We start from the raw sequence: 1,153,433 nt of genomic DNA, 5'->3' as shown, positions 1-1,153,433 counted from the left end.
CTTGCATCCCACTCCTTCAGGCACTTGTCATTTTCTTCTTGTCCTTTATTCACTGGTGATTGTGCTAGGGTGTGTGCCTTGCTTCCCACTACTCCATCTTTCCATACATCCTCTGTGTGTACTTGACCATGCACAAGCATCTGTGGTCTCTCCCAGCATCTGGGTTCTCCTCCTATCTCCTTCACTTTTTTACATGGGCAGGGCAATTCTTTTAACATTATAGTCTTTGTGTCTCCTTTCTGTGGCCCCTCAGTTATATATTGTATTGCTTTGTCTAGTTGCCAATAATTGTTCATCATGTCAAGTGTCTCTATGTAACTATCTTCATATGGGAACATCACCTGAGACATCCATCTCAATGTTGCCGTCTTCCCTTGAAGTCTTCCTCGAGTTGTCACCATAGACGGGTACATCAGGCACTGTGCCCTTGCTGCTGGTATTTTTGTTGCTATAAATGTTCCGGAGACACTCATGGCGGGGATTCATGAGCAGGGAACAACATTTACACTTTGCTCAGATTATACTCCTAATCCTTATCACCTTCTGCATGTATAAAGAAAAGGAAACACTCTCTCATACTCTTTTTCCGAAGTAAATCTTGTTTGTTTTATATATTCAAAGTGGTGTAAATCAACATAAAATACATTTCAAGAGAAAAGACATCACATGGTATTAAAACCGAGAAATACAGACCAAGGATATTTACAACACACGGAACCAGAACATTATTCGGCATACCTGCCAATTTGTGTGTGTAAGACAAGCTTGAAATCAATCGCTGTTTGTCAAAAGAAAACACATATTGTAGTGTACATCTCAACAATTCAACATTTTAACATCACATGGGGATATAGAAGACAAAGAGTTCTGTTTGTAGCAAGCAGAGTTACTGCACTGAAATTAGGGGTAGTGCGTCCACACCAGGGTGTTTCAGCCGTTTTAGGTAGGCTTGATGAGCCTCATCTTGTATACGGCCTTCATCAGGACGAAAAGCTGTATAAAATGATTTCTGTGCTGCAGGGGAAGGGAGAATATTATCAGGGGAGTATTCGAGCATGTATTTCTTTCAAATGATTAAATCAGATGTTTTATTTGCATAATCAAACACACACAGCTTACCTATGGCTTAAACTAGGTCCACAGGCACTGTAATGGAGATCCAGTTGCCTCGAGGGCTGATCTCTACGTGATCCTGTCACAAAAGAACAGAAAAATGTGGGGGATCACTGATCATTATTGTGTGTCCCTATGGTGAAAAACGGAGAAACACGCAACCAGTGCGTGAGATAGGAAATCTTACCTCTCAATGGAGGTCATTTTTCTACTGGTATCAGCCAGTTGCCAGAGTGGTTGCTATTATTGTCCCTCGTACACCTTCAGCTCAGGAGAACCTAAGGAGATGGAGAGCTTATCATTACTAATGCGGGAGGGTAAATACACTTATCAAAAATACCAGGAGCGAGCGGGCTATGTCTGCGTACCTGCCCGGCTGCAAAGCTTGCACGCCGTCTGCTGACTGAATCAGCCGATTCGCGCTGGAATGTTTGGTCACTGCGGTGGCGGGGGCCTGGCTACACAGCGTTAGTAACGCTGTTGCTATATCCCTCCGAGTATTTATGTCGGCCGCCATCTTAGGAGGGGATCTCGAGTCACCCCGAGCTGACAAACACGGATATCTGTTCATCAGACCGTTTGTTTCGAATAATATTAAATATTAAATATACATAACGACACATGGGTACTGGATCTAAAATAGTAATTTAGATCTCATTGTTGTAATTCGGTTGCCATGGCAACAGAGTTGTGTGGTAAAACAATTAGCAACAATGGGTAACATGAGAAAAAAGAGGGGCTTTCAAATTAATGGCCAGCTGTAGTTATTAGACTTCCGGGGTTCCGCTCGTAGGGATGTCATTTTACGAGGCACGATCGTATATGACCGGGTCTAGTAGACAAAGTGCTCTACTGTTTACGTATGCAGTCTATGCTATGAGGACTAGTTTGATTGCTGAAAAAGCCCTCATCAGCCGTGTGAATGCACACTGCGTGATAGAAAGGCATGATTGGAAGTTGATCTACATTTAGAGTTAAGGTCAAATGAGACACACTTGTATGTCTCGATATGTCATAAACATTTTTCTTTTGCAGTTGCACATTTCTGGAGGTAATACATGTCGCCTAGACAATGCATATCAAGGCTGTACATGTATCAAATACCACTAGATGAATGGCATCATTGCATCTTATATTGTGTCAAGATAGAACATGATTGCATCTTTACAGTCAAGAGAAGCAGAATATAATTGTGGATCATCACGTGACAAGGACACTTATGTACATCAGCTTACAATTTGCATATGTGGCCTCTGAAAATTTCAATGGTGGTGGTTAATGTACCTTTCTATTTAATTCTGGAGCTATTTGCACAAAAAAAATCTCAACTTAATTACTAATGCTTGAAATTACAGGAATGATTTCCACTCTACGGAGATGTTCAGTCCAGTTTGTACAGTGTTGAGTTTGTCTGAAAATTTCTTTTTATTCCAAGACCAAATCTATAAGCAGACGAAGGGTGTGAGTATGGGGGCAACTTTTGCCCCAGACATCGCTAATTTGTTCATGTCTAGCTATGAGAAAAACAACCTGTTCACAGATGAGAACCCTTGTGTCATGTGCTTGTACCACATGTTAGACACTCGAGCAATGTCGGTGAGATAGAGATCCGCCACTTTCATGACTGTGTCAGCACTGCGCCTACCTCTCCTTACTGTGCTTGCAGTGCTCTTCTGTCCACCTGACATGGTCATTCCACCTTCTGGAGTCTGGGTAATGTTGGAGGATACAGCGAATTTGCTAGCAGCAAGCAAAATTCTCCAGAATATTAATACAAATACTCTTCTTGGAATTTAGAGACATGACAATATAATCACATTTTGTATTATTTCAACCATCTTTACCTGTGCTGCTGGATACTTGTGCAGCTTGAAGATCTAGTTGTCCACCTGAAATGCACAAAAATAAGTGTTGCTATCAGGTTAATCCTTAAACCCTGTAATTGTTTATTGCAAAGATGAATAACTGCTCCCACACATTTCTTATTCCAGGGTCCCTAAGTATGGAAAGAACACAACGGTTGCCCTGTCCAATTTGGTTCCTAGTGATTGCATCGAATGCAAAAGCATTGAATGCAAAAACATTGAAAAAAATGCATTGAAAAAATGCAATTTTAAAAAAGAATGTAATGGGGGTTCCCCCAACACCTGTTTTTTTTGTTTACCCCTTAAAACTCATCATAGTAATAAAAAAAACTTTAGCTACAAAAAAATGCATTTTTTTTAATGCATTTTTTTCCAATGCTTTTGCATTCGATTGTATGTATTCGATGCAATGCCTGGATACCGTCCAAGTTGTGGGTACACTTGAGCCAGATCTAATATAAAAGGAAGGCCAAAATCTGCTGGGTCTCTGTGGACAAACTGGTTTGAGAAAGTATCAGGGTGCAAATCAGCGGGTAACATAAACAGTCACTGACTATTACAGTCGGCTTTCTCGAAGAAGTTATGTAGAGAATAAAAAGAATGGACAGTGTATCCTCACTCTGTATGTGTCGGCAGTCCTTGCCCTACCTCTGCTGCCCTTGAGCGAGTAACCATTGGGTGTCCTCCACTCGGCAGTTTAAGATCAAAATGATCATTTTGCTCCGCTTGCTGCTGCTCGTAGGCCCTGTCGATTTCATTGCCAGGTGAGGCCGTGGCTGAATAGGGCTTGATGTCTACGATATGATTCCAAACTGTTTTTTGTACCAACCTGACAGCTTTGTTCTACTGCCTCGCTGATGTGGGGCCCCATAAATCTGGGTGTATGCCACTTCCTTACAATGCTCCTCAACAACACAGTGTCCCCAACTTTGACAGGCCTTTCTGTCCCATTGTCCTTTAGTTCATTGTCAGTGTTGCTTTCTCTGCTGTCTTCTTGGTCTCCCCGGTGTTGTCGGATCTGGCGAGAGATAAGAGGCACTAGCAAACAAGGAAGTAATGTAATTATACATTTCCTGGCCTAATCTGCACTACTCTCCACATCTTTCAGTCCTCTTGTGGGAAGTGCCAGGGGAAGTTGCATGCTCCGTCTTGCCACCACCTCATGGGGCATTAAATGGTGGTCGGACCCGGGCTTATTGTGCAATGTAAAGAGTGCAAGGGGTAGGCATAGAGCACAAAGAAAAACTATCGCAAAAACCAAACTGGAGACAATTTCCTACAAAAGGCCATTTGGGCGTTCACACGCCCCATTTGCTTGCGGGTGATCAGCACAAGAGAACTTACGTTGAATGCCCAGCAATGTAGCAATGGTTTCTCCAGTATCGTAAAGAGGGCGTCCTCCACGTAAAGGGTGGTACTGCACCCTATGGTAGTCCCTGCTGATTTGCCAACTGCGAACATGGCAGCAGCCAAAGTTTGTTCGCTCTGGTAGTGTACTCTCATTACTGGGCCAAGCTTCCCACTGTAGTAGGCTATGGGCTTGTGCCTCAAACCTGTCTTCTGTGTCAGTACTGCTTTCATCACAACCCTATCAGTGTCTGAGAACCAGAAGAATTCCTTTTTATAGTCTGGGATCCCTAATACTAGAGCTGTGCACATTGCTTCCTTCAGCTCATCAAATTCCTCAGTCATCTCTGTTGTCCAGTTTGTCATGCTCACCTCGTCTCCACAGGGGCGTTGGTCGAAGCTGCACGAATGAAGTCTTCTCTGGCGTTGCACGGGTGAATAGGGTGCTTGCGTGCGCGTCTTCTCCCTCACTATTACTTCCCTGGGGCTTTTGCCTAACATGTCAAACAAGATATTAGCCAACCGTGAGGTATGGGTTTGGTTTCCACCTCCTATAACCTTCTGATGCACCTCCCTTCTCCTGCCTCACCTTGGGTTTTTTAATGGTGGACTCTCCGTCCTGCAATCTAGCAGGGGTGCGGTATGCTCAGTCTTCCCTGGATCAAGTTACTTCACTGATTCTGCGGGGCTGAAGCGGAGTCTTGAATAGCTGGACTCAGCAGGTAAGTCTCTATGGCAATTGGTGCTGGTATAGTTGTTAAATGTGTCATGATGCCTACCCCCAGGGATCCAGATCAAGTCCAGCAGCCCCGAAAGCAGGCATCAAGTTATTACAAGCAAGCCCAATAACCCTTGCTAGGGGCCCTTTGGGTGCAGTCCTGGCGTCTATGGCGCCAGGCTCATATGGAGAGTCAGTGGCGCCAGGCTCATAAAATAAAACTTACCTGATGCAGACCATGCTGCAAGAGCTCCAAGCCAAAGGAGGCTTGAAAGGGACTACTTTACCTTGGGACTATTTTCTACTCTGGTAGGGTCGGGGAGGAATACTTACCTGGGACTACTTTGGAGGCTATTTAAACCATGCCCGAAGAGCAGCACACGCTTCGCGTTATTCTGCATCCAGCAGCGTAACGCTCCCCGTGCCTGCAGTCAGAATCCATTCTTCTGCCACGCCCGCCTCGAGTCTGGAGCTCCTAGAAAAAGGGAGAAAGAAGGAGAAAAGGTTAGAACAAGAGCAATACCTTTCATCCTTACCTGAATTCCCGATCCACCGTGCCTTCAAGCTGGAAGAAAGAAGTTATTTTATGCGCGTCGCCTCGACTGCTGCAGCGCCACGCTGAACTTACCGGCCTTCGCAACATCTTCATTATCCACCGCATCCTTCTCCATGTTCCCGCTGCACTCCGGCACCTAAGGGGAACACAAGAAAAGCAAGGTGAGCCAAGGGAATAAACAGAGGCAATATAGTTACCCCCATAGTCTTACCTGATTTTACCACCGGGAGTACTATTCCTCTTCACGGGTCGGCACAGCCTCCACCGCATCCTCGCCGTACCCCGGCCCCTAAGGGGAACAAAAGGACAGCAAGGTGAAACTAAGGGACAAACAGGGGGAAACCTCCTCGCCACAAAAGAATGATCTAATTTTACCACCGGAGGCGTTATTCCCCGAGACTTCATACTTTCTCTCAGCGCCTGAATAAGTGAGAAAGCAACAGGTTACATATTGCCACTATTTTATCAAACTGTGTTGGATAATACAAACCCTTAACTGAATATTACCGGTTGCCACGAGGAACTCTTCGCTAGGGTCAAGCTGCAACCTGCAAGGAATCGGACAAGAGTGAAAATCAGACATTGGAACTCCTACGAACTACATACTTACGGCATCTTGCCGGAAATCTCATGTTCTGGAACTCACCAATTCCTTCGAACCAGTGAAGCAACTGGTTATGTTTGCGCCCCTGCGCTCAATGCAGGATGGAGAGCTCATCTTTCCAAACCATCAGGTGAGACTATAAGAGGGGACATCAAAGGTGATCAGTGGGGAGAACAGCGGGGGTGGGGGTTATACGCTCAACTCCACGGGTGGTTATTTCCCTTTCTCCATTTGCAGAAGAATATTCCTACGGGCCAAGCAAACGAAGCTAGGTGGGCCAGTCCAGTCCGTCATCTCGGCACTACGCGTCACATTGGTGGAGACCCCAGCTGTCCAGTTCAGATTGACGCCCCTGTGGGAGCCAGGTGAGCGTAACAGAACGCAAAGCCTACCCACAAATGCCCACCCGGGCGTTATGGATACCTCAGAAACTGACCAATTGGCCCAATTCCTAGGGGAACTGAGGGCTGAAGTGCATTCCGCCCATCAAGAAACCAATGCTCTTAGGAGAGAACTGATTTTGTCAAAGTAGCGAACTGATGACCTTGCTAGTTAACTACTGCAAAGCCAGGCTGGACAAGCACCCCTACCTGGACCCTGCGCAAATAAACCTACCAGGAACTATTCCATTAGCTCCGCCCGAACGCTTTGCCAGGGACCCCAAAAGGTTCGCCGTGTTTATGAACCAATGCTGCTTGCACTTTTTATGCAGACCTGGAACCTTCCAAAACGATCAAGCCAAGGTAGCCTTTGTATTGTCATATCTCAGCGGCAGTGCAGCTGATTGGTCAATTCCACTAGTTACTCAGGATGACCCAATTCTTCGGGATTTTCAGGGCTTTCAAATGAGCGTGGAAAGACTATTTGCCCAGCACTCCCAAGGACAGGCCCTGGATAACAAACTTTTGTCCCTACGACAGGGTAACCAGGACCTTCTTTCCTACATCGCGACCTTTAATAGGTTGATAGTGGAAACTAGATGGCCCGAGGTAAAACGAATCACGTTATTTCATCGAGGGCTTCGAGGAGAACTCAAGGATGTCTTGGCTCAAGTTGTGAACCCACCTCAAGACTGCGCTGAATATATAGACTTAGTGTTCCAGTTAGATCACAGACTTCAGAACAGAAAGGCTGATCGAGCCAAGTTTGAGAATCAGGTGTTGGTCAAAACCCACGCTAACCCCAAAGGAGCAGATGCTTCAGAACCTATGCAAATCGGAGGGGTTAAAGGACCCTTAACCCAGAAGGAAAGAGATAGGAGACGGCAAATGCAATTGTGTCTATATTGTGGAACTTCTGGGCATTTTCTACGGGATTCCCCTGTAAAACCACCCAAGAAGGTGGTACGAGCTGCTGATAAAAACCATAGGGTGTCAGACTCGGGAAACGACCACGCTCGACAAGCGTAGAGGTCCGCTTGCCCAGCTTGAAGAAGGATACTCAGACCTCACATTTCATCATACCAATGGTCCTCGTAGATCCAAGGCAGCCATCGCGTATGCACGCAGTAAGGGCATACATTGATAGCGGGGCCATAGGAAACTATGTGGACTACGAATTGGCTTCCAGGATGAATCTACCTCTCTGCCGAAAAACCACCTCAGATGTCATCACCACAGTCGATGGAACTGAAATTGCCTCCGGGCCTGTAACTCATTCCACCACAGAGATGACACTATTGGGTCAGCATGGGCATTGAGAGACTATTGTGTTTGATCTAATCAAAGCCCCACAGTTCCAAATAATACTGGGGATACCTTGGTTGGAAACACATAATCCTTGTATTGATTGGCGAGAGAAGAGAATAACCTTCCCGGATTGTGCACAAACCTGTTACCCAACGAAAAACCTGAACGCAGGCCTGGCCACAGTAACCACATCAGTCGTGCAACTACCTCCAGAATATCAAGAATTCCAGGATGTCTTCCAAAAAGAACAGGCAAACACCTTAACACCTCACAGATCGTACGATTGTCAAATCGATCTCATACCCGGTGCACAACCCCCTTGTAGCAGGATCTACGCCCTTATGGAACCTGAGAACCTTCACCTACGGCAATACCTAGACCAGTACCTTGCTAATGGTTTCATTCGCCCATCCAAGTCCCCTGCATCTTCAGCTTTGTTCTTCGTGCCCAAAAAGGAAGGTGACCTCAGAATGTGCATAGACTACCGCGCATTGAACCAGATCACTGTTAAGAACTGATACCCATTGCCTCTGATCCCCGAACTACTAGACCAAGTAAAGGACGCTTGCATATACACTAAGTTGGATCTCTGGGGGGCATACCATCTGGTACGTGTGAAAGAGGGCGACGAATGGAAGACTGCTTTTCGCACTAAGTACGGGTTATTCGAATACCAGGTGATGCCCTTCGGGTTGTGCAATGCAACAACAGCCTTCCAATACTTTATGAACGATGTCCTTTGTGAACTCATTGACGTTTGTGCTGTCATATATATCGATGATATTCTAGTGTACTCCTCTTCAGAATCTGATCATGTGAAGCACGTCCGAGCAGTCCTTGAGAAATTGCGCCAGTACAAACTATATGCAAAACTGGAAAAATGCGTTTTTCATGCCACGGAAGTTGAATTCCTTGGGTTTATCCTGAGTCCAAAAGGAGTCCGAATGGACTCACGAAAGGTGGACACAATTCTTAAGTGGCCATCACCGAGCTCAGTTAAAGGGGTACAAAGCATGCTCGGCTTTGCCAATTTCTATCGCAGATTCATCCCGGATTTCTCACATGTTGTACATCCCATCACAGCACTCTTGCGAAAAAATAAACGCTTTATGTGGACTGAAGAAGCTGAAAAGGCCTTCCAAGAGCTGAAAGCGAAATTCACGTTTGCACCTGTACTAAAGCACCTACGCCCTGAACTTCCATACATAGTGGAAACTGATGCATCCAGTTTAGCCCTGGGAGCTGTCCTGTCCCAAAAGGACCCTGAAACTGGCCAGCTTCACCCAGTAGCATTTTGGTCTAGAAAGTTCTCGGCACCTGAGTTAAACTATGCTGTTACCGACAAGGAGTTATTAGCCATTAAATCCGCCTTCAAGGCTTGGCGGCACTATCTTCTCGGTTCCAGGCATACCATTACTGTGATCACTGATCACCGGAACCTGCAGTATTTAAAGACAGCCAAGGCCCAATCGTCACGCCAGCTCTGATGGGCATTATTCTTTGCCGAGTTCGATTTTGTGATAACCTACCGACCAGGTTGCAAGAACAGTAAAGCAGACGCCTTATCCCGAATAGGGATGGGAGAGACAGAAGTGAACCCAGAACCAGTACCTATAATTTCCGAACAAAGTATTCTTGGCATGACTACTCCACAGACACTAGAGGACATCCAGGTGAAAATCCAGCAACTCTTTCATTCCACAGCCCTGCAGGACTGGGTAAAGAAAGGCCCGGACTACTCTGTCACCAATAACCTGCCTTATTACCAAAGTCGGCTATTTCTGCCACACAAGTAACTACAAGAGCTAGTCATTTCACATTATCATGACACCCTAATGGAGGGGCACCCAGGTATCGCAAAGACTGAAGCTAAAATTAAGAAACAATTCTGGTGGCCAACCTGGCGAAAGGATATCAAATCATTTGTAATGTCTTGTGGCATTTGCGCCCAAAACAAAAGTCAGAAGAAAAAACCAGCTGGACTCTTACAACCTTTAGACATTCCGCCTACACCATGGCACACCTTATCGTTAGACTTTATTACGGATCTACCTCCATGCAATGGATTTAACACCATTCTAGTTATTGTGGATCTTTTTTCCGAGATGGCCCACTTTATTCCTTTAAAGGGATTACCTTCAGCTTCAATCCTGGCTAAGGAGTTCCTCGAAAACATTGTTCGCATACATGGATTTCTGTCCGTATTGGTCTCTGACCGGGGCAGTCAATTCATTTCACATTTTTGGAAGAAATGTTGTCAATTGGCGCAAATCGATGTGAGGTTATCGACCAGTCACCACCCCCAAACCGATGGTCAAACAGAGAGGACCAACCAGACTCTTGAACAATACCTGCGTTGTATGTTTGATCAGACTGAAAGTAATTGGAAAGACATTCTTTGGATCGCCGAATATGCATCTATAATTCAGTACATTCTGGAACTGGACAAAGCCCCTTTTATACCTTATATGGGCACCATCCTCGAACCTCAGACCTTGATTCAACCCAAAACTTAGAAATGCCAGCAGTGGACCATCTGCACGCTACGATTACACAAGCCTTTAAGGAAGCAACTGCACATTTAAAACTAGCAAAAGAACAATACAAGAAAAATGCTGATCGGCATAGAAGTGATACTCCACAATACCAGATAGGGGACCAAGTATGGTTGGCCACAAAACACATACCTCTAAAGGGAACACGGACCTTTAACCCCAGATATTTGGGACCTTACTCTATTAAGGCCATTATCAACCCAGTGGTTGTCAAGTTGGACTTACCTGCTAATATGCAAATTCACCCTGTTTTTCATGTGTCACTTTTGAAACCAGTGTACCCAGGGACAAGACTAACCAAGCCACCAGACCCCATCCTTATAGACGGGAAACCCGAATTTGAGGGCAAGAACATCCTGGACTCAAAGTTGGTGAACTCAAAGCTTTTTTATTTAATCGACTGGAAAGGTTACAGACCACAGGAAAGGTCATGGGAACCTAGTGACCACGTTCATGCACCCATATTGGTGAACAAATTCCACCGAACTTTCCCAGACAAACCAAAACCACGGGGAAGAAAGACTTTAGAGGGGGTCTTGGGGGGGAGTGCTGTCATGATGCCTACCCCCGGGGATCCAGATTAAGTCCAGCAGCCCCAGAAGCAGGCATCAAGTTATTACAAGCAAGCCCAACAACCCCTGCTAGGGGCCATTTGGGTGCAGTCCTGGTGTCCGTGGCGCCAGGCTCATATGGCGCCAGGCTCATAGAATAAAACTTACCTGATGCAGACCATGCTGTAAACTTACCTGATGCAGACCATGCTGCAAGAACTCCAAGCCAAAGGAGGCTTGAAAGGGACTACTTTACCTTGGGACTATTTTCTACTCGGGTGGGGTCGGGGAGGAATACTTACCTGGGACTACTTTGGAGGCTATTTAAACCACGCCCGAAGAGCAGCACATGCTTTGCGTTATTCTGCATCCAGCAGCGTAACGCTCACTGTGCCTGCAGTCAGCATCCAGTCTTCTGCCACGCCCGCCTCAAGTCTGGAGCTCCTAGAAAAAGGGAGAAAGAAGGAGAAAAGGTTAGAACAAGAGCAATACCTTTGATCCTTACCTGAATTCCCGATCCACCGCGCCTTCGAGCTGGAAGAAAGAAGTTATTTTATGCGCGTTGCCTCGCCTGCTGCAGCACCGCGCTGAACTCACCGGCCTTCGCAACATCTTCATTATCCACTGCATCCTTCTGCATGTTCCCGCCGCACTCTGGCACCTAAGGGGAACACAAGAAAAGCAAGGTGAGCCGAGGGAATAAACCGAGGCAATATAGTTACCCCCATAGACTTACCTGATTTTACCACCGGGGGTACTATTCCTCTTCACGGGTCGGCGCAGCCTCCACTGCATCCTCGCTGTACCCTGGCCCCTAAGGGGAACCAAAGGACAGCAAGGTGAAACTAAGGGACAAACAAGGGGAAACCTCCTTGCCACAAAAGACTTACCTAATTTTACCGCCGGAGGCATTAATCCCTGAGACTTTATACTTTCTCTCAGCGCCTGAATAAGGTAGAAAGCAACAGGTTACATATTGACACTATTTTATCGAACTGCGTTGGATAATACAAACCCTTACCTGAATATTACCGGTTGCCACGAGGAACTCTTCGCTAGGGTCAAGCTGCAACCTGCAAGGAATTTCATTGGCAAGTTGTGGGGAGTGCGTGCAGTCTTGGGTGCATGGCCAAAGGCCATGCACCCAATATCACAGCTATAATCTCTTCATGATGTATTTCCTATGCCCACCTTGTACGCACAGAAAATGAGGGGTCCAATAAGGGCAGTATTTCAGTCCATGCAGTGGACAGGAAACTTCTAATTGTTGAAAGCACACGCGTAGTGGTAGGCAACATTGAAATTGACAACATGTCGTGATTGCATTACTTTTCCCCGATGGCTATTATTATTATAATCATTAGTACATCACCATGGGTGTCACATGCTACAGTGGTTGTGGCCAGGGCCTAAAGTCTCGGATGCATGGCCGTCGGCCGAAGGCCTTACTTTCAAGACTGTAGGCTCTGGCCACAACCACATCAGCATGTCACACCCATGGATATACTCGTAGTATTGCATTTCGATTGGCAAGTTGTGGGGAGTGCGTGCAGTCTTGGGTGCATGGCCAAAGGCCATGCACCCAAGAACAAAGTTATAAGTAGTAGACGTGGAAGCCACTGCACACCCATCGCATGTAAGATCTATGGACATACAGCTAGGAGTGAAGCCTCTGGCTAGAAGCATTGAAGAATGCCACACCTATAGAAAAAAACCCACTACCACACATCACTGAGGTGGTTGTGGGAAGACTCTGTAGTGTTGGGTGCATGGCCGAAGGCCATGTGCCCAATAACACACTCATACCTTCTTCATGATGTATTTTCTATGGCTTCCTTGTACGCACAGAAAATGAGGGGTCCAATAAGGGCAGTATTTCAGTCCGTGCAGTGCACAGGGAACTTGTAACAGTTCTAAGGACACGTGTGGTGTTAGGGAACATTGAAATTGACACCATGCCCTAATTGCAATACTTTTTCCTAAGGTTATTGTATTCATCAGTAAGCCGCCATGGGTGGTACATGCTACGGTGGTTAAGGCCAGGGCCTAGAGTCTTGGATGCATGGCCTTCGGCCAAAGGCCTTACTTCCAAAACTCTAGGCCCTGGCCACCAATACTTCAGCATGTCACACCCATGGATAACCCCTTACTAATGCGTATCGATTGCCTGGTTGTGGGGAGTGTGTGTACTCTTGGGTGCAAGGCTGATGGTCATGCCCCCAACAACAAAGCTATAACCTCTTCACTTACAAGTCCACATGGGTTTCATGTAGTGCGGTGGTTGTGGACAAGATGTGTACTTTTGGGTGCATGGTTGTAGGCTGTATGCCATACACCCAAGCATGCACTCAACAGGAAACTTGTAAGCACTGCAGTTATAAGACACTTCACAACCATATATTGAAATGTATGGCCATACACCTACAATTTTAGGCCCTGCGCACAAACAGTGCAGCATTTCAGAGCTACAGAGACACCCCTAGTATTGAACATCAGTCAGGTGGCTGTGGGGAGAGTCTGCAGTCATGAGTGCATGGGTGCAGGCCATGCACCCAACAGCACAGTTACATGTAGTGTACTTACAAGGCACAATGGGTACGATATGGTGTGGTAGTGCATCACTCTGGCGGCTGTGGGGAGGTGCTGCAATCATGGGTGCATAGCCGAAGGCCATGCCCCCAAAAGTACATTTGTTCGTAGTGTACCTATATGCCACAATGGATGTCATATGGTGTGGTAGTAGTGGCCAGGATTCAGAGTATTTGAACAAAGTAATAAGCATTGCAGTTGTGAGTAACTATGCATTTTAAATACTGTATACCCATACATTCATAATGCTATGGCCTCAAACTCACCTCTGTAGCCTGTGGCTACAAACTACTGCACCATATCACAGCTATTGGTACACTTGTACTATGCAACATCATTAAGATGGTTGTTGGAAGGGCGTAGCCAGAGGCCATGCTCCCAAAACCAAGTTTGTACATAGTAAAATGACAAGGCACAATGGTTCCAATATGCTGTAGTGTTTCTAGCCAGGACCCAGACTCTTGACTGCATGCCCAAAGGCCATGCACCCAAGACTGAAGTCATAAGCAGTGGAGTTACAAGTGAGTATAGGTGTGGTGCAATGCGCTAGTTCTGTGGACGCCCTAGTGTCTTGCCTGCATGGCTGCAGACGATGGTCCAAAAAGTAAATTTATAAGTAGCTAATTTACAAGGACCATGGTTTTGATATGCAGCGATGGTTGTGGTTAGGACCTATACTCCTTGTACCTTGGTCGTGAGGCATACCTGGTAGGTTACACACCGAAGATGCAAGGGCCAGCCTACAGGCACTGCAGCATATTAGTACCATAGATTAGACGTGTAGATTCGCATGTGTAGAAAATGACTGCCAATATCCTTACTCCTTACTTTGTTCAGAATCCACATACAAATTTTAAATGATTATCGTACTTGGCGGAAGTATCCCTTTTTCCATTTCTGTGATAAAAGAAACAGGTATGTTAGTCTTTGCATTTTTTGAAAATTTACTACTTGCTTAATAGACAGTTTATCTTTTTTTTTACCCTCATATTTAGTTTACAAACCAGTGTACTGTGCATTGCGCTCAGTTTCTGTGTTTGCTTTTCTAATCCTTGGGTCTGGGAAAAAAAAAATCCTTCATTTACTATGGTACTAACTACTTCCTTGTTTCCTTTGAGTGTTTCCTTCATCTTTCCGATTAATGTTATGTATGTTGCCTTCCTGCGATTTTTAACACCAGTTAGATACCTGTAGGCGTATTCTACCTGTGCATTTGTTCCCAACGATCTGTGATATTCATTTCTTTGTGTCATTCTTACATCCTCTTGGGGAGTTAGATACCTGTTGGCGTATTCTAACTGTTTGTAGTCTTTCACATAATTTTATTTGTACACATTATTTCGTACATTTTGGCTTTAAGAACATTAAATACACATTTGTAAGATTAGCTGGCAATCTCTGCTTTAGAGTAATGGTGCTATCATTACATTCGAACCATCCACAATTCTTTTTAATGTATGCAGTGTAGTGACCTGCATTGGTTGTAGCTCCTGCATGGTATATTATACCTACTGTTGTAAAGGTTTTCTTTCCAAGTGACACTTGACCATGTGTGAATCCAGTCAGTTTGCAGTTGTTTTGGTGCCATCTGCATTATAACGTAGAAGCATAAGTATTATGTAGGCACTATGTGATTGTATCAGTAAGGTGGAGCGATTGTCTGAATTGCAAATAGTACATAATGTGCCATGGTTTGCATTTTGTACAAGTTGCTGAAATGGAATGATCTCACAATTTGGTATGGAAACATACACAAATCGCTCATTTGGGATTTCTTCCTGTATCACTTTGCTACAGAAAGTGCATGTATGTTTCACATGTACGAAATCTGGAAGATTTCATTTACAGGTATTCTTTTGTTTTCCAATACTAATAGTATTTACATTAGAAATTTTTGTGGATCTTCTTGTGAGTTCATAGTGAATCTCACCATTCCAGCACAGTCGTCCAATTGTTGCCTTACTCCATAAACACTGTGTGTGTTGTCAAGATTGGTTGTTGCATTTCTATGCAGTACTAACATTTGCAAACACAATTGGTCTGTGCTGTGCAGGTAAATATTGTTAACAATTGGTGGCAATTGAAATAGAATATTCATTGCTACATTTGCATAGCAATTTACCCCACTTTCATCTGTAAACTTGAATAGGCCAGCAAGTTCTGTAGATGAGTGCATTCTTCGGTTTTTCTGTTTGTTTGCCGACGTGCCTGGTTTACATTCCCTAATAGGTTGTTCTATGTTTGTGGCAGTTGATGACACTTTAGTTTCTTTTCTTTTTTTCCAGAATTTCCTGTTGCATTCTGTTGCATTTCTGTTTCATTTACTTTTCTTTTACCACGTTTCACTTTATCTGGAACAGGGTATTGTTTCAGATGAGGGGTGTACAGTGAACGCAATCTATTGTATTCTAGAATGCAAGGAATATCAGCTTTGACTTTACTTGCATCAAAGTTCATTAGCAATAGACAGTCAAGTGTACGTAAGCGTGATAATGCTACGTAGCTCATGCCTTCCTTAAAGATTGTGTTTCCTATATCTATCAATGCTTTGTCTAGGGTAAGACCTTGGGATTTATGAATGGTTAACTGCATATGCAAGAGTTAGAGAAAATTGCTCTCTACGTACATACATGTCTTTGAAGAGAAGGCATCGAGCAATTGAGCGCCCTATACTTTTCACATCTGAAAGTTTATCAAAGCGAATATTGACAAACTAAATGTTGCTATCACGTGGGTATGATTGAAAGCCAACAACTGTGCCCAGTGCTCCATTAACTAGCCCTTGCTCTACGTCAAGGTTACGTTTAAGCATTACTCTAAAATTTAAGGATAATTTCAATATTTTTTCCAACCCAGCTGTGTTGGAGATTGAATTTTCTAAACTATTTAGTCTTGTTATGGATTGCTCACACATGGGTACTGTCATACCATGTACGTCTAGTTTGTCTGTGGCGCTAATTTCCAGTATTGGTTGCATTTCTTTACTTAACATTGTTTCATTGAATTTGAAACAGCTTGCAAGAGTTGGCATTAAGGCCATACAATTGACATTTTTGTGCGCTATTTGTTCCATAACATCAGTTGCACATGCATTGTCACCATAAAGTGCATGTATGTGCCGGTTTTTCAATACAACTTGTGCTTCTTGCGATAATACACCAACTCTAATACTTTTTAAGATGTTGGCATAAGTGAGATCTGCAGATTGCTGCATGTTCTCAGTTAATTCTCTATATTCGAAATGTTGCCAAAGGTTAACATTACCTATGCCACCAACAGTTTTCCGGCAGTGTTTGTGGCCTAAGGCTTTAAAAATCGGTTCACCTTTCACTGGTGTCAATTGTAGAAGATCTCAGAAAATGATAATGTGTTTCCCTGCAAACAGTTCTTCGTTGTTACTTTTAAAGGGATGGTCTAGTAAACATTTTTATTTAAAAAATAGATAGGCAACGTAAAAAAAAATACTAGCATTCTCCGTTTTAAAACTTCCTATGTCAAATTTTGAGCTATTCAAGCTCAAAATTCGCAAAAGCAAGCACATGGGCGCATCCATTTTGTGAAATGGAGGCCCTCCTGTGCTGGCTTTTGCTTTTGCGGCACTAATGAAGGAAAAGCCAGCCAGCTGTAGTAAACAAAAGCTACCGCTGGGTGGCTTTCCCTTCATTAGTGCTGTAGGCGGAGGACGGGGACCGGAGACCAGAGCAGGAAAGCTGCAGCTGAATCTCGGTAAGTGCTATTTATTTTTTTTAAAAAAAATAAGCACTAGCTGCGTTTTCTTTCTAAGTTTTCAGGGCTGGAGGAGCCCGGAAAACTTAGAAATAAAACCGCAGCTTTAAAAACGTTGTATTTATGTTTGCGGTCGCTTTTGAAGCGACCGCAAACATAAATACAACGTTATTGTGTTGGAAAACACTCCCGCGGGGAGCCCGAGAGCCCCAAATGGGAAAGCAGATTTAGGCAGACAACGCAGCATTTAGCATTTCCCATTTGGGTCTCTCGGGCTCCCACGGGGAGCCCGAGACCCCAAATGGGAAATCAGCTGCAGGTAGAAACACTATGCGGCATGTAAACATAACCGCGTGTGTTTCTGCCTGCTGTGGCTTTCACTTTGGGTCTCCGGTGCTCCCCTGGGAGCACCGGAGACCCCAAGTGATAGCCACAGCAGGCAGAAACACACGCGGTTGTGTTGGAAAACGCTGCGTATTTTCTTTCCGAGTTTCTCAGGCTCCTCCGAGCCGGAGGAGCCTGAGAAACTTGGAAAGAAAAACCGCAGCGTTTTCCAACACAATAATGTTGTATTTATGTTTGCGGTCGCTTCAAAAGCGTAGAAAAAAAAACACAGCTAGTGCTTATTGTTTTAAAAAAAATAAATAGCACTTACCGAGATTCAGCTGCAGCTTTCATGCTCTGGTCTCCGGTCCCTGTCCTCCGCCTACAGCACTAATGAAGGGAAAGCCACCCAGCGGTAGCCTTTGTTTACTACAGCTGGCTGGCTTTTCCTTCATTAGTGCCGCAAAAGCAAAAGCCAGCACAGGAGGGCCTCCATTTCACAAAATGGATGCGCCCATGTACTTGCTTTTGCGAATTTTGAGCTTGAATAGCTCAAAATTTTACATAGGAAGTTTTAAAACGGAGAATGCTAGTATTTTTTTTTATGTTGCCTATCTATTTTTTAAATAAAATTTTTTACTAGACCATCCCTTTAAGTACTGTTACACTCACCTGATTCCCACTGGGGCGTCGATCTGGACTGGCCTGCTGTTGCTTCCACCAGAGTAACACGTAGAGCCGAGATGACAGACTGGACAGACCCACTTAGCTTCGTTTGTTGGGCTCGTACGAATATCTTTCTGCAATGGAGAAAGGGAATTAACCTCCCGTAATCTGAGCGTTAACCCGCCTTCCCACTCCCCTTGTCTGCCCACAGAACACTACTGAAGTCCCCTCTTAATCTCACCTGAAGATTTGGAAAGATGAGCTCTCCATCCTGCGTCGAGCGCAGGGGCGCGTAGACGACCAGTTACTTCACTGGCGTGGAGGAATTGGTGAGTTCCAGTATTGACTCTAAAGTCCAATTGTTCGTAAGAGTTCAAAAGTTTGATCTTCACTCTGCCAGATTCCTTGCAGGTTGCAGATTTAAACCACCAAAAGAGTTCCAAGTGGCAATTGGTAAGATCCTGGTAAGTCTTTCGTGGTTCTCCCCTTTGGGGCCGGGGTGCGGCGGTGATGCAGAATTGACTGCGCCGACCCGAGATGAGGTGAGTACTCCCCTGTGGTAATCAGGTAAGTCTTTGGGGGTGGTTTGTATTGCCCTTGCTCACCTATTTGTTCTTGTCTCCCCCAGATGTTGAAGAATGGCCTGGAGATGTTGGGTTCGCGATGGGGTAAAGGAATGCAGCCCCGGATGGTGAGTTCAGCGCGACGCTGCGAGGTGCGTGGAAATGCACCTGTAAAGGCTTCTCTCTTCCAGATCGACGATGTGCTGGATCAAGGATTCAGGTAAGGGTTTTGTTCTGACCTCTTCTCCTTCTCCTTTTCTTGTTCCAGGTGTTCCAGGGCTGAAGCAGGCGTGGCTGAAGACTGGAGCTGCTGAAGACACGGTGAGCTTACGCTGCAGCAAGCAGAATAGTGCGAAGCACATGTGGCTGTCCGGGTGTGGCTTAAATAGCCTTGGAAGAAGTCCCAGGTAAGTATTCTTCCACAGCCCCACCCGAGAGGAAAGGAGTCCCTGAGGTAAAATAGTCCCTCTAAGCCTCATTTGGCTTGTGGCTTCGTGCAGCAAGGTCTGCATCAGGTAGGTATGCAGCATGGTCTGCATCAGGTACGTTTTATGTAATGTGCCTGGCGCCCATGGCGCCAGGACTGACTTTATTGTTATGAGCCTGGCGCCATAGGCGCCAGGACTGTAGCCAAACAGCCCCTAACTGGGGTTTTTGGGCATGCTTCAAGTGGCATGATGCCTGCTTCCGGGGTTGCTGGGCCTGGTCTGGCTTTCCGGGGGCAGGCATTGTGACAAGTACTTCTTGCAATCTGAGATGAATCAAAGCCAACATTAGGTTGGAGACCATGCTCACTTCATCTATTAGTAGAATTTTCATTTGTTTCAATGCTCTGAGTAATTCCATTGCAGCTTCTGCAGAAAGTTTGTAGTAGTCTATTTTATGTTGATGCTCTATTGGAAGCAGTAGTAATCGGTGTAAAGTGACACCGCCTATGTTGCAGGCAGCTAGACCTGTGGGGGCTGTATCAACAGCTGACAGTTTGTTGTTTGTCAGTTGTTGAAGGAACTTGCTGATGAATTTGATTAAGAATTTTTTCCCTGATCCAGCTTCACCATTGACGTACAGCAGTACAGGTTTGTAATTTTGGCAGGTACATTCTTTATTTTCGAGTTGTACACCAGGTACAATTTGTTTTGTTACGTCTTCAAAAATGGTGCGCTGATCGCTGTTAAGTTTTGCTTGTTGTACAGTTAAGTCTTCTGTATGTTCTTGATACTGATACATGGTGTTTTCTACTTCTGCCATAGCTACTTCAGCCTCATTTGCTATTGGTGGTTGTCCTAGTGGTTCTTGACTTCCTGTTACAAAAGGTTGACTACTGTCGGAAGAGTCCTTATCTAGTTGGGCCTGAAGTTCTACTTCCTGTTGCTGCTCATTGTGTAACATTGTTTTGTACTGCGTAAAGTTCACATCGGTGATAGCGCTTTCATTTGCTTTGAAAGCATCTTCATAGCAGTCATAGTTATCTAGTATGTCTTCCTCTTTTCTCCATGGTTTGAAAAGTTGTAAGAGAGACATGTAATATAGTTCTTTCTGTTGAGGACTTTTTAATGACAATTTTAAATGATTAATTAAGCTTTGTTTGGTTAGTTTCACTAAGCACCCTTCACAATCGGTCACTCTATATCTATGTTTACTTTCATCGGGTTTTACATTATTTTTGTATGCAAAGTTTTGAGCTATGTGGTATAGACACATGCTTTCCAGAGTGCTACTCCTGTCTGGATAGTATGTGTCCAGTAAATTGTTTTTCAGAATCTCTTGGCTGTTGGGATCATTTCTGGCAATTGTTTCTATGTCCTCATATGATTTTAGCACTCTTTTTCTAGATTATGCAGGACCAAGACTGAGCCATACTATGTTGTCTGATTTTCCATACAAAGCAGTACCGGTTAAACGATCTGCTGCTTCATAGGCGCCACATTCTCTATGGGAGAGCATTTTTATGCCGAGGCTGTACAATTTCTGTGATAATGTTTTGTCTGATGCTAGGTCATCCCAGAGGTCTTGAAGTTCTGTTTTTTTTTCTGCTTTTGTTACTTAGGCTGTAACATATCGTGCAACAGCAGTGGAATTGTCTGCAATGTACTACACATCTATGTTTGCATTCCATAAGAGGGCAATGATTGCATTGTAATCATTGATATATTTTGATTCTTCCCTTCTTTTTATGTAATACGTGTTCTTAGGTGATTTAACTTTAACGCTATGTCGAACTGAAGACATGAAGTTGTTTACTTCACCTGTTTCTGTAACTGGTCTAGGGAAACCAACACGGCATTTGGTGTAGTATTTACCTTTGTTTTTGTATTTGCGCCGACAATATTTGACACATTTGTGTATTTGAAACTGGAAAATCTGCCCATGTAGCTCACTATGTGTCTATTCAGAAGGGATTTCACAAGTGACATATTTTTGGATAAACTGCAAAACAGTGCTGTCACTGTCATGGCCAAATTACGGTGCACCTTTGATCCATAACAGCATGTGAATATGTGGTGCTCCTCTCGCTTGATATTCTTTTCTCCAAAAGAAGTGCTGCACTTCTCCAAGGGGAGGAACAGTTTTATTGCAAATAAAGTGTAGCATGGCAATGAAACGATGATGGAAATATCTTGACACAATAACTGGATCTAGAGAGCAAAGTTCTCCAGGTGTTAATATATCTATGTTGTTTTTGTAGATGTTTGCTATGCGTAGGAACTCATGTAAATCTTCCCATGCATATTCGGCACAACTTAGCGTAACAAACCAAGTCGGTGGTCCTAGGTTTCTGATCATACAACATACGCAATCTGAGTGGGTCTATCATTGTATCTTCCACCTTTGCCAGTAGGAAATAGCATATGCTGCTATACTTTTTTCCCATATACTCATTGGTGATCCTTTGGTTTGTCGCATTTGGTAAGTTTCTAGTGCATCATCTATGCTTTCATTGGAATGCAATGGATGAATTGTGTAATGGTCCAAAAGAGTGGATACTGCAGCAGGATGCAGAAGTTCGAATTGTCCAGTTTCTGATGGCTCTTGAATTATTTCAGTTGTTTCCCTTAAGCTTTCATCAATTTTTATTTACTTGTAGTACTCATTATTGTCTTTTAGATATTGCAGTGCTTGTCTAACTTTGTGTGAGTCCGCTAATTGTTGCCAAATTATTATGTCCTTTGTTGGTACTCCATTTACCAAGACTATTAAAGAATGATCTATTGAACGTTCCACTCCTAGAGTGTGTACATTTTCCGTTAGATCTAATGGCAAATAAACTACTTTGCCACGAATACCTTTCACCAATTCAGAGGAAGGTAATTTTGCTGTTTTTGGATGAAGGCGTATAATTGCTTGAAATGGGTGAACTGCTTGAATTATTATGCTCTCATACAAATTGAGCTGCTGCAGGATTTTTGGTAATGGAAAAAATTTCCAAATTATTTGTAATAGCACGTGAAGGAGTGTGGTTGTTGTCTAATTTTGTAGTACAGTAACTGCAACACATTAGGCGTTCAGTTAGTTCATATTTGTTTTCTGCTAAAAGGTAGAGAGCTAATTCAAACCATTTAGAATCTTCATTGTCTTCTATTTTGTATGCTATGTCCACATTTTTTGTGTTCCTTTTGTAAAACGTTCTGCACACACACACACACACACACACACACACACACACACACACACACACACACACACACACACACACACACACACACACACACACACACACACACACACACACACACACACACACACACACACACACACACACACACACACACACACACACTCTCTCTCTCTCTCTCTCTCTCTCTCTCTCTCTCTCTCTCTCTCTCTCTCTCTCTCTCTCTCTCTCTCTCTCTCTCTCTCTCTCTCTCTCTCTCTCTCTCTCTCTCTCTCTCTCTCTCTCTCTCTCTCTCTCTCTCTCTTTGGTACTTCAGCCGATGACCTTTTAAATTTTACTATTTCTTTTCTGTATGTGTGTAGTAGAAGTTTGCTATGTGCAGAATTGTTGCTACTATGTTCTAAAACTGTTGCATTTTGTAAGTGGCTCTCACTTCCAAAATACTTTCTCTGAATACGGTCAATTTCTTGTAAGTATTTGGGTCTACCATGCAGAAGAGTGGTATTTAAGTTGCCTAATTCTGAAGCTGGACTTTTTGCATAATATATTTTATAAACTAGATTTCTTACATTGGAATGATGTATTGATATCCTTTTGATATCATGGAAGGTTCTTTTGCAAATAGGCCCAGAAACGCAGGCTAATGAATATCCTTTTTAGTCCTGTGTATTTCCGCAATGGACAAATATCCATATTTTGCAGCACTTTCATTTTACTTTTCTCTTTACCTTTTACAAATTGATTAAAGAACTGACGTAAAGATTTGAACGCTTTGTTTGGAATGGTACACATTGATGTGCACGGCCATTTGTATACTGCACGGTGTGGTTCTGCTGAATCAAGAGGTAATTCTGAGTTTTTAGGGAATACTTTTGTAAGCAGTGTTTCTTGTTCCATGATGGTAGTATTGATTTTCTCATACCCTCGTCCACTGCTATGGATGGCAATTGTCTTTGTTTGATTTTGTTTGTATGCTTCTTCATTAAAATATGGTTCTGTGGTTGTTGTGTGACTCCATTCACCACCACAAACATGTAAGAAATTATTTTTGTTCACATTCCGTTTATTGCTCAGTTTCTTTTGTAGTTTAGTACTTAGTTTTGTTAGTGCTTTCATCTTATTTAACACTAATCTAAACAACTTCCTTTTGAGAAGGATTGCACTGTCCACGAGACCTTGTAGGATTAACTTTCTACGGTAGGTTTTAAGGGGTGAGGATGATTTCGGTCCTCTTCTTAGTAGATTCTGAAGGACTCTGTGACGAAACATTTTTGATAAAATACTTTTTTTACTACGCGTTCTTGTTACACTATCAGGATTATTAGGAGCATTGTTAGCTGTACTGGTAGTCGTTTGTTTGACAACATTTTTGTGCTTTGTGACACATTTTGATGGAGGAGGTACATTTTCGGTAGTTGAGACTTCCTTTGTTTTGCTAACCAACTGCATTAGCTGGTTTGTTCTAACATTCTCTTACAAACTCTATAACAGGTGGATGCTTACATTGGGCACTTTTATTTTTATTCGCTCTACTTTTGCGTTCCTTTCTACGGAGTTGCTTTTTGGTAGGCATTCTTTGGTGTCTGTTGAAAAAAAAAGGTATACTTTGGTCTGTTGTCCAATGTCTGTGTGCTGTGTGCATGTGTCTGATGGGGAAAGTCTTTGTCATGGTGTGTCGATGTGCATTGGACTCATGCAATGATTTGGTAAGGCTACTTTATTGTTTCTATACTACTACAATGTGCTTCAGATGAGAGTACAAAGTGGCCTACTTGTGACGAAATCCATTATTTATGAACAAAATGCCATAAACCTGCAACAGCAACTTCTTTTCTAAATCTAACCTTCTAAGGATTATGTATGTTATTTGAGTACCAAACACACAGGGATTTGTCAGCCATTCTGCCTGTTATTCTTTGCTCAATAAATGGATATTTGTAGATAGAATGGTTTAGAAGTCAGTGTTTGCTTTGGCGCCCAAAATAAACAAATAACCCACCGAGCCTCTTTGAGGAGTAGTTACAATATAAAGGCAGTACTGTACTTACTTTTTTTCGCAAAAAAAACATGTTTCTTCGGGTATGTCGTCTGCAGTGTAGATGCTGTTGATTCTCAGGAGAGTAGTCTTCACTGCGGTGCAAAATAACAAAATCAATGACTTAGTGTGTTTACAGCAGTGATGATACTGTATACATTCATTGTGCTTCTTTCGTCACAGTATTCTACTTTCATATTTCAACCCAATGCATGTGTGCATTTCACTTCACTCTGTGCAGTCTTTCCATGGCATTTGCAATATGGTACTTGAAAGTCCTTCAAAATTGCTAACAATTTTAAGTTTATGGAAAAGCCTTGTTTTTTACACGGTGTACTATGTATAGGCGAGAGGTTTGTAAGCGATAGGGCACAGTAGTAGATGGGGAAACATTTTCTACTTGCAAATTAAAAGCACGATGCCGAAAAATCGGGAGACCCTCAGAGGGAGATGTCACCACAGCAATCGGGAGCGCTTACTTTTCTCATACGATTACATTGCAAGTAGCATTATTGTAGCCCGTACACAGTACACAATTCCGACATTTTCACATACAAAATTGAGTTTCGCAGTAAATAAGCATGCTTGCAACGTATGTATAGGTTATTCGGAAGACAGTAAGCAGTTGTGCGGTTTGTCAATCATAAATTGGACATCTTGCACTTAAAAGGGGGAACGTTGGTATGTATTGCCTGTGCACGGTGTGCAGTCATTTTTTCGAAAACATAATGTCGAAAGACAATAAAGTCGAAAATAAAAATATCGAAAAAAAAAGTCGAATTCTTTTTTTTAAAAATGTATATATTTATTTTGGGGTCCAGGAATAAAAAAAAGGGGTAAAATAAAAAAAAAAATAGAAAAAGGGGGGTTGGGGGGATACCACCCATTTCGAAAAAAAATACGTATTGAAAAAGAAATTCGACTTTTTTTCGACATTTTTGTTTTCGAAAAAATGACTATGAACCCCTGTGCACATTTAGCGCCATTAATTTGCCTAAATTAAATCATAAGGGTTGCACATGTTCTCTGATTACAATATCCATATCTGTTTTATATACTCATGTATGTGGGCATGCATGGAGCTGTATGTAGAAATTCTCAATATTTGCACAGTAGCTTATGAAATAGGTGCTTTGCAATGATATGCGACTTCCATTCACAATCATCGACAGTAATTTTGAAGTGCGCAATGTTGATGACGGAGTTAGAATTAGCGATGTTCAATGTGATTGGTTGTGTGACTGCTTAGTTGTGTCCAATGAGGGACTCAACTTGCTACCGCTGTGGAAAGGGTGGAAGGACTGGGTAAGAGTTACGTGCCGCACGTAAGCAACGCTTGTCCGCAGGTAGGGCGTGTCACTTACGGGTTTCTACAGCAAATCCTGCATGGAAAGGGGACTGTAGGCATCAGCCAGTCTGATGTTCACATTACTCTTTTGTATGGAAATACGGTGCATACAGTGAAGATGCCAGAGGTGCAGAGGGTCAGGGTTTTGGTGATTGGAGACATTTTTGTGCATGGATTACAACACTATGCCGAGAGTAGGCATGTGCAAACAATTTCGATGTCAGAGGATTAGAGGTGGTGTGGAGCGCTGACACTGATGGCAATGCAGCGGCATTTCTGCAAGTTTGCAGAGACATGCGTACAATGACCACTCCTCATGTGGTAATTTTGCACTACGGTGCTTCCCATTTGGGATACGTGAGTTCACGTACTTTGTTGTCCAATTTGGCACCTTTGGTTGAAGCATTCATGACCATCTTCCCAACAACAAAAGTAATTTTTTCTGCTTTGCTGCCTAGAATAAAATGGGACACAATTCTGTCTTCTGTCCAGGCCAAAGTATTGGGAGGTGTATCATCAATCGCGTGCATTCATGATACGAGCTGGTATGTTTTTCTGCAGCCACGATAACGTTGCTTCAAGCAATGCGGATTATTTCGAAGCAGATGGTGTTGCGCTATCTTCTTTGGGAAATGCGATGTTCTTTTGGAACGTAAGGCTTGCTTTAGAGAAGGTTCTGTAATGGTTGTAGGAGTAAAGCAAGGAGAAAAAATACAAAAGAATAAATAAAATAACAGATCTCTGTACGGTATCTGGCCAAAAATAAAAAAACAGCTCTTTTCAGAGCCCATCTTACAGGGAAAAACGGGGAATGACACTTTAATGTACCATCGTCACGCTCTGATCCTATACATGTCCGCGAACATGGCGGTACTTCGCAGCCAGCTCGTATCACCAACGGGGATTCAGGGGTGGAGACGCATGCAAATGAGAATGAGCGGAGCTAGGTATTGGTCCATAAAGTTTAGTAGGTGTGTTCTGAACTGCGCACTTTAGTAAGACCGTCTTCTCCCTGGCAGGACACCACACAGCCATTGCTTTCCATGCTTGAAAACAGATCATCTGGATTTTGGGAGACTCATGGATACATTGGTTGAAGGTACATGCAGAAAGCTGCAGTTTATCTGCAGATCTCGGATTTCCTCATGTGGCGGTGCACTGGCATGGCGTGCGTGGCATGAGGTGGCTGGGCTTGCTACCTCTCTGTGTTACTTTACTGACAGAGCGTCCTCCAGATATACTTATCATTCACTGCAGAGGAAACAGTTTGGGCCATGTCTCTGGAATTTATTTGCAATTTACAATGAAGGAAGGACTTGCGAAGCTCATGGACATGTTTCCAAATTGTCACATACTTTTTTCCCGTATTGCACAAAGACAAATATGGCTGCGTTCTTCTGCTTTTGGTCCACAAATGGAGAAAGCGAGACGCAATGTGAATAAGGTGTTTGTGCCTTTTTAAGCGATGTTGGCATGTCCTCCTTCCACAATGAAAACATTTTGTTTCGCAGCTCTTTCATTTTCCGCAGAGATGGAGTCCGCCTCACATATGCTGGCAATCAGATTTTTCTTCGCAATGTACAAAATGCATTGCAACCTTTTCTGAATTCACACTAACCTATCTGACAATCCACAGTTTTTGACCCACACAACATACCACCGAAAAGGTTATTTTCAGAGCCACCACTTACTCCCAGTGTCATTGTGTTTGCTCTGCTAGCACCCTCCCTCTTTCCCCTACGACTGTCTGCAAACTTTTCCACCACTCCGCGGGGGTTTACGACCGTCACTTCATAGTTCTATCTTTTATCTGAGAAAAGCGGCTCTGAAAAGAGCCTTTGCAGTAATTTTTGTTGTTTTCACGTTTATTGCTTCACAACACACGACCCACTAGGAGAAGATGCCAAAGGGGGGTAAGGAAGGGACACCAGCCACGAGGATAAGAAAGGGGAAGTGAACAGAGAAAGATATAGGGTGAACTTTATTTAGGTAAGGAGCAGATCTTCTGGTGCTCTGCGACCATAGCCTCAAAAGCACTTCGAAAACTCTCCCCCCTGCAGAGTACTGCGTCACAATAATTACACGCTATTGTCACCTTTGAAAGGTAAGGGTCAACAGCATTGCGAATGGCTTGTGAGGCAGCTGGAGGGAGGCGTTCTCCCACAGGAGTGTCTCTTGTAGTGGGAGGATCGGACGCTGTGGAGGAACTCAAGCGACTACGCTCTTCACATGGCACCACCTTGCAAATGTCCACAGTGTGGAACAAAGTGAGGTGTCGCTTCATGGTTTTCGTACCAAAGCTGTACGAACCAACTCTCCCGTGACTCAGCACCACCTCGCACTGGTTACACTTCACCAGTTTCGCACATGCTTTTGGTACATTCCCATAAACGGAAAACAACCGCCACATTCACGACTCCCGGCGAGTGCTCCTACTGCTGAGTTCCTCCACTTCATTCTGTTCCTCTTCTTCTTCCTCGCTCTCTACAACCTCACCCATATATCTCTCTGCAGGCTCTTGGGGAAGTGGTGGTGGTGGTGGCGCGTTTGGGGGTGGTGCAGAGGCTAATGAACCAACAGCAGCCATGGAAGCCATACCGATTAGTTTCCTTTTGGTCACTGCAGCAGTAAAGGCACTACACCTCAATCTGCTAATGCTAGAAGGAGAATGAAGATGCACTCGGGGGTGTGGCCATTTATAGGGGTGGAGGGGTGTGCCTCGTGACCGTCTTCATCACTGCAAAGCGGTACAAAAATTCTACATATCAAGTCCTCAGGTCAACAATTGTCTGGGATATGTGAAATTATATTTTTACACTCTACAATACTTTGCCTTGTGTCTATAATTTCTTTTGGACTGTTGCGGAAACACACAAACTGTGCAAATTAGTCCACACGCTCAGCATGGGTGCGGTCACATGATGACATCCTGAATACATCCGCACCAGAAATGATAGTCCGCTGGATAGCAAATGCAGAGTACCAAACATGCGCATGCGCGAAAGTTTCCTACGGACAGTGTTCGGGTTCTCAAACAATTTCAAAGTGCGACACAAGTGAGACGGTCAGTTAGGGACAGGCGCGATGTTCGCTATACTTACGGTTGTACTGCGCATGTGCATACATGATATGTTCACAGTACGGACAGTTCCAGTGCGGTCAAACTTCAAGTCCATCTTACTTGATATTAGTAAGGGTAGGTGTACTGCCTTCACAGCACCCACATTCCATTCCTTACGGTAGGTCAAACAGGCGTGCTGTTCACGAACATTTTACCTCTTTTTTTAAAACAAAAAATGTTTGCTCACTCTCTTTCACTACAGCTACTGTACAAAAACATTCCAAACACACACACACACACACATCAGTCCAAAGAAATAGCGGGGGAAGCGTACACTGACACAAAAATGGGGGAATTAGGATTCAACACAGGCTGGTTATGAGGAGAAGATTTGTGAGGGGAAGAAGGGATGGATATTTTGTCAAAACATCTATTTTCATCTTCAAGGTTTGGGGATGGTTCACTAGGGAATGGAGAAGCGGGGCAGGTACAGGTGGGGCAATGGTAACAAACTTTTCCTCTCACACTGTCCTCCACAAACTCCCATAAACTTTTACAATTCTCGTTCAATATGTCAATTTTCTGCTCAATCCTTTTTATCCTATCATCTTCTATTTCGTTTGTTGCCCTGTCTTCTTTTCTTTCCTGGTCTGTTCAAAAAAATATACATATGTTAAATGCCTATAAAATACTGGTCATTATTTTGCATATGCAAAGCAATGTGTACCATTATTGTCGCTGTCTTCAGACATTTCCCCATGCGGAAAATACTCCTCCAGCCACTCCAAAGTACTAGCCATTTCTGAGTTAAAAGAACAGAAAGAAATTATTATTTCTGCACCACATACCAAAAAACCACACACATACAAAAAAATGGCCTCCACTCCCTCTTTTGATGTAATGTCCCTTCTTCCTACTGCGTCCGTCCACTATCGTTCCAGGCTGCCGACTTTCTGTGAAGTGATTACGATGGAGGCATCCTTTTTTTATGGTACCATCCATTTCATTCTACATGCTTATTAAATGTGTCCTTTTCTTTTCACATCTTCAGGTTTCCATATTTATTTATTACTACTTACAATATCTTTATGTCCTTTTTCTACGTTGTACACTTTTTGTGTAAGACAATAGTACATTTTCAGATACCCCCGCCTCTTTGGGTAATGTTGATCCTGTCCGCCCCCCGTCCGCAAACAGGCGCTCAGTCCATCCCTTTCTATTATCAATAGGGAGGGGGTTCTGTATGCTCTATGTTAAATGTATATCAAGTACGTACATTATGCTACATATCTCCCAAAATCACATCATCACAGTGTACATTCCACACAACACCTTCTTTGACACACTGTCATGATTAAGTTGCCCTCCCAAAAACCTGTAAAATTCACTACAAAAAAAACTTTGTTGAGGGGACGTTATGGTTAAGTTGCCCTACCAAAAACCTGTGCAGTTCACTAAAAAAAATTATTTCGACCTCACCTTTCTGGTTCAAATTAAAACCGAAAAACCCCTGAAATTCGACAGTTATGGTAACCTAAGCCCCCAAGCCTACCACCGCCCCTGTGCACTGCTACCACTAATACCCAGACCATGAAAGATGTAATCTCAAATGTCACTGATGACATTTGGTAGGGCAACTTAACCATAACGTCCCCTCAACAAAGATTTTTTTTGTAGTGAATTTTACAGGTTTTTGGGAGGGCAACTTAACCAGAACGTCCCCTCAAAAAGGTTTTTTTGTACTGATATATATATATATATAGCAGCAATCACCAATGTGGTGACAAAACAATTCAGAAAGTAAGTAAAGCAATTGAATTCACTTATAGCAATGCAGAAGATAAAATACAGGAAAGATAACAGTTTGGCTTGTGAAAAGATAGCGTTTAGGCTACAGTTTCCCCCGGCAAAGCTCTTAATGCACAAATGAGCATTTCCATACAGATGTAAGTAAGCAGCAGGTATTCAGGAATGAAGAAGTGTCTAGAGTTTGAATGCAACCCCCCTCCCCAAACAAGAGAGAAAAGCGTTTTTGGACATTTTACACTTTTAAAATGACAGTTGAAAATGGCTTTGTGAAACAAGAACAGTGTGCAAAAATCCTTAAATTGATAGAAATTCCTAGGGGAGCAACACTGAACAGGTGCAAACCAACATAAGCTACAATATGATCAACAGTACACACTCAGAATGGAAGCTAAGGAACACTTTGAAATGGAAAAGACACGTGTAAAACTTTGCAAAAATGCGAATGCGTGCCTAAATTTCACTATGCAATTTTTAATAAAAATGGGTCAAATATACTGTTTTGCAATGAATAATTGAAGAAGTTATGTAAGTTTTAATGAGAGGCATTTTTTAATAAAATAGAGCAGAGAAAAGCAGAAATTTGGTTTTATAATGACAGATTGGTTTTATTTAAACTATATTAATGACTAAGAAAAATAGAATGCCGCATGGGAATCTTCACAGTTACGCATGACCGCTTGTAACTCTTCACGTGGTGGATACTACGTTTTCTTTATGGGAATTACTTTATCTAATCCAAATCATTAATGGCTTATGGTCTAATGAAACAAATGAGAAAAAATCAGCGCGAACGCTAGGGGTTACAACAGGGTTGCAACAATGGTTCTGACAATATTAGAGGTTCTGAAGTTAAAGAGAGGATGGGTTATAGATTGGGATAGGACAAGGCAAATACACTATGGGTTACTAGGATTCCTATTGATACTTACAGTCCACTGTAATTTCAGATTGGACTGTCAGGGTACTGGTCATCCAGATCGGGTCTACCGGCAGAATGGCACTTCTGGCGGGATGGTCAGCTGGGCGGTTCTAGTCAATTGGACGCACCTCAGATTGGATAAGATTGCATTGGCCCTTCTGGTCACTGGACACTGTAGATTAGCAGGATGGCGATTTTCAGCGGGCAAGCCTTAATAGTAGCAAGCCAAACTAGACCAGAATTATTTCCCTGAAGTTTGGGATGGTTAGATTTGGGCCTAGCTGAAAAGAGTTCAGCAATTACTGATCCTGGGTTTTGCAAAGAAGTCTGGAATCAGCTGCAAGATGAAGAATTCTGGAACAGGGCGTCACGCGGAAATCAGGATGTAGTCTTGAATCAGTGTGTGTCTGTGTGTGGTGAAGTTCCTATATTTATCATGCCAAGTGACATCACAAAGTTTATGGTAGGGGCAGAATTTCAAACCACACCACCACGGCTGTGATAGGTCAAAGGCACTTGCCTTTTTTTATTTATAGTGCAATAGCCAAGATTTGACTTTTAACACATTTCATCATACAATATATTAAAATAAGACAATTAAAACAAAAGAAAATATTGACCAGCAGTTTACAAAATTTGAATAAAAACATAGATCATAGAGAAAAAAAAAGAGGAGAAAAAAATAAAAAGGAAATTCTTACCAGCACAAGTTAACACAAATAGTTCAAAATGTTACTAACTTCAATTCCCTTAAAACTCTTCCCACCTCAATTGATAAAGCCATCTCATTACCAGAAGATAATCTTGCCCGAAAATCATCGGTATTCAAATAAGACTCATCATGAATAAATCTACCAAAAAACCTGGCCCTGCTGCTCCAGATCCCAGGACAATTATGAAGTAGATGCTTAATAGTCTGGACTTCGCTACTTGAACACTTGTCACATATTGAGACAATTCCCCCTTCTTTATCTCTGATAGCTAATAATTCTAGGGTAGGAAATAAGTTTAGACGGGATCTCAAAAAGGCAGATCTAAACGAAGGACTAGGGGACTTCTTTAAATAAGCCGGTACAAACGATAAACGTTAATCCAGCACTTGCCTTTTTCTGGTTGGAAGTCAGAAAGAGCTGTCATTTTTTTAATGTGATTTGGGAACTCTCAGATTGATTTGAACCACAATTTAACTTTCCCACAAATGCACATTCCTATAATTATGCCCTATAATAAAATTGGACACATACATTACATATTTTATGGGTTATCCTGACATCTAACTCCCATCTCAGTAAGAGCTGTCTTTGTCGTTCTGTGGAATTTTGTCAATTTTAATCATAATGGTTTGGCCTACCAATTCCTAATTCAGTACATACCTGGGCAATTACCCCTAAACACGGGTATACAATATTATATTTGCAGCATCAATAGTTTTGCCACAATTATTTTTTTGTGTCACTTTGGTTTCTTATGTAGTTCAGGGTACACTCCCATCTTTACAGAAAGAGCATACAATTAGATTTACAACTACCAATTTGTAGATTTGTCCTCCTTCATGTTGCAAAGTTAAAGGTTTTCAAAACTTAATCACAAATAGGCTTTTTAAACAACAAATATCTTTAAGCATTTTTTTTCTCTCCTTTCAACAGGCAACAGCTGTCACATTCCTTTGATCAGGGTGGGGGTCCAGAGGGAAGTTTCCTGCCCCTGCCCTAAAGGGTCAGCCTGCCATTGTCCTTGGCTGGGCCAGAGACGAATGTCTAATTAGTTCATTGTTGTCAATATGCGAGAACCTCCAGCATCAATTAAGCCTTCCTGTAGCATGGGAGTGTCAACCTGAAGTGTCATCTTTCCCAGGCTGGGCACTGTCAAGTCAGAATTAAATAGTTAACTCAAAACTGGGTTTTGACTTTGAGATTCACTGTAAGATCTTTCATTTAAAACATATAAAAATGAGCACAGTTTATAAGGGATTTGGACATTTAAAGAATTAGGGCTTTCACAAAAACATGCTTTTAAATCTGCGATTTTGCACTTCTTCATGGAAAAAGCACATTTAAACGGAATCCTTTACATCAGAGTTTCCTCTGCACAGCTGATATTGTTACATATTTTTCCATTTTTAGCTGCATTTTTCCAGTGGAAATGGAACTAAATGTTATTGGGCTGGTTTTTCATGAGATATATTGCTTTGCTGCTGTCAGTCAATGAGGCCCAGCTTCTCTGGCCACACACGATGATCTGTAATTCTTTTACTCTCAATGATTCACTGAAACATGAATGGATCTAGCACCAAAACAGCACTGTGAAGGTTGCAAAAGCGGCATTTTAAAAGGCATTTTCGGTTTTTAGCCAAATTTGGTCCCCTTGCTTCATGTTGACTAACGGCACCCACTGGCATTCTCCTGCAGTGAGAATTCTGTTGTCACCCCTACTTTGACTGTGTGGCAGTGGTGTGCAGCCTTTGGTGAGTGTGACCCATGCACAGTTTTGCAGATTTTTGTGCGCACAGGAGTTAGCACATCCATTTACGGCTGTTTCTTTCCCCATTTGTACAGGGGTGCAGTGGGGCGCATCAGCATGGGTAAAAATATCCCACACACAGCAGTGTTGCATGGGGACTCTGATGGTACCAGAATGCCTCGCTCCACTAGTGCTGCAATCGTCTCATAAATACCCTTGTCTGTCTCCTTTTGATAGTGGGTACTGTTTCACTCTGGGTAAAATTGCTCCTGGTTTCAGCTTTATCTTAACTCCCCCCTACTCCTTTCAGAGGCCCCACATCATAGGGACTTGTGGGCCATAAGCGGCTGGGCACCTTGGCCAGATCCTCCTCACAGAAGAATGCTGGTGCTTTGAACGCCATCACCATCGCCATCCTCGGTGGTACCTTTCTGTAACATATCTTCAGGCAATATGTCACACTCATCTCAAACACCATCACATGCTCTGACTGTTCGTCTTTGAATAGTTTTTCATCTGTCACTGTAGTTAGCCTATACGCTTTTGCCCCAGAGATCACTGCTCGCCATGATCGTCCTGTGTCATCCATCCCATGTACTGCTGTCCACTCGTCCCTCACAATCACTGCCTCAATTTCTTTTGGTACTATTGTCCCTTCTGTCTCATCCAATGGTTTCTGTGGTCTGAACAGATACTCGTTTGGTACTCGCCACATCTTCCCTTGAATCCCTGGGAGCCATGCAATTATAATCTCAGTCTCGTACCTCAACGGCTCCTCGTCCACTGGCACCCACCTTTGTACCTTCCGTCCACAATAGGCTTGAATGATCTCTCTTATGTTGAGCATGCGTATCCCTGAGGTAGAGCACACTATCTCCTTGTCGGTGAATGAAATAGTCATGTTTAGTCTGCTCAGTATTGCCGCAGTATATTTACAGGTGTCTGTCGAGAGTAAAGTAAAGGTAGCGATAAATCATGTTCCCCTATAGAAAGAGAGATGTTGCCTGTAAAAGGAACCACTTCTCGAGCCCCAGAGAATGCTTGAGTATTCATGGCATGGCCTCACAATCTAAATGTTCCCCCTCTCGAATACAGGACCTAGTTGCCGCTGTGTCTACAAGAAAGGAACACTTTTTGTTCCAATCGCCACTCCTATTAGAGGTTCCTCCACAGGGTTGGGTGTGATAGATAGGACATCCCATTCCCAGAGAATTGATTGTTCCCCACCATGGTGACCCCTCCCAAGTTTCTAATGGAGGTCGTCGTCATAGAGTCTATGCGCGACACTGTGCCATCATTTGGATGTATGCTGTTGGATGTGGCGCTTGCAAATACTGTGGTATGGGTGCCTGCATCTGTGGTATCTGGGTCATGGGCTTTTGTGCCTGTGGGTGTGCACTCTGTGTCTGTCCTTGCTGTTGCTGTGGTTGGTCCTGTGTATAATAGTCATCCTGATCCCCCCCCATATGTTTGCTGGTATCGCGCTCCCCAATTCTGTTGCATCCCCCTCTGCAATCTCTCGAAATGTGCCCCATCTGCCTGTACAACCAGCTCTGTGGTGGCTCTTGCGCCTTGCCCCTGGAAACCCCTGCATAATCCCCTGGGCCCTGCTGCACCTGCAGGGCTTGTCCTCAAAACCCTCCTGGGAAACCCCCTTGGTTGTGATGCATCTGTGGCCCGTACCCGCATCCTCTCGATGGCCCCCCTCTTCCTTAGAACCCTTGTTGCATGTTCCCCACACCCCACGAATCCCCGCCTGTGGGCGGCTCTGTGTACTGCTGCAGCTGAGTCCCCTGCACACTCTGACTTGTAAGCACCACCCCTTCCGTGACGTAATTTGATAATCTTTCTGTAATAATTTTGCTTACTCTAACTTCCTTTCCTCCGCTTTCTTCTTTATTTTCTCTTGCAATAGCCTACAACGGTGAACGATCGAGGGCTGTATTTCTGGCCAAGATTTTGTCTCCATGCCTTCCAACTTCCTTAGCTGTTTCTGAACAGGTATTGGCAACCCCCTGGCATAACATGTGGTAAAATACAGATACTGTTTTACTGTTTTGTACCACAGTTCTCGAGTTTCAAGGCGCCAAAGCACTTGGATCACCTGAATGTAGTGTAAGGGGTCTTCCTCTATCTCCATTTTGCAAGACATAATTGCACCAATATCTGACTTGTTGGGGTATTGCATCCTCAAGGCTTGCCATATGGCAGCTCTACAGTTTGCGAACAGCGAACCATTGTGCGCCGTGTTCTGGGTGGTCACCCCGGGAAACCCTGCCCTTTCCCATATGTCATTAGCAGCTTCCCCGAGAATCACTACTAACTGTCCTTTTACATCCCCCACTGCTAACCTCTGGCCCGCTGTTATCCTTTCCATCTCATATATCCATTTCCCAGCACCCACTGACAACGATGGCAGCCTACACCTCACGTTCTCCTTGCCAATATGCTACCATGGTATATATTGAGATCATCCCCCTCCCTTCTCCAGTAGGGGCATTTGTGTAAACCCTATCTCCCCATTTGCACTCCTCATCACTCTGATCTGTCTGTCATTGTTTCTAATGTCGATGTACACGTCTATTGGTTCTGTTATGGGTGAATACAGAACAGTCATCAGATTCCCCCATGAGCCTTTCTCTTGAACATACTATAGTTGTCTCTCTCTATCTCCACCCTGGAGGTCTCTAAGTCTTTCTACATGTCGATCTAGGTCGTCAATATTGCATAACTCGTCCACCGACTGTGGTGTTTGCTCGTCCTTGCTGTAAAGACCGGAGAGGGGTGTCTGTACACCTGCTCTCTATACTGCAGAGGAGAGGTACAGAGGACCCCAGCCAAGATTCTCTATTGTTGGTAGCAATGGACGAGCAATCAAGGCCTAGCTTCTCAGGAGGTGATGCAGGCTGGTTCTTAAGTACAGTGTAGTCCCCATGCACTCACAAAGGCATGTCCACACACTATGTTAGTTAAAACATAGTCTTTATATAAATAAGGTTCAAGGTTATATACACAATCACGATAACATACTTTGCGCTCTGACAATTCTAAAAATATATACAGTTCTAGGTGGTACCACGATTACACGATTCCATTAAAATGCATCAACTGTACTCAGTTCAAATAACAGGAATCAATACAGCAAAACGATATCAACCATAGATTTAGGAGGAAGACAAGTTGGTTAGACAATTGGCAGAATCCTGAGCCCTTACCGTTGGACACAGTTCTGTATGAGGATCCCACCACCTGGGCAACCTGTAAATAAAGATCCACTACAAGCCCAGTCTGTATATTGTCTCTTAAAGTCTTATCTTCTTCTATAATTCTGCAACCCAAATGTACCTTGTGTTGGAGAGTTCTTCGTCAGGGAATCGACAGGCCCTTCTTGAGAGCACTCCCTTTCAGGCAGGAGCCACAGGTCGTCGAACTTCCGAGATGAAGGAAAGGTAAACGTTGTCATTGAGGCAGCAGCTTCGGTCCTTGCGGTGCTTGTTGATGAGTGGTCGAAAACGTCCTGCAACAGGGGAGGCGTGCGGGTCACCTCAACGACGATGGTTTGTAGCTGCAAAGAGTCCGTGAAGAACTGTGGCCCAGCAAGGGCGTTGGGTCATCGGCAGCTGGCGTCGTCGAACTGGACGTGACCATGTCTGGCGTCAGTAGCTTTGTCGGCGTCTGAGGTCTTCGGGTGACGGGAAACCCACCGGCGGATTCTCCTTGGTCGTCGGCAGCCTTGCTGTTCTCCCGCAGGACGAAAGCGGTTGACGAGGATTAGCAAGGGAGTCCTTGGATCAAATGTTCTTGGGCAAAGGGAGCACTGCGGCTGCAGTCAGCAACGGCGGTTGTTGACGGTGATGGAATCCCATGTCCGGGCGCTTCTCTTCATGATTCCTCGGTGGTCCCCGTCTCGGTCGGCAGCCTTTCGTAGGTCTGTCTACCAAGGTGCTTTGGCAAAGATCAGCTGGTGCACGATGGTCCCTCAGAGCTCGGGAAGAGGTCTCCTAGCCACCAGGTCCTCTCTTGGATCAGTTCCTTGAAGGCACAGCAGCTTTTTTTATTTTCTTTTTAGTTTCCACAACAAATAACATACAATACACTCGACCACAGTGCTCAAAAACAATTACCCAACTCCACCCCCCTTTTTTAGAATCCTGCTGTCCACAACATCTTTTATTTAACTTGTGTTCGTTACATCTCCTTCACTTCCTGAGGGGCTATCTGTTACAGGATCCTCAAGTCCTGTGCCTGGTGTATCCAGGCTGTCAGCATCAGTGTTTATTCTTCATCCCCTCTACCCACCACTTTCCTCCATACCACTGTTTCTGCATCTGCCCACTTCAGGAGGTCCCGCCACCAGGTTTCCGCATTCGGTACCCTGCTTGCCTTCGAAGTCATTGCTATCCTGCGCTTAGCCAAGATGTAAGCCAGCTCTTTTAGCTTGGTCACATGTTTAGATTTGTGCGTTCTTGGGAATCCCCCACCATGCACGCCCATAGCAAGTCCACTTCCAATTTAATCCCCTTGTTAGCTAAGAGGTGCGCTATTTCTGCCCAATATCTTGTCATTTCTGGGCATGCCGAGAACATATGTACCATCCCAGCATCCTCATCCCCACATTTCGGGCATTTCTGCGTAGTGGCATTCGTAAACTTGGTTATTTTCTTGGGTGTCATATATGCCCTGTGGGTGAAAAGCTGTAGCACAGGCCGGCAAGAGCTCCTGTCTCCCTGGCTTTGGGCGTCTTTCTCCTATGTGGGTTGACTGTCCCCAAGTACAGCGACGGTCCCAGGGAGCCCTGGCAAGGTCCCCATCCCTTTCTGGAGGGAAACCTGTAATGCAGCCAGGCCAGAACTCCAGGATGGTCGGGGTTATGTCCCTGCCTTGGACGCCTGTCTCACATGTGGGTGGACAGTCCCCAAGTCCAGGAGCAGTCCCAGGGAGCCCTGGCAGGGTCACCATCCCTCCCTGGAAGGAAAAGCTGTAATGCAGCGCAGCCAGAACTCCAGGATGGTCAGAAGTGATGTCCCCAATCTCTGTCGTCAGTTGCGGTGGTACCAACCTTGACTACAAGGATAAAGAAAGGCAAGCAGTTCATTACAGCAGGTGAGTCGAGGGGAGAATCAATAGGAAACGGAACTGTGTTGAACGAAAAGTAGCCAACCGCTAATTTGAACTTTGAGAAGCTAAAAGAAGGGGAAAAGCAGCAACAGAGGAGTATCGCACCATGTGGGTACTCAATTAGGAAACTCTGGCTGATGACCCAAAGGTAGAAACTACTGTAACCAGAAACCCTTGGGCCGAGGTGAAGAAAGGTCAAAGTGGTTATACAGGGGTCTTGTAAAATCCTATGTACCGTCGAAAGTCTTTGACCGGCAGATGATTGAGAAAGGTAAGGGAAGTGAATCCTGCATGGTGAAGATAAATACATGAACTGTATTTCTTAAAGATTAGCAAGAGTGAACCCAGCAGACATATGCTAATGAGAAGGGGCAAAGTCTAAAGTCTATTGTCTATAACCTTTTGCGAGAGTGAACCCGGCAGAGGGAAGTCAACAACCAAAGGTCAGTGAGAGTGAACCCGGCAGAGGGAAACCAGTAACGAGGGACAAAGCCCAAAAACCTGTTTAAAAAGACATTAAAGGAATAGTGCACTTAAAGATGTCATTGTCCCGAGCGTTCAGGCATGTGGTTTTAAGCAAACTGTGATCAATCGTAAAACATTTCCTATGCACCTTACCTTAGTTTTCCTCACTTTTACACATGCAAAATCAACGAGTCGGGTGTGGCCATCTTGTGCAAATCTCATCCGTGGATCGATCGCCCTAAGTTCAAGTGCCCCTGCGGCTCCAAATCATATCACCCACCCCTGAAGCTGACATCACTAATCCTAACTATATTCTCCACCTATTTTCATGATGTTATCTTCTCACAGAACAGCGCGTCCCAAATCAGAATAGAAAACACTATTTATAAAGGAAACATCAATACTGCAATTTATAATGTGCTTTTATTTCACAATAAATGCTCCAAGAACATCAGCTGATTTTGATTAACCACCAATCTTTGAATGTCCTTGGGTTAGAGCATTAAAACTGTATCATGAGGCACACAGTGTTCCTTTCGGGAGAAGATGTGCATTCGATGCACCTTGAATCGCAAGGCTTTGGCATCCGCTTCTTGCTAGACTGTAAACGATGACAAGTTGCTCCTTGTCGCTGGTACCGCCAAAGGGCATATTGGTCACGGGCGATCGTGCCTCATCAGTGTAATGGAAATCCATCCGTTTAGGCCTATCTGGCTGAAGAAACCATCTGTCGGTATCTGGAAACTATGGCATTCTCAGAACGGCACAATGTAGCTGTGTAGAAAACTTAATAAAAATATATTTTAGTAGCCATTCTTTATTCAAATGTATCCATTTACCCTGTAATTCTGCACCGGGCGAAACCTAATAACGAACACAAACCACAAATAATGGAAACACACAGAAAACATTGGGGAAAGTTTGAGTCTACGATGTGCTTGAGAGGTTAGCACTATGGAGTATGTATAGCTCCCAGTGGGATGCAGAAGTTGACGAAAAAATTGAACAACACATAGACGGTATTATAACTGAATATTTGCAAGGAACTTGGGGTTGGTGACCCTAAATTCCCTGGGGGTACCCAGACGTGAACTCCATGCTCACTGTGCTAAGAGAGGCACAGCGCCACCTCACTGATGAGGCCCAACAAGACTGAAACACGTGTATGGGGTTGCTGTAGGTACTCTTGTTCAGAAGGGAATTGCCATAGACTGCCCATGTGGGCGGGACAAAGACTGATATGCAAATGGGTTTTCCCATCTGTAAAAGGTTCATCGAGCAAAAGGCGATGGCTATGGAAACTCAAAGTCTGAAAAAACACATAACCGGTTATCATGCCATGTTCTTTCTATAGAAGGGCGCTTGCTACCTTGTTTAAAAATGTAACAGAACTGGCAACATTAAATTTGGCCAAGTGAACCAAGTGCCCTTGGAAAATGTTCTGCACCCGCCACATCCAATAATACAGCGTTCATAGCACACCCTGATATGCCATGGGACGAAGTGGTTTAGATATCACTAGCCTGCATACCGGTTGTGTTAGCAGGTCGTCCATGAATAATAGTCACAGTATGCTCCAACTAACAACCCATAACAATGTAAGCAAGCAATACCGATCAGAAAATGAAACTTTTACTCATTCCTCTTTAAACTGTACACACCTATAAATTATTAGTAGACGTATAAACAGCCCAAGAGTTATGTGGTTGCTTTTTTAAATATTTCGTGGTATAAATATAATCTACTGAATAAATTGTTGTGTATATTTTGTTTGTCAAATGGCATATTCACACCTTGTTGAATCGTTCCATATGCATACAGCCTAAATGCTGTTCCGAATCGCAAAACAATGATGAATAGTTTGAACTTATATTACATTTGGTAGTTCCATTCTCTTGGCGTAATGCAAAGTGTCCGCTCAGGACAACAGTTTGCAGAGATTGAAAGTAAATGTTACAATGTCCAGTTTCAAAATAGTGAATGTTCTCATTTCTGCCGGTATTCAACACCTTCTGTCATTCAAGCCATGGCGATTCCTCCCTTTTTTCCCAAGGTTGAATAACAAGTGAACCTTGTTTAGAGTGTTTATGCCTGGTAACTTTAGTTTCTGTGAAGGAAAGCCACTAAAAAATATCGTACAAGACGCGTCGATGTGAACTTCCCACAAGCAACATCTCACTAAGTGACCTTCACTCCATGGGAGCGGAGAGCCCATCCGACCAAGGTGGCATTTGAAATATGCACCAAAAAAAACCACAATTGATTGCTGGCATCCACCAATGCCGTGCGATCATGAATACTTTTTAACCATCAATAGTACTAGTGATTTAGTTGTTTTTGGTCAACAGTTACACTGAAGGTAACGATATCATATGATATGATATTGTATTTATAACGCGCCATGCACAAGTGCTTCATGGCGCGATGAGGCAATGCAGGGTTAACAGAGGGGAGACGAAGACAGCGATCTTACTAGTGTTGGGAAGTAGCCGATCCTTGCCCCTGACCCCTTTTTCGTCACTCTTATAACATAACCTATGCAATAACCAAGTGGGGAGGTGTAGCCAACCCCCGGGACCTTCCGTTACACCACACCCCATTGCAAATAACACATACACTATAGTTTCTAGCCCAGCATTAGGAAACGAATGACATCTTTCTACTAGGCTCGAAAAATCCATCTCTCTGTACAAATGCAGTTCTCACATCCCCAGCACCTCGCTCAGCCAGCCCACACCATCGCCTCCCCATTGCCACCTCTTCGTGAGCCCTGTTCTCATGGAGGAATGTGCTCTGCAGAGAACGTAAGACACTGATAAGTGATAAGCCCAAGTGCCCATTCATCTCCACTAAACTTCCTGTGTACTCACATCCTCCACCCTGCCATGTCAAAGCCCACCAGCTCAGACCCCTCAGTTCCTTTCATGCTGATAACCATCTGACCTTCCCTTGCACCAATCAGTCAAGGACCCACATCACAGCCCTAATCCTATGTAGTAATATATTCTCACAAAAAGCAACACACATCTACCTATATCCTGAGGACCCAAGCCAGGAAGATGGCAGATCCTGAGGACCCAAGCAGGGAAGATGGCAAATCAAACCTTTAGGGTGTGCACCTGGGTAAAGAGTTTGTGGTATCAAATATATTCCAAAGGGTAGAGGTTCGAATGCCAATATATTAGCTCATGTCACCGAAGTACCCCTATTCATGCAAGATTGTATGTCTACCATTGTTTATGCATTATCAGTTTCTGTTATTTAGTTAGATGCAGTGTTCCCTTGACCTGACCTTCACACCGTGTAGATGAGCCCAGCTGACCCACGTGTGCCAAGTGCGACAGAGAGACCTTGAGTCCAGTGGAGGGCGAAGGGGAAAAGTGTGGGGTGAAAGTGGGAGGGGGCAGTCGGGCAAGAGGGCCTCCCACCGTGTGCCACCAATAATGGGAGAAGAAGAGAAAGGAGAGAGCACAGATACCATATGTAGATTCCATAGTTCTGGCGAGGGAAGAACAAAAAGGGTGTCGGTGGCGGTTTGGCTGGAGGCAGCACTGGTACAGGTATCAGCGATAGGGTGCCCAGGATTGGAGAATAGGATGTCCTTTTTAAACTTCTTGCTACCCGATTTAGTGAGGAGAACAGAATATTCGACAGAAGCATTTTACAAATGATAGGAGAGACAGAGAGCACCATACAGTAGGTAGGTTGTGGAGAGAAGAGAAAGGGTGGTGGAGAGGGCAGGGGGGACTCATGGGAAGGACACAGGGAGTCCCTTTTAGGTCTCTTGAAAGAGTTTTATCGTACATGATCTTCTCAAGAGCTTTGTGTGGAGGTGAACAGGGCACCAACCACTTCTTCTTGCATTCCTGCTCCTCTGAGAAAGGTCCATGTGCACATTCATGAAAATGTTGGTTTTCTGTCCATGCGTGAACGTTGGAACAGTGGTGCATCAATGAGTGCCATTTTTCAAGTAGAATTTCCACAAACCCATCACAGGTTTTGGAGCTCCACCAAAGATGATTGCTGAAAGACTGAGACCACATTAAAATATTTCCGAACCCTTTGTTTTTTTATTTACCAGCAGCTGTAATTTTTGTATTGACTGATTTGGGAACGTGCCATAAATCAAATTAAGGACAAATGTTTGGAAACTGCTCTTGCCTGGCCTTGGCTATTGAAACATGTCTCTGTGGCTATGAGGTGTATTTGCATTCCCTTCGATTGAAGATGTTTGAGGGATTTGATGAAACCATGCATGATCTCCAAACTCACAATTTCTTTACTTTCCATGTCTTGGAAGTTGTAGGTACAGTACTTTGCTGAAAATCTGGGGCTGTCACACTGTCCGTCAACAGCTAGCCAGAAATGTTTGCCAGAGAATGTGCTTTCGATTGACACCTGTTCAATTTTCCAGGCTTGACTAATAGCATGGAATAAGAATTCCCTTTGACATTTGTATTACTGGGTATTAGGATGGAACTGAACTCCCACAAATTGACAAACTGGACATCTTACTGAAAGTTGAGCCACTGAAAAGTAAAGCTGCTGAACATAACAGATTTTCAGCTGGCACTTAGCCCAGCATCGGTTGAGCAGACCATGAAAATGTATCATGGAGGTGGCCACAGCTGGCCTAGATTTTCAGGTTAGTGCCTTGTAATACACGAGACACATTCACCAATGGCTCCCCGCATATTTTCCCCTTAAATGTATGGACACATTTCAGCATCAGTATAATCTCTACCAGGCAGCTGACGAATACAATGTATTTTGGCTCCTTTAATAGCCTTTAGTAGCCAATCATCCTGCATAGATGTGGTTTGTGAATGAACTGTGGTGGACTAATCGCCCAAACTAGGCAAACTGTACTTGAGATCTTTGGCAAGTTCCTCGGTCAATTGCGTTGAAGCTTCAGCCTCTGTTCAGCTTGTGTTATTTGCACATAAATTGGAGAAACCCTCAACATCGAATGTTTATTGGGTGGACCTTTTTTTTGCGGGTGTAGACTGTGTCAAGTGGTCTGCAAGGAATTCAAATGCATCTTCATTATATTCAGTTTCATCTTGTCAAGTTCTCACATTGTAGCAATGGTCCAAGAACACTTTGCTGGCTTCGCCGGTCACATTCCATTCAGTTTCAGGCCATTGGGCATAAGCTTCACGAGTCTGCTTATTGACTGGGCCATGTTACGCCTCAAATAGTAGTTGCTCCATGGTGAAATCTGTTTGGCAAGCAACATCGATGGTTTCATTTGTTGTCTGTGTCTTTATAATTCTTTTCCTTCTGGGCCTCTAGGAGATGTGTTGTAAAAACATGTTCAATGTACAGCACACATACAGCACAGGGTCGGATTGGCCCCTCTGCCTGTGGCCAGCCCGAAATCGTCCCTGGGGAGTTGCAGCCAGTTTCTGGCCACTCCAGGGTCGGTTTGAAGAAACAAAAACTGTGAAAAACAAATAATTTTGAACAAAAAATAAAATCACTAGAGGGAATTATGACCTTGCTGCTCCCTCCGTACACACTTCTCAGCTATTGCACACCTGTCCTCTGACCCCGGGTATCCAGGACAAAGGTACTGGTGCCGGCATTTAGTGCGTGGGCATGCCACACCGACCCCTCCATTCACTCCTCACCTTCTTGCTGTTGAGTAGCCTAACTCTCCAACAATGGCTGCAGCTTTGTTAGCACCTTGGACGTGCTCGCACAGTGTTACGCTCACCTGGTCTGTGCAGGGGCATTGGGGCACGGTTGGAGCCCTCCCTCGACTTGGCTCCCCTGTATCGGCTGTCTTCCCCGGCTGCTGCAGAGTATGTTGCTCTGGATGCTGGTATTGCCCCTGGGAGAGGAGGAGAGGTAATGAGGATGGCGCGGACGTATTACAAACTCCCTCACCCCTTTAGTGCCAAAACGGAGTGCGCAAGAGCCTTCCCATGCAAGCTCACCTGATATTTTGAAATGCTGGGCTCTCTGTCCTGCTTCCTTGAGCAGGGGCGCGTTGACTGGGCCTAGTTGCTTCACTGGCCCGTGAAGTGGTGATCCAGACCGGCTGTGATCAAACCACTCGGAGGGTGAGTCTTGGGTTGTAGTTATTGTTGGTTTTTTCAATAATGTCTTTAACAATGAGTCTTGACTTGATGGTAAGTAATATCAATGTCTTGTAATGTCTCTGCTCTTCTCTAGGTGTGAAGATGATATATTGGAAGCGTGGAGCGGAACCTGGGATTCCCCTAAGGATGATGGACTCTCAAGGTCAACAGGTAAGTGGTTGTTATGATGGAAGTCAAGACTTGGGTATAATGTGGCCAAGAGTTCGTTATTATGAGGTTATAACCTGTTGTGTTCTTTTCCCCCTGTAGGAGCAGTCCGACGGCGTGGAGCAGAGTCCGGATGCTTGAAAACAGTTCAGTGGCTCCGGAGGAAGATACCGCGATGAAGCGGAGAAGAAGTGGAGACTCCCGCATCGCTGGAAGCCCGAATCGGGTGAGACAAGGCCCCGACTCTGATGCAATGCAGGTGGGGTGCGTGCACAGCGATGGAGTGGCTGGGATCAGGTAAGCGCGCCTTCAGCGATGGAGCGGCTGGAATCAGGTAAGCGCGCCTTCAGCGATGGAGCGGCTGGAATCAGGTAGGTGCGCCTTTAGCGATAGAGTGATTGGAATCAGGTAGGTGCGCCTTCAGCGATGGAGCAGCTGGGATCAGGTAGGTGAGGTGATCTTCAAAGGACGGAGTACCGGAATCAAGGTGAAGAACAGCGGTAAGCATCACGCTGCTAAGCAGAGTAACGCGAAGCGAGGGCATGTGGTTGGGCTGGCCTTATATAGGCTGGGTCCGGCCCCTTCCTTTAGCCACACCTTGTGGTTCCACCTTGCCCCGCCCAAGGGCTCCAGCACGTGCCTCACAATGTTGTTCTATGGCCACGCCCTGCCCTGATGCACATGCCTTAGGCACCGAGTGAGCAAAGCACACATTTCCATGAGCCTGACGCCAAAGGCGCCAGGACTGGGTCCATGTGGATCCTGGGGGTGATGAAGGCGTGGGCCCTTGCCCTAAGTCCTTGACATACTGTCACTCTGATAATCCACATGCCAGAACCGCTGGATGTTTTCCTGGCAGCCGCATTTTTTTACAGCGACCCACACCTCAATAAAAACAATCTCTATCATGTTGCCCTTGATGATCATGAATTGGACCCTGAACTTTCACCTTCCCTCCTTAGCCAATCCGAGGCTAGAGAGATTTGCTGGGAATCTTCTGATTTTATCACTGTGCTGCTGCTTTCCCATCGGGCTGGATTTTCCTGGCTGGAACTGGCTTTTGCTGCTTCTGACCTCCTACATCTCCTGTTTCCTCTCTATGTTAACATCTGTCCCTCCAAGGGATGCTTAATAAAGCTGGGGCAACTTTCATCTCAGAAACACCAAGAAAGAAATATATATTTTAAAAATAATCAGGTTTTTATCAAGCGCTTGTTTTCTTTCTCCTGATTCTAAGCATTGTAATAATAGTGGAAAGGTTAGCCGTGTAAGGGATTTTAACATGCTGTGTGCAATACGGATCATATTGGGAGGAGTACCCCTAAACTTTGAGTTTCCACCCTGTTATAGTTGTATATAGAAATAGTTTGGACATGCCTTATTTATATGAGAACCAAAACACCTGAAACGGCATAATTCATCCAAGCAAGGTAACAGATGTTCTCTTGCTTTGATGATTGATTTGCATGCATGATGTGTGCATCATAAATTGTGATGCATGCTGTTAAGACGGATTTCTGAACTCTGTCCTGGAGGCGCAGAGGTTAAGAAGGCCAGCCTAGTTTCTTGGAACAGGGTAACCTCTGGACAAGCCAGACCAATCAGGGTAGCGATCGTGGCGGTCAAGACTAGGTCTCAAGAGGCGTGAGGGTGACTGAAAGCCCGCAATGAGCACACAAAGCAAGGACACTTACAAATTACTCCAAACAGGTGTTATATTAAAAATATAGACACATTTATTCCAAGGCCTTTGCAACAATGACCGTAGCGAGAAATCACAATAAAACTCAAGTAAACCAACACATACCACACCAATACAATATATATACAAATACAAACAAGTCTATCGTGTTAGACGCACAAAATGTGTAGACCACCTAGAGGGGGAGGAAAACAGGCAGTGCGAATAATAATCAGACCCAGTCCGCCTTCAGAGGCACCTAACTAAAAGGAAGTCCAAGCCCTACGAAGAGTGGAGCCTTGTGCTCAAAAGTACCTGCACACGCTGGTGCCAACGGGCAAAAAGGGGAGTCTCTTCGAGGGAATCAGGCAGTTCAGTTCGGTGAACAAATGAAGATGAACAGAGCTCTGCGACTCAAGCGCAGCCTCCACTGTGCGCAGAAGCAGAGCGCGAGTACAGAAAGGCGTGCTGTTTGACACAGCGAGGATAGGCTATGGGCTACTGCAGGAGGGCGACCAGTTCCTAGCTATGCTACTCACCGGTCCCCGATGCAGGCAGACCCAGGCTTCTCCGCATCCGTTTCAGTGCTGGCAGGTTCAGATAGGAGCAGGGGACTTCTCGTCGTCGTGTAGATTCCGCAGCAGCAGAGTTGAGTTGAGGGCTTCCCAAAAGCAGTGAACCCGCACAGTTTGTTACCACAGCAGGGCAACGGAGCGGCCGTGTGTATCTCAGCCAAATGTACACTACTCACTTCAGACCTGGGAATGCCAAGGGTACGATTCGTGTGAGAGTGACAAGGACTCGAAATACAACACAACCTGACGGCGGTTACAGAGCCAGACTCCTGGGTAGGCTGGTCAGTCTGCTGGATGGCCCAGAGACACTTCCGAAGGCTTACGTGCAGGAGAGGGTGAAGGTGCCGAGAATAGCTGTCCCCGCTATTCCAAGGGTCGAAGTACCAGTACAGGCCTTCTCGTTCGATCCGAGGTAGAAAGGGTTTCACAAAGCGACAGCAGTGCAGAGGAGCAGTCCTTCAGCGGGTCACCAGCGATTCCTTGGTTCAGCCTCGTGGTTGCAGGATACTTGGCTCCTGTATTCCTTTGTTCGTGAGAACTCAGGAGATCGACATGGTAGTGGTGTTTCCAGCCTCCTCTTATCCACGGTTCCCTTCGCGCCAAAACGGAGAGGACCCAATGGGAGATCTGCTCACAAAACACTCACACCATACTTGGACCTATCACGGACCACGGTGGTCCCAGGCATTCATACCACACTAGACTCTCTGGCACCCAGGATGTGTATTGGGACCAGACATCCCAGCCCACATCCTGGAGGCACACACAAGGCCTGTAGAAGCCCGCAAAAGCATCTGTGTTTCGTGGGAAAGTACATGCCCAAATAAGGAAGGCCCCGGGTCGGCTCGACCTGGGGAAGGTGAAGGGGGCAAGCCGGTCAGCGGACAGGACAAAGAGCTTTGTGGTCTGGCCATTTTGGGAGCCAGGCCACCATTTTGGGCTAAGCGCGAGGAATGCGCTTAAAACGCCAAAAGGAGCTCAAAAACACAAGAAATGATCGCTGCCCTCAGTCCCGTCCGTGATTCACTTGCACCGATCATTTACAATCCAAAAAGAGTATCTAGGGCCTGTAGAAGACTAGAGACCCAAGAGAGCAGTAACTTAGCTTACAGTGTCCTCTTGTGTCATGTTGCACAAAAGCTGCAACATGATAAAGAAACTACGGAAAACAACGTTCCCCGGTACTGACTGTCTTAAGGGCATGTCAGATTCCCCGTAAGAATGGAGCGAAAGCTCTGGCAAAGTCTAGATCATGGTGAAAACAACAGCAAAAAGTTTAGTGGCTGCCACATGGAAGGAAAATTACCCACAATTAAGAAATCTTTTCTAACACATGCATCATTCACGTGCTGCTGCAGCATGCAAAGTTGAGGGTCCGGGGCTGCCAGTTGTCACTGTGCCGCCACTCCAGGGGACATGGTGCCCCCTGGAGTGGCTGTGCTGTTGTATTAGTGATAAATATGAATTGGTGATATTAGTGATAAAGAACCAATTTTAGAGTAGAATAAGCTTCCATTTCTGACTATGTATTTTGCCTTTCGCAAGTTGCAGTAATAGCATGTTTTATTTTTTTGCCGTTGTCTCTGTTACGATAATCACAAGACATTCCATCTCTGTGTCCTCGGTCACTTGACAAAATTCTTGCACCTAAAAGCTTCTGTACAGTGTAGAAATATTTGACCATAGCACATAAAGTGGTCATTGACTTCATTGTGCCACAATGAATGCTTTGTTGTAATGTGTCTATCTTTACCATCTCCCTGGCATGCTGTTCAGGATGTTTGTTTGCATGTATGTGGTAACGAGTGCTCAGAGTATGGGATGTCCTGTGAGTGCGCTGCTTTCCCTATTTTGCCAACCTCGGAAGCCTGAAAGTAGATGCATGCAGGCTTGACATGCGGCCAATTTTGCACCAGACCTGCAGATGAACTTAACTGGTCTGCTGTTAAATCTCAGTTACCAATTTAATGGTATCCACTACAGAATAATTGCTCATTTTACTATAGCTGATATGATAGCTCAGTTGGTTGAACGCTCGCTGCTGCAATGTGTGTTTGATCTGCATGTTCGAATCCCAGCAAGGCCATCTCAGCCTTTCATCCTTTTTTAGGTCGTTAAATAAGTACCAATACAGGTTGGATGATATTGTATGCATATTTGTTCTATAAAAAAGAGCTTAAGCGTAAGTGCTATACAATAACATACTATCATTTGGCCTTGGAAGTCTGCTTGCATTCACAGTAATTTGACAATATGGATCTATACACACAGATATTAATGATACATATGGTGATCCATTCTTGTATAAAAATGTATATCACATTAGTGAAATCATAATCATATTTTTCATAGTGTACTTAGGAACAATGCTATTTGATGCCACTTACTGTTTTGCTAAGGGGTGAAAGGTCATGTTTCATCACTTCCCGGGATGTCACTTTGGGGTGGGGTCAAATGACATCACTTCCGGTGATGTCATCAGTGGTCAAGGGTTGTGAGGCGAGGGTGGGCCTCTTTTTTGAGGTGAGGGGTGGGCCACTTTTTTTTGGGTGTCTGGGCCTGTTTCTTGTCCCAGTCCGACCCTGATACAGCAGATAGCACTTCAAATACAAAAGCATGTTATGAAGAAAACACCAGCCCAAAACACTTGTAGGAAACGAAAGTGTTTGTTAGTTACCCTTGTTTTCTTGATTTTCTGTGATGCCGTGGTCTTCTCTTTCACAACCGCACCAGCAAATTGAAAAAAAAGTTTTTCTGGTTTAAATCGAGCCATTTCAATCACACACAAACAAACATATTTACATATCTACTGGCAGAACCAACTTGATTGAATTAAAAGAAATTACTACATAAAAATGTATAAATGTATTAGAAATGCGATTTGATGTCCAATTGTATCCAATAGTAGTTTATTTTCACCTCTGGTCCATGTGCCCCCACTTCTAATTCCACCCCTTGTGTAGATTCCTTGAATAGAATATTCATTAAAAAAAAGTCAATCGTATTGGAAATTAAAATCTTTCAGCACACACAGCGCTTGCATACATACCCTCGCAAACAGTGTACGTCATTTAGTCACAATATACATTTCAAATGTCATCTGATAGCCATCCAAGATGACAAGTATACTTGATCAGAGATCACTGTGCAAAACATACTAATTGTAATGTTGCCCTCAACCATTTTGCAATCTATTCTGCATTATGGAGGAAGTGCAACGTTAGAACTGAAATCATAAAAGTTTGAAACACTGCATGTTTATATGCATGTCACTGTCCAGTAGTATCCTATGTAGGATTTACTTTCTTTCATTCAAGGGAACTGTAAATACGCATACCTCATACTCTGGACCAGCTGCAAAGGACGATGTAATTGTAGTCGAAATACCAGCATCCCCCTGTAACACAGTACTGTATTTAGTACGGATGAAAACAGAGAAATGGAACTGAGACCATGTGATGCAGACACTGGTACATATAAATATAAACCCCTGAAGGCCACCTAGTGTAAACAACCGACAGGATACATAAACATATTCATATCATTTGGAATTCCAAGCATAATACATTCTCGTAAATGAAAATCATTTAGTTTTTCTGGTTCTGTTCTTTCCTGGTTTAGGTCCTATCTGTCTCAACGGACATTCGCTGTCTCATGAGCAGAGACAACTTTTCTCTTGCCCATGGTGTCCCGCAAGGATCCCTTATCGGCCCCTTACACTTCTCTATCTATACTCCCCCCCCTTAGCTAAAGTTATTTCGTCCTATGGTCTATCACATAATTTCTATGCTGATGATACTCAGCTTTTTCTGTCCATTTCACTGACATACACTATCAACTATCCTCTTACTTACTAGCTATTAAATCCTGGATGTCCTCCCACTATCTCATGCTCAATACTGCTAAAACCGATGCACTCTTCTTCCCTTCTAACACCATCACCCCCACCTTTGCCTCCTTCTTCTATATCATTTCCCCCTCCCAGCTTCCTATCTTATCTTCTGCCCGTAATATGGGACTTTACTTTGATTCTGTCCTATACTTTAAATACCACATCTCGTTCTCTTCACGTGAATGTCGTTATCTATTTAATATTTGAAAAGTTTGGCCTTTCTTGACTCTTGATGCAACTTAAGAACTGATATGCTGTTTAATTCTTTCACGTTTATTCTATTGTTCAACTATGTTTTTTGGTCTTCCACTTTCTCGACTCACCCCTTTAAAATCTTTTTTCAATGATTCTATTTGTGTACTTTTCTGTCTGACTCCATATGATTCCATATCATCTGCTCTTCTTACTCTTGGTTGGCTTTCCTTTCCAGCGCAATTCAAATTTAACTTCTCCAGCATTGGATCTTTCATGGATTCACATGCTTAGAATATTCCCCGTCGTCAGACTGGGACCCCTCGGTACACATATATAGCCTTTTCCAATAGGAAAACTTCCGACACTTTTGTGTCCTATCTACGTCCTTTTAGGACCCGCCTACGCATGCTCCGTAGGCCGTCCCCGTATAAGAGGCCCGCCCCCGCGGTTCCCCTTCAGATATCAACCGTCTCCAAAGTAGTGGGATCTCCTCGCGTTGTCTTACTATTTTGTACAAGGTTACATTACTGGATTTTGAGTACAGAAAATGTCCTCCGTGTCAGGAAAAGCGCTGTTCCGCCCATGCGCGACGTACGGCTTGAAAAAAGTTTACGAGGGGGATGGACATATGGATTGTATATATTGCCTCCACCCTCATCATTCGGCGGATAACTGCGACATATGCAAAGGGTTTTCTCAAAAAACCCTCAAAGACCGCAGTCGACGACTGGTGGCATGGCTGAATGATGGAGCGGGGCATACCCCCCTTCGGAGGTAGGCTCCACACAATCGGCGAAAACATCACGCCGCGCTACCTCGTCGGAACCACCAGCAAAGAAATCTCGACCGACGGAAAAAGAGTCGTCTGGAAGAGACTCCTCGTCAAATAAATCATCTTCATCAAAAAAGCATGAAAAGGAAAGGAAATCCTCCTCGGGCGATCATCATAGATCGACCACGAGTCGAGAGTCGAGTAAAAGCAAGTCAAGTGTGGAAAAGGCGGGACCGCCAAAACCACCTGCTAAGTCACCGTCGTCGACCGCGGCCCAGTCATCGGCCTCCACCCTGCCACTTACGCAGGTGGCATCCACCGTCCCACCGACGACGACGTCGACGATGGCCTCGTCGACGGGGGTTCTACAGGAGGCCTGGAGGCCTGAAGTTTTTGATCCGACCCCCCCGGATACTTTTCTGCAAGAACAGGCTGTGTTGCTGTCCTCAGAAGACGAGAATGAAAGAATTCTGGCCCAGCAGACCTAGGGCTGCGAGTGGCTGACAAGTCATCGACGAGGGGATCCGTTATACCGGTATCTGCCCCTCTTCTCAATCCTCAATCTGTTTTGTCGTTGGAAACTCTGTCCACGCTTCAGTCGTTGTTACAGTCGTTGGACCAGAGACTACCTCAGGCAAACCTGCCACAGTCACCCGTCGACGAGCCGGGCCCGTCCCGTCAACCGACGCACCTACGCACGCCAATCTCAGCACTGGCACAAGAGGAAGGTGAGCTGCTAGATTCAGAGTCTGACAGGGGATCCATGTCGGATATCTCATCAACCCCCTCCAGGGATCCAACCTGGGAGTCAGAGGTGGAGTTGGAAACCCCTAGAAGCCCAGCTCACCCGTCCCCTCCGGATGACATTGCGTCATTCCATTCTAAGATGGAGAAGGCATGTGTAACGCTCACCTGATTCCCGTAGAGGCGCCGGTCTTGACTGGGCGTATACCGTATCTTCAAAGGTGATGTGTAACACACGGCTGGCTCTTTGGGCTGGACCTCTGTGCACTGTATGTCTGGCTCGAAGGGTAAGATGTCTGCAGATAGAAAATGTGGGATTAATGAACTGGGTTATTGAATGTCTCTCTCTTCTTCCCTTTCTCTTCTCCTGTAGAACCCCAAAGGTTAACGCTCTCACCTTAGGTAAGTGAACGCCGTGCTCTCCATCTGCCTCGGGGCAGGGTGCTGTAACCAGTTTCTTCACTGGATAAGGGGAGCAGGCCTCTTGACTTCAGAAGACTGCTGTCCGTCGTTTACTGCACGAACGGTAAGTTTCGAGTAATTCTAATGTCTTTAAAATCTTTAGTAATGATGTCTCTTGTTTTGCAGGGTTCCGGCGATGGCGGGCTGAAGTGAGTTGAAGATGGAGCCCGTGTGATGAATAGATGCGCCTGGAAGCACGTAAGTAAGCGCTTGTTGCCTGCTTCACGATGCGCTCTAACTGTCTTTTTATTTTGCAGGTACAAGTTCGGGGCGGCTGCAGGGTGCCGGAATACCCACTGGGTTAGATGTGGAAAGGAGTAATGGCACGTGAGTATTAAAGTTCCCCAATGTCTTTAAACGCACCTTGTTTTGTCTTTCAGATGCGGGATGCAGCGCCGAAGGCCTCCGGAGCGTGCGAAGAGTTGGTAAGCTTTTGTCTTTCAGATGCCGGAATGCAGTGGGAAGACTTCCGGAGCGCACGAAGAGTAGGTAAGCCTTTGTCTTTCAGATGCCGGAATGCAGCGCGAGGCGTTGGTGACAGCCGATGGACCAGATAAGTGAAGAGCTGTCGCTGAAGACCGTAATGCTAACCTGTTCTTTCTTGTCTTTATAGGTGTTGCTGAAGACTGGATTCAGAATGGTAAGCCTTTTTCCTTAGGCCCAGGATCAGATGCAGAAGACACGATGAGCGTTCTGCTGCTGAGGATGCAGAATAACGCAAAGCAAGATTCATCCATCGGGTGTGGTTTAAATAGCCTCCTGTAGTGCTTAGATGTCTCCTTCCACAGCCACGCCTAGGTAAGAAAAGAGTTCCTGCTTTCCAGAAGAGTTCCAGTGTTCTGAATCTAGGGAGTGGCTCCTGCCCCACCCAACAGGAAAAGTAGTTCCAAACAGAAGAGGATCAGAGACTCAACTGGCAGGCAAGTAAGCAGCATGGTCTGCTGCAGGTAAGTCCACCCAAGCATTATGAGCCCGGCGCTTCCAGCGCTGGGACTGGGCATATTTATGAGCCTGGTGCCACTGGCGCCAGGACTGGGTCCAAAAGGTCCCAATTGGGACTGGTTGGCACTCGGAACCTGGGTTATGGATCTGCTTCCAAGGGAGTTGGGAAAACCCTGACCTTTTGGAAGCAGAGATCATGACAGTACCCCCCCTCAAGGCCCCTCCCAAACCGGGCTTCTCCGGGGGTTTTGGCTTGTCAGGAAATGTTCGGTGAAATCTTTTGATTAGGCGAGGAGCGTGGACATATTCAGCAGGTTCCCAGGATCTCTCTTGGGGGCCGTAGCCTTTCCAGTCAATTAGGTAGAATAGTTTAGATTTGGAGATCTTGGAGTCCAGAATGCTTTTGACTTCAAACTCGAGTTCTCCATCAACTAGGATAGGTTTTGGAGATTTGGTTAGTCGGGTTTGAGGTTGCACGGGTTTTAATAGAGAGACGTGGAAGACCGGATGTATCTTCATGTGCGGGGGCAAGTCCAACTTGACCGCTACTGGGTTTACTATGGTAGTGATGGAATAGGGACCAAGGTATCTTGGGTTGAATGTGCGTGGCCCTTTTAGAGGTAGATATTTGGTGGATAACCAGACTTGATCCCCTACTTGATATTGAGGGGCTTCCTTCCGATGTTGATCTGCTCCTTTCTTGTATTGTTCTTTAGCCCTTTGAAGGTGAGAAACAGCTTCCTTAAAGGCTTGGGTGATTGTAGAATGCAGGTAGTCTACTGCTGGTGTTTCAAGATCTTGGAGGGGATCCAACTCCGAGGTTCGAGGGTGACTGCCGTACAAAAGAAAAAACAGGGTTTTCCCAGCTCCCGAACGGACAGAGTTATTGTAGGCATATTCGGCTATCCAAAGGATGTCTTTCCAAGTTTTTTCAGTTTGTTGCAGCATGCAGCGTAAATACTGTTCCAGGGTTTGATTGGTCCTCTCGGTTTGTCCGTCGGTCTGAGGGTGGTGACTGGTCGATAGTCTCACATCAATTTGAGCCGACCGACAGCAACTTCGCCAAAAATGAGAAATAAATTGACTACCTCGATCCGAAATTAGAACCGAAGGAAAACCGTGCAGTCGGACGATGTTTTCGAGAAATTCTCGGGCCAGAGTTGCTGCTGTTGGCAAGCCTTTGAGCGGAATGAAATGCGCCATCTTGGAGAATAAGTCCACGATTACTAGAATCGTATTGTATCCGGAGCATGGAGGTAGATCGGTGATGAAGTCCATAGAAAGCATATGCCAAGGGCGAGGTGGGATGTCAATAGGGCGTAAGAGGCCTGCTGGTCTTTCCTTTTGACTCTTGTTTTGGGCGCATACTCCACAGGACATTATAAAGTCTCTGATATCTTTTTTCCAAGACGGCCACCAGAAGTAGCGTTTGATCTTTTCTGAGGTCTTGGCCATACCGGGATGTCCTTCCATTAAAGAATCGTGATAACAAGAGATTACTTTTTCCTGTAAATCTGTGCTGGGTAGGTATAATCGTTCTTGGAAATACAATAAGTTGTCCTTTACTGCAAAGTCCTTTCCCTGCAGATGCCAATTCTGTATGTCTGCTGGAGTTACAAGTTCCCTGGCTTTATCCTTAACTTCCTCTATGGATTCTGTGGCGATTACACCCAGAATTCTTTGTTCGGGAATGATTGGTACAGGTTTAGGGTTGATCAAGTGTTCTTCCACTCCCATCCGAGAAAGGGCATCAGCTTTACCGTTTTTTGTACCAGGTCGATAGGTAATTATGAAGTCAAACTCGGCAAAGAATAATGCCCAACGGAGTTGTCTAGAGGATTGGGCTTTTGCGGTTTTCAAATATTGCAGGTTTCGGTGATCCGTAATCACAGTAACGGTGTGTCGGGCCCCCAGCAGATAATGCCGCCAAGCCTTAAAGGCAGACTTGATAGCCAGAAGTTCCTTGTCAGTAATCGTGTAATTGATTTCAGGTGGCGAGAATTTGCGGGACCAAAATGCCACGGGATGCAACTCATTGGTTACCGGGTCCTTTTGTGATAGAACTGCCCCCATGGCAAGGCTTGAAGCATCAGTTTCCACGATGTAGGGGAGTTCGGGGCGAGGGTGTTTTAAGATTGGTGCAGAGATAAATTTAGTCTTCAAATTCTGGAAAGCTTGTTCCGCCTCGGTAGACCATTCAAAACGTTTGTTTTTCTTTAACAAGGCAGTGATGGGCTGGACTATTCGGGAGAATTCGGGGATAAACCTGCGGTAAAAGTTAGTGAAGCCTAACATGCTTTGCACACCTTTTACGGAGGATGGTGATGGCCATTTGAGAACTGCATCAACCTTCTTTGAATCCATACGCACTCCGCCAGGTGATAATATGAATCCCAAGAATTCAACTTCAGTCACGTTGAAAACGCATTTTTCCAACTTAGCGAAAAGTTTGTGTTGACGCAATCTTTCGAGGATCATTTTCACGTGTTTCCGATGTTCAGATTCCGATGAAGAATAAACGAGGATGTCGTCAATGTAAACAACAACACACACATCTATGAGCTCTCTGAGGACATCGTTCATAAAATATTGAAAGGCGGCCGGGGCATTACAAAGTCCGAAGGGCATGACCTGATATTCAAATAGCCCATACTTGGTGCGGAAGGCCGTCTTCCGTACATCGCCCTCTTTTACTCGTACCAAGTGGTAAGCTCCTCTAAGATCCAGCTTTGTATATATGCATGCTTTTCTGACTTGGTCCAGGAGTTCAGGGATCAAAGGTAACGGATATCTATTCTTAACGGTGATCTGGTTCAGGGAGCGATAATCTATACAAGTTCTAAGGTCTCCTTCCTTTTTTGGAACAAAGAACAAAGCTGAAGAAGCAGGGGACTTGGAAGGACGAATAAACCCATTTGCCAGGTATTGATCCAGGTATTGTCGAAGGTGAAGGTTCTCAGGCTCGGTGAGGGCATAAATTCTACTACAAGGAGGAGTAGATCCAGGTATCAGGTCGATCTGGCAGTCATAAGACCTATGAGGAGGTAGAGAGTTGGCCTGATCCTTCCGGAAAACATCTTGGTATTCTAGGTATTCGGGAGGTAACTGGGGAGTCTCTGAAGAAATTGCTGCCAGTGCAACACCAGGTGGAGGGTGACAAGTAGAGACACATTCTGGAAACTGGACCGTTCTTGCTCGCCAATCGATCAGAGGATTGTGTTTCTCTAACCAAGGTATTCCTAGAATAATCTGAAACTGAGGGGCCTTGATCACATCGAACACGATCTTCTCATGGTGTCCATCTTGACTTACTAGCGTCACTTCTTGAGTGGTATGCGTTACTGGCCCGGAGGCTATCTCCGTACCATCCACCGTAGTAATGACGTCCTTTACAGCCTTGGGACAAAGAGTTAGATTTATCCTCAAAACCATTTCATGATCCACATAATTGCCGATGGCACCGCTGTCGACGTAAGCTTCAATTGCATGTAATCGATCCGGATTATCAGGGCTAATGAGGACCATAGGTATCACGAAATGCGAGGTCACGGAACTGGTTTTCACGCTCGGCAAGAGGACCTCTATTCTTGTCGGGCAAGGTCGTTTCCCTGCTCAGAGTTTGTAACTTTGGTAACTGCAGCTCCTACTGCCTTCTTGGCAGGTTTCACCGGACAGTCTCGAAGAAAGTGCCCTGAGTTTCCGCAATAGAGGCATAATTGCAACTGTTTTCTCCTTTCCCGCTCCTTTTGTGTTAGAGGACCTTTCAGACCCCCTATTTGCATGGGTTCCCCGGAGTCTACTCCTTTGGAAGGAGTTGGCGGTTTGGAAAATACTCGAGCATCAAACTTGGAACGATCGGCCTTCCTGTTCTGCAGTCTGTGATCTATTTGAACGACTAAGTCTATATAGTCCGAACAATCTTGTGGCGGATTCACTACTTGGGCTAACACATCTTTGAGCTCTCCGCGTAGACCTCTATAAAACAGCGTAATCCTTTTGTCCTCAGGCCAGTGAGTTTCCACTATCAGTCTGTTGAAAGACGCAATATAAGCCAAAAGGTCTTGATTACCTTGTCGCAACGAAAGAAGCTCATTGTCCAAGGCCTGCCCCTGTGAATGTCTTGCGAACAGTTTTTCCATACTGAGCTGAAAAGCTTGAAAATCATGGAGGACCGGATCATCTTGATTTACTAGAGGGATCGACCAGTCTGCCGCATTGCCACTAAGGTACGAAAGCACGAAAGCTACTTTAGCTTGATCAGTTGGAAAGGCTGCTGGCCGGCATAAGAAATGCAACCGGCACTGATTGATAAATACTGCAAACCTCTTTGGGTCACCAGAAAATCGTTCGGGCGGAGCCAGAGGTACATTCCCAGGTAGGTTGATCTGCACTGGATTCATAGAGGATGTAGAAGGAAGATTTCCCCCCAGATGAGGGTAACGGGGTCTGTCCGGCTTGTGACTGTAGCAATTGTCTAGCGAGATCATCTGTTCGCTCCTTGGAAATAATCAGTTCCCTTCTTAGAGCGTTCGTTTCCTGACGGGCTGCATGCACATCTGTCCTTAGTTCCCCAAGTAACTGGGCTAGCTGGTCGGTATCCGAGGTTTCCATAGCGCCTGGTTTTGTGGTAGGCTTTGCGTTCTGTAACGCTCACCTGATTCCCGTAGAGGCGCCGGTCTTGACTGGGCGTATACCGTATCTTCAAAGGTGATGTGTAACACACGGCTGGCTCTTTGGGCTGGACCTCTGTGCACTGTATGTCTGGCTCGAAGGGTAAGATGTCTGCAGATAGAAAATGTGGGATTAAGGAACTGGGTTATTGAATGTCTCTCTCTTCTTCCCTTTCTCTTCTCCTGTAGAACCCCAAAGGTTAACGCTCTCACCTTAGGTAAGTGAACGCTGTGCTCTCCATCTGCCTCGGGGCAGGGTGCTGTAACCAGTTTCTTCACTGGATAAGGGGAGCAGGCCTCTTGACTTCAGAGGACTGCTGTCCGTCGTTTACTGCACGAACGGTAAGTTTCGAGTAATTCTAATGTCTTTAAAATCTTTAGTAATGATGTCTCTTGTTTTGCAGGGTTCCGGCGATGGCGGGCTGGAGTGAGTTGAAGATGGAGCCCGTGTGATGAATAGAAGCGCCTGGAAGCACGTAAGTAAGCGCTTGTTGCCTGCTTCACGATGCGCTCTAACTGTCTTTTTATTTTGCAGGTACAAGTTCGGGGCGGCTGCAGGGTGCCGGAATACCCACTGGGTTAGATGTGGAAAGGAGTAATGGCACGTGAGTATTAAAGTTCCCCAATGTCTTTAAACGCACCTTGTTTTGTCTTTCAGATGCGGGATGCAGCGCCGAAGGCCTCCGGAGCGTGCAAAGAGTTGGTAAGCTTTTGTCTTTCAGATGCCGGAATGCGGTGTGAAGACTTCCGGAGCGCACGAAGAGTAGTTAAGCCTTTGTCTTTCAGATGCCGGAATGCAGCGCGAGGCGTTGGTGACAGCCGATGGACCAGGTAAGTGAAGAGCTGTCACTGAAGACCGTAATGCTAACCTGTTCTTTCTTGTCTTTATAGGTGTTGCTGAAGACTGGATTCAGAATGGTAAGCCTTTTTCCTTAGGCCCAGGATCAGATGCAGAAGACACGATGAGCGTTCTGCTGCTGAGGATGCAGAATAACGCAAAGCAAGATTCATCCATCGGGTGTGGTTTAAATAGCCTCCTGTAGTGCTTAGGTGTCTCCTTCCACAGCCATGCCTAGGTAAGAAAAGAGTTCCTGCTTTCCAGAAGAGTTCCAGTGTTCTGAATCTAGGGAGTGGCTCCTGCCCCACCCAACAGGAAAAGTAGTTCCAAACAGAAGAGGATCAGAGACTCAACTGGCAGGCAAGTAAGCAGCATGGTCTGCTGCAGGTAAGTCCACCCAAGCATTATGAGCCCGGCGCTTCCAGCGCTGGGACTGGGCATATTTATGAGCCTGGTGCCACTGGCGCCAGGACTGGGTCCAAAAGGTCCCAATTGGGACTGGTTGGCACTCGGAACCTGGGTTATGGATCTGCTTCCAAGGGAGTTGGGAAAACCCTGACCTTTTGGAAGCAGAGATCATGACAGCATGCAAAGAATTTGGTTTGTCCCAGGAAGAACAGAAAAAGGACTGTTTTTTGTTCGACCACATGGGTAAGAGAAGGAGGTCTGTGTTCTCGATACCAATACTAGACCATGTATGGAAGGAGGGGTTGCAGACAATGCGTCACCCGTTTTCAGAGCCGGCAGTGAAAGGACGCCTGGAAAAAAAGTTTAATGCTCCAGAGTCTACCCCCAAGTGTTTATCCTCCCAACCAACGCCAGACTCGGTGGTGTCGGCGGCAGCGGCAAGGAAGGCGAAGGCCCAGCACAAGTGCACGACTCCGCCTGAGAACGAAGCGAGACGACAAGATGCCTTTGGCAAAAAAGTGCTATCCGTGGGTGCGACCAGAGTAAAGGCCGCAAACTCTCTGGCAATTGTTGCCAGATACTATAGGGAGATGTGGCACAGGCTAGCTCCGTTGCTTGATCATCTTCCGGAAGAGCATAGGAAGGCAGCGATGCTACTCGTCCGAGAAGGTGACGAAGCCTCAAATCACGCAATAAACATTGCGGTGGACCTCGCTGAGTCAGGCTTCAAGCAAGTCAATAATGGGGTCGTATTACGTCGACAGTCATGGCTTAAGTGTACCTACTTCAGGCCAGAAGTACAATACAAAGTTTTAGATATGCCCTTTGAGGGAGATCTTCTTTTCGGTGAGAAGGTGGACGAAGCCCTAAAGGGAATGAAAGAGGACTCGGACACGGCACGTTCATTGGGTGCCCTCCAGAGTGGCAGAAACTACAAGTCTTTTCGTCCCTTTAGAGGGGCTTCAGGTAATTCAAGATTCTCTGCATCTGGAGACAGATCCTTTGGCAGATCAGCTTACCCCTCCCAGGGATACAGACGTGCCTCCCAAACGGCAAACCGTCGACGGAACTTCCAGACTTCCAGGAAAAGACCATCATATCCGTCGTCGTCGAGAGACAAGCAGAATAAAGATCAGCAGTGACATACAACACACCGTTCTGGGGGGAAGAGTTTCAGCATATGTCGACGAATGGGAACGAATAACGACGGATCAATGGGTGCTGGATACTATAAGAAACGGACACTCTCTACAATTCAAACACAGCCCTCCGCAAATTCCACCTGTGTTCACCGCTCATTCCCATCTGAAGATACTGCAACAAGAGGTAACACTCATGTTAGCAAAGGGCGTGATAGAATTAGTTCCAACATCACAGAGAGGTCAAGGAGTCTACTCAAGATATTTTGTCGTAAAAAAGCCGAACGGCAAATGGCGTCCCATTTTAGACTTACGCAATCTCAACAAGTCTTTAAAGAGCCTAAAATTCAAGATGCTCACTCTGCAGGAAGTGATCCACGCCGTTCAAGAGGGGGATTTTCTGGCGTCCCTGGATTTACAGGACGCGTATTTCCATATTCCAATGTGTCGGAAACACAGGAAATTCCTAAGATTTGTAATACAGCGGACTCACTACCAATTCACGGTTCTTCCTTTTGGGCTCAAGACCTCCCCCAGAACGTTCACGAAATGCCTGGCTCCAGTTGCGGCCTAGCTAAGGAAGCAAGGCCACCATGTATACCCATACCTCGACGACTGGCTGGTAAGGGGATCCTCCCCAGCGTCGACCAACACAAGTTTACAAGCCACCATGCAGCTTCTACAACAGCTGGGATTCGCCATAAACTTCGAAAAATCCTCTCTGCAGCCATCGAGATCGCTGGTATTCCTGGGGGCACAGTTCGAGACCCAGTTAGGGCTAGTGAAACCTTCTCTCGACAGAACCTCAAGACTCAATCAACAAGCATGCCGACTACGGTGAAACACCAAGATCTCAGTGAGAAAATACGTTTCGGTCCTAGGGGCCATGGCATCCTGCATCCATCTGGTGAAAAACTGTCGCCTATTCATGAGGCCAGTCCAGGAATTCCTCGCAGACCGATGGACGCAGGCTCAAGGATCGTGGTCAGACAAGATAACCATCGACGACGACAAGCTGCTTCGGACCCTTCAGTGGTGGCAGAGTTTCCACAATCTGAACAACGGTGTACCCCTACAGGAGCCGGAGTTTCAGCGAACCACAGTCACGGATGCGTCCCTAACCGGATGGGGAGCTCACATGGGTGCTCTCCAAACGCAAGGTCGCTGGTCTCCAACGGAGTCACTCCTACACATTGTTAGAGCTCAGAGCAGTAGGATGGGCCTTGAAGGCATTCCTACCACACATCAAGGGCTCGCGAGTACGAATACTGACCGACAATACAACGGCCATGTTTTATCTGAAGAAACAAGGAGGGACGCGATCAAGAACTCTTTCCATAGAAGCCCAGAAAACATGGCATTGGGCATTAAAGCACGAAATTTCCATCGTGGCTCATCACCTTCCAGGAGTGAGGAACTCCCAAGCAGACTCCCTCAGCAGAAGCATGGCCCAGATACACGAGTGGGAAATGAACACAGTTCACCTGATGAAAGTGTTCGAGAAATGGGGTCACCCCCCTCTGGACGCCTTCGCGACCAAAGACAACAAGAAATGCGAGCAATTCGCAAGCAGATGGCCTCAAGAGGGCTCCAGGGGGGAGGCATTTTCCTTGCCATGGACGGACATGTTCCTCTATGCTTTTCCCCCGTTCCCCCTCATACGGAGGACAATACAGTGGATACGCAGATACAATTGCCGGGTAATTCTAGTGACACCATACTGGCAAGGCAGCCGTGGTTCTCCGACCTGCTTCACCTGTCGCTGGAACAGCCCATAGGGTTTCCGAAAGTCCCGAACCTACTATCCCGGGACAAAGGCACGGTGTGGCATCACGACCCGGACAGTCTCAACCTTACAGCCTGGCTCCTGACTTCTCGGAGTTCGGTGCTTTAGACGTTTCAGAGGATTGTCAAAAAATTCTGCAGGCGGCTAGAGCCCCTTCTACAAACAAATCCTACTCCTATAAGTGGCGGAGGTTCTGTGAATGGTGTAGGGGACAACAAGGCCTACAACCGTTGTCGGTGACGCCGGAACAAGTTCTACCTTACCTGCTCCTATTGGCGGAGAGGGGATTATCCTTCACATCGATAAAGGTGCACCTGGCGGCCATCTCGAGGTTCACAAGGAAAAGGCAGTCGTCTCATCTATTTAGCGACAGACTTGTAAAACACTTCATGAGGGGTTTATTTCGAGCTTTTCCCCCGGAAAAACGTTTCCCCCCGACTTGGAGTCTCAACACAGTGTTGGCAGGCTTAATGAAACCGTCTTTTGAGCCTATGGCCACGTCCGACATAAAATTCATTTCGTGGAAGTTGGCATTCTTGATTGCTATCACATCAGCTAGAAGAATCGCGGAACTGCAAGCGCTGGTCGTAGACCCGCCATACCTAAGATTCTTTAAGGACAAAGTAGTCCTGGCAACTAATCCTATGTTCGTCCCAAAAGTTACGACAGTGTATCACAAACACTCGTCCATTGTTCTCCCTACTTTCTTCGCCACACCATCATCGGCAGCAGAAAAAGCTCTTCATACCCTGGACGTTAAGAGGGCTCTGAAATTTTACCTACATCGTACACAGGAATTCAGCTCTACTAGACAACTGTTCGTCGCATATGGTCCGTCGACGAGAGGAAAAGCAATCTCTAAACAAGGATTGGCTCGATGGGTCTCATCGACGATTGCGTTTTGTCACTCTAAGGCCGGAAGGCCACTGCAAGGACATCCTAGAGCCCATTCGACAAGATCAATGTCCTCCTCAACAGCTTTATGGGCAGGAATTCCGTTGACGGACATATGCCAAGCTGCGGCATGGTCAGTGCCCCACACGTTTACCCGCCACTACTGCCTTGCCAGGCAGCATGCGGAAGAGGTGCAGATGGGAAGAGCTGTCCTGCGCCATCTGTTTCAGTAAGGTAAGCACTACGCTGTGGAGAATCTGTGGTCTACCTTTTTTAATGACAGTTTATTTTATGTGGGTAAGGTTATATGAGGTAACTTATTCCTACTGTACATATGCATTGTGTAGTATGTTGAGGGTATATTACATTACATTCTCACCGCCGTCTCAAGGGTTACTGCTATACAATCTATTCTAAGCATGTGAATCCATGAAAGATCCAATGCTGGAGAAGGGAATGGTTTCTTACCTGTAACTCCATTTCTCCAGCATTGGTATCTTTCATGGATTCACATGCGCCCGCCAACCTCCCCGGAATGTAATGTATTTGATTGACAAATTTAACCCTTCCTACTTTGGAGGGGCCGAAATCTGAAGGGGAACCACGGGGCGGGCCTCTTATACGGGGACGGCCTACGGAGCATGCGTAGGCGGGTCCTAAAAGGACGTAGATAGGACACAAAAGTGTCGGACGTTTTTCTATTGGAAAAGGCTATATATGTGTACCGAGGGGTCCCAGTCTGACGACGGGGAATATTCTAAGCATGTGAATCCATGAAAGATACCAATGCTGGAGAAATGGAGTTACAGGTAAGAAACCATTCCCTTCTTATGTCTTGTCTTTAAATCACTCTATGGCCTTGATTCAGACTATCTCTCCACACTGTTTCATTCTACACCCCTTCCCATTCTCTTTGTTCTAGTTCTCAATTTCGTCTTGTAGTACCACCTCCTCCTCGTGTACAGTCATGTTTTCATACATTTTCTCATCTTGCTCCTCTACACTGCAACTCTCTTCCCCTTTATCTACACTCTATTTCTGTCTACTCTGTTTTGTAAATCACTGAAATATCATCTACTCCAGCAGGTTTGATTTCAGACCAATCTTGCTAAAACCTCCGATCATTGTACTGTTTTATTATATTTTTCTTATGTACAGCGCTTTGGATTAAGGCGCTATATGAATCCCAGATAAATACAAAAGACAGATACACTGAACAGTAGAGTAAGCAGCCACAACTCTCACAAAGCTTTTCCCCCAAATATATAACATTTTCTCAGCCCTCCGCAATTGTTTTGGACTTCCACTACCTCTAAATAGGAAATTCATTGAGGAGGTCTGATAGGAGTTAAGTTTGAAGGTTCTCGCAAGACCTATGCACTTTATCAAATTTAAAACCAGCCAACAAAATGTACCAAAAATCAATGGATTAATACATGCATTAAATAATTAGTAAAAGCAGAGATTAAAATAAATAATACAAATTAATATTTATAATAATAATTAGCTGTGACTGATCTTTACAATACTGGGAATTGTAGATATCAATCTTAAAGACCTTGTTCCAACAAATCATTTTAACAAAATCAATTCCAGTAACTTGGTCCATTGACCTCATTGTGCCCATCTTCAAAAAGGGCTGTATATCTAGCCCCATCAACTATCAACCTATCACGCTATTAGATGCATGCTCTGACAGACCGGAAAAAGGAAGCGGACTCTGAGGACTTCTTTAGAATTAATGTATTAAATGATAGTGTGAAAACCTGACTATCCGTATCGCTATAGGGTATTCCCAACCTATTTTACTAAGGTGATCATCAGTCATCTTGTAATGTCCAAAAAGAGTGAGTCCACCATACAAAAACAAATACTATCTGACCATATCGCTAAATTGAACCAAAAAGAATAAGGCCAGGAGAATGTCTCAATTCTCCTGGCAGTTTCTTCCTGCACTGTTCTCTTTAGTCTTTAAACTCCAGTTTAATATGTAATTTTCAAATAGTCTTTCGTGACTCCTCGTATTAGCTCATGCAACTCTTTCAAAAGATCTTGCTGCTCCCTTTCTTTGGTACAACACCTTTCCTTGAGTCTGGTCGGTTTTGCCAGTTATTTCTCATGAAGGCTTTTCGGGCCTTCTGCTCCTTATCTTCTGTCTTTCTTATAAAGCATTTATTCACTTCGTACTCCGGGTTAACCTTCCCTTCTTCCAGGAAAATGCATTGTTTCCTTGTAAACTGTTTATCATAAAGGCTTCCCAGCCTTCCGCAGTTCCCATGAAATGTGTTTCAAACTTTATTACAAGTCTCTTTCTCTCCCTTTCAGGATTAGTTAATATTCTCTCTCATCATTTTGGTAGTTTTCATTTATCAACAAATCCTTTTCTCCTCCAGCCCTATTGGTTTCCCTTTCAGAGAGTGTTAGGATTCTTTCTTTCACTTTTACACTTTCTTCAAAAGTGGCAGATTTACTTTCTCGTTTTTATCGTTTCTACTGGGAAGAATTTCAATATTCCTATAATGATCCCTGCCTTGGTTCCCATTCCTCCCGGGTTCCCATTTACCTTTTCTTTCAGGCGGAAAATTTTGGGGTTGTTTACGGTTAGGGTACCTCCGGGCTTTCTCTTTTCTTTCTTCCTCTCCTCGGCGGCGTCTTTGCCTGACGCGACTTACCTTCTCTACTAGCTTTGGCATTCCTCATTGGGGGGGCCACATCAGCTGTAGCGGCTTGCCCTCAGCCTCGTAACCTGGGCAGTGGCAGTCTGCCCGCACTGGAAACCTGTAGTCATGCCACCACTGTTACTCTGGCACTGGTCACAGTCTCATCTCCTTCAGCCTCCAAGCTGATAGCTACTCTGTTGCTGGCTCCAAGCAACTTTGGAATTCACTGGCTCCGCGCTAATTCACGGCCCCAACTTGAGCTAGATTGACATTATCAGGGGAACACCCATGCTTCACCACACAATGCTCTCTCCTTGCTCTCTCTTACTTCTCCAGAGTTTAAGGAACACTCCTCCTTAAACCCACTCGTCCCAGTGGATCTAGGCTTCTCACTTAAAGAGCCAGCTGGTCTTTTCTTTCGTGGGTGGCATATTTTCTCTTGCTTCTTTTTCAACTCTCAACAAATTGGAGTAAGAATTGAAAAGATTTGCAGAGTAGTCAGGAATATCATTCAGCAGGAAGAAATCCTGCATCTTTCCACTGGCGGGACTAGCCAGGAATCCATTGACTGAGCTTCCGGAGGTGGGGCTTAGCTGGCAGACTAAATCATTTAAGTACCTGGGAGTGAACATTTGGCATACATCCAGTTTAATGCACAAGGACAACACCAAACTCGCATTGAGGGGACTCAGAAAATCCATACAGTTGTGGGCTAAGCTTCCTTTATCGGTGATGGGTAGAGTTGCCATAACAAAAATGATAATATTGCCCAGATGCTTGCATTTTTTCCACAATGTGCACCACTATATTCCAGCCGCCTTTTTCCGCACGATTGAGAAACTGTTGAGGGAACTTCTATGGGGCAATAACAGACACAAACTGTCCGAACCACGCTCACGCTGACATACAAGGAAGGCAGGGTCCAATTACCAGACCTTGAGAGGTACTATCTGGCGGCGAAACTCAGTCACATGGCCAAATGGCTTGTAGATGAGGCTACCTTGGAAAACGATACTGAGAAAATGACTTGTGGCCCCTGCAAACCTGAAGGAAATACTTGGATCTCACCAGGGTGCTTGAACACAATCCCAATGATAGTAACGCTGGGCAGGAAAGTTTGGAATAGGACCCTAAAGCGGACAAAAAGAGAATGCCCATACTCCCCTGAAATCCCAATGGCAGCTGAGGTCTGTGTAGTTAAGGAAGACCTAATAAACATGAGGCTATGGGAGGGGTTTGCTGTTTTTGTTGGTGACTTCTATGAATAGGGGGTCTACAGGTGGTTTACAGGAAATTTGAGTCCATCGCGGAGGGGGAAGGGCTGCCCAGAGGCCATTTTCTGTGGTACCACAGGATTATGAAAGATGCAAAAAATACTGGAAGAAATGGCTTGAAGAACCAGAGATGGATCCGTTGCTAGAAGTGTTACACAATCTTGGGGATGGGTGGAGACCCGTGTCCAGAATTTATGCTTAACTGGTGGACAGACCTAATCCCAAAAGCATAGCACTAAAACAAAAAAGGGAAACTGACATGGGTACAGATATAACAGACATAGAATGGGCGAGGGCGCTGGCATTCCCCTGGGAAGTCTCTAGGAATGCTAGATTCAGGCTGATCCAACTAAATGTCCTATACAGGACATACATGACCCCAGGCAGAATTGCTAGGTTTAACACTAAGTTTATTTCACAGTGCCCCTGGTGCAACTCGGAGGGAGCGGAACTGATCAACATGTTCTGGGAGTGCCCTAAGATACAGTGCTTTTGGAACAAAATAGAACTGGTCTGTAGGAAAGCCGGAGTGGTGAGATTTGAGTGGACATTGAAGGAATGTCTCTTGGGGTCCTACCCAAGGGTTGGAAAATATAGGCATGTGATCAAACTCATGGATATGGTATGCATACTAGCAAAGAGGTCCATTGCAATGGCATGGAAATCGCCAGGTGGACCAAAATATGAAAAATGGCACAATGAGCTGGAGCACTGGGCGAGTGCTGAGACTAGAGTTTGGGGGGGACGGGGTTCACAGAGCTGGGGGCGAAGCAGGCCCAGCATACGAATCCTGGAAAGCATTAATCTGGGACATGTTCCACTCGCCAGATTATAAACCCCATGAAAAACCAGTGTGCCCACAAAGGGTCCTCAGTGGCCCACACTGTAGTCGCTACTATGCAATTTCTGCCTGGTGCCCATGCGGCCTCCCAACACTACTGGGCTGATATGCTGGTGACACCCTACCGAAGCATCTACGGAATAACAAATTAGTAATGTAACGTATGAAGACTTGTTGGTTAATGTTGTTTGGTTAAAGTTTAAAAATGACGCCTGCCATGTAAAGAAGCGATTGGTGAATATTGCTAATTGTTACAATGCTTGTTTATTACAAATGCCAATAAAGACATTTAAAAATAAATCGGACAAAGGATATGGAGATTCTGGAATTTCGTTTCCCTGACTGCACTGGATAGTTATATACAGGAATTATAAACCTAAGGTACAGTTGACTTTCCTCAATGAAAGTCTGGTTTTAATGCGTTGACTCAATTAAGTTTGTATGCAGTCCTAGGGTAAGAATTGTGACGTTGGGCGGGAATCTTGGGCTTCGGATTTGCAACCACCCACATTGAAGAGGGAAGCATGCTACTTACATATTAAGTTCATGTTTTATTGGAATGTATTACTTCTTTGACAGGGGAGATGGTTCAACACCTATGTATTATGTAAAGATTATGTGCATAGAATGCTTACTTTAGCATTCAGTCAGAGAACTAAGTATGGATGAGATAACATTTCTATCCCTGGTCGGTCTTCAAACCCTCCTCCCCCAAGAAGAAATGTATTGAGAGGAGGTTGAGTGACCACAATTCATCCATTGTGTTCCTGCAAGAAACTTATTTGATTTCATAGGACGAATGAAGAATGAATAGTAGAAAATATACCCTGAAATAGTTTACTTCATCTGATGTAAAGAAAAAGATACTGCAATTGACATAAAGAGGTGGATTTTGTCCAGATGGATGTTAAATGATCAAGGACAAGGTTTAATGACGGATTGTTCTCCTTGATGTCGATATACACCCTGTAGTGGGTCAGAAGAAGAACATGGACTCTGATTTTCTATCTCACTGCTGATATATTTTTTTTAATGTAAAGCGAATACTCATGGATTTCCCTATACTATGGGTTTTCGCTACCTAATGTGCTTGTTAGTCGTCATTAAGAGTCCAAATCAAGATCAGTACACTGTTCAAACTAGCCTATCCTTCCACTATTATAGCAAAAGCATATGTGAATGACTCCCTTCTCCTGTGAGTTCTTAGTCAAGTCCAGTTCGATAAATTATCCTTAGGTAGTTCTTGGCAACTACTTTTATTAAGTGACACAGTTCTGATACTGGGTTCTTCAAGGTTTCATCCATCTCTTTTAGTCGATTACTCTTTCTTTCCTTCTTGTTCTCTTCTTGTCTTATTCTAGTTTATTTATTTCATTTTTTTTTAATGCGTCACTTGCCCGTAGGCCTCAGGGTGCACAGACAATGAAGACAAAATGGACAACAAAAAAATAGCTGCGGCTGTCGGGAGAACGAAGGGAAACCGGGTGGAGGAATGTTTAACCTGGTTTGAGGTTGAACAAGTGGGACTTGGTCAGTTTCTTAATGCCAGACTCCGGTCCAGCTAAAGCTTATTCCAGACTAAGGGGGCTTGGACGTCAAAGATGGTTCCACCAAATCGGGTAAGCTTGAACCTGGGTTGCACAAGCTTGTGCGAATCTTGGCTCTGAAAATTTCCGGCTCGGCTGGATGACTGTGAGGCTGTCTGCCATGTATTGAGGCATCTCATTGTTCCGACACTTGTAGGTCGGGGAAAAAAGTTTATGCGTAACACAGTGCTTAATGGGCAACCAACAAAGCCCCACCCCCTCGCCTCAGTGACATGGTCTCTCCGGTATAACCCATGGACAGCCCGGACAGCTCTATTATGCGTGATTTGAAGTGCCTTGATGTTAGCATGAGATGTGCGTACCAACAAGCTAACGGAGAGCAGTAGTCCAGGCGTGAATTCACCAAATCAGTGGCAAGCAGGGATCTATTGCTGAGAGATATACATGGGTGAATGTAGTTTAAAGGTTTAGTAATGTAACCACAGGTAGCCCGAATATGAGCGACCTGTGTCTTCATGGTGAGTGTGATGCTGGAAATGCATTGGAGGAAAACAGAGCCTCCATGTCCCTGTCCTGAACTCCCTTATCATGTGTGTTCTGTGCTGTATTCTGTACAGGAGTCCAGTTGGGACTCCTGGTAGTGCAGCTCTTCCTCTTTCTGGTTGTGGTGAACAGAGACGCTTGGGATACCCTTATGGCACCCAGGGGTGGGGGCTACAACCATGTAACCCTAGTCTGTTTCTGGGCACCTGTGTGTGGCCAACAGAGCAGGATATGCGCTGGTGGCAGCTCCATGCTGAATTTGAAATGTGCTCTGAGTATCCTCCATTTTGGGATGCCCAGACTCTGTCATAGAAATCAGTGGATTCCTGATAGAAGGCACTGTGGCCTCTTGGTTTCTATTGCCTGTTACCTTGTTTTCCCAAAGTCCTGGGAAGCCCTGACTCTTACCATTCCCCTGACTGGCTGTTGGGTGGATGAACCATATATGTTATTGTGGGGGAAGTCCAGGCCTGGCTGGAGCCTTCCCAGTGACTGTATGTTGTGGGTGCACCCTTGGTGTGGGACCTTGTGAATAGAGTGTGTGACCAACATGCATTCTACGTTATGGGGGTTATGGGTGTCTGTGTGTGTGACACAATGGCTGAGACAGCCCTGTCTGAAACTGACATGAATGCAGTGTAGTGTGCTGAAAGGCTTGATGCTTGCTCCAATACATATTCCTTGTTATGGGTGTCTGGGTTGAAGTGAATAGCCTGGATGCCTGTAAGCCTGATTGGCTGCCAGCCTGCATGAACTCCCTTCTGTCTGGTTGGCTGACTGAGCTTGGCTCAGCATAGTGCATGAGGGACAGATGTGTGTATCTGGGGACCTCTCACTTGCCAATTTTTTCAGAAGCTGAAGTTGAAACTTGAAGCTGCTTATCCTTGAAGCCCAGCTGGAAGAAGATGAATTGCTGCTGCTTTCCTTCGACCCAATCTAAAAGCTGTTGAGTCTGTCGAGGACTGATCCAAGAGAGGACCTGGCTAGGATGCCTCTCACCGAGCTACGAGGGAACATCATGTCGAAGCTGATCTTCATTGAGGTAATCTAGATGCCATTCCTGAAAGGCTGTCCACCGGATAAGGGATTCACCAAGAAGCTTGAAGTAAAGCACCCGGACATCAAGGCCATCGAAGTCCATTGCCGTCGACTGGGGTTCGGAGGATTTCCGTAACTGCTGGAAGCCAGTTGAAGTGGGTTGGCCAGAAGCGGGGACAGCTTGATGCCGTGCTGCTCAAGGACCAGAGCCGCAACGCTCCACCTTGCCTAAGAACATTGAGCAAAGGCCTCCCTCCCCATCACTGTCGACTGCTATGTCCTGCCAGAAAAAGTCGAGATCGTCGACAATCGAGGACATTCTGTTGGTGGATTTCCCGCCACCTGAAGTCCACAAAGATGCTGACTAGGGAAAATCCGAGATCCAGCCGTGGTCGAGTGCCGATCACCGAAGTTATCCCGAACGCCCATTGCTGGGCCTACGTTCCTCACCAAGTCTTGTTTGCGGCACCAAACTCTTGGCATCAAGGTGGACCGCACGCCTCATCTTCCCAAGACTTCCTCGAATGATCATTGAAGAGCACCACGAAGGTCGAAGCTGCAGTCTTGAAGCAAGTGTTTACATTTTTTGTGGAATCTTGGCACCCTGTGCCTCCTGCTTTAAAGGGAGTCCACTCTCAAGGGATCCGTTGATGAACCATCAAAGAAACTCTTCTAACCCAGGTACATTGGGGTAGTTGAACATTTTAACCAGGAACCAAGACTATTTAAACATTACTGGACTTGTTAATACTCTTTATAACAGGTTGCCCAAATGGGGTGATTTTCACTCAAAATTGTGCCTTGGTTGAGGTAGAAAACTATCTGCCATTGTTTAACTTAAATTGCCTTCCTTCCCATGATCTATGCTGTTCGGCATTGTTGTATGATTTTTATGCCATTATTACTTTGGAACAACAGACAATGGACCTTGGCGAAATGAGATCAGAACATCTGTTACAAATGACATCAACTCTTGTCAAAAAATATATATTTATTTAATATGTAACCTTCAAATCTTTTTTGTGTTATTCTCAACATCCACATTCATAAACCACCATTCATTCCATCATTCATTCACACTCTCACTGTAAACATACATACATTTTCCACAATAAGGGTACTGTTTCCCCCTAGAAACATATATATATATATATATATATACATATATATATATATATTATATATATATATATATTTACATAAATCACAACACTGCTTTGTAGTTTCAGTAAGTGTTAAAACACAAAATCAAATAGCATCCTGCTCGTTTGATATAACTCAACATATGTTTTGGTCGTCAAAGGATGGGCTCCTAATTTGAGCCAGTCGATATAGGCAACCTTCTTCAGGAGACCGACGGTTCAATTGCGACCACTCCGAAATGTCAATAAGGTGGGGGATGTTGAGAATAACAAATAAGATTTGAAGGTTACATATAAATAAATATATATTTTCTTACAATAGTTGATGTAATTTGCAACAGGGGTTCTGATCTCATTTCGCCAAGGTCCATTGTCTGTTATTCCATTATATTTAGCCTGAAGGACCTGTGGTAGTGCATCCCTTATTTTGAAACTTGCCATTATTACTGCCAGCAGTTGAAGAATTTTAAAGGAGTCAATAGCTAAGTGTGGTACCACATAGACATTATATATATTTGCCATATTAGAATTGCCAGAGTACAAAGTGTGTCCTTAATTGATGTATATATCCTGAATCTTATTTTTATATGAAGAACTGTGTTAGCACATAACATAGTGTGTGGACATACCTTTGTGGAGGCTCGGGGACTACACTGCACTTAAGAACTAGCCGACATCACCTCCTGAGAGCTTAAGCCTTGGTTGCTTGTCCATTCGCTACCCTATAGAAAACCTTGGCTGGGTTGCTCTGTGCTTCTACTCTGCCATATAGAGGGCAGATGTCCAGATACGCCCATACAGTCTTTACAGTGAGCTCGGCATCCAAAACAACGCCCAGTGTCTTGACACTCCTGGCTACTGTGATTTTGCTGCAAGAGATGGTAAAGCTCTCATAGTCAGTGTGAAGTTTTTTGAGTCTATGCCCTGAGGCAAGGATCAGTAACTCTGTTTTATCGGTGCCCAAAGCAAGGGAAATGGTTGCCATTCATGTCTGGATAGACTCGTAGATTATTAATAGCAAGAGTGTCCTGAGTGTAGCAGCCTGACTGTTCAAGGATGACATGAGTATCATCAGCATAGTTGACTCCATCTGTTCCTGGGACCCAAGAAGGATGATATCCAGAGTGTGGCCATGCTGGTGCAGTGAGCCTGAACCTATAACCTGGCCACCAGCAATGGGTGGTCGACCAGGTCAAAGGCTGCAGAGAGATCTAATAACACGAGAAAGGCTGATTTCAATCAACTGTTGAAGTTGGATGCATGCACCACAAACCATGATCTTCAGCAAGAAGGGAACATTGGTTTTTGAATGGTAATGCATAGCTATGGTGAGATCCAGGTTGTTTTTCTTCAATAATGGAGTGATTCACCCTTCCTTAGGTAGACAGGGCACATTACCTTCCGAGAAAGAAAGGTTAATACGTTTGGTAACCCAGGGAGCCAGAATATCAATACAATCCTTAAAGATACTGGAGGGGCTGCTGTCACCAAAACAAGATGTGGGCTTCCTTCCGGCCACAATATTGTGAATTTGAGCTTTGTGCAGTGTTTAGGATTGGGTGGGAAATTCTGGCCCTTCCTGGTATTAGTGAATAGGTTTTGTTGAGCCAAAACTGCTTGTTGACGGCCAGTGATTTTAAGGTTGAATTCATCATGGATCATTTGACACCATGCAGAGTCTTTATTGGGTGCTGCTTTACTCACATATTTACCCTTACATTCTTTTAGGATCGAGAAGGGCTCCCTGGAGCTAAATTTGGTGGATGCAATCCTGCTGTTGAAACTGGATGATTTTGCCTACTAGTTTAAAGTTTTTGAAAGGGTATGAGGGGAAGGGTGCTTCTGCCAATCCTTCTGCATTTCTTTTCAAATGCCTAAGAGACAGAATAGTTTTGTTGAACCAAGAGTTTTTATTTGATTCAGCTTTCACTAGCATGGATTTTTCAGGAGCAAGAGCTTCAATGGCACAATTAATAGTTGAAGTAAGAGGACAAGCAAGATCGGCAGAGTGGGTAATATTTTTGATGGTTCTGGTCATTTTAAACTGTTATGGTCCAGCATCAAGTTTCAGTCGTGATGCTGGCTGAAGGGCGGTGGTATTCACTATAGTGTGATCGGACCAGGGCCATTGCATTCCAGAGATGTTTGTGACTGATAGGTGATGTGTAAGTACCCAGTCAAGTGTATGTCCCCCCTCTATGGGTGGGAACAGTGACCCCTTGTGAGAATACAATTGTGCTCACGACGGAGAGAAGAGAGGAGGCTTGCTTATCCTGAGGACCATTAGCCCAGAGATTAAAGTCTCCTAGAACCATCACTGGAGAGTTAGCTTTAGTAATGTTATTAAGCAAAGTGAATAATTTCTTCCTCAAAGGTGGGGGTGTCTCTTTGGGGTCAATAGAGCACCAGAATGGTACGTTAACTGTTTCATTTTGGCCAGAAGGCTTTTGCAGCCATCGGGGCACTCATGGGAAATGACATGTAAATTGAGGTGTTTGTTAGACAAAATTGCTACTCTGCCACCTCTTTGATCAGCGCGAAAGATTAAGAATTCGGGCAGGGTGGCCAGGTCAGCACTGGAAGGTGTTGCATCATTCAGCCACGACTCTGTTATGGCAAGGATATCAGGAGAGGTCTTGGTAAGAAAATCGTAAATTTCCACCCCTTGCTCCATAAGAGAACATGTGTTAAGGAGAGAAAAGCTCAAGAAGGCCCTCTGGTGGTGGGAACTACAGAGAGGATTGATCTCCCTTGAAGTCTGGACAGAAAAAAGTATAGGGCCATTTATGGTTGTCAAGGCCCAATTGGAAGGTGCTCTGGGAACCTGTTTCGAGGATGTTGTCTGGTGTCTGATAATTGACAGTGCCCATAGGGTCTGTTTGGGATAGCAAAATAACAGGACTTCCCATGGCCGGTGATTTATCATGGGTAGAGTGTAATATCTGATCCACTGGACCACACAATGACCTGAACGGTAGGTCACAAGTCGTTGTTGACTTGGTATGTAAACTATTAGCCATATGGTGATTGGCCCTTGTCGAGTGTGGTATCACAGGCGAGCTGTATTTTGCCACGGTATCAGCTGGTTTTTGTTTATAGGAGACTGGGTTATGAGAGAAAAGGGGCCGCGCCTAACCCGCAAAGCTCACTAATGGTGTGGTGAATGGCATGCATAGTGAAACGAGTAGAATACACAAAAGAATAAATGCTGTCTGTGAGAGAGCAAGCCTGTTGTGGCGGAAATCGGCGTGCACCGGGCACAAACAGGCGACAACCGGCCTCTCCAAACATGCCCCCGGCATGAATAAGAGAGCCGGTGTTGCCGGGACATGTAGTTCCTCTGAACTACAATGCTCGCAGGGGGGACGTGGCTTAACAGCCATGTTGTGAGAGAGCTGTGGTGTCACCACTCTTACCTGCTATTAGAGGCCGAGTCCTCTGTCTATTTCTGTTCTTTGGTGGGCTGCGACCCATGTGGGTTAAGGGGCGGGGTTACCGCCCCCAGGGCAGTTCGACTCTGACTGTGATGCAGTAAAGACGTGTTGCACCCCAGCTCCGTGTCGGCCTAATCATTGTGTGAGTGATTGAGTGATCGATGACCTAGCGTGAGGCGGTCCACGTTGAGGAATATCACATTGGCGACGAGGCGGACACGAGGTCCCACCGTGCCTGCAATCATCAGGTCCACCGCGCTCGTGGTGTACTGCCCAACATCACTGGAAGTGCAGGACCGCACCTGTTGGGGAAGTCTGATTCAGTGGGTTGGAGCGCGAAGACTCCCCACCGTCGGGACAAGCCCCCCCCTGCGCGAGCATCTCCCGAGCTCCGGCGCACACACTTCCCGCGGGTGGAGCAACCGCGACGGCTCCCCGCGTGGCGGATCATCCGGGCGGTGGAGAACGGATTTTTTCTCCCGCCAACGGCGACGACAGCGAGGCCTGCTGCGCACGCTGAAACACTGGCAGGTAGAGCAGTAACTCCCTGCTCACGCATTCCGGGCGGTGGAGGAGCACTGGCCTCCCGCCGACGGCAACGAGCAAAGACGAGTGGTGGAGGCGCGAACCTCCCGCTCTAACGAGAGCACATTAAAGGGTAAGCACAAGCGCCCCCTTTTTCCTTATTTCCTATCATCACCTCCACAAGGCCCAACAGCGCACGCAACAACACCATGGCTGCAGATCAGGGCCCCAGCAAGACACTAGGCCTCACAAGCCTGCCAACACGCGGCACAGCGCCCCCCCCCCCGGTTGGCGCGCAAAATCGCAACGCACAAGGCGGGAAAGCGCCTGAAAGCTACCGGCAAACCAGAGCGGCGCCCCCTCATGGCGCCAAGGCCCCACCGCACTAGATCAAAGAGACTTCCATCCAGCACAGTCATAGGAAATCTCAAGTACAACGTCCCTTCATGAGCGGCACAGAAGGAGAATCATTAACAGTTCCTGTGACTCCAGCCAGGACAGAACACCGGAAAATGACAGACAGCCTACTAACACAGCTGCCAGTAAATTTCGACCTCACTGACACCGGCACCCTCGGATCAAGGTGGAAGAGGTGGCTGAGGGATTTTGAAGTGTGTTTAAAAGCGGCAGGTACATTGGAGGATGAACAGAAGCTCAACCTGTTAAACCATGCCGTGGGACCAAACGTGCGAGATATCCTTGAGGAAATACCGGAAGGCAACATAGACACATACACTAAGCTGAAGACAACCCTCACAGAATACTTCACACCCCACACCAATGTGGACTATGAACAACACATATTCCGCACTACCAAACAGAACAAAGGTTAAACCATGGACGCATTCGTCATGAGACTTCGAGCAAAAATGAAACACTGTGATTTCAACAACTACTCCAATGAGGAGGCTCTCAGATCACAAATAATAGTGGGGTGCGAAAGCGCTGACTTCCACAAACGACTGCTTCAACAGCCGCGCAGCCTAGAAGAAATCCTACGCCTGGCGCGATCCGATGCTGCTCTCGCCGCACAAGTCGAAGGCCTAGACGACATAAAGATCACCCACGGAAAGCAGGAGAGCATCAACAAGCTAAAAGGGACGGCAAGAAACAGTGACCTTTTCTGTTACCGGTGGGGACACGAATACCCCCACGAAGGAACGTGCCCTGCAATGGGTCAGAACTGCTCCACGTGCGGCGGGGAAAACCATTACAAGGCTGTGTGCTTCATATTCCGCAGCAAAATGAGAGGAGCGGGGAGAAGCAACAAACCCATAGCAGAACCGGAACAAAACTAGCTGACACCCCACTACCATCGGGGAGCACACCAGCCCCACGAACAAGGGCGCCACAAACACCATGACGAACAACCAGAAAGAAGGCAAGACAGAAGAGACTGGAGGGAGAGCAAGACCCTACCATCAAAAACCAGGAGAAGACCCCGAAGATATGTACGGTGCCTCATTGAGCAGTCACAGTCTGACATTGTGTCGAGCGCATCATCAGATGAGAGAGCCCGTCGACTCGAAAGACAACCTGAAACGCCACGGAAAAAGGGATATTTATACGCACTAGGAAACAGTACGGCAAAAGAACATAGCCTGATACTCCGAATACAGGTGAACCAGACGGCGGCTGAATTTCTAATTGACACAGGGGCGACCGTAAATGTAAACAGTGAGAAAGTCTATGACAGCATACCAAACGCCCCTCGCCTGCAACCAGCTCGAACACTTATTTATCCATACGGCTCAAAGACCCCCTTGGCATGCAAAGGATTCTTCATAGATTCGTGTCGATATAAAGAGCACAAGAAAGACATCCCCATGCACGTCCTGGAAGCGGCAACTGAGAGCTGATGCATACTAAGCTATCAAGCAGCCATAGAGATGGGACTCATCCACATATTATATCGCCTCATGGTACACAAATACCTAGACCCCACAGCAGATCGAGCTCCATATAGTGTCCCACCCGTAGCCCAACATTACCGGGGAATCCCCATCAACATTCAAAAACAAGTCGAAAACGAGCTGACCAAATTGCTGGAGGCAGACATCATTGAGCCAGCGGAGGGCCCCACCCCATGGGTCTCTCCCATCGTACCGGTGTCAAAGAGAGACTCCCAAGACATCAGAATATGCGTGGACATGAGGAGACCGAATGAGGCCATTCTAAGAGAATGCCACCAAGCCCCTCGAATAACAGACATGGTGCATCTTTTGAATGTGGCGACCGTGTTCTCAAAACTGGACCTAAACAAAGGTTATCACCAGCTGGAGCTCTGCAAAAGCTCTTGCTATATAACAATGTTCGCTACCCTCCTGGGACTTTTCCGCTACAAGCGACTAAGCTTTGGAGTGTCGTACGCAGCCGAAATTTTTCAAGCAGAGATTCACAATGTCATCAAGCACGTGCCAAACTGTTTGAACTATAGTGACGACATCTTGGTCTTCGGCCAAACTCAAGAGCAACACGATGACACGCTAATGAGAGTGTGCATGGCTTTGGAAGACGCACGGCTCACATTAAACAAGGAGATATTTGAATTTCGCAAGAAAACACTCAGTTTCTTTGGGCACATATTTTCGGAGAAGGGCATGACACCAGACCCAGAGAAAGTTAGTGCGCTCCGAGAAGCCAACCCGCCCACCATCACCTCAGGTCATTCTTGGGACTTGCAAGTTACTGCACCAGATATATAAGAGATTTCGCCTCCATCAGCGAACATCTCCGAGCTCTCACCAAGCTCAACACAGAATTCGTCTGGTCACCTCAATGCCAAGAAGCGTTTCAAATCATCAGGGACCGCATCTACGACGCCCGGAATATGGCATACTTTGACCCCAAGAAGAGCACAGAACTCATCGTTGATGCCAGTCCGGTTGGCCTAGGCGCCATTCTAACCCAACTGGACGACAGAGAGGAAAGCGGAAAGGATATAATATCCTATGCCAGTCAAAGCCTCTCCAAAACTGAGCAAGCCTACTCTCAGGCAGAAAAGGAAGGTCTGGCTGTGGTCTGGGCCTGCAAACATTTCCATTTGTTCCTGTATGGTAAGCCTTCTGTAGTTGTAACGGACCACCAGGCCCTCATCTTCATATATGGCAACCCTCAGGCAAAAATGCCGCCCAGGATAGCTCGATGGGCGCTTCGATTACAAGACTATCAATTTACCATCACACACAGGCCAGGGAAAGAGCAGAACCCGGCAGATTTTCTCTCGAGACACCCAAAGGACACATGCGGTCCAGAGCATTCCATAGCCGACCAGTACATAAGATATGTCATCCACAGCAACACGCCACAAGGACTTGACATGGATCACATAACTCGTGAGTCCAACTCTGACCAAGGGATACAAGTAATTCTATGATGCCTAGAAACAGGCGATGGAAACATGCCAAACAGATTCGAGAGACAATGAATGAGGACGTGAAGCATGACATCACATGCCTTCTAGCCATGAAGGAGGAGCTCGCAAAATCAGACGAAGGGCTGCTGCTAAAGGGCACCAAACTTGTAATTCCACGCAGCCTGCGGCAGAAGGTACTAGAACTTGCCCATAAAGGACACCGAGGGATCGTATCTACCAAAAGAATGCTAAGGCAGAAATTATGGTTTCCGCAACTAGACACCACCGTGGAAGAACTACTGCAAGACTGCCCCACCTGTGCGCTTGTAAAGCCACACACATCACCTGAACCCCTGAACATGACCGCCCTGCCTGAAGGAACATGGGAGGAAATAGCTGTCGACCATTTTGGGCCCATGGAAGGGGGAGAATACATTCTGGTGGCAGTGGACGAATATTCAAGATACCACGATCTACAGATAGTCCCGTCCACATCAGCACATCACACCATACCCGCCCTAGATTGGATGTTTGCTACCTACGGGGAGTACCCAAGGTAGTAAAGTCAGACAATGGACCTCCATTCACGGGGCAAGACTTACAAAGATTTGCAGACTACATGGGTTTTCGACACCGAAAAGTGATACCCCTGTGGCCACAAGCAAATGACACAGTAGAAAGATTTATGAGCAACATTAAGCGCACAACACAAATTGCACGCATCACTGGTGAGCCAGTCGAGAAACTGTTATACCAACTCATACAGGACTACAGAAACACGCCACACAGCACCACTGGGAAGACACCATCGGAAGTGATGTTTGGGCAAACGATCAGGACACGATTACCACATGTGGCAGTTGAAGAAGATAAATATGACAAGGACACAGAAATGAGAATGAAAGACAAACACATGAAAGAGAACATGAAAAGGAACGCGGACGCCACCCGACGAGCCAAAGTGAACGACTTAGCACCAGGAGACCTGGTGGTGGTCGGCCAACCTCAGCATCGGAAAAGCATAGCACCGTTCAGCGAGGAACCACTCATCATCGTCAAAAGGAAGGGGTCACTCATCACAGCGGAGGGAGACCGCAGGTCTATAACGAGAAACTCGTCTCACTTCAGAAGGATGCCGGGAGTCCCAGTCATGGGCGACAAAATACCAGAGTGACGAGTTCACGCCATGGGATGCTCCCTATGAAGGAGACAGAGAAGACTCTGAAAGCGACATAGCACCAGAGACCTGGCCAGATCCGCCGGTCCGAGCAGAGTGTCGACCAACGAGAGCGAGAAAGAAACCCCATCGCCTCATTGAAGAAATGAACTGAGGGCGGGACATAAAGTTTAGTGACGGGAGGGTGTGGTGTCGCCACCCTTACCTGCTATTAGAGGCCGAGTCCTCTGTCTTTTTCTGTTCTTTGGTGGGCTGCGACCCATGTGGGTTAAGGGGCGGGGTTATCGCCCCCAGGGCAGTTCGAGTCTGACTGTGATGCAGTAAAGACGTGTTGCACCCCAGCTCCGTGTCGGCCTAATCATTGTGTGAGTGATTGAGTGATCGATGACCTAGCGTGAGGCGGGCCACGTTGAGGAATATCACAGGAGCCTTTCTAAAAAGCTCCTGATGATCCTGGCCTGCAATAGTGGCCATAGTATGCACTAATGCTCCACAAATCACCAGGCACTGAAGGGAGAAAATCTGGACAATGGAGGTTTGCTGCTCACGAGTTATAAGCAACAGAAGAAGTGTCCGGAACATCAAAGTGATGGAAGATGGCAGTCACTGGGTCCTAGTCAAGGGATGCAGACAGAAGTCAATGCCCAGTGGGGAGCTGTGCGGGATTGGGAGTGCGATAGTCACAAGAAGTGCAGACTGGGTGTATAACAACTGGGGCTCACAAAGAAGCTCAAGAAGGCTGCACGTATAGACCGGAGAGCTGAAGAGGGATGGCAGTGAGGGAGCGGCTGATTGCAGCACAGCTGTGCGACAACAAAGAATAACCCAGGAGGTGAGCAGCAGGAAAGAGGGACGGGGCCAGACATGCAGTGGGTTTTGTTAAAGCCCTGCATGGGCTCCGCCGGTGTGACGAGTTCTGGAAGTGGCCCAGACACCCCCCCACCCCCTCCTCACTCCCTGCGCCCCCAAGCAAGATAGCAACCGGAATACAGTATGGGGCATTCAACTGTGCCCGAACGGAGCTGCCGAAATGAGGCATTGCACAGCTCCACATCACAAACTGCATCAGACGCGCCAGACGCGCTCAGTCAGCCCTGGGCACAACAAAGAGAGGCAATGCGGATGGAAGGACACTCCACATTCATAACAAGATAGCACAGAAGTGTGGATTAAACTCAGAAGCACCGCAGCTCAGGGCACAAAGTATCACTGCAGATGAACCCACGCCACATGCCGGGTAATAGCATACGGAACTGCAAGCTGGCAAAAGCTCGGAACGCAGTAACTTTGTAACTGATTTCACACAGCAGCCCTGATGCAGTGGAGTACAAGAGAGAGCTACAGGAGAGAGCACATACCCTCTGGACACAACAAAAGTAGGCACCGCAGATTGTGGAGCAGCTTACAGTCACACAGTGACCGCACAGAAGTGGGAGGAAGTGCTATAAGCACCAAAGCAACAAAACACAGTATTAATGCTTTACTGTCTTAGCCATATAAGTGACCTCATGAGGTTAGACTGTATCCCTCGAGGTGCAAATTGGTCATCAAATTCGGGTTGGCCACTTCACTGAAAGGGGCAAAGAGCAGCTCTGGTGTGAGGGTATATAGGAGAGAACGCACACCCGCTAGACACAATGAATGAAGGCACTACTGACTGTGGTACAATCCACATCCATACAAGCCAGCCCACAAGAGGGGCAAAAGTGCCTGACGCACCTGAGCTTATGGAACACTGGTTCAAGTAAGAACCTATGACAAACAAGTGACTGGGACAAATAAGACTGTCTGCCTCGAGGGGCTAAGAAGAGGCAGATCTGTACTGGCTGCCTCAACAACAATAGAGAGTGAATTGAAACAGAAAAAGAAGACCCAGGGAGGAGCAACACCCCGAGAAGGGTGAGAAGATACACGCATGGGAGGCCGACACTGGCAAGCCGGTAACAGTGATCACAGGAGGGACGAAAGGGACCACAGGAATAACATCCAGTCGAATATAATTGGACTCCTGGAGGCGAGCCTGACTGCAAGAGGGGGCCCCGATGTTGCTTCACACATCACAAGGTACACGCATAGACGACAGCAAGCAAACATCAGTGATCCTGGAGGCGGCTAACTAAAATAGGCATCACTGCTGAGCACATTTGTAGGGGGACTGACTACCTCCTGTAAGGCACGAGTTTGCAGGCACTGCGGAAATACAAGAACGCCATATAGTAGTGAAGTCTGTTCAAAGCATCTGGGAGGCATTTGAGCTACCCTGAAATTTTGCAGCTAGTCCTCAGGCAACAACAGCTGGCACCCTGAGACAGGTGCAAGCAACCAAGTCAATCCACAAACCAGGCGGACAACACTGCATCGGAGGTTCTATCAACCCAACGAGACCAAAATTGTAACAAGGGAGATCAGCAGGTCCTGGATGCCATTGCAGCGCACAAGATTGCTTCAGAATCTAAAATGGACGCTATTAGCCTGGACGTGAACCTACAAGATGTTTGGGTGCTCTTGGAGAGCACAGGGACACTGGAAAGGGAGGTAGTGGCAAATGTAGCCAACCAGTAAGGCACCTCCAGAGACGTAGCTATTTTGCAACAGCAATTGCAGAACCTTGAGGGCAGAGTTGAAGATGCAGAGGGCTGTGCCAGACATAACAATGTGAGAATGATTGGACTTCCTGAAGGGGAAGAGGGCGCAAAACCCACCAACTATATCGAGAATATGTTACTGCAAGAAATCGACCCAGGTGCGCTCACCCAGGGCTTTATGGTGGAAAGCGCTCACAAGTCCCTTTCCCTAACTAGGAGGCCACCTTGAGGTGCCCCACCACAGCCTATAATAGCCAGGATACTCCGTTATAAGGATAGAGAACAGATCGTCAAGCATTTCCGGAAGTGCAGCACAATTCAACAAGCATCAACAAACATAACCGCATATCCGGATTATACCCTGCAGGTGCAAAAGCAAAGAATGCACTTCACCGCTGTCAATAGAAGGATGCAAGGAGCAACCCTTAAGTACATGTTAGTGTACCCAGCAAGACTGAAGGTGTTCAACAAGGGCAGACCCATCTTTTTCGACAACCCAGAGGATGCTCACATGTGAACGGACACAGAAAACTTGCCATCTGAAGAGATACAGCAGACGACGTGCGAGGGAGACACACGCTGAATAACCTGCAGATTGCAGCAGGGACAAAGCCTGTTTAACTGTCAGATTGCAATAGAAAAAGACCTTGTACACAGAACAAAGGTGTCAATACCTAAGCGCAATAGGAGCCAGCAGTGCACACACCATCAGAAGCATGCTGCAGAGAAGCGACCTGCCCTGAAGTGCGGATTTGTTTTTTGGATACTAGTTGCTGAGTATCCACCTGCTGCACCCCAGCCCGCAGGACAAGCAACGGGGGTAGAGGGGGAAACACAGGGATGCCTGAGCACAAGGTATTGAGCTGGGCAATTGTTAGGGAGAGGGTGGGTAAGGGATTTGGGGTAGTTAGAAAGGGGTTAGCCTATAGATCCACGCACGGGACATATGATGGCTGCATCGGACTGTTGCGAGATACAAAATCTTTTATACAGGATGGGGGTTCACCTTAAAATAGTCACATGGGGCCTCATTACGACCCCGGCGCTAAACCATGGTGCTATTAGCACCATGGTCCATGCCGGGGTCCGCCATGGTGAATGGTGGAATTACCGCCCCATTCCAAGGTTGGCGGGGCGGTAATTCCCCATTCACCATGGGCCCTTCCCCATTCCCATTTTTGCCCCATAGGGCTCAATGGGAATGGGGAAGGCGCTAAGTACGGTGCCGCAAATTGCGGCACCGTACTTAGCACCAAGGTCCCTTTGCGGCACCCTACTTTAATGCCTGCTAAAAGCAGGCGTTAAGATCGGGTCCCGCAAAGGGAACTCGTAATGAGGCGTTAAGGGTTTAACGGCGCCGACACCTTTTACGGCGCCGTTAAACCCTTAACGCCAGGGTCGTAATGAGGCCCATGGAATGTTAGAGGGCTCAACAGTTATGTTAAACATAACAGAATAATGTCATATTTGAGGCGCCAGAGGTTAGACATCACACTCCTTCAAAAGACACACCTCACTAAGGACAGACAAATGGTATTTGCTAGGAAATGGAATGGCACAACAGTGGGCTCGCCGAACTCAGCATTTGCAAGAGGGGTTTTGATATGGGTGGCACCGACAGTGCCAGTCAATGTCCTGAAGACTTTCGGGGATGACGAAGGCAGAATGCTTTTCATCTAAGGGCTTGTGGAACACAGAGAAGGTTGTATCATTAATACTTATGCACTGAACCATGATACCGCAGCCTGTTTCGGATCATTATACCCTCAGATCAGTAAACTCAGTGACGGCACAGTGATGTGGGGGGGAGAATTTAATTGTACATTGAACCCTAACTCAGATCGGATGACAAATTGACGCATCCGGGACCCGCAGCCAAAGCCTTAAATATGTTATTGCAAGCGTTTAAATTGTTGCATATATGGAGAGCGCTACACCCGCACAACCGGGGCTATTCCCATCATACCACCCCTAAGGACCTATATACTAGATTAGACTATGTATTCACAGGAGAGGAGACACTAGTTGAGTTTAAAACAGCGGAATAGAGGGTTAGGGTGCTGTTGGATCATGCTCCCTTGGTGGTCACATGGTGAACCCGCCCCCACAGGGCATGCATCCCGATTTGAAAACTGAGAAGCGAGTCCCTCAAGGATGGGGCTTTCTGAGAACAGTTGAGAGAGGGGTTGACAGACTACTTTAGGAACAATACTGGAAGTGTCGATTCTGCTGGCACATTGTGGGAAGCTTTCAAGGTAGTGATCAGAGGGACAGCGATCGTCAAAGCTAAAGGCATACAAGCCGTGATAGAAAATGATTAAGTAAAGCTGAGGCAAGGCTAGAAGCCATGAACCGCTGTGGGCACTTGCCCATCGAAAGGAGCCCAAGAAGTAGCCCGATTACAGCAAGAATGTCTAGTACATTGGGAAAGATTAGGCAAGCTGAATTATAGGAAATACATAGAGAGACAGCCCGCTGAGGGTAATAAGCCGGGATGCTTGTTGGCCTGGCTATACAGAAGCGAGTCTAAATGAAAAGTGATAAAAGAGATAGTGGGAAGGGATGGGATGGGGTGGGGTGCGTAACGCAAGAAAGTGTTCATGAACGCTTTTATGATTATTACAAGGAATTATATACAGAGACGACAGAAGCGGATTCGTCAGAGATAAAAGAATCCCTGTCACAGATAGATCTCCCCAAGCTAGACGCAGAGACATCCAATAGGCTTGAAGCCCCCATAACCATAGAGGAGCTGGAAGCCACCATAAGAGAGTTGCCAAAGGGTAAAGCCCCTGGGGTGGACGGATTACCTAGTGAATTCTATAAGGAATTTGTGGCAGATGTGGCACCCCCGTTTCTTGCCATGTTGAATGAAGCGCTAGACACCTCTTTTGTTGCTCAATCAGGATGGTAAAATCCTTATAGCCTTGATGGCCAACAGGCTGAAGCCAGTAATATCCCATCTTATACACCCGGACCAGACGGGCTATGTGCCAGGCAGGAACATTACGTACAACCTAAGGAGACTACACCACGCCATAGATAGTACCCATGGAAGCACGCATCGATGTGTTGAAGCCTCGCTCGATGCAGTAAAAGCATTTGACTTGGTTAGTAGGCCATGGCTGACGGCGGTACTGCATAGCTTTGGCATGGGGCCAACGCACATAAAATGGGTACGACTGCTGCATAGCAGCCCAAAGGCGAGAGTCAGGACAGAGCCCATATTTCAGATCAATGGCAGTTGGAGAAAGGTACCAGAGAGGGCGGCCCATGGTCTCCTATACTGTTTATACTGGCCCTGGAACCATTTGCGGTGTACCTGAGGAAGGAATATTGCGAAGCAGGCATAGTTATGCAGGGCAATGCTAATTTAATCTATCTATATGCAGACGATATGCTCCTGTACTTACAACCCCCAGAAACCAATTTGGAGTATATTTTAGATGTGTTAGAGCGGTACACAGATCTATCCAGTATTATGATTAATTCACAGAAAACATGGTTGTTCCCTTTTGCAGCATACACTGGGGCTTCCCTTAGTGCATTGCCAATGCTGCCGGTAAAGTGAGAGGTCAACTCATTCAGATACCTGGGAGTGAATATATTTCATGACCACAAGACGGAATATTTACAGAACATGCTTAAGGCAATAGACAAAGTAGAAAAGACTATGGCTTTCTGGGTTAGATTTACGCTCTCACTGATGGGGAGAGCGGCATTATTAAAAATGCTAGTGCTCCCAAGGCTTCTTCATTTTTTCACTAATATTCTGCATAACATTCCTAAAGGCTTCTTTAATAGGCTTGACGGTATTTGTCGGGGCTTCTTGTGGCACTAACCAAATTACAAAGACCTTACGAGCAAGGTGGCATTAAGGTGCCCAACTTCGAGTCGTATTTTGTGGCGAGCCAGCTGCAAATCATCACAAATTGGTTATCAGATGAGCAATCCCAAGACACCTTGATGCTACAGCACTTATGCATCCCATTCTACCTAAAGGAGGTGTTATGAATGGCACCACCAGGTACCCCGAAGTCTTCACTGCTGCTGAAGCTGGGTGGGACAATTTGGCTCAAGGCCTGTTGTATCTTAGAAAAACGGGTGCCGTATTCCCCCGAGGTCCCATTGGTGTCACTCAAGGCTGAAGACCCACAATTTGGACTGAATGTTAGAAAGTACTGGAAACCCACGGGAGTAGTGACGGTAGAAGACTTATTACAACACAACAAACCAATGGAATGTAATATACTAACCTCAGAAATAGGCATACGTGCAGGACAATACATGACATACGCTCGCTCCTCACTAGATTTAAGCAGAGGTGGCCGGGTACGGATGGGGTGTGGCAAGAGGATGACACTATAGAAACACTTTACGATATCTCGGAAGGTGGACATGCAGTGTCTAGGTTATACGAGTTACTAATGTCACAGAGTGGGGACATGCTGCGGCAGACCAGGCGGAGCTCGGAGGCAGATTTACAAGAGCAATGAACAGACGCAGTCTGGGGTAGAGGATTAGCATATCATAAAAAGGTGTCTAGAAACACGAAGCTCCAACTAATACAGCTATATATAACTCATAGGGCATACCTGACCCCGAAGAGGATTGCTCATTTCAGCAAAGCAACAGACCAAACTTGCTCGAACTGCGGATTGATTATTGCAGATCTGGTGCATGTGTTCTGGACTTGTGCAGAGATCTTGCAATGCTGGGAAGAAATAGCGCAGGCCTTGGCTAGGGCAGGTATAACGCTGGACACAAGCACACTCGTAGCCTGTATACTTGGCATTTTCGTGTGACCAAAACAGGCAAGACATGTCAGTAAGATGAAGGACCTGGCATACATCCTGACAAAACGGATAATAGCAATGGGGTTGAAGATGCGGAAGAGACCAGAAGTGTGCCTGTGGTGGAGTGATCTCCAGAAATGGATGCTTACGGAAACCTCAGTCTGGCAAGAAGCAGCCCGCCGGGGCCAAGGAGAACCCAGTGTTGACCTTGACTCTTGGAGACATATGGTGCAGGATCTAAGTAAGGGCTTTACAACAAAGCAATACCGGAATGGTAATATGACCCGTATAATTAGTAACGAATGTGAAGGTACATCTCTAAATTCGATGTCAGATGTTAGTATGATGTTAGTGGAATAGGCTGCGATGAGGGTGGCGGGGAGTTGGGAGGTGTGGAACATACAGACCTAATTGACTGCACAATGTGATGCAATATACATGAGTATCTGTAAGTTATGTTGTTGTTTAAACTCAATAAAAATACATATTTTTAAAGCTACAATGCTCACAGGCAGCAGAGAAGTATGGGGCAAACTTTAGCTAATGCAGCAATGTGAATGAAGGAAAGAATTAGCAAGACCTAAATGCACTATGTCACATCTAGATGAGCCAACAAGAGTAAAGCAGTTTAACTTCCAAGAAAACGTTTCTAGGAGCAAACGCTAATGAAGTCCATACTGCTTGGAAATCCAATTTGGCAGTTATAACGTTCACGAAAAAGCATGCAAACATAAAGATTGCATAGAATCACACTACACTCACATGCACACGCACTAGGTGTGTTTGTCCATTTCCTTTCACAGGATACATTTTTATTTTGTACATTTTTTTTTGTGTTTGATTTATTACAAACCTTTACAAACAAAACGGAAGAAAAGAATGCATTTAAAACAGAATACAACGTACACATTCATAATCTAAAAAATATTTTGCAGAGCATAAAAGTGTTTATCAAAGGATAAAACGCTCAAAACATAAAAGAATAGGAAACCATATACTACTAAACTGGGATTCGTTTTCTGTGTTAAAAATATTCCAAGATGTTATGAATTCGGCCACTGCCAGAGCTTCTGATGTTCTCACAGGGTTCAACAATCTTTTCCACAAGGCTTTTGCCTCAGGTTGTCCTCGCAACCTCATTGTCTCATTAGAATATGCCATTCTTTCCGTCCACAGTGCCACGCATTCCATGAACAAATGCTCAGCCGATTCCACCGACCCTTCTCCTTTGCCAAGTCTACATGCATTGACAGTGGAATCAATTAATCCTCGTCTTATCTGAATCTCATTCGTGGGAAGGAGGTTCCAGCGAAACTGCATGATAACCGAGCGATAATGATGGTTTGGGAATATCAGCAAGTATGGCGCGATCTTCCTTTTTGAGCTTATGCTCATGAGATAAGTGGCCATAGGAAGAGTACAATTCTCTTAGCAGAAGTTCACAATTGGCTCTCAACTTGCCCACAAATGTTTCACTATTAGATTGAGAATTTAATTTTGCTGATAAGGTAAGACGAAGGACCGTATATAGATAACAGTGTTGGAAAATACAATCTTCTGGTATAGTGACGAGCACTGCCATTGTACCCGGACCTTTAAACATAAGAGACGCAGCTCGTATCAGATTGCAGCAACTGGAACACAGTTGGGGACCCTCAATTCTCGTCTGCAGATCTTCCCTTCATTTGTGTCCAGACAGGGTAATAACCTGTCTCCCCACAGTTCTAGTCCATACAATAATTTTGGCACAACCTTCCCTTTGGGAAATCAAATCCCTGCATTGACTGAAAATCTTCCAAACCTTTTTGTCTACCTGTATAAGTTGGTTAGTCAGCATTTTTATTTTCATTTCAGTAATGTGTGTCTTTCATTTGGGCTTTAGAGAGCAATGCAAGCCCAGAAATGTTAGGCTAGTTGCTGCACCCACCCAATGATCTTCACACTTCAAACGTGTTGGTCCCTCTTTCCTTCCTCTTGACAGCTCCAAGATTTTGGTCTTAGCAGATTTATCATAAGTCCTTTCATTTTTGCGTTGATGGAAAAGGCATCCAACAGCTTCCTCATTCCCACTCTGGAGCGATCAAAAAGTAGGAAATCATCAGCATAGGGTATCCATGACAATTTTGTAGCCCCCACCTTGGGTTGAATCAGAGCCACTGGAATCAGGGCTTCTCCTATGTCTGACATGTAGAGGTTGTATAGGTAGGTAGCCAACATACATCCCTGTTGCAATCACAACTTGGTGGATATTCTACAGGAAAGACTTCCTTTTTGGTCAAATGGTTCAAGATATCTGAGTTGTCATGCAGACTAATGATCAGCCTTATCAAGCCCTCGGGCATGCCCCGTTTTGCCAGCTTTGTCCAGAGTCTCGGGCGGTCAACTCGATTGAAAGCCACAGAGAGATCTATTGAGGCTATAAACGCACTTAATGTTTGCGTACCTGTGGTGCGGTCCTGGAGCTCCCTAATGACAGCCCCACTGATGTTTGTTGAGTGTTGATGATGGAAACCCGTCTGAAATCTATCCAGTCTCCCCGTTGAGGAAGCCACTTCCTCTAGAGGTTGCAATATAATGGCTGCAAAGATTTTACTTTCAACATCGAATAGAGTGATGGGCCTTTCATTTCTCAGGTCCCGTTTATCTCCCTTTTTGTAAATAGGTACTACATGAGCTGATCTCCATTATACTTGAGTACAGAAAGGACAGTACAACTGACCGTGTTTCTGGATCTCTCTTTAAAAGGTTTTTTGTGATACCACTCGGTCCTGAAGCCCCTGAGGCCTTTACCTTTTTAATCAGTGTGCTAATTGATCCAGGGTCTACTTCCAGAGGGTACTCGAAAGGACCCATCTATATCTGTTTGTACTCTAACTCTCCAATTGTACAGAGTTCAGAGAATACAAAGATTCAAAATGTTTAACCCATTCACTCTCTGATACTGCATTCATCTGGTTAGTTCATGGAATTTACGGTGGTCCAAAAAGAGTGAGTTTCTTGATTCATCAAGGTTCTGAGCATGTGCTCAGCATCACCCTGTTAGAGAGTTGCTCTTTGATTTTTGCAAACATTTTTATATTTCTGTTTCAGATCTTGTACTTTGCTAGCAGAAAGTGCAGTAATGCTGGACATAGTGCAGTGGCATGGAGGCAAGTGCAAAGACTGGTGGAATGGCTGGGACCCGTGAGGCTCTGGAGGTGAACCAGGCAACCAGTCAGCAAAATTTGAACAGAGTAAGGGAGGAGAAAGAGGAAGGAGTGTGAAGAAAAGAATGGCATGAGCAGGGTAGGGGGAGAGAGAAGGAGGAAGAGAAGAGAAAGGTCTTGAGGAGTTTCTAGAACTTAAGGTGATCCGGCTCAAGGAGGAGAGAGGCGGGGGGGCTGTTCAGAGAGAGGCACCCGCAGAGGATAAAGATCTACCCCAAATCTCTGACTGTGAAAGCAGCTCACCCACACAGAGTTGGAGGACGACGAGCGGAGCAGTCTAGAGAGAGAGTATTTAGGAAGAAAGCGTTATAGATAGTGCAGGCTCCGGCCCCAGGAAGCCCTGTGGATTATGCAGAGGGTCTCGAACCTGATCCTTGCAGCCATGTGGAGCCAGTGGAGAGATTTCAGCACCGGGGAGATACAGTCCCTGTGCTTGAGGCCAAGGATAAGTCTTGCGGTTTTGTTCTGGATGAGTTGTATAGGACAGAGAGTAGACGTAGGAAGGTTGAGAAAGAGGCTGTTGCAATAGTCCAGCCTGCATAGGACCACGGCTCTCGAGATGGCGAGCCTCTGCAGAAAAGTGAGAAAAGGTAGGATACCTCTGAGGAGGTGCAGTTGGTAGTGGGACTTTTTTGGAGATGTCTGAGATGTGTGACGAGAAGGAGAGAGTGACGTCAAAGATGATTCCAAGATATTTTGCCTCATTGGTAAGTGAGGGAGCATGGCCAAGGGAGGCCGGCCTGTGTGAAAGTGGGAACGCGGGAGCAGGGGTTCCAATGAGGACAATCTCTGGGTATGTGTAGTATTTCCTTCCTTCGCATTTTTGGCCCCATAAGTAGACACTTTATCCAAAGATTTGGCTAAAGTGTCTGCATAATTTTGGACTCCGAAACAGTCTCTTTTCGCCTCGTAGGAGGTAGCTAACATCATAGTTGACATATGTTGATTAAATCTAGTCACATTGCCAGTTGTCCATTTCAGTCTATTCGCACCATTATTTACAATAAGCTTTTTTAACAGATATCATACTTTGCTCACTTGAGTTATTCTGTGCAACATCAAATTCGGTACAGGCATAAAATAACGTATTTACCATGAAGACATAGTATAATATTGAGTTACTAGTTCCTCTTTGCCATGTACACATAGGTTTTTCTGAATCTCCATCTACGTGTTTGATCATGTTTAGTCCCACCGACATCATGGAAGTAGACCATTTTAGCCCCGCGAATGACTCATAGTTGAGCGGTAGCGAATCGAGAGTTACTTTACATGTATCCTCCCCTGGAAGTGAATCCAGACAATCTGCATTAAGGTCCACCACCATTTTTACTAGTCCACTCCCGTTTGCCCCATTCCAAGACATTATGCACTCTACATTATGGCTACTGTTGTGAAGGTTTTCTTGCCAAGTGATACCTGGCCATGTATGAAGGCAGTACATTTACAATTGTTTTTGGCTCTATCGCCATTGTATTTTAAGAGCATTACAATTCCATATTGACTATGTAAGAGTATATGTAGCATCAACTGATTATCCAAATTGCATGATGTACACAATATGTTATAATTTGCATTGTGCACTAGTTGCTGAAATGGAATGGAGTTACAGTTAGGTATTGGTACATACACAAAGCATTTGTTGGGGACTTGGCCCTGAATGAGATGGTTGCAGAGACTGCATGTATGTTTCCACGTGTAGGAAATGTGAAAGATTTCATTTATAAGTATGTTTTTCCTTTCCAGTATTTGTAGTAAGTACATTTACAAATTCCTGTGGATATTCATGTGGGTTTAACGTGCATTTCACCATTCCAGCACAGTAGTCAAATTCTTGCCTTACTCCTGAGACAATGTAAAGGTTGGCAGTATTATTTACTGCATTTCTGTGCAGGGCGAGCATTTGTAAAGACAACTGGTCTGCACCATTTAAAGAAATGTTTTGCACAATTGCTGGCATTTGGACTAAAACATTTATTGTGACATTTGCATAGCAATTAACACCTGACAATTTCAATGGACCAGTTCTTTATGTGTCTGAGTACTTTGATGGAAGGGTACATGGTGTGTTTGCAGAGACACTTTTATGTGTGTGTGGAGTTGAGTATGACTTGTCTTTTTTACTCCTTTTGTCTGAGTTTTTGGTAATTGATGTAGTATGAGCTCATTTCAATTTCTTTGGTGGTACTGTTGGCAAATCATTTAGTGCTGTGCCTTTGAGTTTCAATGGGCTTCTTGCAACAATTATATTGTTACATGTTTATATGTTCCTCTCTGCTCCACACTTTGCACTCTCCCCCTTCCATGCACCCTTTCCCTTTCCCATGCACTTGCGCATTCTCAATGTCACTGGGCTTAGTAAGATCGTTGTTTTTTGTTCTCCCCTTTTCCCCTCCCCTCCCTTGCCTTGTCGCGCTCTGAAACACTTGTCTACGAGCGCGATACAAATAAATTATCATATCATATATCAAAGGAAAAGGGACATATAAATTCAGTAACATTTTACATATCAACCTTTATTTGCACACATTCATTGCCACTATTCAGAAATGGAAGGGGGACCATAAACGGATACATATACTGGAGATTTCAGCATTTCTACAAGTTGGTGGTGATGGGAGGAAGGGATTGAGGTCTCATCGAAGTGTCTCTCATGACACGCAATTTGCAGGGATGGGGGGCATGTACAGGTGGGGCAGTGGTATTTTATTTTCTCCATAATATGTTCTTGTACAAAATTATGCAAGGCGGCAAATTTGTTCAGCAATTCATCCATTTTGGTGTCCAGGCGGTCTACTTTCCTATTTACAGCATTTCCTTCAGTTTCTGTGGCCGTATGTTGCTGTGGAAGAGGTGCTGCTTTTGGTCTACTCCTTTGTAGTCCTGTATGTTCTTTTAAAGAAAAACATATGTTTTTAGTATACATGAAGGAATATATTGTAATTGTGTTACTTTTCACACTGTGTTCCCTACCTATGGGGTTACTATGGTCAATCATTTCGTCATGTGGGAAAATCTCCTCCAGCCATGCACTTGCACTTGCAGTAATTATTTCCCTTTTGACACTGTGGTGCCTACTAATGGGGTTATCGTCATTCATTTTTTCATGCAGAAAATTCTCTTCCACCCATTCTAGGTTGGTTGCCATTGCTGCGCACAAAAAGAAAACATTATGCTTTCCTACTATTGTACACTACAGGACCTGTGCAATTATAAAATACACTTTAGTGTACTTAGTATGTTGCACTTATGTTCTGCTCTCACTAGTTGGCGTCCCTAACTGCCTCTTCGTGCTTTGTTGGAATGTGAAGCAGGTGTGCGGTAGGTTGTTGAAGCCAGATGTTACTTCTTTTGTTGGTGCATTCCATTACACTGCATACCCTATGCCTTTGAGCTGTTTGTTTCGAAATTTCCGACTTTGTGCACCTACTTAATTTTCCCTTACAATTCCTGCACTTGTTGCTGTTTGTATATGTTTCTTGTCTTTGCTGCATGGTACTACTTTGTACGACCACCCCTCCCTTTCACGGCAGGTTGGACGCCACCCGGTGTCCGCAAACAGCTGCACTGTTCGCAACCACTGTGGCTATTAGTATGGAGGAACCAGCTTTAGTATACTGTACAGTATATCTATACAAAATAAGAGTATCCTCTTAAAAACCTATGAAATTCAGTGAAAAAAACATTGTTAAAGGGATGTTATGGTTAACTTGCGCAACTGAAACCCTATCACCTTCACTGAAAAAGCTATGATAAAGAAAGGTTATGCTTACAGTGCCCTTTTCTTTTTTATATTTTATTTGCTTTAATTGAAACAATTTTTAGCAAAATTACAAGAAAATCAGGAGACCTTGTTAGATAGTCCTCGAAAAAATAAAAGGAAGGACCAATATCATCATTCTTTCATGAAGGAAATAAAAATTCTAAGAATTTCATCATAGCAATCGTGTGGCATGATTTATGCCCTGCTATTAACAATGACCACCAATCATCCTGGGATTCGCTTTGTATGTCTGATATTTAGGGGCCGATTCATGGAACAAATGTGCGCCGAAAATCTCAGCGCAAGCTGGCGCAAGCGTGAAAAAGCAAGCGCAAGCGCACGTGTGCGATTCAAGGAAGGGCCTGTGCGTGTTTTCCCCTGGATGAGCGCCAAATCCGTGCGTGGCACACACGGGCGCACACGTCATTGCAACATCCCGAATGCCGTGCGCGATGCGCACAGGGAAAGCGCACAACGTTGGCGCACACACCAAAAAGGGGGCGGGACATAGAGCGTAACACACGGAATGGGGAACAACACGTGAAAAAAAAGGCATAACTGGGGAAGTACTGCAGGGAAATAGATGGAATGCCGTCACACGCACGCGAACAACACGTATTCATGGAATTGCATACGGGAAACACGCGCACGCTAAAAACGCGCACAGGCATCAACAAGTCCGCCACAGGAAGGCAGGCGTAAGCGTCCCTGCACACAGTATAAAAGTGTGCGCAAACAACAAACACGTATACACAGCTACGATGAATGCACTATTTGTCGCAGCACTGATCGTGGGACACCGCAGGAGGAGGAGAATAGCCAGGGCCCGCATTTTTTCCCCCTGGACCAGCCTTTTTGGGATGCCTGACGACCAGGTCTATGGCAGGTATAGGTTTCCACCTCATATCATCCTAGACCTGGTCAGGGAGTGGGAAGATGACCTTACATCCGCCGCCCTGTGCTCCCAAGCATTGAGCCCCTTGGAGAACGTGCTAAATGTCCTGCATTTTTTGGCCACTGGGTCATTTCAGCAGACTACTGCCATAGTGGTGGGGGGGTCTCACAGGGCACGCAGTCACGCTGCATACTCCAGGTGGTGGTTCAGGACTTTTACATGGTGGCACATTTCCCCAAAGTGCTCGGTGCCATTGATTGCACCCATGTGGCCCTAGGTACACCTAGGGCCACTGAGCACATCTATCGAAACTGCAAACACTGGCATTCCATCAATGTGCAGGTTGTATGCGATGCAAAGGGAATCATCACCTCTGTCTATGCAAACTACCCTGACTCCACCCATGACAGTTTCATATACAGAATGTCCTGGAAGCTGGGCAGCATGGCGACACATGGCTCCTAGGTGAGTTCAAATGCCCGTGCACATGAATGCATGTCACACACAGACAAATACACAAACCCTAATAATCACATCCATTATCACCACCCCCAGGGGACAGTGCCTACCCTCTGAGCAACCACATGATGACGCCAATCCTGAACCCCACCAAACCACCTAGGTAAGATACAATGCTGCCCATATTGCAACCAGGGGCATAGTGGAGCGCACATTCGGAGTGCTCAAGTCACGCTTCCGCTCCCTTGACCGTTCTGGTGGCCAGCTACTATATGCCCCCCCCAGTAGTGGGCAGGATCATTGTGGCAGCATGTGTCCTGCACAATATTGCAACATGGCAGGGTGTACCGGTGGACATGGTGGTGCCCCCACATCCCCAACCACAGGCACAGGTGCTGCCCATGGGAGGGAATAGGGCACGTGGCGAGGCAGCCTGGACCCAGCTTGTGGCCACATTTTTCACCTAAACTCCCACCCCTGCGGAGTGCACACTGGCCTAGCACATACCAGGTGACAATCGATGATGACAAAGAGACAGTTAACTGTCACATCCTTACCACCCTGAGAATGTTGCCATGGAAGTGCTACATTGTGTGCATCCCTAGCTCCTTAAACCTAAACAATCCCGTGTGACCAAAAGGAACACATGCAAGGTGTGTATCACACACCCCCTCAAAACAGCCCATGACAATCCATGGTATGTCACCCAAACCCTCCCAACCCCCAACACCCTTGTCTGCCACATCATGACATGGCAAGCAATACCAAAAGGCCAACACATGACCAATAAGATCCGAAGTGACATGTGATAAATGGAAAGTGGCTCCAGACAATGACGCCTGACATGGAATCACATGAAATGACTGACCAACAACCTCCCACACATACCAAGTCATACACAAATGCATTTCACCAGTCGTAGCATGAACATAACACTGAATGCCTGTTCACATGCACATTGGGCAAGGCAAAATCCCTACTCCCGAACCTATGTGCTGTGTGTGTCTCCTGCAACACACTGCTCAGCACACAGCACAGTGAGCAGCCATTGTGTCTGAGATACACCTTGAGCATCACATGAAAAGGACAAATTTAAAAAATAACCAATTGACGCATGTACAGGATCCCCAAATGGCCATAGATCATGTGCTGCAGGGTCACAGCGGGCCCCAGAAGGCAATCTGTGTGCACCAGTGGCCATGGAATGGTGGTTGTATATGTGGTGGATCATCGTGCAACTGTGTGTGTCAGTAGGAACATGCACTCAATACATGCATGTGAAATCAAGTGATCCTCAGTGTCCTGTACACATCACATGTGAACATTGCCCATGTGTACACCCCAGCATGTCAAACCACACCAATCCCCTGACAGCTGAAAAGTAAAGACAACAAAGGAACAGGCATTGACCAGCAGAACACATTATGTACATAGTACCCCACAATTACAATATCAGAGTGCCCAAATCACTGTAGCCGAAGCCAACTGTCCTACAACAAAAGGCCCTCCCTCCTTCACACATCACCATGACCTACTGAACAACTGTGTCTGGGGTAATGTAGCCTTCTTCCTTCAAGTATACCTGGCCACAGCCTCACCCTACCCCTTGGTCTCCATGTTCCACCTTGTGTGTAAATAGGGTCCAGCCCCCTCAGAGGCCACCATGACTGGCAAAAAAAAAAAAAAAAATCGCAGAGAACTCCAAGGAGCCAAACCCACAAAACAAGGAAAAAGCCTGTAGGCAAGCAAAAACCCTGAAGTAACAGAAAATGTCCAAGCACATGTCCAAGCACAATGATAAAACAACCAAGGTAGCACTGTTCAACAATGCCACAACAGTATGGGTACCATGTTCGGTACAAAATATACAATGATGATGCACCAACTGATGGGTAGTGTCACAGCTCTGGTGTCTAGGCGCAGGAGTGGCACGAACCAACCACCCCCTCCGTGGTCTGGGCGCCTGCAAGGTCAAACTTACACAGGCCTCTGAGACCCCGGTGGGGAAGGAGGGTCAGGGATATGTTGTTTGGACAGGCATTGGTATTCAGGATAACCGGAAAGAGGGGCAGGAGAGGGGAGTAGGATTGTCAAGGGAAAGTATGGAAAATACAAAATACAACTATTCACAATAACACATACTCAATCAGACAAAACATGTTCATCATGCACATTGTACCAAATGAGTCAAATGCACTGTGCACTCTCAGGTCCGGTAACAGAAGCAGTTCATTGCTGCAAAGAGAGTGTGAGTTACTAATCTGTGTTTGTCTACAACACACACGCAACACCATAAATACCCCAAAGTAAGTGACTCCTCCACAAACAAACACTCTTGTCTGCTGCTTTCTACCCATACGTTAGCTTGCTCCCGTGAAGGTCTATGCACTGTCAATGCAGTAAAGCAGTAGCGCGTGGGTACGCGGCAAATGGAAGACCAATGCGTCAAGAATCACACATTAGAATGATGGTGAGCAGCTAGACGTGTATAGCGAGGTGCGACTCCAGTACAAGTTGTGTACTGGCATCTGCAGATTAAAATAGGTAGTGCACGTGTCAATTAGCACATGTAAATTATATGCACTGCACACGAGTCTGTGCTTCGCTGGGTGTCTCTGTGCGCTGCTTCATTTACTGGCTAGGAATGCTACTGCGCCAATGACTCTGCTTCTATGGAGCAGGGTGGACCGGAGGACATGTGTGACAGCCCCTGCGTGTGCCCCTGACAACTTGGTAAGCAACTTGCCATTTGTCCCCCAACGCATCTTAGCTGTACTGTGCGTTTCAACAACAATGTCTGTCCTAGCTCCCCATCAGTGGTGCTACTTAGCATGCATGTGAAAGTGGCCTGGTAGAAGCTTGGCTGCGGTGTGGCCCCCTTGTGATGCTCACCTTGCCTGGAGCTCCTGGAAACACGTCTACTTCTGTTGGCCGTCTGAGCACAAGCCCTGAGGCACTGCTTGTGCACACATGTGCATGTCTGCCCCACCGAACGTGGCCAGCTGTATGTCGTACAATGGGCCATGTCTGCTGGCAAAGGTGGCCTGGAGGCTCATTCTCCTGCAGGAAGGGCACCAAACATATACTTAACGCAGGAACGCTCCCTGTGTGTGTGTCCCTTCATGCTGGTTGTGACTGGGCGATGTCAGACACCTACATCAAAATTCCTCCCACCACCAGTGTGACTTTGACAGGCAAAGGGGACCGGCCACTGTCTACAGCATGAAGTGCATGAAGCACATGTGCAGTAAATAAAATAAGCATACAACACAATGTATATCAATTAATGGACACATCAATCATGAACCCACCCAATTCTAATGCAGACATGCCGGTGGATAAAACCCCTACTGAAAGGGGCCCCTAGGGGTGCCTCACGTCTATGGAAACAAGGTAAGTCACCACACACGATAGATACGCCAGACACGAGGTTGTATTCCCAAAGCTAGGGTTTATTGCAAAGCAAATAGTCTCAGTTGGCCAACTCGGTCTCACGCCCCACGACGTGTATCTCTAGACCTCGAGGAACGCAAGAGAGTGAATTACGTACATCAGTTACATATATACAAAATGCATATCATACAATCAGCTGTGACACGTTTAACACCCCCCTTTATTGGGTTTCTTTGAACTCGGTGTGATGATGGACACTTTCGACAATTATGACACCTTCAAATATCTATTCTAGTAACAATATGCAATTTTGCAAGTGCAGAGGCATCTTTTAGTTGTTGAACAGAACACAGTGCTTCTGTTCTTGGAAGCGAGCTACATACGGGGGAAGAGTCACATTCCAGACCTTGCTATCTATGAGGTGCTATTCGTGTCCTGGGAGCCGACACGCTCTACAGGGCTCGATAAAGGGGGGCCGTAAGAAGAGCATAATTCAAGACTTTAGCTGCTTTATTCTAACATATTCTACCATATAACGAGACTGGCTGGCAGCTGTGAAATGATTAAATGCCCTTGGGCTCTTCTTCAAAGCTACATTCGGGAGGGAGCCGGGCATTCCTTCCCGGCGCTGCCTAAGTTGTGTTTCAACAAACTCTTATTAGTCTCCCGGCCCTGCGGGCTTGTCCTTTCACGTTCAGACAACAATATTAACAGTCGAGCAGTGTAAGCAGAAAATGTGCTGCGAAGCAATAAGAACAGAAAGCAATGAGCAATTGTTAGAAAACAAAATGGCGATCCTTGTTACATCAAAATGGCCGTTCATTGGTAAACTCGGAAACCTGTATTTCTATCGTATCGTGCATGAGACGGTTGGCCCACGGCCACCAAAATACGTTTGCCGTCAATCAAGAGAGGTATCCATTTTTCTAGACTGACAAACCCTCCTTTGGCCGTATGCCAAACGTCTCATTCATTTATTGTATCCTCCTCGGTTGACGATAAGTCTAAAGCACTTATGTCTGAGTTTTGCATGCTACTATAAGCATCATCATCTTCATCAATATCTATAGCCATTCATTCTTTTAGTGTTTTCATTTCATTTGTGTCTCTGTCATCCCGGCCATAAGTTTGTTTTCTTCTTGTTATCATATGCATACATCCCTTTGTACATCCCTCAGTTACCTCAGTGCAAACTAAGGGTAGGCAGTGTATGCAACAACAGCACTTTATGAATATTCCAAACACCACTACTAATATCGAGATCAACTTCCATCCCCAAGAACGCAGTATTCCCCAAAACCAGGACTCTATTCCCCAGTCCCCTTCTCCAGTAGGGAGTTCGGAGCTTAGGACATGAATTTTCTTTATTGCTTCAAAAATCGTAGGGGAATAGTCATCTACAAATACACAGCACGCTGATCCCACAATCTTGCAAATTCCCCCACGATCAACCAAGATCACATCGAGAGCCATTCTATTTTGCAGTGTCATTAACCTAATTCCTTTTTCTTCCAACGTCATGTCAAATAGTATATCTGTCGTTGTGTTTATGGTATCTTTTAGTATTCTGGACAGCTGCCTTATGTTATAGGAGTTCACTATCTGGGACAAGAATGAAATGAATGATTTTGCTACGTCAGTCGCTATCAAAACACCCTTGCTACTCCTTTTGGTTCTAGATCTGGATAGTCTGGCCATGTCTGCTGTTTCTAAGAGGAACACTCCTGGGAACAGTAGACCTAGGTAACATGTACCTCCCCAGTTTCTGGGCAACCAAGGATATGCCTTCTCTCCACATATAAAATAGACTGGATCTCACACATATACTGGTTCTATTTCCCATTTTAATACCACTGTATTCATGCATCCAGTAAATGTTCTGACTGAATAGGAGCCTTTCTTTTTTAGACAAAAAGGGACAGTTCTCGGGTTATAATTCACTGTGTAAGCAGGGGGAACTGCATCTTTGTTCCCGTCTGTTCTTACACGAAACGTCATCACAGATGTTTTAACTGGTGGGGCCAATCTATCTTGTCTATTTTGTCGTATTATTTTTCACGTACTTTTCCTCGTATGTTCTGGGGTCATCACTTGTGCTTTATGGAATATGGAACAACCCACAGGCCTCATAATTATTTCCTCAAACTCATTCATGTTTGTTCTGTCTAATTGACCCGTAACACTCTTATTCCATTTCCCATAGAACATTGCACTTAAAGATGCACTACATGCAGAACTTAATGGTAATGGATGTGTAGATACCAACCTTTTCCTTTCCCAGCATGCTGCGTTAAATGGGCACATACCCAGCAATTTGTTTTCTTTAGAATTGCATGTGTCATAGTCATAATCAGTAACAGCGTATTGTTCCCATACCCTTCCCTGCGTCTTTCTTCCATTGGGGACAAGGTATAAGTAATCACCTGAACCGGGCTTTCAGTAGTGGATATATTAACTATTGGTAAAAACATTCCCAATGGGTGTATAGATTCCACATACCATAATACTAAGGCTGTCGTTATTGGTGCTACCACATTCATGAAGTACACGATTATTGTCAGTGCCAGCATACCATTTTTTTTACCATGCGTTTTCCTTAAGCTTACAGTCTTTGCAATTAACTTATTCTCAGCAGCGGTGCAGGAGGAGGCTGAAACCGGCCCTGACATGTTTCTCATCGTCCTTCTTCCTTATTAGAGTTCGTCGTTGCACTTGCTCTGATGTCAATAAGTTCAACGGAATTGTCACAGTTCAGTTCTGCCAGTCCTTTATAGCCTGGATTTGCTTATTTGTTTTTAGGCAAGATCTCCTCTCCTTTCTCATACTGAACAGAGGACTTTTGATCAGTTATCTATTGCCTTAGTACCATGTGCGCCCAGCTTGTCCGCTCTGGTTCAGGACACATGTACTTTTTATGATCGCACCGAGGAGCCGCGAGTCTTGAATTGTCCGACTTGCACAATTCTCACGCTTCTCTCCTCTACACCTCTAGTTCCTTTTCCGTCCATGAGCGGAACCAGAGGTTAACATAAGCACCAAAGAACTGTGGATCACTTTGTCTTTCGAGGCCGTAAATCATATCGCCTCATTCCTGGTATTGTGTGATCCGTGAACAGTGCCGGTGCACTTCCAGATCCAGGCTCAAAGTCAGCCTGTGGCGCTACTGCCGGTGCTGGTGTGTGCCGCGCCAGTGATACAGATTCAGTCTTTGGCATGCTGGCAAGTGCTGGTGGGTGCCAAAGGGGTACACATTTAGTGTCTGCCAGTATTTGCAATGCAGATTTTGTGTCAGCCAACAGTGATGTAGATTCTGCTGGGCAACGTTGGGGCACTCTTTGCCCTTCCCCCTTTTTGGCAATCGTTTCAGGCTTCGTTTTGAGTTTCACTTCTCGCTCTGGCACATTTGGTGGCAGCTTACTGACAACAGTTTCTTTTGTTTCTGGGACCGCTGTCTCTTTCCAGTCGTCTGGGTCAGGCAAGTCTTTCAGCGAAGTTGGGATCTTTTTGGCATGGGTGGCATGGATCCATGACTTCCGTCCATCCCCCCGTATCGCCGTCTGCGTTGCCAAGAGTACTTGATAGGGGCCTGCGCCACCTGGGTGCTAACAATGATTTTCTTTCAAAAATGTTTAGCAGCACCCAGTCGCCTGGCTCCAGCGCGTGCCCCGGACCGGTGTATCTCACTGGTAGAGCCTCCTGCACCTGCTGATGAATCAAATGCAATTTCTGCATTAAAAGGCCACAATAAGTACTAAGCGCAGGATGTTCTACCTCGCTAAATTGTTTTGGCTGAGGTGCGCACCAAACATTTGCTGGCCTCCCCATTACGATTTGGTATGGGGAGAGCCCAGTTCTAGCCTGTACAGACGTACTCATGCATAACAGCGCTATTGGTAATGCATCCACCCAACTCAACTTGCTTCCTGCACATATCTTGCTTATTTTTGACTTGAGGATCCCGTTGTGCCTCTCCACAAGACCGGCCGAACTCGGATGCCTTGAACTATGAAATCTCTTATCAATCTGAAGACCCGCACATATCTGTAACACCACTGTGCCCACAAAATGTGGACCATTATCTGACCATAGGACACAGGGCCAAAACGGGAAAAATATTCCTTAAGCATTACTTTTGCCGTGCTCATTGCTGTGCAGTCTTTTAAAGGCATGGTCTAGTAAAAAATAATATTTAAAAAATAGATAGGCAACATAAAAAAAAATACTAGCATTCTCTTTTTTAAAACTTCCTATCTAAAATTTTGAGCTATTCAAGCTCAAAATTCGCAAAAGCAAGCACATGGGCGCATCCATTTTGTGAAATAGATGCCCTCCTGTGCTGGCTTTTGTTTTTGCGGTACTAATGAAGGAAAAGCCAGCCAGCTGTAGTAAACAAAAGCTACCGCTGGGTGGCTTTCCCTTCATTAGTGCTGTACGTGGAGGCAGAGGTGAGGTGTTGCGTCTGTGTCCTATTTAATAGAACGTCTATGGCATGTGGCACCATCAGAATTAAAGTATGCCCCAATACCATCCCTTCTGTTTGTTTCACCGACGCAGCAGCCGCCACGACAGATCGCAAACATCGTGGTAGTGCGCGCGCTACAGGGTCCAGCGCGGAAGAGAAGTAGCCGCACGGCCTATTTCGTCCACCTTGTTCCTGTGTCAAAACGGCCAATGCACATCCTTCACTTTCACATACAAACAGTCTAAAAACCTTTTCATAATTTGGTGTGCCCAAAACTGGGGCAGAACATAATGCATTTTTCAATTGCTCAAACGCTCTCTGACATTCCTCATCCCACTGTAAAGGCATAACCGCATCCTTTCTGGTCAAATTCACCATCGGTTTCACAATTAACGCAAAATTACCGATCCATTGTTGGCAATACGAAGCCATGCCTATTATGGCTCTGACTCCTTTATGTGTCTTTGGAATAGGCATACAAGAAATACTTTCTATGCGTTCTGGCGTTAGCCTTCTCCCCTCTTTCGAAAGTAGGTAGCCCAAATAAATACCTCCTTTCGATTATATTGAAACTTCTTCAAACTAGCTTTATGGCCATGTGCCGCTAGGTGTGACAGTAGTAATACAGTGCTTTCTTTACAAATCTCCTCTGTGTCAGCAGCTAACAACAGATCATCTATGTATTGCAAGAGTACGCAGCCCACTGGTAATTCTAGCATGTCTAGCTGCTCTTTCAATGCTCTACTGTAAATACTCAGACTTTCCGTGTATCCTTGCGGAATCAGCGTAAATGTAAATGATCGTCCTCCTAATGTGAACGCGAACAAATATCTGCTGTCCTTGTCCACCGGAATGCTAAAGAACGCATTTTTTTAGATCAACTACACTAAAGTATTCTGCTGAGACAGGTATCATTGTCAACATTGTAGTGACATCTGGGACTAAAGGAAATTGTGGATCTACTACTTTGTTTAGCGCGCGCAAATCAATTATGAAACTATATGGTACTTCATTGCCTCCCTTTTTATAAACTGGAAGAATCGGGCTGTTGCATGTGCTGCCTGTAATTTCTTCAATCACCCCTAATTTCACCAAATCTGTAACAATACTCTTCAATCCTTTCTCACCTTCAGCTGAAATTCTGTATTGGGGAATTCGCGGTAGTGTAACACCCCCTTTCAAAAGGATCTTTACTGGCTCTATTTTCAAGCGTCCTACATCGTTGTCATGCATTGCCCATATACAGGTTGGCACTTTACTTAGCTCACCTGGTAAAGTTTCAGACATGAATTCTGACACAGGGACATCCTGTGGCCAAATTGTCAGGAACACCCCGTCTGCCGTGCAATGTATAACTGCACCTAACTTTTTCAACAAATTTAATCCCAACAGGTTCTCCCCACAATTTTCTGTTAAAAGGAAAGGACAATGTTCAGTGAATGGTTCTATGGTAACTGGGACTGGTTGGGACACTGGGTTTATGACTGGTGTACCTGCGAACCCTACGGAAACATTCTTTTGCCCTGACAGTGGTATATCCGGAACCAAGTGATGGTCTATTGAACACTTTTGCGCTCCTGTATCTACAAGGAAGCTGTGCTCCTCATTCCCGACTCTCATTTCTACGTAGGGTCCTCTCTGATTCACGGGAATAGACACTGGTTCCGACCCCTGTCCTGGGCTGTCCTATTGGGGAAATAACACGTCATCCGACGTGTAATCACTACTATTACTGTAATACGTATTTGGCTGTGTATCGAAAACGTTCCCACTCTTCCCTCTATTTCCCCCACTCTGGTTTCCATACTGTTGGTTTTGCTGACCCTGACTCTGGTTAGGAGCACTTTGGTTTTGGGCTTGGTTTTGATTACCTCCATTATTGTGGTGCTGCTGCATACTATTCCTATTTGGTCCATTCGCTCCTTGGTGCCCTCTGTGCTGTCTTCTCTGACCAGACCCATTTCTATTCTGCAGATGTGGACATTGCGCTCGCCAGTGTCCTTCCTCCTTTCAGTACGCACACTGATTTGGTCCCAATGGCCCCCCCATGCATATTGGAATTACTCCTTCCTTGTGCATTCCCTCTCCCTCTATTATGTCCTGCTACTTGCTGCAGTTACACCCGTGTCTTCAGTATGCATGCTTTCAAGTCTTCCCCCACCTGTTTTAACAACAATAATTCGTCCACCATCGCCTTCTGCTCTGGCAATGGTAACTGCTGCCGTTGATTATGTGACCCCTGCATTCCCTTCCTATCTCTCCAGATATCCTTACCCCTGTACCCAGGTGCAGTAAACATTTCAGCATAATCATTATCTAATTCATTTTTAAGTTCAAAAAGTCCATATACATGTTCTCTCACTTCCTCATCTCTCTCTCTACAGCGTGCTAATGCATTCAAATCTAACAATCGCTGCAGTGGTAATTTCCCAATTAACTGTTTCCATCTCTCCACCAAATATTCACCCATACATTCCAACACTACCTGTCTTTCGTTGGTTCTTCGTAAGTCATACATCGAAGCCAATGTTGTCGTCCCATCATTCCCGTCTATATACATTTCTGCCTGTTGCTGTAATTACACCTTCCTTTCTTTGCTGATCGCACTGCAAGTTACCCTGGTGTATCTACTTTGTTCAGTCCCGCCTATCACCCCGTGGTTTCAATTTCACCCCCAGGAGGGACGGACGGTACCGAGTCTGTATCTAAGGCGGGAGGTGCGGATGGGACAACAGAAGCGGGGAGTGTCTGCTGTGGGCCTGGTTGGCTAATAGGAAGAGTTACGTGTGCGGTCTGTGGCTGTGGGAGGGCTTGAGCTACGGCAGGGAGAGTTTGACCTTCGGGCAGAGTTTGGGCAATAGTTACTGACGTGTTTGGCCTCGCTTCTGATCTTGAGCCTTGTTTTGTATGGATCGATATGTTTTCTATCAATTCATCTGCTATGTGCAATTCTCGTTGTGGGTATATTTTTTCTATATTAAACTGGTCACGTCTACCTGACCTCCTTAGACTCTCAGTCCACTCCTCCTCCTCTTTTTCTTCCGCTACTTCAACTTTTGATTTATGCCTGCGCGCATGCTTCGCTCTACTTCTAAGTCGGAGCATTGCTTCCCTCCTCCAGTCCTTAACAATATCAAATGCTGCAGGACGCGCTTTCTTTCTTATCAACACCCTTTCCAGGTTCTCTATTCTCGCTATCTCAAAACTACCATTAATCGGCCACTGATGGTCTTGTTGCTTTCTGGTTTGCCTATGCCAAGTCTCACAGAATATTATTGCTCCCACTCGATACTTCACATACATCTCATATGCCAGCGTTCCCCCAGGTAGTGCAATTTGGCCATCTTCCAAAGATTGTCTACCACAGCGGAAAAACCCTGCTAGGGTGGACAATACCCCAGGCATGTTTCAACTTTCCCCCTGGTTAATCAACCTTACCTAGGGCGTTTGATTTTGCAAAGTCAACTCTCAACCAATATCAGGATTACTTTGAATCGGGGAATGACTCACCTGATAAATCAATTTGTCCTTCAGGACACAAGTCGTCTGTATACTGACACAACCAATGACGTCGTGTCTGCGTTTCTTGGCTTCCGCCTCGTTTCGGGACCCTCGCCTCCTTGTTCTCTAGCCGGGTACGTCGATCAGGGATCAGATGTGTGCAGATCTGCAAAGGAATCTCTCATCACTTCTACAGGGCGCCCCGAACACCCTTTGACACTGGCTCGATCGTCCCGTCCTCCGCCTTTACTCAATTACAACGTATACGATGGAACAAGTGGGGGAGGATCCCTATTCGGGCGCCATCTTGAAAGGGGTCCCTCACGTCTCTGGAAACAAGGCAAGTCACCACACACGATAGATACGCCAGACACAAGGTTGTATTCCCAAAGCTAGGGTTTATTGCAAAGCAAATAGTCTCAGTTGGCCAACTGGGTCTCACGCCCCGCGACATGTATCTCCAGACCTCGAGGGATGCAAGAGAGTGAATTACGTACATCAGTTACATATTTACATATATACAAAATGCATATCATACAATCAGCTGTGACATGTTTAACACCCCCCTTTATTGGGTTTCTTTGAACTCAGTGTGATGATGGACACTTTCGACAATTATGACACCTTCAAATATCTATTCTAGTAACAATATGCAATTTTGCAAGTGTGGAGACATCTTTTAGTTGTTGAACAGAACACAGTGCTTCTGTTCTTGGAAGCGAGCTACATACGGGGGAAGAGTCACATTCCAGACCTTGCTATCTATGAGGTGCTATTCGTGTCCTGGGTGCTGACATGCTCTACAGGGCTCGGTAAAGGGGGGCCATAAGAAGAGCATAATTCAAGCCTTTAGCTGCTTTATTGTAACATATTCTACCATATAACGAGACTGGCTGGCAGCTGTGAAATGATTAAATGCCCTGCGGCTCTGCTTCAAGGCTACATTCGGGAGGGACTCGGGCATTCCTTCCCAGCGCTGCCTACGTTGTGTTTCAACGAACTCTTATTAGCCTCGCGGCCCTGCGGCCTTGTCCTTTCACGTTCAGAAAACAATATTAACAGTCGAGCAGTGTAAGCAGAAAATGTGCTGTGAAGCAATAAGAACAGAAAGCAATGAGCAATTGTTAGAAAACAAAATGGCGATCCTTGTTACATCAAAATGGCCGTTCATTGGTAATCTCAGAAACCTGTATTTCTATCGTATCGTGCATGAGACGGTTGGCCCACGGCCACCAAAATACGTTTGTCGTCAATCATGAGAGGTATCCATTTTTCTAGACTGACACCCCAATCCCCACTAGGGGTGTTAACACAAGTAGTACAGCAGCAGACAGGCCACAGATATGACAGTCCAAAGCCCTTGTGTAAATGACTGTAACACCGAACCAGCCTTGCGAGCCCATGGTTAAGGGAAGCAGAGTGGCCTATGTGAGTCAGGACCCCAAGCTGCAAACACATACATGAGACAAGCTTGAAGGGCCCAGCTGGAACAGTGGATGCTTTCAAAAGCCACAAAGCACCACACCGTGACATGAATGCACAATAGACAAGCAATTTTACACTATATTAACTAATTAAACTAACTATAAAAAACCTACATTACCTAATTAAACTAACTATCAAAAACAATGTTAACTAACTAAACTAAAATGAAAAATCTAAAATGGCCACATACGACCCAGGGGGGAGGCACCTAGGAGGGGGGAAGTACAGGGTGCAGCTCAACACCCACATGTGATGATGTTGAGTCAAAAGAAAAACCTCCATGGGCTCAACGCCTGCACAGCCCGGCCTGTGTGGAAGATATCTCGTTGTCCGAGTAAGCCTCTTCTTGAAAAGGTAGACATGGTACAGGAGCCTGACCACGCCTAGGCGCAGCTTGCCCCTTGTCAGCAGAAAGTTTGCCGGATGGGTGAGGCTGGTTCTGTACGGCGATGACACGTAGGTCAGCATGCAGAACCTCACGTGAAACGCGTGCTTCCTCTTGCAAGGTAGCACGTGTAACACGGAGTTCTTCCTGTGTGGCCTGGCTGGACAACTGATGCACCTCCCGGCAAGCACGTAGCTCAGCCGAGATGGTACGCTCAAGCTGCGCAAACCTCTTCCTTGACCACTCACTCTGGGACATCAAGAGGACACCCAGAGTGGATCTGAGGGATTCATACTCAGCCCTCAGGGCCTCCATGTGTGCCTCTGCATGAGCAGCAATTGCTTGATGCAAAGACAACATTTCAGCCTGGCGTGCCCTGTCTGAGGCCGTCATGCCCAGCCTGAGCAAGCGGGTCGTGGACTGTGCTGCCCGCTGCTGGAGAAGCATCTGCCTAGCAGGGGGGAGCATGGATTGGGCCACACGCTCCATGCTCACAGCAATGTTTTCTATAGCTGCCCCCTGGCGTTCTGAATTGGCAGTCATGTCTTGCTCCCACTCAGTATACCTCGGTGGTGCGCGGCCACCGCGTTCCTGGGCTTGACACCTGCGGATCCCAAGGTCCGGCCGTCCTTGTCAGGTTGGCACCGCCCGCAGCTGCAGGACTACATGCCCCCGTCGACGTGATGTCCCAGGCACATCAGCGACTGGTGAGGAGGGTGACCCTGCGTCCCGATCCACCACACGCGGAGGTCCCACCACCGTCTGGCCCCTCAGTGCAGGTGTCACGGACAGAGGAGCGTCCACATCAGAATCACTCACCCCAGACGAATGGACCTGATGCACATCCAACTCGACATTGTTGTCAGAGTGAGCCTCCAGGCTTGACTCATTGCCTGCCACAGACAAGATGTTCTGTAACACATGTGGGTTTTTGTGGTCTACCACCCCACGACCGCCAGTTGTGCCGGGTTGCTGGTGTGATAGCAAACCTGTGTCTGACATGACAACACCATCCTCTGGCTCCATTGCGTCATCATCTGGAAAGTGGAGAAAATTTACATTAGTACACATGTCAAAAGCACATAACACACACACACACACATCATACAGACTGACAACACATGAAGCACACATGTAACACACAAATGTGAACCTGGCATGCATGCAACGTCACTTTGATATAGCATCAGGGACTAGGCATGTAGAACGGTGTAACACAGCTCAGAAGTGGGTTGATGCAGTGCAGGACATGTGTACGTTATCCACTATCTACATGAACAAGTACATCATGATGTATATCAATTGATTTGAAGGCAGTGCAAGGGCAAGTCCATGCATCACGTGCAATGTGCATGCAATGTGCTGCATGGCTACAAGCAAACCCCCCCCCCCCCCAAGTGAAAATTTAGGGATGCATTGCATGGCATTGAAAGGGTGACCAGAGACCTGTGCATTGGCAGACAGTGCTGTCTAGCATCAATTGAATCATCTGAGTCAACTGACAACACAGAAGATGATGATGGACAGAAAGCAGGACATGATGACGACCCCTCAGTAGTGCAGACATGTGTGCAGAAGCCCCTACACCAGTTAAACAGAGTCAGTGGGCCTGAAACTGGGGGAGGCCTGTGCCCTGCACAGACTGTGACACCCTAAACATGTTTGTGGTGCAGGACTGAGCCAGAGTGGGCATGGAATGGATGATCAAAAGCAAAGAAATGTAAGTCATCCTGGACACGTACTACAATGATCATCCAGTCAAGGACACATAGGGGCATGCATGGAATACACATGGAGCATGAATGGGAACTCATGTCCCTGCTGAGCATCTGCCATCTGCACAGTCCAAGTGAGACAACCTGCATGAAGTGCAGAGGATGTACACCACTGCATGTGTCTGGCAGGTTGGCTGGTGGAAGTTTGTATGTACACAGGAGTCATGAACAGGCCATTGCAGTACGCCAGCGTGATGCACACCTGTGCAATGTTGAAATTGGGGAGCATGCCTACGTGGAGTACCCGCATGCATGCAGAGGACACAAGCACGACAGTCATGCACTGACATAGTCCCAGTGCTGAGAGGAAACACACCCCAGGCTACATGCAGAAGGGCCATTGAGCTGGAACATGGACTGTAGGGGCAGCTGGGTGACTAGCATGTGATTAGGGTGCAAGTGTGGTGTTGAGGATAGTCCCCGTCTGCTCTACATGTCCACTATCCTGCACAGCAGGCACGTATCATAGAAACATTGTATTACTTGCACATAAGAACCATGTACACCTGACATGCTGTGGCAGTCAAGCACAACACATCACACAAGCAAAACACACATGTCATCAACCAACAGGCAACGGCTCTCACTGGACGGGGCATCAAAATCCGGCATCTCTCCCACTCCTTCGACCAATTCTGTTGGTATGAACTCCGCAACGAGTGCCTCGTGCGGAGTGAGGTCTTCCTCCTCAGGTGCTGGCCCACCGCCAGTCACCAGAGTCATGTTGTAATTTGAGGCACGCTTTGCCTTAGTGCTGCGTTTGAGGTCATTCCAACGCTTTTTGCACTCTTGTGCTGTGCGCACCTTATGGCCGAATGCACTCACATCATCCGCAACTTGCTTCCAGTGGGTATTATGATGGGCAGCCGTAGTTTGACAATTCGGCCCCACTAGCATGTCACGGTTGTGTTCCCGCACGTAGTCCACGAGGAAGTCCAGTTCCTGCTTGCAGAAAGGCTTCTTCCTCGACGTGCTGGAGGCCGTAGCTGTGTCTGGGGTCCCAGCCTCTACTGCTGGTGCAACCTTCCTCCTCTTGGACGCTGGTCCGGACCCTGGCTGGCAAATGCTGCCCTTATCGGTATGGGAAGTGGCACTGGTTGAATGAGCCAAGGGAGTGGCAGGTGGAACATGGAGTGAACCCCTGACGTGCGTCAGTGGCTGCTGGGTGCCCTGGAATGGACCCTGCGCAGCAACATTCGCTGTGCCAGAGTCATTGAACGGGACTGTCCTGGTTGGTAGACTCACAACCGGGGTCGTGTCGGCTGCATCTGCCCCTGCACTTTCCAACACCCGGCTGGTCAGGGCAGCAGATGACATTGCTGCCCCAGGGACACGTGCCTCGGTCAGGGCAGCCCTGCTTGCACCTACGGTGTGCCTCCTGACAACCTGGAATTCTTCCATGGACTCTTCAAGTGCCAATGCAGCATGCGCTGGCAGACCCTGAGCCTTGGTGGTGGTGTCCACAGCTGCACCTGCAGCTACCACTACCCTTGGGCCCGTGGCAGTCGATGAAACAGACTGCCGGGTCACATAGGCGCCAGTGTCAGATGCAAGAACTGCATCTCCTGGAGCAGCAGGGGGTGGTGGCATGACTGCACCAACATGTGGCACAACATTGGGCCTCATTACAACCCAGGTGTTAAGGGTGAACGCCGTCGTTAACCCTTAACGCCTGATTCCAATTTGAATGGCTGCTTTTAGCAGCCGTTAAAATCCATGGCGGTAAACCGCCTTGGTGCTAATTACGGCACCGTAATTTACGGTGCCGTAATTAGCGCCTTCCCCACTCCCATTATGCCCTATGGGGCAAAAATGGGAATGGGAAGGGTAAATGGGAAATGGGGATTTACCGCCCCACTCACCTTGGAATGGGGCGGTAAATCCGCCATCCACCATGGTGTAAACATAGTTTACACCATGGTGGTAAAGTCAGTGTACTTACCGCCTGGGTCGTAATGACCCCCATTGTGTCGAGCTGCCACACCCCTGCCTCTTCCCCTCTGCAGCCACCCAGGACACTCTGGAGTCCCCCTACTCCCTGGTCACCCCGGCCACGTCCCTGACCATACCCACCACATGGAGTACGCCTAGCTGAGGCGCCCCTCACCCTATGTGGCCTCCCAACCATGGCACAGATGGAGTAGTGCCGGCACAGATGGAGTAGTGCCAATGGGAGGTGTACACGACAATTGTCCTGGGCAATTGGGGTGAAGGGGGTGGGATACAAGATGTTAACATCACCCCTGCACCTGAAAGGCTGTATGTGACCCCGGTGATGAAGTGACGGGTCACGCAACACTCAGGCACCCCACCCCAGGGACACAAAAATACGTACGTGTGGGACACGCAGGCTACTATGACCTTGAAAACGGGTACGCGATACACAGGGGCACACGCAGTGGGAAAAACAGCGTGCGCGACTCACCGTCAGACTAGCATGATAATGAAAAACACGCATAGCCAATACCCCCGCCAAAAGAATAGATACGTCCTTTATCCGCTGTGAAGTTGTGATGGTGCACGAAACAACACAAAGTAGCAACACACACGTAGGTCTCCACGAAAGGCACGTACAGCGAACTGCCGGGACACGCTCACCTTTAACCCGTGCTGAGGGACACGCGTGCGCGTCACTTCTCTTACGCGCTTAGGCCCTTTCCTCAGATCACACGCATTCACACGCGGACGTGTATTTTTTTCACGTGCTGATTCTCTACGCACCTGTCATGAGAAGAACGCCCGCGCGCGTAATGTCACAGACGCGCTAACGTGCTAAGGGCCTTTCCTCGAATTACACGCTGATGTGCAGTTTTTTCACGTGCCTATTCACTCTGTATCAAGCTGGCCACGCGACAACACACAGAAGACCACGCTCCTGCCCAGAAGGCCATTTTCCTGCCCCCCAGAGCCCCGAGCAGCCTCCCACGAGCCATCTGCTGCTGCCTGCCTGCCTGCCTGCCTGCTGCCACCGTGCCCTGCCATTTGGTGCCTGCACATCTGCCATCTGCAGGGGTCCAGTTGCAGTGACCACCCCTGCTGGAACAGAAGACTCCCGACTGGTGTTCCATCACTCCACAGCCCAGCCCCAGGACCCAGTTGCCCACCCACACCTGCCTCAGGGGTTGCCATGTCCCACACAACACCTTCCGGCACCAGTGGCAACCCCCAGATAGAGAGGCAGAGGGCTGCCAGCTTCACTTCCGAAGAGGTTGGCATCCTGGTGGAGCGAGTCCTGGGGCAATATGATGCCCTCTTCACACCATCGCGCGCAGACAAGGAAGGACGGAGGAAGATCTGGACGGACATAGTGGGTGCCATCAACGCGGAGGGGGTGGCACCCCGCAACTTGAAACATGTCCAGAAGCGCTGGGAGGACCACAAGTCCAGGACCCTCAAGAAGGCCCGGCGCCTCTTAGAGGCAGAGGATGCAGTGGGGCGCCGGAGCCAGCTTACCAACCAGCAGATGAGGGTCCTGGAGCGCATTTGCCCAGTGATTCACCACCAGAACCTCAGGATGCAGGCCCGTCTGGAGTCGAGCGGTAAGTGGCCATGCATTGCTGTGTGAAACAGGGCATGTTGCAGTGTGCTGTTAGTCAGCTACTTGCCTGTATGTGTGACATTGGCCATGTACGGATGTCTGTGTGCAGGGACGTCATGGTGCTGTATGTGAGACCAGTCATGCGTGAACCACATGGATGGTGCATGTGTTACAATGCTAGATGAGGGGCAACATGCGGGATGCACACATGAATGCATGCCTGTCTCTGTCGTTGGACATGGATGGGGTGTGAGCGATGGGTGCTGCTGTCAAGGACATGTATGGTGTACATGTCTATTTATTTTATTTTTATTAATTTTATTTATTTGCATTTGTATAGCGCGCATCGGCCCTAGGGCATATGCCTATGTGTCTGAATAGCATGTGTGTAAACGCCATGGATGCATGACACATGTCCGTGCGATTCACTGAGGCAGCCTAGTCATCCTTTTCTCCACTGTGTCTGGGGCGTACGAGGCCAGATGGATGAAACTACGGTGATGTGTGTGCATGTGAACAGTATGAGCCATGATGCATGTGAGTTTCGAACCACCATCGTATGTTTCAACAGTTCTTTGGACATGAATGCAAATGTTTTTTTGCATGTGCCATGCCTGTTACTGCATGTGTGTTGCCTGCACTGACCCATGTGTTGTGGAGGTACATGATGGAAGTGACGTTTGACAGTGCCACTCATGTGCTATTGCTTCCTGTCTAGGGGACTTTTGTACAGTACCCTGATGCTTGTGTTCTATGTCTCCCTCTACACAGCAGTGAGTGAAGAAGAGGGCAGAGACGGCGCTGTGGTCCACATCATCTGAAACCCCTCTACCTGTGGACGAGGGGACCCGTGACCGTATGGAGACCGTCCTGATTGATGTCGCATTGCACATGCGTGACATTCGTGATGACGTGCATGCTTCCTGGGGGGAGCACACACGTCATCACGAAGAGCTGCATGCCAACGTGTCCCAGTTGGGAGGGTCCTTGGTCGGGGGTTTCGTACATGTGTCGAGCACTCTGGCGGCCCTGTCCTCCTCTGTGGAGACTATGCGCCAGTCGTTCTCCATGCTGTCTTCCAGCCCAGATGCCACCAGGGCCCCCTGTGGACCTGCCCTAACCAACGCAGCCAGCTCAGTAGAGATCCTATCCCTGCCACAGTTGGACACCCCAGCAACTGGACCCCAGCAGTTGGAGGATGTGCCGGCAGCATCAGGCAGGGCACGTGCACGACGGTGCCGGTGGATTCCATCAGCCTGGATGCCGTCCTGCTGGCAGACGCAGTTGCGTCGGAGGCAGCGGCCGGCTCAACGTGGGAGGCATCATGGCTCGGGGCCATCAACATCATAGGGGTAGGCATCGGCCGGAGGGCAGGAGGACCCTGGAATGGGAGTGTCTTCCGTGTGGCAGCAGTTGGGCCAGCGGATAGATGTGGAGCCGCGGCGGGCGAAGGAGGCACGGCTCACTATGGTCAGAGCGGAGAACTCCATGCGCAGGGCGCCGAGGCGGGCTGAGTGCCTCGAGGGAATTTGCAGGGAGTTGGAGGTGGACATGGCGTTATCCCTGCAAGACCTCGGGGCTAGGGTACAGGCCCACCTCCAGGACATTGAACAGGAGTTTGATGATGCCCTGGCCCAGGAAATCAACTAGTGAGCCGTAGGACTTTCCTGCCGCCATTGTATATAGTTAGTTAGTTATAGGTTTCATTTATGTTTTTCTTTCATTTGGGGCGCTTGGACTATGCCCCACCTTCTTGTAGATAGTTCTTTATTAGGTAGTCTTTTTGGTAGGTTTAATTTCAATAGTTGGGCTCATGGACCCTGGATTTGTTATTTGTATATAGTTGAACAGTGGATTTATCATCCTTTTTTTAATTTCACCATGGAGCAATGGATTTTACTTATTTCTTTCCCTTTGGATTTTCTTTGTTGGACGGAGACTTTGGACACATTTTCATTTGGATTTCTTTGGTTTCTGATTTCATATATTTTTTTCATTTTGGGACATGCTGCATTTTATTTCTTATTTCCATTATTGTGTGTTTTCATTTCATTCCCTTCATTTTGTGTTCAATACATTTTTGTTTCATACTTCAATGTGTGGTATTCTCTCATTGGTTTCATGCATGTCACGATGTGGGTTTTCACATTCACTGGCACCCATTGTGTGTGTGTGTGTGTGTGACGGACATGTGTTGATGGACATACTTGCCATTTGGGTTGTATCATGTAATGGGCATTTCAATGTGGGGTGGATGTAATACTTGGTTGGCTCTTTGGGCAGGGGTGGCATGCGGTGGGATTTGGGTGGCCATAAGGGCCATGATTGTGGATCATGATGACGTGTTGGGGGGACATGAGTCGGGGCCTGCTGGCAGGTGCCCGTCACTGCTGGGTGGGTGGGCGTGCAGGGGGACATGAGTCAAGCCTGCTGGCAGGTGCCCGTCACTGCTGGGTGGGTGGGGATGCAGGGGGACATGAGTCGGTGCTCACTAGTGAATGGTGACATGTGGGCTGGCTGGGGCATGCCCAGGGTGGTTAGGCTACCTGCAGGCATGGCCAGGGTGGATGGGCTGCCTGCGGGGCATGGCCAGGGGTGCAGGGTAGTCCCCTGTGGTGTGGGCTGCCTGCAGGGCCTGGGGAGAGGGCACACCTGGGAGGACCCACACTACCAATTCACGTGTGAAACTCCCTGCGCACCCCTCAGAATACATGTACCCCGCTCGCGCTAGAGAAATTGTGTGTGAAACTCCCCGTGTACCCCCAGAAATATGCGTAGCCTGCTCGCCCAGCGAAATCGCGTGTGAAACTCCATGCGCACCTCTCAGAATACACGTACCCTGCTCGTCCAGCAAAATCGCGTGTGAAACTCCCCGCGCACCCCCAGAAATACACGTACCCCGCTCCCACAGCGAAATCGCGTGTGAAACTCCCCACGCACCCCCAGAAATACACGTACCCCACTCGCCCAGCAAAATCGCGCATGAAACTCCCTGCGCACCCCCAGATATACACGTACCCCGCTCACCCAGCGAAATCAAGTGTGAAACTCCCCACGCACCCCAGGAATACACGCATGCAGCCCATTCACCCTCAACATTCCCCACAGGCAGCCCACACCACAGGGTGGAGTTTTACACGCGATTTTGCTAACGCAAGAGGGGTACGTGTATTCTGAGGAGTGCGTGGGGAGTTTTACATGAAATTCTGCTAGCGCGAGAGGGGTACGTGTATTCTGAGGGGTACGCGGGGAGTTTGCCACACGTTTTCATGGTTGGGGGGCTGTATTCTGGTCCACTGGCCTTTGCGCCATGTACTGATTTGTGCACTGTTCATGGCGCATGGGGCGGGCTTGGGGGCGTAACTGGCGTGGCTGCAGGGTCGCTGCGCCACGGCTGGTTTTGGATGTTAAAATCCATGAATATGTTGTGCGCTGAAATGGGTTTTGGCGCACGTGGCTGGCGCAGACTGCCGCACACTGCCGCACGCGCACACTGTGCACCAACCGCGTGCACCACTTGTGCGACGAATTTTATGAATTACCCGCTAAGTGTCGAAAATGTTTAGTTTGACACTCCACTAACGCCGAGCAGGAAGTAACCAAATGTTTTATTGTTTCAAAGGCTGTCAAGTATTTGCAGAACCTGCATTTGTTATCATTGATCTCGTAGTTTTTGGTCTAGGGACTGTCTTAGATAGTCACACACAGTGTTGAGTTTCCTTGGTTCAGGAGGTATGTGAGCCATCAATTTGTATGTGTGGAGTATGGATCCAATCCATTTCAAACATCTTCCGTGTAACCAGCATAGGATTGTTGATAAGATCTTTAAAAGAGCTATCAATCGCTTCCAGTAAGTCACAAGATTTCCTTTGCCAGGTCTGTAATGCTGGAGTATCAGAGGCACCAATCTCTTTAACAGCATCTCAAATATAGCTGGTCGGTGTGGTAAAAAGCATTTTCGGAGAAAGGCTAGGTTTTTCCAGTCAACTATTGATTGTAGAGATGATAAGGCCAATTCACACCATATTGGATGGATTGGTGTGGCTGATGGAAGATTCAACACCTTTTTCCAATATAGGCCTTCAAGTTGGGGCCAGACCGTTGATGGAATGTTCGACATGGCTTCAGCACCATAAGTGATCGCTGGGATGACCTTAGATTTAAGTGCTGGGAAAATGGAAAAGCAACCGTATTTGGAATTTTTGGCACAGCTTGACTAGCCAATGCCTTAGCCGTGGCTATCAGGTGATTTGTCATGGGAGCTTCAGTTGTAGTATTGCTGAGCCAGATGCCCAAGTACTTAAAGGTGGATACTTGGTCAATGGTACATCCTTCAAGGGACCACGTGAACCTGTTTTTTCTTTCATTGCAAATTGCAAAAAGATTTAGGATTTTAGTTTTTAGTTTGTTTATTTCCAAGTCTTTTGTTTTGATGTAAGTTAAAAAACTGTTCAATTGCCTTTGAAGGCTGACGGGTGTCTGGTCTAATAAGACAATGTCGCTGGCATAAAGGAGACGTGGAAGGGTAATTCCGCCGACTGATGGTGGAAAGATTCTGATTTTCAGGATCAGTGTTTGTAATGTCGGCTAGAAAGATGTGAAATAGTGCAGCGGCCATTGGGCAACCTTGCTTCACACCTTTTGCAGTGGGAATTTCATGCGAGAGCAGGCCAGCTTTATTTAAACAAACTTTCAGAGTTGTCGAAAAATGGATGGCTTTTATTGGGTCTAACAGTGGTTTTGGATAACACGCCAATTTGTTCCATAGCCTCGCCCGGTCTATCTGGTCAAAAGCTTGTACCAGATCAACAAAGACTGTGTATGTTTTTGGTCTCACTTGCTTCACTCTATTTTTCAATATATTAAGAATGAAGATATTTGGAATGGTCCCAACTCCCTTTAAGAGCTGAAATGATCCAACAAGATGGTGCTATATAGTTTCCCCATGACGTCCAGAAGGGCGATCGGGCAATAGTTCTTAGGATTGTTTCGGTCCCCATTTTTAAAAATGGGGACCACGATTGCCTTTCTCCAGCAGCAGGGGATGGACAAGGTAGTTGAAATCTGCAACAGTAATACATGTATTAGGGGGGCTCATATGGCCTGGTGTTCTTTAAGTGACCGTCGGGACCCGGAGTTTGTGAATTGTTTAGTTTTGCAATGCGGTTTTGGATATTTTCAGTGGAGGTTGAAGTCACCAACGGAGCATTATTAGCAAATATACAGTGCCCTATTAAAAACCTATGCAATTCACTGACAAAAAACATTATTCAAGGGACGTTATGGTTAAGTTGCGCTACTAAAAAATTATCACCTTCCTGAACACACTATGCTAAAGCAATGTTCGGGTTACAGTGCCCTACTAAAAACCTATGAAGTTCACTAACAATAACGTTGTTAAAGGGACTCTATGGTTAAGTTGCACTAGTAAAAACCTATGCAATTGAAGGGACAAACGTTGTTACAGGGACGTTATGGTTACAGGTAAAACCGAAAACCCCCCAAATTCCCCAGTTATGCCATAACTTGCGCTACCACTGTGCACTGCAAGGATTAACACCTATGACATCAAAGATGACATCACAAATGTACTGGGCGGCATCACATTGCATTTTGATTGGCTGGTGTTAAGATGGATTTCTAAACTCTGACCTGGTGGGCAGAGGTTTAGGAGGGCACCCTCGGTTTAGTGAAACTGGGGAATGTTCTAGACAGGCCAGTCCAATCGAGGTAGCTTGGCAGGCGGTCAAGACTGAGTTTCAGGAGGGGTGAGAGTGATCGGAAGCCTACAATAAGCACACACAGCAACAAACCACAAATTACTCTTAGACAAGTGTATATGAAAAATATGTATACATTTATTGTCGGCCGGACCAAATAGATACAAGTAGCTATGGCAATGAGAAAACAGGTATCACACACATCCTTAAACTATACAATATATATATAAACAACACATTTCTTAATGCAATTCAGTTACAAGATATAACCACGACCTGTGAAGAGAGGGTTAAGTAAGTACACAAATGGCATTAGGTAATTATTCAGAGTTCATTCTTTAACTTTTGAGTTCAACCCTCAGAAGTGGGGTGCCTTATGCTCAACAGTACAGTTGTGCGTAAAAACGCACATCGCGCAGATGAATAAAAAGCGGGTCTTCTTGTAGGGGCTGTAGCAAGTCAGGAAGGGGCTTCAGGTGAATTGGTTCCCACTATTCGAGTAGGCCATGCCCTTGGCGGCAAAGCAGTGTTCAAAAGGGGAGAATAGCTAGGGAGCGCAGGCTAACCCAGCCAAGTTCGAATACCTTTAAGGGATACTGGTGCGTAAAAAGAATAGACTGTGCCAGGGGGCTACTGGTAAGTGATACAAGTACTCACTGACCCTCGGCACAGTCCAGACCAAACTTCACCAGTTTAGTTGAGGCCACTAGTAAGTTCGAGCCATGCAGTTTCGTGGCACTCCGACTCTCAGCGGCTGCGAGGGAGAACGATCGTCCGTGACGAGACAGTTGCTATTTCTCAGCTTCCGAAGGAGGTATGAAGAAAATCCCAGTGCAACTGGCTTCAAGGCACAGGAGAGTGGAACAGCAGGGGAACTAGAGTAACTGTCACCACCAGGTAGTGACAACGGAATCGTGGATGCGGGCACCGTTACACACTCTCCTAATTCGGGACCCAGAGGAGCTAGGCCTCCAGAATTTGGCAGGAGAATGCACGAGACCACAAGAAAATAATGTCCCAAGTCTCGGGTCTGCACTCAAGACAATGGCAGTGCTGAGGATTACCCTGAGGTAGAGCTGGAGAGTTCGCTGGATGGTCCAGGAAGACTTCCAAAGGTGCTTGTACGGTGGGTAAGCAGGGGGCGCTGTGAGTAGTTGTTTCCACTACTCCAAAGGGTTGAAGCGCCCTGGCAGGCCTCCTTGATTGAAGAAAAAAGCAGTGGTCCAACGGGACAGCAGAGGGCAAAGGGTGCCAAAACCTTCCAAAGCGTGTCTGGAAGTTTCAAGAATATGTTATTTCATCTAGGAGACTTGACTCCTTCTGTAGTTCGATGAGAACACAGGTGATCGATTTGGAATGGCTGCATAGCCTCTTCGCTTATCCAAGATTAGCTTTGTGCCAAAATCGATGACTTCCAAAAGAAGATCTGCTCTATTGCAGGCATCCGAGACGTGGACCAATCACCGCCCACAGTGGTCTCAGTCATTCAGGCACTCCAGACATCCTGGCACCAGTGGTGTGGATTGGGACGAGACAGTCCCAGCACACTTCATGGGCACACATATGTGACAGACAGAAGCCAGCGAAAGTGATCGGTTTTTCGCATGAACTGCATGACCAAATAAGGAAAACCCGGGTTACTCGACCTGGGTGAAGGCAAGGGATAAAATGGCCATGGGACAGAACAAAAGATTTTGTGGCTCTGCCATTTTCGGACCTGGCCACAGTCTTGAGCCAAACACGGTTTAACTCAGTAAAAAGAAGTAAAACATTATGAAAAGTAACTACTGCCACCAGTTCGTCCCAGGCACACGTGTACAATCAACTAAAAATCCTTAGAGGGTGTCTAGAGCCATAAAACAAAAAGGGACCACAGCGCATGGTACTGCAAGGTACATTGTGCACTGTTAATAAGTTACCAAGAAATGGCAACATAATCAAAAACTAAGGGAAACATAGCTTCCCAGTACTGACAGCCTGAAGGATGTGTCAGTTTCCCCACAACAAGTGAGCAAACGCACAGGGGCGTTCAGCTGAAGGATGGGATCCACTGGAAAAAGTCAGGTTAGGATAGCCAAACAAAAGCAAAAAGCTTGGGGGGTCCATACATGGATGGAAAATTGCACATAAATGAAATATTTCCTAACAGCTGGGATCTGTCTTATCAACCTTGAGCACTCTGCAGGTCATCAGCCCATGAGCAAAAATAGGAGTAGAGAGAGCAAAACCCAAGAACTGATTTCTTCTAATTAAATAAGACACCATCCATTATTTACTAGGCCACAAGCCAGGGCATTTAGATTTGTACATGGCATTGTCTGGTGCCTCTGTTCTGGGAATTTGTGGAGGGGCGAGGCAGGTGTCTATCTGTGTCTGAAGCTAATGAACAAATTGTGTCTTCCAATTATAAGTCACCTGTGAGAAGACCATGTTTTTAATTAGTTTACCCTGCTTTTACCTAACATTAATGTAGGTGTTACCCTCTCTGGCCAATGGAGACATAGTTGATTTGTTCCTTATTCAGTATTGAGCTTCTAATTAACCGGCACTTGGCATTCAAAGCTGTTTGTTCTTTACTTCATCTAAAAGAAATATGTCTTACGCTTAGGAATGATTATCTTCTGTTCTCTTCAAAGCCATCCACACACCCTTATTTTACAATAACCTTGGAAAGGGGCCACAAAGCCACTGTCTATCCTGCACGGATCCGTATTTCAGTGAAATTGGCAGGTCGAACCTCCCTACAGCCTCAAGGCTTCTCATTCATTCTAATACAAGATGGCCATTCATTAAAGTTGCGTTTATACGTTAGCAAGTTATGTGCGTATATATCGTTTGTGTTGAATTTCAGCGTATATATTGGTTATGTTATATTCTTCATGTCTGTATGGTGCAAGCAATGTTGTTCATGTCTAAATGCATGTTTGACGTAGTGTTTGTGTTTCTTCATGGTGAGTGCATATCTGCTCTTGTCTATTGGATACGCATATGTCAGTTAGCAGTTAGTTCACTCATTCTCACAATCTTTAATTACATCAAGTTGATTTCCTCTTGTATTTGTCTGCGATAACGCTGATATGGTCGCCGCACGGCAAAACGTCTTAGAGCTGCACCATATGGTATTTGCATAATATTGTTGGAAAGGACTGTTTTATTTGGCATTTTCATCGTGCAGCCATTTTTTGATCTTTTTAATACCTGGTGCTGCGTTGCTATTTTGAAAGCACTAGTTTTTTCCTACTATTGCTGCTTATTTGACTGTTTTTGGCCCTTCCAAGATAGCCGCCGTGGTTTTCTTTGTTGTGTAGGCAGGCTGTGCTGAATCACCTCTCCCTGTGCTGCACTCCCATTGGTTGCTGAGTGTTTTCTTCCATCCAATCAGGGACCGGCAGGCTTCAGCTGGCCCTCTCAGCAAAGGCCCACTTCCAAGGCCCCTGTGTGCTCCCTGTCTGCTTCCGGAACGCTAATTGGGGTCCTCCCTGCACTTTAACCACAATGATGCTGTCACCTCACTCCTCTAACAAATCCGGACTGGCTTGACTTTGCCACCTCCAGAACTATGGGTTAGTTCCCTCCTTATGGACTCACTTCTACTGCCTTTGACTATCACTGTTCTTTCTGCTTTTTGCTCCCATGTTGTCATCCTGCTGCGCAGTGCTTCCTAAAACCCTTTGCTAACATCCGATTCCAAGATTGAAAAAGTCAAATCTTGCTGTTTTTGCTTTGTGCTAAAAAGTCAAATCTTGCTGCCCATTGGAAAAATTCTCTGTATTTTGCTTGTATACTGTTTCTTCTCTGTAACTTGCCAGCCCAGTGACCTCACCACTCTCTTTTGTCTCACACCTACCTGCCTTAGTCCCCCCAGTATCTCCATCCTCTCCTTACTTCCACCCCAATGGCGCTTTCTGTTTCCCCTATCTTCTCCAACTGCTTCTCCATTGACTATCCTTCCCTTCTCACTAAGTCTGGTAGGAAAAAGTTCAAAAAGGATATCTTGGCCTCTAATCCTGGTCTTCCTATCGCCGACACCTACTCCAATGCTTCCGCCAGACAGACCCTTACTGACATCCTCTTTGTCGTTCCTTCACCAGATCTATGGACTCCTCATATGGTCTCTGTGCTCTGCCCTATCTCCTCCTCTCCCATTAATGGAGGCACTCGCTGGGAAGTTCTCATGGCTTCCTTCGACTCCTCTAAATTCATCATTAATGTCTACCTAAATGGCACTGTCATGGTCCAAGGCCCTCAGGCCAATCTCCTCCTCTTTGATAGGCAGTTCCCTTGCCTCATCAATTTCCTCTCATCTCCTGCTGTCCCCTCCTCTCCCCCCTTGGCTACCTTGCACTCTCTCTCCTCCTCCTCTGCCCCTCTTAGGGCTCTTTCTCCTCCGCAGGGCGTACCTCTGATCTGTACCCCTCCCCGGAAGGTCTTTAAGGCTGGCAACCTTCTTCATATTGCCACTCTCAACTCTCCCTCTGCCGTCAAACACTCCTCTGACATCTGCCACCTCGTTGAAGAACTAGACCTTGATGTCCTTGGTCTTACTGAGACACGGTTCACGGCCAGCTCTGTTACGAGCTTTGACACTCTCCTCACTGATGGCTACAAGATTCTCTCAGGACCCAGATCCTCCCGGTCCGGTGGGGGGTAGCCCTGATCTTTCCTGAGTGGATTCCTGCCTCTATCAGTCCCACTCAGACCTACTTCTCTTTTGAATGCCTTGTCTGTAGACTTTCTCTGTCACCTACCCATTCTCTTACTGTGGTTACCATCTACCGGCCTCCTGGTCAAATCACCTCATTTCTCTCTGAGTGGGCAGACCTCTCCTTCTCCCTCCTGGCCTCTAACACACAACTCCTCCTCCTCGGTGACCTAAATATACATTTAGACTCTCCTTGCGCCTCCTCTGTACTTTTCCGTGACCTCTGCGACTCCCTCTCCCTGTCCATCCTCTGGCCCGACTCACTCTGCAGGGCACACACTCGATGTCTTGATCTCCTCTGACCTCCCCCTCTCCATCCCTCTGACCACTCCTCTCTCCTGGAGTGATCACTCTCTCCTCTCATCTCATCTCTCCCTCTCTTCCCCCCAAGCCAAGCCTACCCCAACACTGCCACCAACCTTCTCGGACATCCGGCCCATGAAGCGTGTGTCAGTTGAGGCTTTTGCCGCCACTTTCTCCTCCTCCCTCCACCTTTGGCTGTCTCTCATCCTGATGCAGCCCTGTCTCTGCTCTACTCTTCAATTTCTGATATGCTTGATGCTCTTGCCCCTGTCATGAGGATCCGTTTGAAGCCCAAAGCCAAGTGCAATTCCTGGTATGACTCTAACCTAGCTACACTTAAACGTAAGTGTAGGGCAGCTGAGAGGAAATGGAGGACTCCTGTTCGTGTCTCTTCGGCATCTAACAACTCAGCCAAACTCTTTAAAATCTGCAAGGAGCTGGCCAACCCTGCTGCAGTCTCTACCCCTCCTGTTGCCTCCCAGGCTCTTTGCAATGCCCTTGCCTCTCACTTCATTTCAAAAACCCAGGACATCCTGTCCACCCTCTCCACCCACACTCCTGCTCTTCCCTCTCCATCTGTGCTTGCTGACCCTCCTTTAGCCACCCTCCCACTATCCTTCTCGTCCTTTCCTCTTTTCACCCCTGATGAGGTTGCTAGACAAGTCCGATCTATGAAAGCCTCTTCAAAACAGGTTCATCCCTGTTCCTCTAAAACCATCAAGGACCACATTGACACCCACGCTCCGGCCCTTACTGATTTTTGCAACCACTCCTTTGCCTCTGGATCCTTCCCCTCCCCTCCGAAGCACTCCTTTGTGCATCCTCTTCTCAAGAAACCCACAGCTGATCCTTCTTGTCCAGCTAACTATCGCCCAATTTCCATTACTCCCCTTCTTGGCAAACTCCTGGAAAAGTTGGCCACCTCTCAGCTTAACCTTCATTCCAATTCTGTTTGCTGTCTCCATGACCACCAGTCTGGCTTCAGAGCTGGCAGAAGCACGGGATCTGCTCTCCTAAACAACCATGAAGATCTGCTCACCAACCTTGACTCTAACATTCCCTCTGTCCTCATCCTCCTCAATCTCTCTTCTGCCTTCGACACGGTCAACCATACCATCCTGCTCAACCGTCTCTGTGAAAACCTGGGTATCACTGATCAGGCTCTGGCCTGGCTGACCTCTTTCCTCTCAGATCGTCCCTCCCAGGTCCAACTTGGGTCCTTCCTTTCATTTATCTTCCTCTCTACCTGTGGTGTTCCCCAGGGGTCTAACCTCTCGCCCTGGCTTTTCAACCAATACCTGGCAACTCTCGCCCACTGCATTGCCATTTTCTGCTCAAATTTCCAGTGCTATTCTGACGACACTCAACTCATTTTCAGGATGCCCTCTGCCACCTCCTCTCCCTCTAATCTCTGATTGCCTAACTTCCATTCAGGATTGGTGTGCCGCCAATGATCTTTGTCTAAATGCCAGCAAGACGGAGATCCTCCTCATCGGCACACCTTCACCATCCTTTCCCCTCACTCTCTGGCCGGCCTCCCTTGGCCCTCCTCCTACCCCCACCTGCGAGGCTAAGAACCTCGGGGTCATCTTTGACTCCACCTTTTCCTTCTCTGCCCACATCTCTGAGGTCTCTAAAAAGTCAAATTTCGACTGCACCTCCTCAGAGGTGCTCTGCCTTTCCTCTCCTTCCCCCAGAAGCTCATGGTATCTCAAGCTCTGGTTCTCTCTAGTTTGGACTATTGTAACAGCCTCTATCTAAATCTACCTGCCTCTACTCTACGCCCTCTGCAACTAATCCAGAACAGGACTGCGAGACTTGTCCTTGGCCTCAAGCCCTGGGATCGTATCTCTCCAGCTCTGAAATCTCTCCACTGGCTCCCAGTGGATGCAAGGATTACATTCAAAACCCTCTGCATTGTCCACAAGGCTTTCTGGGGCCTGGGTCCAAAATACCTTCAGCTATCCCTCTGCAAATACCTCCCCTCTCGAGCTCTTCACTCCTCTACATTCAACTCACTCAGGGTCAGTCATTTTTCTAAGAAACGAGCTGGGAGTAGATCTCTGTCTTCGGCTGGGGCCTCCCTCTGGAAAAGCCTCACTGCCACTCTAAAACTTGAGGAGAACCATCTCCGGTTCCGGAAGCACCTCAAGACCTTCCCCTTTTCTTCTGCCTTCGCTCCCCCTCTTCCCTGCTGATCTGTTCTCTCTTGGCACCGTGCACCTGGCCACCCTCTGTCTTTTGGGTCCAGGTACCTGCTCATCCTGCCACCCTCCCGCACTGCCTCCGGGCCACCCCTTGCACTGGGGTCTGTATCTGTACCCATACAGCCCCCCCTTTTTCTTCCAGCACTTATCAGACCTACCCTGTCTGCTGCCTTAAACCTAGCACTTGCAAATTGCTGGCTGCATTACAACTGTTTGTTGCCTTTATTATTTATTTATTGGTATTTATCTGTTTCTCCTCTGCTTCGCATCTTTCCACCTCTCCCCCTTCCATGCATTTTTCCCCTCCCCCCTCTCCCATGCACTTGCGCATTCTCAATGTCACTGGGCTTAGTAAGATCGCTGTTTTGTTCTCCCCTGTTCCCCCCCTTGCCTTGTCGCGCTCTGAAACACTTGTGTACGAGCGTGATAGAAATAAAATATCAATCAATCAATCAATGACGTATTCATCTGTCTCTTGACTTAAACATATGCAACATTTAAAGGAAAATGTATAGATTCATAACAATAAAGACAATTTCAAAAGATTTATGGAATGCTTGGTGATCTTCAATAATTGCAAGAGAACGTCTCAGACCCCAGATGTTAGTTGTTCTGGATTACATATTTAAATGCTGAAGAAACCACCAGGGACTGGTATCATACAGCAATCCAAGAAGAATGCAGCTTAGAATGATATGATGTGACATTTATAACGTGGCTGTACACAAGTGTTTCTAGTCGCGACAAGACAAGGAGGGAGAAACAAGGGAGGACAAAAAACGATCTTACTAGGCCTTGTGTCATTCAGATTGCGCAAGTGCAGGGAAGAGGGAAGGGGAGATGTGCCAGGGGAGAGGGGGAGGAGAAAGTTCTGTTAACTCACAAGTGCAGCCAGCGGGTAGCTCATAAGTGCAGAGAGAAGGGACTGTAGGGTTGCAGATACAGACCCCTAAGTGCTGGGGAGCTCGGAGGCAGTGCAAGGGCAACCGGACATGCAGGAGCCTGGGCCCTTGTTCAGCGGGTGGCCAGGTGACCAGTGTGCGGAGCAGTCAGATACATCAGCAGGGGAGAGGAATAGAGAAAGCGGAAGCGTAAAGGAAGGTCTTGATTTGCTTCCGGAACCAGAGATGGTTCTGCTAAAATTTGAGAGCAGCAGGGAGGCTGTTCCAGAGGGAGGCCCCAGCCGAGGAGATAGTTCTGCCCCCAACTCTATGCTTGGAGAAGTGTCTGACCCTCAGAGAGTTGGAAGTGGATGAGCGTAGTGCTCGAGAAGCAAGATGTTTGGAAGAGAAAGCTGGAGGTAGAACGGTCCACAGAGGGTCTTGAACTTGATCCTTGCAGCCACGGAGAGATAGTGAAGAGATTTCTGAGCTGGAGAGATATGAGCCCTGGGCTTGAGGCCAATGACAGCACTTGCAGTTCTGTTCTTGGTAAGTTGTAAAGGTCGAAGAGTAGAGGCAGAAAGATTTAGAAAGAGGCTGTTGCAATAGTCCAGCCTGGAGAGGACCAGAGCTCTGGAGACAGGGATTTTCTGGGGAAAAGTGAGAAAAGGAAGAATACCTCTGAGGAGGTACAGCTGATAGTTTGACTTCTTAGAGACATCAGAGATGAGGAAAAAAGGAGAGGGTGGCGTCAAAGATGACACCACGGTTCTTCCTCACAGGAAGGAGCAGAAAGGCCCAGAGTGGGTGGCCAGAGAGAGAGACAGAGGAAAAGAGGGAGCGGGTGTCCCAATGAGGAGGATCTCAGTCTTACTGGCATTAAAGCAGAGATTATTGGTGGCACACAATTCCTGAATTGCAGCCAAACAGTTTGGTATAAGAGAAGAAGCAGAGATGGCTAAGAGGAGCCTGACAGAGAGCTGAGTGTCATCCGCCTAACATTAAAAATTGGAGCAGAAAGTAGCGATGCAGTGGGCAAGAGGTTCCAGGTAGTGGTTGAAGAGCCAAGGAGAGAGGTTAGACCCCTGGGGAACACCACAAGTAGAGAGAGAGAGAGATAGACAAGAGGAAACTGTCATGATGCCTGCCTCTAAGGAGCCAGGCCGGGCCCAGCAACCCCAGAGGCAGACATCATTTTCCCCTGGGAAGTCCCAGCGGGCCCAAGTCGGGGCCCTTTGGACTCAGTCCTGGCGCCTTAGGTGCCAGGCTCATAGGGGCCCCCAGTCCTGGCGCCTTAGGCGCCAGGCTCATAAGAGAGGATATGTGTTTAAGTGCTTGGGTGCACACTTACCTGATGCAGACCATGCTGCTTCATCCAGGCCCTCTTGAGGCCTGAAAGGGACTACTTTACCTGTGGGACTACTTCACCACCTGGGTGTGGTCGGGGAAGGATACATACCTGATTGGTGGAAGGATACATACCAGGAACTTCTTCCAAGGCTATTTAAACCACACCCGATCAGCCACACGTGCTTCGCGTTGTTCTGCACCTAGCAGCTGGACGCTCACCGTGTCAGCTCCTGCATCCTGACTTCAGCCACGCCTGCCAGCACCCTGGAACACCTGCAAGGGGAGAAAGGAAGAGAATAGGAGAAGAAAAGCCCTTACCTGCTAAATCTGCATCCCAGAGTCATTTCTCCAACGGCCCTGAAAAGGAAGACATCATTTTAAAGGCATTTTGTTTCGATCGCTGCAGCGCTGCATTTTACTCACCTTTGCAAGGCGCTTCCATCTTAAGCAGCGATCTTCCGGATTCAGCTACGCCCCGGCGCCTAGAGGAAAAAAGACAAGAACAAAGGTGAGAGGGAGAAAAGGAATAAGGAAAGCTCAGTTTCCTTTTAAGTCTTACCTGTTGGATTATTCCCACTGCATTTCGGGTCCTGCCGCTTCCTGGCATCTCCGGACCCCGGCCCCTATGGGGAAAAAAGACAAAGACATTGAATGAGCGAATGCAAAGACATTACCTGAGCGCTCATCCAGAACTGTTTCACTTCGGGTTGGCGCCATATCTCCGGCACTCCGAACCCCGGCCCCTAAGGGGAAAAAGACATAAGCATTAGCGCTTGCTGCAATTAGACAACGAACATTATTATTAGGCTTGAACTTTTGAACAGAACTTTTACAGCGCCTTACCTGAACAGTCAAGCTTACCTGAACTCCCATCAATCCTCAATCCAGTGAAGTAACTGGGTTTCAACGCGCCCCTGCATCAGAAGCAGGATGGAGAGCTCATCCTTCCAAACCCTAAGGTGAGGCTTCACGGGGAATCGTGGAGGAGGTATCGTGGAGGGTTGGAAGGGAGTGGGAGGCTTGAGCATTGTTCCACAGTTGGTAATACTCCCTTTTCACGCACAGGAGGGTATCCAACGAGCCAGGGAAGCCAGAATAGAGGGGCCCTTCCTGTCCATCTTCAGAGTTCTGCGCCTTCGACGCCGCGCCTCCGTGGGAACCAGGTGAGCGTTACAGAACGCGAAGCCTTACCACAATTTCCCACCTGGGCGCTATGGAGACTTCCGAGACAGATCAGCTGGCCCATCTTTTAGGGGAATTACGGGCAGAAGTGCACTCAGCCCGCCAGGAGACTAATGCTCTCAGAAGGGAACTAATCCTATCCAAGGAAAGAACTGATGATCTGGCCAAAAGGTTATTGCAGGGCCAGGCAGAGCACACTCCTTTACCTGTTTCCGGAGATATTTCTACAACAATGGGTTCGAATAACCCGGTACAAATCAATCTACCTGGACACATGCCTTTGGCCCCGCCGGAACGTTTTGCGGGGGATCCCAAGAAATATGCCGTTTTTATGAACCAATGCCGTTTACACTTTTTATGCAGGCCCGGGGCCTTCCCCAACGACCAGACCAAAGTAGCCTTTGTACTATCTTACCTCAGTGGCTGTGCTGCCGATTGGTCTATTCCATTGGTAAATCAGGATGATCCCATTCTCCAGGATTTCCAGGGCTTCCAGGCCAGCATGGAAAGATTGTTCGCTCAACACTTGCAGGGACAGGCCCTTGACAACGAACTGTTATCCTTACGGCAAGGTAATCAGGATCTTTTGTCCTATATCGCCACCTTTAATAGACTGATTGTGGAAACCGGATGGCCTGAAAATAAAAGGATCACCTTGTTTCATCGAGGCCTGCGCGGAGAGCTTAAAGATGTTATAGCTCAGATAGTAGATCCACCCCAGGCCTGCACAGACTACATAGACTTAGTGGTTCAACTTGATCACAGACTTCAAAATAGAAAAGCAGATCGGCTCAAGTACGAAACCAGAGTACCCATCAAGACCCGCGTTAACTCCAAGAGTACTGACATTTCCGAACCGATGCAAATAGGCAGTGTTAAAGGACCATTAACGCAGAAAGAACGAGAGAGAAGGCGACAAATGCAACTTTGTCTGTATTGTGGGACTTCCGGTCACTTTCTCCAAAGTTGTCCACTAAAACCACCCAAGAAGGTGGTTGTAGCCACTGTTAACGAGTTATTGACACCTGGTTCGGGAAACGACCTAGCCCGACAAGCGTAGGGGTCCGCTTGCCGAGCTTGAAAACAAACTCTTTGACCTCGCATTTTGTCATGCCAATGGTGCTAGTGAATCCAAAACAGCCTCAGCAGTTGCATGCCATAAAAGCATACATAGACAGTGGAGCTATTGGAAATTACATAGACCATGAATTGGCTTCCAGGATTAAGCTTCCTCTCCGTCCAAAAGTAACCCAAGATGTAATTACCACAGTTGATGGAACCGAAATAGCCTCAGGGCCTGTAACGCATTCCACTGTTGAAATCACACTGGTGGGTCAAGATGGACACCGGGAAGCAATCGTGTTTGATGTGATCAAGGCCCCACAATTTCAAGTACTTCTTGGAATCCCTTGGTTAGAAACACATAATCCAAGAATAGACTGGCGAGCAAAGAAGATAACTTTTCCTGATTGTGAACCAACCTGTTATCCAAGGAATCCAGTTATGGGTCTAGCCTCTGCAACTGCCACCCCTGTACAGCTACCATCCGAATACCAAGAATTCCCAAGTTTTTCAGAAAGAACAGGCTAACACTTTTTTCCAAGTTTTTCAGAAAGAACAGGCTAACACTTTGCCTCCCCATCGATCTTACGATTGCCAAATCGACTTGGTACCCAATGCGCCACTACCTTGTAGCAGGATTTATGCTCTTACTGAACCTGAGAACCTGCATTTGCGTCAGTACTTGGATCAATACCTGGCCAATGGCTTCATTCGGCCGTCAAAGTCTCCAGTCTCTTCCGCTTTGTTCTTCGTACCTAAGAAGGAAGGAGACCTCAGGACCTGTATTGACTACCACGCCCTGAATCAGATAACGATTAAGAATCGGTACCCTTTGCCCCTGATACCTGAACTCATCGACCAAGTAAAAGATGCTTGTGTGTACACCAAGCTAGATCTCCGAGGAGCTGACCACCTGGTGCGTGTAAAAGAGGGCGACGAGTGGAAGACTGCATTCCGCACCAAATTTGGGCTCTTCGAGTATCACGTAATGCCCTTCGGTTTGTGCAACGCACCTGCCGCCTTTCAGTACTTCATGAATGATGTTCTTCGGGAACTTATTGATGTTTGTGTCATCGTTTATATTGACGACATCCTGGTGTACTCTTCCTCAGAATCTGATCACAGAAAACATGTTAGGGCAGTTCTTGAGAAATTGCGCCAGCACAAGTTATTTGCCAAGCTTGAAAAATGCGTTTTCCATACCACAGAAGTGGAGTTTCTCGGATTCATCCTGACGCCTCAAGGAATCCGAATGGACTCGCGGAAGGTGGACGCCATTCTCAAATGGCCATCTCCTAGCTCAGTGAAGGGAGTGCAAAGCATGCTTGGCTTTGCCAATTTCTATCGAAGGTTCATCCCGGAATTTTCTCGAACAGTTCAACCCATCACAGCTCTCTTAAAGAAAAATAAACGCTTCGAATGGACTCATGAGGCCGAACAAGCCTTTCAGGACCTGAAAACCAAATTCACCTCTGCACCTGTATTGAAGCACCCGCACCCAGATCTCCCTTACATTGTGGAAACCGATGCATCCAGTTCGGCCATGGGAGCTGTCCTGTCGCAAAGAGACCCAGAAACTAACCAATTACACCCTGTAGCCTTTTGGTCGAGAAAATTCTCTCCACCTGAAATCAATTACGCAATTACCGACAAAGAACTACTGGCTATTAAATCGGCTTTCAAGGCTTGGCGTCACTATCTTCTTGGGGCTAGACATACCATCACCGTAATTACGGACCACAGAAATTTGCAGTATCTAAAGACGGCCAAAGCTCAATCTTCACGACAACTCCGATGGGCTTTGTTCTTTGCGGAATTTGATTTTGTAATTACCTATCGCCCTGGCTGTAAGAATGGTAAAGCAGACGCCTTATCCCGGATTGGCATGGAGGAACCCAATTCGAGTATAGAACCTGTGCCAATCATACCTGAACAAAGAATTTTGGGCTTAACTTCATTGCAAACTATTGAGGACATCCAAACTCAAGTAAAACAACTTTTAGACTCTTCAGCCTTACAGGAATGGAGTCAAAAGGGTCCTCACTACACCGTTAAGGATGATTTACCCTATTTCCAGGAGCGGTTGTTTCTGCCAAGTAAAGAATTACAGGAACTTGTCATCACCCGTCATCACGAATCATTAATGGAAGGACACCCTGGTATCGCGAAAACAGAAGAAAAGATCAAACGCCACTTCTGGTGGCCTTCTTGGAGAAAAGACATAAAGTCTTTTGTGTTGTCTTGCGGAATTTGCGCCCAAAATAAGAGTCAAAAGAAAAGGCCTGCCGGTTTACTTCAACCTTTGGACATTCCGCCAGCACCTTGGCACACCTTGTCAATGGACTTTATAACTGACCTGCCTCCTTGTGGAGGTTACAACACTATTCTCGTCATAGTGGATCTGTTCTCCAAGATGGCCCATTTCATCCCTCTAAAAGGATTGCCGTCAGCTTCCACCTTGGCCAAGGAATTTTTGGAGAGTATAGTGCGCATACATGGTTTCCCCTCTATACTAGTCTCAGATCGTGGAAGTCAATTCATCTCCCATTTTTGGAAGAAATGTTGCCAACTGGCACAAATAGATGTGCGGTTATCCACCAGCCACCACCCCCAGACCGACGGACAAACCGAGAGAACCAATCAGACTCTCGAACAATATCTTCGGTGTATGTTACACCAATCCGAGTTAAATTGGAAAGACATCCTTTGGATTGCAGAATATGCATACAATAATTCAGTGCATTCTGGAACCGGACAGACTCCTTTTTATACTTTGTATGGTCACCATCCTCGGACTTCTGACCTTGATCTACCTCTGACCCTGGAAATGCCCGCGGTGAATCACCTACATTCCACTATCACCCGAGCCTTCAAAGATGCTACTACGCAGTTACAACAAGCCAAGAAAAGGTATAAAGAAAACGCTGATGTGCACCGAAGTAAGACTCCTCCTTACCAAGTAGGAGATCAGGTATGGCTAGCAACTAAACATTTACCCCTCAGGGGCCCGCAAACTTTTAATCCCAGATTCATTGGACCTTACCCCATCAAGGCTATAGTCAACCCAGTGGCCTTTAAACTCGATTTACCATCTAACATGCGGATTCATCCCGTTTTTCACGCATCTCTTCTGAAACCAGTGCAACCTGGAACCAGACTGTCTAAGCCTCCGGATCCTGTCCAAATTGATGGAGAATTCGAATTCGAAGTGAAAGACATTTTAGATTCCAAGATAGTTAAGTCGAAACTTTTCTATCTTGTTGACTGGAAAGGATATGGACCTCAGGAAAGATCTTGGGAACCCAGTGACTTTATTCATGCACCACGACTGGTACAAAGATTCCATCGGAGATTCCCGCACAAACCAAAACCCCCGGAGGAAAAGACCTTGGGAGGGGCCTTGAGGGGGGGTACTGTCATGATGCCTGCCTCTAAGGAGCCAGGCCGGGCCCAGCAACCCCAGAGGCAGACATCATTTTCCCCTGGGAAGTCCCAGCGGGCCCAAGTCGGGGCCCTTTGGACTCAGTCCTGGCGCCAGGCTCATAGGGGCCCCCAGTCCTGGCGCCTTAGGCGCCAGGCTCATAAGAGAGGATATGTGTTTAAGTGCTTGGGTGCAGACTTACCTGATGCAGACCATGCTGCTTCATCCAGGCCCTCTTGAGGCCTGAAAGGGACTACTTTACCTGTGGGACTACTTCACCACCTGGGTGTGGTCGGGGAAGGATACATACCTGATTGGTGGAAGGATACATACCAGGAACTTCTTCCAAGGCTATTTAAACCACACCCGATCAGCCACACGTGCTTCGCGTTGTTCTGCACCTAGCAGCTGGACGCTCACCGTGTCAGCTCCTGCATCCTGACTTCAGCCACGCCTGCCAGCACCCTGGAACACCTGCAAGGGGAGAAAGGAAGAGAATAGGAGAAGAAAAGCCCTTACCTGCTAAATCTGCATCCCGGAGTCATTTCTCCAACGGCCCTGAAAAGGAAGACATCATTTTAAAGGCATTTTGTTTCGATCGCTGCAGCGCTGCATTTTACTCACCTTTGCAAGGCGCTTCCATCTTAAGCAGCGATCTTCCGGATTCAGCTACGCCCCGGCGCCTAGAGGAAAAAAGACAAGAGCAAAGGTGAGAGGGAGAAAAGGAATAAGGAAAGCTCAGTTTCCTTTTAAGTCTTACCTGTTGGATTATTCCCACTGCATTTCGGGTCCTGCCGCTTCCTGGCATCTCCGGACCCCGGCCCCTATGGGGAAAAAAGACAAAGACATTGAATGAGCGAATGCAAAGACATTACCTGAGCGCTCATCCAGAACTGTTTCACTTCGGGTCGGCGCCATATCTCCGGCACTCCGAACCCCGGCCCCTAAGGGGAAAAAGACATAAGCATTAGCGCTTGCTGCAATTAGACAACGAACATTATTATTAGGCTTGAACTTTTGAACAGAACTTTTACAGCGCCTTACCTGAACAGTCAAGCTTACCTGAACTCCCATCAATCCTCAATCCAGTGAAGTAACTGGGTTTCAACGCGCCCCTGCATCAGAAGCAGGATGGAGAGCTCATCCTTCCAAACCCTAAGGTGAGGCTTCACGGGGAATCGTGGAGGAGGTATCGTGGAGGGTTGGAAGGGAGTGGGAGGCTTGAGCATTGTTCCACAGTTGGTAATACTCCCTTTTCACGCACAGGAGGGTATCCAACGAGCCAGGGAAGCCAGAATAGAGGGGCCCTTCCTGTCCATCTTCAGAGTTCTGCGCCTTCGACGCCGCGCCTCCGTGGGAACCAGGTGAGCGTTACAAAATACCCCAGTTGGACCTGAGAGGGCCGGCAGGTCAAAAGGAGGTCAACCAGGCCAGGGCCTAATCAGTTATACCAAGGTTGTCTTGGATACGATTGAGCAGGATGGCATGGTTGACCGTGTCAAAAGCAGAGAATAGACCAAGCAGAATGATGACAGAAGGGATATTAGAGACAAGATTGGAGAGCAAGTCTTCATGGGTGTTCAGGAGAGCAATTTCCGTTATCTGCGACCTCTGAAGCCAGACTGGTGGTCATGTAGGCAACCACCAGATTCAGTACGTAGATTAAGCTGGGAGATGGCCAGCTTTTCCAAGATTTTGTTCAGGAAAGGAGTGATGGAGATCAGGCGATAGGTAGCTGGGGAGAAAGGATCGGCTTCTTTGGAAGGGGGGGCACAAGAGAGTGCTTAAGGGGGAGGGGAAAGTTCCAGTGGCAAATGAGTGATTGCAGGAATCAGCCAAAGCTGGAGCAAGGGTGTTGATGTGGTCCTTGATGGTTCTGGATGACTGGGGGAGAGCCTGCTTTGATGAGACTTTCATAGAGCGGACTTGTCTAGAAAAATATCGGCAGGGATGAACGGGAAAAGGAGGAGAGACTGTCTCAGACAGGCTAGAAGTGGAAGAGGAGGAGGAAAAGGAGGTAGAGGAAAAGAGGGTGGACAAGATGTCCTGAATTTTAGTAGTGAAATGAGCGGCCAAGGCCATGCAGAGGCCCTGGGAGGCAACAGGAGAGGTAGAGACTACAGCAGGATTGGCCAGCTCCTTGCAGATTTTGAAAGGTTTCTGCTGAGTTGTCACATGCCACAGAGATGCGAGCTTGGATGTAGGCTCTCTTCTTAGAGAGGACAGAGAGGGAAAAAGAGCAGCAACCAGGAAGGCACCAGGTGGGCGATGCTTGGGCCAGGTGAGCTAGATCCACTTGCACCTGCTCCCCATCTACAAAGGAAAAAAGTGATGACTGTCCTGAGTGAAGACTGGAGTCTGTTTCACCAGGCAGCAAGCTCAAAATAGGGCTCTTGCAAAGCAGTGGACATTTGGAGTGGTAGGGCCCAGTGAATGATTATGGATACATGCTTTTCCTGGAAGCAGCGAAGAAAGAGTGTGTGGTGATGGGCCTTTAATCACCTTAACCAAAACAGGCCCACCACTTACAAAAAGTACATGGTTGTACATAAAGAAAGTTTATTATAAAAAAGTTTGCTGGGGGGGTAGTTAGATGGTGTTGCAGGACCAAACTAACCCACATCTTAACAATACAACATCAATTGGCAGTTTATATACATTTTGCACCCATTCAAAACACCCCCAGATACTTTTATTACCAACCACCCTCAATTATGATTGGACAAACCTCTTCAAAGAAATCCCATATTTTCCCAATTCTTCAATTTTCATTGGTCAGGCTTATCTTCATTGTTATCTTCAGATAATATTAAAAAAACACCTCTTCTTGGGAGTTTTCCGTAGTAGGTCATGATGTTGGTGCATGGTTAAATATTCGTATTGAAAACATAATTCATTGCTAGCAATAACTGGCCTGAGGCTTTTAACTTGAAGTTTGATTCCACATGGCCCTGCTGACGTATTTGAGAATGACCTGAAAGGTCGAAACACGTGTCGGCTGTTTAGTGAATAATAAATTGGATTTGAAGCCTAATTTGCATTTTGTTTAATGGAAGAACTTTGGGATCTGCGCACTGATTTTACCTTCCGTACTCAATCTCATGTTTACCTGTACTAGTGTTGACTAGGGGACATCAATGGAAGGTTATCCGAGCAGCAGGCCATCTTACTTGCATTAATTTTGGTATCAACCAGCGCACTGGCTACTTACGACCCCCAGTCTGATTTATTGTTGCAATCTTATTATTAGGTAACTAATTCTCTTTTCCGTCAAGAATGTCCATGCTACTTTAGAATGCACGTGTAACCACTAATCATGGAAAAAAGCCCCCCATTGTATGGATTTGTTTGTGTTGCATTTGTCGTTTTAATATTGCATCTTTCTATGGGTGTGATCTAATATGTATATATTCTAAATAATTGTAATACTAGAAATAACATATGAACTCCATTGAATTCATATGATTCACAACACTATCCTAGTTTACTGCCACCCCCATCATCTACATAGTGTGCGCAACATGAATCCCTCGTAATAAAGGGGACCCTCCTTGACCACCCCGACATTCCCCCCTTTAGTTAATACTTTAACAGATCATAATCATCCTCTTGGGGAACATTTCTGCAACCATATCTCACCCTGGTCTCAATATGGGCATACTCCTCTGCTGAATCAACCCAACTCGTCCCCCACCATTCCCACAATCTACCCGCAGCTCCACACAAGCATGCCAGTTTGATAGAGGAAACAAAACAGCTTCAGTTTGAGTACTCGTATGGGATGAAGTAGTGGTGGCGCTTGCCTTGGACAGGGTTACAATCATACCTAGATCCCTACCACTCCTTTCCAAACAGACGTGCCGCAATTATGTCTATTGTGATGTCAAGTCTGGACTATGCCAACTCCCTATGCCTAGGAACCCCAGCATACCAACTCAAAAAACTCCAAAGAGCCCAAAACGCTGCTGCAAAACTGCTCCTTGCCCTAAGTCTTAGAGACCACATCTCACCAGCTCTCTGAACCCTCCACTGGCACTTAGTCGGAACAAAGGACCACTTTCAAGACCGTATGCATCACTCACCGAGCTGTGCACAAGTCTGGCTGATTATACCTACAAGAGAAGTTAAAACCATACCTCCCATCTCGCACCCTAAGATCAAGCACTGCCCTCCTTATAGTAATTCAAGCCGCTAACTCTGTCAGGTTTGGAGGGTCCACCTTCTCAACCTTGGCCCCAACTCTGTAGAAATCACTTTTCCCTCATACACGACACACCCCAGATTATATGGCTCTTTCCATAATACCTACCACAATCATTCTGCAGCAACTAACCTAGCATCCAATGACTATTTGCTCGATATGATTCTGAGCAATGTCACCACTGAATACGCCTATTCACTCGCTACAAGCGTCCCACTCCCGAAATCCGGAATAGATCCTATTTCCATCCATACACTCCTTTTGCATACCAGTATGCTTACTCTGTGCTCTACATATCACACAATTAGAGTACAGCTATACCCCTCAGTCAATTTGGCCTAGCTGCCCACATACAAACACTACCCCATGGACACCTCATCACTTTAATTAAAACGCAGCTATACCCCATGACAAACCGGCCTAGCTGCACACATAACCATCCTTCAGGGCTAATGCAGCCAGAACCAGTCTGGATGTCCACCCGCCAGAATGCACACATTCAACTGATGTCAAAACCACCACACCCAACGCTAGGATGTAGCTACCATCAGGCAATTACATTAGCTGCACACATAACTGGTGCATATATGCACCCTAATACACCTTCCTCTCTCAACTGACCTGGACTGTGGTCCTCGAGGGTGTTAAACCTACCAGTGCTTTGTGGTCATACCAATGATATAGAAAGCGCTATATAAATGCCAAATAACGTAACATAACATCATGCCTGCACCTGTTGGAATCAAGAGCTCTTCAGGGATTACAAAGACGGGCCCATGAAGGGTAGATAGACTGCACACGCCTCGCCAGGCTAGAAGCAACTGCCTATATGCATGCTGTCCACAGATCCAAAAGTTATCGAGAAGGGCATCCATACCTCCAGCCAAATCTGCAACGCGTAGTGTTACTTGTAAGGAACTCATGGTGGCAAAAGTAAAGATCTCAGTTCAAGGGTGTTTATTAAATTGTAAAGGTAGGTTGGAAAAATGCCTAATCCAAACTTAAATCGAAGATGGGAGCACACTTCGACCATCAAATTATAATAAGGCAGTCCTAGTGGTGGCATGTCAAATAAAAGGGCCTATACTAAGAAAAAACCTATTGGCAATCCTTACGCTAAATACAAAAAGAAGTGTGGGACAATGTTCTAAAAAATGAAGGAAGTGTTCACAAATAATAAGTCAGGATGCGGTACTTGAGGTCTCCCTTAACCATGTTTTCAGCACAGGACAAGGTAGGACACTTTGGAGCACAGCACACACTCCAGCTTTCCCAGCACGAGCTAACAGTTCTGTTTTCAGCAATCATGGCACTCAGTAGTTAAGTCTCTTTTCTATCAAAAAGTCTCTTGTCGTCGTTGGCCTGATGTATTCAAATAATAAACAAAGCGTTCCTTTTCACAGATACATTGTGTGATGTCTTTCACCTCTAGATCCCCCTCTTCCCTGCCCAGATTTGATGACTCGACTGTTCACCTCCCTCGATTGGGTTCACTATGGCTTTCAATGCAACTTATTTAGTGACTTTCGTAAAATGTATTTTCGTACAGTTCACTGTAGTCATCCCTCTCATGGGTTCGCTCTTGTCGACACACTGTAGTTCTGCACTTAGACTTCGCCCCCCCCTTTGTCGGCATCCCTCATTCGGGTTCACGTTTGCCCCTTTGACAGCATCCCTCGTTCGGGTTCCCATTTGCCAATCTGTCAATCGTACCTTTTCTCAATCAATTCTTATGATGCAGGATTTACTTCCCTTAACTTCACAATCATCTGTCGGTCAAAGACTTTTGACTGTACAGAGGATTTTACAAGACCCCTGGGACCACTTTGACCCTTCTTCTCGCCTTTCATAAGGCCTTCTGGTTCTGGTAGTTTCAATAATCGGGTAATCGCCCAGAGTTTCTTGAGTGAGCACCCACATGGTGCCAGATTCCTCTGTTGCTGGTTTTCCCCTTTTCTCATCAATCACTCTTTATAATTTCAAAGTTCAATTAGCCGTTTGCTACTTTTCATTCAACTGTAATGAACCACTTGGCTTTCTTCCACTTTGGAGTCAAGTTAGTTACCACGGAGACAAGCATCTCTCCCTGGCTTGGTTATCAGCAGAGGAGGGTCTTGTGTACTGTTGACATCTGTTGCAACACACGCTGGCTATTGTTCGCGGTCTTACGATTTCCTCTATGGAGGTCTCACGGGCCTTGGTCCGAAAGGTCAAGGTTGCTTCTCTCCTTGTCACCCTCTCGGTATGCACTGTCTTTCTCCTCCTCTTGAACTGCTGTGCTGAGTTAGCTTCCTGGATGTGCGGTGTGCCTTGCTCCTCTTGTGCTCTTGTGTTCCACCTTTTATCCCTGTAGGGAAAGGAAAGGGCCGTCAAGTGTGTGAGGTTCGGGTCAATTGCCTCAATTTGCCTGACCCTTGGGTTGGGACATGTCAGGTAAATAGTTTTGCTAGTCCCTTGTCTTTTGTGGGAAAAGACTGTGTTCAGTTGGAAAGGGGAGGGGTTAGTGTGTCTGGTTGTCCTAAGTAGTAAAATGGGTAAAAGGTGCTTTATGGGGAAAGCAGGAATTCTAGGAGAGGTGATTTCTGGATGTAACTGGGTTTGGGATCCTAGGGGATTTGTTATATTTGGGCAAGAGAGATTTAATGGGAGGAAGGGGTAGGTGTATTACAGCATACAAAGGCCTCCGGTATCTCGTCCTCCTCTCCTTCTTCCCCGGTACAATACTGTGTCTCACCTGGGGTATTTTCCCGAGCACAAGCCCGGGTTCCCCTATCCAAGTGATCCTCTCTTGCTCGTCTGCTCCTAAGGGTTGAGGTTTGAGAATGTCAGTGTTTTCAAGCCCACCTGAATATGGGCTTTCCGAGGTCTGCTTGGGAGAATACCCTCAGGTTTCTCACATACTGCAGTTCCCATTTGTGCCAACGGGCACTGCGCCATCACCCTTAAAACAGAGACAAATTTGGAAGTGTCTGTGTCATATACTGTAAATGATTTCTCTATACTGTCCCACACTCTTTGTTTATGTGTGCCACCCCTTCTTCTGAGAATCCCCTCATTCCACTGGCTCTGAAACTCTTCACCCCTTGCTCCCATCGATTTTTAGAATAAATTGCTCCTTCCAAGATCAATTGAACTCTTTGAGTATACCTAATTTATTTGTGCTCTACCCGCTCAGCCATTGAACAATTCTCATCGCTTGGTATGATTGATGCTGTAATTGACTGCCCGTTAAACTGCCCTTGTATTCTGCACAGGGCTATGTGCACTAGACAAAGCGCTTTTATACCACTATTTCATTTGGGATAAACACCATAGGGACGCCAGAAGCATGGGGGATGAGAGAGCAGATATAGCAATAGTTTACGGATCTCTCTCTCTCCAACTTCCTCATATGACTGTACCATCCATTGTCAGGTGCGAAACCATGTTCATTCATCATGGGATTTAATGTATCATTATTGAAAAAATCATTATGTGTTTTTCCTCTTAAAACTTTCTCCTCATACTTCATAAGATAAGACAATTTTAATTGGTTTCCATTTGTGTTGTCATCTTCAGACATGATGACCCAAGGGGCAAATAAACCACAAAAACATTAATTGTTACCCAATTTACAATCTTAAACATTTCTTTTCTTATACACACATTATTTAAACTCCAGATCTCAATCTGTACCACCATTTGCACTGAAATGAATGTTGAATCCTTAGGGCATACTTAACTTCTATGCCCGCTCCTGTGCAGGTGGAGAGCTGACAGTACCCCTTCGAGTGACTTTTAGGTGGATCCAACTCTTATCGCCCTCCACCTTCACAGCAGTCGGAGTCGTATAGACTACTGTATGTGGGCCATGGAAACGCTGCTCATTCCAGTAACGCATAAAGGTGCAGATGTTCGCTTTGTCCTTGGAGAGAAGCTGTATTTTGTGCTGATCGTCAGTAGTCTTTCCGCTTTCTCCTGTTATATGTTGGTGAGAAGACACAACCTGTGGTGATATGATCTTAACACCTTTTGTAAATGCTGTAAGACGCTCTTTGGACATAGCTCCATAGACCGCTGCAGTCTTGTGTGCATTTGATGTGATAAGTGTAGGTTAAAGAGGTGTATGTAGCCTACGCCCAGTCATGATTTTGTGAGGGCTCAAATGGTGGTCCTTCCCTGGCTGATGTAAAATAAAGCTAGGCTGAGTCAAATGAACCATGATTTATTTAACTCGGCACACAATTGGGCTAACAAGGCTTTAAGGAACCCATTGAGCCTCTCCACGATCATGTTGGTGCGTGGATGATACACTGAGCACAACCACTGTTTAGACATAGTAATGTTTAGAGGGAAAACAGTGTACCACCACGATAATACACCTGTTACATGGTTAGATAATTTTGTGGTAAAGTTTGCTATGCCAATGGGTCAGAAGCAAATTGCAAAAACCACAGATGTCAGCGCTCAACTGACACGCAGTAAGAAGAAAATGGACAATATTACTAGCGCTCAATTACTTGAAGGTCTAATTGCCTGCCCAGCTGGTTCAAATTTTTCAGAATTATATCTGACTCTTATGTCCTGTCTTCAAAATAATTGTGACACTTTTGCTTCCATAATTAGCACCAATATACCTAGAAGCAGTAATAATCAGTGGTACAATGAACCATTGAGAATTTTAAAAAAGGAGTATCGTCGAAAGGAACAGCTGTGGCTAAATACTAGATCCCCTGCTAAACTTCTAGATGCAAACATTGCATTAAAAGTGTATAAGGATAGTATCGTCTTAGCCAAAGCTGCATGCCTTCAAAAACAGATTGATCTCGCCTTTAAGAGAATTGTAACAATGGCACCTGGAATTACTTCGTGCGGCACATCTGGCCTAAATAAAAACTCAAATGGTACTCGCCAGGTTTGATTTCTGATCTCTGGGGCCCAACTCAACAAAACCATCACCCCATGGGGAAACAATGATGTATGCATGGGAACCCCCCTAATCACACTGTTACAATAGGTCTGAAAATGTTCTGCTTCCCTTACCGGATACAACCCCAGGGTCAAGCATAGAATGCCTTCCTCCGAGAAGGCAATCCACATCCGCAACGTGCACAGGGTGTCCCTTCCCAATAGATTTTCTGGGGCATCCATAAGATACAGCAAAGGGACTGATACATTTTGATCGCCCAGCTTGATAGGAAGATCTTCTGTATAAGGAACCAACAGGACAGCCCCAGATAATCCCTGTGTGTTCATTATTTTGCCTGGCAAGAGGAACTCACCTTCCTTAACTCAAGACTTGGTAGCTCCTGTGTCATCCATGAATGAAAACGTTTGGTCACCTATCTGTTCACCTATCCGGGGTTCCTCTTCCGGGTCAGTGGTAATGGACTGGATTGGACACCTCAGAGATCCCTGTGGGCTGTCCTACTCCTGGTACATATTAACACCTGGGAGAGAAAAAGGATTTCCCCAGAAAACACATGCTCCAGTGTAGTGCGCAAAGTTCTGTGCAGACCCAGATGATGGATTCTGTTCAACCCGTGCCTGCTGCAATTGCACAAAACCTGGAGCATATGGCACGTGCCCCAACCTTCCACATGATTAACACTGAATCCCATAAAATCCTCCATAATTATTTCCTGTTGCCCCTTCTAAACAAATCTTTGCCAATTTCTTTTGTACGAGCTTAGGCTCTGCTTTTTGTGCCTGCTCTACATTCTCCCTCTGGGCCTGATTTTCTGGCCAACACTTGTCCTCCATCACTGCTACTTTATCTAAATCGTGCTGGACTTATTTGGGAAGTCCCTTCTTCAGCATGTGGTAAATAAATTGCCACATTCTGGTCCCATGCTTCTCCTGTTTCTGCCCTCCACATATCCTGAAGCATGTCTGACTGCTCTACTATTAGGGCTGTGAATAAGCTCTTCTTGTCTCCTAGGGCCAACATGACACGACAGTTTTCTTCTCCAATGCATAAATCCACTTCCGTACCCCTGCAGTGAGCAAACGGAGTGTCTTCATCAAGTTATTCTGGTCCATGTGTGACCACAGGACATAATACACCCTTCCTAGGCCCTTCTAGAGCAGAATAAACTGAGTTATACCTGTTTTTACTGGGGATACCCTCATCTCTCCCCTACCACTTACTACAGCCAATGCGAACACTAGTGTGTCCTATGGTTCCATTGTGTGCTTTCTATCGCTGCTACTGGAGTGGGAGGTATGGTTTCTACATCCTGCTCTCCTTGCTCGACATCCCATTCTTCTCTCCTTCCTTATCTTCCACTCCGGCTATTACATCCCCTAACCCTTCTATAGGCATGGAAGCATAATAAGCACTACCATAGGGTGCCATCTCCCGTCCTCCCTGCTCAGCTTCTGTACCTATGGCAGCATCGCTGTTCTCCATGTCCACCGCGGTGTCCAGACATTTGGTCGACTGAAAACTGGTCGTAAGACATTTGGTCGACGCAATTTGGTCGAAAACCAAATGGTTGAATTTTTTTTATTTATATGTATATTTTTCGGGTTTTCGTTTTTTTTAAAAAAGGGGTTTTTTTAGAAAAAAAAGGTGGTTGGGGGGGACCCTCCCCCCCCAAAAAAAAGGGTTAAAAAAAAAAGACAAAAATTCGACCATTAGGTTTTCGACCAAATTGGTTCGACCATTTGTCCAGTCGACCAATTTTTTTCGACCAAATGTCTGGTAACTGTCCACCGCACCTGTTTTAGTAACCGATTTGTCCAATCTAACAAGAACCTGACCATGTCTCCATCTTCCTCCTTCTATGTCCCATACCTGTCTTCTCACTTTGTCCCACTCTTCAGCTCTCGGGCACCATAACAGCCTTACCTTTTCCTCTGCTAGCAGTAGCGCTTGCTTAATCTTTTCCCAATCTTGCACATCTACCACTCTTCACAGTATATCCTCTATCCTCACAGGAAGAGGCCTAACCTCCTCTTTCTCTCTCATTTTCAATCCTTCCTCCGCTCTTCTAACTATCGACCTCACTCTTTCTTGCTCCTCCAACCTTAATCTATCTGCTAACCTAGCAGATGGGGGAATTATCCCCTTGCCACTCTCTGATTTCAACTTCTCTTCAGCCCTAACCATTGAAAGAGTTACCCTTCCACTTTCCTCAAAATCCCAGTTCTTAGAAATCGTAACTGATGGTGTCTGTCTTGCAACCACTGGAGTAGGTGCTGGAGAAAATGGTGGTACGAACTCAGGGTCTGTATAACCTTCTGAGGGTGATAAAGGATAACACCCATATGGGGGTGGTGCAGAAGAAATTCCTGCACCCTCCTTTTAGGTCCTCCCCCCACAATTTCAACATTATGGCCCTTCCAGCTTTTTTCATACATCCTCCGTGACTACAAGATGTTTAACTGCTTTTCTAACTTCAAGTCCTTGTGCTTTGTAGTTAAAATGGTAGGCAGGTTCTCCAAAATCCCTGTATCATAGGATCCCTCAGTAGGTGAAGAATATGCAATTTTCTCCTTACTCTCCCACACCCATTCCATATGATATTTTAAAATGTTTGCCTTATTGCCTGTTAGGGAGATTTCTCACACGAGTGCTAAATTCCCTCTACATTAGAGCCCTCCGGCTCTTTTGCTATATTTTTGGGCTTTGAACTTTTCATTTTCAGTGTGTTTCACTTTTGTGTTTTTTGGTTATGGAGTTTTAAAACAACTCCATAGGCATCATTTGTTTCTGTATGTCACAGAGCACCTTCAGTGTAGTGGCACAGGGATGTCTTTCAGACTTCCCAAGGTTTAAATACCTTCTCTGGGACTGACTACTGTCTCCCAGAGCGTGTAAAGTTAAATTGACTTTACTAGTCTCTTTAAATGTACTGACCCAGCACACACTATCCTTCTATAGAGTGCTGGAGGGGTTGCCTAGCTTCCCCTGAGTCAAAACACTCATGTCACAGTCAAATGTTACTCTTTCCTACTTTAAATGGCTGGTGGCAGTGGTTTAGATCAAAGTACCATGATTTTTCCCGACCGCTAACAAGGGTTGCTAAAAATCGGGTCAGCCATGTTTTTCAATATGGCGCACAGACCTATCAGTAAAAACAGACTCCGGTCATCTTTTTTTGCCATTTCTTTTAGGAAAGGTCCTTCTTGTGTTTGTCTCTGCATGCCAAACCAGGTTTGGTCCCTTTGTTCATTGGGCTTTGGCGGGCTTCAGTGCTGAAGCCCTCTTCTGGCGCCAGGGTGTCTGGGGTGGACAGGATGTGAGGGAGGTGCCCGAAACTCCCTGTGCTTAGTCTCCTAGGAGACCTGAATACACTCTGGCCAAATTGGATGACTGGCGGTCCGGCAAGGACAGCCACACTGCAGTGTGAGTGACAGCCAGGCTGGAATGAATGGGGGAAAACTGTTTAAAAGCAGGTCTCTGGGACTTGGAAAGCAGAGTCGACCACTGGAACAGAAGAACTGAAGAAGAGAGGAAGGAAGAGGACTTGCACAACTCCTGGACGACCAGTGAAGCCCTGATGCAGGTCCGAATTGCCTGAAACTCCAATGATAGAGAAGCCCTTCAAGGTTCACTTCTTCCCTTGAGTTTGGTGGGACCAACCACCACACAAGCCACCTGGACACCGTCCCCATCTGGTCGAATTTTCATCAGAGTGCTGTTGAAAACCGGATAGCCAGAGGGAAGGAAACCAGTTTGTGAACTTTAAATCACTCATACCTTAAACCAACGTCTTGCTGCAGCTTTTGGCCTCTTCCCTGGGCAGTGGAGGAACCCCCCGACGCCGTCCTTCTTGTCCGCACGACTGAAGCTCAGGAACAGGGAGGTCTGCAGGATCTGCCAGAAACAACTGCCTCAGCTACAGCTCATCTTCATTGACAAGGTACTGTGCAAACGCGGTCCGGAAATCTTTTGGGCCATCGCGAAAGTTCGTGGAACTTTCCTCAAACTCGAAGGCTTGGCCTTCCCTAAACATTCATCAAACTTTTCCCCTAGCCAAATCCTTTAAAAATCTGTGGCAAAGACTTAACTGTTATATACCAGAACTGTGCTATCCTATACAAAAGACTCTGAAACATTGACTTTGGCCCAGGCCAATTGAGAAGAATTGCTGGTTGTATTTAACTGAAACTCTTTGCCCTGCCTATGATTGTATTTGGGCTGTCTATTCTTATAACTTTGTCTTTTTCCTCCTTTATTAAGTATCTGAAGTGCCATATTGCTCCCACTTCATTTGGGGCTAAACTTGTTCATTTACTTACCGGTTGGATTTTTGTGGTTTATTAGTGTGTGATATTGAGCTGCTTATGCTAGTGTAATGTTTCTTAACTGACTGAGTAAATAAATGTATATTCTTTTACCAAGAAACCTTGAGTAAGTGTATATTTGAATCACTGTATTAGTTGGTCCTTTGTGTAACTTTTTCTATTTCTCACTCAACTCTTGAGATAGGTCTGGCTGCTCACCCACTGCTACCACATAACTGTGTAGTACAGGCTTGTACCAAAGGTGAAATTGTACTGACACTTGTAGTCTTAATTGCATCTAGTGCTCCCAAAGGGTACTGCATGTGATTCTGCCTAACACAGCCGGGCACCACATGGCACAAATGATTCAACAGAGTCGCTATCCTCCAATCCAAGTTAATCCAAAAAATAGTTTCACAAAAATCTGACTAAGCGAACATGCGGCACAAAAACATTTTCACCTAAGAACTCCCTTTTTTGCCTTTATCCAATTCCTTAGTCGCACTTCACACTCATTTGCCGTACTCGCCTATACCCCAATTACCTCACTTCACTATTTACTGCAATTCTACTTCTCACTCATACACAGAAGACAGCATCTTATCAAAAACACCTGCCGGCCAATATTTCCGAGATATCCCCACCACTCGAGCATAGGAGCGATGCAATGCTTTCTACTCCAACACCCCTGCTCTTGCTCCCTTTACCACAAGTACGGCCTTCTCTACTACAAAACCGTCTTTTCCTGACTACAGGAAGTTTCCGTTCACTACTTCGACTAACCAAGAAAATCAAGGTGACAGGCTCTACAAACACGCGGCAAATAAAAAATAATGCAAAGCTCACTTCAGAAAGGTATCTACAGCTGGATTTACCTTTAGATACCACCCCACCTTCAGGTGAGGGCTCCAGACAACCATACAAGCAAACTAAAGGGTATTAGGACAAGCTTCACATTGGGCGTGTGGGATAAGACACCCTCTCATACCTCTAAAATAACAAACTAGGTCACAAATATATACAAAAGAATTACAACACAGAACAGTTCAACCACTCTATCAAAAACATCCACTTTTCCAAACCCGCAGCCTCATCTAATTTCACACACACACTCCAAGTCTACCCATACCCCCAAAAAACAAAACTCCTTAAATCAAAGAAACACCCCCTTTTTACCCCTATTTCCCCCTTTTCTTTACACCCCCAAACGTGAACTCACGTGAACCTGAGGTGCTCGGATATAGTGCTTCGTCAAATCATTCCACAATGCTAGGCCGTGGCACCACGGCTCTGAGGAGCAGATGGACTTTTAACGAATATGGTGTCCACAGACCTCTTTTTCACCATGCCTGAAAGACTGGTCCCCGTCTTGAGGTGCCGCAGCTGAAAGGTGTGGACAGAAGACCCCCAATATCTCGCAATGCCTGGTGTCCTACTCTGGCTCCCCAAATGTGGGAATGGGCCTTTAATCACCTTAACCAAAAACTGGCCCACCATTTAAGAAACAAGTACACGGTTGTAGATAAAGCAAGTTTATTGTAAAAAAGCTCCGGGGGGTGGTTAGATGGTGTTGCAGGACCAAACTAACCCAAGTCTCCACCATACAACATCAGTTGGCAATTTATATACCTTTTGCAACAATTTTAAACACTGGCAGATATTTTTATTACCATCCACCCTCAAGTATGATTGGACAAAACCTCTTCAAAGAAATCCCATCTTTTCCCAATTATTTCACTTTCGTTGGCCAGGCTTATCTTCATTATTATCTTCACATCATATTCAAAACACACCTCTTCTTGTGATCATGACATTGGTACATGGTTAACAATTATTATTGAAAGCATAATTCATTGCTAGCAATAACTTGCCCCAGGCCTTTAATAACTTTAAGTATGATTGCACATGGTCCTGCTGACATATTTTTGCAAATAGAGAGAAGACTGCATAAACAGGATTTGCTTTGAACTATAGATTGCGATTTCCATTCCACAGACTTCTGGTACCTTAATCTAATTTATGCAGCGAAATACAATCTCTGATGACCTGGAAAAATACTTAACCATCGGACCCTGCCCTTGGGCCTCATGTTTATTACCAACAAACAAATGACTAATCCCCTCTAAAGATTTTTATACAAAGGGCTAGATAACATCTTATTACTAAGTAACTAATTCTCTTTTCCGTCAAGAATGTCCCTGCTACTTTTGAATGCATGTGTAGCAACTAACCGTGGAAAAAAGCACTACATTGTATTGATTTGTGTTTGTGTTGCATTTGCAGTTTTAATATTGTATCTTTCTATGTGCATGAAGATCTAATATGAATACATTCTAAATAATTGTAATACTAGGTGTAACGTAGAATTAATTCAATTCATATGGATTTGTACCACTATCCCAGTTTGATGCCATCCCCCATTATCAATATGTTCTGCGCAATATGAATCCCTCGTAATAAAGGGGACCCTGCTCGACCACCCAGACAAGTGTAAAAGGAGACACAGCGGCCAGTAGGAGCTGAAAATAATAAGGCAGCTCACAATATACAGAAGCCGTATGAACACAAGCATCAGCTATACAAGGCTACCAGAGGGTTAAGATGCACTGGAGTTATGGGCTTGACTGCATAAAAACAGTTTCAGGTGCACAAGCATCTGACGTCACATACAACGCTGATGGCTCAGCAGCCATGATGGACTGGGCTATATCATTGCCAGCAGTTGCATCATAACCATGAAAGCAGGGAGTCATGATAGTATGCCCTCTCAGATGACCCAAAGGACCTGGTCTCAAAGGATATCTTAGTGGATTTGAAATACTAACCATGCGAAAGTCATATTAGACACAGACCCCCAAGATCTCTCACATGGTCTATAGCCATTCCAATCGATCAAATAGTACAGACTCCCGCATTATTACCTGGAGTCACATATAGCTTGCACATCATACTCGGGTGAATCCTCTAACCAAACCAGTGGAAGAGGTCTCTTACGTTGGGAAGAAAATGGGCTTTGCACATATTCCTTCATCGGGGAGATGTGAAACACTGGGGTTTTCCTTTTCCAGGATACAGTAGTTTAAGCTTGTATGCAATTGGATTGATCTTCACAAGCATTTTGAAAGGATGAAAAATGTAGGTGCAAGTCTTGTTGGAGTTAGATGGCTCGGTAGGAATATGGAGACCAGCCAAACCATGCCCCCGATCTTATACTGCAGTTTCTAGGATCAATGGAGGTCTGCTGATGTCTTCATACTTTTAAAAGCCTCCTCTATACCTCCATAAGCCTTCTTTTGTCATTCTCTGAGAGAGAGAGTGTGTTGTTCAAGGTATGCTAACTGGCCATCCAGAAAACAGTTAACAGGAAAAAACTGTGGATGATAGCCACAAGTGTAGGGAAAACGCTGCTGCATGTCGAGGTATTAATGCTGCCATTTGTGGGCAAACTCAGCCAATGGAAGAAGGCTGTACTACTTATCTTGTGCAGCTGAGTCAAACAAACAGAGGGTTTGCTTCAGTGTCTGGTTCAATCTCTCTGCTGACCCATTTCTCTGAGGATGGTAACCTGTAGACAGCATCCATTGGATAACAAACATCGTTCACCGAGGACACCTGTCATAGAGAATACTATCCCGAAAACCATAGACGTGAAATATACATCGGTTGGAAACAAGTAAGCTGTGCCTTCAGCTGAAGATAGTTTACGAAGAGCTGAAAAAAGTGCCAACTTAGTAAAGCAGTCCAGGGTTACCATTATCACAGTGGGATCCTGGGAAGGTGGCAATTCTAAAATAAAGTCCATAGATCCATAGAAGTATTATTATTATTATATATATATTTTTTTAGCTCTCATCTTGGAGCCTTTGGTGTATCATGTTAATTTTCCTACTCTAAGGCAACAAAGCCCAGTTACCTCACGGTTAGGTGCGTTTTATAAATAATAAACTAAAATAAACTAAAGGAACCCTATTTTGGCCACATACGAGTCAAGAGGCCACATACTACAGTACTTCTGATAGCAAAGACTTCCACCAGGAGTAGCTTTGGATTAAGTCAAGAGTCAACTGGGACACCTAAAACCCTTGTGACCTAATACTGACATTTCAATGTAGAGGGAAATCCCTTGCTGTTGCTGGACAAGTGTAGGCACATAAGTCCCTTTCCTGTGGAACCACAACCAATGGTGCCTTTCTAAAAGAGTAAGGTAGAATCCAGAAGCTGGTAATTTGTGATAGAATCTGTGACCCTATCCAGGAAATTAACTACAGTATAAACATACATCTTTCCTTCTAAAACCCGCTGGGGTAGTTCAGATCATCGATTTGTGGACAATCCCTTCTGGATAAGGTATCTGCGATGGCCTTCACTGATCCTGGGATGTACATGATACAAAAGTCATATAGATGTTGTAGAAACTGTAGATTCCAGTGATCAGACCCAAACTACACAGGGTAATGGGCCCCTAACAGATACTGGGCCTCATTACGAGTGTGCCAGTTCGGTAGGAACAGTGCCGGTATGACTACCAGCACCATTTTTACTGGACCAGCACACTACGAGTCTGCAGGCAGGTGTCATCTCGCCCACCAGCGTCAGACCTGGCGGCCGGAACGGCACCCGCCCCCATGACTTTCACAGAAGCACTGGTGCTCTGTGCTCCCCATTCCCATTGAGTCCTGTTGGACTCAAATGGGAATGGGGATTTACATTTTCTGGCGCCTGACTTCACGGACCACCAGGGATGTAATGCTCCGGTGTTTCAGTGAAATCAGGCGCCAGAAAAATTCACAAGTCCGTGGTAACCTGCCGGTTTTACAGGCATGGTTACTGCCGGGCTTATAATGATGCCCACAGTCTCCATTCTTTGCAAGCAAATTTTATGGTCAACAGTTCATTTTCTAGTATGAAGTATTGTCGCTTGGAATCACCTAGTTAACAGGAATAGTACACAATAGGATGTTCCGAAGTGCCTTGCTTCAATACAGCCCACAGGGCAGTGTTGGAGGTGTCGACTTTCATTATCAGACTGCCTGCAAATAGTAGCAGTAGCAGAGGAACATTTCAGGCTGTTAAAGGCTCAGCCCATTTCTCTGGTCTACACAAAACCTGAATAATTTTTTACAGATTTGTAAAGGGAAAAACAGCGGTTGCAAACTGGGAGAGGAGCCGTCTGCAAAAATTAGCCATTTCCAAAAAATGCTGTACTTCCTTTAGAAGTTGGACTAGGCCACTGGTGTATTGTCTCCACTTTGACTGAATCCTTGGAGATGCCCTCTCAGGACCATCTGTAACCCAAATACAAGACTGAAGCTGCATGGAATTTGCAGCGATTAGCAAACAGTCTCAACAGTCAACATCCTCTGAGTGAATGGTGGGATGGGGGCTTTAGGGAGCATCAAGATGTCATCCAAGTACATGATCGTCATCTAGAAAAGATGTGTGATGCATAAGCCGCTGGAATACAGAGGGACCATTCCCCAAACCAAAGACCTTGCTTGGTAATGAAAGTGTCCATAAGGTGTTCTAAATGCTGGATTTTCAGTGTTGAATTATCACTTGCCCACCATGAATCCAAAAATATTCTGGCTGCCCCTGAGTCCAGTAGGGCAGGTACCTACCATCTACCACCAGTCTAGAAGGGGAACTCCACCAATAAGATCAAAGGCTGCTTTCCATTTTGCGAATCTGAGCTATTGTAGCATGAACAAGACCTTTGTCCTGGCACTATTTTGGTTTTCAACCATGTGATTAAATACATACATTTGTGGTAAATCAAAATTCCAACAGGACAAAGAATAATAGCTGTACAATTAATACATAAAATCAACAAAGTTGTTTGTCAATGCATTTTGTGCAGGACAAATATGAAACGAAGAGGTCCCAAACAATCTTCTGGGATCACGTGATCTGATTCAGGAAGAACAAAGTTAATGTAAACAAATGACAGTGGTAGCAGTGTTGATATTAAAGACTAGAGAGGATGTCGACAAGAAAGTGTTTCGGCCACTGATAGCTGGTCTATTGTGCTTGGCATTGGGTGGTGGAGTACAGTTTCGCTCTGTCAGAAGATGAACAGAGGAAATTGTGTAAGAGTATTTGTGGCTGTTTGGATCAATCATTAAATATTATTGACGAGGCATTTGATGCTTATTATTTCAAAATAAAACACCCCTCCATATGGAAGGAGGTGATTTTCTTACCGTGTTTGGCTTGTTCAACACTGTATTTTGGCAATCCACTCCATAATTAACAGTGGGTTCCAATCAAGATGCAACAGTGAGAGACTACGCAGCTTGATCTTGTCGCTAACAGAGTCACTAAAAAGTAACACTAGGAGTGATTACGGTTCAACAATTACCAATCAAAGTAAATGAGGCCCCAGTTCATGTTTGATAAGAAACAAGGGCTCTACATAGACAGTACACTGTCATATATACAATTGATAATGAAAACGTGCTATTTAAGAGAGATGTGCTCGCACAGTGATGTGGCATATGTTAAAGAGATCTTTCTTGGTTGTTTGTAAAGATGAATCACCCAAGTGTCTATCCCACACTGGTTAACTTCTTAGTGTCTCGGTCCATGCAATGGCTTTCTTACCGTATAGGACTTGTTCAACACAGTATTTAGGGCATCCCCTCCATAATTAATGGTGGGTTCCAGTCAAGATTCAGCAGTAGATAACAAATGCATTGTTAGCATTTGTCTGTTGAAAGGAAACACAGAGACAGTGCCTGGTGTACGCATGCAGTTGTGCGTAATAATCCGAGAAAGTTCACATGGCGTTCGTGGTGTAGGCTGTTAAATTCTGTGGAGTCATAACATATTGTAGTTAATGTTGACAGCGTGCAGCCCGCATGCATCGTGTATATCTTACCAGCTATTTATATTGCTCAATGGTACGATTGAAGAATGATCGTAGGATTAACATATTCAGTGTGCCCTGTGCTTGCGGTGCCGGCTGAAGCAAGCTGTAAAATGATGGCTCATCGTGACCACGTGGGAATTGTGCAAGGCTTACAAGCTGTTTGATTGATCAATGACATGATCGTTCTGAGATCGTGGTCTTACCTTCGCTCCAAGGAGTTCCCGTCACTCTACCGGTGTACTCGGGCAGATGAGAGCCGTATGCGTATGTTGCGAAAGGGGATAGTGACTGAGCTTCTTGCTGTATAGTTGCGAAGCGTCTATTGTCATGGAAATGGCTCCTATTTCCTTGGCGGCCATGTTGGAATGGTGCTGCAAGAGCTAAGAGGCTATGTGTGTTGTTGAATTGAACTTGATGGTGGACATTGAAAGCTGGATGATGTCCAATCTATTTAAGAACGTGATACTGATTAATGGCCCCACAATGCACAATGAAGTATTATTTTCAATAACAAAATTGAAAAATGATTTCATATACATAACAAAGAGGGGGCCCTGTAGTATCTTTGTGCCGATCCACAATTGTGAATGCTATCTAGTGCTTGTTCCGACCGCCATCTTTCATGGGTGCAGTATGGCGTTATACTCAATGTGCATTCTACAGACATTGCATACAGAACATTTTTGCAGACTGCTTTGTGAGACCAAATTTTCTCAAACAATATATCACAAAATACAATTATGACGGTGAAACGTTCCTTGGACTCACAACTCTAGGGTAGGCGAAACAAAAGAAGGTCAGACAAAATGCATAATTTTATGCTTACAGAACCAAAAAGGGACCCAGTCTTCATGTTGAGTCTAGTGTAGTTATGTCCCCATGAAATGTTTCCACTCGACCATGATATTAAGGCAGTTTTTTACTGTGCCAAGTATCCATTTCCGCTCTAATCTAGTTAGAGCTCTGGTCACGTCCTGCCCTCTTTTTTTTGGGGCATCCTTTGGAGGACGAACCATTTCACATCTGAATTGTTGTGCTTCCTTGCAGTATAGTGCTTAACTAGAGGTTTATCTGCAACCCCATTTTTGATGCAGGAACAGTGCTCCAAAATGTGTTGTTTCACTGCTCTAATGGTTTTACCGACGTATAGCAAACCACAGGGGCACTCAATAAAATAGATGACAAGCATGCTGTTGCAGTTGGGCGGCGTGGCTACGAGGGCCATGTAGGAGGACGCGATCTGGAGGAGCTCCCGAGATCCTGAAATGATCCTGGCAGAATAGTGCATAACAACGTGCCTATGACTGCTGAAAAAACACATGCCGGTGTGTGAACGGTCTGACCGCGCTCGGTGAACTTTTGGAAGGCGTGGGAGGAACGGCGGTGGAGTTTTGTGCGAAAAAGATAAGGAAAGCCGGAGACGAAAGACGAAACAAAATGGCCGACCAACGACCGGAACAAAGGAAGGACCGGGCCGCACAGTGGTCGAGAGATAGAGGCGTACTGTGTGCGCATTTGTAACTTGTGCAGAACGCAGGTCCTCTGGGTCATGTCTAACAGAACAGTGAGACCGAAGGCGAAGCAGCCCAACTTGGACGACTTCGCTAAGACGTCCCCTGGTCCGGAAAATTCCAAGAGTAAGGATAAGTCGCCTACAGGCGGCATGCCTGCGACGGGTACTAACCAAGAGGTCCTGGCTGCGATTGTGGACTTGAAGGTGACCTGGGAAGCTAAACTTGAACTGGCCGTAACTGAGCTGAAAACGGCATTGGACCTTAAGGTCAGTGAGGTGCAGGAGGAAGTGAATCTACTCTGGCAGGATGTCAGGTCCTTGGCGGAGCGCACTGAGACCCTCGAGAAAGAGGTGAGCCCGAATACCACGGATTGTGCCTCCCATAAGGCCGAATTGCATGCCCTGGTGCAGAGAGTGTTCCTGGCCTGGTTTGGAGAGCAGGGCGGAGGAGGCAGAAGGACGTGCCCGACGGAACAACATTTGCATCGTGGGCCTGCCAGAAGGATCGGAGGGCCACGATCCTACAGAGTTCATTGAATCTATGCTGTTGCAGGAGATACCCGGAGGAGCCTTATCTCAAGGATTCACGGTGGAACGTGCGCATAGAGCTTTAACAAGGAGGCCGCCGCCGGGAAACCCGCCTGGGCCAGTAATAGCCAAAATCCTTAATTACAGGGACCGGGAGAGGATACTGGAACACTTCCGCAAGGGAGGAACGATTACACGAGGAGCGCAAACATAACAGCCTACCCGGACTATACCCTGACTGTGCAGCGTAGCCGCATGAACTTTGGGACAGTAAAGCAGAGACTGAGAGAGGCGGGCTATAAATACATGTTGCTGTATGCGGCGAAATTGAAAGTTTTTCATAAACACAAAACCTTGTTTTTTGAGACTCCGGAGGATGCCATGGGATGGCTCGAAGCGCAGGAATGTCCCCAGGAGCCTGATGTTCGGACGGGAAGAGGAGATGGAGGAGATAAGTAGTGCACGAGGAGGGTGCTAGAAGATGGCGCGGAATAGATCTATGGGACTTGATTATAGTCATTTGCGCAGCCTTAGGAAGAGAAGGTCAGACTGTTGCACAAGCTATTATGAGCACTGTGACTATTGCTGTATTTAGGGGAGCCTTACAAAGCGGATCTCTTTACCCCACTTAGTAACTTTAGTTAAGTGGCCATTAGGGCGACTTCACCCTACTGGGCTCTGGGCATTGTTTGGTGCTTGCAGGGCTAGATGTGGGGGGTTCCTGAGTTCCGAGGATGGAGCTGGGCAGTAGTTGGGGTGTGTGGTGTTGGGGAAGGGATGGGTAGAGGGTGGGGAGGGAGGTGGGGAGTTTGGGGTGTGTATAGTTATGGGGAGTTTGAGTTTGTACAAGAAGCTACAAGAAAAAGCCAGAGGGCTGTATCTGTATCACGTGGGCAGGTGGGATTTGTTACACGGAAGGGGGGAGGATACTTATGAGCTATGGGGGACCTTAAGATCGTAACGTGGAATGTCAGGGGACTCAATAGTTACCTAAAGAGGAACAAGGTCATGATGTATTTGAAAAGACAGAAGATTGATATTGCGCTGTTGCAAGAGACGCATCTGACCCGGCAAAAGTTGGAACTGGTGGGGAAGAAGTGGAGAGGTACTGTAGTGGGCTCTCCGTATTCTGCCTACGCTAGGTGAGTGTTGGTCTGGGTGGCACCGCACGTTCCGCTCCAACTTACACAAGAGGTGGTGGATACGGAGGGGAGGATAGTCATACTGAAGGCACTGGTGGAGAATAGGGAGGTGTGCATTGTAAATACGTATGCCCCCAATCAAAATACGGCGGCATATTTTAGGACTCTGTGTACCAACCTGGGTGCGTATGTGGGGGGGGCGGTCATTTGGGGAGGGGATTTTAACTGCATGCTTAACCCCAAGGTAGACAGATCTGATGATAAGATTGATAGGCCCACCCCAGCGGCCAGGGCATTGCAGACACTGCTCGATGACTTCGGGCTGGCAGATGTTTGGAGGCTGAAACATCCTAATGAGAAACAGTACTCGCATTACTCAGCCCCGCAACAACTACATACAAGACTTGATTATTTTTTTGCCACGCCAGATGTGGTGATAGAGACCACCCAAATAGACTACAAAGCGAGGGTCCTGTCGGACCACTCGCCTCTGGTTCTGGGTTGGCAGTACTGCTGCCCCAGAGCGCGGATACCGACATGGCGCCTCCGGGCTGAGGCGCTCAAGGATCCGGTCTTTAAAGAGGATGTCAGGGATGAGATCACACATTATTTCGAGGAGAACGCTGGCAGTGTGGATTCAGCGGGCACGCTCTGGGAAGCTTTTAAGGTGGTATTGCGGGGTGCTGCCATTGCTAAATCAAAGGGCCTACAGGGTGGGGTCCTAATGGAGTTAGGAGAAGCTGAGGATGAACTGGAACGGGAAATCAATAGGGGAGGAGGGGATGCGGAACTAGTACTCAAACTGCATTAGCGGTGTGCAGAACTTTGGGAAAGGCTCTGCAACCTTAACTATAAGAAGTATGTTGAGAGACAACATGCAGGTGGGGATAAAACGGGCCGTCTCTTGGCGTGGTTATACAAGAGCGAAACCCCTAGGCCCCCGATTAGGACGATAACCAGAGAGGATGGGGAGGTAGCGGACACACAAGAAGGAGTCAATGAGGCATTCTTAGACTACTACAGGGCACTATATGAGGACAAAGGGGGGGGCAATCGAGAGGAGATAAGAGAAACCTTAAGAGATATGGGATTACCTAAGATTAGTGCCGAAGAAAGGGAGGAGCTGGATGCACCGATTACTCTAGAGGAATTGGAGGAAGTGGTGAAGCAGCTGCCCACCTGTAAGACCCCGGGTGCGGACGGACTCCCTAGCGAATTTTATAAAGCATATAGAGAGGAGGTACTCTCCCCCATGCTAGAAATGCTCAATGAATCTTTTGAGGTGGGCCAGCTGCCGGAATCGCTTAGAGAAGCGATAATAATACCGCTCCCTAAGCCCAACAAGCCAGGGCACAGCTGCAGCTCCTATAGGCCCTTGTCAATGTTGAACCAGGACGGCAAGATATTGACGGCGGTCCTGGCCAATAGGTTGCGTAGAGTTATTAGTAAACTGATACATCCGGACCAGACAGGCTATGTCCCCAACAGAAATATAACCCACAACCATAGGCGACTCCACCGGGTGATTGAAGGGGGGAACAAGAGCGAGGGAGAAATGGCGGTTGTGTCCCTAGATGCAGTCAAAGCTTTCGACTCAGTGAGGTGGCCGTGGTTGCTGGAGGCCCTGAGAGAATACGGGATTGGGCCGGGCTATGTCAGGTGGGCAAAGTTGCTGTACAGTGAGCCGCTGGCTAGGGTACGTACAGGAACGGTGATATCCGAGAGGTGGCAACTTAGCAGAGGCACCAGACAAGGGTGCCCCTGGTCCCCGATGTTATATATTCTGGCCCTGGAGCCCCTAGCAGTGTACCTTCGACAACAATATGACATGATAGGCATTGAGGTAGGGGGAGAGAAACACCTAATATCCCTGTATGCTGACGATTTGCTATTATATCTGAAATATCCGGAGGAAAATCTTCTATATATTCTAGAGGTAATGGAAAGGTATGCAGAACTGTCTGGAATAGCGGTGAACCCTCAAAAATCGAGCATGTTCCCACTGGGTAGCTACAGAGGAACCCCTCCGGAGCGGTTGCCAGTGTTGTCGATACCATGGGCGGTTGGCTCCTTCCGCTACCTCGGAATAGATGTGTATCACACGTTATAGGAGGAACATTTGCATAACACCGAGTTGGCTGTGGGAAAAATTTGTATAAGTATGAAGTTTTGGGAGAAGTTGCCGCTAGCGATGATGGGACGGGGGGCAATGCTCAAAATGGTGGTCCTACCCAGGCTCTTACATTTTTTCAGCAATATTCCGTACATGATACCTAAGAAGTTCTTTGCCAAGCTGAATAGTATGTGCAGAGACTTCCTATGGCATGGCACTCGGAATAGAGTGGCGCTATGGAAGTTGCAGAATTTCTATGAAAAAGGGGGTATTAAGCTGCCTAATTTTGAGGCCTATTATGTAGCTGGCCAGTTGCAATATGTGGCCAAATGGCTCTCTGATGAGGTGACGCCCAAATTTAGGCTGTTTGGACAGGACTGCACTCCGTTTTACCTGAAGGAAATTATTTGGTTGCCTAGGCCTGAAATGAAGGAGCGCCCGGGTATGATGTTGCTTGGGTGGAAGATGTGGCGTAGAGTATGTCGAATGATGGAGGACCCGTACCCGTGTTCCCCGCAGGTGCCGCTGGTGGCCTTGGCAGGGGAAGACAAACAACTAAGGATGATAATCAGGACCTATTGGGAGTCGGTCGGGCTGGTTACATTGGGTGATGTCTGGCAAGAGGGGGCCATCAAGGATTTTGAAGGACTAGGGGAAGAGGCGGGCTTGCATAGGGGCCAGTATGTCACGTATCTAAGGCTGGTGCAGAATATTCGTAGAACCTGGCCTGAGACTGTATTGGCGGAGGAGCCAGACGCCACCATGGGGACAATATATGACATATCAGAAGGAGGGCATGAGATCTCTAGATTGTATGAGATGGTGATGACCCGGGTAGGGAAGGAATTAATGCATTTGAGGCTGGATTGGGAAACAGAGGTGGGAGCGTGCTATGGGATACCACAAGAAGGTGCCCAGAAATGCAAGATTACAACAAATACAGTTGTACATAACGCACAGAGCTTACATGACCCCGATGAGAATATCTAAGTTTGTAAATGCGGGACAGGCGTGCCCAAAATGCGATAAGGAAGATGCTGATATGACACACATGTTTTGGTCTTGCCCAGTGATTGAGAGTTTCTGGGGAGAAGTGGCGCAAAAACTAGCAGACAAAGGGGTCACGCTCACTATAGACACGGCCTGGGCCTGCCTGTTGGGAGGGTTTCCCAGACCACGGAAACTCAAACATGTTGGGAAATTGAAGGACTTGGCATATGTGCTTGCAAAACGAAGGATTGCCTTGGGCTGGAAGCAGTGCCATAAGCCACGGGTATAGGTATGGTGGCGGGATTTGCAAAAATGGGCGGTGGCTGAAACGGTGGTATGGCAGGAGGCATGTATCAAGTGTGTGGAAGAAGAAGTGAGTACCCTGCTAGCATGGAGAGTGTTAATAGCAGGACTGTTTGGAACAATAACGGATTCTGCAGTCTCAGAAGAAGGTGATACCCTGCCACACACAGCAGATACGGAATGAGAAGGATAAACAAGCTCTTGAGGGGGGAGGGATTGGGGGAGCAGTGGTTTTCACTAATTGATGTTCATGTTTTTGTTGCAAATAACGCTGCTAGTTGGTTTGTATGGTTTGTTTGTTTTAAAAATAATAAAAACCGTTTAAACAAAAAAAAGCATGCTGTTGCAGTTGCTGTGCTCTAGTAACTCTCAGTGGACGTTGTTGTGGTTGAAAACCTTTTTCGTATCTGTAAAGTTGCATGCCACACAATGGCCACACTTATAGTGACCCTTTATTGGTGGAAGCCCCCAGAGGGTTCCTGTTGTTGGTACTTTGGGGGGGTTCAATGTAAGTGTGCACTCATTTTCTTTCAGGTTGCGATTCTTTTTGAAAGCAAAAAAGTGTTTTAGCCTGGCTCCGTGCATTCTTGATAAGGTGCCAGTGTTTACTGATGGTATTTTTTATTACATTACTTAAAGGGCTGTATATAGTTACAGATACCAATCTTTCCAGTGGGTTGCTTATTTTCCGGGTGAGGCAAGTTTCTCTGCAGGTGTTTGCTGCTCTCTTTCTGGAGATCTTTATGGCTCTCTTAGGATATTCCCTGTCAAGTAGTCTTTTCTGCAAATTATCGGCGTGTAACTCAAACTTAGACTTGTCAGTGCAGTTCCTTCTTATTCTCAAGAACTGTCCGTACGGGAGGTTGTATTTTAGACCCGCCGGATGGTAGCTAGAGAAATGTAGCAGGCTATTTCGGTCGGTTACTTTCCGGAACAGTTCGGTCGTCAAAATACGGCCTGTTCTATATATATATATATATATATATATATATATATATATATATATATATATATATATATATATATATATATAGTAGATCCAAAAAATCAATTGAGTGAAAATCCCATTGGATAGTGAACTTAATGTGTCTGTTGCACATATTTAGCCACTGATTAAATAAGTTTAGGTCTGTGGAAGCTCCAACCCAGACCAGAAGACCATTGTTGATGTAGCAATGCCACACCAGTATGTTATCCCTGTTGCGGTTGGTATTGGAGTAGACGTGATCCAGTTCATATTGGGCCATATATAAATTAGCCGTGTCAGGTGCAAAAGAAGCCCCCTGCTTGTATAATTGGTCCTTGAATAGCTGGTTGAACATCCTCCAGGATGAAACACTTTGGTACTGTCAAATTATCTGGTCTTGAGTCTAAGAGAGTTCTTATCGCCTCCAGGCCTTCTTGTTGTGGTATCGACACATATAAAGCTTCAACATCAAGGGTCACTAAAATGCAATCTTTGGCTAGGCTAATCTTACTCAAGATGCTCAAGGCGTCTGTGTTGTCTATGATGTTGTCTATGATGTAAGATTCCATCTTGTTGACAAAAGGTTTTAAAAATAAATCTTTGTACAAAGAAAGGGATTCGAGAAGTGAATCACACGCCAAGACTATGGGTCGTCCAGGTGGATTATTCAGGCTTTTATGAACTTTTGGGAGGATGTAGAATGCTGGGATTCTAGGATGTGATATATTTAAAAATACTCTTTCTTCCTTGCAGACCCAGCCTTGTTCCTCTGCGCGTCATGTCAGACTATTACGACTCATTACGACTATGGCGGTAGTTGCTGTCGCCGGAGTAGTTTTTTCCAGCAATGGCCAACTACCGGGGCATTCCGGCCCTGCCGAACCCGGTAATTGCCCATTGCCGGGTGCGGTATTGATCACTCCCCATTCCCATTTGAGCCCCATTGGGCTCAATGGGAATGGGGATGCCAGTACCGCCAGCACCGTTAATAACGGTGCTGGCGCTACCGGGTAGGTCTGCTCGCGGGTGCCGTTCCGCACGGCAGGTTGGACCTGCCAGGCTGGCAGGCACCCGCAGGCAGACCTCGTAGTTTGCCGGTCCGGTAAGTACAGTACCAGCAGGCTTACCAGTACCGTACTTACCGGACCAGCAAACTTATAATGAGGCCCATTATCTCATCTTGAAGTCGTGCGGTTGGATTATGGCTAACTTTAAGGTAGGCCTCGGTGTCTGAGAGCAAACCGACATTCCTTCTCATAATCCACGGTGTTCAGGAGTACTATGCCAACACCTTTGCCAGCTGGTTTGACAGTGATTGCTTTGTCACTGTTCAAGGAGGTTAATGCCGATCTTTTTCTTTTGTAAGATTGTCTTGATAGTAGTAGTTGTCCTTAAATTGCCCAAAACCGTGTTGATGACTAGTTTCTCAAACACGTCAAATTCAGGTGGTATGGTTTGAGGTGGGGGTAAACTACTGATTTGATCTTAAAACCTGCCTTGTTGATGCAGGGATTGACGGCTGTGTTATCCCCTGCAGAAGTGGAGGTCTGGTGCTCTGGAAGATATACTTTGAAGAAATATTTGAATCTGATGTTTCTAAAAAAAAGTTTCAACTACAATTCTGTCCCGAAAGGCTCAGCCTTGCTTGTTGGTACAAAAGATAATATGATATATGTCATTTATAATGTGCCTATCGACAAGTGTTTCAAGCCTTTGCCTATCAATTTACCTTCCGTTTCTGTGATGCAATGTGTTGATAAATTAAAAATTGGGGGACTGTCGTCATTCACTGGTTTGAGTACCACTGTTGCACTCCCATGTGCTGACCTGGTGGCTGTGATCTCGGTTTGGGGTGCCCCTGCTTCCCTCCCCTCTGGAAAAAAGGGTGCTGTTGTTGCCCTGGGTTGTTACTTCGCAACAGGCCTTGGTCACTGTCACTGAAGGAGGCTGAAGTGCCTGAGAAGGTGGCGTACCTGTTTTTCCTAGTTAGGCCGCCCTCCTGTTGATCAGTGTAGAGATTATCTCATAGATAGGGGTATGTTTTTTCCTCATTGTAATTCTGTAGATCTTTTTTGAATTTCTGTACTTTCCTGACAATGGTAATGGCCTTGAATTTTACAATTTCCTTTTTCCAATTTTTCTAGTTTCTTTTTAGTGTCTTGGACGGTAAGATTTTTCAGGAAGTGTTTTTCTATCTCCATGAGCTCTTCTCCTGCTTCTTGCACTCCTCATCCGCCATATCAATGACCAGGATCAACCAAACGCGGCTATGTTTATTTCCTATGCTGCTGAAGTGTCTTTTTTATTTAGGATTGTCTGTAAAGACTCCAGGGATGTTCTTAACTTGCAACCCCGCTGGAATAATCCCAGCTTTCAAATATTCAAGCATGAACTTTCCATGTATGTGAGGGGCGCTGTTGAGCAGCCAACAAGTATGGCCACTAAGCTCTGAGCTTCGCAATACAGTGGAACACTTGGCTACAAGGTGGTGGTGATAGGTCCTTAAGTATCTAATATCTGCATGCATCTGCCCACGATATACTGGGGAATATCTGGTCTGAGATTCGCCCGTGGAGGAGTCTGTCCCGCTGGACTCTGACCGATTGAACGGAGGAGGTGCTCCACCGGGGGAGGAGGACGGCTGAGGCCTGTTCTGAACATCAAAATGGCCTGTATCCATGGCCGTCACTATCGGAACCCACCCCGGGCTGAAACAATGAGCAACCCCTCCTCTGACCTCCTTCAGGATGGCCAACATACGGCGCATAGCTGCGAGCTCCCGGTGTGGCCACAGAGGAACCCCCAAACCCGGAACCCGCAAACCCGGAACCGGGGCGCTCTGGGATGCCGGTGAGTCGTTATCATAAGTGGGTACCTCCTTGCGCTCCCTGATCCTCTGAGCTGGCGCGGAACGCGTTGGAGACCAGCAACCGTGCCTACATTAAGCAAGCCCCCCCCCCAAGCCTTCACATGCCGAGCCTATGTTGTTCCCTGGCCTGGGCGGGGGGTGTGAGCACTGCCCCCTTACAAGGAGGCCACCCTTCCATTTGAGTGAGACCCCTCCACCGCCTACTCCCCCGCTGAGCCCCGCTGTATCTTGCACACCGGATATGCGGCGTCCACATAGTGGGGACATGCACATCCTCCCGCGGGGTTCCATATGCGACCGGAGACTCCACCTTCCCTTGCAGGATCCTCAGTCCTACTATTTTCGGATCATTGGAATGTTGGAGACACTGCCCTTACTTTCACCCCATTTCTGGCCTCCCGTGTACGGTGCTCTGCAATGCGGCCCCCTGAAGGCCACCTGGGAGGGAGACAGCTGGAGCCCTGCCAGGCACTTCCGACCATAGGCCGCACTCGTCACAGGGACAAGGAGGAGGCACCCTCGCCGCAAGTCGGCTTTACCACCGAGGCCTTGCACGGAGCATCACCATCTGCAGTATCACCGGGAAGGGTGGATATTCACCTGCACACCTCTGCTATCCCAGAACACCCTGACAAAGTGCCTGACACCCACTGCTGAGCCGCCATACAAGGTGGGGGGCCCCTCCCCCCCAGCAATTTAAACATTACGCGCTATACAGGCCTGCGTGCCTCACATCTCCCAGGCAGGAAGCTGTGACACTCTCTGCATTATTCATCAGCAGCCTGCCTTCCAAACACACATTATCCACCCTGCCCTCCAAACACACTTCTCTGACTGCGGAGGGAACTGAAGTCGCCAGCCCACAACCCAGCCCACGGGCATGCAACTTGATCGTGGGAAATACCCTCAGTGACGACCCACGCCAGACCTTGCCACACAACCATACCCACTCCACATAAAGCAACATACAGGAACTGGTTCTTCACAACCCTAATGCCCTACCGATCAGTGCTGGTCCTCCCAAACTGGCACGTAACTGCTGAGCTGCAACCAAAACTGAGGTACTCCAACCAGAGGGCCGGAAGGGGAAAAGGCATAACCCTTCAACCCGATACCTGCAAGGGCCTCTCCCATACAAAGGAGGCATAAAAGGAACCCAGAATCCAACCAAACCAATGCTCCATCCTATGACGAGTTCCACTCCTGGAGTGTCTCACTGAGGGACCCTCTGTACTTTACCTACCTGCCATGACACCGGGTCGGCTCTAGACTATCACAGGGGAACAATGCACAGTCCAACCTCAGGAGAACTGCAGAACATTGCAAGACTATCACCACCTCCAGGTGAAGTAGCCGCTTGATAGCAGCCCCAGCCGACAAGCCCTCTGAACCCAGGGAACCACAGCTATCCATCCACGGGCTCCCACATAGTCGACGCCACAACCTAACAACACTCCGGTCTCATCTCACTACAGCTGATATGACCAAGGGAGCCGGCATAGGGAAAAAGAAGTGCGCAAAGGGCAAATTTGCTAAAGCCACACCTCAGGATGACCCTGCCCAGCAACTACAGCCGCCCACAGAATCCTCATCCTCACATCCTAATCCCTCAGAAGTGCCAGACCTTTCTGGCATGATGGAACCAATGGCTAAGGGATTTGCAGCGGTACACGAAAAACTGGATGATATTACTGCTAGCAAGGCCTCTATAGGCTCCCAACTAGCCCACGAGGGCGCCAGGATAAGTGGCAGGAAGAATTGGAACCAACGAGGACAACATCCACACTCTGGAGGATACAGTAGACACCCTTTCCAAAGATATGAAATCAATCAAAAGCAAGTGCGATGATCTCGAATCGCGCTCCCGAAGGAATATCATCCGGATTGTGGGGGTTCCTGAGAACTCTTTAACCGGGAACATGGAGCTGGCGGTTGAAAATCTTCTGAAGGACCTGCTGGATCATCCATCCCTCTTCCCGTTCTTCGCTGTGGAGCAAGCACACTGAGCCCTCTCACCCAAGCCGAAGCCAGGCGACTTCCCCAGACCTATTATCACGAAGATTCTAAGCTACCGCGACAGAGACGCACTCCTTCGCCTGGCCCGTGACAAGAAGGAACTAAGGCTGGGATCCCAGATCATCCGAATATTCCCAGACGTTTCCATACCTGTACAGCTAGAGCGTCACCAATTCATCAGAGTTAAAAGGATGCTTCACCAGAGGAACATACAATATGCTATGCTCTTCCCGGCTCGGCTGAAGATACAATTTCGAGGCAAGTTGTACTTTTTTTTACTTTACAGTCCCCAGTGAAGCTGTAAAATTCATTGAGGCACACATTCCAATACTGTATCCTCTGGAGGGCCCAGCTGAGTGAGCTAACCAATCCTATCTATATGTTGTACTTGAGCGATGATCCCAGGACCCTTATTGTGACATGAGCAGATAGCATCTACTTTAAGTCAAAGCCACCTTAACACTTGCTATATTTGGATGCTAGTGTCCCGTCTTGATACACGCTGTGCGGCAAAGGCGCTTCCATTAGCAGTTGCTTGTGTGAAATATGTTGAGTTTTGCCTCTAAACCCTGTCGGGGGATGAAAGGGTGGGATGCACACACTGCAGGGTTGGAGGTGGCAGTGAGGGTGGGGAGTATCCAATCAGATGGCGGAATAAAGAACTGCCTTACCAAAGGCCAAATCTTGACCATGGATGGTATCCAGGGAATAAGGTTTAACAAAGGTGTCACAAATATTCCTAATAGGAACTCCCCGTTGCAGGGCTATGGAAGTAGCCACGCCCCTAGTGGAATGAGCTTGCAGCCCTTAAGGAGGGTCTTACCCACCAATCGGTAAGATTCAGTAATCATGGGGATGATCCACCTGGACAAGATCTGTTTGGTAACAGCCTGGCCCAATCGGTGTCCAGCATAACCCACAAAGAGTTGATGTCCACTCTGATCCTGGACATTCTAGAAATATAAAAGCTTAGAGCCCCCTGAAGATACAACCTATGGAGTCGCTCCTCTTCCTTATGAGGATGAGGAGGATAGAAAGAAGGAAGAACCACTTTCTGGCTCAAATGAAAGTCAGAAAGGACGTACCCTCAATACAACCCTGTCCTTGTGGAACACAGTAAAGGGCTGCTTAGATGAAAGTGCCTGCAATTCACTCACTCTGCGAGCGGAAGTAACCGCAACCAGGAACACTGTCTTGAAGGAGAATAATCTCAAAGGACAAGAGTGCAAAGGTTCAAGCGGAGCACCCGTTAGAAATTTCAAAACCAAATTTAAATCCCATACCGGCGCCTGGAAAGGGGACGGCGGGAACACAGTCAGTCTTTTAAGAAATTGAGAAATCAAAGCAATCTTGAAGTAACAGTATTCTTTAGACGAGCACTTAAATATAGACAGCGTCGCCAGGTAACCTTTAATGGTACCTACTTGAAGGCCCCTGTGGGCCAAAGAAAGTAAGAAAGACAAAACCATAGGAATGGAACACTGATAAGGATCAACATTTTGTCCACTGCATCAGTCGCAAAATTTACACCAACAGCAACGGTACAGGTATTTTGTCGCTGGCGTTCTGTCCGAAAGCAACACCTCCATCACATAATTTAGGAGGTCCCAATCCTTATATCTCAACCTTTCAGATACCAAGCGTGAAGGTTGAGAGTCCTGACCTCTGGATGGAGAACCTGACCTCCCTCTCGCGAGAGCAGATCCTCTCGGTAGGGAAGACGGCATGGAGGGAAGATGGACAAATCCGGAGCAATGAGGATCATGTGGGATCCGAACCTCCGTAACACTTGAGGAATGACAAGGACTGGAGGAAACGCATACAGCAGTGGGAATGACCAATCCACTACAAACACGTCTCCTAAGGCTCCTCTCAGAGGAAATTCCCTTGAGCAGAATCTCTTGCACTTCCGGTTGGTACTGGTGGCGAAGAGATCCACTTGTGGGGTTCCCCAAAGGGCAAAGGTCTCTAGAAGGACTTCCTGAGCCAACTCCCACTTGTGAGAGACTGTGCTCTGCCTGCTCAGAGCGTCCGCCGCCACATTTTCCTCTCCGGCCAGATGAACTGCAGAGAGCGAAATTCCCTGCTGGATGGCCCAAAACCAGAGCTGCATTGCCTCTCTGCACAACAGGAGTGACCCTACCCCCCCCCTTTCTTGTTGAGGTAATGCATGGCCACTGTGTCGTCTGTCATGATCAGGACACTCTTCCCCCACACAGATGGCAGAAAAGCCTTCAGGGCTAGCCTGATGGCCCTGAGCTCTAATAGGTTGATGTGGAGTGTGGACTCCGACAGAGACTAACGACCACTGGCGGTCATGGCGTCTGCATGAGCGCCCCATCCTGTGAGGGAAGCATCCGTCACTACAGTCACCTCTGGCCATGGTTGCCAAAACGGCTCCCCCTTCATCAGGTTCCCTTCGTTGGCCCACCACAGAAGATCCTTTGATACCGAGAGACATCTTGCCTGGGAACTGTGATCACGGCATCATGAGCACCCATTGCAGGCATCTCATCCTCAGCCTGGCCTCTGGCACCAGAAAAATGCAGGAAGCCACGAGGCCGAGCAACCATAAGAATTCAAAAGCCAGGAGACTCTGGGCATGTTGAAACTTGTCCACCATATGCACAATGTGATGAGCCCTCACCTTGAAAGGTGAGCACTTCCTCAAGGACGTGTCCAACACAGCCCTGATGTACTGGAGCTGTTGGGAAGGTGTCAGATGCAACTTCTTGAAATTGAGGGAGAAGCCCAGCCTGTGGAGGGAGCGGCAGGTGAGACCGAGGTGATCCAATGCTTGCTTGGGAGAACGCGCACTGATCAGCCAGTCATCCAGGTAGGGGTAGACGTGAATGCCCCACTCGCCTGAGATACGCTGCCACCACCACCATTAGCTTGGTGAAGAGCCTCGGGCGGAGGTCAATCCGAATGGCAGAACCCGAAACTGAAAGTGCAAGTCGCCAGCCGCAAATCTCAGGCACTTTCTGTGCTTGGGATGAATCGGCACATGAAAGTAAGCATCCTGTAGGTCCAGAGACACCAACCAATCCTGAAGTTGAAGGGCCTGGAGGACTTGAGAAAGAGTGACCATCTTGAACTTGTCCTTCCTGAGAGGTTTGTTCAAGCAACGCAAGTCCAGGGAATGGTCTCAATCCCCTGTCTTTCTTTGGAATAAAAAAATAAGGGGAATATCATCCTTTGTTCCTCTCCGCTACAGGAACCAGTTCTACAGCGCCTTTCTCTAGCAGGGTCAAGATTTCCTGCACAAGGAGTGGATCCTGAAGCTTCAAAGAGAGATTCCCCAGTGGATTGTCGTGAGGGCGCTTTAGGAAGGGGCAGTAGCCATGGGTGATTGTATCCAGCACCCACGCATCCGAAGTAATGGCTCGCCACTCTCCGAGATGCTGAGACAGTCTGCCCCAACCGACGAACTATGGGACATGGCCTCATGACTGATTTGGAGCGGCTGCGGCAGCACCTGAAGGCAAAGAGGCAGCTGCCTGAGCGGCTTTGGCACCTCCATTTCCCTGACCACCACGGTTACTTTTACGCTGACCCCTTTGACTGGCAGCCCCTCTCGTTCTACCAAAGCAACGGAGTAGTAATGAAAAGAATCTCCCCTCCACTGTTGTCCCCTAGGACGAAAAGGCGGAGGTTGACGCACAGCTGCGCTCAAACATTTAGCAGCAGCTTTTGAGGTCTGCAACCTCTCAGGCTCTTGTCAGCCTTGCTGCCAAACAAATGCGCGCCATCAAAGGGCATGTTCAAAAGACGGCTTTGCACATCCGTAGCAAAATCAGACTCCTGCAATATCTGCAAATAACGGTGCTCGCAGCCATAGACCGGCTAACACTGTGGGCTGTGTCCAAACCCGACTGAAGGTATTCACACATGGCATCCTTGCCATCTTGCACGAGAGCAAGGAACCCATCCCTTTCTTTCCTTTGGGAATATGCTCAGCCGCTAGAGAAACACAATTCAACACCATGCTCCCCGCAGAAAACATCTTGCCTGCCCAACCGTCGAAGCGTTTGTCATCCCTATCAGGAAGGATGGTAGTGTACGGCGCCTGCCTCGAGGTGGCCGTAGCCGCCTGAACCACCAAACTCTCGGGATTGGAGTGAGATGAAAGGTAGCTGGGGTCGCTACCGGAAGGGCGGTAATTTTTGGTTAACGATTTGTTAACAGCTGGAAGAGATGCCAAGCAGCCGCCACCCTTTTCTGTAATGTCAGATGAAAAGGTTACATCTGCTCAGAGGACAGTGTCATGATGCCTACCTCCAAGGAGCCAGGTCCGACCCAGCAACCCCAGAGGCAGGCATCATTTCCCCCAGGGGAGTGCCAGCGGGCCCAAGCTGGGGCCCTTTGGACGCAGTCCTGGCGCTTAGGCGCCAGGCTCATGTTGGACCCCTGTCCTGGCACCTTAGGCGCCAGGCTCATAAAGCTAGACATGTGTTTAAGTGTTTTAATGTGCACTTACCTGATGCAGACCATGCTGCTACATCCAGGCCCTCTTGAGGCCTGAATGGAATTACTTTACCTGTGGGACTACTTTCCACCCGGGTGTGGTCGGGGAAGGATACATACCTGATCGGTGGAAGGATACACACTGGGAACTTCTTCCAAAGCTATTTAAACCACACCCGATCAGCAACTCACGCTTCGCGTTGTTCTGCTCCTCGCAGCTGGACTCTCACCGTGTCAGCTCCTGCATCTGGACCTCAGCCACGCCTGTCAGTATCCTGGGTCACCTGCAAAGGGAGACAAAAGACCTTACCTGCTAAATCAGCACCACGGAGACATCACACCAACGATCCTGAAAAGGAAGACATCATTTTTAAAAGCATTTCACTACGATCGCTGCAGCGCTGCATTTCACTCACCTATCCTGGACGCCTCCATCTTCAGCAGCGATCATCCGGATCCACAGCCACTTCCCTGAGCCTAGAGAGAAAAAGACAAGAACAAGGTGAGAGAAGGAAAGAAATAGGAAAAGCTCAGTTTCCTTCTAAGACTTACCTATTGGGTCATTCCCATTTCATTTCGGGTCTTGCCGCTTCCAGGCATTTTCCGGACCCCGGCCCCTATGGGGAAAAAAGACAAAGACATTGAATGAGCGAATGCAAAGACATTACCCGAGCGCTCATCCAGAACTTACCTGTCATTTACTGGAACAGCACGTTTGACTTCGGGTCGGCGCCATATCTCCGGCATTCCGAACCCCGGCCCCTAAGGGGAAAAAAGACATAAGCATTAGCGCTTGCTGCAACAAGACAATGAACATTATTATTAAGCTTGGACTTTTGAACTTGCAGCAGAACTTTTACAGCGCCTTACCTGAATAGTCAAGCTTACCTAAACTCCCATCAATCCTCAATCCAGTGAAGTAACTGGGTTTCAACGCGCCCCGGCATCAGAAGTGGGATGGAGAGCTCATCCTTCCTGACCCTAAGGTGAGACTTCACGGGGAATCGTGGAAGGGTATCGTGGAGGGTTGGAGGAGAGTGGGAGGCTTGAGCATAACTCAGTCAGTAGGTAATACTCCCTTTTCACGCACAGGGGAATATTCCTGCGAGCCAGAGAAGCCAGAGTAGAGGGGCCCTTCCTGTCCTTCTTCAGGGTCCTGCGCTGCACCATTGAAGAAGCACCAGCACTCGAAGCCAGACCTGCGCCTCCGTGGGAATCAGGTGAGCGTTACAGACAGACCTTGATCTAAAATGTCCGTTAGATCATCTTGCACAAAATCTTCAGGAGGACTGGACCAGCCCAGATACACCGTGACCCTAGCCATGAGCCTCCTGTTGGATGACTCAGCATGAGCCCCAGGCACAGGCCTGTCAAATTCCACTTCCGGAGAAGTGTCCAAACCACTGGCATCATGAAGAGTTTGCCTCAACTCATCCAATTGACTGTTTCCAGAAAAGACAGGAGCCACATCAGGCTCAATAGGGTCCATATCAAAGTCTGACCTTTCCTCCTCCTCAAATATGTCATCCAGAGGGAGGGAAAGCCCTGCCTCGGGACAGAAGAAGGTCTGGAGTCCACCACAGGCCTCACAGACATATAAGGAGCCTTCCTTGGAGGATCCACAGTATCAGGGATCTCCAATGGTAAATTTCAGGAAAAAAGCCCCGAAGGCGTCAAGGGCGCTGAAGGCTTCAGCGTCGAGAGCGCCGCTGGCTTCGGCGTCGACAACGGCGCCGAGGGCTGGAACGAAGGCAAAGCTTCGATGTCGGTATCCAACGGACACGGTGCCGACGGAGTCAACGCCGACCTCGAGCCCTTAGCCGGTTTCTGCGGTCTCGCTGGAGACGAGGACCGAGACCTGGAAGCATGTCTCTTGCGACTATCCTGAGCCTTGTCCGAATGGGACCTCGAAGGTTCCCGATGAGCGCCTCGTCGAGGACCCGAGCCCGAAGGCGTGCGAGCCACGGTACGAGACCGTTCCTTGCCGGCTTCAAGGCGCATATGGCACTGTGCCCTGCGATTGAAAACCGGCTAACATCTGCTCTCGAAAGGCATCCTATTCCTCCGGAGTTTAGGACTTTGTCGGGCAAGCCACTTTCCTCGCGGCTCCATCCTCTGAGGAGGACAGGGAAGGCGACCGGAGATGGTGCTTCTTAGATTGCAGAGACGAGGATGAAGAATGGCGGGAACCACTCTAGGACCGAGACCCCCGGGACTCCTCCTGACACGCAGAGTCACCCCTCGAATTGTCAGTAGACATCCCCTTGGACTTCAATTTATGGGACTTGCAGGGTTTAGAACCCCTACCTACCTGAAGCTTCCCCTTACGCTCTCGCAAGGACTTAGCAGTCAGTGACTGGTATTTGGAACAGTCGTCAGTGTCGTGACTCACCCAAGCACCACAAACAAATGCGATGCAGGTGGGTAATCGACATTTTCAACTTGCAGTCACGGCAAGTCTTGAAGCCAGACTCCGGAGTCGGAAGGATTGAGGAACACATATTCACTTGGAATACACGAGGCGCGCTGAATCTCTGAAGAAAACACGTTTACGGAAAAAACAGAACTGAGGCTACGGGCGCCTTGCGTCCTATTTATAACACCAGCTGACAGCGCCCTTGACAGAGGCCTTCGAGGGACATCAACCAGATGCCATTGATGCAGGATGCCCCGTGCCGAAAATGTTTCCGAAGTACACAGCTGTGGAAATTACTTGTCAAAGATGTGGAATACGTTGGAGGACACAATCCATTCAAACCTCATGCCCTCCGTTAGGAGATGGCAGTCCAAGAAGATGATGGTATCCAGCGTCTGGGAGGACGGACTGCAACAGATGGTATCCGGCTAGTAGTTAAGTTACAATGAAGAGGGAGAGAAGACTCAAGAGGGGCCGCAGCAAAAAGAATAGCGGAAAGGGTGCAGGAGGCCTGAGCAGCAAGGGAGGAAGGAGCAAGGGTGCAGCAGGACAGCAGGAGGCAGAGTTCAGACAGGATGGAGCAGGATACGGAACGAGAGAGAACCAGGACGGGAGGCAGGCAGAATTAAGAAGCAAAGTAGGGAACAGGTGGCAAGCAAGAAAACAAGCAAACTACGGAGCGTCAAGGCCAAGAGTAGCGAAGCAACGCAAGGATCCTTTCGCATATGTAGCCGGTCTGGTGTTCGCTTCCCATGTCAGCGCGCCGCAGTAGGCGTCTATTTTGAGAAACGCTAGACTACTACAATCAGTGCTCTGCACAGCATTTACCAAGCGCCATCTTGAAGGAGCATAGACTCTGTGTGGGTATCTGCGTCACCAAAGCTGCCAAAGTGACTAGGAGGAGGAAGTACTGACACTTTGTACGTAGAGCAAGTTTATTGTGCAGGCACCTGGGGAGGAGCTAGATGTCTCTGCAGAGTCAAACTAACCCATGTCACGCTGGGCCACATATGTTGACACATTATATACTTTTTTAAAACACTCCCATATATTTTATTACAATCTACCCCCCGCATGTGATTGGACAAAACCTACACAAAGAAATCTACTTTTTCTCCAATTGTTCCATTCTCCTTGGCCACTTATTGGTTATCTTACCTACCATCTTCAGATCATATTCATAGTACACCCCTTCTTGGGATTTGTCGGTGGTAGTTTGTGACATCATGACATAATTACGCAGTCACATCGAAACATAATTAATTACTAGTCACAACCGGCCTGAGCCCTTTAACTCTAAACATAATTGCACATGGTTCGCATGAATACTTCGAGCAAAATGAGAAAGGCTGAATTAACAGGTTCTCTTTGAACTGACGATAACTATCTCATCCACCCCAGCTTACTGGACTCATGGAAACATGCTAATATGAATTACTATCATTTTAACATACAGGCACATCTGAGAATACAATTGAAACTCCAGGGGTATCGATCATTTAAGCCTCGAGCGTTACTTCACCCCAAGTTTATTAACAGTCAAAACAAATGCTGTGTCCGTCTGCAAAACTTCAATGCACTTAAAGAGATTACAACTGCCTCCTGCGGAACTACCAGGCAATAAACATTGTGTCCTTTTCAATGTATGATCATCTGCTGGCTAATCATTGTTGCTCTCCCAGCCCTCAATCCTGCACAAAAACATGTTTCCAGCCACCAGAAAGTCACTGCACAAACTGCTGGATGCAAAGTCTAAATAAATTCATAAAAGTTCACTACATACAGATTTATTAATTTTCTTTGTATGTTCCTCAGTGTGCATGCATGTTTAATACATATCTCTCCTTTACAGTGGGTTCTTCAGGACAGGTCACCCATCCTCACATGCGTGATAGGAAGCCCCTTGTTGCATGCTTCTGGGCACTCCGTGGCACATCATGTGTGAATCGCGTTTATATTGATCAGTTTTAGATTATCTTTCTACGCACGTGCAAATTGGATACTTATCAATTTAAACAAAAAGTAACACTAAAGTAACATATCCCATTCACAATTAACTACACTGGATACATATGAAATTGCAACATTGCACCCAGTTGGCTGCACCCCCGTCAAAAATATGGCATGTGTAACAATGAAGCCCTCTTCATCATGGGGACCTTTCCTGACCACCCCAACAATGGCCATGCTAATCCCTATGGTTATCTACTTCCTGCCCTGCTCTGCCCAAAATGCATCCTCCTGGGACCTCTGAGCTAGCTTTATCAAGCCTTGCATCAAACATTGTGCTCATAATGCAAGCCAGTGTTTTTTCAAGGCAGTCTTCAGAGAGTTAATTACTTAATTGGAGCCTTAAAGGCACTAAATGTGTAATGAAAATGTCTTAACCTGATCTGCCTTCAGCCACTCGATTTATAAGTACTATGTGTGTACTGAAATCATGTTAGAAACAAGCACTGGAAAAGCCAACAGTTTTCTGTATAAGTATTAAACATTTGCCAGGCACAGCTACTATATTCCCAGTTCCTCGAACCATTTTGCAGCTGCTACATTGATAGCCACTTAATACCACTATGGCAGTGCCTGGCAAATGCATTTACAAACCCTACACAACAGTTGGCAATGCCGATGCTTGGTCTTTCTTGAAACTGTTGTTCTCTTTCTCCTCGGGTTAAGCAGTTCCCCATTTTTACAAAAGTTGGTACTTGACAAGTTCATCTCAGGCCTTGTCAGTGATAGTTTTATCTGAGTTGCTACAAAACATCTCACATGTGCCCTTGCATGTTTTTCCCAACAGCTGTGTGCAGGCTGCAGCTTGAATATCGTTTTTAAAACAATTCCTTGCTCTGCATCTTTTTTTATGAATTAACCTTCCCTCACTCCTTGCGGCATGTAAAGGGGAAGGACTGAGGAGTTGATCCAAATGTAATTTTTTTCCAGGTTAATCTTAGATATGTCTTCTCCAGATCTGTCAACAGAACAATGGATGGGTTTCCCCTACTTCGCTGGCTGAAGGGAAGCAACAAACAATAGTAAACAGGGGTCAAGCCGGCGGAAAAGGAAAGAAAAGGTTCACTCAAAGGACTACGTCCAACCGTGAAGAAAGGGAGAAAGTCCCCTTAGCTGCAGTTCAGATTACCATAAATGAAACAAGCAGTAATTTAAAATACTATATTTATTTATTTCAATTTTAAATCTTTTAAAAAGAATATTAAATCATCTAAAGTGCTGATACAACATACAAAAATATATATCACACAACTATAACATTTCCTGAGATGTACTTATTGGTTAGCACCAGGTGGCGGAGAGCTTTTTTTGAGATCTTGCACAACTGTAATCTAACCTATGGCATCGCCACTTAATTAGGTTTGGACATTTGGCCAGAGGGCAATCATCCTGTTTCTGTGCCACAACACCCAGTCATGGAGTACTTTTACAGGTAAATGTGATAATTGATTTCAGCCAAATATGTAAAGATATACCAGTAAGATATACTTATTTATTTATTTTAATTCTTCTAACGCGCCACACATCTGTAGGCCTCAGGGCGTACGGATAAAAACATAAGGCACATGGACAAATAGATAGACGGAAGGTCAGGGGTGGGATCAGCTCAGAGAGAGAGGGAGGCTAGTCTGGTCTTAGGTTTAAAATCATTTATAAGGGTAGAGCACAGTTCCTTGAAACCCCTGCAGCTGCCAACATGTGGCTGGAACACAACAACCTGGCTAGTTGAGACCTCCCTAACTTCCCTAACACTTGACCTGGCTGGTGCCATTATTAAGGTGGGTTGAACGATTCGGGAGGTTGTGGTACCTTGGCGCCCATTGTAACATTAATTAAGGTAGAGAAGTATGTGGGAAACGGATGGGTGAGGGGTTTGCAGCTAAACCCTGGTGGTCACCCCTTAGAATGGCGCATCCGGTATATATGATTATAGGACTCTTGTTGTGCTGTATGTGTTATGCAAAATGTATTTCCGCATGTACAAACGGTTATGCATATGACGTGAGTTGTAACGCTTACCTGGACTCCACAGGAGCGTTATGATCCCCAGGCCTGTTGATCTGCTAAAACGAGGGCTTTAAAAAGTGTTTCCTGTCAAGAAAGAAAGATAACAAGAAGGGAGGCGCTGTAATTGATAAGAATGGAGAAAACTACTAGAAATCTATGTCTGTCTTTCACCCAGCAGTAACTCCCCTCTAATTCTAAGCCCCAAACTCTCCTCATCTGTGTTTTGTGTTTAGGGCGCTCTCCATCCTGCTATCACACAGGGGCGCATTGATGTAGAGTCTCTGAAGACTAGGATGCTGTTGAACTCTGGAAGACTCTGGAGGCAAGTGTCTTTAAATGTAAATGAGTCTCTTGACAGAACCAGTGTGAAAACACTGTCTCTGAAGAATGAACGTTCTTTCTAAGTTGGAGAGATCTCTCTTGCTATCTAATTTATTCTTCTTTATCTTGCAGGTTCTCAGAGGATAAAGCTTTAACAGAAGATTTCGAAGTTTCAAGGAAAAGAATATGGAAACCTTTTCTTGTGGAAAGTAGGCGCGCTTACTAAAAATGAAGCGCACAAAACATGAAGGGGTTTTCGGTATCTTGGCAGGAGTTTTGACTAAGGAAGGTTGCGTGTGTAATCAGGAAGAAGAAATGCTCACAGAGTAAGTTCGTCTTGTCAGAAAACACTCCAACCTTCTACTGCGAAGCGCAGTAAACAACTGTCAGGAAAAACTCTGTGGAGCTTCAGGTACGTATGCATGTAGGAATTATCTCCACTCTTAACGCTGTAATGTTCGTTTTATAACTAAGGTACCTTTTGTTTTGCAGGTCTTCGGGAAACATAGAAAAAACCTCAGAATATGCCGTGGCTGCGACTGATGACTGAAGAGGAAACTGTGACGAAAGAAAATTCTTCTACTGGAAGGCTGCAGCAGCATAAACTTCAGTCAGGTAATTCTTGTCTGTGGTCAATAGATATTCTGTGAGCTATTCAAAGTATTAATATTACTTTCTCTTTAATTCCACAGGTTCTCTGAGCAGAAGCACCAGTAGCGTTACACCGATGTCAGCGGACCAAACAAGAAGTGCGAGTTACTGCGGAGGCTGGGCTTAAGTAGCCCTCAGTGCCCAATGTCTAGAGCTCTGCTGATACTTGTCCATGACTCACTGGGCGGCCATCTTATGGGTATTGAAAAGCTATTGAATCCCTATGGAAGTGTATGGTTATTTAATGATGTGAACTGCGAGAATGCCATGTGTGCCAGGCTAACACCCACCTTAAACCTACTGATCTATAGAAAGAATCTCACCTGGCCTGAACTCCTGAATCTAGACTACGAACCCTGGATGTGATCACGACAGGAGTAACGTCTGATCACCCACCACTGGAACGCTCCAGGTATAGGCTGGTAGCTGACCTATTGCAGGCTCCCATTACCCGACACACAGTGGCCTGGGTAGGCTCTAGTAGTACGGGTGCGTCTGAGCACTGTACACACTGTGCATGGTTTTACGTCCTACACGCGTTTTGGCTTGCAGGTCGCACATGAGGTTTGGCTGGTCCGGTAGGAAATGGGTGAATGGGCATTGTAGGTGGATGCAGAATCTGGGGTCTGTCATGAAAGGGTGGGGGGTATTGTTGACTCTGCGCACAGTTTGGTTTGTGGACACCGATATTCTGACCCCCCCCCCATTAAAGTACTGACTTGCAGGGGTTGGGCATGTACCGACATAGAAATAGGGTGAAATCTTTTCTGAAACGTAAACAGATAACCATTGTCTTGCTTCAAGAGACCCACCTGACAACTGAGGATTTAGAAGTGGTCCAAAGGCGCTGGGGAGGGGAGAGATATGGGGCTGCATACTCTAAATATGCAAGAGGGGTATTCACTTGGATTAACAACACTTGCCGTTCCAGCTGCTGGAGATGGATGCGGATAGGGAAGGGAGGTACCTCACCCTGTGGGGTTACATTGATCATATTGAGGTGTGCATAGTTAACTCATATTTCCCGAGTCCATGGAATCCCATCTTACGTTCGCACACTATATGCTCAATTTGCGCATAACCGGGAGTGCTTCTTTTTATGGGGAGAGGATTTCAATTGTACTAGAGACCCCGTGCTTGACAGATCCTCCCCCTACCCCACACTCAATGTGGCACTGACCAACCTGGACTTAGTGGATGTCTGGAGAAATCTGAATACTGAGAGCAAGGGTTATTCCTTATATTCTTCTCTGCATACCTTGCATACCAGGGTCGATTAACTTTTTGTTGGTCGATGTCAATATTGCTGACATAGGTGGGGCAAAATATCTGGGTTGAACAATCAGACTACTCCCCTCTGGTGTTTGCTTGGGACCTAAGGAGCCTGAGGGCCCCCCATCTCAATGTGGCATATGCCAGCGGATGCCCTGACTGGCCCACATTTTTAAGCATAAGTGGCAGACGACACTGAATGGATTTTTAGAACATAATGTGGTCAGTGTAAAGGAGTAGGCTTCTGTGTGGGAAGCCCTGAAGGTGGTGGTCAGAGGAGATGTTGTAGCCAGTGCTGGGGCCATCCGAAAACCTTGAGGGCGGAACTGGAAACCCTAGAGGATGAAGTTCGAGAAATGGAGGGCCAGAGTGTGGGTCTGCAGCCGAATGAAGAGAGATTGGCCAAAGTCCGGTACTGCTATCTAGAGGCGTGGAAAAGGTTATCCAAATGATATTACTTCGCAAGAACCACCAGAGCGCATGCAGAGGGAGATAGGCTGGGAAGGCTTCTATCGTGGTTCTGCAGGCGGGAACACCATAGACACTTGACCATTGTGCTGAGAGAGGAGAACGGTAGCATGTGTAGGACACAATTTGGAATCAACAATATCTTTGCCAATTATTACTCCAAATGATTCAGACCTGATGAGCAGGTTCCCTTAGAAGATGCGCTGGACTCCCTCTCGTTAATGATGCTTCCCAAGCTAGAGGCCGCACAACAGGCTCCACTAGACCAGTCCATCACTGTGGAAGAAGTGTGGGATGCGATTGTCTAACTTGCCAAAAGTAAAACACCAGGAAGTGATGGACTTCTGCCGGAATTTTATAAAACATATAACTCGACACTGGCCCCAGTATTGCTCAAGGTTTTCGAGGAAGCCTACTCAAAAGGTGTATTACTGGCAGGTATGCGGGGAAACCCTGGTGGTCCTGGTACCTAAGCCTGGGAAACCCATGGATAGATGCGAATTGTCGCGGCCACTGGCCATGCTCAATTACGATATGAAAATATTAACGACACTGGCAGGGCGGCTCGCAGAAAGATTGCGGGCCTGATACAAAGCCACCAGACTGGTTTCATTCCAGGCGGAAGCGCTGCCCTGAATCTGCACCGACTGCAACACATTATTGTCCAGACCAACGAATGCTCTGAACAGAGTGTGGTGATATCGCGATTAAAGCCTTCAATTCACTCTATTGGAAATGGCTGCTTGCAGTACTACAGGGATTTGGGTTCAGCAAACAGTTCATACGTTGGGTAAAGATTCTGTATACATAAACGACTGCCAGAGTCAAATCTGGAAGACAGGTGTCTGAGGCGTGAAACATTCAGAGGGGGGCGTGCCAGGGATGCCCACTATCACCCATGTTGTATATATTGGCGTTGGAGCCCTTAGCGGTCTACTTACGCCAATAATTATTAGAAGCAGGCATCTGGGTTGGTGGCACTAGACACTTAATATCGTTGTATGCTGCTGACGTCCTGCTATATATAGGGGAGTCACAACACAATCTGCAGATGGTAATGGAAGTATTGGACAACTTTGCTAAAATGTCTGGGATATCTTTCAACAGGGAAAAGTCTTGTCTCTTCCCACTGGCGGGATTCCACGGTGTTAAGGCTGATGCTTTGCCGAGACTGGAGCTGCCGTGGGAGGTGGATTCTTTTAGATACTTAGGTATACACCTCATGCACACACCGGAGAACATGCACACACGTAACACTGCTGGGGTGGTGAAAGGGATGAGAAGGTCAATGTCTTTTTGGTCTAGGCTCCCACTCTCACTGATGGGTAAGGTAGAGATTATAAAAATGATTGTCCTGCCTAAATTTTTTTATTTCGTCACCAATGTCCACCACCATATCAACGTCTACTTCTTCCGCTTACTGGACTCCTTTGTTAGGGGATTTTTGTGGGCATTCCATCATAGAATTGCTCTCGCAAAGCTGTGTCTGCCCTACAAAGAGGGCGGTGTGCAGCTCCCGAATCTGGAATGTTATTAATTGGCGCTGCAACTCCGCTTTGTAACAAAATGGCTTTCGGATGTTGTCACGTCTGAGTCGCTATTGCTACAGCAGCTGGTGGCCCTGGCTCATCTCAAAGACGTGATATGGCTACCGTTGAATTGCCTGAACTCTACACCGTTACTAGTTAGCCTGGTAAGGAAGGTGTGGGTTAGAACATTGAAATTAGTGAAGATTGACTGCCCTTACTCGCCAGATGTACCGATAGTGGCTGATGTATGTAGGAACAAACAGGAGGTGGCGCGACGCTGGTAGGCTGGGGAGTATCTACTTGGGGCAACATGTTTGAAAATGGCAAATTTAAAGACCTATGCGTACTGAAAGGCGCAGGAACACCCCACACCCTGGACCAGGGTATTAGGTAACAGTATACTGAAAAATGTGTCCAGAGGTTTTTTTTATTTTATAAAAGGTATCACATTTTATTTACTAAGATACATTATTTTTTCAATGAATTAATCATCTATTTATATACACATTAAATTACATATATATATTGCACCAATTGTTTGGTCCAAATTTTTATTGTGAATGAATGAGGTTGATTGATTTGAGGTACAAATGATGGTTTGACTGTTGAAGATGTTGGTTGTGTTAGGTTGTTTTAGAATCTGGTGTACCATGCTCTCCTGCAACATTTATGTAATTTAATGTGTATATTAATAGATGATTAATTCATTGAAAAAATAATGTATCTTAGTAAATAAAATGTGATACCTTTATAAAATAAAAAAAACCTCTGGACAAATTTAAAGACCTAGACACTATAGTTGAGCAGTCCGGACTACCCAGAGGGCAGTTCTTGAGATATATGAGAATCGCAGGGGTGGCTAAACGAAAATGGTCTGAGTGGCCTGAGGAACGGGTTGCAACTGCGCTACTGGCTTTAATGTATTCTTTGGAGGATGGCTGGCCACCTGTTTCCAGACTGTATGGTTGTTTAATTGATAGGCCTAACCCTTGGAGCTCCAAGTTGAAATTGTGCTGGGAATTTGGCCTGGGAGTGGAAATTGGGGGGCAGGAGTGGGAACGTATTCTCCGGTTTCCCAGGGATTTGTCTACGAATGCCCACTTCAAACTGATTCAAATAAACGTGCTACACCACAACCATAGGATGCCTAGTAAAGTGGATACATTTAATAGAGGCAGACAGTCATCCTGTCCCTGGTGTCGAGGTGATGGCGCCGATCTGGTTCATTTGTTTTGGTGTTGCACCAAGGTGCAGAGTTTCTGGTCTCGCATTGAGCAAGCGTGTAGGAAGGTTGGGGTTGTGAGATATGCCTGGAATCCAATGGAGTGCCTAATAGGCGCATACCCTAGGAACAGCAAGCACAAACACATCATCAATTTTATGGACCTGGCATGCATCCTTGCTAAACGCTGCATTTCCATGTCTTGGAAGTCGGTTGGGGGCCTGCAATATTTACGCTGGCACAGGGAATTTGAGACTTGGGCTGAGATCGAGACCAGAGTGTGGGCGGGCCAAATCGACGCAACCTCAGGTGGAGCCTATGAGTCCTGGAAGCTACTGGTTTGAGACATGTTTCATCCCTCTGATAAGCCACCATGAGTACTCTGTCACTGCTTAAAGTGTTGCTTAGTTAGTAGAATGCTCTACTCACCCTGCCCCTCACACTTGCTCCAACACCCCTAGAGTGATCAGGAGCTTGGCTAATATGGTACAAGTGTGTATGATTGGAATGTCGCTGGACTTTTCGCTCGTGGCCACGCCACGGAATTGGTAATGCTAGACCTAGTTAACATCCGTAGAGAACTGTTCTGTTGTGTACCCTGTTTGTTTGTTTATTATGTTGGCGGATTGCTTTAATCACACGCTCAAGTGTATACATGCAACTAATGCATAAAGGTTGCATGTACCAATGTATGCTTACAAATACCAATAAACAAATTTAAAATTAATTAATGAAGAGGCCACATCGTTTTCACCCACCAAACGTTATTGTGCTTGTGTGGTCATGGGACTGTAGTTTCCCCACTGTAACAGATAGGTGCATGTTCATGTCACCTGCCCATATTCTTTATGAAATGTGACGACTATGTTATGTCTGTTGTTTGCCTAATCTATTTAGGGAACTCGACAGACATGGGCTACATGAAGGACAGTGGCATGCTACCATGTGACCGTAGGTTTCTAGCAGTGAAATAGCTCCCTCTTACATTACAGATGCATTTGAATCTTCCTGTGAATTATCTATTTCAATCAGGTGGCCACAAAGAGGTTGGATCAATTGGATGTATGTGTACTCGTCTTAAGCAATCTGGATGCCTGATCGGACCTCCACAAATCCGGCTCCCATCACTCCAGTAACAGCTACCATGCTGCTGCCTTCAGCCTCTATGGATGCAGGACTGGATCAACCCGCATTGCACTAACCACGACCATGGAAGGTATCAGGGTCTTCAAAGAACTATACTGTACTATATCTACTCTTGATGCCATGCATTCTTGCCAGTGTTTCGATATGATGGTGCACACACGTTTCAGATCATCCCAATGTTTTTTCCCGTTTGTAGTGCTCTTAGGATGTGCCGACACCAACCGCACCTTGTCCCACAGCTTGGCATGCTTGTTTCATTCAGTTTTGCACACGAGGTTGCCCACCAGCCTGGGACCTTCCTTGTCCACCTCTTCTGCCACTCCTCAACAAAAACAGCGCGCTCCTATTCTGTACATGTTGGCTTCACTTGCTGCCATCAACCCATTTGCTTCCTGTTGCATCAATGGATTCTGATGGCCCACTCAATTTAGATGGATGGCTGAACGTGGTTCCAATACTGGATGGATTGAGAAACCGTAATGGCTGCCACACAACGTGTTCTCGTATGTGGGGGTGCATTTTTACGCTTCTGGTACCAGTATTTCCAAACGTGATGACTCGTTTCTTGTATCATCGCGTGCAGTATTTACTGCTTCTGCATGAATAACAGTAAAGAAAGCGGTCAAGGGGTTGTGGAAAGATGTGGGATTCAGGAGTTGTAAGCGTAGTGAGCTGGAGAGTTCAGGGCTGTGCAGCAAGGATACTAAAGGTAGGACGAGGGTGGCAGAAAAGGAGAAGGGAGTGGAGTGAAAGTGAAGGAGGTCAAAGTAAGGCATCAGGAGGTGACAGAAAGAACAACCGGAGGGAAGTAGGTGGAAAAGAACACGAGGAACGGAGCAGAGGCCACACAGAAAAGAAAGACTATCAAGAGGAGGTGAAGAGGAGAGGGAGGTTATCAGGGGAAGAAGAAGAGAACAACAGAAAGGTAAGTGGAAGAGAAGAGTGGAGGAGTGGAGCAAGAGTGTAACAGACCAAGGAGGATTAGGAGTAAGGTGAATCGGGTGCCTGAAAAAGAGCTGGGAACAGGATTAACCATGGAAACAACTGGCACACTAACATGATGCCAAACCAGGTCACCAGTGCCTTACTTTAAGGTCCCGATTTTCACAAACTGTATTCTGGGTCTCATTTGAAATGTCATAATCCACCATGTTGTTTCGTTTCTATAGGACAAGTTCTTTGAATACAACATTTTTTCTACAGTGGGAGATGAGGGTCAAGAGTCACCTAAATATGGCCAGAAGAGAAATGGAGTGTGGCGGTAAAGTTGAAAAGGAATGGAGAAGCAGGCAGTGGCCATAAATGCGTTAAAATAAGATTAGTGGTGTAATTAGAAGATTACACAAGGTGGGGTGTAAATAGATGACACCACAGAAGATTTGAATGAAAATGTAAAATATCTTGATGGCTGTTACGAGATAATCACCCAGGGAAATAGAATGATATGGACTGAGAAAAGAATAAGCAATCTAAATAATAGATTACACTCTGATCGAATGGTATGGAGGGAATTAGAGGTAAATGATGCTAATGGAATTGTTAATGCGTTCTCTCTTATCTCAACAGTATGGGACTTTGAAGCCTAAGGGAGAGAAATTCCATACTGCTAATACTAAGATAGATGACCATGCTATAGCCGAAAAAAGAGCCCTACATCATAATGTATGGGCCATTAAGAGGCTGATTGGAAAGGGCCAGGTATCTGTAAAGATTAGGAATGGAAACATTTCATTTTACCATATTAGATACAAGAACTGGCTGAGGATGCATACACATTCTTCTAATACCTCCAGATGGCTATCTTTATATTCAGTAAATTCAGAAACATGACAGTAAAGTTCTGTGGTGGACACTGAGGTTGTACTTGAATGCAAGTGATAAGAAAGAAATCAACACGATTAGTAAAGCAGAGTGGGCTTCTTAAATAGAATTTCTGTATGTTAAACACGTGGAGATGGAGGAGGCTAGAACCCTAACTGTGATCCAAGTACAGAATACTGAATATAATATTACTGCGGAGGTGGTTAGGGAAAAAACATGCAAATTGAATTTTTCACCTGCCCCTGGGCCAGATGGGCACTCTAACATGGTAATGAAAAAGGATCCAGAGCTGTGGTCTGGTATCCTTTATAGATTGTACCAGAATATATTCAGATTTGGCGTAATACCGGAGTCTTGGAGCAAGTCCATCCTCAATCTGGTATTTAAGAAAAGTGCCAGGTACGATCTAGCAAACTACAGGTTGCTAGCTGTGCTGGATGCCCCAGCTACGCTATTTTGTAACTTCCTCCTAGACATAGATGAGATGTGGACATGGGCGAAAGAAAAACTTCTCTCCAAACAGCAAACTGGCTTCAGGAGAAATATGGGCACGATCAATAACATCTGGGTAGCACAGCAGTTTATTCGAAATTCAATTGACGCCGAGACCCCTCTGTATCCTGCATTCATGGACTACTCGAACGCCTTTCATAGAGTTGTGTCACACAAGCTTTGGGTAAATCTTAACAAATGGGTATTAATTCTACTGTCCTCAAACTCATAAAACAATGTTATGATAATACTGCAGTGATGGTTAGACTTGGCATGCAGGGGAGCGCGAGTGAATGGATATCTACGAAAGATGGGCTGAAGCAGGGATGCGTATTGGCCCCAGTGTTATATGGGGGCCAATTCATAGAATTCGGCGCACAAGTGGCGCAAGAGGCTGGCGCACAGTGTGCGCGTGCGGTAGTCTGCGCCAGCCGCGTGCGCCGAAACACATTCAGGCGCACAGCGTATTCATGGATTCCAACATCCACAACCAGCCGTGGCGCAGCGACCCTGCAGCAGCGTCAGTTACGCCCCCAAGAACGCCCCTCGCGCAGGGAAAAGCCATCAAAATCCCCAATCCAGCGCAAAGGGCAGCAGCAAACGCAGAGCGGGGAGCGTGTATTTCAGGGGTGTGCGGGTGTTCCCACACGCGATAGGCCTGGGTACGTGTATTACAGGGGTGTGCGAGAAATTCTACACGCGATTGGCCTGGGTACGTGGATTTCAGGGGTGCGCGAGAAATTCTACACGCGATTGGCCTGGGTACGTGTATTACAGGGGTGCGCGAGAAAATCTACACGCGATTGGCCTGGGTACGTGGATTTCAGGGGTGCGCGAGAAAATCTACACGCGATTGGCCTGGGTACGTGGATTACAGGGGTGCGCGAGAAATTCTACACGCGATTGGCCTGGGTACGTGTATTACAGGGGTGCGCGAGAAAATCTACACGCGATTGGCCTGGGTACGTGGATTTCAGGGGTGCACGAGAAATTCTACACGCGATTGGCCTGGGTACGTGTATTACAGGGGTGCGCGAGAAAATCTACACGCGATTGGGCTGGGTACGTGGATTTCAGGGGTGCGCGAGAAATTCTACACGCGATTGGCCTGGGTACGTGGATTTCAGGGGTGCGCGAGAAAATCTACACGCGATTGGCCTGGGTACGTGGATTTCAGGGGTGCGCGAGAAATTCTACACGCGATTGGCCTGGGTACGTGGATTACAGGGGTGCGCGAGAAATTCTACACGCGATTGGCCTGGGTACGTGTATTACAGGGGTGCGCGAGAAAATCTACACGCGATTGGCCTGGGTACGTGGATTTCAGGGGTGCGCGAGAAATTCTACACGCGATTGGCCTGGGTACGTGTATTACAGGGGTGCGCGAGAAAATCTACACGCGATTGGGCTGAGTACGTGGATTTCAGGGGTGCGCGAGAAATTCTACACGCGATTGGCCTGGGTACGTGTATTCCGGGGGTGCGCGAGAAATTCTACACGCGATTGGCCTGGGTACGTGTATTACAGGGGTGCGCGAGAAAATCTACACGCGATTGGGCCTGTGCGAGTGGGGCAGTGTATTACGTGGCTGTGCGGGAAGTTGAAGAGGTGAATTGCCAGTGTGGGTCCTCCCAGGTCTCCCCTCTACCCCCTCCACGACCTCTGCAGGCAGCCCACACCACAGGGGACTACCCTGCACCCCTGGTCATGTCCCGCAGGCAGCCCATCCACCATGGGCATGCCCCCCAGCCAAGCCACATGTCCCCTTGCACCCCCACCACTGTGGGGCACCTGCCAGCAGGCCCCCAACCATGTCCCACTCATGTCCCCTTGCACCCCCACCCCCCAGCACTGTGGGGCACCTGCCAGCAGGCCCCCAACCATGTCCCCTTGCACCCCCACCCCCCAGCAGGCCCCCACTCATGTCCCCCTGCACCTCCACCCCCCAGCACTGTGGGGCACCTGCCAGCAGGCCCCCAACCATGTCCCACTCATGTCCCCTTGCACCCCCACCCCCCAGCAGGCCCCCACTCATGTCCCCTTGCACCCCCACCCCCCAGCACTGTGGGGCACCTGCCAGCAGGCCCCCAACCATGTCCCACTCATGTCCCCTTGCACCCCCACCCCTCCAGTCACCAGGGGCAGCCTCCACCAGGCCCCCACCCATGTCTCCCACCACCCCCACCCCTCCAGTCACCAGGGGCAGCCTCCACAAGGCCCCCACCCATGTCTCCCACCACCACCACCCCCCAGCACTGTGGGGCACCTGCCAGCAGGCCCCCACCCATGTCTCCCAGCACCCCCACCCCCAGTCACCAGGGGCAGCCTCCACAAGGCCCCCACCCATGTCTCCCACCACCCCCACCCCCCAGCACTGTGGGGCACCTGCCAGCAGGCCCCCAACCATGTCCCCTTACACCCCCACCCCCCAGCAGGCCCCCACTCATGTCCCCCTGCACCGCCACCCCCCTGCAGGCCCCCACTCATGTCCCCCTGCCCCCAGGTCCTGACGAAACGCAATCATGGCAGTAATGGGCAGCATACCCAGCACAAACACCCAGCCAAGGATTGCATCCACCCACATAGTAGATGCAATTACATGATACAACCCCAATGGCAAGTATGTAAATGAACACATGTCCGTCACACACACATACACAATGGGTGCAAGTGAATGTCAAAACCCATATCATGACATGCATGAAACCAATGAGAAAATACCACAAATGTAAGTAATAAATATATGTATTAAAGATGAAAATGAAGTAAAGAAATAAAACACACAACAATGGGGATGACAAAACAAATGGTCCATGTCCGAGAACTAATAGAAAAAATCAAAAAACAAAGGAATCCAAAAACTAATGTAGTCCAAAGCAAAATAATGGGGGGAAAAATAAGAAAAAACCATTGCCTCATGGTGAACACAAATATAAATCAAACAAATGTTTTCCAATCATCAAACTATGTACAAGAATATCCCAGGGTCCATGAGCCCAACACCATAAATGAAACCTACTACTACTAACTAATAAAAAAAATATATACAGAAAAGTGGCCATTGTCCGAGCGGTCCAATAAAAACTTAAAAAATAAAGGAAACCTAACACTAACTAACTAAAGAACTATATACAATGGCAGCGGGCAAGTCCTGCGGCTCACTCTGTGATGTTGCCGGCCATGGCATCATCGAACTCCATGTCGATGTCCTGGAGGCGGGACTCTGTCCTGGCCCCGAGGTCTCGCAGGGATAACCCCATGTCCAGCTCAAACTCCCTGCGAGCTTCCTCGAGGCACTCAGCCCGCCTCAACGCCCGACGCATGGAGAACTCCGCCCTGACCATGGTGAGCCGCTCCTCTTCCGCCCGCTGCCGCTCCGCACCTATCCGCTGGACCAACTGCTCCCACACGGAAGACACTACCATCCCAGGGTTCTCCTGCCCTCCGGCCGATGCCTGCCCCTCTGATCTTGATGGCCCCAAGCCATGATGCCTCCCACGTCGAGCCTGCTGCTGCCTCCGACGCCACTGCCTCTGCCAGCACGACGGCATCCAGGATGATGGAAACCACAGACGCCGTCGTGCACGTGCCCTGCCCGATGATGCCGTCACATCCTCCATCTGCTGGGGTCCAGTTGCTGTGTTGTCCACCCCTGCTGGACCTCTGACTCCCGACTGTGGCAGGGATGGGATCCCCACCGAGCTGGCTGCATTGGTCAGGGCAGGTCCCCAGGGGGCCCTGGTGGCATCTGGGCTGGAAGACGGCAAGGAGAACGACTGGCGTATAGTCTCCACAGAGGAGGAGAGGGCCGCCAGATTGGCCAACACATGCAGGAAACCCCCGAACAGGGCCGATCCCAATTGGGCCACGTCGGCACGGTGCTCTTCGTGATGACGTGCGTGCTCCTCCTGGAAAGCACGCACGGCATCACGAATCACAGCCGTGCGCATCGCGACCCCAATCAGGACCTTCTCCACACGGCCAGGGGTCCCCTCGTCCGCAGGTGGAGGGGAGTCAGATGACATGGACATCCCCTCTACCTGCGGACGGGCCTGGGACGGGGCATCCCTGCTGGTGCAAGGCGGTGCACCCACAGGTTCAGGGACAGCGACATGCACAGGCCCCTCCACGGTGACCTGTGCTGTCTCCTGCCCCTGCCCCTGGACTGCACCACTTGCACCAGCAGGGATGCCCCCACCAGGCCCCATGTGCGCCTCAGTGGCGGCCTCCTCCTCCTCTGTGGAAACCACCAACCTGGATGGCTCCTCGCCGTCTACCGCCGTAGCAGGCCCCTGTGGGGGCTCACCCACCCCTTCCGCTGCAGCCGTGGGGGCATCCCCGCCGCCTTGCTCCACAGCGCCGTCTCCGCCCTCTCCTTCACTAGCCGCTGCGTAGAGGGAGACATAGAACACAAGCATCAGGGTACTGTACAATGGTCCCCTAGACAGGAAGCAATAGCAGATGAGTGCCACTGTCAAAGTACACTTCCATCATGTCACACCACAACACATGTGTCAGTCCAGGCAAAACACACACTGTGACAGTCATGGTGCGTGCCATGGACATTTCAATGCATGTCCAATGGACTCTCGAATCATACAATGTAATGGGACTCACATGCATCATGGGTCATGCCTATCACATGCACACACTTCACCTCAGTCACATCCATCTGGCCCCGTACACCCCAATCACAGTGCATACAAGGATGACTAGGCTGCATCAGTGAATCTGTACATTATCACAGACATGTGTCATGCATCCATGGCACTCACAAGTCACAGACACGCAGGTCAGGCACACAGACATGGATACCACATATGTATCTGGCATCAGCACCCATCCCTCGCCCCCACCCATGTCCAGGAACAGAGACTGCCATGCTCTCATGTGTGCAATCTGCACAGGGCTCCCCATGTCGCATTCAAACACATGCAACAACTGTGCGGTTCACACATTACAGGTCGCACATGCATTCCCATGATGTCCCTGCACCCATACATGCGTACATGGCCTATGTCACACATGCAGGCAAGTATCAGACAACCAGCACACTGCAACATGCCCTGTCTCACACAGAAATGCTTGGCCACTTACCGCTCAACTCCAGACGGGTCTCCCTCTCAAGGACCTGGGCGTGGAGCGCTGGGTGTGCGCGTTCCAGGACCCTCAACTGGATGGAACTCATGCGGCCCCGGCCCCCCTGCACGAGGCGCCGGGCCTTCATGAGGGTCCTGGACCTCAAGTCCTCCCAGCGCTTCTTGACCTTCAGGATGGTGCGGGTTGCCACCCCCTCCGCGTTGATGGCAACCACACAGTCGGCCCAGATCCTATCCCGTCCTTCCCTGTTGGCGCGGGACGATCCGAAGAGGGCATCATACTGCCCCAGGACTTGCTCCACCAGGACACCAACTTCGGTGGCAGTGAAGCTGGTGCCCCTCTGCCCCTCTGGCCGGGGGTTGCCACTGGGGTCAGATGTGGATGTGCCCGACATGGCAACCCCAGGGGCAGGAGTGGGTGGGCAACTGGGTCCTGGGGCTGGGCTGTGGAGCGATGTTATTCGAGTTGGGAGTCTTCTGTACCAGCAGGGGTGGACACAGCAACTGGACCCCTGCAGATGGCTGATGTGCAGGCACCAAATGGCAGGGCACGGTGGCAGCAGGCAGGCAGCAGCAGATGGCACGTGGGAGGCTGCTCGGGGCACTGGGGGGCAGTGATTCGGCCTTCTGGGCAGGAGCGTGGTCTTCCGTGTGTTTTCGCGTGGCCAGCTTGATACGGAGTGATTTGGCACGTGAACAATCTGCACGTCAGCGTGTAATTCGAGGAAAGGCCCTTAGCGCGTAAGCGCGTCAGCACGCGTACGTGATTTCATTGGACCAAAGGCCCTTACAGCGTAAGCGCGTCTGTGACGTTTTGCGCACGGGCGTTGCCCTGGCAGGGCTTGGAGATCCCGCGTGCCTTTATGTTCTGTACGTGCTTTTTGTGCGGTGCGTGTGTTTTCCATCCGTTGGGGTTCACACGCTATTACTTCACAGCGGGTGTTGGCTACGCGTTCTACTACACGCAAGGCAGACGGTGAGTGGTACCCCGCTCCCCCAGGCTATTCGCGTGTAAAACTTCCCGCGCACCCCTGAAATACACGCGCCCAGGCTATTCGCGTGTAAAACTTCCCGCGCACCCCTGAAATACACGCGCCCAGGCTATTCGCGTGTAAAACTTCCCACGCACCCCCGAAATACACGTGCCCCGCTCGCACAGGCACTATTGCTGTATGTTGCCACTTTTGTAATGCGCAGGGACGCTACCGCCTGCCTTCGTGTGGCGGACGTGTATCGGCTTGTGCGTGTCTTTCGCTGTGCGTGGCTTTGCCCTATTCGGTTCCATGAATACGTGTGGTTCGGGTGCGTGTGGGCGTTCCCTCTGCTTCCCTGCAGTACATCCCCAGTTATGCCCTTGTTTTCGCAAGTTGTTCCCCATTCCGCGCGTTACGCCCCGTGTTCCGCCCACTTTCTAGTGTATGCGCAGAGGTTGTGCGCTTTCACTGTGCGCGTCGCGCACGTCTTTCGGGATGTTGCAGTGACGTGTGCGCCATGCACGGGTTTGGCGCACATCCCGAGGAAGACACGCGCAGGGACTTCCATGAATCGCACGCGTGCGCATGCGCCTCTTTTTTTCCGCTTGCGCCTGCTTGCGCGTAGATTTTCAGCGCACGTTTGTTCCATGAATCGGCCCCTTAATCTTTAGATGGCAGACCTGGACTTGGCCCTGTCAAACTGTAGTAACCATCCGCCCAGATTTTCTCATACACATGTGTTATGGCGTTCATATGCAGATGATATACTGCTTTTCAATAGCTCGCCCATTGGATTGCAGCATCGTTTGACAGCCTTATCAGAGTACTCGAGAGAAAACCACTTAATATTAATGGAGCAAAACGCTAAATTATTACTATTGGCAGGAAACTACCAAATGGACATTTTATTTGGAAGATTGACGAAGTCGCAATAGAGGAAGTAACATCATATGTATATCTTGGTACCCTTCTTACCTCTACTAGGTCTGACAAACTGCTACAGTTATATGCTACCCCTAAGTAGTAAATCTGGACTCATTAAACCATTTATCTTAACTCAAAGTGGGCATTCATTTGACGGTATGCGCAACATAAATAAAATGTGCATTATTCCTGCAATTCTTTATGCCCTTGAGACATTCACAGACAATCAAGTGCAATGGCTTAAACTCGAGAGGGGAAATTATGGTGCCGTAAATTGGGGTTACCACGTTCATTGCCTGGAACTTGGTCCGATATCCTTAATAACCCAAGTTAAAGTGAAAAGATATCTATTTCTTCTAAAAATTCTGGCTGATAAATGAGAAATAATACTCAGCGGGCATATGAGCTGGTCTGGCCCAAAAATACAGGACACACATTCAATGAAATGGTTAAATAGAGCTTGTGCTGAATTCCAAGAGGAGTTAGAGTGGCACACCCTTCTGTATTGCCAGAAGAACGCTGATCGATGAGGAATAAAGATTAGATAGAGCAAAGAATGTTGATTATCTTCATGGTAAATCCACGCTGAACTAATACATACTCAAAACAAGCCTTTTCATACTTGGAACCAGCAGGACACATTAAACATACAGTTGACCAAGGGTTGCAGTGCTTTATTATGTTACTCCACTTTAGTCTGTGTCCTTCGTACATGACAATATGGGCTAGGGCGGCCATTCCAGTTGAGCAAAGGAAATGCAGGATATGTAAGAAATTCCTTAAGTACACCAGGCATTTACTCACGCAATGTCCTGAAGTTGTAGGGATATATGTGGCCCACTATCAGAAATGTGTGGCCCGAGTAAGGGATATTGAGGAAAATCAATTTTGATTCTCTTGTTGGGGCGCTTTGGAGGGTTATTACCAACGCTGCAAACCTAGTATGCAAACCCATAAGTGGGACATGAAGGGTATTTGCCACAGGAATAATTTATTGAAATTGTTTCTATTAATCCACAGATGTGGCACTTTTAAGTATGTATGTTCGCTTCTTTATAGCCGTGTGTTCTGCTTTATTGTAATTTTTCTCTCTATGATGGTATTGTATATTTAAAATTTTGGAAATGTAAATATGTTGAAATGTGTAAATGTGTGGTTTTAATATGTTGTGACAATGTAAAGGTTTAATTAACCAAATACCCCAAAATTGGTGACACTTCTTCCACCTTAGCAATCGATGAGAAATCCACTTGTTTTGATTGTGTTATGGTAATGATCCTGTGAAAATAAGGCCAATAGGTTAGATTTAAGTCATCCCATTTTCCGATTTGTAGTCATTTCTACACATAAATACAGACAGAAATCAATCTATTCTCTGCATTCATTTATAAAAACGGGGAAAAAAATGAAAAACAGGTCGCACTGCTTTGCTCCCCATGCTGGCAGTCATGCCTTGTAGGCTAATCATTTAACAAACTGGCAAACCTGGGGAGTATACAACTTCTAATTGATATCCAGTGTAACTCTGCCTACGTTTCGGTCAGCAAGCGTACCATGTCAGCAGCATTCACAGGAGTATCCATTTGTTTTAAAGTAAGAATACAGCTGGATTACAGCTCATTTGTCTACCATATGTCTGTTGTTGTGTTTGTTTTTGGTTTGGGCTATTAGGTGGCTTTAAGCCAAAGCTATTGCATTAGAGTACAGATGGGGAGAAATGGGATATGAGGAGGGACACAAAGCTTGAAGTTGTTGTTTGGTTATTTGCCCACCCATTGACTGCCTATTGCCATGCTAATTCCTATGCCATCAAGCCTTACCATTAAACCTTGCACTGGAAAGGCCTGCCAGTGAGAGTTGAAGACTTTATTGGAGTTAGAATCACGCTACTGGTGTAATAAAAATGTCTAAACTAGGTCTGCCTTATGCCACTTGATTTATAAGCACTATGTGTGTCTTTCACTTAAGTCCTGTTACAAACAGGCATTGACAAAGTCAACAGTTTTGGCTTGTGTATAAGTATTAGGCATTTGCCAGGCACTGGTTTTAGATGTCCAGGTACCCGCATAATTGTGTACCTGCTACCATTAATGGCCCGTCAATACCACTACAGCAGTGTCTGCCAAGTGCCTTTGCCATTCATACTCAAAAGCCCAAGCTGTTGGCATTGCCAATGCTTCTTTCTAAATATACACATTTTACATTTGAGTAAATGTAGAAAAATACCAAGTTCAATGTGTTTTTTTAAAGACAATAAATGTGGATGAATACGGAACAAATTTACAAAATGTAAATGTGGATAAATACAGATGGAAAATGCAAAAATAAAATATAGAACACCAGGAGCCTTAATTATATTTACTTCAAAGAGCTTTACAACTGGCCTATTTCTATCTGCTACTTGCTTCTGTGCTCCTGTGCAATCTCAGAACAATGATGGCTCTGATGGCCTTCCGATTGCCTTCAAGTGACTTGAATCTATGATAGACCACATTGTGCAGGTTCTAAACTATTATGAAAGTCTGATTTTAGATGGAACTACTACAACAAGAAAAACAAACATTGGCAATGCCAATAGTTGGGCTTTTGTTTCCAGCCAAATGCCTAATACTTCTACAACAGCAATAGCACAGACATGCTACAAAGCTGTGGTATGGAAGGTGACCTAGAGCACTGCCAAAGATTATGATTCGATCAAAACCTTCCACCCATTACATTTTTGGGCTGTAAAGTGGAAGAAGATCTGAAATATGGACTGCAAGACTCACTGATTCATAATCTGGAAGATCGAGTCATTCTGAAGAGGAAAGAATCGAACAAGTCACTCAGTGAACATACAGGAATGATTATAAAAAACGCACATGCTCAGCAAAGAATGCACATAGTTGTAAATCACCCCTTGCACCACTGTTAGGCCAAATAAAGACACACTATACACTTGCACACATAAAAGGTCCCGATCGGACATCAGTGATATTATATCATGACACTCGGCTCTCAAGTTCTGAGAAAGAGCTAATTCTTTCAACTGTGCTGACACGAATGCATCGGTCGTGCCGTGGCAATGATGGCGCAAGCTGAATCCGACAGAGTTGAATTAAGTATGCGTCCTTCTGGGCTTGATAAGTACTATTATAGCGGGTAAAAGTACTTCTGATATTTACAGTGCTACAAACAGAAGTGCGTTGTAAAAAAATTAAAGATGTTTTTATATTCTCACACCACTAAGCATCATACATTGTTTGAAAACGGTATGATTTTTTTGCCCCAGCGCCAACACTCTTCCTTGTGTTCAAACACCCTACAGAATTCAAATTCAGGAACTCTTCACCTCTACCACCAACTTTGCCCCAGCCAATGCAACCTAACATCCCTGACATATAAGGCTGTGTAAGTGGCTGAGGCAACGAATATATTGTTTCTGGAGTTTTATTGTTAAGCCCCCGGAGCATAGCAGCACTCACAGCGAAACCTCTGCAGACTGACCACAGAGCTCCACATTCTAGATTCGAGATAGTACACACGTTCCATACTGTGCATTCTATATTACTCCATAACATCTTCCCTCCTTATGCAAAAATAAGGAAAGATTTGGAAAAAAGGAAGGTGAAGAAGATATGACAAGGAAAGGGAGAAAGAGGGAAAAGAACAAAAGCAACGAAAATTAATTTAAATATGTAAAAGGATACATGGGACCAAAAAGGTTGGCCACTAGTAGTAAACACAGTCATTGTTGAAGTTCTGAATTATTTTTGGGTTCCTTTTTGATAGACCCTTGTCTATGACTTCTCTTCTACCATCCTGGTGACTAATTGCAACATCCTTGTTCGTGTGATCGAACACTCTTGTATTACCATCTCCTTCAGTGTTACCACTCCTGGAATTCTCTTTGTCCAATTGACCAAAAGGCACTATGTTGATCTCTTTGCTTGTGCTTGGTCTATTCAAGTCATTCTCTATTCTCACCACATCATCCACAGACCATCTTTTTCCATCTTCCAACACCAGCGATTTACCTTGACAGCTTGTAACTCTCTGTGGAGATCTAAATCTGGATCCACTTTTGAGTGCTTTCCTGGGCTCTCTGATGCATACCCAATCTCCTCCTTTGATGATCGTTTCCTTCACGCCATTCCTGTGATCATAATATTTCTTGTATTTCATTTGCTTTTCTTTCACAGTCCTTAAAATCTGGTCAATGTCCAATCTTGCCTCACCTGTGTCTATAAACATCCAGGCAGGTCTCAATCGATTTGAAGCTACTCTGCCGCGCATCAAAGTGAAAGGTTCAACATCCGTGGTAAAATGTGGTGTAAATCTATCAGCACACAAAGCTTCCTTGAGCGTTTCTCTCCATGGAAGAGAATTTGATTTTGCCAACTGAATCACACTCTTTGCAAATGTATTCATTCTTTCTACTAGTCCATTGGCAATTGGGTGGTATAGCAAGGTTGTTATATGGTCTATAGCTCTGTCTCTCAAAAATCCCTGAAATTCCAACGATGTGAATTGAGAGCCATTATCGGACACCAACTCCTTGGGGTCCCCTTCTCTGTTGAAGACTTCAGTTAGGAATTATACAATCCTTTCAGTAGTAACACTTCCTTCAGACACCCCCCACTCCACCCACTTCGAGGTGTAGTCTACAAGGACTATGATGTAAATTTTAACCGGGTCTAGGTTTTCATATGGCCCCATGACATCGATTGCCGATTTAGACCATAACAGGAACCTCTACAGGTTGTGGTGGCGTTTTTCTCAGAATCTTAGACTTATCACTTATGGCACATGCAGTACAATTTTTAACAGTTTCTTCTGCCTCTCTCCACATGTTCGGCCACCAATAATTACTCCTCACTCTTTTCTTAGTCAAACTCCTTCCCAGATGTCCTTCATGCGCCAAGGCAAGTATTTTTCCTCTTGCTTGCACAGGAGGAATTATACGATCCCCTCTCTAAATGTGTTCTTGATCCATGGATAATTCCTCCATAATCTGCATAAAATCTTGCAGAGTTTGTTCACATTCTTTCCAGTCACAAGCTATGGCTTTCCTTATTTCCATTTGCTCTGGATATGTGTCAATCATGTTTTTCCATTCTTCTTTAGCAATTCCTGGATTCACAATGGCTATTATATCTTCCTTAATTGACTTGATCCCTGTTCCCTGGTCAATTGGCAATCTAGAATAACAATCAGCAACCTGGTTTTGGGTGCCTGGCATATGACATATGTGAAGATTATACTGCATTATATCTAGAAACCATCTCCTAATTCTCGGTGATATTAAGTGAGGCGAGAATGTAGAACATGGACCAGAGGTTTGTGATCAGTCTTAAGGATAACAGGTAAACCCCATATTAGGTTTCTAAAATGTTCCAAGATCCATTTCACTCCTAGAGCTTCCCTCTCGATAGTGAAGTAATTCAGTTCAGCCCCTCTCAGAACTCTTGATGCAAAAGCAATGGTTACCATATTTTTGTTCTGAAGTTGTTCCATCACTCCTCCCAAACCGACTTCACTTGATCCACGGAGATTATTGTTTTTGCTTTGCAATCAAACATCCCGAATGATGGTGCTCGATTGATGGCAATCTTTATTTGTTCAAATTCATTCTTGCATTCTTATGACCATATATATTTTGCTGACTTTTTCATGAGATCTCTCATGTTCCTGGTTTTATTTGTATAGTCCTCTACAAATTTAGAATAATATTCTGTCATTCCTAAGAAACTTCTCAACTGATCTTTATTATTTGGTTCAGCTATGCCCAAAATGGTATTCATTAATTCTTCCTTAGGACTAATACCCCGGGCATCAATTGAGTGTCCCAGATATGACACCTTGTCGCATTTGATTTTACACTTTTCCATCTTCAAAGTCAAACCACTTTTCCGAATTACTTGTAAAACTCCAATTAGTTTGGCATCATGTTCCTCCTCGGTGCTGGCAGAAATTAGAATGTCATCTTGTAAACAGTGTACGCCATCCATACCCCCAAACAGATGCGACATCAGCCTCTGGAACACCGCTGCGGCTGACGCAAGGCCAAACAGCATTCTCTTAAACCTGAACGCTCCCAAAGGAATGACGAATGACGTGAGACTCTTGGACCCCTCTTCCAATGCGATCTGATGTAAACCGAAGACAGGTCTAAAGAACTAAAAAACCTGGCTCGTTTCATTGTTGTTAGTAATTCACTTATGTTAGGAAGGGGATGCCTGTCTATCCAAATGTTTCTATTGAGGTCCACGCACATCCTTATGGTGCCATCAGGTTTCTTCACTAATACTATCGGGGCGAGCCACTCTGAGCTTTCTATGGGCTCTATTATGTTTTGCTCACAAAGCCGTGCAAGTTCTTTCCTCAACGCCTCTTTTGTGCCAATTGGGACACATCGAACTTTGTGTGCAATGGGCATGGCCCCATTTTTGAGAACTATTCTGTGCTGGAAACCTTCTAAGTGTCCAATATTTAAACTGAACACTTTGGGAAATTGTTTGGCTAGTGCAGCTTTGATGTCACTATGATCTTTCAATACGCTCAGGACCGGTACCTCTTCTCCTGGGTGTATTCTAACTCGCCGGGCAGCTTGTTCCTCCCAACCTACTACAGACGAACCATCTTTGGCTATGTACAATCTGCAGTATGTCTCTCTATCTTGGAACTTCAACTTGATCTATGTGCAGCCAATTATATTTATGGGGGTCTTTCCATATCCAGTTGCTCTCATCCCAGTACACTGTATCTCCGTGATCTTGCCAGATAACACCTCAACACAAGTCTTGACATCCACCATGGTGTACGGGGATCCAGTGTCCACCATGATGGGTATAGATATACCGTTTATCTGCATATTTACCCAAGGCCCCCTAGATGGTTGTATAGGCGAAACAGTGAGTATCTGCACATGCGCCTTTTCACGATTGACAAACTGCATGTTGTCTTGACCATTATCCTCTTCAATGGCTCTTACAGAGCCTCTTGGCAGTTTGTTGGAGGAGTACCTGTTGCCCCTGCCCATTCTACCTCGTATACTCTTGCAGACTTTAGCAAAATGTCCTATATGGCCACACTTATAGGACTTCACCACTGCTGCGGGACATTCTTTACCGCTGTCATTGTGCCTATACCATCCACATTTCTGACAACGGTTCTGAAACTGGCTGCCATACTGGTTGCCATATCCTGTGTCTTTGCCCCTTCTGGAACTTGCCCTTGAATTGTTGGTGGTCATCTTCCTTACTATTGCTACCAAGGACTCCTCCAATTCATCCTTGGGTTTCTCTTGAATAAGCTTGATTTCTTTATCCTCTGTCCTTTCAAATCTTTCTTTCATGCAGCGATCACCAAGTTCCATGCTCCTTGCTATCTCCATTGCCTGTTCCAATGATGGATTGTTGGTTTGCCAGAGCATCTGTTGAATGCGTGAGTCGGCAACATTTAATACAAGTTGGTCCCTCAAATATTCTTTTCCTACGCCAGTGAAGATGCACGCGGACATAAATCCTCTGAGAGATGCCATATAAACTTCAATTGACTCACCCTTCAATTGTCGTCTGGAAAAAAAATTGTACCTCTCTAGTACCACATTAGTCTTGTTGCCAAAGTGTTTGGCAAGCTTCCCTAAAGCACTTTCAAACTTGCGGTTAATGTCCCCAGAACCGCCCTCCGTATCATCCAACTCCGGAAGAGTTCTAAAGATCCTCAATGCTTCAGCTCCAACAAAGTTTAGCAATGTGGCTTCCTTGAGTTAATCATTGTATTTGTTGCCACCAATAGCCCTTAGGTATACCTGGAAGCCATCAATCCATTGCTCCCATGGACACATAGGATTACCCGGGCATGGAAGAAATTGTACAGGTGCTGATATATGCTGCATGGTGTCAGTCTATTATATTCACACTGTGGTTGTTTTCTCCAGCTTGTACTCTGTGGCTATAGTTCCACAGATGGGTGCCAAATGGTGTGAAGGGTATCACTTATGGTCCTGAATGTCTTTTAGGTTGTTACTTATTTGATGTGACTCAAATACTTGTCTCTTCCTGACTACCAGTTCATTATTATACTATTACTTTTCTTTTTGTTGTTTGCTGTAGCGTTGCTTAGATGTAGGCTCAAACACGTATGATCAGTATGCTGCAGCGCAAGTATCCCTTTCAAATTATCATTAAAAAAAATCAGTCAACATTGGCCAATGATCATGTTTGTTCAAGATACGTGCATTCGTCGTTCTCTGTACAGCTGGTACTAATAATATGGGCGTGGCGAATGTTTCTCAAGCACTCCGCACCACCCACGCTTAATATTCAGTACAAAACGCTTCAGTTCAAAGGCAGATGCGTGTATAATTGTGCTCTGTATCAGCATTGCTATGGTTACCTTAAAACAAAAGTACTTCCTTCCAAGATAGCCGTTACGTCGTGGCACGTCGTAAGGTCCTTTACTTTAATGCGTTGAGGCCATTGAGGTTCGGAAAACACAGTGTCCGCGCGTCTTGCCGTAGGCCAGTACTTCTCCCATTCAAAGCTTTACTAAAGTATTTTAGTTATCTTGTACGCTGCTCTCACCTTGATTGGTTCTAGACATACACAAATATCTTTTTTTTTATCCGTCCCCTCAGTGTACACAGGACACCGATCACTCGTACACACGTCTTCGTTGGCGTGACGGTTGCAGGCACTCCGGGGGCTTCTAATTGAGCGCATGCACACTCGTCGCCAAATGTAATAAAGTGGCTGAGGCAACGAATATATTGTTTATGGAGTTTTAATGTTAAGCCCCCATAGCATAGCAGCACTCACTGGGAAACCTATGCAGACTGACCGCAGAGCACCACATTATAGATTCGAGACACATACACATGTTCCATAATGTGCATTCTATATTACTCCATAACAGGCTGTCATCTGTACACAGATGTCGCTATGCCGTCCAAACAGACCTGAAGACAGTACCCGGATACTTCCGAACTGCACACCCCAACACAGCTATCTTGCACGTTTCCTCTCCCACCACTAACACTAACAGACCGTCTTCTTTCAGACCCACCAGAGCGCCTGGGGACCATGAGAAAGGCAGCGGTATGTTATGTATATCTCAGTAAAATGACATAGCATAGCATACCAACGTAAAAGTTGTGGCAAATTGCACTGCCACCCGCTACTGTTGGATATTTGCGTCTTATATTATTTATGTTGGATGCCTTCTTCCGCTTTAGGGTCCACTATAATCTATGTATTAGCAGAGCGTACTGTGGGCTCTGTTGTCGACCCATTGTTACTTTTCAAAGCCCCCACACACGAACCCTGTGAAGCTTGCTTACCATTAGAAATAAAAGTAAAACGTAAAATCAGGTGGGCAACTGCAATGCAGCACAGCCGTGTTATCTTGGTCAAGCACTGTGTGGTCCAATCTTGTAGTTTAGTGCACTAATGCATTACACGAGACTACAAGAACCACCTCAATTCTAGCTGTTCAACTATTGCTATATACTTTGAACGTTTGAAAAAAACGACTGAGAACATGAATATGGACTTGCCCACAATTCAAATGTTCTTAGTGGCTCAATCATGATTAGAACGTCTGCACTAAATGCTGCATCACATGTGAGCTGTAAAACCGAAACACAAGGAATACGGTGATCAGCAACATACTTACAAATAGATTAGCAGAACAGACATTTCTGCCGTTGCGTGAGAGCGTGATGTACTCTCTTGGATTTACCGAATGTGCTCCGCATTTCACAAAGGCGATGGTCTCTCTCAGAGTGGATATATGCGAGAGCACTCATTCAGAAGAAATGATTGATGGCCCTCATGTTCGGTACACAGTGATTGTAAACGCATAATGAGGGCTAAAGGTAATGGCAGTCCTGTGCAGCAGGATGTAATTCTAGAGTATCTGGGATAACCATAAATCCTGACCGGGACAGCACGTTGCGGGTTGAGTCCCACCAATTGTTGTAAAGCTTTTGTTCACCTATTAAAGCAGCGGCGGACGCTTGACCTCTGCTTGGTACTCGCTGATCGATCGCCATGTTACTTCATGCAATGCACATTTATCATGCGTCGCTCAGCTAAACGTGAATGCAACTGTCAAGGCAAATAAATTATGCAATTTTACTACAAAGGTGAAGTAAAAGGATAATATTCATCGCATCGTTTAAATGCTTCACATAATAGCAACACTGACAGCGACTATTCTGTGAGGGCTAGGGTGGACGGGGACTGGCCGACACCTAGCCTGAACATGCAAACTGGAGGTCACTGTCGTAACCGCAATGAATGGAGGTCATCGTCGTAACCACAATGAAAACACAGTGGCTGATTAAAACATCGTCTTTATTTCACTTAACAGCCGGAACTGCCCCTTGCCCCACCTCCCTAGCCCCAACGTCACTTCACCTGGGATGTGGTCCCAACACGGGCCATCCCACATAATGATATGGTGGGGTTTGAATGTCGCGTCCGCGACATGACATAGGACGAAAGGTCACTCACATTTATCAGTCCATTTCCTCGATGAGTCTCGGAGGCTTCATACGACATCACTGAGGACTTGGGGTACGGCGAATCACCGGCGGGGTGAGTCCTCTCTCTATCTCTCCGCTGTCATCCTCTTCTGATGGCTATCCATCTCCAAGATAGGATTCATCCGAATGTCTATCATCGAAACTGCCATATGTCCGTTCATCTCGGAGGGCCGGGGAGGCCCAACCTTCTTGAAGTGGGAAAAGTTTCTTCTCACAAACAGTTGGCCATCCCCACCGGCTGTAATCATGGTACCCTTCTTCCGATTCAACACCAGATGGTCAGCTGCGAAAGTGGCGTCCTCCTTTCGACCCTTTGTCTGGCGCACTAGTACTTGGTCTCCTAGCTCAATCATACAGTCCTGAGCCCGCCTGCGGGTATCGTCTCTGTCCCTCATCTTGCTTTTCTCTTCCTGATCTTTGTCCCTCGCTTAGTGTTCAAGTGGTGTTGGCGAGACCTGTGTGGGTCCTTCGGTAGCCTCATTTTGATGGGACGCCGAAACGTTAGGTCCGCCGGGCAAACTCATGTCGTTCTGTGGGGTTTGTGGCGATATTCCCTTAGCAGCTGATAGAGAGCTTGCTCAAAAGGTTTGTTGAGGATGGAGGCAATCCGCAGTGTCTTCTTAATGCTTGCCATGAACCTTTCAATGAGGCCGTTGGCTTGCAGCCAACGCAGGGTCACTTTCCTATGCTGAAACCCCATGTACTTCGCAAAGTTTTGAAAGTCTTGGCTAGTGAATGGCGGGCCATTGTCTGATTTGATGACTCTTGGGATTCCATAAGCTGATAGAATGCGGTCCAGCACCGGGATCACACACATGGCCGACGTGCTCTTGACCAGCTGAGCTTCCGGGAAACGAGAGTGTTCATCTATTAGCACAAGAACTTAGGTGCCATTTCGGAAGGGGCCAAAGTCATCCACTGCCAGCTCGTCTCAGATGTTTTCAGGGAGTGGAGACATTTGTAATGGGTTCAGGTGTGGCGGCGGGGCTACTTGCGCACAGGTGGGACATCCCCCTACTATTTCCTCCACTATGGTGTCCATCTTGGGACACCATCCCCAGGTGACCTTCATGTGCCAGCCCGATTATCTTCACGCAGAGAGCCTCTGGAACGACCGCCTTGCAGCTTTTGAGAACAACGTGGTCATCAACGATGGACAACTCATCCTTTACCAGGTCTAGACACCGGATGTCATCTCTCACGGCCTCGTTCCTGGCTTGATGTTTAAAGAATGAGGGTTTTTCCGATTTAATGCAGTGAGTGGCGATGCTGAGAGCTTCGTCCTGCTCAGATGTGGCTACTAGGTCAGGCCAGTCTACTGGGAGCAGTTGGAGATGGTGCACCACATAGTTGATATAGGCATCCATGATGGAGGGCCCCATGATAGCCGGGCCTGTCAAGTGGCGGGAGAGGTAATCTGCCGGATTGTCCTCCTTGCCCTGGGGATGTTGGATGTCAAACTTATAGTCCTGTAGGTGCAATCCCCATCTGGCGATCCTGGGGGGCTTTCTGGCCTTTGGATCCCCGTAGATCACCAGGAGGGCCTGGTGGTCTGTTATGACTGTGTGAATGCTTTCCTGTACAGGAACAGGTGGAGGTATTCATAGGCTACACAAGACTTGAAAAGATAGGACTTGGTCCTTTATTAACAGTTATCCATTCATCTGAATGCCATCAATTAGTTCAAAAAGTACAAATTTTAATAGAAATTACAAAATTGTCTAAAATACATGATTAGACCCTCTAAAAAGATACATATGTATCGTATTAACAAAGACAAACATCATGCACAATCACTTCTAAAAGATCTTAGAGATACTGACGTTACTGATCTCTAATTAAATCCCTGTTGTGTAGTTCTTCTAGATCAGAGTTACGATTATGATTCATCGTTATCTTTTCTATTCTTCTATTCCATTATTAGAATTAGAAACATCCCTTCACTGGAATATTCAATTCACTCAGACAGTTTAATTAATTAGACTGCCAATTTTTTTTTTTTTTCGACATGTTTCAGTCCTCTATGTGGGTCTTGGGACTTTCTTCAGGAGTGGTCAATGTGAGGGGTTACAAGTGGGCTTTGGCCAAGTTAGGAATCCTCTGGCCTTCTCTTAGAGATGATAGTAACTGTTGATAAAGAATCGATAAAAAAGAATCAATTTATGTTTCTTCCGACATCTTTAAAAGTGTCAAAGAAGACTACAGGGTCCTATTGGCTACCTGGTCTTCTTAGTGTGCGGGCTTTCGTGATTAGCAGGTGAAAATTTGTCCACATAGGTTGGGCGTTATTTTCTTATGAGGAAGGATCTTCCTACAGAATCTGCAAACAAATAAATGTTTTATTTGCAAGAAAGTTTCTTACAGCCTTCAGGTTAAAAAACGCAATGCATTCTGGTGGTCGTAGTTCCTTTGAGGGGTCATTTAGTTAAAAGAGGTGTGGTATCCTTTCAGTAGTGATAGGTACTCGTTTATATAGATTTCTAAACATTGTGGCGAAACCTTACTGACATTTCCATTGTGCATAAACTCTTAGAAAAGGTCACGTGTTGTCCGCTTACCATTAGGTTTAGTCCAAAAAGCTCTCTTCGTGGTTTTCCTTGCCACAGGGTTTTGCGGATCTGCTAATAGTTTTCTAGCTTCTGTCTTGCGGCTTCTACAGGTGGTTTCTGAAAACAAACCACAGGGAGTATGTCCATTAGTTATAAAGGGATTCCTGTTTTCCGTTACTGCAAACAGATCGAAAAAGGCTGCAGTTCAACCCCTCTACAGCTGTTCTCAAGCTAAAATTTAGCAAATCAAATGCTGTGTTATATCTTACTTCTATTTAGCTCAGTATTCAGAGCGGGTTACTGCGTGTGTAGTGATTTACCTCTTACTTGATCTCTTGATATACCCAATGGTGCCGCTGAGGGGTAAAATGGTATCCCTGTGAGCTGGTGTATTGAAGGAGCTGCAATTGGCTCCTTCTGCACGATCCTACTTCATAGGAGCTCGCACTTGTTGTGGTTCGTGTCTACGTTTCGGCCGCCATTTTAGGAGGTCTAAATATAGCTCTCTAGTTGTCCTTTTTAATGTTGTTATAATTAAAGGACCTCTAGTCTTTTTAATCCTCTAACTCTGCCACTGACAGACGAAAAAAGATTATAAATTGAGACGGTCAGATTTTTAACCAATCTATCTATTTTATCACTTTTTGTTATAAAAATGAGTCTCTGTTCTTTTTCAAGCAGAATTCTGCTTTTTGTATTATGATCTCTCCCTTGTACCATTAATAAAACGGTCCAGCTGAAATTTTCATAACCGTGTTGTGCTTTTCCAAAATGTTTTACTAGAGGAGCATTGATGACTATTTTTCAAACAACTTTTATGTTCCAGCATCCTGGTTTTAACCTTCCGGGTTTGTTTTCCCTATGTAGTGTTTATTACACGGACATGCTATCATGTATACTACATATTCAGAGTTGCAGTTAGTCATTAGCTTTTGTTTCCAAGGGGTGGTTAGCCCTATGTCTATTTCTTTAGTTTTGTGGGTTAATTTACACATTGCACAGTTAGTGCATGGGTAATGTCCACTTATAGGTTTTAGTCCCCAGGTTTCGGTAAGGCTCAAGGTTTTGATTGGTTTTTCTTTAAGTTTGTTGCTGCTCACTCTGTTCCCAATTGTCTTGGATTTTCTGTATGCAAAAAGAGGAGCTGGAATCCCTATTTCACTCTTCTCAAAGATTTTCCATTGGGTTTTGACTATTTGACTGATTTTCAGACTCAAATTCGAGAAAGTATTGACACATACTAGCATGTCTTGTTGAGGTTGTTTAATTTGGGCTTCCCTGTTATTCGCCGCTCTTTTGGCTGACTTTTTAATCAGTTTTTTAGGGTATCCTCTCTGTTTTAATTTGGCCGTTAGATTTTTTGCTTCTGTTTCAAAGTCTGCATTTTGGCTACTATTTCTCTTGAGTCTTAAAAATTGGCCATATGGAAGGTTCTCTCTCAAGTGTTTTACGTGATGGCTGGAGTAGTGTAATAGTGAATTTTTTTCTGTCTTTTTATGGTAGGGTTTGACCAATAGGCACCCATTCTCATGGAAAATAGCAGAGGTATTCATAGGCCCATACCACGGCCAAACTCTCCTTCTGCGCCTGAGAGTATCCCTGTTTTGTGGTCATGGGGCTCCTGCTGACATAGGCAACGATAAATACGTTGGAAAGGTCGGTGGGGTCTCTCTGCGTCAAGATTGCACTTAGCCCCACCGGACTGGCGTCTACGATTACTTCGGTCTTCCTTTGCGCGTCAAAGTACGCCATGTCTTTGGCCTGGGGAATGTTGTTGCAAATTGTTTCAAACGCATGCCCGCAGTCCCTTGACCATTCAAATGGCTGATCTTTGTGGGTGAGTAATTGAAGCGGATTGCTTACTGTGCCATAGTCCTTGAGATATCAGGACCAATAGCTCAGCAGACCCAGAAAGAAACGTAGTTCAGACATTTTCTGAGGGGGTTGTGCCATGTTGAGTGCCGCCAGTTTGTCCGGGTCAGGCTGCATACCTTTTTCTGAAAAGATATGCCTGAAGAACCGAAGCGACCATTTTCCAAATTCGCACTTGGACTTGTTGAGGGTGAGGCTAGCAGCCTCGAGTGCGCCACACACTCTGTGCAGGGCCACATTGTGTTCTTCCATGGATTTTCCGAACACCAACACGTCGTCCGAGTAGTTGAGGCAGTTGGGCACATGCCTTATGACCTTATGAATCTCTTCCTGAAATATCTCTGTGGCCGAGCCGATGCATAAACTGAGTCTTTTATCTTCGAACAGCCCCAGGTGTGTTGCAAAAGTGGTGATGTATCGAGATTCAGGTGCTATCTCTATCTGGTGATACCCTTTCGTGAGGTCCAGCTTGGAAAATACCTTCGCTCCGTGGAGTAAGTGGAACATATTAGTGATCCTTGGTGCTTGGTGACGTTCGCGCTCGATCGCTTCATTGGCTCTCAGCATGTCCATGCACAACTGTATGGATCCGTCCGGCGACGTCTTGGGCACCGGGACTATGTATGAAACCCACTGGGTAGGACCGGTGACACCTCCTGTTTAAGAGTTTGTCTAGCTCCACCTCCAATTGCCTCTGTATATTCACAGGTATGCCCCGGTAGTGTTGGTCAACTGGCCGGACTTCGGGTTTTATGTGCAGTTGTATCTTCCTGTGTTTCAATTTTCCCAGCCCATTGTCAACTTCTGGAATGCAGCTTCCACATCTTCTGAAATGGCAAACTACTTATGTGGCATTAGCTGGTACAAGATGTGTACCATCCCCATGTCGGCCTACGTCCTGAAGCTGAGTATTCAGCCACTATTGGCTACCGTCTTTAGGACGAGTAGTGGTATCTTTGCAGCGTAAGCCTTGTGAGTGCACCAGGCTGTTATCATACCCTTACAGGGTAAGGGCGTGGTCGACCCATACGGGTAAATGTCAATTGTTGGCTGCTTGAGTTTTGGAGGCTTGGCGAGGGCATTGTATGATACTTATGATATTTACTGTCACCCCTGTATCGACGAGGAACTCCAGCGAGGTGTTGTTGATATGCAACGTGAGTATGGGGTTATGTTTGGTGTAGCAGTACTGTTATTTAGGGACCACAAGTAGCCATTCTTATGCTGGTTGTCTCCCGATGATGGGGATTCATTGCTCGATGGGGATCTCATTTCTATGTATCGGACAAATCTTCTCCTGCCAGTGCGCCTGCCGCATTTGGGAGTCCTGCAGTCTTCTCCGGTGCACGTGTTCCGATGTTCTCGTTCTTTTCTCCTCTGGCTCCTAGGCTCCCCTTTAGGCCGATTGCCTGGGGGCTCGCCCTGGAGCTTCTCTCTCGTTCCTGGAGTCTCTGTTTGCATGTGGGCATGTTGAGTGGGGCATTCTTGCATTTGGCCCGTAAGTGGTTTTCTCCCCACATGCAGCGCATTGTTGCCACAGGGCAGGGCATTCGCCCGTGTGGGGATACATGTATCCGCACCGGAAGCATGTAGCTTCTGACCTTCTGCCTAGTTGATTCGGCGTTGTGGACAGTTTGTTAATGGTGTCCGCTTCTGCCAGTTTGTGTTGTATGGTGATCTTCCCTAGGCTGTAAAGCTTGGACTTTACAGCTGCTTCCATCCGAGCCAGCGCTAAAATGTCCTCCAGCGAGTGCTGCTTTTGCAATAGCTTCTTCCTGAATGCTTGTGACTCGCAGCATGCGATAACTTGAGACCGCAGAGCCTCTTCATTCGAATACCTGTGGAATTTGCAGTATTTGAGCTTGATGCAGAGCCTTATGACGTAGTTGCCGAGGGACTGATCCTTTTCCTGATGTGTTGTATGAAAGATGTGCCTCTCATAGTCTATGTTGGTGTGGGAGGCGAAGTATTCCGATAGTTTGCCATGCAGGTTGCGGTATGACGTGTCCAGATCGAGTAACTCTCCTGCGATGTCCCGCACAACCGGTCCCACTGCCATGGACAAAGTGTTCTTTAGGCGTGTATCATCTGTGAGACCGATAGCCCGTACATAGAACTTGAAGTCCCTCAGCCACATCGCCCACAGGGCTCCAGATTACTGGTATCCTGCAGATTAAAGGCATGGAGCAGGTGTAGTACTTGCGTGGCACCACCAGATGGGTTTGCCGGTCCAGCAGCACCTCCCGGCACACCATCGGCCGATGTGGAGGAAGCCTCGTTATCTGACATGGTGGGCAGTGCTTGTGACCCGTTTCAGGCCTGTGGTGAGTAGTCTTCTTGTACCTTTTATTTTGTTCAGTTACGGTCCAGATTCTAACATCCTTCTGCCTGCACAGGTCTTGCCCTTGTGCTTGGGCCCTGTGCTGTTGCACCCTGTCTGCAGACCAGCATTCGTGGCCCTTTCAGCGAGGTAAACGTCCCCTCTCCCTGCGGGGCTGCTGGCCTCATGGGCCTGTATGCTGAGGTTGGGGGAGGGGGTAGTGCGTCACTTTCCTTGGCACATGCAAATTTCCCCTTTTGATGACAGCAGGCCACAAGTGGCTCTTACAGTGTGTGGCGTGGGTAGGGGGTGCTCCTCTCCCCTTTAAATGAGGCTGGCGCTCCCCCGACGGCCCAGCTGGCCTAGCGTGTCCTCTGGTATTGAAGGAGGAAGGGTGCTTCCCTTCCCTCCTTTACGGGTGCCCGGACTGGAGGCTGCAAGTGCTGTCGCTGGCCTGATGTGGCCTACGGTATAGGAGGAGAAAGGGTGCTTTCTTACCCTCCTTTTCGGGTGTCGGGGACTGGAGGCCGCAAGCACTGTCCAGGATGAGGGCAGGCTCACCACAGGAAGGCACGCTGATGCGTGTAGACCATGCCCGATTGCATCCTCCCCAGTCCGTAGCTCGTCACGCGGCCTCACAGTAGGCCCTCTGCCACACTGCGCATGTCTGTGACTTTCTCGTCGCTAATGTGAGGACTAGGGTAGACGGGGACTGCCTGACACCTAGCCTGAACACACACACTCGAGGTCACCGTAGTGACCGTAATGAAAACACGGCAGGCGGAGCGGCTGATTAACAAGTCGTCTTTATTTCACTTAACAACCGGAACTGCCCCTCACCCCGCCTCCCTAGCCCCAAAGTCCCTTCCCCTGGGATGTGGCCACAACACGGGCCATCCAACATATCGATGTGATGGGGTTTGAATGTCGCGTCCGCAAAATGACAATTCAAACAGATTTCATCATAATTTAAATTTCACAGAACATCACACGCCACAAAAAAAGCATTGGCAAAGCCAACAGTTTTGGCCTTTGTGTCCCACCAAATAGAACGATGCATGGTACATTTACCATTCAAAGATGTCTGCCTTGTTTCCAGAGAGCTTCCTTAGAGACAGTCATCCAAGATTGCTTGGATGACTGTCTTCTACCTCCACAGAAGAGCTCACTCAAAACCAAAGAGTTCCGAGATGGGCAAGAATGGGTGGGATTAGCCGTAGGGATTACATTGAATAGGGGCAAGGAATGGGAGGGATTGCAGCTGTGTATCCCTCCTAAAAAATCATCTCCATTGGAAAAGCATTACAGACCCACATTCAAAGCCCATATTTGAACCTCTTATGTTAAAGACAAGGTAGCGCCACCCAATAGCTACCTGATAACCCAAACTAACAAGTGTCTGAAAGTCATGCTGATAAAGCTTCAGAACAGAATAATTTCCTACTCTGCAGATAATATGCTGATAGTCGATAGCTCTATATGTATCAATATTTGCAGTAATAAAACAAGAATGATGCACACAAACATGTAAAGTCGTAATCTCTTGTTTGCAATCAACTTTTCATTCCATTGAAATTGATATTACATTTGTTAATTGCATTAATTGGATTGCTAAACAAAACCTTTTTAAAGGTAACTCCTCTAAGTAATTGCAAAGAACAAATGTATGCCTTTCCACAGGTGGCCTTAAGAAACTCAGAGATCCGAGTTATGGTTGAAGGGTTTTTATAAGCAAATTCCTTAGGTTGTTGCATTGAGGTGTTTTGTACTGTGGGGTTATGTTACTAAAGGAGTAGTCTGATTGGACCATATGCCTTCCCGGAGTTCCCTCCAGCCTATACCAGGATTCTCAGACAGACCAGGTTAACTGGATCGCCAGAGATTGGTAACCTCTACTATCTAGCATAACCGCTCTGCCAGAGGGCCTAAATGCAGAGGCCTTTCCTACCTGAATCACTCTAGGACTTCCTAAGGGGTATCTTACTCTTATCCCCTTCAAATGACGGGCTTCACAAAGGACTGAGGCCGATTATCTCCAAGTCACTCTCCTGGGCACACTTTCCCTTCCCATTCACTCCTCTCCCTAGCCTATTTCTCGTTCCTTCTACTTCCTCTCCGATCTTCCTCCTATCCTGTTCTCCCCACCTTCTCCTCTGAGTTCCTACTACCTCAGAACTTCCACTCCTGTTCTACCGCCTTTCTCAACTCAGCTCCTAATACCCCTTTCTCAGTTATCACTTCTTCGCTTTCTCTTCCTCTTACCACTCTTTTCGCTTCTGTCTGTCCGGTCTTCTCACTCTCCTCTTCCTTCTACTTTTAGCACTTTCTGTCTCTCCTCCTACCCCCTTATCTCAGGAGGATAGCTATGGGACAACACGCTTGCAATGGAAGCAAGACGACACGAAGCAACACAGGTTCGATCCCCTGGTCCGCTCTTAGAAACCTCTCGGTATTCAGTGTGTTATAAATAACCAATTATATTATTATATATATTATATATTGTTCTCAATTCTTCTCCTCCCCCACTCTATACATCTATCCCACATCTCTACATTAACTACTCAAGTCTCTCTACCTTCCATGCCACCATCACACTCTCTTCCCATATTCACTCTCTGCCTTCTACCACCCCTCTACTTTATGATTAAACTCCCTCCTCTACATTTACATTCCCATACACTCTCCGAATCACAGTGTAGGCGCCACTCTCTCTAACACACAACACTTCACCTGCGCTCTTATCTAGCTGCCCCACATATTTCTCAATGCTCCTCTCCACTTTCCCTCATCCTTCTGGTCTCTTTGTCTACCTCCATGCTTCCTGTTCTCCCCCGAACCACCCCCACACTTCACATTCTTTTCTGGTCCTTTATACCCATGACTTTCTGGTTGTGCTGTGTCCTCCCCTGCCCATTAGCTTTTTGCCTATTCACACTCTAGGGTACAGCAGCGAGTATCTGTCTCGTTCCCTGGGCGTGGGTTGTTCCATGGCAAAGTCTTAAAGAGTCACTGTTGGTCCCACCCACTTTTGCTGCTTGGAAAATTCAACAGTCTCTGTGATGGACCCCACTGGGAACTGGATCAGTGTGTTTCCACACTGTGGTGCATGCCTCCTTCCTTTTCTTGACAGCACCAGGTTACATGAGCCCAATGGAGAGGTGTTGGTTTCCTTCTGTGGCCTGCTCAGCTAGTTTGATCTGGCAATGCATTCTGGCCCAGGTAGTTCTGAAAGGAAGCACAAAGTAATGTGGCTAGAGGGTGCATGGCATTGGGCAATTGAAAGTGATACACCTCATCCATACAAGGTAGGTTTGCTATAAAAAAGAACACATAACAATAGAGAGGACATACTAAAATAAATAGGGAGGACTGCGCAGCATGACAGGCATATCAATTCAGATCCATCATTTAGAATGAAATGATTCATGAAAAAGCATTGGGACATCATGAATTGTGGGGAATGACAGAATTATGAACCCCCTGTTTGCTTTTAAGTGGAGCAAGAACAATAGAACGCATACCATCAGACGTGATATTGGCTATACAGCGAAGTCAGTACATGGTTAAACTATCACTGAAATGTCGGGACAGCCCAGGTCTGATTACACCACCTCTGCATAATTGCACCATGTTCACATACACCAAGAAATCCAATGAATAAATATAAGGTGCAGCCCACCATGGAAACATCTGGGGTTTCTGAATGTAATTCGGAAAAAGAGAACAAGGACATGTTGAATGTAATATATTTGAAAGATGATAGGCAAGGCAATACAAAGATAATTGATCACAAATGCTGCATGTGCAATAACTTAGGGCGAGTTTCCCCAAAGGGCATGCCAGATACCACTACAGCATGGTCATAGGATGGAGTACTCCTTAGGAGTGGGTAGAGTTTGAGTTCCCTGCTACTCAAGCTAGTGTTAAAGGATTGTGGGCTCTGCTAGCGCTACCATGGGTAATTCGAGAAGAGACAAACCTTAAAAGAATTTGAGCTTGTGCAGGCTTTGATCATGCCCAGTAGCTGGGTATCAACTATCTTTTAGCAAAATCCAAGGTTAGCAATTCTGCTGCCGTCCAGTGCATGTTGTTTTAATGAGACATTTTTATTCAGTGCAAAACACTGTGTGGTACACTTGTTGATGTATTTTATATAGGTAGATATTTCCATGTTTCTGAGTAATTTAAGTGATGCCAAGATGCTAACTATAAAATTTAGGAGAGAAAAGGAAGGCAAAAAGAGGAATGAAAAATAAAAGGCAGTAAGTTAAAAATAGAAGACTGAAAGGAGTGACGAGCGTCTAAGTTAAAAAATGTTTGTGAAGTAAAACGTTGTACTGTGGACTCATTACCTGTCACAAGTAGGGGTGAATAACAGACTCTGGTCATAAAAAAAGTGTTAAAAAAAAAGAATGTATAATGATCAGAACCCCAGGGTAACAGTGAAACCAAAGATGAGCGGGGATCATAAAAACTGGGTCAAGATGTTGGGCGAACTATACCATAGTTATTAGTGTCCTCAAGCAGTTTGTGGTCAGGATAGATCTCCTCAGAGCGAGTCCAGCACAGTTCTCCAGAAATCTCTGGGTTTTGTCCCCTGGCACCCTTAAACACAACAACATTATTTATAGTTACAGAAATCATTTCTGTGACACTCTTGACAAAAACAAATACACACTTGGACAAGAGCTTGGCTGTCAGCTTACCAATGGCGGTCTATTTCTTCCCCGTCTGTCATTGGTGGATTTTCAGTCCACCATCATCATAGCCCCGTGTCAAGTGCAAGGTCTCATGCCCTAAAAGAAACATTGTGATGTCCACCCACAAGTCTTTGCTTGTAGGGAAAGGCTTCCCAAGGAAAGGTCTTGTGCCTTGGAGTCACAGTGAGACCTCTGGGCCACCTCCTCCAGGAGGTGGCACAGCTTCACTGTAGCTTGTGCATTACCCTTCTCTCACAACTTTCCTTCCTCCTTCTGATCTTGCCTCTCCTCCCCAGAGCGTTTCCGCCTACATGCTGTATCCTGCCACTGCTCGCCTATAGGCCTCCCTGCATAATTACAACCCTAATGTATTAATGGGGACACTTGGGTGGGCTCATTATTCAGGTCCAGGGGTTGGTGGCGTGTGCTAGCCCTGCCCATGCCCAGGTACTGTATGGGGATTTGGTGGCTGGCCCGTGCCTCTGCTGGATGACATTACAAGAAGTGGGGCCGACATTTTGGAATCAGAGCCCTGTCATGGCACCCGCATTGTTCCTATCTGGCTTCCTCTGTTTCAAGATTACAACTTCACCTCTTTCCCTGCATCCCACTATTTGGTTTTCAGGTCTTCTGCTGCTACACAGGTGCATGTGCAAACTGTGTAATCTGCATTACTCGCAAACTGGTGATGTGTTTGCAGTAATTACGGACCCAATGCGCTCCCATTTCCTTCTTCTAGGGAATGTGTCCGGACATACTATGGAGGCTGAGAATTGGGGAGAGGACTGGAGTGATCCTCTTTATAGCACTATCAGGGTTGCATCTCGGAGCGGGTGACCTTTCCTAGCACCTAGCATCAATTTTACCCCGTTCATCAATCTCACTGATGGCACTTAGTCACATTACATACATGCGGCGTGTGTGCTAGGACCCTTCGCTGGTCCAAGTCATCTCATGCCATTGTTGGCCACGACTGTCGGGACTTGGTTTCAAAGGGTCCAACAAGCATATGCTATAAACATGAAAGACCACCCCCCCACCCTCTGGCCCTGAGAGCACCACATTTGTGAGCCTATGTACACACAAGGTATGGGGGGCTCAAGTGGAAACTCGGGAGGAACATGGTCTGGACTGCAGAATAACACGTTAGAATGAGAAAAACTCACACCATAAGACAATAACCAACATTGTAAGGCCTTGCATACCTGGGGAATCCCAAGGGCGTATGAACAATGACCAGGATGGCAGACCAAAGCGGTGCAAAAGGCAAAACATTTTTCCGCGAAAAACAAAGGATGGGATAATGCAGAGGGTAAGCAACAGCACTACAGTTCCAGGGAACAAGTCAGAGCGTACAGCTGAGGGCAGTGCAGGCTGCCCTCATTCAAAGTCAATAAATCCAGGTAACAGTCAGGAAAAAAAGGGTGACCTACAAAAGGCAGCCCGGAAAGAAAAATGCACATTTCTAAATACCAAGACGATTTCCACAGGCAACCAAATACAGAAGCACAGAACAGAAGAACATGCAATCCGGGTTAGGGTCCGTTCGTGTGAAGGCAAGAGTAAACAGATATAGTGAACGCTACTCACGGCAAACATTGGGGAGTTTTGCTCTGTTCCTCAATGGTGCTTTATATCAATAAACATTGTTATCCTTGTCGGGTTCCGGCGCCTTCCAAGATGTAATTACATCAAATGCAACATACAGCAGAGGATGCCGGGAAGATTGCTCCTTGTCTATGCCTGGCGTCGTCCGTGAGGCAGCTTGGCAAGTGCCATCTTCGGGAATTGAGAGACTGATCGCAGAGTACTCGGAGCATCACAACGACGAGTCTACTAGAGGACATTTTAGGTATATCGTTATATCCAGGTTGGAGGGGCCGGGCAATTGTGTGGCCGTCTTGGAATTGTGCCCCTGGTGTGACCAGGTGGGCTGGCCATTATTAATTGCTACTAATCGTGTATACCCGAGTGATGGATTAACATCTGGTGATGAAAGCCCTAGCTTTTTTGATTTGTATTAATTGATAAAATGATGGAGGCAATTCTATCTCAGAAAGTGTGGTCTGCTAATCAAACTCCTCTTTCCTAAAACTTCAAACCAAAAACATAGTTTTTATTTTATTTTTTATGGTTTACAGCTGAACTCATCAACTTTTACAATTTCATTTAAATTCAAACTTATACAATATTTAAAACAGTAATACAAATATCCATTTCAAGTACACATTAAAATAGAAATATTTTCATTTCAGTTGCAAATTAACTCAAAACTAAAAGCAACATGTAGGCATTGAATTAACTAAAGAAGAGAAAACCAAAGATACTTTCATACAGTTAGATAATCTCAGTACATTACATCTGTATGTACTGTTTCTTCCAATTTTAATTAATTGATTTTAAAGCAATCCTCACAGTTACCAAGAATCCTGAAAAAATCTAAAACATAGTAATGGTGCACAGTTTACCATCTAATGCATGGAGACTCATCTTTTACAGAAACTAAAAAGGATATACATCTTTTCAGAGAAGCGAGAAGAGAATCCTTGTCTTTGCCTTTCAAAATCTGCAAGAAGCAGTTCCTCAGAAGAGGGCTCTTGAAAACCAAGAACTACTTAAACAGCCTCTTCTTTGTCCCAGTCGGGCAGGCCGAGGAGCCTTAGTGGTAAACAGGGGAAAGTTACTGGAAGGACAAGACAAGAGAACTATTCTCCCAAATAACTCCCAACACTGGAAGGGGGAGAGACATTTACTTTTTGGTACTTTTGCATATTTTTGTTTTGAGAAACTTGTATCCAGGAGAAGGGAGTCATTCTCCTAGGTCATGTAGAGAGTTTCTTACATTAGCCCCTTGTTGTAGTGGTAGGGAGAGGTGAAGAGTTTGACCAGGATGAAACCTTTGATTTGGACATCACTGACATCGGGACAGACCATAGTTTAGTTTGTTTAGTAAGGGAAACCACCTTAGACAGGGATAGACAGGTTAGGATTTCTTTATTTAATAAAGGTCTATAGCACAAAATACAGTACAGTGGTCAGTTTCCTCATTCTGAGTTGCCACATATGGCATTGAAAAATGCCATTAATTCTAGAAGGTTGATATGCTTCTTTGACATTGTGTCCACATGCCATGCACAATTTGATGGAGATAATGTGTTCCCCATCCTGAAAATGATGCGTCTGTTGTTAGAGTGGCTTCTACTGCAGGGTTGAGAAAGGGTTTTCCTTTTAGCGTGTTTTAGAATGAAAAAGCTTGCACGCCGAGGAGCGCTTTTTGGAGTGATCCCTGGGAAGACAGTGGTTGCACATGCTTTGCGTGTCCTTCAACGAATATTTCCTATTACAGGAAGGACAACATTTAAAAGGAGTATTTTCCATATCTGGAAAAAAGGGCTGCTAGACAAACTGTGTAAAATGTGGAATATGAATATAGACATTTTCTAGAGTCAATGGAAGATGTCAATTTCCCCCACTATACCTACTGTACAGGCCGCAGCCTGGTTTAGGCGGAAGTGAGCGAGGAGTTAGAAGTAGTCGAAGACGGTCGTCAAGCTGATCCATAGAGTGTCGAACGATGGTGAATAAGAGGGTAGCAATATAAATGTATAATTAATAATTATTCAGTAAAGTCTAGTAAGCTAAGAACTCTGCATAGAGTGATCAACCATGATGGTGGAAAAAACAATCTGAGGACCTAAACGCGTGAAGGACCATGGGTACAGTGCATGTCACACTAGTGATCGTATTACACACACGCCCTGTCGACACCCCTTTTCGAAATTCGAAAACAAGTCATGCATTACTCTCACCAACCACTAGATGTCAGCCTATGCAAAGCATGTGATTCTAAGCAGATCCACAAGCCTCCGAAATATTTGCATACAACCTTGATGGGGCATTCCTTTATTTTGGCTCAGGTATCATTGCTGTTTGCGTGCTACTGTTATCACAATCACACCTGTTACAGGAGCATGAACATGATTCGACAAAACGGGAATTAGGTACATCTCTTGACTGTGCCCGTTTCACCTTTACGAATGGGATTACTGTTGGTTTGTAATAGTCTGAGGGCTGAGTAGGCAGTTTAGCCACTATTCATCCTTTTTCTCCTGCAGGGCAGTCATTATTTCATCATGTTGGCACAACCTGAACAGGGTGTGTAGGAAAATATTCCAACATAGAGATTGTTGGTGTTGAAGTTATAAATCCTTACTATTTAAGTGAACTTGCCAGAAGGCCATATCTCTTAATCTAAATGTTTCCAAAATCTGTGCGTAAAGTGTTTTGGAAGTGGTCGTGGATTGAAATGGTGGATTTAGGTGAATGGAGACCATCTACTGTATTAGTGGAAACTGTCCTTGATGTAGTTCTGGCAGCATTATAATCGAGGTGAGTGTGGTACACCGATTATATTGCACCATGAGCTCCAGTCCATAGTTCAGGGGCACTGCAAGGGACACAGAAGTTGCCCTTTTTTTTCTTTTTTTTTAAACCTTTATTTATTTGACTTGACGACATACAAAATGTCAGAGATGCTCACAACATAACAGCATGACACAACATTACAGAAATGCATATTTCACAGTACAGTGATGGCTTTCGGGTGGGTCATGAGAGTCTGGGAACTGGTTGATGGAGTGGATATAGGGCTTAGGTCTCGTCGTTCATAGGGCGACACCTGTGCGGAGAAAGGACAGAGGTGGGGGATTTGGTGTCCGATTTCGAGGTCGTGGCAGACATGTAATTACGAAATTTCCGCCAAATGTCTCGTGGCCTTGAGTGCGGATGTTGCAACGCTCCCCAGGCCTCCTCGGTGTCGTGTGCCCATGTGACTGTTCTGAGCCACTGTGCATACGTGGGTGCTCTGGGGTGGAGCCAGTTCATCAGGATGCAGCGTACAGCCAGTATCATGCAGAGTCCAGCCAGTTTTTTCGAATCACGACCCAGTTGTGGGAAGTCATGGAAGAGACATCGCATTGGGGATGGATCTATGGTGTGATCTAATATGGCAGACAATGTGGTGCATATTTCGGTCCAATATTGCGTGAGACGCGGGCAGCTCCAGATCATATGGATGTAGGGGGCATCATCCGTCCTGCGTTTAGGGCAGCTGGAAGGAAGCTTGCTAAACATATGTTGTAGTCTGCATGAGTGTGATGGTACCTTTGTAACATCTTGAATTGTATTAGTTTAAACCGGGAGTTATAGGACACATTTTGGGTGCGAGCACACATCTGGGACGAGCGTTCATCAGTGATCTCAACTCCCAGGTCCTCCTCCCACCTACATCTCAGTTTACTGAAGGAGGGGGTGGCCTTAGTCTGCAGTAGGGTATAGAGCCTTGATACCTTCCCTCTAAAGCAGTCAGAGGTGTACAGCTCTTCAATTATGGGCTCGTCCAGTGGTATTGTAGGGAAGTTGGGTATCTGGCCTTGAGATTTTTCCAGAGGGAAGAGTATTGCAACCATACAGAAGGCTTTCGTCTGAGGGGAACTGGGAGGTCGGTCCACTCAAGGAAGTTGCCCTGTTCATGGATATCCCGGAGAGCCAGGAAGCCTGCATTGGTCCAGCGGGACATTATGGACTGTGGAATATTTGGGACATCGGGAAAGAAGTTCCAGAGCGGGAGGTCCCTGTGGAAGGGTTGTGGTGTGTCAACCAGCTTCCAGATCTTAGTGAGAGCCAAGGATGTTTTGGCGACAGGATCCGCCGATTCTGGGTTAGCTGGGGCAGGTTTAAGAATAAGGGATCAGATTTCCTGATCACTGACTGTTCGTTTCTCTAGGCGGACATGTGGAGGAGGGTCAGTGGTGCTAAATCAGTAGGAAGCAAATTGTGCCTGGGCCACTAACCAATATCTGGCAAAGTCAGGGGTGCCAAACCCTCCAAGTTCCTTAGGGGTGGTCAGTGTTGTCAACTTGAGTCGGACTGCGCCGGAATGCCATAGGCAGGTGTTAATTATACGGCGCAGAGATCAGAAGAAATCATCGCCTGGCCACAGGGGAAGGTTTGTAAATTGGTAAAGGAGTTGGGGGCAGTACCACCATTTTAAGTATACCTATCCGGCCCGCTAAGGAAATGGGGAGTCTAGTCCAACTCTCTGTTTTAGTGGCCAGGTGCGTGAGGTAAGTATGGTAGTTATCCTCACGTAGCTTCGCTGTATGCCGGGAGACCACAACCCCCAGGTAGGTAATGTTGGATTGGGACCACGTAAATCCACCTAAGTCGGAGGGGGGTTGTGTGGAGTCTGTGAGTGGAAATAGAACAGATTTAGAGCAGTTGATTCTTAGACCAGATGTGTGTCCGAAGCGGACCACATCTTCCAGGATAGGGGCAAGGTTGGTTTCTGGGGATCGAATATAAAGGAGGGCATCGTCGGCATACAGGGAAACAATATCAGCTTGACCCGCAGTACGTAGGCCCCTATGAGAGTGTGACTGGCGCATCATGTTGGCAAAGGGTTCCATGGCTATGGCGAATATAAGCGGGGAAAATGGACAGCCCTGCCGTGTTCCACTGGCTATCTGGAAGGGGGAAGAGCATCTGTCTTCCGTGCGGACACTGGCCGATGGGTCAGTATAGAGCAACCTAACCCAGGTGCGAAAGTTGGGGCAAAATTTGCACTTCTCGAGGACTCGCCATAGATATTCCCACGACACCGAATCAAATGCCTTCTGCATGTCTAGGGTGCCCGCCACCGTTTGTACTTCCGGACCAATCCTACTGATCACATTGAAGAGCCTTCTCAGGTTCAGGACGGTGGATCTGCCTGGGACAAATCCTGCCTGATCAGGATGGATGATGTGGGGCATAAATGAGGCCAGTCGGATAGCCAGTACTTTAGCATATATTTTGACATTGCTGTTAATTAGTTAGTTAATTATAAGGGGTCGGTATGAGCCACCTTGTGTGGGTTTTTTGCCAGGTTTAAGAAGGACTGTTTATCATCGTTTCACGGAGCGAGGGAGGGAGTATGCCCTTCTCACACGCCTCTTCCCATAGGGTTAATAGGTGTGGAACTAGGAGCGATTTGAAGCGCTTGTACAGGTCGATGGTTAGAGAGAGATGAAAGAGGACCCAAAAGTGGGACCCTCCCGTCCCCTGCACACTAATTACAGATGCCACAAAGGGCGTTCAAATATGTAGACATAACAATGATGTGTAAACTGAAAACATAGCAATTTATTTGGCATAGAGAAAAAATGTGCCTAGAGGCACTTCCAATTGCAAATAATAATTTGTAACATATAACATATTAAAACTGCAAAGAAGCAACAAATGATGCAAAAAGTGATGTCCAATTGTGAAGTGGCCGACACGTTTCGAGGAGTCCCTCTTCTTCAGAAGGGCCTAATTGGACTGTTTTCAACAATTCAAGGAAACAGAAGGAAAAAAATACATTTCAATGTCAGTAGAACACTCTTCCAGCAATATAAATTGCAAGATGCTAGGACGGTGGTAAAGAGCAGAGTACTTAAGCCAGGGTATAGTGAAAAGAAGGACCCAATATTTTAAAGTTGCCCACCATGTGCTCATAAACAAACATATTCAGAAAGAGTGAGTTGGGATTGGTCCACCTGTAGGGAGGAGTACACAGTATTGCGTGAGGGAAGTTGAACTGGTCATAGAGATATAAAAGAGTAGTTGAGTCTAAATACAAGATCAGCAAGTAGGGTTAGTGCAGAGGTCACGTGTAATTAAGGGAAGAAGAGGGAATGGTCGAGAAAGCAGAGTGCAACTCACCACAGTACAGTAAGTCGATCAACATCTATACACTGTTGATGTCTGTAAGAACGGACGCTGTATCGAGTCAGTATGAAATCCCAGGGCAACGAATGCTGTGGGAAAAAGTATAATGTCACATGTAGTGAACATACCAGCGGCAGCAGGTGCCCAAAATACCATCATAATGGTGAAAGCTCAATTAGGACTAGGTTCCAAAGATGGTTAACTTATAATGCTGCTCTGGCAGCATTTACTACTGGGTAGAGGGAAACTCTAATGAGAAATCCAAGGACCAAAAGGTAGCATGGTTAATATATATAAAAAAGGATACAAAGCGCCCACAAAATGGTGGTTTAAGACATTGTATTAATTAACACAGACCGGGGAGATGTGGACCAATAGTTCACAAATTATGTAGAAATCGAGAGATTCCAAGAATCCTTGTAAAGACAGGATCCCTAGAGCCATTCCTGTAACTGAGACAAACTCAACCAACAGGGAATGTATGTAAATCAGGAGCGGATGTGCGAGTGGCAAAAAGCCAGCCAATATATAGATGTACAGTATCAAAGTACTATATGAGAAAATTGAAATTTAAGAGAGGTTACTAAACTCAACTCGAGTATGGGTTAATATGTGTAAACAATCAGATTGCACAGCGAATTACCTAGGCAACTGAGGCATCCGCGTGGACAGCGAATGTCAGGAAGCTGCAAGATCAGATGCAGAGCTTCTGTTGTAAACATGGGCCGCTGGCACCTAAACATAAACACACATATGCCTGGTACTGAGAGTAGCAATATATGGAGAACCTGCGGCTCGGGCAGAAAATTACGAATGGCGATCGCTTACCTATTCAGTCCGTGGAACACAGTGTTCGCAAACTGGACACGGCAGACAGTGACTCAGCGCCGTCGTTACCTGGGAGACACACTACGCTAGAGTCTAGCCGCCATGTAGGTGAAAGAATAAGGGCATCAACATGGAAGAGGGCGTAGATGCCGATGAATGTAAAACTTGGCTTCCATCTTGGAAGGGTGAGGAATATAGACGGGCCCATAGGAACTGGGCAGATATTGGAAGATGTAAAGAAAAAATGAATGAATGAATAACAATGGTGGAGGAGAAGGCTTGGGGGGAAAAAAGACACCTGAGGTGTACAACGGAAAGGAGGGTAATGTAACGGTTACAGGGGTGGAATGACCCCCGAGTGGTTGTACCGAATGAAAGCAGGGTGTTGAACCTGCTGTATACAACACACAGGCCTGGGGTGGATGGCAATTGCAATGTGCAAGGATAGATGTATATTTATGATTATGTGAGTCTGGACCTCCCCGGGGGGATTCTGGGAATCCGAACGCTAAATGGTCTGCTGTTTACCATCGCATCATATTGCTTTGGTTCTAACGAATCAAGAATGTGACAAGCCAACAGCATTCATTGTAATAACGATAGACAATGAAATTGACACATGTGGTTACCCATAGTGAGAGAAAACAAATCATACAGGACCAAGAGGCTTTCTAGTTAGATCAGTACCAAGGAAACTGGATACAGAAGTTTACAAATTGCAATGTACCATGTGACTAATACAGAGTGGGAGCCGATTAGGGGCTACCTCAATTGGGCATTTATGAACAAATACAGACGGTTGAGAGGATATATACAGGTCATACAAAGGTCATACCACCTCCCATGAAAACTAAGCAAAGTCACCATGATTAGAGGGAGCGTAATAGGTGAGAGACAAAGTTAAAAAAGGTCCAATAACTTTCATTCAACGGGTGATGGTATGCCTTGTGATTGCTAATAGCAATCATCTATAAAAAGCAACTCGGAGAGAATTCCTCGTTCAAACCCTTGGGTTGAAGAGTATCCAATGTGTGAATCCAGTACTTCTCTCGCTGTGACAGTAGGGATTGATAATTCCCACCCCTGTGTGGTTGTTTGACAATTTCTACAACTTGGAATTTAATTTGTGCGATCGTATGCTGGTGTTCGATAAAATGCCTTGCCACTGGGGATCTGAGGTTCTTAAACCTGATGGTAGATTTGTGTTCAGACCATCTTTCTTTCACAGGTCTTGTTGTTTGACCTATGTACAATTTGCCGCAGGGACATTTTAATGCGTTAATAACTCCTGCGGAGAGGCAGGTTGCAAAGTCTCTGATTTTCAGTTTCTTCCCAGTTTGTGGGTGAGATATTGTTTCCCCTTTAATGACATTGTTGCAGTTTGTACAATTAAGGCAGGGAAAAGTGCCCTTTATTCTAGTACTCAGCACAAGTTGTTTGTCCTTGGGAGGTCTTTCCGCTCTCACTAATTTGTCTTTAAGGTTGCGCCCACGTTTAAATGCCATCATCGGGGCTTTGGGAAATCATTTCAAAAGATCAGGGTCGTTGTGTAGAATGGTCCAATGTTTTACTAATTTGGAAACTCTGACGTGAGTACTTAGAGATGTAGAGTAGTGGTGTGGACTTATCCTTGTCTTTCGGGATGCGGAGTTGTTCCTTCGTGAAGGCAGCTGATCTATTGCGAGCTTCTCCTGTGACTGTGTGCGGATATCCCCTGGATTCGAATCGTTCAACCAAGAATGAACATTCCGAGTCCAGACCTGCTGGATCCGAGATGATTCTCTTCAACCTTAACATTTGACTATATGGGAGACTTTTTAGCATAGATTTCGGATGGAAACTACTGAAGTGTAGAAGATTGTTCACATCTGTTGGTTTATGATACACCGTGGTTTCGATGTGGCCCTCATTGATCAGTAAACTTACATCTAGGAAATGTAGCGATGGTTCTCCTACCTCCATTGTGAATTTGATTGTGTTATTTACTGAATTCAAATGTTCCGAGAAGAGGTCCAATTCCTCTCGTCGATGGGTAGGCCATCTAGGCCAGGGGCTTTACCCGATGCCAATGATTCAATGGCTTCTGTGAGTTCTTCTGGTGTAAACGGCCTCTCCAGGAAGATGCTAGCGTCAGTGGAAAGGACAGAGAGAGGGAGGTTTTCTAAATAGGAGTCACTCTCAGAAACCTGGGGGCCATCAACTTTAGAGTATAAGGAGGTGTAGAATGATAGGAATTCTGAATTGATGTCTTGTGGGGACGTGGCTAATGTTCCGTCTAGTCTCTCTATCGCCGGTATGTCGGGGGCTCCAAATTCTCGATGAATCAACCTGGCGAGCAGTCGACCTGGCCGTTCTCCCTCGCCATATTTCCTAACCGAGTGTGGGCCGTCTAAAAATTTGACTTCCCGTTCTGCTAGGGTGCGGAAAGTGTCTATCTACGTCCCCAGTCGTGCAAGCGTTTCAGGAGCCTGATCAATGGCATATTGGGTCTCGAGGGCAGCTAAGAGTCGATTCGCTAGCAGCAATTTCCACGCGTATTTTCTTCAGGATACCACACCCTTTGGAGATGGCAATACCTCTGATATATTCTTTAAATGATTCCCAGAGAGTAGCCTGTGATGCGTGTTAATCTCAAAAAATTCCTCGATGGAGGATTCAAGTTCAGATGCAAATGCTTGGTCGTGTAGGGTGCGAGGTCTCATTCTCCACTGTCTTGCTTTATTACAGTCTTGCCCCCAGTTAAGTGAGATAATCACCGGTGAGTGATCAGATAAAGTTCTAGGGAGGATCATTAGGTGGGATAGGCACCTGACTAATATATCCGATACAAGCCACCTATCTATTCTGGAATGTGAATCATGCACTGTGGAATAGTAGGAATATGTGCGGGAGTCGGGGTACATGCGTTGGCAGGCATCTACGATCGCCAAACGAGGAAGCGTAGTCAAAATTGCACGGGCTGCCCTGGATAGTTGACGGGGCCTAGAGCCCGATCTGTCTAGGTTGACATCAAGTATTGTATTAAAATCACCACTCCATATGATTGGGATCAGGGGGTAGCTCTCCAACTCTGAAGCTAGGTGTAAATAAAAATCGGGGTCATCGATGTTTGGCCCATAGATATTTAGGATAACTACCTCTTGATTTTGTAATTAACCATGGATTAGCACATACCTCCCTTGCGGGTCTATCAGTGAATGGCTGCATGTGAACTTTAGGCTTTTATGTATCAAAGTTAGGACACCTTGGCTTTGGGGAGAATAGTTGGTATAGTATCTTTGAGGCTCCCATTGTTTAGCAAACTTCTCGCACTGTTCTGAACGGGCATGAGTCTCTTTTAAGCATAGAACCTTAATGCCATGACGTTCCGCATACAATTGTATCTGCCTCATTTTTTTGTGGTTACCCAGACCTCTTATATTCCAGCTCATGAATGCTAAACTACTATCAGCCATTTGTGTGGGGATGTTGGTTGACTTCCGGGGTACGGAGTGGCAGTAGCCGTTGCCAGCCCAACAGGGGCGGGCCCTTCGTGCCCTCCGCAAGCCTGTGACATAATACAGTGGTATGTGTGGCATCTTCTGTGGTCGTCAAGACTTTAGCATAACTCCCAATTCCCCCTCCTCCCACCCACATCCCTCCCCCAACTCAAGGAATGATAGCCCAAAAGAACCATAATAACAACCAACTCGTCGGCATCACCGCCTGCGGGCCTGTTGGCTGGCCTGGCGGCGACGCATCGGACTGGGGACATATAAGGAGATTTTCATTACCGCAGTCTTGATTGAACGAAATTAGTATAGTCTGCGTAACGGGAGGATCAGCAGTATGGTGGAATAACAAGAGTGAGTTGCCCATGCATTCCATGTAAAATAGCACCAGGTGTGCGTGAGTGCATCTGTGGGCCTTTTCCGAGGCATGGTGTCGGGGCAAAGCGGTCAGGCTGCATTGGTGCCATATTGGCGGTCAAGTATCAGCCCTGGAAATGCTCATCTATGAACTTCGAGGCCTCCTCCGGGATCGTGAAGAAGAATGTTTGGTTAGAGTGTTCTATTCTTCGTTTGGCAGGAAATAACATGGCATACTCAACTGCGTGGTCATGGAGTCTTCTTTTTACTGCTCATGAAGGTTTTACGTTCCTGCTGCACCGCCAAAGAAAAATCTGGGTAGAGATGGATCCTCGCAGCCCCCATCTGCAATTCCCCTTTGAGTCTCGCCGCTCTCAGAAGAGCATCACGGTCGCGGAAATTTAAGATTCTGGCTATAATGGGGCGTGGAGGTGCGCCAGGCTTGGGTTTTGCAGTCAAGGATCGGTGGGCTCTTTCCACCGCAAACTGCGGGGAGAGTTTCGGAGAATACAGAACTGACAGCAACATATGTTCCACAAAGTCTTCCATGGGCTCATTAATATTGTCCTCGGGTATGCCAACTATGCGCAGATTGTTGTGTCTTGAGCGGGACTCTAAGTCATCATTCTTTTTTTCCACCGCCAGCATTCGGGTAGAGAGCGAGGAGACCGTGGCCTGTAGGGAACCAAGATCATCTTCAGCGGCACCCACCCTTGTTTCTATTTCTGTCACGCAGCCATCAGTTTTCTCAATATGCGCCTTTATGGATGAGATGGTGCCATTCATATCATCCAACTTGGTGTGAAGAGTGGTGAACCCCTCGCGAATGTATTCCAACATTGTTTGCGAGTCATCGGGGGCTGGTGTGGCCGATGTTGCAGGGGTCTCCTCAGGTGATTCCGCTGTCGGCTTAGCAAACATATTTAGGGAGCTCTGTTTCTTGCTTGCTCCCGCTCCCTTAGTCATGGTGTTGGCGAAGGTTGGTCACCGGGGTTGGTGTAAGTGGCTAGCTACGCCCAAACACCGGTGTCCCTCTCCGAGTATAGGGGCTCTCTGGTCTGGAGTACAGACCACTGGTCACCAGTCCATTGAGTGCCGCAGCACCACTCCAGGTGTGGGTCACTTGTGTAATGCGCAGTGTAGTGGGCTCAGCCCAGAGTGACTCCGTGGTGTTGGGGTCTTATCTCAAGTTCTTATTTTTACTTGTGCCGGGATTGCAGTAGTGGGATTAGCGTAGTGGCGCCTATGCAGCTCTTGGTGTTGTAGGTGGTGGGGCTATGCACCCCGTGCCCCAGTGCGTGGGTAGTGCAGTACCTCTCTGTGGTGTCCCGTTAATCAGCAGGGTCGCCGTTGTGGATCACAGGGTAGCGAGTGGGGGCCCAGCCCAGTCGGGGGGGTATCCTTGGGTGGCTGCTGAGGTTCAGGGGGGTAATGGGCACAGAGGAAGGCTGTACTGCGTGGTTTTGGGCAGTATGGCATGCAGGGTACTCTCAGTTCAGCAGGCCAGCGGCCCATGGGGAATCAGCCATGCATTTGGTGCATAAATAGATCCTAGACAGTGGGCTCACAGGGTCATAGGGAGCCAAGAGCGAGATAATGGAAGTCTCAAGGTTGCTAAATCTGTTTAGTGCAGCATGGGCCAGACCAGCGCTGCACCGTTATGTAGGGTTCTATTTGCTGCCTTCTGTGCTCCAAAAAGTGCTAATAGTCTGAAAGTGGGCACCACTCCCTATGAGCGGGAACCCGGGGAGTGGCTAGGAGTGTGGGGGCTCTCCTACCTTGAGTCACGATGGAGGGGGGGCAGCGCCCCCCGCGCGTCGCCTCGACGTGGACCAGTGCCCACAGAGCTCCGGTCCAGGTGTATTTGTAGAGCCAGCAGGCTGAGGCTTCACCCAGCCCGCGGGGCCTCGAGCACGGGGGGTTGAGGGGCGGGAGCCCAGCAGGAGCCGGAGGAGACAGGCAGAATCCCCAACAAGTCCGTAGTGGTGAGTGTTATTGCAGGTGGTTCGGGGGGGGGGGTCCGAGACCGCAGCCACGACTGCAATGAGCAGTTCAGAGAGGGTGCGCTGCGCCGAGCGGTGGTCTCCCCTCCCCCCGCTGGCCCCAGGATGCGCGGCTCTTGCGTGGATGGGATGGGAGCACGCCCTCTAAGGATGCGTGCGGCAGGACAGGGCAGTGAGTCCAGTCGGGTTCCTGCTGCACCGCAGGGATCTCTGTGATGGCTCTTCTCTGGAAGACGCCAATCAATTGAGAGGATCAGCAGGTCATAAGTGAGTGATCCGCCGGTTAGCAGCTCAGAACACAGCGGTATCGAGGCGGGATCAGAAAAAAGGATGTTCCCCGTCACGGAGCGTTGTGCTCAGGCAGCCATCTTAATCAAGCGCAACAGCGTCCCCCAGAAGTTGCCCTTTTTAAAAATAAAATATAAACCCTTTGGTATCACACAACCATATTTTGTGTAACAGTGGCCACATATTTATTTTTGCTATTGCAGTGCTTTCCAATGTAACTGCTGTAGGGAAGGCATGAAGGCAAGAAGTATGACACTGACAATGGATACAATTTGTAAAACCTTTTATTGAAAAACTTGGCATCAGAGAAACTCCTAATCTGCCCTATAACTAAGATGGGAGTAGTTTCGACCATTAAACAATAAACAAAACAGACCTATGTTAGCAAAACCTAATGCCTGCCCTATCTCTTTTACAAAAAGTGTAAAAGGATAAATGTATGCAAAAGGAAAAATCAGTGTTCAAAAAGAATAAAGGTATTTGAACCAGCTCTCCTCCTCACTTTACAACTCAAAGAGTAGGGCAGTCCCTGTAGGTAGGATGACAAACTCTGGCTCGATTTTAATACTCTAAGCAGTTACAAACCGTGGATTGAGGCCTGCCTGGCCTTCCACGCTAAAGTCTTTTTCTTGACTTCCCAAAATTGTATTTCCAACGTAAAGTTCACTAATGTCCCCCCTCTGACGAGCTCAGACCTCTCGTGTCTCTGTTCAAAAAACTTGCAAGATGGGCTCCATTCCCCAAGTTTACAGCACTTCAGGACTCCCTCAATCAGGCTCTGACGCCTTTCAAAGACATTCGAATGTGCGTTTAACTTTTACCAAACCACCGCAGGACCCCTTCGACTTACAGTTACTTCACCCAATTTGCTTTTGCTGCCTGTTTTATAACTTCAAAACAATGCATCTTTCACAGGGACTTTTGAATGGGCTACTTTCTTTTTCGGCCCACTCTGTTTGTTTGTTTGTTTGTTTGTTTATTTGGTATAGCGCAAAACCAAACCCGAAGGGGTAGCTGGGCGCAGACAATACAAGGATACTTGAGAACTTGGTTACAGGAAAAAATACAGTTATACAGTTCACATTAGTAACAAAGGTACATGTACAAGAAAATGCAAAACTACAGTTCAAGCTAGTTAGCCAGAAATCAATTCATCTAGTTGCAGTCATTTAAGGTTTCTGGAGCGGGTGGTAGTGGGACAGTCGAGCTAAGTGTCATTGGAACGTATCCAGGTGAGGACTTTCCGCCTGAAGCTAGGGTAAGGTTGGTCCATTCTGAGATCCATAGGGAGTTTGTTCCAGGTTTGCGCAGCTATGACCGGAAAACTGGAGCCGTCCGCTGTACTCTTTTTGTATCTGGGCACCACTAAGGTGTAGGCATTAGTCATTCTAGTGGGACGGTTTGAAGTTCTCTTGTGGACTCTGTTTACCAGGTAAGGGGGAGCTATATTGTTAAGACATTTAGAGGTGAGGGAAAGTGTTTTGAGGGCAATCCTGTCTTTGATATTTAGCCAGTGGATATTTTTCCTAGAGGTGGAGATATGAGCTTTGTTAGGAATATTTAAAGCTACTCTAATAGTGTTATTTTGGAGAGTTTGGAGTTTATCAAGGATATACTTGTTAGATCCTGCATATAGAGCATTACAGTAATCCAGCTTGGATATGATGAGTGCATTAGCTAGTGTAATGCAGCTAGTCTCAGTTAGAAATCGTTTACATGCTCGGATCAATTTGCAAGTATATGCCGTGGAAGATGCTAGTGAGTTGGTTTGTTTCTTGAAAGTGAGCGCTGAGTCGAGATAGACCCCGAAGGGTTTTGACTGCAGGCATCACTTTGATGACATTATTGTCAATGTTGAATGAGGCATAGTTTGGGTCAAGTTTTTTGATGGCCTGCTCTGAGCCGAGGATCAGTAACTCAGTCTTGTCGTCATTCAGGCAGAGGCCGTGAGATGCCATCCATGCCTGGATGAGGAGATATATCTTATTTACTAAGGCCGTGTCTTCCAAGAAGTTGCCTGAAAGGGGGATAAGGATCTGAGTGTCATCTGCATGATTAGTGTAGATGATACCCAGTCTGTCCAACTTGTCAAACAAAGGCTTAGTAAAGATGTTATACATCGTCGGAAATACACATGATCCTTGAGGGACACCGCATGAAACTTGTGTGGGATCAGCGGCTGCTAGGGGGGAGAAGACTCTCATTGTCCGGTTTGCAAGGAAGGATTGTACCCAGGTTATGGCATCACTTGAAAAATGAACGCCGGAACTGAGGTGATTGCATAAGACTGCGTGATCTACCAAGTCAAAGGCCGCAGATAGGTCCAGGAGGAGTAGCATAGCTGGTTTGCCATTGTCCTTCAACTCGTCAATTTGGGTCTTAAGGTCAATCAGCGTTGTTTCAGTACCATGATGGGGACGGAAGCCAGATTGCCGTCAGCCTAGTAGATTGTTAGTTTCTAAGTAGTCCTGAATTTGCAGGTACGCTACTCTGTCAATAATTTTAAGCAGAAATGGGACGGTGGTGATGGGTCTGTAGTTTGTCGGTATTGCGGGGTCAAGTGTTTGTTTTTTTAGCAAGGGAAGCACCCAATATTGTTTTAGGTTAATGGGCACTAGGTTAGACTTAAAGGATGCATTGATGAGTTTAGAGATGAAGGGGGCTAGGTCTCTACCTGCATCTTTTATAATTTGGGCAGGGCAATTGTCTCCTTTGCAGTTGGAAGGTTTTAGAGATAGTATAATTTTTTCTGTCTCTATTATAGATATTTGTCTGAAGCTAAATGGGTGAGGGGAGTTAGGCTGGTTTGGTGGGAGCTGTGGCAGAGGTGTAGGCTCCGTTGGCAGGAGCAGTGAAGCTATTTTATTGGCAATTTTGGTTTGGAGCAGGCTAATTTTGCCCGCCAGGGCATTTTGTATATTAGTGCACCAGAGCTTATTTTTAGGAATGTTATCAGTCGGGGGTATGGGTGATTCCATTTCACGGAGGATGGAGAATAGCTCCTTGGTATCTGATTTGGCCTTAGATATTCTATCATTAAAGGTATTTCTTTTAGTGCTTATGATTTCCTTTTTATATTGTTTGGCGAGAGTGGCTAATTTAGTTTTGTTCTCCTCAGTGGGTGAGTGATGCCAAATTGACTGCAGCTTTCTTTTTTGAATTCTGAGGTCTTTCAAGTGTGGTGTGAACCAGTTGTTTAGGTGACAAAGTTGTTTGCTTTTACGTATTTTGGTGGGGGCAATCAAGTCAAGTGCCTTGATCATTGTGCTGTTATAGGCTTCCACAAGCGAAGTGGGGTCTGTGATGTTATCTAGCTTGTCGAGAGTGGGGAGGAGGTGGGGTAAGAGTTGTTCTGCTGTGATGTCTTTTTTGCTTCTGGTGGGGAGTGGCGGGGCCATGAGTATAGGTTTGGGTTGGATAAGGTCAAGTGAGGCATTGAATACAATTAAATAATGGTCAGTCCAGGATTGTGGCATTATGTTGGTAATGCTAATGTTGCAGTTCCGATCAGCAACCCAGTCTAGGGTCCTGCCTTTGACATGAGTAGGGGAGGAGACTTTTTGTGTTAGGGCGTAGTCATTCAGAAGTGAGGCAACAGATAGGGTGTGTTTGTCATTAGGGTCATTAAAGCCCAAGTTAAAGCCTCCCAGTAGTAGGATTTGAGCGTGGTTTTTAGTGTTTTTAGTTAGGATACTAGTTAGGTCGTCTTCAAAGGTTCCTAGTGGTCCAGTTGGTCTGTAGATGACATACATGGTGAGGGTACGGTTACAAGAAAGGTGGAGTTTGGCAGTAAGGAGTTCACATGATGGAAATAGCAGGGTAGTAGCGAATCTAATAGGTAAGGTAGATTTATGGATGATAGCTAGGCCACCTCCTTTGGTGTTGGGTCTATCGACTCTTTGTAGTTGGTAGCCGTCGGGTATTGCTAGCATGATGGCAGGGCCAGCCGCCTCATGGAGCCATGTTTCGGTTATGATTAGTAGGTCTAAATTCTCATTGGTTAAAGTGTCCGAGATCTCTGTAGAGTGGGCTACCATGGATCTAGCATTGATGAGTGACCCAGTTAGTGATAGGGTGCTAGTTGGTTTAGCCGAGGGAAGTTGTTTATTTTTAGTAGGGGTGACTCTTTGTGAAGGTGACTGGTTAGTTGTTATGGGGGCAGGGTGGAGAGTGGCAGATTTGAAATATTGCGAGCGTTTGTTAGCTGGATCGATATAGCCTCTATAGTTGTGGTGGGATGATGGTTCATGGAGACGGGACAATCTTGCCCTCAGTCTCATGTTTCTGTCCTTAGGAGGGTATGAGGCAGCGGATACAAGTGCCATGATGGTGAGGAGGCTCGGTACAAGGTGTAATGTTTGGTATTGGGTAATTTTCATTATGGTCGTGGGCAGGGAGGAGTTAATGATAAGCAAGTCTAAATTCAGGCTATAGGCGTAGACTGGTGCTGCGTGTAGAGGCGTGTAACTATATAAGTTATAGCAGTTTGGTAGCAGGGGAGTCTAAGCAATCTAGTAAGAGACCGTATATTGGTAGTTGGCAATCTGGCAAGTACAACTAGGCTAGGACCTAGGTAGGCAGGCAAACTGGCCAGTACAAGTGGTGGCAAACTAGGCAAGTACAGATGAGCTGACTAGGGCAGTGTATCACCTAAATGCGAGAGTCACAGCGCAGCCAAAAACACATTAGAATACATAGAGTAACTAGGGCAGTATTTCCCTAAATGCGAGAGTCACAGCGCAGCCAAAAACACATTGGGATACATAAAAGTAACTAGGGCAATGTTTCACCTGTTGATGACCATATGGCACAACACAAGTCAGACGGCATAAATCAGGTGTGGTCTATTGGCGACCATAAGGCACAACACAAATCAGGTGTGGTCTATTGGCGACCATAAGGCACAACACAAATCAGGTGTGGTCTATTGGCGACCCTAAGGCATAGCACAAATCAGGTGTGGTCTATTGGCGACCATAAGGCATAGCACAGATCAGGTGTGGTCTATTGGCGACCATAATGCACAACACAAATCAGGTGTGGTCTATTGGCGACCATAAGGCACAACACAAATCAGGTGTGGTCTATTGGCGACCATAAGGCGCAACACAAGTCAAAAGGCATAAATCAGGTGTGGTCTATTGGCGACCATTGGTGTAATAATGCTACTTGGCAGTAGGCGCTAAATGGCGCAGTAAGGCAAGAGATCCAGTTATAATAAAACATGCAGAGACATCAGCCACAAGACACAGTTGGCAGTGGGAATAGATGGGAAAGGAGGGGGGTGACTGTAGTTAGCAGGGGTGGTGCAATATATGTGTGGCATGAGTACAGGGCGGGTCAATGAAACAATATGTCATGGCGTAGTGTGTATCTAGAGTCAGGTAAATATGAGGCACTCTGGAAGGAGTAGTAATACAGATGCAAAATTATAGTACAGGGTAGCAGAGTTAACAACACGGTAAGATAGGGACCCGAATGCGAGGAATTGGTGGCAATGGGTTTGCGTAGTATGCATGTCGCAGGCCACCAGGCATAAATGTTACCTTATAGGGTGCAAGTCAAAAGTGTTCCGGCAGACGGCTGGTGACAGGCTGAGGACAGGGATCAGCCTTGTTTCCTGTGCCTTGCTGAGGTGGGCCGGCTTACGCCAGCCGGCGCCCGATAGGCCGTGATGTAGGCACCGGTAACCAATCCGAAGCCAGGCAGCAGAGCTTAGGCTTGGTTGGGTGGAGGCGCTAGGCAGGCGATTCCAGGTCGGCCATCTTTGAAGGTGCACTCCTCGTGGTGCTCAATGGTGGATTCGGCATGCAGGCGGCAAATTGCAATTTAGAATGCAATTTTGAAATCGGAATGGATACGGATGTGCTAGCAAAACGCACTTCAGTAATCGGGAGTGCTCTAAATATTTTCAGAGCGGCTGTTGGAAATTCGGTGCAGAATTGCAGTCTGCTTACCGATTATGTGCTGGATAGGGCTCTTTCCTCCTGGGTTGAGCACTGCTCCTGCAGTGCCCAGATGGAGCTCCTGCTACACCGTGGGTCATGGATCAGTTACTTGTTACTCTGTTACTTAGTATCGCTGATCAAACAGCTGCTTTTTACTTCAAAGTTCATTTACAGGTCTGCATTTCTTCGCATCTCAACCACACGCGTGCAGCCTTCACTTGTGATATAATGTTGCTACTTCATTCGCTTTAACACACTCCGGTCTCTCAGGTCGCTTGCCAACTCACCGGCTGTGTGCGCATTTTTCTTGTTTTGCTATTTTCAATTCACGAGTCAAGGTTAGTACCACAGGCTTGGCCTTGCATCCCCAACTCTGCCGTTCACCCGCAAGGGTCGCTGGCGTCCTTGGAACACGAATGAAATTTTTGTGCGAGGAGAGCTAACTGTTATCAGGTGTATGCATGTAGTGTAACGTGCCTGACTTTGCCTGACCCGTTTAACGGGAGATGTCCAGTATGATGTGAGAGAGTTTGTCTGGTTTCTCTCAGTCATCCTCTTCCTCGGCCCAGTGTGTAGGATGTATAGGATGGGGTATGAACATAAAAAGGGGGAATACTGTGTCTCACCATGGGCTGCCTCACCCCCACTCCTTGAAGACCCCTCACCCAGGTGATCCTTCTGCACTAGTCCACCCCCAGGGTCCGGATCCAAAGGTCATGGCCATGCCATGGCTACCTGTGAGAGATCCCTGGGGACTTGCGGACACTGCCTACACAATGGAAGTGGAACCCATTAAGAGTGGTGTGTAGATATTTGTCTTTAAATCCAAAATATTAAAAAAATACAAAATCTATTCACAAGTCCCAAAAAGTAGATATACACTCAAACAAGATTATTCACTCGATATAAAGAAGGAACAGTCAGTATTTAGTTTCATTCTTACAGAGGTGAACATGTGTGAGGGGTCAGTAATGTGAGGCGGACAACTGTTTATGTTTTACCAACAGTTGCCATTTTATTAAAGAAATGATATCAAAATGCCTCACTCAAACCTAAGGGGAAACACTAACAAAGGATAACTGGCCCTCACACTAGCAACACATACATAAAATTATATTGCAATACCACATGATATGAACAACATTCACAGTCTCTGAATAACCTAAGGTTCTCAGTGATTTCCCTTCCCCAGGATTCAAAGTCAGTTCTGTTAATGTTCAACTAAAGAAATAAATGTCTCAAATCAGTTCTTGATGTTTCAAAGTCATTAGAAAGGTTTGTTAACCAAAGTTCTACTGAACGCAAATCTCTTTTCCTTGGTGAAATATCAATTTTTCACTTCCACCAAATAGCACCAATAGTAATCCCAGCCACAATGCGTTGTCGCCTCTTCAAGGCTTGCCAAAATTCAAAGAACATGCAAACATTCAGTGATACACGGCTCTTGGTTAACAGTTAGTATTCTCTTGATTACTATTGTAGACTTCACAATGGTATATTTGTCAGGATGACTTCTTGGTGCTGCTGCTTCTACTTCACTTCTGCTTGATTCACTATTGGAACAGTCACCTTTGGTCTCATAGTACTCAACTTTGTTTAGGCTATTACAGTGCCTCATCTAGTGACAACCAGATATAACACAACAGCTTCAGTACTTTGGACTACTACCATAGCATCAGTACTTTGGACTACTACTAACACAGCATCAGTACTTTGGACTACTACCACAGCTTCAGTACTTTGCTCATCTAGATTGGCTTCAACATGATATACTTCAAAGTATTTCAACAACTTCAAGTAAGCAAGGCACTCTTCCTTTGAATAACTTTTTTGAAAAGGGGCAGCCTCTTTGTCTCTCTTGACGGTCTGGCACAATAGCCTGGTTTGCCTCTAAGACTCACTTCTCTTTGTCTTCCACATTGTCTGGCACTACAGGTTGTGTCAGCTACAAAATAGTCTTCACAAGCAGCCAATTTCCCTTCCCCAACTTTACCTACACCTTTCTGCCAGTTGTTGGCCCAAATGATTACCCAGAAGTCTTGGTGCCACTTTCCTAGCTACAGGTAATACATGCACAGTTGTATCTAAGGCCAAGGAACTGTTATCAACTTCACAGTACAGATAGATTGCTTCTTAACTCATAGAACATTTGGTTTCATTGTTAATACGGGGAGCCTCTTGGCTTGGGCAATGTTAGTTCTCTTCGTCAATTGTTATATATTGTTAACTTCTTATGAATGAATGGTATGCCTTGTTAGGATAAAGAATAGAAGTCGCTCTTTCTTTAGAAATCACCATTAGGCACACGTGACCACTTCTTGATCTTCTATATCGGTATATAATTGTATTTCTGTGTGAAAGTGAAAGTGAAGGATAGGGTTCAGTCCTCCGTTGGGAACCACAATTAGGCACACGCGACCATTCCTTTATGTCGTTTTTAAGAGTTAAAGATCTTAACACTTGTATTGTCAAATTAGATGTTCGGTAATGGTCTTAGCAGAGTTATCTCTCCTTAATTAGGCACACACAACCACTCTTTAAACAATAATAGTCTTTCAATGAGGGAATTGGATTTAAGCAACTTCAAATTCACACGCAAGTAAAATGCCTTTTACTTTATATGCGAGTACTGCATTCCCATTGTTCTGTGTATTTCCACTGCAACAAATAACTTATACTTGCTTTACTTCTTACGCTAGTGAACTGGATACTGCTGCTGGCAATGCTCATGCAAGTTAATAGAACGTTGTACTTCACTCACCAGCTTCTTGTACAATTGCTTTGCAGGTCACACTGCTTTCCCGACTTCTGCCACAACTTGTACTGCTTCTGGCTTGCTGGGGACCCATACCCTTCTTCTGTAAAGGTATCTCCGGTCCAGCCACACTTTTTGGGAGCCCCTCTTGCTCTTGTGTATAGGCACGTTATAAATGCCATATCATATCATATCATGAGACCCACGGCTTGACAACTGCTTCTTGCCTCAGTCCCCTGCACGTCTGCTCCTCGGCCACCACAGCAATCAGGCTCACATGTGGAAAGACAGCTCTCCTGCATGTCTTCTGCTGCACAGCCTCTGAACTTCAGAGTTTGGTGGATCAGGACCCTCACAGAACAAGAAGGTGAAATCTGCTGTCTCCACGTTCCGGCGTCCTTCTTGTTCTCCCACTTCGGCTTGGTTTGCCAGCCTTGCGCTTTCTTCCATATGCTACTACTGTTAGAGCTTGCATTCCAGTCACAGCGCCAGCTGCTTCCACTCCTAACTGCCTGCACCTAAGGGGGCCTTTTATGCCTCCCAGGTTCCTTCAGGTGGGGGTTGTTAGACTTAATTGCCTGACTAATGCAAATGCATGCCTCTTCAGGCCTCTTACTCGTACCAGTACCGATAGGTATATGGGTCTTGTAGTCCCCTTCAACAAAGTTATCTTTTTCAACACCTGGGGGCTAATTTTGAGGGCAGATCTACTTCCCTTAAACCCATTGAAAGATGGACTGTCCAAATTCGTTCTTACAGAGGAAGACATTTGGTTTAAGGCATTTTCTCTAGATCCTTTAACATCATACCTAAGGGGTAAGCAGGGGATTTATTCTTAAAGCATCTTTCTGTTAACAAGGCTTGCTCAGATTTCACAGCGTTTGTACCCCGGGTCACAGATCTTATATTTGGGTCAGAAACATTAGACTGGCAATATGCCATTACCTGTTTTGGCAATCCAGAAAGGCACTTCTTTCGTAGGACAAATACCATGTCTCATACTACAGGATCTCCTCCCAGGTGATCCACCCTCAGTACACCACCCCCAAGGTCAGGATCAGGAAGCATCTGACTGTCCTGGCCACCTGGGAGGAGACTTTATGCAGGGTTTTTAGTGAGGGTCCATAGGATTCTTCACACCATCTCCCAGACGTTATGGGAGTAGGTTGTTTTAAGAAATAAACAGATATATCAGAGGGGAGGAAAATTTATCCTGCAAGTGGACTTTCAAGATATAAGTTAAATTGATCTTTGCCCTGCCCTCATGACGTCATATCACACATATCCCCTATTTTTTTTATTTTAGCAGATATTATAGGTTTCCACCATTCACTGTTGGCTTTGCCATAGTTTGTTCTCTCAGAAGACATTGAGAATTCACCAGTACACACACTGAAAAGTGCCATTAAGTAGAAGCTGGTGCCAATGTCGCTGACACCCATGTGATCGAGAGAACTAGTTAAAACAGCTACGGACAATTGAACTGTTAGTTGGACTTCAAACATCCCTTCGAACTGTTAGAACAGGAAGTGGACACAAAATAAGGTATTCTTTAATGATTGAAATAATTATTTTGACAAGAGATGGGATAAATGTGTCGAAAAGCCTAGTCGCAGTGTTCTCACAAAGTTCCTTAATACATTTTTTTAAAAAAGGTAATGGCTGGGAGGTTTAGAATTAATCTCAGCATCTGGCAATTTCTCTGGGCAACCCTCCAGGCCATCGTTGTTCAGCCTGCCGAGACAGACCAAATAGGATTGGTCCCACCGCAAAAGGGCTGCCCAGTCATCACCCTTTGCTTAAGTCACCCCAAGTGGTTTGGTTATGCCCAAACATGGGTGCTGCGTAATGTGAGAAACACTTTGCTGAGATTTTTAAAAAGCTAAAATGCCTACTGTATTTTTATAGAAAGCACGTCATTTTGGACATTCTAAAGGCATATATGAAACGGACTTATGTGAAACAAGCACTTCTTATTGAAATAATTTAGGCATTATGTAGATGCCATTGTTAAATATGTTTGAGCCCAACAGGAATGAGGATATCCTGTAAGGTATTAGAAGGGGGTTAAGCGTGGTAGATAGGTAGTCAAGGTACAGGGTCTTGGCCTGAACAACTTCTACCAAACAATTGCAAAAGGTGCGTTTATTTTTTGCATTTGCAATTTAAAAAGTGTGTGTATGTTTATGCACATGCATGGTCATTCTACATGCATGTAGTATTCTCCTATGGTGATTTACTATGGTGAAAGAGGTCATGCATTTATGTGAATGGCTGGGAAATTCTCATCTTGCAGATGGGTAAATGGCTGGGTTATTTTACATGCTATTTACACAGAATGAGGCATAAGAGTGTTCGGAATACTGCCACTGGGCAACCATTCTTTTTAACTTGGTAGCTTGGACTGTGAAAGGTCTTTAAACTATAGTAATTCCCAGTGAATACCAACACCGCCCCACGCTAAAATGACAGGGAAAACCTCTTTACACCGCAGTACATTGATGCATCTTGTTGCTCAAATGGATATGAAAATTGAACGTTAGTTGAAAAAAACATTGGTAAATAAATGTTCTGCCTATACATACATTTTTACTAATAATAATATGTTCATTTTGGCAAACCTGTTAATAATATTCATTGAACACAGCATTTTGTTAATATAATTATGTAGAAAGCAATAAAACGCAATTTATTTATTTTTTACATTCATAAAGCACGCAAGGCGTCCCAGGGGCACTGTGGCACTGTTACAGCAGTGCTTGCCTGGTTACAGAGAGAAGACATGCGCACCTGACTGTGGTTCTTAGTTACATTGAGCCATATACTAGACAGGCGAATGTTACATTAAACACAGAGACATAAAAGTGTGCAGAGATCCAGGCAAAATGGCCCAGGTAACAACAGAAAGCCAGAGAAGGCACGGGCGGACAGTGGCAGGTGAGCTATTTGAACAGCTCAGTTTTGAGAGATTTGCTGAATGCTGGGTGAGATGTTTCATTTCGAAGGGTTGTGGGGAGGGCGTTCCAGTGTTTGGGAGCAAGGAGAGTGAAGCTGGACCCTGCTGCTTTAGCCCTTTTGAAGATGGGAATTCAAGTTGGTTGGCGTGGTGTGACCTCTTGGGTCTGGAAGATGTAGCTCTGGTGATTACTTCTGCAAGATAAGGGGGGGCTGTGAGTGAGAGGCACTTGTGTGTTATGGATAATGTCTTGAAGAGTATCTGTTCTTTGCCCGGAAGCCAATTAGCATTTTGTCTGGCGCTGGCAATGTACTCCCTTTTAGGAATGCTCAGGGCAGCCCTACGCACATTATTCTGAATTACTTGAAGTCTGTTCACATTTTGGACTAGCTGCTAGCAAATAAGACATTACAATAGTCTAATTTGGCTCCAATGGTGGCTCTAGCTAAGGAGAGACAGTTCGAGGTAGTTCGGTATGTTTTGACCGCATTGATTAGTTTGGTCGTGAGGGCAGCTGAGGATGCAATTGCGCTAACTTGGCATGTCATTGAGAGCGTGGAGTCCATGTACACAGCAAGGGTTTTCACTGCTGTTGAAACTGTGATGTGGGAGTTATCTATGACAAAGGAGTTGTACCGTTTGTCAAGTTTGTTGAGAGTTTCCTTGGGGCCTACAATGAGGAGCTCGGTTTTTATCTCTGTTAAGGCATTATCCATTAGCTGCCATCCAAGCGTTATGGTGGCGTGGCAATGATTGCTTGACTATTTTCTACATTTTACAAGCATGCTGGCATTTATGTAGCTTAGCATGACACCATTTGGAAGGTTATATGTTAAAAGAGTATGCTCGTAAGATGCTTTTTTCATCTGTTCCGTCCACTGTAGTTGCAATGCTTACAAAGTCACATGCCACAGATGCAATCCTCCTGTTGAGAGAAAAAAAAAGATAGGATAATGCGCCAGTTATACAGGTCGATATCATGTTGAGAAATAAAAAGATAGGATAATGTGCCAGTTATACAGGTCGATATCATCTACGTTTACATGCATTAATGCAAACCTACAGATGCCTTATGTTCATGCCTGCAATTAATATAGTTTGTCTTACAAATAATATCATATTTTATATAGTGCTTCATGTCAGATTCCTCAAGCCTCTAAGTGCTGTAATGTTATGGTAATGTTAATGTTTATTTATAAAGCGCCTATACAAAGGCAAATGTTTAAAAGTGCTCAAGGAGGGTGGGAACCTGGGGAAAAAACCACACTCGCTTAGAGCCCTTGAAATTCTGAGACGATAATAGTCTGCCCAGGCAGGGTAAGTGCATATAATACATTTAACAGTTGAGGCACAGCAACAGTTGAGGCACAGCAAATAGGCCTGACGACGATTCTGCAGTTTTACCAAGTGCATTTAATGGGTGAAGACAAGGGAGAACAGAAAGACAGATTATCTTCAAGCAAGGTGCATTCGGAATGTGCAAGTGCACAGACCGTCACAGGGAGGGGAAGGTCCAAGTACACCCAGTCGGTGGAGACTGGGGTAAGTGCAGAGAGCCATTTTCTTGGGTTGCTGGGCCCTGAGGTAAGAGTGTGAGAGGACTGGCGGGGGTGCCCGGGACCTGTGAGACTCTGAGGTACCCCAGGCGGCCAGTCAGCAAGCTGTAAAGGAAGGGAGGGAGAGAGGGAAGGAGCAGAGAGCTCTGGTTAGCTGGGTAGAGGGAGAGAGAAGGAAGGAGGGCCTTGAGGAGTTTCCGGAACCTAAGAAGATCAGGCTCAAGGCGGAGGGTGGCAGGGAGGCTATTCCACAGGGAGGCACCTGCTGAGGATAAGGATCTCCCTCCAAATCTCTGTTTGGAGAACCAGCTCACTCGCAGAAGGTTGGAGGTAGATGAACAGAGGGCTCATAAAGGAGAGTAATGTAGGTAAGTCCCAGGCCCCAGAAAGCCTTGTGGCCAATGCAGAGGGTCTTGAACTTGATCCTTGCAGCCACGGGGAGCCAGAGAAGGGATTTCAGTGCCGGAGAGATGCAGTCCCTGGGCTTGAGGTTAGGTGTGAATACTACCCAACTTACAGCTACTTCAGAGGGAGGATGGGCCTCTGCTGGAATTCAAACCTGTGTCCTATAGGCTGAACACAGATGTCTGCATAAAGTGTTTATATGCTGAGCTTTATCACGTGCTCGTCAACTGCCTGTCTCAAACAAAAGTACTTTACTAATCAAGCACTCATGTATAGTACATGTGATGATGCAGACAAGAAGCAAAAGATAGTCTTAATCAGTCAAAGCTTTTATTACATGAACATTTTACTGTTGAAGAGTTATTATATGTATTCACATCCGGTACATTTTTGTCCTAGTGAAAATTATGGTGTAAAATTGAAGAATAGAATTTCCTTTAAGTGGCGTCACGCTGGTGTGTCATTATACCAATTATTAAATCAATTATCTTATTTAAAGATACAATCACAATTTTTTTTATCTTGTATCTTTATTAATTATTTCACAACCTCAGTTTTTTACTTTTCTGTAGATTCCTAGCAAGGGTTAAGATGCAAAATACAAATTGAAGTGCTATTGGACTGCACTTCCCCACTTAATGCGGAAGAAATGTTTATTCTTTTATCTGCAGATGTTGCAGCCCTCTTCTCAAAGATGCCTACTGGTCTGGGTAAAATGCTAGTGAGTTTCCTCAAAAAGACCTCACCATAAACCAAAGGTGTGGAATATCATAAAAGGAAATCTATGAAACCCTTGGTTAATGTTAAGGGGGATAGGATTCAGCACATAGACTACTTTGATCACTGGGTGGTGCGCCGCTGCACAAAGGGGTAATGGACCATCACCCCCAACTTCATAAAGGGGAACTGATCAAGAACAGATGCCTAGATGTGAGTTGATTTCTCCAAGTGTTTTGAGGGGGGCAAGCAATATCTTCTAGCACAGAAGTATTCAGGACGAATTTAGGATCTCTGGTGGGAGGAAATAATGTTTTAAAAGATTTTGTCTGCCCTACCCAGAGGAACTCAAACAATCCCCACTCCATTTAGAGCTTACCAATTAGGAATTGAATAGTAGGCCAAACTCAAGCCTTTAATATTGTGACTCAGGTTTTGGTCACACATTTTGTAGATATAAGGAAGCCATGTTGGTTGTGATACAGTCTAGTTGGGGACAACCCTGGCTTTGGCTTACTCATGAGAAAACTCTTATTTTTGCTAGATATTGGCTATTCACAAGACATACTGGATCGATCATCCCTGCGTTCAAAAGGTGAAAAATGCATATTGGGATTGGGTGCTTGCTGACATTCTTGGGAAATCTAGGGGTAATAGAACTGTATTTCACACAAACAATCTGTAGGTTAATGGCATCTGCTGGAATTCAAATCTGTGTCTTATATGCTAAACACAGATGCCTGCGTAAAGCGCTCATATGCCGAGCTATATCGCATGCTTGCCAACGGGAAGTCTCAACTAAAAGTCCTTTACTAATCAAGTACATGTGATGGTTCAGACTAGGAACAATAACAGTCTTAATATTTCACAAACATTCCACTGGTGTAGAGTTATTATATATATTCACATCCGGTGCATTTTTGACCTGATGAAAATGATGGTGAAAAATTGGAGAATGGAATTTGCCTTTCAGTGTCGCCACGCTGGTGTGACATTATGTTGTTATACATAGAAAAGATGAACTAGTTACTCTTACCTTGTAACGTTCTTTCGATGGGATGTTCCTCCGACGTATTCCTTATCTTAGATATAAATCCTTCAGCTTTGCTGGCCTCGGAAAATTTTTTCGCCAGAGGGCGCTGCGCGTCGATGATCGCCGAGTCGATGACCCTCGACGGCCTCCGTGCCGACGTCGACGTCATCCTGCCTATAAAGGCCGCGCGCAGCGTCCGTTGCTCAGTTCCGTTTTGTAGTCCCCAGTAATGTTTTTGGATTAGACTAATCACCTTGAAGGAGCATAGGCTGCAAACCCACAGGAAGTCATACTGCGGGGATGGATGGGAGGGTCGATAAGGAATACGTCGGAGGAACATCCCATCGAAAGAACGTTACAAGGTAAGAGTAACTAGTTCTTCGAAGGGATTGTGTCCTCCGACGTATTCCTTATCTTAGATAGACTCCCATAGCAGTGGTATTGTGACTGGAGGCGGGAGTAATAAAAGTTATGTTACCCTTCCAGAATGGACAGAGTGTAACACAGCCTTGCCGAATCTAGTTTCTTGACTAGAGGAGGAATCCAGGCTATAGAATTTGGTAAATGTATGTGCGGACGACCATGTGGCAGCCGCACATATATCTCGAATTGGCACCCCTCTTTGAAGGGCTGAGGATGTTGCGATACCCCTGGTAGAATGAGCCCTTAGATTTTGAGGAGGCTCCTTTCCTGCCAATTTGTAGCACTCCAGAATGGCTAAAATAATCCATCTGGAGATGGTTTGTTTTGTTATTGGAAGGCCCAACTTATGTCCTGCATAACCTACAAAGAGTTGGTCTGCTTGTCTGATCTTAGCCAATCTGCTGATATAGAAGCTCAAGGCTCGCTTAGGGTCCAGCCTGTGCAGTCTCTCTTCCTCCTTCCCCGGATGAGGAGGAGGGTAGAAAGAAGGTAATATAATCTTCTGAGTGATGTGAAACTCCGAGACTACCTTCGGGAGGAAGTTAGGCTTCACCTGAAGAACAACTTTGTCCTTGTAAAAGATTGTATGTGGAGGTTTACACGATAAGGCTTGCAACTCGCTAACCCTTCTAGCAGATGTCAATGCTATTAGCAAAACAGTTTTGAGGGTGAGAAGCTTCAATGAACAAGAGTGTAGTGGTTCAAAAGGGGCACCCTTTAGGAAGTTTAAAATTAGGTTTAAATCCCATAAGGGAACTTGAAAAGGTTTCGGGGGATAAACATTAGTTAATCCTTTTAGGTATTGTATTACCAATGGAATTTTGAAGTATGAAGGCTCCTCTGCAGTGCGCTTAAAGATTGATAGCGCTGCGAGATAGCCCTTAATTGTGCCAACCTGTAGGCCTGAATTAGCCAGGTAAAGTAAGAATGACAACACCATAGGTGTACCACAAGAAAAGGGTTCAATATTCTTTTCTCTGCACCAGCTGCAAAATTTGTTCCAACGGCAGCGGTATAGAGTTTTAGTTGCCGGCCTTCTGGCCGAAAGCAACACCTCCATAACATCATCCGGAAGGTCCCAATCCTTGTACCTCAACCTTTCAGACACCAAGCGTGAAGGTTGAGGGTCTTGATGGCTGGATGGAGAACCTGACCTTCCTTCTGCGAGAGAAGATCCTCTCTGTATGGCAGTCGAATTGGAGGGCAGATGGACATGTCTAGAAGGTCCGGGTACCACGTTCTCCTGGCCCAATCCGGGGCAATTAGGATCATGGTCTTCCGAAACCTTCTCAACCTCCTGATCATTTGAGGAATGACAGGGACCGGAGGGAACGCGTAGAGAAGTGGGAACTCCCAGTCCACTACGAACGCATCTCCTAGAGCTCCTCTCGGGGGAAATTCCCTTGAGCAAAATCTGTCGCACTTCCTGTTGATACTGGTGGCGAACAGATCCACTTGAGGGGTTCCCCAAAGGGCGAAGATCTCTTGAAGGACTTCCTGAGCTATCTCCCACTCGTGAGAGACTGTGCTCTGCCTGCTCAGAGCGTCCGCTGTCAAGTTCTTCTCTCCGGCTAGGTGAATTGCCGATAGAGAGATTCCTTCCTGAATTGCCCAAAACCAGAGCTGCATCGCCTCTCTGCACAGTGGTAGTGAGCCTACGCCTCCTCTTTTGATGAGGTAGTGCATGGCCACTGTATTGTCCGTCATTATTAGGACGTTTCTTCCCCGTACAGACGGCAGAAAAGCCTTCAGCGCTAGTCTGATGGCTCTCAGCTCCAACAGGTTGATATGTAGTCTGGACTCCGATGGAGACCAACGACCGCTGATGGTCAAGTCGTTGGCGTGAGCTCCCCACCCCGTGAGTGAGGCATCCGTGACTACTGTTATCTCCGGCCATGGTTGCCAAAACATTTCTCCTTTCAGGATGTTCTCCCGACAGGCCCACCACTGAAGGTCTCGGGCTACTTTGACCGGGATCCGAAGGAGATCTGTCATCCTTCCTGAGAACTGTGACCACTGAGTTCTCAGTGCCCACTGGAGGGATCTCATTCTCAGGCGAGCCTCCGGCACGAGGAATATGCAGGATGCCATGAGGCCTAGCAACCTCAGAAAGTCGTAGGCTGGGAGATATTGGGCATTCTGAAATCTGATGACCATCTGCAGAATATCTCGAGCCCTCACCTCTGGTGGCAAGGCTTTTCCCAGGGAAGTGTCCAGGACTGCTCCAATGAATTGGAGTCTCTGTGATGGTATCATCTGTGACTTCTTTAAATTGAGGGAGAAGCCCAGCTTGTGAAGGAAGTGGCAAACATAATCCAGTTGTCTCTGAGCCTGTTCCGAAGATACAGCTCTGATCAACCAATCGTCTAGGTAAGGGTAGACATGAATCCCTTCCCTCCTTAGACTTGCAGCCACAACCGACATTAGCTTGGTAAAGACCCTCGGGGCGGAGGTTAGCCCAAATGGCAGAACTCGAAATTGATAATGAGAGCTGCCAATTGCGAACCTCAGGTATCTCCTGTGCCTGGGATGGATCGGCACATGGAAATAAGCGTCCTGGAGGTCTAGAGATACCAACCAGTCCTGAAGCTGGAGGGCCTGAAGGATCTGAGAGAGAGTCACCATCTTGAACTTGTCCTTTCGGAGGAATTTGTTCAATTCCCGTAAGTCTAAGATGGGTCTCAGTCCTCCGTCCTTCTTCGGTATTATGAAGTAGGGGGAGTACCAACCCTTGTTCCTTTCCGCTACAGGTACCAGTTCTATGGCACCTTTCTCTAGCAGGTCTAAAACCTCCTGCAAGAGGAGCGGATCTGGAAGCTTCAAAGGGTTGTTCCCCGGTGGATGACTCTGAGGGATATGTAGGAAGGGCAGGCAGTAACCTTGGGCCACTGTCTCCAGAGCCCAAGCATCTGACGTAATAGCCTGCCATTCCGTCAGATGGTGAGTTAACCTGCCCCCTACTGGTGTTCTGTGAGGGGAGACCTCAGAGTGGTTTTGAAGCGGCTGATGCAGTTGCCGAAGGTAAAGTGGCTCCTGCTCCTGCGGGTGCGGCTTTCTTTCCCCTACCCCGTCCACCACGGGTAAATCTTCCTTGGCCTCTTTGAGCCGGTCGTCCCCTGCCCCTTCCATATGAGGAATAGTAACGAAAGGACCGTCCTCTCCACGATGATCCCGAAGGACGAAAGGTATTCTGACGGATAGCAGCTCCCAATGACTTGGCTGCTGCCTTGGACGTTTGCAGTTTCTCCAAACTGTCATCCGCCTTCTTTCCAAAGAGGGTAGAACCGTCAAAGGGCATATTCAAAAGCCTGGTCTGCACGTCAGAGGCAAAACCAGACTTCCTCAACCACGCATGCCTGCGGATTGTGGTACTTGCCGCCATGGCCCTGCTGATACTGTCAGCAGAATCTAGGCCAGTTTGTAGGGTCTCGCACATCGCATCTTTACCATCCCTGATGATGTTTAAAAATGCGTCCCTTTCCTCTCCTTCTTGGAGGCAGTCAGCCGCTGATGAAGCGCACTCCCAAAGGGTGTGGCTGAACCTAGCGAGCGTACAGGTCGCGTTAATAGACTTTAACGCCATGCTACAGGCAGAAAAAACCTTCTTAGCCATGGCATCATACTTTTTGTCATCCCTATCCTGCGGAGCAGTGGGGTATGCAGATGTGCTGCCTGATGAGGTTGCAGCCTGTACAACCAAGCTCTCAGGAGTAGGGTGTTTTGACAAATATTCAGGGTCAGAACTAGCCACCCTGTATTTTGTTGACAGTTTTTTATTTACTGCCGGGATAATTTCTGGCGTTTCCCAGTTTGTCAAAATCCTTCTCTGTAGAGCAGAGTGAAATGGAACCACAGGATCCTCCTGTGGGCCCTTGTCCAGTATGTCAGTGAGGTCATCCTGCTGAAAGGCAGGAGAAGGTGCAGACCAACCCATAAATTCTATGATTCTAGACATCAGAGCTCTATATGGAGTCTCCGCATGTTCTCCTGGGTCTGGTTTGATAAATTCTGCTTCAGGAGAAGTGTCCAAGCCACTAGCTTCCTGAAGTGCATCCTGAAGATTTTTTAATCTTCCTTCCTCAGAGGCGAAAGTCTCTGGCTCTGGTGATGTGGTCCTCTGTAAATCAATATCTTGGTCTGAATCCTCCCTTTCCTCAAAAATCGAGGTTAAAGGGGGATACATTGGTTTTTGGAATGGTATAAACCCCATTTCCAATGCAGAAGGAGCCATCATCACAGGCCTTGAAAACGTCGATGTCGTCGACACCGACGTGAAAGTACTCGAAGGCGCCGTGAAAAGCGTCGAGAAATGTGTACTAGGCCTCGAAGAACTCGAAAGGATCGGAGTCCTGCTCGAGAACGACGTCGACGTTCTCGGCGTCGAGTCGGAGGTCTTTTGTCTAACCGTTGGCTGTGGAGTAGCCGTGGTTCTTTCCTTCACCGGCGTCGATATCGGCGTCGACGTCGGCGTCGACTCGATCGACTGATGCGCCGATGGATCCTTCGACAACGGCGTCGATGGCGCCGACCTCTGTTTCGAAGGAGTTTTCGACGATGGCGTCGATGATGCTTTATCTCCCGATGGCTCGAGGCGCTTTCGGGTTGACTTTTCCGCCGGGTACTGCGACTCGCGGCGTTTAGATTTTTTGGGTTTTTTACCCGGGGTATCACCCTCAGCTGTCTTCGAGGGGGACGAGGCCGCTTTCTCGAAGACGCTTAGCATCTTTTTCCTGAATTCCTCCCACTCAGCTTGCGAGCTGCGTTTTGTGGGGCAATGAACTCTCTCAGGAGAACTCGACGAAGATGACGAAGGGGATCTCCTACGTCTCTTCTTCGAGTGTCTCGATGTCGACGAGTGGTGGGAGCCACTTCGTGATCTAGATCGAGAGTGTTTTTTATGGTGAGGAGACGAACGTCTCGACTCTACCGAAGAAGCTTTCGAGGAAGTTAAAGTTGACCTACCTCTCTCGAGCTTCCCCCTACGCTCCTTCAAGGCTTTCGCCGTCATGGAAAGGCATTCCTCACACTCCGAACTCTGGTGCGTGATTCCCAGACACCACAAACAGACCCTGTGAGGGTCCGTCAACGACATTTTCTTCCCGCAGTCTCGGCACTTTTTGAAACCGGACCGAGGGGTCGTCGGGTCGGAGGAGGATGCCATCGATATCGAGGTAAATAGTAGTTATTATATACGTTATCTTGACGAGAACTGAGCAACGGTGTTCCGAGGCACAACGAAGCGCGGAAAAACGGAACTGAGCAACGGACGCTGCGCGCGGCCTTTATAGGCAGGATGACGTCGACGTCGGCACGGAGGCCGTCGAGGGTCATCGACTCGGCGATCATCGACGCGCAGCGCCCTCTGGCGAAAAAATTTTCCGAGGCCAGCAAAGCTGAAGGATTTATATCTAAGATAAGGAATACGTCGGAGGACACAATCCCTTCGAAAGAGCAATTCCTAAGAAAAAAACAATTTAAAGTTGTGTTAAGGGATATTACACCAGTTACTTTTACTGCCTACTAGAGTGCTTCAACAGAAGCCAAGTCCCATGTGGACCTGAGCTCATGATGATGAGCAACACTTTCTCCTTTGGTGTCCTGTACTAAAGGATACAAGATCATGCTAGCTTATCCCATTAAAAACAGTGAGACTGCAACTGTAAGTAATGCAAACAAATATATTCGGAGCAGCATCAAAGCAAGATGTGTTTTTTTTTGCAGTTGCTACAACTTTTACCAATTTACACATTATTTACCTTAGATAAAGCGAGCTGGAAGACGGAAACAATTGCGGGGGAGCATTTTCAGTTATTGAATGTACATCTGTTACTCAAAGCACTCCACATGGTTCACCAAGTTAACAACTCTGGTAAAGGCCAGCACGAAGGGTGGGATATTGCAGCAGGAGCTATTGCTCTACCTTTAGTGCAAGTTGTTCACCTTTGTGGTTGTAGGATTAAACAACCTTCCCTTTACAAAGCTAGAAACCTAATTGGAGATGAATATTGCTTATCTGCTTTTGCTCTGGTTTCATTATTTAGCTGCTGCGCAAAGCTTTCAGATGAAGGTGTGCAGGCAGCATTACCTAGCAAGGGTTACATTCCAAATTGAAGTGCTACTGGAATACACATCCTATCCACCCACTCAAACACCTGTTTGTTATGATTTCCATCATACATTGTATGCCAGCGCCTAACCTCCAGCCCAAATGTGGTCTAAATGCCCATCTGGGGTTGTGGCAGTGTTTGCAGCAGAGAATAGTCGTGTACACTAAGCGAGGTAGTTTGAAAGTGCTGAACCAGGTATCAAGCTATGTTGCAGGTCAAATTAGGTTTGGGTGCAGAGAGTTGTGCTATGCCAAGTGGCGGGTTGGCATCTAGTTGGTTAGAATCGCGAGCTTGGTGCGGTTCGAGTGGTTCATCAGGGTCGGATCAGGAGTCTATGCAGTTCAATACATTGTTAACCGCTGGTTCGGGTCGGTGTGTGCTGCGATACTCCAGCAGTTCAAGTTGAGCTCCTTCGGTTTGATGCAGTGACCTTAGTGCTACCATGTAAGGTTGAAGAGCTGTCCGTTCAAGTTTTGTCCTCAGCGCTGAACCGGATGTTTGAGCCGAAGAAGTGATGTGGTTCTGCTTGGCACGATGCAGGTGGGAGCCGTTTCATCAGGTGCAATGAAGCAGATTCTCTCTAGTTTTATTGCAGTGAACACAGTTCAAAAGCAATTCATTGAAGCAGAACAGGAAGCTTTGGCTGATCTAGTCCACCAGATGCTGTGAGACCGACTCAAGAGGTTCTATCGCAGGATGAGTGCGTTCAGGTTCTACTCTCTCAGCCTAGGGAGCTTTGGTGCAGAGTGGCAAGACCTGATCTTCAGCAAGAGACACCCCTATAGGGGAGGCATTGTAAATGTACAATTTGTAAAAACGTTAAAATTTCTGCATTTGGAAAAACTCCTACTTTGCCCTATAACTAGGATGGAAGTAGTCTCGACCATCAAATAATAAATAAAAGAATTGGGGTTGGAAGCCCATGGCGGAAATGTTCGTGGGAGAAAAGACCTAAAGTTATTTTTCCAAAAATAACTTTTGGTCTTTTCTCCCCTGAACATTTCAATATTTCCTTAACACACACCGGTCTCTCAGGTCGCTTGCCAACTCGCAGGCAGTGTGCATTTCTTTATTGTCTTTACAGTTTTCCAATTCTCGAGTCAAGGTTAGTGCCACATGCTTCGCCTTGCCTCCCCAACTCTGCTGTTCACCCAGGAGGGTTGCTGGCGTCCTTGAAGCACAATGCAGCCTTGTCTGGGGTTTGGCCTTCGCCACGTGTCTTTCGCGGCCATTTCGTGACAACAACTTTGTGTAAAGAACTGCTGGGGTCCTCAACCCATTGCTCTCGTCCCTTGGTCCGTCGCTCTGCTCCAGTAGGTTCGCCTTCGCTCCGGAAGTTCTGCTCTTACTCGTGTTCCACCTTGCTGAGAGTGTGACTCTATGATCCGCCTTTTATCCATGTGAGGAGAGCTAATTGGTATCAGATGTATGTACTTAAAGTCAAGTGCCTGACCCGATTAGCGGGATATGTCCAGTGCGATGTGCAAGAGTTAGTCTTATTACTCTCGGTTGCCCTCTTCCTCAGCACAGTGTTTGTATAGAAAGGTGGGGGGCGGGGGGAGTTGGGACATCATAGAATCCTAAAAAATAGGTTGGGTTAGGTATACAAAAAAGGGGGGATTACCGTGTCTCACCATTGGCTGTCTCACCCTCCCTCCCCGAAGACCCCTGGTGATCCTCCCGCACTGGTACACCCCAGGGTCTGGATCCAAAGGCGATTGCTGTGCCCTGGCACCTAGGAGAGAGATCCCCGGGGACTAGTAGTTGAGACACCCTTTGGTTTCTCACACCCTCTACTGTGCCCTGAGAGAGGGTGTTCAGAATGTCAACTCTCCCAAAAGATATCCAAATGAATTCTTCTTTAAGTGTTTGTCCAAAAGTGAATCAAAGAAGGAGTGGGAGGTTCCTGCTTATTGGGTCCAATCAGACAAGTGGTCTTCTAACAACATACCCAAAGTGCTTTCTGTTAAAGAGAGTGCAGGAAGGAAGAGAGATATAGAGAAACAAGATGGTGGATTATTTCTCCAACTATACTGGGCTCCTACTGCGAATATTGAGAAAAGGCAATGTGTTCAGAGGGAAAATAGAATAATTAGAAAATAGTAGTGTAAATAGTAGTGTTCAACCCTTTCCCATAAACAAAATTAAGAAAATATCTGTCATTTTTTCTTATTGATAAAATGTTTAAATGATTGATACAAATGTTCTGAATTGAGTGCATTAATTCATCATGTGCACTTTAGGTCGCAGATCTACATTCTCAAAAGAGAGAATAACAAAGCATTCACTAAAACAGAAAAAAACTAAGAAAATTCATTAACAATCAAAAAAGAAAATTGAAGGAATTACACAGATTGACAATAAATGGTCAGCTAGTGATGACCAATTGCTCTAAATGGGCACTCAAATTTGCACGTCTGCTTCAGTGCTGTAAACTAGTTTTTGACATAATGTCCACCAATTAGAGGACTGTCTCTTTTTCAGGACCATCTATCTGCTCTGCAAGTAACAGATGAACATTCAAATCAAACAACAACGTTTTTTAAGTTATTCTAATTGTTTTGAGATCATTAAATCTTTAGTGGCAAAGGGCTTTAAAATTTAAATGAATCCAAACAGATTTTTTGGAGGGTAAACGGTATCATATGAAGCAAATCTTCTTTGTAAACGTACTAGTGGTGTGACCCTCATATTACTATTATTTAAAACTGTGGCAATTCAGTTTCGCTCAACACTGTAACCAATATGTGTTAGGGCAACAGGCCTTTAGCCCCTGTTTCAGCACTTTGAACGGGGTACTAGCAACCCGGGTTGCCAAAACGGTAACCAGGGTTTGAAAAATATATATTTTCCTCCGTTCAACGGGACACGCACAGCGTCCCCTTGAACGAAGGAAAATATAAATATCGGTTGAAAAGAGGAAAATTCTTTTCCCAGATGGCCGCCATGGAACGGAAAGTGGGGCCCCTCTTCCCTTTCAATGGCGGCCTGCAGGAGCAGAGAGGAAAGTGAGGCGGCGGCCGGGAGTGCAGCCACTACAGAAATAAGGTAAGGGTGGGGTGGGGAGGGGAAAAGAAAAACGGGATGCAGGGTAGGGGGGAAAATGGCGACGGGGGAGCCGGCCATCAGGTGGGATGGAACGCAGGCTTTCAATGGCTGTTCAGGCCTGGGTTCCTAGCCACCTGATTGGCCGGAACCCCCCACAAGGGTGCTAGTAGTAGTCAAATCCAAAAACCGATCTCTACACACAGCCGAGTTGGTACCATTCATCTTGGTCTTTGAGCCCATCTACAAAACCTCTTGAATGTTACAGCCAAAACTGTTCTCTCATGGCTAACTAATTTTATAATGTGCCATTATCTGTGGCTCAATTTCCTCTATAACCCACCATAAAGGTTGGTCATGTCCATTGTTATAAATGTAATGCTGTACTAAAGAGGCCGTTAGAGATTAAGTATGAATTTTCTACCGCTGTTTAATATTTCATGTGCTCACATTCCTTTATGTTTTCCCTACATAGATGTTGAGGGAAGGGCATAGTCTGATGTAAATCACAATTATACGTGTGCAGGCAATATGTGTTTTAAAAAAAATCCAATAGTTACAGGACAGTGCCATTATTTGTTTTTGAGTTGTGAAACTGAACACACTACAGTTTCTGTAGGGAAAGTGCCCTCGGATATGTGGAAAATCACATGTTGCTCTTATAGTATCAGTAAGCCTAGGCTTCTTTCTCTGCTCTAAATAAAGACTGTTTTAGACTTTTTTTAAAGGAAAAGATGGGGCATTAAAAGACTGGATTTGCAATATTTAATAAGTGTCAATTTTTCAATACAAGCTTTTTAATATCATTACTCCATATGCTAAATGTTGTTACAAGTACTAATTATTCCGATGCTTTTCCTTTCATTTTGACTGTAGCATGGCTGACATATACTAGCACAACACTCTTTTTAGAAGAAAAATATTTTGATAGTGTAAGGGTGCAGAAGGAGGAGACTGTCACACAGGTGGCATAGTGATTGCTATAAACATTTATTTGAAATGAAAATAAAGCAATAACCTATCTCTCCCTATATCTATGATTGGTTTCCCTGCCTCAACTAAAATGCAAATGAGTGTCAGGAAGTCTTGTTAACTTAAAGATTCCACTGTCCTCTGTCAACATGTCCCTAACACTTGTAACTAAACAGTTGTACCAAAATTCTTGGTTCAGGAGAATAACTCCCTCCTCCTGGACTAAGTGGCACAGTTCTGGCTGAAAGTTCTCCAGCAGGGGGAATGGCTCACTTCCCCCGATTCCAGCACTTCACAAACAAACAAACAAAAAGGATGCAGATCTTCGCCCACTCTGTGTCACAAAGTTCAAATACTTTATAACCCAGGCTCTATTTGACAGTTCACAACACCAATGGGACTGGCTCCCTTCCCCTGGAATTTCTTAGGCTCTATTTGACAGTTCACAACTCTAGGCCTTTCCTAGGCTCTATTTCACAGTTCACAACATCAGGGAGAAGAACTCCCTTCCATCTGCCTTTCTTAGCAAGCCAAGACACAATTGTGAGACGGGCCCTTGATCCGGGTTTTCTTTCTTTCTCCTGGTGTACGTGGTGTACTCTCCTGCCAAGTACTGCGATGTGTAAAGGGGTTCATAACCTTCTGTTGTGGGTGCGGGTGCCAGGCCCGTACTTCTCTATGGTTTATTTTTGCCATACTTGGTTCACTCTCCTGCCGGGTACTGCCACAAAAAAAAACAACTTCCATGTGCTCTCTTTCTCTCTTCACCAGATCTCTGCGGTGCAGCGGGCCCTGGTCTGTGCTGCACTTCTCTGCTCCGGGTGATCCTGCATGACTCTGCTGCAGGATACCGTTGGCGAACACTGCGTTGTTCCGTGGACTACTGATACACCTGCTTCAGGTCACACCGCCGCCCTCCAGCTCTGCATTGTAGTGGCTCCACGCCACCAAGGCAAGGGTTCCGCTCTCCAGGCTTGAGAAGTAGGTTGCTCGCCGCTGCGTTGATGTCCTCCCATCGAACGTTCTGAGCTGGACTGCCTCGCCTGCTTATTGGCTAGCTCACTTCATAGAGTTCTTCATCTAGTTCTTGTATCAGCTGGTTGGCAATATACTTTAAGTCCATTGTCGGTGTCTTTGGTCCTTCAATTTGTATTCCTCTATGCCTCCTCGTTCTAGTACTTCTATGGTTACTCTCTCTTGGGTAGTCCATGTTCTTCCTCGTCTCAGTAGAAGGCAAGTCTCTAGACCTAGATAAATATATAGGATGGTTGTTCGATATATTACTGGGATTTACCAGGTGGGGAGGTGTATAGGATGGTGGGTGAGGGTTATACTGCGTCTCCCTTGGATGTTCATCCTTATCCCTAGAGGGGGAGTCTCTCCCCATGAGATCCTACCACTGAGTACCACCCCAGGGGGACTATCGAGTAGCAGCCTCACCTCCCTGGGCTCATAGGAAGGGGCTACCCTTCGTAGAGAAGTGACGACATCCAAGGATTCGTCACAACAGCCTCTTTCTGCTAATCGTTTGGAGAAAATATCCACCTGACATTGAAAATCATGCAAAGAAAAGCAGTTACATCTGGCTGTAAGATATTTTCAAAGGTTGTGGATTGTGAGGAATCCGAGGGTGTCCTCACTTCTTTACCCAAAATATCCTCCTGCCAGGGAGCCAGGGAAAGGCCATTGCTTTTGGATCCTGACCCTTGGGGTAGATATGCAATTATGTCAGACTATGCCAACCCAATCCACTCATCTGTTTATTCTGGTAGACCTTAGTGTTGCGACCTGTACGTGGGAAGGAGTTTTGGCTCTTATTGATAATGGAGCCACAGGTAACTTAATAGACCTTGCCTTTGCCCATAAACAGGGAGTCCTGTTAGTGTCCAAAAAACAGTGTGAACCTATATTATCTGTAGATGGATCGCCTCTCACATCCGGACCCATTGCCTTACACACCAAAACCATGACCATGAACATGACATGTGCCTCTTTTCATAATTAATGTTTGGAGTTTGACACCATAGCAGCTCCACATTTCGAGATTATTCTGGGTACACCTTGGTTTAAGTACAATAATACATCCATTGATTGGAGAAACCAGAAACTCACCTTTCAGGGCTCTCAATGTCCTAGCTCCTGCACCCAGTGCTTTTGTCTGGCCAAATCCCTCCCAGTTGTGAGATCCTTGTCCCGGAAACATGCATTAGTTACATTACACCAAATACCCCAAGAATATCAGAGGTATCTATGCATTTGATCCCAAAGAAGCTAATAATCTTCCTCCTCATAGAGATTATGATTGTCTCATTGATGTAATACCTGATGCCAAGATTCCTTATGGAAGGATGCATGCCTTATCTGAGAAAGAAAGCCAAATCCTGAAATACTATATTGATGTCAACCTCCGAAAGGACTTCATAAGACATTCAACTTCCCCTGCCGGTGCACCCATCCTCTTCATTCCCAAAAAGGATGAAGATGATCTTAGAACTTGTGTGGATTACCACAAATTAAACACCATCAGCCTCTCCCCCTTATACAGGCTCTATTGGACCAGGTCAAGGACAGTTATGCCAATACCAAACTCGATGTAAGGGTGCATACATATTGGTACATGTAGCAGAAGGCAAAGAATGGAAAACTGCCTTTTGCACCAAGTTCAGGTATTTTGAGTACCTTGTTAGCCCTTTGAGTTATCTAACGCACAGCGTTTTTTCAATATTTTCTCAACAATGTATTCTGTGACCTTTTGGATATATAGGTTGTGGTCTATCTGGACGATATTTTGGTCTTTTCTGCATCTTATAACCATCATGTTCGCCACATGGAGTGTTGCAACGATTACGAGACCATTGCTTATGTGCTAAACCATCAAAGTGTTATTTCCATCAGACCACGATCGCCTACTTGGGATACATCTTAACCCTGGAAGGCATCGAAATGAAACTCAAGAAAATAAATGTCCACTGTTTTGGATTGGCCTCCTCATTCCGTTAAGGAACTACAGCGATTCTTTTTATAGACGGTTTATTCACAATTATTCCAAAATACTCCTACCCCTCACTCGATTAGTGAAAAAAAGGAGTCCTCTACGATTGGAATACAGAGTCAGAGAAAGCCTTTCAGGCATTAAAGAACAAATTCACCACAGCCCTCGTACTCAAATTACCTGATCCCAATGTACCCTATATACTAGAAGCTCACGCCAGTAATTTTGCTTTAGGAGCCTTACTTACTCAGACTGATCCAGTCACCAAGGAAAACTATCTTATTTCCTATTTTTCTCGTACTTTTGCTCTGACTGAGAAAAACTACAGATTCTTTGAAAAAGAACTGCTAGCCATCAAAGAATCTTTCTTGACCTGGAAACATCTTCTGGATGGCGCCCGACATAACATCACGGTCTTCACAGACCATCGGAATGTGGGCTTCCTCAAAATTGAGAAATTTATGAATCAATGCCAGCACCGTTGGATACATTTCTTTGCAAGGTTCGATGTCATAGTGACATTTAAACCCGCTAATCTAAATACCAATGCTGATGCCTTATCTCGGCCATATCGGAGCAATGATTACAAAACAGAAGGAGTCTCATTTATCAGTCCCGAGAGGATTATAGGACTGCTAGAGCCATTCTCAAGATGCAGAATTTGCAGAATAGAAAAGAACTGAAAAGATTATTATTTTTTTTAAACATAGCATAAAGGGGCCTTTCTTGTCAAGATACTAATCAGAGATATGCAACCTTTGGCTGTTCCGCTGTTTTAGATTACAGCTCCCGTCAACCCTAGCCATCATGGTCTATGGTGAAAGGTCATGGTAGTTGTAGTGCAAAATGTCCAGACAGTCGCAGGTTGCAGACACCAACTTCTAAGATTATGGAGTATTCTTACTGTACAGTCCATACATAAGGTTATAACCCTGGTCTCGGTCACATCCATTCTGGGATTCCTGAGCTGAGATCTATAAAATACAAAGCTATGTATACAGAACCTTTACATTCAAATGCATTTTTCTGTAAAAACCTCACAAAACACAATCGTTCTGTATATATTGAATACAGCTTGCTGTAGGTCACAGGTCAATGCCAGCTGCAAACCTGTATCATGAGATTCTGTACATAAGATGTACAGGAGATGGGTCTGCCTTTTACCAGGAGAGAAGGCCAGAGTGCAATTCAATGCCTGCCCTTGCATTAGACAAGAACAATCAGCAACTGTCTGTAATCGCCACAGAACAGACATTTGAGCAACCCCTCCCAACTAAACCAAATAAGGAAAATATGAGGAAAGTACTGTACATGTAGACTTACTGTTTTTTATTTATTTATATTTTGCATTTATAGAGCACACCAAACCCGTAGGCATCAGGGCGCTATCTACAAAGGTACTAAGTTACATGTACAGCACGAAGCTGGTAAGTCAGATCAAGTCAGTTGTAGGCCAAAATCATATGCAGCGCAAGGCTGGGAAGTCAATCCAGTGAATAACAGGCAAGAAAATACACAGCACGAGGCTGGAGGGACAATCGGGTGAGTTACAGGTCAAAATCATATATATCATACAGTTGAGTCGATTCTGGTCAGATTACCAAAATAAAATTACTGTGCAGCCATACCTCGTGTCGGCCCCACTGCCCACAACCCACACAGCCTGCTTGCACCTCACTTTTGCCTTTGCCCTCTAATGGGGAATGCCGTAGTCAGTAGACCAAATTCCCTCTGGCAAGGGCTAATTCCTTTGTCTGCTTAAAAGCCCATGCAATGGTGATTAACCACCATTGCATGGCTCGCTGACCATGGAAACAAAGAACTTCTACAAGACCTGCACCCTGACACGGTAACTCAGCATTGATTCCCCCAGAGCTTGCAAGGCCACTCCCACCTCTGAATAGCAAATGGGACCAGACACCAAAGCGCCTTGAAAGGCTGTGCGCTTAACCTGCAAAGGTGGCACATATGAACAGTGTGTTTGGGATTGGACTGGGTAAGTAATGACATTCCAGCTAATCATTTCTATCCCTTTCCTCTCAACTTACTGCAGTATATTCTGTGGTAATTACAGTATGTTACTTGGATTTATACTGCACACCACTGAAATGCCAGTCCCATGGTCTCTCTCCCTCTCTCCCAGTGTAGTGCATTCTTTGTCATCTCTCCCTCTCACTTTCTTCTGTGACTGACTGAAGTGGATTCTGCTATTGAGTGATGAGTTTAAATACATTTCTCTTAATAGAACTCTACTGGCACATCTGCCTGCTGAAGCAGGACATTGGGCCTCACTGCAAGTTTGGTGGCAAATCGGCAGTAAATCTGTCAATTTAAACTTTAACACCATTTGGTCCCGTGGCAATATCATGGAATTATGAGTGGTGGTATGGTGGTGTAAATACCCATTTTTAAAGTCCCTCAGATTCCATGGGAATTTGTGGCTAAATCTAGCGGTAATACCATGCAATAAAGTAAATCTGCTGATTTTTGGCCTTAAAGTTGAGGATTTACCTCCAGAATAATGCTGGTGGTAAATCATCCACTTGAAGGTCAAACTCCATATTTGGCGGCGCAGTAATAGAGGTAGCAATTTCGTTACCTGCAACAACAAAACAAGTGGCACTAATAGAATTACTGCCACTTTTTTACTGCAACACTGAACTCAATCATTGGTAATTCTACAACAAGTCTACGATATGTTATGTCTCTGGGCTTTAGAACACCAACCCCATTCCCCCTCCCCAATCACCCCGCAGTGCAGTGCAGCATTTTTCATGTCTTTCTCGCTCTCTATTCTGTATCCCTGTCTCTCACCCTTGCTTCTGTAGCAATGTTTTCTTAATGCGTCATCTCTTTTGGTAGTGAGGCCAAGGACAGGCTTCAGTTTCAGGAGGGATGTAAGCTGATATCAGTAGCAAACTAAACAGTGTTTGTACAAAGATATCAAATATCGGTACTTTAATCAAACAAAATGCAAACAAACTAGATACAAAAATCAAAAACCCTCCACTTTAGGAGAAACACAGAGAATGCAAAGTGTTGTATGAAAGAGCACTCTGGGTTGATATACAGGATTTCTGCTATTGCCATGGTTTAAGGATATGTTCTTGTAACAAAGGAAAGAGAAGGGGGATTAAAAGTCAGCATGGTTGCAAAAAAGTCAACCAGGGGGACAGAGAATTTAAGTTGTGTCTTTGGGGCTTCACAGTGTCGAGCCAGGCTTTTATGCTTTTATTTGGTGGAGCCGATGTAGAGAGATTGGCAATCGCTATTAAGGGGGTTCGAAGGTGTGGGCCTCCAATGGGTTGAGTCAGCGTTCAAGATGGTGAGTCGATGGCTTCCAACAATTTGGGGCGGCTGTCGATTCAGTTGCTACAACAATACTGATCCCACGATCTGCAGCAATGGATCGGGCCAGTGCATGTATAGCTGGAATTGCACCAACAAGTATGAACGTTTTTAGCAGCACTGCAGGACCTGTTGCAGCTCAAAGTGCGTAGAGCTGTGTCGCGGATGCATGGATACTATGGAACCGGTTCCCAAGCTGCTCCTGGGTTGGTGAAAGGCCTAATCCAAGGTCTACAGGACAAGGCGATTCCTTCAGTTATACACTTTCACTCCAGGAAGTTGGTTGATATCTTGATAACTACAGGTGCTCATTCACCTCCATAGCAGGATCCTGGCTCTCGTGCCAGAGCCATCAAAGGGGCCACGGTCCATAGCAGTTCACCACAAATATTCCCTGTGGATGTTTAGGGGAGAAAGTTCTCCTCGGTTTTCTTGATTGCCTTGTATCTCCACCTCCCTGACACAGGACTTTGGGATAGAATGCGTCCCCAACAAAGGTCCAGTGAATTATTATTCTTGTCTTGAGAGTTCAAAGATGAATCAATGAAAGAGAGGATGTCCCCTTCTTACAAAGCCAAAATTTCACAGTATAGTGGTCCAAAACAAACCTGCTGTAAGGCGTCCATTCCTGGCTGTTTTAACAGGTGCCCTGTGCCTTCTGGCATCTTTTTGTATAATTTTTATTTTTTTATTTCATTGTTACACTGAATCATTTCAACCTTTCAATAATTTTTAAAACAAAAGCAAAGAAAAACAAAACAATATTTAACCCCATTTCACATACTTACATAGAATACATAATTAAAAATAGAAACAGATAAATGTTTTCCTATTCATCCAGAGTTTCCTCTCATATTAAAATATCAATTAACAATCAAAATCTCACTTGCTAAAATCAATGCTATTATTACTAGTAATCCTACAATCATACCAAAGATTTTTCTTTGCTTTATCTGGGGTTCTTAGCAGAAATCTAGTGTTATATCCGCTGCACTCATTACTTCTAAACACTTTTGCTTCCATTGTTGCAATGATTGATCCATCTGATTATCCAAAAGCTCTGCAATAATTGAAAGAATAGAATTCGCCTCACCAATTTTACACTTTCTGACGAGAGCGAAGGCTTTCCACTTCACCATTATTTTAAGCGAGAGTAAGCACAACTCATATCGGATGCGCAAGTGCTTTGGTTAATGCAGCCGATCAGTCTGGCTCCCAACTGTTGATGTTCCATTAAGTGAGGTCAAACACAATCTGAAGACCCGCTCACTTTTGAGGAAAGTCCTACTTAATCGGGAGCCTGCACGCATTCAGCACTCGTGCATCGGCGAATGCGCTCAGAAGTGTACTATTCGTTACTCTGCTGGAGCCGAGAATGTTAGACTGCTACTTTACCTTCTCTATTGATAAGGTTCGTGTGGATGTATCTTTATATTTTAATCTTCTACTATATTGTGCGTTTCTTTTGTATTTAGTCAAAACATCTGAAGCCCCGGCCACTTTGAGGAAAGCACTACTTAATCAGGAGCCCGCACGCATTCGGCGCACGCATCGAAGTGTGCTGTTCACTGGCTCGCTCGAGCGACAGCAACACTTCCTTGTGTGGCGCTGCCCGAAGACTGGGCGCGCACGCGGCGGTGTGACGTAAAATGCAACATAAATAAACTGGGCGTTCCAGGCCGCGTCAGAGCGACCGGGAAGCCCAAACCGAGAGGACATCTGTCTGAGTCCTTCGGGGTTTGGGGGCTTACGGAAGGCGCTGGGGGGTCCCGACCAACCCCCAACAGTGGCGACGAGTGGGGGAAACAATGCCTGGGCCCGGCGGTGACTCGACCGGCAATTTTTTTTTATTGCAGCGAGGTCACCTTGAGACTTCACTGCGGCCCGCAGGCCGTGCGTTACCCACGCGGCTGGTGGCCATTTTGTGAATCAGCCGTGAAACTTCTACGAGCTCCGGTTTGAGCTGAGAAGTGCATCCAGGCCTAATTTATGGCAATCCTGTCAGCAGGCAGTGATACCTGCATGTGACTATGCCCAGTTGGTGATTTTGCATTTTCCTGGGTCAAGTGCAAGCAAGAAGGAGGGCTACAATGGCTGGGCCTGCATAGCCCATATTTCTTTCTTGTCCTAATTTTTGGAGCAGCTGGAAGCTGAGGCTTCTCTTCATCTTCTTCATCATCAGACTAGTGGCCCCACTGATCATCATCGCAGAGGTGTGGTGCAGCAGCTGTTTTCTCCAATGGTACTGGCTGGAGGTATTTGAACTTGGTGTTTGAGTTGCGGCCCCTGTCTTCCACGCTGGGGGTGCCTGTGCGCTCGAACGGATGAGTGATACTGAGGACCAGGACGGAGCGTGGTGCAGCAGCCTCCACGTGCACCAGCAGCACCTCAAGGTTTGCTGCCTCCAGTGCAGCCGGCACAGCAGCCTCCAGGTGGTCAGGCAGGCCTTCAGGGTCCTCTACTTCCAGAGCAGCCTGTGGCAGCACCTGTTGTTCAGCAGATTCTCCCCGTTATGGCTCAGGTACATGCACAGGCGGCTCTGCAGCCCATCCCGGAGTTTGATGTATCGGGCCCACCTTCCAGTTTGGGGCCCAGATGGAGGAGGTGGGTGGACCGCCTGGACATGTACTTTTGGGCTGCCCAGGTGGTAGATGATGATACCCGGCTGGCAACTCTCCTGTACTCGGCAGGTCCATCTGTCCAAGAGACTTTTGAATCGCTTCCGCCAGGGGATGGATCCTATGATCAGGCGAAGGCCGCTCTGCAGGCCTACTTTCTGCCTCTCGCCAATGCGGATTATGAACGTTTTGTCATGCTCTCTGCCAAACAGAAAGACGATGAGACTCTGGACACTTTCTATGGACGCCTAAGGCGTCTCTCGCTGGCCTGCGCTTGGGGTGATGCGGAGGACATGATCAGGACGATGCTGATCCAGGCTTGTTCATCAGGCAAATTAAGGCGCCAGGTGCTAAGGGAGCCTGGAATTACACTTCAGCGCATCCTTGAACTTGGGAGGTGCCATGAGGTGTCGTAGGCGAGGGCAGCTAGAATGGAGGCCGGGTCGTGCCGCATCAAGACCGATGAGGTATGTGCGATGTGGCGAGGTGGCAGGGGCACCCGAAGACCTGGCAGCAGTCCCCGGGATCGAGCCGGGAGGGCAGGAGAAATCTGCCAAAAATGTGGGTATAACCTGCCCCACCCTGCTGAGTGCCCTGCGGCTGGAAAGACCTGTGGACGGTGTGGGCTACCGGATCATTTCTCGAGGGTATGCAAAGCCACAATGCCGGTATTGGTACCGAGGGGCCCAGGACGGTCCAGTCTCGCCAGGGTTGACCATCCAACGTCACTCAGGTGGATCAGACTGAGGAGGATGCCCAGGTGGAGGAAGCGGAAGAAGAGGAGGAAGAGAACATCTTCTTTGTCTCGAGTGTGGGGATACTGAAAAGTAAGAACAGGAGACAGCCAAGGTGCGTGGTCGAGGTGAACCGATCTCCAGTCCCCGTCCTCGTGGACACTGGGGCGTCGGTGAATGTAATGGCCCGTGGACATTATGATGCCATGGACCAGCCCCCCAAGCTGGCTGCTCCCAAGGCCCGCATCTTTGCCTTCGGTGGTGTTGACCCCATTCCTCTGGACGGTGTGTTCGTGGCAAAAGTAGAACATGAGGGCTCCCAAATCACAGCACGATTCTACGTGACACCGGTGAGCACCAACACGCTATTAAGTTGTGCTGCAGCAGAGGCCCTCGGCATTGTCAGCTTCGCATACTATGTCTATTTAGAGGACATTAATGACTTGCGAGATGTATGCCGCACTGTTCAAGGGGATCGGGCAGATGGCCGGTGACCCAGTGAGGTTACACATTGATGAGTCGGTGCAGCCCATTGCCCTGAAACATCAAAGGGTGCCGTTCCACCTACGTGAACTTGTCGACAAGGAGCTGGACAATTTGGTCAATCTTGACATTATAGAAAAGGTGGAAGGCCCGACGCCCTGGGTGTCCCCGATAGTGGTGGCACGGAAGCCTAAACAACCCGATGCTGTTAGAATCTGCGTCGACATGAGGCAATTAAGAGAGCGAGGCACCTCACCCCGACGATTGACGACATTGCGGAGCTACAGGGCGCTTGTTTCTTTTCGAAACTGGACCTTCAAGCGGGCTATCACCAAGTTGTCCTCCACCCTGAGTCGAGGTACATTACCACCTTCACGACACACCAAGGGCTATACCGCTACAAGAGACTGAGCTTTGGTGTGTCCTCCGCGGCGGAGGTGTTCCAGAACATTATTCGGGGCGCCCTGGCTGATCTACTGGGCGTTTTGAACATAAGCGAAGACATCCTGGTGTTTGCCAGAACGGAGGAAGACCATCTGAGGCGGTTGGCGAAGACGTTCGGAAGACTACAATCCTTGGGACTCACCCTCCACAAAGAGAAGTGTGAATTTCTCCGACCATCGATACAATTCTTTGGTTTTGTATTCAAAGAAGGGTGGGGTGTCTCCTGATCCCCGGAAGGCGCAGCCTCCGGAGTCCGTGTCTGAGGTGCGAAGTTTCCTAGGCATGGTTACATACTGTGGACGGTTCATTAAAAATCTGGACTCCAGATCGGAACCGCTCAGGGCACTGACCAGGAAGGATGTCATCTGGAACTGGGGCCCGCTAGAACAGGCGGCTTTTAATGACATAAAGTGTGCCCTGGCGGCTGAAGACACCATGTCGTTCTTCGATCCAGCGTTACCATTATAGGTCATCGTCGACGCCAGCCCATTCGGCCTGGGCGCTGTGCTACCACAAATTGACAGTGGTGGCGGCGTCCGCCCGGTGGCATATGCCAGCAAGGCCCTGTCCGATGCGGAGCAGCGATACTCGCAGATCGAGCGTGAAGCGCTGGCAGTACTGTGGGGATGCTGGCACTTCCGGCTCTACGTCCTTGGATGCCCGGTGACGGTGGTGATAGACCACAAGCCGCTGCTTCCCATCCTAGCAGGGTCGTCATCCAAGCCACTGGCACGCATTGAGAGATGGATGCTCGCCCTTTTGGAGTATGGAGTCACCTTGGTATACCGGCCAGGGGCGAACAACGCTGCAGACCATCTCTCCAGACACCCTTGGGCGTCCGCAGGCGAAGTCCAGGACGCCTGTGCAGTCGAAGCAGAAGAGCACGTTCGGGTGGTGGTGGAGGCAGCCACGCCAAATGCCATGCCTCTCCAGGAGCTGGAGGCAGCTGCAGCGCAAGATGAGTGCTTCCAGATCCTAAGGCACTCGATGCAAGAGGGCTCCTGGAAGTCGGTGCTGGAGGCTCTGGCGGGGCGCACCCAGGAGGCCAGAACCGGACTTGAGCAACTATGGAAAGTCCGGGAGGAATTATCGTTCTCAACATCTGGCCTTCTGCTCCGCGGTTTCACTAAATGGGTATTCCCTAATTTTTTGTTCACGGGGGTCAGATCTGTTAGAAGGGAAAGTCTAGGAGAGAGAAATATAGGAAGTACAGATTGATTACCACTCTCTTTTAGTCCTGTACGGGACACAGGTAAGGGAAAAAGTGCACCTTAATATTTTATTCGCAAGGTATCTGCCTTAATGGGAAGAAGTTGTTCGAACAATACAACTTTTAAAAAAAATCGATCTCTTTTTATTCTTATAAAAACATATTAAAACATTACAAACATCTGTCAATAGTGATCCTCAATCATACCATTCAGTCATCGTATTTCTATTCTAACAGTGGAGTGCTAAAGTTGAAAAAAGTTTGAGCATAACAGTAATTATGAATATGCATACACGACATAGGAAAAAGAAATTGGATTTTCCCTTATCAGTCGACATATGTTTCGGCCCGTAATAGTATACCACTCATGTCAACAGTGATTACACAGATTTGTATTGGGCCATCTTCAGGACAACGGTTACTTCTAGAAGGTCAATCTTGTTCCCCATTTCACAAAACGGCACATCTACAAATATATAATTATACATGTATTAGTGAAAACAAGCGAGAAAGAAAAGATGCTTCCCAACAGAACTAATTCAAGGCAATGGCTACTATCTGTTATTCTAGACATACACACTGAACCCACCTGCGGTCCGTAAACTGTGATTTGGACTATTGAGCTTGATTGGACACTGGGTGTTGCAACAATTTAACATCCCGTGCTCCGCGGACATCGGATTGTGGTGCCCCAATCGAAGGTGGACGAGGTGATCGCCTTGGCTCACCTTGGTCATCAGGGTGCCGCCAAGGCCAAGGCACGCCTACGGCTGAAGGTGTGGATCCCTGAGCTGGAACGCAAGGTGGATGACTTCATGGCGGCCTGTGTTTGGTGCCAGGCGGCATCTCCCCTGCAGCGGGAACCTGCAATAGAGACAATGCCTAGGGGGACACGCCTTTGGGAAATCGTTCATGCGAACTTGGTCCACCACCATGGGCACCCATTTCCTAGTTCTGGTCGACGAGTACTCTAGATACCCCGAGGTGGAGTTTGTGGACTCTGTGGCATTTGAGCACGTTGTTGTGGCCGTGGAAAAGGTTTTGCGGCCCATGGTTTCCCACGCACGCTGTGCTCGGACAATGGGGCGCCATTCCAGAGCGAACGCTTCTCGGAGCTGATGGAGAGCTATGGGGTGGTGTACAGGAAGATCATGCCCCTCTGGCCCCGGGCCAATGGCGAAGCAGAACGGCTCATGAGGACTCTGAATAAGATCTTTAAAATTGCTCAGGGGCGGGGGGAGTCGCTCCAGAGAGCCCTGTACCAGTTTCTGAGGGTGTACCGCACCACGCCACATGCATCCACTGGATTGGCCCCGGCTGAGGCATTTTTCAAGCAGTGTCCTCTGGGTTTGCTACCGGAGGTAGGGGAGAAAGAACCTGGGGTGATCAATGACCAACAGGTCGAGATGGACCGGCAGCTGAGGATCGAGCAAGAGAACGCTCGGAGAGGGCTTCGCCCGCAGCGGCTGGAGCCTGGCGATGAGGTCCTCATTCGGAATAGGCATCCCCATGTGAAGCTCTCCCTACCTTATGAACTGGAACCGCTGGATGTCGTCGCAGTCCGGGGATCCATGGTGACTGCATCGGACGGACGGTCGCCAGTAACTCGCAATGTGAGTTTCTTCAAGAAACTGCGGGATCCAAGAACTGATCCACCTCCTGATCCAGACCCAGGAGAGATCCCTGAGGACGAAGGGGAAACACCCTGTTATGTCAGCCTGAGTCCCCGGCCCGGGGCATGCTCCTGGATAGATCACTCGTGCCGGAGGTGAGCAGGAGGTACCCCCAGAGGGGTGATTACGTGTGATTACGTGTTGGGTCACCTGGCTGTTTGTCCCGAGGATGAGAACTGTTAAGTAAGGGGACCCGGGTGGATGTCAATAAAGGGGTGTTTTGAACATGGGGTTTCGTGAAATGTTAAGTATTCATTTTGGTTTGGTTTGCAGTGTCTAGTATTAGTATTGTTATTGTTCTTCCGGAAAAAGGAGTGTGGCGCTGCCCGATGACTGGGCGCGCACGCGGTGGCGTGACGTTGCACGCCGCCGCGTGCAACATAAATAAACGGGGCGTTCCAGGCCGCATCAGAGTGACCGGGAAGCCCGAACCGAGAGGACATCTCTGTCTGAGTCCTTCAGGGTTTGGGGGCTTACGGAAGGCGCTGGGGGGTCCCGACCAACCCCCAACACCTTGACCCTCCTAACAGGCGTTGAGCCCGCTTTGTTTGTTGAATTCATTCACTATCCTTGAGACGGCACTGTGCAAGTGTTATTAGCACGAGACCCATCTAGAACGGGTTTACTTCCCATAACCAATGTTTTTTAGACAAATCATACAAGGGTAGTGACAGATTACATATGGTAGTATCCATTAACTGTTTAGGTAACCTGTAATCTAGTAGGAGGGTGTGTTACTGCTTCTCATTGTCAGTAGTCCCCTTTCTAGCTCCTGCTTGCCTCTCGCTCACTGTTCTGTCAGTGGCTACATTTCGCGCCGGCTGTTGTAGTAGCAGACCTGTGTTGTGAGACTCTTCAGGGTTCCGTTACTAGGTGGGCGAGTCCATTTGCATTAATGCTTATCTGTCTCGTATAACTAATACCTTGCCCCTCGATCTTGTGCCCTCTACCTTCTTGTGTGGATTAAGCAACCCAGTAAGCACATTGACAGCAAAAGGTCAGAAAATACCCCAATTGTTATCGCTGCTGACGCTGTAGAAATCATGATCTCCCAACCTGGACCGGAGGTGAAAACTCGAAAACGAACTATTTACTTCCCAAAAAAATAATGACGCCTAACCCCGATGAAATAGAAAATGCAGTTAAGACCGTAACTGCTGAGCTTAACGTCTCACTCAGCTGTCTCGGGTCAAAATTTGTGAACAATCTAATTTCTCCTCTTACTAATTTAGCTGTAGCTCTGTGCCCTCCCCTTTTGTTTTCTGATGTTACAGAATATGCTAATTCACTTACTCCACTTTGTCCTATGGACCCTGTCGCTATTCCATCTCTAGCGACATCAATATCACCGAACTCTGTTAAATTACATTATCCCCCTGCGACATGTGTTACATCCGATCCTGCTGCAACAACAAGAGTTTTAATTCACAGTTCACTAGAGATTAATATTTGTTCCCCTCTACACAGTCAATCCAATAGATCTGATTCACAATTCAGCGGACATTTAATTTCTTGGGCCCGACCTCAATTGTCCTTCCCCCGCTCTTCATGCTAGAGCCGTCCTCCCCCTTAGACCTAAAAGTGAACAGGAACATAATCACACATATGGTGACAGCGCAATGGCGACTCTTCCTGTTGCTCCCTCTGAGCCCATGCTCACTGTTCCCTCCCCAGGGAACCGCCATCATCCTCTCCCCGACTGTCCTCCCCCCTGTCAAAGCCTTTCCTTCTCCCCCCACCTTCACTCCCCCGCCGGGAACCCCTTAACCAGAGCGACTTCAGCTCTACCAGTATGACCTCGGACGAAATGTTCCAAGCATTTGAACATTTACTTTGCATGTTAATAGAAAAAAGCAAAACAATAGAAAATAAACTAGACCTACAATCACTCCTCCTCCAAAACAGCATAAATAGAGGTTGGAAACCTGTCCAGGACAAATGCACTAACACAGACGCTGTTGAAGTCATCGGGCCCTCAGTACCCTTAGCCAAACCTCAATTTTTTACAGCATTTTCCCTATCCAAAGTTACTAGTCCTACAGTGTGCACCAGCCACAAGAGACATCCGGTAGGACACACTGCAACTGCCAAATGGAAAAAGAAAGTTATTTTCCAGGCCGTAATGTATGCCAAAACACCTTGGATTGGTGTAAATCCTAGTGTCATAGCTGGGAAAGGTATGCAAGCAAAATCCTCGGCATTGGACATACAAAATTTCCCTGACCCAAGTCCTGAGCCTCAACCAGTAGGTACCCAATTGCCAACTAGAGAAGACTGTAGCCCTGTCTCGCCTCCCTGTGTGGCACCACCTGGCCAAATTATTGATTTATCTAGGTCTGCCCCCCCGCGCAGATCTGAGGAGCCAGCATTTGACCAACCTCAACTAATTGATATGTGGCTTAGCACCACCACCAAATCAGCCACGACATCAGCTACTAACAAACCAACAGCGCTCAACACCGTTGATGGGGAGTTACCTAGAACGCTCCAACTACAATCTATCTCATCAGCAAGTCAATTACCTCCTTTGAATTGTGTAGCAGTACTAAGTCTATTCCATACTATTGCTCGACTATGAGTGATACAGTCGAAAGACATCATTATAGGTGACCAAGTTGACCACAGTGCTATTAACATCTCCAATATTTGGTCTAGCTCAGAATCGCTGCTTGAGTACATACTATCTTATCAAGATGCGTTATTCAAACTGGAATATCAGTGTTCTACAACACAGATACTACCCACAAAGCCATGGATAAGGTCAAACAGGCATAAAACCTAGACTGCCTCCTCTTGTAAACACTCTTGCCTTACCTCCTGCCAACTCGTCTGCAACCCCTGACTACTCTTGTTGTCAGCATGTGTGCAAGAATGGCAGTAAGCCGCTGCCTGGTCAGACTACGAAAATGATACATAATAGACTTATACCTAGGAATTTAACACAAATAAATGAGTCTCCAGGCCCTCAATAGCTGCCTTTGGTGGATGCTACAAATGACTTTGATGTAGGATACTGGCAGTGGCTAACATCCATCTTCAAAACCCACTTTTCCCAGATGTCTCAATGACATTCAAATCATCTGCACCTGGAATACTTAGTTTTGTGCACTTATTTAGTCACAATGGACTTTTACCCAAACTATCTAACCTTTCGATTATAGCACTCCAGGAAATATGGCTCACAGATTCGGTTGAATTTGATGGCAGCGCTACCATACAAAAAGCTGCCACTGAAGGTCCCTTCAGCTAGCCCAAAGGAGGTTTATTGATTTCTGTGGCCTCCCCTTGGTCTTTAGAGGAAATAGATTGTTCGACATCAACGGTCCTTGCTACCAAACTGTATTACCAACTTCAGAAATTCGTACTAATTAATGTCTATGATCCACCAAATAACTTCGCAACAACAGAAATTGTTGCGCCAGTTAAAGCAATCTTGAATAAATGTCACAGCAAATTTCCTATCTGGTTAGTAGGTGATTTTAACACACGGATAGAACGGACCAGTCTCGTCAATTGTGACAACTGTGTATCAATGCCCTGCCAAATTCCAAACTCGTCCAGATGTGTTGGCAAACAATGGGTGTTACTCCTGGAGGAGTTTGGCTTGTTGCATCTAAATGGGCTTTGTCCAGGAGATGCCCCTATGGCTTTCACCCGCATTAGTGGTAAATCAGCTTCCACTCTTGATTACATATTTTTAAATGCCAGTGGAATGCCCTTTGTCAAAGACATGGCTATACTACTGAGAGTAGAAAGTGACCATCTCCCTCTATGTCTATTGTGCTCTCGATTAGACAGATGCTGGATAGAGAATTCTTATGACACTAATGGCAACATATTCACTAATCTGAATGGCAATCACATACTTTGGAATGAATCAAAGCTGCCAAAGGCAGTAGCAATGTCTAGAAGCTTGCTGCCTACCTCTACCTTTATAACACATTTTGATCCATCGACAAATGAATTAGAGGCTGAGATTGTGTCTGCCTTTGCTAGATTGATTCACCAAATCAAAGAATCTATTGTCTCTGTGAGGCTTTATAAAAGTGTGGAAGTGCGCACAAACAAACCCATCACCAAACAGGTGAATTATGATCCAGCAATAGCATTATCCAAATGGCAATTACGTACTAAAATAAGTGCTGTCCTGTATACAACAATTTGCCCTATTAAGCGAAGTAAGCCTGTACATCAGAGAAGCTAAGCAGAATCATCGGAAATGGCAAAACAAACATCATCTAAAATGCAACTTAGAGAAATGGAAAGAAATTGCATATATGGCTACCTAAAGGGAGAATTCAAATATATGGTCGGTTCTACAAGGCAATGACTTGCATGTGCTCCCTGTAAATGGAGTCACTGAACCAGACTGGATGAAACACATCGTTACCACCATGGGTTTGAGTGCGTGAGATGACGAACCTGTTCCTCTTCCGTCTTCTTGAACCTGACAACAGTCTACACTAGACATCACTGTCATTATCGAGCAATTAAACTCGTCATGAGCGGCAGGCTCTGACAGTATTTGTAACACACTTGTCAAAGCAGCCCCGGGGATGTGGGCTCATAGTTTACACTTACTGTTCATCCACATAGGCAGCACAAGCTGTATTCCCAAAACTTGGTCTGAAAGTCACATACTGCCTGTCCATAAAAAAGGTCCCTGGAATTTAGCAACCAATTATAGAATGCTTGCTATGCTAGATGTTCCCTCTAGATTGTTTGCTTAACTACTCTTATCAAAGCGAAATGACTGGATCGCTGAGAGTAATATACTCCCTCCAAATCAGATGGGCTTTATTAAAAAATCTAACGCCTCTCATAACTTGCTTATCCTTGTTACAACAATAGAATATGGATGGAAGTGCATTAAAACCTCAGTTTACTCTGCCTTTATCGACTTCTCTCCAGCGTTTGACTCAGTGCTCCATAATAGACTTTGGAAGAAATTGTCACATTGGAACAGCTCACCAGGTCTGCTTAAGATGTTGATGCTACTATATACTAACACCTCAGTAAATATCAGACTAGATGCAGAAGGCAAACTGTCTGCTTCTATACCCACACAGTGCAGTGTAAAACAAGGGTGCATTGTCGCTGCAAATCGCTTTAACTTATACCTTGCAGATCTTGGTTTGACCTTTAATAATCTGCATATCTGTCCCGTGAAAATTGGTCGTCACCTGACTAGTAGGTTAGCTTATGCAGACGACCTGGTTCTGGTTCACCATACCCCAAAAGGCCTACAAAGTTTGACCTCGGCTTTAGGAGAATATGCAGAAAACAATGGTCTATCAATCAACATAAAGAAAACTAAGACAATGGAATGTGCCCGTCTCCTGCAAAAGGCTGCAATGTTGGTCTGTACATTAAATGGGCTGTATCTTGAAAGTGTTCCACCTACAAGTATCGAGGCATTTATGTTCAGGATAACATGAAGTGGGAAACAAACTGGAAGGAGACAAAGACTAAATGCAACAGAGCAGTATGTGCCATTCGTCCGTTTATAGGTAACAATGTGGTATTTCTATTGAGACAATCCTATTATATCAGACTAAAGTTCGTTCCATCCTTTTTAATGGAATTGAGATATGGGACTTTAATATGGTGCTGCACTAAAACGCTATGAAGCCTCAATACTGCGTAAACTATTTTGTAAGCCAAAGTCACTGTCAATAGAATACCTGTATTTAGAATTTGACCTCAATGGTATTTCAGCTGACTTTATTGTGAAGACAGTAATGCTCTGCGACAACTTACTAAATAAAGCTAGTCAACAGCACTATGATGGCGAACTTTGTTACGGCATTCTGTGAAATAGACAATAGTGACATTAGGTTTGCTACTCTCACTTCACATCAAGTTGCAAGTTAGATGCTGTTGTCTCATCGCAAACGGTGTAGTGCACGTGATTAAGGCTAGCCTGAAATACAAACTCTCGTTACATAGTAAAGAACAAAACCTTGTCAATATGTATTCCGGGAGAAACAGTGCATCATTTTGTGAGTACATTTCCAATCGCTTGATAAAACCAACTTATATAAGTGCTTTCCCCAACTGCTCCACTGCCAGACAGTATATGCGATTAAAATGTAACCTAAGTATTGCCTTGATCACCCAAGGAGCGCGGCAAGAAATTGCGCCCAACTCTCGCCTTTGTCGTCTACGTGGCAATGAAGCTATAGAAACCATCGAGCATCTGTTAACAGTCTGTGAAAGTCTGCAAATGATAAGAATACGTTATCTGAAATCCTATAATAATGGTTTTAATTGTGACATTTCCACGGTGTGGCCAGTGTTTTTAAATGGATGTGACCATAATATAATCTTTTATCTTGTGAAATTTTACTGGAAATGTGTTGAAATTTTTAACTTATTAACCTGCTAAATTTTATTTTTCTATCTGACATCACTATGAAATGCCAAATGCAGTTGTGAAATATTTAACTTTTCTGTATGTATGTACTTCTAAAATCGTAGTCATGATCATGTTTCTAGCTATGGTTTTTAAATGGACATGGGGGCGTGGCCTGGTGCTCATGGAGTGAGGAGGCTAAAACCTTGAGCTCCGGCCGAGCCCGTAATCCGATCCTGCACAGCGAGCCCTACGACCAGCGGCACCGAAATCAAGCTGACCCAGTTGAAGCCTGGGCGAATCTCCCTCCTTTCCTGCTTTGTCCGACGAAAATCGGAACTCGGGGACCGAGTGTGAAGCCTCGGCTCGGCGTCCCCCCCGGCCTCGGGCGAGACACACAAGATGGCGGCCACGACAGCCTGACAGGACGGGACCGTGAGCAGCGAAGGCGGCGCAGCGACAGCAGCAGCGGCCAACTGGGACCCTGCCTTAACCGTCACCCAGAGGAGCTCAGCGGGGCGGAGAAAGTGCTGGGCCGGCGCTGCGAGACCCAGCCCAGACCCCTTGGAGCCATCGTTGGCGGCTGCTTGAGGACCGTGGCGCCGAGCGCGGTTTGTCCGCAGGCGACCAGGGAGAGGCAGCAATCTGCACCTGGGCGGCCTCGGGGGAGAGACCGCCACCAGCGCCTCACGTCACGGACCATCCGGGTCGCACGACAGCGGGCGAGAGCCCCTCTGCGAAGCACGTGGTGGGAGCCATCCGGAGAGTCGGAGGAGGCCTGGGGCCTGGGGGACACGTTGGAGGCGGAGCCGCCTTGGGTGACTTTGGCTGGTGGCTACCGCGCTGCGGGAGCGCGCACCAAGAATTGGCGACAACCAGCTGAACTGGGGGCCTATCCAGGTGTGGCCCGATCCGCTGGGTTCAGACAACCTGGACCCGGAGAACTGCCCCCCCGAGGGCCCAAGGCTAATTGGCACACCGGGACAATAGTCGCTAAGCGCCCTCCACCATCGGCACCACCTGCCCGGCCCCACTGGGACACCACCTCCGCCCACCACGAACGCAGGCCCTGCACCTCCGGGGCGGATAAGTCCACGAGATCTCGCACCTGTCAGGGGCCTCCTGGCCACAGGATCGAGGCAACCCAAGGCAAGGCTCTTCCGAGGACCGTAATACGCTCCACAAGCTTGTGCAGGACGCGGCCCTCGAGGGGCCTACACAATAAACCAGCTTCAATAGGCGAAATAGCTGCCAGCACCAAGCAGAAGGCCCAAGCAACACCGCAATGTCCACCCTGAGAAACAAGGCCAAGACCGCCACGATGGACCCCTCCCTCACGACCAAGGCCCCCCCGTCGCCCAATCCACCCCAAAAGGTGCAATGCAGCAGGCCATCCAGGGGGAAAGGCCTAAAGACAGTCAGGTACTGGAAGCAATAGCGGCCTTAAGGGAGTTTATAGACACTAAGATAGGAGAGGTAAAGGCCGACATACAGCTTATACGCCAAGACGCCCGCAACCTGACAGAGCGTGTTACCAATATAGAAACCACCCAGAAGGAAACGGTGGAAGACACAAAAGATCTTAAAGCTGAGGTGGCAGACCTAAGGAGGAGGGTGGGCATCCTGGAGGCAAGGTCGGAGGAGGCGGAAGGACGCGCCAGGCGCAACAACATCAGAATCCTTGGTGCCCCCGAGGGGACAGAGACTTCCGACCCGACGGCATATGTGGAATCCTTAATTCAGCAGGAAATTGGGGCAGAGAAGCTCTCACAGGGCTTCGCCATAGAGAGAGCCCAAAGATCACTCCAGAAGAAGCCTCCCCCAGGTTCCTACCCCCGACCCATCATCGTGAAGGTCCTTAACTTCCGAGACAGGGAAGTGATCCTGAGATTCTCGAGAGAGAGAGAGAGGGTGGGGTGATAGACAGAAGTAACTCCAAAATCACCATATACCCGGACTATACGCAAGCGGTACAGAGGGCAAGGAACTCCTTCATCCCGATAAAGGCCAGACTGAGGCAGCTAAACTTGAAGTACATGCTGCTGTATCCGTCCAGGCTAAAAGTGATCCACAAAGAGCGATATTCCTTGAAACTCCAGACGCGGCCACCATGTGGATGTAACACAACAATCTGGCCGAGGTCCCCGAAGAGTCCACCGCCGAGAACCGCGATGTAGCCTGCAAAGCAAGATAACATGGCGCCGGAGCCCCTCTCTCTTGACGCGCATACTGGACTTTACCGTAAAATGGTACAACAAGCATGCTGGAACACCATTACAACATGAGATAGCAACAAGATTACGTGGCCCGCCGGGCCTCCCACACATGAGCACGCAACGACAACCCCCGAAAGACCAGTGCAGGCCTGTTGCCAGCACAATCCTGCTCGCGCCGGAGCCCTGAGGGGGCCAGATTGCGCGAGAGCACCTGAGCACTGCACCTCACTGGCAGGAGCTGGGTGCACCAGTTACAGTTGTTATTTTTTGTGTGTTACCGTTGAGACCGTCCTTCTCCCCAGAACCACCCAAGAAATCAATGAGCATTCGACACCGAGAAATGAAGCTGGCCGATCCGCAAATGCAGAGCAAGAAATGATGAGCAGTATCACGAGATCTTGTGGCAGAGAGACAAGGTGCCACCCACGGCAACAACCGCATCCAAGCGATGGCGCCACAACTTAATATAATCACATGGAATGTCAGGGGGATGGGATACTACGTAAGGAGGAACCGTGTTCACTCATACCTGAGGCGCAAGAAGGTGTCGATTGCGCTCCTCCAGGAGACACACCTCCTGGCAGACACCACACACAAACTGGCAGACTACTGGGGGGGCCAAGGCAGTGGCGCATCTTACTCCAAATTCGCACGAGGCGTGTATACATGGGTGAGCCCAGACACACCATTCCATCAAATGGGGACAGAAGCGGATAGGGACGGAAGATACGTAGTGGTGTGGGGCATGATAGAGAACACATGGATATGCATTGTAAGGAACAAGTTACTTACCTGTAACTGTTGTTCTCCAGCATGGGTCTGGCATGGATTCACATGCTCATGAATATTCCCCGTCGTCAGGCTGGGAATCCTCGGTAAAGAAAAAACCAGTATCAGTTTCGTTTCTGATCTGTCTTTCGTAGTAATAACCAATCACTGGTCTCTGCGTCATACTGACCACAGCCAATGACTGCCCTCTACCTAAGCACCGCCTCTGGCAGCCATCTTCAGATTTGGAAGCACGTGAAGTGGCAGTATGACCAAGTGAAGAGCCGCAGAGGGGTAGGCGGGAGGGTTCGCATGTGAATCCATGCCAGACCCATGCTGGAGAACAACAGTTACAGGTAAGTAACTTGTTCCTTCTCCAGCACGGGGTCTGGCATGGATTCACATGCTCATGAATAAAGAATACATAGCAGTACACACATGCACAACCACGGGAGGTGGCAAAGGCTCAACATTAAGCATCACATAAACTCAACATTAAGCATCTTACCTCCTCACCAGGCTCACCTCAGGCGAACAGGTTGCGCAGCACTGCTTGGCCGACCCTGGACTCCTCCCTGGAATCCCGGTCGACGCAGTAGAATTTCGTGAAGGTGTGCGTCGACCTCCACGTAGCAGCCCTGCATATGTCCAGCAGGGGCACACCAGATAGGAACGCCGTGGTAGCTGCGATCGCTCTGGTGGAATGGGCTCTCGGACGGCCAGGCAGCGGTCGGTTTGCCAACCGATGACAGTACATGATACAGCCGGAGAGCCATCTGGAAATGGAAGCCTTCGAGAGAGCCTTCCCCTGATTGACAGGTCCAAAGTTCACAAAGAGTTGTGACGTCTTCCGAAAACACTTCGTGCGGTCTACGTAGAACTTCAGCGCTCTAGCCACATCCAGCGAGTGCAAAGTCCTCTCAGCCGGCGACGAAGGCGACGGGAAGAACACAGGCAACACCAAGGGTTCGTTGAGATGGAAGTCCGACGGCACCTTGGGCATGAAGGAGGGGTGCGTCCTGAGCACTACCCTCCTGTCGTGGAAAGTCAAGTACGGGGCCTTGCAGGAAAGGGCCTGGATCTCTCCCACTCGTCGTGCGGAGGTGATGGCCACAAGAAAAGCTGTTTTCCACGATAGAAACTTCAACGGGGCCGAGTGCAGAGGCTCGAACGGAGGTCCCATGAGCTTGGTCAGCACCACGTTGAGCTCCCACGCCGGGGCCGGAGCCTTCACCGGCGGGAACGATCTGAACAGTCCCTTCATGAACTCTTTAACCAGACGATGAGACCACAAGGACGTCCGCCCCGTGGTTCTGGTGTATCGGGAGATCGCAGCAAGATGAATCTTGATGGACGCGTGTGCCAGACCAGCTTTGGCCAGCGTCAGCAGGTACGGCAGTACTTGGGGAGCCGTAATCCGTAGAGGGTTAATCTTCTGTGCGTGGCACCAGACAGAGAACCTCTTCCATTTGTGTCCGTAGCATTTAAGAGTCAAGGACGCCCTGGCCTTTGCAAGAACCTCTCTGCAATCGGCCGGTATGTCGTATCCTCCAAACTCTAGCGCTGCAGGAGCCAGGCCTGCAAGTTCAGCGACTTCGGGTCGTGGTGGAGGATGGCGCCTCCTTCCCTGGAGAGTAGATCCGCGTCCGCCGGCAGCTTGATCGGCGGGGACGCTGACAAGTCCAGAAGGTCCGGGAACCATATCTGCCTCGGCCACGCAGGTGCGACGAGGATCATCCTGCACCGTGACCTCTTGAGCTGGTTGACGAGCCGGATTAGCAGAGGCAAGGGAGGGAACGCGTAGAGGAACAGGCCCTCCCAGGGGAACGAGAAAGCATCGCCCATGCTCCTCGTCTGGGGAAACCTGCTGGCGAACCTCCGGCACTTGGAGTTCGTTGCCGTCGCGAACAGGTCGATCTGGGGTGTGCCCCACCGTCGGAAGAGGCGATCCACCAGATCCTGCCGTAGTTCCCACTCGTGGCACGAGCGCAGCTCCCTGCTGAGTGAGTCGGCGATGGTGTTTTTTATCCCTGCCAGATGAAACGGTACCAGAAAAATCCCTTGGGCGACGGCCCAATGCCACAGGTCCTGCGCCTCCTTGGACAGCGCTGGGGACCTGGTTCCGCCCTGTTTCCTGATGTAAAACATGGTGGTGGTGTTGTCGTGAAAAAGCGCGAAAAATAGCACTAACGCTCGAGAGCAATAGCACGAGGATCCCAACACATGAACGTGCGGTAAAAATCTGAAGATGGCTGCCAGAGGCGGTGCTTAGGTAGAGGGCAGTCATTGGCTGTGGTCAGTATGACGCAGAGACCAGTGATTGGTTATTACTACGAAAGACAGATCAGAAACGAAACTGATACTGGTTTTTTCTTTACCGAGGATTCCCAGCCTGACGACGGGGAATATTCATGAGCATGTGAATCCATGCCAGACCCCGTGCTGGAGAAATTCATACTTCCCCCAGCACGGCGTGCCTTCCCATCTGATGCAGTTATGCGCCAGAATTGCGCACCACAGAAATGACACCTTCCTATGGTGGGGGGGAGACTTCAACTGTGTCATGAATGAAGAGTTGGACAGGTCTAGGACGCCACGTGCTACCAACAATTCCGCCACGAGGGCACTCTGCAAAGCAGTGGAAGACCTGGCGCTGGTCGACATCTGGAGAGACCTACATCCAGCCGATAGATCCTACTCATACTACTCATCTCCACATCGTCTCCACACCAGGATAGACCACTTTTTCATCAACGTCGAACTACTCCCACAGGTGCACTCCGTAGACTACCTGGGCAGGTCGATCTCGGATCACTCCCCTCTGCTCATGCAACTAAATCTGAGAGGCCCGAGGCCCCCCATCCCGATGTGGCATATGCCTACGGAAACTCTGGCCGACCCTTCCTTCAAGGACACCCTAGGGGAAAGACTGGAAGAATACGTGAGGCTCAACAAGGGGTCGGTCGAGAAGTGGAGCACGCTCTGGGAGGCAATGAAGGTAGTAACCAGAGGCGAAGTGATAGCAGAAGCTGGCGGAATCAGGAGGCAACTAAAAAGGGAACTTGAGACCAAGGAAGAGGAGATTAGATGACTGGAAAACAGCCCGACCCCAACCAGCAACCCAAGCTGGCAGAAATCAGGGACGACTGCCGACTCGCCTGGGAGAGGCTATCCAAATTCGACTTCTCCACACGAACTGTAAAGGCACACAAGGAGGCGGACAAACCGGGCAGGATATTGGCCTGGCTGTGCAAGAAGGAGCACCCAAGGCAGGCTCCCAAGGAAATTGAAGCCGAACACGGTGCAACTCAGAGGACACAACAGGCAATTAACTATGTATTCTCAAACTTCTATGCCAAGCTCTATGCTCACGATGAACAGGTCCCAGTAGAAGACAGTCGGGACACCCTGGCTGAAGTCGGCCTCCCCAAACTGAGTTCGGAGCAACGAGAGATGCTGGGAGAAGCTATCACGACGGAGGACATCTTGGAGGCAATCGGGTCCCTCTCCACAAGCAAGACTCCTGGAACAGATGGCCTCACACCAGAATTTTATAAAGCCTATGAGGAGATCCTAGCCCCGATGCTCCATGGAGTATACGAAGAGGCATACGAGACTGGCATACTACCTGGCACCATGAGAGAGACGCTTATAATTCCAATGCTTAAACCTGGTAAACCCGTAGACGAATGCGACTCATATCGCCCTTTGGCAATGCTGAATTATGACATCAAAATCTTAACAACCATACTGGCGAAAAGGCTGTCCAGGGTGATAGGGTCTATAATACACGAGGACCAAAACGGCTTTGTCCCGGGACGTAACACCACAGCCAACCTGAGAAGGCTCCAACACGTTATAGCTCAAACCGCAGGGAATAAGGAAGAACTGTCAGTACTCTCCGTAAAGGCATTTGACTCAATATTCTGGGAATGGCTGATTGAGACTCTGAGGGAGTTCGGGCTCGGCGAGCATTTCATCCGGTGGGTCAGGGTGCTCTATAATACTCCAGTGGCGAGGGTAAAGACAGGGGGCGTGGTGTCAAAATCCTGGGATATTCAAAGAGGAACGAGGCAAGGATGCCCACTGTCGCCAATGTTGTACGTCCTTGGCCTAGAGCCAGTAGCGATCTATTTCAGGAAGCAGCTCTTCGATGCAGGGATCAGAACGGGTGAGACAGATAACATCATCTCGTTGTACGCTGACGACGTCCTCTTGTACCTGCGCAACCCCCGAATGAACGCACCAATAGCATTAGACATCCTAGACAACTTTGCGAAATACTCCGGGATCAAGTTTAGCAGGCAGAAATCATGCTCCTTTCTTCTGGCCGGACTCCTAGGGAAGGAAATGGGAGAACTACCTGAGATTGGGATTCAGTGGCAGACAGAAGCGTTCCGCTACCTAGGACTCACCATCATGCACACACCTGCTTCCACACACTAAAGCAACACGGAGGTAGCAATGCGAGGGGTGCGCAAAACCACCAAATTCTGGTCCAGACTTCCACTCTCCGTGATGGGCAGAGCAGCTATCACTAAAATGATAATACTACCGAGATTCTTGTACTATTTCACCAACATAACGTACTATATTCCTCCCCCCTTCTTCAGGAAATTGGAATACCTACTCAGAGATTTCCTATGGGGCCCGGTCAGACACAGACTTTCGCTGAATACCCTCACACTACCATATAGGGAGGGTGGAATCCAACTCCCCGATTTCCAGAAATACTACCTCGCAGCACAACTGACACACGTCGTCAAGTGGTTGTCCGATGAACCAACAGCTGAGACAGGCCTCCTTCGCCAACTGATAGCACCAATGTACCTCCAAAGAAGTAATATGGAACTCACAGGTAGGGCCTCCCGATCCGCCGATGCTGGTAAAGCTGGGGAGACAAGAGTCTGGAACAAGGTCTGCTCATCGCTCGGCCCGAGCCCACCATATATGCCCGAAATCCCCTTGCTCGCCGGTGTCTGCAAGACACCCACCGGCCTACCGGCAATGAGGAAGTGGGAGAATTCTGGCCTTTACACGTGGGGGGACATGTTTGTGGACGGAATATTCTGGGACTTCGACTCATTACAGACGGAAGAAGGGCTTGCCGCTGGCCAATTTTTATGGTATCAGAGGGTGAAATATGCTGCTAAAACGACCTGGAGCACATGGCCCGAGGAACCGGAAACACACCCTCTTGTGCAGGAGATGCACAACTTCAGCGATGGCTGGAAACCCACGTCAAGACTATATACCCAACTAAATGATAGACGCAACCCGAGGAGTGAGCACCTGAAAGAAAGGTGGGAGGCTGATCTGGAGACTAACATCACAGAGAACGAGTGGGACAGGGCCCTGATGTACCCGAAGGAAGTATCCCGCAATGCCAGGTTCAGGCTCATCCAGCTGAATGTCCTCTACAGGACCTACATGACCCCACATAGGGTATCCACATTCAGTGATAAAACCCCACCAGTGTGCCCGTGGTGCACCAGTGAGCATGCAGACCTAATCCACATGTTCTGGACCTGCCCCAGAACTAAGAAACTCTGGTTCGCTGTCGAGAGGACTTGCAGGGGGGCTGGAGTGGAAAGGTACGAGTGGACGCCCAAGGAGTGCCTCCTGGGCACGTATCCCACACTGAGCAAAATTAAGCCACATAGTGAAATTAATGGACATGGCTTGCATTCTAACGAAGAGAACGATAGCAATGGCTTGGAAATCTCCTGGAGGCCCCAGATATGAACCTTGGATCAGGGAAATGGAGAGATGGACCAGCGCTGAAACCAGGGCCTGGGAAGAAGGGAATAACCGGGGAGGCGAGGATGTGAGTGCAACATTGGAATCCTGGAAGGCCCTCCTGAGAGACATGATCTTCTCGACGAACTTCAAGCCCCCCTTGGGCAGACCCATCGTCATGGACAGTTGTCATGGAAAAGATCTGAGAACTACACCCACGCTTACCCCGGCACTGCGACCCTTTGGGACAGCCAAGTGGTGTCTGGAACGTGGCCCGGAGTAGGGCTAGCAAGCAACCCTATGGTGGTGGGAGACGGGACGGACAAGTTAATGTTTGTTTGTTCACTGTTATTGTTTTGTAATGTTTATTGGACAAATCTTGTAACACTCTGGATGCTGAGATGCATTCATGCTTAACTGCCCTCTATCTATACAAAATGCCAATAAAAACATTTAAAAATAAATGGTTTTTAAATGGACATATGAATTTTTACACTTAATGGTTTTTAAAAAGATAAATTTGTTCCAGGTGATTTTACTCTGTTAACATGCTTTTAATATGTAAATTGTAACTGTTGCATCTGTCTAAATGTTGTATATACAAAGACACTACGCTGAATGTATATTAATAAATAAATATCGTATTAACTGTTTTGGTATACCCAATGGAAGTGATAGAACCTTTTTCCAGAAAGAACCCTCAATTTTATTCAAATCAGGGGCACTATCTGATAACATGGTTTCAGCACCATAAACCAAAATAGGAACCACCTCTGCTTATTTATTAACATTTAATTTTTACATTTGTATAGCACACAAACAGCCCATGGGCATTGTGGCGCTGTTACTTGCAGGGAACTTAGTTACAGGGAGGTACAATATATATAAGGGAGGTACAATATAGATATTTTACATAGTTTAAATTGGTAACACATTAATGCAGTCAGCTAGTTGCAGATACATTTGCAGGTTTATCGGGAGATGAGGCGCGAGGTCCTATAGGGACTCTATGTGGTGTTGATCAGGCAAAGAGAGTGGTTTTCATGGCTTTGCGGAAGGCAATGTGTGAAGCTTTGGCAAAAAGCGTCATAGGAAGGGCATTACAGTGTAGGGGGGCAAGGTAGGGGAAGCCTACCCTGGCTCTTTTTACTCTTGGCATGGTGAGCATGTTTGCGTAGGGTGTTCTGGTTGGCTTTGTAGACGTGGCGGGTGGATTCTTTGTGATAGGTAAGCTAGTGCAGAGAGCTGGTTGCATTTATGGGTAAGAGTCAGGGCATTGAATATAACCCTCTCCTTTATTGGGAGCCAGTGGGCTGATTTTCTGGCGGCGCAAGATGTGTTCTCTATTAGAGTTACCTTGGGCTGAACGCAGAGCACTGTTCTGGATTACTTGCAGTTTTTCTAGATTTTTAGTGGAGGTCCCTAGGAAGAGTATGTTACAGTAGTCCCAACTAGAGCCGGTGATCGCTCTGGCTATGTTGGTGCAGTTCTCTTTGGAGAGAAAGGGCCTGGAGCGTTAATGAGTTTTGCATGGTAGGCTGCAGAAGAGGCAATTGCATTGACTTGTCTCGTCATGGATAGATTGGAATCCAGATAGACTCCAAGGGTTTTCACTGTGTCAGATACTGGGATTTTGGTGGAGTCGATGGTGAAGTGGTTGAATAGGTTGTCAAGATTTTTGAGCGTGTCAGTGGATCCTACCAGCAGGAGTTCTGTCTTGTCAGAGTTGAGGCAGAGTCCGTTGACAGCCATCCACGTTTAGATGGTGTTGTAGATGCTGTTAAGAGTCGTGGAGTCTGTGTCGTAGTTGCCTGTGAAAGTGAGGAGGATCGGAGTATCGTTGGTGTAGGCGATACCCATGGCATCAAGGATGAGAAAGAGGGGGCTTGTAAAGATGTTGTAGAGAGTAGGGGAGAGGCAGGAGCCTTGGGGCACTCTGCAGAGAATGATGGTGGGTGAGGCCGAGGCTAGATCAGAGAAAACTTGCATGGTCCTACCTTGTAAGAAGGAGGTAATCCATGCAGTGGCGTCGGGGGAGAATTTGGCTGTGGAGGTGAGGTGGTGGCATAGGACATTATGGTCTATGAGGTCAAATTCCACAGAGAGGTCCAGAAGTATGAGTAAAACCGGTTTACCTTGATCTCTTGCATCGTCCATCTGGTTTTTGAGGTCAAGTAATGCAGTCTCTGTCCCGTTTCTGGGGCGAAACCCAATTTGTCCTAACCCTAGGAGTTTGTTCTCTTCTATGAAGTGTTGCACTTGCAAGTATGCTGCTTTGTCCAGTATCTTAAGTAAGAAGGGGACGGTGGTGATGGGCCTGTAGTTACTGGGTGAGGTGGGGTCAAGTGTATTTTTTATTTTTAGGAGCGGTCAGAGATGGGCTTCCTTGAGGCAAGAGGGGACTTTCCCTGTAGCAAAAGAAGCGTTGACAAAGGCTGTTAAGAATGGAGCAAGAGTGTCAGCACAGCCCTTAATAATTGCGGCCGGGTAGGAGTCACCCTTGCAGTTGGAAGGCTTTATAGTTTTCATGAGGTTCATTATGTCCTGCTCCTGTATGGCCTTAAATGACCTTAAATGAGAAAAGGGGAGAGGCGTCAGGAGGAGAGGAGGGGGCGGGGTGTGAGGGCTGGTGAGTGCGTGTTTGGTGTTCAGGATTTTTGTTTGTAGTGAATTCATCTTGTTACGCATGGCTGTTTGGATGTCGTCACACCATGTCTTGTCTTTGGTGAAATTTTGAGGGGTGGGTGTAGGGGTCTCTAGTTCTCTGAATATGGGGAACATTTCTTTTGTGTTAGACTTAGTGTTAGAGATTATGGTTTAGAAGGATTTAGCTTTGGCGTGAATGATGGCTTTCTTATACTCCTTTGAGCATGCTTTAAAGTCTTGTTTGTCTTTGTTGGCATGAGTGGCTGGCCAGAGAGTTAGGGCGGCATGGATGTCAGTATGGAGTTTGATGAGGCCTGGGGTGAACCATGCATTGGTGTGGCTTGTGGCTTTGGTTTTTTGAGGTTTGAGAGGGGCGATGGAGTTGATTGCTGTTGTGATAGTGGTGTCATACGCTTGGGCGAGGGCTTCTGGGTCATTGGAGAAGGGTGGTCTAAAGGTTGGTCCCACGAGGAATGGTAGGAGTCTTTCTTTCATGAGTTGGCGGGCACTTCTTGTGAGTGCGGGAGGAAGAGAGGGAGAAGGGGGAGGGGAGGTTCTGGCAGTGGGGATGCCAAAGGTGATGACGTGGTGATCAGACCATGGGGTAGGGGTATTGCCTGTGATTGAGAGAGGGCAATTGTGTTGGGCGACCCAATAAAGTGTTCTGCCTAGCGTGTGGGTGGGGTCTGTGATAGAGTTTCTGAATCCTAGGGTCTCGAGGGCTGAGTTTACCGATTTAGCGGAGGGTTTTTTGGTGTCATTCAGACCTAGGTAAATGTCGCAGAGTAGGATGGCTTTGTTATTTCTTTTAGATTATCTGCCAGGAGGTGGGTGAGGGAGGCCTGAAAGTCACCTATGGGGCCTGGAGGGTGGTAGACAAGGTGCAAGGTGATGGTACAGTGGTGGGAGATGCCGAGTTTCAGTTGGAGATAATCACTGTTATTGTTCATGGTTTTGTCCATCTTTCTGATGGCGAGGGAGTCTTTGGCTATTGGGGCAACGCCTCCACCTTTGGATAGGCGATATTGTCTGGTGACTGTATAGCCTGGTGGGAGTGCAAGGGATAGGGCAGGGCCAGAGGCTTCATGTAACCAGGTTTCAGTAACCATAAGGAGATCTAGGTTGTGAGTGGTGATGAGGTCATGGATGTCTAGGGCGTGAGCGTTAATGGATCGGGCATTGATCAAGGCACACTTGAGATGGGGTCCTAGGGTGGACGTGGCTTGGTGGCGTTGAGGGGTGAGTGCAGTGGGAGGGGTAAAAGAGGCATCGGTGGTGTTGGGAATGGCGTTAACAACATTGAAGGTCCCATTACCAGGGGTCACAGACACAGGCATAGTAGCATACAGGTCAATTCAATGCGGGATAGGGGTTAGAGGATTGTGTCATCACAGAAATTGCATTGGGGGTCCCATTTTCAGGGGTGGCAGACACAGGTATGGTGGCATTTAACACATTGCAAATCAAATTGGTGGTAGAGGAATGTGGCATCACAGAAATTGCATTGGGGTCTCATTTTCAGGTGTGGCAGACAAAGGTATGGTGGCCTTTAACACATTACGAATCAATATGGGAGTCTTTATTTCGGTTAGGTGAGAGGTGCGGGTAGGCTTGAGAGCCTCCTTTCAGTCAAATTTAAAACGGCTGATGGCCATTGCTTGAAAGGCAGAGAGTGCGTTTGCGTTGTGTCGGTGCTGGGTCCGGGATTGTAGGCGACCGTTGCAGGCACTCGTGGGGAGTGGCTGTGATTGCAGTGGGGGGCATAGGTGCGTGCGCGTAATCCCATTTGCCTCGTGGCAAGGGAGGCGCTGTTGAGGAGCGGGTTGAATCGGGGCTCCTTACCTTGTGGAGAGGACAGGGCTCTGCGGCAGGCGGCGGTAGCAGGCGAGCAGCAAATAGCAGATAAGAGCTTGGGAGGTGGCCTTTCCTCACGGCCTTCCCTGCTCAGCTTCACCTCTCGGCCCTCCCCCCCTCCATTTAAAGCAGGAGGGAAGGGGCAGGCTGAGAGAGGCACCAAATGGGTTCTCTAGCCCGCGGCGGGAACTCTGGTGGGCTTTTTTGTTGTGATGATGGCGTCCATGGCAAACATGGACGCCATTTCAGGCTGCACGGCCTCCGGGCAGGCGACGAACATTGAACGATAAATGGAACTCTCAGACGTTCCAAAATGTATCGGATATGCTTCCAGCTGATCTGCGTGTGAGTCTCCTCGCAGCAGAGCAGATAAGAGCTTGGGAGGTGGCCTTTCCTCACAGCCTTCCCTTCTCGGCTTAGGTGACCAAAGGAATACACAAAAGACTTTTATAAATAATGAGTCCTTGTGAGGTAGCTGTTTGAACTTTACACCCAATATTGGCTTTGCAAAGAGACTCACAAATGTCATTATTTGTATAAATTGCTAGATACCTATACTCCATAACCTCTTTTAAAGGAGGTTTACACAAGTACCAATCAAAAGTTAATCTCTTTCTGACTGATTCGACACTATGGCTAATACATTAGATTTCTCAACATTGATTTGAAGGGCATTATCCTTAAATACTCCTCTAAACACCTTAATTGCCTTTGAAGCTCCACTGGGGTCCTATCAAGCAAAACCAGGGCCTCTGCATGTAAATCCTAGGACATCATATGCATTTCTAATTTTGGAAGGTATGAGCCAGCCTTAGAAACATAACTTCCCACATCTGCGATAAACAAATTGAACAAAGCAGGGGCCAAAATGCACCCCTGATATAGTTGTCTAAATGTCGGAATCTCTTGTCAGGAGCCCCAGTTGATTTAACCTTATTTGAATAGAAGTTTCTGTGTATCATTTCTGAATCACTCCTGATATATTCGGGGCAATATCAGTCCTTACATTTTTGAAGAAGCCTTTATTTATTTATTTCATTTGTTTTACGCCCAAACCCTGAGGTATCACGGCGTAGTTACAGGCATCTTAATTATAATTGGAAGCATACACAGTTAATACATACACGAGACAATTACAAGAAATTACAAATTGTGGAAACATAGATAATCATTGCATGTGTCATGTGAAGTTATTTACATATTCGGGTAGCGGTCTTTGTTACATTGGATCTGTCTAGAGATGATGGTGGAGGCCTATTGTTGGCTAGGTCTCAGCTGACTAGAATTGGTTAAATAGCCAAGATTTTAGTGACTTTTTGAAGCACTGGAAGGAGTGTTCAGTTTTTATATTTATGGGGTGTGTGTTCCAGTGATTAGGGGCCTTGACTAGGAAGCTACTACCCCCTGCTCTAGAGCTTTTGTAACACAGACCTCAAGGAGCACATTTTTATTAGATCTAAGTCTTCTGTTGGATTCTTTTTTAACTATTGAGTTGTTGATATATATAGGAGCTTTCTTGGCAAGACATTTATGAGTAAGGAACAAGTTACTTACCTGTAACTGTTGTTCTCCAGCATGGGTCTGGCATGGATTCACATGCTCATGAATATTCCCCTTCGTCAGGCTGGGAATCCTCGGTAAAGAAAAAACCAGTATCAGTTTCGTTTCTGATCTGTCTTTCGTAGTAATAACCAATCACTGGTCTCTGCGTCATACTGACCACAGCCAATGACTGCCCTCTACCTAAGCACCGCCTCTGGCAGCCATCTTCAGATTTGGAAGCACGTGAAGTGGCAGTATGACCAAGTGAAGAGCCGCAGAGGGGTAGGCGGGAGGGTTCGCATGTGAATCCATGCCAGACCCATGCTGGAGAACAACAGTTACAGGTAAGTAACTTGTTCCTTCTCCAGCATGGGGTCTGGCATGGATTCACATGCTCATGAATAAAGAATACATAGCAGTACACACATGCACAACCACGGGAGGTGGCAAAGGCTCAACATTAAGCATCACATCAACTCAACATTAAGCATCTTACCTCCTCACCAGGCTCACCTCAGGCGAACAGGTTGCGCAGCACTGCTTGGCCGACCCTGGACTCCTCCCTGGAATCCCGGTCGACGCAGTAGAATTTCGTGAAGGTGTGCGTCGACCTCCACGTAGCAGCCCTGCATATGTCCAGCAGGGGCACACCAGATAGGAACGCCGTGGTAGCTGCGATCGCTCTGGTGGAATGGGCTCTCGGACGGCCAGGCAGCGGTCGGTTTGCCAACCGGTGACAGTACATGATACAGCCGGAGAGCCATCTGGAGATGGAAGCCTTCGAGAGAGCCTTCCCCTGATTGACAGGTCCAAAGTTCACAAAGAGTTGTGACGTCTTCCGAAACCCCTTCGTGCGGTCCACGTAGAACTTCAGCGCTCTAGCTACATCCAGCGAGTGCAAAGTCCTCTCAGCCGGCGACGAAGGCGACGGGAAGAACACAGGTAACACCAAGGGTTCGTTGAGATGGAAGTCCGACGGTACCTTGGGCATGAAGGAGGGGTGCGTCCTGAGCACTACCCTCGTGTCGTGGAAAGTCAAGTACGGGGCCTTGCAGGAAAGGGCCTGGATCTCTCACACTCGTCGTGCGGAGGTGATGGCCACAAGAAAAGCTGTTTTCCACGATAGAAACTTCAACGGGGCCGAGTGCAGAGGCTCGAACGGAGGTCCCATGAGCTTGGTCAGCACCACGTTGAGCTCCCACGCCGGGGCCGGAGCCTTCACCGGCGGGAACGATCTGAACAGTCCCTTCATGAACTCTTTCACCAGACGATGAGACCACAAGGACGTCCGCCCCGTGGTTCTGGTGTATCGGGAGATCGCAGCAAGATGAATCTTGATGGACGCGTGTGCCAAACCAGCTTTGGCCAGCGTCAGCAGGTACGGCAGTACTTGGGGAGCCGTAACCCGTAGAGGGTAAATCTTCTGTGCGTGGCACCAGACAGAGAACCTCTTCCATTTGTGTCCGTAGCATTTAAGAGTCGAGGACGCCCTGGCCTTTGCAAGAACCTCTCTGCAATCGGCCGGTATGTCGTATCCTCCAAACTCTAGCGCTGCAGGAGCCAGGCCTGCAAGTTCAGCGACTTCGGGTCGTGGTGGAGGATGGCGCCTCCTTCCCTGGAGAGTAGATCCGCGTCCGCCGGCAGCTTGATCGGCGGGGACGCTGACAAGTCCAGAAGGTCCGGGAACCATATCTGCCTCGGCCACGCAGGTGCGACGAGGATCATCCTGCACCGTGACCTCTTGAGCTGGTTGACGAGCCGGATTAGCAGAGGCAAGGGAGGGAACGCGTAGAGGAACAGGCCCTCCCAGGGGAACGAGAAAGCATCGCCCATGCTCCTCGTCTGGGGAAACCTGCTGGCGAACCTCCGGCACTTGGTGTTCGTCGCCGTCGCGAACAGGTCGATCTGGGGTGTGCCCCACCGTCGGAAGAGGCGATCCACCAGATCCTGCCGTAGTTCCCACTCGTGGCACGAGCGCAGCTCCCTGCTGAGTGAGTCGGCGATGGTGTTTTTTATCCCTGCCAGATGAAACGGCACCAGAAAAATCCCTTGGGCGACGGCCCAATGCCACAGGTCCTGCGCCTCCTTGGACAGCGCTGGGGACCTGGTTCCGCCCTGTTTCCTGATGTAAAACATGGTGGTGGTGTTGTCGGTGAAGATCCTCACCACCTTGCCCTTGAGGGACGGAAGGAAGGACCTGAGGGCCCAAAACACTGCACGGAGCTCCAGGACGTTGATATGCAGGGACTTCTCCGTCGGGAGCCAGAGTCCCCTCGCGTGCAGATTTTCGGTGTGCGCTCCCCACCCTTCCAGGGAGGCATCCGTGGTCACAGTCTCCTGGCGGGCTGGGGTCTGGAAGTCCATGCCCGCCGTCAGATGCGCGCGGGTGCCCCACCACCGTATCGCTCGTCGGAAACTCTCGTCGAGCTTGATCCTTTCCTCGAAGCTGCCCGTCGTCTGGATCCAGCGCGCATCCAGGAATTCTTGCAACGGGCGCATCCGGAGCCTGCACATGGGAATGAGGTAGATGCAGGAAGACATCATCCCGAGGAGGGACTTGATGGATCTCACTTTGGCCGCGTCGGCCACCAACATCCGTTGCACCTTGCCCAAGATGGTCCTGGTCCTCTCCTCCGACGGGGAGGCCAGAAGGGACACTGTGTCGAGCCTCGCTCCCAGAAACAGTGCGACTTGCGCGGGCACCAGGTGGGATTTGGCGTAGTTCACGGAGAATCCCAGGTCCGTGAGGAGTTGGACGGTCCTTGCCGTGTGGACCACGGCGAGCTCCTTCGTCTTGGCGCGGATGAGCCAGTCGTCCAGGTAGGGGTAGACGTGAATCCCCTCGCGGCGCAGCTGCGCCGCCACCGGTGCGAGGCACTTGGTGAATACCCTGGGTGCCGACCGTAGTCCGAAGGGAAGGGCTTTGAACTGGTAATGACGCCCTTGGACCACGAACCTGAGGAATTTTCGGTGCCCCTTTAGGATGGGAATGTGGAAGTAGGCATCCTCCAAATCCAACGACGATATGAAGTCTCCTTCCTCCAGTTGACCCAGGACGTGCTGGAGGGTGACCATCCGGAACTTCTGCGCCTTGATGAACTTGTTCAGCCGTCGCAGGTCCAGGATGGGGCGCCATCCTCCCGTCTTCTTCTTCACGAGGAAGTATCGCGAGTAGACTCCGGAGCCCCGAAGCCTCTTTGGGACGAGTTCGATGGCGCCCTTTCTGAGCATCGCCTTTACCTCCAGGAGAAGTTGAGGGACGTGAAGTTCTTTCCTGGCCACGGGGGGGACGCGCGGGCACCTTCTTTGAAACTCGAGCGCGTGGCCCCGGGCCAGGGCGTCCAGCACCCAACGGTCGGTGGAGATGGACTCCCACACGCTGACGAAGCCCGCCAGCCGGCCTCCCACCGGGGTGCTTCGGTGGGGGCCCGACCCCACGGCCGGTTCAATCCTGCTTGGACGCGGCCTTGCCGCCTTGACCTCCTTGGCGACGACGGCGGGGTCCGCTAGACTTGCCTCGTCCTCTGTAGGCCTCTTGCGACGACGAGCGGGCCGCTTGACGGTAGGAAGCGAAACCGCCGCCGGAACCTTTGGAGGCGCCCTTGCCTCCGCCGCTCCGAAAGGGCGTCCGTCGTTGCTGCAGGACTCCAAGGGCCCGGGCCGTCTCAGTATCCGCCTTGATGGCCTGAAGGGAATCGTCCACTGTCTTCCCAAACAGGTTGTTCCCGTCGAAGGGCATGTCCAGGACTCTGGTCTGGACGTCCTGCCGAAAGTCCGTAGCTTTGAGCCATCCACGACGTCGAAGGCAAACGCGGTTGCCCAGCTGGCGGAACCCAGTGTCGGCGATGTCCGTCGCCACGGTGATGGCGTGGTCAGAAGCCACTTCACCTTCCTGGAGGATCTCAAGGGCCTCCGCCCTCTTGTCGTCTGGCAGAAAATCCAGCAGGGGAGCTATCTTGTACCAGAGCTCCCTGTCGTAGCGGGCCACGATAGCCAAGGCGTTGGCCGCTTTAATCGTCGTCGCTGCCGACGAGATGACTACGTCCCATAGCATCCAATTTCTTTCCCTCGCCGTCCGGTGGGGAAGTCGATGTGGAGGCCGCACCCCCCCCCGCTTTCTTCCTGGCTGCTGCGGAGACGACGGAGTCCGGGGTAGGCTGCGCCCGGAGGCATAGGGGAGCCGTGTCCGGGACCCGGTACTTTTTCTCGTACCGGTCTCTTCTAGCTGGCGTAGTGGAAGGGTTCTTGAGGAGGGAAAGGCCCTCATCCCAAATGTCGTCCAACAGAGGCACTGCGAGGACCGTCTTCCTCTTGGCCTCGCGCCGCTGATAAAGGAAGCCTTCCTTTTTCTTCTCCTCAGGGCAGAGTTGGAAAAGCTCAGAAGCCCTGGAGATCATGGAGTGGAAAGATCCGATCTCGTCGGGCGGAGAAGCCCTGGTGGGGGGCGACGACGGAAAATCCTCGTCGTATGCCTCGTCGTCCGTACCCGTCGCTGCCGTGTCAGTCCCCGTATCATCCCCTCGGGTGGACGGGGAGGAGGGCTGGACGGGGCGCGACGGTTGAAAAGGAGGTGGAGGATGGATCCTTCTTTTCTTGGTAGGGGGAACACCAGAAGGTCCCGGTTCTGGATCCCCCGACGGGAGAGGTTCCTCCGTCGGTAACGGTAGCCTCGTCCTTATCTCGGTGCATAAGGACTGTATGGCCAACAAAATGGCCGCCGAGTTGTCTCGCGGCGCTGGCAGAGGGGAATCCGACGGGCGAGCAGGGGCCCCGTCGGTATCCTCGACGATGTCGTCGTCGTCACCCGCGTCGGGGTCCATTCCGACGGGCTGGCCTTGTTCCACGCCTAGGCCGTGGCTTAAGACCTCGATCAGCTCCTCTTCTGAGGTTGAGGCCGAATCTACGACGACGCCCTGCCCCCCCTTCTTCTTCCCCACGGAGGGTTTCACGGGGGTCCTATCGATGGGCACAAAAGAAGACTCCCTCCGAGGAGGCAGGGAGATTCTGGGCCCTGAGGTCGCCACCACTGGCGCAGCCTCCACAGGCTGAGCCAGGGCCGCCGCGACCGTTTCGATAGAGGGCTTGGTCGGATGGATCAAGGCCTTCACCACCTTAGGTGCGCTCACCGCCTTATCCTTGAGGGAGGGGGCACTGCCACGCTCCTCCTCTGCCTTAGAGCTCGACTGGGGCCTCTCCAGGAGCTTCGCCGGGTGCTCGGCCTTCCTCTTACCCGACCCAGAGCGTTGGCTCGTGGTTGATGGTGCCGGGGAGGGTGCGCCCTGCCTGGCGCCCGTAGAGCCCGACCGTTCGGCGCTCCCGGTGCCAGCGGACTCGCGGTGCTTGGCCTTATGTTGGGCCCCCGTCGCCGGGGCGCCCTCAAAGGTCTTAGAAGACCGCTCGGATTTCTTCCTCTTCTCGCCAGACGGGCTCTTACCCTCCAGCCAGTTGGCGAGACGTTGATGACGGTCCTTCATGGTCCGTTCCGACATGTTGCCGCAAAACGCACAGTCCTTCTCCACGTGCGTTTTGTCCTCATGAAGGCAGTAAAGGCAGAAAGAGTGTTCGTCTTCCTTAAAGACGTTCTGCAGCTGGCATCCAGGGCAGACCCTGAACAGCTTTCCGGGCGTCGAGCTTCCCTTCTCCTGGGCCATCTCCGAGACCGGGCCTGAGAAGCTTCTGGAGTCCTCCGAAGTGTAGCTCGACGAAATCTTCACCCTTGAGGGGCACAGACGAATCCGACACGGGTCCCCGTTGATCGGATGTAGGATCGGTGGAGCTCGAGACTCTTTTGACCGAAAGAATTGAAGTTTTTTGTGAAAAAGCACGAAAAAAAGCACTAACGCTCGAGAGCAATAGCACGAGGATCCCAACACATGAACGTGCGGTCAAAATCTGAAGATGGCTGCCAGAGGCGGTGCTTAGGTAGAGGGCAGTCATTGGCTGTGGTCAGTATGACGCAGAGACCAGTGATTGGTTATTACTACGAAAGACAGATCAGAAACGAAACTGATACTGGTTTTTTCTTTACCGAGGATTCCCAGCCTGACGACGGGGAATATTCATGAGCATGTGAATCCATGCCAGACCCCATGCTGGAGAACACACATTGCTTTGAAAATAATTCTCGCCTTGATGGGCAACCAGTGGGTCTCTCGCCTGATGTTGGAGATGTGGTCTGACTTTTTGAGTCCTAAGGCTGCTCGTAATGCTTTGTTCTGCAATAGTTGTAATTTGGCCACGTTGGTGTTAGAGGTGCCTAGTAGGAATACATTGCAGCAATCCAGCTTCGATAATTTCAAAGCCCTGGCTAGGGTAATGCAGTTTTTGGGTCGTGAGTAACTGGCGACGTAGGGCAATTAGTTTGGAAGTGTAGGAGGTAGCTGAGGATAGGGCATTAACCTGTTTTGTCATAGTTAGGTTAGAGTCTAGATAGACTCCTAGCGTTTTTACCTGTTTAAGTACTTGAATAGGAGTACCATTAATATTGATTGCTCAGTAATCCGTGTGAAGGGTGTTAATTTTAGTTGGGGAGCCCACAATGAGAATCTCAGTTTTCTCATCGTTAAAGCATAGGCTGTTGAGAGCCATCCAATTTTGTATTATCGCGTACATTTTGTAAATGAGCACGGTGTCCTGGTTATAGTTCACTGTGATGGGGATGAGGATCTGGGTGTCATCCGCGAAGTTAGTGTAGATGACACCCATAGCATCCAGTGCCGCAAATAAGAGCTTAGTGTAAACATTGTACAGGGTGGCCGATAGACATGACCCTTGAGGTACACCTATGGTAACTGGGATGGGGTCAGCAGCCCGTTTACCAATGAATACATGTGAGGTGCGATCCGCTAGAAAGGATTTCACCCAAAGGGTTGCCTCCCTTGAGAATATGAAGTCATTCGCTAGTATAGCACAGAGTTTGTCGTGATCCACTAAATCAAATGTGGCAGATCAATCTAGAAGCAAAAGTATACAGAGTTTGCCCGCATCCCTTATGGTAGCCATCTGGATTTTCAGATCAAGGAGTGCCCTTTTGGTGCTGTGGTTAGGCCGAAATCCAGATTGTCTAGCTCTCAGGAGCTGGTTTTGTTCCAAATGGGATTGGATTTGGGTGTAGGCTATTTTGTCTATTATTTTCAACAAGAACAGGACCCTGGTTATTGGTCAATAGTTCATGGGGATTGTCGAGTCCAGGGTTGGCTTTTTCAGAAGCGGGGTCACCCATGCTTCTTTTATGCTGGATGGCACTGTGTTAGTATTAAACGGGGCATTAGAAAAGTTAGTGATAATGGGAGTAAGAGTAGGGGCACATAGTTTGACTAACTGGGCTGGGAACTTGTCTCCTTTGCAATTCAAGGCTTTTAGTTTAGATATGGTGTCTAGCACTAAATCTTGAGTCACCGGGGTAAAATGGAATAACTCATTAGCATTATCCTTAGTTATGTCAGAGATGGTGGTGGGCATATTTTTATCAACTAAAAGCTTTCTTTTTGTGATCATTTTCTTTTGTAGTAGTATGATTTTTGAAGCGAACTCATTCTGGATCGTGGTACAACACACTTTACTCGAGTTAATCGGCGTGGTGGCTGGGATCGGATTTTCCACATTTCTGGATGGTGAAGAGTTCCTTGGAGTTAGAGGTATCGTTGCCGATACGCATGTTAAATGCATTTGCTATTTGCTTTGTGGGTTATGATTGCTGCTTTGTAAATTTTGTTAGCTGTGGTGAATGCATTGCCTGAGTCTATTGTACTGTTTTTTTGTGTGAATCTGCTCAAGGGATCTTTTTTTGCGTCTGAGTGTTACTAGTTCATCAATGAACCAAAAACGTGTGCGTTTGTTAGCACGTCGAGTTTTGGTTGTCATGGGTGCTACTGAGTCAATGGTAGTTGTGAGGCACTTCTGGTAAGTGTCTGCGAGGTAGCTAGGGTAGTCGCCCGTTAAATTAATAGTTGACATTGCTTCTCTTAGGATGGGGGAAAGGTTGTCAGCTGTTAGTTTACTGATATTTCTTGTTTCATAGGTATCAACTCTTTTAGTCGTGGGAGGGCCTTTCTCATTAGTGATTAGTGTGAAGTTGACTATATGGTGATCTGTCCAGTCGAGGGGTACGATGGTGTCAATGGATAGCTGAGCGTTGAGGGCGAGTATCCAATTGAGTATTCTGCCCTTATTGTGGGTGGGAGAATTCACTAGTTGTGTGAAGTTCATGTCTTTGAGAGCAGCATGGAGGGCACTTTCTGTGTGGTCCTGCTCACCATTGAAACCCAAGTTGATGTTACCGAGGATGATACATCTGGTTTTAGGTTTAATGTAAGGGGTAAGTAGGGGAGGGATATCTAGGTCTGGATGCGTGTTATTGGGTGATCTGTAAATGACCAAAATATTAGTTGTAGTTTTAGGGTTAGATGTGATTTTGGCTAGGTTTAGTTTGTATCCTTCTAGTTTTTCGAGGGGGCAGACCCTAATTTGCACATTAGATTTGGATATTATGGCCAAGCCGCCTCCCTGTGCATTAGTTCTGTCAGTCCTGAGAATGTTGAACCCAGGTGGTATGGCGAGAGCTAGCAACAAGCCTGATGCCTGGTGCAGCCAGATTTCTCTAACAACTAGGAGGTCCAATTGTTGGTCAACGATGAGATCATGGATCTCGATGGCATGGGCTCCCAGTGATCGTACATTAATGAGGGCGCCTTTAAGATTAAGTGGGGGTTTTGATGGAGGCGTGAGGGCTATGATCGGTACCTGTAAAACTTTGGCGCTGCAGGGTTGTTTAGCAATAGCTTTGAGAGGTGACTTACTGTTGGATCTCAGGCGGAGGGTTGGGTTTATGCTGCTATAGAGTGGTTGGCGGTGGGTTGGTACATAAATGTAGATATTAGGTACGTGATCATAGTCTGTTCCGTCTGATATTGCCCTGAATGGGGATTTTGACAATGGAGTCAATTTTAGTCGGAGTATGTTTTGGGGGCATCATAGGAGTAATGGAGGTTGGCTCTAGGTTATTAGTGAAGGCAGGGTTTCGATTATTTTTATGTTCCTGGATGGGCAGGAATGGTGTGGGGCAAAGGATGGGATGAAGACAGTGACAGCCAATTCTAAAGAGGCAATTTTCCTGAGTAACAAAGGAATCTCCTGTTCAGGGAAGTGAGTTATGTATTAAGCGGGTACATAGTGGCAAGTGGAAAGCCTAGCCTGAATTGGTGCTGGAAGAGAAGGGAATATAATCAATGCTCTAAATGAGGGACACTATTCACAATGACTGCACGAATATAAACGATGCACATGGAATATAAACAATGCTCTAGATAAGGGACACGATACACAGTGATAGGATCAGACTAGCACTATGCCTTTGATGTTGGCGGATAGAATGCAGGTTAGGACAACAGAGTTCACATTGATAGCAGGATCAGATTAGCATTATACATTCAATTTTTATCAGAATAGGGTGAGATTAGCACAATACTAAGATTAACAAAGCGTATTTCAATATGGCAAAATGAGTAATAGAATAAGGCTAAGGTCCAAGTCATTACTCTGGGTAGGCCCCTTGTTGAAATCCTAGGTGCCGGTCCGGCATGCTGTGCTAGACACAATTCATACATTCTCCAGATAGTGAGAGCACTAGTGGGTATTAGCTGCTATGGACAGAATCAAACAAGCTCATAGAATAAACAATGTTGTGATGGACGGAGTGCGTCATTTGGATTTGACAGTTGCAGATAATCAGCAATATGCCTATAGAGCAACGCCTATATTAGAGCACAGTTGAATCATTAGGCTATATAGCCTTACATTTAGACAATTGCGTAGGCTGGGGGACGTGTGCCCTTGTGCAAAGCAGCCCGCTTTATGTAGGTACAGTCTACAGTAATTGAAATGAGAGTGCAGATACAAGAGTGGCAATCAACTTCATCACAAGGACCAAGTATTAAGCAAACCAAAACACAGAAGGCTGTGCTGTGGGTTAAACATGTATAGTTAATATTAAGCAATGCGTTGTGGGGATCTGGTCAGGACAACAAACACTGGAAGAAAGCACACAAATCACCAATGATCAATAAATCAGGGCGATGCCTTTCAGTGGGCGAGTAGGCGTCCGAGCTACAGTCTTTTCATGTTGCACTTTACGCATAAAGCACGTAATAAGGAGGAGACAGTGGGTACATCTGATTATGCCCTCAGTGGGCGAGGGCCAGAGTGGTTAGTGTCTGAGTACTCACAGTTGCGGAAACCCGATGAGAGCGGCAGTATGTCTGGCTGTGGCACGTACGGCCACGGACAGACACGGACAGGCCCTTGGTATGCAGCCCTTCGGAGTTGTGGCAGGCTTCCGCCTCCGGTTGTGCGTTTGTAGGGAAATTTACCTTTCTCGATTTACCAAATCAAACGCAAGTTTGAAATCTATAAAGACCATATAGACAGGTTGCCCTGTCTGAAAGGCTTTCCTCTTAATCAGATTCAATGACAATGGATTAAATGCTGTCCCAAGCCTCGAGACAAACCCTGACTTATAAATATCTAGTATTCAAGAATCTCTAGTCCACTGATTCATTTCTCTCAATATTAATCACCCAAATATCTTACCCAGGGCATCCAATAAAGCTACCGGCGATAGTTCTAGGGTACTGTCATGCCTTGCAAAATCTTTAAAAAGCTGCTAGACCTGCAGGTCGAGTAACTCCGTGATCTACTCGACCTGAGAGAAATGCACTCGACCTATGTTTGAACAGATGGTCTCATCCTGGAGATTCCCACATCAAGATACAGCAAAGCAACTGTAGCGCAAAGCGATGGGAGGAGCGCAAGATAGGTCTGAAATTGGGAATGTCCATAGAAATTAGCATGGCTAGGCAATGGGTGGGCACACAGAGTGCGTCATTCCTCAAGTCATTCCTGTGTGTCCCTCCTGATATGCTATTCCTCTCTACAAGTTCTCCAATGCAATACTTTGGGCTAATAGGTGTTGCATGAGACATCTAATAGCCAAAACTAAAAAAAATACTACAGTATTTCTTGCATAGTTAGTCAGAGGTTTAACAAAATAAACATTTCTCTTGTTGAGAATATTTTGAAAACCTTTACACCCTGATATAGAAAACAGACACAATACTACAAGTGCAAATGGCTTGGGTGAAAACCGTGAATAATCAGAATTTGCTTTTAAGGAAGTACACCCAGGACTGTTTAACATGTCTTGATCATTCTGTACAGAAACAACTCACAATTCTACAACAGCCGTAACGTTTTCAGGACATGTTTGTGGTTGGGCAGATTCAATTTCCTATAATTGTGGAAGGCTCTTTAAAACAATAAACAAACATTTACGCGCAGCCTGTACATATGGCATAGTCTTATGGAGCAATATGTTAAAGCCCATTAGCCCTTGTTACAAACCTGGCTGGACAATGCACGATTCTTGAGCTCTGCAATAAGATTAATGTCCACCGGAGCGCACATCTCAAGTAAAGATGCAATCCTGTAGCCCCCACGAGCCTAGGTGAACAATTTTCCACCTTATGCCTTCCAAAAGCCACTCGATTGTGCTGGAAATAAATAAGTCTTCATTTCCCGGCCTGGGAATTACACCATTTGGCTGCTTCACTGCAACGTGTTAAAAGGCGTGCTCAGCTTTGAGAGCGGGCAGTCCCTCCATGTCTCACCTCTCATAAATCACACAAAGCTAATGCGCTCTCCACGTAAGCAACACTGAGAATGAGGTATGCCTAAAAAGGTGTATTCTGAGAAAAACCAACACCACCTTTGTTTCTTAAAATGTGCATTAACATAATTATTATTATTATTTGCACTTGAGGTGCGCCGAAAGCCTGCAGGCATCAGGGCGCAAGAAGGAGAGAAAAAGCAGATAGTGGACATCAAACGGTGAAAGCCCCCCAAAGAGGGATCAACCGAAAACCATGGCTTTAACTACCTTCAGAAATTTCAGAATGTTAGTTTCTGCACGGAGAGACAAAGGAAGATTATTCCCATAAGGGAGCAACCTGGGCAATGAAGGACCTACCTAGTCCTCTAACTTACTTCGTGGAACTGAAATGAAAATTACTTCACTGTATCTGGTAAACCTGGCTGGAGTGCAGATTTCAATCGTTTCTTTAAGGTAGCTAGGGACTTTCCCATTTATGCATTTATCTTTGCACCAATGTCAAGGCTTTTAACTGTATGCAAGCCTCCACAGGGAGCCAATGAAAGGTTCTCCTGTGGACAGAAATGGGCTAATGTCTCTGTATATTCTTAACGATGCGTACCGCATCATTTTGAAGGACTTGAGTCATCTGAGACTATTATTACTAGATCCCAACATCAACACATTACAATAGTCCAACCGAGCATCACAAGAGCCCGTACCTCGGTGGCACAGTTCAGCTCTGAAACATAAGGCTCAGCTAGCCTTAGATGGCGTAATCTGTACCGTGCCTTATTCACAATACTCTCTGTGTTGGCATTAATGTTCAAAGTGGACTCAAAAACAACTCCCACTGTCTTAACTCTATCCTTGACAAATGCATTTACACAAGATGTACTAGGCAAACCTGTGATCGAACCGGTTTGTAGGTTCACCCCTGTGTTAATCCAGAATATCAATTTGAAGTCTAAACATTCGTGGGCTGTACTATTGGAGACACAAACCAAGTCTCACTCCGATTCTGGCGATGGTTTAAAAACAGTTTAGAAAGATAATTATACTGGTCTGTGCGGCACAAGGATTACAAATAAACAGAGCAGAAATTCATGCAAGTTGAACGAATTAACTAAACGAATAAAGCATGGTGACAAAAACCAGGGTATACTGACAAAAAAACAATGTTTAAAAGGTACCTGTGATTCACTTGATTGGACAGAACACAGTGAAAATATCTCTCTGCATGTTTAACGGTAGTGTTCTCCCTTTGAATATATGTGTTTCATTTGCCCTGTACCACCTTGTCCAAAAACACATTGGAGAGCTGTATGCAAAGTCCCAAGCAAACTTACCGTTATTGGAGGAAACAAGCCAAGCCGAAACATCCGGCACCTAAACTTCCTTCTCCGAGACCTATAACATTGAAACGCTGGGTGCAGTACACTGCTGCAATCTAGAAACTTCTAAAGACGGTACATGCATCATATTTAATAAAAAATACAAGATTTCCTGAAGGCGCTTCTATGATCTTGATGAATAATTTCATCAATATCCTAGCCCAGGCCTCCGGGTGGGCTTTCAGCATCTGATTGGTCAGGCCATCTGGCCATGGTGCCAATTTCCTAATAAAATTTATGATATCATCCGGATCAAATACTAGTGTCCAGTCACAATTACTCTCCTCCTTTATTCTATCCAGGCTTGCAACATTATGTTTTACTACTGACTTCTGCAATTGTATTCGCTCTCCCCTCTTGCTTCTCCACTCTTTTTGACAGCTTACTCTCTGTTCTCTCCTCCTCTCCCTTTTCCAATCTCCTCCCTCACTTTCCTCTATGCACTTTATCAGAATGGTCCCATGTCCTAGTATGATAGCAACCTCGTCTGTCGCCTCCCCTTACTTGTTTTTTTCTCCTCCCTCCAGCACTATCTGAAATGTCGTCAGACCTTGTACAGTAGTCGCTTGTTTTGTTCCTCCCCTCCCTTTCTGCACCCCTCTCCCTCACCTTTTGTTTTCTCCGGCTCTACCAGAAATGTCATCAGGCATAGTACAGTAGTCGCCTGTCTGTTTCCATTTCCTTACCACTCTCCCCCTCCCTTCCTTATCTATGTTTTAGCTCTTAGACTATCTGAAAGGTCATCAGGCCGAGTACGATAGTTAATTTCAAATCCTTACTGTTCATGGCCTGTAAGAATGTCATTGTATTTTCCCTTGTTCCCTCTCTTGCCTTGAAGCACATTGTGTATAGGCGCTATATAAATAAACTATCCTATCATATGTTCAGAATCCGACCATGGGGCAAATAAATTAATAAAATAGGTTGTCAAGGCTTCCTCCGATATTGGATTTTCCTGACGAGCCAAATGCTGCCCATTACTAGAGAAATGTATTTCAGACCAGATAGCCGCAGTATTCTTTGTAGCAATTGCTCCCATCATCTTTTCAGCGTCTCTCCCACAAGGAAACCTTTGCACCTTTTCTTTCGGGATGGTAAAGTGCCTATTGGCATTACAACTGTGGAAATCACGCCCATTCAATATAAGCCAAATCTAGATCCTAAATACTCTATGAACCTCAGACCTATTACAAATTGCAACATCCTTCTCAAAATCATTGCTAAAGCTGCATACAAACAATACCAGTAAACCAAACAATTAGAGCTATGAGGTCCTCTTTTTTTAGGGGGCTGTGTGGCAGAGGACAAATTGTAAACATATATATAAAAAAAGCCACAAAATGTGCTATCTTTCATATCAAACCATTTATGCAGACAGCAAAAATAGACAGAAAAAATAGAGATATACATATTTTAATTTGTAAATACAGAACACTCAAAAAAGTGTTTGTGTTAAAAACAGACAAAATGCATTGTCTACATATCACATGTCAATGTCAAGGACAAGTTCACTACGAGCTGAGGATATATGAAATAGGAATATGTTCATCTCACATCCTTACTAACCTCACAACATCGTAAAAACATGAGGGTTGTGTTTAGTTTAAAGAAATGGTTTTCACTGAACGTTTTTTATGTGATGTGATATGTAAACAATGCATTTTGTCTTTTTTAACACAAAAACTGTGTTCTGTATTTACAAATTAAAAAATGTATATCTCTATTTTTTCTGTCTGCATAAATTGTTTGATATGAAAAATAGCATGTTTTGCAACTAGACACACCTAGTACGTGTGTAGGCGGGTAGCTGTTTTGTGGCTTTTTCTATATAGAAGTTTACAAACAATACCAGCCATTTATTGAAGCTGAAACGATCCTGTATGTTAAGCAATCAGGCTTCAGACCAAACTATAGACTGCTTTGTTAGGTCTTCATTCCCACATGCTTCAACTTATCGAGGAAGGCAAACTGGGTATGCTGACCCTGTTGGATTTATCCGCTGCATTCGATCTGGTGGACGACAGCATTCTGAGGAAACACTAGGGCAACTGGGTCAATGCTCGGATCGAGCGATTGAATGGTTCCTCTTTCCTTTCAGATAGGGAATCTCAAATTCATTGGGGGGAGGCTCAACCCTCTAAGTCCCCTATTTGGTGCGAGGTTCTCCAGGGGGGTATGCTTATCCCCATTATTCTTTAATTTTTACATTAGGCCCCTATGCGCATTGTTGGACGACATGGGCCTGTTTTTCACAAATTACACGGATGATACACAGTTGGTCCTTGAAATCACATGCAACTATGTAAAAGATGCTGCAACACTAACAACCATATACCATCTCATAGAGACTTGGATGTCAAATAATTGGCTCTGTATAAATGGAGACAAAACAGAGCTAATGATTTTTGGCTCCGAAGCCTCTCGAACCAAATTGGACACGGACTACTCCAAATCGGTACTAATAGCATCCCTATACAGGAAAAAGTAAAATCACTTGGAATCCATCTGGAGACCTCACTGGCATCTGATGCACATGTAAATCAAACCATAAAAAGCTGCAACTATTCTCCTCATCTTCTGAGAAACATTCAACCCTACATATCAGAGAAGAATTCAGAAACTATTGCCCGAACCACCATACTATCTAAATTGGAAACTGTAACTCCTTGTTGGTGGGAGCCTCAGGAACAAATCTGGACAAATGTCAAATAACACAAAACAATGCCGCGTGCATTGTGAATAAACTATCTAAACGCGAACATGTTACACAGCATAGGAAAAATGTACACTGGATAGCTGTGCATGACAATCATCTTCAAGACATTGTCACTTACCCATAAGTGCTTATATGGCACTACCCCCCATAACTTCAAGAAAAAAATTGGATCCCTCAATACGAGCCAAGCTGGGCACTGCGATCAGCTGGAAAAAAGCAGACCAGGTGTCCCAGATAGAAACGAGAAAAATGTTTTGGAAAATCCTTTACCGTCAAGGCAGCCAAATCATGGTATCTTCTGCCCACATCAAGGACGGAAGACAGTAATCTGAAAAACTTCCAGAAAGCACTAAAAATGCACCCATTTAGATAAATGCAGCCCTTTTTGTACTGACTATACACCTTCCTCCTTGAGCCTCTGATTTCTCCCCTTTTAGCGTGTTTTATGGATTGTCTTCTGTGTTTATGTCTCAGCGCCCCAATGCCTGTAGGCTTTTGGCGCTATAAAAACATATAAATAAAATCTTGTTGAATCGATATGAATCTAAGGCCTCTTAACCAATTCCTATATGTTAATTTAAGGGCTGTTATTCCACTGACTCTTTATCTCTCATCTAGAGATCCTAAGGCCCGTATGTCCTTTCTCAGCAGATTCTTTTTTATATGGACCATCGGATCATATACACGTTTGTGCCTTAATGCCCCCCTCTTAAGGCATCCACCTTTTTGTTGAAACAAGTTTAATACAACCACATCATTTGTCACCCTTTCCCCTCCATCTGGAGATGAGGATTGAAAGTTCATAAATTGGGAATGGAAACTCTCCAGTTTCTTTTCATTCCACTTAAACCTATTTCTTCCTTCCATTACCTCAAGGGAAGGAGAATCGAAATCTCTTTGGCTCTATTGCAAAGGGAAGACCCATTTAACACACAGGTGGTCATGGTCACTAGTAGTTTGTGGTAAAACCTTGAATTCATCGATGACCATAAATAAAGGGACATCAGCCTTAACTGCCCCATTTAACATACAGAGTCCTCTCTCTTTCATTAGATCCATCCACCTTTTACTCAGAAATCTTTATCATTCGACCTTCCGTTAAGGCATGAAATATTCATATCCCCTGCTATTATTGCCAGAGTTTTTGAATCCTTCATAAATAAATTCAACAGATTTATAACACTTTCCAAGAACAAATGCATGGAAATTTGTAGCAGATTTCAATATACATTCAGCAAAGCAAAATAACCATATGACAGACCTCCCTCATTAGCCCAATGCAACTTGTTTAAATGATAAAAAGGTTTAGGGTTAGCCCATGCCTCCAGGGAGAAACCATGGCCATTCCTGCAAGCCGCCAGTAGACCAGATGATGGTCCACCCTTAGGCCCTTTCATAGCTTTCACAAGGCTAATTGAATAACCATCGCAAGTTGGTATATTTAGTAACCACGTTTCTTGGAGAAAAACGTTGTCCAAATTAATTAGTGGATTATCCCTTGCTGTCAAATGTTTGAATCCACGAGAATTCCACAAACCGGTATTTCCATAACTAAGGAGGAAGAAGGGCTGGAAGCTAGCCTGTTTGCCCCCCTCGATATCAAAGCACCAGCTAAACAGCTCGAATCCTCCATAACCCCCCCTATTAGTTCCTGGATTAATCAACTCAATTTCCCTTTGTCCCTTTAGATTGTTTTGCAAACAAGTGACTCTCAAGTACAGAAAGAATGATCTCTGTACAAAATCCTGACGAGGCTCCTCTAATTCACTCTGCCTTAAACCTTGTTGATCATTAGCCACCACCGTTATGTCATACCCCTAGAAGACCAACTGATCCTTAGCAGGTAAAAAGTAGATCCCGGACCTACTTAGATAGTATATGTAGCGAAACCCTTTCCAAATACTAACTAATTTGACCTGGATAAGATCACTCATTTGAAGAGATCTCAAACCTGAAATGTTACCAAACAGTCTCAGAATATTAGACCTATTGAGCACCAACACCTCCTCTGAGGTGTCCCGTTTTGAAAGTAATAAACAGTGGGTCATTGGTAGGGGCTTTTTAGATTTCAAATTCACTAGAATCGAGGGTAGCCTAGCTGAGGCAAACCCTCTTTGCTTCGAAAAAAATCGAAGTTAGAGGCCCTCCCTCCTCTAGGCTCAAAATCCCTCTTCCCTTTTAAAATCTCTACTAAATTGTATAGAGGAGGAGCCAAAAGCCTCTCCCGGAAGTCACGCCCCTAAGCTACCTATATGTTGGGAACCCAGAAATAGTGACAAGCAAGACATCTGTAATGATGCCAATAACCCGAGCAACCTTTGAAGCAAAGTGTCCATTGAGGAAACCTTTATGTATCCACGAAGAACTGAGTCTCTTAGGGAAGAACCCTGAACAACGAGAGAAGATGAACGAAAGAGCAGACTGGTGACGTCACATGACGTAAAGTGACACACCGAGAAGAGATGACAGAAGAGAAAGTAAAGAGAACATATAGACTTCTGTGACAAAGTAAAGAAGTGAGTGACCTTTTACGTGCCAAACGAAGATTACACGTGTGAAGAGCACAGAAGGAAATGCAAACCATTTTATAACTGTACAGATGCAGGAAGCGCAAGTAGACTAAGTAATCATAAAGGCTGGCTATACGTAGTGAATAGATTGCGGCGATGTGCCAAGATATATATGCATAGGAAATCTGCATGTTCCACATAGTGTTTTAGCAAGCAAAGATCCCATGAGCAGGAAAGTTGGAAGTGTGGCGCAGTTGATAAAAGTAGCTGACAATCAAGAAAGAATTCAAGAGGGCTTGGTTGGCCAGTGTCAAAAGGCCAGTGCTGCTGAGAACTGGTTGTCTAGTTTAAAAAAAAAAATTAATTCACGAGGCGGGCCAAGCCCTGCCAAGGTACAGCAAAAAGACAATGAGTGGCAAGTTTTATTTGTTTTAAGAACCATCAAATAAAAGAAGAAGCTTAAAACCTGGTCTCCAGTCATGTGGTCTAGATGGAAACAGACTTGGGCAGACGACGCTGAGGCGTGAAGATGAGAGCAGGCTCACACTCCCTTTTTATTCCCCGGAGTTGTGCAGTTTGCAAGGCCATGTTCAAAGGCTAATTGAATGACAGAAGAGAAATGATAGATCATAGGCTAATTGGGTGGGGAGGCATGGTCAAGCCCAACCCATCAACACCTCGGGTACCAGCTTGCGTGCTGCTAGCAAGTGGAATATTCCAGAAGGGTACAACCATGCCAACCAATTATAGAGGACCACATATTAAAGAGCCCTATAGTCTGTGAACCAATAAATCGTTGCGTATTTTATGACGATGAAGATGACTTGCACTAGACGATGGATTAGTTGCCCACCTGACGATAGAGACCCAATCACACCTCAATACCCCATAGAAAGTATATGTACATATTTCCGTTATCCAACCACAATCCAGTTTAAGCGTTACAGTTTGCCACATAGTGTGACGTCAGTGATGATGAAGTTTTACTATAAAAGCTTGTTTTTTATAAAAATCATTGAGACCTTGCCATGAGACGTACATCGATGTCTGTTGTACTCCCTGTTTTAGAGAATTGTTAATAAAACAGCATACCTTTTGCCAACTTTCTGGGTCGAACTTTCTATTGATGTTTGAGCAACTTCTGCATCCCCATCCTTCCCATTAGAGCGCCACCTCGTCTTAGAGGGCCCTATACGGGCTCAACGGCTTATTCTGAAAAACCTGACTATCATCCATTTCACTGGACCTCTTAGGCAGTACAGATTTAGTAATATGCAACCTTCTTTGCTCCAAGGTATGAAAAATAGGAGACAATGGATTTATTTCCAAAGCTCGATGTACTGTCCTCTGACCCATGTCAGTGATTTGATGATTAACAGGTAAGTTATAAAAAAAATGAGGTTGGGCCTGGTCCAATAGGTTGAATCATTGGGGAACCCTCTTTACTACCTAAATCTTCAATAGAATATATAGATATATTCATCAGATCAGTGGCATCCAAATGGGGTGGAGGTCGTAGTTCACCATCCTCCACACACAATTGTGATTGATCACATTCCAAGTCTATATTTTTTTCCTGATCATCTCTGGGAATCTTGGATTTCCTCTTCCGGCCTTTCATTTTACCCTTCATTATAAACAAGTCATGCAGGGGGGTAGATAATGTTCTTAAACATTTTCTAGATCCAGTCGTAGATTGCCTTTGCAGAACTTTTCCCCCTGTCTTTTTCCTACTAAATATATTAAATACTTGATGGGGGATAGCCTGTACAATGCCATCCCCATGTTCTAATGGGGATACAGGATTCATCAAAGGCTCTTAATTATGTGGATTTTCTAAACAAATGTCCTTCTTTCCCACAGTTATGGATAACCAGCTTTTGCAGATCTGAGGTCCAGACCTTACCAACCTCATGTCCGGAGACAATACCAAATTCAATACCAATACCAAATTCAGTAAAATTGTAGGAGACACATTAGGAATCTTTGCCAAAGGCTATAAATCATCCCAACCTAATAATGTTATATGATCTTCAATGCAGGAGACTTTCGAAAGTATCATGGCCAACGAGCTTGTTTTCTCTGCAATCTTATTATTTAATACCTCATTTAATGAATTAATGGACAACAGAGACGTATTCATGGCAGATAAGGTTACTTTTAACATATGGGTTGCCCCCACCATCAAACCAAACAATCGTTTTAGTAGATTGAACTGAGCTACATTGCATTGAACTACTTTGTGCACAAGCGTTCTTTTATTTGAACCATTTTTATGTAATAGTTGAACTCTCATTTTAAATTGCTCTCGTGTGACCCTGCCCATGGTTAAACCTGTGTCTAGAATGGTGTATATTATATGTCGCGCGCTTTAAAGCAGTAGTTCTTTGTTAGAACTCTGCACGCTCTGACTTCCTGCTGAACCACAGTTCCCAGCAGTATTGTGGTTTGCCAGTCCTTTTCTTTGCCGGCAGGAGTGCCGACACAATTGCCAGGAGCTGGTTAGTGCCGGTTTGGGTAAGGTTGGTGGAAGGGCTGGTGTGGGATCCGTTGCACTCAGGGCAGTCTCCCCTCCGCCAAATCTTATTGCCTACTTCAATTCTTGCAACCAGAGATAATATTAGGTAAGGTGCACTGCTTGCAGCACAATCTCACCCGATTCTTTTGCATCCATCTTGACATCCTCCATGATAACTCGTTTCCAAATAAAGATAGCCGAAATCCTGGAGAAATATCTAGCGCTAGCACTACTGCCAGTTGGGGACACTGTAATAGTGACAACAAAAGCAAAATCGATCTCCTCCATCCCCTACGATATGTGTCACTAAACATGTAGTGAACGCTAATACCGCCTCCTTAGCTGACCCACTCCCGTTATATGGGAATCAGACTAGTGCTATGGTATCTGATATTAACAAAAAGGAGAGGTTACAAACCTTGCTATCAGCCAGAAAACAGATCACCTCACTCAGCCAAGCGGAACCTCCTGGGGATTGTACCCAGCCACCTAATGTTATCATAGGCACTAAAGTAGATAAGAAGATAACACACCCTGATAGTGTGTTAAACATATCCTTGCTTAACACTTGCTCAGTGGTTAAACATGGGGCAGAAGTTGCTGATTAGATCTCCATGTATAGCCCAGACATACTGGCGGTTACCGAGACATGGCTGCACGGTGCCACTCAATGTGCCGCAGATGAAGCTCTGCCAGTGGGGTACAAAATGTTTAGAACAGACAGAAAGGAACAGCGAGGACTGAGTAGCCCCGATAGTGAAAAAACAATATGATTGTCATTCCTCTGATATCATAAACCTAGATGGCTGTGAACATTTGCTTGTAAAAATGAAACTTAACCCTAATGTTTCAATCACAATTCTTACTCTCTATAAACCGCCTCAAAGCCTACCCACTTTTGAGGAACAACTTCTGGAGCTGCTAAATAGCATTACTAAGCCCAACTCGCCCATACTGGTTCTGGTAGACTTTAACCTATGGGCCGATGACTCTGCCGACTTACAGGCCGCATTGTTGCTCTCTTCCTTAGAAGCTGTCGGTTACTCCCAGTTAGTAAAGGGTCAAACACATAAAAGTGGACTCATTCTAGACTGGATTCTATCCCATAAATGTGTTGTCCTGCTACCTATTAACCCTGCTAGACTGGATAGCAATATAAGAACTGAGATCACATGTAGTAACAACAAGAATATCTCATTGGATGCTTTCTCCAGTCTACTCTCAAACAAGTTGGGCACTATAGATATTTTCAAGACCACCTGCGATGTAGCATCTCATCTTTCGTTAGCCATCAAGGCCACTATCAACACCCTAGCACCCGAGAAGAAAAAGAAAGTTAAATCTGAAACCATCAATAAATCATGGTTTGATGATAATATCCTGGAAGCTAGGAAAGTAAAAAGAGCCTTGGAATGAGATTGGCGAAAGAACCCATGTTCCCTCACTTTAGAGAGTTATATAAAATCTGTGCAAGCCTATAAACATGCAATTACTGAAACAAAAACATAACTCATGCATTGAGCACGCCAAATCTAGTTCCAATGAACTCTTAAAAATTCTCAAAGATTTTGAGAACCACAAATCGCCATTTGCACCTATTATTAAAAACTATGTGTGGTGTCAGTCTACACGAGATTAATTCCAGAACAAAATCATTGGGCACCAGATGACCATCAAGCCTGCCTTGCAACTAATACATGTCTAGATAATTATAACACCATCATCCTGGATAATCTTGTAACACTCCCTAAGTTTGATTTTCACAGCTGCTTGGAAACAGAGGTTCTCGAGATTGTTATGAAACTTAAGTACACTTCCTGGTTAGGAGATTCAGGCCCTGCTGACATTCTGAAAGGCTATCTGGACACTCTGATCCGTTGGATCACTAAGTTGGTCAATGCCTCCTTTGAGGAAGGCATTCTTCCCACCTCCTTGAAGAATGTTTTGGTAACTCCGCTCTTAAAAAAGGTCACCCTTGATCCAGCAGTAGCAAAGAACTATCGACCAATCATCAATGTGCCTTACCTGCTGAAGATTATAGAGTAGCATATTTGCAGTTACAAAAATGTGTGGAAGAAAATAATATCTCAACCTCCGTCATTCGGGTTTTAGAACAAATCACGGAACAGAGACGGTCCTTCTGGACCTTAAATCCAACATTGCAGGGGTAATCGAGAAGGTTCATCCTGCGTTACTTATGCTGCTGGACCTCCCCGCAACATTTGATCGTATGGATCATGATCGCTCTGTGAGAGGCAAAAATCCATCACCAACTGCTCCGAAAAGGCCTCTTTATGGATTGCATCATTATTGGGCCCTAGAACCGCCAGAGTGGCCGCAGAGAACACCCAAGCCTCATCCATCTCCCTGACCTGTGGAGTCTCACAGGGCTCATGTTTGTCCCCCTTGCTCTTCAATATTTAATGCAAGCCCTTGCTCGATCTCCTGGATGGACTGGGTGTCCAATACGTAGATTATGCTGATGACACCCAGGTCCTAGTCGAGCTGACTGGTACAAATTTGGATGATGTGCTGGTGGTCAATATAGTCTTCAACAAAATTAAAATGTGGATGGCACTACATTTGTTGGCTTTTAATAATGAGAAGACAGAGTATCTTATTGTGGCCTCTGGCCCACGTTTAAAGAAACTTAACCCCCAGTATGCCCAGTTTCTGTTCTCCGGTAACCTGACCCCGTGAGCAAAACATTGGAAACATTGGGTGTCGTTCTTCATGTGAACATGTTGTTAAATTACTCCATCAGATCAAGGCCTTATCTCACCATAAAGAACAGATCACTGTTAGCCACTACATTGGTAATGTCACAGCTGGACTATTGCTAAAGCCTGAATCAAACAATTGGACTCCTGGTATGGAACCTATTCTACCCAGGAGGGTTAACTGAAGAACAAAGCACACAAGTGAATAGGTTCAAGAACACTATTGCTCATACACGTGAACTCTGCCTTTTCTTCAATGAGACAATACTCATAGAGGTTATATCGTAGAGAAAAAAATCTCTCAGACACAATTATTTTATATATTGGAACTGTGTGAGTGGTATACATAAAAGCACAATTCCAGGGAGAAAACAGACATCAAAATGGTTTCTTGGACCACAACAGAACAAACAAGAATATGTTTTCAACACACTGTATCAAGGCGTTTTTTTCAGGCAAAAATAAAGACAGTGTGTGTATAACAAACCCAATCTGTGTGGGGGTTTGTCAAAAATGCACAATTCAATGGTGTGAAGTTACAAAAAAAGGTTCTTAAAACAACATAAAACATTTGCAAGGACACAAAAGAGAAATTTGCATGTGTGGACAGCAATATATGTGCTGTAGTTTCAGGGAAATGACGCACAGTTCCAATATATAAAATAATTGTGTCTGAGAGATTTTTTTCTCTATGATATAACCTCCATGAGTATTGTCTCATTGAAGAAACGGCAGAGTTTACACAAAAAATTGTGGGATTTCACGTGTATGAGCAATAGTGTTCTTGAACCTATTCACTTGTGTGCTTTTTTCTTCTATTGTAAAAGCCTCCTTACGGTTACATGATAGGCAAATCTCCATCGCCTTCAGATCACTCAGAATGGAGCCGTCAGGGCTGTTTTGGGACTCTCCAAGCGTGATCACATTTCGGCCTACAGGCGAAAGCTACACTGGCTGCCTATAAAGCAAAGAATTAGGCATACAATCCAATCTCCAGCCTACAAATGTCAAAATGAGGCTGCTCTCTAATACCTTATTAAAAGGTACATTAAAATCCTTCCTAGCGAACAGAACCATGAGAGTCTTCTCCACCACATCAGCAGCAGACCCTATCCCCATCACATGCGGAGTCCCACAAGACTCTTGTGTCTCCCCGACTTTGTACAACATATTTACAAAGCCACTATTCGACAAACTGGACCATCTGGGTGTCACCTACACTAACTATGCAGACGACACCCAGATACTCCTCACTATCTCAGGCAACTACAACACAGACGCCACCCAAATCAATGAAATCTTCTCCATCATTCAGGCATGGATGGCCACTCACGGCCTCTGTCTAAATGATGAGAAGACAGAGCTTCTCCTGGTCGGCTCTCCCACCAACCTGTCCAAACTCAGTCCTCACTACAAAAACATTATTATCGACGGTAACACCATCCCCATTGTTAATAGTGTGAAAACCCTAGGCTTTTACTTTGATGGCAACACCAACCTCACCAAAGAAACTAATATGACTGCATCAGCCACCGCCTACACTGGCAAACTGATAAGAGCCTGCAGACCTTTCCTCTCGCCCCATAGCTGCCTCACACTTGCCAGAGCACTCATACAGTCCAAACTGGACTATTGTAACAGCCTATATCTAGGTGCCAACCAATCAATAATTAACAAACTCCAAGTTCTCCAGAATAACGCATTGCGTGCAGCACTCAACATCCCAAGACGAGAGCACATTTCCACAACTAGGAGAGCATGCAAATGGCTTTCAATACAACAAAAAATTGACCTCAAAACCATCTGCCTCACCTACAAAGCCTTAAACAACCTAGCCCCACCATCTCTCACCAACAAATTCACTATGAAATCCGCTCCCAGAATCACCAGGTCATCCAACTCCTTATGCTTGGTAGTGCCTAGATTCATATTAAATAGAGCAGGTGGCTCCAGTTTGACAGTGCTTGCCTCACTTACAAATAAAATAAACAAACAAACAAAGATTTAGGTTAAGATAAACTGGATAGACGCTGCAGTCCACTGAAAAGCATCTTCTGAACCAACCTCGTTTTCGGTTAATGACATTTGGCGGTACACGTTTTGATGTCCATGCCCCACAGGAATGGAATGCTTTGTCACCTACTGTCAGAACTTTACTGACTAACAGTCTTTAAGAGGACTATCAAAACCGCCATTTTTTATTCCGCTGACTGAGCTGAATGGCTCCTTCCTTTTGCCTCCTTGTCTTTGACCTCTCAGTATTCTTCTTCGGTTTCCTTCTCGTCTCTTCCGTGCGCTCTGAGGCACATGGGCATGTAGCACCTAATAAGAATGTAAATAATAATAAAAATAATCTCGGAGTAGGGATCACAAAAGAGTCCATAGAATCTACATACACATTTGGGGACCCCGAAATATTCAATCCCTCCAAGTCTTGTTTGGGCTCCAACTGCGTTTCTTGTACCAACACCGAGTCAATAGAGCCTGTTAAAGGCATCGGTAAGCCTTGCAATTGGGAATTCTTATCCTGAGTTAACTATTCAGCTAGTCCCCATCTCCTCAGTGATTCTTCCCCCAGAAACAAGCCTTCCATTTCAGGTAAATCCATCAATATGGCCTTTTTCACAACAGGGGCCTTCTCTCGGTCAAAATGCTCTTGGGCCACCAGTGCAGGCCAATCCGTAATGCTAGACATTGTCTCCTGGGCCTGGACTCTCTCCAGCTCTTCATTTGCAGGACCAATCCCCAACTGAATTCCATTTGACTGATCGGCCACAACCATTAGGGCGGTATCAATTGTTCTTGCACTCATTAACAAGTCTGAACCGGGAATATCATCAAAATAAATAAGTGGCAACTATGTTTTATCCAGGGTCTGTTTCAGGGCGGTGGGTGGTGTAATTCATGTCGGCACCCTCCCCTTTTGTATTAGCAGCTTCAAAAATCCCCAAATATCAGACCCTAAAACCTGGGCATGGAAGTGCCAGAAATACTTATTTCTCTAATAAAATCAGTTATTTAGGCCGCGCTGATAAAATCTCAATTGCCCCCCCCGCCCCTTCCTGGAGAGTAACGTTTATCATTTTTTACTTCAAAGTGTATGCATATGAAAATGTTATCGAATGAGTCTTACCCACTTCTATTATCCACAAGATTTACTGAGAGGCATCAGATGGAAGATAATTCGGAGCCCTCAGCACTCAAACAGCTAAACAGCACTCTTGTTGTGCGCGCGGCCTGAGGACTTTAAACATCACATCATATAGTGGGTGTTGCTTCATTCTTCTGACAATATAATATTTATTTGCCAAAGTATCCAGCAGATAAAATCAGCAGTTGAACAAAGATGAATTATAACAGGTAAAACCTAAGGAGAAACGCTGTACAGTAATCCACAAGTCACAAGCGTTTTCACAGCCTTGGCCAGTAGATAAGGAGACATAGGGGCTCATTATAAGAAGCCGGTCCGGAAACAACGGTGCTGGTAAGCATACCGGTACCGTTGTTTCCGGACCGGCATACTACAGGTCTGCCTGCCAGAGCTGACGTGCCCGACAGGTCTGACTGTGACGGGCACAGCGGCTATGGTAAGCAGACTGTCACGGAAGCTACAGCACCGTTATTAACCAACTACTGGACTCTATGGGAATGGAGAACAACATTTCACCGGTGCCTGACTTTGCGGCCCACTGGGGTTCTAATCCCCCGGTGTAATGGGGAAGTCAGGCACCGGTAAATAATTACGGGTCTGGCGGTAACCTGCGGGTAGCACTGGCGCGGTTACCGTCGGACCCGTAATGCGGCCCATAGTATCAGTTAGCTAAGCAGCACTCTTGTGGCACTCGTCGTGCGAGACATCATACCCAGAGTGCTGTGTCCACCAAAACAAATGAAGATGGTGGAACTTCGCGCTCACGTCCCCTCCCCCTTATGGTTCCTCTAACTCTGCCCTACTCACATGCCTACTGACTTCATTTATTTTAAAATTTGTTTATTGGCATTTATAAACAGGCAGTGTTACAATAATCACATTTCAGAAGGCGCCAAGTGCACCTCGCCTATTGATTGCATCCTGTCATTTTCACCAAACAGTACAAACATATATGTTAAACAACAAAACAACAGAACCATGCATGTCAACTTGATCTCAATGTACTCACAATCTTGGTCAGGTCTTACGCATAACACAACAATATAAATCCTACGTGGGTGGGAATATCAAAGCTGGCCACGGAGCAAGAGTACACAACACCAGTCTAGTGACATCTTAGTCTGAGTCAGGGTGTTCACGGTGACATATCATATGAGGGGTGAAACATGTCCCAAACCAACTGTTTCCATGAATCGTAGGTTCCCCCTGCAGTCGCAGCTGCGCACTGTGTCGACCTAGTCCACACCCTTGTCTCAGCCTCAGGAAGTCCCGTTTTCTCAGTGATAGTTTCTAGCTCTTTAAATGTGCCATTTTCAATCAGATCACCCCATGTAGAGACTCCACAGCCCTCCCAGCACTGTGCCACTATAAGCTCCCCCCGATTCCTGCAAACAGCTGCCACTAACAGGCGATCAGAGGAATAAGGGAAGTCCAATTTCAACACCTTCAGTGCTCTATAGCACACCTTCCTGCCTAGGCCTATCAAAAATGGCGTAGTGCCGAGGCAGTCTAACGGCAGCCATAGTGCTTCTCTAAGATGAGCAGGGGTCACCAGCCGCCATAACAGTATCGACTCAGATGTGACCTCATCTGATAGCCATTTTGAAACATAACTAAGTTCGGCCTCGAAATAGTAACCCTCCAGGTCCGGAAGCTGCACCCCACCTTCCCTATGCAGCAAACACACAGTGGCCAGGGCGATCCTATGCCAGGCAGTGTCTCACAAGAAACTCCTCACCATAGAGTCCAGTAGGCGAAAAAAGGAAGTACTAATATAGTAATGAACATTGGTGAAAAAGTGCTGAAACTTTGGCAGTACAATCATCTTCACAATTGCTACCCTGCCCATCAGTGAGAGTGGGAGCTTGGCCCAAAAGGACATCGACCTCCTAAACCCTGGTAATACACCCATTGTATTGCGCATGTGCATGTCATCAGGTGTGTGCATAATGTGCACACCTAAGTAACGAAAGGTCCCCATCTCCCACAAGAGTCCCAGATTAGGCAAGGCGACAGGTTCGGCCCTACGCAGTCCAGCCAGCGGGAAAATACAGGACTTATTTCTATTAAAAGCTATCCCAGACAATTTAGCGAAGTTATCTAATACTTCAATTATTATTGTTAGATTATGTTGTGGGTCCCCCAAATACATCAGGACGTCATCCGCATTTAGCGAAATTAAAGGTCTTGTGCCACCCACCCAGATACACGCCTCCAGAAATTCTTGGCGTAGGTAAACCGCAAGCGGCTCCAGTGCCAGCACGTACAGCATGGGTGATAGCGGGCAACCCTGCCGTGTTCCCCTTTGAATGTACCATGCCTCCGATACCTGCCTCTCGGATTTGACCCTGGCAGTCGGTGACGCCTATAGAATCTTAATCCATCGCAAAAGCTGTTCGCCAAACCCAAACGCCTGCAAATTTGCAAACATTTATTCCCAATAAAGTGATCAAAAGCTTTGATTGCATCCAGCGACACTGCTGCATACTGTTCAGGACTTTCATTGGTCTGTGCTATGATGTGTTGCATTCGGTGCAGATTCAGGGCAGTGCTTTGGCCCGGGATAAAGCCTGTTTGATCACTATGTACCAGGCCTGCAATCACTCTTCAAAGCTGCCCTGCCATAATTGATGTAAATATTTTCACATCATAGTTAACATTTCTAGGGGACTGTATGATTCACATTCACATGTAGGTTTCCCGGCTTTAGTTATTGGGACCACTAAGGTTTCTCGCATGCTCGCCAGGCGCGAGCCCTTGGAGTATGCTTCTTCGTAAACCTTGGGCTTGTGTGGAGCTATATGATTTGTAAAATTCGGGCGGTAGACCATCACTCCTGGGGGCTTTACTTGTGGATAGTGAGACAATTGGCTAATGAACTTCCTCAATACTGATCATCTGATCTAACGCAGTCTGTTGTGCTCTTCCTAATTTAGGGAGAGCAATCTCTGAGAAGGCCCCCTCTAGGTCCTCCTGGGGAACCTGCTCCCCATGGCTGTACAGTTGAGAGTAACACTTAGAAAAGATATTATTGATTCCCGACTGTGTCCTACATATGCTCCCCTCCTCATCTCGCAGTGCAGTACTTAGGAGTCTGGGATGCTCCTGCTTGCACAGCCATGCCAACATCCTCCCCGGCCGATCCCCTTTTGCGTGTGCTCTGGTGGTTTTTGTAATACAATCGAACCTGGACAACCTTTCTCACGCCTCAAGGCAACAGTACCAGGCTTTCGCCAGCATCTCCTCACGTTGATGTGTATTCCCACTCAGGCCCTCCAGGTCACAAATCTCATTCTCTAGCGTTTCCAGCGCGGCCCTAAGCGTTCTTCTGATACCCCCAGCACTAGCAATCACCTCTCCTCTGACCACCACCTTCAGGGTCTCCCGTACAGTATCCCACTCGCGCACACTGCCCACTTTAAGTTCCAGAAATTCTGCCAAGGTCGTCTGCAACTTTTCTCTAAAGATTTGGTCAGCCAGTGCATCTGTCGGCATATGCCACATCGGCATGGGCGGTCACGGGCTCAGGTTCCAAGTAATCACCAAAGGGGAGTGGTCTGATATTGCTCTCCCCAGTATTCTGACCCACACAAATCGGCCATCTACCTCCGTCCACCTAAAATGTAGTCAATCCTGGTGTTATGTTATGTTATGTTATTAAATTTCTATAGCGCTACAAGCCCTGAGGCATCCAAGCGCTCCATCACAAGCAGAGAGGTCAGTGAGGACAACCGAAGATGTAGGTTAGATGAAAAGTTCTGTCTTCAAGAGTTTCCAGAAAGCCAGGTGATTGCTCTCTGTACGGAGCCCTAACGGTAGATTATTCCAGGCCTTGGCCACGAGCACCGGGAAAGAACGTCCATTTCCACGGGCTTTCTTAGTCCTTTGCACCTGCAGACTTAGAGTCGTTGTAGAGCGCAGATTTCTTGCCGGTTGATATATCATGATTTTGTCCTTCAAATAATTAGGGACTGTTCCATAGATGCATTTATGACCTAACGTCAATAATTTAAAGGAAATCCTGGCTGATACTGGGAGCCAATGTAGCTCCCTTCTCGCGTTAGAGGTGGGTTCATGCCTCTTCATACCGTATATTATACGTACAGAGGCATTTTGGATTTTCTGCAATTGCTGTACGTCTTCTCTACTAGCCCCCCCCAACAGAGCATTGCAATAGTCAAGTCGTGGCAAGATAACGGCTCTGACCAGTTTGGCTCGGTTGTTTTCAGAGATAAGAGGGGCGACCTGCCTCAATACTCGTAGATGATATTGGGTATTTTTTACTATAGCATCCACATGTACGCCTGCATCCAAGGAAGCCTCCATATAAACACCTAATGTTTTTACCTTGCCAACAACTTCAATAAAGCTATCATCAACCTGAAAGCCAGTGAAAGCCTTAGCTAGTCCCTCTCTCGGTTTATTGGGCCCGTAGATCATTAGTTCCGTCTTTCCTGCATTTAGGCATAGCCAGTTTGTGGTCATCCAGTCTTTTATTACACTGTATAACTTATTTAATTTGAGTTGGTCTGCTTGATGGTCACCTGAAAGTTCCATTGACAACTGGAAGTCATCTGCATAGTTGGTGAAAAAATAGCCCAACTTCTCCAATTCTCTGCATAGAGGGGCAATATAAATGTTAAAGAGCAAGGGCGACAGACAAGCTCCTTGTGGAACGCCACAAAGGATAGTCTCTACTTCCGAGAAGGCCTCGCCCCAATGCACCCTGGAACTTCTACTCTCTAAAAAAGATCTCACCCAGTTAACAGTTTCAATGGCCAAGCCGCCGGTATCCCACAGTCTATGTAGTAGAATCTTATGATCTAAAAGATCAAAAGCAGCACTGAGATCAAGTAATATTAACAGGCCTAATCTGCCTTTCTCAATTAGTGATAGCATCTGCGTCTGGAGATCGACCAAGGCGCTCTCTGTGCCATGGAAGCGGCGGAAACCCGATTGCCTCTCGTGCAACCTTCCTGTGTTTTCAATATATGATTGAAGTTGAGAGGTAGCAACCTTATCTACCAGTTTCAGAAAGAAAAGAGTGTTGGTAATTGGACGATAGTTAGCAGCATCTTTAGGATCCAAGCCAGCTTTTTTTTAGAAGGGGGGTAACAGCCACTGATTTAATGGCTTGTGGAACTGTACAATGCCTGAAAGAGGCGTTTACAAATCTGCACAAAAATGGTGCAAAGATGTTTTGATGATCTAATATGATTTTCGATGGAATCAAGTCTCCTGGACAACTGGTAGGATTCATAACTCTCATGATGTTTTCAATCTCTGCCAATGTGATTTCAGGGAATTTAAAACCAGTATCCATTGATTTTTGCTCCTCTTCTTGTGGTTCAGTGTGATTGATCATATGGTTAAAATTGACCTCTTGAGTTAAAGTAGGGTTTATCTCAAGGGTTTGTTGAGGTAATTGCCTCCGAATTTTATCTTGGGCGCATGTAAGTTTATCAGAGAAGGCTTTTTGTGTTCTAACACAGTCCTCTTTAGTGGGGATAATTGAGTGATTTAAAACTTCCGGTTTTTCCCAGGACCTAAAAAGGCGAAAAAGTTCCTTGGTGTCATTATCAGCTGAAGCTATTTGATCATTGTAATAAGTCCGCTTTGCTTCCGCAATGGCGTCTTTGTATGTTTTGGCATGGGTTTTCCAGATAACTCTGTTTGCCAAATTTTGGTCTTTGCGCCAAGCGCGCTCTGCTCGTCGCTTAGTGGCCTTCAGTATAGTTAACTGTGGTAAGAACCATTTTTGTTTGTGGTTAGATTTTCTTATACTTTTTAATTTCATAGGGGCTACTGAATCCAATAAGATGGCCATTTTGGAATTGTATTTTTCCACAAGGTGGTCCGGATGATCGGAATCAGTTGTGGCGGACATGAGTGAGGACAGGCATTCTGTTAGAATTTCTGTAGTAAGTGCCTTGTAATTCCTGTGCATTATTTTGCGCGGCAGCTCATGTTCATGCTTTTGTAGGGGAGGAAGATGTATTAGACTAGAGACAAAAAGATGATCAGACCATATACAAGGTGTGGTGGTGATGTTTGATAAGACAATATTGTAACTCGCCATCCAATCCAGGATGTTGCCTTTAACATGTGTCGGGTCGTTGTTATGCACCTGAATGTTATTTTTTTTAAGCATTTTTTCCAGTTCCTTAGCTTGTAAGGAACTGGAAAAAATGTGTAAGGTGTGTAAGGAATGAGGCGAATAGTAAAAGGAATAGCTCCTAAACTCGGGATTCCATTCATCTACCAAGTCGAAGTTACTTAGCGCCACATTCAGTGCATCAGATGCAGATGATGGCCCTCCCTTGGGAACCAAGGATCTATCAAGCACAGGATCTCTAGTACAATTGAAATCCCCACCCCATATGAAAAAGCTACCCCTGTGGTGTGCTACCCGGGAGCTAAGAGTGTGTAAATGGGATGGGATACCATGATTCGGGAAAATAAGAACTATACATACCTCAAGGTGATCAATATAGCCCCGTAGAATAAGGTACCTCCCCTCCTTGTCAGCCTCTATCTCTAGGAGCTGGAACGGCAGAGTATCATTTATCCAGGTAAGTACCCCCCCGGCATACTTTGAGTACATAGCCCTATATCCTTTCCCCCCAGCACTCACAGATCCTTCCCAGCTCCTCAGCCGTTAGGTGGGTCTCCTTCAGCAGGGCAATGGATATCTTTTTACATGTCAGGAAAGATTTCACCCTATTCTTGCACAGGAACGTGCCCAGTCCCCGCACATGCCAGGTTAACACTTTAATGGGGGTCATAGATCCGGTATCCACCCCCCAGCACATACCCAAGTACCCCACCGCCCCCTGTACCAACCCTGGTAGACCGGAGACCCTGCTTACGCAATTGGTGCCCCAATAGCCTGCACCCGCCTGACCAATTAAACCTGAGAATCAGCTTTCCTTCCAAAGTGCGTTGAAAACATAAAACCAATAACACAACAAACCAACCAACATAAACTCGCACAGCTACGGCAAAGTGCTCAGGCGTACCTGCACCTTTCAGGCCTGTCCAGGCCTCCCTGTGTCGGGTAATGGGTGCCAGCAACAAGCCAGCTACCCGCCTATGCATGGGGCGTTCCCACAAGGCCATAGGTGTACGATCAAACAGCGCTCCTTTCATGCTCAGAAAAATTAGTTTCAGCTGTCTATAATTCATACAGTATCTAGAGCACATTTAGCGTCTCATCTCAGGTAAATCAGATGTCGCTAACATGAAGCCGATTCACAGGACATATTCGTCCATCCATTCCCCCATTTTGCACCACGCCCCCCGGTAGTCCTTCGCAACAAGCACCACTGCACACATGCACAGGTGCCACAGACCCTAGTTCATGTGTACCCACTCCACTATAACGCTCAGGGGGTAAAGTGGCAGATTCATCTCCACTGATCAAGTTGTGTTCCAGCCACATATTCGGGCTCCGGGGGTCTCAAGAAAGTGTGCCCTTCCTTTATAAATTATTTTGAGCCTGGGAGGATATATTAGCATGTACTTTATGTTGAGGTGCCTTGGCGTGCACATAGGAGTTCCTGGCCCTCTGCACCGCTGGCGTGTAGTCCGGCTAGATAGCGACTTTAGAGTTGCCCTTCAGGATCTCCCCGCCTTCTCGGGATTGTTTCAGTATCACCTCCCTATCTCGGAAGGAACAAGTTACTTACCTGTAACTGTTGTTCTCCAGCACGGGTCTGGCATGGATTCACATGCTCATGAATATAAGAATACATAGCAGTATGCACATGCACAACCACGGGAGGTGGCAAGGCTCAACATTAAGCATTACATAAACTCAACATTAAGCAACTCTTACCTCCTCACCAGGCCCACCTTCAGGCGAACAGGTTGCACAGCACTGCTTGGCCGACCCTGGACTCCTCCCTGGAATCCCGGTCGACGCAGTAGAATTTCAGGAAGGTGTGCGTCGACCTCCACGTAGCAGCCCTGCAGATGTCCAGCAGGGGCACACCAGACAAGAATGCCGTAGTAGCAGCGATCGCTCTGGTCGAATGGGCTCTCGGACAGCCGGGCAACTGTCAGTTTGCCAAACGATGACAGTGCATGACGCAGCCGGAGAGCCATCTGGAAATTAAAGCCTTCGAGAGGGCCTTCCCTTGATTCACAGGTCCAAAGTTCACAAAAAGCTGTGATGTCTTCCAAAAACTCTTTGTGCGGTCCACGTAGAACTTCAGCACTCTAGCTACATCCAGCGAGTGCAAAGTCCTCTCGGCCGGCGACGAAAGCGACGGGAAGAAAACTGGCAACACCAAGAGCTTGTTGAGGTGGAAGTCCGACGGCACCTTGGGCATGAAGGAGGGGTGCGTCCTCAGCACCACCCTCGTCTCATGGAAAATCAGGTATGGAGGCTTGCAGGATAGGGCCTGAATTTCTCCCACTCGTCGTGCGGAGGTGATGGCCACAAGGAACGCTGTTTTCCACGACAGAAATTTCAATGGTGCCGAATGCAGAGGCTCGAAGGGCGGCTCCATGAGCCTGGTCAGCACCACGTTGAGCTCCCACGCCAGGGCCGGAGCCTTCACCGGCGGGAACAATCGGAACAGTCCCTTCATAAATTCCTTCATCAGGCGATGAGACCACAGGGATGACCGTCCCGTAGTTCTGGTGTAACGTGAAATCGCTGCAAGATGGATCTTGATGGAAGCGTGAGCTAGCCCGAACTTGGCCAGCGATAGCAGGTATGGCAGCACTTGAGGGGCCGTAATTCGCGGGTTAATCTTCTGCGCACGGCACCAGACAGAGAACCTCTTCCACTTGTGTCCGTAGCACTTTAGAGTTGAGGACGCCCTGGCCTTTTGCAAGCACCTCCTTGCTGTCTGCTGGGATATCGTACCCTCCAAACTCTAGTGCTGCAGGAGCCAGGCCTGCAAGTTCAGCGACTCCGGGTTGTGATGGTGGAAGGCGCCTCTTTCTCTGGAGAGAAGATCTGCGTCTGTCGACTGTCTGACTGGGGGGGACGCTGACAAGTCCAGAAGGTCCGGGAACCAGATCTGTCTCGGCCACGCCGGTGCAACGAGCATCATCCTGCACTGGAAACTCTTGAGTTGGTTGATGAGTCGGAGCAGCAACGGCAACGGAGGGAACGCATACAGGAACAGGCTGTCCCAGGGGAACGAGAAAGCATCGCCCATGCTCCTCAGCTGAGGAAACCTGCTGGCGAACCTCTGGCACTTGGAGTTCGTTGCCGTTGCAAACAGGTCGATATGGGGTTTGCCCGATCGTTGGAAAAGTCGATCCACCTGATACTGACGCAGCTCGCACTCGTGGCACGAGTGCAGCTTCCTGCTGAGTGAGTCGGCGATGACGTTCTTTATTCCTGCTAGATAGAAGGGCATCAGAAACATCCCCTGGGCGACGGCCCAGTGACAATGATCCTGGGCCTCCTTGGACAGGGATGGGATCTGGTGCCTCCCTGCTTCCGGATGTAGAACATTGTGGTGGTGTTGTCGGTGAAGATCCTCATCACCTTGCCCTTGAGGGACGGGAGAAACAACCTGAGGGCCCAGAACACTGCTCGGCGCTCCAGGATGTTGATGTGGAGTGACCTCTCCTCAGGGAGCCAAAGGCCGCTCGCGTGAAGATTTCTGATGTGCGCTCCCCATCCCTCCAGGGAGGCGTCCGTCACGGTCTCCTGATGTACCGGGGTCTGAAAGTCCTTGCCTGCCGCGAGATGCACGCGGGTGCCCCACCATCGGATCGCTTGGCGGAAAGCCTCGTTGAGCGGGATCCTGTCTTCGAAGCTGCCCGTCGCTTGTATCCAACGGGCATCGAGGAACTCTTGTAGAGGACGCATCCATAGCCTGCACAGGCGCACCAGGTAGATGCATGAGGACATCATTCCGAGCAGGGCTTTGATGGATCTCACCCTGGCCACGTCCATGGCCAGCAGGCGCTGCACCTTGCCCAAGATGGCCTACGTCCTTTCCTCCGACGGCGAGGCCAATCGCGCCACAGTATCAAGTTTGGCTCCCAGAAACAGTGCGACCTGCGACGGGACCAGGTGGGATTACGAGTAGTTGATGGAGAATCCCAGGTCCGGGAGAAGTTGGACGGTCTCCACTGTGTGTTCGACGGCGAGTTCTCTTGTCCTTGCACGGATGAGCCAATCATCCAGGTAAGGGTAGAAGTGGATCCCAAGCAGGCGCAGCCGCGCCGCCACTGGTGCGAGGCACTTGGTAAACACCCTGGGTGCCGACTTCAGCCCGAATGGCAGAGCCTTGAATTGGTAGTGCCGCCCCTGGACTAAGAATCTGAGAAACATTCGGTGTCCTTTTAGAATGGGGATGTGGAAGTAAGCATCCTCCAAGTCCAGCGCCGATAGGAAGTCGCCCTCCTCCAACTGTCCCAGCACGTGCTTGAGGGTGACAATCCTGAACTTTTGCGCCTTGATGTATTTGTTTAACCGCTGCAGGTCCAGGATGGGGCGCCAACCGCCTGTCTTCTTTATGACGAGGAACTACCTTGAATATACTCCGGAGCCCTGGAGCCTCTTGGGGACGAGCTCGATGGCACCTTTCTCCCACACAAACTTTGCCAGCTGGCCTCCCACCGGGGTGCGCAGGTGGGGGCCCGAGGCTACGGCCGGTTCAGTTCTGCTTGGAGGTGGCCTTGCCGCCTTGGCCTCCTTGGTGACGACGAGATCCTCCTGACTTGCCGCGTCTTCTGTAGTCCTCCTGCGACAAGGAGCGGGCCGCCTGGCGGTACGTCGAGGAGCTGCCGTCGGATCCCTTGGAGGCACCCTGTCTGCCTTTGGCGTTCCGAAAGGGCGGCCGGCGTTGCTGCAACACTCCCAAGGCCCGAGCCATCTCTGTGTCGGTCTTGATGGCCTGAAGTCACTCATCCACTGTTTTTCAAAACAGGTTGTTCCCGTCGAAGGGCATGTCCAAAACTCTGGCTTGCACATTCTGGCGGAAATCAGTTGCCTTGAGCCATCCCCGCCGTCGAAGGCAAACACTGTTGCACAACTGGTGGAATCCGGTGTCAGCGATGTCCGTGGCCACCGTTGTGGTATGGTCCGACGCCACCTCACCTTCCTGCAGGATCTCCAGGACCTCCGACCTCTTGTCGTCCAGTAGGAAGTCCAGCAGGGGAGCGATCTTGTACCACAGCTCCCTGTCGTAGCGTGCCACAATCGCTAGGACGTTGGCCGCCTTAATTGTCGTCGCCGCAGACGAGATGACTCGTCGTCCCATGGCGTCCAGCTTCTTCCCCTCGCCGTCGGGTGGGGAGGTCGAAGTTGAGGATGATGCCCCCGCCGCCTTCTTCTTGGCCGCCGCCAAGATGATTGAATCCGGAGTCGGCTGTGCCCTAAGGCATAAAGGGGCGGAATCAGGGACCCGGTACTTCTTCTCGTACTGATCCCTCTTGACATGCGTCGTGGACGGGTTCTTCAGGAGAGCAAGTCCCTCCTCCCAGATATCGTCAATCAACGGTACCGCGAGGACCGTCTTCCTCTTGGCCTTGTGCCACTGATAGAGGAAACCTTCCTTCTTCTGTTCCTCAGGGCAGAGCTGAAAAAGCTTGGATGCCCTGGCAATCATGGCATGGAAGGAGCCAATTTCGTCAGGCGGGGAGGCCCGAGGGAGTGGTGATGGAAGGCCCATCCCGCCGTCACCACTGTCGTCATCCGTCCCCGTTGTGGCCGTACCCGTTCCCGTGTCATCCCTAGGATCAGGGGAAGGAGATGAAGGCTGAGCGGGACGTGAGGGCTGGAAAGGCGGGGGGGATGAACTCTCCTCCGCTTGTTTGGAGGGCTTCCCGACGGGCCCGGTTCTGCTGGGTCGTCCGTTGGGGTTAGATGCAATCTCGTCCTTATCTCTGTGCATAAGGTTTGGATTGTCATCAAAATGGCCATCGAGTTGTCCTGAGGCTCGGGCACTGGCTGCGACGGGCGCAATGGTTGCTCCTCCTCCACGGGAGCCTCGTCGGTGCCACCGTCGCTCTCTTCGTCCGCCTCCTCGGGGTTCCCCCCGTGGAACCGAACCTCCTTGAACTTCTTATTGATGCCCTTCACAACTTCAACCAGTTCCTACTCAGAGGCTGTATCTGTGTCCGTGACGGCCACCAGCCCCCCCCCTTCTTTTTCCACTGGGGTTTTCACGGGGTCTTATTGATGGGCTGAAAAGAGGATTCCCTCCGTGGCGGCAGGGATACTCTGGGCCTCGTGGTCGCTTCTGCTAGGTTAGCCTCCACAGGCTTCGCCAGGGCCGCCGCGTCTCCCTCGATAGAGGCCTTCACCGGGTGAATCAAGGCCTTCACCACCTTGGGTGTGCTTGAGGCCTTCACCTTGGGGAGGGGTCACCGCCTCGCTCCCCCTCGGGCTGATCCTTTCGAGATCGACCGGAGCCTCTCCAGAAGCTTAGCCGGGTTCTCAGATTTTCTCTTCCCCGAGCCAGAGCGTTGGCTCGTGGTTGATGGCGTTGGTGAAAGTGCGCCCTGCCTGGCAGCCAAGGAGCCCGACCCTTCGGCGTTCCCGGTGCCCGCGGACTTGCGATGCTTTGCCTTCTGTTGGGCCCTCATCGCCGGGGCGCCCTCACAGGACTTAGAAGACCGCTCAGACTTCTTCTTCTCACCCGCAGGGCCTTTCTCCAGCCAGCTGGCGAGGCGGGACCGACTATCCCTCATAGTCCGTTCCGACAGGTTCTTGCAAAAAGCAAGGCCTTTTCCACGTGCATTTTGTCTTCGTGAAGGCAGTAGAGACAGCTCGAATGCTCATCCTCCTTGAAAACATTCTGTAATCCGCATCCAGGGCAGTTTCTGAACGGCTTGGATCTGGGTGTCGAGCTTCCCTTGTCCAGGGCCATGTCCACAAGGTAGGCCTCAGATCTTCTGGAATCCTCCAAGAACCGTAACTAGATGAAAACTTCGCCCTTGAGGGGCGTAGAAAATTCCGAAACGGGTCCCCGTTGATCGGAAGTAGAAACGGTGGAGCTTGAGGCTCGATTGACCGAAAAAATTAGATGAAACTCTTTGAAAAATCACAAAACGCAGTAAAAGCTCGAGAGCTATAGCACGAGGACTCCCAACACTTGAACGTGCAGTAAAAATCTGAGGATGGCTGCCAGGGTCGGGGCTTAGGGAGAGGGCAGTCATTGGCTGGGGGCAGTATGACCCAGAGACCAGTGATTGGTTACTACTAAGAAAGACAGATCAGAAATGAAACTGATACTGATTTTTTCTTTACCGAGGATTCCCGGCCTGACGACGGGGAATATTCATGAGCATGTGAATCCATGCAGACCCCATGCTTGAGATGTTTTTGATATTTGTAATGAGAGGTCTGGGGAACGAGCCCGGCGGGGGAGTTTCTGTAGATCAGTTCCCGGGACCAATTTCCTGCTGTAGGAGGTTTTCAACATATTGAGTGGGGTACGAAACCTCCAACCCTTCCGGAATTCCAAGCAGCAGTTTCTTCTTTCCAGTTCCCGAACACGGGTCTCCAGTTCCTTAGTAGAATCCCTCGTTTCCTCAGCTCCATCTCAATCGTTGTAACTCTTTCGGGCAGTTGGCAGACATCCTGTCGTAACAATTGAACGTCCACTTTAACCTCATCGATTTTTGTCTCTAAGGAAGATCTCAGTGCCGCAATTGCAGCCAATGCCAGGTCTTCATGGGAGCCTGCGCCAGACCCAGACGCCTCCCCTTGCGTTGCCGGCCCACTTTGCGAAGGTTTGTGGGTCTTACCCGTACTTGCACACGCATCCATAATTGAGGTTTTACCTTTGCCTTTGGTTGAGAGATTATTTCAAGTGAGACCAGAGCCAGCAGGGGCTCGGACTCTAACTGTGACCCAAGCACACAGCTAGCCACAGCAGGTATCTAGGGGGCACGGGGTAGACTGATTACCAGTACCAACTCTCACCCCCTCAAGGAGAGCTATATGAACTCCCCTGGTCCAGCACTGCCAGCGCAAGAGCAAGCACCCCCCCCTTCTCAAGAGTGTCTAGCCACTGTCGGCGTTGTATTTGCTTAGTACTGCAACAGTTAGACTATAGTCTTTGCAGCTTGCTGAACTTCCTTGTCCATCCCAGGTGTACTGCACAGGACAGTTATTTAGAGATCTGCCACACGAGCACTGCCACCAAGCCAGCTGCCAAGACACACAGCCGCAGATCCTCTCCTCCCAGCACCCAATCCACCATCCGCTGCAGGTGCAGGGTCTTGGCTCCAGAGCACCTACGTGAGTCAGTTATGGATTAAAGTGAGGCTCACACAGTTCAGCCACTCGTTCCACTTGTCCTCAACTTCAAATGGCAGCTGAGTAAGACCAAAGCAATTCCCCCAGCAGCTCCTCTCTCCCTGCACCTGCTCTCCCCTCAGACAGTGCTAGCAGGTGACCATCAACATGAGTGATCTAGGCCTCCAGGGATGGGCGCAACAAGTCCACATCTCAAGTGTGCCGCTCTATATACACATTCCTCGTGGCCCCATCATCTCGCTGGGGTGTAACCCCGCTCCTTTGTCTCCCTCTTACCATGTTCACCCACCACATTTGACAGGCTCCAGGGGTCAGCGCCTTATCCAGTAGCACTGCACATGTTTTATAGCCGATGCAAGCTAATTTCCAGCCCTCTCAGTTTCAGCCAGGGGCAGTCACAGTAAGTGCCCAGTGAGTGTTCCAGCAGGGGTCCAGGTAGGGTGTCACCAGCAGCTGTCTACTCTAAGCAGCCCAGGAACAGCCGGCACAAACAGGCAAAGAGTTTTCAGATCGCCCCCTATGTTGCTCAGTCATGTGGCAGAGCCGTCCACCTCAGGCTCCTGTAGTGTCCTTAGTAAGGCATCGGGTCTCTCCGGATAATACGGTCCGTCTCCCGTTTTCCTCCGGTATGCTCCTCCAGGGCCAGGCGTCCTCTGCCATGGCCTTACACGCACCAGAGCGCAGTCCAGACCGCTTTCAGGCAGAGGCTTACCTCAGGTCAACTGCAATGGCTGCAGTCACCAGCACCAGTCCTCCAGCCCCCCAGTGCAGGAAGCCCACTGGCAGCAACACTGCAAGTGCTTTATTTGGCACAGGATCTAAGCGGGCAGCATCCAAACAGCTCCAGCAGTGTTTATTGGAGCATGTTGTCAGCCTGCTCCCAGGACCGCAGGGTACGCTGTGTTGAGCGGCCCCGTCACATCTCCTCCCCATCTCTTCCAGTTACTGGAAGACAGCGCCAGCCACCATCTTTTCTGATGATGGACCGATGTTTCAGTCACTCGCCAGAAGGTTCTATCAGCCCGATTCAGGCCAGACCAATGCTCTACAGCAGGGCATGAGCTTCCCCTGCAAGCAGGTGCAATTGTGTGCGATTAGCAGTCCATTCGCCGCCGAAACAGCAGGATCAAATAGGATCACGGCAGGTGCTCTGTTCAGATACGACCTCACCGCATTGGCTCAGCCCACGCCCCCCATGCCTAATGACTTCATGTGTAAGTTCTGTATTCTATAAGATGTAATTTTATCTATAGTTTATTTAAAATACAAATTAGCATATTTTGTAGTGCCTAGGTCCACAAGTGGAACATTATCTGCTGGCTTGAAGATTAACAACACATTGGTAAGTAACAGTTGAACTGGTTTCAACTGATTATTTGTGTGTGTGTAAAAAAGGATGACTGAGAAGGGGTTGCCACTGGTCCAAAAATGTTTATATATCTCACCTGGTGTATTGCAGCACTGAGGCTAGAGGCTATTCAGAAATGAAAAGGACTGAAGTGGAGACTATCGCAGAATTTATATAAGGGGGTCAAAGGGAGGCACGGACCACTGGCAATCAGCCATGGTCTTTAAGCCTAATTGTTTCAAAGATGACAGTGGACATGGCAGAAGGTATTGTAACTGCAACACAGACTTGTCTTGCAATGGTCTCCCCAATTCACCGGCTGTGTGTTTATTTCGCTGGTGCTGCTTTGATCTTGGAGACAAGGACGGTACCACGGCGGCTGCTGCTCCTCCCTGACTCGGTCAGCCATGCAGGAGTGACTCAGGTATCTTTAACACACAATGCCGGATTCTTCAGTCTGAGCTCCTCGCCTTACGCTTTTTAATCTGAAGGATTCTGGAAAGTAATGGTTTCTCGCCAGAAAGGTCTTGGGTATCCCACATTCAGCTGCCGCCTGGAAAATACTGTTCCTTCATTTGCTTTGCCTCGCTCAGAGTGTGCTCTCATGCGCCGCCTTTTATCCGTGTGGGGAAGCTTAATGGAAGTCAGGTGTTAATGGTTACCAGTAATTGTCTGACCTTGCATGACCATAGTAGTAGGACATGTCATGTACAATGGCCGGATGTGAGTTTGTTTTACCCCAGAGTGGGCTGTCTGTGTGAAAGTATTTGGGAAGGGGTCCGGGAGGGTAGAGTTCCTATATATCCTACTGGGTAGGACGGGGTACAGGTGTTACAGAGAGGGGGAAACCGCATCAAGCCATCAGATGGGAATGGTTAGTTACCCCTATCGCTACACTGGCAAAATGAGCATCAAATGCATAACAAACAGAACCCGAGCGCGTAAAGGGCAAACTCTTTCGGAACTGCTGTTTGGCTGTGACTTATCTTGTGTGCCCTGTGTGCAGCCCTGCTAACGGACTCTCTCCAGCGCGACAAAGCTTTGTCCATTCCAGGAAGTGCAGACATTAAAGGAGCTCCCACACACCCTTGCGGCGTTAAACCCAAGCTCGTAAAGGGTGAACTCTTTCGGAACTGCTGTTTGGCTGTGACTTATCTTGTGTGCCCTGTGTGCAACCCTGCTAACAGACTCTCTCCAGCATGACAACCGTAAGCTCCGCCCATTCTAGGAAGTGCAGAGATAAAAGAGCTCCCACCCACCCTTGCAGCGTTAAGCCCGAGCGCGTAAAGGGTGCAAACTCTTTCGGAACTGCTGTTTGGCCGTTTGCTGATTTGCTGATTCCTAGACTGTTCATCTGGCAGAAATACATGGACTAAGGCGAATAAGGTAAGAAGATTCATATGTAGTCGCATTCTAGGTTGAGCCGAACACCTGACTGGCCACACCCTCATCACCCGAGTAGCGCCTGTGAGCGATACGCCTACAAGCCCGGGGACTGCGAGGTGTTACTCCTTGTTCCACCCTTTGACCCGGGACTCTAAACAGGAGCCGGAAAGAGTCAAGCGATAATCTAACATTACCGAATGCACAAGGCCCCTGCTACGCATCCCTCAAAACCACGATAACGTATCGCTCGCATCTCAACCAAACACAGACTTGAACCATCAACCAAGTTGGATAACAGCAACATTACTATTTCTACACAGAATGGGCGAAATAACTCTAGCACTGCGGATTGCGAGCACCCTACATTTCAGCTAGTGACCTGATCCTTCCACCTTCACTATTGTCTGAAATGTATTACAGCTGAACTGAAAGTAGACGCCAAACCCAGTTACCCATTTTAAGTACTCTCTCTGTCACTCGGCAAGGAAATACAGCTGAAAACAACCTGTACGAATTTCCATTGCTACAATTACTTGCTCCTAGCATAAATGATTTGAAGTCCTGTGGGGACACTGATTGGAGACTTTAGACCGTAATGGCTGATAATTTACAAACAGCTCCACAACATAATCTCCAATCTGGACCGAAAACGAGATTACACACTAAAGCTTTACCCATGCCCAACTCACAAAAGAATTACACAATAAAACCCAGAAAAACAACAAGTTAGATTTGAAAACAAACAGCATATTTACAGAGATAAAACTGGTAACATCTTCCCCTATCATATCACAATTGACACCTCACTTCCTAATAAAGAAGACTCTCGACCAAACTGAACCCGATGTCCTGCCGGAGAATGGCAAAATAAAACTACGATGTGAGAATGATCCTGCTAACAATGGAACACCTGCTGATCTAAACCTGAAAGAAGGTTCCTCCAACCTGCCCACGGCCCTAGATGAGAAAAACATAGATGTCAATCCCCTCGATATAGAGACCGAAATGAATTTACCGCCATTGAAGAAGGCAGTATTTCTAACAGACGACTATCACCAACGGCTTCAAATGCAGGAAGCTGACATCTATGGCGATAATGATGCACGTCAGCCGTTGCCCACCGAAGCCCTTAAGGACAACGAAATATATTATATCTAAATGAACCGCCACAACAAGAACTGAAATCGACAAAACCCCAGCAAGATAATAACTCGCAAGAACCGGTGAAACATGACTCGACAAATGCTTCCCTCTTGACCGAAGCGTCCTTCACTGAATTGCCACTGCATGACCAGAAGCCCTATAAATGTGAGTCTTTCTTACCTGCTATCTCACAAAAAGACAAGGCAACCCTTGCAAAAAGAAGATGGCAGTCTATGTATGAATCTACGAGACTAACATAGGAAGCAACAAATTCAAACCTAGCACAACGAAATCCAAAGATAGCACGTCTATCTCTAGACATGCTAGAGATTGAAATGCTGATGGTAAATGAGGAAAAAAGAAAAGAAGTTTTTGGAAATCCCCCCCATGATATACTCGAAACATCGGGCCATGCAGATGACATGGACAAGTTATCCAGATATCAGACGCCTGAAGTCCCATCTCCAAGAGCGAAATTCAGCTCCCCAATAATAACACATTCAGAAAATAATCATCCAAGGGAAGCGAAAGATGAGATACCCGACTCCCCAACATATCCCAATCCACCAGCGTCCAGTTCTCACGAGCAGCAGAACTCAATACCTATTACGATGCTGGACCTTCAGAATATGTTATCACAGTTACGTCCCAAACAATGATCGCATTTATCAAGAGGCAAGTGTGGACGCAAGTTAAGATGAAGCAACGCTTCTTGCCTTGATACATTCCAAACAGATATTCATCGAGGCGTTCATTCTGAAAATCCAAGATCGTTTGGATTATGAGGGGGAAACGAGTAAAATATGGCAATCCCGCATTTTTGACATAGCCAGAAACGACCAGACTGATAAGTCACATCTTACCGAAGCTTTGATAGCAATGATGACATCCTTCAATCGATTTAAATGTCCCCAAAACATAGACAAACAGGCACAGACTGAGATAAACATAGACTGCACTCCAATCAATGATAACAGCCCCACTATCCCAGAGCAAATATTACAAATAAAGAGGTGATTATAGAGGACTCGTCCTTGAAGTTGGTACCGAGTAACATACAACAACCAAACTGTACCAGGCTGACCAAAACATAACAAATAAAGCAATACCAACATCCAGCAATTTTGCAATCTTCTCACCAGCGATGAATGAATCAAAAGACCAAAGAAAGGCCAAGAACGGTTCCTGGGCTTTTCTTAGAAATATTACTACACCAAAAATAACGAAACAAAAGAGAGCAATGAATAAACCAATTGATGCATCGCCTACACAATCACACCTCTTAAACCCGCATATGAAAGGATCCTCAACTCCACACGTGAATATCCCAAACGAAAATACTGAAGAAGCATTACAAATGGAGAGGTTAATGAATTTAACACAACATTTCAATGAAGATCCAGAAATATCGGAAGTATAGATTCAACCAAATGATATTTCGTTGATAGTCGTCGATGAATATGAACAAACCAGTTAATCTCAAATCATAGCGTTGTCATTGACGTGTGAAGATATATTTAGTACGACCCTGGAGCCCTCCCGTGCGGATCGAATGGTCAATGAAGGTGAAGAGCAATATATACATTCAATCCACTCGACTGATGAATTATCAAACTCTGCATTACACCTTCCTACCTTTGTGAATCCCAGGAAAAAAGTGACCTTAAGCTCCATAATTCTGAAAAGAACACAGAAAAATACAGATGATTTGCTACTCAATAGATCCAATGTTTTACGGCTATTCAAAGTGATCCCAAACCTAAACCACATTACATCTAAAGATATTCTAACGGTGGAATTCATTGATGATTCACAATTAGATAAAGTTTGAGTTTTCCTTAAATCAAATCAGCTATTGCATCTAATCAATACCCAAAAGAACAAACTCTCAATGCTGGGATTTGAAATAACAAATATGGAATTCTCTAAAGAATTGCAAACCGTAATGCCTAATGATCTGAAACATCAACCACAAACCTCTGATACCCACACGGAAAATCAAGCTGAAGAGCCGAGGTGGGCGAGCCGGCAAACAGATGGCCATAGTAGCGAAAACAGAAACTGTGATAACCAAAAACGGCATCAACAAAGACCCGAATATAACAAATAGAAGATATGGCGAGACATGGACTGGTCTGAAACAGAGACATCTCAACGCCTCTACAGTTAATTCTAAAATTTCACTCTGCTCGTTGAATACACGCAGACATACCCATCTCTTTGGAGAACAAACGCACGACCTGATGCAATATGACATTATATGCATACAAGAATCGTGGCTTTCAACTCAACCGATTTGTGATGGTTTCACTACACTGAAGACACCGGCGATAAAGAATAAAAAGGGCCGGACATCGGCGGGCTTGCTAACCATGATCAATTTAGGGAGTAATCTAACAATTGTGGAAACAACTAACATTAGTGACTGGACTCAAATCACGGTACTCAAGTCGAGTAACTTAAATCAACATGGTGAACCTGAACTTTTATGTATAATCAACAATTATTGGAATCCCATAGCGATTGCTGAGGAAGCCTTCATTGACAATGCTTGTTCAGCAATAGATGAAATCGCCCTTAAATACCCACAAATAAACATCATACTGTGTGGTGACCTCAATATACATATGTACGGCCATGCAGGAATTCTGATAGAATCTATGATGCTGAACCCCCGTGCCCGCTGCCGGACCAAAGAACTGCTCGCAAGAGATCTCTCAAGAGATAACATAGTGCATAAGGAAACAAACAAGCCATCTCCAACGTGCTCCCGTGGTTCTTCCACCGCCATACTTAATTATATTTTCGCAAATCCATTCAAAAATCCTTGAAGCACATACTGTACAAACAGAAAACAGCGATTATGCCATGATGATAGTTTCGTGGCAGATGCTTAATCCACTGAAGACCAGAATAATTCTGCCCGATCTGCAACTGAACTCAAATCGCCTGAGAATCTTCCAACATGATCTGGAGAAATTATCCGCTCAGATGAAAATGATCACCTTAACAGAGACACAACGGCTGAATTACCCTAACCTACTGAACACGTTTAAATTCCTGACGACTGTAACTAAACAGAAGACCTATGAGTGTACACATGCGTACTCTGCAACAATCGCAAGTAAAAAGAAAGAAATGAGAAAAGCTATAAAACAAATACGGCGACTCCCGGGAGCAAATAATGAACAAATAAGAAAGCGCAGACAACAATTCAAAAACTGGATGAAGAGTAACGGAGCATTACAACATCAAAGGGACACTGAAAAAATGTTGCAAGCGTTAAATAAACATAACACCAAAGATTTATGGAATTTACTAAATCCTCAACAACTTCAGCTCGTAAGATGATAACTGAGGTGGAAGAACCAAGGTGGAAAGCTCATTTCATTAACCTATATAAAGCTTCAGGTAATAAAGACAGGGACGACGAAATGGTCCAACGAAGCCTCTGGAACTTCACATGGGAGATTGATGACATTGAGAAGGCGATAGCCAAAGTGAACCCCTCTCGGGCTCCTGGACCCGATGGCCTCTCAAATCAAATTATTAAAGCTAATAAAGTGATATGGATGGACATATGCACCCACATTTTCAGAGCGATTGACCAAATTAAGAATATTCCTCTGTCATGGCAAAAAGCGGTGCTGATCCCGATCTATAAACAAGGGGACAAAAAAGACCCCCGTAACTATAGACCAATTGCCTTGCTAGACCCCATGGGAAAGATTTATGCAACCATACTCTTAGAGAAATTGAATGCCTGGGCTAAAGAAAACATATATATGCCATTAGACAAACCGGTTTTGTCAAACATCTCGGTACAAATGTCAATCTAATACTACTAAAGCTATTAAAACAGGAGGCTATAAAGAACAAATGACAAATATACGCAGCATTTATCGACCTACAATTTGCAATTGACTTAGTTAACAAAAATCTATTATGGGCGAAACTGCAGAGTTGGGGATGCCCAAATAACGTGCTAGGACCAAGAATACAACTTTACAAAAATACGTTGATCAGAGAGATGTTATTAAAAGATGGAACTATCTCTAAAGCCATCCCCACATTCAATGGACTTAAGCAAGGGTGCCCGTTGGCAGCGACGGTGTTCAATCTGTTCACTGCAGATTTTGAAAGGGAGATATACACCCCAGAAGCAAATCCACCTAAGTGAAATACAATATGCTTCCCCTGCTGCATGCATGCAGATGACATTGTTCTATGTTCACAAACCCCGAGGGGCCTGCAAATAGCTTTGACAAACCTGGAAAAATATACGACCGTAAACCACCTAAAAATAAACACGCAGAAGACAAAAGTGATGCTCTTAGCAAGAAACGCCCCATGAAAACATTGTATTTGTGCAATCAAAAATTAGCGCAAGTGTCAACTGTGAAATATCTTGGAATATGGTTGAATCAATCACCTACAGAAAAAGACTGGAGTAACCATCTACAAGCAAAAGCTCTATCGCTAGCTAGACAAGGTCGCTATTCACATCAAAAATTTGGGAAATTTTCAAAGCAGCCAATCATATCATTCTACATACAAAAAGTCGTGGCAATCCTCCTGTACGGCAGTGAAACGATGATTAACACTGATAGAATGAAATGGCAGAAACTATAGGGACTTTTTGGCAGGAAAGTGCCGTCCCTACCAGCGACACTCCCAATCGTACGGCTTAGATACGAACTTGCCCTTCAATCATTAAAATCACTCAACATCTGGAGAAAACTTGATCTCTACAGGAAAATTCTTTCAGACACATCCATCCTGGCCCTTCATATACTCCAAGAAAAAGAACTTCCATCACAAGCGACCACTCGGAAGGCATAGAAAACACACATGGACAACATCAGAACCGCAGCTAACCTCTCAATAGAAATGTTATGTCAACGTCCGGAAAAAGCAAAAAGAAAGATCCGGCAGAACGACTGGATCGAGACTATTGAGACGAAAGAAAAATACAAACTAAACTTGGAATGCAAATTCGACACTCACTCAACATACGGTCTTCCATCCTCTTTACAAAGATTCCCTGCCTCTCAAATCAGAGACACTTTCTTGTGGTTTCGGTTGAACCTTTTACCCCCCCCAAGAACTTATGACAAAGCCGAAACTGTTGCCAGCAGATATGGCAAATTGCCGCTTCTGTAAACAAGAAAATGAGCATGAAACTCTGAATCATATTGTCATCGCTTGCCCTGCTCTGACTGAAAGAAAGACATAATTCAGAGATATGTTCTTGACCACAACAACGAAACTTGAATCGGAAGATAGTTGGGCAAAAAAGGGGGCACAAAAAAGGAAATGTTTACAATTGTTCATTTTTTAAACATGGTACTGAAAGAAAACGGAAAGTAGTTAATTGTAACTTTAAAGACAATTCATATGCCATCAATGAAAGATGAAAGGTTTAAAATATTAACCAGAACATCTAAAATAAAAAAATAAAAATAAACAGAACATTAGGTTCACTCAATAAACGAGGGGGTGACCTGAAATTATGTAGGATGGAAACAAAATGTATATGTCTCCTCGGCTGCACATTAGAAGGCTTCAACAAAAAACATGAGATGCATGTCTTTCTATGAAACAAGATAGTATGATTCTGTCACCCTAATGTGCTTTGGTACTAATATTCATAAACAGCCTCCGTCTTATAGATTAGATCTGTTTTGGTCAGGCCCTCAAAGGAAACGAGTGCACAGACAAGGGTTTCCATATGAATAAAATTTATTTTTTTGGTCGTAAATACTATTACTAAACCAAAGAGTTTGTATAAAGGACACAGGTCTGCCATGCACAGGCATTGAAGCTTAAAACCTTTGCTATATAAATATATATTTTTTTTACTGTAGCACTGCGCTGAGACTATTATAAAAATGATTGCAGCCATATGCGTTTTATATAGATGTTTCTTCCGTTCACTTGCTTCAAGCATGTAGTGATTTACACTTGAACCTGCCAAAGTGAGTTGTGCAGATAACCCCTGTTCTTATCCAAAGGAATTATGCAGCGCATGTAATACCAGCGCCAGACCACATATACTTCCCTCATTACAACTTTGTACTATGAGCAGCCAAAAAAAGTTAAATAATTCGTACTACCTCTCCTATCAAGCTGCACACGGGGAGACGTGATGACATCACGCCCTGTGTGGCGCCCCCAAACAAAACAAGAATATGGTTTTGGGTTCTGCCGTGTGAGGAGGACACGCAGAGACATTCTGTGATGAATCCTTACAGGACATCTCACTGCAGTGAGTATATTATTCTGCAATACTTTACTGGGAAGGTTTAACCCTAGCACAGAATGGTCTTTTTAATAATGCCCAACATATCTTCAGTTTCCAATGAGAGGGACAGACAGGCAACATTGCGGCTGATCGGATAAAGAATGCTCTAACTAGAAACTTAAGTATTATTGACTGTCACGATCCATGCCCCATGGGGCTAAAGCCCTTCACACTGGCCACAAGGGCCTTAGAGCTCCATCAGAAACATACATGGAGTCAGTCCTGGCGCCAGGCTCATCATCAGGAATAAAGCAATACCAGTTTTGGACCTTAATCCAACGTGGAAGCCTATTACATAGCTCAGTTCTTTAGAACCAAGCCATGCGGTCTAGTGTTTTGGGTGTGGCTGGGCCTGGAACTACTTTACCTGGGCTATTTAAACCACACCCAAACAGCAGAACACGATTCGAGTTATTCTGCACTCCTACAGGGTAACGCTCAACGGGGCCAGCTCCTGTTCATCTGCTTCTCTGGCGGCTCGATCCTGAAGCCCTAGATCCGGATTCCATTAATAACCTGGAAGAACAAGAACAGCATTAGCAAGCAGGAACACTTACCTGTGAAGTAACCGGCCTTGAATCCATCCTGTGCTTCGCTTACCTTGCCCATCTCCGGAGTTTGCCGCAACCTGCAAAGGTAAAGAAACAAGGACAGCATTAATAACAATTCTTACCTGGGCAAGCAGCAAGTCCTGGCAGCACCCTGTGCTTCTCTTACCTCGTCCATCTCCGGGTTTCACAACAACCTGTAAGGGAGAAGGAACAAGGTCAGCATTAACAAAGCACTTACCTGGGCAAGCAGTGCTTCGCTCGCTCATTACTCCGGAACACCACCGCAACCTGTACAAAGAAGAGCAGAGAACACAGGTTAGCAATTAACACCAATAAACAGCGCAGTGCTCGGCGCATCAATAACTCACCGTGGTCTTTGCCATCGGAGTGGCAACTCCGAGATCGCAACCATCCCTGTCAAAACAAAAATGGACATTGTTAGGGAACAGCTTAGTGGAGCAAGACGCCGAGAAGACAGAGAAAACGGAGGGAAAGAGACAGAATAAAGACGGAAAAGACATTATAACTCACCTGGAAGACAGCAAGCAGAGTCGTAGTCACAGCCGGTCTGGACCCGACATAAGGGCACACGGACCAGTGAAGCAACTAGGTCCACGGAACGCCCGCACCAACCACGCACCCCTGCAAAGAGACACAGGACAGAGAGTTCAACGCACAAAAACCTAAGGTGAGCAATAACCCCAAGGGAGGGGATTTGGACCAGAGGGAGGTGGGAGTCCACCCATCACAGAACGTTATAGGCGCTACCAAACGTCTGGCACATAACCAAGCAGAGAGGGGTCCGGGATTGCGCTTAGACCTCCATCCAGTATCGTGTGGCGCTCCCGTGGATACCAGGTGAGCGTAACATTGACTTAGTTTATTGCAGATTTTAAATAGGTAATACACCCTAGGGAATATGTGATTACTTGGCTAATACGCATTCATTTTTCACAGTTTGCTGCTTGAGAAAAATACAGACTGACCTGAACTAACGACTCTGGAACTGTTTCCCTACAGGGAGTTTCAAAGTATTACCCTGTGAGTACACAACATGTATAGTATAGTAAATGATGTTTGGTGCCTGGAATGATTTATTAACATTTGTAATAAGGCTGATTAGACAACCTCTTATCCTTCTGGTCTACAGTACAAGTTTGAATGAATCCTTTGGGTAAGTCCCCTTTGCGTGGACCCTTTTATTCCACTGAACTTCAGCCTCATGGCATCACCTCTGGTTTAGGAGTTAACCTTGGGTGACTAATACCAAATGTTATTAAAAAAGTATCTAAGGGAGGTGTGTCAGTACAACTTACCTTTGCCAGAATAGTGGTAATTCTAATGGTTAGTCTTGTAGATAAATGGCAACAACCATTCACATTTGCATGGGTTTTCAATGGTCTGAGTGTAGCCACAACTCTCACTCGATTCTCCATACATTGAATACACCTAATTCGGTATACAACAAATATTAATAATAACTGGTTGCATATACATATCTTTCTCTTTTCTGTCCTCTCTCTGGAATCCTGCCTCATGTGGGTATGTACCCAAATAATTTAGAAAATTCAAAAACCTAAATAATTCACATATATACAATCACATTTCTGATGATTGTATCTGCTCAGATTCACATGCTGTGCATATGGTCCGACATCCAGTGGTAACCGCAGAGTATTGCATCTTGTCTTAAGGGGACGTCGGCATAGGCGTGTCTCTAACACTATCCCTATTGTGACGTGTGTAGTACCCAAAATCCCTCATGCACCGAGGTCCCTCCGATTGTATTTTTTCTGCCATGAGGTGAGTGAGTACATAAAGAGAGAAAGTAGTAAAACGTCTATGTTCCTTCCACCCTGAGCGGGGAGGTAGGGAGGGCGCATGTGAATCTAAGCAGATACCATAATCAGAAATGCTATTACGGTAAGTAATGCATGTCTTCTGATGCTTGTTAATCTGCTTAGAATCACATGCTGTGCATAGATTAGCGAGCAGTGCCTGGAGTTGGAGGTGGGTTGTGAGAAGGAACAGTAGAGAAAAGATCTCTTAGTACTGCTTGCCCCACCTGAGAATCAGACCTAGAATGAGTGTCCAGGCAATAGTATTTTGTAAAGGTGTGTACAGAACTCCAGGTTGCCGCTTTGCAAATGGACTCAAGAGGAATATTTGCAATGAATGCTATGGATGCCCCAGTGCCTCGAGTAGAGTGTGCTCTAAGCTTGAAGGGCAGTTCTCTCTTCCAAGAGTGTAACATAGTGTGATGCATTTGACAATCCACCTTGAAATCGCTGATTTAGAGACAGGATCCCCTTCTCTACCAGCTGCCACTGAAACGAAGAACTGTTTAGTCTTCCTTAGTGGTTTAGTTTTTTCCAGATAAAACATGACTGCCCTGCGCACGTCTAGTGTGTGAAGGCTTCTTTCGGGCATGTTAGTGGGGTTCTTGAAGAAAGTGGGTAGTTCGATTGACTGGCTCACATGGAACTTTGAAATTAATTTAGGCACAAACCTGGGATGTGTGCGCAGAACTACCTTATCTTTGTGGACTGTAACAAAGGGGTGTAATACAGACAGAGCCTGTAGTTCGCTAACTCTTCTGATATAAGTGATAGCCACTAGGAAGGCCGTTTTATAAGTCAGATCTTTCAGACTTGCTTTATGCATAGGCTCGAAGGGAGCTCCCATGAGCCTGGTCAAAACCACATTCAGGTCCCACCCAGGGACTGGGTGAGAGATGGGAGGATAAATCCTCTTGACCCCTTCCATAAAGGCTTTAATTACTGGTATTTTCCACCACAATACTTTTTGTTGTGATGTGGTGTAGGCTGACAGAGCAGTCAGATGAACCTTTAGGGAATTGAAGACTAACCCCAAGTCTAGCAGGTGGGTTAGATACAACACAATGTGTGAGGGTGAGCAATCGATGGGATTGATGCCCTTGGAATTGCACAATTGCACCAGAAGACAAAACGTTTCCATTTGCTGGCATAGCAATAACATGTGTTGGGCTTTCTCGCTTCCCTGAGTATGTCCATGCATCTCTGAAGGAGTTGCAGGTGTCCATACTCTATGATCTCAGGAGCCAGGCTGCTAAATTCAGAGTTTGTGGGCATGGGTGTAGGGTCTCCCCCCTGTCCTGAGACAACATGTTGTACGGCAGGGCAGTATCATGGTGACTGGTTCGTGGTGCTTCTTGTGCACTATCTTGTTAAGAAGGGGAGTCGGGGGGGGGGAAAGCGTAGACAAATTTCCCCGACCAAGTTATCCAGAGAACGTTCCCCTTGGATCGGTTCGGGAGGTACCTGGAGGCGTTTTCTTGGCATTGGGCGTTCTCCTGAGTAGCGAACAGGTCGATCTCTGGGAAACCCCATTCTGCAAAGACGTTGGACACAATGTCTTCGTGCAGTCGCCATTCGTATTCTTCTGGCAGAGGTAAATCTCTGCTGAGTACGTCTCCCCTGGAACATGTTGGGACAACAAAAACATCTTGTGTTTGTGAGCCCATATCCAAATGTTTTGGGACAGCTTGGATAGCCCTGGAGAGTGAGTTCCCCCGTTTGTTCAGGTAATACATTGCTGTAGTGCTGTCCATTAGGATCTGATTCCCCTGCAGGTGCACCTGAAAGGCTTTCAATGCTTTGAACACCGCTAGTAGTTCCAGTACGTTTATGTGGTTGGACGCTACGTGAGGGGACCACACTCCGTGCGCTGCCTGCTGAAGCAGGTGAGCCCCCCAACCCGTGAGAGATGCGTCTGTTGTGATAGTGGCTTCCACTGCAGGGGTGGTGAAGGTTTTCCCCTTCAAGAGGTTTTCTCTTGACCACCACTGCAGAGAGAGAACGAGGGCTGGCGAGACAACTAACCGATCTTCCCATTGTCCGCTGGCCTGACACCACTGGCTTTTGAGCCACTCTTGCATGGGACGCATGCGCAGCCGCGCGTGGGGAAAAAAGTATATACATGACGCCATCATCCCTAGCAAATGCATCGCTTTGCGTACCGTCACCTCCCGACTGGCTACATATTGAGGAATCTGAGAGAGCATGTTCTGAACCCTCTCGCTGGAGGGGAAGACAAGGCCGTCTTCCGTCCGAATTAGCGCTCCCAGAAATTGTTTTACTTGGCTAGGGACTAAGCTGGATTTCTTCTCGTTGATTGAAAAACCCAGGCTGAAGAGGAGATCTATTGTTTTTTGGGTGTTCGAAAAACAAGCGTTGAACGAGTCCCACGTAATGAGCCCGTCGCCGAGGTAAGGGTAAACTGTGACTGATAGTCTGCGCAGGTGTGCTGCTGCCACTGCCAGGACTTAGGTAAACAACCTTGGCGCCGAGGCGATGCCGAAGGGGAGTACTTTGAACTGGTAGTGTTTGTCCTGGATCACGAACCTTAGGTATTTTCTGTGCGCTGGCAACATTGAAATATGAAAGTATGCATCTTTCATATCCAATGTTGCCATGAAGTCCCCCCTGTTTCAGCAATGGGGTCACCTCCTTCAGTGTTACCATGCAAAACCTCTGGGGTTTTATAAATTTGTTCGCTGGGCGCAGATCCAGAACAGGACGCATGGTGAGATCCTTTTTGGGTACAATAGGGACGGCTTCTATGGCGTCCTTTCCCAGCAGTGCTTCCACCTCTTGGATCAGGAACACCAGATGGTCCGGTGAAAGGCACCGTGAGTGCAGCGGTCTGAACTGTGGAGGTCGGGCGAATTACACGAAATAACCGTGGCCGACCGTCTTTAAGACCCACTGGTCGGAAGTTATGCCCTCCCATGCCTTGAGAAAAGATGTTAATCTCCCCCCGACCGGGGAGACATGGGAGGGGACCTGGACTTGGTGGTCATTTCTGACCAGAGGCTGTGGCTCCTCTGGGATTGGGGCCTCTGCCTCTACCTTTGCCGCGTTTCTGACCTGTTGAGAGGTAGTAAGTAGGGCTTCCAGATGCTTGATTCCTCTTGAAGTTACCCGTGCCGTAGTTGTTCTGACCGGCACAGGCTTGTCCTAGAATGGACCGCCGAGAATTGTTACCCCTTTGGGAGGAGGGTAATTTGGTGCAAAGACTTAATAGTCTCGTGCTCCTTCTTGGCAGTCTCCAACGCTTCATCAACTGCTTTCCCGAAGAGGTTAGTCTCCTCAATGGGTTTATTAATGAGGGAGTCCCGAGTCTCAGGTCTGAAGCCCGATGTACGCAGCCATGCGTGTCTTTTCAGAAGAGTACCTTGTGCAAGAGACCTGCCTGCTGTTTCTGCAGTGTCCAGGGTGTTCTTCACCACATTCTGGTTAACCAGTTTTCCCTTCAAAACAATGGCGAGAAGCTTTGTTCTGGCGGGTTCAGGAACCTCCTGGGGGCCTTCTTGAAGTAAGTTCCATTGGGCATCAGCATAGCTCGCTAATAACATAGTATTATTAGCAACCGAAGGGTGTATGCAGCTGCTGATGTCACACGTTTGCCCAGGGCATACAACCTTTTCGACTCCTTGTCCGGTGGTGATTCTTCCGTGGCAAGGGGTACCCCTGCCCTCTTTCGCATGGTAGTCACTACCAGTGAGTCCGGGATGGCGTGCCCTTTAATATACAGAGGGCCGGTAGGGGAAGGCCAAAATAATTTTTTTCGACTCTCGGATTCACTGCCCGTGTCTGAGCAGGTGTGACCAAAGAAGGAGCCACCCGTCTTTTAACAGAGTTAAGAAGGGGGATGGATTGACTCGACGGAGGTTTTTCTTTAATAATATCCTCCACGAAATCCTGCTCCGGTACCACCTCTTGAGTGGCTATTCTGAGGAATTCTGCTGCTTTTTTCAACATGGAGTTGAAAGCCAATTGGTCATCCACAGGGGAGGCCTGGCAGGCAGGGGCGGACGGAGGAGAATCTAGGCACAAAATATCAGAGTCCTGATCTTGTTGTGTCCAAGGGTTTTCACCTTCCTGCTGGGTTTCCTCCCAGTTGTCCGTCGTATCCTGTTGATCCTCCTCATAGTTTGAGAAAGTAAGCTTCCTCGTCTTCATTGTAGATGTCTCTATAAGTATCCATATGGATCATGTCTTCTTGTTGGAAAACCAGAGACTGATCCTACTTGAATTTGTGGGTTAGGGTCTACCCGAGCCCTTTTCGGGGGCGGTTGATCAGAAGAACTGATAATCCACTCCAGCTGATCCATACTGTTAGGGAGAATTCTCTGTAAAGGCTAATTTCCCAAACCTAGTGAGTCCCCCAGCAGCTTTGCTGGATTTTTGGGGTTTATTTTTTTCTCCTGCTAAGAGTGAGACTCTTTTTCTCCCACTCTTAGACATGATTTGAGGTGTTCCTTTGACTTTGTATGTGTTTTATGGGCTATGGGGTCCTTTACCCCATAGGGTTTCATGTGTTTTTGGTATGTGGGTTACACAGCACCCTCCGTGCAGTAACCCAGGGGTGTCGTTGCGACCCCCACACATAGACTCCATACCATGGGACTGACTACTGTCTCCCAGGGCATGTAAAGTCACCATTGGCTTTACTAGTCTTAAATTGTGAATAGAACCAGTACAAACAAGGTCAAGGACAAGGTCTACATGACCCTAACATGTAGCCTGAAGGCAGGTTGGACATTAACTCTCCTACAGAGGTTGAAGAGGTTAAGGCATATTGTGGATGTACTGGTCGGGGCAATTCGATTGCCCCGGGGTCTGTTGTTCGAGGGGGCACTGTCCAGTCCCCCCCGACCGAGTTTTGGCTGGTGGCAGTGGATAGTACTTTTTATATTCGACCGCGAATATATTCCTATGGGATTTTCCCATTGTTCGAGGCTACCACTTTTTAATATAGCCTCGAACATACCGCCGGTTTATTAAATTAATATAAATTCACTGGTTGGTATTTTTTGCAGAAACTCGGTTCCAAAATGGCATTTGTGTTCGCTTCTGTGACTCCAACCCAAGTCGAGCCCTTTGTTCCACTTTTTGGCAGGCTTCTCCACAGAAGCCTCCAAAAGTGGCGCCACTCTGTCTGGGTACCACAGGGGGTGTGGGAGGGGGTTTAGCCACCCTGGACTGAGTTGCCTTGGCAACTCATGTCGCACTCTGGTGTGATTGGCCCAGTGGTGAGCCGCCCGGCTCATCACTTAGCATGTTTGAGTGACAGCTAGGACTGATGAATGGGGGTTTTCTGCATAAAAGCAGGGCTTTGGGGACTGGAACTTCAGAAGTCGCCACAGGACCTAAAGAATCCGTGGAGGGAGAAGCCGAGCCGACCTGCAATGACGACACCACCGGTGGAGCCCTGCTGAACCGTCTCACCACTTTTCCCGACGACAGAGGGGATCTCCAGCCCGGAGAGTCTTCTTCCTTTGACTGGTGGGGATAACCAGTTTGCCTGTCTTTTCGCCTCCCGTGGCCGCCTTGCCTATGCCAAGCACCCCGGCAACCGGGATACCACGGTTTACCACTACCACGAATAAAAGGGTAGTACCTTGTAACCGGAGAACTCTGTGGCTGGTTTCTTCCCTGGCAGTGCAACGACCTTCATCTTGCCTCCACGTCGAGACCTCCTCTTCCTCTGGACGAAACACTGACTTGCACCCGCTGCCAGGAACAACTGCCCCCGTTGGAGCGTTCTTCCCATTTCAGGTACTGTGTCCCGCCTGGCTTCCCTTACCACAGATCGTTCGGGGTGACAGTAAATCCTCAACTTTCTAACCTGGGTTAGCCTAGGGCCTGTTAACTAGCTTTTCCTGACTTGATCTCATCTTTTTTTTAACATTCTACAAAGACTCTTTTGGGTATAACCCGACTGTGATGCTGGACACATTTCGCTTGCTCTCTCTAAGAGTAGGCCTGGCATTTGAACTTCCTTGCTCTCCAGTAGACTTTGCCTAACCTGCCTCACTTTGGTTCTTTTAAAAGTATTGAAATTGTGTGCTTTCATAACTCTGCCTTTTCCCTCCCTTTCTTTATAACGTATTAGAGTGCCATCTTAGGTTAAGCGCTCACCTCTGTCAGAAAATAAGTGGTGTTTCTCACTAAGACTTGTCTAATAAGTAATCAGGGTTGTATATCTATAATAGTGACTGTGTGTTGAATTTACTTACCTCTTTTTGTGCTAGTGTAATTTACAAGTGTATCTTTAAATAAATAATTATATACTTTTACACCAAAGCTCTGGTCGGTGTTTGCTTGTGCTACTGTATCTCTGTACCTATTGTGTATACTCTATATACTGTCTAACTCTTCTTGAGAGAAAATTATTGTGGATTACCATCTACAGAGGCTGCGCTTGATAACCATCTGAAAACCTCTGAATGTGGAGAGTTTAAACAGAATGGATGGGGAAGTAGTCACAAATATATTCAGCTGGTTTATTAGTTCAAAGGACAAGGTTGTACATTCACAGGTAAAGTATCCCACATTCAATGTGTTTAATAAATCAAAGCTTGAATAAAGTAAACGTCTGTATGTACACCGTTGTGTTTATACAATTGTAAAAGAAAGTGTTGATACTTAAGACTCAGTATATTTGCATGTGATGTCAAAACACATTATTTGAAATGATAACAAGTATTTTATACTAAAGAGGTGCCAAATATTTTATACTAAACAAATGCCAAGAAATGCCAACACGTGTTTCAACCAAAAAGGCCGTCCTCAGGGCATACAAATACATTTGTCGTTTGAGCTAATATATAGTAATTGAACCTTGGCTATTATTAAATAGAAACAACCAAAGTAGGAGGTAGCAGGTCAAAAAAGCAAGAAGAAACAGGAGAGAAGAGAAAAATAGAAACATAACGTTAGAATGATACGTGTAGTTGGTTATTCTAATTATTGATATATAGATAGATGAATCAATTCATACCTTAATTGTGATTGTGATTTTCTAATTCTTGATTGTGCTTTTGATAGTTGGGGAATTAGTAATTCCTACATGCTTGGTTGGACAGGTCTGTAAGCTGTAAAGCCATAAAGTAAAATGGTGCATATTTGGCTTAAAATTCTGCACTGATAGTTTATTGTGCAGTAATAACATATAATATGTAAAAAGTATAGAGGTTATAGTTACCAGTCTTGCAATCAAATCGTATTTGTTGCTCGACTGGTGTGCCGCTAATGCAGTACAAATAAAGTATAACGCATGTTTTTAGCGTGCTTTCCCTTTAATACCGGCCGTAATCTGCAAAATGAACATGACAGCGTGTTTAGACGATTGGAAATATAAAAATGCTGCATCAACTTAGCTTGTGAGACAAGTAAGGGGCAGCTCTGGCTTACCGGCGTATGCTCCATATGTTAGTGTGCACAATGGCGGGTTGTTTCTCCAATACTGAAGGCATCGGCAAAGTCTGGGGGTTACTATAGTAACCTCCACGGATTAGGTCAGGTGATGTAGTCACATGACCCAGTTGCTTGGAAACTCCTTCCAAGCCGGAAATACTAGGAACAGACATTTGTAGAGCGCTTGCTTTACAGAGATGCACTCATTTAGTGGAACTAAATTCGACAATAATGTTTCAACAGCTTGATTAAGTACAGATATTTGGTATTGGTGCTGAATACCAACACGGCATAAAAAAATGATGAAATGGAAACGGACATAGTCTGAACAGTTTAGGTGCAGGAACTACGGTAATAAGGCTTGGGGTATGCCTTGCAGGGATGCACTCATTCAGTGAAACTCCATTCGCCAATACTTATTCAAAAACTGCATTAGGTTCAGATATTTGGTTATTGGTGCTAAATAGCAACACGGCATAAAAAGTCGAAATGGATATTGTCCGCACAGTTAACGTGCAGAAACTGCGATAATAAGGCTTAATGTATGCCTGAATTTGAAAGCCTTGGCTGTTCAATGTAGGAATATATGGTAATTTTTCAAGCAACATATGAATGATTAAATGAGCGTATATTGATACTAGAGTAGTCAACATTTTGTAGGGCATTGTATAATTTGAGGTGTGGGAAGGCAATTAATTGCCAGTTAAGAGATGATGATCGGTGGAATCTCAAATAGGTTCACTAGACTAAGTATAAGCATCTCGGGCATAGCCGGTAAACCCTCTCATTGTTCATAGTAAAGCATGGCCACTGTGACTAAATTATCGGAGCAACAGCAAATGCAAAGATCAAATTAATCAGGCTATATCTGAGAATTTTAGTCAACAGTTGGATTTTCACAAATTATAGAAACACATTTAGTTCGTGGTCTTGGTTCAAGCCAAGTGACAGATAACGTAGTTTACAAATCATTCTTGCTTCCTGCTGTCGTAGGGTCAATTCTCTGTTACCACCTCTCTGATGTTGTTTGATGTGTTTAAGTCCAATGAATTTGATATCTTTGATGTTATCCAGTTGATGATGCTTCTGCCAGTGGGAAGCCAATGGGAGTCTGATATCCTGACTGCTGAGATTGTTAAGGTGTTCTCGAATCCTAAAGCGAACTTCTCTAATCGTACTGCCAATATAAATTTTCTGAAACACCTGTAGTCTTAAGCCTTTTGCAGTGGTCCCTAAGGGAACTGCACAGGTTTCTGCCCAACACATACAACCCTCAAATTTTTCTGCAGTCCATTTAGAGGACCCAAACGAATCTACGCGAGGAGAAGTGACGTTCTCTGCGCTGTGGCATCGACGGGAACCTCTAAGGGTCTCGGAGAGAGGCTCATGACTATCTACGTACACCTCATCGGAATCGGGAATCCCATCCGCTGAAAACTTTTCCGCGTATTGACCCATAACCTTAGGCGGAACCGGAATAAGGCCCACCGCCGCTGCAATTCTTCTGATGCTTCGTTGGATAGTAACCGAATCTTCGTGAGACAAAAGCTCCGATGATTTGTCGGCAGTAGAAATACCGTCCGCGCCACCAGGAGGCTTAGCGGTCGGGCTTCCGGGTAGAGGCCTAGCCGTAGTTTTCGGGCCTACCGAGGCCTTGGCAATAGTCGAAACGTTGTGTTCCCGACTTTCGATGCGTGTAGGTTTTGGAGTAGCGCCCTTGGTTCGTATTGATTGCCCAGTCGCAATACGCTGCTGCGGATGCAGGGAAGGCTTTGGATTAGATTGATCAGGGGAACCGGCGAAGACTTCAGCGGCCCCGTTGGCGCTTTCGTCTTTTTCAACGAAGGCGTCGAAATTGGCATAGGGGTTGTGTCCTTAGTGTGATGCCCAGTCTCCGGGTGTGGTCCCTGTAGCAAGACCAGAGCCGAGCATGGAAGGGTCGGGGATGGGCGTGGCGGCTCTAGAAGTGTCTGCCTCAAGGTCTATAACATCCGCGTTGGATGTTTGGTCATCCGAAGTACCCCCGTCACTTTCGGTTAGTGTGACGGTGGGGGAAGGGGGCTCCACGCGTGATATACCGTACGCGGCCCACCGCTTTACATGGTGCTCCTTAAGGGTCTTAGGCCGAAGGAGTTAGCACGCCGCACACCGCTTCTCATCATGCTCTAGCGGGAGACAGGCATTACACGTCCTGTATTCATCCTTCCAAGGATATCTCACCCTACACTTAGGGCAAAGGAGTCCTTTCCATAGCAAAAGGGAAGGATGACCAGACTGAAAGGGAAAAGCGGGGAAAGGAGGAAATACATACTAAACAATATGGCCACCCGACCCCACTCTTCCTACTCTATAGGTCGGCCAGAGGGGGCCCGACCATGTGGACAATCCGACCGCCGGATCTTAGGCGCCGAAATCCACAGCCGCAGGCTATTCCCCCGTAGTCTTTGTCGAAGATGTAGTTATTGGCGAAGTGACTTAACAGGGAATAAACCACAATTTGGTAAAGATAAACAATGTCTCTAGTAAGAGCTCCGCTATAGGGCGACCAGTTATCTGGGCGGAAAAAAACAATCTGAGGGACCTCGGCGCGTGAGTGATTTTAGGGTACTACACACATCACGATAGGGATAGTGTTACAGTCACGCCTATGCCGACGTCCCCTTTCGGTCCCCGGAAGACTAGATGCAATACTCTGCGGTTACCACTGGATGTCGGACCATATGCACAGCATGTGATTCTAAGCGGATAAACAAGCATCAGAAATTTGTTTTCCTGCCATGTCTCGTTACATGTACAATTCTATTTTGTGTTCATGTATACCTTGTATTTTGATTATGCCAAATACTCTCTGTGTAATGAATATCACTATGGCACCTATTATTTAATCTGTTTTGATATGAATGCACAGCCTTGCGAAAGACATTTGGTCGAAACGTGTGTTGGCTGTTTTTCTGCAGATGTTACTACCAGGAAATAAACTGGATTAATATTTGACTCAAGAGTCTGGGACACAACTCTATGGACAAAATATTGAATAAAAGTACTGGCTAAGCGCGAAGTGTGAGGGGTATCTCACCTTACTTTGTTGCCAGTAATGCCTGACCATAGTAGTGTGGAATCAGAAAAAATACAATATTACGGCTGTTACACCAAGCAAAGGAAAATTCACCGACACAGGCTTGTAAAGATTCCCAGAATCTTTATTACAAAACTGAACAGTATTCAACAAAGTACACAAATAGCTATTTGGCCGTCAATACATCACAGAGACCACCAGCAGGGTTCAATGTGAGCAGTGAGCAGAATTTGCTAGCTGGACATCGGCATATTTATACAATTTGTTATAATGATGTCCAGCCTCTTACAAGTTAATAATACATTGGGCTAGGGTCGCGCCAGGTTCACATTCCTAATTTACATATCTCGTGCATGCGGTTTACTTTTGAATACATTTACTAACACACTCTATTATTCTTTAATTTAACACTACACTCTTTACATATGGTTTTAATACAGATCAAACAAATGTTTCGCATATCGTATTCGGATAGCATTACTGTTCTTGTATACTTGTAGTTTAACATTGCTGATTCAAGTAATCCCCTGCTCCCGAGGTCAACAAAGGACAAGGTCTACATGACCCTAACATGTAGCCTGAAGGCAGGTTGGACATTAACTCTCCTACAGAGGTTGAAGAGGTTAAGGCAAGAACAAGAGCACACGAGACGGCCATTTTAGATTACAGGGTGACTTTGTACAAAACCCCAAAATGGTGGTTGTAACCTAAAATGGAGGCTTGATTCACTTGAGGTCACGACCTTGTAATACGGATTTCCTTGAAAAGCAACTGGGCATAGGCCAACATATATGATGAGGACGAAACAATATTATATCAGTTCTAACAAACCCTCCTTTTGGCCTATGCCAAGCGCTAAAGTACCTTCAGTCGTTTTACGATTAACTCCACATTTCAATGTCTATACATCCCGAATCATTGTCAGACATATCTATTGCCATTAGATCTGACACTAGAGTTTCTTTTAACACATACTCTTTGGAAACCTTCTCTGGGGCGTATATTTTATGCCCTAGTACACTTGTTGCTTGCGCACAAACATCCCCCTAATACTGAGCATATACCAGGGAGACACTGTATAAAACAACAAAGAAACAGAAAACTTCCCAAGATAATCAGCAGGGCCGAGAATAACTTCCATCCCCATGACCGTAGGAGGTCCCAAAACCATGCACTAAGTTCCCAGTTTCCCTCAGTAACATGTACTTCTAAACTAAGAACATGTAGATTTTGGATAGCCCTTAAGATCGTCGGTGAGGAGTCTGGTACGTAAACGCAGCAAGCGGTCCCCACTAATTTACATACTCCTCCACACTCAGCCAGAATGACATGTAATGCCATCCGGTTCTGAAGAGCCACTAATCTTATCGCTCTCTGCTCTAACGTCATATTATAGAGTATGTCAGTGGTCTGGTTGATGGTTCTCTCCAATACTCTTGCTAGTCCCCTGATATCTTCTGAATTCGTAACTTGCCCAAAAAATGGCACAAAGGATTTCATGATGTACCCTAGAGTTTGCGTTGGAGTATCCCCTTTCACACCTCGTCGTGGACGAGTCTTCAACATTTCTGCAGTACTGGCAATAAATACCCCAGGTAATAGAATCCCTAAATAACAGGTTCCTTGCCAATCCCTGGGCAACCATGGAAATGCCACATTTCCGCAAACAAAATAGACAGGTTCACCTACGTACAGAGGTCGGTTTTCACTAGTCAAATTCGCAACGTTGGCGCACTTTCTAAAATTACCCATTGACCGTGTTACATTCCTCTGTGTGCAGAAGGATACTGAATCGGGGCTATGATTAACAGAATAAAATGGAGGCGTGGCATCCTTATTGCCTATAGGAGCCATTTTGAAAGAGATTAAAGACTGAAAGGGACGAGAAAATCTATCAGAGGGCCTAACAGAAGCAATGTTTGGCTTACTTCTGTTTGCAAAAAGCGAGCAACCCAGGGGCATCAAAACATGCTTTTCAAAGTTATTTATATTTGTACCATCAAAGTTCCCTGAGATGCTGTCATTCCATCGACCAAAAAATAGTGCTCTAAGAGAAGCGTAACAGGCAGTTGTCAAAGGTAAAGGATAAATATACCAACCTAGCCCCTTATGTCCATGATGCGGTGAACAGATCCAACAATTGGTTTTATTAAAAATTGCACGCGTGGCATTCATGATTAACAAAAGGGTATTATTCTGATAGTTCCGTCTATGCAAAGAATCCCTAGGCGACAAAGTATGCAATTGCACGGAAGGAGTGGGGATAACAGATACATTTTCAATAGGTAAAAAGTCCTCCAACGGATATGCTTCCTCCAGATACCATAACCCAAAACCAACAGTTACTAAAAATCCAGTAATTATCACAAAAAGGCAACAATACACTTTGGGGGTCCCTTTACATGCTCGATCATTGTCTCTGCTAGTCACATGTTTATCTAAAAGTTCGGTACGAGAGGTAGCGGGTGCAGGCATTGTAGTCTTCAACCGAAAAAACACCAATTGTTCGTTTGCTGGCTACTCCAGTCGCGCGTCTTCTTAATGTCTTTCCCACAACCCTTAGCCAACAGAACCTTCCCGTACAGTCGGGCCAAAAGACAAGCCCTTAAATGATTTTCTCAATCGCACAGTCAGACCATGCCGTACGTTTACTTCCTTGGACGTAAATTATATTTTGCAGTTTCTAGTGAGGACAAAGTGTCGTCACTTCCTCCTGGAAGTGGCGAATGAACGGAAATGGGATCAGAAAAGGATTGATCCGGAGGTTGCATTGTCGGGGAGTGCGGAGACAAAATGGCTGTTTTGTCCGGCCTTGCGGATTCTGAAGCGGTCTCCCATTCTCCCTTGTTGGTTGTTGCTGTTTCAGGTACACTAGTTACAACAGTGTGAAGTGGGAGAATGGAACAAAAGGCTCCCACCAATCCCCTCACGCCCCTGGCCTAGAGGATCGCGGCCCAGACACCCACCACGAGAGGAGTTTGCCTATCTACCAGACGACCAAATACCCTGGTATAGGAACATACGGATGTGCCCACCAGCCTGCCCACCAGCCTGCCCTGCCCATGCCGACACCTGCGGCATGGATGAACTCGACTGAACCATTCAACAGTAAATAAACACATCGTTAGAGATGCCATGACGACCTAGCCAACGGTCAGCACACCCGTGCAAACATGCACACTCCTACACCAATCCACACGAAGAACACATTCAGTGCTATAACGAAGGTGACAGACACACCCACTGACGCGCATCTTTATTATTTTTCACATAGGTCTTTCAAAATGCAGAAACGCAAGACGCACAACGAACTCATCTAAAATGCTTGCTGACGCTTCTCCTACCCCATGCATTGCAATGAGAAATATAACGAAGACATGATACTGGGGATAAAGCAATATGATACCATAACCTAAAGCGCCGTGCATCAAACGTCCCCACCTATGCACCAGGCCCAAGTAGGCCGCAAGCAAGAGCCTCCATGAACATTGAATGAGCAAGAGTACAATTGCTGACCCTGCAGAATGCGCCCGGCAAGAGCAGACAGTCAAGGGCACAATGTTGCAAACTCGCATGCCACAAGCCGAAGCCAAGGCCACACCTGCAAACTAAGCCAGGCACACAGTGGAAGGTGCAATATTAAATGTGCAGAATTCTGCCTCAACCATGGTCTCTCCTCACATGACCAAGCCGAACCTGACAGGGTGCCAGGCCCAGGAGGAGGGAGGCGCCTGGATCCCACGTTTTGAGACACAGGCAGCAACAATTAAGCAACTCAATGGACACCTGCGGCAGTGGGAGTAGTCTGCCCTCCAGCATATGAACAAATCCTCGCATTGTCTGCACATACCCATAGTTATACATTGTTGCAAATGACAGGTGCACCGCGAGCTGGGAACAGCGATGGTCCCTGACTGGGGGGCTCGCGAGTGGACCAATCAGAACATGGGGCTCTTATCACTGACGCCATTAACATTAGCCAATCCTCAGGGGTCTTCATGTAACAATTTTCATGTATCTAATTGAAGGGACAACCCAAGTATACCACCTGACTGACCCTCAACCACTAACAACGTTCTCTATACGTATGCTATACTAACCCTACCACTCGAGGAACCAATCCAGAGTGGTGATAGGATTTTTGCTAACTTTCCCAGGTGACGCAAGTAGCGCGTCATACTAAGGTAAAAAGGGCCTGCGAGCCCCACGGAGAGAGAGTGTGTGTCAGGACGGACGCGTACGATCCTTGACTCATCCCTGCCGTTTGTTTAATAAACAGCAGAATCACCTTGCTTCTTGCGTGTGCCTCATACTCATTTTTGGGATACGCGGGAAGAGTTGGGGCCTCCCTGCCCGGAGGTCTGCGGACGGCCCAGCCGGCCCCGGGAGAATTTCCCCCGACAAGTTGGAGGCACTGCTGAGATCTGTTTAAGATCTGCTTTTTTTAAATTTTTCCGAGTGCTCCCGTTGCGAGGAGGCCCGGCGGCACGGCCCCCTCTGCCGCTGCCCCCTTTTGAGGACTACAGGACCATTGCGGAACTGCGAGACGACCGGACAGCGCAATCCGGATATTGGCCTTCGGGAGCCAGTTGAGAAGTATCCCGCCCGCGGTTGGCGAGTGTCCAGACGTGGTCCAGACGAGGGGAGGTGGCGCGCCGCTTGGAGGGGTGCACGCAGTCGAGCGGCCCCGCATCAAGAGAACTTGGTGAGTATGCCACCCCCAACAAGCAATGTGAAATTGTGAGGGAGGGGGGAGGAATAGAATACGGGAGGCGGGAGGTGTTACACAGGTGCGCGGCGAGGGTTTGATAAATTAGTGTTGACGGTGAAGTGAATGGTAGCTGGACAAGTGCGAGAGCAGTCCGCTACATTACAGAAGAGGAGGGGGCGGAGCACGAAAACATCACGTGCGGCCGCCCGTAGACACTGATTGGCCTAGGTCGCGACCACGTGAAAGGGTGTGTGTGTGTGCGGTTTCCTACGATTTGGTGATTATTGATCAATGAGTAGATGAGGATCCCTATTGATCGAGCAGGAAACTCGATAGATAGATGATGTTTCCCTGTAGGCGGTAGCTAGCTGGTTGCCTAATACGGAAGATAATTGGGTGGTTAAGACCTCCTGTCGAGGGGCGTATCACACGCGAGGCGACGCAGCGTGCGCAGTCCGATTATATTGTTGATTACCTTGTTCCAGGCGTGACAGGAAGACAGCTGTGGGGTTAATGGGGGTAGATTACAAGCGTATTTTGAACTTTTAAAAACATGAAAAGAACTTACCAGTAGTTTTGGAAGAGATCGGTGACGTCACTAGTAGGGCTTTCATAGGATATCTCGAACGCGAGGAATTTTTTCGGAGAGTGGTGGGGAACAGAATAATGGTAAGGGAATGGAGACGAAGATAAACGGTAACGAGTAGATCGGGGTAAGGTGAAAAGGGGAACGCCGGCCACGACAAGTGAAGAAAGAGGAGGAGGGGTAAAAGAAAGTGGGACGGCTGTACAAGAACGTCACACGGGGCACGCAGTCGCAGGGGGCTTCGTGCGCCTCGGCCGCAGGGGGCCGTAAAGGGGTTTGGTAAAGGAAGAAAAGAAAGAAAAGAATATACAAATGCAAATGCTATATTTTACTATTTTGTTTTAGCGGACAATCGCAAGCCCCCACAATTACGGGGCCAGGTAAGGATCTGAAATTGTATAGCGTACACTATTAGCAAGATAACCACTACTATATAGAGTGAGAATTACAATTGAAGTGCTACTATGTCACACGGGACAGGATCGGGAGGGTGGGGAAACACCCTCACTACCCCGCTGCAGCATATATGTAAAACACTGTCACCCCATAGGGAGAAACTGATCAAATACAGCATAGAATGGACACAGGGGACGGACAACAAAATGACGACACCATGGCCGCCTAATGGCAGTTTCGATCCATATACCCAACATTCACTATTAACCCATCTGCATAACACATACAAGGGGGAGAAGTTGACACACCACGTGGAGGTGTTTAACTTATGGAGGATGTTCCAAGGGTCCCGACCGGGACCAAACGGAATGTTCATTGTGGGGGAAACAACGGAAGAAAAGGAGATTAAGGAGGAAGGGGAGAATGGGGAAAAAGAGAGTGAAGGCACACAGAACACGGGGAACGGACAAGAGGGAGGAGAAAAGAGTAACAACTCAAACGAAAATGAAATAAAAAAGGAGCAGAGCGAGAATATAGCAAAGGTAGTGAAAACGGAGGGAAGGGGGTTGTATCCTTTAAGAGAACTAGGAGAAATAGCAAGAGAACAATTAAGGGCGGCTGAGGGGTACTCGAACCCGGCATACAGCCCGCCACCATATACAGCTACAGGTGGCCACACGGGAGGGGAGCGGACTAGTACGACGGGATCAGCTCATAGGAAGATGCCGGCAGGGGAGGGGAGGACTGGAGAAGAGCGGATAGCGGAAATAGGACATGATGAGTGGGTAGCTGCGCAGGTACTATTAAAATTACGAGGTAGTAAGGAAAATGGACGAGGATAATACCAGGGAGAGTGAAATGAAAGGGGAAGAGGGGAAAAGGAAGGAGGGAGAGCTGTTACGACAAAAGGAAGAGATTTTGGAGGAACGATTAGCAGAATTAAGGGATGAGCAGAATGCACTGATCAAGCAGCTCGAGAGAGAGGAAAGAGAGAGAGCCCGGGAAAGGAAAGAAAGTAAGAATGAGTTGGAAAAAATGAGGGAACGAACTGAGGAGCAAAAGAGAGAAGCCGAAAGGGTAAAGGCAGTAGCAGAAAGGGTATCGAGAGCAGCACTGCGTGACAGGAAAAGAGAGGAAGAAGAGGAAGAAAAAGAAATGGCAATTTGGAAGAGGATATTACTATCAGAAACGACAAGGAAATACGAAGAAGGGAGGATGATAGGGAGTATATTAGAACGGGAAAGGGCGAGATGGGAAAGGAAGAAAGAAGATGAAAGGATATTGGAAAAGATGAGTAGTGAAGTAATGGAGGAATTAAAAAAGAAAAGAGGAAATTGGTAGAGTAATAGCTGAGAAAAATGAAGGGGAAAGAGAAGATAGGAGAGGGGAAAGTGAAGTAAGGAGGTATGTACACAGAGACACAGAAGTAGCAACAACATCAGCACAAAGGGGAGCAATTGGTAAAAAAGAAACGGGAGGAATGGATCTAATAGACTTAAAAACAGTAACAATTAGGGGGGAAAAGACAGATTGGGGGTTGCCATTCACGAATGACTTTTGTAATGAGGAAGAAGAAGGAATGGAGAAGGAAGGAAGAAATAGTGAAAGGGAAAGCCTAGATAAATTATACATTACCCGGACAAATAGAGACTCACCATGGGCCTGCAGGAGAAAGGAAGAACTGGAAGGAAGTGAGGGGGAAGAGCAAGGAATGGCGGGAAGGCAGACACGTGCAGCTACACCCTCACCATGCCGTCCAACATGCTCCACCACCCCACACTCATTACGTGCAACATGCCCACCTAAACTCGCACCCTTCTCCCATGAACTGACACCCTATGCAAGCAGGCTTAGAGACCTCCCTGGACGCAGGCAGGGAGAACGAATACACACGCCCACATTAAATAAAGGGAATGATGAAAGAAGGGGAAGAGATGGAGGAGAAACAGTTACGAGCAGGGGAAATCTGGACGCAATTGACGATGTAGAAGAAACGGAAGAAGAGGAGGGGTGCGCAGACTCGATTTTGTGGAACCCAGGAGGTTAAACAGGACACAACTTAATGCCACTTCTGGAGAGGGGAGGGGTTAGACCACAATACGTCCCTTGGAAGCATGCAGACAAGGAAAATATAAAGTGCAGGCTCCCATCATTAAGTGGAGGTGCGGGAAAATGGATATATGAAATGGAAAAACACACCGCAGGACAGAAACTGGCAGTGGGGGGATGTAAAGGGCCTTCTAATATCAATATTGGGGGATGCAGCAGATGACATCTGGAAGAGAGCAGGCTTCCCCGGGGTCACAATAACAAACACAGCACACGATGGGGCACCCTTTGCAAACTGCAGACATGCATTATGGCAAGCGCTGAGGGTACAGTACCCAGACACATCAGACATAGGAGCAATTACCTCACGCAAGATGCGTGACAACTAAGATCCTGTTGATTATATCCAGGAAATTCAAGAGAAGTGGCGTATGGAAACTAGAGAACAATGGGACAAAACACCAGCAATATTTTTATCATATACTAATACAAGGGCTCCCAGAAGCAGTTCAGAAACAACTGAAGAAGGTAGTAGGGATGGAAGCAAAAGCATGGCCAGAAATACAACTGACGATAGTACACCATTGTAGGACATGGCAAGAAAAGATGAAACAAAAGGAAGAAGATAGGAAAGCGGAAGAGGCTAAATTGGTACAGAAAAAACTTACTAAATACACGATGGAAGGTGCACTAATAACTACACCTGCAACAATGACTCACAACCCCACACAAGTAGTGGCTGCACAAAATCCCTCCCAAATACAATCATCACAGATTGTAGCACAACAGCTGCCACCACCCCAACCATACACGACTAACATGGGAGGAGGATACACAACGCCAGGAGCCGGATATTATAATTATAACAGGGGAAGGGGAGGAATGATGAGGGGGAGGGGATACGGCTATAACACACAACAGTAAGGGGGAGGATTAAGAAATTTCTACCCCACCGGGCAACCAGTATACCAGGACAATTCAGGGAGCTTTCCATGGCAAAACAGGGAACCACCGGTATGTTGGATTTGTGGATTACTAGGGCACATGTCACGCACATGTAGAATGAGACAAGGCACACCATCATGGGGAGAACAGGGACAACAAGGGCCTACACAGGAACAGCAGGGCATCCAGCAACAGCAGGCATTGCAACCGGGAAATGGGCAGCAACAACTGGTAACACAACAGCCACAGACATATTCACCGCCACAACAAAGGGGTAGCGATAACACAACAACCCCAAGTGCAGGCAGTACAGCAACCTGCCCAAATTCAAGACCATAACATAACCTCCACCAATACACAACTACAGCAAACACAACTGGGAAGGGTGACGGTCCTGGGACACAACCCTTACACAGGAAGTGGTCAATCATTATACTCACAATAGGACAGCCCACAGACGGCCTTGGTGTGTCCCATCCTGTCGGTAACACCTAATAGTGCGGAGGAACCACGCATAGAGGTAACGATAGGTGACAAAAAATTGTCATTCCTTGTTGACACCGGGGCGACCCGGTCTTGCATAAGGGAAGGCAAATTTAAGATGTCAGGTGAAGCCATGAACACCCAAGGATTCTCTGGGGCTAGGAGGTTGGTTCCCTTTACTGATAACATTCCCTTATCAATAGGGGATTATGACATGTCTGTCCAGCTTTTATACTCTAGGGCCTCACCAGTAAACATACTGGGGAGAGACATAATGAGAAGGTTGAATATGACGATCTCCTTTACGGAGGACGGCATAATTTGCTCCACTCCAGGAATAAACATGCTCACTGCACGACAAATTATGCAAGCATATTGTGGACAGACAGTGATTAGGGCTGAGCCAGTAGATGGCGAACTATTCCAGTACGGAACAGACATGGCATTTGCATGGATGCCAGGAATAGAAGGAAAGATCTGGAGGAGGCCAACAGCCTATTTGTTCAGACCAGAAACACCAGCCAATGAACCAGAAGGAAAGGTGATTTCAGTCAGCATGGAGAGCATTATAGCAACTGCTGATTACATCGCAGTACATGCCCAAGACAGAGAAGGAAGAGCATGGAGGGCAGTGATAGCCCTAGCAGAGGGATGCAGGCTCACCCAGGTGTCAGATGAGGAGCTCTTTTCAGAAGAAAAGGAAGAAGGTGAAATAGAATTTATGATGAGTGTAGACATATGGCTAAGAGTAACATACAAACAAGTGGCACAGAAAATTGCAATGGCACTTGAAGCACCCACATCCACCCCAGTTCCCTTCTTTGAGGAGGATATGGCAAAAGTCCCAACATCATTATGGACTACTAGTCCCTATGACGTGAGGTGCATAAAGAGCATAGTGGGAGTAAGAATAAAATTGAAAAAAGGTGCAGTACTCCCTAGAGTGAAGCAATACCCACTATCAAAAGAGGCAGATGAGGGCATATATGAAACAATAACGGCCCTTATAAATAATGGCATATTGGTACCATCTGAATCACCATGTAACACAGCTGTATACCCAGTGCGCAAAGCTAAAGGAGGGTCTTGGCGTTTCATCCAGGACCTCAGGCCCTTGAACATCATAGTGGAAGCAGAATACCCCATAGCAGCAAACCCGGCCACAATTTTGCGTGGCATTCCAGCAGAGGCATCACGATTTACAGTGATCGACCTCAAAAATGCCTTTTTCTCAATACCCCTGCATCCAGACTCACAAGATCTAACAAGCTTCACGTACAGGAACACAAAATGGAAACACACCAGATAGCCACAAGGCTACTGTTAGTCACCCTCAATTTTCAACAGAGTAATACAGATGGACTTGGGAAACATTGAAGTGGAAAGCACAGTGTTGCAGTATGTTGACGATATAATAGTTTGCAGCACCAGCGAGAAACAATGCAGAGAGGACTCATTGAAGATGCTGACAATATTGGCTGAAGGTAGACAAAGAGAAGTTACAGTACTGTCAGGAACAGGTACTATACATTGGCCAGCTCATATCCCAATACGGAAGAAAGATTGCACCACAAAGAGCACAGGCCATATCAAAAACGCTGTTGCCTCAAACAGTGAGGGAACTGCAGCAGTTCCTGGGACTATGCAACTACTGTAGAGCATGGGTATTCAATTACAGCTCATACATAGGACCCCTACTTGAGGCATTAAAAGAAGTTAACAAAGGGGAGAAAAAATTGGGGTGGACAATGGAAATGAAAGAGGCCTTTGATGAACTGAAAGATGCAATATCAACTGCTCCGGTACTGGCCACACCAGATTATGAACGACAATTCTTTATATTTTCACATTGCGACTCAGCAGTAATGAAAGCAGTGTTGGCTCAAAAAACAAGCATGGGTTACAAACCAGCAGCATTTTACAGTGGTCACTTGGATCCTGTGATGTTAGGACATTTCCCTTGCGAACAAGGTCTCGCCGCAGCTGCCTTTGCGGTAGAGAAAGCATCATCAATCACAATGGGGTGCCCAACCACACTATTTGTGGAACATGCACTATTTGCAATATTGAACAAGCCTAAGTCCACACTAACCACACAGAGGGCGTCAGGTTATGAGATCATCTTATCTAAACCAGAATTATCAATTGTTAGATGCAGCACAGTTAACCCTGCAAGGTTTAGAACGCACTAGATGGAGGAGAGCTCTTGTTCATTGATGGGTCATCAACAATAGACCAAAGTGATGGGATAAGGAGAACTGGGGCAGCAGTGGTAAAAATGACAGAGGAACCTCTGTGTGTGGCGGTGAAATGTGTACAATTACCACAACATTACTCTGCTCAAGCAGCAGAATTGGTTGCACTGATCGATTGTCTAAATGGAGGAGAAGAGGGTTTAGGAGAGCTGACGGCACCCCAGTGCAACATGCTCTCTTATTAGCTGAACTAATTGAAGTAATAAATGACCCACAAGAATTAGCTTTGGTTAAATGTACCGCACACACTAATGGAGAAGATAATATATCAAAAGGAAATGCAGCAGCAGACGCACATGCGAAGTATGCTGCATATTTTGGTGAGATATGGAACCCCCCAGAGTCAGAGAGAGGGAGAGGGAGGGGGAGGGGATAGCTAAAGAGATGTTGATAAGAGAAGGGTACACCCATCTCCCAGCCACACAGATAATGGAGTTACAAGCGGCTGCACCAATGGCAGAAAAAGAAATATGGGTAAAAAGAGGATGTACAATGTCACCAACTGACGCACTATGGCACCAGGGTAACACTGGAAAGATGGTAATGCCATTGGCACTATTGAACACCGCCCTGAGCCAACTCCACCACCCAGCCCACACAGGCAAGGAAGTTATTGCAGCACGAATTAGGGAAGATTGGTTCTGTCCCGAGTTAAATTCCCATGTGACAAATTTCATCAGCAATTGTCTCACATGTCAACAGTTTACGGCCGGTCACACGCTGAAAGTGATAAAAGGTACTATACCCCGGCCAGAGGGACCTTTCCTGCACATCCATATTGACTATGTTGATATGATCAACGTATGTCAAGGAAATAGGTATATGATTGTAGTGGTATGCCCATTCTCCAGGTGGATTGAGGCAGGACCCTGCTCACATCCAGATGCATTTAGAGCAGCCAAATTTCTAGTGAGGGAGGTTTTCCCCAGGTGGGGGAGTGTGCGAGGTACTGCGGTCGGATAATGGCCCGCATTTCGCTAATGAAATGTTCCAGCACATCCTGACTGAACATCAAGCATAAATTTGCATGTGCATATCACCCACAGGCCAACGGTATATGCGAACGCCTGAATGGCCTACTGAAGGAGGCAATTGCAAAGATACAGCAAACAACAAAGAAGAGTTGGTTGTATTGCCTTCCGCTAGCTCTGTTTGAGCTGAGGAATAGACCAGGCTCCGACCACCACCTCACTCCTCATGAGGTGGTGACCGGATGACAAATGCGCCTTCCTCTAACGCCAACATCAAGAGCATTCACAGACTATGAAAACACTGCAACTGTTCTTGGTGATGAAATGTACCAATATGTGTCTTCTTTGGTTACTAGTGTAGTGTTTGCGTCTCAACAGCTCGAGCGCACGCGGGGCGGGTCTAAGAGTTACCAACAAGAAGACGAGGACCAAGGACCGGAAAAGTAAAAACTGTGCAGAATTGCTAAAGGTGACCACGTGCTACTCCGCAATTTCAATAGAAAGTGGAACAGCCCACGATTCACTGGTCCCCACCTTGTAGAGGAGGTATCTACGGAAGCAGTAAAGTTGCAGGACAAACGTGCTTGGAATCACCTACACGACGTAAAGATCTACAAACTCCAGACCCGCCCTAGCGTCACCGACAGGGCCATTGGAAGAACAACAACAGCGTCACCCACGGAGGAAGAGACTTCCACCACAGCTGACGACCTAAGTATCTCCATATCTCTTCGCCTGCGCACTGAACGACTACTTGATAGGGAGAGCTTGAAAACAACAACTAACACTAATAACAAGCCTATTGAGAATTTTCAGGCGGGCAACTTTAACGTTGCAAGAATAAGCTGCCGGACCGCAGCAAGGTAAGAGCAAAATGCCGGTGAGACTAGCTTTTGTAATAAAGATGATAGGGATTTTGATGATCACCGGATTTTTGGCTGCCTCTGTATGGCAGAAAAGTTATGCTATCAATATTTTGGCTGTACCCAAACCTAATATGCCCCACCCACGGCTGCAACAGGTGTCACGTCAGGTGGTACTAGCAAGATCCCACATAAGGGAAATAGAGTTAAACGCAGCACATACTCAGATAATAAAGGTATTGATAACTACATAACAGATTCAGCACACGTCTCGAACAACATGTGGTACCAACACATGACCCAAATAGGCAAGCAGACAACAGAAGACAGCTGCTACGTCTCCTCATTGATCCCATACGCCATGAGCGCTTCTCGAACATTCGTTGCCACGGAAATAGATGAAGACAGCACAATGTATAATATACTTGGCACTGTTCCAAACGAAAGGGAGATTTCAAGGGACGATGGTGAACCTGGTATGGAAAACGCGAGACACATATCCATATGAAAACAACTTCAAGACTTATTTGAGTTACCACAAGACCAGTGTGCATGCTGAAGCATTCAGATACATGACAAGTGGCCCTGAAAAGGGAGAAACAAAGAAAGTAACACTACAATACCTACCATGTGACTGGTACGCCACTGAAGTTCCTGGTAAACAAGGATGTTGGGAGACACCACTGGTAACAATAACAGGGAAGGTGTACATGGACAACAAACAGGACATAGGAGTGATTGGCAGCAACATGGTAACAAGAGAAAATATTACAACTATTAATGAACACAATAACAGATGTTGGACGATTTGGGTCAAGTACGTACCCATGCTAACGTGGATAGAGAAGGATGAAGACCCAATAACCAGACTGCCGCTGTCTGCACCTAAGGTATGCTACCAACATAGAGGAGAAGTGGACGTGGGATACAACACCAACTGTGGAAGCGTGATGGAGTTACCTGAGGGGGGAGCAGGAACAGCAGTACTAATGGACCATTACTGGGCCTGCGGAGACAAGGCATACCACACACTGCCCCCTCTGTGGAATGGTATATGCACAATGGTACACGTTAATGTACCATCACTAGTGGTGCCCCAGAAAGATGTGAACTTGGCGAACTTCCCTAAAATGGATGAAGGAAACAAGAGGAAGAAGAGATCTGTAAAAACCTCAGAAGGGGCCAGCGAACGAAGACAACAACAACAACAACAATGTCCTCAATAGAAAGAAAAGACAAGGAGAACCTCTGACAGGAAATTACCTATGGGGAAGGTCGGAAACAGCACTCACTTCAATCCCACCAGAACACAGACTATTCAGCAGAGCAGCAATGTTCTTCTCGTCAATACATACGGGACTACAAGCTTACGCAAACGCAAAATGGCTCCAGATAACTAGATGGGAGCTAATGATGACAATCAATTCTACAGTAAATGGATTCAACGCAATAAAAGAGGAACTGCGAGCAGTGAGGATGGTAGCACTACAGAACAGATATGTATTGGATCTCCTTACAGCAATGGAAGGAGGAGTTTGCGCAAAGATAGGACAATCATGCTGCACATTCATTCCTCCTAACGACGCTGACAATGGTACACTGACAGAAGCAGTATCACAACTGGCCCAGATGCACTCCCAAATGATGAATGAAAGTAAAGGAGTGAAGAAGGATGACAGCTGGTTTTCACTGTTATGGTCATGGATGCCATCTTGGCTGTCGGACGGACTGAAGATTATAGTTGGATGCATAATACAGGCTGGAGCTGTACTGATCATAATAAGATTCTGGAAGGCCCGGAAGGCACGCACCACAGACAAAATGATCGAAATGGTTGGTATGCACCCCTTGATGCCGGCAGATGATAGCCAGCACACAGGCACAATAATAAAAGAGAGAGAAAAACTGCGCAAACAGATCATCACCAACCACCTGGACCCACCATCTGTGAAGCTCGAAAACCCAAGAAACCCAAGGAGCTACATAGGGAAATGGGTATACTGCACACCTGGAGGAACCTGTGTATATATGTACTGGTCATTTGAAGACCATGTCAACCACTATGGGCATTTGGGAGGAGTAACTAAAATATGGAGAGTAAGAGGAGATAAGGAAAAAGATATGTTTGTGGTCGACAAGTCGACCAGAGGGGGGACTGAAGTGGGAGAATGGAGCAAAAGGCTCCCACCAATCCCCTCACGCCACTGGCCTAGAGGATCGCGGCCCAGACACCCGCCACGAGAGGAGTTTGCCTATCTACCAGACGACCAAATACCCTGGTATAGGAACATACGGATGTGCCCACCAGCCTGCCCACCAGCCTGCCCTGCCCATGCCGACACCTGCGGCATGGATGAACTCGACTGAACCATTCAACAGTACCTGCGGCATGGATGAACTCGACTGAACCATTCAACAGTAAATAAACACATCGTTAGAGATGCCATGACGACCTAGCCAACGGTCAGCACACCCGTGCAAACATGCACACTGGACACTCCTACACCAATCCACACGAAGAACACATTCAGTGCTATAACGAAGGTGACGGACACACCCACTGACGCGCATCTTTATTATTTTTCACATAGGTCTTTCAAAATGCAGAAACGCAAGACGCACAACAAACTCATCTAAAATGCTTGCTGACGCTTCTCCTACCCCATGCATTGCAATGAGAAATATAACAAAGACATGATACTGGGGATAAAGCAATATGATACCATAACCTAAAGCGCCGTGCATCAAACGTCCCCACCTATGCACCAGGCCCAAGTAGGCCGCAAGCAAGAGCCTCCATGAACATTGAACGAGCAAGAGTACAATGGCTGACCCTGCAGAATGCGCCCGGCAAGAGCAGACAGTCAAGGGCACAATGTTGCAAACTCGCATGCCACAAGCCGAAGCCAAGGCCACACCTGCAAACTAAGCCAGGCACACAGTGGAAGATACAATGTTAAATGTGCAGAATTCTGCCTCAACCACGGTCTCTCCTCACGTGACCAAGCCGAACCTGACAGGGTGCCAGGCCCAGGAGGAGGGAGGCGCCTGGATCCCACATTTTGAGACACAGGCAGCAACAATTAAGCGACTCAATGGACACCTGCGGCAGTGGGAGTAGTCTGCCCTCCAGCATATGAACAAATCCTCGCATTGTCTGCACATACCCATAGTTATACATTGTTGCAAATGACAGGTGCACCGCGAGCTGGGAACAGCGATGGTCCTGACTGGGGGGCTCGCGAGTGGACCAATCAGAACATGGGGCTCTTATTACTGACGCCATTAACATTAGCCAATCCTCAGGGATCTTCATGTAACAATTTCCATGTATCTAATTGAAGGGACAACCCAAGTATACCACCTGACTGACCCTCAACCACTAACAACGTTCTCTATACGTATGCTATACTAACCCTACCACTCGAGGAACCAATCCAGAGTGGCGATAGGTTTTTTGCTAACTTTCCCAGGTGATGCAAGTAGCGCGTCATACGAAGGTAAAAAGGGCCTGCGAGCCCCACGGAGAGAGAGAGTGTGTCAGGACGGACGCGTACGATCCTTGACTCATCCCTGCCGTTTGTTTAATAAACAGCAGAATCACCTTGCTTCTTGCGTGTGCCTCATACTCATTTTTGGGATACGCAGGAGGAGTTGGGGCCTCCCTGCCCAGAGGTCCGCGGACGGCCCAGCCGGCCCCGGGAGAATTTCCCCCCCGACAAGTGGGAAGGGATTCTGTGTCTTCTGTAACGTATGGCATGGGCTGTGGGATCCGTTTGGTGTGCGCCGCATGAATCCAGTTCTTACGACCCGCTATCCGCACAGCAGTCTGGGTGACTAGCAGGACTTGGTAGGGACCCCTCCACCGAGGTGCAAGGCAAGACGACCTTGTGAGGATCCAGTCCCCCGGTCTTAGACTGTGACCGAGACCCTCGTAGCGTACAGGTAATGCCTCTCGCACCTGGTGATAAATTGAAAACAGATTTTTAGTCAACTGGTTACAGTAATCTGAAAGGAGCACATCTTCTATGTCCCGCAACGAGCGACTTTTTGGCATACCCCAAATATTAGCAGGTCTCCCCATTACCACCTCAAAGGGAGAGAGCCCAGTCTTAGTTTGAGGGGTTATTCTCATCGATAGCAACACGATCGGTAAGGCGTCCGGCCATTTTAGCTTGGTGCCAGCACACGTCTTAGCGAGTTTGTTCTTTATAATGCCGTTATGACTTTCCACTAATCCGGCACTTTGGGCATGTCTAGCTGAATGGAACCGTTTGTCAATTTGTAATCCTTTGCAAATTTGTAGGATTACAGTAGCAATAAAGTGTGGCCCATTATCTGACCAGATGACTCTCGGCAGCCCGAACCTAGGAAAAAATTCTTTCAACAGAGTTTTTGCCGTGGTTTTGGCCGTTGCATCTCTAACCGGGAAGGCCTCAACCCATTTACTAAAGGCACAAATGACAACCAACACATATTTCAGATTGTTACAACGTTCCATTTCAATAAAAAATGAATAACCTCAAACGGAAAAGAAGGTGGAGCGAAACTTCCTCTAGGAGTCGAGGTACCTTTTTCTACATTGTGCTGCAAGCAGACCATGCAGCTTTGGACAAAACGCTCCGCGGTTTTGAAAATCTTATCATTGCCCATACACTGTGTAGCATTTTAGTCAATTTGGGTGCACAAACATGCATTGTAATGTAGGCGTCAGGGAGTAACCATTTTCCTTCAATATTGTCTACCCAACACCCATCGTCATCCAATCTCCCTGCACCCTCGATCCATCTCTTAGTTTCCTCTATGGTAGCATACGCTTGAATATCATTTACAGCATCGATACTTTTACCCAAAGTGCAAATGTTTACAATTTCTTTCACAGCATACATTTCTGAACTGAAATCAGTGGCAGTTTGTTTAGCTATCTGATCGGCGAAAGCATTCCCTTTTCCTACATCATCTGTAACCTTTTGATGTGCTGAACATTTTATGATAGCTAACTGAACAGGGAGTGCGAGTGCTGAAAGTAATCGCACTATTAAAGTGCTGTGCTGGATTTTCGTTCCGTGTGAGGTCAAGAAACCTTGTTCTTTACAGAGTCTACCGAAATTGTGGGCCACCCCAAAAGCATACTGGCTATCGGTATATATATTTACTGTAAGCCCTTCAGAAAGTTCACAAGCTCGAGTTAACGCAATAATTTCTGCGGCCTGCGCATAGTTATGCATAATTCTTTACGTTTCCACAATCGTGCATAAAGTAGTGACAGCATAAGCAGCCGTGGATGTACCGTCTGGAAGTTTAAAACAAGAGCCATCACAAAATAACTCTCCTTGTGGGCTATTCAAAGGCGTGTCTTTTAGATCGATTCTGCCTTTAGTCTCCAGTTCTGTCATATAAAGACAATCGTGTGACGTATCGTCACCATCAACAGTATCTTGCGAGACAGGTAAAAGTTCAGCCGGATTTAATACGCAACACCTCTGAATTTGAATGTGGGGGGGCAAACAAGATTTGTTCATATCTTGTCAATCATGCAGAAGTGAGGTGTTGCGTTTGAGTTCTATTCAATAAAATATCTACAGAGTGAGGTACCATTAGGGTTAACGCATGACACAAGACCATTCCCTCACTCTGTTTTACAGACGCAGAAGCAGCAGCAACAACGCGCAAACATCTTGGCAAAGCGCATGCTACAGGATCAAGGGCAGAGGAATAGTAACCGCACGGCCTAGTCTTCCCTCCATGCTCCTGCGTTAATACAGCCAAAGCACATCCATCACGTTCATGCACAAACAATACAATGGCCTTGTCATCATTCAGAGTTCCTAAAACCGGCGCTGAACACAGCGCGGATTTGAGCAAATCAAATGCTGTCTGGTGTTCCAAGTTCCATGGCAATGGCAAAGAAATGCCCTTCTTTGTCAAAGCCAGCATTGGTTTAATTGTTAACGAAAAGTTAGGGATCCACAATCTACAATAAGAAGCCATACCCATCAGGGCTCTAACTTCCTTCTGCGTATTTGGGACAGACATGCCAGAACTAGTCTTTATTCGTTCAGGTGTCAAAGGAGGGAAGACGGTTGACAGGAGGTAGCCTAAATAGGCAACCTCCTGACAACAATATTGGAATTTTTCAAGTGAAGTTTTGTGGCCATGTTTCGCTAGATGACAAAGCAACAACACTGTGCCTTCTTTACAGGCGCTCTCAGAATCAGCAGCCAAGAGGAGGTCATCTACATACTGTAGTAATGTGCAAGTAGTAGGCAATTCGAGAGTATCGTGCTGCTCTTTCAATGCCCTACTATAAATACTTGGACTCTCAGTGTACCCTTGTGGTGCACGAGTGAATGTAAATGAGCGTCCACCTATTGTAAACGCAAACAAATACCTGCTATCCTTGTGTATGCGAATACTGAAAAACACGTTTTTAAGATCAACAACGCTAAAATGAGTGGCAGAAGCCAGAATCATGGTTAGTATTGTAACATCAGGTACAATAGGAAATTGAGGAGCCACAATTTTGTTAATAACACGTAAATCAATTATAAAACGAAAGGGAATCGCATTATCACCTTTTTTGTATACTGGCAAAATGGGGCTGTTACATATTCTACCCGTAATCTCCTCAATTACTCCACGATGTACAAAATCAGAAACTATACATTTCAAAGCCTGTTCGCCTTCAACTGAGATCTTATATTGCGGGATGCGAGGCAATTTTACTCCATGTTTCAAAATAATTTTAACAGGTTCAATTTGAAGAATGCCCACATCATTATCATCAATTGCCCATAAGCATTCTGGGACATTACTGAATTCTGGCGGTAAAGGTCGAGTCAAAAACTGAGAGGCGAGTGATTGCTGAGGTGAAATTGTTAACCGAACTCCGTCCGGAGAACAAGGTATTACTGCATGCAATGCCTTCAACAAATTTAGCCCCAGCAAGTTCTCCCTACAGTTTGTGGTAAGTAGAAATGGACACTGTTCCGTGAAGGGACCCAGTGTTATCGGTACCGGCAAAGAGACCGGACAAACTACAGGTGTGCCTGAAAACCCTACGGAAACGTTGGACTGCCCTGACAGGGGAATATTTGGAACCCGCGAATGATCAATGGAACATTTCTGTGCTCCTGTATCTATTGAAAATAGATGCTTCCTATTTCCCACCGCCATCTCAACGTAGGGGCCTTTCTGATGAACAGGAATAGGCGTAGGTTCCAAATCCTGCTTCGGGCAATCCTAGCAAAACAGAATATTATCAAAAGGAAGCTCTTCAGAGATGTACACGGCAGAAGGGTGATCAAAAATGTTTCTATTATCCACATTCGAAACTTGCTTATCTTGTGAAGGAGGTTGCTGTGATTCTGGTACAAACTGACCTCTAACAGGGCCCCCTGCACCTGGGCGACCTCTGGATCATCTACCCATGTTCCCAAATGACCTTTGCTGCAAGGTCGGACATTGTGCGCATCAGTGGCCTTCCTGCCGGCAATAGGCACACTGGTTTATGGTTACCAGAGCCAAGGGGGCGCACTTCCCTGTGGAATGTACTGACCTCTAAATTGATTATCCCCTCTAGGGCTTCTAACAATCTGTTGTAATAAAACTTTAGTTTTCAGGTCACCCCTTTTTTTTCTCAAGTTTTTCCTTTTCAGTATTTACACGATTTTCATAGTACTGAGCCATATGTAGTACTTCTGATTGTCTTTTGAAAGCGCTTGGCAGGCGAAGTCTCAATCTGTAACTGGATGTCAGGCAGCAATCCACGTACAAATTTGTCGACAAACAGCCTTTTCCCTGACTCTGTGCCTAAGTCTTGTCCACTGAAATCTGAGAATACCTGCTCGAACCGATTGAAGAAATCGGTAGCACCCTCAGACTTTCCTTGGACATAGGCCGTAAGCTTGTCCAAATGATTCTTTTTTCAGGAACCACAGTTTTCAATTTTACAATAATCCTATCAGGCAAGGTTAATATCACTTGAGGCGGTTGTTTGCCAGCTGGTCTTTCTCTATCTAGCCTAACCATGTTATCCCATGTATCTCCCAACCCAGGTATGTAATCTATAGTCCTGATCTGTTTCCACAAATCAACTGGTAGGAGTACAGGAAATAATAGGTCAATATCACTTAAGGTGAATAGCGACGACTGTAAGACCGACTATTTCTTTATAGAATCCGGTCGGATTCTTTCTTATATCGGGAATAGATTGCTTTATGGTGTTCACTTCCTGTCTTGAAAACGGGACGTGAACAAACTGCGATACATAATGTGCAGGAATGTCCACAGCGACTATACCTTGTGCAGCATCGGCCGCAACCTCCTTCGGGACAAATGTCAGAGGGACCTCTCTCATAGGCAACTGAGAAGTAGGCAGCTCCGAACGCTTACTAAGCAACAGAGCCAAATCAAGCGTTAAAGCAGTCGAAGTAGTATCAATCGAAAAGGCTCTCTTATAAACACTCAACAATTCTGCGGGACAACAAATCTTTCTTTTTACACACTCATCCTGTAGGTACTCTACCATCACCTGTATCACTTTCTTCTGCATTTCTAACGTATACTGACTATACGTGTCATATACTTCATCTGGAGTTATCGGCATATCCGAAATCTGTTTTATCGCATCCTTCATACAAATTCGTGCTTCCTCACCTTTTAATTCACGGCGAGGAGAAAATCGTTTCTGTAAGTACATAATACCTAAACTATCACCATCTGCTTCCTCATTCTGTAACCCTTCCAACTCCTTCCTATACTCAAAAATATTCTCAACATGCTCATATACCTTCTCCGCAGTATCTCTGGACAACGCTAAGGTGTTCAAATCCCGTAACCCCTGTGGGAAATCTTCATTATTCAATCTATTCCACATTACACTCAGATGAGTTCCTAATCCTTCAATAAAAACATTTTTCTCGGGAATACTTTTTAAATTTTCGAGTGTGGAAAAAACATCGGCTTGTTCACCCTTCTCCATACAATGTTTAGCCCAAGCAATCAAATCACACTTCTTGTCTGGGGACACAGTATTACGAGTCACAATCCTTGGTCTCGCTCTCTGATCTACTACAAGCGATGCAGAATCACTTGGAAGAGGAAGAGTAAGCACATTCTGAATATCAACAGGTGGAGGCAAGGGGGCAGGAAAAGGAGCGACGGCTGGAAGAACAGGAACAGCAGGGAGGACCGGAGGAACAACAACGGGAAGGGGCAAAGCGCCGGGAGGAGGGACATACGGGGGTGGCGCGGAGGCATCGGGCCTTCGATCATGCAAAGGTTTATTAATCAATTCATCTGACGTATGAAAATCTTTTGAAGGGTAGATTTTTTGAATGCCCAATTGAAAGGCCCTGTCCGTGTTCCTAACTGACTCCAATTGTTTATTTTGATCATATAACTGTGCCTTTTCGACACTTGTCATATGTCTACGCATATGTATCTCTCTACTCTTTTGTTGCTGCAAAGCTTCTGTTTTCCAACTGTGCAATGCGTCAAATGCTGCAGGTCTAGCCTTTTTCTTTACTAATACAGACTCTTAATATTCTATACGAGGGATTTCAAAACTACCATTGGTTGGCCACCGAAGATTAGAATGATGTCTGGTCTGTCTGTGCCAAATGTCATTAAATGCTATACTACCAAAGCCTTTCTTACAGTACATAGTACATGCCGGCGTCCCCTCCTGTGGTACGGGACGGCTATCTTCCAAAGATTGTCTGTCGTTGCGGAATAATGCCCCAAAGCAGGCAGACAATTTCCCAGGCATATCAAAGTTTTGGTGTTACCTGGTTATATAATTGTGCTCGCGAGTACAATGCTCCAAATTCAAATTGTCAGGGTTAGATTAAGAATCGGGACACGATTCACCTGACCAAAGGACTGGGAGGCCCGATCGGGTTACCACGGACAATGCTAAGGACCCACGTGTCTGCTGATTTTCGGCAAATTTACCCACCTCGAATGTATGGACTCTCGTCAAGACATCGTCTCGGGCTACAGCTCACCGTTCAGGGATCGAATCGTGCAGTCGAGGAATTTGCTTCTCGTCTAGAGTGGCCGTTTCTGTTGGCACTGTCCGATCCCAGTCCGATAGCCGAGCCAACCTTCAACGAGACAAAGTCAATCTTGAGGGTCCCTATTCGGGCGCCATCTGTGGAATCAGAAAAAATACAATATTACTGCTGTTACACGAAGCAAAGGAAAATTCACCGACACAGGCTTGTAAAGATTCCCAGAATCTTTATTACAAAACTGAACAGTATTCAACAAAGTACACAAATAGCTATTTGGTCGTCAATACATCACAGAGACCACCAGCAGGGTTCAATGTGAGCAGTGAGCAGAATTTGCAAGCTGGACATCGGCGTATTTATACAATTTGTTATAATGATGTACAGCCTCTTACAAGTTAATAATACATTGGGCTAGGGTCGCGCCAGGTTCACTTTCCTAATTTACATATCTCGTGCATGCGGTTTACTTTTGAATACATTTACTAACACACTCTGTTATTCTTTAATTTAACGTTACACTCTTTACATATGGTTTTAATACAGATCAAACAAATGTTTCGCATATCGTATTCGGATAGCATTACTGTTCTTGTATACTTGTAGTTTAACATTGCTGATTCAAGTAATCCCCTGCTCCCGAGGTCAACAAAGGACAAGGTCTACATGACCCTAACATGTAGCCTGAAGGCAGGTTGGACATTAACTGTCCTACAGAGGTTGAAGAGGTTAAGGCAAGAACAAGAGCACACGAGACGGCCATTTTAGATTACAGGGTGACTTTGTACAAAACCCCAAAATGGTGGTTCTAACCTAAAATGGAGGCTTGATTCACTTGAGGTCACGACCTTGTAATACGGATTTCCTCGCAAAGCGACTGGGCATAGGCCAACATATATGATGAGGACGAAACAATATTATATCAGTTCTAACAGTAGTGGAACATGTCATGTACAATGCTCAGGTACAAGTCTGTTTTCTCCCAGAGCGTGTGAAAGTGTTCATGAAATGAAATTGGGGGGTGGTGGGGTAGGGTTCCTATATATCCCACCAGGCAGGTGTTACAGGGAGGCGGATACCGCATCTCGCCATCAGGTGTGTGTCCCACTCCCCGAAGACCCCTCACCCAGGTGATCCTCCCGCACTGTTCCACCCCTAGGGTCTGGATTCAAAGGCGATGGCTGTGCCCTGGCCACCTGAGAGAGAGACCCCGAGGGACTAGCGGGTGGGACACCTTCTGGTTTCTCACATATCCTTCTTCTATGCGATGTAGCCACATTGGTTTCGCAGGGAAACCAGGAAATCGGCGTTCTCCTGGTCTTTACCTTTTCGGTGTTCCAAAGTGAAACGGTAGGGTTGCAGGTGTAAGAACCATTGCATGACTCGAGGGTTAGAGTACTTTCGTTGACTTATAGACACGAAAGGTGAGTGGTTGGTGACAAATGTGAACTTCCTTCCTAGAAGATGGTATCTTAGATGGGTGATTGCCCACTTGATGGCAAGGGCCCCTAATTCCAGAACAGAGTAGTTCTTCTCACGTGGGAAGATTTTTCAACTAGTGAATAGGATAGGGTGTTCCAATCCATCACTAACCTGCAATAAAACTGCTCCTAACCTTGTGAGAGGCATCCGTTGTAACACAAATTCTTTCGAAAAGTCTACTACTCGGACACAAGGTTTGTTTTAAATTGTTGTAACATGCATCGTCCACCTCAGTCCAATGAATCTTCTGGGGTTCAGCGTTCTTTAATTTATCTGTAAACCTAGCTCTTCTATCTGAGAAATTTAGGACAAACCTACAGTAATAACCAATCAATCCTATGAATGCTCTAAGGTGCCTCTTGGTCTTCGTGGGGGTATCTAGGACGGCTTCCACTTTTTCTCGTTGGGGCTGGACACTGCCATTCCCTACAAAGAAGAAGAGGTATTTCATGGCCGATTGAGCAAGCTTACATTTGGATGGATTGGCAGTTAAGCTGGCTTCTCTCTGAGTTCTTATTATAGTATAAAGATGGTCTTCCCAAGTCTTACTATATATGACTATGTCGCAAATATTGGCCCCACAGAAATCGGAGAAGGGCTGTAATATCCTGTCCATAAGTCGTCTGAAAGTGGCTGGGGCCCAATGCAGGCCAAAGGGGAGGACTTTGAACTGGAATAGTGCCAGGGGCGTCGAGAAGCTGTATTTTCCTTATCAGGTCTGTGTACTGGGACCTGCCAATATCCATTGGTTAAGTCTAGGCTTGATAGGAATGTGACACGTCTGAGTTTATCTATTAACTCATTGATGCGTGGCATCGGATAGGCATCGAAGGCAGAGATGGTATTGACCTGTCTGAAGTCTATGCAAAACCGCCAAGAAGGATCAGGTTTAGTTACCACCACAATAGGGGAGGACCATGGGCTTAAAGAGGGCTCGATAATGTTGGTCTTCAGCATTTCTTTCACTTCCTCAACCACTGTTTGTTTTCGGGCTTCTGGGAGTCTATGGGGTTTTAAATGGACCAATTTTCCCTTTGGAGTTCTGATATAATGATAAGTGCCATGTACTCTCCCTGGTTTCTCGGAGTATACATCAGGGAATGCCAAGGGAATGCCATAACCAGGTTATTTGAATCTTTTTGCTTCTGTCTAGATAGTTCTTGGGGAATAAGCTCAGAATGGTATCTCCTCCGGTACCAAACAAGACAATATTGAGGCGGAGGCAGCAGAAGGATTTTCTTTCCACTCCTTTAAGAGATTTATGTGGTAAAGGTGGGTCTTTTGCTTTGTATCAGTTTGGGCTATTTCATAGGTACAGGTCCCCGTTTAATTTAGTACCTCATTTGGCCCATGTCAATTTGAGATATGTTTATTTTCAGAGGTAGGTATGCGGACTAATACCTTTTGTCCTACTAAAAGGATCTTAAATGTACCTTCTTATCATAGGTGGGCTTCTGTTGGGCTTGAGCTTTTTCCATGTGGGTGTAGACTAGATTTCGAACAAGTTTCATATGATGTCACAATCGGGTAGCGGTTTGTGAGACGGGAATAGGTGCCTCTTCTCTCTCTTCGCATGTCTCCTGGATCATGTCCAAGGCATCTCTTGGTTCTCTAGCGTAAAGTAGTTCAAAAGGAGAGAAGCCAATGGATGCCTGAGGGGTCTTTCTCACTGCAAATAGGGCTCCTGGAGGTGCCAGGGGACTTTTCTTTATATTATCACAGGTACATTCCTCAATATTCATTTCTTCACCCGTCTGGCATCTATATCAATCATTATCTTTATCTCAGTAGCTTTCGTTGCTGTCTTCTGGCACTGTCCCAAGATGATCTTTTGAGACAAATCCTAGCATTACCAACACTAGTATTGCTCCAGGTATTTTGAAGGAATTCTCCAGCCAGTTTGGAAACCATGACCATCTCCTGCTGTCTCATCAACTTCATCTTCTATCTTCGTATGCAAGGTCATCAGCATAGTTATTGCTTCCATCAGGGTTCCATTTTTTCCATCATGAGAAGGTATAATGTACAGCAAGAAGGCCCAACCTTGGCGCACACGCCTCCTTCCGTTGCTGTAATTAAGTCCAGGACATACCTGTTCTTGAGAGTCATCAGCCTGATGGCTCTCAATTCTTCTCTGATGGCACTAACTCCTTTTATTGTTGCACTGATCGTCTGGAACTGCTCCCATCTGGTGATCTGCAGTCACTGGGCGTTCACTGTAGGCTGGAGTCCTGGCATTAATATAGACAATATCATTGCTATCGTTCATATGGAATATCATCATATGCCTTTATCGATTTTGATGAAAAATAGTTCTCCTTTTTCAGCTGGTGAAGAATAAGCCACCTCTTCCACCTCTGGTGAGCTTTCATTTTTGGAAATTCATCAACATGGAGGTCACTTTGAGGAATCACTATTGCTGGAACATCTATTACTACAATGGAGCATACTCCTCCCCAATTATTAGGCAACTACATGTAAGCTCTGGATCCACATGCCCAATATCGGTCCATCAATACTGCAGTTCCTCCATTAATTCCTGGGACCTTGAATGCCTTACTGCATCCTTTGTTTTCTCAAACAAGAACCAAGCCTCAATTCTTGAAGCATGTTGTTGCATTCTTTAATGGTATTATACATACTGGTCCGGCTTCATTGTCAACCCATGTTCATAACTTAATTTGGCCCATGACTCTAGGCATCTGTCATTCACTTTTTGCACTGTGTGTACTGGTTCCTTCTTCAATAAGTGTGCAGGGCAAGAAAATAGTCCTTCTTCCCATCTGGTACTAGTGGCAACACGCCCATACCCCAATAGATGAGGTCTCTCCCAGAATCCTTGTTCTCCTGATTTTTCAGTCATATCTGAGCAGTCCCATCCTCTTCATCTCGATTTTTATTTGTTCTCCAATTTGGGAATGATGCATACGTTTTTTGCTTGTCCACCCCATCCCACTTTCATCTTCATATGGAAATGTCCCTCTTGATCACCATTGTAAAGTTGCCCATTTTCCTTCGAATTGCACTCTGGTTGAACACACTGCTAGATGACAGACATTTAGCAACCTGTGCAGGCATTTCTTTGGCAATAAATGTCCTTGCTGCGTTCATGGCATATGGTATTAAGGATCACACATATCCTCTTTCATCTGACGTTCTGTCTCCCAACTCCTTCATGTGCTGATACCATACATTATTTTTCAAATGAGCCAAATTATCAAGATATGTATTTATATCTTCATGATCTTCCTCAACATCCCATTTGAATCGAAATAGGTGCCTCGTGTGAGAAACCTAAAAGGTGTGTCACCCGCTAGTCCCCAGGGATCTGTCATCTAGGTGGCCAGGACACGGCCATTGCTTTTGGATCAAATTCCAGGGGGTGGACCAGTGCGGGAGGATCACCTGGATGAGGGGTCCTCTGGGAGTGGAAGTGGGACACCGGAGGATGAGATGCGGTATCCTCTTCCCAATAACCCCTTTTCCCCATCCTACCAGGTAGAATACCTAGGAATTCAACCTCCCCCCTTTACAAAACAAACACTTTCTCACAGACAGTTCACCGTGAGCGACAACAAACTAACACCAAAGCCGTATACCTGACATGTGCCAACACCATGGACAGAGAAAGCCAGGCAATTATGGATTATTACACATATTTGACTTCCATCACAATTCCTCACACGGATAAAAGATGGAGCACGAAAGCACACTCAGAGTGAGGCAAGACACACGAGGAAACAGCAGTTCCAAAATGGCAATTTAATACAAAGAGAAAGACGGCGAGGCCAGTTCGGGTTACAAGGAGGGAAGAACGTTAATTTCATGAGCCTTGGAAAGTAAGAAACCGAAGACCACAAACAAAGGCTGATCAAACATGTACAGTGTGTCAGAGGTACCTGGGGCTCTCCTGTGTCGATAACACAGGTGGGGAGGAGTGCTTGCCGCCGTGGCACTGTCCTTGGTTCCTACAATAAAGCGGCATCGCAGAGAGACTGATACAAAGTTAGCTTGTGTTTTTAACCAAGGTTGCAAGCGGCAACTTTATATAAAGAGAACAGTGTGTGAGGCATTGGTGATGAGTGACGCGAGTACAATTGGAACCAAAGAAGTAATTGAGCTTGACAATTGAACTTTGGGAGGCAACCAAAGATACCATACGCAGAGAGGTCCGGCACCACGTGGGCGCTCATTCGAAGGCCTTTGTTAGGTATCCAACTGATATGAAGTGTGGAGAAAAAGGAACACTGAGATCGAAGTGGTCATCTCCTTTCTCTTCTTCTCCCATTAATGGTGGTACCCAGTAGGAGGCCCTCCTGGCCCCCTTCCACTCCTCTAAGGTCATCATTAATGTTTACCTGAAAGGCACGGTCTTGGTCCAAGGCCGTCATGCCAACCTTCTCTTTGATAGACGCTTCCCGCGCCTCATCAATTTCCTTTCTTCTCCTACTGTCCCCTCTTCGCTCAGCGGATTCCTTGCCTCTCCCTGCTGTCTCCTCCTTGGCTACCTTACCCTTGCCTCCTTCCTCTTCTGCCCCGCCTCTAGCTTCTTCTACACCTCCACAGGGCGTACCTCTGATTTGTACCCCTCCCCGGAAGTCTTTCAAGGATGGCAACCTTCTCCATATTGCCACTCTAAACTCTCGCTCAGCTGTCAAACACTCCTCTGACAACTGCCGCCTCCTTGAAGAACTTGACCCCGACGTCCTCGGTCTCATTGAGACATGGTTCGCGGCCAGCTCTGTCACGAGCTTTGACACTCTCCTCTCTGACGGCTGCAAGATCCTCTCTGCGCCTAGGCCCAATCGTTCTGGAGGGGGTGTAGCTCTGATCTTCTCTGAGTGGATTCCTGCCTCTGTCATTCCTACGCAGGCCTACTCCCCTTTCGAATGCCTTGTCTGCAGGCTGTCTCTCCACTTGCCATTTCCTTACTGTGGCTACTATCTATCAGCCACCTGGTCAGATCTCCTCCTTCCTCTCTGAGTGGGCAGACCTCTCCTCTTCCCTCCTGGTCTCGACCACTCAACTCCTCCTTCTTGGAGACTTTAACATCCAACTGGATGCTTCTTGTCCCTCCTCTGGACTCTTTCGCAACCTCTGAGACTCTCACTCTCTATCCTCCTCTCTGGCCCGACTCACTCTGCAGGGCACACTCTGGATGTTCGGATCTCTACAGACATTCAACTTTCTATCTCTCTCACCACTCCACTCTCCTGGAGTGAGCACTTTCTTGTTTCCTCCCAGCTTACTCTCTCCACCCTCCAGGCCAAGCCAACTTCAGCACTGCCTCCCATCTTCTCGATGATCTGACCCATGAAGCGTGTGTCAGTTGAGGCTTTCGCCGCTACTTTCTCACCTCCCCCTTCCCCTTCGGCTAACTCACACCCTGACACAGCCCTTTCTATACTGCACTCTCCTTTATCTGATACTCTTGATGTTCTTGCCCATGTAATGAGGATCTGCTTGAAGCCCAAAGCTAAGTGCAAATCCTGGTACGACTCTTATACGAAAGTGCAGAGTGGCTGAGAGGAAATGGGGTGCTTCCTGTACATCCTCTGAAAAACTGGCCTGCCGCCTGCTCCAGAGGCAATACCGGCTCTCTGTCCACACCAAGAAGAGAGCCCTCATCCAAGCCCGCGTCTCTGCGGCATCCAACAACTCCGCCAAACTTTTTAAAATCTGCAAGGAGCTAGCCAATCCTGCTGCAGTCTCTACCTCCCCTGTCCCTTCCCAGACCCTCGGCACGGCTCTAGCTTCTCATTTCATCTCTAAAGCTCAAGACATCCTGTCCTCTCTCTCTTCCTCTACTCTTGCTCTCTCTACTCCCTTCTCTTCCTCTGTCCCTTCTGTGGCCACCTCTCCTCCCTCCTTCTCTGCCTTTTCTCTGTTCTCCCCTGACAAGTTTTCTAGACAAGTCTGATCTATGAAAGTCTTGTCAAAACAGGCTATTCCCTTGTTCCTCTAAAACCATCAAGGAATACATTGACACCCTGGCTCCTGCTTTGGCTGATTTCTGCAACCACTCATTCACCACTGGAGTCTTCCCTTTCCCCCTGAAGCACTCCATTGTACACCCTTGTCTTAAGAAACCCCCTTCTAACCCTTCCTGCCCTGCTAACTACCGCCCAATCTCCATCACTCCTTTCCTGGGCAAACTACTGGAAAAGCTGCCCATCTCCCAGCTTAATCTTCAAACTGAATTGGTTGGTTGTCTCTATGACCATTAGTCTGGCTTCACAGCTGTCGAAAACACTGAAACTGCTCTCCTGAACATCCGTGAAGACCTGCTCTCCAACCTTGATTCCAATACCCCTGTGTCCTCATCCTACTTTATCTCTCTTCGCCCTTTGACATGGTCAACCATGCCATCCTGCTCAACCGTCACCATGATAAACTCGGTATCACCGATCAGACCCTGGCTTAGCTAACCTCTTTCCTCTCCAATCGACCCTCCCAGGTCCAATTTGGGTTCTGCGTGTCCTCTATCTCTACCTGTGGTGTTCCCAAGGGGTCTAACCTCTCTCCCTGGCTTTTCAACCAATACCTGGCACTTCTTGCACACTGCATTGCCGCTCTCTGCCCCAACTTTCAGTGCTATGCAGACGACACTCAGCTCATTTTTGGGCCCCTTCCGCCACCTCTTCTTCTCCTCTCATCTCGGTCTGTCCGCTATCCAGGAATGGCGTGCCGCCAACAATCTCTTCCTTAATGCCAGTAAGACTGAGATCCTCCTCATCGACACACCTGCTCCCTCCTTTAATGTCCCTCTATGTTGGCCCTCTTCCTTCTACCACCTGCGAGGCTAAAAACATTGGCGTCATCTTCGACTCCACTTTCTCCTTCTCTCCTCACATCTCTAAGAAGTCACACTACCAGCTGCACCTCCTCAGAGGTATTCTTCCTTTCCTCTCCTTCCCCCAGAAGCTCACAGTCTCCAGAGCTCTGGTTATGTCTAGGCTGGAGTACTGCAACAGCCTCTTTCTAAATCTGCCTGCCTCTACTCTCCACCCTCTGCAACTCTTCCAGAACAGGACTGCAAGACTTGTCCTTGGCCTGAAGCCCAGGGATCGTATCTCTCCAGCGCTTAATTCTCTGCTCTGGCTCCCAGTGGCTGCAAGGATTAAGTTCAAAACCTTCTGCATTGTCCACAAGGCCTTCTGCGGCCTGGGGCCTCAATACCTCCAACTCTCTCTTCTTAGATATCTTCCTTCTCAAGCTCTTTGCTCATCCGCCTCCAACTCCTTCAGGGTCAGTTGTTTCTGCAAGCAACAAGTTGGTGGTAGATCTCGTTCTACGGCTGGGGCCTCCCTCTGGAACAGCCTCCCTGAAACTTGAGGAGAACCATCTCTGGTTCCGGCAGCACCTCAAGACCTTCCTCTTTGCTTCTGCTTTCTCTCCTCCTCTAACCTGCTGAACACCCAACTGAAACTGCACTGGTCACCTGGCTACCCTCTGATCTCTGGCCCAGGTCCCCTCCCCCACCAGCTACACACTCACTGCCTCCCAGGCAAACCCTGCACTTGGGGGCTGTTTATGTATCCCTACAGACCCCCGCCATCTCTCGACACTTGATGTCTGCACTTCCCCTGCACTTGCCACTAGCTGGCTGCACTTTTACCTATTGTTTTATCCATTTGATCTATTCCTACTGTTGATCCTATGTATTGCACTACTCCTCCTCCTTCCCCTGCACTTATCCCACTGCCCCTCCCCTGCACTTGCGCAATCTCAATGTCACCTGGCCTAGTAAGATCGCTGTCTCTGTCTACCCTCTGTGCCCCCTCTCATGCCTTGTCGCGCCTTGAAACACTTGTGTATAGGCGCGTTATAAATGCCATATCATATATCATGCAACAGATCTTGCTAAATCCCGTGAACATTTCAAAGTCTTCAATAGTTTAGGGTACATCGCAATTGGCCCAAGCCTGTCTGAGGGAGACTAACTGACCAAAAGAAAGTGATCTGAGCACGGCTGAGGGGGATCCGGGGTGAAACGCGAGTCACCTGCGAAATAACTCTCGGAAATTGGTGTGAAAGGGATCTGAGCCCAGTAGAGGGGGATCCAACGTGGAACTTTTGAGTTCAAAAGGATCCGAGCTCCAGGGTGAAAACCCCACTTGAAATACAGAGGGAGAGAAAGGAACATTTCCTTATCATTGTTTGGAAAGCAGGCTCCGAGTCAAGAGACTTACCAGGATGAAGAGGCTTAGACACTGTATCCTCGTGCCGTAGTGCCAGAGTGTGTGCTTTGCTTGAGTGACTCACCTTGCCCCGTGCTGAAAACGCGGGGAAGGGAAGCCAATGGCCCAATCATCCTGACATCATTTTGTGAACACTTTCTTTCTTTTTCATGAACTGCTCCCCACACTATTTGTAAATTAGTAGTAAGGATTGGCAATAGGTTTTCTTTTAGTATAGGCCCTTTTATGTTGACAAGACTCCACTAGAACAGCTTTCTTTATTATTTGATGATCATAGCTTGCTCCCATCTTAGATTTAGGTTTAGAAAGGCGTTTATCATACCCTTGGAAAAGATCAATAAACACCCTTGAACTGTGGTCACTTGTGTCTGTCTTACTATTGCCACCATGCGTTCCTTACATGTGGTGTCCGAAGTGGGATGTGACTCAATTGAAACAAATTAGTCATAGAGCTTCCAACCCCTCTGTTGCTACGAAAGAATCAATAGGCCTTGATATCTGTGGCAGTAGAAAGGAGACTATCCCTCCTAGGGCATTATTGCGAGTTGGGCGGTAGCCCTTAAATGCAGTCGTAACGCTATTATCGCTGAATTTAAGAGTCTGCCCTAACAGGAGTCTGGCAGCATTTACCCCCAGTTCCAAGCTGGAAAATTCCAATTTTTGGGAACAATTAGTGCTGCACTATTAGCGCGCGCTAATTGTGCCGAAAATCCCCCATTGGGTCCACTGGACCCAATGGGGAATGAGGAATTACAGTTACCGCCCAACCCGTGATCCGGTGGTAATACCGCCGGAGGGTTGGGCACTAACGCACATTGTATCACAACGTGACACCCAACTCGTGATAAGGCCCTTAGTTTTGATACCCCTTCCTGGGTGTTTTATAATATTGGCCCCAAAGTCAGGCCTGGCCTGGAAGTTTACTATAGATGTTCTAGCAGGGGTCATTGAGCCGACCTCCGTGGAGACAAAGGTTCTCTTATAGAAACACAGCGAGATCCCACTTGAAGTACATTGTGGAGACAAAATTGCCCAAGGGGTTCTTGAAAAAGCTCTATTTCCCCATTTTAGAGAAATGGAACCAGAAGAAACAGAGAGAGGTACCTTAGCCTTTGGGAAAGCTGATGAACCACTGAGCACTGAAGAGAAAAATGGAGAAGATTTTACCATCTATCCGAACTAGCCTTTGCCCAGCAAAATGACCCAGCACTCACGAAGGATTTTTTACAAGCAATTCCCGAAGCAGAGGGTGTAGAGAAGGGAAGCCCTTTCTTCTTCTTAAAGCAAGGATTGCTATATAGAAAAGAAACATCCACGGAAGGCTTGAGTAAAACCCAGTTAGTAATCCCCAAAACCCACCGAAAGATTGTGCTCGAGATTGCGCTTTCCCATCTGATCGGGGGACACTTTGGACAATCCAAAACCCAGGCACGCATCAGCGGGAGGTTTTACTGGCCAGTTATCCATGCGGATATAAAAACCTTTCGGTCAGACGTGTGTAATATGCCAGAAAACCATACTCACATCCCACTGCCTGCCCCTCTGAATCCTTTGCCAATCATAGAAGACAATTTTTCAAGAATTGGGATGGACATCATTGGACCTTTAGAAACATCTAGACTGGGCTACAAATATGTCCACATAATTGTCGACTATGCGACCACATACCCCAAGTAATTCCCTATGCGGAAAAACACTACTCAGAAAATTCTAAACCTACTTAATTTTTCCTGGGTTGGCTTTCCAAAGGAAATACTAACGGATCAAGGCTCAAATTTTATGAGCAAGCTTATCGGGAAGCCAGGGACCTACTCCATATCACCACCCTATGAAATTCAGTGTACCATCCCCAAACAGATGGTTTGGTAGAGAGATTAAATAAAATGCTTAAAAAGATCCTAAGAAAGTTGATAGATAAGGATGGGAAGGACTGGGACCGTATAATCCACTGGGCATTGTTTGCAGTGAGAAAACCCCCTCAGGCATCTACTGGATTCTCTCCTTCTGAGCTACTCTATGATAGAGTACCTCGAGATGTCCTGGACATGCTACGGGAGACCTGGGAAGGACGAGAAGAGACACCCATTCCCCTTTCGCAGATGGATACCACACTGTGAGAACATGAGACTTGTTCGAAATCTAGTCTATACTCATGGGGAATAGTCCCAAATCCAGCAAAAATCTTCCTATGACAAAAAGGTGAGCTTAAGATCGTTTCTGTGGGACAAAAAGTATTGGCCTGCTTACCTACCGCGAAAAACAAGCTTGTCTCTAAGTGGCAAGGGTCATATGAAATACTGGAACGAGCAGGAACCTGTACTTATAAGGTAGCATAACCTGAGGGGAAACAGAAAGTCCATTAATATCATGTAAATCTCTTAAAAGAGTGAAGGGCAAACCAGTCTTCCACCAATGCTGTGATATTATCCTGTGTTGACATAAGATGGCCAACACATATCTGTGGCCATTGCATGTCTGCAGCATATCCACATGATCTATATGTAGGTGCCGAAATGGGCCAGTGGGTCTAGGGATTGCTCCTCTCACTGTTCGCAAAGGGTGCCCTGCAGTACATTTCGGGAAAACATGATGCAATTAACAATAAACTGTGCCACATTCTCCAACCTATTTGGCCAAAACCAATATTCTGAAATTGTAGCAGCAACACTCTCTCGAGTCGTATGCGCAGGGCAGTGAAGCTGCTCTAGCGCTACTCTCAATAATGCTAGAGGTATAACTGGATTTCCAAATTGCCTCTGTGGGGAATAAAGAACACCCGTTTCCTCAACAAATCCTGCTCTTCTTATGGGGCTCAACCTTGTATCTCAATAAATGGAAAATAGACAGCAAGTTAAAGCCCTCCTTTATCAACATGCATCATCCTGCCATCTGTTTAACACTTTCTATTTCAAAATTAGAAATGGTTAGAAAATAGGCTGCCTTTTTGGCTCCTAAATTTGCATCTTAGTTTGCGCAAGAAAATATATCTGCCCTTTTAGAATGTGCTGCACATTTTACAACTGTTAGCATCAATGGGAGTCCCAATACTTCTCTATACATTTAGCCAATAGGGCCGCAGTTGCACTAGCGTGCTGTCTGTGCAGAGGAAACCCTTCCCTTTCCAGCGTGACACACCTGTGTGTACAGTAGATGTCACATAGGCGGAGTCAAAGTACACGTCACCTCCTCATCTTCAAATCTCTGAAGTGCAGCGATAAACACCACTAATTCTGCAGCCTGTGCTGAGTAATGCGAAGGCAATCTATCTCATGCTTGTCAGTACCTCAAATCACCCTCTCGGTTCAGCTTCACTACTGCTGATCCAGTAAGCCTTTCACTAGTCGTTGGTCAATTTTTGAAGAGCCATCAATAAAGAGAACCCCCACCCCCTCCCAAGGGCATTTCTCTAGCTTACGAAATATCATCATAGTATTCAGTATACGCTGTGCAATCATGTACATAATCATCCTCCCCTACTGGTTCTATGAACATTGCTGGGTTCACTGTCTTGCATCTTACAATTTTGATCGCAGGATTCAAAATAATGACCTTGTATCCTGATGCCCTTAGTGTTGTTAATGTAATTTTTTGGGATTCTATAAAATCGCAAATAATGCATGCTCTACAAATAGTGTTACTGAACACCCCATTGTTATACTTAAGAGTTTTCAATTGCGATGCAGCAGCAACTAAAGATTGCTCACAGGGGTAAGCCAATGGTTTATGTCCATGTCATAATGCCATTTTCATTATAAGGACTGCTGTCATAACTTCTCCATTTGAATGAGAATACATTATTCATGATCATCTGGAATTCTTAACACAGGGGCTGTACTGATTGTCCTTTTTAATTCTTCAAATCCTTCAGCCATCTCATCTGTCCATGTTATTTTACTCTTTCCTATCTGTGGTTCTTTAAGTCCTTTTAAAGTGGTTGAATATGTACTATAATCAAAAGCCCAGGCCCGATAATAGTTGCATAGGCCTAGAAATGGTTGTATTTCTCTCATTGTTTTAGGTTCTGTAGTCTTCATAATTGCTTCCGTTCTCTTTGGTGTCACTTTCCTCCCTTCGTGAGAAATCAACTGCCCTATATAAAAGACCTCTTTCTGACAGTATTACAACTTTTCTTTGTCCATTTTATACACTTTCTCTGAAAGTATGGCCATGAGCTTAATTGAATTTTCTCTGCATCTTTTTTCTGTCTCACTACACACCAAAATGTCATCCATGTATTGAATTATTGCCCTTTCAAGCTAAACATTACCTAGGTCCAACTGGAGCGCTCTGTTAAAGATTAAAGTTAACTCACAGTACCCCTGGGGGAAACGAGTATGTTTCAGGCGAATATTTCTATACGAAAAGGAATTCAAATCTTGTGAGTCCTCATGGAGTGGAATTGAAAATAATGCATTCTTTAAATCTATAACTGTGAAGTATCTGGCCTTAGATGGAATGTTGCACAATATCGTCACAGGATTTGGAACTAAAGGAAACTCAGCTCTGACTATATTGTTTAGGAGGCGAAGGTCCGGTATGAATCTCCATCACCCCCGTGGATTTGTTACTGGATACACAGCCTTGTTAAATGGAGAATTGGATGGCACCAATTGTCCTTGCTTCATTAAAGCTGAAATGGTCTCAAATATACCTTCATCTGCTTCTCTAGACATGGGGTATTGCTTTGCCCGTGGCAAAGGAGCTCCTGGTTTTAAGGTTAATATGAACTACCCCTACTCCTTTTAATAAACCCACATCATATGAACTTGTGGTCCATAAAATATTTGGCACTTTCTCTAAATCTCACTGGAAGAATGAGTTTTTTTTTTTACCAGCGCAATTCTCTGCAGTATTTCTCTATTCTCTACTTTAATCCAATACGTGAGACGCATGAAAAATACTAATTCATGGTCTGAGTACTCATCCCTAAACAGCTCCTCATCTGCCAAACTGTATCCTTCACTGAGGACTATCGCTGTTCTCCTGCCTCTTCCCTCATCTGTCCCATGAAGAACTACCCCTCCTCTCTGACCACTGCGGCTTCTTACTCCAAAGGGATAATCTGCCCTTCTTCATCATCCATGGGACTACCTGGTCTAAACAAAAACTCATCAGGTGTTCTTAATAGTTTACCTATCAACCTGGGTAACCATGATAATGAAACAGTCACGCCATGCAAAAATACTTCTGAATCCAAGGGAACACCTAATAATGCCTTCTGACCTGTGAAGGCTTGTATAAACTATCTTACATTCATATAATGTATCCCTGGGGTAGAACACACTATTTCTTCAACAGCAACAGATATCTTCATGTTAAATATCGTCCTTAAACCAAGTCCTAATATATTAACTGGTGTCTGCCTAGAATATAGCAATGGCATTAACATATTGTCTTCTCCTATAGAGATTTGTAATTCGTCTGAGAAAGGAACAAAGCTCATCACCTCAGAGAATCCCTGTGCATTCATGGCAATACCTGACATTGGGTATTTTCCCTCACGGACACATGAACGAGTTGCTCCAGTGTCTACAAGAAATAAATGAAAATGCCTTGCCTCCTATTGTCACCTTGACCCTTGGATCCTATTGGGGGTCTGATGTCACAGGCAGTACTGAACACATGAGGTTGCTCTGTGGACTGTCCTATTGTGGATATAAATTCAACCCTGTACCTGTAAAAGGATTTCCCAACCCCGGCCACACTCCCTAATTTGGGTGTGGGTGTTTGTACCTGTTGTGCTATCATGGGTACTTGCTGAGGTTGGCCTTTTGGAGATTGCATTTGTAATGGCGCTTGCCGTGTCTGCTGTAATTGCGGCGCACATGTCCGAGTCTGCGTGTCATTGTGGGCATAATACTGTGGTTCTATATCATATTGCATATAGCCCATCCCCCTTCTTGGAGTTTGGCAATTTTGCTGCATACCTCCTCTGCTTCCACATGTTCTGGCTATGTGTTGTGAGAAACCTGAAGGTGTCTCACTCACTAGTCACCGGGAATTTGTCATGCAGGTGGCCAGGATGCGCCAATCATTATTGGATTGTAACGCTCACCTGGTAATTACGGGGACGTCACTCAGCCTGTTGTGACCTCTTACGACCTCGAACCCTTCCCTGGAGGCTGTTCGACTGGAGACTGGGCCTGAAACACAGGATTGGTAGAGTTTAACTCCCTATTGTCTCTGTGTGCTTGAACCCCTTCTTCCCCGGGGTCCAACACTTCCGTTTGATCCACAGCTCACCTTGTTTTCTTGGATAGTGTGCTCTCCGTCCTGCTTTCAGTGCAGGGGCGCGTTGATTGATGCAGGCTCGTTGCTGCCCAGTTACTTCACTGGCAAGAGTCCGACAGGTAAGTATAATGAGTCTTTTGAACAGTTCTCTAACTTTGTTCCTTTTCTTCCTTAGATGATGTCCGGGGATGGCGGTGTGCTGCTGAGATGAGCAGCGCTGAAGGTGAGTGAGAGCGCGATGCGCGATGCACCCCTTTCATATTTGCATTGAACGGAGTTCTTTTTCTGTGTCTTTTAGGTGTCGCAACGTTTTCAGCGAGGATGCCGGTTATGAAGAACAAATGCGGTGGGTAAGCGCGGTATGCAGCCCCTCTAGATGTTTCCACGCTAACCTGGAGTGTCTTTTCCCTCTTGCAGATGGATGAGAAGTTCCGGAGACAGAGTTCCCCCAGAGCGGCTGGGATTCAGGTAAGCGTTTGAAGCTCGTACAGTATTTAAAAATAAGCGAAGATTTGCAGAATGCTTACTAATGCCTTTTTTCTGTTCTTTTCCCTTTTCCTAGGAAGCGGTGTGCCGGGATGGGAATGACACCGCCGAAGATGCCCGCAGAACAGAAGGAGCGATGAATGATGGGCAGAAGCGCTGCAAGGTAAGGCTGTTCCGAACAGTGTTCTTGCAGGAGCTGAGCACAGAAGAAAGATGCAGGCCTACTGGAGACTGATCCGAACACGGTGAGTGTCACGCTGAAGGTGCAGAAAACACAAAGCATGTTTCTCAGCCTGGGTGTGGCTTAAACAGTCTCTGGCTATCCCAGGTGTCTCTGGGCTGAACCACACCCAAAAGACTAGACCGTGAACTAACTAGGTACCAGCGATAGAGTGGTCTGATGCCACAGGGGCATTCATTTGGAGGTCTCTGGATGGTACCCCTCTCCTGATTTAAGAGACTGCATTAAAGATTGTGAGTAAAGAAACTACAAATACTTAGAGGCCATATAGAAGGCTGACATAAGGGGTTAAGGTGGTCATACAAGGGTCAAGCCAAATCCCTTGTACAATCGAAAGTCCTTGACACATTGCAGAAGTTTTGGTGATTGTGAAACAGGCGTTTGCACCTGGCTGAGGGGAACTAACAGAGTGACTCAGCGAGACGAGATGGCCCATCGTAAGCCTTTAAGATTGGCAAGTGCATTGGAAGATCTGAGCTCAGATGATGGGGACCTCACTAAACTGAGGGGGTTGTTTAAAAAGACAATTCGCCTTTTTGAATATTACAAATAAGGAAATTGTGATTGAAAGGTGATAGTAAACCCAACTGAGGGACGTCAAGAACAACATTGTGATAAGTATGAACCCGACTGAGGGATGTCCACATTGAGAGGTTGGTCTGAGCCCGACTGTCGGAGGCTGATGACACAGAAGGATCGGAGCCTGGCTGAGGGGGATCCAAGGATTAAAGGGTAATCACCCAATATAAATGTTAACAGAAGAAACTTTTGTTTTATTGTTTTGGCATATCAGGCCCTCTGAAGCAAAAGACTTTGGATTAGAAAAGACATGGGCACAGAATGCCCCGATATTGAGAAAAGGAACTGTAAGCTTGTGCCGGAGAAGCCCAGGAGTGTGCTGTGCTCGAGAGTCCCACCTTGTCCCATGCTAAAAAACGTGGGGAAGGGAGACCCAGGCCGCCAGTTTTTCCCATCGGTTTCACATGTCCCGCTCCCCTCCTCTTTGTCGATGACTCTTTGCATTGCGTCTCACATGTGACTTTACATGTGACCGCGAGACCATGAATACAGGTCTCGAGATTTTCTACACCAAGTTACTCTGACAGCGAGACAAGATAAGATGTGTCTGTAAAGAAATATAGAGTTGAGCGCAGAGAGCACATTTGCACGCACAATAATTTTTGAAGCTCGGATTATTGACCAACTAGGGTAATACATGATGTAGAATTTCAGAGCTTCTAGTCCTGTAACAAATTGAGTGGGTCTTCCCACTAGTAGCTATATTGGAGTTTCATTTACACATTTTGGGGAACTGAAAGCTGAAGGTTGCCTGCATTACGTGAAAGGGTCCAAGTGTTTGGGTTTCTCTATTTCTATGATGTGAATCTCAAGGCCAAACTCCTTACCGAGTTGACCTCCTATTGACAAATACCTAGCTAGCCCTTTTTAACTTTTAATCATGATAAATTATGTTACGTGCCAGGAGACACGTCATTACTCTCCCGAGTTACTTTCCCTGGGAATTGATAGATATCACGTTCTCTCCGTAGGTTCCCAAGGAGTGCCTGATAAATTTCACGAAAATTGGAGAAGGAATCCTCTAACAACCATGCGTGTGGCATTTTAAGACCTTTACACATGGGAGAATCCACCTTCTTATGGGTAAGACAGAGAGGCAATCATGGTCCTCCATTTGATATGGGACCATCAGGAGTTGTTTCTAACAAAGATTCTCTTTGTCTTCCCCTTTTACCCCATGTCCCGCTCTTTCCATTGTACAGGATGGCCTCCTATTGACAATCCAGATTTAATTTTTTTTTTTTTTATTTGTAATGTGCACCTAACCCAGGGGTAGCCAGGCGCAAAGGCAGCAAGAGGGTTGCAAAACTTAGTTACATACAGTAGGGTGAGGTCCAGCTGAGGTTACAGTGCCGGACGTATCACGCCAAATAGGAAGGGTAGAACATATACACTATAGGCAATACTATAAACATATTTACATTCAATGAGGTAAGGAGCCACATGGTAGTGGCGCATCTGGGCATCGGAAGGTCATTATGAGTCGAGAGATTTGAGCCAGTGGATAGTCCTGGCTCTGAACTGGTGGTAGGGTAGGTCCTCCCTGCAGGTAGGAGGAAGGGAGTTCCAGAATTGCGCTGCTTTTACTGGAAAGCTGTTGCCTCCAGATATTGTACGTTTGAACCTGGGCACCAGAAGAAAGTTGGAATTGGCCGTTCTCGAGGGTCGAGAGAGGGTGGGTCTAGTAAATCTGGCGATGAGGTATTCTGGAATCTGAGATATTGTCATGACCACTGCTTTCAAGGAGTCAGGACCTACCCAACATCCTTGGAAGCAGGCTCATAACATGTCTTATCGGCACCAGCAAGTCCCAATAGGGACCTTTTGGACCTTGTCCCGGCACCGGTGGTGCCAGGCTCATAGTAAGGATCCGTCCCGGCACAGGAAGCGCCGGGCTCATATCAAGTGTAAAGGTGCTTGGGTGAACCTACCTGGAGCAGACCATGCTGCTTACTTACCAGCAAGATAATGCTTTACTCTCTTCTGGCAGGGACTACTTTTCCTTCTGGGTGGGGCAGGCACCACTCCCTGGATCATTGCTGCTGGAACCCTTCTGGAAGCAGGAACTCTTTTACCTGGGCGAGGCTGCTGTGGAAGAAGACACCTAAGCACTCCTATGGGCTATTTAAACCACACCCGATTGGTACCACATGCTTCGCGTTATTCTGCATCTGCAGCAGGACGCTCACTGTGTCAGCTCCAGCGAATCTTCAGCTCCGGGTCCTGTAATTACGAAAATTACCTGCTGGGAACCAATCTTCAATCTTCAGCGACTCCTGCAAAACAAAAGGCACAGGTTAGACAAAGGCAAAGTTAGCGCTTCAACTCACCCGATCCATCGGCAGCATCCAAGACGTTTTTTCTGCATTTCTCGTCCGGCATCGGGCCTGCAAAGACAAAGAACATTGGTTAGTAACGCTTGGTTACAATACTGCTTACCTGTGTTGCGCTTGCTCCAACCTTGCTCGCACTGCATTCCGGCACCTTAGAGACAAAAGGGGACATTAAGGTGCATTCTACGGCCCCAAAGCAGCCTTCCTACTAACGTGCCTTCGAATTCATCATCTTCTTGTTACGCTCTCTGCCACGAATCGGGGAGAGCATCTTCTTTGGCATCGACAGCATCTGAAAAGTAAAAGACATAGACATTAGGGAAAAAGACATTTGAAGAGAGCAATCTAAAGAGAACTTTAATACTTACAAGTCACGCTCGTGCAGCAAACGGCGGCTTCGCTCTCAACTACCCTCTGCAATCAAGAGGCGGAACTCACATCCAGTGAAGTAACTGGATCCAGCGCCCCTGCACAAGACGCAGGATGGAGAGCTCAGCATTCACTTACTTAAGGTGAGCACAACAATCACCCGAGTACCACGGGAAGAGAGGGAGAGAGGGGCTAAGAACTTCTCCCAACCTTCCAACCACTAATACCTTGATTTTCCACTTGCAGACACCTCACTCTGCAGGTCAAGCTTTCGGTGAGGAAGGGGTCAAATCCGGGAGCCAAACGAATCCTACGCCTAACGTTGAAGACGTTTTCACCGCCCAGTCAAGACCAGCGCCTCCGAGGGAACCAGGTGAGCGTTACAGATATGGGCTTTCTTCGGGATACTGAGGGCCGCTCTAAGGGCATTATTTTGGAGGATTTGGATTTCATTTGAGATACATTTGTTACAGCCTACATATAGAGCGTTGCAATAGTCCAACTTGGACAGGATCAGCGCCCTGGCCAAGGTGGTACAGTTGGTAGGGGAGAGAAAGGGTTTGGCTGCCCTAATGAGTTTGCAAGTGTAGGAGGTGGCGGAGGCCATTGCATTCACATGTTTGTTGAAGGTAAGGGTGGAATCTAGATAGAAGCCGAAGGTACCTTGATCTTGTTATCGTCAATTATGAACAATGAGTATTTGTGGCCCAGCTTGTTGAGGTAGTGTGTAGAGCCTATAATAAGGAGTTCCGTCTTGTCATCATTCAGGCATAGACCGTGTGAGGCCATCCATGCCTGGATGATGAGGTACACTTTATTAACGAAGGCCAAATCCTTGTCATAATCCCCCGACAACGGGATGAGGATCTGGGTATCATCGGCGTAATTAGTGTAGGTGATACCCAGATTGTCTAGATCATCAAAAAGGGGCTTTGTGAAGATGTTATAAAGTGTAGGGGAGACGCAAGATCCTTGAGACACGCTGCAAGTGATAGGTGTAGGGTCGGCTGCTGCTGACAATGAGAAGAATCTCATCGTGCGGTTATTAAGGAAGGATTGGATCCAATTGGTTGCTTCTTGAGAGAAGTGGGCAGCTTTTTGTAGGTGGTTGCACAAGATCTCATGGTCGACCAGGCCGAAGGCCGCAGAGAGATCAAGGAGTAGCAATAGTGCTGTCTTACCCTGGTCTCTCAACTCGTCTATCTGTGCCTTGAGATCTATAAGTGCAGTTTCAGTTCCATGCTGTGGCCTGAAGCCCGATTGTCGGACGCCTAGAAGATGGAAGTGGTCAAGGTAATGTTGGATCTGTTGGTATGCTATTTTGTCGATGATTTTAAGAAGGAACGGTACTGTGGTAATAGGACGGTAGTTAGTTGGAGTGGATGGGTCTGAATTCGTTTTTTTAAGCAGAGGGAGGACCCAGGACTGTTTTAAATTATTAGGTATGGTGCCTGATGTGAGAGACGCATTTATTAGTTTGGTAATAAATGGTGCGAGATCATGGGCTGCATCCTTAATCAGTTGAGCGGGGCATAGGTCTCCGTGGCAATTTGAAGGTTTGAGGGTGAGAATAGTATTTTCTACCTCTTTGGTGGATACTTTATGGAAATTAAAGAAGGGGTTGTGCGCTGGGGGTGATGATTGAGTCAGGTGAACCTTTTTATGAGAGACGGTACTCGGCTTAGTAGAGGAGAGCAGAGATTCTTTTTTAAAGCTTATCTTAGTCTTAAGGGAGGAGATTTTGTTCGCTAGGGCATTTTGTATGCCCGTGCACCAGTTTTTATCTTTGATACACGAGTCGGGCACTTGGATCGGGGATTCAACCTCTTTAAGTATTGTGAAAAGCTCTCTAGTGTTAGATTTAGCTTGTGAGATTCGCATACTATAAGACGTTTGTTTGGCCAATATAATTTCTTTTTTATATTGGGAAGCTATACTGCTCAAGTTTTTTTTGTTATTTTCTGAGGGGTAAGCTCGCCAGATTTTTTCACAGCGTCGCTTTTCCTGCTTGAGGGCTTTAAGATGAGGCGTTTCCGGGGCTTGCTCTTTTTTAGCTTCAAAGGGGCTATGGCATCAAGGGATGAGAGCATGATTTTATTATAGATGTCCACCATCGTGAATGGATCTGTATGATCCTTGATGGCATTCAAGGTTGGTGTGATTAGCGGGATCAAGTTTTCGGGGGTGATGTTTTTTTTATTTCGGGATTGGACAGCTGGAGCTATGCTGTTAGCTTGTGCTGGGGTTGCCTCTAGGGTGAAAGAGATCAAGTAATGGTCTGTCCAGGGCTGCGGGAGTATGGCAGAGACCAGGACTGGGCAGTTGTGCACAGCTAGCCAGTCCAGAGTTCTCCCTTTGATATGGGTGGGCTCAGTGATCTTCTGGGTGAAGCCCAGTTCCTCTAGGGTGTTATTGATTGTACTGGCATTGGCGTCTGAAGGGTCGCTAAATCCGACGTTAAAGTCTCCTAGTAAGATGCGTTGTGAGGAGTTTTTAAGATTGTTTGATAAGATGTCTGTGAGGTCTTCTTCAAATGACCCTAGAGGGCCCGGTGGTCGGTAGATAAGGTGAATGGAGATGGATTGAGTATTAGATAGTGTTAACTTGGCGGTTAGAGATTCACAGGAGCTAACATTAGTGGGTGATTCAATTGTAATAGTGAATTTAGTTTTGGCTATGATGGCAAGACCTCCGCCTCTAGAGGTGGTACGATCAAGTCTTAATAGCGTGTAGTCATCTGGTACTGCTAGCATAATTGCAGGGCCTGCCGTGGGGTGAAGCCAAGATTCGGTGACCGCTAAGAAGTCCAGGTCTTCGTTGTGCAGCAGATCGGCAATGTCTGATGCATGGGCTATCATGGAGCGGGCATTTATTAGTGCACCCTTGGTCCCGAGATCTACTGGGTTTAGGGGGTGGTGGCACAGATTTGTGCATACTTTTCTGGTCACGGATGGGCTCACGGTGGAGTCTACTGTTCAGTTGAAGAGGGTGTAGGGATGGATTCCTAGTCACCTTGTTGTGGGCTGGTTTAGATAGAGGGTCATAGAGCCTTGGGAGCCTGGCACGTAATCGAAGGTTCCTCATGAGAACAGGGCAAGGTGTGGAGGTCATTTCAGTTAATGTGTATGGGTTATATGCAGGCTCAAGTGCTGGTGAATTGGGTAACATGGTTGGGTATTGGCTGTTCAAGATGTGCAGTATTGATAACAGTAACAATGTATAAAGCGCATGGAGATACATTATGATATTGGGCAAGATAGGGCTAGTACAGTGTAGTTGTTGTCCGGTCGCGTAAGGTGTAGTCTAATGGGTCACTTAAATTTGATTTTATCAATCAAGGCACAAAAGCATAGGTCACTAGCAGGGTGCGTAGGCAAAGGGTCATCTGAATTCGATTTTTGCAATCAGGACACAAAAGCATAGGTCACTAGCAGGGTGCATAGGCAATGGGTCACCTAAATTCAATTTTAGCAATCAAGGCACAAAAGCATAGGTCGCTAGCAGGGTGCGTAGGCAAAGGGTCATCTGAATTCGATTTTAGCAATCAGGACACAAAAGCAAAGGTCACTAGAGGGGTGCATAGGCGATGGGTCACCTAAATTCGATTTTAGCAATCAAGGCACAAAAGCATAGGCCACTAGCAGGGTGCATAAGCAATCAATACTAATCACAAATATACTAAATGCAATTGTATGCGCAGGGCATATTTAAACTAGTCAATGCTAATCACAGGTATGCTAAATGCAATTGTATGCGCAGGGCATATTTAAACTAGTCAATGCTAATCACAGATATGCTAAATGCAGTTGCAGGGCATATCTAGACTAGGCGGGACACATTTGAACTAGTCAATGCTAAACACAAATGCAAAAGGTTTAGTACAGTGACTAAAATGCAGTGGTGTAATTACTAACTCTGAGAGAACACGGTTAAGTACAGTGTAATAGGGTAGCACCTAGATTCGAAATTATACCTTTGGGTGAAAAGCGGTGTTGCAGCAGTTAAGTATGGTAGGACACATTAGGTGGCTAGCATAGTGTAATAATGCTGTCGAGCAGTGGGCATTAACTGGGCACAATAAGGCGAGATAAAACCAGGTGCTTGACATAGTTTGGCCTGATGCAATGAAGCAACGCCAGGGTGTGGGCGGCACAGTTAGGTTAGGGTGCTATGGGCAATGACAAAATTAATGTGAGAACAATACAAGTGTATTACATAGGCAATAGTCAATGGAGGCACGTTCAGTTGGCTGCAGTTCTTCAAAATGCAATAAATGACTATGTAGCTCACGCAGTAGACATAGTTTCAGATATAAGGGCGTACATAAGAGCAAATGGCAGATACATATGAAGTAGGCCGTGTAATGGGAAGCAATAGCAAAGCAGCACTGTGCTCAGAGTCAAGTTGGTCCCTGGAGGTGATGGTGGAAGGGCTCTGCACGCACGTTTAGGTGATGAAGGTAGATGAATACTACAATTACTAAAAGGAATCAGATCACACACTAACCAGTGTTGATCTTGTTCAGCCCTGATGGAAGTGGCACTAATACCTCTTCTCCACTGAAACCGGTAGGCTGTTTCTTGTGCCCTGACCTTGTGAGAATGGACACGTGAGATCCACAAGCAAGGTTACAATTTGATCCTGTTCCTAATAACCACTAGGAGGGACTGTGTACTAAGTCTGAGGAACGGAGCTACAACAAGATATAGATCTCCGAACCGCAAAGAATAGGAGTTGTCTTCGATCAATCTTGGTCCAGTACTCCAACCTTTTTAAGCATTCTGTGAGAAAAATGTTCACGTGAACCATTATTTGTTTCTCTGCCTATTTGTTCCAGCCGAGAAATATTTTTAAATTAGTTGCATTCCACGTAACCAAAATAAAATTGATGTTTACTTGGAAGACAACACGTAAAAATCCTCAGTGTGTTGAATATTTGAGGAAAAGGACAACAGGAATACTGAAATAAGGATTGAATTCCGAAGAAAAGCAATATATGAACAGAATTTACTTGAATCAAGTTGTGCTATGAAGGGAGACCCCGGCCATAACATCCTGACTTATCATTTTGTGAACACTTCTTTCTTTTCTTATGAACATTATCCCACACTATTTTGTAACATAGCGAATAGTAGTGGCAATAGGTTTCTTAGTATAGGCCCTTTTATTTGACTAGAATCCACTTGGATGGTATTATTATTTGATGATCATAGCTTGCTCCCATCTTAGGTTCAGGTTTAGATTAGGCATTCATCTCACCCATTTTACAGTTTAATAAACAGCCTTGAACTGTGATAACTTGTGTCTGTCTTTCTTTGATGCTATGCCTTTCTTACAGCGTCCTACCCCCAATTCCAGCCCCAATTCCAGCATTGTTGTGGTTGTCCACCATTAAATCCTGCTCCTCCCTGAATTGTACCCACCCTGATCTGTGGGGTACAATACGTTGTTTTGCTGCGCTGGTCGCATCTCCTGTGACACCACACCCTCATAACTCGTCAGCAGGGATCCCTCCATGCCTAATTTTGATACGTTGTTCTGAAATAACTTTGCCACCTCCTAATTTCCGGTCTCAGCTTTCTTCTTATTTTTCTCCTGTAACAAATCGGCAGTGAAGCACGATCGTCAACTATATTTCTGTCCACGGTTTCGCTTCCATACCCACTTCATTTGCCGTTGCACTGGCTCAGGCCGACCCAGACACAAAATGTGATGAAATAATGCCACCGATTTATCCCACGGTTCTCTCGTTCAAGGCACCATCTCTCTTGAATATCTTGAATAAAAGCAACAGGGTCTTCATTCACTCTCATTTTCCTAGTCATTATCTCCCCCCTATCTGATATAACTGGATATTGTGCTCTGAGCGCTCACCAGACATCTGCTCTGCAATTATTAAATGTCGCTCTATCATGTGTCGTGTTTTGTGCAGTCACACCTGCATTTTTTGCTCATTTCCAAATGTTGCCAGCCCTCTCCCCTAGAAAGGCTGCTAAGAGGCTTTTTATGTCGCCTATGGCTAATGTCATTCCTGATGTCATTGTTTAACTCATAAATCCATTTCAGCGCACCGGAAGTTAAACTCAGCAATTTACATTTTAAAATGTCTTTATCCATTTGTGGCCATGGAATATATTGCGTTTGTCCTCCCCCTTTCTCTAATAATGGGGATTGTGAAAATCATGGGCCATAATCATACCTACCTACAATTTCTGTTTTCCAGGCAGGGCTAGTCTCGCCTGTTCATCTCTGCCCTGGTAGTGCCCTTAATCTGCTTACATAAGACAGGGATACATCCCCTGCACTGCGCGATCGTGCTTGCAGTCGCTCAGTGTACAGTGTGGATTCTGGGGTTCTTTCTTAGGGGTCCTCTAGACCTGACCATTTTACCCCTTTCTCTACAATCAATTCTTTGGAACATCTGCATGCCATCTCCCTTCGCACTCTTTCATTTTCTTCCCTTTCTTCGTCTGACATCATTATGCCCCAACTTGTGTGACTATTATCTTTCTCCACATCATCAAGATCTAATTTGCTTAAAGAGAGCGTGCTGTGCTTGTCTGTTATGGCATCACCTGACCTACTTCCAGTTTCCCTCGAAAGAGATCCTTATATATTCTCTTGGGATCTATACCCTACTTTATCCCTCATTTGCCTGTATAACTCCCCAATTCTTTCCCCTACGTTTTCTGTGTCTTGCTCGTCAGCCCATGTTGGTATTCTTGGTATCCCTTGCAGCTCCCTGCAGGATTGTTGTGACCCTCTCTCTTCCTCAAATCGTTCTTGTGCTTCAATCGGCACTATGCTTCTATGACATATATACTCTATCTCATCTTTTAATCCCCTGCTTCTGTTCATTTCTTCGCTTCTCATCTCCCTCAATTCATCATCCTCTAAGCTTCTTTGCAACCTATGTACTTTCATTCTTTGTACTTCTACCTCTTCTTCCTTCTCCTCTAATCACGTCTTTTCAATCCTCACCTCATACCTTCTACGTTCTTCCCTTTGCTTGCTTTTTCTTTCCTTCTCTTCTTTACATGCTCTCTTCTTCCTTTTCTTTCTTTTTCCGCTCTTCTATTTCTTGAATCCCTTCAATGTCCTTATCGTCCAGCTTCAGTAATATTTGACCTCCCATCCATTCACTCTGTACTACTGATATTCCCTTAGCCTTGTCCGTTATTTATGTCTGTTTCCAGCTTCTTCCCCTATCTCCATCTGTCTATCTTGCCGATCCTTCCTCTCATCACATCATTTATTTTGTATCTTTGTATTTTATTGAATTTTATATGGCGCTTTATGCCAAAGCGCTTCACATAGAAACAGTGAACAGTACATTAAAATCAGCATAAACAATTGTGTTCGGGATCGGCCAATAGCAATCTAACAGGAGACTGAAGTAAGTGACATTTTCGGGAGGAGTGAAAAAGAGAGTAAGAAGTTATGGATCGGAGAGATAGTGGAAGAAGGTCCCAGTGGAGAGGGGCCAGCAGTTGAAAAGATCGAAAACGAGATTGTGCACAAGGGGTACGTGGAACAGTGAGTAAAAAGAGTCGAGCAGAGCAGAGAGGACAAGAAGGAGAATAAAATGAAAGAAGAGAAGCAAGGTAATCAGGGGCAAACCCATGTAAAGATTTGAATACTAAACAGAGGAAATAGAATTTCAGCTGAGAATTAAAGGAGAGCCATCCAAGAGATTCAAGAGAAGAGAAGATGGAGTCACGATAAGATAATAAGCAAAGAGAGACGGATGGAGGAATGATACATTTATTTGAGTGGAGCCAAGCGAGAGTGAGATAGACCAAAGAGTAGAACAGAGCAGTAAAAAGTAGCGAAAAAATTAGGGAAGAAACTAAGAGCTTAGTGGTGTGAAAAGTGAGAAAGGGACACATTTTGCGGATATTAAAGAGGTGATAGCGGCAAGCGCGAGAGGTAATTGAGATATGATGGCTAAAGGAGAGGTTAGTGTCAAGATAGAGACCGAGATTACAGGCAGTAGGGGAGATCAGCCGAGTAGAGGGGGGAAGAGAATAAAAGTAGGAGAAGGAGGTGGAAGAGTAGTTGCAGGAAAGAAAAGAATTTCTGTCTTTCTGGCATTTAAGGTGAGAAAATGAGAGGTCATCCATGACTTAATGGCAGTAAAGCAGGAGGAAAGGGTGGCATGAATGTCTGGTGTGAAGGATGAAAAGGCTTAGTGTCATCTGCATTGAAGTGATGTGACACTCCGAAGGAAGAGATTACAAGAGCAAGAAAGGAAGTATATATATATAAAAAAAGGACCCAGAACAGAGCCTTGTGGAACTGCGTGATTGAGAGGAAAAGAAGGAGAAGTGTTACCGCCCAGGATACAGCAAATATGCGGTTAGATCCTCGTGTACCAATATATATTTACATTCTCTGCTTTTTCGCTCTTCCGCATTGTCCTCACTACTATATCTTGTATGTCGGATTAGCATACCCAGCCGCTGCTTTCAATTCCATTAAGAGATACAATCCCTTCTCTGTATCTACGGTCTTATTTTCAGGAGGGTAAATGGGAGACAAAGGCATTACATCCTCTCCTTTATGCTGACTAAGCATCCACTCCTCGGCTGGATCTTCTTTCTCACTCTGATACATTTTCCATAGCAATAGCCAGCCTTTTTGTAACTTCCTTTCCTTATATGTAGCATGCAAATATGTTGCCATATGTCTCAATACTGTTTTTGACAACGAACCCTCTTGAGGCCACGGCACGAGTGTCTTATTGATCGTGCCTCGAACCCACCCTGAATGATACTTCCTTATTTTGGCTGTATATTTTGGCAATGGCAAGTGTAAAAGAGGAGTGTCCTCCACAATGAAAAGTCAATTTCGACTGTCTATACTTACGGACTTTTATTCTTCTCATTATTTTATCAAATATACCACAGTGATCAATTTCAGCAGGCACCATCAATTACCGCTCATTATCCAAAAGTCAAAATATTTGAACCATTTTACAAAACTATGCAACAATGCTCTTTTTGTTGCTTCGTTTATGCTTTTTATCAATCTTTAGTTTAGTATCTTGTTTTCTCATTGATATTTTCAGACTCTCTTCTTTATTAGTTTCCTTTTATTTTTATCCTCCCAATTGTCGTCAATCTTTTGATTAAAACATCTAATAATTTCTCACCATCATTTTATATCTATTGATCTAAACACAACAAAGGTTTTATACTGACATATTATAACCCCATACACGTGTGCACTTTAATACATTGCTCCTGTGTATGCCTTCCTTTAATACCTTTAGTAAATGCATTTCATCTAATTTTTTACTCCCATCTTGGAATTTGATACACACACTTCTTTGCCTCTGGAATCCTTAACACCCCTATTTGGAGGCTTTTTAGTGCATACCCTTCCACCCCCTTGGAACCAGGAATCGAGGTATCCATTTCTCTTCTTTATAATCCCAAATAATCCCGTTACTGTTACACCTTTTATTTACAACACAATCCCTCCTGCTATATTTGTCAGCTTCAAAGTTCATTCTACATCTGTGGCTCAGCTCGAGTCCCTCGAGTCCCTCGAGACCAGTTTGCCTTCAGTCCACGGGGTACCGACGGGGACTGGACAGAAATTTTGTCAAAGAGGGACCTGTCAACCATATCTTCTTACACGTGTTTTGTTACGCTCTGTTCTCCACAGGAAGTACCGCCATCAGCCAGAAAACAGTGGAAGCAGCCAAAAGTCTGAAGGTCTGGATTTGCACCTATGTCGATTAGGCCTGAACCATCTGCAATGCTACCAAAATGTGCTCTAGCACCTTGAGGCGTCTCTTGTGCTAGATTGAATTACCAATAAAGATCTCCAACCAAATAACTGGACAGACTCAGAAAATATGGCAAAATATTACTATATATATATTACAAACTAGCAAATGGAGGACTCATGCTTGCGCACTCACACGCAAACTTGATTTTACAGAGGTTATATACCCCAACATGCGTCATCTATTATATCATCCTATGTGGTAAACTGCCAAACCTATTGAAGGGAAGGGTTGGTTAAGGTAACATATGTACCTATGGTATACCTAGGGGTTAGTACTTCATTGGCTGCTGCTTATCTGTAGGGCACGACTTGGAATACCTCTAAATAAGTATATACTGACTATAGCAGAGAAAATTGCAGCAGATTGGTCTATGCAACATTGTATATCACGCTGCCCCATAGACCACCTGGTTGGTTGGCATTCTCACCCAACCTTGGATTTTGGGCTTGTTAGCAGCACGTAAGCAAAACGAAGCCCAGGTGCTCGAGTCACGTTAGATTACTCCCCAATTTCCCAATTAATCTATCATCTCTCATCAGTCTGGCCAGAAGCCTATGTTTCCCACCTGTAGTTGACCTTGTAGTCTGCTCTCTGTTCTGGGGCATTTGAGGGAGTGTAAGCACATCACTATCTTCATCCCAAGCTTAATGAATAGCCCTTGTTTTCGACTTCTGAATCACATGTGAGGAGACCGCACATTTGTCCATTTCGACCTCCTATTTACTGCTATTTGATTTACTTATACTGGGTGTTCTTGCGCCTCTTGGCCTCTAGAGACTTGCTCACTCCATCTTGTATGAACCTTATCCATTGTTAATTGTCCAATACTTTGCTCTTGCAAATGTTTTCTTCTTTAATCTAAGAGAAATATGTCTAACGTACATGGTTTATCCGTCTGCCTCCCCTTGTGCCTTGCAATTAGCACCCTTGATACCAGGTCAACATAGGCTCTTTATTTTGCGCAGAAAGCTATTTCTCCAACGTCTCCTGACTCTGCATCCTGGTGTGTTTCTGAGGTAGCTGGATTGAGTCTTAACACGAGCCAACGTCCATCATTCTATTATGGCTGTCCACGCCACATTATATGTTCCTCTATAGCAAGCTTCTATATGTTTTATCGACCTTGCGTTACTGTGTATTTACACTTATGGGTCAGCAAGTTACTTTATATTCTTTGTATCATTTCGTATATTTTTCTCTTTTCACTGATAGTGGTTCCTGATTATCGGGCAAATGTTAAAGTCCTCCTTCAAAACAACGGAAAGCAGTCTTACCACATTAAGATCAAAGATAAAATTGCACAAGGCATATTAGAAAAGGCAGTAGTCGGTGACCTACTAGAAGTCCCTGACCAAGAGCAAACCGATAGCAGGGAAGTGGACATAAGTGAGGAATCCAAAACAGAAACATCCACACCATAGACAAAGGCTGAGGAAATTGAAATCATGTCAGATCTTGCCTTTGCTCAGCGCAATGATCCAGTATTAGCCGAGGCCTTCCAGAAGGTGGTATGGGAAGAAGGAAAGAAGAGAGATGATCCCTTCTTTTTTCTCAAACAGGCTTTACTGTATAGGGGAGACAACCCCAGAAGGTGGTGTTCGATCCCAAATTGAGATCCCAAAAAGTCATTGTAGGTTAGTCAAGGAGATTGCATATGCACACCTTACCTCGGGACACTTAGGGGCAGTGAAGACCCAGGGGCAGGTAGTAAGTAGATTCTACTGGGCAGGAATTTGTTTCGAGATAAAAAACGTTGCAACCTGTTCACTGTGCCAGAAGACAAACACCTTCCCCCTTTAGCCCCTCTTCAACCCTTACCCATCATAGATATACATTTCTCCTGCATAGGGGTAGATATTGTAGGTCCTCTTGAACCATCCCAGCTCCAAACTTTATTTATTGAACAGTGAAAGACATCTAGTTCAATAAATCAAAACATATCTGAGCATCATTCTGCCATTTTGCCATAGTTACAAAAATATTGTCCATAAAATGCTATGTGCATTCGTAAAAGAAAGCGGATACAGTTATTCAGTGTTAGATGATTGACTCCGCAAATACGCTTGAAATGGTCCCCAAATGTTTTTGGCTCTGCAAGTTGGTGTAATCAATGAGATATACGTTTCTTCACATTCACACACAAGTCATTTCTCTCAACCACATATCTATCCCTGGTGCAGTCTCAGACTTCCATTTAAATAGAATACATTTTTTGGCTATCAGACAACCTAGATTGAATAGCTGTCTCTTTAGCTGAAATCTTTCTGATGTCTCCAAATAAATATTTGGGAAATGACAGCAACGGAGGGACATTGGTGCAGACATTGAGAATCCCAGCCACTTCCTCCCAGAACCGAACCACCTGGGGGCAGGACCAGAACATATGATGCGTGCCAGCCACATCAGCGGCACATTTGGTACAGTTGGGGGGCACCGATGGGGCAAATCTAGAGACCTTCTCAGGGGTGTAATGTAGACCATTGAGCAACTTGAATTGGATGAGACGGTGCCCGGCATTCAACGAGACAGCTTAGTGAGTCTACACCAGCGTGGCCATCTGGTATCATCAAGTGGGGTACCTAAATGTTTCTCCCAGCGCAGTCTGGCAGTGCCAGGCAACTCCCGTATGTCCTGGCATTTCTTATACAGTGCGGAGATCAGTCCTCCAGTATATCCCGTGGTCGCTACCAATTCCAGGTGCTGGCATACAATAGGTTCTTTAGGGAATGAAGACCACTTTGATCTGATTGCAGCTCTGATTCTGTAGTATTGCAGTGTTTGGGTAGGGCCTCCCCCAAGCTTTTCCACGACATCTGGTAGGCTAACGTAAGTGCCCCCTGGGAAGAGGTCCCTCAGAGTCATTACACCCCCAGGATCCCATTCCTCCCTAATAGTTCTATCGTAGGCGGGTGGAAGTCCAGGGCACCGCCATAGGGGGATAGAGCCTGCATATGGCTCCGGGAGCTGCAACCTCTTCAATACCCTCGACCAGGCATTGACAGTGGTGTGGACCTGGTCAAACGTACAGGTGTCTAGATGCTTGTTAGCAAGGACAATGATGTACACAAGTGGGGGCATTGCTATATCTTTCTAGTCTCGTGTGTACAGGGTGGGAGTGCAGAGCATACCAATGGCTGACGAAGTGCGCCTGGGCTCTCCTTGTAGTGCAATTTGAAATCAGGCGCCTGTAGTCCACCTTGTTCATAAGGCTTAGCCATAGCCTCCCACTTCATGCGAGGTGTATCCAACCCCCAACTAAAGCCTATTGCCAATGATCTAAAAAATATTTCCTTCCAGGCCAAAGGGGTATATTAAACAAAATAGTAGAGTAACTTGGGGACCACAACCATTTTCAGTAGGGAGAGTAGGCCATATAGCGATAGAGGCAATCTGGCCCATAAATCAGTTTGTCAGTGAGGGTATAAATATATTTCCAATGATTCTCGAGAAGCAATGTTTGGTGTTGTCGTGAGACAATGATTCCCAGATACTTCAACCTATCCTGTGCCCTTCTGAAAACCCAGACTGACTACGGTCAGAACTGATTTCTGATAAATAAAAGGGAGTCATCCGCATATAAAGAAATTATATGAGTGCGGCCAGTCATGCGAAGTCCGCAATGTAGGTGTATAGAAGGCATGATACAGGGAAGAGTTTCTATGGAGAGAGCGAAAAGCAGCGGGGATAAGGGGCGCCCTTGTCATGTGCCCCTGGCAAGCATAAACTTAGGGGATATTGTGGATCCGGTCCTGACCCTCGCCCTCGGGGAGGAATAAAACAATTTTACACATTGGATAAAAAACTCACCCAAGCCCATATGCCTGAGGACGGAGAACAGGAATTGCCAAGACACGGAGTGAAATGCCTTTTCAGCATCTAATGAGGCGGCCACAGCCTGCGCGTCTGGGGTGAGTTGTGAAAGTACACCAAAGAGCCTGCGCAGGTTATATGCTGTTGTACGTCCGGGGATGAATCCAAACTGGTCTAGTTTGACCAGTAGTGGCATGTATGGGAGCAGCCGTGCTGCTAATAATTTTCCTAAGACCTTAGTGTCGGAGTTAATTAAAGATAGCGGATGGTAGGAGCCTATATTTTCGGGGGGGGTCAGTTACGTTTCAGTAGCACTGTGATCAGTGCCTCCGACATCGAGGGGGGCGGGGGGAGTGTTCAGCGTTGCAATGATTCCTCCCAAGTGCTGAGCAGCTGGGGGCCAGAACCGAGCTCAGTTCCTTGTATAATTCAAAATATTAGTAATTTTAGACTATGCGACCTGCTACCTTGAAGCCATCCCAATGGGGAAAAACTTAACCCAACAAATTCTAAAACAGCTCATCCCTTTCCTATCCTGCGTAGGTTTCCCTAGAGAAATCCTGACAGATCAAAGAACCAATTTTATGAGCAAACTGATGGCCGAGATGAAGGAGATCCTTAATATTAGGGTGCACTGCACATCAGTAGATCATCACCAGACAGACAGACTAGTTGAGCGTTTTAATAAGATCCTCAAAACGGTCCCCAGAAAGCTTGTGGAAACTGATCGAATGGACTGGGATGTAATGATCCCTTGGGCTCTCTTTGCCATTTTAAAAGCTCACAAGGTATTCATAGGTTTTTGTCCATTTGAACTACTATATGGGTGTGAATCAAAGTATGTATTGGATATTCCAGAGAGGTCTAGGAAGAGAGGGAGGACGCTGCATTACATTTATATAAGACAGCACAGAGAATAAAGGAACATATGAGGATTGTTCGAGATCTAGTCCATTCCCATTTAACCAAGTCCCAAGAACATCAAAAGGGGCTGTACACCGAAAAATGGTTACCTGCTCTTTTTCCATCGGGCCTAAGGTATTAGTACTCCTCCCTACGTCTGAAAATAAGAGGTTGTCCCAGTGGCATGGTCCATACGAGATCTTAGAACAGACTGGCCCATGTAGTTATAGAGTGTCCCAAACAGAACGAAGACTGCAAGTCCCAGATCTACCATATTAACATATTGAAAGAATGGAAGGAAGATCCAGTAGAGTCTTCTTCAGAAGTGATTGCCAGTCTATTAACTGAGGAAGGGGAGAAACAATTTAATACAATCTGACCTTTATCTACCCCAGCAGCAAAACATTCAAGACCTCTTAAACCAGTTCCCAGATGTTTTCAGTAAAGAACCAGGAAGAGTTAAGGGCATTTATCATTGCATTCATACTCCCCTTGGAAAAATAATGAATTAAAAACAATACAGGCTCCCAGGCGCAGGCAAAGAAATAGTCCTTCAGGAAGTGGAGAAAATGCTAAGAGCTGTCATTTTAGCTAAATGCTATAATTATTCCTATTTTTAAAAAATGGGTTGGAACAAGTTACTTACCTGTAACTGTTGTTCTCCAGCATGGGTCTGGCATGGATTCACATGCTCATGAATATTCCCCGTCGTCAGGCCGGGAATCCTCGGTAAAGGAAAAAATCATTATCAGTTTTGTTTCTGATCTGTCTTTCTTAGTAGTAACCAATCACAGGTCTCTGAGTCATACTTCCCCCAGCCAATGACTGCCCTCTATCTACGCCCCTCCCCTGGCAGCCATCCTCAGATTTGGTAGCACGTAAAGTGGCAGTATGACCAAGTGAAGAGCCGCAGAGGGGTAGGAGGGAGGGTTCGCATGTGAATCCATGCCAGACCCATGCTGGAGAACAACAGTTACAGGTAAGTAACTTGTTCCTTCTCCAGCATGGGGTCTGGCATGGATTCACATGCTCATGAATATAAGAATACATAGCAGTACACACATGCGCAACCACGGGAGGTGGCAAAAGGCTCAACATTAAGCATTACATAAACTCAACATTAAGCAACTCTTACCTCCTCACCAGGCCCACCTTCAGGCGAACAGGTTGCGCAGCACTGCTTAGCCGACTCTGGACTACTCCCTGGAATCCCGGTCGACACAGTAGAATCTCGTGAAGGTGTGCGTCGACCTCCATGTAGCAGCCCTGCAGATGTCCAGCAGGGGCACACCAGACAAGAACGCCTTAGTAGCAGCGATCGCTCTGGTTGAATGGGCTCTCGGACGGCCGGGCAAAGGTCGAGAGAGCCTTCCCTTGGTTCACCGGTCCAAAGTTCATAAACAGCTGTGATGTCTTCCGAAAACTCTTCGTTCAGTCCACGTAGAACTTAAGCGCTCTAGCTACATCCAGCGAGTGCAAATTCCTCTCGGCCGGCGACGGAAAGAAAACTGGCAACACCAAGGGATTGTTAAGATGGAAGTCCGACGGCACTTTGGGCATGAAAGAGGGGTGCGTCCTCAGCACCACCCTCGTATCGTGAAAAGTCAAGTATGGAGGCTTGCAGGATAGGGCCTGAATCTCTCCCACGCGTCGTGCGGAGGTGATGGCCACAAGGAACGCTGTCTTCCATGACAGGAACTTCAACAGAGCCGAATGCAAAGGCTCGAATAGTGGCCCCATGAGCCTGGTCAGCACCACGTTGAGCTCCCACACTGGGGCTGGAGCCTTCACCGGCGGGAACAATCAGAACAATCCCTTCATAAATTCCTTTACCAGTCGATGAGACCACAAGGACGGCCGTCCTGCAGTTCTGGTGTATCGGGAGATCGCTGCCAGATGTATCTTGATGGAAGCGTGAGCTAGTCCAGCTTTGGCCAGCGACAGTAGGTATGGTAGCACTTGAGGTGCCGTAATCCATAGAGGGTTGATCTTCTGTGCACGGCACCAGACAGAGAACCTCTTCCACTTATGTCCGTAGCACTTGAGAGTTGAGGACACCCTGGCCCTTGCAAGAACCTCTCTGCAGTCATCCGGGATATCGTACCCTCCAAACTCTAGTACTGGAGGAGCCAGGCCTGCAAGCTCAGCGACTCCGGGTCGTGATGAAGAATGGCACCTCCCTCTCTGGAGAGAAGATCTGCGTCCGTCGACAGCTTGACAAGTGGAGACGCTGAGAGGTCCAGAAGGTCCGGGAACCAGATCTGTCTCGGCCACTCCGGTGCAACAAGGATCATCCTGCACTTGGACCTCTTGAGCTGGCTGATGAGTCGAAGCAGCAGCGGCAATGGAGGAAACGCATACAGGAACAGGCCATCCCAGGGGAACGAGAAAGCATTGCCCATGCTCCTCGGCTGGGGAAACCTGCTGGCGAACCTCTGGCACTTGGAGTTCGTCGCCGTCGCGAACAGGTCGATCTGGGGTTTGCCCCATCGTTGGAAGAGCCGATACACTTGATCCTGGCGTAGTTCCCACTCGTGGCACGAGCGCAGCTCCCTGCTGAGTGAGTCGGCAATGGTGTTTTTTATTCCTGCCAGATGGAAGGGAACCAGAAACCTCCCCTGGTGACGGCCCAGTGCCACAGATCCTGGGCCTCCTTGGATAGGGCTGGGGATCTGGTGCCTCCCAGCTTCCGGATGTAGAACATCGTGGTGGTGTTCTCGGTGAAGATCCTCACGACCTTGCCCTTGAGGAATGGGAGGAACGACTTGAGCGCCCAGAACACGGCGCGGAGCTCCAAGATGTTGATGTGGAGAGACCTCTCCTCCGGGAGCCAAAGGCTCTTGCGTGGAGATCTCCGGTGTGCGTACCCCATCCCTCCAGGGAGGCGTCCGTCGTCACCGTCTCCTGATGTGCCGGGGTCTGGAATTCTGTGCCCGCAGTGAGGTGTGCACGGGTGCCCCACCACTGAATCGCCCGACGGAAAACCTTGTTGAGCAGGATCTTGTATTCAAAGCTGCCCGCCGCTTGCATCCAGCGGGCGTCGAGGAACTCCTGTAGAGGACGCATCCGTAGCCTGCACAGGCGCACTAGATAGATGCATAAGGACATCATTCCGAAGAGGGACTTGACGGATCTCACCCTGGCCACGTCCGTGGCTAGCAGGTGCTGCACCTTGCCTAAAATGGCCTTCGCCCTTTCCTCCGACACAAACGCCAATCGTTCCACTGTATCGAGCTTCGCTCCCAGAAACAGTGCTACCTTCGACGGAACCAAATAGGATTTCGGGTAGTTGATGGAGAAACCCAGCTCCGTGAGTAAGTGGACGGTCTTCGCCGTGTGCTCGACGGCGAGTTCGCTTGTCCTTGCATGGATGAGCCAGTCGTCCAGGTAGGGGTAGACATGGATCCCCTGCAGGCGCAGCTGCGCCACCACTGGTGGTAGGCACTTGGTGAACACCCTGGGTGCCGACTTCAATCCGAATGGCAGAGCTCTGAATTGGAAGTGGCGTCCTTAGACTACGAATCTGAGGAACTTTCGGTGTCCTTTTTGGATGGGGATGTGGAAGTAAGCACCCTCCAAGTCCGACGATGATAGGAAGTCACCCTCCTCCAGCTATCCCAGCACGTGCTGGAGAGTGACCATCCTGAACTTCTGTGCCTTGATGCATTTGTTCAACCGACGTAGGTCCAGGACGGGGCGCCAACCGCCTGTCTTCTTTCTGACGAGGAAGTATCTTGAGTATACCCCGGAGCCTCTTGGGGACAAGCTCGATGGCACCTTTCTTGAGCATCGCGTTTACCTCCAACAGCAGTTGAGGGACGTGATTTTCCTTCCTGGCCACGGGAGGAATGCAGGGACACTTCTTTTGGAATTCGAGAGTGTGCCCGTGGGCCAGGGCATCCAGCACCCAACGGTCGGTGGAGATGGACTCCCACACGCTGACGAACTTCGCCAGCCGGCCTCCCACCGGGGTGCTTCGGTGGGGGCCCGACGCTACGGCCGATTCAATCTTGTTTGGAGGCGGCCTTGCCGCCTTGGCCTCCTTGGTGACGTCGCTGAGATCTTCCTTGCTTGCTGCGACCTCTGTAAGCCTCCTGGGACGAGGAGCGGGCTGCCTGGCTGTACGTAGAGGAGCCACCGCCTGATCACTTGGAGGCCCCTTGTCTGCCTCCGGCGCTCCGAAAGGGCCGTCGTTGCTGAAGGACTCCCAGGGCTCGGGCCGTCTGTCGGCCTTGATGGCCTGCAGCGACTCATCCACCGTTTTTCCAAACAGGTTGTTGCCGTCGAACGGCATGTCCAAAACCCTGGTCTGTATGTCCTGACAGAAGCCTGTCGCCTTGAGCCAGCCTCGTCGTCGAAGGCAAACACTGTTGCCTAACTGGCGAAACGCGGTGTCGGCAATGTCTGTTGCCACCGTTATGGCGTGGTCTGACGCCACCTCACCTTCTTGCAGAATCTCCAAGGCCTCCACCCTCTTGTCCTCTGGTAGGAAGTCCAGTAGGGGAGCTATTTTGTACCATAGCTCCCTGTCATAACGGCCACAATCGCTAAGGCGTTGGCCGCCTTAATTGTCGTCGCCGCCGACGATATGCCCGTTGCCCCATGGCATCCAATTTCTTACCCTCGCCGTCAGGTATGGAAGTAGAGGTTGAGGCTGTCGCCCCCGCCGCCTTCTTTTCGGACGCCGCTGAGAAGACGGAATCCGGCGTAGGTTGCGCCCTGAGGGACAAAGGGGCAGCGTCGGGGACCCTATACTTCTTCTCGTACCTGTCCCTCTTAGCAGGCGTCGTGGATGGGTTCTTCAGGATCACAAGTCCCTCGTCCCAGATATCGTCGAGTAACGGTACCGTGAGGACCAACTTTATCTTGGCCTCTCGCCGTTGATAGAGGAAACCCTCCTTCTGTTCCTCAGGGCAGAGCTGGAAGAGCTTGGATGCCCTGGCGATCATGGCGTGAAAGGAGCCAATTTCATTGGGCGGGGAAGCTCGAGGGAGTGGTGATGGAAGTTTGTCCCGTCGTCACCGCGGTCGTCATCTATCCGCGTCGTCTAATCTGTCGCTGTGTCATCCCTGGGGTCCGGTGAGGGGGATGAGGGCTCCACGGGTCGTGGGGGCATGAAGGGCGGGGAGGGATGAACTCTCCTCCGCTTGTTAGGCGGGCTTCCCAACGGGCCCGGTTCTGGATCGTCCGCCGGGGTTCGTGGTAATCTTGTCCTTATCTCCGTGCATAAGGTTTGGATTGCCATCAAAATGGCCGCTGAGTTGTCCTGAGGCTCGGGCAATGGCTGCGACGGGAGGGATGGCTGCTCCTACACTGGGGCCTCGTCGGCGCCACCGTCGCTTTCTTCGACCACCTCTTCGGGATCCCTCTCGTGGGATTGTACCTTCTCGAACCTCTCGTTGAGGTTCTTCACGGTTTCCTTCAGCTCCTCCTCAGAGGCTGAATCCATGTCCGTAATGGCCACCGCCCCCCCACTCTTTTTCCACCAGGGTCTTCACGGGGGTCTTGTCGATGGGCTGGAAAAAGGAGTCCCTCCGCGGTGGCAGGGAAACACTGGGCCCTGAGATCGCCTCCACTGGTGTAGCCTCCCCAGGCTTCACCAGGGCCACTGTGACTCCCTCAATAGAGGCCTTAGCCGGGTGAATCAAGGCCTTCACCACCTTTGGCACGCTTGAGGCCTTCACCTTGGGGGGAGGGTCACCGCCTCTCTCCCCCTCGGCCGAATCCTTCGAGATCGACCGGGGCCTCTCCAGAAGCTTACTCGGATTTCTTCTTCCCCGAACCAGAGCGTTGGCTCGTGGTTGATGGTGCCAGGGAATACGTGCCCCGCCTGGCAGCCGAAGAGCCCGACCGTTCGGCGCTCCCGGTGCCCGCGGACTCGAGGTGCTTAGCCTTCTGTTGGGCCCCCGTCGCCGGGGTGCCCTCACAGGATTTAGAAGACTGCTCTGACATTTTCTTCTTCTCACCTGCTGGGCCCTTCTCCAGCCAGCTGGCGAGGCGGGTACGATGATCCCCCATGGTCCGTTCCGCTAGGTTCTTACAGAACGTACAGTCCTTCTCCACGTGCATCTTGTCCTCATGAATGCAGTAGAGACATCTCAAATGCTCATCCTCCTTGAAAACATTCTGTAACCCGCATCCAGGGCAGTTCCTGAACAGCTTGGATCCGGGCGTCGAGCTTCCTTTGTCCTGGGCCATGTCCATGGTAGGCCTCAGATCTTCCTGAATCCTCCAAGAAGCGTAACTCGACGAAAACTTGTCACGAGTGCTTCATAAAACCGATGAAGCACTAAAAAAGGGCAACAAACTCACTGACTAGATATATGTTGCTAGCCTGAAATGTTCCTCATTTTATCAAGTTTGGCATCAAATTATCCAATTAACTCAGTGACTAGAAAGATGTACTAGCTAGTCTTAATATTTAGTCTGAAATGTTCTTAATTTTATAAAATTTGGCATCGAATGATCTACTGATATCATTTAAACAAAATGAAGACTCTTCAAAGGTATTTAGTATATGTTTTTGATATTGTTTAGTACTCATTTTATGTATATGATTTTAATGCTTATTTCCTTATATTTGTCTGTGACATTTTATATAACCTGTTACATTGTAGCATGGGTATTAGGAGGTATAATGAACTGGTGTATGTGGTTCACTGTACATACTATCACTTTAATAGGTAACATTTCTTTCTGTAAAATGATGCATCATTTTATGTAAAAATTGTAATTTGATTTGTATGTCCGAATTTAAATGGTTTAATGTCTTATTTAGAGATATACTGTAAAAGTCTGGTTTCTGTATTCAAACTAAATACAATCATTTTTTAAAAACTATAATCGAGTGCAACACTGAATTTTAACACAGGCTTCCTGAGTTATTGGTGATACAGATCTAATTGTGTGACTCCGATTTTGAATGAATATATTGCACAATTAAAAAATAAAAAGCTGACAGAGAGCCCTCTCAAGAGTCGAGTCCATGGTCCTCGTTAATAATCTTGTTAGCTAAACCAAACCAGATCAAAACGTGGAGATTCTGCGTTGACTTTCTAAAATTAAACATGGCGTTAATTATCCCATGCCTACGATAGATGACCTGATAGATCGACACGGGGCGCAGCCATTCATATTTCCACAAGTGATCTCACCAAAAGCTATTTGCAGGTCCCACTGAACCCTGAAAATGAAGAAAAACTGCATTCTCCATCTCTAGAGGACTAGTCCAATTTAAGGTACCCCCATTTGGCCTTCATGGTGCACCAGCAACCTTCCAAAGGCTAATGGACTGAATAATAATACCATATTCTAGTTTCTGTGGGGCCTATTTAGATGATATCATCCATAGTAAAATTCTGGGTGGAGCACTTGTGCAACAGGCCGGGCTACCCACTAGCCCAAAGAAGTGTCATTTAGCCCAATTGGCCGTGAGGTACCTGGGATTCTTTGTGGCTAACGGGTTGGTCCAACCCTAAGTACAAAAGGTTAAAGCCGTAAAGGAAACCCCTGTGCCAAAAGGCAAACAAGAACTGCAGGCTTTCTTCGGACTGGTAGGATACTAGCAATAATTTAATCCCAATTTTTCCAATGCATCCAGGGTGGGCCTAGGAGCAGTTCTTGCACAGACATATGAGGGCATAGAACATCCAGTGATGTATATCAGTTGAAAACTGTATCCTAGGGAACACAACTATGCCACAATAAAACTCTAGGCCATGGCGATAAAATGGGCAGTGGGACACTTAATATATTACCTTACCTTACTGGGAGAAAGTTTACTTTAATCACAAACCACTCACCCCTTACGTGGCTTAGTTTAAGAAAGAACAGAAATCCCTGAATCATGCGCAGAATTCTTGATCTGCAACCCTTTTGTATTAGCGTAAAGTTAAGGAATAGGGTAATGTTGATTTCCTGTCCCGATTTCCTTTACCAGATGGAGAACCCAGCAGCATGAGGGGAACGATATGTGATGAATCCCACTGCATTGTCACTGTTCCCATGAGGGGGGGGATTCCCTTCCCATGAGGCCAGGGAGGCGAGGCTACTACCCGATAATCTTCCTGGGTGTGGTAGTCAGCGGGTGGATCTCATGGGGAGGGAAGACCTTCATAGGACCAGTGACGATCGCCTTTGGAGAACCTGATATACACCCCCTCCATTTCTGTTCCCTGTTTCCTCTAACCACCATCAGTTCCCTGTGGTCCCCACACATCTATGTATCTCTGTAAAGGATTATATTCATACAGATCATACTGTGACGAGGAAGAGTGAGGATTGCCCAGATGGAGTGCAAACAACCACTGACACGAAAAAGAATAGGCAAGGAGGAAAAAGATAGCCACTCATAAAACTAGGATATAGGATCTACGTGTTCTACTCTGCCGTGGTCTGATCACTTTTTGTGTACACTGCAAAATTAGTTTTAGATAGACACATTTACCCAAGGTAGATGGGAAGAAAAGTATAAAGGCTAGGAACATTAAAATGCTCACTCAAGAGTTGATGACACCCTGGCTCGTGACTTTAAATCAGAGAGTCACAAGCCTGGCTACAGTTAAGGAGATTGTAGAGGCATTTCAGCAATCTATGCAAGAAGCCACCGACTCCTTAGCCCCTCTTCAACTAAAGTGGGTAGCAAAGAAGAAGAACAACTTGTGGTTCTCGCCGGATTTAAAAACAGTTGAAGGTTAAAAAAAAGGTAAATGCTTTTATGTCTGGAGACTGTCACAACTTGCCAGGGATAAAGAAGTGCATAAGCGTGCAGCTAAAGAGTATAAATCGGCAGTACTGGCAGCTAAGAAAAGCACCAACGATAACAGGTTTGGTAATGCTCAATCCAACTCTGAGGAACTTTCTAAAATATTAAAGGAGCTGGAAGATCCCTGTAAGACTAACACTGACATTATTGTAAAGGATGTTGCATGGTGCACCATGATCCAGGAGGTCATGCTTGGGAAATTGGATCAAATATAAAAGTCCATAGAGAATAATCAGAAAGTCTGCACTTTGTTAGCTAGCCCTTATGAGGACTGTAATCAGTCCATCGACAACCTTGACATTCAATGTAATTTTAGTCATATATCGGAAAGTGATCTAGCGGTGATCATGGCAAATTTAAAAACGACAAATTGTAAAGGAGATTCTTGTCCAGCCTTGGTGATTAAGGAGTGTGCTCTTCTATTGATGAGTGCTCTCTGCAAGTTTTGTGAATGCATCCTTTTCAGAGAATCATGTCCCCATAGTACTTAAGAATGCCTGGATCACCCCCTTACCTCCTACAAACTATAGGCCAATAATTAACACACTGTTTCTTTTGAAGATTTTGGACACATTTACCCAAGGTAGATGGGAAGAAAAGTATAAAGGCTAGGAACATTAAAATGCTCACTCAAGAGTTGATGACACCCTGGCTCGTGACTTTAAATCAGAGAGTCACAAGCCTGGCTACAGTTAAGGAGATTGTAGAGGCATTTCAGCAATCTATGCAAGAAGCCACCGACTCCTTAGCCCCTCTTCAACTAAAGTGGGTAGCAAAGAAGAAGAACAACTTGTGGTTCTCGCCGGATTTAAAAACAGTTGAAGGTTAAAAAAAAGGTAAATGCTTTTATGTCTGGAGACTGTCACAACTTGCCAGGGATAAAGAAGTGCATAAGCGTGCAGCTAAAGAGTATAAATCGGCAGTACTGGCAGCTAAGAAAAGCACCAACGATAACAGGTTTGGTAATGCTCAATCCAACTCTGAGGAACTTTCTAAAATATTAAAGGAGCTGGAAGATCCCTGTAAGACTAACACTGACATTATTGTAAAGGATGTTGCATGGTGCACCATGATCCAGGAGGTCATGCTTGGGAAATTGGATCAAATATAAAAGTCCATAGAGAATAATCAGAAAGTCTGCACTTTGTTAGCTAGCCCTTATGAGGACTGTAATCAGTCCATCGACAACCTTGACATTCAATGTAATTTTAGTCATATATCGGAAAGTGATCTAGCGGTGATCATGGCAAATTTAAAAACGACAAATTGTAAAGGAGATTCTTGTCCAGCCTTGGTGATTAAGGAGTGTGCTCTTCTATTGATGAGTGCTCTCTGCAAGTTTTGTGAATGCATCCTTTTCAGAGAATCATGTCCCCATAGTACTTAAGAATGCCTGGATCACCCCCTTACCTCCTACAAACTATAGGCCAATAATTAACACACTGTTTCTTTTGAAGATTTTGGACCCGGTGGCGTACCTACAACTATCAGCCTTCCTGAACAACCATGATATCCTGAATAACTGGCACTCTGGTTTCAGGCAGGGTCATGGTACTGAGGTGGCACTGCTGGACCTTAAATCCCGATTACTACAGTATATGGGCAAAGGACAGACAGTAATGTTGATGTTGTTGGAGCTATCTGCTGCCTTTGACCCGGTGGACCGTGGGAGGCTGGTCGCCAGGTTAAGGGAGGAAGCTTTTTTCTCAGACAATGCCACGCAGTGGATTGCATCATTTCTAAGTGACCGTTCGTGTAGAGTGTGGAGTGATTTGGCTGAAGACCCCTCGGGACGCTTGAATTTTGGCATGCCGCAGGGAGCGTGTCTATCTCCCTCTCTATAGAATATCTTTCCAATCCCATTTTTTAACCTACTGGCAGAAAGTAACATAGGATTCACAAACTATGCGGAGGACAATCAATGTGTCGTCCCGATCTCAGGACTGCATAAGGAAGATCAAAAAACTATAAATAAGATCTATGAAATCATACAATTATGCATGATGGAATATGGATTGGCATAAAATAAAGAGAAAACTGAGTTAATGGTGATAGGTACCAGCAATAAAATAAGGAAATTGCGTCCAGAATACAGACATTTCCTTGTATCAGGCTGCAATCTTGAAACCAAGAAAAATTTGAAAACCTTGGTTATCATTTTAGATCAAAATCTGGATATGAGTGCGCAGATAAATAGTTTGGTCTCATCTACTGCATACCTTACTCCCAAGTGTCCATTTACTCAGATGATGAAATCTGCATTCTGTATGGCGGGGCCTAAGGCATGGAATGTCATCCCACCCGACATCAGGGAGATAGAATCTACTGCTATCTTTAAAAAGAAAATTAAAACATTGTTATTTCAGAAAACATGGTGGAATTATTCCACTTTTTTCTGGTTTCGCAGCTGTCTTGGCATTATCGTTGATGTGCCTCTTCTTTGCTTGTCTCGTTTTGTGTTTTTTGTTGCGCCCGTAAGTCTCTGGGTCCCCTGGTGCTCAATACAAATTAGTAAAGTTAACTGGGGAATCAACATAAGTAGTACAGTTGACAAGAGGCAACCCCAACAATAAAAAGCAAGGAAGGACTATGTAGCTTGTCAGATCCTACCTGGGGGAACCGGGAGCCGTCAGGAGGCTTCTCGCAGAGAACAGGAAAGGCTGACGGAGCCTCCCAGAACACATGCTGAGTTTACCTGACTACAGGCTGGAGAACTGGATGCCCGGTTAAGGCTGCTTCTCAGCCCGACCGCATGGTCGGGCTGAGAAGCACACAGTGAGAGGGACCAAACCTGTGAATGCTGCAAGGACACGTGGAGACCACTGGAAGACATGCAGAATCCTTCAGTAGAGAAGCAGCCCCACAAAGCCACCCCAGCAAGCTGGTATTGCCAAACAAGGTACTTGGGTTATCGTAGCGGGAGGTGGGGACAGGAGAGAATGAAGCAGGCGGTTGGGGAAGGCTGAGGAACCCCATCTCCCTTGTACCAGTACTTGAGGATAAATAAGAGTCAGTCACATGAAAACTAGTGCCTGGCAGCTTAGTGAACCAGACTTGGGCACAACATGCGATAAACCTGAGAGAGGAGCCTGTGACCCATATGAAGGTCGGGGAAGTTCTTCAAGTGAAGCACACCAGGGTCTGGGACCCATACACAGTTGGACAAGGCCACTAGAGCAGCACAGCAGCATCTGGGACCCATACGAAGTTGGGCGAGCACCGCAAGAGCAAAAAACATAGGTCAAGGACAACCCATATAAGTCTGGAGAAGCATACAATCAAGGAGCTGGGATCAGGGAGGTTCTGAGATAAGCTAAAGGGGTCTGGGACCCACACAAAAGAGAAACAATCTAGGTAACAAGTTGGGGCGATACCTAGAGGTGTTTGGAACCCACATCAGAGAGAAAGAGGTGCGAGCGGCGAAGACAAGGGGTTGAGGACCCATTGCCAAAAGAAGAAACATTTTTTGGAATACTAAGATCTACAGTCAGGTCTGGCAGGATAGTGAACCAGACTTGATGCTACATTTGTGAGCTGGAGAAAGAACAGGGGGAAGAGACCTCCCTCAGCCCCCCGATACTTGGGAACTGTGTTTTTGTATACGCTTGGAAGAGCCTTCAAGATCAATAACTTTTTAATTAAGAACCATTCATTGTGTTTTCTCATCAAGAACTGAACAATTGAATCTGCATCCAGAACAAGAGAAGCGTCATTCTGGATCAAGAAGACACTCAGTGTTTCCTTAGTTAGTCTACAGTGTAAGGGACAGAAATAGGTTTGGACACAGGATGGTTGACATTTTATTTACTGGACATACTTACAGCATCCTTAGTATTTTTGTTGAGGTAGGGCAAACCCACGTAGAAACAGGGCAAGATAGGTTTCGTCAACAAACATGCCACCAGTGTGTCAGACTCGTACTTCTGTACCCTTACAGTGGACTAGGCTGCAGGGTAGGTGCAGTGGATATTGAAGGTGGTTTGGTAGGGCCAAGTTCATGGTTGAGCATTATGCCCTAGGCAAGTCAACCATAACTTACATCCCCAACAAGTGCTGCTCAAAGTGACACACATAATGTTTTTTGCAGGGCATACTATTTGTTACAGTAGTGTTGTAGTTCATTCATATATGTTAAAAGTGTAATTATTAATGACTTCCATCGAATGCTGAAACAGCTTAAGTTATAAAAACCGTTGCAATTCAGTGAACAATCTTTGTTAAAAAGGGACATGAAGGTTAAATTGCTCCAATGAAAACCTTTGAAATTCTATAAGAAACGTTGTTAGAGGGACGTGTTGGGTATTTGCAATTAAAAAAGACCCCGCCATGCACTGCTAAGACTAACATCACAAATGGCATCATCAATGACATCACGAATGACATAACTTATAATATTACTACTCTTTAAAATTCATCATGGAAGATCCTTAGCAGGGATTGTGATTAATCTCTGCAATTCGCCCCTTCTTCCCATGAGGGAGCCACCCCCTTTAAGGCTAGGGAGGTGAGGTGGCTCAGCAAGACCCTCCCTGGTGGTCAGAGAAAGCAGGGCCTCAGTGGGAGTGACACCCCTCTGTGTGACAAGGTTTCCCATTCCTTTAAGGAACTCCTCTCAAAGAGCACAATGTCTGCCTGGATGAGAATAAAAGCAACAAATGGTACGACTATGTGGCCTGATTATAAGACTGAAAACACTTTTCTTCTGATGACTCAAGGTAATGCAGGTGACCAGTTGAATGCAGCTGTGGACATACCACAACACGCTTCTTTGATGTATGCGAGAGTGCGTGAACATAGAGACGAAGAATCATGAATCAAGGAGAGAGAATCCTACGCAGAGGCGAGCCTATAGCATACTGAAGTCTTGGAGGTGCGGCGTTGCGATGCACCGCAAAGCCTGTGGTAACCTTGAGGGAAGCAATGAAGTGGAGACTTGGCAACGAGAGAGGTGACACATCCAAACAGAGATGGGAAAACCATCTTCCTTGTTGGCGCAACCACAGTGCAGCCATAGTGGGTCAGGAACCCGAGAAACCGTGTTAAGATCAGGATAAAGCAGAGTATAGAATCCTCTGTACTGGATTCAGAACCCAGGAGTCTGCCGTGCCAGGCATTATTCGACAAGCAGACGCTTAGTGGCCAAGAACGCATTACCAGGGCTGCCCATGGCGAGGAAGGCTAGCGTAGCCCCACAAACAGAAAGAAAGATGGGAAGAGGGTTACGAGATCCTGAGAAACCGAAGAGATGAATATGTGAAATATTGAAACCAACACAATGTTTACAAAACACAGAAAGCCAACAAGAATCTGGAGGATTAAACCAAGGGGTGCATGATATAAGACCAAAGAGACATTTGGGAAATCGAAGGGAAACTGTAGGGTTTAAGCAAGTAGATCAAGACATACATTCAAGGAAGAGAAAGTGGCTAAAATTGTGGGAAAAGAATAAGGAAATCATTCCAAAATGTAAAACACTTGTGACATTTACTTTAAAGAGAGATTTGCAACTTTTCCTGAAGAGTTTAAAAGGAAAGCAGAAACCCTTTGTATTCCGAACTGTTTGTGAAAACTATCTCCAGAGTGAGATCCTCTGAACATTGAGCCAAGAAAGCCTGAGTGAGAAGGCTATCATCTGGGATAATTTCATGTGATTTGAATATGGTGGTAGGGGCTAGATAGCAGATGGACTGAGGACTGCCTTTTTCTGTAGATGATTGATGAGCACCCTTAGTTTACTTAAGGGTTATAGGTAAGCCTCTTAATAACTACTCTATGTATCACACAATTTACTTACTGAAACATAACTTTCTAATGAAATTCTGCTGATCTTAGAGCAATCTAAAAATACAGAAACACAGGCAATGGCTGTAGCATGGACCATATAAGTTGAGTATTCTTAATCTGCTAGATTTGGCCAGTGGAATCATAAATTGAAGCCTATCACAATATTGACATGTTAAATTTGCTGCCAAGAGCTAAGTATACAAGAAATATAGTATACTTAAAGCATCGATGCATACAAATCAGATGCACACACAGAGAAACAGGGAGTGGTAAACAATTACTTTGAACAGAAAAGACCCTCTAAATCATCAATGCCCTTTTGGCACAACTGCCCCCAAAAAGTGATTCATAGAGAAATAGTGGAATACACATCTCCCCAAAAATGTTCTAGTACAGCAATCATGATTCCTGGCATTATGAGAACAGGAATGGTAAGAAAGACCTAGGCCGTAAGTACAGAGTCAACTGGGTCAGGAAAGTATAGCGCTGCAGAGACAATGAACCACACCATCAGACAGAGCAGGTGAGCGATCTCTGACTGGGAAAAAATCATCCTAAGCCACACCGTGAGGAGTGGAACGCTACCTATTTCGTGCATGTGCAAAGAGGCATTCCTCAATAGCGGTAGTCTCATGTGAAGGGTTGCGTCATGTCTCTGGAAGTTGGGCCAGAGAGAGGCAGGGATTGCAGGAGACCCACGCTCACTTTGAAATACACTGTTCCATGTACGTAACTAATAAGCATGTTCTCACAAGTACAGTTACACACTGGAGGTCCCAGGAGAATGGTGCTAAAACTGCACATAAACTGCCACCATTTGGACAGTGAGTGGGGATTTGGAACCATATGAGGAGCTGTTTTCGAACATATTGTAGGCGAGAGCAGGAGGCTGGAGAAAGGAGACCAAGAGGCAACAGAGAAAGGCGGAAGTGGTGACGAGGAACATCAGGAGGAGAAATAATGAGGTGGAGAGGCACATTAGGAGAAGTGAGGAGGAAGAAGTCAAAAGGAACCAGGAAGTGGTGAGGAGGAACATCAGGAGGGCATGAAGCACTCAAATTCCAAAAGTAGATCTCATCCCAGATTATACACTGGGAGTCGAAAAGTTATGTAAATCGTCAAGTCAAAAGAAGTACGAGGGAACAGGATCTATAATACATAAGTACTGGCTGATATCAGGCCTTCTTTGAAAACCACCAGGAGGCATGGGGCTGGCCAGGTAAACACAAAGTAGAATACAGAACTAGATTGCTGATGTTGGCTTCCTCAGATACCAAAGGAATGAACCAGGAGGGACAATTAAGGCTGCATTCCTCGTTTTTCCTTTCTTTCGCACTGTGTGTCTACCATTGCCTATGCATTTAAAATGATGAGCATATACGAATTCAGCTGCAGGTTTTCCAACAACAGCCTCATGCAATGTTGCAGGGCTACAGAAGAACAATAGGATAATATAATGTTCTATGTGCATACATGCCAACATTTTGGATCAACTCGGAGGGAGATTTTGTCTCGGGAATGGGGAGAATAAAAGTTTCCCATTGAAATAAATTGGGGTTAGATTATTTTAGAAGGGAGAAGGTAAAACTAGCTATATCTTGATGGAAAAATTCAGGAGTCTCCCTCTTTAATCAGGACGGTGTGTATGTCTGTGTGTGTGTGTGTGACAGAGATACCCTTGAACAGGGACCAGCCGGTGGATATTGCAGTTTGCGGTGCATTCCGTAGAGTGGTGGAATCAGATTGCAATATGTGGGGTGTGAAGTGTCAGTTGAAGGCACTTCAGTGAGACGGCGAATGGGGCATAATAGTCAGGAAGCAGCGTGGAAGGGCGTGGCATTGCTCAAAGTGCTCCTCTGGGGAAAAGCCCCCAAAGAAACAAAAATCGCAGCCTTTGTCGGCCTCTCCAGGATGGCCAAAAAAGGGAAGCCTTTTAGAGAATCGATCTCCAGTGAGCAGGATTACAACATAAAAACCCTTGGTGACGTGAACAATGTTAATCTAAATTAAGTTGAAAACTGCAGCTTTGAATTACAGATAGTTGAGTCAAACTGTTCTACTTAACTGATTAACATGTATATAATAACTATACACGTTTTACTGTTTGAAAATATGAAATGCGGTCAGGAATACTGGATTTATAAACTATTATGGAAGTTCGGTCTGTGGACACATTTATTCATACTAAACTATGAACACTATTTAACTAAAAATTACTCTCTGGGAGAAAGAAATGTTCCCATACTTTCTTTACAAGCTGATTTTCATACATGTAAAAATATAGCTTATACAGCTTATACAGCTGTAACATTTATTTATTTATAGATTAATAACGCGCCAAAGCCCGCAGGCATCAGGGCGCACATTAAAAAGAAGGAAAGCGGTAGCATATCATTTTAAAGGAAAAGACAAATAATGGATATTACCTTGAAAATCTATGAGATCCTCCAAGCAAGTGATAGCGGCTTGTAAGAGAATACATTTTATTTTCGGTTTTCCATGTGTAAACACGAAGGGATAAATCCATAGACGATGTAATAACACGGAAAGGATCCTTAAATGCAAAGAATTTTGGTTAAAGCAAAATGCTAAAAAGAGACAGGCTTGTGGAAACTAAATTATACACAAAAGTCATACATACCACACATATGGAAGTAATGTCTTCTGTGTGATCTTTGAAGGATGCTAACTTGGATCCAGAAATTGAATACAGATAAAGCTCAGTTCCACTTGCTAGAAGAAGGGTTTCTGCTCCATGTCCCTGTATGTATAAAGTTGATGCTCCGGTCCTGGTTAATGCAAAACGTGCAATCTGTTCAACTTATAAAATTAATCCGAGTTAGAAATGGTTTGCATTTGACATGGAGGATCATCTTTATCAAAATGTATACATACACTTGTTCAGAAAATACATGCTGAGTGGGTAAAATCCTTAGAAGCCTGGGATCAACAATGGATTGGATAATGATATTTTTGAGGGCTCAACAATCATTATTGGAATCTTATTGAATAATTAATAACAGTACCCCGCCATCCCGCTGCATTTAAACCAAATATGTCTCAATGAAAAATCAAATGTAATGAAATAATATTAAACGAAAATGCACTCATTCAGATACATACTAAACTCATGAAATTTAAAAAAATGTTTAAACAAATATGCATATTCATGATAAAATGAAAATAAACAAAAATGTGTAAGGGAAAGGATATCAAAAAGGGAAAACACAAAAAAAGAAAGCAACAAAACATTAAAGGAACATTAAGTAAAGGGGAATGGAAGCGGTTATGCACTGGGCAAAAATGGAGCATAGAATTCCCTCCTATTAATCAATAGATAAGGGAGAATGTTACGTAATGAAAAATAGGCGCACATTAAAAACAAATTGGTAATAACTAGTGAAGTCAAACGTACAAAACCCCCACCTCACTGAAATAGAACTCTGTGAAAAAATGTAGTTGCATTTTGGCAAGTTGTCTTGAGGTGAAAAAGGCATAGATATGAACAATCCATGTGAGGCTGAAAAATGAATTGCTAATATATTCTTACTCAATAAGGATGAAATCACTTTGACAATCCTCCTCGCATTAGTTCTATGACAGGGTCAAAAGCTTGACCATGGCAGGAGAGAACAGGGACCCATCCCAGCATAGGGTAGGAGCACTACCGGGCCGTACGCCAGAATTAGTCATAGACCTGGGAGAGCCCGGGAATTTATGGGTGCAGAGCCAGGGGGTCTGGACTGGCTCTTGGGGCCAAGCACAAGCCGAGTCTGGGAAATGGCTGCATGGAAAAGGGGAGGGGCTCCGGGGCAAGAAAAGGTGTGTGGGGGCAAGAAAATAAGCTAAAGGGGTTGGGGAAGCAACAAAATGGACTAAAAGGACAGGAAAAAAGGGGTCAATGGACTGGGCAAGAAAGGTGGCTAGAGGGGGCAGGAACGGGCTAAATGGGCTGAGGAGACAAAAGGGGCTAAAGGGGACAACAAAAGGGGCTACATGGGTGGGGCCAATACAAGGGACTAAATGGGTGCAGACAACAAAAGGGGCTAAAGGAGTGAGGGACATCAAAAGGGCTAACAGGAGGGACAACAAAATGGGCTAAAAGGACAAGAAAAAAGGGGTCAATGGACTGGGCAAGAAAGGTGGCTAGAGGGGGCAGGAACGGGCTAAAAGGGCTGAGGAGACAAAAGGGGCTAAAAGGGACGCGGGGGCATCAAAAGGGGCTACATGGGTGGGGCCAATAGAAACGAATAAATGGGTGCAGACATCAAAAGGGGCTAAAGGAGTGAGGGACATCAAAAGGGGCTATCCGGAGTGAGGGACAACAAAAGGGGCTAAAAGGAGTGAGGGGCAAAAAAGTAGGCTAGAGGGAAGGGGGCTACAAAATGGGTTAAACAGGGGCAGCAAAACATGATGGGGCAAAAGGGGATTGAGGCACTGAGTGAAAGGGTAAGGATAGACCAATTCGGATAGTAGAGGGTGGAGGGGGTTAGACACTACACTGGTGTTTTGGGGTTGGCGTACTGCAGTTTGACAATTTTTATGAACTCAAAACATTTTCATTGTACCGGCTGAGTCTGGATGGCACTGCTTTATATTATTATATTAGAAACTAGATGAGCTGCATTGTATATTGTATAAGATGATGAATGGCATGTGAGCCTCACTGCATGGGACAAGGAGAAGTGAAAAAGTTAACATTTCTCTTTGAAGTTCGTATGATAAGCAAGAAGCCAAAGGTTTATTCCCTACTATTGCTGTAATAAGAACCATAGTGTATGCCCCTTCATTGGTTTCAAGGTATTCAACAGTGTGTAAGAACTGCTGTGTTTTGGGACGTGCATGTTAATTTTGGATGCATTCGTGGTGACCTGCCCAGTCAATGTATGTTGTCCACTCTGCTGTGCTGCTATTAAAGACAGTTGCCAACCTACTTCACTTAGATTGTGTCGATGGAGATTGTTCTTACAATGATAACCCATACTGAGTAAGATAGCCTCTCTAACGTAGGAGGGCCTAACGGCCAAGGCCTTATCTGTCTTTATCGTTCCAGGACTTCCTTGGGATATCCTGCTGTGGTGTTCCCACAATATTGGTCTTTAAACATGGTTCAATATGCTGCCTGTGTTTCTTCAAATATGTTTCCTGTTTTATTCAAACTCTCCCCGTTCACTCTCTCCCTCCTACTCCTTTCCTGATCGCATGTCTTCTAAATATGTACCCCTCATTTCTATCCTTTCTCCCTCTACTTCCCCCTCCTACTCTCCCACATTACACTGCCTGTGGTGAACCCCCAACCTCCTACCCGCTCACCTTCTACTCCTGCTCATTATGAGCTTCCCCCTTACCCTCTCCTATCTAATCCTGCCTACTTCTTTGCACACATCTCCCCAGTTAAAAGAAACAGAGGCTACACGTAACGAGAGGCCACATCCTGAGGAAAATGCGTGTAGACCCAGCAATCAGAAACGTTCTGAATGCAGGCGTACTGCCTGGTTGCATGAAGAAAATAATTGTTGCTGGCGACCAAAGAGGGTCATGTGAAATGTGGCAGGTACTGTTAAATGTCAAAATGGTAGCGGTAAAGAACAAACCTATGAAGAGTACACACATGATCATGATGTGGCAATGATTCTGAATTATTAATTATGCTACCTAAAAGATCAAGCTTGAAAGTTCGGATAAAGGTCAGCCAACACGTGTTTCGACCCGTGGTCGTCCTCAAGGCTGACATGTAAATCATAGTTATACACATTCCAGTGTTTCATAGAAATGTTACCACAGACAATACGATAGTGACCAATAATGGTGAGGAACACAGACAATGAGGAATAGAAGAAAAAAAGAAAAACAAAAAGTGGATTCCCCACCAGAATGCAAAAAGGGCATTTGTATCGAATGTTCAGAAATATAAAATAGTTATTTCATTACTTCGTTACATACCCATAATCAGATCATCCATGAAGGGTGTGTTTGGGTGGGGGGGGGGGGAACAAGCCAAAGGTGCAATTGTTATGGCAGCCTCTGAACTCAAGACTCCGGTATCGAAAGAGATCACAGTGGGTCAGACTACTGTAACTATGCAAGCAGCAGGGAGCGAATGAAGAAAGGTACAAGAAGTGCAGTGCAGGTCTATATTAAGGGGAAGGAAGTTGTTATGTTATCATGTGTGTTATGGTTGGTTGTTAATAAAGTGCGAGTTATTTTGTTTATGTTTCAAACAAAAAAAAAGTGTTAAAAAAAAAAAAAGTGCAATTGTTATAGTAGGGAGAGGTCCAAGAGGCTGGCCAGAGAGTGACAGGAATACTATAGGAATCCTTTGTTTTACTTTTCCAATGCAGGTCATGGACATGGAATGTACAATTTGGACCGGGCATACTAATGACAGAAGTATATGTGTGACCACACTTATACTATGAATGAACACTTACTTTTCAGGACATAGCCAACAGCTATAGGGTAAGATGATTCATTGCATTGGAACCACAATGTTTATTGCTCATTATATTGAATTCAATATATAACAAGGTTATATTCCTTCATGGCATTTGTTTGTTGTATAGATCACACTGAACGTACTTTAATGAACCAGCCTTTATGAATACCAGGGCATATTGAGACATACCTGCACCATCACGATGTATAGGAAACTTACATAGTATGTTGTGTTTAATTTGTATTCGTTTTTGAACGCTTTCAATTATTAGGCATTTCTATTAATTTGCCTACATTTTGTTACCAGGTCAACCTCTCATCGTACTCTGAATCTAAGAGTGAGTGCATTTGCATGGCATATCAACGATATTCATGGGATATGGTTCAACAAAGGGCCCACTAAATATCTTGGTGAAATAACCAAAACCATAAACAAAGGTTCTGAGGAATGATTATGATTTCAATCCTAATACATTAGCATGATAACCCACACTTACTCACGACCCAATAATATTTGGCATTATCAGGCTGGACATGGAGGTGAGGTGTACACTCACTTTAGGGCACACCCTTAAATAATCTTCAAATAGTGCTAAACATTCTCTGTGAAGTTCTTTTTAAGGAGAACTACAATTACTGCATTAGGCAACCATGTAATTAACTAAAACAATTGCAGCGTTGTCTTGTTTTTCCCGCTTCCGACATACCCTTCATGGATGATCTGATTATGGGTATGTAACCATGTAATTAAATTACTATTTCATATGCCTGAACATTCGATACAAGTGCCCTTTTTTGCATTCTGGTGGGGAATCCACTTTTTGCTTTTCTTTTGTTCTTCTATTTCTCATTATTGGTCACTATTGTATTGTCTGTGATAACATTTCTATGAAACACTGGAATGTGTATATGTATGATTTACATGTCAACCTTGAGGACGACCACGGATTGAAACACGCGTCAGCTGACCACCACGTCATGTCACCAACAAAGAAACAACTGTTCTAATTTTTCTTGGAAAAACGATTTAAGTCTTTCGTTTATTATAATTACAATGCTAAACATTTATTCCCCAATTTGAAAGAGTAGAGCGCAGATACTCCAATCCCAACCATACCTTCCCCCACATCACAAGAAGCACACTGCTTATAACGAGAAAGAATCCAGCAGCTCTGGTTAGGCAAGAAACTCAGAAACCGTTCCGGGCAGGCTAGATCACTACAGCATTCCCAGCAACTTTTTTTCTGGATCGTCATTTGCTGGAGGGGACATTTTAAGAGGAATATACAACAATAATATTCCTATTGCCACCAGACTTATCTTCCTTCCCTTTACTCACTACTGGAAAGGCCCTCTGCATGGGCAGAGGTTATACCCCCCTTAAGTGGGAGAGACAGAAACCAGTGAACCAGTGACAGGCTGCTGTGTGTTCTCTGGGAGGCTAGAATTAGCCTCTACTGTTGAGACGGTTGCACAGCTCTTTGGAGTTGGGTGAAAAGCAATGTCTGGAGCATTCTCCAAATGTCGACCAATTCCAGTAGAAGTGAGATTCGCCTCAGGACATCTGCATACAAATAAAGAGGATGTGGTGGAATCACTGCTCCAGAATCCACTGAAGGATCAGACAGACGAAATTGAGGCAACTCCGAAGGACTCTGTTCCACAGGTAGCGGGATTGAAGAGGATCGATTCTGCAGGTGGCTGAACTGGGATGCATGGGACCAGGACGGGAGTTCCAGGCACGTGACAGTTGTCTGTGTGGTGAGCACGATCAGGTAGGAGGCTTCCACTCAGCATTGAATTCCATTGGTGTATTTTCATGCGCATGTATTCACCAGGCAGCAATGTATGGTGAGGTCCAATAGCTAGTTCCGGTAAGGCCTTCTTCACCTGAGAATGAAGAGAAAGGATACATTTTACGAGGGTCTTACAGTAACTCAAACCTTTTTCATCACCAAGGTTGAGATTCAGACACTGGGGGGGAAGTATCCATGCGCTTTGGGCATCCAGTGAGGACCTTATGGGATGTTAAACCATATTTCTTATGAGGGTTATAGTGCATGTGTAGAACTAAGGGCAAAGCCAGAAGCCACATGAGGCCTGTTTCTTGACATACTTTGGACAATCAGAGTTTAATATCTCTGTTATGGTGCTCTACTGTCATGCTAGCCTGGGAGTGGACAGCACAGTGAAACTGTTGAGATACTGAGAGCATTACAGATCTCTCTGAAAAGCTGTCCAGTGAAATTACTTACTTGGTAGATCTATAATTAGAGGAAGCCCAAATATGTGAATAAAGTCAATGAAGAACGTCTTTGTTACTGTGATGGAATCAGCTTTTCAGAATGGATATGCTTCCACTCAGAATGTGATAATGCCAACAAAATCAAACTGAACTGATCGTTCTGGAACTTGGGGAGCAGGACAACGTCAATCTGCTCATTCAGAAAGTGACATGTGCGGAGAATGCAGTTTGCACCAAAATTCTCACATTATGAGCTAAACACACCAAACAGATACTACAATAAGTCCGATCGATAGCATGAAAGGGGCAAATCAATCCCAGTTAACTTTTTCAATCATAGCCCCTTTACCTGAGTGGGCGATAGAATGCGCAAGTCTGGCAAGCACAGTACACTCTGGGTGCTACTAGGCAGCCATCAGGGGGGCAGTGACATGAAACAGGATACAATTTACAAAATATTTTCAATTACAGCACCTTCGGAGACGCAGGTTCTTGATCTTGCTGCATAGCCAAACTGTAAAGGGTTGCAATCGGTGACTGTTGAACTGAAATACGGACATCATTAGGAGTCAGGAGCTCGGTTAAGGCCACATTTTGGGCTGATTTATCTGCCATATTATTGCCCCCTACAGTAAACGTCTATGAAGGATTGTACCTCCTGCATTTGATGATAGCCAGGGCAGAGGAGAGCAATAAAGCTTAAAACAAGGTAGACACATGTTAAAGATGGGGGTAACAGCAGAGGTAAAGCAGCCTTACTGAGGGGGCATGACTAGCAGGCGAGGGATGAAGACATGATCCCTACAGAGCTCCCGCGGCCACCCGCGAAAATCCTGTGCAAAATCCTGAACTGTAGCACAGAGGCTGCCAAACTTGGACCCCCAGCCAGCGGAACACTGGGGGAGGCATCGGGGAAACTTTCGCCAGAAAAAACGATCTCCCGACCTAAATTTTCCAATTAACAGTGTCTTGCTGGAGAGGCACGAACTGGGCTGCCAAAATGGTGGAAGCCCGCTAGAGGCCGAGAGGAGGACTGGGCACAACCGTTCAGCGGTTCTGGCTCAGAGGGACAGCCGGGGTCTTGCATCCGCAGGCGGGGCCTGCTGGGACACCGTCTGGCCAAGAGAGGGGGAGCCGAACTTCGTCGGCCTCCCAGGCCACTGTCAGAGACTTCCCGATCGGCGGGATGCTGCCGACTCACGAGGAAGAAGCAGAGGTCCTGCTGGCACACCACACGCGTGGGCAGAGGCTGCCCGAGGCATCATGCGTGCAACAACACGGAGGGAGAAGCGGCAGGGCTTTGCAGAGAAGAGACGGCACACACCTGGCAAGACAGGGGAAGCAACAAACAGTCGGTAGCCCCTGGCCACCTAGCCGCACTCTAGAGGCAGCGGCTGCCCAGTAGCAGAGGAGTGTCCCCTGCATCCACAGGACGTAGCACCAGTTGAGGATCCAAATAAGAACAGTGAGGCGGTCCATCACGGCCCTCTGGGGGCTGCTCTCCATTGGCTTGAAGAGCCTACCTCCTTTGCGACAAGGTCAGTGCCCCAACTAGAGTCCCACCCTGAGGGGCCCTAGGAACGGTCCCGAGTTCGGTTTAGACAGCAGAGTGGTGCCGCAGTATTAGGGGCACAGAGAGGGAGCGGAGGCTGTTGTGCCCCCCAAAGGTGACTCGGGCTTCGCAGGGACAGGGGACATCGAATGGGACGGGCCAGTGTGCAGCGACCCTCGAGGCAGGCCATGAAGGCTGGTGCATATGTGAAGGGGGCAGGTGGCACACCAGAGGTGACAAGGAGACCCACCGGGGCAGCTGGTGAGTGAGGTTTTGCGGCGCCCTCATGCGGATCCGCTGAATACCACTATCAAGAGTGGGGTTGGGAGCCTGGTGGAAGAGTGCACCCTCTTTGCAGCCCCTCAGCTAATGGATCAGATAAATGCAGGGCACTGTCTGGAACGGTGACGCATGAGGAGCAGCCGGTAGGCTGCGGGCAAAGCTGTGAGGTGAAGCGGGACTCCTTCAAGGGACACCCCTGGAAATATCAGGCATTCGGATCGGAAGGGGGAGGGGGATGGAGCCACGCAGCACCCCCTGGACAGCGGAAGCTCAGAGATAGGGGAGCCAACAGACCCAGCACTTACGACTGTGGAGGAGATCCCTGAGAGGGTAGTGACATATTCTCGTGGGCCAAGAGAATATAGGTCGGCCAAGATTGTGAAAGGCCAAAAGAAAAAATGGACAGATGCAGACCTCAAAAGCAGGCAGCAGAAAAGGGAGGACGGGGTGAAACATCTGAGGGAGCGGCTAGTGGAGAAACTGAGGGAGTGATGCTGGAAAGTCATGTAGGCCATCCCAGCATCCCTGGAGGGGAGCTTCAAAGAAGTAGGGGTGGAAGTATCCCTCGTAAGAGTGGACTTTAGGAAAGTGTGCGAGAGGGTCACAGAAGTGGAGCAGAGAGTCAGTCCTTTGGAGGATGACTAGCAATGTCTTAAGAACCAGGTAGCCGGTCCAGTGGGGGCTGGAAACAAGGGCGGAGGGCGTAGAAGGTCGATCTCAGCGCAGTAATATCCAGTTGCTGGGGGCCCCGGAGTGGAAAGAAGAGCAGCACGTGGAGCCTTTCGTAGAGAACCTCATCTTGAGCACTCTTGGTGTGAGGGGCTCTCAAAACTCTTCACAGCTGAGCGAGCACACAGGTTGCCAGGCAGGGCCCCGCCACATGGGGCACTGCCGAGAGTGATAGTGGCCAAGATTTAACATTTTTGAGACGGGGACGCTATCCTGCTGGCTACTACGAGGTGAGCAATAGCAAACTGCACATCTTCCCAGACTTCACGATGGAGTTGCAACGACAATGGAGGACACGTGATGCGATGGGACGGCGCCTTTGAGAACTGAACATTAAGTACATCATGTTTTTTCTGGCCAAGTTAAGGGTTAGAGCAGACGGCCTAGCCTGGTTCTTTGCGTCACCGCAGGAGGTGTGGAACTGGTTGGACTCTGATGCAGCACCCGAGCCCACAGGGTGGAGGGGCGCAGAGGACACCGTTATCTGGGGACAGAGACTCTGGCTGGGGAGGTGCTTAAGATTAAGGTGAGGGGAGGTGGCTATTACTGGAATAGAGATTTCGGATGACAAATCTGGTTGTGGAAGTGCAATTTACTATTGAGACGGGCGGATATGGGTTGAAGGGGGAGACCCCCTTGTTCCAGGGCGTTTACACACAGGAGTGAAGAGGGGAGTGGTTAGAATGACCGGGGGTAGGGAGAGAGAGGGAAATGAGGGGGGACTTATTTGGTGAAGGGGTCGGGGGCATTCAGTTCCTCGGGATGTTGAGGTTGTGGGTGTGGTGGCAGTTTTAGAGGTTGCCAGGAACGTAGCAGCTGGAAGTTAGGTAATGTGGGGGCCTGGAGGTGTGTGAGTTGGGGTCAGTTTGCGAAGTTGAGGGAGGGAGAGACAGTTAGGAAATGGGGGTTCAAGTTCTTGGGTTGTAAATTCGAGTGTGAAGCAGAGTCATGGGGTGCATGCAGTAACAACCTGGGTATTGACTAGGAGGGGAAGACGCAAGGGAATTTCACTATGGGGGAGACGGCTGAAGATTGTGACCTGGAATGTTCGTGGGCTGGGTAAACGGCTGAAATGCCAGCAGTTGCAGGGATTTTGCGCAGTTGTGTGATTCAATTGGCCATGCTCCAGGAAACGCAGAGGGTGCGGAAGGACCTGGATTCTCTTAGGAAGCGGTGGGGTGTGGGGTGGGGATATGCCAGACGGGTCTTGATTTGGGTGGCAACAGTGGTACCAATCCAGGTGGATAATGTGTTGACAGATGAAGTGGGAAGGATGGTGGTGCTGGCGGGTACACTTGAGGGGAGGCACATCTGTGTGGTTAATTTGTACTCACCAAACGTGGACCATAAAGACTATTTCCCATTGGTCCTGGCCTTGCCAGGGGGATATAAGGGAGGTATGTTTGTCTGGGGAGGGGAGCCTTCGACGGTCTACTAGACCCACATCTGGATAGTACAGGGAGGTATCACCCTAAACTGCAGGCAGCAACATCACTGAGGGAGATGGTGGGGTACTTGGACCTGGTGGAGTTGTGGCGGACATCGCATGGACAAGGAGAGGGGCTATTCTTTTCTTTCAGAGGTCCATGGATCTTGCTCCCGGCTAGATTATACGTTTGTGGGGGCTGAGGCCTTTCATTCCTTTGATAAAATGGAATATATGGGGAGAATTATCTCAGACCATTCACCGCTGATTACGCAGCTGCGGGGGTGGCAGCAACGCTCGCCAGTTAGAGTGCAGTTTTCAGCTGCTGAATCCTTGAGGGATGTGGTGTTCGTGGGTACACTGCGGGAGGAGATTGTTCGATTCTTTGAAGTTAATGAGGGGTCTGTAGAATCAGCGGGTACTCCAGGGTGACAAGGGTGCAGTGGGCTCTACAAGAACTATTGCAAGAAATGGAAAAGGTGGTGTCAGCACTTGAGAAAGATCTAGCGGATGGCAAGCAAGTGGGGGAGGACCTGGCAGAGGCGCTAGCCACTCACTGGGATAGGCAGGCTTTGTTGTCCCACTGTGATGGACATAAGAGGGATGCCAGGATCCATGGGGAAGGAGATAAGGTTGGGCGGCTTTTGGCTCGACGAGAGCAAGCCTGTAGTACCATCACACAGGTTAGGTGGGAATCAGGAGAACTGGTTAGCACCCAGGAAGGGATTAATGAGAAATGATGCCTATTCGACCAGTCACTATTTACTAGTGAAGGCACCTACTCTGCGACAGAGACAGATGACCTGCTGGACTTGATACAACTGATGGTTCTGAAGGAGGATTAGCAGAACGGGCTGGAGGGGCCCATTGAGGAGGTGGGCATGGCAGCTAAGGAAGCAGGGTAGAGCCCCTTGGAGCAATGGTCTCCCAGTGGACTTTTATAGCAAATATTCAGATCTTCTGATCCCTCACTTTAAAAAAATTGTATGATGAAGTCTTTCAGGATGGGTTACTTCTCGGTTCAATGAGGGAGGCGGTAATAACAGTGTTGCTGAAGGGGGGAAGGATCCTTTAGACTGCGCGTCCTACCGCCCCATCGCATTGTTGAATGCCGATGCAAAAGTCCTGGGGAGGATACTAGCTGCCAGACTATCTAAAGTGGCCCGCATTTTGGTACACCCAGATGAATGTGGCTTCATAGGGGAGCGTAGCACCTCGATGAACCTAACCCGGCTACACCATGTGATGGATCAGGTCAGAGATTCTGGGAGGGAGATGGCGTTAGCATCTTTTGATGTGATGAAAGCTTTCGACTCCTTGGATTGGGACTGGCTGTTTAGGGTACTAAGGTACTTTGGCGTATAGCAAGCCGATAGCAAGGGTAAAAACAAATAATTGGATCTCGTAGCAGTGGGCATTGAGCAGGGGTGCCCTGTCCCACAAATCTTGTTTTCGATGCCGTTGGATCCTCTGGCAGGGTTTCTCAGGCAAGAAATGGGAGAATCAGGGATACTGGCAGGAGGGGTGAGGAATATTGTCTCCTTCAACTTACTTCTCTATGTAGCCAACCCCCCGGGCGAATATGCCAATGTTGTTCGAGATGCTGGGTAATTTCCGCAAGCTGTCAGGGTTTCGAGTCAATAAAGAGAACTCAGTATTGTTTCCATTGGGGACATGCGTGGCCCCGATTTACATACCCTTCCGGACAGGGGGAATAGGGTGGCAAGGGGAAGCATTTAAATGCTTGGGAGTAATGGTTTTCCATGAGGTGGAGGAGACATTTGTGTACAATACTGGCAGAGCGCTGTCTGGGATCAGAGACACTGTCCAATTTTGGAATAAACTGCCATTATTAATGGGGAGGGTGGCGTTATGCAAAATGGTCATACTCCCAAGGCTTCTTTACGATTTCTCTAATATACCGTACAGTATTCTGGTATTATTCCTCTGTCCTGGACCTCTGCTTTGGTTATCCCTATCTATAAAAAAGGTCCTCCTAATCTCCCTGCAAATTATCGCCCAATAGCGTTAACTGATGCCTCCTCAAAAGTCTTTTCATTACTCTTGTTACAAGAACTACAAATGTACATTAATGACGGCAACCTCTTGTCTCCCTACCAAGTAGGTTTTAGGAAACATATAGGTTGTCCTCTTAATGCCACCATTCTTTGCCATCTTCAGGCCTTTACTTCCTCCTCCAACCAAGGCCCTGTCTACATAGCTAGTTTGGACCTCACTGCGGCTTTTGATTGCGTCATTCGTGAGATACTATGGAAGAAGTTGCTGGCCATTGGGATTCCGCATCACCTGGTGGCATTGATTGCTTTGTTGCATAAAAATACCTCCTATCGCATCCGACTGAACAGAGAAGGAGCTCTTACCAACCCCATTCAAACGGAAATAGGGGTGAAACAGGGTTGTATTATGGCAGCGGTGCTATTCAATTTATATCTCTTGGGTCTGGATGAGACATGGGTGATTGGAGAATGTTTTCCAGCCAAGCTTGGCACCATCAAGTTGAATTGGATAGGTTTTGCAGACGACCTACTATTCTTTGACCGAACCCCTTTTGGGCTTCAGCGGAAACTAGATCTATTTGCAAACTTTGCCCACTCCCACCATCTAGTTGTAAACCCTATGAAATCTTCTATACTTATTTTTTCGGGTGGAAAATTGAATCCGCATCGCTTTTCCTGGTTTCTTACTGGCATGAAAGTAGAATACGCTGGTTCGATTCGGTACCTGGGCTATCCCCTTACTGACTCATACTCGATAACAATGTGGAAACAATTTCTTAATCAAAAAGTGAAAATCTTTGCTTCACAAATGAAAATAATTCTCTATCGATACTGCATGTTCTCTCTCCTGCCTCTTATCCAATTTTACCTCCAGAAAGTTGAGTCCACTATACTATACTTACTAGATATCTGCAGCTATGACATTGATGAATTCCTGAATATACCGTACAGTATTAAGAAAGTATTTTTTTAAAGCGCTGGACGAGAAGGTGGGGAGCTCTTATGGGGAACAGGAAGGAGGAGAGTTTAATTGGCAACTTTGAGACGCCCGTGGTCAGAAGGGGGTCTTAACCGGCCGGACTACGAGCATTACTTCATTGCGGCGCAGTTGCAGGCAGTATTGGTGTGGACAGATGTAAGGGATGAACATCTGACATGGATGCTGGGGGCCCTTCCGGCTCACAGTACAGGGATAGAGCTGCTGTGAGGCACGATGTGAGGAATTGTGGCCACCAATGTATTCCTGGTGGTGAGAACACTCTGGATGACGCTTCTAAGGAAATTGTGGGTGTCCAGTCTCTATAGTGCAGACCTACCATGGGGTGTGGACTCGGGACTCTGTTTGGCTTGAAGAGGATAGGGGTTTCGGACCTTGGAGATAAGGGGTGCAAAACAGTGGGGGACCTGTTTGAAGACAGGAGGCCATTGTCCATTGAAGAATGGAGTACCCGTTTTGGAGTGGCGAAGGGACATTTTTTAACATATCGTACGATGACCAGGTAGCTGGCCGCCATGTGGAGGGAAAACCCGGAGGAGCCACAGGCGAAGCCGCTGATGCAGTTTTTCCTGACAAAGGATGATGGGGGAGCCAGGGGATTTACAAGGTATTAAGGCGTACGTTCCCCACAAAGGAACTGGTGGTTCACAGCAAATGGGAGAATGACCCAGGTAGTCCGGTCCCCGAGGGGGAATGGGCAAATATCTGGGAGCAGGTTCGCAAGATTTCACGGAATGTAAGGTTCCAGCTCGTCCAGTTTAATATTCAAAGACCGTATGTGACTCCAGCCAAACTGCACACGATGAATGGTGCTCTGAGTTGGGATTGTCCCTGTTGCGTGATGGGGCCGGCCGGGATATGGCATATACTCTGGGAGTGTTCGGTCGTGATACTTTATTGGCAGGCAGTGATAGGGAAAATAAACAAACTGCTTGGCTCTGCTTCTGCGTACTCCCCAAGGATGTGCTTGTGGGGATAACTCCCGGGGTGAAACAGAAAACGAAAAATCGGATGGCCCAGTTTATATTGGTGCTTGCAAGAAGGTGGGTGGCTATTGCCTGGAAAAGATGGCAGGGACTGTCCCTGATGCATTGGAAGGAGGATGTCCGCAGATGGGGGATGGACTGAGCAGGACCAGGTAGCTGAGATGGAGGAGGGGAAATCGGTGGAATGGGGCCAGTTGTTGGAGGAATTGTGGTTTTCCGCAGACCTGAAACCCCCGTGAATATGCAGAATGGATTGTCCGATTGTTGGCGGTGAGCTTTGCAATGGGGGAGAAGGTGGGAGGTCGCTTATGAGTGAGGGGAATGGAGGGTATGTGGATTATTGCACCAGGACTTGATTATTTGACAAAGCACAACTATCGACAGTCATATTGAATAAAACATTTTTTTTTTAAAAAAGTTGCCTTGTTGACGCAAGAGGACACCAAAATCATGAATTGCCACATGAGCTCTTCTAGTGTCTGTGTAAGTAGTGGCGCACCTCTTTTCTGCCAAAATACAGGCACGGGTCTAGTGCTCCGCACGAGGCACACTCTGGTTAACCAACTGGCAGAGACGTTGCCCAGGTCATTAATACATAAGCAAGCTCCATCAACAAACGGAATCATATCATGGTTTGCAAGCTATAGCTTATAGATCAGCTCTGGGAGTCATGATATTTTCAATAACCACATGTCGGTCATGGAGTCTGCCTGCAGAAGGGTTCAAGAGCATCCAGGCCGGGTTTAAAACAGAACATCAACTGAGAGTAACATTTGCAACAGAGAGTAACATTTGCAACAGAGATTAACATTTTTTCATAACATGTTCACTTTGAATTTGAAATTTGAGAGTGAAAGTTGTTGAGTCTTTCCCTTCAACAATAAAGCCATTACTGCATGTGGGACAGCCACTAGGTGTCCCTGTATCAACTCATCTGTCAACTAGTAATGCAGTGGCAGCAACAGATCGTACAAACCGAGGGTAATCCAGCAGCACCAGAATGTAGAACTGCAATATGCAATACGATGTTTGTCGCCGGGAAGCTGGACCAGTACCCCTTCCGCAAACCCTTGCTCATCACAAAACAAGATAAACAGCTTTTGATAATCGGGTAACCACATCTTATTATATAAGCTACATGTCCGCTTATCTAGTTTCTAGTACAAAGCAGTGTCAAACGGACTCAACCATACAATTAAAAGAGTTAGAGTTCATAAAAATTGCCTAACTGTGCAAGGCATGTGTAATGTCATTGCAATAATTATCGCTTATGAATGCTGTAAGAAAGGCATGGTATCAAAGCAAAGCAGATACAAGTGATCACAGTTCAAGGGTGTTTATTAAACTGATTTCTGCTTTGTCTTGTGGTATCCCTTCTTTAATTCTATACGACGCCCCCTCCGCCCTTGTTTATCTATTCCCTGAGGTTAAGGTCGGTGGATAGGCTTATGATCCATCCGTTCCTCCCATCGATGGGCTAAGTGGAATTGTTTCGCTGCATTCGAGTGGTTTTCTGCAGTCTCAATGGCCGTGGCTAAGGTAGGTCGATTTAATTGTAGAGCGACTTTCTGCAAAAAAAGGGGATAAGGAATTAGTGAATTGTTCTAGGGTTAACATCTCCGTCAGTTCTTGTAAGTTTTTGTTAATGATCCACAGGGCCACTGTGTTTTTGACACGTTCACCCGTCCCTAAGGGGGTTTCTCCTGGGTTAAATCTAATGGCTCTCAACTTCAGCCGATAAAAATTGAAGGTTTGCCCCACTCTTTTTACCGCCCCTCTTTCATGGATAGAAAGGTGGCGCATTGTGCAAGATTAAGTAGTTGATAGGAGGTTTGTAGTTCACCGTTCAACAAATAGTCCAAATAGCATCTTTTTAGGTTCTCTTCCCATCCTAGTTTGGCAGCCAGGCGTTCGAAGTTCAAAAATAAATTTCCTAAATCTTCACCTTCAAGATATGGTTGAAGTACCCCCTGTGATGGTAGGGGTCTCGCTTGTAATTCAATTAATTTAGCTACATTTTCTTGTAGCCCATCTTCGGCCTGCATCTGATGGGCCGCTAGCTGGGTGATGGCATTGGCTAGGTCAGCCATTTCTTCTGGGGGTGTAAGGGTTCCCTCAGTGGAGGGTCATGGATCGGAAAAGAAATAACTCTCGACTCCCTCGGATAAGGTCTCAAAGTCCTCTGATTATTCTGAGTTTGCCGAAGGAATGGATTTTGGTAAGTTAATCTCTACCCTTGAAGGCCCCGCGATGGATGACAATTGGGTGCCAAAACAAAAAGGTTAGAAAGGGGGATGGGTGTTGAGAGCACTAGGTCTAACAAAGGTAAAGACGGGTCGAACTTTCACTAGTATTCAATCCCACTGTTGTATATTATAATGAGAAAGAGGAATGGAGTCGAATAACACTTGAGTCTTGAAGAACAGATCCTGTTGACAAGTCGGGACCCGGAGTTGGGACAACAACACCTCTTTAAGTGTGGATATGCGGTCCGAGTCCAGGAGTTAAACTATTCTATTTTCCACTTCTGGTGGTACAATTATCAACATGGGTTTCAATTTTTATCAGTTGAATCATATCCCAATCCTGATACCATATGCAAGAAAGGCATGGCATCAAAGCAAGACCGACACAAGTGATCACAGTTCAAGGGTGTTTATTAAACTGTAAATTTGTGAGATAAACACCAAATCTAAACCTAAATCTAAAATGGAGCATGCTACAACCATCAAATAATAATAATAATACCATGTAAGTGGAGTTTACCATCTAAGTGGAGTTTAGTCAAATAAAAGGGCCTATACTAAGAAATCCTTACTGCTATGTTATAGAATAGTGTGGGATAATTTTCATAAGAAAAGAAAGAAGTGATCACAAAATGATAAGTCAGGAGGGTCTCCCTGGCCCACGTTTTTAGCACGGGACAAGGCAAGACCCTCGAGCACAGCACACTCCTGGTCTTCTCCAGGACGAGCTTACAGATACCTTTCTCAATAGCAAGGCCTTCTGTGCCCAAGTCTCTTATCATGCAAAGTCTCTTGCTTAAGAGGGCCTGATACTACAAAACAACAAAACAAAAGTTCCATCAGTTAACCTTTACGTTGGGTGATTATCCTTCACCCTTTGATCCCCCTCAGACAGGCTCCGATCCTTCTCTCAGTCATCAGCCTCCATCAGTTGGGCTCATACTCGTCATCACAATGTTGTTCACTTAGAGTCTTCACAATTTTACTCTTGCTTATTCGTGTTTACTATTGCCTTTCAATCACAATCTCCTTATTTGTAATATTCAAAAGTCTCAATGTTTTTTTAAACTACCCCCTCGGTTTAGTGAGGTCCGCCTCATCCGGACTCAGACCTTCCAAAGCACTTGCCAATTTTAAACAGAGACTTCCGAAGGGCGATCTTGTCTCGCTGGGTCACTCTCTCAGTCTACAACAAGTGCAGGTTTCACAAAATCGTAGTTCCCACGGCGTTCCCCTCAGCTAGGCGCAAACGCCTGTTTCACAATTGTCAAAACGTCTGCAATGTGTCATGGACTTTCAATTGTACAAGGGATATGGCTTGACCCTTGTATAACCACATTCACGCCTTATGCCAGCCTTGGTACTTATAGTTTCTTTACTCACAATGTTCAACAGTCATTTTGTTCATGAGAGGGGTACCAGCCAGAGAGCTACGAACGAGTGCACATTTGTTCACAAAACGACCTCTGTCTATTAATCTTCTTGTTGTTGCCACGGCGACCTTGAGCCTAACAGTTCAATCCACTATCAGGTTCTTCTGACTCACCAGCTGTGTTGAACTGGGCATTTTTTTTGCCGCTGGAATCAAGGACGGTACAACAATGGCAACCGCGTCTCCCCGCCCTGGCTATCTGTGTGGGAGGATTCCATGTACCACTTACATCCATCACACCATTCGCCAGCTGCGATTCCCGGTCTTAGGTTTCTTTCATCTGAGGCTTTGCAGCTCTGGGTTGAAAAGGGCAACGGTAACTCACTCCTTGACGTCCTTTTAGGTCTCGCAGCCTTTCTCTTCTGATTGAACTGCCGTCCTGGAATGCTGTTTCCTCGTGCTTTCCGCCTTGCTCCCTGTGTGCTCTTGTGCCGAGCCTTTTATGCCTATGGGGTAGGGAAAGGGCAATCAGGTGTGTGTAGTTGTCCCTTGTGTTGGGACATGTCAGATAAACGGCTTGGGTATTAGTCCGTTGTCGTTCACACTGTAAAAAAGTGTTTGTGTTGGAAAAGGGGGGGTGGGCGGTAGAGTTTCAAAATATCCTACTAGGGAGGATGGGGAAAAGGTGTCACAAGGAAGGGGAAACAGTGTCTCAACCTTCAGTGTGCCACTTCTACTCCCCGAAGACCTCTCATCCAGGTGATCCCTCCCGCACTGGTCCACCCCCAGGAACTGGATCCAATAGCGATGGCCGTATTCTGGCCACCTGGATGACAGATCCCCGGGGACTAATGAGTGAGACACCTTTAGGTTTCTCACATACTCTTGTTCTATGCAAGGGCCATGAGGTAACACATACATGTGAGCAAGCATGTTGCAATCAACATGACATCAATCATCTTACCAAGTCAGTGCATTGTTATATTGGCCTGGCCTAACTGCTAAAGCAGCATTCATATTGGTTTGAATCTTAAAGGACGTTTGCAACTAGGTGTCTGCCACAAACACCCACTCTGACCCAGCTGTAAGTCCAAGGATGTTTATTGTACTGAATTTGGGTGTTTCAGGGTTTGAGTTTTGGGTGCTAGGGCCGTCACTTTCCTCCCTAGCCCATGCGTCCGTAACTGGGATTGTTAGTTCTATGGAACGGTGTCACTTGCCTGTCTGATCTTCTGACTGGGACTAATGATGTCTTCCCTCATATGACGACAACCGGACACCCTATGGGCCTTCTAGCTTTCCGTGATCTAGCCCGCTTAGTAATCTTCGATATTCATGGGATGGTTCCACTCAGTTCCACTTGCTTTCCTTGCACACACGGTCTTCTCTGCATTGGACCCCAGGATGTTCTACCGTACTACTGTCCATCTGCTCTTACATTACGCCTTCCTACCTCTACCGTTAGATGTTATCACTCTCCTCATTCCTCAAACTACAACCATCACTCTATTACCAATACCTCTGCTCCTATCTCCTTCCTTCCTCCTCACGACTACTCCACCTTTGCCTCCCACTGTACTGTTGATACTACTTCCACGCTATCATAACTACGTCTACGCTGTTCCTACTACTCCAATTAGCACTACTACGCTCACTAACTCTCACTCCCCCGCTACTGTCACTTCCAATACAGTTGCTACCACTCCACTACCATTCACTACTACCAACTAACGCTTTCTGCTATTACCACCATTCCCAACCTCTACTACCTTCTACCTTCTTCGCTATTTCCCACATGCCTTACTCTCACACACAAACACTCCACAGACCACCGCTCTCCAAGGGCCTCTGCATTCATTTCGCCTTCACTGGTCTTTCAAACATCCTCCTCCACCCCCTGCCCTCACCCAACTATCCCACACGCAGCCATTCACATTAAGATGGGGAGGGTCGGGGACCTGCCGCACTTCCACGGGCACTGTGGGTTGTTTGGGGTGGGGTCTCCCATGATAGGACCTGTACGCAGGCCTTTCACAATGCTATATTTCTTCATTTCAACATACCCCTTTACAACATGCAATGTCTTATTTTCCACCACACTGATCTCTAGTGTTTACCCTGTCCTTGGGTGTTGGGAAGCCTCGGTTAGGGTGGCTGGAGCCCACAGGAGACTGGGGTACTAGCTAGAACAGCCCTATTCTTGCTATAACCTGAAGTCTCAAACCACACACAAGAAGGCTAAGTGAATCTTGCTAATAAAAACTCTTGAAGGTTCTATCAGAGTTGTGAGTTACTGGAGGTCAACTGGGTCAAGTGGTGTCATTGTGGGATAATCTAGGATCCATTAAAGAGACCACCCGCTGCACAGGGAAATGCTGGGAATAGACCAAACAATTACCTACCAGGGTTACAGGAAGATGTGATAGACCCCCCTAACCTTCCCTCTGAGAGGAAATGTCCTAATCAAGACTGGCCTCCAGGCGGGGACTTATGGAAGAATTGCCCAAAAGTCTGGTTTGGCAAACAAGCACTTGCTAGATGTGGGAGCAGGAGTCACAAACGGAGACTGTGTAAAGCTAAAGATAGTTCTCTTCAAGCTGGGAATCAATTCTTATGTAACCGATTTCCCAGTTGGTATGGGAACAAATCCTGGTCCCAGAAATAAAAGGCATCAAAGAGGGCAGAGGCTGGATGTGGGGACCCGCGAGATTGGCCAACACCAAATGGGTCTGCTAACCCCAACATCAATGTAAATCACAGAAGCCCAATGGTAGCAGAAGAGAGCAAGACAGTGAAGTCCCCACATTTAATAGGAAGAAGAGGACCTTTGACAGAGTGAATGTGAATCCAAAGGTAGATGGAGTCCATTAATAACAAGTGTTGGTCCCAAAACCATTCCTGCCTGGCCTATCGAAGATACAGGCTAGATGCATGCGGTAGGCTCCTAGGCACACTAACACCTCTACAATGTCCGTGGCCTTCAGCCCACTCCCCAGCCACTTCATCTGCTGAACCCAAGGTAAGCCCAGCAGGGCCGATTCAAATGAAACTATTTCACCATTACTTTTCAAAAATGGCCACCGCCATTTCAAACATCCTTCAGCATCAGAGATGCTGCTTTCCTATGGCTGCCCCTTTCAATTCGGATTGGCTGCTATTTCCTGGACCAATCCTGTGGAGCCCGGAGCTGGAGCCGACCCCCTCCTAAAGCACATACACAAGGTCTTCACTCCTGGCTGGCCTGTCCAGTCGTGGCCAGTGTGCTGGCCAAACCCCTTTCGTTTACCGATCTGTTTCCCATATCTACCCTACTCACGTTGACCATCTCCGCTCACTACAGATGCACTGTACCAACAAGTAAGCGCGATTGACGACAATTGCATACCATCTGCTCACCCTGCCCATCACTGAATCCATCGTCCTTACTTCGCCAGCCTTTCCGTATGGTATTCCTCTAAGTTCTACTACTGCAAGAGGTTGGGACCTCGACCATCTATCTTTTTTCTAACATAAGTCTGTTTATACACTTCACCTACTTGCACTGAGGCCTCCACCTGAACTACCCTGCCTGCTTATCTACCTAGCAGATAACCTTTATTCAACCTACTACCATCTATGACTTGACTGCAATGAGCTTTCTATGATCCTCTGGCACCAAACTTTGTTCTTCCATTGCAGTCCCCTGCACCACGAGGTGAGGCCTTGCCAGACCATTCACTTTTGACTATAACGCTGGTTTGAACACATGAAATAGCCACTGCAACCTGAGGTGAGACTCTGCCATTCTGTGCATATTTGTTGCTCATTATGCTTGTTAACTGTTCCTGCCTATTATATTGGTTTGCACACCTGATGTAGCCCCCTGCACCACGAGGTGAAGCTTTCCCAGTCTATATACACACTTATTTTTGTCCCATATACTTGTCTGCACGCCTGATGTTGCCCCCTGTACCATGAGGCGAGACCCAACATGCTTGCATCCTACCTGATCTGACCGGCAGCCCAGTTCTGAATATGCATCTTACTTGTCTGCATACCTCAATACCATGAAGTATGGCTTGACAGACTGCGTACCTACTCGATTGTGTCATTTGTATATCTGTATACCTGATCTATCCCCCCTGTACCATGAGGTGTGCCTTTCCCAGTCTGTACAACTACCCTATTGTGTCCTCTACTTACCTGTATACCTGATGTAACCATTACCATGGTTAAGTCTCTTTCAATAAAAGTATCTTGCCTTCGTTGGCCTGATGGTTTCAACAAAACAAACAAATAGTCCCTTTCCAAATGAATGTTGGGGTGATGGCTTTCCACCCCCTGGGTCTTCCTCTGCCGGGCTTGGATCCTAATGCCAAGGGGAACAATCCACTTCCCCTGGTCTTACAATGCTTCTTGCCCTCACAATCCTTAATTTCTTTTCAAACAACTCACTGTAGACATCCCTCCGCTGGGTTAAATCCTGTCAACACACTGTCCATGGGACTTCAGACTTCGTCCCTTCTGGTTAGAATCCCTCAGCCGGGTTCACTCTTGCCAACCTTTGCACTGCACTGTTCATGCACAAATTTCACCAAACGCGATTCATTTCCCTTAGCTTCACAATCATCAGTCGGTCAAAGACTTTCGACTGTACTGAGGATTTTACAAGCCCCCCCTTATGACCACTTTGACCCCCTTTTGCCTTTTCCTAATGACTTCTGGTTACGGTAGGTTCTACCATCGGTTAATCACCCAGAGTTTCTGACTTGAGCACCCACGTGGTGCTGGACTTCTCGGTTGCTGGTTTTCCCCTTTTCTATCAATAGATCATTAAGCCTTTCACAATTCAAATGAGCCGTTTGCTACTTTTTGTACAACACAGTTCAGTTTCTTATCGACTCTCCCCTCGACTCACCGTCTGTGATGAACGGCTTGGCTTTCCTTCTCTTTGGAGTCAAGATTGGTACCAACGAGACAAGCGTCTCGTGTACCATTGACATCTGCTGCCACACACGCTGGCTATTGTTCGCGGTCTTATGTTTTTAGGCTGCAGAGGTTTCACAAACCTTGATCGGAAGGGCATTGTCGCTTCTCTCTTTGTCACCCTCTCGGTATACGGCGTCATTCTCCTCCTCTTGAACTGCTGTGCTTAGTTAGCCCTCACAATGTGCGGTCTGCCTTGCTCGTTCTGTGCTCTTTTGCTCCACCTTTTATCCCTGTGGGGAAAGGAAAGGGCCATCATGTGTGTGAGATTCTGGTCAATTGCCTGACTCTGCCTGATCCTTGTATTGGGACATTACAGGTAAACTGCTCTGGTGTTAGTCCGTTGTCATTCGTGTTGTGCAAAGTGTTTGTGTCAGAAAAGGGGGGGCAGTGTTTTAGAATATCATACGTGGCAGGATGGGGAAAAAGGTGTCTCACTCCCACTTCGCAAGAACCCCCCCCCCCCCACCCCATCCAGGTGATCCTCCCTCACTGGTCCACCCCATGGACAAAATTCAATAGCGATGGCCGTGTCCTGGCCACCTGTATGACAGTACCCCGGGGACTAGCTAGGGAGACACCTTCAGGTTTCTCACAATGCATACTTCAACCAATTATATCCCAACAGATCCACTACAGCCCCTACCTATCTCCGATGTATCACTCCCATCAACTAGGTATGTACATCGTGGGTCCCCAGGAACCCTCCAAAATGGGCAACAAATATACCTTAGTTATTATGGATTACATCACCAAAAACCCAGGAGCCTTTTCGTTGAGAAGCAATACTCTGACAGCAATCTCTAAAGTATTGATCTCCTTTGTCACGTGATTCGGGTTTTCCCAGTGAAATTCTGACTCATCGGGGCTACAGCTTTTTATCGCAGCTGATAGGAGAGATGCAGGACCTAATGAACATCAAAACATTAGTAACATCAATTTACCATAACCAGACTGATATGCCCGTGGAAAGGTTTAATCAGATGCTGAAATGAGTCGACGATGAGGGGAGAAATATGGGAAGAATTAATTATTTGGGGTTTATTTGCTATACAAAAGACAGCATGGCAAATTAAGCCCAAGGAATTAACTTCTCCCAATGTCCCCCCTTTTTCTCTTAATGTCTCTTTCTCTCAGCAGTCTCTTGTTGTTGCTAGAAGTCAAAAGTACTCACAGTTCATCTAACCCTGCATTCCAAAATTCCCTCGCACACAATGACTAGCCTAATCTTCCCAAGTAGATAATGTCTCCGTCAGTGCCTCTTATGCCATGTTGGTGAGTAGCAGGAATTCAATTCACAAAGGACAGTTCACTTTTGCTTCTCGTGTGGCTTCTCAGTGCTACATGCTTTGCTTTGGGAAGTAAAAGAACCAATACTTAGACCACTTATCAGTCTTTCTCTTTCCCTTGCAAAATGTCGGGGAGTTGCAGGACACAAAAGGTGAAGCAGAAGGTTCAGTTTGTTTCTCTTAAGGTTTCTCAGACCTACATGTTTTGCTATGGGAAGTAGAAGAACCAATGTTTCAAACAGAAATACCTTAACGTTGGTTTGACTGTAGCCTCTTAGCTCCACACACTTTAATAATTAGTACTGGTCAAACTTATTAGCGCAAACATGACGATCCTTGGTAAATATGTTTTGAAATGTTTGCCCGACGTTCAAACTTAAGGCTTGAAGGACGTAGGTGGAAAAACATTTCAGTCGCAAGACAGCTTTCAGAGAGGCAGGAGAACATTGCTGCTGACAGGCTTAGGACATTAGGGAAAGGTTAATTAACTTTAGGGTTGCTTTTGCTTTCCCAGCACTGTGTGACATATTCAGTGATTTGAAGTGGACTAACAACACAAGTGCTATCACCAGAGATTTGAGGAGGATTGGGAGATACCAGTCAGTGCCCATCTCTTGGAGTGGATAAGTCACTTGTCATCGGGTGACACCTGAGTGGAGAAGCCAGATATCCCTGATGGCAGCTTGTAGGAGAGACATACTTCCTTGGTCTTGCTGGTAGGGAGCAGAAGATATTGTGGAGGCTGATGACATCAATCATTTGGAACAACATGTCAGCACAAGGGAAAGGGAGATCACTGCTCCTTGTCTTTTCACTACTGCACCCGTAGGCTAGAATTGCACGTGGTCAATTGAACATATTATCCAACTCACATTGCACCCCCACCCCCCATCACAAGCAGCTCTGGAGTACACGACCAGGACATGTAAAGGCACAGGTATTGCAAAACAACAATGAACATGCACAGACTGTCAGAGGAGGTTACCAATTCTACTATCTCACAGGCTTGGGGTAGGTGAGGAGATATTACCAACCAGGGATCAGGAAGAATAACACACAGCGTAGTTGAACAGCAAGAGGAATTTGATAATTCTATGTCTATATACCTGCTGCCCAATCCACAGATAAGTGAGAAAGTAATGATGTTAAAATGAATGATCAAAGCAAAGATGTGTGCTTGAAAGCATCAATAAGGAACGACAGCATAGGTTTGCACCACAAATACAGAGACTGTAGTATTTGTAGAAGCTTGCAGTCACCTGTGCAAAGTCGCTTTGAGAAACAGTCTTTCTCTTGCAGATCCTAAACCACATGGCATTCTTACGTGGCCTCCAGAACACCACCACGGACAGCACCATCGAGCCCACATATGCCAAGCCTGTGTACTAGCACAAAACAAATGTCAAAAGTGTGGCAGTACTTTGCTTAAAATAAACAGCAAATGAATCTGGTATGCTGCACACTCTGGCAGAATACAGTGTACAGTGGGAGGGCAGGGAACAACTTGGCTACCACATTTACGTGTTGCTATATGCTGCAGCACTATGCAAAGATATGGGAAGCAGTCGAAAGGTCTGAGGAGCATCTCTCCCCATTGTATCATCCCTCCAGCAGTCTGCACAATTAGCTCTGATTATACTGCAGCTGTGTTAGTCTTGGGGAGGGGAAAACCAAGCTCAACCCCCTGCACCGAAAGTGTGAAAAGTCAATGACTTTTGGGAATTTCCCTGCAAAGTTTTTTCTCTCGCAAACCAATCCGGGAATTGTACAAGCAATGGCTCCAATAGGGTGGTTACTACAGAAGTCAATGGGGCTGAAAGTCAATTTGTACGATGGAAATGTGCACCAGTGGTAGGAGCATTTATTATATTGCCATCACAGCACACTGAGTGGACTTCCTCAAACATCCAAAAGGAGTCCGAGAGTAATCCAAACGGCAGATGAGGTTTGCAATTTAGCACCATGCAAGGGATTCAGAGCAGAAGCAACAGGGACATTGATATCTGCGGGAAGGTGGAGGAGGCAGAGGCACAGTGGCGTTCACGCACTGTTGCAACAGACAATGGATTAAATGTCCTTGCTGCCTTACGAATTGGCAAGACAATGTCCTTCCCTGCTTTACACATGTTCTTCACCTCGTGATCACACACTTTATCCGCGATTGTGAGCCTTCAAAAGGAATGGGGATTGTGGCCTTGAAGATTAGATCTTAGAATGCCAAATATGCATGGCGTCAACTGCAGGTGTGCCAAACCTAAATGGCCAACCATTGGAATTCTACTTTGCACATGTTTGACAGTTAGACCAGTGCAATGCCATCACAGATTATTGAAACACTTGCAATAGACCTCTATTTGGGGCATGTATAACACAGTCAATGGCAGCAGCTGTCTACAGTCTGCTTTGTGTTATGACCTTTCGAGAAGGCCACCAACTGGGTTATTTAGCATAACCCATCTCTGAGAGAGGTTCTTTCTCTGGTGTAACTGCTTGAGTTTAACCTCACCAATATGTGGGCCAGTGCCTTGGCTAAGATGCCGATGTGGTACAGCTGGTAAGGGACAACCTTGCTAAACAATCCACATGTAGTTTGGTTAAAGAAAATATTGAGTGTTGCTGGATTCCTTTATGCAAACACATTGCAAACAACAAGTGGGCACTTTTCATCTACATATCTCAGAGACGGAGGGCAGCAAGACTCACAAGGGGGATACACTGTGCTAATGTGCACTGTTAATCTACTGTAGTACTTGCTACGTCAATTGTAAAAAGAATGTGGGCAGCAGGAAGAAAACCATACAGACCACATTTTGCCAAGTAGACCGGGAATGTTAAACTCAACATTGGCGGCATCAATGGAAAGTTTTTTGAGCAATAGAGGTCCAGCCTACAGGGAGGAAAGGCTGTAGGACCAGTGAGTCCGGCATCTTGAATAGAGATAGGTGAACAACAGAAACAGAAAGGAGATGATATGCTGGAGGAGAGTATACTGCCCACTTCACCCATGGGAAGTAGATGATGATTCATTACAGAAGTTATCATCCGTTGCCTTACAACAGAATCTACGAGAGGAGTTGTTGAATTGCTAGAGCACAGTGTGAGAGATTTTAGTGAAGCTGAGCCTATGGTCTCTAGCAGAAGGAAAAACCTTGAAGTGCTGCATGTTAAACAATTGCCATTTAAAAAATGAACAATCGCTTCAATGCGGAAGACTACGGAACAACATCTACCGATTGCAAACACACCAGCTTGCTCCGGGACCAAGATTATATGGATAGTTTCAGTAGTAACTAATGGGACCCGACCAGCTGGCGTCTTAAACATGCCATTGTCTATTGTGTGAGTGATGTTTCTGAATCCTTGCCTCCATTGTCTTTGAAATACACCATTCACAAAGGTTCTCATGTACTCTCACAAGGTGGAGCCACCACCCAATAGAATATTTGAGTTCTCTTGTAGGTACTGCTACCACTAAGGTTCTGGAGTTCACTCCCACGGTGCAGCCACACACTCCAGTGCTCTGATTCTACCAGGGGGTGTAGCCACCTCCTAAAGTTCTCTTAAAGGGTGCAGTCACCAACCAACATTCTCAGGTTTCCCACAGAGAGTCATCACCCCTTAGGTTTCCCTAGTTCTCCCACAGGGTGCAGCAACCCACCAACATTCTTGCTTTATCAGACAAAGTGCTGCTCCCAATTAAGGTTCTCTGGTTCATTTACAGGGTTGCTCACTAAAGTTTTCTTTCACAGAATGTTAATTAAAATTCTCCACCCCTCACACAGACTGCTAACACTTTAGTAGTTATGGAGTGTTCATGTGAGGCCAGTCCCCTCACCCATGAGGGACTCATTCTTCCCCGCTTTTACAAGAGAAAGGACGTAGAGCTTTATGTGCCTTCTCAGGCTGGCCACCACAACTGCAAGGCTCAGCTCCCCAGGCGAACGGCTGCCCACAATTAAGTTAGTAGGTAGCCACATGCCTTATGATGTAGTGGAAAGGGTCCTACCCAAGGATAGGTGCTACCAGTGGCACTCCACCCCCAACCTCTTGTTCTGACAGAAATGGAAGCAGGGTCCTACTACTGGCCACTGCTGCTGGTGCCACTGTGACACATACTGTTCCTCCAGGTTCTTGCTTTGTCTTCCTTCTCATCCCTCATCATGAGCAACATGCCCTCCAGCGGCCCTGCCTCTGTGGGGATTAGTGACTCAGTGGCCACTGCCTCTGCTGGTATATCCACAAGACACCCAGACTCTCCTGCCTCCATGGGGGGTGTCCACAAGAGGCCCTGCTACCCCATCTTCTGCCCTGCATCCACTCCCACTCCTTTTCCTGAGGCCTCTCCCAATGCCTCAGCTGCCCTTACTGCACTGGAGGAATGGTGATGCTGCATGGCTTGCAAGTCGGCAACAAAATTACAAGTTTCCTTCCTATCAATCTATTGAGGGGGTCTTTTCCACCTGTGAGGGGAAACACGCCACCTTTTCCTCTGCCTCTCATTCAACCTTCTTCGCCTTCTCCTTCCAGGCATGCAATGAGAACCATAAATGACAAAGTTGAGGTCAGCACACCAAGAAACCCAAAAGGGTGAAACCAAAACAGCCCAAGAACTAAAGCACAGCCCCAAGATTACAAGTGAGCACATCCTACTTCTGCAATAACTATACTAAAAAAACAACACTAGGGGGCTCATTACAAGTCTGCATTACGATAGCAACGGATTGGCACCCTTTCCGGACGGCAGACTACAGCTCTGCTTTCCAGGGAAGTGCTTTGAAACACATTGTGTATAGGCGCAATACAAATAAACAATCAAATAAACAAATAGGGCCTGTGCCCCCGGCAGGTCTGACCTGTCGGGCCCAACGGCCCCGGAAAGCAGAGTTGTCATGGAAGGAACGGGTGCAGTCCTATGGGACTCCACGGGAATGGGGACTTACATTTTCCGGTGCCTGACTTCCCGATCCGCCAGGACTTGTAATGTCCCAGTGGCACCGGGATATCAGGTGCTGGAAACGGTGCTACAGTCCGGCGGCAACCCGCCGGACTTGTGTTGTGTTGAGACCCTATATGACAAATCAACATCAGTAAGTGGGGAGATAACAAAAACGTGGATATATATTATAAAAGTCACACGAGATTAAGGCAAAACATTTTCTTGATTTTATGGTGACACACACTATCATCAAACTGAATAAACGCCAACATCAAAGGACACAAACATTTGACATAAAAGAGAAAGAAACTAGACAAAAGATGAACACCAAACATTTAGAGTTCTTCAGAACTCCTCAAATCTTTGTCCAGAAGCTCCAAACCCCTCCAAATGACCTTCCCTCACACCCTATCAAAACCCACAAAGTAACAGGAAGGGAACTGGGCCTTGTATAGAGAGTAAAACTGTCTTTAGGAGATAGTAGGTCTCCGACTAGCTTAAACTCAAATTCAGATGATGAATCATCCAAGATGGCTCGAATTCGATGGATGAACTGGACGAATGAAACAGCCATTCAACCAGAGATGAGAGGCTCTTGGCTGGACTATGAAGCATTGCGGGAGACCCAGAAGACCAATGCATCCATAAACTGCCCAGCAAAACCTCTAAATTGGAGTCTGAACTTCATTTCTGCTTTGCTGTTTAGGAAGTGATGCAAATATGTCTAATACATTCGGGTACCATATACATTTGAAAATAGGAAAAGTTTTTTTTTTAAACAAACTTTATTGGTTTTAATGTTACGCATACACACAATATCAATGGAACAAAAAGGAAAGGATCCTACAAAGCAAGTGTTACTTTAAGCTATGTAGCACAACCTCGCAAAAAAGAAAATTTTCACCAATACTACTAAACACTCGAACATACCCTCCCCTTCCCTCTCCACCCCCCATTTTGCCAGTAATATAGTATACAATGAACTACTCTCCTATTATGCTAAAATAAGTCAGTTTATGTGGCCAATCAGGGTGCCTGCACCACCTCGTTTACTGGCGTTAGTGGCATAAACAGCGATTGGGTAATCAAGTTTCATACCACCATATATCAGCGTTGGTATCAGAGAGACTTAAATGTATTGCCCGCTGACATGCTGTTGTCTCCGCCAATGCCCATTTCTTGAGATCCCGCCACCAATCTGCTATATGGGGGCCGTTAGGGGACTTCTACGCCATTGCTATCCTGCGTTTTGCTAACACAAACCCCAGATCTTGCATTTTAGAAACCGAGCGTGAATTTTCGGGGTGTGAAAACCGGCCCAGTAAGCAGGCTGAAGGTGACAGTGGGTGTATATTAAGGTCCCCTCCTTTCATTCTGTCTGAAATACTCTCCCAGTACTGCGTTATTACCGGACAGGACCAGAACATGTGCAGCATGCCAGCGTCCGAGGCCGCACACCTAGGTCAGCCTTGTGCAACTGCTCCTTGAAATTTGGATATCTTAAGGGGAGTCAAGTAAGCTTGGTGCGTTGCATACAGTTGGATCAACTGTAATCTCGCATTCCTGGATACCTTCTTATGATTCCGCAATATGTGTGTCCATTGTGTGTCTTGAATCGGGCCTGCCATGTCCTCCTCCCTCTTTGCTTGTATGCTCATCTCAGGTGTGGGTCCGCTCGTAAGGAGCAGTGTTTACAACCTAGATATGGTCTGTGTACCCTCAGCAATGTCATACAGGTTATCTACGACAGCATGTTTCCAGTAATTCACCATACACCGGCCATCTGCGTATGATCAAATTCTTCACAGTACGGTGTAGAAGAAATTGGCCATGGTGTAGTCCTGTGTTGTCCACTATCTCCTGGAATGGTGTGAAGATGGCTCCCGCGAGTAGGTCCCCTATCGTAGGGACTCCCTTCAGTTCCCAGTGTGCACAGATCCCCCGGTGTGCTTGGGTTTCTACTGGAACCAACGAGGCCAGGGGCATCTTTACCAAAAATTGATCCTTTATTTTAAGTAATGCCATTGGCCTGTCCACAATGGACTGCCCAATGTCACCAAATAAGGGTGGTCTCCTCCGCGCGGTTGCTTATTCCACAATACTTCCTGCAGGAGGATACGTGGCTCGGCAGGTTGAAGTAACCCAGTATCTAAAGTAGGTTCGTCCACTAGCCATCCTACCACGAACTGCAGTTGCCCTGCTAGATAATACTGCTCACAATGGGGCACTCTAATGCCCCCTTCTTCATAGGATATGTGTAGTCGCGCCAATGCTATTCTACATCTACCATTATGCCACAAGATTCCCTACACAATTTTTCTATGCCCTTAAAGAAGGCCTTGGGTATACGACATGGGACATTAACAAAGTAACGTAGGAGGCGTGGATGGGCAACCATTTTTAACAGTGCCACTCTTCCCATCAGTGAAAGCGGCAATTTAGACCAAAACATCAGAGCCCTCAACTCCCTCTAAAGCTTTTCGAGTGTTATCATGCTCCCCGGCTGTGTCATGGTATATGTCGACTCCTAGATATCGAAACGCGACAGTGATCCACTTGAGGGCGAGCACAAGGAGTTTGTTAGGTTGTATTCCAGCCAACCCTGCCAGTGGAAACAGGGACGCCTTGTCCATACTAACCGCGATGCCCGAAATCTGGGAGAAGCATGCCAGTGCCTCAGTTATCAGTTCTAGGTTGTCTTCCGGGTTTTGTACATGTAACGTCCACGTACACAGAGATCAAGTGGTGCAACCCCAGAACTGGTATACCCATGGACATATATTCCTTCCAAAAATATGCTGCCACTGGTTCCATCGCCAAGATATACAACAGGGAAGATAATGGGCAGCCCTGTCTAGTGCCCTTTTCCAGCACCCAGGGCCTTGAGTAGTGCCTGCTTGTCCTTACGCTTGCCACCGGGTCTTTGTATATAATCTCCATGCATCGTAAATAGTATAGGCCAAAGCCCAGCCTATGCAGGGTAGCATGCAGCCAGTCCCACTTTATGGAGTCAAAAACTTTTATGGCGTCTAGGGCTGCTACAGCGCAAAGTATGTCTCATGAGGACGTGATATACATAATATGGTGCAATCCCCTCAGATTCCAGGACATGTTCCTTCCTGGCACATATCCAGTTTGGTAGGGTCTACTAGCGTGTGTGTGACTCTTTTCAGCCTGTTTGCAAACGTTGCTGTCAGGAGCTTGCTATCCTGGAACAGCATGGACAGAGGTCTGTAAAAACTGCAGTCTTGTGGCGTTTTTTTGTTGGGCTTCAGCGGAGGTATTATTATTGAGGGTGAGCAGAAGAATGCCAGTTGTGCGTCCCTGCCTGAGCCTTCAGGAGGTGCAGGGCCAATTCCGCAGTTAATTCCTTGCATAACTTACTTGGCAAGCCATCAGAGCCGGGGTTTTCCCAGTGGGTATCGTCTTTATGGTGTTTATCAGTTCTTATGCCGTAATTGGTGTATCAAGATTGCGTACCACTAGCTCGCTCAGTCTAGGGAGGTCAATGTCACTCAGGACCTCCTCCATGTCCATGGAGGTGTGTGCATGTATCTTGGTATAGTCTGCAGTAAAATTAATTAAAAAACTGTGTAAATACCTTCCTGGGTGTTACATAAAATGCCTCGCTGCGTCAGTATTGAGGAAATGGGTGTGTGTTGTTCGTCCTTTTTACACAGCCACACCAGGAGTCTGCGTGTTTTCTTTGTACATATTTGATCTAACTATGCTTGCCCAGACGTTCCCAGCAACTCAGGTACTGTTGCCATAAGGCTATCCCCTTTGCTTCCCCGTCCCCTTGTTCAGCATGGGATTGTGCTAGTGCTTGCTGTGCTTCTTCGGCCAAGTCAATTCCCTACTAAGTGTAGCTCGGATGCCCCCCGACTTAGCGATTGCTATGCCCCTAAGAACGACCTTTAGGGCCTCCCACAGTGTACCCGCAATATTCACACTACCGATTTTATGCTGGAAGTATTCCCTAATACCCTCTTTAATACAATCACGGAAAACAACGTCTGTTAGGGCTTCGGCTCTCACTTTCTATGTCGGAATGGGGAGTCTCAAGGATGTGTATTGCCATTGTAATACCAATGGAACGTGGTCAGATAGTACCGTACTCTTATATTCCGCTCTCAGTGATCCATCCACTAAGTTATTTCCAACAAAGAAAAAGTTGAGTCTGGTTTGGACGTCATGTGCCTTAGAGGTGTGGCAATAATGCCTAGCATCCAGGTGGAGTGCTCTCCAAATATCAACCAGCTCAAATGATGTCAACAGCGTCTGTAAGGATCTGAACGGTAGAGGAAGTGTTTAGTGCCCGGCCAATCTATGCTAGGGTTCAGGACACAATTAAAGTCCCCCCCTCGCCATATCACATTTCTGTTTCTGTACGGGCTCAGCCAAGGATACAATGTTTGGAAGAAAGCAGTCGTATTATGGTTGGATGCGTATGTATTTACTAGGCACGTATCTACATTTTCTAATAGCCCCTGTATAAGCACTAGCCTACCCTCACTATCTGTTTTGAACTGGGTTACTGTGAAGGGCACTGTGGGAGGAATCCAGGTCAGTACTCCGCGGGCATACAATGAATATGTGGAACCTATGAACCAACCACCCCATTTCCTGGCTAGCAACACCTGCTTCTCTGCTGTGAGATGAGTTGCCTGTAATGTAGCTATATCAACATGTTGTCTGAAAAGGTAGGAGTACACTATTCCTTTTCACAAAGTTGTTCAGGCCCCTTACATTCCAGCTCAGCAGTTTTATCCTTCTGGCCGCCAGCAAGAACTCTTATCAAATGCAGCTTGTTACCAAGCCCTGCCAACCACCTTCCCCTCTTACCCCGCACTAGTTCCATGGAGATGAAAAACAATGTAATACTTAATACCGGCAACCCCCCTACCCTACTAACTACCCCAACTTCTTTAACTAACCATAATTGCCCAGCGTAGTTACCCATACTCCAGCATATCCGTCCTTCGCAACTGAATCCAGGAAATCGTCCTCAGATTCGTGCGGAATGGTAGGGATCAGAAACAACAAAAAAGAGAACTCAGTGGGTGGGTTTCTGGCAGCCATAGGAGAATCCTCCTAGTTCGATATTTTGAAATGTCCCTGAGGTATGCATCCTGCCCTGATGCACTCTTAGGCCAGCCTCCGTAGGACTTCAAGGACGACGGCCCGCCACATTTTCATATCCGGTCCTGGGGAGGATGTATAGCCCGCGTGGTGTACTCCGGTGGTCAATGTACGTTCATCAGCGGTCTAAGCCGTCTACCATGCCGGTCTCTGAATTCAAAGAATTTTTATGCTTTGTGTGGGAGGCCCTGTCTTCTGTCTGTGGGCTGATTTTCTCTCTATCCATCCAGTCCTGGGCCTCCTGGGGTTGGTCAAAAAACAAAGTGTAGTTTTTGTACAGAACCTTGAGGCGGGCAGGGTACATCAACATGTACTTTAAACCTGCATTGTGGAGCCTTGTTTTGGCCACCATAAATTGTGCCCTGCTTTTTTTAAACTCGAAAGGTGTAATCCGTGTACACTGCAACGTTTGCCGAACCCCTTTGTATCGTGCCCCCTTGCCTTGACAAAAGATAGGATATTTTCCTGGTCTCTATAATTCAGAACTTTCGCAATTATAGGAAGCATAGGGGCTCCCGGCGGTGGCTTCCTGGTGAGGGCTCTGTGCGCTCTTTTTATTGTGAAATCCTGCGATAGGTTCCCCGGCCCAATGTCTTGCAGGAACATGTTCTCAATATATGTCGTGGGGTCCACACCCTCTTTCCTCTCTGGTAAGCCAACAATGCGGACGTTGTTGCGTCGGACTCTCCCTTCGGCGCCTTCCGTCCTACTCTCCATTAGACAAACCCTTTGTTGAAAAATGTGTAGTTGGGTGTCATGTTCCTGCGTCATCGCCATATTTTCCTTCAACTGCTCCTCTATCGCGGTAGTCCTTTCGGCTAACTTCCTCACAACGTGGCGTAGTAGCCCTACATCAATTATGACCGCATCTATCTTAGGGCTTAGTCTTTAGTTCCACAATGGCAAGGAGGATCTGATCATCTGCATCCCTCGATTCCTTGGGCTTGACACATGGCATTGCCATATCATCAGTAGGCGCTTATGACTGAGTTGCGGTATAGCTGTTAAGAGTCAGTTGTTTGTCCTTCGCCTTTGAAGACTTGGGAGTCATTAAGCTTTTTTAATGCTAAATAATATTACAGCCCAGGTAACAGCCTTTCTAGTCGTGTCCCCAGTAGTGGTACTCCGAGCATAACTAACTGGCACTGCTTTCCTTTTACCCCACCACGGCCGCACTCCACTCCCTCGGATATATTATTAGGCAGGTGAGGAAGGGTGAAGACTCAGAGCGTCTGAGGAATGCGCTCCGCTGACAGGGTCAGGTGTGCTTCCTGTAGAACAACAAGCAGGGGAAATGCCCTCCGGGCTCCTCAGTTTATCTTTATGCATGAGCGCCCAATTTCCATCGGGCGGCGCCCTGTTTTGATAGCAGCAGCAGGAGGGAGTAGGGCTATTCGGCAAGAGGCGCCTCATTCATGTGCAGCAGTCTATAGCTAGAGAGCAGCAGTCAACAGTGCTCTTCCTGAGGCCCTTCTGATGTTGCTCCGTGTTTGTTGATTGTGTACTCCTCCAAGTGCACTAGCTAGGGACAGTCCAGCTGTCAAGCAGGGTGAACACTCATCTGGGGCAGCTGTCTTTTCACCCTTGCTCTCCACTTGCCGTTCACCTATGTTCGCACCAGCAAGGGCATTCATGCTCAGCGTCCAAGTCTTACTACCGCCTTGAGACCCCCTTCCGCTCTGCAGAGTCTGTTGATATCTGGTGCCCCTAGTCTTCCCTATTGCCATTGTCAATGTGCCCACAAGTCAATATTTCAGTTTATTTGGGCCCCAGGGGTTGGGGTTATTTGGTTATGAATACTGTTGATAGTGGGGCCCAGCATGTGCCCTATCCGTCATCGTGTTTCTCCTTTAGCCCCCCCCCCCCCACACACCTGCCGTGCAGGTCCACAGACTCTACATTAGAATTCAGGCTGGTGTAGGGCCTCTGTGTTCCACTCTCTTATTGCGGTGCCTCGCTTACGCCTCTGGCAGCCGGGAATGTCTGCAGAAATGCCTCCCAAGCGCACAACCCTAAAGAAAACAGTCCGCTGCATAAGCCTCTTTATCTCTATTGCGCACATTGCGTACCCATTAGGCAGTAAACGGCACTTTCCCCTATCTCCAGTACGATTAAGCACCCAGGCCGGTCCTTGTCTGCGCTCAGTCTGGGGGCTCCAGTCAGCTGCTGCCCCCGCTGCACTGCAACACCGGGGCGCTCCCTTGTCCCCCATGCCTCCTCGCACGTTACCGTCCCAGAGGCTTTCTATGAGGCAACATGATGCTTCCTCGCCAGCCTCTCTCCCGATCCCTTCACTGGAGTGCGGCCAGTCATGAGACTGCTTGCAGCCGGGGATGTTTGTTCGGCTATCATCACTGCCACATCTTCCCGGTCGCCATTTTGCTTTTCTCTTTTTTCGAAGCCCCGCACACCACACCAAGAACGTTTCCCAGGTGATCCAAGCCAGCCGATGCTCCTCCAGTCAATCAGATTGCTCCGATAGCGTTCTTGCAGGCTCAGTAGCCTCGTGCGCTCTCATGAATGAGTGCATTTGCCTTTAAAACGCCAGATAATGCAGGATCAGGCAGGAGCTCAGTTCAAGGCAGCCCTACACCATGGCTGCAAGCCATGCCACCCGAAAAAGGAAAAGTTATTACATGATACAAAAAGTGAACTGTGTGAAAAACTTCCTGGTTCAGAGGACTAGGTGGGGGGGGGGCACATGGGATCAAATGTCCCTGCAAGCCAGTGGATGAGGGACCTGGATGAGGTTTGGGGAGGATTAGTTGGTCGGCCTCCCTCGCCCCATCTCAAGGCAGGAGACAGTCACAGCAGTGTTGTACCCCCAGTCCCATAGAAAATGAGGACAGGTAAACCTAGGAGCTCACTCTTTTCCCAGCAACCCAGTAGGGCTGTGCCTGACAGTTCTAGTGGGCCTGCTCCCAAACTGAAAGAGCCTGAATACCTCTCTAAGCAAACCCAAAGCTCTAGTGATGGACAACATATGCTTCCCTTCCACAAGTCAATTTCATCCATACAATATTACCAATGTGTATTCTGATACTGTTAAAATTCAACCTGCAGTGTGTGAGAAACCTGAAGGTGCCATCCAGGTGGCCAGGACATGGCCATCACTATTGGATCAAGTTCCTGGGGGTGGACCAGTGAGGGAGGATCGCCTGGATAGGGGGTCCTCGGGGAGTGGAAGTGGGACACTGATGGGTGATACGTAGTATCCCTCTCCTTATAACACCTTATCCCCAACCTACCGCGTAGTATACTCAAACACTCTAGCCCCCACCCCCTTTTCCGACATGAACTCTTTTGCATACCACAAAGGACGATGGACTAACACCATAGCCGTTTAACTGACTTGACCCAAAACAAGTATCAGGAAAATCAGGCAATTGGCCAGAATCACAGACCCGACGGCCCTTTTCCCTTCCCCTCAGGGATAAAAGGTGGAGCACGGGAGCACAATACAAGCAAGGCAGACCGCACAACGAGAGAGATAACTCAGCACGGCAGCTTAAGAGGAGGAGAAAGATGGCGTGAAATAAGAGGGTGAGGAGGAGAGAAGCGACCTTGACCTTTCTGACCAAGGCCTGTGAAAACTCCACAGAAGGAATCGTAAGACCGCGAACAATAGCCAGCGTGTGTTGCAGCAGATGTCAACAGTACACAGGGCCCTCCTCTGCTGATAACCAAGCCGGGGAGAGACGCTTGCCACTGTGGTACTGGCCTTGACTCCAGAGACAAGAAAGGCCAAGCGGTTCATCACTGCCTGTGAGTCAAGGGGAGAGCCGATAAGAAACTGAACTGTGTTCTACGAAAGTAATAAGCGGCTAATTGAAGAAAGTACAAAGAACTGTTGATACGAAAGGGGAAAACCAGTGCCCACTCAGGAAACTCTGGGTGATTACCCTATTGTTGAAACTAACATTACCAGAAGGCCTTGGAAAAGGCGAAAAAGGGAAGGACACAATTAGAAAAAAGTGGTCATACAAGGGTCTAGTAAAAGACTCTGTACAGTCAAAAGTCTTTTACCGACAGATGATTGTGAAGCTAAGAGAAGTGAATCCTACATCCTAACAACTAAAAACGGGGCAAAGCCAGAAGTCCTGATGAATAGTGTGTTGACAAGTATGAACCCGGCAGAGGGATGCCCATAGTGAACTGTTTAAGAAGACATTAAGATTTGTGAATGTCAGAACTGATATTCATTTGAAAGAATAACATTAGAGAAGGTTCTGAGCCCGAAGAGGGGGATCCAAGGGTGAAAACCATCACCTAACGGAAGAAGCCATAGTGAACCGAACGGTGGGAAGCAAACATACAAGAAGGGTCTGAGCCCGGAAGAGGGAGATCCAGGGGTGAAGCCATCATCCAACATCACGTGAATGTAGTAGATGACATCTTTGGAATTCAAACCATAGTGAACGCGACAGAGGGAAGCTGATATTTGAGAGGGGTCTTACCCCCGGAAGAGGGGGATCCAAGGGTGAAAAGGCATCACCCAACGTGCAAGCAGAAAGGAACTTTTGTTCATTATTTTTGGAACACATCAAGTCCTCTGAGGCAAGAGAGACTTTTGTAGAAAAGAGACTTAACCACCAAAGGCCCTGATACCGGAGAGCGGAACTGTAGTCTTGTGCTGGGAAGGCTCGAGCGAGTGCTGTGCTCCAGAGTCCCGCCTTGTCCCCTGTTCAAAACGTGGGGAAGGGAGATCCCAGACTACCACATCCGGACTTATTATTTGTGAACACTTCTTTCATCCCACAATTCTTTTGTACTTAGCGTAAGGATTGGCAATATGTTTTTCTTAGTATAGGCCCTTTTATTTGACAAGACGCCACTAGAACTTCCTTATTATTTTTTGATGGTCGTAGCTTGCTCCCATTTTAGATTTAGATTAGGCGTTTTTCCAACCTACCTATACAGTTTAATAGACACCCTTGAACTGGGATCACTTGTGTCTGTCTTTACTGTTGCCACCATGAGTTCAGTACAAGTGCCAGAAAAGTAATTTACATGCCCCAGTGAGACATTATGTGAACCTCGGAGCCCACACTTGATGGAATGCCGCAAGTGTGCAGTTTTCAGTCCCTGGATTGCTTGTTTTGTGTGCCTGATACAATGTTGCAAGCTTGCAGTTTTCTGCAGAGGATTATTGCACGTGTAATACAATGTTACTAACTCATTGTCTCCTGGAAGAGCATTCCCTCACAGAGGATAAAATGTTACAAATCCACAAGCCACAATTCTTTATGCAATCAGAGGATTGAAATTGCTTGGCTGAAGTCTTCCGAGTGCACATCTCACACACTGAGGAAACAGTACACCTGTGCCCCATAGAGGAAGCGCCACAGAGTAGCAGAAAGGGGAGAATGAAATTAAAGATGACAGACACACCATGTGAAGAGTTGGTTTGGCCCTCTAGCTGAAAGTGAGGTCAAGTGCACCCAGGAGCAGCAGCCAGTCCAACCCTGTATCAATCATAGGGCACAAAGTGCAGACAGTGACGAATCTTGGGAATTCGTCCCTTCTCCCCAAGGAGCTCCCCATGGAGACTAGCGAGGTGAGCCCGCTCCGCAACACCTTTGCTAGGGGTTGAAGCAAGTGGGACCTCGCCAGGAGAGACTCCAGTTCCAGTGGGGAACTCCCTAAGAAACCTGCCAACAGTACCACTGCAAAGACATCCAGTAAAGAAATGTATGAAGAACATACCAAAATGTCATCAAGAAACTCTGATTAGTCCTTTGAAGGAAAAATGGCTACTGAGACGAGGAGAAATATCTGTGGAGGAATATAGAATGCAAAACAAAAGGAGAGAAAGGAATATGAGACTGCGCATGGGAAGTCCCATGGTTACGTAATAAAAGAAAGGGGAGGAGACTGGAGAGATCAGAGGAAGCCTGCGAGTTACAGAGCTGCTCGCTAGCTTACAGAGAAAAAGCTTGACATGCGGCGTCCTGTAGTCGAGATGAAGCAAACTGCAGAATGAGCAGCATCAGGAAACCAGAAAGAGGAGAGAGCCGTGGTGAACCAGAGGTCCCGGGAACAACGCTCATACCACTCAGCTAGAAGCAACGGAGAACCTACTGGCGGATGATATACTGGGGAAGCCACTGTTAGCGTAGATTTTCGTTTTTATGCACAATCTTTTCCACATGCGTGTCCCCCAGTACTTTTTGCTTGACTTATGGATTTTTGATCTTTTCCCCTGAGTGAGCGGGAACCTTTTCTTCACACTCACTCATTTTTTTACCCTATCTTTTGGGATACTTTTGAATTTTTTTAAATACATTTATTCTTAATACTTTCCTCCGAGTTTTATGGCATCTGACTTTTGCATCACATAGCACTCTCTGTGCAGTGTTGCAGGGAGCCCTTTGGGCTTTTACTTTATTTGTTGTAGGGGACTATTTGTATCCTTCTGATCTTTTCCTATTGTGAGCTCAGCACACACCACTTTATGTGGAGTGCTGAGGGGCTACATAGTATCCCCTTTCTCACTGCTCCTGTAACTTTCCGGTTAAATTGACAAGCTAATCTGAATGGGTGGTGGCAGCGGTTTTACCCTATCTACTTTTGTACAATTTGAACTCACTGTGCCGTGCATCGTCTCCCGAAGATCGAATCCTCCTGAAACTTTGGTGGTCCACTTCTGGACCTCTAGAGACAAGATTCCACTACTTGAAGTCCCATCACCAGAGTGCCGGACCGAGAAAGCGAGACAAATCGACACGGATTTTAATTGTCCTACACTGGGGCTTCCCAAAAGCCACCAAAATCACAGAACCCTGAAGAATCCTTTGCTGGAAGCCTCTTCACTCGCCTGCTGCTGCGAGATCCACGACAGTGTCCCTTCTTTCAACTGCCTGACCAAGAATCCGGTGACCGGATATGCTGCTGCTTCATTGTGGTGCTCTTCTTCGCTTGTAAGGTACTGTGAGACTCTTGGTAGAACTTATCTAGAGTTGCTTTGCTGCGCCTGTGTTGCTGGAGTGCTGATTCACGTGTTTGGGAATTTTCCCATACATATACGCCCAGGACTAACACCTGTGAGCCTACAAGGACACTTCTCGGAAGTCCCATATCCTTTTTCCAACCAAAAGTGTTATTTACTTTCTACAGAAGACTTCCTTTGGAACTTTTGAACTTTCTACAGCTTGTGCCTTACCTGTTTTGCCCTCCAGTCTGACTCTGAGACACTCATAACTAGATAGGGATGGGCTTCTAAAGTGTTAGGCCTTTGTGAAATAATTACAATTAGCACCCGGGGTGTGGGAGCAGCCAATCAAGTTCGCTGGATCGCAGGCTGAAACTGCAGATCTAATCCCGCGTTCCATGGAACCCGATAGCAGTTTCCCCTGCCCCATCTTCTCCCCACCTTCCGGTTCTCTTAATTTGTACAGAAACCACAACCTCCCCTCCCAAAGCTCCACTAACCGGACAGTGGCAGCAGTGACGCCCACCGCCGCCGCAGCTTCACTCCGTCTACGTTTGCCGGCACCATGGAAATGTTAGAGGGGCTCCTTTTACCGAGCCCCGCCCTCCAGATCCATGGTGGCCATCTTGTGGCACTATTTTTATTCATGAAACGGGATGCGCGCAGTGCTCCGTTCCCTAAACGAAAAGCCATTTTCCTAACTCGCCCTCCCCCAAGGGTTGCCGAATCAGAAACAAGAGGTGCAAATTGCCTTAACACCCACTCTGGCGGGCTGGATCAGGTGTTATTGGCCTGGGACCGCTCCACTTGGGCCTTCACCTTGGGCGCCGGGCCGATAGAACCCAATCCTTATGTTGGTTTTCTTTCATCCAATTTTACTGAAACAGAAATGCTGAAAGTTATAACAAATGTTTACTTATATTTGAATTGCATAATGCCATTCTAAAGGTATTACCAAGTGTGAATAATGCATTGGTTTTTCTAAAGCTACTTACTGTGTGCTATAATAATTATCTTAACTTTAACTTAGTGCATATATAAAATAAACCATTATTTGTATATAACTTATGTGGGTCAGTGTTTCTTTAGGCCTATGTATATAGTTCTTTGTACTGCCTACAATCCTTTTCCCTTCCTAAAATAGGCCTGTCTGCTCGGTCATTGCTACCAACAAAACCTGTGTTATTCAGGCCTATACCCAGAGTTGGAGCCTTGTGTCCCAAGTGCGAGTCTTCACATGTCCTACCATTGGTGGACTTTTGTAAAACTCCCTAAAAAACGCTTAGTCAGCAAAGTAGGGAAAACGCAGAAGGGGAATCACAAGAGGCCATTCTGACAAATAAAAGAGAAGAACCAAGCCGAATACTAAACCCAGTGATGTTATCCCTGAACATGAAAGGTAATGGAGAAAACGGGAGACCGGAGAGGGGGGCAGAAAATCATTACTGGAACGGTCATACTGGTGCCAGTCGAGATAAATTACTGATATTGAATGAAGTGGAAGAGAATCATTACCGGAACGCTCCTGTTCCTACAGGTCAAGATAAAGCATTGACATTAAATGAAGTGAACCATTATCATTACTGCAATGTGTATACTCTTTGCAGTCAAGAAACAAATCTTGGCATAGTACAAAATAGGAAAGGCAAGAAACCTCAAGACTGGAATGTTCGTACTGAGATTAAACCAGACAAAGAAGGTTTAATCAGACAAGAGAAATACTATAAAAGAGAAAAGCCTAAAGAGAAGGTTGAAACAGAGAATAAGGGCCAAGGCCAATAAGAAACCAGAGACTGAACTATATTATCAAAGGCGAGAGAACCCAAAAGAAGAGTCCTGCGTGTTGGATAATGTTACTTTGGGGAAAGAGTAGGATAGCTACAAGTAAAATAAGTCAATAAAAGAACAAGAAGGAAATAAAGAAGTCATATAAAAGAATGACAAGTTGAACAACCCTGTAAAAGAACTGTATGAATTGATAAAAAAACAGTCACCAGAACTACTTCAGAATAGTTTACTGAACTGAACTTTGTGAAAACAAGTCTGCAGGAGAAGGGAGTCATTCTCCTGTTTTTCTTTGTTATAATAAAAGGTACGGCTAGGATAGGTTAGTTGGAACGGGGGACATATTTTGTTTAGAGTCTCACTAACGACTGATTAGCACTTTAGCTAGTTTTGTTAGGCAGGGAACCCCCTTGGTATAGGGAAAGACAGACGTTTATTTCTTTGGTTTAATACACCTTTCAGTGAGATGGTAAATCAGGGTCGGCATCCTTTTGAACTGCCACAATAACCTGAGATCAACCAAGAGGGAGTGCCTCCTGATATAAATGCCAGCTTCTAGCCAGTGAAGATGAGCTGATGGAACAGGGGGCTCGTGTCTGGTGGTAGGAAATATTGAAGTGAGTTGGAGAAAGCAGAGGCGGTGTACAGTGATGTTACTGAAAAATAAATACTGAATGAAATTTTAACAGAAAAAATACTGAAAAATAAATATGTATGGGGTGGGGGTAGGAGTTAAAAGGGGTGGGGGGTCAGGGTCTGGTTAGAAATGTAGGGAAACAGAGTTTTGAGGAGGAACCCCCCAAATAAAAATAAAATAAACAATATTACCTTTTTTCCTGTAAGAATTAATTTGCTAAAAATAACTTCGGTAACATTACATAGAACAAGCAGAGGCCAGTGAGATGGAGGAGGGTGGAGTGGTGGACGAAATGGGGAGCAGTAGTAGGTGGTGGTGAGAACTAAGTGATTGAAAATGTAGGTGGGAAGACCAAGGGGATAGGAGGAGGTGGTACAGGAGGAGATAAGTCACAATGCTGGCAAAAGTACTGCAGAGAGATACAAACACCAGGTTGCGAAGGTGACACATAGGAGATGGTGGTGGTGGTGGTAACATCTAACAAGAAGGATGAGGTGGTAAAGCCAGAAGGTAAAAGTGGTAGGAAAAAGGTAGTAGGACCAGCTAGAGGGACAGGAGATTGTGATGCCGGGAGGTAAAGGTGGCATAAGGAAGGTGGTGGTAACATCTAGTGTTTAGGAGAAGGTTGTAATACCAGGAGGTGAAGGTTGAAGTAAAGGGGCAGCGGTAGCCACTGAAGTGAAGGAGTGGGTAGGATCAGTAAGAAACAAGGAGGTAGTAATATCAAGAGAGGAGAGAAAGAGGCAGTAAGATCAATGAGGGTCCATGAGGAGGCTGAAACTCCTAGAGAGGGTCAAGAATAAGGAGGCAGACTTCGTAGACAATAGGATGAGATGAAATCGGGAGGTGAGACAGTGGGGGGGGGGTGGGGGAGACCTTGACAAAGCTAGCAAAATTTGGAAGGCTCTGGTGGGCCAGGCTCTCCGTAGGCAGGATCAGAAGGTGGGAGGGGAATGAGATGGGACCAAGGAAAATAGAATAAACTAAAAGAGGTAAATTGGGAGGTTTTGAGGTGGGGCTCCTATTGGGCATATCTCTCCAGCTCTCCCTGCCGTTTGCTCCAATTGAACTGTCTGTTACCCAGACTACACACCATAAGAGTTGGAGTATGGGACTCTGGAAGGCCTGCAATTAGTGTGTTACCTGAAGAAATGTTTGGGAATCCCTATGCCCATGGTGGCCACAGAACGGAAAAGGTGCGACCGAACCCTTTTTGAACTATACAACGGGCAGTTTGGTCAGGAAGGACTGGGAGCCAAGCGTAACTGGAGAGGACATTGTCGGGATCTCCCCGAGGGGGAGACACACAGTTAAGCCCAGGAGATAACCTTTCCTAACAATTTTGATTTGAGTAGCTCCACTTGGTTATTTAAGTGTACCCTTTTTTTGCGATTATTGCCCTAATGAACAGTTTATGGTTTTGCCAAATTTCTTGTTCCCAGGAAGCCTTGTAAAATTAAATATGTAGATTTTGTTTTGCTAGGTTATCAAGTTCATGGAACATGAGAACAAGCATTTTCTACTTTGGTGGTCAAGCAAAAAGGTCAAGAATACATAAAGCTTCACTACACGAGCCACAGTAAAGTCTCTTTTTAAAAAATCAGTTGACTATTTTATGCTCCATTCAGTACCCTGAAGTTATTGTTTGACAGCCCTGAAGTGTTCTTTTTTAGCATAGGACTGCTAGGTGTGCAACAGCATTTTCATTAATACAGCTGGCATTTTGCCTTTCCCAGAGCTGCCAATTTACATACCAACCATAAAATCAAACCACTTAACATTTTCAAGCAGCTTCATTTCCAAATAATATGGAACTGGCATATACATTTGAATGCTTTAAAATAACAGCAACAGACAACAATTCAATCTACATAACATACCGATAATCTCCGTTTTATATCTATACTTCTTGGCCATTATATTCAAGGTGGTGATGGTGCATTCTTGATCTCTGTTAATCACAGCTATTCTTGCTGCCTCGGTTGGTAGCCAACATGCTGCAACACACCCATTGATTGGTAAAGAACTAGATATGGTTGGCTCATCTTTTGTTGGATTTGTTAATGAATCTCTGCAAAATATCTGTCAGAATATACTAATTATGGCAGAAAACTAGAAGTAAACAACAGATTTAATTAAGAGACAAACAAATACAAAAGCAAATATGGTCACATTGCAAAAAAGGTTTTGGTGCTATGCCTCCGATATATACTCCGTATCAACCACTTTCCAAAATAAATAGAGTGCTGATGTGTAAACAGTGGGACTTCCATCTTGTAATTTCTTACATGCAAAAGCATCCCACAAACACATGCTTTTATGTACTTTGGGCCTCATTACAAGCATGGCAGTGCGGTACAAAACGGCGGTAACATGGCAGCAATTATGTTACAGACGCATTACTGCACCGCCATGCTGAAGGTTTGGTGGTGAGGTGAAGGATTTTCCTCCAGCGAGAAGTTGGAAGAAAATTCACCACCTTACTGTGAAACATCGGCAGAATTGCAACCTGCGAAATTACCGCTTGTGGTAATTCTGCTGAAATCCCCTTGTCCTGTAGACTCCACAATATGGGGACTTACAGTGCCTACCACCACTTGTAATCTGGTGGTAAATCCACCAGGCTGAGTAGCAGTAACAATAATTCCATTTGGCGGTATTCTGAAAGATTTACCACCGGAATGCTGCCAAACTTGTAATGGGCCCTTTGTTCTTGAAAACTACCTAAATAGGGTTTCATGAATGGCTAGGTCTTCCCACTCCTAAGAGAATATTGATAACATAAATGTTTGTCCCCATTTTCAGGTTGCTCTATACATGAAATGCAATCACTATTTCTTAGAAAAGGTTTATTTCATAAATAGCCAGTTTCAAAACTAAGAATTCATGGGAATGCAGTCATTCCAGTGATTTATGCAAAATAATTCCCAGGAGCTACAGCAGTATGGCCAATTGTGGAATTCAACCAATGGGAAGTCCATAACATTAGCATGGTCAAATAAGACTTCTTGTTTTATTAATTCATGCATGATTCTATTTCACATATAGCAATTCCTATTATCAAAAAAGGTAACATTAGCATCAGCAGTGGCCCATGAGGTTATGTCAACTTATATCATAGCACAGGTAATGCATAAGTCAATGATGATAGAGGACATACAGAGAGTATCATAAAAGGGACGTTGTTTCTATTATATTGTGGGTAAAGCAGTACCAGTAGTCTTTGGGATGGGATTTAGCTGGTTGTTCATAGACATCTTAATTATCTTACAGATATTTATTACAATCGTGCTGAGTTGTTCCTGGGAATCCCACCAGGACCTTTGGGAACCAGTCGCTTCTACCGTTTGCTTTTTATCCACTGCTGCATGCTCCATAAGTCTTCCACTTATCTCTGTGTTCTCCCCATCTCATTGAGCACCAGGCACTGTATATTGGCCACTGCCACAGATAGCAGCCCACTCCAGGGTGCCTCCAAATATTTCTTCACAAGCACCTTATTGTACGGGCACCACTTCTGAGAAGTTGGTATGGCTGCACCTTGATGGATGCTCCAAGTTGCCCACCAAGCCCTCCGCTGACCTCCCTGCAGTAAACGTCCCAACCTCTATTCTCCGAAAAACTATATGCAGCACACTACACCCCAGTAATCAGCATGCAAGAGTCCACTGGTTTGCATGGTCATTCTTTTGCTAGTTCTGCTAAAGGACTAATTTGAATGAGGACCTGACTCAGCTGCTTAATACAACAAATGGCCCAAGGGTTAAAGAAGCAGCTATTCTAGAAGAAGCACTTCTGGAAATCAACTTTAGAACAGAGGACAACGAACCCACTGCTAAATCGGGTAACATCCTTGATTGGATAATATCTAGATATCTGAATGTGAAAATAAAGGCTATCACTCCTGCATATGGTTGGACCATTCTGTAATACATGTTTCCATTCTCCTCGAAGGTATTACAAAAAAAAACACCAAACCCCATCAAGGTGGTATGCAACCATAACTTTATAAACATCAAACCCTCCCACCTACAGAACTGTCTTCAAGACATTGGGCCTCATTACAGGTCCGGCGGGTTGCCGCCAGACCCGTAATATTTTACCAGCCCGTGACTTCCCAGTGCCACCGGGAGATTACAACTCCGGAGGCCTGGGAAGTCAGGCGCCGGTAAAATGCAAGTCCCCATGAGAATGGGGACAAGGAAGTACTGGCACCATTGCTAACTGTGCGTCCGTGACTGGTCTGCCTCCTGTGGCCGCTGCATCCGGCAGGGTCAGACCTGTCGGGCACAGGGGCAGACTCAGGAGTTTGCCGATCCAGAAACAAGGGTGCCAGTGAGCTTAGCAGCACCCTTGTGTCCAGACCAGCAAACTCTGAGGCCCATTATGTCCACTACAGCGGACACAGACTCCTTGACCAAAATGCATGATATACCCACCTCCATCAAGATGAAATTAGGGAGTGAAAATACCAACCACAAAAAGTGTTATACCCTGGAACTTTCTTTATTGAAAAAACAGAAAGGGAGTATGGAACAAGCTTGGTTAAAATTCCCTACAGCGTCCAATAAAACCAAATGGAAAGTACTTGAGCGTGATTATAAAATTAAAATCAGCATTGCCAAGAAAAATACTTGGGGCAAATAAAAATTAAAAAAACAAAAAATTGTTTTTTTAAATTCTCAAAAGCCCAAAAGCATTAATCTCCCCTCACTCCCCATCTGTCATGACTGTGTGGATGTCCAGCAAGCTTTTGTGAACAAACCCAAGGCCACCCATGACAAAATCAAATATTAACTAAGTATTTGTTCAGTTCCTCAATGTACACAATTTCCCTTGGTCGGAGAGAAAGACAACCAAAATTCTCATTTAAGCATGTCACGAATCCCGAGATGGAAAGATATCTGTCCTCCATGCACCCGACCTCCCGCCAAGAGAACATCATCCCAGCAAAACTAATCCTGGATAATAAAAGTATCTTTACACCATTATTCACTAGATTGGTGAACACCTCTTTCGACTACAGCTCAGTTTCTGAAGTCATTAAGGTAGTCATTATTACCGCTTTGGTGAAGAAAGCTGGCCTAGTTCCCAAAGATGCAAAAAATCTCAGGCCTATCGCTCATTCCAATATCTTGTTAAAAATTCTGGACAAGGTTGCCACCAAACAATTACAGGCCCACCTGGAACATTCTTCCATTTTTCATTGTAAACAATCCGATTTTAGAGCCAATCATAGTACAGAGACTGACTTGATTGATTTACAAACTAACATGCTTGAGATGGTGGACCAGGGGAAAACAGGCTGCCTGGACCTCCTCGATCTATCTGCAGCTTTCAATCTGCTTTATCATAACTGCTCGATTCACACTTTATCCGATCTATGGTACTGCACCCCTCAATCTACTAGGTGGATCAAATCCGTTCTATCTGATAGACAATCTTCAGTAATCTTCAGTATGCCGGGAAAATGCTTCTTCCAAACCAGCTCCCATTATCTGTGGTGTCCCACAGGGGGCCTGCATTTTCCTCATGCTTTTCAACTTCTATGTCAGACCCCTCTGTATTCTGCTCGAGACCCTAGGGATCCCTTTTACAAACTATGCAGACAACACCCAACTGATCCTGGAAATCAGTGGGGATCATAACATCGACTCATTGAATCAGAATTCCATCTATGGGATCATTGAGCACTGGGTGACAGAAAATTGGCTCTGCTTGAATGGAGGAAAAAGAAACTTTTGCTTTTCAGCAGCTCCTAGGCAAGATCTAAACTAGGGAATGAATACTCATGTTTCGGGATTAAGGACTGCTCTATCCCAGTAGTGGGTAAAGTTAAGACCTTATGGGTTTTCTTTGATTCAGCCCTCAGTGTTGAAGAGTCAGACCAACTATGTATCAAAGAACTGCCACCGTTACCTTTAACTCTGGAGGAACATTAAGCCTTTCATTTCCGAAGCCATTCGCCTCTGTCGCCTTGATTATTGTAATGCATTACTAGTGTGAGCAAGCAAAAAATGCATGAAACAAACGCACAGTCTCCAGAATGATGCTGTGCATTTGGCCAAATGTATACCTAGACACAAACACATCTCTTCCGGTAGACAATTACTTAACTGGCTCCCCATCTCTGCCTGGATTCACTTCAAGGTAGCTTCTCTGGTACACAATGCACCAGTTTATTCTAGATTGCGTATCTCATTGTATGAGCCTAAACACGCCCTGCACTCTGCCAATCTTGCCCTAATTAACACCTTCATGTTCAAAAGTACCAAGGGCTTAGAAAGATCTTTTCCAGTCCTGGCAGCACAGGTTTGGAAGTCACTGCCAAGAACCTTACGATTCGACCAACATGCTAGGATTTTTCGCCAAGCTTGAAAAACTAGATTGTTAAATTCGTTCTTGAAGACTAAACTTCTATTCCAGGATTCTGTTTTTCATGTTACAATCCTACCGGCCTTTTTTGGCAAGATTGTATGCAGTACCCTTTGGGAACCTTTGTTATAAGTCTGTACTACACAGGTTGGTAGTGTGGTTGAGTAGCCAGGCTTATCTCAAGAGGGGTCAGTGTGAGCTGTATGGGAGTTGCACAGGGATTCACAGTGACAAGTATTCAAATAAACTCTTACCCAAAAGGTTTCTTGGGTAAACAATTATGAATTTATTTACCAGTCAGTTATAGTAAGCCTTCTTTAGAAGGGAGCAATATAAAACAACACAAATAAACTCCAAAAATACACACTCAGTTATCTAAATCAGCAAATACCCATTCGGGATGACACACAGGCACTACCTACACCCTCTGGTGACTTCAATAGCTAGGGTGCAGTTGGCATTTATATATCAACACTGCATTTAGAATATTCTTGGGAGTAGTGTTAAAGAGAGCAGAGTTCCGAATAAAACAAGTGTTCACACAGTTATTCTTAAGTAGGTAAGTACTTTCAATACAATCCCCCCCAATCCAAAGTCAGTTAACCCTTTGCTGGAAGGAAGGTAAAACACATAAGCAGACGAGAGAAGAGTCATTCAGGGCCCCAGGCCAGCCAATGTTAAGTTAGCAAAAGTCAAGGTGAACTGAAGCACTTCTTGCAGGTAAATAGAAAGTCTTTTCCAATGTTTAACATGTCTTTGTAGAATAGAAGCAATCAAAGTAGGGCCACATGCTGATTAGGCTTGTGAAGTAAAGACGCTGCAAGCAAACTCTACACATGCAACCAAGCAAGTCTACAATGAGGACAAGTGGCTAAAGAACAAGAGGTAAGTTCTCTTAGAGTGAACAGTACCTTTAGGTTGAAGAAAAAGTGCAGCAGATGACTTCTGTTCCTGTGTAGCTCTGCAGATCTCGCTGTTCCTGGGCCTCAGTCGTGGGGACAAGAGGGAGGAAGGACTCCGGCACTGCAATTGGACGGTCACTGCTCGCAACCGGCAAACTTCAAACAAGTGGCTGTTTGGTGTTTCAGCTCCTGGCGTCTACCGCAAATAGCAACACTGCAGTTCCTGGCTGTCGAGATGGGCTTTCCTTGCATCTGGGGTCACGCACTCCGTTGGCCAGCTTAAAAGCAACGCACACAAACTGGTGTTCCTCTCCCTGGCTATCCGGTTCCAGCAGCGACTGCAGTGGATATTCGACCAGCTTTGAGAAGATGTCCAGGTGGCTTACTTTGGAGTGGATTGGTCCCACCAACTCAAAGGGAGAAGTCATCCTTGCAGGGTCTTCTCTGTCGATACGAAGTTGGATTTTCAGCACAGCAGCAGGGCTTCACCGGGCAAACCAACTGTCCAGGAGTTGCAGCAGGCATCCTCTTCAAGTTCTTCTTCGGATTCCTTCGTCCAGTGGTGGACTCTGCCTTCCAAGCCAAAAAGCCTTGCCTTTTATGCAGCTTGCTCCCATTCATTCCAGCCTAGCTGTCAGTCACCCAGCAAGGTGGCTGTCCTTGCCAGACAGCCAGCCGGCCAATCACCTAAGAGTGCATTCCTGTCTCTTAGGAGACTAAGCACAGGGAGTTTCGGGCACCTCCCTCGCTTCCTGCCCCCGCCAGACACCCTGGAGCCAGAGGCGTGCTTCACTCGTGAATCCCGCCAAAGGCAAAATGAACAAAGTGACTAAACCTGGTTTGACGCGCAGAAATTGCTGTATTCTTAACAGCTGTGTCCTTTTCGTCTTTCATGCCACTTGGTGGCAATTGGGAAATGGTGCGGCACCTTAATGCGGTGTAAACTTGCTAATTGATTGTTAAAAAATGGGAAGCCATTTAATTGGGAATATTGGTGATTATGGCCAAGACTCTTCTTAATTAATTTTTGCACTTAATTTTTGCAGCATAATTTAATTTATACATAGCACTTATTGGCCAGTATAGTTCTCAGCACCTGTTTTAATTCCAATTGAATTAAATAATGAGTGTGCGCCAACTGCTTATTCAAGTATATAGAATGTGGGCTTCACACCCAACATGGCCGCCGCAAGGTAACGCTTGCTTCAGCGGTTCTAGTCACTCACACAACGCTTGTATCTATGTAAATAAGAGCTCAGCCATCACGCGCGACACTCCAGTGTTTTCAGTACGGGCGCAAACACTGGTAAGTCCGGGTCTTTCACGTAGACCTCTACAGACATTCTGTCCTGGGGGCATACGCACGTGACTGTCTCGCACTTGCGAGTGTCAATTACCTTTTCTAATGAGACCCTTCCTTTTTCGGTTCCCCCCCCTACACGGCGTCTGGTGCACGCCATCTATCTTGGGCAACCTCATCTTTCATGCTTATCTTAACAACTCCAGTCTCAACATGCACTTTGCGTTCATATAGGTATGTGACCTTCTTTAGTTAATTTTTGTTGTATGGCATTAATCAATTTAATCTAACTACTTCCTTGTGGCTAACCTAGCATTTTTCCGCTTGCAGCGGAGCGGTAACTTCTATTCGATATACAATTCACATCCATATAGGTAAGAATCATTGGCAATTGCCGTAATTCGGAGGTGTATACTAATTAGGCATCTGCTCAAAAGCCGCAATGAGGTTTTTTTTTTAGTAATATTGACCTTGTTGGCTATACAACACCATATATTTTGTTTCCTTCTTGTAGCACCAGAGCTAGTCTCAAGTTTCTTCAGGTAAAATTGATTCCATATTTTTAGAGAGCACATGGACAATGGTGTGATCAGTTTTGTATTCACGGGACAGTTCCGATCACTGATTTGTTTTATTTCTCTCTCCTTTCTTTACATATATGGCACTTGACTCGATCCCCTGATGAACTTCAATGAACAATTGGTTGTATATCCTTTCATGCTAATTATTTTTACTGCCATGATATGTTATGTGTTTTTGTTGTCTGTTTTTGACTTTGACAATTTGGCACACCTTGTTGGGCTACTTTGTGATGTCTATACAAAATGCCACTCCTATGCTCGGCCTATACTTTTGATCTGGATGATGTACATTCATTGAAAATCAACATGTATGACTGTCACATATGTACATATATTCAAATAACCTTGCAGCCTTGGAGGAACATCATTGTTGCTCGAAACACGTGTCGGCTGTTCTTGACGTGCATTAAATAATGCTTTATTGAGCACCTTAATCTTTGGTTGTGTGCTCAATTCTTGGGAGCAAACCAACCCTCATCACATTCACTTTACTTGTACACCTCAGGAAGGGTGTCCACACTTTGCTTCCAATTGCTGGCTGTTAACTATCTGAATCCTCTGGTCAGTGCGCCAAACCTCAATTTGTCCTATTCTGCCAAACCCTTCATTGTACAAAATCACATTAAAACACAGGAGAGTGGGAAAGAAGGGTCTCACTCTCTCCAGGTAAAAAAATCAAGTCCTCAAAATCCAGCAAAGTTGCTGGGGGTCTCTAAGGTAGAGGGAATTAGCACATTTCTGAGAATTCTCCCTAACAGGCCTCCTATCTAGGCACCTGCTGAGTTTGTCACGTCGTATATATATTTATCCATGTGTCTTTGTCCGCCCCGATGCCAGAGGGTCAACAACGTGTTACAAGTAAATAAATAAAAAATAGTTCCATCATATTTGTATATTGTCTGTGAATTATACTAGAATGCTCACGTCCTACTGGAAGTATATTTTTTCAAAACACCAGCTCTTTCACTTGCACTTTTGAATATAGTGCTGAAATCTGTATCTCTCAATGAACTTGAATGCATTTTGGGATGCCCTAACTCAGACTGATATATTGAGGAGGAAAATATTGGAGTGCACGTCATAATTTCAAAGGAGGCCATTCCACAATAATTTCAAAAAGGAATGGCTCTCTTTAAATCTGTTGCCTGTCTGAAGCGAGACGAGGTTGGCTTGTCTTGTGTCGCATTCTACAAGTTCAGAAAGAGAATATTACAGGGCAGGTCAATGGGGAAGGCAGTGCTCCTTTATTTGTTTGTGGGGGACTGATTTGAAGTCAATCAATACTTGCACCCTGTCTGAGCTTCATTAAGTTACTTCAAGAAGAATTCAGAATAATATTGAACTTTGCACGGTTGAAGCTACTATGCTGCATGAGTATTATCATGATGTGATGGTGATGGTTGACGCAATAGAAATGTATCAGATGTGGCAAGCAAAAGGAACATCACTCGGTCTGTCAAACATGGTCCAATGCCTGTAAGAAGCATTCTGAAAAATGCGTACATTGGCGCTGTTGCCCTGATCATCAGAACCTGAAGAGGTTTGAAATGGTTGCATTGCAAACAATTCATACATTTCAGGTTATAGGGAGGATGGAAACAAACAGCCTCATTTTGAGCATGGTGGGAATACCAGTGGTAATTCCACTACATTAGATCACCAATACTACCTTTGAATGGAAGGTAAATCCTTCAGATACTGAAGTAGTGTTATTCCCTTCATCAAATCCCATTGGGCTCCACTGGGGTTAGAAGGATTTATCACTGGTGGTAGTGCCTACATTGTCAGGTGTAAAGTGGAGGCAATTCCTACAGCCAAATTATTGGGGGGATTTTCTCCACTTTGCCTGCAAACCCGAAACATAAATGGGTGCAGTCTGAGAGTGCTCTGGCTTGGGCTCACACATCCTTCCCGAGGTTTGCAACACTGCTGCTGACCAGATCTGGTGACTGCACGCGCTGGGCCTGCTGCACATCGAAAATTGAAACCCAGCGACCCCGACGGCCGCAGACAAGTGTGAGGGCTAGAGGTGCGGCCTCCGAGGGTAGGCGAAAGTGGCGCCAACGTCCTTCCAGGATCGCTGTGCCGCGACTGCTAATTTGACTTCTGCATGTCGCAGTCTCCATCCGGACCTGCAGGGGGCTGCGTTCACTGACAATTGGCCAGCCTCTACGCCAGTGTAGAGAGCGATTGATCTCCTTTGGATCCGTCTGCAGGACATCGGACCACAGCAGCCCGCTTGTGGTGACAGTCCGCGGAAGGTAGGGGGAACCCGCCTGGACCTCCGAGACCCATCTGGGATGTGACCAGCGTGGCGCGCCTGGAGGTGCAGAGACATCGGGGGCCATTTGAGGAGCTGGCAGAGAACTCAACCCCGCCATCCGAGCTCTGTGGAATACCTGCCTTGTTTCAATCCACACCCCCTGTGAACTGCAATAGCCGATGGGGTAGCAATCCTGACCGCACTCCTTCATTGCGGGGGATCGTGCCTGCACCATGCGTCCCGAGAGCATTTGTGTGCCCCGGTGTACCTGTTAAGGAGAATTCTCATTTCATGGCTAATTTACCTTACCTATAGTGTCCCACAGCAGCTTTGCTGGATTTGAAGGGTTTATTTCTTTTTACCTGCTAAGAGTGAGACTCTTTTTCCCACTCTTAGGCATCTTTGCTATGTGTGTTCTAGGCTATTTTTGGGTTTAATGCCTATGGGATCTTTTCTCTCACCCATAGGAACCATCTTTATGCACATGTGTTACACAGCACCCTCCGTGCAGTGACACATGGGTATCGTAGCGACCCCCAAACAGACTCCATACCCTGGGACTGACTACTGTCTCCCAGGGCATTTAAATTCCCATTGACTTTACTAGTCAATCTCTATGAACTAAACCAGTACAACCCATCTTAAAATGTAAGTACTGGAAGGGGTTAATAGTTTTTCCCCTATGTTAATTTTCGAGAGGGTACCTTAAAGTCCCCCTCTACAAAGTTTCTGGCTGGTGGCAGTGGTTACTACCTTTTATATTCGACCGCAAATATTTCCCTATGGGATTTTCCCCATGTTCGAGGCTAACACTTTTACTGACAGCCTCTAACATACCGCCGGTTTATTTTGTTATTAACTTTACTCTGGTAGGTTTTATTTGCCAGAACTTTGATATAATTTCTTTCTCATGTCTTACTCTAAACTCCTAACCCAGGTCGAAGATCCTTTGTTCGCTCTTTTGGCGGGCTTCTGCCAAGAAGCCCTCCTTTCAGCGCCTCCGAGTTTGGGGTGGGTCTGTTGTTTGGGAAGGGGAGTAGAACCCCTGGACAGAGTTGCCACAGCAACTCAGTTCGCACTCTAACCTGATAGGCTGGAGGGTCTCCCGCCAAGAAGACGACTCCACTGTGTGAGTGACAGCTAGGCTGTATGAATGGGTGTCTTTCTGCATAAAAGCAGGGTCCTGAGGACTGGAAGAGCAAGACGTCGCCACTGGAACTACGGAACCGAAGGGAAGAGAAGCCACAGACATCTTCAGCATCTACACCACCGGTGAAGCCCTGCCGGATCGTCTCACCACTTTTCTTCCGCATGACGAGAGGAGATCTTCAGTGAAAGAGCCTCCTTCCCTTGAGCTGGTGGGGTCAACCAGTTCACCTATCGCTTCCTCTGACCTGCCTTGGTCGAATCGACAGTGCCCAGCACTTGGAGACCGGATAGCCAGGCAGCTATCGACCCTGACCGCGATTAAATGGAGCGTACCTTTTAAACTTTGTTTGGCCGCACCGCGGCTGGTTTCATCCCTGGGTAGTGCAGCAACCTGAACCTTCCTCCACGACGAGAGCCTCTCTTCCTTTGTTGGACCGCTCGACCTGCAGGAACAACTGCCACCGCAGGAGCCGCTTCTACACGTTTAAGGTACATTAATACTGCCCATCTCCCTCTTGAGATAAGTCTGACTGCTCAGCCACAGCTACCAACTAAATCTTTGTGGTACAGACTGATACCAAAGGGGATTTATTGATCTCACCTGTAGTCCTAATCTGGTGTAGTGCTCCCTAAGGGAACTGCACTGGATTCTGCCTAACACTGGTGGCAGCAATGGGATAAAAGTATTGGATTTACATTTTAGTGTGCTACTAGTACCTTGGAGCAACTAACCACAAGGTTAACAATCACAAAAATGTATTTTAACAAAGTCAAGTTTGGAAAGTTATAGTCAGGAGACCCACCTTGCAAAAACTGCTGATTATCTTAAAGATTTGTGCAGACAGAAAGGTCTTCCTGTCAAAGACAAGAAAACAGAAATGATTGATAGACTGTTAGAGAACCAAAGTCTGGATAGTGGTGCTGTAGGCCCTACTACTCCAGCAAATGTGGCAAACAGTAATGAGGATAATGTTGAAAATGTTATTGTTGAGTCAGATGAGGAAGAGGGGGATAACAATGTCACCCCCTCTGGTCCTCTGCCTGCTCAAGGACCTTAATCTGTAGCTACTGGACCCTTACCAGGACCCACATTAAGTTCTGAATTTATATCCCTAGAAAGAATGAGACTTGAACTTGAATTCAAAAGAATTAGCGCCCAAACTGAACAGAGACATCAAGAACTAAGGCTCAAAGAAATGGAGCTCAACCATGAGCTTGAGATGAAGAAATTGGCTTTGTCAAATGCTTCTCTCCCCGAATCCTCTAGATCTTCCAGTCCAAAAAGACCTTGGATGCCTAAAGAGATTTTGGGTATGTATGAACCTAAGTTGGATGTATTAAAATGGCTTGCTATGTTTGAATACAATCATGGGCTCCAGGGTATCACAGGGAAATTAGTTGATCCCCTGGTTAGTCTCTAGGCTCCCTCCTGTTGCATCTGATGTGGTAATGGAGTTGGGGGAGGTGGATAGGATGGATTATGAATGTGTAAAGCTAGCTCTGATAGCTAGATTTGGGAATACTCCTTCCCAGTACCTTAAGAGGTTTAGGACCCTCATAAAGCATGATAGTACCCCTTGGGCTACTTGGGTGAATGAATGTTTGAAGAACTTAGAGGGATGGGTTAAGGGTTATAGAGTTAACACTTATGAAGGAATGCAAAATCTTGTTATGATGGAGTCTATCTATGATGCCTGCTCTCCTGAGCTCAGACAGCACTTGGCTTGATTCAAAGGAATTAGATTCTAAGAAATTAGCTAAGGCTGCTGACTTGTGGGTTGCCAACCGGGCTACTCACAAGGATTCAGAGGTAACTCAGAAAAAGGATGAGGGAAAGCAGCCTAAGATAGACACCAAAGAGAATTCAAATAATTCCAGTTCCAAAGAGGGCCACAAACAAAATTCTAAGGGGAAACCACAAGGGAAACCTAATCAGGCTAGTGTACCTTCTGGTCCCAGACCAGAAGGTCGTCAGAACAAGCCACCATTCATAAAGACATTTGGAAAATGTTATGTTTGTGGCTCAACGGATCATGTGAAAGGGGATCCCAGATGTAAGGGTAAACCTTCAGGGGTCCACACTGTCTCCTTAGCCTTCGCTCCAGAGGAGGAAGTACAGATGGCCAGTGGAAATATTCAACTGCTGGCTGATGACCCCACTGGAGTCTCAGCTAGTGTATCTTTAGTATCTCTTGGATTGTGGGAACAACAGAATTTAGATGTGTACAATTCTATCCCTCCTAATACTAAAGAGTATTATAAAGACAGTGTCCTAGTCAATGGTCAAGAAACTCCTGCCATTAGAGACACTGGGGCCAGCATAACTGTGGTGGACGAATCTTTTTTCAAGGTGGTGGATGTTGCTAAGTCACCCAAACGCCTCACCAAGTTAGCTGGAGGGCCTGTGCAGATGCTTCCCCAATTACCAGCTCTCATCCAGTGCAATGAAATGACTGTCAGGATACCTGTGAGTGTACAATCTGAAGTACCAGGGAGGGTGCTGTTGGGCAATGATCTGAAAGATCTGGGAGTAGTGCCAAGTTCCCCCAGACCTCCTAGTAAGAGATTACAGGAACTTACCAGACCTGCAAGGGAGAGGACCTTAAGAGGCTCTCCTGAGGAGATGATGGAAATCACTCCTACCCCACTGGAGTTACTAACTGCTATTTCCAAGCAACCAGAAGCAAAGGGGAAACCTAAGACTTCAAAGAAAAAGAAAGCAGAAAGCACTAGGTGGGCGGGAGGGATAGACACACACGGGACATGAGCGGGGGGTGGGCGGGAGGGATAGAGACACACGGGGCATGAGCGGGGGGTGGGCGGGAAGGAGAGAGACACACGGGGCATGAGCGGGGGGTGGGGGAGGGAGAGACACACGGGGCATGAGCGGGGGAGGGGGGGAGGGAGAGACACACACGGGGCATGAGCGGGGGGTGGGTGGGAGGGATAGAGACACGGGGCATGAGTGGGGGGTGGGTGGGAGGGATCGAGACACGGGGCATGAGCGGGGGTGGGTGGGAGGGCTAGAGACACACGGGGCATGAGCGGTGGGTGGGAGGGATAGAGACACGGGGCATGAGCGGGGGGGTGGGAGGGATAGAGACACGGGGCATGAGCGGGGGGTGGGTGGGAGGGATAGAGACACGGGGCATGAGCGGGGGGTGGGTGGGAGGGATAGAGACACGGGGCATGAGCGGGGGGTGGGTGGGAGGGCTAGGGGCATGAGCGGGGGGTGGGTGGGAGGGCTAGGGGCATGAGCGGGGGGTGGGTGGGAGGGATAGAGACACACAGGGCATGAGCGGGGGGTGGGAGGGAGGGATAGAGACACACGGGGCATGAGCGGGGGTGGGTGGGAGGGATAGAGACACACGGGGCATGAGCGGGGGTGGGTGGGAGGGATAGAGACACACGGGGCATGAGCGGTGGGTGGGAGGGAGAGAGACACACGGGGCATGAGCGGGGGTGGGGGGAGGGAGAGAGACAGGGCATTTGCGGGGGTGGGCGGGAGGGATAGAGACACACAGGGCATGAGCGGGGGTGGGGGGAGGGAGACACACGGGGCATGGGTGGGGGGGAGGGATGACACACACAGGGCATGAGCGGGGGTTGGGGGGGGGGGAGACACACGGGGCATGAGTGGGGGTGGGGGGGTGAGATCCACACGGGGCATGAGCGGTGGTGGGGAGGAGGGAGACACACACGGGGCATGAGTGGAGGTGGGGGGGAGGGAGACACACACGGGGCATGAGTGGGGGCGGGGGGAGGGAGACACACGGGGCATGAGCGGGGGTGAGGGGAGGGAGACACACACGGGGCATGAGCGGGGGTGGGGGGAGGGAGAGAGACACACTGGGCATGAGCGGGGGTGGGGGGAGGGAGAGAGACACACGGGGCATGAGCGGGGGTGGGGGGAGGGAGAGAGACACACGGGGCATGAGCAGGGGTGGAGGGAGAGAGACATGGGGCATGAGCGGGGGTGGGGGGGAGGGAGAGAGACACACGGGGCATGAGCGGGGGTGGGAGGGAGGCAGAGAGACACACGGGGCATGAGCGGGGGTGGGGGGAGGGAGAGACACACACAGGGCATCAATGGGGGTGGGGGAGGGAGAGACACACACGGGGCATGAGCGGGGGGTTGGCGGGAGGGATAGAGACACACGGGCATGAGCGGGGGGTGGGGAGACAAACAAAAACACAGACATGCCACATGGACAAGAGTTTGTGTGGCAGATCCCGCTCCTCGGCCCTCCGCTGGCCACCGTGTGCGATGGCGTGAGCGGGGTCTGGAGGAACAGGGGACACACGGAGCATGAGTGGGGATGGGGGGACAGGAAGGACACACGGGGCATGAGCGGGGGTGGGGGGACAGAAAGGACACACGAGGCATGTGCGGGGGGTGGGGCAGACACGGGCATGAGCGGGGGTGGAAGTAACAAGAGACAGACACGCACCTGCTGACCTGACAAAGCCTCTCATGCGGCAAAGAAAGATGGCGGGCGTCTCTGAAGCCAGACGCACTGTACGCTTTCACCGCATCCAATGAGAGAGCACGTCAGATATCCGCGGACATCATGCAAGCTGCTGGCCCAATCACCGTCCTGTCCGCGGAGCGAACAGGGAAGTCCGTCCGCGGACCGAACACAGATTTCACGAATTTTTTTTAACCTACTTTTTGGTCATTTTAAAAAAAACTACTGGACGCATTTTCACCAAATTTGCAAAAGCACGCTTTCGGGACCAAGCCGCTGCTCCTGGTCCAAATTTGGTGAAAATCCGTCCAGCGGTTTGGGCTGTAGACGCGAGCAAAAAAATGTTGCCATTCAGTCTATGGGAAAAAAAAAGTTTTGGGTCCCCCCCCTATAACTTTGCCCCCCCCCGGGACGAATCCTCACCAAACTTTGCAAAGTGACCCAAATACTTTTTTTGCAAAGTTTGGTGAGGATTCGTCCAGGGCGAGCGAAGTTATAAGCCGCCCAAAAAGTGCTCTTCCTATGGAATCAGCAATTTAACCATTACTACATGGCCACTACCATGGCCATGTAATATATATATATAGCTCTGACGGACCATGCCAAGGAAAAGACTGCATGCTCAACACCTGGGGGACTCTACCAGTTTAGAGTCATACCTTTTGGGTTGAATAATGCACCTACCACTTTCCAACGTTTAGTCAATCATGCACTCAGTGGGCTGGAGGCCTTTTTTATGGCCTACTTAGACAACATCACCGTTTATAGTTCCAATTGGGAGGAGAATTTGACTCACTTGTATAAAGTGTTGCAGGCCTTGAAAAGGGCTAACCTTACTATCAAGGTCACCAAGTGCCAGATAGCTCAGATAAAAGTCACGTATCTTGGTCATGAGGTAGGAGGGGGTCAAATCCAACCTCTCCCCAGTAAAGTACAGGACGTACATGACTAGGAGACTCCCTCTACTCAAACCTAGGCGAGAGTCGTTTTGGGCCTCACTGGATATTAACGCAACTTCATGACGCACTATGGAACCATAGCTGTCCCTCTGACAGCTCCGACTTCGCCCAAAAAAAACAAGGAAGGTTAATTGGACAGAATACTGCCTAAGGGCCTTTGTTGGCTTGAAAGAAAGTCTGTGCAGGGCACCTGTGTTGTGTGTGCCTGATTACAGCAAGCCCTTTATTGTTCAGACTGATGCCTGCGACACCTGAATTGGAGCTGTCTCGTCCCAGTTAGATGACAAAGGGAGGGAACATCCGATCATCTTCATCAGTAGACAACTCAAGGGTAGAGAACATAGGTAGGCTACTGTTGAAAAGGAATGTTTCAGTATAGTTTGGAGCCTTAGGCGTTGTAGGCCCTACCTTACAGGGTCTACCTTCGAGGTCCAAACAGACCATAAGCCCCTGAAGTGGCTTATGCAGATGAATGGTGAAAACCAGAAACTGCTCAGGTGGTCCATTAACCTACAAGGGCTAGACTTCACCATTTTGGTTTGGTGTACAGACACTTGGGATACCCTTATGGCACCCCTGGGTGGGGGTACAACCCTGTGCCCCTAGTGTATGTTGTTGGGCACTTGTGTGTGGCCCACAGAGCAGGCTATGGGCTGGTGGCAGCTCCATGCTGAATTGGACAGGTGCTCTGAGTATCTTCCATTTTATGGATACCCAGGCCCTGCCATTGCAATCAGTTGATTCCTGATAGGAAACAAGATGGCCCCTGTGGCCCCTTGCTTTCTATTGCCTGTTACCTTGTTTTTCCCAAAGTCCTGGGAAGCTATGCCTCTGTCCCTTCCCCCTGACTGGTGTTGGGTGGACGTTCCTTATATGGTGTTGTGGGGAAGTCCAGGCCAGACTGGCTGGAACCTTCCCAGTGACTGTATGTTGTGGGTACACCCTGTGGGTGGGACCTGGGTGAATGGAGTGGATGACCAATATGCACTTCTTGTTATGGGTGTCTAACTTCTGGTTTGTGACACAAAGACTGAGACAGCCCTGCCCGAAACTGGTGTAAATGCAGTGTTTAGTGCTGAATGGCTGGGTACATGTCCAAATACACATTCCTTGTTGTGAGTGTCTGAGAGGGAGCAGAATGGCCTGAATGCCCTGTGAGCCTGACTGGCTGCCTGCCTGCTGAATGCCCTTCTAAGTGATTGGTTGCCTAAGTGTGACCCAGCAGAATGAATGAGAGTCCAAACAGTATTTCTGGGGGCCTCTCACTGCTAGAAATCGTTCAGAAGTTGAAGTTGATACTTGATGCTTACTCTCGAAGCCGAACCAGAAGAAAAAGGTGAACCGCTGTTCCCTTCGTTGCAATCTGAAAGCTGCTGTGCCTTCAAGAACTGATCCAAGAGAGGACCTGGCTAGGAGACCTCTTCCCTAGCTACAAGGGACCATCATGCACCAGTTGATCTTTGTCAAAGCTCCCTGGTAGACAGACCTACGAAAGGCTGCTGACCGGAGAAGGGGACCGCCGAGGAGAACAAAGAGATGCACTGGACAGCCATTCACCGTCGCTGACTGCCGTCGCCGACCGGAGCCGCAGTGCTCCCTTTGCCTAAGAACATTTTGATCCAAGGACCGTCGACCGCTTTCGTCCTGCCTGAGAAAGTCGAGGCTGCCGACGACTGAGGAGAATCCACTGGTGGGTTTCCTGCCACGCGAAGACCTCAGAGACGCAGACGAAGTTATTGAAGCCAGCCGTGATCACGTCCCGTTCGCCGACGCCAGACGACCCGATGCCCTTGCTGGGCCAAATACTTCATTGACTCTTTGCGGCAACAAACACTCGCCGTTGAGGTGCCCTGCACGCCTCCACTTGCAGGACGTTTTCGGCCGATCGGCAAAGCTGCTATCGCAATGAGAGTGTTCAACCATTTCTTCACCGAATCTCGACGACCCGCGGCTACTGCCTTAAAGGGAGTGCACTCAAGAAGGGCCTGTCAACAACTCACTGAAGAACTCTACGAAACCAGGTACTTTGGGGAAGGAGATAAGACTCTAATAGACATTATATGGACTGGGCTTGTAGTACATCTTTATTTACAGGTTGCCCAGGTGGTGGGATCCTCATACAGAATTGTGCCTAGTGGTAGAGGCCCAGTATTCTGCCAACTGTCTAACCAACTTATTTTCCTCCTAAATCTATGGTTGATATCGTTTTGCTGTGTTGATTCGTATGCTATTTGAATTTAGTACAGCTGATACCTTTTAATGGAAGTAATCATGGTACCACCTAGAACTGTATATATTTACCATTTTAGAATTGTTGGAGCACAAAGTGTCTTATTGTGATTGTGTACATAACGATAACCTTATTTATATAAATATAGGACGACCTTTTTCACTAACAGTGTGTGGACATTCCTTTGTGGGTGCTTGGGGACTACACTGTACTTAAGAACCAGCCCACATCACCTCCTGAGAGCTTAAGCCTTGATTGCTCGTCTAACGTTACCAAATAAAGAATCTTGGCTGGGGTACTCTGTGCTTCCACTATGCCATATAGAGAGCAGGAGTACAGACCTCCCCCTCCAGTCTTTATAGTGACCTCAAAGGACGTAAAAGACCACACTTCGGACCGGCCGGTCCTGGACGAAGCATGGCCCTGCTAGGAGCACGGGAAAGAGGTATTGTTTGACTTAAGTCACGCCGCCAGCCTACTATACCCGTCTTTCGCCGCCGTCTTTGAAAAACTGAGGCATATTTCGCACTCTACCTACTTATGGTCCGTGTGTAAGCAGTAGAGGCACTGTAGGTGCTTGTCTTCCACAACCACATTCTGGAGCCTGCATTTGGTGCAGGGTCTGAAGAGGGGCCTTGCCTCCTTCTCCTCCGACATGGTCAGAAGGCGCAAAGTAGGCCCAAAATGACCACTTTTTTTTTTTATTTGTATATAATCTTTTTAGATTTTTACAAAGGAGTTTTCGTAGGTACAGATACATGAAAAAAAAAATGTTGATCACTATTGCTGTTCGTGTCCAAGAAAGTTGTCACAAGAGCTTTAATCGTCTAAACTTTGCAAGTCAATCTAGATCATCATCTAGCTCCTGGATGCGGTTTCCCGCTGACATCAGAGATGGTTAATCTTTTCCATGGCGATGATTAGAAGTTTTGCCGTCGGAATTAGCCATCTAGTTCGAGCTCCTGTGATTAGACGGTTCCACCACGTGTCTTCATCATCTACGAAAGAGTTTATACGCACAGGGCCGAAAAAGGCGTCCCTTTCTTGTTCGATCGCCGGGCAGATCATCAGGAGGTGCCTTATAGATTCTATTGTTTGCAGATTTTTGCAAAGTCGGCAGGTTTTCTCTTTAGGGGCTGCTCTTATAGCTAAGATTTCCTGGGTGGGTAGCAGATTGAGACGGGCTTTCAGTAGAGTTTTCATTAGCAATTTGCTTGGATATTTTATGCAATACTCCATAGGCTCTCTAAGCTTGTTGGGAACAGGTGGCAGATGGCTTAGCAGTTTATTTGAAACTGATTTTTCGTTCGTATTTATCCAATCAAGCCATTCCATTTTCGATTTGATTCTTAAAGGGTTTTGGAGTAGTTCTTCTTCTGAACAAGCTATCTCCTGAAGTGTTTGTTGTTGAAATTCGACCCATTGTTTTAGCATCTGATTATTTCCTTTGGTGATTTCTTCGTTGATCATGCGGTATATTTGAAGGCTCTCTGGGTGTCGAATCTTTCTAAATAGCTGAATTGTGCTTTGGGCCACTATTGCAGTTAGAGAGAGCAGGCCGAGTTCTCGTCTTATTGCTGCGGACGATGTAGATTTATGACCTTCTAGAAACTTCGATGAATATTCGCCCTTGAGGGGCACGGAGCTTCACCGACAACGGGTCCCCATTGCCGGCACCTGAGGAAAAGAGCACACAGGCTCTTTGGAAGAAAAACAGAACTTTTCTCTTCGAAAAACTCACAAAAAAACTTACAAATAGCTCAGAGAGAAACTCGAGGACTCCCAACACTGAAGCGGGTTATCAACATTTTAAGATGGCTACTAGAGATAGGGCTTAGGGAGAGGACTGCCTTTGGATGGGGCAGTATGAACAGAGCACAGTGATTGGTTTAGAGGATAAATACAGTCTTAAAGTGAAACAGTTTTTTTCTTTTACTGAGGATTCCCAGCCTGACGACAGGAAATATTAATGAGCATGTGAATCCATGCCAGACCCCATGCTGGAGAAGTGTACATATTTAATACACTGGCTGTTTGGTGGAATGAGCAGGAGACAAGAGTGTCCCTCTACCCCAGACCTTGCTTCAAAAAATAACAAGGTGATGCAGACTTTAAAGTTTTTGCAACAGGGCGAAACATGAGATCACTGCAGTAGCGGTTTAATGAAATGACCATGGAACCAGAGTGTGCCCATGCCCCTTCCTCGCTACAAAGTATACCCAGCACATGGATATACATATTTATTTTAAGAAAATATTTTTTAGGATAGACAATATAAGGGAGGATAGCTCAAGGGCAGTACAGTTGTCTTGGAAGCAAGACAACACACAACAACACAGGTTTGTATCCCGGCTTTGTCAAATGCTTCTCTCCCCGAATCCTCTAGATCTTCCAGTCCAAAAAGACCTTGGATGCCTAAAGAGATTTTGGGTATGTATGAACCTAAGTTGGATGTATTAAAATGGCTTGCTATGTTTGAATACAATCATGGGCTCCAGGGTATCACAGGGAAATTAGTTGATCCCCTGGTTAGTCTCTAGGCTCCCTCCTGTTGCATCTGATGTGGTAATGGAGTTGGGGGAGGTGGATAGGATGGATTATGAATGTGTAAAGCTAGCTCTGATAGCTAGATTTGGGAATACTCCTTCCCAGTACCTTAAGAGGTTTAGGACCCTCATAAAGCATGATAGTACCCCTTGGGCTACTTGGGTGAATGAATGTTTGAAGAACTTAGAGGGATGGGTTAAGGGTTATAGAGTTAACACTTATGAAGGAATGCAAAATCTTGTTATGATGGAGTCTATCTATGATGCCTGCTCTCCTGAGCTCAGACAGCACTTGGCTTGATTCAAAGGAATTAGATTCTAAGAAATTAGCTAAGGCTGCTGACTTGTGGGTTGCCAACCGGGCTACTCACAAGGATTCAGAGGTAACTCAGAAAAAGGATGAGGGAAAGCAGCCTAAGATAGACACCAAAGAGAATTCAAATAATTCCAGTTCCAAAGAGGGCCACAAACAAAATTATAAGGGGAAACCACAAGGGAAACCTAATCAGGCTAGTGTACCTTCTGGTCCCAGACCAGAAGGTCGTCAGAACAAGCCACCATTCATAAAGACATTTGGAAAATGTTATGTTTGTGGCTCAACGGATCATGTGAAAGGGGATCCCAGATGTAAGGGTAAACCTTCAGGGGTCCACACTGTCTCCTTAGCCTTCGCTCCAGAGGAGGAAGTACAGATGGCCAGTGGAAATATTCAACTGCTGGCTGATGACCCCACTGGAGTCTCAGCTAGTGTATCTTTAGTATCTCTTGGATTGTGGGAACAACAGAATTTAGATGTGTACAATTCTATCCCTCCTAATACTAAAGAGTATTATAAAGACAGTGTCCTAGTCAATGGTCAAGAAACTCCTGCCATTAGAGACACTGGGGCCAGCATAACTGTGGTGGACGAATCTTTTTTCAAGGTGGTGGATGTTGCTAAGTCACCCAAACGCCTCACCAAGTTAGCTGGAAGGCCTGTGCAGATGCTTCCCCAATTACCAGCTCTCATCCAGTGCAATGAAATGACTGTCAGGATACCTGTGAGTGTACAATCTGAAGTACCAGGGAGGGTGCTGTTGGGCAATGATCTGAAAGATCTGGGAGTAGTGCCAAGTTCCCCCAGACCTCCTAGTAAGAGATTACAGGAACTTACCAGACCTGCAAGGGAGAGGACCTTAAGAGGCTCTCCTGAGGAGATGATGGAAATCACTCCTACCCCACTGGAGTTACTAACTGCTATTTCCAAGCAACCAGAAGCAAAGGGGAAACCTAAGACTTCAAAGAAAAAGAAAGCAGAAAGCACTAGGTGGGCGGGAGGGATAGACACACACGGGACATGAGCGGGGGGTGGGCGGGAGGGATAGAGACACACGGGGCATGAGCGGGGGGTGGGCGGGAAGGAGAGAGACACACGGGGCATGAGCGGGGGGTGGGGGGAGGGAGAGACACACACGGGGCATGAGCGGGGGAGGGGGGAGGGAGAGACACACACGGGGCATGAGCGGGGGGTGGGTGGGAGGGATAGAGACACGGGGCATGAGTGGGGGGTGGGTGGGAGGGATCGAGACACGGGGCATGAGCGGGGGTGGGTGGGAGGGCTAGAGACACACGGGGCATGAGCGGTGGGTGGGAGGGATAGAGACACGGGGCATGAGCGGGGGGGTGGGAGGGATAGAGACACGGGGCATGAGCGGGGGGTGGGTGGGAGGGATAGAGACACGGGGCATGAGCGGGGGGTGGGTGGGAGGGATAGAGACACGGGGCATGAGCGGGGGGTGGGTGGGAGGGATAGAGACACGGGGCATGAGCGGGGGGTGGGTGGGAGGGCTAGGGGCATGAGCGGGGGGTGGGTGGGAGGGCTAGGGGCATGAGCGGGGGGTGGGTGGGAGGGATAGAGACACACAGGGCATGAGCGGGGGGTGGGAGGGAGGGATAGAGACACACGGGGCATGAGCGGGGGTGGGTGGGAGGGATAGAGACACACGGGGCATGAGCGGGGGTGGGTGGGAGGGATAGAGACACACGGGGCATGAGCGGGGGTGGGTGGGAGGGATAGAGACACACGGGGCATGAGCGGTGGGTGGGAGGGAGAGAGACACACGGGGCATGAGCGGGGGTGGGGGGAGGGAGAGAGACACAGGGCATTTGCGGGGGTGGGCGGGAGGGATAGAGACACACAGGGCATGAGCGGGGGTGGGGGGAGGGAGACACACGGGGCATGGGTGGGGGGGAGGGATGACACACACAGGGCATGAGCGGGGGTGGGGGGGAGGGAGACACACGGGGCATGAGTGGGGGTGGGGGGGTGAGATCCACACACGGGGCATGAGCGGTGGTGGGGAGGAGGGAGACACACACGGGGCATGAGTGGAGGTGGGGGGGAGGGAGACACACACGGGGCATGAGTGGGGGCGGGGGGAGGGAGACACACGGGGCATGAGCGGGGGTGAGGGGAGGGAGACACACACGGGGCATGAGCGGGGGTGGGGGGAGGGAGAGAGACACACTGGGCATGAGCGGGGGTGGGGGGAGGGAGAGAGACACACGGGGCATGAGCGGGGGTGGGGGGAGGGAGAGAGACACACGGGGCATGAGCAGGGGTGGAGGGAGAGAGACATGGGGCATGAGCGGGGGTGGGGGGGAGGGAGAGAGACACACGGGGCATGAGCGGGGGTGGGAGGGAGGCAGAGAGACACACGGGGCATGAGCGGGGGTGGGGGGAGGGAGAGACACACACGGGGCATCAATGGGGGTGGGGGAGGGAGAGACACACACGGGGCATGAGCGGGGGGTGGGGAGACAAACAAAAACACAGACATGCCACATGGACAAGAGTTTGTGTGGCAGATCCCGCTCCTCGGCCCTCCGCTGGCCACCGTGTGCGATGGCGTGAGCGGGGTCTGGAGGAACAGGGGACACACGGAGCATGAGTGGGGATGGGGGGACAGGAAGGACACACGGGGCATGAGCGGGGGTGGGGGGACAGAAAGGACACACGAGGCATGTGCGGGGGGTGGGGCAGACACGGGCATGAGCGGGGGTGGAAGTAACAAGAGACAGACACGCACCTGCTGACCTGACAAAGCCTCTCATGCGGCAAAGAAAGATGGCGGGCGTCTCTGAAGCCAGACGCACTGTACGCTTTCACCGCATCCAATGAGAGAGCACGTCAGATATCCGCGGACATCATGCAAGCTGCTGGCCCAATCACCGTCCTGTCCGCGGAGCGAACAGGGAAGTCCGTCCGCGGACCGAACACAGATTTCACGAATTTTTTTTAACCTACTTTTTGGTCATTTTAAAAAAAACTACTGGACGCATTTTCACCAAATTTGCAAAAGCACGCTTTCGGGACCAAGCCGCTGCTCCTGGTCCAAATTTGGTGAAAATCCGTCCAGCGGTTTGGGCTGTAGACGCGAGCAAAAAAATGTTGCCATTCAGTCTATGGGAAAAAAAAAGTTTTGGGTCCCCCCCTATAACTTTGCCCCCCCCCGGGACGAATCCTCACCAAACTTTGCAAAGTGACCCAAATACTTTTTTTGCAAAGTTTGGTGAGGATTCGTCCAGGGCGAGCGAAGTTATAAGCCGCCCAAAAAGTGCTCTTCCTATGGAATCAGCAATTTAACCATTACTACATGGCCACTACCATGGCCATGTAATATATATATATAGCTCTGACGGACCATGCCAAGGAAAAGACTGCATGCTCAACACCTGGGGGACTCTACCAGTTTAGAGTCATACCTTTTGGGTTGAATAATGCACCTACCACTTTCCAACGTTTAGTCAATCATGCACTCAGTGGGCTGGAGGCCTTTTTTATGGCCTACTTAGACAACATCACCGTTTATAGTTCCAATTGGGAGGAGAATTTGACTCACTTGTATAAAGTGTTGCAGGCCTTGAAAAGGGCTAACCTTACTATCAAGGTCACCAAGTGCCAGATAGCTCAGATAAAAGTCACGTATCTTGGTCATGAGGTAGGAGGGGGTCAAATCCAACCTCTCCCCAGTAAAGTACAGGACGTACATGACTAGGAGACTCCCTCTACTCAAACCTAGGCGAGAGTCGTTTTGGGCCTCACTGGATATTAACGCAACTTCATGACGCACTATGGAACCATAGCTGTCCCTCTGACAGCTCCGACTTCGCCCAAAAAAAACAAGGAAGGTTAATTGGACAGAATACTGCCTAAGGGCCTTTGTTGGCTTGAAAGAAAGTCTGTGCAGGGCACCTGTGTTGTGTGTGCCTGATTACAGCAAGCCCTTTATTGTTCAGACTGATGCCTGCGACACCTGAATTGGAGCTGTCTCGTCCCAGTTAGATGACAAAGGGAGGGAACATCCGATCATCTTCATCAGTAGACAACTCAAGGGTAGAGAACATAGGTAGGCTACTGTTGAAAAGGAATGTTTCAGTATAGTTTGGAGCCTTAGGCGTTGTAGGCCCTACCTTACAGGGTCTACCTTCGAGGTCCAAACAGACCATAAGCCCCTGAAGTGGCTTATGCAGATGAATGGTGAAAACCAGAAACTGCTCAGGTGGTCCATTAACCTACAAGGGCTAGACTTCACCATTTTGGTTTGGTGTACAGACACTTGGGATACCCTTATGGCACCCCTGGGTGGGGGTACAACCCTGTGCCCCTAGTGTATGTTGTTGGGCACTTGTGTGTGGCCCACAGAGCAGGCTATGGGCTGGTGGCAGCTCCATGCTGAATTGGACAGGTGCTCTGAGTATCTTCCATTTTATGGATACCCAGGCCCTGCCATTGCAATCAGTTGATTCCTGATAGGAAACAAGATGGCCCCTGTGGCCCCTTGCTTTCTATTGCCTGTTACCTTGTTTTTCCCAAAGTCCTGGGAAGCTATGCCTCTGTCCCTTCCCCCTGACTGGTGTTGGGTGGACGTTCCTTATATGGTGTTGTGGGGAAGTCCAGGCCAGACTGGCTGGAACCTTCCCAGTGACTGTATGTTGTGGGTACACCCTGTGGGTGGGACCTGGGTGAATGGAGTGGATGACCAATATGCACTTCTTGTTATGGGTGTCTAACTTCTGGTTTGTGACACAAAGACTGAGACAGCCCTGCCCGAAACTGGTGTAAATGCAGTGTTTAGTGCTGAATGGCTGGGTACATGTCCAAATACACATTCCTTGTTGCGAGTGTCTGAGAGGGAGCAGAATGGCCTGAATGCCCTGTGAGCCTGACTGGCTGCCTGCCTGCTGAATGCCCTTCTAAGTGATTGGTTGCCTAAGTGTGACCCAGCAGAATGAATGAGAGTCCAAACAGTATTTCTGGGGGCCTCTCACTGCTAGAAATCGTTCAGAAGTTGAAGTTGATACTTGATGCTTACTCTCGAAGCCGAACCAGAAGAAAAAGGTGAACCGCTGTTCCCTTCGTTGCAATCTGAAAGCTGATGTGCCTTCAAGAACTGATCCAAGAGAGGACCTGGCTAGGAGACCTCTTCCCTAGCTACAAGGGACCATCATGCACCAGTTGATCTTTGTCAAAGCTCCCTGGTAGACAGACCTACGAAAGGCTGCTGACCGGAGAAGGGGACCGCCGAGGAGAACAAAGAGATGCACTGGACAGCCATTCACCGTCGCTGACTGCCGTCGCCGACCGGAACCGCAGTGCTCCCTTTGCCTAAGAACATTTTGATCCAAGGACCGTCGACCGCTTTCGTCCTGCCTGAGAAAGTCGAGGCTGCCGACGACTGAGGAGAATCCACTGGTGGGTTTCCTGCCACGCGAAGACCTCAGAGACGCAGACGAAGCTATTGAAGCCAGCCGTGATCACGTCCCGTTCGCCGACGCCAGACGACCCGATGCCCTTGCTGGGCCAAATACTTCATTGACTCTTTGCGGCAACAAACACTCGCCGTTGAGGTGCCCTGCACGCCTCCACTTGCAGGACGTTTTCGGCCGATCGGCAAAGCTGCTATCGCAATGAGAGTGTTCAACCATTTCTTCACCGAATCTCGACGACCCGCGGCTACTGCCTTAAAGGGAGTGCACTCAAGAAGGGCCTGTCAACAACTCACTGAAGAACTCTACGAAACCAGGTACTTTGGGGAAGGAGATAAGACTCTAATAGACATTATATGGACTGGGCTTGTAGTACATTTTTATTTACAGGTTGCCCAGGTGGTGGGATCCTCATACAGAATTGTGCCTAGTGGTAGAGGCCCAGTATTCTGCCAACTGTCTAACCAACTTATTTTCCTCCTAAATCTATGGTTGATATCGTTTTGCTGTGTTGATTCGTATGCTATTTGAATTTAGTACAGCTGATACCTTTTAATGGAAGTAATCATGGTACCACCTAGAACTGTATATATTTACCATTTTAGAATTGTTGGAGCACAAAGTGTCTTATTGTGATTGTGTACATAACGATAACCTTATTTATATAAATATAGGACGACCTTTTTCACTAACAGTGTGTGGACATTCCTTTGTGGGTGCTTGGGGACTACACTGTACTTAAGAACCAGCCCACATCACCTCCTGAGAGCTTAAGCCTTGATTGCTCGTCTAACGTTACCAAATAAAGAATCTTGGCTGGGGTACTCTGTGCTTCCACTATGCCATATAGAGAGCAGGAGTACAGACCTCCCCCTCCAGTCTTTATAGTGACCTCAAAGGACGTAAAAGACCACACTTCGGACCGGCCGGTCCTGGACGAAGCATGGCCCTGCTAGGAGCACGGGAAAGAGGTATTGTTTGACTTAAGTCACGCCGCCAGCCTACTATACCCGTCTTTCGCCGCCGTCTTTGAAAAACTGAGGCATATTTCGCACTCTACCTACTTATGGTCCGTGTGTAAGCAGTAGAGGCACTGTAGGTGCTTGTCTTCCACAACCACATTCTGGAGCCTGCATTTGGTGCAGGGTCTGAAGAGGGGCCTTCCCTCCTTCTCCTCCGACATGGTCAGAAGGCGCAAAGTAGGCCCAAAATGACCACTTTTTTATTTTTATTTGTATATAATCTTTTTAGATTTTTACAAAGGAGTTTTCGTAGGTACAGATACATGAAAAAAAAAATGTTGATCACTATTGCTGTTCGTGTCCAAGAAAGTTGTCACAAGAGCTTTAATCGTCTAAACTTTGCAAGTCAATCTAGATCATCATCTAGCTCCTGGATGCGGTTTCCCGCTGACATCAGAGATGGTTAATCTTTTCCATGGCGATGATTAGAAGTTTTGCCGTCGGAATTAGCCATCTAGTTCGAGCTCCTGTGATTAGACGGTTCCACCACGTGTCTTCATCATCTACGAAAGAGTTTATACGCACAGGGCCGAAAAAGGCGTCCCTTTCTTGTTCGATCGCCGGGCAGATCATCAGGAGGTGCCTTATAGATTCTATTGTTTGCAGATTTTTGCAAAGTCGGCAGGTTTTCTCTTTAGGGGCTGCTCTTATAGCTAAGATTTCCTGGGTGGGTAGCAGATTGAGACGGGCTTTCAGTAGAGTTTTCATTAGCAATTTGCTTGGATATTTTATGCAATACTCCATAGGCTCTCTAAGCTTGTTGGGAACAGGTGGCAGATGGCTTAGCAGTTTATTTGAAACTGATTTTTCGTTCGTATTTATCCAATCAAGCCATTCCATTTTCGATTTGATTCTTAAAGGGTTTTGGAGTAGTTCTTCTTCTGAACAAGCTATCTCCTGAAGTGTTTGTTGTTGAAATTCGACCCATTGTTTTAGCATCTGATTATTTCCTTTGGTGATTTCTTCGTTGATCATGCGGTATATTTGAAGGCTCTCTGGGTGTCGAATCTTTCTAAATAGCTGAATTGTGCTTTGGGCCACTATTGCAGTTAGAGAGAGCAGGCCGAGTTCTCGTCTTATTGCTGCGGACGATGTAGATTTATGACCTTCTAGAAACTTCGATGAATATTCGCCCTTGAGGGGCACGGAGCTTCACCGACAACGGGTCCCCATTGCCGGCACCTGAGGAAAAGAGCACACAGGCTCTTTGGAAGAAAAACAGAACTTTTCTCTTCGAAAAACTCACAAAAAAACTTACAAATAGCTCAGAGAGAAACTCGAGGACTCCCAACACTGAAGCGGGTTATCAACATTTTAAGATGGCTACTAGAGATAGGGCTTAGGGAGAGGACTGCCTTTGGATGGGGCAGTATGAACAGAGCACAGTGATTGGTTTAGAGGATAAATACAGTCTTAAAGTGAAACAGTTTTTTTCTTTTACTGAGGATTCCCAGCCTGACGACAGGAAATATTAATGAGCATGTGAATCCATGCCAGACCCCATGCTGGAGAAGTGTACATATTTAATACACTGGCTGTTTGGTGGAATGAGCAGGAGACAAGAGTGTCCCTCTACCCCAGACCTTGCTTCAAAAAATAACAAGGTGATGCAGACTTTAAAGTTTTTGCAACAGGGCGAAACATGAGATCACTGCAGTAGCGGTTTAATGAAATGACCATGGAACCAGAGTGTGCCCATGCCCCTTCCTCGCTACAAAGTATACCCAGCACATGGATATACATATTTATTTTAAGAAAATATTTTTTAGGATAGACAATATAAGGGAGGATAGCTCAAGGGCAGTACAGTTGTCTTGGAAGCAAGACAACACACAACAACACAGGTTTGTATCCCGGTCTCGTGCTTGGAAACTGGCCTCTGGTATTAAGTGCGTTATAAAAGAACAATTATAAAAAAAATATTGATGCTGTCCAATTATTTGACTAGTATATCCACATGACAGTATATACACAAGTCTAATATGTATATGATTGTTTCATGGTCTTTGTCACAAAACTATGCAAGTCTAACACAAAAAAACCTCTTTGATTTTGAATCTTATTCAATGCTAAATGAAGTAATATATACCTTTCTTAATATCAAATTCTTAGTTTAACATTTTTTGAAATTTTAAATTGCTGTATTTTTTAAATAAATGTATGGACATGATCTAAGTGTGCGATATGGGAAAGACATTGAGGCCATTTTGTTATACATGTTGAAAATCTTACACTAATTATTTCGGTACTATATATTTTTCACATTTTATCTTATATTTCATTAAAAAAAGAGTGAACAGTGGTTTTGGTTCTTTTTTTCGTTAGTATGAAAAAGAACACTACATTTTAAATACGAAATTGGGTGCAGAGTGGACATGAGGTTGTGCATTTTAAAGACACAGGCATTTCAAAATGGGCCAATCATCCAACAAACGAGATAAAAGATTTTGTGTCATTTTACGACATACCTTTGGAAGTTGATTTAGATCATATAGTTTTGCGGCCACTATCCACTGCTTGTCAGGCGAGCAGAGTAACAGATCTATGCCATCATCCGTATACACTCTTTCACGTGAAATTTCATTTAAAGCAGGAACAGCAAGTGTGTACACGATACCTCCTGCAATGCCTGCCTTCAGTACAGAAAGAACATTGGGACGATGATCAGCAGAGCAAATCATAAACACATGATAAATGCGAAACATGTAATGCATATGGACTGGTCGAAGCTTGGTCAGAATGTTTATTCAACATTTATTTCTGCATAGAACAAGGACATGATTTTATCAAGAAAACACACCAGTCAAGTAATATTGAGCCCTTAAAGAGCATGTCATGGTTGCAAGTTAAACAAGTATTGGCAATGCCAAATGTTTGGGCTGTTGTGCAGGCATGGGAAAGGCGTGAGTCTCATACTTTAGTGTGCAGCTTCACGGCCACCCTGCAAGGCCACAAGAGCGATAGCTTCCGCGTACTTTTAACTCACCAAGAGTTTCACACAATCTTCCTGCCCCCTCACACTTTGTGGTGCAGTCTGTAGCTTTATAATAGGTTTTATTTTTTATTTATTGTATATTTAATGTGTGCAGCGCTAATACAAAATGGGCCACATCGAGGGACTCGGGTAAGGCTTATAAAAGTTACTCTAGCGTCCCTGGTCAGGCACCTATGCCACCCTGTCAACATGAGTGACAGCATCTCATTTCACCTGTAACCTTCCGCGCTGGCGGGACAGTTATGAAGCGCTGGGCAGGGTTCTGCCGTCAGTGACTGGAAAGCCCGCCCAGTATTTTCACAAACACTCTGTCCACCTTATGTTTCACTTTTGGGATATGTTTTACTATACTATTACATATAACATGTTATGATGAGTAAGGCAAAATCATGAGTAGCCGGTAGAGAAAGATGGGGAGTGAGGCAGAGAGGTCGATAGTGAGAAAATGAAGGAGAAACGGGGAGAGTAGAGAGCAGAACGTGAGATAGTGTAAGAGTAAGGAAGGAACGAAGGGTGAAACAAAACATATTGTAGATGTTATAATAGAGGGAGAGAACTCAACATGTGGGAGTGAGAGAGTGTGGGAATGTGGAGAAAGTAAGAAAGTGAGAGAGAGGAGTGGATGACAATTTAAGACCGTGAAAAAAGATATAAAGAGAGAGAAGTGGGAGAACGAAAAAGTGGCCGAGAGAGGAAGAGAGACTTAGTAGGAGAGTGCTGGGAAAGGGGAGAGAGTGAGCAAGAAGGAAAACCAGGAGAGTGAGATGGGAGAGAAAGGGATATGGATACACACACAAAGAGAGGAGGGATACATTCATGTGTGATGACAACCGGGGATGCCACATAACCAGGGCATCTTGATGTATCCTGTTTTCATGCAGTCACAGGTACAAAACACGTTTTACTTTTGGATATTTAGTGTGGCTATCCGCCACTGAAACTACTGCATTGGAGTAAACATAGTAGGGAGATGAGCTGTGAGTAGGGATACATAGCTTCTGGATGTCATTTGGTTTTGCTTGTGACCGACGGTTTGGGCAGAACCCAAGAAGTTTATTTTTTATAAAAATGTATTACAAATTATGCGTTTTAAAGAAAAAGATTTCGGTAACATTGAATGAAAACGAATAGCTGCATAAGTATCTCCTCAAGCTGTCCCACTGTGGCCCAAAAACCTGTCCCACTTTAACCAAAATAAAATGTCCCACTGTAGCATGTTGGGCCTACACTTCACCCTGTTCTACAGGCCAGTCCAAGCCTGAGTACCACAAATATAGCAGTGACATTGTAAGATTAAGCCTAGGCTTTAACTGCTCTAATATGGTAGAGACATACTTGTACAGTGCAGGCGTCCACATCTCATGTCATATGGCTAGCCCCGAAAACGGACGTATACTGCCCGAGCAACTAGATGTCGTGGAACCAGTAGATATATTGCTTTTACATTGAGTGTAGGCTATCTCCGGATCCGGTGGTAAGCTTCGTGGGAAGTTGTGCATTCATTTTACTTTCCTTCGCTATATAAATAGCAAAAGTATTGCTGCCGTATGTGTCAACTAGGCCCCATCAGAACCCTTTGTAATCAAAATTCCCTACCAAAGCCAGGGAATTACAGATAGGCATTAGGCAAGATTTGCTGTCGCTTTTGCTTCGTGCTGCTTTGCCTCTTTATTTCGCTAGGTAGGTGGACGTTGCATTAGTTTAAGTGTAACTGTGTACCCTGACCAGACGTTGCCATGTTCTTCTATGCCAGGTTTCGGCATCCTGTTGTGGAGGACTGGGAGCAGGACGGCCGGAGCACACCAACACCAAGCAGAAGCAGCTTGTTTTGCCTTGTAAGGAACCTCGAGATGACCGTAACTGCAGGCAAGCCAAGCTAAGTGCAAATGCTTACATTAACAGTAATTTGGTACTATGGGCCTTTACCCACTGCTCTTAATGCTATGTATGGTGACTCATTCTTATATGAAATGTATATCGTAACATATTTTTCTTAGTGTACTGAGCAACAATGCTATGTGATGCCACTTCCTGTTTTGTCAAGGAGTCAATGTTTGTGCTCCATCACTTCCTGTGATGTTACATGGGGGGGGGGGGGGCTAAATGACATCTTTTCCTGTGATGGCATCAGAGGTCAAGGGTCATGTGATGTCACTTCTGCTACCCCTGGCATTTTTGTGAAAGGACGTCCCTGCAAACGATACATGAAAACGTTTTAATTTACCTTCTATGCACCATTAACACCCATGTAACTTTTTTCCCAACATGCACAGGAGCTGCTCTGCTTTGCTTTTTCATGCATCTAAAAGCGCTTCCTGTTTGTGAATCATGACGCACTTTTTAAATTTGTGAATTTAGTGAATTTAAACACTATAAATATTTTGCCCCAATACCAGCACAAAATCCTTTTTCTTGGTTAGAGACTGCTTGTGTTTTATTTCTTTTTTTCATTCATTGATGGGCTTAAACAGAAACGAGCGGCAACTCTTCAAGATGCGCTAGAAGCAAACTGTGCTGATCATGCATAAGGTGTTTTCCAAGTTGAGGGCATGGATGTTGTAACAACTTAACACTTCTTAAGGCTTTACAGCTACAATGTTAGTTATGAAGTGATTTGGACACTTACCTCTGAATAAGTCTTGGGAGCAGTGTTTGAAACCCTCCCTACTCCAAATCCTTTTTGACTGGACCTTCTTTGATTTGAATTTTTATATCTGCCCTGAACCCTCTCATCAAGTCCACTCTTGATAGAGCTAAAGGGAATTCTACCTAACCCTCATTGATTCTCACGCCAACCATCCTCACCGGCTAAAAGGCACCCTAAACTCACTCCTCACTCCTCCTAAGTCTATGACTATCAACTACACTCTCAATGACCTAGCTGAATACCTCACTGAAGAGTCTTCTTCCTAGCCTTCCTCACACTCCCGCTCCTTATTTTAACACTCAGCCTACTCTACCATCATCCTCTACCTCCATCACCCACTTTAGTCACACCAATACTGACAAAGGGCTATGTCTACTGATGAAGGCTAACCCCTCTTGTGCCCGATCAGACCCTCTTGGTCCTCAGCTAGTCAAGCCTATTGCCCCTGTAGTGGCCTCTCACCTCGCTGAACTCTTCAACCGGTCTTTCGACTCTGCTTGCTTTCCCTCTCTTTTCAAAACGGTCACGGCCATCCCTCTCCTAAAAAAATCAAGGGGCTGACCCGAACCTACCGGCTAACTTTCACCCTATGTCTCTACTTCCACACTACTCTGAAGTACTTGAAAGGGTTGTGTTCAACCGTCTTACCAATTTCTTAGACATCCACAACCTTCGAGACCCCCTACAAGCAGGGTTCCACTCCTGTCACTCTACGGAAACTGCTCTGATGAATGTGTCCAACTTCACCGCCTCTGCTAAGCAATCAAACCTATCCTAATTCTCCTTGACCCGTCTGCTGCCTTTGACACTGTCGATCACTCTGTTTGCGATTAAGCCCTTTCCTGGATTTAATCCTACCTTGCACCTGGCTAATTCACGGTCTCCTGGAGCAACAAAACATCTAAACTAACTCCTCTAACGTTTGGTGCTCCACAAGGCTCGGTCTTGGGTCCGCTCCATTTTACACTCCCCACTTCCATTCTTGGGGCACTAACAGCCTCCTTTTGGTTCTCATACCAACTCTTCGCAGATGACTCCCAATCATCATCTTTTCCTAACTCTCCTCTGATGTTAAACGCTACCAAAACAGAGGTACTCGTTTTCCCTGCCAGAAGCTCTCTCTCATCTCTTCCTCTGTCTATCCAGTTTCCACCAGACACTCTCCCCTACTCTTCTTCAGCTAGAAACCTAGGCGCCATCGATGACCCTTCTCACATCATCTCTATTTCCATCTCCAAAACTGGAACAGCAGCTTGTCTCAACCGCCTTAAAAGTAGGAAAATCAGGCACCTCCTTCCTTTCAATGCTGCCAAGCATCTCTTAACCACTCTTGTCTTCTCCAAATTGGATTACTGTGCCAGAATCCTCTTTGGTCTCCCTAACTATGCCTTCAGTCCTCCCAACAAGATCATTACATTCGCTACCAGGACTCTCTTTGAACTCCCTCACTTCACACCTACTTCCTCGTAGCGTCACCAGGTTGGTTCGCCGATGATGCAAAACAGGGCCAGATTTCTTCTCCTGGTTCACAAATCTAGCCACAGTAAGGCACCACTATCTATCCTCCCTCTATCCAACTCTATAAGCCTTCTAGTAATCTCTGCTCTTCATCAGTGACTACCCTTGTGGCTCTTGCCCTCCCTGTGCTTCGTCTCACTTCTGCTCTTTCTCTCTTCTTGCTCCACTTGCATGGAATTCTCGTCACCCGAACATCCGAGAAACAGTCCACACTGATTTGTTCAAAACAAAACTAAAAGCATACCTCCTCACCTTCGAGTTACCCTCTTAACCTACCTCTCATCTGCCTTCTAGCTAACATTTTTCCCTCACCTCCAACCTGCCCCAGTCCATCACTTTCTTTCTTCATTCTAGCACTTCACCCATCATGATCACATCCCGAGCACAGCTGACCGTACTATTTACTAGCACTTAATGTCCAATGGTTGTTGTCCTTAATCTATTTATGCCCACTTATGTGTTGTCCCTGCAACTGTTCCATTTACTCGCCTCTACAACATGGTCAGAATGTCCCTCAAACTCACACCATTGTAAGAAGCTCACTGCTTTCCGTCAAATCCGAATTCTTATTTATTGTATGTTCTTTTGAGATCAAAAGAGCATTGTTCTTCATATATATATATATATATATATATATATATATATATATATATATATATATATATAAATATTTGGTTCGCTTTTATTTGCTCTTTGACTGTTTGGTGGCCGAGGGATTATGCTGTAGAGTGTGCCACATGCTTGATGAATGGAAATATTCCAGCATCATGATTTGCATCAGACCCTGCATGTCAGGGCGTAACCACCACCACAAAGGTGCTCTAGATGCACACCTTAGGCTCTGGCAGGTTTTGTGGCAGATAATAATGTACTCTAAGAAAAACTCTGTGCGTAAACATTAGATGCTATCAATATCTTCCCTGTACAGTTTTATCACTAAAGCAACAACTGTTTGCACTTGCAAAATTGTCTTTTATAATCAACCAGAAAAACCTTTAGAATGCTCTCACTCACTTGACTAGCATTTATGTATATTTATTTTCTTTTTAAGGAGTAAAAATAGTATGGTCGAACAATAAACAGTTCCAAAAGTTAGCAATAAAGTAGTGGAGTAGATACTCATCCTACTCTACTACTCTCATCTAAAACTACCTACAGCCAATCAGAAATGTGTTTAGCCATTGTGGCCCAGTAAAATTTTAAATTGTAGTTACAATCATAAGGTTATTTGGTTTAGAAAGCCAGGGGACAGCTGAGGTCATACCAACCCCTGAATAACTCTTTAGATGAAAAGGTTTAACAACTATCAAAAGTGCATGGTTTGTATGGGCAGTTGATTAAGAACAACCTAAAAGCAATCTGCGGCCATGGATACAAAATGTACAGGTAAATCATTTTAAATACCATTGCAAGGAGTTCTCACCCTTCCTCCATTTGATAGATCCACTTATCCTGATCAATGAAGTATTAGGGGTGGCACAGGCTATCTTTGGACACTTTGTCAAAAGTCAGTACCACAATAAAGTCAGGTTGAAAATGTGTAAAATGGTTTCTATATGTTCACTTGTGCATTAAATGAGGATGCTGTCAAAGACAATAGCTCTGACCTTACATATGTGTCAAAGTCAACACTGTCAGTCGAAAACTTCCAGGCACATATGGCTTGCCTTGGATTGAGAACACCATATAAAAAGGGGATAATATCTGAAATGTACTAAAGTACTCAATGATAAGTGCTTTGCACAGTTTGCAATTGTTACACATAAGATAATAAAAGTGACAATTACGTGAACTACAGACAGTAAATTGTGTCACAAACACATTTCCATAGACCATACACAGCAACAATTCTTTAGATGCTATGCTAGGTTTGATTGTAGAAAATGTTCAGATTCCTTATGCCCATAGATGTACTATCTTATGGGGCTTCTTATGGCTCAGTTCATGGCTACATTCTCTTTAAACGTAATAATTGTCCTCTAGCTTCTGTGGTTTCTGATCATGGCTTTGATGCACATTTTTATGTGGATGACACCCAAATCTTTCTTTTCCTTATTTTAATGGCACTATTCATCACCCCCATCTGCTTGCCTTATAGCTGTTAAATCATGGATGTCCTCATTTGCTATGCCTCGACCACAAGAAGACGGAAATTGTTTTCTTTCCTGCATCCTCTTCAATTAGGTAAGCTCCTTCTATCCCGTTTCTTCAACCTTCAATAAGGCCTTGTTCTCGCAACCTAGGATTTATTTTGGACTGCTCTTTTAGTTTATAGACTCACATTTCTACTGTAGTACAATCTTGTCATTCATCTTTTTAATATCAAGATAAATTCTCATCTTCTAAGTTTTCTTCTACCAAAGTATTACTAAAAACGGTTGTAACTTTTGCTGTTCTTTGTATCTTGGCCTTCCTAGTTTTTCCTTTTCCACTCTTAGCTATGTTCTTCATTCAAGGGTTAAGTTGCGTTTTGGTTTTCAATTCCCTTAAAATATTTCTTCCTATCTGACCCAATTGTGTTGGCTTCACATTAAATTTAGATTTTTCATTTTTTTCATCTGTTTTTTTAGTGTATTCACCCCTTGCGACCTATTTGTGTTCCTTGGTGTATATGTGCCATCTCAAAGGGTTGTTCGATCTGCATCTCAGTTTTGTCTATCCATTGCGTGGATGGCAACACATGGCCTCTCTCTGAACGACGAGAAGAATGTGCTCCTTCATGTTGGACCTTCAACGGTACTAATGGGCTCATACCCCATGTAAAAGGGACTGGATCAACATGGCTCTGAATATATGCATCATCGAAAGAATAACTGCGGGGCTCCATGGGAGGGCAGTGCCGCATGAGAGGACATGGGGGGAATTTATGAATAATACTTGGGGGGAAGTTATTAATTAATATTTGAAAATTGAAACATAGGGAATGCCGTGCACAAAGGTTGATTGAAAGAAGATTATCTTTTTCCTATACTTTTTTTTTGCTTGACGTCTGGCTGTATAATAATTTTTATGATCTGTTTTACATTTGCTGTTTTTGTCCTGTATTTAAATATGTACAGCTCCTTAGATAAATGTGCTATATAAATGCTATAAAAAAGAAATAAATGCAGCTCACACTCCTGCCCTGCTTCTGTTGCTTGGGTTGGTGGCTGAAAGATGCGTTATTTAAAAAAAGATCAGAGATTTATTTTCAGGCTAACATGCGCCTCTAACACTTTGGCCTGAAATAAATCCCCTTTTACCATTTTAGGTGAATCAGCTAATGGCCATCTCCTGTGGCCAGGGGTTGTGATGTAGTGCCAGGGGTAGCAGCTGCTACCCCTGCTAGCCCCCAAATGATATGCATAGCCTGCTTCACCTAAAGGACAGCATTTTGAGATTATGCAACAGTTATTTGTTGTCTATTGTAAATTGTGAGCCACTTCACCTGCGCTTCTTTACCTTCAATGCCTAAAATCATGTGCACCAACCTAATGGTACATGTTGGCACTTGGTTTTCTGTAACAAAATCTAAAAAGACCTGCTACCTCTCAGAATTTCCCTCCGTCTGCCATCTACTTGCCACCAGTAGGAAAGTGCGCACACAGACGACAAGATTGAAACCATTCGAGCAAGCATTTTACAGTACCCTATACTGTAGGATTGCCCATCATATACATGCCATCCTTATGTAGGGGCTATATTTCAGAGTTATGCCTTCTCTCTCCTTTTGCCTGGAAAAATCTCTCACCCTCCGCCCTGGAGGCTTGCATTTACACCTAATCGCGGCTCCACGTCGTGTAGCACTCACCAAACCATGCACTTCATCTCTGGCTCACACATGAGCTTGCACACTTCAGCACGTACCCCTTCTTCCCTCTTCTTTGCTGCACTTGCACATTTTGAATACCCGCAAGGCATAGTATGTTCCTCCTTTTTCCCTCCACTGCTTTTAATATTTCTTTGTGTTTTTTTTAACGTGTTTCACTCCCTTGTTCCCTCCCATTGCCCTGTGGGCGCTTTGAAACAGTATTTTACTTGCTGTATAAGCCGGCAAACAAGCGAACAATAAAATAAATAAAAATAATGCAACTCATCAAGCACATTTAATTGTCCCGACTTCATTCTCAACATCTTTTAACATTTGTTTGCAGGTTTCTGAATACTAGCATTCCCTTTTTTTGCTGTACTTTTAGAGGCTTGTGGAAGATACTGGACTCCTTGATTAAGCAAGACACCAAGCAAACTGGCAGGCTGCAATATGAGTTAGGCTTTACAGTTGCTGTTGCGATATCAAGTGTTTACATTGTACACAGACTATCCTCTATTTACCCACGTGATCCATTCCATGCCAATCTGTAGGCACTTATTCAGTCCAGGTTTTTGATTTCCTAACAATAAAAGACATACTATGACAACATTTTGTGTGTTGGGTTGATTTACGGTGGCAAGCATCACGTGGCCAGAGAGATAGAGTGTGACTGGTGAAAAGAGGTATGATGAATTTACCAGGACCTCCGTAATTACAATTGACCTCTATAAAGTGGGATAACTGGAATGATGTTTTTCTGCACTACATACATGAAGTGTATGGTGCAACATTTGCAGTGGATAGAAAGGACGCTCTGCTGTACCACTGTCTAGGCCATAAGGTTCAAACTGTGTTTAAAAGATTGCAGGAATTGTCGGAGGCAGAATGTCGGGAGTTGAATGCATTTGAGGTGAGCATAAAAAAAAGTTTAATAAACACTACATAGTGAAGAAGAATAAGATTTTAGCACTGCATCGCCTTGCCACCAGGGAACAAAATGTGAATGAACCAGTAGAAGAATTTGCTACAGCTCTCACGGGGTTGGTAGGAAAATGTGGGTTTGAACACTGTAGAGAGGAGCATTTATGAGATCAACTGATGATCAAGTGCAAATAATCAAAATATTAGAGAGGCCTTGTGGAGAGAAGGTGACATAACCTTGGAGAAATCAATTCAAGTTGCAAAGATTGTGGAACACATGGAAACATGTATAAGGGAATTGGACGGAGATAGGCACCCTGTACCATATATTACTGTGAATGCTGTGGGATGTGGAGAAAAGTCTAAGGGTGTGACGAAGGGAACAAAATAGGTGCCTAAACCGGTAGTAAAGAAGGAATATGATCAGAAGCCGAGGCAGGAAGGAAGAGAAACCTTTAGTAAGAGTGCTGATCATTTTACAAGCAATTAAGGAAAGCTTTGCCTCTGTCGAGACTGTGGTAGGAAAGGGCACATTGCGAGGAGCTGCAATCATTTGTCAAATGGAACTCACACAAACCATGAAGTAACGTCATCAGTGGGTGGACGAGGAGAAAGATCGAGAGATGAAGAGGAAGAAGTGGTGAATGCTGTTGACTCCCATCCAAGACGGGCAAAACTACATTCTATAATCAGCGTAAATGGAGATGGGGTCAAGATGTATGGCAGTGGGGGTGACTACACGTCGTTGAGTGCAGATGCATGGAAAGAGAAGGTGGACTGTTGTGTATTGCAGGAGAGCAGTGTGGCTGCGCACGAATATGGGAGAAGCGCCTATAGAGATATTGGAATTTGAGGCAGCCTTGGGGTTCAAGTCTAACATCACAAAGGGGTGTGTGCAAGTCACCAGAAGAGGGAGAACCTGTTGTCATGGGATGTAAAAGCAGATCTCAGCATAAAATTGGATCCTGGACATCCAAATCAAGTTTGTTCTTTGGAAGGTGTACCTAAGGAGAGAGACGTAGATCAGGATATTAGGCAGTGGTATCCTGAGGGAGGTGTTCGCTGAGATCCCAGGATATCTGAAAGGGTTTGTGCATAGGATTACATTGAAAAGTGATGTGGTGCCGATGGAGCGGAGGCGAGATTGGTGCCATTGGCATTGAGGAGTGAGATAAAGGAGGAGGCGCGATGACGAATCAGAGAAGGAATAATAGAAGAGGCAGAAGCTGTGAATGGGGCGAGTCATGTTGTGGTAGTAGAGAAGAGTAGTGGAGCAGTGAGGTTGTGTGTAGATTTGAGGGCATTGAACAAGAATGTGGCACCAGATAGGTTTCCATTGCCGCCTAGGATTAACAATTTGATTTCTGGAGCGGCAGCGGCAGGTCTGTTTTCAATATTGGATCTAAAATCAACTTATTATCAAGTTAAGTTACATGCTAGTTCGGTGGCTTTGATGACGTTTGTGACTGTTTGGGTTGTACAGGTACAAGAGAATGCTGTTCAGATTTATTTCAGCTACAAGTGTATTTCAAAGGGTGACAAATAAGTTGTTGGGAGGATTGGAAGGAGTGCACTGCTATCAAGATGATCATTTGGTGTGAGGGAAGGATGTGGTAGAACATACCAAGTGGTTGAAGGAGATGTTGAGGGTTGTTTGTGGGGCAGGTTTGACTATGTCACTTTAGAAGGGCAAGTTGCAGAGGAAAAAGGTAGACTATCTGGGGTATGAATTGTCGGAAGAAGGGGTTAGACCCAAGTTTGATACAGTGGCGGCAGTAAAGAAAATGAAGTCTCCATCGAACAAAGGGGAGGTGTTGTCATTCCTGGAAATGGTTGAGTATTACGAACATTTTTGAAGAATTTAGCTGACATGTGAAGGCGCATGAGGAATTTGATAAGCAAGAATGTGAAGTTTGTTTGGGATGATCGTTGTCAGTAAGAACCTGCACTGATGCAGCGTAATTTAATAGAGGCTCCTGTGTTGCGTGGATTTGATAATAGAGCGAAGGGGTATTTGTTCACTCATGCTAGTCAGAATGGAGTGGGTTGTGTTTTGATGTAACCGGGTGCTGGAGAAATGAATACGGTGGCATTTGCCTCACGTACATTGAGGGATGCAGAGAAGAGGTATTCAGCGGGAGCACGTGTGTGGTGAATTGAGAAGTCCAAGTCGTTTATCTGGGATCGGTCATTCAAGAAAGTAACCGATCACAAGCCATTGGTGGCAATATTTAACAAGAGGGGTCTTGATGGTGTGTCAAGGAGGAATGTTTGTTGGATTAAGAATATGGCGGGTTGGATTACAAGATTGAGCACATTGATGGTAAGAAGAATGTGGGGGTTGATGCTCCGTAGAGAAGAACGGATGGTAAGTGGGATTCTGAAGTGGGGGAGGAGTGTGTGAGTGAAGATGAACATGGGGAGGATTTCTTGTGAATACCTTGAAGGTTCAAGAAGGAACCTTGATGGAGTGTTGTGACTAGGTGGAGATTTATCATGAGGTGGTCGAGTGGCCAAGAGTTGATATGAGCGAGGAATGAGTTGGGCATGGAGGAGAGGTTATTGGTGTGGGGACAGAGTTGTGGTTCAGAAGAAATGAATGAGAAGATAATGTAAATTGCACATGAAGGTTAGAGTCATTGATCAGGGAGGATTATAGGTGGTGTGGTACGGATGAATAGAGAAGATGTTTAGGGTTTGTGAGGAGTGTGGGGTGGATGATAAGATGTTCCGATGTGTGTTCTGCAGGTGCCTGTTGTGGTTTGGGATGTTGTGGCAGTGGGTATTATGCGGGCCGTTGGCAATGAGAGTAGCCCAAGAAAATTATGTTGTGGTGTTGGTGGCCTGATGTCGTGATCTTGGCGATCCGCCTTGATGGTCGTGCAGCTATAAACTACCTCCGTCCCCAAGTACCGCTCGAGCAGAAAAAAAATATACTGCCCTAGCAATCTTTGAGGCCACAGGTGATGAGTGGCGTCGTCAGATACCGGGAACACCGGAAGGACCCCCGAGTGCTGTAATGCAAAGGTTAGGATCAGGTACGCTTTGAACAAGAATGGCAGTGCAAGCAGACAAGGAAAAATGACAAAGCTTACCCTGGGGATGATAGAACCGGTGGGAAACCTGAATAGACAACAAGGGAAGACCAACAGCAGGCTGGGATGTGCTGCAGTTCCTCCAACTCACACCTGCAGCCAGAGCGTGACCAGAGAGCAAGTCAATCCAAGGTCCAGGTGGTTATTAGCTCGCCAAGACAGAAGGGTAATCCAGAGCAATTCCAGGGCCAGAAAGGGGGGTCAAGAGTTCCAAGGGTCCAGAAGCTACGGCGAATCCAAAGGGAAATCCAAGACAAGTCCAAATAACGTTCCGTGGTCGAGTTCCAAACTGTAGCTAGATGCAAAAGGGTAATGCCGAACAGGTCTCAGGTAGAAACAGCTGTGAAGCGCTGAGTGTTTCCTCTCGGCTCCTTTTGAAGGGAAGCTAGATCACGTGACAGGGCACGTGACCGCACAGGAGCGTCACGTGAGGCCGGACGCCATCAGTGATTGGTGTTTGTCCAACGTGGAAGCCGGCGTCGGCTGCAGACGAAGAACCCGTGACTAGTCACGTGATCGTCTGAGCGAGACGCGATCGGGTTCTCCCGTGCGTGGGAGCTGGAGCCGACGACCCCAGAGCCGTCGGGCATGGATGAGACGCCAGGGCAAGCGCCAACACGGAAACGGGCGGAAGGAGGTGGTTCTGACCCCTCTGACATCCCGCCTGCCGTGTCTTCCCTGTTGGTGTGGGTGGTGGGTATGGGAACGGATGGTGCCGGGTAAGTGTCGGGAGGAGGGCACGATTGAGGACGTGACACCTGAGGTGTGTGATTAGAGAAATCAGTACAAAGAAGATAGTTCAGTTACTGGTGGCCATTATTCAGAAGAGAGAGGTTTCCAAAAAGGATCATTACTGATAATGGTTTGCAGTTGGTGAGTAGGGAGTTTGAGAAGTTTTGTGAAGAAAATGGAATTGAGCATGCTACGACTGCCTTTTACATCCAAAAGGTAATGCAGTGGTAGAGAGTTTCAATAGAACCATAATGGATGCAGTGAGAATTGAAGTTGTCACAGTAGGGGATTGGGTACGTGCGGTTATGGAAAGAGCATTCCAATATAGGCTTGTACCGCGTGACACAACTGGGGTGTCTCCGTTTCAGACTTTAAGAAGGAGGAAACCCAACCCAATAGCAGGTTGTGTCCTGGATGGTTGAATAGGGCAATGACACAGAGATGAGAAGGAGAGTTGAAAGGAGAGGGGTGCTGGCGTAGGAGAGGACGATTAGCTTAACTTTGTGAAGGGTGTTCCCATGGGTGCAGGAACTGTGGTTAGGGTAAGATTAGAATGGAGAGTGGCGAAGGGTATGTCAAGGTTTTCAAGGGCTATGGTGGCGAAAGAGGATTTGGGGAATGTATTTAGGTTGGTGAATGGAGAAGTGTGGAGTAAAGAAAAGGTAGGAATGTTCCAGTGGGACAAGGGAAGAGATTGCGATGTTGACTAAAATGAGAAAGGGAAGGAGTTGTGTTACATCTTGTGTTCATAATATATTACTCTATATATTTGGGAGGATGGCAGCTAGAAGGAATGTAGTGAGGTGTAAGGATTCCAAGGTTGAGTGCAGCTCTTTGGAAGCAAAATGTTTGGTTTTGCAAGAGGAGGGTTGAAGGAGGTGGAGAGATGGGAGACCGAGAGCTGGGGCTGCTGTAACGTTGCACATTAAATAAACCTGTTTGAAGCCATTATGTACCCTTTGTAAGTTTACAGGGCAAACTGCCACTGAAATGAAAGAAGAGGGGAATAAAGTGGAAGCATCGACAGTGGACAGTGGGCCATGCTTGGTTGGTTGTAAAGGGGCAACATGGAAAATGGCCACAGCCAGAAACGATGGGTAGTGTTTTTTTTTGTTATTTTTGTTTAGTAGTGAGGGGTGTTTCTGCACCACAACCGTTTTGTGTGGATGCATTTCATCATCATATTTTTCAAAAAACAGATAGATTTACGCCAAATTTGTGAAAGTGTATTAAAGTTACTATGTTTGATGTATGTGTAATATATTTAATGCTTCATGAACAACACACTGCATTGCAACCTTCAATACCGGCATTTGTAGTGTTGCTGCCTTTAACTTTTTAAAGGCAAGTTGGTTGAATGTAACTTTTTGGGAATTTGTTTCCACTAATTTCCAATGTTTTTTAAAAGTTCAACAGTTACCCATTCGCTGCCGTTTCTATTAATTGTTTGCCTATAATGTTTCTGAATGATTCCAACCTGATTATATAGCAAGAGGATTTCAGAGTCTTACTTCATATTTTAGGGTTTTCTGAAGAATGTTTTATACTGAAGTTCAAAGAAGAGAAACAGATCATGTAGAGCTGTTCCCTGTGGATTACTGTTATATAGTACTTGGGATAAATGTAGAAGCCTCTGGTGTAAGATAGAATGTTATGTGTGAGTGAGGGAATGCTTGTAGTAAAGGTTCTAATCTAGGGCAGTTGGAGAGCCCCTGCCTGGGTGATGGGAGCCAGTGGTGTTCGTACTGAGCTATCGATATGCAACTTACATATCCTTAATAAAGTAACTGCTGGAACCTACCCGAGAACCTGAGGATCCTACATTATTACAATTATATAGAGACATGTAATTTTTAATATTTTCACAAAATATGGTTCTAAGCACAATGGAAAGCGTGAAGGACAATATGTTATTAACCTATACACTGAGATAAGATGGCTATACAGTGGCCCTGATGCATTTGTTTGTTGGATGTAAGGACTACAAAGTATTCAGTACCATTGTATTGAACAAATGTAAATGAAATAATGGTTATTGACCCGATGATTATTGTCTGTTTAAAATGTTAAGCATGTTGTACATGTGGAATTAGTAGCTGTATATGCATGTCCTGCACCAACTGAAATCAATTGCTACTGAACAAATACATTAAATAAATGTCTTTTACACTCAGTACAAAAAGGCCTAGCCAGCAGATTCCTCATCTCGAGGTAGAACCCTGAATGTACAGGTTGTAATTCCAGACTAGACACTGGGCCAAACTTCATGGTATAAAAACAAGGTAAAGCTCATACTTTATAACTTTTGAAAAAAGTATCCCAGACCACGTCAGTAAAAGAGATGATCTCAGGCATTATAAGATGTGAATCTGACAGAGCATCACTGAAGGGCACAAATAGCTAGATCTATTTATTTATTTTATTGGACATTTGTAGGGCACTTATACATGAAGTAAATTGGGTTTCAAAGCGCCCACAGGGTAAGGGAACAAGGGAAACAGCAAGACAATGGTAAATGCGAAATGCAGAAATGAAAAAGGCGGTCCAACTAGGCCTTATGAACATTTGGATTGTGTAAGTGCAGAGAGAGAGAGAGAGAGAGAGAGAGAGAGAGAGAGAGAGAGAGAAGGTACAGGGGAGGAGCGTAAGTGCTGGGGATCCACAGAGGGGTGATGTGCTAGGGAGACGATAGCAAGGCAACCGGTAAGTGGTGGAGTCGGTTATGAGGCAAGCCAGTAAGTGCCAGGCAGTGACCACAAGACGAAGAGGGGTCACCAGACCATACAGTAAGTGCAGACCTGTGCGGCGTGAGGCAGCACAGGTGAAGGGGTGCCCGAAGGCAAGTGCAGTGGGAGGGCGTATGCTGCGTGGCAATCGGATAGAAGGCCAGGACCCAGCAGGACACAAGGACCCAGGCCACCAATCACAGCTACTGAGGGGGTTTAGCAAGGGATGGAGAGATGGAAGAAGGAGGAGAAGAGGAAGGTCTTGGGGTGTTTGCAGAATTTGAGGAGATCCGGCACAAGACAGAGAGGGAGGTTGTTCCAGAGGAGGGAGCCAACTGAGGAAAGAAAAGGGCCGCCCGCTCTCTGCTTAGAGAAGTGCTTGACAAGCAGAGAGTTGGAGCCAGAGGATCATAGGGATCTGGAAGGAGAGTATTTGGTGAGAGCAAGTTTCAGATAGCATGGTCCCCGTCCCCAGAAAGCTTTGTGGATGATGCAGTGGGGGATCAGAAATTGATCCTTGCAGCAACCGCGGGCCAGTGGAGAGATTTAAGAGCTGGAGAGACTTGGTCCCTGGGCACAAGGCCAAGGATAAGTCTTGCAGCCCTATTCTGGATTAGCTGGAGGGGGGCGGATAGAGGAAGAGGGTAGATTGAGGAAGGGGTTGTTGCAGTAGTCCAGCCTGGAGGGTACCAGAGCTCTGGAGACATTGAGCCTCTAGGGGAAAGTGAGGAAAGGGAGGATGCCTTTGAGGAGGTAGAGTTGGAAGTGGGCCTTCTTGGCAAGGTCCAAGATGTGATAAGTGAAGGAGAGAGGGGAGTCGAAGATAGCTCCCATGGGTCCTGTCTCAGAGGATGGTAGAGGAAGGGAGCCCATCGAGGGTGGCCAGAGTGAGGGGAGAAAAGGAGTCCCAATAGGAATAATCTCAGTGTTGCTGAAATTGAGACAGAGGTCGTTGGAGGTACACCAAGACTGGATAGCAGACAGGCAGTTAGGAATGGTAGAGAAGGTCGGAAGCGATACAGAGGGTGTTCAATTGAGTTACAATACAAAATACTTTACAAATGGCAATCCACTCCATACCGACTACATACTTTCTGTTCAGCCAGGATGATAAATGCTGGAGGGAATGTGACATGGTGGTAACTCGCATATGGTGGAGCTGTGGACCTGTGCCAATTTTCAAGACTTCTTGCTGGAGACTATGTCCTCTATCATCAAGATTTCAGGTCATTCCTTTCTGGAGCCCCTTCTGTATGCTTTGATGCGAGTGGCTCAAAATTATGAATATCCTGTAGGAGGTAATGATAGCAGGAACCTAACATTGTTACTTTCAGCTGTAAAATGGGGCATTGTAACCACAAAACGGTTGTGGTTAAAGAAACTGTGGCAATTAATAGTCCTAGGAAAATGTACTTGTGCCATCATGGGTCATACTAAATAAGGTTATGGCTGTGAGCTTATATAGCAATGGACTATACCATCATCATCTGTCCAATTATACTAAAAGCACTTAAACCGTTAAGTCTGTAAAATACACTCAGATGTTTGAGTGAATGTTCCTGTACCAGGGAGGGGAAGCTGCTGGGGACAGCATCTTAAAACATAGGCTATTGATTAATGCCTTTCTTTTGATTCTCTTTAAATAAACAGTTGGAAACAAAGGTTCGGTAGATGTGAGCTTCTTTCTGGAAGGTCCAGCATGCCTAATCATTGCAACACATAACTGACCATAACTTGCAAATTGTGCGAGTAACAGGACATATGTTGGCAGTGCCTACCTGCCTACCCCCTAGAAAAGCAAAATCCTTGCTTCGCCAATACATATTCTTTATTTTCAACTGTTCTTTTGGAGAACACCTTTAAGCTTGAACACCCATTTCTGAATTAAAGTTATGTGTTTTGTGTCACAGGCAATATGCGGTAGCTGTTCCTCATCGGTAGCAGCTCACCCATCCATTATCATCATCATCAATCACTTTATTTCGATAAAATGAATTTACCATAAATGCTAAACATATACATTATACAATCAAATACAATCAAAGAATGGAAAAATACACATGTTACACAGACAGCATACAAGATCAGGTAAGAACTTTGTAACAGTACCTCTAAAAGCAAGTAAAACCCATGTCGAACAATAGTGCTTCAGTGCGTGCATTCAATATATTTTACATGTACCTTGGTAAATGAAACATCTAGTAAAGGGGGTGATTATAGGACCAGACCGAATCGTGCTTCATTAGCCCTACAGTAATCATAAGAAATTTAGGGGCACCATGGAGCACAAAATTATGTTTTTATGGGAGAAGATTGCTCATCTTTACTCTACTGAACCAGGCGCTGAATCAAAAACCAACCCACAGTGAACGTGGCCAAAGAAACCGTAGCGCTTAAACAAAGTGCAAGTGCTCCATTCACTGTTGAGACATGGAGTTGGATAAAAATGTGCCTTAATGACATGTTTTGAATATCCTCATACATAGGACAAAGAAACAGGGAGTGAATTCGATCTTCCCTCTCCCCTGAGCAAAAAGGACAATCAGGGCTCACACTTGCATTCCAATTAGATTTTGTCGATGCTGAAGGTAGAATGTCAAAGCAAGCTTTAAGGACAAGAGAACGCATTAACTTGGGACTCATAGTATTGAGATAGCCTTTGTAACCCTGGACCTGTTTAAGAGCCCAGTAGTTATTGAACTGCAGTAACGTAGCCGCTCTCTCTTCTATCCCCTTTGTTCTTTCCCCCTTGATGGCATGCAGAATCTTAGATTTTTAGGATGTGTTAATGGTCGTAGGATTAGTCCAGAGCTCCTCTAGGTTCAATAGGATGAGCTCAGACTTTCCATGCCGCACCCAAGGGCGTGATAATCCCCCCTCCTGGCCAATTACATCGTTTAGGGCTGCCCAGTATTATAAGAGGTTTTCGTATTTCCACAACCTGATCCAGTACAACAGTGGCTTTACTCTTCATATTTGTCTAATGGGTTGGAGATCTAATTCCAGAAGGATCTGGAGAGCCGGGGCACTTGATGGGATCCCTAAAACGTTTTGTTAAACACAGTTCGCTCCCACAGATAGATGTGCAAGATAACCACCTAGCCAAATCTATATGTTTTGCGCAACAACAGACTCCTGGTTCCTGAAGGACTCCTTCTCATTTATACAAACAATGTATGGACCCATTCAATAGGAAATGCTGGGCTGTATCCTAAAGAACATAAAGCAATGACATTATATAGTCACCTAAATAGTGTGCGGTATGTGACTAAGTGACCTCATTGTCATTGCCAAAAGGACATCGAGATACCATTACCTTGTTCTCAAAACTAGGGCTATACCCACACCAAGTCACAGAGCTCATAGCAAATAACTATGACTCCCAGAACTCCCCCAACCACTTTCTTGTCAAAGGGAAAATTCAGAACACCCCCCTTTGGCAGAGAGAACACCTGGACTGCATCCAAAAGGGTCGAATTGGATCTGGAGTGCGGAAGACCATGGGAAACTAACTAGGCCGCCAACGTTAAAGAAAGACACTAGGGAACAGATCTCCAACCCAGACTACCAGTTCTCTGTCAATAGACATGGACCTCCCATAATGCCCTTCTTCTCTAAAAGAAAAACCAGGATCAGACTAAGCTAACTGATTTATATTCCCCGTCGTCAGGCTGGGAATCCTCAGTAAGTTATATAGACATTTTCCATAGGAGAAAAATTTCGACACTTTTGTGTCCTATCTACGTCATTTTGGGCCGCGCACGCCGGCGCCACTAGGACGTAGGGGTATATATAGCTCCGCCCCCGCGGCTCCCTCAGATTTCAGCCCCCAAAGTAGTATGGGGGGGATCTCTGGTTTGCATGCTCAGGGGAGGCCGGCGGGCGCATGTGAATCCATGAAAGATACCAATGCTGGAGAAATTGAGTTACAGGCAAGAAACTATTCCCTTCTCCAGCATTGGATTTTTCATGGATTCACATGCTTAGAATAGATTCCTAGCAGTATCCCCCAACATTGGAGGCGTGTATGCAAACCAACATCACAACAAGCACAGTGCCCACTTAGTATGGCAACACATTACATTATAGCATGTTCACTGTACAAGCACAGTGCCCACTTACTATGGCAACAAATTACATTATAGCATGTTCACTGTAAAAGACATGACACTTTAAAGCATAGTTGCCGAAGGATGCAACCCCACTTGGGGCTTACCTTATTGGAACAGGTGACGTAGTACTGCCCGCCCCATCTGTGTATCTTCCGCATGTTGCTGTGCGAGACAGTAATGTCGGGTAAACGTATGTGGTACCGACCAGGAAGCCGCCTGGCAGATATCCCCCAGCGGAATTCCGGACCACAAAGCCGTCGAGGACGATGTAGATCTCGTCGAATGGGCCCTTGGACGCTTTTCTAGCGGCTTTCCGGCCTTGGAATGACAATAAGAAATGGCAGAAGACACCCATCTGGATAGTCCTCGTTTTGAAATCGCTTTACCCCTAGCCGCAGGACCATAAGCTACGAAGAGTTGTCTTGTGTCTCTGAAGCTTTGAGTGCGATGGAGATAACATTTCAAAGCTCTTTTCACGTCCAATGTATGGAGAGTCTTCTCTGCCACTGAAGACGGTGTTGGAAAGAATGTAGGCAACACTATAGCAGCGTGTTTATGGAACATGGAAGGTACTTTAGGTATGAAATGCGGGTTAGTGGCCAGCACGACTTTATTAATGAAAAACCGCAAATACGGAGGGTCGATCACTAGAGCTTGTATTTCCGACAGGGGACGAGCAGAAGTAATGGCCACCAGGAAAGCCAATTTCCAAGACAAAAATTTTAATGATGTCGATGACATTGGTTCAAAGGAGGGTTTCATCAGGGCTGCCAGGACCAGGTTCAGACTCCAGATCGGAGGAAACTTCTTCTTGGGAGGAAAGGTTCAAAACAACCCTTTAAGGAAGTGTTTAACTAGGCGGTCACTGAACAGTGGAGTGGAATGTCTCTTCCGTGTAAATCTCGATATGGCAGCTAGATGCACCTTTATGGATGAAACAGATAACCCGTTATTTGCCAGGAGCAACAAGTATGGTAGGAGTTGTTCCGGTGTGATCGCCTGCGGGACCAGACCTGGTTGACCTGCGCACCATATGCAGAACCTTTTCCATTTGTATGTGTATGAAGTGTTCGTGGAAGGTGCCCTTGCGGCTTGCGAAATACGACGGCAATCCGCTGGAATCGCTAACGCGCCAAACTCGGCAAAATCAGGAGCCAGGCCGTCAGACTGAGGTTGTCCGGGTCGTGATGCCAAATGGTCCCTTTCTCCTGAGACAGAAGGTTGGGGATCTTCTGGAACCTCATTGGTTCTGCCGCTGAGAGGTGAAGTAGATCGGAGAACCACACTTGTCTGGCCCAATACGGGGCCACCAGGATCACCCGACAAGGATATCTGTGGATCCATTGCAAAGCCCGACGGATGAGAGGCAATGGGGGCGAAGGCATACAGAAACTTGCCCGTCCACGGGAAGGAGAACGCATGCCCTAGCGAGTCTTGTTGTGGCCACCTGCTCGCGTATTGGGAGCATTTCTTGTTGTCTCTCGTCGCAAAGAGATCGAGGGCCGGATGACCCCATTCCGTGAAGACACAGTGCAGTTGCTGATCGTTCAGTTCCCATTCGTGTAGACAATTCATCTCTCTGCTGAGAGCGTCTGCTTGCACATTTTTCACTCCTGGTAAGTGGAACGCCAACAGATGTATGTCGTGTTATAGGGCCCAATGCCAGATCTCCTGGGCTTCCGTCGACAGGGTCCTGGAGCGAGTTCCTGCTTCCGTAGATAAAACATGGTTGTCGTGTTGTCTGTCATGATTCTCACCACTGAGCCCTTTATCTGTGACAGAAAGGATTTTAGGTCCCAACGCACCGCCCTCAACTCTAGCAGGTTGATGTGGAGGGAGGACTCTTCCGATGACCAACGACCCTTAACCTGTAAGGAGTCCAGATGCACTCCCCACCCAGTTAGAGAAGCATCCGTGACCACTGTCTTCTGGAACGCAGGCTCCAGTAAGGGCATTCCCTTCGTCCGGTGTATGGAGATTCTCCACCATTGAAGCGCCTGCACGAGCTGGTCGTTGATGGTCAACTTGTCCGACCAGCGTCCTCGACTCTGTGCCCATCGATCCGCCAAGAATTCCTGAAGAGGCCTCATGAAGAGGCGACAGTTGTCTATCAAGTGTATGCAGGACGACATGGTCCCCAGCAGGGACATGTACCTTCGTACTGACACTCTGGTGTCGACCATTCCGATGCCTTTTGTTGCAGTCTATGAATCCTTTCGAGGGATGTCTTCACCAGTTCCGACTGTGTGTGGAACTCTGCCCCCAAAAAGACCAAGGTCCTTGAAGGCTTTAACGAGGACTTGTCGAACTGCGAAGCCCAAACATTGCAGGAGGGACAGGGTGGCATCTAGGCTTTCTTGTGTCCTTTCTGGAGACAGTGCCCTCACTAGCCAATCATCCAAATAAGGGTACACATGGTGACCTTCCTTTCTTAACCAGGCTGCTATTGGAGCCAGACATTTGGTGAACGTCCTGGGGGACGATTTTAGGCCGAACGGGAGGACCTTGAACTGATAGTGGGTTAGTCCGACGACGAACCGCAGAAATCTTTTGTGCCGTTGACGCATCGGGATATGGAAGTATGCGTCCTGAAGGTCTAGCAACGACAAATAATCTCCGGGTTGTATCGATCGGATCACCTCCTGAAGCGTCAGCATTTTGAATTTTAAATTCTTGAGCAGTTTGTTGAGCGCTCGTAGATCCAGAATGGGATGCCATTTTCCATTTGGTTTCTTGACGACAAAGTACCGGGAGTACACTCCCTGTCCTTTTTCTGCCACCGGGACCAGTTCTATAGCCCCTTTCTGCAGCATAAGTGCCACCTCCTGTAGTAGTATTTGAAGGTGGGGCTGGGCCAAGAACACCGGTGGAATGTGTGGTGGCTTGCCCTTGAACTGTAGAGAGCGGCCCAGATGAATCGTGTCCAAAACCCATCGGTCTGTTATGCTCTCCCACTCGTCGATGCGACGAGACACTCGACTCCCCAGGACGCCCTGAAGCATGTCATTGTTGGTTCTTGGTTTGTTTATCTTTCGTCGACGAAGGGTCGGCACCCCGCCGTCTGGAGGTTTGGTAATCTCTGCCTCTACGAGAAGATTGGGCCGCACGCCTGTAGCCTTGGGACGAGTAGGAGGGTCTGCTGAAACCTCGGTCTCTAGATGACCCAAACCGGGAGTTACCAGAGGCACCTCTGAAAGGACGAAAGGGCTCCGAGTGACCGTGCCGTGTCAGTATCCTCTTTCATGCCCTTCAAGGCCTCATCAACTTTTTCACCAAACAGTTGCTCCCCTTCACACGGCATATCCAAGACTTTATATTGCACCTCCGGTCTGAATGTAGTGCACTTGAGCCAGGCTTGTCTACGTAGAACTACGCCATTATTGATTTGCTTAAAACCGGACTCGGTTAGGTCGACGGCAATGTTTATAGCATGGTTGGAGGCCTCCTCTCCTTCCCGCACTAGCAACATTGCGGACTTTCTATGTTCCTCTGGCAAATGCTCCAAGATAGGAGCCAGTCGGTGCCACTGTCATACCTAGACATAATCGCCAAGGAGTTGGCTGCTTTAACTGTAGTCGCGCCGACGGACAGCACCTTCTTGCCGAAAGTGTCCTGTCTCCTGGCCTCGTTGTCTGGAGGGGTCGTACATTTATGTTGAGACCTGGCCTTTCTCGCCGCCGATATCACCGACTCCGGCGAATGTTGAGACGTCAGGCACTTGGGAGTTGATTCCGGAGCCTTGAACTTCTTCTCCAAACGACCTTTCACTGTCGGTTCAGAGAACGGGTGCCGCATGGTCTTCAGGCCCTCTTGCCAGACATGATCCAAAATCGGGATGGCGAATATGGATTTCCTTCTCTTGCCCATATGATAAAAAATAAAACAATCCTTTTTCTCCTCTTCAGGGACTAGGCCAAACTCCGAACATGCCTTACTCATGGCATGGAATGCACCCACATCATCAGGTGGCGATGGCTGTGCCGGACTTCTCGGAGCTTCCATCTCTGCTTCAGAGTCCCAAGTTGGGTCCCTTGAGGGGGATAGTGAGATGTCTGAACCTGATCCCTCACGGTCAGAGTCCTGTAGTTCTCCTTCTTCTTGCACGGTAGGGCAATCTTCCGGCACGTGGGAAGCGGCCGTAATCCTGGTCGCCGAGCGAGGAGCCGGGCCCGGCTCGTCGACGAATGGCGTAGACTGTATCCGTGTCGAGGCCCCATGCTGGGGTATTTGTGTGTCCAAACGCTGTAATAGTTTTTGTAGCGTATTTAGCACCTCCAAGGACAGAACCGCCTCGGGGTTCAGTAATGACGAGGTAGTAGGGATGGAACCCACATCCAAGAGCGACATCACGCTGGTCGGCTACAGACCCAGATCGATTGGGCGCGCGACCGTGTCGCGTTCCTCGTCAGCCGACGAGATGGAGAAAGTCGCCTCTGGTTGAAGCAGGGCCTCCGGCGGGACGGGATCGAAAACCTCCGGTTGCCATCCCATCGACGGGACCACCGTCGACAATATGTTTCCTACCGCTGCAGTCTGACATGTGGGAGGAGCCGCCGATGACGCAGGCGTCGACGAGCGGGTCGTCGGCGAAGCCGGTGGCGCAGGGCCTTGAGGTGTTCCCGCCGCTTTTGGGGCCGACTTGCTGGCCGCGGCCTCTCGACTCAAGGTAGACTTATGAAGCTCTCCTCAGGAGGATTTAGATGGTTCTTTTCTCTCCTTTTTTAGATGAGGAGGAAGAAGACGACACCTTGTGTGAAGAGGAGGAGGCCTTCGAATGTTTCTCCGAATGTTTCTCCGAGGGTCGTTTTTTGACCGACTCCGAGGTTCGTTTTTCGGCAGCACGTGCCTTCTTCGTCAGGGGTTCTGACTTAGTTTTTGAGGCCGTGGAGCCCACCTCCGATGCCGGGTACACACCAGCTCCGTCATTGAGCCAATCGACCAGGCGTCTTTTTCGATCTTTGAGGGTTTTCTGGGAGAAACCCTGACAGATTTCACAAGTGTCCGCCATGTGGTGAGGATGAAGGCAGTAAATGCAGTCCATATGACCATCCCCTTCGTACACCTTCTTAAGGCTGCACGTAGCACACGGACGAAACAACGCCTTTCCAGACATTCTCTTGAGAAGAACAAACAGTCGCAGAAGTAGAAAGAACAACCTAACAAAATAGCAGATACGCGAGGTAATCCCACCACTTTGGAAGACGGTTGAAATCTGAGCGAGCTGCGGGGGCGGAGCTATATATACCCCCTACGTCCTAGTGGCGCTGGCGTGCGCGGCCTAAAACAACATAGATAGGACACAAAAGTGTCGGAATTTTTCCTATGGAAAATGTCTATATAACTTACCGAGGATTCCCAGCCTGATGACGGGGAATATTCTAAGCATGTGAATCCATGAAAGATCCAATGCTGGAGAAGTACAAAGAACATTGTTATTTGCAGAGCGGAGGGGAGTATTACGAAGGAGGTTGGAGGAAACATCAAGGGAAAGGAGCGGGGTGTAGTCAGGAGGAGGATAGCAGTGACAATAGAGGAGAAGAGGAAAATATTGTTAAGTGGTTATTACAAAGGAGGTTGAATGAATTGTTAAAGAAGAGGATAATATTAAAAGGGATAAAATCTGAAGTTATGCTATGTTATTTCATTCATAAAGCACAGCCTACACCGACAAAAGGCTTTATGGCGCTAGTAAGACAAAAGAAAGAGGAGCAGAGGAAGAAAACCACAACAAGAAGGCCTTAAGATTGTGAAGAAAAAACAAATGGCAGAAAGGGGAAAAGGGAAGAGAGTTCCAGACCTGTGCAGCAGCGATGGAAAACGAGCGACCCCTAAAACAGGATAGCTTCAAACAGAGATTCGTAAAGCAGCCACAGAACGGAAATTAGGGACACAATTTGACCTGTAAATACTCAGGTCCAGTCTTGTAAAAAGATTAATGGACAATACAAAAAGCCTTCAAGTTAATACGTTTAGACACATGCAGCCAGTGGATATAAGAATGGGGTGAGGAGATGGACCCAAAGAGAGATGCGACCAGTGGCCAAACAAGCCGCATTATTTTGTAAGATCTGTAGAGCTTGCAGAAGATAGGCCGGTTGGGCAATGTAAAGCAAATTTCAATAGTCCAGCAAGCCTGAAATCATAGAAGAAACTACTAAGGGACGAAGTTTAAAATTAACAGCCTGACAAACAGTGCTCACTTGGGCCTTCATGGAAAGAGAAGCTAGAAGCTTCACACTGAGATCTTTCACTACTACAACCAATGCGGGCAGGGGGCCAAGATCAGTGGAACAAAAATCTGATGACCAAAGAGCAGAGTCGGAGGAAGAACCAACTAGAAGGACCTCAGTCTTTTCAAAGCCAATTGCAATTCATCCAGGTGCGCGCAGCAAGCAGGCAAGAGCGACAACATTCAGCTGTATAAGAAAGGGACAAATTAAGGCGAACAGGATATGGATTTCATCTGTATAAGAATAACACTGAAACCCGAAATAGTTAATACATTTGACAAAAGGCTGAATATAAACATTAAAAAGAAAAGGGGAAAGAGCAGAACCCTGGGGGACACCACAAGTGATAGGCATAGGAGAGGAGATAAGGAATTAGTTACTTACCTGTAACTCCAGTACTCCAGCATTGGTATCTTTCATAGATTCACATGCTGTGAATATTCCCCGTCATCAGGCTGGGAATCCTCGGTAACAGAGCAGTTTAAACCTAAACCGAAAGCTTTCAGTCACTTTTGTGCTCTATTACAGACATTTTGGGTCATGCTGCCCACAGCCAATAGGAGTCGGCCATCTTCAGATTTGGCAAGTGAGTGGCAGCAAGAGCCAAAAAAAACGAGCCATGCAAGGTTGGTAGGAGGGTCGCATGTGAATCTATAAAAGATACCAATGCTGGAGAACCGCAGACACAGGTAAGAAATTAAATCCTACTTCATTGAATCTTTAATGAATTTGCATGCTGTGAATAGATTACAAAGCAGTATTACAACAAAACATACAGGCAGAGTCAAGCTCCCAGCATAATATAACACTGAGACTTACTAACATCACGCAATAAAGTTCTGCAGAACCCACTGACTGGCTCTAGACTCTTCTGCAGAATCTCTGTTGACAGAACCTGGTGAATCTATGCACCGATCTGCAGGTGGCTGCACGGCAGATATCAGGCAGCAGGATTCCGGAGAGGAGAGCAGTGGTTGCTGCCACTGCTCTGGTGGAGTGCGCCCGGGGCTGCCGGCAAGCGGCATGCCGGCATGTTTCATGTCAAATTGAGATGCAGGATACAATCCATCTTGAAATGGAGGACTTTATGTGCTGGCCCTTTTCCTCCTCCGACCAAAGGCCTCTGGTATGTTGGTCCTGACAGTGGGCGCCACAGCTCTCTAGTGAAGCATCCGTTGTGACGGTGGTCCGATGGTCTGGCAACCTGAAGGGGGCGCCTTGCACCAGATGTTCCCTCACTGACCACCAGCCAAGGCTACACCTGAAAACCGGTGTCGGAGCAATGCGGTCGTCCCAGGACCCTGAGGCTTGGATCCAGCTGGAATCCAGGAATTCCTGCACCAGCCTCATGTGTAACCGGCAGTTGGTGATCAACAGGATGCATGATGACAACATCCCCAGCAGGGATTTGTAGTTGTGGACTTTTTTGCATGGGTGCCACTGAGACAGTGCACCTTTTCCAAAAGAGCCGCGAGCCGGCATCCTTTCCTCCGAGGGCCTGGCCGTGCAGGTCTGTGTGTAGAGCCATGCGCCGAAATAAGAGTGTGCTGTTGCGATGGAACCAGGCACGACTTCACGAAATTGATAGAGAAACCTAGCCGCTGTAGACACTGGATGGTGGCGGCGGTGTTGGTTTCTGCCAACGTATAGAAGCGACCAACCAGTCATCTAGATACGGGTAGACGTGAGCTCCCCTCCGTCGCAGGTGCGCCACCACTGGTGCAAGCCATTTGGTAAACACCCACAGAGCAGACCGCAGCCTGAATGGAAGGGATAATGTACTCCTCCCACCACAGAGCGTCGATAGGGCTGGTGTGAGCGGCGAATAGGGATGTGAAAGTAGGCGTCCTCGAGGTCGCACCCGCTGCAGTGTGACCATCCAGAACATTTGTGCCTTTAGGAAGTTGTTGAGCACCCTTAGATCTAATATGGGTCTCCAATCCCCTGACTTGTTGTGCAGAGACATTTTCCTTTCCAGGAAGTAGTGGGAGAAGACTCTTCTGCCCAGACCCTCCTTTGGAACCTTCTCCACTGCTCCTTTTAGCTGCAGTGCTCGTACTTCCTGTAGCAAGAAGTGCCGCAATTATTCCGGTTTGTGTGCGGGAGAAATGTCCATTGGATAGTCCACAAATTCCAGCATGTGGACCTGCTGGAGGAAGGATAGCACACATTCATCGGTTGTGATGTTTGCCCATTCTTCGACGAATCTTGACAGTCATCTTCCCGCCGGGGTGCTGAAGAGGGAAGACAACCTTGCTCTGGGCTGGTCATGTCTGTTTGCTGGACAGGGCCCTAGATTGGGAGGAGCCACAGCACTGCAGCGATCTCCTGTAGGACTGGGACTTTTTCCTATACTGGTCCCTTGACAAGTACGGTGTCTTGTGAGAGGAGGAAGATTGGTACGTGAAGCGGTTATCCTGCAAAGTCCTGCCATAACACCCTTTTCCCGAACTAAAGGACTGGCGCCGTTGCTGTAGCATGCCCAAAGAGCAAGTGGTTTCCGTGCCCAAATTTTTATGGACTGTAAGGCTTCATCCATCTTCTTCCCAAAAAGGGCAGATCCATCAAAGGGCATATCAATGACCCTGGACTGGACATCGGGTCTAAAGTCTGTGACCTTGAGCCAACTCTGCCTCAGTAGCACTGCTCCATTACCAACCTTAGAAAACCAGTATTGGCGATGTCCACAAAGACCGCAATAGCATGGTCTGATGCCAATTCGCCCGCATGAAAGACGTCAATGGTCTCTTGTTTCTTGTCATCCGGCAGAAACTCTAGCAGGGGACCCATCTTGTACCACAGTTTGTGATCGTAGCGTCAGAGTATGGCCATTGCATTTGCCACATTGATAGTTGTGCTGAAGGCGTCGAGGTGCTTCCCTTCCTTGTCTGGAGTGACAGAGCAGGATGACGATGGGTTAGCTGACCTTTTCCTGGCAGCAGCAGAGACAACGGAGTCTGGTGTGGGTTGGGTGCAGAGGCAGGCGGCATCGCTTTCTGGGGCTCTGTACTTTTTGTCAAACCGGTCTTCCTTAGCCAGGGCAGTTACAGGGTGCACCAAGATGACAAGGCCATCCTCCCAGACGTCTTCCAACAGAGGGATGGACATGACAGATTTCTTGCTCCGTTATATCACACTCTCGTTGCGCTGCTCCTCTGCCGCAAAGCCGAACATCTTGGTCACTCTGGACATGAGCGCGTGGAAGGTCCCTAGCTCGTCAGGGGGCAAGTCCCAGAGTGGAATGTCATCTGGTACCCCATCACCTGCGATGAAATCGTCAAATTGGTCAGTGTGGGAAGTAGGAGTGGAAACCCAGTCATCCAACGGGTCGGGATCAGTGTCTGTTCCAGTATCATATAGCCTCTACGGTACTGCCAGGTATTTTCCACTTCTGGGAGGGCGAGGGATCTCATCTACCTCCCTGGAGGGCCTTGGGACACCTGCGTGCAGTCAGCCTAGGAGGCTCCAGAACAGGGGCTGGTGCAGGCAGCCGTTGTTGCAAGGTAGCCACAGGAGTGGCTAATGTGGATAAAATGTCCAGTGACATGTTTCCCAGGGGAGGCAGTAATGGAGCTGGCTGTATTAAAGGCATACAAGCAAACACCTATGGGGAGGTAAGAGGATTATGAGCCCTCTTCTTGGCACAACCTCTATATTTTTAGGCAAAGCCTAGAACAGCAAAAACAAAACAGTGCCAGGGGGCTTAATTAGGTCCCTTTTCAAATAGTGTCCCACTGTCTGCAGCATTAATCAACCGTTATTGATTGGATTCAAAACGAGTTTACGAAAAATATATATCATTTATTAGTTTTCATCATTTTTAAAAAACACTTTAAACAATTCATAGTCAACATTAAAAATAACAGTAACCAGATAACTGGTATAAAGTGCAGCTGCTAATAGCATGTACCTCTTCACAATTGGAGGTAAAACAGCAGAACAGATAGAAACAATTATGTAAAATGGTCACCACAGATACCAAAAGAATTACTGATAAACCTTGTGAAAACCAGGAGTGAGTAAAGAATTAAATCACTCCACGGTAGTGGTGTGTAAATATCACCAGAGTCAGCCTAATCACTCACTACATTCATTCTAATTCAAATTCAGACATTCTCATTCATACATTCATCATTTCCCCAACATGTTTCTTTCTGAACATGTGTTTAAACAAAAATAAACAGAAATTCTTCAGGGGTAGTTGCTGTCTACCAAAACCAAATTGACACTAATGATGTTGATTAGGGTACATAACATATAATAAAACTACAATCAGATCATTGCAGATTCAAGCAGATAAAACAAACACAATAGCAAATGCAATCTCTTTGAACACATATTCATTTAAATGGATAGTTCAACAACTCTTCTTGTCCAGTAAATGGTCCAAAAATGTTTCAGAATCAACAGCAAGGCAGGGGCGCCATATCTGAAAAGGGAACAAATCAGGGTAAACAGTAAGTGATGCCCTGTTTATTCATTCTCTGCTAAATAGAAACAAATGAACATTAAAAGTCGACCCAATTACTAAGTGGTAGTCAACAAGTGGTAAACTACCTGAATTGGTAAGTTTGTCACTAAGAGTGGTCTAGAGATAACAGAGCTCGATAACACTCGATAGGCCCCAACACATACAGATTTGCAGCACTATGTAGAGTAGATGGAATACACTACTCACAGTGCTGCCCAGAGCAGAAATAGCTAGATGGAAGACTCTCTGGGGGACACATTTATGCAGCAGGTTGCTCAATGGGCTCCACTGCTCGAGGTACAGCCTAGAGCAGGAATAAGTAAATGCAACAGCTCTTTCCAATACATTAGTGCACCACGGTACTAGGCCTCAAAAATCAGAATCGTAACTTACATCACAACATGAAGCTTCACAACGGAGTCCGAGAAAGATCATCCGAGATAGTTGTTCTTTAACTCCTTATTAGTGCAGTCTAGAATTCCATAGAGCATCGTTGGTTATTATGCATCAAAAAGAGAAACGAAATGCGTCTGTCAAAGTGTTCTACAGGCACTAGAAATGTAGGCTTGGTGGTGGAATAAAACGGCTTACCTTTCTTTTTACAATCTTAATTGCACGGTGTAGAAAGTCATTTAATGTCCTTTCCTGTCATATTGGAGACGTTAAGGCTTATATCCTTAATCCATCAACCGGACTCAGGATACTGTCCAATAGCGTTCTGTGTTCACAAGTACCTAGTATGCTACAGATGCCGATTGAAGGCCTGTGAACAATAAAGGCATAAAGTGCAATTAGGAGCCTGCGGGGCGTGAAGAGAAACCCCATCTCCCAACCGTCTACGCAAATGGAAACTTAACGAGGCTTAAAATGCAGAGAGAGGGAGTCAAATCCAAATCGCTGTGCACGCACAAACAAAAGGAAATGGGCCACAGTAGTGGCTCATTCAGTCCGGCACGCCACTGACCTAAATGGAAGTCCGTATACGGCTAGCTTAAAAGCTACAGGCTTAACATGTGGCTAACTTTTGTAGAAGACGTTATGAGTCTTACCGCGTAATGAAATGCCACCAGGGATTCTCCGTCTGTGCTCGCAGTGCTGTTGCCGGGGTATTCAGTGGATCACATGATTAATATACCTGAAAAGACGTGTCTTTGAACGTCTCGCGTATCACGGGATTTAAATGGTCGCGTGACGTGGAGTTAGAGCCACGTCAAGCTAGTACCTAAAGCTAATGCTGAATATATTTAGCAAGTACCTCCTTTGTTTCTTTCATCGATGTATTTCGGTGTTGCTCCCGCAGCCAGGCAGTGAGTCAAAATATGGATTTAATTTTCAGTTGTATTTTGTTTTTAGTGTTACAGTGACACTTTATAGATTCCAATCCACTTTCTCATTGAGCCCAGTCCTAGAACTGTTGGTTAAAAAAATGAGCAGTTCTTTTTTTAGGAGGGTCGTTTTGTCCCTGTTAGAGTCCATACTGGGAGTCAGTTTATAGAGCACTGTCCATTTCAGGTCTTCTAATGTGTGTTGGTATTCTATCCAGTGTTCGACCATGGGTGCATTTCTAGTTCGATTTTTTAGGCAGCTTTTATGTTCGCCAATGCAGAGTTTCACCTTCCGGTCTGTTTTTACAACATAGATTTTGTCACAAGGACACCAAATGGCATACACTACCAAGATGGAATTACAATTAGTATGTGATTTCTGTTGCCATTTTGAGTTTAGCCCTATATCTACTTCTGTATGTTTGTTGTGCATTTGCAATATACACACTGTCCACATGGATAATGACCCACAATTTTCGGAAGGCCCCATAATTGTGACAGGCTCGTTGTGGATTTCGGTCTGAGAAGCACATCGTTCCTAGTCACCTGTTCCTTCAAGTTTTTGCTGCGTTTAAACGCCACAACAGGTCTAGGTACCGGTGTGTCTCCTTTTTCCAAGATTGGCCAGTTTCTCAAAACTATCTTCTTGATATCATTTGACAGATTGCTGAAGGGGTTTACAAAGATTATTTTGCAATCTTTCTTGGTTGCGGAATGGTCTTTATATTCCAATAATGACTCCCGATTGTTGTTGTTGGCCCTTTTAAGGGCGTTCCTAACTATCTTGTGTGGGTAGCCTCTTTGGTGTAACATATTCTGCATCTTGACAGCTTCTTCGTTAAAGTCATCCTTCTTGGAACTATTAAAGGCAATCTGTCCTGAGATGAATGCAAAAGAGGTAATAAAGGTAGTCTGATTAGGCTTGCCTCACTTTTTCCCGTCAACGGGGTCGTCGTTGAGGGTATCACAGCCGTCAACACAGATGCCCTTGACAAGATTCTCAATGACATAGCAGTCGTGGCTATTGACGGGTTCGTCACTGACGAGGTGGAGGCCGTTAACGGTTTTGTCAATGACTCGGTAGTCGTGGTCATGGCCTACGACGGCTTCGTTCCGGGGGCGCCGGAGGACGGCATCGACAGCCTTGGGGTAGACAACCTGGACGAAGGCTTGGTCGTTGACGATGATGCACCCGTCGCCTATCTGGACAAGCCATTTTTCGATGTAGGCAAAGAGTGGCCACCAGATTTAGACATGGATTTAGATGAAGACATCTCCTTGAGGCGATGGAAAAGGCCTTGGCTCTCATTCCCTGCCGACCCCCCTAGGGTAGTGACCTTTGTTGAAGACCAGTCCTTGTGAGAGGATCTGGGTTTGTCGCCGGAGGTGTCTTTATACCTCTTTTTGCTGGTGGCCTGGACTTTGTGCGATCTTGACATCGTACTAGAGGTGGTTCGCTGAGCCGTCCTGCCCTGTCATAACAACGCAGGACTACGTACAGAAGCGGAGTCAGAGGCCCCACCTGCGTCCTCGAACAATGCAATCTGACGTCTTGATGGACAACGACTGGCAGATTTTGCAGTCTTGGATGACATGGTGAGGGCGAAGGCAGTCTTTGTGATGATGCTCTACGTAGACATTCTTCAGTCCACATCGGGCACAGGCCTTGAACAGTCTCTTCCTCGTAGATTCAGTCATGAGGTAGGACCAACTGCACAGACGAAGCTTTGTCGAAGATTACCGGCGGCAGGAACGGTCTATGGAGCGAGCACTGTCGCCGCCAATGCTGGTAGTCGAGTAGACTTCGCAAAATATATATTTTTCCAGGAAATGATGTTAAAAACCTAAATTACACCTAGAAATGTTGAAGAGGGGATTTTTAAGGACTCCATACACTAACATACAGTAACAAATCTGAAGATGGCCGACAAGGGAGGAGTTAAGGGCAGTGTTCCTATTGGCTGTGGGTAGTATGACCCAAAATGACTAATAGAGCACACAAATAACAAAGTTTTCACCTCGATGTTACGGAGGATTCACAGCCTGATGGCAGGGAATCTTCACAGCATGTGAATCTATGAAAAGGGGAAATGTAGAGTGACTGAGAATGATCAGAGAGAAAAGAACAGAACCAGTTAAGGACCGAACCGGAGATACTGGCAGAGGACAACCAGTCGATTAGGATGGTATGGACAATGGTGTCTAATGCAGCAAAAGGATCTATAATATCAAAGCACTGACATCTCCCTGATCTAAAACCTGGGCAAGGTCATATCACCGCGGATAACAACACAGATTAGTTACCCCGACTGGGCCGAAAGCCAGACTGGAACAGATCAAGAATCCCAGAATACTCAAAGAAAGAGGGGAGAAGAGGGGTGACCAGACACTCAAGCAATTTCATAAGAAAGGAAAGCAGAGAAATAGGGTGGAAATTCAAAGGAAGCAGAGGATCAAGATTAGGTTTTTTAAGAGGAGGAATGACCAAAGCGTGTTTGAGGACAGAAGGAACCGAATGATTTGAAAAACAGCTGACGAGAAAAGAGGTGCAATAGAAGAGATGATCTCTTTGAGAATACCATGCAGGATAGGGTCAGAAGCAGATTTCAGACCCTTGGTAGCCACGATACCTGAATCCTCAAAAACAGGGAATTGGGACCACGAGTGAGAAGAACGCAGAGGTTTCCAGGAATCAACATTCGAGGATGGGCTGAGTACCTGATCCAGAGGCCGGACTTAGGTGGGACTTCGGCACAGATGAAGCACTTCAGCTGTGCCCATCCGCTGCGCGAGTGCAAATCAGAGAACGGTCATAGAGGGTGAATTTTACCATAATCCAAGGGGGTGTCACTGAAGGTTGGGTTGAGGTACGAGTGTGGACTGATTGTCGAGGAGGTTGAAAGGAAAAAAAGAGGAGAGCAGAGTTGAGGAGTGGAATAGAAGGACCAATTGGAGCAAGGACAAAATAACTCATTGAGGAGGTAGACGAGGACATGATGTTGGGGACTAGCGCAAGGAGCCTAAAACATAAGGAGGCAAAGAGAAGTAGACCCATTAAGAAGTAGACCACCTTCTGCTTCTGCTGCTAAGGTCTACTATGCAAGCACAATTATGGTCCTAACCCCAGGAAAAGGGTTTTCCCAAGAAACGAGAATGAGAAATGGAGGAACCAAGAAGGAAGTGTGTAGAGTGAACGTTGGAGAAGGGAAATTTCCCAAAACTTTGGTTTGAGCCTGAGAGATTTTGGTTAAACCCCAGAAACCTTTTGTTTTGGTCTGAGAGACCTCTTGGAATCCCAGAGATTTTAAAGCAAGGACAAACCACCCGATACAGCGTTGGTGAGGGCACCTGAAATCCACAACAAGTAACATACTGTGCTGTGTCATAAGTAGCATTTATTACAAGTACTAATTAGCAATAAACCAATGTATATGAGCGGTCATGCTCAGGGTTTCTCCTTCACCATGTAGATAAGCCACTGCGCTCTAAATAAAAAAAGAAATGTAGATAGTCCAATTAACCCTATGCAGCTACATGTCAGCCTATCATCCACAAGTACTGTACACCATCTCCATTAAGTACACCTGGGAGGCAGAGTGGCAGGCAGTTCCCACTGTATGTGTATGGAAAGTAATTGCAAGGAGAAGAAATACCTCAAACACTTTATCGCAAAATCATTTAGTTGATAGTGATCGGAAGTTCTAAAGAGTGCTAAAGACTCCCAGGTGGATTATGCACCCCCCGGAAATGTAACTATCACACAATTTGTTATCATCAGTTGACAACATCAGGCATTTTATTACCCAGTGTCTCCTGAATTTCTATTTGAGGTCCAGAGATTACTTGATTTTGGAGGAACAGACCAAGAGAGGAGAACATTTTAATCCTTTAGTCAGCAACAAGGGAGGTCGCAGTCACCCTAATTTCAATGTTTACAAACTCAATAAGTATCTCTGTGTGAAGGGTGTACAATATAAGTCAACCATTTGCCTCTGTGCAGAAGAACCACTGCTTATGTGGACTTTTGCTTCCATTTTCACACCAGGCAAAACCACATGCAATTTCTAAAAGTTTACTACACGGAAGAAAAAAACATTCAATAGAAGACCAATTCTTCTCGGCCTAAATGCAAGCCTGCATGTCTTCACCAAAACCCTTGCACGAAGAGCAGCTTTCCTGAAATTATAGAAAATCCAATGTCAACCTTATTGGGGATGAATACTTGGTAGAAGCTTCAATTAGCTGAAGCTTGCACTGGAATAATCTTAATCCAACAGATGCATTTGCAAATGTTTCTTTCTATGAAAATCTCTAAGTATTTAGTTAATATGCTGCATCCTTTATACAAATGTTGCACACGTGTTGCTTCCCATCTCTTAGACAAATTACACATGCATCCCTCCTGATTATGAAGCTTCTATTAACGCCAAGTTGTGAATGCTGTAGCTCAGCTTTATGCATGAGTACCAAACTCTGGGTAGTAAAACTCAATCTAAGGTCACCAGTTGTTTTTAGCACAGAAATGCCAGTGGGCACAGACAGACAACTTCTGCGGGATTATCATTTCCACCTCTTATCTCCATGCTACAAATCCCCACAAGCACATACCCCCCTGACAACCAAATTATACCAGCCTATGACTGGCAGCTAACACATCATTAAAAGGATTTATGGTCCCTCCTATGGTCATTATGAAATATGCCCCCATTGCCCCTTCCCTATTGTCTTCAGCATATCGTCAGCACTGTCTGTATTTGAACTATAAAATGGCATTACTGGGGAGAAGGGGAGTAGGGGCATTGTTATTATCTATGCACCGAAGTAGTAATGCACATTAAAGTATTCAGTAAATAAAGGAAATTACAATGCAGTGAATAGGACCTTCATTGCTATGGTTCAGTGTAATAAGTTCATAGAGGAAATGTGGTTTTGGATCCCTTTTACCAATCAGCGCAAAACAGTAAAGCTATATGGTGGATCAGGTCCTTCCTCACGGACAGGTGGTCGAGAATAATTTGAGGAGGGGGCATGGCCAGCTAGCAGGCAATGCGGACGTGAAGTCTGTGAGCTCCCGCGGCCGCCATTAAACATCCTGAAAGAGATCCTGTTCAAGCATAACAAACCACAGAAAGAAAAGCATGCAGCGATGGGGCATGAGGCATAGACGCAGATGATCGAGACAAAACCCGAGGACCGACCTTGCTGAATGAGATTCGCTGGTGAGAAGCTCTAGCCCGATCACGCCGCGGACCATCAAAATGGCGGACGGAGTGAAAGGAACAACAGAAACGACTGACGGGCCCGAAGCAGACGCATCCTAACGGGCAGAGCACTGGACCCGAGTGAAGCGTCCTCCGATCCACTGCTGAGCAGATCCAATCCTGACCGAGCCAGGACGAAAAGAAAGAAGGCCACAGTTGCAGGAAACATCCGGCGGCGAAATCCAGCGTTGCCCGGTACCCCGCCGCCTGAATGCTGAGTCCCAGCGGAGCACCGTGGCGGAGACTGGGCTGGACACCCTCTGGAAGGGGGCTCGCCCGGGTGGCTGTACCCGTACAGGTCGAGTGCGGGAAGAATAAAAGGAGGCGCGACATCGACGCACAAACACTTAGGCAAGTGCAATAAGGGGGATAGCCCGGGGCAGTGCGTGAGTGATCTGAGTCGGTATCACCAGAGGGACACCCCCCCCGATGAGTAAGGCAGGAGATGGTGGACTGACGCCATAGCGGGCGCTGTGGCTCGAAACACGAGCGACACAGAACACACTAAAGCTGCGGAGGCCATTTCACAGCACATAAGCAGTCGGTGAGGGCCCCACCACTCATACAAACAGCAAGCCAGGACATAAACCGACGCCTTACCCAGTAAGCGCACCCAAGACAGCCTGGAGTGGTCAGTGACCCGAACACGGACAGCCCCCTGATCCAACAGCTCCAACAAGCAGTCCAGCCCTGCCCCACAAGATAGCAAAACTCGTCAGTACTGAGGGGTCCCCCGACTGAACATTGTGGACCTGGTCCCTGCCGTACCATAGACACTCGACCTGCGTGCCCCGGCGACATTCCCTCATGGCCTGAACCCGGAGGGTGCCGAACCCACCTGAATTGTTATCCTCGTGGGCCCCCGAAACTTGGGAATCGGGACTATAGTCACCCCGACCCGGGAGGGTGTCGAACACGGAGGGGCCACATTGTGGTGATGGAACAGCTGCCAGCACAACCATCAGTGTTGCCCCAACAACCCTACCGGTCGCACTCCTAATCCGGTAGTGGTAGTGCGCCCACCTCCAACCGAGGCCTTCGTCGCCGGCACTAATGTAAAACCCCAGCAAAATTGGCCAAGGAGAAAAGCCTGCTAGGCCTGCTGAAAACTGTTCACCACACGGAGACCACCCTACTCTGGACAATACGATTCACTGAACGATAAAACTGTGCTGCTAACACTGCGGTGCAAGCGATCCTACCGCAACCCCTCTATACTTAACAAGGAACTGATTTATCCGCACAAAACAAGCCAACCCAATTGAATCCAAGTCAACGCTGCGAACAAGAGTACCCGCCTTTGCTGCGCTGATCTCAAGAAATACTATCCTCTAGATAAGAGGGATGGTGAACACGGCCACAATGGGAACAGATAAAATGAAAAAACAAGCTGTACAGCACAAAATGGACCAATACACTACCCTGTCCACACAAAATTCAGACGAGCCAGAGATCAACGCCGACGCTCCTAACCCAGAAACAGCACTGTCCCTGAAAGATGTCATGGCTGCCATAGCTGACTTGCGAGCCTTCACGGAGCAAAAAATGGATGGCATAAGTATAGATGTGTCACTCCAGCGCCATGACCTACAAAAGCTGACATCCCGTACTGGGGAGGCGGAGCAGCGCATTTCTGACATTGAGGATGGTATACGAGAAATGCAACAATTGGTAGGGGTCAGGACAGAGCTTAAAACAATGGCTGAAAGAATGGATGAAAGTGAAGGCCGATCCAGGCGCAACAATGTCAGGATCCTGGGCCTACCAGAGAAAACGGAAGGACCTAATATGGAGATATTTCTTGAAGAGTGGCTTACAGACATGTTTGAATCTAACACCTTCTCCAAATTCTTCTCGATCAAGAGAGCACACTGCATATCAACTGGAAAACTGATCCCTGGGGCACCTCCCCGCACGTAATAGTGAAACTCCTCAATTACAGAGATCGAGACGCAATATTCTAGAGAGCCAAAGGGACGTTGACGTACAAAGGCACCAAAATTGCTTTCTTTCCTGACTGCACGAGGGAGGTCCAGAAAGCGAGGCAATCTTTTGATCACCTGAAGAAACAGCTACACGTCCTCAATGTCAAATATGGCCTCCTCTTCCCAGCCCAACTCAAAATATACCACAATGGAACAACGGTCCACTTAACTGATCCAAAGGAAGCCTGGAGATGGGCTGAAACCCATATTGAAGAAGACTGGAGAGCCCTGAGGAACAACAGACAGAGAAATCCACGTGCCCGACAAGAGAGAGACCGAGTGCGTCCACAACAACCAGCGATGTACCCACAAAACGAAGAGATGGAGTAACAGTGAATGATAATCACCGGACACAATCTACACAACGCTGACTGTTGACCAAAAGAGAAGAAACACTCTGGCGGCCACCAAGAAAGTGAACCCGCACGCCCTCTTTCGCGTGGTGCCTTAGGAACCCCGTGCCATGAGGAGAACTGGTTTGTTACCTGCTCTGGACGTAAACAACAGGTACCTGGGGAAGAAGGGAACGTGAACAAGCAGAGGGAGGAAAGTTGGTTTATGGTTATTGAGTTAACTGCCTATTTTCGACAGTGTGTTTAGTTTTGTTATATTGGGCGACAGATGCTTCAAGTTGGGTGGAGTATAGGGTGGGGGGATCAAAGTTAGTGTTAAGAATCACACCATCTCTAACACGTACAATGTAATACTCTCCTTACTAGTAAGTCACGTCACACCAACAAATAAGCATGTCCCGTCAAAAAACCACCCCACACATGGATGCAGCAAATCCCTCACTATGATGTTAAATCATTCGGCATCCCCAGATGCCCAACACACACACTGACACCACTTATGCACATCTCAAATGGCAGCGATTTCTAATGGGAATAAAAATAGAACCATCCGAGTGATGACATGGAATGTAAATGGGCTTGGCAACAGCATCAAAAGGCGCTTAGTCCTACAGTTACTGAATCGCCAATCTCCAGATGTAGCATTCCTCATGGAGACACACCTAGCTGGCACAAATTGTACACTATTCAGACGCACTAACTACCGGCTGGCGTTACACGCAGGATTCACCATGGGATCACGAGGGGTACTAATTCTAGTACACAAAAGACTCCCCTTTATACCTTCTACCATCACACAAGACACGGGAGGTAGATTTGTACACACAACAGGGACCCTCTGGGAACACACCATAACCATGATTGCCGTATACGCACCACCTAATCTACAACCCCCCGACCAATCACGCCCCTACTCGCCAGCAATTCTAAAGATCTCACACTAACTGGAGGAGACTTCAACGAAGTGATGAATGTAGACCTTGACCAAACACATGTACGATCCAGGAACCCAGACGTACGCACCAAACTTGCCACATTTACTAACGCACTAGGGCTGCAAGACGTATGGAGGACATTACACCCCGATATAATACTCATATCACTCTGGAGCACATGCCTCACTGTCCATACTAGATTATTTCTTCTTGCCATTAGGAAACATACATGAAGCATGTGAAGCACAACTACTTCCCAAAGGCATATCGGACCATTCCCCACACATAATAATAATCAAAACCAACAGATCGCCTTCCCCCCGCCCAATTGGTGACTGAATAGCTACTATTTAGGATTCCCAGAACTGGTAGAACATATCCAGAAGATCACTGAATCATACTTTGAGATAAATACTGACTCTGTAGACAGACCAGGAACGCTATGGGAGGCACTAAAAAAAGTTCTCAGAGGTGAAATCATAGTCTGGAACACAGCCCACAAGAAAAAACACCTAAAAGCAATACGTGAATGTAACGGCCCGGACAGTGTAGACTGCCAAAACCCCAGGGACGATGAAAAGGAGACCTCAGTGGCCGAGGAAAACAAGGAGGAAGAACCAACCCTGACCCCCCATGAGTGGCGAGGCCAGTCAAATCAGAAGACAAGTTCTGCCGTACCCAAAAACGAGGAATTGCCCGAACCCTTGATAAAGGAGTGGGGGAGACAGCCGGTTGGGATTCATATATCCTCAGTGCCCAGTGAAGAAGGAACACTCTTGAATGGGAAGCCATGGGATGTAATAAAGAGTCCTGAAAAGCCGCCATTTATCAACCAGCAGTCACGCGGCTAATAAAGCGGCCATGCGGAGACGAACTCCCCGGCTTCAGCAACAGAGAGGCAGACAGCTGCGTCCGACAAGGGGAGGCTCGCCTGGCAACCGCAGAGCCGACAGAAGAAAGGAGGGGAGATGTAACCCCGAACAGCTGCGAAGCCCCGCCTCCACAGCCGAACACCGAGTGTTGGAGACAACCCGGACACGGGAAGAGGGAAACCAACTCACCGCACGGTGACGCCACCCGCGTGTTGTGCTTCAGCCGCGGGCAGGAGGAAAGTGAACCGCTGCACGGTGATACCGCGCTCGTATGGAACTACCACCAACAAGGGCCACATAACCATACCAGTGTTCCCCACATTTTTCAGAAACGCTTCCCACCCGACACTTACCTGGGCAGCAGAAGGGCATCCCGGGGAACAGAGGCAGGAAGATGCTGGACGACGGCTCCACAGGAAAAAGGGGGCGAGGCCTGGGTGGGTTCTTATGGACTAAGGCAGGAAGTAGAACTTGATTGGACAATTGCAACCTGCCTATATAAGGAGCAAGCAGGTTTGAAGAGGGGTGTTCATTGCTGTTCTCCTTGCAGAACAGATCAGACATGGATTCCAGAGCTACAGGGAGTGCCTGGGCATATGAGGACTAGGAGAAAGAAGCCTGCCAGAGGTCCATACATCGTGCCCTACAAAGAAGCAGAAGAGAAACCATTGCTCAAAAAGAAGTAACACCAGGAAAACCTCTTCAGAAAAGACTTTGGCCCTCATTACGACCCTGGCGGAGGTCCATGGTGCAATTTGCACCATGGACCATGGCGCAGAGCTGCCAACTCCGCCATGGGGGTTGGCGGACTTACCGCCCCATTCCGACCTTGGCGGGGCGGTAAGTCCCCAATCCCCATTTACCCTTCCCCATTCCCATTTTTGCCCCATAGGGTATAATGGGAGTGGGGAAGGCGTTAATTACGCCACCGTAGAATACGGTGGCGTAATTAACGAGGGGACCCGTAGCGCCATGGATTTTTCCGCCCGGAAAATCCGGGCGTAAAAATCACCATGGCGCTACGGAAAGTCCTAATCTGGCGGAGAGGTACGCCATGCATTACGCTGGCGTAAACCCCTCTCCGCCAGGGTCGTAATGAGGGCCTTTGTGTTATTTTCTACCCAGCAACCTGTTTAAGTCTGAATAAAGACCAGCATTTTTTTTCTTTAAAACCACCTGGCTGTCTCTTTGTCACAGTGAAGCCGAAGCATCAGTACAAAACGCAGAGGCTGCCCACCTGGCCTTTGACCAACCAGAATCACACTGTGCACTACAATTAACACATAAAGAACTGCAACACATTACTTTAGATAATGCAAAACAAGCATACACAGCGATGCGGGCAAAGGGATACGAAACAGGGGACAAGGCGGGGAAAATACTGGCATGGCTAGAACGTACAGATCTGGGCCTCACCCAAGTTAGCAAACTGACAACAGGGGAATCTGAACCACTAGTGGCAGACCAAGACATAGCGGAAGGATTCGCAAAGTACTACGCTGAGTTGTACAGAGCACCATCCCCACCGCTTTCAGCCGACATCCTGGAGGAAATTGCCCTCCCCACCCTAAACGAACAACAGTTCAACTTATTACAACAAGAATTCACTGAAGAAGAAATAACACTGGCCATGTCGGAACTCCAATCAGGTAAAACCCCAGGCCCGAATGGCTTCCCTGTCGGAAGTATGGAAGAAGATAGGCGCAAATGTAATCTCCCCACACTTATTATGCCTATTACAGCACTCACACTCACAGGGTTGTCTCCCCCCAGACCTAAGAAAAGCCACAATAATAGTTCTGCCAAAAGCAGATAAACCACCTGACAAGTGCAGCTCCTATAGACCCATCTCCCTTATAAACTGTGAGGCCAAACTACTAGCTCAAGTGCTGGCTAATAGGCTTCAACAAGTTATACACACACTGGTGCATCCGGACCAATGTGGATTTATGCCGCAAAGATCCACTAGACAGAATATATACAGACTACATACAGCACTAGAAAAACTACCCGAGCTTCAAAATCCCCTGGCCCTACTCGCTATAGACTTTGAAAAAGCCTTCGACTCGGTCTACTGGGAAGCTATCTGGGTAATTATGCAGTGCATGGGCATAGGACCGTACTTCATGAGCTGGGTTAAACTATTATATAACTCCCCGGAAGCAGTAACAAAGGTGAATGGGCATGTTTGAACCCTTTCCATTTGGGTAGGGGTACAATACAAGGTTGCCCCCTATCAGCTTTAATCTTCACATTAGCAATTGCACCTCTAGCAATCCTATGGCTTCAAGTGGTCGGATAGCTGGGAGGAGAAGGTGTCCTTATACGCGGACGACCTGCTAATATACCTAAAAGACCTGCGAGAATCCTGCCCCATCGTGACGCGATTATTAAATATATATGGCATGTTTAGTGGTCTTCGTGTCAACTGGTCTAAGTCCATATTATTCCCATTGAAGCAAACAGATAACACAGTGCCGGACGAATGCCCCTACCGCGTTGAAAAAGAGCAATTCAGTACCTTGGCATACAAATTACGAATAATCTAACGGACTATGTGCCCAAAAATTTACACCCAATAACGGTAAGGTTCAAAGAAGATGTTCGACACTGGATGTCCCTACCACTAACACTGCTAGGACGCGCAGCACTTTTCAAGATGATGGCTCACCCCCGCTTTCTTTACATATTAGAAAATGCTCTGTTACCCATAGCGCCTAGAGAATTTCATAAAATAGACCAGACACTTAGGAAACCGCTATGGAACGGGGGTCACCACGCCTAGCACTCACCACCCTACAAAGATCTGTATGGGAGGGAGGGAATTGGACTCCCCTGGCTACAAACCTACTATTGGGCCAGTCAAATGGCAATAGTGAACGATAAACGTCACGGAGACACCACACTGCCGCACAACAGAACACAAGACCTAAATCCACAAGAAAAGCCCATCATGAAATACCTATATCGCAAAAAGGACCGGCCAGCTGTCCCGTTCATGCTGACACACATAACTCAAGTATGGATGGATACACACAAATACTTAGGCTGGGACAAAAAACTAACCCAAGTACAACCACTATGGGACAATAAAACACATCCCAGAAGTGAATAAACTACCTAAATGGCCCTCTTGGTCACAACTAGGCATAACGAAAATTGGGGATGTCGTGAGAGAAAACATTCGCAGATCTATTCACCACCTTTGTACTCCCCCCAAATGAGCAGCATCACTACACGCAACTTAAACACGTGCTGCAGGCCCACCTCCCTGAAATGATTGACATGCCTGACTATACCCCGCTGGAACGCAACCTATTCCCAGAAATGATTAAGCACAAGGTCACGTCTACTATGTTCAGTGCCATAACCTCTTTTACCACCAATGAGCTAATAAGTCTGAAAACCAAATGGGAGAGGGATGTGGGTGCCATACCTCCGGAAGAATGGGTAGTTGCACTGATGTTTCCCAGAGAATCAACGATCTCTTCCAGGCTCAGGCTAATCAACTGAAGATACTGCATAGAATTTACTAGCCAAGGGTAGCATTATTCAGCTGGGGGAAAACCAGCAACCCATCCTGTTTGAGATGCAAAAGTGAGGAAGGCTCTTTTTATCACATCCTGTGGGAATGTACTCTTATTCAGCAATACTGGCAAAGTGCTGCGATGAACTGTCAAGGGTAATGGGCAAAGTGATCCACAGAAACCCGAAACAGTTGTTCTGGATAGAGAAGGATGTTGAACTGTCACGATACGAAAAATTATTTTTATCCACCACCACTGCATTGATCAAGAGAAATATTGTGCAACTTTGAGGTTCTGAGACGATACCGAGCTATGCGCAATGGACCACAGATGTGGACATTTTTCCTTTGCAATACAGAAGAGTTTATACAGCTAGGGGATGCCCTGTGAAAGCTCAGAGAATATGTCAGAAGTGGGCAGATGCACACTGAGGGGAGGTTTGTACCGACAAACCGAACCCTCACCTGAGGACATGTGAAGGGAACCAGGATTACGAGACACTGGTGTAGTAAATGTAACTAGACGTGTTAAGAGAATCTATCAAACTGTAGCTATGGTGTGAATTAGATGGTTGGCGGGTAAGGGAAGTAATTGTTACCTCGCAGTGCGGGGCTGTATGTTTTTATGTTACTTGAAAAACAATTAAATGTTTAATAAAAAAAAAAATATTTGAGGAGAGGCACGTTCTGATTTTGAATTAATCAAGTGTGGGGTACCGCAGGAGGCATGTCCCTCCCCAGTCTTATTCAACAATTTTTGTTGCAATGCTCTGGATGCATTAGGCGTGCATTTCTCTAACTATGCAGATGACACTCAGCTCATTATAGAGCTGAGTGGGGTCTACAAGAAAGATCTGGAAAATATAGTGGGTATAATGGGCTATTCAAACTTGGATGATAACAAATGGCCTTTGCCTCCATGTTAATAAAACTGAGTTCTTGATCTCTGGTTCAACACAGGCAGGAGCCAAACTCAAAGAACTGTATGAAGGCTTTGCCATAGAAAGACATTATATTAAAGTTGCCTCTAAGGTGAAGACCTTTGGAGTGACCCTGGAATTATCAATGGACTCTGAAACACATGTAAAAAATAAATTGGTCCAGAAAACTCAATAGTAGATTGGTGAAGCTATGTCAGTAGCGAAGTGCGCAACACTAGTGAGAGCCGTTGTTATGCCTAGGCTGGATTATTGTAGTGCCCTTCTTCCAGAAGCTAGTAAAGGACGCATTAAAAAACTTTGAAGACCCCAAAAAGATGCAGTCCGTATAATAAAGGGAACGACAAGATGAGATCTGGTATCTCAACATAGAAGAGGGCTTCATTGTCTCCCGAAAAAATGCTAGAATATGTTTTAAACTTAACTCATTGTACACAAATGTAGTCATTGAACAGCACCTGTGTGGAAGCGAGGGGCCAGTAGGCCCCTCGCATCCTTTACTTCTCAGTACAAAACTCGGACCAAGTGCCTCCAGTGGTGGGTTCGCCCCTTGCCCTTATGCGATGTCGACTTTGGTTAACATTCGCGTCGATGGGACCACTGAGCAGGACACAGGGCATCCATTTTTGTACCCCCTTTCGACTCCATCTTGGTGACTAGGCCTCACTGTGATAGTACAAAACGCTTCCCTTTCTCGCAGCGGCCGGACGCGCAGGGCAGATGGCCCCCACCAACTTTCCCACTCTGACTGGAAAACTCTGCAGCTCCATTCTCACGATGAAGCCGGAGGTACTTGCAACAAATAATAAATGTAACACATCACACTTCCTCCGAGATCACCGTCCTGCATGTGAACCAGCATGAGCTAAGCACATAGCTTGTTCATCTCCACAAACGTGTCCTTGCCCCCGCACCCTCGCCAGTGAAAACTTACTGCCATTGTGACCCTGTGCCCCTGCAAGGTATTCCTTTCATGTGCCAGACTGCTGACCACGCCATGATGCCCACTCAACAGATCCCAAAATGACATTAGACCCCTGCTGCAGTATATCGTTGTCTACCACTAACAAATGTCACATACCAGAGATTCTTAAGATCACAGACCCTCACTTCAACCGGTGTATTATGGTGGTCAAGGCCCTTAACCTAGGGCCTTTATAATCCGATATAACTGATAGTATAGATGCACGTGTGACGTTTATAGAGACATGATTAGGTATTCCAAGACTTTGAACGATTATTAATTAGTGCATGCATTTTGAGAATATATTATGTTAGCTTAGCTAGTGACCACCCTGCTTCACAGCGACCTGACCTTCACCCATTCGGAGTACAGATGCCTGACGTCCATCCTCCCACCAACCAAGCAGCCAACCCGGAGGAAGAGATGCCACCCACACCATGGGCACCATATGGACTGTCCAATCCGGGACTGACGTAGTATCCTATGTTATTTGCGTCATTTGCCCTATAAAATGTATTGTAACATTAAATTTGGTCAGAGCGCTCTCAGAAGCAACAAAGATCTTTGAATGCCATTTACTTATGTAAACCTTGCCTTGAACTCTCACAGCCTGCTCTCTTTGCCTCAATGTTATTCTTTTGCATGAGAAAGACGGGGAGGGCACAAACATTTGGTGCCCCCCTGTGACGCGATTTGGAGAGGTGCCTCGAGGCGTGCACCGTGCGGCGAGATCCGAGACGCCCCCCAGCAAAACCATCACGTCCGCCTGTGCGCACTACAAGAAAGGGTCAAGGGTTCCCGGTTAACGAATACCCAACTGAAAAAGCTGCTCGCTGAGGCGGGCCATGGCTTGGTTGGTGCGGACCTGACTGGGGTCAGACCGTGAACGGTGACCCTCGGATTACCTGACTGAACACGTGAGTGCCGGTTGCGAAAGTTGCCAAGGAAAGGTAAGGGGGAAAATAAGGGAACAGGTGGTAGTGGGTTAAAGCCAAGAATAGGGGCTGTGTGAGTGATGTTGAGGCTTTTCTGATCTATCCTTTATATGGCCATTAGGTTTTGTGAGGAGTAAGAAGAAGAGAAGAGGTATCCTAGCCCGAACAGGGTAGAAGGCGGCACCGCGTAGCATTGTCTCGTCCAGTGCAGATAAATAAGTGAAGATAAAGAGAAAATAGTAGGGGTCTCGTATATTGAGTAGACTCGGAGTAGTTATTTAGAATATTCTTTTTCCGCGTGATGAGCAAGAATTCTTGGGAAAGAGTAAGAGGGTGTAAGAGGTGGGGAGTGAATGAGAAGAGTAACCAGCGGGGGAGGATAAAAAGTGTTCAGTAACGGGAACAAGGGGGAGATAAAAGCGCACAGGTAGTGCATGTTATGTGTTATATGTCTTTTTTGTCCATTATTGTCACGTATGTCAAAATGTTGTAAGTGATTTGTTGGTAATGGGTTATATATGCGAAAGTGAACTGTTGAAATTGGAAATGCAACGATTACAAATGGAACATTGAATGTTTAGGCACAATAACTGTCAGTAATTGAGAAACGCTTAATATATTGTTGACCTATAAAAAAGAACGGTGGTTGAAGGGTATGATTAGAGGGAGGATCAAGTGCAAGCACGCACACAAAGCGAAGGGAGAAACATCGTCATGGGGGGGAATGATACCATTAGCTCACATTTGCCAACATCTCCCACTATATAGTGACAGGATACAGAAATACCACGATCAGTGGGTGACGGAGATAAAAGGGGACAGCGTGACACCAATTTGGCCAGAGGGAGGGTCGTTTGACAAAAGGTTGTTCGATTTAGTATCCACACATTTATGGGCAAAATATAAGGGAAAACAGAACAGAAGAGAGGTATTGGACCTGTAGTGAATGTTCGAGGAAGTTACCCCTGCAGCAGAGGTAAAAACAGAAAACACAGGAAGAGGTAAGCGGAACACCATAGGGTGAATGCACAACGACCACAGCTGAGAATGATACAACCAAAAATCTACCCCTTAATGACAAGACCAGCAGTAGGATACAGTGAGCCTCTGTATATACCAGCGTGCCCCACCCCCACTCCCTCAAATGGAGCGGTAGCCACGGCGCCACCACCATACGATAAAGGAGGCCTTTATGGCCCGACAAGTGTGCCTCCTGTACATTTAGCGCGACTAACCGGAGAGTTAGACCGCCAGTTAGCGCATGCACAAATGGAAATAACACGGCTAAGAGCACTGTGTGACAGGGGACAAATGCTACCGGGGGGAGGGGAAGTACCACCATTGTCCATAGCAGATCTGACATCCCCGCTAAATGCAACAGGAGAGTTAGCCCCAGCGACGCCACAGCCAGTGCAGTCAATATTGTCTCAGGGAACACCCACATCACAGGGGAGAGAGAAAGAATGGCGATCGGGAGAATTCTTGTTCCATCTGAATGATAAACCAGTGAGAATCATACGCCCAGCCACCCCAGAAATCCAGCGAGGGGAAGAACAAGAGGAGAATGGCGAGCAAGAAGAAGAAATAGAAGAGGTGTGGAGTGATCTAGACGAATACGAGGAAGGAGTGGCAGCTGTAGGATCCCCATAGGGTTGTAACGGTATTACGGTATTCCGTTAAAGATACCGTGAACCACTTAATTGAACAATAATAACCGTCACATTGTTTATACCGGTATACCGTTCATACCGTTAAGTGTGCTTTTCAATCTGATTTGGAAAGGCTGCAGTAAGCAAGTTCTGCGCAGACTTGGTCTTGCACTGTTGGATGTGCCGTCTGCCAATTAGTTTCAGTTTGAGCAGTTTTTGATGCCATTCCATAAACCACACGTGCCTGACACAAAATCAACATGTTAGCAATAGGAAGAATAAATACAGTGCCAAGAAGGAAAGGGGTTTACTTTAATTTTTTTTTTTAAAGCGCTCACACAGCCCCAGGGCATCGAGGCGCTTTTAAAGAAATTGGTTTTGTTTATTTTGTTGCGTAATTGTTTTTGTCTTAGTTGCGTATTTATAACGTGCTTAAACACCCAGAGGTTTCTAAGCGCGGACCCAGGGATCGAACCTGTGTTGCTTTGTGTCGTCTTGCTTCCAAGGCAAGCACGTTGCCGCTGAGCTATCCTCCCGGGACTTTGGGTGGGCGGCTTTGGGGTTTATATATTTATAATGGATAATGTTTTGTAAACATATGACAATGGCGGATTTCCTTGGTTCTATCATTGAATTTACATATAATAAGTCACACTGCGAAATTTAATCATCTCTGTGGGTATTCCCTGCTGCCATACCAAAGGGTAACATGTCCGTGATTACTGAACACCTTTTGGCCCAGAAGTAAACTAAAGCCTCTAACGTAAAGAGAGAGTGCGTGTGCGTGTGTGTGTGTGTATGCGCACAAGCGTATACTACCATCAGACTCCATTGATCTGTGGCATGCAGATTATCAATATGGCAACATGTTCATCTTCACCAGTAGCCAGTGGGGGAGCTAAAAGCCTAAATGACCACTTAAGAAAAGCTATTCAGTTTTCTTTGCCAGTCGCAGCAGGGCCCCACCTCCCCCTCCTCTCCACACGTGCGTTTGTGTTTGGTGCAAGCAAGGGGTGGCATTTCAGTGGAAAGTATGTTGAAAAGCCCAATTTTGGCCCTGGGTGCATGGTTTTGTTTGTGATGATAAATCTGACAATTTATGACCTTTTAGAAAATATTTGTTAAGATTAGTTAACTCCACCTGCTATACAGCGATAACCATTATATACCGTCATTTGGCAAGAAGGTTATTGTACCGTCATAAAACTAATACCGTGACACCCCTAGATCCCCACTGCCATATCATTTCGATGACTCAGATCCACGATCACCCCCACGATGGCAGGGTAGATTAAGGCAGCAAGTAGGGAATATGCTGGTAAATAAGACAAAAAAAGGGACGGTAAGTAAAACAGAAAAGAAGGGTTGGCCTGAAATTCAGAGCATACTTGTGCACCACTGTAGGAGGATCAAAGAGAAAGAAAAGGAGATAGCACAAAAAAGGCTGGCAGACAGAGCGAAACTGGTACAGAATAAATTAGTGAAGGTCGCCGCCATAAACGCCAGCGTAACAACAGATAGAGAGAATGAGGGGGATGGAAGTGCGGGAAGCAGGCCAGTCGGAATAGCAGCGCTGTGGGCAGCAGGAGAACTAGGACCGTGGAACGGAGAGGAGCAACACAGAGGACCACACTGGCAAGAAAGGCCGGCAAGAGGACGAGGTGGGTACCGTGGCCAGAGAGGGGGGTTCAGAGGCATGGGGAATAGAGGATTCGGTGGCCAAGGAATGAGAGGAGGACAGCAAGGGTCATGTTGGAACTGTGGGAGATGGGGACACTATTCAAGAGATTGCAGAATGCGGCCTCAGGGTATTTCCAAGGGCATCCACCCGTGGACAATTAACAGGTATGGGGATGCCCACACCCAGGTAGCCCCTATGGAGGGGGAAGACCACAGGACCAGTGTTATAACGAACCCCAAATGCAGCAAAGACAACCACCCTCACAACCACCTCACAGCCCATGACAACACAAAACACTGTAGGAAACGCCAGCAGCAACAGTTTTGCGACAGCTGCACATGGTGCACCTGCAGCGTTCCATGGCGCAACAGTAGTTGGAGATAATGTTTTCTCAGTGCCCGGACAAGAAAGGTACGCAGATTAGGAGAGCCCACAGGGAGCACTTGCGTGTCCAGTCCTATCCACCACTCTTCGTGCAGAAGAGGAATCACTAGTGGGGGCAGAGATGGGAAATAAGCAGTTTATCTTTATGGTAGACTCAGGAGCGGAAAAATCATGTCTTATGGAAGGGCGGTTTCCGCTCTCAGGCAGGAATTTGGAAACGCAGGGGTTCTCTGGGGCTATTTTAAAAGTTCATTACACCAAAGATCTTAATATAAGGGTGGGGAGGGAAGGGGGGGGGGGAACAGTGCGTACACCCTTACTGTACCATGAAGACGCGCCAATCAACTTGCTGGGTAGAGATTTGCTAAGTTAATTGAACATGACCATTTCGTTTACTGAGCGGGGATAGTGTGTTCCACCCCAGGAGTATGCCCAGTGCGAGCAATGTTAATGATTAGCATGATGATGAATGCAGTTGTGGTGCGAGGGATGGGAATAGTTTCTTACCCGTAACTCCATTTCTCCAGCATTGGTATCTTTCATGGATTCACATGCTTAGAATATTCCCCGTCGTCAGACTGGGACCCCTCGGTACACATATATAGCCTTTTCCTATAGGAAAACTTCCGACACTTTTGTGTCCTATCTACGTCCTTTTAGGACCCGCCTACGCATGCTCTGCAGGCCGTCCCAGTATAAGAGGCCCGCCCCCGCGGTTCCCCTTCAGATTTCGGCCCCTCCAAAGTAGGAAGGGTTAAACTTATCCATCACATACATTGCAGTCCTGGGGAGGCATGGCGGGCGCATGTGAATCCATGAAAGATACCAATGCTGGAGAAATGGAGTTACAGGTAAGAAACTATTCCCTTCTCCAGCATTGGATCTTTCATGGATTCACATGCTTAGAATAGGTTGTATAGCAGTAACACTTGAGACGGTGGTGAGAATGCAATGTAACGTACCCTCACCATACTACACAATACATATGTACGGCAGGAATAAGTTTACTCCTATAACCTTTCCCCATAAAGTATATTGTCATCAAAAGGTAGAAAACAGACTCTCCACAGTGTGGAGCTTACCTTACTGAAACAGATGGCGCAGGACAGCTCTTCCCAACTGCACCTCATCCGCATGCTGCCTGGCAAGGCAGTAGTGGCGGGTAAACGTGTGGGGCACTGACCATGCCGCAGCTTGGCATATGTCCGTCAGCGGAATTCCGGCCCATAACGCTGTTGAGGATGACATCGACCTAGTAGAATGGGCTCTAGGATGTCCTTGCAGTGGCCTTCCGGCCTTAGAGTGACAAAAAGCAATTGTCGACGCGACCCATCTGGCCAATCCCTGTTTCGAGATTGCTTTACCTCTCGTCGACGGACCATATGCGATGAACAGTTGCCGAGTAGCCCTGATGTCTCGTGTGCGATGTAGGTAGAATTTCAGAGCCCTCTTAACGTCCAGGGTATGAAGAGCTTTTTCTGCTGCCGATGATGGAGTGGCGAAGAAAGTAGGCAGAACCACAGATGAATGTTTGTGATATACCGTCGGAACCTTAGGGACGAACGTAGGGTTAGTTGCCAGGACTACCTTGTCCTTAAAGAATCTTAGGTAGGGCGGGTCCACGACCAGTGCTTGTAGTTCCGAGATACGCCTGGCTGATGTAATAGCTATCAGGAATGCCAACTTCCACGAAATGAATTTCATGTCGGACGTGGCCATAGGTTCGCAAGGCGGTTTTATCAAGCCTGCCAACACTGTGTTGAGGCTCCACGTCGGGGGAAAACGTTTCACCGGGGGAAAGGCTCGAAATAAACCCCGCATGAAGTGTTTCACCAGTCTGTCGCTGAATAGAGGAGACGACTGCCTCTTTCTTGTGAACCTCGAGATGGCTGCCAGGTGTACCTTTATCGATGAGGGGGACAATCCCTTTTTTGCTAAGAGGAGCAGGTAAGGTAGAACTTGTTCCGGCATCACCGACAATGGTTGTAGGTCCCGCTGTTCTCTACACCATTCACAGAATCTCCGCCATTTATAGGAGTAGGATTTGTTAGTGGAAGGGGCTCTAGCCGCCTGTAGAATTTCTTGGCCCTCCTCTGAAATGTCTAAAGCCCCGAATTCCGAGAAGTCAGGAGCCAGGCCGTAAGGTTGAGACTGTCCGGGTCGTGATGCCACACCGTGCCTCTGTCCCGGGATAGAAGGTACGGGAATTTCGGAAACGCTATGGGATGTTCCAGCGATAGATGGAGGAGGTCTGAGAACCATGGTTGCCTCGGCCAGTATGGTGTCACTAGAATCACCCGGCAATTGTATTTGCGTATCCACTGTATTGTCTTCCGTATAAGGGGAAACGGGGGAAAAGCATAGAGGAACATGTCCGTACATGGGAAGGAGAACGCCTCCCCCACCGAACCCTCTTGGGGCCACCTGCTTGCAAAGTTCTCGCATTTCTTGTTTTCTTTGGTCGCGAAGGCGTCCAGAGGGGGGTGGCCCCATTTCTCGAACACTTTCTCCAAGAGACCCGTGTCCATTTCCCACTCGTGTATCTGGGCCATGTTTCTGCTGAGGGAGTCGGCTTGGCAGTTCCTGACTCCTGGAAGGTGATGAGCCACGAGGGAGATTTTGTGCTTCGACGCCCAATGCCATGTTTTCTGGGCTTCTATGGAGAGAGTCCTTGATCGTGTCCCTCATTGTTTCCTCAGATAAAACATGGCTGTTGTATTGTCGGTCAGTATTCGCACTCACGACCTCTTGATGTGTGGTAGGAATGCCTTCAAAGCCCATCGTACCGCTCTGAGTTCCTGTACGTTTATGTGTAGGAGCGACTCCGTTGGAGACCAGCGACCTTGAGTTTGGAGAGCACCCATGTGCGCTCCCCATCCGGTGAGGGATGCATCCGTAACTATGGTGCTCTGGAAATCCGGCTCCTGTAGGGGCACACCTTTGCTCAGATTGTGGGCACTCTGCCACCACTGAAGGGTCCGAAGTAGCTTGTCAACGTCGACGGTTATCCTGTCCGACCACGATCCCTGAGCTTGTGTCCATCGGTCCGCGAGGAATTCTTGGACTGGTCTCATGAAAAGTCGACAGTTTTCCACCAGATGGATGCAGGATGCCATGGCCCCTAGGACCGACACATACTTTCTCACTGAGATCCTGGTGTTTCTCCGTAGCCGGGCCGCCTGTTGAATAAGTCTTGAGGTCCTGTCGAGAGAAGGTTTCACCAGCCCTAGCTGAGTCTCGAACTGTGCCCCCAAGAATACCAGCGTTCTGGATGGCCGCAGAGAGGATTTCTCGAAGTTTATGGCGAACCCTAGCCGTTGTAGAAGCTGCATGGTGGCTTGCAGACTTGTGTTGGTCGACGCTGGGGAGGATCCCCTTACCAGCCAGTCGTCGAGGTAAGGGTATACATGGTGGCTTTGCTTTCTTAGCCAGGCAGCCACAGGAGCCAGGCATTTTGTGAACGTTCTCGGGGAGGTTTTGAGTCCGAAAGGAAGAACCGTGAATTGGTAGTGGGTTCGCCCTATTACAAAACGTAGGAATTTCCTGTGTTTCCGACGCATTGGAATATGGAAATACGCGTCCTGTAGATCCAGGGACCCCAGGAAATCTCCCTTTTGAACTGCACGGATCACTTCCTGCAGAGTGAGCATCTTGAATTTCAGGCTCTTTAGGGACTTGTTGAGATCGCGTAAGTCTAGAATGGGACGCCATTTTCCGTTCCGCTTTTTTACGACTAAGTATCTGGAGTAGACTCCTTGGCCTCTCTGTGATGGTGGAACTAATTCTATCACTCCCTTCGCTAACATGAGTGTAACCTCTTGTTGTAGTGCCTTCATATGGGACTGAGCGGTGAACGCAGGTGGAATTTGCGGAGGGCTGTGTTTGAATTGAAAAGAGTGTCCATGTCTTATAGTGTCTTACACCCATTGGTCCGTCGTTATTCTTTCCCATTCGTCGACATATGCTGAAACTCTTCCCCCCAGAACTGGTTGTGGAACGTCACTGCTGATCTTTAGTTTGCTTGTCCCTCGCCGACGATGGATATGATGGACGTTTTCTGGAAGACTGGAAGTTTCGTCGACGGGTCGCCGATTGTGAGGCACGTCGGTATCCCTGGGAAGGGTAAGCCGATCTGGCAAAGGATCTGTCTCCAGAAGAGAATCTTGAATTACCGGAAGCTCCTCTAAAGGGGCGAAAAGACTTGTAGCTTCTACCACTCTGGAGGGCACCCAAAGAACGTGCCGCGTCCGAATCCTCTTTCATCCCTTTCAGGGCCTCGTCTACCTTCTCACCGAAAAGAAGGTCTCCTTCAAAGGTAATATCTAAGACCTTGTATTGTACTTCTGGTCTGAAGTAGGTACACTTCAGCCATGACTGTCGACGTAACACGACCCCATTGTTGACCTGCTTGAAGCCAGATTCAGCAAGATCCACCGCAATGTTTATTGCGTGATTTGAGGCTTCCTCACCCTCTCGGACCAGTAGCATCGCCGCCTTCCTCTGAGCTTCCGAAAGGTGATCAAGCAGCGGAGCCAGCCTGTGCCACATCTCCCTATCGTATCTGGCCACAATAGATAGAGAGTTTGCGGCCTTTACTGTGGTCGCTCCCACGGAGAGCACTTTCTTGCCAAAGGCATCTTGGCGTCTCGCCTCGTTTTCGGGTGGAGTCGTGCATTTGTGCTGTGCCTTTGCTTTCCTCGCTGCCGCCGCCGACACCACCGAGTCTGGCGTTGGTTGAGAGGACAGACACTTGGGGGTAGACTCTGGAGCCTTAAACTTCTTTTCTAGGCGTCCTTTCACTGCTGGTTCTGAGAATGGGTGTCTCATTGTCTGCAACCCCTCTTTCCATACATGGTCAAGTATCGGTATCGAGAACACCGACCTCCTTCTCTTGCCCATGTGGTCGAACAAGAAACAGTCCTTTTTCTGTTCTTCCTGGGACAGGCCAAATTCTTTGCATGCCTTCTCCATCATCGAATGGAAAGACGCAATGTCGTCCGGAGGAGACGGGTGAGCTGGGCTTCTGGGGTTTTCCAACTCCGCCTCTGACTCCCAGGTAGGATCCCTGGAGGGGGATAGAGAGACCTCTGACATGGCTCCCCTGTCAGACTCCGAATCTGGCAGCTCACCTTCCTCCTGCGCCAGCGTAGAGATTGGCGTGCGTGGGTGCGGCGGTTGACGGGACGGGCCCGGCTCGTCGACGGGCGACTGTGGCAGGCTTGCCTGTGGAAGTCGCTGGTCCAACGACCGTAGCAAGGACTGCAGCGAGGACAGAATATCCAACGACAAAATCGCTTGAGGATTGAGGAGAGGGGCAGGTACCGGTGGAACGGGTGCCCTCGTCGACGACTTGTCAGCCGCTCGTAGCCCTAGGTCTGCTGGGCCAGCCACTCTCTCGCACTCGTCCTCCGAGGACAGCAACATAGCTTGCTCTTGCAGCAAAGCCTCTGGGGGGGTAGGGTCGAAGACTTCAGGCCTCCAGGCCTCCTGTAGGACCTCGGTCGACGAGGCTCTCGTCGACGCCATTGTCGACGGGACGGAGGATGCCCCTTGCGCTAGTGGCGGGAAGGCGGCCGTTGACTGGCTCGCCGTCGACGACGTAGGCTTCGCAGGTGGTTTTGGCGGTCCCGCCTTCTCCACACTGTGCCCGCTTTTACTTGATTCTCGACTCGTGGTCGATCTGTGATGATCGCCAGAGGAGGATTTCTTTTCCTTCTCATGCTTCTTTGATGAGGATGATTTCTTTGACGAGGAGTCTGCAGTGGAATGAGTTCCCGACGACTCCTTCTCCGATGGTCTAGATTTCTTAGTCGGTGGTTCCGATGAGGCCACGCAGCGTGATGTCTTCGCCGAGTGTGTGGAGCCTACCTCCGAGGGGGGGTATGCTCCCGCACCCTCATTCAGCCATGTCACCAGGCGTCGGTTCCGGTCTTTGAGGGTTTTTTGAGAAAACCCCTTGCATATATCGCAGGCATCCGCCGAATGGTGAGGGTGGAGGCAATATATACAGTCCATATGTCCGTCCCCCTCGTAAACCTTTTTCAAGCCGCACATCGCGCATGGACGGAACAGCGCTTTTCCTGATACAGAGGACATATCGTACTCGAAATCCAAAAAGGCAACCTAGTACAAAATAGTAAGACAACACGAGGAGATCCCACTACTTTGGAGACGGTTGAAATCTGAAGGGGAACCACGGGGGCGGGCCTCTTATACTGGGACGGCCTGCGGAGCATGCGTAGGCGGGTCCTAAAAGGACGTAGATAGGACACAAAAGTGTCAGAAGTTTTCCTATAGGAAAAGGCTATATATGTGTACCGAAGGGTCCCAGTCTGACGACGGGGAATATTCTAAGCATGTGAATCCATGAAAGATCCAATGCTGGAGAAACCCATTGACATAGACATGTTTATCTATGGCATCAAAGTGTTAGCCCGAGTAGTACCTGAGATAACGAGAAAAGAATGGAGGACACCATCAGACTTTATATTCCGCCCAACTGTGAATACGGACGTCGTGCCAGGCACTATAATGTCCATAGATATCGAGGCAGTTGAGGTATCGAGCAAACGTATTGTGGTCATAGGCTTGGACATGCATGGATGCGAGTGGAGAACTGTGTTATGCATAGATCCAAACATAATGCTAAGAGATCTAACTGACGAAGAACTATTCACTGACAACAAAGATGATGGAGAGATAATAATGGAAATAAGCATAACATGTGATATCATGATCCAGTACAGAGAGGTACACAACCCACTTATGGCTAGTTTTAATGCCCTGCCCACAATATTTGAGGAAGACATGGCAAAAGTAGCACCAGAAATTTGGACTACAGGCCCCCATGATGTAGGGTTATTACATGAAGTAACACCAATAAAGATAAAACTCAAACCAGGTGCCATAGCGCCAAGAGTGAAACAATACCCAATATCCAGAGAAGCAGAGGAAAGGATTAGGGAGACAATAAATGCACTCCTGAACCAAGGTATAATAGTGCCATCAAACTCCCCATGTAACACAGCCATCTTTCCGATTAAAAAAGCAAAAGGAGGGTGTGGAGGATGATCAAAGATCTCCGGCCACTTAATTATGTCATTCAAAAAGAATTCCCGCTAGTGCCTAACACGGCATCAATACTGTGCAGTATACCCAAAGAATCTACATGTTTTACTGTGGTTGACTTGAAGAATGCCTTCTTCTCCATACCACTTGTTCCAGGATTGCAGTACCTCACAGCATTCACACTGGGAAATAACAGATATGAGCATCGCAGACTCCCACAGGGATATTGCGAAAGCTCAAGTATTTTTAATAGAGTATTACAAGAGGACATTGGAAATATAGACGTAGAGAGCACCATTATACAATAAATAGACGATTTACTCGTCTGTAGCAAAACAGAAGAAAAGTGTAGAGAAGACTCTATAACACTGTTAAACGTGTTAGCTACCAAAGAATACAAGGTTGATAAAGGGAAACTACAATATTGCCTTGCCGAAGTTGAATACCTCGGACAGTTAATATCGAAAGATGGAAAACGAATACTCCCTGACATGGCAGCTGCTATACTTAACATAATAATACCAAAGACAGTGAAGGACATGCAAAAATCTCTTGGCAAATGTAACTATTGCCGAGCATGGACCCTTGATTATGCAGCATACACAAGCCCATTATTGCTAGCATTAAAAGAAGCGCAAAAAAGTAGAGCCCCAATAAAATGGACACATGACATGATGGCTCAGTACTTCAGACTGAAAGACCTTATCGCTGAGGCTCCAGTCCTCATGAACCCAGATTATGAGAGGGAATTTTTCTTGTTCTCACACTGCAATGGAACACTGATGACGGCAGTGTTGACACAGAAAACATCATTAGGCCACAAGCCACTGGCTTACTACAGTGGAACACTGGATGCAGTGATGCAGGACCACTTCACGTGTGAACAGGCCCTCGCACCCGCGGCCTTTGCCATTGAAAAAAGTGCCACGATTGTAATGGGATGTTCAGTAACATGGTATGCAGAGCGGTCAAAATCAACACTGACAGCACAGAGGGCAACCGCATATGAGATAATAATTTCAAGCCCCAACGTGCATGTGGTCAGGTGTAAAACAGTGAAACCCAGCAACATTCATTACAGAGCCATGTACTATGGAGGATATGCAGGAACACGACTGTGCAACCTATGAGGGGGAGGGTGATGATATTCCCAAGGCTAGTGAAAACGCCCTGAAGGAAGGAACAAGTTACTTACCTGTAACTGTTGTTCTCCAGCATGGGTCTGGCATGGATTCACATGCTCATGAATATTCCCCGTCGTCAGGCTGGGAATCCTCTGTAAAGAAAAAAATTAGTATCAGTTTCGTTTCTGATCTGTCCTTCGTAGTAGCAACCAATCACTGATCCCTGCGTCATTCTGACCACAGCCAATGACTGCCCTCTACCTAAGCCCCGCCTCTGGCAGCCATCTTCAGATTTGGTAGCACGTGAAGTGGCAGTATGACCAAGTGAAGAGCCGCAGAGGGGTAAGCGGGAGGGTTCGCATGTGAATCCATGCCAGACCCATGCTGGAGAACAATAGTTACAGGTAAGTAACTTGTTCCTTCTCCAGCATGGGGTCTGGCATGGATTCACATGCTCATGAATATAAGAATAAATAGCAGTACACACAGGCACAACCACGGGGGGTGGCAAAAGGCTCAACATTAAGCAATACAAAAAACTCAACATTAAGCATCTCTTACCTCCTCACCAGGCTCACCTTACGCGAACAGGTTGCGCAGCACTGCTTGGCCGACCCTGGACTCCTCCCTGGAATCCCGATCGACGCAGTAGAATCTCGTGAAGGTGTGCGTCGACCTCCACGTAGCAGCCCTGCAGATGTCCAGCAGGGGCACACAAGATAAGAACGCCGTAGTAGCAGCGATCACTCTGGTCGAATGGGCTCTCGGACGGCCTGGCAGCGGTCGGTTAGCCAACCGGTGACAGTGCATGATGCAGCCGGAGAGCCATCTGGAAATAGAAGACTTGGAGAGAGCCTTCCCTTGATTCACAGGTCCAAAGTTCACGAACAGCTGTGATGTCCTCCGAAACTCTTCGTGCGGTCCACGTAGAACTTCAGCGCTCTAGCCACATCCAGCGAGTGCAAAGTCCTCTCGGCCGGCGACAAAGGAGACAGGAAGAAAACAGGTAACACCAAGGGCTCGTTAAGATGGAAGTCCGACGGCACCTTGGGCATAAAGGAGGGGTGCGTCCTAAGCACCACCCTCGAGGCATGGAAAGCCAAGTACGGTGCTTTGCAAGATAGGGCCTGGATCTCTTCCACTCGTCGTGCGGAGGTAATGGCCACCAGGAACGTAGTCTTCCACGACACAAACTTCATCGGTGCGGAGTGCATCGGCTCGAATGGGGGCCCCATGAGCCTGGTCAGCACCACGTTAAGTTCCCACGCCGGGGCTGGGGCCTTCACCGGCGGGAACGACCGGAACAGTCCTTTCATAAACTCTTTTACCAGTCGATGGGACCACAGGGACGTCCGTCCTGTGGTTCTGGTATATCTGGAGATCGCCGCAGATGAATCTTAATGGAGGCATGGGCCAGCCCAGCCTTTGCCAGCGATAGCAGGTACGGCAGCACTTGAGGGGCCGTAATCCGTAGGGGGTTGATCTTCTGTGCTCGGCACCAGATAGAGAACCTCTTCCACTTATGACCGTAGCATTTGAGAGTCGAGGACGCCCTGGCCTTTGCAAGAACCTCTCTGCAATCGGCCGGTATATTGTAGCCTCCAAACTCTAGCGCTGCAGGAGCCAAGCCTGCAGGTTCAGCGACGCCGGGTCGTGATGGAAGATGGCGCCTCCTTCTCTGGAGAGAAGGTCCGCGTCCGCCGACAGCTTGATGGGAGGGGACGTTGACAAGTCCAGAAGGTCCGGGAACCAGATCTGCCTCGGCCACGCCGGTGCGACGAGGATCATCCTGCACTGGGACCTCTTGAGCTGGCTGATGAGCCGAAGCAGCAACGGCAACGGAGGGAACGCATACAGGTATAGGCCGTCCCAGGGGAACGAGAACGCACCGCCCATGCTTCTCGGCTGGGGAAACCTGCTGGAGAACCTCTTGCACTTCGTGTTCGTCGCTGTTGCGAACAGGTCGATTTGGGGTTTGCCCCATCGTCGGAAGAGTTGGTCCACCTGATCCTGGCGCAGTTCCCACTCGTGACACGCGCGCAGCTCCCTGCTGAGCGAGTCGGCGATGGTGTTGCATTCTCCTGCCAGGTGGAAGGGAACCAGGAACATCCCCTGGGCGACCGCCCAGTGCCACAGATCCTGTGCCTCCTTGGATAGGGCTGGGGATCTGGTGCCTCCCTGCTTCCGTATGTAAAACATCGTCGTGGTGTTGTCCGTGAAGATCCGCACCACCTTGCCCTTGAGTGCGGGAGGAACGATTTGAGAGTCCAGAACACGGCTCGGAGTTCCAGGACGTTGATGTGCAGGAGCCTCTCCTGCGGGAGCCAGAGGCCTCTTGCGTGGAGATCTCCGGTGTGGGCGCCCCAACCTTCCAGGGAGGCGTCTGTCGTCACCGTCTCCTGGTACGCCGGCATCTGAAAGTCCTTGCCCGCCGTGAGGTGCGCTCGAACGCCCCACCACTGAATCGCCCGCCGGAACACCTCGTTGAGGGGGACCCTGTCTTTGAAGGTGCCCGTCGCCTGCATCCAACGAGCGTCGAGAAATTCTTGAAGAGGGCGCATCCGTAGTCTGCAGAGGCGCACCAGGTAGATGCAAGACATCATCCCCAGGAGGGACTTGATGGACCTCACCCTGGCCACGTCCGTGGCAAGCAGGCGCTGGACTTTGCCTATAATGGTGTTCGTCCGTTCTTCTGAATGGTGTTCGTCCGTTCTTCTGACAGGGCCGCCAGGCGCCTCACTGTATCGAGCTTCGCTCCCAGAAACAGGGCCACCTGCGACGGCACCAGGTGGGACTTTGGGTAGTTTATGGCGAATCCCAGGTCTGTGAGTAGCTGGATGGTCCTCGCAGTGTGTTCGACGGCGAGTTCCCTCTTCCTTGAGCGGATGAGCCAGTCGTCCAGGTAGGGGTAGACGTGAATCCCCTGCAGGCGCAGCCGCGCCGCCACTGGTGCTAGGCACTTGGTAAAGACCCTGGGGGTCGACTTCAATCCGAACGGCAGTGCTCTGAATTGGTAGTGGCGTCCCTGGACGACGAACCTGAGGACCTTTCGGTGACTTTTGAGGATGGGAACGTGGAAGTATGCATCCTCCAGGTCCAACGACGATAAAAAGTCGCCTTCCTCCAGCTGTCCCAGTACGTGCTGGAAGGTGACCATCCTGAACTTCTGTGATCTGATGTATTTGTTCAGACGACGAAGGTCCAGGATGGGGCGCCAGCCGCCCGTCTTCTTCCTGACAAGGAAGTACCTTGAGTATACTCCGGAGCCCCGGAGCCTCTTCGGGACAAGCTCGATGGCGCCTTTCCTGAGCATCGCCCGTACTTCCAACAGCAGTTGCGGGACATGATTTTCCTTCCTGGCCACAGGTGGAACGTGAGGGCACTTCTTCAGGAATTCGATAGAGTGTCCTCTTGCCAGGGTATCCAGCACCCAACGGTCGGTGGAGATGGACTTCCACACGCCGACGAAGTTCGTCAGCCGGCCTCCCACTGGGGTGCTTCGGTGGGGGCCCGAGACCACAGCCGGTTCAGTCCTGCTTGGAGGTGGTGGCCTTGCCGCCCTGGCCACCTTGCCGACGGCGGCGAGACGCTCCCTGCTTGCCGCGACCCCTGTAGGCCTCCTGAGACTAGGAGCGTGCTGCCTGGCGGTAGGACGACGAACCACCGCTGGATCCCTTGGAGGCACCCTGTCTGCCTCCGGCGCTCCGAAAGTGCCGTCGTTGCTGAATGGCTCCTAGGGCGCGGGCCGTCTCAGTGTCCGTTTTTATGGCTTGGAGGGATTCGTCCACCGCCTTCCCGAACAAGTTGCTGCCGTCGAACGGCATGTCCAACACCCTGGTCTGGACGTCCTGACGGAAGTCGGTCGCCCGGAGCCAACCCCGTCGTCGTAGGCAAACACCGTTGCCCAGCTGGCGGAACCCGGTATCGGCAATATCGGTTGCCACCGTTATGGCGTGGTCCGACGCCACCTCGCCCTCTTGCAGTATTTCCAGGGCCTTGGACCTCTTGTCCGGCAGGAAGTCCAATATGGGGGCCAGCTTAAACCAGAGCTCCCTGTCGTAACGGGCCACGATCGCCAGGGCGTTGGCCGCTTTGATCGTCGTCGCCACCGACGAAATGACCCGCCGCCCCATGGCGTCCAACTTCTTTCCCTCGCCGTCCGGCGGGGAATTCGACGTCGAGGCTCCTGACCCCACCGCTTTCTTCTTTGCCGCCGCCGAGACGACCGAGTCTGGCGTTGGCTGGGCCCTGAGGCACAGGGGAGCAGTTTCGGGGACCCAGTACTTCTTCTCGTACCGGTCCCGTTTGGCTGGTGCCGTGGAGGGGTTCTTGAGAACCGACAGGCCCTCCTCCCAGATGTCATTGATTAGGGGCACCGCGATGACCGTCTTCCTCTTGGCTTCCCGGCGCTGATAGAGGAAACCTTCCTTTCTCTGCTCCTCCGGGCAGAGCTGGAACAATTCGGACGCCCTGGCGATCATGGCGTGGAATGAGCCAATCTCGTCGGGCGGCGAGGCCCGTGCGACGGGAGACCCGTTCCGTCGTCGTCGCCCTCAGAACCCGTCGTCGAGCCCAACGCACCCTCATTTCCCGACTCGTGGGAGGATGAGGAGGGAACTGTAGGCCTTATGGGGACGAGAGGAGGAGAGGGTTGGGTCCTCCGTCGTTTGTTCTGAGGACTTCCCGACGGGCCAGGTTGCAGGTCCTCCGACCTGGGCCGTGGGAATTTCGTCCTTATCTCAGAGCATAAGGACTGGATGGCAGACAACATGGCCGCCGAGCCATCCTGAGGCCTAGGATCCGGCTGCGCCGGAAGGGAAGGCCGCTCTTCCTCACCATCGTCGTCTTCCTCGGTTATCTCCCGAGGATCTTCCTGACGGGATCGAACCTTCTCGAATTGGACTTCGAGGTTCCTCACGGCCTCGGTCAGTTCCTCCTCCGAGGCTGACTCCGAGCTCGAGGAGGGCACCGTGCCCCCCCTGGCTTCTTCCATCATGGCGGCCACGACGATGGGCTGAAAAGAGGATTGCCTCCTTGGTGGCAGGGAAACTCTAGTCCCGGAGGCGGTCTCCGCTGGCGGTGTCTCTGCCGGCTTGGCCAGAGCCGCCGCGATAGCCTCGATAGAGGCCTTCGCCTGCTGGGTAGGGGCCTTCACCACCTTAGGTGCATCCCGGGCCCTCTCCTTCGGAGGAGGGGCGACGGCCCCGCTCCCCCTCTTCCGAGATCGGACGGGGCTTCTCCTGAAGCTTACCCGGGGTCTCGGACTTTCTCTTCCCCGAACCGGAGCGTTGGCTCCTGGTTGACGGTGCCGGGGAAGGTGCGCCCTGCCTGGTGACCGAAGAGCCCGACCTTTCGGCGCTCCCGGAGCCAGCGGACTCACAGCGCTTGGCCTGGTGTTGGGCCCCCGTCGCCGGGGCGCCCGCACAGGTCTTAGAAACCCGCTCAGACCCTTTCTTCTTCTTCTCACCCGTCGAGCCCTTCTCCAACCAGCAGTCCTTCTCTACATGAGTCTTGTCCCCATGAAGACAGTAGAGGCATCGCGAATGTTCGTCTTCCTTAAACACATTCTGTTGCCCGCATCCAGGGCAGCTGCGAAACAGCTTGGGTCCGGGCGACGAACTCGCATCCTGGGCCATCTCGAAGTAGGCCGCGAATCTTCTGGAATCCTCCAAGAAGTTGATTCGACAAAATCTTCACCCTTGAGGGGCGTAGGAAAATCCCGCAACGGGTAGCCGTTAACGGGAGTAGAAACGGTGGAGCTTGAGGCTCGATTAACCGAAAAAATGTGAAAATTCACCTGAAAAAGCGCGAAACACGCAGTAAAAGCTCGAGAGCTAAGCACGAGGACTCCCAACACTTGAACGTGCGGTAAAAATCTGAAGATGGCTGCCAGAGGCGGGGCTTAGGTAGAGGGCAGTCATTGGCTGTGGTCAGTATGACGCAGGGATCAGTGATTGGTTGCTACTACGAAGGACAGATCAGAAACGAAACTGATACTGATTTTTTTCTTTACCGAGGATTCCCAGCCTGACGACGGGGAATATTCATGAGCATGTGAATCCATGCCAGACCCCATGCTGGAGAAGGAGAAATATACTTCATAGATGGTTCAGCATCAATAAACCCAGAAACAGGAGAGAAGCATGTAGGGATGGCAGTAGTACGAATGGAGGAAGATAGCTATGAAACAATCATCCAAAAGTGTCTCCCGTCCCATTACTCCGCACAAGCGCCTGAACTAACTGCATTAATTGAAGCATTACGTACAGCCAAAGGATGCACAGTGACTATATACTCAGATTCAGCATATGCAACTACCACTGTCCATTCAGGACTATCAGGCTAGCGTAGAAGAGGGTTCAGACGAGCAGATGGCTCACCAGTACAGCACGCCACACTATTGAATGAATTAATAGAGGCGTTGGCAGAGCCATCGGTAGTGGCAGTGGTGAAATCACTCGATCAAAAGACTATGCGCTTAACTCAGCCAAGATTTCAAAGGGCACAAGGTAATGGATGCTCTTTTGCGTCACAGGCAGGGATGATGTCGAACAAACTTCCCATGGAAATACACCGAGAAATAAACAACAATGAAAGTCTTAAAACACTACTGTTTGTCTAAATACTACATGATAGTACTGTGTGTCCCTTTTTTGTTTTGTGTATGCGCCCTGATGCCTGCGGGCTCCGGCGCAATATAAATAAATAAACATGAACAAACATTCTCCCAAAAATATATTTGCCTCCATAAATTGGTAAGCTTGGTCCAGTTCGACCGTTTAATCAAGGTTTGGAGAGACAACAGTATTTGAGGGGGAGAACAGGTTCAGTGAGTAACATAGTCCAGCAGTTTGAATGAAAAGGAAAAAGTAAAGAAATAGCTTATTGGTTGGGTTCATAAATATTTCAAACTCAATTGTTGAATTTCAGCATTCAAATTGATCGGTGAAGGTCAAACCAAATATATTTAGTCTGCCCTCCTTCGTAAGTTCATTGAACCAAACAGATCTGTGAACCCCATGGGGGAAAACACAATTGATAGATCATGTTCACATCATTTAAGCTATACCACTGTATTGGGTAGGACTACGGTAGGCACTGAAAGGTAGTAGAATTAAGCGACTGAGTCAGTGGTGGCATGTTGATTTCTACACAACTTTGATAAAGGAATAAGGGTTTGGAAAATGGTGCCCCTCTATCCCTCAAACAAAGAGGGGTTTCCCTGCCTCAAAGGAATCTAATGGGTCAGCCAGGAAGTCAACCAAAAGTAAGTCCACTGTCGTTTCAAACCCCTACTTCTAGCTCTCACAATAATCGCTTAAACTAAGGTGCAAGGGGTCCGTTTCTTCTCAATGGCTTCATCATAAGTTCGGCTTCAGTTCACAAAGTAAAGTTCCCATAAATGGTGCACAAAACTTCCAAAACAGATGGACAACCTTGGTCCAACAGGGTGTCAGCTTTTTATTACAGCAAGAGAGGCCTCCTCTATTCCTGGTTTTCTGCAATGTTCATAGTTGAGCCCAAGTTATTTGTCTCCCTTCTTCTGGGCTTCTCCACTGTCTTTTCCTCAGCAAAATGTCTCTACTATAACTCAAGGTAAATACTTCCCTTCCACTTGTTAATTCCAGTCACTTCCCTACTGTGGTTTCTTTCCCATTTATTTTGTTCGACTTCCCAGCGTCCCAGGTATACTCTTCTGCCAGGTACTGGCACCATGAGAGGGGATTTCCTCTTCACATGGGTGCGAGTCCCAGACTCACTTTCCCAGGTCTTTTCTTCTCAGCTTCAATCTCAAGGGTACAGTTTTCTTCCCCTTTCTTATGCTTGCGCTCACAGTAAGCCTGGTATACTCTACTGCTAGGTACTGTGTCCAGTGGGATTAATGACCACACAATCTGCTTTCTCTCAAATCTTCAGGCTTTTGAGTTCAGCTGTTTCTCTATGGGTGCGAGTCCCAGACTCACCGGCTTCCTGTGATTCTGCTTCTCGGTAGGCTTGGTGCACTTACATGCCATGCACTACAGTTCACGATCAAATATGACTGTGTTACGTTATCAGGGTCCCAGATCCTGTCTTCGGGGTATTCTGTGCCACCACCTCTGGAGCCCAGAGCCTTTCTGCCCACTCACATACCTTGTACTTGGGTTGGGGATGGCTTCCGCTCCATTCCAGCTCCACTCTGCACTCGTGGAACTCACAGGGCTCTGCTGCACATCCCTGGGTCTACGGCAGCTCTGCCAGACCGTTCTGCAGAGGAGCGTCCTCGCTTACCAGGAATCAGGAGCACCTTCGGAGTTCTCCGGCCAGTCTACCTATCTCTCCATGGCTTCCGACCACCCTCTGAACGTCTTGGTTCTCCATTCAGCATCACGCTCGTCCTCCTGCTTGCCGACAGCAGAGCAACAGCTCGGCAGGTTCCTTTATACTTCTTAGCAGTCTTAAGTGGCCGTATCGACTAGACCGCGTTCTTGGGACTTGTGCAGTGCTCACCACTGCTCTGCGCCTCTTCCTCGTCCCAGTAGTCGAGGTCTGATCTTCACTAGGGAACTTCCCACTCCCTCGTCTCGTGTATGGTACTGGATTAAGTTTGTGTATGCTGCAATAGCACATAAGGGTGATAGGGACTGTGTATAATCACATGAGGGATTTCTCCTCCCATATAATCCTCCTGTGGTGGATTCTCCTCTCCCCCCCCCCCGCCAAGGGGATTATTGGACTGTGGCCACACTGCCCTGGCACATGAGAAGGAACCCCCCCACCCCCAGGGGAGAAGGAACGACATCCAAATATTTGTCACGCACTGAAAAGCAAAAGAGAGCAACCACACAGTTCATGGACCCCACCTGCAAACCTAATGCTGTAGAGTGATCTGTCACAAGGTCAAGTGAGATACACAATGACTGAAAAGTTCTAGTTCTTAAGAAGGTGCTTTGTTTCAGAGCTTTTAAAATAAACATAAGTGCTTACACAGCCAGAAGAATAAACAGAAATGTCTCACTCATCTCCTGTGACTTTTACCCCTGTTAGGGTACTATACTGTGTCCTTTGCACAGTAAAACTAGGTGCAGGCTTTCAGCCGTCCTGTATCCAAAGACTCTCTAGCAACACAAAATGTACAAGCCCTCCTGGTCAATGACCCAAAGGACTCCTATCAACTTCTAGGTCACACTGGGTAGACCAAACAAAACTTCCAACTTCTCCTTCAGTATCCAATTTCTCCATGAAGCAACTCACTTTTGGGCCTTGGTCCTGATTACCAATCCCCACAGCTTTCTCGGCTGCTAATATATACTTCATCTTCGCAAAGCCACCATATCGTTTCGCCTCCCACTTCTTAGAGCCTGCCTAGGACCGATCGGGTCCACAGGAACCTTCCTATTCTCACTGTCCTTGGGGTGTTTGCTTATCTCCCCTTCTTTGCTGTTTGGCGCAATTCCTCCTCCAATCTCTGCGGGTCTGTAGCCTCCTCTTCGCTCCCCTCATGACCCGCCTCTTTCAAGTGCTCCCTTGCTTTTCAAAAAAAAGCGCATGGACAAACATATCTTTTTAGCACCAGTACACTGAATGAAAAACCTTGAACGCAGGTAAGTAATGATACATAACCGTTGGCGCAACTTCAGCGAATACCCTCATCTTGCCAGAAGTGGCTAGAAAACCTCGAAACAGCCAGCCACAGAGATCACAGCTGCAAACAGGCCCACAGCGAAGCATTCCCCCTCCGACTGAGGCTTTGTGTATGACCTTTCCAGAGTACCAAATTTTAAGCCCTCATCAAATGTGAGGTGGCATTTTCGCAAAACTTCTGGCCTGAGCTTCTGCACATTGGTGGTTAACTACCTGACCCCAGCCGGATTGACCTACGGCAACCTCAAGGAGGAGATCTCTTCCCATTCTCAAAACAGCAAAGAGAACAGCTCTGTAACTCATCCTCAACTTTGACAGTGTGCATGGCAACCTTATCAGGTACCAGCCTGCACCTGCGAATCTCTATCTTTGCGCGCACCTTGGTCTTAGATGAGCCATCCAAACCAACATAAGCAACGAATAACGTTGAAAACAAGTTTTCCAGTGAAATAATGGCAATGATGCTGAAAATCTGGGTACAGTTCACGGAAAGTACAGCTTTCACGGAGGACTGGAGCAAATGTCCATTATGGCTCTGAGTGCACCAGAAAGCACTGCGCACCTGAGACATATTTTATCTCTAAGCATTACAAGTGCCCAGAAGGAAGCACTGACAAATCAATATTTAGTGTTTTTAGCTTGGGCTGCTTTTCCTTGAGTGCAGGGATGCTTTGATTATGGCTAGCAATGGAAGTGTAATAGTATGGAGATCTCTGTATTTCAGGGACTAGACATGTCTCGCCAACTGGGAAATTAGTGCAGTTATCTGCCTGCCTGTCTGTATCTAGCGTTCCATTGGAATCTATGATCCTACAAACTCTTTCCCTTTTCAGTCAGCATGGGAGATGCTTGTGTAACATTTTGATCTGGCTAGGTGTTGTATTAGCTCTCTTGAAATATCACTGCAAGGACAATTGCTATTTTTCAAAGTGGGATAGCGTGGTCATGAGTATGCCTTGCCTTCCAGCGGGGACTCAGTGGGAGTTGCCTGGGGATGCTCTATATTCATCTTCCTGGCCCAGCATCTGCTTTTGATGGCACCCAGCCCCTTTGACCACTGTCATCAATCCTGTAATTTGTTTTGTAATGTGTGAGTTCATAAGCAATGTATAAGAGATAGAGTTAAGACAACGTAGTTAATCATAAAAGCAACGTTTCAGTGGTTGTTAGATTTGGATGGCAATCATTAATTTCCTTTAAATAAAGTTTTTGTTGCACATTTATAAGTTACTTTTCCTACTACCAGATCATTTGTTTTCAACAAGAGAATCAAAAAAGCCACTTAGCATAAGACTTTTCAGTGAACATGTATGGGATACAGTACTCACCGTAATCGTATTTCTGATGCTTGTATCTGCTTAGATTCACATGCTGTGCATAGGCCAACATCTAGTGGAAGCTTCGGAGTATTACAGTTTGTTTTTCGAAACTCAAAAATGGGCGTCGACACAGGGTGTGCCAGTAATACTATCCCTAGTGTGACGTCCACTGTACCCAAGATCCCTCACGCGTCTAGGATCCTCAGATTGTATTTTTTCTGACATGAGGTAGCATGAGGAGTAGCGCGAGTACAGATAATCCAAGCAGATAGATAGAAAGGTAAGACTACAAGCAACCATGCGCCTTCTCTCAGAGGGGAGGAAGGGTGGGTCGCATGTGAATCTAAGCAGATACAAGCATCAGAAATGCGATTACGGTGAGTAATGTATCCCTTCTGAGGCTTGTGGAATCTGCTTAGATCACATGCTCTGCATAGATTAGCAAGCAGTACCTGAAGAAGGAGGTGGGATGTGAGAAGGGTCATAAGCAAATAAGTGCCTTAGAACCGCTTGTCCCACTTGTGTATCTGCCTTGGAATGGGTGTCAATGCAGTAATGCTGAGTAAAAGTGTGAATAGAGCTCCAAGTAGCTGCTTTGCAAATGGTGTCAAGGGGTACATTTGCAATGAAAGCCAAGTGGCCCCAATGCCTCTAGTAGAGTGGGCTCTTGGCGTGAAATGCAGAGTTCTTTCAGAGACTGAGTAACACAGCTGGATACAGTTAATAATCCACTTCGAGATGGCACCTTTAGAGACGCGATCCCCCTCTCTGCCTGTAGCTACGGAGACAAACAGTTGATCTGTTTTCCTTAGCGGTCTGGTTTTATTTACATAGTAGAGGACCGCCCTACGCACATCTAGGGTGTTTAGTTTCACCTCAGCCGAGCTTTGAGGGTCCTGGAAGAAATCCGGAAGCTCGATGGACTGGTTTACGTGGAATTTAGAAATAAACTTAGGTGAGAACCTAGGGTGTGTGCGTAAAACCAGTTTGTCTTTATGGACAGTAAAGAAGGGATCCTGCACTGACAGAGCCTGAATTTCACTGACCCTTCTTATAGAAGTAATAGCTACTAATAAGGCCGTTTTATAAGTCAGGTCTTTGAGACTGCTTTTATGCATGGGCTCGAAAGGGGGGCCCATGAGCTTAGATAGCACCACATTAAGGTCCCACCCTGGTGGTGGGTTTGAAATAGGAGGGTGAAGTCTCTTTACTCCTTCCATGAAGGCTTTAACTACTGGTACTTTCCACCACGAGACCTTGTTATGGGAAGTGGTGTATGCCGACAGGGCTGCCAGGTGTACTTTCAGTGAGTTAAAAAACAATCCTGCATCTAGCAGGTGGAGCATGTATGTAACAATAGTGGAAGGAGTGCAATCAACTGGGTTGATTTGTCTACTCTGGCACCAGATAACGAATCTCTTCCACTTGTCAAAGTAGCAGTGCCTTGTGTTTGGTTTCCTAGATTCCTTTAGGATGTCCATACACCTCTGTGGTAAATTGAGATGTCCAAACTCTATGACCTCAGGAGCCATGCTGCCAGGTTCATTGAGTTGGGTTGCTGATGCACTGTTTGACCTTGGTGCTGGGACAGTAGGTTGTACCAGGCCGGAAGTTTGATGGGCTCGCACACCGCCATCCTGCGTAGGTGTGGGAACCACGGTTGTCTTGCCCACATGGGAGCAACTAGGACGAGCGTCATCGACTCTCTGTTCATCTTGTTGACCACCTTCCTGATGAGAGGAGTTGGTGGAAAAGCGTACGCAAACATCCCTGACCAGTTCATCCACAGGGCGTTCCCCTGGGAGTCTGGTTGGGGGAACCTGGATGCAAATCCTGGGCATTGTCTGTTTTCGCTTGTGGCGAAGAAACCCCACTGAGAGAAGATATCTTCTACGACCTCTCTGTGTAGAACCCATTCGTGTTCCTCTGGGAGGGAGTCTCTGCTCAGAGCATCTGCCAGGGAATTGAGCTCCCCTGGAACATGTTGTGATGACAGGAAGATGTTCCATCTGAGTGCCCATATCCAGATTTTCTGGGCAAGCTTGGACAGATTTGGCGAACGAGTCCCTCCTTGCTTGTTCAGGTAGAACATGGCTGTCGTGCTGTCTGTCCGGATTTGCACTGACAGGTTTAGTAGGTAGGGCTCGAACGCTTGAAGCGCTCTGAATACTGCCAGAAGCTCTAGCAGGTTGATCTGGTTCTTGGCCACTGAGGGAGACCAGAGACCCTGAGCTCCCCACCCAGTCAGACATGCATCGGTAGTGACTACTGCCTGTATTTCGGGATCGTAAAAGGGTTTCCCCTGTGCAAGATTCTCTCTTGTCCACCAGTGAAGGCTTTGTACTAGTGTTGGCGAAACGACCACTAGATCGTCCCACTGACCACTTGCCTGAGACCACTGTTTCGCCAACCATTCCCGCATGGGACGCATGCGCAGGCGCGCGTGTGGGACCAGGTAAATGCATGATGCCATCATGCCCAGCAAACGCATTGCTTTGCGTACCGTTATTTGGTGACCGGACTGATATTGCGGAATTTGCAGTAGTATATTCCGAATTCTTTCCTCTGAAGGAAAAGTCAACCCCTCTTGAGTATCTAGGATTGCTCCTAGGAACTGTTTGGAGGTGCTTGGCACCAGGCTTGACTTTTTCTCGTTGATTGAGAAGCCTAATTCGTGGAGGAGATCGATAGTCCTTTGAATGTTTTTTCTGCAAATTACTGGGGTTTCCCCCATTATGAGCCAGTCGTCCAGATAAGGGTACACCGGGATTGCCTCCCTGCGTAGGTGTGCAGCCGCCACCGCCAGTACCTTGGTGAATACCCTTGGTGCCGAAGGTATCCCGAAGGGCAGTTCCTTGAACTGGTAGTGCCGACTGTCCACCTTGAAGCGCAAGTACCTTCTGTGCGCTGGGAACATGGAAATATGAAAATAGGCATCTTTCATATCCAAGGTTGCCATGTAATCCCCCTTTTTTAGGAGGGGGATTACCTCTTGTAGCGTAGTCATACGAAACTTTTGGGGCTTGACATACTTGTTGGCAGGCCGTAGGTCCAATACTGGGCGCATTGTCAAATCTTGTTTTTTGGCACAAGGAAGTAAGTTGAATAAATACCCTTGTTTACCTGGTGTCCCGGGACGAGTTCCATTGCGTCCTTTGCTAGCAGATTGGCGATCTCCTCGAGGAGAGTCTGGCTTCAGATGTCCTCTTATATAGAGAGGGTCAGACTGGGCTGCCCTGAAAAGTTTTTCAACTCTGGGATTGACTGCTCTGGTGAGGTTCGGGTTCACCAGGGACGGGTCTATTCTTCGCTGAATAGACTTAAGGATAGGGATGGTCTGGACAACAGGCCTCCTTTCTCCCACTAACTCCTCGGCGAAGTCCCTGTCTTCCTGGACACCGTGGGTGTCAATATGGAAATGTTCTGCTGCTTGTGCGAGAACCTCGTTCAGGAGGGGTTGGTTATCGACAGGGGAGTCGGTAACCGGGGCTTTCTTCTCTACCGGGGAAGGTTTCAGGGTCTTCCTCTTCCTCTTCTTGGTCCTCATCATCCCCATAGTAGCCCGTCCCGGTTTGCTCTTCTACCATGCCAAATTCTTGGTCCTCACCAAAGGAAGTCTCTCCTTGATACAGTGAGTATGGCCGTGAGTATGGTTGTACATCGAAGGGGTCTGCAGACCTCATAGGTGTCTCAAACCGGGGCTTCTTACTCGGGGGGATAGGATCATTAGAGCCTGAGGGTGTAGCCCCTTGTGGATTATATGAAAGGAAATGGTCTGGATTTTTATCATAAAAGTCTGCCAAAGAAGACATCCTTGACATGACCCTATCTATGTCATCACTCGACCATTCTTTGGAACTGGGAATGACTCTCTCAGAAAGTCTAGGAGACTTATCCTGAGTAGATTTGCTGGTTTTAGAAATATCAGCAGACCTGGTCTTGTCTGTCTGTTTAGGAGGAGTGGAGTGTTTCACAGGTGTGGAAGAGTGCAGTGGCTGCTTCTTCTGCTGTTTTCCCCCCTCCCCGTGAGGGGAAAAGTGTTTTCCCTGCCCCTTTGTGGCTCCGGAGGTTTTCGACGCCTGGCGTCGAGGATCGGGGGTAGAGTCCCTGTCCTTCGAACGTGGGGCCGCGCTGATCTTGTCTGCGGGCTCCGACTCCTGGAGAGCGGCCTGGAGGTGGAAGTCGTCTTCGTCCTCCGACGATCGAACTTCTGTTAGCTTAGGGAGCGAGGCACTCTTGGCAAGAGTGGATGATTGCCTGGAGTCATGCGGCGATCTCGATCGAGAACGACCAGAGGACACCGATTCGGACCGTTCTGTATGTGCCTCTTTCCGAGAACTCGACGTCGTCGAGTCTCGGTTGGACTTCGTGTGCTTTGTGTGAGTGGTGTGTGAAGCGCTTGTGTCGCCTGGGGTCTTCCCCATAGCCGCCCTGTCGGACGACCTTCCGAGGTCGGGGACATGCGCTCGGCTGTCTTTCGACGCCGTAATGCCCTCACCGTCCGAAAGCACGGCGTCGCTGCCATCGCTGAAGGCGCCCTCCGCTGCCATGGCCGCCTGCCTGGCGCGGTGGGCCCAACGCTTCGTCGAACGGTCCTTAAGTGTCTTAGGTTTAAACCTATTACACGTTCTGCAGTTCGCTTCGGTGTGGTCCCTCGGCAAGCAGAGATTGCACGTGGCGTGCCCGTCGACCCAAGGGTATTTGCGATTGCACTTGGGGCAGAATTGAAAAGGGGTACCCTCCATACGCACCTTGAGGCAGCGGGCTGGTAAGTGTAGGAAATGTATAAGGTGTACCTCTATACCAAGAGTGTACAGTATGTCCAACCCCCCACTCTCCCTACTTGCAGGGCCGAGGCCAGAGGCCTTCCAAGGCCCAGGCCCAGGCCAGAGGCCTTCCGAGGCCCAAATCCGTCGTGCAGCAGCCGACGGTCGATTTATTCTCCAAGCCGGCGTTGAGTGTCGAAGTTCGGATGGGGAAAGGATGTAAATTAATCAATATTTTAGCAAAAGTATGGCTAAGGCCAGGGGACTCCGCAAAATGCTTCCGACCAGTATGGCAGAAAAAAACAATCTGAGGATCCTAGACGCGTGAGGGATCTTGGGTACAGTGGACGTCACACTAGGGATAGTATTATTGGCACGCCCTGTGTCGACGCCCATTTTTGAGTTTCGAAAAACAAACTCTAATACTCTGCAGCTTCCACTAGATGTCGGCCTATGCACAGTATGTGATCTAAGCAGATTCCACAAGCCTCAGAAAATATATATATATATATATATATATATATATGAAAGAAGATGAGACAAAGAAAGAGGCTTATAGATACAAAACGAGAAAGATCAGCAGAACGAAAGAGGGAGATTGACGGAGCAATTTGTTTCTACCATTTAAATGATTAATTACGTCATTTACTTACAGATAGAAAAGTGTTGCCATTTAATGTGTAGGCCACCATAACACATTTAGAGGTATTGGTGGAAAAGGAAGCCAGCTCTTCACCCAATTGTCCATTCCAAACCTTGATAGTTCCTTTAATATCAGAGCTCAGCACCAGTTTTTCCTGAGGCATGGCTATCATCTGTGACAAGCCTTCTTGCTGCACTGGACTAGACCATAACTGACTACCCTAAACAAAAGAGCACAAAGAGCAAAATGAGGACACATTACAACATAACATTTTAATATCGACAATACACTATAGAATATGTTTTCCTATTGTTAAATTAAATGTTTTAGTTTGTGTTGTAAAGCAAGCTCCTAGGACACTTCAGCAAGGTTCCTCAGGTAAGCTTTATTCTTAGTTACAAAGGTAAGCTGTTATAATGAACCACTGGGTCCCATAACCCAGCCTATCTTCTTCCAATTGCTAACTCTGGAACCTTCATGACAGTCATCCCTGCATTCACACACAAACATTCTCTCAGGCACACCAACTTTCTCTCAGCATCATCATGCATCTGCATTCATTCCAAGCACACTACAACACATCTTCCTCCTTAACACACACACAGAACCATGGAAGGGAACACACACACAAGGAAAACTCTAACACCATATTTTTTACGTGAGATGCAACTCAGGAAAGGAGGAGAGCTTCCCCCTCAAAATACACATGCAGAGGACTAACACCGATCTAACCTGGTTGCAACTCACACGTTTCACAACCACTCTCAAAATGCAGAGGACTACCCCTCTATCTAACCTTGTTGCAACTCACACGTTTCACAACCACTCCCAAAATGCGCAGGACTACCCCCCTATCTAACCTGGTTGAAACTCACACGTTTCACAACCACTCAATATGCAGAGGGACTACCCCTTTATGTAACCTGGTTGCAACTCACACGTTCCACAACCACTCCAAAAATGCGGAGGACTACCCCCATCTAACCTGGTTACAACTCACAATGTTTCACAACCACTCTAAATATGCGGAGGGACTAGCCCCTTAACTAACCTGGTTGCTACTCACATATTTCACAACCACTCTCACTATGCGGAAGACTATCCCCCTATTTAACCTGCTTGCAACTCACACGTTTCACAACCACTCCCAAAATGTGGAGGACTATCCCCCTATCTAACCTGGTTGAAACTCACACGTTTCACAATCACTCCCAAAATGCAGAGGACTACCCCTCCATCTAATCTTGTTACAACTAACAATGTTTCACAATCACTCTAAATATGCGGAGGGACTACCCCCTTATCTAACCTGGTTGCTACTCTCACATTTCACAACCACTCTCGTTATGCGGAGGACTACCCCCCCCATCTAACCTTGTTGCAAATCACAATGTTTCACAACCACTCTGAAGATGCAGGGAACTACCCCCCTAGCTAACCTCGGTTGGCATTCACACCTCTCTCAACCTTTCTCTCTAGAAACCTAATGCAACAACCTGCAAATCCCCCAGAAATTACGTCTATGCAAGTACAATACATTATATATGTGTACCCACATACCACTAAAATTCCCCACTTGTCAAGGCCTAAAAGTCCATAGCCGTGTGGCTCTAACCTAAAAATTCTCAAATATGTTAGTCCCTTCAAATATGCTCGCATAAGATTCCATGACTTCCATTGCACCTCTACGCCTACATATTCTCATGAGACCATATTGCTAGTATACCTAGCTGTCGTTTTTGCAGCGTATCTTAAAAGTCCATGGCTTGCCAACAACTATAAGTCCTTGATGCAGCAACACTACTGAACTGAAACGTCCTCAAAGACATTAAACTAACACATTCACACTAGCCTTACTCACTACAGTTCACTCGCCTCTTGGCCCATCGAAGCACACTCTTTTCTTGTTACAATATAACAGTTACCTACTACCTGTTATGAAGTCCAGTCCTGCAAGTCCTCAATAAAAATATGTTATTCTGCTACCAAAACAACAAGCGAAACAATCTACTCATGAGGAATCCTGCAACTACACATTCGCTTTAATCAGCTCACCATCACTTTCACCCTTGAATCTCTCTCACACACACACACACACACACACACACACACACACACACACACACACACACACACACACACACACACACACACACACACACAAAACTGTTCAATCAGTTCTAAACATCTACTCCACAGTTTACTAAATTGAAACGAGAATACCACTAGACTGTCTGCACCATTACATTTTTAATACAGCTCTCGAAAAGATTAAAAATTAAACTGTGGCAGCGACAAAAAACATTAAGCATAACGTTACTTCTTATTACACTGTTGAAACGTTGATCGTGATGTGGAGAAAGAAAGAAACACATGGTAAAGACTTCTCTCGCTTACTGTTAGCTCACATTACGTTAGATCATCATCAATGTAGCAATAGGGGCACCACCTTTGTTGTGGAAAACGATCCAACACCCACGGGACCACTGCTGCATAATCGCAGAAAAAGAAGACGATCATGCTCCGTGCTGATATGTCAGTTCTAACGCACTGACATATCCCTCATGGCAGCACTTTATTAATATCAAACAAACTTTGTGCTTTTTTCCTTTTTAAAATAAAAATTGGCTTAACTGTAATAGTACCTCAGCACCGAGTTGCCATGATTATCCACCCTGCTTATCCGCAGCCCATACTTGGCTCTCAACTAGCGTAGCGCTGGTTCCGAAAAAACCAAAACATATTTTTGGGTTTCCGACTTGTTCCGCATACATCAGCACATCAGAGATGCGGATCTTGGTGCCTTCCTCAAACACCCGACTAGCTTTCATACGAAAGCTCAGAATGCATGACCTCAGCATTCGACAACATCACCATCCCACCAGCACCGCATGGTGATATCATCAGACACTCCCTGGGGAGAGAGCCAACGGAGATCCTCTGAGTGTCTCCTCTATGCTACGACCCAATCTTTATCAGAGCGCCGGCCCCGTAGCAGACCGGTCACGCTCAGATCTCACTGCGGCGCTGACCATCAGGACTTCCTCCCTGCAGCACTGACACACAGGGGCATCCTCCGGACAGTGGCAAAAACCATGGACCTCCTCCTGGGTATGATAACCAGTCCATGGATCCCCACCTTGGGACCCCCGTTGCCGCTTCTCAACAATGCACCCTTATCTCACATTGGGGTGCCATAACTGTAGCTCAATGCTATGTTTCCCACTGGTGGGTATGTTGGAAATGTTTTCACTTGGACATTATCTATCTAATGTCATCCAACGCTCTAGGTACTTCCTCTGGGCACAAGGATTTCTTCCTTCAGCTTCACTTTCGCCCTGATTATTGGCCCTTCTTTACTGTCCCTGGTCCTCCTGTTGCGGCACAGCTCCCCCTTTTCTTGACCAGTCTTCCTGAATGTACTGCAGCATGCCTCTTTGCTTTTGGGCCTCTTTAACAAGCCATTCTTTTTCCCCTGGGTGATGGGACTTACTTGATATGGGGGGCAGTGGTTCCTATCCTTCTCTTCTGCACCCCCCAGCAGACTGACCATCTTTTTCTTCTCTTTGCACGTAGGTTATTTACCTTTATTTGACGTCGCCAGTGTTGTAAAGCAAGCTCCTAGGACACTTCAGAAAGGTTCCTCAAGTAAGCTTTATTTTTAGTTACAAAGTTAAGCTGTTACAATGAACCACTGGGTCCCATCACCCAGGCTATCTTCTTCCAACTGCTATCTTCTGGAATCTTCACGACAGTCCATGCATTCACACACAAACATTCTCTGAGGCACTCCAACGTTCTCTCAGCATCATCATGGATCTGCATTAATTCCAAGCACACTACAACAGTTTGCTTTGCGATTTTTCGAAAACTTGGGTTTCAAAATGAATCTCTAAACAAATGAAACTTTTAAAAATGGCACATTAATACTAACATTGTATTTAGACAGCCAGATATTGACAATGTAAAGTCTACTCGCTTGAAGATATTGCTGCTACTCCATTATTAAGTAAAAGCCTTCAGTCTATGACGTCTATCAGTACAAATTTAGAATGTTCTGAAAATGGAATAAAATGTATAATTTTTTTGATTAAACCTTTTTTAAAAAGAGGATTATGACACAGGAGTGCAAGCGGGAGCAGCTCAAGCGGTCCTCCAACCAGTGCAGATTACTTTTTTTTAACCCTCTCTATTGAACCCACTGCTGTCATACGAAACCATAAACAGCATCTGAACCATTAATAATCAAAAAATCCTTCTGTATTGAGTTACTGTCAGCAGATCATGCCCTTCTTCTCACAGATCAGTTAGGCAGTCTGCACTCCTTAGGACAGCTGAAAGCAAGATCTAGAGGGTCAGCTCTCTGTACTTCTTATAGTACCAACTCACTGGCAGCATTTTTCCATATCCCTACCACTCTGCTTCAGCTCTCTCTCAGAAACTGTTAATCTGTTACTGCTTTTCTCGCCACTGTAGAGCTTGGCTATCTTCGAGATCATTTATCTCTGAAACCCGCCATGCTAGGAGACAAACACTAACACTCAAGCATCATTGCTGCTCTCAAAAGAGACATTGCAGGGATAACCATGAATCTCTGAATATGAGAGTCACTATTTCAGACTTTTGAAAGATCATTGAGGGATAAAACAGCAAGTCAATGCAGTTTCTGCTCTCACAAAAACTTAGATTTAAATATGTAATCATAATTAGCAGTATCATTTCTGATTGTTCAGTTTTCCTAAAGGCCTAGAGAGGGAAGGATTGCTCGAGCTATGTTGCAAGAGTTCGAATGAAAGGCAGTAATGACTTGGGAGAAATTCCTTGGGTTGAATTCTATGCACAAAGAATTAGATTCCCTGCAAACTCCTTCTCCTACAGTGTTTGGTCATTAAATGGATTTTTTTACTTTGATGATGCCTTGCAACAAGCTTTGACAACATTGTTGGACTGGCACATAAAATGAGGAAACGCTGTCATACAGCCGAGTGGAATTGACAAAAGACAAACAGAAAATCTCAGGACAATACCAAAGAATTTCTACTCAAGCAAAACTCAAGCAAAGATATCAGGGCAGCCTTTGTTCAACTGTTGCACCAGGCCAAGAGTCTCCTTAACTTCCCAAGCATTTGGAGAACCTCCCAGCCCTCAGTCTCAGGGGTCTTTCTTCAAAAAGGCTTCCGTCTTGTCTCCTTTCCAATCCTTCCATGAGGGTTCTGAACATGTTGCTGTTTTGATGCAACTAGCAGTAGAAACAGCTGGAAGACTAAGCCAATCAGCTTGGCTGGCCCCAGTTTCCACAAGGACCTTTTCAGATCCCTTCCACATGGTTCTGATTTCTACCCTCTGTACCTTATTTCTAATAATATTCTGGTCTTAGCCCTACTCAATGAAGGGCTAGAATTGTTCCTCCTCCAAAATTGGGTTCAGCCCTTCTGATCAGGGTTGCAGCCCTACCACCTACCTTGGATGATGCTTGCCCCATTAGCCTTTTGGTTGTTGTGCATGTGGATGCCACCTGCATAGTGGCAGGACTAATGGGAGTGACCAAGTGATCCTATGTATACCTCCCCCAAGCCCATCATCTAATAGTTTGGGAAGATGCTATGCGTCCTTCATCACCCCACTAGATGTCCTTAAAATTAGGCCGCTGACTTTGACACATATCTCCCTCTTTTCTCTATGATATTGCTGTATTTTTACTATTACGTTCCAACTTAAATAATTAATGTTGGCTTTACGATTGGCTGGGCTATGTATGACAGGAATAGTGTTTGGCTGGAGAGGCAGCAAACACATCATGACCACTTGGGCTTGGTATCCTCCTGTCCTGAATAACCAAGTTAGCAATGCATGGTCTGTGGCGAAGGTGAAGTTTAAGCCTGTCAAATAGTACTTGAGGGCTTCTATGGCCGACCTAATAGCGAGGCACTCAAATTCAATACTGGTGTGGTTCTTTTCCTGGGGATGGAGTTTTTGACCGATAAAGAGAATGGGCTAATCGATCAAGTATAAGACTTGAGAAAAGTACAAATGGAAGTGTAAGGGTGAGTTAAGTGGCTTCTCCTTTAGATGGGTGTACTCGGTCTGGGTGCAGTTGTCGGACCACACGGTCAACCCATTACAGGTCACGCAACCGGCACACCTTAGTTGTTTCTTCACAGCTACATTGCCACTGTTTCAGCTCATAGTGGCATCTCTCGTCACCATTAAATTGTTATAATTTCAAATGTTCTTAAAGCTTTTGCCACTGCTTATTCTTACAGTTAAAGTTCTTGATATCTTCATTGCACTTCCCAATGCGTATTTTCTTAAGTTTACACAATTCACAGTTCCTTTCTATCAGGGAATATCAGTATCAGGGAATATCACCAACTGCTTTCAATCCAATTGGTATTCAATCACACTTGCTTTCTTTACGTATTCAAAAAGGTGGTTTCATTTCATTCATTTCAGTCACTTTACATCCATTATCATCAAATTCCCAGTTCACTCTCCTGCTGGGAAATTCCCTGGCCCTCTCTTGGCCTTTTGAATTTCGTCTTATTCACAGTTCGGTATTCAGAAAAAGACCCTTTCATTCAGTTTGGATTATTGTACTGTCAAAAGTCTTTATTTCAAAATGGACCTGCATTCACACTGCCTAAATCATCCTTCGCTCACTCGCGAGAGATCCGACCTGCAGAAATCACGTGGCTCACCCCACAGCAATCCGGAGTCATTCAGGCTCCTTTGGCTGACTGGGTAGGCTGTCTCCGGGTGCTGCACTACGCATCAACAGGCTTTCTGGGCTGTCTCTACTCCCAGCTCGGCACACCTCGGTTCCAGGATCTCTGCCACCTCGCTTGTTAAAAGAAGGAGTTCCCCCGACTCCAGGAAGTCTGCAGACTGGTTTTGCTGCTGCAGACCTTTCAAATGCTCCCGCCACAATCTGCTTCCGCTACAACGACTCTGCAGCTCCTGGGTGCTTCAAGCATGAGTCTCCCTGGCCTCACCTCCAGCTTCTCCTGCAAACGTTCCACAGTTAAACTCTCTGGCGATCTCCCAGGCACACGCATTAGCCTCACCTGAGCAGGCCATTTATAGCACCTCCTCGGCCACAGGTGCAGGCTATGTTCGTCTACTGAATAACGGTCTTGGTACTGGGCATCCCTCTACCTCTTCCCAGTACCAGAGTGGTGTTTGTGCAAGTCTGTGTTAATAAAGAAAGGTTGTATGCCTCTGGGTTGCCTCTTCCTCATCTCAGTACCTGACTGGTGTGCATTGGGAGAGTGTTTTCTAGACAAATAGGGATGAGATTGGTAAATACCATAAAATAACCTGGGAGACTTTTGATTCCTTATAAAAGGGAAAGAAGGGATACCGCATCTCACCCAAGGCTGCCTGATCCCCACTCCCCAAGTCTCCTCCACCCAGGTGATTCGCCCTCGCATAGTCAGGATCCGAAAGCGATGGCCTTTCCCTGGCAGCCTTGGAGGATATATTGGGGAAGGAAGTGAGGATGCCCTCAGATTCCTCACAGACCCTTAAGCCAAGTGGTTGAGCGATGGTTGGAAAGGTTGGAATTAAACAGCATTAGTACTCAACTAGGCCCAGGAAAGTTTGCATCTCTTGTTTTGTCTTGGGAGTCCGGATGTTCTTTTCGACCTCAGACCCTCTATATCTGATGGAGTACAGAAATGGGCGGCTTGCCTTAGGATTGGCCTTAATCCTGCCTTCTGTAGGCTTTGGATAACCTGATCTAGATATTCCATGTGGTCAGCCCAATTATTCCAGTACACCACAATGTAATCTAGGTAGGCTCCTTGGAAAGCTTAAAGTATGTTATCAATTACCTGTTCAAAAGTTGCGTGACCGGATTCAAGATGGCCGCCGGCAGCGACTAGACGCGCCGACGGCGGCTCCCGTACCCCGAGGGCTTTTTTAGGGATCCACCACCCCCTGTGGGCCCCTCGAGGTGTCGGAGGAAGTACGGGGCTCTGGAGGACCGGGCGGCACGGCGGATCGGAGCAGCGGGTGTTGTTGACCCGGTGATCTCGGCCGGCGGCGGCGGCTGAGGAGGCCTGCGCGAGCTGACTGCGGGCGCGGGGCTGCAGTCCCCAGGAATTCTGGCGGCAGCGGAGGAGGCCTGCACGGGCGGACTGCGGGCCGGGGCGTCGACCCGCGAAAGGAGGCATTCGCGGAGGAGAGGAGCGCCGACGAGAGGGACGCACCCGCCGCCGGCAGTACGAGGTGGGGGGGCCCATCTCCCTGAGGTAGAGGGCCGGGCCTTCAGGCGAGGCCTCGCGCTGTCTTGCAGGAGCAGCGCCCCACATCAGAAATAGGAGCAGCGGGAGCCGCCGGGGATCCGGCTGTGGGTAGGCCCCCGGAGGAGAGTTGGGGAACCTCCTGGTCATCGGCGGAGAGGTGAGGAGCGGGCAGGCCCCCCCGGGGGTGGGGTTTTGGGGTGGGGGTGGCCCTCCTCCCCCTATTTGATCGGATCCACGGGGTGGAGGCTCGGTCCCCGAGGCTGGTGTTGTGGGACCCGGGGAGGGGTCACTCATTGGCCGGGCCTCTGGCCCCCCCCCTCCAAAAGGTGGTGAAAGCAGTGATAGGGGGGTGGGGCCCCCCCTTGTCTTCGCGATCGGTTGCCCCCCCCCATCTGTGGAACTGGAGCCGGTGGGCTGCCCCGTGTGGCGCCCAGTAAAGGAGTGGTGGGCGAACTGAAGAGCGCTCCCCGGCGGGTCCCGCTTCCTGGGTCCCTTGGGCTCCCCGGGTGAGACCTGATGCCCGTGAAATCCAGGGGCAGGGCGCCGTGCACCGGTCTGAGAGAGGGGGACCCCCTGAGCACCCTCCCCTCATTGTGGTCTGCAGCAATGGAAGCCAAGGGCAACAGTGGGGAGGACACCGAGCGCCTCAAGACCCCTAAAGTACCCGGAGAGGCGGAGGACCGGGAGCCCCTGACCAGCAGGGATCTCAGGGGTGAGATGCACGCCTTAGGAGAAACTCTAGCCAAAGCCTTCCAGGACCAGTTTCAGTTGTTGAGGTCGGACTTAAATATGGCCCTTGGGGAACTGAAGAAGGAGGTGGCTCAGTTAGGTGAGAGAACCAATATACTGGAAAGGGGCCAACAGGAATTGGGAAAGGATGGTACGGCCAACGGGAAAGCGATTGATCGCCTGGACCTAGCGACCCGCAACCTAGAAATCCAACTGGAGGACTTGGAAAATAGGTCGAGACGGGTCAATATAAGGGTAAAACTCCTCCCGGAGTCAGTAACAGATAGGGAGTTGAAGGGAGAGGTGCAAAGAATCTTTATGGACCTGCTAGGAGGAGAAGACCCCATGGCTATAGAGTTGGACAGAGTACATAGGGTGTGCCGACCTCCCCGCGGCCCAGGTGCCAGGCCACACGACGTGTTGGCAGCATTCACACGGTACGCCCAAAAAGAGGCTGTTCTACGGGCGGCAAGGTCTCGCGAACCACTGCACTATAAGGGCCAGGAGATCTCCTTGTTTCAGGATTTGGCTAACAGTACATTGGTGAAGAGGAGGGCAATGCGCCCAGTGCTTAGAGAACTCTCAAGAAAGAATGCCAAGTACAAGTGGACCTTCCCGTTTGGGTTAGTGTTCGAATGGGAGGGCGCCCAAAGAAGGGCCACCAGTGTACAGGAGGCGGCGAACATCATTCACCTGGATCTTGGAGACTCGGGGGGGGGGGGGGGGAGACACCGAGAGTGCTCGGCCTGCTCCGGGGGATGGGGCGAGACCGTGGGTGTGGTCCACAGTGGGCTCCAATGCAAAGAAGAAGTCGGCGCGGAAACGTTCGCAGGAGGAGAGAGTGGAGCCCGCTCAGGGAGGAGAGGAGGGAGGGTCCCCGGACCGGGGGGCTTCCAGCTGATACAGTGGATACGGCTGACACGGTGGGGAGGAGGATGTAAAAGGGGGTGGTGGGAAGTTGGCTATGAATGGAAGCGGGGAGGGGGTGGGGATGCACTTCTTGGATCACGCAAGGACGAGAGAGTCCGGGGGATGGGGAGGGGACACGCAGGAGGCCTCCCGAGTTGGGGTTGGGTAGGCTGAGGGGAGGGCAGGAGAGGGTCTTTGGTTGTGGGACAGGGGAAGGGGGGTGTGTTGGGGGGGTGTTGGTTGCAGCACTTATCATGGAAGAGTCACCCTACGAGCCTGACACTTACAGAACCGCACCAAGGGAAGCGGGGTTGGGGGGGGAGGCCCCACAAATAGACTGCAGGAGGGAAATCCTTTTTTTTTTTTTCTTCTTTCCCTACGGAGCGTTCTCTCAATACCTCAGAGTGCAAGCTGCGGTGGGCACGTGACGTCCAGTTGTTACCTTCATGTGGCAAACACATAATGTGAGGGGGCTCAATTCCCCCCTCAAGCGTACAAAGCTGGAGCATTTTGTTAGATCCCATAAGCCGGACGTGCTAGCCCTTCAGGAGACCCACCTGAGGAAACGAGACCAAGCCCGGCTGTGACTTAAGGGTTTTCCCCAGATTTATTTTGCGTCAGGCCCCACGAAAAAGGGGGGGGGGGTGGCCATCGCCTTTGGTAGAGGCACGGATTTTCAGCTCCAGGAAGCTCTTAGGGATAGCAATGGGAGGTTTGTGTTGGTTAAGGGGACCATATTGGGCTCATGCTATACTATTGGGTCCCTGTATGCGCCAAACGTGGGTCAAGACCAGTTTTTACGGGAGCTCTTAAACATCATTGAGAATTTTGCTAGGGGCCAGGTGGTGTTGATGGGGGATTTCAACATTGCCTGGGACAGGGTTGGGGATCGTTCCAGGAGTGGAGAGGGGGGGAGGGGGAGTGGCCTCCTCTCAGTTGAGGGAGAGATGGAAGGGGGCTGGCCTCCGGGATGTCTGGCGGTCTCTACGGGGGAGAGAGGAGGGCTTCACTTTCCTGTCCGATGTCCATAGGACACAATCTCGAATTGATTACATTTGGGTATCAGCCAGTCTGGTGGGGGCGGTGGAGGTGGGCCCCCTGGGGATGGCGGATCACAGGGTCGTAGATATGGTCCTTAAGCTGGGGAGACGTAGGCCAGGGGTGTGGAGCTGGAGATTTCCGAACGGGCTCTTGAGACCCCGTGATTTGTGGTGAGCTGGAAGTTAGGATCCAAGGATTTTTCGGGAACAATCCCCCCTCCGATACGAGCTTGGGTACGAGGTGGGACGCCTTTAAGGCAACTCTTAGGGGGGATCTTATCGCCCTACAGGCGGAGAGGAACAAGCGGCTTAGGGGTTTGGAGGCCCAACTGGAGGGAGAGGTGGAGGTCGCCAGAGCCCAACTGCGAATCACTCCCACGAGGAGAGCCTTCACGGCGTATAGGCTGGCGGAGGGCCAATTGGGGTTTCTGCGGAATAAGAGGGCGGAAGAAGCTATGCTCAAAACGAGACAAACCTTTTACGCTAAGGCCAACAAAGCGGGCACCCTGCTAGCTCATCTGTTGAGGGGGCAAAGGGACCGGAGGGCCATTACCGCACTTAAATTTCAGGGTGGTGGGCGTCTTACCCGGAATGATGAGATATGGGAGAGATTTGTGGAATTCTATGAGGCCTTGTACTCCTCCCAAGGTCCACCCCCTCGGTTACAGAGAGGATTTTTGGAGAACTTGCCTCTCCCGCAGGTATCCAGGGAAGTGGCAGAGGAGTTGGCCCGCCCCATCGCGGAGGACGAGGTGAGGGCAGTTATTGCTGCTCTTCCCCGTAATAAGGCGCCGGGTCCTGACGGCTATCCTCCCTCTTTCTATAAAAAGTTTTCTCACCTCCTGGTCCCACACTTGACGCAGCTGTTTAATGCGTTTAACACGGAGGGCGGCATTTCCCGGACGATGGAGGAAGCTAAGATCACCCTTATTCATAAGGCAGGAAAAGACCCGGAGGACTGTACTTCATATCGCCCTATTGCTCTTATTAACACCGAAGCAAAAATCTTCACTAAGGTTCTGGCACGGCGCCTGGAAAAACATCTTCCAACTCTGATCCACCAGGATCAGTTGGGGTTTGTTATGGGACAGCAAACAGCGGATAATATTGTGAAGGGTGGCGCATCTTGTTGAGAAATCCCGCAAAACGGGTACCCCGGCGATCCTTCTGGCGCTTGACGCCGAGAAGGCGTTTGACCGGGTTGAATGGGCCTTCCTGTTCCAGGTGATGGAGAAGATGGGGCTCGGTGAGGGCTTTATCAACCTGGTCGCCGATAATTACAAAAATCCCATATCACGCATCCTGGTTAACAGAGAGGTGTCTAGACCTTTTAGGCTTCAGAGGGGGACGAAACAGGGGTGCCCCCTCTCCCCATTGCTGTTTGCCATCTATCTGGAACTCCTCCTACTGGCTATCCGCCAGTCAACGGAGATCGAGGGGATCCCATTTGGTGGGGAACAACATAAAATCGCGGCCTTTGCAGACGACATGTCGCTCACACTTACCAACCCGAGAGAATCCCTCCCAGCTTGCATAGCATTATTAACCTCCTTCGGTGAGGCATCAGGCCTGCGGGTTAATTTCCAGAAATCGGAACTTATGAATCTCTCCCTGCGGGAGTAGGAAGCGCGGGTGGTCACGGACCTGTCCCCTTTCAGGTGGAGCCCCTCTGGGTTGCGGTACTTGGGAGTAAGGATCACCCCCTCACTAGCTGGCTGGCTTGGAGCGAATTATGAACCCTTGCTTTTAGCAATCCGGAAAGACCTGCGGAGATGGGGGGCCCTTCCGATCTCCTGGCTGGGCCGGGGGGCGGTGCTCAGGTTGGTTGTACTTCCCCGGGTCCTCTACCTTTTCCAGGCCATCCCACTGAGGGTGCCTGAAACATTCTTTACGAGGCTGGATAGATTGGTACGGGGTTTTGTATGGGGGGGGAGGAAAGCTCGTATATCCAGGCAGCTGCTCACTGCCTCCAGAGATAGAGGGGGTTTGGCCTTCCCCGATTTCCGCCGATATCACGATGCAGCACAGCTCAGGATAATTAGGGAATGGTTCTCGAAAGAGTATTTGAAACACTGGGTGAAGATGGACAGGGTGGTGGCGAGGCATCATCTGGGAGAGGTTCTCTGGCTTCCGCGACGGCTACGTCCCTCACACATTTACTTGAGCGACATCACGAAAAATGTGGTTGACTGCTGGGATCGGTCTGTGCTAAAAGAAGGGATCACGTCTTTTCCCTCGCCGTTTACCCCTATCTTCCGGAACGGAGATTTTACTCCAGGGATGGAGAGGGGAGCGTTTCTGGTTTGGGAGGAGGGGGGTTGCAGGACATTGAGGGACATGTTCAGTGGTGACAGAGTGAAATCGTTTGTGGAATGTAAAAATGAATTTGGCGTGGGAGAAAGAGAGGCATTGATACTTTCAAATTCGACACTGGGTGATGTCTCCGGCTGTTAGGCAAGTGGCGACGAGAGATCTGACCCATTTTGAAAGGTTCATAACAACTCACGAGGGCACAAAGGGGCTAGTCTCGGACCTATACAGACAACTTGAGAGGGGTAACCCAAGCATCAAGTGGACCTACATGACTAAGTGGGAGAATAATTCAGGGATCCGTATGGAGCAAGCCGATTGGGAGAGATTATAGGCACGGATACCCAAGCTAGCGAAGGCGATCCAGGTTAGGGAGATGTGGTACAACTGCTTGGTGGGTTGGCACTACACTGCCGCCCGTCTGCATGCAATGAACTCCGCTGTTTCAGGAGAATGCTGGAGGAGGTGTGGGGAGAGGGGCACAGCTACACATATCTGGTGGGATTGCCCTATTATACAGCCCTTCTGGGATGATCTTAAGAAAGCTACCGCTCAGGCATTGGGAGGAGGCGCCCTCCGAAACCTGCGCGAGATATTGCTGGGGAGGACTGGGAGGGAGTGGGGGTAGAGGAGACAGGACGGGGTTGCAGCAAAGCACGGGTGATATTCATATTGGCAGCCCTCTCTCATCGCGCAGAGGTGTAAGGGGGCTGCGATCCCGACTGAGCAGGAGTGGCTGAGAAAGTTATGGGATATAGTTTCGTTGGAGTGGGCCTCCTACGCTGCAGAGGACAAATTAGGGTCTTTTTACGCGGACTGGGGAGTGACCCTGGAATTCTTAAAAGGAGACTTTAGAGCTCAATGGTGTCTACAGAGATTAAAATTATTGGACATATACGGTTCGATGGAGGCCCGGGGGTGAAGGGAATGGGAAGTAATTCTTGGGTGCTGTACCACGGGGGGGAGGGTAGGAGGGATGGGTTGAAGTTTATAAGTATGTTACTGTTTGTGTTTATTGATGTTTGTTTCTCTTTTCTTGGAAAACGAAAAAATAGAAGTTTAAAAAAAAAAAAAAAAAAAAAAAAGTTGCGTGTCCCACATGCAGTCCAAAGGGTTGAACTGGAAAACACAAACGGTGTGAGGCTCTATCATGTAGGGTCAAGGAAATCTGCCAGTAGCCTTCTATTATGTCAAGGGTGGATATGTACTTAACTGGTTTCATCCATTACATTCTTGCATCCAATTCTTGGCATAGGGTAGGCGTCAAAGAAAGAGATTTAATCTACCTTCCTGAAATCTATACAAAGCTGCCAGCTCCCATCTGACTTGGTCACCGGAAGGATCAGGGATGGCCAGTGGTATTGTGAAGGGTCAATCACTACCAGGTTCAGAGATTTCTTCACCGCTTCTTCCATGGCCTTCTGATCGCCTTGCGTAGTCGATAGGATTGCAATCGGACTGATTTCAATATGATGTACAAGGTTTGTAGTCAGACTAAGTTAATTTACAAAGACAGTTTTTCTGCAGATCTTGGATCTGGTCTGGAGTCCGCTCCATTGGTAGGAGATTGTTTGAGGCCACTGGGATTTTCTCCCTTTTCCCTCCAATTCAATTGAGTCACCATCATTGGCTGTTTAGATTCCTGCAAAACCTTGAGCCAATTTATATGGTATACTTGTGAGGACACCTCGCTATTATCCTGCCAATCTTAATAGTGAAGGAGTACTTGTGTGACTTGGTACGGTCCATGCCACTTGTCACCTGCTTTTTCTCTCATATTGAAAGTAGGACCAAGACAAACTTGCCTACTTTGAAATTCCAAGGCTGGGAGGATAGTTCAGGGGCATCACATTTGTCTTGGAAGCAAGACAACGCAAAGCAACACAGGTTCGAATCCCAAGCTCGCGCTTAGAAACTGGTCCCCGGTATTAAGCGCGTTAAAAAGAAGAATTAGAATTATAATTCTTGCTCATACAGGCACTTCTACTTCTTGTGGCTACTTTGTAATGTTGCTGTGCCAAATTGCCACTCAAATATGGTGTCTCCTAAAGTTGTATGTACCTCCTTCTGCATCACCTTTTCTTTCCTATCCCTCCTTCAGCATATTAGGGATATGCCTAGGTTCCCACCCATGGACCAGTTCATATTTTGAGAATCCGGTGGAATCTTCTGTCATTTTTCTTTCAGTGGAAAATGCGGAGTGTTTTAGCTTATCCTAATCTCTCACATCCTCCAAAACCATTTTCATACAAACGTTCAGGTTTTGGTAAAAATGCTTCACTAGGCCATCTGCCTAGCGGTTCTAAGACTGAGATCTGTAGGGTGTTGTGTAAGTCAGAATCAGGAGACTGACAACTCATTGTGGTTCAAAGGCAAGAGACTTTTAAGAGAAACAAGACTTGACCCCCGACAGCCCTGATAGCTGCAAGTGGAACTGTCGTCTCAGCTGGGGAAGCTTGAGAATGTACTGTGCTCCAAGATTTCGCCTTGCCTAGTGCTCAAAATGTGGGGAGTGGAGACCCAAGCTACTGCATCCTGACATATTATTTGTGAACACTTCTTTCTTTTCTTGATAATTATCCCACACCCTTTTTGTATTAGCTGTAAGGTTTGGCAATAGGCAATAGGTGTCTTAGTATACACCCTTTTTATTTGACACAGCACCACTAGGACTGCCTTATTTTAATTTGATGGTCAACGCTTGCTCACATCTTAGATTTAGGTTTAGAGTAGGCTTTTTCCCAACCTGCATACTATTTAATAAACACCCTTGAACTGTGATCACTTGTTTCTGTCTTTACTGTTGCTAGCATGGGTTCCTTACATACCCTACATTATTGGTGACCCCAATGTGATCCCAGAATCCCCCAGTAAAGACTGAGGATTCCTGGACACACATCCGGAGGAGCTGTGGTGCAACGGGACTCTTTCCTATGGTATTAGGGAAGAAAACAGAACTGTATAACATAGATAAAAAGAATATGGATAGAGACCCTGTATATTTACTGGAACTGGGATATCTCTGCCCAGTATAAGGGGGAAGAGGGTGTGAGAACAGGAAATTGTTGTGGTAGAGGCCCTTGTGGGCCTGCGATCTTCTCACCTGATATAGAGGGGGTGTTGGAATAAAAAGTAGATTCTTATTCTTATCAGTAGGAGGCTGAGGAAGGGCTTGTTGTGTTGTGTAATAGGTGGTTTGTGAGGAGCGAGTGGATGTGTGCGTGAGGGAAGTGTGAACCAGAATAAGTATTGAGGGAGGGGAGGAGGTGATCATCGACAGTGAATGGGTGGTAAACGGGTAAGGGAATGGGCATTTAGAGAGGGGTACAGTTTGTTGGATTGGGGTAAGGGTGTTATCGTTGTAAGAACAGTGATACAGGGGTGGCCGCGATGGAGCGGGCATCCCTGTTGGAATACATGTACAAAACCCTTCCTTTGTATGGAGAAAACATTCTCAAGTACCATAAGGAATAGCTAGCTGAAACAAAAAGGGGGGGATGTATATGGCATGGCCGGAACAGGGGAAAAATAACAGAGAAATACTAAGTCATATGTACACATTTTTAGCGGCATAGTACAAAGGGAGAACATTGAAAAATAGAAAAGGAGGTATTAGAAATATGGAAAATGATGGTGGATTTAGAAGATGGATCAACAGAACCCATAAAGACTATTAGTGATCTGGTCATCCCATGTGCCCGATACCCGCTATTGCCACTGTCCCAAGTGCCCCTGCACCTCCCACCGAGGTAGTTCAGTGTCCCGAGTTAGGGTGCTACCCTACACATGCTCTGTCAGGGTATAGAAACCTTACATATTCTCCCTTACCTGCCACCACTCCCCCGCTGGCCCAATACTGCAATCTCCCTAACCGCACAGCATCTGCTGCTGCGAGGGGTAAAGTACCAGAAGGAATACTAAACCACAGAAGGAGTTGGTATAAGTATTAAGAAAAGTGGAAGGTGAACTGGCACACCTAAAGTAAGAAAGGTGAGATGGACAGCGTTCATCTGTTGGAACAGATGAATGGAGGGCGGGGTGGAAAAGAGGAGTGGGACATTGTAGATGAGTTGGAAGATGAGGAGCAGCTACCAGCAATTTCTCCATGAGTAGAAAGCTTGTAGGGACCTGGGTTACGGAATAGGTTAGGTATGGATGTATGGCAGTAGCTAACAGGTCGTTGGGGGGGAGGAAAGTGGTAAAGATGGTGGGAGCACAGTTTCCCTTATTACACAAGGGACCAGGGAGAGCACAGTACATACCGTGGGCCCATATGGATAAAAACAATCTCATCAAGGCACTCCCGTCTCTCACTGCTGGAGCGGGGAAGTGGATATATGCTTTTGAGAAGCAAATAGCCGGTACTACTTTGGGTGTAGGGGATTTGAAAAGCCTGTTTTTTTTAATACTGGGATATCAGGCTGACGACATATGGGTTAACCAAATGACAAGAAAGTGTATGTTGTAAGACAGTACAGGAGACTCTTGGATCAAATGTTCAATATTAGAAAACAATCAAAATTCCCGAAACTATTAAGTCCAATAGTCATCCAAATTATTAGTGTCTAATTTCTGTTACAGCCAACACGCGTTTCGACCAATCCGTATAGGGTATAGTGAGCATTAAATATAACATTGAAAAATGAAATAATAATTCCATATATTAATTCATATACAGAAAAGACACAGTTGACAAAGGAAACAGGGTGAATACAAAATGGCAAATACGCAGGATACATAAATAAAGGTGTACATACCCAATAATTAGTCAATATCAGGCAGGGTGGGCAAAAACAGAGGGATGAGATAAGGACATTTCATTATATTCAAATCAGGTTAACCGCTAAATCCCCAAATTCATCACCTTTAGTGTAGGTGTGGCATTTAATGGGGTTACTAGTTATCCAATGAGAGACAATATAGGTTGTCAAATGAGAGAGCACAATTTTAACAACCCCGATGGGTATACTATGCTGCTGTCTTAGATTACAAGTATCATGAAAGAAGTGCCAGTTTCTATCCCAGCGGATCTTATGGGTCCCTATGAGAGATCAATCGGCTAACCTTGAAAGAAGAACATATATATATATATCTCAGTCAAATAGTAGAACAGGTGTGTGGACATGGATGCATTAAGAGAAAAGAACCCAAGATACCAAGAAAAAGTTAAACATGCAGGTAGCCGTGTGGTGGTAGTGCTATCAATATAAATGTGGTCACTCACCGAATTGGTCAGAACGATTGCTCTAATGGATTGAAAGGGAAAGAAAAAGAAGGCGGGAAGCCATCTGATAAGTAACATAGAATATCCGAGGAAAAGGAATGGTGACGGTCTACAAGTTGAAATAAGCCCCAAAAGCTAAAGACTCTGGGTAAGTCTCTCATAACCAGGACTAATGTCTGGCAGAGGGACTCCCAGGACCCCCCTTGTTAAATCTGCATATTTAAGTAACTTTGGGTCTCACCCTAAGTTACTAGGGGAATTCAGACGTGGACCCCTTGCTCACTATTCTTAGAGAGGCACAGATCCACCCTACTGATGAGGTCCAACCAGACCGAAACACGTGTCTGGGGTTTCTGTTGGTACTCTTGTTCAGAGGAGAATTGCCTCGCATTTCGGTGCTGGACTGCGCCAGGGCAGGACAAAGACTGATATGTTTGGGATATTTCTTCTCTGTGAAAGATAGTGAGCTAAAGACTCTGGGTAAGTCTCTCATAACCAGGACTAATGTCTGGCAGAGGGACTCCCAGGACCCCCCCTTGTTAATTTACATATTTAAGTAACTTTGGGTCTCACCCTAAGTTACTAGGGGAATCCAGACGTGGACCCCTTGCTCACTATTCTTAGAGAGGCACAGATCCACCCTACTGATGAGGTCCAACCAGACCGAAACACGTGTCTGGGGTTTCTGTTGGTACTCTTGTTCAGAGGAGAATTGCCTCGCATTTCGGTGCTGGACTGCCCCAGGGCAGGACAAAGACTGATATGTTTGGGATATTTCTTCTCTGTGAAAGATAGGGAGCTAAAGACTCTGGGTAAGTCTCTCATAACCAGGACTAATGTCTGGCAGAGGGACTCCCAGGACACCCCTTGTTAAATGTGTAATCTTAAAATCCAGGAGTGCTGAGAGGAGACCTCTAGGGACAAGGGTCCATCCTCATGTGGAACAATTGGTCAAGAAACAGTAAATCGTCCTGAAACATCATCAGATACCAAATTACTCCAAATGTGGGACCAAATAGTACCAGTGTGAAATAGAAATAATAGCTGCCTGAGGAATTCTTGATAGTGTTTCTCAATAGGTCTTACCTTGAATGTAAAAGCTTGATAATGGAGTCTTAGATCAATTCTTATCGGATGAAAATTGCGTTGTTCCAATGTAAAAGGTTCTAATGGTTCTTGTTGCTCTATCATTTCTATCTTATTCCGCCTTACCAACATTGGTCAATTTCACATTGAATATCTAGACACCCATGCGCACACTAGTCATTGCTTTCTAGTGATGTTGGTCGCACGTCCGACGTCACACGCCCCTTCTTCTTGAGTTTAGAACTTAGTTTAAACATTTTGCGCATGCGCGTGACATCATACACCACGTATGACGTTGCGCGGATTGTTTAACATTTAAATAGGTTTCAAAATGGCGTAGCATCACGCCAACAGCTAGGAACGCGGGATACAGCCCATTTACAGCCTGGTTATCAGTAAGCAGCTTTATTTACTTTATCTCCAACATAACCAATTCTAGATCCAGTTTATTCTCGACAGATGACACTCCAACTTCTTTGTTCCTTAGGTATTAGAACCTTTTACATTGAGCTCTCACTTCTTTCATGATACTTGTAATCTAAGACAGCAGCATAGCATACCCACTGGGGTTGTAAACATTTTTCTGTCTCATTTGACAACCTTGACTCATTGGATGACTAGTAACCCCATTAAATGCCACATCTACACTAAAGGTGATGAATTTGGGGATTTAGTGGTTAACAATGATTTGAATGTAATGAAATGTCCTGATCTCATCCCTCTGTTTTTGCCCACCCTGCGTGATATTGACTAATTATTGGGTATACACACCTTTATTTGTGTATCCTGCATATTTGTAATTTTGAATTCACTCGGTTTCCTTTGTCAACTGTGTCTTTTCTATCTATGAATTAATATATGGAATTATTGTTTCATTTTTCAATGTGTTTCTATTTAATGATCACAACAGCCTTGGGGACGATCAATTGGCCGAAACACATGTCGGCTGTAACAGAAATTAAACACCAACTAATTATTTGGATGACTATTGGACTCTTAATAGATTTGGGAATTTGGATTCTTTTCTAATATTGAACATTTGATCCTGCGTGGTCTTACAACATACACTTCCTTGTTATTCCATATTCCTTTAAGGAGGCCTAGGGGAACCTCGTATGTTGTTTCTGCTGCAGCTGACTATTGATTTATTACTGATGGCTAGGCGCACCCCAGTCTGTTACTCCCCACAGTGCTTTTGTGCTTTTTTTTTTTTACATATGGGTTAAGCCGGGTGCCCGGGTGGGAAATTGGGTGATGATAGCCATGACGGGGCACAAGTAAATGACATTAGGCCCAAGTGTGGGCAGTGCTACGGTATGCATATCCAGATACACCTGATCTCCAATCAATTATGCAGAGGACGATGCGAGATGAGGATCCTGCTTAGTACATATTACACATACACGAGATGTGGAGTGCAGAAACAGGAGATTTTTGGGATCGACCAATTCCATTTTTTTATTCTGTTGTGAAAAGGGGGCTTCTGAAGCAAGTGCAGAAAGCTCACAACAAGATGCAGATTGAGCCAAAGGGTTGGCCGGCAATTCATTCTATTATTATACACCCCTGTAAAAGGTTGATAGAAAAAGAGAAGGAAGCAACACAGTGAGCACAAGCGGAGGAAGCGAAAGTGGGTCAGAAGAAATTAGCTGAAGTTGCGTAGAAAGGGGGCTCTAGGGCGGTGCAGACATAGGGGTCGCCAGTGTCCTATCTAAATAACACTTCACCACTGTAGTACTCAAGATTCATTATTACTTGGCCTTTATCGATTTAGAGTAGGCTTTTTATAGTGTTAACAGGGGGCTGTTATGGGCTAAGCTTGACCATTGGAGCTGTCCATTACATTTATTAGATGTCATTAGATCCCTGTACTCCAAGACCTCAAAGGAGGTGAGATTATCAAGAAAGGGGATGACTGGCAGAATCAAGACATACATGGGTTTAAATCTGGGATTCCCTCTTGCCCAATACTTTTCAACCTTTAGGTCTCTGATCTGTTTGAGTCACAAAATTCCATTTCAACCTTTCCCCCGAAACTCCAGAATACCCTGATCCCCTGGATTCTGTACGCGGACCATTTGGTCTTCATTAACCAGCATTGAGCATTGAAAAATCAAGCATCATGGTCCTAACATCAGCCCATAAGGGGTCTCAAAGTTAAGAAAAATAAAAAAAGAGGAAAATAAAACAAACCTTATGGTATTTGGAGGGAAAGAGATTAACAGTGATCAATTCAATTACATATCTGTGAATTTTGGTCAGTCTGAGCGTAAACGAAGGACCCTGGTAAGTAAATCTTAGAACAAAAATGAAAAGATTGGCGGCCCAAGGCAGGGCACTCCATATTACATTTGGGCCGGTGGTAGCATTCTACAAACAGAAAGTAGTCCCGGTCCTAGTGTAAGGTGAAGAGGCATTGCTGAACCTATTTTGGGAAGTGTGGGGGATTCTGGAAGGGTGGTTTTGGAGGAGAGTCCTGGCATTACCTAAGTCCCTACCAGTTACTATGATTATGCACGTGTTAGGGCTACAATCTATAGAATAGATTGGGAGGTGGAAGACCATCTCTCTCTTTAGAAAGTGTGTAATGTCGGATCATCTTCCCCCCCCCCCCTTGAAATATTAAGGCATGCGCTCACATCAAACCAGAACTGGCTAGTGGAAAAATGGCAAAAAAGATGCAGAGACTGGTTGGATTATATAAACGTCCCGCTAGAGGATCTGATATCGAACCCAGAAAAGGCTAAGAGCAAATTAAAATTCCAGGATTGGATTGATACACAGTCGACTAGATCTAAACGTAAACTCTCGTTGGATTTATCTTGTGAAGCGAGATCGCTGAATCACCTATCTGCTTATTTAGAAAAATGTCCATCTTCCATCTATCGAAATCTGTTCATGAGGTTCTGATTAAATATTCTCTCAACAAGAGAGGTACAACATGTGAGGAAACAGGTTGACACTGCAGGTTGTCGGTTTTGTAAGCAGGGTGATGCCATTGAGTCACTATCATTTGATGGTGGTATGCAGATCTCTATCGGAACCAGATATGTAATGGATTTTGTTAAAAACGTAACCTCCCCACTAGCCCTCGAATGGTGGGAGTGATTATTAATTGGTGACAATTGTAGTCTTGTTTTGGCTGGAATGAAATGTATGGAAGAAATACTGTCTTTAGGTATTTAGGTGGGGCAGGATATTTATTACCATGGCAGATTATTGTAGAGATCTACGACGATAGAATGAAATGATTTTAGGATGTTATTTGTATGCATGTTTGATGTATTGTTTTGTATATGGATTGACAAGAATGTGTTAAAGTTTTCTTTAATAAACTATAAAACAATTAAAATAAAGAAAATGAGGGGGAAATAATACTGGAAGTGTGTGTCCCTTGTGAAATCATGATACAATACAGACACATAGTTTGTCCCATGTTAATGGTAGGTAGTGCTCCTTTCTTTGCTTCAGAAGATTTGTCTAAGGTACCTGACAAGTTGTGGACGAGTAATCCACACAACGTAGGGCTTTTACCATTGAGAAGTCTGCTACTATTGTCATGGGATGTTCATTGACGTATGTTGAACACACAGTTTTTGCAATATTAGAGAGGTCCAAATCCACATTGACCACGCAAAGGGCTTCTGCATATGAAGTGATTCTTTCAAGCTTATCTAGTCATATTGTTTGTTGTAAAACGGTGAATCCAGCTACTTTCCTGACTGAACCCATTACTGACGATGACAAGGTGCATGACTGTTACATACAAGGGTCCCGAGGATGGCATTCCCAAAGCACATGACTACTCTGAGTGATGGAGAGGTATTCTTCGCTGATGGGTCTTCAGCTATTGACCAGGAGACAAGGCGGCGACATAATGGGGCAGCATTGATACGACTAGCTGACGGGAAGTATGATATTTTTGTGCAGTGGAAGTTACCAGCTGACTATTCAGCACAGGCAGTGAAATCAATTGCTCTCATTGAAGCTCTTGAGACAGCGCAAGGGTGCTGCTTTACAATTTATTCCGACTTGCCCTATGCTTCAAAAACTTTCATTCAGGGTTATCGTGATGTATGAGAAGAGGATTTCGTAGAGTAGATGGGTCCCCAATGCAGCATGCATCCCTGTTGGATTGGTTGATTCATGCCCTTTCACAGCTCACGCTTGCCACAGTCTTCATGTGTGATGCCCACACAAGTGGCACAGACTTTGTCTCCCTTGGGAATGAAGCAGCAGACACGGCAGCAAAACAGGCTGCATATTTGATGGTACCAGATATCCCTGAGCATCCAACATTTGCAAAAATGCATGTGCAGTTGCAGGTTCCATACAATGCACTTCCTGTCACTGAAATAATTGAGATACAAGGTCAGATGCTGCAGAGTGAGAAGTTGGTGTGGCAGAGAAGGGGATGTAAGCAGTACCCAACTGACTTAATGTGAAGACAGATCAGTACCGGAAAGGTGCCCCAAGATTTGGCCTCAACTCCATTTCCCGCACACGTGTCCAAACAGCATATTGCTGCAGACATTCAAGAAGATTGGTATGTGCCAATATTAAAAGAATTGCTATCTATGTTAACATCCAATTGCATAGTTTGCCAGACATACAGCATCGGCAGACATTAAAAACTTTGAGAGGAACACTACCTCATCCAATTGGCCCCTTTTGAGATCTCCATATAGACTTTGCAGTAATGGGTGAGAGATGTAATACTTTCCGGTACCGAATAGTTGAAGTATGTCTTTCTCTCGTTTGATTGAGGCTGGTCCATGAGTGTATCCCAATGCCAAAACGGGCCTCCAAATTTCTGGTAAGAAAAGTTTTCTCCTGGTGTGTCAGGAATATGGGATGGTGGAGGCGAAAGAGGTGTGCAAAGCTGAAAAGAGCTTAGTATGGGTACCGGGCTGGAAAAAACTACATTTCCCAGCAGCCCTTTGGCATATCGTAGTCCTTGCCATGTGCGTTGACCAGCTGTCTGTAATTAACACAGTTTATCAAGGGCCAACGGCGCACGGCAGGTGTGGCTTATTGTTTCCACGAGGCAAAGCCATGCCAGAGGTTCGTGCGGTCCAGCGCAGGCTTAAAACAGGAGTCAGGAATCTTGGCAGCACCTGGAGAACTATGCGGTCCTAGAAAGTACGCGCGGATAAGCACATGAAGCAAGAAGACTCGCGCTACTCCATTTAAGCTCCGCTCTTCTCCCGGTGCGGACAGTGCGAGCAGGGTCGCTCTCATTTCCATCAACGCGTCATCTTTTCTCGTCTGGGACGGCTTGTGAGTCTCCCAGACGCACAGATAAGTGCTCAATGCTTTTGTTGTTTTTTCGTGAATTAATGTAGGGCAATGTTTGCAGGACTTCTTTGAGCATATCATATAAGTCAAACTCTTGATTAGACCAGGTCTGGGAATTACTGAATGTTTGACACTAAGGAGGCAATCAGCGGTCACACTGTACCACATACAGTTTATCATTAGGGGCCTGCTACCTCCATATATATATATATGTATGTGTTGGAGTTCATTCTATGTGGGTGTTGAAAATCACACCTTTGGTCCTACATGTTTCATGAGTGTTTATGTTGCTTTTGCTTGCCCAAAAGGGCTATGTGTCATGTTCTTCATGTTGGGCAGTCATAGCCCCTGAGTTTGTTTCATCCATGTTTGCTTATATGTATTCCATGTCTTAGTAATAACTACATGTACCTGTATCAAGAGGCTATTAGAGAGAACAGTTACACTATCTAAGGTCCTTATTCAGCCTGTATTAAGGGGGCATATTGGTGATCTATGTGTGTGTTATGTTTTCATGGTTTACCATATTAGACAGGGTAGGGTTTTTCCCTGTTTATTCCCCCATCCTATCCACTGTAGGCTTTTCCTAACCCTCTATCCGGTTTTCCTTAACCTCCCCATCCCCGTCCACAACCTCTCCCTAACCCTCTTCCCCCCATTGGCTGCCACGTGGTATCCTGTGTTTTGAATATCAGGTATCTGTGCCAACCACGGGTGGAGGGTCCATTTGGCTTCTGGGGTTCGGGGGAGAGTGTTGACACTTTCCTCCCCTATGGTGTTTTTGACATGATGTCTGGTGTGTGGAACGCTTAAAAGCAACAATGGCACCCACTTCTTTAATGAGCTGCTTAAGGAAATTAAAGCTCTTTTGGGTATCAAACACAAGATGTTTTCCATTTATCACCCCAGCCCAACGGTGTTGTAGAAAGGATGAACGGTTTACTGAGAGCTAAGCTGTCTAAACTCTGTGCTACATTAGAAAGAAATTGGGTGCATTGTCTGATGCTGGCCCTGTTCAGTTTGAGGACCCAGCCCTGTAAGGATCATCACCTGTCCCTGCATGAAATAGTAAAAGGAAGAGGTATGCCAGTATCTGTTGTGCATTGTGCTTCTGATCCTCACAGGGCTGCATCAATTTTGGGCGACGAGTTTCATACGTATCTGACTCAGCTAAAATTAAATACCTTTCTCAACAGATTGCTCCATGCCGGACAAAAGAAGGTGAAAAACAGGGCTGCACCAGAATCTGCGAGCTCACCACCATTACAACTGTTTCCCAACAATAATGTATATATTGAAAACTTTGCAGGTGGCATGAGCCTCGATACAACAGACCTTATACTGTGGTGTATTCTACTGCGCTTGTGGTCAAAGTCAAGAAATTACAGTACTGGGTGCATTTGTCTGATGTTAGGAAGGCTTCACAAACATTGCCACCAACCACAAGCATTTTATCTTGGTGTTTTTTTTCTTTAGATGGAAATAATATTTGCACGATGTTTTAAATGTCTTATTGACATTTAGGGTTTAAAAATGGAGAGTATTTTTTCTTCTTTTATGTGAACTTTTCCTTGGTTTATATTTATTTTTTTCTAGTAGAGTTATATGGTTAGGTCATACAAAGGGTGCTTGAGGGTGTAACATAAAGGCATGTGATAAAGACAATCCATTTATTGAATATTTTGATGCTACAACACCAAGTGGTGATTATATGACCACGGTAGTGAATTTTAAACAAATGAGAATACAAGATACAATAATATGGAATTTAAACTTGCAAGTCAGATGGGGTTTACATAAAGAAAAATACAATACAATGAGTATAAAGGTGTAGTATTTGATACAATGTCTGACGTGCAATACCCAGAATTTAATAACATGTGCTACAGTCATATGAACTCGATAAGTAAACAGAGATATAACAGGAGTCGTTATGTCTGCTCCTTCATCCCCATGCGTCCAAGGCTCCAAAAATGTTAGCACCACAGGATATAATGCCTTTGGAGGCCCAGTGTTTGGTGCATTTAGCACTGTCTCAGGTTTGCAGTCTGTTCCAGGGGCACAACTTACAAGTTGTATCGATGGTCAAAGATGGAGAGAAGTGTGCCAAAGACGAGAGTGCCCCCCAATGTAAGCCACGGCCCTTGTTAAAACTGGACAAAGTGTTGTTTGTAACAAACAGATGGGAACAGGCAGAGGTGAGCTGTGCAGCAGGGGGGTAAGCCGGGTTTGAAGAAGACGTTATAGGAAATGTCAACCAGAACGGTTTCACGATATGGACTGCATATATACATAAACTAACATGGATTGAAACACGTGAAACTCCAGTAAAAGTTCAGCAAGCAGACAAATATCAGTTTTGTTTTTGAGGGCACGGGACTGTTCCTGTAGGAACAAACACCAAGTGCAATAAGACAATGTTCATTACAGATCTTGCAAAAAGAACAGCGGCATTGAGGGACATGTACTGGGTATGCAGCCAACAAGCATATCTGTATCTTCCTTTTTCCTGGCGAGGCACGTGTACACTAACAACATTGCACTCTGCTATCCTAGTGGTGTCTGAAGCTCCAACCATGGGGTGTCAATCTATCCCATTCTCTATCCAACCCCCCGAGATGAGGAAGAAAAAGCGATCGGTGCAGTTGATAAAGAAGGTCAAATTATCTATCAGAAGATTCATCCAAGCCGCTCAAAGAGAACTATCGGGTGTACACCAAGACAGAGGTGTTCTTCGCCTCCCTCTTAGCACCTGAGATCCAGGCAGCTGCCAAAGCAAAGTGGTTACAGATTGTTCAGTGGGAAGTGATCCAGCTGGTGAATGACACTGAACAAGGCCTAAATGCTATAAAGAGTGAGCTGAGGAAGATCCGGTTGATGACGCTTCAAAACTTTCCTAGATCTCTTGATGGCGATGGAAGAGGGCCTGTGCAAAAAGATAGGATTATCTTGCTGCAAATACATACCCCAAAATGATGCTGAGAATGGATCCCTGACACACATCATAGGGGCCCTGCATAAAATAATGACTGCCATGGAAAGTGAAGCAGGTGTGCAAGACAAAGATTGGTTCGATAGTTGTTCTCATGGACGCTATACTGGGTTGGGGCACGGGTGAAGATACTGGTTCCGATGATGGTGCTCCTGTTGGTGTTCTTCTGCACGTATCAAATGATACACCGATGTTGTGCTAAGATTATGCCGAACAGTGCAATGATGATGGTTCCTATTGGGGCAGGAATGGCTCAGGTACAAAGGATGGGCAGGACCAAACTGAGGACCCAAATAAGCCACGCATAGTTAGGATTTAAAGGCCTATATATCCCCCGGGGACATTAATCACACCCTCACCAGATCCAGAAACCATCACTGAACACTGGGTGAATTTAGCGGGTGATGGGGATTGCATATATCTAACATGTACCTCAGAAAATATGCACGAGATGGGGGAAGTTTGTGTCATGTGTGTAGGGCATGGGTCCCTAAGGGTGAGTAGATATAGCTCAAACAGATAAGCTATGGGTTACAGTAGTGCTATTTGAACTCAAAGGCCCATGGAAACTAGTGTCCAGCCCCACTGGAAAGTCCAAGATGTCCACTCTATACAAGCCCTCCCAGCTGACTCATAGGCACTTGGGACAACCCGGATGCATGGCTGTGCTCCCAGAACATCCTTTGTGAATCCAACATCTGACACCATCTGTCATATAGTCAAGTGTTGTCAACAAAAGAGTTACTAAATCGTAGGAAAACGGACTGTTATTAAAAACACCAAAGAACTCCTCCTTGGGCAAAACTCAAGGAAATATAAATGTCAGGGCAATCTTTCCTGACCAGGCCAACCAGTGCAAAGGTTGTCTTCTTAGGATATCAAGATTTTTTTTTTTAATTGTTTATAGTTAATTAACTTTTACAATAACATTTTAAAAAAGAAATCAGTTTCAATTTTACATATTTCATTTTTTTACATGATTCATTTTTGACCTAGCCAAAAAGAAAAGACACTTAAAAAACAATTTAAAACAACCAGAATTAAATGCCACAGAGATAAAAACAAGTTCAAGTTTTCTAATTTTTGACAATAAAGGGTAATCAATTCATGTAAGAAATCAAAATTATAAGCTAGGACAAGATGATAAATTCAATGCATTCAGGAAATTAGCAGTGGCAATTCTAATTCTCACCAGACAAGCAGAAAAAATAATTTGCCATTTTAGCTCTTGGTTAATATCTGCGAGAAAGGAATATAAGTTGGCAAAATGTGTCTTTCTTAAGGATATTAAGTTTGAGCAATCCATAATAAGATGTTTAATGGTTTCTTGCTTGGATGGCAATTGGCAAAAGCGACAGATGTTATCTGCTTTCAAAATTAAGCGTCTATCGGCTAGAACTTCTTTAGTCGGCCATAGATTAAATCTTAGATGCATGATTGCTGATCGACCATTTGGAGAGGGACTTTTGACTAGATAAGATGACATATTTCTAAACTTTTTATCAGGCATACAGTTGCCATCGAAGTGTTTGTAGGTCAAGCACAATTCTCTAGTACGAATCCAGTCAATGGCGAAAATTAGAGATTTAACTTTCATTGGATTCTTAACTAGAAGATCAATTGATACATTAGCATTCGCAAGCGTGTTATAAATGCATTGCAACCATTTTCTAGCAAACATATTAGACAATAATAAGTAGGATGATATCGTCTTTAAGACCATGTTAGGGTTATTGCACATCAGACACTTCCTGAAGAGTGCACATTGGCGCCCGTGGTACTGTGCAGTAAGAGAAATCAAACCTAGTTTGTAACGAATCCAAACAACTGGAATACCTTGGGGAAGATTCAATATCTTTCTCCAGAAAGATGCTTCCAATTGATCAAAAAGGTGTTCATCCACTAATTCCAATGATTCCATTCCATATAACAAGACTGGAGTACATTTTTGAGTATAATAAGTCCAAGCAGGCATAATTGAACATTTTCCATACTTCCTCTTTATAATTTTCGTTTGGAATATTGCTGTTTGCAGCTTTTGTTGCAATTGATCTAAATGTATTTGATTGCGTTGGCTCATATCTATAGTGATTCCTAAATAGACATATTGGCTTACAACATCAATTCTGACGTTTTGTAAAAACCATTTCATTGTATTACGAGTAGTTCTTCTTGGGACGTACATCTCAATTTTGGTCTTTCCCAGATTTATACTCAGTTGATTGATCTAAATGTACTGCGCAAGAGGGGTTAGTGAAGTTTGTAAGCCCGCCGGGCTTTTTGAGCAAAAGGACCAGGTCATCTGCATAAAGTAATGCTGCTATGGGCTTGCCATTCAATTTCGGGGCATCTGTTATTTGATTAATGAAGACTTCTTTAATGTCATGTACAAAGAAGCTGAACAATGCTGACGCTAGAATGCATCCCTGTTTCAAGCCTTTCATCGTCTGAATTGCTGGAGAGAGTAGACCTTCTGCATTTAGTCTGATCCTTATCGAGGTGTTTTTTTTTTTAAACTTTATTTATTCAGCTTGACAACACACAGAGAAACACAGGTTAGCAAAGGCACATTGTGACATCAGTTTGCAATCACAAATACAGAGGTTTCACTGTACAATGCAGCATTACCAAACAGAACGCAAGAAACATATAATAAGGGAAGAGTTGCAACCAGAGTGGAGGAGGAGATACACCCCATAGAGGATCACTGAGGGGAGTGGGACAGAGAAGAAGCCTCCGAGTCTGAGGCCAGGGCAGACATTTAGTCACAAAATCTGCGCCATATGTCTCTTGGTCTTGAATGCGGGTGTTGTGTTGCCCCCCAGGCCTCCACAGTGTCATGTGCCCAGGTGACTGCCCGGAGCCACTGAGCGTATGTGGGTGCATTGGGGCAAAGCCAGCACAGTACTATACAGCGGACTGCCAGCATCATACAGAGACCTGCCAATTTCCTAGAATCACGTTTCAGACCGGGAAGGTCGTGAAAGAGGCAGCGCATCGGAGAAGGGTCTATGGTGCAGTCTAGTATGTCTGTATAGTGGAGCATATGTCCTGCCAGTATTGTGTTAGGTGCGGACAGTGCCATACCATATGAATGTAATTAGCTTGGTCAGCGCCACATCTGGGACAGTTAGGTGAGGTCTCATGAAACATACGATGCAGTTTAGTTGGTGTGTGGTGATACCTGTGCAGTATCTTAAATTGCAGTAGTTTGAACCTGGAGTTGTACGATAGTTCATGGGTTCGCGCACACATGCGGCCCAGCGCTCATCATCAATCTCGACTCCAAGATCTTCCTCCCATTTCACTCTAAGTTTAACAAATGAGGGGGCGGCTCTGATCTGTAGTAGATTATAGAGTCTAGATACTTTCCCTCTGAAGGAATCGGAGGTACAGAGTTCAGCTATTATAGGGTCATCTGGTGGAACTGTAGGAAATTCGGGGAATTTGGCCTTTAGATTCTTCCGAAGTGAGGAGTACTGTAGCCATGCTGATGGTTTACGCCTAAGGGCAGGGGGGAGATCCGACCACTCCAGGAAATTGCCCCGTACAAAGACATCTCGAAGAGTCAATAAACCTGCCACAATCCAGCGGGCAACAATGGATTGAGGGATATAAGGGACATCAGGGAGAAAATTCCAAAGTGGGAGGTCACCATGAAACGGATTAGGGGTTGCAACCACTGCCCACATTTTGGTGAGTGCAAGTGACGTACTTATCACAGGGTCTGGGGAATCAGGGGCTGGCTTGAGAATGAGGGAACCAATCGTACGCTCGCTGACCTTCAATTTTTCAAGACGGACATGAGGAGGGGGATTCGTTGTGCTAAACCAGTAAGAGGCAAATTGGGATTGAGCAACCACCCAGTATCTGAGAAAGTCAGGGGCACCGAACCCGCCCAGTTCCTTGAGAGCGGTGAGCGTATTCAGTTTGAGTCGGACTGCCCCGGAGTGCCAAAGAAAGGTATTAGTAATGCTGCGCAGTGTCTTAAAGAATCCATCGCCCGGCCATAGTGGCATGTTTGTGAAGCGGTATAGGAGTTGGGGCAGCACAACCATTTTTAGTATTCCTATTCTAGCAGCTAGGGAAATGGGGAGTCTGGCCCAACTTGCAGCTTTGGTGGTCAGAACAGCTAGGTAATTCTGATAGTTGTCGACGCACAGTTTCTCAACATGACGGGAGACCGATACTCCCAGGTAGGTGAAGGTGGATTGTGACCAAGTGAAGCCCAACAGGTCAGAGGGTGGTTGTGTGTTGTCTGGGAGTGGGAATATGGTTGATTTAGAGCAGTTAACTTTAAGACCAGATATATACCAAAAACGGGTAACGTCATTAAGGATTGGAGCGAGGTTTATTTCTGGGGAGCGGATGTAGAGCAAGGCATCATCCGCGTATAGGGAGACAATATCTGCCTGTCCCGCTGAGCGTAGGCCTCTGTGGGAGTGTGATTGGCGCATCAGGTCTGCGAAGGGTTCAATTGCTATTGCGAAAATTAACAGGGAGAAGGGACACCCCTGTCGCGTCCCTCTGGCTAGCTGAAAGAGGGTGGAGCACCTATCTTCGGTATGGACTCTTGCCACTGGGTTGGTGTCGAGTAGTCTGACCCAGGACCGAAAATTGGGGCCAAACTTACATTTTTCCATGACTCGCCACAGATACTCCCAAGACACTGAGTCAAATGCCTTCTGCATGTCCAGAGTGACTGCCACTGCCTGTGTTTTGGGATTAATCCTACTGATCACGTTGAAAAGTCGTCTAAGGTTTAGGGATGTGGACCTACCCGGTATGAATCCCGCCTGATCAGGGTGTATGTTATCAGGCATGAATGAAGCCAGGCGGTTAGCCAATAGTTTAGCAAATATTTTTACGTCACAATTTATTAACAAGAGGGGGCGGTATGAACCACACTGGGTAGGAGGTTTACCAGGTTTAAGAAGGACTGTTATCATGGCTTCGCGGAGTGAGGGGGGGGAAGTGTACCTTTTTCGCATGCCTCCTCCCATAGAGCTAGTAATTGCGGGACCAGGACAGATTTATAACGCTTATAGAAGTCCATAGGAAGACCATCTAGTCCGGGGGCCTTCCCTGCAGCGAGTGATTCAATGGCCTCAGTCAGTTCCTCCGCGGTGAAGGGTCTGTCTAGAGAAGCAGTGGCGTCAATGGACAGGGCCGCGAGAGGGAGTTCCTCCAGGTAGGAGTCAATTTCTGAAACATGGGGCCCATCAACCCTCGAATATAGGGAAGTATAGAATGTGAGGAACTCTGTGTTGATATCTTGGGGTGAAGTAGCTAGTGTACCGTCAGATCTCTCTATCGCCGGGATGTTGGGTGCTCCAAACTCGTGGCGAATTAACCTGGCAGCACACGGCCTGGCCGCTCTCCCTCCCCGTAGCGCCTAACTGCCTGAGGGATATCAAGGAATTTAACTTCGCGCTCAGCAAGATTACAGAATCTATCCAGTTCACGACCCAATGATGCCAGTGCGTCGGGGGGAGTGATTGTGCGCGTATTGGGACTCCAAGCTAGCAAGGGTTGACTCGCTGTCAGCGATATCCTCCCGGATGTTTTTCAGGATGCCACTCCTCTTGGATATGGCGATACCCCTGATATAGGCTTTGAATGATTCCCAAAGGGTGGCTCGAAGGGGTACTGAATCTGTGTCGACTTCGAAAAACTCCTCAATGGATGACTCAAGCTCGGAGGCGAAGGTATGGTCTAGGAGGGCATGGGGTCTCATTTTCCATTGCCTTGATCTTTCAAGGTCATGTCCCCAGTTCAGGGAGATGACCACCGGGGAGTGATCAGACAAATTTCTGGGAAGGATTGCCAGATGAGACAGGCACCTAATTAGTATGTCAGACAACAGCCATCTATCTATCTATCCTAGAATGAGAGTCATGGACTGAGGAATAGTAGGTATACGTGCGGGAGTCAGGATACATTAATCGCCAAGCGTCGACCACTGCTAGCCGGGGGAGGGTTGTAAGGATTGTGTAGGCTGCCCTTGAGAGCTGGCGAGGTCTGGAGCCCGATCTATCTAGGGTGACATCCAGAATCGTGTTGAAGTCACCGCCCCATATAATCGGGATCTGAGGGTAACTCAAGGATCGAGGCTAGGTGAAGGTAGAATTCAGGGTCGTCAATATAAGGGCCGTATATATTCAGGATGGCTACCTCTTGATTCTGCAATTTACCAACAATAAGTATATATCTTCCAAGGGGGTCAACATGTGATTGGGAGCAGCTGAACTTAAGGTTTCTGTGAATTAAAATGAGGGTACCTCTTCTCTGAGTAGAATAAGTTGTGTAATACCTCTGGGATCCCCACTGTTTGGCAAACCTCTCGCACTGTTTAGAAGAGGCGTGCGTTTCTTGTAAGCATAGGATTTGTGTACCGTGGCGCTCAGCGTAAAGTTGTATTTGCCGCATCTTTTTTGTAGTTGCCCAGACCCCTAATATTCCAGCTCATAAAGGTTACGCTTCTATCCGCCATTAATATGGAAGGGTTGTTCGGGTTTTGTTCTATGTATTTGGGTTGGTCCAGTCCAATGCGGCCTAGACCAGCGTTCTACTCCATCTATAATTCTGTGTTGCGGTAGTGTGCCATGTGTGATCTCTCTGGTGGCTGTCAAGACTTTAACATAACTTCCCCTCCCCCCCATCCCCCCCACATCCCTCCCCTAACTTGAGGAATGAATCCCAAAACTCCCATCTCCCCCACAACAATAACAAACTTCTCGGCATCAGCGCCTGGGGGCCTGTTAGCTGACCGAGCAGTGGCGCAACGGACTGAGGAGGGTGAGGAGAGTGTAAATACAGCTGGAGTCTCTAGTACTTTCAGTTTAGAGTCCATATGTGAAGCGTTCATGGTACTACCAAAAAAAGGGCTACCATAACATGTTGATGCATTACCATAAGCACTAGATATGACACTTTATAATCATGAGCCTTCCTGGCCCCGGCACACCGGCAGGAAGCCCGCGTGCATTTAGAATCTGAAACACCCATAGGGCATCAATAACGGACAAACATAGTGAGGTGATACCGCCCCAAAGGGCCATAGCTGAAAGGATAAATATAACAACAAAAACAGACGAACATTCAATGCCTTTTTGCATAGCATCAAGCCATCATGAATAAGGCTAAATACGGCCTATTGCTGACCCAGCACAACTTAATAGGCAACATTCTAGACTGGACTGGTGGTGACAAGGGATCAGCCAGAGAAGTGCTCATCAAGAAATTTAGAAGCTTCCTCTGGGATCGTGAAGAAAAAAATTTTGTTGGAATGTTCAATACGCAGTTTTGCAGGGAACAGCATGGAGTACTTGACTCCCAGGTCTCGGAGTCTTCTCTTCACAGCTGCAAATGTTTGGCGTTCCCGTTGCACCGCCACAGAGTAGTCCGGGTAGAGGTGGATTTTGGCCGCTCCAAGTATAAGTTCACCCTTGATCCTGGCTGCTCGTAGGAGGGCATCACGGTCCCGGATGTTTAAGATCCTGGCTATAATGGGCCGAGGGGGTGCGCCTGGTCTAGGTTTCGCGGTTAAGGATCGGTGTGCTCTCTCGATAGCGAACTGTGGGGAGAGTTTAGGGGAATCCAGGAGTGTCATGAGAATCCGTTCCATGTAATCTTCCATCGGTTCTGTAATATTGTCCTCCGGTATTCCAACAATACGCAGATTATTTCGTCTCAAACGGGATTCGAGGTCATCATTCTTCTTCTCTACTACCGACACCCGGTTGGTGAGCGTGGAGACCTCAGCACGCCGAGAGCCCAGTTAATCTTCAGCAGCCCCCAGTCGAGTTCCGACTTCCGCCACTCGCCCATCCGTCTTCTCGATATGGGCTTTTATAGAGGAGATGGTCCCATTCATATCGTCCAGTTTAGTGTGGAGTGTAGTAAAGCCATCACGGATGTACTCCAGCATCTTCTGTGAGTCGTCTGAGGTTGATGGGGCCGAGACGGACAGGAGCTCCTCAGGGTCATCGGGGGGTGGCTTGGACGGCGTTTTAGCAAACATGTTCAACGAACTTTGTTTTTTCCCTGTACCGGCTCCCTTAGTCGTAGCGGAGTTCCCAGTAGCAGCCGTAGATCAGGACTATCCAGGTCGGTAGGTATGTGGCTCACGGGCCAGTGGGTCAGTGTCCCGTTTGCGATAAGAATTTTGCTCCAAAATCTACTTTTAACCCTATATGCACGTGCCGCAGTAGGTTGGATTCACAGCCGTGGAGCGCACATGGGAATACATCCACCGGTGTCGCAGCACCTCAGGACCGGCGCCGCACAAAGGCAGGCCTAAAAATTCAGGGCCGGGTTCTTCTCAACTCCAGAGCTCGTGCGGTAAGTATGGAGTGCAGTGCTGAACCAGGCTCACAGGGTGGTCCAGCCGGGTGAGGCACCAGAGTCAATATGGGCTAAGGCTGGTGGTTAGTTGGTAGGGGGGAATCCCCCAGCCTGATGGAGGTAGTGTCTAGTAGGGGTGCCCCCGCGCCGCACCACCATCAGGGCGCCCTCACCGGTGCACCGGGAGGAGTCCTAAGCGATTTGAAATGGGATGGCGCCACAGAGTCCAGGACCCACGGGACGCCCGAGACACAGGCCTCCCAAGGCGCCGCAGGCAATGGGACCAACAATCCACAGCAGGTTTTCTCAGTGTCGGGGAGTAAGAGGTGTCCAGAGCAAGGCAACGGCCGCGGGGGGCCAGCGGCGCGGACCAGAGGGGGGTCCGCCCACCCCCAGCCACCCGGCCTCCTTACCTTGCTGAGAGAGTCTGCAGGAGTGCTCCGAGAGGGGGATGCGGGCAGGCGAGCGGCTCAGATGCGCAGAGTTGGTCGCGGCGGCTCCGGCAGTGCGGGCCGTGCAGCCCAGAGCGAAGGGAGCCACGAGTCCTGGGCACCAGCCGCCAGTTCGTAGTGGCGCAGGGCGATCCCGGTCCGCCGGCTGATTAGGCAGGTAGCAAGGCCACTCTGCACGCCTCCAGAGCCTCGGCGCCCCTCCCCCACAGAGGCCGCCCACGCCAGGGCGGCGGGTAGCAACGCGAATCGGCAATCCTCGGAGCCCCGTCACAGGGTGAGTTGGATGCCTGCGGCGCCGCGCCCCTCACAGCAACAGCGAGGCTCACAGAGGGTCTCTGAGTCCCAGAGTTAGGATGGCAGTGGACTGCAAGCTTATACAGCGGCCACAGCAGTGATAGTTGGCACAGCTGTATTTTAGCGGTTAAATCTACAAATATGTGCCTTCGTCGTCCGGAGCTTCACACTCAGGCGGCCATCTTGTTTCGGCGCAACAGCGCCCCCCATTATCGAGGTGTTTGAGTGAAAGGCAAGGATGATATCCTTCAGTGTGTTCGGACAATTCGCTTTCGAAAGTTTGGTCATTAACAGTGATCGTGAGACCGAATCGAATGCGGCATTGAAATCGACAAAGTCCAAATAAAGGGGTCATTTGCTGGTTCGTGCTTGGCTCTTAATAGCACTTATGCATGTCAGGTTGATGGAAGTGCCCGGACCTGGGACGAATCCCGTTTGATTCGGGTTTCGCTTATCATGTAAAATAGTCCAGGAGTTAAAATCTCTGAGCACTAGTCTGGCAAAAATCTTGCCTGCAGCATCGAGCAGTGCAATTGGTCGGTAATTGCTGGGTTGAGATCGATCACCCTTCTTGAAAGTGGGTACTACAATCGAGGTGCGCCAGGAATCTGGTAAGCTTCTAGTATGTATGATATTTCTAAAGAATTGCGCCCAAGCTATTGGGTTTGCCTTAAACATCGCATTGTTTAAACCATCTGGTCCAGCTGCTCTTGATCCACTAGAGCGTTTAACTCTTCGATATCAGTACGAGAAAATAATAGGTCCCATTTAGCCGTTTTAGTTGAATGATGGTTTATGGCTAAAGGGCTCGAATCACTGTAAAGGTTAGAAAAGTGATGTATCCATTGGCACTCCATTAAACTGTTTATTTGACTTTGATTTTGTTTGTCATGTTGAGCATTGTTAAGTAATGTCCAAGTTTCAGCGGTGCTTTTGTTGGCAATTGACTGTAACATACAAGCACTATCTTTCTGAAACATGATTGAGGCTCTGGCTCGAGTCCAATTCCTAAATTTGGTTTTAGCATTTCTCAAAGCTTGGGGTTGTGATTCTTGTGGAAGTAACTTGATTGCTCTCCTTTCTTTTCTTAATGCGATCTTACGATCTTTCACTTCTTGGTCAAAAATATGTGTATGTGAAAAAGCATGCTGATCATTTTTCCAGAAAATTGTTCTGTATTTGTTCATGATGTTTACATTTGAGATGTTATTCTGATCTAGCTTAATTAGATCATTTCCAAGAGTATATAAGTTCTCATCAGTCCATCTGAATCTTGTTCTTGCATTATTGACCAACACACTTTGCTTCATGCATTTTGAATGAACAATAGGTTGCTTAACAAACCAGGGCCAAGTCAGCGAAAGCAAATGATGATCGCTATTGGTTTGTTCTACAATCATAAACTTGGTGGCTATGTTGAATAGATTTTCGTCAACATAGATGTAGTCAATGATATTGCCAGAGTCTCCATGATGCCAGGTGTTTCTCGGTGGTACATCTCCTGGAAGAGTACCATTGGTTACTTTAAAGTTTCGATCAGCCATGAACTGAATCCATCTTTTTACTTGTTCTGATTGATGCTTATTTTTATTTGTGATACAATTGAGATTAATGTCTCCTACTATAATAGTTGTTGAGATGCCTGTAGAGGCTGAAAATCAGGTCAAGTAAGGAGGACAGAGCTTCAAAGAATGAATCATCTGAGATACCAACAGGATTTCTGTACATGTTTATTAATGCCAAAGACATATGTTGAAAGTTAATTCTGACTGAAGAAACACATTAGGGGCCGCCCAGGGCTTGATGGTTAATCCACTACTGAGTTTAGCTGCTATTAATAATCCAGATGTCGGTCTGCCCTTATCTGCTTTGATAGCTGGAACTAAGGAAACTTCATGATTATTCTTGTAGGGCAATGACATCATAGTCCTCCAGGCAGTTATCTTTTTCAATTTGAAGATGATTATGTCCACGGGTACTCCATGAAGCCAGGGAAATAATCTGGAGTGGATTATTTGATTGTTATGTGCTCTGGTTCACTGCAGTGTATAGCCTTGATTTTAGGTAGATTTGTGGCACATGTTTTGGGAGCTGACGTGCTTCAGGTTCTAACTGCCCTTTTGCATATGGGTCTTGAGCAATTATGAATCCTAATTTGAAAATCTTCCATAAGGCATTTAACACAACCCTCGAGGGTAGCCATAAGAGAATGATTGAAAGATCCTCGTCATTCAAAAATTCTATTTGGTCAATGTCAGCTGAGGACAAGTCTTCTAATTCGGGAATATCTAAGACACTTGTCCTGCACAGATCAAACATGGGGTATGGAGCTGAACGACATTTCATAATTAGTGAGTATCTTTTTTCAGTCATTGTTACCGTTGGATCTTTATTGTTTGTTTTGATCGAATTGTTTCTGGACTTTTTCTGAGGGTGTTGGTCGTCATAGCTTGAGGCATATTCGCTTTCTTCCTTGGTAGAATTTGTATTACGACACTCTTCATGGCCACGTTGATGTTTTTGCAAAAGGCTATCATTTTTCAATCTCCTGGTGTTATTCTGATGGAAGACTTCGGAGTCGCTCTTGGATTCAATTTTCCGAAAATATGCATCTAAGCACGATTTTATTGACATCTCAATACGTGCTTGCTCTTGTATCACGTCTCTAGAGGATTGACTGGGATGATGTTTGGTCATGTCTTCATCGGGCGTGACAGTGAAATCAACCCGTCTCTCACTCGAAAGATCACGGTTATATTCCGGACGTGATTTAGTTGACATGGGCTGTTATTTGTTTGGATATGATTCACTAATTTGCACAATCATAGCCTGTGTCTCCACATGTTGAGTTGTCCTTGAGTTAGCATCACAAGTGATACGCTGTCATTGATCTGTTGAGGTAGGGTCTCTTGATTGTTGTTGATTCATATAGGCATCAAGCGACTCATGGCAAGAAATTACTCATAAGTCCGGTTGGAACTCCTTCGTCCTAGCAAGTTGTTCTTGCTAAGATCTTGAATTGCTTTTAGAGAGAGGTGGTTTTCATGAACAAATTGCTCTGAAATTGGTTGTTCATGATGCATTTTAGGATTACTGTAGTTTTCCGAATTTGTTTTGGGATCGCACAATGGCGACTGCCTCCTGACCTGATGCGTTACATGCGGAGTCACACTGGTCATCATTGTCGACGTTGGGTTTGAAGGAGGACTCTCCTGTGTAGTCAGACTCTTTAAATAAGCTGCAACTTCACTCCTGATATCTAACGTCCGTTGTTCAAGGAGTAAGTTATCTACAGAACTCATAATGTGTCTGGTGTTTTTCACAAGATGGTCAGCAAGCTTCTTTTCTTTGAAATTGCCTAGTCGATTTGCTTCCACGATTGCTGGAGAAACGGGAGGCTCCTCATTTGCCCGCTGGTCATCTTTACTTAAAGCCTCTACTAAATCAGCCAATGGTGCATGTGTTAACGTTTGATTATTATGGGCTGTTGCCGTGATCTGATCATACACAACTTCCAGATCCTAGTTTGCAAATTCAAATTGTGCTGACATAATTGATGGCTTATTCACACGTGACTTGCGCAGAGGTTGTGTTTTTTCCCTTCCAAGTCTTGAATTGCGCAAGTTCACCAATAGCTTTTGTTTTTTGTTCTGATTATTTTTATTCTTAGAAAAAATATCAAAGTGTTCTTCACCAATGTGTATTTGGTCAGGGTCTGGTATATCTTCCTGAGAGGTTTGCTCAATGCTAATCCAGGAGTGATTTTTCTTCGAGTTAGGGTCTGAGTATTTGTCTGATGGCATGTTCTGTGGCGAGATCGGTTTGATGACTTGTTCAATATAGGGTATTGCAGACGCAATCTCTTCTAATGACCGCTTCCTGGATCTGGCAGCACCATTAGGAGTGATGTTAAGAACCAGGTTGTCTCTGTTATGATGGTTTTTCTGGTTAGATGCTAATTCAGATGTGACCCAATCTGAAATGCCCTGGATAAGCTCAGTTTGGCGAGCTTAGTCTCAAGAGTTTCATACAATTTAAAGAGACTAATAATAGTCGTGTTCACCGCTACCAATGTAATTTCCAACATGGTGGGAGGAGCGGGAACGGCAGTTGGCTCATGTGGCTCTTCTCGTGGGGCCGTAGGTCTTCTAGGAGTAGGATGCACAAAACAAACGCTGGAGACGCAGGTGAAGTCGAGCCATGAACACTTGGCGTGGAGGCAGCACACGCCTCAGAATCGTGAGAGAGATCATGGTCACCCACATGTAATGAGATGTCTGGGATGACATAGCTTGAATCTGGACTTTCATCTACCACTCCCGGCACAGGCGTGTCCGCAGGGAGTAAACGGGGGGGGGGGGTAGCCATGTGTTCCCTAACATTGTTTCATCCGAAACAACTTTATCGGAGGTTATTTCAGAATTTGTTGTTTCTGGCATTTGTATGGGTACTTGTATGGGCTGAGCGGGAGCAAGGCAGAGGTCAGGTAGACAAAAATGTTGGCAACAAGGAATCAGAACTAGAACAATCGGAACACAAGAATTAAGGAACACCTCCACTCAGAAGCAATGGTTATCTGGCGAAAACGATACTTATTATGTGACGTTCTTGACGCACTGCGTGTCACGTGATCGATTGAGCCGGCCCTTCCATTGAGTGTCGCATATGCAGCTGCGTGATGTCGTGTGTAGAAGCTTCCATAGTCACCATGGTAACTTTCACAGCAGTGAGGTTCGGGCTTGCATTACCAGAAGAGCACGCTTGACAGGGAAACAGGGCTGAGAGTGTTTATAGAGAGGAAGGATCCTCGAAGCAGGAGATGCCATAATGGGAGTATGGGAAACCCTACGCCTGCATGTAGGTGGGATCCTGACAGCATCCTCCCCCAAAGGCCCCCCTCACACCCAGGGAAGCATGGAATCTACGCAACAGCAGAGGTGAGTCAATGTTAGCCAGGGGCTCCCAGGTCCTGTCATCCGGGACATAATCATTCCAATCAATAAAGTAATGCGGCACCCCCTTGCGGATCTTGTAGTCTAGGATGGCATTAACCTCTTAGATCTCAGAACCAGACAGATATAGGAGAAGGACAGGAAAACAGGTGGGTGCCGGGAAGACCAGGCTTGAGCAGAGAAACGTGAAAAACAGGGTGCATCTTCCACTTAGAGGGCAGAACCAGGCGCATGGCCAGAGGGTTAATTCAGAGATCACATAAGGGCCAATAAATCGGGGCAACAAGGCCCCGCGACCCAGTAGTTTGAGGTTCTTTTTTTTTTAGATAGTCAGAGGCAGGAGCACGGTGTTGATCTGCGAAGCCTGTGGAGCGTTCCTGGGCATCTTCCAGGTGCTGTTTGATCGTCCGATGCAGTGGCGTCAGATCCCTGACACAAGCTACTAGCCGTGGGAATATCAACAGGTAGAGCCGGTTCCAAGGGAAGAGCACGAGGGTTCTGACCTTAAAGAGCAAAGAAAGGAGAAGAACCAGTGGATATATGCAATGAGTTATTGTATGCAATTTCAGCAGACCTCAAAAGGGATTACCATGTGTCTTGGTGTTGTAGACTGAGGCAGTGACGGTACTGTTCAAGCGTGGCGTTGAGCCGCTCTGTCAAAGCTATTTTAGTGAATAAGTCTACAACAACCCAGATGGTATCGTATTCTCGGACTGATGGGAATGCCACAATGAAATCCATCAACATATATCAGGGTTGCTTTGGGATCGGGAGTGGCCGTAGGAGACCCATAGGTTTAGAAAGAGTTGTTTTACATTGCGCACAAACCGCACAGGATGAGACGTAGGCTGCCACGTCCCAGTGCATGGAGGGCCACCAACACCATCTCTTGACGAGATCCAGCACTTTCCTCTTGCCCAGATGGGCAGCGAGTTTGGAGTCATGACACCATTGTAGTGCAGTGATCCGGGAGACACCTTCAGGAATGTTGATCCGTCCTTGGATGTACGGGAGTGAGTGCACAATGTCCATGTTATATTCGGACAGTTCTGGAGGTTGTATAGCGACCCATTCTTGAATGGAGGAGTGAAGAGAGGATGGTGGAGTACATCCACAGAATACCTGGTTAAGAAGTAGGAGTGGGTCCTGTGATGCATGCAGCACTGAACTGCCGTGCAGGCGGGAAAGGGCGTCGGCCTTAGAATGCAGATGCCCCAGACGGTATGTGATGACTAAGTCGAACATGGAAAAGAACTCATGCCACCTAGCATGTCGTGATATATGATAGGATTGGTTATTTATAAAGCGCTTAATACCCAGAGGTTACTAAGCGCGGACCTGGGTATCGAACCTGTGTTACTCTGGGTCATCTTGCTTCCAAGGCGAGCATGTTGCCGCTAAGCTATCCTCCCGAGACAAGCTGTCAAGCACTGGATCGACTTAAGGGCGAGGAGGTTATAATGGTCATTGTAAACCTTCACAGGATGGGTGGCACCTAATAAATGAAGCCTCCATTTCATGAAGGCATAACAGACCGCCAATAGTTCTCCCTCAGTGACAGTATAGTTTCTTTCATAAGGAGGGTGCAAGACAATGGTATCAGGACATTCTTGGGATAAGATGGCACCCACAGCTACACCAGAGGCCTCCGCCTCGACTACAAAGGGCAAATCTGGATTCGAGTGCTGTAAAATAGGCACAGAGGTGAATGCCACTTTTTGAGTGTCAAAGGTGTTTTGGGCTTGGGTATCCCAGACAAATTGCACTTTGTCACTGGTAAGGGCCGTTAGGGGGAGCTACCACAGAGGAGAAAGACCGGATGAATATCCTATAAAAATTGGCAAAACCACAGAATGATTCTAAGGGCTTCCTGGTTGTTGGGGCAGGCCATTCGAAGACTGCTTTAACCTTGGACTGATTCATCCTAATACCGGTACTAGTTAGATGGTAACCAAGGAACTCCACCTCTGTGGTGTGAAATATACACTTCTCTGATTTAGCATGCGAACGGTTTTCCCTGACGCGTTGTAAGACAGCAGAGACGTGCCGAACGTGTTGTTCGTAGGACAGTGAATAAATCAGGATAGCATCCAAGTATATGATTACGGACTGATCCAGTATGTTCCGAAACACCAAACACATTATTCATGAAATACTAAAAAGTTGCCGGGGCATTGCACAGCCCAAAGGGCATCACACAGTATTCGAATAGGCCATAGCGGGTCTTAAAGGCGGTCTTCCACTCATCCCCATCACAGACTCGAATGAGATTATAAGCCCCTCTGAGGTCTAGTTTGGTGAACAGAACGGAGGAACCCAACTGAAGTAGAACAGAACAGAAATTAGAGGCAATGGATATTGATTGCGAACTGTATTTATTTATTTATTCAAATTTGTACAGTGCGCAGCAGCCCGGAGGCATTGTGGCGCTTGTTACAGACAGGAAATTTACTTACAGGCAAAGGAACATAGGACAACCAGTTAAGTTACATACATACATTTTTGCATATAATTTTTTACACTGGTGAGAAAAACATACAGGGGGATTAGATAAAAAGGTACGTTTTGATTTTTTTTACGGAAGGCAAGGAGAGAGATTTCCGCTCTGATCTCTGGGGGTAGGGCATTCCATAGCTTGGCAGCTATGTAGGTGAAGCCTAGCCCTCCGGCTTTGGCTCTGTTGATGCGAGGGATGTGTAGTAAGTTGGCGTAGTAAGTCCTAGTGGGTCGTGTGAGGTTGAGACATTTGTGGGTGAGAGTGAGGATTTTAAATGTGATACGCTCTTAAACTGGGAGCCAGTGAGCTTCCTGTCTGGCCCGGGAGATGTGTTCTCTTTTGGGAAGGCTTAGGGCAGCTCTTAGGGCATTGTTTTGCGTGACTTGGAGTCGGTTAAGGTTTTTAGTGGAAGTACCTGCTAGGAGGGCGTTGCAATAGTCTAGTATAGCGCCAATGGTGGCTGTGGCTATAGATAGACAGTTTGGCTTAGATAGGTATGGTTTGACTGCGTTGATGAGTTTGGTAGTGTGTGCTGAGGTGGAGGTGATGGCGCTGACCTGTCTGGTCATAGAAAGTGTGGAGTCTATGTAGACACCTAGAGTCTTTACAGATGAGGAGACAGGATGATGGTGTCTATGGTGAAGTTAGAATAGAGTTTATCTAGTTTAGCTAGTGTGTTTTTTTGGCCTAGTATAATGATTTCGGTCTTCTCTCCATTGAGGCAGAGAACATTGGCTGCCATCCATGCTTGGATGGTGGTGTATATAGAGTGAAGAACTTGGGAATCCCTGTTGTAGGAGCCAGTCAGGGGTACGAGTACCCAAGTATCGTCGGTGTAATTCATGTACGTGATACCTAGAGCGTCAAGCTTTTTGAAGAGGGGCTTCGTAAACAAGTTGTGTAATGTGGGTGCTGTGCAGGATCCTTGTGGGACTCCGCAGTGGATGGTGATGGGGGCGGCGTTGGCTATGTTTGTTTATTTATTTATTTATTCGTATTTGTTAAGCGCACAGAATCAGCCCTGAGGATACTTTCATTACCCTCCCTTCCAGGAAGGAGGTGATCCAGAGCGCCTGCTTCAATAGAGAAGTTAGCTGATTGGGTGATGTGAGGTGAGTGTTTTATGGTCAAACAAATCAAAAGCTGCTGACAGGTCAAGGAGTAGTAGGAGTGCTGGCTTGCCTTTGTCCATGATTTGGGTGATCTGGTTTTTGAGGTCCACCAGGGCAGTTTCTGTGGCGTGACCTTTGCGGAAACCTGATTGCCTGGTCCCGAGGTAGAGTGTGACTCAAGGAATTGTTGGACTTAGAAGTGGGCTGCTTGGTCCAGGATCTCGAGGAGCAATAGCACAGTGCTTATGGGACGATAGTTGTTAAGCTGTGCTGCGTCTAGTGTCGTTTTTTTCAGAAGCGGGCATATCCAGGCTTTTTTTTTTTAAGGCTGGCGGGAATGGTGCCAGTTCTGAAGGAAGCATCGATGAAAGCTGTCAAAGGCGGGGCAAGGAGGTGTGTGGGAGTGAGGGGCCAGTAGGCCCCCATCCCTCCTTTCCCTAGTACAAACTTAGACCGTGTGCCTCCAATGGTGGGGGGTGCCCCCATTGCCCTTATGCAAGGTCAGCACTGGTTGGCACTTGCGTAGATGGGACCATCGCGCAGGATACAAGGCATCCATCTTTGTGCCCCCTTGACGCCATCTTGGTAACTAGGCCTCACTGCGATAATACGAAAAGACTTCTCTCCCCTTTGCAGCTCAGCGCACACAGCACACAGGGCCCCCACCTTTTCTCTCACTGTGTCTGGAAAACTCTGCAGCCCCATTCTCGCGCTGAAGCCGGAGGTAATTACAACAAAGAACAAATGTAACAACTCACTTTTCCTCTGAGATCACTGCCCTGCGTGTGAACCAGCTTGAGCCAAGCATCCATCTCCCTCCACAAATCTGTCCATGCTCCCTCACCCTCGCCATTGGAAAATTACTGCTAGTGTAACCCTGTGTCCCTGCAAGATATTCTCTTGATGTACCAAATATGTGACCCAACATTAATGCCCACTAAGTAGACCCCCGACTATTTTTTGAACTCTCGCAACCTGTCCTGTTAGCCTTATTCCCCGTCTGGGGAGTGTCTCATTTATTCTTTTGCACGTCTAAAGATGGGGAGGGCGCCTACATTTTTGGTGACCCCCACAACGTGATTTGGGACCGGTGCCTCGAGGCCCGTGCAGTGCGGCGAGATCCGGGATGCCCCCCAGCAAAACCATTGCCACTGTGGCCGAACAGCCTGTGCGCACAACGAGAAGGGGTCAAGGGTTCCTGGTTAAAGAATACCCAACTGTAAAAGCTGCTCGCCGAGGTGGGCCACTGCTTGGTTTGGGTGCAGACCAGATTGTGGATAGACCGTGACTGGTGACTCTCGGACCACCTGACTGAACACGTGAGTACCGGTTGCAAAAGTTCCCAAGAGGTAAGGGAAGGGTTAAGGACAAAGGGGAACAGGTAACAATGGACTAAAAGAAAGTTAGGGTCTGCGTGAATGATACCGAGGCTTTCCTGATTTATCCTTTATATGGCCATTAGGTTTTGTGGAGATAAAGAAGAGAAGAGTGAGGAACCCTAGCCCGAATGGGGTAGAAGGCGGTGCCGCGTAGCTTTGTCTCGTCCAGTGCAGATAAATAAGTGAAGATAAAGAGAAAATAGTAGGAGTCTCATGTATTTAGTAGACTCGGAGTAGTAATTTAGAATATTCTTTTTCTGGGTGAGCAGAATTCTTGGTAAGGTAGTAAGAGGTGGGGAGTGCGTGAGGAAGATAGAACAGGGGGTTAATAGACTAAAATAATCAAAAAAGGGGAGTAAATGTGCACAGGAAGTACATGTTACGTGTTATATGTCTTCATGGTATACGTTTTCACGTGCGTCAAAATGTTACATGTTGACCTGTTAGTAACTGTTTATGTGCCAATAAGTTGAAGAACAAATTAAGATTGATTAAGAAAATTGAAAATGCAATGTATACGAAAATGTTTTGCATGATAGTAAATGACAGATGTACATAGTTGAAATAATTTACGGTCTCGGTAAGTGGTAAAAGAGGAAAAGTTGTTGAAAAAGTATTGGTACCAAGGGGTAAGAAAAAAGTTGCATAAAACATTGAAACGAAAAGAGTGTCAACCAAGTGTCTGTGTATTTACACGCAGGAAATTGTATTATCATGGGGGGAACAACACCTTTAGCGCGCATCTGACGTCATCTCCAGTTGTATAGTGAAAAGATACAGAAATACCACGACCAGTAGGTGACAGAGATAAAAGGAGACAGCGTAACCCCCATATGGCCAGAGGGAATGTCCTTTGATAAGAGGGTATTGGACCCAGTATCGACGCATTTGCTGGCAAGATATAAGGGAAAACAGTTGCAGAACAGAAGAGAAGTGTTAGATTTGTGGCAGATGTTTGAGGAAATAACGCCTGCAAGTGAGGTAGGTACAGACAAAGAGGTTGAGAAGGAGAAAGCGCCAGAAGAGGTAGGTGAGACAGCGAGAGTGTACGACAACCACAACTGGGAGCGATACCACTAAAATATACCCGTTGTTGACAAGGCCCACGGTAGGATACACTAAGCCTCTCAATATGTGCCCACATGCCCTGCCCCAACCACATCAGTGGAGGCAGCAGCCACAGCACAACCTCCGTATGACAGAGGGGGGCTGTACGGCCCAACTAGTGCACCACCCGTAAACTTGGCACGGTTAACTGGGGATTTAGATAGACAGCTCGCACAAGCTCGCACAAGCGCAGATGGAAATAACAAAATTAAGAGCGTTATGTGATAGGGGCCAGATGTTGCCAGGGGGAGGGGAAGTGCCCCCATTAGCGACAGCCGATCTCACGCCCCACCAAGCATCGCAGGAGAATCGGCACCCATACCAAGAGGGCAAGAGCAAGAGTGGCAAACTGATTGGCAAGCCAGTAAGAATAATACACCCAACAACCCCAGATAGCCAGCGTGGGGAAAGACAAGAAGAAGAGAGGGAGCAAGAAGAGGAAGTAGAAGAGGTATGGAGCGATCTCGATGAGTATGAAGAAGGGGTAGCAGCGGTGGGATCCCCACTGCCATTCCGTTTCGATGACTTAGATGAAAGATCGCCGCCAAGATGGCAGGGTCGATTAAGACAACGGGTAGGGAACATGCTGATGAACAAGACAAAGAAGGGGACGGTAAGTAAGACAGGAAGAAAGCACAAACTACAAAAGCCACTGATCCACAAAGGGGCAGGAAGGCCGCACTACATTCCGTGGGCCCAAATGGACAAAAACAATTTGCTGAAACTTCTCCACCCACTTTCGGGGGGGCGGGGAAATGGATACATGCATTCGAAAAGAACACGGCAGGAGTTCCGTTAGCAATAGGGTACATGAAAAGTTTGTTGGTGTCTGCTGTTGGTGATCAAACAGATGCAGTGTAGGTGAAGGCGGGATTCCTGGGAGTAACAATGAGTTGTGACCGCCATGACGGATCGCAATTCAACAACGTTAGAGCACAAGTATGGGATGCATTGCGGCGCACATTTCCAGACATTCCAGATTTACACTTAGTGATGCAGTGCACGATTTGGAGAGGAGGAGGAGCAGGCAGATGGGGAGCAGGTGCAAGTGGATCTAGGTCACCTGGCCTAAACCTCGCCCACTTGGTACCTTCCTGCCTGCTGCTCTTTTTCACCACTTAGCAAGCCCCGCCCACCTGGTGGCTTCCTTCACCATCACTGTCTTGTGGCCAATGCTGGATTTGACTTTTATCGTGTACTCATGGTGGCCCTGAATCATGCTGTTCCCATCTTCATCTTGTATCCTGGCTTGCAACATTATGTGTTACTACTGACTTATGCAATTGTATTCGCTCTCCACTTTTGGCTTCTCCACTCTTTTTGACTGCTTACTCTCTTTTCTCTCTTTTCTCTCCTCCTTTCCCTTCTCCCTTTTCCTCCTCCCCTTACTTTCTTCTATGCACTTACTCTATCAGAATTGTCCCTGGACCTAATATGATAGCAGCCTCGTCCGTTTCCTCCTCCCTCCCATTACTGTTTTTTTCCTCCCCACCATCCCTCCAGCACTATCTGAAATGTCAGGCCTAGTATGATAGTCGCTTGTTTTGTTCCTCCCCTCCTTTTCTGCACCCCTCTCCCTCACCTTTTGTTTTTCTCTGGCTCTACCAGAAATGTCGTCAGGCCTAGTACGCTAGTCGCCTGTCTGTTTCCATTTCCTTCCCACTCTCCCCCTCCCTTCCTTATCTATGTCTTAGCTCTTTCACTATCTGAAATGTCGTCAGGCCGAGTATGATAGTTAATTTCACATCCTTACTATTCATGGCCTGTAAGAATGTGGTTGTATTTTCCCTTCTTCCCTCCCTTGCCTTGAAGCGCTTTGAAACACATTGTGTATAGGCGCTATATAAATAAACGATCATATCATATCATACGCAATTCATCCTCCGGGTGCAAGACTTGTGGAGAAGTGAAACGGGTACGGCGTGGGATCAATCCACCGCCCTGTTCTATTTCATAATCAAAAAGGGGCTTCCGAAGGAGGTACAGAAGACCTTGGATAAAATAGAAGCCAAGGGCTGGCCTGAGATCCAAAGCATAATTGTACACCACTGCAGGAGGATCAAAGAAAGAGAAAAAGAGATAGCGCAGAAAAGGATGGCAGACTAAGCAAAATTAGTACAGAATAAACTAGTCAAGGTCGCAGCGCTTAACACAACCACATCAACTGATAGTAGTAGCGAATGAGATGACTGAGCAGGAAATGCTCAAGTCAGGATGGCTGCAGCATGGGCTACAGGAGGGCAAGAACAGTGCGTCGGAGAAGAACAGTACGGAGGGCCCCAGTGGCAAGGAAGACCGGCGAGAGGACGAGGTGGGTACAGAGGGCCACGAGGGGGATTCGGAGGAATGGGGAACAGAGGTTTCGGAGGGCCTGGATGAGAGGATGGCCACAAGGATCGTGTTGGAATTGTGGTAGATGGGGGCACTATTCAAGGGATTGTAGAATGCAGCCTATGGGGTATTTCCAAGGGCAGCCCCCAATGGGAAATGAACAGCAATACGGGTATCCACATCCAGGCAGCCTCTATGGGTTACCAATGGGAGGGGGCGGGCAAGGTGATCAATATTCTAGTGAACCCCAAATGCAGCAAAGACAGCAACTCCTGCAACAACAGTCACAGCAGAAGGGAGCACAACAGCCTATGGCCAGACAAAACACAGTAGGAAATACAAACAACAATATTTTCGCAACATCAGCTAATGGAGCGCCTGCACCCTTTCGCGGCACCACAGTGGTAGGAGATAATGTTTTCTCGGTGCCCGGAACTGAGACATATGCAGATTAGGACAGCCCACAGAGAGCACTTGCGTGTCCAGTCCTATCTACTACCCTACGTGCAGAAGAGGAACCACTACTGGGAGCTGAGATAGGAAACAAGCAGTTTATCTTTATGGTAGATATCTTTATGGTAGACCCAGGAGCGGAAAAATCATGTCTCATGGAAGGGTGGTTTCTGCTCTCGGGAAAAAATTTGGAAACGCAGGGGTTATCTGGGGCTATTTTAAAAGTTCCTTACATAAAAGATCTTGATATAACAGCGGGGGGAAAAAACAGTGCGTGCACCCTTACTGTATCATGAAGACACGCCAATCAATCTACTGGGAAGAGATTTGTTGAGCAAATTAAATAGGACCATCTCCTTTACTGAGCAGGGGATAATGTGTTCAACTCCAGGAGTGCTCCCCGTACGAGCAATGCTAATGATCAGTACAATGACAAAGTTGTAGTAGGAGGGGTGCCCATTGACATGGACATGTTCATTTACGGCATCAGAGTGTTGGGCCGGGTGGTACCAGAAATAACAAGAAAGGAGTGGAGGGTCCTCGCAGATTTTATTTTCCGCCCAATTGTGAGCACAGATGTTGTACCAGGAACCATCTTGTCCCTTGATTTAGAGGGGGTTCAGGTTTCAAGCAAACGTATCACGGTGATAGGACTGGACACACATGGCTGCGAATGGAGAACAGTACTGTGCATAGACCCAAACATAATGTTGCGCGATTTAACTGATGAAGAACCGTTTACTGATAATGAAAGTGATGGGGAAATAATCATGGAAATATGTATACCATGTCAAATCATGATTCAATACAGGGAGATACACAACCCACTCATGGCCAGCGTTATCATAACGCCTACAATTTTTGAAGAAGACATGGAGAAGGTACTGCCAGAGGTCTGGCCACAGGTCTCCATGATGTAGGGTTATTGCATGATGTAACACCCATTAAGATAAAATTGAAGCCAGGTGCCATACCCCCAAGAGTTAAGCAGTACCCCCTATCAAAAGAAGCAGAGGAAGGAATAAAAGAAACAATAAGTGCTCTGTTGAAACAAGGGATAATAGTACCATCCAACTCCCCATGTAATACAGCAACTTTTCCGATCAAAAAAGCAAAAGGAGGGGCATGGAGAATGATACAAGATCTCCGACCACTTAATGACGTCATTCAGAAATAGTTCCCATTGGTCCCCAACCCGGCATCAATACTGTGCAGCATTCCCAAGGAAGCCACATGCTTCACCGTGGTGGATTTGTAAAATGCTTTCTTTTCTATACCACTCGATCCGAGCTCCCGTTACCTCACAGTGTTCACGCTGGGAGGAAAAAGGTACGAACACTGCAGACTACCACAGGGATATTGTGAAAGCCCAAGCATTTTTAATAGGATTTTACACGAAGATCTCGGAAATGTTGATGTAGAGAGCGTGATAATTCAATACGTGAATGATTTACTCATCTGCAGTACAACTGAAGACAAGTGCAGAGAAGACTCTATAATGTTGCTGAATCTACTAGCTACGAAAGGAAATAAAGTAGATAAAGATAAATTGCAATACTGCCTAGTTGAGGTCCTATACCTAGGACAGCTAATATCCACAGACGGCAAAAGAATACTTCCCGACAGGGCAGCAGCCATACGCCACATGATAATACCAAGAACTGTAAAAGATATGCAGAAATTTCTCGCCATCTGCAATTACTGTCGTGCCTGGATACTTGACTATGCAGCACATACACGCCCATTGCTACAGGCATTGAAAGAGTCCCAAAAGAATAACGTCCCAATAAAATGGACAAATGAAATGATGACAATACTTCAAGTTACAAGACCTAATCGCACATGCACCGGTTCTCGTGAACCCAGATTATGACAGGGAGTTTTACCTATTCTCACACTGCAATGGCACATTGAGGACTGCAGTATTAACACAGAAAACGTCCCTAGGTCACAAGCCATTGGCCTAGTATAGTGGAACGCTGGACACAGTAATGCAAGGTCATTTCGCATGCGTACAAGCTCTCGCCGCAGTGGCCTTCGCCATTGAAAAGAGCACCACAATTGTAATGGGCTGCTCAGTAATGCTGTACATGGAGCATTCTGTAACGCTCACTTGATTCCCACGGAGGCGCTGACCCAAACTGGACTGCTACAGTTGCTTCTATGACTATGATGAGGCGTAGAAGTCGGAGGACGCTCTGGGCAGGACCTCCGAATATTGACTGTCTGGCTTGTAAGGTGAGTTTTCTGCAGGTGGAAGAAAAAGGGCTAATTACAAGCTGGTTGGATAAGTTCTCCCACCAGTCTTCTGCTTTTCTCACTTCTTGGTTCTCGAATGGTCTCCACGAACTCTCACCTTTGGTTTAGTAAAGCCGAGCTCTCCATCCTGCTTCTGGTGCAGGGGCGCATGGAATCCAGTTACGTCACTGGATGATTTCAGTGTTTAGGCTCAGTGTCCTTTTGTGGCTTGTAATAGTCCTTCAGGTACCGAGGAGCTGTTGGCGACACCACCACTGAGTATAGAAGATCTGAGGCCGCTTCTGAAGGAGCACCCTTTTATAATGCCCTTTTCTGTCTTTCAGGTGCCGAGATGCTGTGGTCGATGCCGCCGCTGTTGCACGTGCGGTGGCACGTAAGTATAACTGAATTGTGGCCATTTCCAAATGGGCGCCTCTGATAATGTCTTTTTCTTCCTTTCAGGTGCCGAAATGCTGAGGGCGATTCTTCACCGCTGCTGCGCGTGAAGAAGCGCGCAAGTATTACTGAATTGTGGCCACTTCGGCTCAGACACCACTAACAATGTCTTTTGTCTTCCAGGTGCTGGGATGCTGCTGAAGCGAAGGCCGCAGTGAACTCCGGTATGATCACGGATGGATAAGGTAAGCGAGCGCAGCTGCGAGCGTGTTGCCCGTTTTCTAACCTTAAGTCTTTTTTTGCAGGTTGTCGGAGACTGGACTCTTGTGGCTGAATTCTGGTGAGTAGATGTTCCTGTGCCTTTTCTTCATCCACAGGTTGCTGCTCAAGAAGCTGGGGGTGTGTCTGGACCTGGAATGCAGGAGCCGACTCGGTGAGCGTCCTGCTGCTGTTGCAGAATAACGCGAAGCACGTGAATTCTATCGGGCGTGGTTTAAATAGTGGAGAAGTGCTTTGGTGCGTATTCTTCCTCCAGCCTCACCCAGGTAAGAAAAGAGTTCCAGTGTCAGAGGATTAGCATCAGCCCCACCCAGGTAAGAAAAGAGTTCCTGTAACAGAGGATTGGTCCCTCCCAGCCAGTGGCTGGGACTTCACCCAGCTTGGATTGTTCTAGGTGAGTATGCAGCATGGTCTGCCACAGGTAAGTCCACCCAATCACTACTGCACTCTTTAAGAATATGAGCCCGGCGCCCATGGCGCCGGGACTGTGGTTCCTTATGAGCCTGGCGCCAGAGGCACCAGGACATGGTCCAAAGGGCCCCTTGTAGGGGTCTGCTGGAACCGGGGGTGTGGATGATGAGCCTGCTTCCGGGACGCTGGGCCAGTCTTGGCTCCTCGGGAGTAGCGCTCATGACACATTCACTCTTTGCAATCTGACAGCGATCCAAATCAACGCTGACAACACAGAGAGCAACAGCTTATGAGATAATAATTTCCAGCCCGAATGTGCACGTAGTGAGATGTAAATCAGTAAATCCTGCCACGTTCATTACAGAGCCATGTACTGTAGAAGACATGCAGGAGCACGACTGTGCAACATACGAGGGAGAGGACGACGATATCCCCAAAGCAAGTGAGAACGCATTGCAGGAATGTGAAATACTTCATAGATGGGTCAGCATCCATAGATACTGAAACCACTAAAAAAAACACATAGGTATGGCTGTGGTAAGAATGGAAGAAGACAGTTATGAAACTATTGGCCAAAAACGCCTCCCTTCTCATTTTTCTGCACAAGCAGCTGAACTGGTGGCATTAATTGAAGCACTGCATGCAGCAAAAGGATGTGCAGTAACCATATATTTAGATTCAGCCTACGCCACAACAGTACATTCAGGATTATCACAATGGCGACGGAGAGGGTTCTGACGGGCAGATGGATCGCCAGTTCAACATGCTACATTATTAAATGAATTAATAGAAGCATTAGCAGAACCTTCAGGAGTGGCGGTGGTGAAGTGCCAGGCCCATACTAACAACACAGATGCGATCTCATTGGGAAACGCAGCGGCAGACGCAGCAGCGAAAGACGCCTCGTATTTCAATGTACCCCCAACAATTGAATGCATTGTTAAGACCTCCACTACACAACCATTAGAAGAAGGGTATAACAACACACCAGTAACATAGATAATAGAATTACAGAGGAGAGCACCAATAGAAGAGCAAGAATTATGGGGTAAACAAGGATGTAAGCAATCACCTACAGATCTGTTCTAGAAACAAGAGGTGACAGGGAAGTTAGTGATGCCAGTGGAACTATTAGAGGTAGCATTCCACCAGTTGCATTTCCCGGCCCATGTGACAAAACAACATATTGCAGCAGACATACAGGAGCACTGGGTTATTCCCAACCTGCAGGAGCACTTATCAAAATTCATCATTGAACGCACCACATGTCAGACATACAGTTCAGGGATGACTAAGAACACTGCGAGGGACTTTACCGTGTCCTGTGTGGCCCTTCAGAGAGCTCCACATAGACTATGCGGACATGGGGGAAAGGTGTAATGGGGCAAGATATTTGATTGTGGTGGTAGCCCCTTTTCAAGATGGGTAGAAGCAGGACCATGCCCCCACCCAGACACAAAGTGTGTTGCTAAGTTTTTGGTGCGGGAAGTGTTCTCCAGGTGGGGAATTTGCGATGTTATAAGATCAGACAATGGCACACATTTTGTGAATGACCTCGTCAAGGAAGTGACATCGCTTCTAGGAGTTAAGCACAAACTATGTTCCATTTATCATCCAATGGCTAATGGATTGGTTGAAAAGTTCAACGGCCTGCTCAAAAGTAAATTGTCAAAATTGTGCAACCCACTCAAAAAGAATTGGGTGTATTGCCTGCCCCTAGCACTGTTCCAACTCACAACGCAGCCAAACAAAGACCACCATTTAAGCCCCCATGAAATTGTAACTGGTAGGTGTATTCATACGCCACTCTCCCCGATAAGAAAAGTATCGGATGCGCACTGGGCTGCCACAGTGTTGGGGGAAGAATTTAAAGAATACCTTACCCAGTTGACGCGCGCAGTGCACAGTATAGCGCGACAAATTGCACCACCCTTTACGGAAAATGCTGCGACAGACACTGTAACTCCAGCCCCAGACAGCCCAAATGGCCCATTAATGCCAGGAGATAATGTATACGTAAGGAGTTTTGTTCGGCGGTGGAACTCGCCAAAGTTTCATGAATCCTATGAGGTCGTCTACTGCAGCCCCACTGCAGTGAAGGTGAAGGGACTGAAGTATTGGGTGCATCTCTCAGACGTGAGGAATGCACGCGATACAGCACTCCTTCAGTGTGAACAAATGAGCAACACTGAATTGGTGAATAATGGTGAAACGTAATTATAAGGAACATAAAAGAAACAACGCATATGAATATGCTTGCATGACTCTCTCTCTCTCTCCTTCTCTCGTTCTTTCTCTCTATCTTTTACTTGCATGCCCTGTACTTCCTATCAAGTGGATGACAAGAAATGTAAAGTGCATATATGCAGAAGAACAAGTTACTTTCTTACCTGGTAACATTCTTTCGATGGGATGGTCCGACGACATATTCCATATCTATGAAATGTAATCACCACAGCTGTGCTGCTTCGGAAACTTTTTTCGGCGTCTGCGTCGATGACGTTGATGCGCCGTCATCGAGGACCTCCTCCGACGTCCAACGTCATCCGATGTGATAAGTAGGACGCACGACGCCCGTAGCCTCAGTTGTAGTTTTTTCCCTCAGAACGTGTGACATTAGTCAACTGCCAGTCAGACACAAAGCCTTGCGGAACGTAAGCTGCAATCGCAAAAGAAATTCTGCAGCGGGGAAGGCAGGGAGGGAGCGATATGGAATACGTCATCGGACCATCCCATCAAAAGAACGTTACCAGGTAAGAAAGTAACTTGTTCTTCGAGGGGATTGGGTCCTCCAACGTATACCATATCTAAGACAGGCTCCCAAAGCAGTATCAGAGCAAGGAGGAGGGAAAGAATTTAGAATCAAAATTTAGAATTGCCAATCAAATAGCAGAGCAAAGGACCGCCTTGCCAAAGGCCAGATCCTGTCCTCGGATGGAATCGAGGGAATAGTGACGTACAAATGTATGTACTGAAGCCCAGGTGGCTGCATCACAGATGTTGTGAATAGGAACACCCCTCTGCAGGGCAGTAGATGCAGCCATACCCCTGGTAGAATGGGCCCGCAAGCCAGCCGGTGGGTCCTTACCCGCCAAGCGGTAACACTCCGAGATGGCCAAAATAATCCAGCGAGACAAAGTCTGTTTCGTCACAGCTTGCCCCAAACGCTTTCCAGCGTAACCAATAAAGAGTTGATCGTCCACTCTGACCCGGGACATGCGTGAAACATAAAAGCTTAAAGCTCTCCTAGGATCAAGCCTATGGAGCCTCTCCTCTTCCTTACCAGGATGCGGAGGAGGATAGAATGCCGGAAGAACAACCTTCTGGGCCAAATGAAATTCCGTCACTACCTCTGGGAGAAAAGAAGGACGAACTCTAAGGAGAACCCTGTCCTTGTGAAATACAGTGAAGGGTGGCTTAACTGAAAGTGCCTGTAACTCACTCACTCTGCGAGCGGAAGTAACCGCAACTAAAAACACAGTTTTCAGAGTTAACAGCCTCAAAGGGCAAGAATGTAAAGGCTCAAACGGAGCACCCACAAGAAACTTAAGAACAAGGTTTAAATCCCAACCGGGCACCAGGAAAGGTGACGGAAGGAACACATTAGTGAGCCCTTTCAGAAACTGTGAAATTAAAGGGATTTTAAAGTAAGAACACTCTTCAGACGAGCGCTTAAAGATGGACAGCGCCGCCAGGTAACCTTTAATGGTACCCACTTGCAAGCCCCTGTGGGCCAAAGAAAATAAAAAGGACAGAACCATGGGGATGTCACATGCAAAAGGATCCACATTCTGAACGTACGCCAACGGCAACGGTACAGAGACTTTGTGGCTGGCCTTCGGGCCGAAAGCAACACCTCCATCACGTCTTCAGGGAGGTCCCAATCCTTATACCTCAACCTTTCATAAGCCAAGCGTGAAGGTTGAGGGATCTGACCTCTGGATGGAGAACCTGACCCCCCTCCCGTGAGAGCAGATCGTCTCGGTAGGGAAGACGGCGTGGAGGGCAGATGGACAAGTCAAGAAGGTCCGGGTACCACGTCCTCCAAGCCCACGCCGGAGCAATGAGGATCATCCGGGAACCGAACTTCCGTAACCTCCGCAGCACTTGCGGATGACGGGGACTGGAGGAAACGCGTACAGCAGCGGGAATGACCACTCCACCACGAACGCGTCTCCTAAGGCTCCTTTTGGAGGAAATTCCCGCGAGCAAAACCTTTCACACTTCCGGTTGACACTGGAGGCGAAGAGATCCACTTGAGGGGTCCCCCAAAGGGCGAAGATCTCCAGGAGAATCTCCTGAGCCAACTCCCACTCGTGAGAGATCGTGCTCTGCCTGCTCAGAGCGTCCGCCGTCACGTTTTCGTCTACGGCCAGATGAACTGCCGAGATCGAAACTTCCTGCTGGATGGCCCAGAACTCGAGCTGCATCGCCTCCCTGCACAGAGGAAGTGACCCTGCCCCCCCCTTTTTGTTGAGGTAGTGCATGGCCACTGTGTTGTCCATCAGGATCAGGACACTCTTTCCTCGCACAGTCGGCAGAAAAGCCTTCAGGGCTAGCCTGATGGCCCTCAGCTCCAACAGATTGATATGGAGTCTGGGCTCCGACGGAGACCAACGACCGCTGACTGTCAGCCCGTTGGCATGAGCTCCCCATCCCGTGAGGGATGCATCCGTCACGATCGTCACCTCCGGCCAGGGAAGCCAAAATGGAGCCCCCTTCATCAAGTTGCCTTCGACGGCCCACCACAGAAGGTCCCGGGCGACCGAGGGCGGCACCTGAACCGGGTACGACATCCTGCCGGAGGACTGCGACCATTGCATCTTGAGTGCCCACTGCAAAGATCTCATCTGCAGGCGAGCCTCTGGCACCAGAAGAATGCAGGATACCATGAGGCCGAGCAACCTCAAGAACTCGAACGCTGGGAGCGTCTGGGCATGCTGAAACTTGTGCACCATCTGCTGAATGTGAAGAGCCCTCACCTGGGGAGGAAAACACTGCCCCAGGGAAGTGTCGAGCACTGCTCCGATGTACTGGAGCCACTATGTTGGCGTCAAATGGGACTTCTTTAAATTGAGGGAGAAGACCAGCCTGTGAAGGGAGTGGGAGGTGACGGACAGATGATCCAGGACCTGCTCGGGAGAGCTCCCCCTGATCAACCAATCGTCCAGGTAGGGGTAGACGTGAATCCCCCCTTGCCTGAGATGCGCTGCCATCACCACCATGAGCTTGGTGAAAACCCTCGGGGCGGAGGTCAATCCGAACGGCAGGACCCGAAACTGAAAGTGCGAGTCGCCAACCGCGAACCTCAGGTACTTCTTGTCCTTGGGATGGATCGGCACATGGAAGTAAGCATCCTTGAGGTCGAGAGACACCAACCAGTCCTGAAGCTGAAGGGCCTGGAGGACTTGAGAGAGAGTAACCATCTTGAACTTGTCCTTCCTTAGGAGTTTGTTCAAACCGCGCAAGTCCATGATGGGTCTCAATCCCCCGTCTTTCTTCGAAATAAAAAAATAAGGGGAATACCATGCCTTGTTCCTCTCCGGTAAAGGCACCAGTTCTATGGCGCCTTTCTCCAGCAGGACTTGAATTTCCTGCGCAAGGAGCGGATCCGGACTCTGCAAAGAGAGGTTCCCCGGTGGATTGTCGCGAGGCCTGTGCCGAAAGGGAAGACAGTAGCCGTGGGTTATGATCTCCAGAACCCACACATCTGAAGTAATGGCATGCCACTCTACAAGATGCTGCGCCAGCCTTCCCCCAACCTGCGAACCATGGGGCATGGCCTCATGACTGAGTGGGAGCGGCTGCGGCGTTACCTGAGGGCAAAGAGGCAACTGCCCGAGCGGCCTTGGCACCACGGGTACCCTGTCGTCCACCTCTGGTACCCCTGCGTTGGCCTCTTTGACTGCCAGCTCCTCTCGCTTTACTGAAGGAGTAATAGTGAAAGGAACCACCCCTCCATTGCTGTCCCCTAGGACGAAAAGGCGGAGGTTGGCGAACTGCAGTGCCCAACGACTTTGCTGCAGCTTTTGAGGTCTGCAACCTCTCAAGGCTCTCGTCAGCCTTGCTGCCAAAAAGGTGTTCACCATCAAAGGGCATGTTGAGGAGCCGGGACTGCACATCAGGAGCAAACCCCGACTTCCGCAACCACGCAAACCTGCGTATCACGGTGCTCGCCGCCATGGACCTGCTGACGCATTCAGCCAAGTCCAAACCCGACTGAACGGACTCACACATGGCATCCTTACCATCCTGGACCATAGCAAGGAAACCATCCCGTTCGTCCCCTTCGGGAATATGTTCAGCCGCTAACGCAACTCAGTTCCACAGAGTGTGTGTGAAACGAGACAAGGCACAAATGGAGTTGGCCGCCTGAAGCGCCATACCACCCGAAGGAAATACTTTCTTCGCCCAGCCATCAAAACGTTTGTTCTCCCTATCAGGAGGGATGGTAGGGTACAACGCCTGCTTTGCCGGGGCCATGGCCGCCTGCACCACCAAACTCTCCAGAGTGGGGTGCCTGGTCAAGTAGCAGGGGTCGCTACTGGCTGGACGGTATTTTCGCGAAAAGGACCTGCCCACTGCCGGAGACTCTCCGGAGCAGTCCAAGCCGCCGCCACCCTTCTCTGTAAAGCCATATGGAACGGCAGTACCGGGTCAGTTGGGGGACCAACATCAAGGATGTCCGTGAGATCATCCTGCACAAACTCCCCTGGGGGAGCAGACCATCCCAAGTACTCAGAAACCCTAGCCATAAGGCGTCGGTACGAGGAATCGGCATGTGAGCCAGGCTCAGGCCTACAAAACTCCACCTGCAGAGAGGTGTCCAGTCCACTGGCATCATGCAGTTACTGCCTCAAATCGTCAAACTGACTAGGCCCGAGACAATTTCATCTGGAACCTGACTAGGAACCAGGCCATCAGAATCCTCATCCGCCTCTGAAATATATTCCAGGTGGCGAAAAGAAGGCACCCGAGAGTGCTTGCTCTTAACCAGAGCCTTCCTAGGGGGTTCCCCCGTGCCATGGGGTACCTCCGACACGAAAGGCGTCGAAAGCGTCGAGTGAATCGGTGCCGGCGTCGAGAGAACAGGCATCGCGCCGAGAGGATCGGCGGCGAGGAAATCGGCGAGCTCCGAGCATGTCCTTTCGACTAATTGAGCGTCGACAGCTTTGACGCAGGACGCAGACGCCGAAAAAAGTTTCCGAAGCAGCACAGCTGTGGTGATTACATGTCATAGATATGGAATACGTCGGAGGACCCAATCCCCTCGAAATGATATTAGTAGCTCGATACAAGTAAAGTGCACAATAAGTTGGTATAAAAGAAGTATAGCAATACGTGAGTGACTAATAAGAAGAGTATCCCAAAAAGTAATAAACTATGCAATGTGAACAATGAATATATGCTTGTCACGTAACCATTTTATATCGCCCCTCCAGGTAACGCAATGAACGAAAGGAGTGCACTCCCAGAAAATGACTTAATGTTAGCTAGCGATAGGATTGCTAGTAGAACTAATAAGTATAGCAATGTCGAGTGTACGTTGAGGTATTCTGCAGTTTTGCTATCTGTGATGCTATTTTTCATGGCGTGGTACTACACTCTCTTATGTCTTGTACATGATATGAACAGAGGGGGAAGCGTGGCACAGCTAATACGAGAAGGGTCAGAGTTAATTTGGAAAAGGGTAAAAACAATGTGGAGAGAAAGCTATTCTGCTGATGACAATGATGCTAATGTAACCCACAATATGATGCACTTTAAAGACACGGCAACTGTCCCCCTCCTACCAATTACTGCTATAAGCCTGTATGATGATAATGAAACAAACACATATGATGGTGATTATTTTTGGTCAAATGAATTAACCGAAAAGAACATCAATGTACGGACAACGAGTGACCCTACCTCATTTTATGTTGCTGCTACCCACGAACCACCAGGCCCGCAAATTGAACACACAGTAAATAATGTTAATGACACAGCATGGTCGGGGGTGTTCCCAATACATTATCGAAAAGTTAGGAGCTACCACAAGGGGAGGGGGGAAAAAGGAGGGCGGATGGGAAAAGGTATGACATTTATTGTGGCCTGGGATTAGATGAAATAGAAGACCCCCGCCACCTCGACCAGTCAAATAAATGGTATTCAGATATGAGCACCACAGCAAAGCAAGCCACAAATGAGAGCTGTTATGTTTGCTCTCTCATACCGCACGCATCAGGGACGCCCAAAATACTTGTGCCACAAGAGGTGCCCTTGCCAGACGCCCAATGCTTAATTCATCTCGTATTGTGTAGGATTCGGAGCACCTTCCAGGCACACACAGTTACAATAGAGATGCTGCAGAACGAGAGGACATGCACAAGCAGACGCCAAGGAGTGATTTGCATCAATGAGCCATTCTTCATCATAAAAGGAACGAGATTCACAGAAAACAAATGGCATGACGAAACGATCGAGTGCAAAGCTAAAGCACTCAGAGGACTAACTGAAGAGAACTTTCAATGGGTAAAAGAAACATGCACCCCCGTATGGTCTCAGCACACTGCCAAACTCCCATGGGTCACAGCACTAGAAAAGCCGATCAAAACGCAGAAAGAAATACCACATGAACTATGCTTCCACGGAGAAGGAAAAGTCAACAGGCAATGCAATAAGACAATCATAATTCGAGATATGAAGAAAGGAACAGCAGCCCTCATGGAAATATTTGGATCTGCGGCAAACAAGCATACCTACATCTCCCGATGTCATGGAAGGGCACTTGCGCCCCAGCCACTTTGCATTCAGCTCTGATGGTATTCCCAGAAAGTCACCTCCAAGGGGGGAAAGGACAATCGGCTGGCATATCGGCAGCAAGACAATCAGCTGGCATATCGGCAGCAGGGCAATTGGCTGACACATCAGCAGCGCCTCAACCAGAAGCAACAGAGCCCCTAGCATACAAACTGTTGTCAGAAAATGATTTGAAAGAAACTCTCCCGTAAAAGGAGATCATCCAATTACATCTCCTCTGAATCATCTGCTCTTCTTGCCGCAATCCCGCCAAAGTACAAACTTTTCAATTCCGCAGAGACATTCTTTGCACCACTCCCACCACCAACCAAAATATTGCATGACAGCAGTATACCACAGAATGGGGACAGGGTTGACAATCTATACCATACTACCATAAAAGAACCCAGAAAGCTGCAGTGGTACAATGAAGTATGGGTGGACCTGGATGGGGATGGAGGGATTTATATGACATGTACCCCTGATGAATATGCAAGGAAAGGGCACAGCCTGAAAAGCGTATGTAGAGCATGGATGCCCATAAAAGGTACACAGCCTGGGATGAAGCAGTAGCTGAAGCTGAGAATTATCGAAGGGAGAATAAAAAGAATAGTTTGTTACTTTAGATGTAACAAAAGGGGGGAATGTGTGGGAGTGAGGGGCCAGTAGGCCCCCCGTCCCTCCTTTCCCTAGTACTTGGACCGTGTGCCTCCAATGGTGGGGGGTGCCCCTGTTGCCCTTATGCAATGTCAGCACTGGTTAGCACTTGCATAGATGGGACCATCGCGCAGGACCCAATCCATCCATCTTTGTGCCCCCTTTGACGCCATCTTGGTAACTAGGCCTCACTGTGATAATACAAAAAGACTTCTCCCCTTTGCAGCGCCACACACACAGGGCCCCCACCTTTTCTCTCACTGTGTTTGGAAAACTCTGCAGCCCCATTCTCACACTGAAGCCGGAGGTAATTGCAACAAAAAACAAATGTAACAACTCACTCTTCCTCTGAGATCACTGCCCTGCGTGTGAACCAGCTTGAGCCAAGCATCCATCTCCACAAATCTGTCCATGCCCCCCTCACCCTCGCCATTGGAAAATTAATGATAGTGTAACCCTGTTTCCCTGCAAAATATTCTCTTGATGTACCAAATATGTGACCCCACATTAATGCCCACCAAGTAGACCCCCGACTAACATTAGACCACTGTCACAATATATCGCCTCACAATACTAACAAATGCCAACGTGCCTCAGGTTCTTTACGAGTCCAGACCCTAGCTTCAATCAATGCTATCATGATGGTCAAAAGCCCTTTAACCTGATGCTCTATATAAGCCACTGTTATTGACGATGTAAATACATGCAAGATGTTTATAGGTTTACAATGATTTGTTCAAACCAATGGCAAAGTAGTTATTTAGTACATGCTTCACAGAGATGTATTATGTTAGCTTAGTTAGTGATTACCCCACCTCACAGCAACCTGACCTTCACCCTTCCTGGACACCGACAACAGGATCACGTGAAGGCCATCCTCCCGGCAAAGGAGTGACCAATCCAGATGGAACCGTGACGTCGTCGCTATATGGGCCTATACTGATTGACCAATCCTGCACCACCTCGACACCCTATACTAATTGCGTCATCTATGACGAGTTGTACCTTTATAATGTGATGTAATTGTGATATTTGTCAGAGCGCTCTCGGGCAGCAGAGTTCTTTGGATGCCAATTACATTAACTATTTTTTGAACTCTCGCAACCTGCCCTGTTAGCCTTATTCCCCGTCTGGGGAGTGTCTCATTTATTCTTTTGCACTTATAAACAGGGGGAGGGCGCCTACAGAGGTTTGCACAGTCCTTTATGAGTTTAGGTGGACAGATGTCCCCTTTTCACATGGAGGATTTAAGGTTTTTGAGGAGGCTGATGACTTCAGGTTCAGTGATGTCTCTAAAAGTGAATAGAGGTTTGGTGGTGTTAGGTGTGGGGGAGGTGGGATCAGATGGTATATGCCCAGCAAAATGCGGTAGAGCTTTGTAATGGTCCTTAATTATTTTTTTTAAGGAGTTCAATTTTATGGAGCATGGCAGATTGGATCCTAGCACACCATGCTTTGTCTTTAATGATCTCATCTGGAGTGTTTGGAGGGGAGAGGAGTTTGTTGAAAATGGCGAAGATTTCCTTATATTGTGAGTTGGCATTGGAAATTCGGACATTCAAGGAGTTTGCTTTGGCTTTAGGAATAGCATCTTTATACTGACGGGCGATGAGGTTAAAGCAGTTCTTGGTAATGTCGCTGGGGTTGGTTTGCCAGTTTTTCACAGCCTCCCTTTTAAGGGAGCGTAGTGATTGTAGTTTTTCAGTGAACCAGGAATTTTTGTGTAGTGATTTTTTTTCCTTTTTTGAATTCAAGTGGAGCTAAGGAGTTGATGGCTGTAGAGAGGGTATCTTTGTAGATGTCCGCTAAAGTGTTTAGATTGTTGGAGAAGGGTGGAGCTAGTGCTGGGATGTTGAGGTAAGGTTGTAGGTTCTTCTGTGTGAGTTTTTTGGAGTTTAGGAAATGGTTAAGGTGAACTCAATATAGTTGTGGTCTGTCCATGGCAAGGCTGTGTTGGCTGTGATAGAGGTGAGGCATTTGTGGTCTGCAACCCAATCAAGAGTGTGATCTTTGGTGTGTGTAGGGCTTAAGACTTGTGTGAAGCCTAGGTCGGAGAGCTCTTTAGTGAGGGAGGTGGCTGCTTTGTCTTTGGAGTCATTAAATCCTAGGTTTAGGTTTCCAAGAAGAAAGGTCTTATTCAAACCTTTGATGTTTTCGCTATGTAGGTGGGTGAGGTGTCCCTGGAAGTCTGATGGGATGCCGGGGGGCGTGGTATAGTATGTGCATGTTTGTAGTGTTGTTGGGGAACAGTACAAGTTTGACAGATAGGATGTCGAAATTGCTATCCCAGGAATGAATAACGGGTCTGATGAGGAGGGTTTCTTTAAAGATGAGGTCACTCCTTCTGTTCGACCTGATCTGTCTTGTCTGAAGATGGTGTAATCAGGGGGGAGTGCAAGAGCGACCACAGGGCTGGATGCTTCATGTAGCCATGTTTCTGTAATGGCCAATAGGTCGAGGTTATGGTTGGAGAGGAGATTGTATATTTCTAAGTCGTGTGCTGGGAGTGAGCGAACTAACGTTGAGGAGGGCACATTTGAGGTATGGAGAGGGTACGCTGTTGGGCTTGATGCTGGCATGGATTCTGCCTGTGTCGGGCGCAATGTGTGTAGTGGATGTGAGTTTAGTATGCAAGTGTGTATAAGGTGTGTGGTGCGATTAAGGGGGGGAGCGGGAGCCTAAGTGGAGGTTTCAGTGAACTGTGGGCATGGGAAGGTAAGTGAGATCTAATGGCTGGGTTCTGGCTCTAAGTCTGGTGCGTCTAGTGTTTAGAGAGCATGAGATAGCTATGTGTGGGCCTGGAAGTTGTTGAGTGGTGATGAGACTGGACATGATGGTGTGAAGGTGGGGTGCGGGAGTGGATCGGTGCAGTGGTGGTTGGGTGTAGGGAGAGTTAGTGATAGTAATGATATGGTGGTAGGTGGCTATAGTGAGTAAGAGAGCAAATGCAGTGGTGATGGAGGTAGAGCGACTGGTGGATATTTTCCAGGCAAGCTTGCTTGTGAGATTGGGCAGTATAGTGTGGGTGGCAAAGCAGGGGCCAGGTAACGCAACAGGCTGCTATAAACACAGAGGGCATGTAGTAGAAGGCATACGTCACTACAGTTCGTTGATGTACATAAAGAGCAGGCTGCAGTGTGTAGGAGACGATGGCGAGGCACATAGGTGGTGGCAAAGCACTGCAAATGCACTGGATATGCGAGGTATATAATAGGCTAGGTTGATCGGAGCATATTCTAGGAGCGATGTGCAGCATGAGGCATTGGCGCAGTATAGTAAATGCAGTGATCAATCAATTGGTGCATATGCTAAGGGAGAAGTACAACATTTGCATTTGCACAATGGGGTAAATGCAGTGATCAATCAATTGGTGCATACACTAAGGGAGGGGTACAACATTTACATTGGCACAATGGGGTAAACGCTGTGATCAGTCAATTCGCGCATGCAATGGGAGCAAGGCACAACATAAGTATTGGGCGAGCGTATGGAACAATGGTAGGCTAATTCAATATATACGTATGTATGAACCTGTGCTGGGAGCACAGCACATACAACCGAACAGTAGAAACGTCATTTTTTTGCGATTTACGTGTGAAGGTCTGGGAGTTGCGTACTCACTGGTTAAATGCGCGGTGTTGGAGCGGCAGGGAATCCGGGCGACGGCGACCAGGCGGCCACGGACAGGCACATACAGGCTATGTGCCTTATGTTGGGTGCCTTGGGGATGGGGTGCCAGCTCACGCCTTCCGGCGGGCTGGCGCACAGAACAAACAAGTGCAATCCAATAGAGAATGAGGAGGGTTGCTAGGCGACCAGCCGCAACACCGTCAGGTCGGCGGCCATTTTATGTAGACCAAGCGGTTTTCATTTTCTTTCCGTCCTTGTTCGTCGGGAAGGAGCGAAATAAATTAAATCAGGAGATTTAAAATTTGGAGGTAGCAGAAGAGCATGTCAGGGGTGATTTGTGTAGGCGCCAGGGATTATCACACCCGATACTTGCTGGATGTGATGTCGTTCCAGTACCATCGGGGTCAGCTGTGTGGATGGCGGTAAAATCAGCTGAGCATGCTGATCTGATCTAGATGAGGCGGAGGGCTCCTGCCGTCCCGTCCGGGGGTATGATAGCGTTAAGACCCCTATAATCAATACATGGTCTTAGGTCCCCCTCTTTCTTAGGAATGAAAAACAAGGGCGAGGCCACAGGAGAACGTGAGGGACGAATGAAACCCATACTCAATGCTTTGTCTATATACTCGTTTAGCACAAGATCTTCTTTCTGGGTAAGAGAGTACACCCAACTGTTGGGTATCTTGGCTCCGGGTACCAGATCTATGGGACACCTTAAGGCCGATGAGGCCGTAGTTGTTCTGCCATCCCTTTATCGATCACGTCCATGAAAGCCTTGTATTCCTTGGGAAGGTCAGTGACCACCGTGGGAGATACAGCTCCCACAACGGAAGCGGTATCAAGAAGAGGAAGAGAAGGGCCTGAATGTTGGGGAACGATAGAACCAAAGCAGTGATTGGCAGAATAGTTTGAAGGGAAATGTAATTCTCTGCTTTGTTAGTCTATAGTAGGGTTATGCTGGAAAAGCCCAGGAAGGCCTAGGATGACCTTAAACTGTAGAACGGCTGTGAGATCGAAAGACAAGGTTTCTATTGTCGAGCTCGGAAGTGTCCCGGTTTTTGTAAGGTCTTTTGGGACAGGACCGAAAAAAGTGCTCTGAGGAACCACAATAGAGACAAAGGTTGTTCTTCCTTCTGTTTTCCCTTCCGGCAGGTGTTAACGGACCACGTACTGTGCCGATTTGCATGGGTTCTGTGTCTCTGGTAGTGGAGGGTTCGGAGTGGGGAAGAACCTGTAACACTGGTCTTTTTTCTCCCCTCCTTTCGGCTGTTCGAGCGTCTATCTGTAGCACCAGATCCAGCAGTTTGGGATAGGCCGTAGGAACGACCGGAACAGTGGAATGAATAATATCCTTGAATGGATCGGATAGCCCCTTACAGACTATAGCAGCCTTTTTCTCTTCAGGCCATCCAGTTTCGGCAACCAGTTGATTCAACCTAGCAAGATAAACTAGCAGAGGTGTGTCACCCTGTCGGAGGTTCAATAGTTCCAAACCGGTGGCCTGTGATTTGTAACGTGTGTCAAAAACCCGGGTGAGGCTGTGATCAGAGTGTCACAATCATATAGCATGTTTATTGCTTTCGAAGAGTATATTGGCCCAAGTAGCAGCCGTACCTCCTAGGTAGGACAATACAAAAGCTGCCTTGGTTGTAGAGTCCGGGAAGGAGGCAGGACGACAGAGAAAGTGAATTTTACACTGGTTAATAAACATCCTGAATTGCTTAGGATCACATGTCAATCTTTCCGGAGGGGCCAGGGGGATTAAGCAGACATCAGTATGGGGACTGGCTCCTGTCGGGGTAACGGATAGGCTGACTCGGAAGCCACAGCCGAGGTGGTATCCTCAGCCCGGGATGGCTGCATCTGTAGTTCGTCTATACGAAGGTGGGCAGCTTGATGGGCCTCCGTCATGTCAGCCCGTAATTGAGAGACCAACGGAACTAAGGTGGCTAGAGTATCAGAAGTGTACTTTGTTGGCTTCTGATTCTGTTATGACTCTCTGTGTGAACGTTTCCAGGGACTTGGGGACACTCCAAGATATCAAGGGCTGGACAATTCGTGCTTCGCTATCAATGACAAATTCTTTCCATCAATGTTTACCCTCTGGTGTGTAATATAACAGACAGAGGATTCAATCAATTAACTGAAAGAGGCTGGACACGCTACAGGAACATCACCAACTGCAATAATGAGAGGACAGCGGTTAGTCACAACGCCAACTTCCTTTGTTGTATAAATAAAACAGAGGAAGAATCTGACCTCTGAGGTGGGTGTTGTCTCACCTAAATGGGACAGCGGTGCGCGTGTTGTTGAGTAGCAGGCCCCTTGTGATACCAGCTCGGAAGATGGTCGTTTAGAAGAACAGGCAATAATCAGTACTAGACAGTGGATTAACCAGAAGTGAATATCAGAGCAGAGGAAATGTTCTTACCAGGAAAGTGTCAGCGGTGCAGCAGGGAAGGTGCAGGTCAGTGTAAATCCAGTACAATGTAAGTAAGGGAGAGGGAGAGTGTTAGTAGGACCTGTCCTGACGGCAGGAGGATGTCTGAAACGTACAGGATGGATGCACTCAGCAAAGTCTCTAGTCTGTGCCCACTTTCGGGTAGATGAGCGAAGGTGGTGAGTCTGCAGAGAGTCTGTTGGTTTGAGTTTAGGGAGAAACACGTAAAGGCAATCAAGGGACGGAAACGGTTGGCAACAGATGGGCAGGATGTTGGTACAGCAGCGGCAGGCAGATACAATCCAGAGGCATGGCATAAGGTCAGCGTTATGCGGGAAGCAAGGTACAGAGGGAAAAGACAAGGCAAGTCCATGAGTAGTCTGGGTCAGAGAGGCAGGAATTAAAAACCAAAAGGGGTAGAGCAAGGCAGAGGTCAGGTAGACAGAAACAGGTCGGCAACAAGGAATCGGAACTAGAACAATCGGAACACAGGAATCAAAGAACACTTCTAATCAGAAGCACCGGCTAACTGGCGAAAACTATAATTATTACGTGACGTTCTTGACGCATTGCCTGTCACATGATCGCTTGAGCCGGCCCTTCCATTGAGTGCCGCATACGCAGCTGCGTGATGTGTGTAGAGGGGCTTTCATAGTCGCCATGGAAACTTCCACGGCAGTGAGGTTCAGGCTTGCATTACCTGAGGAGCACGCTTGGTAGGGAAACGGGGCGGAAAATGTTTATAGAGAGGAAAGATCCACGAAGAACGACATGCCATAATGGGAGTATGGAAAACCCTACGCCTGCATGTAGGTGGGATCCTGACATCGCCACACATCAATGACATCTCCAAAAAGTCCCATTTCCAACTGCACCTCCTCAGAGATATTCTACCTTTTCTTACGATCCCCCAGAAGCTCACGGTCTCCAGAACCCTGGTTCTTTCTATGCTTGACAATTGCAGCAGCCTCTTTCTAAATCCGCCTGCTTCCACTCTCCGCCCTCTACAACTCATCCAGTACAGGACTTCGAGACTTGTCCTTGGCCTCAAGCCCAGGGATCGTATCTCTCCAGGTCTGAAATCTCTTCACTGGCTCCCAGTGACTGCGAGGATTAAGTTCAAAACCCTCTGCATTGTCCGCAAGGCCTTCTGGGGCCTTAATACAACTCTCTCTTCCTAAATATCTTCCTTCTCGAGCTCTTCGCTCATCCGCCTCCAACTCGCTCAGGGTCAGTCGCAACGAGTTGGTGGTAGATCTCTTTCCTCGGCTGAAGCCTCCCTGTGGAACAGCCTCCCTTAAACTTGAGGAGAACCATCTCCGCTTCCGGAAGCACCTCAAAACCTTCCTCTTTGCTTCTGCTTTCTCTCCTCCTCTCCCCTCCTGAATTCCTGGCTGAACTGTACTGGTTACCTGGCCACCCGCTGATCTCTGGCCCAGGTCCCCTTCCCCGCCAGTTACACACCTGCACTGCCTCCCTGGTAACCCCCGCACTTGGGGATTGTTTTTCTGTATCCCTACAGTCCCCCACCAGCATTTGACAGCAGATGTCTGCACTTACCCTTGCACTTGCCGCAAGCTGGCCCTACTTCTCATTTTGTTTATTTATTATTTTTTCCCCATTTACTGGACTGCCCCACCCGAATCCCACTCTTTTTTTTTCTCTTCCCCTTTCCCCCTTCCCCTGTACTTGCACGATCTGAATAACACTTGCCCTAGTAGGATCGTTGTCTCCGTCTTCCCTCTGTTCCCCCTCCCTTGCCACGTCGCGCCTTGAAACACTTGTGTATAGGCACGTTATAAATGCCATATCATATCATAGGGAACAAATCAAACACATCATCCACAGTCGTTTCAACCGCTATGTCCTCACCCAACATGTTCGCCAAGGTCAAATTCCTTTTATAGTTATTGTGCATAATAAGGGCATAGATCGTTTTGATGCTGGGGTATTCCGTGGAGTCCCTCATTACCTCCCTCTCGCACATCGAAGGTTCCGTCGCTCTAGAATCCTGGTGGTATGTGTACGGATGACAGAGTAAATGGTCTTATATTGCAGCCAGTCAGTGTTAGATAGCCCCAGTTTGGTTCTAATCTCCGAAAAGGGTATGGGTCTGTCATCCTTGAAGAGGTCCATAATTCTTATGTCCCCTTCATTGCTCCTGCTGTTGTGTGTGATCCCGCTCAGAGATGCTGTATGATAATAGGGCTCGAAGTAACATTCATCGTGGGGCCGTGTGTACGTCAGTCCCGGCTATTCTACGCATCCTATGCCATTGCGCGAGTGTGTGGCCAGTTATGGGGTGCTGCGTGACTGTTCTCGGGAGGTGTTGTGTGGGGGTCGCCAGATACTCTTGAGGGGCGAGAGGGAGGAAAGTCTGCAGCTCTACTGCATGTCAGCCTGTGGGGTCTTCTGCATTAAGCCATCTTTTAGCCCATCCTATCGGGGCTGCCATATAGTATGTCTGCCATGCTGACAATCTTAGTCCACCATCTGGTCTAGCAGCCTGTAGGACATCTCTATTTAGCCTCAAATTCTGCATACTGTGCTCTAGAGGGGGCATTGACAACATGAATGCTAGAAAGATCAGCTTGGGTATCGAGCTCATCTTAATGGCATTCATTCTCCCAGTGAAAGAAACGGGTAGTGTATCCCATGCAGCCATGAATGGGTGTATAATTCAAATCGGCCAATGTCCGAACGTCTGGGCTGATTCAGATCTTAGGTATTTGATATGTTTAAACAGGGCCACCCCTCCCGGGTCCCGAGGAATGTTGAGGTGCAGCGGCATGACCTCCGACTTATCCCAGTTGACGCTGTAACCGGCTATGTGGCCATATTCACGCAATATATCAATATATCAAAGCTGCAGGGCAGCGACCTGGCGCAGCGACTAATATATAAGAGTATATCATCGGCATACGGCGAAATTCTATGTTCCTCCGGTCCCTTGGTGATGCAGGGCCACCTTTCATCCCTCCTCAATTTGGCAGCTAGGGGCTCAATTGTTAAGGCATAGAGAAGAGGCAGGTTCCAGTATGTAGCGGGAAAGGGTCTGACGAGAGGCCATTTGTGATCACTGTGGCGCGGGGTGCACTATAAAGAAGTTGCATCATCTGCAAGAAGTATCCCAAAAAAACGTATTTTCACAGCACCGCAAGCATGTAATCCCAGCACACTTTATCAAATGCCTTCTCAGCGTCAAGTGATAGGATTACATCGCCCAGCTGTGAGTCACCTTGGAAGATGTGCAAAAGTCTCCAGAAGTTATCGGAGTGCCTATTCAGGATAAAACCTGTCTCGTCCTGGTGGACAAGACCAGGGAGCATGTGCTCTAATCTTCCCACCATACATTTTACTAACACCTTTACATTTGCATTTATGAGGGGGATTGGGCGGTAGGAGCCACAGAGCATGGGATCCCGCCCTTTCTTGTGGAAGACAACTATATAAGCTTTCAACAGTTATTTTGGAAGCTTGTGAGATTCCAAAGCCTCTCGGAACATCTGACCCATGCTTGAGGCAAGCGCTTCTGGCATAAATTTATAGGCATCAATAGGAAGCCTGTCCGGCCCCACTGCCTTTCCTGAGGCTAGTCCCTGTATGACCCTAAAGACCTCTTCATCGTCTAGGGGGGCATTCAGGATTACCAGATCTGCTTTAGTGAGTGTGGGTAGGGGAGTCTTGTTAAGAAAGGCTATAACCGGTCATGTCTCTGTTGGGCGTGGCAGCAAAGAGGCATCGATACTATGCAACAAATCTTCCATTTCTATCCTGGTACCCAGTAAGCAGACTGCCAACGTCCCTCCTGATCGATGTGATTAATTGGCTGTGACAGGGGCTGTTGCACTGTAAGGAACTCATGGTGGCAACAGTAAATACAAACTTAAGTGATCACAGTTCAAGGGTGTTTATTAAACTGTGAATGCAGGGTGGAAAAACGCCTAACCTAAACTTTAAAGATGGGAACAAGCTTCGACCATCAAATGAAAATAAGGCAGTCCTAATAGCGTCGCGTCTAAATAAAAGGGGCTATACGAAGAAAAACCTATTGCCAATCCGTACTCTAAATACAAAAGTGTGGGGTAAAGTTCTCAATAAAGAAAGAGGTGTTCACAAAATGCTAAGTCAGGATGTGATGGCCATGGGTCTACCTTCCCCATGTTTTGAGTATGGGACAAGATGGATCTCCTCAGCACACATTCGAGCCTTCCCAGCACGAGTCAACAGTTCTGTATCAGCTATCAGGTTCTTTGATGGTTATGTTTCTTTTCAATAAAAGTCTCTTGCCTTCGATGGCCTGATGCATTCAACAAACAAAAAGCTTGGTTTCCCATATATTTTGGGTGATGGCTTCACCCCAGGCTCCTGCTCTTCCGGTCGCTAACCCCTCCCAAGTTGCATTCAAAAAATCACTTGAACAGTTCCTTTCTCAATGAACTTTGGATGATACTTTCCACCACTGGATCTCCCTCTTCCAGGTTCGGACTCTTCAAATGCTAGCCTCCCTCCTTGGTTCACAATGGCTTTTCTAGCATTCACAAGTCTTAATGTTGTTTCAAACAATTCACTGTGGACATCCCTCCATTGGGGTCTTTCCCGTCAACACACTGTTCATATACATACTAACACTCATCATGCGTTAGACCCGTTTATGACCATTTTGACCTCTCTTCATCTCTTCCCAAGGCCTTCTAGTTACGGTAGTCTCTACTGTGGGTAATCACCCAGAGTTAAAACCAAAAGAAAATAAGTGGGCACCACTGATTAAATTATCTTCAGGTATAATAGTTCATATAGTCAAAATCTCAAATAAGAATGTGGTTACAAAAATTGGGAAAAGTTTACAGGAGCTGGCTGTGATGAGTCTGGAGACACCCTGACTCGAAAAACATGTGAAGCAAAAGACTAGATATCAAACCTAGCCACACAATCGCTCTCCATTGAGCTCAACATGGGTAGTGCAGTTATCGAAAAGAGTTCTTCAAAATAGTCGATGCTCTATTTCTGAGTCAAATACTTTTGAATTTCAAAAAAGTTCCAAACAAAATAAGAGTCAAAGTTGAATCTCAAAAGAATGATTGTTTGTCAAAAAAAGTTTAAAAATACAATCACTAATACATTCTTAGTGAGGACACGGCTAACACATCTCGTATTCAGAGCAGACTTAATGTGCCAATGCATTTCGGAGTATTTCCCCTTCGTAAGGGCAAGTCTGTAATTTAAAAGTACAATATCGAGCATAACAGCAAAACAAATTGCAACATAGTACTGTCATAAAATTTAAAATGGTCACATACCAAAACGTGGGTAAATTCAGGTGAAGATGAGGTGCCGGAAAAAAGAAAAAGAAATGCAACATTTGTGATAAACAGTCATATATACGTATGAGTGAGAAATGAGTACGAAGTAGGTTTACCTCTCGAGTTGTGTTAAGCCTACGGGCTAGAGGATACTGTGTAAATGACAGGCATGTGATTGTCAATGGCGTTCGGGAGGAACACCAGACCCAAAGCTGGACGCAATAATCGTGACGTTCTGTGAATTAATATAAATATAGGGCCAGAGTTAATGTAGGGTATGGATGCCAGATGCTGGGTTCCTGATTATAGATGAAATCTTTTGCCGGCATACCTGTAGTGTTTGTGGTCTTCAGACAAGGAGCCACGGCAGACGCGGAGACGCAGCCATGCATCGCCGAGTAAAGCCGTTGCTAGGGTAACGGTACATTAGTTACTTCGTGACCGCATCGCGTCCAATGAATGGCGTAATGTGGAAGGTTCATGAGCAGCCGCTGCAAGTGCGATCATTTGGCAATAAATGATAAAATTAAGTGTTCCATGTAGGTCACTGGAGAATTCTAATGGGTCAAAAAATAAAAAACAAAAATCAAGTCCAAGCATGGAAATGGAAAAAATACTAGTCAGACATAAAACACATGTGATAAACGTATGTGCATGGTAATACATAAACTGGACACTGACTAACAAGTAATAGTTAGTGTGTTGATACTAAGGAACATGCACCGTGTATTTGACTCAGAAATAGAGCATCGACTATTTTGAAAAACTCTTTTCGATAACTGCACTACCCATGTTGGGCTCAACGGGGAGCGACTGTGTGGCTAGGTTTAATCACCCAGAGTTTCCTGTTTGAGCATCCACGTGGTGCCGGATGCCTCTGTTGCAGGTTTTCCCCCTCTTTCTCAATAGTCCCTTTAAACCTTTTCAAAGTTCAAATTAGCTGCTTGCAACTCCAGAAAGACATCAAGGAGTTCCAACTTGAAATCATTTACCCCTACATCTCTGATAATTACATCAACAACCTAAACGCAGGATTGGCTCAAGGCCCAGGGTCTCGGGCACAGAGAAATCGCCGAAGAGGAGCAATTTTCTCTGGTTCCAGTAGTGGGTCATCATCTGACGACCAATCCAGACAACCACAACAGGGTCACCCGCTGGCAAACCCAGCCTTTCCCCCACATTCCTTCTGTCCTTTTTTAGGAGGCGGTGGGCTTGGCAACCCCCAGTGGGGTTATCCACAATGGGGTTTTCAACCACATGGAGGCAGACCAAACCAGAGTCCGCGACGCCGCATGTCGAGATACTAAGCCCCAATGCTGATCTTGAAACAATTCCTATATTCAATTTAGCCGGTATTCCACTCTCAGAGGCTGAGACCTCAGTTCTAACTAAAGGCCTATCATTCATACCAACAGGCCGTACCGATTGGTACGACTCTGAAATGGAGATTCGAACCTTCCTACATAAAGTAAGGTTACAAACATTTTTTCAAGAACACAACCTAGAGGCGGAGGAACAAGAGGAAGACACTGGACTACACAATCCCTCTTCATTTACGCCCTCTGACAGTCAAATACCCACTGAACTCCTAACGTTTGAAAGATGTGTCTTGAAAGATTTTACCAAACTACAAACTAAAACCACCAAGACCAAACACAATTTAACTCTAAAAAACAAAAATATCATTATTAAACCATCGGATAAAGGTGGCGGTCTAGTCATCATGACCATCAACCAGTACAAAAACATGGTGTTGGCATTACTCACCGACGTGGACAGCTACACTATTCTCCGTAAAGATCCAACATGAGAAATATGCCAAGAAATTTCCGAAACTGTCAATTTTGCACTACAATGCGACTGGATCTCCAAAAAAGAATCTGAATTCTTAATCAGACCACGAGGGAGAACCCCTTGTTTCTACACGCTTCCAAAGATTCATAAGGATCCCGTTAACCCACCTGGCCGCCTGATAGTTTCAGGATGTGGGTCCATCCTTGAACCACTCTGCACATTTATTGATTTCTTCCTGCAACCGATCAGTACAAATACATCTACTTACCTCTGGGACACCACACACACCATCACCATATTTGAGGACTTAGAATTTGACCCGGCTGAACAACTCAAGTATGGACATCAAGTCACTATACACGAGTATCCCACAGGAAGAAGCAATTGAATGCGTCAGGGAATGGCTTACTGCTGAGCTCTCAACCAACCGGACCCCACAAACTTTATCCTTGAGCTAATGTCAATAGCGTTACGCAGAAATTTCTTCACATTTGACAACTCACTGTACTTGCAGACAAAAGGTACCGCCATGGGCACAGCCTTTGCTCCCAGTCTGGCAATTCTGTTTATGGCGAAATTCGAACAAGACTTTGTACTTTCAAACCTAAACATATGGCAGTCTCAGATCAGCCACTGGTACCGGTACATAGATGATGTTATCTTTATATGGACCGGTACCACCCCCCAACTAACGTCATTTTGGACCTGGCTTAATACATGTAATACTGATATTCAGTTTACCATGGAGCATAGCAACTCAGATCAAATTCCTGGATCTATCCATCCGACAAAAAGATGGCAAACTAATATGTGATTTATATCGCAAACCCAAGACCAGGAACACTTTACTACACTATGCCAGTAATCATCCTGCCCATACCAAGGACAACCTACCCCATGGTCAATATCCTCGAATACGCAGGAACTGTACTGTACTCGAAGACTTTATTCGACATGCTGAGAGTCTAACCACCCGTTTACGTGTAAGAGGTTACCCCAAAAAACAGCTGGAACAGGCCAAGAAAAGGGCATGCAATAGCAACAGAGATACCCTTCTTGAACTACAACGAGATACCCCTGACACCAAAGAAGATCGTCTCACTTGTGTTGTCACTTTTGGTACCCATACCTCACAAGTCAAGAAAATTATCAATAAACATTGGCACATAGCACGCCTGAACCTTCCGGGTGAACCAACCCCCAGATTTGCCTATAAAAGGGCTAAAAATATCAGAGAACACTTGGTACATTCCCAATTCCAACCAAGTAGAAACCCCACACGGACATTAAGACCACTGCAAGGTCATCACCCATGCGGCAGCTGCGTGGCCTGTCAATTTACTAAAAAGATGAGCAGTTTTCAAATCGGACAACGGAAATGGACACTGAGGGATCGTACTAATTGTAAGAGCCAGAACGTGGTCTATTGCATCGAATTCCCATGTAGACTTCGGTACATAAGTCAAACTACAAGAGCAGTTAATATTAGGATCTCGGAACACAGGTCCAGATTCAGATGTAAAAACATTACATAGCGGCCAATCACACACCAAACAACCTTCTCTGGTGGGTAGTTGAAAAAATCAAGGGAAGCCCCGATACTCAACAAAGCCTTCTGAGAAAAGAATCCAGATGGATTCATCGACTAGACACTTACCATCATGGTCTTAACAAAATCTTCCAACCAGTGATATAATAACATCCTTTAAACAGAATAATACCCCTAAACTGACATCTGGGCGTTGGTTTAGCACCACATTTCCTATGCATCACCAGTGTCACTACCATTTCAGGGCTAGAAGCCCCCATCACCTGTAAGCAATCTAGATTCAAAGGGGTTCCCCCCCCTTTTTGTTTCCCCTCCAACCGTTCATCTGGACTCCAAGAACAATTTGTCCTATGGCTCTGACGATTCTCCTCTTCACAGAAAATCCTGGCCTGACCTAATGCTGCTCCCATGTTTCTGGCCACCATTATCCACCCTCCTCTCTGATCTATGTTATACATCAATCAATTGCCACCATGTAACAAGATACCCTTTAAGTCAGCTCTCAATGCCTTGAGACTGACACCTTTATTCACAAGACACCTCTCATGTCAGCTCCCAGCACCTAGAGACTGACATGTTTGTCACTCTGAATTTGTCTTCCCGAAAACAGAGACAAGTGCATTTCTCCCTCAACACAGCCCATAGCACTCACCGTGGCATTTCGCCACACAGAGATTACATCGGGGAAGGGTGGCGACTGGTACAGATTGACATCACCTCCTCCTGCAACTCAGAGTGGCTTTCACTTCGGATTGCCATGACAACGATCACAAGCACTGCCTCAGCGCATGCGTGATCACCATGGCTACGGGCACTTTAGCAGGCAGACGCTGAATGCACACACCCTTCAATCCAGGCGGGACGGGTGAGACGAGCCTCCAGCCTCTCCTCTGCACAACTTTCTGCTGACTCACGCGGCAGTAAACACGCCGTGCAGAAGGTAAGCGGGCGGAGCTCCCTCCGGCAAATTCCGCCGTACATGCTGACAAGCGCTTCCCTTTTCCCCGACCACACAATGGCATGCCACACTTGTTCCTCGAATTCACGCGACCGTTTTAAATCACAACTGGTGCTAACTTTGAATACCGGGTGTCCATTTGCTGGAAAGAAATTTGAGCAACACATATTCTTTGCCTTTCGTGCACAATCACGGCACCATAATTGTCTGCCGTTCTGTAAAGTGCACTTCGCACATATCAAGGCGATATCCCACGATATTCTACTTATTCTCAACAACTGTTTTAGATTTAAACACCACATTAGCAGGAATGCGCACAGCTATATATATTTTCTTGCTGTACCATACCTTTCTACTGATTGTAAAACGAGGTTTTGGTACCCTGCCTTGTTCTTCTTTTCTTTTTCGCAGGAGGCATTCTCCAGTCAGCATTGATTTATAACGTGCATCAATCACCGACAGAATTGGATTACACCAAAGCAGTGATACTGTATCCAAACCAGGTACACTGAATTCCATGTATTGTCACCTTTGAATTCATTTTACCTGTTACACAGCAATAATTTACCACCATCACAATATGAGGCACAGACACCTTACCTAAATAGCCTCATTGTTTGCTCAATTCCTTACAGGATACACCCAGATGTGATTCTGACTGAATACTTTTAGTGGTCACCAATACGCTTGGTCCTATTGCCTGGTATCTATCCCCGTGTGGCCTGCACCCGAGCCCTTGGGATTTGAAGCACCGGCAGGTAAGCCTCCCGACCGGTGCTGAGAGTTTTTTAATGACTACACCAATGCCCTAATACCATGGGCACCCGCTCTTCCATCCCACTCACTCGATATCCATATACTCTCCACAGGGTCCCTAAATAGGAGCCCTGATGAAGGCGGACCCATCTCAATAGACTACCGCCGAAACGTGAAGAAGACAGGGAACTGAATTGAGCACGCACATCCCTGCCCTCTGGAGCCCATTTCTCTGTTCCAACCATCAACCTTCACGTTGGCAAGGATAAAAGATATGTTGAACCTAAAGACCCTGCAGCATTAATTGCTTGATATAAACAATTGTAGAAGGAACTATCACTAAACAAAGCCCCTTTTCTGGGAGCCATGATGCAATGTATCCACTGAACCACTATCATGCATCCGTTTTTTATGCATCCCATCTTTTGACACAGGCTTTTTTAGTGAATTAACCAAACTACATTGATTGTTTTGCTTTTTGTTTTCGCCATATGTTTGTCTCACAATATTTCTTTGTACTGTTTTGAAATTGTTTTGTATTTTACATGTCCCATGTGGAAGTACTTATTTTCTTTTTTGCCCTTGGTTGAGACTATAACCATGTTGATCTTTTGTTATGCGATTTGCTAAAAATATATGATTTTCACCTTTTTGGAAGTACGAGTTGACTGTCTCTTCTTCTTATCAATACTGTCTACTTATTTGTTAACCACTGTGAGTATTATTTAAACGTTTGCCTTTGAAACATATAGCAAGTTCACTACATGGGCGGACATTTTTGAACAGCGGCTGATCTTACCTTAGGATTTCCGCAGTATGGAAACCTAACTTTATCTTTAAATAATTTTAAGTGAATTTTTGAAAAAAAAGCATTAGTAAGGGTACATTCTTCTGTTTAGATGCTACTTTTCGTCAACACAGTTCGGTTTCTTCTCCACTCTCCCCTTGACTCGACAGCTGTGATGAACCACTTGGCTTTCTTCTCCTTCGCGTCAAGGCTGGTACCAGGGAGACTAGCCACACTCCCCGGCTTGGTTATCAGCGGAGAAGGGGCTTGTGTACCATTGACACCTGCTGCAACACACGCTGGCCTTTGTTAATGGTCTTATGTTTCTACAGAGGTTTCACGGGCCGTGGTCGGAAAGGGTAAGGTCGCTCCTCTCCCAGTCACCCCCTCGGTATGCACTGTTTTTTCGCCTCCTTTTGAACTGCTGTGCTGAGTTATCTCTCACATCGTGCGGTCTGCCTTGCTCCTCCTGTGCTCTCATGCTCTACCTTTTATCCCAGTGGGAAAGAGAAAGGGCCGTTGGGTGTGTGTTTTTCTGGTAAATTGCCTGAATTTGCCTGACCCTTGTATTGGGACATGTCAGGGTAACAGCTCTGGTGTTAATCTGTTGTCTTTTGTGTTGTGCAAAAGTGTTCGTGTCAGAAAAGGGGGGCAGTGTTTTGGAATATCCTAAATGGTAGTATGGGGAAAAGGTGTTGAAAGAAGGGGGATACCGCGTCTCACCCGTCGGTGTCCCACTCCCCAAGGACCCTCCTCGAAGTGATCCTCCCTCACTGGTCCACCCCCAGGAACTGGTTCCAATGGCCATGGCTGTGTGCTCGATACCTGTTTATCCTGCCAGAATCTGTCAGCATCCTGAGCTAGGAGCACCACCATGTCGGCTACTGCAGTGCCATCAGATTCATTCTCCATCTGGGGGGATTTGGGTGGTGTGTCTGGGAGGGCGATTTGCATAAGCACTGGGGCATGATCTGACATCGTCATAGGGAGGATTAAGCACATCTCTACCATGTGCCAGTAATATAGCCGACAATAGCATTTATGGTGACTGGAGAAGAATGTGTATTCCCTTTGTCCTCGTGCAGCTGCCGCCACACAGCAACCAATCTAAGGTCTGCCATTAAGGAGTGAAGCGTGCACCTCTTCTTTGGGGAGGGTCCACTCTGGCTGCAAAGGGGTAAACCTATCAATTTCGGGCCTTAAGGTTACATTCAAATCGTCCCCAATCAGAAGGTATGATATATGGTGTGCATGTCACAAATGGTGTGTGAAGAACCCAGGGGTGTTGCTCGTGGCGTGATAAACATTATTGAGAGTGATTCAGTGGCGGTAGAGAAGCCCATGTATTAGGATAAACCGACCCTCCACGTCGGCCTCTGTGGTCAGTATTGCGACCTCTTCCCGTGTAACGAGGTGCGAACAGTCGCTCCCATCCCCCCCACATCTAGGTACGTATCTAGGTGCGTTTCTATGTGCATTTCTTTTATGAATATGATGTACCCCAGGAGGTCTCATAGTTTTGATAGGCGCAGTCTTTTAATAGGATGACCCAGCCACTGAACTTTAAGGGAAATTCACGTGAGAGCGGTCATCTGCTGATGTGAAGTGTGCCAATCACGCTGGGATCACTCACACACTTGGGATCATCCCTTCTACTTAGCATCCCCGCTGGAACCATGGGGGGGCTTGTGTGCAGCTGAGGCTTAAGACACACGTTTCCCTAATTCAACAGACCATTCCCAACAACCCAACTGAACACCAAAACATTCGAGTCTAAATCCATGGCTCCAATACAACATTTGAGGGTAATTAGAGTCAATACGAGGTAGTGGGTGGGTGGGCAAGGCCTCTCAGCCAAAGCCCCGTCCTCACATGACGATGCCACCAGGGAGAGGTGCACCATCCTTGTTACTTGAATAACACATTGATACTGGCTGAAAACCAAAGCACAAGTGTGTGCGGAGCGATGATGTGCCCCCAGTGACAAACTCCTCCAAGCGACATATCCCCGAAATCAAGTCTCATATCCTTCTGCTGATCGAGAGAGCATATCAACACAGCTCGCTAGTCGTGTATGTCTGCAGGGTGGTATGGCACCATTGCCACCACAATGCTGCAGGAGAATGTACACACAATTCGAGAGTCCGACAAGGCTTTACACTAGTTCACATATATTGTAGTAGTGGGTGTGCACCAAGGCACAACAAAGCACTGCCATCATTTCATGGAGCCATCCAGTCTGTGTTCCAGGTTGCTGGGTTTTCTCCCCACTTTCTTACAGCTGTCTCGTGACATGGCTTAACGTTGCGGTTGGGGTGATGGGTGTATTCTGTGTGCATAGCTTTATATTCCACTGTGATCAAATCTGTGGCAACCACATCCTGCATTTATAGGAATCGCCATGCATTTTCAGGGTCTTGAAAATAGTGCCATTGATGATTCAAATTGATGCACCACACTGCAGGTAATTTAAGATAATGTTTGTGTTCCATGCCTCGAACAATGGATGAAAGGTCCGTCTGTGCTTCAAGACATCTAGAGAGTAGTCATTAAAGATGCGTATGATGGTATTTTCCAGCTGGATAGCCCCCACCGCCCGGTACTCCTTTAGGACTGCAAGTTTGTGATGGAAATTTAGTAGGCGTATTGTGATGGTGCGCGGCCGTTTGCCGGGGCCAGGCTTTGGGATGGGGGCTCTGTAGACCCTTTCGATAGTGTAAGAGCAGGGGTTGTGCAGAAGGGAATTTGTCTTGAAAAGATAGTAGATTAATCCCTCTAGGTCGGTCCCCTTTAGGTCGGTCAGTCCCACCAGCAGAGATTGTTACGCCAGAATCTGTTCTACTGATCCTCGAGCTTGGCACCCAGCCGCTGTAACTCTCTGATGAGCCCGTCCAGATCAGTTGTAGGTATATCATAGTTATCCTTCAGGGTACTGATTAGCTGTTCATTGTCCGTTATCCGCTCATCTTGTGCCTTCATCCGGGTGTTCACATCTTGTATTTCCTTGTTGATGTCCTGTACAGTGGTGTTGGTCTCTTGTGTGCGCTGACCAATATGTTTCATTTCGCTCAGGATCGCCTTCAGCTGCGTCTGGATGTCCATCTTCAAATGTCATCTGGTCACTCTCATAGTAGTGTGCTGATGGGGTTGCTGTCCTCCCCGCTATCCGAGTCAGGGACCCCGGGCGCCCGTTGCATGCCCCTGCACCTTGGGAGCGTGTGAACAAGAAAAGAGTTCCCTAAATAAGGGAACTTGCGTCCCCTGCACACTATCACATAGCAAAGCAAATCAGCCAAACCTTCAATTCATTTCTTAGGTACATCAATTTCATCCAGTTTAACAGTTTGTGTTTCATGTAATACCAAAAAGCTATTTATCAAATATTAATTTAAATTAGATCACAACTGTAAAACAGTAATCATTCCATCCAACATATATTTATTTGTTTAGCCCAATGCGTTTCGAGAAAAGTCTCTCTTTATCACGGGCAATTTTCAAAGATTTCTAGAAGGTAATCATATAGCGAGATTCTTCAGTAGTGAACCATCACTTACAGAGCATACAAAACAATGTATCTCTTAATTCTAACTCATTAGGATACAAATGTCAAAATATCTGAATTCTGAAATGCAATCATGTAGAAAAATCATATAAAAAAAATCATCTAATTAAGCTCCATCATTGTCAAGCGTAAAACACAATTTTAAGCGTGATCCCTCCCAACTCAAAATCAGAAATGGTACTTATTACAATATGGTAATTACCTGAGGGGGCACATGGAGAGAAGCTGAACGCTCTGTGTGCTCCAAGCCTAATGGGAGGAAAGGGGTTCTGAGCCCCCCTTTTTGCCCCCCGCCCCCCCAAGGCAGCAGAACGGATAGCAGCCCTCACGAGAGGAGTGAGTGGAGCGCACTTGCTCCAAGTTGAAAGAATATCCGACCACGGACGGCTGAGATAGCCGTGCCGACAGCGCATCCGGGAGGGATAGAGAAGAACTGGGAAGAGAAACGAGAGGCCCGTTTCCCATACGCATGTGATCGGGGGACCTCACGGGTCCATGGCAGCAGTGAAACCTGCCCGCCAGGACTTGTAAGGAGTGCAGGTGCAAGTAACAAAAAGTCGTGGCTCCGCCGAGGGAAGCGAGGGGCAAGGTGTGCCGGGAGCAGAGGTACAGGCCGCAGACCAGCCCCCGGACCACAAACAAGACACGTGGCAGCTCTGGGTGCCCCGAACAAGGGACCACAGACAACACCCTGAGGAGAAGCTAGGAGGGGTGGCGAGAACTCCACCGGACAGGCAGTGAGTACTGGAAACAGACAATGTTTCTGCCACCCCTCTCCTCCCCACCTCCTGGGAAGGTCCAGAGACCCCGGAGAAGTGGATCCAAAGACAGGAACGGGGCACAGCCACAGAGGAGTGGGAGGAGACCTTGAGGAGCAATATTAAACTACACAGCAGGCATCCAGCACACAGGAGAGAGAGGCCAGCCCCAAATCATAAAGGAGCCACAGAGGAGGTGACCAGACTACCTCTGGCCTGCGGCAGAGACCCAGGGAAGCCCCCACAAGTCAGCCCACCTCCAAGTCAATTGCCTGCGCCGAGGCCTCCAGATGTATAGGAGGAGGAGCAACACTGTAGGCCCACACGCAAGAACACAGCCCCTGGGGTTGGGAGTCCAGGGGGCAACCCCCACCCCCCGCGGGGGACCCGGACAGGAGACTCAGGAGGCCAGCTCGAGCAGAGGTGGGAATCCACGCATCGGTGACAGTGACAAAGCAATAAGGAGAGTTGGGCGAACTCTGAGCCCACCGGTGTCCCCACGGTCTAGAAGTGAGGCCCGGCCTAACATCCAGAGACACAGACCCAGTTGCGTTCTTGGAACGCACCACTGGGCCTGGACCATCGGGTCATAAACCCTGTGCCATGAGCTGGAGAGACACCCTACAGAAGTTCCAGTTCGAGCGCGAGGTGAGAGGGGGGACTGTCCCGCCCGTCCCAGTGGTCAACATGGAGGGGGACCCGGCAGCCACGAAGTCTGATGTAGCGGCCCTCATGGAGGAAATTAGGGGCATCAGATTGATTCTTGACCAGAGACTAGACAAGATGGACCAAGGAAACGTCTTAGTGGAAGACAGGATCCAAGGCCTGGAGGCAAACCAAACATCGGTGGATACCATGGACGTCCAAACTGGAGTGAGGTTTTCCGGAAAAATATGGAGAGATGGAGGGTGAGATCAGGAAAGTTATATGTACGCTCTTCGGAGATAACGCCATGGATGAATCCACCATTGACCAGACCCACAGAGCGGGGGAGGCAGAAGGGGCCCGCGCTCAGTAATGGTGCGCTTCTACTACTATGAACAAAGGACAAGGATCCTTGACCATGCAAGGAGAGCAGGCCCCATTAACTGTGTTGAGGCCCAAGTGACGATTTTCCAGAACCTCTCAGCGCTGACTCTTACAAGGAAAAGGATGTGCAACCCGCTCACCAAATGGCTGTCAGATAAAGGAGTGCAATATCGCTGGGGCTTCCCTTTCTCCCTCATCTTTGAATACGAAGGCCAAGACTACCACCTAGCCATGGAAAGCAACATTAATAGAGTTTCAGACAAACTCATGGGGGGCCCACGGCTCTGGGGGTCAGCCCCAGGAGAGACAGCCGGATCAAGTGCCCAGCCTGCGGGCGCCAGAAATAGATGCAAGATGGCGGGGGCCCAAAAGTATAAAAAGTTCAATACCCTACCGAGGGGCCCCTTGGGCCCATAATCTGGCCATATGAGGGGGAAGAGGCTGGTAAATGTAGCTATTGACAGCAAGAGTTGACGGTGGACTGACTATGTGGGAGATTACGATGGGGGACATAGGTAGAGGAATAAGATTTGAGTTAATGTGGCCCTGTTGACTCGAGGGCGATGTAAGACTTCTTGGGGGGTTTTACTGGCAGAGGGGCAAGAAACCGAGATTTGGGGCGAAACAGGTGGGTGAGGTGCTCACAGCCTCGAGTACAGAGAAAAAAGGCAGGGTGGCGATTATTGTGTTAGCTCACCTGTGACTGGTGGTAGACAGAGCACAGAGGGACCAGGGTGGGCGCTGTGATGCTGGAAATGCATTGGAGGGACAGGGCCTCCCTGTCCTTTTCCTGTAGTCCTTTTTCATATGTGTTCTGTATTGTTTTCTGCCCAGGAGTCCATGTGGGACTCCTGGCAGTGCAGCTCTTCCCATTTTTGGTTTGGTGTACAGACCCTTGGGATACCGTTATGGCACCCATGGGTGGCGGTACAACCCTGTGCCCCTAGTGTATGTTTCTGGGCACCTGTGTGTGGCCCACAGAGCAGGGTATGGGCTGGTGGCAGCTCCATGCTGAATTTGACAGGTGCTCCGAGTATCCTCCATTTTGGGGATACCCAGGCCCTGCCATTGAAATCAGTTGATTCCTGATAGGAGACAAGATGGCCCCTGTGGCCTCTTGCTTTCTATTGCCTGTTACCTTGTTTTCCCAAAGTCCTGGGAAGCCCTGACTCTGTCCCTTCCCCCTAACTGGCTGTTGGGTGGAAGTTCCATATATAGTATTGTGGGGAAGTCCAGGCCAGTCTGGCCAAAGCCTTCCCAGTGACTGTATGCTGTTGGACCTTGGTGAATGGAGTGTGTGATCAATATGCACTTCTTGTTGTGGATGTCTGGTTTCTGGTATGAAACTCAATGACTGAGACATCCCTGCCCGAAAATGGTATGAATGGAGTGTGTAATGTTAAATGGCTGGGTACTTGTCCCAATACACAATCCTTGTTGTGAGTGTCTGAGAGGGAGGAGAATGGCCTGAATGCACTGCATGCCTGTTTGGCTGACTGACTGCTGAATGCCCTTCTGAGTGATTGGTTGCCCGAGTGTGACCCAACAGAGTGAATGGGAGATGAACAGTATATCTGGGGGCCTCTAACTGCTAGAATTCGTTCAGAAGCTGAAGTTGATACTTGAAGCCTATCCTTGAAGTCCAACTGGAATAAGATCTGCTGCTGCATTTGCTTCTACCCGATCCTAAAGCTGTCGAGTTTATAGAGGACTGATCCGAGAGACGACCTGGTTAGGCACCCTCTTCCCAAGCTCCGAGGGAGCATCGAGCACTGCTAACCTTTGCCAAACCTCCCAGGAGTCAGACCCTCAAAAGGCTGCCGACCAGAGACGGGGATCGCCGAGGATAATGAAGAGAAGCACCGGACATTCCGTCCACCATCATCGACCAGGGTTCGCAGGTTTGCTATAAACTCTGGAGGCCCGTCGAAGCTGTGTTGCCCAGAAGCGGGGACCGCTTGACGCCGTGCCGACGACGCCCGGAACCGCAACACTCCATTGAATCAAAGGAATACCTCGCCAGCATTCGAATCAAAGGAATCCCTCGCTAGCACCGCTGACCGATTTGTCCCGCCGGAGAAAGTCGAGGCCGTCGACCCGCCGAGGAGAATCCGCCGGTGGGTTTCCCGCCACCCGAAGACCGCAGAGACGCCAGACTCCTCGACGCCCTTGCTGGGCCAAAGTTCTTCATAGACTCTTTGCGGTCCCGAACTATCGACATCGAGGTGCTCCGCACGCCTCATCCTTGCAGGACATCTTTGACTCATCGTCGACGAGCACCGCCAGGACCTAAGCTGCTGCCTCGACGCCACTGAACTTTCCATCGAGGATCATCGACGCCAAGTTCACCTTCTTCGAGGCCGATCGACGATCCGTGGCTCCTGCCTTAAAGGGAGTCACTCAAGAAGGATCCATCGACGCCTCCTCGAGGAACTCTGCTATTCCAGGTACATTGGGGTGGTAGAAACATTTTAGAAGGAAATAAGATTAATTGCACAATATATGGACAGGGGTTGTATTATATCTTTATTTTACAGGTTGCCCAGGTGGGGAGGATCTCTACACAGAAATGTGTCTAGTAGTAGGGGCCAGTATTCTGCCATTTGTTCTAACCAACTGCTTTCCTCCTATGGCTATTGTTGGTTCCCTTTATTAATTGATTTGTGTGACATTTGACCAGAGTACAGTTGATGCACTTTAATGAAATCTGATGATAATTGTTGTACCACTTAAAACTGTATATATTTGCCATTGTAGATTAACGGAGCACAAAGTGAGTTATTGTGATTGTGCATATAATCATGAACCTTAATTATATAAAGACTGTTTTCATTAATACGGTGTGTGGACATTCCTGTAACGCTCACCTGATTCCCACGGAGGCGCTGGTCTTGGCAGGAAGGTGTCTGCGACTCGAAAAGTGATGTGCAGGACTCGATTGGCTTCTGGGGTCGAACCTCTTCTCACTGTGTGTCGAACTCGAAGGGTGAGGTTTCTGCAGGTGAAAGAATATGGGGGTTAAGGGTCTGGTTGTTGAATGTCCCTCTCTCTCTCCCTCTCTTCCTAGCTTCTCCGTAGAGCCCCCAGGTCAACGTGCTCACCTTAGATAGGTGAATGCTGGACTCTCCATCTGCGTCTGGTGCAGGGTGCCGTTGCCAGTTCCTTCACTGGTGAAACATAGGCCTCTTGAACTCAGAGGATCGTTACCGTCGTTAACTGCACGAGCGGTGAGTTTCCGGACACCTTTTTAGTCTTTATAGTCTTTAGGTGCGTGGCACGTTAATATTGAACAGGACTCCGTATAATGCTTTTCCCTTGTTGTCTTGCAGGACTCTGGAGATGGAAGATGGAGTGAAGCGCCTGGAAATGAGTAAGTAAATGCAAGCGCTCAAACTGTCTTTTTCCCTTGCTGCTTAGTTCGTGCTGAAGAGACGCCGGAGTATTTGCAGGCGTTCTATTGTGACGAGCGCGATGGGCGTAAGTAAATACTTGTCTAATGTCTCTTCTTTTGTCTTCACAGGCGGCGATGCAGCGTGAAGAAATCCGGAATTCGCGGAGTGCCGGTAAGTAATAACAATGCTTTTGTCTTCACAGGCGGAGGTGCAGCGTGAGGAAATGGCCGCAGCCGATGGATCAGGTGAGTAAGCACTGCGAGTAAAGGTTACCTTGCTAACCTGTTTCTTGTCTTTGCAGGTGCTGTTGTTGACTGGATACAGGAATGGTAAGTATAATTCTTGCAGGTTCAGGATCGAAAGAAGAAAGGCTGGAACAGACTCGGTGAGCGTTCTGCTGCAGATGCAGGATAACGCGAAGCACGTTTCATCTATCGGGTGTGGTTTAAATAGCCTTGGAGTGATGAGGCATCTTCCTCCACGGCCCCGCCTAGGTAAGAAAAGAGTTCCAGTTCCAGAAGAGTTCCAGTGCTGTATCCAGGGAGTGGAGCTTGCCCCACCCAGGTAAGAAAGTAGTTCCTGTTCACCGAGGACTTCTAAGTGGCTGGTAAGTAAGCAGCATGGTCTGCTGCAGGTAAGTCCACCCAAGCATCTTCATACATAATATGAGCCCGGCGCTTCCAGGGCCGGGACCGATGACTTTGATGAGCCTGGTGCCACCGGCGCCAGGACAAGGTCCAAAAGGTCCCAGTGGGGACCGGCTGGTGCCTAAGATAACGGTTAGGGGCCTGCTTCCAAGGATGTTGGGCTGTTCCTGACTCCTTGGAAGCAGTGATCATGACAGCACCCCCCCTCAAGGCTCCTCCCAAGCGTGTCTTCTCCGGGGGTTTTGGCTTGTCGGGGTGATTCAAATGGAATTTCTTGACCAGACGAGGTGCGTCGACATGTTCTGAGGGTTCCCAAGATCTTTCCTGGGGGCCGTATCCTTTCCAATCAACCAGGTAATATAATTTAGATTTGGAGATTTTGGAGTCTAGGATGTTCTTTACTTCGAACTCAATTTCTCCATCTACTAAAACAGGTTCTGAGAGTTCGGTCAATCGGGTTCCTGGTTGTACTGGTTTTAGTAAGGAGACATGGAATACTGGATGTATTTTCATATGCGAAGGCAATTCCAATTTAACAGCCACTGGATTAATTATGGCAGAGATAAGATAGGGTCCAAGGTATCTCGGGATAAAAGTGCGGGGTCCTTTTAGAGGTAGGTGCTTAGTGGATAACCAGACCTGATCTCCCACTGCGTAGTGAGGGGCCTCTTTACGGTGCTGATCTGCTCCTTTCTTGAATTGAGCTTTAGCTCTTTGCAGATGGTCAGTGGTTTAAATAGCTGTCATGATTACTGTTCCCAAGGAGCCAGGACCAGCCCAACGTCCTTGGGAGCAGGCCCCTAACCCTAATCCTAGGCACCAGCCGGTCCCTACTGGGACCTTTTGGACCCTGTCCTGGCGCCGGTGGCACCAGGCTCATCAAAACCATCGGTCCCGGCACTGGCAGCGCCGGGCTCATAATTGGTGTGAAAGTGCTTGGGTGGACTTACCTGCAGCAGACCATGCTGCTTACTTACCAGCCACTTAGAAGCCCTCTGTGAACAGGAACTACTTTCTTACCTGGGTGGGGCAGCTCCACTCCCTGGATACAGCACTGGAACTCTTCTGGAAACTGGAACTCTTTTCTTACCTAGGCGGGGCCGTGGAAGTAGACGCCTCATCACTCCAAGGCTATTTAAACCACACCCGATAGATGAAACGTGCTTTGCGTTATTCTGCATCTGCAGCAGAACGCTCACCGAGTCTGTTCCAGCCTTTCCTCTTTCGATCCTGAACCTGCAAGAATTATACTTACCATTCCTGTATCCAGTCAACATCAGCACCTGCAAAAGACAAGAAACAACAGGTTAGCAAGACACTTTCTCACCTGATCCATCAGCAGCGGCCGTGTCTTCACGCTGCACCTTCGCCTGCAAAGACAAAAGCATTGTTATACTTGCCGGCACGCCGTGAATTCCGGATTTCTTCATTCTGCATCGCCGCCTGAGAAGACAAAGTATAGTTAAAACTTACTAGCATTCCGCTGACTCCGGCGCTGCAAACCAACATCTGAAAGACAAAAGAAAAAGACATTAAGCAGGTATTTACTCACGCCCATCACGCTCGTCGCAATAAAACGCCTGCGAATACTCCGGCGTCTCTTTAACACGAACTAAGCTGCAAGGAAAGAGACAGTTAGAGCGCTTGCCATACTTACGAATTTCCAGGCGCTTCACTCCATCTTCCATCCCAAGAGTCCTGCAATACATAAGGGAAAAGCATTATACAGAGTCTTCAATATTAACGTGCCACGCATTTAAAGACTATAAAGACAAAAGGTGTCCAGAAACTCACCGCTCGTGCAGATAACGACGGTAACCATCCTCTGAATTCAAGAGGCCAATGTTTCACCAGTGAAGGAACTGGCAACGGCACCCTGCACCAGACGCAGATGGAGAGCCCAGCATTCACCTATCTAAGGTGAGCACGTTGACCTGGGGGGGGCTCTACAGAAAAGCTGGGAAGAGAGAGAGAGAGGGACATTCAACAACCCAGGCCATTAACCCCCATATTCTTTCACCTGCAGAAACCTCACTCTTCGAGTTCGACACACAGTGCGAAGAGGTTCGACCCCAGAAGCCAATCGAGTCCTGCACATCACTTTTCGAGTCACAGACACCTTCCTGCCAAGACCCGCGCCTCCGTGGGAATCAGGTGAGCGTTACAGAACGCGAAGCCCACCACAATACTCCTACCCAGGCGCAATGGAAACCTCAGACACTGATCAACTAGCCCAGTTGCTCGGAGAATTAAGAGCAGAAGTACATGCAGCTCGTCAGGAAACAAACTCTCTAAGAAGAGAACTGATAATTTCCAAAGAGCGAACTGAGGACCTCGCTAGGCAGTTGCTACAAACGCAGGCAGGACAGACACCTTTGCCCGTTCCAGGAGGAAGTTATCCTTCTGCATCATCTTTAAATCCAGTGCAAATCAATCTGCCCGGTAATGTGCCCTTGGCTCCGCCCGAACGCTTTTCTGGTGATCCAAAGAAATTTGCGGTGTTCATCAACCAGTGCCGCTTACACTTCTTATGTCGACCAGCTGCTTTCCCAACAGACCAGACCAAGGTGGCTTTCGTGCTTTCTTATCTCAGTGGCAGCGCCGCAGATTGGTCGATCCCTTTAGTCACCCAGGATGATCCGGTTTTACATGATTTCCAGGCCTTCCAGTCCAGCATGGAGAAACCGTTCGCATATATTGACTTAGTTGTCCAATTGGACCACAGACTGCAGAACAGGAAGGCAGATTGTTCCAAATTTGATACCCGAGTGTTTTCTAAACCACAAACCTCTACTGGGGGAGCTGACACGGTGGAACCCATGCAAATAGGGGGCATGAAAGGACCTTTAACCCAGAAAGAGCGGGAAAGAAGAAGGCAGCTGCAATTATGCCTTAATTGCGGAAACTCAGGACACTTTCTTCTGGACTGTCCAGTGAAACCAGCTAAGAAGGCTGTAGGAGCCGCGGATAACTGTACCACAAATTCTGAGCAGGGAAACGACCTAGCCCGACAAGAGTAGAGGTCCTCTTGCCGAGCGTTAAGATCTGTCCCGTGACCTCGCATTTCGTGGTACCCATGGTCCTCATTAGTCCTGAACGTCCGGATCGTTTGCATGCAATTGAAGCTTACATCGACAGTGGAGCAATCGGAAATTATGTGGACTGTGAAATGGTATCAAGGATGAATCTACCCCTTGTCCCTAAGGCTGTAAAAGACGTCATTACTACTGTGGATGGCACGGAGATAGCCTCCGGACCAGTAATGCATGCCACCCAAGAAGTGACGCTAGTGAGTCAAGATGGACACCGGGAGAGAATCGTGTTTGATGTGATCAAGGCTCCTCAGTTCCAGATCATTCTGGGAATCCCTTGGTTAGAGAAGCACAATCCTCAGATCGATTGGCGAGCAAAGACGGTTCAGTTTCCAGAATGTTTTACCACTTGTTATCCTAGGCCTGATGTTTCACTGGCGGCAATCTCTTCGGAGGAGGTTCCCAAATTACCTCCCGAATACCAGGAATTCCAAGATGTCTTCCGGAAGGATCAAGTTAACACCCTGCCTCCTCATAGGTCTTACGACTGTCAAATAGATTTGATACCCGGAACAACTCCTCCTTGCAGCAGGATTTATGCCCTCACCGAGCCAGAGAATCTTCACCTCAGACAATATTTGGACCAATACCTAGCTAACGGGTTTATTCGTCCTTCAAAATCTCCAGCTTCATCGGCTTTGTTCTTCGTTCCGAAAAAGGAAGGAGACCTTAGGACTTGCATAGATTATCGCACCCTGAATCAAATCACCGTTAAAAACAGATACCCGTTACCTTTGATCCCTGAACTCCTGGACCAAGTCAAAGACGCATGTATATATACAAAATTGGATCTCAGAGGAGCCTACCACTTGGTACGGATAAAAGAGGGCGATGAATGGAAAACGGCCTTCCGCACCAAGTACGGGCTATTCGAATATCAAGTGATGCCCTTTGGACTTTGTAACGCTCCTGCCGCTTTCCAATATTTTATGAACGATGTCCTTAGAGAACTCATAGACGTGTGTGTTGTTGTCTACATTGATGACATCCTTGTCTATTCATCCGAAGAGGAACACCAGAGACACGTTAAAAAGGTTCTCGAGAGATTGCGTCAACATAATCTTTTTGCTAAGCTTGAAAAATGCGTTTTCAACGTAACTGAAGTCGAGTTCCTGGGATTCATATTGTCACCTAACGGAGTCCATATGGATTCAAAGAAAGTCGATGCAATCATCAAGTGGCCATCACCAACCTCTGTAAAAGGAGTTCAAAGCATGTTAGGCTTCGCTAACTTTTACCGCAGATTTATTCCTGAATTTTCTCGGATAGTCCAGCCCATCACCGCTCTGTTAAAAAAGAACAAACGTTTTGAGTGGTCTACTGAGGCGGAACAAGCTTTTCAGGACTTAAAAACTAAATTCATTTCTGCACCTGTTCTAAAACATCCTCGCCCAGAACTCCCCTACATCATGGAAACGGATGCTTCTAGTCTTGCTATGGGGGCAGTTTTATCACAAAGAGATCCGGTCACACACCAGTTACACCGTGTAGCCTTTTGGTCCCGCAAGTTTTCGGCTCCAGAGATCAACTATTCAATTACAGACAAGGAACTTTTAGCTATCAGATCGGCCTTTAAAGCATGGCGGCATTATCTTTTAGGAGCCAGACACACAGTCACCGTAATGACTGATCACCGCAATTTACAATATCTAAAGACGGCCAAAGCTCAGTCTTCCAGACAGCTTCGCTGGGCTCTGTTTCTGGCTGAATTTGACTTTATAATTACTTATCGACCAGGCAGTAAGAACGGAAAAGCAGATGCCCTCTCCAGGATGGGAGTAGATGAACATTTGACCAATCCAGAACCAATACCCATAATCCCAGAACAAAGGATTTTGGGTTTGGTCAGCACTCAATCTTTTGAAGACATCAAGACCACGGTTAAATCACTCCCAACTCCGGCCGATTTGCAGGACTGGCAATTAAAGGGAAAAGAATTCTCAGTGGATCAAGACCTACCATATTTCCGAGGACGATTGCACTTGCCCTGTGAGAAAATACAAAAACAAGTAATTTCCTGTTATCACGACTCTCTAATGGAGGGTCACCCTGGCATTACCAAAACCATGCAAAAGATTAAAAGACATTTCTGGTGGCCATCATGGAAAAAGGATATTAGAGACTTTGTAATCTCCTGCGGTGTGTGCCCAGAATAAAAGTCAGAAGCAGAAACCAGCCGGCCTATTACAGCCACTAGACATCCCTCCCTGTCCATGGCATACCTTGTCCATGGATTTTATCACGGACTTACCTCCATGCTCGGGGTATACTACCATTTTAGTAGTCGTGGATCTATTCTCCAAGATGGCTCACTTCATTCCCCTGAAGGGTCTACCTTCAGCCTCAGTATTGGCTCGAGAATTCTTGGAAAACATTGTTCGCTTACACGGTTTTCCCTCGGTTTTAGTCTCCGATAGGGGAAGTCAATTCATCTCCCACTTCTGGCGCAGTTGCTGTCGTCTAGCCCAAATTGATGTAAGACTTTCGACCAGTCACCATCCCCAAACTGACGGACAAACCGAAAGGACAAATCAGACACTAGAACAATATCTACGTTGCATGCTCCAACAAACTGAAAACCCCTGGAAGGAAAATCCTTGGGTTCGCTGAATACGCTTACAACAATTCGACTCATTCTGGAAATGGGAAGACTCCTTTTTTCCTATTACACGGACACCATCCTAGAACCTCCAACCTGGATCCTCCCCAAGAATTTGAAGCACCTGCTGTGGATCACTTGCACTCAGAAATCACCCGTGCTTTTAAGGAAGCCACTGCCCATCTGCAAAGAGCTAAAGCTCAATTCAAAAAAGGAGCAGATCGACACCGTAAAGAGGCCCCTCACTACGCTGTAGGAGATCAGGTCTGGTTATCCACTAAGCACCTGCCTCTAAAAGGACCCCGCACCTTCATCCCGAGATACCTTGGACCCTATCTCATATCTGCCATAATTAATGCGGTGGCTGTCAAATTGGAATTACCTACGCATATGAAAATACATCCAGTATTCCATGTCTCCTTATTAAAACCAGTACAACCAGAAACCCGATTGACTGAACTTTCAGAACCGGTTTTAGTAGATGGAGAACTTGAATTCGAAGTGAAGAACATCCTAGACTCCAAAATCTCCAAATCTAAGTTATATTATCTGGTTGATTGGAAAGAATACGGCCCCCAGGAGAGGTCTTGGGAACCCTCAGAATATGTCCACGCACCTCGTCTGGTCAAGAAATTCCATCTGAATCACCCCAACAAGCCAAAACCCCCGTAGAAGACACGCTTAGGAGGGGCCTTGAGGGGGGGTGCTGTCATGATCACTGTTCCCAAGGAGCCAGGACCAGCCCAACGTCCTTGGGAGCAGACCCCTAACCCTAATCCTAGGCACCAGCCGGTCCCTACTGGGACCTTTTGGACCCTGTCCTGGTGCCGGTGGCACCAGGCTCATCAAAACCATCGGTCCCGGCACTGGAAGCGCCGGGCTCATAATTGGTGTGAAAGTGCTTGGGTGGACTTACCTGCAGCAGACCATGCTGCTTACTTACCAGCCACTTAGAAGCCCTCTGTGAACAGGAACTACTTTCTTACCTGGGTGGGGCAGCTCCACTCCCTGGATACAGCACTGGAACTCTTCTGGAAACTGGAACTCTTTTCTTACCTAGGCGGGGCCGTGGAAGTAGACGCCTCATCACTCCAAGGCTATTTAAACCACACCCGATAGATGAAACGTGCTTCGCGTTATTCTGCATCTGCAGCAGAATGCTCACCGAGTCTGTTCCAGCCTTTCCTCTTTCAATCCTGAACCTGCAAGAATTATACTTACCATTCCTGTATCCAGTCAACATCAGCACCTGCAAAAGACAAGAAACAACAGGTTAGCAAGACAAACTCTACACACGGTGCTTTCTCACCTGATCCATCAGCAGCGGCAGTGTCTTCACGCTGCACCTTCGCCTGCAAAGACAAAAGCATTGTTATACTTACCGGCACGCCGTGAATTCCGGATTTCTTCATTCTGCATCGCCGCCTGAGAAGACAAAGTATAGTTAAAACTTACTAGCATTCCGCTGACTCCGGCGCTGCAAACCAACATCTGAAAGACAAAAGAAAAAGACATTAAGCAGGTATTTACTCACGCCCATCACGCTCGTCGCAATAAAACGCCTGCAAATACTCCGGCGTCTCTTTAACACGAACTAAGCTGCAAGGAAAGAGACAGTTAGAGCGCTTGCCATACTTACGAATTTCCAGGCGCTTCACTCCATCTTCCATCCCAAGAGTCCTGCAATACATAAGGGAAAAGCATTATACAGAGTCTTCAATATTAACGTGCCACGCATTTAAAGACTATAAAGACAAAAGGTGTCCAGAAACTCACCGCTCGTGCAGATAACGACGGTAACCATCCTCTGAATTCAAGAGGCCAATGTTTCACCAGTGAAGGAACTGGCAACGGCACCCTGCACCAGACGCAGATGGAGAGCCCAGCATTCACCTATCTAAGGTGAGCACGTTGACCTCGGGGGGGGGCTCTACAGAAAAGCTGGGAAGAGAGAGAGAGAGAGAGAGAGAGAGAGGGACATTCAACAACCCAGGCCATTAACCCCCATATTCTTTCACCTGCAGAAACCTCACTCTTCGAGTTCGACACACAGTGCGAAGAGGTTCGACCCCAGAAGCCAATCGAGTCCTGCAGATCACTTTGAGTCACAGACACCTTCCTGCCAAGACCCGCGCCTCCGTGGGAATCAGGTGAGCGTTACAATAGCCTTGGAGTGATGAGGCGTCTTCCTCCACGGCCCCGCCTTGGTAAGAAAAGAGTTCCAGTTCCGGAAGAGTTCCAGTGCTGTATCCAGGGAGTGGAGCTTGCCCCACCCAGGTAAGAAAGTAGTTCCTGTTCACCGAGGACTTCTAAGTGGCTGGTAAGTAAGCAGCATGGTCTGCTGCAGGTAAGTCCACCCAAGCATCTTCATACATAATATGAGCCCGGCGCTTCCAGGGCCGGGACCGATGACTTTTATGAGCCTAGTGCCACCGGCGCCAGGACAAGGTCCAAAAGGTCCCAGTGGGGACCGGCTGGTGCCTAAGATAACGGTTAGGGGCCTGCTTCCAAGGATGTTGGGCTGTTCCTGACTCCTTGGAAGAAGTGATCATGACATTCCTTTGTGGGTGCTTGGGGACTACACTGTACTTAAGAACCAGCCTGCATCACCTCCTGAGAAGCAAGGCTTTGATTGTTCACCCATGTTTACCAAATAGAGAATCTTGGCTGGGATCCTCTGTGCCTCTCCTCTACCATATAGAGAGCAGGAGTACCGACACCCCCCTCCAGTCTTTACAGGCGCTACCTGTTTATTAAGGGAAGCCTGAAGGGTGAGAGGATCACGATATGCTCTATATATGCCCCCAACACGGGACAGGCAGATTTCTGGGAAGGGGTTAGAGCTGAACTGATCACGTTTGTGGAAGGATGCCTGGTGGTGGGGGTGGACCCAATGAATGACCATAAGAGATTAGAGGGGGTGCAGGGGAAACCATGGGTAGGGACACCTTCTGGATATTTGGGAACATCAACCGGGACCTGGGCCTTGTTGACTCATTGCTTGAGGGGGAGGAGGGAGACCGATTTCACATTATTCTCAGCGGTTCATAACTCCTATTCACGCATTGATCTAATACTAGTGGATGTTGAATTGAAAGTCCAGGTAAGGGAAACGAGTGTCCCCAGGTCTGTGGTCAGACCACAACATGGTGGTGTGCTTGATGGGATGCCCCCCTGGGGCTAGGACCCCGGGAGGGTGGTGCTGTAACGATTTTCTGTTTAAGGATAGAGAGGTATTCCAATGTGTGTTGACAGGGATCACAAATGACTTCAATTTTAACGATAATGGCGAGGTGGGGGGTCCAAAGTCTCTAGGAGGGTTTTAAGGCCAGGATTCGGGGGGTGCTCATTATAATAGGCACGCAAAAAAAGAGAGAGAGAGGGGGGGGGGGGAATTGAGGCGTAAGATTCGGGACCTGCAGCCGGGTGGACCTGGAGGGGACAACCCTCACACCGTCCAATGCGGTAGAGTTGAGGCTCTACAGGGCTAAGCTCAAGGCAATCCTTGTCCAGGACATGGAAAAGAAGTTCTGTTCCTAAAGCAAAAATACCACAAGCGTGGGGGTGGGGAGTGCGGATAAAATGCTCTCCTGGAGATTGCGGGAGGAGAGAAAAAAGAAGTCGACCAGGACCATAAGGGGCGAGGATGGAGTGGCAGTGCACGACCCTGAAGGAGTGGGGAAGGAATATGCCAAGTTCTATAAAGGGCTCTACACTTCAGAATTTGAAGGGGACGAGGGGCAAATAGCAGCGTTCTTGGACACTCTGGCTTTACCGCGGGTGCAGCTGGGGGAGGGCAGCTACCTGGGAGAGCCCATCTCAGAGGAGGAGGTCGGCCAGTCTATAAAAGGCCTGAAGGCGGGCACAGCCCCAGGGAGTGATGGGTTCACAATGCAATTTTATAAGCGGTTTAGATCCACACTGGCCCCATATACGACACAGGTATTTAACACAGTTCTGGATTGTGAAACCTTACCAAGCCATATGCTGGAAGCGGTAATTGTGACAATCCATAAAGACGGACGTGATCCTAAAAATGTTTCCTCATACCGTCCGATATCTCTACTGAATAGCGACATGAAGATCCTCGTGAGGATCCTTGGTTCCAGTCTGGAGAGACTTATGCCATCCATGAATCATGGGGATCAAGTGGGTTTTATAAAGGGTAGACAGGGTGCCGAAAATATTTGGAAAACAATTAACCTGCTGCACCAGGCCCAGACCCAGAGGAGTGACAGGTGCCTTGTCTCTGTTGACTGCGAGGAGGCTTTAGACAGGGTGGAATGGCCTTTTATGAAGGCGGTTCTGAAGAGAATGGGCCTTGAGCAGGCATTCTTGAAGTGGGTGGAGGCGATGTACACAATGCCGATAATGTCAATGGTATAATGTCTGAGGCATTCTGCTTGACAGGTGGGAGGAGACATGGGTGCACACTCGTGCCACTGCTGTATGCCCTCACAATAGAACCACTGGAGATTGCAGTCAGGGCCGACTAGGGGTTCAAGAGCATTAGGTGCAGGGAGGTAGAATACAAAATAACCCTTTTTGCAGACTATATCTTAGCCTACCTCACAGAAGTGAGCTCCTCTCTTCTGAAAATCATGGAACAAATACAAAAATATGGGCACCTCTTGGGCCTAAAAATTCAATATAGATAAATCCAACATAATGCTCGTGGGTCCAGGATGCCCGGTATCAGCAGGCTGCACCCGATCCTCGAGGATGAGGGTCGAACAAGCCTGAACGAAGTACCTGGGGGTAGTGCTGACGAGAGATCTCTCGGGCCTGGCAAAAGCAAACTTTGACCCAATATTACTTAAGATCAAAGAAGACCTCCGGAGATGGAGACCACCGACCCTATCGTAGTATGGGCGGATGGTGGCGGTGAAAATTAACATCCTCCCCAGGCTGCACTATCGGTTTACCGCCCTCACTTTGAGACTCCCAGAAGCTTTCTTTGGGGAACTCAAGGGGGCACTGTCTAAATTCATCTGGCAGGATAAGAGACCAGGAGTGAAGTGGGCTACCCTTACGCTCCCACGAGATTAAGGTGGCTTTGGCTTCCCAGACCCGATTCTATACAACAAAGCTGCCGAATTTAGAGTCCTGCTGGAACATTCGAGAGAGAACCTTAGGACCTACTGGTCTTACCTGGAGGACCATCAAATGCACCCGTTGAAGGTGAGGGACTACTTATGGGCCCCGCTTAGGGATATTCCCAAGGAAGCGAGAGAACACCCCACACTGGGCGTCCTGTGGGATCTGTGGAAGAACAGTGATGCAAGCAGATCTCTTTCGTCCTGGCCGTCACCTATGGCGTTAGTCTGGGGCCTCCCATTTCATCTGACGAAGCAGGGGAGGAGGTGCGCCCAGAAGTGGTTGGACGAGGGGCTGGAGACTGGGTGGGAAAGTGGTTCAAGGGAAGTCGCTTTAGGGGCTATCAGGAAATCCAAGAAAGACTGGGCCAGGATAGAATCTCGATTTTTAAATACTTGAGGATGAAGGGGATGCTTACTGACCCAAAATGGGACTCCCGCCTCACCAGGGATCTAACCCAGTTTGATAAATGGCTAGAAGGAGCCACCACCCGGAGGGGCGCGCTCTCTAGTATATATGGATGCTGGTTTCGACCCCAGAGGTGGGGAGATACACCTTCAAGAGATATTGGGTGGAACTAGCAAGGGTGAAATCAAGGATGAGGTCTGGGCGAGAATCTTCCGGGTGACATTCCAAGGCAATCTATTCACCTCAACTGTCAAACATAACTAAGATACTGCATGGGCGGCATAGGGAGCTGCTGAAAATGTCAAGAATGTTTGCTGGCGCATCACCCATGTGCCCCAAAGGTTGTGGTGGGGTTCCTCGCTCACATGTGGTGGGAATGTCCCAGAATTAGCATCTTTTGGCAGGAGCTCCTCAGCTAGATCAAGGACCTCGCGGTGGCCCAGCTGAGCCTTGACCTGCTTCAGATCCTATTTGGAATCCCGACCAAGGACCAGGGGGGAGTACCGATTGCCTAGGGTGTGTGAGGTGTATAAATTGTGTGCCATGATTGATATGGAGAGGCTGACGGCCATTGTAAAGGACTACAGGGAGTCATTCCTAGAGGAACGGGGGCTCTTACTGTCCAAAATGGAGGGTGTTAAAGATTGACTACGAAAATGATAATGTTCGATCTGGGGACCCGATAGAGGGGAGCCAATCCAATACACTCTAATCCACTCAATGTAAAGATTATCGCTGTACAACCATCTCTGAGAGGCTCTATTGTTGAACGAACGCAGGTTCCCTGAACGCACTGATTGGTTGACAGGGGGGGAGGCAGGGGTAGGGGGGAAAGGTATTAGCTTTGTTAGATAATGTTGTAAGAATTCTTTTTGTCATTGACTGTCCAAATGCAAATAAAAACAAAAGTTTAAAAAAATGAAATATATGGTAATTACCCGTCAATCTTACAAGAGAACTCTAACATGGTCTCTACTTGTTCAAAATCAACAATTTCGGAATAGAGAATTCATACCTTAACATTCCATAATAAGGCTTATTGGAAGTGGTGTGCAGAAGCGGGTCTTTCTGTGTAGTTAATGTTAACTTCTTCCTTTGGTCCTGCGTTTCTCTTAACTGTATGACATAGAAAAGATCCCCTATGTAACGGTGTGCATATGTGATATACATGTATAAGAACAGAGTCCTTGAAGCCACTCACCCTGCTGGTGGAGTACGTGGCACTGTAGTGTATATCGAGAAGCACGACAACCCTCTCTATCACACAGTGAAGTAGGTTACCTTCTGGGAATTAAAGGCCAATAACATGTCTAAGTCATCTAGTCCTATGCCACTCTTAAGTAATGAGATCAAATGTGTTAAGCCAAAGACCATAACAGGTGATCCACTCACCTCAGTAATGGTCGATCTTGAAAGCAAGTTCAGGTACTCATCTATGATAGAGAACACTCTATCAAAGTGGGTTGTGTGTCAACCTAAGAGAGAATGTAATAAGAGTGGGAATATGTTGGGATTAAATAACCACCATTTATGAAAAAGAATGAAAGCTCTATGATACCTTACTATGGTTAACAGCTTACCTAAGATATCTATCTGTACTGTGGTAATAGTTGGGGTCATATGTTCTTGTCCACAATGAGAATGCGGATACTTGTTCTAATGGGGCAGTCCTGTTAGATTCAAATGACGTGCTTGGACCGAAGTATAAAAGGGTCAGAAAAAATATAATGTAGTGCAAATGGGGATAGTAAAATTACAAGTTAACTCCTAACTGAGCTTACCAGTAGTATTCCAATATTTTCAAATAGCCGTTTGGTTCCTGTGTGCCTGAAATGCCACACGGGATGATCTAAAAATGGCCGCTTGATATAGTAGCGTCCTAACTGGTGTAATGATGTCATCACGCAGTGACGCCAATGACTTCATAGATGTCAACAAAAGGGGGGGCGTGGCTAGCTAGCCATGTGAGAGTCTGGAAGATCTGGGAGCTCCCGCAGATCCCAATGCACAATGAAAATGCCTGCCGGCAAAACCCATCAAAATAAAATCTAAACGGTGACCCAGGGACAGGAAGACGAGCGGCACACAATGAGACAAGCTGCGCCGAAAACAAACCTCCAGAGGAGAAGAAATGTGTGTACCTAAAGACACAGGACCCCGGAGACAGCCTGCCCAAGATGGGCGCTCCAAAGAACAAAGGAGGTAGTGAGAGCGAAATTCCGAAGAGCATCGGTTAAGCAGGAAAGCGGGTAGAAGTCCCCAGCCGCGGCGAAGAACAGCAACGGAAGCCTGCGTGTGTAACCTGACTGCATAGAGGCGATCCGCGCGGCCGTGGATGCGAAGCAACTCGGACTACTGCGTTACAGTCAGGACGGGGGGGAAGAAGAAGGACCGGAAGACCGCCTTTGGATTTGCCTGACCGCTGCTGCCCAGGGTGCCGAGAACAAAGACGCGGTCCGAGCTGCCACAAGACGGAGAGGGCGCGGACCGGCGTGCTGACAGGGCTGGGATAGAAAAGAGGACCGCAGGACCGCCGCCGGACCCGCCCTCTGAGCGATGCCAAATACGTGGCGAGAAGCAGGAACAGTAACCGGCACCTCTCCACCAAAGGTGTATGGCTCCCACACAGACTGAGAACAAGTAACTGCGCTGGCAGAGCAGGGAGGCAGGAACAGAAAGAGCTACGCAGCAGCACGGAGAGCTGAGGGAGACCGAATTTTTGCCACATGCACTACACATCCGGCGTGGGACACGGCACAGAAAGGACCTGGAGGACCAATTTGGGCAGCCGAGAAGTGGCACAACCGAAACATGGACCCCAGCTGCCCACAATAGAAACAGTAGCAACCTAATGTATGGTAAAAAACAGCCATTGTGAGCACAAGAGGGGCTAAAGTACAGTGCACGCAAACGAAGTAGGGTGGCCCCAAAGAGAATACAGTGTGCCGCTTGCAGAGGAAAGGATTACAGCCAGCACATCAAGCAGACAAATAGAACCATACCTCCCAGGAGAGGAAACAGACCAGGCTCTGGGACCCAGCCCTGGGCCACCCACAGAGCGCACCCAGGCAACACTGCATAATTCAGCCCATATAGCGGCACTGCCGTCACCCAAGGACACCAGGCTGCCGTGGGATCACGCGGTGGGCTGACCAACACGAGGCCCTACAGTGCGAGTGCCGAAATAGTGTGCAGGAAACAACAGCTGGTTGGGAACCGGACCCTGACCAACCGAAACAACATAATAGACAACCCCACACTAAGCATAAAAAACAACGGAAGATAAGGCTGAGACACGAAGAGAAAAGCCTAGAAGCCACTGCAAAATAGAACTAGGTAACCAGTACCGCAGGACCTGGGGCCCTGGGCACCTGGGGGGACACACTCTAACGAACGCGGAAATTACATCAAAGGCCCCTAAATCGAAAGGGAAGCAGGCCTCCATAGAGGAATATACTAGCACGCCGCAACAAACAGAAGAAGCAAGAATGAAGGAGAAAAATCTGCCGGCGGATACCGAAGCAGCAAGTAGCGAAAGATACATCCGCGATAGCAGACTTGATCACATGGAAGACCAAACTGGAAACTGCCATGGCGAACCTCAAAACATCACTTGAATTCAAAATTGATGCAGTGCAAGTGGACGTCACGCTTCTACGACAAGACGCAAGAGTGACTGCAGAACGCACGAGTTTGCTGGAAAAAGAGGTCTAAACAAATACCACCAACGCCGCTGAAATCCATACACTCCACCAGCAGGTGAATAACTCGGAAAACAGGGCAGAAGAGGCTGAAGGACGGGCCCGAAGAAACAATGTACGTATCGTAGGTCTTCCGGAAGGGGAAGAAGGTACAAATCCCACTGAATACATCGAAACAATGTTGCTGCAAGAAATTGAGGGAGGGGCGCTAACCCAAGGATTCGCGGTGGAGAGAGCCCACCGAGCACTGACACGAAGACCAGCGCCAGGAGCCCCTCCAAGGCCAATCATTGCCAAGATATTAAACTACCAGGACAGGGAGAGAATCCTGGAATATTTCTGCAAAGGGGGCACGATCAAGAGAGCAACAGCAACAATAACGGCACTTCAGGTGCAAAAAGGCCAACTAAACTGTGGAACAGTGAAGAGGAGACTACGAGAGGCAAACTACAAATATATGCTCATGTATCCAGCAAAACTGAAAGTATTCCACAAAAACAAGGCTCTGTTCTTTGAAACTCTGGAAGAAGCAATGGACTGGCTGGATATGCAGAATGGCCCACAACTCGCACTGGCAGTACAAGGTTCTATTGTTTTTTGACCTTGAGAGACAGGGACCAAGCCGAAAGAACTTCATTTGAAGGGGGCTGCAATAACGTAAGAGACGATAAGGCAGAAAATTCTGAAACTAGACCGAGTTTCATGTTAGTTCAGTATACGAAAAATCGTTGTCAAGAGCACAGTGGGATTTACGGACTGCATTACGCAGAGACACAATGGAAATTGCAAATATAATGTAAGTAACTCTTTAGACGCTTTTATACCAGAATGAAAAATTAATGAATGGATGCATGAATAAATGAATGAATGAAGAGCTAGGAAAACGTTTGTGGGATCGTCCTTGTAGCGGGCACATGAGCATGCAGGTCCACATTCCACACGCATGTAGACAAACAGTCGTTTCTCATTGTGTGCTAACCTCAATTTATTTTGTTACTTTTCGCATTGATTTTACAGCCGAACATACTCCATTGCACTATCCTTGGAAGCAAATAGTTTCAGCTTGGCCGTAATAAATAAAATGAATAATATTAATACAGATCGGCTGGCGAGACTAATTATAATTTTTATGTTTTCAAAACAGGTATATCCTTCCCTACTGCGACTGCCACCAGTTTTAGACCCCGGCAGATGGCTTCTTCAACCGCCAGCTGCAGCTTCTTGTCAACAACTGCACCACTTTGACGATCTTATGGGACGATCGACAAGGGCCCATATGCCCTTACGCGGTACTAGCGGCTAGAAGCAACATATAAACCTTTACGCTGGCCTAGTGCCTACTTGATGGAACAGCCTTGCGGTTCACTGTGCGACCAAAGTGCTTTTTTTAACAAAGACCAACACCCTGTGTACCATAAAGGAACAGCGCGTGACTCACGATAAAACGGAACAGTTTTTGCGGATAGAGATAAAAGAAAATAAATGGCATTCGGGGCTAATATGGCAATTGCTGAATATGCTATAAACATTTAATGTCAAATAAATGTACTTTACCAAATGTACCGTGTTGCTGTTTGATTTTAAAGTACATTTTCATATTCCGAATTGCGGCGCGCTGTGTTGTGAGTTCATCTGTGTTGGTTTCCGGGTTCTGTGTGAAGTCACGTAGAAGACGACAGGGCGCGTTTGCCTACGCAGCACAGAAACGTCACGGAGAGAGGCGGGGAATATGAATGCTTTGATAATGTCAGGCTGAGGGGCGGGGGATATGATTTAGTGCCGCAAAAAAAGCAGGTCAGCCAGAGCGATGCGGCAAGTGATAGGATTATCACAAAATGATAGCTCCCCGATGCCGGTTTTCGCGTGCGTTTAATGGACAAAAACTCGGGTAAGGTCCATAGGAAATTTTTAGAAAATCGAGCGACTTAGGCTTAAAAACACATGGCCGACCCGTAGGGGCAATAAACCATTTTTACCGAACCATTCCTTTAAGGTTATTTTTCTAAGCATGTGCCCCCTTTTTCAATATAGGACAGACAAGGACAGAATTCATAATAATTAGAGGTGCAGCGAAGCACGGACCGCAGAAATCTCAGGGTTTTTGATTTTCAAATGTAGGTAGGTCTGCATGCATAAATACCTTGTAAATGTTGTTTGAAGTACAGTGCAGCAGCAAATCACTGCAGCCCCATGCTTCAAAGAACATTAAGAAGGCAATATGCCTGCAGGCTGTTATCAGTGCTAGGGCAGTGTGAGCCCCACACTAATAACACTGCCTGCAGGCACAAGGCTTTCTAAATGTTCTCTGAAGAGAGAGACCGCAGCAAACCACTGCAGTCCTGCTCTTCAACGAACATTAAGAAGGCAATATGCCTGCAGGCTGTTACAGTGCCCCAGCACCTACGAAAAATATAATTCGCATGAATTTACCAGCGGCAACCACGATGGCTGCCTCTTGCGTGCTCGGCCTCGGCACATGGGCTGCTCTGCACATGTGCTTACACGGCGCCCGGGACCCGCTGCCTTCGCCTGTGTGCGCTCTGCACCCCAGGCACAGGCTATGCTGACAAAACCTACAATCCTCGCTCTAGAAATCATGTTGCAGTTAGTGCTAGTGTTAGTAATGTATCGCAAAATGCGATGCACAACCGCTTATTTTATGCCTTGGAGTTTAATTTTCTTTCCAGTGTTGGGGTGCCTAACATGGTCTCCTTTGATGATGCTTGAGCAATGTTGAGAATTCAGACAGGCAAATATGCCTGATTTAGGTTTCTGGAGTGTTCTTTGTAGTTACTTTTTCGGCCTCTCGGCTCTCACTAGTGAATCTCTCAAATTCTTGCTCCTCTTGTATGCAATTATCGGTGGTTTCGGGAAGAGCTGGTGTAAGGTGGGATCTAACTTTATCAGGCCGCAATTTATTTTGATTAGTCTGCTGACCTGGTAACACTGTGCAGAGAATTTGAGTGCATATATCAACCTCGTGTTGTCTTTTTTAGTGCCTGATTTCAGAAGGTCTTCTCTCCTGTGAGATTCTGATCCATGTATGGCTTTTTCTAGCATATCTGAAAAGGTAGCCACGGGCCTTAAACCTCTCTGACCTAAGGTTGTGCTCTTTCTGTAGGGATTCCAGATTAGCGACTATCCTGATTAGTCTTAAGAACTGACGGTAGTGTAGGCTTTCTTTAAGATGTTCCGGATGCAAACTGTTGAAATGGAGTGTATTATTACATCTGTAGGTTTCCTGTAAATAGTTATCAGCAGACCTCTGTCTGTGAATCTGACCATTACATCAAGGAAGTGGATATTTGGCACCCCTACCTGCATGGTATATTTAATATGGTCATGGCAGTTATTAAGATTGTCAAAGAACTGATCCAGTTCCATTCTCGTGCCTTTCCAGATCCCAGAATTGTCATCTATATAGCGTTTCCAAAATACCATTCTGGACGACCAATGTTGGTTTTCAAGGATGTATTTTGAAACCTAAAAATGTTGGCATATGTTGGAGCTACTAAGGAGCCCATGGATGTCCCATAAATCTGTAAATGGAACTGGCCTTCATAACTAAAATAGAAGTTGTAGAGAATTAGGTTGATCAACTCAATGGAGATCTTGTGAATCTGAACCTCCTCATGTTTCAACAAGAACCATTCCATAGCCTCAATTCCTTCCTCATCGGGGATTGATGTATAGAGGCTGCTCATGTTCAAGGAAAATAGTGTACTCAAGAGATGTAAGAAGTGTGAGGTATCCTTCAGGTAAATACAGGTGTGTTGTACCAAAGGTTGCAAGGCTGTATCGAAGTAGACAGCTAGTGGGCCATCACACTTTCTGTTCCAGCCACAATTGGTCTAAATGGTGGATTAGTCAAGTTTTACCTTGGCTATGACTTTATCAATCAGAGTTCTACTTGGAGGTAGAGGATCATTGTCCAATGTCAGATATGTTCTACAGTCCTGCAGCAGGTTCAAGCAACCCTGATGGTAGAGTGAAGTGTCCATGATGATTAGAGCTCCCCCTTTGTCTGCTGGTTTCATCACAATTGACGTGTCTTTGGCTAACTCATTCAAAAGTTTGTGTTGATGTGTTCTTATATTACTTTTTTCTTTGATTTGTAATTGATTCTCTTGATGTCTCTCAATGTTTTAAGTTTGAACATGTTAAGTAGGAGGTGATTGACTTGAGGGTGAACTTTGCTCTTAGATTTCATTTCCAGGTAGTCAAATGAGACTGATCTTTCTTGGACCTCTGGGAATGATTCTAAGAAAACATTCAATTCCATCTGCCTCACTAACTTAAAGTTAATTTCCTCCTCAAAATTAGAGGTATTGCTTATAGGTATGTATAACAGCCACAAGTTAAGTGTATCCATCTGTGTTTTAGAAAAGGACTTCAAAGAGACGTTCATAACCATTGATTCAGTCATTTGTTTCTCGCTCCGTTTGCTTTTGCACTCTTCTGTTCTTGCCCCGCCTAAAAAGGTGCCAGTGTTATTGTGGACAAAGAGTTCCTGGTCCCTGGTTGTAATCAAAGCTAGTGTGGAGCCAGTTAGGGATGTACTTGGGATAATATGTCCCTCTCCACTGGTGACTTCACTACTATCTGTATTCCCAGGTGCTGGTGGTTGTCTTGGTTGTCTATTTGGTGTTGGTCTAGTATTTTTATAAAAATCTTGCCATATGTCCCTTGCGTAGTCTAAGGTGTCCCTACGGAATTTCCTAATCTTGCGTTGTTCAATATCTTTCCGGTAGGTTTCTAACTTCCAGTTAGTATCATCCAAGATTGTTTTCAACTCCTCTCCTGATTTTAATACCTGCAGTTGTTCCAAAATCTCATCTATTTCCTGATTGATATCTGACAGAGATTTCGATATTTCCTCTATGGTTAACAAATTCTTGGTTTTCTTTATAAAGGGTGGGGCAGAGGTAAACCCTCAGGCCTCTTGCAATTCTCTGTGACTTATGATATTGTTCCAGAGTAGTCGCAAGGAGTTTCTGTGAGATCTCTCTCCTGATTAACCTCTCTAGTTTGTTGATTAACCTTTCTGGATTTTCCTCTGAATTTGTATCTCGATCAATGTCTATAATTAACCCTAAAATCGATTAGCTTCTTCTTCACTAAAGGCTAATGTTTTAGCAGATTTATTAGTCAAAGAACTAATTTTTGAAAATTACATTATCTGTTTGGTTGCAAATGTACCAGTTGTGTCAACCCGAATGGGTGAAAAAGTGATACCAAAGTAAATTGTAGAAGTATTTTCAAGGGTATGTTACGGTGTTAGTAAAAATGTGATTTATTGTCTTAAGGTGCGGGGGGAAAGAAAATCCACCCCGACACATGGAAAATGAAAACAAGAAAAGAGTTCCCAAGGCCGAATATAATCAGCCAAACCTTCAATTACTTTATGTACATCAATTTTGTCCAGATTAAAAGTTTGTGTTTCATGTAATACCAAAAAGCTATTTATCAAATTTGGGAGCGTGTGAACAGGTAGTGCTGAGGCAAGCAGTGAGGTGGCCCTGGTCTGTGCTCAGCAAGCGCCCTCTCCCTGGCGCCAAGATGGTTGCAGCCCGAGAGCCCCAGTGAATGATGCACCTGGGGTTCGTCACCAGTCTGCTGGTCAGCTTTCTATGGCGTGGGTTGCGGTTCCGGCAGCCCAATCAAGACCCAGCATCACTCTATCTTCCGTTATTCCCAGGGAGGTCATGTAACACTTGAGAGTACGCTCTGTGTGTGGGTAGCACTGCGTTTGATTCCATGTGTACTCCTTGTGTGCCCCCAGCACACACGCATCCACGCGCTTGCGCATCCCTGGTATGCGTTGGAGTGGGTAGTCGTATTCTGCAGTATGCCGTGCAGACCTGCATCTAATAGCAGCAGTGGCGCCGTATATTGGCGAGGGTTGGGGAGTGATGGCATTCTGTTATACAGCCCCCCGATGGAGCGCCTGTGGCCCCTATTCTGGGTCTTCTAGAGGCTTAGTCCATTGACCGCAGGTGTTTATGATGTCAATATTAACATGACCTTGTGGCAAGTTCGGCGGCTACACTCTCACAGCCGCGCCACGCCTCGGTTAGATGGTACGGCTCATAAGGGTCCCATTGGCAAAGATACGCAGCAAAAACAAAGATACGCAGCAAGACAGCCGCACGCTCAGTAAAGAGAGTCATGCTCGCCTTTCGCCTGTCCCCTCACCTGATAAGCCGCTGACGTGGTGTATTGTTCCCTGGCAAGCTCCACCGCATTGTCAGTGCCAGGCGCCCCCCCCAACCGCATCACGGCCTAGTGAGTCTGCCAGCCGGCCTGCTATAGGCTGTACCAAGATGCACCGCAGCAGCGACCAGCCTCCAGAGCGGGTACACTCACCTCCTATTTTCGGCGCCGCTGTGCGCAGACAAATGCCTGGCTGCTACGTAGTATACTGCGGTCTCTGTTTCACATGCTGGCCGGGGCACGTCATTGCTCTAGATCATCAATGCACCAGGGGCTCACAGAGTTGGCCAGCCAGTCGGTTCCTCTTGCATTCTGTAGCGGTTGGAGATTTTCCGTGCCAAAAGCTCATCCTTCCTGGAGCTAGATCACCCAGCGGCCATCTTCCTCAGGCTATTGAGCGCCCCCTAGATGAATTGCCCATGCAGATATTCTTTTTATGACTATCAAGATAATTCAAAAGAGGATATTACGAGAATATAGTAGACATAAGGACATGAGGGTATTCCTTTCAACAAAATATGAAAATACCAAACTAATCAATAATTGATGAGGCTTTTTTGAATGGAAAGAGTTAATTCATAAGAGGATACTATGGGATTAGACCTGGAAATGAGTATATTCCTTTGAAAAATATAAAGTTACTCTAAATGTGGATATTAAGTGATCAACAATACTGAGAATATTCAAATGTAAAGAACTCGAGGAGAGTGTACCAATTGTAAACCCAACTTTTCAGTGAAGAAATTCTTGGAGTATTTGTAATAAATACTTTACGGATCATTAAGGGCAAGGATGTTTCCCTCTTTCTTCAATTTTGGGTCAACCCCATTCTTCCAAATGAATTGATATAATGCATAAGCCTACCTTACAAAATCGGCCAGAGAACTTAATAGTATAAAAAATGCATTGAGAAGTAATCATCGGCACTCAAAGATACCCCTCCACGAAATGGATAGCAGTAAACAATTTGGGTGGCTTTTCGAATATTTTCCCGAATCCTAAATGTATTTAGCAGATGATTAACCCCAATATTATTGAGAAAGTAACCTTGAGGTATTTATTGTTTTCTTTCTACTATTGTTTACCATTAGCTTAGGTGGGTCTTTGCTATGTCGCATTTGTTGCACAAGTCTTCACTTTACCGTGGATCGCGAGCCCAAGTGGGGGTAGTGAGAAGTCATGTAGGCATGCAGGAGGAAGGAGGATGAAGCAAGTGGGAGTATTGGGCAAAGAGGGAAAACAGGGGAAGAGAGATCAAAGCAATGGCTTCAGGGGGTGATTTGGGGGTGCAAAAGGGCCTAGTGGTCCCACTTCCTGTCACAATGGGAGAAGAAGGCAGGTAATTAAAGGGGATAGCCCTTTCTAAGAGCAAAAAAGGCATGGGAGAGAGGCACTGGTTATGGTGGTGCAGCACAAGACAGTGTGGAAAAGGCAGCGCGACAAAGAGCCGTGCAGGAAGAAACAACTCAAGAAAAACAGAACTGTATTAGGAGACATTTTGATGAGGCAATGTGTCCAGTGAAATATCACTACAACTCCATTGGCTGCACCTCCTTTGCAATTGCAATTTGCGAGTCTAGTTGAACAGGATTTACCAAGTGATAACATAGATACTCTGAAACATTAAACATATAAACCAACAAAAATGATGGCAACTCCCATCCTGTAAAAAAAACTTGGATACAATGTATTTTGGTTCTTTGGGGAAAGACTCTCCTCAAAATAGAGGGTTGCCACTCAGATGATTGAGCACACTGCCATCAACCAGATCAGCCTTCCTATGTTCATCAAGGTCACAACTGGATCCGTAATGCTCTCATCCACGTGTGCCTAACTGTGGTACAGCTTGCCATCTTCTGTGACAATACAAGAAGGTCAGAGTTAGAAAGGAGACAGCGGGCTTTTGCAAGCAGAGAGAGAAAAAGGAGAAGTGAGGAGAGCAATGTGCCGAGTAGTGTAGCTAAATCCTTACAACCCATAGCCGACAGGCTGCTGGAGACTTCAGTCCAGATCTTGGCAAGGGAAGCCTGAATCAGAGAAGTTGTTTTACTATGTTGCTTGTAGTTATAACCAAGAACCTGGTGCAACCCAAAGAATTGTATCCAAGACTGAGGTGCAAGCCAGTATACTGGGGAGAAAACAGACCAGAGCTTGTAATGGGCTCAAGAGCAAAGCATACTAGAACCTGTATGGGGCTCAAGTCTAGGAAGGCCACTTTGTAATTCTCCTTTTGCCTTATACACCTTAATCCAACAAGTTTATAACACAGTCTTTCTGGCATATTGACTGTTTTTTTTCTTCATTCCCCCTTTCTCTACTTCCCTGTTCCAATCACTACATTTGGCACCCGCTAGATTGTACTCAAATCAAAATATGCAAATAACTTAAATATCTTTGTCATTATACTTTGAGACCGACTAGCCATGGTCTTTGGCCATACCCTCCATTGCATTTCCCTCCCTGTCCAACTCCCATGAACCGCCATCACTCTTTGGCTGGTGTGACAGTTTCTATTCCGAGCGCATCTTGTGGCATGCTGGGGTAATCTTGCGAGATTCTCCCAGTATTCCCATGATAAGTCAAAAATGTTCTTACCATAACTGGATACCCACACCACCATCAAGACCCCAACTTCATTCACATGGTGTCCCTTTTCCCCTCCCTACCTCAAGCCTGATGCGACTGCATCCCTTTTCCCCCTCCAAATAGTTTTTTGAGAACTTTTCGTTGGAGGGAAACGCTCCATTGAAGTACAAAAACTTTTTTTTTAGTTTTTTTTTTAAAAGGAGATTTTCATTTCCGATAAGGTTCTCTGCTGAGATTCCAAGATGGCCGCCGGCACAGCGAGACGTGAGTGAGACTCGCTCCCGCCGGGCCTTTCAGCAGCACCGTAATTAGCTAAGTTCCGGAGGGTGGCTGATCCTATACCCGGCACCGAATATCGTCCAAAGACAGGACGCACACGGAAGAAGTCTCCCCGACACCCGTCATCCAGAGACGCCACGGAGAGGAATCCACCCCTCCCCCCTCCGCGCCAGCGATCCATCCGACATGGCCCAGGGCTGGGCCGGAGCGCAACGAGGGAACGGAGAGAGGCGGTTCGCCATGCAGCACAGAGGAGGCTGGTGACACGGACTGCCCGGGCGGGAGGGAACCCCAACACAGCAGAATCGACGCCACCAGACACCAGCGAGCGCGCGGAGGGAGCGGGGGAGCGGCAAACAAACTCAACCCGATGCCCAGAGCTGAGGGGCGGCAGCAGTAGTCCTCCGGCCCGGTGGACTGGAAGGTGACCCCCCCCCAACTGCCAGATCTCCCCCCCTGCGCGGACCCCGAGAGCGCTAGGGAGAATCCCGCATCCCCCCCCCCACAAGGCAAGAACGGGCAGGAACCGCAGGACACCCTGACCGCGCAGCGCAAAAGGGAGAGTAAATCCCCCCCCGAATCACCATCGGCACAACTTGACGCAGTAGGCCCTTCCTAACGCCGCGCAGCCATCGAAGAGAGAGGGACAGTCACGGACAAAATTGCCGGTACTATGTCTAGAGCTAAAGTGAAGGGAGGGGGATCCCAACAGAACCAGCAATCCGCTAAGCAGGACTCCAACCTGGTACAGATGTGGGCGGTGGAGACCCCGGTATCGACGAGAAGCAGGCCTCCGAAGGCCATCCCGTCATTGCCTGCGACGGAAGCGGCCCACATCACCTCCAGCGACCTACCCCCAACTAAAGAAGATATGCAATCCTGGTTTAAAGAATTACAAGACAAGCTCATGTCGACAGTTCAGGACCAATTCGCTGCAATCAAACACGACATGCAGCAGGCTATCCATGATGTTAAACACGACATTGCGAACCTGGAAGAAAGGACAGACACCTTGGAAAAAATACTGCAGAACGCAGAAGAGGAGGCACTGCAAAACAGCGAAACCCAAGAACACCTTGTCCGCTTGACCCACAACCTGGAAATGCAGTGCGAGGACCTAGAAAATAGGTCCCGCAGATCGAACATTCGCATTAAAAATATGCCAGAATCGGTCTCGGACAGGGATCTACGGAAAGCGGTGCAGGAGGTCTTCAGAGATATCATAGAAGCACAAGACTCAGAGGCAGTGGGGATTGACCGCATCCATAGAGTGGGCCCAAAGCGCACTGGAGCACCAGGGGAGAGACCCAGAGACGTGTTGGCAGCTATATCCTCCTACCCGCAAAAAGAACTCATACTACGGAGAGTGAGGCAGTTAGAACAAATCAGGATTAACGGGGTGGAAATTCAGCTGTTTCAAGACCTATCTGCCACAACACTCCAGAAAAGAAGAGAAATGACCCCACTCACTCGAGAATTGGTCAAGAGAGAGATAAAATACAAATGGACATTCCCTTTCGGTCTACTGTTCGACTGGGAGGGTCAGCCAAGGAGGACAACCACCATGGAAGAGGGGCTGAGCATCATGGACATCCAGATAGATGAACCATCGACCAAATACGAAAATAAAAGGGGGGAATGGCAGACCAGACCAGGGGGATGGGAAAGGGTCCGCCAGAAAAGGAAACGGCAAGGAAGGGGAAGCGAAGCGTCAAATAAAACAACCGAATGGACGTGAATCCACAGCACAAGATACTCGGTGCCTCAATGCAGAACAGCACCCGATGATGGAACCCGGACTGAGCAGAATCATTAGGCCCTGTGTGGTACCGGAACGACCTACATCAAGGCCAAGGGATGATGAGGGGTTTAGGACTCCCCGCATGGTTCGCCTCGAGCCTACAGAGGGCAATGAGCGATAGGAGGAACGCCAGAGCTACCTTAGGTACCCGGGCCCTCCTCGGGAGCACAAGTTGGACTACAGTTAAAGGTTGGGGACATTCTTACAGTTTGGGGGGGAGGGGTGGGTGGGACGTTTCCGTTCCGGAAGAGAGAGGGGAATGGTCAACTCGGCGAAAGGAGCACCCAGAAAGGGCATATGAAATGGGGAAGATAAGATTCGTAACCTTAAACGTAAGGGGTTTGAACTCTCCAGTGAAACGGAAAAAAGTGGAGAACATGTTAAGGAAGGAAAAGGCCGAAGTGCTACTGCTCCAGGAGACACATATCAAAGTACAGGATAGGGGGAAAATTTGCCTCAGAGGCTACGAAATATTGGCACAATCCAACGCTGCGGAGAAGGGAGCGGGAGTGATGATTGCTATTAAGGAGGGTCTGGAAGCAAGCCTGATTGACAAACTATACGACAAAGAAGGCCGGTTCGCCTTTGCCAATATCAAACTCCACAACGCCACACTGACACTGGCCTCAGTATATGCCCCTAACACGGGCCAAGACGGCTTCCTGAGAGACACGATGGGGAGGCTGGAGGAGTACGCGAAAGGTGAAATAATCATAGGAGGGGACTTTAATGTGGCCTGGCATCCTCAGATTGACAGGAGCACGGGTGGGCCCCACCACCAAGGCGCCCCGTCGGATCGACTTAAACGACGGATGGAGGGTATGGCATTGTGCGATGCATGGAGAGAACACAAGGGTCAAATCAGGGGATACACATATTACTCGCACGTCCACAACACGATGTCAAGAATTGACTACTTCTGGGTGTCAGTGGGGAAACTGGGTAAAATTCAAAACATGGAACTGGGACCCATCTCTCTGTCAGTCCATGCACCCCTTTGGATGGACCTGTCGACCCCAAAGAAGGAGAAAGGAATTTGGAGGTGGCAGCTTCCTCAGGAGATACTCTCAGACCCAGTGATGGGAGAATCCATTAGGGACAAGATCACAGAATTCTTTGAAAACAACGATACAGGGGAGATAGCCCTGAGTACGGTGTGGGAGGTGTTCAAGGCGGTAATCAGGGGCCACTTAATAGCCCTCAAAGCAGCGAGGGAAAAACAATCACAACAGTGGGAAACCGAACTGGAAGAGAAGCTGTCAAAAATCCGGGGAGAACTACTGGCGAACCCCACGAGGAGCTGAAAAAGATCACTTAAACACCCAGAGGGGCAACTTGACCTCCTCCGTAGTAAGAAAGCCCAGAGATCCCTCTTATACCTCAAACAGAGATATTATATAAAGGCTAACAAGGCCGACCGATATCTAGCCCGGTTACTCTCGTCAAAGCGGAAAACAATGACCATTCGGAGCATTAAAAATACACAAGGAGATCAGCTGACGCGCACCGAAGATATAGGAGACACATTCAGGGAGTTCTACCAGGGCCTATATGAAACTAAACACCCAGATGAGGCAGACCAAAACAGATTTCTGACATCGATCCCCTTTCAAAAAATACCAGATAAGGCCAGAACGGATCTTGAGGCGCAGATAACGGAAAGTGAAGTGAAGAAAGCAATAAAAGATCTCCCTCTCAACAAAGCGCCAGGCCCGGATGGCTTTACTGCCCCATTCTACAAAAAATATGAAGACCTCCTCACCCCCTTCCTCACTAGACTACTAAACACCTTTAGAGATAGTGGGAACATTACTCCATCCATGAATGAAGCTAAAATACTGGTATTCCACAAACAAGGCAAAGATCCCACCCTCCCAGGCTCATACAGACTGATCGCCCTGATCAATTTAGACTCAAAAATATACACAAAAATCCTGGCCGCCAGACTATCCCCACTGCTTCCCTCCTTAATAAACCCGGATCAGTCGGTATTCATACCAGGGAGGCAGACGCACGACAACACAAGAAGGCTAGTCCATCTAACAGAAAAAATTAACATAACCCGCACCCCTGCAGTCCTATTATCTTTAGATGCAGAAAAAGCATTTGACCGGGTTGAATGGTCAATGCTCTTCAGAACTATGGCACATATGGGATTCGGGACCCAACATATAAATATGATTAAGGCCATCTACTCCTCCCCATCAGCTAGAATAGCGTTAAATGGAGTGGTCACGGAGAGGGTGGGAATCTCTAGGGGAACAAAACAAGGCTGCCCTCTATCACCGCTCCTATATGCGCTGTTCCTAGAACCATTACTAATTAAAATTAGAGAATCGGACCAAATCAAGGGAATCGAGATGGCGGGTAAACAACATAAGGTAATAGCCTACGCAGATGACATGTTACTGGCACTCGAACGCCCAGCCCAGTCCATCCCTGCGGCACTCCACCTACTTGAGTCATTCGGGGACATATCGGGTCTAAAAATAAACAAAAAAAAGTCAGAAATCTTACTCCTAGCCGGGAGCAGGGAATCACTGAATAGAGAAGCAGGGCAGTTTGGCCTAAAAGTTGCAGGGGAAGGTATAAAATATCTGGGTATAACACTCACACAGAAGGTAGAGGCACTATACAAAAGTAACTACCCCCAACTCGTGGCAAGAATACAAAAAGAGCTAGAACGGTGGTGCCCCCTAAATATCTCCTGGTGGGGAAGAATCCAATCGATTAAAATGAACATCCTCCCGAAACTGCTTTATCACTTCCAATCCCTCCCGATCGTAATCCCTGATTCCTTCTTCAAGAAACTGACAAAATCAGTCTCATCTTTTATTTGGAATAGAAAACCCCCCCAGAGTAGCCAGATCAGTTCTCACGTCCCACACTAAAGAGGGGGGCCTGGCGCTCCCACACTTTAAGAACTATTACCGAGCGGCACAACTATGGATCCTGAAAGAATGGCTGGGAGACAATCAGCGAACGATCTGGGTGACCCAGGACAGAGCGGTCGCAAGAACACCACTGGAGGACTTATTGTGGAAATCAAAACAGCATAGGCACCCGAACCTGCGTATCAGTGAGATCATGAAGGCCACAATGAATGCCTGGGACGAGCAGACACGGAAAGGGAACATTACCACCGCTCCAGCCCCGTTCACTCCAATCTGCAGGAATCCCCAGTTTCCACTAGGAACTGAGCACGGCGCATACGAGAACTGGGAGGAAGCAGGTTGTAGAAAAATTGGGGAAATGTTCGTAGACAAGGAACTGAGATCCTTCGCCGACTGCAAAACACAATGGAACCTCACAAATGCAGATAGATACAAATATGAACAACTCAGACACTAGCTATCCTCACCCGAGATAACACACGCAGCGACGAGGGAGCTTACCGCCTTTGAAAAGTTTCTCCTTACCAACTCAGGAGACAAAAAGCTAGTCTCCACTCTCTACAAATTCATAACTACACAGGAGGAAGACATAAAGTGGGCATATATTAAAAAATGGGAAAAAACTCTGGGAGAGGACATCACACCACAACAGTGGCAGTCGCTATGGGCCAATATCCCCAAACTAACCCGGGCTGCCGAAACCAGAGAAATGTGGACAAAAATTATTACACAATGGCACTATACCCCAGAGAGGCTACATAGCATGTTCCCACATTCGTCTAACCAATGCTGGAGGGGCTGCACAGAAATAGGCACATGGAGACACATTTGGTGGGACTGCCCAAAGGTCAAAGGCTTCTGGACAGAAGTAATATCAGAGCTAAAGAAGATATATCCAGAAGCGGAACACTTTCCAGAAAAACTATGGCTCTGCGGACTTAAAGGGCAACACGCCAAAACACTCACTAAGGCGCAATGGAGGAGTCTTATGGGCCTAGTCATTGCGGCCTGGGCCACGATCGCACAGGGATGGAAGAAGAAAGATCCACCATTGCTATACACATGGCTATATAAAGTCTGGTCCCAAATGACCATGGAAAAGATAACTCACAATATCCAAGGAACACAAGGCACCTTCACAAAAGAATGGGGAGTACTAGAATATCTTCAATCAGATTATATGGCACAGTGGTGCCCGCACTATATAAAAATAACAGACTTTTTCACTTCTTAATCGACACTGAGGTCAGTTGATCATGGACTTCTCTTCCGAACGGGATGGGTGGGGGTGGGTTGGTAAAGTTGGGGAATATTCACTTTTGTACTATGAAAATAATACAATATGTTTAAAAAAAAAAAAAAAAGGTTCTCTGCTGCAGAATACCATGGGAGATATATGAAAGGTTTTGGGGAACAAGGGCCACCCCCCTTGTTTCAAACATTACTAGACAGTGCACTTGCACTTTTTCTCTAGGGAAAAATGAATGGTAGGCCAAAAACAGAATTTTTTGTTTTCTTAATCACTTTATCGTTTTTTAACCAATCTTTATCAAGATGTGCAGTTTTATAGTGCAGTATTCTCTTCCCCCCTCATGGCATCATGCAGAAGGGAGAGCAAGCCAGTTCCGGCTGGACTGCCACTTGGATTGAACTTAGCCTGATTTGCATTTCATTGTTCCCCTTTCTGTAATGCTTTGGCAGGCACAGCACTATGGTTTGGAGGGTACCCAGAGCGATGCCAGAGGTTAAGATTCATTCTAAACCTTTCAGCCATCACCTTTTTATTTTGCTATACTGGCTTGACACCACACAAACAAATAATACTATAAAATTATGTCTACAGTAGGTTCCAAATCCCTACATCTCAGGTGTTCGATGTACTGTTTTATAGAACACCTTCAGTGGAAAAATAATCAGGGGAAACAATAAAATGACAATAATAAATAGGAGTGTCCACATTACGTGGACAATGACATTGAAGAAGAGGATTGAAACCTAGTGCCCATATGTTTGCGGTGGGGTCACCCAGTTGATGAGTCATTCACCAATTTGATGTTGCATTCACCATACTGAATCCAGGGTCTCCACTGTATTATGTGTAAACTAGACCGGTATGATGTTACAGTGAATCACATACACCTACATTTCTAGAAAGGACGACTAGGCCACACTCCCCTCATCTTCACAGTGCTTTTGTGGCCTGGCCTATGAATGTGTGGGTGCTTCGACCCATGTTGAACGACAAGGACCCATCTAGTAGTGAAATTATATTGCCATTCGGAAGGCTATTGGTGTAGTTTGGTGCCAGAAAAGTAGTGAACTGTGTCAGAGATTCAGTGGATAAAAAAGAGCAATATTTGTAAATATACCTCTCCAGTACTATATAGACCATTTAAGAGCTCCCTCAGGCTCTCCTAATTTCCTTGCTTTATAATCGGTTTCATGTATTAGTGCTCCCAGCGTTGTCTCTTAAAAGATTGATTCAGATGCAGCTACCAAAAACATAATGTACACCCGAGTCCGTACATTTTAAAAGAATGACCGGACTGCAGCAGCATGTTAACAGCCAAGGACTCCCATCACAGATATTGTTCTGAAAAACAAATTAACCAGTTGTCACCATTACATAAAAGTGCACCTCCTCCGAAAAAATGCTCTGTGCTGCTTGTGAAATGTATGTCGCTAATTGATGTCGTTTTTAAACAACATGAAAAGAGCTCTGCTTTGGAGCTATAATTAAAAACTCAATTGTGAAGCTCTTAGCCGAACCTACATATGGACATGTTAGATTGGTATTGCTGGCAATGTTAAGGCAAATAAACACATTTCCTATTAATCTAATGTTAACCTTAAATTAAGTAAGTAGTCATTGGCGAGCACCGAATTAATAACAAATTTGAGAGAACATAAGTTGCCATATTGGAAGGTCCGTCTCCTACCTCCTGAATGTTCCAAGCTCGAATAGTGCGGTCAGTCGATGCTGTACAAACCACGGAAACAAAGGTTGTTCCACTTTCAAATTCGTGTTCGTTCTCAGAAAGGTAAGCCATAGCAACAATATGTCCTGAAGGGAAAAAAAGAAACGAGCTTTCAATGGGCAGATTTATTCACCATCTTCTCTTTCATCCTTCTGTTTTCACTGTGTTTGACAATAACCTCATGTTTACCCTACATTAAACCTTAGCGAAGCGGGGAAACATAGCTTTACAAAAACGCGTGGATACCCCTTGCCAAAAAATAATAGAATACAATGGGCCTCATTACGAGGTTGGCGGTACGTACCGGTCATTACCGGCATAGAGCAACTGCCATGTCCGTGCTGGTAATAGACCGCTAAAAGCGTCCTATTACGACTTCGCGGGCACAAGCTTTGCGCCATGCCGGTAATGACCCCACCGCCATGCCGTAAAAGGGCGAAAAATCTCCCTTACCAGCATAGCACGAAGCGTAAATAGCTCCACCGCCATCCAGGCCATCGGCATTAGCGGTGTTCGCTATTAGCGGTGACCGCTAATAAGCAGAGCCGGAAGTAGCGTCATCGCACAGGAACGGGAAAGTGCACGGCGGCCCTCTTTGAAAACACAATCCATTGCCATCCTCCACAACCAGGAGCCATCTGACCACCACACTTCTACCACACTTCCACCACTAGCTGCTGCATTTTACCATGCCCAAAGCACTCAAAAAAAGCACAGAGCGCTTGCGCAAGGAGCGCTTTTCCCAAGAGGAGTTCACCATGCTGGTCGAGACGCTGCAAGAACATGCGGATGTCGTCTTCTCCTCTGACATGTCCCGCCCTGCAGTGCAGCGGAAGAAGCAGATATGGGCGGAGGTTGCGCTGAAAGTAAGTGCCTTTGGCACCACACCCCGCACTCCTAAAGATGTTCGGAAGCGCTGGGACGATCTGCGTTTACGCGTGCGGAGCACCCTTTCTGCCAACCGCAAACTGGGGATGGCGACAGGCGGAGGTGCGGACTCCCCCATCAAATTGCAGCCCTGGGAGGAGATCTGCGCAAGCACCATAGGGATGGAGTCAATTGAGGGAGTGGGGACATGGAGCGAGGAGCCCCGTCATCGGCTGATGCAGGTACGTGTCCCAAATGAAACAATGCAAATACCAACACGATGATGTCCACCTGAACGGACAGTGCAATGAAGTAGAGCAGGGTCCACCAGACACATATATACAATCATGTCCACATGCATGATGCACCCCATATATGTTTCAACCCAGACGCTTCTATGTATCACCCACCCAAAAGCCAAGCAACCTGTATGTCACTACCCCAATGTCAATCAACTGCTATTCCATATGCATGCATCAACCCCAATGCATGCCTGATGCCTATAGACCCATCACTAACCCTCTCCCTCTATTGGTCCCCAACAGGCACGCATTCAGACAGCGATGACCAGGACACTAGGGAGGATGATGCGACACCACAAAAGAAGGCCAGGGGCATGGAGGGAGAGCATCGCCCCTCAACATCAAGGGGAAGAGGCCAACCTGCACTACTGCGGAAGGGCAAGAAAAACCCAGAGGCCACAGCACCAATGTGCACTAGGGCCCCCACCACAGCACCCACACCAGCCACCAGCACACAGGAGCCAGTGGCAGAAGGCACTGCATCGGCTGCCAGCAGCACAGTGCGAGAGACAGCTGCCACAGCAGCCGTGTTGGACGATGAGGCATATGTTCTGCCGCATGGCGCAACTACCGCCACAGGCCCCCTGCATTCACCACAACTCTCCCCATGCAGCTTGCACAACAGCAGCATGCACGGTCTGTCTCCTGGGGATTCATGGCCTGGCAGTTTCACCCCCACGCCAAGTGTACATGAGGAACAAACCATGTTGGAAACCCCTCACACATCCACCACTGTCCCGACCAGCCAAGAGGGGATCAGGGCAATTCAGAAGCGGCAGGAGGAGCTGACAGGGCTGTTGACACAGCACATCAAGGAATGTGGCCGGGCAAGGGATGACATAAGAGAATGTGCTGCATCCCTCAAAACAGTAATTGAGACCACCTCAAAGGGCATTTGTGGCAAATTGGCAGCAGTGCGGCAGGTCCTCTCACAAATGGTGGCAGCAATGGAGGCCAGAACAACCTGGGACATCTTCCAATGCAAGCTCAACTAAGACCAGCCCTGTGCGTAGGCCTGGCCAGAACCTGCGCAGATCGGACAGGGGTGCACCTGGTGCTGGAAGAGGGGGAGCACTATAGGTTCAGCCAGGCATACTGGTCCCATGTGGATTTATGGTGCACGCCAGTGCACACCATGTGTGGGGGAGTTGACGGGGGAGAGGGTGTGTGGGGAAGTTGAGGGAGGAGGCAGAGGGGGGTGAGGATGTGTGGGGAAGTTGAGGGGGGAGGGGAAGGGGAAGGGGGAGTGGATGTGTTGGGTGGAGGGCTTGTGCACTTGTTAGTTACATATTCTGAATACACTTGTTATGCAATCTGATTTCACATGCGAGGACATTGCTTATTGTGTACGTGTGCTTTATTGGTGAACAGTCTACAGTGTCTATGTCTCTGACACACCCAGTGCCCCGAGTTCCACCTCCATGTCACACTCCCCATCCATGTGTGCTAGAAACATTGGTCAATCAGAGTCTGGCGCATGGCACCTCCCTGCTGTGCATCGCTGCCTCCCTGAAGTGCGGCCCCATCTCCACCCTCTTCATCCTCATCGTCAGGTGGTTGCAGTTCAGCGTCAGGGTGCAGGGGCACATTCCGTCTGATGCACATATTGGGTAGCATGACACATGCCATGACGATCTTGCCCACCTTCTCATGGCCGTACAGGAGTGCACCACCAGACCTGCTGAGGCAGCGAAACCGTGCCTTCAAGAGGCCAAAGGTCTGCTCAACCAACACACGGGTACGTGTATGGGCACGATTATAGTCCTCCTCGTGCCTGTTCTGCGGGCTCCGGACTGGGGTAAGGAGCCACCTCTTCAAGGGATAGCCTGCATCACCTGCATGTGGGCAACAATGATTATGTGCAAGTCCTCACATCACATGGGACCTGTATCAATGACACCATAGCAAGCATTCATTTCCTGTATGCACCCACAGATCCATGCATGAGTAGAGACACATGAAGTGACTGATGTGTGTATTCCACTTATATGCAGGTGTGCGTGCCATCGTCAATTGGGCGCAGGGGTGGCAAATTCCTTGTGGCTGCTCATGCACTGTGGTAGTCCACGATGGTTCCCATGATCTGGGTGATGTGCAGTGATATGTACGCTACCATCCTGTCAACGTTGATGGCAGCGTCACAATGATCTCAATTTGCACGACCAATGGTGACATGCTGTTTTGGTGGACCTCTGTGTTGGTGTAGGGGTGTGTTCTTGTATCTTGCCCTCATGTGGCTCCTTTGCACGCAGTAATGGAGACCTGTACTTTTAGTTGATGGTATTTGGCGCTGTGCATTGGCCATCCTCATTGCTTGTTGCTGCATTGTGCTGTGGGGTCTACGGTCTGCTTATGTGCAGTTTACGTGTTGATGGCTATGTAATGGTTGTTGCAGTGCATCATTTTCGTGGTAGTGCAGTTTACGTCTTGTATTTAGTGGTCAGGTGTCGGGTCAGGTTTGGCCTGCTTTGGGGTATGAGCATGGTACATTCTCTCAGGTGCTGTCAGCCAGGTGAAGTACGCATCTCTCCCCCCAATCACCTACCCACATCTCATTTCCATGAGCCTAACATGCAACTCACCGAGAAGCCAGGATCTGTGCCCTGCATGTCGCTCCATGTAGCGGGGTATCGTGGAGTTCCGCATGACCAATGAATCATGGTTTGATCCGGGGAATCGGGCACAACAATGTGTGATGATCTTGTTTGAGTCACATACCATTTGCACGTTGGAGTGGTATAACTTACGGTTGCGGTACAATACCTCCATGGCATGTGGGGCCACCAATTCAACATGGGTGCAGTCGATGGTGCCAACGCAACCAGGGATGCCGGCCAGTGAATGTTGGGAGTTCTCCTGGGCTGTCCGTGGTAGGAAAATGTGGTCGCCTGTGTGCTTCAGGAGGGCATCAAGCACTTGGTTCAGCGTACGTGAGAATAATGGTTGTGATATGCCATGCATGTGCCCCACAGGCACCTACCAGCACATGCATGCATGTGCTGGTAGGTGCCTGTGGCCAGGAAGTGGAGCACAGACACTACCTTCAGTAGAGGTGGGATGGCGGTGCGTTTTTTCAATCAGGCTGACAATGTTGTCATGTATCATGTCCACAATGGTGGTGATGGTGTCCCGGTCCAGACGGTACAGGGTGTGGATCTGCTCAGGGGTTAGGTTGAATGGACTGGCTCTGATGAGAGGGATTGGGGGTTATCTGCGTGGTACCACTGGCTGCACTGGTGGGGCATGCCTCACCCTCATTCTCCTCCTGCGGCTCCTCTGTGCTGCCTGTTGTTGTTGCCGGAGTTCCACTGCAATCATGTCCTCCAGCCCCAGCATTGCTAGTAGTATGGGAATCATTTTGGTGTGTGACTGGGTGTGGGAAGGGGTGTGGTGTGCTCCTTTTGTGCTGGCCCAGTCTATATTGCCGCCACCTGTGCTGATTGTGTGCACCTGTGGCAGTTGGGAACACTGCACATGGCAGTTTATAGGTGGTCCGCGATGCCGGTATTTACTCCATGTCGGTAAGGTACTTTTTCGGGCTTCAGTATGGCCGTTATTTGCATGTCAGCCTGACTTGTGATGTCTTCCTATTTACGCCATGCCGGTATTGCCGCCATGAAGGGTCGCGTGCCCGCGCCCATGCCGCTATTAGAGGCACCGTTATTTACGGTGCCGCTAATAGCGGGTCATAATCGCCAGGAGCGGTAAGCGATGCTTGTAATCCTTTACCGGCATCGTTTTTCCCTTACCGCTAACCTCGTAATTAGGCCCAATGTTTTTTAAAAAAAAACATTTACGATCTGAACAAGAGCATTGCTCTAAAAAAAAATAAAAAAGAATACATCAATGGGGACAAATTCTAATGACTTTTTGTCGCAAGGGAGGAGATGCGTGCAAGGGGATTTTGAATGAGTGCATGCTAGGGGCATTTCAAAGCTCATCTTGAATTCACACTGTTTTAAAAGACGCAGGTGGAGGTGCAAATCATGAAAGGGTCACTTCTGAGATTTTCTTTTGAAGTGAGACAGCCGTGGGTTAAACCGCACCTATCGCATCATCATTTCCATCCCCAAAATGGAGATGGAATTTATTTATTTTTTTAAAGTCATTTCACTGAGACGGGTCTTTTAACGGCCCGTCCTGGTGAAATGCACAGCCAGAAGCCTGTCATACATATCCTGGCGCTATTGCTCAGCCTCTCCAGAAATGCCCAAGTTGCCTTTGGTGAATACGCGCAAATGAAACAATCGCATTCTCTGAGCTCCTTTCATTTACGTTATTATTTTAGAATCTGGCCTACGGTAAAGAAGACTCACTTTTTCTGTTAAATGTTCTGAGGGTATCATAATTACACACACAAATGAAGGTGAAGTTACGACCTGATCACTTTTCACAAAAAAAATCCCTCTGGCAATTTGTTTATGTGGGTGCAGAGGTCCCTTTTGCATGTATGAATGCACACACACAGCAACCGTTTCAAATGTTTAAAACTGTGGCATGTTCTGAAGGTCACTTTCCTGCCTGGCCAATCACTGAAGCAGGTTTGAAAGGAGGTACAGCATGGACGACAGAGAACAAGGTTTAAACATTATTTCATACACAGGATAATAATATGAACCAATTTACAAATAAGCAGCATATCACAGTATATCCTTTCCATTTGCTATCGGTGGTCTTACCGTCGTGCCCTCTCATGGTTTTACAAGTATAATCAGTAGCTCCTCGTCCTGATGTCATTTGGTGCTCCAACTGGGATCGATGCAAATAGTACTTTTTCCACGTCTGCATCCCTGGGATAAGATTTGCTATATTGCAAAATGTCCATCGACGCATACACATCCTCCTGTTAAAAATAAAGATGCTTGGTCAATTTGCAGTTGATTCTATACATTGTTTTTTATATTTAATTTTGTATCTTTATTCTACCGCAGAACATGAAAGATTAAAATCAGATACGTGGTCCGTGATGTTATGCAACAGTCCTGCATCAAAGATGGAATCCTTTCTGTAAAATTGACAGGTAGAGAATTGGCAGCAATAAAAAAAAATCTGGTCAATGGGTATTTGTTGTGTGTTGTTCTAACTACACAAGTTACTGGCTGAGCAACGATATGAGAGGCTCTTAGGTCTGTTCCTTTCACCTACCAGTCTAGCTGCCTATGGAATGCACCCTTTCTTACATTTAGTTTAGGATCCATTTGGAAAGTGGTAAGATAGAATGTGGGCTGTTTGAAGGGAAGGGCATTTGTAGCTGGAAGAATGTGGGCTGTTTGAAGGGAAGGGCATTTGTAGCTGGAACTTCCAAAGGACAAAGTGGGGTCCTGATTTTGAGGAATCTTACTACGTGAATAAATCCTAGAATTCCTGTATCCAGTGTCTTTGTGAAGTGAGCATCAGGGAGCTGCAACAATTGGACGACACATTCTCTGAACGTTCCTCCCGTCAGAGGATCTGCAGAACGAACAAGGTCTTACCGACCTGACACCTGGACTTGGCAAATTTGGTATGAGTAGTAGGTGACTATAGTGTCAAAAGCAGATTGTGGCTAACTGGAGGTCAAGTACCCGTTAGGACCAAATAATGACACCCCCGCCCCACCTCCAGTGCCCCACGGGCGGTGTCCTCAGACAGTGATGTCATTGTTCGGTAGGCATCTTAAGACATAGTGCGCTGGTGGGAGTGAAGGGTGAAGCGGCTGTGACTACTATGAAAGGCCATGGTGGGGCCCATGAGTGTGAGAATCCGCCATGTTATTGTTGCATGCAAGTACGCTGTAGCAGCATACAAAGGTGTGAGAAATTGGTACTTGCAAAGTATGCTGCAGTGACAGAGCAGCATGGGCATGGACACCCTCTCGCTGAAGAAATTAACAACAGACCTCACATTAGTCCATTCATCCATGGGAATACCAGCGCTAATCTTTGTTCTCCTCCAAATGGAATCTGCAAGCAGGACTTTGCAGAGGTATAATTTAACACAGGACAGGTTCCCTGACCAAGGTGCTAAGGGAGGATGGTAAAGGGGGAGAGAGCGAGAGAGGGGGAGAGGAAAGGGAGAAGTGGCGAGGAGGAGAGACACTTCTTCGACAGAACACACCATGAACAAATGCTGCTAGAGGATATTTTGAGGCAACCTATCGCCAGAGACATCATGTACAAATAGGAGGTGAACATTCCATGTTAACCTGGATGTCACAAGATCCACAGCCAGTATTCTTTTTTGTGTTTTATTTGATATAGCTGTAAAAACAGCCTTTCAAAAATTAGAACAAACAAAAACACATTAATCACAATATATAAGATATACAGCCTATAACACAAACTATAGCGATAATAAATACAAAACCTTTTAAAACCACTTACTAAAACCAAAACATCTGAATCCAATGAAGCTATCATGATTATTGCAATTTTCCCTATGTTTTCAAAAACTCCCTCATTTACCTACCTCAATGGACTTGATAGTACCTTGTTTTTTTTTTGTTTTTTTTCCTCCATTTACATTTTCAACCGGTAGCGCATATAATTTCCATTATACATTTTCTAAAACAGAAGTGTCCATACAGTGTTTCAGACTTAGTGCTTCAATGAACATTAATATTGCTATGTTAATTTTAGCTAATTGACTGTGATACAGTTTGTCCCATAGAACCTCATAATCTACAATGCAAAATTCATTAAACATGTGTTTAAAAAATTGACATCTTTTCTCAATCAATACAGGGCAGGCAACAATCAGATGTTTTAAAGTCTCCGGCTGCAATGGCACCTTACAAAATCTACAATGCCCATTCATAGTCATTTTACAAATTTCATTTGTGAGGCAGATGTTCAATCTTATTCTCAAATAGCCAAATCTATTTTTTGGATCTGGAAATCTCACCAAATATTGCTCTATTTTATGTAGTTCCTTGATTGCGAAAGCCTGGTTTTTAAATATCCTCAATTTCAAACAGGCATTTCTGGTCTTAATCCAATCAAGTAACCACAATTTCTTTTTGGCTCTTTCTTGATTATTTGTTAAGATATTCTCATCAATACCAGCTTAGACCATTATTAAGTTTATCCATTTTCGCCATTTGATGATTTTATTATTATGTTCATTTAACATGAATTTTCCCAGAATGAACATCACACCATTTCCTTCGGTCACCATGAGATACTTATTATTATTATTATTATTATTATAATAATTTGGCACTTATATAGCGCTACGAACCCTCAGGTATCTGAGCGCTGCTTATTATTACCCACGTGTGTGGTGCTCATTTATCGACCTCGGAAGGATGAAAGGCTGAGTTTGGCCCCGCCGGGATTCGAACCTGCGTTAGCAGGCTCTGCACTGATGTCAAAGCGAGCACTCTACTCGCTATGCCAGTTGACCGGCTATATAGGGACAAAACCTTCCATAAGTAGATCGCATACAAAGATACCATCCCCATTTCATGTCGTAATAAGCATATTGATACCGTCAAAGGTACGCCACAGATGGTTTTCCAAAAACGTCCTTCCATCTTGACGCATATACTCTCCGCCATGATATCCCATGTTTCAGTAGCATAAGTCAAGATGGGGACGAACTTTTGTTTGCAAAAAGACATCACCAGCATAAGCGAGAACTTGCCATATTTAGGTTGTATGATTTTTTTTTTGGGATATACCAGTTGACAATTTTTGCCTGAGATCTCTAAAGCATGGTTTATCAAATGCATCATTACTAATTTGAAGGCCTAGATATTTATACTCAGAAACTATCTCAATTTCGACCTCCTGGATGACCCATTGTCCCTTTGGATAGGGGAGATTTTTCTTTAGGCCCAGTATCATGATCTTACATTTTGCTTGATTTATTCTTAAAAAATGTGCATTAGCATATTTACTCAGAGACGCCAAGAGGTTATGCAGGCCCCCTGGAGTCTTGGCCAACAGCACAAGGTCGTCGGCGTAGAACAACCGAGGTTACAATTCATGAAATAATGACGTACAGCGGCCATGAAAAAATTAAACAACGTACTGGCCAAGATACACCCCTGCTTGAGGCCTCTGAACATTGAAATGGGGTCTGATAAAGTTCCATCAGAAGCTAGTCTGATTTGCACAGTTGTTCTCGAGTGCAATTCCTTTATCCAAAATATCAAATATTCAGGGCATTTTGCATCACTCAATTTCTTTATCAGCAATTTCCTACACACCGAATCAAACGCCGCCTGGAAATTGATGAAGGCAAGATAAATTATTTGACCCTTTAGCTGTTCTTGGACTTTGATGATTTCCAGGAGGTGTAGATTGATAGCCGTTCCCATCCCCGGCATAAAGCCTGTTTGATTTGCGTTCCTCATTTTGGCATCATTCAACCATTTGTTCAGGTCTCTTAATAGTAGTCTAGAAAAAAGTTTACTTGGTATATCAAATAGAGATATCGGCCTATAGTTAGCTGGATCCTTGTTATCTCCCTTTTTATAAATGGGGATTGTAATGGACATTTTCCAAGATGGTGGGATGCAGCAAGTTTTAACTCTTTGAGTGAAGATACACAAGAAAATGTTGGCCCACACCATGGGGTGTTTCTTGATCATAAAATCAGATGAACCATCGGGGCTTGGTGCACGAGATGTTGATAATTATGATACATAAAACAGTATGTCATCCAGGTCAAAGACCAAATTATTGATTCACCGTCCCCTTCTAGATTAATATCCGGACATAGAGACTTGTAGAATTTAGCCCACACTTCTTGGGGGATAGGATTCAATTGGTGGATCATTTGTACTTTAGACTGCATAGAGATTAAGAAACCAGATCTTAGCTGAATTCTTTGATTTTAATCTATCAAGCATATTTTCTGCATCTTGTTGATATATCAAGGCATGTCTAGATTTTAACCAGTTTTTATACTTACACTTCAGAGACCTAAGTTTAGCTCCCCTTTAAAGCAGGTTCAAATGCATCAACTGTCTCTTATCTTTTCTATATTGCGCCTTACGCACAGACACTTCTGAGTCATCCGGATGCAGAATCCCATTTCCACTTGTTCTTAATTTGTTTTTCCTTACTGCAAATATCTGCATTTCTTCCACATATGAACGAGCGTTTGACTTAATCCCTTTCGATCGATCATTCTCACTCCTTACCAGATTACTTTTTAAGGTCTGTAGGGAATGAGGGGACCAATTAAATCTATTTTGAGCAGTATTCAAGGTCAGATTCGTCACCAGCGAGTTTTCATGCAGTTTCTCAAGAAAACTCCATGACCATTGCATGGTTTGAATGTCATGGTCACTTGCTAGTTGGGGAATAATTATAAACTCTGTTATACTGTTAAACAGGCAGCCATCGACAAATGTATAATCAATCATGGCAGTTTGCGTGCCACGATGCCAAGTGTTTTTTTGCGGCATGTCCCCTACTTTAGCTCCATTAAGTTTGAATAGTTGGCACTCATTCATAATAGAATTCCATCTAAATGCTGCAATGGATAATCGTTTACCTGTTTGGACATGACAAGTTATATTAAGATCGCCAGTGATGATTACATGATCACAGGTCAGATCCAGGAGTGTCATATTCAGAAGGTCCTCCAAAGTCACAAAAATATTCATCTTCTGAAAGTGCTATGTGATTCCAGTAAACATTTATCAATCCTATGGTCTTACAATCAATTTTTATCCTCACCATTTGGAGAAAACTATCGGGTGAGGAGCATGGTTCCAGGTGATTCTTTTTTCCATCACCAGCAGAGGCTTTAGTACAATGGGTGATCTGAGAGTAAGGTTTTCAAAAGTACATATATTTGTGGTACATGGTAACAATTTCAGTGTGGAAAGGAAAAAAGCTTTATGGTTCCTTGGAATGGAAGGTCAACAAGTGCGTACATGTCTTTCTGACTTACTAGAAGGGGAGAAAGCAGAAGAAGAATTGAATATGTATGAAGAGGGAGTGGTCAATGCTTAAGCTCCGGACCGGAGCCCCCTCGATCTGAACAAAATCCTTGTCCTACAATAAAGGACCTGCAGATATTTGCTACATAAGAACCAGGTAAGCAGGCAGTTCCAAGACTTTCACTTAATACTCAGGAGGACTATGAAAAATACTCATGTGCAGAGAGTTCCAAGATGGTGGAAGGACCTTAAGCAACACAAGCTAAGACGGAGAAGTGCAGAAGGCAACAAAGAAACTAAACATCTCTTCAACAGTGTGAATCAGAAATATTGAGGTGCAAGGCCGGAAAGGTAATACATGGTTTGAAGAGACTCCTAGATTGGTACCACCTCAGGACGTGTAAAAAAGAGGCGTGCTTACTGGGATGAGTTTCCATTTCTTTCACAGCACTTTCTTCTGTTGTCTAGGGTCTTCTGGTCTTCTATTTCACCTGGGTTACTGGGCTCTACATATGTTGCATGATAGGCCACGATCACAGCAACACTGGTACCCAAGCACCACCATGTAGAGTTCCAGAGTTTCCAAGAGTCTGAGGAATGGCGAGTTGATATGGCAGCTGGCCTCATACTTTCCACCTGCAGGGAGGTTGGTTAACCTCTCCTTTCCTCCGTCCTGGGTTCCTGGTTTCATTCGCCAGCTGTGACAGAACGCCATCTGGTGAGGGAGGGAAAGCCTTAGCTTTTAAGCTCATTAATAATAGAATGTCGGGTCATTCTGTTTCTGAATGTGAGATCTGCTAATCGCATCCCACTTCCATAATGCTCAATCCCAGAATTCACAATGTACTTTGCTGTGACAATCTCCTGACAGCAGAAGCAGTAGGGCAGGTTCATCAAAGGTCACAAGTACATTCCTGAACACAGCTGCAGGAAGTAATTCCCAAAGGTAGTGGTGGGTTTTTGGTTGTCTGCACCACTAATTGTGTACCCCAGCAGCCTAGTGGACGTTTCTAATACCTAAATATAAGCCATGTCTGGTTATGAAATGGTGGCTACTGAGATTACACAATTAAACATCCCCAAGGTTTGCATGTTATATTATTGTCAGCTTGGTGAGCAGGGACATATTCATGAAAGTGCCTAGTGTGCATTAGCCGTATGCCTTAGTATACCCAAGACAACCATTTTGGGTGCTGTACAGGAAGCTCTCCATTAACCTCCTCAGGAGGGCCGATATTTTCCTCCAGGGAACAAGAACCATCCACTGGAGGTTCCCTGGGAACCAGTTCTTCAAAGTATGTAACCAGACAGAGGAAAAGCTGGAGCCAAGAGTATCCCAGAGGAGAGAACCACAGAGGGGTCTGACAATTTTGGTATTTTGCTCGGCCTGCCAATCCTTCTGTTGACACCCCTCCTCCTCCCGCCCCCCCCCCCCAATTACTTGCAGACAAGGCAGGTTGTGTATGACAACAGAAGGCAAATAACACTTGTTACAACAGCCTGGGTTTGTTCCTTGAACACAGGCTTGCTCTGAACTAATTGTGTAGCGTTTATCTAAGGGAGGCTCCTTTAGTTGACTAATCTTTGAAACACTTTTGAGAAAGTATTCAATGGCACCTAATTGGGAGTGCAGCATACTCCAAAGTCAGACAGAGATGTGAAGACAGGAGTTCCAAGAAAGAGGAAAGCTCTCCTTCCATACCATACCATGGTCCTATGAGGGATAACCCTCTGGTTGGATAAGACCTGCTGCAACCGTAGACACTGCTCCCAGGACCCTGCTCAATGGAGATGGAAGAACCCTACATGTGTTTTTGAAAACCTTCCTGGCAGACCCCCTCTCCTCCCAACGACAGAACCAAGGAAGCAACCCCTGGCTCTGCTTGCCTTAACAAACCATTACAATGCTGGTTTGAGCCCCTTTGATGACATCCAAGGTGCTTAAAAAAAACAAATCAAAGAAGTTATCCTAAATCTCCAAGCACATTCACCTACTCATCACATATTTGCACTCATAGCCGAAGCACATCTGTCTCTGTATCCAAGACCTGCCGAGTCTTCTAGTGTTCCCAACTCGACACTGCGTACTTGGTTACCAGCCTCTTCCAAGCATACAGCCGTCGTCGTTACAGCACCCAGACACTACGTTGAGCCAGCATATCTTGCTCACCAGCAAAGGCAAGTCTTCACTTTTACGCATCGGAGACTGCATAGTCTTCCTGTGCCACTGATTCGACATCCCATGCCTTTTCCTAGCGTCTTCGACGAGCAAGCTGGCACTGCTGCTGAACCACACTGTGTTGTTGGACCCAGTCAGCACCACTATAAGACTCATCCTGGATCAATACCAAAAGCACACAGACACCCAATACATCACCGAAATACCTGAAAGTCACAACATGTTGTGAAATGTATTTAATGTAATGGTTTCCTCTAACACGTATCCACCTTTGAGGGATGTTGCAGTTATAATATAGGGAACACAACATTTGCTACTTTGTTATAGACCTATATCCCTGCTTGATAGCACTGTACAAATATTAGGGGAAGCTATTAGGGGAAGCAGTATTTTCCAAATTAGATGACTGGATTAAAGCTCACACTATAATGGCACCAATTAAATTAGGCTTTCGAGCAGAGGTGCTGCCGCCGTCGGGGGGCTCAGTGGGCCATTAGCCCTGGGTCTTTTGGTTGTAGCCCCGGATAGAATCTCAGGGGCTACAACCAAAAGGCTAGCTCGCCCAGAGTCCCGACATTAGGGTAGCCCCAGATCTTTTCCAGACCTAGCAACACCCCTGCTTTTGAGAGGACCTTGCTGTAGATGTAGTCTCAAACTGTCCTTCATATTGGCTAGCTCAGTTCATGCTGAATTAAACTCTTTACTGCTTTTATGGATCTCACTGCAGCATTCGATACGGTTGATGGGCCAAAGCTGTGGTGAGCTATTTTAAACATGATTATTGCCATTGACTTGCTTAGAATCCTCATGGCTCAACACAGTATATCTGGTCCGTTCTCTTCTGTCTGTTCTCTCTTCTATCTAGAACCTCTTGCACCCAAAAGCCCTAGAAAAAAAGAAAGAGCAAGTAATGGGCTAAACAACGGCAAGAAATGTAAGGTAATGTAATTTGTCCCGGGAGGGTAGCTCAGCGGCAACGTGTTTGCCTTGGAAGCAAGACGAAGCAACACAGGTTCAATCCCCGGGTCCGCGCTTAGATACCTCTGTGTATTTAAGCGCGTTATAAATACGCAACTAAGACACAACAAAAAAAACAATTACGCAACTAACAAACAATTCCTGTAACAGCGCCTCGATGCCCGTGGGCTGTGTGAGCGCTTTAAAAATGCAAATACAAAAGTAAGAGATATAAGATGATTTGACAGTGCTAGCCCATTTGGCCACAGGCCCATTTGTTTGAGGTCCATTTGATCAAGTTTTGTTTGCATATTTTGCCAGAAAAAAAGATGAGGGTTAGGGCTAGCTATATATTAAGCTGGGAGGATGCGGGGGTCTGTGGGGGATGTCCCACCCCTTTTCTTTACAATGAAATGTGTAAGAACAAAAATAATAATTTTGAGCAAATGGGCCTCAAACATATTTTCTCGAACAAACATAAAACCAATTTGACCAGGATCACTGTATAATATGCTGGCAAAGCCAGGATACACACATGGACACTTTGGTTCCACAGTCTTGAATTTGGATACCTCTTCACCTCTCGGAAAACATTTATGCCCATCATAAGAGGATGATTGCCTACGTTTTACAACTCCCCATTTGAACAAACCAGTTTCTAGACCTTCAACATATTGATGCCATGTTAGTATTTACAGTGACCGCAATCACACAAAGGTACATTGTTTTGTAGCACACAAATTGCTATTATCAGCAAAGTACATATACATGCAGGTTTATCAACCACTACCTCGAAGCAAACCACCAAGCAAACGAAATCCTATGGTGGTGGATTGTGGAGTGGAAAAAGTCAAGGAGGATACAACGTACAAATAAGTCTCTTAGAAAAGGAGTCCCGCTGGATACATCGACTTTGACACCTACAATCATGGCCTGAATGAAATATTCCATTCTGTCACGCATTAGAGCGTCACGTCTCCTTCTCAACCTGGATCTACTTGTAACTGATCCTCCACCGTGAACACAGGGGCCCAGTTGCACAGAAAACACAACGATGCTAGCCTGGAGCATACAAGCATTAACCAGACTAGGGGTACTAGCAGGTGCTTGCCTTCCAGCAGAGATGCCTGCCTACAAACATGGAACACTACCACTAGTTGGCAGTGGTTACAACTGTTTTACACAAGTTCCCTGCATTGGGACCATTAGAAGAACTACATATCAGTTCCATTCTACAGCCAGTCCTCCCTGAACCGTTCCTCAGCCTCATGCTGACATCAGACAGCAAGTTTATGACACACCCATGGTTGATCCTCTGGAGACGGCCATACAAAAAACAACTGATCGAGACCAACTGGTGTTTCTTGCTTAGCTCCTGTATTTATTATTATTATTATTATCTCCCGCCCACTGCCAGCCTGTATCACACCTTCTTGCGAGCCGCAACACTCTGATAATACACGCAACAGGCAGCACCATATCCTGTGGGCTCGGAATTCGGCCCAAGTGTCTATATTACCATGGGAACAACGTGCCTACGATAAATATGTAGCCACGTATTAGACTGTAGTCTGTGCCTAATGCACTGGTCGCCAGGACAAAATCCGCTGATCGAGACCAAAAAGGGTTTTTCCTACCTCCTACATTTATTAAATCATTATTATCTCCCGGACCCTGCTAGCCTGTACCATATTGTCGTGATAGCCACAACACTCCGGCAATACACGCAACAGGCAGTGTTATATCCCGAGGGCTCAGAGTTTGCCTTAAGCATCTACATCACCATGGTAACGACACATCAAAAATGGTGCTTGGGCAATGCAAGAATACGTAGCCACATAGTAGACTGCAAATTAACAAGGGGGGTCCTGGGAGTCCCTCTGCCAGACATTAGCCCTGGTTACGAGAGACTGAGTCTTTAGCTCACTATCTTTCACAGAGAAGAAATATCCTAAACATATCAGTCTTTGTCCTGCCCTGGGGCAGTCCAGCACCAAAATGCTAGGCAATTCTCCTCTGAACAAGAGTACCAACAGAAACCCCAGACACGTGTTTCGGTCTGGTTGGACCTCATCAGTAGGGTGGATCTGTGCCTCTCTAAGAATAGTGAGCAAGGGGTCCACGTCTGGATTCCCCTAGTAACTTATGGTGAGACCCAAAGTTACTTAAATATGCAAATTAACAAGGGGGGGGTCCAGGGAGTCCCTCTGCCAGACATTAGTCCTGGTTACGAGAGACTTACCCAGAGTCTTTAGCTCACTATCTTTCACAGAGAAGAAATATCCTAAACATATGTGGGGGCAGTCCAGCACCGAAATGCTAGGCAATTCTCCTGTGCCTAACGTACTGGTTGCTAGGACAGCGACCACAACACTCACGAGTACACGCACCGGCTCACAGACAAATGCCAGCACATTCACTACGCCGCACGCTGCAATAAACCGGTACTAATTACATTAATTCTCACATCCACGTCCTAGGGAGATACAATATTATCACTTAGGGCGGTCCGGCTCCTAGACGCTCCATTGCGACAGATCTACCCACGGGCTATGGTCCCTGCAGCAGCATGAGCAACAGCTCCACTTTTTTGCCATGCCTACTGGTAGCAGGATCCAGAGACGCATCCAACTCCAACGGAGCTCTGCCCCATCTCCTTCTTTTTCCCACCGGAGCAAAACTGATCGGATGAGCTAGACCAATGCTGACTGGCAGGCATTAGGAACTACATGGCATACAGGAATGATAATTCCCACTGTATGTCGAAGGTGCCCAGATAACGCCAGTGCCTCTCCTCTCCCCACACAGGATCAAGGAATTAGATTTCTCACCGGAGGGTAAGTTCACCACCGGTACACAGGGGTCACCATTCTAGTTGTGCTTAGTGTTTTCAAGCACTCCACGCTCTGCACTCTACTTATATACCTATATATGTTTTTCACAGGGTCATTTACTCTGAGCCCTGACGAAGACGGCATTTACTGGACAGAACACCAAAATGTGATGGTTACGGGGACTGCACGCTCAGGGGTTACTAGCTCCTGGCTTACACTTGGATAAGATCCCACCTTAATCACATTGGCAGAAAAAAAGACCTTCACTAATTTTGTGAACTCTTCTGAACCAACTAAGGGGGTCCAAGACTGATGTGATGCAGCAAGTAATAGATCTGCATGTTTTTGTTTGCCTCAATAAATGGCAGAACACTGTAGAACAATTGTAGAACATTAGATTTGACCTAATAGATGGTAATACTGTCTATGTAACTCATTGCATTAGAAAACCCGTTAGCGTGATAACATGTCTTTGAAATTGTTTTTTTTAACAGTTTGAACTGTTTTTTCTTGTTGTAATCCTGCCTTTCATTCAATTGATTATTTGTGTATTATCATTATTATTTTTCTCATGTTGCATATGTTGGTAATTGTGTTAAATTTACTGTATTGGTTATTATATTTTTTCATGTTTTCAATTTGTCTGATTGAGACGAGTACATATGAACAATAAAGTCACTTCACACCATTGTCTGGGTAAAGAGCATTTATCTGTTCTTATTGGATCTCCTTCTATCAATACTCACTCTATCACTTCTTAACCTTTGACATACAGCACCCATCTGTCTACGTTTCAGACTACAATATGCACACGTTTTTCTGTGTTCGGAATAACAAGGATATGTAGAGTGCAGATGCGTGGAATTGTCTGGGATCTATGGACTTGAAGACCCAGTACAAAATCAGGAGAGTCTACACGTATGACTTGTCCCATAGATGCATTTTGCATATATATATGTACACAACTCCCCAGAGGTACACTTAGCTGTTGATGCCTATATAATTGCCCGAGTACCTCTGGAAGATTAGGCAAACCCCACCTTTTTCATTACGGTTTATCAACTTCAGACATAGGAAAAGCTGGGTCAACCTTGCTGAAATTTGATATTGTAATCTTGCATATTAACATAGATCTCTGCAATGAGTGCTTAACACACTGAGGTAACTTCTGAACCATCGCAGTACATACATTTATCAATATGCACTCCAAAAATATCTATTGCACATATCAATATAATTCCCACACAAAAGTGAGAATGCTACAGGAGTTGTGCCGCAGTGAACACACAAACTGTTTATACCACAGTGAACACATAACATTACAGGATGAATTGATCACAGCAGAAGGTACTGGTCAACAACAGACAGGCAATAGGTTTATAGCCTCAGCAGTATGCCATAAAATATCCGGCTGTGTGCTGTGCAAGCCTGTTGAACAATGGGAATTGACTTCTTTAGATCAGGCAGACTTGTGGGGCCGCCTCCTGGCAGAGGTCCGGGAAAAATGTGCCCCTTTTGCCCTCCCACAAATACGTCTCTAGTGCCTGTTTCAACTTTATTATTGGGATCAGTGGAGGTTTAGTAGTAGAGTGGGGCTGAGTAGGCGCTTTAGCCACTACTCATCTCTGTATTTCTGCAGAGCATTAGTAATTTCATCACAAACGCTCCCTGTCCTTATCTGCCTCCTCGATAAGTTGCAACAGGTCTCCTACCTTGTAAAGTCCTTTCGTCTACCCTCACCCTTCATTTCCCCACTAACACACCCCTTCTCATGAGTGTTCTTAACACTTTGCCACATACCCCTACCCCACCTTAACTCAATCCTCTCAGCCAGGTTACGTACCGGGAAAAGATCTTCCAACTTTTCCCTCAACTCTTCTTTCCATTTCCCTCCTCAACTTACTTATCCTTGTGGAGATCAGAATACTATTTCTCTTCCCTCAATTCTTATTGTTGCTACCACCCTTCATCTGTCGTTCCAATTTGCCACCTCCTTTTTAGTCTTCTTTTTTTTTTAATTTATAGTTGTTTTGATCAGTAAAACCTGACCTTTCAACAAATTCATTACAAAATTTAAAATTAACGAATAAAAATGACATCATTTGATTTCTACAATTGAACAATCTTTTAAAGCATTTGTGGAGCGACCTTGGAATTTTAAACACAAATTAAAAAATTAAACACTCTCAATATCATTCAACTTAACATACATGCTAAATACGTAGATACAAATGCACATTTCCAATTCATAACCATCATTGATATCATATAACTTAATTTTCAATGAGTTTAGATAATTTACAAGTGCATATCTTAATCGTTTTGAAACTCCTCCGTGCAATATTAGCCATAGTTGGTCATGCGTGATGACCGCAGTCTCATTAAACAAATGTTTGAAGTAAAATATTCTCATCGTTAGCAAACCAACACACTCAACAACCAAATGTTTCAACGTTTCTACCTTTTGATTACAAAATCGACATACTTGGGCAGATGTCTTCTTTCATCTCTCTTATGGGCCAGATATTCAATCTGAAGCGCAGAAAATCAGCTCGATGACTAGAATTGGGGGACTGCTTCAGATATTTTTCAACATGTCCTTGTGCTTTTAAGGCAAAAGGATTCAAACTTCAGTATTTTCATGCAGGCGTCTCGTGTCTTAATCCAATCAGATCTCCACAATTTAAATGAAGCTTTGTTGGGATTTTTGATAAGTAAGATTTCAGAGACATCTGCTCCTTTTTTGGCACAATCACGCCATTTTGTTTGCAAAATTATCATCTGATACCAGTAGATATCGAGATATAATGGCAAGCAGCCCATTAGTACCATCTTTCTTAATACACTTCCTATACAATTGGCAGACTTTCCATTTATATACTGCATAGAGCGATGTTAAACCCAATTTGTGTCTAATGATCGGCATCGATTCGGAATTGGGTAACATGAGAGATTTTTTCCAAAAGGTACTTTCATATTTAGACCAGTGGACATAGGATTGGCATTTTATTTACTTCTGACCCATACAGGGTTGTAGAACATATTTTTGTTTATAATATATAATCATGGGGTCTATGGTAAATTTGCAATATTTTGCCCGAATTATTCGAATTTGTGATAGTGCATTCAGATTTTTCAGTTCAAGATGGCCTTCATATGGTTTATCAGACATATGACTATTCACACATACCCCCACATAAATGTATGAATTTACAACCAGAAGGTCAGTATCTTGTAGTTGCCAATGGCATGATTTTTCTCCTTTATTGACAGCAAATTGCATCACTTGAGTTTTCCTAGTCTTGATACTAATGCAATTTTTCTTGGCATAAATGTCTAATGCATTTAACATGATACGCAGGCCAGCTGGTGTTTTAGACAATAACACCATGTCATCGGCATAAAGAAGCCAATTAATGGCTGTTCCTTGCAATTTAGGTGGATCAATAGTCAGCTCCCTAAAACAGGAGACGAAATCTAGAAGAAAAAAGTTAAACAATGCAGAGGCCAGCAGACATCCTTGTTTCAGACCCCGTGAGGTCTCTATGGGTTCAGACAACAGGCCCTCATCATTCAAAAGAATCAGAATTGATGTGTTTGAATGTAATTCAATTATCCATTTGAGTATGTACCAAGGACACCCCAAGTCCATCAACTTCTTAAAAAGCAGTTCCCTAGGAACAAGGTCAAAGGCTGACCTAAAGTCTACAAACGCTGCGTATATTGGTCGTTTATATTGCTTGTTTAACTAAATAATGGCATTCAGGGTGATTAGATTAATAGCTGTGCCCAGGCCAGGGACAAATCCTGTCTGAAAGGGATCTCTATGGTTTAGATGATTTAGCCATTTATTGAACTCCCCCAAGATCATGCGGGCAAAGATTTTCCCCGGGCAGTCTAACAAGGCAATAGGTCTATAAGAGGCCAGATTTGCCCTGTCTCCTTTCTTAAATATTGGGAGAATGATTGATGTTTTCCAATTCGAGGGAACAGAACCTGTCATCATGATGTGTTTGAACATGTAATATAATATATCCAACGATAGGTGTCTATTTTGTTTTATTATGGCATTATGCAGACCATCTGGCCCAGCGGCTCTAGACACACTCAATGTTGATATAAAAAAAAAAAAAAGTGTATGTCATCACGATCAAAATTCACATTATGATTGGCTAAAATCCTATCCCAATTTAAACCAGTATTTGGAAATGGTGTGGTATATATATTACCATAAAAAAGCCCTCCAATAGTGCTGTGAAATTGAGTTCACCTGTAACACAGGCTGATTTTTAGTCTAAATTTTGTTTAACAATGCCCATATGCCCCTGATGATTTAAGGATGATCTGTTTCATCATAACCTCTCCATCATGTTGATATTGGGAGGCACGTAGGCCTCTTGACCATTTTTTGTACTCACTTTTAAGTTGTTTTATCTGCACGTGGGTAGTCCCTGGATTAGCACCGTACACATTGAATACGTGTTCATATTATAAGATTGTTTCTTATTTTTAGGCCAGTCGCATGTCAAATAAAGTTGACTTTGATCACTCAGGGTGGTTGACTTGACAGAGAACATGGTTATATTATTCAAAAAATGATCATTCACAAAAATATAATCCAAGGTAGCATGGCTACCAGCATTGTGCCATGTAGTTTTGGCATGTACATCCCCCTGTAGTGAACCATTGACCATAACAAAATTTCGATCAGCCATTATGGATAACCACCGACATTCAACTGGCATGGACCTCAAGTTTTTAGGAGATAATAAATGTAAATTTAGGTCCCCCATTATGAACGTGTTAGTGATAGTCTCATCTAGTAATAATTGATCCAGAATCATGGTCAGGGTCTCAAAGAAAGCAATTGAGGACAGATGTTTTTCCCCCAATAGATGTTCACCATGGCACAAAAACTATGACCATGCTGGATCTTTACGTACTGAAAACAGGGTGAGGGGGATTTATGCCAGATGACTTCGAGGTTGTTATCCTTTCTAAAGGCTATTAATAGACCAGCCATGGGACGTCCCTTCAGCTGTTCTATAGCAGGTACCACAAAGATATTATATTGGTCCCATACTGGTATTGCACGAAGCCATGTCTCCTGGGACACTAATATGTCAAACTGGAGGAGATCCTTGCTTTTATTGTTAATAAAATGTCTATGTCCTCTTGTGTTCCAGGAGAGTAGGCTAATGGATTCTAGCATCTGGGATTGTTATGATCTCACATTGCAGTTGTCTAATGGCCATGCATTTTGTGTGTGCCCTTCCACCAATGTCACGGAGGTTACATTGTCACCATATGATCTGATTTTTGGGCGATCGATGTTTGTTTCATATCATGCTGGGTTGCATCTTGTGTTAGAATGAAGCCTAGATTATAAAAAGCCGTTCGAGTTAGCCACAAGGTGTTTAAGACAACCCTTGATTGAATAAACAGACGTGCTGCTGTTAAGTCTATATCATTGACACATTCTACCAGATTGATGTCAGCTGATGTTATGTCTTCAAGCGTGGTAATTTCCGCACAAATGTTCAGAAAGCTTGCTCGATTGAGGTCATTTGTGGCAAATGGATAGCCACGACATTTAATAAGTAGGCGATGATGATTTTTATATTGTGCTTTGCCAAAATGCCTGGACATCTCTGGAACAGGCTCGCTCTGTTGGATCCTAGGCGGCCTGCTAATGGTTGCAGGGCCCATGGTTCCCTGGTCCGCAGACTCATATGTTGCTGATGCTTGCAACATTTGTGGGCCTTTCAGCAAAAGCTCAATATTGGGTATTTCCTTATAGGTATCCTGATTAAATTGATTAGAATTATTTTGTGTGCCCTGATTGGCTGACCTAATGGTTTGCGTGAGGGCTTTGTTTTCTCGAATATTTTTTTTGAAGGAATCTCGTATTTCCTCACGGAAATCTATTAATTACATGTACATTTTTCACTTCGACAAGGCCACCATTCACTTTATTAGCCTGAATCTCACTAATAGGAGCTGTCTAGGACTGTACGAGGGCATCATTTACCTTAGACTGTTTTTCAAAAGAGGCTCGTATTTCATCTCGTAGGTCCTGTATAATGTCAAAAGTGGAGCTTGATGCATTTCCATGCATAACTGGAGCTTTAGGTGGAGCGACAACCAAACTCAAAATCTCCACTTTGTTTGCTGCTGATGAGTGTTGAGGACCCGCTGTAGCTATAGCTTGTGTGGAGATAGTGAACAGGTCCCAAGTGTGACTATGTCTCAATGAATTTTGGGATAAAGGTGTTGCAATAGCAAGCAAGTCGTCAAGAGGTTTATATTTTAGAGCTTCTTTTCTCCTAAACTGATTTTCAATATTTAGGTTCAATTTCCTTTTATTCTTAGCTGAGATTACTAATTTTGCAGCTTTTTTAGCTTTTGACACATAATTTCTATTAATAGTTATTTGCCGAGTTGTAGGATCAGCATCCTGCTGGGTAGCCGAGTGGGAGCCGCGGACTGGACTTTCAGATTGGTAAACATCGGAGAAAATGATATGCCCTGCACTTTCGGGATTACCCCGATCATATCTGCAGAAACAGATTGAACATTTGCGTCCTGGACGGCAGATGCGATACCTTGCACTTTCAGAAATACCTCTATCAAATCAGCAGGTACAGATTGATCACTTGCTACCTGAATAGCAACTGCTACAGGGTTTAGATTTTTTGCTGAATTTGTCAACAAATCTGCCATCACATCTGGATCATGGAGTACACTTGTTTGGATGGATTGACTTATCATCCTAAGTGTAGATGGACGAGATGATAGATTTTGTGCCTGATGTTCGTTTTTAAGTAGCGAATATAACATATGGACTTCTCTGGTCTGACTTGTCATTTTTTCATTCAATGATTCATACAACTTTGCTAAGGACAATAGTGCCGTGTTCATTGCACTCAATGTGTTATTTAGTGCCGAGGCCTCAGGAAAGGAGAACCTATTGTCTTTATACGGCATCTGACTATCACGTATAAAGTACAGGTGATTAGTATCAGGATCATTAAATCTGGTACGTCGGGGCGTTGGGGCTACAAATTATACATTTGAAATACTGGATTGAGATTTTTCAAAGAGTACTGGTGATTTATTCAATTCTGGAATCTCTTTCTCCGCTAAGGGATCAGCTTCCAGTGTTTGTGCAGTTTCTGTGCAGGCAGCTGTGTGTATACAGGAGTTATCAATCAGTTGGATCAGATCACCCGTGTTGGAGCATATGTACATCACCTCAGGTGTTTTCGATTCCGGCGGACTAGACGCATTCATAGAGGCTAGGGTGTCGTCACCAAATTCATCCACTGCTGTTAATTTGTCATTTTCAGCTTGTAATAAATGTTGAGCTGCAACGGAAACAAAGGTACAGCTGTGGACGATTCGATCAAATACAATTCAGCTTGATTGTCAACACTGGTACTTACTTGCGAGATACATATTTCTCCTGTTGTATAAGCTAGTGCAATCGTGGCAACCGCTACTTCTCTTCCTGCCTTTTGTAATTGTACATTAATAGGACATGCTTTAGGATCGATCGCTACCTCTTCTGAGGCAATATTTGCATCTGTTGGTGCTTCAGTCAGAGCTGAAGCAATAGGACAGACTGCCTGGGGAGCTGTAATCATGGACAAGCTGGATGTCGGCGGCATATTTATCTCACTCTGTTGGGGAATAGATATGGTTTTATCTGACCCCCCAGCATCTGTTATACAGATTGTGCAAATATCTACATTTATAGAGCTTGCCCGCTTTCTGTCTTTATTGTCTTTGAGTCTTTTGACAATTAAGGCTTTTTTAGTCAGAGGGGGCACTAGATTATATGCGTTTACCACATGCTCTGGCATACCCGTTTTTAGTGAATTTATTAGTCGAGACATAATTAACACAAAATAAAACAATTGATAATGATAACCAAAGATAAAAAACTAAAACAAAAACAATCCACCTTACTTCACAACCGAACCCGCTCTCTTGCTATCCAGCTAGACAGCGAGACAGCAACATACTTAAGCAATTCACTTCCGCAAGTCGCGCGCACATTCGCGCACGTGGGATGTTTTTAAAGGAAGTTGGAAGCGGAGTTTGGTGGGCGGATTCAGCTTGCTACACAAACTAAGACAAACAAATTAATCATAATCATGAAGAAAGGAGACAAATTCAAAAAGAGTCCGCTTTGATACAAAGTGGCCAATGAGGGGCTTCGCCTACCCAGTGAGGCCGTTCCAGCAGAGTCAAGGAGGCGTGGCCAGCACACGGCTCGTAGCCCAGCAAAAACACGCTTGCAGCTGAAGGTATGTAGGCAGTCCACCAGAATCCTCCAGCAGCCCAGCGAGACAGCAATACACTTAAGCAATTCACTTCCGCAAGTCTTTCCCTCCCTTCTCCAGTTGCTACTAGTTACCTCCTCGTTATTCACCTCCCACCTCCTCCTTTTGTTCTTGGTCTTCAATACTTTCATTCTGCTGGTTCGATTCAGCACCTACTCCTTATCCCCCACCTAACTCTTCTGCTCCTTTTTCCTAGCCGTCTCAGCATCATCGTGCTCCCCTGTCCTCCAGCACCTCTTTCCGGTGCTTTGTCTCCTCAAATCACCCACACCGTTCTCTCCCCGCTGCTTGCTTATACATGGACTCAGCAATGCCCCAGTTGATAGCCTCTGCCTATTTGTATTCAAGTGTGGGTAATAATTATAGTGAACATCGGACTGGTTGTCTTCTTCTGGTTTGCAGGCTTTCTGCTGCTTACTTCGTACTACCCCAGCCCTGCAGATAGGCATCCTGAGTCTTTAATAATAATAATAATAATAGAGCTTTGATAAAGCTGGCTCCACAGACACACACTATCAGCCCAGACAGCCAGGTAGGGGACTCACACAGCACACCTTTCTATAGGGGAAAAGGTGCCCTCGTGGATGAGGGAAAAGTTGAAACAATTTAGGAAGGTTAAGCCGCAGATTTGCTTCTCACATTGGGAAACATCATTCATCCTGCTGCCATATCATTCATACTTATTTGGTGCGGTGAATAATAGCCACCTTATAGACAATCTCGTCTAAAACAACATGGTTGGCCTACAAAGGCACTTCTTCAACTTTATGGATTTCTAGAGGGGGCAAACATTTATAGATTTTCTAATCTTCTCTATTCCACCAAGCATGCATTACCTTTACAGCCGTGGTGGAAGATAAGACTGGAAATATATATATATATATTTTTTTAAAGCCATCTGCAGTCATACTAACTCGCGCTCTATGGTAGGGAGGATCATCTTTACTTTGTTCTGCATAGGTGATTGTGATAGCCTGCGTTTGTCTTTAAGCTTACAGTACTGGGCCACATGTATAAGGGTAGGCCTTCCCTTGTTTTATCTGTACAGTCCGTGGCAGTTGTCAAACTTGTAGTACCAGCCATTTAAACCCTACTATGAGTGTGGCACTTATGCAGTATATCACACTAGTATTTTCTCTAGGGAAAGGGCTTCTTTATGCTCATCATACTAAGCTTGCTTACATGGCTGAGCTGTCCTATGGAAATATCAATCAAGTTCCTGCTTTTACTTTTTTCTTCACAAGTCAGTGGGAGTATACTTAGCTAGGATGTCTTCAATTAATGGGGACAATGGTCAGTACTGGGTTGCACAGCACTACCACTGCATCCAGCCAGCCTGGACAGCGTTCTTTATAGCAGAGGTGGGAGGAGCCACAGGCGCCTTGCAACACAGTCTGCATGCTGTCCAGCTGCCTTCCTGCCCATCTGTTTACTCCTTCCACCGCCGCTGCACTCCCCCTTGTTAGCCCCTCCTTGAATCTTCCTGCAAACCTGTGACACTCCTTCCTGCTTCTTGCCCGCCTTGCAGCCCCTGCTTCAGCCTTCCTAAAGGGTCCACAATTTCCTTCCTCCCTTCAGAGCCCCTGTTCATTTCAATCTGGATAATCATCATTGTTTTTGCTTTATTAATATTAAGCCTGAGACCCTTATTTTTGCAGAACAAGGTGAATTTTTCCATCAGATTATTTAGACTGCTAACAGTTTGAGATATTACAACCGCATTGTCTGCGAATAGTAGTACCAGCACGTTGTCGGCACCGAGAGCAGGTGCCTCGACTTGATAAGCTCCTAAGCCATCTCATTTATGAAATTACAGAAGAGGGGAGGGGCAAGGACACAGCACTACCGCCCCCTCCCCCTTCTGTACAACAAACCGATTAGTAGTTTCCCACCCTAGGTCCCAATAGTACAGAGGCAGAGTTATCCGTGTATAGCCAAATACATGACCTTTATAATGTTAATCGTTATTTCCTGGCGTAGCATCAAACCCCTTAGTTCCTGTCTCGGTACTCCATCGAACGCCACCTATAAATCTACAAATGTCATCTGCACATATAGAAATAATCTGAGCCCCTGGGTCTACAATACTTATTCCTTTTTGAATATCGGCCTAAAGGTGTGAGACAACATAATTTCTCTTTAAATAAGACTCCAGACAGGGTAGGAGTAACTACCTGAACAATTTGCCTAAGGTGTCCAAAAGAGAAATCAGACGTTAATGGCTGGGGAGATCGCTCTCAACTTTTCTGAAAATCGGCACTATTATTGCCCGAGTCCATGACTTTGTAATTCTATCATGAATGCAAATTGCATTAAATACGAATGTCTGGTATGGGACCTACGTTTCCAGATTACTTTTTACTAAGTCGATTGGTATTCAGACCGGGCCTGGTGCTTTCAATTTGCTGATAGACAAAGAGCGTCATTGCCGATGAGGATGCATTTCTTTGGAAAACGAGATTGTTCATTTGGAAGAGGTTTGGCCTATCATCTTAACATATTTCCATGAAATTGCTAAACCAGACAGTTCCAACGATGCAATACTCAGACGGGGATGTACGTTTATTGGTCTTCCTTGCTTGCATCGAGCTGGGACTGACAAATGTCTGCACTGGACACTTCTGTCTTTCTTATTACAGTTTTCTAGAAATTTTGTGCTAGCCTTAGTTCCAACGTGTCAGATAAATTTGGGTTTTTCATTAAATCAATTATTTTTAGCTTTGCTTCCTTGCAATCTCTGCCAAACCAACTTTCTCTGGGTAAATACTGTTTTACTCCTATGGCCTTGTTTTGAAAACGTTGACCCAGCTTTCCCAATAACCTGGTTAACGATATCACAGATTCCTTCCCAGTTGGCTTGCTCATTAAGAGGAAGGGTGTCCTCCATTAAGGGCCCGATTTAATCTTGCAGGAGCAGAATATCATAATTTATGTTGGACCATTTAATGCATTTTTTCGAACCAGAACACACATCCCTATCCTACAACGAGGGCAGGTCAGATCGGATTCAACACAGTCTGATTCTAGGCTTATGGATTGGCAGAGAGGGTCATGATCACTCTCTATTCTAAGAATGAGCTCAAAATCTATAGCCCTTTTCCATTCTTCTAAGTTCAACAAAGTAGAATCAATGGACAAGCGGAGGATCCCTCGCCGAAAGGTACATTTCGCAGGTTTGTTCCCCAGTAGATGCTCATTAGATGCTCGCAGCCCCAACTTCATTAGCAATTCAGTTATTGGGTGAGCCAATTTGTGCTCCTTTTTGGGTCTTTGGGAATCCAAAGCTGGTCTGCCCCAAGCATGTTCCTCCTCTTCCATAAAATCCAAGACTGTCAATATGCTGAAATTTTAAGTTATAATCGCCCATCATTAAAATAATATAAGTCAAACTAAGTGTCCCTATCCAGGAGACAAAGTACCTTTCAATTACCTGGGTGCTTAGGAAGCAGTGCTTTGTGTCAATATGTTTGTAAAGATTAACCACAGTATGGAAGGAGAAGGATTAATCTTAACATCAAGTGCCAGTACGTCAGGGGAATCACAATTTAAGATGGTACAAGCATCAAAGAATTCTACACTCAGCAATGATGCCAGCCCACCACTTGGGTGTCCTTTCTTGCCCTTTACTGCAGGCACTGAAAAAGCAGCATAGCCTTCGTCGCAGAAAATGTTTGATGGCTCATGTTTCCTGAAAACGGATGTTATTTTGTTCTATGAATTCTGAGCAATCCTTACCAGCCAAATTTCTTAATAGGCCAGCAATATTCCAAGAGACAACTGAGATATTATAACTGGGATCCAGACTCTGTGATGCATTACAGTTGTTACATTAATGGCTGATGTAGGGGCTACATGTCAGATCCCTGTCGCTGGGGCCTCCGTTATCGCATCTTCTTTAATCTAGATAAACAAGGATTTACTGCTGCACCAGAATTCATGTTCCATCCTTCGGTCACCTCTAATGCGATCTGTAAACCCTACCTTGTTAGTGCATGATCACCAGAGGCTTTCCTTAGCCCTATCACCCCAAAGACAAATTCTCTCTATACACCACCTATGCTCCTGAAATCCAGACTCCCAGTTTCCCATCTTCCCCTCCTATAGCACCAATGCTCTGCTCCCCAGGAGAAGACTTTCCAGATCTCCGCAGCCAGCCTCGGTTCCTCGTTCACAGTATCTATGCTGGGGATCACTCAGTGTTGCCACCTGCTGTGCCAGACTACTAGGTCAGTACTATTCTATGTTAGCAAGAAGCTTCAGGGAAGGGTGGAAGGACCATAGAGGAGTTACAGGAAAGTCCATTAGCCTGATTAAATCTAGACCATACCGAGACCAGACCAGTTCCTCCATCGCCCCCCAATCCTCTATCTGGTGGTCCTGACACACATGTATTATGTATTGCCCTTGCCCAAGAAGGTTGCAGAGGAGTCTGGGTTATCCCTCCATCGGTTCATTTGCGAGGGCAGTGAGTTTGTTACTAACACCTAATTCTCCAAGCAGTTTCAATGTGCCAGCTGCACCTCTGGTGCCGCTTTGCAACTCCCTTACACAAAGGGAAGCCGGTATGAGCATACTAGAAAGGGACATATCCGGTGGCATTTCAAATAAGAGGGCCAATACAAACTAGGTTGGAATGCCACCGAAATTGAACAATAAGCAGCCTCTGCGGCTATAATAAACTTCTATGTGCCACATGTCGTCAAGGTACTGATTGCAATCATTCTACGTTGACATATGACCCATGACCCCCATATGCTATACGCTGGCCGCTTGGTTGTAGATCAAATTCATATAAAGAGCACATGCTGCAGCTTAGTTACAATGGACAAGCCAGAATAGGGCAAGTGCACAGCATCTGATTTGTTAAGTATGTGCCTGAATCTAAAATGGTCCATTTAAAAAAAATAAAATGTTTTTATTAATGATCAGCGTGATAGTTAATACTAACTTTACACACTTTCAAAGAAAAACAAATCCAATAAATATACAACACGTTTTACAAATCTTCAAGATCGAACAGAAAAAATATCTAAAAAAAGGAATATAAAAAGTAATAATACTTAATTTCATACACTATAAACATTTCAACTACATAGATTACAAATATTCCATTGCTTTCCAGATTATAAATTCATTGTAAGGTTCATGGCATAAAGAAAATCCTCTTCACATTCTACAAATTCATAATTGCAACTATACGTGCTAGGTTCTTGCATTACATGATACCCAAAAAAACAGTGATCTTATTGACTCAATATTATGACAAAAGGTAAAAAATACAGCAAGTACAAATCCAAAGGTTTATCGCATAACGTTAAAAGGTGCCTACTTGTTTCTAAGATGCCTGAGGATAGACACGAACAACAAGAACGTTTTTCCTTGGGTATACCAACATGGAAAAAGAACCGCAAGGAAGGTAATGCATTGAAATGAATCAGCATAAATGTACATCTTTATGCATATGAGGGTAATTTAATTAAATACTTCTTCGGTTTATTAAATTCATACGTAACCATGACATGTTGTCAAGTGTTCTTAAACTTACCAACAGCTAATAAATTCCCACTGCTTCACCCTATTAATCATTTCCTTCCGTAAAGTGCCATAACTTAACTCCTATGGAATGCACAGAGCTTATAGTGCCAAAACATTTCTTTAGGTGACCAACCATCCTTCTAGCCTGTGGATATAGAGCAGTTTCCGATATTCTCACTAAAATCTGAATTAAAGGCATATCAGCTGTGGCAATACGTTTCATCTGGAAAAACAATCTTTTTAACTTGTATAATGAACTTAATGATGTTATACCGAGTTCAAATCTGATCAGTTGAACAGTGATAGAGTTTGGTAATCCTAATGTCTTATGCCAAAATATGTCCTTCCCTATGATCAAACCACTCCCGACTATCTAGTGAAGAATATTCTATACCATATAATAAAGATGGCATGAGATTTTGTTTATAGACTTAAAACAATCCACCATAGCTAGAACCTCCATAGGAATGGGCAAAGTGTTTGATTTTGCCAGCTTTACTTAAATAACTCCGGGCCCATCTGATACTGATGTTTTCTTGCTATGATGAACCCCAGGTAAGCAGGCGTAAACGCTCTTTTAAATTCTAATTCCCTGAATCGTCCAGCTTTCAGCTGGGGCAGCTCAACCTCTTTTAAATAGAATATGTTGGCGTTTCTATGGATTTATAGATAGCATATTAGTCTTCGAATATGTAATTAATGTACTAAGCACTCACTTCATGCGGATGCAGATATGGTCTATTAGGACGCTGTCATCGGCATAGCCGATCCATTGTACCTATTGCACAGCAATTTTAGGTGGGAAGGCGTGTGCTTGTTGTAAGACCAAAGGCATATCAGCAATACAAGTTAAAGAGCACGTATGGTAAGTACGCACCCCTGCATCAATCACACGTTAGTGGAAATTGGCTTGGAAAGCTTCCCAGTGCTGTCTGGTGAATGTGAATCATGATGTTTGTATAAAATAGCAGTACCAATTTGAGAAGATTGGTTGGTATGTTCCAATTAATGAGCTTGGTCCAAAGCAGCACTCAGTCCCCTTTGTCGCGTGCTGCGCTATAATCAACAAAAGTGATATACTGGGGGCATCATTTCCTGCAGAAACGCTCGCAATGAGGTTCTTAAAAACAAAATTATTATGAGTTGAGCAATTTTTCTTAAAACCCGTCTGTAATGTGTGGAGGAGTTTATTTGCCATCACCCATTCGTAAAGTTCCTCACAAACAATGGAGGCAAAAATGTTGCAAGGATCATCTAACATTGCCAATAAGCAATAGCTGTTAAGTAACAATTTATCTCCCTTCCTATGAACGAGTACCAATACAGATTGAGACCAGGGCGTAGGCAATACCCCCTCTAAAGTAACATTGGTACCCATGTGCCCAGATGGGCTTTTATCATAGCTTTAGAAAGTCCACTTGGGCCCGGTGCTCTAGAGTTTTTTTTTTCTTTTCATAAGAGCCTCAATGCAGGTTTCTATTATATTGATGCTAAATAATTCACCCTGGTCTGAATTTAACCTTATGGGTCCCAAAGTTTCACGATAGAAAGACTGATGCAGAAAATAAAGCCACGCATCTTCATCGATCTGATTTATTGGACTATTTTCTACCTGGCAACTATGCTCATTGACAATGAACCAAAACCTTTTGCTGTCAGTGTGAGCAAGAGTTTGTATCACATTCTGCCAATTTGCTTTGAGTATTGACATTTGATGCCTCTTTAGCCAGTTTCTATAAGTAGTTTTTCAAGTGTCGAATTTTGTGCCCTAGATTATTCGAGGCCTGATTATTATTTTTAAATAGCCATTTCATTTTCGTGTTTCATAGTCCATTTCTTAGAGGCTATGCTCTTTATCCCTTTGAAAGAATTTAAGCATGCACTCAGAGTCCCCATTGTACTAAAATGCCTAGTCATCGAATATATCCAGTCATATAGGTCCTTGAGAGTATGGTTTGTAAGTCATATGCTATCATGGCTAAGGCAACCAGCTATATACGCATTAATGGCCCGAATATTCCTCTGGGACCAGAAGGTTCCATTTGTGCCATTATTAATAGCTGTTGTGCCTAATTTGCTTTCACTAGTTATGTGGGCCTGGATTCTATAATATAAGCCTATTTTAGCATGATCGCTTAATGCAGCGTTTCATACTCCCTCAGGGTTAGGCAGAAAAAGTAAAGCTGAAAAGATTTTAAGCCAGCACCCCAAGTAAGATTACCAGGCACATCTCACTCTACCCTGCCGTTACACATTATGAAGCCATGACTGACCAAAAAATGTAGCCACTGTAGGCCTTTCTTATTACCTTGTGGCTTATTGAGTATAGTGTCAGGAATCCCATATTTACCAATGTAAGTATTAACTAAGATGTCATCATCAGGTCCACAAGAGGCATTTATTTATTTAAATTTATATAGCGCACAACGGCCCTGGGGCATCGTGGCGCTTGTTACAGCAAGTTTAGGATTACTTCTTAAACATGCAACACGTGGTCAACATTCCCAAGGAGTAGGACACAGGTGTACGTTCCTTGGTTACAGTGGAACATTGAGTTTGAAATAGAGTGCTTGGTTACAATGAAACAATGAAATATTCCCCCCAATTGAATTAAGCCGACAAAGCGACCCTTGACCTTCCAATAACCATCGAAGAGCTAGAACTAGCCATAGCAGACTTACGGGCGGGCAAGGCCCCTGGATCCGACGGACTCCCAGTTGATCTGTACAAAACATTTAAAGGGGAACTGGCCCCTATATTACTGCAGGTCTGGGAAGAGGCCCTAGGTAAAGGGGCACTACCAAATACAATAAAAGAAGCAATCGTAACAGTACTCCTTAATCCCCACAAACCACCAAATGATTGCACGTCCTACCGACCGGTTTCCCTCATCAATTCAGATGCTAAGATATATGCCAAAGTAATTGCAAACCGCCTCATAAAAAGCATGCATGTACTTATACACCCCGACCAGTCGGGATTCGTCTCCACCAGATCCACCGCGTTGAATCTCAGGAGATTCTTAGTCATCACCTCTCAGCTCGACCCGAAGGCAAAAACAATAGCGGCTACACTAGATGCTGAAAAAGCATTCGATTTTTTATCCTGGAACTATATGTACACTATACTAGACAAGATGGGATTTGGCCCGGTATTCAATAAATACATTAGGGTCCTATACACTGACCTTAGAGCAATGGTCAGAATGAACAAGTCATTATCCCCAAGCTTTGCACTCGGAAGAGGCACTAGACAAGGCTGCCCACTATCACCCCTCATATTTGCTCTCACCATAGAGGGCATGGCTGCCAAACTTAGATACAAGCATTCATGGAGAGGTATTTGCGTCAGAGGACCCCCCAATTTATATCACTCTACGCTGATGATACCAATGCTGTATGTCAGAGACCCTGAAACCAATTTACCACTGCTAATGCACGAAATAGAGACGTTTGCTAAATACTCTGGGTATCGAATCAATCAGGCTAAATCAGAAATCATCCCGCTCACACCATCCACAGTGCAGTTGCCAGCCACCGCACAATTCAAGTGGTCACCCACCACCGCCCGATACCTGGGAATCATAATGGCCATAGACAAACAGACTCTATATACTAATAACTATGAACCATACTTAATAATCCTGGAACACAAATTAACGTATGGGACAAACTTCCAATTTCGCTATATGGGCGAATATCGCCATTCAAAATGGTAATAGTGCCAAAATTATTGTACCTGTTCTGTAACATCCCTATCTGGCCAGGCAGACCATTCTTTCAGAAACTTCAGAGGCTGGCATCAAGTTTTGTATGGGGAGGAGGAACCGTGAGACTCCAGTGGCCCAAGATGTGCCAGAAGTACGAAACTGGGGGCTTAGCAGCCCCGGATTTTCAACTATATTTTCAGGCGGCCCAGGCCCATTTTGCAAAATACTGGTCAGACTCGACCGAGGCATACGCACACATACAAGATGAAAGGTTTGTGGCGGCCCCTTTCAACGTACGGGCAATGCCTTACTCCAAGGCGCTAAGAGGTCGGGGGGTGTTGACCAGGTGGGTTCCACAGTGCGAGCATGGTCCAAACTAATGGACAGAATGGGGTGCGACAGCCCATTCTGGCAACATACCCCGCTATGGCACCAACCAAAGCTTGAACCCACCCTAGACACGACACTCCAGAAAAGATTGGACCCGGGAAAGAAATGCATGTGGGAGACCTATATCCTGACGGGAAGTTGGCATCCCTGAAGACTGTTAAGACGAAAGTTGGGACTGAGCTTGTCACTTCACTACAATACTACAGATTTAAGGCAGCATGTAAAAAGCTATGGCCATCCTTCCCGGAAGCCCCACCATCTCACCAATTCTTGACCGATACCATGACACCCGAGGGCTTCAAAGGAGGAATTTCCACCCTTTATAATGCGTCCAACGGCATACCCCCTCCAAGAACACAATGATGGCCAAATGGGAAGGAGACCTGGAGATTACCATTGAAGACACCCAATGGGCGAAATACTGCCAATTCACCAAATCAGTCTCCATATGCACCAACATTAGACGGATCCAATTCAAGATATTGAACCATCTACATATCACTCCTAATAAAATCGCCAAATTTGACCCCACGACTAAATCAGAATGCCCTAAATGCCAGACCCAAAGGGCAAACTCTTTCCACATTTACTGGGACTGTCCCCTGATTAAAAAGTTCTGGAGTGAGGTAGCCGAGACGGTGAGTGACATTGTCAGGCTCCGAATTCCAGCAACTCCATTAAAATACCTACTCGGCGACATCGGGAAGGTATCGATTAAAACACGTTGCCTGGTTGCAGTCGCTGGGGTGGTCGCTAAAAGGTCTATCCTTAGGGCCTGGAAGGCAAGAACCCCTCCCACTCGGCAAGCCTGGATAAGAGACTTGATACATGTAGAGGAAACTGAAGAAATATATGTTCAAAACGTGGTGCCTACCTGCAGACCGAAAGATATTTGGGCCCCACTGAGGAGATATCTGAGGACATCCCCAGACACTTCATGAGATGAGTCATCCAGCTCAGCCAATGACCCAGCCAATGGAGCTACGTGAATATCCCAGAGACTAAGCCGAGAACACGAAAACAGTCATCCACATGTATAATGCAAAGTGGACCCGAACTTAAAATAGCATAGCCTGTGGTATATTAAAATTGTATACTTTCAACACTTATTGGACATATGTGATGCACTTGTCAAATCTCAAACTAAAGGTTTGAAAAAAAAATCCCCCCAATAATAATGGCAATAGAGCCATACATTGCTTTTACACTCAATACCACTTCATCTATACATTTCATCATGTCACGCGTGCACTCATTGCCAAGAGGATCATATGCATTTATAATTAGCAATGAGGACAGGACACTGTTCAAACAGACAGCTAAAATATTTTGACAGCTAGGTGAGGGGAATCTCCTTGGCAAGGTAACTACAGACCCCAAGCTACCTCTAGATCCCCTTGTAGCATCTAAAAGTTGAACAAAACTCCACATAGACAGGTTTCAATGGCCAACTTTCTTGGATTAGCATTATTTCATGGGCCCCAAAAATCCATAAACCATCCTGCATGTCTTTTTTTTACTTTTTTTAACTTGCTTGCAGTGAGTTACAGAGAGGCCAATATCTTATTCACATTTACATAATTTCATTTTACAGATGATTTGGTGCATTTCTTACATGCATGCTTGTTCACAATTATATAGCTACATTTCGCAGAGAATTCAATCATTACTTGCTATATAGGTTGTCATGGATTCTTCTCAGTATCATTACTTGTTCATGTATTCTCGAAATGGCCCCCATATGGTATACATTTTGGCATTGTGACCACATATCACGTCTCCCTTTCATTCGCATATGTCAGTTCTCTAAACCATTCTTGTATTATCAGTGCTGCACATGATTTCCATTTTAATAAAATACATGCCTTAGCAATTATACAGCCCATGTTAAAGAAACGTGGAATCTTCACATTGACCCTTCCAATGTTCCTAAGTAGGTATCTGAGGGGGAGCATTACGAGGGGTATTTCAGTTATTTCGTGCAACGCATCTGCCACCTTTTGCCAGAATTCCAGGACCATGGGACAGCTCCAGAACATGTGGAGGGTATCGGCTGTCACTCCCGCATTTCGGGCATTTATTCATGGTGTTAAGTGAGAATCGTGTAATTTTCTCCGGTGTATAATGTAATCCATTCAATACTTTAAATTGTAGAAGTCGGAGACGCGCATTGAGCGAGACCTCTCCCACATCATTAAATTGTGTGCAGACCCCCCTTGCACCTATCATCTCCAAATTCATCAACGCCTCCTTTGCCTCTAGCTCTGTCCAAACATATATCAAAAAAGCCTGGGTTATGGCCTTGCTCAAAAAATCTTCACTTGACCCCACCCTCCCAACCAACTACCGTCCTATCACTACAGTACCATACCTTCTTAACCGCACTGCCTACACCCAACTCCAAGCCCACTTAGAGGACCACAGCCTTCTTGGCTCTCGCCAATCTGGTTTCAGACCCAGACACAGAAGCTGACCCCATTGACCTCAAGATCCAGCTTAACAGTATACGTGATTCCAGATAACTCGTTGACCTCTGCCTACTTCGACCTCTCTGTAGCATTTGATCTCGTCGACCATGACATCCTTTGTCAGCACCTCATCTACAAATTCAATTTATCCAGAGAAGCCGCCAGATGGGTCTTCATTGGCTGTGAAGCAGCAAGCCCCATCCCCGTACCATACAGTGTCTCCTAAAGCTCCTGCATCTCTCCCACACTCTACAACATGTACACAAGGCCCATATTTGACCACCTTGAAAATCTTTAAATTCCCTACACAAATTTTGCAGATGACTCCCAAATACTACAGAAACTCACTGGGAACCACATCCTAGACTCTGCCAACAACAATCATGTCTAAAGCATCATGCAGACCTGGATTGCTGAGCCCCTTCACTATATAAATGATAAAACTGAGCTTTTCATTGTGGGATCCCCCGCATCATTTTAAATTACTGGACCCTGCTTTTGCCTCTTTCTCCATCAACGGTAACCCCACCCTTGTATCCAGTCATGTGAAAACCCTGGCCATTTACCTAGATACAGAACTATCTATGCACAAACATGTCAATGCCATTTCCTCATCTGCAGCATACACCACCAAGCTGATCAGCCTCAGCAAAAAATGTCTGTCCTCTGACAAATGCCTTACCCTAGCCAGGGCTATCATTGGTAGAAAATTGGACTACTGTCACGCCTTCCTCTCTGGCACTTTCACCAAAAACATTTCCAAACTACAACTGATTCAAAACCATGCCCTTCGAGGTGCCTGGAGAATGAAGCAAACCGATCACATCTCTCAAGTGAGGTGGGGTGCCCACTGGCTGCCTCCAAATCTCGCATTGAGTTCAAGATTTTATCAATAACTCACTGTTGCATCCCCAATGCTGCACCCGCCTTCCACAACCAGCGCATATCCAAAAAATATAAACCTTGCTGTCTGCGCTCTGCTCTGCCGCCATAGTCTTAGCTACACCCAGATACACTAGAAAGCGAGCAGGGGGAGTCAGCTTTCTTGTCACAGAACCCATCTTGTGAAATGCCCTACCTACATGAATTCAAGAAGAAGCATCATACTTAACTTTCAGAAAACATCTTAAAACCTGGCTGTTTAACAAATATGACTAAGGCTCTTCCTTACCTATGATCAGTCGGTCTCTTATATCTGTTTATGATACCAACTTTTACTAGCGCTGTAATACCTCTGTGTCTGGGCGCTGTCAACAAATGCAATAAATAAAATAAAATAGATGTGCCCCTTGGTGGCATGCAACACTTCGGTAACGCCTCTGTCACCCTTCTGAAAGGACCCTCGCTCCACTCAGGCCATTAACTTGGGCGGCGGGCCATTACTTACACGGTTGGCCCGTCACTTCGGGTCATATCGCCTCATTAAGGATCTTGCAACGAAGATTATAAGCCATTATACCAAATGCAGTGGCAGGAAGAGATAAAGGCACAGTAACTTACAGTTGCCTTACTGCCCCCAAGCCCTCTGACCAGCAAAAGTCACGGGAATCCACCGACAACAGCAGACAACTGCTGCAACTGTACTCCCTCGTACTCTGCAACGCCCCGCGGCCGGTGAGATTTTTAACAAGGATGGTGCTACACTTCGAAAACGGTACAGATAGCAACACAAGCTCGGAGCTGGAGGTTCCAATCAGCCGAGACCAGCTGCAATGGTACTCCCTCATATCAGTAACATGGCCAATGTACCCACAAATTTAACAAATACCGCTGCTTCCAATCTGCGCATGATGAACAAACAACAACCCAAACTCATAGAGAGACATTTTTTTATCCGTTCCCAAATCGTACACTCTTGTACATGGGGTATTCGAAAATGCACAGCAGGATTACTACACTTAGTGTGTAGACATATTTTGTAAGACTTCGTTTGCAACAAAGACATTCTTTATGTTCGGCCAACAATAAAATAACATTAAGGTAATGTTATGGAGCGCATGTACACGGCACAGAAATGTATGTGAAACTGGGCACAGTCACTGACACTGCTTCTTGGTGCATTCCCCCACTGACGGAGGCACCAAAATGGATGTTAAGCGAAAAAAACCTGTATGCAAAGCAAACCGTAAGTCAAAGCCTACTCAATTATGCTATGTTTGACAGTTGGTTCGTTCAGGCCTGACCCAAAAAGTAACTTAAACCCGCACATAAATTACATTTTTCTCAAATTCTCCTCACGTTTTTCTGCATGCACAGGACACCGCGTTTTGCACATCTGTCAAAAGTGCATTTGGCTGCAATATAGTGTGAAACGCATACCAATAAGCTCGTTTGCTGCCCACGTTCCGCAACTTTCTTAAAGTGCATTTGACAACGTTAATTTAGGCTGTATCGTGTGAAGCAGAGAGCTCTGCCCTGTTTAGAGCAGGGTTTATTTTTTAATGCTTGGATTTATTACTCAGCGAGTAAATACTAAATGGCTAATGACTAAGGCAAGATTCTCTTTTACATTTCCCAAGTTACTCCATTCTGAGCACAAAGAAAAGTCTTATATCAGCCCAGCAATGGCGGAGGAGAAAACGGGTTCCTCACAAAGGGAGTGACCCTTCTTTCCTCCAGCCTCTGCCCATATTGTCGTTTGGACGCGACTGGATTAAGAACGAGGTGTACGGATAACTCTGCCAAGTATTCAAAGGCCCCGGCTATGAAAGGCGCCATTCTTGTTTCCACTGATGTCAAGCTTAAGGGATCCGGTACTGTCTCCCCAAAGCCTTGAAAGATGCCCAAATGGCTGCTTCACATCATTATACTGGGGAGACCAGTCTTTCCAAGGGGGAGCCTGTGTCAAGTCTTCGTTGCGTGAAGAGGCCTTTAATGAGTCATTCGTCTACTTTAAATATTGATTACTTTACGTATGCAGAAATGTGACCTCTCCTTTCCACGTATAACACGTAGGCTATTTTTCAAATAGTTCGCTTCTGCTCGGGCAACCGAAGAATTAGGGAGTGAGATCATGTTGAACTGCTCACTAGTGTGGCGCAGGAATATTAAAACTCTATACCTACTGCCTTTTAGATTCCCTTCTGTAACGTGACAGGAAATTCATCTTTAAAAAGTTTGATTTGATTGAGAAAGATGAAACGTCAAAATGGAGAATTGTCTTCATGCTTTGCGAAATCACTTGTTAGAGATGTAACTTTCCTAAAATTAATGAACATGGATTTATCAAAATGTAATTCCCTGTTCAAAACCACCCAAAGCAGCACAAGCTGCCCTTGAGAATAAAGCAGGAGAACGAATTATGATAGACTTCGTTTTTACTTTAAAGTGAATGTGGTTAATGCAATGCTATTTCAATCTTCGATCCTTCACGCTGCAGATTCTAGCGATGGGGTGAGGGCATCATTTTATTAATTGTCCATTTTCATCACGTTGTTGTTCACTTGTCTCTTGAAGGGAGACTGAAAAAGGTAATGCTTAAATTCATCAATACCATGTCAATACCACAGCAAACGGTCCGTTAGTTTGTACACGATTGGAACAGTCTCTGACACACGTTTCTGTGCATACAATTACATTCATCACACCCACTGAAAAAAACATATGAACCATAGGAACTGGACTGTTTTGGCAAATGCTGAAGCATTGTGTGAAAAGTGCCCACTTGGCACCTACCTGAAGAGGTGTTTCTAGGTCTGGAAAAGATCCATGTCGGGACTGTCAAGACTCGGGGTAACATAGCTTTTTGGTTGTAACCCCTGAGCTTCTATCTGGGGCTACAAACAAAAGACACTGGGCCTTACCCCAGCCCCCCATTCACCAGTGAATCCCCTAGCAACACCTCACTTACCTGTGCCAACCCAAAACATATGGGGGAAGTGTGAACAACTAACACAGTACCATTGGATTGCCTTGATTCCCTTAGTCATTCGAACAGAACATTTTTCAAGTACTGGCTCCCATCGTATCCCGGTTCTCACCATCTACCAGTCCCGCTAGTACACTCATCTCTTCCTTTGCTGCACTTGACCCACTGAACACTTTTTTTGATTTTGGTGAACTTTTGCCGAAACCAGTGTTTATCACAGGAGAGAGGAAAGGTGGAAGTGGGGTGCTGAACTGAGAATATCTGGTTGGCATATAACATTACTTTTTTCAAACTCCTCCTCTGTACTACCCAATGAAGAGCTCCTTAACAGGAATTTCAGTAGCTTTGTAAGAAGTAAATCCGCCAGGCTTTTTATTTGCCAGCTGCGTAGCGATTTGCCCTATTTGGCTATTCAGTAGCTTTGTAAGAAGTAAATCCGCCAGGCTTTTTATTTGCCAGCTGCGTAGCGATTTGCCCTATTTGGCTATTTTGCGTGCAATTTGGCTATTTGTCGGCGACTTTTGGCAGCAATCAGTTTTGTATTCCTCCCAAGACTGCCTCTCTAATAATACCCACCAATGCATTCCCACGCTCTCTACCCCCACGCCCATTACATGTGCTGGTTGGGTTATGATTGGGCTATTGTGGGCTACCAAGATGAGTCCTGCCAAGGCTGCTTTGTTGTTCACGTTTCCTGCCCCCAACCAACTACCACCACTCACTCTACCCCACCCCTACCTACCCAACCCCCACTCTCTCTACTCCCACACAACTACCCACCCTACCTCCTGTTAAGGATACCAATCGGGCGTCACACACCGGACCAGGACACTTGGTCTTATCCTGTGATGTGGCGCTCAACAGGAATGCTTTTTCTTTAATTTCAATTAATTCAAATTGAGCCGATACCCGACCCGTCTCACACCCCCTTTTACAAATACCCCGGGTCACAATGGACCATGAACCAGGCAGGTTGGTGAAAATACAATATTTATTTATTTTTAGAATTCAAAAAATAACACACATTTTAATATTGGGCAGCAATCACCAATGGGGTGATAATTACAATAAAAACGACTGAAATACACTTGGTTAACCTTCTACATGAACATATCCATAGCACAATTGAATAGGAGCCCTTTTTGAAATAGGATAGATAGCACCCAAGTTAAGGTTCCACCTGCAATGTTCCCTCAACCCACACATTCCGAGTGGATAGAAAGAAGCAGCAGGTATGTGGGGATAAGAGACATCAAACAGAATCAAAATCCGACCTTCCCTCACAAAATAAGAGGTAAAAAATCCTTGCAATGGCATAAAATGACACTCGGAAATTGACAAATAATGAATGTGTGGTTAAATGAATGAGGCACATATGATTTCTCACAAAGGCAGTAAGGCATACACAATAGCAATTCACAAGGCAATGGATCAACAAAAGGCATACAATTCTAAAACAAGTGGAAAGCTAGAACATGCTGCAGCCGTATTCACACGTTAGAAAATTGCATTTGTTTTCAATTCCTGTTTAAAATGACACAACTAAAATTTTATGAAACACGGGTGAAAAACTTGGATTTTCAATGCAGTATTTGGGCTGGGAGACAGATGTATATCACAGGGATAAGATAGAGGTGAAAGGATGTCTCTAGCTACGAAACTGCATGAGATATGCAAGATAGAAAAAGGTTTGATTTGGGTAAAATGAAGCCGTGAAAGAGGAAAGAAAATCAGCTGAGAAAAGTACAGGTTTGACTTAAACTAGATCATCAAAACTATATTGATAAAGAGGGACACAGTAAGATCCAAGGTTGATTGGTGACGTCAACCCTGTCACCCCAGTGTTCAACCTTATGCGGAAATTACTTTTATTACTCAAAATATGACTAAGGATTTATGATTTAGGCAGGACAAAAAGGAATAAGAAAGTGGAGATAATGGCAAGATGCACCGAGAATTCTTACAGTTTAAACAATTTACCAAGGTATGGATAGGATTACTTCGAAAGGGGAACAAACACAAAAGGCAAGATGGGGTAGACTATGTGTTGCTATGGGATGGGGAAAATACTCACAGTCCACTTTTGAATCTGGGATTTTGGACAGTCAACAGGTTCTGGTCACAAAAGATTCTGGTCACCGGATAGCGGACTCTCCTGGCAAAATGTCAGCGGGGAAAAGGTCCGGTCACTGGATAATCAGGAAAGCTGGATGGCAGGGTTGCAGCCGGCATGAAGTTAGTGGGCAAAAAGCCGGTGTGGTTTCAGGATTGATTGGTTATTGGGATTTTTAGATCTGGGGACTCTAGATTGAGGCCTTGCTGGGATGGTCAGCAATGCTTTGCCTTGCAGTGGGATCTGGAATCGGCTATGCTTTGGCCTTTGCAGGGGGATCTGGAATCTGGCAAGATGAATGTGGAAATCAGGAACGCAGGCGCAGGAAATTCAGGAGAGAGTGTGTCCAGAGTCCTGTCAGCCACGCTTTATATAAAGCATGGTGACATCATAGAACTATATGATGGGGCAGACTTAGCTGAGCATGCCTCTAAACATCTGGATTGGTCAGGGGTAATGGTTGACGCCTTGCTCTCAGCTGGTTGGGTTTCAAGGGCAGGATGACAGATTTATGATGTGAGTTTTACAATGTCCAGACCCTCCCACAGTTACTTTAGCTAAAATCCAGTTTTGCAATAAATGGCACATTTGTACAGTGGTAGCATTTTAACAAATTACATAAACAGGTTACATATTTTATGCAGCATTCCAACTCTGCAGCCTGTAAGACATTGTTTCACCCTTCTATTAATTTTTGTTAATTTCTAGTGTGAAAAATTCTGCCTAAAATTCTATAACTTTATACAGGTGTGTGGATTATCATTAGGCATGTCAGCATTGAAATTCGCAGTGGCAACAGGTATACTTTCCTTAGAATACCCAATTCTCTGCCATTTCTGTTCCCACGGTAGCAGTGAAGGCTACAACATCTTAAATTACACCCCACAAAATTACATTAAAACCGTTAACTTTTAACATTTATGCGAATTTCTGCTGCAAAAATAACAATCTTCAAAGTTTCTTGATAAAATAGTCTTTTAAAACAAATGGGCTGGCTTTTGTCCTTCAGTGGACCATTTTTCTTTCTTCAGCTACCACCAACTGTCACTTCAGCTCAGTGTGGGGATGGGAGTTTCCCAGTTTGATTGAAGGTGTTATGGCCGCTTCCACTTCACAGGTTAGTGTCCCAGATTTCCATTGTCCCAGCCTGGAGCACAGACGAATGTCTGACGAGCGTGTGAACTTTCTTTGTCTTGGTCCATTCAAAGTTTTTCAAGCTAGCAATGATCACTTTCGTGTCCTGGAAGTTTATGGTGGTCCCTTTTGGGGGGGGGGGGGGGGGGGCCTTAGCTTAGCCAGCAGGGAAAACCCTGTTCTGGAGCTTGCAAAATTCAGTCAATGCAGTTTAATTCTTTTTATTTTCTTTTGTCTTGGATCAAAACAAACCTGCTGGATAAAACATCCCCTGTATTTTATTTTCTAGTTTGCAAAAGCCCATTTTTTCATGTTTGAAACCAGCTGGCATTTTCCTTGCAAATTCGGTTTGTCTCTTCCATCTGCACTTCCATATTGTTTTGTAGCCATAGTTAGCTTCTTGTACACAACAGTTTGTACAAGGCCAAGGTCACTTGAGATTGACACGTGCACAGAGAACTAGAATTTCTTTAAAAGCAGTGATTGACATTTTGTAGCAAAAGTCAATCATTTTTCTGTGTAACTGAAGTAAAGCTTTTGTTGATTTTTCCAGATTTGGCTGACAGAGCCTGACATTCTGGGATCATGCTTTCTTCTGCTGAAGCACAATGTGGATATGGATGGGCATGGCAACACCTTATTAATAAAAGTAGTTTGATGAAAAACAGATGAACATAGCTTCAGAGCAGCATCCTTTTCAATGTGAAATATTCCCTTTTTCAATGGGAACTTTGGCCTAGCAGCAAAGCAGCGCTGCCTTTTCACTCCCCTTATTTTGTACATGTAAGCAACACAATGGCAGGCTTTTTCAGTGTGCCCCCTTGTTCCATCCTGCCCATTATGTGCTTGACAAAATGGTGCAGCCATCTTTTTGTAGTTGTAAAACGCAGTTTTGGTGTGAGGCAGTGGTGCACAAAGGAGCCAGAGCAGCCATTTTGCTATTTCTCCCAAAGCGCAGCTTAGTTATGGAGAAGAATTCTGTTGAGTGGGTCAATGTAGCCCACACTCCCACTCTGTCTACCCCACCCCCCCTCACTCTCTCTACCCTAACCCTCACTCTCTATTCAGACCCTACCCCCACCTGCCCACCGTACCACTGTTATGCACACCCATCTTAACCTCTCTACCCCCACTCCCAACCCCCATTCTATCTACCCCACCCTCACTCTTTGTACCTACCCTCTCCCCAATCACCGTACCCCTACCCACCCTACCTCCACCCCCCACCAACACAACCCCTACCCTCTCCCCCACCCAAAATACCCCATTCTCTTGCCACCCATCCTACCCCCTTTCTCTCTACACCTACCCATCCTACCCCCACTGTCTTTACCCCACCACCCTACATCCCCTCTACCTACCCTGCACTCACTCTCTCTAACCCCCTCCCACCCTACCCCCACTCAACCTACCCCCGCCCTATCCTACTCTCTCTACCCCCACCCAACCTTACCCAACACTTTCAATCCCACTCACCCTGCCAACTCTCCATTCTGCTCAACCGTCTCCGTGAGAACCTGGGTATTACCGTTCAGGCCCTGGCATGGCCGACTTCTTTCCTCTCTGATCGACCCTCTCAGGTCCAACTTGGGTCCTTCCTCTCCTCTATTTCTAACTCTACCTGTGGTGTTCCCCAGGGGTCTAACCTCTCTCCCTGGCTTTTCAACCAATACCTGCCACTTGCCTACCGCATTGCCGCTCTCTGCCCCACCTTCCAGTGCTATGCGGACGACACTCAGCTCATTTTCAGGCTACCTGCAGCCACCTCTTCTTCTCTCATCTCCTACTGTCGGCTATTCAGGAGTGGTGTGTCGCCAATTATCTTTGCCTTAATGCCAGTAAGACTGAGATTCTCCTCATCGGCACACTCGCTCCCTCCTTTCCGGTCACTCTCTGGCTGGCCTCTCTTGGCCCTCTTCCTGCTCCCACCTGCGAGGCAAAAAACCCTCTGGGTCATCTTCGACTCCACATTCTCTTTCTCACCTCACATTTCTGATGTCTCTAAGAAGTCACACTACCAGCTGCACCTCCTGAGAGGTATTCTTCCTTTACTCTCCTTCCCCAAGAAGCTCACTGTCTCGAGAGCTCTGGTTCGCCCTATGCAACAGCCTCTTTCTAAATCTGCCTGCTTCTACTCTCCGCCCTCTGCAACTCATCCAGAACAGGACTGCAAGACTTGACCTTGGCCTCAAGCCCAGTATCGTATCTCTCCAGGACTGAAATCTCTGCACTGGCTCCCAGTGGCTGCAAGGATTAAGTTCATACCCCTCTGCATTGTCCACAAGGCCTTCTGGGACCTGGGGGATCTCAATACCTTCAACTCTCTCTTCCTAAAGATCTTCTCTCTCGAGCTCTTCGCTCATCCGCCTCCAACTCCCTCAGGGTCAGTCGCTATTCGAAGCAATGAGTTGGTGGTAGATCTCTTTCCTCTGCTTGGGCCTCCCTCTGGAACAGCCTCCCTGAAACTTGAGGAGAACCATCCCCGGTTCCGGAAGAAAAACCTTCCTCTCTGCTTCTGCTTTCTCTCCTTCTCTCCCCTGCTGAATTCATTGCTGAAACTGCACTGGTTACCTATCCACCCTCTGATCTCGGGCCCAGGTACCCTGCCCCACCAGTTGCTCACTTGCACTGCTGCTCGGTACCTGTTTTCTGTATACCTACAGTCCCCTACCAGCGGTTGACACCTAATGTCCGCACTTACCCTTGCACTTGCCACCAGCTGGCCGTATTATTACTTATTGGTTATTTATTCCATTTATCCCATGTAGTTCACTGTCCCTCCTCCTTCCACTCTGCACTTTCCCTTCCCATGCACTTGCGCAATCTGATTGACACTGGGCCTAGTAAGATCGTTGTCTCTGTCTTCCCTCTGTTACCTCGTCACGCCTTGAAACACTTGTGTATAGGCTCGTTATAAATGCCATATCAAATCATATCCCTACCCCATCCACCCTACCAACTCTCCAACACCGCCCTCTCTACCCCCACCCACTTTAGTCCCACTCTCTCCAGCCCTAACCACCAACCCACACTCTCTCTACCCATACTTACTGTACCCCACTCTCTCTAGCCCCACCCACACTAACCCTACTCTCTCTAACCCAACCCTATCCCACTCTCTACCCCACCTATCCCCTAACTCACTGTATGCCCACCCACCAAACCCCCATTATCTGCCTACCCTCTACCCACTCTCTAACCCCACCCAGCCGACCCCTACTCTCTCTACCCCTATCCACATACCCGGCCTCCACTCTCTACCCCACCAACCCTACACCATTCTCTCTACCCCATCCAATCCCCATTCTCTCTGCCCCCAGACTCATTTTCTCTTCGTCACCCACCCACCACACATTCTCTCTACCCCATTCATCCTAACCCCTTTCTTTCTACACCCACCCACCCTAGTCCCACTCGCTCTAGCCCCACCACAGCACTACCCCCCACTCTCTACATACCCTTCTCCCACTCTCTCTACAATACCCACCCAACCACAGCTCTCTCTACCTCTACCCGGCCTAACTCTGTTCTCTCTACCCCACCCAACCTAAACCAGCAAGTGCTGGTGGAGTGCAGTCGTGCTGTGAGTGGCTGGTGTTTAGCTTTTTTGTGCTCCCGTATTTGCTGCTGGTCCTTTAACAGAAGGAAGAGACCACCTTCTGGTGCGAGGCGCCAGTGCATCGTCCCGTGGAGTGCAGCCCTGCAGCAATCAGGCTGCGGCCTGCAAGTGATTTCAATCCGGCACACACCCAAGTCAAAGCCCAGCATGTAGTGCACAACTGAAATCCTTATTTATTTTTGTCTATAAATTCAATATTCTGAACGATATACCACTCATATCACACCCTTCTCCCGAGACCACCCGGTCACACTGAACTAGGAATCAGGCTAGTTTGCAAAGGTAAATATTTATGTATTTAAAATGTAATCACAATATATTTTAATAGATAAACAACAATCACCAATGGGGTGACAGAATACTGAATAATGTCTTTAATACACTAGGAATAAGTAATAAGCAAAACAAATGCAGCACAGAAATTAATACTTTTGTGTTGGTTCAGATCAGATAGCACTATGGTTAGAGGTTCCCCCTGCAACACCCCTCAACCCCCAATGGGCAATGCAAAGAGATGGGAGGAGAGAGCAGGTATTCAGGAATAGCACAATTCAAACAGAATATCAGTCCCACCTTTCCCCCATAAAACACAAGAGAAAAACGGAATTAACTTCTCAGCTGTCAGAATGGCTTTTACAATTGTCTTTGGAATTGACTGGGCAAAAACACCAAATGTGGTCAAAAATACTTAATTTGCTATAAATTCTTATGGGAGCCGCTTTGAACAGTTGCGCACAATCACAAGCAATGATTTAGTCCAAAGAAAACATTTGAAATCTTAAAATCCAAGTCAAAGCAGTTTAGAGCTATTTCACACGTGTAAACCTTTCAGATTTTTAAAATCGCTGCAAACTTTTCATTGCGCGATATTCCTGATAACGGGAGAATCGCACTGATTTGTCTTGTGTTCTATAGATAGCTATGGATGTTAGGTACAAGTAAGGGTTGAAATTTTGTTTCTATCACAAACATTGAGGGAGTTATAGAGGTTTTAGTAAAGGTCGTTTTTGCGAGATAGGCGCGAGAATGGAGAACAGAAATGCACTTTTGAAAAAGACAAATGGGTTTGCTTACGCTAGAGGATGACTATGAAAAAGTGAATACCACACAGGGATCTTAAGTTACTTGATCAGGGTGACCTGCCTGCTAAGGAAACTCGACTTCTTCAGAAGGAAAAAGGGTCAGCGCAAAGATGGTTCTAACAATACTGGTTCTGAAGGAAAGATAGGATGGGTATGAGAAAGGGATAATACAATGCAAAGATACTCCTAACAATACTGGTTCTGAATGAAAGATAGGACGGGTTTGAGATAGGGATGAGACAATGCAAATATACTATGGGCCCCAGTTCTTCCTATTAATACTCACAGGATAAGTTTTTAAATGGGACCGCCAGTTCTGGTCATGGATAGGTTCTGGTCTAGGAAAGACAGCACATCAGGCACGGTACTGGATCAGCTATGCCGGTCACCGGATTTGCACAGGATCTGCCTTCCTAGTCTGTGGGTATTTGAATCAGTTGGATGGCGAGTTCCTCAGGCAAGCCTAGTGGTGGCAAGCCAGAGGATTTCAGGATACTGGTTCAAAAGGACTTCTCACACCACCCAGCGCTTTACTGGATAGAGAGAATATATTTGAGGATTTGGGCCTTGCTGAAATCAATAGTCTCTATTGCTGGCAAAAGATTTGGCATCTGGAAGAATATTAAAGCTCGATGTAGGATGCTGGATCAGAGTGCTTGCCGGAATCAGGAATGCGAGTGGATCTGTGAGTCCCTAGGTGTTGTCAGCTGTCTCTATTTATGCTAAAGGGTATCACAAATGGGGTGTGTGGGCTGGCTTAGCTAAGCTTGACCCTGTGAGCTGAGGTAGGACTACAGTTCATCTCCGCCTTGCAATTTGAGTGATTGGATCAAGACCAGATGATGTCGCATTTTATGATTTGCTTTACAGTCCTCAGAGACCTCCCTTTAGCCACTGGTCTCAAAATCGGATTTGATACTAAATGTACATTTCTACATTGGTCACCTTTATACAAATCACACACAAGGATGCCATATTTTACGTAGCAGCTATTCCTCAAAACCCCGCAGCGGTGGGATCTTGTCTCAACTTTCTACAGAATTTGGCCCTTTTCGCTATGAACACAATTTCCAAATTGTATGCAACTTTAGACAAATGTGTGTTTAACATAGGGATGTGCATGTACATTTTCACAATTCTAACATTAATACAGTCCCCATAAACCCACATTTTTTTGCCATTCCTGTTCAGAACAAGCTACACGGTTGTACTAAGTGTTCAAAGGTAGTGCAAAAATGTAGGTTAATTAATCTGTCATTTTCAGATTTTGCACCCCTTCTGATAAAAGTTATACACCTTCTAAAAATGTCCATTACATATCCTGTTAACACCAAATGGTCAGTATTTGTCACTCCTTGAAGCATGTGGTAGCCCCTCCTTTGGAATTTTCTTCTGTCAGCCAGGAGTTTCCTGGGCTGCAGCAGTTTTACGACCTTTCACATCTTCAATATCCTAGGTTGAAGCTCTGTCATTGTTCCTTCTCTTTCCCTAGACAAAAATCTGTTTCTAACCCGCAATTAGCACCTCCCAGCGAGTTTCTGCTGAGAGGAAGGTCCTCCTTCTGGGAGAAAAGCCTGCTTTTCCAGTTCTTGCAGCTTCAGCAAACTAACTCCTAAGTCGCTGAAAATTGTAGCGCCTGCTGCAAGTGGAAAATGTGAACAAGAATTAACCAGACCTCTGAGCTAACTGTTAAACTTCCAAAATGAAATGTATAAATTCTTTTGGGTTTTCAAATGTATTGTATTGATATACATTACATAATATGTCAATCAGGAATACAGATAACTCCAGAAAAATATCTCATTGACCAGCCGGCACATGTTTCGACCTATGGTCTTTCTCAAGGCTGATAGCATCAACATTACAATGCTGCGATAAACAGTTTTCTCCAAAATTAACAGTCTTTTATAACACAATGTGAACTTGTCTCACAGTGTTCACATATTCTTCCTTATTGTTAGGGTCTAAAGGTGGCCATATAACTGGCTTGAAGCTGCCAAATAGAGTGTTATCTCACACGGTAAGCCGAACTCGGCGGATTAATCCTTACAGGACATCCTTGATATCCAAACCCTGAACTTACACTTTATGGAGAACTAGACTACAATCCACAAACCAATCTGCAATCCACATATCAGAATCCTAGAATAAGATCCAAATCTATCTCGGAGCTGCAAGTCTGTTACATGGCCACATTTTGCATATGTTTTATTTTGATTTATGTTGAGGGAAAGGCCTAAATTAACCAGCAGTGCGGCTTTCCAACATTACATTTAGTGTAGCACATTTTGAGTCCAAGCGCATGTATGATCGAATTTATCCTAACCTCCAACAAGTAGCGCTACATCTCTACCTTCTGAAATTGGTTTGGAAAATGGCCTGGACCCCCTTGTATGGGGCTTACAAGGTTTTACACTGAAGAGGGTGGTAAGCAAAATGACAGCCTACTTCCCATAATCATCAGTGGCAGTTGAAGGCAAGCGACTTGCGTTAGAACCAGCAGAAGAGGATATAGCAGATGCATAACTGTTAGAATGCACCACAATGATCGAATCCCAACAGTGCTCGCCCGCGACGCAGTTAGTATTTCAACAAATGTCGCTACAAGGAACACAATCCCTCACCTGCCCCCTCTCTCGCCCTTCCATCCTCCTGTTCTTTTGAGTTTGGCAGATCTCGTAACTCATGATATGGCACGTATCGGGAGCATGATGGCTGAAGAAAGAATGAAGCCAGATTCTCCTGGTTTAGAAAAACAGGAGGTGATGGGGAGGATTGTGGGAGATATATATATATATATTCATATTTTCTCTCTCTCTCTCTCTCTCTCTCTCTCTCTCTCTCTCTCTCTCTCTCTGTCTCTCTGTCTCTCTGTCTCTCTCTGTCTCTCTCTGTCTCTCTCTGTCTCTCTCTGTCTCTCTCTCTCTCAAAATAGATTAAAACAGCTGTCATCAAAGCAAATTCAGCCTACTTTTACACCAGAATTGCTGATGCTCGTTCTAGATCAGGCGAATTATTTAAAATACTTATTACATTTGAGGATCCACCAATTGTCAATCAGGCTATCACTCTGTTTGGTGCCAGGCCATTCATGACAAATGTTCTGCCAAAATCCTTGGACACAGGCAGACCATTCGTGTCGTTTAAGAGTGCTTTAGTGAGAGTAGAGTGCTTCCCCCTCCGCTTCCGGAGGTGCCCATCATTCCTTATTTCAACTTTACACCCTGCTCAGAAGCTGACATTTCTATAACAATTCTTGCCATGAATCCTTCATCTTGTCTGGGAGATCGCTGCCCTGTTAATATTCTTAGATAGTCTCTACTCGTCCCCTGGATAACTAGATTTAGTAATCTTTCCTTCAGCGAAGGCTTGGCCCCTTCATCTCTTAAAGAGGCCTGGATAACGCTATTGCTTAAGAAAAATGTTCTGGATCCAGCTTTGCCAACAACTATCGGGCCATCACAAGCGTGCCATTTTCACTAAAGATAATGGACAAAGCAGCCTACTTACAGATTCAGGGCCAACTTGAAGAACATGGTTAGATTCTGGTAAGGGAGGCTCATTGGGCAGAAGGGAGGTTGAGTTGGTACAGCCTATGAAAGCCTCAAGGACTTTGTTCTCCTTTGGTTCTTTCCTGTTATATTACTGCGTCTCGCCTGGGAGATTCCCCTGTGCCTAACCCCGGGCTCCCCTTCCCAGGTGAACCTTCCTCGCTCGCCCACCCCCAGGGTTGGGATCAGAGCGCCAGCCCTTCTCTGGCCACCTGAATAAGGGATTCTCGCGGTCTACTCAGGGTGAATACCTTAGGTTTTCTCACAACAGTTACCTCAGCAAGACTGAACATACTTGCCCAGCTTCCTCACTTCTGCTAACCATGCAAGAGAAAGGCAGAGATTAGCAGCCATGCAAATATATAGGTACAGCATTACACAATTCCTGCTGGGGTCCAAATCAAATCTTTTATATTTCTGGATCTCATAAAACGATCAGATAAAGAGCAGGCTCCATAGAAAAACTACAACCACCAAGTCAATATTTCATACTGAAAGTGCACATCACAAACGCTTAATTCATAATATCCTCCATGTGGCACTAAGAATCTGTGGCAACAGCACCGACCCACACATTTTTGAAAACGACAAAAGAACATTTAAAGGTTTAAGGGAAGAGGATAGATGTCTACGATATAGTAACCCTCTAAAAGAAAGTTAGTCTTATGTAAAGAAGTGATCTTATGAAAGTCTGCAATAACAAGAATAAGAGAACTTCCATGTAAACTGCGAGAATGATCATGTTATGTTATTTATATCGAAGCAAGGCAGTGAAGGAATGCCATTCAGAAAACCATAATCTGTGCAAACGTGAATAAAAAAGAGCTAGCGAACAGTAATTGCTATTCCATAATAAGCAGAGATGACTAGGATTTAAATGGTGCAGCACATATTACAAAGGCTTAAGGAAAGACTGTTATGTCAGTGGCTATGTGACAGTTGGACCAGATTTTTCGTGGGTCTCAGCTGTATTCTATGGGTTGCAGCGCGAGAGGAGGCAAGGTATTGTAAATGGTCCATTAATCCCTGGGGCAACTGTCTACAGTTGAGGGCTGAGCTATACCCAACACGCAGAACACATGCATCAATGGCTAACATGCAGTCAAAATGCCAATAACATGCACAATTGTCAGATGAGAAACAGATACCACCAGCGTGTGTCCTCTTATCTTTACTCATTACTGCAGTAAACCTGGTGGCGATAATGCATAGTCACCTATAGAAAAATACTGAACTGGTCATCTGTACCACTGCCAGTCTCCAGGTCACCTGGTCCACACTTAGCGTGGTGGGGGCCTGATGGAGAGGCCGATGTCCCATCGATGGGGATTTGGGAGTGAAAGTCGCAGAAGGCGGTGGGGTCTTTGGATGGGCTAGAGAGGTTAATGGTAGGAGAGTCTAATATCATACATTCAGAAGCAAGTGGGCTCTGTGAGGTGATAGAACAGTTTAGGTTAAGAGGCTCTAGATTAATTGAAATTCACGCAGCAGGTGTGCTTTGGGGGTGCGGAGGGGGCTGGAATAGCTTATGTTAGGATAGCCCAATTCCATTCAATGACATTTATTGGCTCTTGTCACAGCGGCCAGCTCTGAAGTGATTCAATAAGAAAACTCATGAATGTGTTATGTAAATTGTATTGTGGGTTGGGGTGAGGGCGCTGGGTTTTGGTGGGTGGATTAAGGCAAATGGGGGCAGTCGTGCTGGAGCAAGTAGGTCAGATTAGGTATACCAGGGAGAGGGGAAGAGACATGTTTTGAGTGCTTTCCTGAAGACGAGGGATGTTTACAGGAAGAGAGTTCCAAATTGTGGGTGCTTGTACTGAGAAAGTGGTGCCCCCCCTGGTCATGGAATTACGAGTAGAAGTGCTGAGCCAAATTTAAGGCTTCTGTTTGGTCTGTAGCGAGTGAACCTTTGTTGCAGGTATTCACTTCCTTAATTGTAGAAGGCTCGAGGAGCGATACACATACTTTGAAGGGTGCACGCCGACCAATTGGACGCCAATTGTGGATTTGGAAGGCAGAGAGATGTGTTCTCTAGGACATAAGGCTAGGAGGAGTCTTGCAGCAGCACTTCGAACTCTGAGTTTTCAGAGTATTCCTCACATGTGATTAAGTTACTAATTAGTTTGTCCGATTACTCTCACTTGGTTGAATACAATATTGCTATGTTGTTCACTTTTTATAAAATGCTGTGACTTTCCTCCTAGAGTGGACTGGACTCAATTTAATACAGATTGCTGTATTTTTCCATGTAACTGAAAAGGTATTAGCTTATTTTATCTAAAACAATTGACCTAATGACCAATTTGGTCGAATTTAGCATGGGTGATTTGCCTTTGGGGCAATTTGGTTGCATATATTGCAAAATACCAACCACGAAGAGCAGGGGCTGCGGGAGACATGGTTGGTATTTTGCAATTTTGAGGGTGCAGTGGTGTCCCCCGCTTCCTTAAAATTGGAGGCGGGGGAAATAACATTTAAAAAAAAAAAAAAAAAAAAACACATGTGCATTTAAATTGCAGTCAATTTACCGTGATTAAAAAAATGTGGCCAACCATGCCTAAACCAACTGAAATTAACGCCCTTTACTATGGACCAATACAATTTTATTGTAAATGGGCTGCTGAAACCACAACATTTCCTTGTATGGGTTTCTTTCAAATAGTTCATATATTGAGTTTTAAATATTTACATCCTTCCCTTTTGTATAGATTTCCTTACAGTACCCTTGTGATATATGTGCGTGCTGTGTTACCTGAGAGTTCTGGAAGCGGCGGCGGATGGAGAGCTGGTTGAAGTGATAGATGTGCCGTGAGCGCCTTTGCATTTATCAGGGCTTCTGCTTTAAGAATACAGATTTTATTTTTGCCCTTCTCAACTCTAGGGAGAACAAGTTTAGTACTATTACTGAATGCTATCATTATTTGTCTCCCTGTACCAGCAACATCATGGGCACCCGTTTGCCTGTCCAGCATGTTACCCCTTTTGATTCAAACCAGGATATGAAAATAGTCATTATATGTACACCACGGGGAGTAAATTGATAAGCAGGATGAAATACGGTTAGGCTTTTAAACATGATCTCAGGATAATGGTTCTGAATAAATGTTTCCGCAGACAGACAGGTAACTGTGTGCAATATGACACAAACGTAAAACGTTTTCACCAAATTCTGAATTTAATTGGAACTTCTGAAGGATATAAATTGCAAAAAGTACTTTGCCAAACTTTGGAAAAATGTCAACCAAACCAGACAGGTCTATTAAAATATCTCCCAGTGATGTTACACTGTCAGATGACATTCAAAAGACGTTGTCATTTTCTGTAGACTTCAGTTGATCATTTGAGTAGCCAAGGAGAAGGACATTGTAATTTGGAACTTTATAAAACAAGAGGATAAACTTAAAGCAAAATAAACTTCCCGTTTTTCCTGAAAACGTGAAAATATAAGTCTTCTCCATAAAATGGAACTGCAGTGGTAACTCCCACCCACCACACAATCACCGTCAATTAAAGAAAAAGCCCCAGCATCCAATACAATTGATGCAAAACACCTGGACGTCAAATGGATGTTCCCCTCTGTAGAACCTGACAGAGACAGACAGGCCAAAGACACAACACAGCAGTACTTTGAGGGTGCAATGGCCTCAAGGGGGCGTATTGGTCCCTGACAAAACCCCAAAATAAATACAATAAATCACAGCAACAGTTCATTACAACCTCAAAAGTCTAGACGAACGTTAGTAGACAATTCCATGCAAAGACCATTAAAAACGATCAACAGAGAAAGCTGAAAATTTGGTGCTTTTTTCACAGCAAAGCCAAAAGGCATGCAGCATACAAGCACAGGAAGTAGGTAATTTGCTACAATTGTTCACCTTGACCACTGCGTCAACCAGGCCAGCATCCGAAATGGCTACAAGAGCCTTGTCCTCAGCTCCGATTGTGAGCCTGCCCTTCAAGAGGACTGATCAGGGCTGGCAGGTACACTCCAGCCATGCATGCTCAACCGGCCCTAACAGATGGAATACCACTATCTCCTGGAACTCCAGAGGCCACTCATACTATGGGGAGGTAGAAGGGCTGGACTTTTTTCCTGGGGGTTTGTGCGCCGATTGGGTTGCAAGAAACTTGGGTCATGGTTCCTCTTGTTTTGATCGGAGGAACACTATTGACAAGCTTGCTAAAAAAGGCATGCAGGGAAGACCCAAGGGTTGGTTGATCCTCAGAGACTCCAATAGATTGGCCATTGACAATCTTGTAGTGGACTGTTTGTTGTCTGGCCTCATCTGGTGGGCCCTGGGAAGTCGACCTTGTGTTTCAATATCTATGATCGCCCAGGACACAGTAAAACTGGTATAATTCTGTAATCTATAGGAAAACTCTGACTCTGTAATACAGACTACTATTCTGTTAATGGGCGATCTCAATGTAAAACTTCACCCTACGTGTTCCAATGAACTCGTAGAACAACTGGGCATCACTTCTGGAGCTCTCAAGCAAACTACCTGTGATGCCAAGGGTCGGCGCTGGGTTCTTGCAAGGTCTTAACCTCTCCATGCTGAAAGCAAGAGTCACTGGAGATAACTGGAGATAACCTGGTGCTTTCACTAAGGTGGCGGAGGGGAGGTTTTCTTCCATAAATTACATATTTGTGTCGTCTACTTGCTTCTAGCAAGCCTTTAGCCTAAAGGTCACTCCTTGTGAAGAAAGTGACTATTACCCTCTAATCCTGCATTGCATCGCTAAAATCCATGAAAACACGAATGACTCCATACGTGTGGTTACCCTGAACCCTGGTGGAAATGGAATGAAATGGTCCCTGCATAAAGCAAACGCTTTTGCCCAGTCCTATGGCACCGTTTTCATTCAGCTGGCAGTCTTTCATATGCAGGCTATCTTGTAGACCCCATGGCAAGTAGAGCTGGAGTTATACTCTAAAAACCGTGGGGTCTCTTTTGGATGGGCTTTGCTGTTTCATATTTGAGATTGGACAGCACTGCTTTCCCCCTAAAACAAAAACCATCAGTAGGTTTTATAAACTGACCGACCAAGGTCTCACTAAACACCAACATATGTTTAACTGGAGGATTCGGGTAAAAAGCGAAGTACTAGATGCATTTCTAAAGCACTCAGGCGCTCCGCCTCGAACCCTGCTAGTCACATTACATGTGATCGAAATAAAAAGGGAGTATAAAGAATGGCTGCGCAAAGTGCCCAGTGCCTCGAACGATGGCAGGAATTTTTTGCCATATGTAATTCCAACAATTCAAGAACATTCAGGGAACTTGCTAATGGTAAGAAGAGGCCAATAGGGGGGCTTCTGTGCAGGCTTGGACCCAATTCATCAATAATTATTTGGGAATTGCATTAAATACTGAACCCTAGCAGGGGTCCCCTCTGCACTTGGCCAGGGAACTTCACCGAACTGGACCTTGTCAGACTCATTCAGGGCAGTAATGGTTCTTGTGCCCAGACCCCAGATGGTTTATCCAACTCCATTTTAAAACTTAATCCGACATTATGGAGTAGGATCTTCTTGCCGGCTTTCAAATACATTTGCCTTACCAACACGATACTTACATTTTATTAAAATAATATTCTAGTGCCTGTTCATAAACGGGACGAGACTAATAATCCTAAGAATTACTGCATCCTGGCAATGCTCGATATGTCTTTGAATTTGTTCACCATACTGCTACTGTGGGATCTTACCGAATGGGCCAGGCAGACCTCCTTTTTACCCTTTAAATCAGACTGTGTTTCTGGAAGACTAATTCAACCTTGGATAATATAATGGTACTGGTCTCGGTGATCTAGGGCGCCTGGAGTATTTGGGGTCAAAACATTTATATGGCCTTCATTGACTTCAGTGCGGCCTTTGACATGATGAATAGGGAACTACTGTGGAAAATGTTACACAAAGGGAGCATGCCCAACGGTCTCCTAATACTACTGTAACAAGCATGACCAGACTGGCCAAGTTACAGATTCCATTTCCAAGTGTGTGGGGCTAAAATAGAGATGTATCCTTGCCCCACTCCTATTTAATCTATATCTGGCGGGCTTGGCCGACCATCTTCAAGGTTCTGATATCTGCCACCTAAACTGGGAGTTGGCAGGACTAAAATAGCCTGGTTAAGCTAGAGGTTGATATTGTACTGCTAGATAAAACTCCACATTGCTTGCAGTGCCTCCTTGATAACCTGGCCACTTCGCTGTAAATCATAATTTTAGGCTTAACATCGCCAAGTCCAAAGTGATTCTGTTCAGGAAATACAGGAAAAGGCAGGGTCCGAACTTATCGTGGAGGTTGAAGGGCTCTGGTGTGGAGCAGGTCAGGGAATACAAATTCCTGATTGATCATCTAACATGGTGCGCCCACCTGGACTCACTGGAAACATTAGTTAACCAGCAGATTAGTGGCATAAAACATTTCGCTGAACAGCATGCTGGATTCTCCACGCAGTCCGTTATTAGGGTATTGAAGGCAAACATCCTTGCCAAATTGACCTACAGAGGGGAAATATGGGCAACACATAGGGTAAAAGAGCTGGACAAAATAGGGGCCCACTGTTTAAGATCACTGTTCAACTTCCCACAAAACCTACCCATTGAGTACCTGAGGCAAGAATGCCATGTCAGCTCATTGGACTTTCTCTTCAGGGGCAAACAAATAAGGTACGACTGGAGATGAATCCATGGTGAAGCGTGCTCCTTGTTTAAGTTACTGTTTTTTGAAGAGACTATTTGGAGTAAAAGATGGATGTTTGACCTAACTAATATTTAGGAAAACAAATAGTTTTTTTGCGGGAATTTCCGAACTCACTGATCCGACATGAATATATGCGCATTAAGTTTAATCTAGTGAACGCTTGGGAGATGCTGGGTTCTAGACAGGGCATTCCAAGGAAAGATCAATGCTGCAGATGTTACAGTGAGCACGTCGTCAAACCATCTATTGACTTCCTACAATGCCTTTCAAGTAATAGACTTGGCGCCCTTAGAGTGTTGTAACGCTCACCTGGTTCCCACGGAGGCGCGGGCGTGGTCTGGACGGCAGTGGCCTCTTCGAAGGATATGTTCAGCACCCGGAAGATGGAGTGGGCTGAGTTCCCAAATCCGGCTTGTCTGGCTCGGATGAATACCCTTCTGTGAGCGAAAAGGAAGGGTTAATACTCTGCGGGTTTTGTGTTGATCTCCCGTTCCCCTTCTCACCCTCCTTGCAACCCTTCTGCAATTCCCTGTGGAGACTCACCTTAGGGATTGAAAAGACGAGCTCTCCATCCTGCTTCTGATGCAGGGGCGCGTTGGGATCCAGTTATGTCACTGGATAGTAAGTTCGAGTTCGCTTGTCTGTTCCGGTAAGTACCGTAAATGTTTATGGCAAGCTTGAGTCTAAACTGTTCCTCTTCTCTTTTGCAGGTAATGGAAGACTCCGGGCTGAGGTTGGTTTCCGTCGAAAACCTGATTTCAGGTGAGTTGTGGTGTAGGCCTACTACTGTCTTTTCCTGTCTCTTTTTCCTTAGGGGCCGGAGTTCGAGAATGCCGAAGATATGGAGCCGGTACGAATCAGAAGCGGAGTCCGACCTGTAAGCTGGTGAGTTTAAAATAGTTCGTTTGCTACGGTTCTTGCATTCACTAATGTGATGTTTGCTTTTTCCCCATAGGGGCCGGGGTGCTGAAATGCCCAAGGAATGGCATCGACCCGAAGGTAAGAAGAATTAGCTTGGCGGGTAAGTGCTTCTTGGTTATTTTCCCCTTCTCACCTTGCTTTCTTCTCTTCGTCTCCCCGTAGGTGCTGGAATGCTGCAGGAGATCCGGATGGGCGTCGCAGAGCCGAAGGCGCCACGTGCAGATAAGAGAAGTGCGCCGAGATGTATGCGACGCGGTGAGTTTTTAAAATGATGTCTTTTTGCAGGAACGTTGGCGCGCTGAATCCGGAATGCAGCTTTAACAGGTAAGGTTTGTTTTCACCTGTTTCTTCTTCCCTTTTCTATCCTTAGGTGTTTCCAGGATGCTGGCAGGCGTGGTCGAGGACTGGAGCAGGAGCAGGCACGGTGAGCGTCCAGCTGCTATGAGCAGAACAACGCGAAGCATGGTTTGCTGTTTGGGCGTGGCTTAAATAGCCTTTCAAGTAGTCCCAGGTATGTATCCTTCCACTGAAGGCATGTATCCTGCCACCAGCCACTCCCGTGTGGTTAAGTAGTTCCCTTTTCATCTGGAAGTTGTAGAATGATCTGCCAGGTAAGGAAATTGCAGCATGGTCTGCCAGGTAAGTTTGCACCAAACACTATTCCTTCCATATCTTGTATGAGCCTGGCGCCGATGGTGCCAGGACTGAGTCCAAAGAGCCCCTATCTGGGGTGGCTGGGACTTCCCTAGTATACATGTTGCCTGCCTCTGAGGGTGCCGGGCCCTGTCTGGCCCCTTGGAGGTAGGCATCATGACAGTGTTCGGCAAAGGTGCTCATGTGGACTTCATTGAGCTTTGGGACACTTTCATGCACAGGGAGGATATCCCAATGATTTTCCATGTTACGTGACTTTGGTTGAACATATATGTACACTTGGAAAGCTGAATTAACCCAACTGGTCGTAGTCTCAGGCTGATAAGCCTTTCCCAGAATACTGATGCTGCTGTAGTTATGCAGAAGATTACTAGTGACTGCATTTCTATCTGTCCTTTTAATTTTGTTTATTTAAGTTCCTTTTTTGGATATTTTGTCTTTTGTACTTTTTTCAGTTGTTGATTGTCATGATGTTATAAAAAGTCTGACTTGCATATAACAAATAACAAATAAATAAAACACTACAATTGTTCAGCTATTATATATGTACGGAGTGATTCCTGAACAAAACGTTAGGAGCTATTTTCTGAAAGAATACAAATGTCACGATTTTTAATGCCGCCCATCCCCCCCACAATCCAAGACAATCTACTGTAAGAAATTAGGTTTATACAGTGCAAAGCGCAGTACCATGGAATCGAATGGAGACCAATTATTGATGGAATATTTAGCAGACCTTTCTCAAATGCTTAAAATATACGGGGCACTCACCTCCACAGTTGAGAGGCGTCTGCAGCTTCATTCCACACCTATTACAAAGAGTGAGAAAAGGACCATAAGTTTACAAGGAAAGCACCATACTGTATCTCTTTCATTTTAACGGATTGATCCACTCAAAACTTCTGAGGATAACCTTTTTTAATAGATAAAACAGCAGAAGCAAACCAGTGGTCGCATTTGTATTACAATACACTATATTATGCTTATTTGTATCGTTCACATAAGGTTGGACTTGAGCACAGAGAAGTATGACAACGGCTGAAGGGCATGTTTAGGTAGTTTACATATTGCAGTCCTTCTTCCATGTTGCACCAACATGATTTACAGGGATCATTTATTGTAGCAGGCGTCGAGATAATCACAAACATGATGTCCTGCCATAGAACAATTTGATGTGTGAAGTATGGCTAAGACCGAATTAAAGAAAAAGGCTACGAGTGGAGGGGGAACTGAACATGCAATGAGGCCAGTAGTATATGGCACACTGTACATCTCTTTTTACATATTTTTATCAAACATATTTACAAGCCAGGGGGAATAAAGTGATTTGAAACACAAAATGTATGGGCACGGGCCAAAATTAAGATAAGAAGAATCCATGTCGCCAAATACCAAAGTAACAAGCAGTGTTATGGGCTGATGAGCAAGGTTACTTACATGGGTGCTGAAGTTGATTGTGTGAATGGAAGGGATTGGGTTAATTTATGAGTGAATTGTGCTGCACATAACATCACCATCGGGATTTTGTAAGGTTTGGACATGAGCACACGGTTGAGTTCTGGGGGCAGAATCGGACAATCCAGAAAGGATAGGTATGAAGGGCGGGACTAGTTCAACAGGAATGATGTAGGATGGACTACAGGACAGTCTACACAGATAGTAAAGTGAAGGTGCGCTGCAAGGATAAAACATGACAAACAGTGCCATTTACAACTTTGATAGTGCCACACAGCAAGCACGCTTTCAGGAAAATCTGTAGTAGCCGCCTCCAAGGAATGTTCAAGGCCAAGGGAACTCTAAAGAAGGGTTTTCATAAAGAAACAAGATATCAATATCTCCGGCAGAGGTTGTTCATCTATTGAGGTGAAGTAGTTATAATAACACAGCATATAGATTCCAAGTCCATGGGATAAGGAGTTGCCTCCAAAATATCTTGGTAGCTGACAGATTCATTGTCTAGGCATAACGCACACGCACGGATGCGGCTAAATCACAAATAGATGCTGCAATGAAAATATTAAACCTGGTCAAATCAGCATGACTCAATCTTTTTTTTAAAAAACAATTTTTATAACAACGAAACAACATAAAAAAAAAAAACCTAGCGGTGCATGTTATACATTATTGATTGTTACATATCTTGTTAAACTATAATTGCTGCCTACCCTTTACCCTCCCCCCTTAACTTGAACCTACTCCATTTCGCCTTCCGCCGTTTCATCCTCTCGGGGTGTTCCCTCTTCCGTACTCTGGGAGGTATCATCCCCGCTTAAGCATGACTGGGTGGATCCAAACAATGTGACACTAAATGCCTCCAGGCCGTCAATGTATCTGCCTCTTCCTCCCCCCTCTACTGGCTGCTTCAGTCCATAACACAGTTTCGGTTTCAGCCCATCTCTTGAGGTCATTCCACCACACCTCTACCTTTGGCCTGTTACATGCTTTCCAGCCCATGGCAGGATTGGCCAATATGTACTGCGCTTGGTCAATATGTAAGCCAGGTCTTTAAGTTTGCTCACATGCTTTAGCTTGCGTGGTCTGGGGACCCCCCTGAAATACATGCCCACACCGATTCCACATCTAGCGTTATCCCCTTTTCTGTCAGGCGGTGGGCCACTTCTTTGCAGAATTTACTAATTTCCGGGCATGCCCAGAACATATGGCTAATTTCCGCATTCACTTCTCCACATTTGGGACATGATTGTAATTCTGTGTTTTTAAATCGGGCTATTCTCTGAGGGGTCATGTATGCTCTACGAGTTACATATAGCTGGATTTGTTGCAACCTTGCATTTCTAGACACCTCCTTATGATACTGTTGAGCACTCTCCCACAGCCCATCATTCGTACATTCCCCCACTTCCTCTTCCCACTCCCATCTTAACTGTGTTACCTCTTTCCCCACCCTGCTCATCAATAGTTCATAAATTCGGGAGACCTCGTGCCCTCCCTCTGTGATGTCATAGATTGTTTCAATGGTTGTATCTGGCAGGTCTTCCAGCACTATTTCAGACCATGTTTCTTTGACTCATCGCACCAGTCTAGTATATTTGATGTATTGCCCTTGGTGTAGGCCTGTTTCCTTTACCAATGCGTCAAACTCCAATATTTTCCCATCTTGCTATGTCTCCCATTGTTGCAATGCCCACCGATTCCCAGTGCATGCGTATTGTTTTCCTCAGTTGCACGTCCCCTTTGGTTAGTGCCAATAGTGACATCTGCAGGGAGCACGGGGTCGGGTTCTTCATGGCCTGGCAAGCTTTCCGCCACATTTGCCATCCCAATTTCAGCATTCTCGGACCCTTCTTTATCTACAATTTGGGCAACCATATCTATTCTTTCAAGAAGAATGGGGAACACTCTGACCTCAGCAGACTGGACTCCGCTGTTGGGTCTTCCGATAGCCATATGGCCACATATTGTAGCTGACTGACCCATCAATATATTTCAAAATTGGGAAGTTTTATGCCTCCTTTGTCATATGTGTTTTGTAGTTTCCACAGGGCTATCCTATTCCTAGTGTTATGCCAGATAAAGCCTCTGCATATGCTCTGGAGTTTAGCAAAAAATAGTTTTGGTATCATATATGGTAGGTTTCCAAAAAAGTGTATCAGCTTTGGTAATCCAACCATTTTCAACAATGCCCCCCTCCCCACCATGGCCAGAGGGAGCTAAGACCAAAATCTCATACTGTTCTCGATATTTGTTATAGCCTTTTCTGTGTTGTGTTTGTGTTCGTCCTCCACTGTGTGGTACATATCTATCCCCAGGTATCGAAAGGATGTGGTCTCCCAGGGTATTTGTAGAATGGGTAATTGCTCCCGCAGGATCCCTTTAAATCTTCCCAGGGGGAATATGCACAATTTTTTATGGTTGACTGCAATACCCGAGAGCAACGCAAATCGCTCCATTACTTCTAGGATGTATTGCAAGTTTTCCTCCGGGTAGCTTAAATATAACAACATATCATCTGCATATTGTTTTAGATGTGGCTCTCCTTTCGTGTGAATCCCCACCCCTTCATACTGTTGTCTGGAGGTATATCGCTAAGGGCTCTAATGCGAGGATATAGAACATCAGGGACCAAGGGCACACCCGTCTGGTACCTCTGCCAAGTTGCCACCTCTCCGAAATAACTGATCCAGTCTTTACTCTGGCTAGTGGTGAGCTATATAATAGTTTAACCCATTTTAGATACTCAGGCCCTATACCATATTCCTGTAAAGCTGCCATTAACCATAACCATTTCACAGAATCGAAGGCCTTCACTGTGTCCAATGAGACTATTGCAACCTCCTGTGCTTCCCCTTCTGTCTGTTCTATGACCCGGTGAAGCCTTCTAAGATTGTCAGATATATTTCTATGTGGGACGTATCCAGTTTGATTAGGATGTATAAGTTTGCTTATAACCTGTCTCAGTCTCCCGGCCAACACAGCCGTGAGTATTTTACTGTCCTGGTTCAGCATGGATAGCAGTCTGTACGATCCGGGCTCCATGTTTGGCTTGTCAGGTTTAAGATTCAGGATGATTGCCGCCTCCCTTAGGGATTCTGGCAGCGTTCCTACTTCGAGAGCTTCATTTAACATAGCCAGTAGTGGGGGGAAGCACTTCTGTCATATATATTGAAGTCCATCCGAGCCCAGGGCCTTGCAAGTGGGCAGTTCCTTGATCACTGCTTCTAGTTCCTCTAGTGTGACAGGGGAGTCCAAGTTTTCTCTCTCTTCAGCACTCAATTTTGGTAGGCCAATGTCCTTCAGTATTTCCACTCTCTCGATGTCTTCCCCTTCGTCTGTATCGCCATACAATAACCTATAAAACTCAAAGAACCCTTCATTCACTCCCTCCTGGGTCTCAAGAACCTGTCCTCCTTCCACTTGTATTGGTCTAATCGTCAGTCTCAGTGTTTCACTTTTGTACAACCATGCTAACAGCCGCCCGGTTTGTCTCCGCCAGCATGCTGCCGCTCTATGTATTTCTTATAATTTGGATTGCATAGCCTCTCCCAGTGTCTTTCGCATGATTGCTGTAAATGGTTTAGGTTATCCGCCGTGTCTAAGGAGTCAACTCCACTGCGCGTAGCTGCCTCAAGATCCTCCTCTGCCTCCTGTAGTTCTTGCAATATTCACCCCCTGCAGTCCTTTGGATGTAGCCATCGCTGCTCCCCTTACCACCACTTTCAATACCTCCCATAGGGTGCCTACAGATTTTATGCTTCCAGTATGGTTTTAAAAATATTCAACAATCTCCATTCTCAGGTCTTCTCTAAACACTGTGGCCCTCATTACGACCCTTGCGGAAATCGGAAAACGATGGCGGAAATGCAATACCGCCATCGAATAGCGCTCGGTGCGACTATGACCCGTCACCGCAAAGTACGAAGCCATTAGCGACACCGTAGTGAACGCCAACGCTAACTGCACCAAGCACGCGCGCGCGCCATGCGAAACCGCAAACACCACCATGGCGCAAGGGTACGCCAATTCCGACCCTAGCGGACATGTACCTAAGGCCATCAGGCATGGCGTAATGTACCATTCCGCCATGGTGAGAAGTACGGCATCGCGAATCAACCGTAAACGGCCCCACTGAGTGCCTGTACACCGCTCCCTGCCCACAAAGTACAACTCCCCGTAGGTGCAATGAAGTCACAATGCAACCATTGAAATGTACAAGTCACCCATGCATGCCAACGAACAAAAGAAACACAAGAGGGGCCAATGGGAGCTGCAGGGCACAGATGGCACGAATACAGAAGCCATCCCAATGGACATGACCACAGTCCCCCACCAAGAAACGCACGCAAACACAGGCACCTGTGACCAGCAATATTCCGAGAATCACATCATTCCACCAGTCCACCTGGCTGACCGGCATCTGCTACACAAAACCCAATCCCCCGCCCCTGAGCATGACAACATTCAAACTGTCATATTGGCAGCCCCCATCCCTGACCTCACGGGCTTAGTAGTCAAACGCGCCCAGTACAGTACCACGCAACTAAACTCCGAAGCTGGAACCCAATGCAGATCTCCTCACAATACATCGCCCCCCAAATAGGCATATGCCACATCACTTGCAAAGAAAAACGCTACACGGGCCAAATCAGAATAGAAATTTAATGCACATCAAAGTCACCAAGCCCATACAGCCATCAGGCCATGAACTCCAAAACACTAATCACCATTGTGGGCTGCATCCGCAAGAAATGACCAGCCACTACTTGTGTGTCGCCCTGTTCCCCCATGGTACACAGAGCCACATTCACGTACGAAAAGGCAACATGGAAGCGCACAGAACCGCAGGGCCGTCCCAATGGGGAGGCACTAGTCCAGCTGAAAGGCCGAAATGTTGCTCCGAGCCACCAGTACTGCGTAAGGGCATGTGGGCCATTGGCGATCGTCCCATAAGATCGTAATGCTGCTCCACTGATTAACACGAAGCAGCAGGTGTCGGGAGTAAAACCCATCTGCAGGAGTGGCATACAGATGGCAGTGGCAAAAGGGGAGGAGATACCTGTCAACCAAAAGAAAAGAAAAAGAACAGAATGGCCATCAGAACTACATTCCAACAACTCACTCCAATGATCACACCAAATCCACAGCCATATGCATGCTAGCCCACTCCAAAGGATCATCACCACCCCAAAACCACTTGCGACTCATAACCATCTATATCGAGGTGCAAACACCATCACAAACGAGTGTACCTGTGCATGCGTCTGTCAAAACAGAATCCATCAGATGGGAATGTTAACGTGCATGGACACAAGTGTCTGAGGGCGCGTCGAGACAGGGAGGGCCCAACAAGGCCAGATAGACGATGGTCCCACTATGGCAGCCCTGCATCACATAGCGTAGGGGAGGCGGATAGATCCCAAGAAGCCCTGTACATGGCAAACTCTGTATCAAATCACCTGCCCATGCATCCATTCATCATTCCCTCATCCCGGGATCAAAACGCCTGAATAATTACTCACATAACATTAGAAACATCCATTGAGTCTGTGCGTTATGCAGCCTGCAAAATCCACAGTGCCCCAGCCCGTAAATCCAGTGTTGTGAAGTAACATGCATCTGGGAACGGCCGGCCTCATCGCCCACGTAGCTATTGCGCATCCCAAACTATTCATATCAATCATTGCTTCCTCGCCATGGGCCCTGTCTCAAGGACATTGAACAATAGAACGTTATATTTGCAGTCAGACCTGTGGGCATCTCCTCGCCGCTAGCTGGAAACCGAAAGCGCCGCCCTTCGAATTCCTCATTTGCAACATCACGTCGAAAAGGCATCTGTGGCCGTTTGAAATCACTAATTATTCCATCGAGCGCGGCTGTGTGTGAAAATGGCAACTGCCTTCACCCACAAATGGGACGCCCCGCCCGTCGGTGCAACTCGGTACAGTGATGCATGAGGGCCCACCGTTACTCGAGTACTACGTTCCACTGACCCTTCACAAGTCTGTTCGCGACTGCACAGATAGTATGTGAAACAATGGGACCACAGCAGAATGAACATATCAACCAATCTTACACGGCCATCGGGTACAAATACATGATTGCAATAGCAAGATGCCATTCCCCGAATTGCAGCGTTGTGCGCGGGACGTGCTCGGCCAAAGGGGAGAGCAGTTTGCACAGGTGGAATGAATCACCACAGGTGGAGGCCATACAGCCTGAAAACACATAAATTGCACAGCCAGTCTCCTCCCACAACCACACCGAAATGCTACCGGCAGGACTCGCGATGTTGGCCCTGGGGGACCTGATAGCACTGCAAGTACTCCAACTCCAAGAAGAAGACGAACACCAACTACAACCAGCCGCACGGAGGAGACGCAGGAGGAGGAGGAGGCCAAGGCAGGGCCAGCAAGGCCCACCAGCACAGCCACTACCACCACGCAGGCAGCCCGCAATCCCACGCCTCCGAGCACATCCGTTCAACCTCACTGATGAGCAGATCCACACCCTCTACCGTCTAGACCGGGACACCATAGCCGCCATTGTGGACATGACACAGGCTGACCTTGTCAGCATGATAGATAGCCCAACCGCCATCCCACCCCTACTGAAGGTGGTGTCTGTACTCCACTTCCTGGCCACAGGCACCTACCAGCACACAGTCGGACAGTTGCATGGCATTTCTCAGCCACTGTTCTCACGGACACTATTTCAAGTGCTCGATGCCCTCCTGCAGCACGCAGACGACTACATCTCTCTACCACGCTCGGAACAGGAAATTACCAACACAAAAGTGGGATTCCATGCACTTGCCGGCATACCGGGTTGCATTGGTGCCATCGACTGCACCCATGTGGAATTGGTCGTCCCACATGCCATGGAGGCCCAGTACCGCAACCGAAAACAATTTCATTCCCTGAATGTACAAATGGTGTGTGACTCCAACAGGATCATTACACATTGTTGTGCCCGATTCCCTGGATCAACCCATGATTCTATGGTCTTGAGGAACTCTACAATACCACGCTACATGGAGCGACACGCAGGGAACAGATCCTGGCTACTCGGTGAGTCTCATTATATGCATGATTATGTGGGGTATGTGATTTGGCAATGACCTGGCAGGAAGGGGGGGGGGGGGGGGTGTGCGTACGTAGCAATGGCATTCCACATCATACGTTTCTCGTCCACATACAGGTGATGCTGGATATCCACTGAAGAGATGGCTCCTCACACCAGTCCGGAACCCACGGGACCAGCATGAGGAGGACTACAACCATGCCCACTCACGTACCCGTGTAGTCATTGAACAGGCATTCGGCCTACTGAAGACTCGTTTCCGCTGCCTCAGCAGGTCTGGCGGGGCACTCCTGTACCGCCATGAGAAGGTTGCAAAGATGGTCATGGCATGTGTCATGCTCCACAACATGTGCGTACGTAGAAATGTGCCCATGCCCCCTGACGCAGAACTGCAAGCACCTGATGATGGTCATGATGAGGGTGGGGATGTGGCAGCACCTCATGGAGTCTGCGAGGCACCGGAGGGCCGTGACATTCGTCAGCATCTCATTGATGTATGCTTCTAGCACTCACGCCTGGTGGCTGATACATGGACACGGGACTCGTGGCACTGTGTGTGTCTGGGACATGCACAATATGGACTGTACGCCTATGATGGCCTAGTACACAAAGATCAATGTCCACACATCTCATTGGTTGATCGTGCACTTTTTATGGCATATGTGATGTCATGTTGAACACCCTATCGACCCGCCACCCAAGTGAGCCCAACACACCCCCTCCACCCTCCTACCTCCCCCCCGAACACCAGTGTCCAAAGATGCTCATTGTCAGTGGGCTGTCGCTATTGCAGGCCCCCTCTGCGGGTATCAGGGGCACCCCTGCCTGTGGAGCGCAGGTTCCTTCCAGATCTACGTTGGGGGCTGCCCTGGACGGAACTTGCAACGGATGATGTGTCTGCCTGCTCACGTCCATGCATGTCCCTAAGGGTTTGCGAGAGCTCAGTGAGCACACGGCGCACTGCGGCAAGTTCGGCACATACGTCTTTGGACGTCGCATGCAGTTCCCCCCTCAGGCTCTCGGTGCTTCTCTCCATTTGGACTCTCAGGCTCTCGGTGCTACTCTCCATTTGGACTCTCAGGCTCTCGGTGCTACTCTCCATTTGTGCCCTTAGCGTCTCTGTACCTCTCTCCATTTCTGCCCTAAGTGTCTCAGTTGATGTTTCTATGTCTGCCTTAGTGCCCCCACATTCATCGGCATGGTCCTTGAGGAGTGTGGCCAGTTGCTGCTGTTGTACGATTAACTTGTCGAGGGACTGTTGCCTCTGCTGGGCCATGGCCATTTGCGGGGGTGTCACAGAGGGGCTGTTGTCCTCATGTTGCCTTGCCACAGGGCTTGTGGGGGATGGCCAGTCGTCGTCTTGTGGCTGCCCCTGCGTGGTATCCTCATGTTGTACGGGATGGGACAGACAGGGGGGATTGGGACAGGTCATGGATGGATCTGACTTCGACATCCCCGTTTTCTGTGTCCGAGCATGCTGCCATCAATGGGGTGTCACCTATGGTGCTGCTGCCACCAGAGGCAGTGCCTTCTGTGGCATCCATTGGGGGGACCTGTGGTGGTGGTGGTGTTGTGGGCATGCTGGCTGCTGGGGTGCCTGTTGATGTTCCCTCCTCTGTGCTGCCACCTGATTTGTGCTGCTGCCGTGTCTTGATGCGTGCAGCTGAGGTGGAGGGTCTCTGGCCGTTGGTCTTGGCCCTCTTTGCAGGTGTGCTGGTAGGGGTATCCTGTAGCTCGTCGTTTGGATCGGACCCTGTGGTGGAGTAAAGGAGGGCGAGGGTTATTGATGGGTCTGTGGGAATTGGAATGGCATTGTATCACATGCCTTGGGGTGGTACCTGAGGGTGATTTGGGTCGGGGCCTTGGAGGTGCTTTAATTTGTGTGTGGAGTGAGGGTGCAGTTGTTTGGCAGCCTGCAGTTAGGGTGTGCCTGCTGCACGTGTAGTGCGTGTATTAGGGGTTTTTAATTATTTATGTATTTATTGTGGGTTTTAACGTGCGCTATCAGGCCGATGTGTGTGGACGTTCTCCTGGACATGTGTTTCTGTTGCACTATGTGGACGCATGGTACTTCACATGGATGGACTGTGTGGATTTGGCATTGTTTTATCTGGCCCACCTACCTGAATCTTCGGATGTCTGCACTCCTTTCTCCATCCCTCCGACTCCCTCTATGCTCTCCATTCCGATGGTGGAGGCACAGATTTCTTCCCAGGGGGTCAACTTGATGGGTGATTCAGGACCTCCCCCGGTGGCTGTGGCAATGTTGCGGTTGGCAGAGAGTATGCTGCGGACGCGTATCCGCAGGTCGTCCCATCGCTTGCGGCATTGCTGTGGGGTGCGGGGTGTGGTCCCCACCGCACTTACCCACTGTGCCACCAGAGCCCATATGGTCTTCTTGTTTGCAAGTGCCGTTCTGGTCATTTGCGTGGAGAAGACGACGGCAGCATTCTCCTGGAGGGTCTCTGTTAGCACGGTGAGTTCCTCACGGGAGAAGTGGACCTGCCGCTTGCGGTCGCACGCTTTCTTCGCTACTTTTCCCATTTTTCTTGGTTTCGCTAGGGTGGGTGACGGGTTGGGGTGTGTTTCAGGGTAGTGATTTTAGTGGTTGTGTGGTTTTAGTGGTTTTATAGGTGTACGGCGGGATGTTTCCCGTTCCGGGCCCATGTTTTTACTTCCGTTTCCGTATATTTCCGGTCACCGTACTTTCCGGTAGGCGCACACTGCGGTGACCGCTAAGAGGGGTGGCGGTATTGCACCTAGGGCGCCGTACGGCGGCGGTGTGGGCCGTTTTGGGGTCATTTCCGCCATCGCAGACTTTGCACTTCCGCCGTGGCGTGGTGCTCGTGCCCGATGGGTCGGAATGGGCCGCACTTTGCTCCTTCGTGCAATGGCGGAAACGCTATTTACGCTGTGGCGCTCCGGTCAGTCACTTTCCGCCAGGGTCGTAATGAGGGCCTGTGTCTTTTAATACTTCAGTTGTCAGCCGCCACTTCTAGCTCTGGGGGCTTGATTTTGCCATGTTAAGACCAATGGTGAGGGGTCTGAAAGGATTCTCGCTCTATATTCCGTCTGTACTATCTCTCCTATCATTTCCGGGGAGGCAAACATGTAATCTAACCGTGTATACAAATTATGTGGGGCTGAGTAGTGCGAGTAATGTCTATCATCTGGGTGGTGTAACTTCCACATGTCTTCTAGCTTAAAGTCTTTCAACAACAAGGTCCTGGCTGCCGAGGTGGGTTTGTCCAATTTCCCATCTGACCTGTCCATCCTGGGATTTAGCGTACAGTAAAATCACCTCCCCCTATAACCGCGAGCCCCCCCCTTCCCAAGTATGGGGTTATTTTGTTGTATAGGGTCTTGAAGTAGGCCACGGTATCTTGATTCGGGGCGTATGTGTTAATGCACACATCTCTGTTTTCTATTAGTCCTCGTACCATCACCATCCTCCCATCTGGCTCCACCACAGATTGTAGCAGCTGAAAAGGGACGTGTGGTGCCACCCAGGTGATTACCCCTCTAGCATATGCAGAGTATGCTGCTCCCACTTTGGTCCCTTTCCATTTCTTCCCAATCACCTCTTGTTTGTCTTTTATAAGATGGGTTTCTTGTAATAAAGCAATATCTATTTTCTGCCTCCTCAGGTACATCATAATTGTGTTTCTTTTGAGATAACTATTTAGTCCCCTGGCATTCGAGGTAACTATCTTGAGGTCCCCATCATTATCTGTATCCAGTTCCGTTCTTCTCCCTTTTTCTCCTCTGTATCATGCACTTCGGCGCATGGATGTAAGCTCATTCATTTATTAAAACCACAGCACACCCTCCAACTCCCTTCCCACCCTCTACCCTTCCCGTTCCCAAACATTGCCCAGCTCTATCCCTGGATCTCAGGCCTTCCTGTATTTAGTACCTATTCGGAGGTGCAGATACTAGGGACACAGCAGGGGGGTCACCACACTACCGGCAACCCAGCTATCCTATAGGGGTATAAGAGTAAGTTTGTGTCTCCTGTTATTATGCTGCATTATGTTATGCACATTCAATATTCCATGCTCAGCCCGTAGCCCATTACTTCCAAGTCTACCCTGCCCTATCTTATATTCAAGACCAATGTCACAGTTTATACAGCACCTCAGCTTCGGGATCACGCCTCACTTATCCGTTCCGTCCTCTTTCTGGCCGTCTGCTCCCGAGGGGCAATTTTGGGCATCCAACCACTCCGTTGCATCTTCCGGGGTCTCAAAGAACAGGGCATTGTTTTTATGAAACACTTTCAGTTTCGCCGGGCACATCAACATATATATAACCTGCTTCATGCAGTCTCTTCTTCACGGTCCCATAGTTCAATCGCCGTCCCTGCACCAGAAGTGTGTAGTCTGGATATGCCGTGATGGACGCTGATGCTCTTTGTATTGTGCCTCCTTCCCGAAAGTGTTCCGGGATCTTCTCTCTGTCTCGGTAATTCAGTATCTTGGCAATTATTGGCCTCGGGGGGGCCCAGAGGGTGGGTCTCCTTGTGAGGGCTCTGTGTGCGCTCTCCACCGCGAACCCTTGGGTGAGCGCCCCTCCTCCTATTTCCTGAAGCAACATGGTCTCAACGTAGTCCGTTGGGTTAGGGCCTTCCTCGCCCTCCGGAAGACCCACTGTGCGTATATTGTTTCTCCTTTGGCTTCCTCTGCTCCGTTCTCTAGGTTGCTTACTTGCTGTTTCAGTACATGAATTTCCGAGGCATGGGATGCGCAAGCTGCCGTATTTGTGGTCACTTCTTTCTCCAGCTCGTCTGTGCGCTCCGCTATTGTTCGTACGTCTTGTCCGAGTAGGTTGACCTCCTCCTGCACTGCACCCACTTTAAGCTCCAGCGCTGCCTCGAGTTCGGCTGTGGTTGCCTCCAGTTTGGTTTACCATGTCGCCTTCAGGTCCGCAATCGCGTCCAGGATCTGCTGATCATTGCGCATTGAGGTTGTGTCTATTTGTGGGTTCCTGTCTTTATTCCTGGCCCCGTCCATTGGCTACGGGGTCCTCGTAAATTCCTCCAGTGTAGATTGCTTCCCTTTGGTCTTGGGAAGTTTAGAGGCCATCCCGTTACCTTAGTTTGTTCCAGTTCTAGATGGCTGGGGTCCAATTTCTGTCAAGTGCACAGTGGAGCCCCGCCGGTCTCATGAACTATAGACTCAGACCGGGAGGGTTACGATGTACTTCTCCATATTGTGGGCGCTCTGATGCTGTGATTAAGCCATGCCTCACTCCGGCGCCACTTCTACTGCTGCCCTTTGTGGCGTTTCACTCCCCTTCACCACCACTATTGTGTGTACAAGCTATTGCAGTTGTACTCACATACTTCTTAACTGTTAGGGCTTAATGTGTGCCCCCCTTCCACTGTAGCTTTCCTGCAGTGTTATTCCCCAGCCTGGTGTTCCCTTATGGTCCCAGTGTGCTAACGTATCTTGCACCCTACCCCATCATGCGGGTGTCAGGTCTGGGTATTTATTGGGTCCTTTTCAGATTCGGGTAGCCCCTCCGTTAGGTCAGCTTCTCACTAATGTCCAGCCGGCTCCATTTGCTGGGGTCCAGAACTGTCAGGGAGCCCTGAAGGCAGGCCTTGCCTATTGTTGTATCTGATTGCTTTCTTAGGGCTGCCGATGGGGCTGCCCAGCTAGCGTTGGCTACCACTCTCTGGGAGCACCCGTAGTGCTTCTGTTACTGGGTTGATGTCCTCTGTGAGAGCCCCTTCGTTGAACACTCTCTCTTCTCTGCGCCGTCACCTCAGGTCCGCTGTCTCAATCTCATGTGTCGCTTCACACTGTAAGGCCAGCCGTATCCGCGCCCTTCAGGGTCCTCTGTATTGTAGCCTTGTCAGTTTCTCCTCCATTCCGGGCTACAGCTGTTGCTCGCATTACTGTCACTGCTGTCCAACTGTGGCAACAATGTATCAGAGCGTCGGATTACCCACGCTGATCGTTCCACTTCATTAAGTGCTCAAGCGGCGCTACCCAGCTCCAGTCTCAGTGACGGCTGGAACGCACGACTCATAACACTAGTTATTCATAATGTGTCGAGGCAGGATGTGGCGTCTATTGAAGCAAGACAGGGGAAGATGGAACTTGACAATTGAGTAAGGACAATCCTCTTTGAAACTCAGAGACATTATGACGGAGACAACATGGGTTGTTTTATTTAATTAGGAACTAAAAGCAACACGCTTGGCCTTCTCCCCCCATCCGCATCCATAATTCTTTATACCCCAGCAGTTCAAGGACAGTGTCCCTGCATGTTAACCAATAAGCATGTGTCCTTTTCACTGCAGAAGTCATTTGGAGTTTACCAATACTATTCAAGCATGATGAGGTCCTACATTCTATGAGATGTTTTATGGGTGGGGATCTTAGATAAAGAGTTATCCAATTATTATTGTGGGACATATAGAATGATATATGTAGCTTTGCAGAGGGAACCAATGACCAGGAGCGATAGATTTTCCTAACTCAGTGATCATGAGGACATCAGAATGACTATGTAAACTGCTGTTTCCTGTTGAAATGCTCCACACGAACACTGCCTATAGGATTAGATTGATAGCAGAGGGGGCAATGACAAAAGCTACATTTACAGAATTGGGATTGAAACAAGGCTGTAACTTGGCTGCCACCTTGGTCAACCTTTACTTATCGGATTTGGAATAAATGTGTTATGATGCAAGGGTATTTCCAGCACGCTTGGGAACTTTGAGGCTTCACTCTTTGGCATTTGCTGAGGATATAATCCTATTTGATCTCACTTCAGCAGGGCTGCAAACTAAAATGCAGTTATTTGAAAATGGTGCCCATGCACATAACTTACAACCGAACGCAAATACAACAATGATGGTATTCAATATAGGCAAGAAATGAAATCAATATAGATGGAAATTGAACAATGTCTATTTAACATCCTCAGTGGAGACGATATAGCTAGGATACTTTGTCACAAATGCAGCCTCAATTAGTCTATGGTATGAAAGACAAACTCAAAGCTTGACCTCTTCTCAGCCAAATGAAGGTAATATTTGGCAAGTATTGTAAATTCTCTCTCTACCCCCTGCTCGAGTTTCTGAATTTGAAAGTAGAGCCTGTGATTCTATATACTCTTGATATGTGTGTCCATGATTTGAGTACACAACTTGATATCCTGCAGGGAAGATTAATGAAAACAGCATTGCGCATTTCCTTTGAAATTCCGAACTGCATTGTGCAACATGAATTTCGATCGGTGTCTCTCTCACGTAGAAGTAAATGGCGCTCATTCTCAAATTATGCAAAAAGGTTAGACCTGCCCAAGAACTCCTTATATCAGGATTATAAAAATATAATTTTAACTGATTGTACCAAATCAGTAATGAAGTACCATATGAAAATGCAACTTCCATTGAAAGAACTTGGAGTCCAACCTGAAGACCTATGCCTTAGACCTGCATACGTAAAGAAAACATTATTTGAGCGGGATTGGATATGCACGGTGGAGGCAATCTCTGGCTATTCGGGCTATAGAGAATATGCAAAATGTACTAAAAAAAGGGAGACTGAGGGTATGTATATTGCAATGTTTCATGTCATATGGCGCGGAGTCATTATATACGGTTCAAACTGAATCAATTTCCAACAAGGGAAAGGACAAAATACTGTGGAAATTAACTGTGTGAAAACGTTGAGACAAAGTGTCATTTTCCATTATGTAATGAACCAGTCGAAACTCTAAAGCATCTAATTCTTGAATGTGGACATTTTAAAGATGAAAGAACCAAATACTGATGAAGTTTGTAAATGTTCATTTTGAGAATGCAACTGAATTTCTCTGGAATAGGATGAATGGTAGATTTAAGCCTTTAATCTTTGCATTGGTTAGACAATTAACAATGGTCAACCTTGAATTAGGCTTGTTTAGTTGAAAGAGGGATAAGGAATTGTAAGCAGTATTACATGGTAACATATGAAATATGTATAAATTATGAAAGCCATACTGTATGAAATGTGATGATCAAAATTTTATTTTTCATTTAAACATATGTTAAAGTAATGATTGCACATCTGCATAGAAGGTTTTTAGATTAGATTTGTTGTTTATGAAATATTTTATGTATATGTTTTACATTTTGTAAAGGCTTTTTGTAAGCCACATACAATATTAAAAAAAAAATTTTAAAAAACAAATGTTGGAGAAAATCTCGAGTGAGAGCTTGGCTGTTGATCTTGTTTTTTCCCCCAGCTTTACATTGCTAATAAAGCTGAGATGCCCTGCATTCTGTATACCTCAATCCACTTTGTGTTGGTCTCTTTTATTGGCAAATACCAGATAGAGAGCTGTGTTGGTTCTGGGCCACTGTTTCAGAAAGGTGGTATGTGCAGACGGTGTCTCGTGAGGGTCTGCGATGGAAGCGGTCTTGCGAGACTTGAAATCGCATGCGGGCGGGGAGAAGAAATAAAAGCATGAAACAGCATATCTTCATCCGGAGCGGCAGCAGCCTCCTGGTACTCCTCCTGTAGGAGACATTTCATAAGGACATTATGAACATTTAAGAGCGCTCACCTAAATACAGTTATGAACATTTGAGCAGTGAAGTAACTGCTACTTACGTAGTTCTTCTGCCAGATCATTAAACCTATTGTAGCAGACGCTGTGTGCAGAGTCTGTATTCCACAACAGGGAGTTTTGTAGTAAAATATATTTTTTACTGTACCAAGACGAGTAAAAAATCTGCTTGAAACTTGGTGGGCCTTTTTTGGTCTACGATTCTCCAAAAGAAGATGAGAACCATCCAAATATCACAATGGATTCTGGAAAGATAACGAAAAAGACCAGTATAGAGAAGACATGGGAGAGTTGAATCAAAAGACCCCGAGATCACACGATACTATGTCTCAAGACAAACAAGCATAGTATTCAACAGAAATACATATACATGTATCTCCTCCTTTTTTAATACCCTGTGGATAGAGAAATAAAAGAAAACATGTTTTTTTTTATCTATGAAGCAGTTTTAAAGAAATCCCAAGTACTTCACAAGAGGGCGAACCCAGAACAAAAACCCTGATAAAAATACCCCCTACAGAATAGGCCAGCCTGAGTCTTCTAATATGTGAACATAAAGGGTATACTCAGGTATGAGACCCTCCCTCTGTCTTTTCGGTGTAAAGTTGACTTGTCAGGGGACACTATGCCATGACACAAAATCAGGGGCTGCAGTCCCTAGTCTGTTTTATTGGTACTGCTCGTCTGACTGCCCATTGACACCTCAAAGACACTCCAACTGTCCTATGGTGCGCGAGTGCTGTCATGTCAGGTGACAGCCGTGTCATCAAAGGAATAAATAGTGAGATTGCCCTCACCCGAGGACAGACGCTCCCAGAATCAGCCGCCATGGCTCCTGTCATTATTTTAAGGCTCTGCACCCTGAGGACCTTTTACCAACTGTCAGTGAAGGTGCCAGGGCCTGGCGTGCCAGAGCACGCCACTGTCAGTGCCTGCCTCGCGGTGTGCATTTACCAGTTGGATTTGTCTCTGACATTCCCGACGAAGTTCCGCTGAGAGCGGGCAAATCGCCCCAGAGTCCCCGGTGCGCACTACAGGGGGATAGGAAAGAGGACAGTGTCAGGTCAGAGCTCTTCTGACAACTATCGGTCCTCCAGCAAGTTCCCACCCGGTGCTGGTGTGCGCGCTCAGAGAACAAAAAATAATGAATAAGGAAGTTATTTGAGCACCATTTCTTCCCTCTTCAAGAGAAGCCCTTTGTATTCCTCAACAATGGCAAGCAGCCCCAGGAAGGGGTGCTTGTGCTGCCAGACAAACAGGATACCAGCACAGCCACAGGTCATGAGGGTGGCCTGTTCAATCCAAGGTGAGAGACTTGATAAGTCCATTCAGCATCTTCAGACTAGCGCCCAGGCTGCTTGTGTGGCCAAACCAGGGGACCTTGCAGCAAAGTTTGCTTGCCATGTTACCATCCAGGGCGGTCCCACAGGGTTGGGGACATGCCGCAAGAATGGGTGACACATACACGAATACGATTTGGATGTGTCTGGTCTGCAAGAACTCCACTGTCTGCATCCATAGTGTACAGGGGAAGAGGGCCTAGGATACCACAGGGTGCCACCAGAGGGGTCTCAGGTAGCCCAGTGCCTGAATTTGACATCTCGGGAGCACCAACAACACAGGAACCTGATGGGATATGTGCGTTGAAAGACTCGAGATGTTTTTTGACACCGCCAAAGAGACGGATGAGAAAGTCATGAAACCCATGTTGCTGTTTTACACTGGCAGCGAGGTGCATCATATATTCAAAATGCTGAGATCCCATGATAACTCAGATGATGCCGCAAAAGAGGCCCTCCGGGAATACTTTAGACCGCTGGTGAACAGTGATGATGAAAGATTTCACCTGCGTCAGGCCCACCAAGAGCCTACTAAGTCATTAGATGCATATCACGCACACCTGCGACGGTTGGCCATGTTGTGCCGTCTAAAAGATGAAACGGATGAAATAAGGGCACAAATAATCCAGCATTGCTCATCAGCGGCGCTACGATCTTACGCGTTCTCAATGTTACTGGGCCTAGTAAGATCGTTGTTTTTGTTCTCCCTTGTTCCCCTCCCTTGCCCTGTCACACTCTGAAAGACTTGTGTACAAGTGCAATACAAATAAAATATCAATATCAATACGACGGCAGACCCTGAAGGAACCAGAGATTCCTCTGCAGAGGATACTGGAGTTGGGCCGGACGCAGGAACTTTCAGCTTCCAGTGCGACGCAAATGAAGGAGGCATGCAAGGGTGGTAGGCCAGAGTTGGTGCAGGCTGTCTCGAAGAGGGGATCGTCAAGAGCCAGAGGAAGGTTCTGCAAGCGAGGTCTGGTCCGACAAAGCTATCAACCGAGCGCCAATAGCCCTGTGATGCCTACGGGGCACGTTGCCTCATGATCAAGCCTGCTTGGCGGGAGGAGCTACGGGTGGCAAACTCAACATTATACCACAGTATGTGCAGAGCTCCCCGACATGCGCAATCATCATGCCCGCCCGCCCGCCCTGATGCCAAGTCCAAGATATCGGCAGGTTGTGGCAATGGACGAAGGCTAAAGGTCAAGTCGCTTGACCCTGTAAAGGCTGGAAGGCGCAGGTGACATTGAGGATGTATTCTTTGTGTCAGCCATTTGCCTAGGTGGCCCAGGACCCCAGAGAAAGCCACGATGCTCCGTCTCCATCATAGACACAGACATTTCCATTCATGTGGACACAGGGCGTCAGTAAACGTCATGACGGCAACACAGTTCTGGAAACTCTGCCCAGCCCAGAGACTGCGGATCTCCAAGATTCGCATCTTCGCTTATGGAGGTGCTTCGCCCCTGACCCTGGAGGGCACTTTCACGACCACTGTGCCCAATGAGGAGGTCGCACAAACGTGACATATTATGTCACCCCAGTGGCCAAGGACACACTACTAAGTAGCTCGACAGCAGGAACGACCTGGTGCTGGTACATTTCACCTTCCAGGTGTATCGCAATGATATAGATGGCCCGTTAACCAAGTTCAAGGGCCTATTTGAAGGTGTGGGCTGCATCAAGGATCAGGAAGTCTGGCTGCACATGGACAGGTCAGTCCAGTGTGCGGTACATTGACCTACTCAACAGAATTTCCATCCAGGATCAAGCTGCACTTCAGCAGTCAACAGCAAAATGGTTGCGCTATCTCCTTGGAGCACCATTGCATCAAAACTGCGTTTTGCAGCTACAAAAGAATTGCTGACCCATCTTGCCAAACACCTATTGGGCGAGTTGGAACATGGAGCACAACGAGAAAGGTGTCAGTGTGTGTTCTTGTGTGCATCAAATTGAAAAGCAGCGCTGCTCTGCTGCTTGCTTCCCATTGAAAAGGGAATATTTTACATGAAAAAGGATGCTGTCCTGACACTATTTTCATCTGTTCATAATCACACTCGATTATCAGCGAGTCCCTGCCATGCCCACCCATATCCAGATTGTGCTCCAGCAGAAGAGAGCCTTATCCCTGAATGACAGGCCATGTCAGTCCAAATCTGAGAAATCAAAAGCTTACTTTCAGTCGCACAGGAAAACGCTGGACTTTTGAGTTACAAAATGTCAAAAAACAATGCTGCAAAAGAGACCCTGGCTCTCTGGGCCTATGTCAATTTTAGTGGATCTGTGTTTTAAACAGATTGCTGCAAAATCGAAACTGCCTGGGGCTTCAGAAAAATGTGGGAAATTCAGATGGCACCTTTTGAAAGGAACATGCCAGCAGGCTTCATTATGTGTTTAAATGTACTTTTGCAAATAAGAAAAATACCTGTTTTAAAAGAGTATGTTGGATAAGGCCCTGTCCTGGCCTAGCAATGCAAAGGGGTTTTTGCTGGGAAACACATATGGGATGTTTTATTCAACAGGCTCGCTTCTGATGCAAAACAAAATAAAATAAAGAAATAATGGCATTGGCTACACTGGGGAAATCTGCCCAAACAGGTTTTTCTGCCATGGCTCAAGGGACATTTGGCTGACAACAGGAGTGGCCTTACCCCCAAAAGAAGGAGCCACAATAGATTCTAGGACACATGCATGTTAATTGCTACCTTTGGAAAACTTTGAATGGGCAAGACGGCCGCATATCACAGGCTCATCAGACTTGTCTGTGCTCCAGGCTGAGACAATAGATTCTGGGACACCTACCTGTGAAGTGGGGTAGTGGCAATAAACATTCAATCAAACTGGGAAACCCCCTTGGCCACCCTGGACTGAATTGACAGTTGGTGGTAGCTGAGAAAAACAAATGGGCCGAGTTGAAGAAAAAAGGCCAGCCACATTTGGCTCAAGATACTATTTGATTAATAAACTTTTAAGACTGTTCATTCTATAACCGGACAGTTCAGAAATGTAAGAGTTGTACAGTTTAAGTGTGATTTCCGTGGCTTTCAAACAATATAGTGAGGCTGTCCATAGCATGTATGGGACACAAATGCCAGAAGAATGTGAATCATGTGGAAAGGACATATGATGGAACGTTAAAAATTAATGGAAAGATGCCTTATGATAATCTATACACATGTCTAAAGTTGTAGAATTTTAGGTCGAATATTTCTCATTAAAAATCGTGAAAAATTATTAAACAGGCGAAACAAAGTCCTACAAACGTGAGAATTTGACTGCCATGCTCTGCGTAAAATATGTTATCTGGCTGTAATTAGTTAAGATGCCACAATTGTAAAAATTTGCCATTTATGTCAAAACTGAGTTTTGGCAAAATTAACTGTGGGAGGTTCTGGACATAGTAAACCCACATTATAAAGCTGATGTCATGTCTCTAAAATACCAACCAGCTGACAGGAAGGCAATAACAATCACCCCTGTCCAATCCAGTTGTTAGAGGCGTGCCTAGTTTAAGCCTGCCCACCATGTAATCCTATAATGTCACCATGCCTCTGCAAGATTCCAGACCCCACTGCCAGAAAAGGGATAGTAGACCCAGGCCTTCCTACCCAGGCAGAACCTCCCTTCAGCACTAAAAACCCATAACAAAATCCCACTAACTTCAGGGAGAAAGGGGAAAGGTGGCTGAGCCCGCTTTGGGATTCTCCAGTGCCGCCTGCTTACCCGCTGTATCCAGCTTAGGCGTAGCTGTGCCTTGACCAGATCTTTGCTCAGCTATCTTGGTGAGCAGAACCTTTGGAGTACAGAATTCAGTTGGCTGTCCCAAATTACTAACTCCAGAGCTGATTGTATTTCCCCATCCCATAACAACACATAGCATACCCCATCTTGACCCCTTTGTCTGTGCCTTATTTTCTAAGTAATCCTATCCATACCCTGATAACTTGTCTAAACTGTTCTAATTCTCTGTGCACCCTGACCTTGTTTTTCTAGTTTTAGCGCCATTCTTTCATTCACCCCATCTTGTAACTCCTTAGCAATATTTTGATTAAATTAATGAATTTTCCGTAAAGAAAAGGGGTACACTGCATGAAGGGTTACAACTGCTGCGTAACTTTCATATTCACGGATGGCGTTCCTCTTCACCAGCCATTAAATCTCGTGCAAGTAAAACTTTTCCTTTCCTTCCAAACCAATTTTCTTATAGTTGCTAGTGATATGACATCCCTGAGACCGTGATAAAACATATGTACATCATTATTTAATTAAACATATAATTATTTGTTAAAATTCGAGTGCCATTTCAAAGGGTTTTAAATCCTTTTTGCCTCTTATTTTGTGAGGGAAGGTCGGATTTGCTGCCACATATCCGTGACTACCTGCTGCTTCTTTCTATCCACTCAGCATTAGATTAATTGTAGGTTGAGGGATCATTGCAGGGGGAAATCGTAACTCTGGTGCCATTTATCCTAATTGAAAACGTGCTCCTATTCATTTGTGCTTTGGATATGTTCTTGTAGAAGGTTACCCAGGTGTATTTCAGTGGTTTTCATTGTAATTATCACCCCATTGGTGATTGAGTGCTGCCCAATATAAAAATGGTGTGCTTTTCTTTGAAATGAAAATAAATATTGTGTTACCACCCACCGGCCTGGTTCATGGTCTATTATGACCCATGGTATCTTTAAAAGGGGGTGTGAGATGGGTCGGATATCGGCTCAATTCGAATTTGCAGAAATTAAAGAATAAGCATTCTAATCGTGTGCTACATCTAAGGCTGAGAGCGAAGTTCCTGGTCCGGTGTGTGACGCCCGGTTAGAATCCTTCACAACAGCTGACTGCTCTCCGACACAGGTGGATACCGCTCCACCTATGGAAAAGGGTGGAAAAGGAGATCTTCAAGCTGGAGAGCGCAGGAATCATCGACAGAGTGGAGGGGCCAAAGCCGTGGGTGTCGCCAATAGAAGCGGCTATCAAACCAAAGGGCCCGGAGGAGGTGCACATTTGTGTAGACATGAGGCTGTCCAATAAGGCTACCCGCAGGGAAAGGTACCCCACACCCACACTGGATGACATTCTGGCAGATCTGCGTGGGGCCAAGCTGGATCTGAAGGCAAGGTACCATCAAATTCCCCTGCAGGTTGACTCCAGAGCAATAACATTCTCATCTCATGTCAGCATCTTTCGGTACAACCGCCCGAGTTTCGGCGTGTCATCTGCAGCAGAAGTGTTCCAGCACAACATCAAGGGTGTGCTGGCAGGGCTCCAGAGGGTCCTCAACGTGAGCGACAATGTGTTGAGCTATTCCAGTCACCCCGAGAACACATGACCAGGTTCAGAGCGGTGCTAGAAAGTCTCTCTCAACAGTGACCGACCCTAAACAAAAGGAAGTGTCAGTTCATGGAGTCCAACATGGATTTCTTTGGGTTTGTGTTCCACACGGGGGCTGTCGCAGGACCCCAAGAAAGTGGAGGACATTAAATAAGCACCAGCGGCAACATCCCAGTCGGAGGTCTACAGCTTCGTCAGCATGGTGAACATTTGCAGGACGTTCATCCCCAGTCTGACACCGTCACAGAGCCCCTACACCCGTTAACAAAGAAGGACTAAGACTGGCAGTGGGGGTAGGCCACAGGTCAGACCACGTTTTGGGGCATTTAGGACCTGCGTAGAAATGTGGATTAATCCTTATATCTGAAATGCCTTTGCCTAGTAAAATGTGCAGGTGAGACAGATCATGACTATTGAAGAGTCAGTGCGTACACATTAATTGTAGTAAAAAATGATGAGAGGGATGACATAGACACAGACTGTCTTTTAATTGTTTTTATAGGGATCATGGCTCACCCTACCGAAAGGGACAGGACATAGAGAGGTTTATGTCCTTTTCGTCCTGAAGAAGGTTGCTACATTGAGGGACCAGAACAGAGGTCCAAAGACAACCGAAACACGTGTAGACGTTCAAATTCTGTGGGATGAAATTCTGCACAGATTGGTTTATTGAGCAACAGATCTAAACAAATTAAGCAGTTATATAGTGAAATAGCAGCTTCTAACTAAAAGGGTTAGAGACAGAGGGTATGATTGTGAATGAATGGTAGTTGACTAGAATGGTGAGTGTTGGTGTCTTGTAACCAGCCCTGGAATTAGTACAGGATATTGGGAATTAATGCAAAAATGTATTTTTATGTTTTTTTTAAATGCTTTTGTTTTAATTAAATAAGTGATAAGTATTGTTGGTCGGTATTTATAAAAAGACTACACAGAAAAATTAGGAATCACCTGTATCTTCCACTGGTCCATTGTGTATGATACTCTGGGGGTGCAAGCACTTCCACATTTACATTTATGGCCACACGTTCACTGACCACAAGCCCCTGGTGCTGATTTTCAGATCACACTTGAGAGATGGCTCCTTCAACTACATAAGTATGGAGTGATGCTGGTGTTCAAGGCAGGTGTCAACGATCCGGCAGATAATCTGTCTCGCCATCCTAGGCCGCAGGAATCATCCGAGTGTTCCGGTACTGATGAACCCGAAGAGTTGGCGGCAATGATGACCCAGGCAGCCATGCCCTGCTCCATGTCGGTGGCCGGCATAGCAAAACGGCAAGACGCCGGGATACAGGAGCCGATAGAGCAGCTGTGCACATGCCAGTGCAAAGGTTTCCTTGGCATGACCGAGCAAAAAACGCCAGAGGCCCAGGCCTATTTCCAAGGGCACTGGAGGGTGAGGAATGAACGATTTGCCCAGAGCAAGTTGTCCTGCGAGGCACTCAAATTGTGATTCCGATTACACTACAGGAGTTAGTGCTGAACATCAAGGAGCCACCAAAACAACAGCGCGACTCGGGGGGGGAAAAAGTATTGTTCCCTGATCTCAAACAGAAAGTGGAGAATGTTATCAGCATGTGCACGTGGTGTCAGGCGGTGAGGCCACTGGCGAAGGGCCCTCCGATTGCATCACCAGAAAAAAGGCATCTGCCCGTGGAAAGCACTCAGCCTGGACTTCGGCACCATCCACCAGTCACAGCACTTTTTGGTGGTGCTGGATATGTTTTCACGTTTCCCAATGGTGCAATTCGTAGACTCCACAGCGGCCAGTGCCAACATTCCAGTTCTAAAAGACATGTTTGCAGCCTTTAGGCTCCTATAGTCGTGCATCAGCGCCTAACGCCCTGCTAACCAAGGGCCAATGGGGATGTCGAACGCTTCATGCGGACCCTCAACAAGACTTTTTGCATTGCTTTGGATAGGGGGCAACCGCTGGAGCACGCGCTCATGGATTTTCTATTGGCATACCGCACTACACCCCACTCTACCACTGGAGTGTCAAAGGCAGAGGCCCTTTTTGACAGGAAAGTAAAATCAACCATCCCGTAGCATGAATCTCAGCAGTGTTGGATCACGCGATAGTCCACGAGAGGCACGAGCGCTACATTGTCAAAGACTCTGCTTGAAGGGGGTTGGTGGAGCACCCGCTGGAGGTGATACATCGATTACTGGGCAGGACAAAGAACCCCACCCACAAGCTATGTTTGCCCCATGATCCAGTCCCATTGACTGTAGCTGCCCGTCAGGGGACGATGATCACCGCGACCCGAGAATGGGAGTCACCAGGAACAGCAGCTTGTTCTGATGCCTTTGAGATGCCCCGGCTGGGGCAGACCCAATAAGCAATGACAATGTCACCCCACATGGCAGCGAAGATCTGTTTTGCCATGGTGAGGAGACTACACCCCCAGACAAGGTCACCCAGGAGCGAGAGAACAGCCCCGGATCGCCAAAGCGCCTGGCCAGATATCCTCACCAAGCAGACAGGCAGCCAGCCCCCTGAGAGGCTGAGGGACTACTTCCTGGAGTGAGGTCTGGTGCTCCGCAAGTAATGAATGTGATGTGGTCCCAGTATGTTGGGTTGTGTTGTTTTGTTGGCTAAATAGTTATGATGGTTGGATGGGAGGTTATGGAGCGGACTTGTCACCATGTCAGGTGACGGCCACGTCACCAAAATAATAAATTGGGAGGTCCGCCCTCACCCGAAGACAGACGCTCCCAGAAACAGCCGCCACGACGCCCGTCACTATTGCAAGTCTCTGCGCCCCACTGGCCTTGTAACAAACTAGCCCCACTCAGACTTACGTGCGTTTAAGGCAAGGTGCAGTTGAATATGCATCAAGAACTACTAACTTACCAATCCAACCATGCCTAGCAACACAGCCAAAGAAATGCCCTGCTGGAAGTTACAAAAAAAATATGCAATTTGTATTAAAAACATCAATTTTTGTGCACTCCCCGTCACGGACCCAGTCTCTGAAGATAGCCTCTCTTATAGCATTTGCGCGTTAGCCGTTCTCCCCAGTTACAGTCTAGTAACGCCCCTGGTCTAATGTGCGCCATCTGCATGCAGTCCGTAACTTTCAGTCAAAATCTTCTGCACGCTGGTACTTGTACTTTTTTCAAACAGAAGTACAGTTTTGCATACAACTCCCACCATGCAAAGGGCTATTACCTTAAAAAAAAAAAAATCTTATGTTTGTCTTTAGTATCCGCCCGGCCACACCCAAACTCGTAACTAACCGTACACACGTTCTACGTCGCCCTTAACAGCCAGATTTACCTTGCACACTGTGGCTGAAACAAGCAGCTGTTCCGCGTTCAGATAGGAGAAAATGCAGACCAGGCAGTCCAGGGTCAGCTCGGCCATTTCAGCATCACTTTCGCTTGCGTGCATTGTACACAGAATACTGCACAAGGAGCGAAGGGGCGTGTTCGAGCTCGGCTGTCACAAACTCTGTCAGGCACCACTCAAAATGCTCTGCCTGCACGCTTCCGGGGTCCTGACTGCAGTGCTTCCTGCCGCCGCGGGACTCCACCTACAGCAGCTCGGAAGGGCCAAGATACGTTTGATATTTGTAAAGAGAAAAGCCATTCGTTTTGTTTCTGGCTTTTCCGCCATACATATAAACAAGTAGTAACAATATAGCGCTTTTAAAACAAAATAACAAAAATAGAGCCTCCAACTTCCGGAATTTAAAGGGATTTTTCACGATTAACATTACTGTTTTTTTTACGCAATATATCAACTTAAATCAAAATAAAGATGTCACATCTTAATTACATCGATTAACATTTTTGTAAAACGATGAAAAATGTTAGCATTGGCTGGCATCTTGCATAAATACATAAACAGAGTCCGTTTTAGTCTCGAGTTTTCCATGGCCATGTCAGAGAAGGCCATCCCGTCCTTGTAGTATAATAATAAGCGAGAAACCTTAGTATGGCCGATTTGACCCTTTTATTGTGGCTCCACTATCACCTATATTAAGAACACACACTCAACAATACATGAGTCCTGGGGCAACTGTCCCTCAACAATGCTGGATGCAGTGAACAATATAAGGTCTCAAATTGAAGTGATTTAGTCCCATGAGAGGAGCACCAAGAGCTCAACCTGCTCTGTGCCCTCTGCTTCAGCTTCTGGCGCTTCACGCTCTCTTCAGCCGGCACTTCAGTGTTCGTGCGAGATCTCGGGTCCCGCAATATCTCTACAGTCCTGTTTTTGCTTTGACTACTGGGATGTGTATGTGGTGTGCCACTCCTTTTGAGAGAACAAGTCCCTCTCAGAGCCTGTTGATGACCATGCAACTTAAATAATAAAAGGGACAATTCTGCGAGCACGTCTCAATCTTTGTAAAACAAATGAGATTCTACATATTCGAGGCCAATCCAAAACAAATGGCTGCCGTTTCTGTGAAAACAGGACACAACCACCTAAAGAGACCTTAAGGCACCTACTCATGGTATGCTCTGCCACCGCCTCACTCAGACAGCAGTATCTATCGCGGATGGCAGGTTTCGCCATTTTTCCTAAAGAACACACATGGTGGTGCAGGCTAATTGGTGGCGAAAAATCAACATGGCAAATAGCAATGGCGAAAATGATAGAATCGATTGACAATAACCTACTCAACGTCAACAACCCCAACTAGACCACAGAGAGCCATTCTTTGCTGTTGGTAGACTCTATGAGAATTGGACTCAACAAATTTGACCCATTTCGCGTTGTTTCGTTTTGTTTTGTACCATAGCCTCGAATATCTTAAGAACATCTCAAGTTTGCAGCTTCTAGAACTGTGAAGGTGAAACTGTATTGTAAAAATCTTATTTTGATTGAACAATAAAAAAAAGAAAAGAAAAAAGGGACAAATCAGTTCCAGCTCCTCAGTCGATGTAAATGGACTCCTGCCTTCTGTGTGTCTGTTTTTGCAGCGTGATGCTGCGTGGCAGGCAGAGAGCCTGCTGCTGCAGGGCCCTCCACCCTGTCAGAGCACCTGCTGGGCAAGCTGTCCCTGATGCCCCCACCATGTGAGCAGAGCCCCTGCTGGGCAACTCCATCTGTGTGCCAGCAGAGCCCCTCCTGGGCAACTCTGCATCTAGGTGCCGGTGCTCCTGCTGGGCAACTCCGGCGCTGTCTTTGGGTGATGCCCTGGGTGCCCTGGGCCATTGAAGCGTGAAGTATTCACTGGAGCCAAAGTGAGTACTTGTGAAGTATATCTTTTATTCAAGATTAACAACCGGCGCCCCGCACTGCGACCGTCCTCCCATTTTTATCAACCTTCGCTCCTAACTGACCCGAACCCTCCGGTTCTTTTCAACCTAAACATTCCATGAGGTCGCAGTGCGGGGAAAACATTCTAACCAAGAATACTACAAAGCGCCAGTGGGCTGACAGGGTGCTTCCTGTCACTGGATGTCGTCTGGGTGCCCCTAGCATTGGTCTGCCTGGCCTGTGTGACTGTAGGCCAGGACATAACAGTAGTGACGAGGAGTTCAGGCCCCCCATGCCCTGCTGTAGACACGCCAACCACTGCTGTGTGGAGGAGGAGCCCGCGCGACCACTGTAGCTGTCCAGCTGTCCAGCTGTCTGCTGGACCCTGCAAGGGGTCTGCGCTGTGCTACGTCTGGGGGCACGTTCGTGTTGGAGGTTGGAAGGAAGGTGATGACGGCGGCGCTGCTGTAAGACAGCATATAATAAAGAATCCTCCACGCCTGAGAGTGAAAGGAGTGAAAGTGCGGCCCAGCCCTGTGATCGCGAGCTGTGATACAAGCCTGCAGGCTGCCCTACCGCCAGAGCCCAAGGAAAGATCCCAGGCCACCCGGCGGTGAAAGGAATCAAGAGCTCTAGTGTCGGAGCTCAGGGAAGAGGGACTCAGCTGTTATATATTGATCCTGTGCCAGCCGAAGGCGAACGTATATGTGCGCCGTGTTGGAGCACAAGGAAAAAAAAAAGAAAAGTAAGCACTCCATGCCGGCGCTCCCACCATGATCGTCCAGGACATAACAGTGTAGTTTTACTAAATTTCAAATGGGAAAGAAAAACCAAGTCCCAGAATCCAAAGGGAAAACCAGGAATGTCGTGCCTATGATACCCATGGCCACAGGAAACTTGAGAGCATTGCATATATGAATTCAGTTTCATCAAAGTGAATAACTTTGTAGTTGATGCAGTTGCTTCGTGGTGAAGTAGTATATGTATATTTTTGGGGTAAAGAGTATAAGGATCGGGTGTGAAGAGTAGTGGTAGGTGAGACTAGGGTAGCTATTTCAGAAAGCTCCATGACAAAAGCCTACTGAACATGTTTCATATATATTGTTGATTTTGAATAATTGTATCTTGTTTGATGGAAATGTTTTTCCTTGTATTATTAACTCTGTTGATAAGTGTATGAGGTTTTAATAAACAAATACATACAAAAATAAAGCCTACTTAACACATGTTCTGCTGCATCCGTCTCCTGATATGCAGCTCCTGCTCTTCAGTGGCACAGAGCAGGTTCAAAGGTCGCATGTGACAGCTCTTTGACACCAAAGTCACTGCAGACAGAGGTTATTTAAATCTGCACCTCTGATCTAAAACCATATTAATTGTGCAGACTATCCATCTGGTGGCGGAGTAATCTCTACAAATAAGCCATACCTGGGTTGTGGTATGCTAAATAGTCCACACAATTATTATCATACTCATGTGAACCCTTTGAGCTGAGCAGTGAAGTGTACGAAAAGAAGTAGTGGAACTATGTTCCCTGCTAGCCTGCCCCATCTCCCCACAAACCCCATTGCCAAGACCCTCCCACGAGCAATACAAACACCCAAACCAATGCGCCTAATCTTTAAGGGAATGTTCAGTGCAGTGCACTGAAGTGCATGTTTCAACTTCGTCCTACACTTTTATTTTAAAACAAAACCATGGTTTCTTTTAAAAATAAAAGTATAGGAATGGTAAAATGTCAAAAAAAAGTACAGGAGCACCGCTCCCACCCACTGACCACTCGAGCTCAGGCCAGCATTGAAAAGGCTATGTTGATTCGTAGCCAGACTGTCTGTCTTTGCTTCAGAAAGCAGAACAATAGACAGGATGCTGTCTCTCTTTGATCCTTTGGTAGGCTGGATAACACCTCACCAAACCAGGAAAATCCCAGCAGTAGAGCCCCTGGGAACAATGCTTCCAAGGGGCACAATCATAACTGCAGGGCCACTCCCACGCCCGGATTGTGCATCACAAGGGGCCTTTTAAGGTGCAGGCTCAGAAGGAGTGGAGTTAAAATAGCCAAACAGAGCAGCAGGACTGGACGAAGGCTTCAGCCCTCTTGGTTTTCTGTGGGCTTCTTTTTCCTTCCTGTCTCCTCCACTTCCTGCAGAGCAGAGCACTTTGGGTAGGATGACTCAAGAAGTCACTTGTCACCTTGACGAGGATTGGACCTCTTAAAGAAGGCTTGCTTTTATTCAACCCCCTTTGACCTTTTACCTTTTGTAAGAACAGGGTCTCCAAATTCTCTGATTCATCTTCGACTTTTAAAAATAGAAGAATTTGTTTGGACCCTGTCGGGAAAGAAGCTCTTTACAAAGCCCTCTGCCATGATGAAGACCGGTGTTTCAAGACAGAGGTAAGCTATGTCCCCTAACCATACACATGGAACATTGGAACCAGGCTCTTCACTAGAGATGAAGGAACCCCTGCAGGTGCCAGCCACACTCCCTGGAGTGAGAGTGAAGAGTAAAGGACTCACCTTGCCAGAGAGTCATGGGAGTGGGATACATAGCACTTGCACAATCAGGAAGTGACCGCTGACTCTCCCTACTTTCCCGAACCATTCCAACATCAGTTTGGGCATCTTCGACGATGCCCAGGCTTTGGTGAGCGAGACACCAAAGTCATCCTTATCCCTTACGCTTGAACCTGTCTGCTGCCTTAAACCTAGCACTTGCAAATTGCTGGCTGCACTACCACTTTTTGTTTCCTTTGTTATTTATTTATTGTTATTTATCTGTTTCTCCTCTGCTTCGCACTTTCCACTTCTCCCCGCTTCCATGCACTTTTCCCCTCCCCCTTCCCATGCACTTGCGCGTTCTCAATGTCACTGGGCCTAGTAAGATCGCTGTATTGTTCTCCCTGGTTCCCCTCCCTTTCCTTGTCGTGCTCTGAAACACTTGTGTACTAGCGCAATAAAAATCAAATATCAATATTAATTAACCTCTTGATATCTCCAAATACACTTGACACAGACGCTGAAGCTCCACCATCTCCTCATCCAGTACCTGCTGAGTCATCCAGCATCTCCACCTTGATATTGCTGCCTGGTCTCCAGCTATTTCGAGCTCCCTCTGAACGCCGTTGCAAGAACCTGATGCTGCTTTGTGCCAGCTTAGTCACTTGCCACCAAAGCTTAGTTTCCTTTTTTCCACACCTGTGGCCGACAAGTCTCCCGGCTCTACCGACCAGACATTGCCAGCTGCCCCAGCATTTCCGACCCACAAGCTGTTGCTGCAGAGCAGCACTGCATCGATGGTGCTAGTCTCGGCACTGTGACTCGACACTTGCCCAGTGCCAAAAAGAGCACAGATTCTGATTCGACACAGAGAAGCCCAGGTTGATGCTGTTGCACCACCTAAGACTCGATTTAAGGAACCTTTGAGAAGCCCAGACCCTCTGGGTCCACTTTGGGACCATAGTGACTGTAAGTCACCTGCATCTTTTCCCAAAAACATATCTTTTAAAAGTGACATTGTTGCAATTTCTTGTTCTTCACAGCTGCTACAGTACCCATAGTGCCTTCATATCCACGTTCTGCATTCTCTCTGTCCTTTAACGGGCGAGTTTTTGCTAGTGTTTTGTGTAATCAGTTATTTGCAGATTGGTATGTTTAATTCAAGTATACATATTTTATAGAACTTTGATTAGCCATGCCTTTATTTTGGAGTCTTGTACTATTGCTGTTGTGTTGTTGTTGTCATCCAATTCTCACCCCTCTCAAGAGTATAGCCTGCTCTCCTCACATTACCATAAAAGGCAAAAGAGGTATATCTATTAACAGTGTCTCTTTCACCTTTATGATTGGGATCACTGTTGATGTGTAATAGTGTGAGGGCTGAATAGGCGGTTGAGCCGCTGCTCACCTTGTATCCTGTAGAGCAGTAACCATTTCATCACATGTCAAATGCTGTGTTTTTTACATAGTGGCATCCATTTATGATCTCCACTGTGCATGAATGCGAATGCAGTGGCTGTCACAATGGATTTACAGCATGATTCTGTGTTATTCCCGGAAACCAGCTGTAGGAAAAGGTTCCCCTGCCGTACACCTATAACTAAAGGTGTCCTAACACTTTCAATTTCAACACACATCAATTCTGTATGTTATTATATTTGTTTGTGTGAGGTGTTTGATTTGCTCCTAATCTTCAAATACCACTATTCTAGACATTAATATTGGTACATAAGAATTTCTGACAGTTTTCCTTTTTCTATTCTTGGGCGTTTTAAAATTGTCCTGTTTTATTACTCTATAACATTTTTTAACAGTACCGTGATCATTTCTCAAGGTGCAGTGTTTTTAGGTGAACAGACAATTACATGGACATATGTGTGGTGAAAAAACAACATGGAAGTGCATTCGGAGTACTGGAAAGGTTATTACGAATAATACCTTGCTATTCTTCATGGTATTTATTTATTTATTTATTGTTTGCTTGTTAAAGCGCTTATACAGAAAATACATTCTGTTGCAAAGCACCCACATGGCAACAGGGAGGGAACATAGGATTGAAGTACATTAAAAATACAGCAATATAAACACAGCGGGGGAAGGCAAGGACAAACCTACTATGCATTGTGACGGGTGAGACGTGGTATCCCCCTTCTTCTAACACCTTTTCCCCATCCTACCAGGTAGGACTTTGAAAACCACTGCCCCCGCCCCTTTCTTAACACAAGCACTTTCGCATGACACACAAGAGAACGGACTAACACCAGAGCCGTTTACCTGACATATCCCAATACAAGGGTCAGGCAGTGTCTGACAATTGATCCGAACCACACACACCTGACAGCCATTTCCCTTCGCCACAGGGATAAAAGGTGGAGCAAGAGAGCACACTATGAGCAAGACAGACAGCATGACGAGACGGCTAATCGGGCGTGGCAGTTTAAGAGAAGGAGTAAGGCTGCAGGAAGTGAGAGGGTGGCGAGGAGAGTGGCGACCGTGCCCTTTTCATCCTAGGCCGCGGAACCTTGGTGGAAGAGAGCCTTAGACCGCAAATAATAGCACAAGTGTATTGCAGCAGATGTCAATGGTACACAGAGCATATCGACACTGATAATCGGGAGCGAGGGAAACTCCTGCTATCATGACACTTGCCTTAACTCCAGTTATGAAGCTTGCCAAGCAGTTCATCACAGCCTGTGAGTTGAGGGGAGGGCCGATAAGAGCTATTCTGTGGTGAATGAAAGTCGCAAAGTGGCAAGTTGAGCTAAGTTCAAGGAACAGTAAAAGTGTTGAAGGGAGACCAGCTGCAGAGGGAACCCTCATCACGTTGGTGTCACTCTGAGAGACTCTGGTCGATCCCCATTTGAGTAAAACTAAAGAATCCAGGAGGCCGTAGGAGAGCCACAGAAAGAGGTGAAAGTGGGCATACAGGAGGTCTAGCAAAATCCCTGTACATCGAAAGACTTTGATCTGTAAACATGGTGAAAGTAAAAAGGAAGTGAATCCTGTGAACATTGAAAGTGAAGGTGAATGCGAAATCTGCAAGCGTGAACCCAGAAGAGCGGAGCTACCGAGAAGGGGCAAAGTCTAAAGTCCCGAGAAACAGTGTGTTGACAAAGGCAAGGGATGTCCACCATGAACTGTTTGAAAAGACATTGAGAAGCCAAGGGGAGTGAACCCTGCTTGTCCTTTGGAATCCGAGCACGACTGAAGGAGAAACAAAAAGAGACTGTAATACAGGAGAGGTACACTGTCCTGCTTGATAATGAGGGTCCGAGCTCAGCCGAGGGAGATCCACGGGTGGAAAGCTAACACCCTGAAAATACTTGAAGCAGAACTTTTATGTTTGTTTATTCTTTGTTTATTCTTTTTTCTCAGTAAACCCGTCAGGTCCTCGGGGTCAGGAACCTGCAGCCCAAAGGCCTTGATATTGATAGGAACTGTTTAAAAGGGTCAGCGCCCAGAAGATGGGGACCAGCAAGGGAAGTGAATCTGGCACTTTGAGAAAGCGAGGGGAGAGAATCCTGATTGTCATTTGCGGGTCAACGCCCAGAAGAGGGGGACCCAGGGGTGAAGCCATTACCCAAAGTGTTTTTAGAACAGAACTGTGTGTTTGTTTGTTGTAACTATCAGGCCCTCTAGGGCGAGAGACCTGTTATTGGAAAGAGACTTTTTTTTTACCATTGGAGAACCTGATAGCTGGAGCAGAACTGTCGGCTTGTGCTGGGGAAAGCTCGACTGTGTGCTGTGCTCAGGATACTCACCTTGTCCTGTGCTGAACACTTACGGAAGGGAGACCCCTGGCAATCACATCTTGACTTATGATTTGAGAACACTTCTTTATTTTCTTGAAAGCTATCACACAGCCTTTGTTTATTAGTTGTAAGGTTTGGCAATAGGTTTCTTAATATAGGCTGTTTTTATTTGACGCAACGCCACTAGGGCTGCCTTATTTTTCATTTGAAGGTCGAAGCTTGCTCCCATCTTAGATTTTGGTTTAGATTAGGCTTTTTTCCACGCTGCATTCATTGTTAAATAAACACCCTTAAACTGTGATCACTTGTGTCTGTCTTTACTGTTGTGGCCATCAGTTGCTCACAGGTGTCTATGCTCGTGGGTGAGTCACAGATGAAGTGCAGAGTATGGTAAGTGCTATGCGGCCAGGAGCCACGTTGGGTGGAAAAGTGCACGTCTCCAGGGCGGAGGATGTGTCGAGGCAAGTGCTGAGGATAGACAGAAGCTGAGAAGATATGGGGCCTCATTATGACCCTGGCGGATGGACCATGGTGCTAATAGCACCATGGTCCATGCTGGTAACTTTCCGACTCCGCCATGGCGGAATGGGGAATTACCACCCCATTCCGAGGTTGGCGGAGTGGTAATTCCCCCTTCCGCCATGGCCCTTCCCCATTCCCATTTTTGCCCCATAGGGCATAATGGGAATGGGGAAGGCGCTAAGTACGGTGCGGCAAATTGCGGCACCGTACTTAGCACCAAGGTCCCTTTGCGGCATGGTTTTTAACGCCTGCAAAAAGCAGGCGTTAAAATCACCATCCCGCAAAGGGACCTTGTAATCAGGCGTTAAGGGTCGGCGCCGTTTACGGCGCCGTAAAACCCTTAACGCCTGGCTCGTAATGAGGCCCATGGTGTGAGTGGTCAGGGGACTAGTGATATCAGAAGAATCCTGGTGAACACTAAACAAACATCTGTTTGGAGTGTAAACTCTATCTAATTCTAGGAGGGAGTAGACAATAATTATAAATGAGATAGAGCTAGGAGTGAAGTTATACTTTCTAAGGTGGCAATTAGCAACAAACCTTCAAAAAACAACAATTCTATTAAGTGTAAACAATTGGTAAAAAAAAGTATTAAATCACTGCACATTCAATTGCACCTGTGTGCTAATAAGGTAAAAGAAAATATATAGGAATACATCAAAACCAATTAATGAATCTTTTTTCAGAAAAAAATTGATATTGCAGAACATATTATCCATGCTTACATTCGTCACTTAATGGACATATATAGTTAACTTGAGTCTCTGTTGAAATCCAGAGAGTTCAAGTCTCGACATGTTTCTGTTCTAAGGAATTAAATAATGAACATTCATCAGGAGGGTGAGTGTATATCAGATTCCTATTTCAGCAAGTGCAACTGGCGTGGGAGTTAAAACAAGTACAACCTGTAGGGTTAAAGGAGAGATAGAGTAAGCTATTAATAGCTTAAGGTCTCAATAACAGTTCAGTAATAGAACTTGGAACCTAGTACCATAGATTAAATTACCATAGTAGGTTCTTGTGGGGGCGAACAACTTCCTTATTTAATTTTAGGAGAGCTTAGTAGTAGTCCCACATTGCCAACTGCAAGAAAAGCATACAATTGGCATTTCAATCACGTGTGTATTGCTACCGCACTCTACTAATTAGTAATGAGGAGAAACATAAATCAAAGTTTTAGGGACAGGAGGGGAACCCACCTGTATGGCTTAGTGTGTAGAGCTTCTCAGTTCAGAGTAGAAAATAGACTCATATTGGGAGTATGGTTCTCGTGCCACTGACAAGGGTGAGAGGCGCAATCAGTTAGTTTCAGTAATCTGGTCGTCCAGTTGACTCAAGAGTCGAGTAGCAGATGCACAAGACCAGCCTATAACAGTAATAGGCATGGGGCCATTGGTTAGGGGCTAGTGTCAGTCAGAGAGGAATTTATAGAATCACTGTAGTAAACATATTCTCGAGGGAAAGTATAATAAAAATATGTGGCTTTTACGGACACCATTGAATGGTGTTGATGGTGGGAGATACTCTGTAGAGCTTGAGGCTGGAGAGACAAGAAGGGTAGGGCAGAGGTGGAAGACAACCTCGATCAATATTTTGCACATTTAATGTTGTGATGTGGTATCGGTGTGCGACAAATCCCTACAATAGGTGTACTGTGAGATTACCTTACTGTGTCGCATGTGGTCCTGTGCAGTGCTTGGGGGCTGCCAAGTGTTGGATTGTGGTCTCCGTCGCTCTGTGGGAGAGTTTATGCGAGCGAGAGGTCAGTGGCTGCTCTTCGGCCTGGGCTATTACGTGATATTACCTGCTTCCTCATGCTCCATCAAGTTAGCTGGGTATGGGGCTCCCTGCATTTTTGGTGGGTTAGACACCCCTGTATTTCTGGTGGGTGTGACACTTACAGAATGCTGGTGGTGTGTACGTGGGATTACATGGCATGAGTTTTAGAGGGCATGGTGGGGGTATGGACACTTACCTTTCTTATGGCAATTACAAATTAAGAAAGGGGTTTCCGGGCACCTTGCCCTCATTGCATAACACACGTACCTGATTATCACGCACCATCCCATTCTATGTGTTACTGATTTTTGGTGGTGGGACACTGGCACCTGGGCCATATTTTATTTGCACTGGTGTTGTTCTGCTTAATGAGGGCCTGCTTGCGTTTTCCCTTCTGTCTTGCCTCAGGAGATGTTCGTCTGCAAGTTGAAACAAGATATTAGCCAACTGTGTGGAGCTGGTTTTGGTTTTCACCTCCTTCCGTGTTATCCTTCTCTTTCCCTGGCTCACCTTGTCTATTATATGGGTGAGCTCTCCGTCCTGCACACTCTCTGGCAGGGGCGCGGTTACTCTGTAGTTCCAGGATCGAGTTACTTCACTGATCCAATGGAGGTTGCTGAAGTGGATGGACCGGAGTAAGCAGGTAAGTCTCTATTCCAATAACTCCTTGAAATAACTGCCTTAAGTCCTTGCATGCAAGATATCTAATGTTCGTTTTTTTGTCTTTCAGGTGCGGCACAAAAGCGGTGTTCGTTTGATGGATGACTCTCCTGACAATGATGTGCAGTGTTCTTGCCGGTAAGTAGAGCGCTGTGCGAGATGCGCTAATAGTTCGCTTTATTTTAGCCTTCTTGTTGTGTGTGACTAACCTTCTTTGTCTTTTCTGTTCGGCAGGTGCGGCGCTTTTCCAGGAAGAAGATTGAAGGTCCGACTGACGGTGTCGAGATGCGGCACGATGCAGAATGATGGAGAACTGCTCACTGGAGTTCCTGGAAGAGGCCGAGTCAGGTGCATCGCTACCTGAGAGGGTGCCTTCTGTTCTGATCTTCTACAGATGCGGCGGCCCTTGGATAAGCGTAAAGGTGAGGTCCGGATGTTCTGCTGGTAAGGCCTTCAATGCGTGAATAACTCTTGTTCTTCTATTTTCACAGGTGCCGATGGATAGAAGACTCTGGACGGGCGTGGCAGAAAGGAAGCAAGAACTGACACAGTGAGCGTTATGCTGCAGGAGTGCAGATTAACGCGAAGCGTGTTCAGTTTGCAAGGTGAGGTTTAAATAGCCTTGCAAGTAGTTCCAGGACAATAGTCCCCTTCATCGTATCCTGTCTCTCTGGTAAAGTAGTCCCAAGCCACATCCTATACTGAATGGCTCAGCATCTCAGAGCCAAATAAATGGACCATGTATTTAACACTTACACTTGCCATGAGCCTGGCGCCAGCCGCGCCAGGACTGAGCCCAGGTGAGCCTAGCTGGGGCCTGGGAAGTCCCAAAGGAAGCCAGAATCTGGGCTGGGCTCGCGGGTTTTAGGGTTTTGGGGGCATGCACCATGACATTTTCTGAACTTTGTGTTGAATTATATTCTTTGTTACCTCTTGGAGCAGGTCAGAAGAAGGACAGAGACTTTGTCATTCATTTTTAAAACTGTATTCATCAAACGAAAAGATGCAAACTCCTAAATTTCCCGAATCTATGGGTTTTCCCTACCTAACATAAACAAACTAGGGTGCTCGTAGGTCGTTGGTGAGTCCAAAAGGAATGTCTGTCTTTGTGTCCAAATGTAAGCTATTCTTTTCCTACCACTGTCCAAACCAACTAAGACTCAGGAGAATGCCTCCCTTCTCCTGTGGTCTGCCTTTCAGCACAGTCACTTTAGTAACATTTTTGTAGGTGCTCATCGGCATCTACAGTAATTAGTTTGTACAGTTCGGAAATGGGGCTCTCCAATTCCTCTGTTGTGTCCTTGACATTTTGGTTTCCCTTTCTGAGGTTATTCTTCTCTCTCTCCTTGTTTATCACTCTTGCCATTTATTCTCTATACAATGTCTAGTCTTTTCCCCAGATGGGCCAGATAGAAACATTCCCAAAACGATTTTCACTTTCATCTAACACTTGATAGTTACTGGGACGGGTATGAGTGTTCCAGTAATGATTATCGCTTCTCTCCACCTCATTACTCTTACTGGGATGAGTATGTATTTTCCAGTAATAGTTCTCAATTTTGTTCACTTCTCTGGTCTCACTGGGACAAGTATTACTGTACCAGTAATGATTCCATTGTTTCTCTACATTTCTTTCATAATTAGTACAGGTCTTAGGGTTCAAATAATGATTCTCAGCTTTCTCCATTACTCCATCCTCACTGAGACAAGTATGAGTACTTTCATATAACTTTCCACTCTTCAGGTCCTCACTGGGATGATCATGCTTCTTCCATTCGATATTTTCGGTGTCCCAGTTACCTCTTTCTCTTGGGGTTAGCGTCACCGGGCCTGCCTTCAGGATGGGATCCTTCTCTCTGGTCGTCAGGTCAGCGTCTTGGTTCTCAGTTTCTATCTCTCGCACGATGTGCCCACCCATGCTGAGAATGGGTCTGTGGTATCAGCGTCATTGTTGGACTCAACATTCTACCGCCTCGTGTTCACTCCGCCACCTAGGCCTAGGTTGCTAGCCAGAGTTTTCCTTCCCGCAACTTCTCTCACTTCAGGTGTCTCTGATGTCTGCTTTGCATGCCAGCTTCCCTCCAAGCACGGAAGCTGCACGTCCCAGTCTCTTTCAGCTTTCTTCTCACAGCTGATTCAAAATTCCTAGACTGCTCTCTCTTCAAAACAAGACTCCTCCTCCTGCATTTATAACTTGTTGCTAGGTCTTCCTCAGCGGAACGTCAAAGTCCTTCTTTGCTGTTTTCTGAGTACTATTTATTAATAGTACAATATTCTTCTCAGTATGACATAAATATTCTTTCTCATGTTGGTTTAATGTTTCTACATCACAGTAACAAACATTAGTTTGTTCCTCATGTCTTCTCCTGGTAGAAGCTGTTAGTGGTGGGTTGTGGGTGAATGATCAGCGAGTTCCTCTTCGGAACGGGAGTCCTTGTCCCCAAGGGGGGAGTCTCTCCTCGTGAAGTTACCGCTTGCCTCTACCCTTAGGAAGTGTATCGCACAGTAGGCTCACCTTCATAGCCTCACAGAGAAAGGCTCCCCCCTGAGAAGAAGAGACTGAATCCTGCGATACATCACACTCTGTTGATGGAGACACTCACAATTATATCTATCTTCACAATCATGCACCATAAATGAACTTACTATATAAACTACTCTTTTCTAACCTCGGTTAGGGGTTCTTTGCCATCCAATAGATCAGCAAGCAGGCATGGCCGGTTAGCCGGTCCTTTGGGTTGCCCATCGGGGAGGAAGGCAAATCACTGGTTGAGTTCAGTGATTGCATTGATATTTGGCTTGTCAATGGGCCTGACTCAACTCAGACAGCTAGGAAGCCAACAGGCTACTGGTAAGCCTGAAAGAGCTTCCGGAAACATGGTCAATTTAACGTGTAATATACAGTAATCATGGGGTGTCACCATCAATTATTTGTCCGAAAATATTTTGTGCCAAAAAAATGCAGCCTGTTTAGCCCCAAGTGGCTATTCATCAAGTTGTTTTTATTTAATGACGCAAGGGCCATACATGAGTACACCCCCCTATTATATAGCTCTCACTCCAAAGCACACTAATATCGAGAAATTAAATGGTCTTAACTTAACAAAGTTATTTGAATATCTACATAGTCCGTTTTCCCTTTACTTGTGTATTTTGCCACATTCTGGCATATCTTTTTTATATGCGGAGGCGTGATGACATCATTGCGTGTTCGCGTGATAACGTCATCAACCATGCATTTATCTTTACATTTGCCTGTGAATTTTCTGTGGTGTTCCCTGCTACCTGCAGGATCTCCTAGGCCCCATCCACTGCAGCATTCACTGATTGTTTAAGTGATCTTTAACATGCAGTCTCTAAGCCACTATGTTGAGGTCCTCCTCCCCTCTGTGTTCTGCCATTCCCTTTGTCCTCCTCCCCTCTGTGTTCTGCCATTCCCATATGACTTTTACTAGCCTTATTTTGCTTTTCCAGGGTATTAGATTTTCTGCTCAAGTAAATTGTATTCCAACTCAACTATCCCCTCCTATCCGTCTAGCAGGTAGGCCTTCCTCTTATTAGTTTTTAGCTTGATTGCATTTGCTCTGTATATTGTTGTAGCTATTTGTATAGCTGCACTTTTTCAGACTCTGAGCTCCAAACACGTGATCTTCTCACATTCAGTCTAAGAATGTCTTCTATATCCTAATTGATGTACCCTGCCCCATCACCACTCATGGTCTGTTTACTATATTTTCATCTTCTACACTAGGAAATCATCCGATTATTTTATTAACGATCCCCTCCTTTTCTATACAGGGTCTTCAGGTTTTTGCTCCTGATAAAGGTGTTTCCATTAACCATCATGCCGAAAAATGTTTATACGTTGACCCTCCATGAAAAAATACAGTTTCCCAGTGTGGGACTCTAAAAGCCATTTGTGCATGCATGATATGGGTGTCTTCAGACAGGACACCAATATTGCACACCTGTGTATGCAGGGAAAGGTGGTGTGGGATGTTTCCACCCACTGGTCCAGGCCCTGCAACATTACTGCGCATTGCTGGCAGCCGAAGCATCAGTAATGGCTGCCGGAAAGCATGTTGCTCGCTAAAATCACCCAAAATTGCGCAGTAAAAATCTGAAAAAAGGCCGCCATCCACTTTTGCCTATCTCAGTGAGCCCAGGAGACCACTGCCAAAACCCACCATTGGGCTACCCACAAAGTAGCCTGAAAGCACTTGAAAAAGCAATGCTGATTGCCAAAAGAAACACAGAGCTGTTTGGAAATCCGTTTTCTTGGTTGCCAAATTTGGAAAAAATCCTGGCTCACAAACCACCCAAAATACCCAAACTCCTTGTTGGGTGTTCCACGTTATTTTACTGCAAGAATCCATACAATTACAATGTCAGCAAGAATCATTTGTTATCAGAACAAAATCCACTTTTAAAGATACTTGATGGAAAGAAATCTGTCAAAAATGGGTGCAGTACCGTTACTCGCCTCCGACAGGCGCTGGCGATCTCTAAATCTGACAAGAGAAACTTGTGTTTTCAAAGCTAAGCATGCCAAAGAAGGGATTTCCACCAAAATTCCATCCAGAGTGCCACACATTGATTTCATGTGGAAAAAGACTGGAATTAAAGATATGTTTGCTTATTTTAAATTTATAGATGTAATGTTTTCACAAGGAACTATGTTACAATTGACCAAAAGGTAACCTGATTTAGCTAAAACTTCCAAAAGGCTTTCTTTCCCTGAGAATCTCCCACCTTGTTCATTCCCACCAAAAGGAGAGGATTTTGCATTGGCATGTTAAGCAGAAAGGGAGGAGATTTCCTCTGCTGCCCTGAGCAAAAAACAATGGGTTCCTTGAACTGAATAGAAAATGCTAATTCGGGTGTGACTGACAACAACAGCTCTGGCAGGAAGTCAACCCATGTGACCCATTGACTCAGCCCAGCTTTGGAGGCGGCCAAAACTGAAAATGTGGATTGAAGTGGAAGTAAATGTATGTTTTAGAAAAATGCTTATAGCAAATTGTACTGAACTGACAAAAATATGAAACTTATAGGTTGGTAAAATGAACAAATTTGCTCATAGTTTAAAACTAATCTGGAATCTGTGCACTGTTCTGAGACTGAACCCCGAAAATTATTCATATTCCAGCCATTTTGTTTATGTTAGGAACATGAAAAATTACAGGAATATGCCCAGATGGGATGTGTATGCATGTATAAAAATTGGTGCAGAACTAACATTGAGAAACCCACCAAAAGTGCGAAAAAGTTGTCGTTTATGAACTAAAGCCCGCAGGAAGATGAGAGTTGGACAGCAATGTACCTTAAGCAATCTGTCATGTAATTATGTATTATTAACAAGTTGTGCATCTTGGAAATATGTTTTTTGGGGAAAATAGATTTCCTAAGTAAAAGCAAAGGGGAGGGATTTCCTTTGGACCATAAACACAGTGTCACTCTGACACATATGACACACTGCTCCTGGTTCAAAAGCAGGAGAGGGGAAATTCTCTGACCTATCAGATCCTTAGAGGGTTGGGCATAGATAATCAGCCTCCCCACCCACTTTGGAAATGGATAAATAGGCACTTCCGAGGACAGACAAGACAGACACACTTTCCACTCATCAACTGATTCCTTGGCGAAGCACCCGGCAGGAAGATCCTGGCTCCAGACATAGATCCAGAAACCAGACTCTAGAATTTTGAAGCAGAAAGGCCTAATCCAAGAAGCTGAACCCTTTTCAGCAGGCCTTCAAAATCTGGCAAACCTGATTTTAACCCCTAAACTTTCAAGGGGAACCACAAAATCCAACAGCCTGGCTGAGCTGTTTGACTATTCTAGCTAAGAACCCCGTGCTAGAACCAAGATCCAGGCCCACAGCGCAGAGCTGTAACCGAGAACCCGTCAGATCCATTCCAAGAGGCCGCGCAGACCAGAGGGCCTTGCTGAGAGCAGAACCCAGTGCCTGAGACCTGTCCAGTGGTGAAGTCCAAACCTTTGACCAGATCTTTGACAGGCCCATTCCATTCCAAAGCCATAGGAGTGAGTATTTAGTATAGAACTGCCCATAGTCATCTCTTAGTTTAAAGTAATCCTATTCAATCCATTTCAACCTATCCATAACTGCATCATTGAATCTCTTTTGTCTATTCTAAATTCTTCTCTTCTCCACATAATCCTTGATAATTCTAGTGATAATCATCTTGGCGCTAATATATAGTTTCTGGAGAAAGGCAATCGTCTCGTGCAGACAGAAACCATCCGGAGGTGCCTCTGGATAGGTGGCTGGGCTGTCGTGTAGTTTGCGGCTCCATAGACTCTTTAGTGTTAAGAAATCTTTGTTCCAAATCTTCAACAGCGCATCTTTCATTTTCAATCTTGACTCTGTTTCTGAAAAATCTACCTTCACAAAGACCTCTGTAACTTTTGAACCGTACGTCCAAGAAACAAAATGTAAATGTCATTTTGAAGCTAACATCCTCAGCTTTCAAACGAATTCCAATTCCTTATAGTTTTTCCGCAATCGCGTTTCCCGCACGCGGAAAAGTTGCCACGATTTGCAATTTGGCTCAATTTCACCACATAGAAAAATAGCTATTTCTTGCTTTCAACTTCTGAATTTCGTTTTCCATCTGCTAATCATTCTATAATCATTCCTAGTGTTAACCTGAACCTATCCTAAGCCACTCTCACTAGTTCTGAATCCATTTAGCGAATTAAAATCAATTTTTAATGTTTTCCCATTCATTGCAAAAGCATTTTGACCTGTTTTTAAAGCATTCCTGTTCTCTCTAAGCTTTCTAGGGGGAAGTGGGATTAAACTGAATTGTTGATTGTATTCCTGATACCTGTGTGCCCTCATTCCATATCTCCATAGTGCATGTTGGGGGGAGTGAGTAACAACAGGGGGAAAGAGTGAGTACATTGTCTTTGGTCAAATTCATATCAAGTTTTATTTCTGTGTTGCATTTCTTCTTATCATTGCAATCTCTTGAACCTATACAAAGTATTCTCTGCTACATTCTTCTTCCTATTTCTACTCCTAATTGATTAAAGAGGTTGTTGATATTGTAATATATCTATTGCTGATCATTGTTCATATTCATAAGTGTGATATTCAGATATTATTCATATTCATAAAAGTGTAATCTATATATTGTTCAATTCTTCAAATAAATCTTTTAATTTGCAAAACAAACCTATTTCTTTGTTCAGTGAGACCGGGGGAATTCAAAGAGAGGGGCGTTATATAAGGGTACAACATCCAGAATTAAACAAACTTTTTACATTAAAATATATAAATAAGGGTTTCCATTAGGCATCCCATACTAGGCATTGACTTAGTTGGAGTGCTGGAATGAAATCACTTACAGTGGCAACCCATTAATTGCTCACACATTCACCTGTCCAGCCTTTGGTATTTTCTTGGCCAAAACAAATTATTTGTGTCTTTTTCAAGGATTAATCTTCAGGAGGTTTGTCTCTATGTTGCAACAGCTGCCAGATAAATTGGCTGGAAATCAACATCTTTCTCAGTGCCACCTTATTCATTTATGTATTTATTTATTGTGCGTTTTGGTTACACAACAGAACCTTTCACAAATACAGTTCATCACAACTATTACAAATACATTACAACAGAATTTCAAAAGAATTACAAAATCTTATAAAATACAAGTACAAAAACACAAAAAAGTCATCATTATTGCTCAATCAATAATACATTCACAAATTCTAAAATTGTAATTAATAACGATATTTCATTTGTGTTTAAAATGCGAACCCATAACCCCCTCAAGGTTGTATGTAAATCTTCCCAGTTTCTCGTACCGTAAGGCACTCAATGCATAAATGTCTTAGGGTCTCCATACTAGTACCACAGTGGCAACATAACCTTTGTTCCGTCACAGACTTCTGTCGCATACCGAAACTGTTGGGCGTAAATTCAATTTTAGTCTAAAACCCTAAATCTAAATTCTCTTGAGGGGTGTTTTTTTAAGTAGGGTGCTACTACAGTTAAAATGATCATTGAAGCAACGATACTTCATTAAAACATCCCTGTTCCTAATTCATTCATATCTATAGAATTTTAATTTAACCAGCAGATCATTACCCGTTCAAAGGTGTCTTACTTGTACCCCTATTCAGTTCTATGTTTAAATTAACATATAAAGATGCTTGTGGAGACAACAAGATTGAAGCATACATTTGCAGTGCCCTCCATTCTACAAACATTCCCAGGGGAAGAAGGCCCAAACCGTACCTAATTCCAGCCATTGGCACTGAGCTGGTCAAACGCAACACCTTCCTCCATAACAATGCCTCTAATTTCGATCAGGGAATATCCGCTTAAGGTTCTCAGTGCCAAACATCAGTTTAGGAAGTATTATTTGCCTGTACAGTTTAACCATTGGCAAGGCTGCAAATCTGCCGAACGTATAGTCAAATTGGGACAACTGGAAAGCTGACGCTAGAAATGTTGCTCTGCTAGCCTTATACATTGTCAATTTCGTTTTACTAGAGTATAAAAAGCTTCCCTGGTATTTAAAACCATTGACGATCTCTAAAATCTGATTTGATACACTCCATTTAAAGGTTTTCCACTTAGATTTCACTGCTTTCAAAATCAATATTTTAGATTTTGAAATATTGAGATTGAGCTCCAGGCCTTACAAATATACATATATGCTGCCAGGAGCCAGTTGCAGATCAATCGGAGTCATGTCAAAGATAATACGGTCGTCAGCATAATTTAAATAATAAACTTTGATTTGTCCTATATGCAGAGGGTTAGTGCGTATTGAGTCCCAACATAAACCCATCTCTTCAGTATAAAAATTAAATAGGAAAGGGGCCATGACACACCTCTTGCAAAGCTCCCGATTTGTGTCTATCCATTGTGTGCAGGTTCCCTGAGTATCGAGCATCACCTTTATTTTTGTAACCTTGCGCAAGGCAACCAGAATACCTAGAGGAGAAACTGGACAACCAAAGTTAAACATCTGTTTCAACAGTCAAAAGCCTTGCTTACATCAAGGAATGTGAGGTACAATGAGCTTTTCTGATCCCTCGCTTGTCTATTTATCAAGGAGACTACAAAACTATGCATTCCTGTTCCGACTCTCTTCTTGAATCCTGCTTGATAAATGCCCAGGTTGTTTGTTTCCAAGACCCAGGTTTTGAGTTTATTTAGTAGTATTTTTGAGAAAATGTTATTTGTTGCCTCCAACAGCGCAATTGGTCTGTAATTTAATGGGGAGAACCTGCCCCCTCCAACACCCTGAACACTAGAATCACAACTACCAACTTCCAGGATGGAGGAATCACTTCAGTTGATAGAATATTACCAACGGCTGAAAGAATGTTTGCCCACAAAAACACGTCTGATTTAGTGTCATAGCTGACAGACCGTTTGATTAGAGCAAGATATGAATCCATATTTCATCAGCATATTAACAATATTTCAGACCATGCTTCTAGAAGATACTGCCCGCTGCCTCATATACACTTGAACTAAAATGTCGAGATTGCAAATTCATTTTCTCATCCCTCCTAGATACCAATGAGGCCAGAATAACATCTTCTGTTTAATCTACACATTTGGATTTAACCAAATGGATGCATTTATAGAATGAAGAGGGTCATGAGGCAGTATTTCGGAAATTCTCATGCATGATGTTCTCAAAATGTTTGTAGGAGGGTAGGTGTCATCTGATGGTTTAGGTTTAGCAGTCACTACCGCCATAGGTTCTAATGGACCCATCATGTTCGCCTTTATCTTTGTCCAATCATGGGAGTTGGCTTCCAGGAAAGGCATTATATGTCTATTAGGCCCAAGGGCTGAATCAGAAGTGGTGGCTTAACACGTTGTGAAGCAATTGAGTCTTTCTGACAATATATCCCTCAAGAATACAAAAAGACAGATTGAGGTGAATATTGCCTGAAAAATTGGTACACCCTGGTACACACACAGCTGGCTGCAAAAGAAAAACCAAGGATTAATGTATTGTTCCGGAACAACAATGAAACTAAACAGTGATAGGAATATCTACTCACAATCATGTAATGAATGGTTTGACTAATGTATTCCAAACAAGTATGATGAGTAACCCTGGGGAATAGAACAATCGGAATTACTGAGGGAACACACAGGATGGAAGAACAAACACTCCTGCTGTGCAGTCTGCTAACCTATAGAAGAATGTCATGCGCCCTGGAGTGTTCCTGAAGGAAGATTGCAGTAATAGGAGGATTTTCGGGAGTAACAATGTTCGTCTATTCCCGCCGGCACGAGGACGCCTAAACAAAAGTACTTGATCCTTGCGCCGTTGCACCAATGACCCCCAGTGTTTTTGAAGCTTCCAAGCGGATGGGATGTTCGTCTATTCCGGCCGGCACGAGGACGCCTAAACAAAAAGTACTTGATCCTTACACTGTTGCGCCAATGACCCCAGTGTTTTATGGGTTCCATGTGATTTCATCGGCTGCCGTTTCATCGCTGGGTTTTTTGCCGTGGATTTTTTTTTAAAAAAAATCATCAAATTTCTTTTGTTTTTGGGGGGTTACCCCCGAAACCCTGGATCCCCTTTAATTATTTTTATATCCCCGTACACCCACACCCAATTTATATAATTTTTTAACCCCCCCAAAAAAAATGTGATAATTTTTTTTTCAAATAAAATCTGTGGCAAAGCACCCCGCGAAAAAACATCCGGCGATGAAATTACGTCGTACCGTTTTATGAAGGTCCCAAGTGGAAGGGTACAGATGTGAAGAACCAATGAATGTTCCAAATTAGTAATAGTTAATGAATGATAAGTTTACCAAGGTGAACCGTGACAATCCAGCAAACGTTCCGAATCGGCAACAGGTAGGAGAAGCCTAGCAGGGATAAGCGTGACAGTCCGGTAAACATTCCGAGTCGGCAAAAGGTAGGAGAAGCATAGCAGGGAAAAGCGTGACAGTCCAGTAAATATTCCGAGTCGGCAACAGGTAGGAGAAGCGTAGCAGGAAGAACCGTGACAATCCAGTAAGTGTTCCGAATCGGCAACAGGCAGGAGAAGCCTAGCAAGAAGAACTGTGACAATCCAGTAAGCGTTCAGAGTCGGCAACAAGTAGGAGAAGCGTAGTAGGGATAAGCGTGACAATCCAGTAAACGTTCCGAGTCAGCCGGGTAAACAACGTTGAGCAAAATCAGGAGACGAAGCAAGAGTAGCCAAAATACAGACCAGGGATTCAAGACCAGGATTCAAGGTAACATAATACGGATCAAAGCTTTCAGAACAAATTCAGAAGCGGCGCTGTGCAGATTCGGTGGAGTTTATATTAGGAACAGCTGACAACACGCCGCCGTAATCCAGGAGGCATACGTCTATGCAGTGGGAGCAAGCGTTTCCACGGCAACCCATAACGTTCTCTAAAGGAACTAACACTTCTGTATGAAAGTGTTTTCTGAGGGCTTTGTAATCAGTGTTTGAGGCCCAAATTCTCATGGATAATGGTAGATTTGCTGGGGGCATGGGGATGCTTTCTTCTGTGTGTACATTGTCCAAAACGTGATGAGGAAGAGCTGAACGGAACCCTGTCAATGTCTAGCTGTAAATGCCAGATGTTAGGCCTCAAAACTAGGCATGTTAATTCCTCTTTTATCACACAGCAGTTGTAGTTTCCAAAGTTTCATTCTCTGCGGCTCATGAACTATTACACCCCTACCTGGAGGAAAGGTAGCATTCTTAGTACGTAGTTTATTATAGGAGCTGCCATCATCTTCAGCGCGTTTACTTTACCCAAAGGGATAAATTCAATCTTGTCCATCTTTCCAGATCAGATTTCAGTCCTGCTGTTACTGTATTGTAATTGTAATTGTTTATTTGTACACCGCTTATGCACAAGTGAAGTGCTTCAAAGCGCTTCAAGGCGGGAAGGGAGCAAGGGAGAACATTAGTCATTCTTAGGCCTTGAGTTTCTGAATGATTTAACAAAAAAGTAACAAGCGTACTAGGCCTGACAGCATTTCTCCTAGCGCAAGTTCATGAGGTATAACAGTTGCAACCAGATAAGGGAGGCAAGACAAAGGAGGAACACACAGAACTTACTAGGCCTAGTGAATTCAGGTCATGCAAGTGTACATACAGAAGTGCAAGGGAAGGGGGAAGGAAACAAGTGCGCCCAGTCCAACAGGGCCCTGGGTTAAGTGCAAAGCGGTTCCCTCTCTAATAGAACGTATGCTGAAAGTGCAGTAGAGGTTACCCCTCTCATGGAACGAATGCTGAAAGTGCATTAGTGCTGAGCATAGTGTAGAGACCCATGGCGGGGGAGCCTGGGACCTGTGCGGCTCTGGACGTGAGCCAGGCAACCAGTCAGCAAAGCTGAAAAGAGTTTGGGGAAGATGGAGGAGTGTAGCTGGGGAGGAAGAGATGAGGTTAGCAAGGAAGAGGGAGAGAGAAGGAGGAAGAGGAGAGGAAGGTCTTGAGGAGTTTCCGAAACTTAAGGAGCTCCGGCTCAAGGTGAAGAGAGGCAGGGAGGCTGTTCCAGAGGGAGGAACCTGCAAAGGATAGAGATCTACCTCCAAATCTCTGCTTGGAAAAACAGCTCACAGGCAAAGAATTGGAGAAGGCCGAGCAGGGGGCTCTAGAAGGAGAGTGTTTAGAAAGAGAACATTGTAGATTGTGCGGCTGCGGCCCCAGAAGACCTTGCATCTATGTTTGTCTACATCATTTGGTTTAGATCGCTTGTGAGCAAGATCCCCCAAATAGATCATTTTGTTTGGCACCAATTAAATCCATGTTCCAAGAGTTCTCTCTTCTAGCAATTCTGTGATGCCAACATGGCTTCTGATCTTTTCCAGTGAATCTTCAATTCTCCCCATCAATGCTGACAGAGAATCTTCCATGTTCTCTACTACTAATAATAAATCATCCATTTACATTCATAGTTCTAGTCCAACTCTGATAACCTTGATCACTTCAATCCTTTCATCCTCTCTAATAGAGATTGTCAATGGTTTCATTGCTAGCACAAATAGCAATAGAGAAAGTGGACATCCTTGCCTTGTTCCCCTTTTGAGAATAAATTCATCAGAGCATGTTTCATTCATCAGAATCGCTGCAAACGGTTTAGACTATAGTGGCTTTATCCATCATACAAAGCCTTCACTAAAACCCATCTCCTCAGGAATCTAGTCAAATGCTTTTTCAGCATCCAACAATGAAGCAGCTACACCTATGCTAAACCTCTGACTTTCATTTAATGTAAGAATCTATCTCCTCAAATTTTTCAATGAGTGTCTTTCCTTTACAAATCCCACTTGGTCAGATCATTCTTGGTAAAAAACATGTCTAGGCATCGTGCTAAAGCCTTTGACAATATTTTACAATCTGTACTAAAAAGGCTTATCTGTCGAAATGTCATCCCCTAGTGACTCCTTTTTAGTCTGCAGTTAATCTTGGTAGAGATTGCTATGACATTTCAATAGCCAAAGACTTCTCACAATGTTTCAACTTAGAATACGCGGGGGAACACGATCTGACATCCCAAACTGAATACAGTAATCCCAGGTGCTTCATTTAGGATTGGGTAATCCCACACCTCAGGTGGAAATATGCAAATCTATCTGTTTCCTGTAGTTGGAAAGTGTGTTTACATTAGTTGCAAGCTAGTGGCTAAATATGGCTATCCCAGTCTCCTCAGCTCCATCTACTCCAAGCTGTGAATGTAATATTTTATATCCTCAGTGATAAATCTATGCTATACCAAATTGGGCACAGTGGGGGTGGGGAAGAAAATGTTTTTTTTGTTTTTAATTTTTTTTTCGTATAATCTTTTTTAGATGTTTACAAGGACGTTTTCATGGTAGAGAAAAAGAAGATTTGCGAAGTTACTACTGATGAGAGGTATTGACTTGTTTTGCTGTTCATCTCTAAAGTTGATGAGAGTACTATGGGTGAGTATCAGGTAAAGTCAGAGATGCCAAAGGTCTACTTCTTCTAACCAACTGGATGGCTTTGCCTATTAAGGTTGGGAGGCCTTCTCCAGACTGATGTTTAGGAGTTTAGTCAATGCTATTAGCCATCTAGTTTAGGCTCCTGTGATGAGACGATTCCACTCTGTGTTTTCATCGTCAATGAAAGAGTTTATGAGCAGGGGGTCGAAAAAGGCGTTCCTTTCGTGTCCTATTGCCGGACAAACCATCAGGAGGTGCCTAATCGATTCTGTGGTTTGAGGGTCTTTACAGAGTCTGCAGACTTTCTCTTTGGAGGCTGTTCTAATTGCTAAGATTTCTTGAGTAGGTAGCAGATTATGGCGTGCTTTCAGTAGAGTTTTCATTGAGAGTTTACAAGGGTATTTTATACAGTACCCCATAGGCTCTTTGAGTTTGTTGAAGACCGGTGGCAGGTGGCCTAGTAGTTTATTTGAGACTGCTTTCTCGTTGGTTTTTATCCAGTCTAACCATTCCATCTTTGATTTAATTCTTAGCGGATTTTGGAGAAGTTTGTCTTCTGAACAGGCTATCTCCTGCAGTGTGTGCTTTTGTGTGTTGACCCAGTCGTTTAGGAATTTTTTGCTTCCTTTGGCAATTTCCTCGGCGATTGTTAGGGAGAATTCTCTGTAAAGGCTAATTTCGCAAACCTAGTGAGTCCCCCAGCAGCTTTGCTGGATTTTTGGGGTTTATTTCTTTCTCCTGCTAAGAGTGAGACTCTTTTACTGCCTCTCTTAGACATGATTTGAGGTGTTCCTTTGTCTTTCCATTTGTTTTATGGGCTATGGGGTCTTTTACTCCATAGGGTTTCATGTGTTTTTGATGTGGGTTACACACCACCCTCCATGTCGTAACCCAGGGGTGTCGTAGCGACCCCCAAACATTAACTCCATACCCTGGGACTGACTACTGTCTCCCAGGGCATGTAAAGTCACCATTGGCTTTACATGTCCCAAATTATGAACAGAAACCAGTGCAAACCATCATATTGTGGACGTACTGGTCGGGGCAATTCGATTGCCCCGGGGTCTGTTGTTCGAGGGGGCACGTCTCCGTCCCCCCTGATCGAGTTTTGTCTGGTGGCAGTGGATACTACTTTTTACATTCGACCGCGAACATATCGCTATGGGATTTTCCCATTGTTCGAGGCTACCAACTTTAATTATTTAATTCCTATAGCCTCGAACATACCGCCGGTTTATTTATTTAATATTAATTCACCGGTTGGTATTTTTTGCCAGAACTCGATTCTAAAATGGCGTTTGTGTTGTCTTCTGTGACTCTAACCCAAGTCGAGCCCTTTGTTCCACTTTTTGGCAGACTTCTCCACAGAAGCCTCCAAAAGTGGTGCCATGCTGTCTGGGCCGCTCTGTCTGGGTACCACAGGGGGTGCGGGAGGGGGTTTAGGCACCCTGGACTGAGTTGCCTTGGCAACTCAAGTCGCACTCTTGTGTGATTGGCCCAAGTGGTGAGCCGGCCGGCTCACCACTTAGCATGTTTGAGTGACAGCTAGGCTGAGTGAATTGGGGTTTTCTGCATAAAAGCAGGGCTTCGGGGACTGGAACTTCAGTAGTCGCCACAGGACCTAAGAATCCGATGAGGGAGAAGCTGAGCCGACCTGCAATGACGTCACCACCGGTGGAGCCCTGCTGAACCGTCTCACCACTTTTCCTGACGACAGAGGAGATCTCCAGTCCGGAGAGTCTTCTTCCTTTGACTGGTGGGGATAACCAGTTTTGCCTTCTTTTCACCTTCCTGGAGCACCTCGTGGCCGCCTTGCCCGTGCCAAGCACCCTGGCAACCGGAATACCACGGTTTACCACTACCGAGAATAGAAGGGTAGTACCTTTTAACCGAAGAACTCCACGGCTGGTTTCTTCCCTGGCAGTGCAACGACCTTCATCTGTCCTCCACGTCGAGACCTCCTCTTCCTCTGGACGAAATACCGACTTGCACCCGGTGCCAGGAACAACTGCCCCCGCTGGAGCGTCCTTCCCACTTAAGGTACTGTGTCCCGCCTGGCTTCCCTTGCGACAGATCGTTCGGGGTGACAGTAAAGCCTCGACTTTCTAACCTGGGCTGGCCTAGGACAACCTAGCTAACTTTTCCTGACTTTAAATTCATTCTTTGTGTGCAAACTATCTACAAGACTCTTTGGGCATACCCCCACTGTGTGAACCTGGACTCCTTCTGCTTGTTCTCTCCAAGAGTGGGCCTTGCAATTGACTTCCATGCTCCCCAATAGAACTCTGCCTATCCTGCCTTACTGTGGTTCTTTGAAAAGTATTGAAATGTGTGTGCTTCCATAACTCTGCCTTTTTAATAATTTATTAGAGTGCCATCTTATGTTAAGCGCTCACCTCTGTCTGAAAATAAGTGGTGTTTCTCATTAACACTTGTCTAATAAGTAATTAGGGTTGTATATATATAATAGTGACTGTGTGCTGAATTTACTTACCTCTTTGTGCTAGTGTAAGTTACAAGTGTGTCTTTAAATAAATAATTATATACTTTTACACCAAATCTCTGGTCAGTGTTTGCTTGTGCTACTGTATCTCTGTACCTATTGTGTATACTCTATATACTGCCTAACTCTTCTTGAGGGAAGTCTGACTGCTCAGCCACAGCTACCAAGTGAATCTGTGTGGTACAGACTGCTTCCAAGTGGGTTTACTGCCAAACACCCGTAGTCTTAAATCCTTTGCAGTGGTCCCTAAGGGAACTGCACAGGTTTCTACCTAACACTGGTGTACAGCGGTGGGATTTGTATTGAGGATACATTTTAGTGTGCTTATAGATACCTTAGTGCAACTAACCACAAAGCTTAGCACTAAAGAAGTTATTTTCTAAAACATGTAAACTATGGAAAGCTATAGTCAAGAATCCCTTGCTACAAAAACTGCTGATTGTTTAAGAGTTCTCGGTAAGCATAAGAATCTCCTGACTAAGGGCAAGAAAATGGAGCTAATAGAAAGGTTGTTAGCAAACTAAAGTCTGGTTGGTGGTTCAGGGGAACCTACCACTCCAGCAACTGTGGATAACAGCAATGATATTGATATGAATGTTAGTATTGATAACTTTGAGTCAGAAGCAGAAGAGGAGGTGGAAGATGTTAGAGTTGTCTCCCCTGGGCCTCTACCTGCCGTGCCAGCTGTACCTACTGGACCTTTACCAGGTCCCACACTTAATCCTCAATATATGGAACTAGAGAAAATGAAGCTTGAATTAGAATTCAAAAGAATTAATGCTCAAACAGAACAACGGCACCAAGAACTAAGGCTCAGAGAAATGGAGCTCAACCATGAGCTAGAAATGAAAAAATTGTCTGTGGAAAGTGCTTCTCTCTCCGAATCCTCTAGGAGTTCCAGTCCGAAAAGACCCCGGATGCCTAGCTCAGGCAGCACTTGGCTAATTCAAAGGAATTAGATTCCAGGAAACTAGCTAAGGCTGCTGACTTGTGGGTTGCCAACAGGGCTACTCACAAGGACTCTGGGGTAACTCAGAAAAAGGATGAGGGGAAACAGCCAATAAAGGACTCCAAAGAGAATTCTAATAATTCCAATCCCAAAGAGGGCCCCATACAGAACAATAAGGGTAAACCACAAGGGAAACCAAATCAGAGTAGTGTGCCCTCTGGTGGTAAACCAGAAGGAGGTCAGAGCAAGCCACCATTCCAGAAAGCATTTGGTAAATGCTATGTTTGTGGTTCGCCTGACCATGTGAAAGGAGATCCCAGATGTAAGGGTAAACCTTCAGGGGTCCAACCTGTCTCCTTAGCCTTCGCTCCAGAGGAGGAAGTACAAATGGCAAGTGGAAACTTTCTACTGCTGGCTGATGAACCCATTGGAGTCTCAGCCAGTGTTTCTTTAGTGTCTCTGGGTCTGTGGGAACAACAGAATTTAGATGTCTATAACTTTATCCCAGATAATACTAAAGAGTATTATAAGGACAGTGTCCAGGTGAATGTTCAGGAGACCCCTGCCATTAGAGACACTGTGGCCAGCATAACTGTGGTGGATACATCTTTTTTTCAAGCTGAGGATGTTGCTAAGGCACCCAAATGCCTCACCAAGTTAGCTGGAGGGCCTGTGCAGATGCTTACCCAATTACCAGTTTTCATCCAGTGTAATGACATGACTGTGAAGATACCTGTCAGCATACAAAGTGAGGTACCAGGAAGGGTTCTGTTGGGTAATAACCTGAAAACCCTTGGAGTAGTGTCACATACCCCAAGACCTCCTAGTAAAAGGTTACAGGAGCTCACCAGACCTGCAAGGGAGAGAACCATGAGAGGTACTCCCAATGAGATGATGAAGAAAGGTATCACTCCTACTCCACTGGAGTTACAACTTGCTCTCACTGAACAAAAAGAAGCAAAGAGTAAACCCTAGACTTCCAAGAAACAGCCAACAGCAAGCACTCCAGTGCTGCCAACAAGGACTTCCCCTGGGTTGTCCAAAGTTACACCTGTAACTCCACCTCCAGCTGAGGCTGAGAGGGAGGTACAGCCCTTTATGGTAAAGCTAGACTCTGAAGAAGAGCTAGTGGAAGGCCAAGAACTCATTGGAGATCTGGATCCTGTTGACCATCCTGAGCTGCAGTCTTTACTGGCAGAAGGTGGACCCAACAGGGCAGACTTTAGTAAGGGACAGAGAGAATGTCCCACTCTGGAAGGGCTTCGCCAACAGGCAGCTTCTCAGGCTGATGGGCAAGAGCCTGGGAAGTATAGGTTGCACTGGGAAGATGGCCTCTTCTACAGTGAACCAACTGAGTCTGCACCTGGAGACTACAAGCGGCTTGTAGTACCCCAAGAAAACAGACAACAGTTCTTGCAACTGGCCCATGAGATTCATTTGGCTGGTCACTTGAGTTTCAAGAAGACCAAGGAAAGGCTCTCACTCTACTTTTATTGGCCAAAGATGGGGGCTGAGGTAGATAAGTTTTGCAAGAGCTGCCATACCTGCCAGACTTCTGGTAAGGTTGGGTCCAAGAATGCGGCACCTTTAGTGCCTCTCCCAGTTGTGGGAGTCCCATTTGAGAGGGTAGGGATTGACATTGTTGGTCCCCTTGATCCCCCAACCTCCTCAGGCAACAGGCGTATCCTTGTTGTAGTAGACCATGCTACTAGGTACCCTGAGGCAATTCCTATGAGGACTGTTACAGCCCAGGCTGTGGCAATGGCCCTCCTTTGTATTTTTACCAGGGTTGGGTTTCCTAAGGAAGAAATCTCTGACAGGGGGTCAAATTTTATGTCCCACTACATGAAAGCCAGGTGGAAAACCTGTGGAGTTACTTACAAGTTCTCTACCGCCTACCACCCCCAGACAAATGGGTTGGTAGAAAGGTTCAACAGAACCATGAAGAGCATGATAGGTGCTTTAGAATATCCCCTTAAAAGAAAGTGGGACCTTCTATTGCCATGCCTTCTCTTTGCTTATAGAGAAGTCCCTCAGGAGGGAGTAGGTTATTCTCCCTTTGAACTTCTTTGTGGCCATCCAGTCAGAGGTCCCTTGGCCCTGATTAAGGAGTGGTTGGAGAGTGCTCCTTCCCCCAAGCCAGTCAGAGTGACTGACTATGTGATAGGTCTCCGGAGGAGAATGTCACAAATGATGGCAGAAGCTAGTGATAACCTGAAAGCTGGGCCATCCCTGGTCAAGCATTGGCATGACCAGAAGGCTAACATGGTTGAGTTCACTCAAGACCAGCTAGTTCTAGTTATGATCCCAACAAGGCAGAGAGCCTTGCAAGATAAATGGATGGGACCCTTCAAGGTTGTGGGTAAACTTGGAGAGGTGAACTATCTGGTGGACTTGGGCAATCCCAAGGAGGCTCCCAGAGTCTTCCACACCAACCGACTAAAGGCGTATGTCTCCAGGCCTGAAGTAGGAGCCTTGCTTCTAGCTTCAACAGAAGAGGTAGAAGAGAGTGAAGCTCTCTCTGATCTCCTCAGAGGCTTACCCTTGGACGAAAAGATTGAAGGAGTAAATCTCTCTCCAAACCTGATACCTGAGCAACAAGGAGAGTTCAAAGCTATGTTAAATCAGTTTCCCTCCCTGTTCTCACTTTCACCTGGCTTGACCCCTTGGGGATAGCATGATATACTCACTGGTGACTGTCTGCCAGTCAAAAGCAGAGGATATAGAATGTCAGAAAATGTAAGGACCCACATCAAAGGGGAGGTCAAGAAGATGCTTGATCTCGGGGTAATAGAGCCCTCTACTAGCCCATGGTCTAGCCCAGTTGTGTTAGTACCAAAGGCAGGATCCAAAGAATTGAGATTCTGCGTGGACTATAGAGCTCTTAATGCAGTCACCAAGACTGATGCCCACCCTTTGCCAAGGACAGATGAGTTGGTGGATAGACTTGGTTCAGCCAAGTTCCTCAGCACATTTGACCTTACGTCAGGCTATTGGCAAATAGCCCTGACAGACCATGCCAGGGAGAAGAATGCATTTTCTACCCCAGTTGGCTTATACCAATTTAAGGTTATGCCTTTTGGATTGAAAAATGTACCTGCAACATTCCAAAGGATGGTAAATCAGGTTCTGGCTGGGATGGAGGTTTTCTGCATGGCATACTTGGATGACATTGTGTTCTGATCTTGATGGTCGTGCAGATTATTAAACCTCTGTCCCCAAGTACCGCACAGACAGAAAGGATACACTGTCTGTGCAATCTTTGAGGCCAGAGGTGTGTTGAGCCGTCAATCAGGTAGCAGGAACTCCGGAAGGACCCCTGACCGCTGCAAGGCAATGATTAATGGTTAAACAAGAGCAGTGCAATTGATACGGGTAACAATCAGTATTAACAAGGCTTACCCAGGAGTGTTGCAAGTAGGGTCCTAAATGTGATAAGAGCCACAGTTTGTTGATGGTGTCTCACCTTCGAGCCGTTCTGCACGGCTCGAAGGTGAGACACACCTGGGTCTGATGTAGATGGACCAGCAAGGCAAGAAGGTCAAAACCAAGTTCCAAGATTCTAGGTTCAGAGAGGATAATCCAAAGGCAGTCCAAGAGAGTTCCAAAGTCAAGGAGTCGGGGAAACAAAGCAGAATCCAAGAAACAGAAATCCGAGGGACAGGCAAGACAAATCTGAAGAACAGTCCAAGGTCGCAAAATCTGTGATCAAAAACAGTTAAACTAAAGCGCTACACAATCCTCAAGAGATCAGCTGTGAAGCGCTGTACCCACGTTGCCAAGATGCTTTTAAACTGATTAAGTAACCACGTGATGTGTCTCATGGACGTGTGAGACGTGACATGATCACGTGGTCATGGGGACGCTGGATGTTCGTTGCCGTGGGAGTCTTCGTGGGCGTGACCAGCCGTGAGCGCGCCTCCATGGCAACTGCCAGCGAATCAAAGGACGGTAGACCCTGGGGCTACAGGCTGGTGTCTCCTACGCCAGGCAAACTGCTGGTTCTTTCTATGTGCAAGGACTGCTTTTGTTGTTAGGTGTGGTGTGGGGCGTGTGGTCGTGCGGTTCTTAATGGAGCGAGCAACGGGAGACGTGACAGAGCCCCCCCTCAAAGGCCCACGACCCTGTGGGCTGGACGGGTTATCCCGATGAAAGCGAGCGACCAGACGCGGGGCATGGACGTCCCGGGAGGGAACCCAGGAGCGTTCTTCAGGGCCATACCCCAACCAGTCAACCAGATACTGGAGACGACCCCTGCAGAGACTAGAACCCAGAATAGCACTGTTCTCATACGTATCCGGGGAGGACACAGAAACAGGGGCAGGAGATTGGACCATCCGGGTGGCAGAAAGACAAGGCTTGAGTAGGGAAGTGTGGAACACCGGGTGGATATGCCAGGAAGAGGGAATAGAGAGCCGTAGGGCTACCGGGTTCAGAACATGTGAAATCTTGTAGGGACCGACAAACCGGGGCAACAGTTTCCGGCAACCAGGGATCCGCAAATGGCGAGTCGACAGCCAAACACGGTCCCCAACCTGATAAACAGGAGCCGCCACCCATTTCTTGTCGGCCTTGGTTTTCATAGAGGCTTGGGCTTCCCGCAAATGAACCAGTGTCTGGGCATGGATAGATTGTAGATCCCGAGCACAAAAATTGGCGGCGGGAGTGGAGGAAGAAGAAAAATCGGGTAGAGGGAGAGAACGAGGGTGCTGCCCATATAGTGAATAGAGGGGGGAGAACCCGGTGGAGGAATGCCAGGCATTGTTGTATGCGAATTCGGCCAAATGGAGCAGGTTCAGCCATGTATCCTGATACTGAAGGGTCAGACATCGTAGGTACTGTTCAAGAGCCTGGTTTACCCTCTCGGTTTGGCCATCGCTCTCCGGGTGGTAGGCTGAGGAGAAGCGGGCATCAATGCCAAGGATCTTGGTAAGGGCCTGCCAAAAACGGGATGTGAACTGCGTACCGCGATCGGATACAATGACTTCTGGAAGACCAAAGAGACAGAAGATTGACTTGAAGAATAGTTGGGCCAGAACAGGGGCTGAGGGAATCCCGTGACAAGGAAAGAAACGGGCCAAATTAGTATAGGAATCAACTACCACCCAGATGGAGTCGTAACCTTGTCTGCGAGGCAAATCTGTAATGAGGTCCATAGAGACCGTATGCCATGGTCTGGCAGGAATAGGTAGGGGCTGAAGGAGACCCACGGGACGACCCCTGCGTGTCTTGCACTGTGCACAGATGGAGCAAGTGTTTACATAATGTTGCACGTCGCGCCTCATAGATGGCCACCAACACCATCGCTTTAGTAACTCCAAGGTGCGGTGCTGTCCAGGGTGCCCATTGATGGCCGCATCGTGAGACCAAGCAAGTGCCTGGTTACGTACATCGCTAGTGGGGAGGAATAACTTATCTTGTATGAAGGGCAACCCTTCCTGAAGTACCAAATCCCATTCTGTTAGTGCTTGTGGATGATGTGAAACCCACTGTCGGATGAGAGTTAGCATGGAGGGAGGAGGAGTGCACAAACATATGACATGACCTTCGTTCAGAAGAGTATCGGGATATAAGGGCAAAGAATCCGCTCCGGGCGAGCGAGATAAAGCATCTGCCTTACCATGTGAAAGCCCTGGTCTATGTTTTACCACAAAGTCATAGGCGGCAAAAAACAGGTGCCAACGCACTTGTCTGCTGTTCAAACATTTAAGAGAGGCCAGGTCCTGCAGGTTTTTGTGATCTGTGTAAACCACGGTTTGATGTTTGGCCCCAATGAGATGGTGTTGCCAGGTCAGTAATGCATCCTTAATGGCCAGTAACTCCTTCTCGGTGACTGTGTAGTGGGACTCGGAAGGTGTGAATTTCCTTGAGTGGAATGCTACGGGATGCAACTGACCCGTGGAGGGACAGGGTTGGGAGAGCACTGTGCCTAATGCAAAGGAAGAGGCATCGGCCTCTACAACATACGGGAGTTCGGGGTTGGGATGCTGTAGTTCAGGAGCTGTGGTGAATCTAGCTTTGAGTGTCTCAAAAGAACGCTGATGTTCTGAGGTCCAACAAAACTGGACCCGAGGACTGGTCAAGGCAGTCAGTGGTGAAACAATGGATGAAAAACCGGCAATGAAACGCCGATAGAAGTTGGCAAAGCCCAAAAACGACTGGAGCTGTTTGAGACAGGTTGGAGCGGGCCAGTCGATGATGGCACGGACTTTGGTCATGTTCATGGATAGACCTCCAGGTGTAATAAGAAATCCTAGGACCTCTACTTCCCTAGTATGAAACACGCATTTCTCGGGTTTGGTGTACAAGGAATGTCTTTTTAGCCGAGTTAGGACTTCTGTGACATGGCCTATGTGTTCCTCCAGTGAGGACGAAAATATCAATATATCGTCTAGGTAGGCCACAACGAAAACGTCTAAGACATCAGAGAATACTTTGTTAACAAAACGTTGAAACGTAGCGGGAGCATTGCAGAGACCGAAAGGCATTACAGTGTACTCGAACAGCCCTTGTCGAGTACAAAATGCCGTCTTCCACTCGTCTCCGCTACGCATACGAACCAAATTGTACGCCCCCCGAAGATCCAACTTAGTAAAGATGAATGCTTTGGTCAATCGGTCTAGAAGCGTGGAGATAAGGGGTAAGGGATACCGATTCTTGATGGTAATGGCGTTCAATCGTCTGTAATCAACACAGGGACGTAAGTCACCCTCTTTCTTGGGCACAAAAAAAAATCGGACTAGCAGCTGGAGAGCTAGAGGGTCATATGTGACCTAAGCGTAAGGCTTGTTGGATGTATTCCTTGAGTACCAACTCTTCCGATGGAGATAAGGAGTATATTCTGGCCTTTGGTATAGTTGCCCCAGGAACCAAATCAATGGGGCAATCATAGGGTCGATGTGGTGGTAGGCCTTCTGCCGTGACTTTGTCAAAGACCTCTCGGAATTCATGATAGACAGCGGGAATCCCAGCTGTAATGGCCCCCACAGTGTGTGGGACATTCATAGATGGATCTGTCTCCTCAAGGCTGGCGGAGGCCATAGCCCAAGGACAGTGGCCGGGGATGAAATCGTATCAGACTCGATCAAACAGAAGTGTTGGCAAACTTCAGATTCAAATGTGACCTGTCCATTACCCCAGTTAATCAAGGGATTGTGCTGTTTGAGCCACGGAATGCCTAAAATGATACCGAACTGCGGTGTGGAAATGAGATCAAACGCTAGCGTCTCTTGGTGCGTGCCCTGAATCACCACTAACATGGGAGCGGTCTGGTACTCAATGGGACCAGAGACAAGTGAAGTACCATCGACCGCTTGTACCGGCTCTGGATACTTTTTCTTGATCAATGGTAGGTTAAGGTCGTGAGCCAGCGAAATATCAATAAAGCAGCCAGTGGCCCCGGAGTCAATCACAATCTGTACTGAGTGTGCCAAATCTCTGGCTGGTTTCAGCTGGGCCTGGACCGCAATCGGTCTGATGGGACCAAATATAGTACCACAGTAGAAACAGGTGTTATCGGTTCTCCGGCGTTCCCGTGCGGCCTGAGTGATGGGACTCTGGATCCCGCCGATTTGCATGGGTTCCGGAGCAGAGAGGGATGGGGCTGGGAGTGTCTGATTGGAAAAAGCCGTCTCTGCTTTCTTCTCGGATCTGCGAGCGTCCACCTGTAGGGCCAGGTCCACTAACTCAGGGAAGACTGAGGGAAGAGCCGGCACTACAGAAAGAGCGTCTTTCATGTGGCTACAGAGACCACGGTAGAACACTATGGCTTTCTTTTCTTCAGGCCACGAGGTCTCTGCAGCCAATTGATTGAAACAGGTGATGTAATCAATCAAAGTTTGCTTTCCCTGTGTAAGATCAAGCAATTCCAGGTCTCGGGATTGTGCCTTATACATGGTGTCAAAAACCTTTGCCATTTCTGTCACCAGTAGATCGAAATTGTATAGAGCAGGGTGATCGCTCTCTAGTAATGGGTTCGCCCAAATGGCCGCTACACCTGACAGGTGAGAAAGAAGGAAAGCTGCCTTGGTAACAGAGTCAGGAAAAAGCTGGGGTCTACACAAGAAGTGTAGTTTGCACTGGTTGAGAAAGGTACAATATTTCCTGGGATCCCCCTGATAACGTTCGGGGGCAGCAAGAGGAAAGGAGGTTGGAAGGACCACTGGAGTGGGGACTGGGGGTGCTGTGGATGGATGTGCAGGCGGATCTGGGGGGGTAGGGTCGCCGAACTCGGCATCTGTGGGTAAAGGGGCACGTGTGCTTTGTAGGGCATCGAGTCTATGGTGGATAGCCATTGTGGCTGTGGCCATGTCGATCCTAAGGGCCGCAACCGCTTGCATTAGAGCGGCCACATGGTCCCCGGAGGAGGTATCCATAATCTGGACGACCAGGAAGGCTTCACAGTCTGTTCTGATCTTGATGGTCGTGCAGATTATTAAACCTCCGTCCCCAAGTACCGCACAGACAGAAAGGATACACTGTCTGTGCAATCGTTGAGGCCACAGGTGTGTTGAGCCGTCAATCAGGTAGCAGGAACGCCGGAAGGATCCCTGACCGCTGCAAGACAATGGTTAATGGTTAAACAGGAGCAGTACAATTGATACGGGTAACAATCAGTATTAACAAGGCTTACCCAGGAGTGTTGCAAGTAGGGTCCTAAATGTGGTAAGAGCCACAGTTTGTTGATGGTGGTGAAATAGGCGTTCTGCACGGCTCGAAGGTGAGACACACCTCGGTCTGATGTAGATGGACCAGCAAGGCAAGAAGGTCAAAACCAAGTTCCAAGATTCTAGGTTCAGAGAGGATAATCCAAAGGCAGTCCAAGAGAGTTCCAAAGTCAAGGAGCCGGGGAAACAAAGCGGAATCCAAGAAACAGAAATCCAAGGGACAGGCAAGACAAATCCGAAGAACAGTCCAAGGTCGCAAAATCCGTGATCAAAAACAGTTAAACCAGAGCGCTACACAATCCTCAAGAGATCAGCTGTGAAGCGCTGTACCCACGTTGCCAAGATGCTTTTAAACTGATTAAGTAACCACATGATGTGTCTCATGGATATGGGGACGCTGGATGTTCGTTGCCGTGGGAGTCTCCGTGGGCGTGACCAGCCGTGAGCGCGCCTCCATGGCAACTGCCAGCAAAACGAAGGACGGTAGACGCCGGGGCTACAGGCTGGTGTCCTCCTACGTCAGGCAAACTGCTGGTTCTTTCTATGTGCAAGGACTGCTTTTGTTGTTAGGTGTGGTGTGGGGCGTGTGGTCGTGCGGTTCTGAATGGAGCGAGCAACGGGAGACGTGACACATTGCAGTATTCAGCCAGTCCTGGGAAGAGCATGTGAACCACCTAGGACATGTTTTGCAGGCTCTTGGACAGGCCAATATGACCATAAAGGCAAGTAAATGCCAAATTGGTCACAGTAAGGTGGTCTACCTTGGGCATGAGGTAGGAGGTGGAGAAATAAGGCCTTTGCTCAGTAGGACTGAAGCTGTGCAAAATTGGACAACACCTACTACTCAAACCCAGGTGAGAGCCTTCTTAGGCCTCACTGGGTATTACAGGAATTTCATAGAGAACTATGGGACCATAGCTTCTCCACTGAATGTAACCTTTGAAAACCCGAAGAAAGCTCTTTGCCAAGCACCAGTATTGAGAGCTCCTGACTATCACCAAACTTTCATTATGCAGACAGATGCTTCTAATGTAGGTATAGGTGCAGTCCTTAGCCAACTTGATGAGAAAGGTAGGGAGCACCCCATTTGCTTCATCAGCAGAAAGCTGAAGGATCCTGACACAAGGTGGGCAACTATCGAAAGACAATGTTTTGCTGTTGCGTGGGCACTGAAGAAGTTTAGGCCATACTTGTATGGTTCTACTTTTGTCATTCAGACTGACCACCAACCCTTGAGATGGTTGATGCAAATGAAAGGGGAAAATCCAAAACTATTGAGATGGTCAATCTGCCTGCAAGAGTTTGATTTCACCATTGAGCACAGGTCAGGGTGTCACCATCAAAATGCTGATGGACTCTCCAGGATGTATGTCATCGACTAGAGGTATGAGGTTCATCCAGGAGTGGATTAAATCCTCCTGTCCCTTAGTCTGGGGGGGGGCGAGTGTTAGGGAGAATTCTCTGTAAAGGCTAATTTCCCAAACCTAGTGAGTCCCCCAGCAGCTTTGCTGGATTTTTGGGCTTTATTTCTTTCTCCTGCTAAGAGTGAGACTCTTTTACTCCCACTCTTAGACATGATTTGAGGTGTTCCTTTGTCTTTCCATGTGTTTTATGGGCTATGGGATCTTTTACTCCATAGGGTTCATGTGTTTTTGATGTGGGTTACACAGCACCCTCCGTGCCGTAACCCAGGGGTGTTGTAGCGACCCCCAAACATAGACTCCATACCCTGGGACTGACTACTGTCTCCCAGGGCATGTAAAGTCACCATTGGCTTTACTAGTCCCAAATTATGAACAGAAACCAGTACAAACCATCATATTGTGGATGTACTGGTCGGGGCAATTCGATTGCCCGGGGTCTGTTGTTCGAGGGGGCATGTCTCCGTCCCCCCTGATCGAGTTTTGGCTGGTGGCAGTGGATACTACTTTTTATATACGACCGCGAATATATCTTCATGGGATTTTCCCATTGTTCGAGGCTACCAACTTTAATTATTTAATTCCTATAGCCTCGAACATACCGCCGGTTTATTTATTTAATATTAATTCACCGGTTGGTATTTTTTGCCAGAACTCGATTCTAAAATGGCGTTTGTGTTCTCTTCTGTGACTCCAACCGAAGTCGAGCCCTTTGTTCTACTTTTTGGCAGGCTTCTGCACAGAAGCCTCCAAAAGTGGTGCCACTCTATCTGGGTACCACAGGGGGTTTGGGAGGGGGTTTAGGTACCCTGGACTGAGTTGCCTTGGCAACTCAAGTCGCACTCTTGTGTGATTGGCCCAAGTGGTGAGCCGGCCTGCTCACCATTTAGCATGTTTGAGTGACAGCTATGCTGAGTGAATGGGGGTTTTCTGCATAAAAGCAGGGCTTTGGGGACTGGAACTTCAGAAGTCTCCACAGGATCTAAGAATCCGAGGAGGGAGAAGCTGAGCCGACCTGCAACGACGTCACTACCGGTGGAGCCCTGCTGAACCGTCTCACCACTTTTCCCGACGACAGAGGAGATCTCCAGTCCGGAAAGTCTTCTTCCTTTGACTGGTGGGGATAACCAGTTTTGCCTTCTTTTCACCTTCCTGGAGCACCTCGTGGCCGCCTTGCCCATGTCAAGCACCCCGGCAACCGGAATACCACGGTTTACCACTACCGCAAATAGAAGGGTAGTACCTTTTAACCGAAGAACTTCGCGGCTGGTTTCTTCCCTGGCAGTGCAACGACCTTCATCTTTCCTCCACGTCGAAACCTCCTCTTCCTCTGGACGAAATACCGACTTGCACCCGCTGCCAGGAACAACTGCCCCCGCTAGAGCGTCCTTCCCAATTAAGGTACTGTTTCCCGCCTGGCTTCCCTTGCGACAGATCGTTTGGGGTGACAGTAAAGCCTCAACCTTCTAACCTGGGCTGGCCTGGGACAACCTAGCTAACTTTTCCTGACTTTAATTTCATTCTTTGTGTGCGAACTATCTACAAGACTCTTTGGGCATACCCCCACTGTGTGAACCTGGACCCCTTCTGCTTGTTCTCTCCAAGAGTGGGCCTTGCAATTGACTTCCTTGCTCCCCAGTAGAACTCTGCCTATCCTGCCTTACTGTGGTTCTTTGAAAAGTATTGAAATGTGTGTGCTTCCATAACTTTGCCTTTTTCCCTCCCTTTTTAATAACTTATTAGAGTGCCATCTTATGTTAAGCGCTCACCTCTGTCTGAAAATAAGTGGTGTTTCTCATTAAGACTTGTCTAATAAGTAATTAGGGTTGTATATATATAATAGTGACTGTGTGCTGAATTTACTTACCTCTTTGTGCTAGTGTAAGTTACAAGTTTGTCTTTAAATAAATAATTATATACTTTTACAACAGAGCTCTGGTCAGTGTTTGCTTGTGCTACTGTATCTCTGTACCTATTGTGTATACTCTATATACTGCCTAACTTTTTTCTATTTGTTTAGTTGCATAACAACTTTTCAAATATTTTCTTTTAACATATGAAATAAATACATTCCATTATAATACATTTCATTACAATTCTCAACAATCACAATTAAAAATTAGCATTTAAAATAGGTTAATATTACAATAGTTGAGAAATAGAAAAACATGAATTAGTACATGATTAATATTAAAGGGAAAAGACACTCTAGTAAGACAGGAGCCACATAGATTCAAAAGTTCTTATTATCCTCACAGTGAATTTCGGCTATTATCCCATAATTTATGTACTTTTGTTATCGGGGACAGTCGCTTCCAAGAAATGCACAATTGCCACTTTTACTGCTATCCTCGGGGAAGGAAAGGCTAATTGCCAAATTTCTTGATGATTCAATTGTGTTTCAAAGTTAAAAACATTTCGAATAGCAGTGAGTGCAGGACATACTATCAATAGATGTTTTAGCGTTTCAGTCTCGTGTCGATTTAGACAATGTCTGCAATATTTTAAACCATTAGGAATTAACTTCCTTCTTGACAATATCTCACGTGTGTGCCATAAATTGAACCTGAATCGCATATATTGACATCTGATGACAGGCGAGGGGCATTTAATGAGATATTCGGCCATTTATCTATATCGTTTTGATCCAAATAATGATATTTGAAAATCTTTGTAGCAAGTACAGGCCTCCAGATATAGGATCCAATCCCATTGAAAAAGTTTAATTTTAGCTCGCCCCGGGTTGTTTACTAGCAAGTCTATATCAATAGATGCCTCTGCCATAGCATCAAATGTCACTTTACACCAAGTTTTTGAAAGTGTATTCGAATTTGACAAAAGTTGTTTAGTTACAATACTTAAGACATTGTGCATTTGTTCACTCAATAGGCATTTGCATAGCAAAGCACATCTCTTCCACAATAGTTGGGAATACAAGGACAATGATCCCAGTTCGTATCGGATCATGGGGAGCGGTGCACAATTGGGTAAATGCAGTACATTTTTCCAGAAGCTGGCCTCAATTTTATTCCAGTCTTCTTTCTTTATGATACAAAAGGCTTCCATACCGTATATTAAAATTGGTGTGACTTTCATTTGATAAAACGTTAGAACGTGCTTAAATGAGAATTTTCCAAATCTGCGTGCCAATATTTTTGCTTGGGATGTTAGCGCTCGCAGTTTGGATTCTAACTCCAGCCTATGGTGCATTTGGTTATTTGTATCTTAAAGTGCAATCCCTAGATATTTATAGTGATCAACCACAGTTAACCTTGTATTTTGGATTTTCCAAGCAGATTGTTGTCTTTTTTTTACCAGTTTTGCTATTTTTACACACTACTACTTGTGATTTCTTAATGTTGATGACCAGATTATTTTTTTCGGTATATGCTTTGAGTACTTGTAACATTTTTTGAAGTCCTCTCGGGGTTTGCGAGAGCATAACCAAGTCATCGGCATATAGTAAGTATCTTATTTTCTGAGTGCCTAGCTTTGGTGGATCACAGCTTAGATTGGAGAATATGTCGCCCATGTCAAATATGAAAAAATTAAACAAAAATGATGCAAGTGAGCATCCTTGCTTCAAACCCCTTTTGGTGGCTATTAGTGCTGACAGGGATCCATCGTATGTTAGGCGCACTTGCATTGTGGTGTTTGTGTGAAGTAGCATGACTAAAGTTAGTAAAGATTGAGGAAACTTGTGTTTTTTCAATTTATTGTATAACATTACTCTGTCGATGGAATCGAATGCTGCTTGGAAATCAATAAATGCTAAATATAATGGTTGACCCTTTTCAGCATATTCTTGTTTTAACAAATTTAGGCATAGTATGTTTGGGATTGTTCCTAATCCCGCGACAAATCCTGCCTGAAATGGATCTCTTAAATGTTGGTCCACAACCCAGCAGTTCAATTGTTTAAGCAATAGTCTTCCATAGATCTTTCCCGGAACATCCAACAATGAGATAGGTCTATAGCTATTTGGATGTTTGCGATCTACTTTTTTAAATATACTGCCTAACTCTTCTTGAGGGAAGTCTGACTGCTCAGCCACAGCTACCAAGTGAATCTGTGTGGTACAGACTGCTACCAAGTGGGTTTACTGCCAAACACCTGTAGTCTGAAATCTTTTGCAGTGGTCCCTAAGGGAACTGCACAGATTTCTGCCTAACAGCGATCATGCAGTATATTTCGAGGCTCTCAGGGTGTCGGATTTTTCAAAAAAGTTGGATGGTACTCTGGGCCACAACTGCCTCTAGGGAAAGTAAACCTAGTTTGCGTCTTATTGCTGGGGAGGATGTAGATTTGGGAAGTCCTAATACTGCTCTCCAAATAAAGCCTTCCAATTTAGTCCACAATGGACGGAATTGCAGGTGTTGCGACCATTCCATAGGTTAATGACAGGATTACTTTTGCCTAATAGAACTGAATGGCCGGTAGCAGACTGTATTTACTGAATTGTCTGTCAAATGCACGTCGTTGGGCAGTTAGGTTTTTGGTCTTTGTCCATAATATTTGTTGCATGTTCAATCCTTTCTTAGAGCTGTCGATTTCGACTCCCAAGTACTTGAATGTTGAGATGATTTCGATTTTCGACTGATGTAGGGACCACTGTAGGGTTTCTTTTTTTTGTTCCCCTGTTTCTGGAAGATCAGAATTTTAGTTTTTGATTTGTTGATCTCCAGGTTATTGTCCTTTGTGTATTGCACAAGGTTGTCGAGTTGGCATTGCAGGCCCACCTGTGTATGATCCAGTATTATCAGGTCGTCGGCGTATAGAAGTCTAGTGACCCTTGTGTTGCCGACTTTGGGTGGGAAGGATCTGACCAAGGCTTGTGAGTCTTTAAAGTCACCAAGAAAGGATATGAAAAGTGCCAGAGCCAGCGGGCAGCCCTGTTTCATTCTGCGATGAGAAGGTATGTGGTCAGAGAGTAGACCTTGTTGGTTCAATCGGACAGAGACACTGGTGTTGGAGTGAAGGGCGATTATAGGTTCGAGACTGTCTCCGGGACAGTTCCACGCTTTAAGTTTATTCCACAGTTTTAGCATGTTGACTCTGTCGAAGGCCTGGTATAGGTCTACTAAAGCGAGGAAGACTTTGATGATGTTCAGAATCATTATATTTGCACCTGTACATGCATTCTTCTGGAATCCCGTTTGAAGTGGGTCCACAGATGGCGAGGATCGTGCCCATTTCTGGAAGTGGGTCAATAGAATTGTTGCAAAGACCTTACCAATGACATCAAGCAGTGCTATAGGCCTGTAGTTGGAAGGATACTCTCTGGTACCTTTTTTGAAGATTGGCACGATGTCTGCCTGGTTCCAGGAATTGGGGAGAATTGGGGAGAATCTTCCGTTCTTTGCAGTCTTTAAAGATCGTGCTCATAATCGCTGACCAGCCCTCCAGATGTTGCTTTAGGTCAGAGTTTGCTAACCTGTCGGGTCCAGGTGCTCTCGACAGTTTCAATTTTAAGATGACTTTTTTTTATTTCATCTTCGTCTGACAGGTCCACCCAGCTTCCATCTGCAGGTCGTTTTATTCGGTCCATAGTTGGAGTGGGAGACTCAAAGAGTTGCGAAAAATGCTTAAACCAGCTTCAGAAACTGAGTTTATCGTTTGAAAGTTGGGGTGATTATTTGTTTTGTTAGCAAGTGTCCAGCATTCTTGATATTTCTTGTTTGTTAAGGCCTTGAGCATGTTTTCTGCATCTGATTGGTAGAGAGCAAATCTGGTGTTTCTGAGCCACTGTTTGTAGGTTCTCTTCTTGGTGCGATAGGATTCCCACAGCATTGATGTGTTCAAAACCGATGCTTCTTTCTTTAGTTTCATTAGTTGGCTTTGTCTAATCACTAGATTCCGATTGTACGTGTGGATGTGGTCAGGTGTAAGATTTTGAGGGTGTTTCCGGGGTTTTTTAAAGGGAAGGAGCAGAGGGATGTAACTGTCTCTGAAGGTTGCATCTTGTGCTTCGATGTCAGAAGTTAAGCTTTTATAGTTGTCTGACAGCGTTTTGATGTCTTTGGTAGTCATACGCAAACAAGTTAGTCTCGATCGATGGTTTGTAAAATTGCTGATCTCGCACACTGGTGTTACAGGTAAGATTCAGTAAGTTGTGGTCACTTGCTTTGGTTCTAATTACTACGAAAGAGACTATACTCATAGAGATCTTTTCAGAGACAAAGATGTAATCAAGAGTAGCAGATGACCGGTCACGCTCCCACGTAGGTATCAGGTTTTGGTCGCTGCTTGCGTTCGCTGCATTGCAGAGGTTCCTAGATCTCATTAGTGCTAGCCACGATTTTCCCCTTTCCTCCGTCAAAGTTTGAGCAGTTCGGTTTGTCTTTGGCGATTTAGAGACAGTGCAGTTTGCATTGAGGTCGCCGCAGATAAGGATGTTCGAGGTCTGATGTTTTATTATAATTTTGTCACGAATGTGGACTGCTGCGTCGCAAAAATTTGCTGAATATGTTTTTTGAGGGTTCCAATAGGCATTGATAATGACAAAAGGTTCCTGGGGAAATCTTGATTCAGCCGGGGTTCCGTCGTGCCATGTCACAAGGACTGCCAAGAATCCGTAAATTGCTGCTATTTTCTTAGTAATGGCTATGTTTGATCCTATACGAGTAGCTATCATTAAGCCAGATGATGGTCTTCCTAGGTGGCCTTTAAAGGCGGGTGAAATCTCTAAGGTGAAACCATCCAGGACTGCTTTATCCAGCAGCCAGGTTTCTTGGAGACAAAGAATGTCATGGACTCCCAAGTTGCAACTATCAGGATTAGTTAAATGCATATGGCCTCTGATGTTCCATGAAGCTATGGACAAAATTGGTTGTGGGAGGTCGGCGAGGTTGGGGAGGGGTGGCTGTGATGGTAGGCTGGCACCCGGTGTTTGCTGCTATCTTTTAAGACCTGGTGTCAAGGCGTCTCGTATCCATGACCAGCTGCCTTTTTTTGGCATGTCGTCTGGGCAGATGGTGGGCGGGTCTGATGTTTCTTTTTTGTTTTCACTGAGATGATGCAATGCAGTTCCACGCTCATTCTGCCGAACTCTTGAAGGGCTTGGGGGCGTTTGGTGTCTCCGATACTCTTTGTAGTTTCTACCGTCTCTTCTTGATTCGGTTCTTCCATTGTTAATTAGGTCGTATCTCAGTTGGTCAGATCTAATTACCCTTTTCAAGGCTGGTCTAATGTGGTTATAGTCGGTTTTTCCCGTTGGAGATGGGGTTCTTCTCCTTCTTGCCGATCTGTAGAGGTCCTCGGTTAGTGATTTATATCTGTAGTTTTTGGTGGGGGATATCTTATAGTTTTTGACCTGTTTCTTAGTCGTGTTCGCCACCTGGATCTCGTTCAAGATAAAACCCAACTATGCTAATTTTGCGTAGACATCTTGGGGAATTTCACAAAGCGCCAAGTTTTTAATGTGGAGGTAGGCCTTTGCTTGGTTATTCCTGTGGTAAGGCTCAATCAGGATAAAGTCATCTGACTTTAAAGCCTGAAGCGTGTCCACTTGTTTTAGTATTTTGAGGACTGTTCATCTGTTTAAGATCATATAGTGGTCGTCAGAAGATTTTTGTTCTATTTTAAAGAGACGGACGGGTCTTGTTGTTGAATCATTAGCTCTTGGTACGTCCTCTTCCAGGTGCGCTGGTGTAACTCTGGTACAACTCTGGTGTAACTCTGCCCAGCCGATGTCACCGACGGCACTAACCTTCATAGTTAGCCACCACCCAAGTGCGTGCCAGTAGACATCACCCCGTACTCCGTTCTAAGGTCCCATACATGGATCACACATGTAGCCCACACGCCTTACCTCCAATGACCAGGTTACTTGGCACCCTACCTCAACTTGGGCTGCTTTCTCTTTTCCATTGTCCAGGGTTCCCCCTACGACCACTTAGCCTGTCGCTGATGAAGAATCTCTGCGCCACCATTCCTACCCATTAACTACCAAGTGAACTTTCACTTGTCCACCTGAAGGTACCAATGTTTGCATCTTTTCTTTTCCTTGCATTGACACTTGCCCACAAGCCACTGCAGCTAGTAGTGAGGTCCATACAACACCCATAGTAATTCTATATCTCCATTTTTGTCCCCTGTACATCACAACGCTTTACCCAACGACTACTGCCCTGGGCCAGCTCATTGTTCACCAGGACCTACTTGAGTATCTTCCCTTTCCCAGCCCCATTTCTGCCCTCTGGTGATTTGGATACCAGGTTTTTGGGATCTCAGCACCGGCAGGTAAGCCGCCGCCTTGCTGTATGAGAGACCATACTTTCTGTAATATATGCCAAATGACCATTGGCATCTTTGTAAAATTACTCACTCAAGCTATCTATACCCACTGCAGGGTCGCCCCTACGGAGCCCTGGTGAAGGCGGACGCTACATTAATGCACTTCCGCTGAAACATGTCCACCCGGGAACTGCTACATTCATCTGTTCCCGTCTGAATCCGACCCTGTTTATTCAGTCTCTGTCACGTTGGCCACCAAGATATCTTATTCTCAATAGGACCCTGGAAACACATTATGCTGGAAAGTAATATCCGACTAAGCAACTTTCCATTAGGTTATTCATAAAGGAATTTCTAACCTCGAATTTTTTCACAAAGGACCTGTGTGTCCACTTCAATTGGCTCACCAGTATGCAAGAAAATAGAAAAGAAACCTCTGCTTAAGAGTGACCTGTATATTGATAATACAGTACTCCTTGTTCACTTTGTTATAAATACTATACTTTTGTTTCTTGTTATGAATTTTTATTGATGGTTTTATATGTTGTCTTAACCTTTCATTTACGTATGTTGCACTTTTTTCAACATTTGTTCTCAACGTTTTTGTATTGAATACTTATCTATATAACTAGCAATAAAACCTTTGTTTGCTACTCTCTGGTTTGTTTTAGCTCAGTGAGAAGGCAATACACCTTTGACCTTAGGTTTGGATCTATCACTTAATAGACCAACCTACATATCAATCTGTGGGCAGGACCACCCTCCTGTACCTGTGAAGTACTATAGCCTTGAGCTTGTCCACTAGAAAGGGTACCCCCCTCTTTTTTACATATCAATCAGGATAAAGTCATCTCACTTTAAAGCCTGATGCGTGTCCACTTGTTTTAGTATTTTGAGGACTGTTCATCTGTTTAAGATCATATAGTGGTCGTCAGAAGATTTTTGTCTTATTTTAAAGAGACAGACGGGTCTTGTTGTTGAATCTTTAGCTCTTGGTACGTCCTCTTACAGGTGCGCTGACGAAGTTTTTTGTCGGGGGGTTTATCTTTAGTTTTTGATGAAGTTGTTCGGTACCCAGATCCTTCGATGTTGGTACTCTGAACTTGTGCTCTAGATGGTGGTTTAGAGATACTGGTTTAGTTGTTTAGTTGAGGGCTAGGTGGTGAAGTTGAAGTTTGGATCTTGGTGTTGTTTGCGATTTCCGCTTGCGGTTCCAGGATTTCTATTGAGTCCCAGTGTTGTGTTAAATCGATCATAGAGCTTTGGATCATGAAGTCCTCTGCGGTCCCAGGAGAGGTGGTACAATGTGTCTGTCATGATGCCTACCCCGGGGGATCCAGATCAAGTCCAGCAGCCCCAGAAGCAGGCATCAAGTTATTCCAAGCAAGCCCAACAACCCCTTCTAGGGGCCATTTGGGTGCAGTCCTGGCATCTATGGCGCCAGGCTCATATGGAGAGTCAGTCCTGGTGCCATAGGCGCCAGGCTCATAGATTAAAACTTACCTGATGCAGACCATGCTGCAAACTTACCTGATGCAGACCATGCTGCAGAGCTCCAAGCCAAAAGAGGCTTACTTTACCTAGGGACTATTTTTTACTCGGGTGGGGTCGGGGAGGAATACTTACCTGGGACTACTTTGGGGGCTATTTAAACCACGCCTGAAGAGCAGCACACGCTTCGCGTTATTCTGCATCCAGCAGCGTAACGCTCACCGTGCCTGCAAGTCTGCATCCAGTCTTCTGCCACGCCCGCGTCAAGTCTGGAGCTCCTAGAAAAAGAGAGACAGAAGGAGAAAAGGTTAGAACAAGAGCAATACCTTTGATCCTTACCTGAATTCCCGATCCACCGCGCCTTCGAGCTGGAAGAAAGAAGTTAGTTTATGCGCGTCGCCTCGCCTGCTGCAGAGCCGCGCTGAACTCACCGGCCTTCGCAGCATCTTCACTATTCACCCCATCCTTCTGCATGTTCCCGCTGCACTCTGGCACCCAAGGGGAACACAAGAACAGCAAGGTGAGCCAAGGGAATAAACAGAGGCAATATTAGTTACCCCCCATAGACTTACCTGATTTTACCGCTGGGGGTACTATTCCTCTTCATGGGTCGGCGCAGCCTCCACCGCATCTTCGCCGTACCCCGGCCCCTAAGGGGAAACAAATGGACAGCAAGGTGAAACAAAGGGACAAACAAGGGGAATCCTCCTCACCGCAATAGACTTACCTAATTTTACCGCCAGAGGCATTATTCCCGAGACTTCATAATTTCTCTCAGCACCTGAATAAGGGAGAAAGCAACAGGTTACATACTGACATTATTTTATTGAAATATGTTACCGGTTGCCACGGGGAACTCTTTGCTAGGGTCAAGCTGCAACCTGCAAGGAATCAGACAAGAGTGAAAGTCAGACATTTGAACTCTTACGAACTATATACCTACGGCGTCTTGCCGGAAATGTCAGAGTCAATATTGTTCTGGGAATCACCTATTCCTTCGAACCAGTGAAGCAACTGGTTATCTATGCGCCCCTGCGCTCAATGCAGGATGGAGAGCTCATCTTTCCAAACCATCAGGTGAGACTATAAGTGGGAACATTAAAGGTGATCAGTGGGGAGAACAGCGGGGGTGGGGGTTAACGCTCAACTCCACGGGTGGTTAATTCCCTTTCTCCATTTGCAGAAGAATACTCCTTCGGGCCAAGCAAACGAAGCTAGGTGGGCCAGTCCAGTCTGTCATCTCGGCACTACGCATCACATTGGTAGAGACCGCGGCTGTCCAGTTCAGATCGACGCCCCTGTGGGAGCCAGGTGAGCGTAACAGTGTCCCTATGTTGGCAGTTTTTTTTCGGTGTGGAGTGCAACATATGGGCTCTCTCGTGATTTTTTTGTTTTTTTTATTTTTATTTTGGAGATAGAATGGGTCGAGCGCGGTCACTGCTCCAAAAAAATGTTTTTTCCATTTCCAGGACCCAGTAGCAAAGGTAGTAAGTTTGTAAGGCAAAGATTGTAAATGAGAGGGACGCCATAACACGTCTTTCCCTGGCTTGAGCGGTCCAATCCATTGTAAATGAGAGCTTATCTGCCAATTTATAAAGTGTGCGTTATTGCTATTGCCATAGATGTTTTAGACATTCTGGCCGAAGACATCTAAGCGCTTGACCTAGGATTTTGACTAAGATTGAATATAAAAGAGAGAAGATGGCAAAGGGCTTCTAAAACAATTCTTTTTAATGAACAATTAGAGCTCATTTATGCTGCAGATGTTATCTGGTAAATTGTTCTAGTGACTAGCAGCAATCACCTGACAGGCACAGCATAGGCCCAGATTTGTTTAAATATAGGGATTTAAAGTGTGTTTCTACACTTAGATTTTAAATTCGGGCATGGGCTGCAGGGCTGCCTGGGCTTGTGCCTGAGCCATGATGGGATGTCCTGGCTGAGCAGCAATCTGTACTGCCGGTGGCCCCTGAGGCCCAGGAGCTAGACCACCTACTTGAACTTGAGGGGGCAGCTGCAGAGCCACCACTGGTTGTTGCACTGGAAGCGCCGGGGTCTGAACGGCCAGCCGATGAGGTGCCGCCTGACCACCGTCCTGGGGAAGCAGTGCGGCTGCCGTGGCCCCACCGTCCAGATCTTCAATGTCACTCATGGGCTTGAGCGCACAGGCAACCCCACCTTGGGTCCTGAGGGCCGCAACTCAGCCACCCACACCTCCTCATGGATTGACCACCCCACCCAGGCAAAGCAACAGTCCAACCTGGGGGAGAGGTGATGGTATCCTGCCCTCAGCTCACCTGAGGCTGCCTCCAGCAACAAGGAGATCGAAGAGAAGACAGAAGAACACCAACATGAAGATCTCCACTGTAGCAGTCCACCTTGATGATGATGGGGGCGAAGATTAAGCCACATCGTCCTGATGATGAAAGGGACGAAGAATCACCATGTCCCCTTGCTGCTGCAAGACTCAAGGGTGTAGGTGTTGCAAAAATTAAGCTGAGAAAATGAAGTGGGCTAAGCAGGCCCAGCCATATTAGCCCTTCTCCTAGCTTTCATTCGACGTAGAAGTCCCAAATCTGGAGTAAAATCCACAAACCAGGTATGGGCGTGCAGATTAATCTGCCTTCAAGCAGAATATCCAAAAATTAGACCTGGATCACCTTCACCCTCCGAACCAGAGCCTGATGAAGTTCCACGGCCTCACCGACAAAATGGCCGCCAGCCGCATGTGCGATCCGCAGCCACGGCGTGAAACGAAATGTCCGATCGTTCTGTTTCAGGGAAAAAAATTCGGAATGCTTTCACCGCCGGGCCCGGGCATCCGACATCACTCGTCGCCGGCTCAGGCACGAGCCCAGGCAGCCCTGCAGCCCATCCCCGAATTTGATGCGTCGGGCCCACCATCCAGCATGGGGCCCCGGTGGAGGAGGTGGGTTGGTCGCCTCAACATGAATTTCAGGGCCGCTCAGGTGATGGACGACGACAGCAGGGTGGCTACGATGCTGTACTCTGCGGGGCCTGCGGTCCAGGAAACTTTTGAGTCGCTCACTCCAGCGGATGCCACCTATGATGCAGCCAAGGCAATACTCTAGGCCCATTTTCTACCCCTCGCCAACGTGGACTATGAAAGATTTGTTATGCTATTGGCCAAACAAAAGGAGGATGAGACACTGGACACCTTTTATGGTCGCCTGCGCCGCCTCTCCCTGGGCTGTGCAGGGGGGGACGCGGAGGACATGATGCGCACGATGCTGATTCAGGCGTGCTCCTCCGGCAAACTCAGGAGGCAGGTCCTGAGAGAGCCGGGTATTACGCTGCCCCGCATTCTGGAACTGGGCCGGTGCCATGAGGTGGCGGAGGCTCGGGCAAGCAAGATGGAGGTGGGGTCCCGCTCCATAAAGTCAGAGGAGGCGTGTGCCGTGGCGGCAGAGGAGTGAGAAGGCTTGGTGGGGGACCCCGTGACAGAGCTGGGAGAGCGGGGGAATCGTGCCAGAAGTGCGGCTACGACCTCCCCCACCCGACGGAGTGCCTGGCGGCTGGGAAAACATGTGGTAGGTGCGGCCTGCCTGACCATTTCTCAAGAGTGTGCAGGGCAGCCCTGCCGGTGATAGTGCCGAGAGGCCCGGCTCGGACTTGAGCTCTATGCCAGAACCGCCCGCCAAACGTGGCCCAGGTGGACCAGGGTGAAGAGGAGACCCAGGGGGACGAGGCCGAGGAGGAAGAGGAAGAGAACATTTTCTTTGTTTCCAGCGTGGTAGTCCTGAAGGGGAAGGGCAGGAGGCAACCGAGGTGTGTGGTGGAGGTCAACCACTCACCAGTCCCGGTGCTGATGGACACCGGAGCCTCGGTCAATGTGATGGCCCGGGGGCACTGCGATGCCCTTGGATCGCCCCAAAGCTGGTCACGCCGAGAGCCCGCATATTTGCGTTTGGAGGACTGGAACCAATACCGCTGCACGGTGCCTTCGTGGCAAGTGTGGAGCATGAGGGCTCGCGAATCAAAGCCTGGTTCTATGTGACCTCTGTGAGCAATAACACTCTGCTGAGCTGTGCCGCCGCCGAGGCTCTCAGAATTGTCAGCTTCGCATACTCGGTGTACCTCGAGGACATCAATGATCTGCTCGACAAGTATGCCGCCCTCTTCAACGGCATTGGAAGGATGACCGGTGACCCGGTTAGGCTGCACATGGATGACTCTGTGCAGCCCATTGCATTGAAACACCGCAGGGTACTGTTTCATCTGAGGGAGCAAGTTTACAAGGAGCTGGACAACCTGGTGAGTCTAGACATTATCGAGAAGGTCGAGGGCCCGACCCCCTGGGTGTCCCCAATCGTTGTGGCTAGGAAGCCCAAACAACCCGAATTTGTCCGTATCTGTGTGGACATGAGGCTGCCCAACAAGGCCATTAAGAGGGAGCGGCATCTCACCCCCACCATCGATGACATTATTGCAGAAGTGCAAGCGGCTCGGTTCTTTTCCAAACTGGACCTTCGAGCAGGGTATCATCAGGTTGTCCTCCACCGTGAGTCCCGGTACATAACCACATTCACTACTCACCGTGGACTATACCGGTACAAGAGGTTGAGCTTCGGGGTGTCATCGGTGGCAGAAGTCTTTCAGAACATCATTATAGGCGCCCTCGCAGATCTGGAGGGTGTCCTGAACATTAGTGATGACATTTTGGTGTTCGCAAAGACGGAGGTGGACCATCTGAGGAAGCTCGGAAAGACCTTTGAGTGACTACAATCTCTAGGCCTCACCCTTCATCGGGACAAATGTGAGTTCCTGCGTCCCTCCATCAAATTCTTCGGGTTTGTGTTCAAGGAGGGGGGGTCTCGCCGGATCCGAAGAAGGTCCAAGACATTAAGAAGGCGCAGCCCCCCGAGTCGGTGTCTGATGTAAGAAGCTTCCTCGGGATGGTGACCTACTGTGGGCGCTTCATCCAAAATCTCGCCTTGAGGTCTGAACCACTCAGGGCACTGACGAAGAAGGAGTCGGCCTGGCATTGGGGCCCACTGGAGCAATCTGCTTTTGAGGACATTAAGAGCGCCCTAACAGCAGAGGACACCATGGCGTTTTTCGACCCAGCGATGGCGTCGGAGATCATTGTAGACGCCAGTCCGTTTGGCCTGGGTGCTGTATTGACTCAAGTGGACCGGAACGGGAACATCCGTCCCGTGGCTTACACCAGCAAAGCGCTCTCAGAAACGGAGCAGATTGAGCGGGAGACGCTGGCGGTCATCTGGGGTTGCAGACATTTTCGACTCTATGTCTTGGGGCGTCCAGTGACGGTGGTGACAGACCACAAGCCCCTGCTTCCCATTCTGGCAGGGTCATCCTCGAAGCCCCCGGCCAGAATCGAGAGGTGGATGCTGGCTCTTCTCGAGTATGGAGTTACACTGGTGTATCGGCCAGGTGTCAACAATGCGGCGGACTACCTCTCCAGACACCCGGGAGTGCGTGGGGCAGAGGGGTATGACACCTGCGCGGAAGAGTCCGACGAGCACGTTCGAATGGTGGTGGAGGCGGCCACGCCGAATGCAATACCTCTGTCAGAATTGGAGGCTGCCGCGACCGAGGATGAGTGCTTTCAGATCCTCAAGCACTCAATGCAGCACGGCTCCTGGAAGTCCATCCTGGAAGCTCTGGCGGGGCGGACCAAGGAGGCCAAGACAGGACTTGAACAACTATGGAAGGTGAAGGACGAGCTGTCGTTCTCGGCGTCGGGCCTGCTGCTCCGAGGTGACCGGATAGTGGTCCCCCAGTCCAAAGTAAAGGAGGTGATCACGTTGGCCCACCACGGGCATCAGGGAGCCGCCAAGACCAAGGCGAGGCTGCGGCTGAAGGTATGGTTCCCGGAGCTTGAGCGGAGGGTTGTTGACTTTGTGGCGGCCTGTTATGGTGCCAGGCGGCCTCTCCTCTACAGCGAGAGCCAGCGATCGAGGTGATGTCCCAAGGCGCGCGGCCTTGGGAGGTCGTCCATGCGGACTTTGGGTCCACGTCCGTAGGAACCCACTTCATCGTAATAGTCGACGAATATTCACGATATCCAGAGGTGGAGTTTATCGAGTCGGTGGCCTTCGAGCACGTGGTTGTGGCCGTCGAGAAGGTGTTTGCGGCCCATGGCTTCCCCCACACCCTGTGCTCGGACAACGGGTCGCCGTTCCAGAGCGAGCGGTTCTCCGAGCTGATGGAGAGCTGCGGGGTTCAGCACCGGAAGGTGTCCCCGTTGTGGCCCCGAGCAAACGGAGACGCTGAGAGACTGATGTGGACACTCAACAAAACCTTCAGGATCGCTCAGGGACAAGGGCAGTCACTCCAACGAGCCCTTTACCAATTCCTGCGGGTGTACCACACCACCCCCCATGCCTCCACAGGGGTGGATCCGGCTGAGGCTCTGTTCAAGCGATGCCCCTGGGGTCTGCTACCCGAGATCGGGGAAAAAGAGCCGTGAGTGATTGACAACCAACAGGTGGAGGCAGACCGGCGGGTGAGTGTTGAGCCGGAGCCGTTGGACGTGGTGGCTGTAAAAGGGTCCCTGGTGACCGCCTCGGACGGAAGGTCTGCTGTCACCCGGAATGTGAGCTTCTTTAAGAAACTGGGTGACCCAAGAACTGAGCCACCGCTGGAGCCTGACTTGACGGAGGTGCCTGAGGACGGAGGAGCCCCCTCCAGCCCACCGGAATCCCCGGTCCGGGGGACGTCTGCAGAAGGACTTCCCGTGCCGGAGGTAAGTGGGAGGTACCCCCAGAGGGCTGGGCGAGGGAAACCCGCTTACCTCAGCGAATACGTGCTGGGACATTTGTTTGGTCAACCGGAATGAGGGGATCCGGGTGGTTGACATTAAAGGGGCTGTGGGCGTGAATTGTTGTTGTTAACTGTTGTGTGGTTTGCAGTGTATAATAAAAAGCAGTTGTGTGTCCTCCCGGAAAAAGGAGGAGTGTGGCGCTGCCCCGTGATGGGGCGAGCACGTGGCGGCGTGACGTTGCATGTCGCCGCGTGCGGTATAAATAAACGGGGCGTTCCCAGCCGCGTTAGTGCGACCGGGAAGCCCGAACTGGAAAGACGCGTGTCAAGTGTGGTCCTTCCAGGTTGGGGGCTTACGGGACCACATGGGGCAAAGGACAAACCCCTAGCAGTGACTAGGTGTATACCATTCGAGATATGTGGGACAGTATCCATGTAACGCTATACAAGGGATGGTAAGGAGTTTAAACATACATCTTGAATTTACTTGAAGCCATTGAAATTTGCCAGTTTCTGTGAGTGTTGGTGACTTTGTTCACTACAGTATTCTGTAAGCTGTTTGATCACATATTTAGAAGTGCCATGTACATTGAATTGCAATAATCGATCTTAGATCCGAGATTATACCAGAGGCAACAGTTCCTTACCTGAGACTCTAGGAATTGTATACTGCTATATGAATTTAAACATTGTATGTTGAATTCATGTAATCATTGGCTTGGGAAGAAAGAGAGTGAAATATACATCAGAGCCTGGGAGGATGTGAATCTTGATAGTGTGGTCTCTACCTGTCCATTTCACTTTCAGCGTGGCCATTTTCTTAATTCCAGAAAAGAAAATACACAATCCATTGAACATTGTGTAGGTAAAGATAAAGATATATTTAAATTAGGGCTATGCTTAAGTATTCCTATTTCTTTGTAATTATAGATGTTTTACAATGTAAAACACAGAAATATTAAATAGTATTGATTTAGAGCGGTTACTTTACAAACCTGAAACCATGTAAAAAGAGGTAAGTCCATGATTTGATAAACATTAGTGATAGAATTGCTCATAATAACAATCGTATCATCGGCCAGGGGAAACTGCTTATTACATATTTTCACTATATTGATTATCTGACAAATAGATTAGGCAACATGCTACAATGCTAATGTGAACATTAATCGGTATTGGGGCATCGCTACTGGGTGCCTGTAGTGATTACATTTGCTTGAGAAAGGACACCATTAATTCAGTTCTTTACTGGGATATTGCTAATTAGAGTATATTCAATTTCGAATACGAGACACAAAGCCAAATTTGACTACGAATTTTTTAATATAATGCGGTAAAGGTGCAAATACAGCGCAGCCAAGGGGGCGCACCTTTCAGCTGCGGGAATGATGGTTAAGGGGCGGGGGATTCCCTAGATGGAGAACATCATTGATAGGTGCACCATGCAACGTATGTGCAACGTGTGCACAGGTACAGCTTGAGGAGTTTGCAGGATAAAAGTAGTAGGGGACACCGAGGGAGATGAGGGAATAGAGACTATGGGACAGGGGCAACGGGCAGCCGGGGTAGTATAGTACAATATGACCCATATTATAGCCACCCGGACCAATAGGCAGCGGGTAAGTAAGCCACTTGGGGTTTTCACGTTGACGGACCCCATATTTAGGGGCAGACATGAATTTTCTGAGCACTGAGCCATGGCAATGTTGCAAGGTGATTGTTTTCAGGAGACTGGAGTTGCAGGGAGATGAGTCCCAACTGATACTTTTGAGGTCAGCTTAGCCAGGCACCTGGGCACTCACTGGGAAAGGAAGACATTTTGCTAACAAATTCAGACAAACAAGAGCTAGATCACTGTGGGGTAAGCGGTTTCAAATCGGCCCTTGGCAGACGACCCTGGGAAGATGGCTTTAGGAGCGAGGAATGAGCCGGGAGGTGACCAATCAGATGGAGAGTTTCGGTGTCCCAAGGGTGCAACAATGTTTTGTGTCCTTGCAGATGTCAGCAGGGCACCTTATTGGCTAAGATGCTGTGTGAATAATTTTTCATTGCCAAACCCAGGTTGCATTGTGTGTCTCATGAGAACAGGCCACTGGCAGTTGAATAAAGTTCTGGTGGTCTGCACAAATATGCCATGCAACATGGGTCATTATGGGGTGGTGTAGGAAGGTACATGACGCCATGTGGGAGGTGTTGGGCAGAAGGAGTCAAGTTTTCTTGCACTTATCACTAGCTAGTAAGATATAGGGAACCATACCCTAGATACAAAAGAGAGAAAGCAGGGGGTAGTAGCTTCAAAACACTGGCCCCCATACATTGGAATGTGCTACCTTCCCACATTATGAATGAAACCTCCTTCCCTAAATTCAAAAGCTTCTTGAAGACTTGGCTCTTCAATAAGTTCTAACTGAACCAGAGCACTAATCCCCTCCAATTAACTGTTTATACCTGACTGCTTTGTATATTATTGTATATTATTGATTCCTGACTGCTTTGTATATTATTGTATATTATTGATTGCTATTCCTGTGGTCCTCTGTGTTCTTTCTAAGATTGCATTCTCCCATTGTCTGTAACTACGCCGTGATACCCCCGGGTCTGGGCGTATAACAAATGTAATAAATAAAAATAAAAATAAATAAAATAAATACAGGACTGACGTAGTCCCGCCAATAATCTTCGTAGGATGATTTTAACAGTGTTGCTAACTTTGCTTATGCAAATAATCTTCAAACCTATAAAAAGTTTTGCCCTGGTAGGCGGCGCTGTCAGCTCCCTTCTTTCAGTTCTGTTTGACTGTGCTAATTGGATTGTGCTCTCCTAGCTGATTCTAGACCTGCAATAAACAGCATTGCTTCTTGCTTGGTGTATGCTTCCTTTTGAACTACTTTGGTATTTTTGGAGTTACCAGTCTTGGGAGACCCCAATACATTTTGGAGGCCTCATCGAGATCCTCAGTTTCGCCGGCCAGCTGGGGGTATTCCGGCTGCCCTCTAGGGGGGTGCGGGTCAGGCGAGCACAGACCAGTCTTATGTGCACCGATGAGGAGGTCCCGCAGACGCTGAGTTCACAAAGACCTGCCTGGCCCAGAGCACCGCCACGCTGAGGGGGAGGGGCGAGCCACAAGGAAGACTTGTTCCAGGAGAAATAAAGGATCTCTAGGACACGTGAGTGTACCCTTGCATAAACATGCAACACCATGGTTGCATGTGCACAAAGGGGGGAGGAGGCATCCTACAGAGGGGGTAGGACGATCGGCTCTAGTAGTCTTAGATTTGATTTCCATCCAGCCAATAGGGAGTGGATCTGTGGCGGACACGTCTGCATTAGAGCACGCAGAAAGTGCAAACCCCAATAGATGGGAGTTGCGCATAGTGCAGGCGATTGTATAGTTGCGTCATTTTTGGGGAAAATTGTGTTTATGATTTGTGGAGGTGTTGAACAAGGGTGTGCGGTAGAGCATTGTATGTTGGATTCCTTTGTCGGCTAGACTTTAGGTGTTTAGTTCCTGTCATAGCAGGTAGAGTAGCTGTTGATTGAGGTGCAGTCAACCGATGTGGAATGGTCGGCACCAGTGTTGGGAAGGGGACACGTACTTCCAGCACCCCCAAGCGCTTCAGAATAAAGCAAAGGCTGTCATCAGTAATGTTAGATACCAGGGGAGAGAGGGATGCCCTTACCAGCGTCTATACAATTATATTATTGTGCATTTTGTAGGTTCAGTGTGCACGCGGGAATAGTAACCATCTTAGATAATAGCAGCCATATTGTGGCACACAGCTTAAACTTGGCACAGCAGTCAGCTCCCCAGTCCTAGGCCGCGAACATGAGCGCAGGAATTGGTTGCACCCCAAACACTGATGAGAAAGCTCAGAGCTACACAGATCCATAAAACCTTTAATTGTACTGACATGTTGCCATCCTTTGCACCCTGGGATGAAAGTGCCCTGCAAGGCCATGGGGGGAGGGCTGTGTGCCTGTGAACAGTGCGATGAGTGCCTGTGAACAGCGCCGACCCATGAGAACGAGGGCAAAGACCGCCAACCCCCACCAGCCCTAATCCTAAACTATAGCACCCAAATGCCTTGGCTGTAGGACCCCTGAATTCCAGTGTACCATATAACCCCCAGACCACTGCTCATGAATCTGCTGGACCCCTGATTGATCAAAAGATTATAAAGATGGACCCTTCACTCCTAGGTCACGTGATTTGTGCTACGAGGTGCAGGGAAGGATGAAATTATAGCAAAGAACGAGGGTGGGAGACCTTGGAGGAATGCCAGCCTGTCTGGGTGCGAACGCAGTGTGTGTGAATTAGTATGACCTCAGCTTTCCCCCCGGGGTCCCTGTCTCATCTGCGCTAGGTGCCCTGTTGCAGAGATAGAGGTGTTTTTTCTAGTTAGTAATATAATTGTTACTTGACCATCGGCTGACCAATGATGATTGCAACACCGCCCACGTGGAAGAAGATGGATGGATGAGGTGGAGACCAGTGGCCTGGCATCCTCATTGTAGCAGGTGACCTAGGTGTAGGGTCTCACCAATAAGCAGCGCAGGATTCTACTGTATGTAATGACATCACCAATGATGCTGTGTACTGTTATAATGTACTGCACATGCCGCTGTAGCAGAGATCTTTTTTTGGCGCTTTTTCCTTTTGTATGGAAATAAAACTTGTTATGCTTGGAAGAGGTGTATTGGGCCATTTTCCATAGTGGGTTGTATTTTGTTGTTGTGAGCGTCTACAGGGCTTTCTTACATCAGGCCACCATGGCATAGTAGTGCTGGACGCGGGCCCGGAGGAGGGGCGTGGCTCAGCGTTCTGCATACTAACATTTAAGAAGGTGGGTCTGTGAAGAGGGCAGTTGTTGAACTAACACAGAGAGAGTGGGTGAGCCTGAGGGGAAGGACATTGAATGTCTACCTAAATGGCACTGTCATGGTCCAAGGTCCTCAGGCCAATCTCCTCCTCTTCGATAGGTGGTTTCCTTGCCTCATCAACTTTTCATCTCACACTGTCCCCTCCTCTTATTATTTGGCTACCTTTCCCATTCTTCCCTCTGCTGCCCCTCTTCAGGCTACCTCCACAACTCCGCAGGGCGTACCTCTGATATGTACCCCTCCACGGAAGGTCTTTAAGGCTAGCAACCTTCTTCATCTTGCCACTCTCAACACTTTCTCTGTTGTCAAACACTTCTCTGACATCTGCCACCTCCTTGAAGAACTGGACCTTGATGTCCTTTGTCTTACGGAGACATGGTTCACGGCCAGCTCTGTCACAAGCTTTGACACTCTCCTCCCTGATGGCTACAAGATCCTCTCCGCACCCAGATCCACTCGGCCTGGAGGGGACGTAGCCCTGATCTTCCCTGAGTGGATTCCTGCCACTATCATTCCCACTCAGATTTACTCCTCTTTCGAATGCCTTGTCTGCAGGATCTCAATCTCTCCTAGCCACTCTCTTACTGTTGCTACTCTCTACCAGCCCCCTGGTCCAATCACCTCTTTTCACTCTGAGTGGGCCGACCTCTCCTCCTCCCTCCTGGCCTCAACCACTCAATTGCTCCTCTTTGGTGATCTCAACATCTACCTCGATTCTCCCTGTACCTCATCTCTGCTCTTTCGCGACCTCTGCGATTCCCTCCCCCTCTCTATCCTCCCCTCTGGCCCGACGCACTCTGCAGGTCACACACTTGATGTCTTGAACTCATCTTGCTTCCGCATTTCTATCCCTCTGACCACTCCTCTCTCATGGAGTGACCACTGCCTTCTCTCCTGTCATCTCTAACTCTCTTCTCCCCAAGCCAAGCCCACCCCAACACTGTCATCTACCTTCTCGGACATCCAACCTATGAAGCGTGTGTCCGTTGAGGCTTTCGCTGCCACCTTCTCCCCCAACCCCCTCCTCCTCTGGCGGACTCACACCCGGACACAGCCCTGTCCCTTCTTTACTCTTCTATTTCTAATACTCTTGATGCTCTTGCCCCTGCTATGGGGATCCGCTTGAAGTCCAAAGCCAAGTGCAATTCCTGGTATGACTCTGACCTAGCTACACTTAAACGTATGTGTAGGGCAGCTAAGAGGAAATGGAGGGCTTCTTGTTCATCCTCTGACAAACTGGCCTGTCGCCTGCTCCAAAAGCAATACTGACTCTCTGTCCATACTAAGAAGAGAGCCCACATCCAAGCCCGTGTCTCAGCGGCATCTAAGAACTTGGCTGAACTCTTTAAAATCTACAAGGAGCTTGCCAACCCTGCTACAGTCTCTACCCCTCCTCTTGCCTCCCAGGCTCTCTGCAATGCCCTTGCCTCTCATTTATCCCAAAAACCCAGGACATCCTGTCCGCTCTCTCATCCCCTCCCCCTCCTATTCCCTCTCAGTCTGTGCTTGCTGACTCCCCTTTAACCACCCTCCTTCTTGTCCTTTCCTCTTTTCTCCCCCAATGAGGCTGCTAGATAAGTTTGATCTATGAAAGCCTCATGAAAACAGGTTCATCCCTGTTCCTCTAAAACCATCAAGGACCACATTGACACCCTTGCTCCGGCCCTTGCTGATTTTTGCAACCACTCCTTTGCCTCAGGATCCTGCCCCTCCCCTCTGAAGCACTCCCTTGTGCATCCTCTTCTCAAGAAACCCACTGCTGATCCTTCCTGTCTGGCAAACTATCGCCCAATTTCCATTACTGGCCATTGCTCAGCTTAACCTTCATTCCGATTCTGTTCGCTATCTCCATGACCATCAGTCTGGCTTCAGAGCTGCCAGAAGCATAGAAACTGCTCTACTGAACATCCATGAAGATCTGCTCTCCAACCTTGACTCTAACATTCCCCCTGTCCTCATCCTACTTAATCTCTCTTCTGCCTTCGACACAGTGAACCATACCATCCTGCTCAACCGTCTCTGTTATAACCTGGGTATCACTGATCAGGCTCGGGCCTGGCTGACCTCTTTCCTCTCTGATCGACCCTCCCAGGTCCAACTTGGGTCCTTCCTATCACATATCTTCCTCTCTACCTGTGGTGTTCCCCAGGGTTCCAACCTCTCGCCATGGCTTTTCAACCAATACCTGGTAGCTCTCGCTGGCTGCATTACCATTTTCTTCTCAAATTTACAGTGCTACGCTGATGACACTCAACTCATTTTCATGCTGCCCTCAGCCACCTACTCTCCCTCTCTCATCTTTGATTGCCTAACTGCCATTCAAGATTGGTGTGCCGCCAATGATCTTTGTCTGAATGCCAGCAAGACAGAGATCCTCCTCATCGGCACACCTTCACTATCTTTTCTCCTCACTCTCTGGCCGGCCTCCCTTGGCCCTCCTCCAACCCTCACCTGCGAGGCTAAGAACCTCAGGGTCATCTGTGAATCCACATTATCATTCTCCGCCCACATCTCTAAGGTCTCTAAAAAGTCAAACTTCCTACTGCACCTCCTCAGAGGTACTCTGCCTTTCCTCTCCTTCCCCCAGAAGCTCACTGTCTCCCAAGCTCTGGTTCTCTCTAGGTTGAACTATTGTAAAAGCCTCTTTCTAAATCTACCTGCCTCTACTCTCTGCCCTCTGCAACTAATCCAGAACAGGACTGCGAGACTTGTCCTTGGCCTCAAGCCCTGGGATGGTTCGTATCTCTCCAACTCTGAAATCTCTCCATTGGCTCCCAGTGGATGCAAGGATTAAATTCAAAACTCTCTACATTATCCACAAGGCTTTCTGCGGCCTGGGTCCAAAATACCTTCAGCTATCCCTCTGCAAATACCTCCCCTCTCGAGCTCTTTGCTCCTCTACATCTAACTCACCCAGGGACAGTCGTTTTTCAAAGAAACAAGCTGGCGGTAGATCTCTGTCTTCGGCTGGGGCCTCCCTCTGGAACAGCCTTCCAGCCACTCTAAACTTGAGGAGAATCATCTCCGGTTCCGGAAGCACCTGAAGACCTTCCTCTTGGTTGCTGCCTTCGCTACCCCTCTCCCGTGATGATCTGCTCTCTCCTGGCACTGTACACCTGGCCACCCTCTGTCCCCTGGGCTCAGGTACCTGTGCACCATGCCAGCCTCCTACACGGCCCCCTGGCCACTCCTTGCACTGGGGACTGTATATGTACCCATACAGTTCCCCTAAACCCCCATTTTCTTCTTTTTCTGCACTTATTCAGACTTACCCAGTCTGCTGCCGTACACAGCACTTGCTACTTGCTGGCTGCCCTACCACTGTTTATTGCCTCTATTATCTATTTATTTGTATTTATTATTATTTATCTATTCTCCTCTGCTCCGCACTTTACACTCTCCCCCTTCCATGCAGTTTTTCCCCTTTCCCTTTTCCATGCACTTGCGCGATCTCAATGTCACCGGGCCTAGTAAGATCGTTGTTTTGTTCTCCCCTGTTTCCCCTCCCTTGCCTTGTCGTGCTTTGAAACATTTGTGTATGAGCGCGATACAAATAAATGATCATATCATATCATTAGGGTGTGAGCTGAAAGAGCAGTAAGTATAAGTTTGAGTGGGGGTGTGCTGCTGGAGTGAAAGGGGGAATTTGAAGAATATTTGAAAAGAGGAGGAGAGATAATTTTTTTGAGGATAGAATCGGGGTAGTGTGCACAGGGATCGGATGGCATTTAGGGATACGCCCCTGGATCACATGTGTAATAAATGCCGCAATATTGTGACAAAATAGTAAAATACCACTTTCAGTGGGTTCAGGACACTGCAGGACAGTGCTTCACGAATGAACCCAGGGAGGGAACTTTCGATAGCGGGATAATAGAACACATATTCTCGTACCTGCTAGCGACGTACAAAGTATTAAAGCTGAAGAGCAGGCAAAATATTTTAGAACTTTGGAAGCTCTATGTGCTGTATCCAACATTAAAGCCCACCGCAGTGTACACCAACCCACGTCATGTGTCCCAGAGTAGGGGTGACGCAGGGAAGGGGAAGAGGGGTAATAGGGAAGGTGGGGCGGGGGACCCTAAGGAAAAGAGTTTGTGAAGGCATCATGAAACAACACACAGACAACAGATTCAAAGTTCAAAGTAAAATGGTTTATTAACTCAAATGTCAGGATGGTTGAAAGCTTAACTTGCCCTATGCTAAGGTGGGATTACCCTACATGAACAAAACTAAGGGATGTCTGAGTCTGAATGTTCAACTTAAAAGCATGTCTGTGTCCAAAACCTATCTTTGCCCTCACAACTAAATATAAACAATGTGTAGGGATGTCAACAATAAACGAAATGGTGAGAAAAACAAAGTTCTGAGCTTCTTGCTCCTAGCTTCCTTTTTAGCTCTCCTTCCCCAAGTTCAAGAAAGTTCCACGTAAATCTTGGGATTACCTTTCCCAAGTTAACAATAGTTCCACACATTTTTGGGGTTCCCTTCCCCAAGTTCAAGGCAGTACAGTTCCACAAAGAAAAGGGTATTGAGGTTCCCGTCCTTAAGACAGCATTACAATTAATCAAGTCTTAGGGTTCCCTTCGCTAAGGCTTCAACTTGACAACTTGCTTGCACTCTGTCTTTCAATGTTCAACACAACACCACATCAACTTGACAATCCTTATTGATTGAATTAACAGTTCAATTAGACGACTCCTTCTTAGTTTAACAAAGGGGGGTCTGGGATAGTGAGCTAAAGACTTGGTTGAGAATCTCCCAGGGGCCATCCACCCAAGAACAGGCCAATGGTCTGTGTTCGTGCTGGTAGAGAGACTCCCAGACGCCCCTTTCATTTCCTTCTTAATTTACTTATATCTTTGGCTTTCACAATTGAGGGTTCCCTGGTCTAGGAGCAGTTGTCAGACCACATGACCCACCCATTACAGGTCACTCATCCAGGAACCCTAGGCTCTTCAGTCCACACAGGTTCTTCTGTAGTTGCCCTGTGTTAGGAAATATATCTCTTTACTGCCCCTTTCCTTCCACCTTTATGTAACCCTCAAACGTTTTGCTTTTTTAAAAATCTGACCTGTACTTTTCACAGTGCAGTGAAGCCTTACGCTTCACTACACTGGCTTTTACTCATATATCATGGGGAAACTGACACTTCCTTCAGGCTGTCAGTACTGGTAAACCTTGTTTCCCTTAGTCGCGTTACTGTGTTACTACTTTTGGTTACTTTTGTATCACTTGTGGTAACATTTTATCATTGTGCAATGCAGCTCACACTGCAGTACAATAGGGTACATTTTTGTTTTGCCCTAGACTAACACTCAGAAGATTTTTGGTTACGTTGGTGTGCTAAAAGGATAAGCTAGTGGCAGCAGTGACTTTTTCCCACCTTTGTGGACTATTCATTTTAGCCTTACTGCGTTTACCGCATTTGGCTACTAACTGTGGCTACTGGTCAAACACGCCCATGCTATGAGATTTGTCGCTTGTCCTTTTGCCATCTTGTTCTTTAGCCTACTTCCTGGACTGAGAGGCCAAGAAAATCCTTATAAGGACGCCCAGTGCTCGGGAAAGCCAAAGCTTTTGGCAGGATACTGAAGGGCTGTGTGTGTTTGCTGGCAGGATGTGGGCTGAGACTGTCTGGTCCCAATCCACAAATTGGTTTCGGTGTGTCTAAGTGGTATGCATGAATGTTCCCACCAGTGGTCCTGATTGGACCACTGCTGAGGGGTGTGTGTGTGGGCTAGTCCTGCTATTGACTAGTGTCATGCCTTCAGACTCACCCGATCGCGTAGTTTGCAGGCGGCAGAGAGAAACGTGGACCCCTCCCGCGATCACCTCTGTTCGACCATTAGGAGGACGCTGCGCTCCGAGGCATCCCTGGCGTCGCTTTTCACGCCTGCATTGGGGATTGCCTTGGAGATTGCAGGCGCGGAGGGGAGCGCCACTCCATGCTGCGGTCCTCTGCCCGTCAAGGCTTGTCACGAAGAAGGGTCACGTGACACGGCCTCCAGGAAACAGGCGCCAGATGAACCAGTGGGTCACGTGACCAAGAAAATGATCACGTGACCAGGAAATCGTCCACGATTGGCCAACAAACCAGGAAGACTGCAATAAAAGGGGCTTGGCCTTTGCACACATTGCTTCTCAGCTGATCTCTCGGTGTTTAGCGATTTTCTGCATTTTGAACTTCATGGTTATCGAATTCTTGGATTTTGGACTTCGTTTTCTCTTCTGGATTACCCTCAATTTTGACGCTTGGATTCTTACTGACCTGTATACCTGGATTACCTGACCTTTGGACTGATTCTTGGATTGTTTATGGATTGACCTTTGGATTTGGCGCTTGGCAAACCTTCAGCTACCTTTTGTTTGAACTCTTGGTACTCTGTCAAGTACTGTTCACCTTCAATCAGACCCTCTCCTCTCCCTTCAGATCTCGTGATCCCATCCTCTCCTCTGCACCACCCATCTGACCCCAGGGGGAGAATACAGCTATGTTCAAGGCACTCATCATTCAACTCAAGGGTAGGTCTTTCTTGTTATTATCTGTTTATGCTTGTTGTGAATACAGTGTAGCCACTAGCTAACCTGGTATTTTCTTTGCAGCCACCCGGGACCTGGTGTTTCCTGTTTACACCCCCCAACCCCCACCTGTGGCTCCAATAACCGGTCAGCGAGTATTTTTAGCCCTCTCTGACTGGTGCTTGGGGACGGAGGTATACTAATCCACGTGGACCTCAGGATTTGACAACTAATGAGGGCAGCAGCTCTTACCTGGCTTTTAGGATAAGAAGAGGACCCCTGCACCCATTCCTCAGAGATGCTGGAGAAACCTGAAGGAGCCAAGAATCCTATCCAGCTGCGAGACCTGCAAAGAAACCTGAGACCTGACTGAAGGAGGGTTGGTGACCAACTTCTGCTGCTGTCCTGGAGGAGCCCTGTCTTGCTGGTGATCTTTAGCAGTCCTGTGAAGGAGCTGCGACCCTTGGAATGGAGGGAAGATCCATTCCTGATGTCTGCTCGGTGCTCTGCCAAAAGAAGTCTTAGGAAGTGCCTTGGAACTGTCCTGTGGCTGACCAGCTTCGATTTTGGGCTACCGTTCTGAGTTGCGACCTGGAACTTGGGGGATCCTAAGCTGGCACTACAAGACTGACCTCTATATAATGTCAGCGTCCTAGCATTGAGGGGACACAAGAGAGGAGGGAAAGTCTGAACGTGGCTGCTGAGTCCCTTTGCGTCGCCATGCTGCGGTGACCACCATTCAAAATCGCTTACCTTATCCGAGTCCAGTCCTGAGAGGGTTCCTGCATTGAGTCATGCTGCATTCTTCAATCAAGAGTCCTTGCAACAGTGAAAGACACCAACCGGAGATCAGCTCGAACCTGCAATCCCTGCAAATCGAGGACTGTGACTTTGGGTGGGAAAAGCATCCTCGGACCCCCTTCCTTTGTCCTGCCAAGTCTGGGGAAGAATCAGAGTACATGGATAAGTTACAGAGCTTCTTACCTACCCCTATACTCCCAATTTAAGTCAATGAGCTTATACTAAACCTTAATTCTAACAATATTGGCTTTGCCATTACTTGCTTGCGCAGTATTTCTGAATGTTGGGGCTACTTTTGGTAGTTAGTCTAACTCATACCCTAACACTAAGAAGCCTTCCCCAGACGCCAGAGACCCTACCTGCATGTTTTCCTGCTTCATAGCTTCTGTGGAACCTTTACCTGAACTATTGGGCAGAAGGCCGCAGACAACTTAGGGCTGGACAATTTTAGTTAGGGATCAATCTATGTGGACTGATAAGTGCATAATATAACCATACTTTTCCTTTGCAGGATTTTGTGTTGAATATTATGCCCTTTTTAGAAGTGACTGTATATATGTATCTATGTTTATTAGTCTTGTGTGATAACTCTACTTGCTAGTAGTCATTTTTCTATAGTGTGTTTTGGCCAATAAATAATAACTATATTGTTATACATCCTGTCTAAGTGTAATTTGTTATTCCTATTGTGTGACCTCATTGTGGACAACTTACAAGCTCACCACTTCTGAAGAACTTAGCCTAGACCGCCTGTCACTGCTACCTGAACTGATTTGGCTACAGCTCCCCAGAGATGTCCCTGTCACAATATGGGTTGGCCTTCTATACATCTGTTCACCAGACCAGAGTATACAAAATCAGTCCTAACAAATTGGTGTACAGCAGTGGGATGACCCTCTCCACATAACATCTGGGTGTTTTGTGAAAAGGATCTGTATTGGGTGCCACTGTGTAGATCACTGGTGGTGTGTCCAGATAATACTTAAACATAACACTATCATTTGTGATTGCCTTGCAGAGCAAGTCACCTACTGTACTAGATGTAATGGAAACAATCATGTTCACCACTTTAAGGGCCTCCAAAGTGAATCATTTAAGAAAGTTGTGTGCTGACAGGGGCTTAACAGTCTCTTGCACTAAAGCAGAGTGGTTGTCAAAATTCTGGATTTTTAATGAAATAAGGTTGTGCCTAACTTAGCAAATGGTCCTGTTAGTGGTGCTGGGGTTCTACCAAGCACCAGTAATATAATTTCTGCCAGGCACTGGCTAATGTTGAGAATGAGGAGGATGAAATTGCATTCTCTGAACTTTCATCTGTTACCACCCCAGATTCTGAGGCATTATTTGACCTGAAAAAGGAGAAACTCAGGCTTAAAGAAAACGAGCTTGAGTTAAATATGGCCAGGTTGGATTTTGAGAGGGTGGAAAGGCAGAAAGACAGCGATCATCAGCTGGAGCTTGACAAGGTTCAGGCTTCACAAGGTTCTTCCAGAGGATCTGGAGATGGTTCTGGGTTCTCTTCACATCCTAGGTTTCCAAAAGATCTTTTAAGTATGTATGAAGAGAAGAATGACATAATTGACTGGCTTGTAACGTTTGAGTATGCATGTGAGGTACAAGTAGCGACTGATGCTGAGAGAATTGCATGGTTAATCAGTAGACTGCCCCATTTTGGCTGCAGTGCCATTAGGAACGTCTAAGGCTGATAGATTAGACTTTGTAAAACTAGAGCAATTTATCCTCAAATTTGGGAAGACACCTGCCCAATACTTGAGGAGGTTTAGGGAGTATAAAAGAAAATAAAGTATGACCTATGTAACTTTTGTTGCAGATTCCTTACAAACCTTGTGTGGCTGGATAGAGGGCTATCTAGTAACCACCTTTGAGGGTATGATCAATCTGGTCATGCTTGAAAATATTTTTGTCTCTTGTTAGCCAGAGCTTAAGCAGCATTTGGCTGGCTCAACAGAGTTAAATCCAAAGAGGCTAGCTATTGCTGCGGACTTATGGGTATCACATAGAGTGTCCCATAAGGTCAAGCCTGAATCAGGTAAGCAGGAGGAGAGAAAGAAGCAGAAAGAGAAAGAGGGTGTGGGTACTGATAAAAATATGTCCAAGAAGGCCCACAAACAGTTTAATAAGGGGAATTACTCAGAATCAGGTCAGGGTAGTGGAAATAACCCTCCCAAGCATGTGAGTGGCTTCTCAAAGGCCCCCCCTATGTGTCAAGTACCAGTGCGACTTGTTACACTTGTGAAGCAAGTGACCACAGCAAGGGGAACCCCAAATGTAAGGGTAAGACTTTGAGGGTCCACTCTGCCAGTCTGGCCTTCTCTCAGTATGAGGAAGAAGAGATGGCAAGGTTGTCCTTCCCTTTAGACTGCATCCCCTCAGAGGAAGAGTCTGAAGTTAGTCTAGATTCCTTGGAAACTAGTAGTGCTGGAGCATTGGCTCCCATCCCAGTCCTGTCGCATAGTTATACTTCTTCTGAGGATAGTGTTCAGGCAGTAGGTGTAAGTACCTTTACTGTTAGGAACACTGGGCCCAGTCCTATTGATGTAGTTTCCTTCATGGTAAACCCACAGGTTCTTGACAGAGTTCCTGTGGGGGATACTCTCTCTTAATGTTCCAGTAGCACCTGTCATTCAAGCTGTGAATAGAGACATGGTCAGTGCATCTGTCAATATAAGGGAAGTGGATCCTAAAAGAGTGCTGGGTAAGTTTAGTCTTCAAGACATAGGTCCTGACAGGCCCTCATCCTAGACCAACGCTCAGAGGACTTTTGGTTTTGGTTACTGTAGGTGTGCTAAAAGGATAAACTGGTGGCAGCAGTGACTGTTTCCGACTTTGTCTCTTATTTTGTCTGACTTTTCATTTTAGCCTCAATGCATTTACCGTGTTTGGCTACTAATTGTGGCTACTGGTCAAACATGGCTGTGCCACGCGATTTTTCACTTGTCCTTTTGCCATCTTGTACTTTAGCCTTTTTCCTGACCTGAGAGGCCAGGAAAATCCTTATAAGGACTTCCAGTGCCTAGGAAAGCAGAAGATTTTGGCAGGTCATGGAGGGCTGTGTGTGTTTGCTGGCAGGATGTGGGCTGGGACTGTCTGGTCCCAATCCACAAACTGGTTTTGGTTTGTCTAAGTGGTATACATGAATGTTCCCGCCAGTGGTCCTGATTGGACCACTGCTGGGGTGTGTGTGTGTGTGTGGGCTAGTCCTGCTATTGTCTAGAGAGGGCAGCAGCTCTTAACTGGCTTTTAGGATTAGAAGAGGACCCCTTTCTCATCCTGGAGAAACCTGAAGGAGCCAAGAATCCTATTCAGATGCGAGACCTGCAAAGAAACCTGAGACCTGACTGAAGGAGGCAAGGCAAGCAACTTCTTCTGCGGTCCTGGAGGAGCCCATGTCTTGCTCATGACCTCTAGGAGTCCTGCAAAGTGTAATTTGTGATTCCCATTGTGTGACCTCATTGTAGACCCCTTACAAGCTAATCGCCTCTAAAGACTTTAGCATAGACCGCCTGTCACTGCTACCTGAAACTGGTTTAGCGACATCTCCCCAGAGTTGTCCCTGTCACAATTTAAGTTGGCCTTCTATGCATCTGTTTACCAGGCCAGAGTGTAGAAAATCAGTCCTAACACCCCTGTGTAAAGATTCACATTCACTTAGCTTCTGTCTGTCAGCCTCATGGCTTTATGTGAAGGTTCACACTCACTTGGCTTCTCCTGGTTAGCCTATTGGCGCCGCCACAATGTGTCAACTATCCTCTGCCAGTCGTTGGCCTTGCCGCACTGTATTCATGCATAATGTTCACTTCATGGTGGTTTTATTTCTTCCCACATTTCTGTCATGCTTTTTCACAAACTTCCACACTTGCCCTTTCATTTTGAGCGTTGTTTTCCATGGGCAATTTCACATTTACCTTTCATCAGATCATAGCATTGTCCTTAAAGTTTTCATTGAGTTCGGTATTCAATATTAGTAACTTTTTACTTTGCCCCTTAATTTTCATACAACCCGTGGCTTTAGGTCTGTTTCAATCTGCACATGTTATTTAGTTCATTCAGCATTTGTATCGCTCTCTCACGCAGCCCCTAGGTGGACCCCGGCTTTGAGTGATGTTCCCTTTAATTTACTGGTTTTCGGCGGTCCTTTCGGGCAGCTGCATTGTTCCACTTCTGTTCTGCCTTCTGGATTTTGCCTTGCATTGTGAGCCTCGATTGCACTTCTGAAGCTTCTCTGCGCCCGCCGCCAGCTCCGCTTCCCTGTCGTGGATGCTGGTGGCTACTTTGTTTCTTTTGCTTTTCTCGCAGCTCTGGCTGTGTATCTCTGACCACAGAGGTTCCCGCACCTGTGTATTCCTTTTGGCCTGCCTGCTCCTAAGCTCCACAGTTCTTTGGGATCGTCTGCCGGCATCCTGGCTCTCCGGAAGGACCCACCACGACTGCCTCCTTTGCGAACAGGATCCTCTGTTGCTCTCCCTGTTGGTCTCTCTCTCTCCCTTCTAATACTCCTGCAACCACTTGACAGGTTGCAGGTGTGAGATCCCGATTTGCATTTCCTAACTACAATTAGAGGGACAAGCCTGACCTTCACAGTGCTTTGCTGGCATCTTACTCGTCTCAGTACTAGAGTGGCGAAATGAGTTACTTCTATTCACTACTCTTAGTCCCCTCTCCCTCCTCCCAGTACTGTAGTAGGTTGAATGAGGACAATTGAGGGCCCATAAAGTAGCCCATAAAGGCCATGGGATGGTTAGGTTGGTTCTCATAAGAGAAATGGGAATACCATGTGTCACCTTTCTCACCCTCAAACCTTCTCCTTGTCACCCTCCTCATGGAGCTTCTATAATGGTAGTATCTGTTAGTGGTTTCCTGGTTAGTGACACAGGAGTAGCAATACCCCATAATACGGTTTTTTAAAATTATTTATTTATTTTATTGGTGTTTGGCCTGCACATGCAAACCTTTCATCAACAGACTCCTTCAAATTGATAACAAATGTGCAATCAATTTGTACTACACAATTCACAATTCTTAACAGAATTATAATAAATAAAAAAACGAAGAAGAAATCCAAATCCAAACAACAATCACAGAAGAAAAACAAAAGAAAAAAACCCCAGTTCATCATCCAAAATAAAATCCATTGAGCTTCCGTAAAAATCCATCACTTGATATTATCTAAAGAAAAACGGATCTTCGAGACAACAAAATTACATGAAAATCGAGCTCAGGCTATTAGTTTGCTCAAGTTACAGAGAGATATCAAACACTTCTTCCAAGAATCTAACCACCCCAATGATCAGGGAAATCCACTCTCCCGACCTAACCCAAGCCCATAACTCATCCCACCTGAATGTAGAACCCTCCCCCAGGAATTTGCTTACGTCTCTTTCTCTCATTTCATTCACACTTGGAAGTCCAAAATCAAATGATGCAATGTTTCCGCTACCTTGGCTTTTTTTACAAAATCTACAATCTGGATCGCTGATACTCCATTGTTTCCTTATCAATAATAATATGTCCTTAGTGGGGTGCAGATTAAATCGAAATCTTAAAAATTGCGCTCTATACTGGCTACTAAGACATTTCTCCAGGTATTTTAGCAAGAAATCTCTCTCTCGCGATTCCCATGCGGTTACCGGAGAAAATGGAAAGCCAGCTCTTTGTTGGCAAGTTGTAACCCAGTCCCTTTCACATAGCATTTTATTGATTAACATGGGATCTGCACCACAATCTCCTCATTCACGTCTTGTTCACTTAAGACGGTTAGGCAGAAAACTTTCCACCTTTCCAGCATTTGTACATTATCTTTTTTAAGTGCATCCCTTTTAAAGCCTTTTACTGTTTCAGCAAGGATGCATTTTTGCATAAGAGAGAGTGATTTTTTAGGTTACTAAGTCATCCAATGAAAGTAGTGCTAGTTCATGTCTGAGAACCTGGATGGGGACCCCCCCAGGTAATCTCAGGACGTTCCTCCAAAAGAGGCCTTCCAATTTAATCCACGTCTTGTTCGAGGTAAACCGGGAACATTCCGCACCGTAGATCACTTTCGGGACAACTTTTTGGCAAAAAAAAGTAATCCACGGGGTCAAGGTAAATTTACAAAATCTCTTTGAGAGTACCAATCCCTGTTCCACCAAGTTTTGCATTTTTGCCCGAAGTGAGTCAACTCTTGATGCGTCATTCACACTACAGTATGTGAATATCTCCACTTTTAGAAGCCGTTCCCCAGCAAGGTACCTGCTTCCCCCTCTTTCCCTTTTGCCTCTTCAGTGTCAAGATCCTGGATTTAGGTATATTTATTCTCAACCCATTATCTGTCATGTACGTATTGAGCGCATCCAATTTTCTTTGCAGGCCTAGAGGGGTTTGGTCCAAGAGGACCAGATCATCAGCATAAACAATATGATCAATTGAGTGGCTGTTTATGCTTGGTGGAAATCCCCTTACCTTGTTCAGTACATCACCAATATCAGAAATGAAAAGATTGAAAAAGGCCAGGCAAGCGGACATCCCTGTTTCCGACCTCTAGATGTATTTATGGATCATGAGAATAGGCCAGCACTGTTCAACCGTACCCGTAAGGAGGTTCCCTCATGTGGGGCATGAATTACTGAGACCAAGTCTCACGGGTAGTTCCACAGGGCCAGTTTTCCAATAAGGCCAATCGGTTAACTGAATCAAAGGCCTGGGCCAGGTCTATAAAGGCTAAGTAGATCTTTCTATGTTTTGTCAGAGCTTGGCCCTTCAAGACATCAAGCAGAAGGATATTATAAATGGACCCCATACCTCGGACAAAGCCTGACTGAAGTGGATCGAATCGCCTTTTTCTAGGGCCCATTCATTTCATTTCTTCAGGAATATACCTGCAAATAGATTTCCATTTACATCCAGAAGAGAAATTGGTCTGTAGTTTTTAGGATCTTTTCGGCCCCCTTTTTTAAAGATTGGCACTGTCATTGATTGTTTCCAGGAATTTGGGACCCGCCCAGCTGCCAGAATTTGTTTAAACAGGCCCATTATGAATTCAGACCATAGGTCGGGGTCTTTTTTTATCATCACATTTGTGATTCCTTACGGCCCAGGCGCCCTTAAATTACTCGGCTTTTTTATGGATATTAAAATGTCTATTTTATCAAACTCAAATGACCAACCCCCTACTTTCTCACAGTTTTTAGTTGTTAATGGGCCACTAAATGTGTTAAACAATTGCGTAAAATGACTAACTAACACATCCTCCTGCTACTGCATTCAATTCAGTAGCCTCTTGTGGGGACCCTATTGAGTTGATCAGTTTCCAAATATATCCAGTATTTCTGCTGGACATTTTCTTTAGTATTTGTTCCGCGTCCCTCTGCAATTGTTTGGCTCATCTAGACTTACCCCAATTCCTGTAAACTTGCAGTCGAGCCTTCAGCAGTCTTGCCGTTTCCTCACCTGAAGTTAATAGCGAGGTCTTAATTTTCTTAATATCACTCCTTAACCAGTGTTTTTTGCCAGTACTATTTCCCTGTTGTAAGCATGCTTTCTTGAGAAGACTGTTCACTCCCTTCTTTTCCTCAAATTCTAATAGGAGCGCTGAATAGTCTACGAAGGGAAACAAATAGTCACCTTTACCTGTTTTCACCACCACCTTAAATGTCTCAGTAACATGAGCGATCTTTGCATGATTCAATCTGAGTCTGTTCTGTCCTTGAGTAATCTCAAGGTCATTTGGACCCCATACAGGTTTTACTTGCGTTCCAATTCGCCAAACTATTCTCAACATGTTGTGAATACTATTGGCCATCTCGAGGACGTCTACAGTGTCTACAAAAGTGAGGAGGTTACTTGAAACATAAATATGGTCGATGGTAGAGCTAGAATCGCCTCTCTTCCAGGTAGCTTTCCTTTGCATATCACCTCAGACCTGCCCATTCAACGTGTGCCAGTCTGTTAATCCTACCTCCTCTGCTCATAAGTGTTCTCTTTCGCTCACCACCCTCCATTTTAGGTTCCCCTTTCTACATCGTCCCGTATTTACTCCTGGACAGGGCATGTTAAAATCCCCATATAGGATTATAGCGTACTCTGGGACCAGCTCAGTGCATATATCCAACATGCATTGAAAATCAGTTAAGAATGTTTGGATAGAGATAGCTTCAGGGTGCCAGAAAACATTGCATAAGAGTATGTCCATTCCCCTAGAACTAGAAAAATTGGGGAGTCTAATCAGTAATACCTGGGTAACTATATTGGGGTTGAATGTTGTCTTTACTGTCCATCCCAGGCTTGATCTTACGGCCGTTAACAATCCAGATACCGGCCTTCCCTTTGACCCTTTTGGTGCTGGATTTAAAAAAATAGAGTAGCTGCCCACATTTCCTGTAAACACAAAACATTGTATAAGGCAAATTCACAATCCCCCTTCCCGAACAAATGTGCAAAACCCCTCGTATCCCAAGAGCACAAAGTCTGACCTCTTTGGACCCTAGCCCAATCTAATTTTCATTTCTCACAGTCTGTGGCCTTGGCCCGAGGTAGCCAGTCCCATCATTCCCTGTCCAGCCCCTTTGCTGACCTACTGGTGATGAACTCGACCATCCTACCCCTGCCCTCTTGACTTCTGCCCTCTTCTCCAAATCCCCTCTCTTTTTGTCACTACGACCATGGCACCTCATCAAATTTTCAGGACCTCTTGTTCCCCCGACTCCCTGCAACGTCCCCATTTGCTCATCTCGTGGCATCCCCTTCTCTGGTTGCTCATCAATCAAGTCAAATCCTAAGAGCAAGCGGAGTGCTGCATCCTCAATCAACCTGTCTTTGACCAACTTGGAGGCCAAACACAATTTTACACTATCATCAAATCCTGTGTCACTCATAAACTTCACTGACTCAATGTCTTTGAGTGTACTGAGCATAATCTTGATAAATGCTAAAACAATCTTAGCACATTTCCCTGGTTCAATACCAGTCTATCTTGCATATCCAAAATCCTTGCAAGGTGTACACATCTCCCATTGTTACCCAGTGTTGGGGGCGGTGCTCTTGTTCCTGGTCTTCGTTCCTCCCTCTCGCTCCCCAGCATCCAGCCCTTCCAAGTTCAAATGAGCCACTCCTGACCTCAACTCTCTCTTCCTAAATATCCTCCTTCCCGAGCCCTTTGCTCATCCGTCTCCAACTCCCTCAGGGTCAGCCGCTTCTCAAAGCAACGAGCTGGGGGTAGATCTCTCTCTGCGGCAGGGGCCTCCCTCTGGAACAGCCTTCCTGCCTCCCTGAAACTTGAGGAGAACCATCTCCGGTTCCGGAAGCACCTCAAAACCTTCCTCTTTGCTTCCGCTTACTCTGTCCCTCTCCCCTGCTAAATTCTACACTGAAATTGCACTGAATCTGCAACTGGGCCACTCTCACCGACCTCGGTCCTGGGCCCAGCCACTCTCCACTTGCACTGCCTCCCTGGCATCCCCTGCACTGCGGGACTGTCTCTGTATCCCTACAGCCCCCCCTTACCTTGCACTTGCCACCAGCTGGCCCTATTTATTTATTTATTTTATTCTACTTACTTGTACTGCACTTTCCCCTCCCCTTCCCCTTGCACTTTTCCCTTCCCCTACCCCTGCACTTGCGCGGTCTGAATGATACCAGGCCTAGTAGGATCGTTGTTTGTCTTCCCCTTGTTCCCCCCTCCCTGCCTCGTCGCGCCTTGAAACACTTGTGTATAGGCGCGTTACAAATGCCATATCATATCATATCATATCAAGATTCTAGGACATTTTTCTGATGCTGTTCTAATGTCAAAAACTCAACTTGGGTATTTACACTCTTTCCCACTGACCCCCTGGTTACACCATCAATTAAAACCCCTTTGTCAAGACTTGTTGTTGACAAAGGCAGAGTGTGTTGAGCCTGGGATGAGCTGTACTCAATCAATGATGTCTCCAACTCACTTGGGTATGTAGACAAATTCATGAGCTCACCCAGTTAGTCCGAGGAAATCTCCTTGATCACCGCTGACTCATTTGCATTGCACTTGCTGTCGTTCAGATGTGAGGCCACGTTACTCCTGGTCTTCCTGCTCTCTTTTTTTGATTTATTTGTTTTTGTAGCCCCAGCAGTGGGTTTAAGTTGTTTTAATGGAGGGGGTGAAAGTTTGCCTTATATTTTTTTTGAAGCATTACAATTAACTTTTTTCCCATCCAACATATTTTTTGTTTTTGGGTCCTTCTGTGGGTGATTGTTCATTTTACCTCCTTTTCCACGGCTCTTTGTAAAGTTTGCACAGGTCAAAGCCTGCTCTTTAGGAATTGATATATTACTTTCAACCCTCAAGTCCAACTCCACCATGTGTTCATCTATTAACGACTCACTAAATAGCCTTTCCCAAAGACAGACCAAGACCTCCTCCTCTTCGTGGTCCTCTACCACTACCACCTGTGTGAGTCTTGTCACCTGGCCGATTTGTACCGGGGGCGTTGACCAAAACCGAGGTACTAAAGTCATGTTGTTCCTCACATGTGATGTGACCCCTTTTGCCAGAATTAGCTTTAGGCCCAGGGGTGTCCCGGCGTCCCCTGTGGCTGGGCGGACGCTTTCCTCTCCTTACTGTCTTTGGCCATGTTTTCTAAGATGCACTGGATTGGTTTTATCTGGTGATCTTGCTTCTTGTCTAGATTAACTGGTACAGCCGTGATGAGTCCCTCCATAAATATACATTTTGCGTGCATCAAGTCAGGAGAGTTGCTTGATCTTTTATGGTCTCACTTAGGGTCTCATACAATTTAGTGACGGGAGACAAAACTATGGATAATGCTGCCATAGTGTTAGGATGTATTCCTTCATTTCTATCTGCGTTTCCATGATTTATCCACCTCGTTCTGTTCAGCGATCGTTTGGGAGCCTGTGTCACCATTTACATTATGGCTACTTAATGCTTTCAGGGAACCCATAGATACGTCTATCAGATTTTGTACATTCCCCTTAAAGCATGAAAATGGGGGGATCGCAACCCATTTTTATTAGGTATCTGTCCTCCACCATGAGTGGAAACTGTTGAGACGTTGAACCTTCCAAAAGCCGTAATTGTTCATATAACAGAGATTTTGAATGTGGGAGCAGGGCAGTAGTAGGTGGCTCTGCATTCAAACTATACGTCCCCAAGTTTGATTTGCTTGTTTGGCCCACCACCTTTGGTGTCTTCTTTCTATGCTCTTACAGGCCCTTTTAACCTCGTTGTGTCCCTGGCCTCATAAACCCAAGGGCTTCTGAGGTACAACTGCCCCAGTCCCCACATTTCCCGTCACACAATTTGCCTCTGCTAGATTCCACAAGTCTATGATTTCCTCCCAATCAAGGGGCTTTGAAGGGACAAATAATTCCAAAGTAGACGAGATACTTAAGAGTTCAAAATTCGAGATTTCTTGTTCTCTACTCTTGAATAAGTCTTTCTTGGACACTAATCGGGACAGCTTCTCAGGCTGGTTGCCAGCATTTGTCCCTGTTTGTGGGCTGAGGGGCCTAGAACTTTTATAGAAGAAATTTCTCTTTGGTGAGTTTTCACCCAAGTCATTACATTTTTGAGAGGGTGGCTCAACATCGGACAACACAAGAGAGTATAAACCTCCACCTTTTATCTTCTGTTGAGATACAGAGGACCATCCTCTCTTCTTTCCTTGCACATTGGGAAATTTACTTGTGGCTGGTTGATTCTTTAATGCCAAGCTCAGGGGGAAGAAGATTTGTGGCTTCTCTTCCCCCTTGTTATCCGATGATTTTAACCCAGTCCAAAGTTGACTTATCGCCTCTGTTCTCTCATTTGGCTCTTCGGTCTCGACCTGGCCTCCCTGGTGACCATTAAAAATGTCAATACCCTGAGAGGCTCTTGCAAGATCTAACGTTCTCCCCCTTATGAGGTCTACTTCTGCAGTGACCAATGATTCTGAGTCATATTGTCTTGAAAGGTTTTTTGCGGCGTGCCCCTCGGATTGAATGCAGGGTGTGTCAGAAGAGGCCACTATGCCAATTTCGCACTCAATCACCTGTTGACTTAATACTTCCTTTATCACCCATGCTCCAGTGCTATCCATCCTGTCCAATCTCCCATCGTCGCCGTCACCCGATACCACCTCCATATCCCCACTATGTCTCCTTGCTGCTAGTTTGGAGGCATTAGATCAAGTTCCTTATGCAGCGATCGCGGGGTTACTTCAGTGGGTTCTATCATATCCAAGCCTGCACCCCACAAAGGAGTGCAGCTTTGTGTACTCATACTTGAGGCTAGATTACACTTCAGCAAACTCAACGACTTCAATTTCAGTTTGCTACATGTACTGCCCGACTACTTTATCGCATCCTGCAATAAGTTCTTTAGCACTTGGGCACTAAAACTTTAGTTGGGAGATGAATATTCTGTGGGTAAGTAGATACGCTTGACACTGAAGCTTAAGAGTATAGCGATTTCACAAGTCAGTGGGCCTCATTACACATTAGGTCGTAGGGGGTTAACAGGGCTGGTAGAGCTGCTGGCCCCGTTAACCTCCTACCGCCTCATTACAAAGTCTCCTCACCAGGCGTCCTTAGCGGGTCCCGCGAGCAGACCATGATGCAAACAACAGGCCCATCATTAATGGGCCCATTGTTTGCATCCTCCCCATTCCTTTTGAGACTTGTGGGGGCTCAGATGGGAATGGGGATGTACTGGGTCCGGGTTCCCTGAATGGGGAAATACCGGGCCCTCCAAGGTCGGAATGGCCCAGTATTTCCCCATTCAGGGAACCCGGACCCGGTACCCGGAATGGGGGTAGCCATGCTGCGAAAAGCGGCATGATTACCTCCAGGGTCGTAATGAGGCCCAGTATTTATTCAAAGTCGCTCACCCACCGCAAAGCTTTTCTCCTTTTCAGTCCTCCCGGGTGCTTTCAAGTGCACACACTGAGCCTCAGGGTTGAGCCTCTGCCCCTCTGTACCCCTTGGCTGAACCACTGCCAAACCATTTGTGCTCCACTCCGCGCGGATATGGTGAATTTGTAGAAGGTGCAGCCGGCTCTCCCACGTCCAGTTCCGCCTCACAATAGATATGGAAGAAAGCCTCTGCCAACCACTGCCAAACCAGTTGTGCTCCACTCTGCGCCACACACCATGCGGGTATGATGAATTTGTAGAAGGTGCAGCAGGCTCTCCCACGTCCAGCTGAGCATCACAATAGATATGGGAGAAAGCCTCTGCCAGCCACTGCCAAACCACTCGTGCTCTACTCTTACCCATAACTCTGTCTGGGATTGTGGGTTCCTCTTGAAATAGAAATGAGGGGTACCGTGTTTCACCTGAGGACATCCTATTTCCAATACCCAACAACCCTCTACCCAGGTGATCCTCCCACACTTTTGCATCACCAGGGTCGGGATCCAAAAGCAATGGCCTTTCCCTGGCCACCTGAGTAGGGGACCCAAGGCAAGTAGATGTGCGAACGCCCTCAGGTTTTTCCCAGGTGACCAAAAGCATGTGGCAGACAAAGAAAAGAGCATGCAGTCACAGTTAGGCACCATGTTCAAGGAAGCAGAGACAGTGATTGAAAAAGACATGCAGAGAAAGGAGAAAGAGCAGGGAACCACCAGGGGTGGTGATGGGTGGACATTGGGAAAGATAATGTTCAAACTGGACAATGAGGAGTCCGACAAGGGGGAGGAAGGGATGGATATATCCAACAAAGACCAAGAGCAATCAGAGGAGGAGGAGTCAGAAATAAGTACGGGGACGAGGATCCCTGGACGATGGATAAGGAGGAGGATGGAGAAACAAGTAGAGAGTGGTGTACGATTCTTCCCAGTAGAAAGGTGAAGATAAGGATGGCAAAGGTCACAAGAAGGAGACTGGACATTGGACCCCGGATAACCCAAATTACCCTATTGCAGAAGGGAAGGGGGACGCACACTATGTGCCCTGGCAGATTATGGACAGAGACATGGTATGGGCGAGAAAATTGATATTCATGCTCGAAAAAGTAGTAGGGATTACCCTGGCGATAGGGGATATGAAAAGCTTGTTTACAGCAATAATAGGGGAGGGAAGGGATAAAAATGGGAAGAGGCGGGATACAACAAGGTAAAACTGAGTACTAATAGACACGATGGGGTGCCCTTTAATATGATATGATATGATATTTTATTTGTATGTGTTTCAGAGCGCGATGAAGCAAGGGAGGGGAACAAAGGAGGAACAAAACAACAATATTACTAGGCCCAGTGACATTGAGAATGTGCAAATGCAGGGGATAGGGAAAGGGGAAAGTGCAAGGGAGAGGGGAGGAGTGGAAAGTGCTGAGCAGGGATAAAATAGCAACAGCTGGTAGTGCAGACATTAAGGCGGCAAGTGCAAGGTTAAAGCGCAGACAGGGGGTGTCTGATAAGTGTAGGTAAGGGGACTGTGGGGTTATTGATACAGACCCAAGTGCTAGGGTTGACAGGTGGCAGTGCGGGTGTGTGGCTGGGTGGGTAGGGACCTGGGCCCAAAAAACAGAGGGTAACCAGGTGCCTGGTGCCGTAGCAGACAGATCAGCACGGGAGAGGAAGATCAAAGGCAGACGCAAAGAGGAAGGTCTTGAGGTGCTTCCGGAACCAAAGATGGTTCTTCTCAAGTTTCAGGGAGGCAGGGAGGCTGTTCCAGATGGAGGCCCCAGCCAAGGAAAGAGATCTAACTCCAACTTGTTGCTTGGAGAAACGACTGACCTTGAGGGAGTTGGAGGTGGAGGAGTGAAGAGCTCGAGTAGGAAGGTATTTGCGGAGGGAGAGTTGAAGGTATTGCAGACCCAGGGCCCAGAAAGCCTTGTGGACAATGCAAAGGGTCTTGAATTTAATCCTTGCAGCCACTGGGAGCCAATTAAGAGATTTCAGGGCTGGAGAGATACGATCCCGGGGCTTGAGGCCAAGGACAAGTCTCAAAGTCCTGTTATGGATGAGTTGCAGATGGCAGAGAGTAGAAGCAGGCAGATTTAGAAAGAGGCTGTTGCAGCAGTCTAGCCTAGAGAGAACTAGGGCTCTAGAGACAGTGAGAGGAAAGGAAGAATATATCTGAGGAGGTGCAGTTGATAGTTTGACATTAAGTGTGGAGTCAAAGATTACCCAGAGGTTCTTGGCCTCAGAGGTGGGAGCAGGAAGAGGGGCAAGGGAGGCTGGCCAGAGAGTGACAGGAAGGGAGGGTGCAGGTGTGCCATTGAGGAGAATCTCCGTCTTATTAGCATTAAGGCAAAGATCTTTGGTGACACACCACTCTACGATAGCAGACAGACAGTCAGAGATGAGAAAAGGAGAAGAGTGGCAAAGGGAAGCCTGTTCATGAGCTGAGTGTCATCTGCATAGCACTGAAAGTTGGAGCAGAGAGGAGCAATGCGGTGGGCAACGGGTGCCAGGTATAGGTTGAAAAGCCAGGGAGAGAGGTTAGACCCCTGGGGATCACCACAGGTAGAGAATGTGATGGAGGAAAGGAAGGACCCAAGCTGGACCTGGGTGGGTCGATCAGAGAGGAAATAGGTCAGCAGGGCCAGTGCCTGATTAGTGATACCCAGGTTGTCATGGAGACAGCTGAGCAGGATGGCATGTTTGACCCTGTCAAAGGCAGAAGAGAGATCGAGGAGGATGTGGACAGAAACAATGTTAGAGTCGAGGTTGGAGAGCAGATCTTCACAGATGTTCAGGAGAGCAGTTTCCGTGCTTCTGGCAGCTCTGAAGGCAGACTGATGGTCATGGAGACAACCAACAGAATCAGTGGAGAGATTATGCTGGGAGATGGCCAGCCTTTCCAGGAGTTTGCCCAGCAAAGGAGTGATGGAAATCGGGCAATAGTTAGCCAGGCATGAGGGGTCGACTGTGAGTTTCTTGAGAAGAGGTTGCACAAGAGAGTGCTTCAGAGGGGAGGGGAATGCTCCAGAGGCGAAGGAGAGGTTGCAGAAGTTGGCCAGAGCAGTATCAAGGGTGTCAATGTGGTACTTAATAGTTTTGGACGAACAGGGAAGAACCTGTTTTGAAGTGACTTTCATAGATCGGACTTGTCTGGAAATCTCGTCTGGGGAGAACAAAGGAAAGGAAGAGAAAGATGGGGGGGTGGCTGCAGGAGGGCCAGACTTAACAGGTAAAGCAGGGGGAAGAGGAGGAGAGGATGAGAGAGTGGACAGGATGTCCTGGGTTTTTTAGATTAAATGAGAGGCAAGGGCCATGCAAAAGGACTGGGAGGCGACAGGAGAGGTAGAGCCTGCAGAAGGGTTGGCCAGCTCCTTGCAGATTTTAAAGAGTTCAGCCGAGTCGTTAGATGACGCAGAGACACAGGCTTGGATGTGGGCTCTCTTCTTAGAACAGACAAGGAGCCGGTATTGCCTTTGAAGCAGGCAGCAGGCCAGTTTGTCAGAGGATGTACAAGAAGCCCGCTATTTCCTCTCAGCCACCCTATACTTGCTTTTAACGGTAGCTAGGTTGGAGTCATACCAAGAGTTGCACTTGGCTTTGGGCTTCAAGCGGATCCTCATGACAGGGGCAAGAACATCAAGAGTATCAGAGATAGAAGAGTAGAGCACGGAAAGGGTTGCGTCAGGATGTGAGTCAGCCAGAGGAGGAGGAGGGGGAGAGAAAGTTGCAGCGAAAGCCTCAACTGACACATGCTTCATGGGTCGGAGGACCGAGAAGGTAGGAGGAAGTATTGTAGTTGGCATGGCCTGAGGGGTAGAGAGGGAGAGATGAGAGGAGAGGAGGGAATGATCACTCCAGGAGAGAGGAGTGGTCAGAGGGATGGAGATGGGGAGGTCAAAGGAAATTAAGACATCCAGCCTGTGCCCTGCAGAGTGAGTCGGGCCAAAGGGGAGAATAGAAAGAGAGAGAGAGTTGTAGAGGTCACAAAAGAGTACAGAGGAGGAACAGGGTGTATACAGGTGGATATTGAGGTCCCCAAGAAGGAGGAGTTGAGTGGTTGGGCCAGTAGGGAGGAGGAGAGGTCCGCCCACTCAGAGAGGAAGGAGGTGATCTAACCAGGTGGCCGATAGATAGTAGCCACAGTAAGAGAGTGGTCAGGAGAGAGAGAGAAAGCCTGCAGACAAGGCATTCGAAGGAGGAGTAGATCTGTATAGGAATGACAGAGGCAGGAATCCATTCCGGAAAGATCACCCCCTCCTGACCGGGTGGATCTGGGTGCGGAGAGGATCTTGTAGCCATCAAGGAGGAGAGTGTCAAAGCTTGTGACAGAGCTGGAGGTGGCAGATGTCTGAGGAGTGTTTGACGGCTGAGCGAGAGTTGAGAGTAGCAAGCAATATGGAGAAAGTTGCCATCCTTGAAGGCCTTCCGGGGAAGGGGTACAGATCAGAGGTATGCCCTGCAGAGCTGTAGAAGGAGGAGTAGATAGAGCCCAAGGGGGCAGGTGAGGAAGGAGGGGTTGGGCAAGGTAGCCAAGGAGGAGGCAGAGGGGGGAGGCATGGAAGCCAAGGAAGGGAGAGAAGGGACAGCGGGAGAAAAAAGGAAATTGATGAGATGTGGGAAGCGTCTATTAAAGAGGAGAAGGTTGGCCTGAGGGCCTTGGGCCAAGACAGTGCCACTCAGGTAGACATTAATGATGACCTTAGAGGAGTGGAATGGGGCCAGGAGGGCCTCCCGGCGGGTGCCACCATTGAGGGGAGAAGAGGAGAAAGGAGAGAGCCCAGAGACCATATGAAGGGTCCATAGATCTGGCGAGTGAACGACAGAGAGGATGTCAGTGAGGTTCTGTCTGGAGGAAGCGCTGGTATAGGTGTCAGCGATAGGGAGACCAGGGTTAGAGACCAAGATATCCTTTTTGAACTTCTTCAAAAGGTAAGGATAGTCGATGGAGAAACAGTTAGAGAAGATAGGAGGAACAGAGAGCACCATGGGTGAAGTAGAGAGAGGGGGGAGCAGAGTGGCAAGATGAGGATAGGCACAGCGGGACAGAGTAGCACAATGCAGTCACTGGGCCAACCAGGTTCCAGAGAAAAGGCACACAGTACAGCCACAGGGGCACAGCAAATATCAAATTGGTAGCAGTAGGAGAAAACACAGCTAAATTCACATTGGTAGCAGTAGGTGAAAACACAGCTAAATTCAAATTAGTAGATGTAGGTGAAAACAATGCAATCACAGGCTGTATGCGTGGGAGAAAGGTGAGATGGAGGGAAGGAGGGACATTCAGAGGAGTAGGAGCATGTCCAGTTGGAGGGGACAAACCCATTGTTATGGCAGTGAGAAAGTTATGGTAGTTCAGGCTCCAGTGAAGAGTGGAGGATCGACATCTTCAGTACAAGAGGTCCTCACACAGTGTACCGCCAGCGGACAAGGAGAAGACAGGGGCTTTGGAGTGGGCCTTCAGAGGAGGGCCGGCCAAGTCTGACGGCTTTCCGATTGGGAGATGAAATAAGGGTTCTCACCCAATCAGGGCTGCAGCATCAGGCACCAAGCACTACAGTGGCCGGCTCACACGAACAAAGGGAAATGAAAAGTCTTACTTGCAGGCGAAACAGGTGCCCGACCCAATGATTCCTTTTTTCTTTACACAGCAAATGCTGAAAATGTTGAGTAAGGCACAAAGCGGAAGATTCTAGCAAGGAATGCGCAAACTTGCACAATGATGTAAAAGCCCAGGGGGGCTTAACCTTCGATCTGTTGATGTTGTGGGAGCACTGGGAAGCTCCCGGTGTGCAGGGGGAGGCGCTGTTGCAGGCCTGCAGCTGCTGCCTTGCTGAGGAGGTGCAAGGTACTATGAAGTGTGGATAGGGCCAGGGCCAGGAGTGGACCTTGAGAGGAGGGCCTGCCAGTTTTACGATAGGCCGATGAAATAAGGGGCCTCACCCAATCAGGGCCACAGCATTAGGCACCAGGTACTCCGGTGCTTGTTGAGCAGGCCGTCATCTTGGAATGGCCGGCTCGCACGAACAAAGGGAGATGAAAAGTCTAACTTGCAGGCGAAACGGGTGCTCGACCCAATGATTCCTTTTTTCCTTACGCAGCAAATGCTGAAAACGTTGAGTTTGGCACAAAGAGGAACATTCTAAGCAATTCTAAGCAATAACTGCAGTACACACATGTGGAAAGTATTAAGAAGTATGTATCCTGATACATTGCGTTTCGGGCTGTAATGGGCCCCAAGATGAAACCAGACGATAACTAAGTAGAATATATATGATAGGTACAGAAGCTATGGACACTAGAGACATGAAAATCGGGAGATGAATACATCCCCCCAGATGTACAGACATCGTTGGACAAGGTAGTGGGGATAGAAGTAGAGGGGTGGCCAGAGATACAGGCAACTATTGTACATTATTGCAAATGAAAGCAAGAAAGAGAGAGGGAATCTGCAGATAGTGCCATCAAACAGAGAAGAAGCTAGTACAAAAGAAGCTATCAAAGCTCTCCATGGAGGGGGCTGTACTCACTGCAGATACTGTAGAAGTGGCTCCCATCCAACAGGGGGAGTTCCCGGCAGGGAGTGTGCCCCAGCAAGGAGTGTACATGCAGCCAATGTATGCCCACAATGGCAGAGTCCAACAGCCAGGGCTTTACTCACCACCGGGGGCTTACCAGCAAATGGGATACTACCCACATGGGGGAGGATCACAGCAGGGCCAACGGGGTGGGTACAGTGGTGCAGGATATAGGTTAATTGGGCCATGCTTTATATGTGACAAACATGGGCTTTTTGCACAAATGCTTCCCTTTGTGCATCAAGCACAACAGATCCCACCCCCACAGTAGGTGCCATCCCAGCAGTTTTAACCTCAGCAGATGCAGCCCCAGCAGCTTCAAACATAGCTGGTGCAACCTTCGACCACACAGGCACAGACAGTGGCCCAAACAGTACCAGAGGGGATCCCGGGCGTGCCCACACAGGTCACACAAACACCCACACTGCATCTACAAGGGGATGCTATGCTATTGGGACGGGAACGTAGTACCCCATTACACAGGAGTGACTGTTCTGGGAGGGAACTCTTTCCCGTTCCTGCAGAAATTAACGCCCAATAGGATAGCCCACAGAAAGTGTGTGTGTGTCCAGTTCTTACAGTAACTGAAGACCCTCACGAGGAACCAAAGGTAAGACAGAAAGATTTCTCCTTCTGATAGGCACTGGGGCCACCAAATCCTGCATAAAGGAGGGTGGGTTTCCACTGTCAAACAAAGTTATGGGCATTCAAGGCTTTTCTGGTGCTATTGTCAAGGTTCCAGTTACAAAAGGATTTATCCCTAACGATAGGATCACAACACCTTGTAGCCTCCTACTGTATTCAAAAGACACTCCCAAAAACATATTGGGGAGCGATTCGTTGAGCAAACTGAATGCTACCATTTCAATCACAGAAAAAGGTATGGTGTGCTCAACTTCTGGCATGCCATCGTACAGACACACTGTGCACACAGCACCTTACGAGAGCAGCCCATGCACCCAGAGGTGTTCCTATACAGGGTTCAGATACCATTGGGGTGAGTGCTAGGGATAAAGGGAAGGACATTCTAACTACCCACAGAATTTCTGTTCAGGCCCTCGTGGCACAAGGACATTACCCCAGGCACATGAATGCTGCTTTACTCAGAGGAGATGATCACACTAAAAAACTTGGTGGTACTATGTAGGACAGATGAGGGTGACATGGAGTGGCATACAGTACTCTGTATCAATCCCACATTGACTGACCTGGCCAACGTAGATCTCTTTGCAGATGGGGAAGAGGAAGAGGAGGGAGAAGTGGTATTCCAACGACACATCCCATGCCCAATACAAGTGATATGGAGGCTAATACCGTAACTGACACAGCTTATAAAAAAGCTGGCGAATTACACTCGAGAAGATTTAAAGAGGGTCCCGAAAAATTGTGGACAAAAAGGCCCCATGATGTGGGAGTTCTCAAAAGAGCGGGGCCACAAGCATAAAGTTAAAAGAAGGGGCGCTGCTGCTCTGGGAAAAACAGTATCCCCTTTCCTGCGAAGTAGATCAGTGCATTTATGACACGCTGCTCGTATTATGGCAACTGGGCATAATACCGACTTCAACATCCTCATGTAACACAGCCATATACCTGATTAAAAAAGGAAAGGGAGGGGCGTGGTGATTAATACAGAACCTCCACCCCTTGAACAACATGGTAGAGGCTGAATTTCCACTCGTACCAAACCCTGCCATAATATATGTGCAATATACCTGCAACTGCCAAATACTTCATGGTAATTGATCTCAAGAACATGTTCTTTTCAATCCCATTACATCCCAACCCCAGGTATCTCATCGCGTTCACTTATCGCGGGGGTCCGATTTGAACACACAAGTTTACCTCATGGGTACTGTGAGTCCCTCAGTGTGTTTAACCAGGTAATCCAGATGGATATGAGCAACGTACAGGTGCCCAGCACTGTGATACAGTAAGTGAATGACCTCCTAGTGTACAGTGTAACAGAGGAGCAGTGCAGGGCAGACCCCCTCCTTCTTCTGACCCTGCTAGCTGACAAGGGGTACAGAATAGATAAGGAAAGGTTACAGTACTGCCAGAAAGAGGTAGCGTACATGGGGCAGATAGTCTCCACAGAAGGACAAAGGATCACGCCAGAAAGGGTAGAAGCAATACACAGGACCCCAACCCCCTGCAAAGTGAATGAGATTCAAAAAGTCCTGGGATTATGCAACTACTGCAGGGCTTGGGTGTTTCATTATTCAACTTTTACCAAGCCCCTCCTGCAGGCACGCAAGTAAGCACAGAAGTTAAAGGGTCACATAAATGGACAACACAGATGACTGAGAATGTTACCAAACTCAAAGAGGCACTAGCGCGTGCACCAGTGTTGGAAACTCCCAATTATAAAGAGAAGTTTTATTTGCTCTCCCACTCTGATGGCACAGTGGTGACGGCTGTTCTCACGCAGAAACAAACACAGGGGCACAAGCCCCTGGTGTACTATAGCGGACTGTAAGACCCAGTGATGCAGTGTCATTTCCCCTGCAAACAAGTGTGTGTGGCTGGAGAATTTGCCATAGAGAAGGCAGAAATGATAAAAAAAGCGGGCTCGTAACTTTGTACGTGGAACACTTGCTTTTTGCAATATTGGAGAAGTCAAAATCCACATTGACAACTCAAAGTGCCTCGGGATATGAGTTAATACTGACAAACCCAGCATTTGAGGTTGTCAAATATCACGTGGTGAACCCAGCAGAATTCCTATCACAGCCTGCTGAGCAAAGGGAATACGTTCACGCCTGTGCATCTTACATGACCATATTAGAAGGGAACCCCCAGTTGAAGGAGGAACCAATAGATGGCAGGGACATGCTCTTCATTGAAAGGGTCATTGACAATAGATTCCAACACTCAATGCAGTCATACGGGTGCCACAGTGGCGGGCCACGTAGCGGGAGAATTTTGCATTAGCCAATAGTTATGATTGCCGGCTCACTACTCAGGTGTCCAAATTGGTGACATTAATAAGAGCGGTAGACATGTCAGAGGGGCACGTGGTCAACATATTCTCTGACTCTGCTTATGCCACCTTCACAGTGCACTCAGGATTGGCAAGTTGGGATGGGAGAAGGTTCAGAAGGAACAATGAGTCCCCTGTCAAGCATGCAGAGTTGCTTAAGCAGCTAATTAGGGAGTTGACGGTCCCTTTAGATGTTGTGATAATAATGTGCACCACCAACACTGGCGGCCAGGACTTTATTTCCCAGGGGAATTATTTGGCAGACAGAGCAGCAAAAGAAGAGGCCTATCTGCCCGAAGGCACTACCAGCAAAAGAAGAGGCCTATCTGCCCGAAGGCACTACCAAGCTATATCCAGGTATCGCAGAGAAAGTACCTATGATGGTACAAGGGTCAAAAGGGGCTGACGCTGCAGAACAATTTAATGAACTGTCCATTGTCTAGTTAATTGAACTGCAGGGAGATTCGTCCCAGGAAGAGAAGGAGCTATGGATACAGAGGGGGCGTGCTCTTTCTCTCACTGGCCTAGTCAGGAGACAGAATAGCACTGAGACACCAGTGATGCCGAGAAAATTACTCATTATAGCTTTAGAGTAGCTCCACTTCCTGGCCCACTTGTCAAAGGAACACGTAGCAGCAGAAATAAACTAAAGGTGGTTTGTTCCAAAATTGGCTGATATTGTGGCTGAATTTACAGGATGTTTTCCATGGCACACGTTAAAAATTATTAAAGCAACAACACCCCAGCTGGAAGGGCCCTTCTGGCACTTTCATATTGACTATATTGACATGCAAGACAGATGTACCTCTTACAGGTTTATGCTTGTTGTTGTCTGTCCTTTTTCACGTTGGCTTAAGGTGGAACCCTGTGCCCACAATGAGGCAAAATTGGCGGCAGGAGGTATTTCCAAGATGGGGCATATGTGATGAGTTAAGGTCAGATAATGGGAAACACTTTGCCAATTACCTGTTCAAGGAGGTTACAGCACTCCTGGGGATAAGAAACCACCTGTGTTCAGTGTACTGGCTGCAAGCCAACGGTATGGTTGAGAGACTAATTGGCCTGCTTACGGAGTGCTTAGCAAAGCTAACGACACTTGGCAAAAATGTGCTTTATTGTCTCCCTCTTGCTCTGTTTGCATTATATTACTCGCCCGGCACAGATCACCATTTGACTCCACATGAAATTGTTACTGGCAGGAGAATACTTGCATCTTCCACTCCTGCCGGTACAATTTCAGATGCTCATAGCTCATCACTGGTATTGGGGTATCAATGTAAAACATACTTGACCGAACTCACAAAAGCACTTGCCCATATATCCCATCGGGTACATCCACTCTCAGCAGGACGGCCACTGAGAGCTCATCCACAAGCACACAAGAAGAGGACACCTTCCCACAAGCTGCACTGCTCTACCCAGGAGAAAATATCTTTATCAAGAACTTCATCAGAAAATTAAGAGAACAACCACACTTCGTTATCTACTTGACTCACACAGCCGTCAAAGTGACTGATAAGCGATCATGCATCCATTTGTCAGTTTCGTCGAGAAAACAACAATAATAGCGTCAGCAGCACCGGCTCCCTCATAGAAAATGAGAGGGGCACAGCAACTTGATGGGAAGTATACACCAATTGTCATAGAATTTTCTCTCTGCTATTAGATTTTACAGGAGGCCCATGGAAGAGGAGGAAGATTTGCCCTGGAATAGTGTGGTAACAACACCAGAAGACATAAAATTAATGTGTTGTGGGTTATTTTAGCTTTTTCCTGTTTCTTTATCTCTCTCGCTCTTCTCTGGTTCCTTATAAAGAAAGGGACCGACAGCACTCTATATAAAAACGACAAAAACAGAAGAGCAAAATGAAGTGTATTCAATGCAGATGTTTTCCACAATGCAATTGGGGGGAAGATAAGACACAGCATCTGGCAATGTCTGGCATGATGATATGCAGCATGTGGGGAGATAGTGTACTAATGACACTTGTTATGTGTGCTCTCTCATCCCACATGTCATGGGGGCACCCAAGTTCTCTCTGCCACAGAGATACCAGTGGGGAAGAGGGATGCTTAATGCACCTGTCATTGTGTCGAATGCAGGGACTCTTTCAGGAGCACTCTGTGACAGTTCATTGGGTAGATGAAGAAGAAAAGGTATATGCTGACAACTATATACAGCAAGAAAGGATGGCCACAAAAGATGCTACCAAGCACATAATAGTATAATATATAAAAGAAGGTGTCAGAAAAGGAGAGCAGCTGTTCATCAATCACAAGAGTGAGCATTGCGAAAATTCATTAGGGCACAACACTCTGTGGTGACTTGGATGATGATAAAGTGGTCAGTGTTAATAGATGGCACATGGGAGAGGGTTATAGGGTAGTGTTGAGCAAAAGAATTAGTGGTACTTGAGGAGGATGTACTAGCAAAAATGAACGACACTTGCAAGGAAGTATGGAATAACAATGTGCATGCTTTGATATGGCTAGATGAGAGACATCAACCAGTCCACATAATGCCTCTTGTGATCAGTACCACAGCAATGTAGAGCGGACAGCAGCAGTGATGGACCACTGGTGGGCATGTAGGACCAAGGCATATGCCCACCTGCCTCCTGATTGGGAGGGACTGTGTTCTCTCGTCACGCTCCACAGCCCGGCCCTGGTAGTGCCTCAAGCAGACCTGATACCGTTCAATGACCACCCGGCACTATAGAAAAGGAGAATGGTGGAGAAACAGCTGGCACACGAAGGGCAGGGGCACCCTGTGAACAGGAGGATGCAAAGTAATAGCTATTGGTTGGAGTCGTCGCCACAGAGTTTGGAAAGTATATCTCATCACTTTTGGTTTTTCTCACGGGTGTCTGTTTTCTTCACCTAGCTGTTGATTCCTAAGGTCTAAGCAGCCATGAATGGCAAGTGGTTGCAGGTGACCCGCTACGAGCTCCTGCAGTTGGCAAATTCGACATAATAGGGTCTCAATGTGGTGAGGGAAAAGCTCCTTGCAATCCGACTTGTGGCACTGCAAAATAGGTACATTTTGGACATGCTGACAGCCATAGAGGGTGGCGTGTGCCACAAAATTGGCAGCAGCTGCTGAACGGTGATTCCAGCCAATGATGCACTAACTGAGGCTACCTAGGAAAGGCATACTCCATGAAAAATGCAAAGGAAACACAGAATGTGGCAACATTCTCCCTCTTCTCTTGGGCCCCCACTTGGTTGGCACATTTGTTTAAGGTGACTATCCCCTTGCTCGTTCTGGTGTTCATCACCTTATGTGCAGGCCAGGTGTTATTTCAGCATTGCAAGTGTATAAAGAGAGAAAGGAGATATATAATATCAATAAAGGTTGTTGGTGAGGGGGCGAGAAAGAGAGTAATGCAGCAAATACCACATATTATGAAGGAACTGAGGGAGATATACAAGTGATGCTCACGGTACGTCCTGCAAATGTAGATGAATATAATGCTTTTTGGATGGCCTGTTCTGCAAGTGGGAATGAGTGTATGATTCTGGAATCATTACTGGGGAAATATGTGGAAGAAGGGGGTGACATGAGCAGGGTAACACGGTTGTGAATCCCCAAGAAAGTAATTTAGAAAATGGTGGACCAAATTGTGTTGATCAATAGATCGATCAGAAGGGGGGAATGCTGTAAAGGTGCAAATACAGAGCTGCCAAGGGTGCTGCACCTATAAGTTGCGGGAATAATGGGTAAGGGGAGGGGGCATTCCTAGACAGGGGAACATCATTGCTAGCCACACCATCCAACGTATGTGCCATGTGCACAGGTGCAGCTTGAGGAGTTTGTGGCATAAAAGTAGGGGTGGGGGCACCCATGGAGAGCTGCGGGGAATAGAGACCATGGGACAGAGGCAAGGGGTAGCCTGGGTAGTATAGTGTAACATGACCCATCTAATAGCCACCTGGAACATATAGATTGCAGGTAAGTAAGCCACTTGGGATTTCGACACTGACAGACCCCTTATTTTGGGGAATTTCTTGGGTACTCAGCCATGACAGTGTGATGCAGAAATGTTGCAAGCTGATGGTTCTCAGGAGACTGGTGTCACTGGGAGATGAGTCCAACTGATACTTTTGAGTTTAGCAAGACAGGCACCTGGGCACTCACTGGGAAAGGAAGACACTGAGCTAATAAATTCAGACAAAAAAGTGCTAGATCACAGTGGCGTAATCGGTTTCAAATCGCCCCTTGCCAGATGGACCTGGGAAGATGGCTGTGGTTCGAGAGGATGAGCCGGGAAGTTACCAATCAGATGGAGTGTTTCAGAGTCCCAAGGGTGCAACACTGTTTTGTATCCTTGCAGATGTCAGCAGGGCACCTTATTGGTTAAGATGCCCTGTGAATGATTTTTCATTGCTAAACCCAGGTTGGATTGTGTGTCTCATGAGAACTGGCCATTTGCAGTATAATAATGTTCCAGTGGTCAGCACAAATGTGTCATGCGATATGTGTCACTGTGGGGTGGTGTGAAAAGGTACATGACATCATATGTGAAGTCTTGGCTGAAGGGGTCAAGATTGCTTGCACCTATCACCTATCACTAACTAGTGTGAGATTGGCATCATGGAAGAAGATACAGACAATAGATTCAACATGTAACAAAAGCTTTTATTAATGAAAATGTCAGCTGGAATAAGGCCTAACTTGCCCTATGCTAAGTTGGGAAATTCTGTGTCAATATGTTCAACTGAAAAGTCTGTCTGTGTCCAAAACCTATACTTGCCCTCACAACATAGACCAAACAATGTGTAGGGATGTCAACCATAAACTAAACAGTGTTCCAAAAGTAAAGTTCTGAGCTATCTCCTCCAACTCGGGCTTGCTCTTCAGCTTCTTTTCCCCAAATGTCAATAGGTTCATTACAATGTTCAATTTACCTTCTTTCGGACTTGCACAATAAAGTTTCACACATTTGTAAAGGTCAGGATGCCCTTCTCCGAGTTTGATACAGTTTCAGGGCAACACGTCTCAGGGTTTCCTTCCCCAAGATCAATATCAAAAGATGACACAAAAAGAAGTATCTTGGAGCTTTGATTTTGAATTTCAACAATTCTTTACAACTCAGGGTTCCCTTCCCCAAGTCTGCCAAACACCAATGGTTGTTTTCCTTCTTCCACAACTGCACTTTACAACTCAGTGTTCCCTTCCCAAAGTCTGGTATACACCAATGGTTGTTTTCCTTCTTCCACAACAGCAAACTTCCTTGTTAGCATGTAGGGGTTCTCTGGTCTTGGTGCAGTTTTTGTTATGCTCACCTGAACCCCACAGGGGTGTCGATCGGACCCGGACAGCTGCGGTCTCCGTTAACGTGATGCGTAGTGCAGAGATGTCTGTCTGGACTGGCCCGCCTAGTCTTGTCTGCTGGACCCGAAGAAGTATTTTCCTGCAAGTGGAGACAGGGATTAGCCACCTGTGGGTTATAGTGAGGGCCTCCCAACTGTTCTCGCTCTCCCCCACTAATCACCTCCGATATCCCCCTAGTAACCTCACCTTATGTTTGTAAAAGATGAGCTCTCCATCCTGCGTGTCTTGCAGGGGCGCATAGGTACCAGTTACTTCACTGGTTTGAAGGCTTTGGGAGAGTTCCGGTAAGCATCGACTCTGAAGTCCCAGGCGGGATTGGTAAGTATCAAGTTCAAAGAGTTCAATGTGCCCGAAGTTCACTCTTGTCCCCTTCCTTCCTTAATTAGCAACTGAGTTCGTGAGAAGAAGGTCTCGTAGCTGCTGCTGGCGTTCAGGTAAGAGTCTGTGTTACCCAACGCTGTCCGGTAACTATTGCATGCGTTAACGTGTTGTTTTTCTCCCTCTTTACAGATGCGGCATATGAAGATATGGAGAATAATACCGCCGGTGGTAAATCAGGTAAGTCTATGGTGGTAAGAGGTATTTGTTGATTCCCTTGGCTCACCTTGTTATTCGTGTGCCGCTAGGTGCCGGAGTATGGCGAAGAAATGATGGAGACAGTGCCGGATCGAAATATGCTGTGAGAACTGGTGAGTATGGCGCCGTGCTGGAGCTGGCGAAGCGACGCGTGCAGGACTGATGTACTTTCCAGGTCGGGAGATGAAATGGATCCGGAATCAGGTGAGGAATTTGAAATAAGTTAGTTTTCTAACCTTGTCCTTTTCTTCCTCTTTATTCTAGGAGCTCCGAATTCGAGGTGGGCGTGGCAGAAGACTGGATGCTGGCTGTAGGCACGCGGGCGTGGCAGAAGACTGGATGCTGGCTGCAGTCACAGTGAGAGTCACGCTGCTGGATGCAGAATAACACGAAGCATGTGCTGCTGTTCGGGCGTGGTTTAAATAGCCTCCAAAGTAGTCCCAGGAAAGAAGTTCCCCAGGACCAAACCCGAATAAAAAATAGTCCCTGTAGTAAAATAGTCCCATCCAGGCCTCACGTTGGCTTGGATTTATTTGCAGCATGGTCTGCATGAGGTAAGTAATGTCTATGAGCCTGGCGCCTATGGCGCCAGGACTGATTTTTATTATGAGCCTGGTGTCTAGGGCGCCAGGACTGAACCCAGACAGCCCCTAGCTGGGGCTGCTGGGGTTTTTGTAAATGTCTGGATGCCTGCTCCCAGGGCTAATGGGCTTGATCTGGATGCCCGGAGGTAGGCATCATGACAGCACTCCCCCCAAGGCCCCTCCTAAAGTTGTTTTTCCTCTTGGCCCTGGTTTGTCTGGGAAGTTCTGATGGAATTTGTTCACCAACTGAGGTGCATGAACGTGGTCACTAGGCTCCCATGACCTTTCCTGTGGTCCGTAACCTTTCCAGTCGATTAAATAAAAAAGTCTTGATTTAACCAACTTAGAGTCCAGGATATTCTTTACCTCGAATTCAGGTTCTCCATCTATTAGGATGGGGTCAGGTGGTTTGGCAAGTCTTGTCCCGGGTTGAACTGGTTTCAGAAGTGAAACATGAAAGACAGGATGGATCCGCCTATTAGAGGGTAATTCCAACTTGACGGCCACCGGGTTGATAATGGCCTTAATAGTGTAAGGTCCCAAATACCTAGGATTAAAAGTCTGAGTTCCTTTTAGAGGTATGTGTTTTGTAGCCAGCCAAATTTGATCCCCGATCTGATATCGTGGAGTATCGCTTCTATGTTGATCAGCATTTTTCTTATATTTCTCTTTCGCTTGTTTCAAATGTTCTTTTGCCTCCTTAAAGGCTTGTGTAATAGTAGAGTGTAAATGACTAACTGCAGGCATTTCTAAGTGCTGAGGCGAATCGAGTTCCGAGGTTCGAGGGTGATGTCCGTATATGGTATAGAAGGGGCTTTGTCCGGTCCAGAATGTACTGAGTTATTGTATGCATATTCGGAAATCCATAAAATATCCTTCCAATTGCTTTCGGTCTGGTGCAGCATGCAACGTAGGTACTGTTCAAAGGGCCGGGTTTGTCCTCTCCGTCTGACCATCGGTCTGGGGATGGTGACTGGTTGATAACCTCACGTCGATTTGCGCCAATTGACAACATTTCTTCCAAAATTGTGAAATGAATTGACTGCCTCGGTCAGAGACCAATACGGAAGGAAATCCGTGCATTCGAACATGTTTACGAGGAACTCCTTGGCCAAAATTGAAGCGGAATGTAATCCTTTTAAAGGAATAAAGTGGGCCATCTTGGAAAAAAGATCCACAATAACTAGGATGGTGTGTAATCCATTACATGGAGTTAGATCTGTAATAAAGTCTAAAGACAAGGTGTGCCATGGTGTAGGTGGAATATCCAAAGGTTGTAAAAGGCCAGCAGGTTTTTTCTTCTGGCTTTTGTTTTGGGTGCAAATGCCACAAGACATCACAAATGACTTTACGTCTTTTCGCCAAGTGGGCCACCAGAACTGTCTCTTAATTTTCGCTTCAGTTTTTGCGATACCTGGGTACCCTTCCATCAGGTTGTCATGTTAATTGGAGATGATAAGTTCTTGTATTTCCTTGTGTGGTAGAAATAGTCGTCCTTGATAGTAAGGTGGTTATTGACGACTGAGTAGTCCGGGTCTTTCTTTACCCAGTCCTGCAGGGTTGCTGGATCGAAGAGTTGTTGAATTTTTAATGAATATCTTCTAGTGTCTGTTGAGTAGTTATGCCAAGAATTCTTTGCTCGGGAATTATTGGCACCGGTTCCGGGTTTGTATATGCTTCTCCCATCCCTATTCGGGATAAGGCATCTGCTTTGCCATTTTTGCGGCCTGGTCGATAAGTGATCACGAAATCGAATTCGGCAAAGAACAATGCCCATCGAAGTTGTCGCGATGATTGGGCTTTGGCTGTTTTTAAATACTGCAGGTTCCGGTGATCAGCGATTATGGTAATGGTATGCCTGACACCAAGAAGGTAGTGCCGCCAAGCCTTAAAGGCGGATTTGATAGCTAATAGCTCTTTATCGGTAATCGCATAGTTTAACTCAGGTGCTGAGAACTTTCTGGACCAAAACGCTACTGGGTGAAGTTGACTGGTTTCAGGATCCTTCTGGGACAGGACAGCTCCCATGGCTAAACTGGATGCATCATTTTCTACTATGTATGGAAGCTCAGGGCGTCGATGCTTTAAGACGGGTGCTGACGTGAATTTCGTTTTCAGCTCTTGGAAGGCCTTTTCAGCCTCTTCGGTCCACAAGAAGCGTTTGTGTTTTCACAAAAGTGCTGTGATGGGGTGTACAACATGGGAGAAGTCCGGAAAGAATCTGCGGTAGAAATTAGCAAATCCGAGCAAGCTTTGTACCCCTTTGACTGAACTGGGTGATGGCCACTTGAGAATTGCGTCCACCTTTCGAGAGTCCATTCGGACTCCCTGCAAAACCAAGCTGGGCAAACGCCCCTAACTGGATATGGGGGAAAACCAACCCCCGTTTCATCAAGCAATCCTGTGCAAGTGGTTTTACCAGGAAATATTCCGTTAGCTCCACCCGAACGCTTTGCTGGGGACCCCAAAAGGTTCACCGTGTTTATGGAACAATGCCGCTTGCACTTTTTATGCAGACCGGGAGCCTTTCCAAATGACCAAGCCAAAGTAGCCTTTGTATTGTCATATCTTAGTGGCAGCGCAGCGGATTGGTCCATTCCGTTAGTCAACCAGGATGATCCTCTTCTCCGGGATTTTCAGGGTTTTCAAAGGAGCATGGAAAAACTATTCGCCAGACGCTCACAGGGGCAAGCCCTGGACAACAAACTTTTATCCTTACGACAGGGTAACCAGGATCTGCTAACCTATATTGCAACCTTCAATAGGTTGGTGGTGGAAACCAGGTGGCCGGAGGAAAAACAAATTACATTGTTTCATCGTGGACTTCGGGGAGAACTCAAAGACGTCTTGGCTCAAGTTGTGAACCCACCTCAGGATTGCACAGAATTTATAGACTTAGTGGTACAGCTAGACCACCGACTTCAGAACCGAAAGACTGATCGAGCTAAGTTCGAGAATCGGGTATTGGTTAAACCCAACGTTGCCCCCTAAGGAACAGATGCATCTGAACCTATGCAGATCGGGGGGGGTTAAAGGACCCTTAACTCAAAAGGAAAGAGAAAGAAGACGACAGATGCAGTTGTGTCTGTATTGTGGAACCTCTGGACATTTTCTACGGGATTGCCCTACAAATCCACCCAAGAAGGTGGTAGGAGTTGCTGATAAAAGCCACATAGAGCCTGATTCGGCAAACAACCACGCCCGACAAGCGTAGAGGTCCGCTTGCCGAGCTTAAAGAAGGACACTCAGACCTCGCATCTGATCATCCCAATGGTCCTACTTGATCCCAGGCAGCCATCACGTATGCACGCAGTAAGGGCATACATAGAGAGCGGGGCCGTAGGAAACTATATGGACCACGAATTGGTGTCAAGGATGAATCTACCTCTTTGCAAAAAGACCACTTCGGATGTCATCACCACAGTTGATGGAACTGAGATTGCCTCAGGGCCTGTAACTCTTCCACTACAGAGATGACACTGTTGAGTCAAGATGGGCATCGAGAGACTATTGTGTTTGATCTAATCAAAGCCCCACAGTTACAGATAATACTGGGGATGCCATGGTTGGAAACACATAATCCTTGTATAGAATAGCGAGAGAAGAGAATAACCTTCCCGGATTGTGCACACACCTGTTACCCGGAGAAATCTTTGAACAAAGGCCTGGCTACAGTCGTTAACCCAATCGTGCAGTTACCTCAGGAATACCAAGAATTTCAGGATGTTTTTCAAAAAGAACAGGCCAATACATTACCTCCTCACAGATCATACGATTGTCAAATCAACCTCCTACCCTGTGCACAACCCCCATGCAGTAGAATCTACGCCCTCACGGAACCTGAAAATCTTCACCTACGCCAATACTTGGACCAATACCTTGCTAATGGCTTTATTCGTCCTTCCAAGTCTCCTGCTTCCTCAGCTTTATTCTTCATGCCAAAAAAGGAAGGTGACCTTAGAACGTGCATTGATTACCGCGCATTAAATCAGATTACGGTAAAAAACGATACCCATTGCCTCTGATCCCAGAATTACTAGACCAAGTAAAGGATGCTTGTATCTACACTAAGTTAGATCTCCGAGGGGCATATCATCTGGTACGTGTCAAGAAAGGCGACGAATGGACGACTGCCTTTCACACCAAGTACGGATTATTCGAATATCAGGTGATGCCCTTCGGGTTGTGCAATGCACCAGCAGCCTTCCAGTACTTTATGAACGATGTCCTTCGTGAACTCATTGACATCTGTGTCAATGAGATGATATTCTAGTGTACTCCTCCTCAGAATCAGACCATGTTAAGCACGTGCGTTCAGTCCTTGAGAAACTACGCCAGCACAAGTTATATGCAAAATTGGAAAAATGTGTTTTTCATGCTACGGAAGTTGAATTTCTTGGATTTATACTGACTTCAAAGGGAGTCCGAATGGACTCTCGAAAGGTGGGCGCAATTCTCAAGTGACCATCACCCAGTTCAGTCAAAGGGGTACAAAGAATGCTCGGATTTGCTAATTTCTACCGCAGATTCATTCCGGACTTCTCCCATGTTGTACACCCCATCACAGCACTTTTGCGAAAAAACAAACGCTTCTTGTGGACCGAAGAGGCTGAAAAGGCCTTCCAAGAGTTGAAAGCGAAATTCACATCAGCACCTGTCTTAAAGCATCCACGCCCTGAGCTTCTATACATAGTAGAAACTGATGCATCCAGTTTAGCCATGGGAGCTGTCCTGTCCCAGAAGGATCCTGAAACCAGTCAACTTCACCTAGTAGCTTTTTGGTCCAGAAAGTTCTCAGTACCTGAGTTAAACTATGCGATTACCGATAAAGAGCTATTAGCTATCAAATCCGCCTTTAAGGCTTGGCGGCACTACCTTCTTGGTGTCAGGCATACCATTACCGTAATCACTGATCACCGGAACCTGCAGTATTTAAAAACAGCCAAAGCCCAATCATCGCGACAACTTCGATGGGCATTGTTCTTTGCCGAATTCTATTTCGTGATCACTTATCGACCAGGCCGCAAAAATGGCACAGCAGTTGCCTTATCCCGAATAGGGATGGGAGAAGCATATGCAAACCCGGAACCGGTGCCAATAATTCCTGAGCAAAGAATTCTTGGCATAACTTCTCAACAGACACTAGAAGATATTCATTCAAAAATCCAACAACTCTTCGATCCAGCAACCCTGCAGGACTGGGTAAAGAAAGGCCCGGACTACTCAGTCATCAATGACCTACCTTACTATCAAAGACGACTATTTCTACCACACAAGGAAATACACAAACTAGTCATCTCCAATTAGCATGACACCCTGATGGAAGGGCACCCAGGTATCGCAAAAACTGAAGCGAAAATTAAGAGACAGTTCTGGTGGCCCACTTGGCGAAAAGACGTAAAGTCATTTGTGATGTCTTGTGGCATTTGTGCCCAAAACAAAAGCCTGAAGAAAAAACCTGCTGGCCTTTTACAACCTTTGGATAATCCACCTACACCATGGCACACCTTGTCTTTGGACTTTATTACAGATCTACCTCCATGTAATGGATTTAACACCATCCTAGTTATTGTGGATCTTTTTTCCAAGATATCCCACTTTATTCCTTTAAAAGGATTACATTCCGCTTCAATTTTGGCCAAGGAGTTCCTCGAAAACATGTTCGAATGCACGGATTTCCTTCTGTATTGGTCTCTGACCGAGGCAGTCAATTCATTTCACAATTTTGGAAGAAATGTTGTCAATTGGCGCAAATCGACGTGAGGTTATCAACCAGTCACCATCCCCAGACCGATGGTCAGACGGAGAGGACCAACCAGACCCTTGAACAGTACCTACGTTGCATGCTGCACCAGACCGAAAGCAATTGGAAGGATATTTTATGGATTTCCGAATATGCATACAATAACTCAGTACATGCTGGAACCGGACAAAGCCCCTTCTATACCATATACGGACATCACCCTCGAACCTCAGAACTCGATTTGCCTCAGCACTTAGAACTTAGAAATGCCTGCAGTTAGTCATTTACACTCTACTATTACACAAGCCTTTAAGGAGGCAACAGAACATTTGAAACAAGCGAAAGAGAAATATAAGAAAAATGCTGATCAACATAGAAGCAATGCTCCACGATATCAGATTGGGGATCAAGTTTGGCTGGCTACAAAACACATACCTCTAAAAGGAACTCAGACTTTTAATCCTAGGTATTTGGGACCTTACACTATTAAGGCCATTATCAACCCGGTGGCCGTCAAGTTGGAATTACCCTCTAATATGCGGATCCATCCGGTCTTTCATGTTTCACTTCTGAAACCAGTTCAACCCGGAACAAGACTTGCCAAACCACCTGACCCCCATCCTAATAGATGGAGAACCTGAATTTGAGGTAAAGAATATCCTGGACTCTAAGTTGGTTAAATCAAGACTTTTTTATTTAATCGACTGGAAAGGTTACAGACCACAGGAAAGGTCATGGGAGCCTAGTGACCACGTTCATGTACCTCGTTTGGTGAAGAAATTCCATCGGAACTTCCCAGACAAACCAGGGCCAAGGGGAAGAACAACTTTAGGAGGGGCCTTGGGAGGGAATGCTGTCATAATGCCTACCCCCGGGCATCCGGATCAAGCCCATCAGCCCCGGGAGCAGGCATCTAGACATTTACAAAAACCCCAGCAGCCCCAGCTAGGGGCTGTCTGGGTTCAGTCCTGGCGCCGTAGGCACCTGGCTCATAATAAAAATCAGTCCTGGCGCCATAGGCGCCAGGCTCATAGACTTTACTTACCTCTTGCAGACCATGCTGCAAAGAAATCCAAGCCAACGAGAGGCCTGGATGGGACTATTTTACTACAGGGACTATTTTTTACTCGGGTGTGGTCCTGGGGAACTTCTTTCCTGGGACTACTTTGGAGGCTATTTAAACCACGCCCGAACAGCAGCACATGCTTCGTGTTATTCTGCATCCAGCAGCGTGACTCTCAACGTGCCTGCAGCCAGAATGCAGTCTTCTGCCATGCCCGTGTGCCTGCAGCCAGCATCCAGTCTTCTGCCACACCTGCCTCGAATCCGGAGCTCCTAGAATAAAGAGGAAGAAAAGGACAAGGTTAGAAAACAAACTTATTTCAAATTCCTCACCTGATTCCGGATCCATTTCATCTCCCGACCTGGAAAGTACATCAGTCCTGCACGCGTCGCTTCGCCAGCTCCAGCACGGCGCCATACTCACCAGTTCTCACAGCATCTTTCGATCTGGCACTGTCTCCATCATTTCTTCGCCGTACTCCGGCACCTAGGGGCACAAGAATAACAAGGTGAGCCAAGGGAATCAACAAATACCTCTTACCTCCATAGACTTACCTGATTTACCACCGGCTGTATTATTCTCCATATCTTCATATGCCGCATCTGTAAAGAGGGAGAAAAACCACACGTTAACGCATGCAATAGTTACCGGACAGCGTTGGGTAACACAGACTCTTACCTGAACGCCAGCAGCAGCTACGAGACCTTCTTCTCACGAACTCAATTGCAACTTAAGGAAGGAAGGGGACAAGAGTGAACTTCGGGCACATTGAACTCTTTGAACTTGATACTTACCAATCCCGCCTGGACTTCAGAGTCAATGCTTACCGGAACTCTCCCAACGCCTTCAAACCAGTGAAGTAACTGGTATCTACGCGCCCCTGCAAGACACGCAGGATGGAGAGCTCATCTTTTACAAACATAAGGTGAGGTTACTAAGGGGATATCGGAGGTAATTAGTGGGGGAGAGCGAGAACAGTTGGGAGGCCATCACTAAAACCCACAGGTGGCTAATCCCTGTCTCCACCTGCAGGAAAATACTTCTTCGGGTCCAGCAGACAAGACTAGGCGGGCCAGTCCAGACAGTCATCTCTGTACTACGCATCACGTTGACGGAGACCGCAGCTGTCCGGGTCCCATCGACACCCCTGTGGGGTCCAGGTGAGCGTAACAGAAAGCCTGTTTGCGGGGTGCTTTGCTCAGCACTCTTGGGCTTATGTGTGCAGCTCTGCCTCTGCTTCTGCCCATCTTCCCTACTGTGGGATCTTTGTCCTGCACAATCACACCAGCAGGACTCCTGAGGTTTTAGTTGGCTTCTCAGCGTCTTGTCTTCTCTCGCTTCTGCATAGCTCCTTGTTCTGTGCCTTCCTCTTTCACTGCTTCCTCGTTGTGTTTTAGGCTTCCTTTTATACACCTGTGGTCCTTTAATTGGCTGCAGGTCTATACCATTAATGAACACAGCTCTGATATCACTGACATGCCGGACCTTCATGCATCTTCTTCGCCCCAGTACCAAAGTGGTGAGAGGAAATGGTGTCTATTACTCTAAGTTGCTTCTTTCTCGTCTCAGTAACAGATTGGGGAAAGTATGTACTATTCATAACTCTCAGTTGTTTCTTCCTTGTTTCAGTACTATTAGGTAACCCAAGAGGGGAATAAAGAGGAACTACCTTATAATGACCTAAAAAGGTTGGAAGCAGGTTAGGCTGATTGTAATAAGGGCAAGAGGGATACTGTGTTTTAGTCCAAGGTACCTCATTCACAGTCTTTCTTCCTCTCTATCTAACAAGCCTGGCATGATTATATCTCCTGCTATTCTCAGAGATAAGGGGACATGATGAACAATATGCCATAACCACTTCTGGGATAGGGGTTACCTACTGAAAGGAGGATGTGGAATACTGTGTCTTACCTAAGGGCATCCCAACTCCAATACCCAAGCACCCTTCTTCCAGGTGATCCTCCCTCGCTTGGCCGCCCCCAGGGGCAGGATCCAAAAGCGATGGCCTTTACCTGGCCACCTGTACAGACGATCCAGGGGGGAGTGGACGTGAGAAGACCCTCAGGTTTCTCACACAAGGTACATATAGGGAGCCATAGAAGGCTTATGTAGTCCCCGCGTGTGCTCTTACTTCAGAGGAGAAGCGCTTTGAGAGGAGAGCATTTATTTCTCCTGCCTGATGTGCCTGCTGTTCATGAAACAGGCATTTAGACCCAGCAAAAGACTTCGTTTGAAAAACGCTCGATTCCTGGAGGAGGCGGAGCTTGGCCAGATCAGCTGTTTGATCACGTGACCTTCTGCCGAGACAAAACGAAGCACAAACCAGCTGAGCGGCGTGTGCTCTTACTTCAGAGGAGAAGCGCTTTGAGAGGAGAGCATTTATTTCTCCTGCCTGTTGTGCCTGCTGTTCATGAAACAGGCGTTTAGACCCAGCAAAAGACTTAATTTGAAAAACGCTCGATTCCTGGAGGAGGCGGAGCTTGGCCAGATCAGCTGTTTGATCACGTGACCTTCTGCCGAGACAAAACGAAGCACAAACCACCCTTGCGGCATTAAGCCCAACGGTGTCAAGGGCGCAGACTGTTTTGCGGCTGTTTGGCGTGAGGGCGCATATGGCCCTATAAAGGACTACACATTATATCTACATCGGAAATCAAACAGAGCCTGTACTATCCAACAACAGGTGAAGTGGAACTGAGGTAAGGGGCCTCACCATACTTGTATAGTATTGTACTTTAGATTGGTTATCGCGTGAGACTGCGGGATATTATTTCCATTGATCACGCTGGTTTTGCCCATTAAGACTTGGGATATACTTACCTCTCTGAGCTTCGTAAGGGGTTCATTGATAGATCATCGCGATATACACATTCTAGGTTGCAAGCATTTCTGACACAGAAAGTTTCCATCCCATTCAGGTTTCAAACTACTGTATACACATTATTTTGCACTTTTTTTTTGATTTATGGTGCACACATTATAGAGTGTTCTGTAACCTAAAAAAGAGTTGAATGAAACTTCGTAGCACAAATGAAATGGAAGGAGCAGGGGACGGATCATATCTAAGTAAAAATCATGAAGTAAGTATATCAACTGCGCAACATGCTCAGGAGAATGTAAATCCAAATACCCCGCAGCAAATCCAAGTACTGGTACATGCTGAAGAAACTCATAGCACCCCAGTAAAAAGCACCATGGAGAAAAACCCAAATACTGCAATAGTTAACAACTGGAAGCGGGGCTTGGAATATACCATCACAACAAAAAGGATACAAAGTAAAATAGAAAATCATTTTGGGAGAAAACGACACAAAAGTCACAGTGACATCGAAGGAGAATCACTCATCCTCTGGGAAGACCTTAGGCACTCCCAAAATCCGGCTTCTAGCACAGAAATACATCTCACATTAACAAATCTGGAAAAAGAAGCCCCCATTCAATTTGATTACACAAAATGTTACACAATTTTTTCAGGAACAAAGTGAAACAGATCTCAAAGATGATGAGAAGACAAAAACAAAGTTAAATACAGACACATTGAAAGCTTTGAACTTGGTTCTTAACTCTTTGGTTTCAGTCTTCGAGATGTTAAAAGGAGAGGTTCAATCGCAAAACGGGACATTGTTAGAAATGACAAAAGAAATCGCACTATGTGACTCCACTTTAGTGGGCTTGGCAAATGCTATTAACACAAAACTGAGCACTCCAATTCACGCTTTAAACCTTGAGATTGTAAAACAAGGACTTGACATTTCCTCCATCCAGCAATCTTTGAAGGAAAAAAATGAAATCGGAAACCTTAATAACAGATTGTTGCAAGAGGTTCTCTCAATTTTGAAAGGACACCCGTCCCTAGCCCAAGCAGAGAAAACCCCAGAAAAAAATTGGGAGTATTCACTTGATGACACACCGCTTTCAGACTTGATAATGGAAGAATTTCTAAGACTTGCTACCGTAATGGAGGAAGATGCAGATATTGGAAAAAACATACAAAAAACAGAATGTGATAAACGAAAAAACATACAAACGGGTGAATCCCAAGAATGGCAAGAACAAGGGGAACAAACATCAAGGGGTAGAAGAAAAAGAAGGAACCGTCTTGCAAAGAGAGAGAGATCCAAATCTATACACCTTAAAGGGAAAAAAAAAACAAGATAAAGGGCTGAAATGCAACAAAACCGATAAAGAGAATGGAAAAATACATCACAAAATACAGCCAAATGGGTACAGTGAGGAACAAGAGGGTATTACGGGCGACTTTAAAGTACCGCAAAATCACACAAAAAGAAATAAATCTGTTGCAGGAAAGGGAAACCAGAAGCATAAGACTGCTATCCCTAAGAAGATCAAAATAATGGAAGGGAACAAATTGGATGATATAGCCTTGGTAACAAAAGCAAGCATCGGTTTGCAAACAGAGGAGGAGACAGAGCAAAAGGATAATCCAAAAAAGAAAAATAAAGAGGCAGACAAGGATCTGAAAGGGCAGCCAAATTCAGAGAAACTATCAGCAAAAAACAATTTAAATGCTCAATTCCAAAGGGAGCCCATAGCAAAAACAGAAAAATGGGCCCCTATCTTTTTTAAAAAAAACCTCCAGCTCGAAAAAAATAAATCCAATGGGAAAGCCATCGCTCTAAGCCAACATGAGAGCAGGAAAATCGCCCCTATCTTCCTATTAAAGAAACAGGTGGCTGCCAAAGACCCAAGCCTAACTCTCTCTAATCCAAATGTCTTAGCAAATATGGTGGGAAAAAACGTAACCAAAACAAGTGATAACAAAATTCAAAATGGAGAAGGGAAATTTGCGAGACTTGACATCCCTACAAACCGTGAGGAGAACATTGCAGGCATTCAAACCCCTTCTATAGTATGTGATCAGTCAACTCAAAGCATACTAATGGAAAACACCATCCAAAGGGTTTGGTTGAGGTTGCGCTCAAACTATGGGCACCATAAATCTTTGAATCGGGGAGTGATTTTAGGCATAATACATAAAATTAAAAATCTTCATTCCTTGAAATCCGATAACATTGAGAACGTGAAATTTCTAATGTCAAATGACCCATTTTTGGTAGAACTCCTATTGACATCTGAAAATGCAAAAAATGCTATCCTACAAAATTCAATTGAATTGGAATCCTATGGATTAGAGGTCTCATGCAATGATAGAAAAAAAACATCATGAGCGAACACCATAACCCTGTATGCCCAAACAAAGGAAGAACATCCAAAAATGAGGCGATCCTCACAGGGAAGAGAAATTCAGAAAGAGATCCCAAGACAAAAGATAATACTCTCACGCTCCTTCCAGAAATACTGACAGAAGTATTACAGAAGCTGGGATTGGGCACGCAGCGAATTTAGAAGGAAAAATATAAATATCTTTAGTTGGAACACAAGAGGCTCTAGTGTCATCAGAGGTAAAGAAACATGGACATATCTATTCAATCAGGGAGATGCAGTTCTATTGCAAGAAACCTGGCTGGTAAATCCACTAAACATTGAAGGATATACAGTCATCTGTTTATCAGCTGCACAAAAACCATTAGGTCGTCCTTCAGGAGGCTTATTGATAGCATTGAAAAGCCAAGTTTTTAAAAACGTTACAGAAATATGGAAAAATCCCCATGGTATCCAGGCATGTAGAGCTGAAGTAAACTTACAAGAAACCACTAAAACCTGGATCTTTGTAAATATTTATTGGAACCCAGTGACATCGAAACTAAGTTGTTTTTTGGAAGACCTAGCATTACTATTTGAACTATTAAAAACAACCTTAGCATCAAGTAAAATTGTGGTAGCAGGAGACTTCAACTCAAACTGTTTACATCCACAGAAAGGAGACTCAGATCGAAGAACCCACGGAAAAGTGAGCAGGGGAAAAAAGTGGCAGGAATTCATGGAACAATGGGATCTTCACATGATAGTTGGCACACAGGAGGCTGAACCGTATATAACCTGGCGAAGAGGGAACTCATCCTCTGCGTTAGACTTCATTTTCGTTTCAAAAACCCTGCAAGCTTTGCCTTCCACTCTAATAATAAAACAGTAAATTGGCAGTGACCACAGCAGATTGGAGCTGTAATTTGAAAACATCTTAAAAACAGATGCTGAAAGAGAACTACAGTTGTTAGAAGAAAAAAAAGGAAAACTCAGAGTTGTCAAATACAAAGATGGGGGAGACAAATTGAATGGGAAACTTAAAGGGATTCCTGAACATATCTGGAAAATACAATGTAACCCAGACCGATTCACTCATTTTTTATGGGCAACCTTAGCGCCCAAATATTTAGCGGGAGAAACAAAACAGAAACATCTACATGCCTTTGATGAACCTACACAAAGGAGAAAAAGAGAGGCTAGAAAAGCTCTGAGAGACATTCAAAAAGCAGGATATTCGTTTGAAAAAATGCAAATTGAGATAAAAAATCAAAAAGCAAATTATAAATCATGGTCAATCTCACATAAAGTTCTTCGGATGCAAACAGACGGTGAACATATACTGAGAACCCTTAGAGAAAGCAACAGCAAGAACTTCTGGGAAATAATGAACCAATTTGAAGGGGATTACACTCAATCACTATGTAACTTAGTGTCAGAAGATGGCTGGGTGAGATATTTGACAGAGACATATAAGAGCGACAATAACCATGAATTTAGAGGCAAGCCAGAACTCCGTTGGCAACCTAACTTCAATGAAGAGGACATACACGAAATCATAATCAATTCCTCAACATCCAAAGCCTCGGGACTAAACGGCTTGACCTATCAGGCATTGAAAAGCGAACCTGTGTTGTGGTCAAAGCTCTCATCTGTTATCTTTGATGAAATACTAAAAAAACGGACTTTCCCAGCATCTTGGAAAACGGCCCTCATAATACCCTTCTTTAAACATGGGGATCGCCGTGTAGCAATGAATTACAGACCAATAGCATTGCTGGACATTGAAAGCTAAATTTTTATGAAACTTCTACTAAATCACATCTTAAAATGGGTGGAAGACTTCAATATTTTATCACGCTTTCAAACAGGATTCCGTAAAGGCCATTCAACATCTCTTAATGGTCTGATTTTAAACATCTTAAATGAACAAAAAAGAGGGGGGAAAAACAAGTATTGACGGAGCCTGGATAGACTTGTCCAAAGCCTTCGACCAAATAGAACAAGTTCCACTCTGGGAAAAACTCCGGAAATGGGGAATGCCAGAACCACTATTGTCCATCTTAGTGGAATTACATAGAGAAACCAATTTGAGAGTATGGCTCGATGCAATGGGACACCTTTCAAGACTGGTGGAAGTTAACAGGGGGGTAAGACAGGGGTGCTTGGGAGCGCCTCTGTTCTTCAACCTGTTCTTAGCAGATATGGGCCTTTTCTTGCAACCGTCTGCTTTGGTAAGTCCAATATTAAATGGGAGAAAAATATGTTGGCTCGTGTACGCGGATGATATAGTTTTCCTCGACAGGACATCAATTGGCTTACAACATCTACTCGACAAACTGAATGAGTATGTGGGATTAAACAAATTGACAGTCAACCCGGCTAAATCAAACATCTTGATTTTCAAACATCCGCTATCAAAAACAAAATGCATAAACTGGAATATGGGAGGAGAACGGATAAGAACAGTAGAAATCATAAAATACCTGGGATATAACATCTATGCCCATCCAGCAAATTACAAAGCAGAAAGTGAAATCATGGCTAAAGTAACACAACTCACATCACAAATGATCAAATTAAACTATACATTTTGTAAGTTTTCCATTCTCCCATTGGTAAAGTTCTACCTCGCCAAAGTGGTCTCAGTCATTCTGTATGGTCTAGAAGCCAAACCCGATCTTTGGTTCATAAACTGGGACAATTTTGAGGGCCGCCTATGGAAAAAAGCTCTGGGCCTCCCAAACTGTGCCTCCTCAAAAAGCTTGAGATTTGAGCTAGGTCTAAAATCATTGAACTGTATGGCAGACTGGAAGCTCATCTCATTGTCTCGAGATATAACAACAAGCAAAGACTCGACACTGTATGGAGACCTCAGACATGAAACACTGCTAAAGAAATCAACTATCCTCACCTTGTTAGAGGCGAAAACATTGGAAAGACTGAAGACTTTAGATATAAACGAAGAGACTTTAGTCCTAAACCCATTCAAAGTGAAAAGAAGATTAGAACAACGGGATTGGATTGAAACAGTAGAGAGAGTAAGAGAAGAACCAATTCAAAATCTATTTCTGAAGGGAGAAAATAAACTTGGGTGTCTCTCTTGCTACCTACTAAAATCCCCAAACAGGAAACTGCACTCAGACTTTCTTAGAATGAGACTGAATCTTGTCCAGTGTGGGGCTGTTCTGGAAAAGCGCAACCAAGGGGACGTGGCAAAAAAACTATGTTCAATCTGTGTCAACCCTGCCAAACAAACATTAAGACATGTTCTAATGGAATGTGAAGGCACATGGCCTCAACGACTAAGACTTTTCAGAGACTTTGTATGGAGAGAGGAAGATATAATCTCAGACTTCCTTTGGGACAGAATTACCTCAGGAAGCAATGCAGCCTTGACGTTTGCAGCCATTCAGGTGATAATAGAAAGTGGACTGATCATTTAACATAATAAAATAAAGGACAAATGTACTTAAAACATTGATTTAACAGAAAATAGAAAATTGACAGGGTTGGTGGAAAACTATGAAATGTAATGTAATTTTTATGTGCTTTTTGCTAACTATTTTGTATTATTTTTGTAAAGGCTTAAGCCAAAAAAAAAAAAAAAAAAAAAGTCCCCGCTTTGTAGGATGATTTCTTTCTTCTTTTTTTTAAACTTTATGTATTGCTTTTTCTACATTGAGCAACGAAAACAAACAATTGCACAACACCTAAATAACCAGAACTACCCCTATGTACCCTGCCCCCCCACCCCAAGTCCCTATTGTGAATATTGTGTACACTGGCATCCTACTTTGATGACATCATGTGACACAGCGTGACTCTAACATTCAGTCAGTAGGACAGAGTTAGCGTCTACTCGGCATTTGCACAGTTATTTGCATGGCTAGGCCTCACGGCTTCCCAGCTCCGGCCTTTGTGGGGACTATCATACTTGCCAACCCTACAGATTTAGGCAGTAGGCTACTGCTTTTTAAGCAGTCCTACCACCTACAGATTTCAGTGACATATCCTACTGCTTTTTACCGTGGCAGGTAATGTATGTGACTCTAAGGCAGGCTGCAGGACAAAGCATGCAACACATTAATTAGCCTGTCTGTACAGTGGGCTGGTAGGTGAATACTTTGATTGGGCTCAGACCAATTCACTGAACTGACAGCTGCGTGACTCTGTCCTGCACTCTTGCCGAGACAACCCTTAGGTGAACCACCAGTGAAGGCACGTGGCAGAGTATAACACCATCACACAGTATCTGCCTATCAGATTGAGGGGGGTATCAGGCACCATGTCCTTCAGTGTTCAACTTGCAATAAATATGTATTGCCTGGGCCACTGCTAAAGGGCAGTGGCCAACATTGCCTACCAGCTCTGTGCGAATTTGGTGTAAAGTTACCATTCAGAATTATACATTTTTAACATTTCAACATCTTTCCATGTTGTGCTGTTTGATGGGTTGTGTATTTTAGAATGGTTAAATGGTGCCAACAATGTATGTTTTGTATTTTCCTGTGAGGTCATCGTTATGGGAATTATTATTTTCGAAACTTGAAAAATCCTACATCTTTTTGGTCACAGAATGTTGGCAAGTATGGATGTGGGGGTCAGCTCCTCTGAGCACCCCTTCTGTTTCCAGTTTAAATAAAATTGTCTAAATAGTGGCCAGTAGTCTATGGGTCTGGCACTGAGGGGCAGCGTTTGGGAGTAACTGGATTCCCGCTGTTCACACATAGCCATGTGTTCCATCCATCTGTTGAACGTGGGTGTGGCTCCTCTCCCACACGAGCTGAATATAAGATATCGTTCTGTCACTGAGGCCATACGCAGGAGTTTTTTTTACCCCCTCCCCCATCAGGGACAGGAGCCATAGTGTTGATGTGTTCTCCCATGAGTCACCCAGCATCTCTGACATGGCCTCTGCTACCCCGTCCAATAAGGGGCGTATCCGTGGGCACGACCAAGTCAAATGGAAAAAGTCAGCTGCTTCCTCATTACAGTGCCTACAGTTGGAGGGTTTTGTAGGATGATTTTAAAAGTGTTGCTAACTATGCTTATGCAAATAATGATCAAACCTATACAACGTTTAACCGCGGTATGCGTGCTGAGAGCTCCCTTCTTTCAGTTCTGTTACTTTGTGCTGATTTAATTGTGTTCTCCCAGAGATGTCTGGGACTGAAATAAACAGTGTTGCTTCTTGCTTAATGCCCGCTCCTTTTTTGGACTACTTTTATATTTTTGGATTTACTTGCCTTGGGAGACAATCTAATACAATACGTCCAGGCTTGATTGTCAAATGCCTTTTCAGGATCATCTGAAAATAAGGCACATGCAGTGTTTGTTTAACCCCGTGATCTGTACTGTTGACAATGAGAAAGATATTGACAATGCGCTAGATGTTATCTCGGGTGTCCTAGACAATTATAAAGCCAGATTGATTAGCCTCAATGAAACTGGGTAACATTGATGCTAGTCTGGAAGCTTGTATTTTTGAGTTGGTACGTGAATCCTAGTTAACTACCTGTATATGGTGGTAAAATGAACAGAGTAAGAGCTCTTAATCTGGTTTACTAACAATGGGTATTTATATTTCAGGATAGCTTGAGAATTGATGCTAACCTCTCCATTTCCTGTACAGCCAATTGAACCATGCCTTTGTATAAATGCACCATGGCAAATCCTGTTGTGAATATCTCTAGCCTTGTTTCTGATACTCAACTCCTTTGTGATGACTGCAGGTATGAATTGGATCACCTGTGATTTGCAGCTTGCACATGTAACATTTTTGAGGGGACCTTTGGAGCAGTGATACCCTGGCAAAGATCATCAGCCGGTCACGTTTGAAATGCGAGAACCCACAACCAATGAAAATTATTCAACAAACCTCTCACCTCTCATAAATAAAGTAGGCTTTGATGTTGACACACTGAACAATTATCATCCTACATCTTGGAGAATTTTGTAGATGGCGTTCCATTTAATGGTTTATGGGTAGGATGGAAGGTTAGTTGATGATGGATATTACGGATTTATAGCAACTAAATAAAGTAATGATTTGGGAAAGGCACATTTTGCTGTGCTTTTTTGTCTGCATGAGTTGGACAGAAGCACAAAGAAATATGTTAAAAGCCATTAAGAATCAAATAGGCGGGGGCTATCTTGTTATGAATTTACTGGTAAGGCACTGTAAATAGTGTGCAATGAAACTGTCTGTAATCATGGTTTTGAATTCCTTTTTAAGCATGTACAGTAGGTGCACACTAGCCACAATGCTGCAAGAAGGAAATTTACACTTGATTTATGGTCAATTACAGCTCCTTTCCATGCAGTGCTTTTATGGTTACTATGACCTACGATGCAGGCTCATACTTTTAAATCCTGTTCCAATTTTCTTTTCATGGAACCTATATAATGTACTGTAGCAATTATACATTTAATCTCTTGCCAGTACCTGCCTGGTGTTCTTTATTGTAGGTGACAAGTGCATTTTTGGATTTGTAGCTTCAGATTTTGCACAACATACCATTTCCATAAGCAACTCCTTCCCTACAACTTAGTCCTGATGTTTACGCCATGAAGTGGGCACCTGCAGCCTGAAATAGTTGGGAAGGAAAATACAATGGTCCTCATCATGCGTTGGGCGGTATTCAGACAAGTTGGCGGGCGTTAACACATATAGCGTTCGGCGGTAATAGTGGCTGAAAACCCAAAATTCAGCGAAGATTGCGTTGCCACCGGTGTCTTGCGCTAGTATGCGCTAGTAGCACTGCGTGAAATGCGTCACTGCCGGAACGGGAAACAAAGCGTCAGCCATTTCGGAAATCACAATCCACCTAAAATTGGAGTCCCTGGAAGCCATCCACTCCAACAAATCTCAGAAAATGTCCCAGGAGCGTGTGAGGGGCAAGTCTGCACTGGACAGGGTGCGCAAACCTAAGTTCTCAGACTCAGAACTCGCAATACTGGTGGAGGAGGTTATTTCCCACCAGTATGAATTCTATGGGCCCCAAGGGAAAAAGACAGGCTCACAGCGGTGTGACCCCATCTGGTCAGACATCAGCTAGAAGGTCACTGTGACGGGCCATGTCCCCAGGGTGTCACAGGTTTCCCCCCTTCTCACCTGTTGCTGTTGTTTACTGGAGCTCCTTGAAGGAGTCTTCTTGCGCACAGTCCGGCTCTTGTATAGTCCCATGTGGACGTCTTCGGGTTCCAGCGTGCAATCGGCGCTTTGACCCCTGGAACGTTCAGTAAGTCTGGGAAATTCAGGAAATGATGAAGTGTACTCGGAGGCGGGTACACGGGGATCCAGGATACAGGAGGTAATGAAAGGAAGGGACTGAAAGAGGAAGAGACAAGGGAACCAGGAACCGGGAACAGGTAGTCAGCGAGAGCAAACTACGGCAACGCACGTCTAGCCACTGCAAGCGGTAGCGTTGAGAAGCGCGGGCCAGCAGGGGCGTGGCTTCTTTATAGAGTGTGCTATGTCCGACACGGAAGCTGGTAAATAACTTTCCGTGTTTGACGGCCATGTTGGTAGTACTACTGAGTGCAAGCCTCGATGTGTCAGGGACCAGGAAGTCCAAAAGAGATGCGTCCAACGGTTCATGACAGCATGCCTCCTCCGAAGACCCGTCCCTCCGGGTTTGCCCGGGTGTATGAGATGATACCTTCTGAGTAATCTGGCAGCATTTAGATTTGCGATTGGTTCCCAGGTGCGTTCACTAGGAGGGGTACCCTTTCCACTCAACCAGGTATTGTATTTGACCACGTTTGTACCTGGAGTCACATATCCTGGACACTTCGTATTCCAGCTTGTCATCAATAATTACTGGGGGCAGTCCGGGAGGACTGGATGTATGGCTTCATTAAAGACGTATGAAACACTGGGTGGATCTTCTTCCAAGAGTCTGGTAGTTTGAGCCGGAAGGCCACTGGATTAATGATTTCCTTTATGGAAAAGGGGCCCTAGTACCGGGGAGCCAGCTTATTTGGTCGTAGATGTCGAGGCAGTAGTTTTGAGGATAGCCAGACCTTATCACCCACTGTGTAGGAGGGTCCTGGTCTTCTTTTGGAATCCGCATAATGTTTGGTGTGGGTTCGGGCTTTTTCTAGGTGTTCCTTGACTTTCTTGTGTACATTGATGAGAGTTTCGATCCAGGTGTCGAGTGTGGGTACTGGTGTAGGATGTGGGAGAATGGAAGGTAGGACTGAAGGGTGGAATCCTTGGCTGCAGAAAAAAGGGGTGGTCTTGACAGCTGAGTGGTCCAAATTGTTGTAGGCGAATTCAGCCAGGGGTATTAGGAGTGACAAATCGTCCTGTACCTTGGTAGTGAAGCAACAGAGATACTGCTCTAGAGTTTGATTCACCCGTTCCGTAGCTCCGTTGGTCTGTGGATGATAACCTGAGGAGAGGGCGCGTTGGATCCCTAGTATTCGGCATAGGTGTTTCCAAAACTGAGAAATGTATTGGGGCCCTCTGTTTGTTATAATCTTGGAAGGGAGTCCATGAAGTCGGAATATGTTTTCCAGGGAGATTCCAGCAAGTTCTGATGAAGATGGTAGTTTATACAGTGGAGTAAAATGAGCCATGTGAGTGAATAAATCAATGGTGACCGTGATGGTCGTGTATCCCCTGGAAGGGGGTAATTCTACTATGAAGTCCGTAGCAATGACTTCCCATTGTCTTGTTGGTAACGAAGGTTGAAGTAGGAGACCCGCCGGCTTCTTATTATCATGTTTATTTTGATTGCAGACTGCACAGGCTTGGATATACAGCTGAACATCAGTTTTCATTCTTGGCCACGAGAATTGTCTCTGTATCAGACGGAGGGTGTTGGTGACGCCACGATGTCCTGAGTGAAGGGTATCGTGACAGAGATTTATGATCCTGTGTTGCAGTTTCTGTGTGGGAATGACCAGGCCGTTATCCTTAAACCGATACCCGTCCTTAGTTCTTAGACTCCAGTGATTCTTCCCAGTAAATTCCTTCCAGAGGTCAGAGGACTGGGTTTGTATCCGAACATCTTCCAGGAGACTGATTGCTTGGGCTACAAAAATTGTGTTGGGAAACATCTTTGGGAAGGACCGATCCTCAGGAGTTTCATAGTCGGGACGCCAGGATAAGGCGTCAGCAATTATGTTTTGTGTTCCAGGGACATGGTGATCTGGAACTGATACTGGGCAAAGAAGAAGGCCCAGCGAGCCTGACGGCTGTTTCTACATTCCAGGGACTGTAAAACTTCATGATTCCGATGGTCCGTGCGGACTTGTACAGGATGCTTTGCTCCTAGAAGTAGATGACGCCACTCTGTGAAGGCTTGACGGATGGCTAACAATTCCTTTTCCAGAACGGAATAATGGGTTTCGCTGGGAATTAGAGTTCGGGAAAGGTAAGTGATGGGATGTTGTAATTTATCCTCGAATTCCTGCTTTAGAACAGCTCCAATGGCGCAGTTAGAGGTATCCGTTTCCACTAGGAATGGTCGATTGATGTCAGATTGAGCCATGATGGGGGATTGTGTAAACTCTGTCTTTAACCGTTGGAATGCCTCCTCTTGGGATGTGGTCCAACGAAAGGGAGTATCTTTTTTCAACAATCTAATGATCGGTTGAACTATCTCAGAAAAGGAGGGTATGAATTTCCGATAGAAGTTGGCAAGCCCCAGGAAGGATTGGATCTGTTTCACAGTAGTCGGACCGGGCCAGGATAGTATAGCCTTTTCCTTTGATTGGTCCATTCCGATTCCTTCTGGGCTAAGGACGAATCCTAGATAGTGAACAGTGGAGATGTGAAAAAGGCATTTCTCGGGTTTAGCCAGGAGCTTGTGTTCACATAGCCGCTGTAATACTGCCTTAACATGCTCTTCATGCTGAAGATGGTCCTTAGAAAATATTAGGACATGGTCCAGGTACACTATGACGAAGAGGAACAGCATATCAGAGAACACCCGATCCATGAAATGTTGGCCGTTTTCCATTCATTCATCTCCTTCCCTAATACGGATCAGATGGTAGGCACCTCTGAGATCCAAATTCGTAAAGACTACAGCTCCTGTCACTGCTTCCAGGATGTCTGAGATTAAGGGCAATGGGTAGCGTCCTTCAGGGTGCACTGATTTAACCCACGATAATCAAGACAAGGCCTAAGCTCTTAGGTGTCTTTTTTAGGAACGAAAAACAACAAAGCTCCTTCTGGTGATTTGGATGGTCGTATAGTGCCATTTTCAAGGTTGGTATCCAAATATTCACGGAGGGCTCTCTTTTCCGGTTCGGATAAAATGAACATTCTTCCAAAGGGAATCACGGCAGAGGGTTCAGTGTCAATAGAACAATCTTCAGGTCTGTGAGGTGGTAGGGCCTGAACTATAGCAGTTGAAAACACATTGGTGTATTCCTGATAGGCCCTAGGAACCTGGATGATATTTGAGACTGTGAATGGGCCTTGCTGGTCTGACGGTGTACCTCCAAAAGATGTTGGCGAGGAATCCAGGAATAGACAATGAGACATACAATGTTCTGAACCCAGGAACAAGGAACCTGCTGCCCAGTTGATGTATGGGTTGTGCTTTTGTAACCAGGGCATACCCAGCACCATTGGGTAGTGAGCAGACTTTATGATTTCTAACTTGATCACTTCTCGATGGTGATTTATAGAGAGCTGCAACTCCTGGGTTTGTAGAGTTATGGGTCCAGAAGAGAGGGGTCTTCCATCAATAGCCTCTACAGGTTGCGTGATGTCTCGAGTTTCATATGGAATGTGGTGGGCAGTGACCCAATCTTGATCTATAAATATCCCCATGGCTCCACAATACACCAATGCCAAAATGGGGTAGGTTTCATTCTTGGATGGCGATAGAAAGGCCTGTAAAATCACAAGATTATTTTGTCCAGGAGAGTTCAAGGATGGAATAGACGTGGAGCAAACATCTCTCTCCCGAAGCTGCGCTCCATCTAGGATCGGGAGCTGCCGTTTCCCGAACGCTGTGGAGGAGCTAATGGACACTCTCTCACTAGATGTTTATCTGAGGCACAATACATACAAAGCCCGGTATGAATCCGTCGCATTCTTTCTTGCGGGGATATGGGTCTGCGAAAGGCCCTGAGTTGCATGGGTTCTGGTTCATTAGCAGGGGTAGGAGCGTGCTCAGCCTTCGAGGAAGTTTCCATGGAGGTCTTTTAGAAAGACATTCTGGTCTTCTTCTTTTCTGCTTTCCGTTCCTGGATATGGATGTCTATCTGAAGGGAGAGATCTATAAGAGCCTGGAATGTTCCTGGGCGAGCCACTCTGGCTAGCTCATCTTTTATTTCTTCATTTAGTCCTCTTCGAAGCAGGCTTCTGAGGACCAATCTGCTTCTTTGGCCAATTGCTTAAAGCGTGTCACATATGTCAGTATGTCTTGGGAACCTTGTTGGAAATGGAAATCCAGTAGACGTTCCTGGGCACTATAGACCTGTTCTGGGTGGTCAAACATGGTCTTTAGAGCCTATACGAATCCATCGTAGTCATCCAGGAGGGCATCCCCAGAATTAACTAAGGGCATGGCCCAAATCAAAGCATTCCCGGAGAGATGCGAAATCATGAAGCCCACCTTTGCCCTGGGGGTATAGAAGTAGTAGGGCTTGAAGGTGAAGTGGACTAAACACGAGTCAAGGAATCTGCAAAGGGTTTTTGAAGAACCGTCTTATTTATCAACTACTCCGCCCAACAATACGCTTTCCTTGGTCGCAGAATCCTCGGACAAGACTAATTGTTTTAACGCAGCATTCTCAGCCTTAAGATTCTGCACTTCCGTTGTTAATTCCTGCATGCGGCGCATAAGATCTTGAAGCGCCGCCTCCATGTCTGTGTCTATTTTGGTTCGTTGGCGTCTCAATCTGTCACAGATTTCCCCCCTTCTCACCTGTTCCTGTTGTTTACTGGAGCTCCTTGAAGGAGTCTTCTTGCACACAGTCCGGCTCTTGTATAGTTCTGTGGGGACGTCTTCGGGTTCCAGCGTGCGATCGGCATTTCGACTCCTGGAACGTTCAGTAAGCCCGGGAAATCCAGGAAATGATGAAGTGTACTCGGCGGCGGGTACACAAGGGTCTAGGATACAGGAGGTAATGAAAAGAAGGGACTGAAAGAGGAAGAGACAAGGGAACCAGGAACGGGGAAAAGGAAGTCAGCGAGAGCGAACTATGGCAACGCACGTCTAGCCACTGCAAGCGGTAGCATTGAGATGCACGGGCCCGCGGGAGTGTGGCTTCTTTATAGAGTGTGCTACGTCCGACGCGGAAGCTGGTAAACAACGTTCCGTGTTTGATGGCCATGTTGGTAGTACTACTGAGTGCAAGCCTCGATGTGTCAGGGACCAGGAAGTCCAAAAGGGATGCGTCCAACAGACTGCCGCAAGCGATTCAACGACCTGCGGGTCTGTGTCCGGGGCCTCCTGGCACAGCACAGGAGTGAGAGCATGGCGACTAGTGGAGGGCCACCACCGCTGGAGCTGGCACCATGGGAGGAGCAGTGCACCACCCTCATTGACATGGCATCCTCTGAGGGAGTTGAAGGAGCGGATGCAGGCACCGGCACCCAGGAGGCTGGCGGTGAGTCACCCCCCTTGCAAATTGCAATGTAAATAGGCCACCACTCCATCCTCAGTGTGGATGCCTGACAGTCAGGCACTGTGAGTGGGTGCAATGTGTGTGATCGACCACAGCCACTCACGACAGCACCCTTGTACCAGTGCACCTAGGCGCGACCCCTGGGATCCAGAGTCGTAAGTAGGGCAGCCAATGGACACATTCAAGCACCATGGCACACACATCCATAGCGGGGGCACAGCAACGTAAGGTGGGCGTGTTTAGCACGATCCCGCCCTCACTGAATGTGGCATGCCAGTTGTGCATGTGCATAATATACATGAAATGGTTATGCCAACAATTCCAAACTGTGTTCCCCCCTCACATAGTAGGCCCTAGTATTACCAACACCGTGAATACAAAACAGGTCAGGCCCAAGCATGATTGAAACTGTCCTGTACAACCCCCCCCACTCACCTGTAAGCACTGAAATACATGAAAATAATTTGAGTTGCCCTGTCCTCATGCCTATGTCCCCTACAGGCATGCAGGCATCATCCGAGTGCAATGTGGATGACGAGGAGGCAGGACCATCTAAGCATCTGCCCATACATGCCTTCACCAGCACCACCACCCCGCAAAGGGCCCGGAAGGACACACAAAAGCAGAGGACCCACCGCACCGCAGCAGTGTCACACCACCTCGGTGCACACAAGTCACCAGGGACTCACTACCTCAGTGCACACAAGCCACCAGGAGCTCACCACCTCGGCACACACAAGCCACAAGGGCTCCCTCACCAAACCCGTCCCAAGCCACCAGGGGCTCACAGGATGTTGAAGTTGCCACGAGTGCAACCACCCCATAGGAGGGTGCCTCATCTGGTGAAGAGCAGCATGCTGTACTTGTCATAACACCAATTCACAGTCCAGTGCAGCAAATGGACATACCCAAAGGCACCCCACTTTGCATTCCTGCATGGTGCCCTGTGTGAGGTTACTCTTGTGTGTCACGGTGTAAAGCAGCACTGCAACACAGACAAGGTGCATTCTGGTTGTTGTGGTTACATGTGTTATGTGCAGCAAATGGACACACCCAAAGGCACCCCAGAGCATGTGGTGACTCCCATCCACAGTCCGCATGTCAGTGCATGCCGCCGCCGCGCACACACACCAGTGGCAGATGAGGACACATCCTCATATGGGTCATCTGCTGGCAGCCCCTCCATCCACAGCATCCCCACCAGACAGCCCAGCACCTCAAGCGATAGCAGCACCACGCAGCCCTGCCAGGTACAGCAGCCCTGCCAGCTACAGCAGCCCTGCAGGTACAGCAGCCCTACAACACTGCGTAGACCTGCCAGGAACAGCAGCCCTACAACACTGCGTAGACCTGCCCAGCACAGCAGCCCTGCATGGGACACAGGAACACGCCTGGATGTGATGGAGGCACGCTAGATGCGGATCGGGGGCATGGCCCAGTGAACCCAACCACCACATCAAGGCCATCAGCAGTGCAATTAGGGGGTCGTCCAAAATACATGGCGTGTGACAATGCACACAAACATAAGGTTGTAGAGGCATGCAATGCAGCCCTCACAGGGTTTGGCCAGCGAGTATGTGAATTATGCGAGAGGCAATCTCAGATGTGTGGGGCAAATAATCTCCTCCGCATCAGTGCCATCCACCTCAACCACCCCCACAGAGGTCTCCCTACAGGGGTCGCCCAAGCATAGGTCACTGTGTCATTTGCAACACCACTCACCTGAAGGCAGTGCACGTGGTAAGTGAAAACATCCATTTTAGATGGACAATGCACTGTTGACCTGAGGGCTGGGCACATGGACATACGCCTCTCCCCCTGTATTGGGGAGGGGCGTATGGGTGCTGGGGAGTTGGTGGGGGGAGGGGCATATGGGTGCTGGGGAGTTGGTGGGGAGAGGGGGGTATGAGTGCTGGGGAGTTGGTGGAGGCCGGGGGAATGGGTGCTGGGGAGTTGGTGGTGGCAGGGGATTATGGGTGCTGGGGAGTTTGTGGGGGCAGTGGGTTAGTTCCACTTTTATTAAAGTCTGTTCAAACATGACATAAAACAAGGACATTCATGATTGTGTCCAAGTGTTATTTATTTTAGAAGTGCTCTTCATGACATGTGCCCATCCACCAAATCAGAAAAAATTCTCAATCAACGCCTGTCTGGCCAACCTCCCCTCCCTCACCCCATCCCTGTGTGCAATAGCTCCAGCAACGGGCACATGGTCATTGTCACTCCCATCCCCTGGGTGTTGCCAGTCTGCATCAGGTGGTAGTGGAGCATTCCTACGGCAGCAGATGTTGTGCAGCATGGCACAAGTGAATACAATCTTTCCAACTTTTTCTGGCGCATACATCTGTGCCCCTCCAGTACGGTCCAGGCACCGGAACCGTGCCTTCAACAAACGAAAAGTCCTTTCTACACATATGCAGATTGTACTGTGGGCATTGTTGTATGCCAGCTCTGCCAGAGTTTGTGGATTTCGCGCAGGGGTTATCAGCCAGGTGAGCTGCGGGTATCCTGCATCACCTGCATGGGATGAAATGTGTACAAGAGGCCTGGTTCGCTTCGATGGGTGTGCAAGGACTAAGCATCAATACAGTATGCACTGTGGTCATCTTTGTGTGCAACAGGAACATGCAATGTGATTAGCAGATTAGTATACATCCACCATCTTTTCATGCCATCTTTCATGCCATGCATCATCTGACCCGTACATGCACCCTGTGTGATTGAGTGGGCTGTCCTGTGGCGGATTACAGTTGGCTGCACATGGGATGACTGAGGTTGCACCGGTGGATGATGCACTATGTGAATGGGCTTGTGTGTGACACTCCTGCTCATCAAGTACTGTCTTGTAACCACTTGTCCTTTGAATATGGTGTATTCATGTTCCACAGGTTTGCTATGCAATGTGCGCCATGTCCCTTGTAGCCCATTTTCTACATGCACCGCTGCCTGGGTTTGATTGGCAGAGTGGGGCATCCATACCGTCAGGATGAGGCTCCCCTCATGACCGGCTGTTCAGGGCCAGTGGTGATTTGTATTTGGTTATGGCTGTCTCAGTGAATGGTGCAGCTTTAGCTACATAGCACCAGTTTTTGTTTTGTTTCACATGCATGTATATGTGCATTCATGGGTCACTCTCTCAGGGATGTTCATGTTCGGGTTTGATCCTGAACATCTACAGTGGTTTAGAGGATGGTCGTTGCATTCTTCTCACTTTGCATTCCTGCATGGTGCCCTGTGTGAGGTTACTCTTGTGTGTCACGGTGTAAAGCAGCACTGCAACACAGACAAGGTGCATTCTGGTTGTTGTGGTTACATGTGTTATGTGTTTTGAGAAGTGTGTGGCTATCACCTTTTGTGGGTCCAGGTGACCTAATGTGACACACGTATGTGCTACTGGTGCTGTGATGGTGCTGGCTGTGGCTCCTGGTGGCATGCAAGGCTTCCTGTGGCTCTGTCCCCCCTACATTTGTTGTACTTTGACATGCATTTCATGTGCGTTGGCCTCTGTGCTGCTCCATGTAGGCTGGCAGTGTGCTGTTGCGCAGCACCATGGAGTCGTGGGTGGATCCAGGTTAGCGAGTGCGCCAGTGGCTGATGGTCTGGTCTGTGCTAGAGGCAATCTGCACTGTCAATGAACGGAAAATCTTTCCGATTCCTGTAGGCTGCCTCATGGTTCCGGGGTGCAACCAGTGCAAAATGTGTGCAGTCTAGGGCTGCAATAACGTTGGGCACCTGGGCAATCACATAGAACTGTGCCTTGAGTTTGTTCACCTGTGCCTGGGTGGTGGGCAATGCAATGTGTTCATTCACATGGTACAGCAGTGCATCCAGCAAATGGCCCAGGACTGCACTGAATGTGGACTGGGCCATGCCATGCATCATGGCAACTGTGTACAGGAAGCTGACCGTCCCAAGGTATTGCAGGACTGACACCAGCTTCACGAGTGGGGGCAAAGTGGTGCTGATGGCAATCCTGCTACCAATGTCACCTTGGATTTTGCCCAGGAACTGGGTGATGGTAGCCCTGTCAAGCCTGTACTCGGCGACCAACTGACCATCAGTCAGGGCCCAGGGTGTTGGCCTGACCCTGGTGGTGGCTGCCCACCTTGCTGGGGCTGGTCTTCTCCTCTTCATCACCCCACACCCTCTGTGCTCCCTGTGCCCTGGACTGGTTGTCAGGCCTCTGAAGTTCCTGGTGCAACATGTAGAGGTCCATGTCAAGGCTGCCATCTCCAAATGGGAACATGGTGTGTTGGGAAGTGTGTTTGGGGCCTGGGTGGATCTTCTGTAGGCCTCTTGTGTGCATTGTTTGCACCTGTGCCTTTATCACTCTGACCTCCCTGCTCCTAATGGCAACATGGTGTTGGGTAGTGTGTTTTGGGCCTGGGTGGGTCTTTTGTAGGCCTCTTGTGTGCATTGTTTCCACTTGTGGCTTTGTTTTTTTTTTGCCTGGAGTATTTTCAGTGCTATTAGGGCCGGATTTCTGACGCTAGTAGCGCTGATACTCTACTTGCGATAGGTCTGTGATAGCGCGTTGTGTTCTCAGCGCGATTACATCTGGCACTATTACAGCTGGCTCTAATATCGCCCCGGCTGGAATACCGCCGGCTGGATTGTAGTCGTAATCCAGCAGAGCGGTATTGGCGGCACTAATACCGCTATGGCCCAGCTTGTGGTGAGGCCCAATGTATCTACTTACACATAATTAGACCTTTTGTTACAAAATGGTAAGTGTAGACATGTACTCGAAATAGAACTTCCTGATGAATGTTTCATATCTAAAAAAGAGCAAAAGGTCCAGGTAATTTATATTTTCGGGAGAAGTTTATTTGACCTGTACTGCTTTGTAAACTATTGATATTTACAGTGTGTGCTTTTGAGCCAGTGCTTGCTTGGACGTGGATGATTGTGTATGGCTTGAAGGTGGTCAGATGCGTCTAATAGGAGTAGTAGCTCCAAGAAATGTTTGAATGTCATAGAAAGGCAGCATCAAGGTTGAAGTGGGCTTCCTGCAGACCATAGATCACATGTCAACAACCGGCTGGGGTGATATGCTTTTTCTGTGTAGCGTGATATACCCTTGAATTGAGATTGTGTATTTGTATGGGGTTTTATTAGTGCCAGGGTTAACCAAAAATCATCATGTCACTTTAGAGGGCACAGTCTTCAACTGCACGGTAGACTGAAATATAGGTTATGAGTGGGAATTATGTATTAGCTGAATGGGGAAATGCCATTAAAAACAGTATAGGAATATAGGAATGTTTTAAACTGTTTCCTAAACAGTAATAAGTACTCATTGTTCAAGAGAGTCAGCTGTCCATAACGTACATGGCAAGAATGAAAATAATCGACCACCTATTCTAGATTTGTTAAATTTAGGAACAGTGAGGCACAGGAGTACTGAGGTATAAAAGACCTGACATGTTTGATTCCCATGAAAAATGCCGGGAAAAATGCATGTACAAGGAATCTACTTTTGAAAATAATATATTGTTTTATAAGTAGCCCATGTAGTGAGAGCAGACCTGGGGATATATAATCATATTTCCTAAAACCAGGCAACAACAGCCTTGCAGCCAAGTTTGGCACTCTATGCAGACTGGAAGTGTTTTTTAGGGAGATAAGATAAGCGCTATTCCGGAAATCAAGGAGTGAGGACACAAAAGCGTTGCTGATCTTAACTTTATGGTTAAAAGTAAAAGAGGACAAAAGTGCTTTAAGTTTCCTTAGCTCGAAGAAACAGGATTTAGACACTGACGAGACCTGCTTTGTTAAAGATATGTATGAGTCAAATAACATACCATGGCTTTTTTCCCTAGGAGGATGAAGCCCCACAGTCACCAAATGACTCAGGCCAGATGGAATTGTATCATGAATGATATTTAGCATTAACCGTCAGGACTTTGGTGTTTGACGTATTCATTTTTGTAAAAAAAAAATGTATTGCACATTTTCTTTATTACAAACCTTTAGCAAGTTAATCCCAGATAATCCCCATTAGAACAAAACAAAAGATGCTCCCAAGCAGCAGCCTGTTCCAATTCCTTGGTGCTACTTTAGCAATTGATTTATGAATTTGACTGCTGCTAAGGATAAATAAGTATTTCCTCCCCTCAGCAGATATGACCACCATTCTTCCACAGGTAAGGCTCTTATGTGCACCAAAAAGTCGGAAACAGTTGGTTCTAAATATAGTTAAAGCCTTAAAAAAACTTGAATATGTGCTTCAAATTTTCCACCATTCCCCTTATTTTACAGAAAACAAGAGTACAAGTGAAAAGGTCGATAGTTTACTGAACAACTCTCCTTCTATTCAATCACCACAAAATAACACACTGACAAAAAATGTACCTGGGTATAGTGATTTTTAGTTTTTATATTGTTATTTCTTTTGTCATAAGGTAAGGTATAGTATAAAACAACTCGGAGATTTCAAATCTTTTCATACAGTAAAACAAGAACATAAACAACAGACCAACACAAGTTCTTGTGCATTTAACAGAGTGCAGATTCTCTACTGTCGACATCTAACGGACAGTGTAAAAAAAAACAAGTGAACATTTAAAACAGAAATACAAAAGTGAAAATATACATGACAGTGTTACTGCATTGGTAACATTATGATTACAAATGTTTGTCTACACCGGGTGTTTCAGCTGTCTACATGGGCTGGATGTGCCTTGTGTCTGATACAGCCTTCTTCAGGACGAGGGACTGTATGGACTGGATGTTCAAAGGATGCTGTAAAATGGTGAAAGGGAGTATAGTCAGGAGAGTGATGAAATATATTTCATTATGGTGATAGAATCACGAAAGTGTGTCATGTGACACAGTTTATCTGTGGGGGAGAGATTGGGGCCACAGGTATTATAATGCGAACACATCTTCTTCAAGGAAGGTCACAAATGGACTCCTGTTGGTGCAAAAAAGGAAGACAGTAATATTGTCTCCTTTCTATTAAGCCACTTGGCGGATTAAGTACATATCAATCTGCCTCACGTATAGTCACCACGAGATATACAGGTAAGCTTACCTCCATATCAAGCTGTGTGCTTCAAGGAGCGGTATTCGTGTGGGCGTAATTGCGAGCGGATTTAATCTGTGTTTCCTAAAAAAGGGGCACGCGATTAATACATAAGTATATGGTGCGAGCTAGAGTATTGAGAAAGCTACGTGATGAAGTAGATGCAACATACCTATTTACTGGTCTGTATGTACGCGAACTGCGTGCAGCAAGGAATGGGCTCCTGCACAAACTGCTGAGTCACAGAAGCGCGCGTCTTACTCTCACCGGCTCGTTGCTCGTGAAACCAGCAACACAGTGTTACTAACGCCGTTGCTAGGACACGGGTGAATAAATACCGGTGGCCATCTTGAAAAGGAGCGCTACAAGGAAAACTTGCGTGGTTATTTGGTTCAGTGCCTTTGCATGGTAAAAAGGTTAAATAATCAATTTAGGAGGGTGCCCTTCCGAGATATAATTTTATGGTGCCATTTGGCCGTTTGTTTACAAATGTTGCTATGGCAACCGTTACTTACACTAGTGTTGTTTGGATACATCCAGAGATATATGCGTGAAAAGAGGTGCTCAATAGAAAATCTCATAAATGACATTGCTAATCGGCCGAATTCAGTCTATTTTAATCTGGAGCAGCATTTGAAAGGGAACATTACCGGGTGTGCGGATCCTCCATTACACATTATATGACATTATATGAATGAACCACAATCTGGTCGGTTCTAAGAACTTGTTATTCTAGCGGGAAGACATTTACCATACATTCATATTATGTTGGTGTATCTGGATACAGTCTGATTCTTCAGTGGGACATTGAAAATAGAGAACCAGAGACTGCCATGCATGCCCCCAAACTTAACATTGCATATTGGTCAATCAATCAAGACAAAACGGATGTGAGAACATATTCCTCCGCAGTCAGTGTTGAAACAAGGTATACATTAGTTACATCAGATTGTACAGTCTGATTCTTCAGTGGGACATTAAAAATAGAGAACCAGAGACTGTCATGCATGCCCACAAAATTTAACATTGCATATTGGTCAATCAATTATGAAAAAACAGATGTGAGAACATATTCCTCCGCAGATAGTGTTGAAACAAAGTATACAATAGTTACATCAAATATTCCTAGTTAGTCACAAAGGGAGCTGTGATCATAGGAATGATTTCCATTCAACGGAAATGTTAAGTTTAATGTCCCACTGAAGAATCAGACTGTACAATCTGATGTAACTAATGTATACCTTGTTTCAACACTGACTGCGGAGGAATATGTTTTCACATCCATTTTGTCTTGATTGATTGACCAATATGCAATGTTAAGTTTGGGGGCATGCATGGCAATCATCAGCCAATTTTTATAGGAATTTCTCAAGTTCTTAATAACATGCGTTTTTTCACGTAAGTGATGATCATAGGTATGTAGATGTCACTGGTGAGGGACGTGCCCGTCTTCATATTTTATGAGAAAAGTTTGAAGGATTGGAGTATAACCCATTAAGAGGAGTGGGGACAGAATAAGGTCTCTATGGCTGTTTTCTTCATATTGTTCAATTAACTTTTTTACGTCTTTTTTGTCCATTATTTTCAGTTGTCACGTTTAATACCATTTTAGGGGCTCTCCGTTCCAGTTCTCCAAACCATGAATGTTTTAACAAGTGGTGGTCAATTTTTTTTGGTTCCATGTAATAATGTCGCCACAAAAATCTCACCATGCAAAAATATCGCCGAAAAATGGCAGTTTTATGTGGCGACATTATTGCATGGAACATGCGGGGACACCCCCGCAACCCCCAAACATTTTTTTTTCTTTTTTTTTAAAATAAAATGGTTTTTTTTGCCCCTGTCCCCATATATATGGTCACCCAAATAATATCGCCACAACATTTTCCCAGCGATATTATTTACGGCGACCATATATATGGCGATATTATTACCTGATACCTTTTTTTTGTCGGGTGGACTTCAATGGAATCTATAATACCAACCAAGTCCTTGGAAACAAACACCTAGTCAATCGTTGAGGATTGTGAACCTCTAGACCATGTAGGATGGCATATTTTGAGTTCTTCAAATTGTTTGTTTACCATGTGCAGATCACTGCTATCCATCAGTTTGTTCCAGATTAGACCTCTCTGCTTTGCTGAGTTCAGTGTTTGGAAGTCATCTCTAATGAATTTTCCCTCCTTATTAGCACATACCAAGTGAAGGTCACTGCATAAAACTATTGAACAGTGGTATAGGTTGAGAGCTTCATCGATGGCTTCAGAGATCTTCTTAATCATCTCCACAGTCTTTACAGAGAGAGGGTTCCAATAGATGTTAAATATTACTAAAAATGTTTTAATTGAATTGGCTGCAGGTACTGACTATCTTTGAGGACAAGTGTGGTTCTTTCAATATATGGTTTTATGTTGTCTGAAGAAATAGTTTCCAGGCAGTTTCAGTTTTTTATTAATGCCAAAAGACCCATGCTTGGACGGCCAGTTGTGCCTCCTACCGTAGGATTAAGAAAAGAAGAAAAGCCGTCCAATGCTGGGTTTGTGCAGAACCAGGTTTCCTGGAAGCACAAAAAGTCAAACGAATTCCAGGTAAACTTGCCCTCTGTCAGCAAATGTGAGCATCCTTGAGTGTTCCATGAGGCAAGAGCGGGCTAGGTATTTGCCTTAGTAGAGCTCCACTAATCGGACTGGGAGTCTCTTAATGCTCCTGGGAGCCATGCCCACGATTCTTCTTCTATCAGAGGAGGGAGATTTTGCTTTTTCAATTAAAGTTCCTTTGGTGACCCTCGCTTCCTTATCGATTTATAGTCAGAACCAAATCCAACCTAGGATAAGATTGGTTAACCCTATCTTCACATATTTCTAAAGCCCTACACCTCCTTTTAATTTCTTCACATCGTCCTTCCCTAAGAGCAGCTGCTTGAGTTGCAGTGATGAAGGACCTCTTCCTCTCCTTATCCATTGGGTTAGCCCCTGAATAGGTCTTTGAGTTTGGCTGCGAACAAGGTTCCGCCATCAAATTATTCAGGGTTGTAAAATCGAATCCTAGTATTTGGAAGCTCACAGCTGAAGCCAATAGATATCGTTTTACAATGATTGAGTGTAAGGTATACTAAGTCCATACGATCTTCTCATGCAAATTCAATCACCGCTATGTCTTCAGTGACAATCTGCCACAAGTTGGGGACATAATGGAACAGTGTTAGAACATTCTGTCTGTTTAAAATAAATTTGTGAGCTCTGTCCACTATCCGTTCCAATCGGAGACCACGTGAATAGTCTCTTACATGTGATTTCTTTTCATTTTTATTCAGTCCATACACTTTGAATTTAGGAGGCAAATGGATCGATTGCATCTGATATAGATTTTGGGGAGATGGTTGAGCTGGTCTCTTTATTGATGTAGTCTTTGGATTTTCAGTCACCTTTATCGAATCCTCCATCCGAAGTGCGGCTCGAGTCCCTCCACACTTCATTTTTTGCATTGTGTTACACGCTCCCATTGCATTATTCAAGGACCTCTTTATTGGCCCCTCATATGAGGTTATAATCCCCACCTCATTTTTTGTGGCTGCTTCAAATCCTTTCTCTGCCAAGATCCTCTTTTGTGCTAATGTTAAAAAAGGTCTCATTTGTACTTCAGCATTAGTAGTTACGGTTCCAATATCAATAGCTGAATTCTTTTTGGCACACTTATTGAGTTTAGCCTCATTGCAGGCGAGATCTATTTTGTCTCGTAGGGAATATGTAGATAGATTAATCAAACTGACAGTCGTCTCGGTCTCCAAAAGCTGGTCCGGAGACATCTGGTTATTCTGTTCTTGGACCTTTTTATTTATGTTATTGGGACTATGTATCAGGCTCAATGTCCAGAAGCTGCTGAACCTCCATAATCCCCCACGAATGATAACCTCTCAACTGATGAAATACTGTTAAGCTGACAGCACCCTCAAGGGAAAAGGGGAAATGGGATAAAATAATAAACACCAGGCTTGTTGTGGTTTTCTTAGGTCGTATTTCAACCTAAGAGAAGAAAGTAAAATAATATTTAACAATCACTAACCTTTAACTTTAGAATTCTTCCACAAACTCCATATTTTAAATTATCATAAACACCATGCTGGTCCCCCTCTAAAAGAGCCTACAGGAGTAATTACTTGTTGGACTCTTGAAACTGCAGTAATAACTGCAAGAACTGACAAAGTTTCTTAATTGCAGTCTACAAACTTGCCGGCAGCAAACTGTGATCCTCTTTAAAGAATTTGTAGAATTTTTAAACGTTTAGTCAGACTGTAACTTCTTAACTTTAGTTTTATACTCTTGAAGATAATTTAATATTTGAACAAGAAATTAGTTCCTTGAATTAAATATGTATAACACTTGTTATATAATCATAGTTATTTTCAAAGCTTGAAAAGCTATGATTTGCATGTGAGAAACATTTTCCATTTCCATTAGTTAAAGGAAGAACTGGAGCTGTGCATGTGCAAATAATAAGTGTCTCCTATTTTGAATTTAGATTTGAATGAACTACCGCTCATGCGCACAGAAAATAGTGTCCAGCAATCGCGTTCAGTTTTCTCCAAACTGCACATGTGCAAGAAATAAGTGCCCCTTGCTAACATTAGCTTCAATCCGAAAACATTAACGATCCAGGAAGAATTAATTAGAGAATCTCTGCGCACATGCGCTGAGAGATCAGCGACCCGCTCTCCTTAAGATTATATCTCTGTGCACGCGCGCTAAGTGATTATAGATAGTACATGCGCCACTATATGAATCACAGATTTACACTGTCACTTGTGCAGACAGTGCCATAAGTTCAGACAGCACGCCGCGCCACTTTACATGAAAGCCTAATTAAGTTTTCATTATAATAATCATTTAACGCAACACGAAGCACCCATAGAGTACAGGTTCACAGGTTGCCTAGGGACTTCCTTGGAAATCAACAGTTACTGAGCGCAAGCACGCTTTCCTTACTCACACATGAAGAGTTATGAAACTTTAAAATTACTAGCAAATCCTTTTGAAAGGTATAGTCTTCTAGACCAATTCAACTAGCAACATACTACTGACAACATACTTCTTTTGAAGAGGAATTTGATAACTGGGAATTGTATAAACAAAGGTAACTAAATATTTAACAAATCCCTTAGCTTGCTTCTTTCTTTTGGTGTTTATTCCTGAAGTGAATTCCTGGTTCTTCTGACTCTCTCCTGATCCAAATCTCCACCTTCATAGACTTGAGGCCTAACTAAAGTTTTAAAAATTACCTGAGCCTCTTACATAGGTCTTTCCTGCTGGACTGCTGACAATGAAATGCAGTTTAGAATATTCCAGCAATGCCTATCTTGAACTCCAGGCCAATCAGAGAGCTGACATGGAAACTCCATCTTGATTTGGGAAGTTTTCCACACACTGTATTTGAAAGTTAAGGCCCAAACCAAAGACATGGGAAAATACATGGGAAACACAATTCTCTAAAACTCCAAACAATCTGACAGTACCCCTCCCTTAATGCCCTGTCCCAGGGCTAACTTTAAAAGGATACCTCTTATGGAATTTTGCTACTAAATTTGGTGCATGTACATTTACCTCATCCATGCACGCTCCTCAGGTCCATATCCATCCCAATCAATCAGATATTGTAATTTCCCCCTTAACATCCTAGAATCCACAATTCTCCTTACTACAAACCCTTCAGAAGAATCCTCTAATATCACTGAAGAAGGCGCAGACATTAATCTGGTGCCTTGATTAACTGGCTTCAAAAGACTAATGTGAAAGTTGGGATGTACTTTCAAATTACTAGGTAGTTTCAACTTTACAGCTACTGGGTTAATTATTCTTTCTACCTCAAATGGTCCCACAAAACAAGGACAGAATTTACTTTTCTCTTTAATCCTCAAATGTCTAGTTGAAAGCCAAACCAGATCACCAATCTTGTACTCCGGACCTACTTTTCTTTTTTTATCTGCATACTTCTTATACTTCACCTTACTTTCTAAAAGCACTTTCTTAGCTTTTTCCAGATTATTTCTCATGATTTATAATCTAATTTCAACCCTTGGATTCTCTGATTCCTCTGTAATCTTAAAACATGGACGAAAACCTCTCCCAAGATAAAAAGGAGACACAGAAGTTGAATCCTTCGCACAGTTATCATAGGCAAATTCTGCCAGCCAGATTAAATCCACCCACTCTTCTCCCTACTGTAAATAACACCTCAGATATTTTTCCAATTCTTGATTTACCCTTTCTACCTGTCCGTTAGTCTTGGGATGATATCCTGATGTTAAACACACTCCTACTCGTAATTTGTTACAAAAAGCCCTCCAAAACTTTGAAACAAATTGAGGACCTCTATCTGAAATAATCTGATTTGGAAAACCATGTAATCTAACTATTCCCTGTAGAAAAATGTGGGCCTATCTGTCAGCGGTAACCTCTCCCACAATTGGAACAAAGTGAGCCTCCTTAGACAAGAGATCCACAACCACTAAAATGGATGTGCAACCCTTATCCTGAGGTAGATCTGTAATAAAGTCCAGGGAAATAGTGTGCCAGGGACGTGGTGTAACTGGTAACGGCTCCAACAATCCAGATGGTTTACCTATTTGGTTCTTCATCTGAGTACAAACAGCACAAGTCTTCACAAAATTCAAAATATCACGATGCATCTTTTCCCACCAAAAATGTCTTCTTACTAACTCAAGTGTCTTTCAGAAACCTGGATGACCAGATAACTTTGAATCATGACAATCTTTTATCACCTTCTCTCTCAATTCCAAATTGGGCAAATATATTTTATTTTAAAAATAAGGTAAACCTCTCTTAATAACTCGAACTGGATCTCCACGGACCCACTCCTCCATCTGGAACAATGACATGGATTTACTAGCCTCTTCCTCTACACCTTCTTACTTCTGTATTCCAGCTGTCACCAAACGACCTCGATCAATGACTGGTAAAAATTCTTTAGCCAATTCAACTTCACACCCAGGGAATTGGCAAGACAGCGCATCTGCTTTTCCATTACATTTTCCTGGCTTGAATGTCACCACAAAATCGTAATCAGCAAAGAACAACGACCATCTAAGATGCCTTGCCGTGAGAGTCTTAGCTGATTTTAAGAATAATAGGTTTCTATGGTCAGTTAACACAGTCACTGGCCCTCATTACGACCCAGGCGGTAAGTATACGACATTACCGGCAAGGCGCAACTAACGTTTACGTGCTGGGCCAAAGCCGTAAAAAGCGGGACATTACGACCCATTGTGCACGAGCATTACGCCATGCCGGTACTGTAAACTGCGTCATGGTGTTAATGCCCCCAAAACGGCACCTACCGGCATCGGATGCCGCGCAAGGTGCACTACCGCCACCCCGACCACCGTTCATATCGGTGACCGTAGTTAGCGGTCACCGCAATTAGCGGTGACCGTAAATAAGCGGAACCGGAAGTAGCGTCACCGCGGCGGAACGGAAAAGAGCACTGCGGCCATCTTTAAAAACACAATCCATTGGCATCCTCCGCAACCACTGGACATCCAAGCCTGAGACCCGGCAAATACCATCAGCAACCTTCTTCCTGCAAGAAAATGCCTAAAGTGGTTAAAAAAGACTGTGACGGCCAGCGGCAAGACCGCTTCACCAGAGAGGAGCTTACCATGCTTGCGGAGACCCTCCAGGAGAACGCTGCAGTGGTATTCTCCAACCAAATGACCAGACCGGCCATAGCCAAGAATAAGGCCATATGGGCACTGGTAGCTCAGCGGGTTAGTGCCGTGGGAACAGTACCCTGCAATGTGAGACAGTGCCGCAAGCGGTGGGACGATCTCCGGCTCAGAGTCAGGAGCATCCTATCGGCAAACAGGAACCTGGGCACGGCAACCGGGGGAGGATCGGAGTCCCCTATTAAATTGCAGCCATGGGAGGAAATATGTGCCTCCACAATCGGAAATGAGAGCATAGAAGGAGTAGGAGGAATGGAGAGAGGAGCCCCGACATCAGGCGATGCAGGTAGGTGGCTCAAATCAAGCCATGCAAAATTCACCAAAGTCCATTCATGTGAAGTACAATGTTGCCCCATAGTGTAAATGCAACACATCAGCAGGAGACTGCCCACAGACACATCCGATCTCCACCCTGTACACATGCAGTATGTACACCCTAACTGCAGGCACCCACATACCTCCATGCTACTTCCACACAAAAGGGAGACAACCTGTATGCCCCTGCCTCAAATGTGCCGCATGTACTAACTGATAAGATGTCAGTCGTCACAATGCCCGCCCAATGTCCGCAGACCCATCAATAACACTTTCCCTCCTTTGCTCCACCACAGGCCCAAATTCCGACCTTGAGGATGAGGACACCACTGCCTCCACACCCACCAAGAGGGCCAGGACAACTGTACCAACACCACAACCCTCCACCTCTGCCGTCCCGAGGAAAACCCCACAGCAGCCAAAATCTGTGCCAGGAAAACAGGACAGGGCACTGACAGGCACCCCAGCAGGCAGCACAGAAGCAGCAGCAGCAGCGGACATTACCCAAATCCTGCCCACAGAAGGGACAGGCTCTGCTGCGAGCAGCACTATTGGGGAAACTGCTGCCATTGCAGCCTCCTCCGATAGCGAAGCAGGGATCATTGAGGAGATTGATGTCAGAAGCCCCACTGCCCACCCTCATTCCCCCTACCTGTCCCTAAGCAGCCCACATGCGGATGCCACACAGGGGCAGTTAGAGGATGACGATTGGCCAGGCTCTCCATCCCCGCTGCAGGAGGTGAGCAGCCCAATGGGAATACCACTGCCATTAGCCATGGGCCAGAGAAACCAACAAACCCTGGAGGAGGTTGTCAGCCGGCAGCAGCAACTATCCTCGCTCCTTAATGAGCATGTTGCAGAATGTGGGGGGGCAAGGGCAGCAATAGAGAAATGTGCGGAGACAGTGAAGGCTGCTATAGAGTCCTCCACAAAGGACATCTGCGCAGAACTCGCCGCTGTGCGGCACGTCATCTCTGAACTAGTGCAGACAATTCGGGACATGCGTCCAAATGAGCAGACAGGAACCTCCTCGGGTGCCAGCTCGAGACCAAGCAGCCCCATCCACCGATCTGGGAGGAACCTGCGCAGCACAGGCAGGGGTGCCCCGGGGGCCAGGGGAGGGGGCTGCCAATAGTGGCCGGACAGTGGAGAAATCCTACATCAGACACTGCTGCACAGACTTACTCACACCTTTGTAGGGATTCCAGGGGGGAGGGTGGGTGTGTTGGGGAGTTCAGGGGGGAGGGTGGAAGGGGGAGTGGGTGTGCTGGGGACTTCAGGGGGGAGGGGGGAGTGGGTGTGTTCAACAAAATCACTTTCACAATACACTTTTCATATTTGCACAAATCATTGCGTATGTGTGATTTATTGGTAAACAGTCCCCAGTGTCCATATAACAGACGCACACAGTGCCACAATCGTCATCTCCAGGTGACACCCCCATCCGCGTGTGCTAGAATAATTGGTTGATCAGAGTACTACGCATTTCACGCCCCTCCTGTGCATCGCCGCCTCCATGAGGCGCTGCCCCATCCCCACCCTCATCATCCTCATCGTCAGGTGGTTGCAGTTCTGCATCAGGGGGCAGGGGCACATAGCGTCTGACGCACATATTGTGTAGCATGACACATGCCATGACGATCTTTGCCACCTTCTCATGGCGGTACAGGAGTGCCCCACAGACCTGCTGAGGCAGCGAAACCGTGCCTTCAATAGGCCAAATGCCAGCTCAATCACCACACGGGTACGTGTATGTGCACGGTTGAAGTCCTCCTCGTGCTGGTTCTGTGGGTTCCGGACTGGTGTAAGGAGCCACCTCTTCAGGGGATAGCCTGCATCACCTGTATGAGGGTAAGAATGTATGTGTCAGTCATGACGTCTATTTCAAAACATGACGTGCCACCATGGCTTGCATCCAACTGTTACTTCGGACCTCTTTTAAATGCACTAATTGATTCACACTATGCGACCAGTATATGCTCATGGCTCTTATGGAATGTTGTTCATGCCATCAACCAATGTATGCAGGGGGGTCAAGTGCCCTGTGAGTGCCCATCCACTGTGTTCGTTCATGTCATTTGTTTTGGTGGCCTGGCACGTGTCCTGTGATGTCAACGCTCACATCATTGCAACATTGCTGTCAGCCTCATCATGACTCCAGTGAGCAATACTGATGTTGATAGGGACATTTTGTGGGCCTTGCTGTCTGTGTGATGGTGTGTTGATGTTTCTGTCAGTCATGTGCCTCATTCGTGCGCAGTTATGGGGGACAGGCCTTTCAGTGGATGGTGTCTGGTGACGTGCATGTAGGTGCATTTCGTTGAGGTCAATGTGGTGTGAATTGGTACAATGCACTTGCAGATGGTTTTGTCATGGTTGGGGCACACCTTCATTCACGTGGTGGGGCTGCATACATCGGGCATTAGGTTTAGTGGTGTCAGCTGAAGTTTGTGCTGCTTTAGGGTATGATCTGGCTCCGTTGGCTCTGCTACTCACAGCAAGGTGGAGTATGCATCATTCCCCCCCCTTTCAGCCAGGTGGAGTATGCATCATCCCCCCCCTTTCAGCCAGGTGGAGTATGCATCATTCCTCCCCCCCTTTTCAGCCAGGTGGAGTATGCGTCATTCCCCCCCCTTTCAGCCAGGTGGAGTATGCATCATTCCCCCCCCTTTCAGCCAGGTGGAGTATGCATCATTCCCCCCCCCCGTTCAGCCAGGTGGAGTATGCATCATTCCCCCCCTTTCAGCCAGGTGGAGTATGCATCCCCCCCCCTTTCAGCCAGGTGGAGTATGCATCATTCCCCCCCCCTTTCAGCCAGGTGGAGTATGCATTGGTACGTTGTTCACCTACCCACTTAACATTTCCATGGTCATGACATGTGACTCACCGAGTAGCCAGGATCTTGGCCCTGCATGTCGCTCTACGTAGCGTGGTATTGTGGAGTTCCGAAGGACCATTGAATCATGGGTTGCTCCGGGGAATCGGGCACAGCAATGTGTGATGAACCTGTTGGAGTCACAGACCATTTGCACGTTGATTGAGTGAAATAGTTTACGGTTGAGGTACGGTAGCTCCATGGCATGTGGCACCACCAATTCCACATGGGTGCAGTCAATGGCACCAATGCAACCAGGTATGCCGGCTAGTGCATGGAAACCCACCTTGGTGTTTGCAATCTCCTGGGCAGACCGTGGTAATGAGATGTAGTCGTCTGTGTGCTTGAGGAGGGCATCAAGCACTTGGATCAGTGTACGTGAGAATAATGGTTGTGAAATGCCATGCAAGTGTCCCACTGTGTGCTGGTAGGTGCCTGTGGCCAGGAAGTGGAGTACAGACACTACCTTCAGTAGGGGTGGGATGGCGGTTGGTGTTTCTATCATGCTGACGATGTCGTTGTGTATCATGTCTACGATGGCGGTGATGGTGTCCCGGTCCAAACGGTACAGGGTGTGGATCTGCTCAGCGGTGAGGTTGAATGGACTGGCTATGATGCATGGGATTGTGGGCTGCCTGCGTGGTGCCACTGGCTGTGCTGGTGGGGCTTGCTGGCCCTGCCTTGCCCTCCTTCTCCTCCTGCGTCTCCTGCAGCCTGTTATTGTTGTTGTTGTTGTAGTTGAAGTTGTAGCACTTGCATTGCTATCAGGTCCTCCAGCCCCAACATTGCTAGTCCTATTGGAATCATTGTGGAGTGTGACTGGGTGTGGGAAGGGGTTGGGTGTGCTCTTTTTTTACTTCCTGAGTCTGTATTGCCTCCACCTGTGCTGATTCTGTGCACCTGTGGCAGCTGGATTCACTGCACAAGGCCCTTTACGGTTGGTTCGCCATGGCGTAATTAGCACGGTGGCGGTAAGGTACTTAACGGGCTGGGTGATGGCGTTAGGTGCATGTCCACTTGGGTCGTCATTCGCGTAGCTTTGCGCCATGCCGGTATTTGCGGTGTGGCAGGTCGAGTGCGCGCGTCCTTGGTGCAGTTAGCGGCAGCGTTAACTACGATGCTGCTAATGGCATCGTAGTTAACGGTCACGGGTCATGATCGGACCTGGCGGAAAACGATGCCGGTAATCATTTACCGGCATCGTTTTTCACTTACCGCCTGGGTCGTAATGAGGGCCAATGTCTTTGAATAATACGCCACCGGATGAAGTTGTCCTGTATCTCGATGTCTCTGAGGGAGAACCGCTCCCATTGCCAGATTAGACGCATCAGCTTCCACGAAAAAAGGGTGTGAAGGATCTGGATGAATTAAAATGGGTCCTGAATTGAATCTCTTTTTTAATTCCTGAAATGCTTCCTCTGCCTCTTCGGACCAAACAAACTTAACTCCCTTTCTTAAAAGTTTTGTTATGGGAGTAACCACACAAGAAAATCCTTCGATAAATCTTCTGTAGAAGTTAGTGAAACCTACAAAACTCTGAATTTCCTTTACCTTCATAGGTGTTGGCCAATCTCGTACTGCTTGTACTTTATGTGGATTCATCTCCAAACCCTTAGGTGAGACAATGTTCCCCAAAAATTCCACTGAATCAGTATGAAACTGAGACTTCTCTAACTTAGCAAATAAGTGATTTTCTCTAAGTCTCTGTAACACTTGACAAACATGAGCTTGGTGGGACTCCAAATCTTGAGAATAAATTAAAATATCATTTATATACACTACTACAAATATTTCCAAAAACTCTTGCAAAACTTCATCCATAAAAAATTGGAAAGCTGTTGGTGCATTGCATAAACCAAAAGGCATTACTTGGTACTCAAAAAGGCCAAATCTGGTTTTGAACGCCGTTTTCCACTCATCCCCTTCCTGGATTCGTACCAGATAGTAGGCACCATGAAGATCTAGCTTAGAAAATATTGTAGCTCCTTGGACCTGATTCAAGATCTCTGAGATTAGTGTCATGATGCCTACCTCCAAGGAGCCAGACAGGGCCCGGCGCCCTCAGAGGCAGGCAACATGTATACTAGGGAAGTCCCAGCCACCCCAGATAGGGGCTCTTTGGACTCAGTCCTGGCGCCGTTGGCGTCAGGCTCATAAGGGATAACAGTCCTGGCACCATCGGCGCCAGGCTCATACAAGATATGGAAGGAAATGTGTTTGGTGCAAACTTACCTGGCAGACCATGCTGCAATTTTCTTACCTGGCAGATCATTCTACAACTTCCAGATGAAAAAGGAACTACTTTGTGGCTGGTGGCAGGATACATACCTTCAGTGGAAGGATACATACCTGGGACTACTTGAAAGGCTATTTAAGCCACGCCCAGACAGCAACCCACGCTTCTCGTTGTTCTGCTCATAGCAGCTGGACGCTCACCGTGCCTGCTCCTGCTCCAGTCCTCGACCACGCCTGCCAGCATCCTGGAAACACCTAAGGATAGAAAAGGGAAGAAGAAACAGGTGAAAAAACAAACCTTACCTGTTAAAGCTGCATTCCGGATTCAGCGCGCCAACGTTCCTGCAAAAAGACATCATTTTAAATACTCACCGCGTCGCATACATCTCAGCGCACTTCTCTTACCTGCACGTGGCGCCTTCGGCTCTGCGACGCCCATCCGGATCTCCTGCAGCATTCCAGCACCTACGGGGAGACGAACAGAAGAAAGCAAGGTCGGACTCACCTTCTGCTTCGTACCGGCTCCATTTCTTCGGCATTCTCGAACTCCGGCCCCTAAGGAAAAAGAGACAGGAAAAGACAGTAGTGGGCCTACACCAAAGCTCACCTGAAAATCAGGTTTTCGATGGAAACTGCCCTCAGCCCGGAGTCTTCCATTACCTGCAAAAGAGAAGAGGAACAGTTTAGACTCAAGCTTGCCATAAACATTTACGGTACTTACCGGAACAGACAAGCGAACTCGAACTTACTATCCAGTGACGTAACTGGATCCCAACGCGCCCCTGCATCAGAAGCAGGATGGAGAGCTTGCCTTTTCAATCCCTAAGGTGAGTCTCCACAGGGAATTACAGAAGGGTTGCAAGGAGGGTGAGAAGGGGAACGGGAGATCAACACAAAACCCGCAGAGTATTAACCCTTCCTTTTCGCTCACAGAAGGGTATTCATCCGAGCCAGACAAGCCGGATTTGGGAACCCAGCCCACTCCATCTTCAGGGTGCTGAACATCTCCTTCGAAGAGGCCACTGCCGTCCAGACCACGCCCGTGCCTCCGTGGGAACCAGGTGAGCGTTACAATTAGAGGGAGAGGATACCTGTTCTTGATCGTAACCCTATTCAGTGCTCTATAATCAATCCAGGTTCTTAAAGACCCATCTGGTTTTGGCACAAAAAATAAAGGAGAAGCAGCTGGGGATTGAGAATGTCGGGTAAACCCTTTATCCAAATTTTCTGCTAAGTATTCCTTAAGATAATCATTCTCCTTTTCCGTAAGTGCATACACTCTACTGCTAGGTAATACCGCTCCCAGCTCCAAATCAATCCGACAATCGAAGCTTCTATGTGGAGGTAATTCACCTGCAACCTTTTCATCAAACACGTCCTTAAAATTTTGATAACATTGCTCCAACTGTCATTCCCGCCTCAATCAAAAAAGAGGACACCAATCCCTGCGTCTGATTTTTCTTTTGACCACAATCCTTAAAACAATTTTCCAGGCAGAAACTAGATTGTAACTCCACAACACGTCCACCCAAGTCTATTTTTGGATTATTTAGAGTTAGCCAGGGCATCCCTAGTATTATCTTCAAAAGTGGTGTATCTATTAAATCAAAAGAAATGTCCTCTCTATGGCCCCCATCTAATTCCATAACTAGAATACCTGTCTCATGTGTAATGGGACCTGATGAAAGTGAAGTCCCATCCACTGCCCGAACCTGATCCATAACTTCCTTTGCCACCATCGGAATTCCCAATGCCTTGGCCACCCCCAAACCATAAAATTCCCTGTGGCACCTGAATCAACTACAACTGGACCAAAACCCTTCTTTTCAGATACAAAAAACAAGGATACATTTACTCTTTTATGTGGAACTGCTGACTGAACGGTATTAGCAATCTGCTGCCCTCTTCCCATCGCTGATGTAGATCTTTTTGGTGTAAACGGGCAGTTTCCTAAAAAATTACCACTCCTTCCACAGAATAGGCACACATTATTCTCACACCTTCTAGCTCTCTCTTCTTTTGTTAAAGGACCCTTTACGCTAGATTATTGTTCATTTCCCTTCTGCCGAAACTCCTTACTTCCAACCTCCACCCTTGGGCGATCTCCTCTTATTGCAGTTCTCACTTCTCCCTGATTACTACAGGGCCACTCGGCTTTCTTCTCACTCAAACAAAAGTCGAATTGAACCACCAAATCAATCAGATCATCACAAGATGAACAACGTTGAACAACACTAGTTAACGCATCCTTTAATTCCTCTTTAAGACCTCGGTAAAAACCGAAGACCTTTTATCTTCCGGCCATTTACTCTCTAAAACTAGAGACCTAAATTGTGTGACTTAGTAATCAAGTCCCTGTTTCCTTAGTTTAGTTTAGTTTAGTTTAGTTTATTATTTGTAGGGCGCGCCATGCCCTGGAGCATCAGGGCGCACAAGACAAGAATATGCTCAACTTTGTTACAGGTGCATCTGCATAATCATAGTACATTCTACAATAAATAAAATATGTACAGGTACATGTGCATGGTCATAATTCAGTATACAATAAGCAAGAATGAGCAGGGCTGGAGCTAGGTCCAGACATGAGGTGATAAGGGTACAGGAATACTTAACAATGTGGAGGTGATATACAGTAATATAGAATGGTGTAAAATAGTGGAATACGTACAGTAATATACAATGGTGTAAAATACAGACTGAGGTATCAGAGCTGGGGCATGCAGGTAGATCGCCAGTAGGGACCGTCGGGTCAAGCAGGTCAGATTAGTTAGATGTCATTGGCTCTCAGCCACTTGGTCAAATTCTGCCTGAATTTCGCGAAGGGCTGGGGTTCTCTTATGTCATGTGGTAGGGAGTTCCAAAGCTGTGCTGCTTTGACTGCGAAGCTATGTCCTCCAATAGTGGCACGTTTAAAGCGAGGGACATAGAGGCAATTCGCATTGGCCGTTCTTGTTGGTCTATGTGAGGTTCTTAAGTGTAGCCTGTCCATGAGGTAGGGTGGTGCCATGTTGTTGAGTAAGGGAGGCAATTTTGAGTTGGATTTTGTCCTGAGTGGATAGCCATTTATAATCTCTTCTTATAGAGGAGATATGCTCTTTCCTGTTGATCTTGAGCGCGGCTCTCAGGGCATTATTCTGTAGGACCTGGATTTTTTGGATAGTCTGTTTGTTAGCCCCAATGTACAGACCATTACAGTAGTCCAGTTTGGACAGTAGAAGGGCTCTGGCAAGCGTGATGCAGCTGTCTGTAGAGAGGAATGGCTTGCTGGCTCTAATGAGTTTGCAAGTATATGCTGTAGAAGAGGCTAGGGAGTTGACTTGTTTGCCAAAGTTTAAGGTGGCGTCAAGGTAAAAGCCTAGGGTCTTGACTTCCTTTGCTACTTTGATATTATTCCCATCGATAATGAAGCTGGCATAGTCAGTGTTAAGTTTAGTTATGTATGTCGGAGTGCCTAGGATTATGAGCTCAGTTTTGTCGTCGTTCAGGCATAAGCCGTGTGTGGCCATCCAGGCCTGAACGATGCTGTAGATTTTATTCACTAAAGCCAGATCCACGACGTAATCTCCTGAAAGCGGAAGGAGGATCTGGGTATCGTCTGCATAGTTGGTGTAGGCGATACCCAGATGATCCATTTCGTCAAAGAGCGGCTTTGTGAATATGTTAGTTAGAGGGTTGGTGATACACAAGATCCCTGGGGTACACCGCACGTTATAGGGATCGGGTCAGCTGAGGCTGATGGAGAGAAGACTCTCATGGTGCGGTTATTCAGGAAGGATTTGATCCATAATATGGCCTCTTTGGAGAAGTGAGCAGCAGAGTCTAGGTGGCTACATAAGACTGTATGGTCGACTAAATCGAACGCTGCTGAGAGGTCTAGCAAGAGGAGTAAGGCTGCTTGGCCATTGTCCCTACATTGATCTATTTGGGCCTTGAGATCGATAAGGGCGGTCTCTGTTCCATGCTGGGGACGGAATCCAGATTGGCGGGTTCCGAGCAGGTGGTTGGATTCAAGGAAATTTTGTATTTGCATGTATGCCACTTTATCTAAAATTTTTAGAAGAAATGGCACAGTCGTGATAGGCCTAAAATTGGTGGGAATGGCAGGATCGAGGGTTTGCTTCTTTAGGAGTGGCAGGACCCATGACTCTTTAAGATTTCTTCGGTACAATGCTGGTAGTGAAGGATGAGTTGATGAGTTTAGTTATGAATGGCGATAGTTCTCTCGCAGCATCCTTAATTAATTGGGCAGGGCATTGTTCGCCTTTACAGTTGGAAGGTTTAAGTCCCAGGATCACTTTTTCGACTTCAATGGTAGATACCTTGGAGAAGCAGAAACGTGTTATTTGTTTAGATTTGAGTAGGGGTGCTGGGGTTAGAGCGTCCTGAGGTGTGAGAGATGCTTTTTGAAGGCGATTTTAGTTTGTAGGTTGACTACTTTGTTGGTAAGGGCAAACTGAATGTCTGAGCACCATTTTTTGTCCTTGGTGCAGTTTTCTTGGGGAATGATGGGTGTTTCCAGCTCTTTCAAGATACTGAACAGTTCTCTGACACTTGATTTAGATTGGGATATTCTGGTATTGTATGTTTCCTGTTTGGCTAGTAGGATATCTTTTTTGTATTGGGATGATATCTTTGCAAGGTTTAGTTTGTTTTCTACTGTAGGAGTAAGTCTCCATTTGGATTCTAGTTTTCTTTTGGTTAACCTGAGATTTTTTAGGTGGGGGGTGAACCATGAGTTGAGATGTTTTTTCTGTTTACTAGTCCGTAATTTGAGCAGTGCTATGTGATCAAGGGCTGAGTTCATAGTTTCATTGAATTGATCAACTAGCATATCAGGCTCCGTGTTAGCTGGGAGCGAGTTTAGTTGGGGTAGTATGATTGGCAACAATTTTTCTGTGGTTATTAGCTTTTTGTTCCTCGTGGATATAGGAGGGGCAGGTGTGGACTTGGCTGTGGCTAAGTTTGTATCTACTGTAAATAGTAGTAGAAAGTGGTCCGTCCAGATCTGGGGAACAGTGTCTGTAATGGTTACTCCACAGTTGTGATCAGCTATCCAGTCAAGGATGCGACCTTTATTATGAGTTGGACAGGTGACTCTTTGGGCAAAGCCCAGCTCTTTTAGGATCAGAGCAGTAGCTGTGGACTGGGTGTCTTTAATATCGTGGTAGCCTAGGTTGAAGTCTCCTAGCACTATAGTTTGGGAGGTGTTTTTCAAATTGGACAGGGTGGTGGAGAGGTCCTCAACAAGGGTTCCAATAGGACCAGGAGGTCTATAGAGCAGGACGATGTTTAATGTTTGGGAGCTGGCGGTGGCTATTTTGACCGAGAGGCATTCACAAGATTTTGTGATGGGGGATGTGGAGACTCTTATGTCAAGACTGATCTTGGCTATAATGGCTAGACGCCCGCCTCGGGAGGTGTGTCTGTCAGCTCGTAAGATGGTATAATTGTCGGGAACTGCTAAGGAGAGGGCAGGACCCGCTGCATCGTGAAGCCATGATTCTGATATGGCCAGGAAGTCTAGGTGGTGTCCGAGAATATCTATATCTTGGCGCAAATCTAATAATTCACCATCCACCTCCAACAAAACTTGCCTCTTATCAAACATTTTCTTAAAATCATTCATAAAAAGAAGAAAATTTTGCAAAGCCTCACTCCTCTGTCTAACCAATAACCCAGCCCAGGAAGAAGCCTCACCTGAAAGATACGACATCATGAGAGTTACCCTGGAAGCATCTGAAGGGAATAACTCTGGTCGACTAAGAAAATGGAATTTACACTGAGTTAAAAATGTTTGAAATTTACTTGGATCACCATAATAACGTTCTGGGGCTGCTAAAGGTACTAGCATAACTAAAGCCCTAAAACCTCATTCAACTCCCCCAACAATTCAATCCTCCCCTTCCCTGACCAATTCCGGGGGAGATTCTGTTTCCTCCTCTCTATGAGTCTGTGTGATCTTATTGCTCAACACATCTACCCGCCTTCCTAAATCTTTATAGTCCTGGTGAGCCACCCTTAGTTCCCCCTTTAACTCCCTAATCAAAGACCCTAACGCCTCCATTGAGGATTCGGGGTTCATGACAGTTTAGGCGGACTATATTTGATGGCCTTTCATTCTATCAGGCTTGAAGTCCAGATCTTTAGTTGTTGGTCCGCGGAAGCTGCTGAACCCCTATAATCCCCCATGAATGCTAACCTCTCAACTGATGAAATACTGTTAAGCTGACAGTACCCTCAAGGGAAAAGGGGAAATGGGATACAATAAAAAAACACCAGGCTTGTTGTGGTTTGCTCAGGCCGTCTTTCAACCTAAGAGAAGAAAGTAAAATAAAATTTAACAATCACTAACCTTTAACTTTAGAATTCTTCCACAAACTCCATATTTTAAATTGTCATAAACACCATACCTGGTCCTCCTCTACAAGAGCATAGAGGAGTAATTACTTGTTGGACTCTTGAAACTGCAGTAATAACTGCAAGAACTGACAAAGTTTCTTAATTGCAGTCTTCAAACTTGCCGGCAGCAAATTGTGATCCTCTCTAAAGAATTTGTTGAATTTTTAAACTGTTAGTCAGGCTGTAACATCATAACTTTAGTTTTATGCTCCTGAAGATGATTTAATATTTAAACAAGAAATTAATTCCTTGAATTAAGTCCATATAACGCTTGTTATATAATCATAGTTATTTTCAAAGCTTGAAAAGTTATAATGTGCATGTGAGAAACATTTCCCATTTCCATTAGTTAAAGGAATAACTGGAGCTGCGCATGTGCAAATAATAAGTGTCTCCTTTTTTGAATCCAGTTTTGAATGAACTACCGCTCATGCACACAGAAAATAGTGTACAGCAATCGCGTTCAGTTTTCTCTAGGCTGCACACATTGCTAACGTTAGCTTCAATCCGAAAAACTCAATGCAAATCGCGCACGCGCACAAAAAATGTCCTTAGTCCTTCACGCGCGATACAGGAAGAATTAATTAGAGAATCTCTGTGCACACGCACTGAGAGATCAGCGACCCGCTCTCCTTAATATTATATCCCTACGCATGCGCGCTAAATGATTAGCGACCCACTCGCCTTTAGATAGTATGCGCGCCACTATACGAATCACAGATTTACACTGTCACTTGCGCAGACAGTGCGATAAGTTCAGCCAGTACGCCGCGCCACTTTACATGAAAACCTAATTAAGTTCTCATTATAATAATCATTTAACGCACCACGAAGCACCCATAGAGTACAGGTTCACAGGTTGCCTAGCAACAGAGGGACTTCCTTGGAAATCAACTGTTACTGAGCGCAAACACATTTTCCTTACTCACGCATGAAGAGTTATGAAACTTTAAAATTACTAGCACATTTTTTGAAAGGTATAGTCTTCTAGACCAATTCAACTAGCAAAATACTACTGACAACATACTTCTTTTGAAGAGGAATATGATAACTGGAAATTATATAAACAAAGGTAACTAAATATTTAACAAATCACTTAGCTTGCTTCTTTCTTTTGATGTTTATTCCTGAAGTGACTTCCTGGTTCTTCTGACTCTCTCCTGATCCAAATCTCCACCTTCATAGACTTGAGGCCTAACTAAAGTTTTAAAAATTACCTGAGCCCCTTACATAGGTCTTTCCTGCTGGACTGCGGACAATGAAAGGCAGTTTAGATTGTTCCAACAATGCCTATCTTGAACTCCAGGCCAATCAGAGAGCTTACTTGAAAACTACATCTTGAGTTGGGAAGTTTTCCACACACTGTATTTGAAAGTTAAGGCCCAAACCAAAGACATGGGAAAAGACATGGGAAACACAATTCTCTAAAACTCCAAACAACCTGACACTATGCTGCCCTCTAGGGTTCTTCTCCACTGGTGGCATTGGTCAATTTCTTAGGAAACTCCTTCAGTCCTTCGATTTAACCATTGGAAGAGATCTTAGTTGCTTACTCATGACGTTCGTCACAGCTTTCCTTTTTTTTCTTCTTGCAAATATTGGGAAGGGCTTCAGAATTGTTGTTTTTAGATTCCCATCAGGCCCCTCTTCAATAGCACCCATTGTGTTCAAACCAGTTATAACTTGCGGGCTCCTTTCCGTGGTTTTTTTACCGAGTTTTGAGAATGCAAGTCCAACGAATGGGCCAGTTCAATCCAGTGTAATTCTTTATTAGTTTCACCACAGTTTATAGGGGGATCACAACAGGTCTTTCCTTCCCCCGGTCCTCTCTAGGATAAGTGCCCTCTGCTGTTTAAATCCCTCAATGAAAATGACCTTGGCATGCAACAAGGTCAGCAGCGTTGTTTGGTACATTAAGGTGTTGTTTATTAACTCATATTGTTTTAAAAACAGTGCCATTGCCAAAGATATTGCTGACATTTGGCTAAAGTGGCCAACAGAAGGGGCAGAGTTCTGGTGTGTACTTGCTTTATTCCGTCTTTTTGTCATTGGCTGATCCCTCATTGAGCCAGAGGATGACGATGTTGAGGGGGAGGTGGCATTTCTTGAAATATGACCTGGGGAACTTCCTCTCTCCTCGCTCTTTATTGGATCCACTTTTTGAGATTAACAGTTCTCTTCCTAGATCTGGCAGATTGGCTAAGAAGGACTCTTGCAAGGACCTATGATCCTCCTCACTAGTCAGATTAAAGTTTGACCCAGGGACCTTTTCCTTACTCATCCCCCGCCCCCTGTCTGCTGTTATGCAATCCCAGAGGTGACAAGCAACCTGCGTTGACCAATTCAATAATTTTTCTTATTCTGTTGATGTCATGTTGTAGAAATAGAGCCATCAGAGTTTGTTTTCCCGGAGAGGGAACCATCACCCGTGGTTCTGAGTTGCGAGTAGTGTTCTCACTACTTCCGACGTTAATACTCTGCTCCTTCACTTACTTATTGTTGTTAGTCATATTTTTCTGGCAAGCTTTCCGCCTCTGTTCTAATTCATTAATTGGCACTGATCTATGATTTCTAATTAAGTTTGGGATTGTATGTCCAGGGAAACTCCTGTTTTGTTCATTTTGGTCCCTTAAATAACTAATGAAGAAGGCTCTAAATCGGCTGTACTCTGCAGTAGTTCCACATGGGTTATTTCTGCTACCTGAGCAGAGCCCCCCCGTACACTTCTTGACAGGCCTTCGTGAAGTGCTTTGTCATTATTCACACAGCAGTCAGAGACTCCAACCCCTCCACCTCCCCTCATTTGTTTACACGGCACGTGTGACGGTACTTTCTGCGACTGAGGATGTGGGGAACCTTTCCACCTCCATTTCAACATTGGAGCATTTTGGAGTACTTGTGCACTGTCCACATTTGATGCCAAATTTGTCAGGCTCAAATTCTTACCATTCGTATCTTGTGAATTCAACCCACCTACTGTTTTGCTATCTTCATAAAGAGTAGCAGGCGTATCCATTACATCGCTTTCTATCTGCTATTGCAGTAACAGAGATTTCGATAAGCTTTCGGTGGGTAAAGTAGGTAAGCCATGTGATAATGGATTCTGGGTTACTGGTCCCAAGAGTCTATCTTCTGCCTGATGAATCAAAGCTTCAACTCTCCTATTGTTCCCGGTGAATGCAAAAGTTGTAGCTGCTGGCACTGTGGTTTCTGAAAATTGCATATTAAGCAGGCTTTGAGTGCTTTTCATAGGAGACCAGCCTCCACCCATTATTTCTTTATTCTGCTGGGACATAGCAGCTTGATTCAAATCTTCTGTGGTCTGTACCATTTCGCAATTGTCCACGCTAATAGCTGCTATGACCCCTGCATTGTGATTATAAAGCTCTTTAGTTCTCTCAGCTAGTGACAATCGTTTTCCCGTCTCATTATGGGCAATCACAGTAGTGCCCGCGGTGGTATAGACTCGAATAGGAGAGAGAGGGAAGGAGAGGGAGGCGAATAGTCGCACCCAGCTTATGTCAGTATTTTAACGCCCCGGTTCTTACCCAATGTCTTGTCGGTCAGCGTTTCTTCCCCAGTCAGGCTGCATGACTTGACACAGTATCTCCTGCTTCTCAAGACACAAAGTCCCTCATCTTGCAGGGATGTCTCGTCATTGAGAGGTTTCTTAGCCATCTTCCCAAATTCCAATTCCAGTCCTAGTCCCAGCCCCAGCCCAGTCACGGTCTCTGGAGTTAGAATGGAGCGTGACTGGACCCAACTTCGGACTCCGCCCGCACGCTCCCTGCCACCTGCAGGCAAATATACGATTCCATAAACCAATATCACAGTATTGGAATGAAGTGAATGAGCACTGGGCACAACCTTCTCCAAAGGATTCATTTTTCGATGGTTAAGATCCATCCAATCTTTGACCGCTACCTAGCAGTTCTCTAAGGTGTTTGTCGAGGTGTTTCTGTTCACCCACAGCTTTATAAGCTGTGTATAATCGGCATCGCTTAGGAGTAAATAGAGTCTTTTGATGATATTGGTAATGGTGGCCATGTAAAGATTGACAAGAGGACAGGGATGTGCCCTTTGGGAAGCCACAGGAAAAAGGTGTTGTGTATGAGACAAAATTGGCCAATTGAACTGATTGGAAGTGACTATTTTTTCGGAAGGATTTGATTCAACTCAGGATGTTGCCTCTGATACCCTGTTGATCCAAGGTAAGGCAATAAGATGTGATGGTCAAACTGGCTCATCACTTTTCCCATATTTGTACTGTATCTATAGGCACCCTTTGGGGGGATGCCTCCACCAGCAATACATTTGTTACTTTGAGTTATTTTGGGCTTTGTTCAATTACACCCATAGTCTTTAAATATGTACAAATATCCAATGCCGCTGCCACATCCAACAGAACTAAAACTCAGCATCTCCACATCCAGTTCCTTTTTTAGTTTGTCAAGCATAGTAGTGGTGACAATCATAGTAACAAATGAGGGCTAAACCTGCTTTGGCAAAATCAAGTAGATGAGCATAATAACAAAGGTTTGTATCTGAGACAGCGCTCTGCATCCCAAATACTTTGCCAGAAATGGGTTCTGTGAGATAGATATACAAGTTTCCAGGTCTGAAGGATCTGGGATAGGTGTTTTTAAGTAAGGGTGCACCACTGTTCTTTCCAATAGTCTGGCACAATGCCTGAAGATAACGAGGTGTTGAAAAGATGAAGACGCTTATAGATATAGCATTGCATTATAGCTTTGGCAATTTTGGGAGGTAGAAGATTTCTAAGAAAGTCTTACCATTTATAATTATTCAACATAATAATTAAATCTTCCAGTTTGAATGGTGCAAAGTGCCCAATATGGTGACCGAATTGGGCTGATCAGTGACATAACCTGTGTGAGCAGACAGTGATGCAGCAAAGAGGGCGTTTGGTAAGACCCTGAAAAAACAAAAATGGTAAATTGAAAATTAAAAGGTAGAGGTTGTCCAAGAATACAGATATTTAGGCTTTGTCATTGATGATCAGCTGAAGTGGGATCGACATTGGGATTTGGTTAACATGCAGGCTTCTAAGATTGCCATGCGATTAGTGCATTCACAGGAGTTCATGGTGGACATTGTATACAGACTATTAAGGTATCATACATTATACAAAACCAAAGTCAGATCCATAATGACATATTGTGGAGAGGTATGGGGCAGTAAATAACAGTTGAAATTGAATAAATTGGAAGCAAAATGTTTAAGGAAGCTAGTAAGAACATACCCGATCCTCCCAATCGAATACATAAGGCTAAAGTGTAACATCTCTGTATGCACCAGCCTTGAATATCCAAGACAGCAATTCTTAAGATGCTATAGTAATGAAACTGAATTAGAAAAGCAAATAATATGGTCTAAGTTTTTTAATGGCAATGACTTTAACCTAATGTAATATTTGGCGAGAGGATATTTGAAATACTTATCGATCTCTATGTAATATGACACGCACGTATTGTATATAACTTTGTTTTTAAACGATTAGACGGTTGTAGGATAATGTTTGTATTATTTCTATAGGTGGCTTTACTAAAGATGTATTCGGATGAAATGTGTATGAGGTCTTTTGTAATGGCCACATGTATGCATAAATAAATAACATTAAAATACATGGAAAAATAAAGGGGCTCACACAATTTCTCTTGTGCATTGTGAGTTAATCAGTGTTTATTTGGAGACGGGTAGAGCTGGTGGTTTGCGGGTGTAACAACAATATTAATTGCACTGGTCCTCAGTCATGAAAGTTTAACAAACCTGCCCTGCAAACCTGACTTACACCAATAATGAGTTCAGGTCTTTTTTACTGACATGGCTAACCTTTATATTTTACACTACCATCTCCATCCCGCTCTCTGGGACATAAAAACGCTGTGTTGTAACAATAACTAATTCTATTTCAAAATAGACTGCAAAATAATTGACAGGTGGCTCATCACTTGCCATACAATGGAATGCACCTGAAACACAATTGACAAAACAAGCAGAATAAATTATAATCCAAAAATGAATACGGTTTGCCTAATTATATATTTCTATAAACAATTACAATACAGTTCGAGTTCCAATATCTATTCAAAACAAACCACACCTGTCTATCAACAAGTGGACATTCATTCAGAATAAGGGTGCATAACATTACATGTAAAAATACAAAATAACAGCTTCATTTTAAATCAGCTGCTTTTTAACATGTTTTGAAAAACACAAGGTACATCACTTTTGAAATGTAATATAATCACATGAAGAGGAAATCAAAATAGTGAATAAATGAACAAGTTGCTCACTGATTGGGCTGAATAATTTACTTATTACACAACATCCTGATTTTTGAACAGCTTAAAATTGAAATGCAATTGGAGTGTGTAGTTTTAAATGGACATTCTGTATTCTAGATGGAGAAATCATGCTTAAGAGGCAACCCAGCCACGGGTGTCTATTGGTATCCTATTACCCCTATTCACCACCCACAGTTCTAGTCCCATTCATACATGACTTTTTTGTCTATGGTCATCACAGGGTGAAAGTCCTTTAATCACTGTTAATCTGTAAGATTTGTTGTGCACTGTTCCTCTCAAAAGGAAATGTATTTTTCGTCTGTGAAAGCCAAAGGCACTCATTAATTTCCACTAAGCAAAGGCTAACACCCCCTGCACTATATTAGATTATAAGGGGATGTGACTTTTAAATATTCTTTCAGGGTATCAATTCACTTACCTTTAACTTTTTTAATAGACGCAAAATGGCAGGATTTTGTGCAGACCGGTCATTCTACTGGCTCCTTCTGCCTTCAGCTATACATATTAACCAACAATGGGTTTATACAATCTGATTCAGTTCCTAAGAACCGATCAGTCCCAGCCTGAAGTGGGCCTCTCCAAAACGCCTTAAGGCCCTTCTTTCAGACCAGTTTCTACCTTGCCTGAATTGGAATCAGTTTATCTCATTCTAGCTAGGATCACTGGTATGCTTCCTGAACCCGTCTAGGCACATAGTGCGACCTTTTTGAAAGAGCATACACCTCCCCTTATCACAGATTTGTTGTCAAATTATTTCTATTTCTTTTCTATTTTGATTCTACTAAGAGAACGTTTTTGGATGTAAGGTTTTATTCACATTATTCTTCCACTTTACTGGAGGTGAGATAACATGTTCCAATTCATTCCTTCTCTGAGCAAAATGACATCACCAAAAAGACCATTTTCAATAATTTCACCTTCTTCAAAATAACAGCCTCAATCTTTTCAAAGTGACCTGCTTCCTGCAATATAAATTAAATTTAACTAGGACAACCAGAAATTAAGTTATCAAATATTATTGTACATAATAAAATATAGATATATGGCTATCAAACACAGAGTCCTCCTCTTTCAGATTACCTTCATATTTACAATTTATATGAAGCTATTGAACTGAATCTTAAAGGCGTCTAAAATGTATTTTGTATTGTCCAAACCTTGAGGGTGTCTCACATTTAAATGTCAGAAGTGCATTGTTAAGTCAGAAGTCTGCTACTTTGAAGATAGGATTCCTCATGCTCTTGGTAATAATAACCCTCAATCAGTTTATGTCAGGATATCATGAGGGGCATTTAGTTGAATACATCAGACTGGTGATAATATCCTTTTGAAGCATTAAGAATATTTACATTCTGGATTTTCCATAGGCTGGGAAGGGAGTGTTGATATAGGATTAGCATAATTGACCTAAAAACATTTGACCTAAGACATTTGATAGAAGTTTTTTGTTACATTTCTTTGGGCAAATTTAATTAAATATATATATGCGGCTTGGTAAGGGTATAGATTAGGTTTAGGGTAAGGGGGTAGGGTTTACAGGGTTCTTCCCCCGCATTTCAGACCAAAAAAAAGGTCAAATAAAGCAGCCCAATATTTCCCCAAAACCCCATTTTCCTGGCTTACGCACCTAGACCCCTCCAACTGCAGTCTCTAGTGCCTGATCCCTCTGACGCTTTCAGCTCCTTCCGGGCTACCTCTCATCACTGGCCCCGAGCCCACCTTTAGCACCATCTTGTGCATGGACTACTCCAACTTCTATTCCAAGTAACCCCCTCCTGTCATTTTCCACTCCCTCTTTCTATTCCTACTCCTACAGTGCCCACCGCCCCCCCCCTTCTGTAACTTTCACACTGGTCTCTACCTCACACATTCCTAATTCCTACAACTGCAGCTCTTCTCTACTTGTCCTTCTCCACGTCCATTGGTATGCGATTCTCCATAACCCCCTTCTGCCTCACTCTCCCCCCTCTCTCCACCCTTCCTCCTAGTCCAGATGCCCAATCCTCTTCACCATCATCACCCCTACTCCTCCAGTAACCCTCCTTCCTTCACTAACCGCCCTAACCTTCTCTATCCCCCCACTACCAACCACTCTGCCCTCTGAACACTGCTCTGTGGAACGCCAGATCCATCTGTAATAAAACTGCAGCTACCCTTGATTTATTCTTTCGCCTCAACCTTCATTTCCTCTGTCTTACTGAAACCTGGATTCCCCCCCACAACACCTCTGTCCCCACCTCCTTGACAACCTCTTCATCCTCCTTCATTCACACCCCCACCCCTCTGGCCGTGGTGGAGGCGTTGGTCTCCTGTACCACCCAAATATATCTCCTCCTCTTCCTCTCCAACTCTCCCCTCTTTCCCTTCCTTTGAATTCCTGTACAAGTCTTTCTCCTCTCCTTCCTGATCATTTATCGCCCCCCTGGCCCTCTCTCTTCCTTCTATGAAGACCTTGATCACCTCCTCTCACTTATCTCTCCCTCCCCCTCTCCTCTTACTGTACTTGGTGACTTTAACATCCATCTTCCTAATCCCCCTCAATCTCCCACCTCCTTTCCATCCTCGACTCCTACCTCCTCTCCCCCTTCCCTCTTCCCCCACTCACTCCTCTGGCTCCACTCTTGACCTCATCTTCAATTCCTCATATCCCTCCTCCCCGGTCTCTTCTCTTCCTGTTTATCTCTCAGACCATGCCATATTCACATTCTCCCTATCCCCTCTCTCACACTCCACTACTGCTAATCCCTCCCCTCCAATTTACTCGCGTTGTGACCTTCGGGAATTTGATGCTACCCTCTTTTCTGACACCTGTTCAGCTTCTCTTCCATCTCCCCATGATTTTGCTCTACTCTCTGCAGATGATGCTCTCTCTTCCCTATCCTCTTCCATCTCCACTGCCCTAGATCAACTCTCTTTCTCTCTTTCTCTCTTTCAGAAGCCTTCTCAACCCTGTCTTACCTCTCATCTCTCTTCTATGCGGCGCCTTCTCCGGCGGTTAGGGAGACTCTGGCTCAAATCTCCCTCGCTATCTAATCAAACTTCTTACTTTTCTTACCATGCACTTTACAACTCCTGTCTTGCAGCAGCCAAATCTTCCTACTACTTCCTACTACTCTAACCTTCTCCAGTCTCAAGCCTCCCACCCTCGTCGGATTTTGCAAACTCTCTCCCGTCTTCTCTCTCCTCCTACGCCTGATCCCTCAACCAATTCCACACTCTCTCCTTCTGACTTTGCCAACTTCTTCTCCTCCAAAATCCTCACTCTCCGGAAAAAAATTAACTCCCTTTCTGACTCCCCCTCTCCTCCTCCCTCCTCTCCTCCCTCGTCTACTATGTCCATCTTCTCTCCTGTTTCCCCTTCTGAAGTCTCCTCCCTTCTTTCCAAAGCCCACCCCACGTCCGCCACCTCTGACCCTCTCCCCTCTGTTCTTATCCCCAAGATCTACCCTCTTCTTATCCCTTACCTTACCACCTTCTTCAACCCTTGCCTCTCCTCATCAATCTTTCCCTCTGCATTCAAACATGCAACAATTATTCCTAATCTAAAGAAGCCATCTGCTGATCCACTGCTCACTGCTAACTACAGACCTATTTCTCTTCTACCTTTCCTCTCTAAGCTTCTTGAGCGCCTTGCCTACTCTCAACTCTCATCCTTTGTTACTTCTTCCTCTCTCCTTCCTCCCTTCCAATCTGGCTTCCGTCCCAAACATTCCACTGAAACTGTTATCACCTCTATCCTTAACTCACTCCTCTCTGCTCGACATGCTAAGCAATCCTCTATCCTTATTATACTTGATCTCTCAGCAGCCTTTGACACTGTTGATCACCCACTCCTGCTTCATACTCTTTCCTCCTTCGGGTTTAACGGCCCTGTTCTAAAATGGCTATCCTCCTACCTCTCCTCCTGTTCCTTTGCTGTATCGTGGGGAGGCCAGTCCTCTCCTTCCTTCCCTCTTAACTACGGTGTTCCTCAAGGCTCTGTACTTGGTCCTTTCCTTTTCTCTCTTTACACCTTTCTCATTGCCCCTGTCATCTCTTCGTTTGGCATTTCACACCACTTTTATGCTGACGATACTCAACTCTTTCTTTCTTTCTCCTTCTTCTCGCCTGACCTCCACCTTAAACTCTCCTCCTGTCTCACTGCTATCAAGAACTGGATGTCCTCCCGCTTTCTCTCTCTTAACACCGATAAAACCAAAGTCCTTTTCTTCCCCTCTAACTCTCTTCCCCCTGCCTCCCCTCCTCCTTTCATTCACTTTCCTCCCTCCAATCTCCCTATCTCCCCCCAAGCTCGTAATCTAGGCGTTCTCTTTGACTCCTCTCTCACCTTCTCAAAACACATTTCACTCACCTCCCGCTCCTGCCGATACCACCTCTACAATATACGCAAATCCGTCCCTCCCTCACATTCCACGCCACCAAACTCCTAATTTCCTCTCTCATCTTTTCCCGCCTCTTCTACTGCTCCTCTCTAATCTTTGGACTTTCCGCATCTCAGCTTACCCCTCTAAAATCCATATACCACTCTGCTATCCGTACCCTTTGTCTCCTTACCTCCCGCGAATCCATCTCTTCCTTGCTCTCTCACCTTGGCTGGCTACCTTTTCACTCACAACTAAAGTTCTACTTTCTCTGCCTTGTCTTCGAATCCCTCTATGGTCTTGCTCCTCCTTATCTCTCCTCCCTCCTTTCCTTCTACTCCCCCTCCCGCTCCCTTCGCTCTGCTGACCATTTCCTTCTCACTGTTCCTCTTTCCCCTTGTGCTTCCTCCCGTTTCCGCTCATTCCAACTCCTTGCACCCCTACATTGGAACTCGCTCCCTCTTACAATCCGCTCTACCACAACCTTCACCTCATTTCGCACTTCCCTTAAATCCCTCCTCCTCCATTCTCTTCCTTGAAAACTTCTCCTCTGCCCTCTTCACCTCCCCCCAGGCCCTCTCTTCTTACCCTCATCTGATTCCTCTCTCCCCTCTCCTACTCCTCTCTTTTCCCCTTCCATTCTCCCTCGCCCTGTCCATCTCCTACTCCCCCCCACCTCTTCCCTCTCCTCTTTCCACCCCCCCACCTAAGTTAATTGCTCTCTGCACTGTTTTGTTGAATGATTCATGATGTAAATGTTGCTCTCATTGTTAAATGTTGTTGTTATTTTGTATTTTGTTGTTCCACTGTACAGCGCCTTGGTATAAAGCGCTATATAAATAAATCAATCAATCAATCAATCAATCAATCAAATGTGATTAGATCAAATAGACCCAAAGCTTGATAAGCAGCATCTGGGCTTCTGTGTCTTGCAAAAGGAGATAATGCATACTTTATATTCTTACTGAAGTTTTCAGGTTGAAAAATCGACACCTCGGAATGTTTGAAATCTGCTGGAAAACCGACTGAGTAATTTAACGCTGTGCCTGAGAATAAACATATGTCACTGGTCCTGCAGTTGAATGGTGACATTTTTTCGCACATAACCGTGATACTGTTTGTCCGATGACATGCAAGGCTCACTTTAGTCAAGCTCTGACAGTGGGAGTGGGCCACCGGTCATGAAGTGTGCAAGCACGGCCCTACTTGTGAGCATAATGTCCAACATAAAAGAAACTTGCATCAGATGCCATTGGCCAAATGGCCACTGCAGACAGGTGTCTACAGCTATTAATTGGAAGGCTATTTCTGGCAATAAACATATGTTTCTGGCCTTGTTGGTGGATGGAGATATTTCTATTCACATCTATTTTGAAACACCACCACTGCCACCACTTCTAGGTTTTGACATGGCGTTTTGGCATAAGAGGTAAATGTATATCCAGGCCCCAACAAACACTACCCAGCAGAATCACAGAACAGTACTTCCTGTATCCACCCCTATTTCAGATACACACCCTCTTATCCCATTGTATACAAGTGACTTTTAATTCCTAGACCACATCCCTGCTTTGGACTGCACACATTTTCCTCACACAGTTCTTTGTCTTACGTGCAGAATCACTCCTTACATCTTCAATGGAGAGATATTTCATGCCTTGTTTCATGCTGTTTTCTTAAAATTTGGGAAATTGATTAACATTCATTTTATTATGCTGTTCTCCATTACTGAAGGTTCTCTAAATATCTGTTTTTTTTAGCATTTCACATCAGAATTTTGTTTTTGCTGTGTAGCGACCATATTCTTTTCTATGTTGTGCTTTAACTTTCATTTTTATTATTTTGTCAATCAGTTACATCCATGCCAGTTACATTAATTTTTCTTTTATTTGTTTAGCCTTGAACTTCATTTGTCAACTATAATGCCCTCCTGTATTATTTTTGAATGTGCAAACTGAAGTCATGCCAGTACTCCATGTACAGAGCTGCGCATTATCCAGAAAAGACTTGTTGATACAAGTATGTTTGCTCAATTGTGGCATTCCAGATTTCAAAGTTGACACACGAGCCAATTATGTCTTTGCAAATGTAAGGGGAAATAATTTCCGAGTGAGCAGCATTCACTTTTCATCAGACATGTATGAATCTTATACGTTTACTAAAATGTGTCACCCAGAATCAGTGGCATATTTAGGATATCTGCGGCCCTATGCCCAAATAAGTGCATGCACCCCCCAACTTAACTCCACCTATGCCAGACTTTGCACCTTCACCAGATTCCGCCCCTTCAACAAACTCTGTCTGTGTTGGCCAAACTACGCCCCTTCACCCCCATTTTGTCCCCATCACATTATAAGAACGATTTTAAGGTTGCAGGCATTAGAAAGTTATTGTTTCCTCTCTATTAATTCAAGCCTGTCATTTTCTGTTATGTTAGTTAAAAGAGTGTTTTCAGATGTCTGCTGCTCAAGATTTGGAGAAGGCAGTGTGTTCTACAGTTGAGTGCACTAGAGGTAATTGTTCGACTAATTGTCTACTTTGAGTTAGGTACAAAAACAATCTTTTAGAGAAAGTTATAAGAACATAAACTGTCTGCCAACTGGATACAAGTGAGAGAAGGGTGGAATGAGGAATTTTGGTTTCAATACTAATATATGGTTTCCATCACAATTTGGCTGCTGTCACTCTATGAGAAGCAAATAATGAGTCATGGGCGCCCCTCTATGAGAACATATATGGCAAAAATGGCCTGTTCTATGGGATGGTACCCACTCTACAGTCGGCAGCCACTTTTTAGCTCACTGTACCTTTCACAGATGGGAAATAGCCATTTGCAAATCAGTCTTTGTCCTGGCCAAATGGGCAGTCCAGCACTGAAATACTATGGCAATTTCCTTCTGAACAGGAGTCCCAACAGCAACCCATACATGTGTTTCAGCCTTGTTGGGCCTCATCAGTGAGGTGGAGCTGTGCCTCTCTGAGTACAGTGAGCAAGGGGTCCACGTCTGGATGACTGTAGGACACTTAGGGTGACTAAACATAAGACCCTAATTTTTTGACTCTATGAGAAGCACCTAGACTTAGACTGGTCTGTAATGTCAATATCACATAACTACATTTTTACCTCCGTCTTGTCAAATTGTAAAGTGAATACATGAAATAGATACAAGTGGCACACGCACATCTTAGATATATGTTGAATAAAAATACCTCAATCCCTTTCTCGTGGTTACAGCTCTGGTCTAAGCAGGGAACAGAATGGAAATAAGGCAAGTTACCTGCTACAGCCTATGTACCTACAATCCCTTGGGCTGGAACGCCATCAAAATATGGCAAAATCACAAGAGAAATGTGTAAAATCTGCCTGGCCATAAACACCTGCGTAGAGTAAAGACATTTGGAGAAAGTTCTTGGAATCTTTGGCTGTGATATGATATGATATGGCATTTATAACGCGCCTATACACAAGTGGCACAAGTGGTTCAAGGCACGACGAGGCAAGGGAGGGGGAACAAAAGGTAAAACAGAGACAGCAATCTTACTAGGCCCGGTGACATTGAGATTCCGCAAGTGCGGGGGGGGAGAGGGGAAAAGTGCAGTACATGGGATCAACAGTAAACATAATACAAGTGCGACCAGCTGGTGGCAAGTGCAATGGTAAGTGCAGACATAAATTGTCCAAGTGCTGGTAGGAGTGCTGTAGGGATACATAAACAGACCCCAAGTGCAAGGGATGCCAGGGGGGCAGTGCAGGTATGCAACTGGCGCGGCGGGGACCTGGGCTCGAGATTAGAGGGTAGCCAGGTGACCAGTGCAGTTTCAGTTTCAGCCAGGAGTTCAGCAGGGGAGAGGAAGAGAGAAAGCAGAGGAAAAGGGGAAGGTCTTGAGGTGATTCCAGAACCGGAGATGGTTCTCCTCAAGTTACAGAGTGGCAGGGAGACTGTTCCTGTGGGATACCCCAGCCTAAGAAAGAGATCTATTACCAACTCATTGCTTAGAGAAGCGACTGACCCTGAGGGAGTTGAAGGCAGAGGAGTGAAGAGATCAAGAAGGAAGATATTTACGAAGAGAAAGTTGGAGGTATTGAGGTCCCCGGACCCAGAAGGCATTGTGGTCAATGCAGAGGGTTTTGAACTTCATCCTTGCAGCCACTGGGAGCTAGTGCAGAGATTTCAATGCTGGAGTGATACGATCCCTGGGCTTGAGGCCAAGGACAAGTCTTGCAGTCCTGTTTTGGATGAGTTGCAGAGGGCGGTGTTAGGTAGAATTATATGCAGTACCCTTTGGGAACACCACACACAATTAGGACTACAAGCTCGTACTACACAGTAAAGTGGGGTAGCGATGGCTGAGCAGCCAGGCTTATCTCAAGAGTAAAGTGATCAGTATCAATAGTTACACTGTTAAAACTGATATAATATTGTTTTGTCCTCATTGTATATGTTGGCCTATGCCCAGTCGCTTTGCGAGGAAATCCGTATTGCAAGGTCGTGACCTTAAGTGAATCAAGCCTCCATTTTAGGTTAAGGCCGCCATTTTAGTTTATCGTGCAAAGTCACCCTGTGGCCTAAAATGGCCGACCTATGTTCTCTTGTTCTTGCTTTAACCTCATCAACCTCTGTAGGAGAGTTAATGTCCAACCTGCCTGCAGGCTACATGTTAGGGTCATGTAGACCTTGTCCTTTGTTGACCTCGGGATCAGGGGATTACTTGAATCGGCGATGTTAACCTACAAGTATACAAGAACAATAACGCTATCTAAACACGACATGCGAAACATCTGTTTGACCTGTTTTAAAGCAATGTGTAAAGAGTTAAACCCAGAGAATAATAGTGTTTGTTAGCAAATGTATTAAAAAGTAAACCACATGCATGAGATATGTAAATTAGGAATGAACCTGGCGCCACCCTAGCCCAGTACATGATTAACTTGTAGGAAGCTGGACATCATTATAAAGAAACTGTATAAATACGCTGATGTACAGCTAGCAATTCCTGTTCACTGCTCACATTGAACCCTGCTGGTGGTCTCTGTGATGTATTGAGGGCCAAATAGCTATTTGTGTACTTTGTTTTGTAAACTGTACAGAATTGCAATAAAGATTCTGGGAATCTTTACACGCCTGTATCTGTATATTTCTCTTTGCATGGTGTAAAAGCCTTAATATTTTATTTTCTGATTCCACAGATGGCGCCCGAATAGGGACCCTCAAGATCGACTTTGTCTCGTTGAAGGTTGGCTCGGCTATCGGACCGGGATTGGACGGTGCCAACAGAAACGGCCCCTCTGGACGAGAAGTGAATTCCTCGACAGAACAGCACGATCCGATCCCTGAACGGTGAGTTGTAGTCCGAGACGACGTCTTGACGAGGGTCCATATATCGAGGTGGGTAAATTTGCCGAAATCACCAGACACGTGGGTCCTTAGAATTGTCCTTAGTAACCCGATCGGGCCTCTCAGTCCTTTGGTCAGGTGAATCGTGACCCGATTCTTAATTTAACCCTGACAATTTGAATTTGGCGCATTGTACTCGCGAGCACAATTATTTGACCAGGTAACACCAGAACTTTGATATGCCTGGGAAATTGTCTGCCTGCTTCAGGGCATTATTGCACAGCGACAGACAATCTTTGGAAGATAGCCGTCCCGCACCACAGGAGGGGTCGCCGGCATGTACTATGTACTGTAAGAAAGGCTTTGGTAGTATAGCATTTAATGACATTTGGCACAGACAGACCAGACATAACCCTAATCTTCGGTGGCCAACCAATGGTAGCTTTGAAATCCCCCGTTGTTATTCTTCCTCCTATAGTTCCTCTGGTCCTCCCTGTTGTTCTTCCTGTTGTTCTTCCAGCCGTCGCTCCTTTGCCTGCCCCCTTGCCTCCACCTGTTGATATTCAGAATGTGCCTACTCTTCCTCTTCCAAGTGATTCCGCATCGCTTGTAGTAGACCAGGGCGCGTGATTAAGGGTTGTGACTCGTAATACTGTGTCCCCAGATAAAAAGAATGAATTGATTGCTTGGGCTAAACATTGTATGGAGAAGGGTGAACAAGCTGATGTTTTTTCCACACTCGAAAATCTAAAAAGTATTCCTGAGAAAAATGTTTTTATTGAAGGGTTAGGAATTAATTTGAGCATAGTGTGGAATAGCTTAAACGATGTAGATCTCCCACAAGGGTTACGGGATTTGAACGCCTTAGCGATGTCCAGAGATACTGCGGAGAAAGTATATGAGCATGTTAAGAGGATTTCTGTGTATAGGAAGGAGTTGGAAGAGTTACAGAATGAAGAAGCAGATGGTGATAGTTTAGGTGCTATGTTCATACAGAAACGGTTTTCTCCTCGCCGTGAATTAAAAGATGAGGAAGCGCGAATTTGTACAAAGGATGCGATAAGATGGATTTCGGATATGTCGATAACTCCAGATGAAGTATATGACACATATGGTCAGTATACGTTAGAAATGCAAAAGAAAGTGATACAGGTTATGGTAGAATACCTGCAGAATGAGTGTGTAAAAAGAAAAATTTGTTGTCCTGCAGAATTGTTGAGTGTTTATAAGAGAGCCTTTTCGATTGATACTTCTTCGACTGCCTTAGCGCTTGATTTGGCTCTGTTGCTTAGTAAGCGTTCGGAGCTACCTACTTCTCTGTTGCCTATGAGAGAGGTCCCTCCGACATTTGTCCCAAAAGTTGAGATTGCGGCCGATGCTGCACAAGGAATACTCGCAGTGGACATTCCTGCACATATTACGTATCGCAGTTTGTTCACGTCCTTTTTTCAAGACAGGAAGTGAACACCATAAAGCAATCTATTCCCGATATAAGAAAGAATCCGACGGGGTTCTATAAAGAAATACAGTCGGTCTTACAATCATCGGTATTCACCTTAAGTGATATTGATTTATTTCCCGTACTCCTGCCAGTTGATTTGTGGAAACAGATTAGGACTGTAGATGATGTACCTGGGTTAGGAGATACATGGGATAACATGGTTACGCTCGACAGAGAAAGACCAGCTGGCGAGCGACCGCCTCAAGTGATATTAACTTTGCCTGATAGGATTATTGTAAAATTAGAAACTATAGTTCCTGAAAAAAGAATCATTTGGGAAAAGCTTATGGCCTGTGTCCAAGGAAAGTCTGAGGGTGCTACCGATTTCTTAAATCGGTTTGAACAGGTATTTTCAGATTTCAGTGGACAAGACTTAGGCACAGAGTCAGGGAAAAGGCTGTTTGTCGACAAATTTGTACGTGGATTGCTGCCTGTCATCCAGTTACAGATTATGTCTTCCGAAAGCGCTTGGCAGGCGAAGTCTCAATCAGAAGTACTGCACATGGCTCAGTACTATGAAAATCGTGTGAATAATGAAAAGCAAAAACTTGAGAAAAAAAAGGGTGACCTGAAAACAAAAGTCCTATCACAACAGATTTTTAGAAACCCTAGATGGGGTAATCAATTTAGAGGTCAGTACGTTCCACAGGGAAGTACGCCCCTGGCTCCGGTAACCATTAACCAGTGTGCCTATTGTCGACAGGAAGGTCACTGGCGCGCACAATGTCCGACCTTGCAGCAAAGGTAATTTGGGAACATGGGTAGATGATCCAGAGGTCGCCCAGGTGCAGGGGGCCCTGGCAGAGGTCAGTTTGCACCAGAATCACAGCAACCTCCTTCACAGGATAGGCAAGTTTCGAATGTGGATAATAGAAACATTTTTGATCACCCTTCTACCGCGTACCTCTCTGAAGAGCTTCCTTTTGACGACATTCTGTTTCGCTAGGATTGTCCGAAGAAGGATTTGGAACCGACGCCTATTCCCGTTCATCAGAAAGGTCCCTACGTTGAGATGGAGGTGGGAAATAGGAGGCATCTATTTTTAGTAGATACGGGAGCACAGAAATGTTTCATTGACCATTCATGGGTTCCAAATATTCCCGTGTCAGGGCAGTCCAACATTTCCGTCGGGTTTTCAGGCACACCTGTAGTTTGTCCGGTCTCTTTACCGGCACCGATAACACTGGGCCCCTTCACGGAGCAGTGTCCATTTCTACTTACCACAAACTGTGGGGAGAATTTGCTGGGGTTAAATTTGTTGAGGGTTAAATTTGTGAAGGAACTGCATGCAGTAATACATTGTTCTCTGGACGGAGTTCGGTTAACAATTTCACCTCAGCAATCACTCGCCTCTCAGTTTTTGACTCGACCTTTACCGCCAGAATTCAGTAATATTCTGGAATACTTATGGGCAATTGATGATAATGATGTGGGCATTCTTCAAATTGAACCTGTTAAAATGATTCTGAAACATGGAGTTAAATTGCCTCGCATCCCACAATATAAGATCTCAGTTGAAGGCGAACAGGCTTTGAAATGTATAGTCTCTGATTTTGTACATCGTGGGGTAATTGAGGAAATTACGGGTAGTTTGTGTAACAGCCCGATTTTGCCAGTATACAAAAAAGGTGATAATGCGATTCCCTTTCGGTTTATAATTGATTTACGTGCTATTAATAAAATTGTGGCTCCTCAATTTCCCATTGTACCTGATGTTACAATGATACTAACTATGATTCCGGCTTCTGCCACTCACTTTAGTGTTGTTGACCTCAAAAACGCGTTTTTCAGTATTCCCATACACAAGGATAGTAGGTATTTGTTCATGTTTACCCTAGGTGGACGCTCGTTCACATTTACTCGTGCACCATAAGAGTACACTGAGAGTCCAAGTATTTATAGTAGGGCATTAAAAGAGTAGCTACTCTCGAGTTGCCTAATACTTGCACGTTACTAACGTATGTAGATGATCTCCTCTTGGCTGCTGATTCTGAGAGCGCCTGTAAAGAAGGCACCATGTTGTTGCTTTGTCATCTAGCAAAACATGGCCACAAAGCTTCACTCAAAAAATTATTGTTGTCAGGAGGTCGCCTATTTAGGCTATCTCCTGTCAAAGGAGAGAAGACGGTTGACACCTGAACGAATAAAAACTATTTCTGGCATGTCTGTCCCAAATACTCAGAAGGAAGTTAGAGCCCTGATAGGTATGGCTTCTTACTGTAGATTGTGGATCCCTAACTTTTCTTTAACGATTAAACCAATGCTGGCTTTGACAAAGAAGGGCATTTCTTTGCCATTGCCATGGACTTTGGAACACCAGACAGCATTTGACTTGCTCAAAACCGTGCTGTGTTCGGCGCCGGTTTTAGGAATTCCAAATTATGAAAAGGCCTTTGTGTTGTATGTGCATGAACGTGATGGATGTGCTTTGGCTGTGTTAATGCAGGAACATGGAGGGAAGAATAGGCCGTGCGGCTATTTCTCATCCGCCCTTGATCCTGCTGCATGCGCTTTGCCGAGATGTTTGAGAGCTGTCGCTGCTGCTGCTGCGTCTGTAAAACAGAGTGAGGGAATGGTCCTGGGACATGCGTTAACCCTAATGGTACCTCACTCTGTAGATATTTTATTGAATAGAACTCAAACGCAACACCTCACTTCCGCACGATTGACAAGATACAAATTGATCTTGTTTGCTCCCCACATTCAAATTCAGAGGTGTTGTGCATTAAATCCAGCTGAACTTTTACCTGTCCCGCAAGATACTGTTGATGGTGACGAAACGTCACACGATTGCCTTTATACGACAGAACAAGAGACTAAAGGTAGAATCGATTTGAAAGACACGCCTTTCAATAGCCCACAAGGAGAGCTATTTTGTGATGGCTCTTGTTTTAAAGTTCCGAATGGTACATCCACGGCTGCTTATGCCGTCACTACTTTAAGCACGATTGTGGAAACCAAAAGAATTATGCATAATTCCGCATAGGCTGCAGAAATTATAGCGTTAACTTGAGCTTGTGAACTTTCTGAAGGGCTTACAGTAAAAATATATACAGAAAGTCAGTATGCCTTTGGGGTGGTTCACAACTTCGGTAGACTTTGGAAAGAATGAGGTTTCTTGACCTCACATGGCATGAAAATATAGCATGGCACTTTAATAGTGCAATTACTTTCAGCGCTCGCACTCCCTGTTCAGTTAGCTATTATAAAATGTGCAGCACATCAAAAGGTTACAGATGATATAGGAAAAGGGAATGCTTTCGCTGATCAGATAGCTAAACAAACTGCCACTGATTTTAGTTCAGAAATATATGCTGTAAGATAAACTGTAAATGGTTGCACTTTTGGTGAAAGTATCGATTCTGTAAAAGACGTTCAAGCAGATGCTACTATGGAGGAGACCAAGAAATGGGTCGAGGGTGCAGGAAGATTGGATGATGATGGGTGTTGGGTGGACAATGTTGAAGGAAAATGGTTACTCCCTGACGCCTACATTAAAATGATGGTCATTATGGCTCATTATTGACTAAAATGTTACACAATGTATGGGTCAATGATAACATTTTCAAAATTACGGAGCGCTCTGCCTTTGACTCTGTCAACCATGCCATCCTGCTCAACCGTCTCCGTGATAACCTGGGTATCACTGGTCAGGCTCTGGCATGGCTGACCTCTTTCCTTTCTGGTCGACCCTCCCAGGTCCAAATGGGCTCCTTCCTCTCTGACATCTTTTTCTCCACCTGTGGTGTCCCCCAGGGATCCAACCTCTCTCCCTGGCTCTTCAATCAGTATCTGGCACTCCTTGCCCACCGCATCGCCGCTCTCTGCCCCCACTTTCAGTGCTATGCGGACGATACCCAGCTCATTTTCAGGCTACCCTCGGCCTCCTCCTCTCCTTCCCTCATCTCCGACTGTCTGTCTTCTATCCAGGAATGGTGTGCCGCCAATGACCTCTGCCTTAACGCCAGTAAGACTGAGATTCTACTCATCGGCACACCCACTCCCTCCTTTCCTGCAGCTCTCTGGCCGGCCTCCCTTGGCCCCCTTCCTGCCACTACCTGCAAAGCTAAAAACCTCGGGGTCATCTTCGACTCCACACTCTCCTTCTCTCCTCATATTTCCGACGTCTCTAAGAAGTCACATTACCAGCTTCACCTCCTCAGAGGTATTCTTCCCTTCCTCTCCTTCCCCCAGAAGCTCACTGTCTCCCGAGCCCTGGTTCTCTCAAGGCTGGACTACTGTAATAGCCTCTATCTTAATCTGCCTGCCTCCACTCTCCGCCCTCTGCAACTTATCCAGAACAGAACTGCGAGACTTGTCCTTGGCCTTAAGCCCAGGGACCGTATCTCTCCAGGACTTAAATCTCTTCACTGGCTCCCAGTGGCTGCGAGGATTAAGTTCAAAACCCTCTGCATTGTCCACAAGGCCTTCTGGGGCCTGGGGCCACAATACCTTCAACTCTCTCTTCCTAAATATCTGCCTTCACGAGCCCTTTCGCTCATCCGTCTCCAACTCTCTCATGGTCAGCCGCTTCTCGAAGCAACGAGCTGGGGGCAGATCTCTCTCCGCAGCAGGGGCCTCCCTCTGGAACAGCCTTCCTGCCTCCCTGAAACTTGAGGAGAACCATCTCCGGTTCCGGAAGCACCTCAAAACCTTCCTCTTCGCTTCTGCCTTCTCTCTCCCTCTCCCCTGCTAAACCTGCTTAACTCCCCTTCGAAGTCTGCACTTAACCTGCATCTGGGCCACTCTGTGACCTCGCCCCAGGGCCCAGCCACTCTCCACTTGCACTGCCTCCCTGGCTCCGCCTGCACTGCGGGACTGTCACTGCATCCCTACAGCCGCCTTCCCAGCACTTGCTCTGCACTTACCTCGCACTTGCCACCAGCTGGCCCTTTTATTTATTATTTATTATTTTATTACGCTACTTACCCTGTATTGCACTTTCCCCCCCACCTCCTCCCCCTGCACTTCTCCTTTTCCCATTACCTCTGCACTTGCGCGATCTGAATGACACCTGGCCTAGTAGGATCGTTTGTCTGTCTTCCCCTTGTTTCCCCCCCTCCCTGCCTCGTCGCGCCTTGAAACACTCGTGTATAGGCGCGTTACAAATACCATATCATATCATATCATATCAAGGGTGCATGGTCTGCTTGCAGCACAATGTAGGAAAAGGTACCTCGACTCCTAGAGGAAGTTTCGCTCCGCCTTCTGTTCCGTTTGAGGTTATCCACTTTGATTTTATTGAAATGGAACGTTGCAACAATCTTAAATATGTGTTGGTTGTCATTTGTGCATTTAGTAAGTGGGTTGAGGCATTCCCTGCCTTTTGGCCCGACTGTACGAAAGGATTCTGTTGGCTAAGGGTTGTGGGAAAGACATTAAGAAGACGCGCGACTGGAGTCGCCAGCAAACAAACAATTGGTGTTTTTTCAATTGAAGACTACGATGCCTGCACCCACTACCGCTCGTACCGAACATTTAGATAAATATGTGACTAGCAGAAACAATGATCAAGCATGTAATGGGACCCCGAAAGTGTATTGTTACCTTTTTGTAATAATAACTGGGTTTTTAGTAACTATTGGTTTTGGGTTATGGTATCTGGAGGAAGCATATCCGCTAGAGGAATTTTTACCTGTTGAAAATGTATCTGTTTTCCCCACTCCTTCCGTGCAATTGCATACCTTGTCGCCTAGAGATTCTTCGCATAGACAGAACTATCAGAATAATACTCTTTTGTTAATAATGAATGCCACTCATGCAATTTTAAATAGGACCAACTGCTGGATCTGCTCACATGGGGATAAGGGGCTAGGTTGGTATATTCATCCTTTACCATTGACAACAGCTTGTTATGCTTCTCTTAGAGCACTATTCTGTGGCTGATGGATTGACAGCATCTCATGGAACTTTGATGGTACAAATTTGAATAGTTTTGAAAAACGTGTTTTGATGCCCCTGGGATGCTCGCTTTTTGCAAATAGGAGTAAGCCAAACGTTGCTTCTGTTAGGCCCTCTGATAGATTGTCTCGTACTTTTCAGTCTTTGATCTCTTTCAAAATGGCTCCTATAGGTAATAAGGATGCCACGCCTCCATCTTATTCTGTTAACCATAGCCCCAATTCAGTATCCTTCTGCATACAGAGGAATGGAACACAGTCAATGGGTAATTTTAGAAAATGCGCCAATGTTGCGAATTTGACTAGTGAGAACAGACCTCTGTACGTAGGTGAACCTGTCTATTTTGTTTGCGGTAATGTGGCATTTCCATGGTTGCCCAGGGATTGGCAAGGAACTTGCTATTTAGGGATTCTATTACCTGGCGTATTTATTGCCAGTACTGCAGAAATTTCGAAGACTCGTCCACAACGAGGTGTGAAAGGGGATACTCCAGCGCAAACTCTAGGAGACATCATGAAATCCTTTGTGCCATTTTTTGAGCAAATTACGAATTCAGAAGATATCAGGGGACTAGCGAGAGTATTGGAGAGAACCATCAACTGGACCACTGACATACTCTATAATATGACGTTAGAACAGAAAGCGATAGGATTAGTGGCTCTTCAGAACCGGATGGCATTAGATGTCATTTTGGCTGAGCGTGGAGGAGTATGTAAATTAGTGGGGTCCGCTTGCTGTGTTTACGTACCAGACTCCTCTCCAACGATCTTTAGGGCTATCCAAAATCTACATGTTCTTAGTTCAGAAGTGCATGTTGCTGAGGGAAACTGGGAACTTAGTGCATGGTTTTGGGACCTCCTACGGTCGTGGGGATGGAAGTTGTTTTCGGCCCTGCTGGTTATCTTGGGTAGTTTTCTGTTCCTTTGTTGTTGTATACAGTGTCTCCCTGGTATATGTCCAGTATTAGGGGGGAGTTGTGCGCAAGCAACAAGTGTAATAGGGCATAAAATATACACCCCAGATAAGGTTTCCAAGGAGTATGTGTTGAAAGGAACTCTAGTGTCTGATCTAATGGCAATAGATATGCCTGACAATGATTCGGGGTGTATAGATGTTGAAATGTGGAGTTAGTCGCAAAGTGATTGAAGGTAGTTTAGCGCTTGGCATAGGCCAAAAGGATGGTTTGTTAAAACTGATATAATATTGTTTCGTCCTCATTGTATATGTTGGTCTATGCCCAGTTGCTTTGCGAAGAAATCCGTATTGCAAGGTAGTGACCTTAAGTGAATCAAGCCTCCATTTTAGGTTAAAGCCGCCATTTTAGTTTATCGTGCAAAGTCACCCTCTGGCCTAAAATGGCCGACCTGTGTTCTCTTGTTCTTGCTTTAACCTCTTCAACCTCTGTTGGAGAGTTAATGTCCAACCTGCCTGCAGGCTACATGTTAGGGTCATGTAGACCTTGTCCTTTGTTGACCTCGGGATCAGGGGATTACTTGAATCGGGGATGTTAACCTACAAGTATACAAGAACAATAACGCTATCTAAACACGACATGCAAAACATCTGTTTGACCTGTATTAAAGCAATGTGTAAAGAGTGTAAAGCTAAACCCAGAGAATAATAGTGTTTGTTAGCAAATGTATTAAAAAGTAAACCGCATGCACGAGATATGTAAATTAGGAACGAACCTGGCGCGACCCTAGCCCAGTACATGATTAACTTGTAGGAGGCTGGACATCGTTATAAAGAAACTGTATAAATACGCTGATGTCCAGCTAGCAATTCCTGTTCACTGTTCAAACTGAACCCTGCTGGTGGTTTCTGTGATGTATTGATGGCCAAATAGCTATTTGTGTACTTTGTTTTGTAAACTGTACAGAATTGCAATAAAGATTCTGGGAATCTTTACAAGCCTGTGTCTGTGTATTTCTCTTTGCATGGTGTAAAAGCCTTAATATTGTATTTTCTGATTCCACAACACAAAGGACATCAATTACTATGATTCAAACAAACACTGACTCAAGGTTTGTGAGTAAAAGAATATACATTTATTTACACCTCACTTATTAATCATTTCACTATTTTCAAGCAGTAGATCTCAATAGATTCTGGACAGGTTAGGCTCCAAATGAAGTGTGAGCAAAATGGCACTCCAGCAATTTAAAAGGGAGGGAAAGACAAAGTTAGACAGAAATTGAGCAGCACCAATAAGTGAGTAAGCAGGGCAATCTAGAAAAAGGAACTACAGTGAGGAAATCAAATTAAAGGGCCTGGCCCAAAGTCAATTGACCAAACTCTTTGCCGAGGATCACACAGTTCAGAGTAGTTTGTGGTTAAGCCTTTGCCAAGAGTTCAGAACGAAGTTGGTCAGATGAAAAGTTACTTTAAAGAATGAAGAAGGACAAGCCCTCGGATTGGCGAAAGATTTCACACACTTTCACCCCGGCTGGATGAAATGAACAACCGGGTTAGCACAGTACCTTTAAAGCAGAAGATGCTGTAGCTGAGGCAAACGTTCCTGGTAGGCCCTGCAGGATCACAGTTCCTGAAGCGACTGTCGGACTGACAAGAAGGAGGAAGACTGGAGGGTCCTGCACTGCCCAGGGAAGAAACCAGCAGCAGGGCAAAGCGACGAATAAAAGGTGCACACCTTAAAACGCAAGCCGGGACTGTTCCTCCTGGCTTTCCGGTTCACTGTAGCTCTGTACAGCAAATTCGACCATAGAAGGGAGGCCTGGTGAGCAGCTTGGTGAACTGCTTGTTCCCACCAGCTCAAGGGGAGAAGATTCCTTGCAAATCTTCCCTGTCGTCGAAGTTTTAAGATTCGGACCCGCAGCAGGGCTTCACTGGGTCGTTCAGTCGTGGTAGAGGTCCTCTTCTGTCAGCTTCTCGTCAGCTCTCTTGATCCAGTTGTGACTCTGCCTTTCCAGGCCCAAAGGCCTGCTTATTATGCAGTTTTCCCCCATTCACACAGCCTGGCTGTCAATCACACAGCAGGGTGGCTGTCCCGCCGGGACAATCACCACAGCCAATCATATCAGAGTGCGACATGGGTCTCCAAGGAGACCCTGTGCAGGGAGTTTTAAACCCCTCCCTCACATCCTGTTCCCCTCAGACATACAGGCGCCTAAAGAGGGCTTCTGTGCAGAAGCATGAGAAAGGACGGCGAACAAAGCAACTAAACCTGGTTTGGTACGGAAAGTAAAACTTTAGAAAGACTTTTACAAAAAGAAATGGTGACTAAACCCAGCCGGAACCGTATAAAAATGTATATGGTCCCGCAGGTTTAAGTTTGAGGCTACCAAGATAGCCTAAAACAATACCAGGGCTATTTAAGATAACCGCGGTAGGAAAAATATGGTAGTTACCACTGCCACAAGCCAAGTCTTAATGAAAAGGGAACAAAAAAAGTTCCAAGAGAAACAGACAAAAAGGGATAAGTATTAACCCTTTCCAGAACTCTATGTAAGATAGTTTGTACTGGGTCTGTGAGTTTTAAAAGAGACTATTAAAGTAATTGGCAGCTTTACATGTTTCTGGGCGACAGTAGCCAGTCCCATAAAATGGAGTCTGAGTTTGCAAAGTCTAAAAAGACAACCCTATGTCACTGCACTGAAGGTGCTGTGTATCACACAGTAAAAAGATTATGCCTATGGAGTAGGTGAGGCTCCACAGTCTATAAACACAAGAAAATGTTAAACACACTCAGCAAAACACATGTAAGAGTGGGAAAAAAGGCTCCCACTCTTATTAGGTGAACAAAATAAATCCTAGAAATCCAGAAAAGCTGCTGAGGGGCTCAGTAGGTAAGGGAAATTAGCCATTCTGGTGAATTCTCCCTAACAGGTGGAGAGTAGAAGCAGGAAGATTTAGAAAGAGGCTGTTGCAGTAGTCCAGCCTATAGAGAACCAGAGCTCTGGAGACAGTGAGCTTTTGGGGGAAGGTGAGGAAAGGAAAAATAACTCTGAGGAGGTGGAGTTGGTAGTGTGACTTCTTTGAGACATCACAGATGTGAAGAGAGAAGGAGAGTGTGGAGTCGAAGATGACGTCAAGGGTTTTAGCCTGACAGGCGGGGGCAGGGAGAGGGCGATGGGAAGGCGGCCATAGAGTGACAGGAAAGGAGGGAGCAGGTGTGCTGATGAGGAGAATCTCTGTCTTACTGGCATTAAGGCACAAATCGTTGGCGGCACACCACTCCTGGATAGAAGACAGACAGTCAGAAATGAGTGAAGGAGAGATAGAGGAGAGAGATAGAGGAGAAGAAGGAGGCTAGTTAGACCTGGGAGGGTCAATCAGAAAGGAAAGAGGTCAGGAGATAGAGGAGAGGATGAACCATACTTGGACCTGGGAGGGTTGATCGGAGAGGAAAGAGGTCAGCCATGTCAGGGCCTGATCGGTGATACCCAGGTTATCACAGAGACAGTTGAGCAGGCTGTCATGGTTGATCATGTCAAAGACAGAAGAGAGATCAAGAAAGAGGAGGACCCAGGGGGTATTGGAATCGAGGTTGGAGAGCAGGTCTTCACAGATATTCAGGAGAGCAGTTTCCGTGCTTCTGGCTGCTCTGAAGCCAGAATGATGGTCATGGCGACATCCAACAGATTCAGTGTGAAGATTGAGTTGGGAGATGGCCAGCTTTTCCAGGAGTTTGCCCAGGAAAGGAGTGATGGAGATCAGGTGATAGTTAGCTGGGAAGGAGGGGTCGGCTGAGAGTTTCTTAAGAAGGGGGTACACAAGGGAGTGCTTCAGGGGGAAGGGAAAACTCAAGTGGTGAAGGAGTCATTGCAGAAGTCAGCCAGAGCAGGAGCAAGGGTGTCTATGAGGTCATCAATGGTTTTGGAGGAACAGGGGAGAACCTGTTTTGATGCGACTTTCATAGATCAGACTTGTCTAGAAACATCATCAAGGGAGAACAGGGGAAAGGCAGAGCAGGAGGGAGGAGAGGTGGCCACATGGGGGCCAAGGAAAAGCAGAGAGTAGAGGGAGGAGGGGGAGAGGAAGAGAGAGAGGACAGGATGTCCTGAGTTTTAGAGATGAAATTAGAAGCCAGGGTCATGTAGAGGGCCTGGGAGGGGACAGGAGAGGTAGGGACAACAACAGGATTGGCCAGTACCTTGAAGATTTTGAAGAGTTCGGCCGAGTTGTCGGATGCCACCGAGACGCGGGTTTGGATGTGGGCTCTCTTCTTGGTGCAGACAGAGGGCCGGTATTGCCTTTGAAGCAGGCGGCATGCCAGTTTGTCAGAGGATGCACCGGAAGCACGCCATTTCCTCTCAGCCACCCTGCACTTGCGTTTAAGGGTGACAAGGGCTGAGTCATACCCAGAGTTGCACTTGGCTTTGGGCTTCAAGTGGAACCTCATGACAGGGGCAAGAACATCAAGAGTATCAGATATAGCAGAGAGGAGCATGGAAAGGGCTGTGGCAGGGTGTGAGTCAGCCAAGGAGGGGCGGTGAGAATGTGGCGGCGAAAGCCTCAACTGTTACACGCTTCATAGGTCATATAACCGAGAAGGTAGGTGGCAATGCTGGAGCTGCCTTGGCCTGAGGGGTAGAGAGGGTGAGATGGGAGGAAAGGAGAAAGTGATCACTCCTGGAGAGAGGAGTGGTGAGAGGAATAGAGTGTGCCCTGCAGAGTGTGTCGGCCCAGAGGGGAGGATAGAGAGGAGAGAGAGTCGCAGAGGACATAAAAGAGTCCAGAGGAAGGACAGGAAGCATCCAGTGGGATGTTAAAGTCTCCAAGGAGGAGGAGTTGAGTGGTCGAGGCCAGGAGGGAGGAGGAGAGGTCCGCCTACTCAGAGAGGAAGGAGGAGATCTGACCAGGTGGCTGATAGATGTAGCCACAGTAAGGGAGTGGCCAGGCGAGAGAGAGAGAGACTGCAGATGAGGCATTTGAAAGAGGAGTAGGTCTGCATAGGAATGACAGGGCCAGGAATCCACTCCGGAAAGATCAGGGCTACACCCCCCCCAGAACGGTTAGATCTGGGCACGGAGAGGATCTTGTGGCCATCAGAGAGGAGAGTGTCAAAGCTCATTACAGAGCTGCCCATGAACCATGTCTTGGTGAGACCAAGGACATCAAGATCAAGTTCATCCAGGAGGCGGCAGATGTCAGAGGAGTGTTTAGCAGCTGAGCAAGAGTTGAGAGTGGCAATATGGAGAAGGTTGCTATCCTTGAAAGACTTCCGGGGAGGGGTACAAATCAGAGGTACGCCCTGCGGAGGTGTAGAATAAACCAGAGGGAGGGCTGAAAAGGAAGGAGGAGAGGGCAAGGTAGCCAATGAGGAGACAGAGGGGGGAGGCAAGGAACCCGTGGAGGGAAGAGAGGGAACAGCAGGAGAAGAAAGGAAATAGATGAGGTCCAGGAAGAGTCTATCAAAGAGGAGAAGGTTGGCCTGAGGGCCTTGGACCAAGACGGTACCATTCAGATAAACATTAATGATGACCTTAGATGGGTGGAAGGGGGCCAGAAGGGCCTCCCACTGGGTGCCACCAATAATGGGAGAAAAAGAGAAAGGAGAAAGCACAGAGACCATATGAAGATTCTATAGGACTGGCGAGGGAAACACAAAGAGGATGTTGTTGAGGGTTTGTCTGGAGGAAGCAATAGGGAGGCCCAGGTTGGAGACAAGGATGTCCTCTTTAAACTTCTTCCTACCAGATTTAGTGAGGAGAGCAAGATACTCGATAGAGAAGCAGTTAGAAAAGATAGGAGAAACATAGAGCACCATAGAGTGGGTAGGGAGAGGGGAGATGCAGAGGGGGATTGGGAGGGGGGAGACACTAGGGAAGGACACAGGGAGGCGTGCAAGCAGACGAGACAAATAGGGACAAGACAATAGTTGACAATTGACCAATATAACAAGGGCTCAGACAATAGAACAGTTTGCCAAGTGAATGATTTGCTAAGAAGACAAAATTGTCTAAGAAGACAATAGTAGAACAGTTTGCTAAGTGAACAATTTGCTAAGAAGACAAAACCTATAGCAGCAAGGACAAAGTAGTTGTAAATGAGAACCTGGAGGAAGGAAGAGTGCACAAAACACACAGCAGTACAATATGGGACAGGGCAATCAGTGAGGCGAATACAAAATCCACAAAAACCACAACAGGAGAAATCGGCGAAAGAGGACCTAGATGAGGGAGGAATATAAAGGAGAAATACAGGCAGTATAAGCAATACAGGGCAGTCAGTGAGGAAAAAAACAACAGCAATGAAGAGTGATGACCTAAGTAGGCAAAGATAAGACAGGAAAATGGGACAGTAGGTCAAACAGTGATCAGGACAGTAAGGCAGAACAGAGGGCGCGAGGAACCAGGCAATCAAGGATTGAGAGGAACCACTAGGGATAGAGAGCGAGGCAGGTGTGGAACACGCGGTCAGGGGATCCCAAGGAGAAAACGTGGACACATGATCAGGGAATTGCGAGGAACCACGCAATCAGGTATTGCGAGGGATTGCAGAGGTTAGGGCGCAAGGCAATGGGTGGAGTACACGGGCAGGGGATTCCAAGGAGAGTTGTGGGGACACACAATCAGGGGGAATCGAGGAACCATGCATTCATGGACTGCGTGGGACCAGGTGGGGTACGGCATGTGCGCGGAGGCAGCGGGCAGTGCAAGGGAGGAGCACGAGGGGCCGCACAAGTGAGGGGGCAAGAACATGCATGAAGCGAGGTTGGAGGTGGCAGAGGCGTGCACGTAAGCTGGGGTGGAGGGGGCAGGAAGAGGGCAAGGAAGTGCAGGGCTGCAAGCAAACTCCCAACTTCTCAATTGGCGGCCGCAAACAGGAGCATGACACGTTCGCACTCACAGTCTGCTCCGCAGACTCCTTCGTCACCAAACACCTGCATCGCTCAACACTGCAGACTTTTCCTGCAAGGGATTTGCCGCAGAGTGTCCCGAACCATGGATTATATAGGCTCAGTAGCATGGACGTAACAAACGTGTTATGTGGAAAGTCTGGCAGCGTCTCCTGCGAACCTGCGTCGCTCAACACTGCGGCCTTGTCCTGCGAGGGCTGTGCATTCTCAAGGTGGAGTAATGGATAAGGGCAACCCTGAACATTAATATGTGAAAATCAACAGCATTCCTCATAATTGCACAATACTGTCACCTTTTATAACACATGAAGTGGTGCATATTGATTACATCATTGCTCTTTGTGTAATTGTTCAAACTACCCAACACTCCGAGAGTGAAATTGAGCAATGGATCGGATGTTCCAGCACAATATTACCTTTGTGAGTGTGGCTTAGACTGTTGGTCTTGGCAGCTTATGTTTAGGGTTATTTAGAATGTTTGTTAACTCTGTAGAGTTATTTGGAATGTACAATACATAGGAACATGTTGAGATGTGTGGGTATAGATATAGATATCCTGCTGTTTTTTGAAGTACTGTTTCACATTTAATTGTATTTAAAATGCAATGTAAAGATGACTTATAAGCATCACAGTTATGCATTGTGTGACCGTACTACCAGGAGAGCCAACTGCAAAGTGAGCATGCAGCAGAATGTCATCAAAGACACATGGTAAACCCAGCAATGATGCCATTTGCCTGCTTAGCACTGTGCAGCTGATGCAAAGATGGCTGAATGGACATCTTTACGTGACACCTTTAAAGCTGTGAAACAGTGTGTACCTTTGGCACACAGTTTTTGTTTTCAGCGTTCTATGGCTTTGGGTATCCTTTCACAGGTTTCTTGATGCACTTGCATATTCAGATTTACTTTTTGCCGTTATAACTTCTCTATAATCTATTTAATGCATGCACGTTTTTGGCAGCCACAGAGCTCTGAAATGTTGGGCAAGGAAATTAGTGCTTGCCTCTGAACATCATTTTAGTGCCACCTGTGAGAACTCTGTGCTTGGCTTAAGCATAGGCATGCGTTTAATATTGTAAAATGATGCATCATTTTTAAACTTAACTTTTCTGACGGGAAACCCTAATTTTTGATACAATTAAAAAAAATGCATGTATTGTATTTGAATATTACAGTGAATGCTTAACACAGTGTATCTGTGTATTTATTAGAAAGAACTACACAGATAATGGGGAGTGGCACCAATAAAACCAATGAGATTTGGACTGTTTTTCTTATTAAAGAGCATTGTGGGAAGATTAGAATGACCAAAGATCTTTATATCTGTCATATGTGTCTATGAGAGTTGCATGATAACGGAATCATTAAATACCTAAAACATGCTGGGTTTGGTATGCATTTCCTTTTCTTTTTTTATTTTTAAATTTAACTTTATTGGTTTTGCAAGAAACAAAAAGAAGCAAACAATATTCAAACAAAATCATACATCTTCCAGAGGTACAAGTCGACAAACAGTGCCGACTAAAACAATATACTGGAATCTCTTAGTAGTGCGACAGTCCCGATTATCTGGGTATGTCTCATTGACTGTTCCCCATAACCCACTCCCACCCCTCCCCCCCACTTGGGTTGGTGTACATCACAAGTGCAATTGTTTGACAAAAGTATTAGTATCGTATGATTGACACAGTGTCACATCTGGCAGTACCATGGTCGCTGGAAATGAGACTCTCATCCTTTGTAGTGTTCTTTAAGCATAGCATCATTCGGTCAAGCTTTTGGGGGTTCCTCTGGTTGGGAGTCGTAAGTAGGTGCGATATATGTATTCTTGAAGTCCATCCATAGAGTTTCACATTTCGCCGATTTATTATGCAGGGAGGCAGTGATCGTTTCCATCACATAAATGCTCGTGGCCAGTTTAATCCACTCGGTCTTACCTGGGACCAGAGGGGATTTCCATTTGGTCGCTATCAGGGCCCTCGCTGCCAGTAATAGCTGGGGGGCCAGGCCTTTCACCCGAAACCAATCCTCCTCGTCTCTTTCAAGGCCAAACAAAACGAGGTATGGGTCAAGTTCTCTGTGGATGTCGTCTACCTCTTTGATCCATCCCAGGACCTCAGCCCAAAACACTTTGATGTGCGGCAGGGGTGTGGCTAGGTCTGAAAAAGACCCGGGGCTACTCTAATGCTGGAACTGTCGTGACTGGGGGCTAGCTAGCCTTTTGATTGTAGCTCCTGAGATTCTATCCGGGGCTACAACCAAAAGACCAGGGGCTATAGCCCCCTTAGCCCCTCCCTAGCAACGCCTCTGATGTGCGGGCAGCTCCACCACATGTGCCAGTAGTTGGCATTTTCTCCACAATTTCTCCAGCACTTCGGGCTCATGGACTGGGACATTTTGGAGAGTTGAAGCGGATCGTAATGCCATCTGTGTAGAAGCTTTATTGCGTGAAGCTTATATTGGTTGGATATGGAGGATTTGGGTGCAGCTCTGCACATTAAGTCCCATTGATCGGGGAGTATCTCTTTGCCAAGGTCTTTTTCCCATCTGGCCCTAAGGGGTTCCTGCTGCTAATAGCGTTTGATACATTACAGATGTAAGGCCTTTCATTTCTGTTCTGGAGTCTAGGAGTTTCTGAAAGGTGGTAAGGTCTCTTCTCAGTTTTTCTCTCCATTCAGGTCTCGTTAACACCCCTTTTAGCTGGATAAAGTGAAATGTCGATAAAGTACCTATCCCCAGTGCCGTTGTCAGATCAGGTAATGTGATGAACGAGTCCTTTCTCTGGAGTTGTCCCACCCTTTCCAGGCCCGCCTCGTACCATGACTGGAACCGCTCTAGGTTCGGGATTTGGTCATTTATGCCAGGAGACCACAAGTGACTGAGCAGGGATGGCCAGGTGGTAACTTCTCGCATCTCTTTCCCAGTGTGCCATATGGCCCATATGGTAGTCAGTATGGGATGGTGCTTAATTCTCCTCTGGACCCGTTGGTATGGTGACCACAGCCACTCTGCCACTGTGGCAGGGGACATGTAGTGGTTGTCCATCTGAACCCATTGCAGGTGTTTGTGGTCGCTGAAGTGCGGAATTAGGACACGCAACTGGGCGGCTTTATAGTATTTTCCCAGATCAGGAAGGCCTACTCCTCCCCTGTCTTTGGGGAGAATAAGTGTGTCGTAACAAATCCTCGGTCTCTTCCCCTGTCAGATGAACCGCAACATGATCTTTTGGGCATCTCGATCGGTAGCATCTGAAAGGGGTAGAGGAAACGGGGGAGGCACACCATCTTGACAGCGTTGATACGCCCCAGCCAAGAAATTGTCAGTTTGCTCCATTTCTCGAGGTCTCTCTCGAAGCATCGAAGGAGCAGGGGGAAGTTAGCCTCGTAGAGGTCGTCTAGGGTTCTGGTGATCTGTATGCCTAGGTATCGTAATGTCATGTGTTCTACTTTGAGCCCTAAGGGGAGGAACTTGGTGTCATTATCATCCGGGGTACCTTGGAGTGGAAAGAGTATGGATTTTGACATGTTTACTTTAAACCCAGAGAACCAGCCATATGCTTCTATTAGAGTTAGGGCATGGGGGATGGAGGTCATAGGTTTAGTTAGGTGTAGAAGGATATCATCAGCATACAACCCTGCCTTGTATTCCGTCCCTCCGAGCCGTATTCCCTCTATTCGGGGATCGTTCCTTATTTTTTGAGCTAAGGGCTCGAGGGAAAGTGCAAACAGGATCGCGGAGAGTGGACATCTCTGTCTGGTGTATATTGCTCGTATCCCATCACAGAATTTGGGGCCTATCCCTACTTTCTGTAGGACTGCCCCCAGGAAATCCCATTCCACCCTATCGAAGGATTTTTCTGCGTCAATCGATAGGAGGGCCGGATCATCTGGTAGACTGTGCCCTACGTGGACAAGAAGTAGAGTTTTACGCATGGTGTCGGCACCCTGCCTTCCAAGGATAAATCCCACCTGGTCAGGGTGGACCAACTTGGGCATTAAAGTTTCCAGTCTGGCCGCCAATACTTGAGCGTAAATCTTCGCATCGAGATTGAGGAGGGAAATGGGGCGATATGACCCACATAGTTTGGGGTCTCTACCCTCTTTAGGGATGACAGTTATGAGGGCTTTCTTAAAGGAATCTGGTGCAATTCCAGAGCTCATTATCTCATTAAAGAGTTCCGTGAGAAAGGGTGACAGTTGATCGGTGAAGGTCTTATAGAAGCCGGCCGTGTAACCGTCTTCGCCTGGAGACTTCCCCAGTGTAAGCCGTTTGATCGCCTCTCGTGTCTCGTGTTCGGTTATTGGGCTATCAAGGAGTTCGGTCTCTGTGTGTGTTATTGTAGGCATAGTAATTGGGGACAGGTAGGAGGATATGTCAGAGTGAGCCGAAAGCAGCTCGGAGGTATATAGGTTTTCGTAAAAGTTGGCAAAACTCTTGGGTATTGAGTGGGGTGGGTGCATCGCAGGGTTGGTGGGCTCTATTATCTCTTTCACCTTGAGTTCCTCCCTCCTTTCCCTGAGCCTGGCGGCTAAGAGCGCATCAGCCTTGTCCCCCTTCTCATAATATGTCTGTTTCAGGAATTGCAATTTCCGCATCACCTGGCCATGTTCTAACAGCCGTAGTTCCTCTCTTTTACGATGGGCCATGTCTAGTTTGGTGGAGTCCACTGTTGTTTTGTCTCTTAGTTCCGCCTCCAGCTGGTGTATTTCTTTACGGAGCTTGTTTTCTACAATCTTACGCTCTCTCTTTTTAGAGGAGCCCTCGCGTATTAATATACCTCTCCAAGTGGCCTTCCCTGCTTCCCAAATCACTTGTTTGGAGACCTCCCCATTGTCATTCGTCTTGAAGTATTCTTCGATCTTGGTCTCCATTTCATTTCTGAACAACGCGTTGGTCCAGAGGGACTCATTGCAGCGCCAGCATCCCCCAGCGACAGGTAGGTCGGCCCAGTTGACGTCTGCTAGCACCATGTCATGGTCTGACCATGTTATCGGGACAATATTGGTGTGACTTGTGGACCATGCAAGGTCAGGCGCGAGGAATATATAGTCTATGTGTGAGAATGTGCGATGGGGGTTCGAGTAAAAGGTGAAGCCCCCTTCGTCAGGATGTTGTGTTCTCCACACATCCCATAGATCGTATAGCTCCATCATGACGGCGAACTCAGTACGGTCCCCTCTATGCTGGGTCCGCGTGTCAGGGTTGCCTGGCCTCCAGTCTACGGATGGGTCCACCCACTGGTTAAAGTCGCCTCCTATGATGAGGTGGCCTGCAGTCTCCAGTACTATTTTGGGAATCGTTTTCTGAAGGAATGCAGCTTGTCCGCTATTAGCTGAGTATATTGTAGCAATTGTGACCTGAACTCTTGCGATTTTCCCCACTATCAGGAGGGCTCGTCCACTCACATCCGACCAGGTCTTCTCCAGTTCAAAGCCAACTCCCTTCTTGATGAGAATTCCGACCCCTCCTTTCCTGAGCGGACCAGAGCCCCAGAATTCCATACCTCCCCGATTCCCCAGAACCGTCCGCTCCTCCCCTCTTGCAAATTTCGTCTCTTGGAGGAGGAGAATGTCAATGTCAGATCTTCGGAATTCTCTGTGCACCAGCGACCTCTTAGTAGGGGAATTCAATCCCTTCACATTGATAGTCCCAATTCTGAGGAGACCCTTGCCCTTAGGCCTCTCATGTGATGCCATCAGCGGTTTGCAGTCTAGGATCCTTCACCACCAGCGGCCAGAGAGACAAGTGGATACCCTGTGCCATCTTCACTGTGATACTTTGGAGCAAACATAGTGTTATCTGTACATATCCCAAGTGTCCGTTACCTCTCTCCCCTTTTCCCATGTTCCACCATAGTTGATGGTGCTCGATTGAGCTTACGAACAGGGGTTGCTGCATAGGCAGCTGTTGACGGCGTCCGGAACAGACTGGATGAGAGTATGCAGTCCGTCGGCAGACCATCAGTAGGGACCGTTGACCTACGGTCCCGATCAAATTTACCATCGCAACTTAAGGGTGAGCCCCCATCTCTTTCTCCCCTCCCCCAAACATTATGCAATTTCAACAATAATAACAACAAACATGTGAAAGTTTCAACATTACGTGTAGTTCTCAGGTCATTCCGCAGGAGTTCAGGTTGCCTCCCATTTCTGGGGGGTGCCCTGCCCGCAGCGGCACCAAAGTGGCGGATTTTGCCATGTCGCACCCTCCACGGGAGACAGCGCCTCGTGTTTCAGATATGATTGTAGCCAACACGAATCTGACGCAGCTTCTCTTGCTTAATCATGGTCGGAGGTGTTGTTGGGGCGTCTAAATTTTCTCAATCCCTTTACCCTCTTGCGCCTGGGGCCCTGGAGCTCCCACTGCGATCTCGGTCGTCCGTCGTCGCCACTTTCTTTGCCTCACGGGTCCGTACTGAGGAGATCGACGATGCAATCTTTGATTTCGTCTTCAGAGCGTAGGACTATTTTCCTGCTGCCATGCTCAAAGGTGAGCGAGAAGGGGTATCCCCACCTGTACCTTATGCCCTGGTCCTTAAGCCATTTCGTCAGGGGGCTGCAAAGGCGTCTCAGGGCTAATGTTAGCGAGGATAAGTCTTGAAAGATGGTGATTTGAGCGCCTCCCATTGTGAGCGGGCCTCCAGACCTGGCCTTCTCAAGAATTCTGGTTTTATCTTGATATCGATGAAATTTGGCCAGGACAGACCGTGGGCCACCGGGTGGCCCACCAGCACTATGTATGCGTTCCGTCTTAGGCTCATCAATGTCTTCAGCGGCGGTCAATATTCTAATGATGTCTTGGATGGTGTCTTTGAGATCTTTTTCAGTTTCACCTTCACGTTCCGGAATACCAAAAAAGCAGAGGTTATTCCTCCTCTCTCTGTTTTCTAAGTCATCCATCTTGAGCCTCGCCTCGACCTCCCTTTTTTCGATGTTTCGGATCCGTACATCCATCTGAGCTTCAAGGGTATCAATCGAAGCCTGGTTATTCTCCACACTTTCCAATCGTTCTTCAAATCTGTCCATCCTCTGGGTGATTTTGTCGATTTACCGCTGAGGTTGGCTCCCATGTTTTTTATTTCATTCATTAGTGTGGCAATGTCTCCTTTGGTGGCAGCGGCACCTGCTTCCGATGGGTCCGTGGCCATTGCACCTGTAGATCCGCAAGGTGGGAGGTACGGTTCGTAAGCAAATCTGTCTAGTTTGTGGCATAGGTCTATGCGACGAAATCCGGATTAGAGGAGGCACACGCCCCTGGTAGGGGGCCCTACCCTCTATGAGGATACGCGGGTTGCAGGATCAGTATTGTTCTCGATCTCCAGCACTTCGTGTGATATGGGTCAACTCCTCGATTCAGCTCTGCGGGGGGCTCATGGGTGTCCCCAACGCGGGCTATGTGTGGTTCAGGAGTGTGCGTGGGCAGAGGGGCTGCACTGTAATTGGTGGGAGGCCAGCAGACCACTTTTGTTCCTCCAACGTAGTATGTTGTGCAGGGAGCGTATGGCCCAGGCAGGCAGGAGGTGGAAAGTCAGTTTGGAGATCAGCGTTTCCTCAAAACCGCATTATGCGATGTGTCCTCCAATCCACGTGGTGGCCAATGTCCTTCTCCCCTCAAAGCATTCAGGGGGGTCGTGTGCAGTGCCGCTGCAGGGGGGGCGGCCAGCGCCAGAGCGGGGGTCCCTAGGGCGCTGCGGGGTCTCACGCCGGCCCAACGCGGATCGGCGTATTAGGATGCCTCTTCCCCTCCGGTGCAGCAGGAGGCAGCAAGTCCGGCAGCGGGTTGAGCCGCGGACCCCCGGGACGGGATGCAACACCTCTTGAGGCCAATGTGCCGTCCAGTTCGGGTAGCACACAGCCCCCGGGGTGCAGTTCACCGCATGAGCTCCGCGGCAGGGATTGGAGTCACGCGTATTACGCGGCACCGCGGGGCGTGGGCCCTGGCACCGTGGAGTTTCGCGTAGAAGTCCCTCACTCACCCCGTGCAATTGCCCGGTATCCTTGGGAGTCTTTGGGCTCGCCGCCTCCCGCGAGCGAGGGATCACCACCACAGGCCTGGGGCACAGATGTTCACCGCGGGTAACGCCTGTCGCATGGGCCACGCAACGCTAGGGTTCGCGCTTTCCGTGGCGCAGCGGATAGGCACTTCTGGAACTGCCGAGTTCTCGGTCAAAACGGGCCCGATTTTTGTTGGGTTTTGTCTCAGCTGCGGGGGGGTCCGTTCAGGTCACAGAATCTTGAACTTTCGTGGGGGGGTCCATCAGCAGGGGCTCATACTGCTTATCGGGACCGCAGGGACGGAGCTCACACGGGAGGGATACTCATCCATGCGCCCCCTGGTGGCCAGTCTTCCTTTTTTTTTATAAAACAATAATTCACCCTAACAATAAAGCTTTTGCAAATATCAAGCATACATACAAGTTTGGCCATCTGTCATGATCTCTGCTCCCAAAAGGTCAGGGTTTTCCCAACTCCCTTGGAAGCAGATCCATAACCCAGGTTCCGAGTGCCAACCAGTCCCAATTGGGACCTTTTGGACCCAGTCCTGGCGCCAGTGGCACCAGGCTCATAAATATGCCCAGTCCCAGCGCTGGAAGCGCCGGGCTCATAATGCTTGGGTGGACTTACCTGCAGCAGACCATGCTGCTTACTTGCCTGCCAGTTGAGCCTCTGATCCTGTTCTGTTTGGAACTACTTTTCCTGTTGGGTGGGGCAGGAGCCACTCCCTAGGTTCAGAACACTGGAACTCTTCTGGAAAGCAGGAACTCTTTTCTTACCTAGGCGTGGCTGTGGAAGGAGACACCTAAGCACTACAGGAGGCTATTTAAACCACACCCGATGGATGAATCTTGCTTTGCGTTATTCTGCATCCTCTGCAGCAGAACGCTCATCGTGTCTTCTGCATCTAATCCTGGGCCTAAGGAAAAAGGCTTACCATCCTGAATCCAGTCTTCAGCAACACCTATAAAGACAAGAAAGAACAGGTTAGCATTACGGTCTTCAGTGACAGCGCTTCACTTACCTGGTCCATCGGCTGTCACCAACGCCTCGCGCTGCATTCCGGCATCTGAAAGACAAAGGCTTACCTACTCTTCGTGCGCTCCGGAGGTCTTCGCACTGCATTCCGGCATCTGAAAGACAAAAGCTTACCAACTCTTCGCACGCTCCGGAGGCCTTCGGCGCTGCATCCCGCATCTGAAAGACAAAACAAGGTGCGTTTAAAGACATTGGGGAACTTTAATACTCACGTGCCATTACTCCTTTCCACATCTAACCCAGTGGGTATTCCGGCACCCTGCAGCCGATCCGAACTTGTACCTGCAAAATAAAAAGACAGTTAGAGCGCATCGTGAAGCAGGCAACAAGCGCTTACTTACGTGCTTCCAGGCGCTTCTATTCATCACACGGGCTCCATCTTCAACTCACTTCAGCCCGTCATCCGCCATCGCCAGAACCCTGCAAAACAAGAGACATCATTACTAAAGACTTTTAAAGACAATAGAATTACTCGAAACTTACCGTTCGTGCAGTAAACGACGGACAGCAGTCCTCTGAAGTCAAGAGGCCTGCTCCCCTTATCCAGTGAAGAAACTGGTTACAGCACCCTGCCCCGAGGCAGATGGAGAGCACGGCGTTCACTTACCTAAGGTGAGAGCGTTAACCTTTGGGGTTCTACAGGAGAAGAGAAAGGGAAGAAGAGAGAGACATTCAATAACCCAGTTCATTAATCCCATATTTTCTATCTGCAGACATCTTACCCTTCGAGTCAGACATACAGTGCACAGAGGTCCAGCCCAAAGAGCCAGCCGTGTGTTACACATCACCTTTGAAGATACGGTATACGCCCAGTCAAGACCGGCGCCTCTACGGGAATCAGGTGAGCGTTACATCCCCTCACAGGATCAAGCAAATAAATGTAACTGTTTTTTTTAAGGAAAAGATAGTAATAATTCAAAAAACATTGCTATGGGAAGGTGTCAAGAATTGGGGATGGAGCTGGTGGAAGAAAAAGCACAATTGGAGAAGAAGGGGGGAAGAGGATTTTCATTTCCAAGCTGTGGAGGAGGACATTATCTTGTCCCTTGTTACCCAATTGAAGCCTCAAATGACCTTCCATGTGCAATGCTGGCATGTATGGCTAAACGCTTGGCGACTAATATTACGCTGTTTATCACCACATTTGTGAACAAGTCATTACAGGAGGGCCAGGTGCCAAAGGCCCTGAAAAGAGTATTGGTGAAACCTTTGTTCAAGAAATCTAACTTGGACCCGGAAACCCTGAAGAACTACCGCCCCGTTGCCAACCTGATATGGCCAACAAATATTTTAGAGAAGGTAGTTTGCACACAATTTCAGACATTCGTGGACAGGGAGAGCTTGTTGGATAAGTTACAATCTGGGTTCCGCCATCAATATGGGATGGAGACTACCCTCCTGGCAGTACACGACGATCCCTTCGAGGCTGCGGACAATGAGGGGGTTCACCGTATTATTGATGCTGGAACTATCTATTCTGTACCGTGGACCACTTGATTATGTTACAACGTAGTAGGCACGTGGGGAAGGCTTCGGAGCTGGTAGTAAAGTGGTTTGAGTCCTTTCTTAAAGATAGGATGCAAAGAGTGGTGTTTGAAGGCTTCACCTCTGAGTTGGTGTGCCTTGATTGTGGGGTTGCACAGGTCTCATCCCTGTCTCCTCTAATTTTCAATCTGTACTTCCGTCCAGTATTTGATATATTTAAGAGGCATTGTTTGCGTTTTCATTCGTATGCTAACGATACTCAGATTTATATTGGGATAAAAAATATGGACAATGCGTTCAAGAAAATTAATCGGTGTTTGGATGAGCTTAACAGCTGGATGGCATACAATCAGCTCCAGCTGAAAGATACTAAGACAGAGATGATACTGTTTGGCCCTAAGAGTAAAATGTCTGTAGAGAGACAGAGACTACCCCCGTTGATTTTGGGAGAACAACTTGGGAGAACAACTTCACTATGCCAAAAAATGTAAAACTTGGGCTGAATATGGCACGAAAATCTTGGCAGTGAAGCACAGGTGGGGGCTAAGGTGAAAGCAGTGATCCATGCACTACGGTTATTGAGGAATGTGCTCCCTTTTATGCCGATTGTAGATCATGCAGTGGTGGTGGGGGCAATGACCAACCCCCACTTGGATTACTGCAGTAGCCTTTTAGCAGCAATCCCAGCCAAGCAAGTCACCAGACTACAGCAGGCTCAGAATGCCGCAGTCATAGTGATTGGACACCGCAGGAAATGGGACCATGTCTCCACACCACGCAGATCCCTCCACTGGCTAATGGTGGAGGATAGGATTGCATTTAAAGTGGAATGGCTAATCTATACATGCTTGAGGGGGCTTGCCCAAGCAGAGAGCTCTCTTCTGGAGACAAACCTTTGATTTGTGTTCCACGGTCCAATCTGGTCTCTAGGGGAGATAGAAGATTTGGAGTGTTTAGGCCAAAAATGTTGAATCAACTTCCCTTGGAGATCAGAGCTTGTGTATCTTTGGTCTTGTTCAGAAAAGGCTTAAACCGTTTCTGTTCAGAAAGGTCTATCACAGCTTCATAATTATGCTCATGCACTACCAAGGTTTCGTTTCAATAGTTGTCATCTGCGCCCGAATATAGGTGAATCTGTCTGGTGCATGTTAGAAATTTTCAAAATAAAAATAAAAAATCAACAAGATATTCTTTAATGAGACCTTTCCATGTATGTTTATGAGAATGTTACCTGTATATACAAGTCATCACATGTTTTCCAGATGTTGGTTTATTGGTTATACTGGCATTTGTGTTTAATTCATTATTCTTTATGGTCTGGTCTATCATGAACATATTGTAGAAGTATGAAAATATAATTTCTGTGCCATTTATCAGTGACAGTTGAGGGTGAGCAGTAACGCGTTTTTACATTCTTTTTACAATCATTCTTTATTTGCATCCTCATTGACATGAACTAATTATGTGTTTCTATAGTCACAACATAGACTGTTATTAAATGGCTATTTGCACTGGTACTTATTGGTTGTAATTGTACATGTTTTCACCTTTGATCAACAGGAGGAAACTGTTATGAACACTCTTGCGTCAGTTCCATATGACACTACCGAGGTGCAACAGGTATTTCTTAAAACTTTTGTTATTGATCTCATGTCTAAAGTTTCAAACATTTGAGAGTAGTAATTAACACTGTTAGTATGAAAATTCTGCTTTATGTATGCACATCTACAATAATGTATAGCATCATGCATTTTGCCTCTATTTTATCAATTATTTATTACATAACTTATTGTAGAAGGATGATACTGTAACATTAAGCAGTCAACTTAATGTATCAAACTAATACATACAAGGGGAATGGTTACATTGCTAGCTTTTGTGTTGTGCTTGTCCATGGTTAAGGCGCATTGTTGGAAGCACCAATATAACAAGAGGACCCAGCAAGATGCTATAAAAACTGAAGAAGGACTTTCAGAGGAAGGAGGGCAGCCAATGCTGAGCAGATTTAGCCTGGGAAGGTCAAACCTGGGAAAGAGAAACCCAAGGAAGCAGTCTGGTCCTCGGGTTGAGAGGTTGTGGTGAAGCAGAGTGAACAGCTGTCCAGGAGCCGGCAGTAAGCCGACTCTTGTGAACATCTGGAAGATCCAGGTGATGGTGTGACCTTGAGGATGTGGAATCGGAAAATGATGCAGAGTCTGGCGAGCAGAGGACTCTGTGGATCTGCCGATAAGCACAGAAGACTGAAGAGAGGAATGCTGGGAGCATTTACCAGCAGGGAGGAAACCCCCGACACCAGAAAGAACCAGTGAGGCCAACCAGTGATGACAAAGGCAATGGGAGTGGCATGAGACCCGCGAGGGGAACGGGGCATAAAGAAGGTCATAACCAAAGTCCTGAAGACTTCAGGAGTCATCTTCCTCATCTCAGTAATTCGGAATACCTTAAACCAAGTCAAGAATACTATGGGTGCCATTGCGCTCATCTCAGTAATTGGGCAAGCCTTAAGAAAAGTCACGAAAACCATGGGAGTCATCTCCCTTGTCTCAGTAATTGGAAAAACATTAAAGCAAGTCAAGGATGCTACGGGATTCATCACTCTCCTCTCAGTAATTGGGAAAACATTAAAGAAAGTCAAGAGAACTTCCGGAGTCATTTCCCTCATCTCAGTAGCTGGAAAACCAGTAAAGCAAATTAAGACTGACTACTATGGGAGGAATCCCTCCCTCATCTCAGTAGTAGCGAAGTGACTAAAGTAAATAAAGAGAGCTACGGGACTTGTAGTACCGGTCCCAGTAACAGTTAAGAGACACTAACAGAAACACAGTAGGGAAAGAAAAAGGATCCTGACCCAGTGAAACAGAGAACATTGAGACAGAACAATCAATGGACATTTAAGAGAGACTGGAAGAGCCCATTAAGGAACTACAGGGGTCAATTAAGATTATCACAAGGAAATCTATGTAGATAAGTTACTAAGTCAGAGTAAGCCTGTCCAGGAGAAGGGAGTAATTCTCCTGGACCCCTTTTTGTTTGCTGAATCTTTTTCTTTAGTGGTAGGCTCAGCGTAGCATAGTTCTTGGACGGAGGATGGTCTTGTTTGATTTGGACAACATCACTGACGACGAGCACAATATTAGATTTATGTTAGGCAGGGAACCCCCCTTATTACAGGGACAGATAGTCATTTTTTCTATAAGTCCAATAAAGCCTGGGTTAAAGATGCCACTCGTTTATCCACCTCCTTCTTCTAACCTATCACATATGGTATCAGCAGAGGGATCAGGCTCGACTGATAAAAGTTGGGGAAACCTAAAATTCAGCAAACATACTCCCAGAGCTTCAGCCCCAACACTAGGCACAGCAGAGTCTATTAGCTTTGACCTCCATAATAGTGCCGAAGTTACCATTGAAGTAGGAGAGCACCAACTAGTTTCCACAGGACTAATTTTATCCCCTCAAAGAGAACCAATGTAAGATGGGTTTCCAAATCTGGATTGGCCTAGAAATATGGTCTTGATGTCATGGTCAGTGTCATTGATACTGACAATAATAATAATAATAATAATAATAATACTTTATTGTGATACAATCCAGGAATTGGATTTTACACAACTCATATATTTTTATACACATTTCAAAACAAGCAAATCATACATATCAACTCAATTAAATTCTATATAGAAAATATACATAAAATCCATAAAGTCACATAACAGCAACCTAAATAGTAAGAAAAAATTGCACAGTCGTGAGAAAAATTGCACAGTCGTGAGAGTGCCCTATAGTAAGTAGATAAGAATAATATAGATAAAATGCTTACTGGAGCAAGGGCTTTATCTGATTCTATACCCTAAAAAGAGCTAGCTTTAGACTTAAGGCAACTGGGTTCAGGCATCCATACCAGAAAACTTCATCTTTTATCGCCTCATAATTATGAACCCATTTTTCATAAGCGTTCATATATATCGAACCAAGTTTTGAGCAAAGTGTTAAAACGTGCCGAGTTTTTTCAAGTACTCCAGATACCTGACAAATTCTACAGGTCCTCGACTCTCTGGGAATTTTTAACCTTGGCCCAATGATCGTGAGAACCGGTAGCTGTTTCGTTCTCAATTGCAGGAGAAATCGTCTAACTTCAGGCGCCGAGGATAATAATAGGTACATTTGGGGTCTTAGATATCTATGGGTGACATGGGAGACTGCCTCATATCCTTTAAGTGTAATTGGGTGATCTGTGTTCATACACCAGTCCCACTTATTTAACTTATCTAGGAATGATCTTTTCTGGTGTTTAAATGGTAAATGTTTTCATGAGGCCAGTCAATCTCCACAAACAATGATTCATTCAAATCTTTATATGAGCCGCCCCTAGGATGTTTTTCAAGGTCATAACTTTGTCCTGCCAACTTAAGCAATTTACATCGAGGATTTGCTAAGGCTTTCAGGTAGAAGGAACCTCGTGCTCGCAGTGCCATCCCTTTCAGGGAAATTAGTCCCAGTTCCAATCTCAGGTATTGTACTGAGCAAGAGGGTCCCAAGCCAAAGACACTGCGCCAATAATGGCCCTCTAGTGTATTTAACCACGTCAAGTCTTGCATTGCTAAGGCCTCCAAGCCATATAGTACTGCAGGGACAAAGCACTGCTGGTACAGCTTCATAATACCAGCCATACTAAAACCTGCAGTACCCTTAGCAAATCTGCAGGCCTGGGTGAGCAATTTAGCTCTCCTTTTTTTATTTCTAATAATGGCTTCATAATCTGATAGCGCCTTGAAATCCAGCCCCAAATATGGGTATTGCTCCACCACAGCAATAGTTCCCAGATTGGTATCAATGTCAGACCGCCTTGGCCCTTTTCTTGCAATAGCCATTCTTTTTGTTTTTTCCAGGTTTATGACCAATCCCAGTTGTGCTGAATAAACCTGAAGTTCATTAAGTAGGTGCTTGATACCGGATAGAGTACGGTCAAATAGTATCAGGTCGTCTGCATATAGCATTCCCGTAATAGGAGTTTCCTTTAATTTCGGTGGACAATTTGATTTAGATGCCAAGCGATCTAGTAGGTCTGCTATATATATGTTATATAGCATGGGCGCTGTTACGCATCCCTGCTTGACTCCTATATTGGTGCAGATCTCCTCTGATACCTCCCCCCTGTCGTTAAGGCGGACCCTTGTGGAGGTGTTACTATGCAGGGCTATCAAGATGTTTAATATCCAGCTAGGGCACTCCAATTCTTTTAGCTTAAGCCACAATATGTCCCGCCCCACCAGTTCGAAAGCACTGGTGAAGTCTACAAAGACAATATATAATGTGGCATCTTTACAGCTCATGGTGTTATTAATCAGCTGATCTAACACCCTGATGTTATGGGTAGTACCTGCCCCTGGCCTAAAGCCTGTTTGTGCATAGTGCAAGATCTGTCTTTCCATGACCCAATTTTCAATCTCTTTAAGGACCAAGGTGTTAAAGATTTTACTACTAACATCCAGCATAGAGAGTTGACGGTAGTTGGCAGGTAAAAATCTCTCCCCCTTTTTATAGACTGGTATTAATACAGACTTCTTCCAAGAGGAAGGGATTCGGCAGGTTCTGCAGATCCTGGAATAGAGTGTAAGTAATATCTGCGCCCAGTTATGTGGGTCCTGCTTCAATACCGCATTGGCCAGGCCATTTGGTCCTGGGGCGTTTGAAGATTTTAAATTCAAAATCGTCTGTTTTATGCACCTATAACTAAGGGGGAGTGGCCAACTAGAAACCTCTGTACTGCTTTGTGTGTTGGTCGTGTACTCTCTATGAAATTTATTGGAGATAAATTCAACCCATTTTTCACCCGAAATAGGATTCAAGACGTACAGCTTCTGTTCTCCCCCCGCACGTGTCAGTATTTGCCAAATCCTACGGCTATTTTTGCTACATAGGGCTTCAGCAAACTTTTGCCATTGGCTTCTATTTTGGTGCTGGCGAAACCTTTTTAGCCAGCTACGATATTTGCGTTTTATCTCTAATGCCTCAAGGTTAAATGTATCCACCACACCATTAACAGTTTTATGTGCTCTTATTTCTCTTAAGGCTCGACGCATGAGGCGTTTCTGGTCTCTAATGTTTGCATCAAATATTTGCGTACCACCATTTTTCCAGCTCATCCCCGGGGTAGAGTTAGCTTGGAAGAGTGAGTGTGTTAGGTGGGTGATCCAGCTTTCAATTTCCTCTGGGCTCTTATTCCACATTAATTGCTTAATGGTCTTATCGCTAGGGAATGTAATGGTAGTCATTTTTTCAATGGATATTTTGGTCCATCTAATTTTGTTGCCCGCTTGGTTAGTTGTCAGCTCTCTGCAGGCGTCCACCTTAGTGCTATCCCCCCCACCCTCCATACATAATGTGAGGGTACCATGGTTACTAAAATCGTTCAACTTGATGTTTAGTTGCAGAACTTATGGGAGGAAACACTCTGACACGGCCATGTAGTCAAGGACTGCAGATTTTTCCCCCACTGACCAAGAATCTTTCCCTGGTATGTCCCCCCTTACGCGGCCATTTAGTATAGTCAGGTTCCATTCTCTAAGGATATCAAGCCAGAGTCTCCCTTTGTTATTACTCTTGGGTCGGGACATATCACACATATTCTGGACGTATCTGTAAGTCCCACACCCTTCCAGATCAAGGCATTTCGCATTCAAATCTCCACAGAGTATGGTAGCTGACTTATTATCCCCCGTACACCAAGCGCTCAACAAGGTGTCCAATATATCCCCAATAGGTTCTGTATTCTGCTCACCTGGGGGATCGTAAACATTAATTATCAGAACCTCATTAAAGCCTACCCAACCTCCCGGCGGATTTATTTGAATCGCCAGGACATTTCCTCCAGTGCTATCTTTGAAGATCCGTTTAGGGTTATATGAGTACTTAACACAGGTTAACAGACCCCCCTTTGGTCTTCCTCTATCTCCTTTTACTGCCATACATTGGAAGGTCACATAGCCATCAAATTCTATGGCAAAAGTTACCCAGGATTCTTGCAGTACGAATATATCAGCCGATAGTAGGGCATAGCGAGACAATCCCTCTCTTATCCAGTGGCTATGGCCCCTTGTGTTCCAACTAATGATAGTAGAGGTTCATTCTCTTTTCTTCTGGGCAAACATTCCTTGTAACCACACCCACCCTTGTTCATCACTAAATTTTTGTGCCGCTTTTGTTGTCATTGGTGCAGCAGCACTAGAAGTACAGGCGCAGGAGCATTTTTGGCACTTATCTTCTCTTGAGATAGATGTTATAGGTACGTCTAGTTCATATCCCAAGTGTTCCAAAGACGACCGATTTGCCGTTATCATAGCGGCTGTCTCAGGTAAGCAGCAATGGACTGTTGTAACTTTTACTCCTTTCAAGCGCGAAGGTTCAACAAAATCGACATCGCTGGTATTCAGTATTCTTAATGATGGTATTTTTGCAAAGTGGGCGAACAAAGCGGATCTATTTAATTGAGTGTCCATTTTTCCTCCCTCAATAGGCGCTATGGTCACATTTTTGATGTCCAGTTTTTCAGTTCTCGTAGCACCCCTTCCACTCGGACAGGGAGTTTTGGAAGGAATATATTGGGGGGCCTCAAGTTCAACGCTGGGTAAGGATACTGAGTTTTGGATAGCCGTGCCTGTTTCAGAGCAATTTCACAACTGGGCTTACAGATGCTGGCTAGGTTGCCCCGGTTGCTCATCTATTAGCCAGCTGGTTAAAGTGCCCACTGTTTGGGCTGAACTTCTTTTCCTTCTTGCAGCCCGTTTCCGTTGTTTTTTAGATAGATTTTTAGCTGGTGGTCGAGGGGTAGAATTTCGTGGAGGGGGGGGATTGGCGGGTTTATCCTCGCTTCTCTTTGCCTGTCTTTTCTGTTTTCTAGCGGGTTGGCCTCTGTTTTCCGGCACACCCTCGCCTGGAAGAGGGGGTCCCTGTTCCTCTTCGATCAAGGTTTCCTTATCTAAGGATGGCGCTGGCATAGCCTTATCCCGTCCTTTCTCTGGGATGGCAGTGGGCGGGATCTCCCTCAGGTCGATACAGGGAATAATAGGTGTTTTAGTAGATGCACTCAGCAATTTGTAGAGCGCAAGCACCACTCTCCCCTGTGCTTTTTGATCTTTGTGAATCGTACCACAGAGTTTTAGTAGTATTTTAATGGCAAGGTTGAGAGTAGCGTTTCCAGTTTGTGATGTATCATGGGTACTGTAGTCTGACTGTATCTGATCATGTAACGAATTTCCGGATTCAAAGGCCATGTTTGGACTGGCCGATAGTCGCAGTACCTTTGGGGAAGGTGTACAATTCGTATTTGGTAAGGAGGGGGGGTCTGTTTGGGAGGCAGAGGACACGAGAATAGGATGATCCTCGTCCCCTAAAAGGGTTTTTACAGATTCCTCCATTGTCGGGATCATGGACCCTTTTTCCTGAAGAGTATCGGGTATCATATCACTAGCTATAGGAGACACTGCCGCCTTTTCATCCATTTCTTTCCCCTCTTGTGTACCCACCCGCTCCTGAAGGGAATAACATAGCTGTAGAAGGGAGTCATTATCTAGGTCTAGCGGGCGGTAGCTGCCTTCTCCTTCTATTTGTGAGGCATTCCCTTTTTTGGACCCAGTCGCAGGCCCTCCCCCTGTAGTTTTACAGGGAAAGTAAGCGTCCAGAGTGCCCTTTTGGGGGGCTGTCACTTTTCCTCCTGGAGCGTTGTTTTCCCCGTTTTCTCCCATGGGGTTTTTGTCCATATCTACTGAGGTTCCTTTGTTTGACTGTAACCCATATGGTTTCCTTCCCCTTACAGATGCCGTTTTATTTCGGCTAATTGCCTTTCCTGGCATCCTCGCGTTTTTTCTGATTTATCCGAACTGAGGCAGGGAGGAAAATAAGTGTATATAGGGTGTTCTGATAGCTCTAAGCTTGGTGTGTCACTGGGTTACGGGAATCCCATTAGGATGTCCGTGCCAAAAGATTTTCAGTGAAATGGCCTCAGACTATAATTTACCCAGATGGCAATTTATTGGGGATTATCCAGACGTGATCTGGAGTCAGTGCAGACGAACCATGAAAGGTAGAGGTTCGTGAGCACTACTCCCTGTCTCCCTTCCAGCCGCCCCAGGTACCAAGAATCACGGGCAAGTGCCGTAAACTAGTGCACAGGTCAGCTCTTACCAGCTCTTACCAGTCCTTAAACTGGGTGCCGCTGCTTGTGGGCTAGCCTCACTGCCCTCACAACCATGAGACGTTACGCCGTGCTCAGCCCTCGTAGCCCGATCTGCCGCCCAGTCCGACAGCGGCTTCAAGCACCAGGCATCCGGCGTTAGTCCGCGGCATTGTCACGTTATCCCCACAGTATCTCTGCGGTCCTCTCGGGGCACCGGGGGCTGGCGCAGGCGTTCGTGATTCCGGGATCGTGGGCTCGCTCTCTCTCTCACGATTAGAGGAAGGGACCTTTGCCACTCGTCTGTGCGCGTCAAGCCGCACCAGGTTCACACGCTCACGCTCACATCAGCAGAGCAAATGAGAGCAAACGAACTGGCCGCTTCTGAAACGTCTCCGAACAGTCGACAATAGGGGCGACTTAAAAATCCTGATGAATAATAATGGTCTCCTGGCCACAGAAGTTCATGAAAAGACGGTTACTGAAAGGGGTTGCTGAGGGTTTGGAGAAGCAGATCAACCCATCCAGGATAAACTAACCCCACAGGCTGAGGAAGCTGAGTTGATTCCAGATATAGATTCTTCCCAGCATAACAACCCAATCTTAATGCAAGCCTTTCAAAAGTAATCCAGGAGGCTGAAAGTAGGGCTCAAATTGGTGCCTTACTTTTCCTAAAAAGAGGACTTCTGTACTGGGGTGTCACCACCACTGATGACTTGTCAAGGACCCAGTTAGTAATTTCTCAAAGCCAATGATCGGTAGTCTTAGAACTGGACCATTCCCACCTGCACTCTGGTCATCAGGGGGTAACAAAAACACAGGGGCAAGTCATTCCAAGGTTCTACTGGCCAGGGGTCCATGCTGACGTGAAGAATGTTGTAACCACATGCCCCCTGTGTAAAAAATCAGCCTCCCGTATGGTGTCACCCACCTCTCTATTAAGGCCTACCTCTGTCCTGATTATTAACGTATCCTTATCTCGAATTGGAATGGACCTCATTGGCCCATTTGAACCTTCTAAACTTGGGAACAAGTATATATTGGTAATACTTGACTATGCCACCCGATAATTGAAAGCATTTACCCTTAAAAATAACACTTCTGAGCAGATTTTGAAACATCTTATTACCTTTCTGTCTCGTGCTGGGTTTCACAGGGAGATTTTGACAGACTAGGGAAGCACATTTATGTCCAAAATAATGGCTGTGTTACACTCACCTGGTCTCTGCGGAGGCGTTGGGGCACGGTTGCGGCCCTCCCAGGAGTTAGATCACCCCCGTCCGGTCTTTCCCTCTGCGGGTAAGCTGTGAGTGGCGGCAATTGGTGACACTGCTTCTGCGTGGATATGAGAAAACCTGAGTGCGCTGATCGGTGACTATTGTACCTCTCAAACCCTTCTACCCAAGGTGCGATTTCTGTGGGCATGTACCGGCCCATAGGGTTCACCTGTTAATTATTGATGGTAAGCTCTCCATCCTGCTACTTCTGGCAGGGGCGCTTGTCGATGGGACCTAGTTCCTTCACTGGTCCCCGGTAAGTAATATTCCAGTCTATGCTTCTCCTGGTTGGTAGTAATTGTCTCTCGATGTCACTTGTCTCTTTCCCTTTCTGTTTTATATTTGCCCCTTCTCGTTTTCTGTATTGGTATTATTGCTCTCAATATTGTTGTTAATTCCTGAATAACGTTTTCTCTTCTGTTTTCTTCCCAATAGATGGAAATGCGGCCCAAAAGCAGCTGTGGGGGTGCAGAACGTGGCTGGAAGGAAGATGGATGAAACCGCAAAGTCCGACAACAGGTGAGTGATGGTTTAAGGCAAAGCATGAGGTTCGGTGGTAGCGTGACCTTAAACTGAATGTCTTTTAATTGTCCAACCTTGCCTTTCGTTTTTACTTGCAGGTGCTGATGTCGCGGGCGAAGCGCATCGTACTGTGGTGCCAAGATGAAGATGTCAGCGTTCCAGAAGGCTTAAAGATGAACTGCAGTGCCAAGAAGATGTCAGCGCTCCGGAAGTTTTGAAGAAGAATGTCAGGATCAACGAAGACACGCACATGTGAATAAGTATGAAGGCAGGAAGCAGGATTTCCAAAGGTAAGTCTAATCCCAGGCGGCAGTGAGCGTTACGCTGCATGGAAGTGCATAAAAATGTGAAGCATCTTCCTCGTGGATAGGAGCAGATTACATAGCTGCGATCGCGGGCACGCCCACTAGGCCTGGCTTGCCTGCCACATCCTGCCACTCCTAGAGAGTCAGCACGTGCAAGGCATCCCAATAGCATCAGCATCCACACCCAGAGTATATGTGGGGCTGCTTTAGTGATGGAAGTTCCCATGTTAAATGCACTTTGCACCCAAAATGAGGTGATGTGTCCACAATAAAAGCATTCTTGTCCCAAATATATGTTCTTGCTTACTGTTATTCATGGGGCTGGTGCCAAAGGCGCCAGGTCTGTGTCCATCCTGCCCCCCTGTGAATGTGGCCCTTTAATATTTGCGTTCTTGGCCCGATTACCATGACACCCCTTCCCCTCAAGGCCACTCTCAAGGATGGTCCTCCTCCCGGTCCTGATTTGGTGGGATTATTGTGATGGAACTGCCTGATTAAACGTGGAGCATGGATGTATTCACTAGGCTCCCATGTTCGGTCTTGAGGTCCGTAACCTTTCCAGTCTATACGGTAATACAATTTAAACCGAACTACCTTGGAGTCCAGGATGAACTTAACTTCATACTCCGGTTCCCCATCTAGCAATTCGGGCTCTGGTGGAGGACTAATCCATGTATTAGGTTTCATTGGCTTGAGGAGAGAGACATGAAGTACTGGGTGAATCTTCATGTGCGATGGTAACTCCAATTTCATGGCGGCAGGATTGATTATTGCTTTGATAGTATAGGGGCTCAAATATCTGGAGCTGAAGGTCCTTAGTCCTTTCAATGGTATGTATCTGGATTCTAACCAGACTCTATCCCCAATCTGGTAATCGGGAGCTTCTTTTCGGTGCCGATCAGCAAACAGTTTCTTTCTTTGGCCTTTGTCAAATGTTCTCTTGCTTCCTCAAGAACCCAAGTGATGGTTTTATGCAAGGTTTTTATTGCTGGCATTTCCAAAGTATCAAACACTGATGTCTGCGGATGTCTTCCGAGCACAGTATAGAATGGAGTTTGCCCAGTACTCGTGTGAACAGAGTTGTTGTATGCATACTCGGCTATCCAGAGTAGGTTTTTCCAGGAGTCCTCGGAGTGTGGTAACATACACCTTAAATACTGCTCTAACGTCTGATTAGTTTGTTTGTTTTGCCCATCAGTTTGAGGGTGATGGCTTGTAGGCAACCAGAGGTCAATTTTGGCAATTTTACAACACCTTCTCCAAAAGGCGGAAACAAATTGAGTTCCACGATCCGATATTAATATTGATGGAAATACATGCAACCGGACAATTTGTTCTAAAAACACAGTAGCAAGAGTTGTTTTTGGAGAATAAATCTACAATGACTAAGATGGTGTTGTAAACAGATCCGTGATAGAGTCCATTGACAGAGTATGCCAAGGTACTGGTGGTAACATCAAGGGACGTAGTAAGCCAACAGGGTTTTGCTTCCAAGATTTGTGTTGTACTCAGACACCACAGGTTGCAATAAACTGGGCAATGGCCCTCATTACGACCCTGGCGGGAATCGAAAAACGATGGCGGAAATGCAATACCGCCATCGAATAGCGCTCGGTGCGATTATGACCCGTCACCGTAAAGTACGATGCCATTAGCGACACCGTAGTGAACGCCAACGCTAACTGCACCAAGTACGCGCACGCGCGCCATGCGAAACCGTAATTACCACCATGGCGCAACGGTACGCGAATTCTGACCCTAGCGGACATTTACCTAACGCCATCAAGCATGGCGGAAAGTACCATTCCGCCATGGTGAGAAGTACGGCATCGCGAACCAACCGTAAAAGGCCCTACTGAGTGCCTGTACACCACTCCCTGGCCACATTGCACAACTCCTCGTAGGTGCAATGAAGTCACACAATGCAACCAGTGAAATGTACAAGTCACCCATGCATGCCAACGAACAAATGAATGTAGGGGCTCCAAGTGCCTTGTGAGTGGCCATCCATATTTGCCATGGCACCATTGCCGTACTGATGCAGCACAGGCATGTGAAGGTTCAAGTACAGCAACATGAACTGAAATATGAGACAAACAAAAACAGGCCCCCCATCGCTTGACACCAGTGTAAGGCAACATTCAAAGCAGTATCCTGAGTGAGACTGCACCAGCCCTGTACTCCTGCCAGTAAACTAACCAACCATCAGCATAAGCATGTACCAAACAAGTTGGCAGAGTGACTGAGCAGCCAGGCTCATCTCAAGAGGGGCCAATGGGAGCTGCAGGGCACAGATGGCACGCATACAGAAGCTATTCCAATGGACATGACCTCAGTCTCCCTCCAAGAAACGCACGCAAACACAGGCACCTGTGACCAGCCATATTCTGATAATCACATCATTCCACCAATCCACCTGGCTGACCGGCATCTGTTACACAAAAGCTAATCCCCCGCCCCTGAGCATGACATCATTAAAACAGTCATAATGGCAGCCCCTATCCCTGACCTCACTGGGCATCGTAGGCAAACGCGCCCAGTACAGTACCACGCAACTATACTCAGAAGCCGGTACCCAATGCAGATCTTCTCACAATACATCGCTCCACAAATAGGAATATGCTACATTACTTGCAAAGAATAACGCTACACGGTCAATATCATAATCAAAATTTAATGCACAACAAAATCACCAAGCCCATACAGCTATTAGGTCATGAACTCCAAAATATATTTCATTATTGTGGGCTGCATCCGCAATAAATGACCAGCTTCTTCTTGTGTGACGCCCTGTTCCTTCATGGTACACAGGGGCTACATTCACGTTCAAAAAGGCAACATGGAAGCGCCTAGAACCGCAGGGCCGTCCCATTAGGTAGGCACTAGTCCAGCTGAAAGGTCGATATGTTGCTCCTAGCCACTAGTACTGCGTAAGGGCATGTGGCCCATTGGCGATCGTCCCATAAGATCGTAATGGTGCTCCACTGATTAACACGAAGCAGCAGGTGTCGGGAGTAAAAGCCATCTGCAGGAGTGGCATACAGATGGCAGCGGCAAAAGGGGAGGAGATACCTGTCACCCAAATGAAATGAAAAAGAATAGTATGGGCATCAGAACTTCATTTGAATTACTCACTTCAATGATCACACTAAATCCACAGCCATATGCATGCTAGCCCACTCAAAAGGATTATTCCCACCCAAAAATCACTTGCGAATCATAACTATATAAATCGAGGTGAAAACACTATTACAAACGAGTGTTTGTGTGCATGCGTCTGTTAAAACAGAATCCATTAGATGGGATTAGTAACGTGCATAGACACAAGTGTTTGAAGGCGCGTCGAGACAGGGAGGGTTCAACAAGGGCAGATAGACGATGGTCCCACTATGGCAGCCCTGCATCACATAGCGCAGGGGAAGTGGATAGATTCCAAAAAGCCATGTACATGGCAAACTCTCTATTAAATCATCTGTCCATGCATCCATACATCATTCCCTCATCCCGGTATGAAAACGCCTGATTATTTACTCACATAACATGTGAAATTTCCATTGAGTCTGTGCGTAATGCAGTCTGCAAAATCCACTGTGCTCCAGCCCGGAATTCCAGTGTTGTGAAGTAACATGTATTTGGGAACGTCCGGCCTTATCGTCCACTACGCTATTGCGCATCCCATACTATTCATATCAATCATTGCATTCTCGCCATGGCCCCTGTCCCAAGGACATTAAACAATAGAACTGTATATCTGCAGTCAGACCTGTGGGCGTCTGCTCGCCGCTAGCTGAAAACCGAAAGCGCTGTCCTTCGAATTCCTCATTTGCAACATTACGTCGAAAAGGCATCTGTGACCGCTTGAAATCACAAATCCATCCATGTAGTGCGGCAGTGTGTGAAAATGGCAACTGGCTTCACTCACAAATGGGACGCCCCGCCCGTCGGTGAACCGCGGTACAGTGCTGCATGAGGGTCCACCGTTAATCGAGTACTACATTCCACTGACCCTTCACAAGTTTGTTCGCGACTGCACAGATAGTATGTGAAACAATGGGACCATAGCAGAATGAACATATGAACCAATATTTCACTGCCATCGGGATTAAATCCATGATTGTAATAGCAAGATGCCATGCGTCGAATTGCAGCATTGTGTGCGGGACGTGCTCGCCCAAAGGGGATTGCAGCTTGCACAGGTGGAATGAATCACCACAGGTGGAGGCTATACAGCCTAATAATAAATAAATTGCACACCCAACCCCCTCCCACAACCACACCCACTCCAAAATGCTACCGGCAGGACTAGCGATGTTGGCCCTGGGGGACCTGCTAGCACTGCAAGTACTCCAACTTCAAGAAGAAGACGAACACCAACTACTACAACAACCGGCCGCACAGAGGAGACGCAGGAGGAGGAGGAGGGCAAGGCAGGGCCAGCAAGGCCCACCAGCACAGCCACTACCACCACGCAGGCAGCCCGCAATCCCACGCCTCCGAGCACATCCGTTCAACCTCACTGATGAGCAGATCCACACCCTCTACCGTTTGGACCGGGACACCATAACCGCCATTGTGGACATGACACACGCTGACCTTGTCAGCATGATAGATAGCCCAACCGCCATCCCACCCCTACTGAAGGTGGTGTCTGTACTCCACTTCCTGGCCACAGGCACCTACCAGCACACAGTCGGACAGTTGCATGGCATTTCACAGCCACTGTTGTCACGGACACTATTGCAAGTGCTCGATGCCCTCCTGAAGCACGCAGACGACTACATCTCTCTACCACGCTCGGAGCAGGAAATTACGAACACAAAAGTGGGATTCCATGCACTTGCCGGCATACCGGGTTGCATTGGTGCCATCGACTGCACCCATGTGGAATTGGTTGTCCCACATGCCATGGAGGCCCAGTACCGCAACCGAAAACAATATCATTCTCTTAATGTACAATTGGTGTGTGACTCCAACAGGATCATTACACATTGTTGTGCCCGATTTCCTGGATCAACCCATGATTCTATGGTCTTGAGGAACTCTACAATACCACGCTACATGGAGCGACACGCAGGGAACAGATCCTGGCTACTCGGTGAGTCTCATTTCATGCATGATAATGTGGGGTATGTGATGCGGCAATGACCTGGCAGGAAGGGGGGGGCATGCGTACGTAGCAATGTCATTCCACAAACATCCTTTATTGTCCACATACAGGTGATGCCGGGTATCCACTGAAGAGATGGCTCCTTACACCACTCCGGAACCCACAGAACCAGCATGAGGAGGACTACAACCATGCCCACTCACGTACCCGTGTAGTCATAGAACAGGCATTCGGCCTACTGAAGGGTCGTTTCCGCTGCCTCAGCAGGTCTGGCGGGGCACTCCTGTACCGCCATGAGAAGGTTGCAAAGATGGTCATGGCATGTGTCATGCTACACAACATGTGCATACGTAGAAATGTGCCCATGCCCCCTGACGCAGAACTGCAAGCACCTGAAGATGGTCATGATGAGGGTGGGGATGTGGCAGCACCTCAAGGAGTCCGCGAGGCACAGGAGGGCCGTGAAATTCATCAGATTATCATAGATTCATGCTTCTAGCACTCACGCCTGGTGGCTGATACATGGACACGGGACTTGTGGCACTGTGTGTGTCTGGAACATGCACAATATGGACTGTACGCCTATAAAGGCCTCGTACACAAAGATCAATGTCCACACATCTCATTGGATGATTGTGAAATGTTTATAGCATATGTGAAATTATGTTACACACCCCATCGACCCGCCACCCAAGTAAGCCCAACACATCCCCTCCACCCTCCTACCTCCCCCCCGAACACCAGTGTCCAAAGATGCTCATTGTCAGTGGGCAGACGCTATTGCAAGCCCCCTCTCCGGGTATCAGGGGCACCCATGCCTGTGGAGCGCAGGTTCCTCCCAGATCTACGTTGGGGGCTGCCCTGGACGGAACTTGCAACGGATGATGTCTCTGCCTGCTCACGTCCATGCATGTCCCTAAGGGTTTGTGAGAGCTCAGTGAGCACACGGCGCACAGCGGCAAGTTCAGCACATACGTCTTTGGTCGTCGCATGCAGTTCCCCCCTCAGGCTCTCGGTGCTTCTCTCCATTTGTACTCTCAGGCTCTCGGTGCTTCTCTCCATTTGTGCATTTAGTGTCTCTGTACTTCTCTCCATTTCTGCCCTAAGTGTCTCAGTAGATGTTTCTATGGCTGCCTTAGTACCCCCACATTCATCAGCATGGTCCTTGAGGAGCGTGGCCAGTTGCTGCTGTTGCACGATCACCTGTTGCCTCTGCTGGGCCATGGCCATTTGCAGTGGTGTCGCAGAGGGGCTGATCACCTCATGTTGGCTTGACACAGGGCTTGTGGGGGATGGCCAGTCGTCGTCTTGTGGGTGCCCCTGCGTGGTATCCTCATGGTGTACGGGATGAAACAAACAGGGGGATTGAGACAGGTCATGGATGGATCCTACATCGACATCACCGTTTTCTGTGTCGGAGCATGCTGCCATTAATGCAGTGTCACCTATGGTGCTGCTGCCACCAGAAGCAGTGCCTTCTGTGGCATCCATTGGGGGGACCTGTGGTGGTGCTGTTGTGGGCATGCTGGCTGCTGGGGTGCCTGTTGAAGTCCCCTCCTGTGTGCTGCCACTTGATTTGTGCTGCTGCCGTGTCTTGATCCGTGCAGCTGAGGTGGAGGGTCTTTGGCCGTTGATCTTGGCCCTCTTTGCAGGTGTGCTGGTAGGGGTGTCCTGGAGCTCGTCGTTTGAATCGGACCCTGTGGTGGAGTAAAGGAGGGCGAGCGTTATTAATGGGTCTGTGGAAATTGGAATGGCAATGTATCACATGCATTGGGGTGGTACCTGAGGGTGATTTGGGTCAGGGCCTTGGAGGTGGTTTCATTTTTGTGTGGATTGAGGATGCAGTTGTTTTGCAGCCTGCAGTTAGGGTGTGCCTGCTGCACGTGTAGAGGGTGTTTTTAGGATTTTTAATTATTTATGTATTTAATGTGACTTTTAAAGTGCGCTATCAGGCCAATGTATGTGGACGTTCTCCTGGACATGTGTTTCTGTTGCACTATGTGGACACATAGTACTTCACATGATTGGACATTGTGGATTTAGCATTGTTTTATTTGGCCCACCTACCTGATTCTTCGGATGTCTGCACTCCTTTCTCCATCCCTCCGACTCCCTCTATACTCTCCATTCCAATGGTGGAGGCACAGATTTCTTCCCAGGGGGTCAACTTGATGGGTGATTCCGATCCTCCCCCGGTAGCTGTGGCAATGTTACGGTTGGCGGATAGTATGCTCCGTACGCGTATCCGCAAGTCGTCCCATCGCTTTCTGCATTGCTGTGGGTTGCGGGGTGCGGTCCCCACCGCACTTACCCGCTGTGCCACCAGGGCCCATATGGCCTTCTTGTTCGCAAGTGCCGTCCTGGTCATTTGCGTCGAGAAGACGACGGCAGCATTCTCCTGGAGGGTCTCTGTGAGCACGGTGAGTTCCTCACGGGAGAAGTAGACCTGCCGCTTGCGGTCGCACGCTTTTTTCGCTACTTTTCCCATTTTTATTGTTTTCACTAGGGTGGATGACGGGTTGGGATGTGTCTCAGGGTAGTATTTTTAATGGTTGTGTGGGAATTCTGATTTTATAGGTGTATGGCGTGCTGTTTCCCGTTCCGGGACCATGTTTTTAGTTCCGTTTCCGTAAATTTACGGTCACCGTATTTTCCGATTGCCGCTCATTACGGTGACCGCTATGATGGGTGGCGGAATTGCACCTAGGGCGCCATACGACGGCGGTGAGGGGCGTTTTGGGGACATTTCCGCTATCGCGGACTTTGCACTTCCGCCATGGCGTAGTGCTCGTGCCCGATGGGTCAGAATTAGCCGCACTTTACTCCGTCGTGCAATGGCGGAAACGCTATTTACGCTATGGCGGTCAGGTCAGTTACTTTCCGCCAGGGTCGTAATGAGGGCCAATGTCTTTTCTCCAAGTTGGCCACCAGTAGTTTTGCTTTATTTTAGCCTGAGTTTTAGCTATTCCTGGATGTCCTTCCACTAATGAATCATGATAGTTTGTGATGATTTGATTGTGCAGTTTCTTGTCCTGCATATATAAGCATCCTTGAAAATATGGTAGATTGTTTTCGATGGTGTGCCGGTCTCCCTTTAAAAACCATTCCTGTTGTGTTGACTGATTCATCTGGGATTGCAAACTGGTTTTTAAGTCATCTACACACGTGGTGGCGGCGATTTTGGTTTGGATTCATTCTTCGGGAATGATGGCCACGGGATTGGATGTTGTAAAAGCCTCCTTTTCTTCACTCATGCGTGATAGTGCATCTGCTTTTCCATTCTGTACTACAGGTCTATAGGTGATAATAAAGTTGTATTCTGCGAAAAAGAGAGCCCAACAAAGTTGACAAAAGGATTGTTTTTTGGCGGTCTTCACGTATTGTAAGTTACGGTGGCCTGTGATGACGGTGACCATGTGTCTTTCCCCAAGAAGATAATGTCTCCATGCCTTCAATGCTGCTTTAATCACCAGTAATTCATTATCTGTGATCGCGTAGTTCAATTCGGGGGCAGAAAACTTGCGGGACCAGAATGCAATGTGATGTAACTGTCCTGTTTCCGGGTCCCGTTGGGACAATACCGCTCCCATAGCTATGTTTGAAGCATCTTTTTCAACCACGTATGGCAGGTCTGGTCGAGGGTGTCGAAGAACTGGTGCTGTGGTAAATGCTAGTTTCAGCTTCCGAAAGGCTTCTTCAGCTTCTGTGGACCAATAGAGTTTCTTGTTCTTCCTCAGCAGGGAAGTCATTGGGTGTACGATTTGTGAGAACCCAGGCATAAATCGACGATAGAAATTAGCGAATCCGAGCACACTTTGTACTCCTTTTGCAGATGTTGGTGAGGGCCATTGGAGGATTGCATCCACCTTTCATGTGTCCATATGTACGCCCTGTGGTGTGAGCATGAAACTGAGAAATTCGATCTCGGTCACATGGAAAAAAGATTTTTCCAGCATGGCGTCGACCTGGTGTTGTATAAGCTTCTCTAAGACTAGCCAGACATGACCAACATGTTCTTCCATGGAATTTGAGTAGATGAGAATGTCATCTATGTACACAAGTGCGCAAACGACCAATAATTCAAGGATCATGTCATTCATAAAGAATTGGAATGCCGCGGGAGCTTTACATAACTCGAAGGGGATGACCTGGTATTCGAAGAGGCCATACTTCGCGCGAAAGGCCGTCTTCCATTCGTCTCCTTTTTTGGCCCTCACAAGATGGTAGGCCCCTCGTAAATCCAGCTTTGTGTGTTTCACCTGATCCAGGAGCTCTGGTATAAGTGGTAAGGGGTATCATTTTTTTTACTGTGATCTGATTGATTGCTCTGTAGTTGATACAGGTTTTTAAGTCCCCCTCCTTTTTAGGCATGAAGAAGAGGGAGCGAAGAAGCAGTGGACTTGGATGGACGGATAAAACCGTTTGCCAGATACTGGTCCAGGTAAGTTCTAAGATGTTGGTTTTCCGGCTCTGTTAGAGCGTAAATCCGGCTGCTGGGAGTTTGGGCTCTGGGCACAAGGTCTATTTGGCAATCGTAGGGTCTGTGCGGGGGCAAAACGTTGGCTTGCTCTTTTTTGGAAGACATCCTGGTAATCCAGGTATTCAAGTGGTAAAGAGCCAGTGAGGCCAAGCACGATTCCTTTCTTTGGTTTCAGGTTGACAACGTCTTTGTAGTAAGAGGTGTCGGCACAGTCTTGAGGAAAGGTCAGAACTCGTTTTCGCCAGTCGATCCTAGGATTATTGGTCTCCAGCCAAGGCATTCCCAATATCATCTGGAACTGAGGAGCACAGATGAGATCGAAGGTAATGACCTCTTGATGCCCGTCCTGCAACAGAAGCTTCACTTTCTTGGTGTATTGTGTCACTGGACCGGATGATAGCTGAGAACCATCCACTGCAGTGACGTTTTCCGATTTCTGCTTTTGTTGGAGAGGAAGGCCTATTCGGATAGCCAGATCTTGGTCAATGTAGTTTCCCACAGCTCCATTGTCAATGTACGCCTCCAAGGCATGTATCTTTTACGGTTGCTTGTGATTCACCAAAAGTACCGGAAGGACTAGATGTGAGGTCTGCATGGATTCCTTTTTCTCGCTCGACAAGTGGACCCCTACGCTTGCCGGGCATTGAAGTTTCCTGAGTCCTGTACTTCTTCTTCATCGTTTTTGTCTGTTGCTCCAACTATTTTCTTGGGTGGCCTTCCCGGGCATTCATGGAGGAAGTAATCTGCTTTACCACAATATAAACCGAGCTGTTGCTGTCTTCTGTTCTCTCTTTCCGCCATGGTAAGATGACTCCGTAATCCACTGATTTGCATTGGTTCCGACTGTTTGTGTGGTTTGGTCTGGTTCTCACAGGGTCACACATAAACTGACCTTCCCTCTCTTCTGGCTCGATCCATTTACCTATTCTGCAACCTATGATCGAGTTGCACTGTCAGGTTTATGTAGTCCGCACACCCCTCAGGTGGTTTCACAACTTGAGCCAACACATCCTTAAGTTCTCCACGTAACCCTCAATAAAATAGCGTAGTTCTCTTTTCTTCTGGCCAGTTGGTCTGGGCTATGAGACGATTGAAGGTTGTAATGTAGATTAATAGATTTTGATTCCCCTGTCTGAGTGACAACAATTCGTTGTCCAGAGTTTGTCCTTGAGTATGTCTGGCAAACAATTTCTCCATCTCATGCTGAAAATACCCAAAGTTCTGAAGCAAAGGATCATCTTAAGTTACCAATGATATTGACCAGTCTGCCGCGTTGCCTCCTAGATTTGAGAGTACGAATGCAACTTTGGCTTAATCGTTAGGAAGGCTCCTGGTCTGCATAAGAAATGAAGGCAACATTGGTTCATGAATATGGCAAACTTGTTTGGATCGCTGATGAAGCATTCGGGTGAGGCTAGAGGCACTGCCCCTGGAAGGACTACCTGAACCGGTGTTGATTGCTGTGGCGGGGAAGAATGAGCTATCCCCCGAAAGGGAACCTGTCCTGCTTGTGCCTGTAGCATCTGTCTTGCCAAGTCATCAGTACTTTCTCGAGTTACAATAAGATCCCTCCTTAATCCACTGGTTTCCTGCCTTGAAGCATGTACTTCAGCATTTAACTCCCCTAGTAATTGGGCCAATTGGTCTGTCTCTGAAGTTTCCATAATGCCCGTAGAGGCTTTGCGTTCTGTTATGCTCACCTGGTCTCTACGGAGGTGTTGGGGCACGTGTGCAGCCCTCCCAGGAGTTGGATGACCCCCGTCAGGTCTTTCCCTCTGCGGATAAGCTGTGAGTGGCGGCAATTGGTGACACTGCTCTTGCGTGGATATGAGTAAACGTGAGTATGCTTATCGGTGACTATTGTACCTCTCAAACCCTTCTATGCAAGGTGCAATTTCTGTGGGCATGTACCGGCCCATAGGGTTCACCTGTTAATTATTGATGGTAAGCTCTCCGTCCTGCTACTTCTGGCTGGCAGGGGCGCTTGTCGATGAGACCTAGTTCCTTCACTGGTCCCCGTTAAGTAATAGTCCTGTCCAGTTGCGACTATGCTTCTCCTGGTTGGTAGTAATTGTCTCTCGATGTCTCTTGTCTCTTTCCCTTTCTGTTTTCTCTTAGCCCCTTCTCGTTTTCTGTCTTGGTATTATTGCTCTCGATATTGTTGTTAATTCCTGAATAATATTTTCTCTTCCGTTTTCTTCCCAATAGATGGAAATGCGGCTCAAAAGCACCTGTGGTGGCGCGGAACGCGGCCGGAAGGAAGATGGATGAAACCGCAATGTCCGACAACAGGTGAGTGATGGTGTAGCGAAAGCGCGAGGTTCGGTGGTAGCGTGACCTTAAACTGAATGCCTTTTTACGCATCTAACCTTGCCTTTCGTTTTTACTTGCAGGTGCTGCTGTCGTGGGCGAAGTGCTGCATTGCCAAGATGAAGATGTCAGCGTTCTGGAAGATTTGAAAAAGAATGTCAGGATCAACGAAGACGCGCACAGGTGAGAGCAGATTCCCCAGGTGGTAAGTGTGAGGGAGAATTCTCCGTTTAGGCTGAAATTCCTAACCTAGTGAGTCCCCCAGCAGCTTTGCTGGATTTTTGGGGTTTATTTTTTTCCCCTGCCAAGAGTGAGACACTTTTACCCTCACTCTTGGACATGATTTGAGTGTGTTTCTTTGAATCTAGATGTGTTTAATGGGCTATGGGGTCTTTTACTCCATAGGGCTTCATGTGTTTTTGTGATGTGTGTTACACAGCACCCTCAGTGCAGTGACACAGGGGTGTCATAGTGACCCCCCAGTATAGACTCCATACCCTGGGACTGACTACTGTCTCCCAGGGCATGTAAAGTCATCATTGACTTTACTAGTCTTAAATTCTGAACAGAACCAGTACAAACCATCATATTGTGGACGTACTGGCTGGGGCAATTTGATTGCCCCAGGGTCTGTTAGTCGAGGGGGCACGTCTCTGTCCCCCCTGATCAAGTTTTGGCTGGTGGCAGTGGATACTACTTTTTATATTCAACCGCGAATATTTTCCTATGGGATTTCCCATTGTTTTAGGCTACTATCTTTATTTAGTTATTTACGGTAGCCTCGAACATACCGCCGGTTTATTAAATTAATATTAATTCTCCGGTTGGTATTTTTTGCCAAAACTTGATTCTAAAATGGCGTTTGTGTTCTCTTCTGTGACTCCAACCCAAGTCGAGCCCTTTGTTCCACTTTTCCACCAAAGTGGTGCCACTCTGTCTGGGGTACCTAGGAAGGGTGGAGGGGAATTTAGGCACCCTGGACTGAGTTGCCTAGGCAACTCAAGTCGCACTCCATCCTGATTGGCCCAAGTGGTGAGCCGGCCGGCTCACCACTTAGCATGTTTGAGTGACAGCTAGGCTGAGTGAATGGGGGTTTTCTGCATAAAAGCAGGGCTTTGGGGACTGGAACTTCAGAAGTCACCACAGCACCTAAGAATCCGACGAGGTAGAAGCTGAGCCGACCTGCCACGACACCACCACCAGTGGAGCCCTGCTGGACCGTCTCACCACTTTTCCCAACGACAGAGGAGATCTCCCGCCGGAGAGTCTTCTTCCTTTGACTGATGGGGATAACCAGTTTCACCGTCTTTTCGCCTTCCCGACGTACCTCGTGGCCGCCTTGCCTGTGCCAAGCACCCCGGCAACCGGGATACCACGTTTTACCACGACCGTGAAACAAAGCTACCACCTTTAACCGGAAAACTCCACGGCTGGTTTCTTCGCTGGTAGTGCAACGACCTTCATCTTTCCTCCAAGTCGAGATCTTCACTTCCCCTGGAGGGCGACTCAACTTGCACCCACTACCAGGAACAACTGCCACTACTGGAGGCCTTCCCACTTAAGGTACCGTGTCCCGCCTGGCTTCCCTTGCTACCGACTGTACGGGGTAGATTTAGCCCCGGGCTTTCGAACCTGGGTTAGCCTGGGACACCCTGGCTGAACTTTCCTAAGCCTCTCTAAACTCTTTTTGAACCCTCTGCAAGACTTTCTAAGCCTAGTGTAACTGTGTGATCTTGGGCGCATTTGTGCTCTGCTCTCTCTAAGAGTGGGCCCAGCCTTTGGACTTTGGCTCACCAGTGACTTTTGCTCTTCTGCCTTGCTAACAATGTTCCTGAATCTTTGAGTGGTGTACCCTTCCATATACTGTATTTTTCCCTCCCTTTCTCACAAACTTATTGGAGTGCCATCTAGTTAAGCGCTCACCTCTGTATGAAAATAAGTGGTGTTTTACAGTGACTTATCTGATAAGGAAAAAGGGATGTATATATTATAATAGTAACTGTGTTTACAATATTTTACAATAAGAGTGCTGGAGTGTTTCAAACAGTGTGTTTTTAAATAAATAATTATATACTTTGATACCAAAGCTCTGGTCAGTGTTTGCTTGTATTGTTGTATCTGAGTGCCTATTGTGTATACTTTGCATACTGCCTAACTCTTCTTGAGGGAAGTCTGACTGCTCAGCCACAGCTACCAGGTAAATCTGGGTGGTACAGGCTGCTACCAAGTGGGTTTACTGCCAACACCTGTAGTCTTAAATCTTTTGCAGTGTTCCCTAAGGGAACTGCACAGGTTTCTGCCTAACACTGGTGTACAGCGGTGGGATTTGTATTGAGTATACACTTTAGAGTGCTTTAGGATACCTTAGTACAACTAACCACAAAGCTTAGCACTGAAAAAGTAATCTTTCTAACCTGTCAACTATGGAAATTTAGAGTCAAGAGTCCCTTGCTACAAAAACTGCTGATTGTTTAAGAGTATTATGTAAGCATAAGAACCTCCTGACTAAAGGCAAGAAAATGGAATTAATAGAAAGGTTGTTAGCTAACCAAAGTCTGGATGATGGTTCTGAGGAACCTACCATGACAGAAAATGTAGGTATTGATCAAAATGTTGATAATCTTGAGGAAGAGTCAGAAGAGGAGGGTGAGGCTGCTGTGACTGTCCCCCCTAGGCCTCTGTCTGCTCTACCTGCTGTACCTACTGGGCCTTTGCCAAGTCCCACACTTAGTCCTCAATATCTCAAATTAGAGAAAATGAAACTTGAACTAGAGTTCAAGAGACTGAATACTCTGGCTGAACAGAGACACCAGGAACTGAATCAAGAACTAAGGCTAAGGGAAATGGAGCTCAAGCATGAGCTAGAAATGAAGAAATTATCTGTCGAAAATGCTTCTCTCTCTGGCTCCTCTAGGAGTTCCAGTCCTAAAAGACCCTGGATGCCTAAAGAATTGGTTGGTATGTATGAGCCTAAGTTGGATGCGTTGGATTGGTTGTCTCTGTTTGAATATAATCATGGGCTCCAGAACATCACAGGAAATGACTTACTCACCTGGTTGTTCTCTCGGCTTCCCCCTGTTGCAACTGATTTAGTAATGGAGTTGGGGGAGGAGGATAGGAAAGAGTATGAATGTGTGAAACTAGCTCTGATAGCTAGATTTGGGAAGACCCCTTGGGTATGATGGTACCCCTTGGGCTTCCTGAGTGAGTGAAGGGTTGAAAAACTTAGAGGGATGGATTAAGGGTTACAAAGTGAACACTTATGAAGGTATGAAGAATCTTTTTTTGTTGGAGTCAATTTATGATGCCTGCTCTCCTGAGCTCAGACAGCACTTGGCTGATTCAAAGGAATTAGATTTCCGAAAACTAGCTAAGGCTGCTGACTTGTGGGTTGCCAACAGGGCCACTCACAAGGATTCTGGGGTAAAACAGAAAAAGGATGAGGGGAAACAGCTTAAAAAGGACTCCAAAGAGAATTCTAATACTGCAAATTCCAAAGAGGGCCCCAAACAAAACCAGAAGGGTAAGCCACCAGGGAAACCACAGCAGAATAGTGTCTCCTCTAGTGCCAAACCAGAGGGAGGTCAGAACAAGCCTCCATTCCAGAAGGCATTTGGTAAATTCTTTGTTTGAGGCTCTACTGACCATGTGAAAGGAGATCCCAGATGCAAGGGTAAACCTTCAGGGATCCAACTTGCCTCCTTAGCCTTCGCTCCAGAAGAGGAAGTCCCCATGGCAAGTGGAAACTTTCTTCTGCTGGCTGATGAACCCATTGGTGTCTCAGCCAGTGTTTCTTTAGTCTCTCTGGAGTTGTGGGAACAACAGAATTTAGATGTGTATAATTCTATCCCAGATAATACTAAAGAGTATTATAAAGAAAGTGTCCAGGTGAATGGTCAGGAGACTCCTGCCATTAGAGACACTGGGGCCAGCATAACTGTGGTGGATGAATCATTTTTCAAGGCAGAGGATGTTGCTAAGGCACCCAAATGCCTCACCAAGTTAGCTGGAGGGCCTGTGCAGATGTGTCCCCAGTTACCAGTTCTCATCCAGTGTAATGACATGGCTGTAAAAATACCTGTCAGTGTACAATGTGAAGTGCCAGGTAGGGTTCTGTTGGGTAATGGCCTGAAAGCTCTTGGAGTTGTGTAACATACCCCCAGTCCACCTAGTAAAAGGTTACAGGAGCTCACAAAACCTGCAAGAGAGAAAACCCTGAGAGGGTTATTTCAGGAGATGATGACAGAGATCACTCCTTTACCACTGGAGCAGCTCACTGCAGTAACTACCAGATCAGGAGCAAAGGGGCAACCCAAGACTCCTAGGAAAAAGTCAGCAGCAAGCACTCCAGTGCTTCCAACAGTTACACCTGTAACTCCACCTCCAGCTGAGGCTGAGAGAGAGGTACAACACTGTATGGTTGAACTAGACTCTGAAGAAGAGCTAGTAGGAGGCCAATAACTTATTGGAGATCTAGATCCTGAGGACCATCCTGAGCTGCAGTCTTTACTGGCAGAAGGTGGGCCCAGCAGGGCAGCTTTCCGTAAGGGACAAAGAGAATGTCCAACTCTGGAGGGTCTCCTCCAACAGGCAGCTGCTCAGGCTGATGGGCAAGAGCCTGGGAAGTATAGGTTGCACTGGGAAGATGGCCTCTTCTACAGTGAACCAACTGAGTCTGAACCTGGAGACTACAAACGCCTTGTAGTACCTCAAGAAAACAGACAACAGTTCTTGCACTTAGCCCACAAGATTCCTTTGGCTGGTCACTTGAGCTTCAAGAAGACCAAGGAAAGGCTCTCACTCTACTTCTATTGGCCAAAAATGGGGGCAGAAGTAGATACGTTTTGCAAGAGCTGCCATACCTGCCAAACCTCTGGTAAGGTTGGCGCAAAGAATGTGGCACCCTTAGTGCCTCTCCCAGTTGTGAGAGTCCCATTTGAGAGGGTAGGGATTGACATTGTTGGTCCCCTTGATCCCCCTACCTCCTCAGGCAACAGGTTTATCCTTGTTGTAGTAGACCATCCTACTAGATACCCTGAGGCAATTCCTATGAGGACTGTTACAGCTCCGGCTGTGGCTAAGGCCCTCCTTGGTATTTTTACCAGGGTTGGGTTTCCTAAGGAAGTAATATCCGACAGGGGGTCAAACTTTATGTCCCACTACATGAAAGCCATGTGGAAAACCTGTGGAGTTACTTACAAGTTCTCAACCGCCTACCACCCCCAAACAATGGGTTGGTAGAAAGGTTTAACAGAACCATGAAGAGCATGATAGGTGCTTTAGGGGAACCTCTGAAAAGAAAGTGGGACCTTCTACTGCCATGCCTTCTCTTTGCTTATAGAGAAGTCCCTCAGGAGGGAGTAGGTTATTCTCCCTTTGAACTTCTCTATGGCCATCCAGTCAGAGGTCCATTGGCCCTGATTAAGGAGGGGTTGGAAGGTGCTCCTCCCCTCAAGCCAGTCAGAGTGACTGACTATGTGATAGGTCTCCGAAGGAGAATGTCACACATGATGGCAGAAGCTAGTGATAATCTGAAAGCTGGGCAAGCTTTGGTCAAGCATTGGCATGATCAAAAGGCTAACATGGTTGAGTTCACTCAAGACCAGCTAATTCTCGTTATGCTCCCAACAAGGCAGAGGGCCTTGCAAGACAAATGGATGGGACCCTTCAAAGTTGTGGGAAAACTTGGAGAGGTCAACTATCTGGTGGATCTGGGCAGACCCAGGGAAGCTCCTAGAGTCTTCCACACCAACCGACTGAAAGCGTACATCTCCAGACCTGAAGTAGGAGCCTTGCTTCTAGCTTCAGCAGCAGAGGAAGAAGAGTTTGAGTCTCTCCCTGATCTCCTCGGAGGTGTACCTTTAGATGAAAAAATGGAAGGAGTCAATCTCTCTTCAGATCTGACACCTGAGCAACAAGAGGAGTGCAAATCTATGTTAAATCAGTTTGCCTCCCTGTTCTCACTCTCACCAGGCTTGACCCCTTGGGGACAGCACGAGATACTCACTGGTGACTGTCTGCCAGTCAAAAGCAGAGGATACCGAATGTCAGAAAATGTGAGAACCCATATCAAGGGGGAGGTCAAGAAGATGCTTGATCTCGGGGTAATAGAACCCTCTACTAGTCCATGGGATAGCCCAGTTGTGTTAGTACCAAAGGCAGGATCCAAAGACTTGAGATTCTGTGTGGACTATAAAGCTCTTAATGCAGTCACCAAGACGGATGCCCACCCTTTACCAAGGACAGATGAGTTGGTGGATAAACTTGGTGCAGCCAAGTACCTCAGCACATTTCACCTTACGTCAGGCTATTGGCAAATAGCCTTGACAGACCATGCCAAGGAGAAAACTGCATTTTCCACCCCAGTTGGCTTGTACCAGTTTAAGGTCATGCCTTTTGGATTAAAAAACGCACCTGCTACATTTCAAAGGATGGTGAACCAAGTTCTAGCTGGGATGGAGGACTTCTGCATGGCAGACTTGGATGACATTGCAGTCTTCAGCCACTCCTGGGAGGATCATGTGAACCACCTAGGACATGTTTTGCAGGCTCTTGGACAGGCCAATTTGACTATCAAGGCAAGTAAATGCCAGATAGGTCAAAGTAAGGTGGTCTACCTTGGGCATGAGCTAGGAGGTGGAGAAATAAGGCCTTTGCTCAGCAAGATTGAAGCTGTGCAAAATTGGACAACACCTACTACTCAAACCCAAGTGAGAGCCTTCCTAGGCCTCACTGGGTATTACAGGAATTTCATTGAGAACTATGGGACCATAGCTTCTCCACTGAATGTAATCTCCTCTCCAAAATTCCCTAAAAAGGTCAAATGGAATGAGGAGTGCAATCAGGCCTTTGAAAAACTGAAGAAAGCTCTTTGCCAAGCTCCAGTATTGAGAGCTCCTGACTACCACCAAACTTTCATTGTACAAACTGATGCTTTCAATGTAGGTATAGGTGCAGTTCTAAGCCAACTGGATGAGAAGGGTAGGGAGCACCCCATTTGCTTCATCAGCCGTAAGCTGAAGGGTCCTGAGACAAGGTGGGCAACAATAGAAAGAGAATGCTTTGCTATTGTGTGGGCAATGAAGGAGTTTAGGACATACTTGTATGGTTCTACTTTTGTCATTCAGACTGACCACCAACCCTTGAGATGGTTAATGCAAATGAAGGGGGAAAATCCAAAACTATTGAGATGGTCAATCTGCCTGCAAGGGTTTGATTTCACCATTGAGCACAGGTCAGGGTGTCACCATCAAAATGCTGATGGACTCTCTAGGATGTATGTCATCGACTAGAAGTATGAAGTTCATCCAGGAGTGGATTAAATCCTCCTGTCCCTTAGTCTGGGGGGGGCGAGTGTTAGGGAGAATTCTCTGTTTAGGCTGAATTTCCTAACCTAGTGAGTCCCCCAGCAGCTTTGCTGGATTTTTGGGGTTTCTTTTTTCCTCCTGCCAAGAGTGAGACACTTTTACCCTCACTCTTGGACATGATTTGAGTGTGTTTCTTTGAATCTAGATGTGTTTAATGGGCTATGGGGTCTTTTACTCCATAGGGCTTCATGTGTTTTTGTGATGTGTGTTACACAGCACCCTCAGTGCAGTGACACAGGGGTGTCATAGTGACCTGTTACGCTCACCTGACTCCCACGGAGGCGCTGGCCTGGTTCGCGCTGCTGTGACCTCTTCTAAGGTGATGCGCAGGGTTCAGAAGACGGAGTGGACCGGGCCCCCAAATCTGGCTTGTCTGGCTCGCAGAAGTATCCTTCTGTAGGCGAAAATAGGGGATTAACTGTCTGCGGGGTAATGCAATCAGGCTCCCACTTTCCCCTCTCACCCTCCTCGAAACCCTTCTGTGATTCCTCGTAGCGTCTCACCTTAGGGTCTGGAAGGACGAGCTCTCCATCCTGCTTCTGATGCAGGGGCGCGTTGGTATCCAGTTACTTCACTGGATTTTCGGATTGGTGAGAACCAAACTTGCTTGGCTTCCAGGTAAGTTCTTTGATAAGAGGTTCCCTTTGTGTCCATGCATTAATGTACTAATGCTAGTGTCTTTTTCCCCATAGGGGCCGGCGTACGGAATGCCGGGGAATAGGCACCGACCCGAGATGAGAGGTGAAATCCTTGTAGAAATCAGGTAAGTCTTTAATGAGCGTTTTTTGGTAATGTCTTTTCATTCGCTCATTAACGCTGATGTCTCTTTTTCCCCTTAGGGCCGGGGTCCGGAAATGCCAGGATGCAGCGCGGACCCGAAATGAAGAGGGAATGAATCAACAGGTAAGTCTTAACATGGAGATTTAGCTTTCCTTATTCCCTTCTCTATCTCACCTTTTGTTCTGGTCTTTTTCTCCCTAGGCGCTGGGGCGTGACTGCGAATCCGGATGATAGCTGCTGAACATGGAGGCGGCCTGTAAAGGTGAGTGGAATGCGGCGCTGCAGCGATCGACACGATGAGCTTTAAAATAAAAGTCTTCCTTTTCAGGATTGTCAGCGAGATGTCTCCGGGATGCGGATTTAGCAGGTAAGGACTTTTCCTTCTTCTGTTCTCTTCTTCTCTTCCTTTGCAGGTGATCCAGGATGCTGGCAGGCGTGGAAGAAGTCAGGATGCAGGAGCAGACACGGTGAGCGTCCAGCTGCTTGATGCAGAACAACGCAAAGCACGTGTGGCTGTTCGGGTGGGGTTTAAATAGCCTTGGAAGAAGTTCCAGGTATGTATCCTTCCTCCAATCAGGTATGTATCCTTCCCCGACCACGCCCGGATGGTAAATTAGTCCCACAGGTAAAGTAGTTCCTTTCAGGCCTCAAGGAGGCCGGGATCCTGCAGCATGGTCTGCATCAGGAAAGTGCACCCAAGCCAGGACTGATATCTTTTATGAACCTTGCGCCATAGGCGCCAGGACACTGTCCAAAGGGCCCCTAGATGGGGTTGCTGGGTCCTTCCTTGGGGACTGGATGTCCGCTTTCGGGGACGCAGAGCTTGAACCGGCTCCCCAGGAGCGGGCATCATGACATGACCCCCCAGTATAGGCTCCATACCCTGGGACTGAGTACTGTCTCCCAGGGCATGTAAAGTCACCATTGACTTTACTAGTCTTAAATTCTGAACAGAACCAGTACAAACCGTCATATTGTGGATGTACTGGCTGGGGCAATTCGATTGCCCCAGGGTCTGTTAGTCGAGGGGGCACGTCTCCGTCCCCCCTGACCGAGTTTTGGCTGGTGGCAGTGGATACTACTTTTTATATTCAACCGCGAATATTTTCCTATGGGATTTCCAATTGTTTTAGGCTACTATCTTTATTTAATTATTAGCGGTAGCCTCGAACATACCGCCGGTTTATTTAATTAATATTAATTCTCCGGTTGGTATTTTTGCCAAAACTTGAATCTAAAATGGCGTTTGCGTTCTCTTCTGTGACTCCAACCCAAGTCGAGCCCTTTGTTCCACTTTTTGGCGGGCTTCTCCACAGAAGCCTTCCAAAGTGGTGCCACTCTGTCTGGGGTACTTAGGAGGGGTGGAGGGGAATTTAGGCACCCTGGACTGAGTTGCCTGGGCAACTCAAGTCGCACTCCATCCTGATTGGCACAAGTGGTGAGCCGGCCGGCTCACCACTTAGCATGTTTGAGTGACAGCTAGGCTGAGTGAATGGGGGTTTTCTGCATAAAAGCAGAGCTTTGGGGACTGGAACTTCAGAAGTCGCCACAGGACCTAAGAATCCGACGAGGGAGAAGCTGAGCTGACCTGCCACGACACCACCACCGGTGGAGCCCTGCTGGACCGTCTCACCACTTTTCCCAACGACAGAGGAGGAGATCTCCCGCCGGAGAGTCTTCTTCCTTTGACTGGTGGGGATAACCAGTTTCACCGTCTTTTTGCCTTCCCGACGTACCTCGTGGCCACCTTGCCTGTGCCAAGCACCCCGGCAACCGGGATATCACGTTTTACCACGACCGTGAAACAAAGGTACGACCTTTAACCGGAAAACTCCATGGCTGGTTTCTTCCCTGGTAGTGCAGCGACCTTCATCTTTCCTCCAAGTCGAGATCTTCTCTTCCCCTGGACGACAACGCAACTTTCACCCACTACCAGGAACAACTGCCACCGCTGGAGGATCCTTCCCACTTAAGGTACTGTGTCCCGCCTGGCTTCCCTTGCTACCGACTGTACGGGGTAGATTTAGCCCCCGGCTTTCGAACCTGGGTTAGCCTGGGACACCGTGGCTGAAATTTCCTAAGCCTCTCTAAACTCTTTTTGAACCCTCTGCAAGACTTTCTAAGCCTAGTGTAACTGTGTGATCTTGGGCGCATTTGTTCTCTGCTCTCTCTAAGAGTGGGCCCAGCCTTTGGACTTTGGATCACCAGTGACTTTTGCTCTTCTGCCTTGCCAACAGTGTTCCTGAATCTTAGAGTGGTGTACCTTTCCATATTCTGTCTTTTTCCCTCCCTTTCTCATAAACTTATTGGAGTGCCATCTAGTTAAGCGCTCACCTCTGTATGAAAATAAGTGGTGTTTTACAGTGACTTATCTGATAAGGAAAAAGGGGTGTATATATTATAATAGTAACTGTGTTTAGAATATTTTACAATAAGAGTGCTGGAGTGTTCCAAACAGTGTGTTTTTAAATAAATAATTATATACTTTGATACCAAAGCTCTGGTCAGTGTTTGCTTGTATTGTTGTATCTGAGTGCCTATTGTGTATACTTTGCATACTGCCTAACTTTTCTTGAGGGAAGTCTGACTGCTCAGCCACAGCTACCAGGTAAATCTGGGTGGTACAGACTGCTACCAAGTGGGTTTACTGCCAACACCTGTAGTCTTAAATCTTTTGCAGTGTTCCCTAAGGGAACTGCACAGGTTTCTGCCTAACAGTAAGTATGAAGGCAGGAAGCAGGATTTCCAAAGGTAAGTCTAATCCCAGGCGGCGCTGAGCGTTACGCTGCATGGAAGTGCATAATAACGTGAAGCGTCTGCCTTGTGGATCGGAGAAGCTTGTATAGCTGCGATTGTCTGCACGCCCACTAGGCCTGGCTTGCCTGCCACACCCTGCCACTCCTAGAGAGTCAGCATGTGCAAGGCAACCCAATAGCAGCAGCAGCCACACCCAAGAGTATACATGGGGCTGCTTTAGTGATGGAAGTTCCCATGTTAAATGCACTTTGCACCCAAAATGAGGTGCTATGTCCACAATAAAAGCCTTCTTGTCCCAAATAAATGTTCTTGCTTATTGTTATTCATGAGCCTGGCACCAAAGGCGCCAGGACTATGTCCATCCGGGTCCCCTGTGTATGTTGCCCTTTAATGTTTGCGTTCTTGGCCTGATGACCATGACAGGCTGAGGTGAAAGAAATACTGCAAATTAAGATGCTACACATATCGGATGATCATCCCCAAACAGATAGTGTGTTGAACTCTTTAACCAGACATTAAACACAATCTTAACAAAACTGGTTGAAGCTGATGGGAAAAACTGGGACACGATGATTCGCTTGATGCTTTTTGCAGTACGGAAATCGCCTCAGTTCTCCATGGTGTTTTCAGCTTTTGAGCTTCGCTACTGAAGAGAGCTGTGAGATGTGCTAGACATGCCCTGTGGGACCTGGAAGGAGAGGGAAGAAGCAATTATACCCATCTCTCAAACTGCCCAGTGCTTTAAACAACACATGGCCATAGTGAGAGAAATAGTAACTAAACATCTAGAACAGGCCGAAGAAAGTAAAAAGACCCAGTACGATAGAAAGGCTGTTCATTGATCCTTTTCTAGAGGTCAAAAGGTGCTAGTGTTACAGCCAACCTCTGAACAGAAGATGTTCTCAAAGTGGTTTGGCCCTTATGATATAATAGACCAGAGGGTCCATATAACTATGTATTGGCCCAACCAGACCATAGACAAAAGACACAGATTTACCATACTAATCCGTTGAAGGAATGGAAGGTGAGCCCAACAGAAAACACATCAGTAACCATGGTCACTCTTCTAACTGAAGAAAGTGAGGAAAATAATAATCTTGTCTCTTCCGGCACAGCAACAGGAAGATATCCAAGTCTTATTATACCAGTTTCCTGATGTCTTCAGTGATAAACCAAGGAGGGTCCAGAACCTCCTGCATCGCATTCAAACTCTGCAGTGGAAGGTGGTAGATTTAAAACCATACAGGATCCCAGAATCCCAAAAGGAAAAAATCCTCCAGGAAGTGGACAGCATGTTGGAAGCTGATATATATAGAGCCATGGGGAAGTCCTTGGTCCTCGCCAATATTCCTTGTGACAAAACTTGACCAATCCTGGAGATCTTGTATTGACTTTAGAAACCTCAACTCCATTGCCCAGTTTGACAAGGATCCTATGCTTAGGATCGATGAGTTGATAGACAAACTGGGAAAAGTGAAATACATCTCCATGATTGACCTCACAAAGGGCTATTGGGAGGTCCCCTTAAATCCCTCTGACAAAGAGAAAACTGCTTTCTCTACTCCAAGGGGGTTGTTTCTGTTTTAAGTTCTACATTTCAGGTTGCGTGGGCCCCCGCCACCTTCCTACGGTTAATGGAGAATGTATTGAAACCCTTTCCACATTTTGGCGTCATAAGGTCACTGAGAAAGGCTGGGCTGAATGCCAAAGCCAAGAAATGTCACCTGGCACAGTAAGCCATTATGTACCTTGTGGTTTTCATAGGTAATGGTCTGGTGCAACACCAGGTAGAAAAGGTCAAAGCTGTAAAAACTCCATCTCCCCCTAAAACAAAAAGGGAGCTTTGGGCCTTCTTAGCCCTTACTGGGTACTACCACAGGTTTATCCTTAGCTACTCCACCATCACTTCCTGTCTGCCGGATAAACTTAAAAATGCGGAATCCCAGAAATTAAAGTGGGGGAAACAAGATCATGATCGCTTTGATATGTTAATATACATTCTATGCAGTGAGCCCGTCCTCAAGGTCCTGAATTTCAACAGGGAATTTATCCTGCAAACAGATGCCTCCAAAGTAGGACTTGTGGCGGTAGTCTTGCAGAAATATGAAGAGGTAGAACATCCTGTCCTGTATATAAGCAGGAAACTCTTCCAGAGAGAGCAAAATGATGCCACTATTTTTGAACTAGAGGCCCTTGCCATCAAGTGGGCAGTAACATTTTTAAAGTATTACCTGACAGGCGAAAGACTTAGGTTGGTGACTGACCATTCCCTCTTGGCATGGCTAAGCTTTAGGAGGGACACCAACCCTTGCATAATGCATTGGTTTCTTGATCTCCAACCCTACTTTTTCTCCGTTGAACACAGGAAAGGGGAGGAACAGGGGAATGTCGATTTCCTGAATTGATTTCCTATCTGTGTCATGATCACACGCAACACAACCTCAGGATGCAGCAGTCACAAGGGTAGAGACATGGGAGAAGGCTGGACTACCTTGGTTGCTGGCTGGCACAAGTGCGCCATGCCATTGTAAGCACATCATAGAAACATAAGTCCACCCTCCTCCAAGATGGCCACCAGGGATGGATGCAGTCCGGAAACCAACACAGTCTAGACAAGCTAGGAGTGGTCCAGGACTATAAATACCATGTCCATGGTCTCACCCATTGCTTTGCGTTAGTTCTGCTGGCAGTAAGCAGCTTAACACTTACCACGTCTACCTGTTTTGCATCTCCGCGCTGCCTACTTCAGTACTTACCGGATCCCAGAGCTTCCTTTTCCATTACCCTCCAGTCCTGCAAGAGAAATACACAAGTTAAGTGTCTGCGCACCAATGTACACACCACACACATCTACCAGTCCATTTTGGGTGCGCGGTGTCCAGCATACCTGCCATTTCGCCGCTGCATCTTTGCTCCTCCTCAGCTGCTCTGCTGTTGTGTGCACCTCGCTGGCCCATGCTTCTCTTCAGCTGAATGAGTTTCTGTGCGCACCTTGCTGGCCCACAACATCTGCCTAGAGAAAAGGAAGGATTAGGAAGAGACATTAGGAAAGAGGCATTATCTACACCGCTGCGCAGCACTGAAGCACCGTGTTGTGCAAGAAAGACCGAAACCTACGGAAAGCTGACAACTACAGCTTAGACATTGAACCCCTGAGACTCATGGAATAATAAACACTACATTACACAAAACAAAGACTAAGAAGGGCAGCTTGCCCTAGCACAACGCGAGTCGCAGCTGGACTGGACCGCATATGACCAGTGCAGGAACTGGTCTTTGGTACACTTCCCATTTGCACACACCAACACATGATAAGCTAAGTTCAGCCTTCTCACCAGTCCTGTGGGGGTTAGTGGGTATAGCGGGGGGAATGAGGTAGTAGCACATAGTGACCTTTCCTTTGCCCTTGCTGCTAGGTCCTACGACACTTTGGGGACACAGCACATCCATCACTGGGGACCATAGTAACCACCAACATTCCAACTCCTCCTGCCATACAGTACACAGGGTTTGTTCATACTACACTGTGTTACTTTGGGGAAGAAGCGGTTTGGAGCACACAGTCGTTATTCCGGTGGCCGGACGCTTCTGCAGGGGACCAAGCAAGGGTTACAATCTATGAGGAAGGGGGAGGCAGTCTCATAAGAGAAAAGGTCTGTGAAGATTTACAGGACTTCATCACTTCTCTCCAGAGGGGATCCCTTCCATGTGAGGCTAGGAAGGTGAGCCAGCTATGCAGTATTACCTCTAGGGATGGCGGTAAGTGGGACCTCACAGGGAGAGACACCCCTCTTGTGGATAGGGACTCCCGTCCCATGATACACCACCCTAACCTTCTACCCTATGAGGCCCTTAGGTCATCACCACCTCATCAAGAACTCCAACCACTCTGTGCTATTGTAACGCCTCTTCCCTTACCCCATTAAAAACCACAACCACTGAGAAGTGGAAGAGTGAAGGAAACATGAAGAGTGCTAACTGCTTGGAATCTCCTCATACTGGGAAGAATGAAGGAGTAATAATGATCACTCTTCCATTTGAAACATTCATCACTGGGAAGAGTTGGAATCCTGAAATAATGAAGAATACTTCATAGAGATTGAGGAAGGACAATGATCCTCTGCTGGGAAGGACCCAACAAGGTAGTATAAACCCTGAAGAAGAACTTGCAGAGGAGAGAAGCCAACACTGAGCAGATGTAGCCTGGGAAGTTCAACCCTGGGAAAGAGAAACCTGTGGAAGCAGGCTGGTCCTTGGTCCAGAGGACATGGCGAGGCAGAAAGATAAGCAGTGCTCGAGCTGGCAGTGTGCCAACTCAGATGAATGTCTGGAAGATCCAGGTTGTGGCATGAATACAAGGTTGTGGACCATCTGGTACACAAATGACGCAGAGACTACTGAGCAGAGGGCTTTGCAGAGGTGCTGAGAAGCACAGAAGACTGAAGAAAGAAACACGGGAAGCATTTACCAGCACAGAGGAAACCATTCACCCCATTGACCCCAGGAAGAAGCTGTGATGCCACCCCATCAAGACAAATCTAACGAGAGATGGGCCTGTATGACGCACAGTCCTGTGGGTCCTTACCCCGCTTCAGAAGCAGAGTGATCACTGACTCACAAAGGGAAGGCAGTAGCAACCTCTCCTGCATTGCCCCCTGCCTCATACTCAACATATGACCCGCTATGTTAGGATCAAACTCCTTGTAAAAATCAGCGGTGATACCATCAGTACCTGGCACTTTGGATGAGGGCAATGATCGTATGGCTGATAAAATATCATCAACCATGAATGGAGTGCCTAGCCGCTCCAGCGCATCATGGCCTAATGTCCCCAAAGACTCTCCTCTAAAATGCTCATTAAGCACATCCTCATCCACCTGCGCCCGTGAAATAGGCCTGAAATGTTTCCAATATCAGCTCTGGGTCCGAGACCACTTGCCCACTCACAGCGCTTGCTGCTGCAACATCCGCCCCCCCTCACCTGATCATAGTCGCTAGGTGACGCACCGGCCTCCTCTCAACTCCATACTTCAGGGCCATCGCAGGACAGGCCATAAACTTAATCTCACGCTGTGCTTCAACCCGGAACCTGTATAGAGCCTCCTTACTAAGAGCCAGCATATCGACATTGTCTCCACCACCCAACTGCGTCTCTAGGTCTTTCAACTCCCCCTCAATAGTACCAAGTTGCCTTCTTATGGTCTTCAGCTGTCTGAATTTCAAGGTCATGCACCTGCCCCTAAGGACTACCTAAAAGGCCTCCCACATGGTAGCCATTTCATCCACCGACCCCAAGTTGTGTTCAAAATATGACCCTATAATGTCAAGAACTTCACTGTGAAAAACAACATCCGCCAATGCTAAGGCCTTAAATCGCCAGAAGGGTCTGGCCACCCACTCCCTATCCTGAATCTATTGCCCACCGAACCGGCAAGTGGTCCGTCAATGTCGCGGGAGAAGCTCTCATTGAACAGTAATATGCACCAGCGCGGAGCCAGCCAACACATAGACAATCTGGGAAGGGATATTGTGGACTGACAAAGAGTATGAATATTCCCTAGCACTCTGGGTGAATGGTCCTCCACATGTCCATACACTGCAAAACCTTCCGGGCCACCTGTGAGAGGGGCCGGGTTCCACCCCAGACATATCCACCTAGAATTGTATTAAAGTCCCCATCCCAAATAATATTGGAGTTTATGTACTTGAAGCATTTAAACAGCAGTGTGTAAAAAAAACAGGGTCATATGCGTTTGGGTCATATACATTCACAATGGTCACATGGACATGCACCAAAATCCCTGACAGAATTATGAATCTTCCCTCTGGATGAATCACCTGCTCTAGGGGGCAAAGCGCAGCTAATTATGCACTAGGGTCATAACCCCTCTAGAATATGTGGAGAACGATGTATAGTACCTACAACCCCCCATGACTCGGTCACAGCCTCATTTGCAGCCCCTACCAGGTGGGTTTCTATAACAGGATGATTTTAGCATCATGTAGCTCACAGTAGCTCACCACTTTTCGAACCTTACGTGGGTTGTTAAGCCTACGCACATTCCAACTGATAACAATACACCTCTCCATTGCAACTATTTTTGGCTGCATATTGCATCACATTGCACCAGGTACGCTTGCCTGTGAGCCCCTTGTGCATTCCGCCTCACACAACCACACCATCGTCTGTAGAGCCGTGAACCATTTTCAATGTTAAGCCCCAACCTGAAAACTCCCCTCCACCCTCCTCCCACACTGCCCAACCCCAACTTTCAGCAAACCCCCCACACACCTACAATTACCCCCCATAGCAACGTGGGTACGTTGAACTCAGCAACCCAATTGGCCCCATCTGCAGACATTCCCCTATAGGAGGAGGCCACCCACATCAAGGATCCTGACCGGATAACTGTATTGTTACATCTATGACAATTAGAAAATCAGTGTCACGCACTTCATGAGACCCAGAACGCTCATTCCCCCCACCAGCAAATTACCAAAACAAACACTGTAACTGACTGCTCACTAGAACACAATGGGTAGTGTAGCAAGTGACACCCCGGGGTCCATCAGCATCACCAGCTTCAAGGATCTTAGGATATTCAATTCATGCCTTGCATACAGTGCCTCAGTCCTTGGGTAATGTCTCCAGGAAATCATGTACCTCAGCCGGACCAATGAAAAAGTGGGTCTTAATGTTGTGGACCACTCTCAACTTTGAAGCATAGAGCATTGTGTACTGTGAACTACACTCACGAAGAGAGTGTTTTGCCGCCAGAAAGAAGAGACGCGCTTGTTGCACAGAATGCATAAAATGCAGATAAAAGGTGACCTTGGCTTTCCTGTATTCCAAATTGCCGAGCTTGCGAGCCTGTCGCAGCACCACATCACGGTCCCTGTAGTTAAGCAAGTGGGCAATAGCCAGATGTGGGTCCTGGGCCGGCCTCAGTACCTGTGGCGACACTCGATGGTCCTGTTCCACCAAAAACTATGACGAGAGCAGCGGGTCCTCCAAACCCTATTTTATTAACCCCTCTATAAAGATCTCCATGTTCTGATATGGTATGGATTCCCGGGATCCCGACCACCCGAATGTTATTCCGGCGGGACCTCGCCTCCAAATCTTCATTTTTTTCTTTCACACCCTGCACCTCTCTCTGCAACGTGTACAGCGACTGGTGCATTTCGGTGCTGAAGTCCTCGAGGTCCCCCACCCTCTGTTCCGCCTCTGTTATACACCCACTTGTTGATGCGTTCCTGCATCCATGTCATCCAGCTTGGTGATGATCGCTGAAAACCCACTTTCTCAGCAAACACTATTTCCAAGGCTAGGGTGGGGTCGCCCCCCCTAACACAAGGGTCAGGTGCCCTGTTGATAGACATCCTGTATGCACTGACTGACAGTACTTCCCTGAACCCAAATGTCAACGGGCTTTGCTTCTTATTTTCCTTGGCCATGTGTATACTCAACACCTCAGTAGGCCAATCCACAAAGTCCACGAGCAGGGGAACAGGAAGGGAAGAGAAAAAAAAAGAACAACTAAAAAACCACAGGTATACTCGCCGACAGGTAAGTTCTCAGCGTCCCCTCCAGGCCACCCACCAGGTCTGCTCCACCACTAACTGCAGGCCAAGAAGAAATGCACAAGTCAAGAGTAGCCAGGCCACTGCCAAGTGCGCAGCACAGCAACAGTCAAAATTTAGCCAACCACCTCACCTGCACCAGAAGCGCACTCTCAATGGGCAGCCCCAGCCGCAGGCAGCCCCCACTGGCCAGCGGTCCAGGTAGCAGGATACTTTCAGGGGACAGTCGTCAGCAGCACCAGACACAGGCCACGGAGTCCTCACCAGCGGGACCCTCGTCCTCGTTTCACGCTGGTGGTGTCCTGCGCCTTCTTCCACCTAAGTGCTGAAGTCTTCAGGATGTGGTATGCACCCACTGTGCCCTCCCCAGCACCATGCCCCAGCTGCAATCTAAGCCTGGGGGCCGCAAAACCTTGGCGGCAACTTGCCACTATCACTGCAGCAGCCCGCCTCTGCAAGCATCTCCGTAGGGCTCTGTATCGGCAAGTCGCATCAGGTGGCCTTCTTCTTTAGCTCTTCAGGCCCTGCAGCTCGCTAGCTGCCAGGCCGCTGCTCAAGGCTCAGGACCATGGGCGGCCACCGGGTAACACCCGAGTCACCCTGGGTCTCCTGTCACCCAAATTGTGTATTTCACAGCTCAGGCACACCATTATAGCAGCCAGTGGCCTCCTCCTCCAGTCGTCCCCTCACAGAGCCTGCAGAGATGACACCATCTTGATGGTGAGCCGTCAAGCACCCCTCCCCCTTTACCTGTAATGTTACCGGTTCGCACAGAGAGAGAGGACCAGGAGCAAAACGCCAGAGAAAACGGGAAGGCAACGCACTGGAGAAAATGAAGAATGCCTGAGTGAGCCCCGGAGACGTTCCCCTGCAGATTCCCAGGTAACCTGGTGTACGGGAGTCCCGAGAGGCCCCAGGAAGTCCTTGCGCAGCAAGGAAAACACGTCCCATTAAAACAGACAAGACAGTAAAGTTGACGAGGTGGAACTGTAAGAAACTGAGAAAGAGAGTCTTGACAAAAGTGGGAAAAGGGTAAAGTAAGAGTGAGATACAAATCCCCTGTGAAGAGGAGAAAGCAACACATATGTAAAGACCTGAAGAGTGGGTCAAATCTGAGAGAGAATACCCTATACTGAGAAAGAGAACTCTATGAAGTGACAAGTGAATCCCGTAAGTGGAGAGATACACCAGACAAACCAACCCAAGAAAAGGGGAACATTACCTGTATAGAAACCACTTCTCATCTAAGAATATATATGAAAAATAATGTCAAAGACATTTTAGTGGGAAGCGAAGTACAAGAGTATAAGAGAGAGATTTGATATTGATATTTTATTTGTGTCGTGCTCATACACAAGTGTTTCAGAGCGCAACGAGGCAAGGAAGGGGTACAAGGGAGAACAAAAACAACGATCTTACTAGGCCCAGTGACATTGAGAACGCGGAAGAGCATGGGAGAGGCAACAGGGAAAAGTGTGGGGGAGGGGAAGAGGTGGAAAGTGCTGAGCAAAGGAATAAAGCAACAAAAGTAGTAGTGCAGCCAGCAAGTGGCAAGTGCTAGGTTAAAGGCACAGACAGGGGGTGTCTGAAAGTGCAGAAAAGGGGGGACTGTAGGTTTACAGATACAGACCCAAGTGCAAGGGTTGCCAGGAGGCAGTGTGGGTGTGTGGCAGGGTGAGCAAGTACATGGGCCCGAAAATCAGAGGGTAACCAGGTGCACGATGCCTGTTAAATAGGAATCCTTGAAGCAAACCCCTACAGAGGAGGGAAAACCCAAAGAGGTTGTGAAGCAGCTACAAGAACTGATACACATGGTGACAAGAGACTATTTAAAGTTAACCTATTAATAAGAAGTCTGAAAAACGGAGAAGCCTTGCAAGGAAAACAATCAGGATAAGGGAGGCATTTTTGGAGAATAGTGGTAGGGTCAGTTAAATCGGCTTTTTCGGACAGTTGACATTTTTTTGTTTGACTATCTGATGATGGACAAACACTTTAGTTATTTATATAGGCTGGGAACCGCTAAATAGCAATAGCGAAAGTAAGGCCTTCTTTTTTATTATTTAAGAAATAATGTCAGAGAATGTCGAATCAGTGTCTGCGTCCTTGTTCTGACCTGGCACAGTATTCATTGAATGAGTGAGTCTATTCTGCGTTTTGCATGCATACAAGTAATTTACTTCATGTGTGGACAGTATGCCAAGCTGAGTCTTGCACTAACTTTATGACAAGGGATGTGGCACATGGTTTGTGGCTGTCGATGCCACATAAATGGGAGCGTGCTATGATTTATTTCCGCCAAGGCACTTGATCTTAGAACAATTGTGCAGCAGATTAGATTAACAAAGATAGTTGTTGGGGAGCGGTGCGATTCGTAGATATTGATTTCCAAAAATTTAAGTTAAGAACCAAAGAAGGAAAAAAAGGAATACATCGATACATGGAGTGATGCAGATGTCTTTGTGATTGGTAGATTTTAACACGTGAGTGCACCTCTCCTTTAAAGTGTGCTTGGAACCAAGTGCACAGCATCTCCAGGTCTTCTCAGGTGAGTGCCCGAGGAGGTGACTTTTCGAAGCATGCATTTCAGGAGATGCTTCTGAGCAGAAGTTTGGCCAATAGGGCCTAGGCTGGCCCTTTTGGTTCTGGCCCATTCTGGTATGCCTGAATTCAAAATCTATAACTTTGTTGTTCTCAATGGGCTGGTGGCATCATACCCTGCCGCAGAGTCACCTTACTTCTACAGCAGGTAGATAGTGATACACATCCTATGAAGTAGGGGACCGGGTGATTGAGAAGCACTGGATGCTATACTGACCATTCCAGTAAAGAATGGAAGAGTATGTGTAGAAAGCATCACAACTATTGCCCCAGATGTTTGATCTGTATTCTGAGCATCCACACAGAAAGAAGCTGCTGGGGCTTCCCTCATGGTATGCCTTTCCCCTTCGCCTCTGTGCCCCCCAAGCCACTCTCAGCACAGGCAGACAGATGCAAACCCTTGCCTTCTGCGTGCCTGAGACTCAAGAGTGATCCAGACCTCCCTGCAGTAATGGAAGATGCATTCCCTCTAGGTCCGTTGCCCGAGTTTGGCCTATTCAGCAGGCCAATGATGGAATTGGGGCCAATCCTAAATGTATCTCCACTCTTGTCACACAGCACAGCTGAGGCCCTCGCACCATCAACCCTCCCCTCGATTGCAGCAAGAAGGTCCCCTGCCCCATTCCTAATGGGGACATGCCTCTTTGCTGTGGGTAAAACCAGCAGGTCTGCTACAGAGTCCACATGGTGAAGGCAGTGGGGTGGCAGTGCATGGCAAGGCCAAATCTCCGTCTGCAGGCCTGCACCCACTTGTATAATCTAGCTGCCTTGTGCCCACTTCCATTGTCCATTCGGAAGCTGATTCCATGCAAGCCACATTGTATCCTTACCTGGCTGCCAAGCGGTTCTAAACTCAATACTTATGAGCCAGCTTGATTGGGACAGTTTCCAGTCTTGGAGTCGGCGCTCAATTTTTCGGTGTAGTCTTTTTTAACGTGGGTTTACTTCTTTAAATCTGGCTCACCGGTGGAGACACTAGATTATCCAGCCTTCATTTTGAGACCAGTAGCAATGTTAGTTTTGACTTTCAACAATTGTCACCTTTTGGACATTCACTTTGAAGGCTTCTTTGAGAACAGTGAAGACAGAAAGCATTCAATTTATTTCCTTGCCATTTGATGATTATGTATAGAAAATACTTTAAAGACGATTAGAGTTCTGAGTTTAGATGTGTTAACTGTTTCCTATAGAAATATGTCGATTACCTCTCTGCTGTGAAGGTATACACATTAAAGAAAGGTCTTCATTTAGAAATTGTCATTTAAATGAGAGATTATTTTACGAGTAGAAGCGTGAATGTGTTTTACTCTGCATGATAATATCGTGCTAAATATTGCAGAATGCTTTCCAATTGCTTTGGGTCTGTTTCAATAATCTGTTTACACCACGGATAAAAGGAAAATTCAGATGAACTCGTTAATAAAATAGTCATGGAGATTTCACATTTAGACATTGTTTTTGCAATTGAGGCAACTTATTTTCACTCACTTGAAATCCAATAATGAGTAAAATAAACCCTCACAAACATTCTTACTCTAGCTCTTTAATGTTTTCGCTAAAGTCTAGGTGCAAGTTGCCTTTTTATGTAGCGTAATGTAGCTCATGAAGTTGCTGTCAGCCTATGCCATGTTATTAATGGACAGCTTGGCCCCAGTTATTCTATAATGAGTGGGAGCTCATCCACTCCTATCTTTTATTGCTTTATTTTACCTTGCATCGTCATACTTTTCATCCTAAATTTACAGTAGGAAGAGTCATAACTACAATTCCAAAACTCTAAACAAATCTAAACAAAACATGGCTTCAAGAGCCATTGAGGCACTATGAATTGATTATAAAAAAATGGGTTTTTCATTATTTACTAGTGGATACTGTTACCCGGATGGGTAATATAGAATAAAGGATGCGGAGCCGGAGAGCTTGAAGTAACGTCTTCCTTTAATATAATACAACATGAAACTGAAACTCCTTCTCCCATCTCCTCCATTTCCTCCCTCCCTATCATTCTCCTCCCACCAGTCTCTTGCCTTGCCCTTAAAGGGGCAGCTATGTGTAACATCAACAAATGTTCATTCGTCCGGCCTTAGCATTCTTCAACCAGGTGAGCAGGCTTCCTGATTAGGCGATGGGGTTGTGCGTTTCTCTCGCCCAGCCCTTCCGGCTCTGATGCCTCGAGTGTCGCGGGCACCCGATGGCGGGCTTCTTCCAGAGGGATCCATAAATCATTTCACTGTTCCCTTGGTTCCAGATCCGGTGCCGGAGGAGGCGGTTCACAATCTTCTCTCTTGATGAGATGTTTGAATTGTGATTTCATGGTCTCCATTTTGAGCAGTCACCAAAGTTCCTTTGATGGCGACTACATTCAACGTTCTTTGTGCAAATCTGGAGTCTGTCTTCCTTGTCAGTGCCTGCTGGACTAGGGCTTTGTCTCCTACGTGGAAGCCTTTAGGCACAGCTCTTCGTCTCGTGTCTGAGTCCAACTTGGCCCATTCTTTCCTATCAGTGTCTCTTCTTCTGATCTCAGCGCCCCCTTCTTCAGGGGCATTATGATGACTCACGATGTGTGTATGTACTTCGTATAGGATCATTAGCTCTGCCGGTGACTTATTGGCGGCTTCATGCGGCGTGTTGCGGTAGTCTCAAAAAAGTCAACTGCTATGCTGTCCCAGGGCTGGTCCAGGATGTGTACCGGCTGGAGTTGGATTGGGGCCGCTGCTCTTGCTATACACTGGCATGCCAGGCAGTTCTTGACCCAGCTGTCGACCAGTGAGTCTAAAAAGGGAAACCATACATGGCATCAGAGTCACCTCTTTGTGTTTTCTGCTTCTCAGTGTCCTTCGTGTTTTAATGACCCCTGCTCTGAGTGTCACAGGGATAATTAGCCGACAGCCTCTCAGTAGGATGGCGTGGTCTTTGACAGCCAGTTCAGTGTGTTTTCTTGCCAATCTCTCCATCTCTTCTTTGGACACCCCGGGGTGGTTCAGAACTGTACGCCGGTAGTCTTTTCCAGTCTTTATTGCTTGTCAAACTGATGGCCAGCACCATGGATTGATCGGCTGCGGATGCAGCCGTGACCGTCTCGAGTGACTGTGCTGGTGGGACTGCATTTGCAGCCACGTAATTGATGTATTCAATGTCGCTTGCACAGGTGGTCGGCGTGCCAGCTGGATGTCGAGATAGGTAGTCGGCCGGATTTTGGTCCCCTCCTGGCCTGTGGATGAAGTCGTAATCATGGTCCTGCAGCCTGATGCCCCATCTCTCTATTCTGGGCGGCATCTTCGTGCGTGGATTGCCTAAGCGGGACAATAACACTTGGTGGTCTGTGACCAGCATGAACTTCTTCCCAATGATGAAGTTATGAAAGTGTTCACAGGCCCAGACAGCCACCAGGCTCTCTTTCTCAGCCTGTGAATATGCAGACTCAGTGGCTGACAGGGCCCTGCTCGCATAGGCGACGATGTGCCTAGGATGAGTATCGGAGCCGTTCCACAGCATCCACTATGATTTATGTGTGCCAGTTGGGGTCGAAGTATGTCAGGCGGCGTGCCTCTGCCAGGGCTCTCTTGATGGAGTCGAAGGCTTCCAGGCAGGTGGGGGACCAGACAAATGCTGACTCCTTTTGCAGCAGTCTTCGGATCAGTTCAGTGATGGATGTGTAGTGAGGGATGTAGCGTGCCCAGTACCAGGCCATTCCCAGGTTATTCCCTGCTTATTTATGCAGGACGGTGTGTGTTGACCCACTGTGGGTTAATGTGCTCTTGGCTGTGCGCTTACTCCCTCTTTGTGTGGACACGCAATGCTTTTCACAGTTTTTGTTCCTTTTTCTTTTTTTTTCTTCAGAAGTGTACTTCCTTCAGTGCGTATGTGCAGCCCCAAATTGTGGAAAGGTCTTGCTTGGGGGCACCCCACAGGTGGAGGGGTTTGATCAGAAGAGGAGCGGTGGTGCCGCAATTTGAAATGGCCACCCAGCTGCTTTTCGCTCCGTGATCCAGCACGTGCTGTCTGCTACGTGGAGCTGCCGTCGTAGACAAAAAACTGCTGGTGGACTTCTGCACGGCCAACATGGGAAGCACCCATGTCTTGCTCCCCTTCATGGAGCATCAGAAAAGGATACCGGAAGGCGTGGACTGCCCACTTGGGATCGGGTGGGGTGGATGGCATTGCGTGATCACCACATCACGTGAGGGATATGCGGACTGTGTATCGGGACTGGAGTGGTGTTATGGCGCAGTGGGATCACCTGCCGTTATCTAGAGGACCGCGCTGTGGGATCACACGCAAGCAGCAAGGAGCTCCTGTCCGCTGGAAAGCAGCCTTGTCGCCAGTTGTTACCCGGATGGGTAATATAGAATAAAGGACGCAGAGCCTGAGGGCTTGAAGTAACGTCTTCCTTTAATATAATACAACATGAAACTGAAACTCCTTCTCCCAACTCCTCCCTTTCTCTCCCTCGCTTTCTCCTCCAACCAGTCTCTTGCCTTGCCCTTAAAGGGGCAAGGAAGTGTAACAGATACAGTTTTCCATGTGCATCCATATTGTGTATATGAGACGTTAACATTTACATTAATAATTAACAACATTAGCCAAGTTTGAAGGTAACCTCATAGATGATGGGGCGACAGAGCCCGATCATTGGTTGGCATTTAAAGCCCAAAAGGTCATGCAATTAGAAAGCGTCAGGCATCCAAAACAAAGGCTCTGCTTTAGATGGCATAAGGAAGGCGAACATGTGATTTAACAATCTGCAACTAGACCGCTGTTTTCAGTATGAATCGCGTAACTCTATGACGCAGGGATGACGGGGAAAGAGGCAATGGAAACAGGTTATGGGACAAGGCAAGACTGAAATGTACGATCAGTAGACAGGACACTCCTGAGGCAGCAACTTCTTCAAGGATGAAATACTGTGAAAGCTGTACAAGTGGGTGACGCAATCTGTAATACCCCCAAATATATCTAGCAGTTATCTACAGGTTGGCAGACCTATAGTTGTAAACCATTATTTTTGGTCAGACAGACACAATTTGTTTTCTGCATTGCATTTGAGTCCTGGAGTGCTTTTCTAACCCAGTCTGGTGCCTCAACGTTGGGCTGCAATGTCCAGCTAAAATGGCAGCATCTGCTGTGGACCACCCCCCTCTGTCCGCCTTGACCCAAGTTGCGAGGTAAGAGAGTTTATTAAAATCTCTCTGGGGTATTGGAGGAGGACAGCCTGTCACTGGGGAAGAAGGTACATGAAAATGGTAATTTCAGCCTGCTAGAGTAGTTCCCTTTAGATCGAAGTTATGGTTTTGGGCTGATACAGTATCACTAAGCTGTCACGTTATATTAGGTGGTCACTCTCAACTCAGGGAGTTCCTTTCCCATCGAAGCAAGGTGGCATGCACCCAAAGCACTCATACAGATTCAACTTTAGTGAGGCCTCCAACCCGTCTCACACCACCCCAACAAATACCCTCTATGCCACCAATGGGCTAGGAACCAGGCCGGTGTATATTAAGAATATATATATTTAAGTTTTGGCTGACTAGCAACCGAGAGATCAACCACCAATGCAATGGCACTACACAAGATCATAAATTCAAAGTTCTTGCACTTATAGACTGACTTATATTTCTAATGCACTTACAGATACTACAACACACAGGTAAGATTTAGAGATGGACAGCCACAATTTACATGAGATTAAATTAAACAATAGGATACATACACAACACATAGTAATTGCTTAGTTTGGCACAATACTCCTTTCTCCCAGCAACCCCCACCCTCCAGGCATCAATTAGATATGACTCCTCTGATCTGAGGGAAAGGTACAGGGAGAGGGGATACAGTAGCAAAACCGTTTTTTTAAAATTATTTTAAAGTCAAAGTCAAGAAAGGAACTCAATGGGAAAATCGTTTTGGGCTTTTTATTTGAAAGGCAAAATCAAGTAAGGAACTCAATGGGAAAATCGCTTTGGGCTTTTTATTTGAAAGGCAAAGTCAAGTAAGGAACTCAATGGGAAAAAATCATTTTGGACTTTTTATTTGAAAGGCAAAGTCAAGAAAGGATCTCAATGGGAAAATCATTTTGGGCTTTTTATTTGCATGACATACAGGGCTTTGTGAAAATCGTTTTGGGATGCAAGTAAATAAATGGGAATTTTGTTTTTCACCCTCTACATTCACTTGACTAGCAGCATTTTAGGGTTACTTGTTTTGGGATTATGGGCAACCCCCTTCGGTAAAGAAGACAAGGATTTCAGAAAGGTAGAGTCACCCAAGTTCTTTATTGTCTTTACCAGCTCTAATACACTGGGCATAAACTTTGTTAACAACACTCATTCAGTTATTTTCTATATGGGAATTACTTGATTTAACTTCAATTCAATGTGTTAAGGAACTACACAGCTCCCTCCGTACCCACAATGGAATGGAAAGTATTAGGGTAGGCTGTTCCCAGCACAATTCAATTAAAATGGATAGTGGAATTCATTTGAATTAGATTTAATAAAATGTGCCAAGGGTCTCCCCAGTCCATCCCCTGTACCCGCTATGTGAGATGGAGATTAAGGCTAGCAGTTCCCCCCTTGACCTCCATACTTTTGATAGCTTTGGGGTATATCTACTTACATGTGAGGCCTTAGTTATTTTTTTAAATGTCTTTATTAATTTTACAACAAACTATACACATAAAATCAATGGTTAATCATTGCCACATGAGTACTTCAGAGGAACATAAAACAATTCCCCTCCTCCCTCCCCACCCGCCTCTCCCGAGACCACAGTTAGACCTTCAATCCTTGTTTTAGACCCTCGACGGCCCTGGACTGTCAGAGCCTTCCGAAGCGCTCTCTCGCGCTGCTGGGTGGAGCAGTGGCACAGTTAATGCCACCCACCGGAGTAGTTCCTCGCTGGATTCTAATCTCTGTACTTGGATTGCAGTTTCCCAAGCAGCAGTCTCAGCCGTTATCCATCTTTTGAGATCGGCCCACCAGAGGGCTTCACTCGGGCCTCTTGCGCTTTTCCAGCTCATAGCTATACGTCTTTTCGCCGTTATGTATATTAAGTCCTTGAGCTTGTTGAGGGGTTTGTTTTTGCTGTTTCTTGTATAGCTACCCAATATGCAGGCTGCTGGGTCAAGAATGTCAACTACTATTTCGGCATATGCTACCTTTTCCTTCACCTGAGCCCAGAACCTTTGAACAGAGGGACAACCCCAGAACATGTGGGTCATTCCGGCTTTTGGCGTATTGCATTTGGGGCATGTCTGGACTGCGGCTCCCCTGAACCTAGATATGGCTTCTGGTGTGAGGTAGGCTCTATTAGTAATGTAAAGTTGGATGAGCTGTAGGCGGGCATTCCTAGATATTTTTTTGTGGTAGTGGGTTATCTTTTCCCATGTTTTATCTTCAAACTCCCTACCCAATTCGATCTCCCATCTGCTCTTGCATTTGAGTTCGTTTGTGGTTGTGCCCTGCAGCAACGCTTCGTATAGTCTGGAGGTTTTGTGGCCTCCCTCAGCAGTGTCGAGCATGGACTCGATGGTCTCGTTTTCTATGAACTGGTTTGCGGCTTCCGGCCATCTCTCCTTTATGGCTTGGATTACCGCCCTGTGGAGCAGAAACTGGCCTGTGGGTAGGCCTGTAGACTCACTGAGGTCGATGAATGACATTAGTTCTTGTTCGCTGGTGAGGTCCCCTAGCACCGCTACCCCCCAAGGTTCCCATAGGGTGCGTATTTCCTTGTGCCCCCATGGGTGTTTGGCCATGATTGCGGCGATGGGTATCTGTGGGGAGAGCGGATCCGCAGTCCCCACTTTTACGCAGGCACGCCTCCAGAGCTGGGTCCCAAGTTGAACTAGATAAGGGTAATGCCTTAGTGTCTCCCTTTCAACCCACAGTGTGTCCCTAAGTAGCAACGTAGGCAGGGCCGGCTGGAGAAGTCGGGTATCAGTGGTGGTTTCGTCGGCCAACCATTGTGTCACGTGTCTAAGCTGGCTGGCCAAGTAATATAGCTCGAAATTAGGGATCTTCAGCTCCCCCCTCTCGTAGGGTCTTTGGAGATTTTCAAGCGCCACTCTGTGCCTACCCCCCTGCCAGAGGAATCTTCTACAAAGTTTGTTCAAGTCTCTGAAAAAGGAGGGGGGAATGTTGAAGGGAACGTTTGTGAAGAAATGCAGTAGACGTGGGAGTGCTACCATCTTGAGTAGACCCGCCCGCCCCGCCACCGAGAGAGGGAGTTTCCCCCAAAAGACCATGGACTTATCAAGGGAGACTTTGGCTCTGACTGTATTAAGGATATGTTCCGTGCTGGGGCTGCGGTGTATGGTGACCCCAAGGTATCTGAAGGATGTCGGCTGCCATTTAAGGTCTAGTGGGGGTAGGGATCCAAGTTCGTCCCTGTGTAAAGCAGCCAAGGGGTAAAGACACGATTTTTCCTTGTTGATCCTAATGCCCGTAAGTTTATGAAAACATTCTAGGGTCTCTAGTATGTAGGGCAGGAGGTGCTCTGGATTGTGTAAGTATAGCAGCATGTCATCTGCGTACATGGACACAAGATGAGTCACCCCATCCAGTTCAATGCCCCCGTCACCATATTCTTGTCGGAGATACGCTGCTACCGGCTCAGCCGCAATAATATAGAGCATGGGGGACAGTGGACATCCTTGTCGGGTGCCTCTGTGAAGGGGCCATTTATCAGAATACGTCCTGTTGGTGCGCACTCTGGCGGTGGGGCGGGCGTAGACCAATTGGGTCCATTTCAGGAAGGCGGGCCCGATCCCCATTTTGCCCATAGTAGCATACAACCATTCCCATCTCACCGAATCGAAGGCCTTGGTGGCGTCCAATGACGCCACCGCGTATTTTCGGGGGTTATGCTCAGTGGCGTATATGATGTGGTGCAACCTACGCAGGTTTTCGGTAATAGAGCGCCCCGGTACGTAGCCAGTCTGGTCTTGGTGGATCAGCTGGGGGATCACTCTGCGTAGCCTATTTGCAAGAAGTGCTGTTAGTATTTTGCAGTCCACATTTAGCATAGAAAGTGGTCTATAAGACCCGCAGTCCGTTCCATCCCTTCCAGGCTTTAGCAAAGGGATGATTGTGGCCTCCCTCATGGAGTCAGGGAGGGTGCCCCGCTCATATGCCTCATTGAAAACCCGTGCTAGCATTGGGGCGAGGGCGTCTTCGTATGTCTTATAAAATTCCCCTGGTATGCCATCAGCGCCTGGCGCTTTTCCGGTTGGTAAGGATCTGATTATAGCCAACACCTCATCTGGGGTAATTGGCTCCTCTAGGGCCTCAGCCGATTGGGCATCTAGTGAAGGCAGCACTATGCTACTCAGGGCATCCTCTATTTCAGTGTTGGTGGGGGGCGGGGATTTGGAGTAGAGTTCTCGGTAGAACTCGGAGAAGACCAAGTTAATCTCATCTTGGGTATGTGCTGTGGTATGTGAGGCCTTAGTTATGGGGCATCCAGGGAAACAGAAGGTCTCCTCTGAGGACAGCACAGATCTGATCAAAGGCTTCGGTCAAGGGTAGTCCTCAGCACCCAGATTCCTCTGGCTCCTTAAATGACAGGCCCTGCTAGGTTCTAGATTTCCCAGTCTCTGTCTACCCTGTAATGTTTAATGTCTTCATGGCACTCTGCTTGTTCTTTGCAAGAGTCCAAAGTAGACTACCTCCAGTAATAGAGTAGGAAAGTAAAGGGACAAATCCCAAGTCCAAAGAAAGGTCCCAAGAGTTGAAAAGTCAAAGAATGGTCAGCAAGTCAGTTCCTCTCAGATAGAAAACTGAGCATTTATAGGGCTGGTGACACTCCCTTATTATCATATTTCCCACACTATGGATTGGCCAGCTTTCTCCCTTCACCTCCGACCAAGACACCCACTGGCTGATCATAGGACCAAAAGTTGGGAGGTATGGGTTATGGAAGCTGAGGGAGGAAGAAAAATACAACATTTCTAAATGACAGGTGGGTTTTCCTTTTTTTGTGTTGAAAAATCTCACAACGGACCAGCTGTCCTGATTTTTGAAATAACTGCATGAACCTATATATTTTGGGAGTTGGACAATATTAATTTTATGTCGGCACATCCTTCCTGTGCAGAGCTATCATTTTTTACAATTTTCTATGGCACCAAAATAGTTACAAATCTGATGTTTTCCACTTCCAACATTAATTCCTAATTCTGTCTATCAACTCCCCAATTTTCCAGTTCCTCAGATTTATGAAAATGCCAGAATCATAATTATTATCATAACTCCAGTTATATCCATAATAACAATTTTGTTTTTACATGGTTCCAACTGGCTTTGTATCCCCTTTAACATTAATCTGGATTGAACTCACTGGGACATAGGATTCTCTTTTAATTAAAGAAAAGGTGGCCCAAAGTGAATCAATGGGAATGCATCACATGGGGCCCTTACCAAATCTTAGGTTTCATTTCCCTTCTATGACCTGATCAGGACATTTGGCTGGTCTATGTGATCATGCCATCCCCTCCTGGTCTTCAAAGGATTTTGTTCGAAGCTAATGCACAGTTAATGGGGGACTTGACCTTAAAGGTCATTTCTGCCGGCTGTGTTATCTGTAAATCCCATAATTTTGATCTACTTCTCTGTATATTTTAGCATTTAAACTGAAAACCAGACCTTCTCCTCCTGGCGGTCCTCAGCCAAAGGTCAAATTTTCAAAAGCGCATACCATTCAGTTCAGTGGGAAAAATCACCAGCTGCATCCATGCTTCAGAAAATACAGCTTGAAATTGACAAGATGTGCTTACATGCAACATTTAAGTGTTATATCTATGCCTGCTGTTCATAAATACAATGGGGGTCATTACGACCTGGGCGCAAAGGGATACCAGGCACCGGTAATGACACCGGTGCCGGTAATCCCTTTGCGCCCTATTCAAGGTCCCTTTGCGGGTCCTCCCTTAACGCCTGGTTTTACCAGGTGTTATGGACGGGACCCGCAAAGGGATACCGGGGTCAATAACAGTACCACAAATTGCGGTACCGTTATTGCCGCCTTCCCCCTTCCTATTGAGCCCTATGGGGGCTCAAATGGGAATGGGGAATGGCTCTGGTGAATGGGGAATTACCGGTCCCGCCGACCTCGGACTGGACTGGTAATTACTCCCTTTACCAGAGGGGAGTGGGAACGATTTTGGAGGCAGCCATGGCACTAAACGTGCCATGGCTACCTCCAAACTCGGAATGAGGGCCAATCTTTCTTTTCTACTATATTAGAACAGATGTAGATTCACTATTAATCTAATGCACACAGCGAGGCCCCAGTTACATAAGAAACCAGTGTTCACTTGTACAAAAACGAAATAGGCCTTTCACTTTACAGGCTGTCATTTTATATGATGAAAATTAAGTCTCTTTATTACTGATAAATGCAATCAGTCACTTGACTTTATCTCTTAAACGTCAGGCATCATTCCTCCTTGGTATTTTTCACATGCCTATCCTTTCAAAGTATATTTTCACATGTGTATTGCAGCAGTTTTAAGTCTGCAAAAAGAAAATGCTGGTTCCCACTTGTACAAAGTCAGCATTGCAGCACCTGTGTTGTTTTGTTGGCCTCCACTGGACACAGTCACAATCACAGTTCTAATGCACTCTCTCCTTCAACTTGGTGTCTTTGTAATGATTAAAGTTGAAATAGGCCCCTTTGGGTTTGTTCACTAGCCCGTATGAAGAAAAACAATTATTCGTACTGGCTTTTATATTTCAATGGAACTGCACATTAGCCAGCTTCATTTGAACAATAGGGGCCGAGCATGGCCTCTCCAGCTCTGTCACTCTAGGGCTGTCTTTTTACCCCACAAGGCAAAATAATGAATGAGGATTAATGAGGTTGCTGAAGACTGGGATCATGCTGACTCCAGCTGCACCAAGTCGCCCTATATGAGGACATTTTGAAAGCAAAGGGGGAAGGCTGAATCATCATAGCTATCCTATCTTGGATTGCAATCTGACAGAGTTACCCTCCCATATGATTGATATTTCTTTCCTCACGTGTCTCAAATAGATAAGCAGAGTATTATTCCTTAATGCGGGAGTGACAATGGGAACAGGATAGTCAATAGAATGTACTCCGGGCCCAGATAAAAGATAGTTCAGCTCATTTCAGATATAGAAATACCACTCATTTCATATATAGAAGCTCTGAAACAAGTATTTACATAAATGAAATTTCATGACACTGGGCAAAGGCAAAAGAGTTCCCTGTGGAAGGTATGTATAATTTGAAAGGAATTATGCATGTGAAGAGGGCACTCCTATTTCCAAAAGGGAAGGGTATGCTTTGAACGCTGGCACCCATACTGTAGAGGAGCAGGTGGATGCATTATCCCTAACTCTCGCCCCCTCACCACCATCATACTGGAACAGTAGAAGAGCCTTAAATGGGACTCAATGCGTTATACCTATACTGCATTGAGTGTACGAGAGATGATATGCACTCAGACAACTGTATTGTACCCTCACACTGAGAACGTGGAAGGATATCATGTGGAAGTATGTCAGCACACACCATTGGACATCAGGTAGTGCTGAGTGAAATCTGACGAGGGCAGAGTGATGTCATGAAGAAGATATATGAGGACATACTGAAACGATATGAGAATACTTAGGAGTGACGATATAACTGAAGTTACAAGAGAAATATGTACAAAATGATAAAGTTTTCATGCATGCAAATGAAGATAAAGTAACTTGCTGACTTGCTGATCAATTAGGGTAAATACTCAGCAACGCAAGGTAGATGAGACATATAGAATCTTGCGATAGAGGAATATATAACGTGGCAAGGACGGCCATGATAGTAAAATGCATGCCAGCTTGTGTAAAGATTCAATCCAGCTACCTCAGAAACAGACCAGAGTCAGAAGACGTTGGAGAATTAGGTTTGTGTGCAAATCGAAAAGGAGTCTGTGTTGGCCTGGGATCAAGGATGCTATTTGAGGGATAGCTGAAAAGCACAAAGGGAGGCAGACGGATAAGTCATGGACGTGAGGCATATTTCTCTTAGATTAAAGAAGATTTTATTTTTTTACAAAAGCCAAGTATTGGACGATTAAAAATGGATAAAGCTCATACAAGATGAAGTAAGCAACTCCTTAGAGGCCAAGAGGAGCAATGACACCCAGCATAATTGAATCAAATAGTAGTGAATAAGAGGTTGAAATAGACACATTTGCAATCTCTTCACACGTGATTCAAAAGTCGAAAACAAGAGCTATTCATTAAGCTGTGGATGAAGATAATGTTGTGCTTACACTCCCTTGAATGTCCCAGAACAGAGCGCGAGCTACAAGGTCAACTACAGACGGGAAACTTTGGCTCATGGTCAGACTGATGAGAGATGATGGACTAATTGGGGAAGTGGGGAGTAATGTGATGTGACTCAGGCACCTGAGTTTTGTTTTTCTTATGTGCTGCTAGCCCAGCAAAAATGCCAAGGTTAGGTGGTAATGCCAACCAATCAGTCGGTCTATGGGGCAACCTGCTATACAATGTTGCATAGACCAGTACGCTGCCATTTTGTCCGCTATAATCAGTATCATACTTATTTAGAGGTAGTTTGAGGCGTGTCTTACAGATAAGAGACAGCACATTAAGTACTAACCAATATATTTACTTTAAGTAGATATGTCCCCCTAACCAATCCCTCCTGTGGATAGGTTTTACAGTTTGCCACGTAGGATCACACCATAGATGACACATATTGGGATATAAAACCTCTGGGTAATCAAGTTTGTGTGCGAGTGTGAAAGCATCAGTCCGATGTCTGGCAATTTAAGAATAAAGTAGTACTTTGTCATAGTTCTTGAGTCTGTCCGGTTATCTGGTGTGAGATCTTTATTGTTAATCCCATCTAACACAAGAGATGCTTCAAGGTGCTAGAGCACAGTACCATGATTGGTAGGGCAAAGCCTCTAAGTGACTTGAAAAACAAAGTTCAAAAGTTTTTTTTTTTAACTCACCTATATTGGCATTTATTATGAGAACAAGACATTTCAACAATAATGATTTCAATAACCAACCACATTATTTTTTTTAAAAAAAATTTTTTTATTGGTTTTCCCACAAACAAACAACAAAACAAAACCTTGCAGTACATGTCTTAACATTTCAAAAATTGCGTATGTTATTCAGTGACTACTGCTTACCCTCTTCCCTCGCTCCCCTTCGAGCCTACTCCACTTCGCAGTCCGCCTCCACTTCTTCCTGAGGGGTTCCTTTTCCTGTGTCCTCAACAGAGTCCTGGTCGCTCTACCAGTCTTGGATGGGCCCGTATAGTGCGGCCACTAAATGTTTCCAGGCGGTCAGGGTTTCTGCTTCTTTCTCCCCTCCCCTGTTTCCCGCTTCCTGCCACACTGCTGTTTCAGCTTCAGTCCATTTCTGCAGGTCTTTCCACCAGACTTCTATCCTAGGTCTGTTACATGCCTTCCATCCCATGGCGATTCTATGCTTAACAAGTATGTATGCCAAATCTTTCAGTTTACTTATATGCTTTGATTGGTGTGGCCTAGGTGATCCTCCTACCAAGCATGCCCATACTGATTCAACATCTATCTTAATCCCTTTCTCCTCCAGCCGGTGGGCTACTTCCCCCCAGAATTTTCCAATTTCTGGACATGCCCAGAACATATGCATCATCCCCGCGTTTTCCTCCCAGCAATTGGGGCATGTCTGTTGTTCTGCATTCTTAATATTAGCTATCCTTTGAGGTGTTATATATGCCCTGTGGGTTATATATGGGTATCCCAGACTCCTCTTCCCAGTCATTTCTCAATTGTGCCACTTCCTTCCCCACTTTGGACATCAATAGCTCATATATTCTGGATATCTCATGCCCCCCTTCTGCTATATCATATAGTGTTTCTATGGCGACATCGGGTTGCTCTTCTAATGTCATTTCCGACCATTTATCTCTAATCTGCCGCACCACTCTATTATATGTGACATATTGCCCTTCATGCAGTCCTGTTTCCTCCACCAGCATCTCGAATTCCTTTCACCAACCACATTACTTATCAGCAGTCTTGCCCCCCTCCTACCCGCACTCCTTCTACCCCTAAGCCTCAGCCCTCTCTCTACCCACCTCCCCCTCCCAACAAATCTCATTCAGTGGTGTTGCTTCCCCTTCGTCCATGTCTCGGAGGACCCCTCCTTGTTTTGTCTGTGTTCTACAATTGACGGCTCCCTCTGGGTCACTTCCCTCTCTTCCCTGGTTGAAAATCCACTTATATACTTACTCGACCCCTAAAATTCCCTTCATCCAATCCCCACTTAAGCACCAGGGCACTCCACTCTACTAGAAACTCACTCATTCTATCATTCACTGCTGCTGTCAGCCTCTCCAGAACCATCATGTTGCGTACTTTCCCTTCCCATAGTTCTTTTAACGGTAGCATGTCATTCTACCAGCACTGGGGTACGGCCACTCGCCCTGCTCTCAACAGTGCTTCCCACGTCTTGGGGAGACTGTATTTGTTTCTGTCGTTCTGTGGGATCCCCAAAAGAATATGTTGCGGCTCTAGGACCAATTGAATTCCCATGACCTCTTCCAGCTAACTCAGCACCTCCTTCCAAAACGCTTGCACCTTGGGACATTACCACCACATATGGGTCAGGGACCCCTTTTGTCCACACCTCCTTGGGCACATGGGGGAGGATCTGGCAAACATCCTGGACAGCTTCAGGGGATCCCTGTGCCAACCCATCAGCATTTTAAAGTTATGTTCTATCGTGGAGGTGAACAGCCCTCCCTGAAAGGTGATCTTGTAAATTCGAGCCCAGTCCTCCTCTGAGATCACTTGCCCCGCTACGTCTGCCCAGTACCTCTGGAATGTTTGTCTCCCTTGTAGACATGTCTCATTCATGTTTTGTTTTTTTTTTATTTGATTTTTATTGGCATTTTCATAAACAGAAAAACGTGGAACAAGGTAACCAAACCCCCCCCATTGCTCCCCGTCCCTATCCCATGGTTTGAGAGTAGTCCAATGTTGTAGCGCTTCTCTAGGTGATCGAGTCCTGCCGTCCTCCCCTTACTGTGCCCCTGGCGCGTGAGCCGAGCAGAGCTGTTATGCCGCTTCATATGTCTGCTTCCCCGGGTGAGTCTACTATGCCCAAGAGCCTCATGCTCCGAGGGCACCACCGCTGCCTTACACCATCCACCAGGTATGTCAATAGGGAGGACCAGTCTGACCTGAATCTTCGGTGGTACCCTTGAATTGCGTAGGTGAGCCACTCAAAAGCCAACAGGTTCCACATCTTTGCCACCCATTCATGGTCCTGCGGAGGGTCCCTTGCTTTCCATCTACTGGCTAGGACCATTGGGCTTCCATCATAATTAATGCATAGAGTGTACGGCCCGCCTTAGTCTTAATTGATGCCAGTCTTCCCCCCAGGCCCAACATCGCAAGACCCTTGGTACCCCTGTGGTTAAGGTACAGAACTTGGTTGAGTGGGTTCAGGATCCCAGCCCAATATTTCTCGATTTTAGGACACTCCCACCATATGTGCTCCCAAGTACCCACTGCGCCGCATTCTCTCCAACAAAGGCGGGAGATGCTGGGATACATTCTGTGAAGTTTGGAGGGGGTCATGTGCCAATGGGTTAGCAGCTTCAGCCACATCTCCCTTATTTGAAGGGATCTTGTTAGCTTGGGTATCTGCTTCCATAACCAAATCCAGTCATTTTCCTCAATTGTGGCCCGGTGGCTAGTCCCCAATTCTTCATGTAGGGCCATGGATGAGGATCCTCCCCTGCCTTCATATGCTTATATAATTCTGTAATCAAGTGCTTTTCCACCGATTCCCTGCTAAAATGCCTTTCAAAGGGGGTTAGTTGGTGGTTTGCGGCTTACTTTAGGATGGGGTGGGTGAGCCGATGTCTAAGTTGACAGTAACGCAGCATTTCCCCTTCGCCCAGCGTGAAATCTGTCTTGCATTGATCAAACCGCTTTACCTTGGCCCCCGCGAACATATCCCGTATCATCCTGCATCCCCCCTTGTGCCAAGCTTGAAATGCAGTCGTGTTGTGTCCCGGCGTGAACTGCGGGTTACTGAATAGCGGGGTGTAGGGCGATGGGGGCGTTGTTAGATGGGCCTGGTGCACCGCCTCGTCCTACGGTTGGGCCACCAGGGCTAAGATTGCGCTGCTGTACATCCGAATTGGCCTGTCTGTTTCGGCTTCCACAGAACCCCTTCAAGGTCTTCCCCAAGCACCGCCCTATCCATGGGCCTCTATACTTTCCCCTTATCTTCTTTTTGCCAATCCCGCATCACTTTCACCTGGGCTGCCCTATAGTACCCCTTAAAGTCGGGTTGACCCATGCCGCCCCGCTCCATAGGGGCTCTCATTGCTCTGGCCGCTAGCCTTGGGGTCTTGTTGGCCCACACAAACCTACTAGTCATTTTGTTCAGGGACCTGAAAAAGGCTGGGGGGACATGCACCGGAAGGGCAGCGAAGCAGTACAAGAGCTTTGGGAGTATGGTCATTTTTAGCGTATTAATACGTCCTAGCCAGGAAACTGCTAGGGGGCCCCAGTCTACCATCGACTGTTGTGGACAGTTTTATTCCCAAGCAGGTGATAGAGTACTCAACCCATCTATATGGGGATGTGGCCTTCAAGGTGTGGACTGCTGGCATCGGGACTGTGAGGTTGAGGATTTCTGTTTTAGCAGCATTTATTTTCAGGCCCGCCATGCTACCAAAGTGGGCTAGCTCAGCTGCTATTGCAGGTATGGCGGTGCTCGGGAGGGTCAGGGAAAATAACATATCATCAGTGAATGCTGCAATTTTATGCGATTCCCCCGTGAAGGGGAGTCCAGTTATGAGCTGATTGGCTTGCATCGCTTTGAGAAAATGTTCTAAATGGAGGGCGTACAGTATCAGAGAGAGTGCGCACCCCTGTTTAGTTCCCCTCTTGACATATACAGGGTCTGTTAATTGGCCATTCACAGCTAATCTGAGGATTGGGTTTCAGTAATAAGCTCTGATCCTGTCCATACATTTGGGGCCAAATCCCATCCTAAGCATAGTTGCAAAGAGGAATCCCCACTCCACCCGGTCAAACGCCTTCTCTGCGTCAATTGCCATGAGGAGAGCGGGGATTCCTCTCTTGTGGGCCTTCTCTATTAAATGGGCCAGTCTCCTGACGTTGTCGCTGGTCTGCCTGCCCCTGACAAATCCTGATTGGTCTGGGTGGACCAGTTTAGGGACAAGATGGTCTAGTTTTTTTGCTAGGATCTTGGCGTGTAATTTAGAGTCTACATTGATTATTTATTTTATTTATTTATTTATTTGCATTTGTAGAGCACACATACTAGTAAGAGATTACAAGGAATTTTTAATAGGCAGGTCTCTTAGTTGCACGTACAGAGTTCATATAAATTTTTCTTAAGGCGGACATATCAAAACAGCTTGTTGGTTAGATGAAAAGGTGTGTCTTGAGTGCTTTGCGGAAGGCTAGGTGGGACTGAATCATTCTGAGGCTCGGCGGGAGGGCATTGCACTGTCTGGCAGCTATCGTGGGGAAGCTGGAGTCTCCTGCACGGGCCTTATTGATTTTGGGCATTAGGATAAGGTTAGAGTAACCTGCCCTAAGGGGTCTTGTAGCAGTGTGTTTCACAATCCTCTGTAAACTGTAAGGAGGGGCAGTATCATGGAGGCATTTGTCCGCTAGTGAGAGAGTTTTGAAAATGATTCTCTATTTAACCGGGAGCCAGTGAACTTGTCTCCTGATTGCAGAGATGTGTTCTTTTCTTGAGGTCCCGGTGGCTGCCCTGAGGGCATTGTTTTGCGCTACTTGCAGTTTAGAAAGGTTTTTTCTAGACGTCCCAGATAGTAGGGCATTGCAATAGTCTAGTCTAGAGCCAATGATGGCTCTGGCTATGGCTAGGCATTTCTGTTGTGAAAGGAAGGGACTGGCTGCATTAATGATTTTGGAGTAGTAAGCTGATGAGGTAGAGATGCCATTTACTTGTCTGTCCATGGTGAGGTTTGAGTCAAGGTAGACGCCCAATGTTTTGACGTGGTCAGACACCTTGATGGGTGTATTGTCAATCGTGAGGAGTATTCCTGACTGAGGTTGCCCAAGGTGGTGGGTGAGCCGATGAGTAGGAGTTCTGTTTTTTCGCTTTTTAAACAGAGCCAGTTGTCAACCATCCAGGATTGGATAGTCGAGTATATATCCGTGAGATTAGACATGTCAGTCTTGTAGTCACCTGTAAGAGGGATTAACACCTGCGTATCATCCGCATAATTGGTGTATGATATGCCCATGGCATCCAGGATGCTAAACAGTGGCCTGGTGAAAAGGTTATAGAGCGTGGGCGCTATGCATGACCCTTGTGGGACTCCACATTTAAGTAGGCTCGGGGTGGCAGAGTCAGAGTCCGAGAAGACTTTCATGGCCCTATCTTTGAGAAAGGAAGTAATCCAGTCACGTGCTTTGGGAGAGAAGTTGGCCGCAGAAGCAAGGTGACGGCAAAGCGTGTTGTGGTCGACCAAGTCGAAAGCAGCTGATAAGTCAAGGAGTAGGAGAAGTGCAGGCTTGCCTAGGTCTCTCAGGTCGTCCATTTGGTTTTTTAAGTTGAGGAGGGCTGATTCCATGCCATGTCTTGGGCAGAAACCTGATTGGCGTAGGCCTAAGAGTTGGTTCTCCTCCAGGTATTGTTGGACTTGAATATAGGCCGCTTTGTTGAGAATTTTTAGCAGGAAAGGGACTGTGGTGATTGGCCTGTAGTTCCTGGGAATGGTAGGGTCGAGTGATGGTTTTTTGATTAATGGGCGTACCCACGCTTCTTTGAGGTCTTTAGGGACAAGGCCTGATCTGAAGGAGGCATTAATGAAGGCAGTGAGGGAGGGAGCCAAGGCATGAGCGGAGTCTTTAATGAGTTGAGCTGGACAAGCATCACCTTTGCAGTTCGATGGTTTAATGGATTTGAGGAGGGTAATGGCCTCTGATTCAGTGATGTCTCTGAATTCGAATGGGGGAGAGGGTTTTGGTGCTGGCGAGGTAGGTGCTTTGCAATGCTGGCTAGCTATCAGTTTTTCTAACGTTTTTTGGTGGCCAATGATTTTGGCCTGAAGGGTATTGAGCTTGTCTAGCTTTGCTGATTGAATGCTGTTGCACCATTTAACATCCTTGATGAGCGTGGGAGGAGGGGTGGAGTGTTTTTCCAATTCTGTGAAAATGGAGAATATTTCTTTGGAGTTGGATTTGGCGTCATTGATCCTAGTGTTGTATGAGAGCTTTGGCTTTGATGACATTATTTTTGTATGATCTGGAGATGGTTTTGAAGGCCTCCCTGTTAGTTTCTGAGGGGTTGGCTTTCCAGGTAGAGAGGGCAGATCTTTTTTCTGAGCGTTGTTTGAGCAGCTCATTGGAGAACCAGGAGTTGGAGTGCTTAACCTTCTTGGCTTTCTTGTGGGTCAGGGGCGCAATGGCATCTATAGCTTTGGAGATGATATTTTTGAAGGTACTTGTGAGAATTTCTGGGTTGTTGGAGGTGGGCGTTTGTAGCTCTGGAACCATAAGGAACGGCACCAAATTTTCTACTGTAAGTTTACGTGAGCTCCTGGCGAGTGCCGCTGGGCAGGGGGTCTGAGTGGGGGCGGAGTCTTTTGTAGTGGAGAGGTTGAATTGGATGTTATGGTGGTCGGACCATGGGATAGAGGTATTAGCAGTGACCATGATGGCGCAGTTGTGCTGGTTGATCCAATCCAGGGTGCGTCCTTTGATATGGGTAGGTTCAGTGATGGAGGGAGCGAAGCCGAGTGTGGTGAGGGCTTTGTCGAGCACTTTGGCGTGATGGTCTTTGGGGTCATTGAGCCCTAGGTTGAGGTCCCCAAGAGGATGGTTTGGGAGGTTTTTTTGATGTTGTCCGATAGTGCGTGGACAATTAAATATATGGGGCGGTAGGAAGTGCATTCTGTGGGGTCTTTGCCCTTTTTGTGGATAAGGACAACTTTTGCCTCCTCCATTGATCTCTTATTGCGCTGTCCCACCCTATTTGGTTAAAAAGCATGGTTAGGATAGGGGTAAGTGTTTCCTTATGCAATTTATAGAATTCTGCCACATAGCAATCTGAGCCGGCAATTTAAGATTAGGCAGTGATCTAATTGCGGCCCTAACCTCATCCTCCGTGATATCCCTTTCCAGTGTTTCCATCTCTTCTTTCGTTATGCAGGGTAACTTAACCCTATCTAAGTATTTTAGTTGGCATGACTGCGAGGGACTATCAGATGCATACAGAGAGGAGTAGAATCGGGAGAATTCCCTTGAGATGACCTCATTTTTGGTACTGGTACTCCTCCCCCACCTTAATTTTTAATATTGTTTTCTGTTTCTGCTCTTTTCTGAGCATTCTCGAGTGCAACCGGTCTGCCTTGTCGGCTTTAATATAAAATTTCTGTCTGAGATATCATAAATTCTGTTCTGCCGCTCGTGTCTGGATCAAGTGCAGCTGGCCCCGATTGCCCTAAACTCCCTTTTGGTAGCTTGAGTCTGATTTGTTCCCATTTTAGCCATTATCCCCCTATGCGCTTCTTCTAGATGTGCATCCTTTATTCTCAGTTCCCTGTCCCTGCTCGCTTTAATCGCTATTATCGTCCCTCGCAGAGTAGCCTTAAAGGCGTCCCACCTAACCTGGAGTGTCGTGTCCCCTACGGCGTTCTCCTCGAAGAAGCGTTCTATTTCCTCCTCGATCTCTTGGGCCAATAATTGATCTTTAAAAAGGGTGATAGCGCCATTTCCACAGGCCCGCCCTTTGCTTTCAGGGATATAGTGAAGGGAGCATGGTCAGAGAGTGTTGTGGAGCCCATTGAGTTATCTAGAGCCCTCCCCAGGAGGATGGCTGAGAGCCAGATGTAATCTATTCTTGAATGGGACCGATGTGCATGCGAGTAAAAGGTGTACCCCTCTTTCTGCTTCCGTATATCTCGCCACGCAGCGACTAGGGCCAGGTTACTAATTTTCCCCTTCAGTTTGTGCATTGGTCTAATCTGTGGGCCCGTCCCTCCCGCGGTTCTGTCTCTCGCAGGATCCCACACGATATTGAAATCGCCAGTAAGAATGATGGGGAACTTGGCAAACTTCTCAAGTTTTCAATCAATAGAGCTCACATTCTGCCCTTTGTGACGTGGGATTGCGTCACTTTTCCCCCTCGGGGGAGCCCTTCCGTGTGAGGCTAGGGAGGTGAGACAGCTACCCAATAGTCCTTCTAGTGGTTGTGGAAAAGCAGGACCTCACAGGTAGAGACTCCCCTTGTGGGAATGAGGACTCCCGTTCCATGAAAGAACTCCCTGACCCCGGATTGCCCTAAACTCCCTTTTGGTAGCTTAAGTCTGATTTGTTCCCATTTTAGCCATTATCCCCTTATGCGCTTCTTCTAGATGTGCCTCCTCTATTCTCAGTTCCCTGTCCCTGCTCGCTTTAATCGCTATTATCGTCCCTCGCAGAGTAGCCTTAAAGGCGTCCCACCTAACCTGGAGTGTCATGTCCCCTATGGCGTTCTCCTCGAAGAAGCATTCTATTTCCTCCTCGATCTCTCGGGCCAAAAATTGATCTTTAAAAAGGGTGATCGGGTAGCGCCATTTCCACAGGCCCGGGGGTCTGCCCTTTGCTTTCAAGGATACAGTCAAGGGAGCATGGTCAGAGAGTGTTGTGGAGCCCATTGAGTTATCTAGAGCCCTCCCCAGAAGGATGGCTGAGAGCCTGATGTAATCTATTCTTGAATGGGACCGATGTGCATGCGAGTAAAAGGTGTACCCCTCTTTCTGCTTCCGTATCTCTCGCCACGCAGCAACTAGGGACAGGTTACTAATTTTCCCCTTCAGTTTGTGCATTGGTCTAATCTGTGGGCCCGCCCCTCCCGCGGTTCTGTCTCTTGCAGGGTCCTACACGATATTGAAATCGCCAGTAAGAATGATGGGGAACTTGGCAAACTTTTCAATCAATAGAGCTCACATTCTGCGTGACGTGGGATTGCGTCACTTTTCCCCCTCGGGGGAGCCCTCTGTGTGAGGCTAGGGAGGTGTGACAGCTACCCAATAGTCCTTCTAGTGGTTGTGGAAAAGCAGGACCTCACAGGTAGAGACTCCCCTTGTGGGAATGAGGACTCCCGTTCCATGAAGGAACTCCCTGACCCCTTTTCCTTTGGGACTAAGCCCTTGTCCGAAATGCCTAAAAAGACTACTTTATTTATTTATTTTACTTATTGAAAATTTGTATGGCGCCTATACAGGTGCAACAAGACTAACGGGGAAGGATAGCAGAATAGGATAAAAACAACAATAAACGGTCCTACTCAGACTTGTGACATTTGGATCGTACAAGTGCAGCAACAGGAAGTGCCAGGGGGTAGATGGGAAAGGTGAGGGGAAGGAAAGGGGAGGGTGGGTGAAGGAGGGAAGTGGCCCCGTGGACTTGGTAAGTGCTCATAGTGGCCTGGAGGGCAAGTGCTAGGTGAGGCCTGGAGGGCAAGTGCGGTGGGGGGTGGGAAGAGGGTAAAGTAGTGCGTGGAAGGGGGTGAACCAGACTAAGTAGTCTAATCAGGGAAGGGTGACCACAGGCAAGTGCTGGTACGGGAGGGTCCTGAGGCAGACTAGTCGAGGGAGGGCCTGCCCCTGTATGACTCAGAAGGGACCAGGCAGCCAGTGGTATAAGCCACGAGGCAGTAGCAAGGAAGGGGTAGAGGAAAGGAGGAGGAGAAAAGTGTGGTCTTAAGAAACTTCAGGAACTTAAGAAGATCTGGCTCACGTCTGAGAGGGACAGGGAGGCCATGCCAGAGGGAGGCACCTGCCGAAGAGAGAGATCTACCCCACTCTCTGCTTGGAGAAGCATCTGACTTGCAGAGAGTTGGAGCTGGAGAACCTAAGGACTCTAGCAGGGCGGTATTTAGAGAGGGAAAGGTAAATGGCACCAGGCCCCAGTAAGCCTTGTGGATGATGCAGAGGGTCTTGAATTTGATCCTTGCATTCACCGATAGCCAGTGGAGAGCTTCTAAGGCTGGAGAAATGCGGTCCCTGGGCGTGTGGCCAAGGTTAAGTCTTGCAGTCCTATTCTGGGTTAGTTGAAGAGGGGGCGAAGGGAGGAAAGAAGCAGATTAAGGAAGAGGTTGTTACAGTAGTCCAGTCTGGAGAGAACCAGAGCTCTAGAGACATTGAGTTTCTGGGGGATGGTGAGGAAAGGGAGAGTGCTTCTGAGGAGGTGAAGCTGAAAGTGAGCCTTCTTGGCAAAGTGAGAAGGTTAGTGAGGAGTCGAAGATGACCCCCAGGTTTTTTGGATATCCATGAATTGATCGAAAACAAAATGTCAGAAGAAGAGAAAACCAAAAGTTATTTGAACAAAAATAACTTTGGTTTTCTCTCCCATGGACATTTCCGACAACTTGTTACCCCTCTATCCCCTTACTTACCTTCGGCTGGCACACTACGCTGTGTGCTGCCGCCTCCCCATCCCCCGGCAACACTGGTTCCCTTCACTTACCATCATGGGAACCGGCGCACAGGGTCCTGTTTTTTTGTTTTACTTTATTATGGGGCTCGCGGGGGACACCCGCATAAATCATCACTTTCCATAATTGGCCTATTCTGGTGGTGCTGGCTGGGATACAGTCGTGACCAGCACTAGGGGAACTTGACCAACTTGGATTTCACCTATCATCACACCACACTGTGGTTTAATTTTAATTAAAGAGCCTTTGGGAGGCAACAGTCTATTTTCAAGAGCTATTAAACCCATGACCTAAGCCTGATGTAACTCACTAATGTCATCTCACATTATTGAACAGAAGCCTTTTACATGCCACACCTAGTGCAAGCATTGGTTTAGGACGGTGTCTCCCCTTTGTCTTGACACATCTGGTAATTTAGGGGCATAGTCTGAGTACTCGTGTTAGCTACAGTTGATAGAATGAGCCTTGTTGTAGGTCCCTTAAGAGTCATATTATTTTTAGATTTTTCGCTACTACCTATTTTTAGATTTTTCGCTACTACCTTACTCAGCAGGTTATTCATCCTGCAATTGTCGTACTAGAGAGCTTACATTAGACACCTTCCTCTAAAATAAGTCTTAGTGGACCATTTTCCAATTTATTTTTGTATTTTGTCTTCATGCATGGGTGCATCTTCCATTGCCCCTATATCGCCCCTCATCCCATTTAATTAGGCCAGGCGGGAGAAATCTTTGGCTCCTTCATATTGACTCATTAAGACATATTAAAGTCTCATGACCCTGCAAAGATTGATATACTGTTTGACAAGGACAGTACCAGGCCTTGTCACAAGGGGGATGGAAACCCCTCTCAGCCGTGGGGTGTGAGGCCTACCAGGAAGCTATTCCTAGGAAGTACTACCCCTGAGGTAGATAGAGGCAGCAGAGGTAGACCCATTCCTGCCCACCCTTGTGCCAGAATGCTTGCATGCAGACCTTTATCCCCACTGTGCCTCTTGAAAAAAGTATTTTGTAAAACTCTCACAGAGAATATTTTTAAAGATCTTTAGTCGTTTTACTAAGACTCGATAATGTTATATGATTTGTAGATTTTATATCTTGCCAAAGAGTGATCAGAGGTCGGGAATGTTGTATGTTTTTTGTTTTGTGTGATAATTTTTCTTGTTTTTAAAGAGTCTTTGGTTTATGTACAAGATTGATATTTTAGAAAAAGTTGTGACAAATCTGTGAAATATTACGGAAGTAATTTATTGATATGTAAAAGTAAAAATGTGTAAAAGGTTTTTTTAAAACTAAAATGCACAATAAAAAAACAAAACAAAAAAAATGCTCTGCTGCTTTCTCTTATTTTTGCATCTCCAAAGCTGGTCAAGATTATGAGCACCACTGACACAAGAGAACCAAGGAAAAAAAGGAAGAGAAATCCCCTGCACAAGAATCAGAACTCTCAAGCACCCCAGGGTTGCATCAACTCAGGAAGAGCGAGCGCAATGTCTCGCGGTAGGTGGGAGAGAGAGAGCCACTGGAGAAAGCTGTGAGCATGCATGTCAGTGACAAAGATAGCACGGTCCCGGACGGATTAATCGGCGGATGTTGAATACAACATGGCATCATACTAGAATGTCGACAAAAAAATGCTGAATTTGCATTCATGGCGTATTTAGCTGCTATCAAAAAAACAACTCCCTTTACAGTGACTGAGAGGAGCGGGGGTTTGCGGGGGTGTACCACGCTCCCCTTGTTCAGTGTAATGGGAGTCAGGGGTTGCAGGGGTGTCCCCTGCTTCCATTACATGGAAAAGGGGGGTATGAGAAAGTAAAACAATAAAAGGTTTTTAAAAAGGACCCTGCAGCGCCAGCTCTGACCCACATAGGTGGGAGGAAACTGACGTTGCAGGGATAGGTGAGTGTCAGCGGCACACACAGAAGTGTGCGACCAAAAGGGAAATAGATATGAAAAGTGTAAGCGGGTATGTAGAAAAGGGAGTCAGCGATCTAAGTGATCATTGCAACTTGCGGGAATATGTGATCTAAGTGATCACAGCGCCTCGTCGTTTTTGTAGACAGCATTTTCCATGTCAGGATTTTCTGCGGTGCAGTGATCCCATAGATCCTACAACATGACTCCCTAAGCCCCCTCACACTAACAGAGGAACAAAAGTGGTTTCCCCATGGACATTATGCCTTTGTGGAGAAAACCATGGACCTGAACAATCACAGTAACGCTGGCACGGTGCTATGAACATTATGCTGAAAACCCATTCTAAGACAATTGGTGGGACGTAGAACCCTTTTTAAATCTTTCCCACGCGCATACACACCTCAGAAGACCAATCCCAAAGGAGGGGTATTGAAAGGAGAAACAGGAAGTAGAGTGTGTGGGCTACCGGGTGAGGTCAGAGGTGGAGGGTCGCCAAGAAACCAGCAGGAGAAAAGAAGGAGCAGCAGCATTTGGAGGAGATTGTTGGACCAGGTGAGTTATTTGTTTAAGAGTGAAAGTAGTTCTGCAGTTTGAGTGTGCTTGCTCGCGGGGAGTGGCATGTAAGTAGAGGTAGTTAGTTTAAGATGTTTGTGTAGTTGGGAGGGAGGAGTGTAGAAATAGGAGAACGATAGTAGTGGGAGGAGGAGCATAGTAGTGGGAAGAGGAGTATAGTAGTTGGAGGAGGAGTGTAGTAGTATGAGGAGGAGTGCAGTAGTAGTAGGAAGTGGGATTAGTGTAGTAGAGTTGGAGGAGTGGTTAAATCAGAGGGCAGAGGTGAGGTGTAGGACTAGTGAAACATTGGAGGGACAAAGAACATGTGGTATGTCTGAGTGAGTGCTAGTGAGAGTAGAAGAGAAACGGAGAGTGGGTGCAACTGATCTAATCTGAATACCACAGAGCAAACTTTCATTAGAACACTAATCTTTGTGGGAGTTGGGAAAGTGAGGAAGTCACTGAGGGACTTTAGATAGCCTACACAGAGGGAAACCATCTATAGGAAAAGAGAAGATTGTAAATAGTAGGGATTACCAGTTGGTAGAAATAACAAAGGATTGTTACGGATGCTTAGGGAACAAAATAAACACCCTTGAACAGTCTCAAAGACGCAGAGTGTTTTCTGTCACATTATCATAAACGTTGGAATTTCTCATTATATTTAATATGTGCTCTCCCAACATTTGAGAATTGGTTCTACTTATATCTTATAATATCTTCTCCATGTTTGTTAACTTTTCTAAGCTTTGCAAATGGTGCTCACAATTCTTGTATCGCCAGCCTTCTTCCGACACCCCTTCCCAATGTATCTCCTTCCCCAATAGGCAGCTCAGGCATCCATATTCACTTACTGGGTAAATTGTTTACATTTGGAATTGTTCCTAAATGCGATTCTGAACCAGAATTAACATTATTCTCTGAAGCGTGATTCTGCTCTTTGTTTTCATCACTTAGCAACAACTCTATTTCACTCATTAGCTGATCTGCTTCTTTGATCGGGACTTTGGCCGCAGCTGGGTTTTTCACCATTTGAATATGAGATAATGAGAGTTGCCTTATGCTTACTCATTATCACCATCAGTCCTTTCCAGGTTACAAAAATACTCAAAAAACAAAACTATCAAGTTACATACTGAACCAATAAAAAAGTCAGCACCACTACCATGTTAGTTTGCTTGACAACCTAAGCTAATCATCAAGGTAAAAATATTCAAAGTAAAAAATCAAAAGGAATATATTAAAAACTCCTTCTGTGCTTTGACAAAGTACTTAAGTATTTTTGTATTTGTATTTTATTATTATTTCTAGTGATCTTTTGCCAAAGCACCATTACAGTGAAAAAGACAACAGTACAATAATCAATGTGACAATGCGAGGACGTTAACAATTAATCAGATTGCATACATAAGAAATACCTCTTTAAATGAGTACGGAACAAACAGTAAGTAGAAGAAGTATGATTTAAAAGGAGAAGAGAATTTCAATAGAATGGAGAAAGAAGAGAAAAGGGACGAAAATGAGAAGAAGCACAAGGGGTTTCGGAACAGCTAGGCGATAAGTGGATTTGGAACGTAGAGGTCGGGGAGGTGAGTAGAAGGAAACCAGAGAGGCAAGGTAAAGAGGGGCAAGACTGTGAAGACATACAAATGCAATGGAAAGAAAATGACACAAAGCTTGGTACTCAAATGGCAAGATAGCAGCTGAGATAGAGGAACAGGGGATAGACCAAAGAGTAGACAAATAGCAGAATTATAGATAAAACTTAGAGGGGCAAGACGAGTTGCAGGTAGACCAACTAAAAGAGATGAGCAATAACAAGTATGAGAAAAAATGTGGGCAAAGGTAAGAAATTTGGTAGCGTGAAAAGAAATAAAGGGACGAGCACGACAATGATCAAAGCGAAGAAAATGAGAATTATGAGCTGTAAGAGAGATATGAGAAGAGTAAGAAAGAGAAAATTCAAAGAGGACGCCTATGTTCCGGGCAGAAGAGGAAAAGAAGAGCTGACATGGGGGAAGAAAAGAGAAGAGGGAGGAGAAAGAGGAGATGGAGATGGAGTAGGAAATAAAAGGATTTCCATTTTGGATGAGTGGAGATGAACGAAATGAGATACCATACAAGACTGAACGGAAGTGAGACAAGCAGAGACTTTAGAGTGGAGAGACTCAGAAAACGAAAGTTAAATCTGAGAGTCATGCGCATAAAAATTACATTAAATATTAAAAGAAGTAACAAGAGATGATAGAGTTATGGTGTATAGACAGAATAATGGAGGGCCAAGCACAGAGCCTTGGTAAACCCCCATATAGAAGAGTGGACAGGGAGGAAAGCTGGCCAGCCCGAGATACAGCATATGAGCGACCAGGGAGATAAGATTTAAACCATGTAAGAGAGGAACCAGAGATGCTGAAAGAAGGAAGGTAGATAGCAAAGTATGGTGACCAACAGTATCAAAAGCCGCAGATAGATCAAGTAGAATCAATTTGCAAGAAATGTTGTTGTGCCGAGTGGAAAAATGAGAATCAGAAACAGGAAGGAGAGCAGTTTCAGTGGAGTGCTCAGGCCTAAAGCCAGATTGATGCAGAGGAAGAAGAGAGGGAAGCTGAAGATAAGAAGATATTAGAGAATAGGCAATCCATTTCAAAAGTTTAGAAAGAAAGGAAGCACAGAGCTAGGCCTAAAATTAGCAGGGTGAGAAAGGTCCAGTGAAAGTTTTTGTAGAGTAGGAATAACAGGTGCATGTTTGAAGGACATTGACAAAGTATGAGGGGGCAAATAGTTAAGTTAACAGGGAATGTCTTTAATTGCGTAACACAAAGGTTTGGACCATTGCCAACTGCATTCAAGTTTACGTGAAAGAAACCAAACACTAGTCTGTTTTCCAAAGCCGGGCAAGCAGTCTGTACTTTGGAATAAAACCTACTATGGGTTTTAACACCAACAGTGGCAAGGCTGTGTAGGAAGACAGAAAAGGATAGAGTTAAATTCTGAATGTCCCTTCCTCGCAGCCTCTTTTATCCCTGTGTAGCGCTGCTGGGCTGCCTACAAATACAGGGGAAAGAATAAGAAGAGACACTAACTTCTTCTAGATGTTATGCACCATTCAGCCTTGTAACTATGTGCCCAATAACCACTCTCTTCCCCATGTGTTTTCATGAGAAGAGACAAATACCAGATCTAAAAACAGTGTTTACGTGATGGGGAGAGCGTCCATCCACTGGGTTGACTCCAAGTTTATTTGCCAGAGATTGTACGTCAAACCCCATCCACTGCTGTTAAAAACGGGACTAACTCAAAGTCAGGTAAAAGGACCTCTGATGTTGTGTTCAGACCCACATAAAAAGACACAAATTACAGACGTCTCCACTTGCTTTCTTTTAGATCTTGTTTGCTATAGCGAGTGGAGGGTGGTAAAAAATTGCTCATATATAGAGAGTAAATTTAGTATCTATCATTTGTAGCAATTACTGTCTACCGGTTTCAGCGGCTCATGTTTATTAAGGTCGCTTTCTTCAGGACAGTATTTTTCTATGTATTCACACCACGGGAGTAAGCGAGCTAAGTTCAATTCCCCCATGTGTAGTTTCTGGTCAGGAAAGTGGGTGAATTAATACTTTACCACCTCCTCGGTGCAGCAGGGCTGCGACAGACAGGTGACCTGCAAAGTGGGTGTGGCCATTTGACTGGTTGGCTCCTCAGGTATCGGACATATCCTGTCGCCGTGCTTCGAAAGTAGTGTCGAACTCCGTGCTAAAATGCATTCGCTGCTCCGTGATTGTTCTCCCCGCACCGCGTCCACGTGGGTTTTATTCCAAAGTACAGACTGTTTGTCCGGCTTTGGAAAACAGACTAGTGTTTGGTTTCTTTCACGTAAACTTGAATGCAGTTGGCAATGGTCCAAACCTTCGTGTTACGCATGTTTGAAGGAATCAATAAACACAGAGGAGGAGAGAGAAAGATTAAAAAGATTGCTAAAATAAGAAAGAATCTGAGAATAAACTAGATGAATCAAGGTAGATGGAATTGGGTCAGAAGGAGAAACGGTAGGGTGACCTCGAGCGAGGATATGAGCAGTGTTTAATCAGTAAAATGAGAAAAGGCAGAAAAGGAAGCAGATGATGGAGGAGATAGAAGGCAGGAGGGCGCAGAGGGTGGAGATGGAGGCAGAGAAGAGGCACATAGATTAGAGACTTTAGTACTAAAGTAGTTGACAAGATTGGAAGTGGAGACAGAGGAAGAATGAGATGGGTCTGGCGAACGAGGAAAAAGAATATTATTGAGGAGGTGGTATAAACAACGAGGATGGTGTGACAGCGAAAGAGTCAGAGGAAAAGTACTGCTGTTTGCGCGCGAGAAGAAGAGAGTCATAAGAAGAGTGAGAAGTTGACAATAGTTCGACATCAAGAGGGGATTGACACTTTTTCCACTGGCGCTCGAGTTCTGCAGATACGATACTTGAAAATTGAGCTAGCTCTTAAATCTTAAATGTGGTCAATTGTGGTTTTACTCTAGACATATGTTACTATCCCTGAATAACAACCTAGCCTAATTTACATAGAGAACCACAAAGAACATTTGGGCATTCAATATTGAGCTCATTAAGTATGACATCATTCAATTTACAGATGTTAAAGTGTCTTTAGAAATGTCCTGTGCTGTGTTAATAAGCGCCAGATAATCTATCAGCAATTCAGTGGCCTTGGCAGATTTTATTAGATATAATGATCTTGATTTTTAACTGGAACCTGGCTTACAGGCAGTAGTGGTGTTACATTTCAATTGCTGGTATCCCTTTTATTGTTTAGTAAATGCGTTAATTGAACTACTAGCAAAGGAAGTGGAGTTGCTTTCATTTATATATCCTGTTGGACCCTTATGAAATTTAGGACTATGACTTGGAATATTTCATCCCAAATATGCCTATTTACCTTATACTTGTCCCAGGGCCGTCCATTTAAAATTCTGTTATACTATCGACCACCTGGTTCTGTCCATAATGTCTGGGAAAATCTTAATGAATTTCTGGATTCTAACGTTCTTAGATATCCCAGACTACTCTTTTTAGAGGACTTTACTATATGGCACAATATCCTAGATAACACTGATGCTATTAAATTGACTGAGATACTATAGGATCAGGATATTTTACCGTTTCCTCACCGTCTCATCGGTCAGGACACTGCCATGACTTATTTCTTTGCAGAGCCCCTGGAGTAGAGTACCTGACTACTGTCCAGGTTGCCTGTTCTGATCACTTGGTGAGGATATTTTCCTTTGAATTTGGTCATTTACCATTTCACCATACTGACTTTGTTTCTAGTCAAGACCTGTTGCATAGTATTAAGGACAGTCTCGAGATCACAGGGCACCATCTTAGATCTGTTTTAGTATCTCCTAATGCTGTGATACAATGTGAAAATGTATTATCTTCCAACATGAGTAATTTACAGACTGTGTGGGATTGCTTCGCTACCCTTGGTGCGAAACTAATTAAAAAGCACCACAATCACTGGTACCCCTCCACTCTCACAAATTTGAGACAGTAATACCACAGCAAAGAAAAAACCTGGAGTAATTATAGGGTTAAACCCTCATTTTTCTTGCTACAAAAAAGCACTGGAGCGTTATGGACTTATTTTCTCTGTTCCGCGAAGCAATTAAGCATTTTTCTAATCTTATTTTCTGTCCTTCTTAAATCATTTTCTACCGTATGCCCATAATTTGGCTGCATCTTGTTGTCTAAGAGGAAAAAAATAAAACCGGCCTGCATTATTTTCAGGAGCTATGGAGTGATATACAGTGGTAGTGTTGAGCTATATACAGGCACTCAGGGAGGGGACGGGGACTGGCATCCTCCCAACTGCCACCTTCCTACTCTGGGATAGGAATGGCTCTGGTTCCACACTGGTAGGTCTCCCACCCCAGACTGAGTGTTTCCCATCCCCTCTTGACTATGTCAGATTATTTACCTTGTCACAGAAAGGAGACCCCTTCCTCCGGAGCATAGCATAGAAATGTCCTGCAGGAGGTCTCCTGGGAATGGTGCTCCAGAGATGGCACCGACATAACAAAGCCAGCCTCATGTCAGAGTGCTGATCACTGAAATCCATTTGAAGCCAGCAGGTATGGGAAGGGGGTAGAGCAGTCTGAATTTCCAAGAGCAACTGGAATCCTGTGTTACTTTGTGGAGCCTTTCTTTGAACCGCTATGTCTGTGCTCGCCATCCTTCATTTCAACAGACTGGACTGCCGACTGAACCCAAATGCAGGCATTGTGTTACGCAAGAACTTTTCCCAGTAGAATCATCGTTTCAACCCAACTCGACTGCTGACTCAACCTTGTTGAGACCTATCAACACACAGTGCCTCAAGCTCTTCTCCATGCAGCCCCACTGGATCAACACGACTTGCCTGTCTGGACACCGGCCCGACCACAGAAAAGCACATAAAGGCCCAGCTTGGTGCTGTTGAGCACTCATGGGGAAAAAAGGGTACTGTGAATAGGCTCTGCCTCCTCCTCCTCCGCCCCCACCCTCCCGGCCCACTTTTGGAATCAAAGTGACTTTTAAGCCTCCTTTCTCTGCCTCTTCCTTGCAAGACATTTTCCTGAACTCTGAAATTGTGCCACTTGAGTACCCGAACATCCCTAATCCTCTACCCTGAGTGCTATTCTACAACAACTTGCATTGTCTTTGTTTACATACATGGGTGGCAGGTTGACTAGTTATTTATTTACATTTTTATTATTTAATTTAATGTCTATATTGTGAGAAACCTGAACGTGTCTCCCTAACTATTCCTCAGGGATCTGTCATCCAGGTGGCTCCTTGGGGAGTAGGAGTGGGACACTGATGGGTGAGAGCCGGTATCCCCCTTCTTTCAACACCTTTTCCCCATCCTACCACGTAGGACATTCAATAACACTGCCCCCCCCTTTTCCGACACAAACACATTCGCACAACACAAAAAACAACGGACTAACACCAGAGCTGTTTACCTGCAATGTCCCAATACAAGGGTCAGGCAAAGTCAGGCAATTGACCAGATTCACACACACCTGACGGCCCTTTCCCTTTCCCACAGGGATAAAAGGTGGGGCATGCGAGCACAGTTAATCAAGCACAGCAGTTCAAGAGAAGGAGAAAGGCAGTGAGAATCGAGAGGGTGATAAGGAGAGAAGCGACTTTGACCTTTTTGACCCAAAGCCGCAAAACCTTAGTGGAGGAAAAGGTAAGCTCGCGGACAATAACTCCAGTGTGTTGCAGCAGATGTCAATGATATACGGAGCGTGCCTATGCTGATGAGCAGGACCAAGGGATACACCTGCTGCCGTGGTACCGGCCTTGACTCCAGAGACAAGGAAAGCCAAGCGGTTTATCACAACTGGTGAGTCGAAGGGGGCAGATTGAAAAGAGTTCAAAGAACTGTCAAGTTTAAGGGGAAGACCAGCTGCAGAGGGGACTAGCACCACATGGGTGCTGTCTCAGGAAACTCCAGTTGATCACGGGTTAATGGAAACTACTGATACCAGAAGGCCGTACTAGAGCCCCCAAGACAGTTCTAAGTGGTCATACAGGGATCAAGCAAAATCCCTGTACAGTCGAAAGTCTATGACCTAAGAACTATAGAGAAAGCAAGGGCAGTGAATCCTGCATCATGAGAAAGCAAGGGAAGTGAATCCAGTAAAGGGTCGTCCGCGGAGAACTGTTTAAGAAGACATTAAGATTTGTGAACAAGAGAAAAGCCATAGTGAACCTGGTGGAGGGAGGCTGAGATTCGAAAAGGGTCTGCGCCCAGAAGAGGGAGACTCGGGGGTGAGACCATCACCCAAGGTACATTTGGAACAGAACTTCTTTTGTTTGTTGTTTTGACCCAGGAAGGTAAGAGGCTTTCTGGGAGAACAAGGCTGTCACGACCCTCGCCCAAAACCCCCTCTGGCAAACCCATTGGCCAGGTGGAGTCAGGACTTGGGCCTCTAGAGCCTGGTATCCTCTTCAAAAGCCCTCATGGGGCCAGTCCTGGCGCCTATGGCGCCAGGCTCATACACCATGAAAAACAATGTGCTTGGGAACTACTTTATTGTTTTGTCAGCCAACATGGAGGCATCCACATAGCTTGGTTCCTAAGAACAAAGCTATGTGGTCTAGTGTTTTGGGTGTGGTAGCCTATGGACTACTTTACCTGGACTATTTTGTTGGGGCTATTTAAACCACACCCGAGCAAGACAACACGCTTTGCGTTACTTTGCAGCTTGCAACGTGATGCTCACCGTGTCCAGATATTCCATCGAACCTTGTAGAGCAGTTCGAAATTATATTGATCAAGAACTGGCAGCATAGATGGGGCTTCCTTTGTGTTCTAAGCCAACTATGGACAAGGTAACCACCGTGGATGGGACAGAAATCGCTTCCGTACCAGTAGCCCAGTGCACAGCCAGGGTAATCTTGCTGTGCCAGGACGGACATCGGGCGTCTATTTCATGCGATCTCATCAAGGCACCTCAGTTCAGGCTAATACTAGGGATGCCATGGTTGGTTGCTCACAGCCCTTTGATAGACTGGCGGGCACGAAGATTACCCTTCCCCGGTGATTGCTCCCCTGCCTGCTATTACCAAGAGGAGAAACCCGACGTCTGTATCCCCGTGACTCCCGGAGCGACAGTATCAACCCTGGGAGCAACTAATACCTTGCCAAGTGAATACCATGATTTCCAGGATGTTTTCCGAAAGGACCAAGCCAACACATTGCCGCCGCACAGACCCTATGACTGTCAGATCGACCTTGTTCCTGGTGCACAAATCGCTTGCGGCAGGATTTACGCTCTCACAGAACCAGAAAACCTTCATTTGAAATCTTATTTAGACCAGTAACTTGCAAACGGATGTATCCGTCCTTCGAAGTCCCCCGCAGCCAGTCCTTTGTTCTTCGTACCGAAAAAGGAAGGAGACTTGAGAACCTGTATTGACTACCGAGCATTGAATCAGATCACCGTGAAGAACCGCTACCCCTTGCCACTTATCCCTGAGATGCTAGACCAAGTTAAAGATGCCCAGATTTATACCAAATTGGACCTTCGAGGAGCGTACCACCTGGTCCGAGTCAGAAAAGGAGATGAATGGAAAACCGCCTTCCGTACTAAGTACGGCTTGTTTGAATATCAAGTCATGCCCTTCGGGTTATGTAACGCTCCTGCAGCATTCCAGTATTTCATGAATGACGTCTTAAGGGAGTTTATTGATGTGTGCGCCTCAGTGTACATAGATGACATCTTAGTATACTCAGCCTTGGAACAAGATCATGTCAGTCACGTTCGTTCAGTCCTCACCAAGCTCCGTCAACATCGCTTGTTTGCAAAGCCTGAAAAATGCTTTTTTCACATCACCGAAGTAGAATTTCTTGGTTTTATCCTTACTCCAGGAGGCATCAGAATGGACGTGCACAATGTAGATGCCATTCTGAAATGACCTTCACCGACGTCTCTGAAAGGGGTACAAAGCATGCTGGGCTATGCAAACTTCTACCGGCGGTTCATCCCAGACTTCTCTCAGGTTGTGCACCCAATCACAGTACTATTACGAAAAAACAATAAAAAGTTTGCTTGGACCGAAGAAGCAGAAGAAGCCTTTCAGGAACTTAAACAAAGGTTTACCTCCGCTCCAATCCTGCAACATCCTCGTCCAGACCTTCCTTATGTCGTTGAAACTGATGCGTCCAGTCTCGCAATGGGGGTTGTCCTTTCACAGAGAGACCCGGAAACCAGCCAGCTACATCCTGTGGCCTTCTGGTCGAAAAAAGGTCTCACCTCTGGAGATTAATGATACCATCACGGACAAGGAACACCTGACTATCAAATCCGCCTTTAAAGCCTGGAGGCACTACCTTCTGGGGGCCAGACACACCATTACAGTCATCACAGACCACCAAAACCTGCAATATCTCAAAACAGCCAAGGCCCAGTCCTCACGCCAATTACGGTGGGCCCTTTTCTTCGCCGAATATGATTATGTAATCACATTTCAACCAGGAGTCAGAAAAGGAAAGGCGGATGCCTCATCTCGCATGGGCATAGATGAAATAGTATATACAACTCCAGACCCAGTACCTATCATACCTGAAGACAAACTCTTAGGTATCACGACAGCCTACGAATAGAAATCCAATGGACAATGAATCCTGATGCCTACCTCGCATGGCAAACTCAAGGAGAACAATATACCGTCAAGGACCATCTGCCCTTTTTTTAGGGGTCGCCTATATGTATCCAAGAAGGAATTACAACAGCATATTATTTCAAACTATCACGATTCACTGATCAAAGGGCATCCTGGGATTGCCAAAACCCTAGCTAAGGTGAAAGAGAACTTTACTTGGCCTACCTGGCGTAAGGACATTATTCAGTATATTCAGTCCTGCGGTGTCTGCGCACAAAATAAACCACAGAAACAAAAACCATCTGGTCTCCTACAACCATTGGACATTCCTCCAGTTCCATGGCACAATCTTTCCCTTGACTTCATCACTGATCTACCTCCAAACCAAGGGTTCAACACCATCCTAGCCCATTTTATTACCCTCAAAGGCCTCCCAGACGCAGCCACTTTAGCAAAAGTGTTCCTGGAGGGCGTGGTTAAGCTACATGGCTTCCCTTCGGTTCTGGTCTCTGATCGAGGCAGCCAGTTTGTTTCAAACTTATGGAAAAAATGTTGTGCAATGGTGCAGATCGCCGTTTGGCTATCTACCAGTCACCATCCCCAAACGGCCAAACCGAGAGAACCAATCAGACACTCGAGCAATATTTACGGTGCATGCTGCACCACGAACAAAGGAATTGGAAAGACCTACTATGGATAGCCAAATATGCATATCACAATTCTTTGTATTCAAGCACGGGACAAACGCCCTTCTATACCCTTTATGGCAGACATCCACGTACCTCTGAACTAGACCTTCCAGCCAGCTTGGAAATGCCAGCGGTAAAGACTCTACACACAACCATTACTCATGCTTTCAAAAGGGCAAAGGAACATCTTATTCATGCCAAAGAAAAACAAAAGAGATTTGCCGACCAACACCGGAAAAAGGCCCCTGATTATCAAGTAGGAGACAAAGTTTGGTTAGCTGCTAAATTCGTACCCATCAAGGGAACCCGGACCTTTCATCCCAGATTCGTAGGACCCTATAGCATTAAGGCAATTATCAACCCAGCAGCCGTGAAACTGGATTTACCACCTAATCTACAAATCCACCCGGTATTTCATGTTTCCCTCCTGAAGCCAATGCAACCCGGCACACAGATTCGGACACCACCTAAGCCCATACTTGTTGACGGAGAACCAGAATTCGAAGTCAAAGATATCTTGGACTCTAAAAACTCTGGGACCAAGCTATATTATCTCGTCGATTGGAAAGGATTTGGACCACAAGATAGATCCTGGGAGCCCAGTGAGAATATCCACGCACCACGTCTAATCAGGAAATTCCATCGGAACTTCCCAACCAAACCTGGGCCAGACAGAAGGAACAACATGGGAGGGGCCTTAGGGGGGAGTGCTGTTACGACTCTTGCCCAAAACCCCCTCTGGCAAGCCCATTGGCCAGGTGGAGTCAGGACTCGGGCCTCTAGAGCCTGACATCCTCTTCAAAAGCCCTCATGGGGCCAGTCCTGGCGCCTATGGTGCCAGGCTCATACACCATGAAAAACAATGTGCTTGGGAACTACTTTATTGTATTGTCAGCCAACATGGAGGCATCCACATAGCTTGGTTCCTAAGAACCAAGCTATGCGGTCTAGTGTTTTGGGTGTGGTAGCCTAGGGACTACTTTACCTGGACTATTTTGTTGGGGCTATTTAAACGTGTCCAGCTATTCCCTCGAACCTCGGAGAAAAAGAACCTGCAAGGAGACAAAAGGAACATCATTAGCAGCAGCATCTTACCTGCAGTCTTCATCTTTAAACACTCGCAGTTACTGAGAACAGCTTCCTCGAATCTGCACGCCTCCCGGACCGAACGACCTGAAAGAGGAAGATAGAGGCAACATTAAAGAAAGCAGTAGAGACATTTACAAATTACTAACTGCTCAAAAGGCTTACCTGGCTGGTCGTCTCTCGGCTGGCACAACTCTGGACATTCAACTCGCGCTGAAGAACACCGCGACCTACAAGGAAGGAAAACACAGGTTAGCAAAGCCAAGACTTTGCAGCGCTGCGCATAGCGCTTACTTACCGCATCATAGCGCTCTTAATGCGCCATCATTTACCAGCGGGGCTCAACCAAGCCAGTTCGCCGCGTTGAAGCTCCGCATATCTAAGGGAGAAAAAGAGACATTTTAAACAAAGAAAGGCATGCAGGGTAGCAACAAAACTGAAGAACAGCAGTAAGACCTACCTGAACAATATCAAACGGGCCGGCGTCAATGAAGTAACTGAACCGCACTCGCCCATGAAAGACAACGCACCCCTGCAAAGAAGGCAGGACAGAGAGCACGCCTAATTCTACCATAAGGTGAGGAGAGGGCCCCAGAGGGACTGAAACCATACGCGGTCGAGGGAGGATACTTACCCCAGTCGGTCAGTCTTGAACACAGTCCTCCTGTATTTTCAGGCAGAACCTTCCCCGCAGACCACATCAGGGCAAAGCTGAGATGCATACCAGTGAGTAACCCGGCTGGGTGGCGTCCCTGTGGATACCAGGTCAGCGTAACAGAGACTTGGCCATCGAGGTTCCTGATAAGCTGAAACAGAACTGTTGGCTCGTGCTATGGAATGCTTGAGCGTGTGTTGTGCCCAGAAGTGCCACCTAATAACATGCTCAAAACGTGGGGAAGGGAGACCACTGGAAATCACATCCTGACTTATTATTTGAGAATACTTCTTTCTTTATTGTAAACCCTATCCCACACTCTTTCTATATTTAGTTGTAAGGTTTTGGCAATATTTATTTTGTATATGCCTTTTATTTTGACAGGACGCCACAAGGACTGCTTTATTTTTCTTCTGATGGTCGAAGCTTGCTTCCATCTTAGATTTAGGTTGGATTAGGCGTTTTTCTAACCTGCATACTGTTTAAATAAACACCCTTGAATCATGATCAATTGTGTCTGTCTTTACTGTTGCCATCATGAGTTCTTTACAATATATTTATAGAAAACGTGTTTGAACATTCTTGTATTTGGGAGTCTTTGTACTATTTCTGTGTGCTTTGCTACATCTCTTCTGAAGAAACAGCCTGCCCTGGGCCAAGTCAGTGCCACCACATATGTCCAAGGAGGTTCGGGCTGTGCCTGTTTCAACTTAATAATTTGGATTTCTGCTGGTTTAGTAGAAGAAGGCAGTTTTGCCATCCCTGTACTTCTGCAGAGCACTTGTCCTTTCATCACATATTCATTGAAAGTATCCTACATGAAGCATATCATTTGTGCAATTGTCTAAATTAAAAGTACATTGAAACTATACAAGATAAAGCCTAAGAAGTGTGCAGTTGTTTGGGAATTAGTACAAACTCTTATGACGTAAAAGGTTTTTTATTTTTATTTTTTTACAATTTATATTGGTTTCTACATAAGCACCATACAGTGGAACGCCAAACATGCATTCGCATTATTACACATACCCGTATTTAGTTTTCCTCCCCCCCTTCCCTCCTATATGAGCATACCCCACAATTCTACCCGCCTCAACCTCTTCCATGGGTGTCACCTCATCTTATGCGCCTGAAGGGTAATCTTCCTCCAAGCTTCCCCGACCAGACCCAAACAGAGTTGTAACTAAGTGTTCCCAGGCTACCAGCGTGTCTGCTTCTTCCTCCCCACCTCTGTTTGCGGCCTCGTGCCACACCGCTGTTTCGGCATTCGCCCATTTCTGGAGATCATGCCACCAAGCTTACGCTCTTGACCTTTTATTTGCTTTCCAGCTCATTACTATTCTACATTTAGCAAGTATGTACGCTAAGTCTTTAAGCTTGCTCACGTGTTTGATTTTACACGGCCTAAGAAACCCCCCTAAAATACCCGCCCACAGGGAGTCTATGTCCAAAATTATCTCTTTTTCTGCCAAGAGGTGCACCACCTCCCTCCAGAATCTCCTTATTTTAGGGCATGACCAAAACATATGCATCATTACTGCATTCACCTCTCCACTTTTTGGGCATGTCTGTGTACCAGCGTTTTTGTGGTAACCTTGAGCCCTGAGCCACAGCCCATCTCCAATTAATTCCCCAATCCTCCTCCCAACCACGTCTCATCTTGATCACCTCATTCCCGACCCTAGACATCAACAGGGCATATATCCGAGAGATTTTATGGCCCCCTTCTGACACATCACAAAACGTTTCTATGGCAGCATCGGGTTGTTGAGCCAGCACTGCCTCTGGCCACCTACCCTTATCTTTATTAACCTATCATATGTGATGTATTGTCCCCGGTGTAATCCTGTATCCTTCATCAATTAATGTATCAAACTCTATCACTTTCCCATCTTGCCATACATCCCCTAAGGTCGCTATACCTTTAATTTCCCATTGTCTTCTAATTATCACTCTCGTTTGTCCATCAATCCCTTCCAGTGCCACTAGTGGCATTTGCAGAGAGCACAGGGTCGGGTTCCCATCACCCGGCAAGCCCTCTGCCATATTTCCCAACCCAAGTTCAGCAATCTCGTCTCTCCTTCCCGCTGCTGTTTCGACAACCACATCCATTCATTCAGAAAGTGAGGGGCACACTCTGCTCTGAGCAGTCTAGACTCCGGTGTGAGGTCATCCGCCAGCCAGCTTGCCACGTACTGGAGTTGGCTGGCCAAGTAGTACACTTCAAAGTTGGGCAATCTAATGTCTCCTTGTTCATACGGTTTTGTAGCTTCCATAACGCAATTCTGTTCCTGGAATTGTGCCATATAAACCCCCTGCATATACTCTGTATACCATCAAAGAAACGTTTAGGTATCATATACGGAATGTTCGCAAAATAATGTAATAGCCTGGGCAGTACTACCATCTTCAACAGCGCCACTCTTCCCATCATGGTCAAAGGGAGCTTAGCCCAGAATGTCATACTGCACTCAATTTTAGACATTGCTTTCACTGTGTTCTGCTTGTTCTCAGCCTCGACCTTATGATATATGTCTATTCCCAGGTTTCTGAACGTTTCAGTTTCCCACCTTATCTGCAATACCGACAGTTTATGTTGTGGCACACCTACAGGGAAATATGCTAGACTTTTTGGGGTTGACTATTACGCCAGACAACAATGCATACCGCTCCATAACCTCTAAAATATACTGCAGATTCTCTTCGGGGTATTTCAGGTACAACAACATATCATCCGCATACATCGATATTAAATCTTGCCCTCCCTTAGTGCCAATCCCAACTTCACCATATTGCTGTCTCAAATACGCTGCCAGGGGTTCCGGGTTTAAAATAAAAAACATTGGGGACCACTGGCAACCTTGTTGGGTGCCTCTACCCAATTGCCATTATTCAGATATGGTCAGCCCCGTTTTAACTCGAGCTAATGGTTTGTTGTATAGCAGCTGGACCCACTTCAGATTCCAGCCCCAACTCTGTATTCCTTCAATACAGCCAGTAGCCAGGGCCACTTGGCCGAATCAAAGGCTTTCACCGCATTCAGTGAGATTATCGCTATCTCCTGAAAGCTCCCCTCGGTCTGATGATCAATGACTTGGTGGAGCCTTCTAAGGTTGTCTGATATACACCTGCCCAGGACATACCATGTTTGATCCAAGTGGATAGGTTTGTTTATAACAGGCTTCAATCTATTTGCCATCACTGCTGTGAGTATTTTACTGTCTTGGTTAAGCATCGAGAGCAGTCTATAGGACCTGCAGTCCATATCTGGTTTGTTAGGCTTAAGTAGCAGGATGATTATTGCCTCCCGAAGTGATGCAGGCAATGTATTTGCATTAAACGTTTCGTTTAGCATTGCTAACATCGGAGGGAGCAATTCTGTCTTATATGCTTTGTAGAACTCGGTCGGGAGGCCATCAGCGCCTGGGGCTTTGTTAGTGGGTAGAGTCTTAATAACATTTCTAGCTCGTCTAGTGTCACTGGAGCCTCTAGGCTCTCCCTATCTGTTGCATCAAGCTTGGGCAGAGCGATCTCTGTTAATGCCTCCAACATGTCTATGTCTTCCCCATCCGTAATATCTGCATACAGTTCCTTGGTATTCAAAGAAACATTAATTCACCCCTTCTTGAGTATCTCGCATCTGGCCATCTGCTCCCTTCACTAATCTGATTGCTTGCATGGGGGCTTCACTTATATATAGCCATGATAGCACCCAGCCTGGTTTGTCTCCTTCTGCATGTTGTCTCTCCAAATATCTCCTATAATTTAGATTGCATAGTCTCTCCCAATGTACCCTGAATACCCGCTGTAATTGGCTTATGGCTGTAGTTTCCACAGGTGATTTCATACCCTCCCACATTTTTGTTTCTAGCTCACTCTCTGCATTACGCAATTCTCGTATTATGCCGCCTTGCAGCCCTTTCGATTTTGATATTGCCGCTCCCCTTGCTACCACCTTAAATGCCTCCCTCAGTGTCCCGGCTCATTCTAAACTACCCGTATTATGTTCAAAATACTCTTGTGTGCCCTTTGTCAAATCTTCTCCAAACACAGTGGGCCTCATTATGAGTTTGGAGGTAGCCATGCCGTTTTTAGCAGCATGGCTACCCCCAAACTCAGGTCCGGGACCCGCAAAAGGGACTTACCGGGCCATTCCGACCTTGGAGGGCCCGGTAATTCCCTTCCACGGGACCCGGACCCGGTACGTCCCCATTCCCATTGAGACCTTATAGGGCTCAATGGGAATGGGGAGGATGCTAACAACGGGCCCGTTAGTGACGGGCCTGTTGTTAGCTTCCTGTACTGCTAGCGGGTCCCGCCAGGTGTACAGAGCGGGACCCACTGCAGAACTCGTAATGTGGCGGCCCGGAATGAACGGTGCCGGTCCCTTACCGGCACCATTCATTCCATGGCTGCCACAGTCGGAATGAGGCCCAGTGTCTTTCAGTGCCCCAGCCCTGAGTTTCCATGTTGGGATTCTCGCTCTACGGGGTGAGATCTGCCACGTAACAATCAGTGGCGCAAGGTCTGAGAGGACTATAGCTTTGTATTTTGCCTGTGTCACCACTTCCAGTAGCTCTGATCCGATAAATATATAATATGCCTAGGTTTTGTGGGGTGGAATAATGCGAGTACTCTCTATCATGTGGGTGGTGCATTCACCACACATCCTCCATTCTAAACTCCTTTAACAGGGTGCGCAAGGCCTTTGCTGCTGGGGCAGGTCTATCAACCTTCTCGTCCGATCTATCTAGCTTCACGTCCAGGGTACAATTGAAGTCTCCACCCCATATAACTGCCCAATCCATATATGGGCTAATCTTGGTGTATAAGTTCCTGAAGTAGATTGTGGTGTCATGATTTGGGGCATAGACGTTTATAACATTTACCTCTCTATTTTCTACCATTCCCTTAATTAGTACCATTCTCCCTTCTTCATCTATGGTGGACTGTAATAGCTTAAACGGGACATGTGGCGTGATCCATGTGAGGACTCCTATGGCTTATGCTGAGTAGGTTGCCCCTAGGGTTGTCCCTTTTCTTTTTCTCATTACTACCTCTTGCTTCTCCCTGTTCAGGTAAGTTTCTTGCAGCAGTGCAATATCTATCTTCAATCTTTTCAAGTACATCATTACTTTGTTTCGTTTAATATAACAATTCAACCCCCTCACATTCCAGGTCATTATCTTCAGGTCTCCCATTCTATCCATTTCCTACTCCTCCCGTCTCCGCCCCCACCCTCCTAGTCTTCCTCTGTGGCTTGTGATTGTAGGCTCGTACCCACATAACAACCCCAACATCCCCCTCCCTTGAAACCTCCCAACGTACCCCCCACCCACCACCCTACCCATCCCCAACTGCTGCCCAGCTCAATCCCTGGATCTCAGGTTACCCTGCATCTAGTCCTTCCCGGCCCCACCAGTACTTGGAACTCCGCAGGGCGATACCACACTACTAGTATCCCAACTAAACCAACTACTGGGGGTGAGAACGCATTCCCTCAATGTCTCCCGCATTAGTGCCATAGTATACCACACACACGCCCTGCTATGCACATATCCCGTATTAGATTAAATATTTTAGCCCAGAGGCGAGTATGCAATATCTACATTCATTATATGTATATGATGAGCGCCTTAGGATTTTGTACTACTCCATGTCCATATTAGTGTTGCAGCCACTGACCAACATCAACTACATCAGTTTATACTACAGTACGGGAGAAAAGCCGGATCATTTATCCTGTCCACTCTGAGTCTGGCCCTTCGCACCCACCGGGCAACCCAACGTGTTCAGCCAGCTTGCCGCCTCCTGGGGTGTCTCAAAGAAAGCACCTTGTTCTTACGTAAGCGTTTCTTTGTTCGAAATGGTGCACCATTTTGTTTTTCGTTTCAGCGAGCGATGAGGTATTAATTCTGTTTATAATTCCTGAATGCCAGCCTCGATCCTCACTAATCCATTCTGCCTGTGTGCAATGGATGTTCACACAACTTCTCCTTCATTTTCATTTTCAGTTGCGAAGTTTCTTGCGCTGAACTTGTCTGTAATATCCAGGATCAACGGGACTCCATCAGAGACACGTCCTATTTCATGGCTCTGTAGCCACGCCCCCCCTTATGAAGTACAAGGTTATTTAAGTTTAAGAAACTACACAAGCATTCAAAGACACCGCACAGTGAGGGTTAACCATTGTCCGAAAAATGAAACAAGGATAATATATCATCTTTAATGCCATCCTATTTGTACAACTAAAGATAGTTTAGTGGGTTGAACGCTCGCTGCTGTTATCTGTGTGTGATTTGCAGGGTGCACGTTCGAATCCTCAGCCTTTCAGTCGTCAGAGGTCGATAAATGAGTGCCAACTTCTGTTGGGTGATATTGTATATTGGGATGTATGTCAGGGCCCAATTCAGTTAACTTCTAGCGGCTGATCAGGTTAAATGTGATTGACCCATTTCTGCAGGTACAACCCCTATTAAAATCAATCTGGGTTGACCATTTTGAAAAATGATATAAGGCAGATAATGAAGTGAGCCCCGCCGAGAACATGGCGTCTTGGTTTGGTGCCCTTATTTGGGATGTGGATGGCTTGTTGATCCTTATTAGATTTAGCAAGAGTTTGAATGCTCCTGGCCTGATGGCTTATCATTTATGACACTGAAGTCTGACCTGATATTGTCGGCAAAAATTAATTCAGCCCTGCTTGCTAATGTGTTATCAGAGAGAAAGATTCCCCAAACATGGAAACTTGCAACAGTGTTGGTGATCTATAAAGGGGGGATAGATTCTCGCCCCTTAAATTACAGGCTGATATCTGTACTGGATGCTAGCTGCAAGATCTTTTCGAAGCTGGTCCTGCAGGAATTGTTAAACTGGGCATGACATTTTGGTAAACTGGATTTATTTCAATCTGGGTTTAAGAAAGGAGTTGGGACGGCCTAAACAGTTTTCTGGTTAACCTATTAGATTCCCAGGTGCTGGACCAAAAGCAGGCTTTATATTTGATCTTCTTAGATGTTAGCAAGGCGTTTGACTGTGTAAATCAGGAGTTACTATGGTAAAAACTATCCAAGCATGGTTGCCCAAGTGCACTTATATCCTTACATAAGGACAGAAATATTACGGCCAGACTTGACGCTAATGGGTCCTGCACTGCTTGGATCGATACGAACAGAGGATTACATCAGAGGTGCGTCCAGGCTCCTTTTTTGTTTATTTCTAATTAATGGACATTGGTCTTTGTTGGGAAGCCGTCCACACTAACCTCCCTCTCTAAGGGCAGACAGAGATTCAAAATTTAATTTACGCTGACAATGTCATCATTTGCGACAAGACACCGATAGGATTACAACAGGCTTTAGACAAACTAAATCTCTCCTTTGAAATGCTGGACCGCAAGTTAAATGTTACTAAATCAAAGGTCCTGATCTTAAGTGAAGCGAAAGGTAAATGGAAATCCTTCAAATGGCCGTTCCACGGCTAGTGCTGGAAAGTGGTGAAGGAGTTTCGATCTATATGGGTAGTATGGTGTTGTCAAGCAAGTGTAAAGTAGAAACCTATAGGGAATTTAGATCTTCCTTTTTGGCTTCGGCCTCCCAGCTGTGACTGACAATAAGTCTGGTCGTTTTTCAATTTTGTTCTTATTGAAATTGTATAGACAAAACATACTTCCAAGACTTACTTTTGGTGTTGCAAACCCTGGGGTTACAATAGGCTGGTCAACACTAGAAGTCCTTCTGTGGAGAAGGGTTCTTCACCTTCTCAACTCACTTTCCATGGCAGATATGAGCAACAAATTGGGACTGTTGCCAGTTGGTTCATTGGTTGAATGGAAAGTGTTGCAAATATAAGCTTCAATACTGGCCCCTCTGCATGCATCAATGTAAATAAAACTGGGACAAGAATTCAATAAATCGATTTGCAAACCATTAGTGACTTGGAAGGAAAACTGCAAGGTAATATTAGAGAGGATTGAATCATCTGCTGTGGAACTCGTAAATAATCCCAAAAAAAGTGAAATTTAAGCTACAAACAAATGAATGGTTAAAGAATAGGACTGTTCTAATGAATTACCGATGTTTTAATGAGAATTTTGAATACAACATAAAACATTTTAATACTTTGTTGCCTTATTTGAAAAAGCATCCCTCCAGGGACTTTCAAATGAAGGCATTGAGACTGAGATTTAATCTCTAACAAAGGAGGTCCAAGGTTTACATGAGAGGGCTTGGAACCTAGTTTTAGAGTATGTCATTTCTGTAATAAGGTACAGGAATCTTTGAGACACTTATGTTTGAAGTGCCCTACACTTGCACACCTCTGACAGGAGAAGTTGGGTAGATGCATCTTTAATATTGGGGTCATATCTGAAGACCATTTGTGGATTCGAATTTTAAATCTGAATGAAATACATTTATTAATCGCAACTTTTGAATTTTTTGAAAAAAACCTTGATCTTTGAACTGAAAAATTATTTTATAACATTGTGTATAATGTGTGTGGTGTGTACATGAAATTATTTGTATGATGATTTGTGTGAAAGGTTTATAATATTAACCAAATGCACAACAAATAAAATAAAAACATTAAAAAGTATGTAAATATGTTCAATGTAAAGGGCTATGCCGAAAGCTCTATTTAAATCCACATCATTATCATTAATGGCAAGCATATATAGTAATTATTAAGACTGTTCTGGTGAAGAACAGAACAAGGCACAAAGGAAGAAGGAATCTGAACCGGACTTCCAACAGATATAAGGTTGAGGTAATAGACTATCCTAATAGGAGATTACCTGGTAAACCTAGAGTCAGTGTAAAACATTGTGTGGTAGGTCGAAAGGAGACACACGTGTTTTGAATAATTCGTGAAGCTCTTTAATCGAAATGATAAGTGAAAAGGCCTCACTATCTTTTAATCTATGGATTTCCCTACCTAACCAAACTAACTAAGGTGCTTGTGCTTCTGTTGTGAAGTCCAAAGTAAACAGTATGTTCTCTGTCCAAAGCTAAGCTGCTCTGTCCCTACCACTAAGGCAGAAATAACAAAAGACCAGGAGCATGACTCCCTTCTCCTGGATATGCATGCTCAGTCTTAGTAGACAATTTTGACATACTTTGTAGCTATCTCTTAGATTAACTTATTTAATTTCTCAAGGGGACTTTTTGAAGTCTTTGGCTCCCCTATTCATTCTCTTTGTAGACTTCTCAGAGTTATCAGCTTTGGACATTTTTGTATAATGTCTTTCTGAAGTGTGTCTGAAAGTCTCTCTTCATCTGAGATTATTAGGGATACTGAATCCCTCTTTATGTGGTTTTGTTCTCTGCAGTTCAGTAGTTCTTCAACTCTTTATGAATATGACATTTGTCATCATGTTACTCCTCCTATGATTCACTGTCTTTCTCCTTGAGATAATTATAGCAGACCTTATAGTTATGTGTATTCTCTTGTCCAGTTCTTATATCACATAGACATGAAAAAGAAGTTTCGCACTGGTTCTATTTCTTCTTAACTTCTGACCATTCACTGGTACGAGTAAATTCAATTCCTGAATGTTTCTTACTATTCTCCTTAATCTCCACCCACTCATTGGATGAGTACGCTGCGTCCGTCATGTCTTTCAGTCGTCTTAATTTCGGACCTCTCAGTGCGACAAGTAGGCTGAGTTCCATAGTGTTTCGTACGCTTCTTAGTTTCAGGCCACTCACTGGGATGAGTAGACTGAGTACCAGAGTGTTTCTTATTCTTCTTAGTTTCGGGCCACTCACTGGGACGAGTACGCTGATGACACTCTTTTATTTCTGTGTTCACTCCCAGATGTCCTGCCATCCCCGTTACCTTGCTTTCCATGTGTTGGTGTTACTGTGCCTGCTTGCAGGATAGCGACTTCCCTTATAGTCAGGACAGCTTTGGTTCTTGCTTCGACTTCTTCTCCACAGCACCAGTGCTCCAGTGGCCTCAGCGTTGTTGCCAGACTGAGCAGTCCAGCTCTTTTGGGTCCCGTCACCGCCCTTGTCTGGTTCTCTTTCATCTGGTTTTCTTCCACCCTCTTTCTTCTGCCTTCGGCTTCCTTGGTGCTTCTTGTCCGAAGCACCTTGTGGCTTCCCAGACTTCCTCAGCACTCCTTACTTGGCTGATTTGAAACTCCTGGGTTTCCCTTCCCACAGAGATTAATCCATCTTCCCTTTTTATCATAGGCTGGTGATAGGCTGGTGGGACCTCCACAACGGAGGTTTAGTCAGTTTTCTCTTTCCCAAGTATCCCAAGTAGTTGACATTTCTATATAAGACTGGGGATTGCAGAAATGAAAGTAGAGCTGTAATCAAAACTACTAATACAGAGAAATTGTTTAGAGGGGAGAAGAAATCACCAGGGATCTTATAAGAAGAGTAGAGATCATAAAACCTTCTTGTTCAAAGGGGAGTAGCCGACACAAAGAGGAGATAGACAAAGGAAGACCGACACCTCCTTTTGTCCCAGTTTGTTTCTCCTGAGGTGAAAGGTGTCATATGGCACGGGTGTGTCTGAACAACAAAAGAGAGGAACCGATGAAAATAGGTTGGATGTTTGCGGAACCCTGCCAGGAAGACAAGGTGGAAGCAGATGAGGAGGTAGAAAATACAGAGAGCTACTTTTGTGCCTCTAATCCCTTCAATACACATGAAGCGGTGTCTGTGAAAGGGTTAACAGCATTAGCCCTAATTGATTCCAGGAGTAAACCAACTGCTGTCCAATTTGACCTATTATATGCCAAAGATTTAAAGGGTGGACAACCTGTTAGAATCACTTGTGTCTGTGGGGATGAAGAGACATATAACATAGGTACCCCTCACTCTCATAGAACAAAATTAGCCTCTACTTATTAAATCAGCCATTGTCCCCAGGCTTCATGAAGGGGTAATAATAGGCACTGATTTCCAAGAGTGTAATAACCTATTAGAAAACTCTAATCATCCCTGTATTTCCTATTCACAGATACTAAAAGAGTATAAGGAACTGCAGGTTAAGAGAATACCTGTATTGGCAAGAACCAGAAGAATACAGAGCGTGTAATGAAGTGCATGGTGAACAACCAAGCCACGGTAAAATGTTGGAAGAGTGTAACACTGCAAGTTTCACTGTCCAAGGAAAGCAGTGGACAAGGTCAGAAGGGATAACGGTTGCATGACCTGTAATGGGTGGACCGTGTGGTCCGACAACTGAGCCTAGATCGAGTGCCCCCACTTTATGTAAAAAGCCAATGAAAGTATCCATAAAGAAGTTTGTGTTTTGCAACAGTTGCTTATGTGATTTTGAAGTCAAGAAACAGAACTATTTATGTGAACCAGTGAACAATACTGATGGTCGTATGAGCTGGGAGGTGTCCCAAGGAATTGTGTTGTTTTGTAAAGCTGGAATATTTGAACTCTCGGGGAAGAGAACCCTGATAGCTTGTGAACTGTTTTGAAATTGGCGAAGGGTTAGCTGAATACAAGACAAGAGCTGGAAGACGCTTGGGACTTTCTTTTGAACACTATTTATTTTGATGCTGACATCCCTACACATTATCAAAGGTTAGTTGTGAGGGCAAGTATAGGTTTTGGACACAGACAGACTTTTGATTTGGACTTCTTGACACAGACTATCCTTAGTTTTTTTTCAGGTAGGGGAAACCCACCTTAGTATATGAATATGTTGTCTGTGTCTACTTCCTGATGCCTTCACAGGTAGCATGGGACGTTGTTGACTAGTTCTTAGATGTTCCAACCCTTCTTGAAATCTTTGCTCTGCCTGAATCTGGTGATCCACTAATCGCCCTAACAAGGTCTTGATGGGATTCATCTTGAGACGTGTCATGTGGTCAAACTTTATTTCCTGATCTTCTATTTTTATTTCTATGGAATCCTCCGATTTGTCACTATTGTCTAAATCATCCGGTAGATGTGAGGTCCAAGGGGTTTGAATCTTGGATGGTTAAGTTGGTCTTTTAAGGCATGGTTTTATTTCCTAAAGTGTCTATAGGAGGTAACTTAGGGAAGGATCTAGCCATATACTTTTTCTCCCTGTGAGGTCCCGCATGCTGCCACCCCTAAGGGGGAATTATTGCGTAGCGGGCTCACCTCCCTAGCCACACAAGGAAAGACTCCCCTCTGGGGCGAAGTGAATGAATCCTGTGATTTGTCGCAATTTAAAGGATTTTGTTTTATGGACTGGGAGACCGGGGGTCAAAGAGGTCTCTTGTATCCCACAGGAAGAATAAGTCAATCACCACTAACAAATTATATTTTTATTTTTACGACAATTTCTATGTTATGGGTCCCACTGTCAGATGTTCAAGAGGTGACTAGTACTGCAAAGTTGCTAGAGAGAGAGAAAGGAGATACATCCAAGAGGGGTAATGAAGAGCATTCTTTGGTCACAAGAGGAGAGGACATGAGTACAGAGTAATAACGAGGCAGTGATGAAAAAATGGAGGGGTAGGTACTAGAACTAGTACCATGATTGGTTCTCATGTAGAACTCTCACTTCCTGAAGATCCCCAATTTGAATCGCCTCTCGTTGGGGGGGAAGAGTTTCCCGGTCACGGCCGCCAAACTCTTGAACAATCTCCCTCCCCACCCAGAAAAGAACCGGCCTACTGGACCTTCCGCAGAACGTTAAAGACCTATCTGTTCAACTAACTTTGCTCCTCCTAAGACTCATCACTCCTACTAATGCGTTGTCCCATCCCCTCTCCCTTCTTCAGTCTTTCCCTCAATGTAATTAGCTCCTAGTTACCTGAGGGTTTTGTCCACTGTAATAAATGCAAAAATAAATAAATAAATAGATGTACACAGAATGCTCTCTGGGTTTCTCATGATGACAGGGAACACTAACATTGTGAGGCAGTTAATATTACTTACTGTACTTCACTCAAGGGAAGGAGCATCAGGAATGATTTTCTGTTGCTAGTCTCTCAGGCGCAAACAAGGAATAATCTCAAAATAATTACCTATGGGTGTCCAACAGGATCATAACAGTGAATATCTCTTGAAACAGGAACTAGCCCACTGTTAACAAACATAGTACGATATACAATAAACAGACATGTGACACAGTAAAGTAATACAGTGGAACCCTAGAATTTCCACCAGTGGCCAATGGGGCAGCATTTACAGCCGAGCCCTGAACCCAGCGAAGACCCACAAATGCGAAGAGCACATCCATCACAATAGAACAGACCCAGTGGTCAAGTTTGGACCATAGCCCCAGCAAGAGCACAGGCCCATGTCAATGGTAATTCTCACCGACCATTTGCAGAGCAAGCACTTATCTAGAACAGAGTGTGTTTAACTGCAGCCTTCCAGTATCATGCGTTTTGCATCAGCAGTGAAATACATACATTGCTTGTTATTTTGTTAATGAGATCTAAGTAGTGCTAAAGTGTTCCTCTTAGCTGCAATGGCAACATTAATGGCAGGGTTCAGATAGTTGCAGTAAGCCAATTAAGCATCAATGCATCAAAGGGTGTGCAGTGGGGCTATATCTTTGGGGCAAGAATGGGTACTTGGGCCCTGAACGCTCACATACGCCCTACTCTATAGGTGGGATCCCTGGATAACACTGAGGAAATTCGAGGGCTTGATTCAGTTTATATATCTTTAGATGTTATGGAGGAATTTCTCAAGATGTTTTTAGGACGTGATGGTACCTTTCTAAATCTAGGCAGACGGGTTCCTGTAATGATAAAATATACTTTATATCTAATTTATAGTTAAAGATGTTGGTGTGTGTAAGTAATGCAGGTATAGAAAGCCTCTATGATCATGTATTGCGCACTATCCATAATGCTAGTATTGTATGTAGGCCCTTCATGTGTTGCTTGATGTAGATGGAGACCATTCTTCAAACACTGACCTCCTGCGGATACCTAGGAAATGCACGCACAAAGGAGGAATCAGTTTTGTAGTTGCTGTCTTCATGGCCTCGAACAAGCTCCCCATCAAAGGCAGTATTGTGTCTTTGTGTATTCCGTACACCCTATGGCCATGAATCTCACTCAGGTGTGGGTGTGCTCTCTCAAGAAAAAAAGGCACACAGAAAGAAAGACACAGAGATACTCGAAGATGCTGCCTTCTTTAATCTCAGCACCAGCAAACTGCTGATCTCAGTAAAACAGACTGCGCATGTGCAAGTCCGCACATTTCCCTATTGGTCCAGTACATGTGTAATAAGGTCTTCTCTACACCCACGATTAACTGCATCCTTCCCGGACACAACATCTTCCTCTCGTGGGCAAATAAATGTTCATTACTCACAGTTCAGTTCTCACATCTCCTAGATCAATCTTACTGGCCTTCTGGTGCATCACTTGGGTTTAGTCCTCACCCCTCAACGTTTCCTCGCTGCATCCTGCTGGATCCTCCGCTTCTTGATTCTCCTCTTTGCCTTCTCGGTAGAGATTAAATTGATACACGTTTTGTGTTATGACTTGGCCAAGTGACCGATGACTCCTTTATCTGGGATACAACCAATTGATTAGGATCAAATTTGGACTCCAAATCTTTTCTCTTGCCTTCAGCAAACGAGAACCTTGTCACCTGCTTGCAACATTGATGGTTTTCATTTCGTCTTTCATTCATGCATTTCTTCATCTCTTGTTTCTTTGACTCATATGTGTGCCTCAGCATCACAGTGTTGTTTCCTTGGATGTCCCTAATGTGGGGAAGTCTTGTTTTCACCTTCCTGCTGGATAACAGCTCTGAAGGACATCTCCTTGTTGTTCCATGTGGTGAGTTTCTATAATCCCTGAGCATGTTGCATGCTGCTCGATTCAACGACATTGGGCTCAGTTTGTTCTGTTGGAGCACATTTTGGAGGCTCCCCATAAACCTTTCTACCATGCCATTTGTTTGAGGCCATAATGGCGTGGTTTTCCTGTGACGTATTCCCATGTAACTCATGATTGAACCAGGCAAATTCAAGACTGCTCAACAGTGTCCCAGTGTCTGATTTTAACACTTCTGGAATGCCCCACACTGACAATATGTTATCCAGTTCTGGAATGACAGTGCTGTTAGCCGTGGAGGTAGTCATCACGAGAGGGAACCGTAAAAATTCATCCATGACAAGCATCCAATATTTTCCACCACAAATGGTCCGATGATATCAACGGCTAAATGCGTCGAGGATGCATCAGGCATGTCTGACATCATAGGTGGTTCTGGCTTGATGGGTTTGGATGTGCACTGGCAATATTTTTACTGTGTTTTCAACCATCACATCAATTCCAGGGACCACATGGTGTCCCTTATTTGCCACTTGGTGGCAACAATCCCACAATGACCTTCATGTGCTAAATTCACAACTTGCTGTCATAGGCCAGTAGGGATGACTATGTGGCCCACTCGCATGATGAGAAGTTCCATCTTTGTACACAGTACATCTTTTACCTGCCTGAACTCTTGCAATTCTAGCTTGAATACACCTTGCTCATCTCGCGTTTCATCTAGCCCTACTTCTCACCATCTTTGGGATGCTTTGCATTCTCTTAGTTTCCTTAGCATATTGTCTTTCAGGCTATGCTCTTGCACTATATCCATTGTGAGTGGTTTCGGGGTCCCCACTGTGTGAGAAAGTTGATTTATTTTCTGCCATGAAAGGTTGCGTTGCATGGTCCGGAAGCGGGTGCCGAAACATGAAATCTGCAGGGTTGTTGTCTTTTCCTGGCTTGTGTATTATTGTCAAAAAAATAGGTAGGACTTGTGTCTCCCTCTACTGGGATGAAAATCTAGAAGAGAGTACACCTATGGGAGACACATGTGTTTATCGTGACTCCAACCAAACATCTATCATCATCTCTCTAGCTCAGTCATACTCCATTCTGGGCATATTTTATCCGCAGAAACATTTCTGTACTTAATGGTTTAATGTACAAAAATGTATGTTTTTATTATGTAAAATGTTTAAAAAACTCAATCGCACCAAATAGCAATCTCCAGTCCACTCTTAGTGTACTATTTTTCACAAAAGTGAGCAATGGGGTAAGTAAGAGTGACTCATAAAAGCTAAAAACCAGACGAAGCAGAGTATTTGTATCTGACTAAACCATCGCGAGTGGCGAACGTGGTTATATATCTTGACTGTTCATCAAGTTTGATCTGATGGTACCCTTTGTATCAGTCAAGCTTGGTGACTACCTTTGCTCCATTTAACAAGCTGATCATGTCATCTAGGTGCATGCCTGGAAGTCGCCCAATGGCTTTGTTTGCTTGTCTCATGTCTGCACAGAGGTGGATCTTGTCAAACGATTCTTGCTTCTGTACCGCTACCACATGCAAGAGCCATGGAATGGGGCGCAAGCTGGCTCAATGATGTCCTCATTTAGAAGACACTGAATTTCTTTTTCCACCTGTGGTTGCAGGTGAATAGGTATCCTTCTTGGAGGTTGTGCAAATGGTGTGACTGACTCAACTATGTGAAGAGCGACCGGCTCTCCTTTGAGGCATCCAATACACTTGAGTAACTCTGGAAAACGTTGAGTAATTAGTACATCATGCTGCATGGCATATGCCATGGCTGAGAACTTCATCTCAAGGGCCGTGGGGCGGCTCAGTACATTGCTTCCTCGGTGTTCTCCTTGAAGGATGTGCAGTTCTGCCATGGCGCGTCTTCCGTTTTAACTAAGCATTGACGAGAATTTCCCATGGTTTCGAAACGGCCCATTTGCATACCACTGCAACACTTTCAGCTCAGAGGCTGACAATTGAGGATGGTGCATCATTTTCCGAAACTCAGATATACACATGATGTTCAGAGTACCCCCGTGTCGATGACGAACTTGACCGAGTGTTCTTCTATTCAAATGTCAACATCTCCTTCATGGGCTGTCACAACATTGTTTATCATGAATGCATATTCGTTTTGACTGTTTTTGTAGACGGACAGAGGTGATGGGAATCGTCCTGTGATTTGCCTGACATGGCTCACAAGGTCTCTTCTAGCAGTGGGGTCTCTTCTTGGAATCGAGGGGCGTGCCTTGCACTCTGGTTTGGTGAATTTGGCAGCATGTTGCATACTCTCGCCATGTGGTTTTCTCTCCCACAGTTGGTGCACTTGTGTCTGAATGCAGGGCATCTTATTCCCTCCTTGTGTGGAAATGGTAGACTACACCGGTAGCACCTTCCTGTCGACCCATACCTTCTTGAGGGAGTGCTGGCAGGTTTTCTTTCTCTTTCACCTTGGTAATTTGGTATTCTTGCTCTCTGACAGGCCCCTTATTTGTTTCCATCTGTGATGCTTGCAAATCTGCTCTGACTTTGGTCCTGGCCCTCTGCAAGATGGTAGTGATAGGGAGTGGCTCACAGAGCAATTTCTTCCTGAATGCAGACGACAAACAGCCCCCAATAATTCATAGTCGAATGGCCTCTTCATGAACTTGTGGAACTCACAGTGGGCTACTAATTTGCAGAGATGGGTCGCAAATGCGTCCATAGACCACCCGTCCTCTGACATGCCGCATTGAATGTATGTCTCTCGTGATCCACGTTGCACTGAGGGTCAAAATAGGTACTCAGTGCTTCCTTGAGTCTCTCTGCTTCGACTTTGTCTCCTACAAGATTTATTAGCAGCCTCCTGGCAAACATATCTGGAGTATGTTCGTCATGGGCTGACCTGTAATTCTCAAACCTGCAGAGCCACTGTTCTCATTGGTGTCCGAGAGCCTGCTAATCTGTTGTGACAAAAGGGGCTGTTTGGTAGAACGCAGCTGCAGTAGGCACACCTTCCTCTGGTTCTTCACCTCCAGACATCTCATAGGCAGAGTTGTATCAGGATAAAGGTTACTACTGAGTGAAATGCCACCTGCTGGACATGACGTGTGATTGCTGTGAGGCGCAAACGGTTGTAGATCCCATTCCCGTCGCCAATGTCATGTCCCCTTTGTATTCAGCACATGCTTTGACCATGCATCTCCCACTCAGGAGTGGGTTGGCTCTCTCAGGGAAAAAGGCGTGCAGAAAGAAAGACACACAGAGACACGTGAAGATGCTGCCTTCTTTAATCTCTGTGCCGCAAACTGCCGATCATGGTAAAACACACTGTGTATGCGTGAGTCTGCGTATTTAACTATTGGTCCAACTCGCTTGTGACGGCTTCTTCTCCACACCCACAATTAACTGTGTCCTGCCCAGACACAACAGGCAGACCCCAGAAGAACCTCTTTATCTTTAGGAATTATTTCAAGATCTTTGTATTTCAGATCGGTCATTCCCGACCTAAACCTCCAACCAAGGCCTGGGACCCTTCCATCAGAAGGCCAGCCTTTGTCCTTACCTCCACCTTTTCTACACCCCTGTGGTGTGCCTTCATGCTGCATCATCCATGTGCCACTTTGTGTCTATTCTCTTCACATATACATCTAGCTAAGAAGACAAGGGGCCTCATTACGAGTTTGGGGATAGCCATGCCCTTATTAAGGGCATGGCTACCCCCACACTCGGGTCCGGCTCCGGGTCCTGCAAAAGGGAATTTACCTGGCCATTCCGACCTTGGAGTGCCCGGTATTTACCTTTCGTGGGACCTGGAGCCGGTATGTCCCCATTTCCATTGAGCCCCCATAGGGCTCAATGGGAATGGGGAGGATGATAGCAGCGGTACCGTTCATAATAGTACCGTTGCTAACATCCTGGTCTGCTCGCGGGTGCCGCTCTGCATGCCTGGTCTGACCAGGCGTCCAGAGCGGCACCCGCAACCAACCTCGTAATGTTGCGGCATGGCAACAATGGCGCTGGTAGCACTCCCGGCGCCGTTGTTGCCTTACCACAACAGTTGTAATGAGGCCCAATGTACCTACCTGGCTCACACCATCTTCTCTTGAGTCAAGGATAGCCAGCCTGACATCCCCTCCCCACACACCTGCCACCCCCTCCTTCAAAACCTGCCTCATGGTACCTCCACACTCTGAACTTTCTAATCCATAATTTTCCTCTCAACCTATGTCATTTTCTGATCCCTCCTGGATGTTCATCTCAGGACTCAACCCTCTTCTGACAATTATTAATCGGTGGCAGTCCACAATCCCCTTCCAACACCCCTCCCCCCCACTACCCCTTCCAGGGCACCATCAGGTCCTCTCTTAACCAGGAAGCTTGTTCTGTCAGGCACTTAAGTATGTGCCAGAGTACAATGTAGTACAACCTTTTTACTCAGAAACTCATGTCAGTGAGCCCTCCCTCTGCACTTTAAAGCTTTTCAGCAGCTCTGTCCCACAGGACTGTAGCTCTAGACTGTGTTGAATGTGTTGTGATCTTCTCTCCCAACTTTGCCTCTGCATACTTCTGGGTGTTATGCTTCCCAGAGGGTCTTATTCTCTCTTCTCCCCTATCCAGTAGCGATTGACACCCATCAGCCCCCAGCCTTCCTTCCCACCCCACCCTCCTACTGTGTCCACCTCGGAGCGCTGCAAAGCAGGTCACTTATCCATGTTCGTAGGCACACAAAACAGTGAAATAAAATTAATAAAACGCCAATACCAGCGTAGTGCCCACTCCACAGCAGTGATACCTGATATAATGCATGGTCTGTACTGCAGGAGGAAGTGAGAGCTATGGTTCTGGCATCCCTGCTGGCTCTATCCCAGGTTAAGCTTTGTAACTGCAGTACGCAGGCTCGCAGTTACTTGCATTGTTAGTGTATTTATGTCATCATCTAGGTCACCAGAGTGACTTCCAAATAAGACTTCCAGAAGTTATAAAGTTAGGGGAACTCTACTCTTCTCAAGGGTAGTCTATCTCCCCGCCAATGGATAGCATCCCCAGGTCTTACTTGTCGGCAGCTCCCAATTGGTCAAGGGAAGACAATGCTACTTCTTGTTCTGGCTGATAGAAGTCTGATGTCCACAGTCACCCCCTAAATTATTGCATAATTGCATTACCTGCTGCTTCATATTTTGTCCACTTCTTTGACTCTGAGGATAATTATCAGATGTATTCTAATCAGAATATAATCAATGTTTGCAAAGGTTGAATCTTACTCACATGTTCGAAATATATATATACATGTTTCTTGCTTGGATTAAATGCTTACATAATATTTGCCAAAAATACTCCTGTTTTTTGAATCAGTGAGTTATGTTTCCTCAAGGACCACTGCCCTTGCTAAGTGGCTGGATGCAGGCGCTGCATTTCTGAGCCAGTGCTAGACAGAAATAAACGAGACCGATAAAACGTCAGGAAGTGTTGGTGATAACTGTTTTCCACTAAAGGCAGAGAGCACTGAAATTAAACAGTCTTAAACTGCTGGCTTTCAGAAAAATATAGCAACACACCATACAAATGATGCCGCTGTTTAGCTCATGCACAATTACAAATCGGATAGCATCCTATTAGTGCTGTTTAAAATGACCCATGGGCTGAAGGCACAGGCCAAAAAGAGTTGGACATGTGACCAGTGGCTTGTTGCTTCGGGTCTGTGTGACAGTGCCAGGAGGAAATCACATGAGTGGCACACGCCTGGCCGGGGAACATATCAGGGAGTGGGGTATTCTGCGCGAATAAGGAAGGGCGAGGACCATAAGATGAATCATCGAAAGAATAATTATCTCGAGGAAAAACCTTGAAGGGTGTATTGAACAAGATAGCTGGCCTTTCAAGGTAACAATGCGAACTCTGAGCTGCCCTGAACCTCCGGGAACCCAAAATATGCCACAGCAATCTATGGAGGATGCAGAGTACATGGAGAAACAGACCCTTACTTGAACAGGAGCCAACTCCACTTTGCATATATACAAGCTTGAGTCTTACCATTGCTTAAGTTAGAGCTCCAAAGTAGAAGTGTTTTGAAAGCATTTTAAAACTGCAGGTATCATTTTCAGAAATATGCTTTATTGGAATAGGGTTGGGGGAGTGGTGGGCTGAGATATAACACTTTTCTATTAATCGAGTTTTTCTGCTGTGTGCACTTTTAGAAACGTCAGTAATCATTATGAGTTTGGCAGTGTGGTAAAAAAAACTCTGCAGTAAATCAGTTACTTCCACCTTTTTGGCAGTAACGGATCCACAGACCCCTTTACCGTATGGTCAAATTCCAAGAATGGGGGTAAGGTGAAAGAGATACCTCCACCATGCGTGGAGAGGAGTCCACAGACCCCTTTACCGTATGGTCAAATTCCAAGAATGGGGGTAAGGTGAAAGAGATACCTCCACCATGCGTGGAGAGGAGTCCTTCAGGGCGAAGGATTTCACACAAGAGGTAAGGAAAAACATATGTTGTAAATGTGTGCGTGTGTGTGAGGGTGTTCCATGTCCATGATGTATGTTCGTAATAGATGCATGCATGCAACTGTGTATGTTATGTATTTATTCATTCATACATTCATTTTGTCATTTGTATAGCGCCTTTCACTATAATGATGGTCCCAACGCGCTGTTGCTTGAGCGCCCTCGTAGGCACCAAAGTCCAGATATGGTAAAATTGGGAGATGCTACAATGCATGCGTGTGTGAATTTAGTCCATTCAAGCTAAAGAGGGTGGTCAAGGCCCTGCTAGTCACCCATGTCTGAAAGGCAAGTGAATGGGGGGAAAGAAGGAATACTTTGAACTAAGCCGGGGGTTGTGTTAAGTGGATAGAACATATGTGAGTAGCTACAGTTAGAATTTTTTGTAGCGAAAGGTAGCTTCATACTTATCGCAGAGATGTTGTGCAATAGTGTTTGTGTTATATGTGTGTGCATAGTTGTCTGCGAGTGAGGCTGTGCCTTCAGTTAAGTTACGAAGGTGCGGGATGCGAGGGAAAACTTAGTTTGCTGCACAAACTACCTTGTCTTCGCCTTGGATTCAATCCATGTGCAAACAGCGATACTTAGTCTCACATACGATCCAAGTGCTATAAGCAAGTAAACAAATGAACCAATGAATAAATAAATAGATGAAACCTCGCCCTCTGGGTGGGTCCTAGAGTGATCATTTACCATCCCCAGGTCCATAAGGTGTGAAAAGTTCCCAATCTACATGTCTAGTTGCAGTGGCGATGCCCACCCGCATATACTTTTGAGTTACATACCATGCTTACTGCAACTGAAGATGCAGCTGTAATTGATTATCGTCCTTCAAGTTGAACCAATTGCTTGCCTAAGGTGCCTTTAAGTGCAGTGCACAGCCCACCCTCTGAGTCAATATGAGATCAATACTCAGTGCCAGGGTGGTCTGGCTCTGATGAAAAGAAGGACGAGGCAGGTGGCTGAAAGAGAGACCAGTCGGAGGGATTGTGCATGGGGCGGGAGGGTCTGTCTGCTGGATGGAGCTACTGTGTGGAGATGGAGTGTGGGGAGGGATGCTGGGGGATTCAGCAAGCAGGTGGGAACAGCCATGGGTTCAAGGGCTTTCCTGAAGGCCAGGTGATCCTCAATGAGGTGGAAAGCGAGGGGGGGGGATAGTTCCCGAAAGTGGGTTCAAAGACAGAGAAACATGCCCCTCCTAGTCTGGATAAATTGAAAGTTGGGGACTACCAGGAGGTGCGCAGAGCCTGATTTGAGAATTCTGGAGGGGCGGTAGAATGTGAGTTTGTTTTGGCGGAAAACAGGGCTTTTCTTATGGATGGCACAATGAGCAATGCAAATGGCTTTGAAAGAGGCCCGTTGGATGATGGGCAACCAGTGATGTACCCTGAGAGCGGGGGAGATGTATTCTCTGGGGGAGGGAAATGTTGCTGCAGCATTCTGAATCCGTTGGAGCTTTTTTGAGCTGAGATGCAGGTGAATAGTATAGGCGCAAGAGGATGATGGCCATGATTGCGGAGTCTATATGAAGCTGGGAAAGGTATGGAAAAATCTGATGGAGAATGAGGAGGTGGAAGGTGCAGGATCCGGAGACTGCATTGATGTGGTGGGAGAGGGTCATGTCCGAGCTAAATGTGCATCCTAGGTTTTTGACTGATGGGGATGCAGAAGGGATGGGTCCTAAGGCAGGCGTCCAAGGGATGGTTCAGGAAAAGAGAGCTGTTTTGTCCCAGATTAGGATTTTGGTTTTCCCGATGTCCAGGAGGAGGTGATTGCTTGTCATCCAGCGGTCAATGTCTGAGTGGCATGCTGCCAGATCTGAGACTGGTGAAGACAGGCATTTGGGAATCTTGAGGATGATCTGAGTGTGATCGGCATAGTTGTAACAAGTGAGATTGTGGGAGTGGGTGAGCACGGGGAGGGGCGGGATGCAGAGGTTGAAGAGGAGAGGGGAGAGGGAGGCTCCCTGGAGGATTCAGTGGGGGACTGGCGGGATGCAGTGCAGAAAGGATGGAGAACAGATATTTGGGAGTGGTCAGAGAGGAAAGAGGAGATCCATCTAAGGGCAGAGTCCCTGAAGCCTAATTCATGTATTGCAAATGAATGACTGTATGATGTATGGGTGCCCATGTGAATGAGCGAGTATATGGTGTATGAGTGTGCATGTAAATGAGACAATGAACAAGGTGTGAGAATGAGTGAGTGAATGTTGTGTCTATGTGTTTGTGTTTAATGCTGGGCAAAGGAGTTCATTTTGGCAGGAGAGCAGCGGAAAAGGAGGGCTGGAAGGAAGAGGGGTTTGATGCAGTGTGGTGAGCTACTACATCATTTTAATGGGCAACCATATGAAAGTAAGCACAGCATATTTTATTACATGGCTAGAATAACATTTTGGTGCAGTCAATCTAGTCATGTCTTACTGTGGCATGCCATCTTTATTAAAATAACCATTAGTATTATTATGTGGCTTGACTGGAATTTTGGTGCGCCAGTCTATTCATTTCTTACTGTGACATAGGGCACCAGCACCATTCATACCGGGCTGTCACAGTACGAGTCTGCTTGCCGGGGCCACTCTGGACACCTGGTCAGGCCAGGCGTGCAGAGCGGCACCCGCGAGCACTCCAGGATGGTAGCAGCAGTACCGTTATGAACGGTACCACTGTTACCAGCCTCCCATTCTCATTTGAGCCCTATCGGGGCTCAAATGGGAATGGGGACATACCGGCTCCGGGTCCTGCGAAAGGGAATTACCGGGCCCTCCAAGGTCAGAATGGCTTGGTAAGTCCCTTTTGCGGGACCCAGACCCGAGTTTGGGGTAGTCATGCCCTGTTTAAGGGCATGGCTACCTCCAAACTCGTAATGAGGCCCATAACATTTTTTATGGAGTATCTAAGATAAAGTGATCATTGTAATTGTTATTGCGTGGCTAGACTGGCATTTTCTGTTCAGTAAGTCTAGCCATTTCTTAATGTGACATGACCTTTGTTACTGGTTATCTATGATAAAATAAGGATAACAAGTGTTATTACATGGCTAGCCTGGCATTTTGGTACAGCCAGTCTAGCTACTTTTTATTGCGGTATGGCATTTTACTGGTCATCATAAAGGGTAATGCAAACATGAAATGTGTTATTATGTGTCTAGGCTGGCCTATATTGTGCAGCCAGTTTGGGCATGTTTTCATATTGTGGGATGCCATTTTTAGCGGCAAGCCAACAGGATTATGTCTTATGTGGGGATACTGTCATTTATTGTCAGAGCCAGTTGAATATTTCTTATGTCATTACTGGCATTATGTGCAAAGCAAACATAAGTATGTTCTTATCTGGGGATACTGGCATATATTGGTGCAGCCAGAATGGAAATGAATAGGCACAGCCAGTGTGAACATGTTTTTATACTGGCATACATTGTGCGAAAAGGCATCATGAAAAGATTGGGAAATCCTAATTTGCACTGTTGGTGACTTGTATATATTGGATTTTTGTATTGGGTTACCCTATAAAGCTAATTCCAAACTGTCCAGCTTTATACCAATTTTTCAGAGACAGTGTGCTGTATAATGCACCATTTTAAATGTGTATTTGGTGGGACCCCCCACCCTGAATCCCTTTTGGTTGGTTCGGGCTACCTTGCCACGCTCTTCCACTGTGGCTTATTTGTGGGAAATGTTGATGCCCCACCATTTAAAAGATTCACAAGTCACCACTGGGTGAGTGACTGGTGGGTGAATCAGTATGCATTTGTGTGTGCAGGTTAGGGACCCAGGCAAGGGGCATTGGAGTATGGAGGTTTTCTTTTATGTTTTACTGACATTAAGGGCAAACCCACCAAGAGAATGTTTGTGCATGGGGTTGTTGTCATATACTTGCATTGCCAGCATTGATGTGTTTTCTTATGGTGTCATTACTGTGCGTTATATTATGTTATGTTATCAGTTTTTTAAAGGTGTAACATTTGGCCAGAGGTATCTCGTCCCCAAGAAATTCCAGGTAGGCAAAACAATGGCCTAAACAGGGATCAGGAATAGAAGGCCTAAAAAAAGCCAGGTTTTAAGGGATCAATGGGATAATACGTGGTCCTGAGTAGACCGCAAAGTTTGGGGAAGAGCATTCCAAAGCTTAGCTGCAGCAACAGAGAAAGCCTATCCTCCAAGCCAAGAGTATCTAAATTTGGGTACCTGGATAAGATGCACATCTTGCGAGTGCAATGAACGACAGGGAATGTACGGGTGGAATTTATGTTGCAAATATTCCACCCCACTCTGCTCTGAAAAAGGCTCAATGAACTAGTCAAAGACATTTAAATTTAACTTGCTTTGCTACTGGGAGCCAATGTAGGGAACGAAGGGCTGGAGAAATATGATTTCTAAAATGAGTATTAGTAGTCAGCCATGCAGCAAAGTAACGTAAGATTTTGAGATGCTTGATCAAATAATCAGGCAGAGCTAGGTACAAGGAATTACAATAATCGATATGAATCGACACTAAAGCAGCAACCACAGAGGGGCAGGGTCGAGATGGAAGAAAACAGAGGATTTTTGGAAGAATCTTAAGCTGGAAATGGCCAAACTGACAAACTGGGCTGATTTGCACAGCCAAAGAGAATGGCGCAGATAGTTTCACACCCACTATTTTAACCATGGGCGCCAGGGTAGCCAGAGTGCCTATTGTGGAAGGTCAGAAAGACAGAATCGAAAGAGAAGCCACTGAGGGAGGGCCCATTAACATCGCCTTAATTTTGTCCCCATTCAGCTTAAGCCAGTTGTCACTCATCCAGCATCCCACTGCTTCCAGACACTCTCTCAGCTGAGACGCATTGCCCTGAGTAAGAAGGTTAAGGTGAACAATAATCTGCATATGATCAGCATACGAGTAGCATCGCAGGCCGTGGGAGTAGATGAGTTCAACCAGCTGCTGAATGTAGATGTTAAACAGAATCGGGGACAGGGCAGAGTCCTGGGAAACACCACAAATCAAAGGAACAGATGCAGATCGAAAAGGTGGCAGAGAAACAGACTGCACACGATTGGTAAGAAAGGATCAGAAAAGTTATAGAACCGTCCCTGAAATGCCTGCCCCAGATAAACGATTAAGGGAGGTGGAGTGGTCGATGGTATCAATTGCAGCTGATAGATCTAGTAAAATCAGTGCACCTACTCCACCCTGATCGGAGAGACGATCAGAATCGTTTACCAGGGGGACAAGCACACTTTCTGTGACGCTCCCTGGATGGAACCCTGACTGGAAGAAATCAAAAAGATGAGAGTCTTCACAAAACTTGCTAAGCAATGGAGAGATCAGTGATTCCAGGAGCTTCATGGAGAATGGCAGGAGAGATATAGGACAAACTTTAGCCAGAATCATCGGGTCTAATGAAGGTTTCTTTAGTAGTGGAATCAGTAAGGCATGCTTAAGTGCCATAGGGATCTCTCCCAAGGTACAAGAGGAGTTAATCGGCAAGACAACATTGGAAGCAATGGAAGGCATAACCTCCTTAAATATATAATAGCACTGATAGGTAACACATTCTTCACCCTGTGGGAAACCTGAGCAGGATTGGTTAGGGTTGGAAATCACAGTGTCAAAAGCGAACTAGCTACTCACAGAGTTTAATAGTACATTTGGGAGCCAGGAGCCAGGCAGAGTTCCCTTGTTGCTACTCTAGGTGAAATATTTAAGGTTTGATTAAAACAAATACTTATTCATTTTACCTAGTGCAGTGCATGTCGTGCCTCTGCAGCAGCATGATCATCATGTGCATTGAGCATGTGTGGTGGTCCAGGCTGTCCTCGGAGTGTGGCACAGGTGGTGCTTTTGGCTTTTGTTGCCAAGCTGTGGGCGAGGTGGTGGCTTCAGCATGGCTTGCAGGGGGTCCCCCACATTTTCTGTTACACCACATCACAATCCATACTATCATTGGTGTTATCGTTCAGGGTAACACTATTTACTTGGGTGCCATGGCTATCTGATTGCATGTCAGCAGAGAATACAAAATGCTGCAATAGGACTATTACTCAGACATCGTAGATTCAAACATTTCTCGATCACAAGACAAACTGCTTGCCAGTTGCTTCCTGAGTTAAGTGTAAGGTCCTCTGCATGATACCATGGTGACTCACTCCCATTTATCAGAAACTATTTCATCTGTACCAACCAAATTGTCCACTCCGTTCTGCAAACAGAAATCACCTGGTTCTGCCTAAATATAGGCAAACCACAGTGGGAGCTCCTACATTCTCCAATTCTTCTGCACAGCTGTGGAATTCTATTCCTATTCATGTAAAACAGCACATCAATGTTTCAGAAAATAATTGAAAGCCTTGTTTAACAAGTCCTGACTGATATCTGCCAGAGCCAGAATTTAAATCACTTGCTCAATCTTCTCTGTTCATTTGCAGCACTATGAAGCGACAAATTGTGGCTATAGTGTGCTGTACATGATAGATATAAAATAACATCTCACTACAGCAAACGGCACATATCCTTCTTGGATTTAGAAATGTTTTTATGTGATAATAAAATAGAGATAACGTGTACCTTCAGTCAACAGATGAGAATGTCATACTGCACGAAACTAGCACACAAAAAGGCATATAATTAAGAGCATCCCTACCGATGACTTCCCGGGAGCCGAAATGATGTACTTAAAAAGACAATTGAAATGACCATGTGAAGGTTTCTAATTAGGGAATACAACAAGAAAGACCATAACACATGAATTATCAAAACCTTAGTTAGAGGAGAACTCCCAAAGCGAAGCAAAATAAACATTCAGAAATCTCTACTTTTAGCACACAATATTCAAGACACAGTGGTTTAATGTATCAAGAAATCCTAGAAAATGATCTCAATGAATATTTCAATAACGAACCAAAGATAACCATTGGAAAAGCTCCAACAATAAGAACTCGGTTTTCACTGTTTCACAGGAAACGAAAAAGCCCAAAACATGACTGAAATAAGAAAACCTTTTACAAATGTGGGAGCAGGAAAATATGCAGAGGATTGTTAGCGACCAGGGAGGAAAAGATGGCGGCTTTAGGATGTTTTGCGAGGACTTGTACAAAGGTTGTATTGGAAAGTGTGATCTGGAAGTATTTACATTGATCAAACTGGGGAAAGTGCGGTGACTGGGTGTGGTTATCACTGTGGGGGAGATAGTTACTTCAAAAGATAATTTAGTGGAGGTAGGTGGCTGGGACTAGACAGCTTCCCAGCAGAGTTTTTTAGATACATAAATGCACCTTTGTGGAACGCTTTACAGGGTAATTCATAGAATCCAGCACACAAGTGGCGCACGTGGCTGGCGCACAGTATGCACGTGCGACAGTCTGCGCTAGCCGCGTGCGCCAAATTCCATTTCCGCGCACAGCGTATTCATGGATTTGAACATCCCTAACCAGCCGTGGCGCAGAGGGGCACAGCGACCCTGCAGCAGCGCCAGTTACGCCCCCAACCCCTCCCCATGCGCCACGTACATCGCACAAATCTCGTACATGGCACACAGGCCCCCAACCACAAAAACGCCTATAAAACTCGCCGCGCACCCCTCCGAATACATGTACCCCGCTGCGCGGGGAGTTACACACACAATTGGCCGTGTGCAAGTGGGGTACGTGTATTACTGGGGTGCGCAGGAAGAATCACACGCGATTGGGCCTGTGCGAGCGGGGTACGTGTACTTCGGGGGTGCACGGGACGTTTCACATGCGATTGGCCCTGTGCGAGCAGGGACGTGTATTTCGGGGGTGCGTGGGAAGTTTCACATGCGATTGGCCCTGTGTGAGCGGGGTACGTGTATTTCGGGGGTGCGCGGGAAGTTCCACACGCGATTGGCCCTGTGCGAGCAGGGTATGTGTATTTTGGGGGTACGCAGGAAGTTCCACATGCAATTGGCCCTGTGCGAGCAGGGTACGTGTATTTTGGGGGTACGCGGGAAGTTTCACACCCGATTGGCCCTGTGCGAGCGGGGTATGTGTTTTTCGGGGGTGCGCGGGAAGTTCCACACGTGATTGGCCCTGTGTGAGTGGGGTACGTGTTTTTCGGGGGTGTGCCGGAAGTTCCACACACGATTGGCCCTGTGCGAGCAGGGTACGTGTATTTTGGGGGTGCGCGGGAAGTTCCACACGCGATTGGCCCTGTGCGAGCGGGGTACATGTTTTTCAGGGGTGCATGGGAAGTTCCACACGCGATTGGCCCTGTGAGAGCAGGATATGTGTATTTCAGGGGTACGCAGGAAGTGTCACACGCGATTGGCCCTGTGCGAGCGGGGTACGTGTATTTCAGGGGTGTGCAGGAAGTTTCACACGCGAGTGGCCCTGTGAGAGCAGGGTACATGTATTTCCGGGGTACGCAGGAAGTCTCACATGCGATTGGCCCTGTGCAAGCAGGGTATGTGTATGTCGGGGGTGCGCGGGAAGTTTCACACGCGATTGGCCCTGTGCGAGCGGGGTACGTGTATTACTGGGGTGCGTGGGGAGTCCCACATGCGATTGTCCCTGTGCGAGCGGGGTACGTGTATTACTGGGGTGCGCAGGGAGTTCCACACGTGATTGGGCCTTTGCGAGCGGGGTACGTGGATTTCGAGAGTGCGCGGGAAGATTCACACGTAATTCCGCTGTCAGAGCGGGGTACGTGTATCCAGTGGGGTATGCGGGGAGTCCCACACGTGAATTGGCAGTGTGGGTCCTCCGAGGTGTGCTTTCTACCCCCTCCACGGCCCCTGCAGGCAACCCACACCACAGGGGACTACCCTGCACCCCTGGTCATGTCCCGCAGGCAGCCCATCCACCATGGGCATGCCCCCCAGCCAGCCCACATGTCACCTTCCACTAGTGATCACCAACTCATGTCCCCCAGCACCCCTACCCCCCAGCAGTGAGGGGCACCTGCCAGCAGGCCCCGTCTCATGTCCCCCAGCACCCCCGCCCACACAGCAGTGAGGGGCACCTGCCAGCAGGCCCCGACTCATGTCCCCCAGCATCCCCACCCACCCAGCAGTGAGCCTCAGGCCCTGACTCATGTCTCTAGCACCCCCACCCACCCAGCAGTGAGCCTCAGGCCCTGATGCATGTCCCCCAGCACTCCCACCCCCCGGCATTGACGGGCACCTGCCAGCAGGCCCCAACTCATGTCCCCCAGCACCCCCACCCCCAGCAGTGAGGGGCACCAGCCAGCAGGCCCCGACTCATGTCCCCCAGTGCCCAGCGCCCCATCCACCCAGCAGTGAGCCTCAGGCCCTGACTCATGTCCCCCAGCACCCCCACCCACCCAGCAGTGCGCCTCAGGCCCTGACTCATGTCCCCCAGCACCCCCACCCCCCAGCATTGACGGGCACCAGCCAGCAGGCCCCGACTCATGTCCCCCAGCACCCCACCCCCCAGCAGTGAGGGGCACCTGCCAGCAGGCCCCGACTCATGTGCCCCAACACCCCCACCCCCCAGCAGTGAGGGGCACCTGCCAGCAGGCCCCGACTCATGTCCCCCAGCACCCCCACCCACCTAGCAGTGAGGGGCACCTGCCAGCAGGCCCCGACTCATGTCCCCCAGCACCCCCACCCACACAGCAGTGAGCCTCAGGCCCTGACTCATGTCCCCCAGCACCCCCACCCACCCAGCAGTGAGCCTCAGGCCCCGACTCATGTCCCCCAGCACCCCCACCCACCCAGCAGTGAGGGGCACCTGCCAGCAGGCCCTGACTCATGTCCCCCAGCACCCCCACCCCCAGCAGTGAGGGGCACCTGCCAGCAGGCCCCGACTCATGTCCCTCAGCACCCACACCCACCCAGCAGTGAGCCTCAGGCCCTGACTCATGTCCCCCTGCACCCCCACCCACCCAGCAGTGAGGGGCACCTGCCAGCAGCTCCGACTCATGTCCCCCAGCACCCCCACCCACCCAGCAGTGAGGGGCACCTGCCAGCAGGACCCGACTCATGTCCCCCAACACCCCCACCCCCCAGCAGTGAGGGGCACCTGCCAGCAGGCCCCGACTCATGTCCCCCAGCACCCCCACCCACCTAGCAGTGAGGGGCACCTGCCAGCAGGCCCCGACTCATGTCCCCCAGCACCCCCATCCACCCAGCAGTGAGCCTCAGGCCCTGACTCATGTGCCTCAGCAGCCCCACCAACCCAGCAGTGAGCCTCAGGCCCGGACTTATGTCCCCCAGCACCCCCACCCACCCAGCAGTGAGCCTCAGGCCCCGACTCATGTCCCCCAGCACCCCCACCCACCCAGCAGTGAGGGGCACCTGCCAGCAGGCCCCGACTCATGTCCCCCAACACCCCCACCCCCCAGCAGTGAGGGGCACCTGCCAGCAGGCCCCGACTCATGTCCCCCAGCACCGCCACCCACCTAGCAGTGAGGGGCACCTGCCAGCAGGCCCCGACTCATGTCCCCCAGCACCCACACCCACCCAGCAGTGAGCCTCAGGCCCCGACTCATGTCCCCCAGCACCCCCACCCACCCAGCAGTGAGGGGCACCTGCCAGCAGGCCCCGACTCATGTCCCCCAACACCCCCACCCCCCAGCAGTGAGGGGCACCTGCCAGCAGGCCCCGACTCATGTCCCCCAGCACCGCCACCCACCTAGCAGTGAGGGGCACCTGCCAGCAGGCCCCGACTCATGTCCCCTAGCACCCCCACCCACCCAGCAGTGAGCCTCAGGCCCTGACTCATGTCCCCAGCAGCCCCACCCACCCAGCAGTGAACCTCAGGCCCTGACTCATGTCCCCCAGCACCCCCACCCACCCAGCAGTGAGCCTCAGGCCCCGACTCATGTCCCCCAGCACCCCCACCCACCCAGCAGTGAGGGGCACCTGCCAGCAGGCCCCGACTCATGTCCCCCAGCACCCCCACCCCCAGCAGTGAGGGGCACCTGCCAGCAGGCCCCGACTCATGTCCCCCAGCACCCACACCCACCCAGCAGTAAGCCTCAGGCCCTGACTCATGTCCTCCAGCACCCCCACCCACCCAGCAGTGAGGGGCACCTGCCAGCAGGCCCCAACTCATGTCCCCCAGCACCCCCACCCACCCAGCAGTGTGCCTCAGACCCTGACACATGTCCCCCAGCACCCCCACCCACCCAGCAGTGAGCCTCAGGCCCTGACTCATGTCCCCCAGCACCCCCACCCCCCAGCAGTGTGGGGCACCTGCCAGCAGGTCCCGACTCATGTCCCCCAGCACCCCCACCCCCCAGCAATGAGGGGCACCTGCCAGCAGGCCCCAACTCATGTTTCCCAGCACCCCCACCAACCCAGCAGTGAGGGGCACCTGCCAGCAGGCCCCGACTCATGTCACAACAAACAACATGTCCTAACAAAACAGACCCATGTCCCTAAAGCCAACCCTAATCCCCCTTGCCCCGCAATCCAAGCATGCAACCATCCACAGAACCCACTCCCATATTACCCATGCCATGATAGTCGAAATGAACCACCATGCCCATGCAGGAATGCTCAACGTAGCCACATAGTGGAAACATGTGACTGAGGAAATGTTCATTGAGACATGCACAAAACCAATTACAGAACACAACACCAATTCAGAAGTAATAAAAAATGTATTAAAAACATAAAGAACTGACTTGGAGGAATAGTAAAATGAAAATCAATGTACAATGACCGATGTAGAAAAAAAATATTGTAAATCCATTGAAGTTAAGAAAGAGAAAAATCATGTAGAATAAAAAAAGTGGTCCATTGCCAATGTCCTTAATAAAAACATAATCCAAATAAAAAATAACCATTGATCCAAGGGAATATAGAAAAAGAAAGTATGTACAAGTCTGCAACTATATACAATGTAAGTCCAAATGGTCCATGATCCACAAACAAAAGGAAACCTACAAAAAATTCCTATGAAGAAAAAACTATATACACACGAAGTGGAGCAATGTCCATTAACTCCAAATTAAAAGAAAAACAAAGGAAACCTAACACTATCTAACTATATACAATAGCGGCGGGCACGTCCTGCGGCTCACTCTGTGATGTTCCGGGCCAGGGCATCATCGAACTCCATGTCGATGTCCCGGAGGCGGGCCTCTGCCCTGGCACTGAGGTCTCATGGGGATGCACTCATGGCCTGTTCCAACTCCCTGCGAGTTGCCTCGAGGCACTCTGCCCGCCTCAACGCCCGACGCATGGAGAACTCCACCCTGACCATGGTGAGCTGCGCCTCTTCTGCCCGCCGCTGCTCCGCATCTATGCGCTGGCCCAACCGCAGCCACACAGAAGACACTCCCATTCCAGGGTTCTCCTGCCCTCTGGCCGATGCCTGCCCCTCTGATGTCGATGGCCCCGAGCCATCATTGCTCCCACCTAGAGCCTGCTGCTGTTGCTGCTGTCCATGTGCCCTGTCCGATGCCTGCACATCCTCCATCTGCTGGTCTATGTTTGTTGGGGTGTCCACCCCTGCTGGACCGCCGACTCCCGACTGTGGCAGGGATGGGATCTCCACCAAGCTGGCTGTGTTGGTCAGGCCAGGTCCACAGGGGGCCCTGGTGGAATCTGGGCCGGAAGATGACAGGGAGAACGACTGGCGCATTGTCTCCACAGAGGAGGAGAGGTCCGCCAGAGTGCGCGACACATGTAGGAACCCACCGAGCAGGGCCCCTCCCAACAGTGCCATGTTGCAACGCTGCTGTTCGTGATGGCATGCGTGCTGAAGCACGCACGTTATCATGAATGTCACGCATGCGCAAAGGACGGAGCCCATACGGTTGTGGGACCCCTCGTCCGCAGGTAGTGGAGAGGCAGATGACGTGGCACTCCCCCCTACCTGCGGACAGGCCTGGGATGGGGCATCCCTGCTGGTGCATGGTGGTGCAGTCACAGGGTCAAGGACAGCGACATGCACAGGCCTCTCCGCGGTGACCTGTGCTGCCTCCTGACCCTGGCACTGGACTGCACCACTTGCACCAGTGGTACTACCCCCACCAGGCCCCATGTGTGGCTCAGTAGCGGGCTCCTCCTCCTCTGTGGAGACCACTAACCTGGATGTCTCCACACCGTCTTCCGCCATTGCAAGCGGCCCTTCCGCTACAGCCGTAGTGGCAGACGCAGCACCAGCCCCCTCGCTCCCGGATGATGGCAATTCCTGGGAGGGTGGCTGGGCCTTGCGTCGCCGCCTGGTGGAGGCATCCCCGCCGCTTGGCTCCACAGCGCCGTCTCCGCCCTCTTCTTCACTTGACGCTGCGTAGAGGGAGACATAGAACACAAGCATCAGGGTACAGTACAATATTCCCCTGAAAAGGAAGCAATAACACATGAGTGGCACTGTCAAATGTCACTTCCATCCTGTCCCTCCACACCACATGGGTGAATGCACACAACACACATGCAGAAACAGTCCCGGCGCCTGCAATCAAAATCAGCATCCATGTACAAGGGCCTCTGTTAACAAAATGGTGCCTTCAAACTCACATGCATCATGGCTCACACTGATCCCATGCAGACACATCACTGGAGGGTCATGCATCTTGGCTTGTACACCACAGACACAGTGGATAGACACAGTGGATAAAACGGTGACGGCACTGCATGAGTGAATCTACACATCATCACGGACATGTGTCATGCATCCGTGGTGTTTCAAAGTCACACTGACACTTTTCAGACACACACACATGTGCACCATACATGTACATGACAGCAGCACCCATACCTCACACCCCCTCCATGTCCAAGAACAGAGACTGGCATGCTTTCATGTGTGCATTCCGCATACAGCTCCCCATGTTGCATTGGAACACATGCACCATCCATGTGGTTCACACATTACTGGTCTCACATGCATGACCATGATGTCCCTGCACACACACATCCATACATGGCCTATGTCACACATACAGACAAGTATCAGACTACCAGCACACTGCAACATGCCCTGTCTCACACAGCAATGCTTGGCCACTTATCACTCAACTCCAGACGGGTCTGCCTCTGAAGGATCTGGGCGTGGAGCGCTGGGGCTACGTGTGCCAGGACCCTCATCTGGATGTTGCTCATGCTGACCTGGCCCCCCTTCGTGAGGCGCCGGGCCTCGTAGAGGGTCCTGGACCTCAAGTCCTCCCAGCGCTTCTTGACGTGCTTGATGTCGCAGGTTGCCACTCCACGTTGATGGCAACCACTGCGTCCTCCCAGATCCTCGACCTTCCTTCCTTGTTGGCGCGTGATGTTCTGAAGAGGGCATGATAATGCCCCAGGACATGCTCCACCAGGACACCAACTTCCTTCTCACTGAAGCTGGTGGCCCTCTGCCTCTCTGACTGGGGGTCGCCAGTGGTCTCAGATGGTGTTTGCCCCGACATGGCGACCCCCGAGGCAGGCGTGGGTGGGCAACTGGGTCCTGGGGCTGGGCTGTGGAGCGATGGTATCCCAGTCGGGAGTCTTCTGTTCCAGCAGGGGTGGACACAGCAACTGGACCCCTGCAGATGGCTGACGTGTAGGCACCAAATAGCAGGGCACGTGGGCAGCAGGCAGGCAGGCAGCAGCAGATGGCTGGTGTGAGCGTGCTCGGGGCTCTTGGGGCAGGAAAATGGCCTTTTGGGCAGGAGCATGGCCTTCCGTGTGTTTTCGCGTGGCCAGCTTGATATGGAGTGATTTGGTACGTGAAACAATTGCACGTCAGCGTGTAATTCGAGGAAAGGCCCTTAGCGCGTAAGCGTGTCTGTGAGGTAGCGCGCACAGGCGTTTCACCTGTGACGTGGGCATAGTGGTTCAGCACGCGCGTGAAAAAACTGCACATCTGCGCGTGAATGCGTGTAATCCAAGGAAAGGGGCTACACGCGACGTGCACGGGCATTTCCCTCAGCACGGGTTAAAGGTGAGCGGGGCCAGCAGTTCGCTGTACATGCCTTTCGTGGAGACCGACGTGTGTTGCTACTTCATGTTGTTTCGCGCGCCATCATAACTTCACAGAGGATCAATGACGTATCTCTTCTTTTGGTGGGGGTATTGGCTACGTGTGTTTTTCATTAATACGCTAATCAGACGGTGAGTCGCGCACGCTATTTTTCCCACTGCAGGCTGTGTATTGCACCCGTTTTCGAGGTTAGTAGCCTGCGTGTCCCATTCGTATGCGTTTTTCGTGTTACTGAGTGCCACCGCACACTGCAGGAGGTTGATTCCACGCACGTAGGCTACAGGGTTGCGTGCACGGTTTCACTGCAGTTTTGGGGTGCCTGAGCATTGCGTGACCCGTCACTACATCACCAGGGTCACATACAGCCTTGCAGGTGCAGGGGGGCTGTTAACATCTTGCATCCCACCCCCTTCACCCCAATTGCCCAGGACAATTGTGGTGTACACCTCCTAGTGGCACTCCTCCATCTGTGCCGGCACTACTCCATCTGTGCCATGGTTGGGAGGCTACCAAAGGTGAGGGGCGCCTCAGCTGGGCGTCCTCCTCGTGGCAGGCATGGTCAGGGACGTGGCCGGGGTGACCAGGGAGTAGGGGGACTCCAGGGTGTTCAGGGTGGCCGCAGAGGGGGAAGAGGCAGGGGTGCGCCACTTGAGCACGATGTTGTGCCATGTGTCAGTGCAGTCATACCACCACCCCCTGTGGTTCTGGGAGATGCAGCTTCTTCATCTGGCACTGGCGCCCTTGTGACCCGGCAGTCTGTTTCATCGACTGCCACGGGCCCAAGGGGAGTGGTAGCTGCAGGTGGAGCTGTGGACATCACCACCCAGGCTTAGGGTCTGCCAGAGCAGGCTGCGTTGGCACTTGAAGAGCCCTTGGAAGATTTTCAACAGGCCAGGAGGGAAACCGTAGGTGCACGCAGGGCTGCCCTGACCAAGACACGTGTCCCTGGGGCAATAATGTCATCTGCTGCCCCGAACAGCCGGGTGTTGGCAAGTGCAGGGGCAGATGCAGCCAACAACACCCAGGTTGTGAGTCTGCCAACCAGGACAGTCGCGGTCAATGACCCTGCCACAGCAGATGTTGCTGCGCAGGTGTCACTGCCGCCGGCGACTGGCGTTTGTGGCGAAGGTGGAAACAGGGACACCATTGAAGTGTTCCGTTACGTTCCTTCTCCGTCTACCAGACACGGTCTAGTTGTTTCCAAGATGGCCGCCACCGTTTGTTTATCTCACTCAGCTGCCGGTGGCTCTGCGCGTTGCAACTGAGTTCATTCTCGCCCCGTTGCTTGTGCTAGTTCCCTCTGACAGTCTTGTCCTTCTATTACGCCTTGTTCAGCGTATGTTTTGATTCCTTCTCCTCCCTCTGACTCCCGGATTCTCCCGTTCTCGCTTGTCCTCCACGCTGTGGGGTACTTACCTGTATCCAGCTACCTCCAACAACCGGTCTGTATAGACACGCCGACCTCACTGTTCCTGGATATTCGGCAGAGGACTAATCCTACCTACTACGGATCAGACGACTTCCATTGCCTTTACGACTACTCCGGATCCAGGGTTTTTTTGCCATCCAGTGGCTTTTTCCCCTCTGGCTGTCGCGGAGGGGAGTCACCGAGGGTTTTCTCTGTCTTGGAGTCACGGTGGCTTCCTTCCGAGGTAGACCTTATCTTCAGAAAAAGAAGAAGCCTAACATAGGACTTACCCGCAGAAAGAAACTGGACTATTCAGGTGAGGAGGAGGTGATTGGGGAATGTGGTAACTCGAGTGAAGACGAAGACATTGCTGACCTTCTAGCCGATCCCGTAGCCCTTAGAGCCAGTTCTGATAGCTTGCAACGCCAGGAAGAAGTTATGGCTATGCCACAACAACTGCAAGAGCTAGTGACAGCTGTCCAAACCCTCAACGCATAATTCCAAACACTCAAGGCTGACAACGTGGCGCTCCAGCAAAGAGTAGCTGCAAGAGAACAACAGACATCTGATTTTCCCCCACTACCCCTGGTGTCGGGTAAATTCGACGGCTCGGAAAGAAAGGTTAAGGAATTTCTGGAAGCCTGTAATATCCACTTCACCTTCCGCAGGAATGCATTTTCCACAGATCATTCCAAGGTGGGTTTCATGATCACGCATATGACGGGAAACGCCTTGGCATGGGCTACTCCATTGGTATCCCTATCAGACCCAGTTCTGCAGGACTATGCGGCCTTTAAGGAACTACTGATACACACCTTTTTGCGAACCGAATGCTCACACGTGGCTAGCGAAGACCTGCTGGATGTGCGTCAAGGGAGTACCGACTTACTGTCCTATATCTCCACCTTCAAGAAGCTCGCTGCAGAGGCCGATTGGCAAGAGCAGGCCCAGTACGCCATATTCCGCAGAGGCTTGCGAGAGGAGCTCAAGGATGAGCTCAGAAACCTTTTTAGATCTTCAGACTGCAGTTCTAAGAATCGATTTTCGCCTGACGGAACGAAAAAACGAAAAAACGAAAAGAAGAAGTCTCGAGGTCCACATCCTTTCTTGGAAACGCCCCCGTCAGCCTCCTCACCTGCATCGTGTCCCGTCAGAGATTAACCCATGCAGGTCGGAACCAGCAGATCTCCGTTGACTGCCGAAGAGAAGAAGAGGAGGCGTGAAGGGAATCTTTGTTTATATTGTGGAGCTGCCAACCATCTGCAGAGAGATTGCCCTGATGTGCCCCCAAGGAGATCGGGAAACGACCGCCCTCGATAGTCAGTGGAACAGACTATCGAGGGGCTGAGCCTTGTTCCTACACTACTCTTTCTGTGGCTTCATCTCAGATGAGCGAAGATTTGCGTCTCATGGTTATAGCCATCAAACTCCGCTTCTGGAAGAGAGAAGTAGAGACGCAGGCTCTACTGGATTGTGGGGCGGCTGGAAACTTCCTTGACACCTTTTGGGCTGATAAGGTGGGTCTGCTTAGGATTGAGAAAAAAAGGACCAAAAGGTCGAAGGAGTGGATGGTACACCCCTATGTTCGGGACTCATTACTCACACCACCGAGGAGATTCAGGTATCCATTCACCAGCATTCTGAAACCATAAAATTTGACATCATACGTGCGGCCCATTTTCCGGTCATCTTAGGAATAGGCTGGCTCCGGAAACATAATCCAACAGTGGATTGGTCTAAGAATCTACTAAGTTTTCATTCCGCTTTCTGCCTACGAGAATGCCTTCCGGAACCAACGTTCGAAACTGTTAAGACAATGTCGGCTGTCGAAAGTAGTTCCATCCATTGCATACCGGAGCGTCTTTCTGAATACGCAGAAGTCTTTCAGGAGCAGACCCCGATCAAACTTCCTCCACATCATCCAGAGGATTGTGGTATCGACCTTGTACCGCAGGCGTTGGTCTCCTTTGGGAGGATGTATCCTCTCTTGGTATCGGAAAAAGCTGTGCTCCGAAGCTACCTTGATGATAATTTAGCAAATGGACTCATAAGGCCTTCCAAATCCCCTGCAGGGGCCTCTCTGTTTTTCATACCCAAACGGGATACTAGGGAGCTACGGCCCTGTATCGACTATCGGGGGTTAAGCAGAGTGACCATAAAAGATCGGTACCCTATGCCCATCATCTCAGAGATTCTAGAGGCTGTTCAAGGCTCCGTTGTGTTTACTAAACTTGATCTACGGAATGCTTATCATCTACTCCGCATAAGAACAGGAGATGAGTGGAAGACGGCGTTTCGCACTCCCTATGGGTTGTTTGAATACCAAGTCATGCCGTTTGGCCTAGTCAATGCACCTTCCATTTTCCAAAGATTCATGGACCGATTGTTTTCAAACCTTCTGAACCTTAACACAGTGGTTTACCTGGATGACATTTTAGTCTTCTCACGGAGCCAGGAGGAACATACTCTGCATGTCAAGGAGGTTTTGCGCAGATTACAACATCACAGTCTTCTTGTAAAACCTGAGAAATGTGCATTTGCTCAATCCTCGTTGTCATACTTGGGATTCATCCTATCCGACAAAGGGGTTACCATGGACCCAAGGAAGGTGGATGCCATCTTGTCATGGCCGTCGCCTTCTTCGGTTAAGGATATTCAATGTTTTTTGGGGCTGGCAAATTTCTATCGGAAATTTATTCCGAGGTTTTCCTTACTCACTCTTCCCATCACATCCCTTCTCAAGAAATCCACGGGTCCTTTCATCTGGTCAAATGAGGCTGAAGAAAGCTTCCTCAGTTTGAAACACAAGTTCTGTACAGCTCCTATCTTGAAACAACCAGATCAACTACTACCCTTTATTCTGGAGACCGACGCTTCTGCAGCTGCCGTGGGTGCCGTTCTTCTTCAGAGAGTCAAGGACCTCGAGCATCCTGTGGTTTACTTCTCCAAGACTTTGAATCCCAGCCAACGCAACTACTCTGTCATAGAAAAGGAACTACTTGCTATGAAGTTGGCTTGTTTGGAGTGGAGGCATTTGCTCCAAGGGAGCCTACACCCGTTACAGATACGAACAGATCATAAAAATCTGCAAATACTCAAGCAGCAAGAGTGTTATAACACCCATTAGGCCAGATGGGCTCATTTTTTCACCCAGTTTGATTTTGTCATCACATTCATCCCTGGCTCTGAAAACCTAGTCGTCGATGCTCTCTCTCGCAGAGATGATGTTATCTTTCCTTACAGCAAGGAGCTTATGTTTCCTCGTACTCGGATCATATCTGCAGTGACTAGAGCTTTTTGGAGGAAGTAAGAGGAGCCTACCTCCACAAACCTACTCTCAATGTGGGTAATCAACCAGTCACCACTAAGGACGGTTTGCACTTCATCCATGGAAGACTATTCATTCCATCCAATAGTCTCAGACGACGGGTCACTCAGTGGTGCCACGATTCCAAGACAGCAGGTCATCGAGGAGTATGAGGCACTCTAGAGCTTCTACAAAGAGCTTTTATCTGGCCCAACATGAAGGCCGATACTCAAGCCTATGTTCAATCCTGTATGGTGTGCTTACAAAGCAAATATTCCACCTCGAAACCTTTGGGGTTGTTACAACAGGAACCGGTCCCACATGGTCCCTGGAAATGCATTTCTACGGATTTTATTGTGGAGTTACCGGTTTCCCGAGGCTGTACCTGCATAATGGTAACCGTGGACTCGTTCTCGAAACTTGCAAATGTTTCTCCTTTGGTAAAGATCCCGTCCGCCTTGGTTATGGCTGACGTATTCCTCAAGGACATTTTCAGGCTACATGGGCTTCCCCAAAAGATAATTTCCGATAGGGGCAGCCAATATACCTCCAGATTCTGGGCATCATTGTGTAACTCGTTGGGTGTTGAGAGAGCTCTTTCGTCGGGGTTTCACCCCCAGACAAATGGACAGACCGAAAGGTTAAATGGAACCTTAGAACAGTACTTAAGGTGTTTCATAAATAAGCAGCAAGACAATTGGGTGGACCTGCTCCCCACAGCAGAGTTTGCATACAATAACGCTGTTCACACTGCTACAGGGATTAGCCCCTTCTTCTGTACCTACGGATTCAACCCGCAGTCCATCGTTCCTGGATTCTGGGAGGAAACTAACATCCCTTCATTGGAAACCACCCTCTTGCAGATCAAGTCTAGTCTAGTTGTTTCCAAAGTGGCCGCCGCCGTTTGTTTATCTCACTTGGCTGCCGGCGGCTCTGCGCGTTTCAACTGAGTTCATTCTCGCCCCGTTGCTTGCGCTAGTTCCCTCTGACAGTCTTGTCATTCTATTACGCCTTGTTCAGCATCTGTTTTGTTTCCTTCTCCTCCCGTTCCGTTTGGCTCTCCCCCCCCTTCTGTTTTCCGCTTGCCTTCTCCCTTGCTTCCCGTGCTGCTTCCCCCCGCTGCCATTCTTCGCTCTTGGATTCCCTCTGACTCCCGGATTCTCCCGTTGTTGCTTGTCCTCCACGCTGTGGGGTACTTACCTGTATCCAGCTACCTCCAACAACCGGTCTATATAGACACGCCGACCTCACTGTTCCTGGGTATTCGGCGGAGGACTAATCCTACCTACTACGGATCAGACAACTTCCATTGCCTTTACGACTACTCCCGATCCAGGGGTTTTTTGCCATCCAGTGGCTTTTTCCCCTCTGGCTGTCGTGGAGGGGAGTCACCGAGGGTTTTCTCTGTCTTGGAGTCACGGTGGCTTCCTTCCGAGGTAGACCTTATCTTCAAAAAAAGAAGAAGCCTAACATAGGACTTACCCTCAGAAAGAAACTGGACTATTCAGGTGAGGAGGAGGTGATTGGGGAATGTGGTAACTCGAGTGAAGACGAAGACATTGCTGACCTTCTAGCTGATCCCGTAGCTCTTAGAGCCAGTTCTGATAGCAGGGTCCATTAGAGGGCACCCAGCTGCCATTGACGCAAGTCAGGCCTTTGGTCGTCCCTCCACCTGCCACACCCTTGGCTCAATCCACCGGTGCTACTGGCCATAGTAATCAGGGCGGCATTTGCCAGCCAGGGTCTGTGCCCCAATCCAAGAGGAGGATGGTTGCACCTGCAGCACAGGCTGGGACCCCACACACAGCCACGACCTCCTGCACGTCAAGGAAGAAGCCTTTCTTCAACCAGGAACTGGACTACCTCGTGGACTACGTGCGGGACCACAGTCGTGACATGCTAGTGGGTCCTAATTGTCAGACTACGGCTGCCCACCGTGATACCCACTGGAAGCAAGTTGCAGAACATGTGAGTGCATTCGGCCATGAGGGGCGCACGGTGTAAGAGTGCAAAAAGTGTTGGAATGACCTCAAACGCAGCGCTAAGGCTAAGCGTGCCTAAAATTATAACTTGGCTCTGGTGACTGGCAGTGGGCCTGCACCTGAGGAGGAAGACCTCACTCCGCAGTCCAGTGAGTGTTGCTGCGTGTTTGTTTTACTTGTGTGATGTGTTGTGCATGACTGCCACTACATGTCAAGTGTACATGGTTCTGATGTGCAAGTAATGCAATGCTTCCCTGATGCATGTCTGCTCTGCTGGATGGTGGACATGTGGAGCGGACGAGGACTGTCTGCATCACCACTATTGCACCCTACTCACATGCTGGTCACCAGGATGCCCCTCAAGTCCATGTTCCAGCTCACTGGCCCTTCTGCATGTAGCGTGGGGTGACCTTCCTCTCAGCCCAGGGACTATGTCATAGCATGACTGACGTGCATGTGTCCTCTGCCTGCATGTGGGTACTCCATGTAGACATGCTCCCTTGCCCCTCCACCCCCCCTATGGACCCCAATTCCACCTTAGCACTGGTATGTTTCAATTTTGCCATTGAGTACTTCCCTGTTCATGCGTCCTGTGTACATGCTAACTTCCAGCAGCCAATCTGCCATACATATGCTGTGTGGTACATCTTTTGTACTTGATGAAGTGTGTCTCACTTGGACTGTGCAGAAGTTAGAGGCCCCGCAGGGACATGAGTGCCCATTCATGCGCCATGTGTATTCCACTCATGCCCCTATGTGTCCTTGACTGGATGATCATTGTAGTAGGAGTCCAGGGGGACCTACATTGCATGGCATTTCATAAGCCTTCCCATGTCCACTGTGGCTCAGTCCTGCGTCGCACACATGTTTAGGGTGTGACAGTCTGTGTGGGTCACAGGCCTCAGCCTGTTTAATGGCCAATGACTCTGTCCAACTGGTGTAGTGTCTTCTTCACACGTGTGTGTACTCCGGAGGTTTCATCATGTGTCCTGCTTACTGTCCCATCATCATTTACTGTGTTGTCACTTGACTCACATGATGCAGTTGATGCTAGTCTACAGTGTCTGTCAATACACAGGTCTATGGTCAGCCTTTTGATACCATGCTAGGCATCCCTGCATTTGCACGTGGGGGGAGGGGAGGTTTGCTTGTAGCCATGCTAGCCATTGAATGCACATTTCATGTGATGGCTGAAGTTGACCTTGCACTGCCTTCACATTTTCAGATGCACATCATGAAGTACTTGTACATGTAGAAAGTGAGTAACGTACTAATTTGCTGCACTGCATCAACCCACTTCTGTGCAAAATGACGCCATTCTACATGCCTAATCACATAAGCAGTGTCAAGTTGACCCAGCATGCATGGCAGGTTCTCTTTTGTGTGTGCCATGTCTGCTTGTTGTGTTTTGTGTGTTGTGTGCTTCTAACATGTGTAGTGACCTTTTTTCTCTCTACTTTTCAGATGATGACGCAATGGAGCTAGAGGATGGTGTTGTCATGCCAGGCACAGGGTTGTTATCATTACAGCAACCCGGCACAAGTGGGGGTCGTGGGGTGGTAGGCCACGAAAACCCACATGTGCTACAGTCCATCTTGTCTCTGGCTGGCAATGAGTTCAGTCCTGATGACCGCTCTGACGTCCATGTCGAGTTGGATGAGCATCAGGTCCATATATCAGGGGTGAGTAATTCTGATGTGGGCACTCCTCTCTCCGCAACACCTGCACTGAGGGGTCAGACAGTCTTGGAAACTCCGCCTGTGGTGGATCGGGACATAGGGTCACCCTCCACACCAGCCACTGATGTGCCTGGGCCATCACGTCGACGGGGGCATGTAGTCGTGCAGCCGCGGGCGGTGCCAACACAATGAGGACACCCAGTCTTTGGGTCCCGCAGGGGTCAAGCCTAGCAACGCGGTCGCCGCGCGCAACCGCTGTATACTGAGTGGGAGCAAGACATGACTGCCAATTCTGAACGCCAGAGGGCAGCAATGGAGAACATCGCTGTGAGCATGGAGCGTGTGGCCCGATCCGTGCTCCCCCCTGCTAGGTAGGTGCTTCTCCAGCAGCAGGCGGCACGGTCCACGTCCCGCTCGCTCAGGCTGGCCATGGCGGCCTCAGACAGGAAGCACGCGTATCACGTGAGGTCCTGCATGCAGACCTACGTGTGATCGCCGCACAGAACCAGGCTCACCCGTCCAGCAGACTTGCTGCCGACGAGGGGCAAGCTGCGGCTAGGCATGGACAGGCTCCTGTGCCACGTCATCCTTTCCAGGAAGAGCCAGACTCGGACGACAATCTATCTCCCACATAGGTCGGGCTGTGCAGGCGTTGAGCCCATGGAGGTTTTTTTTTTCTCAACATCATTGCATGTGGGTGTTGAGCAGCACCCTGTATCTCCCCCCTCCTGGGTGCCCCCCCCGGGTCGTATGTGGCCATTTTTGATTTTTCTTTTAGTTTAGTTAGTTAAGTTTCTATTTGATAGTTAGTTTAATTAGGTAATGTAGGTTTTTCATAGTTAGTGTAATTAGTTAATATAGTTTAAAATTGCTTTTCTATTGTGCTTTCATGTGATGGTGTGGTGCTTTGTGGCTTTTGAAAGCATCCACTGTCTGTTCCAGCTGGGCCCGTCAAGCTTGTCTTGTGTGTGTGTTTGCAGCTTGGGGTCCTTGACTCACATATGCCACTCCTGCTTCCCTTATCCATGGGCTCGCAAGGATGGTTCGGTGTAACAGCCTATTACACAAGGGCTTTGACTGTCATATCTGTGGCATGGGTGCTGCTGTCGAACTTGTGTTAACACCCCTAGTGGGGATGATAGGGGTGTTATTGACCACTGTTCTTCTTTCGCTAGATGGGGGGTTTCATGATTCATGTGTACATTTATTGCTATGCATTGTGTATTATGTTTCCTATCTTTACTGTACATGTGCTTGTTGCAATTCATGCCGTAGATAGTGTGTTCCACACTTTGCCTGTGAAAGACGGACTGATGGTGTGATTTCTGATGTACGTCTCTGACATGGTCCAGTCATGAAATGCCTGAAGAGACACACACAGATGAATTTAAAGCATTAATCATGTGTTTCATGCCCTTTCTGCAGGGGGATGAGCCTCCAGACCACCTTTGCCAGCAGACATGGGCCATTGGACGTCTGCAAGCTGGACACGTTTGGTGGTGCCGACATGCGCATGTGTGCGCAAGCAGAGGCACAAGGATTGCGCTCATACATCCGAAAGGGACTCCAGGCAAGGTGAGCAGCACAGGGGGGCCACAATACAGCAAACCTTCCACCAGGCCAGTTGCACATGCATGCTTAGTAGCAGCACTGACGGTAAGCTTGGACAAATATTGGTGTTGAAGCGCACAATACAGCTGAGATGTGTTGGTGGACTAATGGCTAGTTGATGGGAAAGTTGTCTGGGGCACCTGCAGGGGCAGTGGCACATACCCTACGGTCCACCATGGTCCATTGAGGCACTTGTATTAGCCATGTAGCGCTGCGAGACATGGAAAGAAGCAGCTCACAGGGACAGACAGCAAGGGACAGACTCGTGTGCAGTGCATTTCATTTCCATGTAGAATTTCACACATGCGCTTTCTACTTTATTTCGGTCATGGTGGAACACGACTTGTTGAAGTCATACCTTTCTATATGCGCCTGGCTGCTTACCCAGGGAACATTGCATGTTGTGTAAATCGTGACACATTGGTCTTCCATTTGCCACACACCCACCGGCGCCTGACTTACTGCATTGACTGTGTATGAACCATCACAGGGGTAATGTTACGTATGGGTATGAAGCATCCACACCAGATTGTTTGTTTGTAGAGTAGTTTGTTAGTTTTGGGGCATATATGGTGGTGTGTTTGTGTGTTAAGGGCACGCACAGATTAGTAACTGTGGCTCTCTTTGCAGCATTGAACTGCTCCTGTTACCGGACCTGAGACTGCGCAGGCTGGAGGCCAGCCCTCACCCCAGAGATAAGTTTCTCTTTGTCTTCCATTTGAGTGATTTGTTACTGTGTGCATGATGATCAAGTTTGGTGTACTTGTGTATGTGTTAATGTGAGTAGTACAGTTTTGTGCATTTCCTACTTTCCCGTTTCAATCCTACTCCCCTCTCCTGCCCCGCATTCCGGTTATCCAGTATAGCAATGCCTGTCCCGATTGCATATCCCTGACCCTCCTTCCCCACCAGGGTCTCAGAGGCCTGTGTGAGTTTGACCTTGCAGGCACCCAGACCACGGTGGGGGTGGTTGGTTCGTGCCACTCCTGCGCCTGTACACGGGAGCTGTGACAGTACACATCAGTTTGTGGTGCATCATTCTGTGTTATGTACCACACATGGTACACATCCTGTTGTGACATTGTTTTACTGTGCTACCTTGGTTGTTACGTCATTGTTGTAGTACTTGGGCTTTGTGATGTACTGCTACTTCAAGTCATCTACTGGAGGCTCTTCTGGTTTGTTTTGCTGCCTGCAGGCTTTTTGCTTGGCTTCTGTGTTGGCCTTCTTTGAGTTCTCTTTGATGTGGTGTTTTCGCAAGTCAAGGTGGCCTATGAGGGTGCTGGATGCTTTTTGCACACAAGGTGGGAGATGGTGACAAAGGGGAAGGGTGATCCTGTGCCCAGGTGAAAATCAAGGATGAAGGCTACATAACCCAGGTGCAGTTGTTCAGTGGGTCATGGTGATTTGTGAGGGATGGGGGGTGTTTTGTTGTTGACAGTAGCCTTGCCCTACAGTGTGATGCGCACCTTGACATTGTAATTGCGGTATCCTATGTCCATGATGTATTCTGCTGATCAATGCCTGTTCATGTGTTGTGTTTACCTTTCAGGTGTGAGGGAATAGTTGTGGCTTGACATGCTGGGGTGTACACATGGTGAATGTTCACATGTGATGTGTAGAGGAAACTGATGGTCACTTGATTGCATATGTTGAGTGCATGCCCCTACTAACCCACACACTCGCACTCTGATCCACTACATGTACAAACACCCTTCCATGTCCATATGTACACTCTGTTTGCCTTCTGGTGCCCACTGTGTCCCTGCAGCACATGATCTATGACCAATTGTGGATCCTGTACATGCGTAATTTGCTTTTTGATGTAGTTTGTCACTTAAATGTGATGCTCAGAGTGTGCGTCGCACACAATGGCTGTTAACTATGCTGTGCGCTGAGCAGTGTGTTGCAGGAGGCGGGCACGGCACACAGAAGCTGCAGTGTTGATTTTGCAATGCACAATATGTATGTAGACAGGCATTCATTGTTATGTTACAACTACAACTGTTGGAATGTATTTGGGTATGACTTCTTTTGGGTGGGAGGTTGTTGGTCAGTCATTTCATCTGATTCCATGTCAGGCATCATTGTCTGATGCCACTTTACATTTTTCACATGTCAATGTGTACCTTATTGGTACTGTGTTGGTGTATAGCTATTGCTTGCCATGTCATGTTGTGGTTTGGGAGGGTTTGGGTGACATACCAGTGATAGTCAAGGCCTGTTTTGCAGGTCTGTGTGATTCACACCTTGCATGTGTGCCTTTTGGTCACACAGGATTGCTTATGTTTAAGTAGCTAGGGATGCACACTATGTGGCACTTCCATGGCAACATTCTCAGGGTGGTAAGGTTGTGACAGTTGACTGTCTCTTTGTCATCATCGATTGTCACCTGGTATGTGCCAGGCCTGTGTGCACTCCGCAGGGGTGGGAGTTTAGGTCAAAAATGTGGCCACAACCTGGGTCTGGGCTTCCTCGCCACGTGCCCTGTCCCTTCCCATGGGCAGCGCCTGTGCCTGTGGTTGGGATGTGGGGCCACCACCATGTCCACCGGTACGCCCTGCCATGTTGCAACATTGTGCAGGACACATGCTGCCACAATGATCCTGCACACTACTGGGGGTGCATAGAGTAGCTGCCCGCCAGAGCAGTCAATGGAGCGGAAGCGTGACTTGAGCACTCCGAATGTGCGCTCCACTATGGCCCTGGTTGAAATATGGGCTGTGTTGTATGTTACCTGAGGTGGTGTGGTGGGGTTCCGGATTGGCGTCATCATGTGGTTGCTCAGAGGGTAGGCACTGTCCCCTGGAGAGGTGATGATGGTTGTGATTACTGGGGTTTGTGTATTTGTGTGTGTGTGTGACATGCATGCATGTGCACAGGCATTTGTACTCACCTAGGAGCCATGTGTCACCATGCTGCCCAGCTTCCAGGGCCCGGCTCAGGGGGGACATTCTGTATATGAAACTGTCATGGGTGGAGCCAGGGTAGTTTGCATAGACAGAGGTGATGATTCCCTTTGCATCGCATACCACCTGCACGTTGATGGAATGCCAGTGCTTGCGGTTTCGGTAGATGTGCTCAGTGGCCCTAGGTGGACGTAGGGCCACATGGGTGCAATCTATGGCTCCAAGCACTTTGGGGAAGTGTGCCACCCTGTAAAAGTCCTGGACAACGGCCTGCCTTTCTGCGGGTGTTTTGGGCATGTATATGTGCCTGCGGACTGAGGGGCACGCTGTCATGATTGCCAAGACCTGGTGTAGGCAGCGTGACTGCGTGTCCTGTGAGACCCCCCCCCACTATGGCAGTATTCCGCTGAAATGACCCAGTGGCCAAAAAATGCAGGACATTGAGCACCTTCTCCAAGGGGCTCAATGCTTGGGAGCAGAGGGTGGGGGATGTAAGGTCATCTTCCCACTCCCTGACCAGGTCTAGGATGATACGAGGTGGAAACCTATACTGGCCGTAGACCTGGTCGTCAGGCATCCTAAAAAGGCTTGTCTGGGGTGAAAAAATGCGTGCCCTGGCTATTCTCTTCCTACGGTGTCCCACGATCAGTGCTGCGACAAATGGGGCATTCATCATAGCTGTATATACGTGTTTGTTGTTTGCGCGCACTTTTATACTGTGCGCGGGGACGCTTCCGCCTGCCTTCCTGTGGCGGACGCGTTGACGCCTATGCGCGTCTTTTGCCGTGCGCAGGTTTCCCGTATTCAAATCCATGAATACGGGTTGTTCGTGTGTGTGTGGGCGTTCCGTGTAGTTCCCTGCAGTACTTCCCTAGTTACGCCTTCTTTTTCACACGTTGTTCCCCATTCTGCGTGTTACGCCCACTGTTCTGCCCACCTTTCTGCGCCACGCACGGATTTGGCGCACAACCAGTGGTAAACACGCGCAGCGCCTTCCTTGAATCGCACGTGTGCGCTTGCTTTCTCACGCTTGCGCCACATTGCGCCTGCTTGCGCTGGGATTTTTGGCACACGTTTGTTCCATGAATCGGCCCCTAAGTATCCTAAGAAGGGAGAACTGACGGACACAATGGGGAGGGCCCTGAGGATGAGAGTATCAAAGCCTGATTGAGCAAACTATTGACTAATAGCTTTAATTAATGTAGATGGAAATATACCAGCCCAGGTCCAGGCATCTAGTCTGGCATCTGTTGGACGAGAGCAATGTGTCTTTATACAAGGTCGAGAGGGGAAGAAAAGCGCCGGCTGAATTTGCAATATACGTATAAGGTAAATGAGGAACAAAGTGCAGTGCTTTCTATAGACACAGAAAAATACTTTGATCATGTAGAATGGACTTTCATTTTTAAGACCTTAGAGGCAAATCTATTCCCCTTTTACCCAGTGGTTAATAATTTGGTGATTGAAGTGCTATATAAGAAAATACAGACGGAGGAATCGGTACTAGGTGTGCATTGGGGAGACACTCATCATGAAACTTGTTCTTATTGCCCTGCTTTTCACCCGGGAAAAAAATTGGTCAATCCCCATGGTTTTAAAAGTAATTGGGGATTATAAGGCCATGTCAGGCAACTAATTGGCAGAGGGACGAAGCGGAACTTGCAGGAGGCCAGAGGTCCGAGGCTTGGCTGTTTAAGTGGAATGAAGCCTCTGGGTGTGATAGTCCCACGAGGAGGAGAGAGAATAGCTCAGGTGAATGCTGACCTGCTATTGACTAAGGTGTAACTGGATGTGGATAGGTGGGTGTTCTTGAATACGTCATTGTGGGGAAATATTTACAGCCTTCAAATGATTATTGTGTCAACACTGTGGGACCCCCCCTGCGACACAGGTTTTTTTGTGTGTGTCTGTTACTGTATGCATAAACCGACAGTTGTGTGAAGTATAGTACATGCCAATATGCTCATGCATTCTGGGGAATAAGGTCCTAGATCTCGAATGGGAAAAGAAAAAGGAAACGAAGTAACAGAAGGCTAAGAAATAGCTGGGAGCAGACGAACATGTCTCAAATGATATGGGGCATCATTAGGAATAGTAGAAACTATCTGGATATCCAAAGGTTGCACACTCCTGTGTGAACTGTGAAGCCTAGTGGTGCAACACAAGCTCCTTAAAGACTCCTGGGACAGCTTAAGTCACCTCCCAAGTGCAATGCGCAGGATGATCAGGCTGTGGGCAGTGGCAGTTAGAGGGCAGGGCCCCTTTGATAGGCATCGTTTGGTGCTGGGCGTGGGCTGCTCTTGAAGGGGCATAGTAATTATAAATGATTCAAGTCAGTGGCGGCCAGTGAATATTTTTAGTGGATGGCCATATACACCGCCCATGAATTAGTGTGAGCGACTAAGCACAGTGAGGCAGCCCTACGTAATTGAAGAGGGTTCGGATTAGGTTCTACCTGGAGAACATTTTTTAAATCATGTTAATGTTAATGTTAATGTTAATGTTAATGTTAAAGGTCATTTGTACCGCGCACTATCACCACCGGAGTGGTCCCCTGGCGCTCTGGCGGCTCTGAAAGAGGGAGGGAGGGGTGGGTTAGTGGGTGGAGGCTGGAAAAGTGCAAGATTGCAGTGATGTGCTGTTGGCAGCCTCAGCCCGGTGGTTCCGTCGGCTGGGCCTGGGGTGTATGCGGCCGGTAGTCGTCGTGTGCTGATGTGCGAGTCTATGTGTGTTTTTGTTTTGTTGTTGCAGTGTAGTGAAGTTCGTGCGGTTTGCTGTGCTGGAGGTTTGTGGTTGTGTTTGGTTTGGAGTTTGAGAGGTGTATGCAGAGAAGGAAGTTGTTAGTGGTATTGGTTAGTTGGCATCTCTATCCTGGATTGAGCCGGTTGGGCTTGTGTAATCTTACACGACGGGATGCTTGTACACCCTGTGCTTCAGGAGGTACGTGCTCGTTTTTTTTTTTTTTCTCCATTCGAGGCCGTTTGAGGATTTAGCTGTCTCCTCCGCCCGCTCCCTTAATAACTTTGCATGCTCCTCACCCCCCCACATGACTAGCGCAGCTGCTAGTGTCCATACTTCCGTTTGTGTGGTGATTAGTTGTGTCTTGTCCGTTCCACAGCTCGTGGTACCTAGTTGTGGCTGTACGGGTGATGGGGGATGGTGAGGGTTGGCTGGAGTCGTTGCCTCCGTCTCCCTGGGTCTCGCAGGTGGACCCCTGTGTCAAGGTCCTTTTTGTTGAGTCATTTGTCTTATTGTTGTTTCGGTTTTAGTCTCTGGTTTTGAAGAGCCAGGTTTTTAGTAATTTTCTGAATTTGAGGTGATCTTTGGTGTTCCTTATTATTTTTGGGATGCTGTTCCAGGTTTTCGCGGCTAGGTGGTAGAAAGCGGTTCCTCCGAGTTTCTTCTTGATGTAAGGTTTTTGTTCCAGTCGGATTTCATTGGTTGACCTGAGCGGTCTCGTTGGCTTGTAGATTGTTATTTTCTTTTGTAGGAATTCTGCTCCTTGTCCGCTGATTGCCCTGTGCGTTATGCACATTGTTTTGAAGATGATGCGCTGTTTTACTGGGAGCCAGTGTAGTGTTTTTAGGGCCGGGGTGATGTGGTCTCTTCTGGATAGTTTGAGGAGTAGTCTGGCTGCTGTGTTTTGGATCCTTTGTAGCTTCTTCAGTAGGTATTCCGGTATACCGAGGTAGAGGCTGTTTGCATAGTCGATGCTTGACATGATGAGGCCGACGATGGTGAGTGTTTTGTGTGTGAAGGAGAGGAAAGGTAGTATTTTTCTTGCCGTGTGGAGGAGGAAGAAGCGTTTCTTGACTGTTGCGTTTATTTGCGGTTCTAAGGTTAGGGTGTTGTCCATCAGGACTCCCAGATTTTTTTACTATCTTAGATGGTGATGGTGCAGATCCCATTTCCGTTGGCCACGGGATGGCGGTTGAAAATACAAATAAAAGTCGCCCATTGTTTCATGTGTTGAAAGGGTCCGTTTTTGAGAAAAATAAACTAAATAGGGTAAACAGCCATACCGGTTACTTTGTAGGGTAACATATAAAGAAATCCAATGGTACAGAGCAGAATTTAACAACATTTTCATGAGGCATGTGTCCACAACACGTGTCAGTATTGCCATTTTAAGCGAAATTCATATTGGTGCGTTCATAATATATGCCAGCAGTGCTACTGTAAATCACTTTTACTAAGCTACAGCAACAATGTGTGCCAGTAAAGACCACTATAAATCACTTTTTGAGGCTGCCCAACACATGCAAACCACATATTGGTCTTGTACATGCACATACATACTAAAAAATAAGTTTCCTATATTGTGCTTCATTCCGGACTGCAGCTTCCTAGTCTTCTTAGTGCAGTGCCGGAACTGGGTACCAGACCCATCCTGCTCAGTGTAGTCTTGTTTACAAGATCATAGCATTGACCCTGAGCTATCCTTGCCCATCCCACACAGACTCCCTCACACAAACATATACACGTGCACACACATATTGTTAATAGGCACACATACGAACACGGTTTATTGTGAGATTTTCTAGCAACCAGTGGCATGGGGTGTTTTTGTGCAGGTTCATTTTTTCCTGGTAAAGGCAGTGTACTCAAAAGGAGCCCTGATGTGCAGGGTGATGTCTTTCTGATACCCGTTGCAGCTGTGAGAGTCTCTGCTGCAGCTGTGGGAATCTCTCCCGAGTCAATGGCGTATTCTGTGGCCTGCTTCTGGAGTCTGAAAAGGATGAGCTGCAACATTTCTAAAGACAACCTGTCCACGGCGGCCATCTTTAAACCTTACACAAATAAAAGTCGCCCATTGTTTCTGGTGATTTAAGGTGGCTGTGCTCAAACTTCAACTTTACAGCAATGCTGTGAAAAGAATACTGTATACTATATTGGCTGTATATCATTCCTCATAAAAACACGAATAAATAATGACTAATGTACATAAACCGCTCCCGCCCACTTCGACCACTGCACACGACGGTCAGCACTGCACAAAACAACTATAATGCCCCATGCTGAGGACCGTGCTGCGTGGTAACGACCTGTGACCTCCGTACCTTGGGCTGTAGACCATTACCAAACAATCCCGTGGTCCCCAGCTCTTACATTTTCCCTCCTTCAACATTACCATTCCCTTCCTGTCTTTTATTCCCACACAGCACTTACTAATCAGCGCTCTTGAGCATTCTGTCACTAGCCAACCTTTGAAAACTTTAAGTACGCTTTAATTATGGAAATGATTTGGAAAGGCGGATGTAAACCAAACCAGGGTAAAGGAAACTATTTGTTAGGTGTCCTTTAACAAGTCATGTCTTCAGTGCAAAGAAGACAAATACAGTTGTGATCTTGCAAACTCTGTGTTTTCATCAAAAGAAATGGAAGTGCGGTTAATACAGAACGTTACGTTAAAATAAATAAATCTAGCCCCACCTGTAAAATATCAACATTATTACACGGCTGACTTACTACTAATTGATTCATGCAGTGATGCTGCAATTGTTGAGGCCCGTGTGGTCATTTGGGCTTTTTTAAACACATTTTACTTGAATGCCTGCACAGACATTACACAGAGCAAAGCAAACTCTGGCCATCTGCCATGTGGTAGGCACCACCCTGATATCAGAATACCAGAGGGATAATGTGGCAGCCATACCCATTGGCATAACTCACATGCTCGGGCCTATCAGCATGGGGAAAATGCTGCACACAAGATATAGGTGCAGGAAATCTAATAACAATATGAATGCCATGGAAAAATACAGTCTCATGTTGACATCATACATTTAAAAAGAGAACCTTCTTACAATATATACTGTCATTGTTCAAAGTAGCACAAAGTTGTGACATTATCAATACATTGTCTGCATTTCCTCTCAAGCTCAAAATAATGTGCTCCTGTGTCAAAGCTTTGCCTGAACATTAACCAGAAACTAAAGACACGCCAATAATATGCATTGGCAATGCCAACAGTTTTGGCTTGGAGAGACAGTTGCCAGGCACTGCCATTATATGACTGCGTACTCCCACCATATACCAGCTATTGCCACCTTAAGGTCAGGTAGCACCATCGTTTCCAAGGTCTTGCCATGCTGTGCTCACTTATTCGCATTATAGGGTGCATCAATTATTTTTCTATGAAAACCTTTCATTTAGGGCACCTTTATTTTTGAAAGCAAGCCTTCAACTTCAATTGAAATTCAAGGGTAAATCAAGATCCATTGATCACTCAAAGATTCCTCCAAATTGTTTTAGTGACAGTACAATCCATGCTGTATTAATGCGCTTAACTATGCACATTCTGTGAGAGGTGCAACTACAAATGACTTACATTCCTGAAAATGTAAAGTCATAGTTTCCTAGTATGGCATCACCATAGTGAAATATACAATTCATATTTCACTTCAGTTTGTAAAGGTAGCGGGCGCCCCTCTCTCGACAGAACAAGGCCTGATAACCTGTTCAGTGGTTATTAACCACTTGAGAGTTCGCAGCCACTGCTTTTACTCACTGTGCCTTTCACAGATGGGAAATATCCATTTGCATATCAGTCTTTGTCCTGCCCAGGGGCAGTCCAGCACCGAAATGCAATGGCAATTCCAACCTGAACGAGAGTACCACCAGCAACCCCATACACGTGTTTCACCCTTGTTGGGGATCATCAGTGAGGTGAAGCTGATGCCTCTCTAAGCACAGTGAGAGGGAGACCACGTCTGGTTGCCCCCAGGAGACCTAGGGTTACCAATCCCAGGTTCCTTGAAATTTAGTTTGTAAAGGTAGCGGGCGCCCCTCTCTCGACAGAACAAGGCCTGATAACCTGTTCAGTGGTTATTAACCACTTGAGAGTTCGCAGCCACTGCTTTTACTCACTGTGCCTTTCACAGATGGGAAATATCCATTTGCATATCAGTCTTTGTCCTGCCCAGGGGCAGTCCAGCACCGAAATGCAATGGCAATTCCAACCTGAACGAGAGTACCACCAGCAACCCCATACACGTGTTTCACCCTTGTTGGGGATCATCAGTGAGGTGAAGCTGATGCCTCTCTAAGCACAGTGAGAGGGAGACCACGTCTGGTTGCCCCCAGGAGACCTAGGGTTACCAATCCCAGGTTCCTTGAAATTTAGTTTGTAAAGGTAGCGGGCGCCCCTCTCTCGACAGAACAAGGCCTGATAACCTGTTCAGTGGTTATTAACCACTTGAGAGTTCGCAGCCACTGCTTTTACTCACTGTGCCTTTCACAGATGGGAAATATCCATTTGCATATCAGTCTTTGTCCTGCCCAGGGGCAGTCCAGCACCGAAATGCAATGGCAATTCCAACCTGAACGAGAGTACCACCAGCAACCCCATACACGTGTTTCACCCTTGTTGGGGATCATCAGTGAGGTGAAGCTGATGCCTCTCTAAGCACAGTGAGAGGGAGACCACGTCTGGTTGCCCCCAGGAGACCTAGGGTTACCAATCCCAGGTTCCTTGAAATTTAGTTTGTAAAGGTAGCGGGCGCCCCTCTCTCGACAGAACAAGGCCTGATAACCTGTTCAGTGGTTATTAACCACTTGAGAGTTCGCAGCCACTGCTTTTACTCACTGTGCCTTTCACAGATGGGAAATATCCATTTGCATATCAGTCTTTGTCCTGCCCAGGGGCAGTCCAGCACCGAAATGCAATGGCAATTCCAACCTGAACGAGAGTACCACCAGCAACCCCATACACGTGTTTCACCCTTGTTGGGGATCATCAGTGAGGTGAAGCTGATGCCTCTCTAAGCACAGTGAGAGGGAGACCACGTCTGGTTGCCCCCAGGAGACCTAGGGTTACCAATCCCAGGTTCCTTGAAATTTAGTTTGTAAAGGTAGCGGGCGCCCCTCTCTCGACAGAACAAGGCCTGATAACCTGTTCAGTGGTTATTAACCACTTGAGAGTTCGCAGCCACTGCTTTTACTCACTGTGCCTTTCACAGATGGGAAATATCCATTTGCATATCAGTCTTTGTCCTGCCCAGGGGCAGTCCAGCACCGAAATGCAATGGCAATTCCAACCTGAACGAGAGTACCACCAGCAACCCCATACACGTGTTTCACCCTTGTTGGGGATCATCAGTGAGGTGAAGCTGATGCCTCTCTAAGCACAGTGAGAGGGAGACCACGTCTGGTTGCCCCCAGGAGACCTAGGGTTACCAATCCCAGGTTCCTTGAAATTTAGTTTGTAAAGGTAGCGGGCGCCCCTCTCTCGACAGAACAAGGCCTGATAACCTGTTCAGTGGTTATTAACCACTTGAAAGTTCGCAGCCACTGCTTTTACTCACTGTGCCTTTCACAGATGGGAAATATCCATTTGCATATCAGTCTTTGTCCTGCCAAGGGGCAGTCCAGCACCGAAATGCAATGGCAATTCCAACCTGAACGAGAGTACCACCAGCAACCCCATACACGTGTTTCACCCTTGTTGGGGATCATCAGTGAGGTGAAGCTGATGCCTCTCTAAGCACAGTGAGAGGGAGACCACGTCTGGTTGCCCCCAGGAGACCTAGGGTTACCAATCCCAGGTTCCTTGAAATTTAGTTTGTAAAGGTAGCGGGCGCCCCTCTCTCGACAGAACAAGGCCTGATAACCTGTTCAGTGGTTATTAACCACTTGAGAGTTCGCAGCCACTGCTTTTACTCACTGTGCCTTTCACAGATGGGAAATATCCATTTGCATATCAGTCTTTGTCCTGCCCAGGGGCAGTCCAGCATATTTCACTTCAGTGACATCTCACACCTGCACACCTGCCTTGCATGCTGTCCCAGAAAGAAATGCTTGTCAGGTCCGTTTTCACACTGTTTCTACCATCTCCGAACAGAAACCTACAGCCTGCTTCTAGTCTGCCTATGCTGGGAATTAGAATAAAGCACCCTACCCTTCTTTTGTAGTGCAGAAGAAAACTATAGACACTTTATACACATTAAAAATGTACATGACTATCAACCATGGGAAAGTATTTCACCTCTGGTTTCAGAGCCATGTCTCAGACAACTCAGGGTTCAGTCTCATTGTCTATCAGATGTAACCATTAACTCTTTGGTGGAATATTTGTCCCTGGTTAATAGTCACTCATGTACATTTCCACATAGTCCTAACAACAATCATTAAAGTATACTGAAAACACAAGCCATGTTTCCTAAAAACGAGATAATTGACAAAAACATGCAATACATGCAAGTTGTGCACATTTTCATTCCCTTAATTGCAGCTCTCTTTGGCTAATTACAAACAAATCATAAGCAAACCTATAAATAAATCAACTCAAACAAACAATGTCTTTACCATGAAAAAATAGAACAGTTGACAGTCTTAATAAAAGAATGACACTGTGGCCCGTCAATATATCAATGCACTGAAGACACCACAGGGTCCTTAGAAGTACCAAATTACAGCACATCAATATATGCTAACATCTGACTGAGATTACCAAACCTACATTTTCAAAAGACTATATTCATTCTCCTTAAATATCAAAGCGCACCACCCTACTGTACATTAATCTAGACAATCACATTTGCTTTTAAAGTAAATGTGTACTATTTCATTTCTATACCTTGCCTTACAACATCACAACCAACTAAATCATTCTGAATAGGATTCCAGGCGATTTGTATGGGCCACATGCAGGTCAAAAGTAGAGACCTGTAAACGAGCCACCACGGAACCTCTGCTCTCTGCAAAGGACCGCTCAGCCGGATAGCATCGCCCCTAATTTCCCAATCACTGCACCCTTTCTTGGATACCACATATGTTGCAAAGAGCTGTACATGCTAGAAGGGGAGAGACTCTGTTATCCACAGCAGAGCTGTGGGTGTAAAACCCTGAGTCTGCCTAACTCTAAAATGGTGTCATGACCTTTTGAGCTCTCAGTTGCTGCTGTGGAACTGCTCATTACCCAATTTAACAAAACTTGGTTTAGTGGTTGAAAGACATTTGAAAACAATGATCCAATCAGCAGGCACTCCTTGGTGGCACAATTAGAATAAGGCATAACCAGTCAGAGTCCAGCGTTCTACCTAGCAAGGGGAGAACCTATAAGGGGAAGGACTGGATAATAATATCTGAGGTTTATACAGGGAGTGGGACAGATCGAATTGGTTCCTGCCAGTAACAGACACTGGCCTTTACCAGACCCAAAGATGTGGAACATTCTAAAAGCCAGCTGAGGGCTATCTCTTTGACATTAAACATGGCCATACCCAAAGATATACAAGTAGTCCAAATCCTGCTGAGGCCTGTATATCATACACTGGCAGTGATCAGATCCTAGGAAAGATACAATTCCTCAATCCTGCTAAGGGTTATTTCTCAGACACTGGCATTCACTAGACCCAAAGAGGCTGACATTTCCAAAAGCCAGCTGAGATCTTTATCTGTGACATTAGATGCGACCAGGGGAAGGAGCTAAACCTCTGCTGAGGACTGTATATCAGATACTGGCAGTGACCAGACCCAAAGAAGGATAAGAGTGCTTAGGCCTGCTGAGGTTTATATCTCAGACAATGGCAATGAGCAGGCAGAGAAAAGTAGATAAGAATCACAATATCCTAAGGGCAGCATTTCATGTTCTGGAGAAGGAATACAAATATATTTAGCTCCTGCAGTGGCTATATGTCATCCTATGGAGTATTACAAACCTATAATCCTAGAACTTGGTCCAGGAGAGCATTCTATGGTTAGTGGGGTAACAAAAAACGCATACAGACAAAACCCAAAGCAAAGGGAAAGAAAGACCTGCTGGTAAGAGATGGTAAACGGGTTACACCATTGTCAACAGCCCAGCAGTGTGACCTCACGCAAGACCTAAACCATATTGTAAGGGAGAAGGAGATGTCCTTGCTGCCAGAAGCATTGCACTGTGCAAATCTATAGTGGCATTTTTTTGCCTTGTCAAAGAGACTGCTAAGCAGTGCAGCTTGACGGCTTTGTCGGCTCAAGGTACTTTCATCTAGTGATTTGGTTGCGAGACGTGAGATGTCAGACACAGAGACGTGTGCAGTGCGGACTGTGGCTTCCCTAGGACCTTCGATCCTGGTACCTGAATTGATGGAGCAAGGTGTGATAGCAAGCTGAGAGACTGAGCTAGAGTGGTCCCCAGGCAGCACGGCAAGTGCACTCAGCACCCTGTGAGAGGGGCACTGCAGGGGGATACACGGTGCCGTGGGTGGTGGGAGTACCCTCATAGTTCTTGGTGCATGGAACTTTGGGTATTTGTGTCTGGAACTCAGACAGTAGGGGGCTGTTAGGAGGTAGCTGAACCCTAAGTGACCCCCGCCCTGTCCAGCAAACGGCCGTAGCCGTGGCCCCCTTCTCTCACGTTTTCCTCTTCCTTTACCCCTGTTCTTCCCTACTCTCCCCACCCCCATTTTGGGGGGCCATTTGCATATCCACACCATCCCACAACTGGAAATAGGCTGTCACCTCTATCGCTGGCACGCTCCCTTAAACGGCTCTGTTATATGTCCAGCCACTAGTCATGAGCCTGTGGCTCTTTTGCTATAGTCCATTAAAGTGCATTATAGCCGATTGCCCAATTTTAGCAGCAATTTCCAGCTCAATTGGTGTATAATTAGTGCCTCAGTCTACCTGTAGTTTAGCATTTGCAACTGCATTAGCTCAGTCGGTATCTCTGTACCTAGCATATCATTTAGTGCACGTTTATAATTGTCCTAAAAGCCAGGCCTAAGCAGCCTAGTGGGAAAGCGGTAAGGGTAAGGCAGCGAGACAGCCCGTCTACCTTCGTGCCTCTGTAACCCAGCTAAAATGACACAATCCACTAATATGTGGGCATTGAGAAGTCGAGCTTGCACCAGCAACCGGCTCCTCAGTTTGGATGGCCCTTCTAGCATCCACTCTGCAACCGATTTGGAACATACTTTGACACTCTCTGATTCAACCAATGGATGTTGCAGTTCAGACTCTGTAAGTGTTATGGTGGTGAGTGTTATGGAGGTCGGGGAGCCCAGTGATGACAACACAAGTCCAACCTCTGATCGGCTGCTGGCTATCTTGCTTCTGCTCCTTTAGACAGGTCTATATTGCAAGTGTTGGAGCGCTATATAGACGGCATGCATATGGAGAATTGTAAGGGAGCTGATAACAAGGCAACAGTGGAGGCCACATCCCGGTCTGATGAATAGAGTGAGAACCAATGATACTGGTGATACCTCTGTCCTGCTGGCTCCATCCAGAGCGAAGCTAGGTCCCCCCATATTTAATTCTGTACAGGAAGGTGTAGGCACAAGACGTGACACAGAGTTTGTGGTGATTTCGTCTATGAAAGAGATCATCAATTACTTAATACAAGTGCTGGATACAAATGATATACATGACATAATTGATATAAATGACAGCTTGATCCACTTCCTAGGAACCCAGACACAAATGTTTCTACCGAACTTGTAGTTGTGCCAAACCAACCAGCCACGTGTGTTTCATAAAATTCATCATAACCAACAACCCACTTGATACAAATTTTCAATTTCAGGATTAGTTAATTTATTGATATTTTAACAACATGTCATCATTTGGTTGCTTTCATTCTCAAACTAATATACCTATAATACTCAAATACCATTAAATGTCGCAAAACATTTCATCAATTTATGAAACATTCTTCACACTGACTATCGTGCCTACTAGTCATCATGTTCATACAACTCACTACCTAAAGTGCTCCTTCTAACACATACCTAAATACATCAGTGCTATACATAAGTTACAACATTCAGAGTTACAATAACGGTTTTGCCCTTCAATTATTTGAAAGAGCTGTTTTAAAAAAAATAAATTTCAGTGCTTGCCCAACATGTTTCTTTATGATACGTTCTGCAATTAATCACCAGAACTTCATCAGGGTCTAGTTCTCTTCATAACACAATGCAAGGTCTTTTCCAAATTCAATGTATGTTGAACTATTTAAATCCTGTTCTCTCACGTTCTACTACAATCTATATTTGTGCACGTCTCAATCATCTCCTTCTTAACCAGGCAAATGTATTCCTGGCATACACTTTTTTTGCCATTAGTACAGCACTTCAGCATTCACTTCTGTTAGCAACATCACAACTCATGTTTTCTTCATCCTAATAAGATTCCATAAATCCAGCCTTGGATTTCTCTTTCGCAAAACTGAAAGCAACCAATATAATCACAATTAGTTTATTGTATTGTGATCCATCACCAACCACTAGGTGTCATTTTTAATTAGTTCTATAACACCCAGAAGTGGTTTATACACTTACATTGGCCTTCTCTATTCACTGGAGAAACCGTCTTGTCTTGTAGCTTCACAAGGAAAACACAGTGCGATTTGTCACATCTTTTCCCAACACTCATTCCTAAAACTGCTTGGTCCTCTGGCTAGCGCACTTGCGTCAGGACATTAGAAGCTGCTTTTCTCTGAACTCTCACTCAAGTTAAGGAACTATTGCCGCAGTTAATACTCTATATGACTAATCAGCTGTCAAAAGTCCTCCAATCGTATGGCTATGTCCATTAGGCATTGCGATGCTTCTCCTTTTGTTTTACTCATTAACTGTCTTAGGCTGATCTACTTTTTAAACATCGCTTCTTATGTAATTCTAGGCTTACCAGTAGCTTAATGTAATCCTAGACTTACCAGTAGCTTAATTAATGCTTATCTTCAATCTATCCCTCGATATAAACTGCTGCACCTCAATTGGTGATCTATATATTAATGAACAATCACCATTAAAGGCAATGTAAACCTGCTTCAAACGTATTCCTACATGACTCCATGATTTGAGAATATACTTGAAAAACTTTACTCATTAGAAAACACTGAATGTCCCGCCTCAGAGGGGAAAACCAGTACTGGGACGAAGAAGAACACTCAGAGGAAAAAAGTGAGCGGTCTAGTCTTTTTCACAATGGCAGGTGCCTGAATAAACACAGCTGGCCGGCGCAGGAGTTCAAAAGGAGCCGAGCTTTGAAGCTCAGGGAGAAAGATCCTCAGAGAAGGAACAGCGGGATGGCTGCACCGGGCGAGCAGAGAGAAGCCGAGCGAGAAGCCACAAAGCGAGGGGAAGGAAAACCTGATGAAGGTTCATGCAGGGAGGACCAAGAGGGTTGCTGCCAATACTTACCTGCAGGTGACCCTGGCACCAGTGATTCACAAATGAGCTGCTGGGGCCTCGGCAAACAACACAAGAGCTGGGGAAATGCTGGTACCAGTCAAAAGAGCGAGAACAGGTATGCAGGTTTACCAGAACATATTGGAGGTCCAGGGAAGCTTGATGGCGAATATAAAAGTTGGATGAAGAGGGTCCGGGTCCCAAAAGAGTCTAAAGGAGGTTCTGGGATCATGGAGTTGCATACTTGGCAGGAGAGTGAACCAAGGGGCAGCAGACGTCCTCGGTTGCATACGTGGCAGGAGAGTGAGCCAAGGGGCAATGAACCTGTGCGAGTCTAGGACCAACACCCAAATAAACAAATGAGAAGCGGAGGGTCTGGGACCCGGGAGTTGCATACTTTGAAGGAGAGTGAACCAAGGGGCAACAAACCTGTGCAAGTCTGCAACCCGCACTCAAATCAGAAACTAAAGTCTAAAGCCAGGAGGGTCTGGGACCCATGGGAAGAGAAATTTGATAAGGATTACCTTTGCAAGTCAGGAACTCGTTCCCATTTAGAAGATTGGAAACCAGGGGACAACGACTTGGGAATTGATGAAGCAAACCTATAGGTAGAGTGTTATGCCAAGTTAGGGAGTTTGAAGGACTGGGAATACAAGAGAGAATTTTGTGTGTGTCAACCTGTGTCTTGAGGACAATAAACCTAGGGGAACGGAGCAATACCCTAGTCTTGGAACCTGCTATTTTGTAACGTTAATTTTATTATAAGCAAATCTGGAGACGTTCTGTTATTGGGAACACCAAAACACAAGGACTGACTATTTTTAGTTCCAGACTTTCTGAAATTTTCATTAGTTTCTTTAGAGGCAGGGAAATCCCTCTTAGTTTAGGGATGGAGAAGTATTTATTCATTTATTTATTTGTATTTGTTTGAAGTGCACAGCAGCCGGTGGGCATCATGGCACTGTTACATATATGCACATCCGGTTATAAAAGAAGGCTCAGTAGTTACATTGGTATTTGCATTTACAGTTCATCTTGGAGCTACAAAGTACAGGCAGGCAGTATGTTTGCAGTACGGTTCATCTTGGGGTCCCAACAAGCATGGTGGGTAGCAGCTAGTGGGTTAGCAGGGCACTGTGGTGTAGAGAGGGTTATATGAATAGTGTGGTTTTGAGGGATTTGCGAAAGGCGAGTTCCGCTCTTAGTGCGTTGGGGAGGGCATTTCAAAGTTTCGGTGCTATGCGGGGGAAGCCAATGCTGCTGGCATTGGCTCTTTTTATGGAGGGTACGCAGAGTTGGTTGGCAAGGTGGCTTCTTGTGGGGCGGGCAGAGGTGTGTTTGGAAATCGTTTCTGATAGGTATGATAGGGCGGAGAGATTGACGCATTTACGTGTTAGGATTTTGAAGTTGATCTTTTCCTTGACTGGGAGCCAAAGAGCTTCGCGTCTGGCCTGAGATATGTGGTCATTTCTGGGAATGTGAAGGGCTGCGCGGAGCGTGTTGTTTTGTGTTATTTGAAGTCTGTTGATGTTTTTTGAGGAGGTGCCTGCCAGAAGGGCATTGCAGTAATTGAGTCTGGCTCCTATTGTGGCTCTGGCTATGGATAGGCAATTTTGGGTGGTTAGAAAGTGTTTTATAGCAGTTATGAGTTTAGGTGTGTGGGCAGAGGCAGAAGAGATGGCGCTAACCTGTCTAGTCATTGATAGCGTAGAGTCTAAGTAGACACCAAGGGTCTTTACAGATGTAGAGACTGGTATTTTATTGTGGTCGATGGTGAAGTGGGTGTATTTAGTGCTGAGTTAAGAGAGGATTTCCTTGGGGCCCAGGATGATGATCTTGGTTTTATCCCCGTTTAGGCAGAGACTGTTGATTGCTATCCATGTTTGGATGGTGGCATATATCTGGAGGAGGGCTTCTAGATCGTGGTCATAGTCTCCTGTGAGGGGGAAGAGGACTTGGGTGTTATCAGCATAGTTTGTGTATGGTATGCAGAGTGCGTCTAATAGGTCAAAGAGGGGTTTGGTGAGCAGGTTGTGGAGGGTAGGTGCAGTACATGAGCCCTGGGGGACTCCACAATTAATGGTGGTGGGGGCTGCGTGGGCATGGTCAGAGTAGACCTTCATGGACCTTCCTTCTAAGAAGGATACCAGGAGGTGGCTTTGTCAGAGAAGTGGGTGGCGTTGGATAGGTGGGAGGTGAGAATGTCGTGGTCAACAACGGAGAGATCGAGGAGCAGCAGGAGGGCAGGTTTGACAGTGTCCATAATTTTGGTGATTTGGTTCTTAAGATCTAAGAGGGCGGTTTCTGTGCCATGTCCTTTGCGGAAGCCTGATTGTCTTCTGTCTATGCTGGCATTGGATTCCAGATATTGTTGGATTTGGATATGGGCGGCTGTCACGGTGCTTGCCCCCAGGTATCAGGAGCAGACCAGCCTGCCCACGGTACTGGCACCCATGGGGACCTTTAAGGCCCAAAGGATTGCCTAAGGGCTTCCTGGACTAGGTCCTGGCGCCTTTGGCGCCATGCTCATACTGCCCTTTCAGGCAAGACAGGTTACAAAATAAGAAAACCATGTGCAAAACAGTCTGAGGCAGGCAGAAAGGACTACTTTACCTGGAAACTATTTGATAGGGTGTGGTTGGACGACTACTTTACCTGGGGACTACTTCTGGAAGGCTATTTAAACCACGCCCTCAGAACAGAACACGCTTCGCATTATTCTGCACTCCTGCAGCGTAACGCTCACTGTGTCTGCTAACTTCAGGCCAGTCTTCAGCCACGCCCGTCCAGATTTTCAGGAGCTACCTGCAAGGAAAGAAGAGAGCCGAGAAACAGAACAAGATTCTTACTTGATGCTCCATCTCGATCGCTCGGGAGTCTCTGCTTCTGCTGAGCTGAAAAGGAAGACACCAGGTTAGCCACGCAGACCGCGTTAAAGACATTACAACGCAGCACAACGCTATTACTTACCAGAAGGCAGATCACCCTTCTGATCCATCGAAGCACCATCACTCGATCGCCGCTCCGGAATTGCCGCACCTGTCAAACACAACGAAGGCATCAGGTTAGATGCGCAACGAGGAAGGGCCTCATTAAAGACATTTAAATCTCACGCAGCGCTACTACTCACCTGAAGGCTGCATTTCCTTGCGGTCCCTCAAGACATCATCACGCGATCTCCGCCCCGGAGGTACCGCACCTGAAGACTAGAAAAAGAACAGCAGTTTAGTTGCGCAGAAGAACAATACGGTATGTTAAGACATTATTTCATAACTTTGATGTGGAAACTTACCTTGGAATTCAGCTCAACATTTCCGGGGAGGAGTATGCTTCATTTTATGCACCAAGGGGAAACCTGCAAAGAAGAGGGACAAGAGTGAACTTATTACAACTTGAACTCTAAAGCAAGCCATACCATTGGTATAAAGGCTTACCCCATTGAGTAATAGTTGTCTGGAACTCTTCAGGATCAGTGAAGTAACTAGATCCTTGAACTGCTACGCACCCCTGCATACAGTTGCAGGATGGAGAGTCTGCCATTCAAAACATTAAGGTGAGACATAGCAGAGGGGTGCACAAGGAGGCCACAGGAGGTGGAAGTCGATCCTCCTCCTTACGGTTAGGTAACATTTCATGTTAACATTTTAGGCAAATCTGCTTTTCGTGACGGAAGGGGCAAACAGTGGGGGCATGTGGAGCCATTCAGCATCGGATCATCCAATTCCGTTTGGCGCCCTGCGGAGACCAGGTGAGCGTAACAGCGGCTTTATCCAAGATTTTGAGGAGGAATGGAACGGTAGTGATGGGGTAATAGTTGTTGGGGCAGGCGGGGTGTAGGGTAGTATTTTTTATGAGTGAGCGACCCCCTAGGCTTCTTTTAGGCTTTGTGGTACGATTCCAGTGGAGAAGGAGGCATTAATGAATGCTGTGATGATGGGGGTGAGTGAGTCTGAGCATTCTTTGATGATGGTAGGGGGACAGATGTCCCCGTTACAGGTGGAGGGTTTGATGTGTTTGAGAATGTTAGTCACTTCTGTCTTGGTGACATCTCTGAAGATGAAGAGGGGTATTTGAGAGAGTGGTTTAGATAGGGGGGGTGGCAATGAGGAGTGTCGAGATTGGGAAGGGCTTTACGCTGTGCTATTATTTTTTTCTGGAGCGTTTTGACTTTGTTGATGAGGGCATCCTGAATGCTGGAACACCAGGCTATGTCTTTGGCGATTTCATCCGTGGTAGTAGCAGGGGAGGTGAGATCTTTGAAGAAAGTGAAGATTTCCCTGGATTTGGAATTAGCTTTAGAGATTCTTTGGTTCAACGATTCTGATTTGGCTAGGAATATGGCTTTTTTACACGTGGATGAGATCTCTTTGAATTCATTTAGGGAGGATTGGTTGGGCGATGATTGCCATTTGGCTTGTGCTTGACGCTTATTGGTGCGTAGGGCAGAAAGTTCTTCCGTAAACCAGGAGTTACAGTGCATTGATGTTTTCTCTTTTTTGTCTTCTAGAGATGCTATGGATTCAATAGCTTGGGTGAGCATGCACGCATATGTGTTGGCCAGAGAGATGGGGTCGTTGTTAAATGGGGGGTTTCAGTTCAGGGGTTAAGAGAAGCAGAGCTAGGTTGGTTTTGGTTAGTTTTTTAGAGCTCCTGACTTTGGAGGGGTAGGGCATACGAAAGTGTCTTGCATTTAGGAGTGGTGGGAATTGCAAATTGGATGAGGTGGTGGTCTGTCGTTGGGAGGGCTGAGATGTTGGTGATGGATGATGCGCAGTTGTGGTCTGCAATCCAATTGATGGATCAGCCTTTGCAGTGAGTAGGTGCAGCGATTTTCTGTTCAAACCCAGTGTGGGTGAGTTCTTTGGCTAGGGAGGCGGCTGCTTTGTTTTTAGGGTCATGCAGGCCTAAGTTAAGGTCACTGAGTAGGATCGTTTTGGTAGAACTTTTTAAGTTATTGCCTATGATTTGGAGTAGGTACTTTTGGAAGTCTTGAAGTGGGCCAGGAGGTCTGTAGGGGATTACGATGTTTATGGTGCAGTTAGCTGAGATGGAGAGTTTAGCAATGAGGAGTTTGGCATTACTTTCCCACTGTTGGTTGCAAAGTCTAATAGATAGAGTGTCTTTGAATATGAGGTCTATCCCTCCACCTTTGGATGTTTTGCGGTCTTGTTTCAAGATAGTGTATCCTTGGGGAAGGGCAAGGGAGAGGGAGGGGCCTGATGCTTCATGAAGCCAGGTTTCAAAGATATCTAGAAAGTCGAGTTTAAAGGCAGTGATGAGGTTGTTGATCTCCAATGCGTGTGCTGGAAGGGACCGGGCGTTGATAAGCGCACATTTCAGTTTAGTGTGGGGTGGTGTGGGTGCATGTTTGGCGTGAGTGCTGAGGTTAGGGTTTGGGGGTATGGTCATTGAGTGAATGTGTGGATGTGAAGGGATGGGGTTGGGCATGGAGCAGTGGGTGTGGGTTTTGGGCAGCTTGTGTTGTGATGGGTGTATGCATGTAGTTGGGGTGCGAGAGCCAAGTCTGGTATTTCTGAAGTTGATAGTGGGTGGAGTGCTGCGTTGAGTGGTGTGTAGCTTGGTACGGAATCTGAATCTGCAGAGCCTAGGGTAGAGGAGGTTGTGGTCATAGAGCTTGATGGTGTGGGGCTGGGCTGGGTGTTCTGTAAAGGGCATTAGGTAGCATGATTGAGGTCTAGTGGCGGTGCGAGATCAGTGTGCATGAGTGACATGCTGCAGATGGACCAGAGGGCGAGTGTGATGAGAGCGATGGCCAAATGGGTGAAGTGAGGTGAGGTGCGCTGGGGTGGTGGTGCTGATTGGCAGGATATGGGAGGATACTTTTGTAGCAGTAGTGTAGAACCAGTCTCTCTGTGCTGGTTCTATGCACTTTGATCGTAATGGGGCTTCCAGCAGTTTGGTGTGGGAGAGGTGGAGCAAAATCTAAGATTTAGGCTCTTCTAGCATAGGGCAATACACAAAAGGCAATTAAGAATAGGCTATTCTGGCATAGGGCAGTTCACAGTAAGCAGTTGAAAATAGGCTACTCCAGTATAGGGCAATACACAAAAGGCAACTAAGAATAGGCTAACCTTTTTTCTTTTAATAAAAGTCTTTACCCAAAATCATGCCACTCTGGCAAGGTAGAATTTTGGAGGTAAAGAGTGAGATTTCGGAATCCTTCCTATAGATCAAGTGATGAATGTTCATTTGATGAACCAAGGCATTTTGAGTATGATCCCAACTTGAGAGATACACCCCATAATGGAAGCACAAGAAATAGACAGATGGAATGTGACTGTGGTGATGGGGCGGTAGTTGGTGGGGAGAGTGGGATCAAGGGAGGGTTTTTTCAGCATTGGTTTGACCCAGGCTTCTTTGATGGAGCTGGATATGGTGCGGGTGCTGAAGGAAGCATTGATACATTTAGTGATGGTGGGGGCAATGGGCTCGGCACATAGTTTGATCATGTGTGCGAGGCAAAGGTCACTAGTGCAGTTGGAGGCTTAATGGTGTTGGATGATGGTGAACATTTCTGCTGTGGTAACAAGGGTGAATTGGAAGGGGGGAATGGTGGGTGTGGGAGGGGAGTATGTGGGGTAATGAAGGTTCTGCTTGAGGGTTATGTACTTTCTTGAGGATGGTTTTATCGGCTAGTGTGGATTGTACCAGGGTGGACCAGGCTTTGGCTTTGGGAAATGTTGAGACGGGTGGGACTGGGGTTTCCAGTTCTTTGAGGATTTAGAATAACTCTTTGGTTTTGGAGTGGGCGTCGGATATTGTAGATGCTGGCTTTGGTGTTAATGATGGCCAGTTTGTAGGAGGCGGCACAGATGCTGAAGGCATCATTGTTGGTGGGGGGGGGGGGGTTTCTCACCAGATGTGTTCTTTAGCACGCTTGGCTTTGCAGAGATTAGCTAAGTCTTTAGTGAACCAGTTGTAGTGGTGGTCTTTGTTCCAAGCATCAGATGAACTAATCAATAAGATTCTGAATGAGAAAAGGTAAGAACGCCCTAAAAGTAAAATTGATACAATTGCACCAGTGCCCATTGCTCAACCTCAGCCCACCCACGCTTCTCAGCCCCAGTTACAACCCCCCCTTCAGTTGTTCCATCTGCTCCAGCCCCTCCCGAATATATGTGATTCCATTTCCCCCTCCACCTACCAAGCTTGAATCAGGAGCTATCCGAGAAGGCAGTGCTGGAGAAGCGGGGCCTCTCCAGAGAGGAAACACTAGAATAACCCATAGTGCAGTTAGCAGGGAAAGGAAGAGAGAGCTGAAAGAAGAGGCAGCAATGTACATTGAAGGCAATGATGAGGGATCGACGCTGAGTTCAATGTATGATTATAAGAAGTCGGTGAAAAACAGGTACTGTTGGAATGCATGGGAGAGTATCTTATGGAAAGATGGAAACAATTAACTGGTATGGTGCTGCCGCAGAGGTTGCGAGATCTGAATGCCTTTTCGCGTTTGAGAGAAAGTGATTCAGAGATGAAGGAGCACGTGGACAGGCTATTTGAGTTTAAAGATGAACTTGATGAGTTATATTCAGAGATGTTTTCTGTTCCTGTTTTTTTTTTTTACCATCCACGACTGCTGGTGTGCAGGTGAGCACATCCGAGCCCGTTTAACGTGTAAATTGTCCCTAATTTGTTTGAAATCATCCCTCTAGCCAGCATCCCTCGCCATCTTCCCACTTCCTGGATTCCCTCTCTGAGCCCTCGCCAGTGCCCGCCCACCGTCCCTGATTGGTCCGCTACTCGCTATCCCTGGAATCTAGTAACCCGTAGGCAGCCCCAGCCCCTCTTTGCCATCCATGACTGCTGGTGTGCAGGTGAGCCCATCCGAGCCCGTTTAACGTGGAAATTGTCCCTAATTTGTTTGAAAGCGTCCCTCTAGCCCGCATCCCTCGCCATCTTCCTGCTTCCTGGTTTCCCTCTCTGAGCCCTCCCCTGTGCCCACCCACCGTCCCTTATTGGTCCGCTACTCGCTATCCCTGGAATCTAGTAACCCTTAGGCAGCCCCAGCCCCTCTTTGCCATCCACGACTGCTGGTGTGCAGGTGAGCCCACCTGAGCCTGTTTAACTTGTAAATTGTCCCTAATTTGTTTGAAAGCGTCCCTCTAGCCCGCATCCCTCGCCATCTTCCCACTTCCTGGTTTCCCTCTCTGAGCCCTCCCCTGTGCCCGCCCACCGTCCCTGATTGGTCCGCTACTCGCTATCCCTGGAATCTAGTAACCCTTAGGCAGCCCCAGCCCCTCTTTGCCATCCACGACTGCTGGTGTGCAGGTGAGTCCATCCAAGCCCGTTTAACGTGTAAATTGTCCCTAATTTGTTTGAAAGCGTCCCTCTAGCTTGCATCCCTCGCCATCTTCCCGCTTCCTGGTTTCCCTCTCTCAGCCCTCCCCAATGGTACAGCAATCATCTACTCAGCTCATCTCTGACCCCCCCAGGGTAGCCCACTGCCCGGCAGCCCCATCGGATAAGGACCGCAAGGCAAAGGACTGCTCCAGGTGGTATCTGCAGGTATCCGCAGGACAGGCAAGAAGCCAACAATAAGTAAGTGTGGCAAGTGCAGGGACAGAAGCAATTACTTCACGCCATACTACCCTACCACTCAACCCTCAACAGTTTAGAAGTGTGTCCAACTCCCTCGCTGAGCAAAATTGATTTTAGAAGTGTATCCAACTCCCTCGCTGAGCAAAGTTGATTTTAGAAGTGTGTCCAACTCCCTCGCTGAGCAAAGTTGATTCAAGTAGTGTGTCCAACTCCTTCACTGAGCAAAGTTGATTCTAGAAGTGTTTCCAACTCCCACACTGCGCAAAGTTGATTTTAGAAGTGTGTCCTACTCCCTCGCTGAGCAAAGTTGATTTTAGAAGTGTGTCCAACTCCCTCGCTGAGCAACGTTGATTTTAGAAGTGTGTCCAACTCCCTCGCTGAGCAAAGTTGATTCTAGAAGTGTGTCCAACTCCCTCACTGAGCAAAATTGATTCTAGAAGTGTGTCCAACTCCCTCGCTGTGCAAAATTGATTTTAGAAGTGTGTCCAACTCCCTCGCTGAGCAAAGTTGATTTTAGAAGTGTGTCCTACTCCCTCGCTGAGCAAAATTGATTTTAGAAGTGTGTCCTATTCCCTCGCTGAGCAAAGTTGATTTTAGAAGTGTGTCCAACTCCCTCGATGAGCAAAGTTGATTTTAGAAGTGTGTCCAACTCCCTCACTGAGCAAAGTTGATTTTAGAAGTGTGTGTCCAACTCCCTCGCTGAGCAAAGTTGATTTTAGAAGTGTGTCCAACTCCCTCGCTGAGCAAAGATGATTTAAGAAGTGTGTCCAACTCACTCGCTGAGCAAAGTTGATTTTAGAAGTGTGTCCAACTGCCACGCTGAGCAAAGTTAATTTTAGAAGTGTGTCCAACTCCCTCACTGAGCAAAGTTGATTTTAGAAGTGTGTCCAACTCCCTCGCTGAGCAAAGTTGATTTTAGAAGTGTGTCCTACTCCCTCGCTGAGCAAAATTGATTTTAGAAGTGTGTCCTACTCCCTCACTGAGCAAAGTTGATTTTAGAAGTGTTTCCAACTCGCTCGCTGAGCAAAATTGATTTTAGAAGTGTGTCCAACTCCCTCGCTGAGCAAAGTTGATTTTAGAGGTGTGTCCAAATCCCTCGCTGAGCAAAGTTGATTCTAGAAGTGTGTCCAACTCCCTCACTGAGCAATGTTGATTTTAGAAGCGTGTCCAACTCCCTCGCTGAGCAAAGTTTATTTTTAGAAGTGTGTCCAACTCCCTCACTGAGCAAAGTTGATTTTAGAAGTGTGTCTAACTCCCTTGCTGAGCAAAGTTGATTTTAGAAGTGTGTCCAACTCCCTCGCTGAGCAAAGTTGATTTTAGAAGTGTGTCCAACTCCCTCGCTGAGTAAAGATGATTTTAGAAGTGGGTCCAACTCCCTCGCTGAGCAAAGTTGATTTTAGAAGTGTGTCCAACTCCCTCGCTGAGCAAAGTTGATTTTAGAAGTGTGTCCTACTCCCTCGCTGAGCAAAATTGATTTTAGAAGTGTGTCCTACTCCCTCGCTGAGCAAAGTTGATTTTAGAAGTGTGTCCAACTCCCTCGCTGAGCAACGTTGATTTTAGAAGTGTGTCCAAATCCGTCGCTGAGCAAAGTTGATTTTAGAAGTGTGTCTAACTCCCCGCTGAGAAAAGTTGATTTTAGAAGTGTGTCCAACTCCCTCACTGAGCAAAGTTGATTTTAGAATTGTGTCCAACTCCCTCGCTGAGCAAAGATGATTTTAGAAGTGTGTCCTACTCCCTCGCTGAGCAAAATTGATTTTAGAAGTGTGTCCTATTCCCTCGCTGAGCAAAGTTGATTTTAGAAGTGTGTCCAACTCCCTCGCTGAGCAAAGTTGATTTTAGAAGTGTGTCCAACTCCCTCACTGAGCAAAGTTGATTTTAGAAGTGTGTGTCCAACTCCCTCGCTGAGCAAAGTTGATTTTAGAAGTGTGTCCAACTCCCTCGCTGAGCAAAGATGATTTAAGAAGTGTGTCCAACTCACTCGCTGAGCAAAGTTGATTTTAGAAGTGTGTCCAACTGCCACGCTGAGCAAAGTTAATTTTAGAAGTGTGTCCAACTCCCTCACTGAGCAAAGTTGATTTTAGAAGTGTGTCCAACTCCCTCGCTGAGCAAAGTTGATTTTAGAAGTGTGTCCTACTCCCTCGCTGAGCAAAATTGATTTTAGAAGTGTGTCCAACTCCCTCGCTGAGCAAAGTTGATTTTAGAAGTGTGTCCTACTCCCTCACTGAGCAAAGTTGATTTTAGAAGTGTTTCCAACTCCCTCGCTGAGCAAAATTGATTTTAGAAGTGTGTCCAACTCCCTCGCTGAGCAAAGTTGATTTTAGAGGTGTGTCCAAATCCCTCGCTGAGCAAAGTTGATTCTAGAAGTGTGTCCAACTCCCTCACTGAGCAATGTTGATTTTAGAAGCGTGTCCAACTCCCTCGCTGAGCAAAGTTGATTTTAGAAGTGTGTCCAACTCCCTCACTGAGCAAAGTTGATTTTAAAAGTGTGTCCAACTTCCTCGCTGAGCAAAGTTGATTTTAGAAGTGTGTCCAACTCCCTCACTGAGCAAAGTTGATTTTAGAAGTGTGTCCAACTCCTTCGCTGAGCAAAGTTGATTTTAGAAGTGAGTCTAACTCCCTCGCTGAGCAAAGTTGATTTTAGAAGTGTGTCCAACTCCGTCTCTGAGCAAAGTTGATTTTAGAAGTGTGTCCAACTCCCTCGCTGAGTAAAGATGATTTTAGAAGTGCGTCCAACTCCCTCGCTGAGCAAAGTTGATTTTAGAAGTGTGTCCAACTCCCTCGCTGAGCAAAGTTGATTTTAGAAGTGTGTCCTACTCCCTCGCTGAGCAAAATTGATTTTAGAAGTGTGTCCTACTCCCTCACTGAGCAAAGTTGATTTTAGAAGTGTTTCCAACTCTCTCGCTGAGCAAAGTTGATTTTAAAAGTGTGTCCAAATCCGTCGCTGAGCAAAGTTGATTTTAGAAGTGTGTCTAACTCCCCGCTGAGAAAAGTTGATTTTAGAAGTGTGTCCAACTCCCTTGTTGTGCAAAATTGAATTTAGAAGTGTGCCCAGTAGCCTCTCTATACAAAATTGATTCTAGAAGTGTGTCCAACTCTCTCGCTGAGCAAAGTTGATTTTACAAGTGTGTCCAACTGCCTTGCTGTGCAAAGTTGATTTTAGAAGTGTGTCCAACTCCCGAGCTGTGCAAAGTTGAAGTTAGAAGTGTGCCGAGTAGCTAATCTATGCAAAGTTGAATCTAGAAGTGTGCCCTATAGCTTCTCTATACCAAATTGATTCTAGAAGTGTGTCCTACTCCCTCGCTGAGCAAAGTTGTTTTTAGAAGTGTTCCAACTCCCTCGTTGTGCAAAGTTGAATTTCGAAGTGTGCCCAGTAGCCACTCTATACAAAATTGATTCTAGAAGTGTGTCCAACTCTCTCGCTGAGCAAAGTTGATTTTAGAAGTGTGTCCAACTGCCTTGCTGTGCAAAGTTGATTTTAGAAGTGTGTCCAACTCCCAAGCTGTCCAAAGTTGAATTTACAAGTGTGCCGAGTTGCCTATCTATACAAAGTTGAATCTAGAAGTGTGCCCTGTAGCCTCTCTATATAAAAAATGATTCTAGAAGTGTGTCCAACTCCCTCGCTGAGCAAAGTTGATTTTAGAAGTGTGTCCAACTCCCTCGCTGAGCAAAGTCGATTTTAGAAGTGTGTCCAACTCCCTCGCTGAGCAAAGTTGATTTTAGACGTGTGTCCAACTCCCTCGCTGAGCAAAGTTGATTTTAGAATTGTGTCCAACTGCCTTGCTGTGCAAAGTTGATTTTAGAAGTGTGTCCAACTCCCGAGCTGTGCAAAGTTGAATTTAGAAGTGTGCTGAGTAGCCTATCTATACAAAGTTGAATCTAGAAGTGTGCCCTGTAGCCTCTCTATACAAAATTGATTCTAGAAGTGTGTCCAACTCCCTCGCTGAGCAAAGTTGATTTTGGAAGTGTGTCCAACTCCCTCGCTGAGCAAAGATGATTTTAGAAGTGTGTCCAACTCCCTCGCTGAGCAAAGTTGATTTTAGAAGTGTGTCCAACTGCCTCGCTGAGCAAAGTTGATTCTAGAAGTGTGTCCAACTCCCTCGCTGAGCAAGGTTGATTCTAGAAGTGTGTCCAACTCCCTCGCTGAGCAAAATTGATTTTAGAAGTGTGTCCAACTCCCTCGCTGAGCAAAGTTGATTTTAGAAGTGTGTCCTACTCCCTCGCGGAGCAAAATTGATTTTAGAAGTGTGTCCTACTCCCTCGCTGAGCAAAATTGATTTTAGAAGTGTATCCAACTCCCTCGCTGAGCAAAGTTGATTTTAGAAGTGTGTCCAACTCCCTCGCTGAGCAAAGTTGATTCAAGAAGTGTGTCCAACTCCTTCACTGAGCAAAGTTGATTCTAGAAGTGTTTCCAACTCCCACACTGCGCAAAGTTGATTTTAGAAGTGTGTCCTACTCCCTCGCTGAGCAAAGTTGATTTTAGAAGTGTGTCCAACTCCCTCGCTGAGCAACGTTGATTTTAGAAGTGTGTCCAACTCCCTCGCTGAGCAAAGTTGATTCTAGAAGTGTGTCCAACTCCCTCACTGAGCAAAATTGATTCTAGAAGTGTGTCCAACTCCCTCGCTGAGCAAAATTGATTTTAGAAGTGTGTCCAACTCCCTCGCTGAGCAAAGTTGATTTTAGAAGTGTGTCCTACTCCCTCGCTGAGCAAAATTGATTTTAGAAGTGTGTCCTATTCCCTCGCTGAGCAAAGTTGATTTTAGAAGTGTGTCCAAATCCCTCGCTGAGCAAAGTTGATTTTAGAAGTGTGTCCAACTCCCTCACTGAGCAAAGTTGATTTTAGAAGTGTGTGTCCAACTCCCTCGCTGAGCAAAGTTGATTTTAGAAGTGTGTCCAACTCCCTCGCTGAGCAAAGATGATTTAAGAAGTGTGTCCAACTCACTCGCTGAGCAAAGTTGATTTTAGAAGTGTGTCCAACTGCCACGCTGAGCAAAGTTAATTTTAGAAGTGTGTCCAACTCCCTCACTGAGCAAAGTTGATTTTAGAAGTGTGTCCAACTCCCTCGCTGAGCAAAGTTGATTTTAGAAGTGTGCCCTACTCCCTCGCTGAGCAAAATTGATTTTAGAAGTGTGTCCTACTCCCTCACAGAGCAAAGTTGATTTTAGAAGTGTTTCCAACTCCCTCGCTGAGCAAAATTGATTTTAGAAGTGTGTCCAACTCCCTCGCTGAGCAAAGTTGATTTTAGAGGTGTGTCCAAATCCCTCGCTGAGCAAAGTTGATTCTAGAAGTGTGTCCAACTCCCTCACTGAGCAATGTTGATTTTAGAAGCGTGTCCAACTCCCTCGCTGAGCAAAGTTGATTTTAGAATGTGTCCAACTCCCTCACTGAGCAAAGTTGATTTTAGAAGTGTGTCTAACTCCCTCGCTGAGCAAAGTTGATTTTAGAAGTGTGTCTAACTCCCTCGCTGAGAAAAGTTGATTTTAGAAGTGTGTCCAACTCCCTCGCTGAGTAAAGATGATTTTAGAAGTGCGTCCAACTCCCTCGCTGAGCAAAGTTGATTTTAGAAGTGTGTCCAACTCCCTCGCTGAGCAAAGTTGATTTTAGAAGTGTGTCCTACTCCCTCGCTGAGCAAAATTGATTTTAGAAGTGTGTCCTACTGCCTCGCTGAGCAAAGTTGATTTTAGAAGTGTGTCCTACTCCCTCGCTGAGCAAAATTGATTTTAGAAGTGTGTCCTATTCCCTCGCTGAGCAAAGTTGATTTTAGAAGTGTGTCCAACTCCCTCGCTGAGCAAAGTTGATTTTAGAAGTGTGTCCAACTCCCTCACTGAGCAAAGTTGATTTTAGAAGTGTGTGTCCAACTCCCTCGCTGAGCAAAGTTGATTTTAGAAGTGTTTCCAACTCCCTCTCTGAGCAAAATTGATTTTAGAAGTGTGTCCAACTCCCTCGCTGAGCAAAGTTGATTTTAGAGGTGTGTCCAAATCCCTCGCTGAGCAAAGTTGATTCTAGAAGTGTGTCCAACTACCTCACTGAGCAATGTTGATTTTAGAAGCGTGTCCAACTCCCTCGCTGAGCAAAGTTGATTTTAGAATGTGTCCAACTCCCTCACTGAGAAAAGTTGATTTTAGAAGTGTGTCTAACTCCCTCGCTGAGCAAAGTTGATTTTAGAAGTGTGTCCAACTCCCTCGCTGAGCAAAGTTGATTTTAGAAGTGTGTCCAACTCCCTCGCTGAGTAAAGATGATTTTAGAAGTGCGTCCAACTCCCTCGCTGAGCAAAGTTGATTTTAGAAGTGTGTCCAACTCCCTCGCTGAGCAAAGTTGATTTTAGAAGTGTGTCCTACTCCCTCGCTGAGCAAAATTGATTTTAGAAGTGTGTCCTACTCCCTCGCTGAGCAAAGTTGATTTTAGAAGTGTGTCCAACTCCCTCGCTGAGCAACGTTGATTTTAGAAGTGTGTCCAAATCCGTCGCTGAGCAAAGCTGATTTTAGAAGTGTGTCTAACTCCCCGCTGAGAAAAGTTAATTTTAGAAGTGTGTCCAACTCCCTCACTGAGCAAAGTTGATTTTAGAATTGTGTCCAACTCCCTCGCTGAGCAAAGTTGATTTTAGAAGTGTGTCCTACTCCCTCGCTGCGCAAAATTGATTTTAGAAGTGTGTCCTATTCCCTCGCTGAGCAAAGTTGATTTTAGAAGTGTGTCCAACTCCCTCGCTGAGCAAAGTTGATTTTAGAAGTGTGTCCAACTCCCTCACTGAGCAAAGTTGATTTTAGAAGTGTGTGTCCAACTCCCTCGCTGAGCAAAGTTGATTTTAGAAGTGTGTCCAACTCCCTCGCTGAGCAAAGATGATTTAAGAAGTGTGTCCAACTCACTCGCTGAGCAAAGTTGATTTTAGAAGTGTGTCCAACTGCCACGCTGAGCAAAGTTAATTTTAGAAGTGTGTCCAACTCCCTCACTGAGCAAAGTTGATTCTAGAAGTGTGTCCAACTCCCTCACTGAGCAATGTTGATTTTAGAAGCGTGTCCAACTCCCTCGCTGAGCAAAGTTGATTTTAGAAGTGTGTCCAACTCCCTCACTGAGCAAAGTTGATTTTAAAAGTGTGTCCAACTTCCTCGCTGAGCAAAGTTGATTTTAGAAGTGTGTCCAACTCCCTCACTGAGCAAAGTTGATTTTAGAAGTGTGTCCAACTCCCTCGCTGAGCAAAGTTGATTTTAGAAGTGTGTCTAACTCCCTCGCTGAGCAAAGTTGATTTTAGAAGTGTGTCCAACTCCGTCGCTGAGCAAAGTTGATTTTAGAAGTGTGTCCAACTCCCTCGCTGAGTAAAGATGATTTTAGAAGTGCGTCCAACTCCCTCGCTGAGCAAAGTTGATTTTAGAAGTGTGTCCAACTCCCTCGCTGAGCAAAGTTGATTTTAGAAGTGTGTCCTACTCCCTCGCTGAGCAAAATTGATTTTAGAAGTGTGTCCTACTCCCTCACTGAGCAAAGTTGATTTTAGAAGTGTTTCCAACTCTCTCGCTGAGCAAAGTTGATTTTAAAAGTGTGTCCAAATCCGGTCGCTGAGCAAAGTTGATTTTAGAAGTGTGTCTAACTCCCCGCTGAGAAAAGTTGATTTTAGAAGTGTGTCCAACTCCCTCACTGAGCAAAGTTGATTTTAGAATTGTGTCCAACTCCCTTGCTGAGCAAAGTTGATTTTAGAAGTCTGTCCAACTCCCTTGCTGAGCAAAGATGATTTTAGAAGTGTGTCCAACTCCCTCGCTGAGCAAAGTTGATTTTAGAAGTGTGTCCAACTGCCTTGCTGTTCAAAGTTGATTTTAGAAGTGTGTCCAACTCCCAAGCTGTGCAAAGTTGAATTTAGAATTGTGCCGAGTAGCTTATCTATACAAAGTTGAATCTAGAGGTGTGCCCTGTAGCCTCTCTATACAAAATTGATTCTAGAAGTGTGTCCAACTCCCTCGCTGAGCAAAGTTGATTTTAGAAGTGTGTCCAACTCCCTCGCTGAGCAAAGTTGATTCTAGGAGTGTGTCCTACTCCCTCGCTGAGCAAAGTTGATTTTAGAAGTGTGTCCAACTCCCTCGCTGAGCAAAGTTGATTCTAGAAGTGTGTCCAACTCCTTCGCTGAGCAAAGTTGATTTTAGAAGTGTGTCCAACTCCCTCGATGAGCAAAGTTGATTTTAGAAGTGTGTCCAACTCCCTTGTTGTGCAAAGTTGAATTTAGAAGTGTGCCCAGTAGCCTCTCTATACAAAATTGATTCTAGAAGTGTGTCCAACTCTCTCGCTGAGCAAAGTTGATTTTAGAAGTGTGTCCAACTGCCTTGCTGTGCAAAGTTGATTTTAGAAGTGTGTCCAACTCCCGAGCTGTGCAAAGTTGAATTTAGAAGTGTGCCGAGTAGCTAATCTATGAAAAGTTGAATCTAGAAGTGTGCCCTATAGCTTCTCTATACCAAATTGATTCTAGAAGTGTGTCCTACTCCCTCGCTGAGCAAAGTTGATTTTAGAAGTGTTCCAACTCCCTCGTTGTGCAAAGTTGAATTTCGAAGTGTGCCCAGTAGCCACTCTATACAAAATTGATTCTAGAAGTGTGTCCAACTCTCTCGCTGAGCAAAGTTGATTTTAGAAGTGTGTCCAACTGCCTTGCTGTGCAAAGTTGATTTTAGAAGTGTGTCCAACTCCCAAGCTGTGCCAAGTTGAATTTAGAAGTGTGCCGAGTTGCCTATCTATACAAAGTTGAATCTAGAAGTGTGCCCTGTAGCCTCTCTATATAAAAATTGATTCTAGAAGTGTGTCCAACTCCCTCGCTGAGCAAAGTTGATTTTAGAAGTGTGTCCAACTCCCTCGCTGAGCAAAGTTGATTTTAGAAGTGTGTCCAACTCCCTCGCTGAGCAAAGTTGATTTTAGACGTGTGTCCAACTCCCTCGCTGAGCAAAGTTGATTTTAGAATTGTGTCCAACTGCCTTGCTGTGCAAAGTTGATTTTAGAAGTGTGTCCAACTCCCGAGCTGTGCAAAGTTGAATTTAGAAGTGTGCTGAGTAGCCTATCTATACAAAGTTGAATCTAGAAGTGTGCCCTGTAGCCTCTCTATACAAAATTGATTCTAGAAGTGTGTCCAACTCCCTCGCTGAGCAAAGTTGATTTTAGAAGTGTGTCCAACTCCCTCGCTGAGCAAAGATGATTTTAGAAGTGTGTCCAACTCCCTCGCTGAGCAAAGTTGATTTTAGAAGTGTGTCCAACTGCCTCGCTGAGCAAAGTTGATTCTCGAAGTGTGTCCAACTCCCTCGCTGAGCAAGGTTGATTCTAGAAGTGTGTCCAACTCCCTCGCTGAGCAAAATTGATTTTAGAAGTGTGTCCAACTCCCTCGCTGAGCAAAGTTGATTTTAGAAGTGTGTCCTACTCCCTCGCGGAGCAAAATTGATTTTAGAAGTGTGTCCTACTCCCTCGCTGAGCAAAGTTGATTTTAGAAGTGTTTCCAACTCCCTCGCTGAGCAAAATTGATTTTAGAAGTGTGTCCAACTCCCTCGCTGAGCAAAGTTGATTTTAGAGGTGTGTCCAACTCCCTCGCTGAGCAAAGTTGATTCTAGAAGCGTGTCCAACTCCCTCAGTGAGCAATGTTGATTTTAGAAGTGTGTCCAACTCCCTCACTGAGCAAAGTTGATTTTAGAAGTGTGTCCAACTCCCTCACTGAGCAAAGTTGATTTTAAAAGTGTGTCGAAATCCCTCGCTGAGCAAAGTTGATTTTAGAAGTGTGTCTAACTCCCCGCTGAGAAAAGTTGATTTTAGAAGTGTGTCCAACTCCCTCACTGAGGAAAGTTGATTCTAGAAGTGTTTCCAACTCCCACACTGCGCAAAATTGATTTTAGAAGTGTGTCCTACTCCCTCGATGAGCAAAGTTGATTTTAGAAGTGTGTCCAACTCCCTTGTTGTGCAAAGTTGAATTTAGAAGTGTGCCCAGTAGCCTCTCTATACAAAATTGATTCTAGAAGTGTGTCCAACTCTCTCGCTGAGCAAAGTTGATTTTAGAAGTGTGTCCAACTGCCTTGCTGTGCAAAGTTGATTTTAGAAGTGTGTCCAACTCCCGAGCTTTGCAAAGTTGAATTTAGAAGTGTGCCGAGTAGCTAATCTATGAAAAGTTGAATCTAGAAGTGTGCCCTATAGCCTCTCTATATAAAAATTGATTCTAGAAGTGTGTCCAACTCCCTCACTGAGCAATGTTGATTTTAGAAGCGTGTCCAACTCCCTCGCTGAGCAAAGTTGATTTTAGAAGTGTGTCCAACTCCCTCACTGAGCAAAGTTGATTTTAGAAGTGTGTCTAACTCCCTCGCTGAGCAAAGTTGATTTTAGAAGTGTGTCCAACTCCCTCGCTGAGCAAAGTTGATTTTAGAAGTGTGTCCAACTCCCTCGCTGAGTAAAGATGATTTTAGAAGTGGGTCCAACTCCCTCGCTGAGCAAAGTTGATTTTAGAAGTGTGTCCAACTCCCTCGCTGAGCAAAGTTGATTTTAGAAGTGTGTCCTACTCCCTCGCTGAGCAAAATTGATTTTAGAAGTGTGTCCTACTCCCTCGCTGAGCAAAGTTGATTTTAGAAGTGTGTCCAACTCCCTCGCTGAGCAACGTTGATTTTAGAAGTGTGTCCAAATCCGTCGCTGAGCAAAGTTGATTTTAGAAGTGTGTCTAACTCCCCGCTGAGAAAAGTTGATTTTAGAAGTGTGTCCAACTCCCTCACTGAGCAAAGTTGATTTTAGAATTGTGTCCAACTCCCTCGCTGAGCAAAGATGATTTTAGAAGTGTGTCCTACTCCCTCGCTGAGCAAAATTGATTTTAGAAGTGTGTCCTATTCCCTCGCTGAGCAAAGTTGATTTTAGAAGTGTGTCCAACTCCCTCGCTGAGCAAAGTTGATTTTAGAAGTGTGTCCAACTCCCTCACTGAGCAAAGTTGATTTTAGAAGTGTGTGTCCAACTCCCTCGCTGAGCAAAGTTGATTTTAGAAGTGTGTCCAACTCCCTCGCTGAGCAAAGATGATTTAAGAAGTTTGTCCAACTCACTCGCTGAGCAAAGTTGATTTTAGAAGTGTGTCCAACTGCCACGCTGAGCAAAATTGATTTTAGAAGTGTGTCCAACTCCCTCGCTGAGCAAAGTTGATTCTAGAAGCGTGTCCAACTCCCTCAGTGAGCAATGTTGATTTTAGAAGTGTGTCCAACTCCCTCACTGAGCAAAGTTGATTTTAGAAGTGTGTCCAACTCCCTCACTGAGCAAAGTTGATTTTAAAAGTGTGTCGAAATCCCTCGCTGAGCAAAGTTGATTTTAGAAGTGTGTCTAACTCCCCGCTGAGAAAAGTTGATTTTAGAAGTGTGTCCAACTCCCTCACTGAGGAAAGTTGATTCTAGAAGTGTTTCCAACTCCCACACTGCGCAAAATTGATTTTAGAAGTGTGTCCTACTCCCTCGATGAGCAAAGTTGATTTTAGAAGTGTGTCCAACTCCCTTGTTGTGCAAAGTTGAATTTAGAAGTGTGCCCAGTAGCCTCTCTATACAAAATTGATTCTAGAAGTGTGTCCAACTCTCTCGCTGAGCAAAGTTGATTTTAGAAGTGTGTCCAACTGCCTTGCTGTGCAAAGTTGATTTTAGAAGGGTGTCCAACTCCCGAGCTGTGCAAAGTTGAATTTAGAAGTGTGCCGAGTAGCTAATCTATGAAAAGTTGAATCTAGAAGTGTGCCCTATAGCTTCTCTATACCAAATTGATTCTAGAAGTGTGTCCTACTCCCTCGCTGAGCAAAGTTGATTTTAGAAGTGTTCCAACTCCCTCGTTGTGCAAAGTTGAATTTCGAAGTGTGCCCAGTAGCCACTCTATACAAAATTGATTCTAGAAGTGTGTCCAACTCTCTCGCTGAGCAAAGTTGATTTTAGAAGTGTGTCCAACTGCCTTGCTGTGCAAAGTTGATTTTAGAAGTGTGTCCAACTCCCAAGCTGTGCAAAGTTGAATTTAGAAGTGTGCCGAGTTGCCTATCTATACAAAGTTGAATCTAGAAGTGTGCCCTGTAGCCTCTCTATATAAAAATTGATTCTAGAAGTGTGTCCAACTCCCTCACTGAGCAATGTTGATTTTAGAAGCGTGTCCAACTCCCTCGCTGAGCAAAGTTGATTTTAGAAGTGTGTCCAACTCCCTCACTGAGCAAAGTTGATTTTAGAAGTGTGTCTAACTCCCTCGCTGAGCAAAGTTGATTTTAGAAGTGTGTCCAACTCCCTCGCTGAGCAAAGTTGATTTTAGAAGTGTGTCCAACTCCCTCGCTGAGTAAAGATGATTTTAGAAGTGGGTCCAACTCCCTCGCTGAGCAAAGTTGATTTTAGAAGTGTGTCCAACTCCCTCGCTGAGCAAAGTTGATTTTAGAAGTGTGTCCTACTCCCTCGCTGAGCAAAATTGATTTTAGAAGTGTGTCCTACTCCCTCGCTGAGCAAAGTTGATTTTAGAAGTGTGTCCAACTCCCTCGCTGAGCAACGTTGATTTTAGAAGTGTGTCCAAATCCGTCGCTGAGCAAAGTTGATTTTAGAAGTGTGTCTAACTCCCCGCTGAGAAAAGTTGATTTTAGAAGTGTGTCCAACTCCCTCACTGAGCAAAGTTGATTTTAGAATTGTGTCCAACTCCCTCGCTGAGCAAAGATGATTTTAGAAGTGTGTCCTACTCCCTCGCTGAGCAAAATTGATTTTAGAAGTGTGTCCTATTCCCTCGCTGAGCAAAGTTGATTTTAGAAGTGTGTCCAACTCCCTCGCTGAGCAAAGTTGATTTTAGAAGTGTGTCCAACTCCCTCACTGAGCAAAGTTGATTTTAGAAGTGTGTGTCCAACTCCCTCGCTGAGCAAAGTTGATTTTAGAAGTGTGTCCAACTCCCTCGCTGAGCAAAGATGATTTAAGAAGTTTGTCCAACTCACTCGCTGAGCAAAGTTGATTTTAGAAGTGTGTCCAACTGCCACGCTGAGCAAAGTTAATTTTAGAAGTGTGTCCAACTCCCTCACTGAGCAAAGTTGATTTTAGAAGTGTGTCCAACTCCCTCGCTGAGCAAAGTTGATTTTAGAAGTGTGTCCTACTCCCTCGCTGAGCAAAATTGATTTTAGAAGTGTGTCCTACTCCCTCACTGAGCAAAGTTGATTTTAGAAGTGTTTCCAACTCCCTCGCTGAGCAAAATTGATTTTAGAAGTGTGTCCAACTCCCTCGCTGAGCAAAGTTGATTTTAGAGGTGTGTCCAAATCCCTCGCTGAGCAAAGTTGATTCTAGAAGTGTGTCCAACTCCCTCACTGAGCAATGTTGATTTTAGAAGCGTGTCCAACTCCCTCGCTGAGCAAAGTTGATTTTAGAAGTGTGTCCAACTCCCTCACTGAGCAAAGTTGATTTTAAAAGTGTGTCCAACTTCCTCGCTGAGCAAAGTTGATTTTAGAAGTGTGTCCAACTCCCTCACTGAGCAAAGTTGATTTTAGAAGTGTGTCCAACTCCTTCGCTGAGCAAAGTTGATTTTAGAAGTGAGTCTAACTCCCTCGCTGAGCAAAGTTGATTTTCGAAGTGTGTCCAACTCCGTCGCTGAGCAAAGTTGATTTTAGAAGTGTGTCCAACTCCCTCGCTGAGTAAAGATGATTTTAGAAGTGCGTCCAACTCCCTCGCTGAGCAAAGTTGATTTTAGAAGTGTGTCCAACTCCCTCGCTGAGCAAAGTTGATTTTAGAAGTGTGTCCTACTCCCTCGCTGAGCAAAATTGATTTTAGAAGTGTGTCCTACTCCCTCACTGAGCAAAGTTGATTTTAGAAGTGTTTCCAACTCTCTCGCTGAGCAAAGTTGATTTTAAAAGTGTGTCCAAATCCGTCGCTGAGCAAAGTTGATTTTAGAAGTGTGTCTAACTCCCCGCTGAGAAAAGTTGATTTTAGAAGTGTGTCCAACTCCCTTGTTGTGCAAAATTGAATTTAGAAGTGTGCCCAGTAGCCTCTCTATACAAAATTGATTCTAGAAGTGTGTCCAACTCTCTCGCTGAGCAAAGTTGATTTTACAAGTGTGTCCAACTGCCTTGCTGTGCAAAGTTGATTTTAGAAGTGTGTCCAACTCCCGAGCTGTGCAAAGTTGATTTTAGAAGTGTGTCTAACTCCCCGCTGAGAAAAGTTGATTTTAGAAGTGTGTCCAACTCCCTCACTGAGCAAAGTTGATTTTAGAATTGTGTCCAACTCCCTCGCTGAGCAAAGATGATTTTAGAAGTGTGTCCTACTCCCTC

General features: G+C 46.5%; 1 protein-coding gene across 1 annotated transcript; it reads right to left on the bottom strand.

Moving 5' to 3' along the window:
- Positions 1 to 245,148: 245,148 nt before the first annotated feature.
- FBXW12 (F-box and WD repeat domain containing 12) lies at positions 245,149 to 794,841 on the bottom strand. The gene is made up of 10 exons (XM_069643567.1): positions 794,588 to 794,841; positions 768,296 to 768,333; positions 712,250 to 712,413; positions 706,363 to 706,487; positions 584,640 to 584,849; positions 508,509 to 508,673; positions 478,377 to 478,578; positions 433,165 to 433,343; positions 432,950 to 433,077; positions 245,149 to 246,366 (listed from the first exon to the last, which is right to left on the bottom strand). The coding sequence occupies exons 1-10, from the start codon at positions 794,699 to 794,701 to the stop codon at positions 246,267 to 246,269; spliced, it is 1,425 nt and encodes a 474-aa protein (XP_069499668.1). The 5' UTR covers positions 794,702 to 794,841; the 3' UTR covers positions 245,149 to 246,266.
- Positions 794,842 to 1,153,433: the final 358,592 nt, after the last annotated feature.

This window comes from Ambystoma mexicanum, chromosome 2p (genome assembly GCF_040938575.1).
Source record: "Ambystoma mexicanum isolate Mex_15411 chromosome 2p, UKY_AmexF1_1, whole genome shotgun sequence".
Taxonomy (NCBI): Eukaryota; Metazoa; Chordata; class Amphibia; order Caudata; family Ambystomatidae; genus Ambystoma; species Ambystoma mexicanum.
This window is presented reverse-complemented; position numbering and strand designations above follow the sequence as displayed.

Excerpts from the sequence above, each read along its gene's own strand:
- FBXW12 (XM_069643567.1), bottom strand. The coding sequence starts at position 794,701 with ATGCACGCAAGCGAAAGTGATGCTGAAATGGCCGAGCTGACCCTGGAC. Across the intron at positions 768,334-794,587 it reads TTTCAGCCACAGTGTGCAAG|GTGTGGAATGAAGCTGCAGA; the intron begins GTAAATCTGGCT and ends TCTTTGTAATAG. Across the intron at positions 433,078-433,164 it reads ACATTACTTCCATATGTGTG|GATCCTTTCCGTGTTATTAC; the intron begins GTATGTATGACT and ends TTTGCATTTAAG.